Source organism: Globicephala melas, chromosome 6 (assembly GCF_963455315.2).
Source record: "Globicephala melas chromosome 6, mGloMel1.2, whole genome shotgun sequence".
Taxonomy (NCBI): domain Eukaryota; kingdom Metazoa; phylum Chordata; class Mammalia; order Artiodactyla; family Delphinidae; genus Globicephala; species Globicephala melas.
Window position 1 is genome coordinate 8559130 of NC_083319.1, and position 1153433 is coordinate 9712562.

Consider the following 1153433-nt stretch of genomic DNA (forward strand, 5'->3'; position numbering starts at 1 on the left):
TGCATTTTAAAGGGGATAGGCAGGTTAGACTTCATTGAGAAAACGTTGGATATGAGTTCAAAGTCAGGAGTCAGCTCTGGGCATCCCTGTCAGCACATACAATGTGATGACTCCAGGAAGAGTGACTCACATGACCCAGGGGGTTAGGGATTGGTCATGTAAAGGACACTGGGAAGAACTCCAGTTTAAGGCTGAGTGAAGGGAGCAGAGACCAGAAGGAAGCAGAAAGGAAATGGTCAGAGAGGTACAGTGTGAGCCAGGAGTGCAGAAAGATGGCATAGCTAACAACACCTCATGCCCCAGGGCTCTGACTAAAAATAAAAAACATCGGTGGGTCTGGTCGTTGAGAGGTCACTGGTGACCTGGGCAAAAGTCAGAGTGCAGACAGGGAAGGACTGACTGAGAGGAGAGGGGGGCTATCCTCCAAACTTCTCCAAAAATATGGATTTATCTTTCTGCAAGAAAGACAACAAAGAGGAAGAGAAAGGCTGGATGACCCACAGGGGATCAGAATCAAGCGAACTTTTTTGAATAGGGGGAAATCTCTCTCTCTCATTTTTAAATGAAACTTTAAAAAAACACAGAAAAGTAATAAAGCAAATTCCCGTATACTCCTTCTCCAAGAGTAAAGAACAGTAAAGAACAGGATTTTGTTTTAGAAAAATAGATCTGATTATATCAGGCGGATTCTTTTTCCTCCTGAAACCCCACTAAAATACTAGCAGGGGAATTCTTAAAAAGTTTAAATCCACGAGGACACAAAGAACAGGAAGAGAGGCAACGGGAGATGAGAGATAGTGACAAAACTTTGGAAGATGAACAGCACATGGTTGAGGGTTGATGAGTGAACAGAGAAAAGGAGGTGGAAATATGAACCTCCAGAAGGAGACTAGCCACTCAACCACGGAACCTTGGAAAAGTTCAGGAATCATTGGTACCAGGGACTTCCAGAGGTGGGAGTGAAAGGATGGGCTGAAAACAAAAGACTGGTAAAGAAAAGGATGAGTCAGACCACCAGATCCCCTCCACCACCCTGCCTAGTCAGGTGACAACCCCTCCCCAGCAGAATGGTAAACAATGATGATGGTGACATGGTGATGAAAGCAAGTATATATGGGGCATACTGTGTGTCAAGCACTCTTCCAAGCGCTTCACATATATCAGTTCATTTAACCCTAACCGTCACCTGTGAGGTATTTACTATTATTATCTCCATTTTACACACGAGGAAACTGAGCCATTTGTCCAAGGTCACACAGCCAATAAGTGATAGGGCCAGGATTCAAACCCTGGCATGTGGGAGGTAAGGATAGACAGTAGAAGCCAGTGAGTACTCCTGTGGTTTGGACTCCATTTGTGTCTCCATGAGAAGCCATGAGGATGGGGATGGGAGGGGAAGAATATAACTGAGATGAATAAAAGTAGCACCACCCCCTCGGCACCCTGATGTGCCAAGTGCTTCACGCACAATATCTCTTTTAATCCCCTCCTCAAATCCTATGAAGTACGTATGATGATTTATATCCATCTTATAAGATGAGGAAACTGACACGTAATGCATTCTGGGGCACATAGTCAATTTCTGGGCAAATCAGGATTAAATTAAAGCCAGGTATGTCTGAGCCCAAAGCCTGAGCTCTTAACCACAGAGCTCTGTTCATCTCTAGATTTCAGAGCCTTTTTGAGCCAGCCATGAAAGTATACACTATGAGTCCATGCATATGAGGTTTCAGGAACAGTCTAATCTATGACAATAGAAATCAGGATAACAACTATCTCTTGGAGGTGGAGAGCAAAGAGCATTGACTGGGAAGAGAGATGTGGGAGGCCCTGGGTCTCTGGAAATAATCTGTGTCTTGATCTGGGTGGTAGTAACATGGGTGCATATTTATGTAAAAACCCACCGAGCTGCTCACTTAATTATGTCGTTTATTGGATGTTACACTTCATGTTTTTAAAAAAGGCTTCCTGGAGGACATGGCATTTGAAGTGAAACTGGAAAGCAGGACTTCCCTGGTGGCATAGTGGTTAAGAATCCGCCTGCCAACGCAGGGGACACGGGTTCGAGCCCTGGTCCAGGAGGATCCCACATGCCGCGGAGCAGCTAAGCCCGTGTGCCACAGCTACTGAGCCTGTGCTCTAGAGCCCACAAGCCACAACTACTGAGCCCACGTGCTACAGCTACTGAAGCCTGTGTGCCTAGAGCCCATGCTCCGCAACAAGAGAAGCCACCGCAATGAGAAGCCCGCGCACCACAACGAAGAGTAGCTCCTGCTCGCCACAACTAGAGAAAGCCTGCGCGCAGCAACAAAGACGCAATGCAACCAAAAATAAATAAATAAATTTATAAAAATTAAAAAAAAAAACCCAGAAAACTGGAAAGCAGTTTAGACGATTATTATAATCATATATAAAATGCTTACCATTTATCAGGCATGCCACTTATTGAGTGCTTATGATATGTTAGACACTGTGCTGAGTGCTATACATATTATTTTATTTAATCTTTACAGTGGTCCTGAGGAGGTAAATATCCTGCCCATTTTACAGATGAGACATCTGAGGTTTCAAGAATGCAGTGACTTGCCTGGATCACACAGGAAGTGGCTTAGCCAGCCCAGGTTTGTCTTGTCAACAAAAATTCAATTAACAATCAAAAAGGAAAAAGAGAATTTTGTTCAAGCCAAACTGAGGGTTGTAACCCAAGAGAGAGACTCTCAGAAGCTCTGAGAACCATTCTACCTGTTAGAAGTCAAAGGCACAGTCATATACATTTCTAAGACAAAGGATCATACATCAAAATGACATACTGACATTTTACATGAAGTTCATCAAAGGCGTGTAGTTCAGGTAAGCACAAAGTGAGCAGGAGGTCACCATGACCCCTTAAAGAGTTGGGAAAGAATGCCAGTCTTCTAAGAAGTCACATTGCTGGCATCAGAAGAGAAGAAAAAAAAATGATCTCCACAGTCAAGTAGGCACTCCCATCTTTGAGGAGGTCTGGTTAATGCAAAATGCAGATGCACACTGCACACTGCACACTGCAGGGGAGGGAGGAGGCCCAAACTGACAGAGAGAGAATTTTAAGTTAAAATTTTCTTGTCCTGCCTTAAAATGTAAATTTTATTTAATCAGCCTGACCCCCAAGTCTAAGCTCTTGGGACCACCTGCTCCCACCTCTCCGGCTCCATGGAGGTGGTGGGACTTGGGTTACAGAGGATGAAGGAGGAGAAACCAGAGATGGCTCTGAGCAGAGGTGGAGGGTGCATGGCTCCTTGCAAAGCTCTGTAATTAATTTTGTTTTTGTAATTTTGTTTTATTTTATTTTATTTTATTTTTTTGACCGCGCTGCACCGCATACAGGATCCTAGTTCCCGGACCAGGGATAGAACCGCACCCCCTGCAGTGGAAGCATGGAGTCTTAACTACTGGGCCGCCAGGGAAGTCCCTGTTTTACTGTTCTTAAAGAGAGCCCCCCATATGGTCAAAGCTTCAGGCGCTGGCTCAGAGGGTGTCTGGGAGAACAGTTGCCCCATCATTAGATTGCAGAGTGTCACTTAGCAATACCTTAACCCCCATCCCAGCTCCTGACAGGGTGCCCTGAGGTCCTTCTCATCAGATGCACCCCTCTAGCACCAGTGTCTTGTAAAGCAGACCCTGAAAAGCTCTCAATAGCCTGAGAAAAGCACGGATGCCCGCCCCTCCCTATTCAAACTGAACACAGGCTGTCTTTCTGGCCCCTCCGGCTTCTTGCCTCCTCTCCGTGCCCCTCCTCCTTCCCTCTCCTTTTGTCTACTGTCTTCCCATCTCGCTTTTCCTCACTCGTCCCTCTGCCTCACAGCAGCTGCCTTCCCACCTTATTCCACAGAGAGTCAGGGCCAAGAGCCTTCCCCGCCCTGGTACAGACTGAGCAGGACACTGAGCCTTGGGGGAACCAGGAGTCCAGCACTCAGGGTCCTGCCTTGTTGGGTCCCCGGCCAGTCACTTCTTCCCTTTGGACATCAGTTTCCCCACTTCCCATTTATGCATAACCTGGGTCCCGGGCTCCTTGCCCTGAATCACACCGGCTGCCTCTCCCTCTCTCTGAGTCAGGAAGCAGGTAGACAAGGGGGTCCACCTTGGGAACCTGCCTCCCTTCTCTCTACCTGCCCACCCTGGAGGTATCTCAGGTGCCGTCACGGGGTCAGCAGGGGAGGCAGGCTTTGGTCCTGGGTCTGATTGTCCAGAGGCTCAAGGTTCACTGCCCAGACTTTTAGGGCATCCCCATGTGGGGTCCCTTAGTGGGGTCCTCTTAACCCCCAAATCTTTCCCTCCCTCCCTTCCAAGCTGTGACCCTCCCCCAGCTGTTGATAAGGCCCTCCTTAAATGCATCACAGCCTTGCCCTGCTTTGAGCAGATGTTTAATATACGAAACAAAAATAGCAGTTATTTTGTGGAATGGATCCCCAACAAGCTGAAGCCATCTGTTTGGGGCAACCCACCCTGGGGCCTAAAACTGCCTGCTGCTTTCCTTGGAAGAGCACAGCCAGCCCAAGGGCAGTCTGAGCACATGTATAAGCAGCTCTCTGCCCTGTTTTGTTGAAAGGCTGCAAACACCCCCTGTGCCCCTAGTCCTCCGGCTGATGGGGCCTCACGGAGGAGGAGAGGAAGCAGGACTTTGCATTCTGCATCCTGGGTTACAGCTTGCTTTTTCTTCCTTGACATTTCCTTTGATGCTTTAAAAAAAAAAAAAAAAAAAAGCACCACCAAAAAGCCTCCTTTGCTCTGAAGATGAAATCTCCTGCCGTGGGCACTCTTTCTCTAAAATCCACTTCTCACCACCCCACCACCCCTATTGCTGACCCAACTTTTGAACCTCGTCCTGCTAAAAGAGTGCCCGTCTCCTTCTTTGAAAAGCAAGTTCAAACCTCTGCCATTGCTATGCCCTTCATCATTCCTAATTCCTGCATTTTCCCCTCTGACTGCTGCAGGGAAATCCTGGAATGATGTAATTGGACTCCAGTGGGGTTGGGTTTTGTGTATTTTTTTTTCTTCACTTTTCATCACCCAGGTAACACAGTACACTTTTATTGTTAAAAGTATCTCAGGACTTCGCTGGTGGCACAGTGGTTAAGAATCCGCCTGCCAATGCAGGGAACACAGGTTCGAGCCCTGGTCCGGGAAGATCCCACATGCCATGGAGCAACTAAGCCCGTGTGCCACAACTACTGAGCCTGCACTCTAGAGCCCGTGAGTCACAACTACTGAGCCTGAGTGCCACAACTACTGAAGCCCGCACACCTAGAGCCCATGCTCTGCAACAAGAAAAGCCACCGCAATGAGAAGCCTGTGTGCAATGAAGAGTAGCCCCCGCTCGCCGCAACTAGAGAAAAACCCGCAGGCAGCAATGAAGACCCAACGCAGCCAAAAATAAATTAATTAAATAAATAAAATTTTTAAAAAAGAATCCTTTAAAAAAAAAAGTATCTCAGTAAGGAAATGAATTCTTCATACTAAAACCACCTGGGACACAGTTAAAGTTGTGCTCAGAGAAAAATTGATAGCCTCAGCGTTTCCCTGGTGGTCCAGTGGTTAAGAATCCACCATCCAATGCAGGGGATATGGGTTCGATCCCTGGTCGGAGAACTAAGATCCCACATGCCATGGGGCAACTAAGCCCACGTGCTGCAACTACTGAGCCCACGAGCTCTGGAGCCCGTGCACCACAACTACAGAACCCACACACTCTGGAGTGCACCACAACTAGAGAGAAGCCTGCGTGCCGCAATGAAAGATCTCATGTGCTGCAACTAAGACCCGATGCAGCCAAAAATAAATAATTAATTAACTAATTTTAAAAAAGAAAGAAAATTGATAGCCTTAAATACTTTTATTATTTATATTGGGTTGGCCAAAAAGTTCATTTGGGTTTTTCCGTAAGATGTTATGGAAAAGCCCCAACGAATTTTTGGCCAACCCAAATAAAAGCCCCAAAGCAACTGAACCAAATATTCAACCTGAGAAATTAGAAAAATAGCAATAAAATAAAAGAAGAGGGGAGAATGAGATGAAAGCTGACAGAAATGATATAGGAAAAAATATGAAAAAATAAATAAAATTTGTTTGAAAAGACAAAGAAAATGAGAAAAATCTTAACTAAAGGCAAGTCAAAGCAAAGAGGGAAAGCAAAAATATGCAACTTTATCCAAAGATGACATACAGGGAATTTCCTGGTGGTCCAGTGGCTGTCTCCACGCTCCCAATGCAGGGGGCCGGGGTTCGATCCCTGGTCAGGGAACTAGATCCCACATACCACAACTAAGAGTTTGCATGCCATAACTAGAGATTCCACATGCTGCAACTAAAAGATCCTGCACGTGGCAACAAAGATCCCACATGCCGCAACTAAGACCCAAGTGCAACCAAATAAATAAATAAATAAATATTTTGAAAAATTTACAAAAAAAAAAAGGAAGACCTACAGATGGCCAAGAGGCACGTGGAAAGATGCTCAACATAACTAATTATTAGAGAAATGCAAATGAAAACTACAATGAGGTATCACCTCACACCCGTCAGAATGGCCATCAGCAAAAAATCTGCAAACAATAAATGCTGGAGAGAGTGTGGAGAAAAGGGAACCCTCTTGCACTGTTGGTGGGAATGTAAATTGATACAGCCACTATGGAGAACAGTATGGAGGTTCCTTAAAAAAACAAAAATAGAATTACCATATGACCCAGCAATCCCACTACTGGGCATATACCCTGAGAAAACCATAATTCAAAAAGACACATGCATCCCAATGTTCATTGAAGCACTATTTACAATAGCCAGGTCATGGAAGCAACCTAAATGTCCATCGACAGATGAATGGATAAAGAAGAAGTGGTACATATATACAATGGAATACTACTCAGCCATAAAAAGGAACAAAACTGGGTCACTTTTAAAGAGGTGGATGGACCTAGAGACTGTCATACAGAGTGAAGTAAGTCAGAAAGAGAAAAACAAATATATATTAATGCATGCATGTGGAATCTAGAAAAATGGTACAGATGAACCTGTTTGCAAGGCAGAAATAGAGACACAGACATAGAGAACAAATGTATGGACACCAAGGGGGGAAAGGAGGGGTGGGATGAACTGGGAGATTGGGATTGACATATATACACTACTATGTTTAAAGTAGGTAACTAATGAGAACTTGCTGTGTAGCACAGGGAACTCTACTCAATGCTCTGTGGTGACCTAAATGGGAAGGAAATCCAAAAAAGAGGGGAGGTATATATATATGTGTATATACACACACACACACACACACACACACACAAATATAGCTGATTCACTTCACTGTACAGCAGAAACTAACACAACATTGTAAAGCAACTATACCCCAATTGAAAAAAATATGCAACTTTAGGAATGAGAAAGGCAGGATAAACACAAATATGGATGTCATTAAAGTAATGATTTAAAATATTGTGGTAATAAGTTGAAATAACCAAAGGAAATATGATTTTTCAGCAAAATATAAACTATCAAAATTGAGCTAGGAAGTAGAAAATTTTAACAGACTAAGAACCATGGAAGAGATTAGAAAGATAAGTAAGGTGATTGCATTCTGATGGAGAAATGTTTCATATATTGAGGTATGGGGACGTCATTTTGGCTTATGCATGCTTCACCCTGAACTTTGTGTGAAGTAAAACAGCTTGACTCAAGGCCTGTCAAACACACACAGTACATCTACTTTCATCGTTAAGGTAAAGAATATCTGTGTGGAAAATGAGAATATGGCATTCATGCTGACACTCACTTGGGGATAAGTTTCCCTTCCCAGACACCAGGGTCCTGCTGTCTCGCTGTGTACACTAAATCTACCTCTATTCAAACCTTGAAGGAATGTAGTCCGTTCAAGGTGATGTATGTTTTTTGTTCTGTAAGGCAGAAAACTATGCTGGAACCATGCTTCAACGGAGCAGTCCTCAGACCTACTGAGAGGCTTCTCCCGGGCTTTCATCCTCAGCTTGGCGCAAATCAAACTCTTTCCTGTTCTTTATTATGGATTGATTATTGATGATTTCTGTCAACATTGCTTGGCGTAGGCTGCAGGATATCAGAGAAACCCACCAGTGGTCACATGGGGTCTACTTTGGACCAGCTCTCAGTACCAAGCACAAGCCCCTTGAGCTCCAGGCTTCACAGCACCCTTCAGGTGCTTGGGTGAGTTCTTCCTGGTATCTGACCTCATTCTGGACAGTTCTGAGTTGTTTTTAATTGAAGTAAAATTGATTTACAATATTGTGTTAATTTCAGGCGTACAGCAAAGTGATTCAGTTATACATATATATATATATATATATATATATTCTTTTTTTTTTTTTTCGGTATGCGGGCCTCTCACTGTTGTGGCCTCTCCCGTTGCGGAGCACAGGCTCCGGACGCGCAGGCTCAGCAGCCATGGCTCACAGGCCCAGCCGCTCCGCAGCATGTGGGATCTTCCCGGACCGGGACACGAACCCGTGTCCCCTGCATCGGCAGGTGGACTCTCAACCACTGCACCACCAGGGAAGCCCTATATTCTTTTTTAAAAAATTATTTTCCATTTTAGTTTATTACAAGATGTTGAATATAGATTCCTGTGCTATACAGTAGATCCTTGTTGTTTATCTATTTTATATATGTTACTGTGCATCTGTTAATCCCATCAGACGGTCCTGAGTTTTATCTGAGCTGTTAAAATTTTAAGACTTGGAGTCTTAAGGGAGTACCAATACAACTCCTGGGTGGAAGGGACCTAGGAGGAATTTCCTAGGCAGGGACCTGGGGGGAATTTCCTACACAGGGAAATCCTAGAAGGAACTTTGGAGTGAACTGGGTTGGATGGCCTTATTTAATTTGGCTTAAATTGGAAAGATTGTGTACATATGGTCTGAACAAACTATTTGACAACAAAACAAGAAATTGAACCTATTTGTCTCTGAAGAAAAGGGATATTTGCTCCTTGTGGGCACGAGGTGTCCTCAGGCAACTAAGAACCTAGTGGAAGTATCTGAGGATTAATCCTGGTGATGAGTAGTGGTCCCACAGGGAAACCCATCATAACACTTTAAGTTATTTACGGCTCTCCCAGGGACACGCACACAAACTGGTCATTCAGTGCTCAGAGCCCCCGCTCTGGATTTACTGCCAGCTAGAGAAACTGAGATGCAGAAGAGCAGAACCAACTCAAGGCTGACACCTTGAGGACCTAAGCTCATAAGCAGCACACTTCTGACCTTAGAAATTGTTCAGACTTTATAAAAAGACAAAACTGAAAGAAAATGGGAAATCGTGCTTCTAAAGCTGAGCGGCTCCCGGACGGGCAGCCACCCACTGGAACTCCGACTGGCTTCATGTACAATACCTATGGAGCCCGTACATGCAAGTACTTGGTAAAATGGGAAGATCTAACAAAAGATAGCTTACCTCTTTAGTGGTCAAAATGGGGGAACGCTCGGGCTTCCCTGGTGGCGCAGTGGCTGAGAGGCCGCCTGCCGATGCAGGGGACGCGGGTTCGTGCCCCGGTCCGGAAAGATCCCACATGCCGCAGAGCGGTTGGGCCCGTGAGCCGTGGCCGCTGGGCCTGCGTGTCTGGGGCCTGTGCTCCGCAACGGGAGAGGCCACAACAGTAAGAGGCCCGCCTACGGCAAAAAAAAAAAAACTCAATTGGCCTAAAGCTCTTCTATGAGTGCTTCTCAACCTTAGATCTTCACCTCTTGGTAAACATCAGCTGTCTCCTTTTGAAATAATAGCAGGATGGCTTATGTGAATGCATGAGGGACTATATGAACCAACCTTACTCAAGGGAGATATATTACATTGTTGTCAGGGTCTTATTAAGGCACTTAAAGGAAATGACAAGTTGGTAGGTAATTTCTTTCACAGTGAGTTCTCAGGAGTCAAAGACCTTAAGGATCATGGATTATAACCTGGAGATTTTTTTTTTTTTTTTTTTTTTTTTTTTTGCTGTAGGCGGGCCTCTCACTGTTGTGGCCTCTCCCATTGCGGAGCACAGGCTCCGGACGCGCAGGCTCAGCGGCCATGGCTCACGGGCCCAGCCGCTCCGCGGCATGTGGGATCTTCCCGGACCGGGGCACGAACCCGCGTCCCCTGCATCGGCAGGCGGACTCTCAACCACTGCGCCACAAGGGAAGGCCCCCCATGTTTTCTTTAATCTTACAGCTTCTCCTGGGGTCTAGGTCTGGGCAGCCAAAGAATGTTGTAGGTAACGGTCATCTGCGCAAGGGTCATTTTGTTGCTGGGAAGGGACGGCCCTTGCCCGCGGTGATGGTGGTTAGCAAGATGAACAAAGATGTGCAGATGAGAGCAGCAATTAACCAAAAGTTGGTAGAGAAACTGGAGAAAGAGAACTCCTCAAAGAGTTACTGAGAGCTAAATTAATTGAATGTGGCTGGAAGGATCAGTTGAAGGCACACTGTAAAGAGGTAATTAAAGAAAAAGGACTAGAACACGTTACTGTTGATGACTTGGTGGCTGAAATCACACCAAAAGGCAGAGCCCTGGTACCTGACAGTGTAAAGAAGGAGCTCCTACAAAGAATAAGAACATTCCTTGCTCAGCATGCCAGCCTCTAAGATTGAATTAGATTGTGTTGTTTTGTGGTTTTATTTCTGAAAGTAAAACTTGCCATAAATTAGGAATCAGTTTCCCAAAATGAAATCCTTTTTTGTATGATGGTATACAGTTTTCAGTAATGATGTATACAGTTGTATTGATTTTTTCCCCTAAATGTGTTATTTTAATAAATATCTCATGAATGAAAAAGAAAAGCTTCTCCTAATTTCTCTGTTGTCTTGCATGTGTATAGTTCATGGTCATCCTTGGAAAGGCAATGTTATTGTACAAATGTCACCGTCTCTTGCCTCCTCTGGCTGGATATGCTGGATCTGTCACCATTCCCCTACTGGGTCCTTTGTAAAATATAATGACCCCATAGTTGTGCCCATAACCAATTTTACCACTATGCTTAGCTTCACTGTGACTCACAGAAAAGAACTCTCAGATCACTTACCATGTTCATATCTTTACCCAGTCCTCTCCTGTCCCTTGCTTCTTCCTGACCCCACTAGAAACAATCCCAAAGGACACTGGGGGGCCCACATGTAACCAATCTGATGCTTATGGCCATGATATTAGTCAAAATGTCTTCACAAAACATTACGATTTGCAAGGTCAGTGCCACTTATTTCTCTTTCCCATCCTCTATACTTACTGACAACCTGTTATAATAAGGCTGATAGCAAATATAATTCTCCTTTAGGCAATGGGATTAGAACTTGACATGCTTGGATTAACGGAGGGCTCACTGCTCTTCCTACTTGTAAGGTCAATTTGTCTGATTGGAAACTCCCAGATACTAACCCATGGTTAGAAAATTTTGGTTACATACCTTCCAAAAAAGACTCAACACCTGGAGTACTATGTGCCTCTAAAGGATTTATATTTGTTTGTGGGTGTGATAACTGGCCCCGGGCACATGAATGTTTAGACAGTTGGAGAATGGGAGGAACCTGCCTGCTGGGATATTTGACTACTCTAATTACTATCTTGAAATTGCTCACTGGCTCAAACTCTAGCCCTGATGATCACAGCAAAAAACAAAAACCAAACAATCCATAAAACCCTCTCATTGGGTTTCCCTGGTGGCGCGGTGGTTGAGAGTCTGCCTGCTGATGCAGGGGACACGGGTTCGTGCCCCGGGCCGGGAAGATCCCACATGCGCGGAGCGGCTGGGCCCGTGAGCCATGGCCGCTGAGCCTGCACGTCCGGAGCCTGTGCTCCGCCACGGGAGAGGCCACAACAGTGAGAGGCCCGCATACCGCTAAGAAAGAAGAAAAAAAAAAAAAACCCTCTCATTAGTTGAAGACTGCCCTGATGAGGATCCCTCTGAATAGGAAGGTAACAGCTGTGTCCATTCTCAGGGATGTGACCTCCCTGCAGGATTCAGAAGCCAATATAACCACTGCCTCAGGGTTTGGGGCTCTTGGCTAGGAGTTGGTACAACTGACCTAGAAGTGATGATGAGAAATCTTACCCAAACCATCAGTAAGGTTGCCAGAGCCTCTGCAAGAGCTATTAGGGACCAACAAAGATCTCTAGACTCTTGCTTATGTGGTACTTGACAAATGTATTGCTTTAGATTATCTCCTTGCTGCCCAAGGAGGTGTCTGTGCTGTTGTTAATACTGCTTGGTGTACTTGGATCAATACCTTCTCTCAAGGAGAGCTTGAAATTAGTAAACTGTAACCTTGCAAAAATCCTTCAAGGGCCCTCTAAATTTGTGCCCAGAGTTCCTTTTTTTTTTTTTTTAATTTATTTTATTTTTGGCTGCGTTGGGTCTTTGTTGCTGCGTGTGGGTTTTCTCTAGTTGTGGCAAGCAGGGACTTCTCATTGCAGTGGCTTCTTTTGCTGTGGAGCATGGGCTCTAGGCGTGCGGGCTTCAGTAGTTGTGGTGCACGGGCCTAGCTGCTCCACGGCATGTGGGATCCTCCCGGACCAGGGCTTGAACCCGTGTCCCCTGCACTGGCAGGCAGACTCCCAGCCACTGCACCACCAGGGAAGCCCGTGCCCAGAGTTCTTAATTTTAGTTTTTGTACTATTTTTAGCTGGCTTCCCTCAGAAATAGGCAGGTTTTTTTTTTTTTAGGCAGTTTTTTTCACTCTGCTTTCCAGACAATTGTCATTGTCATAATATGTATTATTAATCTTTTTCTGGCTATCAAGCTACTCATGACATGTATCTGCTTGCTTTAAGTCTACTGCTAATAGCACAGGTAAAATGCTTATGTGACAATTTGATATAATTGATAATACGTATAACCTGTGTCTCCCAATCAGCATCTATCTCTCTGCCTTTTCACTATATCTCATTAACCGCCACAGTGTAGATAACTAGGCAAATCTATATACATAAAAAAAAAGAGGCCTAGCACTGAGGGACATGAGGGATCCGGAGCAGGCAGCAAATCACCTGGAATCAAGGGACAGATATTTTAATCATTAATGCTTTCTATCAAAAGATTTGTGATCAAAATGGGAAATGATGGGGAAATTTTTCACATATTGAGGTATAGGAAAGTCATTTTGGCTTATACATGGTTCACCCTGAACTTTGTGTGAACTAAAACGGCTTGACTCATGGCCTGTCAAATGCAAACAGCACATCTACTTCAACAATTAAGGCAAAGAATGTCCCTTCCAAAGATAAGGATAAATAACTCCCTTTCTATGGCATGCATGTTAACATTCCCTTGAAGATAAAGTTCCCTTCCCAGACATCCGGGTCCTACTGTCTCACTGTATACATACTAAATCTTTCTCTTTTGAAAACTTGAAGGAATGTCCTGTCAATTTGATGTATGTTCTTTTTTTCTGGTGAGGCAGGAGACTGTGCTGGAAACCATGCTTCGATGGAGCAGTCCTCAGAGCTACTGAGAGGCTCCTCCTGGGTTATTTGTCCTCAGCTTGGCTCAACTCAAACTCTTTTCTTTATTATTGATTATTGATTATTTCCATTGACAATTGCAAAAGACTCCAGGTCAGTAGAGGACAAACTAACATTAGTGCCTCCTAAGAAGATGCAATGGGAAATAGACAACATCAGCTATGTAGTGTTATAGCCCAAAATGTTCAACCTAAATCCAGTCATGAAGAAACAGACAGACAAATCGAGATGGTGGGACATTCTGCAAGAAAATTGATCTGGACTCTTAACAAAAAATCAAAGTCATGGAAGGGAAAAATAAAAGGCAAAACTGTTCTAGGCTAAAAGATAAAAGAGATATGACAACCAAATGCACTGGGGGGTCTTTGATTAGATCCTGGAGTTTAAAAAAAGCCAGTTAAAAGAACACTATTTGGACAGTTTCAGAAATCTGAATATAGGAAGTGTACTAGATAATATTATTATATCTAGTTCCTGTTGGGTGGGAAAATGGAATTTTCTTGGTTAGGATAATGGAATTTTGTTTATGTAGGTAAATGTCCTAAATCGTAGGAGATACTTTTTTAAAAAATGTAGTCAGGACTGAAATGTCTAATGTTTGCATTTCACCTTTCAAATAGTTGAACAAAAATTTTTTAAGTGTGTGTGTGTGTGTGTGTGTGTTTGATCCAGAGAATCGGGGCCACTGTGAATGATATAGAATAAGAGGTTGGTAATAGGGACTAGATCTCATGCAATTGTGGGTGCTGGTGGAACAGACTGTGCAAGCCCTCTAAACCTGCCAGTAGTTGGAAAGGAGAGATGGACGTGAAGTTGGGGAGAACAAGAACAAACTGAAGCTCACATCTGTCTCCCACCCTCTCCAACATCAATGACGCAGGTGACCTGCAGGAGAACTGGTGTCCTTACCACAGAGCTGTACACATACTTGGCCTGGGACTCAGAGAAACAAAAGGAGGCAACCTAGCAGGAACCAGGGAGGCTACGGGTCCGGGTGCTGCCCCCAAACCAACAAGGCAAGTTAGCAGGTCAGTGACAACCACATGCCAGCTACAGAAGAGCCTGAGACCTTTCATCAAAGTGCAAAGCATAAAAAAATGCCTGCTCCCTCCAAATCTTGAGCGAATTAACTTTATTGCCAACCTAACTTGGAACCACTCAGGGGAGAGAATTCTAGGAAACTTGGTTCCAGCTAAGTTAAGATGACACATTACCAAGTAGAGCGTGTGTGTGTGTGTGTGTGTGTGTGTGTGTGTGTGTGTGTGAGAGAGAGAGAGAGAGAGAGAGAGAGAGAGAGAGAGGGAGAAAACTTGATAAAATATTAACAATTGGTGAATCTAGGTAAAGAGTGCTGAAGTTTTTTTGTAGATTTGAAATTTTAAATAAAAAATTGGAAGTGGAAAAAGGCACCAGGCCCAGATGGTTTCACAGCTGAGTTTTATCATAGGAAAATGTAGAAAACTTCCAATCCATTTTACTGGCATATCCTTAGCACTAAAACATATTTTTTTTTTTAAAAAAGGAAAACTATAGACCATTTTCACTTTTGGGTGTCCCCCCAACCCCCAGAAATAAGAGATTTTGTCACTAGGAATACAGTTAACTTAATTCATTACATAAACACATTAAAGGAGAAAAAACATGGATAATTTTTAACCAGAAAAAACATTATTTAAGCATTGAGTGAGTGCCTATACCATGCTATACACATTAAGAACGCTATAATGGTTTGTACAGTAGAGCTTCTGCCCTTCAGAAACTCACAGGTTTCTTGTAATTGAGTGTTCAACCAATCAGAGGATGTAGAGGCTGAAATTGGGTGCTAAAGTGAAAACAGTTACATTCCAAATGGTGTGGCCTGATGAGGGCAAATGAGGACTCAGGGCTGAGACACTTGAGCTTAGAAATGAAATTTGAGCTCCTAGCCCTTTACAGACAGGAAAACTGAGGCCCAGAGAGGAGAAGAGACTTATTCAAGATCGTAGATTGCCCATCCCGCCAGGTCAGCATCTACTTTAATTCCACAGATCCGAAAAGCAAAGGACTAGCAGAGACTATTTTCTAAAACCAGGCTGACCTCACCACCTGCAGGTAGCCAGCAAGAACCCCAGGACCCTGCGGGCCGGGACGAGGGCGATGACATCTGTATTTTTCCTTTTGCCCCAGGCTCCAACGTGGCTCAGCAGGCACTGTTACGAATCCTGGTTTTGTTTAGAATTTTGATATTTTGCTCACTATGGAATTTTTGGCCCTAATTTTGATTTTTAAAATATATTGCATTGAACTATTATTTGTCTTGGTGACTGAAGTTTTGGCACCCACCTCTTATACAGTGCACCCTAGACTAGTACCTCATTTGCCTCCTGTTCCCCTCACCTTATACTCCTAAAACTGGGAATCTTCAACCTCATCCTCATTTCCAACCCCCCCAACCCAGCACTGGCATCTCACCAGGGGACGTCACCTCTTCTGTAAGACCACAGATAAGAACACCCTCCCTCCCTCTCTCCCTTCCTTCCTCCCTCCCTCCCTCCCTCCCTCTTCCTTCCTTCCTTCCTTCTTAGTTCCTTTATGCCAGGTGCTAAGTTGACAGGGGGTGTCTTTGCTCTTAGGCAGTTGTCAGGTAAGGAGGCATCCAGAAAATAGAATAAAGTGTTACAAGAGCTTTAAATGGCCCAGAGAAGAAGGATTGTGTCGGGGCTCATGGGAGGAAAAGAATCTGGATGATTCTGTGCCAGTTCCCATCTATACCTGCTGCCTCATCTATGTCTGAACCACAAATAACAAGTTATCAAGTGCTATGTGCCCAGCAATATTCTACAAGCATTGGTTTATTGGATCAATAGACACCCCTGTGACAGAGGTGCCACTTTTACCTTCATGTCCAAATGAGGAAACTGAGGCTCAGAGAGGTAAAGCCTGCATACTGCAAAACAAAAAAACACTGAACTGTAGTTATGTAAGGGACTATCCCTCTGCTTAGGAAATACACACTGAAATGTTTAAGGGTAAAGAACCATGATGTATAAAATCTACACTCAAATGATTCAGAAGAAATTATATACACACATATATATGCATGTGTAAATGTTTTACATGTGTATACATACATGTGTATGTGCATGTGTGTGTCTAAAATCCCATACTATGTGTATATATCTATATATTCTTATTATGTATGTGTGTATAGATAGATTCCTATGATATGAAATACAGTTTAATCTGTGTAAAGGATACACAGGTGTCCTCTTTGTACTTTTTTTTTTTTTTTTTTTTACGGTATGCGGGCCTCTCACTCTTGTGGCCTCTTCCGTTGTGGAGCACAGGCTCCAGACGTGCAGGCTCAGCGGCCATGGCTCACGGGCCCAGCCGCTCTGCGGCATGTGGGATCTTCCCAGACCGGGGCACAAACCCGTGTCCCCTGCATCGGCAGGCGGACTCTCAACCACTGCGCCACCAGGGAAGCCCTGTACTACTTTTATTCTTGCAAACTTTCTGTACGTTTGAAATTATTTCCAAATAAAAGGTTTCAAAAATTGTTCATAAACACAGTGGAATACTGCCCACCATAGAAAGGAAACATGTAGATACACAACACCTCGGAGTGTGTGCTGAGTGTGATAGGCGGGATGCAAGAGTGCACATTATATGACAACTCCATTTCTTTGCAGCTTAACAACAGGCCACAAGGATCTTTGGTGACAGAGATTAGAATAATGCTTACCTTTGGCGGGAGGGGGAACTAGGTGGGTTTCTTGGTCTGGAAATGTTCTGTATCTTGATCTGGGTGGGTGTCATGTGGGTGACTACATATATAAAAAGTATCAAGCTATACATTTAAGATTGTGCAATTTACTGTATATAACTTTTACTTAAAGAAATATATAAATAGTAATAATAAAAGATCACTCTAGCTCCTGTGTAGAGACTACCATAGTGGTCCAGACAGCAGAGAAACTATTTGGGAGGCTGTGTCAAAGACGGGGGTGACGGGGAGGGAGGATCAGCCTGGGGGAGCCACAGGTGGATTGAAATGAGAGAAAGAGGGGTCTTGAGGGTGAGCTCTGGTGGACCGACTGGGCGGTGGCACCAGTGACAGACATGAGAGGTCTGGGAGAGGGGCGGGACCGCTGGAGCCCTGCCCAGTCTGCATTTCCTGGGGTCCTGCAGAAGTTGGATTTCCCTTCACAGTGGCATCCTGGTCACCACCAGGGGGCAATGGGTTCCTTTGTGACCGGCACGGCAGCCTGAATCCTGGAGAAGAACTGTCTGCCCCTGGGAGCAGCTGTGGAACATGGTGCCCGGATGGCCTCCAAGCCACCAGGACACCGTTCCCCTTGCAAAAGAATCTTGAAGGATGGGGAGGGAAGGAAATTAAATCCTAAAACCCTAGAATCTGAAAACTGTGACTCCAGCCCTTCCGTGGTCCTCATGTGTCAGTGGAGCCAGGCTCCTTAAGACAGTCACAAGGTCTTGCTACCCGTGCTGCCCCTCCAACTCGCCTGCCTCGACTCAACCCCAGCCCCTCCTCGGGGAAGAGAGGGGCTTCCTGCAGTGCACCCTCTCCCACACATGCTGTTTCTGCACCCTCTCTCCTCTGGGCATCCTACACGTCCCTCAGGGATCATTTCTTCCAGGAGTCTTTTCTGACCCAGAATCTGGGTTTGGCTTGCCCCCTCTACTTCTCCCATCATACCCCTTTCTCCCTAGATTTTATTAGTCAATCTACCTGTCTGACTCCTCAGCTCATCTGTGGCTCGAAAGCAGGGCAGGGCCTGGAACAGGCTTCCAGAGTATACGTTGGATGAATGAAAGAATGTATGAGTGGGTGAATCTAAGGTGGTAAGACAATAGCATCTCCATTCATCCATCTGGTGTTTTAAATGTGAATTCAAGTATGGGCACTTCCACTTATGAGCTGTGTGACCTTGGCAACCATCTTAAACTCTCTGGGCTCTAGTCTCCTCACCCAGTTATCACAGTTATTGAACAGATTCAGTGATAGGATGTATGTCAGTCCCTTAGCTTAAAATCTGCACATAGTATACACTCAATAAAAACAAGACGATTTTTGTGTGTGTGGTTTAAAAATGTAAGTACACGCACCCGTGTGTATTTAATTATATCTGTTTGAGAAGGCTATATCATAAATTGTGAGCTAATGCCAGGGGTGAAAATGGGAGAACAAGGTAAAATTTTTTCATTTTGTACTTAATATGTTTCAGTAGTTGAATGTTACGTTAAACATGTTACAAAATTTAAATGAAAAATAAAATCCAATAAACATATGAAAGAATACTCAACATCATTACTTATTAGTCATAAGGGAGATGCAAAACAAAACCACCATGAGCTAACCCTACTTACTACCAGAAAGGCTAAATTAAAAGGCTTGACCACACCAAATGTTGGCAAGAATGTGGAGCAACTGGAACTCTCATACATTGTTGGTAGCAGTGCAAATGGTACAGCCATTCTGAAAAAATGTTTGACAGTTTCTAGTAATAGGCATACTTACCCTATAAACCAGAAATTCGACTCCTGGCTATGACCCAGTCAGCAGGAGAAAAATATATGTCCACAAAAAGACTTGTATGCAAGTGTTCACAGCATTTTTATTTATAATAGCCGAAACCTGGAAGCAATCCACATGTCCATCAACAGGAGGATGGGTAAACACTTTGTGGTATATTCATACAGGGGAATACCACACAGCAATAAAGGAATGAACTACTGATAGAAATAACAACACGGATTAATCTCGGAAACATAATGTTGAACAAAAGAAGCCAGACACAAAAGAAGATGTGTTGCATTGTTGTTTAATTCCGTTTACGTGAAGTTCTAGGATAAACAAAACTGACTTATGGTGATAGAAGTCAAAATAGTGGTTACCTTTGGAGGAATGTGGACTGGCACAAGAGAACATTCTGGGGTACCGGAAATATTTCGTACATTGATCTGGGTGACGGTTATACCCATGTATACGTGAATAAAAATTCTTCAAGCTGTGCACAGATGTTCACAGCAGCTTTAACTGGAAACAACTCAAATGGCCATCAATAGGTAAATGGATAAAAAACTATGGTACATCCACACAGTGCAACACAAGACAGCAATAAAAAGGAATGACTATTAATACACACAACGCCATGGATGAATCTCAAAATAATGAAGCTGAGTTTTTTTAAAAGTCAGACAGAAAAGAGTAAACTGTATGATTCCATTTATATATAAAATTCTAGAAAATGCAAACTAATCTATAGTGATGGAAATCATATCAGTGGTTGTCTGGATGCCTGGCAGGTGGGAGAGGGAGGGAGGAATTACAAAGGGCCAGAAGGAAACTTTTGCGGTTGATGGGTATGTTTCTTATCTTTATTTTAGTGATGGTTATACAGACGTATGCAAACTCATTGGGAATTGTGCGTCTGACATATGTAAACTAGGCTTCAAGAAATAAAAAAGAGCGGCTTCCCTGGTGGCGCAGTGGTTGAGGGTTCGCCTGCCGATGCAGGGGACAGGGGTTTGTGCCCCGGTCCGGGAGGATCCCACATGCCGCGGAGTGGCTGGGCCCGTGTGCGATGGCCGCTGAGCCTGTGCGTCCGGAGCCTGTGCTCCGCAACGGGAGAGGCCACAACAGTGAGAGGCCCGCGTACCGCAAAAAAAAAAGAAAAGAAAAGAAAAGAAACTGTACTTCTGACCCTCTTTCCCAGATTGGCACTTCCAGCCTCATCTGGGTCCCACGGGATCCTTCTTTCTCACCTGAAGAAACCCCCAGAGAATTTCAACAAATCAGCGCTCTGCAGCTCAGCTGGTGCCCTTGGGATGCATGGCTCTTTACAGCAAATCTGTTCCATCCCTCACAGCCCAGCTCAAACCTTACCTCCTCCACCAGGAAGCCCTCCTGCCTTGTGCCACAACCTCCCAGTTCAGGGCTTCCCAGACCTTTGGCTCAAAGCTCTATCACGTTACCTGCTACTGTCCACCTCGTAACAACAGAATTAGAATCCAGTGTAGACCACCTGTCTTCCACACGAGATGCTGACAGTCATCTAGAGCAGCTACCATTTGATGGGTATGCCAGGCCCTGGACCAAGCACTGTATGTACATTGTTGATCTCATTGCTTCCCTACAACAATCCCTACAATGATAGGGATTATTAGCTCCATTTCACAAAAACTGAGGCCCGGGATGGTGAGCCAGTTGGAGCCAGTCCTCATGGCCATTGGAAGGTTGAAGAATATCTAGACTCCACTCCTGCTCCCCTCGAGGGCAGCCACGGGCTTTCTTGGTGGGCAGAGAGGAAAGATTTGGCATCTTGGAAGTTCTTCAAAGTGACAGGAAGACAGCTGAGAGGGAGAAAGTCTCCCTGTACTTTATATTTATTTATTTACTTTTTTAAAGGAAGACTTTATTTAAGACTATTGCAATAGGAGTTATGACTATTGCAATAGGGGAGAGAGATTGGGCTCAATTCCTGCAGGTTACTTCATTTAAAAAAATTTTTTTTGGTGGGGGGGGGCTTCCCTGGTGACGCAGTGGTTGAGAGTCCGCCTGCCGATGCAGGGGGCACGGGTTCGTGCCCCGGTCCGGGAAGATCCCACAAGCCGCGGAGCAGCTGGGCCCGTGAGCCATGGCCGCTGAGCCTGCGCGTCCGGAGCCTGTGCTCCACAATGGGAGAGGCCACAACAGTGAGAGGCCCGCGTACCGCAAAAAAAAAAAAATTTAAAAAATAATTTTTAATTTTTCTTTATTTTTAATTTTCTTTCTTTCTTTATTTAATTTCCCTGCAGGTTACTTTAGGCCTTTTACCTTAAAGTTTTCCAGAGCAGGAAATCCTTGGAAAAAGTAGGCAGCATGGGTAGAGAGCAGGCACAGGAAGGCCTTTTCTAGGGGCTTTGTATTCTTATTAAACTGCCTCACGTTTATAGTCATGGGCCTTTGGCAGAGGGCTGGAGCAGGAAGGCTCCTGATTAAGGGGCTCAGACACCTTGGTTCTGCCTGGCTTTGCCAGTGGCTAGTTGGGGAGCAGTGAAAATTTCTGTGTGTCAGCTTACCCATCTGTCAAATGGACCCAGTTTTGTCCTACCAGGGGGGAATAGGGCTTTGGGGTGAAGGAGACCTGAACTGGAAAGCTGGCTTCCCGACTTCTCACCCTTGTGACTGACCTCACCTCTTTGAGCCTGCGTTTCTTCATCTGCAAAATGGGGATAATATTAGCGCAGCCCTCGTGGGACTGTCAAGAAGATAACACATCCAAAGTCCTGGCCCCGTGCCTGGCACGTAGGGGTCACTTGGTGTCATGCCGATGTCATTACCATCATTATTACTAGGTATCAGTGCTAACGTCAGCTTCACTCCCTCACCAGGGAAGGTTCGAGCCTAGTTAGTGAGACAATGTATCTTAAAACCACCTCGAAAACTGGTCGGTACTTCTGCAGTCAGCAGGATCCTCTCCACAACCATCTGGGCAGCAGAGGGGTCTCAGCCCCGGATTTGGGGGCAGGGGAGGATTTTGCTTCTGTGTAGGACTGGCCATCTCGGTGGAATGCTTGGCATCCCTGACCTTCAGGTACTAAATGTCAGTAGACCTCCTCCCACAACTCCACGGACACCAGACATAGTAATAATGAACAACACCCCCTTACACATATTTCCAAATGCCCCTGGGAGGAGGTACCACCCCTGCCGCTGCCTCCTCGCCCAGAGCTCCCTGCACGAGTGCGCAGGTCAAAGCATTTATAAAGGTGTCTGGTGGATGGGGTGATGCAGCCTGTATCCAGCCCATGCTGCACTTGCCAAGCCGGCTAGGGCCCTGGCATGAGACTGCCCTGGCCTGTTGTCACTGGACTTTGCTAATTCTCACAGAGGTGCCGAATGAGGTAGGATGGCGCAGTCCTGAAAGCTCCCTGCCCCTGGGTCCCTGACCAGTCCTTACTCATGCGTGCATTGGCGGGGCCCACACCAAAGCCCAGCTCTGGGCTCTCCCCATTAAAGCTGTCTCCCCCTCCTCCACCCACCCTCCTCTTGGGCCTCCTCTGTTCCTCCCTGTGCAATGGCTTCTGTCCTCCAGGTTGTGCCCCCCATGAGGACGTCTCAGTCAGCCCTGACATATTCAGGCACTCAGAACCCAGGATTATTCTCATTCTATCTAGAAGACCCAGAGGACAAAAATCAGCAAGACTTAAGGGAGAAGGGAAGGAGGGCCAGACTGGGGTGGAGGCGGCCCCACCCCGAGAAGCCCCGCCCAGCCTCACCACGAGCTTAATCCCTCAGAGGGCTGGGGAGGCACGGCCAACACTGCCATCCAGGCCAGGCTCTGAGTCACCAGTTGGTGAGAGGCAGCTTTGGCCCAGCAGGAAACCAAGCTTGACATGGAGGGGGTTGGGCGGAGGCTGGTGGAGCCTGAAACCCCTCCTGGCTGATCCTGGAGGAACTGGGGGTGACTGTCAATGATGGCTCAGCAGCCAACATCTCTCCAGGGCCTGCCAGGAAGTCAGGAGCTGGCCAGGCTCGGGGTCCCTGTGCTTGGAGGCTCTCACCCTGGAGGGTGGGGTGAGATGGGAGTGTAGATTTGTGCACAAGTCACCACGACACAAGGGGTTCCTGACAAGGGACACATGACAGGCACGTGGCGAGTGTCAGGGGGTTGCTGGCTGCTACAATCATTTCATCAGGGCAATTTGTCACCATGTGTCAAAAGCCTCAAAAGGAGGTTTATACCAGCCATTTCACTTCTAGAAATATATCCTCAAAAGGTGATTAAGAAAATGTGTCCCGGGCTTCCCTGGTGGCGCAGTGGTTGAGAGTCCGCCTGCCGATGCAGGGGACGCGGGTTCGTGCCCTGGTCCGGGAAGATCCCACATGCCGTGGAGCGGCTGGGCCCGTGAGCCATGGCCGCTGAGCTTGCGCGTCCGGAGCCTGTGCTCCGCAAGGGGAGAGGCCACAGCAGTGAGAGGCCCGCGCACCACAAAAAAAAAAAAAAAAAAAAAAAAGAAAATGTGTCCAGTCATAGTTTTTTGAGTCCTACAATGGAATATTAATTATACGGCCATTAAAATTAGTAGGATAAACAATTTATTCTTCAATTTATTTATTTATTCAATTCTTTTTAAATTAATTAATTTATTATTATTATTTTTTGGCTGCATTGGGTCTTCGTTGCTGTGGGCGGGCTTTCTCTAGTTGTGTCAAGCGGGGGCTACTCTTCGTTGCGGTGCGCAGGCTTCTCATTGCGGTGGCTTCTCTTGTTACAGAGCACGGGCTCTAGGCACGCGGGCTTCAGTAGTTGTGGCACGTGGGCTCAGTAGTTGTGGCTCACAGGCTCTAGAGTGCAGGCTCAGTAGTTATGGCGCATGGGCTTAGTTGCTCCGCAGCATGTGGGATCTTCCCGGACCAGGGCTCGAACCCGTATCCCCTGCATTGGCAGGTGGACTCTTAACCACTGCGCCACCAGGGAAGTCCCTCACGTGACATTCTTAACTGAAAAACAAGTGGGTGAGTAAATAGTGGGCATAGTGTCTGAGAACTAGATGAACACATAGGAATGGGTTTGGAGGGATGGTAGTGTTTAGCACGGTGTATGATCGTTCTGACACTGGCAGAGCCGTGTGTGGGCCCTATCTTTACCTCTTACTTGTTGTGTGACCTTGGATAGGTCACTTCACCTCACTGAGACTGAATTCTCTTTCCTTTAAGATGAGCGTCCCCTCAAAGGGCCTCCTTGACAGAACTGTAGTGAAGGTTCAATGAGGCAGAGGGTATAAAGCCCAGAGCTGGGTGCCTGCAATGAATGGGAGCTTTCATTCCCATTTCATTCCCATGGTCTTCATCATCTAGTTATTATTTCTCACTCCCTGCCTATTTGCTGGCACTTCAACACCCCCTTATCCGACTTTGGTGCTGTTGGGTCCAACTGGGAGTCATGACCGGTGGAGGTGGTAAGCACCCGTTTCTGGAGGAAGGCAAGCAGAGACTCTGTAGAAAGAACCAGGCTATCAAATGGGGAGTGAAGTGGGTGTGGCCACGGCAGGCATGCACATAGGCAAGTCTATGAACAAGCCTGCTGAGTCCCAGGGACCAGGTGGGTGCCCACCGTCACATTCCCCTCCAGTGCCCACGACTCACCCAAGCTACCATTATGTCTGACACTAGGGATGTTGTGTTGAACGAGGACATTCCCTGTCCTCAAAGAGGAAGAGCTATTTAAATGAGTAATCACACACAAAATAATCATGAATGTGCTGACTGTGACTGTGACGGAGGGAGTATGGGGCAGTGGGAGAGGTGGGGAGCTGAAGGGTCGTTTTAGCTGAGGTCTGAAGAATGAACGGTGCAGGGTGGGGCAAAACGGAGAAAGGGAATCAGTGTGTGTGGAAGCTGTGACGTAGGATAGACCATGGCTAGGTTGAGGATGTGAAAAGTCAGTACAGCAAGAGGAGGGCGGAGGGACAGAAGAGATGCTGGCAGGAGCCCTAAATGCCATGGTTAGGGTCTGACTTTATCTCCAGGACAGTGGGAGCCACAGGTTTTATTTTTGGCCGCGTGGCTTGCAGGAGCGGGATCTTAGTTCCCCAAACGGGGATCGAACCTGCGCCCCTTGCAGTGGAAGCGTGGAGTCTTAGCCACTGGACCGCCAGGGAAGTCCCAGACACAAAAGGTCTGAAGCAGGGGAATGGCATGGTCATCTTTGTGTTTTCGAATCCAGCTGGCTGCCCAGCAAGGAACAAATGGGAGGCTGGAGGCAAGGAGGCCGAAAGGGCTGGGCATTCAACCAGGTTGGTAGTCACGGGGGCCTGGACTTGGGTGTGGCGGGGGAGCTGGCCACCAGAGGAGCAAGAAAGGACTTTAGCTGCCGGAGGCCAGGTGACAGATGGAACGGACTGCGAGCTGCATCTCCTTCCATCACCCAACAGTTAATAAAGAGGGGAGGTCTGGGCGGGGTGCCAGGGTCCCTTCCGAACAACGAACAACGGGCCATGCCAACTGGATAAACAGTGGTGGACACATGATATTCCTTAAAAACAAGATCCTGATTCACTCACACTCCCTGTTGTTTACCAGAGGTGTTTGTTTTTTTTCTCCTGGGCTATTTCAGGTCCGACAGGTTTGTGGGGAGGGAAGAGTTGGGGCTCAGAGCCAGCTGGGAGGGAGAGGGACTAACAGGGCAAGGAAGGGACCTCCCCCTTCTTACCAGACCAGGAAGGAGCCTGGCCTGGGCCCAGCTATATGTTCTGGGGCAAATCCCTTCCCTTCTCCAGGCCTTTGTCCAAACTCTGGCTCTGATCTTCTGGACTCTCCCTTTCAAAGTAAAGTATTCTTATTCTTCACCTTTGGGTTCTTCTTTCTAAATGTGCTTTAGGGTGGGATGGGGTGGGGCAGCCCTGCAGGAAGGCAGCTTGGCGGAAGCCACTTCCTGAAGGACTGATGAATCAGGGTCTGTAGGTGGCATCCTTGGCCTGGCGGGGGGTGGGGGTGGGGGCGGCGTGGTGGGGGGGAAGGCAGGCCCAGCATGTTGGCCGGGGTGGGGGTGGGGGTGGGGGGGAACTTTCCCTCTCTGCTCCAGATCTGGACCATTCCTATCCTTTGTCCACATGCCTGTTATCTTCCACCAGGTTCTGGGGCCTGGGCCAAAGAAAGGGTGTGGGAGAGCCTGGTGGATAGAGATGGCACCCAGAGCCCTAGAAAAAGAGCAGAGACACTGCCCCCCGCCACAACCTGCCCCTGCCTTGCAGAGTTGAGAAATCCTTCCTATAGAAAGAGCTCTTAAAAGTTAATAAGAAAAAAGATAGACCTTCCAATAGAAAAGCAGAGGATATGAATAATAATAACCACCCACAAATAGCCAAAGAATGTATGAAAAGATTCTTTATTCAAAACTAAAAACTGAACACTGAAACAGCCTCAAGTATAAGGGCGGGGGTTCCCAACCTTTTAGAGTTGAGAAACTCTCCTGATGTCTAACTTCCTGGGACCCTTTCCTCTTCCTCATATGGTGCTGATGACTATAATCATTTTTCTTTCCTTTAAAAAAGAAATAATTCTTCCCCCACCCAAAGATCATAACTGGCCTCGTCTGATTTATTACCTTATAGTGGAGAGTTGAGAACTTTTTTTTTTTTTTTTTGCGGTATGCGGAGCACAGGCTCCAGACGCGCAGGCTCAGCGGCCATGGCTCACAAGCGCAGCCGCTCTGCGGCATGTGGGAACTTCCCGGACCGGGGCATGAACCCGTGTCCCCTGCATAGGCAGGTGGACTCTCAACCACTGCACCACCAGGGAAGCCCCGAGTTGAGAACTTTTAAAGAATTTTACGATCTTCCCAGAATAAAGTTAAAAACCCCATGTTCTGGATGCTTGGGGAGACTCCCATCTCGTCCCACCCATCCATGGCAGAGGACCCTCTCTCTTCTTCCCTGCAGGAGTCTGGGAATAGCCCTCAGGCCCTGGGGCCCATAAGGACTCGTCACCCTTGCCTTTTCTCACACTGTCACCTTTACCTGGCATGACCTCTCCATGCCCACCTATCTATCTAGTGTTTAAATAAGGATTGCTAAGTGCATACAATGGAATACCATCTTTTAAAAATCCTCACAATTGGTGATTCTTCCAACAAAGTAGTTGCGAGGACCCTGTGAGATGAGGCGGGGAACGTCTGGTGTGATACCTGGATGTGGTACCCACTCCATAAATGGTAGCTATACCTGGGTCTTCACGGAGCAGACTTCTTGCCAATCAGGTCTCAAAGTGTCACCTCCTCCGAGAGGCCCTCCCAGATCACCTTCCTAGGTGGCACCCCCCACACCTGTCACTCCATCCCCTGGTCCTATTATATCATCTTAATGCTTAGCACTCCCTGAAGCCATCTTATTTGTTTATTATCTTTCTCCCTCCAGCTCTGTGAGCACAGGGATCTTAACTATCTTGTTTACTGATGTACCCCCAACACCTACAATAGCGCCTGACGTAGCAGGTGCTCCGTATATTTGTTTTTCATTTTTATTTTTAAAATTTATTTAATTTTTTTGGCCCTGCTCTGCGGCTTGCGGGATCTCAGTTCCTCGACCAGGGCCACAGGCAGTGAAAGCCCGGAATCCTAACCACTAGGGCACCAGGGAACTCCGTTTTTCATTTTTATGTTTTTATTATTTTAAAAAAATTTTATTTATTTATGTTTTGGCTGCGTTGGGTCTTTGTTGCTGTGTGCGGGCTTTCTCTAGTTGCGGCGAGCGGGGACTACTCTTCGGTACGGTGCGCAGGCTTCTCTTGTTGTGGAGCACTGGCTCTAGGCGCGCGGGCTTCAGTAGTTGTGGTGCACGGGCTTAGTTGCTCTGTGGCACGTGGGACCTTCCCGGACCAGGGCTTGTACCCATGTCCCCTGCATTGGCAGGCGGACTCCCAACCACTGCATCACCAGGGAAGTCCCTGTTTTTCTTTTTTTTTTTTTTTTAAGAAGATGTTGGGGGTAGGAGTTTATTAATTAATTTATTTATTTTTGGCTGTGTTGGGTCTTCGTTTCTGTGCGAGGGCTTTCCCTAGTTGTGGCAAGCGGGGGCTACTCTTCATCGCCGTGCGCGGGCCTCTCACTATCGTGGCCTCGCGGCCTCTCTTGTGGAGCACAAGCTCCAGACGCGCAGGCTCAGTAATTGTGGCTCACGGGCCTAGTTGCCCCGCGGCATGTGGGATCTTCCCAGACCAGGGCTCGAACCCATGTCCCCTGCATTGGCAGGCAGATTCTCAACCACTGTGCCACCAGGGAAGCCCCCCTGTTTTTCATTTTTAAATCAACTTTATTGAAGTAGAATTTACATACAATCAAATGCACCCCCTTTAAGTTGTATAGTTTGATGAGTTTTGACAAATATGTACACCTGTGTAACCGTCAAGGCAAAGACCGTTTCCATTCATCTCAAAATTTTGGCCCTGAGTTTTTTTGCGGTCAATTCCCCTCTACCCTGCTACATTTTTATGTGTGTGAATTGAACTAATCTTGAATTAGAGAGGACTGGCCCTAAGGTCTGGGGAGAGCTATTCACATGTTTACAATGCCTTTCCACTACTACGATCTTGTTTGTCTCACATGTGAGGCCATGGGTGCTCAGAAAGGCTAGGTGGTGACATGTGACAGAGGGTCTTCAAAGCCAAGAGGGAGAGCCCTCTGGGCTAGGGGCCTGGCACGCTGGGAAGTGTGTGGGTGCTCCAGGCTCACAGGCCTGTGTGCACCATGGAGCCTGGCAAAAGGCTGGCTTGTGGCCCCACCTCTACCCCAAATGGCCCAGGCCTCCAGGCCAGCTGAGGCGATGCCCTGCGGTGTTCAGATGTCAGCTACCTCCACCTACCCACTTCCCAGAGCAGAGCAGGCCTTTCCAGTCCCTATAGTTTGGGCCATGGGAAAAAGGAAATAAGGCTAGCGGCACCACTGGTGGCTCAAAGAGAACCAGACGCTGGGTGTCAGCTGACTTGGCCTCTGGCTGGGTTCTGCCTCCACCTTGCTGTGTGACCTTGGCAAGTCACTTTCCCTCTCTGGGCCTCAGTTTCTGTCTGTAGAAGGAAACTAATAATCTCTGCCAGCTGGACTTCAACTCCACCTGATAGTTTTCTGCTGCGTGAACACATTCTGCTCTTCAAAGCCTGTGCCTCTGCCTGTGCTTTCCCCACTCCCTGGAATGCTGTTCCTCAGTATCTGCTGTCAAAATTCTGGTTTTTCCAACTTGTAGTTCTGGCACTACTCCTTCTGTGATTTTCCTCAAGACAGAATGTTCTGTTCCTTCCTCCAGTTTCTCTATGCTCTCGAGGGCAGGGACTGTAATGAATAGTAGAATGGTGGGTTCTGTCTACTGAGATGACCCATCGTGTGCCAGGTGCTGTGCTAATCACTCTGCTATCTCATTTAATCCTCACAACAAAGCATCATTATCCTCAGTTGACGGATGAGGAAACTGAGGTTCGCAATAATGCCACTTGTCCTGGGTCCCAGAGCAGGTAGGACAACTTGCATCCTCTCTTTTCATCCCCAGCGTCTTGCAGAGGGCCTAGCGAGCAGGCATGTATCACTGAACACATGAACAGTGCCTAGATCAGCGGTCCCCAACATTTTTGGCACCAGGGACCGGTTTCGTGGAAGACAATTTTTCCACGGACTTGGCAGGGTGGTGCGATGGTTCAGGTGGTAATGGCAGTGATGGTTCAGGAAGTAATGTGAGTGACGGGGAGCAGCAGATGAAGCTTCGTTCGCTCCCCCGCCGCTCACCTCCTGCTGTGTGGCCCGGTTCCTAACAGGCCACTGGCCTGGATCACATTAGTCAACTTCAAACTTACCTTCTGTGGCGTTGACAGGACTGAAGCACCCGTGCTCAGTAAAGTTAATTTTTATTACCATCATTTTCTGCCTATGTCACACTTACAATAAGAGCTGTCCAATTACAGGGTGGGGCACGCTGACAAGTTAAGTACTCAGTCACTGGAGTAAGCAAGCAGAAACTGGGTCACTCTTGCTATGCAGTACAGGAGGTCTGAGCATCAGCGGCCAAAGGATGACCTCTGCTACCCCAGTCCATGATTTGGGGATCCCAGGGGTTAACCTGTCTCCCCTACCGGCTTGGGGGATAGTGTGGGTAGAATTGAAACACATTCCCCTGCTACATGTGACCCAATCAATGCCCAGCCCCGCAGGCCCGGTACCCAAAGTCCATGCTGGTCCGTGGGTTTTGAATCTGAGTCTTTTACAAACTGTAAAGTACTTTTTTTTTTTCTATTTCTAACTTGCCCTGTCTCACAAACCACTTCCCAACTGAAGTACCCATATGCCGAGCCTGAAGAATGTCCGCCTGGCACTGGGACCAGGGGTGCCTTTGGGCCGGAGCCTTGCCTGCCACCTCCCTTTTCCCTGCACTATTGTGCAAGACAGGAGGGCACACCTTCTGGGGCAGGTCGGATCAAGGCCAGGGAACTTCCTGAGGGCTGGCGGCGGCGGGCGGGGCTGGGGGCAGGGGAGCAGGGGCGGGAGGAGTGCGCCTAGGCGTCGCCTACCGGTCCCCTACGTCCTCCTCGGCGTGATTCTCTTCCCAAGCGGGTCGGGGAGGGGGTGACACTCAGGCTGGAGCCCCCCAGACACTCCCGTCCTTTCCGATGCCCCCACCAGCCCCATCTCTTTCTTCGTTTTGATCACGGTCCGGTGCGCCTCCCTCTGCGTCTCTCCTCGGTCTCCCTTTCTCCGACCTTCTCTTTGTTTCCGTCTTGCGGGCGGTCCCGGCATCCCCGGCCCCCTGCCCCGCCCGCCAGCCAGCCCGCCAGCCCGCCAGCCCGCCAGCCTGCCAGCCACCGACGAGGGGGCGGGGCTCAGCTCCGGGGGCGTGGCCTGGCGGGGCGGGGCGGGCGCGGTAGGGCTGCTGGGCCACGGGCTGGGGCGCGAGGCGGAGGCGGTCCGCGGACTGACGCTGCTAGAGCCGAAGCGCGAGCCGGGCGAGGCCGCAGCCAGGGGCGGCAGGAGCGGCGGGAGCAGGGCTGGTCGGCTCCATGGCGCCAGTGGCGCCCGTCTGAGCAGCGCGGGCAGCGGCAGGCGGCGGCCGGATCGGGCCGCGGCTTTTACGCACCATGGGGGACGTGCTGTCCACGCACCTGGACGACGCCAGGCGCCAGCACATCGCAGGTGAGTACCGCGCAGCGCAGCGCGCGCAGGGGGTCCGGCGGGGAGCCCCCGGCCACGCCTCCATCCCGGCCAGCCTGCTGGGGTCTCGGGAGAGTCAGGCCCCGGGCAGGGCGGGAGTGGCTGGGGGACCAAGACTGTTGTCCAAGCTTGTTTCTTCTACGTCTGAGCGCCCCTTCCCGGCCCCTTCTGAGGCCGCCCTTCCCCCTCCTGGGGGGACTCGAACTCCCACCCACCCTTTGGAGCCCGGTCTCGTCGGATCCCCCAACTCACTACCGCAGTCGAGCTATGGGAGGGGTCGCAGCCTCCCCTTAACCTTGGGTATCCCCGCCCGGAAGCGGTCCAGGCCCACTCGGCCAGCGTGTCCTGACCTTCCCTAGCTGTCCGAGTCCCCCACTCGCCCTGGCCCCAGCCCCAGTACACGTGGCCGAGGCTTCTAGGGGATTGGCCCATCAAGGCCTGAGACTGAGCCTGGGGAGTGGGCTTAGGATAGATGGGATACACAGGAGCGGTGGGTCAGAATCCCTGTCCTTGGACTCCGGCACAGCAGGGTGCTTCTGCTGCCAGCTTGTTTAGGGGGCTGGTCAGGACCGGAGCCCAGCCTCCTCAGCCCCCTCCTTCAGCCGTCTCTGCACAGTGGCCACTTCTCAGAAGGGCAGCTGCCCCCTCCCCCCTCCCTGGGGAAGCCCAGGGACTGCAGCAGGGTCCTGGGTTCCTCCTCCCCAAAACTCAGAGAGTGGAGAGAGAGGGTGAGACCCTCTGGCTGCCTGGGAAACTCAGTTCTGCGTGAGGCTGCCTGGGTGGAACCCCAGCATCTGTTTCCCAGCCATGAGATCTTGGACAAGTCTCCTAATGTCCTGGCCCCTCACAGTTTTCTTCTCTTCGAAATGGGGTGAATGATTTCTTCCTTATTAATAGACTTAAGTGAGCTAATTCACATAGCTTGCTTAGCACAGCCTGGCATAGAGGAGACCCCAGTGCGTGGGGTGCTGGTCCATGTAGGATGGAGGGGGAAGCCTATGGAAAGAGGAGGCCGTTCCTCTTGGTTGAATCTGCCTTTCTCTGTCTGGTGGACCCAGAGCACAGTGTCCACCTACACTTATCATGACGTGTCCTGCAGTTCTCTAGAGTTTCAGAAGCTGAGTTCTGCCACTCAGACCCCTGGAGAACAGAAACCAGGGGTCCCTTAACGCCGGGTTCCCACCCCAGCTGGGCACAAAGGTTTGTCCTGTGACTGTGGTTCTGGGCTCACGACCTGAAATTCCCCTTTGTGCCAGGCCTGGGCCCGGGGCCAGTGGTGAGGGTGATGAAGAAATGAGTCAGACCCTCTCCAGCGTCAGACCAGCAGGGGGTTAAGTCCTGGAATACTTGCTTGTAGGACAGGCCTGGACTCTGGGAGGAGGAAGGCCTGGGCGGAGTCTTCCTTTCCCCTCCCTGTTGGTGGCAGCCTCCTGGGCCTCTGTAACAGTCCATCCATTCACGACCTCCTGTTGGGGCCCCTCACCCGGCCTGGTTGGGGTGTGCTGCGCCTTCTTTGGTGGGGTTTTTCCTCCCTCCACACCCAGCTCTGGCTCTCCCCCTCTTCCCGCCTCCTGGGCTGAGAACTGCCACTTCACAGGAGAGGAGACTGAGGCCACAGAAGGTGAAGTGTCCTCTCTTGGACAGGGCTGGGTTTGTTTTGTGGATGCCAAGTTGGTGGAAGAGGGCTGTGCGCACTCAGAGCCTGCTGGCCTCTTTCTTCTCAATACTTCAGTGCTATTAATAACCCTCCTTAAATGCCTCAAATTCCTGGTCCAGACTCACCTGAGGGGGCTCCTGCAGTGCCGAGTGGGAGGGGAGGAAACCAGCGAGCCTCCAGCCCCCTCCCACAGAAGGGAGCTGCCTTGGATATCTCTGTTGTGGGGAATGGGGGTGTGCTTTGCCCCCTCCAGCGATCCTCGCATTGTCCTCACCCCCCCACGGAGCAGCTAGAGCAGCTAGCACTTTCCCGCAGGACAATTAAAATTCCAGAGCCCTTCCGACCCAGGGACCCAGGGCCGCCCCATAGCGAAGTCAGCTGTGCTCTGAGCTCCGAGGCCTGTTCCTGGTTGGGTTCTGTGGCTTGGCCAGTGGCTTCCCGAGATTTGCACCCGCCTTGAGGAGGTGAGCAGGTGAGTGCCAGCCTGCAAGTCCTGGCAGGGGTCAGGCGCGCTCCTGCCGTGGTGCTGTTCTGCCATCACGGCGTCTTTCATCCTGAGATTTCAAAGCTCCTGGCGAGCAGGGGCTTGTTCTCACACCAGCGGCCCCGTGGGGCTAGTGGCAGGATGATTCTCTTCCTTCTTTCATGAGGGAGTTTGTGTGGAGGAAGAACCCTGGCCTGGGAGCCAGGAGGCCTGCGTAACCTAAGGCAGCCGCTTACTTAACTCTCTTCAGTCTGTTTCTTACTGTGACTGAAAGGGTGTCTTCCCTGTGGGCCATAGTCCCTTCCAGCTCTGAGGGCCTAACCATCCCAAAGTTTCCCCACAAATCTCCTCAGATTTGAGCCCCTCAAGGTCCCAACACTGACTCCACAGCATGTTAACTGGCATGACCTTGGGCCAGAATCTGAATCTCAAGTGTTCTTATCTGTAGAATGGGAATAATGAAACCTGGCCCAGTGCTTGGGGCATAGTAAGTACTTAGCAAACAACTGCCATTATTATTGAGTTTGTTCTTTACTCTCTGTTCTTGAGAGTGACCAGGTGTTTGGAGTTTGAAGCAAGCAACTGTAGCTGTGGTTTAGGTCCTGTTTCTCTGAGGTTTGTCCAGTCCCTGGGGTCAGGGTTGATGCTGGTTTCTGGGATGCAAGAATCCACCTGGGTTTTTAGAAACCTTGATTACCTTCTGTGTTGGCATATGTGTGAGATGGCTGTGGGCTATCTGGCGTGGGTCCAGAGAGCAGTGAGGGGAGGACCCATATGACAAGGAAAGAACTAAGACGTGGAGAGGTGGGGGGTAGGGTTAGGCCAACTCACACCTTCTACCTGGCACAGAGGCCAGGACAAGAACAAGAGTGGAAGCGCCCACTGGCTTCTATCAGTGCTGTAAGAGGGGTTCTTTGCATATGGTCTGAGCCACGTAAACCAGGATGGAGCAGGTGAGGGAGTGAGCTCACTGTTGCTCGAGGTATGCAAGTAGGGGCTGGGTGCCGTGCCCTTAGCAGGAAACCTGGCCCTGCTTGGTGTGGGTCAGGGGGATGGGGGCTCTGCCTCAAGGACGGACTTGAAAGACTCAATCATTGCTCCAGAAATTCTGTTGATCAAGATGAAATTGTGGGGGCCAAGGAACCGCCCCCCCCCCCCCCCCCCGGCACACACACATACACACAGTGCCCTTAAGGTTTATTACCCGAGAGCGCTAGTACAGAAGTTTGCCAGGGCCTGTGCTCCTCCCTTCTGCCGGCCTCACCTTTCCCCTTGCTAATTCTTTTTTTAAATACCAGCTTTATTGAAATGCAATTCACCTGCCAGCCAATTCACCCACTTAAAGTGTACCATTCAATGGTTTTTTTGTATATTCACACAGTTGTGCAACCTTCCCCACAATCGATTTTAGAACATTACGTCACCCATCAGAGAAACTCTCCACCCATTAGTAGTCACCCTCGCTTCCCCCTCAGTCCTTCCCAACTCTAGGCAACACTGCTAATGTCGTCTGATTGCAAAAGTAACACACACGCAAGCAATGTGGGAGTGGAAAATGAAAAAAGCAGAGCTCTTCCATCTTCCCTCCCTTCAATCCCACTGCCCAGAAGAAATCCCTCAAGATTGGTGTGTCACTGTTTCCAAACGCCCATCTGTGTACATACACATTTAACTCTTTATAAAAAGAGGTGCAATTATATGTTTCTGTGGTTTGACTCGTTTCACTCAGTATATTGTGGATACCCTTCCATGTCAGAACACGTGAGTCTGCCTTCTTCTGTGGGTGGGTTTCTTTCTGTGCGTGGCAAGGTTTATTTACCCAGACCCCTGTTAACCGACGTTGGGTTGTTTCCAGTGTTTTGCTAGTAATCACGGTGCTGCCTGAACCTCCTTGCACATATCCTGCACCAGGTTCCGGTGTCAGAGTGGCCTCAAAATGGAACTCCTGGGTCACGTTTTGATGTGTTGACACAGAGCCTCTGAAAAGGCTGTAAACGTTTGACACTCTCTCCTGACAGCATGTGGTACTTCAGTACCAAGTATTATCACCCCTTTTGACAATCAGATATGAAAAAGGGGGTATCTTTTTAATTTATTGAACAGAATAATTAATATCTTTCCTCCAAGTTGATTTTAAAAAACTGCCTTTCCTCATTCGGGCAGTGGTTGAAGGTCCCAGGAGTTTAGGGGTGGAGGGTCTGCCTTTGGCCACCCCCCCACCCAGGTGTGTGGCTTCCTGGATGCAGCCGTGGGCTTTTCAGGGAGCCCGGCATCTGCCGGAAGCAGTGCTCCACCACCACCCCCTTCGCTGCTGCCCTTAGCCAAGGTCTGGGTCAGCCCCTGGGGGTAAAGCGTCTGGGGATTCTGCCCTGCTCTTGTGTCGTCTTACATAACGTGCTTTTGTTGGCGTTGACCCTGCCCTCCCCCTCCATCCAGCCTCCACTTGTCTGTTCCTTTCCCACTGCTGGGGCCTGAGCTCCGGACTCGCCTGCTCAGAGCTGCCTCCCATCTCACCCCTCCATCCTTCCCACACACGCTGCCAGAGACCTTTCTAAACCCAAACTGGGCCATGGGCCTCCCTTCCTGCCGCCTGAGGAGCGAGGGTTAGGAGTCACTCACCACCATCCTGCAATAACTTTATTCTTTCGTGGTATTTCCCTTCTGTGTTTTACACGTCGCTGAGGCCATGACTCAGTTTGTGCCTCGCTCCTTGCACTAAACAATTCATAGTAAACACCGCTCCCAGGTCATCAGACCCTCCCTGGAAGCGTCCTCCAAAGCTACATCTGTTCCACCTGAGGCCGTCCATGCAGACATTTTTCTTAGCCTTTCCCCTAATGTAGGACGTTGCCATGCTCCACTGTGACCAAAGAGGTGGTTTTCAGGGGCAAACTGAGTCACTGTGTTTGTTTCCTTTCCCGCTCTCGTCAGCTTCCCTGCTGAAGACAGACTCATCCTCTTGCCCTACGCCCCCTCCCCTCCCCCCAGCCTGCTTCCACCAACCTGGACATTTCAAGGAAGGCCCGTTCCTGGGAGGCCCGGACACCGCTGAGCATCTTTCTTTGGGAGCCTGCTCAGAGGAGCTGCCGGTGAGCTGGGGACACGGACTGATGCCCGTGGCGTCTGGGTGTGACCACGTAGGTCCTGCCGCTTCCCCAGCCTGCAGCCTGCAGGGAGTCCACTGATTTGTCTCCTGCCTGAGGATGGTAGTTGATGGACTGCACTGCTCCCGGCTCTGAACCTGTAAGATTAGCCATCGCTTAACGGAGCACTTACTCTGTGCCAAGCCTTCCTTTGTTTCTCTGCATCTGCACCCTCCGCCTCCCTCCCCAGCATTTTACAGGCCAGTGGTTAGGGGTGCGGGGCCGAGCAGGTTGGTGGCAGGGGCCGAGTGGGAAGAGCGGCATGTGTCAGAGACTGGGTTGCACACATCTGTCCTCCCGTCTTTACTCGGCTGGACTCAAGTCTGCCTTTGGCCAGTCCTGCCCTCCTGCCGGCGCCCCGTCCTCCTCCGCAGGCAGAGCTCGTGACTCACTCCAGCCCTGGTCTCCTCGTAGCATCCTCCTGCGGTCGGTCACAGAAATTCCTGAGCTGCTTTTCCTTCCCCTGCCCCACCCCCACCGACTTCCCTGCCTGAGGAAGAAGGGTTTTCTGTCGAAGGTGCTGGGCAGAGTTTGAAGGAAACATGAAGGCAGATGCCTAAGTTTAAAACCCTCGAGGGTGGAGCAGAGCCATGCCCCTCTTCTGATAGAATCTTAGGGCCTGAGTCATGGAACACTGCAATCTTCTGATCTCCCAGATTTTAAAACTGGAAGAACAGGAAGTGCCCATCTCTCCAGGGCAGCTGGTTCCACCCCTGGGAACCATCTCGGTTTGGAGATGTGCTACCTCTGGCCCACAGAGGTGAAGGGACCAGCCTGGTGACACAGTGGATGGTAAGTTAGAAGGAAGCAGGGAGTCCAGAGGTCTGGGCAAGGCTGTGCGCTCAGCTGCTTGGGTGCGAGTCCGAGCTTTGCCACTCGACGGTGTTTGAGGACAGGTTGGCCACCCTCTCTGAGCCTCAGTGTCTTCCTTCCGTTAAAGAGGATGAGAGTGCTGGCTTCTGAGGGCGTAGAATCAGGAGTGACAGCCCCTGCGCGGTGCAGCACGGGGCTGGTGAGTGGTGAGAGCACAGCGCGTGGTAGCTCCGGGACACCACCTGGAGGGAGATGGGCCAGGTCTGTCCTGTAGCCTCAGGCACCCAGACCCCTGCCATGTGTTCCAGGAAGTTGGCATGCCCCAGGTTGAGGAGCACCAGCCTGTGGCCCTGGACATCTGCAGCGGTCAGCAGGCACCTGGAGGGTGGTGAGACGGGCTGTGGTCACACAGGAGAGTCAGTCAACGGCATTACCTACTCTGTGTCCGATGTTGGGCAGGGCCCAGGAATGAAGGGACAAAAGACAGATAGGAACACACCCCGCCTTGCCTGGCCACGTGTCCAGAATTATTTGCTTGATCTGGGTCTCGAGCCTGGTCCTGTTGACTTTTTGCTGTGTGACTCTGAACCAATGGCTATGCCTCTCCGTGCCTTTTCTTCCCATCTGTGACCCCCTAAGACCAGTATCTACTTATGGGAGTTCTCTGTCTCTGAAAACCTTTTCCTAGTGGTCTTAGGTACCTTCTAAAGGCAGGGCTGGGTGGGTTTGGATGTAAGAAGCTGAGGGAGAGGGTCGCCATCTGCATGCCTGTGAGAGCCCACAGGCATGTGATGAGCTCTTGCCCCAGACACACTTGGTCATCCTTTTATTCATTCAGTCAGTAGTTACTGAGCTCCTACTGTGTGCCAGGCACTGTGCTAGACACCAGGGACACACTGATACCCGAACTCTGACGCAGCCTCTGCCCATGTGGCGCTGGCTGGCTGGCTGTCCCTCTTCAGGGTGAGGAGTGTTCTCGAGGCGGGGGGCGGGGGGGGGATCTTCAGCAGGAAAGTGTGAGAGGGGAACTGGCCCAGTGGCTGAGGGGGGGGGATGGGGTGAAGAGGAGAGAGCCACATAGGCTGGCCCTAGAGAAGAGGGGACTTTGTCCTGAGTGTCCTGGGGAGGCCTAGGAGGGTGGGTGAGAGGGGAGCCCCGTGGTGAGAGGGGCCCAAACCAGTGCGGATGGGGTACAGTCAGGGGACGTGTGTGTGTGTGTGTGTGTGTGTGTGTGTAGGGGTGATGGAGCAACCAGGCCTTGGTGATGGTGATGTGTGAGGTTGGGAAGATCTGGTGCCTGTTCTTGGCCTGCGGGATTGATGGACCCCCCATAGGCTGTTTTATTGAGGTAGCCAGGGGTCCTAGCTCCCCCTGTTCCCATTCCTTTGATGACAGGAGACTCACTCCCTTCCGCAGCAGCTGAGTATGAGAACCTTTGCTTCCAGGGGCAGAGTGGAAAGAGGGCGGGCCTGGATTCTGGGGACCTGGCTTCGAGATCTTGTCTCAACTGCCCCTTCCCCTGGCCTCAGGCTCCTCATCTGTAAAGTGGGCCTAAGGTAGCCCAGATGCGCTCGGTTATTGTGAGGGATCAGCGAGATGATGTGGGAAGTGCTGGCTCCTGTGATGACCAGTCATTACTGTTGCGCATCACCCTTGATAGGACACTGGCCGAGGGAGTCCTTCCTCTCAGGGGAACGAAAGTGCAGGGCATGGGCCAGGGTGCAGGGTCCACCTGCAGGGCCAGGGGCTCCAGTGGGTAACCAGGCACCCAGGAGGGGCAGAGGAAAACTGAATTGTGGTTTGGAAACTGTGAACCCCACTTTCCCACCCACACATCTGTGGCCAAGCCAGCCGCAGCTGCTGTCCTTCCTCCCCACGCCTGACAGAGCTGTTTGTGTCCAGCCAAGTTTGTGAAGCCAGAATCTTCTAGAATAGGAGTCCCTTGGGCAGGAAGCTACTCACCCTCTTGTGCTTTATTTACCTGCCTCTAATCCTTCCCACCTGCCGGGAGCCATTTATGGGTGCAGCCTGGGAGGCAAGAGTCTCAGGGCTGGTGCCAGGTGACCTCTGGCAAGCCCTTCTTCCTCTCTGGCCCTGTTTTGCCAATCTGTGCAATGGGGCACTAGCACAATCTCTAGTACCCTCCTGGCTCTGACCTCTTGGGAGCCTGTAGGCTTTGGGCTGTGTTGAAAGCACAGAGCAGGTGCCCAGCAATTATTTATTTATTTATTTTGTGGTACGTGGGCCTCTCACTGCTGTGGCCTCTCCCGTTGTGGAGCACAGGCTCCGGAAGTGCAGGCTCAGCAGCCATGGCTCACGGGCCCAGCCGCTCCGCGGCATGTGGGATCTTCCCGGACCGGGGCACGAACCCATGTCCCCTGCATCGGCAGGCAGACTCTCAACCACTGCGCCACCAGGGAAGCCCCAGCAATTATTTATTGTGTGATGCCATCTTGTTGTGGAGGGAAAGAGCCCACTCTGAAAACTGTCTTGTGCTGTCTTGTGCTGGGCCTGAGCTGGGTGGTGGGGATGAAGCTGTGACGCGAGCCCTGATCTCACGGGACTCATGCCATCCAAGACGCTTCCATGAAGCTGAACGCAATGTGGTTTCTGTTACAAAGACAGTGGATCTTTATGTTTTCTAAAGTGCATATTGGTTTTAAATCTGGTCAGCCCAACTCAAGGGGCAGCATGTCTGGCCTTGACCAGGAGGCAACTGGCTTCTGCCAGCAAAGGCCCTGTGGCCTTGGGCAAGTTACTCTCCGCCTTCAGTAAAACGGGAAGGTGATCCCTGCCTCTGGGGCATGTGAAGATTCTGGGAGGCAGTTGCTCCTGGCACATGGAACCCGCTGGGTAAGTGGCAGTTCCATTTAGCTGAGTCCTTGGGGGAGCAGTGAGTCCTTGGGGGAGTCCTTGGGGGAGCAGTGTCAGTTGCCCGCCAGGGATTTTAGGAGTGATGGGACCTCCAGAGGGGAGTGGGCTGACAATTGCAGTTCTGTTACTGTTTTTGTTTTTTGTTTGTTTTTTTGGAAGTGTTCGCTGGAGAGGAGTGGGAAGGGGAGAAAAGAGAACAGGGCTGAAGCTTTGGGGAGTCTGGGCCCCGCTGGGCTGCGGAGCTGCGGTTAGCATGGAAGGTTCGCTCGCGGCCTGGCCTGCTCAGGCCGCAGATCCCCCTTGCCCTGAGTTTGGAGCTCGCTGATGGGCCGTGGCTGCTTTCCTTTTCTGGCCCAGACCTCCCTGCTCGCCAGGAAGGACCCTTCGCAGTCATCTGACCAGTCCCCTCCTCCATTTCGTAAGTGAGTAAACTGAGGCCCAGAAAGAGGAAAGGACATTCCCAGGGTCTCAGAGGCTGCAGACCTGGGACGGGAACCCGGGGCCCTTTCCATTCCTGGACACCCCAGACAGCGAAGCCTGGTCAGGAAGGAGGGATGGGCCCGGGTGGGGCTGTGAAGGTTATAATTTTGAAAACTGAGTAAACAAACAAACCCTCTATGAGAGAAGCGGCCCTGTGCTGGCCTCACAGATAGGCCTGTGTCTGAGGAGACAGCCCAGGCCTGTCCACATGCAGACAGCTAGGTGTTGTGGAGGATTAAAAAAAAAGCCAAGCTACCTTCCCCTCCACCCCCACTGCCATGTTTCAGGCTGCCAGGAAAAGGAGCGGGGAGAGGCCTGATCCCCCAGGACGACCACTGCTCAGCCCGGCCGAGGGCAGCCCTCCGGGCTCTGCTCAGCACAGTCACGGCTCACTGTGGGGCTTTGAGCAGGGGGCTTCCCCTCTCTGGGCCTCAGTTCCCCCGTCTCGAAAATGGGGGCGATTCCATCTCTCAAGGAGGGTGGCCGGGGGGCACGGGGTGGGACACGATTTGGGCTGAGTGGCTGAACACAGCGAGCCCTTTCTCTCATGCTGACCTGAGTCTTTGTGGCCAGAGGTGAGGCCCCTTTCTCGGGGCAGAAGTGTTACTTTCTCAGGCCTGCCTGCTCCTGGGAGACAAACCTCCACTCCGAGTTGGGCTGTAGCAGGCCACCCAGCTCAGCTTTCCTGTTTTCCTGTTGAAATTGTGGCAGAATCTGAGAGGAGGTGCTTCTGGGGCCTGCCCTGCAGGCTGGGGGCCGGGCCGCAGTCAGGCCTGGAGCCCCCCAGGGTGGGGCTCAGCAGACTTCCTGTGTGATTAGGGGCAGAGCCCCGCGACTCCCCTCCCCTCTTCCCGAGTCCCCCTTGTGGCTTCTGAGAGTCCAGCGCCGTGGAGGGGAGCTCGGCCCAGCCTCCACGCTGGGCCTCATTTTCCACCGGGGTTCAATGAAAGATTTGGACGAGAGCCTCGTGGGGGTCCTCTGGGCCAAGTTCTAGGCCCTGAGAGGCCTTGCAGGACCCACGGACTAAGCCTGCAGCCAGGAGTGCTGTTCCCTGGACCCACTCGTGGCAGGCTGGGTTGGGGCCTCCTCCAGGTGCCTCATGTGGCTGTGATCCTAGGTTCTTGTCCGTGATATGAGCAGTACGAGGCAGACAGTGTGGCCTCGAGGGACAGAGCTGGCTCCACTGGCTACTAGCCAGGTGCCCCTAGGACAGTTACTGTGGTTCTTGAGGCCTTGGTTTCACCAGCTGTAAAATGGGTATGATAACAATACTACTTCCCTCATTACATGGGATATGCTTTTCATGTAAAGGTTAAATTGCATTATGTGCGTTTATCAGTTACATTTATGCACATTTAACGCAGTGCCGGGCGTAGTAAATGCTCAATAATCAATAGCTATAATTGAAATTTGTTACTTTAAATTAATTCCTTAGCAGTGAATGAACGAGTAAATGTCCTGCAAGGTTTCCATCTCGCAGCACAGGGACCTGAAGCTATTTGGATGCAGGGTCTGGTGGGTGCAGAGAGGGCGCTGGGGGGTATGGAGGGGTGGGGCAGACGTGGGCAGGGGCACGGCCCTGGCTGGTTCTGACTTCCCCTCTGCCCGTCTGGAAGGAGTGTTTGCCCCCACCTTGGTCTGAGACCACAGGCCCGGCGTGCGTGCAGCCGCGCACACGCAGCTTCCTCTCTCCTGGCGTGTATTCCTCTCAGTCTGACTCACTGGCTTTGAGTCTTTTGTTCTTGTCCTTGAGCCCCAAGGGTGAGGCTGGGAGAGGCAGGGCCCAGGGACTTGATCTTGGGTGGGCTGACCCTCCCCCTGGCTCCCGACCTCTCTGGGCGCTGGGCCTCTGGGACTAAGCCCTGGTGTGACAGGCTGGGGATGGGACACCTGGGTCCTGGCACCCCGACTGACTCCCTGTGCATCCGGCGCAGGGGCACACCTTGACTGAGCGCCCACTGTGAGCGTGGCACCCAAACCAAGCTGGCCCAGGCCCTGCCCATGTAGAGCTCAAGGTTTGGCTGGAGGGATGCGCTGAACAAGTGGTTCCGGCCAACCATTAATTAACTAATTATCAGAGGGCACATCGTGATGAAATGACCTCGCTCCGAGAGAGCTCGCCCATGTGGTCCCTGCACCAGGCCCGGGAGGAGCTCGGCCGCCCGATCTCTCAGCGATGCCTGTTATTTGCCCTCCTGTCACATGAGGAAACGGGCTCCTGGTGGCCCAGGGACTCTCCCAGAGTCCTCCAAGTGGCCCAAGTCCCTTCCCCTCTTGGTGTCTCAGTTCCTGGTCAGGAAAACGGGTCCGTCCAGGAGGGGTGCTGTGACAGGCCAGGGTCCTGTTGCTGGGCCCTCCCAGGGCTTGGGATGTCATCTGGCTTTTAGGACAGTGACCACCAGCCTTGGGGACTGCATAGCCATTGAAAGTGAAGATGTGCTGTACGTCGGCAAGTATGTATGTCTGTGCAGGTGTAGAAAAAATATAGAAGGAAATGGATCAACATGTCAGTAGAGGTTTTGCCCGGGGGGGTGGGTGGATGGATGGGACTCGGGGGGTTCACACCGGGAAGTGGGGGATTGCTTCTCCAGCGTGGAGTCTCTGCGCCAGGCAGTGCAGGTGGGCATGGTGGGAACAGTGGGGCGAGAGGAGCGTGCTGTTCTCATCCAGCTGGGCGGGTCTGTGACCCACCAGTCCTCCAGCCCTTAGACACCCCACTCACTGCTCCGGCCAGGACGTGGCCCAGGCCCCCGTGTGATGCGCAGGCCCGCTGGGTGCTTAGAGCTGGACGTCGGCTGCTGAAGGTGTGTGAGGCGGAAGGCTGGGCTCGGGGCCCCCTTTCTGCAGTGCTCAGGGCTCCCCCTCTGCCTTGTGGCCTCAGCTCTCTGTGTCTCTGTTTCCCCACGTGTAAAGTGGGGACGGCGTAAGTGCCTCGCAGTGTTGTGAACTTCATGACGGAAGCCATGCCTGGCGCCTGGCACGAAGTGAACCCTCAGAGCTGAGAGTTTCTGCCCTTGGGGTCCGGCGCCCCCGCCAAGGTCAGGGCTTCCCTCCCAGAGGAGCCCTGGCAGGCTGGACTCGAGCGACAGGATGCTATTAAGTCAGGTCTTGGTAGTGAGCTCTGACCTCCCCCTCAGACCCACAATGGCTCCCACCTGCCACCATCCAACAAAGGTCACCTCCTCAGGCCCTGGAGGCTGCACCTTTCAACTCTGAGCTTCCTCAGAGCCCCCCCTTTTATGGTTGTTGTCATTACACAAGCAATATCTAACCAAAGAAAAACTAGAAAGTAAAGAGAAGTAACAGGAAGAAGATGAAAATCGGCAGCGGGCTGTGGGCATCTGCATCCTGGTCGTCCCCCTGAAGCATGTAGAATGGCTGCAGAATATTCCATCATGGCCGCAGTAGCCTGCCTTTTAACTTGCTCAGCCCAACGCCTATCGCTGGGCACTTGGGTTGTCTCTGTTTTTCGTTGTTGCAGGCAGTGCTCGGTTGGACAGCCTTAATCACTTCCATGGGATTAATCCATCGATCCCAGCATTGTTTGAGAGCCTGCTCAGTGCCAGGTTGTGTGTGGGGCTGGGGGTGCCGGATGGGGAGGCAACCATGGTCCTCATCCTCCCAAGGACCCCTTTCTGGGAGGAAGGACCCAGCATGGAACATCCGCCGAGGTGGGGAGCGAGGGCGTCTCTGTGAGCCAAGGGAGCGGCAGTGACCCAGACTTGGAGGGTCAGGGAAGGCTTGTTGGGGAAGGGGATGTCTAGGTGAGACCCAAGGCATGAAGAAAGAAGAGCCATAGGTAGAGGGGCAGCTCTGCAGAGCCCCAGAGCCGAGAGAGCGCAGGTATCTGGGGGAACCAGAATTGCCCAGAAATTGGTTTTGCCGTGGTACCTGCTGGCCATGGCCGCAGTGCCCCTCGTGTGCAACTACCCTTTGGTGGTTGTTTTTCAAAGTGCTGGTACATCTGTCCCCCACCCCGCCGTGGGGCTGGGATCTTCCTCTAATGGGGGACACAGAAGCAGGGTGACCTGCCGGCCCCAGGTGAGAGTCCCGCAGACACACCCGCCTCCGTCCCTTCACCTCACCCCAGGCTCAAGTGCAGGCCCGGCTCAGCTCCAGTTTCCCAGGCCCTTTGCAGGTGCTGTATCATTTGACAGAATCTGCCAGAAGAGGAAACTGAGGATCCGAGCTTAGGTGACAGCTCGGTTTGCCTGACGGGGTAGTGACCTTTTCTGCTGCTGAGGTGTGACCTTGGGCTGGCCTGGCCGGCTCCAGGTGTGAGGCCCCACCTGTATAGGAAGCGCTCTACTGGGATTGGAGAGCCCCTGGCAAACACTGCCTCAGGCTGGGAAGGGTCTGTCCCCAGGCCTGAGCTGGCTTTTCTGGAAAACCCCAGCCTTTTCCTGTGTCGTAAGATGCCTGGGAGACCGAGTCGAGGGCTCTGGTGTAATCTCACAGCCAGGGACAGGTTTTATGTTCTCGTGCTGTGCTTGGTGCTGGGGATAGGTCATGAGTGAGACAGACGGGGTCCCTGTCCTCGTGGGGGAAACAGACACCAGTTAATTGTGAAAGCAAAGTTATGCTGATGACTAACGGGGTTCTGCCCTGAATGGGGGTGTGTGGCTGTCAGGGACAGTCACAGTCTGAGGAAGGGCTTGAGGGTCCAGCCCAATGGAGTCCAGCCCCTTCACTGGACAGACGTGCTGGAGAGCCTGAGAGAGTGAGGAACTTGCCCAGGGTCACCTAGTCACGGTCAGGTGCCCGGACTCAGGCCCCAGGGCTTTTTTTTTTTTTTTAAATCTTTTGGCCGCACCACGTGGCATGTGGGATCTTAGTTCCCCAACCAGGGATTGAACCCATTCCCCCTGCGTTGGCAGCGCAGTGCCTTAACCACTGGACCGCCAGGGAAATCCCAGGCCCCAGCACTCTTAACCCTGCATCACCGCCTGGAAATCTGGGCTTGGAATCTGTTACCACTGCCAGGGGAGACGGTGAGCCCGTCCCCACTCGCCCTCAACTGACCCCCGGAGAAGCAGACACAGAACGTGGGCCTGTTGGCCGAGAGCAGAGTTTCCCATGATGCACAGGTGGGGGGCATGCAGGCACCTGGAGCAAGGAATGTGAAGCTGGCAGGGCCTCCCAGGGGATTTGCCCTTGTACCCTCCCTTCTGGGCCTGCTGGAGCCTGAGGAGACACGCAGCTGGTGACCCCGGGGTGGGGCAGGGCCTGTGTCCTTTGCTGGCTCAGGAGGGCAGCCCGCTGGAGTCTTGTTATTTGGATAAACTTTCCATCTTCTATCTGCATGAAGCCTCTCCGTGCCGAGGGTCCCTGGCATTCCAGCCTGGGATTGGGTTTCCTTTTGGCCCAGCAGCGAGCACATGAGTGAATTTTCATCGTGGCTCATCTTCCTTCTCCCTCCCTTCCTGGGCTGGTCTCCTTCTGCTGCTCCCTCCCTGCCTTGAGCCCTCTCCCTGCTCCCACCCCACTTCCCTCTGGACCCAGGGAGCCAGCTGTGTGTGTGTGTGTGTGTGTGTGTGTGTGTGTGGGTGTGTGTGTGTGTGAGAGAGCGAGAGCGAGAGCGAGAGCGAGAGCGAGAGAGAGAGAGAGAGAGAGAGAGAGAGAGAGAGAGAGAGAGGAGGGAGGGAGGGAGGGAGGGATAGAGCGATAGATAGGAAGATAGATAGATAGATGGGCAGGGGGATGGACGGGGGAGGCAGCAGCTTGGGAAGGAGGCTGACTTGGACTTAGTGAAAAGGATGGTGTCAGAGGACATTCGGCTAATGAAATGTGCGAGATTTGTGTGTCTGTGTTTAGCCTTTTTTCTTTTTTTTTTTATATTTATTTATTTTATTTTATTTATTTTTGGCTACGTTGGGTCTTTGTTGTGGAGCACAGGCTTTCTCTAGTTGGGTGAGCCCCCGCTGGGCTTCTCGTTGTGGTGGCTTCTCCCGCTGTGGAGCACGGGCTCTAGGTGCTCCGGCTCAGTAGTTGTGGCGCACGGGCTTATTTGCTCCGCGGCATGTGGGATCTTCCCAGGCAAGGGCTCGAACCTACGTCCCCTGCATGGGCAGGCAGATTCCTAGCCGCTGCGCCACCAGGGGGGCCCCCAGCCTTTTTTCCATTAGGCTTTGGCCAGAGTAACTGGCACTAGTGATTGATTCTTATTAGAATGGCAGCTGACGTTATCGGGCGCTTACCGACAGTCAGGCAGAGCGCCAGACACTCCTCACACATTCTCTTATTTGGTCCTCACAACAACTCTTTGAGGTGTATGCTATTTTTACCCCCATTTTATGTATAAAGAAATTGGGAAGTTCATGGTCAGTAGCAGAGCTGGGTCTGTCTGTGTTTTATCTTTTTTTTTTTTTTTTGGCCCAGCCTCGTGGCATGCGGGATCTTGGTTCCCCGACCAGGGATCAAACCTGTGCCCCCTGCAGTGGAAGTGTGGAGTCTCCCATCACTGGACCTCCAGGGAAGTCCCTGTCTGTTTGTGTTGTTACTGCTAACCTCTCTCCTGGGACAGAATCTTCTCCATAGCCTCCTTGCCAATTGGCCATCCAGCTTCTGCTTGTTTACCTCCAGTGACAGGGAGCTCCCTACTCTATAGGGGCCACCTGTCCCACCACTGGGCACCTGAGATGGAAAGCCCCTTCTGGAGTCCTGTCTGCCGTGGGTGGGTCACTTGAGAACAGGCTCCATTTCGGCCGGAGTCTGGCTATGGCTGGCTTTCCACGGCATCTCTTTTCCTGAGAATTATCCAACTCTTTTGTTTTGGGAGTTGAGCTAGCTCCTCCCTTTTTCCCCTTAACAGTCCTTACCTGGTACTCAGCCCTTTACAGCATCATTCGTCACATACTGAGCAAGCCTGAGCAAACTTGATGTTGAAACCATAGAGGTATTTTCATTAGCATTGATCTGGACGTCTTAGTCAATTCAATAAGACAAGAAAAAAAAGAGAGAGATATAAACACAAGATACCAGGAAAGCAAGACACTGTGGTCCCGCCCTGGTGGAGTTCAAAGCACTTTCCCATCTAGCCTCGCCCTTGGCCTTGTCCACCCTGTGAGGCTACCTGTGGGAAGTGCAGGTTCAGAGAGACAAGGAGTTTGCCCAGCTGCAGGGCCGTGGAGCGGAGGGAGCTGTGGTTCACCGAGGTCTGGTGGCTTATGGTTTGTTGGGTGTTTGCTTTCTGAATCTTCGTTGATGTTTCTCCGTCCACTTCTCCTTTCTGAATAGTTAACCTCTGGGGGACAAGGGCCCAGGAAGACCGGACCCCAAGCGTGTTGCCTTCCCGTCCTCTGCATGGCCTGCAGAGCGACCGGGTAGCTGCTGCTTTGATTCCGCTTTTCTGGTCCCCATTTCATGGCACGAAACACATCACAGAAAATTGCCAGTAGCACGGGTGGACACACTGTGGGACCCCTGAGCTTGTGAAAGACCCCACTGCCCACCTGGCAACTCATCCCCCGGCCACCGACACTCGGGCAGGTGGAACTGCTCTCAGTTACTCAGGCATCATCATTGATGATACAAGCCCCCATCTGCTCGGGCTCTGTGGCTTTACTCGTTTCATTGAATCCTTATGACAACCCGATGCGGTGGGGCGGGTACCACTGTTACTCCCATTTTTATGGCCCAGGAAACTGAAGTTCAGAGAGAATTAAGCCACATGTCCAAAGTCCTACGGTCAGTGAGCAGTGGGGTTAGTATTTGAACTGAGATCAAATTCTAGAACCTTGACACTACACTGTTCTGTGGAAGTGCCCTTCTCGACACAGGAAGGCACTCAGATGTTTGTGGAACAGATGAATATTTTCTCGCCTGTCTGAATCTGTGCATTTCCTGTGTCTTCTGCTTGGCATGCTCTCCCTGCCCAAACCTCCTCCTCCACCTTGCCAGCACCCCTTCATGTCTCGGGTGCCGCCTCCTTCTGGAAGCCTTCCCCGACGCTGCAGGCTGGGTGAGCTGCCCCTCCTCTGGGTTCTTCTGCTGCTCCCAGCCCCATTGTAGGTTTTGTTGACAGTCTGTCTCCCTCATTAGACAACAGGGAGTGGGTTTGTCTAACTCACTCCTGAATGCCCAGTGCCCCGTGGTTGATGAATGGATGAATGAATGAATGAATGAGGGCAACACAAAACCTTTCTCGGCCAGCACGGTGGAGCCCCGGAGACCCTCACTTGTCCTTGGTGCTGCCCCCAGCTCCCATTTTGGTTGATCCTGAGCTGACTGACGTGGATTTCAGGCTGTCCCCAGCGCCCTACCTCTTGGTGGCTGGTGGGAGGGGCTGGGTGGTGATGCTGGCTGTCAGGCTGGTCGTGGAGGAGGGGCTCAGGCAGCGAGTAGTTCTGCCTGGGATCTCAGGGTCTACCTCTAGTCTGGGTGCTACGGGGAAAGTTGGTGGTGGGTTCTCAAACAGGGGTCCGGGCCTGTGGTGGGCACCCGCCAGCATGAGGGTGCCGTGGCAGAGTGCCCTAGGCGCCCGGTCCAGCCTCAGCGCTCTGCACTGTGGGCGGAGAGCAGGCGTGTGTTGAGGGGCACCACGGCCTGGGGGCAGTTTTGACAGATGGCCAGGCCCCAGGCTAAGAGGACTCAATCTCCAGTGGGCGTGGCAAGGAAGAAAAGAAGAGCACGCAGGTGAGGGTTGTTGCTGAGAAGTCAGTAGGCACGGGGGTTGGGTGTGAGCGGGATGGAGGTTGGTGTTTACAAAATCACCGTCACAGGTCAGCCGCCTCTGTGCCCGGCGTGAGGGAGAAGCTGGTTATCCCCAGTGCACGGAGGAGAATACGGAGTGAGGCACCGGACCACGGAGCTGGGGTTTGTCCTGTGTCTGTCTGGCTCCCAAGCCAGGGCTCTCTGGGGCAGGAGGACGGGCGAAGTGGAGCGGGTGAGCAGTCTAAGGAGGCTGGTCCTTCCTTTCCATCCTGCATGGCTCTGTTGGCCTGGGGTGTGGCCTTGGCCGTGGAAGGGCCTGGTGCAGGACGCCAGCCTCTGGAGACCAATGAGAGTGGAAGTGGCGCAGGGCAGGTGTGGGTGGGCCGGTCCCCCTGCAGGGGGGCCTTGGCACCCCTTCTCCACCTGCCCCAGCTTGGGTCTGTGTTCCCAGAGAGCAGGCACTCCTGGGTCTGGGCTCCCAGAACAAGCCACCAACTGTCGGGTGCCCACAGCCGACACTGGGCTCTGCCAGGCGGGGAGGGAGGGGCTGGAGGGGATGAGAGGGCCTTTGTTTCCTTCTGTTTGTGTCAAGATGGGAATCGACTTCCTCCCACTAAGGCGGCCTCCTCGAGGTGTAAGGGAAGGGCAGCCCCTGGCGGGTGCGGGTCTGCGATCTGCCTTTGGAGGGTGGGGCATTTCCCTGGGCCTCCACTTTGCCCCCCCTTCCACCCCCCTCCTTCCTCTGAGCATGCTCTCCCACCAGACCTGGGTCGCTGAGCCGTGGTTAAATATTTGCTAACCGAGAAGAGCTTTAAAGGCAGCTTTGTAAGGGATCCTGGCCGGCCCCTCCTGGTCCCACTGCCTTGCCCCAAAGCTGCCTTCGTGCTGGGAGACCCGGCTAGCCTCTACCCTGCTCAGCCTCCCTCCCAGGCCTCCGGGGCCGCCATTTTGGCATCCGAAACTGGGTGACCTTCCACCGCGGGTGGTTTATTCAGCACTCGTTTGTCGAGCACCCGTCTGGGCCAGACGTGAGCCTGGCGCTGGGTCTCTGTGTCACCACCGCCCCCCTGCCCCCCACAGACGGTCACGGTGGTTGCAAAAACCACCAAGGCTGTGGTGGTGGAGACTTCGGGGCACTGGACCTGTCCTGGCGGGGGTGGTCCTGAGGAGGTGACGTCCAAGCCGGGGGGAGGAGATGGCCAGGCGGAGAGGGTGGGCTCAGGGAGAGGGTTCCAGGCCAGAAACCCCAAGACCAGAGGCAGTTTTTCTCACTGGGTGCTGAAGCCCCAGACTCCTCTCCCCAGGCTGCTCTCAGGAGGAGCTGGGCCACTGACAAGGCTGGGGGGCCCTGGCTGCCTCTTCCCCACTCCCCCAGCCTTGGTTTCCCCATCTGTCCAATGGAGAGCTTGGACTTGATCTCAGAGGGCCCTTCCCAGGTCCGGTGGCCTGTTTTCAGCGTATGTGCCTGGCCCGTTAATGAGGGAACGCGCTAGGGCAGGGGTTCCGCAGGTGCTGAACGTTAAGATCACAGCCACGAACCTTCACAAGGCTCACGTGGCCCTTCGTTAGCAGCAAAACCAACATCTCCCGAGGGCGCTTTGACTGTTAACGACAGAAGCTAACATCTCCCGAGGACCCCTAGTCACTGAGTGAGGAGGGAGGGGGAAACTATCACCTTATGCCCGTTTTACAGACGAGGAAACTAAGGCCCAGAGAGGCCACTCTGAGCTCCGGGTTTGCTTCTTGCCTCGAGCTTGGCCCCAGAACACACCTGCCTCTGTGAGAAACCCACTCTCCTCTCCCAAGGCTGGTGCCGCGCTGAGCTCCTGGGATACAGACGTGACCGAGATGCCACCCTGACCTGGGGAGCTACCAGGCGAGTGGGGAAATGTTGCCAGAGAGTCAACAGGGACTCCTGACTTGCACCGTTCTAGGCACTGGGGTGGGGTGGTGCACAGAGGCTGGCTTGGCGTCACGTCCCGGTTTTGCTCTTGCCTGTGTGATGTTGGGGAAATCACGTTTCTGAGCCTCCGTTTCCTCATCTATAAATGGGTTTAACGATAAATCTGGATGAGGGCTGGATGAAATAATGTTGACGATAATTGCTAACGTAGACGGCAGCTGCCTTTGTGGCTGGCGTTGGGCTAAATGTTACATGCATTAGCTCGTGCCCCACTTATTATTATAATTACGTGCAAATGGGAAACTGCAAAGCATTGTGATGGAGGAGATGATGTCTGAGTAGGGCCCTGAAGTGTGGCTAAGAGTCTGACCTGTGGAAAAGAGGGGGAAGGGAGCTGCAGGCAGAGGGCACAGCACAAGTGAAAGCGTGGAGGTGGGAAGGTGGGACATTGGGGAGGGAGGGAGGACTGCGATCCTGAAACTGATTTGGCGCCATGTGTGCGGGCGGCCGTGTGCCAGGCCCCGTGGCGGGTGCTGAGAATGCGGCGACGGAGGAGCCCTGGTCTCTGGGGTCCGGCGAGAGCCTTGACAGAGTGCTTCGCGTGAGTGTCTCCGGTACGTTTCCACCGCCGGAGAGCCTGGGTTCGAGTCCCAGCTTGGATTTGGGGTTCTCCACTTGACAGCTGGCTGGCCTTGGACAAGCCACTGGGCCTTGCAGCCTCTGTGTCCTCAGTGGGGGTGATACCTGTACCCACCTTCTAGGGCTGTTGCCGGGGCTCAGAGTGTGGCAGATCCCCCTGCGGGGTGCTGGGCGCCAGCAGCCGGCATTGTGCTTCACCAGCTGTGTGAGGCCGGGTGGGCTCCTCGGCTGCCCCGTGCTTCCGTGTCCCGCTCTGTCCTCGGGGGTGATGAGGACCCTCCTTCTCGGGGCTGTCTTGATGTCCCACGTGAAGCACGGAGCCGGCGCACTGTCAGGTGTCCATTGTTACCGGGCCTTGGCAGGCTGGGGGCCGCTGGATTACGGAGTGAGGCTTTTCCTTGTTCATAACTGGCCCCAGGGAAGGGGTGGCCCAGCAGAGGGTCCCTGCGGGGCACCTGAGGCTGGCAGGGAGGAAGCCTCGAGGGTGGCAGCCACCTTCCCCAGGAGGAAGGACAGCACGGTGCACGTTCTCATGGCCCCGGGACCCAGCCGCGGCTCCGGGTCGGGCATCCCATTCTGTGCTGAGGAACCTCTGGGGCGGGTGTGGAGCTGCGCTGCTCAGTGTGGGCGGTGGCTCCCCACCGGGGCGGGGCGGGGCGGGGGCCCTGGCTCAAGACCTCTGCCTCTGGCCTCTCACTCGGGGCTTCCTTCCTGTTCCTCCTTTGTGCCAGGTCCTGTCCCAGATGTGGTGGCTACTGCCTGGGGGTATGAGACAGGGCACAGGCCTTACCCACTGTGCAATCGGGAGAGGGGGGAGGTCCCACCTACCCTGGGGACATCCCGGGGGAAGGGATGGTGCAGTGGAGAGTGAGAAGGGAGGGGTGTCCCTGACCCGGAGGGACCCCACGGGGAGGAAGGGCAGCCAGGGGTCTGCAGGCACGCCGAGGAGCTTGATCTTTGTCATAAAGGCAGTGGGAACTGTGGACATTTTTGAGCAGGGGAGATTCGGGGTGAGAGCTGTAACAAAAAGATCCCCGTGGTTCCTGTGTGTGGGAAGGATCAGAGGGAAACGGGAAGCTGAGGGGGTAGAAATTTGGAGGCCGTGGCAGGGGTACGATGGGAGGGGCCTGGTGTGGAGGTGGGCTGAGCTATACTGGCCTCTCGACCAGCCCGTGGGCAGCTGGGACGCCCACCTCACCCTGATGGCCTTGCGCTGGAGGCTGGGGTGGGAATCCTCTTGGCTCCAGAAGTCGGTTGACCCTGGATCAGTCCCTCTCCCTCGCTGGGTGCTGTCGCCCTTATGGACAAGGACTGGCCTGGCCGGGGGCACCCAGCTGTCCTATCCCCTCCTGGCTCTGGCTCTGGCTCTGGCTCTGCAGGCTTCCAGCTGCTGGTTCAGGCTCTTCTCTCGGGTGGGCTGCCAGCCCTCCTCTCCTGCTGGCCGATGGAGCCTGTCGTTACCCGCCTTCCGCCAGCTTCGCCCCCTGATTACAGGAGCCCCGTCGGCCGCCCACAGGGCCAGTGCTGTGGGGCGCCCCAGGGGCTGGCAGTCTGGAAGGTGGGGGTGAGATGCATTTGCCCAAACTTTTGTTCCCTGTTAACACTCAGACTGTTCTGGGTCCATATAATTTATAAGCTGTGTGTCCTTGGCGGAAACACTTAAACTCTCTGAATTTCAGTTTTCTACTATGTGAAGTGGGGACAGCACATAGAGCAACTCGTGTAATTGTAGCGCCATCCTGGGTCCAGAGGAGCTGCTGAGCGAGTGGCTGTTGCTGTTATGCGTTAGTAATAATAATAGGGGGTGTTGAGCAGAAAGGCCCCGGGCCGGGCACTGAGGGCTGGCATACCGACCCAGCTCTGTCAGGACATGCTGTGTGACCCTGGGAGAGTGTCTCCACTGCTCTGGACCTCAGGCTTCCCTGGCTGTGCCAGGCAGATGATGGAGATGGTGGTACTTCGGACAACTCTGTGACACAGGGAAGCTCAGTCCCTGCCCCCACTCTGCCTCTGCTGTCCCTTTGGCTCTGGGGTGGGTGGGGTTGGTATCCCCAGTTGCCTCCCCCACCTTCCCGCCCCGGGCCTGATCCCCTGGGCTCTGGGAACCAGGCAGGCAGGTTGTGGCCCTGCCCCACCCTACAGGGTGCTGCCCTCCTGGTTTCAGTCGGCAAATCTCCCAGCCCTGGTACAGGGCTGGGCTCTTGGGTGAGGTGTGTCCCTGGAGCCCACTGGAGGGACCGGCTGAGCCAGGGATGGGTCTGGCACAGTGCCCTCAGCTTGGGCCAATCCAGGGCCGGGACCGGCCTGAAGCCCCCATGGTTGGCACAGGGCGGATGTGGTCTTGGCTGGAGAGCGTCCTCTCCGTCGTGGTGTCTTGTCAGTGTAGAGGGGGTCCCGGACCTGCGCTCATATCCTGCCTCCGCTGCTTCCCGGCTGAGGGACTTGGCCGTTCTCTGGGGCTCCGTCTCCTCACCTTAAACATTCCTGCAGTTCAGACACCACCTGCCCCAGGGCTGAGTTGAGGGTTGGGGGGGATGATCGAGGTAAGAGGCTTTAGTGCAGGTATGGCGTGAGCTGGGCTTGGGAGGGCCACGAGAAGGCAAAGCATCTCCTTAGCTTGGCACTGGAGGCTCTCGGAAGGTACCTTTCTGGGCCCTCTCTCTGAGGACCTCTGTACTCCTTCCTCCCATCCTGAGCTCAGCAAGCCCCTTCTCTCTGAGCACAGTGGCCCCCAGAGTAACCAGGGAACTTCAGGCCACCTTGGGGCCTCCCCAGTTCTGGCCCAGCCCCCGCTCTCTGAGTGCAGGAAGTAGTGTGATCCCTAACTTGTCAGTTTGGAGGATCAGAGATTAACATTCTTCTGGCTGCCTTGCCTGCTGGTGGTGCTGGTCCTGGGGTTGGGCCGGGACAGGCCAGGGTTTGCTCCGCCTGTGTCAAGGGCCTCTCCCTGGGTTAGAGGAACCTTAGACAAGAGGCACCTTACAGGAGCCCCCACTAGCAGCGTGCCTCCTCCTTGCCAGGGTGAAGTGCATTATGCTCTTAGCCCATTGATCTTATAACCTGATCAGGCAGATACTGTTGTGCTGTTTTGCAGAGGGGGAAACAGAGGCTCAGAGAGGGGAAGTACCTTGGCCAAGGTCACACAGCTAGTTGGTAGCAGAGCTGGAACTTGAGCCCAGAGCCTGAATGCCCAGTGGAGACGGTGCCGTGTTTGCAAGTTGGGGTGATGCTGGGTCCTGCTGCACCGCCCGCCCCCAGTTCTTCTGTCCAGCCCGAGGGGGGCTGTGGTCAGCTTCCACTCAGAGCTGACTCACCAGCAGCTCAGAAATGGTGCTGAGGTCTTCCCTGGTGGCACAGTGGTTGAGAATCCGCCTGCCAATGCAGAGGACACGGGTTCGAGCCCTGGTCCAGGAAGATCCCACATGACGCGGAGCAACTAAGCCCATGCCTTACAACTACTGAGCCCGCGTGCCGCAACTACTGAAGCCCGTGCGCCTAGAGCCCGTGCTCCACAACGAGAGAAACCACCGCAATGAGAAGCCTGCACACTGCAACGAAGGGTAGCGCCCGCTCGCCACAACTAGAGAAAGCCTGCGTGCAGCAACAAAGACCCAACGTGGCCAAAAATAAATAAATAAAATAAATAAATTTATAAAAAAAGAAATGGTGCTGAGGCCAGCATCCCAGTCAGCTCCTGGGGTGAGCCCAGCACTGATTAGATAATCTTTGCGATTTTAGATCAGCTGAGCCAATAGGGACCCACCCACACATTTTGCAAGTAGAAGATTGAGGTCCACAGAAGATTGACAAATGAGGACCCAGTAGGAGTGAAGTTTCCCTGCCAGCTCCGACCAGGTAGGGGCTGGAGAGCCCAGACTTCAGTCTAGGCTCTTAGTCACCAGCTGTGTGACCTTGGGAAAGTCATTTTGCCTTTCTGAACCTCGGTTTCCTCATCTGTAGAATGGGGATTGTAACGCCTGTGTTGCCTGCCTCTAGGGAACAGGCAGAGATCCAGCAAGAAAGTGTAGGGCAGGGCCTTGGAAATTGTGTTGGGAATGAAGAGGCTTCAAGAGGTGGGGGAGTGCGTAGGCTGTGACGTGAGACTAGGTTTGAAACGCACCTGTTTCCCCTTTTATGCCAAGTGTCTTTTTTTTTTTTTTTTTTTTGGCTGTGCTGCACTTATGGGATTTTAGTTCCCCAACTAGGGATTGAAGCGGGGCTCTCAGCAGTGAGAGTGTGGAGTCCTAACCACTGGACCGCCAGGGAATTCCCTAGGCTAAGTGTCTTTCAGAAGGTCTCCAAGTCACCCTGAGCCTCAGTTTCCTTACCTATAAAGTGGGGGTGACAATCTATCAGCATTACCTGAGCTCTTGAACAGACACAAGTCCTCAGTGGAAAGAAAGGCACCCCAGTCAACTCTGGGAGTTAGTTCTGGGGGCAGAGTCAGGAAGACTGGCTGGTAAGGAGGCCCCTCTGGGTCACCCTCGATGGTCCCAAAGAGTACAGGCTTTGGAGACATGGTTCCGGTCATCTGGGGGGCAGAGCCATCCTAAGAACCAGAGATACAGATGTAAGATCCCTTATTAAACCAGCTCGCCAAAAGACTCCAAAAGAGCCCCTGGGGCGGCGGGCAGGGGGAGAGAGCCAGAGAGAGTGAGAGAGAATGAGTGTGTGTGTGTGTGTGTGTGTGTGTGTGTGTCTGCGTGTATGTCTCCCTGGCCTCCATGGCCTGGGCGTGTGTGTGTGTGTGTCTGCGTGTATGTCTCCCTGGCCTCCGTGTCCTGGGCAGTGGCCTCTTCAAGTCTGAGTGGAGCCGCTGCCTTCGTGCTGTGGATGTGCCGTGGAGGTGGAGGCCTGGGTGGGCAGTGGCTCCCTGAGGTCGCAGAGCACAGTGGTGGCCGCACCCACACTCCCAGAATTCACGTGCCGTCCTCTTGGTTTCCTAAGGGTATCAGGACCCCCGCAGGCAGTCCCATGACAGCCCCACGTCGGTGCTCAGGCGCTTTTGTTGACTGATGAGTGAGATGACGTTTCGTGAGCCATTAATCTTTCTGGACCTTGGTTTATACACCTGTAAACGGAGGGTTTATTTACCTGTGTTCACCTCGGGGCCATTTGAAGACTCTGCGTGCGTCTGTGTGTCGGGCCCTGTGTCTGAGTGGGATGAGCTTACGTCCTGATTCTGCAGGATATGCTGGCAAAGGGGCACAAGAGGGCCCAGTGATTGGTTCTGGGCTCTCGCAGAGGCTGAAGATTATGCCAAGGGAGCCCACCAGGGTCAGGTGGGAACCTGGGTTCCTGCATGGCCCTTGCACCTGTCCAGGTGTTCCCACCCCCTTACCCTTGCCTGTGCAGTTCCTTCCTCCTAGGGAGCGCTCCCTTTTTCAGGTCTTTGTTGAAGACCTGCCGATCCTTATCATTATTATTATTTTGCGATTCTCTTCCTGCTTCTTTTTTAAAAAAGACTTTATTGGATTTTTTCAAACTATGAAAGTTATGCCTGCTAATAAAACTTTCAAACAGTCCTTACTGTTGTTACGAGCTGAGCACGATGGTTATGATTAGTAGTAACATTTATGGAGGTCCTGAACTGGACCCATCTGTTATGCCCATTTTACAGGTGGGGAACTTGAGGTTCTGAGAGAGCTAGGCAGCTTGTGGGGCTGGGTCTTCAGAACTGGGATTCTGAACTCACAGGGCCTGGGGCTGGAGGTCATGCTCCATCAGTACCCGCTACCTTCTTATCCTAGAGCATCTGGGTCTGAGTGCAGGAAAGGAGGGAGGATGTGTGAGAAAGTGTGGAGGGTGGGTGAGGCCGGCACTCATCCTCAGACTGCTCCAGCCCAGCCCCTCTCCGTAGCTCCCAGCAGCAACTGCATCGCTACAACTAGCCAGGGCCTCCCAGTTCCCGGGCCAGGGACCCCTGCAGTCGGCCCTGCCTCTGGAGAGGGGCCACAACCTACTTCTCTGCCCGCTGCGAGGAGGGATGCCCTGTGGGGCCCTGTGGACAGTGGTCAGAGCCGGGACCAGGAGGGGGTCAGCAGGCTGTGGCTAGAACCCTGACTGCCTCGGTCTGGCTCTGCGGCCTCAGGTGAGCCCCTCACCCTCTCTGGCTCACAGTCCCCTTTGGGCTGATGAGGCCCCGAATCCCTGGCATGTGGTGTCTCCCGAAGCTTGGGAAGAGGCAGGAAGAGCTGGTACAGGTAGGTGTGGAGGAGAGAGGGGCGCCTGAGGCCTCGGGGACCACCCGTGGACACCCAGGCAGGGACGCGTGGTGGGATTCGAGTCATTAAACCCCTCTGGCAGCTCCAGGGAGATCGCTGCTGCAGGGTGGCGAGGAGGGAGAGTGGGGTGCTGAGCAGGCCTTGCAGGGAGGGGGCTGCCTGGGCCGTGGCCCCCGAGCTCAGCAGGCAGGAGGTGCCTCTCCAGGGCTGCAGTGCCGCCTGCACCCTCCTCCGCAGCGTCCGGCCAGAGAGGCTGCTGGGGGACTCTGTTCGGGGCTCCTCCTCTGGGAGCCCTTTGTTCCTGGAGGGGACTGGACCCCCTCCCCTCCCTGCCTCTCTGAGGTCTTTCCAGCCCTGACACCTAGGCCCCCCTGCGCAGCCCCCCGAGTCCTCATCCTCTGCCTTCCTGTGGCACCTCCTCTGTACCAGCACGTGGCAGTTCCTCCCAAGATGTCTTAGGACATCTCTCAAGAATGTGCTCCTGGCTGCCAAGAAGCCATCCCGCGGCCCTCTTCCGTCACGGTCTTCCCTTTCCAGCGCTCCCTCTGTTGCCAAACCCGAGCTGAGCTACCCAGTTCCCTGGCGCTGCCGGGACCCTCCTCCTGTGGCCCCTAACCTCTCACCCAGTGGGCGGGTGGCGGCGTCCGCAGCCCCCGGGGTGTGGCGTGGAGTGGGCACTCAGTCCTTAGAGACCAGCCTCCCTCCCTATCCCAATCCATTCGGCTCCCAGGTTGGAGAGCAGATTGGGGTACTGAGAGACCCCACACTGTCTGATCTGTTTGGTTCTGGAATCTCCGGTAGCAAAGAGTTTATCTGGAAGCAGGTCCAGGTCTAGACGGTTCTCGAGTTTGGGTAGCAAGGCATGCCTGTGGTGGCGCTTGGGTGAGATCAGGGCTGCTGCAGCCTGTTTGGGGGCGCAGCGCCCATGGGGCTGTCTTCTCGTTTCCTACTCCTTTGAGCGAGGCAACCCAGATTTCTGTCCCCTGTCCCCTCTCCCCTCTCCACCCTCTGCCGGGTGACTTCTCCTCTCTCACTTCCTCGTGCCCTCTACTCCTAGACCCTGGTCCCACAGCATCACTTGGATAAACTCTTCTGCGTCCTGACGTGAGAGGCCAAGAATGAATTTCCTTCTTGCCTCCTACTCTGCCCCTGTCAGCCTGGATGCATCAGGCCTGTCAGTCTCACCTTCGTTTTCTGTCTCCATCCGGGTCACCTCGTTCTCTTTTTCACTTCCTCGGCCTCCCCTGGCTTCCTCTTCAACCCACAGTCCCACCCAACGTGGGCCTCGGTGTGCCCCTCGATGGGGCGATGCCTGGGCCTTCTGGCTGGGCCCTTCCCTGCCAGGACGTGATGCCTGGGCTTAGCTGACCCGGCAGCTGAGAACATGCTGGGAGTCAGACAGACCTGGGTTTGAGTCCCGACACAGGATGGTGGCTTCCTCCTGGGCCTGGCTTCCCACGCATCAGGGCACATTCTAGCCCTTCTGGAAATAATGCTGTGTCTGAGGCTGGGTGCATCAGGGCTGAGTCAGGCATCCTAGAGCTGTTGCCGAAGGACCCTTGAGATCCGAGGGCCAAGCCTACCCGTGCTGCGTGCTGGGAGAGTGCCCATTGGCTGTCCGGCTGTTTGAGGCAGAGCTGGGGCAAAACCCTGGGCTGGAGGCTGAGAACCTGGCTCTCCAGTGCTGGGTCTGCAAGCCTCCTCATCCTTAACGTGGGAAAACAGTAACACTGACTCCCTAGGGTTTTTGTGAAGATTCTTTGAGATCCTGCATGTGAAACTTGCCCACCCATTGGCTTGGGGTAGCACTCAATAAAACGGAGCGATTATGATGACGATGACATGTTTTATCAGTATTGTTGTTGTCTACGGTCCTGTTTTCTCTGTTTGGCTCCAGTGCGTTACCTCATTTTCCCCCACCCCCAGCCCGCCTCATCATTTTTCAAAACAATTCCCGTGGTGTTTGAGAGAGTTCTGGTTGTTTATAGTTTTTAAAAAATAGGCATTCAAAGCAAATTCCTCATTTGTTCTCCCCTTCCTCCCCCCCAGACAGAATCTGAACAGACACGAGCTCATTCCAGGAAAGGGGAGCACAGGCCTGTGGAGACGGACCCATGGGCTGAGCCGCCTCTGGAAGGAGTGGAGGGAGTGGGCCTGCCCGAGACCCTAGGTGTGGGATGTGGCACCTGCTCTCAGGCTTCCTCCCCAGTCACCACCTCCTGGCTGGGCCCCAGGACTGCATTCCAGTTATGCCACTCTCTAGCTGTGTGACCTTGTGCCAGTGACTTAACCTCTCTGAGCCTCGGTGTCCTCTGTAACTGGGGATGACACCAGCCGTACCCCATAGAGCTATTGAGAGGATTAAATGAAATGCTGTCCTAGCTGGGTGCCCTCGGTATCCAGAGGCCAGCCATGGGAGGGACGGCGTCACTTCAGCCCCTTCTCCTCTGAGAAAGGAACAGGTCTTTGGAACCTGGAATCCAAGACTGTCCGAGGTGGTAGGGCCTGTCCATTATTGAGTCTGGTCCTCACGGTGTGCAGGGGGAAACTGAGGCCCAAAGAGGGGAGCCGCACAGTGGGTCAGCACGAACCCCGGGGCAGGACTCAAGCTGCAGCTACTCAGGACCGGGAAGCCTTGCCCAAGGAGGAGGCGCCCTCGGCATGGGTTACAGCCCTCTCTGGACCTCAGTTTCTTCGTCTGTGAATGGGGACACCCAGGCAGCATGTGCTGGGCTTGCTCTGGTGCCCCAGTCCTCTCCTTCTCCGTTCAGAAACTGCTTTAGCCGAAGAGAGAAGCAAAGAGCCAGTGAAAGCAAAGGGGTTGTTAACTTGGTAGATGAGTTGATTCTAGAATGTTTATTTTTTTTATTGTGAAAAGAATCATCCTCATAAAATAGTTCAAATGCTATACAAGTGAATAAAGCAGAAACTGAAATTTGCTCTCTGCTTCTCATTCCCACACCCAGGTGCGCCGCCCTTAACAGCCTGGAGTGCTGCCTTCCGGACCTCTTTCTGGAGGTCTCCAAGCATAAATCACTCATAGGCACATGCAGGAATAATTTTAAATGAGATGATATGCCGTATGGGATTCCGTAGCACTGTTTTCTTTACGTGGCCGAGTACGGACACCTTCCCTTTGTTGGTACCTGTACCCAGGTCCCCTTAATCTTCTGACCGTCCTGGGTGAACTGCTAGGTATTGAATCATTCCCCACGTGCACAATTGGCTTGTTTCTATGATTTCTGGTGCATAGATGCCTGCTGTCCTTGTGTGAGTTCTGTGGGCTGGATTCCTACAGCATCAAAGGGCACCCATGCACCCTTGGAACTGCATGCAGCTGTGGTCCCCCTCCAAAAAGGCCGTCCCAACTTCCCACTCCCCCAGTTCTGGTTAAGGTGCCTGTTCTCGTCCCGGCTGGTCCTGGCTGGTCTGACAGGGGAAAACGGAATCTTGGTTTCGCTTGCATTTGTTCGCTGGCTGGTGAGGCCGAGCGTCTTTTCACATGTCTGTTGGTTTCTTGTGTCTTTGGTGGTTTCTCTGTCAGGGTCATTGCCCTTCCCGCCCCCCCCCCCCCCCCCCCCCGCCCCGCCCCGCCCAGCCCAGAGGCTCACCCACGTGTGTGTTGGAAATGCACCACCCCTACCAGGAATGCAGTGCAGATGCAAACACGGAGCTCGTGCGGACAATTTTATGAACTGGGATTTGGGGCAAGGCGGGTGCCCCTCCCTGGGGCAGGGTTGCTGCCCGGAAACAACTGCACCAACCTCATGGCCCCTTTGTCCCTCCCTTGCAGAGAAAACCGGGAAGATCCTGACGGAGTTCCTCCGCTTCTACGAGGACCAGTATGGTGTGGCTCTCTTCAACAGCATGCGGCACGAGATCGAGGGCACCGGGGCGCCACAGGCCCAGCTGCTCTGGCGCAAGGTGAGAGGTGCTGGGCCAGGGGCAGGGCGGCCTCCATGGCCTCTGTTTCCCATTGTTGCTGGATGGTCTCTAAGGGCCGCACCCGGCTTCTGGATAGGCAGGTGACCTGGTGGTGGTGTCGAGGTCCTTTTAGCACCGTGGGCGACTCCCCCGGGCCAGCCCCTTCGTCAGCAGAGCTGGGGCTCTGAGTCATCTTGACAGGCCTGGTCCAAGCCCAGCTCCTTCTCTTACACTCTGTGTGCCCGCGAGCTGTTACCTCACCTGTGGAGCCTCATGTGCTCACCTTTAAACCCGGACGAGCATACCTCCCGAACCTGGTGGCTGTGAGGATCAGAGATTTGTCGGCTGGGCGCCTGGGGCTGGGCGGGTGCTGGCTGACACTGTCATCATCCCTGGCCTTGTCATCATCCCATTATCAGTGGTAGGATTATGTTTGCACAGTCAATATTTGTCCAGTGAGGACTGGAAGCTGCCTGGCTCCAGCCTGGGGGTCAGCATGGGCCAGACGAGGTGGAGAGCCTCCTGGGGAGGGGGATCCTGTGGTCGGCCCTGGCACGGGGCCGGGGATGGGAATGGCGCCGAGGAAGTGAGGGGATAGCCGGGGCACTGGTGGGGCTCTGGGTTCCCGGCTGGAAGTCGCCAGGCCTGGGTCTGAGCACTTGGGGTGAGAGGCCAACCCTTGCTCCTCTGGGGGTGCTGCAGGGGCCCTGTGTCAGCCCAGGGAAGTCCTGTTTGAGGGCACTGCACGTCCCATTACTTGGGTCATTCCCTTTCAGTGACCTTCACCCTCTGCCCACTGGATGGCTGGGCAGGTGGCAGAGGGAGGGGTGATGAGAAGGAAGGGTGCCAGCCCCCCTCCTCTGCAGGTGTACCGGCCCTGGAGTGGCTGAGTGGCAGCCCAGAGGCTACTTATTCCTGGCTGGTGGCCCCTGGCAGAGCGCCCAGCGGCTTCTCTCTGGGGATCAGACTGGTCGACCAGCCAACCCCAGTGCCTGGGGCTCGGGGCATTCGTGGCTGATTTCCATGGTTGGCGGGCTGTGAAGTCGCCCTTGCTCGCCTCGCCACAGCTTCCGCCCCCAGTCCTGTCGCCTTCTTCGGGGCTGCCCGGGTCATCCTGTGCCCAGGCTTCGAGGGGCCGGGGGCAGTGCTGTAGCTGAGGGATGGAGGCTGGAACCCTGTGGTCTGGTGGGAAAGAACTCGGGGGGGCCTTGGGTTCAAATCCTTTTATTAACTGGTGGCCGGGGCCATTGATGTAAGCTTCAAGGCTGTTTCCTCATCTGCCAGATGGGTACCTCCTGCGTAGAGGAGGATGCGGATTCAGTGAGAGAACAAATGGGGGTGGGAGTCCCCACTTGCTGGGTAACCTTGCTGAGCCTGTTCTTCTGTCTGTGAAATGGTGCCCAGAGGGAAGAGTCATGGGCCAGAGGAGAGAGCAGCTTTGTGGAGGGGTGGGCATCACATGGAGCTCTGAAGGCTAGGTGGGATTCGGATTATTGGGAAGGCGTCTCTGGAAGGGGGAACGGTGTGGGCAGGGGCGTGGGCATAGCGGGGTGTGCAGGGGGCGACAGGAGGGGGCAGAGCAGAAGGAAGAGCCCGCAAAGGCCCCGCACTGGGAGTTGTTTCATTCCACTCCCCGCCCTCCCCCAAAACCAAGTGCCATGAGACCAAAGGGGTGGGGGCTGGCATCACTTGACCAGGCTTTGAGGATTTGTCACCCTTTGGTGTCATCTCAGCAGGAGGAACGGCTGGAGGCGTCAAGTCAGTGGAGCGGGAGAGCTGCCACTGAGACTAAAGGATTCCGCCGAGAGACAGGCCCCCTAGTCGGGACACACACTGACTGTGACGGGTCAGGTGCTGGGGCCACACTGCCCTTGCTGCCCCCAGACACTCAGGGAGACAGTAAACAGCCCTTTACACGATAAAGTGGGCGCTGTGAAGGAGATGACAGGGGGGACTCAGACAGTGGGGCCTGACTTGTCTGGGTGGCCCAAGAGGGCTTCCTGGAAGAAGGGCCATCTCAGTGGAAGACCTGATGGGAGAAGGAATATCAGACCACGGGAATGGCAGGTGCAGAGGCCCGAAGCTGAGCCTTTAAATGGCTGGCCCAGGGTGGTGGAAGCAGGATTCAAGCCAGGTTCCAGATTCCTGACCAAAGTCTCTTTCTGTCTTGACCCCCAGCCTGCCTGGGGTGGAGGGGAGGTCAGGGCTGTGTGTCAGAGCCTCTCAGAGCATCACACCTCCCTTTGATTTGGGGCCCAGAAAAGACTGTCTGGTCTCCTGATGTCATGGCAACTTCCTGACCCTGTGGCAGCAGATGTGGCCTGGCCTGGGTATCTGGCAGGAGCACACCTGTGTAATAGGAAAGATGGCCTTGGACCCAGCCCAGGTGAGCTGCTTCCAGTGGGCAGAACTGGAATGGCTCTCCTATTTGGAAGGAAATGTCACAGGCAACCTGGGTCCCAATAACCTAAGACAGAAATGGGGTTCCCTGACGCGCTAAGCATTTACTCTGCATGAGAAACGCCTTTAACACCCACAAGGTTGAGTATTTGTGGTAAGAAAACAGGAGTAACATGTAAGCAGGAAGAGTAAGATGAAATCACCCACAATCCCTGAAAAGGAGGAATCTTTGGTCCCATTTTGTCATTCAGTAAAGTGAGGCTAAGTCATGATAACAATATAATACTAGAAATCATCATCATCATCACATAAATTGTTTTTGGTAGAAATAATAATACAGGGACACTTCCCTGGCGGTGCAGTAGTTAAGACCCTGTGCTCCCAATGCAGGGGACATGGGTTCGATCCCTGGCCGGGGAAGTAAGATCCCACATGCTGCAAGATGTGGCAAATAAATAAACCAATAAGTAAGTAAATAAATGACATTTCCTCTTAAAAAAAAAAAGAAAGAATAATACAATTAATAACAATACAATTAATAATAATACAAGTAATGGTAGTAATAAAAACAGCAGTCCTTTTGTGTGGGCGCTGCTCATGCAGCCAGTACGACACTGCTCGGAGGGACTGAGATTTAGACCCATCCCCATCCCAGATGTGGGCACTGAGGCTTGGACAGGTGGAGTCACCTGTCTGGGCTCCCGTGCTGTGGGCCGTGGAGCTGGGACTGGAACTCGGGCTGTCGGAGCCTGGGAACTGTGCTCTAGCCATTCACCATTTACCGAAGATGCCCATCGTGGCATCAGAGAGCTTTGCAGAGTCCAAAATATTTGGCCTGGGCTGTCGGGTTCCGTTTCGTGTCCTGCAGACCTCCCTGTGGACACGTGACTCTGCCACTTGAAAGTCTTAAAAATAAAAGCCAAACCCACACCACCTACCCATTACGGGCTGTCCCAGGATCTAGGGGTGGACTTGGGGGCGCTGCTGAGCCCCACTCGCCCGGGCAGACCCGCCTGGGTGGTGAGCTTGTGCCCTCAGCCTCCCACTGCCCAAGCCTGGGCTCCGGCTCTAAGCAGAGAGGAGGACTGCAGACCAGGGGCCTGGGGGTGGGAGTGAGGGTCTGAGCAGGGTGTCGGGAGAGCTCTGTGTGCTCTTTCCTTTCTAGGAGAGATGGGGATTCAAGAGCTGGGTTGAAGTAGGCCCCAGTCTAAATATAGACCACTGAGCCCAGCTCTGTGACTTGGGCAAAGCCCACTCTGTGTGTGTGTGGGGGGAGGTGCGTGGTAGGGGGAACCGTTTTCTTTTCCTGTAAATATTTTTATCCCTGGGTAGGAAGCAGTCTTCGGGGGCCTATTGTTTGAGCACAATAGGCCCTCATTTTCCAAGAATGTTTTGGCATTTCCCCTTGAGGAGTTGCTGGGGAGAGGAGGCTGCATGTGAAGGGAGAGGGCTGGGGGGTGAGGATGCCTGGGGAGGGGCCGCTCACCTCTGACTCCAGCTGCGGGGCAGACCCAGAAGCAGAGCGAGGAAGCTAGGAAGGGTTAGGCACCGTTAGGACAATAGCAATACTTTCTCCCTTTATTACACACGATGCATGTTTCCTTTTGCAGAAGGCACCGTATTTGTTGTAGAAGCTGCTGAGAAACAGGAACCCTTGACTCCCTGAGCTCCTCCCATCCAGGAGGAGGGCTGCTCCCTTGTGGCCTGTCTCTCCTTTCCTGAAGCTTCCCCGTGCGGGTCTGCTCAGGAAGCACTCGCTCTGGGACGGCCACCCCTCCCCCTCCCCAAATAAGTCAGCCCGAGGAGCTGGAGAATGACACTGACAGTAACCCCAATAGTGGTCATGGTGGCTTCGCGTATCGTACTGCCTGCCAGGTGCCGACTGCCTGCGTGATCCTTGCACAGAATCCTCGAGATACCTTGGTGAAGTCGGTGCTGTCACTGTCCCATTTGACAGATGAGGAAACTGAGGCTCAGGGAAGTGATGTGACAGGGCTGAAGTCACACTGAGTCAGCGGTCGAGTCAAAGCTAGGGCTTTGCAAGAAGGTCTGGGCGTTTCTGCTGCCCACACTGGCCACTAGTCCACCAGGATGCTGGTCAGACGGGAACCCTCCAGGCTGAGGTCCCCTCCTCTCCCACCCAGATTCACGGAGACCATCTTGTCAGCCGTCGGAACTGGGGAGGCTCTATGGAGCCAGCGTGGTCAGGTTTTTGTTGCCCCAAGGGGAAACAGGCCCAGAGCTGGAAAGAGATTTGCCCAGGTGCTGGGGCCTTACCAGTGCTGGCCGGTGGGCACGTCCCCTCCGGCTGGAGTGACTGTCGCACACCCACACTGCAGTGGGGGTGGATGGCGAAGCAGCCTGCCTCGCGCTCTAGAGACCTGTCCCGAGGCAGCTGTGTCTGCCTAGGGCCAGGATGGGGTGGGATTCTGTCTGGGTCCGGTATTGTGGTGCCTGGCCTGGGTTCAAGTCCTGGCATTACCGCTGATCCTCCTGGACCCCAGTGGGGCCCCCTTCACTGCCCTGAGCCTCACTTTCCTCATCTGCCGAATGTGTGACATGCGGCCCTGCCTCGGGGGCCTTGGTGAGGTCAGGATGGAGGACGTGCTCACCTTCTTGGAGGACCCCATTCCCAGGCTGGGTCTCACTCCCTGCCCTTTCCCTCTCATAGGTGCCCTTGGATGAGCGCATCATCTTCTCGGGGAACCTCTTCCAGTACCAGGAGGACAGCAAGAAGTGGAGGAACCGCTTCAGCCTCGTGCCGCACAACTATGGGCTGGTGCTCTACGAGAACAAAGTGGTGAGGCCCCCAGCCCACCCCAGCTTCTCCCAGGCCTGGCCAGGCCGCTTCTTCCCCTTCTCTGCAGCCTCCCCTGGCTTGCTGTCTTCTACACTAGTTGATGCTGCACGGCCCCCATTCCTAAGCCTGAGACTCCGTACCTCCACCCGCATCCCTCCCCTCCTCCCCGCACTGGCTGTTGCCAGGGCCACAGCAGAACCTCAGCAGCCTCCCCCCACCCCTTCCGGCCTCCCCATACCTTGCTGTGCTGCCTGCCCTCTCTAAGTGGCATTTCATCCATCCAGCCACCCAGCTCTCTGGGGTCCCCTTTCACTCTGCCTCTCCCCCCATTGGCCACGCGTTGCTGGCTCCTGCCCACCCCCGAGGCCCTCCGAATCTCTCCATTTCCAGCGCCCTCCTCGCCCTCAGCCACCTTCCCGCCTGGGCTTCCTGCTGCTCCCCAGCCCCTCCCTTCCTTGCTCTTCAACAGTGGCAGCTAACTGGCCGTTCCCTGCCTCAGAGGACCCCTGGGTGGTGGTCCTGTTTCCTTCCGGATGCCCCCTTGCAACTCTGTGCCCTGCAGTGGGGGGATGGGTGTCCTGCGATTGTTCCTTTGCTTTGGGCCCTTAGGGAAGCCCCACCTGGTTGAGCCACAGGCCCTTCTTCTACCAGACGTTTCTGCCGAACAGCGGAAGGACAGGCTTGAGCGCCCTCTGTTTTGAGGGAGGCACCAGACTCACCGGGAGGGCTTGTTAAAAAACAGGTTGCTGGGCCTACCCTGAGTTTGATTCGGGTCTGGAGGGGGCCCAAGAATATGCATTTCTGACAAGTTCCTGGGTGACACTGATGCTGCTAACCAGGGACCACGCTTTGAAAATCATTGCCCTGGAGGTTCCAGCCACTCTTAAGGAATGTGTTGAGTGGTGACACCTAGTGGCTGAGTGCAGCATGGCACCCCTGCTGTATGAGCTCCCACATCAGGACTATTTTTTCTCCCCAGGGGTGTAAGAAAGCAGCGGCTAATCCTCATTCGCCTCCCAAGGGGACTTAGGAAGTTAGTGGACAGTTCAGGGAAATGGTCCAAGACCCTGGGCTCTAGGGGCTGACAGACCAGGTTCGCGTGCAGGTCGGCTGCCTTACCAGCGGTGTGAACTTGGGGTTAATAATGGTACTCACCTCTGGCTTGTGAGAATTCTGTGAAATGAAGCATGCAGAGACCGGAGCACAGTGCCTGACAGGTAATGAACACTCGGCTAGTGGTAGCTGCTGCCCGTAGAGACCGTAGGTGCAGTGGTGATGATAATAGCAGTCGCCTCAGCAGTGCTCCCTGACCCTTGCTGTGCCAGGCACAGTGCTATGCGTTAAGTGGATTAGCTCACTGGGCCCTCGTGCAGCCCTGTGAGGTAGGAACTGTTATTACACTGGTTTTATAGATGAGGAAACTAGAGCAAAGGAGGTGCTTATCCTTGGCCTCACACAGATGGAACTCAGTGGAGTCAGGATTTGAGCCCAGACCCTGGGTCCGGGTCACTACACCATGTTGCCTCTAGTCATGGTGGTGGTCAAAGTCCTCTCTCCCCCTCCTCCCCTTCTTCCTTCTCCTCCTCCTCTTCCCTGACTGGGGCAGGCAACACTGAGTGGGGCCCTGGAGCCAGGGATGGAGACGGGGTTTGGGCTTGGCCATACACGTAACCCCCAGGGACCATCTCTCTTGCCCCCTCCTCAGGCTTATGAGCGGCAGGTCCCACCCCGAGCTGTCATCAACAGTGCGGGCTACAAAATTCTCACCTCCTTGGACCAGTACCTGGAGCTTGTTGGCAACTCCTTACCAGGTAAAGGACCACCCATCCCAGGCGAAGCACCCAGGGATTTGTCCAGGGGAGAGGGCGCCCCTACTCCTGGAGCTCCAGGCTCCACGCCTGCAGGAAAACCAGCTGGGCCTAGAGCCAGCCACAGGCGCCCGGCACAACCTGAGCCTCCAAAGGGAGGCCTGAGAGGGGTTCTCCTGTGGCCACATAGTGCGTTGGGGTTGCCCCACCCGAGCCCCTGCTTCCTGAGCCGGGCGGTCACAGCTGTGCAGGGGGACCTCTCTCCACCCCGCCTCTTCCCTGGGTCCCTGAGAGGCTTCCAGGAGAAGGTGATCCAGGTGCCCCAATTTGTAAACTGCTGAGTCAATACCGTATTTGTAAGGAGCTATCCTAGGCGACCCCACCCCATCAGAGACACCCAGAAAACTTGTGGGATGACATCTGCCTCTTAGACGATCCCAGGGAGACCAAGGGGTGAGGGAGGTGCTGGCCTTTGGGGGCAGCTTTTACCCTTGTGTGGGACTTGGTGGTTGAGGGCTCAGCTGGAGTCTGGCTTTCCTGGATTCCAGCCCCTGCCCTGAGAGGGCTGACCTTGGGGTGTTATGTAGACCCCACGAGGTGCTGTGTGTGCTGAGCTGAGCGCAGGGACCCAGAGCCAGGGCCCAGAGAAGAACTGCCATTGTCCTGTTATTAACAGGAGTGGCAAGGTCACAGCCCAGGACCACTTATCTCGCTGGATCTCGAATATCCGTGCGGACCAAACAGAGAGAGAAAAATCCCCTTTTATTTATTCTCTATCTCCCACATCCATACCTCCCTCCCGCCTTGGACATTTAAGCCACACTTTGGCCTCTGCTGCTGAAATTTGAAGGGAAACCCAAGAAGGTAATGCTTGGCCTTTGACCCTGTGGGCTCTGACCCTGTGTTATTTGTGCCTCATGCACTGAGTTTAGAACCTGACCCCAGGGAGGTGCCTGCGTTACCAGCTCTGAGAAACGGTGCTGGGGGAGTCTGACATTCCTTTAGCCGGGCTGTGGAGCAAGAGAGAAGGACGTGGCCTCCCCACTGACTCTCTGGTCACCCCGGGACAGGCCAGCTCTCTCTGGACCTGAGTCTGCCCCTCATGGCAGGGCGAGGGGTCAGCTGCTGGCGTCCTCTGGCCGAGGGAAGCCACAGAGGGCAGCTGTTCAGAGGGCACTGTCTCCACAGGGACCACATCAAAATCGGGCACTGCCCCCGTCCTCAAGTGCCCCACGCAGTTCCCGCTCATCCTCTGGCATCCTTCTGCGCGTCACTACTACTTCTGCATGATGACGGAAGCTGAGCAGGACAAGTGGCAGGCTGTCCTGCAGGACTGCGTCCGCCACTGCAACAACGGTGAGCCACCTTTAGGCACCAGGAGCTGGGAGCGGGGTTACGTGGATTATGTGCTGAGTGGCGACACCTAGTGGCTGAGTGCGGTGTGGCCACCCTGCTCTATGAGCTGTTCTGCGTTTCCTTCTGGGGCTGTTCGAAACCACTGTCATGCTGCCCTTCACCGTCTTCCTTGATGAAAACAGTTCTGTGATGCTCTTAAACAGAATTTGGGATATTGTTCTCAGAGGGATGCAGTTGTTGAGCCCTTGGGTCACAAGATAAAAATCCTGATTCTGCCACTTTCCAGCAACAGGACCTTAGGAGACCAACTTACCTTCTGAAGCCTCTGTAAAATGGGGCTAATAATCTCTCCTGTGTCTCAGAGGGTTTGTGAACAGTGAGCATCCACTCAACGCTTGGTAAAGATTGTTTTATGCTACCGTTGCTTTCTTCTCAGGGACCTGGACCCGGGTCTGGGAAGTTCCCTTCCTCCCTCAGGGTCTCATTGTCCCCGTCTGCAAAGTTACAAGGTCTCTCCCAGGTCACTCATTCACTTAACAAAACTTTTAATGTCTCTGAGCCAGACCCAGGGCTGGGCACTGAGGATGGCCCCTGTCCCCGTGCTGCCGGCAGCCTGGTGGGGAGACAGATGTTAAACAGATGAGGACACCAGGCGGTGATGAGTCACAGCTGTGCTGGGTGCCGGGTGGGAGCCACCTGGGGAACCTGGAGTGTGTGTATGTACTGGGGGGTGCTGATCCTGTGTGTGGGGGAGGCCGGGGTTCAGCTGAGACCTGGAGGATGCATAGTTCTAGAGCAGAGGGAGGTGAGTTCCAGACGGAGGTCGCAGCAAGCATGAAGAGAAGCCCAGGGGTGTGGGCAGTTTAGAGGAGGATACACGAGACCCTGAAGTGGGGAGGGGGTGCCTGGAAATGGGCCTGGAGGGGGCACTGGGGTCAGGTCTGGAGGGCCTTGTGGGGCTTTAAGGAGTTTGATCAAAAAGGCTTGTGACTGTCTCTCAGCCGGAGGGGTGGGGCATGAGGGGCTTCCTGCCCTTATGGGAGGAGCAACCCCATCCTGGACCCTGAAATTCCTTCCCGGTGACCTGGCCTCTGGGCAGCAGAGGGAGGCCGCTGCTCCCGCCCTGCCCTTGCCTCTGCCCTACTCTCCCCGCCTGGCATGCCTGGGGCGCAGCTCCACCCGCTGGATGGACAGTGGGCACCCACGCCTGGAGGCGGCTGTGCGGTGACTCGGCTCACCCCACCTGTCCCCTGTCCTCTCCGCTCTCCAGGGCTGCCTCTGCCCCGGCTGGAATCTGCCGGGCGGCAGGAACCAGGTCTTTAGTCAGGCCAGCCCCTGCCGCCGACAAAGAGCCTCCTGTTCCCAGGTCCCCGGGGGCTGAGGGGCCAGGACCGGCCGAGGCGATCTGGGCTCCGGCTGCCTGGCCTGGGGCACCGTCCCTCCTCCTCCCCCCTCCCTGGCCCAGCTCCTCCCTCTGAAGGTTTCCAAGGCTAATGGCAGACCTGGCCAGGTGACCCCAGGCCAGGCCGGGTGGGGACAGACCAGGTGGGGAAGAGCCGCCGTTCGGTTCCCCGTGCGCACAATGGCAGTTGTGATAAGCTTTGCTGGATCGTGGGGAGGAATACATGAGCTGGGTTGGGTAGAGCTCTTGGCCCCGTGCCTAGCACATAGCGAGCGCTCAGCCAGGAGGCTGAGGGGTATGGGTGTGGGTCCTGTGGGCAGGAGGGGAGGCCGGGGAGAGCTGCTGGGGCGGGGGGAGAGGCGTCCTGCGGCCGCAGGGTGTTGGGAGCTGACAGGGTGGTTTTAGAGGAGCCTTTCCTCCACCCTGAGGACTGTGGGAAAGTTCTCGGCTTCCTCGGGGGCTGGGCCTGGAATTTGCAGGGCCTGGAATTGCTCACTCCAGGGGCTGCCAGGAAGTGGGGGGTGGCTGGGGAAGGCCGCCGAGCTGGGTGGACACAGTTCGTCTGGCCCCCGCCCACATCCTGCATTCCCGGAGCAGCTGGAGCAGCAAGAGGCAGCGGGCACGGAGCTGCCCCCTCGGGCTGGGCCTGGGCTGCAGAGGCCAAGGCCTCTTCCTGTCTGCCTGCTGCCCGGGCCTGAGGAATGTAGCTTCCTGACCCTGAGGACCCCACAGGCAGGAAGTCTCCAGGTCTCGCTAGAGTCGGCCAGTCTGGGTTCAGGCCCTGGGGCTGCCGTTCCCTAGCGGTGTGGCCTCGAGCCAGTGACTCTGCCTCCCTGAGCCCGTTTCCTCATGGGGAGAGTGGGGCTGAGAACAGCTGTCCCTCTGGGAGCTGTTTGGGGAATTAGGTGAGGGAATGCGTGTGCGGTCTCAGCCTTAGTCTGCCGTAACACGGGACCAGAGACTGGGCGGCTTAAACGACAGAAATTTATTTTTGCACAATTCTGGAGGCTGGAAGCCCGAGATCCAGGTGTCAGCAGGTCTGTTTTCTTCCGAGGTGTCTCTCCCTGGCCAGCAGGCAGCTGCCGTCTCCCTGTGTCCTCATACAGTCCCCGCTCTGTGTGCGCAATTTGTCCAGATTTCTTCTTCTGAGGACACCAGCCATACATATGGGATCAAGGCCGAGCCTGAGCCCCTCGTTTTAACTTGATTTCCTCTCTAGTCCCTGTCAGCAGTCAGTCACATTCTGAGGGCACTCTGGGTCAGGACTTCAACATAGGACTTTGAAGGGACACAGTTCAGCCCCTCACAGCCAGGCTCAGGGGAAGAGCTCGGGAGGGGTCACCCGCCCTTTTGATTCAGCCACTCGGCGAGCAGAGTAGGGACGTCCTGAGGGTCTGAGGCGGCATCGGCGGCCTCCTTCCTGCTGCCCAGCCCTCTGGCTCAGCGTCCTGCCACCTGGAGAGCGACCCTGCCGGGCACACCCGGCTTGCCGTCTGCAGACTGTAAATGCCCCAATGTGAGAAAGGCTGCATATAGCGCATGGCTGGATTGTTCTAGGCAAAACCTGGTCTCTGGGAGACGGTGCCCCTCCTTAAGCCTGAGGGGCTTCCTCCCCTGGCCCAGCTGGGCAGCACCCACCCCAGGGCTCTGCGCGGCACCCCAGCTGGGACACCCCTGCTCTGCCCCTGTCACTCCCTCCTCATCTCAGGTCCCTGAAATGCAGGGTGAGACACCCCTCACGCCCCCATCCTGGTCCACGGAGCTGCCACTGCAGGGCTGGGGCTGGGCCTCAGTTTCCCCACCTCTGAGCTCTCTTCCAGCCCCACCAGGCAGGGTGATTCCTGGGTCAGCGGATGTGGAGGGGGAGGGGTTCTCCCCACGCCAGAGAGGGGCCTCTTCTCTGGGGGGGTGACTCAGCCCGTGGTCACTGCCGTGGAGGTCGGGGTTTCGGAGGCACTGGCTGCCAGTCCCCCTTCCCTTGGCTCTGGGGACGCAGTGGTCACAGGCTCGTGGCCAGCTGGCCGGCTGCGAGGTGTTTAACCACGTTCGTCCCGAAGTCAGATGTTGCGACTTCCTGCAGCCTGCCTCCCCAGCACCCAGTCTGAGGCCCATGCCTTGTTCACTGACCCCCTCGCCAGCACGGGGGAGGTGGGCAAACTCATCTGGGCCACCACCGCCACCATCATTGACAGGAGTGAGAAGTGGTATTTCCAGCCCCCTGGATGCACGGCGGTGAGCAAGGCGGGCCCAGGGCAGCAGGAGCCATTCGTGGCTGCAGTTACTAATAAAGTGCGACGTGGTGCCCGCTGGGCCCGCCCCCAGGCCCTGCCTCTGCAGTCCACACTGTGGTCCCTGCAGCCCCACAGTGGGTGTGTGAGGCCAGGCTGGTCATTGTTCCCACAATTCAGAAGGGAGAACTGAGGTCCCTTAGGGTTCAATGACCTGCAGCGAGGCTACGAGGCAAATTGGGCTCATCGCCTATTTTAATAAATCCAGTTTTATCGGCTCGTTTGTTCACACACTGCCTGCGGCTGCTTTCCTGCTACAACGGCAGGTTGAGTGGCTGGGACGGAGATCGTCTGGCCCACAAAGCTGAGACTGTTTACTGTCCTGCCCTTTGCGGGGGAGGTTGGCAGCCCCCTGGTGGAGGGAGGGTCTCTGCGCCTCTGGTATGCCGTCTGCCGTGCTGGGTGGCCTCTCCTTTGTGGTGGTGGTGGCTTCTGGTCCTGGCTCTGCTGCTCACTGGCCTTCGACCCTCGGCAGTGGCCTGACCTCGGAGCCTGTTTCTTCATCTGGAAAAGCAGAGGAAACGACAGTGCCCACAGCTCGGGCTGGTTGGGAGGATTGAAGGAGATGAGGATACAGAGCAGGGCTGTCTTACTGTCCACTGCTGCTGGTGGGTTCTCATCGTTACTGTCACTGCAACAACTACTGATGCTGTTACTACAAGAGCCGTGGGGGTCAGAGGTGGGGGGAGTTTGGGCAGTCAACCCATTGGTCTCGGTGGAGGGCACGGGCCATCCTACCGACCTCCTCTCTACATCCCTCTCCCGGGCAGGGATCCCCGAGGACTCCAAGGTGGAGGGCCCCGCGTTCACTGACGCCATCCGCATGTACCGCCAGTCCAAGGAGCTGTACGGCACCTGGGAGATGCTGTGTGGGAACGAGCTGCAGGTGAGGCCATGGAGGCTGGCGGGGAGGCTGCGCAAGTCAGCGCGGGGCCCAGGCAAGGGCTCTGGAGCCTGGCTGCAGGTTCGGGCGGGTAGAGGCTGAGGTGATCCCGCAGCGGGGGCTGCTTGTTATTTTGTTCAGTCATTAACTGAGCACCGACCCTGGACTAGGTGCTGGGGGGCACTGTAAGAGGGATGCAGTCCTGGCCCTCAGGGAGCTGCCTAGAAGGAGAAACAGACGTGTGACAAGTAAACGCACACACTTGCATGTGCAGGCAAGGGGGGAAGGGTGTGGTATTCCAGACAGGGTGGCAGCATGTGCAATGGTCCTGAGGTGGGGCCCCTACAGGATCCTACAGGACACCCAAGCAGGTGAGCTGGGACCTGTGGGAATGATGCTTAGGAGGGAGGGCAATGGAGACGTGGAGCAAAGAGCAGCTTTTTTTTTTTTTTTTGCGGTACGCAGGCCTCTCACTGTTGTGGCCTCTCCCGTGGCGGAGCACAGGCTCCGTACGCGCAGGCTCAGCGGCCATGGCTCACGGGCCCAGCCGCTCCGCGGCCTGTGGGATCTTCCCGGACCGGGGCACGAACCCGTGTCCCCTGCATCGGCAGGCAGACTCTCAAGCACTGCGCCACCAGGGAAGCCCAGAGCAGCTTTTTGAGGGGGGTTTGAGTGGCCGGGCTTGCCGGAATGTGGAGGGGCTGGGCATGCTCCGACCCCTGCCCCGGCCTGTGCCTCCCGGTCCTAGATCCTGAGCAACCTGGTGATGGAGGAGCTGGGCCCTGAGCTGAAGGCAGAGCTCGCCCCCCGGCTGAAGGGGAAACCGCAGGAGCGACAGCGGCAGTGGATCCAGGTGGGCAGGCCTGGGCTTGGGAGCAGGGGTGGGGGGCCTGCAGCCGCCTGGCACCCTCGGCCTGGCGCTGACACCTCCGCCCTGCCCACAGATCTCAGACACCGTGTACCGCATGGTGTATGAACAGGCCAAGGCACGCTTGGAGGCCGTGCTGTCCAAGCTGCAGCTGGCCCGGCCGGCCATGGAGGCGGTCATCCGCACTGACATGGACCAGATCATCACCTCCAAGGAGCATCTGGCCAGCAAGATCCGAGGTAGGAGGGCCACCTGCTATGGCTGTCATCACCTGGTGGACGTGCTGGGACCACCCGCCCTCCGGGGTCAGGGGGTCCCTCCTGCCTGTTCAGGGATCCGTTTGCATTTCACAGGAAGGACTTGATTCATTGATTACTTTTAAAGCACCAGAATCAAATCTGAGGCATTGTTCTTCCAGCCCCTGTGAGTTGTTTGTCAGCTGTTATTTCTATAGACTCAGATCTTGGTGACCTAAATGACGCTGAGGAGGTTCAAGCCTTCTCTTCGTCTTTGTCATCAGATCTACCATGTGTCATTTTAGCGACATCAGCTTGACTTCGGTGATTCACATTCAGCCAGCCTTTCTGGTCAGCTGATGCTCCTTTCTGTTCCGAGCCTGATGGGATCTCTTCACTCACTTGTCATCCGTCACACGCTGGCCACAGTTGTGACTGTTGTCAGTTGCCCGAGGTTATTCTCTAACCGATGTGCTCACTGTGAGCTGGGGAGGACCCCGAGAGTTGACATTTATTGTGTGGAACAAATAACGTTAGCTGGGCAGGGGAGAAGGAGGGACGTCAAAACACCCCCTGGCTAAAAAATGCCTTGGTCAGAATGTCTTGGAGACGGTCCCTGCCCACAGGGAAGCAGCCTTTTCCATAGGTGGGCTGAGTCAGGCCACACCATTCCAGGGCAGAATCGGGGTTTGCAAAACCCAGAGGCTCATTGAAGCCACTGAAGTGTTTTCCATTTTTTTTTTAAACGAAGGAGCAAGACCCCCAAAGGTGAGTTCTCTTCCTCCAGCTAAACAGAAAAACTGCCAACCTAGAGACCTTCACACTAGCCGTTTTCTTAGTTTCTTGCCGTCACAGTGTCAGGAACATCAGGGTCCAGTCTCAGAACTCCCTGTTATTTGTGCTGCATTAGCAGCTGTCCCTCAAGAATCCTTCAGTTTGCTAATGTTGTCACCAGTGGTTTTCTTTAAAGAATAATACGACAGCCTGCCTCTAGCCTGGGGGTCTGGGATGGTGGGAGTTGCTACCGGGGATGCCATCCGCTAACCAGCTCCCTCTGCGCAGCCTCCATCCTCCCCAAGGCGGAGGTGTGTGTCCGGAATCATGTCCAGCCCTATATCCCGTCCATCCTGGAGGCCCTGATGGTGCCCACCAGCCAGGGCTTCACCGAAGTGCGGGACGTCTTCTTCAAGGAGGTCACCGACATGAACCTGAACGTCATCAATGAGGGCGGCATCGACAAGCTGGGCGAGGTGAGCCAGGCATGGCCCCGGGTTTGGGTTTGGTCTGGCCCCCGTCAGGCCCTCGCTGTGATCAGGGCTGGCCGCTCCCCTCCGGGGCATAACCTGTGAACGGAGGGTCTGCGTGCACCCCACAAATGCAGCCAGCCTCTCTCACTTCTGAGTGCTCTGGTTCTCGGGGTGAACGGTCTTCCACAGACCCCACATTGGGGTAGTCGGCTGCCTGGAACCCCACATAGTTGTCAGGTGTAGACAGAATTGGTCCTGTAATCTCAGCGTCTTCTACACCCCAAACTGAGGAGTCCATTGACAATAATAATCATAGAATTTGAGAGCCATAGAAGACCTTAGAGATCATGAAAAACCAGCTCGTGACTTGGAGGCTAAGAGAAGGTGAGCGATTTGCCCAAGGTCACCCAGCGCCCGGGCTGGCCTCTCCCCACACGCTGTGCTGCCGGACCCCACTCCTCCTGCCTTCAGATCCTCATGCTTCCTGTCCCGGGTCCTCCAGCGCTTGCCCTTGTGACCGCCACCCCCGGATGGCCTTCCCGGCTGCCTGGCTCCTCTGGCGGCCCCAGCTCAGGTCCCACGTGTCTCTGCCTCCCTGCAGTACATGGAGAAGCTGTCCCAGCTGGCGTACCACCCCCTCAAGATGCAGAGCTGCTATGAGAAGATGGAGCCGCTGCGGCTCGATGGGCTGCAACAGCGTTTTGACGTGTCCAGCACGTCTGTGTTCAAGCAGCGAGCCCAGATCCTCATGCGTGAGGTGAGCCCAGGGTGCTACCCCAGCTGCCCCCGCCGTCCCCAGCTCCCCATCTCCTGGGGAAGAGGCTGCCTCTGTGGCCTTCCTCCCCAGCCCCCTCCTCATCGTCCCCACGGGCCTCACTGCAGCCACACTCGGCCCCCGCGTGCTCTCCGCTGCTCTGCTCTCTGGTCTGTTTGGACCCTGCCCCTCTGCCCCCCACCGGCTAATTCAGACTCATCTTTTGGGTCTCAGAGACCCCTTCCTCCGGGAGGCCCTTCTTGCTCCCTAAGCCCCTTCCCACAGGGCCCAGGGCCTCTGTTTCCCTGAGGCAGGGAGTGGCCCCGGTGCCCGGCCCTGAGCCAGCACACTAGACAGTACAGGAGTGAGTGAGTGAACGGGCAGCTGAGCACACAGGCGCCCCCTCCTCCCGGCGGGCACCCCTTTCACGTGCCCCGTGGTGTGCCCCGCCGGCAGCAAATGGACAACGCCGTGTACACCTTCGAGACCCTTCTGCACCAGGAGCTGGGGAAGGGGCCCACCAAGGAGGAGCTGTGCAAGTCCATCCAGCGCATCCTGGAGCGGGTGCTGAAGGTGAGCCGCCCGGCCAGGCCCCACCCCTCCACCCAGGGGGGCGCTGGGGCTCGGGTCAGACCAGGGACCGGTGGAGCTCCCTGACCCAGAGCCTCCTGTGCCCTGGCCGCTCTTCCTGGCAGAAATACGACTATGACAGCAGCACCGTGCGGAAGCGCTTTTTCCGGGAGGCTCTGCTGCAGATCACCATCCCGTTCCTGCTCAAGAAGCTGGCGCCCACCTGCAAGTCGGTGAGTGCGCCCTCTCCCCCCACTGCGCTCCCCCTCCCCACTCCTCTCCCTCCCCTCCCCTCTCTCCTCTTTTCTCGCCTCTCCCCCTCCCCTCACTCCTCTCCCCTCACTCCTCCCTCCCCTCTCCCCCTCCCGTCACTCCTCTCCCCTCCTCACCCCTCTTCTCCCCTCCCCTCCCTCTCCCCTCCTCTCCCCTCTCCTCACTCTCCTTCTCTCCCCTCTCCTCCTCTCCCCACTCTCCCCTCTCCCCACTCTCCCCTCTCTCCCCACTCTCCCCTCTCCTCTCTCTCCCCACTCTCCCCACTCCCCTCTCCCCTCTCCTCCCTCTCCCCTCTCCTCCCTCTCCCCTCTCCTCCCTCTCCCCTCCCTCTCCCCTCTCCTCCCTCTCCCCTCTCCTCCCTCTCCCCTCTCCTCCCTCTCCCCTCTCCTCCCTCTCCCCTCTCCTCATTCTCTCCCTCCCCCTCCTCCCTCTCATCTCCTCACTCTCCCCCCTCCCCCTCCTCTCCCCCCTCCTCACTCCCCTCCCCACCCCTCTCCCCCCACACTTCTCCTCTCCCCTGCCCACTTCTCCTCTCCCCTCCCCATTTCTCCTCTCCCCTCTCTTCACTCCTCTCCCCCCTCCTCTCATTCCTGTCCCCCTCCTCCCTCCTGTCCCCTCCTCTCCCCACTGCCCTCCCCTCTCCCTTTCCCTCTCCCCTTCCCTCTCCCCTCCCCCACTAGCCCCAGTCCTGGGCCTGACCAACAGCCCTGGCCTCCCCTCTCTCTGTCCCACCCCCACCCCCACCCGGCAGGAGCTGTCCCGTTTCCAGGAGCTGATATTCGAGGACTTTGCCAGGTTCATCCTGGTGGAGAACACGTATGAGGAGGTGGTGTTGCAGACGGTCATGAAGGACATCCTGCAGGGTGCGTGCCTCCCGGCCCCCGGGGGCTGACTGCAGAGCTGGGGGGGGGCGGGTGCTGCTGTTGGGACCCTTACTGCCTGGAGGGTGGTGGAGGAGGCCGCCCAGAGGTCTTCCTGGTGGGGTCAGCTAAGCTACAAAGAAAAGAGGACTTATGCCGTGGGCTGGGGTGGGCCCACTACTAGCAGTGTGGTCCCAGCAGGGTAGCATCGCATCCCTGTGCCTTAGTTTGTTTGTGGGTCCTTGACATTTTGGGAGCATCAGGTGAGTGACAGGGTGTACGGTCACAGCCCCTGCTTCCCGGCATTGAGGCCTGAAATAAGCCTCGTCCCAGTCACAGCACCCACTTAGGCCGAGGGGGGCTTCTGGGGGCTGATGCAGGTCACAGCTGGGCAGTGTAGGGTGTGCTGGCGGCCGTCAGCCCCGTGGTAAATGTCCCGACACCGCCCTCCTGTCCTGTAGCTGTGAAGGAGGCCGCCGTGCAGAGGAAGCACAACCTGTACCGGGACAGCGTGGTCATGCACAACAGCGACCCCAACCTGCACCTGCTGGCCGAGGGCTTGCCCATTGACTGGGGCGAGGAGTACAGCGGCAGCAGTGACAGTGGTGGGGACCCCGGCAGCCCTGGCATCCCGGAAGCAGCCACCCTCTCGGAAAAGCGCCGGCGTGCCAAGCAGGTGGTGTCCGTGGTCCAGGACGAGGAGGTGGGGCTGCCCTTCGAGGCTGTCCCTGAGCCCCTACCACCTGCGTCCGCAGACAGCATCACCGAGCTCCGTGGTCTGCTGGCCCGGGATCTGCAGGCTGAGAGCCCCCCGCTGGCCGGCCCCCTGCTCAATGGGGCCCCCGCCCAGGAGAGCCCCCAGCCCGGGGCAGCCCCTGAGGCCGCCTCACCGCCTGCCTCACCCCTCCGGCAGCTCCCGCCTGGAAAGGCCTCGGACCTCGAGCCTCCCAAGCCCAGTGACCAGGAGACCGGGGAGCAGGTGTCCGGCCCTGGCGGCCGCCCTCCAATCCATACCAGCACCGAGGACGGTGCAGGGGTGCAGACTGAGTTCTAGGCCAGTCGCCCCCGAGCTTCTGTTGGACATGGCGCACGGGCCACTCCCTGAGGCACTGGAAGGCTCGGCTCTGGGCGGGGAGCGCTGGATCTCTGCCTTCCAGGTGGGGATGGGGCCAGGCTGGTGTGGCACCTCTGGGGCGGAGACGGGCCCACCTGAGTCACTTTATTGGGTTTGGTCACACTTGGTCGGTCTGTTTTCTCTTATGTGGGATGATCTCGGCTTTCCTCCTCCTGCCGGGGGCAGAGCACAGCGGAGGGGGCTGGGAGCGCGCGGTGGCCCTGGGTCCCTGAGTCCTGCGTCCCTGCCCTGCCTCTGTGGCCCGTTTCCCTCGTGGGTCTTGCCGTCCTTGGGAAGAGGGCGGGAAGAGTAGCATCTGCTGTGACACAGAGCCCATGGATCCTCTGCTCGCACCAAAGGGCTCGCTGGAACCAGGAAGACGGAGTGCTGAGGCCCGTCTCGGCCCCGCTCCTCCCTCCTCCTGGCTGGGCCCCAGAGGCCAGTTTTGGAGTGGATACTGGCCTTGCTGTCCTGCCCCGGGTGAGGGGATGTGCAAGGAGGGGCCTTCAGGCTGGGGGAGAGCTGCCTCGCGGAGGGGGATGGGGCCGTGGGCCTGAGGAGAGAACAAGAAAGGCCTGGAACGGGCTGGTCTGGGGAGAGGAGGGAGAGGGCGTGTCTGAGGGAAGGAGGGTGTGACCTCTGCAGAGGTACTGCTGGGAGGGTGGGCGCGGTGGCAGATGGAGGGCTGCTGGAAGCTGGGCCGTTGCCTCCCCCTCCACTTGCTGGGGTCCAGTCTCCGGAGTTCCTCTGTCCCCGTGCTGGGCTCGGGGGGTGGGGGGCGGTGGCATGTTGCTCAGTGGCAGGGCCGGGTGGGTGTGGACTCTGCAGGCCACTTCCAAGGTACGCGTTGTCCTCCCAGGGAGCTGCGGGGCTCGTGAGGGGCAGGAGGATGGGCCGAGGCACCCCAGGGCACCACTGAGCTCTTGCGTCAGGCTGGGGCTCGGCCCCTTGTGCTCTGAGTTTCCGGTCACCCCATCCTGAAAACTCCAGGACTCTTCAAATGTCCTGAGTCACGTGGGGGCCCAGCCATCCCCCTTCCTGGGGTGAGGGTCAAGCCGAGACCATCCCCAGGGGCTGGGGCCTCCTGGCCTTCCCACACCCCCTCCCCTGCTGCTTGGAGGGGAGGGGAGGGTGGGCAGGGCAGAAACCGAGTCCTTCAGGGTCGTCAACGCCATCCCAGTCCTGCCTCCTCCATCCCCTCATCTCCTTCCTGGACTGGGCCCTGGGACCCACAGGACGTGAAGCACTGGCTGGTGCTCAGGGACCCCCGCCCCCCCCAGTCCCCCAAGCCCTAAACTCAACGCCTCACTAACCTCTTTTACCAACACGTTCCGTCTGAAGATGCTCTCCTTTGGTGCCTTCTTTTGTGGTTTTCCAAATCATCCTCAAATCTTGTATTGAAAATATTATGCAAACTGTTTAAGCTTCTACTAATCAATAAATGCTTTATTTAAAGCCAGTGGCCCACGTGTGGTCCCAGCAGGGCGAGACCTTTGCTGGAGACGGACTAGGAGCACCTGTGTACCTCGACTTTCTGGGATGGCCGCTTGACCGAGTGCTTACAGGTGCATGGCCAGAGTTCTATTATCCCATTTTACAGAGGAGAAAACTGAGGCTTGGAGAGAAGGGACACAGCAGGTAGGTGACCCGCCTGCTGGCAGCTCAGACGGCTTCCTCAGCCAGATCTATGCAGGGTGCCCCTCTGGGCGTCTCGGGCAATGCTGAGGGCAGGAGGGCAGCTACTTTATGGCCACGTGGCCCTGGGTGCCCATGGCGGGTGGGCCCGAGGCTCACACTAGATCCAAACAGTGATGCCAGTAAGACTCCTGCTCACACAGCTAGTACTGTGGGCCGTGCACGTTACTTGCAAGACTAGGAGCCTCACGGCAGCTCCAGGCGGCGGGCACCATTGTCACATTTCACCGATGTGTAAACTGAGGTCCAGGAAGGCGGGGAACCTGGGCTGAGGCTATGGGGCCCCCATCACCTTGGGGGACGGTGGCCAGTGGCTGAAGGCTTGTTAAGGGCTGAGGTGAGGAAGCAGGGGCTCAGCTGCAGTCTTGCTGTTGACCTTGGCAAGGCACTGAACTCAACCTCAGGCTCCTCGTCTATAAAAGGGGGGGCCTATTGAGGGTTCAAGGAGACCCGCCAAACACTGTGCTCTGCGAGGTGGCCCTGCCCACCTCAGGCCTCAGTCTCCCCTCTTAGCTTAGCAGAGCCCAGCAGGGTGTGTGGGGAGGGAAACCATCAGAGGTCCCCCGGGTACCTGGAAAGCAGGACTCACACCACATGGGCCTTTCATCCGTCCTGTTTCAGCCCGCAGGACTGTCACAACAAGGCAGGGAGAGTGAGGGCCTGTCCCCTGCATCCCGCCGGCTCTTACGCTGTGCCTGCGATGAGCAGTCAGGGCTCCCTGGTGGCCGCCGGCCTACGTCAGGGCTCCATCGTGTCCCTTGCTGACCAGATGGGGAACTAGGATGTGGAAGGTTGGCCAGAGTCAGAGTTAGCTGGAGGCAGAGCCCAGGCGCCCCGAGCAGGCCTGCCTGTAGCCCAAAGGAAAAGCTGCCCCTGGCTCAGAACTGTCTGCCAGAAGGCGCACAACAGAGGCGCAGCTCTACGGCGAGTACCAGGAGCACGGCTCCCGCAACTGTGCGGTGAACAACCGCGCGGCTGCACGGGTTCAGGGCTCAAGATGCTTCTAGGCTCCAGAGCCAGCGCCACCACGTTCCTGTCGCAGGGCCCGGGACATCCAGCCCCCTGGTCTGGGGTAACGATAACAGAGCACATAGCACAGCCCACACGGCACCACGAGCTCCGCAGACTTTCTGAGCCCTTCTCTTAGAGCCCTGGTCTCTCCACCTGCAACAAGGGAGGTTTGGATAACTTCACCTTTGGGAACACCGCACCTCCCCCCTTCCCTTCTGACTCAGCTGCGACCCCCTCCCCCTCCCCGGGCTCCATCAGGACCCAGGGATGACTCTGGAGGAGGCGGCTGGAGATGGGTTTATTGACGTTACTGCTTTGGGTCTGCAAAGCTCAGTACCTGCCCTGGAGCTGCGTGGGGTGAGGAGGTGCAGAGCTGGAGAGAGGAGGGGCCCAGCGTGCGGGGAGAGCAGAGGGAGGCGAGGAGGGGCCGACGTCGCTGTGGCACCAGGCCCGCCCTGAACACACTCTGGCCAGGCAGTCCGAGGACACGGTGGCCTCCCCACCTCTCCCCTCGGCCAGGGCCCTCCTGCACCCCCACCACCCTGCCCCGTGGGACAGCACTGCCCGGGCTCCCGAGGAGGCTCCTGGGTGGGGGGGCGTGACTGCCAGAGGCAGCTGAGACACTCAGGCCTGTGCTCAGATGGAGGCATGCTGGTACCCCACCCCCCAGACCCTGTCCTCGTGCGGCGAGGGGTCCTCTCTCCTCCACGGTATTCACGCTGGCTCTGTCCTTGGTCAGGAACACTCCTGTCTCCGCCTGGGCCAGGACAGAGGGGCCCGTACTAGTCCATGGAGAACAGAGCGGGAGCTGGAGCCCTGGGCCCGCAGGTAGCAGAGGTGGGGCTGGAGGTGTCAGGCCCGGGCGGCGGCCGGCGCTCAGCGGCTGTGGTAGATGCGGAGGCGCTGGGCGATGTCCTGGCGGCACAGCGGGCAAGTGCGCAGGGGCTGGCAGCACTGCTGGCAGCAGCAGACGTGGCCGCAGTTGAGGAAGATCATCTGGGCCTGAGGAGAGAGTGCGGGAGTGTCTGGGAACCAGCCCGGCCTGATTCCCCGGGGATGGGGCAAGTGAGGCCCCCGGCCCCCAAAGATCTGACAGCACGGTCGTCACGCTCCACCGCCCGTATGGTCACTGTCTGCCCCTCTCTGTAACAGCCGCACGTTTCACAGCCCCGCCCTATCTCACCAGCCCAGCTGCTGGATGTGCACGTTGTTCCCAATTTTTGGATTTTCTGTGCACTTTGCCCGGCCCCCTCGGTCTCAAAACCACCCCAGCATTATGGATTAAAAGCCATGGAAGTGTGTCTATTCTTTGCTTTAGCATTTCCTCTTTTTAGTAAGTTATCCTAAGTAAAGAACCAAGGATGTGCTCCAAATTCTGTTCAAGGCTGTTCAGTATAGCACTGTTGGTAATAACAAGAGCTAGGAAGCCACCTCCAGGGCCCAGAGCAGGGGTTTGGTTAAATTTATAACCACCAAGGCCCCCTGTATCACCGCATTCCCTGAGCCCAGCAAAAACCACAGGGTAGGGCTTCCCTGGTGGCGCAGTGGTTGGGAGTCCGCCTGCCGATGCAGGGGATATGGGTTCGTGCCCCGGTCTGGGAGGATCCCACATGCCGCGGAGCGGCTGGGCCCGTGAGCCATGGCCGCTGGGCCTGCGTGTCTGGAGCCTGTGCTCCACAACAGTGAGAGGCCCGCGTACCGCAAAACAAACAAACAAACAAACCATAGGGTAATCAAACTGCTCACGTGGCAACCTTTCTAAGCAGGATCACACTCGGGGGAGGGGGAGTATTTTACGTGCTACATTGCTGAATTTTTATAATAGGTGTCAATTTTGTTAGTTTTAAAAACAGGTTTTAAAGTCTCTTCAGAGAAAATTGTGTTGTTGATATTTAATGACTTAATACATATACGAAGGGAAACTTCCTAAGTGGGAGAAAAAACTCTTGAAGAAAAAGGCCCAGAAAACATAGCATTACTCATGTTTGGGTAATGGGATCATGGGTCATTTTAATTTCCTGTTTTTTTGCCTGGGAGGCTCCGGACGGCAGGCACTGGGCCTGTTGCCCCAGACTTACCTCCCGTTCCAGGCACACAACACATTCTGAGGTCTGGGCCTCCAGCTCCGCGCAGGGGGCCGATGGTCTTACTGCCTCGGGAAGCTCCTCAGGGGCCGTGGGGAGGACCTCGCCCTGGGGTGGTTTCGGCAGCTCTGTGGGGACAGAGAGGCTGAGGCTGGGTCACGCCCACCTGACCCCGATCCCTGGGGCCTCCCCTGGCCCCGCCTGCCCCAAGTGGCAGGGAGCCGGAGCGGGATGGGATCCGACCAGGACCCTGCCTTCCTACACACCCTCATTTCTCTTTGCTGAGCCTCATTCCCCCACCTGTAAGACGGGACAGCTGGGGCACCGGTTAATTGGGGCCTCTTGCCCCTAACACACTCTGAATCCTTCACAGCCACCCTGCAAGTAGGGCTCATCACTGTCAGAGATGAGAAATCAGGAGGCTCAGAGGGGGAAGCCACTTGCCCGAGGCCACAGGGCCATCTGGTGGTAGAGCTGCCCCGCAGCAGCCCTGGCTAGGACCGGACCTCGCTCGCACATTCTCCACCCAGGGGCCCAGGCGCAGGTAGCCCAAAGGGGCAGGGAGAGGAGTGAGCAGCTCTCAAGGCTGCTCCCCCTGTCCCCTGGCAGAGGCCCCAGCATGTCCCCTGCCTGGGTCCCAACCGCCGCGAAAGGACATCAGAATCGGTCTCTCTCATTATCACACCACGTGCACCAGCGACACCCTCAAGTCTCTCTCCATCCCTGATCCCCACCCCCTCAGTTCATGTTTTTCATTTATTCTACGGGTTAAATTACAAGTAGCATTTTTTATAATTGTAAAAAACCTGAAGTTTTCTTTTTAAAAAGCCTATCGCAACCACTCTGGCCCCTCTAGGGGTACATGGTGTCCCCCCCAAACCATCACTGTAAGGGGCACTTCTATATTTAATGTAACATATATTGAGTCCTGGGGTCAGAAAGAGAACTGTTGGGGAAACTCCTGAGGCTCTCCTGCCCTCTGGAGCTCAGGAGCCTTCCAGCCCAGCCCCTCCCTGCAGGGCGGCCACAATCAGGAAGAAGCCCTAAGGGTTAGGGTTAGGGTTAACCTGTCTCTGCCTCAGTTTCCTCATCTCTCAGATGCGGGTAACAATGGTGCCCACCTCACGGGGCTGCAGCAAAGGTGACCTGACATGGTGGTCGTCAAATGCCTGATACCCATCCTGCTCGGCACACAGGAGACCTTCCCCTGGGTCAGCCACAGCACCTGCCCTCTCCCGGGCCTCCGGATGAGGGCAGGGCACCTCCTTCACAACCATCACAACCACCTTTCTACGTCCAAACCACAGGCCTGGCCTGGGGCGCAGTGCTGGGCATGGGGTGGGCGCTGGGTCTGGCTGATTTCTCCCTCTACTCCAGGGATCCTGAGTGTGTGGTTCCCGACGTCTAGTAGGGTGGGTTTAGGGAAGCCAGAAGGGGCCTGAAACTGCTATAGGAAAAGTTCTTTTTTTCCATTTTTGGAGCCTGCTTTTCCCATTTATAAATTGTTCCTTTAGGAGGGAAGCTTAAGGACTGGCCAGGGTTAGAAGTGGCCCTTAGGACTCGTCCTGAACTGTAAACAGGGGACGCCCCCAACCGCAGCCCACACGTAAGGGCTCTGCTCAGGGGAGGGCTCCGCATCGGTACCTGGCCGGGCCCTGGTCGCGTCCAGCAGCTCCTGGGCTCTGCGCAGGATCTGGTGCCGCAGGCCGGCTTCCGAGACGCCCACCTGCTTGGACCAAGGAGGGCAGGTCAAGGCCTGGGCTGGGCAAGGGACCTACTGTGCAGCACGGTCAGAGCCACTACCTCCTCCCTGGCTTCCAGCACCCTCAGCTGGAAAGGTGGAGGCCCACGAGGGCCCGACAATCCGTACAGCAGAGGGAGACGCTGAGGCCCAGAGGGAAACCAACACCAGCAACAGCGACAGTTTAGCAAGTGCGAAGCCCGCACAGGGGCTGTGCTGACAGCTTCAGCCGCATGACCTCCCATCACCCCCGTGACGACCAGGAAGTCAGGACCCTCTGGCACAGTTTGCACGGTCAGGTGGTTCACACCGAGGCTGAGCTGCTGAGAAGGGGCCGTGCCAGAATCACAGTCCCTCAGCCTCCAGAGAGAGTGCTCCTGAGCGTGGGTGACAGTCGTGTCGCCCTTCTGAGCCCCGGTGCCTGCGTCTGCCGAGGGCCGGGCAGTACAGCAGAGCGGTCAACAGCATGGACCCCGGCACCAGTCCTGGCTCTGCTGTGCGACCTCGGGCCAAATGCTACCTTGCCGTGTCTCAGCCTCCTTATCCGAAAGGTGGTGACAGTGTCAGCACGTGCCCGCCCAGGTTGTTGGGAAGATTCAATGAATCCGCATATAACACATGCTTAGAACAGCGCCCGGCACTGTCAGGTATTTGCCGGCATCGGTACTCGTCTCTCTTGAAGGGTAAATGAATTAGTGCAGCGTGTACCAGGCTCGGGCAGCGCTGCTGCTGTGATAACTAAATCCATGGGGTGGGGAGGGGGCTGGTCCAGATGAGCTCCAAGGTCCTGGCTGTCCAGCCCTACGCGGTGAAGATCCAATCTGAACGGGGTGGGGCACGGGGGGCACCAATCTGGGGTCAGCAGCACCCATAAGCCCTGGCTTTTGTAGCCACATGACGGGGGGCAGATGGGGCACACGTTCTGGCTCTGACAGCTGATGACACGGGCCTCACCAAGAACTGCGTGAAGAGCAAGCGGCCTGGCTGGGTTGGGCCAGGGCCCTGCCCGCTGCCCTTGCCCCCCCCGAGGCGCAGCTGCTGCCCACCTTGGCCAGGTCCCCAGGGTCCATCCGGCTCAGCATGTCCAGTGAGATGCGGTGGTGGGCGAAGATGGGAAGGTAGTGCTCGGCCGACAGCTCCACCAGGAGGGCCACCAGCTGGCGCTCCAGGCCTTCTTCCTACAGGACAGACCCAAGGGAGAAGCCAAGCGCACCACGGATGGGGAAAAAAACCAAGAAGCCATTACTCACAACAGCAAACGAAGAGTGCAAATACATACAACGTAATATGTAAAACGTATTCTTGGAACTTTTCCTACAAAAATGGATATTTAAGGGCATAGAGAGAGACGCACGAGGAAGTTAGTTCACTGCCACTCTGTAAACTTGACAACGTAAGCAACTTAAGTACCCATCAAGAGGGGACTGTTTAAACAAGTGAGGGCTCGTGCAGATCCTAAACGCTGTGCAGTCGTCTGGGAACAACGAGGAGATCTACACACACGGGCCTGGACAACAGCCTGTCACTACTGTTGGGGGGACAAAGGAAGTTGCCAGAATTGCCTTATAGAAGGACTCCTGTTTGTTTTTTTGGTCGTGCCACGTAGCTTGTGGGATCTTAGCTCCCCGACCAGGGATCGAACCTGTGCCTGCTGCAGTGGAAGCGCAGAGTCTTAACCACTGGACCACCAGGGAATTCCCAAGACAGACTCCATTTTTATTAAAAAAAAAAAAAAAAAAAGGGTGTGTGTGTGTGCATGTGTGTGAGAGGGGGAAAGGGAGGAGAGGGGGAAAGGGAGGAGAGGGGGAGGAGAGGGGGAGGGGAGGGGGAGGTGGGGGAGACTGGGGACCACGTCTGTCCCATCCGCAGCCCCTGCGCTGGTGAGCGCACAGTGGGCTGTGGGTCTCTGCTCCGCCCAGAAGTGACTGAAAAGTCACCAGAACCAATGCTCCTCCCTCTCGTTTCTGTCCCTGCCCGGGGGACCTGGTACACTTAGTCACCAGAAATATGAATGGAATTAAACTGGACAGGTCAGGAAGCCGGGCACCGCTGAGGCCAGAGGCTCCTGCAGGGTGGGCGCCAGCAATCCTCACCTGCAGCTTCAAGGACAACGGTTTCTGGTTCAAGAGCCGCTGATACTGAATCAGCCAGTAATTCTCCTGCTTAGTTTCACTTTTGGCTTCTAACTCCGTCTGCCAAGAAGGAAGCAGACACTGTTAGTTACAAGTCAGTGAATAGAAACAATGACAGTGACACCTGTGAACTCTGCTCCTCTGAGCACGTGGATGACTTGGTATTTTACAAAGAACGTGCCTACCCACTGTTGCCTCACCCTTTAAACTGCTGAGCCCGGAAAGGCAGGAAGCCTCACTGCCCCCACTTTACTGCTGAGAACGATCTCAGACACAGCATACCTGGTGGGGGGACCGGAACCTGGGCTGCTGACACCTGGTGCCCGCCCCCCTTCCCCAGCCATCATGACTTGGAGGGGGACACCTTCTCATCTGCTTATGGGAAGAGCAAAGTACTAGGCAGCCGTCTCCTTCCCCCAGGAAGGCTTAGTGTGTCCTCTGGGTGCCAGGCAGGGAGAGAAATAAGATGCTGAGGACACCTTCGGCTTCTGGAGTGGGCTTCACCTGACGAAGCCAGAGAATTATAAACATGCCATTCAAGCCGATTCCTCCATCACTCACACGTTCCTGAGCGTTGTTCTGGGCGCTGAGGACACAGCAGTGAACACACGATACTAACAGCAGCAGCAGCAACGTCAGGGCACTTCGTGCCAGACCGTGCTGTGCACTGGGAGATGCCCTTGTACTTAATTCTCACGACTCTGTGAAGTAGTTTCTACTTCACAGGTGAAGAAACGGGAGTGATTAGTTCAGAGTGAATACCAGCCAGCCCAAGGTCAAAGAGCTGCCCGTGTCGTGGCCAGGATTCAGACCCAGGTCTGTCTTGCTCGGAGCCTGCGCTCTCAACCACCAAGCCACCCACCCAGGACTGCAGCTGCGCTGGGGGTCGATGTGATGTGGGCGGCAGGATTACACTGCAGGCATCTCCCCAGCTCCCCCTAGTGGTCCCTCCTGTACCTTGCCGAGCTGGCTCCCCTTTTCCAGCCTGGCCCTCTCTGGGCTGCGGGCACACCTCTCTTTGGGAGCCCATGACCCTGATGGCCATGTCCTGATGAGGTGCACAGTGAGTCCCCAAGGCCCCTTGAGGGCGGGAGCACACGGCCACGGCATGGCTGCCCCTTATGCAGCACTCAGGGAGCGGGTCACACATTAATGCAATTTGGAGGTGATGGCCGTGAGGCACCGTGAGGAACAGGCAGCTTCTGACTGGCACAAACACACCATCTGGGCTCGTGCAGGGCTCGGGAAGAAGCTGGTCTCGCTCCTTTCCATGCCCGGCACAGGGCCTGGCCCACGGTGGAGCTCAGAGGACGTCTGGGGCGGTAACAAGGCCACAGGAAAGACTGGGTCCTGACCACTCAGGTGCACTTGGGCTCTGGAGGAAGTGACCCTGACCTGCCCCCTAAAGGGGGCTCTGCCACCCTGATGATGTGCCAGAGGCAAACCCATCTGGGTCCAGGGGGGGCAGCTGGGCAACCCCTGTCGAAGGCTTACTAAACGGCCTGCCCCGGACACACCAAGTACTCTCCTGCGCATCTGTCCTGAGCCAATACCCGTGGCTGTTCTCAGATACTTAGCTGCCGAGACAGCCTTGCTTATTAAGAGTAAAAAACGGGAAGTATGCTCGACAATAGGCCAAACAAGGGCCCATCTCAATGCAGCCACGGAAGGAACGCAGAGGACGCGAAAGACAGGAAAGAGCAGGTGCGAACGAGCTGGTTGGAAACGGGGGCGCAGTTCCGTGTTACAGGCACGTGCACACACCGCGATAAACATGCATCCCGATGTTTGGAAAACATACCTCAAAATATTAGCAACAGACAACTCTCAGGAGTGAGATTCTTTTCCTTTGTACTTTCCATTTTTTCTCTGATGAACAACTACTACTAGACTAATGAAAGTGTTCCTAAGAACGGCAAGAGCATTTAGGGGAAGCAAACCCATGAGCGACTCTGGACGCGGAAGCCAGACGCACCAGGATCTCCCGGAGCTCCTCCTCTCGCTGTGTCTTCTCTTTGAGCAGCTGCTGGAGCAGGGAGCTCAGGACCCAGCGCTGCTCCGAGATCATCTCCTGCAACACAAGACCACGCCCAGCGCTGGGAAACTCGCAGTACCGCGGCCCAAGAAGTCCCCGCAGCGCGGCAGCAGGATCCCCCTCACTCAGTTCTCAGCTGGCAGCCGGGGGCCACAGTGGCTCCGACTCCATTCAAGGCTCTGTCCCTGATCTCAGGCTGAGAGTTGGGGAACAGAGCAGAGGGGCCTCTCTGCCCCAGCATCCCCTCCCCACCTTCTCACCAGCCTGTACCTCCCTTCCCCAAGGGGTAAGGCCAGGCACGGGATCTAGTGACCGAACACAGTGCAGTGGTAAGAAACATCAAACAAAGGGAATGACAAGCAGCAGGTACCTGACTCCAGTCTCACTGACTACGGAGCACGTGGGCAGAAGCAAACAGCGGGAGGGAGGGTGGGTGAGGGACCCACGCCAGCCAGGAAGGCTCTACGCAGACGGAGTGATGTGCAAACCCGAGAAAGCCCCATTTGTGTCTGCGTTCCACTCTTCTCCTCCTCTTGGAAACCCCGAAAACAGGAGCCCCACAGCTCTAATAGGCAGGATGCATGGGCACCCACCAAGCACGGTGGTTGCATCTTCTTTCAGAGCTCCACCAACCCCGCAAGGCTGAGGCCTTTCCATTTGCTAGCCCACTCCTCTCTGATGGCCCTGAGACACAGGCTGGGCCTGGAAGACTATTTCCTTTATGCAGGGGAGACATGGAGGCCCAGGGAGGGGAAGTAACCTGCCTAAAGTCATACGGTGACAGACCCGTGCGACTCCAGACCTCAGCGTTCTTCTCCTGCATTGAGAAGCCCATGAGACAAATGAAGACTGCTCCACTGAGGACAGACACAGGGACGGTGACAGACAGAAGGCTCTGCTCAAAAGCCTGGTACGGGGCACATGTCCTCACACATCATTGATCCGACCCTTCTGCGTACAGCTGGGGAGACTAAGGTACAGAGAAGGGAAAGGGCTGCCCCTCCCTCCCTCCCCAGCCAGGTCACACGGCAAGACTGTGCGAGGACAACCCGGGTCCCAGATTTGCAGCCCAGAACGCTGTCTGCTAGTCTCTGCAGCCTCCACATCTGTGTGAGCAGGACACCCAGGCTGGAGTTCACAGAGCCACAGCTGGACCCTCTCCTCAGACATCCTCGGAACACCGAGACAGCTCCTTCCCCAGAGGATGTCAGCCGTGAGAACCAGCGCCCCAGAAGCATGACTGAGAGAGACAGGGAGCTCAGGAGCAACCCAGCCCCAAAACAAAGAAAACACGGAGATGGAGATGCGCCTGGGTGAGCCTTGGCAATGAAAGCCTCCTTCCTCTGACCCTCCTGCCTGGCGACGGGCTGATCCCAGCCCTAACCTTCGCCTGCGCTGCGCTCGGCCCCCAGACCGGGCTCCCACGAGCCTCCTGGGGCCAGGGCCTCCTCCAGCATCACTGCCTTGTCTGCCGGAGAGCAGCTGAGAGGCGGTGGGTGCATTCGTTGGGGGTGGGGTGGGGGACAGGGCAGGCTAGGGAGCCCTACATACCTGTAGTGCCTCTGTGTCCAGGGATTTCCTCTTTAACTCCAGCTGTGTCAGCTGCAATAACTCAGTTTCTATTAACTTAATCTAAACAGAAGACGAGACAGGGGTTTTTTAATTCACATTAACCACGGTTTAATCCTGTGCCGCTGCTCTTGGATGGCCAAGTGGATCTAAGAATCCTTTCTGGGGGCGCTCTGCAATGAAGGGGACCTGTGTACCTTGGGAACCTCATCAGCGGGGGTTTAAAAAGAGTTCGTTATTTCACGGCCCTGAATCCTCCGCGGCGTGGACCCTCTTGTCCTGGACAGTACTGCTGATCAGAAGCCGGGCACAGGGCCAGCCCAGAATGGGCGCTGATCAAGGTGTGGAATGAAGGGGCTTTCCTTCAAGGTGAGGACCAGAGTGAAGAACAGACACGGAATTCTCAATGAGCCTCTTCCCAGTCCAGTTCTCTTGCTTCCTCTAAACAGCTGTCAGAGGAGTGCAGAGGGCAATGGAGGGGACTGAGTAATAATAACAATAATAGTAGTAGCTGATATTTATTGAGATTCCACATGCTAGGACTGTGCTGTGCAATTTATTTGCATCATTTCATCAATACCTATTAGGAGGTATTATTGCCTCCATTTTACAGACAAGGAAACCGAGGCTCAGAGAGGTTAAGTAACTTGCCCAAGGACACACAGCGGGTGAGTGAGTGTGCCCTTTCCTTGGGATGTCCCTGCTTGTCTGAAGGGGAAGAGCTGGCCTGGTGGGTCAAAACCACCCATAATGAGAACGTCTGGGAGTCACCACATACCTTCAGGGTGTGACTGGGGGCTTTTAGCCCTCGGGGTCAGACCCCATGGGCAGTGACTTCTCTACCCTGTGCCTATGACCTTTGTCCCTATGTTCTTATGACCCCACCAACCCCTGGTCAGAGGAATGAGATTCATGTCTGGCAATGTGGGATTGAAATTAAAGGGGGAAATAAAAAGGTAAGTTGGTTTTGGCAAAAAAGAAAAAGAAAAAAACAACCATGCAAAATGTGAAATTCAAAGTGTGCTGAATACGAGGTGACATGCGTCCCGTAGCCTGAAAGCTCGCTCTGTCTGCCGCCACCCAGGCCACGCGCTCTGGGAGCCCAGCGAGCCAGATACAGCCCTGCTGGAAGCGGGTGGCCAAGAGGCCCAGCGTGGCGTTCGCCCAAGGCTGCCCGCAGGTCAGCAGCGGAGCCCGGACAAGAGCACAGCCCCTCCCCACCAGGCCCAGGCCACTCCTCAGCCGACACCAGGCCCTGCCTGCTCGCTCAGGCGGGGGTCAGCCTGTCCCAGCTCCTCAATCTGGGCCGACGGGGACACTGGGGTCTGAGCCGGTGGAGGAGCCCTGCCTGTGGCCGCCAAGCGGTCGAGGCCTCCTGTCCCTCAGCCCTGGGCATCACGAGAAGCAGCAGGCACAGGTCTCACCTGCTGGCATGCACAGTGCTGCCCAGGCACCTCCTGACACCCTGAGGAGGTTCCACGAGGCTCAGTGAGGGGAGGGAGGTGCCGGGGAGACCTCTTGTCGGGCTGGCCTGGAGCCCCCTCCTCACGCCTCTGAAAGCCCACAGGGTGGGTCTGGGGGGAGGCCGCAGCCTGCGCTCACCTGCTTCCGGATCTGCCGATGCATCAGGTCCTTCTTCACCTGGAGAGCCTCGAAGGCCGCCTTCTGCATGGCGCTCTGCAACAGAGAGCACGGCCACTCAGGGGGCCCGCAGGGAAAACAAAATCTGTGTCAGACACCTTAATGTGTGCCTTTTCTGTTTCTTAGAGAGACAACTTTTCAGGTTACTTGTTTAATTTTTTAAAATAATACTTATGAAGCGCTTACTACGTGCTGGACACCGTGCTCAGGGCTCTTCCCACGCTGCACATGGAAGAGGCGACGACGAGAGTACCTTCACTGCCCCATTTCACAGATGAGGAAAGTGAGGTTCAGAGAAGTGAACCGGCTGGCACTAGCATGCAAGTCTGTCCAGCTCTCAGCCTCACCTTAACCACGAGGCCTGACATGCCCTCTAAGAAACAGAGCAGTTTCCTCAGACAATCTCACAAATACTAAGTCAAAGCGTTTTGGAAGACGAGAGAGATAGGAGTTGGGGAGAAAGGAGAGAGGAAACGATGAATCAGGGAGTGGCAGGACAACATCACAGAGGAAGAAAGGAGGGAGGGGATGCGAGGGTCGGGAAATGAGACTCCAACAGGGCCTGTGGGGAAAGCTGGGACTGAACAATTTGGACACAGGAGGGAGGAAATCACAGGGGTCCTTCCTGGTCCCGTCCACTCAGGAGCACCTGCTATGCGCCCGCTAAGCCGGCGGGAGAGCAGATGGAGGTGCGGCGGGATTGGAAGGGAGGAGTCTGGGGGCTCACTCCATGGGGTGGGTACCACCGTCTTCTGCCCATCATGTCCTCATGATGGAGCCCACGCAGCACGGGGAGCGGCTGCCTGGGGAGGGCGCTTCTCTAGACTTCAGGGAGCGGAAACGACCACCCAGAGAGGCCTCTCCCTGCCCCTCATCCTCACGGTCAGTACGCTTCTCAGCTCCCTAAGCATCTTGGTTCTTACACACTGTCCAGGAGTCCAGGACAGCGCCTCCACGTGGAGTTCTGCCGCTCTGCTCCGGGCTCCCCGCGTCCCTCCTGCCCCCGTCCTGAGCCCCTGCCCCCAGGGCTCACCTCCTGCAGGATCTGGCAAATGGCTTTGTTCTGATCCATCTGTTGCCAGGACAGGATCTGCTGGAACCGCTCATCCATTTCAGCCATGCTGCCAGAAACACAGCAAATTCATGAACATTTCCTGAGCACCTGCTACGTGCCAGGCACCTTGGAGGAGACGGAGATAAACCATTTATTCATTCAACAATACTCATGGAGCGCCTGCTGGGGGCCACATCCTGGGCTTGGGGGGGCGGGGTGGACATGGAGCTTTGTCTGAATCCCATGGCCCTGGATGGAGGGTGACGGAGTCTCTGTCTCCAGAGCTGGGGAGATGATCTCCCGGGCCCCGTCATCCACCCCTCCACTGGAATCCTTCCTACGATGCCCCCCCGTGAAGTGGCTGCCTGGCCTCTGCCCACCCACCTCCACCAACAGGGAGCTCATGACCTCCCAGGTGAGCCACTCAGGCTGAGAGAAAGCTGTCCTTCCCGGGCACTAACGTCTCACCCTCCACCCCAGTGTCTCTCACCCTGGCCGTGGACCTGCTCTCGTCGCCCTAGAGCAAGTCTAGTGACTTTGGCACAAAAATCCAAACTGCAAACCTAATATGTCCATACTTTGGTACAATCTTGGTTTTAAGGTTGTCTGTTTCATAATAGTAGCTGTTATTTATTGGACCCTTATGTGGCAGACAGTGTGATCATTAATGCCCATTAAATCCTCCAACAACTCTAGGAGTAGGTACTGTGATTTATCCCCTTTTTTCTGATAAGAAAATTGAGGCTCAGGGAGGGAAAATAACTTGCCTAAGACTTCACAGTTAGTTATAAGAAGTGGGATGTGAATCCACGACTGTCTGGCCCTAGTGCCCACGCTCCTAAAAACAAGGTCACACCAGCAGGAAGGAGGGAGACCCCTGCATCTGCTGGGACACGGGGAGGCTGGCGTGCTCCAGGTGCCCGGGGGGCGGGGAGGAGGTGGCACCTGCGCTGGAGCCACCCAGGTGGGAGGAGAAACACAAGGGCAGCCAGGGCTGTTGGTCTGTCCCTGTCTGGGGCTGCTAAGCATCGAAGGAGCTTTTCTCAACTGGCTCTGCCGGGCACTGCAGGTCCTTCAACAAAGCCACGGTGCTGGGGTGAACTTGGAAGGCCAGACCCAAAATGGCTGTCAGCATGAAGGCAGCCCCATCACCCTCCCCCCTCCAGTGCACCCCACCCATGACCCCTGGAGATTTATAAGTACACCATAGTCCAGAGCACAGCCTGGGTCAAACCCGAGCTCTGTCATCGGCTAGTTGTGCTTCCTTAGGGTCCAGCTAGAAAAATCACTTAGACCAGCGGTAACTTGCTCCTGACATCATGGCCCAGGGTGGGGTGGCCCGAGGCAGGAGAGTCCAGTGCCAGCTCTCACCCTACGGTCCTGGGCCCTGAGGCAGCTCCCCAGAGTCCCTCACTCGGGAAGCCTCTTCCTTACCTTACCTGGAACAGGCCTGCTGGACCAGGTTCTGCCTCTGAGACTCGTAGGCCATCTGGATGAGCCGGCTGTTACAGCTCTCGGTCAGCATCTGCTGCATGGCCGCTGCAGAAACATGGGGGTGGGGTGGGGACAGGGCTGAGCAGCCACTCCTGGGGAGCCTCATGGGCGTTACCTGGGCGTCCACCTGACAGTCCCCTCACAAAAAAGTCTCTCTTTTTTAAAATACAGAAGTAACTTCAGCTTGGAAGTCTGATTAGTTGTAAAACACTGAACAACATACACATAATCTTCTATAGTCTCGTCACCCAGAAGTATTATTACATTTTGATATATGTTCTTCTAGTTAATTTTTAATGCATATTGATGGATTTTTTAAAAGTTAACTGAAAGAATTAAAAGCAGGGACTTGAACAGATATTTGTGTACCCATGTTCGTAGCAACATTATCCACAATAGGCAAAAAAAGGTGGAAACAACCCAAGTGCCTATTGATGGACAAATGGGTAAACAGAAGTGGTCTTATCCATGCAACGGAATATTAATCAGTCTTAAAAAGGAAGGAAATTCTGACATAAGCTACAACGTGGATGAACCCTGAAGACATTACGCTGTGTGAAAGAAGCCAGTCACAAAAGGACAAATACTGTACGATTCCACTTAAACGAAGTACCTAGAGCAGTCAGATTCATAGAGACAGAAAGCAGAATGGTGGTCCTACAGGGTCCAGGGGAGGGGGCCGTGGGGAGTCCCTGTTTAGCGGGTACAGAGTTTCACTTTGGGAAGATGAAAAAGTTCTGGAGGTGGATGGCGGTGATGGCTGCACAACAAGGTGAATGTACTTAATGCCACAGAACTGTACACTTACAAGTGGTTAAAATGGTAAATTTTATGCTTTGTATATTTCACCATAATAAAAGAAAATTAAAATGTTATCACACTAAATATACCACTTTCTCACCTTTTATGAATGCATCCCTGTGTCAACATGCTGACGTGATGTTAATAGCTACAGAATACTACAGTGCCTGGATTACCAAAGTTTACGATGATCCTCCGTTTCAGAGCATTCAGAGTCTTTCTGCGATTATTAAATGATACTGCTATAAATATCCTTGCTCAGATATCTTCGTGCACATCTATTTGATTATTTCCTAGACTAATTCTTAGAAGTACACAGTTTTAAGGTCGTGGATGATGTATGCAAGTTACCCTTTCTGCCCTCCAGGAAGAGCCTGCTGATTCCTACTCCCTTTGGCAGCAGCACACAGGACAGCCTGATACCATATGCCCTCTACAACTCTGGGTTACTACCCTTTCTTGCCTTTTTGTTATTTTTATTGAAATTTTTCAGTTATAAAAATAATACATGCTCAGTTTCTAAAATAGCTAATAGGGAAGTTTGAAAAGGTAGAAAGGAAAAGATCCCTAACACTGAGCCTATTTCCAATTAGTTAATTTGATAAACATCCTCCCAGAAATGCAAACACAATCTTTCTCTTTATAAATGGTGGATGATGGTGACCTTTAAAATAGGGACATTGGAGACCTTCAAGATGGTGGAGGAGTAAGACGTGGAGATCACCTTTCTCCCCACACATACATCAGAAATACTTCTACACGTGGAACAAATCCTACAGAACACCTACTGAACGCTGGCAGAAGACCTCAGACTTCCCAAAAGGCAAGAAACTCCCCCACATACCTGGCCGTGTGGCTGACAGGGTCTTGGTGCTCCTGCTGGGTGTCAGGCCTGTGCCTCTGAGATGGGAGAGCCGAGTTCAGGACATTGGTCCACCAGAGACCTCCCAGCTCCACGTAATACCAAACGGCAAAAGCTCTCCCAGAGATCTCCATCTCAATGCTAAGATCCAGCTTCACTCAACACCAGCAAACTACAGTGCTGGACGCTCTATGCCAAACAACTAGCAAGACAGGAACACAACCCCACCCATTAGCAGAGAGGCTGTCTAAAATCATAATAAGGTCACACATACCCCAAAACACACAACTGGATGCAGTCCTGCCCACCAGAAAGACAAGATCCAGCCTCATCCACCAGAACACAGGCACTAGTCCCCTCTACCTGGAAGCCTATACACAACCCACTGAACCAACCTTAGCCACTGGGGGCAGACACCAAAAACAACGGGAACTATGAACATGCAGCCTGCGAAAAGGAGACCCCAAACACAGTAAGTTTAGCAAAATGAGAAGACAGAGAAGCACACAGTAGATGAAGGAGCAAGGCAAAAACCCACCAGACCAAACAAATGAAGAGGAAATAGGCAGTCTACCTGAAAAAGAATTCAGAGTAATGACAGTAAAGATGATCCAAAATCTTGGAAACAAAATGGAGAAAATACAAGAAATGTTTAACAAGGACCTAGCAGAACTAAAGAGCAAACAAACAATGATGAACAACACAATAAATGAAATTAAAAATTCTCTAGAAGGAATCAATAGCAGAATAACTGAGGTAGAAGAACAGATAAGTGACCTGGAAGATAAAATAGTGGAAATAACTACTGCAGAGCAGAATAAAGAAAAAAGAATGAAAAGAATTGAGGACAATCTTAGAGAACTCTGGGACAACATTAAACGCACCAACATTCGAATTATAGGGGTCCCAGAAAGAGAAGAGAAAAAGGGACTGAGAAAATATCCAAAGAGATTATAGTTGAAAACTTCCCTAATATGGGGAAGGAAATAGTCAATCAAGTCCAGGAAGCACAGAGAGTCCCATACAGGATAAGTCCAAGGAGAAACACGCCAAGACACATGCTAATTAAACTATCAAAAATTAACTACAAAGAAAAAATATTAAAAGCAGCATTTAAGAATCTGTAAAAAATACAAGCACATGGAGGCTAAACAATACACTACTTAATAACCAAGAGATCACTGAAGAAATCAAAAATTGCCTAGAAACAAACGACAATGAAAACACGATGACCCAAAACCTATGGGATGCAGCAAAAGCAGTTCTAAAAGGGAAGTTTATAGCAATACAATCCTACCTCAAGAAACAACACCTCAAACAAACAACCTAACCTTACACCTAAAGCAATTAGAGAAAGAAGAACAAAAAAACCCCAAGTTAGCAGGAGGAAAGAAATCATAAAGATCAGATCAGAAATAAATGAAAAAGAAATGAAGGAAACGATAGCAAAGATCAATAAAACTAAAAGCTGGTTCTTTGAGAAGATACACACAATTGGTAAACCATTAGCCAGACTCATCAAGAAAAAAAACGGAGAAGACTCAAATCAATAGAATTAGAAAAAAAAGAAGTAACAACTGACACTGAAGAAATACAAAGGATCATGAGAGATTATTACTACAAGCAACTCTATGCCAATAAAATGGACAACCTGGAACAAATGGACAAATTCTTAGAAAAGCACAATCTTCTGAGACTGAACCAGGAAGAAACAGATAATACAAACAGACCAATCACAAGCACTGAAATTGAGACTGTGATTAAAAATCTTCCAACAAACAAAAGCCCAGGACCAGATGGCTTCACAGGCAAATTCTATCAAACATTTAGAGAAGAGCTAACACCTATCCTTCTCAAACTCTTCCAAAATATAGCAGAGGGAGGAACACTTCCAAACTCATTCTACAAGGCCACAATCACCCTGATACCAAAACCAGACAGATGTCACAAAGAAAGAAAACTACAGGCCAATATCACTGATGAACATAGATGCAAAAATCCTCAACAAAATACTAGCAAACAGAATCCAACAGCATGTTAAAAGGATCATACAGCATGATCAAGTGGGGTTTATTCCAGGAATGCAAGGATTCTTCAGTATATGCAAATCAATCAATGTGATAAACCATATTAACAAACTGAAGGAGAAAAACCATATGATCATCTCAATAGATGCAGAAGAAGCTTTCAACAAAATTCAACACCCATTTATGATAAAAACCCTCCAGAAAGTAGGCATAGAGGGAACTTACCTCAACATAATAAAGGCCATATATGACAAACCCACAGCCAACATCATTCTCAATGGTGAAAAACTGAAACCATTTCCACTAAGATCAGGAACAAGACAAGGTTGTCCACTCTCACCACCATTATTCAACATAGTTTTGGAAGTTTTAGCCACAGCAGTCAGAGACGAAAAATAAAAGGAATCCAAATTGGAAAAGAAGTAAAGCTGTCACTGTTTGCAGATGACATGATACTATACATAGAGAATCCCAAAGATGCTACAGGAAAACTACTAGAGCTAATCAATGAGTCTGGTGAGGTTGCAGGATACAAAATTAATGCACAGAAATCTCTGGCATTCCTATACACCACCAACAAAAAATCAGAGAAATTAAGGAAACACTCCCATTTACCATTGCAACAAAAAGAATAAAATACCTAGGAATAAACCTACCTAAGGAGAAAAAAAGATCTGTATGCAGAAACTATAAGACACTGATGAAAGAAATTAAAGATGATACAAACAGATGGAGAGATATACCATGTTCTTGGATTGGAAGAATCAACATTGTGAAAATAACTATACTACCCAAAGCAACCTACAGATTCAATGCAATCCCTATCAAACTACCAATAGCATTTTTCACAGAACTAGAACAAAAAATTTCACAATTTGTATGGAAACACAAGAGACCCCGAATAGCCAAAGCAATCTTGAGAAAGAAAAACGGAGCTGGAGTAATCAGGCTCCTGGACTTCAGACTATACCACAAACCTACAGTAATCAAGACAGTATGGTCCTGGAACAAAAACAGAAATATAGATCAATGGAACAGGAAAACCCAGAGATAAATCAATGCACATATGGTCACCTTATCTTTGATAAAGGAGGCAAGACTATACAGTGGAGAAAAGACAGCCTCTTCAATAAGTGGTTCTGGGAAAACTGGGCAGCTACATGTAAAAATGAAATTAGAACATTCCCTAACACCATACACAAAAATAAACTCAAAATGGATTAAAGACCTAAATGTGAGGCCAGACATTATAAAACTTTTAGAGGAAAACATAGGTAGAACACTCTATGACATAAATCACAGCAAGATCCTTTTTGACCCACCTCCTAGAGAAATGGAAATAAAAATAAACCAATGGGACCTAATGAAACTTAAAAGCTTTTGCACAGCAAAGGAAACCATAAACAAGATGGAAAGATAACCCTCAGAATGAGAGAAAATATTTGCAGATGAAGCAAGTGACAAAGGATTAATCTCCAAAATTTACAAGCAGCTCAATATCAAAAAACCAAACCCAATCCAAAAATGGGCAGAAGACCTAAATAGACATTTCTCCCAAGAAGAAGATACACAGATTGCCAACAAACACATGAAAGGATGCTCAACATCACTAATCATTAGAGAAATGCAAATCAAAACTACAATGAGGTATCACCTCACACCAGTCAGAATGGCCATCATCAAAAAATCTGCAAACAATAAACGCCGGAGAGGGTGTGGAGAAAAGGGAACCCTCTTGCACTGTTGGTGGGAATGTAAATTGATACAGCCACTATGGAGAACAGTATGGAGGTTCCTTAAAAAACTAATAATAGAACTAACACACGACCCAGCAATCCGACTACTGGGCATATATCCTGAGAAAACCATAATTCAAAAAGAGTTATGTACCACGATGTTCACTGCAGCTCTATTTACAATAGCCAGGACATGGAAGCTACTTTTTTTTTTTTTTTTTTTTTTTTTTTTTTGCGGTATGCGGGCCTCTCACTGTTGTGGCCTCTCCCGATGCGGAGCACAGGCTCCGGACGCGCAGGCTCAGCGGCCATGGCTCACGGGCCCAGCCGCTCCGCGGCATGTGGGATCTTCCCGGACCGGGGCACGAACCCGTGCCCCCTGCATCGGCAGGTGGACTCTCAACCACTGCGCCACCAGGGAAGCCCTGGAAGCTACTTTCTAACAATTTGCCATGTAACCCAGATTCCTATAACCTGGCCTGTAACTTTGTTTTAGCTCATGTGGGAGCTTTCTTTTCAAAGTATGTTTAAATCCTCCTGATTTTTTTCCACCCCTGCACTAATCCTTTAAGGGAGATCAGCTCGGTGCTTTGTGTCCACCTAGAGGGGTGGGATAGGGAGGGTGGGAGGGAGATGCAAGAGGGAGGAGATATGGGGATATATGTATAGCTGATTCACTTTGTTATAAAGCAGAAGCTAACACCACTGTAAAGCAATTATACTCCAATAAAGATGTTAAAAAAATAATAAAATAAAATAGGGACATTAATGATATGATACCTCATCAGGAGGTAGTAGGATGAAATGGTGTATGGAAGGTGCTGGACCACTGCCTGGTACACAGTGAACCTCGGCTAAAGGTGCGCACAATATCCCATTCTATCACTCAGGCTCTGAAGAATGGGGTGATCCAAAAAGAATCATTCCTTATTTTAAATAACAACGAGGAACTGCCTCCTTGCCTTCCCTGCCACGTGGCTTGATGTTCTCAGGATCAGATGGGGAGACCTCCCTCTTGTTTGTGTGGAGTGTGGTGCCCCAGGACCAACTCAGGGAGCGACAGGAAGGCGAGTTCCCAGGGGCTCAAGAGGCCACCGCAGCCCTTGAGGAGAGCAGCCCTAACAGCCAAGCTTTGTGAACAGCTCACTTGGCGCCAGCATGATCTTATTGACCCTCATAATGACCCCACGAGGCAGATAATTACCTTTCTCCCCATTTTACAGACATGAAAACTGAGAGGGACCAGTAATGCCCCTTAGGTCATACGGCTTGTGCCTGAGCTGGGATTCTGAATCCAAGTTCAGCTGACCTCAGAGCCCATGCTCCATGACGGGACTTGACCACCCCTCTTGAGGGGTAACACTCAGCGCCCTCTATATGTGACCAAAAGGGGGATGGCTGTCCCCTCCTGCCCCTCAGTTGGCCACGCTCTCCTCCCAGGACCCTGCCCCGCCCTACCCCACCCTGAGACTCACAGGCAATCTCACGGCGCCGCAGGTTCTCCGTCTCCTCCTGGGTTATAGACATCAACTGTTCCATTCTTATCCTAGAAAAAGATCGATCCATCAGCAAATGTATCAGTAACATTTCCAACAGGGAATCCCATCAGATGAACACCACCTCCTTCAAGAAGTCCTCCCAGATGTGAGAACTTAGGCATACTCTGAATGCCCACGGCATCATGTGCCTCCACTGGGGCCCTGTTAACTTTAAGAGTTTCTTGCATAAAAAGATAAACATTCCCTTAGAAAAATGGGCCAAGGATACAAACAGCCAATTCACTGATGCTTAAATAAAAGTGACCAAAGAACGTACGGAAAGATTCTTAACATCACTGATAATGAAAGAAGTAAAATCTTTTCACCTATCGGGTTGGCCGAGATTAAAAAAACCGATAACCACTGGTGATGGCAGTGAAGGTGGAGAAGTGGGTACTTCATATACCGCTGAGAGGAGTGTAAACTGGTAAAATGTTCTTGGAAGGCAGTCTGGCAATACTATCAAAGTGTTCTTCGAATATTTCCTTCAAAAACATTCACATAAGTGCGTAAGGGTATATCTAGAAGATGTTTACAGTAATATATATTGTTTGTAATTATGAAACGCCAGAAACCGCTTAAGTGTTCAGAGGGCTAATTACGTAAATTATGATATAATGATATAGTGGAATTCGCTACAGCTAGTACAAATAATGAGGTTTTGGGCATGGAAATACATCTGTGATATAAGTGAAAATTTAAAAAGTAATGGCATGTATGTATGTGCATGTTGCTTGTGTGTACACTTTTTGCCCCCCACACCACACTGGCACAGTAGCTGGGAGGGGGACAGCATCCTTTAATGTTTCTCGCAGGGTCTGACTTTATTGGAAGCAGCCATGTACCGTCTGAGCACTCCTGCCTCCTGCCCAGGCCCACAGGCTGCTCAGGGGAAGGCCGTATCTGGTACGCATCCCTGGACCCTAGGCATAGCCCAGGCCTAGCCCAGAGAGGGCACTCAGCCAGCGTGCTGAATAAGCGATGCCACCGGCCACAGCTCAGCTCGGCCTAGACCAGCCTGGCTGCCACCGCTCCCGGCTGAAGTGGACAGGGTGGTGGGGTTACACTGCAACTCCATGGGAGTCCCCTGCAGGAGGCCTGCACAGGCAGCCAGGAGCCAGGAAGGCTGGGCCCACGGGGAGGGGAGGCTCCCGCAGAGCACAGCAGCCAGGTCCACACTGATAGTCTAGGGTCCCTGAGAACCAGGAGGGATTCACATTAATACCCAGGGAATGGGGGGTAGGGGCTGTCCCTCCATTTCTAATCACTAAGGTGGGCACCTCAGTGCAGTCGATTTGAAATATGCAGAAAACACAAAGGGGAGAAAACAAGGTCACCACCTCCAATTCCTGCCTCTCAAAAATGTTCAATATCCTTTTGCTTTCTGAGCACAGATACAGGCAGAGGGTCTTTAAGAAATGGTATAGTGTAGACACTTTTCCACTTAGCAATGTGGTGTATTTCCCTTAATAAGGAATGTTCTCCTGTAAGATATTTAATGGCTACAGATTATTCCTCTGTACATAATTTACGTAACCAAGTTTTTCTTCCCAGAAATGTGGACTTTTTTCTATTTTTTTATTCTAAAAACATAGTAGGACATTATATATACATTCTTATTCACGTCTCTGAATTTTTCTCAGGAGTGTCTATGTATTTTAACAAACTTGAAGGCAGCGATTCTTTCTAATTCAATACTTCCTGAGGAGGTGAATCTCCTCCTAGCTTTAGGAAAACTTTCTGGCATAATCCTTGAGAATCACAAGACCTTCTCTCCCCAGAGCCATGCATCCCCAGGAAGGAAGGCAGCGCCCAAAAAACCCCACTAGAGCAGAACACTTACCTTTCATTTTCCAGCGACTTCAGAATCTCAGAACTTTTCTTTTGCCTGTGGAGGAAACCATGAAAAGCCTGTAGTCACCAGCGGGCCCATTTCCAAAAGAATGGCTCAGGGGGGGCTTAGGCCCCGACCACTTAGGGCCTCTGTGTTCTCAGGCTAATTCCTCAACCACTCCAAACCCCAGCTCCTCATCTGTGAAATGGGAATAATAATTTTTTAAAACTTCATGGACTGTTGGTAACGAGTGAATGAGAAAATAAAAAGTGCCTGGCATGTAACAAGCCCTCAACAGATGGCAGCTTTCACGGGCGCCCCTGGTGGTGAGCGCACTGTGCACGGCAGGCTGGCCGGCTCCCTCCGGCTCTGCATAACTGCGGGCGAGGGAGGAGAAAGAGACTCAGAGGATAGTGGAAAGGGAGGCTGGAAGCAATGGGGGGTGGTGGTGGTGGAAGCCTGTTTCTGAAGTCTTTCCCCAAGAGACCCCCAACTAACCCTTCTCGGGCTCCGTGCGACCTCTATCTGACCTGCTCCCTGCAGCTCTTGCCTTGGGCAGGATCTGTGTTAAAGCCAATCTCCCTATAGGGCAAATGGCTGTCCTCAGTGTGACTGGTGACCTGGAACCCGAAATGTTGGCACAGGACGTGATTTTGACTTGTTAAACCTACCCATTTTACAGATAGGAAACTTGGGAGGCAAAGCTCCAATCAGTAGCAGCCCCAAAACAAGAGGCAAACCTGGTCATGCCCAGATCACCTTCTTTTTAAGCTGGTGTGACTTGCAGCACCGAGACCTTGGGCAGAATCAGAGACCGTGAGGGAGAAATGCACCTCTATCCTGAGCTCCTCAAAGGGTATCAGGTGGGGGAAGGTCTCTGGGCCTGGGGGCCGGGTGGATGGGAGCCAGACCTCTGATTCTCCTGCAGGAGCTTCTGGATCCGGTTGGAGATGTTCTGCTCTGTCTGCTTCAGCTGCTCCTGCAGCCGCTGCCGCTCTGCGTCCAGGTAGCGCTGGCGCTCGCTCAGGCCCTGCTCCAGCCGGGACTGCTCCTGCGGCAGGACAGGCAGAGGTCCCGAGTCAGTGGGGGGACCGCCTACCCACCCCCAGACGCCACAGGGCAGCCAGGGGCCCTGGCCTGGGATGCGGAGACTAGGTTTCCTGTCTCTGTCCCGCCAGCCCTTTCCACATGACCTTGGACCAGATGTGTCTCTAGGCCTCAGGGTGTCCAGGCACCGGAGCAGGCTGGATGAGATAATCTGTATGGACAACCCCACCACCACCCCATGTCCTGGAGGGGGAAGTGAGAGAGCTCACTCCCACTGCCTTCCCACATCAGAGGGACCTCAGCCTGAGTCAGGAGGCCCCTGGCAGAGGGAACAGACAGGCCTGACTCCACTTAGCCGCTCACGAACCTCCTTGACCGTCTGAAGGATCTCATCCTTCTGGCTGTTGCTCTGCTGAAGGAGCTGGGCGTGCTCTCGCTGCCCGAGTTCCAGGCGCCGTTCGAACTCGAGTTTCTCCAGCATCTTTTGTTCCTGGAAGAACGTAGATCCTGGTGAATATTGGCACAGGTTCTGTGGGTGTTAGGACATATGACAGCAGGGGGAATCCACCCCCCAACTCTGAACGGTACAGGCGACAGGTCTGAACACTGAGCCTCGCCCCCGCAGGGCCCGACTGTAATAAAATGGGCTCTTCACTGGCACAGGCTAGTGGTTCAGAGCCTGGGGTTGGGCTCAACCTCTCCAAGCCTCAGTCTTCTCATCTGTCAAGTGGAGACACCCTCCCAGCCACCGAGGCTGCGTGAGACTGTGGTGAGGCAACGTATGTAAGGGGTAACAGTTACTTTACTCTCTAATTTAGAGCCAGGAAGAACTTGTTTCCTCAAATCTTTTATAATAGTTGAGATGTTTAATGAGAAGAAAAGTGACAGAGGACAAAAGGCATTTTCTTACCTTCCTCTTCTCATAGTCTGAGAACCTATTCTGGGAGGAAAAAAAGAGTGGGGTCAAGAGAAAGTGGACAGCAGCGGTTCTCGCTGGACAGAGTCCCCGGGGCAGCCTGACACCACTCAGATTTGCAGGCACATCCAGACGACTGCATCAGAGGGCTGGGGTGGGTGGGATGAGGGGGAGGGTTGTTTGATAAAGGGTTCCAGATGGTTTTGGTGGGCACGAGGGTTGAGAACCACTGGGCTTGGCCCACTGCAGGAAGGTGTTCAAGGCAGTTCTGTTGATGCAGCACTGAGAAGGCATAGTGCACCGAAAAAAAGACCAAGAATGGGTATCTGATTCCCTTGTATGTCTGCACAACACACCTGCCAGTACCCAGCTCCAGCCACCAAAACACTTACAAATGCCCAGAGGCATGTGCTCAAGTTCCTGAGGAATTGTTCAAAGAGTGAAAGCACTGAAAATAACTCAAATGTCCATTAAAATGCGATTACTTCAATAAGTCGTGGTTCATCCACACAATGATTACACAACTGTCAAACGATGGGGCGAATGAGGGTGCAGCTAGAGCAGGATGTCTGCCACCTTTCACTGTGTGGGCAGCATGGTTCCACTCTTGTAAAAACACCACCACCAAGACTCCAGTCTGAGCTTTGTGGTTGTTGAGACAAAAGCTACAAAGGAGGTTCATTAATCAGCTCATGGCGACTCCTCCAGTGGGTGGGACTGCAGGGTAGGAGGGGCGACATTCACTTCATCTATTTCTGTATTGTTTAGATTTACAACAAGGAGTGTGAACTAGTTTTGTAATCAAACGTCAGCACGCGCACATTTTTTTTTTTTAAGAGGCCCTTCTATTTAGTCATCTGGCTCTGAGACCAGGATCAGCGTCTGTCTGAGCTGTAAAAGCAGCATCCTATAAAAGCAGCATCCTATAAAGAAATAAATTTTCCTATCTCAGCACAGGAAAAATCTTAAGTTAATCTTTAATTATACAAATAACATCTGAATATATTCTCCTTGTAAAAAGCCCATGCATATAAAAGTACCCATTGGGACTTCCCGGTGGTGCAGTGGTTAAGAATCCGCCTGCCAAGGCAGGGGACACGGGTTCGAGTCCTGGTTCGGGAAGATCCCACAGGCCACGGAGCAACTAAGCCCGTGAGCCACAACTACTGAGCCTGCGCTCTACAGCCCGCAAGCCACAGCTACCGAAGCCCGCACACCTAGAGCCCGTGCTCCACAACAAGAGAAGCCCCTGCAATGAGAAGCCTGCACACTGCAATGAAGGGTAGCCCCCGCTCCTGTCAACTAGGGAAAGCCCGCGCGCAGCAACGAAGACCCAACGCAGCCAAAATAAATAAATAAATAAATTTATAAAAAATAAAAAAATAAGAAGTACCCATTGACCACTCCTGGGCCTAATCCTGATTCCCGCCCAACCCCCCTCCATGCTCCCCATCCCCCCCCCCCACGTAAACATCATTATCAGACCCAACCCCATGCAGCTACTTACGTACAACTTGTGCCTTTGGAAAAATATATTTGTATGTGTGTGCATATACATATAAACATTTTTGAATGAAGATATAATTTACATCCTGTAAAATCCATCCTTTGGAAGAAATGTACAATTCTATGAGTTTTGACAATTGCACACAGTATGGTAATCATCACTACCGTCAAGACGTAGACCAGTCCCATAACCCCCTAAACTCCCTTGTGCCCCTGTCATCAAACCCTCCTCTTATTCCCAGTCACCGGCAATTACTGATCTGTTTTCTTATGTATTTGAACCTCCTTTTAAAACATAAAAATGGAAATATATTATTGAATATTTTCATTGTGTTCAAGTTGTCCTTTTCACTTGTCCACCTGTCCTGTGACCCAAGTCTGAACAGATCCTTCTCACCGTATGAATAGGACATGTCCGTTCAGCCTCTTCCCACTGATGGACATCTCGGGGGCGGCCACTACTTCACCACCACAAGTAAGGCTGCCACAAACCTCCCTCCGAGTGTCTCTGTGCAAGTGTTTCTCTGGGGTATATACTGAGAAATGGAACTTTGGATTGTGGGCTGCGCCCATCTGAAGTGCTGACATATTTTGTCAAGTTATCTTCAACAGTGGGGAGACTGATTTCCATTCCCAAGACCAATTTATGGGGTCACTGCTTCCCCACACTCTGGCTAACAGAAATTATCATAGTGAAATCTGTGCCAATCTGAGGAGGAAAACGGCATTTCATTGTTTTAATTTACCTGTTCCTAACTACTAGTGAAGCTGGGCATTTTTTTCATACTTATTGATCATTTGTACTAGTTTATTCTGTAAAGTACCTATTGATATATCTTCGGTCTATTTTTTCTCTTAGGATGGTTTTCTGTTTCATATTGATTCCAGAGTTCTTTGTATGTTCAGTCTGCTAATCCTTCATCAGAAATATACGTTGTAAATACTTTGAGAGCATAAATTGACACAATTTTCCTGGACAGTAATCTCCTCCCTCTCGAATTCTCATTGAGCTGTCAGAGGAAACGTAACCCTACGAAAGCCTTCACAGCAGTTCTGGAATACGGGGGAGGGTGGCATCAGGGAACCAGAGAATAATAAAAAAAAAAATCAGTGGAAGATATGAAGCCAAACTGGCTACAGCTAGTGCTCCCCTTCCCAGCCATCGGAGGCCCAGGTTTTTGGGCCTCCGGGAGTGGGGGGGGAGCAGACAGGTGGGGGGCAGAGGCAGTTTCTGAGCTTCCTCCTCCATTCCTGACCTACGCTAGTTCACCCCCAGGGACCCGGGAGGGCCACTGTCCCGAAGCTCCATCCAGCAGGGAGACACACAATAAACAAATCCTCTTCCATGTAATTCTCCTTGTAATTTAGAGCTGTGATTGTAACGCAGCAGGGCCCTAGGCTACCTTCCCAGGACAGATTCTGCCCCCCCGCCCCGGCCCATAATGTCCTCCACCTGCCACTTGTCTGTAGAGAAACTTTAGCCAAAGAAGAAACTTAACCAGAGAAATGAGAAATTACAGAAGCAAAGGAAAACAGTCAGCAAGGCAAAATAATAGTTTAGCCATTAAAGTCAAGGACCTTTAGCTCCTCCTCAAGGGCGATAGATAACATGCTGAGCCTCCTCCTTTGAGCTGTTTTGCAGATACTGAAACCGCCACAGGTGGAAGAAATTAACTACATGATGACCAGACTGTAGCCATAACAAATTGCTCCATCTCACACAATTCCAAGAATTAATCCCAAGGAAATGGAAACAAACTGACCCTGGAGTTAAAGATTAACTGTACCTAAAACAATCTCTTTGATGTGGTTCAGGCCACCACCTAACCAACTTCAAGATGACTGTCAGGGGCTTCCCTGGTGGCGCAGTGGTTGAGAGGCCGCCTGCCAATGCAGGGGATGCGGGTTCGTGCCCCGGTCTGGGAGGATCCCACATGCCGCGGAGCGGCTGGGCCCCTGAGCCACGGCCGCTGAGCCTGCGCGTCCGGAGCCTGTGCTCCGCAACGGGAGAGGCCCACGTACCGCCAAAAAAAAAAAAAAAAAAGATGACCGTCAGAGCTGACAATGCTGTTCTGCACTTAGCCCCCTCCTTCTGCCTATACAGCCCTGAAACTCCCCTTTAAAAGCTCTTGCCCCCTGACAGTGGAGAGTTGGTTCCTTGGGACACGAATCCACCTTCCTCCCAGGATTGCCACCTTCCCCAATACAGCTATCTTTCCTTTTACCCAACACCTGTCTCTCAGTATTGGATTCCTGAACAACGAGCAGCTGAACCTGAGTTCAGCAACACATGCCCCCAAGGAAATGCACGGGGCATTCTGAGAACATGCACAGACCTGAACTGGGCTGCTGTGTCAGGGACGGCTTACTCAGAGGACGTGCTGTTTCAACTAGGAACTGAAGGAGGGGACTGAGTTATTGGGAGAAGGTGAGTGGGGAGAATTCCAGCAGAGGGGTTCCACGGCCCCGAGGAGTTCAGGGACAGAGAGGAGCACAGCAAGGCTGTTGCTGGTGAGCTAGTGGGGTGAGGCCACCTAGGAAGCCTTGTGAAAGCTTCTAAGCACACGGGTTTGAAGGGAGGTGAGTTCTAATTTGATAGAAGACTCTGGGGGCTGACGCTCTGAACATCTCCCCTGTGCCCAGAGGGCCTGCGTACTCCCTGCCCCAACGCCACACGCCAGCACTTAGGTGCGCCTTACCTGCCAGTCTATTTCCTCGCTAGAGAACCTGTCCGTGGGCCCACTGGGGCTGTCCCGGGAGTTCTCGGCTCCATCTTGCTCCAGGACTGGCAGCAGGTACTGAGAAGGGGGGTAGTATTCCAGCCCGGACGCTGCAAGAGACGGACACCAGCTGACCAGCAGGGAGGAGACAACCTCGGAACCCAGGACAGTCCGCTCCTGCCGCTCTCACCCACCACCCGACCCCTGCCAGCATCCTGTCCCACTCCTACCTCAGTCCACTGCGCCTCTCTGCTAGACGCTAAGCCCTCCAACGCTGCTCACAGGCCTGACGCTTGGGCCTTAAATGCGGCAAGAGCTCAATAAGCATCAGCTGAGTGAATAAATACCGCCCCTCCCCCCACCTGCCTCGTTACCATCCAAGTGAGAATGAGGTGATGGAAAAAGCCTGAACTTAATAAAGAAGCCTGGGTCCAAGACCCAGCTTCACCCATAATTTCTTGTGTATGGGCAAGGTGCTTGCCTCCTCTGGCCCTGTGTAGTGTCCTCCTGCGTCATCTGAAAGGATTCATAATCTTTGCCCATTCTGCCTAAATCGTGCTGATTTGTAGGTGCTCTTTTCATACTGTAGTTAATAACCTTGGGTCTATAATATATGCTGCAACTATCTTCTTCCAGTTGGTAACTTGTCTTTTAACTTTGATGATAGTATCCTTTTGAGGTAAAGTTGTTTAGATTTTAATGTAGTCAGTCACCTTTTTTCCCCTACCAAAGGATATAAATAGGCAATTCACAAGAAATACAAAAAATGGGCAGTAGACATGTGAAAAAAAATTCAAATAATCAAGGAAATTACATTAAAATAATAATAGGCTCTCTTGTTTACCCATCAGATTAGAAGACTTAAAGATCTCACCAAGCATTAGCCAGGTTGTGGGGAAGAAGAGTCATCTCAGATACTCCTCATGGAATGTAAACTGATGTAACCTCTTCAGAGGCAACATAGAGTTGTGATTGTAACGCAGCAGGGCCCTAGGGTACCTTCCCAGGTACCCTTGTCCCGCCTTCACCTACCAACCCTACTATTGCCTGCCAGGGAGGTGTGGGGTAAAACATTCATTCCAGGGGAAAACTCGAAATAACTTCCATACATAAGTGATGGGGCTCCGCCATGTGACATACTCGACAGCAGTTTACAGCAAGGCAGATCCACACATTCTGGGATGGGAAAAGGCCCAAGACCTATTCTTGAGTGAAAAAAGCAGGGCATAGAATCACCTAGTATGACACCTTCTGTGGGGTTTTTTCTTTTATGTTTTTAAAAGAGTGAAACCAACAATTTTACGTACATACGTACACCTGCTACACAGTTTAAATAAGTTGAAGGATTTTTTGTTTTTCGGTTGCACTGCTTGGCTTGTGGGATCTTGGTTCCCCGAGCAGGGAATGAACCCAGGCCCCAGCAGTGAAAGCACCAAGTCCTAACCACTGGACCGCCAGGGAAGTCCCCGGGCTATTTTTTAAACTGTATAGTCGGTATACATATGTTCACTCCTTTATTCCTTACGTCTTTTGTACACCTACTATTGCATAACTTTAAAAGCTTTTAAAATAAATGGTTTGGTCTAGCTCGACCATTGGCCGGGGTACCCATTACAATCACCTGCTGCTCAAAGATTAATTGGGTAGATACGTGGCCTGATTAGCTGTAGTGGGATGCATGTGTAACTTCTCCTTCCTTTTTAACTGCAGTATAACATACACACAGAAAAGAACACAAAATCTTCATGAACAGCTTGATGAATGTTTAAAAGTGAACACACTCTCAGAAGCAGGAATCAGGGTTGGTTCAGAGCTCAGGTGCTGATAAAAGTGCATGTTCCTTTGTGTCTGGCTTCTCTCACTCCCCGTGTGTCCGTGAGCTCAGCCAGCTTGTTGAGCACAGCCGCAGCTTGTTCTTTCTGGTTGCTGTGTGGTGCTCATTTGTGAGTATAAAACAGCTTACCACTCTGCTACGTTACGAATAGTCCTGCTATGAGTGTTTCCATACGTAGCTTTGGGCATTTGTTCACACGCATTTCTCTCTTGGGCACCTACCGAGGTGTGGAGCCAATGGGTCATAGGGTATTTGAACGTTCAGCTTGAGTAGATACTGACAATAACTTTCTGAAGTCTTTTTGGGTTCATGCTCCCACCGGCAGAGCATGGAAGCTCCAGCTGCTCCGCATCTTCCCAATTCTTGGTATTGACAGATTAACTGTGGCCATGTTAGCGGGTGTCTTAGGGTTTAAGTATTTCTTTGCAGTCTTTTTAAAAACAATTTATTTTTGGCTGCATTGGGTCTTCATTGCTGCATGTGGGCTTTCTCTCGTTGCAGTGAGTGGGGGCTACTCTTTGTTGTGGTACGTGGGCTTCTTATTGCGGTGGCTTCTCTTGTTGCAGAGCATGGGTTCTAGGCACAGGGGCTTTAGTAGCTGTGGCATCTGGGCTCTGTAGTTGTGGCTTGCGGGCTCTAGAGTGCAGGCTCAGTAGTTGTGGTGCACGGGCTTAGTTGCTCCATGGCATGTGGGATCTTCCCAGACCAGGGCTCGAACCCATGTCCCCTGCCTCGGCAGGTGGATTCTTAACCACTGTGCCACCAGCGAAGTCCTTCTTTGCAGTCTTAATTTGCATTTTTTAAAATAGATCTTTATTGGAGTATAATTGCTTCACAATACTGTTAGTTTCTGTTTTACAACAAAGTGAATCAGCCATATGCATACACATGTCCCCATATCCCCTCCCTCTTGAGCCTCCTTCCCATCCTTCTGATCCCACCCCTCTAGGCCATCACAAAGCACCCAGCCGATCTCCCTGTGCTATGCTGCTGCTTCCCACCAGCCAACTATTTTACATTCGGTAGTGTATATATGTCGATGCTACTCTCACTTCGTCCCAGCTTCACCCTCCCACCCCGTGTCATCAAGTCCATTCTCTATGTCTACCTCTTTATTCCTGCCCTGCAACAAATAGGTTCATCAGTACCATTTTTTGTTTTTAGATTCCATATATATGCGTTAGCATACGGTATGTTTTTCTCTTTCTGACTTACTTCATGCTGTATGACAGACTCTACTCCATCCACCTCACTACAAATAGCTCAGTTTTGTTTCTTTTTATGGCTGAGAAATATTCCATTGTATATATGTGCCACATCTTCCTTAACCATTCATCTGTTGATGGACATTTAGGTTGGTTCCATGTCCTGGATATTGTAAATAGTGCTGCAATGAACATTGTGGTGCATGTCTTTTTTTGTGTGTGTGGTATGCGGGCCTCTCACTGTTGTGGCCTCTCCCGTTATGGAGATGCGCAGGCTCAGCAGCCATGGCTCACGGGCCCAGCCGCTCCGCGGCATGTGGGATCTTCCTGGACCGGGGCACGAACCCTTGTCTCCTGCATCGGCAGGCAGACTCTCAACCACTGCACCACCAGGGAAGCCTGCATGTCTCTTTTTGAATTATGGTTTTCTCAGGGTATATGCCCAGTAGTGGGATTGCTGGGTCGTATGGTAGTTCTACTTTTAGTTTTTTAAGGAAACTCCATACTGTTTTCCATAGTGGTTGTATCAGTTTACATTCCCACCAACAGTGTAGGAGGGTTCCCTTTTCACCACACCCTTTCCAGCATTTATTGATTCTAGATTTTTTGATAATGGCCATTCTGACCGGCATGAGGTGATACCTCATTGCAGTTTTGACTTGCATTTCTCTAACAATTAGTGATGTTGAGCATCTTTTCATGTGCCTCTTGGCCATCTGTATGTCTTCCTTGGTGAAATGTCTATTTAGGTCTTCCACCCATTTTTTTTTTTAACATCTTTATTGGAGTATAATTGCTTTACAGTGGTGTGTTAGTTTCTGCTGTATAACAAAGTGAATCAGCTATACGTATACATACATCCCCATATCCCCTCCCTCTTGTTCTGCCCATTTTTTAACTGGATTGTTTGCTTTCTTGATATTGAGCTCCACAAGCTGTTTGTATATTTTGGAGATTAATCCTTTGTCTGTTGTTTCATTGGCAAATATTTTCTCCCATTCTGAGGGTTGTCTTATTGTCTTGTTCATGGTTTCCTTTGCTGTGCAAAAGCTTTGAAGTTTAATTAAGTCCAATTTGTTTGTTTTTGTTTTTATTTCTGTTACTCTAGGAGGTGGGTCAAAAAAGACCTTGCTGTGGTTTATGTAAAGAGTGTTTTTCCTATGTTTTCCTTTAAGAGTTTTATAGTGTCTGGTCTTATATTTAAGTCTTTAATCCATTTGCAGTTTATTTATATTTAAGTCTTTAATCCATTTGGAGTTTATTTTCGTGTACAGTGTTAGGTAGTGTTCTAATTTCATTCTTTTACATGTAAGCTGTCCAGTTCTCCCAGCACCACTTATTGAAGAGGCTGTCTTTTCTCCATTGTATGTTCTTGCCTCCTTTGTCATAAATTAGGTGCCCATATGTGTGTGGGTTTATCTCTGGGCATTCTATCCTGTACCATTGATCTATATTTCTGTTTTTGTGCCAGTACCATACTGTCTTGATTACTGTAGCTTTGTGGTATAGTCTGAAGTTGGGGGCCTGATTCCTCCAACTCCGTTTTTCTTTCTCAAGATTGCTTTGGCTATTCGGAGTCTTTTGTGTTTCCATACGAGTTGTAAGATTTTTTGTTCTAATTCTGTGAAGAATGCCATTGGTAGTTTGATAGGGATTTCACTGAATCTGTAGATTGCTTTGGGTAGTATAGTTATTTTCACAATGTTGATTCTTCCAATCCAAGAACATGGTATATTTCTCCATTTGTTCATGTCATCTTTGACTTCTTTCATCAGTGTTTTATAGTTTTCTGAGTACAAGTCTTTCGCCTCCTTAGGCAGGTTTATTCCTAGGTATTTTATTCTTTTTGTTGCAGTGGTAAATGGGAGTGTTTCCTTAATTTCTCTTTCTGATTTTTCGTTGTTGGTGTATAGGGATGCCAGAGATTTCTGTGCATTAATTTTGTATCCTGCAACCTCACCAAACTCATTGATTAGTTCTAGTAGTTTTCTGGTGGCATTTTTAGGATTCTCTATGTATAGTATCATGTCATCTGCAAACAGTGACAGTTTTACTTCTTCTTTTCCCATGTGGATTCCTTTTATTTCTTGTCCTTCTCTGACTGCTGTGGCTAGGACTTCCAAAACTATGTTGAATAAGAGTGGTGAGAGTGGACATCCTTGTCTTGTTCCTGATCTTAGTGGAAATGCTTTCAGTTTTTCACCATTGAGTATGATGCTTGTGGGTTTGTCGTATATGGCCTTTATTATGTTGAAACAGGTTCCCTCTATGCCCATTTTCTGGAGAGTTTTTATCATAAATAGATGTTGAATTTTGTCAAAAGCTTTTTCTGTATCTATTGAGATGATCATATGGTTTTTATTCCTTAATTTGTTAATGTGGTGTATCACATTGATTGATTTGAGTATACTGAAGAATCCTTGCATCCCTGGGTTAATTTGCATTTTTTAAATTGACTAAAACGATGTTGAGCACTTTTTTCAGATACTATTGGCCCTCTGGATATTCTCTTCTATAAAATACCGATTCAAGTCTTTTGACAACAGCTTTTCCTTATTGATCTGTAGGAGTTCTTTTTATCTCCCAGGAGTAAGTCCTTTGTTGGATATGTATGCATTGCAGATATCAACTTCAACTTTATGGCTTGCCTTTTCTTTCCCCATATGGTGTTTTTTGAAGAGGAGAAGTTTTTGATTTAATGAAATCTAATCTATCAGTCTTTTATGGTTAGTGCTGCCTGTCTAAGGAAGAGGTTAGGTTAATGTTCTTTTTTTTCCCACATGAATATCCAATTGATTCAGAATTGTTTATTGAAAAGACCTTTGCTTTTCTTTCTCATTGCTTTGCAATGGCACCTCTGTCATAAATCAGATGACCATATGTATGCAAGTCTTGGCCATGTTCTAAAATTTCCACAGCTGGACAAGAGCCCCTAATTAAGAACATCCAGGCTGACAGGAGGTAACTGGGTGTACTGCTTTCCCCTCCTGGCACCCAGTCCAGGGGTGGCCCTGGGTTCTAGCCACTCCTCCAAGTCCAACCCATGGTGGCCTCTCTCCTGGATGACCCCAATGACTTCCTAACTGGTCCCCGTCCTTGCTTCCTCCAATCCCTCCTCTTTACTGCAGCTGGAGTGGTCTTTGTAAAAAGCAAATCTGATCAAATCCCTCTCCTGTTTGATACCGGCCGGGTACCCTCTCCAGCCTCATCTGTTCCTCTCGCCTCTACTTTTGCACCCAGCCACTTGGCCTTCCCTCCATCATGCTTCCCACTCCCCCGCCCCTCCAGGCCCTTCAACATGCACCTCCTTCTGCCAGGAACATCCTTCTCTCTTTTCTAATCATCCCTCAGGTTTCAGTCGAGCCACTTTCTTGCAAAGACCTTCCCCGAGGGCCCAGCCTAAACCAGATGCCCGATTCTACTCTCTTGTAGCCACAATCGGTAATCGTACTTCCTTGTGTGACGATCTGCTTTGCCTGTTTCTCCTGCCAGATCTGGAGAGCTCTGAGCAGGCAGGGACCGTGGCCTCCCCCAGCCACCTGGTTGGCGCAGAGCAGTCCCAGGGGTCACATCTGGTGCTCACTGAGTGAAGGAGGCAGGCTGCCTGGCTTTACCTTTGCAGAGGAACTGTTGAATGGCCTCGGTGCCGGCGCCGCACACCTCCTGTGGGGGGTAGACCATGGATGACGCGTCCAGGCTCAGAGTCTGCAGACACAAGGGGACCCCTCTTTATATGTCATTCACCTCACTGCTCAACGCGATCAAGATGTAAGGTCTTTAAAGAGGTAATCAAGTTTGAAACAAAGTCACCTGTCTGGGCCCTAATCCAGTATCAACTGGTGTCCTTAAAAGATGAAATTAGGACACAGACACATACTGAGGGAGGATGATGTGAGGACACAGGGAGAAGACAGCCGTCCACAAGCCAAGGAGAGAGGCCTCAGAAGAAACCAACCCTGCCGAGACCTTGATCTTGGACTTCCAACCTCCAGGAACGTGAGAGAAGAAGTCTATTGTTTAAGCTCCCCAGCCTGGGGTGCTTCGCTAGGGTAGCCCTGGGAGACTAACACAGTGTCCCCGGTGCTCACCTTCCCCTGCCCACTACCCCCTGCTCTGATGGATCTCAGTTTCTGCAGCTCCAAGCTGAGGCCACTCCCTCCCTGACGGCGCCCGGGCTCTTTATGCCCTGGACCCTCCAGGCACAGCAACTTCCAAACACATCAGCTTCCCCGCTCTTCCCTTAACGTGTCCTGGGCTTTCCCACCTCCTGCCTTTTCCCGAACTGTTTCCTCCACCTGGAATGCTCCCGTTACCTGTGTCTACTTCCCCAAAGCTTTTTCCTCTTTCAAGGTCTGGCTCAAATACCATGTCTTTCATAGAATGTTAATTAACCCCATCAGGACTTGGCATCATCTCTTCACTCCAGAAATCTGTTTTCCTGCCTCCATCATGGCAGCAAAAGTCACATAATTACAACGGTTCACACTTCAGGCTCTGTGAGGCCCTGAGGACGTTGAGACCTCTGTGATCCCAGCACCCTGTGTCCAGGGCAGGCCTCCAAGAATGTGGGAAGGCAGCGGTGGGAAGGCCAGGTAGGACCCCAGGTGAGAACATCTCCCCACCTACCTCCAGGGTTCGAACGTGCGCCAGCATCTGCGGCAACCTCTGAATCTCGCTTTCACTGATGTCGAGAGTACGCAGGCTCCGAAGCTCCCCCAAGGTGTCTGGAAGCTCCTTCAGCCTGTTGTCTGGGGGGATCCCAATGGCACAGCTCAGCACCCCAAAACCCTTCACCATCTTCCTGCCTGACTCCCGCGAGGACCCAGGGAGGAGGGTGCCCCCCTCTGAGCCTGGGGCACGTGCCAGGGCCTGGAACCTGAGGCTCCATAAGGAAAAACATGGCAGTGGAGTTTCAGTGACCTGGGTTCAAGTTCCCATTCCACCACTTAATCAGCTGAGTGACTGTGGAAAACTGACGACCTCCCTGGACCACAGTTTCCTCATCTGTAAAATGCGGATGGTAATACTATTTGGCCTCATAGGAATATTGAGGGATTCAATGAGATTATGCATATGAGGTGCTCAGCACAGTGCCTATCACATAGTAAGTGATTATTAAGTTGGGTACCGTTATTTTTATCATTATTTATATGTTACAAACAGGTAAACTGGGGCATTCTGTACAGAAAGTGCTTAAGGCCAAAAAGAAATGAAAGAGCTGGGGGAGGCATGCATTAGAATCTCAGCCGTGTCACTATCGCACTGGGTGGTCTGGAGCAAGTCACTGCTCTCTGAGCCTTGTTTTCCTCATGTGTAAATTGGGGATAAGATCTCCGTCCTCTCCCTACCTCAGGGACTTGTCATGAGGCTCATGGCACCGCTGAATTTGGAGGTGCTCTTCAGTGGCGGGAAGCGCTATTCAGAATCACTCTTGCCCAGTCAGTCCACCACATTCTAAACACCAGTGACTGGGCCTCGGGGCCTAGCTGTCAACATCGTCTGCCCTCCTCCCTGTGAGGCCCTGGCTCGGAGGAGTCACAGGAACCCTCCAGATGCCCTGTCTCTGGTTACCATGAAGACAGATGGACTAAACAGGAAGTCAGACAGTTTAGAGTGACACCTGGGGGCTGGCTGCCCTCGTGCTCAATGGTTCTCAGGAGGAGCACCCTGTGGATGCCGGTTGGGTCAGCCCAGAGCTGACCAAGGGTCACACGGACAGGGCTTCCTGGCCCCTACCTTTCACGTTGAGGGTCTGGAGCTGGATCAGGTTCCCAATGGAACGTGGGAGATACGTCAGTTGGTTCCTTTCCACATTCAAGACCTAAGAAAGAGGGGAAAATGGCGTGAGAACACGCACACACAGACAACAGTGTCTACCCTGCTTCAGGCCGGGCATCATCTGGGCACCACACACACCTCTTTATCTCCTGACAGCCCTGTGAGGAAGATAAAGATTGTTATGATCAAATCTGAGAGATGGGAAAACTGAGGCTCAGGGCGATGAAGTCATGTGTCCAGGAGGGCAAAGCCAGACTTTGAACCTAGTTCTTGCTGAGGTTGTATCATTTATATTGACCACAAAATAGCCAACAATGGTCCCACAATCAGGGCGGGAGGAAGAAGGGGACGAGCAGATTCAGGGATCCAGGTGAGGCAGCGTGTGTTGAGGCCTAGTTATCCCAGGGTTAGCAGAAGGAAGCTGAGCTGCATAAAGGCAATGGGATCTGGCCAAGGCTTCAAGGCCGGCAGCTGGTGGTGCCAGGATTGAAACCCGGGCTCGCTGGATCCCGAAGGCCACACTCCCTCCAGGATGTGGCATCATGAGATGAGCGAGGCTGACAGGATGACACATGAGGAAGCCATTAAAAATAGATACGATGGAAAGGGAAGCACGTTAAAAATAATGTGGCAGATGAATATTTGATGAACCAAAGGATGGTTACGAGTTATTATCAGGTATCCAAAGGTTACAAAACAGTGAATGCAGCAATTCTACAAAAATATATACGTAAACAATTCCCCAAAGATCCTACACCCTGGTATTCATCGTGGCTCTCTCAGTGGGGCAGTTACTACTATTGAGCCACATGTTCTCCATGTGACCCTGGGCAAGTTACAGTCATCCCTCTGGACCCGTTCTCTCTTCTGTAAATGTGATAACAGCACCCACCTCGCAGGGTAGTTCATTCAAGTCATCTTGAGTTTCCTCCACGTGGGAGGCAGTGCGCTAGGTGAGGACGCTGCCCGCACAGAGATGACAGTTCGGGAGGGGAGCCAGCTGAGCATAACTAGTGATTACAGACTGCAGTCAGTGCTCTCAGGGGAATACGCGGTTGAGACGGGCGAACAAGATGGATCCACCTGGATGGGGGGGGGTCGGGGAGGATTCGCAGGGACATTTGGGTTGAGATGGAGGAAGAGCTACTCGGGCAGAAGGAAGAGCCTTGTGGAGACGCCCTGCCGGCGGTGGGGCGCAGAGGGCTGGAGGGTTTTAGGAGTTGAGTGCAGACAGTGGAGGGGAGAGAGAAGGAAAGGAGGCTGGGAAGACAGGAGGGCCCAGCGTACAGGGTCTGATGGGGCACAGTGAAGAGAAGGGATTTTAATCTAAGTGTGAAGGACGGCGCGGCTTCCTCTGTGAACCGGGGATGATGCTAACACCTGCCTCGCAGAGTGGCTGTGAGGACTCAATCAGCCGACAGCGCAAGCGCAACGCTTAGCTTGGTGCTGGGAACGCTCCGTAAATGCAGGGGCTGCCGCTGACAAGGAGCAGAAGTGAGGCGGTGAGTCAGAGTGCTGAACTCATCATCTGGAAAAGGTAGACTCTCTGGGCGCTCTTTTCCTTTAAAGTTGCGGAAGCTCATGATGAAATCCCAAAAGCACATGCCAAAAACATGGTGGAGAGATGCCCACAGCCCAGACTGCTATGTTGACGCCATCACTGGGCATCTCAAGTGCAAAGGGGGAGGAGCCGGTGGCACAAGTGCAGCCCTGGCTAGAAAGAGCGCGACCAGAACATTGCAGATCTGTGAGGCTACCATTTCTTACTTAGATGGTCAGAGGTGGGTTTTCTGTTTCCTGAAGCCATACCTGGAGCGCTGTCAGCTGCCCTATATCATCAGGAAGGGCTGTCAGCTGATTATCATGAAGATCCAGAACCTGCGGAAGGGGAACAAGTTTAACACCTAGAAGTCACCAGCTGAGAAAAGCCCTCTGATTTCAGGCTCCGGGGAGACAAGGGTGAGGTTGGGCAGGGGTGCTCCACGCCTCTGGTGTTGAAAGCAGGAGCACCGACCCTTCCTCCCCAACTAAATGATCATTCCATCTCATTTCCTTTCTAAAAGTATCATACCACTTCATTCTCTTATTTATCAAATATTTATTTTTACTGTTGAGTGAAAAAAGCTAGCTATGAAAGAGTATGCATAGATATTCACGTTAAAAACGCCTCATGGTATAAATACATATTTGCATAGTAAAATACTATCAAATATGCAATAAAATATTGATAGTAGTTCCCTAGAGTGTGAAATTGTATGTTTTTCCTTATGCTTAACGGTATTCCCTAATGTTTTTAACAATGAAAATGAGCAAAAAATAGGATATATATATATATATATATGTCTGTGTGTGCACATATGTACTATAAAATGCATATATATGAAATATATACATAAACATAAACGTTTTTTAATGTCATCTTTTTTCTGATTATAAAAATAATGCACGTTGGACCAGAAAAATGAAGAGAAGTAAAAACGACCCCTAATCCCTGCACACCATCAAGAGCCATAGAAACCACCTTGATGCCTGTGCTGCCGGTCTTTTCTCCCAGTGTGTATACCCACTGCCACAGCTTACGTTCCTGTGGAACCACCGTGGGGTCTCACCTCACATATACTGTGGCTATATCCCAGTCCTTGTCCTGCGGGAGCTGACGGTCAGGAGGGAGGTGCCCCAGCTCACCAAGCTTTCACACACTGACCACACAACACCTGGTGTCTCTCCTATTCCTTCCTGTTTGGGCCCATTGGTCTCCCTGCTCTCTGCCAGCTAACTTGCTATGAGCTTATGGTTTGCCTTTCCACCTAGCTCCCTAAGGGCAGGGCCTGGGGCTGCTTCTCTTTGCAAGTGCACCCCACACAAAGCACAGACAAGGTGCCCGATAAACCATGCTAACTAAACCCCAGAGTCCCCGTGACACTAGGCATGTCTGGCATAAACTCTGACAGAGGACGCGTGAAGGGAGCGGGGATGCTGGCTACCACCTGGAACACCACGCAGAGTCCCTGACGCCTGGGAGAAGGGCCCCAGTACCTTGATGGTGGCGAGACTCAGGAGGCTGCAGGATTTAGGAAGCAGGGAAGTGAGGTGATTCGTGTGGACAATCAACACCTGTGTGGAAAAGATTTTTGACGTGTTAGGCTGAAGAAGAGCAGCAGGGAGGGAGGCTGGAGGCGGGGCAGCCAGCTCAGCTCAGGCTGCCAGCGGCCCCGCCCTGCCCGGTTCTCCGCTCTTGCAGATGTCACAAGGGATGTCTCCAAAAGTGGAACCAGATGACCTTAAAATCTGGTGTTTCCAGGGTGAAAGGGACCTTAGAGGTCTAATTCTACCTTCCATCCCGAGAAGGGATCCCCGTGCAGCTGACCTGATCTTAACCTCCCTCAGCTTCAGTATCTTCTTGTGGAAAATAGAGAATCATAAATTCCTGTCTGAGGGCTGCCATTGATGATTAACAAGCTAACAGACAAAAACCACTTAGCCCAGGGCTGGCACGTGGTCCAATCCGAGTCATCTATTGCTGTTTTTGTTAGGCGGCAACCCCTGCGTGGACACTGCCAGTGTCGAGGAGCTCACTACTCTGCTGGTATGGAACACATTTGACCTACCTTCACTTAGATACTTCATTCAGAATACTCTTACCTACCTGCATTCAAGTCTGCAATGCCTTTCTGAAAAATCATTCATTCCACTCTTAATCTCCCCTGGGTGACCAGAATGAAATGAGTGTAGTTTTTATTATTATTATTTAAATACATAAATTTATTTATTTATTTATTTATTTTTGGCCACATTGGGTCTTCGTTGCTACACGTGGGCTTTCTCTAGTTGTGTCAAGCGGGGGCTACTCTTCGTTGCGGTGCGTAGGCTTCTCATTGCGGTGGCTTCTCTTGCTACAGAGCATGGGCTCTAGGCACGTGGGCTTCAGTAGTTGTGGCTCGCCGACTCAGTAGTTATGGCTCACGGGCTCTAGAGCGCAGGCGCAGTAGTTGTGGTGCACGGGCTTAGGTGCTCCGCAGCATGTAGGATCTTCCCCGACCAGGGCCCGAACCCATGTCCCCTGCATTGGCAGGTGGATTCTTAACCACTGCGCCACCAGGGAAGTCCCGTAGTTTTTATTATTAATAACAATGCGGTTACTCAGTGTCTACTATGTGGCAGGCATTATACTTGGGGCATTTATCTCTCTTTCTACCTGCCTACATACCTCACTTGTAATTCTAATAAAAGCTCTGCGAGAGTAGAACTACGAATGTCTTCATTTCAGATGTCTTCTCAGATGAAGAAACTGAGATGTAAGAGCCTAAGGAAGTTGCCCAATTCAGGAGGGGCAAAGCCAGGACTACAAAGCCAGGGCTGCCTGATGCCAAAGGCTGCTCTCCTGTGAACACACCTGCTGCAGACTGAAAGGGTGCGATTCAGAAAGAAGGGGGATATCTGTGCAAGGAAGACAACTCCTAGAATTCCCACCTGATTTCAAACAAGCAAACAAGCAATAAATAATTCTCTGAAAATGAAGATCTGTCTCACCTTCTTCTGCAGAACTTTGCATGTTGCAAAAGCCCCAAATGGAATCTAAGATAAGATAAAGAAGGATCAGTGCCTCCCCTCCTGCCAGTTTTTAACTTGTGTTCTGAGTGGCACACGCGTTGGGGAGAGATGGGGCAGGAGGTGAATAAGTCTAAGCCTGGGGAAAGCTGGGAGGAACGCTGCTCGGGTGGTCAGCCCTCCCTTCCAATCAGCTATCGGGTGACTACCTGCCCACCCACCCACCTCACCCCCAACAGGAACGCTATGAGAGGCAAAAGAAAGATCTCTGGTGCTTGGCAGAGAATCCCAGGCTCTCCCAGTGCCCTAGGAATCCATGAGTACATTTTCTAGACTCTGTGACTCTTAAAGACTATGCTGAAGCCAGAAGATCATCTCAATTCTCTCGGACAAGAACAAAACCTAAGGAAACACCTCTTGACAGCAGCTTCTGGCCTTTTAAAAGCCTCAGTCCACATCTAGCTTTCCTAGGGACACGTGATCTAAGAAAGAAGGGCAGACAAAAATTCACAGGCAAACCACCACCCCAGTTTACCTCTGAGAGCTCACATTTAGAGATGTCAAGAATGTCATCTGCCCCAGCTTCTTTTGCCTAGGGATAAAAACAGTTAAAAAAAGAGGGTCCATCCTTCCAGAGTGGACAAATCAGGCAAAGAGACATAGGATTAAGGGGCTTCAAGAGATCACAGACACCATCCGGTTCAACGAGTCCATTTTGAAGGTGGACCAATGATCTCTGCTTTAATGGGGCTTGAGGTCCAGCAGGGAAGAGCGTGAGCGAGTAATGAGAAGTGTGATCGGCTTATGGAGGGCAACTGCAGTGTGGAGCCCTGTTGCATGGGGCAGAGGTGGTGATGGGGATGGGCTCAGAGGAAATCCATTTTCCCTCACCAGACACATCTGGTACTCCAGCCGTTTCCGAGCCTCCTCACTGGGTTTCCGCTTCCGGAAGAAGAGTGGCATCCTTCCTTTTTCCTAGAGCGATCTTCACAACACTAGGGCACAGGAGAGAAGTTAGGGCCTGGGGACTCTGTCACAGGTCCCCAACACCCAGGACAGGTAGCACAGTAACACAGAGCATGTAGCTGATCTGCGGGACTGTAAGTTCCTTGTGGGCAGGGGCTGTGTCCATCTTGACCATCAGTCCATGCCTTGAGCCTGGCACAGCAGGTGCTCAACACTCTGTTCTTTGTTGACTAAAAATAAGCAGCAGTATGTGGAAAGAGCGCAACAGCAAGCCAGATGACCTGGGTTTGAGCCCACATTTGCCCCTGACCCACTGTGAGACCCTGGCATACCCTTTCCCCATTCTGGGCCCCCATCTCTCCTCCACGTTAGACAAGGGGGTTGACTTGGAGAAGTTTCCTCAGGTCCTTCCCAAGGATGCTCCTTGAGGACTCTAACAGACTTGGCTGATGAATCCCTTGTAGGCCCTGAAAGACTATCAGAGTGGCATCAGCAAACCAAACACTGCATGGCTTTAGCCAGCCCTGACCTTGACCCTGGGGAACTCAACTACATCATGACCAAAGAGATTTTGGAGCTAAATAAAAGCTCAACAGCAATCCTCAGGCATCTTGCCACTCTCACAGTTATTATTCCATTTGATTCTCACCACAGCCCTCTTTCTAGTAACAAAACGGATGCTCATCAAGTTCAGCGATCGGGTCATACAGCCTGGATCGCAGCAAAACCAGCCTGGAACTCTGCTCTTTCAAGTCCCGATCCTGTGGTGTCTGCCCAACTCCGTGGTGCTTCAGTAACTTAGCACACATTAAGTATACCGTCCTGAACTCAGAAGCCAGGTGCTCACTGCCTGCCTGGTACCAGAAAATACCAGATTTGATATGGGACAGCGATGGGCCAGGAAGTAACCATACAGGGAAGCTTATGGTTAACAGCATGGGCTTTGGGATGAAATAGAATTTTTTTTCTTTTTTTGTTTTTTCTTTGTTTAACTGGTTTTGAATCCCAGATCTGTCACCCATCAACCGTGTCCCCTTGGTTCACCTCTCTGAGCCTCAGTCTCCTCATCTGTAAAGTGTGAGTAATGTTACCAACACCTGGTTCTATTTGGATCCAGTGATTTCCATATTTGCAAGGCCCATAGCACAGTACCTGGCACACGATGAGTGCCCAATAAATGTTAACCACGTAGCACCACACATCTAACAAACATTTATTCAGGGCCTACTACAGCTGAAGGATCTAGGGAGAAAGGGGCCAGGGAGAAGATGCAGTTGAAGAAGACACACACCCATTCCTCAAGGGGTGGCGTAGAGATCACAGGTCCCTGCCTATAGAGGTGAAGGCTGTCTGGGGAGCTGGCCAAGCCTGCAGAGCTGGCTCAGGCTCCTCTTGTCACCCCACCTGTCTGCAGGGATGGGGAATGATCTAAAAACAGCCCTCCCCATCTCTCCCTGATGACCAGCTCTTATCCGCCTGCTCCCCAATGACTAACTTTCCCTCACCTCCTCCCCAACGGCCACCTCTCCTCCATTCCTCCTAGAAGATCAGCTCTTCCCGACCTGCTCCCGGATGTCCACGCCTCATCCATCCCCTCCCCCGACGTCCAGCCCAGATAGGAAGAGCCACACCCTCCTCCCCTGGCTGGGGTGGGCAGTGCCCAACCTTGCTTTGCGGATACACAGGTCTCCGACGTTCGTTCCCTCTGGTGGACCTCAAGGCAGGCCGATCACTTGCAGGTCTTGGTCATGGACGCCGGGTGACAGACCACCCGGCACGGGCCCGGCGGAGCCACAGTCTGCTCTCCTCCAAACGCAGGAACTGGGGACCAAAACTCAGAATCTCCGAAAGTCATGCAGACCAGGATGACGAAGTCTGAGACCGAAGACCGCAGAATCTTAGAATTAAGAGTTGGACCGGATTTAGACTCTAATAAAATTGTTTTAATAGCTAAAATGCCCACATCACGAGGGAATTAGAAGGGGGTAGGGGATTGCCGTGGCCGTGGGGTCTCGGAACGCTGGTGCGGAACCGCAGGAGAGGGGCGGGGTTCTGGGATAGAGTGACAGGGACTATGGCGTGACCCTCAGGGAGAATGGGCAGCAACGGAGCCTGAGATCTCGGGAGCAGCGCTCTGTTGTCTGCCTCCCCCGGGAGAACTGCCCCGAACCCCGCTTCAGAACCCCTAGCTGCAGCTCACCGCGGTGCCTCCTTCTCCAGCCTTCAGCCTTAGGTGCCTGCCCACAAGCAATATGGCACCAAGGGCGTCGCTGCAAGATGGGGCGGAGACGGCAGTTCTCGCGAGAGCCGCGCTTTCAGGACTTTAACCGGCGCAAGTGCCCCATTTTCCGGTCTTTCGGTTTTCGGCTCGGAGGAGGCTAAGGTGCAACTTTCTTCGGTCGTCCCGAATCCGGGTTCATCCGACACCAGCCGCCTCCACCATGCCGCCTAAGTTCGACCCCAACGAGATCAAAGTCGGTGCGTGCTTTAGATGTGGCCGGGGCTTCGGGATGGCGCATCCCTCCCCGCGTTCCGTCCGGCTTGCGGCCTCCGCCGCAATTGCCTTTCCCACGGCGGGTTTTAGAGCCGCTGCTCCCTAGAGGCTGGCCCTCTGGTGCTGCGTTCGGGGCGCTGTGTGGTCCTGGCCGACCCGCTTTCTGGGCCTCAGCTTCCCCACGTGTCGATGGGGGGGCAGGACCGGACGACCTGTGGCGGCTTTGCAGCCCCCACCCTTAGGGTAAGGTTTGTCTCCGGGCACGTCCCCCTAGGCTGCGTTGGTCGGCGTCCGGGGCTTCCTCCACGCCGGTGCGGTGTGGGCCTCTGCAGCGGTAGCCAAGCGGAAGGCCGCTGTCCCACGTGGCGCTTGGAGCGGTCCACGCCTTGCGGGGAGGGGTGTCCTGCCTCGCTCCCCCCGAGGTTCTTGGGGCTGTGTTTTTTTTTTTAATTTTTTTTTTTTTTTTTTTGCCGTACGCGGGCCTCGCACCGTTGTGGCCTCTCTCGTTGCGGAGAACAGGCTCCAGACGCGCAGGCTCGGCAGCCATGACTCACGGGCCCAGCCGCTCTGCGGCATGTGGGATCTTCCCGGACCGGGGCACGAACCCATGTCCCTTGCATCGGCAGGCGGACTGTCAACCACTGCGCCACCAGGGAAGCCCTCTTGGGGCTGTTTTGAAAAGAGGCAGAAGGTGGTGTGGCCAGGCCCGGAAAGATGCGTTGGGAGGGCTGTGACTTGGGGGCTCCCCTTGCGGAGGCACTGATCCTTTCTTTCTCCCAGTGTACCTGAGGTGCACCGGTGGGGAAGTCGGTGCCACGTCTGCCCTGGCCCCCAAGATCGGCCCCCTGGGTCTGGTAAGTCATTCTTGTGGAGGGGCGCTTTTTGTATGCGGAGAGCAGAGTTCGACTCTGGCTTGTGCAAACACGATTGTGTCTGAGGTGCCCCTGACAGTGAGCGATTGCCATCCCCAGCTAGGCCTGAACTGGCACTAGCCGTCACAGAAAGGTTGTAGGTAAAGATGGAACCTGGTACCTTGAACCTGTAACTTTCCAGTGCCTCTTAGCTGCTGCTCTTTGTGTCCCTGAGAGACGGGATAGAGGTTTTTGAAGTCAAGAGTGGCTTAGTGACACTGCATTGCCTACTTGGCCTGTTAACTAGGGAGATGGGCATATGGCTGCTGGGAAGATAAAATGGGGTGTGACATGAAGATCTCGGTGAATGTTACAGTAGCTTGTATAAACAGCTCTGCTCTGAACCTACTGGTTAATATGATTAGCTTTACCTAGGATCAGACTTATTTACCTGCTTTTTCCTCCATTTTATACTCTTTACTGAACTTCCTTTTTCATGAATATAATCAGGCCTTTATTCCTTGAGCAGTGGTCTCCTGTCTGAAAAGCTCTCCCACCATGGTTTTGCTTAAGCAGTGTCATCATTACTCTTCCTTGTCCCTTAGCTCAGCTGGCACTCACTGGACATCTCTCCTGTTTAGGGAATTGTAAAGGGGCAAATGCCCAGACCTCATCCCCACAGACTGACTAGGGTTGGTCAGACACAAGGACCTGGTGTCTTTAAAGAGACCCCCGGTGATTCAGATATAAGAGAGTTGAAAATTACCACATAGGTCCTTAGGAGAGGGTAGGTAGATAAGGGCCCTGGTCCCATTGTGGCCTTGAACCTCCAGTTTACAGCCCTGGACCAACTAAACCTGCAGCCTCAGTTTTCCAGTTTAGTATGGTGATAGCCGTGCCTCGATTGGGCAGGCAAAGTTAAACGTGTTTCAGACAGCTTGCTTGTGCTGCCAAGTGAGGAGGACCGGGCAGATTTCCAGACTGCTTCCATGTGGGGCCTGGTGTGATCATATACCTTTTATTTCTGCAGTCTCCAAAAAAAGTTGGTGATGACATCGCCAAGGCAACTGGTGATTGGAAGGGTCTGAGGATTACAGTGAAACTGACCATTCAGAACCGACAGGCCCAGGTACTTGGTTTGAGGGAGGGCAGAGGTAGGGATTGCTGGGAGGAAGGTTTTTTGCTGACATGGTCACCTGCCACCAGTGGTGAGGTAAGCGCAATTTTATCTGTGGGGAAGGCTTTTGAGAGCATGGGTCAGATATTAACTCTTCTCACTTTTGAGACACTGGGTAAATCACTTACGTTTGCTGGGGTAGGACGTGTTTCAGGTTGGAAAATTAACCTGAATGTACAGTAAATGTGGCATCTGGCCCCATGGATTCTGAGAGCCAAGGTGCATGGTAGTATTAGTTGTTCTCATTGGAGGGTGGGGTAGGGTATATTATTCCCATTGAGAATCTCTTCTGCAGATTGAGGTGGTACCTTCTGCCTCTGCCCTGATCATCAAAGCCCTCAAGGAACCGCCAAGAGACAGAAAGAAGCAGAAAAACAGTGAGTGGCTTTTTCCCTGGTAGTATGTGAGTGGTATTGTGTGCCCAGTGTTTGATACACAGCTGCACGTGCTCCCTTTAATGAAACCTAGGGATGGCACAGGTATTTGTTAAGCTGTTACAGAGCTAGGCACTGCCAAGAAGTGCCATGTGACTCTCCCCAATCCCTGGTGTGGAACAGATCCCACTCAATGCTTGCAGGAGGGACATGTTCAGGCAGGGTGAAGAAACTTACGATAACCAGTAATCAAGAAAGAGCAGCTTCTTAGCTGGATGACAGACCCTATGGACAGCTTTAATCAACCTCAGTCACTTCAGCATGTTTTTTCTCCTCTTCAAAACAGTCCCTTCCACTTAAGGTTAGCAAAGACTTGACTTTGTCCCTAGCCACCCGCCACTGCACCTGACCAGTTTTCTGTTGGCTGGTGCAATCCAGTGGTGAGCTGATACTAAACCCCAGCTTAGGAAACAGGGTTGTTCTTCATGTGGATGACTCTGTGCCGAAAGCATGGGAACAGGTTAGAAATGGATGAGGGAGGACTGACTGGTCTGCTCTGCTCTGGCCTGAGGTGGTAAAAAGCTTTTGCTGTTTATTGTCTGCAGTTAAGCACAGTGGAAACATCACTTTTGATGAGATTGTCAGCATTGCCCGACAGATGCGGCATCGATCTTTAGCTAGAGAACTCTCTGGTAAGAACAAAACAGTATGGGGCCACCTTAATTGTCACGCAGAATGTATTCACTTAGTGGCATTTTCCCACTTAGAGGGGACTTTATTCTGTAAGACCTGAAATTGGGGTGTGGTGTCTTTCTGGGTTTGAAAGAATCTGGGTATCATAGGACCTGTGGACATTTTTGCATTCAGAGCTTTTAAGTATATGGAGCTATGAATTTTGGATTAGGGGAGCAGTGATGATTATTCCTGTATTCCATAAAAGTTTTTCCTCTCCTTGCCTGTATTTCCCCACTGGTATCTGAGGATTGTGAGGGACGACAGGCCCTCTGATTCTACCTTTTCTTAATTATAGGAACCATTAAAGAGATCCTGGGGACCGCCCAGTCTGTGGGCTGCAATGTTGATGGCCGCCACCCTCACGACATCATAGATGACATCAACAGTGGTGCAGTGGAATGTCCAGCTGTAAGTGACTCATGCATTGATTTGCTTAAAATTAGGGTGAAAACTGGAGGGGAAGCTAATGTATCCTTGGGGAAAAGGTGGAAAATTCTATAAGTGCTCAATAGTGGGGTTGGGAGATAAGGTTTTTTTGTCCTATTACTGAGAGGGTTTTTTTTTTTCTTTTCCACAGAGTTAAGAACTGCAAAGAAAAATAATAAAGGGTTATTTGACAAGCAGTGGACTTTCTGATGTGGCCTCTTCCTTGGGGGAGCCTAGGCTTTGTGGTCAAATGGTGGTCATTGAGGCCAGGGTGACAGAATCTGGGGATGAAGCAGCAATCTGTGGACAACACATTTCTGTCCTGTATGGGACTAGCTCAGAAGATACCTAGAAAGGAAGTCTGCTTTTTGGAGACACATTCATGGAGCTCCTCAAGAAAAAGTTCTTGGTCAGAAAGAAAACTTGGGGAATTAAACATAATAAACACCCAGGGAAGCAGCTCTTCCTCCCAAACCAGTTTAATCATTTGGTGGGTTCTGGGCCCAGGGCCCATGATTCAAGGCTTTACTCTCCATTCCAGTGTACAGCTGTGGTTCAGAACCACTGATGGGACAACCAAAGAACCTGACCTTTATGAGTCCTCTTCTGTAGTTAATTAGCAGCTCCTAGACCTACCCTGGTTTGCTTTAAACCAGTCACAGACTATTTTCTAATGAACGCTTTCACCTTTCCTAAGCCTCTCCCTTGTCTTTTTCTTAGTTCTGTTCCTTTTGAGTTTCTAGAGCTCATCACTCACTTTCACCTTATTTGATATGCAATGAATGAACCTCAAACACCTGGACACTGAGACAAAGCTACCCGAGCAGCCTGAAGTACCACCTGGAAGGGGCTTCTGGGGACTAGCCTAAAGGGAGTTGGGAATGATGGCACCAAGAACTTCATTTCCCTGCCATTAGCCACTTGGCTGTCCCATTTGGTCATGGTGGTTTAGGTGGTTTTTAATCACAGGTGCAAGCAGGGGTGGAAAACTGCTTTAGTGGAAAGGACTGCCTGAGATTGCTGGAGTGAGGAACATTCCAGGGCACGTGGCAAGTCATCAAGGAATCAAAGCTAGAGGCCTTGGGTGATGGCTGAGGGTATAACCAGCTTACCTTACAGTAGACCAGTAATGGGGAGTCTCAAATCAGGCTTACCTAACCAAAAACCAAGTAAGCTCACAGCAGTTTATAAGTGCTGAGATGAGATCTACACCAGTTGGGTGCAAGGGAGAAAGCAGGCCAACAGGCTAAAGAGCTTAATTTAAAAGATACTCAACTGTCAGGAAGAGGGGAAAGTAAAAATGACTCGCCTGCCTCTGAGCCAGGGAAAGCAAAGCACAATGTGCTGCCGTCACGTTGCCCCAGGTTTGTTAGCCTTCCCTCCCTTAGGAACTCCGTTTAAAGGTATGTGCCTTGCTGAGGGATTTCATTAGCTTCTTCCTGCACCCTCAACCTCACTGTCCTTCCTCGGTCTTTTCTTGACAGCAGTAACTAGAATAGAGCACTTGAGCAGCTCAGAAAGTGCAGGTTGTGTGCAGCTGTGTCTAGATTCAGCATCCCTCCCCCAGCCCCGTTCTAGTAACAGCTGGCTCTAGAATCCCCTTCCTCACTTGAATTCACTCCCCCAAATCTTAAACCTCAGTGGCCCCACTATGGGGAATACTCGTTCCCGGCTAATGTTCTTGATTCTCCTGTTGCAACAGCCCTCATTCAAGCAGAGACTACTACGACCACACCACTGCCAAAATACCTGGCCTTATAAGTAGGAACGAAGTCTTCCACTCATTCTTTATAAATCGTTTCTGGAGTGCTTTTACCACTGAATTAAAGGTAAATCTTTAAAGCAGTGTAATTGGGGTTGGGTTGTCTAAGAAGATGTTGAGAAAGAAGAGAGCACCTGAGACCTTCCAGAAGCAACATGTAAAATAGTGACTATTTATTAAAGGTGCTTTTGCATGTGGCTCTGAGCTAGACTTAAAGTCAGATGTCCCCAGATGCCTTCAAATTACCTGTCAGGTCCCCATCCACTTTGGTTATGTTCCCAGTTACTCTCCAGCATGGAGTCTCTGATGTCTAACGAAAGCTGAACTACACCTGAAGGCCTTCCCACACTCACTACATTCATAAGGTTTCACACCAGTGTGAATTTTCTGATGCTGACTAAGGGATGAGCTCTGGTTAAATGCCTTTCCACACTCATTGCACTCATAGGGTTTTTCTCCTGTGTGAATTATATGATGTCGAATAAGGGCTGAGCTCTCACTGAAGAATTTCCCACATTCATTACATTTATAAGGCTTCTCCCCAGTGTGGGTCTTTTGGTGGATTATAAGGTTTGTGCTTTGGCTGAAGGCCTTCCCACACTCACTGCACTTGTAGGGTTTCTCTCCAGTGTGAGTCCTCTGGTGGTTTGTGAGGTTTGCACTCTGGCTGAAGGCCTTCCCACATGCATTACATTTGTAGGGTTTCTCCCCTGTATGGATTCTCTGGTGCTGAATAAATGCCGCACAGTAGCTGAAGGCTTTCCCACATTCGCTGCACTTGTAGGGCTTCTCCCCTGTATGAGTCCGCTGGTGGTTTGTAAGATTTGCACTGTGGCGGAAGGCCTTCCCACAGTCACTGCATTCATAAGGCTTCTCTCCAGTGTGAATTCTCTGATGCTGAACAAGGGCTGAACAGTCACTGAAGGCTTTCTCACACTCACTACATTTGTAAGGCTTTTCTCCGGTATGAGTTCGCTGGTGTTTTGTAAGGTTTGCATTCTGGCTGAAGGCTCTTCCACATTCACTGCATTTATAAGGTTTCTCTCCGGTGTGAATCCTCTGGTGCTGAGTAAGAGATGAGCTCTGGCTGAAGGCCTTCCTGCATTCATTGCACTCATATGGCTTCTCCCCAGTGTGGCTCTTCTGGTGCTGAGAAAGGGAAGAACAGTAACTGAAGGCTTTGCCACATTCATTACATATGTACGGCTTCGCTCTGTGAGGTTTAATTATATCTGAATTCTTCCTGAAGCTCTCTGTGTGTGTTTCACATTTATGGGGTCTCACTTCTGTAGGAACTCTCTGCTGTGGAGAAAGAACTGGTCTCAGATTGAAGCTCTTCCCCAGTTCACTGTTCCTGTGATCTGACTCCCCAGAGGGCATCTCTACACTTGGGTCTTGGAATGATTCTTCAGAAATGTCTTGTTCAGGTGGTGATTCAGATACAATCTTCCAATCTGAAGAATATTTACAAAAGCAATTTTAAAGATTCTTTTGGTGAAAGAAAGACAAAAGGCTTAAGGAGTCTGGCTGAGCTCTTATGTGGGACAGGTTCGATGCTTCCACCCCCTTCCACCCAGGATGTTTCTGTTATAACCACAATGATCAGAAAGCTTTTCAGAGACATGAGCACTCTTTGCTCCCTTTCCTAAACAGCAGAAGTTTATCCTGAACCTGCCTCAGGTGCACTCCTCTCCTTTCTTTCTGACACTCCTCTCCTGTGCTTTTGCCAAGTACTGGGTTGTCTTAAGCTGTCTTCTTAGTCACAATTCTTGGTGTGGTTTTGGGCAACCTGCTATTACCAGGTTTGAACAATTCACTTAAAAAAGCTGATGACTGATGCCAGCAGGATGAATGTTTTCACCTATCATATCAGCAAGATTTCAAAAAAAAAAGGTTAATTCTAGAGTGTTGTTAAGAATGCAGCATTTGGGATATCTCACACACTGGTGCGGCTGCATAAATGGACAGGCTTTCTGGAGAGTAATCTGGCTGCATGTGTCAAGAGTCCTTAAAATGCTGACACAGAATTCCACTTCACCTGCATTAACATCAGTTGTCAACATTGCATCATTTGTCAAATGAAAAGCAAATACCTAAATGTTTAATAACGAGGAATGACTATAGTATAGCCAATCAAGGGACACTGTTCAGCAGTTATAAGTCATGTTTGAAATCTGTACATTATAATTCCTTTTGTAGAAAGGTATTTATTGAAAAAACACTGGCAAGTTATACAATGTGAAGATAAGCTGTGTTGTCTTTGGCTTGTGGGATTAGGCAGGGGTAGTTTTTATTTTCTTCAATGCTTATCTGTATTTTCTAATGTTCTCCAGTGACTATTATTTTTATAATAAAAGTTATAAAAACCTTGCTTTCAAGGACTAAGCAGTGATAAAAATAAACAACATGCTGTTAGGTGAAAGAAGAAATATGTAAAATTACATACTGTTAATTTTAGAAAATGCTGCTTTTTGTAATACGAAGATTGAAGGTAATACCTCTGTGTGGTGGGATGACAGGAGATCTTGATTTTCTTTTTTATTTTCTAAACTTCAAATGAACTTATTTTTATTAGAAAAAAAGTTATTTTAAAAAGAATAACATTGCTTTTATAATATGGATGGGGGTGGGTGATATTTTTAAAAAGAGTTACTGATTCTTAATCCCCTTTGGGACCTCATTCATTTTAAGAGAAAACCTTAAAGTGTGAATTAATGTATAATATTTGCAAAGTATTAAAACTAAGTGAACCCAATGGTCCCAGACATCTCTCTCTGTCTCCTTCATAGAGGCTTATAGCTAAGGGAGTGAAGTTTTAGAGAAGGCTATGGAGCTTCTTTTCACAAGGGTCAATTTTCCTGAAAAGATTCTTCCTGTTTCTACCTTATTTAGGAAAACAGCAGGTTAGTTTTAGGTATGCTTTATTTGAATTTCTATACAGAATCTTGACCCAGACTGCCTGGTTTCAAATCTGGGTTCAACCTCTTACTAGCTGTGTGACTCTGGGCAAATTACTATGCCTTGGATTTATTATTTGTGAATGTAGCTCTCTTCCAGAATTATTAAGAGGACTAAATGAGCTAAAACACAAAGGACCCAGAATGATACCTAAGGAATAACAAGTGTTATATGAGTGCTTGTTATTATCTTGGACCTTTTCCTTGTAAATCATATTAAATGGTTTCCCATTAAGCAGGTTTCCCTCTAAGTTGCACATGCATTCACAGCCCAGTCTACTAAGAGCACCAAAGTCCCTGTTTCGGGTTGAGGGTATCTCTATGTTACTTGGTATTTGGTCTTACAGCTCTCAAAAACTGACCATCTATCTGAGTAAAAGATGGAAAGGAGAAGAAAAGCGACAACAAAAGAAGCAGTGGGAGAAAAAAGCAATTAAGAAGACTATGCGGGGAATTCCCTGGTGGTCCAGTGGTTAGGACTCTACGCTTCCACTACAGGGGGCATGGGTGCTGGCTCCTGTATAAGACGGTCTAATTATGTTGGAAACTGAATATACCCAAAACAGAACCGCTGATTTTCCCTTTCAAGCCAGTGTCTTTGTCAGTCTTCCCATTTACCCAACTGCTCAGGCCAGGGTCATCCTTAATGTCTCTTTCCCTCACATCCAGTCCACTAGCAAGTCATGTTGGCTTTAACACCCAAGTATGTCCTGAATCCTCCTCCTCAGCCGCCACCATCCTCTCACTGGAATGTCCTAACTGATCTCCCTGCTTCTAGTCTTGAACACTGAGAGTCTAGTCTCCACACATGTTATCTTTTCAAACACAAATATTATCCCTTCCCTGCTCAAAACCCTCAATGGCCTCCTATCTTCCTATTTGAATAAAACCTGAACGCCTCCCATGGCCTCTAAGCCTTACATGATCTGATCCCTGCCCAGCACCTTCCCTCTTGTTTACTGAGTCCTAGGCTCTTCTCATCCTAACACAAGTCTAACTTATTCCCAACTCAAAGCCTCAACACGTGGAGTGGCCCAGAATGTTCCTCCTCCGGATACTTACATGGCTGGCTCATTCTTTTCCTTCAGATCTCAGCTCCAGTGTCACCTCCTCAAAGTGGTCTTCCCTGTCCATCCGATCTAGAAGAGCCCCCACCCCACCCATATTCCCCTTTCTTACAGTACTCATCACCATCCAATATTGTTTCGGTTATTTTGTTTACTTGCTTTATCTACGTTCCTCACTAGGACGTAAGCAGGGCCTACATCTTGTTCTCTGTTGCACCTCCAGTAGCTAAAACAACGCCAGGCATGTACCACGCAGTGAGGCAAAGGCAGGTCGAAGATCTGGGTCTGTCACGGTGGGAGGGGTGGGATGGAATAATAGCTCTGAAACCAGCCCAGGAGGTACAGTGATGCCCAGGATGCTCGGTGGGTCTCAGAGCAGAGGTGCGACATCACAGGAGCAGTGTTTTAGTTACTCTAATAGCCAGATTTAAAACTTTCCTCCAGCTACTTCACTATTACAGAATTAATACCGCCCTACATTGTCGACAACTTTTTTTCAAATAAGTTTGTCAAAGAGTGAGACAGGTTTTGTTATCTACATTTTTTCAGATATAGAAACAGACGACCACAATTTAGTGGTTTACTCTGAATCCATGTAGTTAATATGTAGCAAGCCAGGACCTGGATGCACCTTTCATGGGTCCACATCCAAAGCTGCTTCCACACTAATACTCTACACTAATACCTCAGGGCACAGATCCTTTGTGGTAACACCTTTTCCCAACTTCTGTTTCTAGTGACATGGTGATTTGAATCTTTTTCAGTAACCTTTATAGGATCCTGAACCCCTCTGAGACTGTGACGAAATCTTTTCCCAGAAAGATGCAGTTATTGCCACAGAACACTCTATTCAGTTCCCAAAGTTCCACACAGGGTTCTCTGGATTCAGGTTAAAGGTCCTGCATAACAAGTGTGCTGTGCTGGGAAGCAGGGGGTTTGGGAGAAGGAAGCAGCAGGCAGTGAGGCTCCTGGTAAAGGGAAGTATTTCAGCAAGTGTGAGTGGTGCCCAGAGTTACAAGGGCTGAGGTGACATGTGATAGGCTGCTTAGAAAGAGGATAAAATGTGAAGAGGGTTCAGATGAACCGTGCACAAAGTAAGCCAGAGGCTTTGTTTTCATTGTCCTACAGCAACCATAAAAGATATAAAGCATTAGACCGCATTTTTAGAAAAATTTAAAATTTTGTCACTTTAAAGTTGTTAAGTTCATTGTACCTCTGATGCTTTAAGTTTCAAAATATCAGAAGTGGCTGGAACCACAGGTCCTGCCAAAGGTCAGACATTTGCAAGGGCTGAAATATGAAGGTGGGGGTGGAGTGAGCAGCCTTAGATGAGTAGGAAGAGATAAAGGCAGAAACTATGGTTTCTCTTGCTCGTTTTCCCTAAGTTTCTTAGTATCAGCCCTTCAGAAAATTCCAGCATGGCCATGAAGAGGGAGAGAAAGGGTGTGGGTGCAGAATCCAATAAAGGGTTAGTCAGAGAGGGGAGCAGCAGTAGGTGTCACAGCTGAAGCACGGCTAAAGGTGGGTACTTGAGATCCTCAGTGAGGTGAACCCGAAGCAGGGAATGTGCTAGGCCAGCAAAGATGACTCTCATTTCCCAGAGGCCAGCAATACCACCAGTGCTCCCAAATGCCTCCCAGCCTGGGAGGCTGAGTAGACAGCGTGGAATAGAGGGCTTTGGAGTCTGACTGTTGTTGCTTCAAACCCCAGCCTCGCCGCTTTCTAGCTGTGAGGCTCTGAACCAGTGAGTTAGCCTTTCTCAGCTTTATTTTCCTCATCTATAAAACAGGGATAATAATATCTACCTCACCAGTCGTTAAAATACTCAAATGCACTAACGCATGTTTCAAAGGGGCTTTTGCTCCCGAGACTCTGACTGGCTTAGTGCTTGCTCACTTACCTGGACAGGTACTCCTTAGGCCTTCTCTCTCTAGCATCCATGAACCTTCCCTTTGTTCCAACTGGGAGTTCATACCAGGCTGGGAGACTGGAAGTCCTATTTAAGGGGGAAAAAAGTGGGGTTTAGAGATCTGTACTAAGTATAAATAGCCTCCCAGAACTGAGGGGAGTGGAAATGGATCATTCACTTCATTCATTCAACAAATATTTATTGAGCACTGACTTGGTACCAGGCACTAGGGGACACAGCAGTAAATAAGATAGATACGGTGCCAAGGTCTTAGTAGAGCATTTCTGAAAAGAGCTAAAGTAACAGCCTCAAGGAGGGGTCAAGCCAGGGAGCTAAGCAAGCCCATAAAGCCAGATACTTAAGAAGTTGGGAACTTAGTGACTATGGAGGAACTGGCCTGAAGGCTACCCCACCCTTCCTGGGAAATAAGAAAACGGGGAGGTGCAGCCTCGGGGGGAACAAAATGAAACTGCCTATTTCCCAAACCAGAATGCAGAGATCTTTCACTAGGGAATGAGGAGGAACAAACACTATCCCTCTGGTGCAGCAGAGCCACTCAGGATCACTCGACACTGGAAGTAAAACATTTTCAGAACTGAACAAATTCTGCATTTTAAATGGTTTCCTTACCCAGTAGGACCAGGTTTCTGGACTTTTCTGGCATCCCTTTCTTGAACCTGTCCCTCGGAGTAGGGGCCAACTGCCTCCATCCCTTCTGGGTAAAAGCTACAGTCACACTGTTGAAAGGTGTGGATCCCTGAAACAACAAGCATATTCCTTCTTGCCCAGTGGCCTTAGAATATGAGGGGGTGGGGAGGTTGGCAGCTTTGGGTGTGTTGGTTAGCAGGCCTACAAAGGGTCTTTGAAAAGACTCAGGGTAGTTCCAGAAAAGCATTTATTGATCACTTCTTATGTGCCTAACACTATATTGGATATTGATGCACAAAAATAAATAAAATACAGTCTCTCTTGTCTTCACATGTTTTATAACTCTAGTAAACTTTATACATAAATAGAAGAAACTATGTATATATATGAGCAGTAATTGGGCAGAACTAACAGGTGCTTGGGAATTAAAAGCGCCAATAGAGAAAAAACAAAATTAGAATGTGTGAGTTTATGCAACAAGGAATCAGCTGCAAATTAGCAAAGAAATGTGAATGATTCATGTTTTCAGAACATTTAATAAATATTCCTGCTTACTCAGACATCACACAGTACAGCAGGAGAGCCAGCACGTATGCAACCACCTGTAATAATGTGTCAAAGAGATGGACAGATTAGTTGCTAGGATAACAGAGGAGGAATCATAGATGGAGGGCAACCTGGCCTTCAAGGAGCAGGTTCCTCAGATGGAGAAAGAGAAGGATGTCCAAGGCAACGGAGGCATCAGGAGCAAAGGCACGGAGGCAAGGGGGTCTTTGCCTATTTTCAGCTTAGGAAATGGTACCTCCAGTCACCTAGTTGGCCATGTCAGACAACTGGGTGCTATCTTCCCCTTTCTTGCAGCTCCCCACATGTCAACTGCATATTCATTCTTCCTCCTCAATATCATGAGAATTCATGCATTTCTCTCCATGCCCCTGCCACTGCCTTGCTTTAAGCCACCATCGTTTCCCAATTCATAACTAGTTTCCTGATTTCTAATTTTACCTGTCCTTCCAATACATCCTTCACACTGAGAAATGCACTAAACGGGACAAAGAGGGTCATTTTAAAAAAGGATGGAATATTTAAAACATTTGGGTCATTTTATAATAATCAAGAGAGTAAAATCCATTATGAAGATATAAGGGTCATGAACCAAATAACAAATATATAATTCATAAAGAAAAAACTGTAGGAAGTACAAGGAGAAATTTAAAATATAGCTACAAGAGATGTTAAACAACTTAGTTGTTAACAGAGTTAATACAAAATAAACCAAAAAATAAAGGTATGGAAGAAATGAGTAATTTAATAAGGTTGAGCCATAAATCCTACAGCTGCAATCACACTATACCTGGATGTTTTGTGTGGAGAAGAGACAAACTTTGCCTGCATGGAGCACAGCCCAGCTAAATGTGCAGACAAGAAACCAAAGTCACAATTTTGGCATATCTAAAAAAATAAAGACCCACCACCAAAAATATTCAATCTATATGAACAAAACAGGAAGAAAATGAATTAGGGGATTCAACTCAAGAGATTTTGAAAAGTGAATTTTAAAATAAATCTAAGGAAAGCAGAAGCAAAAAAACTAACACAGAAAATTTTGTTAATAAACAGTAGAACTGATGAGGAAATCCAAGAGCAGGCATTCTAAAAATGAAAACAGACCAATTCCTAGTCTAGTCAAGAAAAAGAAAGGGAGAAGACAGCTCTTACTCTCACAGAAGGACTATGAAATGGAATTTATTAGAAATAATTCTGTAGAATACTCTTAATGAAATTGGGGAAATATTAATCAAATTCTACTAAGTGTAAATAAAAAGAAGGTTACAAATCAGGACAAACCCATTTGGGGAAAACAGAAAAAAAAGAATATGACTAAAAGGACACAAATCAAAATGTTAAGTGTTATTTCTTTGTAGGATTAAGTGTAATTTTGGGGGGGTATGTTGTCTACACTTTTCAGGTTTTCTACAAAGAACATGAATTCCTTTTGTAATTAAAAACCAAAAACACCCTTAATATTAAAAAAAAAAAAAAAAAGAGGCTGCCTTTCAGAGTAAATTTCCAACTTACTTGGGGCCCAGCTGTGAGGAGACCACCTGCCATTCCTTCCTCTTCTGTGCCTTCCTCTTGGGGAAGGGCAGGATCTGGAGAAGGTGGCTCTGGAGGAAGAGAAAGAAAGCAATGAGGCATAAAATTTACATCTCACCAAGCTAGAAAGTCTCAAATTTTCACTCTGAAGAGAGTGTTCAAATGACATTATAGGTCCCAGGGCTCATTGAGGCTGAATTTGCAGACATGCAATGGGACACAAATTTTCCAATTTCCCTTCCTACCTCAGAAGTTCCATCAATTGACTCAAACATAGGGAGGCATTAGAGTGTAACAGACTCTCAAGTATTCCAGATCTACCACTTACCAGCAGTGTATAAATCATGTAACCTCTCTAAGTCTCATTTTTCTCATCTGTAAAATGAGGATAATATCCCATGTAAAGTTGCTGTGAAGATTTAAATGCAGACAAAGCAGTTGACACAATGCTTAGCATGTAAATATACAGCTTACAACTATTACCAATTAAGTTCCTTGGAGAAAGTGGCTCTGCAAATTTAAGACATTTGCTTAAACGAAAAAAGAGGTAATGACCAAGTGGGATTCATCCCAGGAATGCAAGGTTGGTTCAACAAATGAAAATCAATCTGTATAACACACTATATTAATATAAAGGGGAAAAAAAAACCATATGATCATCTCAGTGAACTCCAAGAAGGCCATTTTACAGAATCTGATACCTTTCATGATAAAACACATCCAATAAACTAGGAACAGAAGGGAACTTCCTCAACTTGATAAAGAGGCATTTACAAAAAACCCAGAGCTAAAGACTGATGCTTTTCCCCTAAGATCAAGAACAAGACAAGGATGTCTGCTTTTGCCACTTCTAACCAGTATTATACTGGAAGTTCTAGCCAGAGCAATTAGGCAAAAACAAGCAAACAAGCAAACCAAAGGCATACAGATTGGAAAGGAAGAATTTAAACTACCTGTATTTGTGAATGGCATGATTTTGTATACAGAAAATCCTAAGGAATCCACAGAAAACTATCACAGCTAAACAAGTTCAGCAAGGTTGCAGGATACAACATGAATATACAATAAAAAAAAACAACTCAATTAAAAATGGGCAAAGGATTGAATAAACAGTTCTCCAACTGTATCTCTATACACTAGTAATGAACAATCCAAAAATGAAATTTTAAATTCCATTTACAAGAGCATTAAAAGAACAAAACACCTAGGAATAAACTGAACAAAAGAAGTGCAAGAGTTTGATTACTGATGTTATAAGCAAAAAAGTATAAATAACATAGGTAGGATACTTATTTTGGTATGGATTAATTTACTTTACTGTCTTAGCCATATCTACCTCTAATCTCTTGTCACTAATATTCTTCTTAAAGTTGTTTTTTCAAAATGTTATTATTTTTTAATTTTTAAAATTAAATTTCACACATCATCCTCAACACTGCATTTTATATGTAATAGATTTAAAATTGTTGACACCTCTAGTTGACCTTTCTCTGTAGACCATAAAGTCTTTAATTGAGAAAATCATTCCCTACAGACACTGAGGTATCTGTTAAGCTCAGAGCAATTTCTCATAAATGGATGTTATTCTCAATCCTAATTATTTGTTTTTTTAATGTGTAAATATTTCAGAACAAATATTTTTATGGATACTGTTACTTTTGCTTCCATTTAGATACTTTTCTTTAATAAAAAATCATCAAATCTCAAAAAAAAAAAAAGTGAAAGACATTACATTGAAAATTACCAAACATTGTTCAAGGAAATTACAGAAGATCTAAACTTTCTACAAAGCAACAGTAATTAAAATAGTGTGGAACTGATATAAGGATAGACATATAGATCAATGGAGAAGAACTGAGAGTCCAGAAATAAATCCATACATTTATGGACAACTGATTTTCAACAAGAGTGCCAAGAAATTAAATTTCTTTTCAAAAAAATAGAGATGGGACAACTGGATATCTACATGCAAAAGAATGAAGCTGGACTCCTACCTCACACCACATATAAAAACCCAAAATGGATCAAAGACCTAAATGTAAAAGCTAAAACTTCTAGAAGAAAATACAGATATAAATCTTTATGACCTCTGATTAGGCAATGGGTTTCTTAGACATGATACCAAAAGCACATGCAACAAAAGAAAAGCTAAACTGGATTTCATAAAAATTAAAAACTCTGTGCTTTAAAGGACACTGTCAAGAAAGTGAAAAGATCTGCAAATCATATATCTTCTAAGGGTCTAGTATCCAAAATATAAAAAGAATTCTTTAAATTAAAAACTCAACAAAGAAAGACAAATAACCCAACTTAAAAATGGGCAATGGATTTGAATAGGTATTTCTCTAAGTAAGATACAAACAGCTATTAAGTATATGAAAAGATGCTCAACATCATCAGTCAGTGGAGAAATGCATATCAAACCATTATGAGATACCACTTCACACCAAGATGGCTAAAATTAAAAAGATGGAAAAAAAACAAGTGTTGATGAGTATGTAGAGAAACTGAAATCCTCATACATTACTACTGGGAATGTAAAATGGTGCAGCCACTGTGGAACACAAGTCTGGCAGTTCCTGAGAAAGTTAAACAGAGTTACCAAAGTTACCAGAGTTATACAATAATTCCTCTCCTAAGTATATATAAACCCTAGAAAAATGAAAACACATCCACACAAAAACTTGTGCATGCATGTTTATGGGATTATTCGTAATAGCCCAAACTGGAAACCACCCAAATGTCCAACAACTGAGGAAGAGATAAATGTAGCATGGTATAATCCATGTAATGGAATATTATTCAGCCATAAAACGTAGATTCCTTCATGTTACAACATGGATGAACCTTGAAACGTTATGCTAAGTGAAAGAAGCCAGACACATATACTGTATGATTCTATTTTCATGAAATGTCCAGAATAGGCAAATTCATGAGGACAGAAAGTATTGAATAGATTAATGGTTGCCAGGAACTAGGAGGAAGGGAAAATGTGGAGTAATACCAGTTTCTTTCTGGGGTGATGAAAATGTTCTGGAATTAAATAATGGTGATGGACTTCCCCGGTGGTCTAGTGGTTAAGACCCGTGCAGGGGGCATGGGTTGGACCCCTGGTTGGGGAACTAAGATCCTGCATGCCGCAGCCAAAAAAAAAAAGGTGATGGTTGCATAACTTTGTGAATATACTAAAAGCTACACTTTAAAAGTGAATGCATGTAAATGATATCTCAGTTTAAAAAGGTGCTTTCAAAAGCGTCATTTTAGTTGATGCTTACAGTTCTTAGAGGTGAACGAGGTAGTTAACGTTATTTTACCTTTTCCTCCATGAAGAAACACAGGCTAAGAAAGCTGGCTGGTACCCCAGAGCTTAAACAGGAATCCTAGCCTTCTGATTCTAAATCTCCAGTATCCTCCACGATTTCACAATCCAACTGGGTTGAACCCATCCTCAATATGAGGTGAAGCCAACGGGCTCCCATTCCGAACATCCCTGATGCTTCAAGAGGGCTGGAAGATCAGAAGCAATAGAGGAGGCCCTGAGTAAGTCCCATTTTCTTTCCCAGGGCCCATTTCTCTCTACTTTCTAATGCCACGGGTCCATCAACAGATCGGAGTAAGGGACAGGACACTCAGAAATGATCCAGGGCTGAGCTCCTCAAACTTTTCTGACCCCGGAATTCTTTATTCCACAAAAAGGATCGTCCCCCAACCACTTGTGGAAAGGATGACCGCCGAATTCTGATCTGGGTCACACAGCACTGTTAGCGGACAAGCTAGAAGCCACAAACCGCTCCACCACTCCGTCTCACCTCCTTCCTCCAGCATTTGGGTCCCACCTCGCGCCACCGCCTCCCAGCAGTTTTCTGAGCGCCAGCCCCGCTCTGGGCTCTTCTCTCAGGCCTGTCCCCTTAAAGGCCGGGTCTGAGCCTGCGGTGCTGAGCCCGGTCCGGCCTGTCCAGCCGGGTCTTTCACTGTCTCCCCAGCCACAGCCAGGCCTCGGCTGGGGAGCCCGTGGTGCACCTGCCTCGGTCTCAGGCAGAACACCACGTGAAAAAGCCGCTGCCAGCTACGCGAGCAAGCTCCCGGCTCCCGCCACCAGCGTGAGCTCAGAAACTGCGGCCGCAGACCCGCCTCTCGCTCCAAAGGGGACGGCGCCTGAATAGCGCCACTTCCGGTCATGCGCACATGCCTCCCTGCCCCACCGGACTCCATTTCCCAGAAATCTCCGGGCTCGTTACTGGCCAAAGCCTTTTCTTGTCTCTCGGTGCCAGGTTGTGACCCGCACACCCTCGTGGACCGTATTTCCTAGCGAGGCTTCCGCCTGTTCTTGCTTCCAGAATCTATTTCCCATCACGCTTTGTTGCACATGCCTTTCAGGTCCACTGAATACAATGACTGGGGCCTTTTGGACAGGAAGAGACTTGGCCGCGAAGGCTCACGGGAGCAGTGCTTTTAGCGCAGGCGCAGATCTGCACTAGGGATAGGCGCCTGGTTTCTGCTCAGGGATTTGACGTGCCCGGGGCCCGGATCCACGAGGTCCTCTCCCTCGTCAGTCAGCTCAGGGCCCAACCCCAGCCACCTTCACGGTCCTCTTGCGCCCTTCTGATAGTTTGGGAGGGGTAAAGGAAGTGAGGGCCCCTCAGTGTGAACGGGGCAGCCGCAGGTTGGCCTGGAACGGTCAAAGTATAAAAGCTTATCAGCAGGAAAACGTCTTCAGTAATCTCAGGGGCAGAAGCACACTTTAACAGTGTTCAGTTAAAAGTGTTGGGAGGCGAGATTCCTGAATATTCTGTCCTTGGGGGCTTCCGTGCTGCCCCAGGGGATATTTCAGTGGGCTTCCTCAGAGCGTTGATGGAATTTCCCCACAAGCCTGTTGATCTTCACTGATCAAGCAATTTTCTGATGAGCAATTTACTTTCAGAGGCATTTTGACGTTAAGGAGATGAGAATGTGTTACCTGGGAAGCAGAAATGAGTTTGGGGGTCCTACGCCTCTTTTCATTTTGTACTGTCTCCCTCCCTTTCAATCATAGCTGGTAGTGTTTTTCCCCAATATGATTCTACATTTGTGGGTCTTCTAAGAATCTCATTGGGATTCACTCCGTTAAGCAAGTCACACCCACAGATCTCTTTGAGATAAGCTCTTCTTTACCTTGGGCTTGTGTAATTTTTAGGCTTACAACTTTGGAGGTCAGAAGTCTGAAGTGGACCTCACTGGGCTAAAGTCAAGGTGTCTTCAGGGCTACTTTCCTTCTGGAGGCTCCAGGGGGAGAATCTCTTTCCTTGCTTTTTCTAGCTTCCAGAGGCTGCCTGCATTCCTTGGCTAGTGGGCTGTTCCAGCTGGTGTGTTCTGCCTGTGCCACAGGCCCAGCAGGTGCTAAACCCATAATAGCCACTAGGAGGTAGGCAAGGGTTTTCTTGCCTTAGTCTTGCAAACCCACCTATGGCCACTGGGGGGTAGCAGAGTGGTTCACGCCACAGTTGATTCCGCCCGTGTCCACTGGGTGATGTTAGGGAATTTCTTGCCTCGTTCTCAGAAGCCAGGATTCTCCTGGAAGTTGTTCTGGGGGTGGGAGTGGGAAATGGGGTGGATGTCGGCTGGCAATGCACATTTCTATCCTAGGCTGGGTAAAGCGCAGCTTCTGCTGCACCTGTCTTCTGGAGATGTTTCATCCTGCCCCACTTCTTCATGGACCTGTGCCTGATGGTGCTGGACTGGGCTCCTGTGGTAGATACAGGGGTATCAGCTGGGGCTGGCTCTTAGTCCCTGAAGCACCTTGTGCTCTGATGGGAAGGCCTTAAAGGAGTGTACGGGGACCTCTGAAAAGTGTGTGTGTCCACAGTCCTTGGTACCTATAAGTAGGTGCTGGTAGCAATCACAGGTTGCTGAGGCGGTAGGGTAGGAGATAGAGAAACACTTGTAAAGATTTCAAATATCCCCTTATGAAGCACCCCCAGAGCCTCACATGCAGCCTCACAACCAGTCTTGCATGCAGCTCCCCGTCTCCACCACAGCCTCCCAACCTCACCTGCACAGCCTTCCCACCACCAGCAGCTAAACTGATTGAGCACTTATTCAGTGCCATCCTCAGATCTAAGTGCTTTACATGATCATCTCCTTTCATCCTCATAACAACCCCACGAGGGAGATAACATCATTATGCCCATTTTACAGATGAATGAACTGAGGCTTAGGGAAGTTAAGCAACTTGTTCTGCTTTGTCCCCCACTGCTCTGCCCTGGACCACTCCACACTTCCATTCCCCTTGTCTCCGGTCTCATTCGGTCTCCTTACAAAGCTTAATACAAGATGTCAAGGTGGGCACATGCTGGGCTGCACAGCCTGAGAAGTGAATAAAAACAGGTTACAGAATGGGAAGTAGGGCGTCCCACTTCTGTGTAGTGATGCTGGGAAGCATGTATTTGGGGGAGAGATCTTTTAAGACAGAACGAAATTCTCTGGTAAGGTGCAGGTGTGAATATTTTATTATTTATCTAAATAAAGGAGTTAATATTTGTAAAGTACTTAGGATAGTGCCTAGCAGATGGTTAACTGCCATAAAAAATAATTATATTACATAAATCTGTGTTTTCCAGTTTTCCTGCAATAAACACGTATTACTTATACAGTAGACAATAAAAGTAATTTGTAAAAGACTTCTGGCTCCATTAAAGTTAATATGAAGAGAGGCTTCTTTTTTGCAGGAGGAACTCAAGATTTGATGACTAATGATTCAGGGGACTGAACCCAAGGAAAGAGTCAGAAATGACCTCCAAGTGCCAAAGGCAAGCCCAGCTGACCGTGAGAAAGCAGATCCACAGATGTTCTTGGCAAGACAGTCTGTGGGAGCCTAGCTTTATGGAAGGAACAGGAAAATGCCCTTCTGGACTGCAGCCCACACAAAGAGGTCATGACCTGATTTTCCGAGTCCAATATTTATTTGGCAAAGTTCCTTCCTGATAATGCAGCCACGTGAGAGGAGTAACCCAGCCTCCAAAAGCATCTTCTCCAGAAAACGAGGAACCAAGAGTCCCCCTTCTCCGCGGTCACTTTTGTGTCGCGATGGAGATGGCATGTGGAGGACTGACCACAGCACAACAAAGCGTCTCCGAGATGTTCCCTCCACACGAGTCACAGGGCAGCAGTGGAAACTGGACCCAGGGGCTGGGAACCTTGTCCCCGTGCTTCACTGGGCTGTAGAGAGCTGGGCAGGAAGGTGGGGCCCCAGAGGACAAAGCTCCAAGGGGCTACAGTCCTGGCTCCTGACTCCCTGGGGACAGGCGGGGCGTCCAGGCTCCAGCTGAGGCTCAGTTTGGAGTCACAGGCCGGCACCATCCCCTCCGAGGCCCAAAGCTGGTCCAGCTAGGAGGGGCAGCCACTCACGGGAAGGGGCTGCCATCGCCCCTCAAAATGGGCTGTGATTTGCTCCAAGGTCTTTCCTTTGGTTTCAGGGACACAGGCCAGAGTGAAAAGGACACTGAAGATGCAGAAGGCAGCGGCCAGCCAGAAGGCACCGTAGGGCCTGAGCACCTCCTGCAAAGAGAGTGGAGAGGCCATGCATGGACGCGGCAGGTCAGGAGCCCTCATGCCCCAGCCGACAAGCCTAGGCCCCAGTCGGGGCCCACCCCGCCCAGGCTCAGGGGAGTGGAGGGGGTTCTGCGGTCCACCATCCAGAAGCCTGAGCTGAGCACTGTCCAAGGTGTGGAAGTTGTGTGGCGGGGACACTGAGGCTCACTGTGACGAAGTGACTGCCCCCAGGTCAGAGACCTGCTATCCAGTGACAGCTGGGCTTCCTCCCCCAGTGCCTGACCTCAGGGCCCACAGACCTCCGCTCTACACTCAGCTTTGGCCCTGCCCTCTGTGGGCCCTGCCGCCGTAGGAGTCTCTTCTTGGTGCGGGAGGAAATGGGGGAGCTATCGGCAGGTGGCGATGGGGGCGTGTGCACACACGGGGACACTCAGGGCCCGTGTGTGGAGCGGGGAGGGAGCGGTGACTTTCGGTCAGAGTCAGTCCACTCTCCCAGCCCAGCCCCAGTGACCTCCCAGGTGCCAGAACCAAAGGCCGCTCCCTTTCAGCTCCTCTTCCTCTGGGACATGGTGACCCCAGCCCCCGCTCCTTGAAGCCTTTCTCTTGGCCTCTCAGCACTGTACACCCCCAGGTCCTCTTAGGTCCTTTGGTGCCATGCCCCTCCTTTACTGTCTGTCCCCTCCAAGCTCCCGGCAAGTAATTTCCGCCCCCAGGCCTCTGCTCTGGTCTTCCTGACATGCTCCCCAGGGCAGCACAGGCTCTACAGAGTCCGGTCCAGCCCCAAACATCCACTCCTCTCATGACCTGCCTCCCCTCGCCCCAGCCCGGCCTCCTGGTGCTTCACCCTCCCACCACTGTCCACTTCATGCCAGTCCTTGTCATAAAGGGGACCCTGTCCATCCCATTCACTGCTGTTCTGGCACCCTGAACAGGACAGGACATGGTAGGTACCAGGAGACCTGGGGGGGACGAATGACTGAACAAATGGCTTGACTGTCTGCGCCAGAGTGGTCCCCTCTATTGGATGGGAGGCCCTGAGGCAGGGACCATGTCTGTGTCAGTCCATCCGTGAGAAGGTGGCAAAATGTTGAACTGAACTGACGCTCCCATCAACCCTAAGAGGAAGGTACGCTACCCTTCTCCATTTCTAGTCCGGGAAGCTGGTTCAGAGAAAGGTGAACAGCACACCCAACGCCACCCAGCAGGGAGGCGGCCAAGATGGGAACGGAGCCCAGGCCTGTTGACTCCAGAGCCGGAGTTTCTCTCACAGCCCTGCTTCCCAGCCCGTGTCCCCAGAGTCCAGTGGAGGATGAGGTCAGCTCTGCTGTCCTTCCACCTGAACAGCCTGGAGGTTCCTGAGTGGCCACAGCCTGGGTTTCTCGCCGGCCCGGCCCGTCTGCTCCCCCTCACCCCTGACCAAGATGGTGTCGCAAGATGCTGGGGCCTCAGCCTGCGTGCAGAGCCACGGACCCCAAGTCTCTCGCAACAAGAGCAATTCTGAAAAGCGCTTCTCTGCCGACTACTGCGTGAGGGGGAGGCCATCGGGGCCCGCACTCACCATGAGGCTGCTGAACTCTTTTGTCACGAGAAAGGCCATGAACCAGTTGGTGAGGACGCAGACGCCTGTGGCCACGCCCTTGACGTGCAGAGGGAAGATCTCAGACATGAGGAGCCAGGGGATGGGTCCCCAGCCCATAGCAAAGCCTGCGGGAGCAAGACAGGCGTCAGGGCCCACGGGGCTGGACCCTTGGCTCGCCGCAGACCACCTGGGCTGAAGCCTTGCGGGGCTGCCCAGCTGTGGCCTGAGGGGGCCTGGATCCCACCCTGGAGTCTTAGGCCCTGTCCTCACTTCTTATGCATCAGGCCTTTGCTACGGAACGGGACAAGGAGGGGCCTGCATGGAGGGCTGTCGTGGTAGTCGTGTGAGAGGAGCAGAGACGGGCTCAGCCTGGTGCCTGGTACACGGTCAGAGCTGCAGACGCAGAGGTGAGGGTGGGTAGGCCTGGCCTCGCTGGGAGCCACAGGAACCCGGGGGCGGCAGGGCGGCTCCCTCACCCCCCCAGCCCCCCCACTCACCGGCGATGAAGAGGCACATGCTGCCCACCGCCAGCCAGGCCAGCCCCACACTGCCACTGGTGGGCTCCATGGAGACGGGCGCCAAGAGGTCCACGTGCGAGGAGTTGCTAGGGCCGCCCTGGGTCAGCTTGAAGTAGGCGCCAAAGGCGCTGGTGCTGAACACCATGACCACACCTGCAGGTGGAGCGCGGCAGTGGGTGGGACAGGGCAGGGGGAGGCGGCCCGCGGCCTGGGCGCGTGGCACTGGGGGGCGGGAGTCTCAGTGCACTGTGGGCCACAGCAACATGGCCCGGATGCCTCTGAGACGGGCAGTGAGCAGAGCCCTGCCTGGCTGCACTCACCCCAGCCCGGCCCTGCCAGCCCCGGCTTGGACCTTGCACCTCAGCAAACTCCAAGGAGCTCCTGGAAGCAGACCCTCCCTGGCCTGAGGAAGCAGGAGCAGCCACAGAGGCCAGACCTGCTTCCCCAGCAGCACCAAGTGCTCGGTAGGGCTCAGAACACGAGGAGCCTCACTCGGACCATCTCCTGAGCCTCACAATGGCCCACAGCTACCCCGTTCCACAGAGGGAAAACAGGCTCAGGTAAAGTCACTTGCCCAGAAAGACCACAAGCTTCTGAGCCGCTTCAGCCCGGCCCTCAGTTTCCTCATCGTACACTGGGCCCTGATGGTGCCTTCTTGTAGGTTCACTGTGAAGGTTAAGGTGTGATGCAGCGATGCGGCTAGCACGGGCCTGGTCTCAAACATGTGCTTAGTGAGAGCTCTCCTGAAGTCTGGCCTTTTCTCAGGGACACTCAGCCGTTGTCCTCCTCCCTCAACGTGGAGGAGGACCTCAGAAAAGACCCTCCAGCCTGTGGTGGGAGGCTGGCCTGGGCCACCCGCCTGCAGAGGGCTGAGCCGTCACCCTTGGGCCTCACCTGACAAGGCCAGGAGCAGCCTGCGCCCGGCTCTGTCCATGACGAGGGCCGCTACGGCCGTGAACAGCACCTGGATGATCCCCACGATGACCGAGGCCAGGCTGCTGTCCTGAGGAGACGGGCCGAGGCGGGTCAGGCGAAGACCCCGGAACTAGGTCCCACCCATATGGCATCCAGGTGAGGCAGGCCGGGGCAGAGGCCTCTTTACCTTGAACTTGGCCTCCTCAAAGATGGTCTCTGCATAGAACATGACAGCGTTGATGCCCGACAGCTGCTGGAAGGCCATCAGTGAAATGCCGATGATGAAGGGCTTGTAGACGCCAGGACGCCGCAGCTGGGCCAAGTGGAAGCCCTGCTCAGACGGAGACCGGGCATCAGTGCTTCTCTCTACCCTGTCCCGAGGGCACCCCAGCTTTGAGCCCACCGTCCTGAGGCCTGGCGGAGTAAGGGAGCCTCTGCTCCTTGTCCCGGCCCCACGTGAAGCCTCTACTTCAGGTCCCTGCATCACTTTAGCCTCCGATTTGTAAGGTGACAAGATCCTCACCTCCCCACGTCCCTTCCTGATTTGTTGGGGGATCCACAAAGATGTTGTATGAGCAAAGAGCGCAGGGTTCCCGAATCCCACCAGCCTTGGGTCTGGGCCTGGGCCAAGCGCCTCCCCACGCCCCACTGATTCTCACCACCACTGCCAGACACGTGCTATGACTTCCACTTTACAGATGAAGAAACTAGGGCTAAAGATGGGAAGGTCACACAGCAGGTAAGGGGCAGAGACTCAGTCTTCTCCCCTGCCTGACAACTCCCTGTTTAAAAAACCTAAGTCCTCAAATCTGCACCTGCATTTTCCTCTGATGTGGCCCGGCCTTTCTCTTCCTGGGACAGGAAGGTCAAGGCTCAGGCTTTCCCAGGGATGTCCAAGGTTGGGGCCCAGCCAAGCAGCGGGGCTCGAGCAGGACAACACCCCTCATCCCACCTGCCACTGTGTGTGTACAGCCTTTGCAACAGACTGTGCTGACCTCCCCTGGCTGCAAAGGGGTGATACCTCATGGCCCCCTCCCCCCAGCTCTGGCTCCCAGCCCCTCACCTCGTTCTCAGCCCCGACAGGGGGCTCTTCCCAGCCCTGCTCGGAGCCCCACAGGAACTGCATGGCAGCCACGGCTTCCTGGCGCTTGTGCTGAGTCAGCAAGTAGCGAGGGGTCTCAGGCATGCAGCACATGAGCAGCAGCATGAAGGAGGGGGGCACACAGCCCAGCACAGCCAGCCAGCGCCACTTGAGGACCCAGCCTGGGTGGGGCGGGGTGGGTCAGACATCAGAGCTGGGGTGAGCCAGCCTGGACCTTCTCTGGGAGTGCCTGCCCCTCGCCAACCCCAGGGACTCAGCTTAAGGGGTGGGGACCTCACTACCTTTGCATGGCTACCCTCAGGTTTGTTGTTGATATTGTCATTATTATTGCTAAATGTTGTGGAAACGATGGGGGGTATATCAGTGAATATTTATGTAGCCATTAAACAAAGGCGCTCGCTATGTATTGACGTGGTACACGGCACCATTTGTCTAAAAGGCAGGAGCAGGAGAATAAATACGCATAGTCCTCCTACATGCAGACTCTCAGGAAGGCTGCCGAGAAGCAGGCAAGGCTGGCGCCTCCGCAGAGGAAGAGGGACAGAGCTGGGGGGACTTTTCACTGAAAAGCAGTCAATCAAAACTCACAGAAATTGATCAATGAAAGTGCAGATTATGATGACCTGGAGGAAATTCTACGGGTGTGACCCACATGTCTGTCCCGAACGTCGGTGTCTGTGCAGGGGCTTTGGCATACTGCTGGCCCCGCAAGGCAGCTAGGCTGCTGGCAGGACTCTGAATGAGACTCAGGATGGTTAAGCGGGTAAAAATGAAAGACCACAGACCCGCATGTCAGCTACTCTGAAGAACCAGAGGGCACGTGCCCCAGGCCCTGCCACGGCCCGTCAGGCCCAAAACCCCCACCCCCCCAGCGGTTCTCAGGCCATTCCTTGACAATTCTCATTTGGGGCCTGCTGCCAGGCACTTTTCACAGTGTCACTTAATCCCTCAACAGCCTCGGACTAGGTAGGATTATCTCCACTTAAAGACAGGGAAATTGAGGCTCCCGGGGTGGTGTGACTAGGCCAAGGTCACACAGCTAGTAACTGGCAGATTCCCCTAACCTGGGACTGTCAGATATGAAGGCTGCCCTCCTTCTATCCCAGCTCAGTTCCAGTCTGCCTCTGGAAGCTTCCTCATGCTGGCCCCAGCTCTGACCCTCGGGTCCCCTGGAACCTGCCTCCTTCAGGCTGCAAATCCAGTACTGATTCTGAGGGAGACAGGCTTGGGTCCTCCGAGCTCTTAGGCTAAAGACTCTGGAGTGCCCCCTCCACCCCCAGGACCCTAGTTTGTCACCACACAGCGGGGTACTGACCTAACCAGTCAGCCCTCCCCCCACTCCTGGAATGGGCTTCTGCTCTGGGAAGATGAGGACATCACCTTCTCCAGCTCTCCCCAGAACTTTGTCCCAAGACCCACGTGACCCAGGGTCTCAGGGAGGTGGTCTGGGAACCTGGCATCTTGGGCAGTGGCTGTGTGACCTCAGGCAAATCCCTTGACCTTTCTGAACTTCAGTTTCTATATCTGTAAAATAGCCACGGAGCCATTAACAGTTATCAAGAGAGATGACACGAAAACTCTACCTGCCAGATAGGCTAGGAGGATGCCTATGACGACCATGAGCTGCACACAGGAGCCGAGCAGCCCCCGTACTTCGGGGTAGGCAATTTCGGAGATATATACCTGTTGGTAATTAAGATGGGATTTTACTTGGGGTCGAAGAGTTCTTAAAACTGAAAAGTCTCAACCATTCAGAGCTGAGGAGAGCCTTGGCTGGGGCAGCTGCAGGCCCAGTGGGCTCCTAACTGCAGGTCCTGGTCAGCAGAGCCCTCCGCATACCTCCCTGCCCCCACCAAGTGATCTGCAGCAGGTGTTTAAAGGGTATAGAAGTGGCTGCTATGTGTGTGGGGCGGGGGCGAGAAGGGCTTTTCAACCTTTCATTTATTGTATGTATACCCTTGAAAAAATGCAAATTCTGATGCAATAGGTGTGCGGTGGTCCAAGATTCTGCCTTTCTAACCAACTCCAGGTGACACCCAGGCTGCTGGTCCAAGGACCATACTTTGAGTGGTGCTCCTGGAGTGAAAGCAGGAACTCTTCACCTCAGTTGCTACCAGTGACTGCCATGGCATCCTCTGGGCTCGGGAGCCAGAAAGCCCTTGCCTATGCTTCTAGGTTATTCCATACCTTATGCCCATATCTAAGACAAGTGTGCTTTTGCCCAGTAAAAAAACCCTCCAAAATATAAAATCCAACCTAGCTGCTGCTGTTACCCAGCAAATGCAGTTGAAATGAGTGGTAGGTGCAAAGGGATGGATTCTGAGCTACTGCTCTCAGTCTTGACCAGGTTAGGGTGTGGGTGGTTGATCATCCAAACTCATGACCAGCGGCAGTTCACGGGTCACCCCACAACCCCAGCTGCCAGGGTCCAAAGTCCTTCCACAGGCCATGCGAGGGCCAGGGCTGTATGTGCAGGGTCTCACTGAAGCCTCGCAACCACAGCACAAGGTAATGCCATTATTCCCATTTTATAGGCGCAGAGAGGTGCTCTGCCCTGGTAAGTGGCAGAGCCGGGATTTCACCCAGATGTCCAGCTCCAAAGGCAGCCTGGGAAGTGCTGGGTCAGGAGGTGGTGAGAGAGAAGCAGGGGAAGTGGCTGGAGGACCCGTTCCTGAGCAATGAAGGGGAGGGCAGGTCCCAGCAGCCTTTGCCCCTGGGGACAAACCAGAACAGGATTTTCCTGCTTAACTGTAGTCAGTGGTCTGAATGACAAGGGTGGGGGGGATCTGAGCCATACTGTGAGGCTTCTGTTGACCATCTACAGATGCCATCTTATTTGTAGAGCAAAAGAGAGAGCCTGTTAAGTGGCACCATCCTGGGCTCCAGAAATAGCTTCACCACTGACTAGCTGTGCCTAAACAAAGGACTTCAGGTTTCTTAGGCTCACTTCATCTGTAACCAAGGACAATAACAGCGGCTATTTCCAAGGCCCGTTGGAGTGTAAGGAAGACGAAGCAGGGAAGGGGCATGGTGCCAGGCAGGCAGGAGGCCGCAGCCAGGGAGAAACAAGGCCCCCAGATCTGCTCCTTCTCCCCGGTCCCAGGGCGCCAGGCTGGGGGACACACTCACCGGGGCCACTAGCGAGGCGATGCCGCAGGCCAGGCCGGTGAGGAGGCGGCCTCCGAGCAGCATCCACACGTTCTGAGCCGCTGTGATGACGGTGAAGCCGGCCACGAAGGGCACGGCGCAAAGCAGGAGGCTCAGCTTGCGCCCAGCGCGGTCCACGAGCCAGCCGCCCAGCACGCCCCCCGCCGCGGCGCCCAGGGTCACGATGGCCTGGGGGCGGGGCGACCGCCGGCTGAGGAGGGGGCGCCGGTGGTGCCGCGGCCCAACCTCGCCCTCTACCCCACCCTCAACGGCCTTGGAGAAAGGGGATGGGCGACCCCTGGCAGGGGAGCCGGGACGTACTCGGCGGAGGGTCTCAGTGCCCGCCCGAAGCCAGGCAGGGGGAGGGTCCTGGCGCCCATCTTAAGGGTGGGCGAAAGAGGGTCCCAGGAGGGCTGGAGGGTGAGCCCAAGGCCTCACCCCGAACCAGGAGGCGGCGGCATCGTCGAGGCGCAGGGCCGGGGACGCGGCGCGCCGCAGGCTCGGGATGGCCGGGGAGCTGTAGCCGAGCGCGAAGCCGAAGCTGAGTGGGCCCAGAGCAGCGGCGAAGGCGGCGAGGAAGACGCGGCGGCCGCGGGGAGCGCTGCTGGGACGGGGAGGTCGGTGAGCGGGGCCTGGCGCAGCGGGAGGGGCGAGGCAGCGCCCCCGGGGCTCGGGTTCCCCTGTCCGCTCACCTGCCGCCCGGCAGCCGCAGGAGCGGCTGGGTCTCCTCCTGGTCCCCAGGCGTCATGTCCGCCGCCAACGCTTGCCCGGTCCTCTCCGACGCCTGAACTGCTGCGGGTCCAGCGAGTGTGGCCTGCACCGGCCTGTCAGGCCAGAGCCAGCCAATGAACGGTGAGTGGTGGCTCTGGGGCGGGGTCGGAACGGCAGCTGGTATGGGAGCAACCAATGGGAACGCAAGGCGGTGTTCGCCTCTGCGCTAGGAGCCGCCCTTGAAGTCAAAACGGACCAATGGAAGCAAAGAGCCGGTAGGCGACGAGCGCTGGAACCACCCCTAGGACAGAGCTGTCCAGTGTATAGGTGGGGCGGAGTTTGTAGCTGGGCCGGAGCACACAGCCACCCAATAGGAGTGTGATGCGAGCTCGGAGGCGGGGTCATATAGATGCCTCACACCGAACCGGCCAATGAGGGTAGAGGGCGGGGATTGCACGTGTGCCTGGATCCGCCTCTCAATCTAGCTTCAACCAATGGGGCTAGGAGCTGGACGAAGGCGGAGCACGTGGGCCGCGCCCAGAACTTCCCGCCCCAACTCTGGGCAGCAGCAACTCCCCTCCGTGGTCGGGTCTGCGGTTCCCGTTCGGCGTTAACCGCTGCCCTGGTGCCTGGGCACTTCTGCCCACGTAGAGCCGCAGGGCGGAAAGTCTCCAAACAACAGTTCTGGCCCAGTCTCTCGGATGCCGAGCCTGGCGCTCCAGCTTCGGTGGCGGGGCAGAGGCGTGGCCCTTGGCGCCACAGCCCATCTCCGTGCTCGTCGCGACTCGGGGTTGGGGTGGGGCGGGGGGAGGCCCAGGTTGCCGACGATGACCAGGACCTTCGGGTGCTGAGGTCCTGTGTTGGGCGGGGTCCCTCATGCCTCATAGCTATGACTGATCTGGGCTTAAATCAGTGAGCTCTACGCTTCTTGTTAAATTCCACTCACTTCATAGGTAACCCTGACTTTGGAATCTTCATCTTAATATCTCCCAATTTTGAGTCCCCTGCGGATGTTAATAGCCAGCCTCTCTATGTGCGTGCACCCAGGTCACTGCTGGAGGTGAGTACGATGAAGTCAGTGCGCTGTAGAATCTCGCCGTTTGTATGCCGCACTCTCTGGGTGCGGGCAACTGCGGTGGAGTGCTGTGTATTTCCGGCAAGAACCAGGGCTAAGAGAGTGATAGGCTTAGCTTCTAATCCCTCTCTGGCCCTCTGTTTCCTCATCTCTTAGTGGAGATGACAGTTATCTTGCAGGAGGGTTTTGAGTAGGGGCAATATATAAAAAGACCAAGCACATGCCAGGTACTCAAATGCTAGCCTGTATGAATAGTGCAGTCACCTGATAGTACTGTCTTTCAAGACAGGCAACCGCCCCTCTGTGCTTCCTCAGCATCTGTGCTCCAGTCACAAATGTTTAGTACTTATCATTGCTTGTGATCACCTGTTTACTTCTCTCCCTCCCCCGATGGACATGATCTCCTGCTCCAGACAGTGGGTACTTGATGTTTGCAGAGAGGAGGGATGCCTCAGACTTCAAGGGCAAACGCTGCACTTAGACGGTTTACTTTGCAATTCAGCCTGAGGGCTATGCAGAGAGGCTTCTGTAAACAGGGTGATCCGCCAGCGCAGCTAAGGCCAGCCAGCCCTCTGAGCCACGGATCCCTGCAAACCTACTCCCGCCCTCTGGCTGGTCATCTCCCTCCCCGTGAGTGTGCAGTGTTCACTTCTCGGCCTTTGTAAGCAGACACTGCTGCCAGGTCAGCCTCCCGCGCCCCCTTTGTAAGCTAAGCACCATCAGTCTGTTTAGTAGGGCCCACCTCTTGCCGTTTCTACATCCACTCCTCAGATCTGTGACTCTTGTCAAATCGTGGGGTGCCACTTGCTGCCAATCTCTTTGAAAGAATGGGCTGAATAGCCCTTGGTTTTTCTATTCCAGGCTGAGAAGTAAGAAACTTCAGAAAAAGAAAAATGACAGGAAAGACACACATACAAGCTCATGAAGCTTACAGAGTATTTTAACACGAAAAACACCAGCCAGATTCAACTGATACAAGGCTCTCAGCCTGGCTCTGTATGGTGGACAGGGAGAGAGAGAGAGCACAGCTCTGGGATCAGAGAACTCACAGGTTCAAATCACTGCCCCTTTCTGAGCCTCAGTTTCCTTACTTGAAAAGCAAGAATAATAAAATCTAATTCACAAAACTTTAGGTGAGGTTGAGATACAGTATGTAGTTGATCTTGTTGCCTTCTGCTGAAGGGGACCAGGCAGCCTTCAGCTCGGATGCTTCATGTTGGACTGTCTGTGCCACAGGCAGAGAGGGGAGCTCTCCCCACAGTGTGCAAGGCCCAGAAGGAGATAGGGTCCAGAACTTGTGTGAAATCTATCAGATCAAGGTCATGTCAAGTGCAGGCCTCTGCACCTAGTGAGAAGACCTGCAGAAGAGCTCCTCAGAGCCACTTTAACAGGCAAATGATCTCAGGTTTCTTTTGATGGGTAATATAGGCAAGACGAGACAATAAAATGGAATCCATCAGACTAAAGCCAAAAGTAAATTATCTTCTTCACACCGCTTAAAATTGTTACAATATCAGTGAAACTAGGTTTCCCTCCTTTGATTTCCCCTGGCTAGAGGCTGACATCTCACTGTTTCATTCCCACCTGGCCAAACTCACATCTTCTTCTCACTTTAAGGAGGGAGCAACGGAAGGCAGATACATGATAAGAGGAAGGATAATCATTTGGTTCATGTGAGAGAGCAAAGCAGACTGGAACAAGAGGAGGGAATTTGAGAATGATAATTTTGATGATGGAGAGTAACTGTTTCTTGGTTATATGATTTCACAATAACAATAACCCCCCCCCCCCAAAAATCTTAAGACTCTTTAACAGGCTCCTATACCTTACTATTTTTTGTGAGACACAAAGAGAAAGAAGCAGGAGTTTCGAAAATCTAAAAATTCAGCTTTTCTCAAAAGTCTGTAGGCAGAAACGCAGCTGGTTCCAATCACAGTGAACTGAAACAGCAACAGGGGCCAAAGGTGCAGAAAGAAAACTTATTTATAATAAATTTTCAAAGCAATGGCTTTTCTTTATAAAAGAAACACAGTATGTGACAAAACAAAACTGTAATGAAAAAATAACTTTTCCATCTAAGTATATAAAATATAAGAGAAGGTTGCAGTAAATAAGAATGAACATTTTTGATTTATTCAAAGTTTCAATCTAAAACCTCAATGAAATCTACCACCTTTAATTACAAGGGTACTGATGGTTCCTGAACAGAAAGAAACAAAGGTTAAGATGGCACCGGACATTGGAGAGTGACCCAAACTGGCCGAGGGTGCAGAAGGTTTGGTCCAATAGACCACGGACAGGCTAAAAGCCACATTTCGTTGAGAACTGATGTCGGAACTGGTTAAAGAGTATAAACGTCCATAAGAAAATTAAAGATGGCAAACTCGACTGGGACTCTGTTTACTTCAAGTCAATAATGTCTTCGTCCGAGGAAGCTGTGAGCTGAAAGGGGCTGCTGCCCCAGACAGGGCTGCCTTCTCTCTCAGCCACAGGGTCCGGGTCGGAGCTTGTCGACTGGTAACGCCCCTCGGGATTGGCTTCGGAAGTGGAAGGACTTTCCAAGGAGCTCGACGTGATCCTAGAGGAGAAAGGTCACTGTGAACGGATCCTGGGGCACCGCTGAGCTGGCTGCTCTGTTTCCTGTTCCCCTAAACTCGGGAGCCCCCTGCCATTATGGGGGAGAGGTGGGGAAGTGCAGGAGTGACCCCCACCCCAGCAGAGCTGGTGTTCTGCAGGCAGACAGCCTGATCTCATGAGTGGTTATGGGTTTTAAAGGCCAGTGGTGACACACAGGTGTTTGTGTGGAAAATCAGGATAATGTCGGGATAATGTCACTCTGTCTAAAACCCTCCCCTGGCTCCCCACGGCCTGACCCCTCCAGCCTCCTCCCAGCCCAGCCCCGCCCTCTCTATTTTCTCCTGCATTCAGGACACTCATTCTCTTGACACCTGCTTTTGACCTTGCATCCTTGTCTGTGCTCAAGCTGACCCACTCTCTTCTCTCTCTCTCTCTCTCTCTCTCTCTTCGGGGCCTTTACCCCTGCTATTCCTGCTGTCAGAGAGGCTGTTCCCCCAGCTCCTTCTCATTCAAAGCTCAGCTCAATGCCACTTCTTCCAAGAAGCCTTCCTTGACTCCCAGCCCCCACCTCAAGTAGACCTTCTATCTGCCCCACCCCCATCACTACCTTCTTATAGATTTCCTTGCAGTGCTTGTCACTAATGGAAATGATAGCATTTGCTTATTTGTTCACAGGTTTATTATCTGTTTCTCCACACTAGAATGTAAAGTCCACGAGGGCAGGGGCCTGGTCACACAGTAGGGGCTCAATGAAAGTGCATTGGATTAAAGCGTGAGTGAGTACTGCCCCTCTCTGGGCCAGGCTAATGCTTGCTTGATTTATGAGACCTGGCTCAGCCTTTCCTGATGTTTGGGACCCGCCACCCCCGGCCCAGGTGTGGTGTGATGGCATCCCTCATTCTTCTGCACCACCTGCCACCCTGGAATGCTGTAATTCCTAGAATGTCTTTGTTGGCCTTTCCACCAGCCTGTGAACCCCTGAAGTTCAGCTCCATATCCCCAGCTCAGTGCCAGGTGCTCCAAGAATGTGTGTCGAATGACTCAATGGAGCCTGGACACGTGCCCCCTTGCCCTCCACACAGGAGCAGGCAAGATGTTATCAAGGGACACAGAGAACCTCAGGGGACAAATCAGTGGGATTCAACAAATATTCATGGACGCGTGATACTGAACGGCCATCCAGAAAGGCTGTACCTGTTTCCACGCCCACCACAAGTACTGGAGAGCGCCTGTCACTCCTACTGAGCATTCTTGTTTTAAAAAATCCCTGTCAATCTGGCGAGCAAAAAAAGTCTCAGTGTACTTTAATGTGCATTTGTTGGATTGCTAGTGAGGTCACCCGTTTGTCTGGGCCCCTCCCTGGCAGGCAGTGTTCTCTGGGGATCCTCAGGGAGGAGCTGGCTGCTAACCCTCTGCTGTGGCTGGCCGAAGGGGCCGGCACATGGCCTCCTCAGTCAGCAGGAAGGGCCCTGTGGCTGTCCTGTGACTTCAGGGGCCACCACCCTGAGAAGGGGCTGCTGGGGGCTGCGTCCCTCTTTACCTTTCACTGCTAGTTGACCTCACTGTCCCTGGTTTAGGGCCTCCTTGGTTTTCTTCCACCCGCTTCCGGGCTTTTGACTTGGGCTTTGGTGCTCCTTCTGCCCTGGGTCCACCTTCATCGGAGAGGCCTGGATTGCAGGGGAGAATCACAGGTCAGAGGTCGTTACCACAGGGCTGCCACAGAGACAGAAAATGCCCTTTTCCTCTTGGTTGGGTATTGGTACATTATTGGGATCGAGGCAGGAAGAATGATGATAAAGTCTATATTTTTAAATGGTTTTCTTGTTGTCTTGTTGGTAGAAGGTCTTTTTTCTTCTGATTAGAATGAATATATGTATTGGGAAAAAAAGAGTCAGAGGAGTTTAATGAAGGAGAGAAAATCTACAGCCCTACCACTGGAAACTAATTCTCCAGCTCAGAGATGCAATTTCTGAAAAGCACAGTGGTTTATATAATAGTAGTTGGCAGATCAAGCTTTCTGAGGGTATAGTGGGTTAAAAATAGCAACGCATATGTTTAAAAAGTGCCGTGGAAGGCACCAGCTTCTAAAACCAACTGCCTTTGCCAATGTCAAGGTCTGCCCTGTCAGGTGGTCCGAATCCCCTTCTCCGGTTGGTCAGGAAACATTACTGCAGGACAGGCATGTGCCAAGGCCAGCTGTCCTTGCAGTTTTATGCCGTGCAGACGCCAATTCAAGTTTTCAAACCAGTTCTTACTGGTTTGACATAACGTTTCCATTTTTCCTCATTTTGTTTTCAAAATTCTGAACAAAAATCTTTATAACAGTCTAGCGTTTCCACAATCATCATGGTGCTTTATGCTTCTCTGGTCTGGTCGCCCACCTGTAAACTGAGAGAGGAGGGCACAGCAAAGATCTTACATCTCTACCATCCCCATAGAACTGCCCCACAGTCCAGGGGCTTTGAGAAGGATAACTGAACTGTACCACAGACGTGCAAGAAAACAAAGCATATGGGAAAAAAAAAAAACCCAAGTAAATTAAAATTTTGGATATACGAATGTGAAATGTTATATGAGGACTTCAGGATATAAACCCTTCTGGACACTTTCCTAGGAAATTAGACATAGGTAGATACTTATGTTTAAAAAAGTCATATCAGACTAGACCTACTGTTTTACAAACTGCCCTTCCCCCCCGAACATGGTTTGGGCACTTTCCACATCAATAAATACAGACTGACACATCACTGTCATTGGGTAAATGAGGTATAGTATTCCTCGGTGTAGGTGCTCTATAATTTCTTTATAAATCCCTTATGAAAGTGCTCATTGTTTTTGAGGACAGTTAATATCCACAGATAAAACCAGCAGCTATCTTTACAAACAGTGCAAACACAAGAATCGAGAGCCATTACCCAGCAGCTCCCTGCGGGTCCTGCTTGCTATCTCTTTGATCTCCATGCGGGACAGGGACAAGGAGTGAGTGACAGGAATGGCCGCGATGCCGATGCCGATGGAGGTGGGCGGGGTGATGACCTTGGAGACTAAGGGCGATTTCAGAGGCCGCTCAATGCTTCTGCCCACCAGGTTTCTGAGTGGAATCTTGTACAGATTTTTGGACTGAATCTCACCTGAAATAAGCGTTCGAAAAGAACATCAGAACTTTAAGAAGAGCTCATGTTATTCACAAGAGGATAATTCCTGGGTCCTCAACATAGTTAGCATGAAGGAAGAGTTTAGGTTGCAGGCTGACCTCCCAAGTCTCATTGGGGGCAATAAAGTGAGGGTGCCCGACGGCTCTGTTTTCTAAGGGCATCGTGTTCATGGGTAAATGGGGAAAAACGCACCCACTCCTGCTTACAGGAGAAAGGAGTCGACAAGAAAAGCACAGCTGTCCTGCTCGGGAGCTTCAAGCTCTCGTGACAACGAGCCATAGTGACGACTTATGTGGTGAGAAGTTAGGAAAAGCACGAGGCAGTAACCACAACAAAGGCCTGCGGGCAGGGTTCAAGGGTGAAGCCAGGCAGAGTGAAAGCTGGGTGCTGAGTAATGTGTGTGTATGACTATGTCCTTTAAGCTATAAAAACCTACTATATTGTTAACATCCCTGAAGGAAAGATAACTTGCTGGGGCAAGTTGGAATCTCTCTAGCCCTCAGCTCCCTTCTCCCCATTGCAACAACTGTTTTCATAATGGGATTTTTTGGGGGGGGGGGCATTATCACAAGGTTTCTTAAGAATGCAACCACACTGCAAGTTTTTTTATGGCTTCAAATAGTGAGTTCCTTCGGCAGTAGCCACATGTCAGTATTTGACAATGAACTAGAGAAATCAGAATGGATCAAAACTATCTATCATAAGACAGTAAAAACTGGACTTCACCTTCCCCCAGGGAAGAAGGAAACACTGGAGTATCTCTGCCCGGGGGTGTCTGAGGAGAATTGTGGGCACTGGCCCCCTTGGAGCTGCCTCCGGATGAGACCTCGTTCACAGATGCGGTTGCTGTGAAGTATATATCCGACTAGAGAGAAAGAGAAGGCGTTACTGAGCCACCTGCTGTTACAGGCCCTGCACCCACCGGCCCTTCTGTCATCACTGCAGGGCCCCCAACTCCCCCCCCCACTCGGGGACTGTGGTGCAGGAACGAGCCGGGGAAGCGGCTTCCAGCTCTGCACGCAGACGTTTCCTGAGCGCTCACCTCACCCACTTATCTGTTTGCTGATACACAATAGAAAAGAGTCAATTTCCCACACACCTGCTGCAAACACAGACACAACACACTCCCCCGACATGGATCTCGGGCACCTGGAGGTTAGAACTGGAGAGGGTTTGGGATTCAGTCAGACCATGTCACAGGTGGGGAAATGGGTTCTCATGATTCAGCAAATACTCAAGCACACCCTCGATGCGCTGGTTTTGGGGTAACGGTGGTGGTATGTGGACTCAGGGACACTGAGTTTCAGGGATTTTGCAAGCCGGCTGCTAAACACAGCCATTATTAAACTTAAATTATATTAAAAAACAAAGGAACTAAATATCAAAATTCAGCCATTCCTAATTATTTTACTACCTTGAGTATTCTCCAAGCTCTTGAGGTAATTTACATGAACACTGTCTTGGGCGGGTGGGGCGATGCTGTGTAACAGCGGCTCCTAACGCTGTGTTCCATCGTGTCACATGGGAAGCTTGAGATCAGTCATGGTGGGACTGTTTACACCATGGAAATCGGCAAATGCTACAAATCAGAGCTTGATTTGTTGTTTTGTTGATTGTCTAGACTTACAGTGATGAAGAAAATGTTAATAATGAAGATTAAAATTAAAAGTGTGTTGAATCTAATGCTAAAATTGAGAGAAGTTTTGGTTTAATGATTTGTACAAGAGTGAAAAATAGTTTAATAGATCACATATCAGATTTTTTAAAAATAAATTTATTTATTTATTTATTTTTGGCTGTGTTGGGTCTTCGTTGCTGTGCGTGGGCTTTTCTCTAGTTGCAGTGAGCGGGGGCTACTCTTCGTGGCGGCGCAGAGGCTTCTCATTGCGGTGGCTTCTCTTGTTGCGGAGCAGGGCTCTAGGTGCACGGGCTTCAGTAGTTGTGGCACGTGGGCTCAGTAGTTGTGGCTCGCGGGCTCTAGAGCGCAGGCTCAATAGTTGTGGTGCACAGGCTCAACTGCTCTGCAGCATGTGGGATCTTCCCGGGCCAGGGCTCGAACCCGTGTCCCCTGCATTGGCAGGCAGATTCTTAACCACTGCTCCACCAGGGAAGCCCCACACATCAGATTTAATGACAAGAAACTTGGAAAAAGAAGAACGGATGGAGATATAATTCCAACCATAAAATTGTGGTCGATCTGCTGCATTAGTTTGGCTACGGAGAAAGGAATTCAGCCAAAATTAACAAAAGCATTTTGTGAGAGCCAGTTGGCTAAATGGACTTTTAAGATAAAAGCATTGTATATTTTATTATTTGTAAATTGTAAGCTATTTACATTTTATAATCTGTAAAATTTGTAATCAACTGATGTCCATATATGTGTGTGTATACATACACACACCCATTTTCCAGAGGGCTGGTGGTAGTTACACACTTACCAGCACCCCACTGGCGCTACGTTAGTGAATAAGATGCTCAGTCTCTGCTCTCACAGAACTGTCAGTGCGGTGGGGAAAGTACGCAGTCACCCACCACCAAATGTGATGCAGGTCAGGATGGAAACGTGCTCCAGGCGTGCAGCAGGCACCAGCCTGGCCTGGCAAGCCAGGGAGAGGGTGTGGGGCTGACTGGGGGGAGGGGACTAGAACAAGACCTGCTGGATTATGCGCCAGGAGTAGAAGACAGCTGGGAAGATCGTCGTTCCTGCATCCTTCGGTTTTGGTCACATTCTGTTACCAGACGTGAATTAGTCTGTCAGCCATAGTTTGTGGGACACAAATTCAAACTGAGGACAGACAGTGGCAAAGGAAGAAAGGAACATTGCAAGCTCTTACTTTTCTAGACTTGGCCTCTTCTTCAGGGCAATAGTGACCCAGGCTTTGATGGGGGGATCTCTCTTTTCAGCTGGGCGTTCCCCAACTGCCACCAGCACCGACGAGTCTCTTAACACTAAGGAGGCCGTTTTGAAGCCCAAGGGAACTCGCACAGGAAAACCCAACCCATGAGCCTGTTTTCAGCTTTCTCATCTCAACACTCACGAGGTGTTGGCATGTCAGCCTCACCATGAACATGTCTGCGCCCGCCTGAAACCTCACGGTGCTGGGGGTGCCCAAAGCCCCTCACACAGAAATAAAACCCAGTTCTACTCACCCTGGAGGCCACGAGCTGCAGCTGAGGCACGACGGCCGTGTGGACCAGGTTCCCGTTCACCACCAGGCGGATCTCCATGGAGTCGGTGGTGAAGGCCAGCAGGTAGGGGAATGCACAGACTGCAAGGCAATGTGGCGTCAGCGCCCAGCCTGTGCCTGTGGCTGTGGAGCTGCCAGGACCCTCTCACATCCCCCTTGCTTCTCCGGCAGCTCCCATCTCTCCCCTTCCTCTGGCTGCTTCTCTTCTTCCTTCACGGGTGCATATCCCCCAATTCCAGGAAAGCCTGCCTTAGCTGCCAAGCTTCTGCCCAGTGACGTGTGCACTGTCCCAGCTTCTCCCTGTGCCCTTCTCCTGCTGCAGTCCTGTACCCGATCTTCCGGGGGCGCACCGCCCACCCAGGTCCTGGAGACCTTCCCCCTATGGTCCAGACTGCAGGTTGACATGGCCTTTGCACATGCCTTCCACCCGAGAACCTAGCCTTTACTCCTTCTTCATTCCCTGTCTCTGGGTCACCCTCCCCTATGCTCCTCCTGTCTGTGTGTCTGGGCAGGGACTGCCCCTCACAGTGTCCCTCGGGTTCAGTGGGTTTGCTGAGTTATTTGTGAAACGTTGGCCTCTCTTCTTGAGATCTTTTTAATGACTTCCAGGTGCCATAGCTGCCCCAGTGGCCCTGTGAGCCCACCTTTGTCTTTTTTACCGGCCACTTCGCACTCTCTCCTTCACGCTGGCCCGCTCCCTCTGCCCTCTCTCCTTGGCGACTCATCCGTTCTCTTGGCTTCACCTTGACTCTTCCTGCCACACCCACGCCTCTAGCCTTGATCTCTCAAGTGGGCCCCCGGTGCAGTGCCGTGGCTCAGACCTGAGAGCCATTTCCAACCCTTCCCTCCCTTTTTTACCATAATTAATCTGCATCTGAGCCGACCCCATCCTCCGAGTGTCTGGATCCATTCCTCTGCTCTCCTCTCAAGACTCTATCATGTTTACCTATCAACAAAGCCTTCTACTCTGAGGAAAACAGTGCTAACATTCTTGGCTCTGATCTGACGCTCCCCAGGCAGAGGCCCAGCTGTGGGTCTTGAATCACAGAAACGAAGCACCACCACTCGCGTCCTGAGTTTTCAGTGGCAGGCAAGGTGCCTGAGTTTCTGTAATTCTAGACTTTCAAGCTTCAAAATGTATAAAAAGGACGCCAAGTGCACCGTGCTCCTCCCCCAAGTTTGTCAGAGTTTTAAGGCTGGAGATCTTGTTCAAGATCTACTGAAACTGATATATAATTGCTCTCAAATGCTCACATGCTCAGGCACTGAGAAGACCTGGGAGGAACAGTGGAAGACAATAGTCCCCAAAGGGGAACAAAATGAAAAACAATTAAAGAAGAAGAAGGCTTTGAGTACTCACTATACTCACATAATTCGTAGCAATTTAGCGGTAAGCCAGTGAGTTTGCCTACATAGGATGGAACAGTTCAGATATGTCTACTGAGCAGGAAAGAACATGATGATAAAGGGTTTCCTTACCAATCGCACAGGGAGCCTGGTTCCAACAGAACTGGAAATCTGATGCAGAGGGTTGAACCAAAAAAGAGCCACCATTAAACGGGCAAACCTTTTTATAGATGCAACTGTCTGCAACGAAACAAGAGCGACTCATTTTTGTTAGAGACAACACTCAGGTAGCCATAATTAGATACATGAGAAACAGGCCACAAGAATAGCATCCTATCTGCTCGTTCTTTATGAAAGCCAGGACGAATATCGCCATGATGCCAGATTCTCAGGCGCAGGAGGCAGTCTGAGCCAGAGTAATGTTTCTGCTACAAGTCATCATAGCTGCCGTTTTTGGAGAATTTACTATCAGCCAGGCACCGAGCTTCAAAACATTCTTCCGTTTAATCTGTACAAACTTATGAAGTAGATGCTATTATTACACTCATTTTACAGATGAGAAAATTGAGGCAAAGAGCAGCGAAGTAGCTTGTCCACAGCCTCACAAGTGCTACTTGGGAGAGAACCAGGTTGGCTTGACTGCAGAGAAGAAGGGACACTTGAAGGCAGCCCCTGGATGGAGGAAGGCCTCCTGCGAGGGGATCACGCTCTGAGCCTCACTCAGCAGGACGTGTGTGATGGGAGCTGTACACCACTCCCCCAACATTTTATTATGAACATTTGAAGCCATGTGCCTGTATCACCTTGGTGAATCTGAGCCAGCATTAGATTAAGGCCAGGTTAATTCAGTTACCCAGTTCCTGGCTTGCTCCGAGATCTAAACACAAGTCCAGGTGGTTCAGACCCTCTTCGAGTGAGAAAGGTCACATAGAAACAAAGGCCCCTTTTATTCCAGAAGCCCATCACGTTTTAGCCGTACAATCTTATTTTTAAAAACAGCCTTACTGAGATGTAATTTATATACCATAAAATTCATCCATTTTAAGCATTCAAGTCAATGAACTGTAGTATGTTTATAGAGGTGTACAACATCACAATCTGATTTTATAACATTTTCATCACCCTAATAAGAAACATCACACCCATGAAGCAGTCTCTTGCCATTCCTAGTGTGAGAATCGACAGCTGCGGCCCCTCTGTGAGAGGGCAGAGGTCATGGAGCCAGAGCTGCTGCTGCTGCCCACTGCGATGTGGGGCTAGGCTGGGGATGACCACCGCTGGCCCACCTGAAGCTTCAGGTCTCCTTTGATGTGACCACTGTGCCTTGTCAAGCAGTTAACTTATACTGTCTCATCACTGTTCTTCTAACAGAGTGAGTTATCGGGACAGAAAAACTCACCAGAGTCAGTTCTGTTTTTGCTACAGTGGACTCACTAGGGGAGAAAAAGCATCCTCATTCTCAGCTAAAGACCTCGCTCCCTGAGAAAATGAGCGCTCAGGAAGGATCACCCGGATCTCCCAGCAGCGGCTCCCCCAGCTGCTGTGTCCTGCCCACAACTCTGGATGCCGTGGGGTGCAGCTCAGCCCCTCTCCACTCTGGCCCGCGGCTTTGCCCCCTCAGGGACTTCTCCCCTCTGTCCTGCACCGCAGTTTCCCCTTCTCCATCGGATCTTTCCCGACAGCCTTACACATGCTGTTTATTCCACCTTTAAGAAAACAAAATCCTTAGTCTCTCTTCCTCCTCTAGCTGTTACACTCTTCCTTATTCTTCTTCCCTTAAAGCAAAATTCTTTGGAAGACTTGTCTGGACTCCCTGGCTCTACTTCCTCTTTCCCAATCTCTCCTGACCTGTGCAATCAGGCTTTTGTCCCCACTTCTTCCCCAGAGACACCTGCTCTTGTCAAGTTTCCTAGTGGCCTTGTAAAGCCAAGCGCCACCTCAGACCCGATCTGCCAAAGGCAGACGGCACAGCGGGTCACCATCCCTTCAACACTGCCTCTCAGGGCCTCACCCCACTTTCTCCTGTCCTTCCAGCCACTCCTCAGTCTACTTTGCTGGTTCCTCCTGTCTCTCCCCGCTTCCCAGTGGGTGATCTCTTTAGTCTCAGGACCCTAAAGGTCACTTGCCTGCTAATGACCCCCAGGGAGCCCTCTCCAGAGCCCGCACTTGAACCAGGTGATCGCTCACTGTCTGCACTGGGATATCTCAGAGGTGCTGATGGGTCATAACTGGACTTTTGATCTTTCTCCCCAGACTTGCTCTTCTAAAAGCCCCCCTCATCTCCGTAAATGGCATTCTCTGTTCTCCCAGCTGCTCACGTCCCCAGACTGCAGTCCTCCTTTTCTCTTCCCCTCACAGCCACACTTTATTCACCGCACGTTATCTTGGTTCTCACGTGCAAAGCACATCTAGGACCTGACCACTGCTCAGCGCCTCCCCTGCGGCGGTCCTGGCGCGCTCGTCCGATGAGCGCAGTCCCCGCCCTTCCCGCTTCCACACCACGGCGGGGGTGGAGCCGCTTTCCTCTTCCAGACCCGTCGCCCCTCTGCTCAAATGCCTCCAGTTGCTCACCAGGGTGCAACGCAAAGACCTTTCACCTACCAGGCCCTGCTGGAGTCTGGTCCTCTTTGCCGATGTCATTTTTATCCACTCGCACCCTCGCTCACTCTGTTATGAGTCATCTTGAGGTCATCACGGGTCATCTTGGGGTCACCCTGACCGTACTGGAGTGTTCCTCCTCAAGGTCTTTACACCTGCCCTCGTCCCTGCCTGAAACACTCACCCTGATACCTTCATGTTCAACACTCAGTCCTGATACCTGGACTCCGTTTGCGTCTTCGGTCCTCGCCCCTCTCCCAGCGAGGCCTGCCTTCCTCACCCCCTGTAACTGGTGACCGGTGACCCGCACACCCCACTCCTGCCCAGTCTGGCCCCTCTTCCGGCCCCTCTTCCCCCTTCATTTCCCCTTAGCACCATTTAACAAACTGCATGTGTTTCTTATTTATCTTGTTAATTGTCTACCTGCTCTCTTTAAAATGTAAACTCCACCTGATGGCTGGACTTGTGCTTATATTCACTGCTGAAACCCCTAGATATCGGTAGTGCTGGGTAAAGATTTGCTGAATGAATGAACGACTCAGGAAGGACACAGCAGCCTTGTGTTTCTAAAGGCCCAGGTCCCTTACACACATCCCCTCTCCTCTCCCCTGTCCCACCTCTACTCCCACTAGAGGAGAGCAACCTGCTGGGGGCTTTGAGGGGCTGGGCTGGAGGAGACACTGGCCCCTGAGCACAGAGCCTCCTGGACGGGTCAGGTGGCTGTGTTGTGCCTGGGAGCCAGACCCGGCCTCTGCCTGCCTCAGAGGGAGTCACGCGGGCCTGGAGGAGGCAACCGGACTGCAGTCCATAGGCGCCCCCCGCCGGCCCCCCGTGCTTTCCAATGGATAAGCCCCAGGGAAGCAGAGGGCGCTCCCTTCCAATAACCAGTGCTGGTGGTCTCTGCACCCGAGGGGAGGGGCCTCCATATTAGACTGAACTGATTCAGAAAAGGAAGCGAAGCTGTTTCTCGAACCCCAGAGCTGTGCAGCCTGTTCACACCCATGAACTGGTGCCCATGCCTGCTGTTCCCTGAAGCGTGAGCTCACTGTGTCCCTGGCAGGGCCTTTCACTGTTGTGTCTCGAGAGCCCGACACAGGCCTGGCACAGAGAGGGCCGTCCCTTGTGGTTAAAAAGAGCCGCCTGAACGGGGGCTGGTGCGGGGGCAGGATTCTAAGAAAGTCACTGCCTGGGAAGCAGTTCAGAATCTATGACTTCCCTCCTTTGACTTTCCCCATCCAACTGGTGGGGAACAGTGTATAGGTTCTAATTTTAAAACAAATTTCTCTGAAGAAAAGTCCCTTTCTGCATGTAGAAAAGTTTTTAACTTATCTGAGATAAAAATTTCTCTATAGAAAACTCTGGGTTTCTGGAAGTTATATTTTAGAAAGGAGCAGACATATGATAAAAATCAGCTTCAAATTTGAGAAGGGTTTAGACAGATCTGTGGATAAAATATCCTAAAAGAGTGAGTTATTGGTGAAGTTCTTTCCTTGTGACTACCTTCTCCTGATTCCCCATAAATCTCGAATTTTGAAAGAGGATGTTTATCAAACAAATTTCTCTACTGAAAATTACCATACTTACTAATCAAAGATTAATTAATCAAAATATCTGCCCCATGTGATATAACCAGCATCACCACTCTAAATCGATACAATTCTAGGCTGAAAAAAATGTATTTTATTGTTTTAGTTAGACTGGGCAGGCTTATCCGGAAAATATCTTACTACCTTTGCCTTAAAAAGATCCTTTTGGGCTTCCCTGGTGGCGCAGTGGTTGAGAATCTGCCTGCTAATGCAGGGGACACGGGTTCGAGCCCTGGTTTAGGAAGATCCCTACATGCCGCAGAGCAACTAGGCCTGTGAGCCACAACTACTGAGCCTGCACGTCTGGAGACTGTACTCTGCGACAAGAGAGGGGTGATAGTGAGAGGCCCGCGCACCGCAATGAAGAGCGGCCCCCACTTGCCACAACTAGAGAAGGCCCTTGCACAGAAACAAAGACCCAACACAGCAAAAATAAATAAATTAATTAATAAACTCCTACCCTCAACATCTAAAAAAAGGAAAAAAAAAAGATCCTTTTTATTGTAGTATCACATTAGCTTTTGACATGCTGAAAATCCTTGAAGACCCTATTTGATATCTTTGGTCTGCCTGAAACCCACCTGCCACCTGACCCAAACTAACCCAGCTGAGGCCGGGTACGCCAGGTTGAGGCTGATTTCATTAACACCCGAGAAATAACAAAAAGGGCAAGAGTAACTGTGGTTAAAATTTGGGGCACTGGAGTCAAGAGGGCCCCAAATGTGAACCTGGGCTCTGCCATTTGTAGCTGCACAATCTTGAGAAAGTCCGTTCACCACTCCAGGCCTCAGGAGACCTATCTCCCTCCAGATGACAGACAGCAACAGAAAAAGTCAATGGGACGGTGACTGAGGTGGGTGAAGCACAGTGCGTGGCACACAGTAAGGGCTGCCTAGATGGAAGCCACTGCTATCACTCCCACGTCCTGGAGACACCCCCAGGCGGCCCCTGCACCGTCTTACCAGGAGGTCTGGCGTATTGGGAGATCCAGGCAGGAAGGCAGTTTTTAGATATGCCCTGGAGTGGAATTAAGGACCCAGGAATGATACATCAGGTAAATCTAAAGCTAAGTCCCTTTGAATTGTCCAGAAAAAAAAAAAACCAAAACAGTTGATTTTAGCAAATAGAAATCAAAACACATCCTTTACTTACAGTTGTAACACAGGAGCAGACCGGCTTCCCCGTCTTCGTACACATCAATAGCTGCAACGAAATTAACCTGCAATGAGAATGGGCAATGGTAGTGGGCAGGCTGGACACTGACACTATGAAAAGACTTTCTCAAGTTATGGCTTTCTGTAAACTCAGGCACTGGGGGGGCGTTCCCACCTCACCAGCACCCACAATGCCACATGGGTGGCCACGACTGCAGTCCACGGGGACTTTCGCACCCTCTTTCCCCACGCTTTGAGAAGCTCTGCAGGCGGACATCGCCACTCTCTATTGACAGGCCTCTTATGTATACAGTGGGCTCAGTCCACAAAAGCTTTTCACGTGGGGTATTTGTTTCACTCTCACATCAACCCCTAAAGTATGTGGCATTGCTCCCATTTTACAGATGAGGAAAGTGAGGCTCAGAGAGGTGCAGTCGCTCTAGTGCCTCAGGTAGAAGGGTGCTCCAGCCAAGATCTGAACCGGGTCCCTGGTTCTTTTCCAAGCTTAACACCCCTGCACTTCAGCCACAAACTTCTGCTTCAAACACAGTCTCTGAATCTCAGGATCACCGTGTCTGCACTTCTTTTCCAAGCTTAACACCCCTGTACTTCGGCCACTTCCTCCTGCTTCAAACACAAACTCTGAATCTCAGGATCACCGTGTCTGCACTTCTCTTCTCTCTCCTTCACTTCCAGGGAGGCGGCATGACACGATGCAGAGAGTGTCGGAAGCCCTAGCTCTGTGGCCTGGGCGAGCTCTTCTTCTCCGGCCTCCGTTTCTGCTTTTGAGAAGACCGTTCTCAACCTGATAGCGTCCTTGGCCCCTCTTGAGCTTCAAAACTCTGACCCTGTAAAAATCTCCTGCTTCTTTCATTGCCTCACTTGTCTTCTCAGCCCTTGTAGTCTGTCCTCCTGCACCACCAGGGACACTGCCCTCTGTGAGCACCATGAAGATTTCCTTCTCCCCAGCCTGGAGGTCTTTGGCCGTGGCTCATCTCTCCATCCAGAGATCCGCAGCCTCTGACATGGGACGCCTCCTCCCTCCCGCCCTCTCTCCCACTTCAGATTATTCTTCCATTTCTTGGCTCTTCTCTCATTTAGAAAAATCCCCACATTTATAGCTTCAGATTTTACTCTGCTCAGAATCTCTAGATCTACAACCTCAGGCACACATTCTCCTCAGAGCTCCAGCCCATATTCCTAAGTCTTTTCTCTCAAACGCAACAGGTTCCATACTCAGGCACGCAGGAGGCAGCGTAGGGGAACAGATGGGAGCATGATGCTGGTCAGACAGCCCCGAGCTGCAATCCTGCCTGTACCACTCGCTGCCTCTGTGGCTTGTCGCAAGTGGCTTAACTTCTGGCCCCAGGTCTTCACCTGTGAGCCGCTGTAACGGTAGTCCTGACTCTGCTGGATCATCATGAGAATTCCATGAAACAAGGCACACGTTTTTGCCAGGGCCTGATACATAATCAGCACTCCATGGAGGCTACTATCTTTATGTCGCACGTGACTAGCTGCCTTCTAAGCCTCCTCCTTGCTGTTAGCAGAGCTAGCCCCAAAGCCTGGGCGGCTCCCCTTCTCACCCAAGTCCAGCAGCATCCTCTTCTGTGTCTCACCCCCTGCTGCGCCCCAGGCTAGGCCTGACCTCTCCAGCAGGGGCGCGTGTCCTTGTCTCCCTCTGGCCCAGCTCTCTCCAGCCCCTTCCAGTCTCTGAGCTGCCCAGCACTGCACCGGGGCCCCTCCGCACCCCAGGCCCTCCTCCTCACTGCTCTCTCCCAAATGCAGCCTTCTCCTCTAAACGGTCTCACGACTGTGCTGAAGCCCCGCTGGCCACCCTCAGCCAGGGCCTCTGCCTTGTGTCTGGCAAGTCCCTGCAATGGAACCCCGGCCCATCTCCCACCCGGTATCACCTGGCATTGTACTAGATGCCATCAAGCACACAGACATGAAAGGGCGGGTCTCAGCCCTTAAGAAAAAGTCAGAAAAGCATACAGGCACGCAAAGCATGCTGTAATGGGGCCAAGGCCAGAACTAAGAGTTGTGGGGCTCTGTGGGGGTGGGAGACGGCGAGGCTCCGAGGTCAAGGGTGCTGATTCTGGGATCAGAGCGACCTGGGGGAAAATCCCAAATACTTCCTCTGCTGCTGTAGGTCGCAGCCCTCGTTTTTAATTATCTGCATGACGTGCGCTGCTGCCCGGTGTCCCCTGCTTGTTGGTTCGTTTGCTGGCACTCTCCTCCCCACCGGATCTCAGCGCCAGGAAGCAGAGGCCTTGCCGACCCGCTCACGTGACACCCTCAGCACCTGGATCAGGGCCAGTCGAGTGGCCCGAGCAGAGTACGTCCTTCTCGAACGCACAACCGGGTCAATGAAATCCCAACTCTGCCACTTGAGAGGAGGGCGCACCTAGGTCAGTGGTTGAACCTCTCGGAAACTCAGCGTCTTCATGTGTAAAACGGGAGATACTGGAACATCCACTCCTGTAGGGGCTGAGGATTCCGTGAGGTCATGCAGGGCCTGGTACTTGGTAAACGCTCTATAATGTCAGCTGGTGGCACTATTTAGCTATGGAACCAGCACCAGTGGGGTACATCACGGGAGGGAACAGCCCTTGAGCCCCCTCGGCCCTGGAGGGAACCCTCCCATCCCCAGCACTTTGACTTAAGAGTCACTTCCTCCTCAGGTGTCCCCGTACTTGTCAGTTAGATGACACTTATCTCAGCTAGAGGCTTCGAGCCCTAGAGGGTGTGGCTGTCTGCTCTGCCAGGCTGTGCACTTCCTGAGGGGAGTGGCCAAGGGCTGCCAGCTTTGCAGCCTGGACCTGCTCTCCCCATCATGCTCTGTGACGAGGCTGTGGATGCCACAGGCTGGGTTTAAGGGCACGGCCTTGGGAGCAGGCAGCCTGGGTTCAAGTCCTGCCCCTGCTACTTACTAGCTGTGTGGTGTGGGGTTAATGTGGCTCCTCCTTTCAGAGCCTCAGTTTCCTTTTCTGCAGAAACGGGGAAGTGAACAGCACATTCCTGTCAAGGCTACGGGGCCAAAATTCAGGGACAGAGACCACAGCATGGACTCAACCACTCCTTCCTCAGGTCCCCCATTGCATTTCGTCAGACTTTATTAGCACTTAGCAAGGTGAGGCCAGGTTCGTGTGTGCACGTTCCATATACATACAGATGTTGATACAGGTGTCGGCTCCCAGGACAGGGGAGCGGGGGGTGGGCGCTGGCAGGAGTCATTCCTGCAGCAGTTTCTTGACCAGGCGAGGACCTGAGAATTAACTAGGGAGCTTTTAAAAGATACATATTCTGGGTTCTCGCTCCTAGACATCTAGATATAGTAGGTCTAGGGTAGGACACAGGCACTGGCTTTTTATTTTTTCCTTGATTGAAAATAGTTCATTTGGGCTTCCCTGGTGGCGCAGTGGTTGCGAATCCGACTGCCGATGCAGGGGGCACGGATTCGTGCCCCGGTCCGGGAAGATCCCACATGCTGCGGAGCGGCTGGGCCTGTGAGCCATGGCCACTGAGCCTGCACGTCTGGAGCCTGTGCTCCACAATGGGAGAGGCCAAAACAGTGAGAGGCCCACGTACCGCAAAAAAAAAAAAAAAAAAGTTCATTTTATTGGCATTTAAAAATAATAAAAGTCATATGTTGTGGTTGTGAAACTTCAAAACACACACTTGTAACAAGTGAAAGAGGTCACCACTGTGAGGTCAGTGTCCAGCCTTCCCACGTGATTCCGGGGTGAGCTCTCAATGGAGCCCAGCTGGGGTTTGGGCAGACAGTCAGGTTGGGCCCAGCAAATATGCCAGAGACCCAGATCCTGTTACCAGGTCTGCAGTTCCCTCCAGAGGAGTCCTCTGTTTTGGGAAGGAGGCCAGTGCTGGCTGTTGGAGCTGGGGCAGTAGGTCACAGTCGGCCTGTTGGTAAAACGAACTTGACATTGACTTTCAGAAGGCTGCTCTGGTGCTTCTTAAACAGCTCCTCTCTCAAGCTAGGATTGTCTTAGACCCTAAGGTGGGTTTGGAGCCTACAGTGGGAATCAAGGGGTCTTGGATGAGAAGAGAGGAGGAACAGGGACAGGAAACCAGGCCGGCCCGGATGGCCGCACACGGAGCAGGCAGGCAGTGAGGGCAACTTGAGGCACTAAATCTCCAGGACTCAAGGAGGGTCAGCCTCTCTCCTGCTCCACTGCACTCGGGGCTGGTCCTGCAGGAACGTCTTGGTGGGAAGTAGCCCTGTTCCCGCAGGCCACTTCTGACCAGCTATTAGAAAGCATGCTCATTACTCTCCTCATTTCTCTAGGGCTTTTCTTCCCAACTGGACAGTAAATTCCTCACAAAGACAAGCCACTGTCTCAGTACCTCTGCCTGCTCAGCAAACACAGCAGCTGCTGATTTACTAGGACAGGGGTCCCCAACCCCCTGTCCAAGGCCTGTTAGGAGCCGGGCAGCACGGTAGCAGGTGAGCAGAGGGTGAGCATGTGAAGCTTCATCTGCCGCTGCCCACCGCTCGCATTGCCGCCCGAACAATCCCTCCCCCCAGCCCCCGTCCGTGGAAAAACTGTCTTCCAGGAAACTGGTCCCTGGTGCCAAAAAGGTTGGGACCACTGTAGTAGGAGGGACTAAGCACACTGACCCACTCAGATCGAGGGGACATGCTTAACAACAAAAATATGTTTTTGAACGTTTTCTCTTAGAGAAAAGTTTTGTATCTTTGCTTTAAAAAGCAAAGGAAGAAAGGACAGAAAAATTTAGGACTGTTAGGACTGTTTCTCACAGCTTTCAGAGAAACAAACACAGAAGTCATCAAAGAAAACTTTAACACATTTTTTCCTGGGCCTTCATGAATCTTAAGAGACTAGTTGCCAGGGAAGGATTGATTCAACAAAGACCTGCTAGACCCGCCTTTTTCTGTCTCTTTTGTCTGGTTGTACAGAGTTTTGAAAAGCAAGAAGGGGCAAGAACTTTCAAAGGCCAGATTGGACCCTTCCTCCTCAGAAGTCAGCAGCTGGAAGAGATTATAGGTTCCCGGCTGCTGGGATGGACGGGAGTCCTGGCTTTAAGTTAGGGAGAGTTTCACGATAGATTCCTTCTCCTCGGTCTCTATTAGGATCACCTGGGGGAGACTAATTTGGGTGCCACCAGTATATATACGTGAAAGGACAGACTAAGCTGTAATTGACAACAGCTGAAGATAAGGAGCCCTAACTATATCTAGCTGCTTCTTTTTCTGACTTTTCTATTTTTTAAGATCTTCCTTTCATTAGGTGTTAAGTCTTCTTCATACAGTAATTAGCAATTTTAGTGCATATTTAGGTAGGGCTTGTCCAAATATAAATTGTATTTTTTAATTTCTGATAAAGTATAATTAAATCCCTCAGTCTCTTTGACAGATCTGAACAGGACTGGGGGAAGCCTGTGGGTTTGGAAACTCTCATCAGGAACAACGTTCTCCCTGGAGACAACGTCCTTGTTCTGCTGTGTCCTCGAACCTAAGCCAGAGCGCTGGCCCTGCACCATGCAGTCCTCAAGTGGCTCAAGTGTTATCAGGCCTTGACCTGCTTCATGGAGATACGTGGGCTGAAGAGCTCTGTGACCTGCTTGTCTGTGTGGAGCAGCTCAGTGACAGGCACTCCCGGGTGCTGATGCTCGGAACCCATGAGGTCCTCTTTCGTGCTTCAGTGCAGTTTCGGGTGGGCCCTAGATTTTGTCCAAATCCAGGACATGGTTGTTCTCTGTGCAGCTCAGGCCAGGAGGTAAGGACCCCCAGTGCTGATCTGCTTTTTCTCTCTCTCCTAATGGTGTTTCATCCCTCCTTCGTTTCCTAACAGCCTCTAAGGGGATGCAGACGTGGGCTGTACCCTCCCCTGCCACCCAGGCCCCACGCTGTGGGTCTGCAGGTCCTCTGAGAGCAACCTTACTCTCCAAAGGCCCTTCCAGTACGAATTACCAAACAAATGTTCTCATTTACTCAGTTCTTTACATTTAGCTTTTTGACTCTTCATTCCTCTTTTATTGGGAAGGATGGAATGGCAGGGGGAGGCCTGGAGAAGCTGACAGGGCAATGGGCAGTTACATTATACTGAACCATTTGGACCTACAAAGATGGCAGCCTAAATAGTACGTCGCATGATACTGATATGATAAATAATACACAATTTTAAAGAAATCCTCATCACAGCATGACAAAGTTAGAAGACACAACTCCTAGCCTTCTAGGTTCCCACTTGCCCCCATATCTGTCAACTGACCCTGTTGGCCTCCACATGGTGCAGCCTGAAGGCCTCCCCCGTGCTCTCGTTCACCACGTCGAATTGGTGCCGGTAAGCCACGCAGATGAGGTTGTCACTCTCTTCCGATGGCCCATCTACCAAGGTCATCACTGAGGGAGAGTCGGACAGACAGATCTCCTGTGTGGTGGACAAGGATGGAGGAGAAAGGGGTGAGGACAGAGCAGCCACCTTCGTATCACCCCCCCCACTGCCCGCCCCCGTGCAGAAGAGTCCCCCCGCCAGGCCCCTGCAGAGCGCTGTGCTTGCAGGGGAGGCAGAGGCGGGAAAGGACGGGAGGGATGGTGCCAGACGTCTCCTACAGCCTGTCCTCGAGGCTCAGCCCTCTGTCCACTGCAGAGGGGAGAGGCCGGGAAACAATTTTACAAAAGCAATTCAACAGTGTGGCCTGTGTCAGCCTTCAGACTGTCTGGTCCCGTCCTGTCATTTAATAATAATAATAATAACAGCGAATGTTAACAGCTCCAGGCACTGCTCTCACTGAATCCTCGTAACAACCTAATGAAGTAGGTAAGGCTGTTATTCTGTGTTACAGGTGAGGAGACTGAGGCTCAAAGGTCACATGACTTGCCTACGGTCACATAGTTTATATGTGGCAGAGCCAAGATTGGAACTCAAGAAACCTGACTTCAGAGCTTATACTCCATATAAATGCACATGCTCGGCATAAATACTCATTAAGACGGCTGAGCGCTGTATGAGAAGACTAACACCTATTTAAAGCAAGATTGTAACTTGCTTTAACTGTTTTGCTATTCTGTCCCCTGGAATTGCATATTAGCAGAAACTGAAACACATAATTCAGGCAGCTTTAAGTCTAGGCAAAAATAACTTCTCAGCTCACTTATGGGCCTACTCCGCCTTAGTGGCCAATGGTTGACATATTTGACACCTTAATGTACCATGGTTTTTATTATTATTTTTTAATATGTTTTACTTATTTGGCTGCTCTGGGTCTTAGTTGTGGCACGTGGGATCTTCATTGCGGCATGCGGGATCTTTAGTTGTGGCATGTGGCATCTAGTTCCCTGACTGGGAATCGAACCCGGGCCCCCTCCATTGGGAGCACGGAGTCTTAACCACTGGACCACCAGGGAAGTCCCTGTACCATAGCTTTTAAAAAAGCTAGAATGGTAAGATCGGGAAGGGCCTTGATGCTCCAGGAGGCTTCTCTCACAGGCTCCACGCTCAGCCCAGTAGCAAATCCTACTGACTCAGGCAAAGGGGCAGCTTTGTCCACCACACCTTTCCATCTGCCAAGGACCAAAGCTGAGCTCGTCTCCTGCCAGGGCCCTGCATCAGCCTCTTAGCTGGACTCCTTAGTCCACTCTTGGCCCCCTACTCTCTCCTCTGTCCAGTAGCCAGCATGGCCTTTTCAAAACCTGCCACTTCTCTGCTTCAGACCTTCACAGGGCTCCCCCTTTTGCTCGGTGTCAAAGCCAACGTCCTTGCAATGGCCTTCAGGGCCCAAGAGAACCTGGTCCCCATACACTGACCCCTGTCTGTCCCCTCGGCTGTAGCCGCCCAGCCTCTTGGCTGTGCCTTGAGCCGGGCCACTGGGCCCTCGCTGGCCGCTCCCCTTCTGCCCGGAGACCCTTTCCCCAGAGACCCTCATCACTTGGTCCCGTCTTTCATCTGGATCTCCCCTCAAAGGTAATCTCTTCTGAGAGGGCTTCTGAGATACCCTTTCTAAAAGAGATCCCCTACCTCCCCGATTCACGATCCTCTGTTTCCTTACCCTACTTACTGTTATCCTCAGGACTTATAGACTTATTGGCCTATTTCTGTTGTCCTGCAACTAGAAAGCAATCTTCACAAGAAAAGACACTTTTTTCTTGTTGTTCATTACTGTATCCCCAGGGCCTAGAACAGCATCCTTTTTTTCCTCCTTCCAGTTTTATTGAGATATAATTGACATACGGCATTGCATAAATTTAAGGTGTACAATAATGATTTGACTTTACATACATCATAAAATGATCACCACAGTAGGTTAGTGAATATTCATCACCTCATATAAACACAAAATAAAAGAAAAAGAAAACAGAATTTTTTCCCTTGTGATGAGAACTCTTAACTTCCATATATAACATACAGCAGTGTTATTATATTTCTCGTGTTGTACATTACCCCCCTTGTACTTATTTGTCTTACAATGGGAAGTTTTTACCTTCTGACCACCTTCCTCCACTTCCTCTTCCCCCCACCTCCTGCCTCTGGTAACCATGAATCTGGTCTCTTTTTCCATGAGTTTGTTTTTGAAGTATAATTGACTTTAAAACTGTGTTAGTTTCTGGTGCCCAACATAATGATTCTAAATTTCTATACATTTCAAAATGATCTCCACTAGGGCAGCATCTCTGGGTGCTCACTGGTACAAATGAGCTGGATGGAGTCGGAAAAGCCCTGTTCACCTTAGTCTTCTGGGGAAGCCAGGGCAACAGGCGAGGGCTTCCCCAGTCAGTTCCTGAACGCCAGTGGATGGCAGACGCTGGGTGGAAGGAGGGAGTCCGCCTCGTGACACCTTGGCCAGGAGCCAAGCGATCTGATGAGAAAACCTACCCTGATGTACTGGAATTCTTCAACAGGTGACTCGGGCAGGGGAGATAACAGTGACATGCCGGTCACCCCGCTTGGCTTGCTGTGTTTCCTCGTGACCAGAAGCAGTTTATTCCGAATGGCAACCACGATCCTCAGCTCTCTGCTATGGTGAGTGTTCATGGCATACAAGTGGCAGCCTGGGAAGAGAAATCCATGATGCTGAACACACTACCAGAGGTGGGAAGCCCCCAAGCTTTGACAATTTGGTAATACCTAAGAACCCCGGAAATTAAGCATAACCCAGTGAAATGACTAAGAAACGTTCCCGCCACTAGGCAAAGTGGGGACTTGAAATAGAAATTAGGTTGAATTACAGGACAATTAAGGAAGTCGTGTTCCCTCTCGATTAGAGTTTGTGGACTTAGCTTCACACCCGTTACATGATATGAACTAGAGTGAAGGGTGATCAGAGTTCCGGGAATCAAAGTCTAAAAGTCTCTTTTCACAGGTTTGCTCATAGAGCTTAACTCATTCCCAAACTTGTCAAACCAGACCTAGAATTTCCTTGAGTCCTCAACCTGCTTTTCTATCACTCAAGCTGTCTTAGGGAAGCAGTGACGCTACCTCTGTGATGTTTCCAAGTGAAAACAAATAAAATCAAACTCCCACTCATTTTTCTCTTCAGTAAAATCTGGGCAGTCTGAGAAAAAGATTAATTGGACGGAAACCACCAAACTATGAAGAATCGAGTCACCTTTGGTTTTCTCCAGCTTGTTTTCTCTGCAGTCATATTTGCCCTTCACGGCCTGCTTGCCCTCAATGCCCCTCTGCACAGCGCTCAGCCTGAAGACAAAGAGGCGGGCGTCTTTCCCTGGTGGGATAAAGCAGACAGAGGAGATGGATGGAAAAGTAAGACGACCTGGGAGAACTGAAAGGGTGGATTGTATAGGAAAACCACTGCTCGAGGAATCAGAATTTGAGGTGTTCCAGAATCCAGGAGCAACCCGGCATCGCCTTTATGTAATGATGCAATCTAGGATGCCCCCCCTTCTCTCCCTCACCATCCCCTCCTCAGAGGACATATGGGCCACCAAGGCCCCTGAGCCCTGGGCACCAGGAGAAGAAACAGCTGGCACCACGGATGCAGCCAGAGCCCCACGACCCTTGTGTCGGCTGCAGGCTACACTCTTCCCTTCCTCCCAGAAAACGTCACCTGGAGAGGAGTACCACCTTTGTCTGCTCTGAAAATCAGAAGGTCCAGAGCCTCCAGCACATGCATCTGCTTCACGGGCAGAGTTTTGTCAAACACTGGCACTGATGGAAGGTCATCTGGAAGAGGAAACCTGGTTACCCGATGCTGCAACCCAGCCCACACTTCCTAGAACCTACAAAACGTGCCTGTGGGTAGTTTTGGACCCCGGTTCTCCCTAGGTGAGGAAGGAGGACAGTTTCTAGAGCTTTCATAAGGGCTACCCAGAAAGTTCAAGCACTAGTCTCCTCTTAGCTCAGGGAGAAGGCCTGGCATTTCTTTCCCAAAGGCATTCACAACTCCATACAGGGAGCATAATGGCAGGGCCCCTAAGCTGTATTCTTCTCCTCAATGTTCATCAAAGAAAAAGCAGCATCTCCCAATTCCAATTTTTGCTGGGATTATTCCAAAGAACTGAATACCAGGTTTTAAAAAATGCTAATAAGCTTAGCCATTTCTCTTGAGCATTTTCTGATTTTTTTGTCATGTTTGAAATCACATCACATCTTAGGTTATTTTGCATATTTCTCAAGAAAGCAAAATTAGAATTTCCTTTTGTATTTAAATTAAAAACAAACTTCGTATTGCAACATGCCCTATGTCCGCGTCAATAGTAATTTACCTATAAATTTTCAGTATTTCTCCATATAGGAATATGAAATCTCCTTTTTAGACAAAAATAAAAGAAGAGAGAAATATCAATTACGTTTCCCAAATAACAGGAAAAAATGAATTTTAGTGGAAACGTTTGGGAAGACGTCAGGTAAACCGATGATTAAAGACGCTGCAATTATACATAGGATTTGCTTTTACGCTTACTTACTGGGATCTTAAATTGCTAGCCATTACTTTGCTCCTGGGGGTCCCTTGGACAAAGAGGGCTAAAAGAATTAAGGCTGTTCCATAAGCAAAGGGTCTGTTCTGAGCTTGACACAGACTCAGGGCAAGGCAAGGATGTCCCAGAATGGTGTAGACATATTAGGCAGAACTGTCTAGCTGACTCTTTACCTGCACTTTGAAGACAGTTAGGTCTTCAAGTGTTCGGCTGTGGGTGTGGGTGTTTCCTTCATTGTAATTTAGGTGTGAGAGGCCCTGAGGATCTTGGCTGTCTGGGAGTTCGTCCCTCCCTGGATGGTGCCCAGGAGGGAGCAGAGCTTTTATCATCCCACTCCTGCAGGCCTGTGAGAGCACTGTCTTTGTCAGAGCACAGAGCCTGCTAGGCTCTTACTAGACGGAGGGCTTGGCTCTAGTTGCGCTTCATGATCGGGGCTAATGTAAGTTCTGTGACAGCCCATCAAACACTTTCCTGCTCCTCTAGCCCAGGCCTTCCCAAGAGGACTGATTCTCAGGCTCTTTGTGCGTCTGCGGGGGCAGACTCAGTATTTCAAACCATGAGATGATCATTCCAGTACCCATCTCTATGTTTGACTAAGTGACTATGCTTGTTTCATTTTGTGAATGACAGTTCACATACACTGAGGGCTTCCTACATGCCAGGCCTTAATGCTAAGTGTTTTATGTGTCATTTAATGTAGATTTCCCAATGACCCTACTAGGTAGGAACTTCTAATACTCCCATTTAACAAATGAAGAACCTGAGGCTCAGAGGTGATAGAAAATTGTCTAAGCTCACGTCTTGAGCTTGCGGAACCCAAGTCTGTGCAAGGACAAAGTCTGGGCTCTTAGCCAGTGTTGTAGCCTAGAAACAGCACTGCATCCCTGTGGATTGATGGGGTGAGCATGGGAAAACTGTGCCGTAAGGAATTAATGTGACAGAAGCACTTCATTTTACAGTTAAAACGGAGGGATACCGTGTGGCTGCCTGACTATGTACAGAGTAAATTAGCATATATTCTCCAGTCTTTCTCAGGTGGCTAAACAGGTTTATATACAGCACAGGAAGGAAGGGAAGGAAAGGATATGAGAAAGTGACGTGGATTCAATGACTATTTCATAACATGGTTTCCTTCTTGTAATCTCTTTACGAAGAAACTATCTTTTAGAGCTGGCTTTTCTATTACTGCAAAACCAAAACAAATGGTGATAGCATATTTAATCAGTATTTAGTCTCCCTTCAGAGTAGGTTTTGCTACACTTAGAATGCAAAGAATCTTGATGTTTAATAGTGACCTTGAAAGGAGCAGACTCTCAAGGGGCTAAGTCTAATGATATTAAGCAGAGGCTAATGGGATAGAGTAGAACTTGGCTTGAAATGAAATGGAGAGATTCACTCACAGAGATAATTCATAATACAATTAAGTGTAGACAAGAAAAAGGTAAACAAAGAAATAACAAGAGAATTATGGCTTAAAAGCAGAACAAGGAATACAAAGAAAGCCTTAAGGGTTATTCTCTTTTTAGCAAAGGCAAACAGGGATGCATTACTGCATAACTAGGACATGAAAGTAATAATCTGAGTAATACATCTAAGCTGGTGGTGGGCGTATATGGCTACCACCTGTGTTAAGACAACGTCCCTCAAGTTTGAAAGAAAAGAATTTCCTGGCGGTCACAATAATCCTTATGTCTGACACTTCCATTACATTTTGGATACGTAAAGGTGAAAATTGCAGAAAGGGACTTGGTAATCTTGGTTTGGATTTTACATTTACATAGAAGCAACTCAAACAGAATTTTTTTTTCTGTTTTTAGTCAAGCCTTACAAATAGTCACTATGAAACATACCTTCTCTTTCCTAAAAAGGCAAACAGGTAGAATTTGACAATCTTTTCATCACAAAACTTTTCATAATTATTTGCCCAGGAGTATAGTCTTGGAAATCTGCTTCAAGGTAAAGACAGTAACATTGGTAGAGTTTAATTTAATTTTAATAAAATGTAGCTGGTTTAGTGGAGAGAGCACTGGACAAGGAATCACCTCTGGGTTCTGGTTCCAGATGTGCCACTAACCAGCTGTATGGTCTTGGGCAAGTCACATCATTTCTTTAGGCCTCCGTTTCTTCATCTGTAAAACTAAGAGACTAGACTAAACCCCTAAGGTTTGTTTTTTTTAATAAATTCTTTTATCTGGTTGCACTTTGAGCAAAATCTATAGATTTTGTTACCTTCTGGCAAGTTCATAGGGATAGAGTAATGATGACAGCGACTGTTTGGTAAGTTACTGCTGTGTGCCAGACGCCGCTTCAAGCACTTACAGGTAAGTAAGTAACTTCGTGTAACGTCCGCATCTCCTCCCTGGCGGTTAGGATCATCATCCTTATTTTGTTTAGTTCATCATTTCCCATTATTATAAACTATTTTTTAGCTACTTAAAAAATTACCCCCACTTTAGAGAAACCTGAAGCTCAGAGAGGTTTTCTTCAAGATCACAAAGATTTTCTAATTGTTTTATAAAAGTTTCTAAAATGAAATACTTAATTTAAATTCTGAATTTATGAATGTTAAGTTATCTGGCTTTTAGTAAATTAGTTATATACACAATTATATATGTGTATATATGTGAATTTAAAAAATTATGTTATGGATACAACATTTAAAGATACAGCAAAAATAACAGATAAGGTCAGAAATAAGTCCATTATAAAGTCTTGTCCACCTCTCATCGTCCTACAGGAGGCACCTAGCACGGGGCCGGAACACGTGCTGAGTCAGGGACTGAGGAGGGAGTAAAGGTTGAGGCCAAGGATGGGAAGATGCTGCAGTTTCAGGCCGTTACGTTACTCTCACAGGAGGTGGCCTTCAGGATGCTCATAAAGCATCACTATGGTAACCAGAGACCGGGCAGCCTGCTCCTGGGCACGGAGGATGTGCCCTTGGAAGATGCTGTCTCTACACCTACGGCTCCCTCTGAAGCCCCAGGACATGACTTGCTACTAGTGTTTAGCTCCTTTATCATTCATTAGGAGTCTGGAAGAATCCAAGGGGCCTCCTGCTGGAAAGGACCACACAGTCCTTGAGGCTAAATTAAATCCCCACTCGAAGTTGAATGCCCTCTACGGCATCCTTGCCAAGGTCATGTCTGATTGGTGACTGATCTGTGGTGACAGGGAGCTGACCGCCTCCCTGGGGGCAGGCTGACCCACCCGGCTGTGTAAAGTTTGGTTGTATATTGAGATGACACGTCTTCCTGTCAAAATCTTTGTTTCTCTATCCACCAAATACAGGTTATCTAAGATTCTTATTGTTTGTTTTGGATACCGAGTACTTTTCGAATTAGAAATCTTAAAAGAAAAAAAAAAGCACTTCAAGAGAGAGCATATCGGGCTTCCCTGGTGGCGCGGTGGTTGAGAGTCCGCCTGCCGATGCAGGGGACACGGGTTCGTGCCCCGGTCCGGGAGGATCCCACATGCCGCGGAGCGGCTGGGCCCGTGAGCCATGGCCGCTGAGCCTGCGCGTCCGGAGCCTGTGCTCCGCAGCGGGAGAGGCCACAACAGTGAGAGTCCCGCTTACAGCAAAAAAAAAAAAAAAAAAAGAGAGAGAGAGAGCATATCCCTGAGACAGCGGCTCTAAATAACAACCTGCCCTTGTCAATTTTTTTTTTTTTTTCGGTACGTGGGCCTCTCACTGTTGTGGCCTCTCCCGTTGTGGAGCACAGGCTCCGGACGCGCAGGCTCAGCGGCCATGGCTCACGGGCCCAGCCGCTCCGCGGCATGTGGGATCCTCCCGGAGCGGGGCACGAACCCGTGTCCCCTGCATCGGCAGGCGGACTCTCAACCACCGCGCCACCAGGGAAGCCCTGCCCTTGTCAATTTAAAGTAAAATTTTGGACTCATGATAAGTATTTGCCGCAAAGGAGGTTTTCCTTGCAGGTTATTTGATATCCACAGACTAATCGGAAGGGATGAAACTGTCATGCATGCCCGCGCCCACCCCCCACCCCCCACGGCCCTGGCTTGCCTGTTGAAAACAAGGGAGTAATTTTTAAGGAAATAAAGCTCTGCTAAGGACACTGCTGAGGACCCATTTATCTAAAGGGAGCTGATCAGTGGTCACCCATCTTAGAAGCACTACAAGTTATACAAAGAGAGACATTTGAAGGAGCAGCTACTCACTAACCATCCACTAGCAAGACGCCAGCATCAGTGGAAACCAGCAAGGCCTGGCCCCAGGGATCTGCACACACGGCTTCGTGAGGGAAATTACTGCAGAAACACTGGGGCTCCCAAGGCTGCGAGGCAACCAAGCATCAGAAGGTAAGTGCACCAGAAAGAACACACAGGCCCATAGGTGGAAACGCACAGCACACCACCACCCAAAACAGCAACACAGATGCCCTCAAACCCTGGGAGCTAGAAGGGCTCTGACTCAGTTACCTTCCTTAAGAAGAAAAGTCTCCCTCCAGAAACGCACGCAATAGGAAAAGGCTGGAGTCACATGTTTCTGGCACCGTGACCAGAGTCTATATCGTAATGACACCCCACAGGGGCAATCGGAGCATTGGTAACATTTTCTAAGCAAACGTTTCTCTTTATTATAAGAGGAAGTCCCACCCAACTCTCTAAACAAAGTCAGATTCCTGTGTTGCTGATTTCGGCAAAATTATTAAACCGTACACAATGCAAGAAGTTGACATCGTCTTAACATGAAAATGCTTACTGACCCACTTAAGGCTACAAATCTTCAAGAAAAAAATAACACCTGTTTGTAGGAACATGGCGAGGGCTGTTGATGAAACCCACTCGTGTTCCCCCATGTGACACATTCACATCATGGAACTCGCATCCTTAGTTTCATTCCATGTTGGGCAGGAAGAGTCAGCACCCCCTCACTGCTGCCTCGGAGCTGCGGCCGATGCCTGGAGTCTGCAGGCGCTGTTCGTGGCTTCTGAGCCACACCAGAATCAGGGACATTCTCAACCAAACCATTAATTTCCCTCCAAAGCATGTGGCTTGCCCTCAAGGGACAAGGAAGTCTGTGGAGATTCTCAGGGACGAATTGAAGTCCCACATCTTCACTTTTACCTGGGGCTGTACAAGAGCCCGTGTGCATGCGTAGGTGTGTTTGCATGGGCCGGGTGAGCACACGCTCGCACACTCAAAGTAGAAGCGATGGCTCCGAGGTCACCTGCAAGGGTGTCATTTGGGATGAGGGTAAACACTGTGTGCATTATTGCTGTCTTAGAGATGTATGCTTTCCCTTTATAAAACCCAACAGCCGCAAAATGAATATTCTAATTGCTAAGATGAGGCTCAGGCTGTGGTGAAAGGATCACACAAAGAATGTGAAGATATTTTATAAACTGAAAGAGGGCTGCACAAGTGCAGGTCATTACTCGGAATGGCAATTCCCTAAGATTTCTGGAAATTCTGAGTTTGTGACTTAGAGCAGGAGGATATTCAAAAGCAAAGCCAATGTAAATGCCAACTGGGCGACAGACACAGACGCTAGAGCATTAGACACCAAGGTGGAAAGCCAACTCCAAATAACAGAATGTTCTCTGCGTGCAGGACACAAGATGAGAACACTTCTGCAGAACTGGGGTTTTTAACCCAGAAGATCTAGGGGCCCTGAAGGATCCAGGGGGGCTTAGGGAGGTCCGTGAAGCCCTGAAACTGTGTTCAACGTGCTGTATAGGTGCCATTCGTAATTTTAATGGGCTGGAGCGTGTGTGCTGGGGGCATGGGGTCCACTGGCTTCACGGGCCCTCAAAGTGGCTGGGGACTGCAAGAGTCTGAGGCCATCACGTCGGAGGTGTCAGCGATGAGAACTCAGCCCCAGACCCACAGACGCTCTGGTCTGAGGCCTGATGGCATTTATCATTGCACTGGACTCCCCGCTGCCACATGACGGGCCTGGTGCAGATTCTGAGGGCAATGGTGTGGTCTTCGGGCCTTCCTGCCCAAGCCCAGAACTCTTTACTGGCTCCCTGCTAAGGGCATTAACACAGCTCATGAAATGACGGATGCCTAGGAGGCTGGCAATGCCCATGCTCCGCAAGTGGAGCACTCTCGGGAACAGCATGTGGGACTCTGGCCTCTGCAGAGCCAACTGCACCACAGTCCATGAGGGCCTGTCGAGTAGTGCTTCTTCAAGGATGGCCCGTGGCCCACTGGTAGGTCCTGCACTGATCCAAAACATGGAAGCTCTTTCTTTGTCGTTTACCGGTGAACAAGTTACTTTCATTTTTATGTACACCTAAGAACTTCTTATTAATAAGGTTACTAAGTCTTACTGGAATTTGTTATCTATAAAGGGCTTGACAACACTGCAAATTCTACTATTCATAGGAACAAGCAGATAGTGGGAATTTTTGCAACCTTTGGAACCTTTGGAAAAGATGCTTTGCCATCGGTCTTGTCTGAAATTGGCTGTGGTTTTCCCGCATCAGTTGTATTTTGAGCTCATCATTTTCTTGAAACCAGACTTTAAAGTTTGTAGGCTCTGCAATTCAGATACAGATCGTCCATACCTTTATTGCGAAAGTAGAGGTATTCGTAATTCTTCTGCTTTCACGATGGCCATTTCTCCAGTGATGCAATGTCTGTGGATTTGTTCCATTTAACTACCTTTTACCTATTCTGAACATAGACATATTTCAGCATGTAGGGCATGGGCTTTACAGTACAAAATCGTGCAAACAGTAAGTTTGTACTGCGACTTGTTTTCATTGTTTTCTCTTGTATGCTTGATGACCACCTAGTTCTTTTTCCACAGAAAGTGGAAATGAGAAGCAGATATTCAGGCCACAGAATTATTGGTTTGGCTGAATGAACTGTAGAGGAAGCAGTGGTTGCTCAGCTGTGGTCCTCTGACCAACACCATCAGCATCAACTTGTTAGAAATGCACATTCTCAGGGCCCACTCAGACCGACGGAATCAGAAACTCTGGGGGTGATTCTAACACACACTAAGGCTTGAGAAATACTGCCCTAGAGCCTTGCCATTTAGTGTGTCCATGGTCAGCAGCACAGGCACCACTTGAGATCCTGTTAGAACTGTAGCATCTTGGCCCTGCCACGCAGAGCTGTTGATGAGAACGTGCACTTGGTCAGGAAGTCCAGGTGGTCTGTAGGCACACAGGGCTTGAGGAGCACTGCTAAGCCCAGTCTGCTTGCCCAGGTCCAGTCTAGCAGCTCTGCTCCTTCAAGCAAAGGCACAGGCACGATACGGAAACAGGGAGGCTCTCACTAGATGCTGCCCAGCTTTAACTGGGGCTTCCCCTGCGGGCTCTGCTGTTGACAAGCTGTTCCTCTCCTGCCCCACAAACCTTTCTAAGAATCTCAATAACTTCACTGAGGACAAAGGACATTCACAGCTGAACTCGAAAGTGTCATCGACTCACCTCTTTTTTACAGATCCCCGCTGCCACCAAGCTTGATGGGGCATCCCCTCTCACGATGGATTTCAGTTTCAGCGCCTGACAGAACAGAGATCTCTTTCAGTTTATCGGGCAAGAAAACAACAGCAGGATCAACAAGTATGATTTGAAAAATTTTTTTTAATGAAACAGGAGTAATTTCAGGCTAAATTTTCAGGTTCCCATGCTGCCCTATCATTGAAGATAAGGAACGGAGTCAGCTGGACCTGGTGAAGCCCTCATGGCTCCAAATGTTTTCTGTCATTTCAACTAATCAGTATATCAGTACAGTGATTTCCAAACCATCATTGGAAATGATGGTATTGGAAAAAATCCCCAGGCCCCTCCTCAAACTTGATGAATCAGAATCTCTGAAAGTAGAGTCAGGGTATCTTTTTTTTTGTTTTTTAAAATATTTATTTATTTGGCTGCGCCGGGTCTTAGTTGTGGCATGTGGGATCTAGTTCCCTGACCAGGGATCGAACCCAAGCCCCCTGCATTGGGAGCATGGAGTCTTAACCACTGGACCACCAGGGAAGTCCCGAGTCAGGGTATCTTTAAACATGGACCAAAGTTGGAGGGCCCCAGTAACAGTGCACCTGCTTTGGGAAAAGGTTATCTTTGCCGTTAAGCTTTCTTGATCACCTTGCTATTGGCTTCGACTTTCGGGTCAGAACCTTGTCTGCAGCTGGCAGCTCTCCTCCTCCCTCTTGTGACATGGGACCAAGGCAGAAAGCTGTGTCACCTCCAGAACTGAGAAATACTAATGTCACGTAGGAGCAAGGCAAAGGGGGAATGGTTTCCTCCAAAATCTGGAATAAGGTGATGCCTGGGAGCCGCCTCACTGTGACGACTACTTCCAAGCGGTAGGGGGAATCCAGATCTCCTGCGAGGACACCCCCATGTGCTGACTCCTGCCAGGCAGGAGTTCAAGGTGCTTTCCCTAAATTGGCTCCCTACACTTCAGAAAATTCCCGGGAGGCAGGCAAATGATACATGCTCCCTTATCAAGAGGGAGCCCAGCCTGGGCCCTGTGGCCTCTTGCTCCCAGCCAGTGTCACCCCGCTTCAGCAGAGGGCTTTCCTCTCACTCACGCCTGCAGAGAGCTACACCTACATGGTTATCAAAAATCTCCTTCGTCTAGGGACTTCCCTGGTGGTTAAGAATCTGCCAGCCAATGCGGGGGACACGGATTCGAGCCCTGGTCTGGGAAGATCCCACAGGCCGCGGAGCAACTAAGCCCGTGCGCCGCAACTACTGAGCCTGTGCGCCTAGAGCCCATGCTCCGCAACAAAGAGTAGCCCCCGCTCGCCACAACTAGAGAAAGCCTGTGCGCAGCAACGAAGACCCAACACAGCCAAAAAAAAAAAAATCTTCGTATAAACAACAAGGTCCTACTGTATAGCACAGGGAACTACATTCAATATCCTGTGATAAACCATAAAGAAAAAGAATATGAAAAAGAATATATATGTATAACTGAATCACGTTGCTGTACAGCAGAAATGAACACATTGTAAATCAGTTATACTTCAATAAAATTAAAAAAAATTCTCACTCGTGGTTCCACAATAATCCTAAGAGAAGTGACAGAGCTCTTCCAGGAGTATGCAAACATAACATCCTTTGCAGGCGGGCCATCTGGTTTGGATGTCAGAATAAAACAGGTGTCAGAATAAAACCCACCTGCCCTATTCTAACGAACTCTGCCTGGCGGGCCTCCTCTTTCTTCCGTGCTGACTTGGGCGACTCTGGTAAGACATCACTGAAAGATCGTCTATTAAGCATGTTCTGAAAAAGAAAGACAAGTTATGAATTCCGAAGATGGTTGTCAAATCTCATCCTTCGGCTTCTCTTAGTGCACAAACCTATTTGTCCAAATGGTCCTACTTCTGCCTTCTCTATTCGTTCTCTCAATAAGCATCTATGAGGCACCACTTAAGTGCCCGCCAGGTCTGTGCTAGACGCGAGGGATTAAGGAGCAACAGGGGGAGAGCCCGCCCCATGGAGGCTGAGAGCACGGGCTCTGGAATCAAGCAAACCAGCATCCCCCCTCCTACTAACTGCCTAACAGCGTGGTCGGCCACCACGCTGCACAGCTCCAAGGACGCCATTCTCAGAGAGGGGCACCCCTGGAACACGACATACAAAATTCTATGTGAACGGTGCTCCCTGGAGTTGTGCAGCTCTCTGGCCTTCTGGGTAACTTCGGGCAAGGGAGTTAATTTCTGAGTCTCAGTGTCTTTGTGTGGCTAATACCAGTCTCTGAGGTATGTTACGAGGACTAAGTGAGGAAATGCATGGAAGGTGCTTGGGCACATACTCAGTAAATATTAGTTTCTTCCAAACTGCCGAGAACTGGGTGCACGCGTGCAATTAGCAAGTATTGGCTGGGCATCTACTGCTCTGCCGGATTTGGGGGATGTGAGGCACGTGGTCTGTGTCCTGGTGGAGCAGAGTCTACGGGGGAGACAGGTTAAGTAGCTGGTTGCATGACTGGCACATGGGATAATGTCTATGAAGGGGAGGTCCATAAAGCACGTGGAGGCACTTAACAGGGGCACGTGGCTTCACTGGGGGCTGGGGAAGGCTGCTAAGGCAGTGATGTTTCCGGTGAGACCTGAAGGACATCACATATTCCTCTTGGTACCCTCTCCTCACCGTTTCCTGACTTTAAGGAAAAAAGGGCATGGACAGATTACCAATTATGGCTGGCTCTTTAGGGCCCTGGGGTTGGTCTGGACCAATCCCTGTGAGTAGTTAGGGTGTATCGACCAGCCAGAAATCAAGGGCACCTGTAAGACGGTGGTGGTCACTGTGCTGAAGGGAAAGGACTGCACGAGCACCAGCTCGTTTTGATGTTCGTCATCCCTCCGGGTGGCCACCTGAGACCGGACACTGCATTTATGTTCACACATCAGTAGCGACTCCTTTTGCCGGAATTTGTAGTTGTACCAATTCTAGGGAAGTCTCCCCCCTTGTTCTGCGCTTCCTTGTTAAATTTGGGAAATGCTTCTAAACAACGATGATTTCATTTTGCATTAACACTCGTTAACCACTCTGACATGTGGTGATCTCGCACTGAGTCTAGAGGCCTCCAAAAAGCATGGGTGCCCCTTGAGGCGCTGGGTTCCTCAGGGAGGTACTGGGTCCCATCAGTGTGGATACACCTTCAGCCTAGGAAGTATCTGGCACAAAGTGGATTTTCAGTGAATGTACATGCTTATTTCAGTGCCTGAATATGGGGCTCACCAGTAAACCTCCAGAAAACCTTATAGAGCCCCCAGCCTCTGCCCCAAATCCCCACTTTGCCTGTCTATCAGCTCCATGGCACGGGTAATGCCGAGCAGTACCCCCAAAGACAGATACCCCAAAAGTACTCTCAAATGCTCCAGGGACTGCTGACTGACATTCATGCCCTCAGCCTGCATCTCGACTTCCACAGGCCTTGGCTTTATGAAAATCACGCTCCTGTATATGGACATTCAACATCCCTTCTTCCCGTGACAACCATGAGAGAACATGAGCCCCTGGAGGCCACAGTCCAGTGTCGACAGCAGGATCAGGCGACTCTATGCTTTTCTAACCAGGACTCATCGCTAGGACTTGTGTTCTCAACTCAGACCCCGTGAGAAGGAAAGAACACCACGGACCCAGGGTTACCTTATGCAAATCTGGCATCAAATCCTGGTATAAAGATCGAATCAACATATCCAGAGTTCGTCGACGTTTCTGGGCGAACGTTGGGGTTTCCAGAGTGGCTTTTTCACCATTAATTACTAAAATAAATCAAGTTATAAAGGGAGTTACAAATATTAACAGGCTATTGGAGAATGCCCTTCTCAAGGAAACTCCTCACAGTAAATGCCACCCACTTTCCTAATACTGGTATAACTCTTCTTTCATGGAAGAATGCTTAAAAACTCTATAATTTTCTCTGTACAAACCCATAGTCCATAGGTATGTCTCTACCCTTCTTGTTGGATTACAAGCTTCCTGAGCAGAGGGTACATCTAGTTACTTGAAGACCTAGCACACACCCAACGTGCCCTCATCCACAATTCCACCCACCCGCCCACCCATCCACCCATCCATCCATCCGTCTATCCCACCCACCCATCCATCCAACCATCCCACTCATCCATCCATCCACCAACCCACCCATCCACCCACTCATCCAACACATGGGCAAAAACACCAGGATGCCATTCAATGGGATTAAATATATACTTGCTGCATTTTGTTAGAAAAAATAACAATTGCCTAAGCAGAGTACTGGGATTCTTAGCTCAATGAGAGTTTCTTCTGGAAGAAAAAGCCGGTGGTTTAGTGGACAACAGACACTGAGAGTCAATAAAGTGGAAGAGCACAGAATAGAAAGTGTGCAGTACAGTTAGGAGCTTGAGGTCAAGATAGTTACAGGTTTGAATCCCAGCTATGCTGTTATTTGTGCATTTTTAAGCAAATTATTTAGATTCTTGGGGTCTCAATTTTCTAGCTTGTAAAATGGATATAACCATATTTCCTTATAGGGTTGTTGTAAGAATGTAAGTCACATAATACGTATAAAAGAACACAGAGCTAGGCATATCAAACTGAATAAATATTAGCTATTTGGTGGGTAGGATGGTAGGTGTAGATGAGAACCCAGGAGAGACCTTTGCAACACTGTCAGAAAACTAAATACGCTTCTCGTGAAGAATTAACAGAACATGGAATGCAATCAATGCTTAAACAATGATGTCTTCTTTACAGCATCCTGGGTGAACTGGAAGAAATGTATTCTGATGTAGAACAAGTTGCAAAAACATTTCAAAATAGAAACTTACATTTCACTAGCAAAAAGTCCCTGAATTCCTGGTGGTCTGTAAACACTGGTGGGGAGGGCAAGGGTGGGCCAAAGAGTGGTACGCTTTCCTCTGAAAATATTTTCAGCCTGTGTAGAGAACATTGCAGAATTACTCGGTTTTTCTTCAAAGATCACCGATATTTGGATCTTAAATTTGTTCAGTTGCCTATGTGATTTGTTAGGAATGCTCCTTCCATAGGAGGAGGGCCTTCTCTGGGCTGCCAGAGCCTTGGCCACCATGCAGCAATCCTATGTGCTTTAGGGCAAAGACCAAGTCTTACTGGATCCTTCGTGGTCCAACCCACCAAGCCGCAGGCAAGATCAGGCACCCCAGGAACAATAGCAAAGACCACCACTGAGCACCCACTGCACACCAGGCAGCATACTTGGTCTTTTAAGACATAGCATCAGCTAATTCTCACCAACCTGTCCAGGTAGAATCATTACCTTCACTCCACAGACGAGGCTTGAGGCTCCAAGAAGATAAACACCTTTTTTTTCAAAGCCTCAAAGTTAATAAGTGATAGAGCTGGGATTCTAACCCAGATCTATTTGGCTCAAAGTTCATGCTCTTTTCAGAACATCACGATACCTTTTAACAGATTAATTTTTGAGAACGGGATTAATTTTTGAGAAGGATAAACGGGCAAGAATGTAGCCTAGGAAGGAGGGTACTCTGGTCAAGATCAAATATATCACACTTGTGCCCTCTGTGGAGCACAGTAACATTCCTGACCCTGACCCTTGGGTCTACTGCATGGAGCAACACTATATGAAACAAGCTTTTCCTGAAGACACGGTGGCTTTCAAATCAATCAAAAAATATGTATATCAAGAGTCTTAGGACTTCCCTGGTGGCATAGTGGTTAAGACTCCGAGCTCCCGATGCAGGGGGCCTGGGTTCGATCCCTGATCAGGGAAGTAGATCTCACATGCATGCTGCAACTGAGAGTTCGCATGCCATGACTAAGGAGCCGGCGAGCCACAACTAAGGAGCCCGCTTGCTGCAACTAAGACCCGGCGTGATCAAAAAAAAAAAAAGTCTTAAAATGAATGCCAAATTAACATGTAAACATGAGAATTAGAACAAGCAATCGAGACAAAGTTGTTACCAACCTGTAATTGTCCTTTTGCTGATCATACCTCACTAAGGCAAAAATATCTGTGGTGATGGTTAAGGAAATTAATCAACGACCCCAACTCACACAGTCAACGGCTTGTGCTTTGCAAACCCTGTGTGCAGAATCATCCTGGACCTGCACTCCTGGGGTCAGGGCTCCTGTCACCCATAGGCTGAGATGGAACCTTGACTTCTGTTAAAGGCACAGTCCGGGAAGACACAGGTTCAACCTCTGCATGCTCATCCTTTCGGGAAAGGGCTACTTCTCCAAATCCTTCAGAAAAGCAATATAAATAACGCTATTAAGCAACTAAAACAAAGCAAAAAGATCAGTTCCCTTGCCTGAAAGTATAAACAAGGTCCCAAAATGAAATGAGTCATATATTTCATCTCACACATTTTGAAAAGAAAAGAAATTTAAATGTTTCCACTGTACACCTTCCTTCTCTCTCCTTCTGGCTTTGGTAGACAAAACAAACCAAAACAAACCAGTGTAGCTGGCGGCAGCCTCTCAGTAGAATCTGCTTTGCTTGTGTCGGGCGAGTTGAGTCTGAAATAGTACCACCTCCACCAGCTTTTCTTTCCTTCTTCCATTCCTCCTCCTCCCCCACCATCTCCCAGCCCCGGCTTTCCTTAGCTAGGGCTAAAAACCATCCTCAGTCCCTCAGTTTCCACTCCTAGACTCAGTGGAAAGAATTTGCATTAATTATTGGCTTGTCCCTTTCCAGAAACAAATATGCCAAGCCTCAAATCTAAAACTCATAACAAAAGGAAATTCTAAAAATAATGATGATCTCTCTGTCATTCTGATCACTTCCCTCCCCCTCCTGGAGAAGTTTTCTTTCTGTTCTACAAGAAGAACCGCTGCAGGAAGAGGGAAATATTAGTCCTACATCAGTGAACAGAGCAAGATATCACTTATTATTAATGTGTACGTGCATATCTGTTTTCTTCCCTGCCCTCATGGCAATTTTGTGAGGCTACATTGAACAAGTCAAAGGATGCAGAGCAATCCACTTGCAGATGCAATGAGTCACCACGGTTCTATCTCCCAACACTTTCACTGGAGTTTCCAAGGAACATGAACAACTAGACAGAATTTATTCTGAAAAATGCCTATTAGTTGCCTTTTACTTATTATGTACAACCTGTAGGCACTACCACTGGGTCTCACTGTCATGGCCGGCGGCCCAGGACAACGGGGCCAAGGCTGGGGATGTGTTGGGCTGACCGTGCTCATGTGCCAGGCCTGTGTGACTGAGCTGAGCTTGGACATTACCGAGAACTTCAGCAGGGCTTTGGCAGCAATATGAGCTAAAGAGGGATGAGAGGAAGTAGAGGGAAAGCAAATAAAAATAGGATTAATTCTATCATATCTCAAATGTCAAGAGATGGTAATGTAGCAGCCATTCCTAGGGCTTAGAATCAACAAAGACACATTATTTTGGCTTTTTATCTTAACTTGCAAGTTTTTATACCTAAAGCAAATTTCTCAGAGGATTCACTAACTATAATTCTTCTAATTCCTTTATTATCAGTGGGTGGTAGGAAGTTCCCCTCATTTCATAGACTACCTGAGGAAAGGGAAGATAGTTCCAAAGTCAAGAATTCTCTGAGAATGCGTCCATCCATTACTGCAATGGATGGAGAGAGAAGAGGGAAAAATACAACACAGTGGGTCTAAGAATCTAGCAACGCAAAACAACCACAACATGCCAGTCAACCGTAACATTTGGTTTGAGGGTCATTTTAAGTCCAGTGAGGCTGACCAACAGCTTGCTAGTGGGAGGGTTCACACAGGCTCAGGATACGTGTAAAGTGGGAGCGGATCATGGAAGGCTTGAAGGCGGGAGAAGGCTCCTCCCCTTCCTGGAACACGATGGTGACGATGTCATTTCCAATGTGGCGCTTCCTTTCTACCTGGACGCAAACATACAACACGTCCCTTGAGAAGTTTGCTCACACACGGTACATTCACAGAGTTAAAGCACTAACTCGGCACGACAAACCCCAACGCTCACAGAGCCCGGAGCTTCAGTATCTTTGTCTCCTTGCCTCCCAAATTTCACCAGCCCATCTCCTGGCTTCCCTAGCCATCTCCTCCCCTCCTCTTCCAATTCAGGCCTGCATTTCCTCTTGACTACCCTCCCTCAGGAGCCTCCTTAACAGCCTCCTTGCCTCCGTTCTCTCCCACTTTACTGCTCTGATTGGGTTCACCTTCACTCCTGCCTCAACTCCTTAGTCTGACATTCAAGGCCCCCAGACCAGAGGCATTGCATCAGAATTCCCTAGGGACGGGGCTCAAACATGTATATTTAAAAATATAAATAAATGCCTTCGCTAGTTCTGAAGCATATACTTGGCGAGAACAATGGCCCTACCTAATCTGACCCCAGCTGACCTTTCCAAAATGATCTCCTAGACCTGTGGTCAGTGAATCTTTTCTGTACAGGCCCAGACAGTAAATATTTTTGGGTTTGCAGATCGTACTGTCTCTTTACAACCATGTAGCTGTGCTGTCGTGACAGAAAAGCAGCTATAGACAATACATAAATCAGCGGGCATGGCTGTGTTCCAGTAACACTTTATTTAACAAGCAGCACGCTGCATCCGGCCCATGGGCCATAGTTTGCCAACCCCTGTCCAAGACCTTTGCCTAACCGGCCAAACAGAATGAGTCACTGTACTCCATGGATCCCTTGTGTGTCCCCATTCTATACAGTAAGCTCCCGAGAACAGGATCCCTATCTGATTCATATTAGATATTATTCTCATTTTGCAAATAAGGAAACTAAGGTTGAGAGATGTTCTAATAATTTCAATTCAATTCAGTTCAAAAAGATTTTTGGCAATTGTTTCTTGGATATGACACAAAAAGCACAGCCAATGAAAGAAAAAAATACACAAATTCGACTACATCAAAATTTAAAACTTTTGTACACTAAAGGATGCTATCAACAAAGTGAAAAGGCAGCCCAAAGAATGGGAGAAATATTTGCAAATCATATATCCAATAACATATATAAAGAGCTCCTACAACTCAACAACAAAAATACAAATAATGTGATTTAAAAATAGGCACAGTACTTGAATACACAATTCTTTAAAGAAGATATACAGATGGATAATAAACATACAAAAAGATGCTCAATATATTAATTATTAGGGAAGTGCAAATCAAAAGCACAATTAGATACCACTTCACACCCATTAGGATAGCTATTTTTAAAAAAGAAAATAACAAGTGTTGTTACAAATGTGGAAAAATTGGACCTTATGCATTGCTGGTGGGAAAGTAAAATATAGCCACTGCTGTGGAAAATGTTATGGTGGTTCCTCAAAAAACTAAACATAGAATTACCATATGATCCAGCAATTCCACTTCTGGGTATATACTCGAAAAATTGAAAGCAGGGACTCAAATAAATATTTGTACACCAATGTTCTTAGTGGAAGTATTCATAATAGCCAAAAGGTGGAAATAACCCAAACATCCACCAGTGGATGAATGGATAAAGAAAATGTGGTATAAACATACAATGGAATATTATTCAACCTTAAAAAGGAAGGAAATTCTGACACATGGTACAACATGGATGAGCCTTGAGGACACTGTGCTCAGTGAAATAAGCCAGACACAAAGGGAAATGTTGTTTGATTCCACTTATATGAGATTCCTAGAATGGTCAAATTCATAAAGACAGAGAGGAGGATGGTGGTTGCCAGGGGCTGGGGGAGGGAGAAATGTAGATTTATTGATTAATGGGTACAGAGTTTCAGTTTGGGAAGATGATAAAGTTCTGGAGATGGACGGTGGTGATGACTGCACAACACTGTACTTAATGTAATTAATGCCACTGAACTGTACACTTAAAAGTGGTTAAAATTGTAAATTTTATGTTAAAATAAAAATAAGTAATTTTTGATGTATCAGCTGATGAGTGGATAAACAAAATGTGGTAGGTATCTAAAAAATGGGAAATTATTCAGCAATAAAAAGAGATGAGATACAGATACAGGCTACAGCATGGATGAAACTTGAAAACATGCTAAGTGCAAGAAGCTAGTTACAAAAGACCACATATTATGTGATTTCATTTATACGAAGTGTCCAGAATAAGCAAATCAAGAGAGAAAGCAGACTGGTAGTTACCAGAGACCGGGCAGTGGTGGAGTGGGGAGTGATGGCTAAGAGAGGGGTTTCTCTTTGGGGTAAGAAAATATTCTAGAATTGACCCTGGTGATAGTTGAATAACCTTGTGAACATACTGAAGTGGGCAAATTGTATGGTATATGAATACTATCTCAATAAAGCTTTTATATATATATATATTTTATTATTTTTTTAAGATTAATTAATTTTTATACAGCAGGTTCTCATTAGTTATCTATTTTATACATATTAGTGTATATATGTCAATCCCAATCTCGCAATTCATCCCACCACCGCCCCCCCGCCTTCCCCGCTTTCTCCCCATGGTGTCCGTACGTTTGTTTTCTACATCTGTGTCTCTATTTCTGCCTTGCAAACTGGTTCATCTGTACCATTTTTCTAGATTCCGCATATATGCATTAATATACAATATTTGTTTTTCTCTTTCTGACTTACTTCACTCTGTATGACAGTCTCTAGGTCCATCCACATCTCTACAAATGATCCAGTTTCATTCCTTTTTATGGCTGAGTAATATTCCATTGAATATACGTACCACATCTTCTTTATCCATTAGTTATAGTAAATATAACAAACAAGTGTACTAAATAGTACACATAACGTTAGGCGGTAATACGTGCAATGGAGGAAAGAGAGCCACGCAGGGGCCTGGGGGCGCTGGGAGAGGGTGGGTTGCAGCTTTAGATTCAGCCAGGGGTTCAGTTTAACAGCTGACATTTGGGTAGATCTGGGGGCAGTGAGTGAGTCAGCCAGAGTATACCTGGTAGGAGAGAGTTCTAGGCAGAAAGGAGGGCAACGCCAAGACCATGACATGGGACAGTATCTGGTGACTCTGGGGAACAGGAAAGGAAGCCAATATGACTGGGAGGGAGGAAATAAGAAGAGCAGTGGGCGATGGGACCAGAGAAGGAACAGAGGTCACGCAGAGCCTTGCAGGCCACTCTAAGGATATGGCTTTGACTCCGAGTGAAGCAGGAGCCACTGTTTAGGAAGAGACTGACGTGCATTTTAAAGGGTCACTGTGGCTGGAGGACTGAGAAACAGTCTATCAGGCACCAGGGTAAAAGCAGGGAGGCCAGAGAGGAAGCTACTGCAATAATCCAACAAGAGGTGATGGGACTCAGAGCTGTGTGGTAACAGAATTGTGAGGAGAGGTTAGGTGTCATCTGAAGGTCGAGCCAACAGGATTTCCTGACAAATTGAAAATGGGATGAGACAGAGAGGGGTCAAGGATGACTCCAGAGTCATTTTGCCCCAGAAACTGGAAGAACAGAATAGCCATCAACAGAGATAAGAAAGACTGCAGGAGGAACAGGTCTGGAGGAGAGTTGGAGTTCAGCTTTGGAAAGACTAGGTCTTAGATGTTGAGCCCAGGGGAGGTGTCGAGAACGCTGCATATCTGGTCTGGAGTTCCCGCGAGGGCTGGCTGGAGCTGTAAGTTTGAGTGTCAGCGGCATAAAAAAGCTATTCAGAACCATAAGACTGGATGAGATCATAAAGGGACGAATGAGTGTAGAAAGAGAAGGGAGCCGAGAACCGAGTCCTGGGGCTGGCGGCACACACGGGGTGTCCAAGATCATAGAGCTAGCTCGTGGCGGAGCTAGGGCTTGGCCCAGATCCGGCTGATCACAGAGCCTGTGCTTTCATCTGGTCCTAGGTGCTGCTGTCGGGGTCTGGAATGCTGGGAGACTGGATGTTAGGGGTGCAGACATCACGGGACGTTAGGGAGAAGATGAGTCTCAGAGAGCCAAATAACTACACCCCCTCCCCTGCCTGCATTGTGGTTTGGTCTGGTGATGGAGGAGAGAGATGAAGGAGTTAATTGTAATACCAGAACCTACAAAATCTTTGTGAAAGCTTGTTTCTTTACATCAGATTTGGGAATGTGGCTTGGACTGTTCCACTAGCATTCTAGATGCTAGGAGGTCAAAAAGCCACCAAGATTATATGAGCCACATTGGCCTCTGACTTTTTTTTTTTTTTGCAGTACGTGGGCCTCTCACTGTTGTGGCCTCTCCCGTTGCGGAGCACAGGCTCCGGACGCGCAGGCTCAGCAGCCATGGCTCACGGGCCCAGCCGCTCCGCGGCATGTGGGATCTTCCCGGACCGGGGCACGAACCCGTGTCCCCTGCATCGGCAGGCGGACTCTCAACCACTGCGCCACCAGGGAAGCCCTGGCCTCTGACTTTTGACCGTTACCCTAGGCCCCCAAGAAACCATGACAGGTTCAGAAGGAGGCTTGCAGTTAGTGGGCCTTCTCTGCTCTCCCACAATCAGGCACCAATAAGGTTCACTGTCACTGTGCATTTCTTTGACTCTTCCCACCTGCTTTATCTTCCTGGTAATAGAGACAAGTTTTCTACTTGTGATTTTCTTCATATCTACTGATGCTGGGCAAGTGGAGGACACTAGCACTATCCATGGAGCTGGCCAGGATGTTGAGCACACCAGAGTCCATCTGGGAATATTTCAGTTCTCCTGGTAAATGCGTTACGTCTTAATATGCTAACAGCCCCCTCAAAAAGATAAGATTAACGACTTAGGACTTCCCTGGTGGTGCAATGCTTAAGAATCTGCCTGCCAGTGCAGGGGACACGGGTTTGAGCCCTGGCCCGAGAAGATCCCACATGCAGCGGAGCAACAAAGCCCATGCGCCACAACTACTGAGCCTGCGCTCTAGAGCCTGTGAGCCACAACTACTGAGCCAGCGTGCCACAACTACTGAAGCCCGTGTGCCTAGAGCCTGTGCTCCGCAACAAGAGAAGCCACGGCAACGAGAAGCCCACACGCCGCAACGAAAAGTAGGCCCAGCTCGCCGCAACTAGAGAAAGCCCGTGCACAGCAACGAGGACCTAACACAGCCAAAAACAAATTAAATTAAAAGAAAAAAGATTAAAGACTTGGGTTGGGTGAAGGTTGAACGTCACATTGCTTCCTCCTGTCTCTGGCTAATGCCCTTATCTGTCACAGGACATGGGCAATGTTGGTGAATGTACAGGGCTGAAAATGTCGGACAGAGTTGGGGGAGGAGGAGGATTGTAAAATACTTCAGTGGAAGTTTTTCACTATTATTGTTGAGATGTAAGAGGTCAACACAATTCATGACGATTGGGAAGGCCAGCTTGGTTTCTCTTCTCCACGTGATCCCAAGATCCTAAGAGCTTCAGCTCCTAAGAGGTAGAGGCAGCCTGGTAGCACTAACATAACAACCACACGAGGGAAGACGCCTTGCAGAAAGTAACTCTTAGCCACTTAAGCAGGCTTCCTAGGCTGAGGCACTTCCTGCTTCCACCTGTCCTTTACAAGTTAGCCTTCTAAAATCAGAACAAGCTTAAAACCTCCAATGGGTCTCCACTGCCTATAAGACAATTCACCAGCTCCTTATTCCAGGCCCCAAACCACCAGACAGAACGAGCTCTTCCTGACCTCCCCTCACCCCCCACTATGTCCCCAAAGCACCGCTATGTTTCAAGACAACACCACCATGTTTTAGCCCAATGATCTGCATTGTGTCTTTCCCCCTCACTGAAGTCTTACTGAAATATGGATTATAAGTGTTCAGAAAAAAGCCCTTTTAGCCCATCACATACCCTCTCTAGGTTCGTATTTTTCACAAATCTTTGCTGAATAACTGTCCATTCATGTTGGTGATATTTACTTATACAGATGCCTTCAGTGTGTAAAAAAAGGGACAAGAATCTAATAAAAAGGTAAATGGAACCCCCCCAAATCCTTCAAAAACCAGCAGCATGTATCATTGTTATATCTAGATTTCATCAAACTGGCAAGTTTTCTCCTGGAAGTGGCTAATCTCTGGGGTGGGTGAGGAGTGTCCTCAGGTAGCTTTTTCCCCGACGGGGCACAGGCCATGTAGATGCTCAGTGTTAACCTCCTGCACTAACCTGAAAAAACACTTGCAACCATTCCTCAGGAAACATAGTGTTACATCTTGGAAAAATCTCATTCTGACAAGACACAAGGCACATGGACAGAAGTCACAGAGAAGAGGCCACGTATATGCAAGATAGTCCCTCAGGAGTGTAGAAAACCACACTCACACAAAGGCGCACACACACACACACACACACACACACACACATCCACACAGACGTGTACACGCACCACTGCCTCTGATCCTTTATTTCCTGATCAGTGAGGGTAGTTCTTCCTACAGCTTGTTGAAAGTTCAAATAAACAGACTGTAACAACATCCCCAAAATTGGTGCCTGAAGTTCAGCTCATGTATTAACATCCGTAGTCTCTAATTCTATGAAGTCATAGCTATGCTTTCTCCACACTGAGGTCACTGACTATTGAATGGTTTGCGTGTTCACACGTACCTGCTGTTTGTTCTCTTTGGAATATGGCAACATGGTGGAAACATGAAACATGATCTCATGCCCTTGGTAGACGGTATAAACAGAATGCATCCCTGTGGTGTCATCTGTAAAATACAATATACATTAGTGAGCACAGAGAATTCTGAGGCCATAAGGAAACAGTCTTTATTTGCAGACTAGAGGAATACAGCACAGTTAGTACATCCCAAAGACCCTATGATTATCCACCTGAGTGGAAGCAACAGTATGGAACCCCCTCCAACTGATGCAAGGCTCCTGCCCACACGGGGGGACCTCTTCACCCCCATCTAAGCTCGCTTGCTGTCTGATTCATGCCTTGCCTTGGAGCAGAGGAGATCATGGGAAGTCTGGGCTCAAAAGGAGAGTATGTTACAATTCCTTGCCTTCTAGTACTGCTGGTGTTCAGGACAAAATGAACACAAGATGACATACACACAGCTATCGTGTCCATAAAACAAAAGGAACTATATCCCTGGCAGCATTGTATAGTGATTCAAAGCATGTGCTTTGGAGTTAGACTTGGGTTCGAGTTCTCATTAGCTATGTTCCTTTTGACACATTACCTTGCCTTCTCTGAGCCTCAGTTTCTTAATTTGAAAATGGGGATGAAAACAGTGTCTAACTGCTAGGGATGTCTATCCGATCACACTGGGAAAGGGCAGTGAGGATGATGGACTTGCAGGGCCTCCAGGAGTCACCACAGGCACACAGAGCTCGTCAGGGGGGCAGGAGCAGGGGGGAGCTGAGGCCTGACAACTGGGACCGAATACTTCATCCCTGCATCTGCCAGTTAAGTTACTCACAGGGCAGCTCTCACAAATTGCCTAACCTTTCTGTTTTCAGAGTCTGTGACACGACTCCAACGTGGGCGAGATGGGGCCCCCAGAGGGTCAGGGTACCTGATTTGAAGCCTATCAAATTTAGGCTAAATGAGCCTCATGTCACCTGCCTGGCTTACATCAAGGACTGGCCGTGAAGAGCAAATAAAATGACAGAAGTAAAAGTACAGGAAAAGAACTAGAAATGCTGTACAGTTATGAGATAGCGTACCCCACCTTGGGTATAAATTCAAATTCAGATGAGGCTGACTAACAAAAGTTATACAAGTCACAGCAGAATGGATCAGGAGGCAACCTTACTTTTGGTGTCCAGACCTCCACGGTAGCCTGTCCAGCCCTTGAGAGTGATTGTGTCACCCAGGAGATTTAAAAATTTTTGAAAAGCGTCACTTCCGATTTCTGTAAGAAGAGGTCAAATGTGAAGAAAGTACAGTGTCCACAAGTCCCCGTTTTCTAACTATGCAGTGAAATCACTTGAAAATTAACTAGGCTCCGCCGACATGTGCAGCAGGCAAACAGAATGAGAAGTCGTGCTTCCCTCTTCTCGGAGACTGTACAGGAGGGTCACAGTTCCCAGAATCCGAGGAAAGGAAAACTACAGAATTAGACTAACCAAGCTGAGCGCTGCCAGACTGGGGTCACAAGCGTCTAGTGTTGCAAAATGAAAACATCATTACTGCTCCCATTGATAAGAAACAGGTCCTTAATATGAGAAGTGTGAAATAACAGGAAATAGGACCATTTTGTAATTCTCTCAAGCATAAAAATCCCAGAGAAAAGTCGCCTCTTTGCTCCTGAGATTATGTAGAATGAAATTCTTCAAATCCCCATGTAATTTTCTAGTTAGACTGTATCCCTGGTGCCAGTAATTCGGTGACCAATAAATATTTGCCAGATGAAGGAAACTGGGCAACTTCTTTCCTATAAAATTTACCCTGAAAATTCACCCTTCAACTTCATAAAACTACTGGCTGTTTCTTTGCATTAAAAACTCCAACGCAACAGGCAAGTTCAGCTGGGATCATCTAAATTGCAATGAGGCGGGGCCGGGTGTCAGAAGAAAGGAGACACTCACCATTGCTGAACATGTCATCATCTGTGAGCTGCCCATCTTTGGCAAAAAGAACCCCAAACTTGAAATTCACAGAGCCCTTACAATGAGACAACAAAGGTGCTGAATTTAGTTTTCTCATCAAAGCGTACACAGCTAAGAGACGTGCTAGTCGTTATTCAGGAATACTACAGTGACCTGAATGACTACTTGGTGGATTACTTCCTCCCCTCCACCTCAATTTTGACCAATATTAACAACAATCATTCCTTGATTTTTATAGCTTACAGAGGAAACTGTGCTTTTCTGTGAGTTCATTTGAAATGTCACTACTAATAGCGTCTGCAGGATGCCAGGTCCATTGTGCAGCAAAACAGTGCTCAAAATAAATAGCCCACAGGAACTCACAGGACTGGCACCATCCTCTGATCAGCCCCGCAGCAGCAGTCTGGAACCTGGAGAGCTCAGTGTAATTCAAAATTTAACACAACAATCTGAGGCTGATATCTCGAGGACTCCTTTAGAAATAGAAATGGAAACTGTAGGCAACGTATTCTAAAAGCTCAGTTGCCCCAATTCCTAAAGCTATTTAATCTCAAGAAGTCATAAAACAGATGTGGGGAGAAAAAGGCAATCAAGAAGTAGTTAGTACAAATGTTCAGTCTACTATCCTCAACTTTAAATGCTGGGTTAAAATCAGACTCTGTGGGAATGATAAATACCAAATGCAAGATAACAGCTTCCACAGGGAAGAGAGAGGAATGGGATCCGGGAGCTCAACTGTATTTTTAATATATATATTTTTTCTTAAATTGGGTAATAGGGTTATAGGTCTTCATTATGTTGTTGTCTATACATTTTTGTGTGCCTGAAGTATTTCATAATTTTAAAAAATCTGAGGTTGGAAAAGAATCAACCCTTGCAAGGCTGTTTGATGGGGGAATTCTCAGGGGTCAGTTAAGGGGCAAAGAACAAAGGTGATTAAAACATTGCCAGTGGGTCAGAGTGGGGAATCAAGGCAGAATGCCTGAATTCAGGACAGCTGGATCTGGGAGAATTAAGACTGAAAATCCAACGGTCTACGGCTGTACTTCTAAACATTCTTCTGCCCCCGATACACCTGAGGGACAGATGCATACCCATCAGTAGTAGTAATTTTCTATCTGGTGGTTTCCTCTACGGAGTGAGGAAGAGGGAGGCGGCTCCCAGGCTGTTCCCTCCACCCGGGGCTCCTCCACAGCTCCTTCTACAGAAGCTCTTGCCCACCATGCGGGTCTCAACTCAAACGTCAATTTCCAGAGAGGCCTTCCCTGATCTCCCAACACACTCCCGCATTGTTATTCTCCGTCCCGGCAGCTTATTTATTTTCTTAATAGCACTATTCACACTCTGTAATTCTTTTTATTGAGCTTGCATATTTGTCCGTTTCTCCCACTAGAACTTAAGTCCTGTGAAGGAGGGAAGGTACACATCTTATTTTCCGTGGAATCTCCAGGACCCACCACTGTGCTGGGTATATTGGAGAGGGTTAATAAATATTCATGGCATAATTGTATGCGTAATAAATGAGAAAAGAAACACAAGTGGTCAGATACAACTTATTTTTCACAAGCTGCTTCCAAATGATCACCTCTTCATCACAAACACGTTTTTGGTAAATTTCTTGGGATTTTGTCAAGGATTTCTGTCCACTTCAGGGTTCTATGATTTTTGTAGCTCTTCCTTCTCTCCCTTGGGAATGTGACAGCAATCACATGTCTCTGAGACTCTGGCACCGCTTCCACTCTCAGTGGTCCCTTAACAAGCACCTACAGTAGTCTGGGGTCTGACAGATGACCCTCTTAGAATAACAGTGCAGAGACTAAAGCAGTGGTTCTCAAACTTGACCAGGCATCAGTATCACCTGGAAGGCTTGTTAAAATAAAGATTGCTGGCCCCATTCCCAGGGTCTCCAATTCCACAGGTCTGGGGTAGGGTCCAAGAATTTGTATTTCTGATAAGTCCACAGGTGACATTTATGCTGCTGGCCCAGGGGCCCCACTTTGAGAACCACAGGACTAGAGGAACCAGCCAGCAGACGGTCAGGAGGCCCAGGATCAGGTCCAGCTGAGCTGACAGCTAGCAAGCCAAGGGCAGAAAGACTGGGTCAGTGACTGGAGCGATGAGCCATGAGCCATGAACTAACAGCCTGTTCGAACCAGAAGGGACCCTCTGGTCCACTGAATCCATAGCTTTCATTTTACAGAAAGGACAACTGAAGCCCAGGGAAGACGAGACTTGCTCAAGGCTGGTACTAAGTGGATGGCAGGACTGGGGCTGGAAGTCGGGTCTCCTGACTTTCAGTCCAGTGCTCTTTCCAACGCAGTGGCAGAGTCTTCTCAGGATGGTTTTGAGTTGAGTGAAGCTAAGAGTTACAAGCAGAAATGGGACCCTCTGCTGCCTGATCACTGGCTGAAGCTTTAAAAAGCTTTGTTGGGGCAGCTCTGTGACTGGCATCAGTACCCTTGCTGAGGGTACTCACCCACTTCAGGGGGAGGCTCCAGAAAGACTGGTGTGGCAAGGCCTTGATAAGTACTTGAAATTCCTTACGGGGTCTCATTTTGGTAATTTTGTTTCCCGGGCTTCCCAAATGATGTCAATGAATAACAGAGTTTTCCCCTATCTCCAGAAATCAGGGCATCGCTGAACAGATGCATTATAATTTTTGAGGAGATAGTTTTTAGGAGGGGCTATTTGAGGAGGGCATCATTTGATTTGGGGCTACCTGACCACCACGGGTCATATTTTAACGAAGTGTTGAGCCTAACGTCACCAGTGCTTCATGAGGCTGGCTGCCACTTGGGGGATGGGAGGGAGTGCTCAAAGTCCCAAGACCACACCTGGGCCCCTGGAGGGAGGTGACTGGTGGAGGGAATCTGTGGGAACTGGTTTTCTTGGAACTTCAGTCCTGCTCAGACACTCACCATAGAGATGAGGTCATATTTGTAATGCCTACTTGTATGGGACTTAAAATTTTTAAGTTCTAAATTTCCTGAGACAAAACTCAACATGATTATAACCAACGTATAGTCACATTCTTGGGAATTAATAGTATGCGAGGAATTATATTTCTTCTGAAGAAAGTGAAGTATACGGGGGAGACTAACGTCCCATTGATTCCAGAAGACTCTTTTGGAATCAAGAAATGATGTCCTGATTCAAAACTGGACGCCCCCGGTTCCTTGTTACTCTTATTTAGGCAATGTCTCCATATTTCTGTGATTCACATGTTCCTACACATCTGTCACCCTCTCCACGTGTGTTTACTTGGGATGCCATGTTCTCTCCTGGCAGGGGCAGGGGGCGCTCTCTACACAGTGGACAAATAAAACTTGGGTTTCAGGACACCAAACAACACTTTACCAAATAGCTAACCTTTCAGAAACATCACTAGTATTGTTTACTAATTTTTTCCCTGCCCATCTTTGCAGCTGATTATCGCTATAATTGGGTGGAATTGAGATAAAGTCAAGAAGCTGGCAGGATTAGAGAAGAGTGCATTGGCCACACAGCTCTCACAGAAGCTCTGAAGGATGCTGGTCACTGCTCACACCTCTTCAGGTACATTGTCATGAGTGCTCTTGTTGCTTCTAGCAAATATCCCCTTAGTAAGGAAATAAAATTGAGAAATAAAGAGATCAGCTACTCCTTTTTCAAAATTTGGGAGATCCAAAGAAAAGTGTGAGAGGATATACACCAAACAGCAAACAGTGGTTCTTCAAGGGAGGGTGGAAGTGGCGAAGTGGGGGAGCTTTCATGTTTTCCATTGATAAATTTCTGTACTGTTTGTCACAACGGGCAGGTGCATGCACTCTTGGGCGCTCAATAAATATTTGTGAATTAGCGAGTACAGTCATTTTGAGACATAAAAACTATATATAGTATAATCCTAATTTTATATAAAATATAACAAACATATATCAAAATGTGATACTATACGAATACTAGTTTCCTCTGTGATTGTAGGTGATATTTTCTTTATGCATTTCTGTATTCTTCAAATGTTTGCCAGAAATGTGTATGACTTTTATTTTTTGCCTTTTACAAACTACACGTGGAGTTCATGGATTCTTTAGCAAAAAGCATGATTCATACATGGTGAATATGTAGATTAAAATGTAGATGTCTCCTTCTGCCCGCTCTCTGCCTCATCCCACCTTACACTTCCACGAACCTGCCCAAAGCAACTCCTGCCAACAGTCGGCAGTGAAACCTCTCAGCCTGCTTCCTTGCATTTACATCACCACGTTCAGGAATCAGCTGAGATGCCGTTACCTCAGAGAAACCCTCCCTGTTTGGTTAATGTATAAAACCTACCCCTGACCCCACATCACCTACCTTGTTTACTTTCCCCACAGCTATTGGGGCTGTCAACAGTACCGTGTTTATGTTTGCTTATTTACTTCCTTAGTTGGTCTTAGCCCACCAGATTGTAAACTCCATGAAGAAGGGACCTTGTCTTGTTCAGCAACCCCCAATGCCTCAAGTAGTACACGGTTCACCCACAGTCAGAGTTCAGTAAACATTTGTTGAATCAATGAATGAAGGAGAGGAATGAATGAATGAATACACATAGAAATCTGTGTTTATAAAAACAACTGGGATTATACTGTAAGTATTGCCCTGTGAATTACTTTTTTCTCAGTAAATACTATGTCGTGGAAATGTTTCCATGCCAGTAATGAGGTCTACCTCATTCTTTTTAATGGCATCATAGTATTTCATAGTTCATTCAATCAATACATAATTCACTTATTCAACCAACAAATATTTACTTTGTGTCCTCTATCTGCACAGTTCTAGGCTCTGAAGATACAGCAGTGAACAAAATTGAATAAGTCCCTGCTCTCATGGTGCTTACATTCTAATGGAGGCAATAGATAAAAACTGAATAAATGAAATCCATGTGTTAAGAAGATAAGCAAAGCAGTAAGAAGGGCAGTGGGTGAGAGGCAGGGTGTGCTATCTTAAACAGGTGGCCAGGGAAGGCCTTGCTGAGCAGAGATACTAATCAAGTGAGGGTGTGACCCATGAGACACCTGGGAGGAGCATCCCTGCGGTGGGAAGAGCAGACTTCCTGAGGAGGTGGAAGAAGAAGGAAGTCAGTGTGGTTAGTGCAGAGCAGAGGATGGAGAGGTGGCACCAGCCATACCACGCAGGCCCTCGTAGGGAGGGCCTGGCCTGGCATGTTTGGATACTCTGTGAAAACTAGAAGAGAGGGCAAGAGAGGAAGCAGGGAAAAGAGCTGGAGAGCTGCAGAGTCCAGGCAGGAGACGGTGGGGCTGGTGTCGAGGGGTTCGAGCGGTGGTGGTGGAGGCATTGAGACGTGTCCATGGAATGTGCTGATGGATTAGATGGGGGGTGTGACAGAAGGAGAGGTGTCAAGGATGTTCCCAAGTTTGGCCTGAGCAACTGGACAAATGATACTGCCATTTACCGAGAGGCACAGTGTACACACACTCCACTGATTTACTCAACTGTCTATAGATAATATTTCGGATATTTCTCTATGTTAGTTATGGACTTGGAAAACCCAACATATTTTTTTTTAAAGTGGGACAACAGGAAATGGAAACATGCAAATAATATGGCATTCTGTAAGTCGAGTGTGCTAATAAAGTACACTAGCTTTAACTGAATGAAAACAAAACCCTAATTCCTTACCCTGATCATGAGGTTAACATTCGAATATTTCCAAGCAGATTTAAGCAACTTGATTGTTTTTCTATCTTTATGGCTAGCTGCATAGAAAATTCTGAAATACACCCGAGAAAACATGTCAGTGGAGTCTTTCAGTGATAAGAGATTCTCGCTGTGCAAATCCACAGAGAGGTGTGCCTGGGATAAAGGGCTGTGTTCCTGGTGAAGGGGAAGCTCATTTACAAATACGGAGGCGGAGCAGCACAACCAGGCATCTCGCGAGACTACTTACCTCTTGTTCTTCAAGAACCAGCAAGTCCTGTCAAATGAAGTTCGAAAAGTTATGTCCATGCTGAATGGTGGTCATTTTATGTTGACTTTCTGTGAAAGCCAAGCTTCAGTCTACTGACATTGACACCACTTTTCTCCCCTTCGAAGTGCTTAAAATATTCAAATTTAGCCCTACAGATTTTTATACAATACCTGGTCATTTAGGAAAGGCATCTTATACCACAACTATCGGGAAACAAAGATGATGCACAGCAGTGGGAAGAAACACACAGATACCTAGGTTTCTCTAACCACTTAAAGCTAGCTTATCATATGCCGCTTCTGGGAAGATTTCGCCCGAGAAAAATGTTACACAGAAGGGCAGCAGAAACAGACAAATAATATTTTAAAACAGCATCAGCCACCTTCCCACTTGTGGTGGAAAGATGCCTTCTTTAGAGTGCAGGTGGTTTATTTTCTGTTTACCTTTTGGATCCAGTGTTTTGTAAGAACTCTTTTCCCTACACCGGAAGCCTGTTGCTCAAGCCTTCCTAAGGGAAATCTACAGACACCTGATGACAGCAGGGGAACTCCTGCTGGTAAGTTGCACACACACACACACACACGGATGCTCACACCCACAGAGGATGGAGGGAAAGCTCATGAATGGAAGGGAGAGTGTGAAAGTGTCTTTTGTTTGGTGAAAAACAGTGCACAGAGTTATGATATAAATAGGCAGAAGGTTGCTGTATCTCGTTTTCTTGTCCTGTCTCATTTTGTGGGAGAGAGAAAGCAGATAAGGATGGCCAGGCAGGGGTGACCTCTCTGGGCAGAGGGATCTGCTCAGCAGCAAGACGCAGAAGGAAGCATCCAAAAGCCTCGTGGGTTTTGGCGCCAGTGTCTGGGGGTCCAGGCTCCAAGGAGGAAGGGATTGAGTATGATAACTGGTACAAATTAAGTAATAAGGGCACACTGGTACTGAATTTATAATTCTAATTTGTTTTTAAGGTGGCTATAAGGAACTACTATTAAGCACATTATGGCTTAAAGTTGCTTAAAGTTTAACCTAACACATCCATTTTTGCCTCAGTTCCTTCTGGGGTTGAGTCAGGGTACAAATACTATTTTAAAAATTAAATTAGAACAAAAGACATGGGAATTCACAATTCTATACATTTCTGGTAAGCTAAGTTGAGAGCCAGGAACTTATCATAAAAGCTAACTGTATCGTGAAGGTATGTACACAAAGATCGCTCACGCTTCCATCCATCCTTCTCATACTGCCTGAATTATTTCCCTGAAAAGCAGATTTAAGCATGATGCTCCTTTGCTTAAAGATTCTACTGGCTCCCCGCTGTCTCCTGGATAGAGTCCAGCCTGCCTCTCCAGCCTCTTCCTGTGTCACCCCACCTGGCATGCCAACTCCTCGAAGCTCAGCTCTAACACACAACTGTCACACCATTAGTGATGGCTGTGTTTATACGTTTCAAGGGGATAATTTCAAAGCGAAATTGATTGCAACTGCAAGACAAAAGTTTGGCTGACATTTTTCGGATGGACTGTTACCTAGTTTATGACTCTAAATTTTTTTTCTCCCAAGGCAGACTGCTTTCCCTTAACAGTAAGTCCTAGGACAGCTTTCGGGACATCTTCTATCCTCTGAATTTCTGAAAATGACAGACTCCCAGCCTCTATCTTAGACTGACTGCATCAGAATGTCGGGTGGGAGGTTCTCCATGATGAGAACCGCTGGTGATTCTGGTTGGGATCCTAGGCTAAGAATCACTGATGATTTGTCAGTTCTAACACTGTGATCAAATTTATACAATTATGAAGCACAAAATTCTCTGTTACCTTTTGTATCTCAGGATGAAAAATTTCCCTGGGGCCTTTCTCGAATTTGTCCAGATTCATGGCACTGAAATAGAATGGACAGAGTGAGCCGCAGTGTGGTGGAGACTTAAATAATGTGGAGCCAGTCTCAGGTCTTCAGGAAAGCTAAGTATCATCTCCTAGAAAATCACAGCTGGATTCCCTGAAGGGCCACAGGAGGTGCAAACCAACAAGGAGTGATCAATGAAGGGACACATGCGAGTAGCCAAGCGCAGTGACTGCACCCTGAGCACGCTCACAGAGTAAGAGAGGGAGGGGGGATTGAGAGCATCTGTTTCAGGCAACCTTGACTAATCTCCATGATGCTTACTTTTATTTACTAAAAAAGTGATTCACTGACATTTACATAGCAATTAATGATGAAATGTAACTAAGATGACCTGACGTGTCTTTCTTCCTTTGGCAATTCCTCTCCCATTTAGGGCAAAAGGCTGTCCTTAGCAGGATTGTTCTTTTATGTTTTGCTTTGGACAAGCAACGTGAATTTCCTTGAGCTAAGTTCCCCTAGAGGTAAAACAAATTGGACTAGACGTTGTCTAAGGCCTCTTTCAGCAAGAATCCTCATATTTGTAAATGAAAGGTAAAGATAATAGCTAATATTTACAGAGTATTTACTATACGCCAGGCACCCTGCTAAATGCTTTACATGGATTTACATGGCTTTACATGGATTATCTCATTTAATCTCTATGAGGCAAGTACTATTTTATCCCCATTTTAAGGATGAGTAAATTGAGGCTCAGAAGTTAAAGAAATAGTCCAGGATAACAACGCTGTGAAGTAGTGGAGCCATGATGTGAACTCAGGCTTATCTGACTCCATAGTATTTATATTTTAATTTCCTTTTCAGTTTCCAAGTTCATGATTGTAACAAACAGAGATAAAACATTTTCTTCTGGGCTTCCCTGGTGGCGCAGTGGTTGAGAATCCACCTGCCGATGCAGGGGACACGGGTTCGTGCCCCAGTCCGGGAAGATCCCACATGCCGCGGAGCAGCTGGGCCTGTGAGCCATGGCCGCTGAGCCTACGCGTCCAGAGCCTGTGCTCCGCAACGGGAGAGGCCACAACAGTGAGAGGCCCGCATACCGCCAAAAAAAATATATATATATATATGTTTTTTTTTTTCTTCTATTGGCAGCAACTGTAGACGTTTTAATCTTCGCATCTTTAAAAATACTCTCTTGCTGCAGCTTCCTCTGGCTATAAGTGGAGGACTGAAAAGTGAAGGCCTACTCAGACAATTAAATGAAATTACAACTCAGTGAAATCCCTGGTCTTTAAATATACAGAAGAAAGGAGCTGGAGAAACTTCATTTTAGAAGAAGAAGAAGAAAAAAGGATTCACAGAAATTTAAGCCCATATAATTCAAACTATTGCTCTCAAAGCAAGTTAAGATTTAGAAGCAGCAAGATACTTCTGTGCTCAAGAAAAAGGTTAACCTCTGCACTGATGCCCTCTTAGCTCGGGCTTCAGACTGGCCAGGAGAAAGATCATGGGGCCTGGGGAGAAGGTCTGCAATCTGAAGACGAAGTCAAGCTTGAACGTGAGATATGAAATGTTTTACTTCTTAATCCTTGGACCCTTTCATCAGCCAATTGCAATCCCTAACTGACAGTCAAGTTTGTCACTCTAACAGACATTCTGGCAAGTACGAGTCGTGGGTGGGAACATCAAAAACACCACCTCCTGCCACCACCTAGTTGCAGATAAATAAAGACTAAATCACCAGGCCACTAGGATAAGGTCTCAGACTCACACAGGATGGCATTAGTGATTGACAGCCCAAGCCCTGGCATCACACGAACCCAGGTTTAATTCCCAGCTCTGTGGTTTACCAGCTGTGAGATCTTTGTCAAATCTCTTCAACTCTCTGAGGCTCCGACTCCTCCTATGCGGAGTGGTGGTAGTAATAGATCTACTTTATGGAGCTGATTTAAAGATTCCCCAAGAGAATGCTTGTCAAGCGTTTAGCACAGCACCTAACAAACAGAAGCTACTGTTACTATGATGTAACATCTTAGCTGGTGACAGAGCAACAGGCCGACCGACCTGCGTGGTGGCATTCCCAAGGGGAGGCTGCCACCCGACATGGGGGAGAGATGAGAGGGAGGTGGAAAGATGGGAGCACGAGAGGCAGCTGAGCACCGAGCAGCGAGCGGTTCCTTCCATTCACTTAACTTTCTGTTGGTTAAGAATAAGCACGTTCTTCTCAGAGAAGCATTTGCTGACATCTGAGTTCTATTTCAAACCAGAAAAATGAAAGGAAAAAAATTTCTTGATTTTCTTTATGAAACCAAAATATTTGCCTGCGTGCCGGAAAAAAGAAGCAGGTGACGCATGCAGAACACAAATGCTTGAGAGCAAAGCTCGGAACCAGCCGGACCTGGACTTGCGCCTCAGTCCTACTGTACACAAGCAGTGTGATCTTGGCTTTGTCCTTCTGGGCCTCTATTTCCTCATCCATAAAATGGGGACAATAACACTATCTGTCCTATAGGGCTGCTGTGACGATTCAGTGAGGTAATGCATGTCGAGAGCTTAGCAAAATGTTGAGTATAACGCCAAGGTCCAAGGAAATAGCAAGCTGACATCAGAAGGATCACAGGAAAAACCCATTTATGGGTGCCAGGTGGGTTATGGGTTTCTGCTCATTCGTACTCACCTTAAGATGGACTTCACAGAGAGCGTTTTTGTGGGGCTGTAGGGAAGGCATATTTTCTGGGTACCCTGGAAAGTCAAAACAGCAAACCAGTGAGAAGTCTGGCAATTTCCATCTCTGAGAGAGTCTTACCTGGTCATTTAAAAGAAACCCATACCCAGTCTTTCTCATTTTTCTTCATATATATAAATACATTTTATGTTAGAAAAACTCTTACTGAGGTTCGACAGCATCTTCCACCATTCCCCCCTACCTGGCATTTACGCTTTTCTTTTCTTTTTTTTTTTTTGCATTGGGTCTTCGTTGCTGTGCATGGGATTTTCTCTAGTTGCGGTGAGCGGGGGCTACTCTTCGTTGCTGTGTGCAGACTTCTCATTGTGGTGGCTTCTCTTGTTATGGAGCACAGGTTCTAGGTGCGCGGGCTTCAGTAGTTGTGGCATGCAGGCTCAGTAGTTGTGGCACACGGGCTTAGTTACTCCTTGGCATGTGGGATCTTCCCGGACCAGGGATCGAACCCTTGTCCCCTGCATTGGCAGCCGGACTCTTAACCACTGTGCCACCAGGGAAGTCCCGGCATTTATGCTTTAAGCATTATTTTTCAGCTTCTGGACTGCTGGGTCCGCGCTGTCTCAGATGCTGTGATGAGCAGATGAGCCGTCTGAACCAGAGGAGAAGGGGGTTTGGTCTCTGAGCCAAGAATTGGATCAGCCTCAAAGATCAGAAGAAGAAAACTGTCTCCACACATTCAACAGGACCCAAATGTGATTCCTCCAGGTCAAAGAGTTTTTAAACTAGAAGTCACCCGATTCTTTCAGAGAAGTTTTCATAATGTGTACTTTTATATTTGTCTGTGTTTACTTATTTAAAGTCTGTTTCTTCCTCTCTGCATGAGTACCCATTGTGACCAATTCATAGGAAGTACTCAATCAATACTGGCTGAACGAAAGGGAATGAAGGAAGGATTGCCTGATGGCTCAGTCCCACGTCTGAGCACCCAGGAGAGATGAGGGCTAGTCTCTTTTACAATCTCCAAGAAAGAGACAATACAGATTTATAATTCACAAAGGATTTATACTACATACTTATTTAGCAAAAGAGATTATGATGCAGTCCACGTATAAAATTCCCTTTCTAACTATGACTAATAATAACATCGGCAGCACAAACAGCTAGAAAAGGGAAAGGACATTCCTTGTAGGAATCAGGCAAGTTTGTTCGTGTTTTCGGGACACATCTGCAAACTCATGTGTCTGAGCCCTGACCAATGGCACGGAGTGGAGTTCCCCAAACTTTTCAAGCCCATGATCTCTTTTGGCAAACTAAACTTTCACACCCAGGGCCCTGGAGAACTGGGTATTCTCACCCCTGCTCCAGGCTGGGGATGAGTATGTCTTCCCAGTTATGTGTCAGAAGTTGCACTAGGTAGAGCCCTTCTTTTGGATTCTCTACTAGCCAAGGAAATGAGGTTGAGCTTTTTCTTTTTCTTTTTTTTTGTAGTTTGCAGTAGATTTAAAAAAATTTCTACATATAAATATTATGATAGGAATATGCATTTTCAAATTCCACATGACCCACCCACTGAAACCTGAGTTAGTCCTGTGGCCTTGCTTTTTCACCAGCCCCAGCTTACCTCATACTGTGGTCACCTGTGTGGGATGCCAACCCATTTAGAACAGGGTCTTGAATCTGACCTTCTTGCTTGTCTACCTTTTCTTCTCACCAAACACACCAAAGGCAGCTTTTAAGAGAAGACCGGGGCAGCTTTGGGGGGAATGTATGGAGTGGGTGAGGGAGGATCAGCCCTGCCTGGGTGCTGGTATCATCGTCACAAGCTGCTGAAATGGATGTGAAACCCAGGGCTCTTGGGATTGTGGATCTGTATTTTTCTTCACTATAAAGGGGTAAAGCTCTTGCTCCCCATCATTTTTTTTTGTGGCTTTCCAGGGTTGCTGTTCTAGAAAAAACACCTTCCAGTTCTCTGTTTTCAGTGGAACCAAAAAATGCACAGGGAGAGTCAAGTACACGTGCATATCAGGCAGCACTAGGTGAGCAGAGCAGGACACAGAAGTGCACGTCCACATTACCCCATTTAGCGCGCGCGCGTGTGTGTGTGTGTGTGTGTGTGTGTGTGTGTGTGTGTTTACGGACAGATGTCGAGAAGGACACTGCAGTGATTACCACTGGGTAGTTGGATTTTTTTTTTTTTGATCCTCTTCTTTTTCACCTGCTGTATTGTCTGGATGGAATTTTTACAAGTGTGAGTCATTTTTTCTCTTTGGGTTTAGAAGGAACACAGCCAGAGATGTGCAAGACAGTTTCTAGCAGGGTTTATAGTTTAGCTGTGTTTCTGTTTAATGAGAGAATGTGAGCTCACGGGGGGAGGGAGGGAGCGCTGAGTCACCTGCATTGTTGGATTCCCCACAGCCTCCAGCGCTGGCTTTGGGCCAACAGGGGCTCAATAACTGGCCCTGACGCCGATGTTCTGCTTTGATGTGTTCATCTCCTCACTGCCCTTCAGTGGGCAGCAAACACCTACCCAGTCCTGCACATAATTTAGGGCCAAGAGAAGAGGCTCTGGATTTGGGCATTGGCACTTCTCAGAAGAAGGGGATTAATGCTCCTTCTGCCCACCTCATGCTGCCTCCACGGTGGTCCTGGGTCTCAATCCCACCTCCCTGACTTCTCTCACCATCCAATAGTCATCCCCAGAAGGCTCCTGTTTCTCTTGTATTTCCTGTTCCTTCTGTCTGGAACGTCCCCCCACCCCTCCCCCTACTCTCTATGTGGCTGGTTCCCTTTCATCCTGTGGGTCTCTTTCAATGTCACCTCCTCAGGAAGCGTTCCCTGGACGATCTCACTTTGGCAGGCCTCCGTATCGTTCGTTCTCTGTCTTCGTTTCCTTCAGAGTGCTCATCACAATTTATAACGTAATACAGACAATATCTTTGGAAATTAAAATAAGTAAAACTTCCCCTTGCCTTTGCCTCACTCTTCCTGCCCCAGTACCTGGCAACTGTCCCAGGTGAGGAGGTGAAGTGACTGTTTTCTGAAGGAAGAAGATAGGACTGAGAAAATCTCTTCCGGAAGGAGGTAGCAGAAGTGCGACACGGACCCTTGCCTCGGTGGAAGGAAGGAAGAGGAAGACAGGGAAGCTGAGGGGTTAGGTGCTGGGGCCCTTGACGCCTCCGTTCCAAGGGCAGGCCTTGATAGGGGTAGGGGTGGGGAAGCACATCAAGGTAAGACCTGGAGGCACCTGGACTAGAGGCTCACTTCCCAGGCATGGCCTTCCAGAGGAGTCCTGAAGTCCAGGTAGAGCCTGTCTGAACACAGTGAGGGGCAGTAACTCGGTAGCTTCCAGCAAGGATGGCCAGCAAGATTAGAGACCCGAGCCTAAGGCGACGCTCCCGCCTCCTCCCGCCTGACCCAGGGCTGAGAGAGTGCAGCGCTTCCGAGAGGCTCGGCAACCGGCAGAGACCTGGGATCAGGTGAGAGCGTTCACATGTGCAGTGACTTCACTACACGGAGCAAACGGCTGGGACACGGACTTCAGGGACAGGTGCTCTTCAGTGACCCCCCCAAAAGCCGGAGGAGACCAGTTACACCTCAGTGGTTGCTTCTCCACAGCAGAAACCAGAAAGAACCCAGAGGGCCCCGTGTGGATCCCAGGTCCTCCTCTCCCACCACCATGAGGCCTCAGAGACCCTCTCTTCACATACCCAAACATTTACTTCAGGAGAAACAGGGCTAGGGAACTGAAATCGGAAAGGCTGATTATTTGTCCAAAAGAGACAGAGTCATCCGAAGACAATATTTAAGCCAGAAGAGACTGGAATACTGTAATAGGCAAACATAAGAAAAATAAGTAAAAAAAAATGGAGGGGTCCAGAAAACAGCCTTCCTGGTGCAGAAGGTAAGAGGCTTTGGACGAAGGCACCAGCCCTTCTCAGTAGGTGACTAAGGAGAAGAGATGATCATGCACTTGGGGAAAACTGGCACCTGTTCTCCAGCGTTATCTTCTAAAACTGACGCTTAAACTTTCTTCAAGGATAGCCATGCTGATGGCAAGACTGACCCCAACTGCAGTGGCATGGGGAGAGGGGTAAGGCCAAAACTTGTCTGCAGGAAATAATTCACGAGTAAGACCTAACTATTTTAGATCAGATTTTTACCTTAAACCTGCTTAAAGAAAGAAAAATTTCTGAAACATAACACAGAAGTTTATATAAATAGAGGTAGCAGAGCACACTGGTTAAGTTGGACTTCAATTCATTAATTATTAATCATTTCATGAATTCATTCAACAGATATTTATCAAGCTCCTTCTATGTCCCAGGCACTGGGCTTGCTGGTGGGAATACTGAGGACAAAGCAGTTATGTCCCCTCCTTTCATGGAGCTCACAGGAAAGGGAGAGTGAAAGCATGAGTCAAAGAATTACATACAGAATTAGTTATGTACAGTGGTGACAGCTCAGCATGCAGTCCTGGGTTCTGCCTGGTCTGCCATCTCCCTCAGTCATGTCATTTAAGTTCCCTAAACTATAATAACACCTATGCATTTGGAGGACTTACCTGGCATACACTAAGTGCTCAATAAATGTTAGATTTTATTGTTATTACTAGTACTAGTTTTAATCATCACAAAAAGTTCCTAGCCACAGTTTATTCTGTAGTGGTTCCTGGAAATTCTTTCTGGGCTTTTTGAAGTTGCTACTTTATTGCTATATAGGTATGCATGCATGCAAATGTGTGTGTATGTATGTGTGTATAAAAAATTACTGTTCCTTATGGGGATATATGTATATGTATAGCTGATTCACTTTGTTATAGAGCAGAAACTAACATACCACTATAAAGTAATTATACTCCAATAAAGATGTTTAAAATTTAAAAAATTTTTTTTTCATTATTGTTCTTTTAAGTTTCTGCTAATTTCTTTTCCAAAAAGAGCTACATAGCAATTTTTTTTTTTTTTTTTTAACTGTACTCAAGCCTCTCACTGCTGTGGCCTCTCCCCTTGCGGAGCACAGGCTCCGGACGCGCAGGCTCAGCAGTCACGGCCCACGGGCCCAGCCGCTCCACGGCACGTGGGATCTTCCCGGACTGGGGCACGAACCTGCGTCCCCTGCATCGGCAGGCGGACTCTCAACCACTGCGCCACCAGGGAAGCCCTACATAGCAGTTTTGATACACTATGTAGCTGAGATAAAAATCAGTAGCTGAGATAAAAATCAGCATGCAGGGCTTCCCTGGTGGCGCAGTGGTTGACAGTCCGCCTGCCGATGCAGGGGACATGGGTTCATGTCCCGGTCCGGGAAGATCCCACATGCTGCGGAGCGGCAGGGCCCGTGGGCCATGGCCGCTAAGCCTGCGCATCCGGAGCCTGTGCTCCACAACAGGAGAGGCCACAGCAGCGAGAGGCCCACGTGCCGCAAAAAAAAAAAACCAGCATGCAGAGAGGGCAGAGAGCAGAAGCAAGAAGAACTACAATCCTGCAGGCTGTGGAACAAAAACCACATTCACAGAAAGATAGACAAGATGAAACGGCAGAGGGCTATGTACCAGATGAAGGAACAAGATAAAACCCCAGAAAAACAACTAAATGAAGTGGAGATAGGCAACCTTCCAGAAAAAGAATTCAGAATAATGATAGTGAAGATGATCCAGGACCTTGGAAAAAGAATGGAGGCAAAGGTCGAGAAGATGCAAGAAATGTTTAACAAAGACCTAGCAGAAGTAAAGAACAAACAAACAGAGATGAACAATACAATAACTGAAATGAAAACTACACTAGAAGGAATCAGTAGCAGAATAACTGAGGCAGAAGAATGCATAAGTGACCTGGAAGACAGAATGGTGGAATTCACTGCTGCAGAACAGAATAAAGAAAAAGGAATGAAAAGAAACGAATACAGCCTAAGAGACCTCTGGGACAACATTAAACGGAACAACATTCACATTATAGGGGTCCCAGAAGGAGAAGAGAGAGAGAAAGGACCTGAGAAAATATTTGAAGAGATTATAGTCAAAAACTTCCCTAACATGGGAAAGGAAATAGCCACCCAAGTCCAGGAAGCGCAGCAAATCCCATACAGGATAAACCCAAGGAGAAACATGCCAAGACACAAAGTAATCAAACTGACAAAAATTAAAGACAAAGAAAAATTATTGAAAGCAGCAAGGGAAAAACGACAAATAACATACAAGGGAACTCCCATAAGGTTAACAGCTGATTTCTCATCAGAAACTATACAAGCCAGAAGGGAGTGGCATGATATACTTAAAGTGATGAAAGGGAAGAACCTACAATCAAGATTACTCTACCCAACAAGGATCTCATTCAGATTCGATGGAGAAATCAAAAGCTTTACAGACAAGCAAAAGCTAAGAGAATTCAGCACCGCAAAACCAGCTTTACAACAAATGCTAAAGGAACTTCTCTAAGTGGGAAACACAAGAGAAGAAAAGGACCTACAAAAACAAACCCAAAACAATTAAGAAAATGGTCACAGGAACATACATATCAATAACTACCTTAAACGTGAATGGATTAAATGCTCCAACCAAAAGACACAGGCTTGCTGAATGGATACAAAAGCAAGACCCATATATATGCTGTCTACAAGAGGCCCACTTCAGACCTAGGGACATGTATGTAACTGAAAGGACTGAAAGTGAGGGGATGGAAAAAGATATCCCATGCAAATGGAAATCAAAAGAAAGCTGGAGTAGCCATACTCATATCAGATAAAATAGACTTTAAAATAAAGAATGTTACAAGAGACAAGGAAAGACACTACATAATGATCAAGGGATCAATCCAAGAAGAAGATATAACAATTATAAATATATATGCACCCAACATAGGAGCACCTCAATACATAAGGCAACTGCTAACAGCTATAAAAGAGGAAATCGACAGTAACACAATAATAGTGGGGGACTTTAACACCTCACTTACACCAATGGACAGATCATCCAAAATGGAAATAAATGAGGAAACAGAAGCTATAAATGACACAATAGACCAGGTAGATTTAATTGATATTTATAGGACATTCCATCCAAAAACAGCAGATTACACTTTCTTCTCAAGTGCACATGGAACATTCTCCAGGATAGATCACATCTTGGGTCACAAATCAAGCCTCAGTAAATTTAAGAAAATTGAAATTATATCAAGCATCTTTTCTGACCACAACGCTATAAGATTAGAAATGAATTACAGGGAAAAAAACCGTAAAAAACACAAACACATGGAGGCTAAACAATACGTTACTAAGTAACCAAGAGATCACTGAAGAAATCAAAGAGAAAATCAAAAAATACCTAGAGACAGATGACAATGAAAACATGATGATCCAAAACCTACGGGATGTAGCAAAAGCAGTTCTAAGAGGGAAGTTTATAGCTATACAAGCCTACCTCAAGAAACAAGAAAAATCTCAAATAAACAATCTAACCTTACACCTAAAGGAATTAGAGAAAGAAGAACAAACAAAACCCAAAGTTAGCAGAAGGGAAGGAATCAAAGAAACAGAGCAGAAATAAATGAAATAGAAACAAAGAAAACAAAGCAAAGATCAATAAAATTAAAAGCTGGTTCTTTGAGAAGATAAACAAAACTGATAAACCATTAGCCAGACTCATCAAGAAAAAGAGGGAGAGGACTCACTCAGATCAATAAAATTAGAAATGAAAAAGGGGAAGTTACAACAGACATTGCAGAAATACAAAGCATCCTAAGAGACTACTACAAGCAACTCTATGCCAATAAAATGGACAACCTGGAAGAAATGGACAAATTCTTAGAAAGGTATAACCTTCCAAGACTGAACCAGGAAGAAAAAGAAAATATGAACAGACCAATCACAAGTAATGAAATTGAAACTGTGATTAAAAATCTTCCATCAAACAAAAGTCCAGGACCAGGTGGCTTCACAGGTGAATTCTATCAAACATTTAGAGAAGAGCTAACACCCATCCTTCTCAAACTCTTCCAAAAAATTGTGGAGGAAAGAACACTACCAAACTCATTCTATGAGGCCACCATCACCCTGATACCAAAACCAGACAAAGATACTACAAAAAAACAAAATTACAGACCAATATTACTGATGAATATAGATGCAAAAATCCTCAACAAAATACTAGCAAACAGAATCCAACAACACATTAAAAGGATCATACACCATGATCAAGTGGGATTTATCCCAGGGATGCAAGGATTCTTCAATATACGCAAATCAATCAATGTGATGCACCATATTAACAAATTGAAGAATAAAAACCATATGATCAGCTAAATAGATGCAGAAAGAGCTTTTGACAAAATTCAACACCAATTTATGATAAAAACTCTCCAGAAAGTGGGCACAGAGGGAACCTACATCAACATAATAAAGGCCATATACAACAAACCCACAGCAAACATCATTCTCAATGGTGAAAAACTGAAAGCATTTCCTCTAAGATCAGGAACAAGACAAAGGTGTCCACTCTCACCACTATTATTCAACATAGTTTTGGAAGTCCTAGCCACGGCAATCAGAGAAGAAAAAGAAATAAAAGCAATACAAATTGAAATAGAAGAAGTAAAACTCACTGTTTGGAGATGACATGATTCTATACATAGAGAATACTAAAGATGCCACCAGAAAACTACTAGAGCTAATCAATGAATTTGGTAAAGTTGCAGGATACAAAATTAATGCACAGAAATCTCTTGCATTCCTATACACTAATGATGAAAAATCTGAAAGAGAAATTAAGGAAACACTCCCAGTTACCATTGCAATGAAAAGAATAAAATACCTAGGAATAAACCTACCTAGGGAGACAAAAGATCTGTATGCAGAAAACTATAAGACACGGGTGAAAGAAATTAAAGATTATACCAACAGATGGAGAGATATACCATGTTCTTGGATTGGAAGAATCAATATTGTGAAAATGACTATACTACCCAAAGCAATCTACAGATTCAGTGTAATCCCTATCAAATTACCAATGGCATTTTTTATGGAACTAGAACAGAAAATTTTAAAATTTGTATGGAGAAACAAAAGACCCCGAATAGCCAAAGCAGTCTTGAGGGAAAAAAATGGAGCTGGAGGAATCAGACTCCCTGACTTCAGACTATATTACAAAGCTACAGTAATCAAGACAATATGGTACTGGCACAAAAAGAGAAACGTAGATCAGTGGAACAAGATAGAAAGCCCAGAGATAAACTCACGCATCTATGGTCAACTAATCTACGACAAAGGAGGCAAGGATATACCATGGAGAAAAGACAGTCTCTTCAATAAGTGGTGCTGGGAAAACTGGACAGCTACATGTAAAAGAATGAAATTAGAACACTCCCTAACACCATACACAAAAATAAACTCAAAATGGATTAGAGACCTAAATGTAAGACTGGACACTATAAAACTCTTAGAGGAAAACATAGGAAGAACACTCTTTGACATAAATCACAGCAAGATCTTTTTTGATCCACCTCCTAGAGTAATGGAAATAAAAACAAAAATAATGAAATGAAAATGAAAAATGGGACCTAATGAAACTTCAAAGCTTTTGCACAGCAAAGAAAACCATAAACAAGACGTAAAGACAACCCTCAGAATTGGAGAAAATATTTGCAAAGGAATCAACGGACAAAGGATTAATCTCTAAAATATATAAACAGCTCATGCAGCTCAATATTAAAAAAATAAACAACCCAATCCAAAAATGGGCAGAAGACCTAAACAGACATTTCTCCAAAGAAGACATACAGATGGCCAAGAAGCACATGAAAAGCTGCTGAACATCACTAATTATTAGAGAAATGCAAATCAAAACTACAATGAGGTATCACCTCGCACCAGTTAGAATGGGCATCATCAGAAAATCTACAAACAACAAATGCTGGAGAGGGTGTGGAGAAAAGAGAACCCTCTTGCATTGTTGGTGGGAATGTAAATTGATACAGCCACTATGGAGAACAGTATGGAGGTTCCTTAAAAAACTAGAAATAGAATTACCATACGATCCAGCAATCTCACTACTGGGCATATACCCTGAGAAAACCATAATTCAAAAAGAGTCATGTACCACAATGTTCATTGCAGCACTGTTTACAGTAGCCAGGTCACGGAAGCAACCTAAATGCCCATCGACAGATGAATGGATAAAGAAGATGTGGCACATATATACAATGGAATATTACTCAGCCATAAAAAGGAACGAAATTGGGTCATTTATTTAGACGTGGATGGATCTAGAGACTGTCATACAGAGTGAAGTAAGTCAGAAAGAGAACAACAATTATCGTATATTAACGCATATAGGTGGAATCTAGAAAAATGGTACAGATGAACCGGTTTGCAGGGCAGAAATTGAGACACAGATGTAGAGAACAAATGTATGGACACCAAGTGGGGAAAGTGGCGGGGGTGGTGGTGGTGGTGCTGTGATGAATTGGGAGATTGGGATTGACATGTATACACTGATGTGTATAAAATTGATGACTAATAAGAACCTGCTACATATATATATATATATATATATATATATATATATATAAAAATCAGCACGCAATTATTTAAATACTGGATTTCAACAAATGTACCCATCAGGTGGGACCACTAAATAATAGAACTAACATTTTCTAAGTGTGGTTTATTTTATCGCTTTTTAAATTATACACCGTACTCGCCAATTCAAGAATAAGATGTTTTACCCTTTAGGCAGCTAACCAGTTTTAAGATTTGACGATTTGGGACACTGGGTAAATTTTCAAGCAAGATCTCACTTCAGGCAGTCTTGTTAGTGCTCATCACCCTGTGAGCCACAGCCCAGAACTTTCCCCATTTTACAAAGAAGAAAATGGAGGCTCAGATGGCATGAGCAAATTTCTCAAATTCACACAAAATGAGCTTGTTATTGAGGTGATTTGACCCTAGTTTGCTTAACTACAAACTCTTTGCTCTTTCTAGTGTTGATATGGTCTCTAAAAAATTCTCTAAGAAGCAAAGCAAAAAAGAAACAAGAGAAGAAGATAATGAGAAAAGGTAAAAGATGAAAGACAGAGGTCGAATATAAGAATTAATAGAAAAAATTCAGAACAGGAAAAGAAGCAACACCAATGAACATAAAAAAACTTTCCTGAGCTAAAGAAAGACCTGCGTCCTGGAGTTGAAAGGGCTTGCTTTCAGCCCGCTGTCCCCAGCTCAGTGTCCAGAGCCCACTGTGGGCAGGAGGTACTTGTTAGATCTAGGGTTGCTTTTCCACACCATGAAATTGATGAAAGGAGCTAAGCCTCAAAGGAATCCTAGAAGCACAGCTGATTCAGCAGTTGACCAACTGACTCATGGAAACAGGAGCCCCAGGGGCCGTGCCCATGTAACAGTATTATATTCCTCCACTAAATCTTGTTTCTTTTGGTTGAAGGTGTGCCAGCTCATCACTTTCAGTATCAGTAACAGCGATAATAACATAGTCGTGTATTCCGAGAGGGCAGAGATTGAGGGGAATGAACATGTCTACTTAGTGGCTTATATAGGAAAAATTGCTCTTAAACTCAGAGTGTGAAGGTCTCCCCTGTGAACAGGATAATCCTCAGTAGCCAGACTCAAAAACCCTTGTAGAAAAAGGCTGACAATGACACTGATTAAACTCTGGAGTGGTGCTGAAACTCCAGGTGCAGGTCTGATACTCACTGTTTTCCTCCAAAGGATTGCACGGTATTGAGGGACACGCTGATTGTTTTGGTCAGAGAGGGTCACCGACAGGAAGAAGGGGCTCTTCTCCGCATCATTTCCAATGTAGTTCTGATGGACTGGAAGAGAGGCAGGTTCAGAACAGTGAAGATGCAGCCGGCTCCTCCAGGCACTGGGAGCAGTGTGCACGGCAGGTGGCAGCCAGCCTTTCCCACAGGATCAGGGAACAGTAATCTCCAGCCCAGCTCAGGACAGAACCTGGTGACTCTATCCTAATCATGCTCTCCTGTTCCCCTTGCCAGGGATGGGCTCAGGAATGAACGTGTGACCCAATTCTGGCCAATGAGACAGGAGGAAAAGTGTGTCAAGGGGTTTCTGGAAGGGCCTCCTCACTCCTGAAGATGGCCTTCTTTTCCCCTGGACACGGTGGTGTCTAGAAGTGATGCCTGGAATTGCTGCAACCATCTTGTGACCCTGAGGAAGGCCAGCATGGATGACATCACCAAGCCTCTGACTCCACCAACCCCAGAGCTTGCCCTACCTCTGGGTCTCTTGTTGTCTCCCTTATTGTTTAAGCCCGTTGAGGCAGCTGAAGGCATCCAAACTGACGGCACCACTTTTCTCTGAAGTCATAAGTACTCCAGGCACTATGCTTTCAAGCATTTGGGAAGATAGCAACTTTCCCCCAATTTTTTTTTTTTTTTTTTTTTTTTGGCGGTACGCGGGCCTTTCACCGTTGTGGCCTCTCCCGTTGTGGAGCACAGGCTCTGGACGCGCAGGCTCAGCGGCCATGGCTCACGGGCCCAGCTGCTCCGCGGCATGTGGGATCTTCCCGGACCAGGGCACGAACCCGTGTTCCCTGCATCGGCAGGCAGACTCTCAACCACTGTGCCACCAGGGAAGCCCCCCAATTTCTTTCTTTATAAAGAGATATGTCTTGCCAAATAAGTGAACTTCTTGGAATAATACAGTATCCGATATTTAAAAAGACATCATTTGGGTCTGCTCACTCTCATTTTATAGCTCAAGTATCACATCTTCTACAAATAAATAAATGCATTAGCCTGATAAGCAATTTATCTAACCCATTTCTAATCCTGCCATAGTGATTATATTTCCATTCCCATTGCCTTCTGTCGCTAACCACGCTCCTGTTTCCCACCTTTCCATATATGTTCACACGAGCCCTTCACTTCAAATGTACATCACTATTCATGACAGAGCTCTTGGTATGTGCCAGGCACCAGGCTTAACGTGCCTCACTGACACTTCTGTTCAAACCTCCTAGGTATGTACTAGTAATACCCCCACTTTACAGATAAGGAATTAAGACTCAGAGAAGTGGGAGTAACTAGTGTTAAGGTCCTATGTTGATAACGGCAGAACCAGGATTCAAACAGTCTATAGTCTCCACGAGGGCAGGGATCACAGCTGCCTTTGCAAGAGCACATTGCCTGGCACATGGTAAGTGGTAAACAAATCCTGGTCACCAGAGCCTACAGCGTAATGCCTCTCTGTTCTGCATTGGCCCTGGAGCTCAGGGAATCGTTTCTCCCCCTCACTGCCTTGAACTAAGGGTTCAAGGCCCACTATAGACCAGGTACATGCCTTGTTAAGTCTAAAATTATTCTGTGCCCTGCAAATTCTTCTCATCTTGCAAATCACTCATTCATACTATCTAATCCTCTTTAACTCCCCAGGGACAAAAACAACTAGCAAAAACTAACTAAATAAAAAATTTTAAGATAAAAATATAAAATAAAATATAAATAACAAATTTAAAACGGAGGAAAACCTACTAGGGCTGAATCTTCAAAGCTTACAAATCTACAAAGTTTACAACTGACCTTGAAATGAGATGCCCTGACCTCAGTGTCCCTAAACTGATAAGTTTCACACATATAGGGTACCAGAAATTATACCAACACTAATTTTCATTCCGAATATCCTTTCTTCCCAACCACTGTAATGACATAATTACCTTGTCCTAAAAAATACTTGAAATACCATCTGGTGTGGTATTCTGGGTTCTCTAAGTGCACGTCTGTCCTTCGCCAAGTGCCTGGCAGAGCAGTTGCATTCTGTAATGGAACAAAGTTATGCCATTAAGAGGCTTATTTAGAAAGTAAACAAGGTAGCAATGAACCGGATGCCAAAGAACCAGAAAAGTCACTGTTAAAAGTGTACAAACAGGGCTGTAACCACATGTTCTCATTAGAAAAGACACCTGTCTAAATCCACATCATAGAAACATGCTGAAGGTCCTTGGGGTGTAGGAAGAAGCACCAGGTGAACCAGTAAGTTAAGCGATTTCTAACTTGAGTGTAACTTGGGTTTAAAGTTTTTCTCCGTTCTGGGCTGAAGCTTCCACAACATTTGGGAGTTGGTGCCCGCAGAGGCACACCCTTCTGTTTGTTACCCTGTAACAGGCAGGGTAACCTGGAACACATTTCACCTGGAACACATCTCGGCAGCATCTTATTTGAATTCATATTCTTTGTAGAATTTTAAAAATCTACTGTAACTCAATTAATGTGGAAAACATGGATAAACATAACGAATAATCCGAATCCTCTATCCAAAGATATAATCATTATTAATGATTTGATATGGTTTCCTCAAATTTTTCCCCTACATGTACATGTGTACTTTTCTTACCAAAATGGAATCTTACCGAATATATAGTTGGAAACTCCATTGACATCTACATTGTGCCCTGTGTGTAAGACAGACTGCTGGAACATTCTTTTCTCATTCTGACATGGCTCTAGTGATTTACTGGATGCCTGTGGTCAGTTTCTGTATCATGTTGAAGAAGTTCCCTTCAATTCCAAGTTTATAAAGCAGTTTTCTCAGAAATGAATATTGAATTTTACTGAAAGCTTTTTTTTTTTGGCAACTATTTAGCGAATAGGTTAAATGGTGAAAATCATAGTCATGTAATAAATTATACCATTGGCTCTTCTTACACTGAATGGTTCTTAGATTTCTGGAAGACACCCTTATAGGTATTCTGTGGATATACTGTATTGCTGGCTTTAAAAAAATGACTTATGTATCATATTTGTTGGTGAGATGAATCTGTAGGTTTCTTTTCAGTATATATTTCTGTCATGCTTTCAGGATTATATTACTTTATAAAGTGAATTAAGATGCTTTCTGTCTTTCTCATTGCTCTGGAAATAATGATGTTCACGGAAAGAGCTCTAAGTGCCAAGTATTAGGCCGCACACTCTACATGAATTATCTCTGTGGTATCTCCACCAACTCATGAGACAGAGTCGATTTTAGCCCCTTACTTTCAGATGAGGAAATTGATGCTTAGATAATTTAAGTATGTTGCCTAAGGTTCCAGAAATATAAGCAGTGGAGCTAAAACAAATCAGTTCCAATGTCAGAGTGTTTTTTTTCTTTTTTAAAATCTTAACCTTACATCATCTTCTGAGTCTTTTATTTAATGTTATGCCTTTTTAATCTATCAAGGGGTAAAAAGTAGGTTAAAATTCTTAGTATTATTGTGGCTTTATTGAATTTTCTTGACTTTAAAAAAATCAGCGAGATATATATATATCCCTATGCACCCACACCCATTTATCTAAATTTTTATTTGGCAGTGATTTTAAACTTACATAAAAGTTGCAAGAATAAGAGGAGTGCAAAAAGCATCTGTATGCCCTTTACCAGATTCACCTACTGCTAACATTTTATCCCATTATTCACTTGTTCACTACTCTCTATCCCTCTACACACACACACACACACACACACACACACACACACTTTTTCCCGAATCATTTAAGACTACATTGCATAAATAATAGCCCTTTATTCCTAAATACTTCAATGTGTATTTCCCAAGAATAAGTATCTTCTTACATAACCACCATAAATCCTAACTATTTTAAGTATGGCCTACTTTATAGAGGATTTCAAAGATACAGAAACTTCCTATAGCATTTTAAGGTGACAGTTACACAGGAACACAGTATTTACTTGACATCAACAAGAATGTTAGGAGGAAATATTCTGATGAGCACATTTTCCAGACAATCAAAGTTTAACATTGCAAACACCCATACTAATTTTATCCCTTTTAGATAATCATTTGCTCAAAGGTATTATGCAGTAATGAACTCAAATTCTTCTATGCTGCAGATGTGCCTGAACATGCCCACAGGGTTGAATGAGTCTTGAGACTGAGAAATCCTGAATCATTTCTGCATCAAATTCCAAAGCCCACAAAAGCTCCTTGTTGCTTTCCTTGTTTTGTTTTGTTTAACCACATTTATACTTGTGGGATGTGAAGGATGAAGACTGTATATGGCCAGGATATTGTGAAGAGAATTTAATCAAAATCCATGTATAACACCCCCATTTTATCTGAATGTTCTCCAATATTTGACTTTAAGCAGGGAGTCCACACAACACAAGCACTCAGACTACAAACGAGATCCATAGTTTTATATAATGCTTGTGATTTTTCAGAGTCTCTTCCAGAGTGAGTTTAATTAATGAATGAATGCTTTTAAACTGACTTTCCTTCACTTTCTAGGTTAAATTGCTGAAAGAACACTGACAATAAAGAAGATGGATTCAAAAAAAAAACTAAAAAATTTTGAATTGCAAATATAAATATAAGCTGGTTGAAAAAAGTTAAATCATACAAAAATTAAAATGCTTTTTTCCCCCCCAACCCCCATGTCCTAATCTACTTCCTTGCCATATAATAACCATGTTACCAGATTGGTTTGGATAGTCCCAGGTCTTTTTATGCATTTACAAAAATGTGTCTATACATATGTATACACATTCACATACCTTTACATATATTTATGTATATATGTATACATATGTATATATGTATATATACATATATACATATGTATACATATATATGTATATATGTGTATACATATATATACATGTATATGTATATATGTATATATACACACATAATCTGTTTTCATAAACGGGATAGTTTTATAGGTATTACACTGAAACTTATTTTTTCACTAAAAAAAGAAATCTTAGAAATATTTCTATTAGTACTTACAGATCTACCTTGTTCCTTTTAACAACTACATAGTTTTTTAAAAAAATTAAACACTTCAGTTGAGTATAGATGTGTAAAATATGTAAACATAAAAGGGTAGAAAGTTAAGGTCCTCTAACTTCTTTCCTGACCTCCCATTTCCACTCCAGAAGCAATTACTATTAAATTCTTAGGTAACCTTTTGGAAATTTTCTTGACTATTGACAAGCAAGTTTATCTTTTTTGTTGTTTTTAAGGAAATGGGATGATATCATACGAATCATTCTGGAACTTGCTTTTATGTCTAGCACTGTATGGTAAACGTTTTTCTATGGTATTACATTTACCTGTACCTCATTCTTTCTAACAGCTACTAAGCATTCCAGTGTCTAAATCATAATTTTCAAAATCATTCCTCTTCTGATGGAAACTGATGTTGTTTCCAAGTCGTTTTATTTTTTTATTTTAAAATAACGCTACAATACACATCCCAGCAGTAGAACTGCTGGCCAAATGGTATACACATTTTTAATGATTGCTAATTGCCTTCCCCAAACTCATTTACATGTCCCCCAACAGTGTGCAAGAGAATCCTCCCCATGCTAAGGAAGAGATCTATAAAAAGCTGAAAGATCGTCCCCTCTGCTCCGCCATATACTAATTATACATACAAGTAAGCTGTAAGGGAGGTTTCCAGGGATCTACCCGAGGGTCACAGTCATTTTAATTAATAATCTGAATGAGCACACAGATGGCAGGATAAGCACATCTGAAGGTAATATAAAGATTCTCACTGGGTTAGCTAATAGGACAGGTGACAGAATCAAGATGTCAAAAAACCTCTTGACAATTAGCAATTACAGGACACTCTAACGAGATTAAATTCAGCGTGGACACTGCAGAATCCTACATTTAGGTACAAATACAAATTGTACAAGTAAAGGGTGGAGAAGGCCAGGTGCTACAAAGTAGGAATTCTCTCTCTTTTTTACCCAGTAGGAGATTGAGGCTCCGTGACATTGAGTCATAAACTGGTAAGTGGTAGAGCTGAGGTCTGAACCCAGGTTTGCTTGACTCCAAAACTGTCTCCACTATACCATGATGTTGCCTCACAGCTAAATAACAGCACATGTGAAAAAGACTGGAGTCGGGGGTAGCACATCGTGTGTTCGTAATGAGTCCTCGGGCTTCATGAAAAGAGGAGCGTGTGCACAGCAAGGAAGGGGATGAGCCGGCCTCACTCTGTGGCCGTGAGGCGCACCTGGAGCCAGGTGTTCACTTCCGAGCACTTCCACCTAAAAGGTCCATTAACCACCTCACATGTGTCTAAGGAGCAGCAGGGAGTGTGATGATCAGTGGAACTGAGTCCATGTCTTAGGAGAAAAACAGCAGATGTCTTGGAATGCTTAAAGGCCTACCATGCTGAAGAAGGCTCAGCCTTACGCTATGGGCTCCAGAAACCATAAATAGAAACTCTGAGTGGAAAATATAGACAGATGAGTTCTGTTCAATAAAAAGAACTTTCTAGCAATGAGAGATGCCGAAAAATGGAAGTAACTTTAGGGCTGTGGTATAATGGGAAATTTATATTTCAGCTTTGTCTCTGGCTCCTGGCACAGAACTCCTAAAACCCTTGGCATTTCCTGAGACATAAGGGTGACAGGAGCATCTTTTGCTCCAATGAGGCAACTCTTGGTGGGCCCCTAGCTAGCTTCAGGATGGGGCCGGTAGCTAGAAAGACCAAGCTTGATTAGAAGCTTGGCACTTTCAACCCCACCCTGCAACCTTACCCATGTGAGCTTCTGGGTTGGTGACTATATCAAGGTGCTGGGAGGGTGGTGCACCCAAAAAGGGCAGGGGAGCGCTGTGCCCCCACCCCCCATCCCTTGCCCTCTGCATCTCTTCCATTTGGCTGTTCGCAAGTTGTATCCTTTGTAATAAATGGGTATGGTAAGTAAAGTGCTTTCCAGAGTTCTGTGAGTCATTTCAGTGAATTACTGAACCCGAGGAGGGGGGTTATGGGAACCCCTAACTTTGTAGCACAGTTAGACAGATGTGTGGGTACCCTGGGGACCTGACACTTGCCACCGGTGTCTGAAGTGAGGGCAGCGTGTGGAACTGAGCCTGAAACCAGTGGAGTCTGACGCTACCTCCAGGTGGTTACGGTCAGGATTGAACGGAATTGTAGGGGACTTAGTTGGTGATGGAATTGGTTGGTGTCCCGAGGAAAAACCTATCAAGGGGGGAGCAAGTTTCCCTTCACTGGAAATATATTCAGGCAGGGACAGAGGAGCTAACTGTTGGCAAAGTTGTTGCAGGGGTTCATGCCTTGGGTGGAGGACGGGCCTAGATGAACTCTACGGCGGGAAGGTGTGGTCCACAGATGGGTGCTGATCTGCCAACAGTCTGTGATGAAGTAGACAGCAGTGGAGAGCAAGTCTTAGGGGTTTAGCTTCCCTAAACAGAACCCAGACCAATCCGGATGTTACTGATTTTGGTAGTGAGTTGTATGAGGGGGTGCTGCAAACTGGTCATACGTAGTAGGACCACAGAGAGTCCTGCAACAGATTGGAAATAAAAAAGCAAGCCCTTCACCACACACAGTCTGAGAAGCACTGCTCGGAGCCTGGGCCTCACCGTGACGTCCTTATGACACGCCCCCTGTGTGTTTTCTCCACAGGAGTTACCAAAATTTGCAATCATCCTATGTATCTGTGTTATTTATTGACCACTCTCCTGCCCGTCTGTGAGCCCACGGGGGCAGGGACCTTAGCAGTCAGCAGTCTTATTCATTCCCGCATCACCAGTGCTCAGCCCGTCTGGCACCGAGAAGTGATCCTGCGTGTGGGTTGCATGAATGACTGGATGTATTATAGGAATAGCGCTCCTGATATAACTTATGTTTTTGGTAATGGTGAGCTAGGTTATTCGGCCAAACCTCCCACTGAAGAAACTAAAAGCATTAGACAAATATTAAAGTCATCTCCTTAAAAGCACTGGAGAGCTTACAAGATAGTAAGGAATTACCAGTCAAAACAAAGGCAAGTGGGAACCTGGAGAGGTAAGTGGAGCATGGAAGTTCTCTTTAGCTTGAAGATATCTATCGATCCTGGCAAAATTACTCTTGGGTTTTGGTGACCTCAAGAGGCAAGAGGGCAAAGAATCAAACCCCCAGGATCCACTGAAGTAGGTAGGTCTATAGGAGACCCACCCCACATTAAGCTGGGACCCCAAAGGGTTACACATTCAAGAAAAGAGTGAACAGGAAGAAACCACCTCTACCCCAAAGGCTCCAAGGAAGCCTGCCACAGTGCTGAGTGGAGAAGTGTCTCTGAGGTGCTGTGACCACGAGCCAGCCTCATGTAAAGCTGCAGCTCCAGCCTGTATCTTGGCTTAAAGGGTTTAAAAAGCTTCAAGCTGGAACTTTAGTTTAAAGGTGTCTGGCAAAAGCAAATGCAAACCCTCCCTCTGATTCTGACACCAATTCTAATATGCGGTTTCCCCCCACACCACCAAGCAATTCTCCGACACCAGCTGGGTGTCCTGTTATTCAACTCAATCCTGACACTGCAGACAGTGTCGGATGCCACAGGTTAAGGGCTCAGTCCTACAAGACTGCTTCTGACGTCTGCAACTTCCGCTGCGAACTGCAAATCCTGGTGATTACCTGTGCTTCTGATCAACTGGCTATAGATTGAAGGTTCCCATGACCCTCTCCTTGGGTTTGATTAATTTGCTAGAGCATAGACCTCAGAGAAACACTTGACTACTTAGATTACTAGTTTATTATAAAAGGATATAACTCAGGAACAGCCAGATGGAAGAGATGCATGGGGCAAGGTACGTGGACGTGGGAGGGGGTGTGGAGAGCCCATGCTCTCCGAGCCGGCCACTCTTCTGGAATCTCCAGGTGTTCACCCATCTGTAAGCTCTCTAAACGCTGCCCTCTCAAGTTCTTATGGAGGCTGTATCCCATAGGCACGACTGATTAAATCACTGGCCTTTGGGGATTGAACTCATTCTCCAGCCCCTCTCCTCTCCCAGGAGGCTGGGGCTGGACTGAAGCGCTAACCCTCTAATCACATGGTTGGTTCCTCTGGTGACCAGCCCCCATCCTTAGGAAACATAGGGGCTTTCCAGAAGTCACTTATTAACATAACAAAAGACACCATGATCACTCTCATTACTTAGAAAATTCCAAGGGTTTTAGGAGCTCTGTGCCAGGAAGAGGTACGAAGACCAAATATGTATTTCTTATTATAAATCACAGGATCACACTCTGTACCAAAAGGCAACGCATCCTAAGCCTTATGTTATTCCTAAAACAGTCATCTTCAAGAACAACAAACAGCACACAATCAGGCAGCCAAGCACACAGAGGAGCAGAGTACACCATGAGAATATGCAGGAGAAAAATCTAACAGAGGGCCACAAAAACCCTCACATATTGGAATTATCAGTCACAGATAATAAAACCATTATACTGACTATGTTTAAAGAAATAAAAGACAAATTTGACATTATCCGAAGGGAAGAGTAAACTCTAAAAAGTGACCAAGCAACCCTGGGTTAGGCAATGGTTTCTTAGATACGCTAGGAGAAGCACAAGCAACAGAAGACAAGATGGATGAACTAGATATTAGCAAATTAAGAAACTTTTTTGCTTCAAGGGACACAATCAAGAAAGTGAGAACACAACCTAAGGAATGGGAGAAAATTTTGGCAAATTATGTATCTGATAAGGGTCTAGTATCCATACTGTATCAATGCAACGATAAAAGGAAAAATAACTCAGTAGTGAAACTGCTTTGCAATTTGTTCATGGGTTTGAAAAACTTCAAGCAGCGTGTTGAGCCTTCTAATGCACTAACTGCTTTAACAAACTCAGAGCAAGCCAGGATTTTTTCCTCTGAGTCTCACGTTCCTCCACCGTCTTACACCAGGCCGGGCGCTGGCACTGGCCAGAGCTTTTAACTGAAGACCATGGATATAAAACCCAGCCAAGGTGCTCCAATGGAGCACTCATGCTCGGTGGCTTTGGTGGAAACAAAATTTAAAACAGTATTTGAGCCCACAGAAGCAATCTGAGACAGGACTGTGTTTTGAATGCAACAGACCACAAGGATTTGCTAAATCAGTAACTCCACCGAATGGTTCTAAAGGCGTTAAGTGAACTGCCCATGGCCACACTGTTGGTGAGTTGTGGGGCCATGATTTGAACCCCAGCAGCCTGACTCTGGAGCCACTGTTGCCCATGATCCTCCACAGGTGATTTCTAGTCCCTGACCTTGTCCTCTGGCATGTGGCATGGCCAGGTGACAGGGCCAGGCAGGAGTGTTTGATAACCGAAGTGCGTGGTGAGCCTAGGACTGCATGAAGGCTCCATTTACGTTTTTCTGGGGAGCTGTGGATTTCCTCTAGACACTGGTCTTGGCAGGGGCCAGAGTTGTGCTTATGTGGGGTGGGGAAAGCCAGTACCGTTTGTTCATTTCGGGCTGGGCTGAAGTTCTGTAAAATTTTGGTAGCAGAAAGTTGTGTTGAGGTACAGCAACCTCTGGTGTCTTCGGTACTTAGGTGCTCAAAGTAGACACTCGGCCTGGCGGCTGCTAGCTTTCTGAGCACTGGAGAATGAGGACTCGATGCTTCTGCTCCTGACTTAGCTCCTGGGACACCCTTGGCTGCCTGAGTCTGTGAGGATAAGCCTGTCTTGTCTCAGGAGCAGGACCATTTGGGGAGGGCTGTTTCCAAGCTTCAGAAGCCAATTTCCCTGGGAGTTCTTTCTTCTATGAAGGTCAGTTGACATCATTCTGGATAAGACGTATGTGGGCACCTATTCAGGGGTCCAGCCCAAGGTGGGACTCTGCCCCCTTTGCCTCACAGCAATGGTGAGGGTACTACGTCTGGGTGAAGGGCTTTGCTAAGTTAAGGCAAAGGTGAAGATGAGCAACAACTTCCTGAATGCTGTGGCTTTCAAGTTAAATCCATAGCCCATCACCAAGAACGTGATTAAGGAAGTGGTCAGGAGGGCAAGGCTGGCCATACAGCACCACTTATGGGAACAACAACAACCATTATTACTATTACAGCTCTCGCTCACTGAACTCTCACTGTACACTGGGCAGAGCACTAATAGCTTTAAAAGCTTAGCTCACTGAATCCTCTTGATAATCCCAAGACCGTTTCCTCCTTACAGACGAAGAACCTGGGCTTCAGAAAGGCTGATTACTTGCCGAGGGTCGCACAGCTAGGAGGTGGGGGAGCTGGAACTTGAACCCAGGCTTGCCTGATGCCAAAGCTGGGTGTGCTGAAGCACTGCAGTGGGCTGCCTCTCAGAGAAGCAGCAAAGAAGAAAAAACTGGGGGGGCTTAGATAGCACTCAGCAGTTCTGGGGGTAGACTCCAAGGGCTGGAGCGGGCAGTGGAAGTTTTAACAAAGAAAGGCCAGCAAGGCGAGTCCCTGTGGCCTATGGCGAGGATGACCAGCAGAGCCCAGAAAGAGGGCTTGGGCCCAAGCAGTGGCAGACAGGAATGGCCTCCTTTCTTGGTGTCTTCTCTGAATAAAGACGACATTTTATAATCAAAGTAATTTTTTGCATCTCTCTCCTGGACCCTGACATTGCTCACACGGCAGTTCCAAGCCTACAAGCCTGGCAAAGGGTAAGAGCTAGGGTTCCAGGGGCCATTCACAAAGGGTGCTGTGGCTGTGAATCTGTCTTCGGTCCCGTTGCTGGCAGACCACCTTCACGTGTCTACCTGGCTTTATTACAGATCTTTCAAAGGGTGCGCGTCACTCTATCAACAGTACCTTCCATACAGAGAACGACGGCACTTTCCCTTCCTGCTCGCTTCAAGCAAAACTCTGAAGAGCCCTTCTGACCCCTTCCTGGGCTCCACTTAGGCAGGTCTTCTGTGGCAAAGAGGGGCACAAGCTGCTCACGGCTGTATCACAGGCACCGTGATTGTGGGCTTGGTGCTGATACAGACTTCCTTACCTCATCTGAAGAGCCGTTTTCCACTCTGAACCTTCCAGCCCTTTGGATGGCTCCATCGGCATCACTAGAGATAAGCTGGGGGACAAAAGAGCACTCAGTTAGGAAGCTGGGTCACCATTTGCAACGCCCCTTCCATCTGTCCGTATCTGCCTATGAGTAAGTCAAATCCAGGGAGAGCTGGAGGGCCCAGCCTAGAGCTCACAGTCTTGGAAGCTCTATCAGCCACGCCCTCGTACAGGTGGGCCCTACAGTCTTTAGGAAGCTGAAGGGTGAGGAACACCTAACCCATAAGAGTGGAAAACAAGAGCCTCAAATCTAAATGTGAACATATTCCAATAGTGAAGCATTGAGGTGATGCTCCCTACAAGCTTAACCCACGTCACACGCGGACAAGCGTAGCTCACAGATGGCAACACCGAAAGCCAAGTCTCAAGTTCAGCTGCCTTCACAGGAAAGCCTAAAACACAATTAATGGCTGGCAAAAACTCAAGGCTCTACTAACATCACAGAAAGCTCCTGTACTTCGTTCAGTTTCAAACAGTTTCCAAAAGGCCAATTAGTCCCTTCCAAGGCTGCCTGACTGCATTTTAGCTCCAGCAATGCAATGCTTGCAAATAGGCAGTCTCCATTCAAGGAGCTCGGTGCTAAAAAGAGATCAGTTAAAAAGAAATCAGTGCTGGTGCATCAGTCCTAAAATCACCGACTCAAGGTTTAACTTACTTTCTCCTAAATCTTCTAGATTTCTCAGTAGCAACTTAGGAAAATGACATGTCTTTTTTTAACCTTTTAAATCTGCCCACAAATTTGCAGCAAAGATCTGCCAACAATTTCCAGATCCCAGAAATCCCATTAGAACACACTTGCCCAGAGGGGCACTTCTCAAGTCTTACCCAGTAAAATGATACACAATTTCTTAAGAAAGATTATCTCGTATTTTTACTCGTGTTTCAGAGATATGAAAGTGTGAAAATAAATGGAAAAATTTCAGGGAAAAACTCTACAACTTTTCCTAAGGAAAACTGTTTGAAAAAGATTGATAAACTTTTCCCATGATAAACACAAAAATAATAGTATCTAATATTTATCGAGAGCTGCTACATGCCATGTACTCCTCTGGCCTTAACATGTGTTATCTCATTTAATTCTCATAAAAACAACACAAAGTAGGTACTATCATTATTCTCATTTATGAGTGAGGAAACTGAGGCAGAGAAAGGTTAAAATAACTAGGTAAGGTTACGTCTAAGTCAGTGGTGGGCCTGGGATGTGAACACAGGCAGTCAGATTCCGGAAGCCTGTTATCCTCATCTGACCACTACCCTACTTAACCCTCCTCCATGGAGTGTCCATGATAAGGTTCTAACTTATATGTATACCTAACCTATATCCTGCAAAATAATTTCTAAAAACAATTATGAAGAAGATTTTTATGTATATATTTAGCTTTTATATCATCAGATCATTACACTATTGATAGACTGAAGATGGGCAATAGAGGCTACATAGCAAAGAATTTAATTTGCCCAAAGAGAGGTCTGCCCTTTGCTCTCAGCTCCTGCTAGGTGACCTCTAAGCCCTGGGAATGTCCTGCCTGAGTGTCTGTTTGCTTGGGGACTTTGAGCCACATGGCAGAGTATGGTGGGCGCTTTGGGTCACACGGTATCAGATCTACCTCTGGACACCAAGACTGAGAAGGGTTTCCCTGGTTGGCAGTACTCCGTGTGTACTGTCACACGTTGTTGCCAGGAGCTGCAATCAATTACTAATGTCTGCCATAGGCATATAAAGAGAGAGGGTGACACACACATCCCTATATTAGAGGTTGGTAGATATAGTCCTCACTACAGCCAGTCTCATCCAGGACTCAAAGGCTTGGGAGAAGAGCTGACCATCATTCACTGATTCAGTCATTCATTCACATAACAAGTATAAACAGTGGTGGACTATATTCCAGACACTGCTAGGCACAGGCTATGATTCCCTTTTCCTTTGCTGAGATTAGAATAAGAAGTTTATCGCTTATCTTGATTGAAAGGATCAAGAAGAAGAAAGGAAGGACATGTTTAACGATTTGATGGTTAGAAAGAATTTAGCTCCCTCTGAACTATAATCACAAAATCCATGAAGACCCTGAACCCCTGCCTTAGTCTAACACGTTTAACTCTATCACCGTCACCATCGCCACCACCACCATCTCCATCAGGTCACTGTCATCTCTCCCCTGGGTGACTGCAACCATCTCCTAACTGGCCTGTGCATCCACCCACCATCGCTTCTCTCCAAACCACTCTTCACATCAAAGCGCACGGGATTTTGGCAACTGCGAATCTGATTGTCCCATGATCCCATCTCCATCCTGGCATCCCCCTCCTTCCCACCAGAGGACGTGCACACACGGGACCCCCTCACCTGGAAGGTCTTCCTCTCCCCGCTTCCCCTCGTGAACTCCTTATCATTCAATTTCACCACAGCCGCCATTGCTCAGACACCTTCCTTGACCTCACTGCCTGGGAAAAGCTCCCACTGCAAGTCTCAGAGAGGGCCTCAGGGTCCTGATTGCCATTCCTTTGTGCCATCACCTGATTGATGCCCGTCTCTCCTCACGCACCCCCTCCACTCTCACTGAGAAGCTCCAGGAAGACGATGGTTTTCTCACCACTGCATCCCCAGAGCTATGCTCACTGCCTGACATAGTATTGATACTCACTACATATTTATTACACAAGAAATCCATGAACAGATGAATGCCAAATCCCTGTGGAAATGACCAAAGGGTTATAAGACTGGGGGAAAGATCTACTCTAGCCCCAGAAACCAAGAAGGTTCATTACTCACCCAAGAAATTTCAAAGAGATTCTACCAGGTCTATGACGAAAGAAAGACCAAGGGGAAGGACAGACCAAATCACTTGAATCACCATTTGCAAGTGAAAGGCAGCCTGAGTAGTAACTTAGTCCAAGTAAGGTCAAACTAACACTGCTGAGCTCATGCTGGCAGGGCCTGTCTGAGGTGAGGGGGGTATTCGGGCAGTAGGTGGGAAGGAGACCTACCAGTCACACTGGGGAAGTGACTCTCGCTGGCAAGTGGAGTGGCAGCCCCAGAGCTCCCCTGCCCCGCACCCCCCCAACCCCCAGCTGGCTCAGGCAGCTGGCTAAATAAACCAGAGGGTGCCGTGGAGGCTGGCGCTGATGAGGACTGGTACCCCACCTGATGTGAAAGGGGACAGTGCTCCAGCGAATGAGGGGCTGAAAAAAATAACACTCCAGGAAAAAAATATCGTTTTAACACAGCAGAGAAGCTGTTTCTATCAGTAGTTTTCTTTCTATTATTCCTCATAAGCCTTTGATCTGGCTAATTAAAACTATTAAAAATATATAAACTCTTCCCTTTGTTGGAAGGAGATTTGACTCAGGAATGACACAATGTCTACTACAACCCATCTAAATGTCCAGTGCTGCACAACCAAGAAGCCCTCTCCTCTGACTCTTTCCACGTGGTACAGAGTTCTGGTTGCCGCCAAAATCCGTCCTCACCATCTTCCACGGTAATGGAATTGCAGCCGGACACATGGCTAGACCACAGTTCCCTCAAGGTGGCCATTTGACTTCATCTCCCCACTTGCAGGTGGGTCAAAGTCCCAGTGGCATGTAGGGATCCCAGCCCTTTAGAGAGGGGAGGTGCCCCCGCACGTGCTCTTTCCCTCCACTGGTTAAACCTCAATGACCAGAGAGACCTCGAAGTCCATATTGAAGACAGTGGGTTCATCCCAAGCCTGAATGTATGGGGCACAGCCACCCAACAACTTAAAATGCTTGGCTCACTGTGACAGAGAAATACACTTGTTTTTAACTGCATTTTGATGTTCTAAGCCAACTATATACCCTATAACATACCCTACAAGGAAGAACAAAGAAAAAATCATTAAACCTATGACAAGTCCATAATTTAAAATGTGGAAACTGACTTGAGGTATATGAGCAAATGTTCAAGGAAATATAATTTACTACAAAAAGCACAAGGAAATTTTAGGCCATCATTAATTGTAATAATTTGGGAGGATACTTGATCTATGAATATGGAACAATCTGTGATCAGCTTTCTGATGTAAAAGCATGGTTTCTGAATTCTGAAATGTAGACCACATTTCACAGTGACCATAGTGAATTCAAAATTAGACAGTGAGAAGAAAATACCCCCAAAAGAGTAGATTAGAATATCAGTTTGAGATAAATAGAGGAAAATGATTATCAAAAACACAGAGAACATACCTGAGAAAAATGCAAGGAATAATGGACTGGGGTGTTAAGATGGTCTTTGGGCAGAGAACCCAAGGCCAACCAAATCATTCCGTAGACCAACTACCCGCTGATAAGGTCCCCTACTAATGAGCTAGACCACAACTAGAGAATGCCTTTATTTACTGCAGACCAGCCCGAAAGGTTTAGAAACAAAGTAGAGAGCAAGGCAATCTGAGAGCTCACCCCTCCAAAGCCAGCAGAGAGGAGGGAGTCAGGCAGTCTCCTCACACAGGAGTATACCTGGCCCTTTGTTATTCTTCAGGGGAAATGTCCAAAAAGGACATTCCCACATGTGCTCTGACCTTTGCAAGTGCTCTGCCTACCCAGGAGTTCAGTGATCAGTAAGATATTTTTTATCTGATCAGTCCAGATCTGTACTCCTAAAGGATGGAGTGAGGGAGAGGGGTAAAATGAGGAAGTGGATAATGGGGAGTCTGGAACACCTCCTAGAGGTCATTGGAGAGAACAGCCCAGATAATTACAATAAATATCAATGGGCTACACTCCTCTATTAAAGGAAGAAAGACTCAAGGATTGGAAATACAAATGAAATCTAACTAGCTGCAAGAGATAATAAAATAAAACAATACAATAAATACAATAAGATAATCCTGAAAAAGAAAGGCCAAGTAAAAAATATTCATGGTAAGTTGGGGAGAAAATGGTGAGGGAATAATAAAATCAGATGTAGAACTTAGGAAAAAAATATCATTAAAAAAGTTACAGGGGCTTCCCTGGTGGCGCAGTGGTTGAGAGTCTGCCTGCCGATGCAGGGGACACGGGTTCGTGCCCCAGTTCGGGAGGATCCCACATGCCACGGAGCGGCTGGGCCCGTGAGCCATGGCCGCTGAGGCTGCGCATCCGGAGCCTGTGCTCCGCAACGGGAGAGGCCACAACAGTGAGAGGCCCACGTACCGCAAAAAAAAAAAAAAAAAAAAAAAAAAGTTATGGTACATGGATAGATAGATCTACTCACTCCCAAAATATAATAATTATAGGCACTCATTATAAAACAAAACTCTTATAAATAGATGGAGTTTCTAAAATTATAATTATAATGGGGGATTTTAGTATATTTCTCTCTGATAGGTCAAGGCAAGAAATAGTAAGGAATTATAGAGGAATCAAATAATAAAATTAATAAGCATGATTTAATAGACATATACTGAATTTGTCAAGGTACAGAGAATACATACCTTTTAAGAAAATCTATTAAAGTTTAAAAAGCTGATCAAATATTGGATAAAAGCAAGCATGAATAAATTCTGCAAAACAGAAACTATACAGATGATTTTTTTAGTATAGTGCAACTGAATGAGAAATTAGTGTCAAAAGGACAAAAAAGTGGGAAATTTTAAAATATACATCTGCAAAAACTCTTGGATCAAGTAGGAAAACTAAAATTGGACACTATCCAGACATCAACAAGAACAGTACCTATCAAAACAGATAATGCAATAGATGCTGTATTTACAGGAAAATTCATATTCTTAAATGATTTCGTCATTAAATAAGAAAGAATAAAAACAATGAACTAAAGCATTAACTGCTAGAAGGTACAAAAAGAACAATGAAATACACCCAAGGAAAGCAGGGGGGAGGAATCAATAAAAGATCAGAGCAGAAATTACAGATTTAGAAAGACAGTAGAATTGACATCCAAGAGATGGCCAGCAAGTCTGATTCTAAAAAGCAAAGAGTGCTAGCTTTGGCAGCATGTATACTAAAATTAGAATGATTCAGAGAAGATTAGCGTGGCCCCTAAGCAAGGATGACATGCAAATTTGTGAAGCATTCCACATTTTTATAAATTAGGAGTTTGGGATTAACAGATACACACTACTACGTATAAAATAGGTAAACAACAAGGACTTACTGTATAGCACAGGGAACTATATTCAATATCTCGTAGTAACTTATAATGAAAAAGAATCTGAAAAATATATATATACCTGTATATACATAAATGTGTATATATACACATATATATAACTGAATCACTTTGCTGTACACCTGACACTAACACAATAACGTAAATCAACTATATTTCTATAAAATAAAGAAATAAATGAAAATCAAAGACAAACACAAATACACAAGAGTGATAATAAAGAAAATATAGTTGCTAAGAAGAAAAGAGATTTTTAAAAGTGTGAGAGAATACCATGTGAGACTATGCGACTATTACCAAAAACTTCAGTGAAACGGAAATTTTCTAGGAAAATATACATAATGAAGATTCTTTTAAGGAGAGGAAGAAACCTGAATACACCAATAACTGTAGAACTGGAGAGGTTGTCAGAACAACACCCCACAGAGACAGTCCTGGCTCAGAGGGTCTTCAAGGAGGGGAAGGGCCCCATTTCCACCTGCCAGCCACACCCTCACTCACCAGGAACACAGGGGAGAGTTTCCCTACAGAAGATACAAATAGCAGAATTCTTCTGAGTTTGTTTTGGTGCAGAAGTTCAGGGGAAGGGAATTAACATATATTTAACATCAGTAATACTAAGAAAAAAGGACATGATTTTTACGATATTTTATTTTGTCCAACGTTTCTAACCTGGTCATACACCAAAGGATCGGTACTGAGGAGGACTGCGCCCAAGAGAGAAAAGGGAAAAAGCAAATCAAATCATCACTTGGTTAGGATCTGCCTGGTCCTGTGAGGAGTTCCTTTAGAGTTCCTGCACTGGTCAATCCTGGAGCCACTAGCCCCATTTAAATCTAATTTTAAATTAATTGAGATAAAATAAAAAACACTCAGTTCCTCTGTTGCGCCGTCCGTATTTTAAGTGTTCAGTAGCCACAGGTGATGGCTACACTGGACAGAGCAAATGACAAATTTCCACAGTCACGGAAAGTTCTATTGGACAGGACTGTCACATGCTGGACCTTGATGCAACTCTGTGTGACCAAGATCCATTAAGTTTCTCAGGCTGAAACACCTACAGTTGGTTAAATACACTAAAAACGGTGGAAATTCATGTAATTTAATATCTGGAGTAGAGGCTTCCTAATTTCAGCCAAACTGTAACTGATTCATTTAACACTAAACAGTGTTCAATGTCTTAGATGTTTTATTCCTGGGAAAAAGTAATATCTAAGCAATAATATCCATCTGTATGATTTAACAAATTAATGTAAAAGAAAAAATTAAAAAAGGAAGAATAAAGTGTTATTCATTAACTACTGTAAATAAAAGTATTATTAGTTTAATATTAGAGGCAATTAGATGAGAATATTTCCTAAATTAATACAAATACATAAATTTTCAAAAACAAGAGCCTCTTTCCTCTCTACTGAATCGCTTTGTTTCTTTGGGCTGGTGTCTGTTTCCATACCTTAAGCAGCACTAGGATCCCTGCGATCTCTGCTTATCATGCACTGGGTACTTGGCATTCAGGTATATATAAGTCACAGAAAGAGTATTTTAACTTAGGAAAAAAATCTTTTAAAATTTGTGTAAATTATATCTTTAAAAATAATATTTCAGATTTCCATCCCCCGCCCCTATCTCCTCTCTTTAAAATGAGTGGTTACAAGTGTGGGTTTTGGCACCCAACTGATCAGGTTCAAATCTCAGTTCCACACTTACTAGCTGTGTGACCTTGGGCAAATCACTTAATTTTTCCTCTCTAAATTTCATTTTCCCTATCTCTAAAATGAGGAAAATGATTGTAGCCACTTTTAGGCTTGTGGAGAGGATTCAGTAATATAAACCAAGGGCTTCCCTGGTGGTGCAGTGGTTGAGAGTCCGCCTGCCGATGCAGGGGACATGGGTTCGTGCCCCGGTCCGGGAAGATCCTACATGCCACGGAGCGGCTGGGCCCGTGAGCCATGGCCGCTGAACCTGCGCGTCCGGAGCCTGTGCTCCACAACGGGAGAGGCCACAACAGTGAGAGGCCCACGTACCGCAAAAAAAAAAAAAAAAGTGATAAAATAATATAAAACATGGAATGAGCCTAGAATAGTTTCTGGACATAGGAAGTGCTCAATCATGTTATAACAATATGTATTTTAATAATAATATGATAATGATTAATATAAAATGCCGTGACTATTGTTAGTACGATTAAACCACTTCAGTGCTGCATTTACGCTCTTGGAAGGTCCGTTTAAACATTTGTCACTCTTCCGATATTATTGAGAACTAATTTCTCAGGGTCTGTACTAACTGCTGGAATTAAAAAGACAAATGCAACATGATCCCTACCCTGGAGGAGCACAGATCCTACTGGGAGAGAGACACACACACATGTAAACAGATAAATCACACATAACCTGGTTAAATGCCACAGCACAGAAGTAAGGATGGGGCACTGGGGGCGGTCAGAGGCTGGAGGGACAACTCTGCCTTGGGGAGCAAAGGTTTTGTCGCTATAATGCAATTTATTCTGGAAGATGTACAGGACCTTTGAGAAATGATTTCCAACATAAGTAGACTTTTAAAACTACAAATACTGGTCAAGGAGACCATCTGCATACGCAAATCACAGACATGTAGACACCCTGACACACATCCATACCCCTGACTTAGAAAGTATGGTTCAGAAGGGAAGAAAGTTAAAATGTTTCCATCAAAAAAAGGTGGGGAGATAAGGCCTGAACATGGGTGGAATAAGCCATCCCCTGACTGGCAAGTACTGCTCCCGGGCCCCTGGTTCACTTCTCCTGGTCAGTCTGGTTCACTTCCGCTGTCTGCAGCGAGAGGCAAGGGAGTGGAGACGGGGACCAGAGGAGATGTTTTCTTCCTCCCACTCTTCACCTCCATCCTCTTCTGCCTGTGCCATGGGGTGGAGAAAAGATTTGGGAGGTTGGGTAGCTGGAGTGCTGAGCGCCAGGGCACATGTCAGAGAACCTGAATTGGTTAGAAGATTCTCCAGCTAGGAAGATAATTGTTGGCTAAAGAACAACCAAGGCCTCGGATCTGGGCTCAGACTTATCATCCACATCTCTGGCCAACATCCTCAGCAAACTCAACGTCCATCACAATGATTTATCTGATGTCTTGAGCTCACGCCCTTCAGCTGTCTCAAATCTAATGACCTCACTTAACTCCATGGCTTTGTCATCCACTACTAAGACCCCAAACCTGCTCTCACCCGCACTGGTATAGATTTGTCATCACAGTACCTGACTTATAACCCACGCTGGCTCTTTCCGGTACACATTCTAGCTGGGGATCTGTGGTTAATCACACCAACCCTGCACTTACTAACACATAGACCTTCATACTGCTGAGTTCTACTCAAGCCCACCAAGTCAAGTCCCAGTTTTCAATCACCTCCTACCAAGTAAACGCTCACGCTTCCCTTCTGTGTTCAAAGAGACATGTTTCCATATGACTAGGCCTACGCCAAGCTCATGCTTCTTGACCATGGCTAGATCTTCACTACCACTCCCCAGTTCTTTTATCCATTCCTTTTCCACTTCCCATTACATCTCCCATCTTGGCCCTGACTCGTCAATCACCAAATCGCCACTCCAGAAACATCTTTTCTTCCAAGCAATGACTTCTCCACCTATTCTACTGAGAAATCTGAGGCAAGTCAGGATGAGTACTGTCATCTAACCCTCCATCTCAAATGCTATCCATCTTGGTTTCTTCATTAAAATATCTGACTAGTCCCTGATACTCAAATTCCCAGTAAAATATTTGTGAAGATTCAGCACAAAAGATGACAATTCATGAGTCTGAAGACTGATTGTCCACCCAATGGCCAAAACATCAGGACATTTTCTACTTACTGTATGGCCAATGGAGAAAAGAAATGGGAAACATATTCGGTCACTGACTTTGTTGCCCAAAACAGAGCAAATCTGTGGTCATTACAGAAAGCTGGATGGCAGTTTATTTTCTTCTTCACCACCTCCTTTGGGCTAAGAAACACTGGGTCTATATGAAGAATAACAATAAAACATCGGGCATCATCCTTTTACTGCACAGGTACTGCATTTTAAGGTAGCCCCAGCCATTCCAGCACCTCTTCTTCTCTCCAAGAACACATTGGGCAAGATGTGGGGAGGGAGGGAGACAAAGTCCACGTTAGAAAATGCAGTCTTCATAAGCAACGTGCCATAGGTAGGGAGACAGACCGGAAGGGTCCTGGTAGCAGAGCACCCTGGGGAACATGGTTTTGTCAATATGCCAAGCTGCTGGGCGCACCAAAGTGTGGTTGGGATGGGGGGAGATATAACCTTTTTAATCTCCATCCTGTTCTTTAATCTACACAGATGGTATTTTCTCAAGCTTATGTAAAGAGCTAAGCAAACATTACTTTAATACTCCTCTTCCAACCAGACTGCTACCTGGAGCCCCCTAAGTCCTGGCTATATGTATAAATTCTAGAGCTACTCATTCAGAGCAGCAAAAAGCCAAGCACAGAGAACATCCTATCTCATTCCAGCAGAGCTTTACAAGATAAATGCCAGCTAGATTCTGGATATTGATCAGGGAGCTTTGCACAACCACTGGCCATCCAGATGTTTGGTTCAGAGAAGCTGCAGTACCCAAAAGGACAATGAGGGCTCAGGCCATTGTACATTCTGTCTGTTGAAAATACAAGGTCTGAATAGCTCTTTGTTTTTGTTTGAAGATTCTGTAAAAAGGAAAAAAAAAATCACCAACATGGGAGTTATGAAAAAAAAAAATGCTACATATGATCCTGAAAACTAAAAAAGGAAGCTCATCATTTTTTACTATGAAACCAAAATAAAAGTTTAGAAAAGCAGTTGTTGTCCTCAATAAGACAGAAGACAATTTTTGCAACAAGCGTATAAAGCTTGTGGAAGCGGGCAAGATAAAAGAGGACAAAATATGCAAATGTAGGATTAAAATCCTCATTGGAGGAGGAAAGCAAAACATTTACTGTAGAAAACAGAGACAGTAGGATGTTTATCATTTGAGATGCCTTTCCAAAATGAAAAGGCACAAAACAAAATGAAAATAATGAGAAAGAAAAGACAGCTACAGAGGACAGAAAAAAGATCTTCCTTATCGTTTCAAGGGGAAAAAATGAGCAATAATCAAAGATATATCTGAAGAAAATATTCATCCGTGACGTAAGACCTGGGTCCAAGATTTGCAAAGATGCAATATTTTGGGAAAAATTGGTGAGAAGAGAAAGACACAGAGAAACTATGGGAAACATTTTTAAAATAAAAGAATAAAGATGAAGGTTTGAGAAAGATCCAGGCAGGAAAGGTTTCCGAAAAAGAAAATAAACTAAACTGTCTCAGGCTTCTTTCTGAACACTAAAGGGCAAAAAGTAACTGTACTGGCTTGAATGGTGTTCCCCGCCCCCTGCCGCCACTTTACATCCACCTGGAACCTCAGAATGCGCTCTTATTTGCAAAGAGGGCCTTTGTAGATGTAATTAAATAAGTTAAGATGAGGTCACTGAATTAGGGTGGGACCTAAGTCCAATGGCTGGTGTCTTTATAAGAGAAAAGAGGGAGACACAGTTACAGAAATGCAGGTCAGGAGGCCATGTGAAGCAGAGATTGGAGTGATGCAGCTACAAGCCAAAGGATGTCAGGGATTGCTGGTAACCATGGAAGCTGGAAGAGGCAAGGGAGGATTTCTCCCTCGAACCTTCAGAGGGAGTGTGGCCCTGCCAACATCTTGACTTCAGACTTCTAGCCTCCAGACCTACGAGAGAATAAATTTCTGTTGTTTTAAGCCATTCAGTTTGTGGTAATTTGTTACGGCGGGCCTAGGAAAACAATACAGTAACAGATCAAAATTTGTGAATTTTTTTTGAAAAATAAATTTATTTATTTTCGGCTGCGTTGGGTCTTCGTTGCTGCGCGCGGGGCTTTCTCTAGTTGCAGCGAGTGGGGGCTACTCTTCGTCGTGGTGCGCGGGCTTCTCATTGCACTGGCTTCTCTTGTTGCGCAGCACGGCCTCTAGGCGCGTGGGCTTCAGTAGTTGTGGCACGCGGGCTCAGTAGATGTGGCTTTCAGGCTCTACAGCACAGGCTCAGTAATTGTGGCACGTGGGCTTAGTTGCTCCACGGCATGTGGGATCTTCCCGGACTAGGGATCGAACCTGTGTCCCCTGCATTGGCAGGCGGAGTCGTAACCACTGTGCCACCAGGGAAGTCCCCAACATGTGAATTTTTAAGAGAGAAAGGTGATGACTCAGAAATTTAAAAACCAACCAAGCTGCTCTTATGGAAGGCATAGCTCAAGACGTTCTCAGACACACAATGATTGAGAAAAGATAACCCTCACATACTGCCTAAAAATCTCACCTGGAATTGCAGGAGAAGGATGCCTGCAACCATGATATTTACTATGGTTCTGGAGTCCTAGCCAGTGCGTAGTCAATCAGACATACAGAAGAAATAAGAGATTTAGATGGAAGAAGACAAAGTTGTTTGCGGAAGAGTATCTATGTCTTCAAAAAGAGACTACTTTGTTTTTAAGTAAAGAAGCACAAAAAAACTATAAAACTGTTTTGTATATAAATTTAATTACTAAAGGGACACACTAAATCTTAATAGTGATTATCCATAGGTGGTAGGATTACAGACTAATTTAATTTTCCAGTGCTTTTTCACTATATTTCAAATTTTCTATAATGAGCATGTATTCCTTTTATAATCAGAAAAGTATGTTTAAAAGTATATCGGCATGCATGTGCACATACACACACAGAGACTGGAAAGTAATCTAAAAATTTAAGAAAAGAAAAAAATTGATCAGACACCAGATTTTCAGCAAAATTGATCTTTTAGCTAATACATAAACATTTGGCAGTGAGCTAGATGCCACTGGGGATACAATAAAAAAGAACCATGAGTTCTGCCCACTGAAAAGGTATAAGAAATGCACACGAATAATTTCAGTGTAAAATATGACAGGTGCCATAGAGAAATGCAAACAATTGCAGGGTTCTAAAGAGTGAAAGATGATTTTCCCATAGGGGAATCAGGTAAGGCTACATGGAAAACAGCCCTGGTAGAGGCGTATTTCAAGAAGGCATTTTAGAAGGACTGAGAGGCATAAAAAAGCCCCAGAGGCCTGGGTGACGGTGAGTAAAGGCCTATTTGGCTGGATCATGGGCCAGAGGCGTGAAGGCTCCAAAGATTGGTTGGAGGCATTTTTGGAAAGCTAAAAGCTCTATTCCATAAGCAAAGGAGAGATGTGAAGGCTTTGGCTTTTTGTTGTTGTTGTTATTTGTTTGAAAGCATAAGTATGATGCTGACAGAGTGGGACATTTGGGAAAGTACTCTTTGTAGCATTAAGGAAATCATCCCCCAGAATCAGGTTAACTACAGCTGAGAATTCTGACAAACTGGATGTTCTTATCAAAACTTGTTGAATGGAATCTTTGAGAAGTCAGGGAGACCAAGAAAAACTGCCGGAAGCTCAGAGAAGGAGGAAATGACACAAATGTCACTCCAAAAAGGGAGTTCATAGAAGCAAACACGCCTGTCCTTTTCCTATTCCTATCTCCTTAAGAGATCAAATGAGAAACATATAAGGAATTAAAAGTCACTTTCACAATGGAAGCTTGTAAAAGAAATGCACACTATTTGGTTCACTCCAGACATGTCAAATCAGAGCCTGAATGTTAAACAAATTCCTCAAGTGATTTTTATGCGCCGTAAGGTATGAGGGGCATTGGAGCGCAGCCTATAACAATGGGGAGATCACAGAACTTTTAAATGACTACAACCTACTGTGCATAAGACAGGGGGACAAGCTCTGCAACTTACTAGTTGTGTGACTTTGGACAAGTTAATCTCTTTGAACTTCAGTTACCTCATCTATAAAATGAGGGTAACAAAAGTATCTATACCCCATCAGGTAGTTGTGAAATTTACATTAGTACATATACATAATACCTATTTCCATGCATACATATATATACGTATATATGTCTATCTATCTATCTATCTGTCTATCAACTCCTCAAAATACTGTCTGGCATTGTGAGTGCACATCCATGTGAATAAGAGCAACTTACCCATGAAATCTGTTGAGAACATATAACCAACAGGATTTGGTAAGAGACTGGATGTGGGCTATGGGTAAGCTCCTGGTTTCTGATATTAGCAACGGAAGGAAAGGTAGAGCCATTTACCCAGTGGTGTGGGTGGGCAAAGAGCAACGACGGTGAGTTCCGTAGTGGGCGTTTTAAGGTTCAACTGCCCATGGCAATGTCCAGTGGACATTTGGGCAGGTGGTCCTATATGCTGTGGACAGAGACCTGGGAAGAATATATGGACCTGTGAGTCACCAGCCTAAAGACAGTACCTGAAGCCATGGGGATAGGAAAGATGACGAGGGAGAGCAGACAGAGTGAGAAGAGAACCCTGAGGAGCAACCAAATTCAAGGGCCAGGCAGACGAGAAGAGCTCCCTAAAAGAAGCTGAGACGTTGCCGTAGGGAGGTAGAAAGAGAAGTACGGGAGAGCAGAGGTGCAGAAGCCAAGGGAGGGGAAAGTTTTAACAGGGCGCATGTGCAGAGTGGGCCCGTGAGCTAAAGACTAAACGCGTCACCTGGATTTGGTAGCAGAAAGGTCTCTGGTGACTTTGGCAAGAGCAGGCTCAGTGGGAACAAGAAGGGGAAGCATCCAAAGGCGAATTTGCAAGGGAATTTGTGGAACTATCGCAGGGATCAAAAGGAGAATTTAGAGTGGCTGAAATGTACTCCCAACGTAATTAAAAAGTCTTCACATCTATTAAGCAAACACAGCCTGAGATTATATTTTAAAAGACTGCAACACAGTGATAACTGCGAAAGACCAATTAAAAAGCTGAGGCCAAAAAGCATGCAATCCTTTTCTTACATATAAAGGAGTCCAAAGTAACTGCTTTAATTAAATATGTAAAATAGTTCAATATAAAAATAAGAATATTCGTTGTGGCATGAAACTGGGAGCCCTTTTTGGTAAGTCAGTCACAGCAGAGGCTACACTGGATTTGGGCGTGACTTTCCCTAACTTCCCCCATTGGGGGAAAAAAGGGGAGCAAATTTTAAAATCACAGATATTCTCCTCTCCTACGAAGAGGGTGAAGCTGCTCCAACCCGCGGAATGGATGTGCACCCCAACAAAATAGGGACTTGCCCCGAGACAGGACAAAGACCCGAAAGAAGCCTCAAATGCTCTGGGTCCCATACCCCCGGGGAAATTTGTCCCAAGTTGCCTACCGGGGGGCAGCTAATAAGTTAAAAGCATTAGACTTGGTTCTGAGGGTCTAACAAAGAGCTATGACTGTTCAGAGCTCACATGGTGAAAGGCTGGCAAAAAAGTAAGATTCATTTTCAAGGTAACAGCACTAAAAGAAGTAAAAGGGTGTTTTTCAAATTCTTGGGTCTGTGTTCATGGCTGTTAAGTACTACATTTTTGATGGTAGGCCTGCCTGAATTCAGAAGTAAACACAGGTTCTTAAAAATACCTTTCAGAAAACTGAAAATATTTTGTATTCATAAGAGCAGTATACAAAGGTATATAACATTATATATATATATTTTTAAATAAATTTATTTATTTATTTATGGCTGCATCGGGTCTTTGTTGCTGCAAGCAGGCTTTCTCTAGTTGCGGAGAGCGGGGGCTACTCTTCATCGCGGTGCGCAGGCTTCTCGTTGTGGCGGCTTCTCTTGTTGCAGAGCATGGGCTCTAGGCATGCGGGCTTTGGTAGTTGTGGCATGCAGCCTCAGTAGCTGTGGCGCACGGGCTTAGATGCTCCGCGGCACATGGGATCTTCCCGGACGAGGGCTCGAAGCCATGTCCCCAGCATTGGCAGGCGGATTCTTAACCACTGCGCCACTAGGGAAGTCCCAACACTATATATATATATTTGTTTGTTTTGTCGTACGCGGGCCTCTCACTGTTGTGGCCTCTCCCGTTGTGGAGCACAGGCTCCGGACGCGCAGGCTCACCGGCCATGGCTCACGGGCCTAGCCGCTCCACGGCATGTGGGATCTTCCCGGACCGGGGCACGAACCCGTGTCCCTGCAGCGGCAGGTGGATTCTCAACCACTGCGCCACCAGGGAAGTCCCCAACATTATATATTTTTGATCAAGCTTAAAATTTATTTTTGCTACAGCTGACAATACATACCGCTGAGCCTGGTCTGTCTTACTAAAAGTTGAGCTGGGCACGTGACAGGACCTGGTGTAGGGCAGAGGTCACTTTGGCACAAGTAAGTTGTGAGAGGCAACAGATATTATCAAGCAGACACTTAAGAAAGACCGGGTGTTTGAGACACACTTGAGAATTTTACCTCCAGAGTATACAAGAGACCACAATCAAGATAGAAAACTAGGTTTGCTGTGAAGAATTAACCAATAAACAATATGTTAACAGTTTGTAGCTCTGGGTAAACAAAATATAAACTGTTGTACATTGATCAAAATTTGAAAGTTTTTTTTTTTTTCAGTACGCGGGCCTCTCACTGTTGTGGCCTCTCCCGTTGCGGAGCACAGGCTCCAGACGCGCAGGCTCAGCGGCCATGGCTAACGGGCCCAGCTGTTCCGCGGCATGTGGGATCCTCCCGGACCGGGGCACGAACCCGTGTCCCCTGCATCGGCAGGTGGACTCCCAACCTCTGCGCCACCAGGGAAGCCCAAAATTTGAAAGTATTTTTATAGTCCAGCAGAGTGCTATATCGCACCAGGTGAAGACCACTGGAGCCACAGAACAAAGACCCTAGGGTTCCAGCAGCAGGTGTAGGAGCCAGAGGTCATGAGCTGAGCTGAGGGTGCCGCGGCAGCAGAGAGGGTCACCCGGAGGAGGACGTGGGGCCGCACAGGAATGGGAGACTTGTGCGGCCACAAGGAACCCAGCGTGAGCTACCCAGGCCCGCCGCTACCCAGGAGGAAGTGGAGCGTCTGCAGTCCTAGTTTTGAAACTAGAGAGCATGCTGGTGCCAAATATCATTGAAATGGCTGTTTCCAGAGTTGATTTTGCCCGGAAAAGTTGGAGGACTTGTCTGGTATTCTGATTACAGTGTGTGTTTAGCTAGCTGATTTGGAAGACTTTTGGACCCCAATTATCCAGACCATTAACACAGGGCTCAGTGCTCTAGGTGGTCACCAAACGGCTGGGCAGGTGATGCTAATTCTCCCCAGGTGTTGTTGATCCTAGGAAAATAGTTCATGAAAGCACTAAGCAAAAAGTAGGGTAGGGAGGAGACAAGGGTCAAAACCATTCTATAAACTAAGCTACCATCAATGGGGGACAGAGGATATGCTGTTAAGGGCTAGAAGCTGAACACAGATTTTTTTTTTTAATTTATGCTCTACCTTATTTTTTAGAAGAGATTTAAAGCAGCTTACTGAAATGTATCTCACTCAAAGGAGAAAATTAGATACAGAACAAATTCAGAACAAGGGAAAATTAGATGTGGGCAAATAACCTGGAAACAAGAGAATAAGTTTAGGCTGCATGTTATAAAGTCCTTTCAGGCTGTTAGAAGCAAGCCATAAATAGGGTCCTGAGCTTCCTAGAGGCCAATGCAAAGAGGAAAAAACGCAGCCAGCCATTTAGAGGATTCCTACTGCCTATAAGGTTAACAACAAAGCTGCTTTTTGGTCCCAGGAAAACTTCTCCCATAGGCCCTCTTAAAGGAGACACTGTGTGACAGACAGTGAAAAATCCTTGAGAAAAATCCTCAAGACCTTCCTGCAAGAGACGCACCATCCAGATCCATATGGCTCTTTCCTGCTCTGTCCATCAGTGCAAGTTAAAGGCGTAACACCAAGGCACAGATCAAGAAAAGCAAGACTAAGAGGGGCCAAGAAAGGCAGGCCAAGTGTTTGCAGCTACCTTATGGTTGGGCCTAATCCAGAAATTAAATTTAAACCATTTATGGCATGGACATCTCTTAGGTAATTCTTGATGAACATTCTTCTTAAAATCAAGCTTTTGTTAAGATTTGGACCTAAGAGAGTTCGAAATTATGTATTTGAGCTAAAACCTCAAGCAGAGCTACTCTATGCTGTTGATTAAGGGCAGAGATGTTTGCTCTAACAATCAATCCAATTGCCTCAGGAAACAGCCTATACGTGGCAGAGCTATGACAGCACAGGCTCGTAGACTGAGCGATTAAGCACAGGGGCTCTTGGAGTCAGACAGACCTGGGCTTAAGCGTCACCTCTACACTCACTAGCCGTGGGATCTCTCTGAGATCGTCTGATAAACGGGAATCCATTCAATGTCCACAAATGTCTTCTGAGCATCCACAGGGTGTGGAGCAATCCAATAACATCTACTGCCTATAGTCGTTTGCGAGGATTAAATAGGTAAATGCGTCTAAAGTATTTAGCCCAGTCACTGGTACACAGTAAGCATTCAGTAAACAGCAAAACTGATAATAATAATAAAATAATCATCATAATAAAAGATTTCTGGTTCCATTCTCATGCATAAATAATTATCTGAGTGAGGTCTTAAAGTTCTACATTACCGAAAATGGTTGCAATAATTTTAGCCTGGAAAAGGTTCCATGTTGGCATTATTGATCATCCACAAGGGCATCAAAAATATTGAAAAGAGCACCAGAGTTTTCAACCACGTTAACTCACCGATAACTCCAGACGAATGTTATACCTTGCAGTACCTACATGAGTCAACCAGCTATCAAAGCCTTAAATATAAGACAGTTAAATATCAGAGAACATCTGCCAAAATTATGACTCTAGTTGTAGAATGTAGAAGTCTTGATGTTTTGATGTTCCTAAGGGAAATATGCTGGTACCATCACTCATCTCTCAATTTAGTGATACTACGTAGAATATAATTCTCCCATAAAATGCCTCTGAAAACAAAAAGCCTACTCAACCCTGTAGAGTATTAGGGATGCTGGGCAGGCAGCTAGCTAAATCACTCATTAGCCAAGAGCGGTGTTTCTGCACGATAGTCCCACAGGCGTAATTCAAGTTTGTGCCTGAGCAAAAATACAAATTACTACACATCAGACTTCAAAGATCTTCACATAGTCAAAACCTCAAATGTTAAAACCTGCAGATGCCAACCAAGTTCATGATAAACCTCTCTTTGGGCTGTGCTCAGTACAGCCAGACGTCCTTTGAGGCCACCCTGAGTTCATAAAACAAACCCATGCTATCCTCACAGAGTCGCATTTATATGTGTCTCTCTGATATACCAGGGGAACATGCAGCTGATCCAAATGCAGGCTTGAGTCATTAGGGTACAAGTTTTAAAAGGAATGGACAATATACCACCCTGTTTCATCCAGACCTTCCCCAGAAGTATCCAGATGTGGGGTTATATAAGGCTCAGCGGCTGGGCTGGGCAGCGGAGAGGTCCATATGGCGCCCATAGCAGTTTCTTACCCATTGAGTCAAAGGCCAAGGAAAGATCAGTAAAAACTACAAACAATCTTATCCTGACAGATTTCGATATAAAGTAAAGAAGAATGGTCGATGGGATAATAGCTGTGCCTTGCTTAGAATGCTGCCACGACAGACCAGACTTTCAATTCATCAAGAAGAAAAAACGGCGTATGTTTCAGATGGAATGCACTGCAAGCTGAGGAGTCTATACTGGGGAGGGGGGAATCAAAGAAGCTCGTTTTTCCTTCTTTATTTTTGACGGGTTAGGCTACTCTCTAATTCCAACCAAATTGAACCATTCATTCATTCAATTAATATTTACTAAGTTACTAATGCTAAGCATTGTGGTTGGTATGAGGGACACAGTGGTACATAAAGAGCCATGATTCCTATTTTTAGAGAGTTTATAATCCATATCATTGTTTATGGGATTAAAAAAGTGTCAGGGATAATAGTCCACTGGCAGAAGATGACATTTTAGCCAGGTGCTTTTAGTTTGAGCTTTTAAATCATCTACTATAAGAGGAAATATTGCAGACACATGTGAGGCCTCCTTCCCAGCTCATGCTCTTTGAAACTGATTTTTCTCTATATCCTTTTCAGAGGGAATCTGCCCTATCCACAAACTTTGCTGAGGATGTGGGTCTAGGAGGCCGTGTTTATACCACATGATCCCACTACCCTGAACTCAACTGTTTGAATCAGGGATAGATACCTGAATCCAAGAAATTAGGGTCCAAGAATGAACCCTTCACCCTATGACTATGAGGGGTGAAAGGGCTGCAAGACCAGGGGATTGGGGGACTAGAAATCAATTTAGTAATAAAAAACAGTGAATGAGAACTTTGTATGTGCCAGGGCCTTGCCAGGGCCTAGAAATCCAACAATGAACAAGGTAGACATGGTTCCCACCCTCACCTCTAGTGGATGAGAGAGTAGTTAGTAAACAAATAAATATCAATTGTGGGAATTCCCTGGTGGTCCAGTGGTTAAGACTCCGCTCTTCCAATGCAGGGGGCCCAGGTTCGATCCCTGGTCAGGGAACTAGATCCCACATGCAGCAACTAAAGATCCCGCATGCCGTAACTAAAAAAAATCTCGCATGCCGCAACAAAGATTCCGCGTGGCACAACTGAGACCCGGTACAGCCAAATAAATATTTTTAAAAAATCAATTGTGATAAACACCATTGAGAAAATAAAGAGGATGCTGAGTTAGAGAACAGCTCGAAGAGAGAATAGTAAGTGCAAAGAACAGGGAGGAATTCAAATTGTTCTAGAGACCAAAATCAGGCCACTGCAGCACGGTGAGTAGCATGAGAGACGGTGAGATAGGAAGGTAGAACAGGGACCATGCAGGATCTTGTAGGGCTTTGTAAAAGGTCTGGGCTTGCAGTGCAATGGGCCACAGAAGGGATTTAAGAAAGAAAAGACATTGTATTGTCAACATTTTAAAACATCACTCTGGCATAAGGACAGACATATAAATCAATGAAACGGAAGAGAAATCCTAGAAATTAACCCTTGTATACATAATCAATTGATTTTCGACAAGGATGCCAAGACCATTCACTGGGAAAAGGACAGTCCTTTCAACAAATAATGCTGGGAAAACTGAACATCCACATGCAAAAGAATGAAGTTGGACCCTTACCTTATACCATATACAAAAATTAACTCAAAGTGGATCAAAGACATAAATATAAAACCTACAACTATAAAACTCTTAGAAGAAAACATAGGGGGAAATCTTCATGACATTGGATTTGGCAATGATTTCTTGGATACAAACACCAAAAGCACAGGCCACAAGAGAAACAAATAGATAAACTGGACTTCATGAAAATTTAAAAACTTTTGTGCATCAAAGGGCATTGTCAACAGAATAAAAGTACAGCCCACATAATAGGTGAAAATATTTGCAAATCATATATATCTGATAAAGGATTAATATCTAGACTATATTAAGAACTCCTAAAACTCAACAACAACAAAACAAACAACCCAATTTAAAAATGGGCAAAGGACTTGAATACCATTTCTCCAAAGAAGATATACAAATGGCCAATAAGCACATGAAAAGATGCTCAACATTATTAATCATTAGTGAAAGGCAAATCAAAACAACAATGAGATACTACTTCATACCTGTTAGGATGGTTATTAAAAAAAAAGGAAAATAACAAGTGTTGGTGAGAACGTGGAGGAACTGAAGCCCTGGGGCACTGCTGTGGGAATGATGTAAAGTGGTGCAGCCACTCTGAGACTAGTTTGAGAGTGCCTCAAAAAGTGAAAAATAGAATCACCACAAGATCCAGCAATTCCACTCCTAGTTAATATACCCAAAAGAATTAAAAGCAGGGACTCAAGCACATACTTGTGTAACAATGTTCACAATAACATTATCCACAATAGCTAAAAAGTAGAAACAACCCAAGCATCCGTCAATAGGTGAATAAACAAAATGCGGTATATACACATGACGAAACATTATTCAGCCATAAAAAGGAATGAAATTCTGACACATGCTACAACATGGATGAACCTTGAAAATATTACACCAAGTGAAATAAATCATAAATCAAAAGGACAAAAATTGTATAATTCCACTTACATGTACATGTAGAATAGGCAAATTCACAGAGACGGAAGATAGAACAGAGGTTGCGAGGGGCTGGGGAGCGGGGGGAATGGGGAGTCATTGTTTAATGGGTACGGTGTCTATCTGGGATGATGAAAAATGTTCTGAGAGTGGGTAGTGGTGATGGTTGCATAACCCTGTGGATGTACATAATGGCCCTTAATTGTACACTTAAAAATGGTAAATTTTATGTTGTGTATATTTTACCATGGTAAAAAGAAGTATTAAAAAAAACCCACCGCTGCTGGGAAAAAAATGGACTGGAGAGAGGCAACTGTGCTTTCGGGGAAGCTGGCGTGCAGAGAGGAGATTGGTATCGACACGCAGAGAAGAGTGAAGCTGAGAAATCACAGGGACTGGAGAGAAACGAGAATAGCTGCTTGATGGCTTCCCAGTCACATGGGGCCCAGCTGTGCTTCCTGCACTGCATTCTGGGGAGATGCACCCACACCCTTTCCATGCATTACTTTATACCTGAGCTGGACCCAGTGGATCTCCCTTCTTTGCGAGGAAACCATCCCTGATTAAGGCAGGGAACACAGCTGGGGGCAGCTAAGACACACATGGCCTGGAGACTCAAAGTTTGAGGCCGTTGGTTTCTAAAGCTAGACTATCTCCAGCTCCAGGAGAGCAGAACAACTGGTTTTTTCCTTCTCTCGCAGTGCCCGGCACCGTGCCTGCCCCATGGCGGGAGACTTCAACACACAGCTGTTGAATCAGGGCTGAGAAACTCTCCTGTGAGTCAGTAGAGATCTGAGCTCCACAGTCTCTCACCAAACGTATACCCAGTTGAAACCTAGGAACCAAGCCCCTGCATCTGCCCTCACTGCTGATTTGAACGGCCGATCTCCTTCTTCACAAGGACTTCTACCCAATTTCCTGAAGGTCAGAAGAAGTTCATGCTAAAATTTCAATTTTACAGAATCCTAAGGACCTCTTTACAAAGTCTGAGTTCCAGGACACCCAAGATCGATTGGGTTCCCAACAATATTCATCAAACCAGGTGTAAGAAAAATTAAACTCGCTTTCTCATGAACTTAGGACGCATAAAATGTTTTTTTTTTTTTTTTTTTTTTTTTGCGGTACGTTGGCCTCTCACCGCTGCGGCCTCTCGCGCTGCGGAGCACAGGCTCCGGACGCGCAGGCTCAGCGGCCATGGCCCACGGGCCCAGCCGCCACGCGGCATGCGGGATCCTCCCGGACCGGGGCACGAACCCACGTACCCCACAACGGCAGGCGGACCCTCCACCACTGCGCCACCAGGGAAGCCCCGATAAAATGGTTTTTAATTTAATAATACTCTGCCGTTCATAGGCGAGAGAAAATGTCTCCTCCCTAAAACACTGGAGTCAGAATTTCAAGAGATCCTCAGATGGCAAAACTGGAACTAGCTCATTGCATCTTTCCCAACCATTGCAGCCTCTAGCGCGTGTCATTTCTAACGTGGGAAAACTAGAAACAACCTGATTTTACAAAAGGAAGGAAACTGTTCCACAGATAATTGTTTATCACCTTGTTGGGCTATCATGCACCGATTAAAATGGTAACTTCAAAGACTACATGACAAGAAGACAGTTACAAAATACAGTTAAATGAAAAAAGAGGAATGCGAAAGTAAATGTATAATTTGATTACAGCCATGTAGAAATGGCTTTGGAGCTATAAAAATTGGAAGGTACCAAAGGAGATGAAAATACTTGATTCAAGGTGGTGAAATTACACATGGAATTTTAAAATGTATTTAAAAGTTACTTTATAATATTTAAAAAGTTATAAACACATACACACACACACACACACACACACACACACAAAATCATGGCTCTAGAGTAAAAACCTGAACAGATGGATTGAAGAACTTTTGCTCAATGAGCTGCCTCATCAGGCTGGGGATAACTGATGCCTAGTCTAGGATTCAGTAAGGCAGGTTTCTTCAAGGGTGGTCCTGCCACCAGCGGCATCAACATCATCTGGGAGCTTGTTAGAAGTGCAAAATCTAGGTTAACCCCAACCTACTGAACTTGAAACTCTGGGGGTGGGATCCAGCAATTTGTTTTAATAAACTCTCCAGGTGATTCTGATGCCTGTTCAAGCTTGAAACTGCTGCTCTGAAGTACGTTCCCAGTCTGATATTCTGTGATTTCCACAAGTCTATAAAGGGTCCATTCTACACACCTACGTTGTCTCCCCCAGACACCACTCTCATTGTTTACAGAGCTCCATACTCATTAGATCACGTTCAAGTCTTTACCTAAGAGTCAAGGTCCTACTTTTGCTACCAAATTTCATCTTTGTTGCTATAGCTAGTTAACAGGGACTGTGCTTACGTGCATCATCTCATTTAATCCTCCTGACAACCCTATAAGGTAGATAATATTAATAAACCCCATTTCATAGATGAGAAAACTGAGGCTCAAAGAAGTTCCAGATCATACAACTAGTAAATGATGAAACAAGAATGAATTCAGAGCACAAGCTCTTAGGCACCCCTGGGGTTCAGAGATGTTTACAAAGATAATAAGTGATGGAACTGGTATGTGAATGCAGGCCTGTTTGAGTCCAAAGCCTAGCTGTTGTGTAACCACTATGCTCTGCTGCCCTACACTCTCTGCTTGGGCAGGACCATTTGCTTGCTGCCCTTCGAATCATCACTGCCAAGAATCTTGCAGTGTGCAAATATCTACTGTCTGTCTTCCTTGCCACCAACCCACATCCCACAGCCCCCATAAGGCCTTCCAGGCTGCTTCCCCGAGATGCCTGGCTAGAATGGGTTGCTCCCTCCTTTTCCCAACCCCCACCAGGCCCTATCTGTGTGCTTCTCACAATATTTACCAATTCCCACTCTGAATTATAATTATGCACATGCTCTTTCAGGAGAGGTGGTGGTCTGAGTTGGCATGGTGTCACCAGTGACTCACACAGAACAGGCATTGATTGAATCAACCAGTGCATCTTTCACGTGACTAAATTCATTCTTTAGATATATTATGTATATCTTATCTGCCCAGCTGGAGGACAGTAAGCACCCTAAGAACAAGGACCAAATCTTTTACTTAACGCATATTTTCAGGAATATACCTGGGGCAGGTACACATTCAAACCTGTAATGTATGCTTGAATTCAAGTAGAATGCTACTGGTACATGATTCTGGCATAATTTTTTTTTACTTTTTAAACCCTGCAAGAATGCAGCTTATATTAATCGGGGATAACTGGGTACTATACAAATGGATCCCATCAACTCAGTTTTTGTAAATAGACAGAAATAATAAATTTAATGTTTTAATAACCAAGAGAATCTTATGAGCACATTTTCCTGAAAATTTGTTCAAATTTCCATGTAATTTGTTCTTTTCTTGTGGGAAAAGAACTCACAATTCTGTCTTTTAAAAAACTGAGGCTATGATATGCCTTCATTATGCCTCTTTTAAAATGAAAGCATACAATTAAAAAAAATCATAACACAATCCCCAATCTCTCTCATTAAAGAAAATATGGATATTTTCATTCCAGATATCTATTACCTATCACAGTCATTTATCTAGCCCAACACATATACTTTTAACAGGAAAAAAAAGAGCTCATAAATATTCTAACTCCTATCACATACCCAGAGAGCAAAGGTACAGAAAAATCAGAATATGTATTACAATAATATTTAAACCTCAAAAACTAGATTTAGAAACTTTTAGGAACAAGATAACATAAAAACAAGTGCTACCTTTCTTAATTCATAAATGATTTTATTTAATTATATAACACCATTAACAGAGAAAAATACCAAGCCACATGTTTTAACACACTGAAAGACACAGATTAAAAGTACGTAACAGTAAAAACACACAGATAAAGATGATCAAGTTATTATAGCCCTTCAATAGTCACTCATTCCCACCCAGTCCTTATACTGTACTCACATGGTCTAACAGTAAATCTACAACAAAAGATCTGAAGAGCTTGGCGATCCTCTCTAAATCAAAATCAATGTTCTACCACTGAACAGACAGTGTAAACTTACCAGCTCCACAGATCCATAATGTTTCCTACTGAAATCCCCACGTCTACAGCCTAGGTCTTCCGAGACAGAGCTGGAACAAAAATGCTTCATCAGTATTATACATAGCGATCTGGCCACAAACCTTCTGCAAAAATCCACTACCATTTGCAAAAAGGGCTGCTATGGAACAGGCTTGCCCAGCTCCTCACTGCAGGGGAGCCTCCTTGCAACAGACACAGTCCTCAGCAGCCATTGCAGAGCCGGGCGTGCATGGAGCCCTCAGTAAGAAGAAAAACACCCGAGTCATCCCTGGAAGTATAGGCAATGATTGAATTAAATAGTTAGTCATTTGGAATCGATTGACATCTCCCAGGCTACTGGTGGTTTATAATTTCATTTTGTATAACCAACGAGGAGAGAAAACCTGCAGTAAACTTGAGGCAAGGGACAAAGCTTGCAATTATCTTTCATTTAAGAGAGGCTCTTTGTCCCAAATATTCAGCATAAAAATAACCAGCATTATGGGATGCTATACAGGAGACATAAACTTTAAATAGGAGGAAAAAAAAAAACTTCAAAATCCTGGTAGGCCCCACGCCCTCCCCTTTAATTTATGACAACATGACAATATGGAAACAGACTAGGACTAACAGAAAAATGTAAAATTCCAACTTCCAAGTATATTTAGTTTTTTTTACATGGCAGTAGCTAATACTTTCCTACCCCCTCCCCTCAAAAAAGGCTTAAATCAGATAAGAAAAATCACATGCATTGTTGAGGAAGAGTAATTAAAACAAGGGCAAAACTGTTACTGCATTTGCATCTTGAATGCATAGTTACACACTCAAAAGACACATCTTATTGAATAGTTGGCATATATAGGACCTCAAGCAGTACTCATGAAACCACCGGAGATCCACAAATACAAACAGTTTTAATAAGTTGGTTCTAATATGTCATGCAAATACTCTAATAAAACAGAAAATAAAATTCCCCAGGAATTACGTGTTTAATATATCCCAAATATTTGGGATCTAACATGCAAAGAAAGGTGCATTTAGTACCTTTTCATCCTTCCTTAAAAGGTAGGCTACATTTTCTAAATTACAGCCCTGTTGGCACGTTCAGAAAGAGACTGACTCTGATGTTTCACGTCCACAGAACTGACTCTCTGCCAGGTCACTATTTGATAGGCTCCAAGAAGGACAGCAAGAGAGAAATGAGATTAGAGAGTCTAATGGTATTCCGCTTCCTCCATTTCACAGGGATGGCTGAGTTCATCGTATTGGAGAGATTTAACCTTTTGTAGTCCTCACTGCCTTAGCTGAAACCATGTGACAAATTAATGAATGCAGCTTGGAAGGTGTCCTAGATATTTACCCAGGCTACCTTCCTGCTTCTAGTGACATGATTTTCTACCGAAAAATCTCTGAAAGAGATGTAAAAACTTCCCTCCGTGGCCTGCTCCAGTGTTAGCCATGTCCTCTATGCCCATTTTCTTAGCCCTTTTTGAAAACGCTCCTGGAGGATACTTCCATTGCCTTACATAACAGTTTCAAGATCCTTCCCCAGCGCCCCGAGTTACCGAGAGGGAGTGGGCTCCGGGGAGGGAAGTGTCCACGGGCTTGGACAGAGGTCGGGCACAGAGCCGATGCTCAATGGCTGTTGACTGAGCGCTGTCTGCCCAGACCTCAGCCCACCTCATCAGTTACGCCAGGCCCATGACGCAGTCACCAACCGCAGCAACAGTGGCTTCTAACCCAAATGGCCAACAACATGAAAAAAGCAAGGATGCCGGGCTCTGGGTCCCTCCCTGTGCCGTCCTCAGCACCACAGAGGGGGGTCCAAGACACAGTGCCAGCTCCCTAACTTTGCCAACAGCCAGAAACAAACACAAAAAAAGGTGACGACCCTACATCCTGGAGCAGCCACCTCCTTAGAAGCCTCATAGAGGGAAAACAATGTCCTAGGAAAACAACCAAGAGAGAGATAAACAGAACGTCAGCCATCGGCTGCCCTTTTCCCCTCTAATTACATTTCATCCAATACACTGCAGAGACAGCACTTGCTAATGGTGGCTGGCAGGCTGAACTATACACGATGCATTTCTAGGGCGGCAGGAGGCACTCAAACCAGCCATGTTAAAAAACCCGCCCCACTCCCCTCCTCTGTCCCCAGGCTCTCTGGCCCCTTGGCACCCAGCAGCACAAGGGTCGTGTTTAGGGGGATCGCCCCGAGCTCCAAGGGGAGTTTTGTTCTCCTCCAGGTCCCCAGAGTCTGGCCCACTGCTGGGCACAGGGTGGACATGCAGTAAACGTTTGTTGCGTCTGTGAAGATATTTGCACATCTTTCAGATCTCACTAGCTGCTGCCTGATAACGTCCCTCGTGAGCACCTAGGCAGGCCACCTGTTGACCTTCTTCCTGATAAGCCCCCGGACGGTACTCCATCAGTCCAGACAGTCCTGGCCCAAGAGGCAGATATGCCTACGTGCACACCAAAACCTACTTCCTGTTCCTCTGGGGCTTGTCACTAGACTACATTTCCTAGCCCTTCTTGCAGTGACTGTGACCATATGACTGATTCCTGGCCAAGAAAATACAGACCAAAGTGATGTGCCTGTGGGATGCCATGGGAAGTACCTGCCCTCTTTCCCTGCGGCCAGCAGGGTGGAGAGGACCATGAGGACCCAGAGGAAGGCAGAGCTCCAAGAAGGAAAAACCCAAGTGGAAGGTCATACCTTTAAGAACATCTGTATTAGAATATGCTGTGAGCAAGAAATAAACATTTAGTTGTGTTAATCACGCAGAGTTTGGGTTTACCTGTGAAAGCCGCTGTGCTACCTGAACTAGCACAGAAGTCGGTATCTTGCAGTGAGGTGCTACTACCATGGCAACAATCTAAAATACGTGGCACAGGCTTCACAGGCAGGCAGCAGCCAGGGAGGAAATGCATCTCAGAGGCTGGAGAGACAGAGATCTAGGTTGTAGAGTAGCAAACTGGTGATAAAACTTGCACCTACAGTAACTGAGGAGGTGGACCTGTGCCTTCTGAGCCTGCAGCTCCAAGGAACGTGGCTGGACAGGTCAGAGTGAACCCGTGGGCTGGCTCCTACTGGCTGACCTTAGCAAGGTTTTTTCAAGGAAGAGATGAGCCCGGGCTAGAACTGGATGGATTTCAAGCAAAGACAGAAGGGACTAGAGAGAGTCTCGAGACCAAGGGCCTCACAGGCTTGAGAAATCACTGTTTCTGGACCCCAAACAATAAGAATTCTGGCCAGTGAAATGTGGGTAGAAATGATGGGTACCTCTCCCAGACGACGCCCATACAAATTTCCCATGAATAATCCTTGCTCTCTTTCCTCATCCGCTGGCTGTGAGGACCAAGAGGGGTGAAGCCGCACCACGAGGGAGTCCTGGTCCCCAAATGACCACACAGAATATCCTAAGTAGGCACACCCTCACTGGACTGTGAGATGAGAGAGAAAGAACTTTGATTGCTTGAAGCCACTAAGATTCAAGGTTTAATCTGTTACAACAGGTGATTTTAATTTCATGGGTACAGCTCTCTGTAGGTAACAGAAAGTAGTGTAAGAATAAGCCCCACACAAAAGGGGCTGTCAGAGGGCTGGTGGGCCAGGATGACTATGGGGGTCAGCAAGCTCTGGCCTCACACTGCCTGTTTTTGAATACTAAGCTTTATTGGGATACAGCCACGCGCTTTGGTGATAGGCTGTCTGTGGCTGCTTTTGGGTTTCAATGGCAGAGTCGAGGAGTTGCAACAGAGACCTGTAGGGCCTGCAAAGCCCAAACTATTTACTCCCTGGCCCTTTATAGAAAGACTGCCCAACCCCTGCCCTAGAGCCTCACCAATCCCTTTTGCTGGTTTCAGGCCTACCCATAAGCTGTGATTAGTATGCCAATGAAAATAGCAGTGTTTATTAGAGTCCATCAGAATCCCCGGGGGTGGGGGGGGGAGCTTTCTAAAAATGCAGATTCCCTGGCCCTATTCCCAGAGGTTGTGATTCAGCCTGACTGCGATTTTAATAAGCAGTGGTGGGAATTCTGATGCACGGGGTTCACAGACAATGTTTTGAAAAATACTGCTCTTCCAGATGACTCTGGAATCCCTGGGAAACCTGTTAGCCATTCTGCGGCACTTTTATAAGGAAGGACAAGGCCTTGATCAAGTTTTCCATGAATGGGAGGAGGTGTCATATAGTCCCTAAGGGCAAGTGCTTCAGTCACAGATGTGGGTTCTTAATCTCCCTGGGCATTAGTTCCCACATGTATAAAATGTGGTTGATAGTATCACCTACTTAATAGGGTTATAAAGAATAAACTAAAAAGAGCAGATAAAAATTTATTCTAAGCATAACGTCTATTACATGAAAACTACTCAATAAATGTTAGCTATTATTATCACTCTTTTTATTAGTATGAATTCTTCTCCGGTTGTTAGAGAGAGCCCTGGGAAGGGGCGTGCAGCATACATGATTACCAACTTTTTAAAGAATTTTAAATAAGATGCCTTTTTTTTTTAAAAAAAAAAAATGTTTACTGGAGTATAATTGCTTTACAATGCAGACGTAGAGAATGGACTTGAGGACATGGGGAGGGGGAAGGGTAAGCTGGGACAAAGTGAGAGAGTGGCATGGACTCATATATACTACCAAATGTAAGATGCCTTTTTTTCCCCTGTGGTGGAAAGGGAGACCTGGGGCCAAGCAGCCTCCTAGGGCGGGGCTAAGGGCAGCATCACAGCTCAGCACGACATCCCCTCCCTAAAAGTGTTGGCAGTGTGACCTCACCTAGAAAATACTTGGGACCCAACAGCATGTCACCAGAACAAGGCAGGTGCAAAAAAGAATCAGAGGGTTCAAGTTCCTCACAGGGACTGTGGTCTAGGCTCTAAATAGAAACTCTTTCTGTTTTAGTAAATTAACGTGAGAGGATGCTGGATCACTCTTTGCGAGCATGAACAGAGCTGAGGGCCATCATGTTAAATCTCTAAAGAAGGCCCGGATGAGAGCAAAGATTTCCAGCTCCACACAGAGGCTAGAAAAATTACCATTATGTAAGTCAGGGACCTGGAAAGCAGGACAACCCCCTCCAAAGAGGCGAAGTTATGGAAACTGAAAAAGGGGAAAAAAAGGAAGCTGAAATTCAGCGATACAGGTCCTTACTCAAGTGGCCCAGAGATTAGTGACTGACCCTAACAACTGGCCAGACCCCCCTATTCCAGGCCTCAGTCAACTCCAGCCCTGCTGGAAGAGTTAAAGCCAATGGAAGAACGGGACTCCTCCTGGATCAGCAGAGAGAATTTGTGAAAAGCAACAGGCTTACCGACAGCAGAGCTCAATGTCAGGAGCGCCGGGACGACACCTCCGCCCCCTGGATAAGCAGTTTGTAATAGACAGATGGATGGGATCTCCCTATTTGAGGGACAGAGAAGCTGAAAAATGTGCCAGACTACAGATTTAGGCTTGGAAGTAGCCCCGGGCCTCCTAACAACAGGTACGAGAATAGCTTATTGCACATAAGGGAGCAGTTGTCTCTCCTTCTGAAGATAAGTGACACAAAAAAGCAGAGCTGCAATTATACATTAACTTCTAATGACGAAATGGAAGAATCCTGTCCTCTTTTGAAGAGATTTCAGACACTAGGAAGTAGGAAGTAAGCAAGAGGATTTCTAGAGTGTAAGGGTCCCAGGAAATCCGAGCCCCTGGAGTCTGGCTCCAGACGGCATCTTGTTCCCCAACTGTGCTTATGGGGTCACAGTACCAGGTGCTCCTGTACCAGGATCTTAAGTTTACCATCCCTTAGCAAGTTCCACCAACCATAAGGTGGTCAGACATGCCTGGCTTTGAATGTCAGCTCCATGGCACTCTAGCTCTGTGGCCCCAGGCAAGTTACTTATCCTCTCTGAGCTTGTTTCCTCATCTGTAACATGGGCTTAAAATAACATCTGTCTCTGTGGGAGGATTAAAAGATATCATAGGTGCTTAGCACAACACCTGACACATAAATAAATGCTGGTTATTCTAACTGTCAGGGACCTTACCAACCTCGGTCATGACCATGTCCCATGTGTCTCAGAATGCCTGGCTCATAGCAGGCTGCTCCATGAATATTTGTTGAATTAACGAGTCATGAATTAATGATAACCTCTGCTGGCCTTTGCTCTACTTGAACGCAGGTGGGTTCCTGCCCCCTTTTCTCCTTTCCCTCCTCCACCCCCTATCTGCCGTTAGATATTCTGACATATCTTTGGGTATATTTGATGTTACCTCCCACCATTAGTCAGTCATCTTTCTCATTCTAATCCTCACTTCTCTAACATTCTAGAATGCATTCCTCCTACAGTATTTATGTATCTACTAAGTTTCTGGACAAAGACAGGTGTCCTTGGAACTTACCAGGTTCTCTGCTATTACTAAAGTCTTGTGGTAATTCACTGCAAGCCTCCTTTCAATAATGATCTGTACCAGTGCCCTTGGAATTCTATCTCTAAATAAAAAACAGCAACCATACCAAACTTTGGCGAAGACATGGAGCAACTGGACCACTTATAGACTGTGGGTGGGGGCTTACCCGGTGGTGCAGTGGTTAAGAATCCGCCTGCCAATGCAGGGGACACAGGTTCGAGCCCTGGTCCGGGAAGATCCCACATGCCGCGGAGCAACTAAGCCCATGCGCCACAACTACTGAGCCTGTGCTCTAGAGTCCGTGAGCCACAACTACTGAGCCCACGCGCCACAACTACTGAAGCCCGCGTGTCCAGAGCCCGTGCTCTGCAACAAGAGAAGCCACTGCAATGAGAAGCCTGTGCACCACAACGAAGAGTAGCCCCCGCTCGCCACAACTAGAGAAAGCCTGCGCACAGCAACGAAGACCCAATACAGCCAAAAATAAAAATAAATAAAATAAATAAATTTATTTTAAATATATATATATATATATATATATATATATATATATATATATATATATATATAGACTGTGGGTGGGAATGTGCAAGGTAAGCCAAGCCTCTTTGGAAACCAGTTGGCAGTTTCTTATAAAATTAAATATGCAGTTACCATATGACCCAGCACTTGCACTCTTGGGCATTTATCCCAGAAAAATGAAAAAATATATTCACAAATACCTATACACAAATGTTGGTATCAGCTTTATTCATAATAGCCCCAAGCTAGAAAAAGCCTAGAAATCTTTGGAAGGGTGAATGGATAAACGAACTGTGGTGCATGCCCACCACGGAATATCCCTCAGCCAGGAAAAGGAACACACTACTGACAGATACAACAACTTGGATGAATGTCCAGGGAATTGTGTGGAGTGGAAAAGGCCAACCATAAAAGATTACTTACTGTGTGATTCTATTATACAACATTCTTGAAATGATAAAATTATAGAGCGAGGTAGGTGTGGTCATAAAAGGGCAGCATAAGGGACTCTGTGGTGATGGAGCCATGTCTGTGTCTTATCTGTGGTGGTGGAGAAATGAACCTACACATATGATAAGACTGCATGTGACACTGGGGAAATCTAAGGCCAATGGATTGTATCACTGACCATTTCCTGGCCGTGACTGATACTTTACTATAGTTATGCCAGATGTTACCATTGGGGGAAACTGGGTAAAGGGTACCTGGGATCTCTCTGTGTCACTTCTTCTAACTGCATATGAATCTATTATGCTCTCAAAATAAAAAGGTTAATTTAAAAAAAACCTGTATCTGAGTTGAAATTCATTCACTCATTCCATAAACAGTTCCTGAGCACCTGTGAGGTCCCAGGTGCTGGGCCAGGTGCTAAACCTGAGACGTGTGCTCTCTGCTGTCATAGCACTTATGGCGCGGTGGGAAAATATACAGGACATCGGACTTCACAGGAACAAAAACTTTGTGCAAGCACGTCACACCTGTGTATAGCAAATTTGGTAAACTGTACAACAGCCTCTTTTGTCTCCTTCTTGAGTAGCTGATGCCATCTTGGGATATGAGAGGCCTGTCACTCTGCTCAGTTCAAGACCCACCATCCAGAAACCTGGGAGCTGCTACCTAGAAAATGATTCCTACAAAGTGTAATGTCCGCACATCTGCTCCCTCCCTCCCTAATCTTTAGCGACCTTGGCTTCTCCTTTCCTATAATGTCAAGATGGAAGGGATTTCTAGCTCAGAGTACATTTGGTTTGGGAAACACTGCTCCACAGGATACCTGCACATGCATGACCACAAAGTGTTAAACAGAAACGTATTTAAGGAAAAAAAATCAGCAGACAACATATGTTGCTGCGTACCTCCCTGGATCGTCTGTCGATTTAACTTCTTTGGAGAAATCTCTCCAAAGTGTGTCTTCCCAAGTTCTCAAAGCTTCTCTCCCGAGATTTCCAGACTGCCCCCAACTGTACCCAGACCCTGAAGGGAGGCATGCTGTCCAGAGTGGGCACTTCCGAACAGTCCTGTCGGCAGGGAGAATCCTAGAGAACACCAAGGTCATTCCGACCCTCGCTACTCAGAGTGGTCCTTTTCCCTCAGCTGATTAGAAATGCAGACCCTCAGGCCCCACCCCAGACCTAATGAGACAGAATCAGCATTTTAACAAGATCCCCTGAGGATTCAAATGCACACTGAACTTTGAGAAGCACTGACTCTGGTTCTCAAAACCTACCTATATGTAAGAATCACCTGGATTTCTTCTCTAATTTGTCTTATTTCTTCAAGATGCAGAAAAATAAAGAATAATATGATGAACATTACAGATACAGTTGAAACCCCTGTGTACCTCTCCTTGATCTCATTTTCATCTCTCTCTCCCTTGAAACAATCACTAAATAATCTGGTTCACACTCCCTGCTTATTTTTTATATTTGTACTACATAGTCATAAACCATATGCAGTACTGTTTAGCATGATCTTAAATTTTACACAAATGTATACCATACCGTGACTATCTCCCTGCAACTAGCTTCTCTGAACAATTGGCGTTTGAGATTTGTACACATTGATACCTGTATCACTGACAGTGCTGTGTAGTCCCCTGCTATATCACTATCCCACTGCTTCTCCATCTCCCCCATGGTTGGACATTTCCTCAGTGATCATCTCCCATATTTAGCCAGCTTAGTCCTTCATCTCACGGGTCCTCACTATTTGATACCCAGATCCCTACAATAGCCTGGTCAGTCTTCCTGCCACCTCAGCATAGGATCTTAGGGTAGAAGCGACTTCCAGAGATGTCCAGAGACTTCCAAGTCCAGAGACTTAACGGTCATTTGGTGTCCAATCTGGTATCTGTGATAGTGTATTCTTTACCAGATACTTGAAATATAGCCAGCAAGTCTCTACTTACAAACTATTAGTGATAAAGAAACAGTATGCCGCAGAGCACTCCATTCTTCCTGTCAAACAGTTTTTTTCTACATTGAACTGAAATCCATCACACTTTAATTTCCACCAGCTGGTCCTACATCTTCACCCTTTCACTTCTTCTGAATTTCCTTACCATCACTTCCACACCCCCAGCCAGCTGTCCTGTCTGGCCCGCTCGCCCTGTCTCAGCACTCCAGCCACAGTGCCCTTCTTCATTTCCTTCAACTTGCTGAGCATCTTCTCGTCTTAGGACCTGGAATGAGCTCTCCAAACTCCTTCTTCTTCCTGACCCCACCTCCACCCCCAGATTAGAAATTACAAAGAGGGTATTGGATTAACATCTGCCTCCCCTACTAAAATATAAGCTTCACAGTGGCAGGTTCTCTGTTGGTTTTGTTCAATGCAAAATCCTTAGCTTGTAACATAATACCTGGTACAGAGTTAGCTATTAGTGGAGTTTTATTTAATAATGAATGAATGAATGAATGAAAGCAAGCCAGCCAGCCAACTCTTTGGGGCCATATAAAACAAGATCACCTCTATAGGAAAGCCCTTCAAATGTCTGAGGAGAGCCACCATGTCCCCCAGGGTTTTTCTTCTTTACCAGGGGCCAGGAGTGACATAGGAGGGTGAGGCCAGCCATACTAGATAGGTACCTAGAGAAGGGGCAGGGCAAACACAGGGACCACTTCATAACTTTCTCTAGGATCAGGCCTGGAGAGACACCCCCAGGTGCTCACAAGTCCACTGTCAGCTGCTGCTGGAAGTGAACTGCATTACACAGCATATTCATGAAATTTGTTTTTGAGTCAGACATGAAAATACTATAAATGTTGCACCAGGTTAATCTCAAAAAATTCACTTCAGAGGTTAATACAATGCCAGTAATATGAGCAAACAAAGAAAATGCCGTGGGGGCCATCACAATGAAACACATTGTGACATCATTCACCAGCCATTAGCTCATGATGAGGCTGGCATTCCCTATGTCTAGAGACTGGCACCTTTCAATAAATAGGCAATACAATTAAGTGCAATGGATCAACACTGTAACATTAAAAAGTGAAACATCTGCAAGTGTCAAACTCATCCAACTGTGAACTTAAGATTCTTGCATTTTATTGCCTGTAAATTATAGTATAATAAAAATTTACTTTAGAATGTCATACAGAAAAAAAAAAAACCTCTGATCCTAAACTTAAATAAACTAACATCTATATGTATAGAGAACTTACATGTACATAAGTGTTGCCTGATATTTACTCAACTCTGTCTAACCCACCACTAATTCACGGCCTGATTTTAGGCAAGAAACAGCCTTTCGTGGGCTCTCAGTTCTACAACTGTAAAATGGGGCTTGATTAATGAATTAATTCAACAAATACTGATAACCATGGGACAATCCTCATAGGGCTGTTGCATTTAATGAGAAAATACATATGAAGCACTTAGCAGGTGAATAGTCTGAGCACAGTTACTATTTGAAGAAACAGAGGTTATGCATCATTAGGAAGGTGTGTGCACGTGAAGAACAACACAAAGAAGAAAAAGTCTCTTTGTGGAAATCTAGAGATAAGCTAGATTCTCCTGTAATCTAAAATGCTCTCACTTTAGGAAGTAGCTATATGGAGGAAAAACTTTCCCTTTACCTCTTATGTTCTGTAACTGGCACCTGTGAATTAAGCTGACAAAAGACAGATTAACAGGAGAAAAGGCATACAAATTTTATTTCTAACTTTACATGCACAAGGCCTGCACAGAAAAGAAAACCCAAAGTAGCAGTTAGACTCAGAGGTTTATATACTATTTTAACAAAGGGCAATAAATTGTGGAGAGGTCACAAGACAAAAGAAAAGGGATTTGGGGCTTCTAGGAGTGGTAAATCACGGGAAGGCAGATATATGCGGGAAAGCAATGGTAGATAGGGTTATTTAGTAAGGTTTGTTTATGTAGACTCATCTTGGTGTCTTCTCTGTCTCTGGTGATAAGGACTGTTCTCCTTCTCTTGGTAGAGAGAGGGGAGGGGGCACTTTTACAAAGAGAAATTTATGCCCTGCTTTTAGGCAGATCGGGGGAGGGCAGAGAGTTCTTCCTGTGTCTGCTTTTCCTCAATTGCCTTCAGCTCAAAATAATCCTTATGCCAAAGTGGCATATTTTGGGGTGGTATATTTTGATCCCCTTTATAGCCAATACCAGTATGTGAAAAATTCTTAGTCTTAAGCATAAAAGTATATAAATGCTGTGGAACTGACTGAATTTTGTCTTGAGGTAACCTAGGAGAGGGGGGAAGGCCCTGGCTGCTTTTTAAATGGCCTCTGTATTGTATTCTAATTTTCTGGACCAATTTAGATCCACTTCATCCTTCTCTGTGTTGTTTTTTTCTCCAGGTACATTCAGACCACGTAGTGGAAGAAAAGCAGCTTACTCTGTGCTTTTAAGGTCAAACTATATTTGTGAAAGATTTTCTAAAATGTTTATTTCACCAAGGTAGTCTGATCCTGAGACAGTCTATAAAAATGAGGCTTTGAGACCAAGGATGAGGGAGAGTGTTGACGGACGTGGAGAACATTCTTCAAAGAAAGCAAAAGACTAGATCAGCCAAACTCACAGAAGTATAGGAGGCAAAAGCATTTTAACTAAGAACACTTCTTACTATAGAAGATGACAGGAAAGCAACCAGCCTGCATTCAAAGCCAAATGCGATTTATAAAATGAGTGTTGGCTTAGGTGAATTTAGGGCAGGGCAGCCTAAACTATTTCTTTTTGCCTCCTAAAAGCAATGATTAAAAAGAGTCATACTCTTGGGGCTTCCCTGGTGGCGCAGTGGTTGAGAGTCCGCTTGCCGATGCAGGGGACGCGGGTTTGTACCCCGCTCCGGGAGGATCCCACATGCCACGGAGCGGCTAGGCCCGTGAGCCATGGCCGCTGAGCCTGCACATCCGGAGCCTGTGCTCCGCAACGGGAGAGGCCACAACAGTGAGCGGTTCGTGTACCGCAAAAAAAAAAAAAAAAAAAAGAGTCATACTCTCTAGTCACTATTTATAGTGTGTCCTTATGGTGTTCTGCACTGTACTTTGAGATGAGGTGAGCACCAAAAATGGGTTACTGGCCCTTGAGGACTATAAAATTTGTAACAATAGACAACGCGAATAGTCAAAGGAATAGAGTTCTTAGTAATGGCATAACCTCCTTGAGGAAGAATGATTGCTGTTAGTGATTATTCCTCCAGGGGATGTGGAGCTCAATGGTGCAGCTTCTGTTCCCAGAAAAGAACCAGGATGTCCTGGCAGAGTGATGCCATACCCCTCCCTGACTTAGACCACACAGAGCAGCAACTCAGTGTTGAACCCTACGCCACCCTTGAGCAGTGAAGATCCACATTCCTCTCCCTTCCATTCAGGCCACTCACCTCCCTGGGGACCTCACTGCTCCGGCACCTTCAAATACTACCTCTATGCTAACAACTCCCCAGACCAAATCTCCAACTCAATCTTTCTCTCCAAGTGCAAGTTCAGACTTACAGCTGTCGGACGTGGTTCTGCGGACACCCCCGGGGGCCTCTAAAACATAACATGCCCTGAGTCACCCTCACTCCCACTCCTCACTCACATCTCAGTCAGCAGAGCTGCCATCTTCTTCCCAGTCACTTGAGGTGCAAGTTCAGAGTCATCGCCCCGGTCTTCTCTCACATCCAACATCTTAATCAGTCTCCAGGCCCCGGTACAGGCCCCACACAGTGTTGATTTTGATTGTTGTATGTTTGTATCTGTATTTCACTCTTTGAAGAGGTAAAACTCACTTGCTTCAAAACTCACAAGAGTCCAAAAGGCCATACAGGGGTAAGTCTGTCCTCTCCTCCCTCCTCGGACCCTCATTTCCTCTCCTCACCAGCAACCTCTATTGTTTATTGTGTGTCTGCCAGAGATGCTGTATGCATTTACAAAGAAAGAGAAATACATATTCCCTTTTGCCTTTGGTAAATGGTAGCATACTATACACAACTCCACTCCTTGTTTTTGTTGTTTTTCTATTTAATGTATCTTGGAGATCTTTCCAAATCAGTACCAAAAGATCCTCCGTATTCTTTCTTATGGCTACATACTATTCCACTGAGTAGATGTACTGTATTTTATTTAGCCAGTTTCAACCTTTCGCTACTACTAATAAACTGCAGTGCATAACCTTGTATACGCCACTGTGCATGTGAGGATATTTCTAGAATTCCACCATGTCTTTTAGTCCCTTGCCACTTCTCCCCTTTCCATTTTCACGTTCTCTGCTTTAGCTCAGACCTGCATCGTTGCAGGAGCCTCCCTAACAGGCATCTCTGCTCTATTATCTTTAACTTACCCAACAAGTATTTAGTGAGCACTTTCTATGTGCCACATACTCTGCTATGACACGGAAGAACAAGAGAATAAAAACAAACAGAACAAAACAAACCCCCTCCTAACCAGACCCACACAGATCCTAGCCTGTCTCACAATTATCTGAGCTTTGGGAGCTTTTTAATAAATCAAGCTGCTCTCTTCTCTGTGTTTGGAATCGGTTGAGAATTAGAGACAGGAGTCAGGCAAATGGAAATCAAGACATCAGTTTCCTCACTGTCAGAGTTTCATTGGCAAATGTGGCTGAGCCCGACAGCCACATAGACTTCCTCCTACTTCCCCCAAGTTTAGACCTGGAGCAGCCCACTTGCGGGAGAGCCTGGTCTGCAGAGAGGCAGCTACTCGCCTGAATGGTTGCCGAGGAATCACTGTCTCATGACTGTCGAGCTCCAACAGGGGATACCAAGGCAGGTGGGCCTCCACACCTGTCTCTAGAAGACGCAGGTGTGTTTTTCCATGTGGAAACAGGAGAGGAGCTAACGCACAAGCTCGGTGGGCAACCAGATCGCAAAGGTAAGAGAGGAAAAGAGGAAGGGGCAAGTCAGCTGTCCAGCCTCTTTCCTCCATGGAACTGGAGGAGAAGTTTCTTCCTGGAAACAATAGAATTTCCCCAACAGTAAACCCAAAGGCTTTCTCTCCAGCTTTGTGTTTTAAAATCAAGTAGTCCTTTACTCAGGAGCAAACTAGGTCTTTTGAGGCTTTTGGAAGCTACTTTAAAATGTCTAAATACGAAATTGCCTGATATTTGTATCACGCCTTGATGATAAACTCTTTCAAATACGTGGCAACTTTCTCCAAAAGATCAAAAAGCAAACCACTGCTAATTCAGCCGAGTGAGGGAAATTAAGTCTGAATTATACTTTTTAAGAAATCCAACTTATTGGTAGTATATTGTAATTAATCACAGGAAGGACTGATGGGAAAAAAGAATGGGCAGGTAATTCAGATGGAATTAAAAACTTTTCAAACTTTCTTCCTTCTGCTCCTGGCTGACATCCGTTTAAGGCAGAACACCCCTCAAATAACCATCTTTCCAATAGCTTTCCTTTGTCTTTTCCTAATGTACTGAACTAATGAGGAAACTTTGCCTCTTGTAGGGTCGGACATGGCCCTGAAAGGAGGTTATGAATGAGGAGACGTGAGGATGCAGAGAGACTCGCCATCTGCCTTCTGCCCTCCCTTCCCAAGTGAAACGGCGTTTTCAGAGGAGCCCTGTGGCTTCCGAATCATCAAATTCAATGGAAGATTTTAGTTTCGATCTTCAAACTTTCTGTTATATTTGACACCTTCAGCCAGATCCCTGGGTCCCACCACTAAGGGTTCTAATTAAATAGTTTCCATGATCTATATTTTTGAACAAACTTCCTAAGTTATTTTTGTGACCGGTCAGAGAGCACTGCCCTTCTTGAAACTCCTCCACTGGCTCCTCTGACCCCTTTGAATTCTGTTCTCCTACCTCCTGACCACCCCTGCTCTGTTTGCCAGGGCAAGCAGAATTACCCCCTCTGCCCCTGTTAACAGACACTCCCCCACAGAACCAGGAATGGACATGTGACCCAGGCTGGGCAACTATAGTCCTTCCCCAGGGTTCTTCTAACTGATGGGGAAGATTTTTCCTCTCAACTTGCAAGTCTGTGAGAACATACCCCATGCTGCCTGAGATCACACCCATAGCTGCATGGTGAAAACTCATGGATGGTAGGAGACAGTGAGGTCAACAGGCAGAGAGAAGCAGGGCTAAGGGGTGGAGGTTGAGGGCGTAAGAGAAGAATGGACTGACTGTTGGCAGTAGAGTCCCTGGATCCAGTCACTCCCTGAAGCGAGCGAGATCTGTCCCTTCTTGTAGTTTGGTTACATTAACCTATACATTCTCCTTTTTCGCCTAAACTATTTTGAGTTGGGTTGCTGTTACTTACAACCAAAGAGCCCTTCCCTAGTCCATCTCTTAATTGGCTTCCTGGCCTCCTCACTGTACATATCAGTGAAATTAACTCTTAAAACTCAGAGCTCAAACCATCACTTGTCTGTCTCAAAAGCCACTCAGACTCCCAATGTCCTGGCATTAAGTACAACACCTTTCACGATATGTCCCCCAATTTGACCTTCCAAACTTCCTCCTACTTCACCATACAAGTGGCAAACCAGGATCCGGCCATCCAGAATACCATCCTCCCCACCTCTGCCAATTAAAATCGACTCAAGAAAAAGAAAAGAAGGAAGGAACGTTCTTCCTCCTTTTTCAAGATCCACTTCACATTACTCTCTCTAAGAAGACTTTTCTAAGAACTTCCTTCCTCCAAAGATGTAACTGTACCCCTCTTCAGCCCCCACGGCAGTATCTAATGATCTCTGTCCTATTCCTCACCCCACCACCCATGCATTTATCAGGTCCACTCTAACCTTCCTCTTAAATATTTCTTAACTCAATCCCATTGCTCCTGCCACTCATCAGAACACTTAATGTCTCCTATCTGGCCACTCTGATAGGTCTCCCTGCCACCAGCCTTATCCTCCTGCAATCTAGCTGCCCACTGACACCAGTTATCTTTCCAGTATGCAAATCTGATCATGCTGTGCTCTGGCTGAGAGAGTTAAGACCAAACTTCCTAGCAGGCAGGTTAAGCCCTCCCACTGGCCTTTGCACAGACAGTCTCCTCTGTCTGGGGAGGCCTCCTTCACCTCTGCCTGGTAAAGTTCCCACACTTCAAGGAGTCTCTCCACCGAGAAATCTCCTTGGATTGCCCTAGGTAACAGCACTTCCATAAGCCTCGCTTAATCTGGAAGGAGATGCTTCGTTTGCATACCAGTGCTTAGCACAGGGCCCAGCACAGCACACAGGTGCTCAGTAGGTTCTTTCATAGATACCAAAAACCTTTTCTGGTGAGAATAGGCCTTGTATGACCAAGGGACCTCGCACAAGGTCCAACTTTGTGCTTGGTCAACTTTATTGGTGTCCAGTCCGGTCCTGCTATAATCTTCACCCGACAATACCAAGTCACCCTGTGGACACTGACATCCCATAAACACTTTGCTCCTGATGGCACCGCTGAGCACACTGAGATTAGGAGATGCGCACTGGCGCTAGACTGATGTAGGTTCAAATCCCTGCTCTGTCACTCACAAGCTGTGTGACCTGAACAAGTCTCTTAACTCTTCTGGACCTCAGCCTCGTCATCTGTAAGATGGAGCTTGCAGTAGTTATCTGTTTTTTTGTGAGGACTAAAAGAGAAAATGCATTTGGGATGTTTGCACAAGTGCCTGGTACACAGGTAATCAATTAAGTTTGCTGAATGAATGAGTTAATGAATGAGCAGCCCGCAGAATGGCAGCGGTTCTTAAAAGACGCATCTTTCTAGCCTGTTTTCCAGAAAACCCAACCTCTGGTTCCCGGTGGAATCAGTTTCAAGTCCGGCCCCTGAGTCTGGGGTGAAGCCCTTGGCCGGACGCCGCCCGCCCTGCTCCCACGGCAGCTTCGCTAGCCCTGCGGCCGCCAATCACCAGGGCCTGGTCCCTCTCCTAACCAGATTCACCAATAGGACCCGGAAGGCGCCACCTCGGGCTGCTTCCGCTGCGTCTCATAGGCTTCCCGGCAGTCCTGCCCGCCCCTTTGACTACGTCATCCGCGCGGCGCGCTGTGGGGTTTGTAGTCTAGAAAGAAGCAGCGCTGAGAGTCCCACCTGGAGCTTCAGAGGAAGGAAGAGTGGCCCTTCCCCCCACCCGTCCACCTACCTCCACTACCCACTCCCCACCCCACCCTCCACCCCCCGCTCCACCTTTGGTAGATAAAGCCCAGGCTTCCCTGCCCTCCTTTCTAAAGAGCTGGAGTTGCCCACACGCGGGTTACCAGCGGCCCCCAAGAAACAGGAGCATTTTGCCCAGATAATTCAGCATTCACTGAAATTTTAGATTTCAGTTTCAGATCAAGGAGACATTCAATTCCCATATTCTCATAAGTGGACCTACCGCGCCACGGTGGGGGGTATGGTGGCAGCTCTGAAAAGGCAGCGGTGACTCCAGACTTCTCTAGCTTCCCAGAAGAACCCACTGCAGAACCAGCAGCCGTGAATTTATCCAGACCCTGTGAACCTTGTCTATTTCGAATTGTATTATCGTTTAAAATCAGGCAAGCTATCAATGGCTCCTCATTGCTCGAGATATAAAAATTCATACCCCTTAGCTAGGCGTATAAGGTACTTCATAACTATTTTGTATTTATTTTTGTGTGGTTACATTTTTAAAAACAGCATTTCTCATTTGCTGCACAAAAGAATCTCCTGGGGAGCGTTATAAAATATTGGTATTTGTGTCCCACCCTAGACCTGGGACTCTTGGGCGGATGGTGCAGGCTTCCATATGTGTTAAAGTTCCCGGGATGATTCTCCTGTGCAGCCAGGGTTAAGAATCACTGCTTTAATGCCTGTCAACACTGCTGGGACCCACTTTCATGGATCCGAGCCTTTGCTCTGCACTTTCCTCTTGTTTAAAGTGGCTTTCTTGCCCTTTCCGGCCTGGCGCGATGGTCATCCTGCCTGGCTAAGAGCAACTGCTCCCCGTTTTCCTCCCGGCCCTCCCGCAGATCCCCTCCTCCTATAGCACATTATACATGCTTCTTTTCTAAGAGCGCTGGAGTTATTTGGTTACTTGTCTGCCTTCCTGGAAAGGCTGTCCCTGAAGAGTCCTCTTTCATCCACTCCAGAGCCACTGAATCAGAATCTCTGGGGTTGGCCTTAGGTACAGTAAGCATCAATAATATTTGTTGCCTTGAACTGATGAAGCATCTCATTTGCTTTTAAGGCAATTAGACCGTTGCACCTAGTTGCCTTTGATTTCCCTGGAAAGCTAAGCACCACTGTGTTGTAGTATCTTCTTCATTCATTACTTATTCATTCATCCAACAAATATTGTACACTATAACAAAGCCCTGGGGATTCAGGAGTAAACAGGAAAACATAGTTACCACCCTATGGGACCTGGAATCTATTAATATATTAGTTATAGCATAGTTATTATCATTTCTTCTGAATAATAATTGGAATTTTTTCCCCTTCTAGATACTATTTGATATTCACGGGTGAGGAGATGTCATATTCTCTTATATCCCCAGTATGTTGCTGGCACATTGAGGGCATTCTGTAAATGTTTACTGAATCAAGGTACCACATTTCATAGCACTTGTCACAATTTGTATTTATTTGTATGATTCGTATTTATTTGTATGATTTGTATGACTATTTCGTACTTGTCACAATTCGTATTTATTTGTATGATTATTTGATTAACGGCTATCTGTTCCATGAGCTGTAAATCCCCTGAGGGCAGGAACTGAATCCCTTTTGCCTGCCATGCCTGAGACAAGGCCTGGCCAGAGCAGGTGCTCAATGAACATTGCTAAGTAAATAAATAAATACACATAAGGCACCATTAAGAACAGAAATGAAATCTCCCAACCAAATATCCATTCCTCTCTCTCATTATTCTTCCCCCCAAAGATAATTTTCTTCCTGAGCATTAAGGGATTTCAAGTTAGAGTGAGCATGAGCCCCGACTGAGATGATGCTTCTCTTACTTACTTACAGGTTGACCTGGGCCTCTACTTCAGGGTCTTTTGTTGGCCACGTCTGCAGGGGCTGGATGCCAAAGGAGAGAGACGACTTGGCTTTCCATAGAAGGGTCTGTGCCATCTGACTCCCACTGGACCCTTTCGTCAGCGGATCCATCAGTGGGCCTGGAGGCTGCAGTGCTGTACTGAAACAGAAAGAGTTGGAAAGGCACTTAGAACAGAGAAGAACAAGGGCCCATCGCTGGCCCATTCTGGCCACTCCTCCACAGGGGCCAGCCCATCAGTAATGAGGAGGGGTAAAGCCAAGGCCCTCCCAAGACGCAGGTGCCCCACTAAGACAGCACCACGCCCTTCCTGCACACTGTGGCCTCGTGGCCCTGGAACCGTCCAAATCCTATCACATCCCTCAGCAATGAGTGGAGTCCTCCACACTCTCAAGTCAGCGGGGTCGAAGGTAAAAGGAGAAAAGTGAGCATGTGAACCATCACAAACTTGTTTAGTAAAAGGCAACATTCACTGAGGAAGGGAAAGCTCTGTCTGGAGTACCTTCAGAGGATGGACCTCATGGCCATTGGCGTTTGGTCCAGGAGTGCCTGGTTTATCTCCCAATTTCCATTTAAAATAGCCAAGAAAAGCCATAAAAAGAGCCTACACTGGCAACAACACTGTAGACAAAAGGACCAAACCCACATTCAAGAGTAATAGCATAGAGGAAGTAAGCAGTAAATGCTTGCTGAATTAACAAATGGGAATAAATTGGGAAATGCACTGCTGAAACACGTCTGCTTCTTTCTCTGATGACACAGCGAGGAAGGAGGTAAGGTGATTCTGGGATGAAGAAGGGTGGCTTTGTTAGGGAAATGCAGGCATCCCTGCTTTTTCGGATTGGAATTACTTTCTGAGCCAATCAGGAGCGTTCTTCCCCCACCTCTACCTCAGGTGACACACAAATTAGCAAAGAAAATCCAAATACTTGGAAGTGGGAAAATAAAAAGCAATCTTAGATAACACTTATGTCAAAAGGGACTCTTTATAGTGTCTTCTTAATAAAACGCTGTGACGAGGCAAAAGACAAAAGACCTCGTGGTCTTATTAGTGAGGAAGAGGCATCTGCACAGGGAGCCACCATCCTGCTGCAGGGTTTGATTGCCAAGAGAAGTGACTCCATACAGCCTGGGTATTTGGAGCCAGATGGGCACTGCCCACTCCCAAGCTGCTACACTAGTACCAATTATAGGCTGCAGGCATGTCGCAAAAGAAAAAAAGGCCACTCTTGCCAGGTCCCCCTGGTATTCCTCCTTTATAAGTGATGACCCATCCTCCCCCATCACCTTACCTGGGCCTGAGAAGCCACAGGCTGCATGTCTGACCCAGACTGCTGGATAATCTTACTCTAAGCTGGCTTCAGGCCACTCATCTTGGCAGAAACTCTATAGACATGAAAGGCTCAAGCCTTCCACGTACGACAAATGGCAAGAAGGGAAGGTTCTGCTATGATGTCAGTTGTTCTTTACTCACTGGAACCTCAAGTCTTCTGCAACCCAGGGTCACTAGAGTTTATGGCTGCCTTAGCAATAAACAAACAAATAAATAACAAAGCAGGGCTTCTGGATGAGAGACATATTTTTTTCTTTGAACCCACTAGATTTTTTTTAAATTACAAAAATAACACTTGTATGCAAAACATTTATTAAGAAAATGTTCCTTTCTTAATCATGCAAGTTAAAAAAAAAGAAAAGGAAAGAAACTGCTCCTAAAAGAAACCAATAAGCAGGACAGGGAGGTGAGGTTTCATTTTCAGGCAAAGTCCTGTGAAGGTTCAGCTTCAACTTGAGTGGAGCTGGGCTGTCCCACGCGGCAGCCATGCGCCACCTGTGACCACTGAGCAAGGAAATGGGTCAGGCAAAGCAAGACGTGCGTGTGTAAAACACACACCGGACTTGGAAGACTTAGTACAAATAACAAAGGATGCAGAACGTCTCAATAATTTTTATGTTGATTACATGTTGAAGGTAAAGTGTATTAGAATTGATTTTAACGTGGCTACTAGAAAATGAAAATCACATACACAGCTTGCTTTACAATCTGCTCGGGGTTGGTTACACCGCAGAGCTGTCCCACCTGCGAAGAGGAACCGAGAGCCCCGGGTCGGGGTGAGGGCTGCAAAGTCCCCGGGTACTTGGCACTCTCTGCACAGGTGGGCAAAGCAGCTTCGGTGAGCAAGGGCAGCCCACCTAGGAAGAGTCGCCACCCAGGTGTGGGTATTGGAGAAAAAGTGCACTGAAGAGGGGAGGGGAGAAGATTCCAGAAATGGTGAGGGGACCCGATGGCAGGCACGACATCCCCACCTCCACTCCCTTTCCTCTCCCAGTTAACGGTTTGGTATTATTCCCATCACTCCTCTCTCTACGTATTTGCAACCTTTATGTGACACACATACGGAGAATATATAACGCTCTGTGACCTGCAATTCTCCCTAAAGCACAGTCTTAGACATCTTTGTAAATCAGTAAATAAGGTACATCTTAACATGGAACATTACAGAATGGGATAACCTCATATGCTGCTTACATTTTTTTAATCTTTAAATAATAAGATTATTTCATTGTTTTAGTGTTATTGTCTAGCCCTTTCATCTTTAAAATTTGTTTAGAAACACTTAAATGCTAGTTCCTTTAAACCTTTCCCACCATTTAATTTTGTCTTTTTGCCATATCTTTACCCTTAGAGTTTCTGAGTTCTTTTTTTATACTTTCATCTAATTCTTTAGCTTCATTTTCTAACTCTTCAGATGCTGTCTCATCAGTGTTAATTTTAATCATTTTCCTCATTTCTGTTAAATTTTCTAGACTTAACTTTCTAATTTAAAAAATGTACGTTCCTCTTAATCTTCTGACATATTTTATCTTTCTTGTCTCACTATTTAAAATATTCAGCAGAGGAAGAACTTCTTGGAAAATGGCAGAGGAAGTGCTCATTTGCATAACTCCTTGGAACCCATGGAAATAAGAAAAAATAGCCCAATACATAGAAGAAAACTCACTGAAACAAGAGAATGACCAAACTCCATGCTGTAATTCTGAAGATCTGCTGTATACAATTAATCGTGGACAGACTGAAAGCGAACATCAAGGTCTACCTAGCTTATATAACGTGAGGAAAATGGGCAAGAATGTCCTAAAGGCCGACAGTGCCCGATCTGGAGGGCTGAGGCCTGGAAGCATGGGCAGCACTGGGGCAGAAGCTGTTTGTTCTTTGTGTGTCACTGCCCCAGCTTTTTAACAAGGGGTGGCCTAATCTTAGGAAAAGCTGAAGGAGAGAAGGAAAAGTATATCTTAAGAGCCATCTGAACCTCTTGAAAGATTATTAACCAATTACATTTGAACCCACTAAAAGAAGGTCCACGAATCATGGGAAATCGCACTGACCCAGACCCTCTTTGGAGCAGGCTGTCTGCCCTGAAGTGGCGGGGGGGGGGGGAGGGCTGAAAATTTAAGGAGAGTCCTGCCACGGGGTCACATACACCACAGGCACAGGGGACTCTGCAGACAGGAGGGCAGGCATGGGGGGAGCGTAAAACCAGATGGCACGTTCCCACTGTCTCTGTCCCACTCCCCAAGAAGCATCAAAGCCAGACCTCCAGCACCAGCTCTGAAAGAGAAGATTCACCATCGCTCAGAGAGGCAGGGAAAGGAGTCAAGGTGAATCTACCCATATTATCAGTGGGTAAACACAGACCCAGACAGAGCTGCTTCCATCCGAGACGAACATGCAGGAAAAAATTAGCACAGGACCTATGAAAAGAGGTTTGCAAAAGGCAGATGACGAGTACAGACGAGAAGATTTTTAACAGGGATCAGATGAAACATATAACAGCTTTGTTTTCTCAAGAAAACGAGAGAGTAAGAACTCAAAACAGAAGATCAAGTAATACATAGACAGACTTCTCAAGGTTCTAGGATAAAAATCCCAGAGTGTGACCGGAAAAGGGTTGATTCACGTCGTGGAGGTGCTTTCTGGGAGGGGAGTGGGCCTGAAGGGGAGGAAATGAGGGCCTCTGTGAGTGAATCTCCCTGGCCTGGGGGCAGCCCTCAGAAGCACACAGCTTACACTTTTCTCCTCTGTGACTCCCAAGCCCTCAGGGCAACTTGAGTGTTCATATTGTGAGTCTAAACAGATGGGAGTAAAGAGAAATGTGGCCTCCTTCACAGTTAGTCCTCTGCTGATGGCCACGAGGACGCAGTCACTGAGAAGAACCGTCCAGAAGCCCGAGATGGGGACCAGCAGCTGTGGGGGCCATAGCCAGGCCTGCTGAGGCCCAGTGATGCAGCGAGAAACAGACCGCGGGGAAACACAACTGTGGCACAAGTGCTGTCTCTCTCATACACTGGTAGGTAGAGCCCTGAAGGCAGCAAATGTCATAGAAGGTAACAAGGTCTCAGTTCTGGCTCCTTCGATGTGGCTGATATCTCCCCTGGTGAGAGCTGCATGGATCACTGAGCTGCAACCATGATTCCATAAGGAACACGGGAAACTTCTGGGAGCCACACCCACTCCCTTGCGTTATTGATCTTGTATCCTCATTCGGATTGTTGGCTGAAAACAACCTTAAACGAAGCACAAGTCATCATTCTTGCTTATCTGCAACTAAAATCAGCAGCTGGGGCCTGAGCTGGCTCAGTAGCCAAGGGAGCAGTAACCCCTACAGAGCTGGGGTCAGCGGGAATACAAATCCCTTCTGTCCCCAGATCGAAACTGCCCCTCCCGCAGGCCGTCACTCCCCACCTTGCAACATTCTTCCTCTGTGGCACTCACGGCCACTGGAGCCTTCCCAGTTATGTGTTTGTTTACTGGTACACTGTCTGCCTCCCACCCTCCCTCCACTGGAATGTTAGGTCCATGAGAGCAGGGGCCCCATCTGCCTTGTTCACGGTCTACGTCCAGTGCCTAGCACAGAGAAGGGCTCAGTAAATATGTTTGTTTGTTTGTTTGTTTAAATAAATAAATTTATTTATTTTTGGCTGCGTTGGGTCTTTGTTGCTGCATGTGGGCTTTCTCTAGTTGCGGCGAGTGGGGTCTACTCTTCGTTGCGGTGCGCGGGTTTCTCATTGCGGTGGCTTCTCTTGTTGCAGTGCACGGGCTCTAGGCGTGCAGGCTTCAGTAGTTGTGGCATGCAGGCTCAGTACTTGTGGCTCGCGGGCTCTAGAGCGCAGGCGCAGTAGTTGTGGTGCACGGGCTTAGTTGCTCCACGGCACGTGGGATCTTCCCGGACCAGGGCTCGAACCCATGTCCCCTGCATTGGCAGGCGGATTCTTAACCACTGCGCCACCAGGGAAGTCCAGTAAATATATTTTGAATGAATAATTGACTACGGGAATGCCGCAAAAATATGAGGAAAGTGTTCATATGGAATAGAGAGACTTTGTCGGGCTGTTCTGGCCCTGTTTGAATGAGGTCGCTGGTGGCCCCAGTCAGACCGCTATGGGACCTACTCTATTTCTTTATCAACCTCTGGCAGGCAGCTGCTCTGTGAGGACTGTGACAAGTGGAGCAAAGGCAATCCATCTGCCGAGCATCAGCCCAGGCCTGATACATGGCACTGACGCTAGGAAAGACTTCATGGCTGGCAGCTCTTCTAAAGACACTTGTCTCTCTGGTCATAAAATGCGAGACAGGCATTTATGTCCTAACTTTCATTTGTGTTAAAACTATGCAATCACCGACACTTAACTGTTGGAAAATCCACTTCACGCTGCCATCTGAGTCTTGATTTCCCATTTTTACCTCCTCGCCCACTAAAACGGCTCCGAGATAGGCGTGCCAGGTATGTAGCCGCACACCAGTGTGTGCTACCAACTTTGGATCAGTGTGTCTTATTTACGTTTGTTGTGATTGAAGAAAGATGCTGTCTGTGGCAGATACTTTGGAACAACTTGCAGAAGTTGGAAGGCTAAGACGTAATGTCCTAACCTGCTTGGCAGTTTAGAGTTCTGGACATGATTTAGAGTCCACATGCTAAATCAGATGCACTCATGAGAGACTGGTGGGGAGCGGAGCCAGGCAGATGAAGAGAGAGGACAAAGGGCATCCGCTTGCTTTTACAGATCATGACAGAGCTGTTGTGGTCCTGGAGTCAGCAGCTTCTTGATTCTCTGGCTTTCTGAGGGAGCAGGGACAGCTTTGTTCAATGCTGCCCGTGGGCTTCCTCTAGTTGTGGCGAGCGGGGGCTACTCTTCAATGCGGCGCATGGGCTTCTCATTGCGGTGGCTTCTCTTGTTGCGGAGCACGGGCTCTAGAGCGCAGGCTCAGTAGCTGCGGCGCATGGGCTTCATTGCTCCGTGGCATGTGAGATCTCCCTGGACCAGGGCTCGAACCTGTGTCCCCCGCATTGGCAGGCGGATTCTCAACCACAGCACCACCAGGGAAGCCCTGCAGCTGCTTCTTGATAGATCAGCTTCTTGTTATGCAGTGGCAGCCTCCCTGATCAGTGCAGAGCACAGTGGTTCTGGGGGCAGGAGTTGTGACTGGGAGCTCAGACTAGAATCTGCTCTCCAGCCCTGCCAACAATTCTGTAAGCACTTAATTTCCATATCACTATTATATCTCATTCTGTTTCTACCAGGTAAAGTGGATTCTGTCGTCTGCAACAGATTACTGACCGATAGGCCTTATATAGTGATGTCTGTCCAATTGGGTTTTGAGCTTAACAGTTCGTGTGACCCCGTGCAGGGTGCAGAGTATGCACAATCTTTTTCTGGTGGGAGCAGTGGTATAACCTCCAGCGGGCAAGAAAAAGAGACTATGTACTTTGATGGGAAGACATTTTGCCTTGTGAGTTTAAAAGAGAGCTTGCTCAAAGCACTATATATTTCTGTTCCAATCAGTAAAGAGGTGCTGAAGGGCAACCAAAAGAACACACACTGGGGCTTCCCTGGTGGCGCAGTGGTTGAGAGTCCGCCTGCCGATGCAGGGGACACGGGTTTGTGCCCCGGTCTGGGAAGATCCCACATGCCGCGGAGCGGCTGGGCCCGTGAGCCATGGCCGCTAAGCCTGCGCGTCCGGAGCCTGTGCTCCGCAACGGGAGAGGCCACAACAGTGAGAGGCCCGCGTACCGCAAAAAAAAAAAAAAAAAGAACACACACTAATTGCGGACATTTCTAAGGTCACTGCTACGCTGGAGCAGTGACTGTGAGATCACTACCCCCGACCTGCTTTTGTGTTGTCTTGAGCCTTTCCAGGTGTGTCACCTAAAACTGTTGTATCCAAAAGTGCACTGAAAACACAGAACAGTTGAGAAATACTAGTCTAAACTATAGATGGTTTAACCTCCAGTAATAAAAATTTTACTGCATCTTGAAGTAGCCATGTTAGCTTGGGGCACACTGACTGCTGGAATGTACTTTTCGCGTATTGAGTCCAGTCTGTTTTATTATCCCTCGTACCCACTGTGATTTTAAGTCTAGCCCTGGGCCATGCACAGAGTGGGCCTGATTCCTTTTTCATACGACACCCTTTCAAATGTGGGAGGGCAGCTTTTATATCCTCTGTGAATTTTCTCTTTTTCAAGTAAAACACCCCCTCTCCCTACTGAAATCTTTTTTTTCTTTACTGGACCATTCCCATCAGACATAAATATCTTTATAAAACAAAAACAGAACACTCCAAACCAAAATCAAATAAAACGGTTTTTCAACTCACATCCCTTCCACCCCTGCAAAAAGCTGACTAGTTTCACTGTTCCCAGTTCCTGTCCTTCCATTATCTCTCAAAGCCAGTCAGTGCGACTTTCATCCTTACTGTTCCAAAGGACAGCTATTGTCAAAGGCCACCTATGACCCACATGATGCTAAACCAATGGTCAATTCTTGGCTCTCCACTGGGTGACCCAGCAGCAATATCTGACACCAAAAAATCATTCCCTCTTTCTGTTTTTTTAAAAAATGTTTATTTACACTAATTCCTCCCCCCCCCCGCAATTAAATTACATCATGTATCCATGACACAATGGTTTCACATATAAGTTTCAAAGTCTAACTTTTACTTGGGATTTATATGAACAGTTAACCTAAGTCCATCAAATCATAGTCATCCTTCCCACTAATAGTTTATTTATTGATTCCCTTTTCCTAAAGTCTCCTGATATCCCATACATTTTTTCCCACAATTTTTTTTACCTTTCCCTATTTCACTATGATTCATAGTCACATTAAAGAACAAAACAAAAACCTGGATGCATTCTTTCAAACATTTCCTACCTGAGGGTCCACATCTACACTGTCCAATAAGGCAGCCACAAACCACACGTGGCTCTTGAGCACTTAAATGTGGCTGCTCTTGGGCTTCCCTGGTGGCGCAGTGGTTGAGAGTCCGCCTGCCAATGCAGGGCACATGAGTTTGTGCCCCGGTCCGGGAAGATCCCACATGCCGCAGAGCGGCTAGGCCCGTGAGCCATGGCCGCTGAACCTGCGCGTCCGGAGCCTGTGCTCCGCAACGGGAGAGGCCACAACAGTGAGAGGCCAACGTACCGCAAAAAAAAAAAAAAAAAAAAAAATGTGGCTGCTCTGAAATACAAAGTATCATGAGAGATTACTACAAGCAACTCTATGGACAACCTGGAAGAAATGGACAAATTCTTAGAAAAGCACAACCTTCCAAGACTGAACCAGGAAGAAATAGAAAATATGAACAGACCAATCACAAGCACTGAAATTGAAACTGTGATTAAAAATCTTCCAACAAACAAAAGTCCAGGACCAGGTGGCTTCACAGGTGAATTCTATCAAACATTTAGAGAAGAGCTAACACTGATCCTTCTCAAAGTCTTCCAAAATATAGCAGAGGGAGGAACACTCCCAAACTCATTCTACGAGGCCACCATCACCCTGATACCAAAACCAGACAAAGGTGTTACAGAAAAAGAAAACTACAGACTAATATCTCTGATGAACATAGATGCAAAAATCCTAAACAAAATACTAGCAAACAGAATCCAACAGCACATTAAAAGGATCATACACCATGATCAAGTGGAGTTTATCCCAGGAATGCAAGGATTCTTTAATATATGCAAATCAATCAATGTGATACACCACATTAACAAATTAAGGAATAAAAACTATATGATCATCTCAATAGATGCAGAAAAAGCTTTTGACAAAATTCAACACCCATTTATGATAAAAACTCTCCAGAAAGTAGGCATAGAGGGAACTTACCTCAACATAATAAAGGTCATATATGACAAACCCACAGCCAACATCGTTCTCAATGGTGAAAAACTGAAACCATTTCCTCTAAGATCAGGAAGAAGGTAAGGTTGCCTACACTCACCACTCTTATTCAATACAGTTTTGGAAGATTTATCCACAGCAATCAGAGAAAAAAAAAGAAATAAACAATCCAAATCAGAAAAGAAGAAGTAAAACAGTCACTGTTTGCAGATGACATGATACTATACATAGAGAATCCTAAAGATGCTACCAGAAAACTACTAGAGCTAATCAATGAATTTGGTAGAGTAGCAGGATACAAAATTAATGCACAGAAATCTCCTGCATTCCTATACACTAATGATGAAATATCTGAAAGAGAAATTAAGGAAACACTTCCATTTACCACTGCAACAAAAAGAATAAAATACCTAGGAATAAACCTACCTAAGGAGACAAAAGACCTGTATGCAGAAAACTATAAGACACTGATGAAAGAAATTAAAAATGATAAAAACAGGTGGAGAGATATACTATGTTCTTGGATTGGAAGAATCAACATTGTGAAAATGACTATAATACCCAAAGCAATCTACAGATTCAATGCAATCCCTATCAAACTACCAATGGCATTTTTCACAGAATTAGAACAAAAAATCACACAATTTGTATGGAAACACAAAAGACCCAGAATAGCCAAAACAATCTTGAGAAAGAAAAACAGAGCTGGAGGAATCAGGCTCCCGGACTGCAGACTATACTACAAAGCTACAGTAATCCAGACAGTATGGTACTGGCACAAAAACAGAAATATATATCAGTGGAACAGGATAGAAAGCCCAGAGATAAACCCACGCACATATGGTCACCTTATCCTTGATAAAGGAGGCAAGAATATACAATGGAGAAAAGACACCCCCTTCAATAAGTGGTGCTGGGAAAAACTAGACAGCTACATGTAAAAGAATGAAATTAGAACACTCCCTAACACTATACACAAAAATAAACTCAAAATGGATTAAAGACCTAAATGTAAGGCCAGACACTATAAAACGCTTAGAGGAAAACATAGGCAGAACACTCTATGACATAAATCACAGCAAGATCCTTTTTGAGCCACCTCCTAGAGAAATGGAAATAAAAACAAAAATAAACAAATGGGACCTAATGAAACTTAAAAGCTTTTGCACAGCAAAGGAAACCATAAACAAGATGAAAAGACAACCCTCAGAACGGGAGAAAATATTTGCAAATGAAGCAACTGACAAAGGATTAATCTCCAAATATACAGGCAGCTCTTGCAGCTCAATATCAAAAAAACAAACAACTGAATCCAAAAATGGGCTGAAGACCTAAATATACATTTCTCCGAAGAAGATATACAGATTGCCAACAAACACATGAAAGGATGCTCAACATCACTAGTCATTAGAGAAATGCAAATCAAAACTACAATGAGTATCACCTCATACCAGTCAGAATGGCCATCATCAAAAAATCTACAAACAATAAATGCTGGAGAGGGTGTGGAGAAAAGGGAACCCTCTTGCACTGTTGGTGGGAATGTAAATTGATACAGCCACTATGGAGTACAGTATGGAGGTTCCTTAAATAACTACAAATAGAACTACCATACGACACAGCAATCCCACTACTGGGCATATACCCTGAGAAAACCAGAATTCAAAAAGAGTCATGTACTACAATGTTCATTGCAGCACTCTTTACAATAGCCAGGACACGGAAGCAACCTAAGTGTCCATCGACAGATGAATGGATAAAGAAGATGTGGCACATATATACAATGGAATATTACTCAGCCATAAAAAGAAACGAAATTGAGTTATTTGTAGTGAGGTGGATGGACCTAGAGTCTGTCATACAGAGTGAAGTAAGTCAGAAAGAAAAAAACAAATACCGTATGCTAACACATATATATGGAATCTACAAAAAAAAAAAATGGTTCTAATGAACCTAGGGGCAGGACAGGAATAAAGACACACACGTAGGGAATGGACTTGAGGACATGGAGAGGGGGAAGGTTAAGCTGGGACGAAGTGCGAAAGTAGCATTGACATATATACACTATCAAAAGTAAAATAGATAGCTAGTGGGAAGCAGCTGCATGACACAGGGAGATCAGCTCGGTGCTTTGCGACCACCTAGAGGGGTGGGATAGGGAGGGTGGGAGGGAGACGCAAGAGAGGGGATATGGGGATATATGTATATGTACAGCTGATTCACTTTGTTATAGAGCAGAAAGTAACAGAACATTGTAACGCAATTATACTCCAATAAAAATGTTTACAAAAAAATGTGGCTGCCCTGAACCGAGATGCTGAAGTGTAAAATACATACCAGATTTCAAAGACAGTACTGAAAAGAAAAGGAAATTATCTTAATTGTTTTTAATATTGATTACATGTTAAAATGATAATATTTTGGATATATTGAGTTAAACAAAATAAACTATTGAAATTCATTTCATTTTTTATTCACTTTTTAAAATATGGCCCCTAGAAAATCTTAAATTCCATATGTAATTCTACACACTTGCTATCACCAGAAGAAGCCACTTACTTCGTTTCACTAAACATCCATGAACATCCTAGATATCTTTCCAAGTCAGAATACAGATTGGTATCAGTCTTTTTAACAGATGATTAGCAGCGTATTGACACATTCCTGATGGACTTCTTTTTACACTTTTACAAGCAATCCTACAGTGAACAGCCTTCTGTATACAGCTTCTTGGGCAGCCACACCTCATTGCTAACTCATATTTGCCTCCTGTCCTCTAAAATCGTAGCTCTAGAGACAACCACATGTGTGGTTCAGACTTTCCAACACCTCTACACTTGCGTGCTGCTTTAAAATTTTTTTCCCCAGGAAAACCAGCAGTGAGTCTCACTGTACAGGCCAAATCTCCTGATTTTCCTACAGCATGGTTTGTCAGACTTCATCTCTGTTCAGATCTTCAGCTCTGGAAACCAGACAGCCAAATATAATTTCTCATATTAACCTTCTAAAGCAAAACTAATTTGACTATTGTCTTCCTCCAAGAAAGGAATCTGGTTTGTATTAACTCAAACTCTTAGTGAATAATAAAAGTTGTTTTTTTCCCTTCTCTTAGGAGAACAGACATAATATGAAAATTAATTTTCTCTGTTGGCCCTAAGAGCCCATTATGTCAGCCCGATACAAGACAGCTCCCAATAGCCTTTCTCAGGAATTGACTGCTGTTTTTCCAAAAGAAAATTGACAGCTGCAGATCTATTTGTGAGTAAATACTTAAGGGCCTGACACACAAAAAAAGAATAATGACATAATATAGAGGGACAAAGGCTGTGAAAACAGCTCACATTAAAATGCTTGTTTACAAGCATGGGGGAAAAAAAGCCTCCTGAAAAAAAAAGAAAAAGAAAAAAAAATCTAAGAATCTAAGAGTCAGGAGAAACATAAGGAAGAAGAAAAGAAGGCAACCAAATGCATAATGGATAACTGTTCTTTTCTGATTCTGTCTTGGCCTGGAAAGCCATCTTTAGGAACACGAAAGCATTTGTCTTGGCATCAAATTTGTTCTCACAAGGCGTGGGTTATATGCATTACTAATAAGGAAGCCGCTATGTAGGAAGCAATATCTGGGAAAGTGGAAAATATGTTTTCCATTTGTAATTCAAAATCTTGTCTATGTAGGGCTCTTCCCTCCCTGTGGCTAAACATAGTAAGCATAATTTAACCACTCAACTAAGGTAGTCTTTTACAATGAGTACTAAAAAATGCAGAAATCCCATTCTGTGATTCTAGGGTGACATCTGGGTATCTATAATTTGGAAAGCTTCCCAAATTTAATGGCACTGTTTTTGGGCAGGGGGGCAATCCAGTATCCATTCCCCTTCTTCTGGTAATAGTAATATGATTTTTCCTTTGGGGAATCCCTTCCTTGTGGTCTCTATGAAGTGATCTAACCCCTCAGTTCTGGGTTGGGCACATGACCCAGGCCCAGCCAATTAGCATGTTTTACCCCCTTCTGGCCAAAATGACTGGTTCACAGATGAGCAGAGAACCCAAGAGATCCAACGAATGTCAAGCCTGGGACGTGCTCTAGAACCTTTGAGAAAGAGGTAATATCTTTCTGCTGGGATTATCCATTGATAGAAAGTAATCATGGACTCATTCATTTTCTTTGCCTCCAAGAGGAAAGACCTTGAGGACAAGGTCAACCCAGAAAATGAAGAAAGATTACTGATGACATTATTTGAGCACCTGGATCTAACCTCTCCTAAAGCTTGGTCTCCCCCAGCATTCTGCAGTTGCATGAACTGATGATTCTCCTCTGCTTGCCATTCATAGCCTTTGATAATCTTTAAAAAAATTTTAACAACTGGTAAGGCACTAATCAGAAAAGGTGCAATGTGTTACTCGTCCTGCTTGTAGCTGAAGGAGAACTGTTCAATGGTGATTACAACTGAGTAGCCAGGAGTAGGAATCACTTGACCACAATCCAAGCCACCACTTTTCACCTGGTATCAGAGCCACAGGCATTGCCTACGGCAAGTGGCTATGAAAGCAGAATTATGAATGATGGCTGGTAAGTATAATGAGGCAAGATTTGACTTCACTATTAGGGAAAGATAATCGAGTTGCCCAATAACAAAAAGGCTTGCAGTAGTGGGTTCCCTGACCTTAGATGTAATAAGCAGAAGTTGGATGACCAGCTGCAAGTGTTGTTGTAGAAAAGATTCCTGTATTATCCTAGAGGAGTGGTTTTCAAAATATGTCCCTGAGCCAGCAGTACTGGCATTACTTGTAAGCTTGTTAGAAATACAATTCATAGACCCACCCTGACCTAGGAAATCAGAATCTGGGGGGTGGGGGTGGGGGAGGGGCAGAAAACAGTCTTAAGAAGCCCTCCTGGTGATTCTCATATATGTCAGGTTTGAGAACCACTATATTAGACTTGAGAGCACTGGTTCTCAAACACAGTTTCCTAAGCCCCCAGTCCCAGAGATTCTGATTGAGTAAATTTAGGGTTGGGCTTGAAAATTTGCATTTCTAACAAGTTCCCAGGTAATGCTGACGCTGCTGATCCGGGGACCACACTTTAAGTACCACTGTCTGAGAGGTTGACCTAAGAGATGTCTAAAGTTCCATTCAATGTTGAGATTCTTTGATATTGAGGATTTACGCTGCAAATCCAGTCCTACTACGTAACCCCGTTAATGCTTTGATTCACATGTGGTCTGGCTCCACGAAGTGTTGCAGCCAAAATGACACTGCTCAGCAAGAGAGGAGTACTTTAAAATAACTCAGGTTCATCACAAAGTCACAAAAGATAACAGATATATTTCTTAAAATATATCTTAGAGCAACAGAAACAATAGGGAAACCTATTAGCCACACTCAGACGAAGTAGGTGTTTCTGCACCCCTACAGGTTTTTATTAAGGCAGTCCTAACCAGTGCCCTATGGACCTATTGTCCTTGGCCTCAATCCCTCTTTTCCTAAATCTACAGCTCAAAAAACTACAAGAAAGCAAGGCAGGACCTTGCTCTGAGGGCAGCGGAGGAGGACAAACTGAATGGGCAAAGCTAGAATTTTAATGAGGCATGGGAAGGGAAAAGTTGAGAACCTTCACATAAACATTAATCATTTTTGTCCATAACACTTATGATTTAGTAATGCTTTGTGCCAGACACTGTTTTTAGCACTTTGCACAAATCAGTTCACTTAAAGCTCACATCAATATTGTGAGAGCGGTGTGACTGTCATTTTACAAATGAGTTAACCAAGGCTCAGAGGGGTTAATCAACTTGTCCAAGGCCACACACACAGCAAGAGAAAAGTCAGAAACCTGAGCCCAGGTCTGTGTCGCTCCAAAGCCTTTGTTCTCCAACACAGCCTGATATGCCTTCCTACAAAATGAGGACAAACACATCTAGGTCAAGCGGCTTCACAGCATCAGCGTCTGGCCCTTCGGCCTCCAGGTTTCCCAGCTAGTCCTCCTCACTGCCACCTGCTCGGAGGCCTCTTGCCTGGGCCCCTCCTTGCTCCTTTGTGTTCATTATGTGTTGTGTCTGCCTGCCAGTTGTCAGAGCTGATACAGCACTGGTCCCCAACCCCCAGGCCGCAGACCGGTTTTGGTCCTTGGCCTGTTAGGAAGCAGGCCACACAGCGGGAGGCGAGCGGCAGGCGAGTGAGCAAGGCTTCATCTGCTGCTCCCTGTCACTTGTGTTACCACCTGAACTATCTGCCCCAACCCTAGTCTGTGGAAAAACTGTCTTCCACGAAGCTGGTCCCTGGTGCCAAAAAGGTTGGGGACCACTGTGATACAGGATAGTCAGCAAAGACAGTTGCCATCCTGAAATAATGCCTTTTTTGCCTTGATGTCACCAAGATGATTGAGTAAATATGGTTAAACCAGATTCTGAAAGGCCCTAAAAACAAGGCAGTGGCATTTAAACTTGACACAATAGGAAATGAGAAGTAGTGGGGGACTTTTGGAGTAAGGGAGGCTAATCTGGCAACATGCCCACAAATTAGGCCAAGGCTCTCTCCCCTGGCTGTCCATCACAATCACCTGCATCCCACACCCCATTACCACCCTGGACTTCCTGGAACAATAGGCCTGGAGGAGGGACCCACACACTTGTATGGTTAAGATGTTTCACAGGTGACTGTTCTTCGTTGGCCCTAAAAGTCCACGATGTCAGCCCAAAACAAGACAGCTCTTAATATTTCTCACTTAAAAGTGAGATGATTTGGATTAATGGATTAAAGAGGTAATTTTTTTTTAAAGCAACAGAAACATTAGGAGAAACTGTAGATGAACATTTATCTTTTTAAGTCAGGGAGGCCTTTTCTAACTAAGCATGAACAGGAGGAATAAATTAGTAGATTTGACTAAACTTAAAAAAAAATGATAATAAAGTCTATCAAAAAAACACCATAAAGAAAGTTAAAAGGCAAATAATGAAGTGCAAAAAATATTTGCTACAGAAGGTGGAGTCAAGATGGCAGTGTGGGAAGACATGGAGTTAGTGTCTCCCCACAACTAGGGCGCCTGCCGGCCGCTGGTGGGAAATGATGACATCCAAGGAGATGGGAAGAACCCCAAAGTGAACTGGTAGGACACAGAGGGACTGAGGGGGGAGGAGAAGTGGAGGCCAGACAGGATCTGCACCCCTGAGGCTGGGGAGATCAGGAGAGGCAGGTGTGAGGGGCCCTCCCAGGCTGGAGGAGCAGGAGAGGAGAAGAGTGCATCTGTCCCGCCCACTTGAGCCCAAGGAGCCTGCTGGGCTGCCTGGTGAGGTCCCATGCCCTCTGAGACCAGGGGTGGGGGGCACGACTGGGCCCCTTCTGTTCCTTGAGCCTAAGACCCACCCCCCACAGTCCCCAGGGCCTTTTCCAGCCCCGTGGGTCCTAAGCATAGGCCCTGCCCACCACCCAAACCTTGCAAAAAAATATGCCACACATGAAGGAGCAAGGTAAAAACCTACAAACTAAATAGATAAAGAGGAAATAGGCAATCTACCTGAAAAAGAATTCAGAGTAATGATAGTAAAGATGATCCAGAATCTCGGAAATAGAATGGAGGCACAGATTGAGAAAATACAAGAAATGTTTAAAAAGATCTGGAAGAACTAAAGAACAAACAAACAGAGATGAACAACACAATAACTGAAATGAAAAATACACTAGAAGGAATCAATAACAGAATAACTGAGGCAGAAGAACGAATAAGTGAGCTGGAAGACAAAATGGTGGGAATAACTGCCGAGGAGCAGAATAAAGAAAAAAGAATGAAAAGAATTGAAGACAATCTCAGAGACCACTGGGACAACACTAAATGCACCAACATTCGAATTATAGGGGTCCCAGAAGAAGAAGAGAAAAAGGAAGGGACTGAGAAAATATTTGAAGAGATTATAGTTGAAAACTTCCCTAACATGGGAAAGAAAATAGTCACCCAAGTCCATGAAGCACAGAGAGTCCCATACAGGGTAAACCCTAGAAAAAACACACCAAGACACATATTAATCAAACTAACAAAAATTAAATTCAAAGAAAACATATTAAAAGGAGCAAGGGAAAAACAAAAAATAACATACAAAGGAATACCCATAAGGTTATCAGCTGATTTTTCAGCAGAAACTCTGCAGGCCAGAAGGGAGTGGCAGGATATACTTAAAGTGATGAAAGAGAAGAAACTACAACCGAGATTACTCTACCCAGCAAGGATCTCATTCAGATTCAATGGAGAAGTCAAAAGCTTTTCAGACAAGCAAAAGCTAAGAGAATTCAGCACCACCAAACCAGCTTTACAACAAATGCTAAAGGAACTTCTCTAGACGGGAAACACAAGAGAAGGAAAAGACCCACAAAAGCAAACCCAAAACAATTAAGAAAATGGTAATAGGAACATACATAGATAATAACCTTGTAAATGGATTAAATGCCCCAACCAAAAGACACAGACTGGCTGAATGGATACAAAAACAAGACCCATATATATGCTTATCTACAAGAGACCCACTTCAGACCTAGGGACACATACAGACTGAAAGTGAAGGGATGGAAAAAGATATTCTATGCAAATGGAAATCAAAAGAAAGCCAGAGTAGCAATACTTGTATCAGATAAATAGACTTAAAATAAAGACTGTTACAAGAGATAAGGAGGGACACTACATAATGATCAAGGGATTCATCCAAGAAGAAGAAATAACAATTAAATGCTTATGCACCCAACATAGAAGTACCTCAATACATAAGGCAAATGCTAATAACCATGAAAGGAGAAATCGACAGTAACACAATAATAGTAGGGGACTTTAACACCCCACTTACACCAATGGACAGATCATCCAAACAGAAAATAAATAAGGAAACACAAGCTTTAAATGACACAATAGACCAGATAGATCTAATTGATATTAATAGAACATTCCACCCGAAAGTGGCAGAATACATTTTCTTCTCAAGTGCACATGGAACGTTCTCCAGGATAGATCACATCTTGCGTCACAAATCAAGCCTTGGAAAATTTAAGAAAGTTGAAGTTGTGTCAAGCATCTTTTGTGACCACAATGCTATGAGATTGGAAATCAGTTACAGGAAAAAAAAACTGTAAAAAACACAAACACATGGAGGCTAAACAGTGCACTACTAAATAGCCAAGAGATCACTGAAGAAATCAAAGAAAAAATTAAAAAATACATAGAAACAAATGACAATGAAAACACAATGACCCAAAACCTATGGGATGCAGCAAAAGCAGTTCTAAGAGGGTAGTTTGTAGCAATACAATCTCACCTCAAGAAACAAGAAAAATCTCAAATAAACAAACTAAACCTACACATAAAACAACTAGAAAAGAACAACAAAGAAAACCCAAAGTCAGCAGAAGGAAAGAAACCATAAAGATCAGAGCTAAATAAAGGAAATAGAAATGAAGAAAACAATAGCAAAGATGAATAAAACTAAAAGCTGGTTCTTTGAGAAGATAAACAAAATTGATAAACCCTTAGCCAGACTCATCAAGAAAAAAAGGGAGAGGATGCAAATCAATAAAAATAGAAATGAAAAAGGAGAAGTCACAACTGACACTGAAGAGATACAAAGGATTTTAAGAGACTACTACAAACAACTATATGCCAGTAAAATGGACAACCAGGAAGAAACAGACAAATTCTTGGAAAGGTACAATTTTCCAAGACTGAAACACCAAGAATTAGAAAATATAAACAGACCTATCACAAGTAATATTATTGAAACTATAATTAAAAATCTTCCAGCAAACAAAAGTCCAGGACCAGATGGCTTCACAGGAGAATTCTATCAAACATTTAGAGAAGAGCTAACACTGATCCTTCTCAAAGTCTTCCAAAATACAGCAGAGGGAGGAACACTCTCGAACACAATTCTACGAGGCCACCATCACCCTGATACCAAAACCAGACAAAGGTGTTACAGAAAAAGAGAACTACAGTACAATATCTCTGATGAACATAGATGCAAAAATCCTAAACAAAATACTAGCAAACAGAATCCAACAGCACATTAAAAGGATCATACACCATGATTTATCCCAGGGATGCAAGGATTCTTCAATATATGCAAATCAATCAATGTGATACACCACATTAACAAATTAAGGAATAAAAACTATATGATCATCTCAATAGATGCAGAAAAAGCTTTTGACAAAATTCAACACCCATTTATGATAAAAACTCTCCAGAAAATGGGCATAGAGGGACCCTACCTCAACATAATAAAGGCCATATATGACAAACCCACAACAAGCATCATACTCAATGGTGAAAAACTGAAAGCATTTACACTAAGATCAGGAAAAAGACAAGGATGTTCACTCTTGCCACTTTTATTCAACATAGTTTTGGAAGTCCTAGCCACAGCAATCAGAGAAGAAAAAGAAATAAAAGGAATACAAATTGGAAAAGAAGAAGTAAAGCTGTCACTGTTTACTGATGATATGACACTATACATAGAAAATCCTAAAGATGCCATCAGAAAACTACTAGAACTAATCAATGAATTTGGTAGGGTTGGAAGATAAAAAATTAATGCACAGAAACCTCTGGCATTCCTATAAACCAACAACAAAAAATCAGAAAGAAAAACTAAGGAAACACTCCTACTTACCATTGCAACAAAAAGAATAAAATACCTAGGAATAAACCTGCCTAAGAAGGTGAAAGACTTGTACTCAGAAAACTATATGACGCTGATGAAAGAAATCAAAGATGACATAAACAGATGGAGAAATATACCATGTTCTTGGATTGGAAGAATCAATACTGTGAAAATGACTATACTACCCAAAGCAATCTACAGATTCAATGCAATCCCTATCAAACTATCTATGGCATTCTTCACAGAAGTAGAACAAAAAATTTTACAATTTATATGGAAACACAAAAGACCCCGAATAGCCAAAGCAATCTTGAAAAAGAAAAACAGAGTTGGAGGAATCAGGCTCCCTGACTTCAAACTATACCACAAAGCTACAGTAATCAAGACAGTATGGTACTGGTACAAAAACAGAAATATAGATCAATGGTACAAGGTAGAATGCCCAGAGAAAAACCCACGCACATATGGGTACCTAATTTACGACAAAGGAGGCAAGAACATACAATGGAGAAAAGACAGCCTCTTCAGTAGGTGGTGCCAGGAAAACTGGACAGCTACATGTAAAAGAATGAAATTAGAACACTCCCTAACACCATACACAAAAATAAACTCCAAATGGATTAAAGACTTAAATATAAACCAGGCACTATTAAACTCTTAGAGGAAAACGACTCTTTGACATAAACCACAGCAAGATCTTTTTTGACCCACCTCCTAGAGTAATGGAAATAAAAATAAACAAATGGGACTTAATTAAATTTAAAAGCTTTTGCACAGCAAAGGAAACCATAAACAAGACAAAAAGACAACCCTCAAAATGGGAGAAAATATTTGCCAATGAAACAACAGACAAAGGATTAATCTCCAAATATACAAACAGCTCATGGAGCTCAATATCAGAAAAACAAACAATCCAGTTAAAAAATGGGTAGAAGAAAAAAAAAAATGGGTGGAAGACCTATATAGACATTTCACCAAGGAAGACATATAGATGGCCAAGAGGCACATGAAAAGATGCTCAACATCACTAATTATTAGAGAAATGCAAATCAAAACTACAGTGAGGTATCACCTCAGGCCAATCAGAATGGCTATTATCGAAGAATCTAGAAACAATAAATGCTGTAAAGGGTGTGGTGAAAAGGGAACCCTCCTGCACTGTTGGTGGGAACGTAAATTGATACAACCACTATGGAAAACAGTATGGAGGTTCCTTAAAAAACTACAAATAGAACTACCATATGACTCAGCAGTTCCACTATTGGGCATATTCCCTGAGAAAACCATAATTCAAAAAGAGTCATGTACCACAATGTTCATTGCAGCACTATTTACAATAGCCAGGACATGGAAGCAACCTAAGTGTCCATCGACAGATGAATGGATAAAGAAGATGTGGCACATATATACAATGGAATATTACTCAGCCATAAAAAGAAACGAAATTGAGTTATTTGTAGTAAGGTGGATGGACCTAGAGTCTGTCATACACGGTGAAGTAAGTTAGAAAGAGAAAAACAAATACCGTATGCTAACGCATATATATGGAATCTAAAAAAATTAAAAATAAAAATGGTACTGAGAACCTAGTTGCAGGGCAGGAATAAAGAGGTAGACATAGAGAATGGACTTGATGACATGGGTTGGGAGGGCGAAGCTGGGGCGAAGTAGAGTAGAATCGACATATATACACTACGGAACGTAAAATAGTTGGCTGGTGGGAAGCAGCAGCATAGCACAGGGAGATCGGCTGGGTGCTTTGCGATGACCTAGAGGGGTGGGATAGGGAGGATGGGAGGGAGGCTCAAGAGGGAGGGGATATGGGGACATGTGTATGCATATGGCTGATTCGCTTTGTTGTGCAATAGAAACTAACACAGTATTGTGAAGCAATTATACTCCAATAAAGATCTATTAAAAACAATAAAGTAGCTGGAAAAAAAAAGTTGCTACATATTTGACAAAAAAATTAATTTCCTTAATAAATAAAAAGTGCTATTCAATAAGGAAAAGATAAATATTCCAAAGGAAAACTGGACAAAGTACATTATATATACTCATTTGAAGAAGAAATACAAATTATGAATAAATGTGAGAAAAAAGTTTCACCTCACTACTAAACATGGAAATTCAAATTAAAACAAGGTATCACTTTGGCAAATGTTTATAAATGATAATGCCTAGCAGTGAGGATGAGAACAAACAGGCACGTTTATATGCTCTTGGGAGAACTATCAACTGGCACAACTTTCTGGTGGGCAATTTGGCCTTATGCTTCAAAAACCTTTAAAGTGTTCATTTTCTGGGATCCAATAATCTCTATCACTTCTATGAATTTATCTTAAGGAGATGATTACCTCTTACAGACTCATACACAGACTAATGTACACGGATTCAATGTGTCTTTAGTACGAGTAAGAAACTGGTAATAAACTGCATGTACAATAATAAAGGATGGGTTAAATACATTGTCTTCCAACAAACTAATTATTTTTATAATCACAGAAATGGTAATCATTATTTCTATGGTTTATATAATAATATCATGGAGTGTTAAACAGAGGGAAACACCTTTGGAGGCTAAGAAGTCATTTAGTCTTTCAGGTGTAACATCATGAAGACAAAGGAGGAGGTGGTAAAAAGTGAGAGTTCAGAGGAAGAGAGAAATTTTCTAAACCAGTGCTGTGCAATATTGGAAACATTAGTCATATGTGGCTATTTAAATTTAAAGTTAAATAAAATTTAAAATTCGTTTCCTTAGTTGCATGAGCCATATTTCAAGAGCTCAATACCCACAGGGGGCTAGTGGTTACAGTATCAGACAGGATGGACTATAGAATGCCTCCGTTATCACAGAAAGTTCTATTGGACAGTGCTGCTCTAAACATTCTACCTCAGGCCTGGATCCAGCTTTTGACTCATCTCTTCAGCCTCATCTCTTGGTGCACTTTCCATCCTTCATGCTCCAGCAACAAGAGTGTAAGCATCAGAAGGGCGGAGACCATATTTGCCTGGTGCTCCCGGTCTAGTGGGGAAGAGGTGTTATCCGGGTAATTATACACAGTGGTGTGTGGACTAGCAGTCAATGTGTAGATTGTTGATACAGCACAGAGCTCAGGCCGGGGTTCAGGGAAGACTTCCCAGAGGAGGGGTCGGCGTTACCCAAAAAGTAAAGACAAGACTATTCTAAGTAGAGAAAAGAGCATGGTATGAGTACAGGCACAGACGAGACATAGCACAGCATAAGGGAATAATTACCAGCTGGTCAGGCATTTATTTATTCAAGAGATAGTGAATACCTGTGATGGGCCAGGCCTGAACCAGCCTCCGAGGACAGAGCAGTGAACAGCTATGGTCCCTGTCCTCAGGATGCTTATACTTTCATCAGGTACTTCTGAAGCACCAAGGGTGAGGTGAGGTGACAAGGGCCTGGCATCTCATAGTAAGGGTCCTGTTTTTTATCCTAGCAATTGAACCCTCTTTTCTGCCACAGGGAGGGCCAGAGTCCCACTTCCTATCTTTCTCCCCTTCCTCTGCCCCAGTCTCCATCGCGGCCCTGGGAGATGGAGAGCTCCTGGGAGGGGGGAGGGGAGGTAAGGCATGGGAGGGGCACAGTGGACAGTGCAGTAAGACTCTTCCAGCGGCCAATGAGAATGTGGATTTGAGACGTGGAAGAATAAAGATGAGAAGTGTAGTTGGGGGGCTGCTGGAGTATTCTAGAAGGGACCAGGGACTGAAAAATGGGAGGGCCCACTTCAGCGACGTTGGAGCGGGAGAAGACACTCCAAGTTAAGGAAATGCCCTCTGAGGGAAGGAATCTCGCCAAGCAGAGGGAGCGCCACCGAGCGCGGCGGGGGAGGGCGTGTCTTCCGGGCAAGGTTCCAGGGAGAAGAAGGACCCGGACACATCAGGCGAGTTCCCCAAGCCAAGGAAGCGGGCGGGAGGGGCACGGGCACCCCTGGCAGAGGAACGGCATCGGCGGGTCAGAGGGGCAGGAGGGGCCGGGCATGTCGGGGGCCACCGGGCAGGATGGGCGGGGCCATGAGGCAGCAGGTGTGCGTTACCTGGGGAGCCAGGCTAGGAAGGCTGGAGCTGGCCTGGGTCCTGGGGCAGCTCAGAGGGACTCCCCGGTGAGGGAGACCTACCTCCCTTGGACTTTAGGGGGGCTATTTCCCGACCTTGTCCTTGAGCATTTACAAGAGGCGGGCAGGGCAAATTCTCCACAGCCCGAAATCCGCCTAGAGCCACGGCTTTGCTCGGGGCCTGACAAGGGACCGACGCTTTGGGGGCGTCTCAATGACGCTTTGGACCCGTCCAGTCGGGTCTGGATTCCCGACTCCCGTCAGGTGCTTCTCTGGGGCAACCCCCTCCCGCACCTGCCGCTCGGACAGCCCAGCCCCCTTCGACTCCCGGCCGCTGTGCTCAGGCTCCTCGCCAGATCTCTTCAGACCACCACCCCAGCCGAGACCCCTCCCCCCGCCGCGACCTCGCGGCCCTCGGTCCCCTCAGACGGCCACCCCCCACGTGGCCGGCTCCCCACTTCTGCCCCTCCCGGCCGCACCCCTCCCGGGCCGCTGTACCTGGGGCTCTCGAAGCTGCACCCCCTGCGCCGCAGCGCCGCCCTCTTCTGCCGCAGGAGCGCAGCGGCCGCCCCGCCGGGCTCTGGCTCCATCGCCCCGGGCGGGGGCCGCGGGCTCGGGCGCACTCGGGTGGGCTCGGGCCTCGGCGGGGCTCGGCGGGCCGCTCGGCTCGCGCGCCGCAGCCCACACCCCGCCCCGCGCGCCTCTGCCCGGCCTAGGCCCCGCCCTGGCTCCGCCCCGAACTTCGGTCCGGCCGCTCCGTGCCTCTCGGCGGGATCTAGGCCCCGCCCTGGACACGCCCTAAGGCTCAGTCCCGCCCACTCTGTGCTCCTCAGCCAGGTCCAGACCCCGCCCAACCCCGCCCCGAACTGCGGCCCAGCCCACTCCGCGCCTCTCAGCCAGGTCCAGACCCCACCCCAGCTCCGCCCCGCACTCCAGCCACGCCCCTCCCGCACAGACCTCGCGGGGTTCCCTGTGTGGGCTGTCAGCACCTCTGCTAGGCCCACAAGCCTAAAATGCCACCCGTCCTCAGCTCCGGACAGTCCACGGCCCTTCCCCTCACGCTCCGTGGCCCTCAGCACCGACCCAGGCCCCACCCACGTACCCTCCCACTACTGAGCGCTCGCGCGCGGCCTCCGCCCTCACCCCAAGGGTCGGCTCCTCAGAGAGTCGCCCCTCCACATCTCAGTACCTCTCGGCCCTTTCTAACGTAGCACCGTCCCCTCTTAGGGCCGCCTTTCCCCGTGCCCCAACCATAGACAAGGACCTGCTTTTTCTCTCCAAAGCGCCCCCTCTCCCCGCCTCGACAGTGCCGGCCAAGCTCAAGCTCCCAGCCCTGCTCAACCCAGCCCGGACAGTCCCCGCCCACAGCACCGCCTCCGCATGGGGCCCCGCCCACTCACCTCACCTCCGCGGGTGCCCTGGCCCTGGCCTGCTGGCTACATTCTCGGGTGTGATGTCGGCCCTCGAGGCTAAATAGGAATTCTAGCGTAGAGTCTGCGTTAGCTCGCCGATCTCTCCATCCATCAAAAGGAGGTACTGGGCTTCCCTGGTGGCGCAGCGATTGGCAGTCCGCCTGCCAATGCAGGGGACACGGGTTCGGGCCCTGGTCCGGGAGGATCCCACATGCCGCGGAGCGGCTGGGCCCGTGAGCCACAGCTACTGAGCCTGCGCGTCTGGAGCCTGTGCTCCGCAACAAGAGAGGCCGCGACGGTGAGAGGCCCGCGCACCGCGATGAAGAGTGGCCCCCGCTCGCCACAACTAGAGAAAGCCCTCGCACAGAAACGAAGACCCAACACAGCCAAAAATAAATAAATAAATAAAGGCAAGAACCATTTCCTTTAAAAAAAAAAAAAAAAGGAGGTACTGCTTTCTCCAAGTGCTGTTTGTGGTGCCTATCGCAGTGAGGCTGAGGGGCTGGAGCTTGGCAGGCTTGAGCTGTAGTCTTGACTTCATCACTTTCCTGCACCGTCAGATGCATCCATCTCACAGCCCTCGAACATTGCCCTGGGGCTGAGGGCAGCGACCCCATCCGGGTAAAGCTGTGGGTCACTGTACCGTCTAAGACGTGAGGAGCAGGTGAGCTAGGGCCCCTCAGCCAGCGGGGCTTGTCATAGCTAGGGAGGTGTGGCCATACTGGCCCGGAACCGGGGTGGTGGAGCAGAGGCTGCGGAGTGTGTGTGCAGGAGCCTGAGCTTGGAGAATCGGCCACTGCAGCTTTGGAAGGCACTAGCTGGGAAGCTGAGGCAGGCGGGGCCAGGGGTCCCCATGGTCATCTTGGATCATGTCACCCCCTGGTGCACACTCCCTCAATAACTTCAAGGTGCTTTCCCAGAAGGCCTAGACTCCTTCACTGCCGGACATTCCAGCAGAGAAGCCAGTCTGGAGAGAGAATGTAAGGGAGAGAAAAGACGTAGGGGGCTTCTTCCCATTTCTCCTTCCTGCCCCTTGAGACTTCACTTTCGTCCTCCCCTCGGGTTTCCATGGGACAATCCTTGTAAGACGGTGCCTCTTCTCTTAAGCAAGCCAGAGTGGGCTTCTGGGTTTTGCTTAGTTAGCATCATGAACTCCCCTCAACGCATCTTTTCAGACTGGGACCCCATTGCTCCCCCAAATCCTTTACTCAGTGAGACTGGGTTGCTTGTCTCCCCAAATTATCCTGCTCCTTCTCTTCTGTCTTCCTGCCTCTCCCACCCACCATGGGTTCAGCGATCTCTGCAATGACTCTCCAAACGCCTCTGCCCTCCAAAGCTTCCCCCAATCCCCCAGGTGCCTCCCCGGAGTGCCCACAGCACTGACTCTGTCCCTCCCCGAGGGCACTGCTCCTGTATGTCATTTATGCTCTAGTAACCTCTTAGCTGAACGCCCACACCTCCTTCGCGTCTGTGTCTGGCACAGCAACTGTTGGCTAAATAAACGCATGTGACTTTAATAAATTGAGCAATATTCACTGGAAAACACATTTAATTTCAAAGTAAACAAAATGTTTACACTAAACTATTTAATTAGTGAAACAATTATCAGTGTAACAAGCTGAAAAATACAGCAACTTGATACAAGACTGAGGTAACAAAATACTTCACCAAAAATCTAAAGAATTCCACAGAGGGCTGATGTTCAGTGGTTACTGTGGATGAGACAATTCACAAGAATTAGGGAGAGTCCTTACACAACTGCATGCAGGGGGTCTGCCGGGAAAAAAGACAGCCCAGGAGAGTGCAACAGATTGAACAGGAGACAAATTAAAATGTAAAAACTGATTTTCAACTTACTTTGAATAATACATAAGAAATTGAAAACTACTCTCTATGCAACATTTTGAATGCTAAGTGGAAAACCATGCATTTTGGCACAGAATTTATTGAAGATTATACCATACTAATAAATTAACCACTATTGTTTCATTATTGAATGGTCACAGTCATTCAGAAATGGAGAAAGAGACAGATGAGTGGTTATAGAACCGACAGATGATCCATCGCTGCTGCTGCGAGCAGGGGTTTCGGGGCTGCCCGTGGCGCACACACACTTGTGCAACACCAGCGGCGAGGTGGTCCATGGGACGAGTTCTCGACACCCAAGGAGATGCAGCTCTCACTCATGCTGTACTTGTCTTTAACATTGAAATTAGAACCAAAAAACCTCTGAAGTAAATGCTGTGAGCATTCTGACCCTACCCTCCGGCTCCACCTCGGAGTCCTCACTGTGTTCAGCCGTAGCTCTGTGCCTGTCTGTTCTGTGCCAACCAGTCGCTAGGACAGCAACTGGACTATTCAGTCTGTTGAGCTCTTTGAAGCTTTTCTGGAGGAATCTGCACCTGGTTTCTACCCTGTGCTAGGAGGGAGGCAAGGTCTTGCTGGGAGAGAGGAAATGGCATGGTGAAGATTATTTGTTCGTTGAGGGGTCAGCTCCATGAGGGCAGGGCTTGGGTTTGTCTTGTTCTCAGACATTTCTATCCTGGGTGGAGCCTGGCACACAGGAAGCACTCACAAGAGATGAGAATCAATGGATGAATGGGTGGTTTCACACAGAGGATCTGTTATTTCAGAGGGACTCTTGTAGTTTTTTTTTTTTTTCTTTTTAAAACATGAAGTCACCCAACATGCAGAATAATGTGGGGCTGATTAAAGTGCTTCATGAAAGTCACAAAAAATAAGTTAGGTTGTGTTTTTAGCAATGTTCACCTGGTTCTAAGCAACAGTAACATGGATCCAGAGCTCTAGACTTCGCCTGTGGAACGGAAGCAGACCCTGCTTGCGAATGACTTCCTGTTTCCATGGACCATTTTTCCACCTGTACAGTGGCATCCTAAAAGATACACTTCCTGGGCTTGGGAGGTGGGAGGAAGACGATGAAAGAAATACTGGCCATATTGGTAAGAAGAAAAAACACTTTATAAACTCAGTTGGCAAGAGAGAGTGGGTTCTTTCATAAGCAGAACCCCTTCAAGTGTCTTCTCTTTAGGGTCCACAGGGGACAGGGTGATGAACGGGCAGGCTTCTCCAGGGAGGGAAGGGAGGCCACACTGTCCCACTGGGCACGCTCAGAACAATATTTCTACCGCTTTCCACCAAATCTATCCTCCACGAAGTTTCAGTTGTCAGAATGCACTTAGCTGACCTTGAGTTACAGAATGTGTTGGACTGAGAGGGGTGAGAATTACTCCCGGGGAGAGGGGAGTGAGGGCGGCATCCTGAGGATACCTGCTACCTACTCCAGTTTGTAGATAGCATTCTAAACCTTTCATCCTGGGCTGCCACGATCTCTCTGCTTAACAAAAAATGATACAACATATGCATGCAAGACACGTCACCTTCAATGTTTTCACAGACATTTGTGCACCATGGCTGGTCAAAGAGCAAGACCCAGAAATGCTACCTTCCAGGGCCAGAATCTACCCGGGGACTTTCCCCTTTGGGATTTTGTGCCTGTCCCCCTCTGTCCCTGGCTTGCAGGCCTCCTCACCTGCAGCTTGAGGGACAAACCAACACTGGAAAGGCAATCAGCACTTAACTCACATGCTTGGCCCAGAGCCCCTGCTGGGAGAGAGCCAAGTGCCTTACAGCCTCATCTGCAGGACTCTTCTGGTAAGTTCAAGGTTCTTACCAGTTCTATGAGAATCCAAGCTAGGAATGTTTCCGGGAGGGGACATGGGGTCAATCTCAATTTTAGTGAGAAGACTAGACACTTTGAAAAGAATTGCAATTGTGCTATTTCAAAATTAGGCTCAGAGGAAAACATTTGTAAAGACAAGGAAAATCTGTAAAGGGCAGGAAAGTGCCTGATTTAGTGTGAGTCTGAAATTTTGAGGGTTTTGGATTGGCTTCTATAATTTCATGTCAGAAAAACCAGGAGAGTTTGAAGAGTAGAGAAATTCAAGGAAAGTAGTCTGGCAATTTCATTCAAACTTAAGACTTAAAAAAAATTAACAGGTAGAATCAGATTCAATGTAAGTTAAAGCGTTAACACTGCATGGTTCTGGTGAGAGATGTTTGGAGTGTCTGCTGTATCCATTCAGCCTCCAGATGCTAATTTGAGCAGTTGTTGGTATGAATTAGGTGCGTGCATTCGACCCCAGCTGCGTGAGGGTGTGCAAAGCACCGATGACCAAGGTTTGCTGGTCTCAATTTCACCATCTGGAGTCTCTCCTGGCACGAAAGTATTCTAGATTTTGCTCTGAAGGAGGGTTAGTTACGGAGCATAGTAAGACTCAACCACAAAATAAGACCTGATGACAATTACTTTCCTCACCAATTCATCTGAATTTTCAGAAAAGTGGTCACCGTTGGATCAAAATACAGTGGTGGGTCCTTTGGTAGTTCTTAAGTCGACCTATTATTACCGTTTATTGGTTAAGATGTTGTTTTGAAGCATCTTGCCCAGAAACTCTTAAGAGTCATTTGGTGTCTGATCAGTGTGAGCTCTGAAACCACAATAGCAACAAGGACCCAGAAATTCAGTCTCTTTCAGAAAATCATTAAGAGTTTCCTTCTCAGAATTAGGACACCCAGATTAAAAAAAGAGAGAGAGGGGGAAAGAGAGGGAGGGAGAGGGAAGGAGAGAGGGTGGGGAAGGGCTGAAGGGAGAAGCTATGGTGATAAAAGCTACCATAAATAAAGCTAATTTTTATTCATTACTTTAAATAAAAATGTATTTGTGCAAAATAAAAGTCACTTAAAAGTATGACAAGGAGTGACAGATGAAGGACATTGTTCACCTGAAGAGCTCTCAGCCGAAAGCAGAGCTCGGACCGTCCCCTCCCCAGGGCTTTGCTCTCGTCACCATGGTCGTCAACAATTGTGCCCTTGGACTTGGATGATGGAGAACTTGCTGGTGACTGTGTTTGGGGGCAAGAATGGGGGAGCTTAAGGCCTCAGTGTCACTCAGCTCCCCAGTGTAATCAAGAATCCCAGTGGCCCTGCCCTGGCAGTGGAGGCAAAGGGGTGAGAGGATGGGAGCAAAAGCCTTGCTCGGGGAGAGGTCGGTGCAAAGTAGCTTCTGAGCAGCCGGTCAGGTCATCGTGCGCGCAGGAGGCCTCGAGAAGCTGGCAGAAAGCGTCAGGACTTCCCATGCTGACCCGGGGGCGGGGGGAGGGGTGAGAAGAGCGGGGCCTTCAGACCCTGCAGGAGTGGGGCTGGGAGGAAGCAAGCAGGCCAGTGCCGGCCCAGTCCACGGTCCCGAAGCTGGGTCTTGCCTCAGAAGAGCTGACGGCAACAAGGCCTGGGAGGGCCCCAGGGGCCCAGGGAGCAGGCCTTCCGGATGAATAGCACCCATAGGAACAGAAAACAAGACACGATTTAAGGCATTGTTTGTTTACAGTAAAAGAATGCGAGGGACCCTTAACACAGAAGGAATCCGGGCTCTCACTCTGACCTTCCTCGGTGGACCAGCCTATCGCTTAAGGTTAAAGCAGGGCCTCAAAGAGAATGAAGTGTGTGATGTCACGAGTCTTGTGCCAAAATGCATGTTTCTCGGAGAGTCCACACTCGCTCGCTTGCACGCACACAGACACGGCACGCACACGCAGAGGACGCTTCGGGGTTGTACAAAATCTGAGGCAGCCCTGTGGGCAAGCGACCCGGCACACTGGAGCCAGTCCCCGCCTGTCCCTTCCCTCCAGCCCTCACGCGGGGGGACGCTGTCCACTCTTTTGTGCAGGAGAAAGCACTGGGGGCCCAACGTGGGACGGATGCTCTCTGGTCGCAGCAGCAGCTGGTGGACGGATGAGGGCCCAGGGAGGGAGGACGGGTTGTACAGTCTGGGGACCCATCACGGCCCCGTGAGGCGGTGCTGCAGAATGGGGGTCATGGGGGTGGCTGGGCATCGGCAGGCGGACCCCCGCACCGGTGGAGCCCTCTGGACTGTGAGGCCTCGGCCGTGTCCCCTTGAGTCCAGCTCTGAGTCTCCCAGCACCCCACCAAAGGCCTGTGCCCCGGACACGTGCTTCGCCACCAGTCCCAGGCCGGCTCCCAGAGGCCTCTGAAGTCACGCTAAGTCCTGCAGAGACTTATTCAAATGACATAAGGTTTGCAGGTACCTAGAAGAGAAAGCTCAGCCTCTTGTCAAAGTTCTGACCTTTCAGGAGGGGACAGGGGGTGGTCCCTAAGGGAAGGGTTCAGGCCTCTCCCAGTCAGTCTGTGAATGAGTGGGTGGTGGGGGAAGGGGAGAGGGCACAGCAGTGGTACCAGCCACCACGTGTTACGGGGCTGCTGTGTGCCAGGCAAGGCTCTGAGTACCGCATCTGTATTGTGTCCTGAGTCCTCACAACAACCCCAGGAGGCAGGTACTGGAATTATCCCCATTAAAAAGATGAGGAAACTGAGGCTTAGAGAGGTGAAGTACACAGCGGGTGAGTGACAGGGCTAAGACACCAGCGCCCACGCTCTCAACCTCTATCCTTGGGTTAAAGCACAAGTGATTTTGGAGTGGAGAGCTGACCAATCCTGCAGGATAAGCACATGCCTCTGGAGAGGCGAGGGGGTGGTTAGCGGGTGGCAGGAGTTGGCAAGTGGAAGCACAAGGAGAAGGGGGAAATTTGGGGATATCGGGAACCCCAAGGCTCCCCATGCTGTGTCCCCAGGCCCAGATCCCAGCTACCTTTACTGGGGGGACCACCAGCCCCAAGGTCAGGGTGTTTCTCCTTCCCCTCAAAGCTGCGGACACGCCCCCAGCCCCAGGCCTCCTCCCCCAGCACTGCCGTGGGGTTCCAGGAAATTTGATGAGAAGCAATTTCATCAAAAACAAATCCATCTTGGTGGTAATTTGGTCAAAATGATGAATTGGAAACAATGCATCTCCTTGCACTGGGAGACAGTTATAAGAACGGTCACAGCAGCACTGTTCAGAATAGCCAAAAGCAGGAAATCATTCTTGGGATCACGGACAGAAGAACTGATAAAAAAAATTACAAGTAAATGAATGACAGCTATGCACACTGACATAGAGGAATCTTAGGAACATACTGTAGGAGAAAAGCAAGTCACAGAAGAAACTAGACAGTTATGGTTCTATTCTTTAAAAAAAAGTTTTAAAAAATGTACCCCAGACAATACATTAAGGAACCAAATACACGTGTTCACATTTTAAGGGAATGGAAACAAACGAATCAGGAGAGTGGTCATGGGGCACAGGTGAGCGGGAGGGAGACAGAATTAGGAAGGAGCCCTTGGGAGGGAGGTGTTCCGAGGACTGGGGAGGTCCTGCCTTTAGACTGGGTGGTGGGTACACGAGTGTTTGCTTTATTGCTGTGGTTTACACCTTACACATATGCTATCGATAAAGTTGAAGTGTATTCAGTGCTAGCACACACAATTTTAAGAAATGCAGTTCCACAAAAAAGAAAAGTCACCTTAGTCCCTGAGATTTTCTACAGGAGTAGATGCATTTCTGTAATGCCCTCATCGGAGCCCCATGCCATCACATGCAGGTAGTGTGGCTTATTTCAATAGTCCTCTGCTGTGGAATATTTAGTTTTGCCAATTTTTTCTTATTACATAAAGCAGAGGGTGGGAACATTTGTTTGAAAGTAAATTAGAAATAAAAAGGGAAAAAAGTAGAAAATATAGAAGACCGTCTCCCTTAGGTCTAAAAACTGGACAAAAATACTTAAACGTTGCCAAAGCTTGTCATGGTATACCATGTTTGCCAGACGTGAAATTCAGTCCATTTGTCTTTCTGACCAAACACCTCCTCTACCAAGTGGGTTTGACCCAGTTCCCTGCTACCTGCTGCGCAGCTGCTGCTACCCTCAGGCTGCCTCCACCCCCAGAGAGCCAGAGGACACTTGCTCAGAGCAACCGTCCCTGCTCCCGGCTGCCCCCCCCACCAGGGCCACGACTGTCACTGTGGAGCAGACACCAAGGCCCTGCCTCTCTCTGCCCCCACCATCTGTGTGGCCCACCTCAGTCCTTGTCACTCCTCCGGGTCACCTGTGTGTGGCAGGTGAGCTCCAGTGCAGTGTGCTCTCAGAGTGGCCCTCAGAGCTAAGGAGGGACCCCAGGCATGCACGGAGTGACCAGGGCGGAGGAGGTCAGGACGCTCTTCCTCTCTTAACGTGACCTGAGGCAGCACCTTGTTCATCGCCTTGAGGTAACCTTCAACCAAAGACCCTGGTCTCCCCATCGTGGAGATGGGCAGTTACATTTGCTCAAGCACAAAATACAGTCTAGAGACCGCAGAGCTGTAGTTTTCTTGCACGTCATTTTAGACGTTTTATGGGCACCGACACGCATGTAATAAATGTGCACGTGTATTTTAATACAAATGAGATTTGCCCTTACGCGTGTTTGCACACTTCACTTTTTCACGTATGTCTTGGAGCCCCTTTCAGGTGATCACACACAGATCGGGGGTACACAGTAGGGGTTTACTGAGGGTCGCCGAGTTTCCAGGTGCTTTTTTTCCTCTTTCTATTAAGGACAATGCTGCAGTGGACATTCTCACCCATACACCTGTGTGTGCATGTGCGCGCATACGCCCCAGACAAATTTCTAGCAAGTGAGTTGAGGGACTCGAATGCAATTTATTTGCAGTTTCCCTGTGGTGCCTCAAGTGTATCCCTTTATCAGTCTTGTCCTACTGTTTTAGTTTGTCCAGGACTTTCTGCTAATTTCGCCGTCTAGCTTCTTATCGTGTAGAATTTGATCAGCTTGTTACATGTGTCCTCATCGATGTTACAGATGAAAATCCTGAATAGGCCCAAACTGAGCACAGAATCATGGGATACACCGCTAGAGACCTCCCTCTGCCTTATGAGAGCCGCTTTGAGGGGCCAGGAAGTCTGTGACTGTGCTGTGACCAGCACCACTGCAGCCCCTGCCCTCCCGGCCTCACACGCCTGCTGTGAACTCGGCACTACCTTCCTCCTCCTCGAAGCTGCCACCGTCTATTCCAGCCATGGCGCTCTCTCTCCAGACGGAGGAGAGGGACCCGGCTCCCCAGCCCCTCTTCCAGCTCATCCCTGGGGAACAGGTCAGGGAAGCTCAGTGCTCCTGGCCCCAGCAGCCCACCTGCTGTCCGGGCTGGTATGAGGGCTGAGTAGCCATCCCTCTAGCAAGCCTGGACAGCAGAGGCTGTGCTTCCAGGCCTCTGGCTCAATGGCAGGAGGCTGAGCAAGCCAGGTCCCCGCCCCCCGCCTCCCCCCCAGGAAGCATGCGGCGGGAGATCTCCGGGCCGGCAAGTACAGACTCTGGTGTCAGGCAGACCGGGGTTAGATCTTACTCACCGTGGGGCCTTAAACAAGTGTCTGCCACTTTCTGAGCCTCAGTGTCCTCAGCATAAAACGGAGACAGTATGGGAACCTACCTCACAGGGATGTTGGGAGGATTCGGCCAATTCCTGCACGTAAAGCATTTCTCCTGAAGCCTGGTCCTGGGAGGGGCAGCAGTGGGGGGCGGGAGCAGAGCCTCAGGCAGGCATGGCGGACCAGAGGTCCTATTGGTTCAAGCATGCCAAGGGGCCGTACAGCCCCACTCACCAGCAGCACCATGGTTGCTTCTCAACAAATGAGCTATTATTATCGTTATTCCTAAGGGTTGTTGGGGGCAGGGAGGCCCTTTTGTCAGGTTGGAGTTTGCCCATGAATCAGCTTTTGGGGGGTGACCTCAGTAGATGCTGTGGCCTGACCCTTGGGGCATATCCCACCTGTAACCTATCTCTGATGGATGTTTCTGTGGCGTTTCCTTTAGTAGGAAAGACACAGGGGCCAGATTCAAAGTTCTAGTCTGAAGCTGGGCTTAGTTCCAAGAGGGGCAGGGGGTGCCCTGTCTCATGGGAAAAGGCTGATCAAAAGAGGGCGCCTGGGAGCTTAGCTGATAGGCTCTGGGGGAAGGAGGGAGGTGTGTTTTCTAGCGACCCTTAGTCCCGAGGGTGGGAGAGGGTATTTTAGGTAACAAGCAGGACTTTGGTGACTTTACCTGAGGCCTGTTGCTTTTACATGCGTCATCCAAATGCTTGTGCCACAGTATTGCATGAAACCGGGAACCAGTCTGGAACTTGTAAACATTGCCTGATGGGTAGAAAACCACTGGTTAAGAGGAAGGTCACGTGGGAGGGTCTGCCTGTGACTGTGGCGTGAAGATAAACGTGGACCTGGGTAACTAAACAAGGGAAAGTCAGGAGCAGCCCAAGGCAAGCTCGGGGCACGTAGAGGAGGAGGCTCCCGTGCTCCCCGCCTGTCTCTTTGGACCAGGGTTCTTAACCATTTTTCCAGCCACGGTGCCTTTGGCTCTGGTGAAGCCTGTGGACCCTTCTCAGAATTATGTTTCAAATGCATAAAATAAAATAGAAAGAAAAACAATAATACTGAAATACAGTTACCAAACTGCTAAAAAATAAATGAGTGATATCATTCTCGACGTGCTCATTTATTAATGAGCTAATGACAAGATCTGGGGGCAGGTCTGACACTGTACTGTAACTGCAAAGAGCTGAACAAAAATGCTATTCTAAGATACCTGCAATAATACGTGATGTGAAAATATCTGTGGTTTCTCTTGCAGATAAAATCACAGGTATTGTGAACATTCTAGTTAGTAGTTTAATACTTATAATTAAAGGAATTAGAGGTCATGGGAAACAGAGATGTGATCTTTTTGCCACCCAAGCTCACAGACCTTTTGCATTCTATCCATGGACCTTGGCCACCTGCTGTGTCATATTTCCCTCTGCTTGGGGACAGTGCTTTCCTCTGGGCTCAGCCCCGAGAATGGCCTGTGGACCCCATGACCATACAGTCTTTAAGTCAAGCTGGTATAGGTACAACCTTTACTTCCTAAAGAAACCGCCTCTAATCTGGTCCCAGAGCCTCGCAGAAGAAACTCAAATGGTAACCAGCCTGAGGAAACACTATGACGTGTGCGTAGCCATACGTGGTTCAATCACTCAGAAGCAGAGCAGAGGACTTGGCTCTCTCCATTCCCTGGGCTCCTTGAGGCTCTCACTTCTTTAATTCCCAGCTAACAACATTCAAACCCTGACCCTCCACCAGCACCATCATCTGCATTACCTGGGAGTTTGTTAGAAATAGAGAATCTTGGTCTCTACCCCAGATCCACTGAATCCAAATCTGAATTTTTACAAGATCCCTGGGCAATCGTATGTACATGAACCCTGCATTAGAACATTCCTGTGAAGGTGTGAAGATGCTCAGGGTCTTTACAGCTCCAGTGAACTTGCCTAGCTAGGAGACCCAGGAAAGCCGGGCTTTTGTCACGTGACGTAGGCGCCAAGGAGGTTAGCACGGCCTATTCCGAACCTCAGTGCAGAACCTCTCCTTCTTCTCAGCATGCTCATGGGGGAAGAATAAAACCAGGAGGAACTGGGAGGTGACTGGGCAAGTGAAAGTTGGAGCTTTTATAGAAGGGTTCTTCTCTGATTTGGCCTTGGATCAGGACACCGCCAGAGTCTCACGGCACAGGCAATGCCGGGGGGGCCTTGAAATCTCCCAACACCCAAGACTCCTCCAGCCGCATGGTCACTGCCTCATCCAGCGCTATGTTATTCATTCCAGGACACTGAGGCTAGAGTTCCAGGGGTGATGGGCCCCAGCAGCCATAGGTGAAAAGGATTCCGGCTGCCATGTGCCATGCACACTGCTCAGTGGACACGCCCACCACGATCTAAGCAGCTTTTGTGGACCAGCGAGGGACCCTGTGAACATCAGACCCTAAAGCAAAAGGAAAGCAGCAGCCTCAGAAGTCCCTACTGTTTCGAAACGCACATTTAGCAGCAGAAGAAAGAGGGCAGAGAGAAGCTGCAGGCTCCCAGCGCTGGCCTGCTGCCTACCTTTGTCGGGGTTATTCAGCTGGAAGATGTCCGGGTGCTCGGGGTCATCGGGCAGCTGCACCATCCAGCCCACGACGGAGACCTTTTTGCCAGGTGTGGATTTATACTGCAGAGGAACAACAGCACGGCCGTGAGGCCCACACCCTCCGCTCCCCAAGGAAGGCCGACCTGGGCCAGGCAAGGTTCCTTCCACTCCCGCCGCCTTGCCCACCTCCACCCACCCCGCTGCACTTCGCACCAAACGAAGTGGCAGCACAGAGAGGCCTTTGGTGGAACGTACGTGTTTTCTGTCTGTGCCCCTCAAGGACTTGGCTCCGTAGTACAGGAGGGTGGATCCTGAGAGGATGACCCAGTACCTGGTCCACGAGGACAGCTGCAGAGGCAGAGTGACAATGTCACAAGTGGAGGGGCAGAGTCCCCCACTGCCTGGCTAGAGACCCAGCTACATGGGTGGAAAGGGGGGGCCCTTCCTCCCGAGCGGTGCCAGCGCAGGCCTCATCTCGTCCCTGCCCGCCAGCCCTCAGTGCCACTCCTCCCAGGGCCTAGAGGAGGGAGACTCCTCAGCAGCTCATCAGGCCTAAGCCCTCCCTCTCCTTTACCCCAAGAGCCTTTCCTTTTCCCACCTTGTTTAGGGCAGTGCCATAACTTCTATGTATTCAGGTGACCTGAACCCAAGAATGTCCTGGGGAAAAAGAGTTTCAAAACACGGACAAGCTAAACCATAACCTAGAAGAACCGTAATGTCTGCAATGGGGGGCTCTGGCTGCAAGCGGATGGCAGCACTTTGAAAGCATTTATGGCCAGAAGAGGGGACGCCTGGCAGGGCCAAGCTGCAGGTGTGGCTTTTGTTCCTCTAGGCATGAAGCAGACCGCTCGGCATCACGACCTACAAGGCTCCTCTTCACACTGGCGGGCGGCGGGGGGCGGGGCGCGGGGTTGGTGGGGGAACTGCGTCACCTCAGATGGTGAAAGCACTGGCTTTCAGACCTTTTTGATGACGCCCACAGGTGTGTACAACACATGTGCATATGTATGTTGAACTGAAAGAAGCTTCATGAAACAATATTCACTTTTACTATGTGTAAGAAACTCCGACATTTTCCAGTCTATTCTATCCTACTCAGAAATATGGGTCATGACCCCCTGGATTAACTTCATCGCTCACCAGCGGGCCAACCAGCATCTGGACAATAGTGTCTCGCTCTGGCCTCAGAATGACTGGAGCCTCGACCCGGTACAGCAGGGCAGCAAGCAGGTCTGTACAGCAGACCAGGTATAGGGCCTCATGTCGCAGGACGCTTTGTGACACTCTGGGTCCAAGGGACGGAGTGTGGCCCAGGGCTGGGATGCAGACTCTTCTCCTCACCCAAGAACCACCAAGCACCCGAAGACAGGGGAGCCTCTAGAGCAGCACCTCGGCTAGGGGCCTGGCATCTTCACACGGGGCGCCGGCAGGAGGGGGCATCGCCAAGTGGCTTTGTGGGCAGTGGACGGGGCAAGCGGCAGCCAGGGCGGGAGAGGAAGGCCAGAGCAGACACAGGCAGACGCTGCCTGGAGCTGCGGCTCACAGGCGGGCTTGCAGGCAGCTTGCCGTGGATGCTCCGTAGAACAAAGAGGTCTTGGCAAGCGGCTGAGGGGTCACGGAGCCAGGGACATCTGGGCTCAGCACGTGGTGACCCGGCGGCTGGTGGGGGAGCCTGAGAGGCCTCCTGATTCCTTGTCCCTGTCCTTTCCACCACGCGTTTCATGATGCTGCCGAAGGGGGAGGGGATCTGCATCGGGATACCACCCAGGCCGTGCTGCCCGTCTCAGGCACAGCACCCTCCCTGACTCCCAGGGTCTCCAGGCCTCCACCTGCCCTCAAGATAATCACACAGTCCCATTCCCCACCTGCTCAGTGTGTGCAGGGCCACACACGTGACAGTCCTGCCAAGTCCTCCAGGATGTAGGGACTATTTTATCCCAATTTACAGATGTGGAAACTGAGGCCCTGCCCACTCAGTGGCACAACTGGACTGGAACCCCGGTTGGCCGGTCTCTGGAGCCCATGCCCTCCCTGCTGCCCATGCCGCCTCTAGACAGATGTGCCTCTGCACTCACCGCGGGCTTCCGTCCTTCCTTGAGCAGAGTTTTCCTTCTCAGAGGCCCCTCCATGGTGGGGACCGCTGCCGAGCTCCCCAGCGTACAGATGCACGGGCCGGTGGGGCTGCGGGGGAGACCACCAGTCAGACATCGCCTTGGAGGAGCTGAGGTCAGGCACCCTCTCACCCACTGGGGCCCACGGGTCCCCCACTGCCGGGTCCATAATGGCGCCACAGGACAAGGACTCAACAGTGCTGGGCAAGGCTAGGGAGGGGAGGGCCCCGAGGGCCTGGAAAACCTGAAGGACGGTGGCCTTGGGCTCACCCACAGCTGAGAACTTGCACCTCCCTCGTCCTTCTGAGTGCTGAGCGGCTCTAGGCTTGGTGCCCACGTTCCCTGTAATCCAGGCCCCCAGCAGCACCCGTGCCCTATCCTGGCTTCCTCTCCACCTGCGGAGCTTGGGGCCTGCGCAGCACCTCCTCCTTCCTGTGTTGGCAGGAGCAGCGAGGAAGTGGGCGTGGAGGGGATGGAGTAAAAAGGGGGGCAGCGGCCCCAAACCCCCATGCCCTGCGCCTTTGCGGCAGGGCTCCTTTCTCCCCCTCTGCCATGGGGATTCGGGCGCCACCTACAGGTGAAGAGTCCAAGTGCAGCACAGCCCAGGCCGCTCGCCTAAGCACCCGCTTCAGCTCCCTGGATAGGCACCTCCCGTAGACACCTCCCTCAACCCTGCATGAAAGCCGAGCAGCGCTCCCTCCGCATCCCAGTGGAAGGCATCACCACCCACTGGCTGAAGGAGCCAGAAACCTGGGGGTTCTCTCCTCTCGTCAGTTCACCCCCGAAACCTCATCAATCCCAAGGACTCATTGATCCCATGCCCTAAATATGCCCATCTCAGCCACCCCACTCCTCCCAACTCAGGCCAGAACTTGGTCATCCTTTGAACGACTGCCCAGTACTCTCGCCTGACCTCCCTGTGTCCACGCTTGCCTTCCTCCCACGCGCCCTGCACACCGTGGCCAGCATGGCCTGGCTCTGCCAATACCCTCCCCCCACTCCCAGGCAACCCCTCCAGTGCCTTTGAGACCACCATCCTCTCCCCCTGCTGGGCGTGGCTCTGGCCCACCTCTCTGGCCTCGCCTGCCACCCTCTCCCCCACTCATTTCTTACAACGAGGACTTTCCTTCACTCCCCAAATCACCCAGCTCTTCCTGCCTCACGGCCCCAGGGGCTGTCCCTTGGGCTGCAGGTACTCTTCTTCCCCCTACACCTCTCTTCACTTTACTTGGCTGACTCCTATCACTCTTCCAGTCTTTTCTCCAGGGAGGCCTCCTCTCTGGCCCATCGGCACCCGTGATTTTCTGTTCCGTTTCTGCTTTCCTGAAGCAGCAGCCCTACAGGCTGAGGCAGAGGCTGAGTCCGTCTCGTCGGCAGCATCAAGCACAGTGCTTGGCACCCAGCAAGCACCACAGAGCTACTTGTTGAATAAATGATCACATGAATAAATGAATACCTGTAGACGCAGCTCCGGGTTCTGGGAGAATTCCGAACTGGAACCCGCCAGTTGGGCCCCAGCGTGGCATAGAGACGTCCCCTGCTTCAGAGGAAAAGGGTTGAGTTTTAGCAACAGCCTGGAAAGACCACTCCTGAAGGAGGCGAGGGCATCGCAGACTATGTGGTCATTAGCTCAGGAAGCCTCAGCCCCAACTCTTCCCCCAGCCTCCTCAGTCACACTGCAAGCACATCTGGGGCACAGCTGGAGCTGCTAGGTTAGTGAACACAACACCCCTGGAGCCTCCAACAGGGCGAGTCCCCAAGTCTCCAGGTAAGTGTTTCCTTAACCTTTTAACTGAACGTTCACCTTTCTTCCAGTGTCAAGGGGATGACTAAAATCCAGGCACACCCCTTATCCCAATGTGAGGTTGAGAGAAAATGCTGTGTGGCCCAAATATTCCGTGGTCAATCCAATTAAAAGCGCACAGACACGGAATTGTGGGCTGTCTTGCGTGTTGGCCCAGGGTGGGGATGGGGTGGGGCAGTGTAGCATCATTATTCACCCGGGCACTACTGAATTCCTCCGTTTGCTACGTCTTCTCCATCGGACAGTCTCTTTGCTGGCCCCAGATGGTTCCCTGCAAACCTGCTCTGTGACCTGCTGCAGACTCCAAGAACTGGTGCTCCAGGACCTCTCCGTGGGCTGCCCATCAGGCCGCTCTCTCACCTGTAGTTCCCCAGCAGTGAGCCTTTCCAGGGGAAGACGTAGCTTCCAGGGCAGGTGGGGATCTTAACCTATGTGGGGGAAGGCTTCCGTCTTCCTCTCCTGTCTTTATCCTTTTCCTCTCTTGGCAGAACGACTTCCTGTGTCTACTTGATCCTCCACCTTCTCCCCACCCCTGCAGCATGGTCTATCCCTGGGCTATAGCTTTCCATTGGCCAAACAATGATGCAACCCAATTTGTAAAGCCAGACAAGGTCCAGACGTCCTTTTCAAGTGTTCCCTCTGTTGTCCACTGCCAGTCCCAGGTTGCCCCATGTTCCCCCGTGGCACTGGACACCTGGGGGGTGGTGTGGGGTCATCGTCATTCACGGCAGCAGGTGCATCGCGCCGTCACCGAGCTCAGGTTCCTCCGAGAGGGGGCTGCGCTGCTCTCTGCCCCTCCATCCTCCACTCAAGAAGGAACTGTTCTTGATGACCATCTTGGGTTTGCTGTCCCGAAGCCCACGTTCAGGGCTGGTGGGAGTCTGATGGTCCTCCAGGTCGACTGCCCCGGGACCCTGTCCCTTTCGTCCATCAGCCACTCCTCTTTAGGTGACAAAGAGCTGCAGCATGTGCTTGGTCCCCCAAGTCCTCGAACGTAATGGGTCTCAGCCCATTCCCCACCCAACCCTCGTGACAGATGATGGTCACAGGCCCACCCCACCCGCACCACGAGCCGTGGCTCAGAGGTCCCGACACGCTCAACTCCCAGCCTACAGGCCACACTGACTCCTCCCTCTCTTCACGGCTGGGCATGACACCACGGCACGTCACATCCCCGTGCTTGAGCAGGCTGTGCAGAGCGCCAACAGACTGCCTCCAGGGACGCTCCCCCCCCACACCCGCCCAGCTGTAACCGGGATCGCTTATGAGTCAGGGCAGGGTCTGACAGTGAGCATCTCTGTGCCCGGAGGACGTCTCCTCATTTGATCTGGATTCCCGCTCTGAGCCGCCGTCTGTTTGGAGCTGGAGATGGAGCCTCCCTTGGCAGAGCTGGATCCTCCGGCCCCTTCTTCTCCACCTTTCTTCTCATGAGTCTTTGTTCCTGGTACCCCAGGACACTGTGTGATGACAGTGGACTCTTCCGCAGACGGGGCGATGTGGTTGGTGCTGCTACCATCTCTCCATCATTCTCTCCGCTTCTTTGAGACACTCCGTGGCTGCACACTTAACAGACGTTTGGCAGGACTGACGTTTGTTGACAGAGAGCTTTAAGTCAGCGTCTTCCAACCAGTCTAGGCTTTTAAGCAGTCTTTCCTCACGCTCTTCCTAAAGGAGTGAGGTGCTCCCAAGGGCAGTGGACTGCTGGGGGGAGCGCAGGGACGCCGGGGGTCACAGGGCGGCTCACGGGAGAGTCACTAGTTAATGACCGCTCCTATGTGGCAGGCCATTGACTATCTCACGGGAGCTTTGTTTCAGCACCATCATCCTCCCCAGAATGGGGAACTGAGGCTCAGGGATGTGAAGACACTTAACCGAGGCATGAGCCAAGTAAGTCAGGATTTGAACCCACAGTTTTCAGGGTGGGAGAGAGGTTGAGTTGTCGCGTGGGGAGGAGTCCGCCATGGAGACAGGGTCCTCGTTTGGAGCCAGCACCATGTGGGCGGCTTCCTGGCGTTCCGCTCTCAGAGGCACCCCTACTCACAGGTTCCCGCTGCAGCTCACACTGGGCGGGCTTTGTCAGTGTCTGTGAGGCTGGATGGCCACAGATTTGTAGAGCCTGGGTCTCCTGGGCTGGGGCCACCTCCCAGGTCCCTGGTCCCTTGACTCCCCCGATGGAGTCTTCTCCTGGTGGTTCTGGCTGCCTGACATTTAAGAGCAGCTGTCATTTATCCCCGCTCGTCAGGAGGTGGCTAAGTGCTTCCACACACCGCTCCTCCCAGCTCTGTGAGGGGCGCTGTTCTCACCCTGTCTTAGACGAGGAAACTGGGGCTCAAGGAGGTGAAGCCACTTCACCAATGGGTGAAGCCACCCATTGGCCTGTCACTAGGGATGGAGACACAAGTGCTCACATAGGGAGGATGTCTTTTCCACATGAGCCAAGGGCCTGCATCAGTCAAGCTACTCCAGGTAGGGGAGGTCATAGCCTGCTCCACCTGGAGCCTGGGGAGTAACGCTGGCTTTGAAGTGCAGTGTAATGGTGACTTTTCCCCAAGGCCAGCTTTTAGGAGACTATAGGCAGGGTGGTGGCCAGCCTTCCCTCCCAAGGCAAGCACTGCAGGGCTGGAGGAGGGCTGTGACAGGTGGGGCGGCTCTGGCTGGGCCCAGGCGGGCTAGCATCAGCACAGAGGAGACAGGATCTTCAGCCACTGGAACCACTTCCAGTGCTTTGAGAAGATTTGTTATTTGAATGTTCACGGCCAGAAAACGCAAAATGAGTGGGCAGTGGTATCTGGTGAACTCCAGAAATAAAGGCATTTCTCCAACCGACAGGGGCTCCCAACTCCAGAACCACAGACACCTTTCCCAGCAACATACTGGGAACAAGTGGCTGAACAGAATGTATCCCAGGAGGGCCATTCTACTGCTCCCTCTCAGGGACAGATCTTGAGGAGGATCTGGGGGAAGAGGGCTGCAGCAGGCCACTCTCCTCATGGGGAGTCTGGTCTGGGGAAGCTGTGGGCTGGCAACCAAGTGGAACGCCTCAGTCCCAAAGCGAGTTCAAGAAGAAGAAGAAGAAGAAGATGATGATGATGATGGGGATGATAAAGATGACGGTGACGGGGATAGGGTGGTGACGATGAGGAGGATCAGATGATGGGATGATGGTGATGGCGGGGAGGATGGGTACCAGGCAACGTGCTAAGCAGTACTCGTTCACTATCCTATTTAATCACACAATACTGTGGGGCAGGCACTGTTCTTATCCCCACGTTATAGACAAGGAGTCTGAGGCTTAGAGAGGTGGAGTAACTTGCCCAAGATCACAACACAGGGAAGAGGAAGATGGTTGGTGCCATTGAGGTGGAAGCAGCCAGGGTCCTGCTTAGGCCAACAGCATCATGAGAATTCAGACTGGCTGAGGCAGGTCTGAAAGGCATCTTCTCCTCAGTAGTTTTCTAGGTACACATTAGGTGGTAGGTATCTTGGGGGTTAAATATCAGAAAGCCCTGAGTCTCTGTTGCTGGTCCAGGAGTGGGGAGCAAGGAGAAGTCTTGGATAATAATTACATTGAGGCCTCAGTAATCTTGTCTTAGCAGAAGTACCAGTCCCCCCACCATTCTTCTATCTCAAGTGCACAGAGCCCCTGGTAGGAGTGTACCTGTGGAAGGGTTCAAGTGATGCTGTTCATCAACAGTGTCCACCTGTACCAGCAAACCCTTGCTGGGAAGCCGTCCCATTGGACCAGGTCTTGGTCCTTGCCGCTACCTAATGACTTACCCTCATCTGCAGGCAGGAAGCTGCCACCCTAAGTTCTGCTGGGCCTGGGATGTCCCTTCCTGCAGTACTTGTTAAAGGACTTCTGCTGCCTGGGAATCACATTTTTCTCTGGGTAGCGTCCCTGATCCACTGAGTGTGTCCCTAGGAGCCATATCTGCACTGCGTGCTTAGCTGAGGGGACAGAACCACCCTTGATCCAAGCCAGGTCAATCAGGTTTTCTCTCTTGGCAATTAAGAACCAGATTTGAGAGGCTGCCAGTCAGGCTCTGTGGCTCGCTGAAGCTATAACACGTAAACTTGGGAGCTATGAGGCATCAAGCTTCCCCAGTGTGAGCTGAGAGGTCTAGAAATCTGGGCTGCCGAAGGAGAGGAGAGCATAGCAGGTATGCATAGAGAAGGTCAACACCAGAGGGAAGGAGGGTCCTGTCCACCTTCTAGGACCTGACTCTGAGAGGTTGTAGGTGCTGGACAGAGAGGTTGTGGGCAGAGATTTCTCAGCTACCTGTGAAGCCACAGCAGCTAGCAGACAGGGCCCAGCCCTTGTCTGTCAGGGTCCAAGCACAGGATCAAGCAAAAGGCCAGGGACTGTTGCCTGCTCTTCTCTCCCAGAGGGGCCTGAGCTCCTGGGTGGAGCCTAACTCCCCAGACGTCAGTGTCTGATGCTGACAACAGGGCAAGGGATGTCATCTCTGCGGGAAACCAAAATCAGAAGCTTGGCACATCACCCACCTGGGCTGCCACCCAAGGCAGAGCAGCAGAACGGAGCAGCACGATGGACCCGGGGAACCAGACTGACGGGTAGGAAGGGGAGGGCCACCAGCCTGGGGGGTTCCTGGGCCTCAGCCACAGGGGACGGGGGGGGGGGCAGTGAGGCCTCTGTGAGGGTCACCCTGAGGACAGCCACCCTCATGGCTGCACTTCAGTTGAAGTGGACCCCTTGCCTCCAGGATCGCCCCCAGAACTTCGCCTCCCTCTCCTAACAGGCCGCACCCTTGAACCCTGGCAATCCCAAGGCATCTACCAGAGTCCTCTGACCTTCTCCGGGAGGAAAAGGAGTGTTTTAAAGACTCTGACTTGTGGGTAGCAGGCCTGGGGCTCTGCTGCCATGACTCCACTTTCCTGGGGTCTTCCTAAGGATGCTAGAAGATTTCATAGGCTAAAGACAGCACAGTGCAGAAACTGTGTCACCCAGCCTCCTCCACACCCCAGAGCACCTACAGGCCAACTGTCGACAGCACCCTCTTAAAGGGGCCTTCCCCGCAATTCAGAGTCACCCTGGAGGCCAGCAGGGCTGGCAGACACTTGCCTGCACTGTAGCCCATCCACCCCATGACGACTGAACTGCCATGCGGGAAATTTTCTCTTCGTCCCAACCAGCCTTAGACTCCGGGATCTCTTGCTTGCTGGCGAGAAGTTCCTACTGAGTGAAATTCATACACATCCCAAAGTAGGTTCCCCGCCAGGAGCAACTGCACCTATGTGTCCAGTATTTCCTGTGAGCATCCTCCCTGAAGAGCTGGGGAACCTGAGGCTCAGAGAGCTTGAGAGACATGCCAAGGTCCTTGAGAGAGTAGGCGGCCCTGACCTCAGCCCTGGCCACCCCTCCACCCCACAACGCTGCTGACGGTGTCCAGAGGTCACGACGACCTCTCTCTGCAGAGGCACATTCAGAAATTCAGAGACCAGGGCTCATCACGGAGCCCACCCCCCCTGCAGAGACTCAGGGACACGCAGCTTCCCCGGGCCACCTCTCCCCTCCTTGGACACGACTCAGGCCTCGCAGCCTCCTCAGGTCCCAGGACCCCCCTTGAGGGCCCACTGTGGTCCTCTTCACCCAATGTTCTCGGCTTTTGCTGAACCATTGCCTCTACCAGAAGCCACCCATGAACCCCCAGTCTGACTCGGGTCCCCCTGCTGGGCTTTCCCGTCTCGTCCTCTTCATGACCCCCTGTGCACCTGGCATCGTGGATTGAATCTCTGTCTCCCACCTGGTCCGTCCGTGAGCTGTGACCGGCCCCCTGATGCAGCTCGACCTCCCCAGGAAGGAGGGTGAACAGCTCTGCTTCTGAGGAGGCTGGTGCATTTTCCTCTCCTGCTCCCTTACCCTCTCCCACCAGAGGGGCTTCCTCCAAGGACCCCTCTGCCTCCTAGTCTCTCCGCCACCCATAGTTTGGCCTGTCTGTCACATGAGAAGGCCATTCTGCACAGCCTGGCAACGTCAGACTAGAGCAGAAGGATAGCTGAGTATTTCGGAATGAACTTTGTGACGTGCTTTCATATTTCACCCCTTAAAAAGTGACCAGGAAACATTTCTGATTACACCCTCTTTTAGAAAGTTAAATGTAGTTTTTTTCCTGGGTGAAAAAGAACATTTACCCATTGTAGAAAATTTGGAGAATACAGAAAAAGAAAATAAAGTACCTCCGTAACTCTACTAGCAGAGACAACCAAGAGGAATGACATTATGTACCTTCATACATACACAATATGTGTTCATCCCCATCACCCACTTCGCTCTCTGTAAAAACCTCATTTAAAACGTTTAACTCCTAGGCTGAGGTTCTCGTTCTCACTTCAGTGCCAGCGCAGGCGTAAAGCTGTTACCTCTTACCGACAGGCCCGACTAACGCTCCCCGCTCCCTGTGCCATTTCTGAGGAGGCTGAGGTTTGCTTGAGGCCAGCCTGGTGCAGCGTCCACAGTTCCCACATTCCACTTCATCCAGAATGCACTGCAAATGCCTTTCCGGGGCCACCTCCCTGCCTCCCTGGGAAAGCAGATGTGACACAGGGCTCTCCTGCCTTCGTCCCACTCCCAGGACCAGGTGAGAAAACACCAGGTCAGGGACGTGAGGGGTGTCCCACCCTTGCCCCCTCCCCAGAGACTCCAGCCTCTGGCTCCCCAGGGCCCTGACCCAGGACCACCACTCTGTCCTCATTCTGGGCTCTGAAGAAAGGGAGGGTCTTTGGGGGCTGCCTGGGGGCTGAGAAATGACCAGCACTGCCCAGGGTCTGGCCACCTCAGGGCTCCTGTCTCTTCCCGTCCCTCCTCAGCCCACGGGCCCTGTGACCTGCTGAGGCAGAGCTGGATTAGGGACAGGAGGGTGAGAGCAGCGGCAGAAGGCCCGGCAGGAACAGTGGCGGGCTGCGGCCACTCCGCCAGGGCAGCCGGGTAGGTCCCGGGACGCTGGGGGCTCCAAAGCGGGTGCTCTTTAAGGCTGGCCACTTCAGGAACCACTGGGCACAGCCTGAGCTCCGGCTGCCACCCAAGGACGCCTGGGGGCCACAGGGCTGAAACGTCCAGGGGAGTGAATCAGGGAAGGCAAACTTGCAAGATGGGCCACACGATCCCACCCTTGGCCAGACAACGAGAACCGTCCTACCTGCCTGTTCACAGCAGCACAAAGGCTGACTATGATGTGCCCTGAGACCAACAGAGGGGTGTGTGCCGGCGGCTGGGTCACTGGCCTGGGCCTCCCGGCCCTGCGTGCTGGTATCTGGCTCCATGTCTCTTCTTGGCCAAGGCCAAGCTTGTCACCAGGGCTGGGGGGCTGGGGGGCAAGTCAGTTGAAGGTTGTGGCCTGTAAGCTTCAGGGCTGTGGGGCAAGGTGCTGCCCCCCTCTCCCAGCCTGGCCTCTGGGGACTGGAACAGACAGGACCTCTTCCTCTGTGGGGACTGGCCCAGCCCTCTCCTGCACCCTTGTCTCTGGTTCTGACGCCACCGTCCACCCATGCACGTGTAAAGATGCAGGGAGAGCGGGTTCTTACAGCGTTTGCTGGAAACAGCGGGCAGGGGGTCTGGGAGGGGAGGTTCCTTGGGGGCAGTCGCTGGTCTCTGGGGCCAGGAAGAGTGAGGCCTGGCTCCCGGGGAAGAGGGAATCTGTTCCCCTTCAGTGAGCAGGGGCAACGTGGCATGGGGGAGGCCGGCGTGGACGGAGGTCCCGTGGGCCTGGGCTCTGGGCGGGCAGAGGTTAGGAATAAGGAGGCCCAGGCAGCAACAGGACCTGTGGTCACTGAACTGTGAGAGAAGCGAGTAACATTTTACAAAGATGTTAAAGCGTGTGAGATAAATCCCCTCCAAGTCTCCCGTGGGGTCTTCAGGAAAGTCTAGAACGCTCACATGCTTTTGAGGGAGTGGACTCTTTCTGGGGGACATGAGAAGAGGCCAGTGCAGGAGGGAAATGGAGACTGGAGGCTGGGCCGCGGGAGCTGGAGGCCGAGGGTCAGCTGGCGTCTGGACCGTCAGGACAGCCCTGGGTCTCGGAAGGTGCCAGAGGGGACATCCTAGCCCCGCCGGCATCCTCCAAAGCAGGTGGTCTCCTGTTCCCCTCCGCAAGAAGGGGCTGGACTGGGAGCTGGGTCCCGAGGAGGTGAGGGACAGGCCATTCTCCTGGAGGCGGGGCTGGACACCTGCACAGGCCAGCTGTCTGTGAGACCAGCGCTTGCCAGAAAGCCCACCCAGAGTCCTGTTAGAGACATTCAGATGGAGAGCGGGTCTAATGCTAGATCCTAAGTGAAAGAGACAGAAGAGACACGCTACAGCGTCTGGTGTTCCCCCTGAGTGGAGCACAGCACCGTCTCCCTGAGCGGGAGTTCTCTCACCACCTTCCTTCCTGGCAGCTCTGAGCTCAGTCGCGGGTGGTTAGTAGGAACCGTATCTGCCACCTTCAGTGACTGGCAAGGTGTCTGGCAGGGAGCAACGCTTAATAAACAGCTTTGAATGAATGAGTGAACGAGTGAACGAAGGAATGAACGAGTGAACACAAGGAATGGATGAGTGAACGCAGGAACGAACGAGTGAACACAAGGAATGGATGAGTGAACGAAGGAACGAACGAGTGAACACGAGGAATGGATGAGTGAACGCAGGAACGAACGAGCCATGAGCAGGTCCAGGTGTGGGTACTATTCAGGATACATGTCCTCTTGTTGGCTCGTGGTTGGGGAGGTGCTGGATCGCCCGTAAGCCCCCTTCCTCAGGGCTGCCCCAGGAGTCCCCTGACCGGTGCTGAGAAAAGTCAAACTTCTGCTCATCAGATCCAGAGTCTGCCCTGTGCCTGTTTGGCTCTCACCCCTCCCTGGGGCGGGCAGGGAGAGAGCAGTGGGGCCCGTTTGCCTGTGCTCCCCAAATCAGAGCAAACATCCCTCCAGGAGGCCTGCGGCGGGACAGAGGGAGGAGCTCCGAGGGCTCAGGGCGTCGTCCCTCCCCCTCTTTAGCCCCCTACCTAGGGTTTCACGAGGACAGATGGACTGGCTGACCGACGCGGGGCCAGTCCCTGCAGTGTCGCAGCGGCTCTGGACGAGGCATGGTGGTGATGAAGTGGGCCCCGTGATCGGGGGAGGTGGACGTGGGTCAGCTCTGTCCACCAAGGGCGGGTGAGGCAGGACCGCCACGTCACCTCTCCATGCCTTGCTGTCCACAGGCACGAAACAGGGACATTTTACGAGTAACCACCACGTAGCTAGGTCTGAGGATTGGGAGAGACCAAGACAGTGCCTGGTACACAGGGAGCGCTCAGCAAAGATCACTTACCCCACATGACAGCACTCTGCCCTGCAGGGACGGCTGGATTCACCCCTCCTCTGGTCATTTATGATTGTGGAGGCTGAGGAGACAGGCGGCTTCAACACCAGAGGAGGAGTGTGTGTATATGTGAGAGGCATGTATGCCTGCACTGTGAATGTACACCCAAATCTGTGTGAGCGTACGTGAGTGTGCATGTGTATGTGTGTACATACACACGTACGCAGAGGGTGTAGCGTGTGTGCGTGTGTGTCCGTGTGAGTGGGTGTGTGCCTTGCACACAGGCTAGTGGAAGGGCTACTCTGAGGGACGGTGCAGACCTGCCTCTGCATCACTGGGTCTCCCTGGCTCCCCTCAGAACTTAAGTCGCCATGATGCCCTTCACCTTCGGCGGCGCCTAGGCTGTGGGAGCTCCCCGTGCAGAGTCCCTGTCTTCCCAGAGCCCACCTGGTGCCTGGCACAGAGGAAGCGGCAGCAAGCGGAGTAGGCGCAAGGGGTGAATCCCCGGGGCAGACGGGCGGGCTGCAGGGAGCCCAACCCCGGGCCAGGGTCCCCTTCGTTCACCAGTGCCCAGCATGGCAGGTGTCGGCCCAAAGGCCCGAGGCCACGGGGGTGCAGCGCACTCAGACCCCACCAGGCGGAGCCACAAGCCCGTCTCCAGACGAGGCCCGTTCTCAGGCGTCTGGTTTCCAGAACCCTCATTTCAGACCAAATCTGCACCCAGGTCTCCTCGGGCGCTGGCCTCAGACTCCCAGGCCAGCTCTGGACCAGGTGATACGCGGGGCTGCCCGAGCAGGGGCTGGGACGCCCGTCCCATGCCCATCCTGCCCAGCGGCCTTCCTGCCTCGGCAGCCCTGCCCGTGGGCTGCGCACGCTGCCCTGTGGGAGCCACAGGGCAGCCTCACCAGGCTGGGCCGCCGGTGAGGTCGGGGGGGCTGGTCTCCAGCTCCCCGGGCCCTGAGCGACCCCCCTGGGAAGGAGGCCGAGCAGAGGCCACACTCACCTTGCCAGCCCTGAAGACATCTCTTCACTAAACTCTGAGCTCTCACTACTGCCTGCAAGAGGAACACAGATGGGTGAGTGCGGCGGCCTCGCACAAGAGGGGCCACCCGGAGCGGCCCGTTCTCCTGGGTCACCGGGCCCGGGCCCCGAGCTGCACAGACGTGCCGGAGGCACAGCTTCCTGACCCTGTGGCTGTCAGCATGGCTCGGCTTCTGCTTTGCTGCTGCTATTTCTGACTCTCGGCCCATCCCGTCCCGCTGTTTCCTGCCCCTGAGGGTGGGTCCTCCACCCCCTTTCCTGCCCCTGAGGGCTGCAGCTGCCTGCCCACCAGGCCTCTGGGGTCTGGGCCCTTAGGCCTCTGTCTTGGCCTGGCCTGGCTTCACCACCGCCTCCCTTCTGGCCCAAGTAAAACCAGTGTCAAACAGGCCTCACCTGGTGAAGACAGGGGCCAAACGAGCACACTTCTTCCTCCGAAGGTCAGGGCTCGACTAGACGCTGGTCAGGGAGCAGCTGCATAGCAGCAGACAGAGGCCCCGACGGAGCACCCTTCAGATCCTGGGCAGTGCGCACACAGCGGGGCCCAGCCCTCCCCCAGGCCTGCCCTGTGGCCGACTTGGACTCTCCAAGGCCCGGCTTCAGCCACGAGGACAGCAGACAGATTTTCTCGGAGGGGCCTGGGTTCCACACTCTTTGCCTGGGCTGCCTGCTGACACCACAGCTGGGCAGTGGGAGGGGGAAAAGGAGATCTCAGGTCCCTTGGGAGTTACAGGACGGAGGGGACCAGTTCAGCTCCAGACAGGGCACGTGCACATACGGTAACGTGCTCCCAGCCTTTCAGCTCCAAACGGAAAAACATCTGAGTTTCCCGAGTAGAAGAGCCGAGAACCAAACTGCCTGGTGATCTCCCGCCTGGATACTGGACAGCATTGCGTCTGACTCAGTTTTCTGTCTCAGGAATAGAAAGGCCTGGGCTCAGGCGCAGCTCAGAAAGTTTCCTGGATGTAAAACAGCCACTCTGCTGCCCAGCTGAATGCTCTGGGGCCAGCATTTCCCAGACCGGTTCCTCAGAACCCCATCCCAGAGGACTCTCCAAGGAAGATGGTTCCTGCCCAGATAACGAGGGAACCTGCAGACTCTGCTGCCTTCTGGGAGACCCACAGAGCCCATAGGCACGTTAAAGTCTCTGGGAAGAGACCTGCCTATGTGGTTTATCCCAGCCTTTCCCCAACACACAGACCCTGAATTCTTTCCCCAAGGCACACCCATGAACCGCAGGCTACACTGTCCTAAGCTGGTATAAACCCCCAACCGGGTCCAAGTGGGATGACCTCCTTCCTGGACAGAAGGCAGACATGGACCTTGCTTGTCACAGATTTTCCAGGAGGTAGGAGACAGCTGCTCCCTGCAGTGGCACTGCCTCGGAGACGGGCCTCATTTCAGGAGGACGTGGGATGTGAGATTCCTGCCAGATTGTCCTGTCCGCACCACCCTCTTCCGTCCCATGCCCAGGGGCCCTCCACCCTACAGGCCTCCGACTAACCTGCTGCCAGCCCCAGGAGGGCTCCCTGTTAAGGGAAGTAGACAGACACACAGACTACAGAAGCATGGGCACACTGAAAGGACACAGCCAGCGGAGAGTGCGCTTGTCTGACAGCAGAAATGACCTAGGTGACCTGGTCAGGTGACCTGGACACTGCAGCGGGACAGACCTGTGACCAGAGCTCAACGCCATCCTCAGCTCTGACCCCTCCCCTCCTGGCCCCAGTTTCTGTCCTTCCATGGACATAAGCACCATTTCTGGCTGAAGTTCAGACATATGCTTTCATCCCAGATCAGTTTTTTACCCTCCCTCACTCTGGCTTCTCAGTGTGAAGACAGGGGCACAGTGAGCACCTGGTGGCCGCCCCGCTGCGGTCCCTGGGCAGCACCTCCTCCTCTGCCCTACGTGCGGGGGCCGTGGCTCCCCAGGGACGGAGCCCCGCGGGGGCAGCGACCAGGCTTCGGCAGTTGCCAGCCAAGGATGGCGGGTCTCAGGTCCTTGTCCAGCCTGCCTGCCACTCTCAGGGCCACCAGCAGGATGAGGACAAACCCAGGGCATTTCGTGAAGCCTCGGAGGCTGGGAAGCAAAGGCCTCCCTAGCTCTGGTGACGCCTGTGGGGAGCCCCCTCTGCAGGCGGTGAGGGGCCACCGGGCACTGCACGGTGACAGAGACAGACACACGCTGGGCTGTGGCCCACCCGCTGTGGTGTGCAGGCCGGAGACGCTTACCGAGGGCGAGTCCATTGGTGACGGCAGAGGAGGAGGCGAGGGCGAGGCCCCTGCGGGGGCTGCGCGACTCCAGGACGCTGTCGTCCAGCAGGTGCCTCGCTTTCTCCGATGGGAATGTCGCACTTTTACTCTCAACTACACTCAACTGACACATCATACTGGAAAATGGAAAGGAAGAAAGAGGCAAAGCTCCTTATCTAGGGAGTGACAGTGGTTACACCTGCCCTGGCGTCCTGAACAGACGGCACAGCTGCAGGAGAAAGACCTCCACCCAGAACCGTGGTCTAAGTCCAGGCTCTGCCCTATCTCCCCATGTGACCTTGGGCAAGTCACATCCTTCTTCTGAGCCTCAGTTTCTCCATCTGTCAAATGGGGCCTCACGATACTTGCCCTGCCTGTCTCCCAGGATGACTGTGAGGCTCAAGTGAGCGGATGGTGCTGGTGAGCCGTGGGGCCACACAAGCGAAGGGACAGTGTGACCCTGCGGTCAGCACGTCTGGTGCTGGAGTCACAAACCTGGTCCAAATCCTCACTCCAGCCTTACTCACCACTGCAAGGTACTTCACCTGTCGAACCTCACCAGCCTCGTTCTTACAATGTGTATCATATAGCGCCTAGCTTGGAGGCCTGCAGGGGCTCAGTGAGAGAATGCTGGACAAGCACGTAGCAGAGCGTCCAGCACAGAGCAAGCCCCAAACACTTGGAGAGCAACCCTTTCTCCTCTAGCCTGTGAGTGACTCCAGGGCTGGTCTGGGCTGGTTGAGGCTTGTGTCTTAATGGTGGAAGGAAGGAAGGAAGGAAGGAAGGGAGGGAGGAAGGAAGGAAGGGAGGGAGGGAGGGAGGGAGGGAGGAGGGAAGGGGGGAGGGAAGTGGGGAGGGAAGGGGGGAGGGAAGGGAGGAGAGAAGGGAGGAGGGAAGGGGGAGGGAAGGGGGGAGAGAGGGAGGAAGGGACCCAACTGCTCAGGATTCTGTGCCCGACACCCTGGGGACATGGGCATGGCTGCCCCAGCCATGCTGAGGACCATGCATGCCCCCCAGCTGTCAGCCCCACACAGCTGGGTGAACCAGCAGCAGGCTCACTGCTCTGCAGGCTTTCTGCAACAATTCGCAGGCAGAGACTCTGAGCCCCAGTACCCAAGCACCATGAGACACCTAGTGCTCCCTGGATGACAGTCATGGTGGCCACTGGACTCTGGGGTTTTCCACAAGGAGGCACTAACCGAGCTTGGGCAAACCTCCTGGAATCCCTCCACTGTTTCCCTGCCCTTCCCCACATACTTCCTCCCTTGGCTGCCGAGCCCGTGGAACCCTGTCACCAGTTCACAGGCTGTGCTGCCGCGGATGCCCCCACTCTTCCTGAGCACGTGCCAGGCCTGAGGAGAGGGCACCAGCCCGGGACGCCGCGAGTGCCCATCAGTGACTCCCAGACGGGCGGGGGAGGGTCCGGTGGGCCGGCATTCCCAGCAGCCCTTCAGCCCACACCCCACGCTCAGCCGTCTAGACCCGGGGAGCAGGGGGTGCTCGCTCAGTCACCCACTTGTTGCCCAGGCTGTGGCTCTTCCTGTGTCTTGGAACTGGGGGCGTGGGGAGGCTGCCAGCCACAGATGCGTCAGGACAGGTGGGCCGCCGGCTGAACCTCGCAGAACTGGAGCCGCTGGCGGGGGCTGTGAACAGAGCAGAGAGAGTGATGGTGGTGCTGCGGAGGCTCAGGGGAGGGGGGCCGGGTCTGGGGGAAGGCACCTGGCCCAGCTGTCATGGGGGGCAAGGTTCTCCCAAGTCCTGTGGGCTTCCACTCACAAGACCCTGACCCCTCCCTCCCTGCTTCCAGGCTGACAACCGACCGTCAGGAGGGCCAGGGTCCTGCTCTGCGTGGTGGCCCCCTGACTGGGCAGCCCTGCTGCTCATACGGGGGAGAGTGCCGTGGACAGACGTGGGGCTGGACGCGGGGATCAGCAGCCTGGCCTGTTTCCCTGCGGTGAGACTCTTCGGGTGGCAGAGCTGGGCCTTAACAGCGTGACTTCTGAGTCCAGGTCCAGGGCCCTTACCCTGTGCCCTTCCACGGCCACTTTCTGTTCTCAACCACACATCCAAAAAAAAGGGATGTGTGGAGGGCTTACTGGGGAGCAGCGGATTTAATGAGAGGAAGCACAGCTAGGTAGGCAGGGGTTCAGACCCCTGGCCTCTCAGCTATTGCCTGGGTGACCTTGGATGGGTTACTTACTCCCGGAGCCTCAGTTTCCTCATCTGAAAGGTGGGAATAATTCACTCACCTGGCAGGTGGTTGGGAGGGGTCATGTAGTAATGTGTGCAGAGTTAGCATTCACTCTGGTTTTATTATGATAATATTACCTTGTCCTCCTCAGCCCCAGTCATGGGGCCAACAGGAGGTCATCAGAGCCAGGGGGTCGGGGCCACAAACCCCACTGAGCCGCACATGCAGAGACGGAGGCAGAATCCTTCATGCTGGCCATGTCCACAGCTATATTTTGTGGGGCGTGGTCTGGACCACTGTGGTACTCTTTAGTTTCTGTGGCTTGGGAAGGGAGGTGTTTAAGGTGTTACGAAGACGGGTTCTTGGACTCTAATCAACAGAAACTGATAAGAGGTCAGACGAGGAATTCAGGCAAGGCTTTACTCGGACTCATGCTCACAGGGGAGCGAAAACAAGTAACAGGTTCCCTTGCTCACTCCCTGAAGGGGGGCGAGCTGGTTCCTTTCGTGGGGTCAGGTCAGGGGCGGATGGGTGGGTAAGGCTGGAGGGGTGGCTTAGGGGGTGTGCCCACCCCTTGGGGGTGCTGTGTGCAGGGATCACGTGTAGTACCCTGCTCAGAAGTGGCAGTTGGGTTTTGGCCTTTTGGTATCTTATTGTTCATAATTTGCCCCAACTGCCCATGCCCGCAGTTATTTTTAGTCCCTTATAGTTTCTCTGTATCTGTTGCTGGAGGAGACGTTTGTCCAGGTGCAAGCCCTGCAGCAAAGGGCCCCAGGTCCCAGCCTGTCTCAAAGGGACGTGACCCCAGATGCCAACTTAGCCTTAGCTACCTGGGCCAGACACCGGAAGTGGGGGCCAGGGTTTCCACAAAGGGGCTGGGCCACTTCCTGAGGAGCACATCAAACACCCTGCAAACCAAGGGGCTGCTGCCTGGCCGTGCTGGGGAACGTCCTGGAGGGCCTATGAGGCCCGAGGCCATCCAGGACTCCAGATCCTCCACCACAAGATGGTGCAGGTCCACAAGTGACCTAAGGGTTCCCATGTCCTCCAGCATGCTTGGTTCATTCTTATTTTAGTGTCCAAAACAATGACCCCTGTCCCCAGCCTGTCCACTGCGGAAAGTCTAGCTCCCCTCTGGCACTTCGGAGGGTTCACAAGGCAAGGAACTCACATCATCTTAAGCTCTGAATTCCTGCTCCCAGCTGCCATCCCACTCCCTGCACCCCCTCCACGCCGCACGCCCACCCCCATCTTCTCCTTCACTTCCCCAAGTTCCCGCCGCCACACCCTTACTAGGTCTCCACTGTTCCGTTCAACAGCTATTCCCCAGGAGTCTCCTCCCTCCTTCAGCCCCCTGCACAACTCTTAGACCCCCTCCCCTCCAAAGGATGCCACTCTCCTGCCATGAGAAAACTGTGCTTGTCAAGTTTGATCTTCCTCGCGTCTGGCTCTGCAATTGCCATGTGCACCTCCGTCCACGCCAGCCTACCTGCCAGGCCTGGGGAGCCGGGACCACCTCCCAGCCCTACTGTTCCCTCTGAGAAGTCACCCCCCCCCAACTTTCCCCTTCTCGCCACTCAGTCCCCTTCCCCAGCCTGTGCACACACTCGAGTCTCTCATTTGTGAAAAGGTCTCGCGGCCCCGGCTCTCCTCCCGGCCCCGGCTCTCCTCTCGGCCGCGGCTCTCCTCCCGGCCAGCCACGCTTCCTCAGACAGAGGCCTGCTCCTCCTTACTCCGTTGTCACCCCCTCGCTCACTCCTCAAGTCGCTGAACCTGGTTTTCATTCCTGATGACATTCCCACTGACCTCCTTTTGGCCTAATCGTTGAACGCTCATCGGCCTCCTCACCAGCACCCTTGGTGTCTGACGCTCGCGATCGCTCGACGCAAGGCTCTACTTCCTGGGCGTCTGTGACGTCACGTGCTCCTGCTTCTCCCTGTGCCTCTTCAATCGCCGTCAGTCTGCCTCCTCCACGGGCTCCTTATCCTCCAGCAGCTGGTGTTGTCTACCCAGGCCTCCCTCTTTGGCTCCTGGTTTTGATTTGATTTTAACTCAGCAGATCGGCTGATGAGGCAAGTCTCTACCGCCTTCCTCTTTTCTGAGCCTGAGACCTACATATCCACCCGTTGGCATGACATCTCCATGTGAACTTTCCTAAGATACCACAAGTTCAGCCAGGGTTGAACCTGGACCCTCCTCCTGTATTTCCAGCCTTGGTTGGAGGCCCTGCTGGCCACTCAGTCACCTGGCCTGGAAGGAGGGGTCGTCTTGGCTTCTTCCAGACGGTGACTGGCTTTGCTCTTCTCACTTGCTGTACACGATCGCCAAGGCCCCTAGGTTTTGTATGACCCCTCCCTGCCCATCTCTCTTGTCACCGACTGGTCTGGGTCCCCACACTTTATCTTCTTCCTGCAACCAGTCTAATCTTCTCAGATCCAACCACCATACAGATTCATGAGTGTTTGATAAATGGAAAGCTGACCATGTCATTTCCTTGCTTGAAACGGTCAGGGGCATGGTGCTCTATCCCTGCCATACCTGGTCATTTCAGCTGATCTTACAATCCTGATGGAAGAATAAAGGGACAAAGTAGCCAAGACAAATCCTAAGAAGAATAGTACAGGACTTGCCCTACCCGGTATCAGACCCGAACACAAAACAATAGTAATTCAAACAGTCTGGAGTTGGGGCATGGGCAGAGAACTGTTCAGTGAATCAGAAGTGAAAACCTGGACTTGCTTCATGGTGGTGGCGGCATTACAATTCAGAGGGTAGGGAGGCTCTTTTCAGTACGTGGGGCTAGAACCACTGGCTTCCACGTGGAAAAAGATGAAATTAGAGTCCTCCTACCTTATATTATACAAGTGGATTAATGCCATAAATGTGAAAAGCAAAAATGCAAAACTACTGGGAAAAAATCAGACAATCCTTATGACCTTGGGGAAAGGAAAGAAACAAAAGGCATAAACCCTAAAGGAAAAGAAATGAATAAATTTGACTACATTTAAAATTAAACATTTCTGCACCCAAACAAACAAACAAATAAATAAAAGACAGCAAAAGCAATGTTAAAAGGCAAGTTGTAGTCTGGGAGAAGGTATCTGTCACCCACATCACCAGCAAAGGGTTCATGTTCAGATTTATAGAGAACTTCAAATACCAGTAAGAAAGAGACAAACCCACACCCCCAGAAAACTGGCAAAGGAGACAAACGGGGAAATTCACAAAAGAGGAAATGACCCCAATGACCAATAACTATAGGGAAAGATGCCTTAACCTCACTGGTACTAATGGGAATGCAAATTACAGTAAAAACGAGGTACATTTTCACCTCATTAGACTGTAAAAAATAATTAGCGTGACAATATCAAGTGTTGGCTAGGTGTGGAGAGACAGGAATGCTAGTTTGGGGCTCATTTGAGTGTCAAATACTTGGAAAGCAATTAGCAATGCTGAGTAAAGGTGAAGATGCCATGCCTTCATGGCATCACCATGACCCTGGGATTCCAATTCTGGGTGTCTGCCCTCAGGAAACTCTTGCATACATGCACAAGGGGACACGTTTACAATGATGTTCAATGTGGAAACAGCCTGCATGCCCCTCGGTAGGGAAATGGATAAGTGAGCTGTGGTCTATTCATTCAACAAATTCTACAGAGCAGGAAAAAATGAAGAAACTGGATCCACAGGTATCAGTACGGATAAAATCACAGAAGCATATGCTAAGTTGGAAGAGCAAGTTGCAAAAGAATGTTTATGTGGATGGCATGATGCCCTTTATGTAAAATTTTAAAAACATACCCGAAAATGGTATATATGTTTGTATATAGGCATACCTGTAGTAAAACACAAAAACTTACACAGGATAACACAAACTGTATCAGAAGAGTAGACACCTCCATAGGGAAGAAAGGGAAAGGATGGGGTGAGAGGGACTTCTGCTCTATCTGTAATTAATTAGGAAAATATAAAGAAAGTATGGCAAAATGTTAACTTCTGTTAAACATGGGTGGGAGGTACAATGGGTATTCTCTATGTATAAATGTTTCGTCATTTAAAACGAGCATACTTGAAAAATGAGTGGACACCCCTTCTGTGCCAGGCACTGTGCTAAGGGGCTGTGTTGGACTCCAGATCCGTCCTTCTCCACCCTGTGCCATGAACTGGGGGCTGCACTACGGGGCCTAGGTCAGTGGGCACCCTTCCGTCTGGCTCATGGTCAGCTCAGAATGATGGGGAGCCTGGGCCAGAGACAGGGGAAGGGAGGACAGCGAGGCTAGGGCACTGCTTCCTGCAGCTCTCTCCTGTGGTCACCCGAGAGGTGCGGTCTCCAGGCCCCCTCTGCTCTGTTTTTGGTAACCGCTGCTTCCCTGCACCCTTGCAGGCCTAGGGGCGGTTACAGTGCCCCACCGTTTCTAGCCGGGGGAGCTGGGCTGTGCCTTGGGCTTCCCGACACCCTCGTTCTGACACTCTCCTCTGATCACCCCATTTAAGCGTCATCTGTGTCTGCCACAGCCCTGCAGTGCCTTCACATTTAACCCACACAACACCCCCTGAGGTCCGTTATTAGCCTTGGTTCACAAATGGGGAAGCAGAAGCTCAGGAGGTTAAGCCTCGAGGACAGGGGGCTGGTTGTCGTGGAATCCGGGTCAAGTCTAGGCCTTGTGAATGCACAGAGGGGGCACCTGGGACCACCTGCCCAGCACCTTTGCCAGAAATCGCCCCCTCCCGATGGGGGTCACAGGGGAGCCAACCCCAGACCAGCGCCACTGTGGCCCTGCCCCTGACCTCGGCTTGGGGGAGACACCTTCCCCAGGATTTTCAGATTTGGGCCAGGAAAATGTCTGAGGACAATCTCTCTTTGGGATGGGAAATAAAACCTAGATACGGTGGATGGCCATGTTTCCCTGCCTGTGGAGCAGGCGGGTGGGTCTACGGAGAGAGGCTCACGGTTAAGGCAAAAAGCGAGGTGGAAGGGAGTCCCAGTGGCCCCTGGCCTTCCCTGGCCTGGCTGCTCAGCCTCCCAGCCAGAGTCTGCCTCTGTTGTCTGCAGCCCAAAGAACCTTCTCAAGGAGGCCCCACCACATCACGCCGCCTCTCGGCCAGGTGGCAGGAGAGGGTGCTGCCAAAGCAGCTCCAGGTCTTTGCTCAAAACCCATCAACCTCCTCTGTTAGCAGGAGTGTCCTTGCTCAAAACTTGCCAACACCCCCGACTCTAGCAGCAGTGAACATAAATCTTTAAGTTAAAGGGTCCACAGATGATAAAGGAAGCTACACACACACACACACACACACACACACACACACACACACACACACACACAAAGAAAAAAACCACATGGAACCAGCTGGGACCAAGATGGCACGAAGCTGACTTCCAACAGACCCCGAGTCTCATTATATGTTGATCTGACTACATTAGCACATTAAATGATACATCTACTGGTGGCCGGGACTGGACATTAAGGACCAAAGAAGGATAAAAAGGGGGTGGCACCCCACTCCCTCGAAAAAGTCCCGTCCCTTCCCCGGCAGACGAATGCATCCGTCTCCCCATCATTAGCCTCACTCCTCCTCCCTTTGTCTTTACTCTTTAAAATTAATTGATCTGTGAATTTAGTTCCTGCTTCTCCATTCTTTGGCCACTGAATAAAGCTTGTGCTGTGTTGATCTCAGCTTCTGTTTCGTCATTTGCCCATTGGGACCCAAATGGAAAAAATAACCCCCCTCTGCTGAGACAGAGAGCTCAGGCTAAGGCTCCAGCAGGGTCCACACGACATAATTCGGTAACAAGAGGGGGTGCTGCCTGAGGTACCACCAATTCCATCCTGCATATGGCATCTCAAGAACGGGGCTCTGACAGACCAACCCATAATAATGAAGTCAGAGAGTCGTGGCCTGGACTTCACCAACCCTGGGAGGGTCCATGGGAGCCGGCGAGGACTGTGGCTAAGCTTCGTGTATGTGTGCATTTTCCTGTGAGGTGTTCCACGCCGCCATCAGCTTCTTCGAGGTTGTCATTCTTAACCAGGGCATGTTTGTATCAGAAGCATCTGGAGGGTGTGTGAGAAATGGAGTTTCTTGGGCCCATTCCAGGAGGGTCTGATTCTGCTGGCCTAGGGGAGGTTTGGGGGCGCTGATCTCCAGGTGATTCTGACGGGCACCCAGTGAAGAACTTCTGCTCAAAGCGATGGAATGAAAACAAGTCCTGTCCCAGGTGCAACATCTCCTGCAGCTGCTGCAGGGAGGAGAGGCAAGCATGGGAGCATCCGGCTTTGTTTCTGTTTTGCACACATTGCTCAATAAATGTATCCACGCGGAGGGTGGAATGCGCCTTGTTTGTCAGCTGCATGTACGTGGGATTACAGTCTCATCGCCTGAGTCACTCTGGCTCCCACCCCAGGTTCAGAAATTATGATAAAGGTCAGATCGCCTGGCTCCTCCTCGTGGTTTGAACTGGTGGTGTCGTAGTATTAAGAATGGTGATAACTGAATGCTAAGGGCCGGGGCCCCGTGCTGTGGGCGGGTCCTCCGAGGAGGGCTGATTTGCAGGTAAGAGAGCCAGGGCTTCTATATCTACCATGCGCAGGACCTGGGCCCAGGGCTACACCACTGTGCTGGTCGTGGCGAGTGGGGCCCACGTGGCGGGGGAGGAGCTCCAGCAGTTCAAAGGTCAGGCATTAGTGGAAACCTGGGAAGGAGGAACACGGTGACACACCTGAGGTGATCTGATAAGCAGGAGGCACTTCCTGAAGGCAACATGTGATGGATAAGGTCCAACTGCTACTCCCGAGGAAGGGAAGGTGAAGGAGACTGACATCTATCATGCAGCAACTGTGTGCCAGGCTTGTGTAAACACTTCAGTGTCTGAATTCGATGACTCCTGTGCAGTTGATACTTTGGCTATCCTCGGCCTCGTGTCGGAGGCACACCAGGTCACGTGGCAGAGGCATGCTGGGTTTGCTCCTTTAACCGGCCGTGTGTGCAGCAAGAGCCTTCTGGGAACTTCCTCAGCCTCTGCTCACTCCTGATCCACTCCCTTCCCCACCTGTCTCCGGTGGCTCCTGCATCCTGGCTCTGACCCCCAGTTCCGGCTCTCCCAAGACTCCGGACTCACCCTTGGTTTCTCCCACTCAGCTCCTGACTCTCCCTCCAGGCCGAGGCCCAGATCCGCCCCCCTCTTCTCCCTGCTTTGGACAGGAGGCATGCCTGGCCTCAGATGCCCCTCCAGCCAGCTGAGGGAAGGGTTGGGGGGCGGGGGGTGGGGCACAAGCAGAAGAGGCTGTGATCTCCCTAGGCCCAGGCTCCACGCTGAGGCTGCTCAGACTGCCCTGGGTCTCAGACACTCCCATCCCTGCATTGCGGACCAACAGCCCGGGTTTGACGCCGAAGAAGAAGAATTTCCATTCAGCTGGGACCTAGGGATGGAGGTGGCTTCTCTGACCGTTAAGTAACACTCTGCTACTGAAAGGCCTCATGTTCCTGCCCCAAGGCCTGGGGGGGGCCACCACGTGACAGCACCAGGGACACGTGTCTTCTGGGACCGGTTCTGAGCGGGGGGCTGGCAAGTTTGTTTTTCCCTGTCCTTGGGGCGGGGGCAGTGATAATGAGCCTGGCCCTGGCCTGGCTTAGCAGAGTGTGGTCCCCACTGCCCAGCCCGATATGGCACGGACAGTTGGAAAAACTGACCACGCGGCTTGACTATCTCAGAAGATTGCTCTATTTTTCCTCTGCAAAATTTTTCCATGAATAATCTTTAAGTGGCTGTTTCTTTAGCAGTTTTATTGGAACATATGAGAACTGACAGTCACTGGGGAACGAGATATCATGAAAGAAATCTGGTTTTCATTACATTTCTCTCAAGAAACTGACATGCTGCCCAACAGACCACTCATTGACTGGAAGAGAAAAGAGCACAGGGCCCTCTAATAGTGGCTTTGGAGTGGACAGGATTAAGGATGATGAATGGCGACAGCAAAGAACGGGGAATCCAGAGGCAGACAGGCCTGGGCTCCCACTGGTATCTGCCACCTCCCAGCTGAGTGACCTTGGGCGAGTCACTCGTACCTCTGAGCCTGAATTCTGCATCTGCAAGATGGGGGCAGTGGTCTGGCCTGGCAGGTTGCCTGTGAGGAGGAAACGACACAGCAGCCTCCCGCCTTCCTCAACAACCCCCGGGCCAGGTGCGGTACGGCCACTCTGAATTAGAGCTGATGTTCTGCCTTCATGCAGTTACACTCAAGTGGGGGCAGAGACAAGCAACCAGATAACTACACCCAGGAAAGACACAAGCTTGGATAGGAAAAAAATAAATAAATACGGTGATAGCAAGAACTATTCAATACATCAATTGAATAACTACCACGACCATAATGGTGGTGGTGGTGGTGACGGCTGACATTCATCGAGCCCCTACGAGGTTCCAGATGCTGTGCTCAGTGTTCTGTACACAGGATCTGATGCAAGCTTCACAGTAACACTGCCTCGCACACCCTGTGGGCATCTCAACGGTGTGGGACCTGCGGTCGGAAGGGTCGGGCGAGGGGCTGCTGAGCAGTGGAGCCATGATCAGGGCACCTGAGAACACAGGAAGGTCAGAGAGGACCCGGAGGGTCAGACCTCCAGACTGGCGCAGGAGTTCCAGCAGGGGCAGCTGTACAGGCAGAAGGAACCCAGGACAACAGACACAGGACCTACTCGAGAAACTGCAGAGAGCCAGCCAGGCTGAAGAGCTGAGGGTGGCGAGAGAGAGAGAGAGAGAGAGAGAGAGAGAGTGTGTGTGTGTGTGTGTGTGTGTGTGTGTGTCAGCGGGGGGGCGGGCCCAGAGGGGCCTAGAGCTCAATGAAGGGAAGGCGTGGAGATTTTTAGGAGAGGGGGTGATATGCTCAGATCTGCACACTAGAAATCTCACTCTGGTCAAGACCACAGGCTGGGAAGGAGAGATGGGAGCCACAGGTGTCTAGGAGGTGGACCGGCTGAGTGGCATGAGGGGGATTCGGGGGTAACTATCAGTGGAGGCCAGTGCTCCTCCCCAAGGAGGGAGCAGGCTGGGGGGGCCGATGAGAAGCTCAGTTTGGGATTGATGTCTGCGGGCCACTGGGTAGATGGGTGAGGTGCTCGGGAGATACGGCAGCTGCGGACAGGTGTGCAGGACTTGTCAGCACAGGGGTGTGTGGAGCCCCGGGAGTGGGCAAGACATCCAGGCTGTAAGTTCAGTGGGAAGGGGGAAGGCCTGGGACAGAAGGCGGGAAACCAGTGTTTGTGGGAGGAGAAGAGAAAGGCTAAGAAGGAACATGTGTGAAACCAGGATCGACAGAACAGATATTTGAGAAAATGATCATTTTAAATTCACAAAGAAAGTGATCTCGTGCTTCGTCCATATTCTAAACGAAGACGGCTCAGAAGTGTTGCACGATTCTGACTGCAGCAGCCCCTGGTCTCAGCTGTCATGTCCTCCTCTCAGAGGTGGCCTTGGCCGGCCAGCCAGCACCAGGAGTCTGCCAGGAGCCAGGGGCCTCTTCTAACCATCAGCGTGGACCACAGCAGACAAGCCCAGAGCACCCCAGAAACGACCTCCTGTTCATCCTGTACGTTTCTCTTGGGAGGGAAAGAACTGCTGGTCTTCTCCCACCCTCAGGGGTGAAATTAGACACGGGCGAGGGCTTTCATTGAGATGCAGGGCCCAGCGCTTCACAGAATTCAGGTCCCTGAGTTCTCACAAAGAGGGCGGCAACCCCATCCTCCTGGGCACGTGTGGCCTGTGCCTGGCCTTCTCGGCGCCCATTCATCCATCTGTGTGTGATCTCCTGCTGACCGTCCATCCCCACCCCCGCCCGACACCAGCCCCGGGAGGAAGGGACCGTGTCCCCAGTGCCCAGTGCAGGCCTGGGCGAGCAGTCGGAGCGCCAGCCAAGTGTGCCGAATGGCCCAGCGCCGTGCCCACGGCTGCAGAGAAGCCGGCTCTGAGGAGGAGGACACGTGGCCGGGACAGGGAGCCTCGTTCCCACGGGTTCCAGCGGCATCAGAGCGGCCCTGTCCCGGGTCAGCACGCCCGATCTAAGCACCCTGGCAGCCCTGCCGCCGCTCTCGGGGCTGTGCTCCAAGTCTCACACATTCGAAATTAATGGGAGGCAGCTGTGTCGGAGGAAAACGACTCAATCTGGAATCACAAGACTTGCATTCCAGTCCAGCCTCTGCCTGGGCTGAGCTGGGAGCCCGTGGTCCAGCCTGCTCAGGCTCCGAGCCTCCGCGTCGTCCCTGGAGACCAGGATGACAACTGGCACGGTCCGGAGCCACCGAGCACCGTCCTGAGCGTCTGGGGTGTAGCGCCCACCTTCGCCCGATTCCAAGGGGCTCTGTGTCTTTTGGGTTCTTTCCTGCGTGGGCTGAGAGCCCTGTTCTCAGGCCGGGGCCCTCCCTGGGTCTGCCAGAGCCCTGCGGCCCTCCAGGGCCCGGGGGCCCCTCTGCACAGAAAGTCTGTTTGTGTTGAAAGCCTTCTCTGGCCAGGTTTCATGGTGGAGCCTGGGAGCCGGTGACTTTTACATTCACACGCGTTCTTTGTTTCTCATACATGTAGCTCTTACAGGTCCTTACTGTGAGCCAGGCTCTATCTCACACTCACTCAGTTTGCCCCAGTTCATTTCCTTCTGAAAAATGGCATCTGATCACCCTTCAACTGCGGTGAGGCCCAGACGCTTTCTCCTCAGAGCCAGAGGCCCAGGTCCCCAGACCCCCGCAGGCAGCAGGTTTAAGTCTTGGCTCATCTGCTTGACCTTGACGCTAACAGGCTACTAAGATGGGAGACTCCAGGGACAAGTAGGTGTGAACTCCAGGGTGAACTGGCTCCCTGGCTCTTGAGCCCCTCACTAGGAGCCCCTACCCACTCTGAGAATATAAGAGGGTGTGGGGGGGGTCCTTGTCCCTCACTCGTGCAGTGCTCTCTCACTCTCCTCAACCACAGTGAGGGGTCTCCAGGCCACTTGAGGAGCTTGCTCTATGTCCCCCAGCAGCTGGGAAACCCAGGGCGCTCCCAGTGCCTCACTCAGGCCTGGCCCACATGGCTGCAGCCAGAGGACAGTGGTGGCCACACTAGAGTTAGCTGTGCTCACAGGTCCATCAGTACCAGGACAGGTACGGCCTCCCATGGACCAAGGTGGTCCCTGTGAGGAGAGCTGGCGTGGAGCTGAAGGCTTGAGGGGATACCAAGCAGCAAGAAGCTGGTGGCGGGCACAGATCGAGGGGCCATGCAGTGGCCCCTGGAATAAATCTTCATCTGCCTGGGCCAAGGAACCGCTGGAATCTCTGCAAAACCCATGAAAGTGCCATGAGAGGAAGAAGCATCTGGAGTCGGCACTGTGCCCGCACCGTTCTTGGCACCCAGACCCTGCAGTCTGCAAGCCGAGGAAGGTGGAGACGCTGCAGTTAGCAAGCCGAGGAAGGTGGAGAAACGCCCAGGGAGGGAGAGCGGCCAACACCCCTGCTCTCTCATCACAGGTAGTCAGGCCCCAGCTGGGGCGAGGGAAGGAGAGTTAATGCCAAAGCAGGTTTGGAGTTCTACTCTTACATGGAACCAGCCTTCTAAGGACCACGTTGGGACAGCCTGCGACTCCGAAGTGTCTGTGGGAAAGTCACAGATGTGCCAAGGTTGTCACCAGAAGCAGGGTGCTTCCTGCCCTGCACAGATGATGGGGACAGAGCCCAAAGTGCTCTGGGGCCCTCAGGTGCATCCTGCTTCTTACACGTGTTGGGTACAGGTGACAACCAGTCCAGAACCCTGGGCTCAGCAACTGGCTCTGCCCCTTCCTCCAGGCATAAGATGGGGGGTGAGGGCATGCACCCCAGCACCTTCACCTATAGGATGGGGATGATATTGCACACACACGCCCCCCCACCTCACAGGGTGGGTGTGAGGCTCACCAAGCGGGCGCGTGGGATGGGCTTAGAACAGTGCCTGGCAGAGGGTATACCCTCAGAACGTGTTAGCTGCCGTTACTATTACGATTACTATTGTTATCTTTGCACCCCTGTTTCCCTACCATGAACCAAGTGGCGAGGTCTGCCTGCCCTCTCCTCGGGCCTGGCAGGCCTTTGTAGACTGCCTTGACCTACAGGGTGTGGCAAAAGCAAGGCTATGTGACTTCCGAGGTGGGTCACACAGATGTCATGATGCTTTGGGGACATCCGCTTTCGGGGAGCAATGCCATGCAAGAGTTATGAGACTGCCACGCGGCAGGGGAGCCCAGGCCACACGGGAGGCCACATGTATGTTCGTGTTCTGCCCCAGATAACCAGCCAGCACCACGCATGTCCAGATGGTTCCAGCTCCCAGCATCAAGTCCCTCTCAGCCTTCAAGTCTTTCCAACTGAGACCCCAGATATCGTGGAGCAGAATTTGGACAGGCTGTTTCCTGTCCAGATTCCTGACCTGCAAATCTATGCATAGAATAAAATGGTTGCTTTGTGCCGTTAGGTCCTGGGCTGGCAGGTTACGCGGCCGTGGTACCTGGCGCGGCTGGTGAGTGGTGAGCTGGAGCTGAGGTGAGGGCACTCCAGCCCCCCGTCCAGTGCTCTGCTGGCTGTGTCACGCTGCCCCTCCATCCGGTCAGCATCAGAGCCTGCCTGCGAGGGCCAGGAGCTAACATTCCTTAGTGCTAAGCGCGTGCCAGGCCCTATCTAAGGGCTTTTCCGGCCCAGCCTCAGCCCTGTGAAGTAAGCCTACGTGAAGTATTTATTCCTATTCTCATTTCACCAGTAAGAAAACCGAGGCTCAGAGGGGCTACGCCGATTGCCCAAGGTCCCAGAGCTAGGAAGCGCGGGAGCCAGCCCTTGCGCTCAGGTCCGCCTGACTCCAAAGCAGGGCTTTTACCCGCTGAGCATAGAACAAGGAAGATGGAAAGGTGTGTCGGAGAGCAGTCCTGAAGGAAACTTGCGGCCCAGGGTGAGATTTTCCATGGACTTGCTTTGCTGCCAAAGAATCTTCAGAGAAAACCTGTCAGTTGGTTCAGCCATGTGGAGGTGGGGCTCCCGAGATCTGGAAATGTCTTCACCGGGTCCAAGGCACACACAAACATCACTTGCCCTCTCTTGGGGTCAACGTTCTTTATGATTTTTGCTCTCCAGGAAAATATTAGTTCATTTATATAAACTAAACATTACATATGGGGGGGGGGAATAGAAGACGTGGCATTCCTGGCCTTTTTTCTCCCCAGACCAGAAACTGAGAAGGTTTCTCCACTTCCCTTCTCACAGTCTGTCCATCTGTCGGTACAGAGCTGCTGGCACAGCTGCTCCCCAGGGGTGGAGAGTGGGGCGCAGGGGCATCGCAGCGACGGAGTGCCCCCCTGTTCCCTCACGCCTTCTGATGCCTGCCTCCCCCAATAAGGCGTGAATGGAGCCCAGGAGGGCAGGTCTTCGCCGGGTTCCGCCGGGGCCTGGCTCACAGCCGACCCTGGCATGTGAAGCCTCGGGTAAACAGATGCCTCTTGGGGCCTATCCTCGGCAGGTGTGGGGTGCCTGCTGGCTGGAAAGAGCCCAGAGCTGTAGGCCCGGCCCCCATCCCAGGGAGCCGAGGGAGGCTGCGTTCCTCCCATTCCTGGGCCTGCAAGAGGCACATTCCTGTCCCCAGATCTGGTCGGGCTCCTGCCACGCAGCCCAGTCTAATTGCCAGACGCAGAAGGCCTCCCTGGAGCTGCCCTCTGGCCCCGCCCCCCACGGGACCCCGCGGGTCCCCTCTGTCGTCTGAGGGTGGGAAGCCGGGACCACTGAGTGCGTCTGAAGCCTTCCAGACGCGCCCGGGCCCTCTGGTGATCAATGAAAACCTTAACATCCTGCTTCCAGGCTGGAGCCAGGGATTTGAAAAGTCAGTGCAGACGCTCCTGGGCGCCTGGGTCTGCCGGCCACACTGTGTGGAAACGCCGGCCTCAGCACTTTTCTGGGAGGAACGTGGAGTCAGCAGGCAGCCCGGGAACCAGGTGCCCACAGGGCCCCGCCAGGAGCCCAGAGACCAAGCGCCCCAGGTGCCGGGCTCTGGGAACCCCGGGCTGGTGGGGAAAGCAGACACAGAGGGACAAAGAAGCTGCAAGAGGGTATAACGCAAGGTGGGCAAACTCTGGAAAAGGCCAGGTAGTGAATGCTTTAGGCTTTGCAGGCCATGGGGTCTCTGTCCCCACCTCAGCTCTGCTGTCGTAGAGAGCAAGCCGCCAACGTGCCCACGGCTGCGTGTGGCTGTGCTCCGAGACAACCAGGGTGGGCTGCGTTAGGGCCGTGGTGTGCTCCTTGCCCACAGTGTAACAGGGGGCCTGACCTGGGGGGTGCGGGTGGGGCTGGGTGGAGGAAAGGCTTCCCTGGGGCCATGACATTTTGCTAAGACCTGAGGAGTGATTCAGGTGACAGAGGCAGAATCATAAATATTGACAATAATATCATCATCCTAATAAAGTTACCCTTGATGAGTGTGTCCCATGAGTCAGGGACTTGCGAAGTGTTTTACACACACGTGACCTCAATACATTTGCACAGCTCACTGTGGGAGGTATGATTATGCCCGCTTTACAGATGGAGAAATTGAGGCTTGGCGGGTATGTGGGCTGCTCTGTCTGACCCTTCAGACGCATTCTTCGCCCTGCTTGGTGCCTGTGGGAGGCTGACCCCCGAGAGGCATCTCTTGGCTCCCTCACCCAGGCCTCCAACTGGGTTTGGCCGATGGGAGGCTCTGGCAGCAGATGGGGTGGGAGGGCAGAGGAGAGAGAGGTCAGCGCATTTTTTTCTCCCCCCTCCTTCCTGCTTCACCCTCCGCTACCACAGCTCCTGCCAAGCTGACCGTCCTCTGCGACTCAGAGCTTGCCAGAGTGGGTAACGTTTTTCCCCACCAGGTCCTTCAGCCTAGAGGCGCTGGGGGCCTCGCTATCCTTTGTGTGAAGTATTTATTCCTACTGCCATTTCACCTTCATTAAGTTTCTTCCGGTGAGTCATCCGGGGGCAATTCTGTTTCCTGCCAGGATTTTCTGACTGATGCTTGAGGTTAGCTAACTTGCTGGCTTCTGGTTTCACATGGCTAATACACAACAGAGCAGGTGGAGGTGATGGGGGATGGGATGGAAGGAGAGTCCAGCTGAACCTTGAGGAGGCTGGACCGGCGGCTGGGTCCCAGCTCCAGTACTGGTTTCCATCATAGGCAGGGGTCAAAAGTGAAAGCAGCTCTTCCTTTCCGGCCCCGGGCTCAGTGAGGGGTCCAGTCCTGCAGACCCCCAACTAGCAGTGTTAGTTTTCTGCGTCTGGCTCCTGTCTCCAACCTGGGGCACTGGGAGATGAATCTTCCAGCATGTCTGGAGGGTAGGAAGTGTGGTGGTGGGCACTTGTGAGCACCTGGGGAAGGCCAGAGATGTATGTGGTCATCCTGACAAGGTATATTACCCAGACAGGGTGCAGAGGCCTCTTATTCAAACTAATTTGGAGGAGACTCCGAAGGGCAGAACACTTCGTATTGGAGTCCACTCTCCGGCTCTGGAATTCTGGCATTCTCTCCTGAAGAAATAGTCTTAGTGGCTAGAGTTTCCTGTTGTTCCCTCTGTGGCCCTAAACGATTGCTTTAGAACCCTACTGCTACTTCCTACATCCCTCTGATAAAATCCCTGCCCCCCGTCCACCCCCTACCCAAGGTCAGGTGTAGCTGAGCGTCCGGAAGGAACACGGCCAACTGAGCGGGGCAAGGTTCTAGAACAGGGGCAGAGCTGAGACGGCAGAGAAAGACCAGTGCCAGGAGCTTCCCTTCTGGTCACCTCTGCTGGTGGGTCATCTGCCACGTGTGGAAGGCAGTGGATGTGGGAGGAGACTGCAGACGATATTTTCATATTAGGCTCATGGAACACTGTGAAAATCAAGCTCAGGCCAGCACTCCGACTGTCTCTTGAGGTGTGGACAGCAGCACTCCCAAGGCTGTGTGGATCAACCAGTGTCTCCCTCTGCTAAGTTACTGTGGGACACCCGACCACCACCCCAGGAGGGACTAGGGACAGGGTCCAACCTGCACAATGGAGCCAGGAGAGGCTGGGAAAGGTAAGGAGCCTAGAGAAAACCCTCAGGGCAGAGGCCTTGTTTGGGAGGGCTAGTGGCTAGTGGCTCTGCGGCCCTGGGCCAGCAGCACTGCTGCACTGGCCTGGCTCCAGAAAGGAGAAAGAGTGGCTTGAGACATCGACAGGCTGGGGGTGGCACGACACCAGGCAGCAGCCTGCGACAGCCACCCCCTCACCAAACACTCACTGCCTGTCAGACTCTACACTGCGTGCCTTCTGAATATCATTTCAATTTTGACGTTCCAGCGACGCTGGGATGGACGACTTATTATCCCCATCTTATAGGTAAGGAAACTGAGGCCCAGAGGGCATGAAGTGGCTTGTCCAAGACTGCAGTGGCCTAGAACCCAGGTTGGTGTCACCCAAGCTCAAACCAGGAGGAGGAAGTACAGTCAGACCCCCGCCCCCAATCTGGTCCCTCCCCAGGCAGCAGCAGAGCTCAGTCCCAGTGACGAGAGTTGGCTGGAATACGGATAAAAGGAAACTCACAGACATGACTCTGAGGCAGCTAATACCGCGTGCACACGTGGGCAGAGGGCTTTAAAGTGAGACCCTGCCCAGGTGGCACAGCCCTGCAGAGTGAGAGCTAGTGTCACCTCCATCTTGTGGATGAGGCCAGTGAGCATCAGAGAGGTAAAGTGACAAAGCTGGGAACGGCATAGCTTGGATTGGACTTCAAAGCCTGGGCCCCTAATCTCTAGGGAACACTGTCAATATGTCAATAAAACTGATGCCCGAGGAAGGCGAGCCGTCTGTGTGTGGTGGGAAATACCCCAGGCATCCCGCACACCCTTCCGGGGCTTGTCAACCCGAGCCTGGCGGTGGGCCCAATGACAAGGGTCCAGGGGACTGGGAGAAGGTGCTGGGGTTTTCTCTATCCTGTGCATGCTCCCGGCTTGGGGCTCTGACCTTGCCTGTCTTAGGTCTCAGGCTCTTCCAGGGAGCCCCAGCCCAGAGGGGCCCCATGTGATCCGAAGCCTGGGCAGGCTGTAAGCAGGGACGCTGAGTCTGCCAGCCTGCAAACCGGACTCTGGCCTTTGGCTCCACAGGAAAGACCAACCCTGGCGGCCACGTTAGGGTTACTGGAGAGTCTGCCCCCACTTGAGGTGGCTACGATACCTGCAAGATCTTCCTTGGAAGAGACTAGTCTCGGGGAGCTGCTTCCTGGCTCAATTCTGAGCGACAGTCTGAAAACAAAGATTTTCAAAAGATTAGATGGGCTCTGGTGTGTCACGGGGTGGGGAGCAGAAGCTAACATGTGCACGCTTGGAACTGAGAAGGTGGACTGCTGTTAAGCGCTATTAAAGTCACAGAACCAGGAATACTCTGAGGTTGGCTCCAGCTCACAGCCATTTCCTTCCAATGGCCCCAGGGGATTTCCATGACCAAAAGATAATGGTTAAGGAAGACACAGTAAACAATGTAATCATGGCCCATCATCTGCCGGGCACAGATGGCACAGTCTTCATTCTCAAGACAACGCTATAAACTAGGAACACCATCCCCGTCCTGTAGAGGAAGAAACTGAGGAGCATCGAAGTCAAGCAGCTTCCCCAGGATTCACAGGGCTAACAGGTGGCCGAGCAGGGGACCAGGGCTGTCTGACCCCAAACCCCAAACCAGGGCGTTTAATCATTAGACTGCACTCTCTCTCAGATGCCCCCAGAGAGGCCTGACGCAATGGTTATTACTATTTTTTAAAAGCATCGATTAAGAACTTCTGGGTGAAAATGACAAGAGTGAAGCCGGCTGCCAGACTTCTCCCTCACCCAACAAAACGAACAAACAATTATAAAGGCTCAGGAGTAAAAGAACTCACCAGCTGCTGCTCAGCAAGGGAGGGGGTATAAACTGAAGCCATGAACTTCAGAAACTCATAGCCAAGAAAAGAAAAAGTGGATCCTGGAGTCTAACCAAGAGTCCTAACTCGGTGCGGCTCCTATCCTGCCCTCTGAGACTTCTTGGTGGGTCTGAGCGGGAAGCCTTCCCTTTCCCTCTTCTGACTGGCTGCAGATTCTGGAGAGAAACGGATGGGCCAGATGGATAGTGTAGGGAATACTCTGATGGAAGCGAAGCCTCCATGGCGGTGTGTGTGGGGGGGATGATTCAAAACCTGAGGGTATCCTTTTCTGGAATGGGATACAGCCCGAAACTAGGTGGAGGAAACCCTGCTGTAGGCCTTTCAATAGAGCCGCTGTCTGTAATAAAACAGACCGCTTGCTCTCTGCCTCCATGGAGCCTGAGCCCTGCGTCCCCCCGCCGGCTGCACGAGAGGGCAGAGACTGAGAAGCCCTGGGCCTCACGGCCCAGCAGGAGGCAAACCAGCCCCTCTCACACTGGGGAGCAGGGTCAGACGTCGCCTCCCTTCATGAGAGCCGTGGAATATCCAGATGGAGCCTCTCACATGGAAGCAAGATGAAAAGAAACGGTGTGGCAAACGCTACAAGTGTCCTCTCAGGAAAAAGGGAAAGAGGAAAGAAGAGAGCCTTGTCCAGATTCCCCAGCCTAGAAGGCAGCCCCGAGGCACACGAGGAAATCCCCCACGTCCTTGAGAACTCGGGCTGAATAAAACAAAACCCGAAAAATGAGATTAGAACACAAATGGGTAAGATGAAAGGGGAGATTGGAAAGCTAGGGGAACAAACAAATCAAGGACCGAAACGAGACAGGACCGGAGGAATACCAGAGTAGAAACAGACCATCCCAGTGACTGTCGATGAAGAAGATGGAGATTATAGCCATAAGAAAGAAGCTGATGGATTTGGAAGGCAGAACATCCAACATATGGATTCCTGGAACGCTGGAAAGAGAAAAGCCAAGAAGTGGCACAGAAGTAGTCAAAGACAGAAACCAAAAGAATTCCTCTGTAATGAATAAAGAGCATCCCTGTTCCAGGGAAATCTGGTACAGAACCCTCCACTCCGAGGCATTCCTCTTGTGAAGCTTCTGAGCCTCAAGGAATTCTTCACCCACCAGGTAGACAAAACAAGTTGCTTATAAGAGGGAAAAAACAGACTGGCGTGAGCTTTGTCTACAACAGCATCCAGTGCCAGCAGGCAGTGGAGCAGCTCTGCGTGTCCTGAGGGAGGGAAGCAAAGGAGCCCAGCAAGTCAGATGCAAATGTTTTCATGAAAGAGATCGGAGGACTCTTTCGAAAGTGTAGGACTTCCGAAAAACGTACTTCATGGCGAAACCCGGCTAAATAAGGGATTGATTTAAAATAAAGACTCCAGGACTGGAGAAGTGACAGGTGGTAAGAATTGAAAATGTTTCGAAACACGAAATAGTAGGAATTATGATTCCTGAACATGAGGTGTATGTTATAAACTTGGATGACGTAGAAATAAGAAAACTCACAAGGATTTGGAAGATGGTGCAGTGGAGGTGAAGTGGGGGGAGCTTGCTAATGATCTCATCTTTCATGACCAGAGTCAACGGACTCTGCTCACCATGGAAATCTAGTTAAAACGGAGCTTAGGTACTCCAACCTCTTCATGTTTTTCCTGACCTCTTTTGTTAATATTAGAAGGTCCTTTTAGGAAACAATATCTCTTGTGGTGGAGAAATATTTATTTGAAGAGCAGCAATTCCTTATGTTTTATTTCAGTTCCTTTTTCTGGTTAAATTAAAGTAAATACTTTTAATTAAAAATAGCAAGTGTGGTATAATCCAATTTTAATAAATTCTATTCTTGCATCCATCCACCTATCCATCCTTCTCCATATATATATATACATATATATGTATATATATGTACTTTTATGCATAGAAAAATGTCCAAAATAATGTTCACTTGATGCCAACAGTCAGACTTTCTAAGTGGTAGGAATTTGGGTAATTTTTCTTAAATAAAATAAAATAGACTAAAGGCTGAGGAAAACAAAGCACTGGTTGGGCTCCTTGGCCCAACGTCTCCAAAGCAGGTCGGGGCAACGTCATTAAGGTAAGAGCTAAGCCTGCGTCCTCTGGGGTGGGGACCAAGCCTCAGGGGGGTGAGTTGGGCCAGGGAGTGTGGGACGCTCAAGAAGAGTCACAAGCCCTGTGCGTCCCGTGTCACTCAGAGCCAGGGTCTTCCTGGGAAGGGACCCCCTCAGTGGTCTGGGCACAGGGCAAGAACGCAGCCTTCCTCCCTGGGTTTGTCCACTTGGACCACAACAAAGGGCTTTTGTGCAATCCAAGCATTAGGTGCTGGGGGTGTTCAATGTCCTTCAGAACGGAAGGCGTTATTACTCACAACCTGCAGCTTGTCCAAGGATTATCTCATGGCCAGAAGTATTTATAGACCATTTTTCTCCTTAAAGGATATTAGTGTAAATGAAAAACTACTGTCTCCTTAACCGCATTATTGGCACATGAATGGAAAATATTACCCCCGATCCTAAGTGGGAATAATTTCCCACTCCGGGGTACTCTTTTCAGGAACAGCAAATGCTTTGTAAGTAAAAATGAGCAATTTGTGGCAAACGTAATTTTAATGGTAATCTCTGGCCTTTATTTATTGCTGTTATGATTATGTAACAGATCAAAATGTATTATATTCTATTGTAACAATATATTGTACAATAACAACTGAAGACATTATGTTTATGTTCCTAAAGATAGCCAATCATTAGAACCATGTGGGGAGCTTTGAAAAAATACGAATTTCCAGACCCTGCCCCCCCCACCACACACACACACCTGGATGGCTAGAAGGCTTCCTAGGTGTCTCTGATCCACAGCCAGGGCTGAGATCCACTCCTGCAGAGGTGGCAGGTGAAAAACCTTGAACAGCCATTCCCAAGGTCTTGGTGAGTGAAAAGGGGTAAGCTGGGGTGTCTCTAGTGGCCACAGCTCTCTACAGTTTCCAGTGACTTTAATGAAGACCAAATCATCAAGCTGATCAAATTTTTAGACACAAAACTGGAAGAGATTTAAAAATATATTGGATAGCAGGATTCAAAGGGATCAGGCATGGTTTACTGGAAGCAACCAGTAAGATGAGATTTAAAAGAATACATGTAAAGTTGACGTTTAGGGGGGAAAATGATCAGTTACAAGACGGCTGAGACTTGCCTCCATCATATATCAGGCCATATGAAAAGTCCTGAGGCTCTTAGCTGACCTCAAGCTCAAAGTGAGCCAAGAAGACATCCAGTCAATACGGCAGACAGACCCAACGTGAAAAATCTTCCTTCTGCCTCTAAATACATAGAAATGTTGGATAAATTCCCAGCTGCCACAAATGAAGAAAGAACTGAAAGCCAGAGCAGGTGAGTGGAAGATGAGGCCAAAGGGCCCACAGGGGTCTTCATGGGAACTGGGCCTATTCCACACGGGCTGCATGGGATGGAGACGGGGCCTCAGCCAGCGCCGGATGGCAAGAGTCCAGCAGCAAGCTGGGGCCCCAGGGAGCTGCCTCGTGCATGAAACAGGCTCTCGGAGAGCTCTGTTTGGCAGCCTGGAGATGTGGCTAGAAAGCTGTCCTTCCACTCAGCGCTGAGTGGGGGCAGGCACTCTTGACCTGGAGCACTAAGCCTGCACCACACACAGCTGTGGAGCCCAAATTCATTCACGCTCCCCACTAGAGAAAGCCACGCTGAGAAGTTGACAGAACACCCTCCTCGGCCCGGTGGCGCCTGTGGGGCTGGGGCGGGTGGGAGGAGACACTCAGCAGCCCTGCTGTGGGCTCTGTGGGGTCAGAGGTCACCTTATGCACACGTGCTGGAGGGGAGGTGCCGGTGCAGCTGCAGTGACCTTCCGTTAGCCCTGCAGGGGGCCGGGGGCACTCACTTGTAGTTGTCGTCTTCCACAAACTTCTGGAGCTCTTCAATGTAGCGCACGGACTTCAGGTACTTCTGCACGTGGGGCAGGGTTGTGAGGTGGTCTGGAGGAGGAGGACAAAACCCAGGGGCTTCAGTCTCTCCCCATCCCCAGGCCCCCCATGAGAAGCTCCTTAGGGACTGAGACATATATTCAGTCTTTCAACAGTTGCTTATGATCCCTTAGGCTGGGCCTGTGCTGGGCCCAGAGGGGTCCCTCAGGAAGTGCCCCCCAGATGGCAGGGCCACAGACACCACACCCTGAGGTCACCACAGTTCCTTGGCTGGGGAAAGATGGGTCTTGGGGGAAAGATGGCCTCCAGCGAGGTGTGTGTGCCCTAAAACAGGTCTCCACTGGAGTAACTGGCCAAGCCTCCCATGCTTGCCCAACCCCGTGTGACAAGAATGCAAGATGGAATGAACGTCATCCAGCCTGGTGTGCAGGCCCAACCCAGATCCTGGCACAGCCTGAGAGTCTGGCCCACGGGCTGGAGCTGCTGCACCCTAAGAGGAAAGGGAAGGACCTAGACGCTTGAGCGCCTGTTCTGTGCCAGGCTCTACACCCAGTGATTTCTAGAAGCCATCTGCCTCAGCCTTTGCACCTGCCTCATTTCGGGGAGTAAGATGTCAACTGCACACAGGAGGAAGCCATGGCGACTTGCCATGTCACACTGCTGAGAAGTTTTGACCCCAGGTCACCTGCGGCCTCGGCCACACTGCCCTGTCTCTCTGTCCCGCGGTGACTGACGTCAGGTGCCCCCCCCAGACCGTCACAGTCACTGCACTCTTTCTGAGGGGGCCGTAAACCCTCCGTGATGCGCTCTGTCATTCGTTCCCCACAGGATGGGACAGACCAGTTAAGGAGAGAGGTTGAGGCAGTGGAGGACGCTGTGGAGAGGAGTGTAGAAAGGGTGGGAAAGGGCCCTCGCTTTCCCGGGGCGGGGGGGGGGGCGGGCGGGTGCATCCAGGTGCCGCAAGGAGCCCCGATGGCTCTGCCTCGTAACTGTGAGACTCTCGGCAGGTCATTCTCTTTCTCTAGGGCCTCGGTGTTCTCGTCTCTGAAATGGGGATAATGACCCCTGCTTCACGGAGCTGATGATGGGGAAGGGGCAGGGGAACCTAATGGTAGTAAGAGTGAGCATTTCCTGAGCTCTAATGAAATGCTGGGGTGGGCTAAGGGCTCTGCACAGTCATGTCCCCATCTTTACTATGAGAAAAGTTCAGACTTAGGACAAAGTGACTTTTCAGGAGGCGGAGCCAAGACGTGAACCCACATCTGTCTGACCCCAAAGCTGTGTATGTAATTGCTCTGCTGGCCAGCAGGACCAGTGTCGAGGTCCTTGAGTGGAAAGGGCACTGGGAACACAGTCCCCTCCCTGTTCCTCTGGGCAGAAGAAGAGCTGGTCGGGAAGTGCGGGCGCTTGTAGGGGCGGCACTCATGAGCGGACCTTTGGCTTGTGTGGCCCCCCTGCAGTGGCCTTACCACATGGAGGCTGTTGGTTTCTCCCACCCTACGTACTGGAGGTGGTGTTGCTCTCTTCCTTGGCCCGCTTTGCTGCTTCCAGACTTTTACTCTCCCCCATCCTGTGAAAACCTGCTCCAAGGAGGCACACTCCTGCACCTCGGCCACCCTCCCCCTCTTCTCTGCTGACTTCTGCCGCCGGACGCCCTGGTCACTCAGGCCCATTCCTGGAGGGCCGGGGCACCTGGCTCCCAGTCAAGCCCCATCCCCCACCGTCCACATGGACGGCCCATCAACATTGCCAGCAACACCTCCTCCAACCATCTCAGATGCCCACCATCACAGTCACCCTTTGTATCTGGTCACGTGTGGCAGAGCCTGGCCAGTTGTTGACCAAGTCATTTCCCTGTTCCCTCTAGGCCCGCAGCTACGTTGCATTCCTGGCCTCCCTCGGCAGAAGTGATGAGCACCACGTGCAAGTCTGGTCCATAAATCCCACTCTGGTATGATTCTCTCTCCTTCTGCATCTTCCAGCTGGATGTAGAGGTCAGTGGAGGACTCGGGGCCATGGGACACGGCAGAGCCACGAGATAGAGGAGCCCAAGTACCTGAATCTGCTTGGAGGAGAGCCACCCAGGAGGTGCCCACAAAGCTCTTCATGAATGAAGGACCTGGGCTCTGCCACTCATTGGACGTGTGACCTTAGACAAGTGACTACACTGTCTTCAGCCTCAGTTTCCTCATCTGTGATACAGAGATGGTAACATCTAGTTTGCATAGTCTCTGAAGATCAAACATGCTTATAAAGGATCCAGAACGTGTTTGATACTCAAGATATCAAAGTGAAAAGCTTTGTGGAGACTACCTGGTTTCTAGAGCTTTCTCACTGACAAGGTGCTGGAACCAAATTTCGGTGATGTAAGATTTCACAATTCCAACACCAGGGGTACTAACCGTAGCTGCAGGAAACTTGTAAATCCGCAATTATTCGGAGAATATTGTTCATCTGATTGGATCTTTGTTCGTTTTCCATGATGCTGCCTGAGGCAGGATATGCAGAATCAATGTAGATTAAATCCAGAAGATAGATGCCTAAAATTAAGGAAGATATTTAATGATGGTAGGTGTTCACCATAAATCAGAACAAAATGGCACAAAACAGAACTGCTGTGCTAGAAGGTATAGGGTGACATGGAAAAATGCGGTATGATTTGGGCTTCAATTCCAGTCCTGACTACTAACTCTTCACACAGACTGCTCAACTTTAAATCAAACATCTGAGCAACCACCAAAATGAATGCTGGCAAGATTTTAGCATTTCTAGTTCATACACTCTCCAGCAACAAGGGTTATTACCTGTAACCCAACTGGAAAATAACAGGACACGAAAGGGATGAATGAATGCTTGTGTTTCTTACCAACCACTGCAGTTTAATAGGTCTAAGTTGTCATATCCAGGAGAACACTGTCTGAATTCAGTTTTTCATTTATTCACTTAGCTGTGTGTCTACTTGTTTATCTATCTGTCCACAGATACACATACACACACCCCAAATCATAAATTAAAGAACAAAAGAAGAAATCGAAAAAGCAACTGTCCTTGGTACAAAGAACTAAGGCTAGACAGAGAATTCTCCTGAGGGTGCTTAAAAAGAAAATAACGTGTGATATGAAAACACTGCTGTGATAGGCCAGCGCAGAGCCTCAGCATGGTCTCATGGCATCACCCCAGGGGGAATTCGGGACAAGCCACCTGGCCAGGGATGAGAAAACAGGACTGGCTGTGTGGTGTGGCCCAGCTGACTGGCTTGCTGCAGGGTCGGGTCGCACTTTAGTCTCTCTGGAGATGTGCATGGACAACGGGTGACATATCCTTCCAGCAGCCCCCATGAGTACTGCCACTACACCGTTAATATTGGTGGGGTTGAGCAGGAGTAGTGATGTAAAGTAGAATTTAAGGCAGAAAACATTGAACAAGGCAAAGAGGAGTGATTAATATTAATGAAAGGCACAGTGGATTGAGAAGATCTAATGATTACTAACTTCTATGCATAAAGCAACATTGCACCAAAATATACAAAGCAAAAAAGTGCCAAAAATGAAAAGTGGATTCAAGAAAGCCACAAACATGGAGGGAGCCTTTGGTATGTCTCTTCGAGAATTTGTGTGTGTGTGTGTGTGTGTGTGTGTGTGTGTGTGTGCGTACACATATGTATGTACATACAAAAATATACACACATATATATACATGCATCTACAGATATACATATGTATGTGTCCATATATAAATGTAGTATTTAAGTAACAAAATTAACAAGCTTGGTGTTATATAAATAAAAATATAATCCTTTTTAAATTCTCATGGAATGCTTACAAACACTGATTATATGCTAGTCTATAAAAAAATGCTCAATAAGCTCCAAAAAGTAAATGTCATATTATCTGCTCTCTTTGACCTTACAGTACATCTAGGATTTAACAATATAGAAAAAATTCTAACCGTTTGTTAAACACACACACACACACACACACACACACACACAAACACACACACACTCATAAGCAACTCTCAGGTCAAATAAAAAACAAAAAAATCTAAAATAAGAAATCTATTCAAAGGTAATGACAATAAGAACATTACATATCAAAATTTATGGGATCAGACCAAAGTGGTAATCAGAGGAAAATTTATAGCCTTGAAAGTTTACTATTAAACTACTAAGAATGATAACAAATGTAATTAACCAGGTACTTAATATTAAAGCTGTAGGTTTTCTGCATGGCTGGACAAACACTGCACTGACTTACACATTCATTATCTTATTTGTTCTTATAAAACCCATTTTACAGAGGAGGAAAAGGAAATGCACAGAGGATGTTTAACTCGTTCCAGGTCACACAGCCAGTAAATGATGGGGATGGGAGCTGAACCCAAGCCTGCCTCCGCAGAGTACATGCTTCCTGCCATCGCAGTGGGCTGCTGGTGCTGGACACCATGAGTCATTCGTCCGCTTTTAAAATAGCTACACATTTTTACGGGAAACTGTTAATCACAGAAACATGTGCTAGCACTTCTCATAGGAATCATTTCCACTTCCCTTCTTTTTAGTGGCACCATGTTTCCAAAATTTTAAAAATTAGAAGTCATTTCCCTTGTATAGAAGCTCCAAGTTTGGAACGTTTAAGTCCACAGATTTATTACTTCTTGACCTTGTTTTTCCTCTTCCCTCTTAAAAATGTAACTCAGCTACCTCCCCAAGGATTCAGCAATGGCAATCCCGAAAATCCCATTAACGCTTCAACCACAACAAAAAGTACCCCCTAGTGCTGAGCATGAGGTGAGGGGATAAGGGACACGAGGCAAGTTCAGAGAGATTAAGAAATGAGCCTGAGGCCTCACAGCGAGTGTGTTGGATTTGAACCCAGGTCTGTCTGGCTCCAGTGCCTGTTCCGACCCACTCACCGGACATGAGAAACACACGAGGAATCAGTTGCCTTTTCTCAAATAACACCCCCGGCATGGAAGGCTCACCCTCCTCTGTCCTGTGAGGACTGGGGCGGGCCCCTCTGCATCCTCTCAGGTCCTGGCTCTGCAGACAGAGGCCAGGAGAAGCTCGCCTTCGAAGGGGCCGAACACCATTTCCACCCCAGCTTCTGCCTGTCCCCTCAGGGCATGGGGAGCTCACTACTTCATAGGAGCAAACCCCACTGTAGAGTGTTCATCACCCTCCTCCACAAAACACCTATCTGTTCCCCTGACCTGAGAGTCCAGGCCAGGGCCACCACAGGTGAGGACGGAGGGGACCTCCCAAAGGAGGCCTCCTGGCCCTGGCGGCCGGGGCAGACCCCAAGCCTCAGCAACACCTGGACAGAATTCCCATATGAACAGCCTGTCACTCCCAAAGCAGCAAATCTGCAGGTGATACTGCACAAATCCAGAGAAATCTTCCCAGTATTGTCATTAGCCTGTAACTGGAAATATTTAAAAGCCTAAACCATGATGAAATCATTAGAATAGCCACCTCCCACTTGTACTTGGCCAGAGCAGCGCGAAGCCTGACACACAGCACTCACCACAGCCACCATTAGATACTGACTGGCCTCGTTCATGTATCTACTGTCTGATTCCCCCATCAGACTTTATTAAAACCCCTCTGAGGAGGAAGCGTCCTGTTCCACAAGCTCAACCCCAGCGGCTGGAACAGAGCACACAGGAGCTGCTTGGTGAACATTAGTTGAAAGAAGGAAGGTATGAATGAAGGCATACTTTAGGCCACAAAATAACCTTACAAAGTACATCATTACCCTCATTTCAGAGCTGAAGAAAGAGACATGGGGAGTCAAGTGATGATTATAATAAGACTGAGCACTTACTGTGTTCCAGGTCCTAAACTAAGAGCTTTGCCCTGTTTGTTGATTTGCCATAACCATGCTGTTATCAGGGAGGTTTTATCTCTACTTTACAGAGGAAGAAGCTGAACCTGAGAGCCCTGCATCACTTGTCTGAGATCACACAGCTGGGAAGTGGCAGAGGCAAGATTTGAACACAGGTCAGTCCAGGCTGCCACACTGTCAAGTCCTTCTTTGACCCCAGCTAGATCCCCTGGAGCCTGGCAGCTGGTGAGGCAGGATGGGGCACAGCTGACCCCACAGGCATCCAGGCCATGGCTCTCCCTGCTTGACACCCCCTTGGGGTCAACATTCTCCAGGAGGGCTGACGACTACATGGTGGCTGCACCGTCCACCTCCTCCCCGCGGCCTCCCTGGCACCCATCGTGACACATCTGTCCCAGGTCCCATTGTCAGCGGGCCCACCATGGCCTGGGGGCCCTGCCAGCTCTGCCCCGTGACACACAGCTGTGGTGGAAGTGGGAGAGCGTGGGGCTTGGAGCCAGAAGACCTGGAACACTGGCTCTGCCGCCTACCAGCTGGGTGGCCTCAGGCAAGCCTTTTTGCCTCCCGGGACCTGTGTTTCCTTGTCTGTGACTGGGGATAATGATGGTGATTGTGAAGTCTCCCGGCCCAGGGCCTGGACCACTGAGGTGCCTGTGAAGCTGAGCTGACCCCGAGCCTGGCTCCATGGCGAGGCCCCACTTGGAACTGGAGCGGGACACCCGTGGGAGAGATGCACCCAGTCAGGTTTGCCATAACTGTGGATGGCGCCCAGATGCTGACCACGTGCGGCCACCTACCTCAGACGACCAGCTCTGGGAACTTCCGTCTGGATTGAGACAGCACAGCTGGGATGTCTCAGCTCCCTTCCTTTTACACAGCGTTACTGTGGCAAAAGACACCGTGTTGTTGGCCTTGTCAAGACGGACAGTAACTGGACCAGCTACTGGCCCTGGCGGCCGTGAGGCTGAGCAGTGCCAGGGGCTGGAGCTGGACTGGGAGGTGCAGACGCATTGGAGGAAACAACCGTAATACTAACAGCCACTGTCTGCGACAGGAGAGGCTGGCCTTGCTGTACCACAGCATCCTCACCGCAACTGGCACAGCACAGTAGGTGTTCTCACTTCTTCATTTTACAGATTAGGGAATGGAAGCTTACAGAGCAGAAGTGACACATCCAAGACCGTACAACCTACAAGTGGGGGAATCAGGATTTGAATTTATGCCCGCCTGACCCCAAAGATTTGGGACAGAGAGCAGTGCTGAAAGCTGGGGGCTGGGAGTCCTGGCTGGCACAGGGACAAGGGTGCCAGAGTCAGAGCTGGGGCTGCGAGGACCCCTCCTGTGGCCTGCCACCCACCCGAGGACACGGCTGGCAGCCGGCATCCACTCTGTGGCTCGCCTGCCTGCAGACTCAACCTCCTGTGAGATGGACAGCTACCCAGAATATGTTCTGTTCCCTCCTGCCACACCCCACACAGGGCCTGGTGACACTGCTGTGGCTGCAACAGGGGTGCCAACCAGCCTGCCATGGTGAGGCAGAGAGCCCCGGGGCCGGAGATGAGCAGCCCTCTGCTGGCTCTGCTGTGGATGCCTCCCCAGCTGGGTTGGTCCCAAGCCCAGGGGCATGTGGCCAAACCTTCTTCCTGACAGTGAATCCAGGCCCCCCGCCAGGGGTGTCCACAAGACACCCTGGCCCTGAGGAGGGAGTGTCAGGCTGACAAAGGAGGTGCTCTCCTGAACAGACCCTTCTCTTAAGCTGAGGGACACAGGCTCCGTGGTGCAGAGCCTGCTTGAAGCTGGGCGCTCCCAGTCTCCCAGAGCCAAAGCCCGCGGCTGGCACCGGGCTTCACCGCCAGCCCAGAAATTCACTGCTCTCTTGTTTCTCCCATCGCCACCCGTCTCACTTCCATCCCGAGTCTGGTTTTGGTTTTTCTCACACAGCTATCTATTTAATAAGGAAAATTCTGCTGTGTTGAGGGGAAAAAACCTTCCACAGCATAAAAATATGCCACATTTCCATCTTATGCTTTCCATTTTCTTTCTCTCTTTCTTTTAAAGTTTGAGATGAAAGACTTTTTTCCCATTTCTCCTGCTCTGCTTTGAAAAGATCATTTTCAAACTTCAGAAATGAGGAGTGCTGGCACCCGGAACTATACTTGTGTGGTTTGATCACATAAACTCCTGATAAATTCCAAATGAAATAACAGAGCAGCAGCTCATTAAGGTTTTGTTTTTGGTTTTTTTTTTTTTTTTTTATGAGAGCACAAAGCGATGCCATCGACTGCAGAAGGAGATCTCAGTGGGCGGCTCACGCTCCCTGTCTGATGCAGAAGACTGAGTGTTAATTAGTGCCCGTTAATTAGTATCAGTTGTGTAAAACACAGACTTCAGAACAAATCCTCATCTAAAGAATATTATTCCTCAAGTGAAATGTGTTGGAAGCTGGCTGACACTGAGACAAACATTTCCCAGGTCTGCAGAAAGGGGGCGGGGCCAGGCAGTCACACCTCAGGTGGTCAGAGGCCATGTTTCTTAGAGGAGCACATGGCCTCCTGTTTTTCTTGGTGTTGGGGCGGGTGAATCGCAAAGGTACGTGAACAAAGCCTTACAGCCCACAGAGAATCTCCTCTGGCTCCCCGAGGTCAAATGAGGACACAACCACAGATTCCCCCACCCCCCCACCCCCACCCCCACCCCAGCCCCCCGCCCTGGGGATTACCTGGTAATCTACAGGGGCAATGGGATGGCCTACTGTTTGCAAAGGTTCTCCTAAGAGCTGTGGGAGGGTGTAGCATGTGCTGGTATTCTGACCAGCAGTAAGAAAGGGCATAAGGAGAGGGCATTAATCTGGTGATTATTATTCAGCTTGTTTTGTGCCAGACACTGTGCTAAGTAAATTACACGTACTATCTAATTTAATCCTTCAACAATTCTATTGGCAGTAGAGAAGAAACTGGTACTTTTTGTCTGCCTAACATCTATTCCCAATTCTTTTTTTTTTTTTTAATTTATTCCCAATTCTTTTGGAAACAGCCTTCACTTTTCCTCTGGGGGAAACCATACCTCCCATACTTGTAACCCATGTGGTTTTGGTAGGTCTGAAGCAATTTCATTCCATCCCCTGCCCCAGGGGTAAAAACAAATTTTAAAAACGAACCATTTGGGAAAGGAAAAAAACACTCCAAAAAATTCAGAGATGAAAGAAGGAATTAAAATCACAAACTATCTACATATAGGATGCAATCAAAATCACATAACTCTGCTCAGAGAAAAATTCATAGTCTCAAATGCTTATATTAATAATTAAGAAATATAAAAAAGAAATGAACTTAGTGTTCATTATAGAGAACTAAAAAGAACAAAAGAAAGTAGGAGAAAGCATTAAAAATATAAAATCAGAAATATTTATCACTGCAGAGTGATAAATAAAACTGAAAGTTGGTTCTTTGAAAAAGTCAATAAAGTAGACAATCTTTGGTATGTATGATGGAGGAAAAAACAAAAGGTAAAAACACAGATGTGCATTGTTAGGGTTGAGAGAAGGATATGATTTCAAATATGGAGGAGAAGTTAAAATAGTGGTATGTGCAATTTTTATGCCAACGTATTTGAAAATGTAGATGAAACGTGCTTACTAGGAAAATCTATCTTCCCAAAATTGTCTCAAGAAGGGGCAAAACCTTCAACTCACCAAATAAAGAGAAAATATTAACAATATTAAGAAAGATACCATGATTAAAAAGTACATTATCCAAATGGTTTTATGGACCCATCCATTAAACTGTAAAAGAAAAACCAAATATTACTTAAACTGTTCCAGAGCACAGGAAAAGTCGGTTCTTTTTATGACTCGAGCATAACCATTATATCAAAACCTGACAGACATGGCATAAAAAAGAGACCAATATCATTAATAAATAAAGATCCAAATAAAACGTTAGCAAATAAAACTCACCAGTGTTTTAAAATAATAAAAATAGCAAATCAAATTAGCAGTATCTTGAAGCAAACAGGTTTACTACAGGATTGCAATGGTATTTCAACAAATGATCTTGAGAGATGCTGAAAAGTCACTGATAACTTTAGTATCTATTCCTGATAAAGCACTAAGCTAGGAACAGACTTCCTTAATATGACAAAGGATGCATGGTAGAAACACTAACACAATCTTCTTAACGTTGAATTCCTATTGAGAGGAACAAGTCAAGAATACTTGCCATTCTGCTATAATTTAACACTATTCTAGATGCACAAATCTATGAGCTAAGACAAAGAAATGTGGTATAAACATTAAAGACACAAGTAACATTGTCATTATTTCCAGGTTACATAATTAGTTACCATGTTAATTATATAATTAAGTAATCTAGGATAATCAGCTGGAAAACTATTACAACTAAATAACAGAGTTAAGTTCAAAGTAAATATACATAAATCACTAGCATTCCTTTTTTTATTAAAAAAATTTTTTGACTTCTTTATTGGATTATAATTGTTTTACAATGGTGTGTTAGTTTCTGCTGTATAACAAAGTGAATCAGCTATATGTATACATATATCCCCATATCCCCTCCCTCTTGCATCTCCCTCCTACCCTCCCTATCCCACCCCTCTAGGTGGTCACAAAGCACCGAGCTGATCTCCCTGTGCTATGCGGCTGCTTCCCACTAGCTATCTGTTTTACATTTGGTAGTGTATATATGTCAATGCTACTCTCCCACTTCACCCCAGCTTACCCTTCCCCCTCCCCATCTCCTCAAGTCCATTCTCTGTGTCTGCATCTTTATTCCTGTCCTGCTCCTAGGTTCGTCAGAACCTTTTTTTTTTTTTTGATTCCATATATATGTGTTAGCATATGGTATTTGTTTTTCTTTTTCTGACTTACTTCACTCTGTATGACAGACTCTACGTCCATCTACCTCACTACAAATAACTCAATTTTGTTTCTTTTTATGGCTGAGTAATATTCCATTGTGTACATGTGCCACATCTTCTTTATCCATTCATCTGCTGGTGGACACTAGGTTGCTTCCATGTCCTGGCTATTGTAAATAGAGCTGCAGTGAACACTGTGGTACATGACTCTTTTTGAATTATGGTTTTCACAGGGTATGTGCCCAGGAGTGGGATTGCTGGGTCATATGGTAGTTCTATTTTTAGTTTTTTAAGCAACCTCCATACTGTTCTCCATAGTGGCTGTATCAATTTACATTCCCACCAACAGCGCAAGACGGTTCCCTTTTCTCCACACCCTCTCCAGCATTTATTGTTTGTAGATTTTTTGATGATGGCCATTCTGACTGGTGTGAGGTGATATCTCATTGTAGTTTTGATTTGCATTTCTCTAATGATTAGTGATGTTGAGCATCCTTTCATGTGTTTGTTGGCAACATGATGTTTGTTTTTTTTTTTTGACTTGAATTATATATATGTATACATATTTTGTTTTTAATACAGCAGGTTTTTGTTTTTTTTTTTTTTTGCAGTACGCGGGCCTCTCACTGTTGTGGCCTCTCCCGTCGCGGTGCACAGGCTCCGGATGCGCAGGCTCAGCGGCCATGGCTCACAGGCCCAGCTGCTCCGTGGCATGTGGGATCTTCCCGGACTGGGGCACGAACCCGTGTCCCCTGCATCGGCAGGCGGACTCTCAACCACTGCGCCACCAGGGAAGCCCTAGCAGGTTCTTATTAGTCATCAATTTTCAGTGTATACATGTCAATCCCAATCTCCCAATTCATCACACCCCCATCCCCACCCCCCCACTGCTTTCCCACCTTGGTGTCCATACGTTTGTTCTCTACATCTGTGTCTCAGTTTCTGCTCTGCAAACCGGTTCATCTGTACCATTTTTCTAGGTTCCACCTATATGTGTTAATATACAATATTTGTTTTTCCCTTTCTGACTTACTTCACTCTGTTTGACAGTCTCTAGATCCTACATGATGTGTTTTTAAGTGAACAAATCTGGTATGACTATACACACATATATACACACACACCCCTATATTGATACACACATACACACACCCTATATTGAAATACACACACACACCACTATGTTGAGATAGATATACACACACACCTCTATACTGAGATACACACACACATACCCCATATTGAGATACACACAGACACACACACACACCCCTATACTGAGATACACACACATACACACACAACCCCCATATTGAGCTACACACACAACCCCCTATATTGAGCTACACACACACACACACACACACACACGAAAGAGAGAGAGAGAGAATATATTGCCCAATCTGTTAACAGCAACCATCTTCAGGGATAGTTTAGGGTTATATTTTGTTTTATACAATTTTATATTTTTTCAGCCTTTAGCTATGAATATGTACCACTTTTAGAAATAGAAAAGAGCAAGATCTTTATCTCTCCTTCTTTCTTCAAAAAAGCAAACACTTTTTTGGCAGGGAGAAGGGACGTAATAGTTGACGCAAATGATTTTCCAAGCATTCTCAGCTCCTGTTGAAAACCCGGTCTTTAGTTTTTGATGTAAAGGCCACAAACCTCTACCGACTACCTGTGATCTGTCTCCAGGCCATTGTTCACACTTCATTATCACCTTTGGTCTCCACGTCTAACCCATTCCGCCCTGTGATTTCTCAAACCCAATCAGATCGTACCCTTCCTCAATTTAAAATTACCCAACAACTCTCCCTCTGTAGGTGTTCACGGCTCCTGGGTTCCATCCCTCGCCACCTGCTTCTCTGGGCTTTCCTCCCGCCCTCCTCTCATGTGATGCTCTAGCTGGGTGCGGGCCCCGTGTGGCTGGCTCCCTGGACCAGCCCTCTGCTTCGTGCCTCTGAGCTTGGCAGAGCTGTGTCCACCCCATGCCCACTCGGCCTCCTTTTCTGGCTGTTAGCGGGCTCCTCCTGGGCTCTCAGAGCACGCGCCCTCCCCTCGATTACAGTATTTATCACACACTCTTTGAGGGCCAGGTCTGCATCTTTTCCGCCTCTGCATTCTCAAGGGCCCAGCACAGGGTAGGGGACGACCAAACGCGACGCTGAGTCTTTATCTGCACATATATGACTCTTTATCCTGGCCACCGAAATCCCACTGCTCAGTGGATAAGAGCGGCCGTGGCTGCCAAGCACCCCACTCCACAGCCACCCTAACAGGGTCAGCCCTGTGTTCTGGTGTCTCCAAGCTAAATACCCATATTTCTCAGTGCTATGAAGGGCTTCCAGAGGAGCTAACGTCACCAAAAGGAAACGCAAGATGATTCCCCCAGTGAAAGCCTCGGAAACCTGCCTCATGTTGGGTAGAACCGAGGCTGCCCATGTGCCAAGGAAAACACTCTCCAGCTTGTCTTTCCAACCCTGGCTCAAGGATTCGCTACTGTGCACAGAAAGGCTCCCTGGACGTCCGAGGCCACCAGGATTCCAGCCAGAGAATGAGCTCACAGACGGCTGCTTCAATCACCAAAGTATTTTCCACTTCCCCAAATGCGCTCACGTATCTGTGACCACACTTCACCTAGTCTTTAAGTATAACAAAAAAATAATGGAGGCAAAGGCAAAACTGTCAGATTTATTCATTGCTCAATGGAAACTGTGTAACAAAACACGACATTCTAAACCTCAATCACCAATCCCTGCATTCTCTGGGAAACAAGCAACAGATTTGTGGAGGGTTAGCTAGATCTAAACTGATTTTCACTATCTGAAAGCAAATTCTTTTCTGATTTTGCTGAAATGAAATACTGAAAGACTCTCCCTGGGCCCCTTGGGAAGAAAGAAGGCATCCGACTACTAATTTATTTGTGGTTTTCAGGCTCAGGTGTTTTGATCTCTCCCTGCCTTTCTTGATGTAGATGAGAGGATGGGAGTCCCACAGGACTGTCCCGGGAAACCGCTTTCAGAGAACAGGGGCTCCTGTGGCCCTACCGTGGGGGCCATCTCTGTGGGCTCTGCCCTGCTGCAGGTCACACTGGAGACCCTCCCTGGCCCAGCCAGATCCAGCTGGCCCAGGGCCAGCCCAGCCTTTTCCAGCCCTAGGCCATAGTCTCGGTCTGTAGGGGGCGCTACTCCCACGGAGCCTGTGGGCCGATCTCACCAGGGCAGAAGAAGCACACGCCCCCACCAGCAGGGGGCGCTGGAAGTAGTCATGCTGTTGCTAGTCTGGGATTGTCTGTTGGGTGGGATGGGAGGGTGGAGGGGAGCCGGGCTGTCACTGGCTGGAATCATGCGTCAGACTGGAAGGCCCACCCACACCTACTCTCTTTGTGTTACCTGCCCACCCCCCAACCCCTGCCCCGGCCCACTAGACTCAACGCCCTTGGGAAATGATTCAAAACACCTGACCCCCATGACTCTGGGCTCCTGGTCACCTCCTTGAGACCTAGACCTCTACTCTGGTTGGTTCTCCAGCACCAACTTTCCTCAGTCCTGGCTCCTCCCTTTCTTCACAGCACACTGCCGTTCCAGCAGGCTTTGGGGCCAACACTACCCTTACTAGGACATTCATTCCTGGCTATACCATCGGAGGGTGATTTGCAGGGAAGAGAGAGGCCAAAGTGGTAGGAGAGCATGTCTACTGACCAATCAGAAGTGGTGGGGAGCTAGATGGAAGGCGGCGGGTCCCTGTGGGGAGAGGAAGCTTCAAGGGCACAGGGTGATGTGCTCAGGGACCAGCCCACTAGGTGATGTGAAAGGGCATTAGTGCTACAAATATTTACTAAGTGCTTCCCACATTCTGGACACAGGGGTATAGACAGGCACGGTCCCTGACCTCATGAGGTGTACTAGCCGGCAGATGCATTCAACAGAGGCATTAGTTACACAAATAATTAAGGGCACAGAACTGCTAAAAAATAATACTCTAGTGCATACTTACTTTGGGGAATTATCCTCAGGTGCCCATGAGCGACCCCAGAGGAACCAGTGGTGTATGATACAGAGATGGGCAGGCCCCTGCCTCAGTCTCTCTACTCAATTCCAGAGATGCTAAGTAACCTGCCCAAGGTCACTCAGCACAGACATGGCAGAGGTAGGATTTGAGCCCAGGTCTTTGGCCTAGGGCCAACACTCTTATGGACTATGTTATGTGTGTTACTTATAGCTCAATACATGGAGGAGTGATACTGAAACTCGAGGCATCTGTGTTCAAATCCTGGCATTGTCACTTATTTGTTCAGTGTGATCCCGGGTGAGTTCTTCAACTGCTTTCTTCCTCTGGGAAATGGAGACAGTAGCTTCTCACAGGGCTGAGGTGAAGACTCAGGACCTAATGCACAGGAGAGGGGCTGGCGTAGTATCTAGATAAAGCAGGCACTCAATGAAGTGACTTGCAAAAAACAAAAAACAAACACCAACAACTTTAAGAGGTGATGGGGGTACATACCTGTTTCTGAAAACCTTCCAGAAGAGACCAGACAGCCCCTCATAGAGCCTCCCCTGACTTACCACTAAAACTTTTGTGAATAGAAAAAAAGAAGAAAACCACCCCATTAGCTAAGACTGATGGACGGCTTTATTGCTGGAACCTAGGAAGAAACTGAATAGACTACGGGCAGATGTAGAGGACAGAAGTTGAGCAAATGTAGACCTTGCCAATGTGTGCCTCCCAGGGCCTGTCCCCAGACTCAGAGAACCAGCGATATAAAAGCATGAAAACTCGGGTCAATGACCAGTACACTGCCCAGCAGGGGCTGACCTGAGGGGCTCTAGGACTTTCCCCTCCACCTTCTCACACCCATTTGCAGATGGCTACCCCCAGAAAAGAACTAAAGCATGTCCAAGAGGGAAAACCAAATGCCTACTGATAAGCCCCAAAGATGAATAGATTTCACCTTGGTCAAGGACGCATTCAGAAGAAAGAAAATCCAGTAAGGGGCACATGGAAAAATACGGCCAAATAACAGGGCCTGAACTGCATGCAGAAGGGGCTGAGAATGAGAGCATATGTCCTCGGTCTATTCCAGCATCCGGAGGAAGGTTTCAGGACACCTTTTCTCTTCAGCACAGCACAAGAAGACAAGGCTTCTGGGATAGGAGAGAACTGTCAGAGGTGAAACTGCAAGAGGATAAGCTAGAAAGAGAGATGCATGACATAAGAAAAGAAGAAAAAGAAACTAAAAATATGACAGAAGAATTTTAAAAAACATCGGAAGAAGCAAGGAGCAAAATGGGTATTTTGGATACTCACATCAATGATATGGGGGAGCAATTTGGCGAGGTCAAATGCCGAGGAAAAGAGCAAGGGAAGAAAGAATATATGGGATGTGGGGGCCTGAGAACAGAGAGCTGACCCAGGGAAGGGCATCTACCCAAGGAGCGTGTCCCAGGTCCCGGGAAAGAGATCCATCCCTAGACACACCCTGGATAAACGTTTGAATAAAAAAAAAAGTCTTTCAAAAAAGCAAAAGCAAAAAACCCAAAACCAAAAATCCACCCCAAAACAAAAATAAAACCCCCCAAAACAAAGAAAAACCCATGGAAGTGACCTTGACCCTCCAAGTGCGTTGTAGGGGCCCCTTTTGCTTGGGTCTAATTGAACCTGACCTTCCACCAGAATGACTGTGATGACATACGGTAACTGTCTGTGCAAGTGTTTCCCCGAGGGAGGAGGAGTTTCTCAAAGCAGGAGGTACTGATTATTCATGAAATGTTAGGACATCTGGTGATTTGTCAATTGCTTTCATTTTTTAAGAAGAAAAATATTTTCCCCTAGTGATTACGGTACTTAAGTATAAAGACCCAAAGAGAGGACATACGATTTTGGATGCCATAAAATTTGGTCAATGCACATTTTTTCCATAAGTTTATGGGAATGTTTCACCATCGCAGCCTAAGGGCAGCAGAAGACGTCGACTTCTGGATGCAGTATTAACAGATCACATGTGCTCTAAACCACACTCCCTCGTCAGCAGTCTGTAAAGCCCAGAAACCCCTCCTGCACATGCCGCAGGAGAAAGCAAGCACTCAGTGGCTTGTGTCACTGTGTCAGATGTGGAGGATGCAGGCGAACTCTGAGAATGATGGCTTTTCTGCGGGGCCAAGGGGAGAGGCCACTCAGTCATGGTTGCAACAGCACAGGGAGAGGCAACTCCGTCAAGTCCAGAGTAGATGTGAGTAGAGTGCTTCCTGCCAAATCCAGGAGCACCCAGCACCCAGGAGCACCCAGCACCCAGGAAGCAGGAGCCTGCGCTTGCCTGGAGGTGGGCTGGGGGGCGCTGAGAGGGGGCTGGGGGTGGGGGGATGAGGTAGCCTGGGGACACCAGTAAGAAGATCTATTTGGAGGCTGAAAAAGCTCATCTCAGCTAAAGTCTGCCTCAGGGCAATGGTGAAGGAAGAATATTTTGCAAATGTCCTGTTTCCTGGGTGGCAGTGACCCCGGCTCTGGGCGAAGGTCTGCTCCTCTCCTTCCATCAGGGTTTCCTGACAGTAATCTGGCCTGGATCTTACTCTCAGCAAGACCCTCTGGTGCACAGGGACCCGGGGGTCGGGGAGCTCAAATAGGCTCCTGGGACAAGACAGCTGACTCAGAGCGTGGGGTGGGAGACATGAGCCTCGGGCAAGCGAATGCTGGGAGTGACCAGAGCGTGGTCACACCGAGCGTGGCCCTGGGCTAAGAGCTGCACCTGCATAATCTCATGGAGTCCTCATTTTACAGAAGAGGAAGTAAGCCTCTGAGAGGCTAAATTGTCCCAGATCACACAGCGAGTGCGTGGCAGGGCCAAGAACGCCCCCCAGGCCTCACTTTGGAGTCCGGCTCTGATACTCGCCCTTCCTCGCCCTGGCCTTGCAGGACAGCACGTGAATGCATGAAGCCTGCCAAGGTGGGGTGGGGACACCAGCATTTGTGGGGTGACCCTGAACCAGACTTTGTGCCTCTGGGCCTTAGACCCTCTCCTCAGTTCATCTACCAACTGGGCTCCCAGGAAAGCATCATTACCCCCATCATCCAGATGGGGAAACTGAGACTCAGAAAGGTAGGGTGACTTTCCAAAGGTCTCCTGGCCAGTAGTTGGAGAAGCCATGATTGGAATCTAGGTTTGGCTGGTCCCAACCTGTGCTCTGTTCAACAGGAGGACTGTAGGGACCCCCCGTTTTGTTTCATGGCACGAGCTGAGTCCTGTGGTCCCTACCCTCCGAGATCCTTACCCCAGGCCTGGAGGGCTGAGTCATAGGCCCTGTCCTCAGAGGGGGAGATGTCCTTCTGGGGAATGGAAACATCTCCAGGCCAGAACAGGACTTAGTTCTAAGTGGATTACCCAGAGCTCAGGCAGGGTGATTTGTGGCCCACCAACACACTCCAAATGGTGCCCGGGCCCAGGCTCCAGGGATTAAGTGGTCCTCTGGAGCCTAGCCTGGGGAGGCAGTCCCGGAGTGCCATATAGGATGTGGGCTCTGGAACCAGGCAGCCTGGGGGGAGGGCCAACTCTGCTACTGACGCTCTCAGTGGCCTTAGAAAAGTTCCTCAGCTCCTCTGACCCCAAGTTTTGGCCTCTGTAGCAGGGGACAGGCGTTAGCGGTACCTCCCTCAAGCGGAGGTGGGATGAGTCAGGTGAGGTATGTATATCCCCCTGAAGAAGGTCACTGCCCAGTAAAGGCTGAGGTGATGTGATGACATCACTAGAAGTAACTGTCTGTGGCAGGCCCAGTCTACCGAGAAGGGAGGACCCAGTTTGCATCTTCCAAGCCCCACACTGCCTTCTCCCTCCTCCAGCCCCCCACGTCCTGTTACATCCACAGCAAGGGCTGAACAAGGATGGGACCACCTTGAGAACATCTCGTCCCTTGCTCCTGCCTCTCCTCTGGCTTCCATCACAGAGCTGTGAGGGACACTCTTGTCTGGGGAAAGGGAACCCTCTCTAGTCTTCAGGACGGCACACGGAGCAGGGAGACCCAGGTCTGAACACCCATTCCACCGGGTGACCCTGGGTAAGCAGCCTGGTCACCTGGACCTGATCTCATTCATTCCCACCTTATACATCCATCCACCCTGAGCATTACATGAGATAATGTAACCACAGCAGGGTGGTTCATTCTTCTGTTCATTTGTTCCATCATTCATTCAATCAGGCATGCATTCATTTTTCATTCACAAAACAGTTGCTGAGCACTGTTTCCACCAACTCTGCACTGGGCTCTGGGGGAATCACAGTGAGAAAAACCAGACGTGCTCCCTGCCTGCCCTCCTGGGCCTGACGACCAAGCACTGAACAGATGCTTCTCTTCCACGGAGACCCCGGGTCCAGTGGGGAGCTGGCCACTACTTGGGTGGCAGAGAGAGCCCCAGGTTGGTGGCCCACGGTTGGGGAGTTCTTCTGCACTTGGCGGGTAGCGCCCTGGGAAGGCTGCTCACCTTCTGAGTAGCCGTAACTTCTGAGTACTGTACTGCCTCCCACAAAATGTGCTTTGTTTCTGACCTGTGTGCTCAAACAGGTATAATTTTACATCACATACACTGTTCCCAGTTTGTACAAAATGACTCAGGATTTTGCAGCTACCGATGAGGAATTTAGGGCAGTGGCAGGTCATGGGCAGCAGGTCTATGGGACTTGGGCAAGTTATTTAGTTTATCTGAGTCTCAATTTCCATTTTTGCAAGAGGAGCATATTCCAACCTTGTTTCAAGAATCAGAGCTACTGTATGAAAGCATTTACTACATCACCTGGAATAATAATAATGATAATTACAACACTAATGACTGCTAACGTCTATTAGCATTTACTATGTGCCAAGCATTGTGTTGAGTGCTTTCAGGCATTCGTTTATTCTTTAATTCAACCAATAGTTATCGAGATGCTAGATTAGATACTAGGGATACTGCAAGGAACACAACCAATAGCATCTCCTCTGCTTCTGTGGAGTTGACCACCTAGAGGAGGATCAGATAGTAAACAAGTAACTGCACAAAATAAACTATTTAACTGAAACTGTAATGATAAGAACAACAAAGGAGAAGTACAGTCCTCAGAGTAAATGCCATTACACACGCTTTCTAGGTGAGGAAATTAGGGATCAGAGAGGTTAGGCAACTGGTCTGAGGTCGCATGCCTGGTGAGAGGCAGAGCCAGGCCCCAAATCTCATTAAACGGATTATGCCGAGAATAGCATCAGAGGTTCCAGATCATCTACAGAGAGCCCACCACCTCCCAGGTTCCTCCTCTAGTCTAAGAGCCGCTGCTCAGAGCAAAGGTGGAACCAGAAGGCTCCCTGAGAGCAAAACGACTTAGCTGATCCTCCGTGCACTGTTGTGACCTGCAGCCCTTCCTAACCTGAAGCAGAAAGCTGGAGGGCTTGTCCCGGGGGTCACTCACCCCCGGGAAGGCATCAGGGGGAGGACCTCTATAGTTGATAAATGAGTTTAGGAAAATAACTGCCCCGTTGTTGAAAACTAAGGGTAGTGGGTGTCACCAGTAGGCTGCTTCCGAGGAACCCCAGGTGAGAAGATGCAGGTCGCCACAGGGCCTGGTGGGTCGGCGTGCCTGCCTGGCTCGGCCGTTGGCCAGCTCTGTACAATGGGGAGAATAAATGTACCTCCTTGGAAGGCCACTGTGAGGCTGCAGTGAGATCAGACAAAGCGCTTTACTTGGCACCAGACAGAGCGGCTGTCCTTGCGCAGACACTGAGGGTAAAGCTGGTCTTCCCCACCGCAAGCATATCTCAGTGATAAGAGAGACCTCCCTGGAGGGTGAGGACCTGTACACAGCTCTTGGCTCTTGGTTTGCTTTATTTATGGTAACATTCTTTTAACTTCACTTATTTACATGTCACCTTCATGATTTTTACCAACGTAGCATCTACAGTATACATTTTTTTCTTTTTTTTTTTTTGCGGTACGCGGGCCTCTCACTGTTGTGACCTCTCCCGTTGTGGAGCACAGGCTCCGGACGCGCAGGCTCAGCGGCCATGGCTCACGGGCCTAGCCTCTCCACAGCATGTGGGATCTTCCCAGACCGGGGCACGAACCCGTGTCCCCTGCATCGGCAGGCGGACTCTCAACCACTGCGCCACCAGGGAAGCCCCAGTATAAATTTTTTATTGTGATAAATAAACATAACACAAAATTTATTATTAGTGACATTTAGTACTGTCATGATGCTGTGCAACCACCACCGTTATCTTGTTCCAGAACATTTTCATCAATCACTCCAAAAGGAAATCCTGTACTGACTTACACTCCCCCCTCTTTTCAATCTAAGCAACCACTCATCTACTTTCGGTCTCTATGGATTTGCCACTCTGGACATTTCATACACATGGAATCATACAAGATGGGGTCTTTTGTGCCTGGTTCTTTCCCTTAGCATAGCATTCTCAAGGGTCACCGTGTTGGAGCATGTATCAATATTTCATTCCTTTTTATGGCTGAATAATATTCCATTGTATGCATATGCCATATTTTGCTCATCTATTCATCTGTTGGTGGTCATCTAGGTTGTTTCCACCCTCTGGCTACTGTGATAGTGCTGCTATGAACGTTCACATATAAGTTTTTGTGTGAATGCCTGTCTTCAATTCTTTTGGGTATATACCCAGGAGTGGAATTGCTGGGTTACAATATATTTTTTAACCTAACAGTTTTTGAGTGAAATCACGAATTTATTGTGCTAATCGCATTAAGAGAGATACTTAGCTAGCAAAGAAAGAGAGGTAATCTACATGCCATCTAAAATCAGGAGGCCCAAAAGTAGTGCACGTCCACACTCTGGGGAGCTCAGAGCTCAGGTATCCCCTCACTTACCGTGCATGAGGCTGCCAGCAGTGGGTGCTCTGGGGTGGGGTCCCGGGACCTGAGGCTAGGTTAGGTGCAGTGGCTACCGGATGGGTCAAAAGCACTGTTAGAGGGGGCTGGCCAGGGGTCAGAGCCAGAGAGGCAGCATTGGTCATCGGGCCTGAGGGGTAAGCCTCCAGCCCACGTAGTTGTGGGAACACGGGGCACCGAGGAGACAAGGAGGTGGCCTGGAGGGATGGGGTGGAGGGCCCAGGGCTTCGGCCTGCAACAAAGATGACTGCAGAGCCGAGGCCCCAGGAGGGGTCTGGGGCTAGCTGCAGGCTGTCCTGTCCTTCATTGCTCTTGAGGCCGACTCTCCAGGGGCCAGGAGGAGAGGGTGAGGCCACAGCACAGGGGCTGGCCTTCGAGCTTCCTTCACACAGGCTCCATCCGGGAGTCCAGCCCCTACTTGGAGACCTCTGCTTTGCTAATTACGGGACGCCTAGAAAGAAGGGGTTGTTTATGATGGGGACTCTTTCATCTCTGACTTGAATTATACATCATGCGCTAACGTTTTAACTCTGATGTCTTCTGGAATTCAAATGAGACATAAACATACTCCCAGAAGCACAGAGTCTACATTCATTACTGGGACCCCCTTGACCAAGTAAGAGGTGTCACCAAGTCTATTTATAGCTTAAACATCTTTCCACTGTCCTTCCCTTAAAATCTATTGAGGTAGTTCCCATAGAAACAAGGAAGAGTGTCCAGCCCCAAACGGTCATTCATTCATTCATCCATTCGGGCTTCATGTCTAGGGGTCGACAGCAATCAAGTCGTGGCAGGAGAATGTGGAGAAAAAGTATAGGGGCTCTGAGCAGAGAAACGGAGTGGACAGAGAAATTTTAATTAATAAATAAAAGCGGCCATTTAAAATCCATTACATCATTAAATTTAAAATAAGACCGATGCCGAAAGCTAGCAAGGCTGTGGTGAAACGGGAAAACCCACACATTGTTGGCAGCAGGGTAAGTTGGTACCACCTTTTTGGAAAGCATTAGGGATTCCAAAGCCAGAAAAATATTGATATCCTTTGACTACGTAATGCCACTCTTAGGAACTTATTCTGAGGAAATAATTTTAAAAGAAGGGAAAACATTGTACACACAAAGGTATTCACTGCAGGGACATCTACGGTGGTTAAAAGCAAAACAAAACAAAACAACAAAAATTGGAAACATTCTAATGTCAAACAATAGGGAAATAGCTAAGAAAATTAAAATGAACTACATGACAAGAATATGGAAACATAAGTGCTAGAACTGCTGGGGTTTGAAGTACTTAAGAAAATTTACAGCAGTCTTGCAAGGTTGTGCATTGCAAGTGCATTTTTTAAAAGAATGTATAATTCATCTTTAAGTAAGATAACACTTTATTCTAATCATTGATATTTACTGTCAGATTTAAGTTTCTCACCAAAGTAGCAATAAATATATATATTTGTTACACATATATGTAAATATAAATAGTCAACAAGCCCCCCACGTTGGGGTTTCCTCCCCAAATACCAGGAAACTTCGTGTCCCTCCTCCTCCCAGTTATTTAATTGGTTAACCATCGCGTGGGGCACACGAAATGCCCGTGAGCCCGCAGTGGCTCCAGGGTCTTATTTACAGCCAGGGGCACACAGCTTGGAGCCCTCCCTGCGGACCGAGCCACGCCGGCCTGCTGACCTCACTCGACCTGCCGGGACGGTTCCTGCTTCCCTCCAGCTGCAGCCGCCCCTCCCGTCGCCCCCGAGTCTCTGCCCCACTGGCCTTCACCCACGCAGTTGGGTGGGACCACTCCGCCTGGGATCCCAGGCCCTCGGTGGCCTGGTCCATCTCACAGGCACTCGCAGTGGAGGGTGGCACTCGCTCATCAACTTGCTGCATGGCCGTCAGTCGGGCACTCTATCCCTACCCCGGGCGCCCGAGACAGAGGCTTCCCACACGCCTGCACGTCAGGCCGGTCTGTAAGGACAGCGGCCTTGCTGGCTCCTGAGCCCCTCCTGGAGGCATCCCCTGCTCCTCAAGAGGTGACCAGGCCTCTGACGCTCAGCCTTGGGCTTTTGCCACTGCTGGGCAGGAGAGCCGCAGCCTTGGCTAGCCCGAAACCTGGCCTGCCACCCTGATTTACTTCCCAGCAGTGGGGAGAAGGCAGGTGAAAAGGCATGAGGCCTATGTTCTCCCAGAATGTTCCAGACAGAGCAGCTAGCATTTTAGAGTGCTACTCCCATTTTCACCAACAGACCTATGTGAATGCTGCTCCCATTTTCACAAACAGCTGTGAAAAATGCCAAGTCCTGGAATGGGCTGTTGAATACGTACTACAAAATGACAAATTCCTACCAAAGACACATTTACATATGAGGTAAAAACATGCAACAAAATTTGTTGTAATTTTCTACATTCAACACGTTTTAACTAAAGAATACATTCCAAAAAAAAAAAAAAAGAAAGAAAAGAAAACTTTAAAAACCCGTGTCAGCAAAAGGCTGACATTATTCTTACTTGGGAAAGAAATAGCCTTTATTCTGAGATTACGGCCTGCTTGCATTGTTGGTATTAAAGTGTTCTTCCTCGGGGAAACGATGATAGTTTATACTCTCTTTACTCGCCATTTAAAAATAAAGTTGGCAGCCTTGTGAGAGTCTCCAAACTTTCTTTTTGCCCATGAAATCCAAAGTCTGGGACCCACTAGCAGGAGATCACACATGTTTCTCTGGCAGCAGGCAGATTGTTGGCTGGCACGGAGGGCGCCAGAGCTGGAAAGCCCCAAGGGCGGCTTGTGAGTCAGGCAAATGAGACGGCCAGGCAGGGAGGCAGCTTTGTGTTGCTGCAGGCTGCAGGATCTCTAAAACTTAAAGAATACTTGAAGGTTGAATAAGTAGGAATTTCAGTTTGGGACAAAAACCTCAAGTTTGAGTTCTCCTCTTTCCTCTTTCTTCCAGTCAGAGTTTACGTCGTACTGTAGAGCGGAGCACCTGAACCCCGGTCTCACTCGGGGCCTCAGCCCCCGGCGCCCCTCCTTGGCCTGGCAGGTGCAGGCTGGCCAAGCCCCAGCTCTCACGCATCTCGGGAGCGGCTCCCAGCTGCTGCGCAGGCTGCCCAGTGCTGTTGGGGGGCAACCACCCAGCCCCGCGGAACGGCCATCCCTCCCGGTGCCCAACTTCCAACCTCAGAGCGGCCCCGCCTTGGTGCCTCTCTTATTCCCTTTGGTGGCTGGTTTTCCCCAAAGGCTGCCTATCCCCCACCCCCCAGCTGTCCCTCCCTGGGGGCACCCTGTCGTCTCCTAAGTGAACGACTGGGCTTCCTGCTCTGCCCTCATCTGCCTGTACCCATTCTCCACTCTCCCTCGCCTCCCTCCACCTCCGCCAGCATGGACTTCCAGGCTGACCCCATGCTCATTCTGGTATCTTTAATGTCTCCCTATCTACACTACCTTTTTTTTTTTTTTAAGGTTTAAAAGAACATTTCGTTTCTGATTAAAGGGAATTTATGTTCATCCTAGAAAACAGAGAAAAGCATGAGGAGAAAAATAACTGCCTGTAATCCCACGGTTGTGAAATGAGCACTAGCGGGATCTAGGTGTGTCCCTCACATAAACATACTCCTCCGTACAAGCCGACCGCAGGCCACCGCGTGGTTCTGGTGGACAGTTCCGTTGGTGGAAGGCCCCAGAGGACTCATTCTTCAGTGGAAATGGAAAGGTCCCAACCCCGGAGGCACTGGCGCATTGTCTTATGTACTGGACACCCTAGACGCCTTCTGAGAAGGCCCCAGGAGGTGGACAGGGGCTGCCGCGGGCCCTGCTGCCAGCCCGGGGTATGTCCTGTCCAGGTCCGTCTTGACCGCACATAATCAGAGCTATCGCTTTACACGGGTGCCGGGTCAGCTCCAGGGTCTGGGTGCGGACAGGCGCACATCTGACCCCGTCAGTCAGGCCCTCCCCTGCTTCACCACCTTCTCTGGTGCCCCAAAGCCAACTCTCAAAGTGGGAGGAAAAGGAAGAGGATGGACCTCCTGGGGTGGAGAAGAGGGGCTGCAGTAACAAGAGAGCCCCAGCTCCCTCCCTCCTCCCTCCTACAGGCTTGTTGCTGTGACAATGGCCACAACAATCGTAATCATAATAGCATAAAAGCTGACCCGTGTTCAGAGGTCAGCCCATGCGGAGCATCAAGACCAGCAATCGACACGTGTCATCCATGTTCCCCAACGTGTGGACACACTCCACTGAGAGGATCATTGGTCCAGGGATGGACATTTGTATCTATTTTAACGTGTTTAGAAAAACGGCAGCAGAGCAAACCCTCAAAATCACAGATAAGAATAAAATAGATTTAAAGAGAAAAACTGAGCCAGAACATTAGTAGGATTAGTGAAGATGGTCATAAATGCCCAAAGTTTGGGGAAACATTGCATTGTCTTAGGATCCTCACAGCAGCTGTTCTATGGATGGCAAGGCGCAGGGAGGTTCCTGGCACCTGGGGAGTGACGACTGGGGTTAGGGCCTGAGCCCTGGAGACTGGGCCTCTATCGCCCTGGTCTCCGCTGAGGACACCTCTGCTTTTCCTCCCCTCCACCCTCGCTCTGCTGACCTACCGGCTACTCACACGTGGCCCAGTGGCCTCAGCCCTGCCAGGACCAGAAGAGGACACAAAGAATTCAGATTAGGTTTGAGCTACAACTTACGGCCATGAAGGTGCTGCCTACCCACCAGTAACTGCGGCCCTAGTGCACTACTAATAAACCAGTAAGTCCCACAGGCTGAGGACCCCGTGCATGTCTGGCACTGGGCTTCACCGAGGGGGCTACCAGCATTATGCCCACTTTACAGTCGTGGACACTGAGACACGGAGGTGCCCGAGGTCACACAGCTAGGGAAGGACCCAGACTCTGTCCTTCAGTGGCCGACCTCCACAGGACACGCCGCTCTGTGGGCTGACAGCTGGCACGGAGGGTTCTATTTTCCAGGGCCTCCTGGACAACCTGAGGATCGTGGCAACTTGTGAGCTTGTCCAACACCTACTCCCCGGGGGGGAGCCCGCGCCTGGGATGCTTCTGGCTTCCGCTTCTTGCACTGGCCTGGGATTGCTGGTGCCCGTCCACCCTCTCTCCTCGGGGCTCCCGGCTCCCGGGACGTGCTCCTTGCTCTCGCCGGCAGCTTGATGGCTGGTACTGCGCCATGAGTACTGGACCAGCTGAGTCGGGCTCGGGTCCTGAGCTCCTGTTTCAGCTCTGGCCCTTACGAGCAACACAGCCGTGGACGAACTCCCAGAACCCTTTTAGTTGCAAGTGACAGAAACTCACCCGGAACAGCTGCAAAATGGGGAAGGACTTTAAGAGTCTCAGAACGGCTCACAGGACCCGCGGCTGCACCTCAGAATCTGGGCAGCCCCAGGACAGCCCCAGGGAGGCTGGCGCGGGGGACTCCAGCCGGTGCTTGCTGCCTGCACAACCTACTCTCCCCTTCTTGGGGCGCAGCTGCACGCCTCATTTACTCAGGCTCTCCATGTGGCAGAGGTCAGGCCACTGGCAGCTGTGGTGTCAGGATATGACAGCACAGCAACCAAGGCAGAGAGATTCCCCCTCTCCCTGGCCTCAGAAAAACAAAACAAAACAAAACAGGCAACACTCTAACTGACCTAGTGTGAGCCCCACGACGGGCTGGGGGCTGATGTGCTGTGATGGGGCCAGATTCAGGTGTGGTCCTCTGCGGTCAGGTGGTGGGTGAGAAGGAGACCTGTGAAAGCCCCACACAGAGTGGCGGAGAGGGCGGAGCTCCATAACGCTCAGGAGACTCTCCCCTCCCGCTTGCTTCTCTCTCCTCCCACTTCACTCCATCACCTCCGCTGCCATGGCTCCCCTGGCTGGCAGCCCCAGTGGGTCTCACCCATGGAAACGCCCCACTCTGGGCTGCCGCCAACCACACCTCTCCCACCCAGTGAGCTGAGGCTCCTTGGGCAGTCCTGGGCCTTCTGGCCATCTGTGGGAAGTTCAGGTGGCCAGACTGGTGACGCCCAACCTGGGGTCGTTGGATGACTGAGGTCATTACTAGTCTATTGCAGAATTGGAGTCCACTGGGGGCACAGACATGAAATGCTTTATTCTCTCCAACGCCACTCCCCAGCTGCGCTGTGTTGACTCCCCTTTCCAATTTTGGGCAGCTGGTCCCTCAGTGAAATCTGGGCCAGATTCTGTAACTTTGCAGTCACTTTCCATTATTAGCATAGTAGCATTTCAAGATTTAAGACTCGGTTCTGTTTATTTGAAGACTTGATTCAAACCTCATTCAAAGCTCATCTCTGTTCTCCCTTCCCCCCCCTCCCCTCTCCTTGGGGGTTTGGAGGAGGTGGGATGGAGGGCGCTCTGCCATTTTCTTTGTTTGAATCTCCTTCCCTAATGCCTTTCAGACTCCAGCAGACCTCACTGGGCCCACTCTCTCCGGGAGGCGGGGTGGGGAGTGAGATCCGCTCACACAGGGGTCACCTGTCACTGGTGGGAGAACCTGGTCTGGTTCCCTCTGATGCAGGAGGTGATCTGGGTCTCCTAGGGATGTGTTCAGCTGTGTCCTGGCCCCTCCATGGCTGAAGGGCAGCCAGGCACCCTCTCCCTGCCATGAGGGGCACATGTCCTGACCCCTCTCTAGGCTGGGTGTCCCCCACGGCTTGGTGCGGTGGCCACCTGGGCAGCCACAGCTCCTGCCCCACTGCCAGCTTCTGCTCCCTTCACATGGAGACACAGTAACATCTGGGGTAGCTGCTGGCATCCTGTGAGGGCCACCGCGAACGGGAATGGGAGGTGAACCCACCTCTCCCCAGACACCCGCGTTCTTTAAGCCTGGTGATTCCACAGATGCCCCCCTTCAGAAATCCCTACACCAGAAATAGGCACCAGTTTCCATGTTCAGTAGGACCTGAACTTCAGGGGCTATGTGTCAATCACCCTCTCCCTCTTCTTCCCCAGAGAGGGAGGGAGCTGAAAAGGATGCAGCCCCTGCTCTCAGCTGCCCCGGGGTGCTCCCGCACTCCACGGGGCCGAGGGTCCTGCAGTCCCTCATCACGTGCCCAGTCCCTCTCTTGTAGGAGGCACCCCAACCTTCCAAAGGACTCTCCCAGAGACTCCCCACTTGGCTCTGGGGAGAAGCACCCGTCTCATCTCAAACTACCCTTGCTGTGAGTCCAGGACGCTCTCTCCTGCACAACGCCTCCCAGATTCACAGGGGTGGGTGTGGGGAAGGGGCTGAGACTGGAGGTGGGGCCGGAAACCATCACCTCAGTTCCGTTCGACAAACATTATATAGTTACTCTCGGCTGGTCGGAAGCTCTGGCTAGCTACGAGCTTGTTAACGAGAAGGGGGTGAGGCATTTCTTTTCACCTAACACCAGCAGCATGTGTCACAGAGACAGCTTCTATTGCAACATTAAAGAAACAGAGCTCTGTATCAGTTCTGGGGACAAGACCTCGCTCCTGGTGACCCTGGGCAAGACCTCTGACTCTCTGAGGCTCGGTTTCCTCATCTACATGATGTAGATCAGGATAGAGCTTCACACTGTACCTGAACTTCACAGTACACATGGCAGCTGTGATTATTTATAGGAGTTTTCAAAACCCAGAGTTAAGAAGAGACACGAAAGGGGTCCTGGGTGGGGAAGGGATCACAGGCTTGGTGTCCTCAGGCTGCGCCGGCTCTGGCAGAGGAGCCTAGCCCAGCGCCGGGTACACGTGGGCCAGCAACACATATTCCCTTGAATGGGAGGTGTTCTCTTAATTACAGAAGACCGTCCATCTGCTACTTATTAATGAGGTGTTCTGAACACAGATTTAAACTGAATTTGGTCCAGCAACCAAGAGACTGTGGGTCGTAAAAAAAAAAAGAAAAAAGGAGGAGAGACCCCTGTGTGTGTGTAGGGTCGGTGGCCCTCCCCTCCGGGAGGGGCGGGAGCCGGCAGCTGTCTCCCGGAGCGCCTGCTGGAGCTGGATGGCAGCCGTGAATACTTTCTTTCTTAAGTGAAGCTCTTCTCTGTGTATGCTGAATTGTGGCATTCACGGGGGGAGTGAGGACAAGAGCATTTACCAAGCGGGTACCAGGCATCCGTGGGTGCAGGCCGGGGGGCAGGGGCCGGAGACCTGGCTGGGCCAAGGCTCTAGCCAGAAAGGAAGCTGAAACCCACTCCTCCGGCCATCCCTCCGACTCCCATGGTAGGTGCTGGGGTGGGGGTGAGAGGACCGGATGAGCACTGTGACCACAGACCTCGGCAGGGGAGAGACAAGGCCCAAAATAGGTTGAGCGTCTGGGGCGTCAGCTGGGATTCGCCCCTTCCAGCAAGTCAGGGCTCAAGCATTCTGTTTACCAAACGCTCTGCACACACAGAAACCAGGACGGTCTGGATTCCACGTTACAGGGGATGGCAGGGGGTGGGGGGAGGGCGCCCCGGGGTGCGTTTTGAGGTGTTGAAAGCTTCTCTCACAATGCCAGGGAGGAGGGCCAGGTCTGGGGGTGCCCATAAAGAGCCTGGCAGAGGAAGAAAGGCGATGGCAGGCCTGCGGGCGGGCGGGGGCTCGTCCCTGCTGGGCGCACCCCACCCCAAGCAGCTCCAGCCTGGCAGGTAGCGGGAAGGGAGTGACGTCTGCAGACAAAGGCGGCTCTGCGGAGGGGGAACGCCACCGAAGCATGCTCTGGAGCCCGTGAGAGTAATCGTAATCGGAACCAGCTGAGGACGGAGCTGCGCTTCCAAGGGCTGCCAGGAAGAGGGATTTCCAGCGGCAGAAGCCTGGGGATGTTTCTCTACCCAGGAGCGCTCCCCTGCCCCGCTGCTCTTCTCTCTCCTGGGCCGAGGGTGGGGGGGCATCGGGGAGCAGGGCAGCCCCCTGGGGTGCACTGTGCCTCCTCCCTTGTGTCCTCCTCATGCGGCTGGCTGCCCGCGCCACAGGCTCTGCAGATGCGGAAGTACCTTACGTGGATACGTCCTAACTGGCGACAAGAACTCTGCGAGCTTGGTGCCTCTGAATGCCCGCTTTGCAGATGACGACACTGAAGCACTGAGAGGTGACAGGAATTGTTCAAGGCCACGCAGCTAGTAAGTGGTGGGAAGCGTGTTTTTAGAGCCCACACTCTATACAGTACACTGGCCTGCCTGGTAGGAAGATGACGATGATGATGATGAAAAACTAAAGCACTTGTTACATGGCAGGCACTTTGGATACCTTATGTCATTTCATTCTCATGACAACCCTATGAAACATAGGTATTATTTTTATTATCCCCAATTTACAGACGGGGAAATGAAGGCACAAAAGATCAGTTACTTGCCCAAGGCCATTCGGCCAGGAAGGGCAGGTCTTGGGCTCAAACCCAGGTCCCTCCGACTCCAGCACCCATGACTGTGCCACCAAGCCCTTCACTCATCCACCCAACAGCAATGACAACTGAGCACCCGATGCTGTGTGCCAGGCACTGTGCTGAGCACTGGGGACCCAGGGGTGACGAGGTGACCGCTTCACCCGCACAGCCTGCTGCGGGAGGGGAGAACACCAATCATACCAGTAAATAAATAAAATTTATAAAAGTAATTTCTGCAAAGATGATTTATTATCTTTTTCATGTGCCTTTTATTTCCTATTCTGTGCCAGGAAAGCAGTTGGAAGTCAGGGACGTGTTAATAAAATTGGTCGAATGAAGCTTGTTTCACAGTCCAGACATCACCTGCTGCTTAAACACCACATTTTCCCAGGTCAGTGACACCTGGCCATTTTGGTGAAGGAGAGGCGAAGGGAGAGACTAAAAGCCTCAAGCCAGCTCCCAGGAAATGGCTGCGAAAAGCCAAACCACACTCTCCCGGAGTGATGCATAACCGACACCTGCACGTGTAAAACTGCCGTCAGAAGTAGGGATGGTCACGGCTGGGCCACCCGGCCTCATGTTCTTGCAAACTCATCTATCTTGAGAAGCGGTTCCCACAGCGCCGTCCTCATGGGAACTTTTAGAAATGCAAATCCTCAGGCCCCACCCCAGGCCTACAGAATCAGAAACCCTGGGGTGGCAAACTGTGTGTTAACACGTTCTCAGGTGATTCCAAAGTTGCTAAAGCTTGAGAACCTCTGATCTAGGATGGGCTGGAATGATGAGCATAAGGGACCCAGCGCTGACTGAGTGCCTACGATGTGTCAATCACACAACATCTCAACCTTCATAGTAATTCTGGGAACAAACAGCATTATCCTACAAGTGAAGAAATGAGGATCAGAGTTGCCCTAACTTGCCCATCCTCACGCTGCTGGGAAGCTGAGAGCTTAAAGCCCGTTAACGGCTGTGGACTTTGGATGCAGACAGGCCCAGCCAGTCCAAATCCTGCCTTTGCCACTTACTGGCTGTGTGGCAGTGGGTCAACTCCCTAACCTCTCTGTGCCTGAGCTACCTCATCACTTAAAATGGAAGACAGTAAAGAGAACCTCTCCTGGAAGTTTCTGTTTTTGAGGATTCAGTGAAACAATCCACTTAAAAGGCCTCCCACCATGCCAGGCACACAGTAAGTGTGCAGAAGACGGCAGATATTTTGTAAGAGCACAGACCTTGTAAGTCCCGAAGGCTTCTGAGCCCCCAAAATTGATGTGATCAAGTGCAGGCATTGACTCTCATGTACTTCACTCACAGGAGAGCTCTTCAGACTAGTGCAGTGCCCAGCTACTCTTATTTAGAAATAATTCTACCAGATTTCTGGGACCTCAGCTGGCGAGAAGCAACAAATCAGGAGAGGGATGGGAGGCTGGGAAGGGAAGGTGACTGCTGCCTTGGAAAGAAGAGCTAGAAAAGTAACGACAAACACAGCTGCCTGGAGCTTACAGGCGGTAAAGTTAGTCTATTCACGACGACTGAGTCGCCAAGGAGAGTGTGATTAGCCACGATTTTCAGCGGCTAGTGTGCTCTGTGTGTGTGTGTCTATGTGGGTCTGTGTGAAAAGCTTAATGAGAATGGATAAAAATTTTAAAGCATTGGATGTTTCAAGAGATAACCTTGTAGCTTCCCAGTCACCTTGATTATCCAAAACGGCTTGGTCCTTGGAGCCTGAAGAGCTGAGGCTTGCCCACGACAGAGGCAGGTCACCAGGGTCTGAGAGGCCAGGCTCCTAGTGCCAGACTGCCCAAGTTCAACACTAGCCCACCACGTACCCACTCTGACCCTGGGCAAGTCAAGTAACTTCTTAAGCCTCGGTTTCTGCCTCTGAAAATTGGGTAACAATAAAGGAACCTATCTCTTGGGGTTGCTCTGAGGATCAGTAAGCACTCAGTAAATGTTACAAATCACATTGGGATGTGCACATGTGCACTTTCCACAAGCCTGCTTCCCGCCATGTTGGTTAAGCAGACTTCAAATACAGACCAAGGCAGGGGCAGGGAGGCAACTCTATGCCTAAAGGACTGTTGGTCGTGAGGCTCTGCGGGAGTGGTTCTGGGACCGACAGACATGTAAACCAGAGAGGGAAAACTAAAGGAGGCCATCTGGAGAGATACAAAATGACCAGTGACCTCCCGAGGACCCAGTGTGTTGGAAACCCAGGATGATGGGGCTCCCAGTTACTAAAGGAAGAGAGCCAGCATTTACCAAACACCTACAGTGGAGCCTGTATTGCACTAGGGTATTTGCACTCACATTGATTCACTTATTCCTGCCAGCCGTTCTGGGAAGGTGGTGTTACCATCCACAGTTGCTAAGTGAGGATACTAAGATGCAGAGAGGACTGGTAACTTTCAGAAGTCACGTGGTTCATAAGAGGCAGAGGTAGAATGCAAGCCCAGGCCTGGCTGACCCCCGTCACGCCACCACGCCAGCCACGGTCCAGCAGGGAGGGGGCGCTGGCGATACACCTGTCCTCACTTTCTCGCCACTCTCTCATCACCTGCTGGCACCTGCCATTGGCCAGAAGGTAAGGGAGCCCATGGAGGCAATCCACACAGGTCAGGCTCTGGGCACGGGGCAGCAACTGGAGAATATCTAGCACAGGGGAAGCCTGTCCCCTGCCCTCCAGGGTTTCAGCCTCAGAGCTGAGGTTTATCCAGTCCAGCACAGGGAGGGTGAGAGGAAGGGCAGTGGGGGTGGTCTGGAGGCTAGCAGGGCTGAAGCAAGCCTCCTGCACCAGCTGCCCCTACTCCCTGCAGGGCCTGTGTGGGTGCCCCTGAGATGCCACACTCCAGACCTACCAGTCAGAGAAGCCAGGGCAGGTCTGAGAGCCTTAAGCCCAGGAAGATGAAGAAACAACCCATTCTGATTTTCAAGGGCCACAGCTACAAGTTCTCGCCTCTCCTTGACAGGGCCTGCTGCAAAGTTCCCCTTGCAGCTTTGGGGCAGCGGAGCCATGAATCTTTGCTGAAAACAATTTCCAGCAAGCCCCAGGAGACCCTGAGCTGTCCATGTCTCTCCAGATAGTAACCTTGTGAGCACCCACCTCAGGAGCTACCTCAAGGATGAAAACAAACTAGTCCACTCCAGCCTGAGGGGACACACAGGATCACATTAACAGCAATTCAAAAATGTTTTATAGACCCCACCAGCATACCTGCAGCACCTCAAGCTCATTCCCAAGTTTCCCCCAGTTATTTCCGGTAGTGTCTAGGGTGGGGTCTCCTCACTCCAGCTCCTTGCTGGTACCTGTTTCCCCACACTCCTAGAGGATGGTGCCCAGCACTACCCAACTGTCAGTGCTGGCTGTGGTCAGGGCTGCCATGTACAGCCGCACAGGGTGTGCACTGCCCAACTGGACAGGGCAGTCCCGACTGTGGGTCACTACCTTGTTCCCAGAACTCTACTTCTAGGGCTCCCAAGTGGCAAACCTTCAAGGTGCTTATCAGTGCAGCACGATGCTCACCATATCAGAGGCGCGCTGGGTTTCTGTCAGCTCTTCCTCCAAAACCTAGCCTGAGTCCAACCACTGGTCACTATCTCCTTGACACTGCCCTGGTGCCAGCCCCCTTGCTTCTCATCTGGACAGCCCCTCAAGTCTCCTAACGGTGTTCTCAGCTCCACGCTTATTCCGCCCGGACCACTCTCCACCCAGTACCAAGAGGGACAATGAGAAAACGCAAAGCAGTGCATATCATCTTCCTGCCTGCAACCCTCCAGGGGCCTCGACTGCGCTCTGAATCCAACCCTAAGGCCTCACCTGGCCTACAGGACCTGCCCGGCCTGCCTCTCTCGTTCTGCCTCCCTCCAGTCTCCTGCTTGGCCCCTCTGCTGGGCCACACTGATCTTTCAGGGCCAAGCTCATTCCCACCCCATTGCTTTTGCACGTGCTGTTCCTTTGCATGGCTGCCTCCTTCCAGTCTTTGGGCCTTGATTCACGTGACCCTCCCTCCTAGAAGCCTTCCCTGAGCACCCCGTTTAAAATAGCCTCCCTCCCACCCCCGCCCACCCCGATCTTTCCTATTCCATTAACTGGTTTCATCAGTCTGGAAATTATCGCATCTCTTCATTGTCTGCCTCCTTAAAGAGACATACACTCCAAAAGGCCAGGGGCTGTGTCTGTCTTGTTCACTGCTGCGTCCCCAGCTCCTGGCACCGTAAACATGTGTGAAGTAACTGAGTGGATGTCTCCCACAGAAGAGGGGGCCTTTGCTCTGCCCCACGGCGCTCGCTGAGACTTGTGGCCCCTAGTCTCACGGCTCAGCACTGCGTGAGCCCTGGTCTCACCACGAGTGCAGTGAAATCAGCTCCTCCGGCCTCTGCTGAGAGCCCTCGCTGTCCAGAGCTCAAGCTCAAGCTGCTCTCTGGGAGCCAGGCCGGATTCAGGCTCCATCCTGGTGGCACCGGAGGTCCACGTGCCTGGGTCTGCGTCTTGGCTCCATCGCTTCAGCTGTAGGCCCTTGGGCAAGCTACTTCCTCTCTCTAAACCTTATTTTTCTCAGCTCTGAAAGGAGGAAAGTGGTGCTTCTTACCACCTGGAGTTGTGAATATAAAGAAGATAATTCACATGGGCCTTCCGCACAGCGCCTGCGCCCAGTAAACGCTCAACCAGTGTCGTCGCCATTACTAGTTCCCATGAAGTTGTCTCCCACGTGTTCTTCCGGGACCCGAGCGCAGCCATCCTCCCATATCTGCTCAAGCAAAGCAAATCCAGAACCGCACCCCCCCACCCCCCGCCCCAGGCGCTGGCTCATCGCTTTGGATGCCAGCTACAGATAACTTGTGAACAGCAGCTCCCTACGGGTTCACTGAGAAAGATGAAATGAGGGATTTAAAGAGAAATGACTAATATCCGTCATCCCCAGAGATGCACACAACATGGGCCTATCCTCAAGGAACTCACAGCGCAGGAGAGGAGAGCAGATCTGCAAGCGAACGCATCCACTGGGAGGGGGTGACGTCAGCGCCGAGTGGCGGTCCCGTGGACTCAGGTGGCCCCCTGCAAACACGCAGCCCGAACACTACGGAGAACCTCACGTCAAGTCAGATTTTATCACCAAATGAACTTGTGCCAAACTTCTAAAAAAAGGCTTGCTGGGGTGTTCTGTTTGTTTGTTTGTTTGTTACTTTTTCAGCGATCTGGGGTTCTGAATTTGTGGAGGAGGGAGTGTGCTCTCGCAGTCAGGGCCGAGTCATCCAACAGGTGCAGCCAGGCACAGGGCCGGGGGCTCACGATACTATCAGGGGCCCCCAAAATGTTCTAGCTTCCTTTAAAATGAGAGCAAAAAGTGCAATTTTAGGTCAGAAAATGCTTTAATATATAATGTTAGCATATTTGTCCTTACACCAATGCAGTCATGGAAGATGGTTTTTAATATTTTTAGTGGGGGAAGGAGCTCACCAAGTGCCCAGGGTGGGAGGGAGTTGCGGGCCCTGCTTGAAGCGCTGCCCGCACAGAACCCGGGAGGACTGGCTGAGATAAGGCCAGGGAACGGACGGGCACAATGCCCGATACGGAGTAAACAATAAACGATGACGACAGTAACGACCGTGATATTTTCAGTCTCTTTTTTCTCACCTATAAAATGGAGTAATTGCAGCCCTCCCCACCCCCAGGCCTGCCGTGAGACTCAAGGGAGACAACAAACGCCAAAACACTTTGGGGACCAGCCCTGCCTGCAGAGGAGAGGGCTAAGACCGGGGACACCGACATCATCCACTTGGACCAGGAACGTGAGCGGACGCCCCTCTGCTGCCTCACCCGTACCCGGCGGGACGGCCCCGAAAGGCCCATCACAGGTACTGCCTTCCTTCATGTACCTGCCTGGCAGACGGATTAGTGGAGAAGGGGGGAGGGCAAGGCTGGGGCAGGGGCACCCGGGAGCCAGATCAGTGGAGGAGGGAGTTACTCAGGACTCCCAGAGCCAGCTTGGGGCAGGCCTGGGGCAGCTCGTCAGGGGTTTAGACACAGCCTCGCCACGTCAGAGCGGCTGTCTTTCTCTCCTTGGTCTCCTCGCCGCTCTTCTCCTAGGTAGACTCCCGAATGGTGCCCCTTGCTGCCCTCACCCCTGAGACCCTGAGTCAGAAACCCTGGATGAGCTTTCGAAGGCTAGTATTGCCCTGCAGTCATTCAACAGTCATTCACTAGCGTGTGCTTCTATGCACTAGGCCTCAAGCAAGATGCTCAGGCCAGAGCCCACAATGAGGCAGCCCCAGGCCCAGCCCTCGGAGCTCTATGATGACACCAGCCCATCTCCCCGCCAGCGCCAGCACCTCTGCTTCGTGATCCCACCCTGGCCTCGTGCCTGGGGAGCTCACTCCATCGATCTCTTGCCAGAAGCCCTCATTTATCCGCTCAGCCGCCTCGCTGGGCCCCAGGACAGATAAGCGAGGTCGGTAACAGCTTGGCTACCCCTCGGGACGAGAATTTCAGCAGGTATCTATCTGCAAGCAAATTGCGGTCCTTTCCCACTGACCGTAAAACTGCCTCCAGTCCCTCATCTCCTGTTTAGGACAAAGGTCCCGTCTGATACAGACAACAGTGTTCCAGAAGCAACCGTTTTTAAACATTTTATGCTGGATGGGGATGATTTTAAACAGCTTTGGAAATTTGGGTTGATATTCTTCACTAAATTTGGGAATGTGTTGGCGGGGGAGGTTGGGGGCCATTATTCCTTTAAATATTTCTTCTGCACAATTCTCTCTCCCTTCCCCTTCTGGAACTCCACTTACACAGTTGGCATTGTCCCACAGGTCACTGAAGCACCATTTATTTATCTTTATCTTTAAAAAAAAAAATCTCTGTGCTTGTTTGGATCATTTCTATTACCTGGCTTCAAGTTTGCTGATCCTTTATTCTATAGGATTTAATCTGCTGTTAATTTTATCCAAATTATGTTTCATGTCAGGTGCTGTACCCTTTTGGCTTTAGAATTGCCACTTAGTTTATTTTTATGTGACCCATTTCTCTTCTGAGATTCCCTATCCATGCGTTCATTCTGTACTTCATTTCGTGAAAACCCTGTACAAATTCATAACATGTACACATTTTCAAGTCCTTCTTTACTGCTTCCGACATCTGGGTCATCGGTGGGTCTAATTTTATTATTTCTCTTGATCGTGGGTCACGTTTTCTTGCTTCTTCACACGCCTATAATTTTTAAGTTGTGTGCTGGACATTTTGGATGCTACGTTGAAAAGACTCAGTATTTTATTGTCTTCCTCTCAAGAATGTTGTGTTTCGTTCTGGCAGGCAGTTAAATTACTGGCATATTCCCTTGACCTTGTGGAGGCTTGGTTTTTAGGTTTTGTTCAGGTAGGTTTATTTTGGTTTTGCCCTTAATCCTAGAGTATAACCCTTAATCCTGGGTTCACTTGTAAGGCATGGCCTTTCTGGGATTAAATTGAGAGCCTTAAGTGCTGGCTAAGCCCCATTAACTTGGCAGGACTTGAACTCCAAACTCCATCTTTCAGGCAGCTGCTGAACTTTCTGCCTCTCAGCTGCTGCTTTCTTTTGGGCTCCCAGGACTCTCTCTCTCTCTCTCTCCCTCTCTCTCTCTCTCTCTCCCTCTCTCTCTCTCTCTCTCTCCATGTATACAATTTAGGGGTTAACTAAGGAATCAAGGGGAATTTGTATAGTAGTTTTGGAGCTCCTCATTCTGTGGCTTTCTCCTTTCTAGCATTTCCCCCTTCAATTTCCATCCTCAAGGTCCAATCTCTTTCTCTTCTTCCCAGCCAGTAATGCTGCTGCATTGTTTTGTCATTCTGTGTATCACCATGAGTAGGGAAATACCCTAGTGAGCTTCCTGTCTTTCAAGGAACATGTCTCCTCCAGCTTCTATTGCTTTGGATTGCTTTCAAGTGCTTTCAAGCAGCTGTCTTTTGTATATTATCCAGCTTTTATCATTGTTACTGACCAGTGGGTTACTTCAATACAACCTACTCCTCCTTTTCAGGAACTGGACCTCCGCACATCCCAGCGGAATTCGCCTTCTCACCCAAACCTCCTGCTTTTTACTGATGCCTTACCATAAACCTAGCCCGCTGGTTGGTGGTCCTTAATTCAGTTGTCTGCCCTCCCTGTTCTCGGTCATAGTCTGTTGGGAAATATCAGCCCCGATAATTCACAGTTTGGTTCAGCTCAGTGTACCCACCAGCGCACTAGAAGATGAAAGAGACGTGTGGCCTCACAAGCCTTGTTAGAGCACCTTATGTAGCTACCTGCGATGGGCTGGGTGTCAAGCTCAATATTTTACACTTATCTTTTTTTTCTTCTCCCCCCAAAACCCTATGAGGGAAGTATTACTATTTTGTTCTACTAACAAGAAGAGTGAGGCTTGGCAAAGTGGGCTTCCTTGCACCAGGCCACACTGCTAGGCAGTAATGGGACTGTGATGAAGACTTACATCAAAGATAGCAGGAACACTGTGCTGTGTTGTCCTGAAAACAAATTACATTTCTTCGATTCTAACGTTTTAACACTTTTTTCTTGTTTTAGGATCTCTGAAATCCAGAGGCATCTTAAAGTTAGTAGCGTGTCAGGGTTTAATTGGCAGTACTTTGTCTCTTTTACTAGAACATGACTCATTTAATGGTTGACGACTTCTCAGATTCGAGGAAGTGTGGCAGTTTTTAGTGATCAAGGCTGCAGTGAGGCTGAGCCATGGGTGAGGGACAAAAAGGCAAGGCCCCTCCTCTCCTGGTCAGCTGGTCTTGGAAAGGCCTACAGGAGTGTCTGAGCATCAGGAAGGCTGTGGAACTGCCAGAAGCGTCCATCCCTCCAGATTTAATGAAGCAGCTGCCTCTGAGCTGAGAGTGAGCCAGCTGGTCCCCTCCTCTCCTGGAGGCCTTGTGGTCGGGTCCTGTGACTTGCTGCCTCATGTCTGGCAGGGGAGCCACATGTTTCCTGGTGAGAAGTTAGGAGACTTCTTTTATGGGAAGTATCTAAGGCAGTGCTAGTAGTCATCCTATACTACCCAGTGTCACAGAGGATGTCCCAGCACACGGAAAGCCCTACGAGGACGCTGTGTCTGTGAAGTGCTTGCCAGGCAAGTCTATCCAAGTGTCAGCACAGGGTGTATGCTCAGTTACAAAGCGGTTTGGAGAGCCTGTTGTCAGCTTGTCCATCTCATTCCCGACTTCCCAACCCACCTGCCAGGGGACAGAGTCCGGGCAGTGCCTCTTCTCAAGCCTGGACATCACCCGCCAAACACATTCACTGCTCAGGCAACAGATACTTATTAAACCCCATCTGAGCACTACCTATGGGCTCCAGGCCAATTTGCCCGAAGCCAATTTGCTGAGACTTCAGTTGAGTGGTTTTCATTTTGTCTTCGTAACAGTATCTTAAGGAATGCTCATTTGGTTTGTCGCCTCTCTCTCACCCTGCAGCTCACGTGGGGGCTTGTCCCCAAGAGGGGAGACTGAAGAACAGAGACAGGAGAGATTTAATTTTCGTTTCCTGGTTTTCTTCGTAGGTTCGTAACAAACACTTCACAGGAAATTTCCAAAGCTGTTTAAAATCATCCCCATCCAGCATAAAATGTTTAAAAACGGTTGCTTCTGGAACACTGTTGTCTGTATCAGACGGGACCTTTGTCCTAAACAGGAGATGAGGGACTGGAGGCAGTTTTACGGTCAGTGGGAAAGGACCGCAATTTGCTTGCAGATAGATACCTGCTGAAATTCTCGTCCCGAGGGGTAGCCAAGCTGTTGCCGACCTCGCTTATCTGTCCTGGGGCCCAGCGAGGCGGCTGAGCGGATAAATGAGGGCTTCTGGCGTCAGATCAATATCTGATCTAAGAAGCTCAGTGAATCCCATACAGAATAAATATGAAGAAAATCAAACCTAGTCACATCATCGTCAAATTACTGAAAATCAAAGATAGACAGAAATCTTAAAAGAAGTCAGAGGGGAAGAGACCCACCACGTACACAGGAACAACTGCAAGGAAGAGAGCTGACTGCTCATTAGAAATAGTGTAAGCCAGGAGACAATGGAAAGGCGTTTCAAAAGTGCCGAAAGGAAAAAATCAGCTTGGGAAATGTGAAGCCTGAAATGCTGGTAAGACTCTGAGGTTGCGAGATACAGCAAAAACCCCCTCCCAAGCACCCGTCTACGTAACACACATCATTCGTGCACTGCCCCCCGCCTCAGCCCCCACCCCTCATACACAGTTATCTCAGTAGAACATCCCAACATTCCCAACAGGAAAAAGAAAAACAAAAGAACTGTTAACTGTCAGGAAGGTGATAAATAGGAAAACACATGAAATTTATACAAACTGTGGGACATAATGAAGATTCTTTGTATTCTGCCACCATGTAAACGTCACACATCTTTTTCATTCTGGTAAAAACTATACAAAGAAAAAGAAAGATTCCCTTTTCCTCAAATGCTTTAGTCACATGACACCGGTCCAACAGGCAGGTGGAAACGCAGGGATGGTGCTCACTGAGGTCAGGAGGATTCCAAGATCTGGGAGCCATCAAGGTGGAGGCTTGACGAGGATGTTCTGGGTACGAGTGGGGAGGAGCCTGGGGGCAGGGAGAAGCGGCAGCAACTTCCTGAGCAATGGCGAGTGCCAGGCATTGTGCTAAGCGCGTTAGGTACGTTATCTTATCTCAATCCTCACACTAACCCCTAGGAGTCAGTATTATCATTGCCTTTTTTAACAGGAGGAAACAAAGTTTGAGAGAGAATTGGAAAGTTGCCCAGGTTAGTGACAGAGCTGGGATTTGAGCACAGGTTCGTCAGCCTCTGAGCCACAGCTCTTTACCCTCCCCTGCCAGCCATCCGTTTATTCACTCTGCTGTGCTGGGCTGGACAAAAGGAGAGCTCCACACGGCCCACGCCACACATGCCCCCATGCTCAGGGGACTCCCGGGCAACTAAAACGACCAGAGCCAACGTTACTGAGCACTTACCATGTGTGTTACACTTAACGTGTCACATCTTATTTAATTTTCACAACAGCCCTGTGGGGTAAATCCTTACATCATCTTCATTTTCCACAGGAGGAAAGTGAGGCTCAGGGCTACTGGCGGTAGAACCAGAATTTGACTGCCCAGCTCAGGCTCCCCAGGGGTGTGCTTGATTGCCCAAGGCCACCAACAGGGCAGGGGGTGAGGAAAGATGGGCAGGGCACGGCCACCCTGCTGCTCCTGTCCCACTTGGTGGGATCCCAGGAACTTGGAATTGTGGAAGCAAATCTGTTTAGCAACCAAGGGACTTGGGCTGCACCTATTCCCAGAGCAGGGGGGATGTCCTGGGAATGCTTCCTGCCCCAGGGGGTCCCATCGCTTCCAACCACCTCTCTCACCAAGACAGCTGCAACCAACTCCCAGCAGCTCTGATGCCTTGGCCGCCGCACCTGTCAATCCAGTCAACACCAGCGTGGCCCTCTTAGAAACAAAAGCAAGGCGGAAGGAACCCTGTCCTGCTCAGAACCTTGCAGTGCTTCCTGACTGCCCTCGGGATGAAGTCCCCCCTCTGACAAGGCCTCATCCTCTGCCACGCTCCCCTTCTCTCCTCCACACCGCACTCCTCTCAGCTCCTGGAAGAACTCACAGTTGCCCTTGCCTCAGGGTCCGCTCCTGTTACTACTGCAGCGTAACAAATTACCACCAAAACTTTGCGGCCTCAAATAACCATTTCCTTATCCTCATGGGTTCTGTGGGTCAGGAATTCGGGCACGGAACACTAGGATGGCTTATCTCTGCTGCCTGATGGCTGGGGCCTCAGCAGGAAGACGCCATAGCTGGGGATGACTCAATGGCGAGGGGCCTCTTTCCTCCCACGCCTGGGGGTTGATGCCAGCTGCCAGCTGGGACCCATGGTACATGCAGTCTTCACACGTCAGCTTCCGGGTAGCTGGACTTCTTGGGGTCCAGCTTGGCTCATGGCGCCAACACAGAGTGTGCCAGTGAACAAGGCAGAAGCTGCACTGGCTTCTTTCACCCAGTCTTGGCAGTCGGGTAGTGTCACTCCCACTGCATTCTACTGGTTACAAGCAAGTCAGAAACCACCCACATTCAAGGGGAGGGGGCAGAGATCCTACCTCTCATTGGGAGGAGTGTCAAGGTCTCACTGTGGCGGGGAGATATTGTTGGGGCCACTTCAACTGCTATTCTCTCCGCCCAGGCCACCCTCCCTCTAACCTCACCACCTGCTAACTCTGACCCATCCTCCAGGTTTCAGCTGAAGCACCACTTTGTCAGGGGCCTGCCCTGACTGCTTCATCAGACATCCTGCTTAGATACTCCCTGTGCCCGGTACTTCTCAGGTGCCCAAGTCTGTCTGTCTGTCTCCCCTCCGGCCTGCGAGCTCTGTGAGGACAGGGACTTTGCCTTCCTGGTGCTGGCTCAGAGCAGGTTCCCAAAAAATACATCCTGGAAAAGAGAGTCAGAGAGAGAGAGAGAAAGAAGGAGGGAGGAAGGGAAAGAAGGGAATATGCCTGCATCCAGGCTGTCTAGGGCGCAGCTCAGAAGAAGCTGGGCCCCTCTCATATGCTCCGGCTGATCTTGAGCCCCCAGCCTGCCATGGCCCCACCAGGATCCTCCAGGCCCTCTGGAAAATCCACAGGGCGGGCAACACCGTCACCTCCGGAGTCGACGTGGGGAAGGTTTCTGTGCCATCCTGCTGTCTGGCTAATGTGGTGGCCTGTAAGATGCTGGGGTCTTCTGGCAAAGAACACCTTTGCCAGAGGACAAGGTCTGAGCAGGATGGGAGAAGCTGAGGCAAGAAGGAAAGGTGCTCTCCTTCTGCAAAGACAGGGGTGGCTATCCTGGGGAGGGGAGGAGCACGGTGGACCCAGGAACATGATACACCGTGCCTAGCGGCACAGAGAACCCCACTGAAGTTTCTCTCCCAATTTGTACCCAAACATCATCATCACCACCACCATCATCACTAAAAATGTTTTAAAAGGGAAAGGAGAGTTACCACCAACACTGCACAAGGCTGTTGTCCAGGCAGAGGACAAACCTGCCCTGGCTGCTCCTTCCCAGGACTCGCCTCCGCCCACTGAGCAGGCCCGTCCCCCCGGCCTGTGCCAATGAGCCTGTAGGGCCGCTCGCTGCGTGGGGTCCAGTGCTGTCTCTTCTCTTGCTCTGACTCCACAAACATTCATGAGCTCTGTCTCGGGGGCAGGCTCTGTGCTGAGGGTGCCGATGGACTCCCATCATGTGTTCCTCAAAGAGCCGAACGGGAGGTCCCAGTGGAAGTTCTGGGAGCGTGAGCCCTGACCTGCTGGACGCCAGAGTCCTGAGTTCAGTCCACTAAGGCCTCCTCGCCCTACGCCGAGGCCCTTCCTGCACGACCTCATAGAACCCTCGCCGCAGCCCTTGGAGGTAGATTACTTGTTTTAGCTCATCTACTGATGCATGAGAGGGATGCCCGGAGAGATGCAGTGACTCAATCAAGGCCCCTCAGGTGGGAAGTGATGGAGCATTTCCCCAGCGCTGCCCCCACCCCAGCCGGTGGTAATTCCGCTGTCCCAAGCCACTGCTTCTCCCTAACTTCACAGCCCAGATCCCACTGGCTGCTGTGCAGACAGCCTGGGGCTCCCTTCCCCAGGGTGTAGAGGTAAGAGTGAAGCCTCCAAGAAGGGCGGCTGATGGGGAGAGGCCGTCTGTGCGGGGCTGCCCTGCCTGCCCAACTGGGGCTCGGCAGGGCAGGCCTGGAAGAGGCAGCAATCCAGGGGAGGACCCGGCTCCCTGCAGCCCACACGCCAACCCGCTGCCTGCACAGCTGGGGCGGATCTAAACCCATTACCTGAGTCAGAGGGGAAGCTCTCTGCCTCGGCAGAGCGCACCCGGGGCTGCCCGGGCTTTTGGGAGCCGTTGGGCCAGGGAGCAGAGCTGGCCCGGCTGCTCGTGCCAAGGAAGGAGGGGGCCCGACGAGGCCGCCAAAGCAGGCTGGGGCGGGAGGGGCCAGGCCAGCTGGGGCCGGAGCTAGTGTGACATCACCGGGCGGCCCGCCTCTGTCTGGGGCTGAGGGGAGGCCCTGAGCCTTTCTGGGGCCTGGGGGATCCTCTTGCACTGGTGGGTGGAGAGAAGTGCCTGCAGCCAACCAGGGTCAGGCTGTGCTCACAGTTTCCTCCGGCAGCATGTAAAGGCTCCACAAAGGAGTTGGGAGTTCAAATGAGGCTGCCGCAGACGGCCTGAGGATGGACCCCGCGCCCTGAGCAGTGCCGCCTGAGCTCCGGACCTGCAGAGCATGGCACTGGGGCAGCTGCCGGCCCCCGCGAGAGAAGGCAGGTCGTGAGCCACCCGGCGGGACCCCGGGCCAGCCCCCGCCCCATCCCTGGCCGGAGCCCCCGCTGTGGAGGCAGAGCGGAGCGAGCAGAGGCCAGTGAGGCAGGGCTGCTCTGCAGCCGGTCCAGCCTGCGACTCAGGGAGGCCATGGCCAGGCTGCCCCGCTGACGGCCGAGGTGAAGCATGTGAGAGCTGCCCCGGGAGCCAGGCAGGAGGGAAGAGGTAAGAGCCCGACTCTGTGGCACCGAGGTACGGGGGCGAGAGGCAGCAGCTGGCTCCGGGTCTCTGGGCTCAAGAACCCTGGCCCCTCCAGCCGGGGAACGCGATGCTCGCAGCTGGGCCCTCCTGCTTTCGCTTGGAGCCAAACAAGGCATCTGCTGGGACAGGACCTGTGGACACCTGGGTAGAGGGTGGAGTTCTGGGGGCGTGAGGTCATGGCTGGGGTTTCGAGGGCTCCATCAGTAAGCCCCACTCTCCTTCAGACAAAGAGCCTTTGGGGTGAAGGCAGGCGGCTCCTGGGCAGGGCTCCGCAGCCGGGGTGTGTGCGCGAGCATGAGCTTGTGTGGACGGGTGCCCTTGAGGGGCCAGCGGGCCGATGGAGTCACAGACGCAGGGCTAGCCCGAGGACTCCGGAAGTTGTCTTTCAGTTTTGGGTTCCTATGCACCCTGGCTGGAGACTCTGCTGAGGCAAAAGCAAACGCTGTCCTGCGAGAGCCGGGAGCCCTCGTTCAGAAAGTTCCCTGGCACTGAGCAGCCTGTACTCATGCCCTCAGCCGGGGAGGAGAGGAGCAGAGGGGTCCAGAGCCGGGAGGGACACATCAGCCAGAGGTTCCTGCCGCTGTGACTCGGGGCACAGCGCTGCCCTGGTTTCCCGGCGGGTCCGAGGACGTCTGGTCCCTCCTCGCACAGGACGGGACGGGATGGGACGGGACGGAGCCCCAGGTCTCCAGCAGGCTGTACGTGGCCTGGCCAGGACACAGGGGAGGATGAGGCTTCCCTGGCACCCGGCAGGGGGACGGTACAGGCTCTGCATCTGAGTCCCTTGAAAGCACTCGTTAGATAACATTTCCAAACAGAAATTCTTCACTGATCCCTCCCTTCTCCTCCTGTGATATGTGTGTCACGGGTCAGCTATTGCCTCTGCTGTGGGATTACGAGAGCTCCCAGAGGGCAGTTCGGTTACTTAGAAAAGGATCCCCTTTCACCGGGGCTCTGAGGAAAGTTGAGAATGCCACTTCCGAAGCTGGCCAAATGCTCCCCACATGTATTTTTCCAAATTGAGACAGAGTGAGGTAGTACGCACAAGCTAGGCTCAAATCCTAGCTCTTCTACTTATGAGCTAAGTGACCCTTGCAGATCATTTAGCCTCTCTAAGCCTCAGTTTCCTTACCTGTAAAATGGGATAACAGTAATGCCCATCTCTTGGTAACAACTAACACTTACATTGCACTTACCAAGAGGCAGAGTCCTCACAACCACCCTATAACACAGGTACTGTTAGTCATCACCATTTCACATGTGAGGAAACTGAGGCACAGAGGTTAAGTGTTGTGCCCAAGGCCACATGGTTGGTAAATGCCAGCACCAGCACTTGAACCCAGCACTCTGAACCACGCTCCATTGCTTTCTAGGAGGAGCGTGTGGGATCATGACCGGGAAGGCCTTAGCACGGTACCGGGTGTGTGGCAAAGCCTCAGAAAACATTAGTCACTGAGTATTATGAGCCATAACAACCAGAATTGCAGAGAGAGAAGAGCAGAGACCCAGATTCTCTAACCTGGATACATTCTGCTGGGGTTGTCAGGAAATCCCACCAGGCTGAGCCAGTGCTATGACCACTACTGCCACCCACGCTGGGGATCCTCCCAGGAGCCCGAGGAGGGGGGCTTTATGTCTGGGGCAACTGCAGCACATCCAGATCCTAGAAGTCCACACGAAGGAGGAGTGCCGATGCACCGACAAAAGGACCTCGGGTGCATCTGGTACCAGCCTTACAGTAAAAACATCCTACCCCTCACACAGCACTACTCCCCTGCCTGCTGGTCCGCTCACCAGAACCAGCAGGGAGGAAAGCAAGCTACCACCGTGCTGCAGGAGGTCCACAAAGCGGGAGGACCAATGCCAGGCCTGTCCTGGGGTTGCAGAGGGTGAGGCAGGGACCCCTCCCCCAAACCCCACCCCCATCACCCAAGTCTGGCCACAAGATAAATGGCCAAGTCTGGTGGATTTCATACCAGCCAACACTGATGCATCTTAGCCCCAGACAGTAGCTTCTCTCCTGTGGCCCCAGAGGTCCCTGAACTCTTGGAAGCATTTGGAAAGGCTGACATTAAATATATGCTTCTCTAGCACAAGGCCTCTGGGGCTGCGGAAGCTGCAGGTTTCCTGACTCCACCCGGGAACCACGGCGGCTCACTATGCTCTTCGGGCAGCCCGGGCCAAGTAGAGACTCTGACTGACCTCACAGGCCTGCCTAACACAAATTAGCTTAATTATTATTCAGTAAAAGCAGACAAAAATGTGTGAAGCACATGGCCCAGGAAGGGACTGCACGGTATTCCTGCACTTTCATGGGCAGAGCAACTAAGCCATTTCTCCATCACACAGTGATTTATTAAGTACCACTGTGCTAAGTAAGCCACACGCAGTATCTCATTTCATCCTCGCTACAACCTTAGGAGGCAGGTTCCAGTTTTAGCGTCACATTTTACAGATGAGAAAACAAAGGCTCAGAGAAGTTAAGCAACCTGCCCAAGGTCACACCGTTGGTGATTCTGTGGGATGTGAACGCTGGTCAGTATGGCTCCAAAGTCCACGCCTCTCCCTGCCTCACTCCAATGCCCTGTTCAAGGTGTCTCGCAGTCAAGTCTGTTTCGGTTGGTGCCCTAGAGACGCTGCACCATCCCATCTGAAAGCCACGTGCTTACCCGCTCATGTCATAGAAGCCTACCTCTGAGACAGTACAGGCCTCGTCGCCACCCCTCTTACAACCAAGGCTCAGCACAGCTACACAGCACGCCTGCGGTAGCACAGTCAATGAGAGGTGGAACTGGATTCCAAGCCAGGCTGTCTTAGCTCAGAACCCTGCGCAACTGGTGCTCTGTACGGCTGCCGCCCCCGGCAGCTCCATGGAACTCTGCACCAGCTCAGTGGGGCAGAGCCTCGGGCCAGCAGTCATCTATGTGCCTGAGATACCACTGGTGTGTTTCCCACGTTCCTAACTTGGAGACTCCAAGGGCTGCAGAACCTGAGCTCAGGTCTTCAAGGCCTACAGCAGCCACACTTGAGCAATTCCGGAGAAGAGATCCGGGAGCCGCAACTGGCAGCTACAGCAGAACAAACAGAACAGGCAGCAGCCCCGCCCAAGGCAAGTACATTCAGCTTCTGGTCTCTCTCTGAGTCACAGCCCACTTTGTCCAAACTGGTCCCAATTGACAGCAGTCAGATGGCGGAGGTGTTCTGCTTCACGACGCCCACAGCCCAGTGGGAAGAGGGAGAAGGTGAATCTAATAATCACACAAACGCACAACGGTGGGAGACCTGTAAGGAGGAGGCGTGTGGCGCTAAGAGGGAACCGTGAGATGCGTGGCGCTGTCCCCATTTTACAGAAGAGGGAACTGAGGGTCAGCGGGTGCAGCACCTCTGCCAAGGTCCCTCCACTAGCGGGCCAAAAAGCAAGGATCCAAGTCCAGATCTGGGCCCATTCCACCCCAGCCCACTGCCATCCCGGACAAACACACTGCGGGAATCTCAAGAATGAATCAATCCATTGAATAGCATTTCTTTTCTGCGAATTTATATGAAACACCCCAAATAGAAGGGTTATTCAGCCACTAGCAGCTAGGAGTTTGTGGTGATAGATGGGTCACATCAGAACCACATTCTGAGGGTAGTTTCTATGACAAAACCACATTCCGACACAACGACCATAAGCCGTATGACTGACTTAATAACAGCCTTGGGAGGGGAGTTAAAATGTTACAGTGTCCCGTTCCACGTACACATCAGTTTTAAGACACATTCTGATCACAGACATGTTAACGTGCTGGGTGGGGGGAGCCAGGCCTCTCACAATCAAGCTATTGTGTTAGGTGGATTCTCTGGTGAAACCAGCCTGTCTTAGGGCCAGCAGCCCCAGAGCCTCAGCCTCCCGCTGCTGCCTAGTCCTCCAGAAAGGCATGCCCAAGACCACCTCAGAAAAGCCCAGAATGAACTCTGAGGACCCACCCAGCTCCAGGAACGACCAAAGTCCTGCCCAAGATGGACCCACCCCAGCCCCCATGAGGGAAAGGTGGGATCTCTCAGTCACTGCTGGACCTCCAATACCCACTAAGGACAGGGAGAGAAAGGATCTGAATGAATGAACGAAGGAGGGAAGGAAGGAGGGAGGGAGGGAGCCTCAGACCCAGACACTGTGGCCCCCGGAGGGCAGGCACCTACCTTGCTCCTGCTCTATCTCCAGCCCCCAGCACAGTGGCTGGCACAGAGGAAATGCTCAGGAAATATGTTCAATGAATGAAGTCCTTGAATTCCTATTTAGTAACCCAGGTGCCATCCTGGCTATTGGGTATTCAGAGGGGGAACCGCCCTGACCCCGCTTTTAAGAAGCTTGCAGTCTGGGGTAGAGAACCAGACATGCTGTATCTTGGGGGCTGTGATGGAAGCAGCCCCAGCTGCTTCTGGGAGCTGGAGGAGGGAGAAGGGAGGGGGCCCTCCCTGTGAACAGCCAGCTTCACTGAGAAGGTCAACTTAGCAAGGAAGGCAAGCGTGCCTCAGGCAGGACACAGGGAATGTGACGAGGCAAAAAGAACAGCACGTGCAGATGCAGGGAGGCATGACAACACAGGCTCTATCTTTCAGCAGGACACTGACAAGACCAGATGTGTGTTTTAGAGAGATAGGCCTGGAGCTGCAAGCAGTGCAGAGTGCAGAGGAGAGAGCGGCTGAGGGCAGGGAGGCCAGGAAGGACTGTGTGGGTAAGAAGGCTGGCTATGGAATCCACAAACCTGGTTCCAAGCCTAGCTCCACCACTTGGTAGCTCTGAGGCCTGGGCAAGACTTCATCCTTACCTCTGTTTCTTCGTCTGTGAAATGGGGATAATCATAGCCCCTGCCTTACAGAATTGCTGGGATCAGTGAGGTAGGCACAAAATGGTTGTCCCAGTGCTCAGGGGATAGGCCCTGCCAACAGGCCGAGGTGGCCATGGTGCCAACCACTCAGCCTGGCTCAGAAGAGCAGCTCCAGGCAAGGTCCGGATTACCCAGGAAGCTGCCCTGGGACAGTGCTGTCCACCCAGTCCCTAGCTGTTCTCTCCCGTCTGAGGCTCCCCCAGTTCCAGGGCTCCAGAGCACAGGAGGCACTGCCGGAAATGCAGCAGCCAACGCAGGAGCCGGGCTCTGAAATGGCTTCTGCAGACTCTCCTGCCTCTGCTCTGTTGGCTGAGGCTCCTGGCACAGAGGGCTCAGTGCACAGGCTTTGGGACCACCTCAAAATGGTTCCCAAATAATGTACCGCGGAAAAGGAACAGCAGCACCCTCGTCCCCCTGGCAAAGGCAACAAGCTCCCGCCGCCTAACCACATCCCCTCTTGCCCCATGAGCTCACAGTATGACCACAACCCACCTCCTCCATGAACTCAGCCCTGCCCTGGAGCCAGCAACACACCAGTGGCAGGAGCATCAGGCAGATTTGACCCTCCACTGCCACTCTTCCAGGCAAATCCGTCTGATCCTACCTACCTGCTGCTCTGGTTCACGCCTGTGTTCCCAGAACCCACGACAGGGCTGGACCCAGGATGCACCAATACACAATGGCGGGCTGGCTGGGAAGGCTAAGTGGATGGAAGGCTGGCTGGCTGGACAAACGGCTCATTCGAAGGTCTTATTAGAGTTGAACAGGCAGGGTCTGGGAATCAGCTCCAGACTCCCTGGGTACCCACACTGACTTTTGGTGGGGATGATTCACAGAATCCTAGGCTGGGAAGGGATGGCAGTTGGAGATGTGGCTATTCCCTCCCTGGCCTCCAGGCTGGCAGTGAATCACCAGGACAAGTGATGCACAGTTCCTCCTCCAGGGTTTCTAAGGTGAGGACACCACTGCTCATCCTAGATGCCCATTTTGGGGTCTCACCACCTGGATAATCAAGAACTGTTTCTAGCATCCAACAAGACTCACCCTTGTGCTGACCCGAAAGCTATTTCTACTTTGTCAGTCAAGAGTGACTAAGAAGTAACCTGCATCTTGGCCATTGAGCAAACAGACAAGCACCTTTTACTCATACTGGTTGGAGAGATTCTCTTGATGGAGGTGAGGACATGGACCTTGCAGTCGACAGCTGAATCCCAGTCCCGATATTTACTCCAAGGGACCTTAGGCAAGTGACCTAACCTTTCTGGACCTGGGTTTCCTCTACTGCAAATACAGATAATAATACCTTTCTCCTAGGTAAGGAGACCAAATAGTTTGTTACTCAATCAGGACACTTTTGAGAATAAAACAGGGTGCTGTCAATAATTAATAAGATAATAGGTCTTAACTGGGGCCAACCAGCATGCATGGTCCCCTATTCATAGGGTTGTAAGCACCAATGAGATAGAGCATGGCTGAGCACATAGTAAGTTCACAACAAACAAATGGTAGCTGTTATCATCTATCCTATTGGTCATGTGGTCAGCTGGGCCCTCTAGGGCCATTTCTTCTGGAACTTTCCTTTATCTGGATCCCTCCCTCAGCCTGGATTACCAGTTGGTTTGGTTCTACCTAACTGCACATCATACATCTCAACCAGCTTTAGCAGGAAAAACTGTCAACTTCAAAGCTTTGATTTTTTCTTTCTGTCCTGATGTTGGTTTAACATCACGATTCATGCTCGGTTCCATCAAACTCACTCCAGTGCAGCTCAAGTTCCTAGCTTCCTGTCAGGGGCCCGTCGGGCACACTGGGGCCAGGTGGCAGTTCCAGATTCCCTTGCTGCCTTGAAAGGGGCCCAGGCCTCCTGCAGTGCCTCTGGCCTGGACTCATACCTGGCTTTCATCTGTGATCACAGAATGATGGGGCAGGGCTGGCTGGGGAGGGAGGGATGGGTTCTGTGAGCCCCCAGACAGGACTACAACGTGGACTAATCATGAAACACCATCCTGGGAGCTGGATTTAATTCAGGGCCAGCAGTCCCGGGGGTTGCAAGAGCTCTCCTGTTCTCCCCCTGCTTTGGAGTGGGGGCAGTTGTCAGAGAACAATCTCCTTTGAGTTTTCCTGTCACTTCCATACATGCAGCATGGTATATATCTTGGGGTTCTGTTACCAACTGCTACTTAGTTAAGCTGGTAACTTTGGGCAAAATGACTCATGGACTTTGAATCTCAATAGTTTGCTCACCTGCCATGGGGACAACTGTCAGCTCTGCCGTTAGCCTTAAAAGCGTCTTTGTGGGAATTAGAATATTGCTGTGATTTAAATATACAAAACTACAAAGACTGTGAATGTGACTTGTGCTCCCTAGGGTTGCATAGTGCACAACCTGGGCCACCACGCACGGCAACCCTGAAATAACGGCTTCCCTCCCAGGGCTGTTGGGAGGATGAAATGAGATAATGTTTATAAAGTGCTTGAATCATGGTGATAATTGGTTGTAGTACTATTTTTTTCAGTATTTGAAATTTTCTTATTCCTACCCTTTGGGGTGAGAACTCACAAGATGACCCCGGGAAAGCAGCTTCTGCCACAGGGCAGGACACACAGCTCTGTCTTATGAAAACGATTCTTCCCACAAAGTGGCCCCTCACCTGGGCTGCGGGGCTGCAGTGCTGAGAGGGACATGGACAGGCGATGTGGGGTCCCACCACAGCAGGCCAAACAGGGACACCTAGAGCTGCCCACCGGAGGCTGGGTGGGACCCAGACCCTGAGGAGGTGGCCTCCCAGTGTGCAGAGCCCGTCATGTGGCTCAGTCGCACCAGCCCCAGTTGTGGGGAGGGAAACCCGTGCATAATGGAAACTCCTCACAATACAATGTGGAAAAGCAATTTCAAGAATCATTTTTATTTTCACTTTGAAGCCAAGGAAAACAGTTGGATTTGCTTTTCTTTGTTGGTCACAGGAAGAAACTGAGGAGCACCTCTTTGATTGGAGTTGAGTTCTTCTCCAGGCCTAAGATGGCTGGAATGCTGGGGAGTTATTTCTCTTGGGATGCAATTAGTTGAATAAATATCAAGAGAGCAAAAGTAAACAAACTCATTACTGTCCATTAAGAACTGCCAAACTTGCAAAAAACTGAGGAGGGGGTTGACCTTTAAGGAAAATAAATTACGCCAAGGCCAAAGGCAGCACAAAGAGCACAGCCCTTGGTGTCAGGCTGACCCCAGCTCTAGGCTGAGTCAGCTCTGGCTCTTGTCTGCCATGTGCTCCTGGGCAAGTTACTTAGCCTGTCTGGGTTTTGGTGCCCCCATTTATAAACTGGGGGGAATACCAACCTTGCTGGATTCCCTGGGGCAGTGTATGTCAGGCACCTAGCACAGTGCCCTGTTCCTTCCCTTCCTTCTTGTAACCCGATTGGCTCCAAGTCACTCCCGCCAAGCCCAGACCCCACAGAAATGTGACAGTAAGACCCAAAATCATGCGGCTTCATGACTGGTCCCACCAGCAGCAATGCAACCTTGAGCACATTACCTGACACCCTCTTGAGCTTCAGTTTCCTCACCCTCAAAATGGGCATAATACTACTAACCGGCTCTGAAGGTCGTGGTGATTACATAGATAATGTGTATGTATAGGGCCTTGTGAACCTAAAAAGCTGTACGAGTGTTAACCGTCAAGTTTCGTTCTCTTTTTAATTGAACAGCTACAAGAAATGCTCTTTAAAGATTGCACAGTTTCTGACTGCGTTTGCACGTCTGGTGCCTCCCCGCTCTGTGCCCAGCGCTGTGTGAGATGCTAGGGACCCCATGACAGCCAGGACCAGTCCAACCAGCAGACTCCTTCAGGGTGGGAGGTGAGGCTAGACAGAACTCCTGGGCAGGCCCAGCTCTGTGACATGGAACAAGGCCCTCGGCTGTCAAATGGGAGAGTTAGTCCTGGTATCTCCTCGGGGGGGATGGTAGGATCAAGGAGATGGTACACGTGCTGGACACACTGCCGGAATGTGGTCAGCACTCCTCGCCGCCAGTCGGCTTTGCTGGTGCTCTCATGCTGCTATCATGCCATCCCCACCTCTGGTTTCGGAAGCACTTCCACAGTCCTTAGCTACTGTGCAAGGTGGGTTGGATCACCCCACTTCACAGAAGAGGCTCAACCTTCAGGATCTCAAGCCCAAGGGCACAGAACTTTGCCTGGGAAGCTGTGAGAGCCCACACTTGGGAAGGGACAGAACTCAGTGGTAAACAGTGCCACCATGCCAGGTCTTGAGGCCCGAAGCCAAGTTGCCTTCCTGGTCCTGTGGCAGTAACTTGGCCAAGGTGGAGCCCTCGCCGGCATCCGCAATCAGCATCACAGCAGCATGGAGAGGCAGGTGAGCCGGCCTGTGGGAAGGCAGTGCCGGCAGGCCCGCCCAGCCCAGGAGGGCAGCTCCTTCCCATTGGTGTGGGTTGGGTGTGGCCGCCGGCACAGGAGCAGCTAAAAGTGCGCTGGAAACTAGGCAAACGCTCACAAACTCAGTGAGGTTTACACTAACGTCACTGCAGCCCTAACCTCATAGTCCGACCCACACCAGAGGCTCCAAACACCTTTCTCTGCCTGGCCTGAAAGGCCTGAGCTGGCCTTCGGAACCAAGCTGGGGCTTCCTCATTCAAGCAGCTCAGCGTGGCCCTGGAGAGCACGGGGTCTGTTCTGTAACTTCCTGCTGTCCAGGCTGCCGACCAGAGAAGCCCCCAGAGGGGTCTGGGGAAGACAAAACCTTCAGGTTCTGTGGTATGGTTGTTATTTTAGGGTAAATTAATGCGAAAACAGAAAGTCATGATGCTAATACTTTATTACTAGAAACCAGATTAAGAACATTTCTGTGTAGTCATTAAGAGTTTGAAGGTTTGAGTACATCAGGCCAGGGCTGAGTCCTGGTTCTGCCACCTTCTAGCTGTGTGATTTTAGGCAAGTCACTTAGCCTCACTGAGTCTCAGTTTCCTCATCTGCAAAATGGAGGGACCTCCCTGGCGGTCCAGTGGTTAAGACTCTGTGCTTCCACTGCACAGGGTGTGGGTTCGATCCCTGGTCGGGGAACTAACATCCCGCATGCTGCGCATGGTGGCCAAACAAACATACAAACAAAAACCAAATAACAACAACAAAAAACTAAAACGGAAATAACAACAGTATCTACCAAGAAGCCATTGTGAGAATTCAATAAAGTAGAAAACCCTTGCAAAATGTTGAGTGCAGGGTCAGGTACACAGTGGGCACTCACTAAGTGGATGTTAGGGATGGTAGTAATAAATGTAATACACGCCCACGCCCTCAGGCAGTCACTTGCCTGGGGCTCCCCGGCCCCGCCTGCTACACCCCTTTTCGTAGCACTCCCCACTTCACGGCAACTGTTGGTGGCTGTGTCTTTTCATTCAGTCCACAAATATTCACTGAGCTCCTACATATTCCAGGCCCTGTGCTAGGCACTATGGGTGAGGAGTGACCAAAACAGACAAGCCCCCTGCCCTCATGGAGCTTCCTCTCTCGGGGGTTGGAAGGGAGACACTACATGCCTGATGGTGACAAGGACTCTGGAGGGGGAAGGTGGCGAGGTCACAATTTTAAATAAGCAGGAAGGCCTCACTGGGAAGGTGATATTTCAGCAAAGACCTGAAAGCGGGGGGGTGGGGGGGGGTGGGGGGGGGTGCAACACGGAAGGGGCCGAGAGTGTTCTAGGCCAGGTCAAGTGCAAAGGCCCCGCGCCATCGGTGCGCTTAAGGAACGCCCGGGAAGCCAGCATGGCTGGAGCAAGTGCGAGATGAGGTCAGGGAGGGAGTGGGGCCAGAGCGGGGGGCCTTAGAGACCCATAGCTTCTTCTCCAAGACGAGGAGCCACCAGAGGATTCTGAGTAGAAGAGTGACCTGATTTGACGTTTTTACAAGGTTCACTCTGGCTGCTGGGCTGAGGAGATGCTGTAATGGGCAAGTGCAGGAGCAGGGAGACCAGTCAGGTCCAGGCGAGAGGTGAAGGTGGGCTGTACCCGGGGAGGTGGGGAGAAGCAGTAGGATCCTGGGAACAGTCCCAGGATATTGCTATTATAATTTGGTGGTGAATTAGATGTGGGGTATGACGGGAAGAAAGGAGTCAAGGATGACTTCAAGTTTGTTGGCCTGAACAATCAGAAGAACAGAGTTGCCACTTGCTAACGCAGGAAAAACTGGGATGAACAGGCTGGGATGGAGATGTGGGTAACCCCAGGAGTTCATTTCCGGATGAGTTACGGTTGAGATGCGCGGTAGCAGTAGTAGCAGCAGCAGTAGTTGAGCAGAAATGTCGAAGAGGCAGTTGGATATATGAGTCTGGACTCAGGGTGAGGCCCAGGCTAGAATGGATGAGATCACCAAGGTACAGAAGACGTCTGAGGACTGAGCTCTGCCCAACCCCTCCCCGCCCAGGACAGGGTTGGGGATGAACCAGCAAAGGAGACTGAGGAGTAGCCAGTGAGACAGGAAGAAAGGGTGGTGTTTGGGGAAGGAAGTCCAAGGAGGGAGTGATCTGCCATGTCCCCCGGGTGCTGAGAGGCAACGTATCAGTGAGGACCAGGAACTGGCCACTTGGTCTGGCAAGTGAGGCCCCTGACGATCCTGTCTAGGACACTTGGAATGGAGGGGACGGGGCCACGCCTGATGGGAACGGGCTCAAGAGAGAACAGGAGGAGACAGACTTTCTGGAAACAGTGGGTGTGGGCAACTCTTCAGAGGGTTTTGCTAAAAAGGGGAGCACAGCAATGGAACAGTAGCTGGACAAGGGATGTGAGGTCAAGAGAGGATTTTCTTTAAGTTGAAAGAAATAACAGCATGGCTGTAGAAAAAATGTGATAATGCCGGAGAGCTGGGGGAGAGCTGCTGGAGCCACGTCCTTGAGTAGGTGAGAGGAGCGATCTATGCACGCATGTCCCCTCCCTCTTGGCCTGGCTCACTCCTACTCAACTCTCCAGGGTCAGCATAAAGGTCACTTTCTCAGAGAAGCTTTCCTGACCCCTCTGGTTAGGTCAGTTCCCCGTTCTACCCTTCCACTGCATACACTACTTCTGCCTCACGGCACTTAGGGGCTGTGTAACGATGGGTAAGCCCCGTGAGGGCAGGGGCTGGCTCTGTCCTGTTTGCAGCTGCATCTCCAGCAGCCAGCACACCGTCTGGCATACCACAGATGTTCAATGGATATCTGGGGAAGGAACAAATGGTCAGAATAGAACTGAAACAAATCTGGAGACACATGTCTGTTTTCTGCTCCCACCTGGCTTAACCGTGTTGCAGTGATGGGGACCGTGCAGTTACTGGCTGCTGGAAATATCTGGATTTAGAAGAGTTGTTTGCTCCTGTTTGGGCTCTGTAGCTTGGCTAACACACAGGCCAAAGCCACATGGCTACACACATCCTTCCATTGACACTGTTCATTACAAACTGAACACATCCATACTATGTCTAGCAAATCATTCATTTAACAAATATTGCAGAAAGCTTGCTTAGTGCAGCATCCTGGGGATACAGGATGGAAACAGACACAGCACCGGCCTTTATGGACCGCAGATCCATGAAGAGATCTCACAGAATTCAGATTCATCTCAACTGTGATGGGTGTTACAAAGGGCACGTCCAGGGGGAAGCTAAATGGTCTGAGGAGTGTGAGGCAGAGGAGGAGGGAGATGGGACAACCCTTCCTCTTCCTCCCCTCCCAGCTTCAAGCTGCCCTCGTGTGGTTCTCAGGCTCCAGGAGCGGCGGGGCCTCGGCCTGCTGCCTTCAGATGCCCAGTCCCCTCCTGTTTCCTTCCTACCTCTGCCGGGCCTGCCTGTCTCCTTCTGTGGCTCCCGGAAGGGCTGCCTCCTGAAGCTGTGTTTTTGGAAACATCTGCCCGATAAGAAGGCTGAGCTCCCTTATGGCACAGGCCGCTGGCAGTGACAGGACCCTCACTGAGTCTCCCCTTCTGTTTACTTCCAGGGTTTCATAGTCTCTGCTCTCAAAGAAGAACCCCCACTTTGCAAGGACCATGAGGCCGCTGTGCGTGACGTGCTGGTGGCTGGGACTGCTGGCCGCCCTGGGAGCAGCTGTGGGCCAGAAGGAGGGCTTTGAGGGCACAGAGGAGGGCTCGCCCAGCGAGTTCATCTACCTGAACAGGTACAAGCGGGCCGGCGAGTCCTCGGACAAGTGCACCTACACCTTCATCGTTCCCCAGCAGCGGGTCACAGGCGCCATCTGCGTCAACTCCAAGGAGCCCGAGGTGCTCCTGGAGAACCGGGTGCACAAGCAGGAGCTGGAGCTGCTCAACAACGAGCTGCTCAAGCAGAAGCGGCAGATCGAGACGCTGCAGCAGCTCGTGGAGGTGGACGGCGGCATCGTGAGCGAGGTGAAGCTGCTGCGCAAGGAAAGCCGCAACATGAACTCGCGGGTCACGCAGCTCTACATGCAGCTCCTGCACGAGATCATCCGCAAGCGGGACAATGCGCTCGAGCTCTCCCAGCTGGAGAACAGGATCCTCAACCAGACGGCTGACATGCTGCAGCTGGCCAGCAAGTACAAGGACCTGGAGCACAAGTACCAGCACCTGGCCACGCTGGCCCACAACCAGTCAGAGATCATCGCGCAGCTGGAGGAGCACTGCCAGCGGGTGCCCGCCGCCCGGCCCGTGCCCCAGCCGCCCCCCGCCGCCCCGCCCCGCGCCTACCAGCCGCCCCCCTACAACCGCATCATCAACCAGATCTCCACCAACGAGATCCAGAGCGACCAGAACCTGAAGGTGCTGCCGCCCCCTCTGCCCACCATGCCCACCCTCACCAGCCTCCCATCCTCCACAGACAAGCCGTCGGGTAAGTCCTTCCGGGAACCTGCAACATCTGGGCCTCAGGGCCGGGCACCAGGCTTCCCTTGGCTGTGACCACAAGTGGGGGAAGAGCCGCGGCAAGTTGAAGCCGGGCCAAAGGCCTGCGCAATCAATCCCCCAGCGGTCCCTTGGGCCAAGCCGCAGGAGCCGGTGGGGTGAGAGGGGGACATTCCTCAGGTGGATGCTCCAAGGTAGAACCAGGAGACAGGGGAATCTCAGAAGACAAGTGTTTTCTGGCTTCTGATAGGAAAAAACCCAGGCCTGAGTCTTCTGGGCTCTGCAAGAGGTGCTCTGTGTTGGCAGGTAGGATGTCTCTCCTGCAAGCTCTCGTACTGTGCCTGGCACAGAACTGGCATTTAGTAAATGCTCATGGAAGAAACAACAGACCAGAGGAAAAGAAAGTGTTATCACAGCAGAAGTATGATGAACACACTGTAGGGAGGGGCTGCGGGGGAGGAAGGAGTACTTTCTAAAGCCCACACATTTCCTAGCGTCGGATGCATCTAGAATTTTCAGTGATGATTCCATACACTCTTAAATACATGTTTCATCTTAAATAAATATGGTAATTCTCAAAATATCATCATGCGGGAGGAATGGGGCTGCTGGTAGGTTTTGAAGCTTGACCCAGATACTGGCGCCGGGTGCTTTCATGTATATTATTACATCATTAACCCCTGCAGCTCCTTATGGAAGGTTAACTGAGAGGATGAGTGACTTGCTCACAGGCTTAGGATCCTCAGGCTGAGTCTGAGTTCAGGCCTTTTCACTTTAAAGCTGGGGCTGACTCCTCTGTGCCCGAGGACTCTGGGAATCCTCACTCCGGGGGGAGCATGAGCCCAGCCCCCTGAAGCTCAGTCTCTCATTCATCCAGGACCTTGTGTGCCTTACAAATGGGCTGTCATATGAGGACTACGTTCGTCTTTGCAAAAAAGTAACCATGTATCTGCTTCAAGTCAGAGATATTTTTACTGAAAATATCCTGTTTTACATTTATTTCACACTTCTGAAAATAACCACCAGTACTGGGAAGAGCAGTTTCTTGCTAATTCCAGAGAAGGCTGAACCTGAGTGCATGAGGGTGGCCCACGCAAAAGACAAGGGGGGCGCTGTCTGCAGGTCTGTGGGGGTAGCCAGGTGCAGGGCAGAGCATCCTTCCTCGCAGCCAAGCCCTCTACTGGGTGTGCGGGTTGAGGACTTGTGCTCTGGAGCAGGCTGACCTGGGTTCAAATTCTGATTCCCCCACTGATTAGCTCTGGGACATTAGGCAAGTCACTTTGCCCCTCAGAGCCTCAGTTTCCCCACCTATTAATAGAGGATGGATTAAAATAGTGCCTACCTGAGGATTAAATGAAATACTGCACAACATGTGGTTAGCACAGTTCTGGGGCCATGGTAAGTTTCAATACGTGGTAGCTATGAGTTTCCTTTGGTCTTGGTCTCTTCATCTTGAAATAGGAGATTGAAATGTAAAAAACAGACCATTTTTAGCTCTAGCTTTCTACAGCTGATGACTGGTTCATCTGTACACATGTCTATTTTAAACAGGGAGTTCCAAAAGAGAGGGCAGAGTGTGCTAATACATCCTGATAGAACACCCAGAGGGTAAAACGTGCCCATGGCACCGAATGCTCAGCTGAATGATATAATTCTGACATGAGGCAGGCTGACCTCAATAGTTAGGCAATAGATCTCCTCTTGCTTAAGCATCTCTGGTTTCTGACTCAACAATTCCAGGACATTCCTGAGCTTGAACTAAGCTGGTGGATACATAGTGTAGGAATAAAGACCTAAGTTTGCACCCAAGCTCTACCTCTTATTAGCTGTTCGCTCATAAGAAAGTTATTTAGCTCTTCTGAGCCTTAATTTTCTCCTCTATAAAATGGGGAGAAGAGTCATACCATCACAGGGTTGCCGTGGAAACTCAATGCAATCAGGCATGTGATATACATCATGTGGGGCAGCCAACAATAGCTGAGCCCCTACTCTTTGCCAATCACAGTGCTGGACTTGGGGGCTTGTGAAAATGACAGTCCTAACCTCCAGGAACTTAGTCTGGGGGAGACAGCAGATTCATGAATGCATTGGGACCTATCCAGTGCCCACCAGTTCTAGACCCTAAAATCAGCACATCAGGTCTGACAAAGGATTTCTCTGAGAGAGAGCACCTGTCAAAGCCAAAATTTCCAGAATGGTGTGAGAACTTATGGGACCAACATAACAAAGTACCTGAAATCAGGAATGCAGTGAAAATCATGGGCTGTGCAGTCACTATGGTAACACCACGGGGTGCTAAGTGCCCGCCTACAGGCACTACATCTATTAAGGTGGCATGACTGAGTCTGCCTGCAGTAGAAGGGACAAGTTGGACGGAGGTGGGGACGTAAGAGTGAAGGATCTGTAAGAGTTTACCGGGTGGACTTGGGAGTTGGGCAATTGAGTTACTAGTGGGTCCCCAGTGGAGATGAGTCCGTGCAAAGACCCAGGGGCGTGGCCCTAATCCTGGCACCTCAAGTAGTTTGGCTCTCCTGCTTCTTCACGTGCATAATTCAGCCTGGAATGTGTGCATTCCAAGGCTCCTGCGTGCACCCAACCCCTTTCCCTCCCACTTAAGGAAGCACACCTGCATGGAGGGAATGGCAGTGGTTTTATTACAGAGGTAATCTGAATCCACTATAATTTACCGTTTTTTTTTTTTTTAAGCAAAGCCTTCCCAAATGTTGGTACTGATTGTCAGTAACTGATTCCTTGTGACTCATCTGACCACTGCACTCCCCACGTGAGGCATTCCCTGCCGAGACTGAGCACCTGGCTACAGAAGCTGAGGGGGCGGGCAGAGCCTGGAGAGAGGCTGGGAGGCCCTGCCCTTTCCTGGTGTTGGACCAGGACATGAGGAAAAGGCAGATGGTCACTCTCAGCCAATCGGCAGAGAGCTCTTATCAGGCCTGTTCTGAGAACTTAGGGGGCAGGTTCTGGTCTTGGAAGACAAAACCTTCCTCTGTGCTCTGGCCCAACAGATTCTTTGCTCTGGGGACATCACTCAGCCAGAGACACTTCTGCAATTAAACACCTCTGCACTCAAGCCTTGGCAGCTCCTAAATCTTTCATTCCGCAACCTCAGAGCCACCTACTCTTCTCCTCATTGTCCGGGCCGCTCAGCCCGCAGCACGCCCTTCCCCAGGGGACTGAGGGATCCATGCCCCTTATCTGAAGCTGCGCTCAACAGCTTGTTCCCAGCCAGACAGTAACAGGCTGGCCCCAGGCCAGGCCCAGGCCTCTGAGAGCCTGAGTGACGAAGGCCCAGGCAGCTCCCGGCTTCCCTGGCGTCTCGCTTGGGTTTTGTCCCGTCTCTCTCAGGTCTGGCCAGACCTAAGGGCATTTCCATTAGGGTGATGCTTGTGATAAGGCCTGGGCCAAATGGCCCCGCCTGTGGCCCTCTCCCCTGGGGGGTCCCGTGGCTGCCGCCCTCCCTCCTCCTGTCCATTCTTCCTCACGCTTACACGTCCCCAACCTCCTCCTCCACCTGGGTGCCCTGTGCATGCACGTCAATCAGGTCTGCTAAAGAGGAAGGCTGCAGGGGTCACTTTCTAAGAGTCCAAGGAGAGGACAGCATGGAGCCTCGGCTAGAGCCCGCTCTCAAGGTGGCTCTGGGAGGCCCAGGACACTACTCCTCAGCGCAGCCCAGGCACCGCCGTGCACATGCCAGCCCTCCTGCCACGGCGCCATCCTAGGGACTGACCAGAGAAGAAAAGGCAGTGTGACCACCAGCTGCCACAGTGAGGCCTTGTCTGAAATGAATCTTTAGAAACCAAAAGGAGTAGACATTTCTAGCTGTTTTCTCTCCTGAGAAAAACATAATCAGCTCAGTTTGTTTTCTCAGTGGATAAAGAGGGGACCATAAAATCATTAGAGCTTGTTAGAGGCCTCTCGGATCCCCTGGCATAGCCTTCTTGTCCCAGGGTCTGTCAGTGACAGAGCCAACACTGGTCCCTGGACTTGTAACTTCCAGGATATTAAGGTTCAGAGAGGTTAAGTAACTTAGCCAAGATTACACAGCAAGTAAGTGGCTCAGCCAAGGCTCAAACCCAAGGGTGTCTTAGCCACTGGGATACTACACATTCCCATGGAAAGGCTAGGGGGGCAACTGGTGTAAAAATCACTCTATAAATGCTTGACTTGACCCCAGGTGCCAGCTGCCTGGGACCTGACTCTCCATCACTATTTCATGTACCAGGTTCCAGGCAGCTCCTTGTAAAAGAGCTGGTAGATTTGTTAGGTTTGTTATTAGAACTCTTAAGGTTCTGATAACAAAGACATCATTACTGTGAAAATAAGATAAAGAAAATAGAATTAAGTTAGCCTCATACTACGGAGTTTCTAAAACAACAGAGCTCTCCCACAGAAAACGTAACATGCACCTGACTTCCAGTAAATGGACCCAACTGAAGCTCCCGATAAATCTGATATTTCATTTGTATCATATCTGGACAAATTGTCTGGAATTACTTCTACTCAGCATTTTTTTTTTTTCCGGTACGCGGGCTTCTCCTATTGCGGAGCACAGGCTCCGGACGCGCAGGCTCAGTAGCCATGGCTCACGGGCCCAGCCGCTCCGTGGCATGTGGGACCTTCCCAGACCGGGGCACAGACCCGTGTCCCCTGCATCGGCAGGTGGACTCTCAGCCACGGAGCCACCAGGGAAGCCCAACTCAGCATTTTAATGTATAGCTAAGTCTGAAGTCCTGATTTCTTTAAATATGTTAACCCTAAATATATAAAAATCAGTAGCTATGATCTGCTCTTGGGGCCACATTAGGTGTCAACCACGTTGCTTCACAGATAACACACAGAAACCACCCATCCCTCACAACAGACGGTCCATGGCCAGGGAGGCACAGGCAACTTTAAGAAGATTGTTTTCCTAGATGGATTTCTTCCCTTATATTTTATTTCCCATTATGAGGTAGGGAATATGTACATTAGACTGTGGTCTAAAATAGAGAACGAGATAGATCACGCGTAGCTTCCATTCCTTCTGGAGGTCAAGCGATGGTCTGTCCAGGTGAGCCCTGCTGGTCCCACATGCGCCTGAGGCCCGGCAGAGGGTTGGAGAAGGGCATTGTGAGGACGGTGAGGGTGACTACAGCCACCAAGCACTCGGCCTTTACGGTCACAGGGCTTGTGGGGAAAACTCAATCTGGCTCTCTTGCCTCCAGAGCCTGTGCTGTTTTCACGTGCTATGCTGTCATGTTTCTAGAATGTTATTGTTGAACAAAATAAGACTTCCAAATTCATTACAAACTACATAATCAAGTGATATTTCAAGAACATTCTTTGCTAGCTTCTTCATAAACAAAAGCCCCTTGAGCTTGAGTGGGGTCATCTTCCTCCTAGCTTTGCTTTCTCTTCCCTCCTCCTGGGGTACTTTGGAGTGCAGTAGCTCTCCCTCTATTACTCAGGCACTTTGCAGGGAGGACACTCGGCTAAATGCTCAGGCTATTTACAGCCCCGGGAGATAAACCACCAGCTTGTTATTGTTACAAGTGGTGAGCTGGCATCCTGCGGCCTGGAAATCCCAACAATTTGGCAAAATGAACGTAATCTAGAAAATCCTGGAGCTCAGGCCTCTGTGGCCAGCTCACTAGTCACACGAATGGACTGCTGTGGTGAACTGATGCCGTGAACTGTATCATAACCCTGAGATACTCCCCCAGAAAAAATGATAAAGAAAGCAGCATTAAGTGAGCATCATACTACAGTGTCTAAGACAAGGTTGCCAGGTTTGTCGAGCGCAGTGCGTCACGTACTATTGTAAAAGTAACACAGCCCACTTCTCAGTGATCTCAGTCAGCAGCAAGGAGGGAGGGAGGCCAGAGACTGCCCCGGGAACACTGAGACAGCCCCTTCCACCTCTGCGGCACTTCAGCTGCCCCTGAGATGACTCTGGACGAAGAGCGTGTTGGATCCTGGCCCTGCATCTCGAGCTGAGCCAGTGGAGCTGTAGGGCCTGGAGGGCTTTTATGTCATTTCTTCAGATGAATAAATGATTTTCCCTTCATGGATTTTTTAAATAATTTAAGTTAAAATTACTATACATACAGAGAGAATTTTCACTAGGAAAGTTTTAAGCTTAAGTGACAATATAACAGTTTTTTAAAAATTTCCAAATGTTGAAATTTCCAAATGTTGAGATATCTTAGGTGGTATGTTAGAGTGCCATCGAAAAGAACAGAAAATCCAACCATCTGGGCCTCCACCCCGGGCATAACGTGCAGGCTTTCTGCTACAGACTGTCCAGGCTTCCCCGGGTAACAGGTTTCCTTTCGCAAGGTTTGGTCTGGATGCTAATTATCCTTTGTTGTGGGGATCCCTGTTTCCAGATGGATTTATTATTATTGATTCTCAAACTGGAAAGAACAGAATGAAGATGACAAAGGGAACGCAGCTCACGGTGGTGGGAAGACGGGAGACGGAGGAAGGCACGGGAGGCGCCAAGTGACTCTCGGCACTAGACTGGGAGGGTCAACCCATGGTCACTGCCCCGAGAAGGCTTCTGCCCCGGAGAAGCCCACAGCCTGGTGGGGAGACAGACCCCCACAATCCCAATACATGCGACAGCCACAGCACAGTACAGTGGAAAGAACCAGGGTGTGGGAGGCAGAGCCAGTTCTAACCCCACGTCCTCTGCTTCCCAGTTGTGTGATCACTCTGCCCAGGGGCTTGTGAGGCTGAAATAAAATTGTGTAAAGCACCTGGCATGTGAAAGGCTCTGGATCCGAGGCAGTCATCACTCTTACTATATTCCAGTGAAGATAGATATGTAAGGCACTATGGGAACCCTGAGAAGGATTGAGTAGCTCTTCTGGGGTTGAGGCAGGCTTCCTGGAGGAGGGGACCAGGAGGGCTGAGGGCAGGCAGATGTGCTCTCACAACCACTGCCACTATCATCAAGAAATCATGAAGATCAGGCCTGGTGCTGGGCAAATGTCCTGTGTTCAGAAAGAGAAAAAGGATGACATACTAGAAATTGCATACCAGTTGGCATGTGGTCAAACCCCACTGAAATTATAGAAAAGATTATGAAGAGGGATGTGTGAGCATTTGGAAAAGTTAGAGGTGATCAATGAAAGCCAACACAGGTTCTCTCAGAACGAGCCCATAAGCTGATTCCCTTTCTTGGGAAGGGTGAACGGGTTGGCCAACCATAGGAATGACCCCCCCGTCCGCGATCTGCAGGGCACAGTCATGGGTCTGATGAGCTCCTCCACGATGTGCCCGTAGAACAGCTCCACTCAGTCCCATCACTGCGACCGGGGAGCCCAGGGCTTCACCCCACCAGTCCAGGGAGCCCTAGGGAACTGCTCACCTCTGCACCCAGGGAGCCCCCCCAGAGCCCCTCCCAGTCTGACCTCTTTTCTTTTTAAAATCGCTTTAAAGTCTCTGTCTGTCCCCCTGCCCAAGGGTACTGTTGGAAACCTAGGAGTGGGCACAGTGCTTTTGAAAGTGTTCTCTGGGAAGCAATACTGTAATATCTGTTTATCCTGAGGTCAAACAGGCAGAAACAGGACCCCTTCAAGCTCTTCATGGGCCCAAGGGGCTCTTACTTGGGGATGCCTCAGGATGTACCAAGTGCGTTGAAATACACCCACCTCGCACATCTAACATAACTTTTACTGTAAAATTTTTGAAAGGATTTTTATAAGTTTGTGTTTGAAATTACTTGGCTAAGTGCAGCACAATTAATTTACGGTCAGCTCTGGCTTCTCGGCAAACATCAGGCATGTTCAGGAATTCTTGTGAAGTGAGAAAAGTGTAACCTACAAATTGTTTTCAAAAGTCATAACATTTTTTAAGAAGGCTAAATTGAACAATTAATGAATTCGACAAAATGTTACACTTTGTAGAAATTTAATTATATACTTACAAATTTTGACTTTGCAGTTTTCTTTTCATATTTTTTAGCTAACAAATTTTTTTAGGCCTCAAATACTTTTCATAAACTCCTGAAAAGCTTGTCAGCCCCAGGCAGTGTGCTCGGTGTCTGAGGACTTAAAGGGCCTGAACAGCAGGCATGAGCGTCTGGACTCTCCCCAGAAGGACCAGAAACGATACTTAGAACGTCACCGCTGGGGCGCTGCAGGAACTTGACTGAGATGGCTTTGGGAATGTACCGTCTGTTCCTGTGTTAGGTTATTGTTTTGTGCTCTGGTTCACTGAAAAGTGGTGAGTGACATAGAATATATATGTTCACAACCAAAATATGATTTCCCCAGCTGTCTGGATACATGAGACTCGAGCAGCACACGTGATTGCTCCTTGCCCCCTGCACTGGGTTTCGGCTGTCCTGCCTCACCCGGGACGCCTGGCAGGTCCTCATGCTGGCCGGGGTGGGACTCATGCCTAAGCAAGACTCACACCTAAGCAGTTGACATGTGCCCTGGTGCTCAGATTATTCATTTGGGTCAGAAAATCCAATTTCAACCCAACTAGTCATTTCTCCTGTTAGAAAACTGGTTCAGGGAGTGGCCAAAAGACTTGTTAGAGGCAGACCATCCATGAGAATAATAGGAAGCAGCACACGGCTCTCATATAAGAGCAGTGCTCCCTGGTGACATCACAGAAGCCTCTCTGCAGTGCCCACATATGGACTAAAACACCCCAGAACCTCTCCCGCAGGCCACAGGGTCCTCTGTGTGGCCTCAGGTGGTCAAGTCTGGAGACGTGGGCTTAGGGGGTAGAGAGGCCTGTCAGGCTGCTGGCCGGCTGTGTGGCCTAGCCCAGCTGACGGCCGGGAAGGACTCTGCCCCTCTCCTCATGGCTCAGGCGCAGCAGGGAGAAGAGGCATCACTCTGGCCCACACAGGCCCGATGTCTACCCACTTCTCAGCTCCTGGCCGCGGCCAATAGGCCTGGTCAGATATTCATGGGGCCGCACTTCCCTAATGGAGGGGTGACTGCACTGAAAATTGATGCAGTTGGTGAGCCCGTTTCTCCACTGGGGCTTGGGTGGGCATCAGGCTGAAGGTGGTCTGCCTCAGACCCACAGGGAGGACACCGGAACTAGGAAGTTACTCGTAGGTCTGGGCTGGCTGCGGGCTCCAACTCGGCTTTACCAGCAGGCCCTACGCTGAGGGTATTGAGCCCCAGAGCAGCCAGCAGTAAGTGGCTTCTGGCTTCCCAGGAGGTGAGGGACCCTGTGTGCCAGATTCCTCTGTCAGGAAACCCAGTGAGGAGGAAGGGAGCAGGGATGGGACTTAGGCCCCCAAACCCGATCGCCTCCAACGCTCACCAGACATTGGGGTGTGGGGGCCCAAGATCTGTAAACTCTGTGTTCCCACTGCCGACGTCCCTTCTCCCCAAGGCCTCCTGACTGCAGGGCCTGTGTGCCTTCCATACCCTGTGCTGCTCCTCTAGGGAACCACACAGACTCGGCCCGGCCATGGCAGCCGCGCTTTCCTTCACGTGGAACGTTCTGGCTGCAGCTCCGCCGACAGTGTAAATATACTCTTCGCAGAGATGAGGTCGGGGCGCTCCCTGCACTCAGAGCCTTGTGCCGCTGAGTTAGTGCTGGCCTGGTGCTCCGGGCAGGGCTACCCTTTCAGAAGGAGCGCCAAGTGAAACACTGCCGGGTACTCCGCGCTGCTCCACTGAAGATGCAGCTTCACTGACCAAAAAAAAGGTTTCCATTCTTCATTCCCATTAGTCTTTGTGGCCCTCTCTACTGAAGTTCTGACTTTCACAATATGCCTTTATGGAAAACATCCATCAGTAAATAATCTTATACTTAGTCTTGGAAATCCGAAAGCAAATACAGTCGCTTGTTTGGGGCTAGGGGATGGCGGGGAGTGGACAGCTTCAAAACTACCAGCTTTCATCTATCAAAGGAAAGAAAAAAAGAACCCTCTCTGGCACCTGCCCTGGTCGGCCTCGTGAGGGGTGCTGTGTTCGGGAGACCCTCAGAACAGGTAGGGTTCTTTCCGTCTGTTTACAGAAGAGATGGAGGCTTAGTAAGGGCCTGCCCAAAGTCACTGTGAGGAGATGCGGCCACCAAGCTTTGAGCTAAGGGCTCCTGACTCCAAGTTTGGGGTCCTGTCCCCAGCACACAAACGCTTCTTGCACAGATTCCTGAGTCAGTGTCTGACACCTCGGCTGACCCCGCAACAATGACACTGTGTATACGTAACAGGTGTAGATTTCTCATCCGAGGAGGATGTTCTGACTCGGCCGTTTTAATGGAGCCGCGTGATAATCTTACTGCTGCCGTTTTCTGCTGCTTTATCATTTTACTGCTGCCAACTTTTCAACACCAAGTATTTTTCTGACTAATTTTCATCCATCATTTAATTTTCTGACCTTTGCCACTAGTGCCTTTAATAAGAAAAGGGAACACGTTTGAATGCTGGAGATCTTCTAGAGCTCTGCAGGGGCATCTGAGAGATAACTGTCTGGAAACATCCTTGATGGAAAGTCCTCAGTGTCATGTGAAGTGAAGGATGTGGATGTATGGAGATTATTTTTTAGTAACAGCAGAAAATACTAAACATGTCTACACTATTTTGCACTTACTCCATGATTCTAGAAAGCATGTCATACCTAAAAAGCCTTCAAGGAAAGAACTGCTAGATTTGCCTTTTAAAAAAAGGAAAGGAAAGATTCTCCATCGTAAGAAACACTAAAATAGTTGTAAAATAGTCGAAATCGTTGTAAAATGCGCAAAGGACACCAAAAGGTAAGCATAGAAGAAAAACAAATCAAAAATTTAAAAAGGCATAACACCTTGACAGAGAAGAAGTATACATTCTTATTTTTCTTAACCTGGCTGACCGGCAATGATTAAGACTAGTTGTAGGGACACAGAGAGAAGACAGCCTGGACCCCTACCCTGGAGTCCACTCCGGTTGAGGAAAAGGATGAGGGCTTTCGAGTGTGGGCTCTGGACGACCACTGGGTTCAGATACCACACCTGCCCCTACCGGCAGGGAGTGTCACCCAACGTCCCCACGCTCCAGTTTCCTCATCTGTAGAGTGGGGAGACTACTAGCTACCTGGCTGGTGTGTCAGGAAGATCTCGGGTATAAATGCATGGATGGGGCACGTAGTAAACGCCCAACACGTGTTGGCTAGTAGAAGTATTTTATTGTTACTACCGTTCCAGTCAAGCCTCTCTCAGAGGCAGGGTTTCATAATCGGGGGTTTGGAAGTCCATTTACCTTCTGATTATAAGCAAAATTGTGTGTCTGTGCATCTTTCTAGTTAGAGGGTCTGGAGCTTCTTCCCCCAAACTCTTAAAGGGATTGGTTGGCTCCAAAACATTTAAAAATACTTGCCTTTTAAAAACAGCCCTTTGTAGAAATGTCAAAGGTAAAGCTGGAACCACTCAGGGAACCCACACAGGTAGCGTAGGATGGGAGCCGCGAAGCTGACCGGCTACCCTCCTGGTGTCCTCGAAGCTTCTCCCCATGTGGCGCCGCCTTCAAAGCCGGCCTTTCAGCCTGAGAATCCATGGAGCCCCATGGCGGCTCTGCAGGAAGAGGCCTGGCTGCTCGTTTTCAGTTGGGTGTTATTCTGCAGGCTTCTGCCGGACCTTCTGTCACCAGCTTCCGCATCGAATGGCCTCTCCTGTGCTTCTGACTTGGTGTCGAGCTGGGAGGCCTCCCACGCCCGCTCTGTGCTCTGCTCCAGCTGCCGGAGACAGACTCCCATTCTCTGCTTTGGTCCCCGGGGCCACGGGCTGAACACAACCAAAATCTTTCTCTCCTTCATGAATGTTCGTTCTGGAGGTCTGGCCTCCCCTTCCCAGGACGGAAGAGGCACAAGGCAAAGAAGGAAGCAGCTGCTTGTGCCACATATGCTACCAGGCGGGTGCTTGGGGCCCTGGCCATCCCTTGGGGGAAGGAGGGCTGGCCAGCAGGTAAATGGCTGGAGGATGAAGTCTGGACCCAGCCCCAGATAGCTGTCAGCGGTGGGCACCCACGCCCACCTTTCTTCTCGGTGCTGTTGAGCGCTGGGGACAGAGGGGTGAGCAAGACAGCCCCCGCCCTGCCGTCAGGTTCCAGGTGGGGATGCTCACGCCCATCTGTGAGGCCTCAGGAAAAGCCCGCTTGAGGTGTCCAACAAAGACCAAACCCAAACTTGTCCTGTTTAACCATCAGGTGTGGACTAATCCAGCCCAAACACAGCTAGGGAGGAATGTGAGAAGTCTGACCTACACAGGAAAAGCTAAATGCACCCGTCCCTGATGCCTGCCCTTTCTGCCCTCCCCCACGCACAGGAAGGACAGGATTCTACAGGAACTCAGGCTGAGAGAAAGCTGGTGAAGTCAGCTCCCCACTCGCTGGACATGGGAGCAGCCCCCGCCTGCCCTAGGCTTCCGCTGCCCGGCACAGGACTTGCTGGGGCTGGAACTCAATAAACAGTTGTTGAATAAACATACACATTAATAGAATAAGATGGAATTTTCTTAGGACGTTTGGTCTTAACCATTCTCAGTTTAGGATTGTTTTGAAGAGAAGCTATGTGTGGTGATTTTATTTACTGTAAAATACACAGTTCAACGGCTAGGTCTTGGAAAACTTCGGAAGTTTTCTCAGATCAATAAGGAAGAAGCCAGCTTATTTGGCCCTTGGTGACTCAGGTTTGTACCCTCTTGCTGATGTGACCAATGTCCAAACACAGGAAACCACCAGGGGAAGTGGGGGAGGGGTGTTGAGAGACCTACGGTAGTGACACCCATCCCTTCTGACTGGGCTGCCCAAGCTCGGGGAAGTCACAGATCACAGAACCCCTCTCGTCTCAGTTTCAAAAGAGAGCCATGGATTGGAAGGTGCCCTAGACACCATCCTTTGAGCGCATGGACCTCAAAACATGGGCTCTGAGCACCTGGCCCTCGGTGAGCCTCCTTTGGAAAATACAGATCGAGCTGAACAGAAACTTGGTCCCCCCTAAAGGTGTTTGGAGGCCAGCATCTGAATCCCAGAAATATCCCGAAACCTCTGGCTACAGATTCTGGGCATTGTTTGGGCCCCTGTGACCCCCATGGAAGTTCACTTACTAAAAACTGCAACGACTGTCACCAAGCACCGTCGCGGGCGTGGAGTCAGCCGTGCTGGGAGGGGCAGCGAGCCCGGCGCACTGACCGGGCAGAGCCCGCTCGGTGCTGACGGACGCTGCTGTCTCTCAGCAGGCTCACATCTCTTTTTGCCAGTATAACCAACTTAAAAGAAAAAATCACTCCAGGAACTGCACACAAATGATCCAAGCAATCCTTACAGCCCCAACGAGGTAAACATGATCTCCCTTCTACAAACCGGGGAAACCGAGGGCTTGGAGAGGTAAGGAAGCTCGGCCAAATCACACCACAGGGGAGTCAGGGGTGAAAGTGCGCCCAGGCCCCTAGCCCTGGGCTACCCAAATCAGGCCCCTCACCCTGCAGGTCTGTGGCTTCCAGCTGGAGTCCTGCCCGAGGCCGTGCCGCGCGGGTCGCAGCCAGGGGTGAGGGGAGGGGAGGACGTGGCTCGGCGGCCAGGCAGCAGGGAGGTCTGTGACGGCCGCACACCTGTGTCCCCAGGCCCGTGGAGAGACTGCCTGCAGGCCCTGGAGGATGGTCATGACACCAGCTCCATCTACCTGGTGAAGCCAGAGAACACCAACCGCCTCATGCAGGTGTGGTGCGACCAGAGGCATGACCCCGGGGGCTGGACCGTCATCCAGAGGCGCCTGGACGGCTCGGTCAACTTCTTCCGAAACTGGGAGACGTACAAGGTGAGGACTGCCCACCTGAGGGCCAGGGCCCTCGGAAGGAGGTGCCTGCTGCCTGTCAGGGCCTGTGTGGCCCAAGGGAGGAGGACACTGACAGGGCCATTTCTGCAAACCCCAGGGTGGGGGGGACCAGCCGCTCCTTCGCTGCCCCACTAGCAACTGTGGCAAGACAGAGACAGGGGTTCAGACCACAAAAGCCCCACGAATGGGGTGGGACTTTCGAAATGCTGGGGTGCAGTAGCCCCTCACCCCAGCCAGGTGTGGGGAGCACCTTGGTCCCAGCTGGGGCTCTCAAGGGGAAGACCTGTCCTCAAAGCCCAGAAGGGGCAAGTCCTAAGGCTCCCAAGCCCCGGGAAAATCTCCCACATAGCCCGTTTTGGGGAACTGTGGGAATACTTGGGTCCTAATTCCAGGGCTCATCCTCTGGGCTCCCAATTCCTGGGACGTTGAATGCTCTTCCTTGTAGAAGGAAAGGCTGCAAGGGCTCCACCCAACACCCATCTCGCTCTTCTGAACAAAGAAGTGGTACCGAGGACGCGAGGGCAGCTGAGTTCACTGACACCTGCCACACGCCAGGCGCAGCGCTGGCTGCTTCCGTTCATTACCTCCTTTGCTCTCACATCGACCCCAGGAGGAAGACAATGGTCTGGACCCAGTTTGCAGATGAAAAGGTGGCACAGTCAGGAAGGGGGAGAGCAGTGAATACAGCCTAGGCCTCTGACACCTGCAGAGCCGACAAACTCCCTGGACCACGACACCCACACGTGGCTTTGCCATGCCCCGGTCCTGTCCTGCTTGCCCTCCAACCCACCTCACCCTCACGCACTCTGGGACCCTGGGCCTCCCCAGGCCTCAGTCCACCCACTCTAGGGAGGATACTGATAGTACCTAGTTCACAGAGTTGGCATGAGGGTTAATAAAATGACCTACGGAAAGTTCTGCCGACAGTGCCAATATACCGTAAGTACTAACTAAATACTAGCTATTATTATCATTAATGAATCCACCTATTTTTCAAGACTTCAAGTGGCCACCACTCGGCTGATGACACCCAAAAATACTTGGAAAAACTATAACAAATCCCCTGGATTCTAGACCTCGGAGGGTGCTCAGGTGGATGTGGCATGCCTTTGTCACAGCTCACACCTGTGCATTAGTTTACATGGGACCCTCACACACAGCCCCTTCCCAGAGAAGGGAACAGAAGCTCAGAGAAGGTAAGGGAATTGTCCAAGGAACTCATGTTGCATGCCTACTGTGTGCTAGGCTCTTAATTTACCATATTACGTGTGTCCTTATAGCAACCCTGCAGGGAAGGTAACATAGCGTCTCCCACGTTCACACGATGACTAGCATGAAACAGGCACTCTCTAAATAGTCTTGAGTGTTGCATGACTGAGGCTCAGACAGGCAAAGTGACTCATCAAGTGACAGCCAGGTTGGGGGAGTGGGGGATTAAATGCAGGCCTGCCTTCTGCTCTGCCTGTTTCCAGGCCTCTCTGTCTGGCGCTGAGCAGCTGACAGCCGGGCCCTGCTGGCTGAGCGCACTACATATTCCTCAGTAATGCTTGCCCACGTTTTCCCCAGCAAGGGTTTGGGAACATCGACGGCGAGTACTGGCTGGGCCTGGAGAACATTTACTGGCTGACGAACCAAGGCAACTATAAATTGCTGGTGACCATGGAAGACTGGTCTGGCCGCAAGGTCTTTGCAGAATATGCCAGCTTCCGCCTGGAGCCTGAGAGCGAGTATTATAAGCTGCGGTTGGGGCGCTACCATGGCAACGCCGGTGACTCCTTTACCTGGCACAATGGCAAGCAGTTCACCACCCTGGACAGAGACCATGATGTCTACACAGGTAGGACCGGGGGAGTCACACCCAGGTGCAGGGCAGGGGAAAGAGGTCAGTCAAAGCCGAGACTCTGACTCCCAGGCCTAAGAACAGGAAGATCCCAGGGCCCAGCTGCCCAACCCTGCTCCCATCCCCTGAAGGCCCGCTCCTTTGCCCTCTGCCCACAGATCCCCTTCGCAAGGCTGGGTCAGCATGGCATTTACAAAAAGGGGAAGGTAAAGAGGTGCACAAATTACATATCTGAGGGCCACTCTGGGCCAAGCTGGACATTGTACTGGGCTGTGCACTGCATCACTCCCTGCCTGAGGCACTGGGTGTCACGGCGACATGTCCCCATGTTACACCCTGGCTAACAATGCTGCCCCACCTCCTACATGCCTGTGCCCTCTCTGGGCCCGTCTCCACATCTGGAAATAAGGACATACCTACGTAGTGGGGTGGTGAGAAGGTGAGAATGTGCCTGAAGTGCTTTGTCTGGGACTTGGCGGAGTCAGGCTCTGAGTGGGTGCAGTCTCTACTGTGTACTGACAATGCAGTGCTACGGGAAGCTATGAGAGGAAACCAGGTAGGAGAGATGAAACGACCTGTCCAAGATTACATGCCTCAAGTCCAGGTCTTTATTAAACAAAAAAACAAGGGAAAAAACAAAAAACTGTAAGAAACACACACAGTCCAACCCTGAGTCCAGACATCAACCCCCCACATTCATCTCAAGGCTCCACACCTCAATTCCTTGAGATGAGGGCCCCTGGGCCCTCGCTGGCTGGTCCCTGGGGAGCCAAGCCCACCTCCAGGCCAAGGCTGTTCTCATGGGCAAACCCAGCCCCCTCCTGCCCCAGCTCCCTGATAGGTCCCACTCTAAAGGCCACAGCCTCCCCTTTGAGGACTGTCCCAGGAACCACCTGCACTTCCTTGGCAAGCCCGGCTGCCTACATCCTGAGAATGGATCCCCACTCCAGGTCACCGACACCTCTACCTAGGGTCAGCAGTGCAGAACTGACCCAGCTGCAAGGGCCCCGAGGAGGCAGTGTGTCATCTGAGGCCGGGGCTGCTGAGGCTTCCAGAAGAGCAGGGCAGGAAGAGGACCCTCATCAGAACTGTCAGACTCTGGGGACAGAGAGGCTGGTTACAGCATTTCTTGAGGGCCGTTATGGGGAGCAGGGAGCAGACTGTTCTGCGACCCCAACTGTCAGGCCTGTCCAGCAGCAGGGTCAGTGGACGTGAGGCAGTGAGCTCCCTGTCCCTGGAGGCATGAGAGGCGAGCTCAGGAGGGGCATCCACTGGCTGATGGGTGGCTGGCTGTGGCGCGCCGAGGGTTCTGCCCTCCAAATCCGATGCTGCCACTTGGACCTCGTGGCCTCGGGTCATGGCCCAGAGGGGCCAGAAAAAAACTTTGGGAAAACGTGGGCTGCTGGGGCTCTGGGGGCTGCCTGGGGCTGAGTCTCCTCTTGGCTTTCTGCCTTAGCCGGCCTGCTCCCTCCTCACCTCGCCCCAAGGCCTCTCCCGGAGCAGAGCTGCCCGCCCCATCGGGCCCCCAAACCCACAAACTTGACCGGGCAGCCCTTCCCCTGAGTGGGGTCTCTCCTGGGGCCTGACAATGTCTTACCCCTCCCTCCTGGTAAGGGCGATGCCCCTGCATGCCTGCTTGTACCTTGCCCACACTTTTACTGTTGTTCCGACTGTTGTTCCGAACTGCTTGTCCTTGGCAGCAAAATCCAGCATGATATGATAGTGCCAGAAACTTTATGAAAATATCTTGCTTTTGTGGAAAAAAAAATTGTTTTTGGCTGGAATACAGACTTGGGAGGAATAGAGGAACATTTCATCTTAAACACTTCCTTTGTCATTCTATAAAGACTCTTGATCTAATAGTTTCAGCTCTTAAAAAACATTCCTAAGAAAAACTGGCCCTCTACCCGCCCACCTCAGGTTATTTCTGTTTTCCTCCCTGGTGCTTGCTCTGCAGCGAGCCCTGGGCTAATCCGTGGCCTCCTTCGGTTCCCACACGGGTCCCGTACTGTGCAGGGGCAGCACGTTCATCCTTATTTTACCGTGAGAATTCAGTGGCTCAACAAGGTTAAGTTGCCTGCCCAAGATCACAGAGCTCGTTAGTCAGCAGGCAGGTCTGAGGCCCCGTCCCCTCCCAGGCACCCTTGGTCCAAATGCCTCCACAGGGGGTCCCTCAGAAGCCCGCCGAGCAGACGGTGGACACGGGTAGAACCTCCTCCCTGAGACCTTCTCGCTCTTTCTCTCCTGTAGGCAACTGTGCCCACTACCAGAAGGGCGGCTGGTGGTATAATGCCTGTGCCCACTCCAACCTCAACGGGGTCTGGTACCGCGGGGGCCACTACCGGAGCCGCTACCAGGATGGAGTCTACTGGGCTGAGTTCCGAGGAGGCTCCTACTCACTCAAGAAGGTGGTGATGATGATCCGGCCGAACCCCAACACCTTCCACTAGGCTGGCCCCCCTCCTGACCCCTCGTGGCTGCCAGGAGCCTGCCCGGCTGTGCTGGCCCAGCCCAGAGAGCGCCTCCTTCCAGTCCACCTCAGGACTGGGAGGACTGCGATGCTGGACTATGATTTCCCAAGTCACTGCGGCAGATAATACAACTGAATCCAAGCGGTATTCTCTGTTGCTACTACTCTTCTCCACATCGGACAGCCCCTCGTGTTTCCAGACAGGACAGGACGGCAGACAAGTCTTTCCTTAAATAAATTAAGCCCCAGCAATAAAAACACAACTGCAAAACACCTTCATAATATACACGTGTGTGAGCCGACCTTGTGCACTTATGTGTATACCATGTATATATGCATTTAGATATATACACGTGGCGTATATCTAGATACATATATAGGTTTGCCTTATATACCTAAATACATGTATATTCAATTCTCAGATGCTGAGGCTGTTAACAACAGCTCTGCTCTTAGGAGAAGAGCAGTTCATTCATGTTGTATTACTTGAGTCTAAGGGCAGATCACAGACTGTGTAGCTCTCATTCAAAGAACAATCCTTGGCATCCACAGGCCTGGATTCTTCCAGGACTGTCTACAGTACTATTCTCTCACGTAGGGGTTCTCAACCTCCTTGCTTAAGATCCCCCTTGGCACCTAACCCAATTTCAAAACCCCCATCCCTCTTTATTTCTGTACTTCTCCTCATTCTCAGGACTTTTCACCGCCCACCCATCCACCCACCTATCCATGTATTCAATGCCATTCAATTAAGTGCCTTCCATGCTCCAGTCCCCGGCCACTTGTGTTCCAGGCACCTTTTCTGCTCTTCTCTATTCCTTGCCTACTTACTCCTCACCTTTTCTGTACCCCTGTGCTTTCTTTCCAGGCTACATTCCTTAGCCTCTGAGTAGGAAAGCATGGACTCCACGTGGTCAGGAAAGGGAAAGTCAGGCCCAAAAGCTAACTCTTGGCCACAAGGATAATGGTGTTTGTAGTCTCGTATTTTCCAGTCACAGTTTAGCCTCCCTGTCATTTTAACCTTCACAGAAATAATAACCTACCTTGCCAGCAGATATTCGATTGAAGAGAAGTCATCATCCAATCGTTGGGGGCCCCAAATGGCTACATACCAAAGGTCCCATGCTCTCAGGCCAACTAGTGTCCACATCTCGTCTCCAAACTACACTTCCCCGGAGATCAAGCACCACAAAAATGAGAACTGGCCACTCGTCGTGAGTTACTGAATAACCAGGGGCCACGGAGCCCTGGGTCAGCGCATCACAGTGCGGCGGCTTTCTTAGTCCTGTTAGCCACGGAGCATCAGGCTCGGTACTACCAGGACTCTTGCCAAGCAGGGAGCAAGGGATGAACAAGAAGATGAGACCCTCCTAGAGGGCACGTGGGTCGGGGTGGGAGAGATGTTGGAACGTTCGGTACTGTCCACATCTGGCTGTGTGCCTATTACCTCAGCAGTCTCACAAAGTGTTCCATGTAGCATGTTTTGTGTATATAAAAGGGACATGTTTTTTTTTTTTAATATATTCTCAGATTATCCTTGTAATGACACATCTGCAATAAAAGCCATCAGTGCTATTTGGATGTATCTACACTGTGCGTTATCGTTTTAGAATGCCTTCCTGCGACCTCCGATACCAGAGCCTCTTTGAGTAAAACCAGGAAGAGATTCATCCATGGAAGTCAATTAAATCACACTTTCCCTATCCCTGGTTTCCAACTCTGCCCTGTGGAGTCCCACGACAGTACCTCAGGCCAAGATGGCTTCCTGGAGCCCCACCTCCTTACGTCTAGCTGCGTCCTGGATGTCTCTGCCAGACACAAGCAGTGCAGTCAACACCTGAAACACCTTTCCCCAGGTCTGGTCTCATTTCACCATCTACTCAATTGCTCGGGTGAGAAGCCAGGACTCCTCCCTCCCCCTGGCCAAGGTCGACCCACCCCTCCGTGCAAGGCCTCTTCTCTGCCTTGGTGTAGGCCCTCCTGCCCTCTCCCCTCGACCACAGCAACAGGCTCCCCACCAGACCAAGGAGGCCTGTGCCTCCACCTCCCTCGTCCCAATCCGACTTCCACACTAGCTGCCAGAACCACCTTCCTATAAAACAAATCTGTCGGTAGGGAAGGTGCCTCTGGGCCTGATGAGAAGCCCCAAAACCATAAAGGAAAAGACGAAAGGATAGAACTAAAGAAAGTCCTGAATTTTTTGCCCTCTGAAAAACAAAACAAAATAAAACGTGACTGAGATTGAAAGGCAAATATTAAACAAGAGAAAAGTATACGATTAATATTCATGCTACACCAAGAACTCTTGCAAATTAAGAAGAAAGATACAAACACTGTGATAGAAAACTTGGTAAAGCGCACAAACACATTAGAAGACTCACAAACGGCCAGTAAACAAGAAAAGAGGCCAACCTCAGTAATCAGCAGAGTTGTACATTAAATCAAGCATAAACCATCACATGGTGCCTAGCAGACTGGCAAAAACGAAAAAATGTCAATCTCCACATTGACGAGGGAATGGAGAAATAGGTACTCTATGCACTCTGGGTGGAAGTAGACACTGATTCAATCATTTTGAAGAGCAGTTTGGCAAGAGCAGTTTGGTATATATCAAAATTTAAAACGTACTTAAACCTTTGGACTCACCAATCTCTCTTCTTAATGACAAAGTAATGCTGCCCTATGAGAGCCTTTTCTAGCAAAGTTGTACTGTGGAGAGACTGATGTCTACTGAAGCCTACTATGTGTTTGGAATTGGACTTGTGTCTCCTTACGTGACCTCACAGCAGCCTGTGTAGGAGGGACTGTTCCCCTCACTTCACAGAAGGGGAGAAAGTGAGGCTCACAGCCAGACTGCTGGTAAAATGCCCCAGCAGGAGTTAGTCCAGAAGGTTCTAGATGTCAAGCACTAAGAGTTCTCAACTCCCTTCTCCCAACTGCCTAGTCAGTGTTGGGGGTCACAGTGGAATCTGGACACTACTAGGTGTCCTCAGCCTCGGCCCAGACCACACCTACCCCCTCCCATACCTGGAGTCGGGTGTGTGGGATGCAAGGATTGACGGCAAAGGAAGATAGGGCCCAACCTTACCAGTCACTGGTCTTATGTCCAAACCCCAAAGCAGAGAGCTCTGGAAAGCCACACTAGACAAGGGGGAGCAACCCTTTACTAAACTAGCTGGGAACCAAACAAAAGCAGGGCCTGACGCCACTGGTTCTCCAACGCCACACACCCTGATACCCAAACCTGGGTCTTGGTCAAATCATACCCCAGCTATATGGAAGGAGAGGGAGGCATAAGCCCATCAGAGATGTGGAACCCACTCTCCCTGAAGTAAAATGGAGGAAGGGGAGCAAGTTTACCAAACCAACAGCATCAAAGAAGAGAACAGGGAGACGAGAGGGCTGTGCTCAGGCGCCACGCCTGGTGCCCAGGGAGTCGCCCCCCTGCCGGCAAACAGCACTCGGCACAACCAACACACATCAACAGTCCTCCTCGCCCATCCCGCCTGGGGACTTCTAAGGCCTACAGTCATAGGGGTCCTACTGTTACTAAGGTCTCCATGGTGAGTGCCTCTGCAGACCCAGAAGGAAGTCAGTGACACCTTGATCAGTGGAGGGCACCCACCTGCTGGGCTCCTGTGCAGAACACGGCAGGAAGACAGAGATGTTCCCCAAGCAAGTGACACTGAACAGGGCCCCCTCCCCCCGAATCTTGCCAATTTGATCCAGATTGAAAGAGAAACCTTTGAACTACTGCAAACACTGGGGATGGGAATCCATGATGTTCATACTCCGCAAATGCTCTTTGGGAGCTCAAGGGGTCCCCCCGATCTCCCAAGAGCACCTCATCTGCTTTATACAGTCTGGTAAAAACTCTCAGTTATAGTAAAGGAAAGCTAGAGAACTGGATTAAACAAAAAAAGGAACATTTTAAGTGTAACAAAATCTTAAACAGGCACTCTTTCAGCCTCGGTTTTTTCTGAGTCTCGAAAGGCTAAGGACAAAATCATAACTGATAAGAGCTCCCACGTTATGGACCAAAAGATGCAAGACCCTCCTTGCAAGAGGGAGGCCCCAAACTGGCTCTGCAGCATTAGCTGGTTGCCCACCTGCAGCCTGTGTAAGAGGCACAGAAAAAGTATCCCGGGGTGGGGGGATGACTCGTCCCCATGATATGCTCCCCCCTGCCACCACAGGGAGGGTAGGTGTTCCCCCTCCTTCAATCAGTGAGAGGAGCTTCCAGGGACCATTCCAAGAGTCTAGCACTACCATCTGACTCACACCTCAAGTCTGCAGGCCAGACGTGGAGAGCAGTAAGAAGCGGGTACTGCGCTGGGAGCAAAGGGCAAGCCCACCGATGGGGGCGGGGAGGCAAGGACACAGTTCCTAGGAACCAGAGGGCAGCCTGGATGGTGAGGAGGGGTGGTGCATGAGACCCAGGAGCCAAGGAGGGGCCATAAGTGGTCGGCTAGAGGAGAAGCACTGCCCCATGGAGGGAGCTGAGTCAGAGGTGCCCCGAAGGGAAATTCTGAAGAAGCAGCAACAAAGAGGGAGAAAAGACAGGAAGAGGGAAAAGACAGAGCGTGGGTACTCTGGGCAGCTGGCATACCCAAGGGTGCCAGCTCTGGGTTCCGACTGAACAGGCCATATCAGAGGGGCCCTTGCCTCTCCCTTGTCTGTCTCGTCTGTTCCAACTCCAAGGGCCACAAAGCTCAGTGGACCAGGAGGGAGGCAATAGAACCGCGGGGTCTGGTGGAGGCACCCGAGCATGTGCCCTCCCCCCCCCCCAGGCCTCCAGCAGGACCGGCTGTAGGAGTCCAGACTTCGGACTCCTACACTGGATGGTCTGGAGTGACGTGACTATCAACAGCAGAGAGACTTTGGGGCCGCTAAGTTCTCAGCATCGACTGGGAAAAGAACGAAGCCACAGAGTAGGCTGGAAAGGACACTGCGGAAAAATAAAGTTGGTTTCTTCTCACACCTGACTGGGTCCAGCTCATTTAATAAGCTGGTTACATAAGGACATGAGGTATCTCCCGGAGTCCGTGAGCAGGGACACAGCTGGGCCTCACAAGGACCAGGAACCAGAAACTGCCTGGAAAGCCTTCAAGAGGCCAGGAATCCGCCCTCTCAGCCTCTCTCTGTCCTTTCCCTCTCCCTGCCTGCAGGGTCTCTCTCTGTTTCTTGTGCATGGATCCGCTTTTCCCAGCATGGAATTTCTAAGCTCACATGTCCTCCTGGTCTGAGTGCCAGCAAAGACCTGAAGACTCTCTCCTCGCAGCCAACTCCCAGCCAGAGGACTCACTGGCCCTCTCGGGTTGGGTGTCCTCACTCTTATCGACTGGGCTCCGAGCAGAGCTGGTGGAAGGAACGCGGCTGCTGGAGCTCAAGGCTGTGGAAGGCATGGGGGAAGTTCCCACGGTCCCAGCTGAGCAGGGGTCAAGGCTGGCTCTATATCCAGAAAGGTGTCTGGACTATACTCCAGCTGTTGTTGGTCCCCATCCTCTCTGGAGACCATATTTTGCCAACTAGGTGGATTCTGTCCCATTACTCGTTAGATCACGTCCTATTCCCCAGCCCCTCCCCTGCTGACTCCTGCCCTCCCAGGCTCAGCTGTGTCACTAAACACGACTGACACACGGCTGTGCCCAGAGGGGCTCTTACTGCCCTTCCTGGATACGCCGGGTTTCTCAATAGTTTTCGTAGATATAGGAGGCAACAAGTTCCCCACTGCTGGGCTCTTCCAGGCAGTATTTGCTCTGGATAACACTCATACCACCCACAATCTATAGGCGCTGTCCATGTGCCAGGCACCATGTGTGTCTCTTTAAACTCTCACAACCACCCTGTGAGGTGGGTTCTACAATTACCCAACCTTCGACGTCACAGAAATTGAGGCTCAGAGTTGTACGTGACTTGCCCAAGAACATGCAGCCTGAGATGCTCAGGATGTGAGCTCGAGTCTGACTCCTGAGCTCCTGCCTCTGCAGGATTAGATCACTGTCCCCAATGATGAAATGAAATGACCAAGGCTCCTCTCTCACCCCATCATCACTTCCTGGTACGTCTGAGAATCTTGCAGCATGGAGCCTGCTGCCCACAGAAGTGGGTGTGTGAGCTGGCCAGCCAGCCTACCTGTGCAGAAGCAGCTGGATGGACAGTAGGTCCCCAGGTGTCAGGAAGTCAGTTCAGGGCTGTTTGCCCAATTTATCTCAGAGCTGAGGGCACAGAATAATAGGGGGCAGTGATGGAGAATATCTCTCAGCTTCTTGGGGCTCACAATCCTTTGCCAGGGCTAAAGTGGCTGGGCCCTGCCTCTCTCCCTTCCTCTTGGAGAACAATCTACAGACCAAGTGCCGCCCTTTGGCACTAGGAGTGTCCTGCTTGTGGCTGGTCTGGCTCTCACCTCATGTACCAATTCTATCTTGTCCAAGCCTTGGTCTGCACTATCTGGTAACTGGGTCCCTGTTGTGTTGGCTTATCTCCCATTTCCATGCCTTCAGGACAGGGGTTTGCTTGGCTAGTCTCTCTCAGATCCTGCAGTCAGGCCTGAACCAGCTCTAGCCTGGGACTCCACCCCTTGTGGACACATGCCTTGGTACCTACAGTCACTGGGACACTCCTGACCTGGGGTATCCCGGGTCAGCTCACCCAAACATGGGAACTCAGACACAGATAATCCCTCCCAGCCGTGCAGCCTTCCCAAAGCCCTTCCACACACAGCACCTCCCCACTGCTCGCCGACGGTCATGATACATCCATCTCCATGGGCGGGTCAGGGGTGCTTCCTTCCCGCTGCTGCAGTACATGTACCCTCCTAAAGTTGAGGGACATCTCACATTAGGAGGACAGCTCCCTGGGCAAGGGTGGACAGGCCACATTCGCCCTGACCCTTAGCAGAGCTGGGAGTGGCCCAGAACCCACAAGGGTAGCTAACAGAGCAAATGGGATTAGAATTGCCTTCCGGAGCAGTGCGATGACAGAGGCCAACGCCCTAGTCATCTGGAAGAGGGGAAAGAATTAGAGGAAGCACACAGCCTCCCTGGAGCCCAGAAAGCTGACCGAGCCCGAGGTGAGTGTGCCGGGCATCGGCTCCTCTCCACGGGAACCCGACAGCCAGGGCAGCGCAGGGCTGTGCTGGGGACGCGGGGAGAGGAATTAAGGACAGACATTCAGGATGCAGACACAGGAAGCAGGGGCAGCTGAGCAGCTGGGTGGGAGGTCTGAAGGCCTGGCTGCCTAGCCCAGGCCCAGGGAGCACGGGCTTGAAGTAGGAAGCAGCTTCTTTGTCAAGAGCACAAAGAACTAGTGGGTAGCGAAATGTGTACTAAAACCAGAGGCCATCTTTCACCTGTCATTTCATTATAAGAAACTGGTTGGTAATGGCTAGCACTGGTGAGAGCAGAGAAGACAGGCAGGCTGGCATGCGTGGGTGGGAGTGGAACTGTAACCCAGGAAGTGGGTTCCCCAGCAGCAGCGACCAAAAAGAAAGTCGCACGTCACCTCTGCCCAGCAATTCCACTTCCAGCTCTTGGTGTTTCAGAAATACTCTGGCAGGTGAGTAAAGATACAAGTAAAAAGGTGTTCTCCACTGCACCACCCGTCCAAGGGAAAAAGTAGAAACAACCTAAGCATTTATCAATTGGGGCTAAACAAATCAACGTACATCCAGGCCCCGTCCAACAAGGCGCCACGTGGCCACGGGTGCCACGGAGCCACTTGGAAGAATGAAGGAGTTCTGTACCTGCTGCCACTGAACAGTACCCACCACACTTCGAGTGGAACAAAAAGTAAGGTGCAAAACAAACTGTCTACCCAAAGGTTCCCATTTTGGTTAAAAAGCACGAGACTCTTCGCACACCCCCATGTGCACTGATACTTCTCCGTGTGGATTCAAGTGCCTGGAAGGACACACCCAACCTGCCAACACTGGCTGCCTCTGAGAAGTAGGAGGGGAGGAAGGGGATTTTCACTTTCTACTTTATAGACTTTCTAGTGTGAGTTTTACAACAAACAATGTGTTACTTTTGTCATTTTAAGAGTTTTTAAAAGATGAATGGGAGTTGAATGGCACTGCTGGGCACAGCCTTTCTGGCCGCAGGAAGCAGAGATCTTGCCCGCCCCCGCTTGAACAGGCACTCCTGGGCCCCTAAAGCCCTGGACGACTTACACTCTAGGCCTTTCTGAGGGTAACTTCCTGGGACCTTTCAGGCTCTAATCAGCTTGCCCCCAGGCACCTTCCTTCCTCACAGAGCTGCCAGAATTCATCTCCTCTCCACGGGGCAACCACCCCCTCTGCCCTAGAAGATTTCCTTCCCTCAAAATTAGCTTCTAATTTTGGGACCCAGCACTTCCTGCTGCCCCAGAGATCAATCTGACAGTCTTTTTTTTTTTTAATTAAGGAGGTTTTTTTAATGATAAATATTTTACAGAAAATAATTACTCCCTACAGGGTATTATCTGGAGTTCATTACATGGAATAATTTATTTGCTCTTTACAGCAACCCCATGAGGCAGATCCTGTGATTATTCCCATTTTAAAGATAATGAAGTAACATTTCCAAGAGGACTCAGCTCATTAGCAGTGGAGTCAGGACCTGAAAGAACGCAGTTTGCCTCCAGGGCTCTTGCTCTCAACTACTCTGACATATTGTCTCTGAGAAGTAAACAGAAAATAACACACATCTGAGGAATCTTGTCATCAACGGCTTGTCCTGGATGTATGGGTTCGTAGAGTCCTCTCCGTAAACAGTCAAGAGCAGGTAGGAAGTAATTCCTCCCTTTTGGCCCCTAGATTAGTCCCTTGTTCTAGACATCAGCTCAGCACCCATTGCCAGGGGTACATACCTCCATCTCTACCAGTAGAAGCCCAGGCCCTAGAGACTGAAGACCAGAGAGGGAGAGAAAGGGAGTCCTTTCCTCCCTACAGTCTGCTCTCTAGAGTCTGGAGTTTAGCCTGAGGCATCTGCTCTGTCTGGAGACTGTCAACAGCACTTATGTCCTTTTTCTATGTTGGCCCTACCTCCACAAGGGAGCAGGTCACAGCTCTGGATTTCCATCAATAAAGCAAACCCAAAATCGATACAGGAATTGGACACTTGTCCATTGCGTAAGTTGCTATGTGGGGCGGTTGGGACTCTCCTGATTTGTCTAGGTAGAACTCACCTCTGTCTGCCTGTTTGCCTGTCTGTCTCTCTCTAGGCCCAACTGTAACCTGCTCCTGATTCCATCATGGTGCCCGCTGTAGTCTCCTGCAGCAAGTCTGTAGGCACCTTGGGGACAGTGATTTGCCCTCTGCTTCTTTGGCGCCTCTCATTCCCCACGGTGGGCTCATATAAAATGTGTGTGCAATGGACGGATGAGTGAAAGGGTGACTTAATGTATTTCAAACTATTTCTAACATCCACAATCTGACAGTCTTTTGTGTGTGGAGTTTTACAGCTGATTTTGTTCCAATACAGATGGGGCAACAAAGTAACAAATGTGGGGTAGTGATAAAGTTGGTGCAATGCACTAGTTATCCATTACTGTGTGACAACCTACCTCCAAATTTAGCACCTCACAACAATAAACATTTGCCGTCTTGCAGTTCTGTGGGTCAGAAGTTTGGGTGTGTTTTAGCTGGGCATCTCTGGCTTAAGGTGTCTCATGAGATGACAGTCATGGAGGGGCTGCGGCCTCCTTTGAAGGCTCCACTCAGGCACAACCTGCTTCCAAGTTCACCCACGTGGCTATCGGCAGGACTCACACCCTCACCACACAGGCCTCGCCAGAGGACAGCCAAACACATGGCTGCTGGATTCCCCCAGGATGCGTGAGCCAAGAAAGAGTAAGACGACAGCAACACCCAACAGAGAAGCAGTCTTTTTATAATCGAATCCCGGAGTGACATCCCATTATTTCTGTCATATAGGATTTGTTAGAAGCAAGTCAGTATGTTCTGCCCATGTTCCAGGGGAAGGGACTACACAAGGGATCGTTGGGGGCCAGCTTAGAAGCTACCTACCACGTGAAATCTTCCAGATTCTCAGGGCCATCGTCCTAACTCTTTCCAAAAGAGACGTCCCAATGGCCCCGCGTTATTCCTGCAGCTGGAGAAACTCTAGCCTTTCCTCTATCCCTAATCCTTCTCTTCTTTAGGGCTGGCGGGCCCTGGGAAGGCCCTCCTTCTCCCACCTTGAGCCCCTGTACCACACAGGAGGGCCCTGGAGACATTCCTCTCTTCAGCCCACTGTCTGGTTTCCCCAGAGGGTAAAGGTCTGTTAGCAGGAACATATGGCATAATCTGAGGTTAGTGGTGGGGCTCTGGGGTCGCAGCACTACGATGTGGCAGTAGTAAGTGGTGAAACTTTTAACAAGTCTTATTACGCTTCTGCAACTGTGACATAAGTTAAAAATAGTGCCTTCCTCAGAGGAAGGAGTGTTGGGAGGATTAAATGAGATCATGAGTGTAAAGCGCTCGGTGCGGGGCCTGTTGTGTGGTGGAAGAAGTAAACGTGAGTGCTGGTCATTTTTATTATTGTCAGCTTCTAATTAGAAGTCCAAAGACTAAGGGTCAAAGAGGAGCAGTTGTCTGATGACTCCACAGATTCCTGCTATGGAAACACACCTGCACTTGCACAAAATGGGCTCGTGCTCTCATCTCCTTTCCGGGGTTCAGACAAAACTGCTCGACCCAGAGAAAGGCTGACTGCAGGTCCTCCCTGTGCCCCAGAAGGGACGAATGTGACCAGCTGCTCAGATCTGGGCAGCAAAGCCTGAAGGAAAGAAACCTCTCCCCCAGCGTGTTTTCCTCCCATGCTGCTTCTCTCCATGGAGACAGATGTTAAATGGAGGATGCATAAGTTAAGGCAGGGTGGAACCCCAGCCATGAGCATGAGGTCTTGAGTTAAACTTGGTGTCTGCCTGGCGTACAATGTTGGTAAGTCATAAGTGAAACAGTAGGGTTTTTTCATTCGCAAAATGGGGATTTTAATAACATCCACTGGCTTTTTGTGAAAATTGAGCAAGACTGTGAAGTCCCAGAGAAATGTGGATTTTAAGGTAACAAATCCTGAGATTGCAAAAGTAAAGGCAAAATTCTCTCTGGAAGGGAGAGATTTAAAACCATATGCAGCTGATGACTCAAAAAAATAATGGGAAAGGTTTCCTTCATTTGGGATGTGTTGTGTCTTTGTGATTATTCTGTTGATCGAGAAGCATGTTTGAGATGCATCAGAAGGTAGCTTTTCCCTGCTTGCTGGGCCCCAGAGGGGGCTGGATCCTTCCTTTATCTGGAGAAGGAGAAACTTGATCAAAGGCTCTCCTGGGCTTGTTGCGCCCTGTAGCACGTGGCCATCGGGCAAAGAGGAGAAAGGCACGGCTCTGGGCTCCAGAAGTAGGCATTCCAGAACGCAGGCTTAAGCTTTTCTTTGTGGCACTGACATCCCCTTAGCCATCCCCGAGCTGTGCTTCCCTGGCTAAGGAAGGAGGAGCCTGGGGCTTCCCTGGTGGCGCAGTGGTTAAGAATCCACCTGCCAGTGCAGGAGACACGGGTTCGAGCCCTGGTCCGGGAAGACCCCACATGCCGCAGAGCAATTAAGCCCACGCACCGCAACTACTGAGCCTGCACTCTAGAGCCTGCGAGCCACAAGTACTAAAGCCGGCGTGCCACAACTACTGAAGCCCATGCGTCTAGAGCCTGTGGTCCACAACAAGACAAGTCACCACAACGAGAAGCCTGCGCAATGCAACGAAGATTAGCCCCCACTAGCCGCAATTAGAGAAAGCCCACATGCAGCAAAGAAGACCCAACACAGCCAAAAATAAAATAAATAAAATAAATAAATTTATTTTTTAAAAAAGGGGGGGACTTCCCTGGTGGCGCAGTGGTTAAGAATCCGCCTGCCGATGCAGGGGACATGGGTTTGAGCCCTGGTCCGGGAAGATCCCACATGCCGCGGAGCAACTAAGCCCGTGCGCCACAACTCCTGAGCCTGTGCTCTAGAGCCCACGAGACACAGCTACTGAGCCTGCGCTCTAGAGCCCGCGAGCCACAACTACTGAGCCCGCGTGCCATGACTACTGAAGCCCACACGCCTAGAGCCCATGCTCCACAACAAGAGAAGCCACTGACCGCAATAAGAAGCCCGCGCGCTGCAACGAAGAGTAGCCCCCGCTTGCTGCAACTAGAGAAAGCCCGTGTGCAGCAACGAAGACCCAACGCAGCCATAAATAAATAAATTTATTAGAAAAAAAAGGAGGAGACTGGCTGTACACAGGTTCATCTGGAGAGACTGGGTAGGAAAGCAGGAGATGACTGGAGGGAGGGATCAGGGTTTGTGGCCAGGCAGCTGGCTGAGGCACCAGAAACGACCAAGATGGATCTGTGGAACAAATGAGTATTCCTTGGGGATTCTTGGGAACACATGGGGTGGGGAACTGAAGGGAAAAAAGGCTGAATTTCCTGCATGCGGAATGGAATTTTTTCAGTTGGGAGTTAAAGGAAAGAATTAGCCTTAATGCTGGCAAACTTGGGGACAGGTGGATAACACTGTGGTAACCCTAACTTGGGAGCCATCGGACTTTGGTCCTGGGGTGGTACAGGCCCCCACCAAAGGGGCAACAGCCACTCTGATTCGGTTCTGGGAAGCAGAAGATCTGCCGGCATCCATCAGTTCAAGCCCCCTGCCTTCTGGAGGGAGATCAAGAGAGCACGTGCCCGTGCCCTTTCATCTCTGCTCAAATGCGTACATCCTTCATTCTCAAAGCCCAGGCACAGGGAGATGCATGCGTCTCCAATCCGGTATGAGGGACATGCTCACTGATAACTGTTTTAGGTCTCTCCAAGGCTTTGCTCTAAAATGAACTGTTTTCAAAAGGGCTTCCCCTTCCCCTCCCCCACCCCCACCCCAGCAGTTCCTGAAATACGGTGATGCACCACAGGCTTCTGCATGGTCCCCTGCCTGGTTTTCCCTCCTCCAGCCTGACCTCCCCCAAGCCGGACACCTGCTGTCGGCCAGGAGACCCGTGTTCAAGGCAAACCCAAGCCAACCATGCCCTTGCTCAAAACCCTCCTGGTCCCCTACTGCTCGTGGAGGCCAGAGCCTGAGCCCCCCACTCCCAGTGTGCAGGCCCTAAGCAACCTCACCCCTCTCTCCCACTCCAGCTGCTTCTCACGACACCCTCCTCCTGATTCTCTACTCTCCAGGCAGTTTTCCCAGCAAACATGTTTTTCCCCACTTCAGGGCTCTTGCACAAGCCGCTGTCTTTGTCTGGGATGCTCACATGCCACCTCTTCATCCAGCTTATTCATCTTTTAGGGCTTCCCTCCAGAAAACCCTTGCTGGTCCCCCAACCTGGGATGGGTCCCCCTTTATTCACTCCTTTGCCTTTCCCTCCACAGTGCTCGGCTCACTTTGGTTTCTAGTTCACTGCCAGTGATCAGATCTGGGCCGTGAGCGCCACCAGAGCAGAACTGAAGTCTGATGCCCGGGTGAGAACACACCCACCTTGCAGAGGGCCTGGCGTGTGAGGCCCTCAGGCTCAGAGTGTGAGCCCCTCACCCCCAGCTGTTCTGGGGGCTTTGGGGCATCAACGTAAATGCTTCTTTTTGACCAATGACCACTTCTTTTTGAAAGTCCTTTTAGATATCCCACAGTTTAAGTCTGTTAATTTTATACTCAGAATTTGGAAACAACTTGCCTTTATTTTAAACTTCAGAGTCCATATTTGAACATAAAACCTTGCTTTTTAAAAATGGGAGGGTTTGGCTGTTTGAAGGAATAGCTTAGCTTCTAGAAATTTACTTCACATATTAGAAGTCTGGGTAAATTTACCAGGAATCTAAATGTTCTCTAACTATTCAGAACTGTCAGAATGCCTAGTTTTTGTTCCTTGAGAGATCACAATTTTCCACACTGCCTATAGTTACTTTTAGAATCAGGCTCTAAACCTTTTAAAATCTATTACATTTGTAATTTTATTTAGCTATTTCCTGGAGGGAACTATAGGTTCTGAAAACCAAACACCCTCTAAATCAATAAAGCTACTTGGAAGTAAATGGTGTAGCCACGCTTCACAGCTCATTGCCTGCTTTTGTTATCACTTTGACCTGAACTGGGTATTTACAAGGAGTAGCTATCAGATAAAATTAAGCTGCAAATAACTGACCTGACTATTTCCCACAACTATTTTTGCACTTTGAAGTAAATGGGAATAAACTTTTTGAGACAAAGAGAGTCTTATTTTTGAAATGTAGTAAGTTTTTCCCTCAGTGTTTTTTAAATTATGCTTCACAAAAAACAGTGCACCAAAGTGCAGCCAACTGGCTCTAAAATTTGCATTGGAAGGAGATGGAATACACACCCACATGGTTAATAAGGTGCCAGTACTACATGAGGGTATCTTTACATGGAGTAAGAGACACATGTGTGAATAGTCCCAGGAAACCAGTTAGTGTAGAACCTTCCACAGAGGTTTAAAAGAATCGTTACAAAAGTAAAACCTATACTTGCTATTAGAGGCAAATAACCACTGAAGCAGCGTTCAAAGTCTCAAGCAGGAACTAAACGAATGAAGCAGCTGGAAATATCGAGGACTGACCTCAAGTCCCTCCCAGAGAATAACTCCCTCTCCCCCAAGGAAAACACCTACAGTGAGGACGTTGCCAGGGGAAAAAGAAATGGTTTCAGACATTTTTTCCTATATTGTACCTTCCAGGAATTATGTAACTCTTCCTCTTTTGATAAACAAATCCATCCCCAGGACAAGTTGGGTTTTCAAGAGGAATCCAGCACTAAAGCCACAACCTGGATTTGGGCAGGGTATGTCCATGGCAATCAGAGGTGCAGGGAGGCCTTAGCTGCCCTCAGGACGGATGGCCCCGCTGAGCCTCAGAATGGGGTCTTTCTTCATTCTTTTTAATGAAACCGTGCCCCCCACCCCCCGCCGCCATGGTAAACCCTCACACACCGTCCTGAGGACAGAAAGCACATTGGAGTCGCCTCCTGTTCTTTCAGTCTGACTTGTACACTGCAGGAGTCATTCTGATGCAAGGATGAGAAATGCAGTCCGATTGGCTCAAGTGGGGAGGGAAATCCTCGTAGCGGGGAAGGAATAGGAGCAGGCGGTGGAGCTAGGCTCACTCAGGGACAAGGAGGGTCTTACAGGAGAACAGAGGCCCGTACGGAGTCTCTTGGGAAGTACCTGCCAGGAAGAGGCAGCTGAGATGAGGTGATCAGGGACAAGGAGGGGGCATCTGTCCAAAAACTCAGTGGCAAGGGGCCCTGGCACGGACTACATGTCCGCTGCAAGTGTGGACCTATCCTGCGGCCTGATGAGAGCCATCATGGTCACGCACGAGGGGCATCTGGCCAGAGGCCTGAATAGGGGACTCATCTGAAAGGGAGGGGTCTGGGAGCATACGCTGAGTCTGATGAGAAGGGACACAGGTCAGCAAGGGGAGATGGTATTCACTGAGTCAGCCCTTGGCTGAGGCCCACCGACCAATCTCTCAGAAGCCCAAGACAGCACTGGTTTGTGGTCCAAGAACAGAGTGTCACAAGAAAGAGCCAAGACAATTCATCCCACTTCACATAGCACCCGATGGAGGCCATTCACAAGTCATAAATGGCAGAGGACATACAGGTGGCAACTGAAAGGGAGGAGTAGGAAAATAATGACCTGAACAGTGGAGGTAGGCTGTCAGGAGAGGGCAGTGTTAAGAGCTTAGGGCTTAGGGCTTCCCTGGTGGCGCAGTGGTTGAGAATCTGCCTGCCAATGCAGGGGACATGGGTTCGAGCCCTGGTCTGGGAGGATCCCACATGCCGCAGAGCAACTAGGCCTGTGAGCCACAACTACTGAGCCTGCACGTCTGGAGCCTGTGCTCCACAACAAGAGAGGCCGCGATAGTGAGAGGCCCGCACACCGCGATGAAGAGTGGCCCCCACTTGCCACAACGAGAGAAAGCCCTCACACAGAAACGAAGACCCAACACAGCCAAAAATAAAAAAAATTAATTAATAAAAAAAAGAACTTAGGGCTTATAGCCACACCACTGGGCCAAGGCCTGGCTCTGCCACTCTCCAGTTATGTGACCCGGGGCAACCTCTCAGCACCTGCTTATTCACTGGGCCATTTTGTGAGCATTCATTGAGATGGTGCATTAAAATACCTAGCAAGGTACTGGGCACAGAGAAAGGAGACAATCAACAGCAGCTCTTGTGATCATTTTACGAGAGAGAAGAGGCCATCCTTAACGATCCTGGAGCACCTCTGCTAGTTGAACCAGTGGGCTGCACCCTAATGCCATCAACCCATCCTCCAATTGATTAGCCCCAGGCAAGGTGGGAATGGGCTTGGGAGCTGCGCACACCAACATGCCCTCCACCTGCAGATCTGAGAGGAAAGGCGCTGTAGTTTACAGCAAGCCGTAAGATGAGAACAAGGACAGGATAAGGAAGCGTGAAAAAAGAGTGATAATGCAATAACATGGCTTAAGTCTAAACAAATGGGAAGGACTTTTACTCCCCTAATAAAGGCAAGATCTCTCATATTGGGCCCAACTACATACGGTTTTTAAGGATCACACTTAAGACAAAACAACTTAAAATATTAAAATGCAAAATATAGTCAAAGATCTATAAAATGAATGCAAAGGAAAAATAAATCAGATTTCAAAGAATTAACACTAACGAAATAAAAGCAAATAATAAATGGAATCAAGATCATTTTGTATGGGACACACTTCATAATGAATCTGCAACTGTTATAAGCTTCTATATAGTCATTCGTTGGTATCCATGTGGGATTGGCCCCAGGACCCCTGCAGATACCAAAATCCAGGGATGCTCAAGTCCCTTATGTGAAATGGCATAGTATTTGCATATAACCTACACACACCCTCCCCTACACTTTAAATCATCTCTGGGTTACTTGTAACACCTAATACGATTAAAAGCTATATAAATAGTTGCCAGCACCTGGCAAGTTCAAGCTTTACTTTTTGGAACTTTGTGGATTTTTTTTCCAGAATATTTTCAGTCGAGAGTTGGCTGAATCCATGAATGCAGAACCTAGGGATATGGAGGGCCAACTGTATACTAAATAATGTAAGGCAGAAACTGTTAGAAATGCAAGGGGACTCTAAGACATATTTCTGTCCTTGATAGACCAGGTTGTCAAAAATGAAAAATGTGAATGTTGTAATGATAAGAGTAACTTGAGAGATTACATCTTTTCCAGTGCCCATGAAATATTTATACCAACTGATGTTATATTAAACCACAAGACAAATATCAAACATTTTAAAAAACCTAGAAAGCATATGTGTCATATGTTCTAAAACAATGTTAAAAAAAATTAGAGAGAAGACCATTTTTAAAAACCAAAGCCCTTCATAGCTGTGTTATGCATAATAGTGAAATAGTGAGCCAAAATAGTGTTATCCAAAAAGTGAAACAACTCACATATCCGTCAAATGATGATAGATAAATAAAATGTGGTACATCCATTCAATGGAATATTATTTGGCAATAAGGAGGAATGAAATACTGATCATGCTCTAACAGGAATGAACCTTGAAAACATGATGCTCAGGGAAACAAGCCAGTCATAAAAGACCACATTGTACAATTCAATTCATATGAAATGTCCCAAATAAGCAAATCTATGAAGACAGAAAGTAGATTAGCAGTTCATCTAGGGCTGAGGGTGAGGGGGTAGAAGGCAGGTGGCTAGAAGGAAAAGGAGTGACTATGAATGGGTATGGGGTTTCTCGTTGGGGTGATTAAAAAGTTCTAAAATTGACTGCACTTATGGTCGTACAACTTTGTGAATATACTAAAAACCATCGATTGTACATTTTAAATGGATGCTACATGAATTATAACTCAATAAAGCCATTTGAAAAAACCAAAAATAAAAACTCAAGCCCTTGAAAATTAAAAAAAACCACTACCTTAAATACACTTGGATAAAAGAAAAATTGAAACTATAATTACAGAACATTTAAAGATATCACTGAGTACACTATGCATTAAAACATGTAGGATACAACAAAAGCAGCAATTAGATGGAAATATATACCCTTAACTGTTTTCCAAATGAAAGTAGAAAGAATAATATATATACAAATAAGCCAATAATTTGTTTACAATAACAAAACAACTTAAGGAAAGCAGAAGAAATGAATTATAAAAGACAAACGCGTAAATTCCATATTTCGTCAAATTTAGGATGTCATCTATTATAAATTTAGGATGCACCATAATTTTATGTAACACTAAGAAAAACTGCTGCCAATTAAACAATGTCACAATGCTTTGTTAGCATCAATTGAAAGATGCATCCCAATTTGAGAGATTTAAAAATGTGGAGGAAAAAAGCACATCCTAGACTAATGGAATATAGTAGATTAGAAAGCAGGAAGACAATGTGACTGATAAACAAATACGAAGTCTAATTCTTTGGAAAGACCAACAGACGTACCTCTGGCAAAGCAAATTAAAAACAGAAAGAGAAAACAAAAATGAAAACAATTAGGAATGCAAAGCAAATATAACCATACATACACAGGAGGTTAACATTTATAGTGATTATATAAAACCCTATGTTCAAAAAAATTAAGTGAGGAAAAACTTTATGCTAATAATTTCAAAAACTTGGGTCAAATGGACAATTTTATACTAACATTAAGTTTTCCAAATTAGATTTAAAAGAATTAGAAAATTAAATACACAATGCTCATAGAGGACAGTTAAAAGTTGTCAAAAATGTATCTCAAAAAACTTACACTAGATTTCTGAAAATACTAGGAGTCACTTCCATAAAACCTTTATTTCCCTTGTTCTTAATACTATTTTATATCATAAAGAGATAGAAAATTTTCATAAAATTACCGTAACTGTGAAAAACCAAACCACAAGAAATACTTTTCACCCGTCAAACCGGCAAAAGAAAAAAAAAAGAAAGGAAAAGAAAAAAAAAAAAGCACATGAAAATACACAGCATTTGTGCACATGGGGAAAATAGGCAATTTCTTCCCCTTCTAATGAAAATATAAGTTGTTACAACCTCTCCGGAGAGTGTTTTGAAGTATACATGAAAAGGCACACAATTTTGCAAAGTTTTGACCCAGTAATCACACTTCCAGGAATTTATTACAAGGTAAGATTCCTAACCATATAGGTGATTTTTGCAACAGGGATGCCCACTGCAAAATTTTAATAGCAAAAATGTATAGACAAATGTCAATATTAGAAAGATCCCAGTTGCACAAATCCATGTGATGGGACTGAGTCATAGTATAGAAATGCAGGTAATAACATTAAATGTTCACGACAGAGTAAACATACAGATTCTATATGCATCCAAACGAATGAAAAGATATGAAGCAAAACAGGGATTATCTCTAGGTGGGAAAGAAAATGCTACTAATTTTCTTCTCTTCCAAGTTCCTTGCAATGAACATGTATTATTTTCGAATCAGTAAAATCAATAATCATTATAATAATTCTGTTGGAACAAATCTTATATATTAATAATGTCCAGAGAATCAGAAGAGAGGGGTTTGGGCCTGAGTTCCCCCAGTTCAAGAAGATGTGGATAAACCAGTAAGAGTCCTGTGACCCTTCTGAGCTGCAGGCTGGGGAGGCTTGGGATTCACAGATCATTTGTATTAGCAGCAGAATATCCCTTGTTTCAAGACTCTCATCAGGAAATTCCCATCTTTAGGAAGTATCAATAGCCTGTTCTAACCCAAGGAGCCAACCAATCACCTCTTTATCCATGGCCCATGCTGCTTCATGGAAATTTCTCAACTAGAAATTGTAAAAACATCTTATCTGGCAGTGAGCAGGTTTCTTAAAAAATAATAATCCAATTCAGACTCCTACCTAGATAGGGAATACTGGGAACCATCTTCAGGCTTCGGATATATTCCCGAGTCCGCTTGTAATTATCTTCTTTAGACATCAGGTAGTCCAATTTCTCAAAGGTGGTCTTGTCTTTTCTATTCAACAGCTGGAGTGAGAAAAAAACAGAGTATGAGAGAGAAGAGAAATAAACTGGAAGAAGCAAAAGAGAAAGGATAACTGCAGATGAAAACTAAAAGGAAATGTCCCAAATGGCACGTCTATGATGTGCAGAATCCTGGGCACAACTAAGGATTTTAAGGTGCTGTTTCATGTAGAGATGGAGTGTTTCATAGCCTCGACTTTGTCATTTTTCATAGTCTCACACTTGGAAGATACCCTCCAAAGTTACCTAGTCCCTTGTTCTAGATGATGCCAGAATCCCCTGCATAGCACCCACCTTCACGGCGCATAGACCCTACAACAGCAAGGAGCTCAGAGAGTAAAGCAAATTGCTCAAGGTCACCTAGAGCTATTTCACAGTCACATCAGGTCTCTCTCCCTGTGTCCACAGAGAGCTTCTTGCTCTCTCCTCAACATCTCTGCCATTGCTAAAGGCCCTGGAAGATCTCATACGCTTCACCTGCGTATGCTGCACACATAGCCAGGCCATCTCTCCAATCTGGTCTATCTCCTCCAGATTCCCTGTGGTCTATGACTGTGTCATATTTACACTGGGTACGGTGTTCTACTCAAAATAAGCCAAACTTCTTTTCCATATGCAGTCATCTAAGGGGTGATTTAGTTATGCAAATACAGGATGAGCAGGCACCCACAGCCCAGAGATTAGAGAAGTAAGAGCCCTCATGACTGAGATCTCTGGAATGTAAAGCTGGTCACCAGGGAAGGGATGGCTCAGTGTTCATAAGGAGGCTTCTTGGAAGAAAGAAATAGAAACTGAATCCTGGTTCTCCAGACTTGACGCTAAGGACTCATGCTGTGGTCATCCTGCAGGTCCCAAGTCAAGGCCCAGTGCCAGGAAATGGCAATAAGTCTCCTTGAATAAAATGGCTTTAAGAAAAGGAGTCTAGGCTGAGAGCAAGCTTGAAAAAGAGAATGTGGGGAAGGATCAGCCAGAGAGGGCTGGCTTTGGCACAGCATGTGACTGATGCTGGGCACCCCCAAGTTTAGCTTCCAGGGCCAGTGCCTCTGGGATCTGAGATCCATGGCGGAGCCCAGGAGAATAAATGGAGGTGTGGACCCTAGGCCAGGAGCATCCTTGGTCAAGTGTGGTGTTGAGACCCCATGGTCTGTGCAAGGACCGGGACCAGCAGCCCTGTCACATCAGTCAGACTGAGATAGGCCAGTGGTCAATAGCTCTATCACACAGCAGAGAGAAGTAGAACAGTGACTGTCCAGCACCAGGGGAAGCTGGCCTTTTGTACTGAAATAGCCCCTTTGGGTTCCTGGGACCCAGGTCTGCAAATTCCAAACTAAGGCCATGCCTGGTGCACCAGCGAACTCAGGCTGCGTCGGCCAATTCCTTGATCCTCAGCCTCTGGAGTCACAGGGGGTGCAGCCTCTGGAGTGCACAGAGGGTGCAGCCCAGGTGAGCAGTGACAGCTTAAGGACTTCAGAGAGGAGAGGCAAAAGAAAAACCCGAAAGGAAGGTCCCAGTGATAGAGAAGTTGGAGAGTAAATAGCAAGCTGTTTTTTTTTTTTTTTTTCCATTGAGAAATTCAGGACACATCAGGGTGGGGATGCTACACAGATGCTAGGGATGACGGCTGCCTAACTGGCTTGCTAATTTAAGGCTGTTATTCATCACATTAACAAATGGACAGGAAATCACTCCATCTCCCATTTGTTGTTTGTAAAGTACCGTAACATACAACTCATCTGGTCTTTACAAAGCCCAGGGACGAAAATGGAGCCAGGGTTACTGCCACTATTTCAGGTTCATAATCACAAGGATTAAGTGACTTGTCAGAGTATCTTTGGGGAACTTGATTCAATAGAGGAGAAAAATGTATATTATAGCAACATGGTAAATAAATAAATAGAGACCGAGAACCCAGACAAACAACAAGTAAATTATGGGCGAGGGAAGCGTCAAGGAAAGCTGTATAGAGAGAGGCATTTGAAATGAACATTTAAGGATAAGGAATTCACTAAATGAACTACCTATACCCAGATGAGAACCAGATACTCTAGTTGTGAATTTCCCCATTGTAAAGTTGAGCAGGCCCCTCACCCCCTTGGCTGGCAGGTCATCTCTTTATTAATGAAACCTAGAACCCCACCGAATCCTTTGGCAGCCACCATGTTCATCCAGCAGTCAGACAAATCCCTGTGTTATCCTCACACACACTGCAGCTGAGCCATCCTGGGGCCCAATGCTCCCTCCACTGGGTCTCTGGACCCAGCTGAGGGATTGCCCTTGTCCCCTGGCATGTTTGGCCTATCTGCCTAGCCTGTCAAGTGCCTCTATGCATGGCACCACAGAGCTGATCAGCAGGACATCTGTGTCCCGACATAGACATGACCAGGCCAACATGATTCGAGCCCTGGAGGATGTCCCTAAAAACCACCCTGAAGATTGACCTCAAACCAACAACTGGGGTTCTTTAGTGGAGTGGGACAACCAAAGGCAGCCACATTTGCATGCTTCCTAAATTTAAAACCAGGCTCCTCCAGGCCACACCTCTTTCTGTTAACCTTTTCTCTACACACATACTTCCTACCCACCCTCCATCCCTACCCACACACACTCACACACACATTCAGAGGGCTGGGACTGGTTAACTACACTCATCGGCTCCATTATGTGCCCACAAGCGAGATCCAGGATGGCATCAGATTCCTCAGTAGGAATGCACAGCATGCTAGAAAACATGAAAAAAAGCTCAGAACATCTATCTCCCATGCAAGCATTTGAATACTACTTGAGAACTTCCCCCAGCAAAATGAAAAGAATAAACCAAGTCCAGGAAGACATGGGATATAGGAAACAGTGGACCCAGTCCAGCAGTAGTAAAGGGAGATGACAGATAAACAGCAAGACTCAAGAATGACTGGTCTATATCTATCAAGCCCAGAAGAGATGTCTCCAGAGAAAGAGAAGTCTTGATAGAAAACCTGACAGAACAGCACATTTGTGGGGGGGGGGGGGGTGGATATATTTATTATGTATAATAAAAATAAAATTAAATGAAATAAAGATTTTATATACAATACATAAAAATCTGGTAAGATATTATATATGTTTATGTGTGTATTTACATATACATATAAAATATATGGTAGATAAGTGGTAGCTAGAGTAAGAATTTTTCCTTAAAAGAGATTTAGAGGAACTTCCCCGGTGGCGCAGTGGTTAAGAATACGCCTGCCAATGCAAGGGACACTGGTTCAAACCCTGGTCCGGGAAGATCCCACATGCCGCGGAGCAACTAAGCCCGTGCGCCACAACTACTGAGCCTGTGCTCTAGAGCCCGCGAGCCACAACTACTGAAGCCTACGTGCCTAGAGCCCGTGCTCTGCAACAAGACCAGCCACTGCAGTGAGAAGCCTGCGCACTGCAACAAACAGTAGACCCCACTCTCCGCAACTAGAGAAAGCCCACGCGCAGCAACGAAGACCGAATGCAGCCAAAAATAAGTAAATTAATGGAAAAAAAAGAGAGAGAGAGAGATTTAGAAATGCCGGGGAAACAAAAGAGTATTCCAGAAAAGACATGTTATTCGTAGTTAACCACTTGACTATACAGAGAACCATAGTTGCACATTCCTAATAATTAAAACATGAATACTCATTTAATAAAAGAGATTTAACCATAGTAACATGAGCGTTTTTGAAGAAGGAGGAAACGTGGTTCAGGAAAACTAAACCAACATCCATCATACGAAGAAGTCACCACATACTGTCTAAAGTGAGTGGATCAAGAAATTGTAGCAAAAACTCATTGATGGAAACATGGCAGAAATTACCAGAAGAAACCACTAAATAACTCTGAGTGTCTGCCTCTGGGGGAATGAATGGGGTATGGAGAGACAGAGCAATGAGTGTTAGTTATTTCACTAAGACTTTCAGTACTTAGTGATTTTTAAAATTCATGTGCATGTATTATGCTGGAAAAATTCTTTTTAAGTTTCATTTTTTAAATATAGGATTTGTTTATTCAAAATATAACAGCATTTACTTGTACATGTTTTTGTTTGTTCGTTTGTTTGTTTGTGGTACGCGGGCCTCTCACTGTTGTGGCCTCTCCCGTTGTGGAGCACAGGCTCCGGACGCGCAGGCTCAGCGGCCATGGCTCACGGGCCCAGCCGCTCCGCGGCATGCGGGATCCTCCCGGACCGGGGCACGAACCCGTGTCCCCTGCATCGGCAGGCAGACTCTCAACCACTGTGCCACCAGGGAAGCCCAACTTTTACATGTTTTAAACTTTTATTACAAGTAGAGCCATAAACTGGAAACCTCATGTGAATTGAGGGTCCTTTAGATTTTAGAGTTTACAGGAAGCCTCAGGAAGAAACCATCAGAACTACATGGAAGAAACCATCAGAACTACATGCAAGAAAACAAATTATCTGCCTACCTAAGTCAAACAGATACTAAAAGCATTCATGTTCAGGAAAAGAGGTAAGGAAATAAAATTAAGGAAAAGTTCACTAAATACAACAGGCAACTTCACTTCTAGTAAAGTTTAGAAGTATTGGGCCACCCTGAGATTTCCCTTCCATAATATTTATCACGATTGTGATCATCTGTACGATTATATCTGTGGTTCCCTCAGCAAATGAAGACTCCCATGAAGGTGGTGACCATGCTGGTTGTACTCACTCCACTATTCCCTGCAACTGGTATGGTTCCTGACACAGAGAAAACACTGCCTAAAGATCTGTTGAACAAAAGAATGAGAAAACTAACAATGACAATTTAAAAATTCAACTCCTTGGAAATTTTTGAACACTCCAATAATTCTTGGGTAAAAGAAGAAATAAAAGCCAAGGTAATGGACTATTTACAAACCATAAACATATAGAACGTATAGATCACTATACGTTAAACTATGTGATGAGGCCAAAACTGTACTGAGAGGAAAAATGCATGGTTTTTAACTCTTATATAATTAAACAATATGAATATAAATGAACTTAACATTCAACTCAAGAAACTAGGAAAACTGGGCGGAGTGGGGGAGCAGGAGTAGGAGAAATTGATTAATAGATAAAATTAGGAATTACGTTTTCTAAAATATATATATATATATATAACTAAACACCTAACCTATAGACATGATAACTAAACCCAAGAACTAAATTTTATAAAAATCACAATAAAACAGGTAAAATCTCTATTAAGTAAGGCAAAATGCAAAAATATACATTAGGATTGAGAAAGGGGCAAAACCACATATGCAAAGTGAACTAAAATTACAAGGTAAAAATAAAATCCCTGAATATTGATTTTAAATAATTTTCATGGTGGCAAGTATCAGCTGCAAGGGATAAATGGAACCCATAAACCACAGGGTCAAATGTCACAAAGATCACAAATCTTGGTCAAACACCTGAAGAAGCAGGTTGCTTTTGGAAATTTCCCTTATCATGCTCTGAGAGCCTATATGTGGCACTCATACTTGACTAATGATGAAAAATTCCCTTCTTCTGGTAAATAGTTCAAAACAGGAAGCTGTCTCCATAGAAGAAAAAAATAAGGCCCTCCAAATCTACTTTATGAGGACGTTGGTATCTTGTTCCCTTGCCTTGAGAGAATAACATTTCTTGATACATGGAAATGTTTTTCAACAAAATAACATTTCTTGATACGTGGAAACGCTTTTCAATGAAGAACCTGTTGCTTCAAATACGTTAAAACTGGCTCAAAATTCTATTTTAATTCCAGTGTCTACTGTTGGTATGGAAAGAATTTTTAGTGCTGCGGATAATCTATGGACCAATGGATTCAACAGACTGAGTATGGAATGAAACTAGGGTGCTTTAAAAAAAGTAATTTTTACCTCTTTAGATACAAACTATTGGTTTCTGAAAAATAAACTACAAAGTCATATATCTAATGTAAAATATTAGATGCAATGGAGACTCTTATAAGTAACATAAGAGAAAACTATGACTTTGAAATTTAGTAAGTGTCCTGGCTAGCTGTCCATATCTGTCTTTGACTAAGGCTATTTTAAACTCTGTACAGATAGATGTTAACCTGTAGAAAACGTAGTAATGCAAATAATTCCAGTCCATATAAAGGCATATGATGTCTCATGGAATCCCACTGATCATCACTCTGGGAAAACTGACTAATTTTCTATCCATTTTAAAGATTATTCCCTGGTGGCGCAGTGGGTGAGAGTCCGCCTGCCGATGCAGGGGACACGGGTTTGTGCCCCGGTCCGGGAGGATCCCACATGCCGCGGAGCGGCTGGGCCCGTGAGCCATGGTCGCTGAGCCTGCGTGTCCGGAGCCTGTGCTCCGCAACGGGAGAGGCCACAACAGTGAGAGGCTCGCGTACCGCAAAAAAAAAAAAAAAAAAAAAAAAAAGATTATGTCAGCCTTCTTTACCTGACCATAAAAGTGTAGTAATCTCAGTTCTCTTGGAATACAGTTGTAATATCTTACTGGTTCTCATACTAATTAATGAGTTAAATAAAATATTTGACAAGTATTCATTTATACTTGTATGAGTCATGATTTTATCTTTTAAAAAATTATTAACAGTTTATATGCACATACACATATACACATACATACATTCACATGCATACATACATACACAATGCATAATCTTGTAGGACAATTTTAATCATGTATTTCCAATAATTTTGCTAATTAAAAAAAAAAATCTGCTCATGGCAACCCCAGGAGACATTCCCACAAAGCCCCAAGAGCAGGGCCAGGAGGATGTGATTGGTCCTTGAACAGAAGTTTGCCAAGGGCCCATCCTGGGTCCAGAGTTGGTCTGTGTGGGTGAGGAGCCAGGTACCCAATGTACACCCCAATTTGTTCAACCTGGTTGAGCCATGGGAAAGGCTGGCTAAGGCAAGGAAGGGTCAGAAACACTATGAGAGTGCTCTGGAAGGAGAGAACAAACTCCATTATGGGAAGGAGGAACCAGGAAGAGGTGGTCATAGAAACGAGTCTTGAAGGCTTTCAACCAGCAGAAATGGGGCTGGAGAGGCTCCAGAAGCAAAAGAATGCACGAGCAGTGGCCTGGAGGTAGGAACACACAGGGATGCTTAAGGGAGCAGCAGTTTGGCAGACATGCAGGCAAGTGTTGCCTTGTACAAGGCTGGAAGGTGAGAGAGAGATAGAAACTTCCCATTTGGCAAAGTTTTTTTTTTTTTAATAGATGTTTATTGGAGTATACTTGCTTCACAATACGGTGCTAGTTTCTGTTGCACAACAAAACAAATCAGCCATATGCATACACATGTCCCCATATCCCCTCCCTCTTGAGCCTCCCTCCCATCCTCCCTATCCCACCCCTCTAGGTCATCGCAAAGCACCCAGCTGATCTCCCTGTGCTATGCTGCTGCTTCCCACCAGCCAACTATTATACATTGGGGCGATGCTACTCTCACTTCGCCCCAGCTTCTGCCCCCCACCCCATGTCCTCAAGTCCATTTTCTATGTCTACCTCTTTATTCCTGCCCTGCAACTAGGTTCATCAGTATCTTTTTTTTTTTTTTTAGATTCCATATATATGCGTTCGCATACAGTATTTGTTTTTCTCTTTCTGACTTAACTTCACTCTGTATGACAGACTCTAGGTCCATCCACCTCACTACAGATAACTCAATTTTGTTTCTTTTTATGGCTGAGTAATATTCCATTGTATATATGTGCCACATCTTCTTTATCCATTCATCTGTCAATGGACACTTAGGTTGCTTCCATGTCCTGGCTATTGTAAACAGTGCTGCAATGAACACTGGGGTGCATGTGTCTTTTTGATTTATGGTTTTCTCAGGGTATATGCCCAGTAGTGGGATTGCTGGGTCATACGGTAGTTCTATTTTTAGGTTTTTAGGGAGACTCCATACTGTTTTCCATAGTGGTTGTATCAATTTACATTCCCACCAGCAGTGTAAGAGGGTTCCCTTTCACCACACCCTCTCCAGCATTTATTGTTTCTAGATTTTTTGATAATGGCCATTCTAACTGGCGTGAGGTGATACCTCATTGTAGTTTTGACTTGCATTTCTCTAACAATTAGTGATGTTGAGCATCTTTTCATGTGCCTCTTGGCCATCTGTATGTCTTCCTTGGTGAAATGTCTATTTAGGTCTTCTGCCCATTTTTTAACTGGATTGTTTGGTTTTTTTGATATTGAGCTCCATGAGCTGTTTGTATATTTTGGAGATTAATCCTTTGTCTGTTGTTTCATTGGCAAATATTTTCTCCCATTCTGAGGGCTGTCTTTTTGTCTTGTTTATGGTTTCCTTTGCTGTGAAAAAACTTTTAAGTTTTATTAAGTCCCATTTGTTTATTAAGTCCCATTTGTTTATTTTTGTTTTTATTTCCGTTACTCTAGGAGGTGGATCAAAAAAGATCTTGCTGTGGTTTATGTCAAAGAGTGTTTTCCCTATGTTTTCCTCTAAGAGTTTTATAGTGCCTGGTGTTACATTTAAGTCTTTAATCCATTTGGAGTTTATTTTTGTGTATGGTGTTAGGGAGTGTTCTAATTTCATTCTTTTACACGTAGCTGTCCAGTTTCCCCAGCACCACTTATTGAAGAGGCTATCTTTTCTCCATTGTATGTCTTTGCCTCCTCTGTCGTAAATTAGGTGCCCATATGTGTGTGGGTTTATCTCTGGGCATTCTACCTTGTACCATTGATCTATATTTCTGTTTTTGTTCCAGTACCATACTGTCTTGATTACTGTAGCTTTGTGGTACAGTTTGAAGTCAGGGAGCCTGATTCCTCCAGGTCTGTTTTTCTTTCTCAGGATTGCTTTGGCTATTCGGGGTCTTTTGTGTTTCCATATAAATTGTAAAATTTTTTGTTCTAATTCTGTGAAGAATGCCATTGGTACTTTGATAGGGATTGCACTGAATCTGTAGATTGCTTTGGGTAGTATAGTCATTTTCACAATATTGATTCTTCCAATCCAAGAACATGGTATATTTCTCCATCTGTTTATGTCATCTTTGATTTCTTTCATCAGTGTCTTATAGTTTTCTGAGTACAAGTCTTTCACCTCCTTAGGCAGGTTTATTCCTAGGTATTTTATTCTTTTTGTTGCAGTGGTAAATGGGAGTGTTTCCTTAATTTCTCTTTCTGATTTTTTGCTGTTGGTGTATAGGGATGCCAGAGATTTCTGTGCATTAATTTTGTATCCTGCAACCTTACCAAATTCATTGATTAGTTCTAGCAGTTTTCTGGTGGCATCTTTAGGATTTTCTATGTATAGTATCATGTCAACAGCAACAAGTTTTACTTTTTCTTTTTCAATTTGTATTCCTTTTATTTCTTTTTTTTTCTCTGATTGCTGTGGCTAGGACTTCCAAAACTATGTTGAATAAGAGTGGCGAGAGTGGACATCCTTGTCTTGTTCCTGATCTTAGTGGAAATGCTTTCAGTTTTTCACCATTGAGTACAATGATTGCTGTGGGTCTGTCATATATGGCATTTGTTATGTTGAGGTAGGTTCCCTCTATGACCATTTTCTGGAGAGTTTTTATCATAAACGGGTTTTGAATTTTGTCAAAAGCTTTTTCTGCATCTATTGAGATGATCACATGGTATTTATTCCTTAATTTATTAATGTGGTATATCACATTGATTGATTTGCATATATTGAAGAATCCTTGCATCCCTGGGATAAATCCCACTTAATCATGGTGTATGATCCTTTTAATGTGCTGTTGGATCCTGTTTGCTAGTATGTTGTTCAGGATTTTTGCATCTATGTTTTTCAGGGATATTGGTCTATAATTTTCTTTTCTTGTGATATCTTTTTCTGGTTTGGGTATCAGGGCGATGATGGCTTTGTAGAATGAATTTGGGAGTGTTTCTCCCTCTGCAATTTTTTGGAAGAATTTGAGAAGGATGGGTGCTAGCTCTTCTCTAAATGTTTGATAGAATTCGCCTGTGAAGCCATCTGGTCCTGGACTTTCGTTTGCTGGAAGATTTTTAATTATGGTTTCAATTTCATTACTTGTGACAGGTCTGTTGATATTTTCTAATTCTTCCCGGTTCAGTCTTGGAAAATTGTACCTTTCCAAGAATTTGTCCATTTCTTTGTGGTTGTCCATGCTATTGGCATATAGTTGTTTGTAGTAGTCTCTTATAATCCTTTGTATTTCCGCAGTGTCAGTTGTGATTTCTCCTTTTTCATTCCTAATTTTATTGATTTGCGTCTTCTCTCTTTTTTTCTTGATGAGTCTGGCTAAGGATTTATCAATTTTGTTTATCTTCTCAAAGAACCAGCTTTTAGTTTTATTGATCTTTGCTATTGTTTTCTTCGTTTCTATTTCATTTATTTCTGCTCTGATCTTTATGATTTCTTTCCTTCTACTGACTTTGGGTTTTCTTTGTTCTTCTTTCTCTAGTTGTTTTAAGTGTAGATTTAGATTGTTTATTTGAGATTTTTCTTGTTTCTTGAGGTGAGACTGTATTGCTATAAACTTCCCTCTTAGAACTGCTCTTGCTGCATCCCACAGGTTTTAGGTCATCGTGTTTTCATTGTCATTTGTTTCTATGTATTTTTAAATTTCTTCTTTGATTTCTTCAGTGATCTCTTGGTTACTTAGTAGTGCACTGTTTAGCCTCCATGTGTTTGTGTTTTTTACGGTTTTTTTCCTGTAATTGATTTCCAGTCTCACAGCGTTGTGGTCAGAAAAGATGCTTGATATAATTTCAATTTTCTTAAATTTTCCGATGCGTGATTTGTGACCCAAGATGTGATCCTGGAGAATGTTCCATTTGCCCTTGAGAAGAAAGTGTATTCTGCCACTTTCGGGTGGAATGTTCTATAAATATCAATTAGATCTGTCTGGTCTATTGTGTCATTTAAAGCTTGTGTTTCCTTATTTATTTTCTGTTTGGATGATCTGTCCATTGGTGTAAGTGGGGTGTTAAAGTCCCCTACTATTATTGTGTTACTGTCGATTTCTCCTTTCATGGTTGTTAGCATTTGCCTTATGTACTGATTCCTATGCTGGGTGCATAAACATTTATAATTGTTATATCTTCTTCTTGGATTGATCCTTTGATCATTATGTAGTGTCCCTCCTTATCTCCTGTAACAGTCTTTATTTTAAAGTCTATTTTATCTGATAAAAGTATTGCTACTCTGGCTTTCTTTTGATTTCCATTTGCATGGAATATCTTTTTCCATCCCTTCACTTTCAGTCTGTATGTGTCCCTAGGTCTGAAGTGGGTCTCTTGTAGACAGCATATATATGGGTCTTTTTTTTTTTGTATCCATTCAGCCAGTCTGTGTCTTTTGGTTGGGGCATTTAATCCATTTACATTCAAGGTTATTATCGATATGTATGTTCCTATTACCATTTTCTTAATTGTTTTGGGTTTGTTTTTGTGGGTCTTTTCCTTCTCTTGTGTTTCCCACTTAGAGAAGTTCCTTTAGCATTTGTTGTAAACCTGGTTTGGTGGTGCTGAATTCTCTTAGCTTTTGTTTGTCTGAAAAGCTTTTGACTTCTCTATCAAATCTGAATGAGATCCTTGCTGGGTAGAGTAATCTTGGTTGTAGGTTCTTCTCTTTCATCACTTTAAGTATATCCTGCCACTCCCTTCTGGCCTGCAGAGTTTTCCCTGAAAAACCAGCTGATAACCTTATGGGGATTCCTTTGTATGTTATTTTTTGTTTTTCCCTTGCTCCTTTTAATATTTTTTCTTTGAATTTAATTTTTGTTAATTTGATTAATATGTGTCTTGGTGTGTTTTTCCTAGGGTTTACCCTGTATGGGACTCTCTGTGCTTCCCGGACTTGGGTGACTGTTTCCTTTCCCACGTTAGGGAAGTTTTCGACCATAATCTCTTCAAATATTTTCTCAGACCCTTTCTTTTTTCTCTTCTTCTTCTGGGACCCCTATAATTTGAATGTTGGTGCAGTTAGTGTTGTCCCAGTGGTCTCTGAGATTGTCTTCCATTCTTTTCATTCTTTTTTCTGTATTCTGCTCCTCAGCAGTTGTTTCCACCATTTTGTCTTCCAGCTCACTTATTCGTTCTTCTGCCTCAGTTATTCTGTTATTGATTCCTTCTAGTGTATTTTTCATTTCAGTTATTGTGTTGTTCATCTCTGTTTGTTTGTTCTTTAGTTCTTCTCGATCTCTGTTAAACATATCTTGTATTTTCTCAATCTGTGCCTCCATTCTATTTCCGAGATTCTGGATCATTTTTACTATCATTACTCTGAATTCTTTTTCAGGTAGATTGCCTATCTCCTCTTCATTTATTTGGTCTTGTAGGTTTTTACCTTGCTCCTTCATCTGTGACATGTTTGTTTGCCATCTCTCTCTTTTTTTTTTTTAATGAGTGGGATTGTGTTCTTGTCTTACTGGTTGTTAGGCCTGAGGCTTCTAACACTGGGGTTTGTAGGCTATTGGATAGAGCTGGGTCTTGGTGCTGAGATGAGGAACTCTGTGAGACCTCACTCCTATGAATATTCCCTGGGGTTTGAGGTTCTCTATTAGTCCAGTGGTTTGGACTCAGAGCTCCCACTGCAGGAGTTTTGGCCCAGCCCCAGGTTTGTGAATCAAGATCCCACAAGCCACCTGGGGTGGCAAAAATCACAGCAGTAACAAAGTAAAAAATAAAATTAGACTAGGAAACTAACATATATGTTAGGAAAAATAGAAAAATTAAAATATAGATGAATCAACAACCAGAAGGTACATCAGTACCACAATAGTAAAAAAGAGGAGGAGAGAAAAGAGAAAGAAAAAAAGGGGGGAGGCCTTGACTGTGGAGGGCGGGGCTTAAGCAAGGGTGAGGTTTGTGTGGTGGGCAGGGGCAATGCTCAGGACCCACAGGGCTGGAAAAGGCCCTGGGGGCTGTGGGGGTGGAGCTTAGGCTCAAGGAACAGAAGGAGCCCAGGCGTGCCCCCCACCCCTGGTCTCAGAGGGCAGGGGACCTCACCTGGGAGCCCAGCAGGCTTCCTGAGCTCGAGTGGGTGGGGCAAACACCCTCCACTCCTCTCCCAGAGGGCCCCTCCTGCCTGCCTCTCCTGATCTCCCCAGCCTCAGGGGCGCCGATCCTCTCTGGCCTCCACTTCTCCTGCCCCCTCAGTCCCCCTACATCCTACCAGTTCACTTTGGGCTTCCTCCCATCTCCTTGGGCGTCAGAGTCCCCCACCAGCGGCCGGCAGGTGCCCTAGTTGTGGGGAGATGCTAACTCCGTGTCTTCCCACATGGCCACCTTGGCCTGGCAAAGTATGTTTTTGACTTGGCCATTCTGGATACTGTGGACATGTGATGACCAATTTGACTGCTTATTCTACTTTTCCGAATATTTCAACTCAACTTGCCAACAGGGTGCCAATCACAAGCAGCTAAGCATGAACAGTGAATACAAATCAAAGGGGAAAGAATGAGTTGATTGTGGCTGTGTTTGAACAGGAAATTCCTCTGGCCAGCTCTTGCATCTCTGCCGCACGTGACTTGGGGTTCTGGGTGGCTATGTTGCTGGTGGCAGCAGATGCTCCACTGGCCACAGCTGAAAGGTTTATGGTTTGTTTTCTAGTGTCAGGAAGTAGGTGTGAAGTAGGTATGAAACCTTTTGATATTTGCTGCCATTGCCCAAATGCCTCTACTATGTCCTTTGTACTCTGCAAGAATCTCCCTACCCGAGGGATTTCATCAAGTGCCACATTCCCAAATGCAAGTTTTCCTCAAAAACACCCATCGAGACAAACCAAAAACCGTCTCTCTCATCTAAGCTCGGTATCTTCCCTAACTCTAAGGGATCGCTGAAATCCAGGGTTAAAAATTCAAATGACAGTTTAAAATAGACTGACAAAATATTCATTATTATAAAACTAGAGGCAGCGTAATGAATGCTAAAATGATGGATTAAAAAGAGCAGCAGCAAAATGGTTACATCATGCATCAAAAAGAATAAAATACCTGGGACTAATTCTACCTAAGGAGGAAAAAAACCTGTACTCTGAAAACTGTAAGACGCTGATGAAAGAAACTGAAGACAATACAAACAGATGGAAAGATATACCGCATTCTTGGATTGGAAGAATCAGTATTGTTAAAATGACCATACAACCCAAGGCAATCTACAGATTCAATGCAATCCCTATCAAATTGCCAATGGCATTTTTCACAGAATTAGAGCAAAAAAGTTTTTTAATTTGTATGGAAACACAAAAGACCCCAAATAGGCAAAACAATCTTGAGAAAGAAGAACAAAGCTGGAGGAATCACACTCCCTGACTGCAGACTATACTACAAAGCTACAGTAATCAAAAGAGTATGGTACTGTCACAAAACAGACATATAGAACAGGCTAGAAAGCCCAGAAATAAACCCACACACTTATGGGCAATTAATTAATCTATGACAAAGGAGGCAAGAATATACAATATAGAAAAGATAGTCTCTTCAATAAGTGGTACTGGGGGCTTCCCTGGTGGCGCACTGGTTGAGAGTCCGCCTGCCGATGCAGGGGACACGGGTTCGTGCCCCGGTCCGGGAAGATCCCACATGCCGTGGAGCAGCTGGGCCCGTGAGCCATGGCCACTGGGCCTGTGCATCCAGAGCCTGTGCTCCGCAACGGGAGAGGCCACAACAGTGAGAGGCCCACGTACCGCCAAAAAAAAAAAAAAATAAGTGGTACTGGGAAAACTGGACAGCTACATGTAAAAGAATGAAATTAGAACATTCTCTAACACCATATACAAAAATAAACTCAAAATGGATTAAAGACCTAAATATAAGACCAGATACTATAAAACTCCTAGAGGAAAACAGAGGCAGAACACTCTTTGACATAAATCACCACAATATTTTTTTAGCTCCATCTCCTAGAGTAATGGAAATAAAAACAAAAATAAACAAATGGGACCAAATTAAACTTAAAGCTTTTGCACAGCAAAGGAAACCATAAACAAAATAAAACTGACTGACAAGGGATTAATTTCCAAAATATACAAACAGCTCATACAGTTTAATATCAAAAACACAAACAACCCAATCAAAAAATAGGCAGAAGACCTAAATAGACATTTCTCCAAAGAAGACATACAGATGGCCAACGGGCACATGAAAAGATGCTCAATATCGCTAATTATTAGAGAAATGAAAACCAAAACTACAATGAGGTATCACCTCACACCAGTCAGAATGGCCATCATTAAAAAGTCTACAGGGCTTCCCTGGTGGCACAGTGGTTGAGAGTCCGCCTGCTGATGCAGGGGACACGGGTTAGTGTCCCGGTCCGGGAAGATCCCACATGCCGCGGAGCAGCTAGGCCTGTGAGCCATGGCCGCTGAGCCTGCGTGTCCAGAGCCTGTGCTCCACAACGGGAGAGGCCACAACAGTGAGAGGACCACGTACCACAAAAAAAAAAAAAAAAAAAAGAGTCTACAAATAATAAATGCTGGAGAGGGTGTGGAAAAAAAGCAAAACCTCCTACACTGTTGGTGCGAATGTAAACTGGTGCAGCCACTTTGGAGAACAGTATGGAGCCTCTTTAAAAAACTAAAAATAGAGTTGCCATATGATCCAGCAATCCTACTCCTGGGCATATACCCAGACAAAACTCTAATTTGAAAAGATACATGCACCCACTCTGTTCATAGAAGCACTACTTACAATTGCCAAGACAGGGAAGCATCCTAAGTGTCCATCGACAGATGAATGGACAAAGAAGATGTGGTACATACATACAATGGAATACTACTCAGCCATAAAAAGAATGAAATAATGCCAGTTGCAGCAACATGGATGGACCTAGAGATTATCACACTAAGTAAGCCAGAAAGAGAAAGACAAATATATGATACCACTTATATGTGGAATCTAAAAAAATGATACAAATGAACTTATTTACAAAACAGAAACAGATTCACGGACATGGAAAACATACTCATGGTTACCAAAGGGGATAGGGTGGTGGGGTGGTGGTGGGGAGAAAAAAAGAAAAAGAAAAAAGTCTCATAGTGCAATTTCATGTTAACTTGTTCACTAATTATACAATAAAATTGCTGGAAGGACTTCCCTGGTGGCGCACTGGTTAAGAATCCGCCTGCCAATGCAGGGGACACAGGTTTGGGCCCTGGCCTGGGAAGATCCCACACGCCGCGGAGCAACTAAGCCCGTGTGCCACAACTACTGAGCCTGTGTGTCACAGCTACTGAAGCCCGTGCTCCACAACAAAAGAAGCCACCACAGTGAGAAGCCCGCACACCGCAACAAAGAGTAGACCCCATTTGCTACAACTAGAGAAAGCCTGCGCACAGCAACGAAGACCCAATGCAGCCAAAAATTAATTAATTAATTTTTAAAAAATAAATAAAATTGCTGGAGTAATTTTTTTTTAAAGAAAAAAAAAAACAGTTACATCAGAGAGTCCTGTTCTGGAGGAGTGGTGAGTACAGACACACCCCCAGCCCAGCAAAGGGTGGGGGAGTGCTAAAAATTGTCCTTAATCAGGGAAGTGAAAACACCAGAGCTATGTCGTAGGGTGATCACTCCATGGGTGGTGTGAGGAAGACAGTAAGACCAGAAGCAAGGAAACCAGCTAGAAGATGATGATGTTACCAGGTCATAAATCAGAGGGCCTGGCTTACAGTGATGGCAGCCTCTGCCAGCCCATTTGAAAATAGTCAAGAAAAGTTGAAAATAATAATAATAATAACAACAACAACAGCGGCAGCAGCAGCAGCAGTCAATACTTATCTAACCCTTACTATGTGCCAGGCATGGTTCTAAACATTTTTTCATATATTTACTCATTTAATCCTTACCATAAGAGGCAGGTCCAAGGCTGAGCCTGGGAGTCCACACTCTTAATCTGCAAGGGACACTGCCCCTCATTTCTTGGCCTGTGGTCCCCATACCAATTCAGGTCGCGTGTACTGAGACCCAACAGCTACCTGAGGTACAGGCTGGGGCGACAGTTTCTCACAGGAACTTTTTCCCTTGGGGCTTCCCCAGGCTGAGCAGAGATTTTCTGACGAGGGACACTTGCTGGCTCTCTGATTCCTGTGAGTAGCTTAATTCCAGCCCCCCAAGTGCAGACATTGGAACCCCAGCCCCCCGCCAGCTGCAAAGGTCTCCACACAGCGCCTTCTCTGAACTCTGCTCGCCGTGCTGACTCTGAGAGCATTCTTTATTTCTAGCACATGGTGACTTCCCTTTCTTGGCTTCTGGTTCGCTTTGCTTCTTGATTTTTAATTTGGTTTATCTGTGTTTGTGTGTTTGAAGCAGGCAGTTGGGAGGGAGGGGCTTTCCCCCTCATCACCCCATCTACCATATTGCCTCAAAGTCCAAAAAGTCTGCTCAGAGAGTCTCCTGGCACTCACGATCACTTCCTGGAAGCAAACTTTGATTTCTGACACGCCAAGGGTGAGCTGTCAAAGGAACACAGGAGCAGAGGGCTCCGCGGAGCAGGCATAGGAACGTGGGCCTGGGGCTCCAGAGACAGCTGGGGCGAGAGCAAGGAGGCAGCCACCACCAGGGCACAGAGGACATGGATGAAGCTCTCCAAGCTGGGGAGAGCCCCACGGGACAGGAATCGGATTGGGGAAGGTGAGAGCTGGGTCAGAGCCTTGCAGCACACTTACAGCCAGTGGGTAAGAGGGACAAAAGCAGTCAGGGAGGAGCCAGCTGTCAGAACAGCGGGAAGGGAATAAGCCAAGCAAAGAGAGAGTTTTCAAGAAGGGGGTGACAAAAGTTGTGGCAAAGTCAAGGAAGAGGAGGGTGCAAATATCCACAGAACTCATAATTCTGAGAAACAGTGCAGGCAGGGCTGCCAAGGAATGACTGGGGGATGAGTAATCAGAGGCTGCAAATGTCAGTTTCCTCTGCCTTCCCTCCCCCACCTCACCTCCCACCTGAGACAGGCAGCCCATGCCCGTCACCACTTTCTCAACAACATTAGAGGGGCCACTGGGGCCCACATCAGACACAGGGAAGGAGAGGCACTTCCCGCATGAAAGACTAAAATCCAAAATACGTGACGCCACACATCTGCCTTCCTGAGATATTTGCTCAACGACCCTGTGCCCCCAGATGCCTGAAGTGAGAGCCCTGCTCCCAGGAGGGTTCCCCTTCCAGGCCGCCACCCTGCACACCAGGCCGCCTGACCCACCGGCTGTGACTTCCTCCCTACCAAGCTCTTCAGTTTTCACTTTGCTGCTGCAGATGAGTCAAACTCTCTGGATGAATTCAGTAGGAAAGAGCAAATCATGATAGGAACGTGCACAGAGCAAGCAGAGTATGTGTGTGTGTGTGTGTGTGTGTGTGTGTGTGAGTGTGTGTGTGTGTGTGTGCGCGTGTGTGTACACATGATGTATAGCATACAACTGTAATTAATGAGTGAATCGCCCATAGTCAGGCATTCCATACCCCCCAGGTCACTCCTCTATAAGTCAGGCTCCTCTTGGGACCACCCTGATCAGAGAAAAGTTTTCACCCTCTTGCCAGCTGCTCAGGCCCCAAACCTAGGGATCGTCCTCCAGTCTCTTCCTTTCTTCATCTCCGACATCCTATCCAGCATAAATCCTGCCACCTCTGTCTTCAGAATGCCTCCCCTTTCAGCCTCCTTCTCTCCATGTCCACTGCCACCTCCCCGATGCTAGCCAGCATCACCTCACTCCTGGATTCTGCCCTAACCCTCTAACCTGGCCTCATTTCCACTCCGGCCCCCCTGCAATCCCAATCTGCTATTCACATGGTAGCAACACTAATTAAGAAAACAAAAGCAACTCTAAAGCAGATCATGTCTGTCTCCTGTTTAAAACCCTTCACTGCCCTCAGAATAGAACCTAACTCCTCTCTGGGCTGAGCCCTTCCCAGTACGGCCCCGCCACCCGTCCACAGCACCCTCACAATCTCCCCCAGGCCTGCTGCGCTCCAGCCACACTGGCCTTGGAGTTTCTTCCACCGTGGCCTCTGCACTGGCTGTGCCCTCATCTTGGCCTGGCCGGCTCCCTCTTGTCACTCAGGTCTCAGACAGGCCTTCCCTGAACACCCAGTCAGTCCCTATCGCATCCTCCTCTTTTGGTCTCCGGCATCACTTTTATTCCTATCTGACAGCCCTTGGTTCGTGACTTCATGCATTCAACAAACATTTATTGACCACTTCTTGCACCATCCAGACTAGGCACATGTTTATTCTCCCACAAAAACGTGTCTGTCTCCCCTGGATAACATAAAAGCCCATGAAGACAAGGGCCTTGACCATAGCCTCGGGGTCTGGCATGGAGCAGGCGAGGAGGTGTTCAATAAATATTTGATTTGCAGAATGAATAAGAGCCACACAGTATCTGTGCTCAGGAAATCAGGAGGCAATGGGAGATTTCTCACAAAAAGAACAGTTGTTGTTTCCCTGGGTCCCCCGTCCTTTGGTGACGTGTAACCGCAGCTTCCTGTCCTCTCCCTGGCTCCCACCAGCTAGATGCCAAGGTCAGCGGCCAATCCCAGGGGACCAGCGGAGCAGCAGAAGCCATGGACTAACCAAGGAGTAAGTGGCCAAAAGGCAGCCTTCAAGGCCTGGCTGCAGCTCTCTGGCTCTCTGGCTGTGTGTCCCCTCCCTGGGGCCCTCCTCTGACTTCCCTTCCCCAGATCAAGGGACAAGCAGGGAGAGGGAAAACAGTTCTTTTCTGGCAACATTTCTGTGGCTAAGCTCACTACCAGAAATTAATGGCAAAAGAAGGGTGCGCTTCAGAGGCCAGCAGCCAGGCCAGCAGCAGCCACAGCCAGAACAGAGGCTCAACGGCCTGGGCAGCACCCAGAGTCTGCTGATGTCACCCTTAAAGTTCCTGTTAGAGCACTGTGTATAGAGGAGACAAAACAATAAACAGGCCCGCTCTCTTGTTTTGACTGACAAGGCATCACTAGAACTGTCCTTGTTGAGCTCCATGGGGTGTGGTGGGTAAGCGCAGGGACTCCGGAGCCAGACTGCTCCGGTTTGATTCCCGCTCTGCCTCTTAGCTGGGGAACCCTGCATAAGTCATCCCACCTCTCTGTGCCTCCTCTTGACGGTGGGTAGCTGTCAAGAGGAAATGAGGGGACTTCCCGGGTGGCGCAGTGGTTCAGACTTTGCGCTCCCAATGCAGAGGGCTCAGATGTGATCCCTGCTCAGGGAACTAGATCCCACAGGCATGCTGCAACTAAGAGTTCATGTGCCACAACTAAGGAGCTGGCGAGCTGCAACTAAGGAGCCCGCCCCCGCGACTAAGACCTGGCACAACCAAATAAATAAGTAAATAAATAAATAAATTTATTTTTTTTTAAAAAAGAGGAAATGAGTTAATACAGGGAAAGCTTTTAGAGCAGCGCCTGGCAAATCTGTAAGGAAGAACAGCTGACCCACGTAGCCTGGAAGGGAGTTAGGTGAGGAAGCTCATGCTTTCAAACGGGTCCTGGGTGGATATTTCATTCCAGGCTCTCTGAGGAGCTGTGGGAGATTTATCTTCATTGCAGCAAAGACCCACCAATGGCAGTGATGATCCGGCCACCCTGGCACAGGACTCTGCCGAGCCACAAGGAGCAGTCCTGGATGTTGTTCTGGCCCAATGCTGCCCCACCATCCTGGGCAAGGCACAGCAGCCTGAGGAGAACGCTGGCCAAAGCTCCATGGATGGGCCCTGCCCATCCCTGAGTGGGTGGCATCTCTGTGCAGGCCCCTCATGCTGACTCCCTGCTGCCCTCACTGACTGTGCCACTTATGGGGTCACCGAGAGTCCCTGTGTTACTGACAGTAAGGTCTGTGTACCGTGAGATTCATCATTCCTTCTTCTGGGCCCACACAGAGCTCCCAGCAGTCCAAGAAACAATAGCAGCACCTAAATGATGGAAAATTCATTTGAAAAAGAATCTCCAAGCAACTTTTGAAAAAAGCGTCATGGCTCAGATGGACTCAGGGAATCACAGGGCTGGCAGCAACCACAGAGACCAGTGGCTTCCAAACTTGCTTTGACCTCCAAAGCCACTGCTCAACTGAAGTTCACCCAGAAGCTCAGGACATAAAACTAATGCAAACAGAGCTGCTCTGGCAGAAACCGTGCTCTGGAGGTCTGCTTGGTGCCCTCCGTCCTCTCCCCCAGCCCCTGCTGGCCCCAAGTCAGTTCCAAAGAACCCCTGGGCTCCACAAAGCACTAACGGAGAACCACAGATCCAGGCCAACCTCCCTAAGTAGATAAGAGGAGACGAGTCCCACAGAATCACTCTGCACAGACGGTGCCTGAATGCAGACCCAGTCTTTTGACTCCAGGCTAAAACCTCTCACTCCACTTTGCTATGGCTTGATCTATGGAAAATTGCAATTTAAAGAAACAAGGCTCACTTCTGACAACCTACAACATAATCCCTAAGTATTTTAAAGGCCCCTGAACTAGCCAAGTCTGAAACAGAGCCCAGCCCCGCAGACTGGCAGAAAGAAGTTCGGAAGTGAGTTAGTTGCAGAAGCACAGCTGACAACTCCATACAGTTTCCTTCAGTTCTGTGGGACATAAACAGGTCTTGAAAGGCTTGGGCTGTGTGGCTGTGAGAGACCCCAGACCAGGCGGGCCAGGAGGTGAATGCTAATGAGTGATGGAAATAGCAATGACTTCCCCCGTCAGGCGCGGTGCCAAGCTAAGGAGGATAAAGAGGTCTGAGATATTTTTGAAGTATTTTTACAGCAGAAAACTTTCCTACAGACTCAATTATATAACTGTCAGACTCCACCTCTGGGCTGAAATTATCCATGGCCTTCAGGAAAAAAAAATTATTTTTCCCTACATGAGGGTCACAGGTTCCTCCAAAGAAACTCTTAGCTGCACAGCCAGCAGCCCAGCGCAACTGCAAGGCTTCCCAGGGGCAGTTTGAAGCGGAGGGCAGAAGTCATGCCACTGACCCCGCCATCATACATGATGTTGTCAGGTCCAGAAGGGTCCCCGGCCACGCTGGCTTCCTCACAGTTTCCCTGTCCCAAAACGAGGCTGAGGTCACTGAAGGAGAGAGAGTGGCCAGGGGACACTTCATTAACCCACAGTCATCCTCCGTCGTTGGCAAAGGGCAGACTGAGAAAGGCTTCTGGGGCTTAAGGAATGGAGAACTTCACCAAAGAAAGGACGGCCCAAACCAAAGGAACAGACTTAGGAAGATTAACTTACAGCCCAGGTTTTTGTCAGCCTGAAGATGGGTGCACTTTGTAATGCTGACACCACAGACATGAGAGAATGAAGGTTGTTGAGTTCTAGAAGTTTCTGAAAAGAAAAAAAGATATGGAATAGATTATTTTGCTGCTATAAACAACAGAACAAAAACATGTTCAAGTGTTACCAAATACTGTCATATTTATGAAATTCAATTACACTTAAAAATATCTCATGTAGAAAATACAGTTCTAGAAAGTTCACAGAAACCATATGCTCTTTTTCTTTCAGATTGTCAAAAGGTGAGTCTGCATCTAAAACATTTGCAAAATTCCATAAGCTGACTAGTCTGGCTGCTGGACAGAAACATGGCTCCGGATGAGGTTTGATAATGTCCTTTCTGTTCTTTTTTTAGATGAATCTGAACTGTCCCAGCAGGCCTTTGTAAACTGAAACCTCCGCTGGGCCAACAACATCAACATGGGTCTACTGAGATTACCTTCACACCCGGAAGCGGGAGGCTGGGGAAAGATGTTATCAATCTGCACGATCTCCTCATCTGGGAGCACGGAGCTCCAGCTTCCCAGCCACTTGACCATGCTTCTCTGAACCAGGCCCCAAATTAGTGAGAACGTTTGGATTTAATTCCATCTCAGACAAGTTCCTTACCACAGAGGGCAACAGAAGGAGACACAGGTGAGGGTGAGCGCAGAAAAATGTAATTGCTCTGCTCTTGGTTTTATGCTGAGGGAAACCTGCCAACGGGACCCGGGTCCCACTTCTCACTCCCAGGAGTCGGTGAAAGTTGTGTAGCCGGCAGGCTCCACGGAACCAAGAGGCCTGGTTCTAACCCGGGTTCCCACTACTGGTGTGTTCTGTGGCAAGTTACCTAAGCCTTCTGAGCCTCGACATCTTCATATTTAAAATGAGGAAGGTAATCACAGCACCTCTGCTGCGTGGGATGGTGCACATAAACTGCTAGACCAGTGCCTGGCACCCAGGAGAGCGGGCAGTGTGGCGTGGGCTGCTTGTTCTTTGTCAGGAAGACTTGTCCCCAACCCACCCCACCTGCATGTTCCCACGGCAGCCTGTGCATCTCCTCAGCCCACTGGACTGTACTTGCTTGCACTTGCCCCTCTCTCACCCTGGACTGTGTGTGCCCTGAGAGCCGGGATGAAGCAGTATCTACCATCATATCCCTAGGACCTAGTACAGCACAGAGCAGGGCTTAGTAAAATGAACAAATCCACGAAAAGCCCTTATGCCTAGTCCTCACGGCTCCGTTCCTACCTGGAGATTTCTCCCTTACCACACAAGTTAATACTGCATTTCATACATCTCGTAATATTCCCTAATCGTTTGCTGTGTGTAATAATAGATTCTGAGTGAGCTGAATTTCATCCTTTGTATCTGAATGGCTATGCCTGTCACAGAATTTCTTTTAGAGGTGAAGGTTCTCTGGGAGATTATCTAATCCACCCCTTTCCCATTTTATAGATGGGAAACCAAGGCCCAGAGAAAGGAGGAGGCTCGAACAAGAACATACCCAGGGCACAGCGCCAGCGTGATGATCCACCATCGGAAGATGGCAGAGCTTAAGGAGGAATCGTTTTGGATCCCTTGGGTAGGGACTGGAAACTTCCAAACTGAAAGCACCAGATGGGCTGGAACTTCATCCCACTTTCTCTTGTGGCCCAGCACGAACGCACCGAGAGCAACAAGTATCATTACGCCCAGCAACAGTTCCAGGCACTTCAGAATGCACAGGACGTAAAAGTGTCCATGCCCCTAACATACTTAGAGCTGGATGAACACAACCTTGCTGTGAGGGGCAGCAGAGCAGCTCTCCTGAAGGCAGAGAGACACGCTCCGACTGACCATGGGGCCTGGGCGTGGACACCCACCTCTCTAAGCCTCCCCTTCCTCCTCCGGAAATGGGATAATAATAATGTCATCTTCAAATGAAATCATTTCTGTAAAGCAGCAGCTATGGCACCTGGCCAGAGAGGGGCCGCAGTGAAGGTGAGCTGGCCTAAGACCTCGGTGGGAAGACAACGTGCACACACAAAGCGGGCAGTAAACAGACAGGACGGTGCTCCGCTGAGTCAGGCGAGCCCCGTGGTGGGGAGCAGTGGGCTGGGAGGGGCTGGCAGGACTGTGTAAGAGATGAGAGTGGTCCAGGAAGGCCCGTGGGATCACAGCCTGGGCTGGCAGAGATGAGGGAAGAGGAGGGGCAAGTGGGGTAAAGACGTGAGCCTGGTGCCCAATAACCGGCAAGGACCAACCCTACCAGGGCAGACCCAGGGGGTGGGGTCGGGGCAGCAGGGCCCGGGCCTCAAGTGCAAGATGGGGTGGGGTGAGCTCTGCTGACCGCGAATAAACTGTGCAGGATGTGATGGTGTCACAACCTCCGATGCTGACTAAAAGCCATCAACCCCCGGCACTGGCTAAATCTGAATAGGAGGATGAATGGATTCCAGAGGTAGCCACTGGGGCCTCGTGGAGAGTCTGTGAAAGGCCAGCTACAAAGAATGGTTGGCTGCCAAAACCACAGGGCGGAGGGCACCTGCCTGTGCATGCACAGGGGCTGGGAGGCCCAGCAAGCAGCCAGGCTGGTCCCACAGCTGCCTCTGCCTGGGGAAGCTGGGCCAGAGCCCCGTGTCTGAACCCTGCCCAGCTCATCCAGAGCAAATCGTCACCCAAAGTACCAAGGAAACACCTTTTTGCGACAAAAAAGAAAGGAAGGGGAAAAGTAATAATAAAACAGCTTACCTTGGCTATTTTCACAAAATGGCTCAGGATTTCTGCCCTTATTTTTAAAGTCTGTGCTGTTAGAATTTCTCGTACAACCCAAAAACTGACCTGTAGAGTCAAACACAGACACACACACAGACAGACACACACACACACACACACACACACACACACACACACACACACACACACACACACACACACACACACACACCAGAAAAGTTGTTAAATGCCGGACCAACCAAGTTACCCCGCCCACTACTTCTATGGGATTTCTAAGAGGTTGGGAGACTGACAGAGCAAACCCTAGGGCTGCAGGAGGTTGAGGGTTCCTTTATGACACCTAACCCTACAAGTGGGTCCCATGCCGTCAGCACCAGCTCTCCAATATGCATAGTGGTGCTGTGAGAAATAAGTACTCCCATCATTAGCCAGGGGACTTAGTGGGCCTCCATCGACATATGGGTCTCCCTAAAGGTGCTTCAGGAAATTTTGAGATGTATCAGACAGGATTTCTGCTCAGAAGGATCCCAGTTATGGGGAGATGGATGGATGGATGGATGGACGGATGGACAAATGGCCAGACAAAGGGATATGCATGCTGGCAGTACCACCTATGAGATCCATATCTCCAGCCAGACCCAAGACAAGAAGGACTCACCTATATTTGCACAATTACAACAAATTTCATTTTCTAGGAGAGGTTTGCCCAATAATTTAAGTGATACAAAAACATCTCTTAAAGTTCTGTAAAGCAATGCAGGTAAAAGGGCATGTTTTTCTGGAGACAGCATATGCCAAAAGGATATACTGGTACTTTTCGTTCAGAATATCACTCACACTTGACCATCCTCGAGCCCCTGAGTCCTTTGGTGGGAACAAGAAAGTCATCCATCAGTGTCTAGTTGACTCACACGATGCCTCAATGAAACAAGAGGAGCTTCATGCTGAGAAACACTGGGCAGTGGTTTGCTTTCCTGTTTATGTTTCATGACTATAATAACAGCTCTGTGTGAAACACGGATGCCCAAGAGTGCAATGACAGCACCGCAAAGAAAGGAGGAGAGATGGGCAGAGAATGGGGGAGACGTGGAATGAAAAGGAAGGCTAAGCATCTAAAACCTCTAAATTTTACAAAGACTAAAAGAGTTAAGGATAGTCCAGAGTTATCAAAGCATGTTTACTGCTGCAACCAAATGTCTTCCCTTTACTGAAATACTGTCACTTTTCAATGAGAAAACAAGAAAAAATTAAATCACCAAGAATCAAAATTTGGCTTCTTATATTAAGCAGGAATATTATAGAAAAGTTTTCTCTGTGTAATTATCTGTGGTTGCCTCCAGGACGTGCCTGGGTTTCCATAGAATCATTTTTTCCAAGGAATTGCCTAAAATTAAGTTCAGACTCAAATGTTACTAGCCAGTTATGGAAGAAAGATTTTCCATATAGCAAGATTTTTTCTAGGTGATATGCCCATAAACCTTATATTTTAATACATGCACACTTTTATGCCACATAAATCTCAAGTGTGATAGTTTATATGTATAATTTAATAGATTCTTATGTGTCAAAAAAAATCACACCTATTTAAAGCATAATTACGGAACGTGGCAGAGTTGACTCAGGTGGTGTTCAGAGGCAACTCTGGATCAGTTCACTTCAGCAGACTTTCACGAAGCCCTTACTGTGTGCTCCAGGCACTGCGAGTCCAGACCTGTCAGTCCAGAAATCACTGTATTAAAAGGCAGCTGGTGATCATGTCCATCAAACAAGTTCAAACCAAGTGAACTGGAGTATGGGGGAGATAATGAGAAAAGAAGGCTTCCTAGAGGAGGTGGGCCTTGAAAGATGGGTAGACCCTCAACAGGTGAGGAGACCAGGGAGAGCTGAGCGGGTGGACAGGACTGGTGTTGCAGGTGCCCCGTGGGGTTGGGGCGGGAGGGAGGCTGAACTTAGAAGGGAAGGGGGTCTGGAGAAACAAGGGGACACTATGCTGCACAAGGAGAGTTCCAGAGGCTTCTGAGCACAGGAGTGACAGGCTAGACCCTTCTGCAGGAGCAGGGACACCCATCAAGAAGCTGAGGCGATGGTCTAAGTGAGAGACGGGAGGCCTGAGCGAGGGCAGTGTTGAAGGAGATGGAGGAAAGGGGCAGAGGAGAGAGACATTACAAAGGGAGAATCAGCATGGTTTTAAACTGTTTTAATTGTTTTTTAACTACAAAATTTAAGAGAAGCTTAATGTAGAAAACAAAGGGACAGAGATAAGCACAAGAGACAGAAGTCATTTGCAAGCTCGTTCTCACATACAGACCCCTGATAAACACTGTGGTATGTGTCCTTCTTGGAACATATGTTTGTCATGTCTCAGAACATATGTCTGTCTAGTCATAGAACATGTTTCTCCTTTTCAGTTAAATTGGTATATATTAATCATACTATCACAAGAATTTTTATAAATATGTAAGAATATCAACATATCTTTAGCAGCTGCCAAGCATTTCATCTCAGGGACGTCTCCTCATCAAGGAAACGCCTACTGTTGGGTAGCTTATTTCGAATTACTTTGTTGTGATAGACAATGCTGTGGTGAACATATTTATACATATATCTTTATACATTTTTAATTAAGGTCTGAGGATAAATTCCTGTAAGGTAGAGTGAATAAAAGTATGTGTACCTTTTTTCAAAAGTATATATTTAAAAACTTGGCTTCCAAAAGTTTTATTTGTTGATCCATAAAAATTGGAGCAGGCTAATACCAGTTACTACAGCTCTTTTTTTCTTTACTAACTTAGTGGACAAACTAATGTCTCACTGTTTCTATTTTACATTTCTTTCATGACTCCTCAGTTAACATATTTTTGCACGTTTTTTAAGTTTTTTGTTGCAAATATTTATAGGCCATTTGTATTATTTGCCTGTGAAGTACGTGTTCAGGTCCTTCATCCACCTTTCTATTGGGACACCTGTCCTCTGACTCTTGATTACTAAAAGGGGTTTATATTAAAGAGAATACATTACCCCTTTGTGAGTCATACAGTGTGCCAAGAGTGTGGAGAAACTGATACTCATACACTGTTTGCAGGGGTATAAATTCACAGGACCATTTTGAAGAACCACTTGAATATATCTTTCAAGCTGTTAAAAGTTATATTCTCCCTGGAATATTTATCTTACAAAAATACAGAAATGTAGAGTGATATACATACAAGGGTTCACTGAAGCGCTGTTTATAAAGCAAAAGAATATGCCCATCAATAGGGAACTGGTTGCATAAATAATACTATCACCTCAAACTTTGGAAGGAAGTCGCTATGGAAGGAAGGAGGCAGTTGTGCTCCACCTTCTTGAGGGCAAAATATCTACATAGATTATTTGGAATTCTTCTGCATAGGAGGTTTGTCTAGTCTCCCCCATTTATTTATTCCATCATTTGTTCACATCAGAATGGACTCATGGATACTTTGGGGTTTTGATCCAATACTATGTTATTTATTTCCTTACTCAAATTGTTCCAGCTTTGGCCACTGAGAGCTGGCGTCGACATGCCCCCAGCATTGTTTGGTTGGTTTGTATGAGCACCTCCTTACTTTCTGGAACTACAAGATGCTACCGCCTCATCCTGTACATTTCTTGTCCCACTCCGAAACCAGCCATTTCTCCAAGGAGCCTTGGTTCCTTTTTTTAAAAATATTTTATTTATTTATTTACTTATTTATTTTGGCTGCGCCAGCTGGGTCTTAGTTGCAGCATGCGGGATCTTCGTTGCAGCATGCGGACTTCTTAGCTGTGGCATGCATGTGGGATCTAGTTCCCCGACCAGGCATCCAACCAGGGATCGAACCCGGGCCCCTGCATTGGGACACAGAGTCTTACCCACTGGACCAGCAGGGAAGTGCCCCCTGGTTCCTTTTATTAGATAATGGTATTAGAAACCAAGATCTGGGAGCTACGTGTGCTCGTGCTACTTAGGTATCACTGTTTCTAGGTCCTCTCAGATGCAGAGCAAGGAAGTGTGTGTGTGTGTGTGTGTGTGTGTGTGTGTGTGTGTGTGTACCCTAACTCTTGTATATATACATACCTATAAATATTTCTATATGTAACCATCTGTATCTATATTAAGCTAAATATGACTTCCTACTAATGTCTCCACCTCCAATCCATTACCATATGGATCACTCTAGCCTCCTCTTGCTTGTCTACAACTTTCTACTCCAACAGGTGAGAGAAACCTGGGTCCCACCATCTGCCACCCATTTCCTTAATTGTTCAATTCCAGTGTTCATGCATAATGGCTCCAGAATTGTTACCCATCCGCCCTTGGGAAACAACTTGATCAGAGTACAGTGCTTACATACAGTTCCTTTTGTCTTTAGTCTTTCAGGCTCCCTCATTTCCAAAGTTACTTAGGCCAGCACCTTTTCCCCTCACCCTTCTCAGGGAGGTTGTTTCATACATTTACAATCCAGTTAGGTTCACTTGTTATGTTCTACATTCCATCCTAGGACCCCTTAATCTCCACAATGATTAAAATTTGCATAGTTAGCACTAAGAGGTTTACTCTTAGTGCTGTAAAGTTCTAAGGGTTTTCACAAATGCACGGTGGCATGTATCCAACATTATAGTATCATACGGAATAGTTTCACCACCCTGAAAAATCCCCTGTTCTTCACCTCCTCAAAGCTCTCCCCTTCTCACACCTCTGGCAGCCACTCATTTGTTTACCATCTCTATAATTTTAGCTTTCCAGAATTTTTTTCAGCATTTTCCAGAACGTCAAAAAAAAAAATGGGGGAGGTAATCACACTTATGTTGCCTTTGCAGACTGGTTTCTTTCACTTAGCAATATGTATTTAAGATTCATCCATGTCTTTATATGGCTTGATGGCTTATTCTTTTTTTTTTTCCAATGAAGACTATTCCATTGTATGAATTTACCAGTTTGCCTATCCTTTCACCTATTGAAGGACATCCTAGTTACTTTCAGTATTTGACTATTATAAATAAAGCTGCTATAAATATTTGTGTGCTATTTGTGTATCTGTGTGTGTGTGTGAATATGTGTATGTGTGTAGATGTAAGATTTCAAATAAACTGGATAAATATTGAGGAGTTCAATTGCTGGATCGCACCATTTTTCATTCCCACCAGCAACAAATGAGAGTTTGTGTTGCTCCAATTACTTGCCAACAATTGGTATTGTCAGGTTTCGTGAGGTTTTTTGTTTGTTTGTTTTGGGTTGTTTTTTTGTTTGTTTTTTAGCCATTCTAATAGGTGCATAGTGTTTGCATTTCCCTGATGGCAAATAATGCTGAGCATCTTTTCACGTTTATTTGCCCTTGGTTACATCTTTTTGGTAAAGTACTTACTCAGATATTTGGCCTGTTTTTTTTTTTTGGGGGGGGGCTGTGTTGGGTCTTTGTTGCTGTGCGCGGGCTTTCTCTAGTTGCGGCAAGCGGGGCTACTCTTCATTGCAGTGCATGGGCTTCTCATTGGGGTGGCTTCTCTTGTTGCAGAGCACAGGCTCTAGGTGCGCGGGCTTCAGTAGTTGCAGCGTGTCGGCTCAGTAGTTGCAGCGTTCGGGCTCAGTAGTTGTGGCTCGTAGACTCTAGAGCACAGGCTCAGTAGTTGTGGTGCATGGGCTTAGTTGCTCCGTAGCATGTGGGATCTTCCTGGACCAGGGATCGAACCCATGTCCCCTGCATTGGCAGGTGGATTCTTAACCACTGCACCACTAGGGAAGTCCCTGGCCTGTTTTTTAATTGAGTTGTTTTCTTTTTTCAAGATTTTTTTTTTTTTTGATGTGGACCATTTTTAAGGTCTTTATTGAATTTGTTACAATATTGCTTCTGTTTTATGTTTTGTTTTTTCTGGCCACAAGGCATGTGGGATCTTAGCTCCCAGACCAAGGATCAAATCTGTACCCCCTGCATTGGAAGGCAAAGTCATAACCACTGGACCGCCAGGGAAGTCCCTAACTGGGTTGTTTTCTTATTGTTAAGTATTAAGAATATACTTTGGATTCAAGTCTTTTATCAGATATGTGTTTTGCAAATATTTTTCCCAGTCTGTGCTTTGTCTTTTAATTCTCTTAAAAATGTCTTTTGCAGAATAGAAGATTTTAATTTTAATGAAGTCCAACTTACCAATTTTTTCTTTCATGGATTGTGCTTTGGTGTTATATCTAATAACTCATCACCAAAGGTCATGTAGGGTTTTCTTCTGCGTTTTCTTTTAAAAGTTTTATAGTTTTGTCTTTTACATTTAGGTCTGTGATCAATTTTGAGTTAATTTTTATGAAAGGCCTAAACTCTTGTGTCTAGGTTCATTTTTTCACGTACACAAAAACAGTTCCAATTGTTCCAGCACCATTTGTTGAAGAAATTACTCTTTCTCCACTGAATGCCCTCATGCATTTGTCAAAGGTCAGTTGACTATATTTGTCTGGGTCTATTTCTGGGCTCTCTGTTCTGTTTCATAATCCTGGTCGTCTATTCTTTTGCCAATACCAAGCTGTCTTGATTATTATAGCTTTACAATCAGTCTTGAAATCAGGTAGAGTGAGTCCTCCAACTTCATTCCTTTTCAGTATTGTGCTGGTTATCCTACATCTTTAGCCTTTTCCATATAAACTTTAGAATCAGTTTGCTGATATTTATAAAACAGCTTGCTGGGATTTCAATTAGGATTGAATTGAATCTATAGAACAAGCTGGGAAGAACTGACATCTTAATAATGAGTCTTCTAATACATGAAGATGGAATGAATACCTCTCTATTTCAATCTACTTTGATTTCTTTCATCAGTGTTTTATAGTCTTCCACATACAGAACCTGTACATACTTTGCTAGATTTATACCTAAGTATTTCTCGAGTATGTGTGTGCTACTGTAAATGGTGTTTTTTTAAAAAATTTCAAGTTCCAATTCTTCATTGCTGGTATATAGGGAAGCTTTCATATATTGATCTTGTGCCCTGCAACCTTGCTATACTCCCTTATTAGTTCCAGGAGCTTTAAAAATAGATTTCTTTGAGATTTTCTGTATAGACCATCATGTCATCTGTGAATAAAGACAATTTTATTTCTTCCTGAAGCAACACAAACTTTCACTCTTTGCTGGTGGGAATGCAAAATGGTACAGACGTGATCCAGCAACTGTACTCCTAGATATTTACCCAGTTTATTTGAAGTCTTATGTCCACACCAAAAAAACCCAGCATGCATATGTTTATAGCAGTTTTACTCATAATCATCAAAAACTGTAAGTCCTTCAGAAGGTGAATGGATAGACTAGTAAATCCATACAATGAGCAGTACTCATAAAAAAGCCATCAAGCCATATAAAGACATGGATGAATCTTAAATGCATATGGCTAAGTGAAAAGACAGTCAGAAAAGGCTACATATATATGAGTCCCTTTTTTCTTTTTTTTTTTTTTTTTACATTCTGGAAAGGTAAAACTTTAGAGATAGCAAGCAGATCAGAATCTGGACCACTGCCTTCCTCTCCATAGCAAACCCTGCCTTATTCCTTGGGTAACATCAACATCACTGTGAACGACCATGGTCATTTCAGCAACTGTTACACACCTATCACTCCAGTCACCTCCTTCTCCAAATTACCCAGGACTGCGCTGCATCAGAAACCTGAAGTTCCAGTCTCGGGCCACAACCTTTAACCTTCTAATCCTCACCTGCTCCTTGACCCCCGCCCCACTGCTGTGCCCATCCTTCCCTCTCACCACGCCTTGGAGTCCTTGGTGGCCCTTTTCCTCTTGAGCAGATGGATCCCCTATCATTTGTCACTTCAGCCCCTTCTTAGCCAGTACTTTTAGGTCCCTTGCCCCATGGTCCTTCAAAAAATCTGCTTTGCTCATCATGGATGGATCCAACCACTTGCCTTCCTGTGCCCCTCTCTTTAGGCTGCAAAGTGCAACTAGAGAGAACCAGCGACCCTCATGCCCTGGGGCTACTTTAAAAGCCACAACCTCTATTTCCAGCGGCTCTGCCCACAAGTCTTCCTATATTTCCATAGTCAACCTTCTCTTTCCCCTGGAGTGGTTTTTTCAAGCTCCCCCCAAACCCCTCAAGCTTTCCTCCTGCTTCCCCGCCTTCACCTCCTATTTCACCGAGGAAAGAGGAGCCGTGAACCTTCTTGCACCACACCTGCAAGCAGACCTGTGTCTGTATCTTTCCTTTCTGCAGACTCGCCTTTTACGATGAAGAGGTCCCAGGCCTCGGCCTCTCCCACCTTCGCTGGGACTTCACTTCATTATGTATTCCCTCTCTCTCCTCATCTTTAATTTTTTTTAATAAAGCAGTCCTCCAGGGCAAAATGTTGGGAACCTTTGCCTGGTCCAATCTCTGCTAATACATAAGGGTCCTGAGACCTAGACTTGAACTTGCCTAAGGCCTCAGAACAGGTTAGCAGCAGAGCCTGGACTGGAACCAAGTCATCCGAATTCCCTCTCTGTCTCTTCCTAATTCTTCATCTTCAGGACACAATCTCAACCCCACCGCCAGCACTTAGGCCCAAGGCTAACCTTCCTTTCAGCTTGTAGCTCCCACTATAATACCACCCTTTTTAAGGCTAATATTACTTGTTTACTATATGTCAAGTGCTGAGCTAAACCCTTTACATCCATGATTCTCATTTAATCTTCAAAAATCACTTGAAACGATTCTTCCTATTTTATAAATGAGGAAGGTCAGAGGCTGAAAGACAACCCAAGATCATACAGGCAACAAGTTGTAGAGCTAAGGTGCAAACTCAGGTCTGTTTGATTCCATGCAACCACAGCTCCTCAGCCTGCTGTCCACAGACCTCTAAAGTGTTCATGTACAGACTTTGGGGGGCAGTGGGCAGGGGAGGCAGCAAACCCACTCAGATTAAATGGAAATGTATATATCTATGTATTTATCTGAGGGCAGGTTCATATGTGATATTGTCAGATTCCCAAAAGAACCCGTGATCGGAAAAAGACTGAGAACTTCTGGCTTTATGGTGAACTCCCTGGGGCCAAGACACAAGCCTGGCCCATAACAGACCCTTAGGGAACCTGGCCAAGCTCTTCCATCTCAGCCACTCTATAAACAAATCCGAAGGGACTCAGGTCCCATGGAGAAGCAGGCACGTCCTCAGAGGCCGACCAGAACACTTGGCTGCTGGATTTTTGGTTTGGCCACAGGGAGCCTCAGATTCCCTCGCAACCTCCTTCCAATCAACTAATCTTCCCTTTCTTCCCGAAAAAATGTTTGGATGCCTACTACATACAGACACGGCGCTAAGAGCTCTACGTATATCATTTCATTTCATTTTCGTAACAACTGTGCACAGTGAGTACTATTATCATTCTCATTCACAGATAAAGGAAACAGGCTCAGAAAGGTAAGGGACCTGCTCGCCTTTATCTGGAGTCTGATGAGCAGCTTTGCTGTCACACGTGAAAGTCTGCCAGGAAGAGACGCCAATCAGTTCATCTCACGGAAAGCAGCCCCAGCGGCTGATGGACTGGCCACTGGCCAGTTTTCAAACCAGAGCTACCAGGGCTGTGTCCAGGAACTGCTCTCTAAGTGGCTCACAGGCCAGCAGGGAGACCATTTCTCAGAGCATTCTGTGAGAATGCAGCTTTACTTCTGGCTCATTTCACCCACTTGGTCTGAGCTGGACACAATACAATTGTTCACAGAACAAGCTGCACTGCCCTTTGCCAAGCTGACCTGGCCTCCACGTGCAAAGCAGATTACATCAGAGCCGCCAGTGGCCCTCCTCCGGGAGCTCTGTAGCTGATCAGAGGTGGGACTGAGCTGGCTCCCAGCCAAATAGTTTTGCTAAGGAAACTATGAATCCCCTGATACTGTGTACACATCTGGTTTTTTTAAAAGACTAAGCTCAGTTGAAAAGGAAAAGATTTTGAAAATAAAGAAGAAAAAAAAGAAGGCTTCAGTATTTCTCTTTTCAAAACAAAGGGTGTACAGTCCCTACCACAGATGTGGCTAGGCCTTCCTTAGTTCCTGTTGTATCTCAGAAAACAACAATAATGTGAACTCTGGCCTTGATCATCAGAACACAAGCTGGCGCCTCTCTGAGTCTCTCACTATGCTTGGAGCGGTAACCAGCCAGGGCTGGAGAAGCCTGGAGAGAGCTGAGTAACGGCAATGCGCAGGACCCGGCACTTCCCAGCGGGACGGCCCAGCTGGAGGGAAGGCCCAAAGGGAACCCAGGCCCAACACCCAGAGCCCCAGTCACGCACACTGTGCAACCTCGAGGCCACTGTCCTCATCTGAAACCAGAAAAGCAAGAGGAAAGAGGAAAAGCTGTCAACAGCCCCATTTGGAGCTTTGGTTTGTTCAAAGGGGTCTTGCAGGGTACTTTCTACGGAAGATCATGTTCTGGCAGGTCTGTCTGAGCAGTCAGAAGCCTACCCCACTTACTTGGTCCAAGTCCCTGATATCATTCCTTTAGGTGGGGATGCAGCGCTTCCTACCTGGAGCAAAGGTTCTGATTGGACCAAGTCGGTTTGTAGTAGCATGCATGCGGCCAGTGACCAGGCCATCAGAAATTCAAAGAAATTCAATTCAAAAAGTGTTTCCTGAGTACCTCATTCATTCATTCTACATATATTTACTGAAGGTCTATTATATGCCTGACATAGGGCAAGGTGGTGGGGGACACAGTGATGAACAAGATAGACATGGTTCCTGCCCTCGTGAAGCCCACAGATGGCCAAGGAAGATGGAGACTAAAGAGTTACACAGAATGAGGACAGATGGGGAAAGGACCACATGGAGAAGTACAGGTGCACTGAGGAGACATATGACAGGGAGACCTTATACAGGCTGAGATTCATGGGAGGCTCCTAGAGAGAGTGACATTCCCACTGAGATCTGGTTGGGAGCTGAACAGGGAGGACAGCACGAATGGGGCCCTGATGAGACCAAGATGTGATGCAGCAGGAAAGAGGCGGGAGGCCAGGATGGCCGAAGCCCACAGAGTGGGGGGACAGACAAGAGATGAGGCTGGAGAGGTGGACAGAAGCCAGACCCACCACGCAGGACCTTGTAGGGCACATTAAGGTGCCCGAACCCTAGCTTAAGTGGAATTGGAAGCCACCGAAATGATTTAAACACAGAAAAGAGGTGTTCAATTCCCCCCGCTGTGTGAAAAAGCACAGATGAAGTGGGGGCTTAGGAAGAGGAGTTTGGACCTGGGGCCAGGTGCCTGAGACTGAAGCCTGGAGGGGCTCCCAGCCCATGGGGGACAACAGAGCGCTATCTGCACAGGCACATGCAAGCGGCATTCTTACCTGGTTAAACCTCCGGGTAAAGGCCACGACGTTGGGAGCGAGACTATGTTTCTCCTTCTTACTCCATCCACAGCTGGCTAGTTCCTGGGAAGCACAAAGTCAATTTCAACAGTGATTCCAATGGGGATGCAAATACAGCAGGGCATCTAACTGGAATGTGGACACAGAGATGGGGAAGGACTGAAGCACTGGCCATCTATGTCCTCCCAGGGTGGGAGAGATTCTCCTCCTCCTCTGGAGAAGAGGGCTGGGTCTCTAGGTGGAGGTGTATCCTGGGACCCCCAGAGGTGAGGGTGAGAAGCAGGACACTTTTCTCCATAACCCCGGCCACATCTCCCAGGACTTCTATGCCAAATTATTCTCAACCCCGCCACTGCCACTCTGCCAGCTCCCCGGGACCAGAAGCCCTTTCTTAATGCAAATTGTCTGCGAGAGGGTATAATGTTATATTGAGCAGGATCATACCCCAGGGCTACCTTAAAATTAAAATCTGGCTGAAGATGCTCAGATTTCATTGACCAAGTGACATCCTCCATTCCTGGAACCAGGGGACGTCCTGGGCCAAGCGATCAGAGAAGCTTCTGGAATGACCTCAGATTCTTTCCTGAAGTTGCCCCCCCCCCACCGCCATCTCTCATATAAACAAAAGGGGGCAGAAAGACAGGTTGCCTTAATATCTTCTTCAGGAGCGTAGTCTCTTCTTTTCTAGCAGATTTAGCATTATAATTTGAAGAGTCAAATGACCTAAATGTTACCTAACAGTGAGGCTGGTTCCTCTCCAAGGGAGGAAATGGGAGCAATCTAATGAGATTACCTGGGGGAAGTAGATAAAAGGATGAAGGAAAAGCCATTAACTAAATGCCCAGCTTTGCCAGCTTGTGCCTTGGTGACCCCTGGCAGAGAGAATGCAGGGAAGGAAAGTTCTCTACCCCTCAGTTACAAGGCTTCCTTCTAACTCATATCCAGCCTCTGTATTATTAATGACATTATTTTTTGCCCCACACCTGGAACTTTTATAAGGGCTTTAGTGAGGGTCGGCTGCCTACCAGCCGGAACAGACACAGATCAGGGGTCTACCAGGAAGTCAGGGGGCGCTGTGGGAATGGCCAAAGACAAACTGAGCAGTTAGGCCTGAAGTGCCGTGCCCTTCAAATGCATCTCAGGACCCAACTGAAGTCACCGGCACGCGCCTGTGGGAAGCCGGCTGCAGGCAATGGGCAGCTCCGGATTCAAGGTGAATGACCTGGACTTGAGAACGCTTGGGAACCAGCCAGGAGCTAAGAAACACAGCTCCTCTTCCTGGAGGCCTCACTTCTATAAATGGCACCATTGTCCTCCCAGTCACCCATATGAAAAATACAGCAGACATCCTGGACCCTGCCAAGTCCTTCTCACCCTCACAATTTAGACCCCAAGTCATGGTAATGACAATGATATTAACTAACGCTACCATTTACCAAGAATCCCCCATTGTGTCGGTACCGGACAGGGAGCCTCACTTGTTATCTCATGTAATTCTCACCACATCCGTTTTAATACAGAAGAGGGCTGAGTCCTATAGTCATCAGCTTGAATGAACGCTCTGGCTCCACTTCTTTTCACAAGTAGACGTGAATCTCTTTGAGCTGTAGAGTTTGCCTGTTTACCATGATTCTCCTCGATGTGTGTATCCGAGTTTCTTTTCTAGCGTATATTTGACCTACAAAGTCAGTTCCATTGACTCCTACTCCACCCCACCTTTAGAACATATGCAGTCGGCAAATGTATATTACTGCCCTTTGGAAAGGTAACTGTGAGGACAAGAGCCTCTCTCCCCTACGGATTCCAAAGCCAGCCCTGGAAATGTATGTGTTATAATCGGATATAAAAGAGAATTTCTAAAACTGATGTTCAAGGACTGGGACATGGTTGTTGCCCAGTTTCTGGCTGGTAGTTGCTCCCTTTGTTTTTCCCTGAATTCTTTAATAAACAGCAGAAGTTATACACACATCCGTAAGTGTGGGGGGCAGGGACGGTACACGTGTGTAAGGGTTCATTTAATTCAGAGTTTGGGTCTATTTCCACACTGTAAGTAACTTAGGAAGGCATCCTCAAAGGGAGCAGTGTGGACCTTACAGACCGAGCCAGGTCAGAGCCCACCCTCCACACACTAGCGGCGTGATGTGTATCTTCTCAGAACCTCAATTTTCTCACCTTAAATGGGTCTGATAATATATTTACCCGTGAAGCTCATTAGAACAGGTAAGATTAAAGCTCACACAGAGGACCTGGCATGTAACAATCACTTGATAAATGTTATTACCCACCCTCCTCTTTCCAGGGTCACGCTGCTGTCAGACACGGCCTTAAATCCAAACACTCCCTTCTTTCTTCCACACACACTCTTGTCGCTGTCTTGAATTATTAACAAAATCGATTATTATTTCTCTTTCATTCTGCTGATGTCATTCAGGCAAGAACCAAAGCAGGTACTTAATACATCTGCCCCAAATTTGTTTGATTTGAATATTTCTAAGACCCTGATTTAAAAACTGCATGTACAGTTCTTGGCGTTTGACAATTCCCTAAGGACCCTTTTGCACTGGAATACATGTCACATTTAAAATTAAAACTTTGGGACTTCCTTGGTGGTCCAGTAGTTAAGACTTCGCCTTCCAACACAGGGGGTGAGGGTCCCACCAATACAGCTAAGATCTCATGTGCCTCACGGCCAAAAGACCAAAACAGAAGCAACATTATAACAAATTCTATAAAGACTTTCCAAAAAATGGTCCACATCAAAAAAAAAATCTTTAAAATGAAAACTTCAACAGAGTAAAACACTATGTTTGAGAGGTTCCTTGATAAAATGGAAAGGGTCCTTTCCTTGCTCTGAATCCCAACCCTGTCACTCATTTCCTGGGTGACCGCTCTCTTGGCATCAGTTGCATCGCTGATGAAAACAGGGATGCTGAGACTAACTCCACAGAATTGTGGCGGAGACCAAGAGAGATAAAGCCTGACAAAGGAGGTGACATGCAGGGCACAGGCCTGGCTCACAGCAGATTCATTTGTTGAATGGACAGGGCATGAACATTCCTCAGTGTTGAAATCTCCCAAATCCAGTGCAGAAAGATTTATCAAGATGTCAAAAGAAATAAGGCCATTCTAACTGCACTAAAACACGTCCCAAGCCCAGCCTCCTTGGCAGTATTCCTCTTCTGTGTTTGGCCTTATAGGAATATGAGATGCCATCTGTGTGAAGTGGGTTTGGAAAACGTGAAGTAATAGAACAACACTCCTCCAGCCACTATTACCTAAAAAAGGTCCATGTTACAGAACAGATTTTAATTAAGTTAAAATTGACCAGAGGAGACGGGGCTGGTTCTATAAGGGAGACAAGGGGCTGCGCTGAGGCTGGTAAGGCCTTGGTAGCCCTGCGTGCTGTAGAGCCAGCCCTGTGGCTGCCCTGGGGTGCGCTGGGGCCCTGATCTCGCCCAGGCTGTCCTTGGCTCTGAGCTGTCTGCTGAGGTCCACTGGATGTGAAAGGGCAGTAAGAGCCTGTACAGTCCTTGCCAGCTTCTTCTGGGACCTTTTCTCCATCATGTGGCTGTTCCCTGGGTTCATCGGGGAGAAACTTTCTGCCACTAAATAAACAAATTTACCTGCCTTCTCTCCCTTCCTCAGGCTTTAGTGGAAGAGAGGTCCTGTCCGCTCAGGACCCGCTCTCCTCCTGGCTCCCTCCCCCTCCCTGCTCAGAGGCCTTGCTCTGATGCCCTCTCTGGTCCCTGTATCTTCAACCTCTTCCTCTCCACTTTCTTTCCTGCTAGTATTTTTTTTTTTTTTTTGTGGTACGCGGGCCTCTCACTGTTGTGGCCTCTCCTGTTGCACAAGCCAGGCTCCGGACACGCAGGCTCAGCGGCCATGGCTCACGGGCCAAGCCGCTCCGCGGCATGTGGGATCTTCCCAGACCCGAGCACAAACCCGTGTCCCCTGCATCGGCAGGCAGACTCTCAACCACTGCGCCACCAGGGAAGCCCCCTTGCTAGGATTTTAATGTGCAAAAGCCTCTCCCATTAATAATAATAATGGTGGTGACAACAATAACCACGATAGTAATAACAAAAGCCATCTTTTCTAGACCTCCCTGCCGCCTGAAAGGGTTGTCGGTTCTCCCTGTTTCAACCCGCTTCCCTGGCCACCTCCTTCTCTGGTGAGGCAAACTCTCTGCTTATTTTCTGTTCTCTGTCCTTGCCCCTCAGCTCTGTGTTCTCTTGGTTGTCTTGACGCCTCTCGGGCCCCCCATTCGCAGTGTATTTTCCAGTTGTTTTGTTCTTTTCTGACACATGTCCCCCAAGCCCCACCAGGGTCGTCTTCCATATTCTCTACATCTGCATCCCTTCCTGGAAGATCACACACACCACCACGGCTTCCACCACATGCCCATGTCCAGCCCAAGTTTCTCTCCTGACTCTAGACCAGGATATTCAGCCACCTCCTGGCCACACCTCCCTTGCCCTCCCACAGGCACCTCAAAATCAGCACGCCCAGAGCCAAAAGGGTGCCTGACCAGCTGCCTTAAGTAAAAACACCTAACGACATGAGATTCATTTAGACATTCAATCTGACAAAGGAGGGTGTTTATTACAAAGACTGTCCATGGAAAAAATCCCTAACCAAGATAAAAACAACTCTGTCTTAATACCCCCATCTGCAAGCATTCCTAGGTGACAGCAAGAGTCAACACTGGTTTTGGCTCACCCTCGAAGCTTCTCTGGCCACCAGCTTTGTGCTTAGGGTTTTGGGAGTCAGATGCCCTGAGGTGGCCTGAGAAAGGCCTGACCCTGACTGTGCCTGGGGTCAATGAGGTAAGGCCCTGGAAGAGGAGACCTGGGGAGTGGGACAAGTCCTCCCTGAAGACCCCCACAGGATCTAAGCCACTGAGCCATAGGCAGCCACATGTGGCCCTTCCACGCATGTGTTTAATTCTAATTGGAATCTGCTCCAAATCACATTCCTAAAACATGCCCACATGGAAGATGCACCACGTCAAGGAAAGGTCACTAAATCTGACCTCAGGGACCACACCACATTACCATCTTGCTCAATGGCAACCTTTTTTCCTTCCTTCTACCTCCAAGTTTCTCCCCATCCCTCCCATCCTACCCTCTGGAACAATCTTCAGAAGAACTGGTGGGACAGTCACACACTAGTCAAAGGAGTTTTAAAAGCACCCCAGGGAGTGGGTGACCCACTGAGGCAGTGGGGGGAGACAGCGCCAGTTTGGGGGTTGGCAGTGGGGTCTGACTAAGGAGTAAGGCATTTCAGAGCTCTCATACCTCACAGCTGGGAATGCAAAATGGTAGCGCCATTTGGGAGAGCAGTTTCACAGTTTCTTTTAATGTTAAGCATACACTTCACGAAATGACCCAGCAATCTCACTAAAGCAAACATTTCATTTGTACACACAAAAAACTGTGTGCATGTTTATGGCAGTTCTCAATATGGAAATTCTCAATTTCCCCAAACTGGAAACCCAGGTTTCCATCAATTGGTGAAGGGACAAATTGTGATCCATCCATATAATCAAACACTACTTGGCAATAAAAAGGAATGAACTACTGACACAGGCATCAGCAAAGATAAATGTCAAAAGCTTTATGCTAAGTAAAAGGAACCAGACACAAAAATATTATAGGATTCCATTTTTATGACATTTGGAGATAGGTAAAAACTATAGGGACAGAAACCAGATCACTGGCTGCCAGGGGCACAGGGAAGTTCTAAGATGCTAGGCAAGTTCTCGCCCTGGATCGTGGTGGTTCCGTGAGAGAACAGTAGTCTTGCCTACCTTATCCACGGTTTCGCTTTCTGCAGTTTTAGTTACCTGCAGTCAACTGAGGTCCGAACATATTAAATGGAAAATTCCAGAAATAAACAATTCATACATTTTTAAATCATGCACCGTTCTAAAGTATGATGAGATCTCATGCCCTACAGCTCTGTCCAGCTCAGAACGTGAACCATCCCTTTGTCCAGCATATCCTGCCTGTCAGTCAACAAGTGGCCAGCTGTTATTAGATTGATTGTGGTGGTGTCACAGTGCTTGTGTTCAAGCAACCCTTATACTTAATAATGGTCCCAAAGCACAAGAGGAGTGATGCTAGCAATTAGGACATGCCAAGGGACTTCCCTGGTGGTGCAGTGGTTGAGAGTCTGCCTGCCAATGCAGGGGACACAGGTTCGAGCCCTGGTCGGGGAAGATCCCACGTGCCGTGGAGCAACTAAGCCCGTGAGCCACAGCTACTGAGCCTGCACTCTAGAGCCCGCAAGCCACAACTACTGAGCCCATGTGCCACAACTACTGAAGCATGCACACCTAGAGCCCCTGCTCCGCAATAGGAGAAGCCACTACAGTGAGAAGCCCACGCTCCGCAGAGAAGAGCAGCCTCCGCTGGACGCAACTGAGAAAAGCCCGCACGCACCAACGAAGACCCAATGCAGCCGAAAATAAATAAATAATTTTTTTAAAGCGTGAATTTTATTGGATAAAATTAAACTTCAATAAGTGTGACTAAAAAAAAAAAAAAAAGGAAAGAAAACAGTCCGAGCATCGAGGACTGTGAAGGGAAGCGCAGCAATAACAGCCATACAAAAGAACTAAAGAACAACTAGTTCACGTGGGACTAAGACAAAGAGGCCTGAAGGAGGGTCTCTGGGAAAAAAATAATGCAATTAAAAATGATAGGAATAAAAACATAACAGCAAACTTGAAAAAATTTGAGGACATGATGAGGGCAAATGATGATAGAAAAAAAGCAATTATAATCTCCAGGAATAACAAAAACCAAGAAATTCCTGTTTGTATATTTTTTTTTGTTTATTTGTTTGGTTGGGTTTTTTTTGCGGTACGCGGGCCTCTCACTGTTGTGGCCTCTCCCGTTGCGGAGCACAGGCTCCGGACGCGCAGGCTCAGCGGCCATGGCTCACGGGCCCAGCCGCTCCGCGGCATGTGGGATCTTCCCAGACCAGGGCATGAACCCGTGTCCCCTGCATCGGCAGGCGGACTCTCAACCACTGCGCCACCAGGGAAGCCCTGTTTGTATATGTTTAAATGTTATATATGTATTTTAATAGTATACATACATTTAAAATAGTATATATTTTAAATGTTTAAATATATATTTTAATAGCTGTATACATTTAAATATTTTATTTTTTCCCCAATGTTAGGCATTTGATGGATTAAAAGAAAAGGGAATCTGTGGGCCCTTGATGTGAGGCATATTCTCTCTTGAATGGCCCAGGGTCCTTAGAGAATGAAATACAACCCTGGCACACTACCTAGCTTGACACTGAATGACACTTACACATTTACATAGCCATAAAAATGAATGCTGTTTGTTGGTTTGCAACTTTTAGAGTCAACCTAAGGAAAACTGATGGACTTGGTGTAACTGCAAAATGTCAGAATGTTAATTAACTTGACAGTGTAAAAGTACAGCTGACAGAAGGTGGCAAGTGGAGAAGGGGAGGAAAAGCATGGGAAGTGAGCAGTCAAGAGACACTATATAAAGCTGATGAAATCGAGGTCTCAGCGCACCAAATAAAGTGTCAAAAATAACCAGTAGAAGAAAAATCCTCTGGGGAGGGGACTGGAGTAAGGGATCAAAGCCTTTCTTCATGAGCTCTTCTGTACTATTTGAATATCATGAAAAGATTACTTTGAAACAAATTTTAATAGGTGATATGTTATAATATTACACATTGTAAAGCTTCTAAAATTAAATTTTAACAGTTGAGTAAACACTCAAATATACAAAATTTTTATAAACTCATAACCTGCTTATAACCTGTCAGGGTCAACATCTATAACGCAAATGTGTCAACATAAATAGCAGATAGTTTTCAGGTGGCCACTAGGCACTTCTGTACCTTCTGATGGAGTAAGCATGTGAAATCATGACCATCTGAACCTTCAGGAAACAGGCCTGTCCCACAGGAAACGTCAGGGCTTTTACCCAAGTGAATCACAGAGAAGGGAGCAGCTAACCGGGGAGGCTGCCTTAGACCCTCACTGGGACAAAATTGGCTGTGATGAAAAATGGAAGGAAAAGAAAAGGGAAGGAGGAAAGGTAAAAGGAGGCAAGGATGGAAGAAAGAAAGGAAGGGAGAGGAAGAACGGAGGGATCAGGGAAGAGGGGAAAGAAGACCGGAGGGTGGGGGGCCCAGCTGAGCACCAGCCCCCATGCTGGAGGGGCTCCAGGACAGTCAGACGAGACCTCGAGGAGCTCAGTGTCTGGCCGGTGGGGGAGACAGACATGAACACAAATCACTGTAACTCAAGACAACAAAAAGCAACTGCACTTTCCTGCTTTATTTCTGAAGGTTGAAGACCTAAAAAGACATTTCCTAGAACCAAGCTTTCTGAGTGACTGTCAGTGGGCTGAGGCATCTTTAGCTCTTTCCTGGGAGAAGAAGGAGAAAGAGGGGAAAGGGTGAGAAGAAAGGATGAAGAAGGAAGAGGAAGAGAAAAGGAAGAGACAACAGTAATTGACAATTTATAAAACACATCTACATTCGACACCAGAGTTAAAGTATGTTTTATGAAATATAGCAATGGACCAAACAAACATGCTCTTGCTTTCTATGTTCTACAGGAGGGGAGAGAGATGAGAAATTTGTGATTAGTCAAATGATGATAAATCCTTTAAAAAAAATGTTAACCAGGATGAAGGAATGCAATATTGGAGCGGATGCCTCAGGATGCCTGGCTGATAAACCGACTGGAGTGGAGACCACGAACGAGGTTGGCAGCAGGCTCTGCAAGGATCCAGGGAGAGGGTTCCAGGCCGAAGGAAGTGCGAGTGTGAAGACCCTGGAAGCTCTGACAGCGCAAGGTGGGCAATGAGGCTGGAGCTGCTTGAGCCTGGGCGGGTGGGAGGAGACGGGGTAGGAAGGAAGGGGGTGGAGGCCTCGAGGGCAGGTAAGGACTAGAGTTTATTCTGAGTGGGATTGGAAGGCTACAGAGGGACTGAGCAGAAGCAGCTCCAAAAGCCTCATGCTGTGCGCTGGGTAGGTTTTATCGGACCCAACCCACCCCGTGCTCTTGTGCTGTGCTACATACAATCTAACCTGTACTATAACCTCATACACGGGCAACATAATTTTCTCACGTGAGAGCAATTCACTTTAGTAATTTGAAAGAAACACCTGCTAGGGGCTGCGTGTGGAGAAGGGAGGGGCCCGGCCCCGAGGGAAATGAACACGAGGGCCTCCATAAGGGCTCAGAAGCCCTGGTGAGACAAACCACAGAGGGGTAAAGAATCGCTGGGGACAAATGGGTGCCTTCTGTGGGGTCGGGGTGCATGGGGGTCCCTGACCTAGTAGGAGGAGCTCCGCTTTCTCAGCTTCCAGTCTGTTCATTTCTGTACAGCGGCTGGTTTACAGTCACTACTGTTTCATCAAGTCCTCAAACTACCGTCTGTTTAGCAAACATGCAGATTTAGGGTCATGAAGATGATGCAAACTTCCCCAAACATTCCTTTTCCAGCCCTAGTGTTGTGCAGCTCTGCACAATTAGAACCAGCTGTCCAGGCAGGGCAGCGGCCAAGTGCAACCCTGTGAACAACCTCCAGTCCACGTGACAGCGGCCCTGTGAGCAAAACAGAGAGCGGCCCGCAGTGCAGCCCACCCGGATTCCCGGGCTCGTCACGAGGCCCACAGGGCCTCACGTTCATTTCCCGCTCTCACCCCGGGGACTGCGCTCAATCCCCTTTCTCTGTATTCTTGGGATATTTTTTTCTCAAATAACATCATTCAGATGTTCTCTTTTTAAAAAGAATACATTTTTTTGTTTGTTTGTTTGATCAGAGACCTAGCACATGCTCAGTACAGAAAACCTAGACAATACAGAAAGCCCACAGAAGAGAATTTAAATCACCCACTAGCCTAACACCCAGAGAAACCATAATTTACAATCCGGTCAATAATAATGACAATAACAACAACAGCGAACTTTACTGAGCACTTACTAAGTGTCAAACACAATGTCAATCATCTTATGTACATTCATCCTTTGCTCACTGAATTCTCACAGCAACCCTATCAGATAGATACTGTAATTGCCCTCTTTTACAGATGAAGAAATGCAAGCTTAGAGAAGTTAAGCAATTTGCTCAAACCCACATATGTGGTCAACCTGAGAGCCAAGATTCCAACCTGGGTCTGTAGGTCTCAGGAGCCTGGCCCCTCGGCCTCAGAGCAGGTCCATCTCCAGAACGGAGGCCCTTCCCCACTCCCAGGCACAGAGGTACGCAGAGGTACACACGCATACGCACACACACTCTCTCTCTCAATGGAACTCACATTGTAGCTGTGGCTTTGTCCTTACTACCTCGTCATTACAGACATTTTCTCACGTCTGCCCCACCCTCCTTTCACACTCCATACACACTTGACATCTCCTAGAAACAATCCATCATATTCGTCTCCTTTTGTTTTTCCTCTGAGTTCTAGGAGAAAATTTTAGTCTGCCTTTTAATTCTCCTTTTGTTTTCTACAATATCTGGTTTACTGCTCACTGTTTCCACTGCAATTTAAATTTGGTAATCACGTTTTTTCAGCACAATTCAACCCTTCTTAATCTGGATCTTCGCAAACTGCATTCGTCTGTAACACTGCCGGGAACACAAAATGAAATTTCTGGAAGTAATGGGGAGAGGCAGGTTCTGACCTAGTCCTCGCACTGCCTACGATTTTTTGTCCAAACATAACTTTTCTGTGTCTGGTGATTATGCTAAACACCACATCGGAAACTTGAAAAGTTAACTCAAAATTTCCAGGGCCACGTGATTTTACCAGTGAGTCCTGTCAGACCTCATAATTAAGTGTTTAAGTAACACCTAATTCTTATGCTAAATGATTTATTCCAGAGCACAGAAAGCAATGGAGAGAAGCCCCAAACCCTAACACCTAACAAATACAGAACAAGTGGGAAAAAGAATCATCATACATGGCCCAGCAGGTTTGTCTAAAAAAATGTAAGAATAGGGCTTCCCTGGTGGCCCAGTGGTTGAGAGTCCGCCTGCCGATGCAGGGGACATGGGTTCGTGCCCCGGTCCGGGAAGATCCCACATGCCGCAGAGCGGCGAGGCCCGTGAGCCATGGCCTCTGGGCCTGCGCGCCCGGAGCCTGTGCTCCGCAATGGGAGAGGCCACAACAGTGAGAGGCCCGCGTACCGCAAAAAAAAAAAAAAAAAAAAAAAAAGTAAGAATAAGCTAATATTATGAAAACTATTAACATAATAACAGTACATCAATAAATCAAAGAAGAGGAAAGTGTTATGTTCCTCTCAGATACTGAAAAAAGTAATTAGCAAAATGCAACATTTGTTTGGGATTTTAAAAAGAACTTCTTAGAAGCTTAGGAATATCTCAAACCAACAGCCATCATTATATAACAAGAGAAACACTAAAGGAATCTGAATTAAAGTTAGAAACAAGAGGTGGTGCATCCTTTCTCAACAAGGTTCCTTATCTGAACCATAGAACACAGAAAGTGACTTGAGAGTGACTGTCTTAATTCTCCTAAGACTGGGACGTTTGTACACACAATGGACCTTCAGGCATTAGGCTTAATCCTCTCATGGATCCCTGGTTGAGAAAGGCCTATAACCCAGTGCTGGGCAATAGAAATATAATGCAAGCCATATATTTTAAATTTTCTAGTATCCGCATTAAAAAAAGAAAAAAACAGGTGAAATTATTTTTAATAATTTATTTTATTCAATATACCCAAATATTATATTTTCAACCTGTAATCAATACAAAATATACAAAATTATCGATGAGACAACTTACATTCTTTTTGTACTATGTCTGAAATCTGGTCTGTTTTTCACACTTACAGAACACCTCAGTTTGGACCAGTCACATTTCAAGTGTCCAGTAGCTAGATGAGGCCGCCATCTTGGACAACACAGCTCTAACCAATGGACAATGACACTGAAATACAAAATACAATTACTGAAAAGGAGAGGTCAGGCAGGTGAACCAAAGATAGGTCGAGAGGCCCCATCAGCAGGGCCAGGGAGAGGTGGGGAGCCAAGGCAGCCAGCTGAGAACCAAAAAGGAAGGTTAGCCCAGGACAAGCAAGAAGACAGAACAGGTAAAGAACCTACTCATGACTGACCTTAAGTAATGGGTTCTGTTTGTCCCTGTTACTGAAGGTCTGACCCCACCTCCACTCCCCTGCTCCCCCAAAGGGAGGTAGAGCTTGTCTCTAATGGATGAGGTAGATCCAGCTGCAGCTATATAGGAACTCAGGTTACAGACAGAATGAAATACGTTCAAAAAAGATGGAGAGGGACTTCCCTGGTAGCACAGTGGTTAAGAATCCTCCTGCCAATGCAGGGAGACAGGTTCGAGCCCCGGTCCAGCAAGATCCCACATGCCGCAGAGCAACTAAGCCCGTGTGCCACAACCATTGAGCCTGTGCTCCAGAGCGCACAAGCCACAACTACTGAGCCCGCGCGCCTAGAGCCTGTGCTCCGCAACAAGAGAAGCCACCGCAAAGAGAAGCCCGCACACTGCAATGAAGAGTAGGCCCCGCTCGCCACAGCTAGAGAAAGCCCGCGTGCAGTAACAAAGACCCAACGCAAACAAAAATACATAAATAAAATGAATAAATTTAACAACAACAACAAAAAGATAAAGACATGTGCAGCCCACTTTGGCAATTTCATGTTTTCACAGGGTCTTCCTAAGTAAGGAGTCCTGGGTTCTACTCTCAGCTGTGCCCTGAACCCCCTCTGAGAGTTTGGGTCAGTCCTTCCCACTAGGGGGGCTCAGTGTCCTGTCTGTAAAATACAGTGGCCCTCGATGGTCCTTAAGATCCTCCCAGTTCTCCCATTCTATGAGCCTGCGGGAAGCAGAGGTCACAAGTGTAGCTTTATAGAAAAACGCTATTAAGTAAGCCCTATCCCTGGAGACTCCATGACTGAGCAGTTTTCTTTGCAAGTGTTTTGAGGGGGTGTAGAGAGGCTGAATCTCAGAGACACAGTCAAGAAGGAGGAGGGGGCTTCAGGGCACTGCGCCGGTCCTCAGGGATGGGGTGGACACGACAGTCCGGGGAGGCAGGAGACGGGAACCAGCTGGGGGGAGGCAGGCTGGGGGCAGACAGAGAGAACACAGCCCAGGTTACAGAAAGAGGGAAGGGAATGAAAGTGGAGGCGAGGGGAGGGAAGGGGAGAAGAAAGGAGGGGAGGGAAGGAAGAAGGAAAGAAAAGGGGGAAAAAAAGAGAGAAGAAAGGCGTTCGGGGTTAAATCCAGGTGGGATCAGGTAGGGGAGAGGCGCACCCAGGTGGAGCAGGACCAGGAGGGAGGGTGTGGAGGCCCCACGGGGGCAGCTCGCCGTCCAGGGCAGGAGAGAGAGCAGCGGCAGTACCCGGAGAGTGTCCCACAGGCTTTCCACGTCCCCAACAGAAGCATCCTCTGAAGGTCTGCATGTCAGGAGCAGACACAACTGTCTGGTCAGATGCCAAAGAGGCAGCACTGGCCACCTGACACCAGGGACACATCCAGGGAGGCCGAGACCCAAACTGTGTGGCCCCCAATCTCACCAGACAGGAAGAGAACACGGTGGGAGCACACTGAGATAATCGACCACCAGCCCCATGGCTCCTCCTCACTCTGTGAGGAGGGTACTTCTAGACAAGATCAGTCCTGTTCCCAGGCTGAGAATAATAATAATGATAATAAAACAATAACAACAGCAGCTCAGCTTGCTTACTGTATGCCAGCACTAGGCTAAATACTTTTCTTACATTAACGTCCCTTAATCTTTTAACAACGGCATTCACCAGGAAGCGCTATTATTGCCCCCCCCCCGTTTACACACAAGTAAAACTGAGATCCAGAGAGGATAATTCACTTGCCCAAGGTCACACAGCAAATAAGTGACAAAACTGGGATTCAAACCCAGGTGTGTATGACTCTAAAACCTAAGCTCTTAACCACTGTGCTTTCAGCCTGGTCAAGCATTATTCCCATGATTTTTCACCAACATTTTGAATAACACTGGTGGAGTATCTGCAAAGTGGATAGCACTATAGGGGTTACAAAGTGAACAAAATGTCAGGGAAGGAAGAGAAGCACAAGGTATTGCATGTTTCCTACACTTTAGGTCCTGTGCAATGTGCTTACATCTAGTTTATTTTGCTTAAGCTTCAAAGCCAGACCATGAAGTCGATTTTACTATTCCATTTTACAGATGGAAAAACTGAGACTCACAGAGACGAAGTCATTTATACAAGTTCATCTAGGCAGTAAATGGCAGAAACCAGAGCCTGAGCTTTTAATACAAAAAGGTCCCAGGGGGACACTGAGGTATGAGATAAGGTAACCAGACAGGGGGCCTGGGAGTGGACAGATTTCACTCAGAAAAGGCTGAACTGGGGTTGGGGTGGGGGGTGTCGGTAGGGGTGCGTTGTAGAAAACAATGAGCCTGGAGGCTGCACGGGGGCTCAAGGCTGCCCCGCCCTAAGGACATCCTCCCCCACCCCCACCGTACCCCAGCTCCCAGGCCTGACTTCATCTGGATCGAGGCAGAGTTGCAGGAGGGGCCACAGGGTAAGTCTTCATTCATCAAAATAGTTGTTTCATTCTACATGTCACACTGAGTCTTCTCCCCAACCCCTGGTAATTTTCTTTTTGATAACAAGCAACGTGAAGCCCCTGGACAGAGCAGGATTTCTGGAAACAAAGTGAAACCTCTGATAAACTCCAGCAATGGCTCCGCAGCAGGACCTATCACAGGGGTGACTCGGGTTTGACACTGGAACTGTCTGCTGGCAACCAGGGAAGGCCAGTGCACAAGCAGCCAGGAGGAACGGCTCTTTCAGAAAAGCTGTTTCCTCTCCTGAGAAGCTAAAACAAAAACCACCTTTCAAATGTTTGATCTATACAGGGATACTTGTTGAAATTAAAAGTGTGAGGAAGCCTTTCAGCCACCAGAGCCAACAGCCTCTGAGGTGTGACACCACCTTTTGTAGGAGAGGGAGTGAGGCCATGGCTCCGATCACCACCTCAGGCCCGGCCGCCCCTCAACTCTGTCTCCAGCCCCATCTAATCAGTAACGCCAGCTAGTCTCCCCGAGTACCTCCCCGTGCCAGGCTCTGTGCAAGGCTTGGGGGATCGAGCAGTGAGCGTGGCACTTGCCTTCCAGTGGAGAAGACAGGCGTTAATTAAGAACGTGTTGCTAAGTGCCTAAGGACAACTTCCAAGGAGTAATGGAGGGCTGGCACAGCTGAGGAGCAGGGGACTGGGAGCGAGCCAGGTCACGGGGACAGGAGCGGCACGGAGGACAGGCACGGCAGGCAGAGAACAGCCGGCGCGCAGGCCTGGGGGTAGATCCGAGAGCCTGTGAGGAAGCCAGAGCAGGGGGAGCAGAGAGTGGGTGGGGAGGGCTGGACAGGAAGGAATAAACCAGGTCTCACGTGGCCTCCAGGCTCGGGACAGATCCTATGGGCACCGGGGAAACCAGTGGAAATCTTGAAGAAGCTCAGTGACGTGGACAGAGATTTAAGAAGTACAGGGTGGGCGACAGAGCAGGACGGGGCAGAAGTGAGTATGGAGATGAGCATGTAAGATGAGGAGGCGTCCAGAGGGCAGCCTGACCTTGGAGGTGATCCTGGGGACAGAGAGAGGGGGAAGGAGGGGAGACGGGGCAGGGACTGACTAGGGGCAGAGAACATGGGAGAGAGGAGTCGCCGATGAAAGACACCATGTTCCTGGCCTGACCGGGCGGACAGGGGTGCCATCCCAGGGGTGGGGACCACAGCAGGATTCTGGGGAAAGAATCATGGTTTTGGTCTGGGGCATGCTGTGGCCGTAGGGCCTGTGCGAACTTTGGCTGCTGCTTGTTCTGCTTCTTGAAGGAAGCACAGCTCTGCCTATAGAACCAAGTCCCAAGAGCCCCGGGCATGGCATTCAAGTCCTCCACAATGGGACTACCCTATTCTCTGATCTAATTTTGTACAGCACCCTTCCCCTCTCCTTTGCTCTGAGCAAACTAATCTGCTCACTGGTCCCTGTACATGGCCACGTCCTTCCCAACTGCCTTACCAGGTTCAAGCTGTTCCCTCAACCTGGAATGCCCTTTCTTCTGATCTTGTGGCCAAATCACGCGGATCTCTCCAGGCCATGAACAAACAGGACCCCCTCCAGGACGCTCTGTCCACTACCCCGGCTACGAGTATAGGCCCCACTCCCGGACAGTGCTCAGTCTGTCCCCTTCAGTGTGGCCCTTGCCATTATTTACATATATTTCTTACTTTCCCCATTAGACCAGGGATTCTGCATTCGCCCTCGAGTCCCCTGAAAACCAGGCAGGGAGCCTCACACGTGATACATTCAGGTCAATATGTGCCGAATGACTGAACGGTAAGCATGGAACCCGCCGTCCCCAGCAGGCCCAGGAATGCCTAGCCAAGCCACAAGAAGACTGCTGAGAAGAACGGCTCCTCTAACTACATTCAAATCCACAGCTCCGGGCTTCTCTGGTGGCGCAGTGGTTGAGAGTCCGCCTGCCGATGCAGGGGACACGGGTTCATGCCCCGGTCCGGGAGGATCCCACACGCCGCGGAGCGGCTGGGCCCGTGAGCCATGGCCGCTGAGCCTGCGCGTCCGGAGCCTGTGCTCCGCAACGGGAGAGGCCACAACAGTGAGTGGCCCGCGTACTGCAAAAAAAAAAAAAAAATTCCACAGCTCCACTCGGAGACCACACATTGGCCCCCTTGCACATCAGCCTTCCTCCAGATGCCACTCAGACTCCAAGGGCTGACTATACCTTGACTTCAGCAAATACGCAGCCAAGACGGCTCAGCGCTGCTCTGACCGCCTCCACACCAGAGGGCAGAGGCTCAGAGCCTCCCACAGCCTCACAATCACCTCAAGGGGTCATCTGGGGTCTGAAATGGACCCTGGGGGTATAGGCAGGTAGGCAGGGGCTGGCCACAACCTGAGCCCTGAGTGCCCCAGGTCCAAGAGGAGGGAAAAGTGGCCGAGGAGTGGGGCTGTGCTCTGTGGAATGGGACAGGGCTGGGGAGAGACGTGCAAATTCTGCCGCGCACAGAGGTGTCTGGGCATAACATTTTGAGAGGCTTGCCCTCTCCAAAAAGTTTATCCACAATGCAGAAGAGGAAAAAGGGAAAAAAAACAAGAGATCACAACTTATTTTATGAGTAGTTTTCATCCAAGAATCTCATATTTTCCACTGAAGGAAAAGCCAATCTACATCTAAAGAGTCAAATTTTCAAGACCTACGCTCAAGAGAAGGGAACAATCTCCAGCCATAAATTAAAAGTTTGCTTTAAACTTTCATTTCCCAAGAGAGTCAGAACTTCAGAGCCCTCCACGCCCTGCAGTTGGGCCCTGACTGTCCACCCGTCTAGTCAGAAGGCAAACAACCCAGGCCATTTGTAATGACAAGCAAACACTAATGAATTTCGGAGCATGTCTGGTGCCTGCATTTATAGATCATAAAATCATCTGGCTTCTTCTCACCCATGCTGACATGCCAATGAGGCAACCCCAAATATTTATAGGCAGGAAGGGGTTGCCAGGACCACTCTGTGAGAGGGGGGCCAGGGGTAGAGGGGACTGTCTGTAATCTCCCCATTACATATAAACCCATTTTTATGCTCTGACATTCAGCCTCAATCTTGGCATGCAAAATCCTATTAAACAGTATTTATTTTTTTTTAAACATCAACCTAACTGTCTCAATTGCATACAGGTACAAACCTAGTCAGAAGTTACCAAAGTGGCTTTTTAAATATCAGCCAGTTATAAGAAAAGGATTTAAAATGCAGTTAGATTTTTCCAGTTAGATATATAATTTGTCTAATACACACGGACTGAATTCTAAGTGTCTGGAGGAAAAGTACTTCTGTAAAAAATAGGCTGTCGGTCCGGGGACACCACACATGTCCCCAGCTCCCAGGGCAGACCCCTCATTGCCCAGCCAAGGCAGAGCCCCTGTCTTGGTCACACTGCCATGACCACCCAGGGAGAAGGGATGGTGGTGGCTCTGGGACTCCTTCCACCCCAGAGGACTCCTTCCATGACCCAGATGGCCCAGACTGGCCCCTGGCTGTCTGGGTCCTCCAGAGGCTGACTTTCATCCCCCAAAGAGGCACGCACACAAACCACAGGAAGAGTTACTAACATGCAGAATGAGCTCCTGCATAAGGAGATCTTTCTTAACCCCAAATAGCTACACAGCGTTCCCTTCTTAATGGCCAAGTGTCCCACATCTGACCTAAGCCGTGTGCAAATAAAGGCTGTCTGAACATGGACCATTTGGGGGCATCAATGTGCAGAAGCCATAGCTCATTTAACCGGCTCCTCCCAGGCACGAGCCCCTCACCCCACTCTCAGGCTCCATTCAGAAGCCCACACAGTACAAACACGAAGGGTGCTGACTGGAGCAGATAGGGTCTCAGAGCCAGAAGGTCCCCAAGAGGCAGATGATGTATTGGGACAAGGGGACATTGAAGGACACTGGTTCCCCATTACTTGCACGCTGGGGTGTCTGCCCAGCTCTTGACCATTCCTACTTCTCTGGGAACTGCACCTTGCCCTTGACCCCATCACAGGGGTAGTCACCTTGGATGACAATGAACTCGACCCCCACCGCGCCATCAGTAATTCCTTGTGTATGAATTTGGACTATAGGTGCAGGGAGAGAGAACGGAGTCAGCCTCCAGGGCTTAGGGCAGTCATCTTGTGCCTCCCTTGCCTACCAGGGAGTCAGAGGGAGCCGGCAGAAGCCCCGAGAAAGGGAGCTGAGGAAGGATGGAGGACAGAGAGGAAAGACTAGTCTGGCCAGGTTTCTGAGCCCAGATTCAGGCCTCTCTCCACTTCTGGGTTCCATGAGACACCCCGAGGCTTACAGCAAATACCCCTTTTTATTGGCAAATTCCCCTTTGTCAAGCTGGCTTGAGCTGTTTTCTGTTACTTGAAACTAAAAACATCACCTGGTCTCCCACTGTTCTGTTCTCACAGCCCAGCAGCCTGGGTGGCCTCAATGAAGGAAAGAGTGAGGAAGGGGAGGGACAGCCTGACGCAGGGCAAGGCTTAGAAAGCCCCTTTCTCAGGGAAACCAATCAAACAGGAATCCAGGGACCTCCTTGGAACAGTCAGGAGCCAGGAACCAGAGATCCGGGACCTGGTTTCCAGTTTCCAACTCCGAGGGAGTTTGGACTCTGTTGACATTCCCAATGTGCAGCTTTGCTTCCCTGCTTCCCTGCTTCCCTGCAGAAGGGTTATGTTAAAGGTCAATGAAGTCAGGGCTATGAGCTAATCCTTCAAAAGTGGGAAGGGTGGAGATTAGGAGAGCATCTCATCGCACAGGCATCCTGGGGACATATGCCCCAGAGTATGGAGTTTTTCAGGAAGGGAAAGCTAGCCTGGGCTCAGAGGTTCAGGGACGCAGAGAAGCAAATCGAATTTCCCAAGGCTGCACAGCAGCAAGTGCGAGGCCAGTTCAACCTAGGTGGGCCACTGAACCCATGGTCTCAGCTCCACCCCTTCAGTAGATTTCACCTGCCAACTCTTCTTTCCTGGGGCCTAGAGCAAAGCAGCATTTGTGACCATCAATAAAAATAATAGTGACCTCTTCTCCCCATCCCCCCCAAAGGGACTATTTACAGTCACGGTCCTCAACGAAGGGTGGTCCTGTTAGATGGAGGTGCTCTGTCCGGCTGAGTACCTTAAAGGATCTAAGGCCGCACGCTGGGCTGCAGAAGCTGGGGATTGGATCTGTTCTGTACAGAGAAGGGAGATGGATGGTCCTGAGAGGGGAACAAAGAGCTGGGAAGAGGCTGGGATCAGCTAAAGGACCCACAGTGAGGGTGCAGCCGTTGGTATTTTAGAAACAGTGATGCCTACAGCGCCTGTTAAAGCTGTTAATGTGGGTCCCAAGGTTCCCTTTCCAAGAAGTCTCCATGGCTCCCTCGCACTTTAAGTGGCAGATTCTTTGGGAGGAAGCCGCAGAGTTGTTGCTCCATCACTGTGGTTTGGTGCAGAAATGATGTACGTGCTAGGAATAAGCCTCCAGGGACCTGCACGGATCTGGAGAAAGATCTGGCCTTCCTAAATCCACAGAATTGGCATTCAAGACTCAAGACCAGTTTGCATCCATCTCAGAGAGACATCTGGGTTGTAACAACAACAATTTAAGGAAGAAGAAAAAGAGGAAGACGAGGAACAGCAGCAGCAGCCACCTACTGGGCACTAATGTTCCAGCCAGAGGGCTAAGTAAGGACTTAATGCATCATCACACAAACCCTCCCAACAGCACTACGAAGTAGCTACTACTGTCGTCACTGCTTTATAGATGAGATAACAAAGATTTAAAGATGTTAAGGAACCTGCCCAAATTCACACAGCTAGTTTGTGATGGAGTGAGATCTCCACTCAGTTCTGTCTGAACCATAACTCACACTACTTTTTTTTTTTTTTTTTTTTTTTGGCAGTACGCAGGCCTCTCACTGTTGTGGCCTCTCCCACTGCAGAGCAACGGGCTCCGGACGCACAGGCTCAGCGGCCATGGCTCACGGGCGCAGCCGCTCCGCGGCATGTGGGATCTTCCCGGACCGGGGCACGAACCCGTGTCCCCTGCATCGGCAGGCGGACTCTCAACAACTGCGCCACCAGGGAAGCCCAATAACTCACACTATTAGCCAGTATGCCACACAATATCCCCAAAGATAAGGTGCTAGAGCCCTGACTCTTCCGCTTCCTTTCTGTAAGGTTCTAGGCAACCAGGGATCCTATCCAAGATGCACTCCATCCTGGCTGCTCTGGTTATCACTAGGGCCACCTCTCTCAAGGCTGCTCGTTCAGGTGTTTTGTTTTCCCAGGTCCCACTAAGTGTCCCAACTTTCAGGGACACTTTGACCCCTAAGAAGTCTCCAGTGGCAAGTCAGCTGTCAGGATCTCTTCACAAGCCTAGGGGTCCTCCTCTAGAAAGGGCCAGGATCAGCAGCTCCCAAGAACCTAGAATCTGCTGGAGGGCATGCAGATAGGTCTACAGAATAGACCGATTTAAACCTTCTGAGAGGGACTTCCTTGGCAGCGCAGTGGTTAAGAATCCGCCTGCCAATGCAGAGGACATGGATTCGATCCCTGGTCCGGAAAGATCCCACATCCTGTAGAGCAACTAAGCCCGTGCACCACAACTACTGAGCCTGTGCTCTAGAGCCTGCGAGCCACAACTACTGGGCCCGCGAGCCACAACTACTGAAGCCCATGTGCCCTAAAGCCCGCACACTGCGACCACTGAGCCCACAGACTGCAACTACTGAAGCCCACGCGCCTAGAGCCCGTGCTCTGCAACAAGAGAAGCCACCGCAAGGAGAAGCCCACGCACAGCAGCAAAGAGTAGCCCCTGCTTGCCAGAACCAGAGAAAGCCCGCGCACAGCAACAAAGACCCAACTCAGCCAAAAATAAATAAATAAATAAACCTTCTGAGGAAGAAGTGAAGTGACCTAATTGCCTTGTCATGCTCCTGGCGCCAGGCACCTCCTGTGGGTGTCTCACAGGCACCTCAAATTCAACACCCACAAAATCAAATTCCCCAAGTGCCCACCCCACCCCCCAACATCTGCTTGTCCTCCATCAGCCACCGAGGTGCCCAGAATCTGCACGTGACCCAGCCACACGGGAGATTTCTTTCAGCGCCCTGTCCTCCCTGTCTGGGTCTCTCACCTCAGGCCTCGGCCCAAGCTGCCCCCTCTGCCAGGAATATTCCTCCTCCTCCCCTGCACCTGACCACCTCCACCTCGCGCCTCAGGTGCAGGTTTACACACCATTTGTTCAGACGAGCTTTCCTGATCCCCTACACGACCCCAGGCCAAGCTGGATGCTCCTTCGAGGGCTCCTATGGCACAAGTAACGCTCCAGACAGGAGCCCTGACTGTTCTTTATCGAGGCACTTGTTGAATTGCCCATCTTCCCTCCCTAGACCATTAGCAACTCGCAGGAATAGCACCTAAGAGCCTAACTTGTTCACCTTTGCGTGTCCAGCTCCTAAGGAGGAACCTGGCTAGAGCGGGTGCCGACTAACTAATTGCTGCTGAGTGAGCGGAATCCTGTATCAGCCCACAGGAAGTAAAGTGATTTGAAAAAATGAGTGTTCCAGATGGTGGCGGCTCAACCCTTTAACCACAGCAAGTTTTCAGTCAGTGAGTCAATGACAATTTACTGAACAGATACTACGTGCCCAGCACCAAGCATTTGAGAGACAAAGACACACGAGGCTTGGGTTTCAGGGCCCTCTGGAATCTAATGAAAGCTATGGGCTCCCTCCTCAGTGAAATGTGAGTCACAAAATTATGTGAAAGTTTTTACACTATTTATTTTTTCATTAATTTTAATTAAAAATCTTTTCAGAAATTATTTTTCTTATTTTTTTCAAGCAAAAAAAAATTAACATCAACTTCCTAAAAAGAATTAAAAGAAATCCAAACTGTGCTAAGACTGTCCCGTGGATCCTGCGGCAGTCCGGCTCGAGAGAGGCAATTACCAGGGGTCAGTGTGTGGCTCCTCGAGCCAGACCACCTGAGTTCGAATTTGACTCTACCACTGACCAGCCTATAACAATGGGCAGATCCATTAGCCTCTCTGGCCTCTCATTTGAAAATGAAGATCATAAAAGTGCCTACCTTATATATGATCGTTGTGAATATTCAGTAGTCCGATTCATGTAAAATTATTAGAATAGTGACTGACACACAGCAAGCACCCAATAAAGACAGCTATAGATATTATGACTGAACACAAAGTTGGAATTGTGAAACACTCGACATCCAACATACACAACGCTCCTTGACACGTGACACCCTGAGGCTCAGTCGACTTGGCGTTTTTGTTTACCAACAGACGTTGAACCCTGGCTCCCAGAGGAAGGCAGTGGCACCAGATCATCACTCCCAAAGCCCACTGATGAGAGTCAGCCAGCATCGGATATCTAGGACCAGCGCTGTTCTCCAAGAGCTGGCCAACTGAATCAATGCTGCATCACCTTCTTTTCTCTCAACCCACTGAGGAAAGCAATGTCAAGGTCTCCTTCACTGAAGAGTTGCCCCCAAGGAAGGACTGTGAATCCAGACTCCCTCTGCGTGTTTTCCTTCCAAAGAGAAGTACAGTGCTCTAGGTATCTCCAGATTTCTGCTGCTGAGGACTTAGCATGACTCTGCCACTCCCGGGCTGCACAAACATTTCTCCCAGCAGTAGAAAGCTCACAGACTTGTCCGGCACAGTCTCCTCTTCTAGAGGAAAGCGTGGCCAAAACGGCCTGTTTTTTCAGAAACATCTATAATGGTGAAATGAAAGGTTTACCTCATTCACGTGGCCAAAAATATCTAGTAAGCCAAGTCATGAATAAATCCCTCTTTCTCTGTTTTGTGTGTTTTCCTTTACTTTCAAAGAAAAAAAAAGTAGAACTTCAGTCTGAAGTTTGGTCAGGTACTTCAAGACTCGTCCTTCGGAGAGCCAGCGAACTCCTGGGTAGTTGAAGCCGCTCTATGTTCTGCTCCATTTCATAGCAAGACCTCCTGGGAAGGCAGTAACCCCAGGCCCCAGCTCTTATGAGACTGTAGGCTTTCAAAGCAGGCTTTCAGGACCACTGCAGCCTTTGACATCTACACACGCTGGCACAGAAAGGCCCAGCCACAGGGGCAGGTGGGCCTTCTTGCTTCATCAACACTACAAAACCAGATGTGCTGCCAGACGAAGCAGATGCTTCATCCGTGCACAGACAGCCTTGACATTCCTTTCAGTCAAAATGTAGTTTGGCAAGGAAACTGCCTGCCATTCGTGAAGACTTGGAAGTTTCTCAAAGAGGTTTGCAATATAAGAATTCTTCCTGGATGCTGACCACACGCAGGTAACCGGCAGCAACAGGAGCTGGCTGCTCTGAGACTATCATTAGCAGATTGTGCGATGAATTTCAAAAGAATCGGCACAACTACTGATTCTTTCCATGACCTATTTCAAAATACCAGAAGATGGGTCAGCTATTCTAGAAATGATATTATTTGACACAAGAACTGCTTTAATCGCCTTCCTCAGCTCCGAGCCACAGCTCAGCTCAGCCACGTCCAGGTTACGTGGCTTCACCAAGCTCCCTCCTGACTTCTCTTGCTTGGCAAAGCAATAAGCAATTCTGAAGGGTATTCCAAAACAAGGCTTTTGTGTTGCGGTGAATCCGAGCTTTGGAAAATGTTCAGCCTTTCCAAGTCAAGGCTTCTTCTTCCCAATAAGGTCTCCCCTCCCCTAGGAATCTTTGGGAGGTGGGTGCTCCTTCCCCTTTGCAGGTGTCATGTGATCACTGACAAGAGTCCTATCACTGCAGCCTCCATGTCTGGTTATGAAAGGAAGACCAAAGACTATGTAAGCTTCATTGCACTCTTTTTGTTTGACATTTTTTGACTTAAGCTAGGATCACTGCAAATACAAACAGAAGTACATAATCATAAAGGTGAGGTACACTTTCATAAATTCCTTTCAAAGGGAAAATATTAGATAACACAATGACAATGATAACTGTCATTACCCAGATGTATGCAACTCATGCCAACATACACACTTTTGGAGTAGAATGATACCTTAATATGATTTGAGAAAAATAACTTTTTTCTGCAGAAGATAGTTTTCAAAATAAAGAGTAGTTTTCAAAATAAAGAGGCTTTTGATTCTGTTTATGACAAAGTAACTAGTATCAGATTAACCATAAAAACTGGATAAAGTAACAACAACAAAAACCTGGCTATTTAAAGATCTTAGAGAGCAAAAGCAGCCAGGAAGGCCCAAGGCCCCAGAAAGAAGGATAATGCACTGAGGGGAGCTCTCTGTTCACTGTTGTTGTTCCATCCTCTGACAATATCAAGTGTCAGCAAAGGTGCGGAACAGCTGAACTCTCCCACACTGGTGATGGGAATGTGCAACACTTTTGAAAACTGTTTGACAGTAACTAGTAAGTGAACATACACATTTCTTATGACCAAGTAATTCCATTCCTGGAAATTATACTCAAGAGTGATGGTGTTTATGTCCAAAAACAGACATGTTCAAGGATGTTTGTGGCAGCGTTATTTACAATAGCCCCAACCTGGAAACAACAAAAATATCCATCAACATTGGAAACGATAAATAAAATAAGGTCTACTCATACAATGGATGGAATGCTATACAGAAATGAAAAAGGATAAAGTCCTGCTACACACAAAAACACGGTAAGTCTCACGCGTATAATGTTAAGTAACAATACAAAGTATATATTGATACAATATGATTCCACTTATATAAAATTCAAAAATAGACAAACTACTAGTAGTGATAGAAGTTAGAATAAATCACACTTGGGGGTAGTTAATGGCTTGGAGGGGCATGAGGTAGGCTTCTGGGGTATTGGTATGTTTTGTATCTTGATCCAGTGGCAGCTACATAGTTTGTTACTTTGTAAAAATGCATTGAGCTGTACCTTCAGACTTGTGCACTTTACTATATGTACTTTTTTTTTATTATTATTATTATTTTTACATCTTTACTGGAGTATAATTGCTTTACAATGGTGTGTTAGTTTCTGCTTTATAACAAAGTGAATCAGCTATACATATACATATATCCCCATATCTCCTCCCTCTTGCATCTCCCTCCCACCCTCCCTATCCCACCCCTCTAGGTGGTCACAAAGCACCGAGCTGATCTCCCTGTGCTATGCAGCTGCTTCCCACTAGCTATCTGTTTTACATTTGGTAGCATATATAAGTCCATGCCACCCTCCCACTTCGTCCCAGCTTACACTTCCCCCTCCCTGTGTCCTCAAGTCCATTCTCTATGTCTGCGTCTTTATTCCTGTCCTGCCCCTAGGTTCTTCATAACCTTTTTTTTTTTTTTTTTACATTCCAGATATATGTGTTAGCATACGGTATTTTTCTCTTTCTGACTTACTTCACTCTGTATGACAGACTGTAGGTCCATCCACCTCACTACAAATATACGTACTTTTAAAAATCTCTTTAAAAGATAAGGGACTTTAACAGATAATTATTTAATGCAAATACAAGAACAATGTCTTGAGAAGATTATTACATATGTAGAAGTAAAATGTATGACAATACTACAAAGAATGGGAGAGAGGTAAATAGAAGTACACTCTTCTAAAGTTCTTATATTAAATATGAAATGGTATATTATCACTTGAAAGTAAACTGTTATATGTTAAAGATGTATATTATAAACTCTAAACCAACCACTAAAAGAAATTATACCTAGTTAGCCAATAAAAGAGATTAAATGGAATCATGAAATATGCTCAATTACTTAAAAAGAAGTCAGAAGAAGAGGAAAGAGGGAACAAGAATAGAGTTAAATCCAACCAAATCAGTAATCACATTTAATATAAATAGTCTAAGTACCCCGATTAAAAGGCAGAGGTGGTCAGATTGGGAAAAAAAGCAGGACTCAACTATATGCTTCCTACAACAAACCCACTTTAAATATAAAGTTACAAATAGGTTGAAAGTAACAGGATGAAAAATATATATCATGCTCTCTTAGTCTGTTCAGGCTGCTATAACAAAAATACCATAAATAGAGTGGCTTATAAACAACAGAAACTTATTTCTCACAGTTCTGGAGACTGGGAAGTCCAGGATATGCTGGTAGACTCAGTGTCTGGTAAGGGCCCACTTCTTGGTTCATCTTTTCACTGTGTCCTCACATGGTAGAAGGGATGAGCTAGCTCTCTGGGGTCTCTTTTTAACGGCACTAATCCCAATAATGAGGGATCCACCCAAAGGCCCCATGTTCTAATCCCATCACTGTGGGTGTCTGGATTTCAACATATGAGTTTGAGAGGTACATTCAGACCATGGCACATGCTAACACTGATCAAAAGAAAGACGGCTATACTATCAAACAAAGTAGATTTCAGGGCAAAGAATAGTTCCAGGGATAAGGTGGGTCATTTCATAATGATGAAGGGTAAATTCAATAGGAAGACCTAATTGTAAATGTTTATGCAGCTAATACTAGAATTTAAAAATGCATAAAGCAAAAACTGATAGAATTTAAAGAGAAATCAACAAATCTACAATTATAATGGCAGATTTCAATACTCTTCTCTCAATAATCAATAGAACAAATAAGTAGCAAATCAGTTAGGTTAGAATATAGATGACTTCAATAATACTATTAACCCACTTGACCTCAATTATATTCATAGAGTGCTCTATGCAAAAACTGCAGAATACACATTTTTTTCAAATTCACTCAGAACTTTATCAAGATTGACCATAGTTATGCCATACATAAAATCTCAATAAATTTAAAATAATTTCAGGACTTCCGGGAAGATGGCGGAAGAGTAAGACGCGGAGATCACGTTCCTCCCCACAGATACACCAGAAATACATCTACGCGTGGAACAACTCCTACAGAGCATCTACTGAACGCTGGCAGAAGACCTCAGACCTCCCAAAAGGCAAGAAACCCCCCACGTACCTGGGTAGGGCAAAAGAAAAAACTAAACAGAGACAAAAGGATAGGGACGGGTCCTGCACCAGCGGGAGAGAGCTGTGAAGGAGGAAAAGTGTCCACACACTAGGAAGCCCCTTCGCGGGTGGAGACTTCGGGAGGCGGAGTGGGGGAGCTTGGGAGTCGCGGAGGCGAGCACAGCAACAGGGGTGCGGAAGGCAAAGCGGACAGATTCCAGCGCAGAGGATCGGGCCGACCGGAACTTGCCAGCCGAGAGGCTTGTCTGCTCGCCCGCCGGGGCGGGCGGGGCTGTGAGCTGAGGCTCCGGCTTTTGTCGGAGCGCCGGGAGAGGACTGAGGTTGGCGGCGTGAACACAGCCTGCGGGGCGTTGGTGCACCGCGGCTGGCCGGGAGAGAGTCCGGGGAGAAGTCTGGAACTGCCGAAGAGGCAAGAGACTTTTACGTCCCTCTTTGTTTCCTGGTGCACGAGGAGAGGGGACTAAGAACGCTGCTTGAGAGAGCTCCAGGGACGGGCGCGAGCCGCGGCTAGGGGTGCGGAGCCCAGAGACGGACGTGGCTAGGGCCGCCCAGAGCGGCTAGGGCCGCTGCTGCCGCCACCGGGAGGCCTGTGTGCGAACACAGGTCACTGGCCACGCGCCCTTCCGGGGAGCCTGTGCAGCCCGCCACTGCCGGGGTCCCGGGATCCAGGGACAACTCCCCCGGGAGAACGCACAGGCGCGCCTCAGGCTGCAACGTCTCGCCGGCCTCTGCCGCCGCAGACCCGCCCCACACTCCGTGCCCCTCCCTACCCCCGGGCCTGAGTGAGCCAGAGCCTCCGAATCAGCGGCTCCTTTAACCCCGTCCTGTCTGAGCAAAGAACAGACGCCCTCCGGCGACCTACACGCACAGGCGGGGCTAAATCCAAAGCTGAGCCCCTGGGAACTGTGAGAACAAAGAAGAGAAAGGGAAATCTCTCCCAGCAGCCTCAGAAGCAGCGGAATAAAGCTCCACAATCAACTTGATATACCCTGCATCTGTGGAATACCTGAATAGACAAGGAATCATCCCAAATTAAGGAGCCCTGTGGATGAAAGGCTCTTGGGGCTGCAGCCAGGAGTCAGTGCTGTGCCTCTGAGGTGGGAGAACCAACTTCAGGACACTGGTCCACAAGAGGCCTCCCAGCTGCACATAATATCAAACAGCAAAAATCTCCGAGAGATCTCCATCTCAACGCCAGCACCCAGCTTCACTCAACGACCAGCAAGCTACAGTGCTGGACATCCTATGCCAAACAACTAGCAAGACAGGAACACAACTCCACCCATTAGCAGAGAGGCTGCCCACAATCATAATAAGTCTACAGACACCCCAAAACACATCACCAGACGTGGACCTGCCCACCAGAAAGACAAGATCCAGCCTCATCCACCAGAACACAGGCCCTAGTCCCCTCCACTAGGAAGCCTACACAACCCACTGAACCAACCTTAGCCACTGGGGACAGACACAAAAAACAACAGGAACTACGAACCTTCAGCCTGCAAAAAAGGAGACCCCAAACACAGTAAGATAAGCAAAATGAAAAGACAGAAAAACACACCGCAGATGAAGGAGCAAGATAAAAACCCATCAGACCTAACAAATGAAGAGGAAATAGGCAGTCTACCTGAAAAAGAATTCAGAATAATGATAGTAAGGTTGATCCGAAATCTTGGAGATAGAATGGACAATAGAATGGACAAAATGCAAGGATCAGTTAACAAGGACCTAGAAGAACTAAAGATGAAACAAGCAACGATGAACAACACAATAAATGAAATTAAAAGTACTCTAGATGGGATCAATAGCAGAATAACTGAGGCAGAAGAACGGATAAGTGACCTGGAAGATAAAATAGTGGAAATAACTAATGCAGAGCAGAATAAAGAAAAAAGAATGAAAAGAACTGAGGACAGTCTCAGAGATCTCTGGGACAACATTAAACGTACCAACATTCGAATTATAGGGGTTCCAGAAGAAGAAGAGAAAAAGAAAGGGACTGAGAAAATATTTGAAGAGATTATAGTTGAAAACTTCCCTAATATGGGAAAGGAAATAGTTAATCAAGTCCAGGAAGCACAGAGAGTCCCATACAGGATAAATCCAAGGAGAAATACGCCAAGACACATATTAATCAAACTGTCAAAAATTAAATACAAAGAAAACATATTAAAAGCAGCAAGGGAAAAACAACAAATAACACACAAGGGAATCCCCATAAGGTTAACAGCTGATCTTTCAGCAGAAACTCTGCAAGCCAGAAGGGAGTGGCAGGACATATTGAAAGTGTTGAAGGAGAAAAACCTGCAACCAAGATTACTCTACCCAGCAAGGATCTCATTCAGATTTGATGGAGAAATTAAAACCTTTAGAGACAAGCAAAAGCTGAGAGAGTTCAGCACCACGAAACCAGCTCTACAACAACTGCTAAAGGAACTTCTCTAGGCAAGAAACACAAAAGAAGGAAAAGACCTACAATAACAAACCCAAAACAGTTAAGAAAATGGGAATGGGAACACACATATCGATAATTACCTTAAATGTAAATGGACTAAATGCTCCCACCAAAAGACACAGATTGGCTGAATGGATACAAAAACAAGACCCATATATTTGCTGTCTACAAGAGACCCACTTCAGACCTAGAGACACATACAGACTGAAAGTAAGGGGATGGAAAAAGGTATTTCATGCAAATGGAAACCAAAAGAAAGCTGGAGTGGCAATTCTCATATCAGACAAAATAGACTTTAAAACAAAGACTATTAGAAGAGACAAAGAAGGACACTACATAATGATCAAGGGAGCGATCCAAGAGGAAGATATAACAATTGTAAATATTTATGCACCCAACATAGGTGCACCTCAATACATAAGGCAAATACTGACAACCATAAAAGGGGAAATCGACAGTAACACATTCATAGTAGGGGACTTTAACACCCCACTTTCACCAATGGACAGATCATCCAAAATGAAAATAAATAAGGAAACACAAGCTTTAAATGATACATTAAATGAGATGGAGTTAATTGATATTTATAGGACATTCCATCCAAAAACAACAGAATACACATTTTTCTCAAGTGCTCATGGAACATTCTCCAGGATAGATCATATCTTGGGTCACAAATCAAGCCTTGGTAAATTTAAGAAAATTGAAATTGTATCAAGTATCTTTTCCGACCACAACGCTATGAGACTCGATATCAATCACAGGAGAAGATCTGTAAAAAATACAAACACATGGAGGCTAAACAATACACTACTTAATAACGAAGTGATCACTGAAGAAATCAAAGGGGAAATCAAAAAATACCTAGAAACAAATGACAATGGAGACACGACGACTCAAAATCTATGGGATGCAGCAAAAGCAGTTCTAAGAGGGAAGTTTATAGCAATACAATCTTACCTTAAGAAACAGGAAACATCTCGAATAAACAACCTAACCTTGCACCTAAAGCAATTAGAGAAAGAAGAACAAAAAAACCCCAAAGTTAGCAGGAGGAAAGAAATCATAAAAATCAGATCAGAAATAAATGAAAAAGAAATGAAGGAAACGATAGCAAAGATCAATAAAACTAAAAGCTGGTTTTTTGAAAGGATAAACAAAATTGATAAACCATTAGCCAGACTCATCAAGAAAAAAAGGGAGAAGACTCAAATCAATAGAATTAGAAATGAAAAAGGAGAAGTAACGACTGACACTGCAGAAATACAAAAGATCATGAGAGATTACTACAAGCAACTCTATGCCAATAAAATGGACAACCTGGAAGAAATGGACAAATTCTTAGAAAGGCACAACCTGCCAAGACTGAATCAGGAAGAAATAGAAAATATGAACAGACCAATCACAAGCACTGAAATTGAAACTGTGATTAAAAATCTTCCAACAAGCAAAAGCCCAGGACCAGATGGCTTCACAGGCGAATTCTATCAAACATTTAGAGAAGAGCTATCACCTATCCTTCTCAGACTCTTCCAAAATATAGCAGAGGGAGGAACACTCCCCAACTCATTCTACGAGGCCACCATCACCCTGATACCAAAACCAGACAAGGATGTCACAAAGAAAGAAAACTACAGGCCAATATCACTGATGAACATAGATGCAAAGATCCTCAACAAAATACTAGCAAACAGAATCCAACAGCACATTAAACGGATCATACACCATGATCAAGTGGGGTTTATTCCAGGAATGCAAGGATTCTTCAATATACGCAAATCAATCAACGTGATACACCATATTAACAAATTGAAGGAGAAAAACCATATGATCATCTCAATAGATGCAGAGAAAGCTTTTGACAAAATTCAACACCCGTTTATGATAAAAACCCTGCAGAAAGTAGGCATAGAGGGAACTTTCCTCAACATAATAAAGACCATATATGACAAACCCACAGCCAACATCGTCCTCAATGGTGAAAAACTGAAAGCATTTCCACTAAGATCAGGAAGAAGGTAAGGTTGCCCACTCTCACCACTCTTATTCAACATAGTTTTGGAAGTTTTAGCCACAGCAATCAGAGAAGAAAAGGAAATAAAAGGAATCCAAATCGGAAAAGAAGAAGTAAAGCTGTCACTGTTTGCAGATGACATGATACTATACATACAGAACCCTAAAGATGCTACCAGAAAACTACTAGAGCTAATCAATGAATTTGGTAAAGTAGCAGGATACAAAATTAATGCACAGAAATCTCTGGCATTCCTATACACTAAGGATGAAAAATCTGAAAGTGAAATCAAGAAAACAATCCCATTTACCATTGCAACAAAAAGAATAAAATACCTAGGAATAAACCTACCTAAGGAGACAAAAGACCTGTATGCAGAAAATTATAAGACACTGATGAAAGAAATTAAAAATGATACAAATAGATGGAGAGATATACCATGTTCTTGGATTGGAAGAATCAACATTGTGAAAATGACTCTACTACCCAAAGCAATCTACAGATTCAATGCAATCCCTATGAAACTACCACTGGCATTTTTCACAGAACTAGAACAAAAAATCTCACAATTTGTATGGAAACACAAAAGACCCCGAATAGCCAAAGCAATTTTGAGAACGAAAAATGGAGCTGGAGGAATCAGGCTTCCTGACTTCAGACTATACTACAAAGCTACAGTAATCAAGACAGTATGGTACTGGCACAAAAACAGAAATATAGATCAATGGAACAGGATAGAAAGCCCAGAGATAAACCCACGCACATATGGTCACCTTATCTTTGACATAGGAGGCAGAAATGTACAGTGGAGAAAGGACAGCCTATTCAATAAGTGGTGCTGGGAAAACTGGACAGCTACGTGTAAAAGTATGAGATTAGATTCACTCCCTAACACCATACACAAAAATAAGCTCAAAATGGATTAAAGACCTAAATGTAAGGCCAGAAACTATCAAACTCTTAGAGGAAAACATAGGCAGAACACTCTATGACATAAATCACAGCAAGATCCTTTTTGACCCACCTCCTAGAGAAATGGAAATAAAAACAAAAGTAAACAAATGGGACCTAATGAAACTTAAAAGCTTTTGCGCAGCAAAGGAAACCATAAAGAAGACCAAAAGACAACCCTCAGAATGGGAGAAAATATTTGCAAATGAAGCAACTGACAAAGGATTAATCTCCAAAATTTATAAGCAGCTCATGCAGCTTAATAACAAAAGAACAAACAACCCAATCCAAAAATGGGCAGAAGACCTAAATAGACATTTCTCCAAAGAAGATATACAGAGTGCCAACAAACACATGAAAGAATGCTCAACATCACTAATCATTAGAGAAATGCAAATCAAAACTACAATGAGATATCATCTCACACCAGTCAGAATGGCCATCATCAAAAAATCTAGAAACAATAAATGCTGGAGAGGGTGTGGAGAAAAGGGAACCCTCTTACACTGTTGGTGGGAATGTAAATTGATACAGCCACTGTGGAGAACAGTATGGAGGTTCCTTAAAAAGCTACAAATAGAACTACCATATGACCCAGCAATCCCACTACTGGGCATATACCCTGAGAAAACCATAATTCAAAAAGAGTCATGTACCAAAATGTTCATTGCAGCTCTATTTACAATAGCCCAGAGATGGAAACAACCTAAGTGTCCATCATCGGATGAATGGATAAAGAAGATGTGGCACATATATACAATGGAATATTACTCAGCCATAAAAAGAGACGAAATTGAGCTATTTGTAATGAGGTGGATAGACCTAGAGTCTGTCATACAGAGTGAAGTAAGTCAGAAAGAGAGAGACAAATACCGTATGCTAACACATATATATGGAATTTAAGAAAAAAAAAAAAATGTCATGAAAAACCTAGGGGTGAAACAGGAATAAAGACACAGACTTACTAGAGAATGGACTTGAGGCTATGGGGAGGGGGAAGGGTAAACGGTGACAAAGCAATAAAGAGGCATGGACATGTATACACTACCAAACGTAAGGTAGATAGCTAGTGGGAAGCAGCCGCATAGCACAGGGAGATCAGCTCGGTGCTGTGTGACCGCCTGGAGGGGTGGGATAGGGAGGGTGGGAGGGAGGGTGACGCAAGCGGGAAGAGATATGGGAACATATGTATATATATAACTGATTCATTTTGTTGTGAAGCTGAAACTAACATACCATTGTAAAGCAATTATGCTCCAATAAAGATGTTTAAAAAAATAATAATAATAATAATTTCAAACCATACAAAGTATGTTCTCTAAACACAATGGAATTAGAAATCAATAGCATAAAATACCTAGAAAATCCCCAAATACTTAGAAACTAAGTAACACATTTTTAATAATTCACAGATCAAAAAGAAATCAAAAGGAAAATTAGAAAACATTTTGAACTGAATGAAGGTAGAAGTCCAAAATACCAAAATGTGTGGGATAAAGCTAAAGCAATGCTTAAAAAGAAATTTATAGCACCAGATGCCTACATTAGAAATGAAGAAAGGTCTCAAATCATTGACCTCAGCTTCCACTTTAAGAAGCTAGAAGAGTGAATTAAACCCAAAGTAAGCAGAAGAAAGGAAATTTTTTTAAAAAAAATATGAACAGAAATCAATGAATTACCAAACATAAAAGCAATAGAAAAAACTAATGGAAGCAAATGCTCTTTTTCTGAGATCAATAAAATTGATAACCTTAGCCAGACTGATCAGAAAAAAGGAGACACAAATTATCAATACCAGGAATGAGGAAGTGGAAATGATTACAGATCCTATAGATATTAAAAGGGTAAGGGAATATTATGAACAACTTCATGGGAATAAATTTAACAACTTAGACAAAATAGACAAACTCATTGAAAAACACAACCAAAGCTCACTAAAAAAAAGAAATATACTACATGAATACTCTACATCTATTAGAGAAATTGAATTCATAGTTAAAAACCATTCCACAATAATCTAGCAATTGCACTCCATGGTATTTACCCAAAGGGGATGAAAACTTATACCTACACATAAAAAAACTGCATTTGGATGTTTATAGCAGCTTTATTCATAATTGCCAAAACTTGGAAGCAACCAAGATGTCTCTCAGTAAGACAGGTGAATGGATAAACTGTGGTACATCCAGACGATCGAATATTATTCAGTGCTAAAATGAAATGTTAATCAAGCCATGAAAAGACATGGAAGAGGCTTAAATGCATATTACTAAGTGAAAGAAGGCCATAAAACTGTACGATTCCAACTCTATGACGGGCTGGAAAAGGCAAAGCTATGGAGACACTGAAAAGGTCAGTGGTTGCCAAGGGGGAGAGAGAGGGATGAATAGAGAAAGGATTTTTAGGGCAGGGAAACTATTCTGTATGATACTATAATGGTGGATACATGTCATTATGCATTTGTCAAAACCCATAAAATGTACAAGGGTTCACCAAGAGTGAACCCTAATGTAAACTATGGATGTTGGGTAATAATGATGTGTCAAGTAGGTTCATCGATGAAATGAATGTACCACTCTGATGGGGATGTTGATAGTGGAAAAAACGGTCGGGGGTCGGGGTGGGGACAAGGGGTATATGGGAACACTCTCTAATTTCTGCTCAGTTTTGCTGTGAGCTAAAACTGCTCTTAAAAGTAGTCTATTTAAAAGGAAAAAACAAAAACCTTTCCACAAAGAAAATTCCAGGTCCAGGTGGCTCTACGGATGAAATCTACCAAATATTTACAAAAGAAATCATACCAATTCTACCAATAAACTCTTCTGGAAAATTGAAAAGGAAAGAATGCTTCCTAACTTGTTTTATGAGGTCAGTATTACACCAGAAATATATTAAAACCAGATATTTAAAAAACTGATATTCAAACCAGAAAAAGACATTTCAAGGAAAGAAAAATACAGACCAGTATTCCTCATCATGAACACAGATGCAAAAATTCTTAGCAAAATTTTAGCAAATCAAATCCAACAATATACAAAAACGATTCTACATCATGACCAAGTGGGGTTTATCACAGGAATGCATTCAAAAAATCCATCATGTAATTCTCCTTAGCAACAGACTGAAAAAAAAAAACCCAACATATGATTATCTCAATAGATGTAGGAAAAACATTTGATAAAACCCAATATCCATTCCAGACAAAAATTCTCAGCAAATTGGGATTAGGAGGGAACACCCTCAATCTGATAAAAGCCACGTATAAAAAACCTAGAGCTTACAGCTAATATCATACTTAAAAATGAAAGGCCACTTTTCCTCTAAGACTAGAAACAAGCCAAAGATATCTGCTCTCATCGCTTCTGCTCAACATGGTACTAGAGATTATAGCCAGTTAATAAGACAAGGAAAAGAAATAAAAGCATCTAGTTTAGAAAGAAAGAAACTAAACTGTTGTTATTCACAGAGCTATCATCATCTTGTAGAAAATCCTATAGAATCTACAAAAAAAAGCTCCTAGAATAAGTGAGTTTAGCAAAGTTGTAGGATACAGGTCAATTTACAAAAATCAGTCATATTTCTATAAACTAGTAATGAACAATTGGAATTTAAATAAAATAACATTTACAGCAGCATGGAAAATGAAATACTTAGGAATAAATCTGACAAAAGATGTGTAAGACCTATACACTGAAAAGTATATAGCGTTACTAAAATAACTTAAAGAAGACCTAAATACATGGATGTGCATACTATGTTCATGGTTCCAGGGACGCAGTATTGTAAAGACGCCAATTTTCCCCAGATTGATCTATGGAGTCAACCCAATCACAATCATAGCCTAGCAAGTTTTGTAAAACCTAACAAGCTGATTTGAAAATTCCTATGGAAAGGCAAAGGACTAGAATAGCCAAAACCATTTTGAAATAGAAGAACACATTTTAAGGACTTATATTACCTGATTTTAAGAAGACAGCGGTGGGAGTGGAGAGGAGGGAGGGGCTGCAAGGAGCACAAAGAAACTTTCTGGGTGATGGGTATGTTTATTATCTTGATTTGATGATGGTTTCATATGTATATACATACATCCAAACTCATCAAATTATTGGCTTTATTTACGCATGATTTATTATATGTCAATTATGCCTCAATAAAGCTGAAAAAATCTCACTCCATCCTCATGTCCAACTTTTTGAGGTAGTCATATCATCAGCTCCATTTTGCAGACATGTGACTTGAGCCTTGGAGTGATTAAGTGACTTAAGCATGGTCCCAGAGATACAAACCTAGTCCTTCTCACTCCAGAGCCCAGAAAGAAATGCTCTTCTACCTGCCTCTCATTCATCCAACAACTCCTGACAAGTATTGACCCCATAATGTGCCACTGTGGTTGGAGTTAGGGAACAGCAGTGACAAAAGGTCCTTCCTCAGAGATTTCGACACACTGCTGAGCCCAGGGCCCTTCTAAGCTTGACTTATTAGCCTGTTGTTGCTTTTCTCCTTATTACATCACTGACCTCTCTCAAAAGAGGAGAAATATCTTGTTGAGTTTCTGCTGTGCACCAGGCTGCCTGCCCACGTGATCTCCTTGAAGCATCACAGCACTGTGAGACAGGTATCATTTCCATTTTACAATTAAGGAAACGAGGCCCAGGGAGGTAAATGAACCTGCCATGATCACACAGCTGGAGAGCAGCGGAGCCAGGCTTCAAATGCAGATCTTCCTGCCTCCGAAGCGTGAGCCTCCCATCCCACCAAACTGCCTGCAATCAGGCAGTTGCTCCTGCAGCAAGAGTCTAAGTGAACCCTGTTTTTCTCGCAGACAGAATCGCAACCAGGAGGCAAGTCCCCATGGACGAAAACAGCTGTTCGCCAAATGTTCTGTTTTGTGTTATTAATTCATTTAAAGGGAAATTTGGTTTCTAAACAGCACTAATGTCATACCCACACTCAAGAAGGGGAAAAAAATGAGTCTGGAAATTGCAGTGTTGGTTTCATTGGATCAAATGTGCTGCTGGCCTATGTCTGCAGCCAGACCCGACTCCTGCCCCAGACGGCTCTCCCCACCCTTCAGGCAGGTCTTTCTCTGGGGCCCAGAGAGGGACTCCAACCTCTGTCTCCATCATGAAGGGAGCTGGGGGAAAGCCCGTTCCCACTTTGTTTTCATTGTGACAAGAAATCCTTACAAAGGATAGAGTGATTACTAGGAAATGAGAAGCAAATAACAAATGCAAACTCAGAGCAGTAACAGATGAGAAAGACAGCTGCTCAGGCTTCTGTTGCTAACTAACATCAACACTGAAACGCTGGAGCCATCCTCCCCAGGTCTCAGCCCAACTGGAGGGCAGCTGGCTCACCCGCTACTACCTGATTCCGTTTTTTTAACGGAGAGGCAGGGTAGCGTAGACGTCAAGAGTATTCAGTGGGACCTTACTATTATTATTATTACTACTACATCCTACATATATTCAACAAATAACATCAGGCACTGTGCTAGGTCACAGGATATGGGGTACTGGCATGATCCCTGCATCCACGGAGTTTATAATCTAGGAGGGAGACAGACTTGAAACACTAATCGTTCAGACTTTCCAAAGTCGTGACATTTCAGCACAGTGGTGAAGAGCACTGTACATGAGCAGTGGTAGATGGTGAGGTGAGAGGGAACCGAGGGGAAACTGCAGCACCCTGAGATCTAAGCTGCTCACTCCATCTCCTGACAGAGGAGGAGGAATCGCCTGTGATGGGGAAGAGGTGGGCATTCCAGGTGGAGAGCACAGCACGGGGGAAGGCAGGGAGACCAGGGAGGCTGCGGGGCAGCATGGAGCGGTGGGCTGCAGCCGGAGGTCTACTGCTGGCCCATCATGCAGAGCCTGGCCAGCTGGGTAAAAGAGGCAGGTCGGCATCCTAGGAGCACTGAACCTCAGAAGGTTCTAGGCAGGACAGGGACACAGTCGGATTTTGGCTTTAGAAAGATGTCTCCGAATACAGAGAGGAGGTTGAGGGGCCAGGATTGAACGTGGGGAAATGTGATCAGAGGAGAGATGGCAGTGGCTTAGGCTAGGCTGGGTCAGTGGAGGGAAATGGTCTGAGAAAATGGCCCAGCATGTGACCTGAAAGAGGGGTTTTAATGATGTCAGCGAAACCGATCTCCTCTTTACAAAAAACTGCCTTGCTGGCAACGTTCTTCCCTTCTCCCAGGGCCAAACGCTGTGATTCCAAGGAGCAGCAAAGACACACAGGGTTTGTCCGACATCCAACACTGACCTCTGCTTTCTGGAATGCCCGCTTCTTCAGAGCAAGCAAATGGCATCCAGACAAAAGGCCAGAGGGTCAGGTTCCTGAACCCACAGGCAGTGTTTTCCTGAACTGCAACGTGTCATGTGGCCCAGAGGAAACCGTGTACTTCAGTGGGGAGTCTTCCATTCCTCGGCAGACCAGCAGATGCGGGTCCAGCCAGGCCCCAAGGACTCAAGCCCTGATTTGGGGAAGGGTGAAAACAAATCTCTCTAGAGTGAGTGCCCCCCAGGGACAAGCGTTCTATCTGGATACCGCCTCCATTTTCCCAAAACATTTCTTAATGAGCTCCCACCGCCTCCTTCTCACCGGATCTGCCCTTTATTTATTTTTGAGGTAACTTTTTTTTTTAACACCTTTATTAGAGTATAATTGTTTTACAATGGAGTGTTAGTTTCTGCTTTATAACAAAGTGAGTCAGCTATACATATATATATCCCCTTTAAATCCCAGGCTCCCTCCAGGGCTGCAGGGAGGAGGGGAGTGAGGATCCAGGATGCATGCCCAACTGGAACACCCCTTGCCTGCCTTCCACTGACACTCAGCACCTGGCCTGTGCCTCAAACCCAAGTGTCAGGTGCTGGTGACACTCTGGTTCCTTCCTTCATGAAGCTCCAGTCTAGGCCTGCAGCCTTCTTCTGAACCATTTCTGGGCCCTTCCATCTCCCCTCCACGTTGCCATCGGTTCCTGAGCCCAGGATGCTCTCGCCTTCAGCTCTGGCTCACAGTTTCCTCCTCCCACCTCTCCCGCCATCGGGGAGGTCTGTACACTGGGTGGTGTCCTCTCAATTCTGGGTCACAATGCACCTCAACCTCCCCCTGGAAAGACTTTCATCCCCCTCCACCTCAGCTACCCACAAGCACAGCCATCACCCCTTCAAGCACAGTGGCCAGAGCGACCCCACCTCTGACCCTGAACTCTGAAATCCTTCTCCTTCCAGGACCTCCTGGCCTCCCTCCCCTGGACAAAACGCTGCCCACCACCCTGCTCGACTTCAGGACACTGGGCTCCCTGGGCCTCCTCCTGCCTCCAGGGCCACTTCCTCTGCCTCCTTCTCTGCCCTCTGCTCTTCCCTCTGCTCCCCACACGCAGAGTGCACCCCTCTGTCTGCTGTGTCTTCTTGCCTCGGCCCTAACAGCAGCCCCCTATTCAGTCTAGGGCCAGGCCCCTCCCCACCATCACTACCACCCTTGCCTCCCCCCACGGCTGCACACTCCCCAAACCGGTCTCCCTGACTGCAGTGGGCTCTGTCTCCGCAGTTAGAATGAACATCCTAAAATACAAATCTGTCCATGTCACTCCCCTTTTGAAACCCCTCCGTGAACCCCCAAGGTTAACAAGCTAAAGCTCTGCCTCCTGACCCCTCTACCCGCCACTCTCTCCTCGAGGCCCTGCCAGCCCCAAATACCTCTTGTCCACTGTCCGTTTACATGTCCGCCCCTCACTCTCACTGGATGGTGCCCATGACCCTCTGCCTCTGTCTCTCCAGCATGTGGCACAGCAGACAGATGAAGAAGTGAATGATGAGTGAAGGTCCGCCTGACTACTGAGAAATCTGGCAGCGGGGATGGAGCAATGTCGGCAGGAACAGCAAGACTGGAAAACACAGGCACATGGAGACACCTTCTACCTCACTGAGTTTGGTACCCACCGCAGTTTGTTTCCATCACACTCGGGCCTGCTGGACACCCATCCACATGCCTCTGAGACCCTGCACACCCCCAGCTGCCAGTCAGCAAGAGAAGGACACACTGACCTCTGGTGAGCACGCCCACATCCCCGGAAGCCATGCCCTTGAGGAACACAGAACCGAGAGAACAATGGACTCACCGGTTTTTCTCCCCAGAAGCCAGGCACTAAAAGTAGTGTGAAACTTTGGTAAATATACTATCTGCCTTTTAAGTGAGTTATTCACTCTGCCTGAAATGCCCTTCCCACTCCCATCCCATTCCTTGAATCAGCCCTCAGATACGATCCCTTTCAGCCTTCAAGGCTCAGTGCCAGTGTCCTGACTTTAAGGCAGAGAGAGTCTTCCCACGCAGTCTTCGCATGGCCCCCAGGTCACCATGGTGTGAGTCTCCATCTAGACTGCAGCCTCCCTGCCATCCACGGAACTAGGGTGTGAACTTGGGTCTGAAGGACTCCAAGTACAGTGCTCTTAACCACTCTGATACTCAGAGCATCACCTCCTCTGGGCCACTGGCTCCCACCCAGGCATCACTGAATGTTCTTTGGAGCATGATCTCATGTCCAAAATGCACAGAACCCTTGGGCTTCCCTGGTGGCGCAGTGGTTGAGAGTCCGCCTGCCGATGCAGGGGACATGGGTTCGTGCCCCGGTCTGGGAAGATCCCACATGCCACGGAGCAGCTGGGCCCGTGAGCCATGGCCGCTGGGCCTGCGCGTCCGGAGCCTGTGCTCCGCAGCGGGAGAGGCCACAACAGTGAGAAGCCCGCGTACCGCACAAAAAAACAAAAACAAAATGCACAGAACCCAGACTTCCCTCATGGCACTGTGGTTAAGAATCCGCCTGCCAATGCAGAGGACATGGATTCGATCCCTGGTCTGGGAAGATCCCACATGCCGTGGAGCAACTAAGCCCGTGCACCACAACTACTGAGCCTGCACTCTAGAACCCGCGAGCCACAACTATTGAGCCCAAACACCGCAACTACTGAGCCCACATGCCACAACAACTGATGCCCACGCACCTAGAGCCCGTGCTCCACAACAAGAAAAGCAACTGCAATGAGAAGCCCACGCACCACAATGAAGAGTAGCCCCCGCTCGCCACAATTAGAGAAAGTCTGCATGCAGCAATGAAGACCCAATGCAGCCAAATAAATAATTAATTAATTAATTTTTAAAAAATGCAGCAGGGCTGGTTCCATCCCTGGTCAGGGCACTAGATCCCACACGCATGCCGCAATTGAGAGTGTGCATGCCACAAATTCGGAGCCTGCCTGCTGCAACTAAGACCGGTGCACCAAATAAATAAATAAAAATAAATATTTAAAAAATGCACAGAACCTGTTCAAAATATGCACCGGTGCGAAATTACAGCCACAAGTTACTGGGAACTTAGCATACGCAGGCATTGCCCTGAGTTCTTACACGCCCATTGTAAGGTGAAAACTATGGTTCCCCCATTTTACACTTGAGAAAATTGAAGCATAAGGAGAATGAGTAACTTGTCCACAGTCCAAGCTAGGAAGGGTGAAGCTGGGACTGCACCCTGCCTTGCCAGACTGAGCCCGTGCTCTCCAGCACACCGGGCAGCACCAGTGGGCCTAGCAGCTGGGCTTGGATAGAAAGTGGGCTGAGTCAAGCACAGAGCGTGCACATTTTAAGCACATTCTAAGAACAGCAGTTCCCCCTTGATGCTCCATGTTAAAACTAATGACAAAAACAATTCCAACATTCAAACTGGTCTCTGAGAAACTGCTGGGCCTTCAATTCCACAGGCTGGGAGGTGGGCATGATGACAGACAGATTTGGTAGGTGAGGCTGGGGGGAAAATTGCCACCCTGAAAATGTACCCTCTCCCAAGGCTGCTGCCACCAGGACCCCTCAGAAAGTCCTCCTTCACAATGCAGCCCCCACCCCGAGCCATGGCAGCCAGGAACCCACCCAGCCCTGCAACCCAATCCACCACGGTGGGGATAGGGTTCTAGGCCACAGCTAGTAAGTTAAACACAGCTGTGAGCTATTATGCTACAAAGTTGTATCTGCCTTAACTCGCCAGTTTTTGATAAAATTGGTCACTTGTTGGAGTCACTGGGGAACCGGGCAGTTATGGTTCCATATTTGCTAACTTCCATTTTCCTTGCTCTCTGCCAATCCTCAACTCACCATCTGCCTGGCTTCCTCTAAGCCCTGGGCCGATGCTCTTGCAGTCCCCCTTGCAGAAATGAGCAGAAGCCACAGTTCTACCCTCAGTTATCAACAGCAGTTGGAAATCTGAATCTTCAAAGACTGAGCTCACCAGAAAAAACCCTTGCTTTCGGGGAAGTGGTTACACCGCAAAACAGGCAACCGGGTAATCACGTCCCCTTACTTGGTACGCCCTCCTTGGCAATGTGCCTAAACTTGGTCAGATAATGTTCTGCTACAGTGCTTCTCCTCTCATTCAGTCATTCAGTCACTCTTCACTCATTCAACACATATTAACTGAGTATCTACTGTGTTCCAGGCACTGGGATTACAACAGGGTCTCTCAGGATGCAGCCCTTCAGAACCAAGTGAGCATAAACTCCTTCTCTGCCCTGGTGCTTCCAAAGACCTTTAGGAGAAGCCAAGGAGGGAGGCCCACCTGCATGTGTAAGTGGTAGGAGGGAGAGAAGAAAAGAAACTAAAGACAAACAGAACTGCAAAGAAATGCTCAAATTTAACTAGTAGTCTGCTGGTTAATAGTAATACTGATGTTATTTTAAAACTATTATACATATATATCATGGGGTAATACAAAAAAGTCATTATTTATTGTTGTTAGAAACCAGAATTGTCAGTGTAAAAGAAAACATATAAAAACCAAGGGAATTAAGTTAACAATCCTGGAATGTTAGATTTGAATCCTGGAATGGAAGATGGAAAGATGAACATTGTATTGGTCGTGTTTCCACATGATAAAGTGGTATAACGAACAATCCTGAAATCTCAGAGGCTCACAATGACAACATTTATTTCATGCTCATCGGTCAGGCGAGTGACTGCAGTTCAGCTAATCTTTGCTGGGTTGGCTGGGCTGTGCCAGGTTAGGCTGGAATTCAGGCTTTGGGTCGGGGTCAGGTCATCTTTAATGTTATTTGGGGACTTGGGCTAAATGCACAATAGCTATGGGTCCCTCACAGAGAGCGGAGGTTCCGAGATGGCTGGTGAAGCTTCCTGCCTCTTACTGGCTCAACTCACCACTTGCATCCCATCACTTGTGCCCAAGTCACGGGCCAGGCACAAAGTCCATGGGGTGAGGAAATATACACCACCCACAGGGGAGTCATGCCAAGGATGAGGAGGGAAGGAAGGATTGTGGAGAAACACTACTACCTACCCAATCATGAACTCATGACTTTTCCTTTTAAAAAATAAATATGTCCTAGCCCCGTCCACCAAAAAGGCCTAAAAGCAGTGGCAGTCCAGTAGCAATGAACATCCTCTCACCCAGACTGCAGGTTTCTAAATACTACCCTCCACTAAAAGGAACCAGGACTCCTGAGGGAATGCCTGATTCCAGGTCTTCAGCAGGAAATTAGCATACCTTGTTGTATCAAAGAGCAAGGAAGCTATCAAAAAATAATGGGATCATGTTAAAAGGATACAGGAGATGACATGAAAGGGCTCCCATTGGTTAGAGGCAGGGTAATTTATGCATCAAAAAGAATAGTGACTACAACTGACTGAAATGGATTCCCAGCCCCACTCTAACCCTATGGAATCAGAATCTCCAAGGATAAAGCCTAGGCATCTGGATTTTTTTTTTTTACGGAACTCCTCAAGTGATTCTGATGCACAGTCAGGGCTGAAAGGCGCAGGTTTCCTGATCTTCTGGGAGTCCAGACCACTCACAATGCCCATCTTGCTCTCACGTGCTGGCCTCTGCTTCCTGGAAAGTCTCGTCTACATCAAACGCACAAGTGTCCCTTATACATGTGCTTCCGACGCTGGGGTGGTCCAGCCATAACGTGGCAGACATCATCAAGGGGAAAAGTTGCAGTTTTCAGTCTGCTAACAGCAATAACAAGAGCAGGAAAGCTGGGACAGCTCCCAGGGTGCTCCTTTTAACCACAATTTTGACAATGACATAAGAGTAATAAACTCTTCCGTCTTTAGCTAACATATCATAGATCTAAGACATAAAAGTTTAGGGTCTCTCCAGATACCTCGAAGCAGTTCATTCTTAATCCTCACTCTGCAGCAGAATCACCTGGTAAGCTTCTATACAAAACACAGCTGACTGTGTTCTAGACTCTAACCCAGAGACTCAGATTCCACGGTCTAGGGTGGAGTCCAGGCACCCCGTGTCTCTAAGGCTGCCCAGGTGATTCTGACGTGCAGCCACGATTGAGAACCACAGCTCCAAGCTGGTCTTGAAAGCAAAACATCTCCACCTTAATGTCTTGTGACAACTTGAAACGAGATATGCCCTGAAAGAGGCACCTTCCGAACTGCAGTGCCCTGGGAAAAGTCTCGGTCTGCCCCTCCTTGTGCCTCTGAAGAATTCCCCATCCCTTCCCTCCTGCAGTCAGCCCAAACAGCCACCCCAGCCTCCCTGGGCTCACAGCAGGCTGGGCTGTCCTCCTTGATGCTCAGGACAAAGAATAAAGATCCAAGCGTCTAAACTGCTCCAGATCAAAGCTAAGCAGAGCCGGGTTCAGCTGAGAACTAAGGCAGCCATCGCACAACTACTTCCCCAAGAGGCTCCAACATGTAGTGTGTTGGGCTGTCTTCTGTTTTTGTTTTTGTTTTTAATTAGAAAGAATGTGTAATCCCACATTAGAAGAAAATAGAAAAAGACTGAAGTCAGCCAGTTCAAAAAAGCAAACATAGTTCTGCCCCCAAAACCTAATGAATACAACACACACACACAAACACACACACACACACACCCCGAAATACAAATCACTGCCACGTCTTCACACAAATGCTGAGTGCAGCTAGCAATACTAGTTTCCCCCTAATGTGTGGTGGGTTGGATGCCAGCTCTAGGAAGGCCTGGATCCTTTGTCTGGCTTTGTATTAAAATATGCTGTTCTTCTCAAAGTCTGTAAGAAGAAGGGCATCATGTTAAGAGTGGTGTTCTGGAATTCACACCATAGTTTTGACATATCCACCACCCACACCCCTCTTCTCTGAAATCTGCACCCCACTCACAAGGTTGGGTCCTCTCAGCTGTTCTCGCTCATCTTGGCCACCTACTCCTGACCTGAGTCTCTGAACCAGCACCGGACACGGGTCTCAGTGGGGCTGGACTAAGATTTGCTGGTTCAGGTGTGGAAGGTGGCTTCCACAGCATCACGTAAATATGGGCCCTTCGGGGAGGCCAGGTTGGACCACAGGGGCAGACAGGACAGAGGGCAGGAGAGAGAGGAGAGGGGAAAGCAGAGGAGAGGGAAAAGCAGAGGAGAGGCAGGGAGCAGGGAGAGGGCTTGTGTCCTGCTCGGCTCTTCAGGCTGCCTGAACTCCATGCCACAGGTTCTGAAAGTGCCCCCTTTATGCTTGTAACAAATTCTTCTTCTGCCTATTCAGCTACTCGAAATGGATTTCTATTACTTGATAAGAAAACCAGAATCCTGTCTAAAATAACTGTAAAGCCTCGTTATCAACTGCTAAACATTTCCAGGGATTTTTTTTCGAAGACTAAAATCAACTTTTTTTCTCTTTATTGAATATGCTGTTTCTAAAAATATATGTATGCTTTTAACATGAATTTGTATGTGTTTTGTTGCGGCAACTGGCTTCAAAATCAGAAACAAGGCAACCACCAGCATTTGGTATCAACAGAAAGAAGGCTCTCTAGGAGATGTTCTCTCCCATCTCTGTCTCAACAGTGAGCATCTCCAGAAGAGGTGGCCTGGGCAAAGGAATCAGTGTGGCCAGGCCTGACTCAGGTGTGAAGGCGGTAGGCACCGACTGCCCACAGCCCTGCCAGAGGGGGCCAAATGCAGTGATATCCTCTGGAGAACCTAAACACCTGACTTAAAGAGTGAGCACCTCTGAGAATGGAAAGCTCCTGGATGCTCTCTTTAATGGGGGCTTAAATCAATAACGTGAGTTTATAGAGACTTCAAGAGAGAAACCGGGAAACTGAGTCAGTCTAACATGGCCGACTAAATCCTCCCCTCCCAGCCCCAGCATTAGTAGCAGAGTGTAAAGAACAAGGTACAGACCTCTGGCTGGATGGCTTTAAACACGGGTATGTCCATTAATGTGATCTGGCTCTGCAACAAAAGAGAATCGGGGTTAGAAAATACTGGAAACCAAAAACAGCTGTCATGTGACTTTGAAACTATACAGAGTAATAAAGTAATAAAGTTGTAATAAAGTACGACACTCAGAAGTCATACTTTCCCCCTTGAAATAAAAATCAAGATAGAGTAAAAAATTGGGTAAATTTTGAAAATGCCTCGCCCATCCCTTCCCTCTTCATAAATCTTGATCTACCCTTCCTCCTCGAACATGAGATGAACTTCCAATTTAAGAATTGAGGGACTTCCCTGGTGGTCCAGTGGGTAAGACTCCACATTCCCAATGCAGGGGGCCCGGGTTCACTCCCTGGTCGGGGAACTAGATCCCGCATGCATGCCGCAGCTAAGAAGCCCGCATGCCACAACTAAAAGATCTCGCGTGCCGCAACTAAGTAAGACACAGCGCAGCCAAAATAAATTAATTAATTAATGTTAAAAAAAGAATTGATAATAGTAGTTTGGAGGGTGGGAGTGAAAGTAAGGGGAACATTTTAAGTTTGGATATTTTCGTTCTATTTGACTTTTTGTTTCAAGTATGAATTACTTTTACAATTTTTAAAAGTTGCAGACACCATATTATAAGTTAGCATGCTAAACAGAGACACTATCTATTACTGTAAATTTTTTTTTTTAAATTGTGGCTTATAGAAAGTGTACGTTTCTTCTGAAGTCTAAGCCTCCTCTAAATTATATGGTAAAGTGCTATTCAAGATGCATCCACAGACCAGTGTTGGACCATGAACTGTTTATTCCACCAGCCCACAATGAGATAATTATGGAATTTGAGAGCAAGCATTTGGAAACTTTTATAGCAATCCCCATGACATTTTTATTGTATTTTTTTAAAGTATCAGTCATTAACTGATGGGAAAGGAAAAAACTGGTCCTTTATCACAGCTAGCTTGAGAAGCACTAGTTCTGTCAATAGGGAAAACACACATCCAGTTAAAAATCTGTTCCCATTGCTAGAAGCTCATCAGGTGACAGTAAGAGAAAGCGTCATTGCTGACAGCTTTGCAGGCCAAGGCATGGACTGGGCTGACTTCACATGACCTATACCTATCTCCATATGTCACATGGGATGCCAGGAACCAGTTAACAGATGCTTCTGTGACAGGCCAAGGAAAGGAGAGATGAGAGCTTCTGGATGCCCACTAATGAGAGAAAACACCTGTCCATTGTATACAGGGCATCTGGGAGGACATGATGCACTGAACAGACATGGGCTCTGGAATCCACAGGGCTTGGGCATAACTTAATAGCAATATTCTCTTTGACACATGACTTTAACCTCTCCCAGTTTCAGCTGCCACATGTAGAATATGGTGGCAATAATCCCTATCTAATAGGATCGTTGTGAGAATTCAAGGCAAGAGGTACAGAATGCCTGGCACCTAATAGATGCCCTCTCTGTATATGTATATGTGTACATATATGTGTGTGTACACATACAGGTGCCAGGCATTCTGTACCTCTTGCATTTTCACAAAGATCATACACATGTTTACATATCATAATTTTTTTGGCAAAAGAGGAGTCACATAGATGGGCTTGTGTATTGGCATATGAACTTATGGTTCCTGCCCAATACATGAGCTAGGAAATAAGGGACCATTAATTTGTTTGAACATCCGTGCTTCAAAGTTGCTCTAAAAAATACTTAAAGGAGGGCTTCCCTGGTGGTGCAGTGGTTGGGAGTCCGCCTGCCAATGCAGGGGACACGGGTTCATGCCCTGGTCCGGGAAGATCCCACATGCCACGGAGCGGCTGGGCCCACTAAGCCTGCGCGTCTGGAGCCTGTGCTCTGCAATGGGAGAGGCCACAACAGTGAGAGGCCCACGTACCACAAAAAAAAAAAAAAAAAAAAACACTTAAAGGAGGCTGTTACATCAAGTCAGCAAATACTGTCATGAGAAAAAATCTCGTGTCAAGACTACATTGGAGAAAAATGGCAACACACATGGCATGTCAGCTGTAACCACAATCCAGGGCTTAGGTGCAGAATTGTGGTCACCTCTTGGCACAATTTAAAGGTGGTCCAAGATCACTGGATTTCTGGGAAACACAGGATGCAGGCCAAAGCATACCATCTCCAGGGCTGAGGAGGAGACGGAAATAAGGAGGCGGCTTCACCCCTCCAAGGGGCTGGTGCTCATCATGGGCACTGAGGTGAAATGCCTCCACTAACGGAAGCTCAGCAGAGACGTGGATGGCACCAGGGAGTCTGAGCTCTTCCACCTCTGGGTCCACCCACCTGTGGCAAGCAGGCCCTGGACGTCAGCACAACATGAGTGGTTACTATGTGCTGAAGCCCGCGGGCTTGTGTGTCTGGCCCAGAGCTACAGGGCCCTAAGCTCCGTCCCAGGCAGTGCAAATAGACTGGCATTTCTCCTGCCAGACCCATGGAGATTGTTAGCGAAGTGCTCCTCACACGTGGATTAATTCTGCCATCCTGGGGAACAGAAAGGCCTTGTGAAAACAGGAGATTTCAGCTGAGAGCTCACAGGGCCTTGGAAATCTCTCCCGCAGTTCAAGTTAACTCCCAATCCGGAAGAACCGGCAGGATGCTTGTAATGTCCCTTAGGAAAAGAACCAAAAGTCTGCTAATATGAAAATGAGAAAACTTCCTTTCCATCCTGCCATCAGTTCTAGGGTTTGCTACTGAATTTCCAAATGATGTATTAAAATAGTGACTTTATTTATTTATTTATTTATTTTTGCGGTACACGGGCTTCTTACTGTTGTGGCCTCTCCCGTTGCGGAGCACAGGCTCAGAAGCCATGGCTCACGGGCCCAGCCGCTCCGCGGCATGTAGGATCCTCCCGGACCGGGGCACAAACCCGTGTCCCCTGCATTGGCAGGCGGACTCTCAACCACTGTGCCACCAGGGAAGCCCTAAAATAGTGACTTTACACTTCATAGTTTTTTGGATGGTCCGAGTTTCAAATATTCTGATTCCCACTCAGACCATAAATCAGAAAATGTGTTCAGGTATTTTATTCAAGACAAACCACAACAGAGGACACGAGACTGAAAATAGAATGGTTGGTCCCAAACACACAATCAGAGGGTTTTCAGAAGAATCTCTCCTATTTCTATCTTCTCGATTCTGGCCAAAAAAGATGCAGTGTCCAGAGTAAGAATACATAGATAGATAATCATCAGATTATAAATTTCATGTCATTTTACTACAAAGCCAAACACACGTAGAAAAGGTTGCTGATGAGCAATCCTTCTCCAGAAGTTGGAGGCAGGCAGTTTTACCAAAAAGGAGGATGTGGGTAGGAGTGGGAACCGAAGGGCGAGGTCAGGTCCTGCCCCTTTCACAGCTGGCTCCCAGGCTCCTAGGGGTGTGGCACAGCCTCAACAGAAACACAAGACAATGAGGCCCTCGTGGTTCCTGCCGTGGTGAGGGCACGTGCCTGTGATGAGGACACTCAGGAACAAGTCTCTTATGGCTTCTCCTTATTTTCGAAAATAAAGCCTTAATACGGGCTATCCAATTAAGCTAGTCACCTGGCCATGCCTTCCTTCACCTTAACCCCTTCTCCCACCTCCTCCCTCCTAGCCCAGGGCCCCCTACAAATCCATGATTTTTAAGGAAATGGCCAATCTCCACATATTACAGAACATTTCTGTAGAGATGAAGCTTTCAGAATGGAGGGACCTAGTGGATCACGTCACAATACAGCCCTACAGGAAAAGAGGAGGTGGCTTTATGTGGATAAATGACAGCAAATTAGCCAAAAAGAAAACAAACTGGTTTTTGCATATGTTGAATGTAGTGTTTTTCCCCCTAACAGTGGCTGACTAAATCCCCTCTTCCCAGCCACAACCTTATAGTATAAGGCTCTCCCCGAGTCCAAATATACAAAGAAAGCTGTTGGCAAATCAGTGGTATGTCTTATAATAGAAGATATCTTTCAATTTGCATTTAGATCAATCCAAATGAGCCCCAGGAGGGCTCACGGAACAAAAAGTAATCAGCTCCAAAGATACATTCCTGCTTCTACTCCCAGAGCTGCTGTGTCTGACAATTTTAGAATCATAGTCAAGGAAAACAAATTAAAGAGGAAGACACCATTTGTGGTCCATCAGTGCCATCACAACTAATGGGACTATGAGTTGCTCAGTTCTTTTTGGAAAGTAATCTGGCAGTAACCCATAAAAAAAAAGTTCTTAACATTTTATTTTTTAATGTCAAACTTATAAAAAATTTGCGAGAATAATATGATAAACTCTATAACCTTTCACCTAGCTTCATTATTAACATTTGGCCTCATTTCCTTTATTTTTATGTATATAATTATATACATATATATCTATAAAATTATACACACACACACACACATTTTTTCTGAACCATTTGAGAGTAAAATAGAGATATTATGACTCTTCACCTCTTAATCCTTCAGCATTTTATTTCCCAAGAACAAGATGATCCTCTTACATAACGATAAAATTATTATACTTAGGAAATTTATCATTGGTACAACCGTATTATCTAATATACAGTCCACATTCAAAATTTGCTAATTATCCCAATACTGTCTTTTACAGCGAGTTTTTCTTCATCCAGGATCAGGCACTATGTTTAGATATTATCTCCTAAAAATTGAAATGAGCATACTATTGACACAGCAATACCAATTCGTACAGAAAGAAAAGCACAGGTATATAAGAAGATTAGAGAGAGAGAGATCTACATTTAGATACAGAGATGCATATAGATGTTTACTGAACAATTATTTGTAGTAGAAAAAATCTGGAAGTAATCTAGAAGGCCATCAAAAAAGGAACTTGTTGAAAAAAAGTATGGTACATGCAGACTCTGGAATATTATGCAGCTATTAAAAATAGAGAATTAAATCTATACATATTGATCTAGAAGAATGTCCATGATCTGCTGATGACAAAGACAAGTTCCTGCTTTGCTTTGTGCTCTGCTTCCAGCCACTGGGGAGAAGGACTGAGGTCTAGCTGCAGAGCACCCCACTAAAACTATAAGGACCTTTGAAATTATCTTAACCCTTTTGACCATAAAATGACACACATTAACAGGAAACCACATTAAACAAATGCATGGTTTGATGACTTAATTATAAGACGAACACCTTATAACCGTAATCCAGGTCAAGAAACAGCCACCCCAATCGATGGCAGAATGGACCCCAGAAATGTGGTATATACACACAATGGAGTATTATTTGACCTTAAAAAGAAAGGGAATTCTGACACATGCAACAACATAGATGAACCTCAAGGACATTATGCCAAGTGAAATAAGCCAGTTACAAAAAGACAAACAAACACTGTATGGTTCCACTTATATGAGATACCTGGAGTAGTCAGATTCATAGAGACAGAAAGTAAATGGTGTGGGCTGGGGGGAATGGAGAGTTGTTTAATGGGCACAGAGTTTTGGGTCTGCAAGATGAAAACAGCTCTGAAGACTGGTTGCACAGTAGTGTGAGTGTACTTAACACAACTGAACTGTACATTTTAAATGGTTAAGATGGTAATTTTTGTGTTACATATAGTTCACCACAATTAAGAAAAAAAAAAGAGTTCCTCCATGTGCCTTGTCCCAATCACAAGTCCCTCCCTCCTGTCAAAAGTAACCACTATCTTGACTTTCGTCAAGTTTCTCTATAATTTTATCACCCAAGTAGTTTACCAAGACTATATCTTGGTATTGACCATTCTGGGTTGCCCTGGCATGACCAAGAACTTGCATTGAGTGCCAAGATTTATTTATTGGATCAATGGAATGTCACATACAAGGGGGAAATCTAGTTCAGAGTTCGGTCATCCTCCTTGTCATTGGAATGCTAGAATTCCTCAACTGAGTTATGAACTTGGTGGGGGGGGGTTCCAGCCAAGATGGAGTAACAGTATATTCTTTCAATATGTAGGTTTGAATCTTTTTTTATTTTGTGAACATCTTCTTAAATTATAGTTTAAGTATTTGTTCAGTTTCCTTGCCTTTTATTCTCCTCTTTCAGGGATTTACATTATTTGTATGTTGGATCTTCTTTGCTTATCATTAATATTTGTCACTTTTTTTAATGAATTTCTTTCTTTCTTTTTTTTTTTTTTTTCCTGCGGTACATGGGCCTCTCACTGTTGTGGCCCCTCCCGTTGCAAAGCACAGGCTCCGGACGCGCAGGCTCAGCAGCCATGGCTCACGGGCCTAGCCGCTCCGCGGCATGTGGGATCTTCCCAGACCGGGGCACGAACCCGTGTCCCCTGCATCGGCAGGCGGTCTCTCAACCACTGTGCCACCAGAGAAGCCCCCAATTTATTTCTTTTTTTATGGCTGCGTTGGGTCTTCGTTGTTGCATTCAGGCTTTCTCTAGTTGTAGCAAGCGGGGGTTACTCTTCGTTGTGGTGCATGGGCTTCTCACTGCAGCGTCTTCTCTTTGTTGCAAGGCACAGGCTCTAGGCGCACAGGCTTCAGTAGTTGTGGCATGTGGGCTCAGTTGTTGTGGCTCGTGGGCTCTAGAGCCGGGCTCTAGATTGCAGGCTCAGTAGTTGTGGCGCACGGGGTTAGCTGCTCCACGGCATGTGGGAATCTTTCCGGATCAGGGCTCGAACCCGTGTCCCCTTCATTGACAGGTGGATTCTTAACCACTGCACCACCAGGGAAGTCCTAGCACTTTTTTCAAAGTCTTATTATCTCTTTCTTCATTTATTTTGATCTTAAAATTTTTCCTCCCTTAAGGCATTTTCTGTTATGTTTATCTATTCTTGTGTTCCTTCTACTTCAACATTCATTTCCAAAATAACTTTTATTTTCAATGCTTTCCTAACTCTGCCACCTCATTTCTGAGATCTTTCTATTTCAGACTTATGTTGTTCATGTCTTACAGTGTGATCTTAATATTTTCTCTTAGCTTATTTTGAAATAGAAAGGTTATAGTTTTTATCTTTTTTTTTTTTTTTTTTTTTAATCTGTTTTAAGGCATGTCTTTCTGGCATGCTTTCGTTATCTACAGCATTCTGTCCTTACTCTTTTTTTCTTATAATAACTTTGAAAGACTTGATATCAATAATTTTCTGTTGCTTATTTTTATGTAAAATTAGCTTTCCTAATTTTCTAGAGGGGAACATGGTTCAGGGTAGCTTTTCTAACTTCATATAGCTCTTCTTTTGGTTACTTTCATGTAGTGTTCAACAACATGCAGTTGCTTTTTGAGATTTCACACACACACACACACACACACACATTTACTTAGACCTCCTTTTTCCTTAACTTTCCCTATCCTGATCATTTTCAGTCCACTCCCATACTGAATTTCTCTCTGATATGGAGCCTTCTTCTGGAAGTGAGCCCTGGTTGGTTGGTCTCAAGAGCTCATAGGGCTAGTCCACAGATCTCTTCCACCCATCCATTATCTGAGTGGTCAAAATTCCTGTCAATTTCAGTTGCTATTCTCACATTAATCTGCCGAACTTTCCAGTGAATTCCTGATGGAAATTCTGCGGTTCTCCTATTCTCTGGTCTGTCAAATGCCCCAATACTTACTTCTGCTTTCTCTTATACTGAAGCTGATACTCTGCAGGTCTTTTTGATACTGGTGGAGTATCCACAGCCATTTGTATTTTGGGTTTGATAGGGATAACTTGACACCTAATTTTATTGTAAATATTTCTCATGGGTTTCAGGGTTTGCTATCTAGTTGTTCTGGATGTTTTTACGTGGGGATTCAGGGAGAATAAAGAACTATGCTGCGCCACCGCCATCTTCCCAGAATCACTCAAATGATTTTTTTATTGGACTCTTGTGTCTGGCTTTTTCCTTTCTTTCATATTATTAGACAGGAAACTAAAATACCAGGTGGTCTGGTTCAGTTCCAACACCTGGCAGCTCCAATACTTCCCCAAAGACCAAAGACCCCAGGGGACCTGGCTTCACATCTAAGCTGAAGACACGCTGGCTCTGGCAGGAGCAGCCAAGTGTTAGTGCTGCACCCTCAGAGCCTTCACTGCCCTTCCCTAGAGTCTTCCCAGACTGGGCTGGGCTGAGCAACACTCTAGGGCTGAGACTAGAAAACCAGGCCCAAAATCTCACCAAGGGGTCTGGCTGGACAATGATGTTCTAGGCGCAGCCTAACTCTCTGCCTTTCCACGTGGGGAACAACTATAAAGGGATTTTTAAACCTCATTATTGCTTCATTCCTTTCACAAAGCTAAAAAACACAGCTCAAAAATACAACAAGCAGGGCTTCCCTGGTGGCTCGGTGGTTAAGAACCTGCCTGCCAACGCAGTGGACACTGGTTCGAGCCCTGGTCCGGGAAGATCCTACATGCCACAGAGCAACGAAGCCCATGCACCACAACTACTGAGCCTGCGTGCTGCAACTACTGAAGCCTGCACGCCTAGAGCCCATGCTCCACAACAAATAGAAACTACTGCAATGAGAAGCCCGCGCACCGCAACAAAGAGTAGCTCCCGCTCACTGCAACTAGAGAAAACCCGCGCACAGCAACGCAGACCCAACGCAGCCTAAATAAATAAATAAATACTACAAGCAGACAAAAGCAAATAGAATATAGAAGCTAAGCCAGCAAGGTCCATGATGTCTTCTACAGGAGAGAGATGCACTATAGTTTTGTGCCTGAGAGGACAGACTAGCACTACGCTGTCTAATACAGTGGTCACTAGCCTCACGCGGCTATTGAGGATCTGAAATGTCGCCAGCGCTCTTAAGTTTAGAAGACTACATTGAGTTTTGAAGATTTAGTGTGAAAAAAGAATGCAAAGTATCTCAACAATTTCATGTTGTTTACAGGTTGAAATGATAATATTTTAGATACAGCAAGTTAAATAAAAAATATTTTTAAAGTAATTTCACCTTTTTTAATGTGGCTACTAAAAATTTTTTAATTGCATATGTGGCTCAGATTGTATTTCTACTCGTCTAGAATGTCAGAAGCCCTGGTTTTAAAGCCCAGACAGATAATGCCACTTACTATCTGTGTGAAGAGGTGATTTTCCTCTCTATACTGGTGACAGTATACTGGGAATAATAAATATGCCTAATTTGTAAGGCTGTGGTGAAAAGTACATTAGATTAATGCATGTAAAACATTTAGCACAAGACCTAGACAAAGTAGGTGTTCAAAAGTGGGAGCTGCCGGGCTTCCCTGGTGGCGCAGTGGTTGAGAGTCTGCCTGCCGATGCAGGGGACGCGGGTTCGTGCCCCGATCTGGGAGGATCCCACGTGCCGCGGAGCGGCTAGGCCCGTGAGCCATGGCCGCTGGGCCTGCGCGTCCGGAGCCTGTGCTCCGCAGCGGGAGAGGCCATAGCAGTGAGAGGTCCGCGTACCACAAAAAAAAAAAAAAAAAAAAAAAAGTGGGAGCTGCCCTTGTTATCACCATCCAGCATTAGGGGAATAATCAGGAGATGAAGGTTTCAGACCTGGCTCTGCCCACATCTGGCTATATGATCCAGGTTAAAAAAAAAACAATCTCTTAGATCCTTAGTTTCTTTCTTAGAAAATCGGGAGCTAATAATCTGCCTCATCAGGTTGTTCTGAGGACTGAATTCTTCTAGTCAACGTGTACTATGAGGGAGGCACTATTCTGGGCAATGGGGAAAGAGCCGTGAAAGAGATAAAGTTCCTGTCCTTCAGGAGTTTGCATTCTAGTGGAGGAGCCAGACCATACAAAACACTATTACAAAAAAAAAAAAAACCACTATTACAGAATGTAATGTAGGGCAGTCATTAGAGATATGAAGAAAACAGAGCAGGGTCAGGGAAGCGTGTGATGTACAGATGCTACTTTAGCCCGTGAAATTCCTGTCTAGGGCTGACATCTGAACAGAGACTGGGAGACATGTGGGAAAGAGCCATTAGGACAGAAGGAAGAAGCAGCACAGGACCCTGAGGCAGGGGGATGCCAGGTGAGTCTGGGGAAGAAAGAGGCAGCTGGCGTGTAGCTGGGGAGCAAGGAGATGGGGCAGGAGAGGAGGCTTATAAGGGAGCCCCTAAAGAGTTTTACACTGGTTTTAAAAGGATCCCTCAGACACACTGAGGGAGGTGACATATGTGCCAGGCTCAGCATGGCCTGGCACAAAGTAAACGTGGGAGCAAGCGATGGCAGAGCAAAGAGATGGGGCCCACTTAGCTCCACAGACCCCTGGAGGGCACCAAACCTGTTACAGCAAGGGGACTGGGAAAAAGTGGGCATGGCCGGAAATAATTCCGTGGTTCTGCAGAGAAATGCAGCCCTGGGCAGCGCTTGCAATCAGGTCACCCCAGAGCTGACGTCCTCCCTCCACCCTCAAAGTGCACAAGGAAGAAACCAGGTCATGGCAAAACGAGGAGCCAAGCCTGCTCCTCCACAACAAAGAAGCACAGGGTCCGACCAGCAGCAACACACTGGCTGAAGGAAAAACAATTCTTTTTAATTTATAATTACAGAATTTGTTCAAATAATATTGTCTATCATTGTAGAAAACAGTCATTGTAAAAATATAGAGAGTAAAAATAAACAAAAAGAAGAAAAATTAAATTCCAATTATTTAGAATCCTACAACCAGAAACTACAGTAAATAATATGTTTGGCTATATAGGTATCCACGTATTTAAGAATATGTAAACATCGGATCTAGACCTCTTCTTATGCAAATATAAATATGTAGGTGTTGTGCATGCTTTTTAAAAATGGCACTATTCTCTGTAAGTTGTGATGTAACCCAGCGGTCCCCAACCTTTTTGGCACCAGAGACCAGTTTCGTGGAAGACAATTTTTCCACCAGGTGGGGAGGAGCGGACGGTTCAGGCGGCAATGCGAGCGATGGGCAGCGGCAGATGAAGCTTCGCTCGCTCGCCCGCCGCTCACCTCCTGCTGTGCGGCCCGCTTCCTAACAGGCCGCGGACCAGTACCGGTCCTCAGCCCAGGGGTTGGGGACCCCTGCTGTAACCTGTTCCTTTCACTTACTATTCATATATATTGTGTACGCCTTCCAAGGTAGTTAAATTCCTAGATAGACAGCTTCCTGTTTTTTTAATCCTTCCAAGTTATTTATTATTTTGCTTTCATATAATTATACATTCCTTCCTTAATTCTTTTTTTAATTTTGATCTTTATAGCAATGCAACAAGTACTAAAATTAATTTTGTAATGCATCTGTAACCAGATAGGTACAAAGGTTTTTCTGCTCCAACAATTTTTCCAAACCAGGTACTACAATACACCTACTGAAAATATTTGTGGGTTTCTTTATTTTTAAAAACTTTTTATTGAAATATAGTTTATTCACAATGTTGTGTTAGTTTTAGGTATACAGCAAAGTGGTTCAGCTATATATATATATATATATGTATATATTCTTTTTTTTACATTCTCTCCCATTATAGGTATAGGTACATAAGATATTGAGTATAGTTCCCTGTGCTACACAGTAGGTCCTTCTTTGTTGTCTGTTTTATATAGAGTAGTGTGTATATTTTAATCCAAACTCCTAATTTATCCCTCCCTGCAGACATCACCCTTTTTTAATGCCACATGGTATTTCCTAAAGAATACTTTATTCGGCAATCCCCTATTGTTGGATATACGGCTTATTTCCAATCTGAGCAAACAACCCTGAGCAGTGACCCCCTCGAGCTCCCCGTTATGGTGTCCAGCCACCCACATCAGTCCTGTTACTTACAGCAAACTCCTCGGGAGTCACTTTCAGGACATCGAAGACAACGGCATCGTAGCTCTTGCTGGCATAGTCGCAGCCCTGGCCCTCCAGAGAGTCTGAGCTGCTGCTGCCCTGCAGAGGACAGGGAGAGATGGGGCCGCCTGAGCAGTCTGGCTGACTCCACAATCACTGACTCCCAAACCTCAGAACTGAGGATGCAAGAGGGGCAGAACCGTACAATGATAAAAGCTTCTGTTGTTTAGTGCTTTACCCTATTCCAGGCACTGTGTTAAGCACTTCATATGCATAATCTAATTTAACACTCATAACAACTCTCTGAGTACACACTATTATTATTCCCATCCTACAGATAAGGAAGTAGAGGCAGTGCTACTTCCCCAATGTATCTCACCTAGGAAACTGAAGAGCCAGAACGTGAGCCCAGTTGTATATCTCTCTTACCCCTCAATCATACATGCCCTCGCTCACTACACCCCAACTGCTTCCAGCTGCCTCTGTGGCGGGGGGGGCGGTGAAAAGATACAGCCCACTCTTCACATCTTAGGAGGCCTGAGGAGATCACCTGTTTTGTTATGTTTTTCAAACATTACCTGGTTTCACCTTTTTCTTTTTTTTCTACTTAAATTCATTGCAGGAAATTATTATACAAAATGTTAAACTGACTCTCAAGGCTTATTTCATGTAGGGGCCACTTGGAATTCAAAGCCTGTTAGCTGATGAGGTGAGAGGTAACCGGCCAGTTTTGGAGACAGCGTGAAAGTTATATTTAGTAGAGCCCCTTGTTAAGAAGAACACCGGGAGTCCTGCATGTAAAGGAAAGGTCTCCCGTAAAAGAGCACGTTAAACTCCCCAGATGTGGCCAGTTACATGAAACCCAACACTGTAGGCATCCCAGAATGCTGAACATACCTTCTCTTCAATTTTACTTAATTCCATCAAATTCTACTTTGGGGAACCAATAGAGCTTACCACCCCAAAACTGTGCCCTGTTCATAAACGGTTTTATTCGTCTCAACCTGTGAAGAGGGATTTTGTGGTTTCCATTAACCTCAACATCTTGGACCGGGATTTAGAGAATATGCTTTTATTAATTCCCCTTTATTTCACTCTTTCCAAAATGGCTATATCTGGAAAAACTTTGCAATCTTACTGGAAACTAGAGTGTTTTTAGGCCAGGGAGGGAAACCAATAGTCAACAACTGAAAACGTGAGGTTAAAAGGAGGAGCAGAAACTTAAACCTGTAGATTTCAATAGGCCTCTGTCATTTAAAGGCTACCAAAAACTCTAAGATGATCTTAAGAAGCTCTGAGCTCTGAAGTCAGACAGGCCTGCTTAGAATGCCAGCTCCACCCGAGCTGCTGTCTGACCTCTTCACTTCACAGAGCCTCAGCTACCATCTGTAAAATGGCACCATTAGAACCCGCTCCCCAGGGCTGTGGCACAGGTCATACAAAATGAAGCTTACAAAGCAACTGGCAGGATCCCCTCCCTGGGCGATGCTGATTCAAGGGGCCTGGGTGGGCTCAGGCATGGCTATTTTGAAAGTTCCACGGGCGATGGGACATTCTCCTCTGAGGAGAATCTGTGTTAAACTTTTGAAAAGTAATAAAGATTAATCCTGAATACTTCTGGAACTGGCCATCGATTCCACCCCTCGGTCTTACAGACCCTGAGCAATGGCTACCAATAAATCATTCTGCACTTCCATGTTCCCCTTCCACGGAGCAGCCTGAAGCAGGTGACGGGGCTGACCTTCTTCCGGGGAGTGTAATGTCATCATGGTCAGGACCAGTGGCTCCAGAGTCACAGAGGCCTGGCTGTGAATCCCCACCCACCGCTGACCAGCTGTGTGATTTGAAGCCAGTTCATTCACTGCTCCCTGCCTCAGTTTCCTCGCCTATAAACTGGGGGTGAAACAACAGCACATGCCTGATGGGGTTATTGTGAGGATTAAGTGAGATCATGCCTGTGGAATGTACAAAAGAAGTGCCCGGTATATAGTTAAGCACTAAATCATGGGTGTCTATCTGTATAAACATGTCACTCAGTCACCAAAATGTATTGAGCACTTCAATTAGACATGCATTCATTTGTTCATTCATTCAACAAATATTTATTGAGCTCCCACCACGTTCTGGATACACATATACATGTATATTTGTATATATACACATATATGTAGATATATATAGTATATATGTGTGTTTGCACACATATGTGTATGTATACATATATACACAGACGGAGGCTAAAAAAGAAAGAAGTTTTACTCTAGACGGAGTGTAAACTGTAAATGGAAAGAGAAGTCTGATTCCTCCAGTTACCAGACAGAGTCCATTCCTGGAATTTCAGGTTTTATAACTTTCCTGTAACACCCCATTGCACCTGCCCCAAACATACACACTCATACAAGCGGCCTTATTTAATCAAAAGTTGCCCCAAATACATTCAGTGGTAGCGGTGGAGGTGGTGGTGGTGATGACGACACAGTAACTTTATTTAAATGTATACTGGCGCCACCTGGGAATTTTAACGGGTACCCACAAGTCTGCTTTCAGAACCAGAGATCAAGCTAAGGAATTTTTTTAAAGGGTTATAAGAAATGGATTGGTTCCTATGAATTCTAGCTGATTGCACAGGATCATTTCAAAAGCCCAGCTCGACCATGAGGGCCTTGTGAGTGCAGAACACGGAGCACCCCCTTGTCGGTTTATCACAGGAGCCCAGCGTTATGCATCTGACATGGTGGTCTCCCCAGGCCTCAGATGACACCCCCTCCCCCGCCTGCCTCTGTTCTATTACAGAACTTGGAAAGCAAACTCCCAAACCCCCAGGGCAGGGGCCCGAGCCCAGGCCACTCTCGACCACCAGCCCTTACAGCCATTTCCTCCTGAGCAAGGTAAACAGGAACACGGGGCCAGCTGGAAGCACTTCTGTCTGACTTCATTCCAGAATGTGTGACCTATTTATAATCAGCCACGGCTTTGCTTGGGAAAGGTCTGATCCCTTCTTGCCACCAAAATGGAATGTGGCACTTGCTACAACTGGACTAGGCAGGTATTTGTTTTTCTTTGAAGAGAACGACTTCAGAAAACACACTGATCCTCAGGACTGACTGCCTCCCAAATCTCACGCCTGGCATGGCTGGTCGGGAGGGCTAAGAATGGTGGCATTCATGGAGGCCTGCAGCCTCCGGGCCAAGACTCAGGGGGCCTGGGTCAGCTGCAAGGAGCCCTGGCCCACCCACCCCACCCACGGCCCCGGCCCTGGTCCTGCAGCCCCAGTACCTGTGGAGTGGCAGAGGTGACCAGCACGCTAGCCATCAGACCATTCCTCTTGTACATAGTCTCCAGGCCACAGGGAGCTTCAGGGCAGCCTCTGTCGGTGACATAACCTGTCTGAAGAAGTCCTGCAAGGCAAAGGGGCTCATAAAAACCAGCCTTCAAACCCAAGCTAATCCCACCCTGGGAGAGAGTTGTGCTGGACTTGAGCTGGTGACCCCAGAGGAGACCTTCAAAGAAAGGTTACACAAGCTGGTGGCCTTCAGGTTAAATATGGCCCACAGATGTAGTCAGCTAGGCTTGTACAGGTTTTAGTATGTTTTAAATTAATCACCAACATTTAAAAATTGGAAGGTTTCACACAGAATTCTGGATTTGTGACTTTTCTGGCAGCACTGGGCCCCATTCCTGCATGACAGCCGTCAGCTGGGCTGGGCAGCGCTGCCCCTTGTACTGGTGCACTTACTGGAGCAAGTGCCTTTCAGACCCCGTCTGGCCTGTACAGCCACTTGGGGACCTGCCTGGCTCCTGCAGACACTAGAGTTTGTGACCTTTGTTTTAAAAAGAAGGCAGGTGAAGAAGACAAACTGAATCTACCGTGTTTCCCTGTGCACCAGACCATTCCATCAATAATAATAATATGGATACTAGCTAAGACTCGGAGAGTTCTCGCCACGTGCCATGCACCTTACTTACAGTAACTCCTCTAATGCTCACAACAGTCCTTGGTAGGTCCTGTTATTACCCCCATATTCCAGGTGGGGAATTTGAGGCACAGAGAGGTTAAGTAACTCGTGCTTTGGTGTTTGCTCATGCCGTCCCACCAAACCATCATTATTCAGGACCTGGCTCAAATGTCAAATGTCATCTCCCCTGGTTATCGCACCTGGACCACTCAAACAAGAACCAGTGCTCTCATACCAATGTGTACATGCCCCTAGTAGGGCGTTTATCACATCACTGAACATCAGAGCACTGTAGCCACCACCAGCTTTTTCCCAGGAAAGCAATCAGGATGTAATGGGGGAAGGAAAGGAGAAGGCAAAGGGACCAGCTGGAAGCCAACTGCAATTATCAGGAAAGAGACGAGGGTCCTCTGAGCTAGAGTGGCAACAGTGACACCAAAGAGAAGGACACAGACTGAGAGACGGTAAGGACAGAAATGCAACAGAAACTGATGTGGGGGAGGGAGAAGCAGCTGAGGATGCGTGGCTTCTGGCTCGAGGTGCCAGAGGCACAGCAACTCTGGAGAGCAGTTTGGCAGTTTCTTAAAAAGTTAAACATCAACTTACCAAATGACCCCACAATTCTACACCTAGGTAACTATCTTTAAAATAAATGAAAACATATGTCCACACAAAAACATGCACATGAATTTATTCATCTTAGCCAAAAGCTGGAAACTAAGTGCCCACCAACTGGGGAATGGATAGACAATGGGATATATCCATACAATGGAATACTACTCAGCAATAAAAAGAAATGGAACACTGATACAAAGTATAACATGAATAAACCTCAGAAACATCATGCTAAGTGAAAGAGGTCACACAAAGGATTGTACAATATGAGGCCATTCTTACGAAATGTCCAAAAAGCCAAATTCATAGAGAGGGGGAGCACATCAATGAGAGGCTGGGGTGGAGGCAGGACTAACTGCAAATGAGCACAGAGGATTTTTCTGGGGTGATGGAAATGTGCTAAAACTGGATGTGGTGATGGTTACACAGTCCCAGAAATCCACAAAGCCATAGGACCATACACTTGGAATGAGTGCATTTTACAGTAGGTAAATTAACCGCAGCAAATGCAGCAGCCACCAGCTGTCTCATGATGGTGACCTGAACTTACACATTTAACTCCCCCCTTCCACATCCCTTTGAAATAATCAAAGAAATATTAAAATACTAAAAACAAATTGTATTAGCACACGATGACAGACAATGGTTATTAATAAGCAAAAACACTTTCAGGATTTCCAGGGGCAGAAGAGATGGGCCTCACCAGTCCTTCCCATCAGGAAACTTACACAAGCCTCTTAGATAGCCTCATCCACCAGAGGACAGACAACAGAAGCAAGAAGAACTACAATCCTGCAGCCTGTGCAACAAAAACCACATTCACAGGAAGACAGACAAGATGAAAAGGCAGAGGACTATGTACCAGATGAAGGAACAAGATAAAACCCCAGAAAAACAACTAAATGAAGTGGAAATAGGCAACCTTCCAGAAAAAGAATTCAGAACAATGATAGTGAAGATGATCCAGAACCTCGGAAAAAGGATGGAGGCAAAGATCGAGAAGATGCAAGAAATGTTTAACAAAGATGTAGAAGAATTAAAGAACAAACAAACAGAGAGGAACGATACAATAACTGAAGTGAAAACTAAACTAGAAGGAATCAATAGCAGAAGAATGGAGGCAGAAGAACAGATAAGTGACCTGGAAGACAGAATGGTGGAATTCACTGCTGCGGAACAGAATAAAGAAAAAAGAATGAAAAGAAATGAAGACAGCCTAAGAGACCTCTGGGACAACATTAAACACAACAGCATTCACATTACAGGGGTCCCAGAAGGAGAAAAGAGAGAGAAAAGACCCAAGAAAATATTTGAAGAGATTATAGTTGAAAACTTCCCTAACATGGGAAAGGAAATAGCCACCCAAGTCCAGGAAGCGCAGCAAGTCCCATACAGGATAAACCCAAGGAGAAACACGCCGAGACACATAGTAATCAAATTGGCAAAAATTAAAGACAAAGAAAAATTATGGAAAGCAGCAAGGGAAAAACAACAAATAAAATAAAAGGGAACTCCCATAAGGTTAACAGCTGATTTCTCAGCAGAAACTCTACAAGCCAGAAGGGAGTGGCATGATATACTTAAAGTGATGAAAGGGAAGAACCTACAACCAAGATTACTCTACCCAACAAGGATCTCATTCAGATTCGATGGAGAAATCAAAAGCTTTACAGACAAGCAAAAGCTCAGAGAATTCAGCACCACCAAACCAGCTCTACAACAAATGCTAAAGGAACTTCTCTAAGTGGGAAACACAAGAGAAGAAAAGGACCTACAAAAACAAACCCAAAACAATTAAGAAAATGGTCACAGGAACATACATATCGATGATTACCTTAAATGTGAATGGATTAAATGCTCCAACCAAAAGACACAGGCTTGCTGAATGGATACAAAAGCAAGACCCATATATATGCTGTCTACAAGAGGCCCACTTCAGACCTAGGGACACATACAGACTGAAAGTAAGGGGATGGAAAAAGATATTCCATGCAAATGGAAATCAAAAGAAAGCTGGAGTAGCGATACTTGTATCAGATAAAATAGACTTTAAAATAAAGAATGTTATAAGAGACAAGGAAGGACACTACACAGTGATCAAGGGATCAATCCAAGAAGAAGATATAACAATTATAAATATATATGCACCCAACATAGGAGCACCTCAATACATAAGGCAACTGCTAACAGCTATAAAAGAGGAAATCGACAGTAACACAATAATAGTGGGGGACTTTAACACCTCACTTACACCAATGGACAGATCACCCAAAATGAAAATACATAAGGAAACATAAGATTTAAATGACACAACAGACCAGATAGATTTAATTGATATTTATAGGACTTTCCATCCAAAAACAGCAGATTACACTTTCTCCTCAAGTGCGCACAGAACATTCTCCAGGATAGATCACATCTTGGGTCACAAATCAAGCCTCAGTAAATTTAAGAAAATTGAAATCATATCAAGCATCTTTTCTGACCACAACACTATGAGATTAGAAATGAATTACAAGGGGAAAAAACGTAAAAAACACAAACACATGGAGGCTAAACAATACGTTACTAAAGAACCAAGAGATCACTGAAGAAATCAAAGAGAAAATCAAAAAATACCCAGAGACAAATGACAATGAAAACACGACGATCCAAAACCTATGGGATGCAGCAAAAGCAGTTCTAAGAGGGAAATTTATAGCTATACAAGCCTACCTCAAGAAACAAGAAAAATCTCAAATAAACAATCTAACCTTACACCTAAAGGAACTAGAGAAAGAAGAACAAACAAAACACAAAGTTAGCAGAAGGAAAGAAATCATAAGGATCAGAGCAGAAATAAATGAAATAGAAACAAAGAAAACAATAGCAAAGATCAATAAAACTAAAAGCTGGTTCTTTGAGAAGATAAACAAAATTGATAAACCATTAGCCAGACTCATCAAGAAAAAGAGGGAGAGGACTCAAATCAATAAAATTAGAAATGAAAAGGGAGAAGTTGCAGCAGACACCACAGAAATACAAAGCATCCTAAGAGACTACTACAAGCAACTCTATGCCAATAAAATGGACAACCTGGAAGAAATGGACAAATTCTTAGAAAGGTATAACCTTCCAAGACTGAACCAGGAAGAAAAAGAAAATATGAACAGACCAATCACAAGTAATGAAATTGTAACTGTGATTAAAAATCTTCCAACAAACAAAAGCCCAGGACCAGATGGCTTCACAGGTGAATTCTATCAAATATTTAGAGAAGAGCTAACACCCATCCTTCTCAAACTCTTCCCAAAAATTGCGGAGGAAGGAACACTCCCAAACTCATTCTATGAGGCCACAATCACCCTGACACCAAAACCAGACAAAGATACTACAAAAAAAGAAAGTTACAGACCAATATCACTGAGGAATATAGATGCAAAGATCCTCAGCAAAACACTAGCAAACAGAATCCAACAACACATTAAAAGAAAAAAAAAGAGAGATGGGCCTGAGGGGAGAGGAACCAGCCTCTGAAATAGAAGCAACACCTCCTAGGAATCAAGTGGATGGGACCCTCCAACAGAAAACTCCAAGTAAGCCCAGAGACTTCCAAGTGGGGAATCTAGAAACGGAAGAGTCCAAAGGCAGCTGAGGGAATCAGGATGCCAGGGCTGTCTCAGACCAGACAAACCAGCTCCCATGGACTGGGGTTGGGGCCGACTCAGCCAGGCTGTGTTGATGGATGGAAGCTGCTCATCCATCTGAACAAAATGACTCGATCCTAGCCTGACGGAGTCACCATGGGGAGACAGAGTGGCACACAGCCAGCCAACCCTCTTGGGGTGGGTCCAACTTGCTCCAGTTCCAGGCTGAGGTGGGCTTTGCTGCTTTCAGGGAGCGCCCAGCACTCTGCAGGGCCCCCCAAGGGGAGCCCAGACGTGGAGCCCAGTCTGCTCGGCCGGGCTCAAACCAGAGGCCGTGGCTCTCCCCACCGGCCTGGTAACCAGTCACGCAGCCCTTCAGCCTAGGGGCCATGAGTCTCAGACCCTTTTCCATGACCGTCATTTGCTCACTCCCTACTTCCCGTCTGCAGGACGTCGCCAACTTGGCCCATCTCTCCAGCGACCTCTGGTGGTGCACTCGGGGCCCCCACCCCAAGCGCACACGGCGTGAACAGGGAATGCTGATGCTGAGTGAGGCACTGGGCTAAGCACAACATTTTTAGCTCACTTGATCTTCACAACAACCCTGTGAGGCAGAAGCTATTCTCATTCCTGGGAAACTGAGGCCCAGAGAGGTGATGTAACTTACTGCTAGTTAGGTGGCAGAACTGGGGAGTCCAAACCCTGGTCAGCAGACACCAGGGCCTGGGCCTCCTCTGAGGGCCCAGGTGAGGACTGAACGAGAAAATACATGCAAAGTGCTAGGGTCAGGTCAAACACCAAGCAAGCACTCTGTTAAGGCTATTAATTGCTATTAGTGTTAATTCTAATCCTGCAGTTTCATACATTTATACTTATTCTTTTTTCCTAAAACAAACAATTAACTTAAAACATTAAAGAAAGGACAGCATGGTGCTTTGTGAAACCACAGGCCTCCCCTACTGGGAAGGAGATTTCCAGCTGCGGGCTCCAGGCCCCCAGAGGAGCACAGGCTGAGTCCAGGGGTCCGAGCATAGGGCTCCTCCTCCATGAGGCCTGACCTGCCCCCCACTCCCCCGCACCCGGCCCACTCTGGCCCAGCCCACCTAGAGACAAAGTGACAGCCCACCCATGCTACCCATTGTGCTTCCTACTGGCGGCCTGAGCTGGAAAGACAGACAGACCACTTGTTTCCAATGTGACTCCTGCATATCTCGTCACTGACAAAACAGCCTACTTTATGGGCAGTGACTCTCAGACAAGAGATATTTCACATGCTAAGAAATAAGAGGACCAAGCAGAATGGAACATCCTTTCCAGGGCCCAGAGGAACCCTCACCCATCCACCTGCCATCCCTGAGGCCCGGGCGAGCCCCAACTCCTCGCCAGGGACCAGACTCCCATCAAGGGGGTCAGCCCAGCCCAGGCCCCTCCCTGAGAACCCCTCCTCCACCCCACGGGAAGGCCCCTGAATATGTGGACCGTGCCTCCCAGGCCGGACTGATTGGACCAGAATGCCCACCTGCATCTCCGGAACTCAGGACCCTACGGTGCCAGTCTCTGCTAGTCAGCTGAACTGAGCACTGTGCTCTCCGGAGGGGAGGGTGGCCAGATCCTGCCCAGTGCAAGGAGAGTCCCTCTGAGTGGGGAGACAGCAGATGTGCAGAGAGAAGCTGAAGAGGGAGCCTGTGTCTGAAAGAAAAGGTTCCAATCCCCCGGGGCTCTGTAATAAATGCCTCTTTTTCAGTGTCAATTGTTGGAGTAGATCTCCAAAAGACCTTGACCAAGGCTATTTCCTAAATACCAAGTTCATGCCAAGCCACCATAACCCGACCCTAAAAACACAGGGGGTTCATCCTCACGGGGGAAGACGTGCACCATCCTTTCACCTGTCCATCCAAGCATTCATTGAGCTCCTACTTTGTGCAGACTTTGTTCTAGCCAGGAGTTCCTACCATTTTTGTACCTTGGACCCTTTTGGCCATCTGGTGAAGCCCATGGGCCCCTTCTCACAGAAATGTTTTTTTGGTTTATTTTTTGGGGGGGTTTTTTGGGGGTTTTTTGTTTTTTGCGGTACGCGGGCCTCTCACCGTTGTGGCCTCTCCCGTTGTGGAGCATAGGCTCCGGACGTGCAGGCTCAACGGCCATGGCTCACGGGCCCAGCCGCTCCGCGGCATGTGGGATCCTCCCGGACCGGGGCACAAACCCGTGTCCCCTGCATCAGCAGCCAGACTCTCCACCACTGTGCCACCAGGGAAGCCCATCACAGAAATGTTTTTAAATGAATAAAATAAAATTATACAGGAAACCAATTACACAGGACTACTCAGGAAGCCAACTGTATTAAAATTCAGTTATAAAATTATTTTCTAAGTAATTTATAATATACCGCCTGCCGATGCAGGGGACACAGGTTCGTGCCCTGGTCTGCGAAGATCCCACATGCCGCGGAGCGGCTGGGCCCGTGAGCCATGGCCGCTGAGCCTGCGCGTCCGGAGCCTGTGCTCCGCAACGGGAGAGGCCACAACAGTGAAAGGCCCGCGTACCGCAAAGTAATTTATAATATAGTAATATATGTATTTCTTCAGGTAAGGGAATATATAATTGCATTAAATAGCAAGATCTATTGGTGGGTCTAATAACTACCATAATTTCAAAGTAGTCAAGAACATAAATTTTCTGAGATGCATGCCCACAATTATTATGTGATATGGAGGTAGCTGTGACTTTTATTGGTGACAAAGTTCCAGGTACTGTAAATATTACTATAATTTATTGTCTACATTAGCAACTGAGGAAGATGCCAAATTTCAGTTATAAGTTAGTGAAAATAAAGATTTCATTTTTTTCCCATCCAAATGCAGGGAAGGCTGGTCAAGGACCCTGTTCCAGGCACAGGGGACACAAAGCAAACAGACCCTGCCCCTAGAGAACTCACATTCCAGCGCGAGTCAGAAACCACATGTGAACTCAGATCATGAGGGTCTTCAGGAAATAAAATAGGGTGGAAGACAGTATTTGCCAGGGTGGTCAAGGAAGGACTTTGAAGATGCAGTATTGAGCTAAAGCCCTAGGAAGAAGTCAACCATAAAAACCAGTCAGAGTGTCCTTTACAGAGGCCACAGCGAGTGCAAAGGGCCTGAGATGCCCAGGAGCTCAGCAGGTGTGTGATGGAGAGAAACGGCCACAGCTGGAGCCCAGTCAGTGGGAGGCAGTGGACAGACAGGCTGGGGCCAGAGCATAAAGGGTCTTGCAGGCCATGGTGGGGAGTTTGGGTTTTACCTGGAATGCCTGGGAATGGGTTCTGAGCAGGGGAGTGACATGATCTGATCTCACTGTTTCTGAAGATCACAGTGGCTATTGTGCAGAGAACTCCATGGGAGGCCAAAGATGAGAGCAGCAAAGCCAGCTGGGTGTAAGAGATGCTGACAGCTCGGACTGCTGGCCATGGGGAAAAGAGATGGATTTGGGAGGGGTTCTGGAGGTGAAACAGACAAGACTTGCTGATGGACTGCATGTGACAGGAGAGGAAAAGAGAGGAACTAAGGATAAATGACTCCTACCTTTAGGGCCATTACGAATGGGTAACTGCTCAGCAGTTCATTCATTCATTGGCTCAACACCCATCCACTGAGACCTGGAGGACCAGTTCTGAGGACCAGAGTCAAAGATGACACAGCCCTGCCCTCCAGGGTCCAGCAGTGTAGCAGGGGGGAGAAAATCCCATAGGTAGATACTCACAGGATACGTGGTGTAACAGATCACAGGTTCACCTTGGGCGTCAAAGAAGACATCACTAAGAGCTGTGGATCTGGTCTTAAAAGGGCAAATGTGAGTGTTTCTAGGCAAGCGGTGGGTGGGCCACAGGCACTCTGAGCATGAGCAGAAGCCCAGAGGTGTGAAAGCACACCCCAGATGCCCGTGTGCCAGGAGAACAGGGAACAGGTTCCCCTCCTCACCTGACCCCAGTCCCTGCCCATCCTAGACTAACAGGGGTGCTAATAAGCAGGCAGGGCTCCCCACGGAGCCAGCTTTAACAGATGGCCCCGACACTACAGCCACAGGAACGGCATCTTGCCTCCTGGTCACTCCCTCAATCCTTCAGTAAACTTGGTGACCCTTTTCCCAAGCCCTGCTCTGTGCAGAGGACTCAGGCCAGCCCTCGAGGAGCTCACACACAGTCTGATTACTGCTGTCATCACAACAATCTATTAGACACTTACTCTGTTTAAGGTTCTGGTTAAGGATTTATATGCATCAAAAAAAAAAACTTCCCTGGGGGCTCAGTGGGTAAGAGTGTGCCTGCCAATGCACGGGACACAGATTTGATCCCAGGTCTGGCAAGATCCCACATGCCGTGGAGCAACTAAGCCCGTGCGCCACAACTACTGAGCCTGAGCTCTAGAGCCCACGAGCCACAACTACTGAGCCCGCATGCCACAACTACTGAAGCCCGCGTGCCTAGAGCCCGTGCTCCACAACAAGAGAAGCCACCGCAATGAGAAGCCCACGCACCGCAACAAAGAGTAGCCCCCATTCGCCACAACTAGAGAAAGCCCGCGTGCAACAACGAAGACCCAACGCAGCCGAAAATTAATAAATTTATTTTTTTTAATTATTTTAAAAAACCATTTTACAGATGAGAAAGCTGAGGCTCAGAGAGAGAAACTACACTGTAACTCGGGGATCTGTTTTTCACACACCTGCCTGCCTGTACCCCCTGCTGGACAGGGAGGCAGTCCGGCACCAAGGAAAGGGTACCAGCTTGTTAAGTTCGGCCAAAAACCCTGTCTTCCCACCCTCCCTCACCTCTTACACACACACACACACGCACACACTCTCATACTAATGCCTCCTGCAGGAGGAAAAGATTCTCATGACGTAACTCTGCAAGAACGTGGAGCTGTATCAGAACCACAGCACCACCCCATGTCTCTGGTTTCTGTGTGACAGACTCCAGTCTCGTGTGTGGGCTCCTGAAGAGGGGAAGGAAAGTCCCATATGTGATGTTGGTTTCCTTCCAGACTTTGAGAATTCTCCTTCAATGTTGCAGGTTCAGGAAACCAAGGAAATAGCAGGAGACAGTCTGGTGCAGACCACTGTGGAGAAGGCAGAAAAACCACTTTTTCCTAAGCTTGTGGAGGTTGTTTCAAAGAAAATACACACATCCAGGAATGTTCAAGTACAAGAGAGTGATGTCTTCCAAATGTTTCAGACCAGCACAGAGACGGCCCCGAGCCCGTGTCCGAGCCCGCCTCCTCGCATGGCCATGCTGCTCTCCACAGGCTCGGGCACAGCTGCTCCACCTTCTGCATCTGAACAGAAGATGAAGAGACAGAACCAAAGAGGGTTTCTACCCACAACCAGTTGTTCACTCCACGTCAGGAACAATAAGTGTATGTGTTCTCTCTCCCTCTCTCTCTGGACGGCCACAGTGTGCCCGTTTTGTATTACCAAAAGGCCTCCCCCAGGGTCACAGTCACCCTGAAGCTGGACCACCTGCCAGGCGCCCAGGAAAGGTCCCCTCGTGCGGGCTGGCAGCGGCGCTCTCACTATACCCCCTCCCGACCCTCTCCAAACCGGCCAAGCCTCCTCCTGGCAAGCAGCAGCGCCTGGCGGCTTTCAAAGCGAGGCCCCGGCCACATGAGCACATGAGACTTGAGATGCCATCCCTTGGCGCCGTGTTCGCCATGCCCTCCCCCGCCCCTTTCAAGCCACCCACCAGATGTTCGACATCCAACATCTCCCCTCCTCACTGAGGGCCAGATAATGAGCTGAGCGGGCTAGACGGCTGAGGAGGCACCACTGTGTCCAAATGCCCCCCTGGCTGAGCCCCCCCGGGGGAGAGAAAGCAGCAGTGTTCGGGGAAGAGGGCTGGCTGTGGAGTCTGAGGGTCTGGCAGATAGACAAAAACGAGAGAAAACTTGTGAAACTGAGCAAACCTGGAGAAAAGGACAAGGAAGGGCATCTTCCTGGAGAAGTGAAGCACCTACGTGCATGGAGCTGACATAGGGCCAGCACAGACAAGCAGCCACCCGCGAATTCACGTGACAGCGCTGACCGGGTGCCCCCCATGCCCCCACACACTGTGCGCTGAGGCCGGGGAGGCAGAAACCAGCGGCCCATCTGTCCTCAGAAAGTCCAGCCTAGCGATGCCTACTCAGGTCTGCTCTTCTCAAGTAGGAGGGCTTCCAGAATCCTTTACAGAAGAGTAATACCTTTAAAAAGGTATAAAATAAACAAGGGAAGTCCCACAATCCCTTGTCCCTGTCCCCAAGGTTACACGTTCACACAGGGTAGGGCAGCATCCGTGCACACAGCCACACACAAATAGATATACAGACAGACACAAGTGTGTGCGTGTATATATGCAGGCACAGCCTGTGGTTCAACACCTCCCACCCCCCAGAGGCTGACAAGCTACAACCACAGGCCTGGCAGGAGCTAAGAATAGGACAGTTACAGCAGAGCAAGTTCTCAGGCAGGAGAAGGAGCTGGGTACCTCTGTGGCTTAGAAAACAGATAAACCAGGATTTGAATTCTCACCCATCACTGACCTTGTGCCCTGGGCAAGTTGCTTGACCTGGCCAAGCCTCACTTTCCTCATCTGTAAAATGGGGAACACTGCAGTAGCAACCTCAAAGATGGCTGAAGGGATTCACAGGATGGTGCACATTAAAAGCGGCCGGCATGGTACATCATTAATGACAGCTATTATTTGTGTTGACACCCGTCACCACCACTTTCACCCTCCCTGGGGCAGGGGTAAGCAAGGGTAATGCTCTCTTAGCATGAGACCGCAAGAAATCACCTCTAAGATAAGGTAATAGGAGGAACGTGACTGAAAAATATGTATTTTTCATAAAACTATGAAAGGGTTCCCAAAAGAAAACGAATCCTCTGGTTGGCAGGATAGTTTCATTTTAGACCCTCTTTGAAAAGGCCGGCTGGAGCTTCCCCATCCCTGCCCCATGCACATGTAATTATCCTTGAAATCAAACGTTCCTCCCTTCCAAGACAAGCCTGCAGAAAACAGGGGGAAGAGAGAAACCCTCACCTGCACCCACTAGCTGGTGAGCAAGACCTGAGTTTTCCACAGGGAGTGGAGGCAGGTTTTAGGAAAATGGTAAACCTAGGGATACGTGTGGGGGAGGACTCAAAGAGAGCTTCGGGAAATCGGGGTAAAAGAGAGAGTGAGAAAATGAGGGTGGCCTGCCTGGGACGTCCCAGACACCCAAGACAGCCTGGGAGCATCCTGATTGGCACGCTTCCATTCTGGAAGCCTGGCAGTGACACTTCCCTTTCTGCACATTAGGGATCGTGAAAGCCAGACCAGGGACCCAGCGCCCCACTCCCTCTCCCCGACTCCGCACAGCCCTCCTCAGCCACCCACTTAATCTTAATTACCGTCCAGGGGACATTTGCTCTGGGGAAAGGCAGGCAGTGTCACCTGCAACTGGAAGAGCGGGGGTGCCTGTGTCCTCATGGGCAGCCACCGGCAGGGATAAGCCCTCTCTGGGGGACACACCACGTCTCACCACCTCCAAACTGACCCGAGCCTCTGCACAGCAGGACGGCCTCCTAAACAGTGTCCCTGCCACACCCCTGCCTCCTCATGGTTTATTCTCAACACAAACAGAGTGATCCTTTGAAAACATAAACCAAAAACTTGCAGGACGTACAGAAAGAGTGGATTTTCCTGTATGCAGAGCATACATACCCAGCTGGAGGAAAACAGGCTGCATCCCAGATCTTCCTCCAGAAGGAAGCTAGAGAAATACCCTGATGGATAACAGAAGACGACTCTGCCTGAGTAGTGACCTTATTATACAGAAGCCGGCAGCGGGAAGAGGAGAAAGTATTCAGCCAGTGGCCTGAGACACCGCAGAACCCTTCAGGGTGGAGCTGGGGACAGCCCTGGGATCTGGCAGCAAGCGTGCCGTGGGCACCTAGGACGGCACCTGGGGGCCCGGCAAAGTCTCTCAGATGAGACGCTTTGACTCTACACGTAGGTGAAGCAGAAGCACAAAAGCCAGGCCATGAATTTCATCCAGCAAGGACCTGGTGTGATCCTCTGGGCAGACTGGGGAGTGTCACAGCCTGGAGGACACTGATGAGACTCAACAACTAGATGCAGGGAGGGATCCTGGGCTGAACCCTGGAGCAGGGGAACTGGTGACATCTGGAAAAGGCTGCTAGCTTAGTTCATAGTGTCACACCTAAACTAACTCACCCAGGTTAATTTGATAACCATACTGTGGTTACGTGAGTCAACAGGGAAGCTGGGTGAATGGTATGTGTAAATGCTATGCGCGGTTTGGCAAATTTCTGTGAGTCTAAAGTTATTTCAAAATAAAAAGTTAAATTTAAAAAGGGATCCTACACCCTCACAACCCCTCAATACACACACACAAGCTCCACCGCCAGGTCTGATGCCTGGGACTCACCATTTCCCGCACAAACCCCGATTCGAGGGTTGTGCTCTGGGGTGTTGAGGTTCGGGCATTTTACGCCTATTACATGTGGGCCAAACACACACCGTCTACAGTAGACAGAGGATCGGACGGAAGGCAGTTTCCTATAAGGAGCAGAGGGTCCCTCCCTCCCTCCTAGTCCCTGCCAAGGGCAGAGGAAGTACTGGTGTGACTGGTGGCGGCCCAGGTCATTGTCTGGACCACATCCGTCAGGAGCATCACCAGGTGTCACAGGTGACACACCTGTTCAGGGCCCCCTCTTCTCCCCACTGCTGCTCTGAGACCCACAGGGTGGACAAGGCCCCTGCTTGGGCTCAGCCGGCTCTGACTCCCACCTGCACCCGAGTGTGCGCCTGGCATGCACGGCCCTGGGCACTGTCGCTGCCAGAGGAAGGCAAGGACCCAAAATAGGGAGCAAGCGCGGGGGCGGGGGCGGCCCCAGTGGGCTAGGAGGCCATCACTTGCTTCAACCAGTGTTGACCAGAGAGCCCTGGAGTGGGTGACAGGCACGGGCCAGCTCATAGTGAGGGTCCTTTATCCTCCTCTGCTGCTGCCCCTCCTGTGACCAGGAGCTACAGAAACCTCGAGGTGAAGAGGAGGTTGGACAGGACACCCACACTCTTGGGCCTTCCTGACACATACCACTGAGTCCTGACCCACCGTGTACAGCCTGGCCCTTCCCACCAAATTAGGAAGGACGCTGTCTCTAGAGAGTAAGGCAGGGTGGGCAAGGCCGGGCTGCAGAAGGGGAGCAGAAGCAGCGGCAGCAGCAGGACAAAGCCGACGAGGAGCAGAGGGCGTGCCCCGCGGGGTGAGCCGGGTGAGCGTGGGTTTAAGGGAAACACCCACCGAGTTGTAGGCTGTGTCCCAGTGCCATCCCACATTCCGTGGCGAATACGGCAGCGCGAGGGGTGGGAGGGTGCCAAAGGCCGCGTAGAACACGACATCTTCACATCAAACTATATGAATAGATTTTGGTTTCAAGACAATGAACTAGGTCGACACATGTGCTTTCCCCTCTTCTAATCGTGTTGAAATGAAAAATAAGAAGACTGAGAACTCTGTTGCAATGTTGAAGTACAGGGAATGATGACAACAACAAACCAAAAATTAAGAATTCCTAGAAGATGTGAAGCAGATGGAATCGGATAGAGAAGAAAGCTCTGAGTGTTAGACATCTGGCCATAAAGTCAACTGTTTCCTCTATCCAAACAACAGCCAGCTAGAAAACGTAAGGGCCTACTAAGTAAAGAAAAAAATGCACAGAAGTAAACTGTAAAAGAAATGTACAAAAATCATTTGAAGCAAATTATTAAACTTTACTTATAGACAAAAAAAGAAGACAAATCAAAGGAGAGACATTTCACTCCTTCTGAACACGGAGATGATATTGTAAAGACATCAGTTCTCCCCAACTGATCTATAAATAAGATGCAAATTCACTCTAAATCCTAAGAGGATTCATTTCGGAATTCAACAGGTTGATTTAAAATTTTGTCTGGAAGAGTAATTAAAAATAGCTAAGAAGTTTTCAAAAAAGAAGTGTAATGAGACGGCACCTGTCCTTTCAGGAAGCCGCAGTTGATGATAAATGGTCAGCAGGACAGAACACAGTCCAGAAAAATAGGATCAAGTATAGCTGAGAATTAATATCTGATCAAGATGGCATTTCAAAAGGTGGGAAGAATGGATTATTCAACAAATGTTGATGAAACAATTTTCTATTCACTTGAGGGGGGGATTTATTTTAAATTTTACCCAGTATCATTTGTAAGAATAAATCTTTGATAAAGATTTAACCAAACCAAAAAACTGCCATAAAAATACCAAAGGAGGGACTTGCCTGGTGGACCAGTGGTTAAGAGTCCACCTTCCAACGCAGGGGACGTGGGTTTGATCCCTGGTCAGGGAACTAAGATCCCACATGCCGCAGGGCAACTAAGCCTGCACACCGCAACTAGAAAGCCCACGTGCCTCAGCGAAGAGCCCATGCACTGCAACGAAAGATCCCACATGCCCCAACGAAGATCCCACGTGCCACAACTAAGACCCGACGCAGCCAAATAAATAAATTTTTTTAAAAAAATAAATAAAGCTCTAAGAAAAAAAACAAACAAAGGAAACACAAGTCATTATTCTTTTTTATTGTCCCAGGGTGAAGTCCTCTCTAGGGTGATACAAAAGCTAGAAAACAAAGGAAACTATTGGCAGATTTAACTATGTGAAAAATTAAAACTTCTGTATAGGAAAAGACATCATGAAAGAAGTGAAAGTCAGTCAGTAAACAGGACAGGGTTCTGAAATGCCACATGAGATGATGAAGTTCTCTTAATACAGAAAGAAGGCCCCCAGGAGTTCTGGCTCACTCTCTGCAGAGTGGCCTTGGGCAGGCAGATCAGTATTTACAGACAGAGAAAGATGTCCACAGATTCAGGACATATTCACTCTTATTCATTTGTTCATTCATTCAACAAAAAGTTACCAGAAGTCTAGTATGTGTCAGGTACTATTCTAGGTGCTGGGCATAAAGCAGTGACGAAAAAGCCAGAAATCCCCCAGTACATTCTAGTGGGGGAAACAGACAATAAATAAAGCATTCGGTAAAATATATGGTCTATAAGCTGGTGATAAAAGAGAAAAAAGTAAAGCAGAGAAAGGGTATAGGCAGAGTGGGGGGGGGAGGGGTTACAATTTTAAATGGGGGCAGTGGTCTGAGAAGTGCTCACTGAGAAAACGACATCTGGACATGTTTTGAAATATTTGTGTATACATGTGAACACTCACAAAAGTCTAGAAGGATATGTACTCAAGTCTTAATGTCAATGCTTCTTACAGGTACCATTGTACAGCACTTTTACATTCTACTTTTTGTACACTTCAGTATTGTTTGATTTCTTCTAAAATAACTATGGAACACTTATTGTGAGCAACACAGCATTTGGAGGGAAAACTGAAAGTGAATTTCCAGAGACAAGCACTTGAGGGATGCTCCCACCGGCAAGGATCAGACGTAGGAGGTTGGAGTCGGATGTCTGGTGCTCTGGCGCCACCTGGTGGCCATCTCCTAAATGATCAATCTCATTTCCAATCCCCTCAAGGTAGCAATAAAAAAGCGGCAAGACACACAACTGTATAAAAACCTATCTGCCCTGTGGACAGGGACTACAGAGGAAATGCGCAACATAAACAGTTTGATTTGTTGGGGTAGCATGGTCATGGTGGGATTTATTTAGCTTGGATCTCCAATCACAGTTCCAGGATGACATTTCATTCCTTTGTGTTAACTGCAATGGAGCAGTTCTACGGGGCAGCTGAAGGTACTCACAGAAATGGAGTGAGAGGCGGGGTGGGCAACACAGAGCCATAACCCAGGCCATCTGCACGTGTGTCCCCAAGAAGTTTGGGGGTTCAGAGTGACAGGACCTCAGGTCACACAGTGGTTGGAGGTGGAGGGGTCTTCCCCAATGGGAGTGCCTGGAAGACGAGGTCCCAGGAGTCTGGCTGGGAGGGGCAGCCATATCCGGGCCCTCAAACGATTAACCGCTAACTGAGCACGTGCGCAGACCACCAAACTGGAGCCTCCTCGCCAAAGTCCAGAGGAAACAGACATCCCACGGGTGATGAGGAAGTGACGTTGATCTCAGCGAGGACTCTGCCTGGAATAGTCTTCCCCTCTCCCCCATCCTTTGGCCCCTCTTCTGTGTGCCCTCACTCAGCCCACTGTAGCACCTGTCACTCTGACAAGAAAGTGCTCTTGCCGGGCATCTCCCTGCTAGACCATGAGCTCTGGAAGGCGAGAGTCACACCTACTCATTCACCCTCGGAGAGCTCCGGGTTTGAGTCCTATGTGACAGCAGGCAAGTGCCCCTCTAAGCTTGAGTTTCTGCGTGGAGATACAGGACTGTCCTCCCCTCGTGTGGTTATGGCAAGGACAACTAATAGCACCAGCTGGCACTCAGGAGTGGTGATGGGCACCAGGCAGCTGTCTAAGCGTTTTATTTGCATTAAGTTCCTGAACTGAGGCCACCTCTGTGGAGTGTTGATCACAGCGCCTGGCATGGGGTAAGTGCTCAAATATTATTTTATTCCCAGTTCCCAACACAGTACCCAGCACTCTGCTGTGTTCTCAGTAAAAATGAATGAACCACTCCCCCAGCCTATTACAGGAAGGGGCAAGTTCAGGGCACGACGGCGATGCTTAAGCGGCCCATCAGCACCCCCAGCCACATGGACTGAGCAAAGGGACTTCAAGGAGAGCACCCCTGCAGGACTGGGGAAGGGGGTATGCAGGGAGAAGTGATGCAAACTCCTGGGGTGGGGGCAGGGGAAGCAGCAACGCTCTGGACTCAGGTTCAGCTCAGGTAGAAGCTGCCACCCAGGAGGGGCCTCAGTGAAAAGTGGGTGGGACTTGCCTTGCCTTAACATAAATCCCTCCAGCCCTGATCCCAGGTGGTCAAGGCCGTGGTCCTCGCAGTAGAGGGTCGGTAGGCAAGGTCACTGAGGGAAGCTGGTGTAAGGCAAGGAAGGGGGCTGAGAGGTACCCAACCCACTGAGAGTCACAGGCACTACCCTGGGGAGGGGGCGGTGCATCCCTCTGCAGGCCCCTCCCCAACCCAGCCACTTGGAAGTGGCTTCCAGTCAAGGAAGGAGAGACTTGCAGACTACAACAGGTGCCAGAAGGGCACTAGAGCAGCTGGTGGCCACGCCCACTGTACTGTCCCCCGCAGTCAGGTGTGCTCAGGGGCTGGTTCTCTCCCTGGAACCATCCTCGTCCCTTCTCTCCTCCCCGCTCCTTCCTGCCCTTTTCCAGCCTCATTGTCAATGTCACTTCCTCTGGGACCTCTTCTGTGATGCCTGACTATGTTGTGTCCTTCTCCTACTGGCTTTTAGAGCACTCAGACTTCTCCTTAGCACTCGTCCTATTTGTCTTGAGTTATATTCGTCCTCCCTGGACGGTCACAGCTGTGGCCACGCTCGGCTGCCTCCCCAAGATTTCCAGCGAGAGGGTCACGCAGGCAGCATCAGGAGCGGCCCACGGCTTCTGCGGCTCACAAACCCTTTTCTGAGCAACCCCACTCCACATGCTTCCCATCTCTGACTCTGAGGTTACGATGGGGCAGAGCCTTTCTCCCGATCAGGAAGGGCCACTGCTGATGCCTATTTATGTGCGGTTCAAGAATGAGATGTCAATGCTAATACAACTGACAGCCTAAACCTTCATCTTTTTTTTTTTTTCGGCCGTGCCACGCAGCATGCAGGACCTTAGTTCCCCGACCAGGGATCAAACCTGGGCCCCCGGCAGAGGAAGCATGGAGTCTTAACCACTGGACTGCCAGGGAATTCCCAAAACATCGTCTTATAGAAAAGAAAACTCAAGTCTCCTTGCTTACAGACGTTTATAAAGGCAATCTCAAAAGAAACAAATGACAAAAAGGAAGGTGTAGCAATTTATCTGGGTTGTTTCTTGATATTTCATCATTCTAAATTATACTTTATCGGACTTCCTATTTAAACTACAAAAGCAACATATCTTTATTGCTATAAGCCAAACCTAAGAGGGGTGTACAAATAAAAAGCCATGAAACCACCCTCCCCCAATGCCGACCCCCTTCCACCCACCTAAGGCAATCACAGTGGGCAGCCAGGAGTACACTCCTCCAAGCCTTTGTGCCAAGCAACATAAATACCTGTAAACAAGTGGGACTAGACCAGAACCCAAGGTCGTACCCTCAAACGCCTGGGGGGTCCAGCAGATCATGTCATGGCGAAGCTACAGGTGTAACAGAATAAGGACAGAGGGGACCTGTGGCCAACTACGCCACTTAAAGCTTTCCATTTTGAACATTTGGAAAGCACTGAACTGGCCATACAAGGTATCTGAGAGAGAGACTGGACAGTGCTCCTTGGGTAGAGTAGCAGAGTTAGTAAGAGCTCAGATTATGGAGACCTGGTAACATCCTGGGCCCAGTGTCTATTGGCTAGGTCACCGTTAAGAAAGTCACTTAGTCTCTGTGCTTCAAATTCCTCCTCTGAAAAGAGGCAATCCAACAGTCCCTTCTTTGTAAGTTCACTGTGAGAAGCGAACTTACAAAGTGAACTAATGTAAAGCACTTAGCACTCGCCTGGCACACACTATTACTGGCCACCAGTCTGCAACCACTGCTGGAGACATTATTCTGCAATTTGTTTTTTAAACCTAACAATGTGTCATGGGCTTCCCTCATGTCAAGGTAGAGAGAGCTGGATCCTTTTTAATAACTGCCTAATACATGGCTGATGGGGGCTCCCATTCCTTCCACTTTTTTGCCACTACAAACAGTGGCGCAGAAAACAGCTTTGTACTGCTTTTTGCATTGGTGCTTTATTTCTGCATGAATTGCTGCTGGGTTGACAGATATGGATATTTAATACTCATTAAATATTTTCAATTATATTCCCCCAAAGTTAGAACAATTCATACTCCCAACAGCAATGTAAGGGAGCACTCATTTCCCCCAATCACTTGCTAACACTGGATTTTATCAATCTTTGTAACATTTTGCCACTTAAAAAGGTAAAAAAGAAAACTATTGTTTTTATTTGCATTCTGCTAGTGATGATCTTTTGAGGCAGAGATTTCCAACTTCTTTCTTTCTCCTTTTCTTCTTCAGCAAGAAAACTAGTTTTAGCTAAGCACACTCCATGCTCCCTTGCTGCTCAGTGTGGCTAAGCTCCACTCGGTGAGATGTAAATGTTAGTGCTGTGTGAGACTTCTGAGAAATATCTGAAAGGGAAAGTGTACACCCTTCTTCTCCCCTTTCTCCTTCTGGCTTCTGGAATGCAGATGTGACGACTGGAGCTCAAGCAGCCATCTTGAGTCAGGCGGCAATCTGCTATGGCTGGAAGAGCAGCGAGATATAGAACCTGGCGGCTCTGTGATGACTTAGATTCCACCACACCAACCTCTTTACTTTTTCATGAAATGATATAAACCCTTATATGTTTAAGCCATTGTTATTCTGGGGTTATCCACTACATGCAACAAAATCTATTCCTAACCAATACACCTTCTGATTCCCAAAAGTCAAAATTGAACCTTTATTTCTCTTTTTTGTAATACACATAAATAACAATGCCTTTATGTTTTATTTGCCCTATGTTTATTTAAGTCTCTTAAAAGTGGAACACTCATTTTCCCACTCTCCCATTCTTTCTCCCAAAGCCTTGGGTTTTACAGAGATGGTTTAGAATTTTTATTTTCAGCCTGTTATGTTTTCCCATACAGTTCTCCTCTATTTTAAAAGTTCTTAATAACACACAATAAAAATTCTAACTCACAGTAGCTATATCCAATGAGATTAATCTCTGTGCACTAAAGGGTGCACCACGGCTCACTGCTTCCTGCACTCTCCATGTCCCCCACCCCAGAATCTCTGCTCTAACTGTCCTTTGGTCAGAGAACTTCAATGGGCGTTTTCCTCAGGCACACCTACCAGATGACGTATGCTTTATGTCCTCACGCATGTGCAATGTCTTTCTTTCACAATGACCAGGAGTGACATCTCGGCTGGTTCAGCGAGGGTTGTGGCCCCCTCTCTCCAACAGTCTGGAGACCCCGGACCACCGTCTTCTGGCCTCCAGGGCTGCATATGGAAGGGCCAATGAGAGTCTAATTCTCTCTCCTTTGAAAACAGCTTGTTCTTTCTTCCTACAAAACTTTAAGATTTTTCTCTTTCTTCTTGGAGTTTAGGAATTTTACTAGAAAGTAGGTCTAAGTGTTGGGCTTTGCGTGGGATGAATGGATCCATTTAATCTGAAGAATCAAATCTGTCTTCAATTCAGTGACATTTTCTTTTATTGTTTTCCTATTACTCCTCCATCTATTCCTTTTTCTCCTTCTGGAACTCCCATGACTCCATGGCAGGTCCCCTGGATAAGGTCTCCAAGGCCTTCCCTCATGGACAGTGTCTCACATTTTAATTCATTATTTCCATTTCTTTTTATTATTGTTCTGGGTTGTGAGGCATTTCTTCTACTTGACCTTCCAAACCACCAATTTCAGTTCTTAAATTGATTTTTAAATTCAAAAGCCATGTGTTTTAGTTCCAGCAAGCCTCTGGTACCCTTTAAATGCGTCCCCCTAGGAGCTCTCTCCTTGTAAAGTTCTTACACATCCTCTCCTTCCATCCTGCCTCAAAGGAACCACTGCTCCAAGTGTGAAGCCTGGCTTCCCTCTTTCTCCAGCTAAGATCCCAAAAAGCCGTCATGTGTCTTTGCCTGCTGAAGGGTGCAGGTTCACACAGCCCCTGTTCATGGCAGACCACTCGAGCTTCTGTGGCAGTGACAAGCCTGAGGCCCTGTACGACCTGACAGCCTCTGTTCAAGGGGACCCAAGTGAAATGAGGTGGCAAACTGTGATCTTCCTGCTGAGAAGTGGGGAGGAGACCCTCTGCTCTTTGGTCCCCTAGTGATGATGGGGGAGAGGCAGTCCTCTCCCAGCTTCATGGACAGGGAGCAATTCTGCCCAGATCCCCTGGGATTGGCAAGATCGGGCAGTCCCTCAGAGGGCATAGGAAGCAAGTGGGCAGCTGCAGCCCCTCTCATGGAATCCAGTTCTAAGCAGCCTCAAAAGCACAGACAGAGGAGAGGAACTGCATTTCTAGAACTAGATTGACCTAGAGTCAAATATCAACTCTGACACTTATTTGCTGTGTGATCACAGGGAAATTACTTATCTCTGAGTCTCAGTTTTCTCATATGCTCTTACCTTTAAACCAAGAGTTATTTCCAGCATCCTCCTAAGGGGAACCAATCCCTCTGATACGTAAGTTTCAGGGAACTTGCTTCTTCTAAGCACTATATGAATTACTTGTATTGTAGTTAATCACGCAATATCAAGGAAGGAAGACTGGGGCCCTGGCAGGAAAGCATCAGAAACTTTACCTTCTGCCTCTTTGTGAAAATAGGTTGACAGAAGGGTAAGGCTACTAGAAGAATCTGAAAAATATTGTAATATTTCAGCTTTTAGCATTTTTGTGACTGCTCCTACCTGAATAAAATCTCCTAGGATTCTTCTAGGCAAATACTCGCTGCCTCTTCCCCTATTATCTTACGGTGTCTCAAGACTTGAGGACCATGGCTGCAAAGGGGATGGATGCTGGGAGCCAGGAGAGAGTCCATGTTGGTCCCAGTTTAGTAAAATTTATGGAGCACCTACTACGTATAAGGCATTGAGCAAGGCACTGCACAGAATACAATAATGAGGAAGACACAACCCCTGCCTTAAGAGGGCTTGAAGTCTAGTCAAGGAGCTAAGGCAGGAAGTACAGGGGACATCAAAAAAGCACAATGCAATGCGGATCGTGGCCAGGGCCATGAGAGGGGGTTGAAACAAGTGTCAGGACAGTTTAAAAGGAGGAGAGCTCCAGTGAGTTGGGGAGTGCAGAAAAGCATTCTTGGAAGAGGTGCCGGATGGGGTGGGCAGAATCTCAGGGAACAAGAATTGGGGGTGTGGGGGGGGGAGGGGAGAGGGAGGCAGGGGGTTGACAAGTAGATTATAGAGTCTCTTGAAGATGATGATCAAGTCTTATTCCTTGAATCTTATAAGATTCCTTGTATCTTCATATTCCTTCACCCATCCTCCCAGGGCCAAGCGTAACTCACACAATGAGCCGGTCCTCTCTGATGAAGGGTCTGAAGCAAGGACAGCCAAAAGTGAGGAGGGGAGCTGAACTGAGAGAGGGGAGGGGCTTGTGGGGAGGTATAAGGACCTGACTGAGCTTGAGAGAAAGGAGGTTGCCCAAGTCACCCCAACTGCTAGGAGGCCGATACAGAATGTTTGTCTTCTGAGCAACAGGAGCAAAAGGATGACAGCAAAACAGGGTGGCAACAAGTGGTCTTGCACGAGGAGGAGGCAGAGAAAGAAAGGAAAAAACCCTTGATACCAGAACCAGTGGTGAAAACCCCAGAGCTTAATTCATCTGGCGAGAAGAAGCCCCTAAAACACCCTGTGCGTGTGGCTCACTGAGGATGCCTGATGTCCCGAAAGCCCCTGTGCCCTCCTCAACCCTGCAGACTTGCTGACAGCAGGTTCCTCTGACTGCAACAGGACCCGGCTCACCCGTACCAGCTGCACCTCTGGGTGCCACAGCCTGGCTCTCTGCTCAAGAGGGCACAGGTCACTAGGGTCAGTGAACCCACTTACCAGAAACACATGTTGGGCTTCATAATCCCAGGCCAATAGGATAAACCATCCCAGCACGTCTCTTTCCAAACAGTAGCCGCTGTAAAAAGTAGGGGGGATAATTCCATTTACACGATGTTCCAGACGGTAAGACTTGTTTCTCAAGGCTCAGCAAGGTCAAACCAACTATAGTGCTAGAAGATCTGATTTGAATCTGTTCTTTGAAATGTCAAAAACCTTCCCCATAGATCAATATGTGATATCATTAGCCTATCAGGTAGCAGAGCCTGTCCTAAAATCACCGGAATTAACTTCAACTTCTTCGGTCACTATTCTCCTTTCCCACCATGCTTTGGATACATGCTGTGGTAAGCATGGGAGGGTCCGCCTGGGGACCCCTGCCTCAGAGTGCATGCCAGGGAGGCAATGCCCAGCCCGCCCAGCACGGGGGCAGCCTCTCAGCCGCCCACTGGCACAGACAAGCATCCTGCACCCGGCGCCTGCAGAGGGCCCAGGGGCTGGTTTGTTTTCCTTCCTCCAAAGCGCCCCCTCCCTCCGCCCCCCACCGCCAGGTGGGCGGCTTCATGACCTCCTTCACTGCGGAAAGTTGCCTTCGGCTCCTTCGGGTCCTTCCTTTAACCTAAATGTTTCCGCGTCTTCTCCTGACCCCCCACTCCCACCTCTGAGGAAGAGGCATCCACCAGAGACCCAGGGCCGGCACCCCCCTCGCACCTCAGTCTCCTCCACTCTCTCGGCCTGAGAACGTCCGCAGTTCTCTCAGTCTTCCAAAGAGCTTCGGCCCTTGAACTCCAGGCTGCTTCCTCCCCACCACCCAAGGCAACACCCCTCCCGACTTCGGGTCAGCAGGACCGCCTAACGGCTGAGGCTCAGGCTAGTGGCCGAGCTCTCGGTAGCCTCCAACACGGCTCACCAGTCCCTCTTTCTGGAAACTCATCAGCAGCCTCAAACAATGACCTCGTGCTTCTCCTCCTCCTGTCTCCTCAGCCTCTCTGGCCACCTCTGCTGGCTCCTTTCTTCTGCTCACCCGCTTCCAGAGCTGCCTCGCAGCCCCTCCCCACAGGAACCCAAGGCGCTAAAAGGCCAGGCCCTGCCTCCCTCACCACCCTCCCCTGGCACACACTTCGCACTCCAGCAGCAAGAAACCAACCCAAACACAGGCCGCCGACCGAACCGACTGAGGCCCTCACTCGCCACCTGCTTCCCGCAGCCAGGCCCGGCTCGGGCTGCCCCCTTTTGTTGCGACCTTGAGTCACAGCTCATCAAACTTTCAGATCCTTCACTCCCAACAGCTGAAAAAACATTAAGCAAGCACCTCTAACATACATATGTTTATTCGTAAATTAAATATATGTTCTAAAGTACCGACACGTTCTATACGTTACAAAACAAATGCAAACAATTGAAGAGATAAAGATGAAATATGTTAAATTATTTTATTCTATAATACAAAAAACTTTCCTTCTCATTATTAATAATAATTTCAGTGAAAGCAATGTGACTGCTATGCTTCCTTTGACAGAGTTTTAAATAAACTTTACATGGAAGTACAGCATAAGTGCAGAAGAATGCATACAATAATACAGTACCAGCGCACAGGTCAAAGGATTCCCGCAAAGTGAACATACCCGTGTAACAGCACCCAGATGGAGGAACATCATGAGCCCCCCACCACCCACCGCACCTCCTTCGATCTTTACCTGCCTCCCAAGGGTGGTCACCACTCTGCTTTCTAACAGCAGAGATTACTTCTGTCCGTTTAAACTTTATACGAATGGAGCCATACAGTACACAACCTTTTGTGCCTGAATGAACATTATGTCTGTGAAATTCATCCCGATTTTTCATTTTTCATGGTTGTTCACGAACTCATACTGATCAGTTTCCCACTGTGGGAGTTGACCCTGCATCTGTCCACTCTGCTGCTGATGGACACTGGCATTGTTTCCAGTCTGGGCTATCACAGGTGGTGCTGCTATAACACTCTTGAGCGATGCCATTTGGTAACACATTTGCATGCCTTCCTGTTGGGTTGATGCCCAAGAGCAGAACTGCTGGGTCCTAAGGTGAGTACGTGTTCAGTTTGGGTAGATGATGCCAAACAGTTTTCCCAAGTGGCTGAACCAATTCACACTCCTCCCAGCAGGGTATGAGCATTCTGGCTGCTCGGCACCTTGGCCAGCACTTGATACAGTATATATATATATTTTTCATTTTAGCCATGCTGGTCAGTAAGATATCACAAAGTAAGTATTACGATCACTTTTAAAGGAGATTGAAATCAGTACTTCTTTCAAGCTCACAAAACTAAGGTGAATCAGAGCAGGAACCCAGGTCTTCTGACTCCGAATAGCATACTGTGTCTACTTGCAATGAAATACTATTTCCAACATAAACACCCCAACAAGAGGCTAACGCACTGATAAAAAGAACGTGCTTATGGACTATGCCAATCCCAACACCTGACTCATGACAGGAAAGAAAGAATAAAAGGGTGTATCAACCCAACTTTGAAACAGACATATATAAGAAGCCTGGAGATCTTTCCATCCCTCACATTTGTACAGTTCTTTAGAGTACAGACTGTGTTCATATGCATGATCTCTGGTTTCAGCAGGAATTTTATTCCTGCTTTTTCTGTTAATTAAGGTTTAATGTTATATCTTCTTTTAATAATCAATTCATTTGTATTCTATTTTATAATCATAATCACAATTATTTAGAAATAACTTTATATTTGAATGGTTCCACTCTGACTGCCAATCCTTTCCTACTCTGACTTGTCCATTCATGGGCTTTCATTTTGACTCATCTCTCCGTTACTGGAGCATGGCTTCCAGTGATTTTTTCCCCCCAGGAATGGTGCGTGGGTGTGGCAAAAGCTACACTCAAGATGTGTCCTTGTAAGACTGAAATGAATTTCTGTTGCCATCAAATGTGAAATAAAACTTGGCTGAGTATGAAATTCTTGGGTCACAACCCTTCCCTCAAAACTCGATGAGGACTGCTCCACTGCCTCTGGCACCTGTGCTGCAGACAAGCCTGAGCCTAGCTTAGTTTTTTTTTCTTGGATTTAAAGGTTCCTTCTACCAGAATGCTAATGGTATCCTCTCACTATCCTTGAAATTAAAACAAAAACAAAAAACAAAAAAACTTCACCTGGATATGTGAAGTGTTAGATAATTTTGTTACTTTTGCCTGGTTCATGATGAGCCCTTATAATTTACGGATTCAGGTCCTTCTTCGGTTCGGGAAAATTGAGGATTTGCTCTGGTCTCCAGTCTGGTCCATCATCCACGTCTGCGGTCTCCTCTGTTGCTTTCCTGTCCCTTGTGAAATTGGCAGTTTGTCCTCCTCCTGACCCCTTGAATTTCTGCAGTGCCACTAATTTCAGTGCTGGCATGTGTGATTTATTGCCCCACGTTCTTTAAGTCCACAAGCTCCTGCTTCACCTCAGTCTGTTGACTCATCATTTCGTCTTTCATAGCACCTATAACTTCTCTTAGAGGACAAAGAAGATGATGTTTGAAATGTACTTCAGTTTACTGAGTAAAAGTTTGGAAACTTCTTTCCCAAAGCCTGATCTTCTCTATTTTTTGCACCCTTGTTTATTTCCCTTTATACTGCTGGATCTTTTCAGTGGGTCCTCTCTAGTTTAATTTGTCTATTCGTTCATTCTTGAATGAGGACAGATGAGACCTGGCCTGACATTTATCCAAAAATAGTGCAGATGGGCTCCCCTTGGTCCCCTCTCCATTCACCCTGGTGGATTCAAAGCTAAGGTCCAACACCATCTCCATCACTCATCAACGGTGACCACTCTTTAGTTAACGTCTTCACTTCTTTTGCCTATTTCCTCCTGTATAAAACTAGAAAGTCGAGCTAATCTTCAAATGTCTTTTAAAGCTCCACATTTTTGTAATACTTTTATACATCACCTAGGTTTAAAATTTCATTAGTTTGGAACCAATTGTCAAGGATTTTGCTAAATATACGTATAAACAAAAAAGACCCTATTTCTTAAGAAAGACTCGCTGTACTCAATTTTTAATTAAGAAAACCACAAATATTAAACTCAAGAAACAGACTTCATTTGATTATACATAAGAAAAAAGAGAATTATAAATAATTTACAAGAGCTAGCAGAGTACATGCCCCAGGGATGTACTGGGTATGAAATGTGTACAAGAGGCAAAAGCTAAACACAAGGAACTGAGAGTAGCCTTTCTCTCCCATTCCGCCTCCCCACTGCACCTTCAGTCTTGTCTAAACACGGCACACCAGGTGGAAAGACTGCCAGCTGCCTGAGCCATGGCTGGGCCTGCCTTTCCGCAGCCCACAGCCATTCTACAGGGTAGCGTTGACTGAGAGCTTCCCATTGCACACGCGTCTCCATGCATCGTCCCATTTGATCCTGACAACACCTGTTGGGAGACTCAGTCCTCCGCGGTCTCTGGCACTCCAACCTGTCTTGTGGGAACTGCCAAGAATGCAAGGTCCTGATCACCCTTTACCTAGGCCATTTCACAGGGTTGTGTTGCAGAGAGCAACCCTGAGAGATGCGACAATGTCTCCCTCAGGGACAAAGGGCGGCCTTGCTCACTGCCTGCCATAAAGCAGCAGGTTCCCCAGGCTTGTGTCTCTCAGGTGTGACACAAGGCAAAGCATCCATCTGGACCCACAGTGTCACCTCCATGGGACTTGGGGGAAGGGGAACTGACATACACTGATGCTTATGCTGGTAATAAAGTCCTTTGTCTGACTCAGGAGTTATACATACCAAAAGATACCAAGTAGACAAGAAAGTTCTCCCTCCTAATTCCCCCTACTACCTGATTCAGTAACCTGTCTCTCCTAGATCTTACTGCAGAATTCAATATACATCTTCCCACCTTTAACTCCATTTTTTTGTCCTTTACCTCAAACTCACCTAGAATCCACTGCAGTAGTGGTTAAGCTTATCAATTCTTTTCAGCATTGAAATCCAAATGCCCCAACATAACAATTATTCCTTCCCGTGCTTCTGTGTAACTCCTGATATCTCATGAATTTAGCTCCTGGGTAAGTTACCAATGAACTGACTTCTTTTCCATTCATCTGTTTTCCTGCTTTTACCCAGGCGCCATGTGGGATTAATAAATTATTGCCTTATAGTAAGTTTTGGAGGCTCAACCATTTATAGGCTCCACATCTGTTAAATTGGGCCAGTAATGGTGAGGCTGGTCCCCAATATCCATCCTCCTCTTCTTCTTCAGTAACAGAACTTCTGGTTTTTAGATGGACATATGGTTTCCCTGAATACAGGTTACATTTCCCAGCTTCCCTTACTGCCATGTGTGGCCATAAGACCAAGAGAAGGCCGATGGGATGCAAGAAGTGTCATGTGCAATTGCTGTAAAGTGGCCCTCAAAGTCTGCAACGTAGATGCAAAAGCCAGAGTTCCAGCAGCCATTTCAGGCCATAAAGTGACCTTGGTCTTAGAAGCCATCCCCAAGATCACCTCACGATGGAACAAGACAGAAGGAACCTGGGTCTCTGACCATGTAGACTCAATACTCTGAGCTGATTACCCTCCTGACTTCTCACACATAAGACAGAAACTTCAATCTTATTTATGTCTTCATTATTTTGAGTTCTCTGTCATTCATACCCTAACCTACAGAAATGGCTCCCTCATAAAGAGAATGCTAGAAGGTTACATGAGAGTATGTATCACAACAGATATCCATTTTTATATTCCCCCAACAAAGGGGCAAGTGCTGTTTTTACACAGAGCAGGCAACTCAAACATTCGCTAAAACAAACAGAATCTGGAAGAATGAGGCCATTTCACTGCCTTAAAATTTTTTTTACCAATTTATTTTTCCAGATGAAGATCGCTATTTTATCAAGTTTTATAAAATGTATCATTGGAATTGCATTAAATCTTTACCAATATTTGGAGATATAGTATTGTCACTATTACTATGTTTAGACTTCCCTGGAAAGAGCCAGAAATTGATTGATTGACTCATTGATTTTCATCCTATCTATTCAAAACATTTAATATGAGGCTACTCTGTAATAAGCCTATTCATAAAAATAAGACTTTGTGGAGTTGGCGAACAGACCTTAGGTAAATAAGCTCTCGTGCCCCAGTGCCCTCCAAACACTGAGGGAGGTGAAAGAGGTGGTGACAATCTCTACCATCACTAAAGACTAAGGCTAATGTGCTACTCTGTCCTCATCACCTCCAGCTGTTGATCCAGAATCTTCTTGCCTCGCTTCTTCACAGCCAATAACACTCCCCTGACCAAGGTTCCTGGGCCTGGGGCTTTTTCATCTTCCATCATGTAAACTTTCCTGTGATGCTCCACTGTCATCCTTATCCTCTCAGTGCTCCTGCCCGTAGGTGAGGGTCACAGAGCTGACCCTGTTATTGCTGAAGTTCTTTATTTCACACACTTGCTATATGGGTGGGGTTTAGTCCAGTGGAGATATCTGCAGAGGTCCTCAGCTGATGATGGTACCATCATCATCACTATTACTACTGCCATTTACTGAAGCAATACTCTGTGACAGATACTTTGGTAAGCACCTTACCCATAGGAATATACCACTTGGTCCTTACAATAATTCTCTAAGATGGGTATTGTTATCACTGGGTATTGTTTCAAGTGAGAAAACTGAGGCCCAAAGAAGTTAGATAACTTATCCAAGGACACACAGTCGATAAGAGTATCCTCCCTGGCTATGGCAGCAAGCCCTTGGGCAAAGGCGGGATTTGAACCCAGCTCAGTCTGACCCCCTATTCTCAACCATTTCTTTATGTTCCATCCCACAGAGCTGAACATGCTATGTTCTGTAAGGTACATGCCCTCCCATCTGTCCATCTATTCCCTTCTCTTCGACTAAGCATTGGGGTTTCTCAACTAAACAAACATTAATCCCTTTTCTTCTTCCTTTCCTGAGAAACAAACGGCTTTATACCAGGATGGTTGGCCCTGGTATTAAGGACAGCTACTTCCCTCCAGGTATGCCTGACCCTGTCTCACTACTCTTCAGCTGTGGCTTTCAGCACCAGGGTCAGTGGTAAGCGGGTCTCTGCCTCCGTCCTACACTCCTAGGTCTTTGGGTTCAGGGTGATACTTACAATAGACATGTTGGATCATAGATCAGTCTCCCACTGGCTCTCTCAGATTAAAGGCTCTTCCCCAGGTTCTGTCAGCTGATCTGAGGCATTCTGTCCTACCAGGGGGATGGAACTCCACTTTGGCAACTTGGGACCCTCCCTCCACCAGCCGTCTGAGTAGATCTCAGGTACTCTTATAACTCTAAGACCTTACTTGTAAGTTCTGGAAATTCTACAGCAGGCTCTTCCCTGTTATCCAAGCTCAGGACACATGGAGGACCAAGGATGCACTCCCAAGTCACAGGGCTCCCACACCACATTGGTCCAGGCCCAGTGGTTTCTCACCTTCAGAACTTCCTCCCACATGTCTGGTAGCTGCCTTTCCTGGGATCTAGACACATCCCCTTCCCACTGAGGTTGCAGACCCACCCTGAACCCCAGAATGCCAGATGGGGCCCCAACTTTCCTGCTTCAGGAGCCAGAGATTTCAGTCCGAAGGGCCAGCAAAAGAAGGCAGGGGTGGATTTCTCAAGAAGGTTCTGAGAGAGGCTGAAGGGTTTAATGGATGCAGAGCCTCCTCTGCAGAGTCTCCTCTGCAGAGTCTTTCACACACGGAAGCAAAGGTCATTAAAACGACCTCTCTCATGTGGGAATGGCTCCGCTGTTAGGGAAAATAAGGGGATCAGGGGTGGCACCAGAGCACTCAGCTTCCGGGGGACAGGGTCAGAGGCCTGCGGGAAGAGAGCTGGAGGGGATCCCACCCCACCAATTCCCATAGCATCACCTTCTTAGGTCGCTCCTTCCTCACTGACCACCCCTCTGCTCCTTCCCCAACTCTCCCACTGTGCCCCGCCCCACATGCTGGCTCCCCCAGCAGTCCAGCCAGGACCCTCTGCTCCCTACACATACCCTTACTGAGTAACTCCCACCTCCCCAAGGGCCAAGCCTCTCTCTCCAGACCAGTGGGGCATCAGAACCACCTGTGAAAACCCTTCGACACACAGATGACCAGCCTCTCTCCCACAAACACCACGGAGGATTCTGCTCTGGCTCAGACCTCTCTCTGAGCTCCAGGCTAGCAGGCCAGCTGCCGGGTGCTGTCCCACAGGTGTCCCAAACTCAAAATGGCCAAAACCAAACTCACAACTTCCCCTCCCAACTCAACACTCCTCTCACGTTCCTTATCCTGTGACTGTCCAGCACTTCACATCACTAAGTGAGAAACCCTGGCACTGCCCACCCTCCCTCCCATCTGCTAAATCTCCAAGGAGAGAGGCCTCTACCTTGGTTTCTCTCAAACCCACCTTCTCCTCTCCATCCCTATGGCTCCCTCACCCATCTCCCAAATGCCAGTCTCCTCCCATACCACCCATCCTCCACACCAGGAGTATAACTGAAGGGGTCTCTCTCCTCCTATAACTCTGGAACAAATCTCCACCGGCCACAGAATAACATCCGAACTCCTAAGCACTGCTAGCGAGTCCCTCTGAGGACTGACCCCAAACCACCTTTCTGACCTGTTTCCTGCAACTCCACACAGCTCACCACACCTTAGCCACAGCATGGTCTCTCCTGCTTCTGGACCCCTGTTATCTGTTTCCTCTGCCTGTGTTCCCCTGCACCTGGGACACAGAGCATCTATTTTTGAGATCCTGTGAGTCTGACTTGGTGCCATGAGCTTCCATTTCCACTACTTACCAGCCCCAACACAGCACCATCGTCATTTATTTACTCCCATCTGTCGGCTGGTGGGCTCCTGAGGGCAAGGACTGCAGTGTCAGGCCCAGTTACATGCTCAGTAAGTGTTTACTTCATGAGTGAAACCACTAATGAGATCAAGGTGTTCTTCCACCCCCTCAAGAAGCAAAGGAAGCAACCAATCTTTAAAGCAATAAAAATAAGGCCAACTGCTATCTGGGAAACCATGGCAGGTAATGTTTCAGTAACAGATGCTTTTGGTGATAGATGGGAGTTCTGAAAAAGAAGAGTCAGCAACGACAGACTCTGTCAGGCGTCTCCAGCACAGGTCAAGAAAGCAATGCCCTGACCACTGGGCCGTGAGCACTGCAGAGTCCCCTCACGCTCAGGGCTCTGACCACCCCGGCTGTGTGACTTCGTGAATTCATCACACCCTTGCCCCAACTGGGATCACGACACATGCAGTCGCCACCTCTTCACCTTGCTAGCTCCAACTCCTCTTTCCTCTGGGAAGCTGTCTCTGACCTCCCAACTGCTTTATGGCCTCTGAGCACCTTGTACTCTTCTTTTACAGCCATTGTCAGTGCTGTAATTAATCTTTCGTACACTTATTTGTTACGGTTTTTGTACTTATTTTTATACTTACTTAACTTCACTACTAGACTGTGAGCCAAAAGACAGCAAGGACCAGACTTGTCTTTTTCCTCTACTGCAGCCCCACACTCGGCACAGTGCTAGCACTCAGCAGGCCCTGAACAAGGACTGGATGGATGCGAGGGTGGGTGGGTAGATGGATGGATGGACGGCAGATGGACAGATGGACTGGCAGGCAGGCAGGTCTGGAAGACAGGGAAGAACAAGGAATAAGGCTGCCTTTCATGACTGGTACAATAGTTTAATAACATCGAGCTCTCTTTACTCTGATGCAACCCTCGGAAAGCAACCTCAGATCTTAAAACTGGGGCTTTCAGGGCTTCCCTGGTGGCGCAGTGGTTGAGAGTCCGCCTGCCGATGTAGGGGACACGGGTTTGTGCCTCGGTCCGGAAAGATCCCACATGCCGCGGAGCGGCTGGGCCCGGAGCCATGGCCGCTGAGCCTGCGCGTCCGGAGCCTGTGCTCCGCAACGGACAGGCCACAACAGTGAGAGGCCTGTGTACCGCCAAAAAAAAAAAAAAAAAAAAAAAAACTGGGGCTTTCCCACTAACGAAAGGATGCACACACACTGGGGATATTCCTATTTACTTGGAAAGCAGGTGTCAGAGCAAAGTGACACACTTGGCATTCTGGCTTCATACCCAGTGATCCTCCTATAATACCAGGCTGCTCTCTCTGTTCCACAAGTATACTGGCTATATTGATAAAAATAGGTTCCAATAATCTCTCAGCCCCCTAACATCATGATGAAGCCCCCTAAGATCAACACGCATATTGCTAGCAGACCACAAGAGGCACTGCCTTTTCTCAGCCAGCCACCATCACCAAATACCGGTGCTGGGCACCAAGTCAGGTGTTAGCTCCTCTTCCCCACAGTCACACTATAGATTCAACAGGGGACGCTGAAGCTGAGGTTTTCATCAGAGAGAAATGCTTCTTCATGGACATGGTCTATGAGCAACGTTACATGACCTGCAGGCAGCTACTGAGAAACTGCAACATACAAATGGATGGGTTTTACAGGTGGAGAATCAGTACGCCTGAGTATGAAACCCTGGCAAAGTCCCCATCCTCATGTGGAGAGTAGGAAGAGTGGACTCAACGATCTCTAACCTTCAGATCAGACTGACACTACAACTGATGAGCACAACGGCCACAGCAATGCTCACTGCAAAAGAGCCCCGTGGCAGGTATACCCAGAGACAAATTAGAGAAATAGGCTAACTGAAGCAACGAGCACCTTTTGAAAACAACAAAGTAACGCTACATATCAATCAGCAAGTAACTTCTAATCCTATCAAAAAGCTTCCCAGAAAGAACAAATTCTAATCTTAGTTATCAACTAATCAGCACATACATCAATCCCGTACCTTCGCTATTTATAAGAAAGATCAGGGTTTCCTGGTCCCTAGAATGAAAGCAGACCTTAAACCCATCACCCCAAACTGAACTCAACTCCTCAAATTCAATTATCAGTAACATTAAAACAACTAAAGCCAAGACAAACTATTACAAGTACCGTTTGTCCATGAATCCCTGTTTCCCTATCTCACCTGTGATTCTTCCAATGTGTATCAGAAACCACACCTCAAGGCAGCCCGGGCTGTGAGAAAAGACACCTGAGGAGCCCTCTGCGTCTCCCATAGCTCCATCTTGGGCAATTCCTCCACCCTCTCTGAGCTTCCATTTTCTCCTCTGCACACCAAAGCCCGCCCCACCTACCCTGCAGAATCATTATGAGGCTAAAGACACAGGTGTCAGAGACTTTGTAAAGTGTTGAAATATTTTATAAAAAAGGGACCTCAGATCCAACAACCTTCTCATTTTATAGATTCAAATCAGTCACTGGGCACTCACCCTTTATTTCATTTGTCCATTTAACAAGCATTTATATACTACTTGCTACGTGCCAGATGCTACGGCAGGCACTGAGGACAGGACTGTGAGCAAAGCCACAGTCCATGGTGGGACGGGACTGCACACCCTGCACTGGGGAGCTGGACGTAAGACAACAGTTACACCAGTTACACCGAAGAGCATGTCGTGACACCCGCGGGCCATGGAAACGATTTGGGTTTTTTCTAAGAGAAACCAGAAGCTACTGAAGGGATTTAAGCAGAGGGAACAACACACTCAGGTCGTTCTGGCTGCCGAGTACTAGCCCTGGGCTAGGCCCTGAATACGGTGGGAAGAAGAAATGCAGACTTTGGCTCTGCAAAGTCTGGTGGGGGAGTCACAGGAAGCTGAGGCTGCTACACGCCAGAGCAGGGCGTTGTGGGAGCCCCGTGGGAACACTCCTAAATGCCAGCGGCCTGAAAGTGCTGGAGTTTTGGTACCTAGAGAGAAAAAACAAAAAAAAACACAGCTACAGGGAGGGCACAAAATAAGAAATATCTTAAAATAGTGAAAGTCACTAATTCCACATAACAGACTTTATTGCCACAAAAAGAGACACAGCAAATTCTCCTGAATTTATTAACTTGTTTTCCATAAATATTTAATTACTCAGAAATGTATCAAAAACACAGATTCCCCCTGACCTACTTATCAAGCTTATACAAGAATGGGTGAGAATTACTGTATCCAATAAATACGAATTTAATTACATTACTCTTTCGTCTCTAATAAGATGATTTCAAAGAAACCATTGACTGTTGAGGCCAAACATTTACACTTTCTTCTGATTACTCAAGTTAACTGTCTTAATCTTAAAATAAAATCTGATAATAAAAATATTTAAATCCTAAAGAGGGAAAGTATAATGTTGCATAAGTTTATATTAAAGTCCCATTATTTGGACTTGAGGATATGGGGAGCGGGAAGGGTAAGCTGTGACAAAGCGAGAGAGAGGCATGGACATATATACACGACCAGGTAGTGTATATAGTGTAGGTAGATAGCTAGTGGGAAGCAGCCGCATAGCACATATATACATATATACATACACTACCAGGTAGTGTATATAGTGTATATAGTGTAGGTAGATAGCTAGTGGGAAGCAGCCGCATAGCACAGGAGATCAGCTCGGTGCTTTGTGACCGCCTGGAGGGGTGGGATAGGGAGGGTGCGAGGGAGGGAGATGCAAGACGGAAGAGATATGGGAACATATGTATATGTATAACTGATTCACTTTGTTATAAAGCAGAAACTAACATACCATTGTAAAGCAATCATACTCCAATAAAGATGTAAAAAAAAATAAATACAAAGAAATAAAAAATAAAGTCCCATTATTTACATGGAATCACAGAACAGTGAAACAGAAAGTACTTGGGAAACCAGCCTTCAGTTCCTGGACAGGTCTGAGACAAGGCCCACGCTTGGGGTGACTCCACCCTCCCCCTCACCAGCACCTACTGCTTTTGTGGGCGTCAAGGCTTGCGTGCACAGTCTCAGTGCAGGCTGAGTACTGCCTGCCACCCTGGGTGCTCCCACCAGCCCTCACCACCAAGTACCTCTGAGCTTTAACACATCCCTTGTGCAATAACTCACATAACTTCCATAGGCAATAAGTTAACATCCCCTGCAAAAAAACAAGCATCCTGACAGCCCTCTAACAATGGGTTAAGAGAAGATTATTCTAGCTCACGCCGACTGGACGCTCATGAAGTGCAAGCACTATGCTAAGCCCTGTTCCTCGTCATCTCCTTGAAGTCCTGTAAGAACCAGATGGAGGTAAGTACCATCACACTTCCTGTATTGATGAGGAAAAGAGGAATGGTCACCTGCCCAAAGTCAAAGGGCTTGTGAGTAGGGTCAGGACACAAACCCACATAGGCCTGACTCCAGAGTCTGCTGTAAGTGCTGCCCTGTCCACCTCTTTGACGCTCAGGAGATAAATCTCCTTCGAAGAACACAAGGGATTTGAAAGCTCTGCAGAAAAACCAGGGAAGAATGTGCCTCTCCACGTCTTCATGGTCTCTGCTCTCCTCAGTAAGTGCAGGCGAGACAAGCCTGACTCATGCCTCCCTTTGGGGAAAAGCCATGGAACTGATCAGTGCAGGGGGTCAAAGAGAAGGTGCTCGCGATGGTGCTGGGCTGGAACCACCTGTGAGAAGAGCTCATGCAAAAACGGGGGAGGAAACACCTGTGGGCCTGTAAGGAAAGTCCCAAGGACTCCTTGAGCACTCTGTGACTTCAGAGCTGGTTTCTCAGATACCTTGGCCATCACCTTCACCACCAACTGGCACCGTCTACACTAGAACCTGGAGAAAACAGCCAAACAGGTGCTTCCTGGTGCTGCCCCAGCACCAAGGATAAATAAAAAGACAGTGAGCACTCTGTAAGCACCAGCTTCCCGTCAGGCACCACGCTAAGCAGCCCACAGCATTATTCCACTGAATCTTCAATGACAGCCCCCAGTAAGGTAACCCTGCCATCCCCATTTTACAAATCAGTTAACTGAGACTAAGAGTGGGGAAGACACTGGCCCAAGGTCACAGAGGTTGTGTGGAGGAGCCAGAATTGGAACCCAGATCTGGCTGCAGAGTGTGAATCTGCTTGGCCACTTCACTCGGGGTCCTCTGTCACCGCCAATCCCCTCCTGGTCACATTCTGTTTGCACGTGACTCCTCCACCAACCATCCGCTCCCCAAGGGCAGGATGGAGATCCTTCATCTCCATATGCCCAGCACTCAGCAGAGGGCTTGGCCCAAAGCAGGAGCGCAGCAAGGCTGGTGGATGGATGCCCACAGGAAGGAAGTAGCCCCAGGACGCCCCTCACAGAAGCCAACCCAACCAACTCTCCCCATCCCTGATCAGAATCTACAGACCATCTACTCAGCTCCCTGAGGCCTGCTCCTCCGCAAGTCCACCTCAAGGGAAGGGTCAGCAGCCACACTTCTGGGGAAGGGGGAGGTGGGCTTCAGCAAGTATGAGCAGTTCATTTTCAGACTTGTCCTTCTTTCTGTTTCCCCATCTTGTCCTGGAGCAAATAATTCTTCCCTCTCCCACCCCTAAGACTTTGTAGGACAAGTATCACCACTCAGAGCCAAAGCCTACCACTAGTATATGGCACATGTGTGTCTCAGTCAGCACTCAAATACTTGGGGAATGAAGCAATAGAGTCCAGAGTCTGGGATTCACCAGAGACCTATCAATAAGAGTCTGCCAACATTCGGTAGCATGACCTGTCTGAGCAGAGGTCCATCACAATGTCCACCAAGAGCCTACCCTGGAGACTCAGAAGCAAAGAAAGCAGGAAACTTTCCCTGTGCAGGGACGAGACAGGTATAGAATAATGCATGCAATAGTGAGGCACATGAACCGATCAAGGTACACACACAATGAAAGCCAAGGGAGCACAGACAGGAGTGGTCACTTGTAGAGGAACTGAGTAGATTTCACAGAGAAGGGAAAAGTTGAACTGAGAAGCCATTCCCAAACCACCAAGGGAAAGTCATTGTTTCCTGCCTCCCTGAGCCCCATACTGCTCACCTCCCCACCGCTGAGCCCTGTTCTGTCATCAGTGACTTGTGTGCCTGTCTCTCTGCACAGTATGTGAGCACCTTGAGGGCAAGGACTTTGGGCATTCTCCATGGCTCACCCTCAGCTGTCCAGTAAATATCTGCTAACAAAGAATAAGAGTCTAGTTTAGATTATTAATAACACAGCAGCTACCCCTTCTTGAGCATCTACTATGACCTATTACTGCAAGTACTTTGCATACATGATCTCATTTCTTCTACACAAAAACCCCAAAAGGCAGATCCTATCATCACCATCCATTTTACAGATAAGGAAACTGAAACGCAGAAAGATTAGGTAAATTGCCCCAAGTCATACAGCCAGTAAGTGACAGAGCCGGACTTTGAATCATGGGCTGAATGAAAAATCAGTTTTCAATTACTAGTGAACAAATCCCTTTTCCTTTCTCTTTCTGTGTCTGCCTTGCATCCAGATACATGGATTGCCCTTTAGTTTATTGTTCACTGGAACCAAAGCCATTTCTTTTCTAGAGAAAAACAAGGGCTATCTCTTGTTAGTCTTCTAAACAATGACTGCTAACCATTACTGAGTAAACATCATGGTGGGGTGGGGGAGCATGGAGACACAAAATTGTGCTTAAGATATCAGTCAAAAACATCTATTAAGGAGGAATTGTATGTACCAACTGGAACATTTTCCAATGTTGGAACAATTTCCAAATAGATCAAGTAAATAAATAAAGAGCAAGAGTCCGTATAGGATGCTATTCTTTGTATAAGAGAAAAAATATATAACAAAACAAGAAAATGGTAACAGTGGTTGCCACTAGGGAGAGGACTGGGAACTGGCAGCTTGAGGCAAGAAAGACACTTTACAATTTGTCCCCCTTGAACTACTTGTCTTTTTTAAAAAAAATCCATGTGTGATTTTTTTAATTCTTAAAAAAAATAAGACAAAAACACCATTTAAAGAAACTCCTTATTGCCAGGCCTTTTCCAAATGCTCACATACATATGACTGCAACCATGAAAAAAACTTGTATGTTTATGAAAAACTGGGTGAACTTAATGTGTGGTGAAATAGGACTGTAAAACAACTTTTGTCTTTCATGTTGAGGTTCGCTAATTTCACTATAAAGTTGTTGCAACATTTTTTTCTGCAATAAATAAAATGCACTTTGAAGGTGCAGATACGGCATACATATAAGCAGCAGAGATAATCTGCCACACCTTCTTCTGAAAGTCCTTCATCTGTCCCTTCGACAAGTATTTAATGAGCACCTACTATGTGCCAGGCAAAGTGCTCAACAGGTTTTTTGGGGGTTTTTTTAAGATGTTGGGGGTAGGAGTTTTTATTAATTAATTTATTTATTTTTGCTGTGTTGGGTCTTCGTTTCTGTGCGAGGGCTTTCTCTAGTTGTGGCACGCGGAGGCCACTCTTCACCGCGGTGCGCGGGCCTCTCACTATCACGGGCCTCTCTTGTTATGGAGCACAGGCTCCAGACGCGCAGGCTCAGTAGTTGTGGCTCATGGGCCTAGTTGCTCCGCGGCATGTGGGATCCTCCCAGACCAGGGCTCGAACCCGTGTTCCCTGCATTAGCAGGCAGATTCTCAACCACTGCGCCACCAGGGAAGCCCTCAACAGGTATTTTTAAAAGAAGAGCTAAACAACAGGTCACTAGCTTCCTCCCTCCTGCCTTTCGGGAAAACATGCCAATCAGAAGGCCAGAGCTAGGATCACTCTTGATGTTCACGTATTCTAACACCATCCTCACTCAGCTAAGAAAACTGAGGCCTGGACAGGGGAAGGGCTCTGATCAAGGTTACATAAGAAGCGAAGGCCTCAAAATTACTTGTCCTGGGCTTCCCTGGTGGCTCAGTGGTTGATAGTCCGCCTGCCGATGCGGGGGACACGGGTTCGTGCCCCGGTCCGGGAAGATCCCACATGCCGCGGAGCGGCTGGGCCCGTGAGCCATGGCCACTGAGCCTGCGCGTCCGGAGCCTGTGCTCCGCAACGGGAGAGGCCACAGCGGTGAGAGGCCCGCGTACCTCAAAAAAAAAAAAAAAAAAAAATTACTTGTCCTGCTCTCCTCACATGCGACATGCTGTTTTGTTGTGTTGAAAGATGGGCAGTCAGGGAGGGGCAGAAACATACCCTAACACTGACAGCCTAATATATCAGGTGCTTTCACAGATCTTGTCAAATTTATTCTTCATAACAACCTCTCAAGGTGGACATGATTATCCTTGTTTTACAAATAAGGAGATGAAAGCTCTGAGAAGCTAAGAAACTGGTGTATAAGGCTTCAAACACGTATCTCTCTGACTTCCAAGCCAGAGCTCTGACCCTCCATGCTGAAAAGGAAAATCAGGTAGACTGGAGCCATATCACAGAGAGCCCTGGAGGCAAGATTTTCCATTAACGAAGTTTCTCTCTCAACCCTGGATGCTGTCACTCCAACACCACCAATCTCAAAGCCAGTCCCCTCATTACCCAACACATGTTGTAGCTCTTGTTGCCACCAAGTTTGGGCTTTCCTTTTAACCCACAGAGCATGATGGTTATCCAGAGCGCAGCAATCTCTGAGAGACATTTACATCGTTTCTGCTGGGACAGAATGGGATAATTCACACGTGCTGCTTTTAGAGCCTTTGGGTGCCTGCCACACAAGCACGGACCCCAGTAAGGACCCATCCCTTAGATGCCATCCCCATGATGCCACTGGGTCACCGCCACACCAGGTGGTAGTGAGAGAGGCCAGCACCATGGAAGTTGGTCCCCCAAAGTCCCACAGCATCTGAAGTGAAGAAAAATGCAGGCCAGTACAGGAGAAGCCTCCTCCTGCCTTCTCTTCTGTCCCTGCAACACAGGCAGCAGGAATTGGTCACACTGCTAGTGAGCAGAGGCACTGCGCAATGAAAGGTCACACGTATGGGTATGGGACACCCTTCCAAACAGGAGGGAGCCCCATCACCTCGCTTTCTTCTCTCTGCCCGGTAGAAACCTAACAAAGTTCTGGCATTCCCCTATTGTGGGTGTCTTCCTTCAGGCATGTGGTAAAGTCAGTGTCATACTTGGGTGGGGAGGGGAACTTCCATAAGGCTCGAGTCTAAGCCTTATGCTCCAGTTCAGAGTCCTCACTGGGGTTGGGGTCTAAAGGTCAGCAAACAATGAAACGTTCCTGTGCTTCCATCTGCCATTCTCCCCGCCACAGCTCCCTCAGAGGCCTCACAGGGAGCAGCAGTCACCATCTCACCACAAACCTCATCCCAACCTCAAGCAGGAAAATGGTCTACCGATTAGAAATCCCCTCCTCTTTCGACCCTCAGTCTCCAAACACAATCTGCCCATCGGCCCAGAGGCAGCAGACTCACAACTTTACCCGACGATGTACCCAGTAGGCACTGTTCCATCCCATCCTCACAAGGCCCCTGAGAGGCACACAAGGCACGAACCAGGATGCTCACTTCGCAGAGGAAGAAACAAAGCTCAGAGAGGTGAAAGACTCTCCAGGTAACACAGAGGTAAAAGCTTCTGAACCCTCACTCCTGTTCTGCCCCCTCACCAGGCTGCCATTTCAGTCTTTTGGAGACGACCACTGTTAAGATTTGCAGCAACATCTGGTACCAGGAGCCAGCAAGCCAGAACCTTTCAAGCTTCACACTAACTACTCTGCCAGCACACACATTTCTCAACAGCTGATGGGATGAAAGCCAACAGCCCCACCAATCTAGGAGACAGGAAAAGCCCCCGAGACTGAAAAACGGGGCGCCCCACTTAAGGGCACGGCGTGGCATGGGGGAAGCCGCCGGCCTAGTAACCAGGGCAGCTAAGACCCAAGTCCGACCCAGGAGACGCACAGGCAGGCCTAGCCGCCCCTTCCGGCCCAGCCGCAACCTCGAAGCCTCCAGAATCCTCAGAGAGCCCAAAGCTCCTGCTTCCACTCAAACTCCCTGGACAGTGGGGAGGGCGGCTTTCCCTTTACCCGCGACCACTCACCCTTTGCCCGCTTCTTACCTGGGGCCCCGCTTCCGGACCTGCAACCACTCGGGGCCCCGCCCCCCACCGCTGCAGGTCTCCCTAGCCCCGCCCCTTGCACCTGTGGTTTCCTCAGGTCCGGTCTCTCCACCCGCTTTGGCCTCACCTCGCTGCCCCCTCCCCCGGTAAACCTGTGGTCCCACCCGGCCCCGCCCCCCGCACCTGCAGCCCCCCCGGCCCCTCCCAACTGCCTCCTCCAGCCCCGCCCCCCGCACCGGCGGCCTTTCCCCACCTCCACCCCCACACTCGCTGTACTCCATACCAAAACCCCCATTCCCACCACACACTTAAAGCCCCCGGCCCGGTCCCCGTGCCCGAGACCGCCGGACACAATCCCTACACCCCCCCCTGCCCCGAGGCCCCTCGCCGGCCCAGCGGCCCCTCGGGGTCCCGCCCCACACACCTGCAGCTCCCTCCGGCCCGGCCCTCAGGGCCCCGCCCCGCCCCGCCAGCCGCTCCTCTCACCGCCCGCTCTCGCCGCCGCCGCCGCAGTCCCGGCCGGTCACCTTGACGCGGGCCGCAATGGCTGCCGTCGCCTCCTCATGGCCCTGGGAGCGGCCCAGGCGGCAGCGGCGCCTTCGCTCGGAGGCCAGGGCCGGGCCAAGCCGGGCCAGGGCCGGGCGCAGCTGGAGCGCGGGCCGACGAGGGAGCGGAGCCGGCGCCCAGCCGCAGTAGGAACCGTCCTCTCCTGGGTCTGAGCGGCGGGCCGCTCAGCCAATCGGCGCGCGGCGCCAGACCAGTCTCCCCAACCAGCTCGTTGCAGAGGCGGAGACACGCAAATCGACCGGCTGGGCGCGCCAGTGCGCAGCCGCTGCAGCCCAGATCCTCCCTGGCCTCGCTCGGCCTGCGCTGCAGCCCTCAGATGTCGTCTCCGCCTTCGAGGATGCTCAACTGCCCGCACACCCTCCTCAGCGCCCCGCCACGCCCATCCCCTTCCTAGAAATAGCAGCGCATCTTATTCCCCATACATCCTTCCAGGTCTCATACAATTTACCCTTGAAACCTCTACCTAGGAGTTATTGTTTTCAACAAAAAATTGTTTTGTGAGAAACATCACCTTAATGCCCATTCTTTACAACTCGGAGGTAGGCACAGAACACAGAACGTCAGAGCCAGAAGAAACCTTCGAGAGCCTCGGGTCCAGCCCGTTTATTTTACAGCTGGGCAAAATTAAGCCCCTCGAGGTGAAGGAACTTGCCCAAGACCACACAAGTGCAAAGCTGAGAAATGAGGTTGTCTGTTGTCTGTCTGCTCTCAGATTCTTTACTCTGCCACGCACGATGAGGTTAGCAGAAGGGTTAAGTCATTTGATCAAAGTCGCAGAGGTAAGTTGTAAAGACAGTTGAAGCCAGTTCTGTGAAGCCCTGTAAGTCGGAACCACAGAAAATCTCTGCTCGGCCTCCCACAGAAAGGAGGCCCTATGTCCTGCGTTACTCTGAATGATTCTTGGACACACAGACAAGTAGAACGTCATTTTGACAATTTTCAAATTCATTTTGCAGTAACATCAGCGTATGGAAAGATTTGGTTACTGTCTTCCCAAAGCTTATGGAAGAAAAAGAGAGAAACGAAAAGAAATAGTCAGTGGAAATTAAACCATTTCTAAGTCTTCAGGAATCTCTGAGGGAAATTTCTGCCATGTTGCATTAAGAAAGAATAATCATCAAAGAAGATACTTAGCTATTTTACTTAAAGAGAACAAGAGACAATGTAATGCAATGGTTCATTCTGCTCAGAGCCTCTGGATTCAAAAATGCACAGGGTGGGTGTTGAGTGCAAACTCTGGGGACTTTTGACTGCCTGAATCCAAACTCTGCTTCTGCCACCAGCAAGCTGTGTGTAAGTAAGCAAGTTATTTAACATCTCTGTGCCTCAGTTTCTTTATTGAAAAATAAATATGCTGAAAATAGCACCCTCTTCAGAAAGGCTGCTGGGAGCTTTCAATGAGGTGACACATGGAAGAAGGCCTAGTACCTAACAGGAGCTCAATAAACATTAGCTATTGTTATTTCTACATGTGTGACTTAGGGCAAGCATGGAAGTTCAGCACAGTGCATGTAATATATGCTTGCTAAATGACATCTCTTATTTTTAATATGCTCATGCATAGCTTCTAAGTTTTCTTCAATGAACATAGATTCTTTTGTAATATATCAAAAAGTTATTGTAAACCCAATTTTAAAATGAGAAAAGGATCTGAATAGTTATCCAAAGAAGATCTACAAATGCCAATAAGCACATGGAAAGATGCTCAATGTCATTAGCCATCAAATGCAAATCAAAACCACAATAAGATACCTATTCACACCCATTAGGATGGCCATAGCAAATAAGATGGACAATAACAAGGGTTGGTGAGGAGATGGAGAAATTGGAACCCTCAAACACTGCTAGTGGGAGTGTAAAATGGTGCCACCACTTTGGAAAATAGTACCTTAAAAGTTAAACATAAGGGGCTTCCCTGGTGGCGCAGTGGTTGAGAGTCCGCCTGCCGATGCAGGGGACACGGGTTCGTGCCCCGGTCTGGGAAGATCCCACATGCCGTGGAGCGGCTGGGCCCGTGAGCCATGGCCGCTGAGCCTGCGCGTCCGGAGCCTGTGCTCCGCAACGGGAGAGGCCACAACGGTGAGAGGCCCGCGTACCACAAAAAAAAAAAAAAAAAGTTGAACATAGGGTTACCATGTGATCCAAGAATTCCTAGGTATATGCTCAAGAGAAATGAAGACATATGTCCATATAAAAAACTGGTACACAAATGTTCACAATATCCAAAAAGTGGAAATAACCCAGTGTCCATCAGCTGATAAATGGATAAATAAAATGTGGTATATCTATACAATGGAATATAAAAAGAAATGAAGTACTAATGCATGCAATAACATGGATGAACCTTGCAAACATGCTAAGTGAAAAAGCCAGATCACATATGATTCCATTTATATAAAATGTCCAGAATAGGAAAATCTATATATAGAGAGAGTAGATTAGTGGTTGTCTAGGGCTGGGAAGATGCAAGAATTGGGAGTAATGGCTAAGGCATGTGGACTTTCTTTTTGAGATAATGAAAATATTCTAAAATTGGTGATTGCACAACTCTGTGAATATACTGAAAGCCATTGCATTGCACACTTTTAATGGGTGAATTATATAGTGTATGAATTTATCTCAATAAAGCTGTTTTTAAAAGTTATCAGAAAGTCTGATCAGTCATGTCACTCCTATGCTCAAACACCGTGTAACAGGATGTGGAGAGGATCTTAGCTGCATCTGCTTGGGTTTAGATCACCCACCGTGAAAATGTGATGTGCTGGTGGAATGGGCCAACTCTAAATGAGGGGAAGGAACTTTTGAGCCAGGGGAGGAAAGGAGGGCTGGAAAAGTCACCAAGGCCAGGCCAGCTGCCTCCGCATAGGCTTGTATTTCATGGAGAGCCAAGCTTTGGGACAGTTCAAGGAGATGTTTTCATTAGAGATGTTGATCAACAAGGAAGCTGTGGTAAACAAACTCTAAGGTGGCCCCCATAATCCTCACCTCCCAATGTCTATGGGCTTGTGTGATCCCCTTCCCTGAGTGTGGACAGGACCTGACTTGCTTCTAACCAGCAGAATAAGGCAAAGATTTTAGGTTGTATGTGATTACGTTACATAAGTTGTAAACCATCTAGCTAGGAGACTCTCTCTTGCTGGCTTTGAGGATATAAACAGCCATGTTGTGAGCTGCCCTGTGGAGAAGATCACCCAGCAAGGATCTGAGAGTAACCTGCAGCCAATAGCCAGCAAGAAACTGGGGCCCTCAGTCCAGCAGCCTTCAAGGAACTGAATGGTGCCAATAATCATGTGAGCTCAGAAGCAGATCCTTACCCTGGCAAGCCTCAGATGAGACTGCAGCCCCCGCCAACATGTTGATTATATCCTTGTGAGACCCTGAAGCAGAGGACCCAGCTAAGCTGTGCCAGACTCCTGACGCACAGAAACGTTGACTGGCTAAGCCACTGCCCAGCAAGCAAAGAGGATGCCCTCCTGGTGGAACACAGGAAGTCCCTGGAACAAGGTGGTGGCTCAACTGCTAATGATTTCACTGGCGGTGACCTGGGTGGTGATATTTATCCCCGTGGAGGACGATACTGTGGTTGGTGCTATGAGGCCAGTGTTTGAAAAACATGGGGAGGATAATGCCTACAGAGACAGAGGAAGTTAGATGGCTGGTTAAAGCTATGTTTTATTACAGAAGGATGATGAGAGACCAAGAGCTGTTCAGGAGCAGTTAATGGCTAAGTGTGAGAGCCAGAGAGCTCTGGAGGTAGCTTACAAAGAGGCTCTCATCACCTATGCAGTGGAAGGACAGACACATTGAGTGGCAGGCTGAAAACCTGACTATTAGAGTCTAGAGCTCCAGAGATATTTGCTCAGCCAAGACAAGTCTGTTTGGTGAAGGTCAGAGCCCTGGTGGGGAAAACCTAGGACTCTAAATAATGGAATGGAGACATCTGGATGGATGTTCCTGGGGATGTTGACTCTGCAGCATGAACCCGAAGCTCCTCCGGGCTTGCACACTTTTCTTTATTAAGAACCGGAGCTACCACTGTGCTGGCAGGTGCTACAGAAGCCCTTCCCCACAGACAACAGGTGTCCCTACCAGCAGTGCTGCCCCTACCTCCTCTCCAGGTGGCCGGGCTGGTAACTAGGGTTAAATCTCAGCATAACCTGGCTGTTTATGCCCAGGGCCTGATAAGGAAAAAAATAGGCTATATACCTGAAGAATGGAAGAATTAGCCAGCATGTACTGGCAGAAGCCAGGGGAGTACCCCTGGGGTTGAATTTTGAGGGTGCTTGATCAAGGAAGCTGGAATGTAAGACTAGATAAGCAAGAATTCATTGACTTGGGGATACTTTCTCAGGACATGGGATGTAACACCCTAGCAAGGACTCCAGCTACTGGAGTGGCTCTTAGAAGCCTGGAAAGAAGCAATGGCCAATTCTCAGTGAAGCGGAAATACCTAATTGCCCTGGAAGATGGTAGACAAAGTGGCCATGCTGAAATGGTCATACAGTCGATCTTCATTATTCATGTTTCCATATTTGTGAATTAGCCTAGTGCTAAAACTTATTTGCAATCCAAAAATCCACATTCCCAGCACTGTCAAGGTCATTCACAGACAGGCAAAAATTTGAGTCACCCAATGTGTGTCCGGGCAGAGGTCAAATGAGGTGACACTCTTGTTTAGCTCTCACACTGTAAACAACTGTCTTTTTCATGATCTATTTAGTGCCACGTTTTTCACATTTTTATACTTTTTCTTGGTGATTTTGCTGTTTAAAATGGCCCCCAGGCATACTGCCGAAGTGCTGTCCAGGGTTCTAAGCACATCTCAGTAAGATGTGCCTTACTGAGAAAGTGCATGTGTTAGATGAACTTGGTTCAGGCATGAGTTACAGAGCTGCTGGTCGTGAGTTCCGTGTGAAAAGATCACCAATATGTATCACGTAAGGTGTCTTTAAACAGAAACACACATAAAACAAGGGTATGTATTGATTGGTTGGCAAAAATGTTGTGACCAGTGACTCAAAAGAACCTAACCCTGTATTTCCCCTAGGAGCAATGGTTCAGTATTCACTAACTTCGTGTTCTCAGTGACTTTATAGGGCATAATTCCTGAGAATAATGAGTCAACTCTACCTCTCATCGGTAGAGTCTAACTAGTAACCCTTCTGGCAAGGAATGCTGGGAAATGTAGTTCTCCTAAGCGTCCAGACCTTGCGAGACATGGGAGGGTATAGAAGAAACAGGGAATGGTTCTAAGTTGCTACAGACAAGCCAGTACAAATATGTTAAACCATTAAACATTCAAGAAATGTTAATGGTTGCCCCAAGGTTTACAATATATATCTTTAGTTAATCAGATCCTATCTTCAAATAATATCATTTCTCATGGAGTGTAAGGAACTTATTACCCTGAGGAAACATGTAATGATGGAAGGAAGTAGCGCCTGTTCCCAGGGCTGAAGGGACAAAGGAAAGTAAGAGTTCTGATCACCAATTCCACTGTGTGGGAGGGGGCATGGTTTTCCCCACACCAACTGGCAATTCTCCAACACCATCTGGGTGTCCTACAGTTCAACTCAATTCTGATTCTGTCTATCCAGAGACAGCATCAAATTCCACAGGTTAAGGGCTCAGTCCCACAGGAATGTCTCTGACTTCAGCCACCAATCGAAAGTCCAGGTTGTTACCTGCTTCTGACCAACTGGCTATAAATCAGAGGTTCCCACAACCCCCTCCCTGGGCGTGATTAATTTGCTAGAGTGGCTCACAAGAACTCAGGAAACTGGGTTACTCAAGAGATTACCAGCTTATTTTGAAAGATATTAAAGGAGAGGGATCAATATACAGTTGAAGAGATTCAGAGGGCAAGGTTCTGAGCAATGGAATTTCTGTCCTCATGGAGTTTCAGGCCTGGCACGGTGGCACATGGAAGCTTTCTAGTTTACCAACCTGGAAGCTCCTTGAACCCCATCCTTTATGATGGAGTTTTATGGAGTCTTCACTACATCAGCACCATGGATTAGATCATTGGCCATTGGTGATTGATTCAGCCTCCAGCCCTTCTTTCTTCCCCAGAGGTCTTGCGGGTGGCACTAAAAGTTCCAACCCTCTATTCATTGGTTCCCCTGGCAATCAGCTCCCCCCATGTTTGGGGGATTCCCAAAAGTCACCTCATTAACACACCAGTTGAAAGGGGCTCATTGTGATAACATGATACCCATTTCATCGTTATGGCTCTGAAGCATTTTTTTCCCCCAGGAACTGGGGACGCGATACCACATATTTTAACAAAAGATGCTGTCCTTTCTCTAATTGCTTAGGAAATTCTAGGGTTTGGGGAGCTGTGAGCCAGGAACCATGAATGAAGACCAAATATATATAAAAAATATATATTTGGTCATCTGAATGACCAAATATATATTTCTTATAAATCACCTATCACAGAATGATTCTAGGTTATCAGAACCTAAAAGTTCAGGGGAAAAAAAAGCCCAGTGAAGCTGATCCACAGAATCATGAGGAACTGAACTGGTTATTGTTCTAAAGCACTAAGTTTTGGGATGGTTTGTTAGGTTGCAATAGATAACTGATACAAATATCTTCACACTCTGTGAACATTCTGAGAGGTCAATCTGCATATCTCTTCTCAAAGCCCTCTTGTGACCGTCTTCCAGTCCTTTTCTTTCCAAATCCCTGACCATCTACCCAGACAATTAGCCATTGCCCTGCCCATGAATCTATATATACCTGCAATTCTGGTCATCTTTCAGCCAATAAAAATGGACAACCAAATGCACTGCCCACTGGGAGGATTTCTCTCTACACCATCTCTTGCATGGGGCTGAGATTTTTTCAGCAGTCATTTCTAGTAGGTGCTAGCACAGGTGGAGGTTGAGGCTCTAAGTTTAGACTGAGGTAGAGGAGGCCATACAGCAGGAGTAGGTGTTACGGGTATAGAGTCACATATTCATACAAGGTATGAATAGTACCTCCTGGACATTCTCGAATCCGATCTCGTATACCATTTCTACTTGATGATTGCTGCTGCCCAAACTTTTGGCTCAGTGGGTCAGATAATGTCCAGTTCTTCAAGGGCAGCTCGGTCACATGGTGACTCAGTGCTCCAGTATTAGGAAATGGAGATATAAAAAAAAATGTTTAATGCAGATAATAAATAATAGTACCCACCTTACAGAGTTGTTCTGAGGACTCAAGGAAATAATGCATGAATAGTGCTTGATATATTGTCTGGCACCTAATGTTCAACAAATGTTTAGTAAGTGTTTAATGAATGGCAGCCGTCATTGATTGGTACATCCATAGTAGTATAGTAGGAGCTTCCCATGTAGGTCTGATGAAAATTAATGTGCCAAACATGTCACATTTTAGCATACCATTTATGTCTCATTGAAATATAATATAGTAACACCCTAGTTCTAGACATCAGTCTTTACACTTAGTGACTGTAAGTCAGTGGTAGATTCAGACCCATTTTCCCTGTGTTCCAAAGTCAGATTTCTAGGTGGATCAGTCTGAGGGCTGGCCCCAGACCCTGGTGAAGTCCCCAAGGCCATCTACCCTGGGAGCCAATTGGCTGACTTTCCCTTGGTACAAACCTCAACCTCTTCAGCAATCTTCTCTATGAAAAAGCCTTTTCAACTTTGGCATTTCTGTAACAGACACTCCAGAAATATTCATTGAATTGAGTTCTACTGCCTCCCCATGGCCATGGGGTAAAATGCAAATTTCTTAGCTTGAAATAAAATATACCTGAACATCTGGCTCCCTATCCACCCTCATCTCCTAATTGCTAGCATTCATAAAGCATTTACAATGTTTCAACTCATTAAATACATGATCTCATTCAATAAACATAGATATCTATAGGTATTCAATATAGAGGCCATTATGTATGTTATTATGTAATGTAATATCATATGTCATATATACATGTGTATATTTTAAGTAGTCTCACACAACATATGTTCCTTTGTAAGTTGCTTTCCTACACTCAACAATATGTCATGGATATTTCTCCATGCCTTAAAGGTTTTATGCATTTATATCATCATTTTAGATGATTCCCTACAATAGCATTGTGGGAATGTATCAGATTTACTGATGGACATTATAAGGGCTTACAACTTTCCGATATTATAATCAACACTGGGATGAATAAATTTGTACATCTGTTATTTGTTAGACTACCTTGTTAGGTTAAATTCTTAAAAGTAGTACCACTGGGCTTCCCTGGTGGCGCAGTGGTTGTGAGTCTGCCTGCCGATGCTGGGGACACGGGTTCGTGCCCCTGTCCGGGAAGATCCCACATGCCGCGGAGCGGCTGGGCCCGTGAGCCATGGCCGCTGAGCCTGTGCGTCCGGAGCCTGTGCTCCGCAACGGCAGAGGCCACAGCAGTGAGAGGCCCGCGTACCGCAAAAAAAAAAAAAAAAAAGTAGTACCACTGTGTCGAAGGGAATATGCATTTAACTTTTTGAAGCATGGTACCAATCTACCTTCCAGAGATGTTATACTGACTTATAAACCCAACATCAGGTGTGAGTGTCCAATTTTCCCTCACCCTCATCAATGCTGGGTATTGCCAACTGAATAAATAGAAAAACGGTCTCTTGTTATTGCTTTGATTGCTTTCTGCAGAGATAAAGTATCTTTACCATGTACTTATTAGCCTTGAGTATTTCTTCTGGGAATTGCTTCTTTAGGTCCTTTCCCTTTTTAGAATTGGACCATTCATCTTTTCCTTATTAATTTTAAAAAGCTCTTGCACTGGGACTTCCCTGGTGGCACAGTGGTTAAGAATCCACCTGCAAATGCAGGGGACATGGGTTCGAGCTCTGGTCCAGGAAGATCCCACATACCGCAGAGCAACTAAGCCCTTGCACCACAACTACTGAGCCCGCGAGCCACACTACTGAAGCCCACGCGCCTAGAGCCCACGCTCCACAACAAGAGAAGTCGCCGCAGTGAGAAGCCAGCGCACCACAACGAAGAGTAGCCCCTGCTCGTTGCAACTAGAGAAAGGCTGCGTGCAGCGGCGAAGACCCAACACAGCCAAAAATAAATAAATTTATAAAGAAAAAAAGCTCTTGTACTATATGTTGCAAAGTGGTTTTTTTGTTTTGTTGTTTTGCTTTTACTGAACATATTTTACATTGTATATAGTCAAACCTATTTTTTCCCTTAGGATTTTTTCTATTTGGTCTTATCCTTAAGAAGATCTTCCCCGCTGCAAAAGCAAATAATCCATCACCATTTTTTCCTAATTAGTTTTTTTCATGGTTTCATTCTTCTACAATTAACTATTTAATTCACCTGAATTTTGCTTCATGGTCTTTTTTTAAAAAATATTTATGTGTTTATTTATTTATTTGGCTGTGCCAGGTCTTAGTTGCGGTACACGGGATCTTTGTTGCTACATGCAGGATTCTTTAGTTGTGGCATGCGGGATCTTTTAGTTGTAGCACGTGGGATCTAGTTCCCTGACCAGGGATCAAACTCCGGCCCCCTGCATTGGGAGCGTGGAGTCTTAGCCACTGGACCACCAGGAAGTCCCTGCTTCATGGTCTTGCCCCCTCTTCACTTAGCTGGGCCTCCTCCCTCCAGCAGGATACAGGTTCTCAAGGGAACTCAAAACTGGACACAGGCCTTAAAGCTGAGGTCTCTATTTACAGGATGTGTCCACTGGCTCCAGCCAATGAATGCAGTTTATATCCAATGCAGAACCAGCAGCATTTCAATGGTTTTTCACAGTGCACCAGGGCTGGCAAAGGCTCTTGACAATGTAATCCTTTTCAGAGACAGTAGGAAGGCATGGTGTCCTGGAATCAAGGTCAGGCCACCTGAGTTCTGCCATCCAGAGCCTGAGAGAGTGGTCATCTTAGTGCCCAGGACAAAGGTAGAGGATACCCTGTCCTGGGACCTCTGGCCTCCTAGAGTTCTCAGGGTTACCAGACCCTGTCGCTGGCTCTCTCGGGGGGATCAGTGAGGCCCCAGCTATCCACACAGAGCCCCCAGGAAGGATGCCATTAAATTCTTTCCATCTGGGCTTAGACCATTATATCCAGATAGCAACTGACACTTTATAAAGGGAAACATTTCCACAAGGAAAACTGTAAGCAGAGAGGCGCTGGGCTTACCTTCAGAGTGGAAGCCTCCAGTCCTTACAGGGACTACAGCTGGTCATCCCCTGACCGCAGTTGGACGTGGGGCCTTTCAACAGAGCATGGTGACAGGAGGTCCCTGGAGCCCCATTCTGGGGAAAGAGGGACCATGCAGTGGAGGGAAAGAAGGGAACTAGCAGTTTAGTTACTGAACACCAATAACATTCCCATTTCGCCACCAGCCTGGCCAGGGTCCAGCAGGGAGGAAGGAGTGCATGAGGTCCCAGTGAGGGGATGCAGTTGTGCTGAAAGGGCAGAAAGGAAGTGGAATGAAGCCAGCAGTCGGCCCCTGCTTTCCCTCCCAAGGATGAGACGCCCAAGACAGGAATCCCTTTGCCCAGCTGAATTAGCACCAGCACCTGTGAGGTTCAGAAAGCCTCAGCTCCCAGCCCCGGAGACTCAGTGATCACAGTGAGAGGATAACCCTCAAAGGGAATGGTGTGAGGCCTCCGAGGAAATTCAGATGCAAAAGTCCAGATCTCCAAAATGAAAGGTGGCTTTTGATTCTCACATTAATATTTGGAGAAGTAAATGGAGAGAGTGAAGGAGCTGAGGGGTAAAACAAAAATACAACAAAAAATCCCTGAAAATCGCTCCAGGGACCCAGATGTGTGATGAATGGAACGTCTGGCAGAGATAGGCTAGTTAAAATAACGGTCACACAAAAGCAATTCTTTTGCCAAAGACGTGTTCTTCCAAGTTATAGATTCCTCAGTTCCAACAAAATTCTGTCAGAAACATGTCTCCTGATAATATCTGTTAAAGCCCTGAAGTGGAGGGAAGTGGGCAGACAGAAAGAGGAAGGATGTTCCCATGGCCTAGGCTCTAGAGAAAATAGCTTAGAGTCACATTCAGCCTAGAGAAGCCCAAAGAGATGGCTGGAGGGAGCCGGGAATGCTGTGGTTCTTGGGGTAGAACAGAGAGCCGAGGGGCCAACTCCGAGAGGCAGTTTTGGAGCTCAGGATAAGGAAGGACTTTCTATCATGGAAAGCGGTCAAAGCGGAGTCCCCTGGGAGGCAGCCAGTTCCCACAAGCAAGTAGAAACTGGAGATTAGTTACAAGGACTAGGCTAGGGAGTCCTAGTACTGGGAGGCGGGGAGTAGATGGCCTGGGAGGGCCCTTCCCACTCTTAGGAGAGTGCAAGTGTCTTGAGCAACCTGGGGAAGGGGGCAGAATTCAAAATGACTTATCCTCTGATTTGCCCTTTTTTTTTGGGCCGTGCCACGTGGCATGCGAGATCTTAGTTCCCTGACCAGGGATCAAACCCATGCCCCGTGCAGTGGAAGCGTGGAGTCCTAACCACTGGACAGCCAGGGAATGTCCCCTGATTTGCACATTTTAAAGAAAATACACACACACACACACACACACACACACACACACACGGCACCTGAGGGAGCTGCAAGCAAACTTGCATTATCCATTCTAGCTCAGAGGCCCGGGCTATGCACAGCCACTAGTGGGGTCCAGGGGAGCCCAGGGAAGGACAACAGGGCAAATCTTGCATCAGGACACAAAGAAGAGGGCCCAAGGCTGATCAGAGTGCCAAGGCTGAGGCCAAAAGGGGTGAAGACATGCTTTGAGTGCGGGGACCTCGCTGCCTCCACAGCAAAGCGAGATGGGCTTGTCTACGTAGCCTAAGGGGGTAGCAGCAACATCTAGCTAGCTGCCCTGAAGGGTCATGTCCATAGCCCCTAGAAGCCCAGCCAGACTGTCCTAAAGGCCAAGCTCCTTTAGGGAAGAGGCAGGAACAAGAGAAGCCCTAGTAAGCAACCTCTTTGACAGATGACGGGCGGGGCACCTGTTTGCTGCCTGAGTTGGAAACAGACACAGCTCTGTCCCTGCAGACTCAGGCAGGTTACCCTGCGGGTGACTGCATTATAATCCATTATAATTTAAACATATACCTCCTCCCACTGCCACTTTAGAATAATAGCACATTCTTGACCAATGAAAGCTAGAGCAGCAAGCTTTATTGTGCATCTTCCGTCAAGCACAGCAATCACCCAGTGAGGGCTCCACTGCACTACCCCAAGTTGATAACGTTCCGCAACATTAGTTTCCTTTGAGGTGGCCTCTTTCTGCCATTTACTTTGTGTTCTGAAGTTTGGAGTCCCACTTGCTGACAAAACTTATGCAAGCTAGGCCTGCCTTGCAGAACAAAAGGAAAACATCACAGAGATATTTAATTATGAGTCACTGAGGCTTGAGGGGTTTTCAAGGAAATGGTCCGGGGATTGGTTGGTGGTTGCTAACACTGAAAGGACATCACGGACATCCCTGCAGCCAGGTGGGGATAATTATGAACTATGATGGGAAGAAAGCAATGCGAGCACAGATCATGACTTAGGACAAATGAAGAGCCAGCTACTGCCAATGGCCTTTGCCAGCAAAGCAGCTCAATGCGGTCTACACCACATCTGCTCCAATTCAGTTTATCTGCTTCAGGTGCTGTTCTCATTGCCAGGACCGCATCCCCTTGGGATCGTTCCTCTAACCCTGCCTGAGAGGCTCGTCCCTGATTCTTGATGTTGGGTGACTATTCCAGCCTCAGGGAAAAAGCAAACCTACAGAAGCCACTGCCTCACAACTTATCTGAGCCATGAGTGCAGCTTCAACGTTTTACAGACAAACTGGGGCTGAAGAGGGTATCAGGCAAAGGTATGGCTAGAAGCCAGACCTCCAGATTCACGCAAGTCGATGCACTTTCTCCATCATGCTCTTAGTACCTGCAGAATCCCGCAGGCTGCCAGCTAGCAATGAAGCCAGTTCCTACGTGGACCTCTTACACCACGCACCATCGCACTGCCTGCTCGACCGTAAAGGTGACAACCTGTTCTACAGCAAGGAGCAAGTCAGCTCTATCAGCACAGGAGCTAAATTTAATCCTGGCCCGCTTCCCAGCCACACTGCCCTGCTTGACCCTCCCAGAATATCTGCTTTTGCTCATTCATTCAATCCTGCCTGTGCGCCTGCTGCGATGCCAGGCCCTGTGGGCTAAGGATATACAGGTGAGGGAGACAGTCCAGGATCCCTGCTGTTATGGAGCTTGCAGGCTAGAGGGAGAAACATTAATTGAATAATCTCACTAATCAATACACAGCTACCAGTTTTTCAGAGCAATGAATTACGCTGTAGGGCTGGAGGAACACAGCTCAACAAAGGGCTCTGTTAAAGGGGCCTGACCTAGAAGGGCTGCTGCAGGGCTCCCTGCCGGAGGGAGGCCTGAGCTATTAATAAAATCTGGGGAGGAGGAGTTAACTGGCTTCTCGGGAGAAGACGTTATACCGAACAGAAGTTCGTGGGCCGAACAAACCAAAAGGTCGAAGTTTGGAGCAGAGAAACGTTTATTTTAGCGCCAAGCAAGGAGGACGGTGGCAGAACTGGGGGTGAAGGCTGCAGGGTGTGTGACTTTCTTCTGACCGGTTGGTGATAACAGGGTAGTGCTCCAGGACTCTGGTGCTCCGCCTGAATAACTCCACCTGGGGGGGCCTTAGTTCCAGCAGAACTCAAAGGTATATTGTTATGTATATATCCCTTGAGGAGGGACCAGGCGCTGCCCGTAGCTGACTACAGTTTCTTGACTGCTCCTCCTCTGTTTCTGCAATCCTTCCCTTTTCTGATTAGCAACCGTTTGAATCTGCGCTTTGGTACTCAGGGAAGGTTTAGGAGGCTGAAACCTTCCTCCTGAAAACAATAAATGGGGGACATGGAAAGGCTTCCGTACCCAGGAGGACGCCACAGGGTCTTGCTCAGTTTCAGAGAGCTGGAGGCAGGAGACAGGGCGTGTGCACCTCCAAGCTCTGTGGTGGGAGTGAACAAGGCACATTCGATGGAGCCAGAGGGTACTTCGGCAGGAAAATGCGGAAAGGGTTCACCAGCGATCCTGGCTGCAGACTTCGGCCCCCTGACAATCCAGTCTCTACCCCACATGGTAAAGGTCAGAGACAGATCTGCTGCTTTCTCGTCTTTGCAGCAGCACGGTGGCACAAGAGCTTCTTAGGAAATCCTAACCTTTCAAAAACAGTGGTTAACAGAAACTATGACACCGGAGGATGTTTGTTAGAGCCTGTGAAACTCAGGGGGCCAGAAGAGGTAAATCCGGAGGAAGACCACAGCACATCTGCTCTAGCAGCATTTTTATTTACAAACAGCAATTTCCATTGACTTTATACCATAAAAAAGCCATTTACAAGCAAGAAACAAGAATTCAGAACAAAATTAAGCAGCACTGAAGTATTCATGTCACAAATCTAAAACAAAATGAATACAAGAGTAAAATATCATTTGAATAAATAGTCTTAAATTCATGCTATAAAATAATCCTTAATGGCAAGTTACTAGTTGATACAGCATCCGCTTAGCTAGCTTCATTTACTTCATATGGTGATGAAGTGTGGAGTTGTGAGGTTACCAGTTTATATTGCAAGATAATGACACTGTGTTAAGTCATTCAAATTGCTCAACCATTTATAACGGAAAAAAATGTTAGCCCTACTAATAAAAGTGGTGAGAGAGATGGTTTTCACATTAGGAAAATGGTCATTCTCGAAGAAACCAGGTAAGTTTACCTCTTACTATACTCAGGGCAGCAACCAAAGGCTTGGGCGGCAAGTCCGAAGGTTGAATTCACAGCATACTTGTCACTGAGGGGCAGCAAGAGGTCTGTTTACTGGATCTGCTGCAAGGCTAACTCCAGGACGCGATAGAGAACCACACCAGCCCTGTCTGTGCCAGACCCAAGGGGAACCAGAGAGAAGAGGTTCTCTTGTGGGCCGAGAAGTCAAGCACTGGGCAGAAACAGTGGAAACACTCTGGCACTTACTGAAGAGACGTATGTGACGAGTGACAACCATTACAAATTTCGAACAATGTGAATGACTCTTCTGAACTTTCAGTTCAGTTGCACTGAGTAATATGAAACCTATGATTTATGAACTAGATAGTTTCATATAAAGAATTTACATAATTCCCGAATACTTTCATATATAAAATTTAATAAATAACCCTGACCAGTCTAGAAGCACCATTCAAGGGGCATGTGCCCTTGGAAAATAGTTTAGGTGTTGCATATTTGAGTCCCTTTCAGTGGAGGCTTCACAGGAAACCATTACAGAATTTAACAATAACGACGACGACGACAACAAAAAAAATCACAGTCACTAATGGAAAACATTGTTAAAATAAAATACATTGATTTCTTTAAAGTAAAGCTCATTCACATAGATGATGCCCTCCCAGCCCTTGTTTTGTGTTCCTGCAAATTCTTCCTAGAGTCTAGGCTGTAAAAACAAAACCACACACAAAAATATGCAGGCCTATGGTCTGGGCTAGGGGAAAAACAAAGACTTGTTATAACTGCTATCATTAGAAAAGACATCTACTCATGCTCTGGAAGATTTAGAAGTTAGCAATTTAGTTCTACAGTATATTCTGCTTAACAGTGAACCGACAGTATCCTTTCTGCTGTTAAAAAAAAAAAAAAGAAAGAAAGAACAAACAAAAAACAAAACTGCCAAGGCAGAGCCAATTGGGAGGCTTTCCACTGACCCCAAAATTAACTTGACTTCATATACTGTATTTACAAATATAATTTCTAAATGTATTTACAGCTTTAGTAGAAATTAGAGGGTAGAGAACTGATTAGAATGAAAATAACTGTTTAAAACCACACACATTAGTAAAAGTATAAAATTCTTTGTTTTCACAGTTTGTAATAACAGGTTAAACACCTATAGAAAAGGACGCTGTCACTGTCTTCACATTGTCTACGTATTTGAAAAGGTAGCTCAAGAAGAGACTCAATTATGAACAAACCTATATGAATTCAGGATATATTTTACTGTAAAAGATTTCTTCACATATCACTTTTATCTTAATTGATTTTTGCATTTGTTATAAATGAAACATCTAACCTAAAACTGTACAGAAATAGGGACTTTGCTTTCCAAAAAGAGTCGCTCTAAGGAGTTACACAGCGGACTTCGTCTGCAGAGACGTGAAGTGAACTTCGGGGAGAGAATGTTTCTGTTCTGTGGTCACGTTAATCCTCCTGGCACATCCTCATGTGACAAGGCACAATTAATTGCTGCTGCCCGATGTGAACGGAGTTAATCTTTCACTCGCCCTGCACACTGAGAAGCACGGCAGGCAGTGCGCGCGCTCAGAGAGGCCACGCAGCTCTGTGCTGGCCCGCGCGCGGCCTCCCTCGAAGCCCTGTGGGACCTTACAGTACTGGGTTATGGCTTGAGAATTCATTCTTAACACTGCTAGCAGTGGAAAGGGTAAAGTGTTAGCAACATGAATGGGAGCAAGTGGAACTTGCAAAATGTGGAATCATGATTATTAGAGAGAAACGCAATCAATTTTCTGCCCCTTAACAGTCCCATTACAACGTCTGAACCTGAACTGTACAATCAAAGCAATGTATATTTTTGTCAAAGACAATTTTGGATAAGTCACTCTTTGGTAAACTCAAACCAGTTAAACAAATTTACAAATACAAAGAATTCCATGTAAATAAGGTTAAGACGGACACGGTGACAAGAACCAGGACATTCAAGGCGCTTGCCCCAAGTGCCGCCCCTCCTCACTTGTCTCGTTTATCACAGGATGCTCTGGAGACCTCTCAGAAGGCCCCAAGCCTGAGTGAAAAGGAGGCTCCTTCCCTGAGCCTGACCTCTCATGTCCTCGATTTGGGCGCTTCTTGTCACAAACTTAATTTGTATCACAACACAAATTTTTTGCATTTAATTCTTTGACGGAAAAAAAAAAATCAAACTTATTCATGTAAGGAAAAAAAATCACAAACATTTACCTGAAACCCCAGAACATATTTAAGTGGGTAAACACTTGGGGTCCAGCCTCCCCTTGAGGCACACGGCTTTGACAGGAGTTGAGCAAGTGCTTCAGGGAGAGAACAGACCCCTGACTTAGGCAGTCTGACAGGAAAAGGCATACTATATACCCGGTTAGCAGAAGTCGCTCCTTGGAGCGGCAGGACTCGCGTGTGTCTGTACGTAGTAACACTGATGTGGAGAGCAGCGGCTCACGCGTGAACAGATCCCCTGTGCTGAAGAGATGCTACTGCACAGCTACCACCCCCGGGGGCGATCACACACAAGGGCCTGAATGATTTTTTCCCCAAAAAAAACCAAAAAAAAAAAAAAAAAATCCCCAAACACCCCCCACCCCAACTCCATTCTTGGTATTTTAAGAGCCAAAAAAGCACGGAAAACCAGCAAACATCTACTTTTGTATTCCTTTAACTCCTAGCCTCTGAGGTTGGTCCGAATTTCGCTTTTGTTTTTCTCTTAGGTGGTCTGTGCTCTTCTCCCGTGGAGACACACTAGTTGTGAGTTTCAGGGCCAAGGTTCTCAAGCAGAGAGCCTGGAGTGCTGACATCTTACCGACAGCCTGCAGCACAAACTCACCACCAAACTGCTTACAACATTACTCTCTGCCGGAGTACACAGTACCAGGGCAATCTCATAAAGCCCGTTTTGTATACTAGGAGCACATGGGTGAACAAAATATAAAACTGAAGACACTTCCTCAAGTACTAATAAAACATTATCCAAATAGGACTCGGGTATGTTTTTATACAGTAATGTGTTTGCCAGCACATGCTTTTGAGGTCTTTTTTCAAGCTATAAACTCAAGAGAGGAAAAAAATTATAATTCACTTTTACCATTAGATTTCACATTTTCTACAACTATACTGACCTAAAAGATACATAACATAAAAATAGCACCACGTGACCAAAAAAATGGTGACACACAGAGATTTGGTGACACACAGAGTATCTTAGAGGGCTTTTTAACTGTTGGTTTCTTCAAGCAGGAAACACTGAGAGAGCGGGGGAGCCACGGAGGCTCTCATCAGCTCACACAATACTAAGATAGATATATTGCTTGCAATTCCCATAGAGTATATCTTTACAAAAAGTACAAATTCCAAGTTCTGCAGTTTCCCTGGGAACTGCATGTAGAAAAAGTTGCTGTGCACCTGAACTGGCTGTTTGAAAAGAGAAAGAAGAAAAAAAACCACAACACTGCTTGGAGAATTTTGTAGACAGAACTACAAATCCCTTTCCTTTAGTGCGAGTACTAACTCACGGTAGAGAGTGATTCGATTTAGTTACCTGGTATGTTTCTACAGTACGGAATGAAGGTAGATTCATAGGCCAGTAAAAACATTGAAAACCACTGCTCCTTTGGGGTTGACTAATATAACACTACTGTATGTAAAAAGGTCAGCACCACGGGTCATCCAGCTTACCTACTGGACAACTAACAAAAATTCCAAATGGTTTCCAACTAGAGTTGAATACATTTTATGGCATTTGGTTTATGTATTTGTTATGAAGCAGAGCTATGAACACTGTGATTTGCTTTGCTTGCTTTTGGACACAATGATTAATATATTTGAAAACCTATTAACATTCTTTTATAAGGGAAATAAAGGGGCAAAACCCTAACATATTAGGTAGGGGCGAGACAGAGTCAAAAGCCCTGTTCACATTGTATTAAATTATATATTCCTCTTACATTCACCTCAACCAGAATAAAATCAAATTTGAGAATGTATATATACTATATATATAATAATTGCTTTATTATATATATATATATAAAAATTGTCTAACTACCCCCTAAAAGTAATTTTAAATTAGAAAAGGTTACCCATTTGTATCAGCTGACGGCATCCCAGTCTCCCTCCATGGAAATGCACTGGTGCCAGTGCACACAATGGGAGAGTATGCCTCTTGGCAGAGAATGTAGGGTCAACCAGTTGGCATAGCTAAATCACTGGCAGGTTTTGGATGAAGAGTTCAGCCAAAGAGGAATACTGTCAGCCTGTGTTTTCCCTGGATACGCTGCCCTTCATGCTTTGAGCTCCTTGAGGGAGGGAGGGCGGGGGAAAGGATAAACACAATGAAGTGTTCCTTCCAGAAACCTTAGAAAAACTGCCAAGAGACCAAGAGATTTCCAGATGGTTGGGAAAACCAAAGGTTACAACAAAGCAAATCACAAACAGGCGTTGATTAATGTGCTTTGTGGGGTGCACTTCTTTACCATCTTAATCAGGAGCATCAGACACCGTGTGAATTTCCATCCGGGAATCTAGGGCCATCTCTGAGGCCGACGCATCATTTTCTAGTTTCTGTTCCACATACACATCTGTTCTCTCAGGGGACTCGATGCGACTCCTGACTTCAGCTATGCCAGGGTGGTTTTTCCGCAGGTGCTGGTTGAGGGTACCTTGGAATGGAAAGCACTTCCCGCAGATCTCACAGCGGAATGGTTTATCGTCGGTATGGCCCCGGATGTGGTACTCCAGCTGGTCCTTCCGCGTGTACTTCTTCCCGCAGAACTTGCACACAAAGGGGGTGATTCCCATATGGAGTCGCATGTGCCTGTCAAGGCTTCCCTTCTGGTTGAAGGACTTTCCACAGTAAATACAGATCAACCTCTCATTGTACGGGTACCAGTGACCTCTTGCACTCCTCTCCCGGGGGCTGCTCTCAAACCCGGGGTTATTCATCATAGCTTCACTGTCGGAACCCTGCACCAAGCCCTGCAGATCACTGTGCAGATGGACAGACAGAGCCCGCTTCTGGCGGGCACGACCTCCTCGGAAACAGCTCAGCATGGATCTGGATGGGCTGGAATTACTCAAACTTCCAAAAGCTTCAGCTACGCCGGCTGGCTGTGAAGCTGCCTGGGAGTAAGAGTAGGCGTGCTGGAGCACAGAACCATAGGAGCCCACATTCACGGCCACAACTTGTTCCCCATCAACCATCTCGGTGTGGTAGCCATCGTCTCCCAGGGAGGAGCTGTCGGAACAGCTGGGACGGTCAGACTTTTCCATCTTCACTTTCACTTCAGTGATCTGGCTCTCCCTCCCCAGCAGGTCCCCTTGCTCATGGTCCCCCTCGATCTGAATCTCGTACTCAGAGACGCTCCCACTGCTCCCTCGGTCCGAGTGCCCTTCCTCCTGTACACGGCTGCGCAAGGCTTTGCTGGGTGTCGTCTCCATCCGAAGATCACTGCTTGTGGTAGGCTGCCGTACCTGAGAGCAGTATGGAGGGGAGATCTCCACCGGGTTGGCAAAGTAGCTGCTGTCTTTAACTCCATTACGACTCTCTGGAGTCTCTTCCGCACCGACGGTCACAGAGTCCACATCTCCAACACTGATTTTTGAATGGATGCTCTCTAGGATCTGCGTGCACTTGTCAATGACACACTGCATCTGAAGAAAGCTAGCTGCAGTCAGAAAACTGACAACATCCTTCAGCTGCAAGGACATTCTTCCAGTGTAACAAAATGAAAGCAACTGTTCAAACACATTGGGATTTTTAATCACTGATATTGACAAGCCACTCATGGTACTTAATGCTGAATGGTCCCGGAAGTAGGGGGAGCTGGCCGCAAGGACTGCTTTGTGGGCTCGGAACGGCTGACCCTGAATGTGGACGATGATGTCACATAGTTTCCCTTGCAGGCGGAGCTCGTTTAGCTGGCTCAGAACGGTGCTGCTGTACTCGGGCACATCAAACTGAATAAAACTGCTGCTGTCCATTTCTACTGACATGAAGCGTAATCTGAGGAAAGAGAGAGTTTCATAATTCGCCAGTGACTCCTCACTAAGTACAAGTGGCATAAACACAGCCTTGCAAAAATACCACCACCCCCTCCATTGTAGCTACTATACCTCCTAGGGTCCGCCTGAGCATTTCATTTCTCCTCTTACTTATTTTCAGTCTTTCATGCCTTGGTTAATTCACCTAAAGATAAATAACTTAATGATCCATTAGCCAAGTCTCCTAATTACCTGACATACATCTTGATCAAAGTAAAACATGTAACATACAGTAGAGCCATTTTAGCTCTAGCTGAGACTTGGTATCCTTTTAAGAAATATATTTTTCTGTTTCACCTACCTTTGAGGATTTGAAGTACTCTGTAAAACAGAAGTAAATTCATTTAAAAAAATGCTCTGCCTTATTTGTATATTTCCAATTGGTATTTTGCAAGTATACAGCACACTGGATACTGAATGGAGCTTAAACCTTTTTAGAGTTTGAGTTGTTGTCTTGTTGTGCATTTTTTCCCCTTCAGCTCTACACACGTTTACATCCTTTTGGGTTGGTAATTCATAGCCCAATGCTCGGCCGCCTTCAGTGAAGAGTTTTTAGACAGGAGGATCAAGAAGAGTGACGGACACGTCAGGAGTGCATCATCCTCGGCTAGTGCTCACACTGCTGGCGTGCTCAGGACAGGCTGGCTGCCCTCTGCCTAGAGCCCACAGCCCTGATCACTCAAAACTACAGAACGGTGTAGAGCCCAGGCTGCATTCTCTGACCAAAACAACAAAATTAGATCTCACATTTATATTTTTGTTTTTAAAACCCAACCAATAGGGCTTCCCTGGTGGCGCAGTGGTTGAGAGTCCACCTGCCGATGCAGGGGACACGGGTTCGTGCCGCGGTCCGGAAAGATCCCACATGCCGCAGAGCGGCTGGGCCCGTGAGCCATGGCCGCTGAGCCTGCGCATCTGGAGCCTGTGCTCCGCAGCGGGAGAGGCCACAACGGTGAGAGGCCCGTGTACCGCAAAAAAACCCAAAACAAACAAACAAACAAAAAACCCAATCAAGAGAAATTTAAACACCTCCTGAATAAGCACTGAATCAAAAAGAAAATCAATAAGGAATAGAGCTATTTAGAAAATAAGAAAACTCACATCAAATCTGCAGTACGGGTTTAGGAATGAAGTTTACTTATATCTTCAACTTACCTAACAATGTATCCAAAAAGAGATGGACAGATATGTGATAAAGCAAACAAAATAAAATGTTAACAAGTGTAGAGTCTAGATTGAGTATACAGGTGTTTATTGTAAAATTCAACTTTTGGGTATGTTTGAAATTTTTCACAATGAAATGCTGGGGTTCTGAACTAACAAATTTTAACAATGTCAGTGCCTTAAAAATTTTTATCATTAAACAATAAAGAATAAAAATAAATGAAATCACTTATGAGGTCAGAAAAGGAACAAACTAAACCCAAAGAAAACAAAAATGTAATTAATACAGAACAGTATTTAATCACAAAGTTTTAAAATTTAAGACAAGACAATGTGCAACGAAATCTAAAACTTTTGCAGAAAAAGATCAATCAGTGTGATGATAAATCACATCAGAATTTTTCTTAACCACCTCAGAATTTATTAAAACATTTTAGTTAGAGAGGAACCCTGTGCCATTATTTATCCTAGATTTATGATTGAAATCAATTTGAAATCCAAGTGGAATGGACATATTTTTAGGATAACATAAATTGGCAGAATTAAAAAGAAACAGAAGTGCCAAAGCACAAATGATCCTCAGGCCATTCACACTGTTCTAGATGCATGCTAAAATATTTAAAGCATCTCAGTTCGTATGGCATAAGTCTGACATTAGAATATGGCAAACAGCATAAAGACCGTCAACTTTACCTACGTAGAGACTTCACTAAACAGACTTACTTTAATATCCTAAAGGAAATACTAGCAAATATAACCTATTAAAAGAATAATATATTATGATCAAATGTAAGAATGGCTATATGTTAGGACATACACAAATGTAATCTGCAACCTCAATAAGTCAAAGGAGAAAAACCATATGGCCAAATCAATTCTATGCCAAAAATGCATTTTAAAAAGTTACTTTCAAAGTAAAGATAAAAATACTTAATAAGCTAAGAATAGAACAATATTTTCCTAATATAATAGCATCTACTGCAAACTAATGGCAACATCACCCTTAAAAAGGAAATATACCTACATTCCCCAAAATGTATTTAGTAGAACACAAGCCCCGAGCTCAATATCCCTACCTCCTAGGAATTAAAAAACATATTAGCATACTAACCCATCTGCAAAGTCCTACAGGCTAGAATTCTATTTAACTCAGCAGTTTGCAAACTCATTTAACCATGAAACTCTTCTCTCAAGGTACACATATTAATATTCCAAAGAATTAGTGTTCCCTGGCACACTCTATGGTAAACACTTTTGTAAAGGAATTCCTGCTAGTGCCTGGAAGGCTACAAGGTTGTCTGCCCATCACTTCTTTTACTTAACGTTGTTCTTGAAATTCCAGCCAAAGAAAAAAGGCGAGAGAAAATTAAGGCATATAGCCTTTAGAAAAGAGGCGGTGAAATTATCATCCAAGGGAGATATGACTATTTACATAGAAAAAACAAAAGAATTGCTTGAAAAAAATCTGTTAGAATCAGGATGTAATAAGTGAAGGATTTAAAAAATTATTATTCATAAAAAACCGGTTAGGTAAGCTAATGACAAGTTACAGCCAACAATATTAACATAAACTATAAAATACCTGGGGGATAAACAAAAAATTGGATCTACAAGAAGAAAACTATAACACTTTAATAAGGACAAAAACATGCATAAACAAAGACACATATCATGCTTCTGGTAGGAAAATTTGACACTATCAAGATGGACATGTTCCCCGCAAGTTAGTTTATAAATATAATGCAGCCCAATGGAGTATTTTCTTAGAAACTTGACAAAATGATTTTAAAATTCATCTAGAACACTGCCGTCCAATAGAAATACAACATAAGCCATGTGTGTAATGTTTTCTAGCAGTTATATTGTTTAAAAGGAAAAATATAAAATTTAACTCAATATATCTAAAACATTATCATTTCAACATTAGAAAGTTATTAATGAGATATTTTATATTCTTTTTTTTCATACTAAGTCACCAGTATTTTCACAACACTCTTGGAATTTCATGTCTGTCATATCAAGTCTTTAAAATGTGATGTGTATTTTGCATTTACAGCACGTCTCAATCTGGAATAACTACATTTCAAGTGCTCAATAGCCCCGTGTGAGCAATGGCCACCATACTGGACATTAGATCTAGAAGAAGAAATACTGAAAAAATTTTAGAAAAAGAAAAATACAGCCAAACATATAGATGTCAAAATGTATGAGTAGGCTATAATTCATTCATTTCGTAAATATATACTGAGAGTCTTCCGTATGCCTGGCACTACAGCTCCAAGTAAGCTACAATTCTCTTGTTGTAAATTGTGATAAGAGCTATGAGATCTTTCATAACGGAGGAGTGGTCAGAGAAGGCCATTTGAACAAATGATATCTCAACTGAGACCTAAAGGATGATAAAGGTTAGCCAAATATTGGGGGGTAGGGGGGGTGCTGCAGGGAAAGTTCCAATTTTCCAGACAGAAGGAATCACATGCACAAAGAGATGAGAGCCCAAGTCAGGAAGGAAGGAAATATTGGAGCACTGTGGCACAGCTGGGACAAGGAGCAAGGGCAGAGGCCACAGGAGGCTGTCAAGTAGATAGAAATCAGACCAGGATGGGCCTTTGGGGGCCATTTTCAATCAGTGAAAAAGGAAGATTTCTGGAAATAGATGCTGCTTGGATAATATGAATAAATAATAATAAAGTTAGATCCCTTCTTCACAACATACCCAAAAATAACTTCAAGAGAAGACATTTCTGAGCACACAAAGGCAGACACCAGAAGAAGAAAGGGAGATTTAACTATTTAAGTAAAACTTTTATACCTCTAAAAAATATCTTTTACCAAAAAACAAAAAGAGACAAATTATGAAAAATATAACATCTATGGCAGGAAAGTATAAAACTCTTACAAATCAATAAAAGCCAAATGTAACAACTGAAAAGTGAACAAAGAATATGAACAGATGCTAAAAAAAAAAAAATTTAAATTGCCTTTAAACATAGGGATAAAATGCTTAACGACTTCATCAATAAACCAAAATATAAAAATTAACACAAGACACAATTGTTCTCAAATCGCCCAGACTTAAAAACGCAACCCAGCTGGCAGTGTTACAGGAAGAGGGGTGCTCTCACATACTTCTGGTAGGCAAATATAACAAAAGCCTTAAAATGGGAATTTCTCTCAACTCAGCACTCTGTGTTGTAAAAACAAAATCATGAATATAGGCACAAAAATTTATCCATAACTACATTCAATTACAAAGCAAACAATGGAAATAACCTGAATGTCCAACAATAAGGGAATTATTAAAGTATGATACAGCTATATACTGAATACAGTATCATCACTAAAATGACGTTAAAGAATTCAAAGTTAGTTCCACAAAATGTAAGTTAGTTCCCATGAGAGCAGGAATTTTTATCTGTTATATTAACTATGTGCCAGATAACTGCCTGGCACATGGTGGATACTCAATAAATATTTGATGAATAAATATTTAAGAACACAGCAAGAAATCAGATCAAATGAACAAGAGGGATCTTTATGGGTGATGGAAATGGTCTAAAACTGAATTACGGTGATAGTTTGACAACTTTTTTTTTTTTTTTTTTGCGGTACGCAGGACTCTCACTGTTGTGGCCTCTCTCGTTGCGGAGCACAGGCTCCAGACGCGCAGGCTCAGCGGCCATGGCTCACGGGCCCAGCCGCTCTGCGGCATGTGGGATCTTCCCAGACCGGGGCACGAACCCGTGTCCCCTGCATCGGCAGGTGGACTCTCAACCACTGCGCCACCAGGGAAGCCCTTGACAACTTTTTAAGTTTACTAAAAGTCACTGCATTTTATACTTAAGATGGGTCAATTTTATATGTAAGTTATATACCTCAACAAAGCTGTTAAAAAATCAGGTAATCACAGAATATACAGAATGATATTTCTAAAAGTATATATGTATTTACAAATATTAAATATACATAGAGATAATATTAAAGAATTATACAAAATATTTACATTAATGTGAGAGTAAAGATGTTTTATCTTTCTTCTTTGTATTTTTCAAATTTCTATAGTGAACATGTATTACTTGGAATGACAAAAATATATGTATTTTTAAATCCCTACTAGATGATAATTTGACATAGACACTGCTGGTGAGTATAAAATGGTACAAATACTTTGGAGGGCATTTCAGTAGTATCCAGAAAAATTACAAACGATCCCCCATGACTGAGCAATTTCAACTCTAGGAATTTATTACAGGACAGCTCATAACAAAAGATTGGAAACAAACTAAATTCTCATCAAGAGGAGCCTGGCTAATAAATTATGGTATGTCCATACTAAAGACTATTATACCACCAGAAAAAATGAATAAGGAAGCTCTTTTCATACTGGTATGAAACAATCACCATGATATATTGCTAAATGAAAAAGCTGAGATGCAGAGCAGTATATATGCTATTTGTATAAAGCACTATGAAAACATATACACCTCACTGTGTCAATATATTCATATATAAATATTAGCAAAATATTTCTGGAATGACGCACAAAAACAAATGGCCTCTTGGGACAGGGATGAGGTAGTTGGAAGGCCCATTAGCTTTCAGTGAATCATTTTGAACTCTTAAAATTTCTAAACTATGTGAATGTATTACTTATTAAAAATAAGTAACATTAAAAAAATTTAAGGCACCTCATCTAGTTTTTAAGAGATAAGAAAAGATCCTAATATAACCATCAGAAGCATTAATTTGGAGTCAGATATGGATTCAAATGATACCTGCTTTCCATTTGTAAAACCTTGGGCAAGGTACTTCATAACCTTTCCAAGTCTCAGTTTTTTGTTTTTTTGTTTTTTTGTTTTTTGCAGTACGCGGGCCTCTCACTGTTGTGGCCTCTCCCATTGCGGAGCACAGGCTCTGGACACGCAGGCTCAGCAGCCATGGCTCACGGGCCCAGTCGCTCCGCGGCACGTGGGATCCTCCCAGACCGGGGCACGAACCCGTGTCCCCTGCATCGGCAGGCGGACTCTCAACCACTGCGCCACCAGGAAAGCCCAGCTTTTTTGTTTTTAATGGTAGTATCAATAGCAATAGTCTTTGCCTTATGGATTGTTATAAGGAATACATGTAGGAAGCACTTAGCACAATGGTTGCTTGGCACGTGGCAATCAAGGTTAGCTATTAGAGACTTTTTTTAGGGGGACAGGATGGTGTAACAAACAGAACTGGCTTTGAAGTTAGACTTGTATATGAATCCTGGTTGTGCCACTTTCTAATAAAAATAGTAACAATGAACATTTAAATAGTTACGTGACCTTAGACAAGTCCATCAACCTTGATCTCTGTATCTAGAACATGACTAGAACAGCCCAACATGACTGTTGGAGTAGTTGAATGAGGGAAATTCATGCAATGAATGTGTATAATAGCTTACATATAATGAGTACCTATCTTGTGCTAAACACCTTACACAGATTAATTAATTTGATTCTCTTATCAACCCTGTTAGGGGAATACTATGATTGCTGCCATCTTATAGATGAAGAAACTGAAGAAAAGAAGTTAAGACACTTGCCAAAGGTCCTGCAGTTAACAGATGAACTTAGTCTGGCTCCAGGGGTCATGCTCATAACTGCACCAGACTGCCGTCTAGAAACACAGAAACTGCCTGGCACCTGCCAAGTGGTCAAATGTTACCTATTCATTACAGCATTTTCGGGACACAAGGATGTGTAAATAGTGACTTTTGGAATTAAAGGGCAAAAGAAAGGTGGATTCAGCTTTTTAAAGGTACAGAGTCCTGGGCAAAAACCAGTAGAAAAAGGAAAACAAAAAAGCATTTCTGAAATAGTCTGTAAAACTGAAAATAGCTCCACAATGAGGTGTCTTCCTCCTTTGTGTGGCTTTTTATCTTCTTCTCAGAAAAAAGTACAGAACTACACTGGAAAGAAAATCACTGAAGAGAAAAATGAAAGACCATGATTAACACCTAAGGAGGAATTCCATTTTTCTGCAAAATGAGAAAGGAAGTGCTCCATTCTCCTCTCCTTGACACTGACGCGTCCTCTCGGCAGTGACAATGAGATTCAGAGACTCCTGCCTAAAGCTGCTAACAAGCAACACTCTCGAATAAGAGGTTTCTCAGAGACTGACACACAGGGAATTTACAGGTAACTGAAGTCCTAGTCACAGAAAAGGAGTAAAAGGCATAATTAATCACAATTCCACACCCAGACCTGACATCAGGTCCAGTGGTCCTGAAGCAAAGGAAGCCAGAACCTCTCACAGACACATCAGTTCCAACAGAACCCTCCACTCCTCTGCAATTTTCCAGCATGGGCTAATCACTGGTTCCTCGAGGGTCTTGATTTCTCCCTTGAATGGAATGTCAGTGGGCCTACACCAAAGTTAGATCAATGTTTAATTTTATCTTTAAAATAAAATATATGCATATGGTCAAACTTCAAACTATCATACAGAAAAATATAAAATGGATAGCAAAATTCTTCTCCAGTGTCTCTCAATCACTGGAAAGAGTTTTTGGGTGTTCTTTCAGAGAAAATTATAAACATATATCAGCATAAACTGTTCTGTACTCTGCTTTTTAAAAATGTATTTAAAGGGTAAGCTGGGATGAAGTGAGAGAATGGCATGGACTTATATATACTACCAAATGTAAAATAGATAGCTAGTGGGAAGCAGCTGCATAGCACAGGGAGATCAGCTCAGTGCTTTGCGACCACCTAGAGGGGTGGGATAGGGAGGGTGGGAGGGAGACGCAAGAGGGAGGGGATGTGGGGATATATGTTTATGTATAGCTGATTCACTTTGTTATAAAGCAGAAACTAACACACCATTGTAAAGCAATTACACTCCAATACAGATGTTAAAAAAAAAAAGTATTTAATATACCTTAAAATCTTTCCACAGCAGCACAAGCTCATCTACTTCATTCTCTTTTCTGATTTCATAGTATTCCATGAAATTCATATAAATGAATTTCATATGTGCCACCATGTATTCAATACTTAATCAGTCCCCAGGTGATACCAAAAGCAGGAAACCATTTAAATAGTCATAGTAGTTCCTCCTAGCAGAGGGGCTACTGCGTTAGTTTTTCACATCCATCGATAATGCCAACTTACCTCCCAAAAGGTGGCAGCAACTGTCCCTTCACCAACAGCACGTGAAGTGCCTGTACCCCCGTAACTGCCAATAATGAATATTGAACTTTTTCACCTTTGCCACACTGACAGGTTAAAAGTGGTATCTCATTGTTTTGCTGTGATTTAATTATAAATGGGGTTGATCATCTTTTCTCATCGTCAATGGCAATTTGTCTAAGTTTGTCTTCGAACTGCCTACCCATATCCTTTGCCCATATCTGACTCTCTATTGAACTGTCAGAGTTCTTTGCAAATTAAGAAAACGAGCCTTTTGTCCAATGTGCTGCAAGTATTAGATTTAACTGCAATCACTAAATGACATACTGACTGGGAATTTATTTTTCTACATTTATAGGGTATGTTCAATTTCAATCTCTTACGTGCACAAAACCAAAGGGAACTCAAAGATAAATAAGAGTCCCAGTCTTGCAGTTTGATACAGGCTTACTACAGATTCCTCCCAACTCAGAGAGAGATGGGAATGGAGTTCATTTTTGATAATGCAGAGAAGTGATTTATATTAGTTTTTCATTTAGACTAAGTTTGCAGCTGCTTCAGAAAACAATAATGAATTTGATTATTCCACTCACTAAAGACATCAGAATCAGTATTCTTTAATTCAGCAGATTAATCACAGGTCTTTCTGTCCCATTATATCAATAGTAAACAAAAAAAATCCCCAAACTAGACATTTACATTGCTATATTTTAATTAAAAACAAGTATATATAAACTGGATATTTTTCTTCAATACCATTAATACTTATTTTAACAATACTCATTCTGGTTTTGTTTGTTAAAACTATACTTTGGATAACAATGTGAAATACTTCTTTTTAAAACATATACAAAGAGGATATTAGTTGAAATGGTCTCTGGGAAGTTCAAAATTGTCAGCTCCCCGATTTCTTCATAACGCTCTTCTGCTCATTCAACCAATGGACACACAAACTTTCTGCTCTCCAATTTCTTTAACTGGAGAATGCTTTCACCCCTCGGGAAGCAGCTCTCACCTCACACACAGCCTCTGCCACAGTCAGCTGATGAGACTGCCACCATCGGTCTCAACAGTGGGTTCTGGGAAGGACCACCTCGGACGTGGGCAGTCCTGACATTCGTCCAGCCACCTCCACACCAGCCTCAGCAACTGCCCAAGGGGATCACTGTCACCTTCCACCACACTCCTTAGCCTTCCCCCCTTACTTGGAAAAGCCCATCATCATCATCATCATCATCATCATCATCATCATCATCATCACCAATTACAATATTTACTGAATGCTCGACACATGCTAGGCATGTCGTAAAGGCCTTATATGTATTATTCATACATATGTATGAATTCTCTTGACCTTCCACCAGAAGGCAGGTACGATTACCCTCCCTTGAGAGGTGAGGAAACTGAGGCTCCAAGAGGCTAACTTAACTTCTTCAGGGCTGTTGCAAAGTCTGGCCATCTAGACCCCTACACAATAACCCCTTATCCTTGTTTAATTTGCCCAAGGGGAGTAGCTGGACCAGTAAGGGAGGCAGGAGAGTTGAGGGAAAGGCAGGAGGAAACGAAAGCTTGCCCTAGGTTACCTCCCTGCCCTAGGGTGGTGGCCAGGGAAAGGGACAGTGACAGGTGACAACCTCCTACCACTGCCCAGGGCTCTTACTCCTTCCTCTGTCGGGAGGAAAGAGATGAAGAAAGGCAAAAGGGAGCATTTTAGTAACATCCATCGAACTTACAAGCGCACATGCCCTGTGCATGAGTAATCTCAGCTCTAGGGATTTACCACAGAACCCTCTTTCAAGATCAAAATCTCCCTTTTTTCTAGATCTAAGTCACCGGTAGAAGGAAGGGTTATGATCAGAAAAAAGTCCCAGGTGGCCCTCCAGCTGCAGTATATTATGCCTTCCATATTCACAGCTTTTACTCCCGCTTCCCCGTCAGAGCCCTGCATCCTGGCTGATTTTACCTGCTTTAAATAAACAGCTATCTTCATATGCTAAAGCCTCTATTCATTAGAAACCACCGACCTAGGGCTCAAGTAAGTGGTCCTTTTGGTGTTCGAGGGTGAAAGTCACAGAGAGCAGATGCTGCCAAGACACAGGTTCAGCCCAAGTTCAAGAGAATTCAAAGCAGCACTGAGACTGGCATTTAAAAAGCAACAGCAGACTGTGAGGGGCTATCCAGGACTGACCAAGTAGCGAGGAAGCCAGGTCTGAAAGCACTGAGGACAGCAGCAAGGCCAGCACAGGCCAGAGCAAGACACAACCGTGAGGAGTGAAGAGCGACCAGGTTCGGGAAGAGCACAGCCACATGCTGGGGAGTTCAGGCAGACTGGGCAACCAGAGAAGGGAGGCCACTCACACAGCGAGGCAGTGTGGGCACGAGCCACACGGGAAAGGTGCTGTCCCCTAAATTACCATACAAGCCAGCCTGGGATACTCGACCCACAGACTTGAAGTGCGAAGTGAAGGAGAAGGGTCCTAGAAATAAACATGCATGCATGCTCTGAAAAGAAAACTAAGATCTGATACAAGACCATATGACAACAAGGCTTAGCAAGTAAAGCTGCTTGAAATCTTTGCAAGCTCCCACCCAAAAAAAGCTACAGAACATATGACCACACCCAGGCATCAGGACAAGACGCTGTTCTGAAACGCTACAAACAAGGGAATGATACCCCCTAATCCAGATTCCAAAGCTCACCAAGAATAAACACATTTGACCTGAAGGAGCTTTAAAAAAGTCACACTTCATAAAGACAGGGAAACCAGCTGACCATAATCTAAGAGACAAGGCTGATCCTGGGAAGGGTGGACAGACGCCAGTTCATCGCCACTCTGTTCCTCCTCTCACCTGGCTCCTCCCACTGAGTTTGAGCAAATGAGGCAAAAAGGTAGTGAGTGCTCTTCTATATGACCACTATAGGTTCACATAAAATAAAATGCCCGATTAATGGAAATTACAGCTCCCTAAGTTTTCAAAGGTGCTGCATATTTAACAATTTCTTATAAAGCACCAGGGAATGTAAGGAGGGTCCTATTATTTTCCACTTAATGTCATTATAGTCTTCTGACACTATTTTTAAAAGACTTAACTATCACCAAAAAATAACTAAAAGAAAGCATGGGTGAATTTATTTATAATAATGTCATAGAGGTCTCTGCAAGCATGACATTAAGTCCCAGAAGCCACAAAGGACAAATACATTTGACAACATAGAAATATATAATATAAAAAATCCACCCTCCAAGCAGAAAGATAAACGACATATTGAGGGAAAGTACGTGCACATTTGACAAAGGGCTATATTATAACTCAAACAGATTTGGACTGACACACAAAATCCTATGGAAGAAGGTGCAAAAGATATTAACAGTTCAAAGAAAAAGTGATCAAAAACATATGAAAAGATGTTTAGCTTTATTCATGATCAAGTCATGTGAATTACAAAAAGAAAAAATGAGATACCATTCGTAACCCATCAGACCTGCACACATTTTAAAAGTGTGCAGGTGTAATCCTGAGGGATAATCTGGTAATATCAATTAAGATGTAAAAAGCATTCATCGTTTGGCCCACAATTAACTATTAAGAATTAAGCTTACAAATACACAGTACTTACAATAGCTTATCAGGATATGTATGTCCACTGAGCACTTTTATTTGCTATAGCAAAAAAAAAAAGAGGGAAACGAGCTCAAAATCCAGAGAAGACTTGTTCAAAAAAACAAAACAAAACAAAACAAAAAAACCAATCAACAATGAAACACTACCCAGCCATTAAGAAGAATAAATAGACCTGTATCCTTCGACATGGAAAAGAGCTCTAATATTTAGCCAAAACCAGCAAGCCATAGAAAAATCTGTATGTATATATGTGATTCACTTCATGTACTTTTCTTAAAAGAACAAGTATATACTGCTGTATCCATTCTGGAAGGAATCCCATGAAACCATTAATGTTGGTGACTTTCGGGAATGAGGACTACAGACTGGGGAAAGGGAAGGGAAACAGACTTTTATACTTTTTGAATTTTTTTATCATATAGCTGTATTATTCTCACTAAAAGTTTTTTTAAGACATGATATAGGGTTTTTCCTAAAAATATATAATTTTTTAAACCAAGGAATCTAGGGAAAGATAGGCTGCAAATGGGTAATTATTGTATCAAGCAGACAATTATAGAGGCAGAAACAAAGAACTATGAGAGCAATGACAAGACTGATTACTTTTGACCAAAGAGAATTTTTTTTAATCAAAGAGAATAAATAAAATCTTCATGGTGGAAGTAATATTTGAACAGGACTTTGCATTTCAAATGGAACAGAAAGAACACTTCAGGCAGAGGAATGGCAGAAGCAAAGAACACTGGAGTGAAAATGTATGGTGTCTGGGGTAGTGGCCAGGGCCCAGGTACAAGGAGTGATGAGGGAAAGAGGAATGCCACAGTGGGAACGTGGACGGCCTTGAATACGAGACTGGAAATCTCAAACTGGATTCCGGTGGCAGCCAATTTGAACACGAGTCCAAAGAAGGACTCAACAGGGCTTGGAGACGGAGGGATGCTATCCACTCTGGAAGTTAGTTCCACCTCAGACAAGCTGAGTTTAGGCTGCCCACTGGGCCTCTGAACAGAGTTGTCCAATAGGCACAATTTGGGAGTAATCAAAAATTGTACTAGCCAAGGATGAATGTGGTAACATGCGGTTACTAAAAGGGAAAACAGAAAACACAGTTGAGAACAGAAGGAACAGTTATTTGCTCCTACTGTAACATGCTCACGAAAGAGGAAACATGCACACCTAGCCCTCTCCTTAAGGCACCGTTTCACTGACTAATAAAATTCTGCATCGTGCCTTTTGTTAAGCTGTAAGGAAACCAAACAGTGAAAACCAGAACCTAGACTAGTGCCATCTTCCCACACTGCAAATCCATTCTAAAGAGAACCTAAAGATGAGAAAAGACACTTAAATGTCATCTGGGCAAAACACCCACATGGGCCTTGAAATCCCCTCTACAAAATCCTTGGTCTTAAACCCTGGAACTGTTTCCCAGTAATGACAACCAGAGCAAAAGTAAAAGTGTAAAACCTAAGCAAATGTGATGTGCTGATTCTTGAGCCTCCCGTGCTGCTGAGCTCACACCCTCAGTGGTGAGCTCTCTGAGGGCAGGGACTGTGTGCCCAGAGCCTAGCAGTGTGTCTGGCAGAGAGAGGCTCTCAGCAACCTAAACCAAGCTGGTGGCTCAAAATCCATGACTGCCACCATGGCGGCACCCTCAGCTTTCAACTTTTCCTGCTGAACACCCGAGAGACGTAGGATCTTCTCACCAGCAGGAAAAATCTAGCAAGGTGGTTCACTCCCATCTAACCCATAAACACTCTAATTTGCTCCACTTCATTTAAAAATACCCTGCGACACTTCCAAGAAAGGAAAGCAAGGTTACAAATTTGGAAGTTGTTTAAGGCACCAGGAAGTACCCATTATTCTCCATCAAGATGCTCATGATTCCAAACCCAGATTTGCACCTGCTGGCTTCAGTCACTTGCTGATACTGGAGACACAACTCAAGCTAGACTTTCTCTATCAGGCACTGAAGACCTGAAGATCCCTTATCATTCCCAAACAAAAAGTCATTAACAAGACCGCTGAATGGAAGCACTGGGGACAACAGGCATGGTGACAGCAGTCACAAGGATACAAAAATAACTTTCTTAGGTATTTCTGCCTGGGTCTAGAGAAAAACTAAAATTGAGCTGTCATGAAATACAATCTAATCCTTCAGAAAGCAGCAGCCGAATAACACCAGGCCTGCATGAAACATTCTGGTGCCGCTGAGACCCAATGCAAGAAAAAAATAAATAAAATGGCATTCCGTGATGGATATTCATGAAGTACTCATCCTAATTTAAAAGAAAACAAGTCTAGAGTTCTTACTGCATTAATTCATGTGAGCCTGAAAGAACATTTTTATCCAAACTGTTAGATTTCCTACCAAGGCGTTAACATTCTCCAAGTCTGCTCAGATACAATAATTCTGAGAGTGCGGTTTCGTTTGACAGTGGAGACTGTCTTTCAGTCAGTGCAAAACATCAGAAGCTTCTTCTGAGCTTTCCTAGCAGAGCAGGAATGGACTCTTTAACCTGACTGGCAGTAACAGTTACTGAGCTCCGACTGCGTTCTGTACACTAAGTAAGCTCTCTACCTGCTCACTGAATCTTCATGACAACACTATGAGATAGACACGGCAGCTATCCCCATTCTACAGATGAGAAAACACTCAGAGAGACTAAGAACCTTTCCCAAACTCATTAATGACTGGCTGAGCCAGGATTTGAACCTGGATTTGACAGTCTTCAGAGCCAGAATTCTTATCTCCTGTAAGAATAAGATTTTAATCCAGGCACAGTGGTGAGAAGTAGGGGTTTTATTGGTGCTAGAGTCCTACTGATCACCTTTGAGTGGAAAAAAAATTTCTCATTTAAGGGTGTATCATTACACCAACACAGTGATAATTAAGGGGTTACAATTCCTTGTACTTTGCAGCCATTTCTCTGCATAATGTCCATTCTTTTTACTTCTGTCTATGAAGTGGGCAATTAGATGCTTAAAATCCTATCATGAAATAGAAAGATTTGTTTCAGTTAAAGGAATGAATAAGCTTTCTTAAGGCAAAGAACTCAAAAAAGTCAAGGAGTAGCATCTTATCTGCTTACTGCTGGCATTTCAGGGGACACCAGACCTGGGAAATATATTAAGTCCCACCTCGAAAGATAAAAGGATTCGAAAAGCTCACCTTGAATTGCTTTCTTCCATGAAGTTTTCCATGCCATCAATACAACCAGAAAATAACCATTAGAAATTAAACTGCCTTCAGTTGATGACCTTCACTAAGCTAAATTCAGCAGTTTGTCAGCTACAAAACATTAAACGGACACAATTAAGAAGTTTGAAAACCATTAAGCAGAATTTAAACTAGAGAAAGATGAAAATTAATGGGAATAAAACATAATGACACATTATAGATTTGTGATACTGACATTTTTGACAAGTGCTTCAGCTGGAAGGTAAAAGTAGGATCCACAGACATGTAGAAATACACAGCTCAGTAAATACACCGAGGTTCGGCAGCCTATCATTTCTCCACCTTGATAAATTTACACCTAATAATGATGATGATGATGATGAAAATGTAAATATTAAGCAGTTACTAGGTGCTATAAACTTTGCTACCTCCTTCATATACTTTTTTTCACTTTAAAACTCACAAAACCCTAGGAAATGGATTTTATTATCCCCATACTACAAATGAGAAAACAGAGGATCAGAGACATTATATAAATTGTCCAAGTTCACATGGCTAGTAAGTAGCCTTGCTGGGATTCAAACCCAGACTGGTCTGATTCCAAAGCTGATGTACTTTCCCCACAGCCTCCAACTGAAGAATTACATGATGTTTTCCTTTCCCATAATCAAGAGTAAACATTTTAATGTTTCAAAGATTCATTTTATGTTATCTGCACTCGAAGAATGAAAGCTGAAAACATCCACCTTGAATGGCAGCATTAGACGTAAATGATATATGACAGAGAAAACTGATAACTAATAAAAGCTTCTCCTTTAAAAAGGGGCGGTTCAAAAAAATTTAAGTCATTTACCAACAAAAATTAGGAAGTATTTGCATACCTATTACAAAAGCCCAGCTACAGTATTAGATATTACAAGGGCTGCAAGAGAAGTATTAAGACAAAATGCCCTCAAAAAAAACACCCACTTCAGCTGGGACAAGAGCAAGTTCAGTAACCGAGGAGCAAGTGCTGAATCCTGTGCTTTAGATTCTGAGTGCCACAAAGGCATGGGGGTAGGGCAGTCAGGGAACACCCTCTGGAGGAAGTATATCTTCAGCAGGGGCTTGAAGGAAGTGAAATGGAGAATTTACACAGAGGAGAAGAAAAAGGAGGCCAGGACTTCAGAAGGGGGAACAAGAGGCGCAACGCCCTCGAAGCAGTCACAAACTCACTTCTGCAGGAGACAGTCGGGGAGGAGAAGCAGCAAATAAGGTCCAAGAAGGTGAGGAGAGCCTTGAAAAGACACGGCGGGCACTGACTGGATGCAGTGTGGCAGGCAGAGGATGTACTCAGCTTTGAATAGTGGTATAAATACCTGTGGCCTTTTAGCTGATCTCCTGGCCCCCAGCCTCTCCCCTCCCCTCCTGTAAATGATCATGAGCCACCCCTAGTCTCTTGCCTCTCACCACTGCCTTTAGAATAGTTTCAACTTTGGCCTAGTGTTCAAGTTCTTTCAGAAACTAGCCCAGCCAATCTTTCCTTATTCCCTTCCTTTAAGCACCCTTCTCTACAAGGAAACTGGTCTATTCACTAACTCCAAGGGATCACTGGGTCTGATTCTTCTTTTCCTATCAGAGTCCTACTCATCCTTTAACAGCCAGCTCAAACCCCACCCCCTCACTAAAGCCTTTCCTGACCACTTGGCCTATAGTAACCTCCATCTCTCCTTCCTCTTAATTCTACAGCACACAGGCTTGTCTCATCAATTACCTTTCCACAGGTAAAGTCTCAGCACCCAGTGTAAAGCTGCTTGGAGGCTGGAAGTGTGCCTCCTACGACTTTACCCCACCACATGGAACAGCATCTTGACATTTAATAAGCAAGCAAACACTCAACTCTTTTTTTGACTTCCTATATTAAGTTTAGCATTAGCATAAAGGAAGGATGGGAGAGGTGGGGGGACTTCTGAAGTCAGAGACTAGCTAAGAAGCTGCTGCGATAATCCAGATGTGAGGTAAAGAGGGCCTGACTAGGGAACAAAGAGAAAATGGGCAGATATAAACAACAAAAAAAAATTTTGCACGCAAAAACTCAGCAGGATGTGATTGACTACTACTAGGAACAAAAGCAAGGAATGAATTAGGATAAGGTTAGGTTTAGAAACGCTTCTTGGATTCATTTTAAACCCTGTCTGAAAACAAGTGTATTAAGCGGCTAAAAAGTCCACATTTGCAAAAAGTCTTCGGTGAAGCTGCCCAGTATCTTGAACCAGGGACAGCCATTCCAATTTCAGACATACACAGAATGGTAGAGCTGGAAGGGTCTTTAGAGAGCTTATCTGAAACCCTCACTGATCAGGTGGGGAAACTGAGACCCAGCATGGAAAAGGCTTGCTGAAAGCCTCAAGACTGAGACTCCCAGACTATTCATGCCCCAAGGCACAGCCGCCTAGCCTAGAAGGACACTGTTTACACACCCAGGCCAGCCCAGCCCTCCGTAATGGCAGGACCGTCTGAGGGCGAGAGTGACCATGGAGACGTCCAGGGCCAAGCAGGACGCGCCGCCGCCTGTTTACCTGGAGAAAAGCCGTGGCGTGGGGCAAGAGCTCGGTTGCAGCCACCAGCAGGGCCGACCCCGCGGCCCGGCCCGGCTCTCCCGGGGACTTAACCATCCGGCCTCCCCGTACAAAGGGGGAGCGCCCCCGGGGCCGAGGGGCCCGGAAGCAGGGGATCCCGAGACGCCCGGGCGGAGGCTGGGGAGCCCGGGGCAGCTGGCCGAGCGCTGCCCTCAGACCCGCCAGCAGCGCCCGGACTCCGGGGCCAAGCAGGGTTGGCCCCTTGGGGGCGCGCGCCGGACCAGAGCAGGTGCCCAGAGCGTCCGGACCCCGCCCGGCCTCGACTCCAACCCGCACCACCCGCCCACCCGCCGGCCCGCGGGGCTGACCAGGCGCGGAGGCTCCCGCCCCGCCGCGCCCAGAGGGAACCGGACAGCGGCCAGGGGCTGCCACCGACTCCGCTGGCTCCGCCCGCGCCTCACCCGCCGCCCACCGCCCCCCGCCGGCGCGCCTCACCTGCGGAGAGCGCCGCGCTCACATCGCCCGCCCGCGGCGCCCCCTCCGCCGCCGCCGGCGCCAGGCCCGTCCCCGCCGCTCCGGCTGCCGCCCCAGCCCGCGCCCCCCGCCCCCGGAAGCGCTTCTCGGCCCCGCCCCCTCAGCGCCGGCACTTCCGGGCAGGCGCGGACCGGGGTGTTGGCGACGCGGGACTGGCCTCTCTCCGGGACTCCGAGTCCGGGATCCCGCTCGGGCTGTGTCCGGGAGTCTCGCCGCGGACGAATGGGCGAGCGGCAGCCTTGGTCCCGACTCCGGGAGGGAGCGGCGGCAGCTCCGCGCATCACGGCCTCCCGCCCGCCTTCTCCTCGGCTCCCCCTGCTGGCGGGAGGAGGGCTGCTCCGCGGGGCGCGCCCGGGGCTCCCGGAGCGGAATGGGTGAGAGGCCAGGACTTTCGACTTGCCATCACCCGGGGCCTGCACCCACCGTGCGCCCAGCCTTCCGCTTCCGAGACCCTCGCTCTCACAGCCCTTCGGATGCTTGCCCCTCACCCAGGCTGCACAGCAGTTACCTGTGCGGTGGTTACCTTGCCAGACAGGGTCACCTAACTTAGGACCTTGGGCAGATTCCCTCTCCCTCAAAGCCGAGATAAAAATAACGAACTTGGGGATGTGAAACTCCTGTCACAGACCAAGTCTCAAAAAAAATGTGCATTTCCAGATCCTTGGAGGCACCCAATCTTGACACTCGGGTGGGAGTGGGAGCCTCGCTCAGCATTTTCCTCTCTGTTTCAGGCGAATTTAACACCCTTTGAAGACCTTCCCTTTACATTTTGGTGGACTCCTGCGAAGTTGTGGCAGAAGTTTATTTTCCTTTTTCTGACTTTGTAATAAAAATAAACTAGGAGTCAAAGATATCAGCTCCTCTTCAAGTTAGAAAGCTGAGACTTCACCTCATCCTCCGCAAGCGGGAACTCTCTCCAGGCTCCGTCCAGTACTCACCTTACAATAACAAGGGCCACCTTTTGTTGGACACTGGGCAGGGCGCTGTGTAGACACTTTATAGACATGACCTCCTTTAATATACAACCCCAGGACTGTTAATATCCCCATTTTATCAAGGAGTGAACTGAGGTTCAGAGAAGTTAAGTGTCATCTAAAGTCACACAGCTAAATGGCAGACTTGGGATGAGCTCCCTTGTCTGTCTGACTCTAGACAGGAACTTTTTGTGGCAATGGAATGTTGCGAACAGAACTTTAGGTTACCTAACTGCAGGCACCTGGGCAGAGAGTCTCACTCTCTAATTACTATTCTTGAGCTATTTCCTTGAGATCTGACCCCAAGAGTGAAGTCTGTGAACCCAAAGGCATAGGAAGACATCGTCTTGTCAGGCCAGGTTTCCTCAGGACCACTGGGCTGATTCACACCCCACATGAGTGAGTTCCTGTTTCCCCACAGACCAGCTGTGGGCTTCATCATTTTAACTGATTTTTGCTAAATTTGTTGGTAAGAATTGGGATCTTCTTGGCTGTAATAATCATATTTGCGTGTCATTAAGGATTATAAAGACTGAAATGTTCCTTAGTATTTAAACTTAGTGCCACGTGTCTCAAAGTTATTAGCCATCCGTCCATTGGACACTGGGTATTTCCCTCATAGCTTTATATTTATTCCCCCACCTCACTGGGTCACTCAACTCATATATTTTTCCAGTGCCCCGCTTTTGTTGTTGTCATTTAGCTGATTATGTGTCATAATCTCTACTAACTTATTTTAGTTAGAAAATTGTCACTTCACAATTAGGGTGCATGTGTTTGTGTTTTCCCATGATGTTTGTGGCATTTTTAAATGATTTAACTTTGCCTATTTGAAATCAAAAAGAGTCTAGATGGGCTTCCCTGGTGGCACAGTGGTTGAGAGTCCTCCTGCCGATACAGGGGACATGGGTTCGTGCCCCGGTCTGGGAAGATCCCACATGCCGCGGAGCGGCTGCGCCCGTGAGCCATGGCCGCTGAGCCTGTGGGTCGGAGCCTGTGCTCTGCAACGGGAGAGGCCACAACAGTGAGAGGCCGGCGTACTGCAAAAAACAAACAAACAAAAAAGAGTCTAGAGGGTGATGTATGGGCCTGATTCCACAGTTACCCAGTTTCCCTAGCGGTATTTATGAAATGATAAAAGTCATATTTCATCCAGTCAAGGAGGGGTTTTGCCATAATGGAGGTATGCAACATTGGCGGCTGGTGTTAAGCCAATATCTGTGTTCTGCCTTCTCTTCTTCCAAGGTACATGGCTAAACACATCTTCCAGCCTCCCCTCCACGTCATGTGTTAACTGAGATAGTGTAGAAGTGCTTGTAAAAGTTAATTCCTTTCCCCTCCTTTCCTCTTCTTCCCTTTCTTGGACAGATAGGGCCCAAATCTCCACTTCTCATCTATTCCAGATTCCTGAGCACTTAGAGAGTCACGATAGCCAGGTTATCTGATCCCAGCCTCTCCTTCTTCTGGCTTCCACAAGGGGACCCTTTCTGCCAAAGCTCAGGTCCACTTTGAAATCCCCAGAGTCTGGCAAAGCTTATTGTCTGTTGGCATCTGTCAGAGTCTTGACACACGTAAGTCACGAATATCCTTTAAACAAAAAAATTATGTGAATTATCTGGGATTTTCTCACTCTTGCTCCCCTCACCAGGACCCACTGGTGTGCCCCTTCCACATGTCTCACTACCTGAGTAGTGTGGGGCCAGCAGGGGGAGTCAGCCTCTCCAAACAGTCCCACGCTGTCCAATGACTTCTATTATAGAACATCCTAGTGGGTCAGGTTTCCACCTGGCCAGCTCTGCAGAGTAGAGTAGGTGTTCCACCCAGTCCGGGAAGAGCAGTCTTCCTGGGAGACTCCTCTGGTCCTCACTGCCTGTGTGATGGGAGCCTTTCTTCTTCATCTGTTAAAGGGCAATTAGGCTGAGGGGTGCGATGTGTGGCCTCCCCTCCCACAGCCAAGGGTGGACAGTAGAGTGCTATGGCTAAGCAGTGAGGCGGATCCGGGTCCCCATCCCCACTCAGCCCCACAAGGTGGACTGCCGTAACTCAGCCCCACAAGGTGGACTGCCGTAACTCAGCCCCACAAGGTGGACTGCCGTAACTCAGCCCCACAAGGTGGACTGCCGTAACTCAGCCCCACAAGGTGGACTGCCGTAACTCAGCCTCACAAGGGCTCTGTGATCTGAAGTGGGGCCAGGCACTCGCCCTGCTGAGCTTTGGCCTCGTCATCTGTATAGAGGGTGATGACACCGACCTCAGTGGTAAATATGACCATCATAGAGAACGGCACACACAATAATTATTCTTGGTTAGCAAGAAAGCAAGGGAGGAAAGATGGCTTCAAGAGCCTCCACCCATTTTCGAGAAGCCTTTTCTCACTTCCTGGAGAGAGAGCTTGCTCTCTCCTGTCCTCCTGTCTCACCTGCCCAGCCTCTGGGTGGGCCTGGCTTGCCTCTGATCTGAGCCCTGCTGGCACCCACTGGGCTCAGGTGTTGCCTCTGGAGTCCTTCCTCACTGTCACTTTCTTCCTGATCTGCTCTCTCCTGGTTTCCTGCTGATTCTCCACCACCACCCCTGTAATAGACTGCTGGCACTCTCTCCTTCTCCTGTGTAGTAGCCACAATGGCAATTAATTAATGACCTGTACAATTACGAGTTTAATATCTGTGTCCCCCACCACTAGCCTGTAAACTCCATGAGGATGAGACCTTGTTTGACTTTTCTTGCTGTTTCTCCAGTGTTTGGTACTCAATAAATATTTGTTGAATTAATAGATAAGGAACGGCTAACCAGTTTTTGCTTCTATGTCTGTGTTCCTTGAGGGTAGGGGCTGTTTAATTTCCTCTGCACCCTGCAGAGAACCTGGTACTAAATGAGCAGCAGTGAATATTTGCTGAGGGAAACAAAGCAGGAGTAAATGAGTGGATGAACTGAGAGACTGAACCCACACCTCTCTTCCCCTTTTCCCTGCATCACGGCTTATGACCGAGTCCCCCTGTCTGTGTAAATTGTCTCTTGGTCCTGAACAGCCTCTGTCTTGCAGCTTCCTTTGACTCACAAGGATGATGGGCAAGAAGAGAAAGATCTTCCACATTTGTAGGGTGTTCTCATTTGAAAAATAAGGTTTTCAGGAAATCCACCCCAGTCCCTGCAGAGAACACATCTACCTCATCAAAAAGGGTGGCTACCCTCCAGGAGAGGGTACACGGATACATAACACTTTTTGGCCCAGTGCATTTACCTCCTAATTTCCATCAAAGCCATTAATCGCAAAGTTTCATACTTAACGCTCATACAAACCGTGGTAGGCAGTGTTGTCTTCTGGTCAAGAGAATAGTGGAGACTTCAGAGTTGCTTTGGGTGAATCACTTAATCTTTTTTACCCTTTCTTACCCATCTGAAAATGGGGCCTAACATTCCCGAATTTCCTCTTTTAATAAACATTCTTGTTCACATTTAAACATTCCTGGAAAGACATTTTACAATCAATGAGTATATTTAATCTGGTTGTGTTTTTTGCCCCAAACTCAGTCAATAAATCCAGAGTGTATCTCAGAATCAATGGCATTCTTGAAAGCTATATCTTGAGGTGGACTGCTGTAACTCACATCACATTTTCTCACAGGCAGATGTCTGACTAAAGTCAGTAAAGTGAAGACATCTGCAAAGATGCAGCCTGGTTTCAAAAGGTGATTGAGCTCTAAGTGTTCTAAACCAGGCACAAACCTGCCAGGCATGCCTTGGATTTCAACGAAGTGAGCAAGCTGCACGTGAAGAGCATTCTTGCTGCCACATGTGTTTAATGTAAAGCCAACATCCTGTCCATCAAACACGAGACCAGAAGGATTGCTCGCCTTCCCTCAGAAGTCAGAGGGTTTTGCAGGATGACTTTGATGACCAAGACTCTTTAAAAAAGATGCCCGGGGAGATGGAAACTTTTCCCCTCAGTAAAATTCCCCACAACAAATAGTTCCACTGACCTTAGACATGACTTCAGCACTTTCTTGAGTTGAAAGCTGTTGAAAAATAAAAGTCACGACATCTGATTGTTTGATGGCTTCACTAAAGATTTCGAATATGAGGATCTGGAGAGGGGGTGTCTCTTTAATCCCTCTTTTTTTTTCCTTCTTACAACAGAATCAGAATGGAGGGGAGCCCTTTGGGAACTGAGTCCCTGGGGCTTCAGGATGGTTCCAGGCACTGTAGAGGAGGGAGGAGAGTCCATCTTTCATTCTTTTAATCAACGTTAATGAGGTAAATTGAGTTTTGGTCAGTGTATACATCTGCCACCGTGACCTTTGCTTTTTTGACTTGCTGAGCACGAACAAGGTGCTCAGCATCTGGTTTTTGATCCTGCCTCCTAGAGTCCCCGTGCATCCTCTCCCTGCCTGTTCACACTGCAGGAATCAGTGACTGCAGGATGGAGCCCTGATAGGAGGAGGTGACATCACCACACTCAGGGCAGATCAGCTGGGCAGTGGAGGCACACAATGCCTGGGAAACCCTGTCGCGACATGACTGTTGCATATTTATTCATTCAACAAATATTTTTTGAGTGCTAATTAAGTGCCAAACATTGCTCTAGGTGCTGGGGATATAGCAGTGGACAGGAAAAAAAAAATCCCTACCCTTCAGGAGTGTACATGCTATCAGGGAAAGAGAGGTATAAACTAACAAGATATATAGTATGTTAGATGGTGAGAAGGGCTATGGAAAAAATAAACAGGGAAGGGGAAAAAAGAGAAGACAGTACATTACCTGATGACAAAGTTTTATACCAGTTTGAAATTCTTACCTGACTTCTGTATCAAACCAGAGGATGCTCACAGCTGCTGGGTGAGCAGGGGCTCATGGCACCTTTACCTGCCTTCCTGACCTTAATCTTCTTCCGGCTGCTGACACTGAGCTGGGGTTTGCCTGTGTACCTGCCCTGTTCTGATCAATCCTCTTCTGCTGGGCTCCCCGAGGATCTGCTCCTCGGCAGCTCCTGTGTCTCCTCTGTCTCCTGGTCTCATCCCTGTGGTCCTGTCCACTATCCCTGGCCCAGAATGGGGCTGGCTTTGTTTTCAGACTCAGTGCGTCCACTGTTACTAGACAGTTAACTTTTTTCGCCACCTTTCTAAGATTGGGCAACATGGTAAAGACCATGAGACCCTGGGCAAGTGAATCAGACTCTCTGAACCTCGGTTTCTCATCTGTAAGGTGGACGTGGTTGTAGTGCACCTGTCCCAGATGGTTGTTATGGGAATGCCACGAGATAATTGAAATAAAGTGGTTTTCAAAGGCTTGTACTTAGTGGATGCTGAATCAGTAGTAGCTGTTCATGTAGGAGGGACTGAGCTAATGGCAGCAATGCAGGGGAGGGTGCAGCATGGGAGTGCACCCTGGCTTTGTCTCCCGTACCCCCTCCCCAACCCCTCTGGATCTCCCCTGTCCTCCCCCAACCACTGTCATTCTCGGCTCCCCTTTCATCATGGAGCTTAGCTCCGTGGAATCTTCGCCTCTGGCCACTTAATGAGAAAAACTCTTCAGCAGATCTGCTCCCTCCCTCCCTCCCACTCTCATCGCCTGAAGAACAGTCTCTGTTCAAAGGGGACGATGCCTTCCTTGTCAGTCAAGACTCAAGCAGTTTGGGGAATCTTAGCCCCTTCTTTACTTCAAATGCACTCACGGCCAAACTAGTCAGTGGGTTACATTTGTCCAGGGTACTCCTCTGCAGAGAGGATCTCATCTCTGCATGATGAGAATCAAAGCCCCTTTGTTATCTCCCAGCATGGAAGCCTGGCCTAGCTGACAATTTACACTGTAACAATTCTTATTTTTTAACCCACTCCCCTTACTCACAAGACATACAGAAAAGTAACCTCTACCCATTCTCCTCTTCCTTTAAACTTCTTCTCGTTTCTTTTTCCTTGAGTTCCCTGAATTTTGATCAAGTTGGACACGCTCATCTTTTTGGAGTCTTAGGCAGAACTTTGGGGCCTGAAGTCTTGTTAGGAGTGGCTCAACTTCCGGTCAAGCAATAAAATTAAGAACACAGTTTCTTTGGTCAAAAGTCCCTGAACAAAGGTAAGATGCTTAACCTCTCTGAACTTGTTTCCCCATCTGTGAAATGGAGATAAGTGTTCTGATCCCAAAGGGTTGTTAGGAGTAGTACAATGAGATAATGATTGTAAAGCACTTTGCAAAGTGTCTTATGTGTGATAAACAAGCAAAAGCCAGAAGCTCCTATGTCCATCCACAGTGGGGTTTGTTAGGATAAGTCTTATTTTCCTGCTAAGCCTTCTCTATCATGTCCAACTACCTGGGACCTATCACGCTGAGCCCTAGGCATCTGCTGATTCGTCTGTCAGGCTTAAGCAGCTTAACGACAGGGACCTTGTCTGGCTCTCACACAATTCTTAGAAGTTACCAGCATTTCCTGTTGTCAGGGGCTTCCTGTGACTTGAGAGCAGGGGCTGTGTCTTGTTCCCCACTGTGGTCCCTGTGCCTAGCACCAAGCTCAATAAATGTCTTAAAACCAAGAACTAAGGAAGGATAAAAAGATGGCAGGCTCTAGCTGGCTCCCACTAGGATGAGATGGCTCAGAAGTAGGAATATAGATTCACAGAGCCCTCCTGAGTGGGCAGCATCCAGCTGCCATCCCCTACAATGCCAGCCCACCTGGTTCTCACTTCAATCTCCTCTCAAAATTGCTGTTCACCCTGCCTTTCCACAGAGCTGAAAAACAGGCAGCATTTACCTCTAAGAAGTGAGCAACAACAAGCCCCAGGTGCCAATGGAAGCGTGTAACTGATGAAGTTCCTTCTCCCAGTGGGAGAGGTCACCTAAAACAACCTCTTTTCCATTAACACATCAGCAATCTTGTACCAAAAATGTATCCCAGAAACCCACCCATTAGACAGCCATTCCTTTCAATGAAATGTGTGGAGCTCTTCTTTAAGTTTCGCTGATAATTTGAGCCTCTGGATCCCTCTCCCAGTTAAACATCCTCAGCAGAAAGACCCTCTGGAATTCTAAAGCACACTCCAAAGACAGCCTGACCGTAGCCCTCTATCGAGAGACCCAGAAAGTCAGAATTGGAGGAAAAAATTTAAGCATGGCCCTTTCTTGTTCAAATTCAAGCCATAATGTTGGCCCAGGAGTCTCTCCAAATACCCATCATTTCCCTTGCTTGTGTCACATTCTTGCAGATGGGAATGCTGTTTCTAGTAGGATGAGGATTATGTATGACAATCTAGTCCACAGCTGAAATGGTCTGCTATACAGTACGGTACTCTGATGGAGTTTGAGTTGCAATTTTGGGGACCATCCCATTTACAGAACAAAGGAATTAAAAATGAATATGGGGAACTACAATCACACCCAACAATGTGGATAAAGCTCCGAAACACAACATTGAGCCAAAGAAGCTAGTCACAGAGTATGTGTGCTCTACGATCCCATTCATATAAAGTTCAAAGACAGGCAAAACTAATCTACAGTGCTTAGAGTCAGGAAACGGAGAGAGGAATGAAGGGAGTTTTGAGCCCCATGTTTTTTGATGACATGGGTACATTCATTTTGTGAAAATTCATTGAGTTGTACATTTATGATTTGTGCATTTTTATGCTTGATCATATTTCAGTTACCAAAAAAAAGTGCATGTGGCCAGCAGGAAATCCTGAGGTCCAGGACTGAATCACACAATGATAATGCAAAGCTTTGGGGTAAATATAAGTTTAAACCAACTCAGAGAGCGATGAAAAGACTAGCACACCCTGCCCAGGTTTCTTGTGTCCGTAGGGGTCATTAAACTCTACCAAGAGAAAACTCCCCTTTCCTAGTGAACAGGGGAGGACCTCTCACCCAGGCTTTTTTCCTTGATCACTGTCTGCACAAGTTCTTTATCATCATGACCTCTGATGGAGGCCAGGGGTCAGTAGCTGCTAGAAAGCGTAGCTGTTGTCTGGAAAAGATCTTTAAGATGTAACACTTTCCCCTGGAGCGGATAAGGGTCATATGTGGGAAGGGGCTCCCAACCACAGACTCTGAGGCTGCCCTTCCATCTTGCAGAATCCCCGCCCCTCAGGTGCCACTCTAATCACAGGACACACTGCCTGTGTGTAGTGTTATTCACATTATAACTGTGTTATTATAATAACACAGTTATAATATAATATAATATAATATAATATAATATAATATAATATAATATAATAATGTGAATAACTGTGTTATTCACATTCTGTAGAATAACAAGTTGACGTTCATCCTGCCCTAGGCAGGGTGATTCTTTGGGGTCTGGATTTCTAAAAGGAGCAGTTTGTGACTCTGGTAAGATCACTCACAGAACAAGGAAGAGACTGTGCTTAAAGTCAGACAAGCTAGTCATTTTCCTAAGTTCAAAAAGAAAATACAGCTGAATTATCATCAGCCTCCATTTGCGAAGAGGGGAGAGAGGCCCCCGAGGAGCAGCGTCTCTGCTGCGGCTGTGACTGTTGTTCACGGGCTGCTGGAGGTACAGCAGGGTCCTCTCAGTGAGTCAGCACATATCAGCCTCCAGGAAGGGAGCAACTTGAATGTGACAAAGCCAGCCTTCAATACCCAGAAATTTCAGAGGCGGTTCCTGGCTTGGGGGTTGGGGGGCTGATTGCAAAAAATCTGCATTTGCAGGGCGACAATTTAGAAGAGGAAATACCACCAATAACGGTATAGTGTCATGCATTTTCAGCTCTCTTCAGAACGAGAATTTGATATTTCTTTATCTCAGTGAGTATTTTGGTCTCTCCAGTTTCTCATCTTGCTACTGCCACCCAAGCCTTGCTAAAGACTGTAGGAGGCTGCTCTGACTTCAACTGAACAAACTGGTTGGGTGCCAGGCCCTCTGCTGTAACACAGACGTGTAGTGAACAGACATAAGCAGGTCTCTACACCCTTCTGGTCCTCACAGAGCTTAGCAATGTGCATACAAATGATGCCTGCAGGGGTGACACGTCCTAAATTTTTCAGGGGCTCTAAAGAAAGAACAGATGATACCGAGATGGGAAAAAGTGAAAGCTTCTTTGAGGAGGTGGCGTTAGAAATGGCCTTTATTTGGGACAGGACTAATGGCCAGGATTCTGGCAGGAGGAGAGCACATAATGAGCATGCTTGGCAGAGGGAATCTCAGTAACGCTCGTGGTTAGAGGGAAGCTGAGAGCAATTTCAAGGGAATATGGGATTTAGCTGGAAAGTAGAATAGGTAGGGTGGAGAAATAGTGAAAACAAACCAGAAAGGAAGTCTTGAAGTCTAATCCTATGGTCTGGAGAGTTTGGGCCGACTTTGGTAGGAATTGGGGAGCCTCTGGAGGTTTCAGAGCAGCTTGGTGACATGGAAGAGTGAGGTTGACAGGTGTGTGTAGGAAGTGGAGTGAGGAGATCAGGCTGGCGCAATCATCTAGGTGAGATAAAGACGACAGCGGTGGTGACAGCCACCTTCCAGGTCTTCAGAGAATTGACCTTTTTTTTTTTGGCTGCTCCGCACTGCTTGCGGAATCTTAGTTCCCCGACCAGGGATTGAGCCCGGGGCCATGGCAGTGAAAGCGCCAAGTCCCAACCACTGGACCACCAGGGAAGTCCCTTAAAAAAATTGAACTTAATTGAATGTGTGTGTGGATGGAGTTCTTGAAATTCCTTGCCAACCACCCTTCCCCTCGTGACCTTCATGTAAAGAAGAGGGTGAGTATTGCCCATTTTTCTTTTCTCTTTTTTTGTTTTGGCTGTGCTGGTCTTCTTTGCTGCGTGCAGGCTTTCCCTAGTTGCCGCGAGTGGGGGCTACTCTTCGTTGCAGTGCGCGGGCTTCTCATCGCGGTGGCTTCTCTTGTTGCGGAGTACGGGCCCTAGGTGCGCAGGCTTCAGTAGTTGTGGCGCACAGGCTTAGTTGCTCCGCTGTATGTGGGATCTTCCTGGACCAGGGCTCGAACCCATGTCCCCTGCATCGGCAGGCGGATTCTTAACCACTGCGCCACCAGGGAAGTCCCTGCTCTGTCCATTCTTGAGGACACTGGTGAGCAATTCTTGAATTACATGAAAGAAATTGCTAATTGGAATTTCACTGGCACGCATGGCAGGAGGGTACATGATCAGTGTGCCAGAGGCAAAAATCCCATGGAGAAAAGCAAGTTTAAAAGGAGCCTCTGCAATTATTGTTCTCAGATGGCCCTACCTAGGTTAACAACAGCCCCCCATTAGGCTACTAGGAGTCCAGCTTGCCCCATTTCAGCACTGACTTTGAACTTGACCTACCTGGGCTCACGTTGGCTCCTCCCACCAGGCACCTGTTCCACACCCAGGAGACCACGTTGGCAAGCTGTTATTTGTCACTCAGCCCATGTAGGGAATGCAGCACAAACATGTCATGGGTCGTATCATTCCATTTGGTTAATTTTCCTGACAGCTCTGATCATCGCCCTTTGGAGTTGAAATCAAATCCCTACTCCTCAGCCTGGGATCTGCGGTCCTTCATGACCTCAAGCACCAACATGTTGTAATTGCCGCGAGCTTGGGCTCCAGAGTCAGATGACCTAGTTTGGAATTCTGGCTCTGCCACTTACTTACTTAACCTCTCTGAGCCTTGGTTTTCCCTTACCTTTCAAGCGGGATTGCAATAAAGACCTAAAGAGATATTGCACGTAAAGAATGTAGCACAGAGTCTGGCATACAATGAATGCTTGGTAGTTGACATCCATTACCACAGTAACACATTGGCCCCCAAACCTACCTTTCCTACTGTATTTCCACAGCTCCTCTCACACTTCCCCACCTCCATGCCTTTCTTCATATTTTCCCTCTGGGTAGGTTGTTCTCTTCTTCACTCCAATCCACAGTTCCACAAGTCAGAATTCTACCCATCCTTCCAGGCCCTGCTCAGATGCTCATGGCACTAGGAAGGCTTCCTGCATTTCCCTAGTTATCCTGTTCCTGTGTTGAAGTTTGTGGTAATTCTCGTTAGTGTTAGAGAGCTACCAGTCTTATCTGCCTCTAGAATGTGAACTCCAGGAGAGCTGAGAATTTTATCTATTTTATTTATTGCTATATCCCCAGCATCTAGAACAGCACATAGTGTTAAGGCCTTTTGAAAGCATAACTCTACCTACTAGATAGTGTGCTCTCTGAGAGCCTGTTAATGATTTATTCTATAGCATCCATATTGTCGTTGTGAATTCAACGTGCTGAACTATGGCAGACAAATTAGGAGAAAAGGGTTCTGTTCAAAAGGGGAGAGTGGGGACTTCCCTGGTGGCGCAGTGGTTAAGAATCTGCCTGCCACTGCTGAGGACATGGGTTTGAGCCCTGGTCCGGGAAGATTCCACATGCCACGGAGCAACTAAGCCTGTGCGCCACAACTACCGAGCCTGCGTTCTAGAGCCCGCGAGCCACAACTACTGAGCTTGTGTGCCACAACTACTGAAGCCCACGCGCCTAGAGCCCATGCTCCACAACAAGAGAAGCCACTGCAATGAGAAGCCCACGCATCGCAACAAAGAGTGGTCCCCACTCACCGCAACTAAAGTCTGAGTGCAGCAACGAAGACCCAACACAGCCAAATATAAAGAAATTAATTAATTAATTTAAAATTTAGGAAGAAAAAAGGGGGAGAGTGAGAAAATCCTGGAAGGCAGAATTAGGAATTACTGATAGGGATTCACCCTTTCACCCTCAGGATGACAGTGATGAGTTAAAACCCAGAAAAGCAGGTGATATTGAGGGTAGTTATTACAGGAAATGGTTGTAACTGGGGTCTGGTCCTACAGATGAATTAAGCTCAGTGGCTTTCACCACATCCACAGCTAGCTTTGTTTGAGAAGTATTCTCTTAAAGTTGATGGTTAAATCTTATTTACAGGCCTGGATTCATAAGATTTAGCCAATTATATGACACAAACAGCAAAGGACCTAACCTGAAATGTCCATTTCTTTGTCTCCTGGAGTGCTTTTCACAACCTCTGAAGACAGGGAATCACCATCTGGAGGCCCAGCCCAGGGCCAAAGCTGGTGGTCGATAAACATTTGGTAAATAAATAAGCAAATGAATGAATCAAAGAATAGACCCTGGAAGAATATAAAGCTACTTTTGAGATATCCCAAATGTTTGCATTAATACTTTTCAACTATATACTTTTTTTTTTCTTTATATACTTTTTGAAGAATAAATATAAATGCATCTAAGTATTACTGAATTCCCAATAGTGATTTGCGATTTTGAATTTTTCTTGATCAACAATTATCATGGTGGGAGGGGGCTCAGAAAATTTTTCTAATATTAAAAAATGATGCTGGGAATTCCCTGGCGGTCCAGTGGTTAGGACTCCGCACTTCCACTGCTGGGGACACAGGTTTGATCCCTGGTTGGGGAACTAAGATCCTGCATGCCATGCAGCACAGCTAAATAAATAAATAAAATGTTAAAAAAAAAAAAAAAAAAAGATCCTTCTACTTGAAAGGACTGGGAACATTTATTTGCTCCGAGATGCTTCTGTATCGGTTTCTAGCAGAACTGCTTAACACCTTCTAGACAGAGCTGCTGTGAGAGTCACAAGGTCACTGCTGCCCTACTTTCAGATGGTCAGAAAGGTCTCATGCCATGCTCTCTCAGAGCCGATTCACACAAAACGAGTGGTTTATTTCTTATAACCCGCCCAATTGTCTAGCCTGATCCTGTGTTTCCAAACTATAACATTCTATTGCTACTTAAAGCTCAGATCGCCACAATCACAATCTGAATGTTGTCCAAAAGCAATTTTTGGTCCTTAATCAATTGCCACAAATTTTAGTATTAGATGAAGCACCAAATAACATGTAACCATCTGTTTTAGACTGTGCCAAAATCTCACTGAAAATATGCCCTGTTCTAGAACAAGCTGCTCAGCAGAAATTAACGACAAAAAAAAATTCATCACTTTTCTTCACTACAGGGCTGGTATATTTAATAAGGAGTATGGCAATTCAGTTTATTCTGCTTCCAAAGCAAGTAGTCAACTGTTTACTGACATTCTGGTGTGAGCCAGACACTGACTTTTCTCTACCAGAAATCATTTTTTGATAGATCCCATTGCCTTCTTCTGCCTGACTTAAAGTGTCCAGTATTATAGCTCAGTACCTGCTCAGATACAAAATCTTTCATTTGGGTTAGGAAAGAGGATGTATACTTATCTTAGAATTCTTAGCTAACAGGCAATTTCAGCAACATTTAGATGACATTTAGTGGGAAGACGGCCTTCGTAAGATTGTTGGGTGCCCATACTTCCTAAGAAAGATCTCTGACAAAGCAAAAAGTCCATGGCTGTAACTGGTGGATAAAGATTCAACAGTGAATCTGCATATATTATTATTTTTAAAATTCAGCAGTATTTACTGACTGTTAATCAGGACTGTGCCAGGAATGGCCACTCAGAGACAATTAAGACATAGTTCCTGTTTCTGAGGAGCTCACTGTCTAGCAGGGGACATGGGTTTATGTGAAGAATGGATGGTATATATAAAATTACAATACAGTGACAAACGCTACAGCAGAATTAAGTCCAAAATGAAAATGGAATCACTAAGAGTGGTGTGAATAGTTTTCAGGCGTGCTCAGGGAAGGCGTCACAGGGATTATTTTTGCAGAGCCTGGAACAATACAAAGTTTTCCGGGAGAATAAAGGTTAGGGGAATGTGGATGGAAAAGAGAAGGATGAGTATTCAAGGCAGGGAAAATCATTCATGCAAGGACAAAGAAAAGCCCAAGGAGAGCAGCCAGGGCCCAAGTGGAGATCAGCAGATAAGACTGGACAAGTAGGCTAATGTGAGATCAGGGCCTTGGATGGCAAGCTAAGGAGTTAAGATCCTGTCAGGTGGATCATGGGAGGTGACAGGATTAGATCTGCTTGAGAAGGAGGGCTTGGAGCAGTCAGGTGGTAGGAGACCATGTTAGGCGCGGGGGCTGTTGTGAGGGCGTACCTGTCCCAGAGGCTGATGGGGACAGAGTGGGCCTGCTTGGGGCCCACCAACCCAGAGATAAGCAGGTGCTGCTGGTGCCAAGACCCGGTCTCCTGGAGATAAACACTAGAGCAGTGGTCAAGGGGCCCAGATAAGCCCTTGGCCTTTGGAACCCCTCTCTAGGTTACTTACATTCAAAATTTAACACCCAGGGCACCAGCAGGCAGAATAGGGTTTACTCTGGACATTCTGAACCCAACAGAGCACGTGTAGCTTAGGTGCTCAGGACTCGGGCTGCCTGGGTTTGAATCCTGGCTGTTGTCAGTGTCCTCCTGCTGGACAGCGATGGCATTAGCACCTGCCTCACAAGGTGGGTGTGAAGGTGAAGGGTCAGCCCATGAAAAGTGCTTACAACAGTGCGGAACTCAGTAGGCCCACATAAATGTAAACTCTGTTAAGGAGCAAGCATGCAAAAAAAAAAAGAAGAAGAAAAAAAAGGGCTTCCCTGGTGGCGCAGTGGTTGAGAGTCCGCCTGCCGATGCAGGGGACACGAGTTCGTGCCCCAGTCCGGGAAGATCCCACATGCCGCGGAGCGGCTGGGCCCGTGAGCCATGGCCGCTGAGCCTGCGCGCCCGGAGCCTGTGCTCCGCAATGGGACAGGCCACAACAGTGAGAGGCCTGCGTACCGCAAAAATTAAAAAAAAAAGGAGCAAGCAGTTGGTTGATTGTACTAGGTGAAATTAAAGCTGCTCTGGTGGGAAGGTGGAGGGGGGTCATGCTCCTTTCCCCTCCCCTTTTCTTGGCATAGGCCTTGAGGGGACTTTTCTACCAGTTTGAAAATCACTGGACTCTCCATTCCTGGGGTTAATTTCTTCACATTATTTCCTGAACCCTAGGAGTTCAAGCAGGGTGAGCTACTGATGCCAGGCCTGGAGTAGTCTCTGGATGGAGTCTCTATTTCTCCAAAGACAGCAAAGTGCACGAACCTAAGGGACATCCAGTGAGTCACCCACCACCTAAGTGTACCAGGATAATCTGGCCTAGGTCCTTGCTGCCCGACGTTAGAAGCCATGCTCAGTGCCCTGCAGGTGGAGAGGGACAACTGTGCATATCTCAGACACAGACATCCCTCCTGGCCCAGGAGGTAAGGCCTTAGAGAGGGTTTTTTCTGAGGAGGAAAGAAAAAGCATCTCCCCAGCAAAATAGGAAGCTGTCATCCTTTCCTGCTACATAAGGTGGCCTGGGAGAAACAGACTGTTATGAGGAATAAATGAGTTAATGCAAGTTAAATACTTAGCATATGTTAAGCATGCAATGGACCTTCACTTAGGGCTGTTATTTATAGTCTGCAACCTCAATTCTTCTTACACCTATTGAAGTAGGTACAGTGTTCAGTGGGTTGAGTGGGTGTTCAGAGCCCAACAAATATATAGAACTGCATTAAAAAAAAAAACTCTCCAAGAAAAATTCTCTGTATCTTCATATTGTGAGCAGACGAAAGATATTTCACACATCATGACACACTATATAAATGAGGTAAAGAAGTAATCCTTTCTAGTCTGGTTCAAGGTCACTGCTATCATTTTAAAGCCTTCAATTTCTATTCAGCCAGATCCTGCAGGAATTCTAGGAGCGTTTACAGATTGGCGTCCATTCACCATGAGTGGAGTGCTGTGCAGCTGAGGAGCTTTTCAAAGAACCCTAACAAGTGAGATTTTATCCCAGCATGGATGACCCCAAATTAACAAGACAGGGGCAGTTCTAGAGGCAGCCTTTAGCCTCTATCAATAAAGGTTAGCTATTATATTAGACAGACTATTATACTCTGGGGAGTAACAAGTATCTCATTAAGTTATAAAAACATTTAATGGCTTTAGTACTGTTTTATTTTGGAATATGAGGAAGAAAAAAATAGAACGCACAATTTCTACGGTCTAAAACCCACTATTTTTATAACGTTTATTTACCTACAATACTGCTTATGAACTATCTTGGTTTTATAGCGCCCACATACTCCCTTGAAGGACAGCTGTGACTCTCCTGTAATGGCATCAAGTTACTTGCAGTGGGACAAGAAAGTGATGGAAGATTATAAAATCAGATGGTTGTTTTGATTCGAACTAGTAAAACCAGTTCAGAAAAAGACTATAAGACTTCTCTCTCCACCTTCACTCCCCTTCTGATTTCTCATTATGGGAAAAAAATGCCATTTGTTCCTATCTTCATTCACCATACTCTAAACACAGGACACTGAGCAAGTTTTCTTAAAAAGAACACAAGATAGAGATGGAAGGGTACAGAGTTCTTATCTTTCATGTTCTGCACTGAGAAAGAATAAGTTCAACAAGCTTACCTCATTTCCTGTTGCTGACCTGCTAACTGGTCCATTGACTGTGGGCAAATTCTGGAGCTGTACACCCTCCAAGGTGCCCAGGCGCGGAGACTGTTCTCAAGAAATGCTTCGGTGGTTTGGTGGGAAGCAGTCCCTGATCTAACTATGAGGAAATCTAAATAAACTGCACAGGTGTTACATGCTCCATCTGGATAACACCCCTCACATTCCACCCCACTTCTGTTCCCAAATACAAATGAGCCACTTCATCTTTTTCCTTTCTCTCAATAAGAAACGGTGCTTCTCATCTTCACACACAGAGGTCTCTGCCCCTGCAGGAGCTGTATGGGAAAACATGCTTCCTAGGTGGGCTGGACTGCAGGTAACCAGAGGCCTCAGCAGGGTACCCAGGAAGGGTAAAAGTAGGGGTTGGAGGGGTCACCATGCTGCAGCGCCTGAACTGCTTGCCCTTGGTCAGGGTGGACCAGCCCCACCTCAAAAAAAGGGCAGAAATGGTTCTTTTGGACTTCTTCCCATACAGAGAATGGCTGAGCTAGCTGAGGCAATCTGCCGCTGCTTCAAAATCAGCAGTGGGGGGGGACCCTCACAACAAACAGTGGCAACAGAAGGTTTGTGTGGGAAGATGGTTAAGTTTGGTCTAAAACAAGCAGTGTCTCTGGTAATGAGCTGTTGTTAGGAAATACGTGGGGCCCACAGTGCCCGCGGCACTTGTAAAGAGCACTATTGCTGCCTCTTGAGGGTTTTCTTGGCGGGCGGGGGGGAGAGGGAGGGGAGTAGGGGAGGGGAAAGTGAGGTGAAGCAGAGACCCGACTAAAGAGCATGGAGGCATTGCGGAGCAGTGGAAAAACCACCTCCGTGTGTTGTAGCCAGAAATACTGCTTTTGAATCTCAGCTCCACCCCACAGTCGCAGAACCACGTTTGGTAACAGACCTACCTCCTCTGAATCACAGCAGGCTCACATGTGAAACGAGTATACCCAAGGCATCATCTGGGGTTCTGGCAGGAAAACAGATCCATACTCAGCTGGGGGGACTGAGGAGAGTTTCGTAAGGGACTATTTACAAAGGGTACGGGCAGGGGGTTAAGGAACTCCTATGAGGACACTTAAGCCCCCGAGGGCCGGCGAAACAGGGAGTCAGACCAACCCTCAGCTTGAAAGGACAAGAGAAGGGTGTTGCTACCCAGCCCTGAAGCTGCCTGACAGGAGCTGGGGCCTAGGCAGAGGAGCCCATCTGCTGTCCACCCACACCTGGCAGAAAGGAGCCGGGAGAGTGAATGCCCTGCCTTTTTGCTTCTCCCATCCGCCTAGCTCCTCCCAGCGTGTCTCTGGTAGATCCTAACCAGAAGCCAGAAGGACGGGTCCAGAGGGGCAAGTCTCCAAAGCGAAGCACAAGGTGGGGAGGGAATCTGGAGGAGCAAACAGAGAATAACCAGCACACCTAAATCCCTGATGGGGCTGGTGGGGGTTTAAGTGAGTTAATCGTCATAAATGCCTGACACAGCAAATGATCACTCGCTACCCATTTGATCGGGCTGTCTATTTGGCATTTACTTGTCAAAAGGCCACGATATAACTTTTATTCTCAGGTGGCAAAAGCCAGAATGAAAACAAAGATATGTGGTCATATATCCACAGTGAAAAACAAAACTTTTACAAAGTTGACAGATAACATTTATTAAAACATGTCATACAAAAGGCCGTGGTCTCTTCTATAAGAAGAAAATATTAAACAGTAACATTCAATTAAGTAAAACCATGCTGTACACTGAAGACAGCAATATATAAAGACAAAACTATTCAACTTTTGCAACACAGGCGTAACATTTCACAAAATATCAATAAGATATGCACCTAATGATAATCTATTTATCATCAAATGGTTTTGGGTCTAAGAGTCACCTGACTTGCATAAATAAAGTAATTTTCTAGAAGAAACATTGGGAACCTCATAAAAGGAAAGAAGGCAGCAGCAACTGACATTATGACACAGGCTTCAAGCAAAACTAAAAAAAAAAAAAAAGTCACATTTGCAAAATGTGTTCCAGCATCTTCCCATAGGGCACTATCAGTAGAGATTTGAAATAAGAAACATGTACCTTTAAACACATAAGTAGCAAAGAAAAAACCCAAACAAACACACACCCTGGTTTCACTGAATAAAGTTAGTCACCCATGAAAGCAACCTAAATCACAAAATTAGTGTGGCACAGACGGCTGAGGGTGAGGCCGCGGATATATGTTGCTTGGTTTTCAGTATTCCTAATTATTGGAGACCTTATAAAAGCAAACACCTGGCTTTGGTGGGATGGCATCCTCTCCACCCTCCCCCAGGGGGCTGCAGCAAATCCTCTTCCTCAGGGAAAGCACAGTGTTGTTGCTTCTGCTCTGCCCCAACTTCACTTCTACAGCAGCTTGAGGAGGTGTGTGCCTCCGTGGGAAGACCACTGAGACTAAGCAGCTTTCCCAAACAGCTAGAAGTCAGCTTAGGGTCAATTTAGTTCAGCAAATGCCCACTAGAACGGAGGAGACCCTTTTGGGCAGACTCTTTGAAAGTAGTGGCCAAAAGAAGAGACTGGAGGAATGTGAGATCTAGAAATCAGAATCAACAGGCTGGGGTCCGAGAGTGCCAGAGGACAACCCTCCACAGTAGAGGAAAGGCTATCGTAGTCCTTCCTCAGTTAGACGGTGATAACTACTTTACCAAGTGGATTATTGCAATGTGTGTATCTAAAATTAAAGGCATAGCATAAGTACTAATATTAAATACCACTGGTGGTGCCTTGAAGCCCTGTCCCACTGGGAATGGAGAAAAACCACAGTTAAGACTCAAAGTAGGGGACAAATACCTTGGTTGTAGGCCATTGACAAGATCCCTGAAAGACTGTTTGGAAATGTTAACCCCCTGCTATCCAAACTCAATGGGAAGGATAAAGATTTTCTAAAGCTGTACTGAGGGTAAGGAGAGAGACTATCTATCCAACTCAGGGTGGGCAGGAAAAAAAAAAAGGTAGTAATACAGTATGATCTCCTAATCCTAAAAGCAAAGTTTATAAACATTCACTTTTAACATCCAAACTAAGGCAATGCCCTTCCCCCCGCCTCTCTGAACATGGCCAGCACTTCAGATGCCCAGCCACCTCACAGGCTCTGGCTGACCTGATTAGCAACTCTAATTTTTACAAAAACCCCACTATCATAAAAAGCTTAAAACTGCAGATGTGAGGAACTTACATTTTATATTCTACATTTAGTAGCTGATGTACATATAAGGAGTTCAATAAAAGATATCCCTCTCTTCATAACACATTAAATAAGTCCCAGCACAACTGACTGCTTCCAAAACTACCACCGAAGAGCTGCCCAGTAGTCCTGGCTGAACAAGAGCTCTTCCTCACCATTACTCATGACGGGGTGCTGTGCTGATCTCAACATAATTGAAGGACCATGATTTTTCCAGAATATTTTTATTTTACCTCTCAGACTCTTCTTCCCAAGTGTCCCAACATTCATTTGAAAAGAATCTTTAATAGAAACCAGCACATCAAACCTTCCTAAGAGGCAGAAAATGGTTTGCTGATAACCGTGGGAGAGGGTGATCAGCTTTTGGCAGAACAAAATGACTTCACTGCCTTAGTACTGAAATTAGTAGGAGTAATACAACAATTTCTCCTCACATATAAAGGCTAGGATCCTACCTAAAACCCACTGCTTCTAACGTGAGAAAAAGAGAAGGAGCAACTGAGCTTGATTGTAAGTCACTTCTATATTCTCTGTTAGGTACACAGAGATGACTGTTAACTGAAGTTTCAACACTAAGAGAAGAAGATATTAACGTGGCAAACAACCAAGAGGTAATATCTAGTTTCTAGGTTAGAAAATCAATATATATATATATTTATAATAAAGTTTTAAATACAAAGTGCTTTTTATATATCGAGAATGATACAGTGTTAATGAATACCTCCCTGTTTTGTAACCTCGATTACAAGAGTTAACTGGTAAGTAAGTCTTCCTTTCCCCTTTCCAAACAACGTTTAACAAGTAAATGCCTTGATGGTAGGAGCTTGAGGATCAGAGGCCATTGCCAGCAGAGTCTCTCACTTTAGAGCAAAGCCAAACTTTTAGAACAAAACTTCACCCCAAATCCAAGAAAAGTTATTTTTATTTTAAGGAAAAAAGTTTCCAATAAGAAATAATAAGCCGGTAAGTTTACGGAAAAGTTAACATAACAGTAGCACCCTGTCCCTACCCTGGTGACAACTTCAGGTATGTTACACAGCTTAAAACATCCTGAACATGCTTCTTTTTTAACCTAAAACCTCTGAGTGATCCTCGAAAAGGTCTCAGAATAGCTGCTTTTCTTGTTTTTTTTGGTAGATATAGCTATGTGGACTTGTAAACTTACGCAGCTTTATCTATAATATGAGAGCATGAATCTGTGGACTACTTCCTAAAATTAGGACTCTTTCTTTCTGCCTTTTAAAACACATTCCAGCACTCCTAAAGAGCCAGGAGGATTAGCTCAGTGTACCCCTCTACGAGTATCTCCCCCACCAGTGTATTTTCAAGACTCCTCTTTTCTTGGGTAATTGTACCCCACAACTTGCCCCACCCAAGTATAACCTGACACTCAAAATTCTGCTACTCGGCTACTCTCAGTTGGAGTGTCACTGTAGCACTCTATTAGCTCCTGAAGTTCACAGGTAACTCTCAGCCGTGACTTCTGGCTCCTTCCCAGTAACTGTGGTCATTGACTGACCTCTTCAGGAAGCACCGTAATCTAAGACAGAGTGAATCGGCTGGAGCAGCCAATGGTACCGTGGTCGGAAAGTCAAAGCAGGCTAGATGTCTACTAGCCACAGAGCAGATCCCACTGTGTGGATGCTACAATTAAACAGGATTTGGGACAGCAAACCAGTTAGAAATACCTATGTCTGGCACCCTAGAGAATTACAATTACAAACAGTTGTTTAAACTAAATGTTAGTACTAAAATATAAAACTCTGACTTATCAAGAGTCTGAAACACATTGTGACAGTGGCATCTTACAGAATTTGAAGCTTGTACCATAAGTTATTTGTTTCTTACTTAGAATGTCACCCTCTTAGTATCTCCATAGTTTTGGTTAAAATACCCTTTAGAAAGAATAAACCCAGGTAAGAGAGCTCTGTTAATCAACTTAGTATCCTAGGAATCACATTATCTGTAGCTATTACATAAGTGGCATTTCATTCAGTGAAGCAGCTACCAAAACAAACCCACATTACCTAAGTATCTATAGTAAGAGCAAAATAAAATTCCAATATGACCTTGTAATAATGAGTGATCAAAAACTGCTGCCACCTGAAATGGAACTGGTGGGTTGGAGTCCAATTCAAAGTGCAGGTGTCTCTATCACCAAGTCCACCTGCCTCATTCACAATGGGCCTGAAGGTTTACCTTGCCAGGTGTGAGGTGGGCTAACTTATCCCCATTACCCACTCCAGGCCTGGAACATACAAATTTGAAGAATTAAGATTTTTTAATTGGCCTACTTAGAGCTGGTCTTTCAGAAATATCTTCCTTTTTTTTAAGCTTCTCTCATAATAGCAAGTAGCACGCATCATCTGTGCCCAGATTTGCATAATTACCATAGTTTATTTTTGTGCCTGCCACTCAAGGGCCAGACCCTGTTTTTAGTTAGCCTCAGTCGTATTCTGCTCAGCCTTTGCAGCTTCGTAGGACTTGGTACAAGAAGTCACATGCCTGTGGAAACTGTCCCTCCACATAAATCTCTTTGCACAGATATTACACTCATATGGCTTTATGCCTGTGTGAATTTTCATGTGGCCCACGAGATGATGCTTCATTTTGAATTTCTTACCACAGACACCACAGCCATAAGGCCGAAGACCAAGGTGCATGCTCATGTGTCGATCTCTCTGACTCTTGTGAGTGAAACTTTTCCCACACTGACAAGGATACAGCTTGTCGGTGGCTGAGAATCCTAGGTGGGAAGCTTCTTCTTTAATCCCTGTTACCATTTCAATATTCTCACTGTAGCCTGTTGCTAGGGCAGCCTCCTGTCTGTGCCCAATGAGATTCCCATCCGACCTCTCTCCAGAAAACTCTTCCATGGAAGAGCCATAGAAATCCACCTGCTCGTCATAATTGCTTTCATCAGCCTGTTCATCAAACTCCGCTTCCACTTTCTTTTCCCCGATGTGAAAGTCTTCCTCTACTCCCGAGGGCTGGACCGAGTGCTCTGTCTGCATGGTGTTGATGGACTCTGTGACCTGGTGCTCATCGTAGGATGCATGCACATCCATGCCCTCGCACGCTTGCTCAAAGCGCTCAGGCTTCACATGGATCCAGCGTTTGTGAGCCATTATGCTGGGCTTGCTGTACATGGGCCGGGTGTAGTGGAATTCGGCACTGTCGCTGGCCCCCTCCTCCCCATCCTGGCTCGCCATCTCAGTGCTTAGCCGGTCATGCTCTGTGGACGAGTTGCTAGGAAGGTATTCATGCTCGGTGAGCTGAGATGACAGCTCGTCTTTGGTGCTCTCCTCTTCATTCTCTCCATCCCTCAGTTCCTGGGCTTTGGGGAAATCCGTATGGCCCCCAGAGCCCAGCTCAAAGCTCTCTACCAGGCCATTGTAACTACTGCTGCTGGGAGACTGGTGGTCACTGCCATGATTTAGCTTCTGACAAAGGACTGTAGGGTTTCCTTCTAAAACCTCAGTGCATTTGTCTACCACATGCCACATCTGGAGGAAGCTTGCAGCTGTTAAGTAACTAACAATTTCTGGAGCAGGCATTACTAGACGTCCCGTGTAACTTGATAGGAGAATGTTCTCAAACACTCTGGGGTTCATCACATCAGGCAAAACAATCCTCCTGCTGTTTTTGAGGAGTACCTGGTCACAAAAGTAGGGTGAACTGGCAGCAAGAACGGCTTTGTGTGCTCGGAAAATGTGGCCTTGGACAACAATGGAGACATCACATAATTGTCCTTGCTGGCGCTGCTGGTTCAGTTTCTGCAGAATGGTGCTGGAAAAATCAGGAAATTCTACTCGAAAAGAGTTTGTTCCAGGCTCCATTTCATCACAAATCTTGTTTGGTGCTACAAGAGAAAGAAAAATTAGTACTAATTCCAGCCCAAAGAGAAACTTATTGATCACTAAGAAAACTAAGACAAGTTCCACAGTTCCATAAAGTCCCCTGGCCTGTGGGCATGGTGGGTGGAGCATTCATTCCCCAGAGCAAGGCTTGCAGGTGCGAGTGTGCCAAAAGCAGGAACGAGCCACCATTCTTTATGGTATTAACTCTTGATACCGCCTGTGTCTATGAGTGGGAAAATAGAATCCAGAGATATTTGTAAGCTATATAAATCTCAAGTAAAACAAAGTAAATATTTCTAGTCAAAACAAACACAATACCTGTTCCAAACGACAGAATTTTTAAGAGGCCTCAGGTTCAACCCATATTTGACAAGTTGGGGTGAGGAAGGAATTGTGGAAAAAAGGAAAAGCACATGTGAAGGCTCTCAGGCAGAAATGATCATGGTAACTGCAAGGAACTGAAAGGAAACCACCAGGCTAGAACCCACTAAGGGGTCAGGGGGCTGAACAGGTGGGGCCAGAACAGTCAGGCCTTTGGTCCTTCAGCACCACAGGGGTGAACTCGCCTAGGTCCCAAACAATATGGGTTTCTCTAGTTGCTGTCAGCATTTAAGCCCTTTAAGAGCTTCTCATAATGTGAAGCAGAACGAAATGGCAAGGCAAGGTATTCTATCGGCTGATCTCCAAATTGTTTAAAAAGTTATAGAACAAAGAGGATAGTAAATACTGTCCCTGTTACTGAATGAACTTAATCTGAAAATAAAGTTATAACAAAGAATAAGGGATTGCCTGTGGCGTTACTGTAAATATATTTTGTGGGATGAGTCAAGCATTAGAGACAATTCCTAACAAGAGTGATCAACGAGATGAACTCTGCAGCATGCTCAGGCCCCATAATTCCATAGTAAATTAAAACAAACCAGAAAACTCAAAAGATTTATTGGTGCTATTTGTCACCTAGGTCTAATACCATATCTAAACATTGCTAAATACCAGATTTTCTAAGTATGAGATAAAAGAAGCAGATAACCCAACAAAGGTTGAAAGTTATCTTTCAGAGATAGGGAGAGATGCCAAGAGAAGAAACTAATGTTTCATGAGTAATTACTATATATTGGGTCGGCCGAAGTTTGTTTGGGTTTCTCTGTAACATGGAAAATTTTGGCCAACCCAATACCAGGAACTGTACATCTTTTTTCACCTAATCTTTGTAACGATCCTGCAAACGTAGAGGACTGACATTCTTAAGTTCACTATTTCAAGTAACTTTCCTAAGGCTAAAATAAAAGCTAGTTTTTATTACGCTGGAATTTGAAATCTAGGTCTCTATGACTCCAAAGCCTATGCTATTTTTCCTATCACATCACTGCCTCTTCTAAGAAGATGCTAAAATACCAGATAAGTCATTAATAACTTTAAGAGGTAAGGCAGTGTTTTTAGAATGAAGTATTAATTTATGGTTTATAGCTCTTAAAACATTTCATAATAATTTAAAACAAACAAAAAAATAAGACCAGGAAATAAATTATTTAGGTATTTGTAATTTCAAAAGGAAAAGTTAACTACATAAATGTATAGAGACTAGAGGTATGTAAATTCTGAGAACTACATCTAGATTCTCTTATCTCATCAGTAAAGAATTTTGATCTTAGCTATTTGAAAAAAGGGGGGAATAAAACACACGCATAAAAAATTTACAAAAAAGATGTTAAAAAAAATCTCTCCATCATTTATTCCTAGTCCCCCACCTCCCCTGGAAGGAAATCACCATTAAAAAACTTCTGTATATTCTAGAAACTTCTCTGCACATATATCAGAATAAATCATATACATCCTTTAAAAATTCCTACCCAGGGCTTCCCCGGTGGCGCAGTGGTTGAGAGTCCGCCTGCCGATGCAGGGGACACGGGTTCGTGCCCCAGTCCGGGAAGATCCCACATGCCGCGGAGCGGCTGCGCCCGTGAGCCATGGCCGCTGAGCCTGTGCGTCCGGAGCCTGTGCTCCGCAACGGGAGAGGCCACAGCAGTGAGAGGCCCGCGTACCACAAAAAAAAAAAAAAAGAGTTTACTTTGGTATAAGGAGAAGGTTAGGATCCAGTTTTTCCTTTCCCCTCCAAAATGGCAAGCCTGTTTTTCCTACACTATTTACTGAATAACTCATCTTTTCCTCAAGATTTCAAATATCTGTTGTGGAATTTTATGTGACTGAGATAAGGCTTTTAAAAACAGTTCTATAAAAATAAACGCCATAAGCGATGTTAGAGAAAATGGTGGAGTAGGAAGCTTTAGGTGTCAATCCCTCCACTAAAACAACTAGTAAACTGTTAAAATGATCAGAATAAACCATTTCTGAACTCTGGAATCTGATCAGACACTTACAGCAACCAATGCAATGCTTGATGAAAGAAGAAGCTGCTAAACCTCGTTAAGAGAGCAGCATGCTGCAAACCAGCAATAATCCCCATTCCTCAGCTCTGCCACAATTTGTAGGACAGTGGCCCAATTTCCAAGAGTGCTTGGCTGATGCCAGGGTGGCAAGAACAACACTGTCCAAAAATTTGGGGTTTTGCATCTTGGCCAACCCACACAAGCTTTTTCTTGGCCCCCTCAGGCTGCAGTGGTTTTCCCAGTAGCATCCATCGGAAGATTTTAAAATACAAACACCATTCCCCATTCTTTGGGCCCAAATATTTAAGGAAATCTCTGTCAGGACACAGCCTATCACATAGATAAAGCAACAGAGACTTCCGTGACTACATGCAACAAGGAATACAGACTTTGCAAAACAGTTTAGAAAAAAATCACCATATAGACAACTGCAGCCATCAACAAGAAACAAAATAAATCCCCCAGGAGGGGAAGGATCTGATTCCAAGGGCTACCACATTAGAATACTGAAAATATCCAGTTCTGAACCAAAAATTACTAAGTATACAAAGAAAAAGGAAAATACGGTACATTCACAGGAAAAAAAGAATTAGAAACTATCCTTGAAGAATTCCAGACATTATTAAGTGCTAGTCAAAGCTGTTAAAGTCAACTGTCTTGGATATGCTCAAATTGTTAAAGAAAACTATGGACAAGGAACTAAAGAAAATCAGGAGAACAATGGCAATAAAGAGACAGAAATTATAAAATGTAACCAAATAGAAATTCTGGAGCTGAAAAGTGTAACAGCTGTATTATGGGCTGAGTTGTACCCTTCCAAAATTGCTATGTTAAAGCCCTAATCCCCAGTACTCCAGAATGTGACTATATTTGGATTTAGGGCCTTTAAAAAGGTAATTAAATTAAAACGAGGTTGTTAGGTTGGGACCTAATCCAAGCTGACTGGTATTCTTATAAGAAATGAAATTTGGACAGAGAGACATCAGGCATGCGTGCAATGTGAAGACAGTGAAAAGTTGGCACCTGCAAGCCAAAGAGAAAGGCCTCAGGAGGAACCAAATCTGCCAACATTTTGATCTCAGACTTCTAGCCTCTAAAATTCTGAAAAACTAAATTTTTGTTGCTTAGGTCACCTAGCCTGTGGTATTTTATTATGGCAGACCAAGGAAACAAATACAAGTTGAAATTAAAAATTCATAATAAGGAGTCCAATGGCAGATTTAAGCAGGCAAAAGGAAAAAAATTCATCAAACTCAAATGTAAAGCAATTGAAATATCCAGTCTGAGGAGTATTAGGAATGAAGAAAAAGAAACACAATCTGAAGTACCTATGGAAAACCAAATATACCAACATGCAAATCAGAGTCTCAGGAGAAAAAAGAATAGAAAAGATATTAAATGACATAATGATTGAAAACATCCTGAATTTGATGAAAGACATAAACCTCACACATCCAAGAAGCTTAACTCCAAGGAGATAAAATTAAAGAGATCCACATGAGATACACTGTAAGTCAAATAGTGGAAAGCCAAAGACAATGGAGAATCTTGAAAGCAGCAAGAAAGAAGCCACTCATCACACAAAAGGGATCCTCAGTAAGACCAACAGCTAACTGCTCATCAGAAACCACGGCACTCAGAAGGCAGTGCACGACATATTTAGACATATTTAAAGTGCTAGGATAAGGATCTGTCAACCAGGAATTCTACACCCGCAAAACTATCCTTTCAAAATGAAGGAGAAATTAAGACATTCCCAGATAAACAAAAGCTAAGGGTGTTTGTTACTAATAGGTTTCCTCTACAAGAAATGATAAAGGTGTCCTTCAGGCTGAGATAAAAGAACACCAGAGGGCTGCCCTGGTGGCGCAGGGGTTGAGAGTCCGCCTGCCGATGCAGGGGACACGGGTTCGTGCCCCGGTCCGGGAAGATCCCACATGCCGCGGAGTGGCTGGGCCCGTGAGCCATGGCTGCTGAGCCTGCGCATCCGGAGCCTGTCCTCCACAACGGGAGAGGCCACAACAGTGAGAGGCCCGTGTACCGCAAAAACAAACAAACAAAATAAAACTAGATAGTAATTCAAAGCCATAGGAAGGAATAAAGACTACTGGTAAAGGTAACAACATAGGTAAATGTAAGAGCTGATATTATACCTTTGGTTTACAACTCCTCTTTTTTTCCTGAATGATTTAAAAGGCAAATGAATAAAACAATAATTATAAATCTATGTTATTAGGCACACAATGTATTAAGATGTAATCAGTGACAATAAAAATAATGAAGAGGGAGGGATGGAGATGTAGAGGAGCACAGTGTTCATATGCTATTGAAACTAGCTAAGTTTAAGATGTTAATTGTAAACCTCAAGGTAACTACTAGGAAAATAACTAAAAATATACATGAAAAGGAAAGAAGGGAATCAAAACTGTATACAAAACAAAACAAAAATCTCAATTAAAAAGGAGTAAGGGAGGAGTTGAGGAACAAAAAACATGTAAGATACACAGAAGATAGCTAGAAATAAATGGTAGAAATAAATCCTCCTTCATCAGTAAATTACTTCAAATGTAAATGGATTAGCTCTCCAATTAAAAGGCAAGAGACTGGCAGAATGGATTAAAAAAACATGGTTTATCTGTATGTTGTCTATAAGAGACTCACTTTAGATACAAAGGCACAAAGATGTTGAAAGTAAAATAATGGAAAAGGTATGTCGTGCAAAGAGAAACAGAAAGAGCGGTGTGGTGACTATATTATTATCAGACAAAATAAATTTTAAGTCAAAAAAGGATCACTCTATCAAGAATACATGACAATTAAAAACATATACGTACCTAGGGCTTCCCTGGTGGCAGTGTATAAGAATCTGCCTGCCAATGCAGGGGACACAGGTTCAATCCCTGTTCCGGGAAGATCCCACTGAGCAACTAAGCTGGTGCGTCACAACTACTGAGCCTGCGCTCTAGAGCCTGGGAGCCACAACTGCTGAAGCCCGCGTGCCTAGAGCCCATGCTCCACAACAAGAGAAACCACCGCAATGAGAAGCCCACGCACCGCAATGAACAGTAGCCCCCACTCGCTACAACTAGAGAAAGCCCACGCACAGCAACAAGGACCCAACACAACCATAAATAAATAAATAAATAAATAAAAATTTAAAACAAAACATATATGCACCTAACAAAAGAAATATATATTAACAGAATTGAAGAGAGAAACATACACATCTATAAAACAGGTGGAGACTTCATTACCTCACTTTCAATAATGGATAGAAAAACAGGACAGAAGATCTATAAGGAAATAGAGGACTTTAACAATATTATAAATCAATTATATTGAAAAGACACATAGAGAGCACAAACAGAAAGGAATGAAGTTCTGATATATGCTGCAACATGGATGAACACTGAAAACGTTACACTAAAACAACATGCTAAACATTTATGTAAGCCAGACAAAAAGTACAAATGTATAATTCTACTTATGTGAAATATCTAGAATAGGCAAATTCAGAGAAAGTAGATTAGAGGTTACCAGGGGCTCAGGTGAATGAGAAATGGGGAGTTATTGCTTAATGGATAGAGTTTCTATTTAGGGTGATGAAAATATTTTGGAACTAGAAAGTGGTGCTGATTGCACAACACTGGGGTATAATTAATGTCACTAAACTGTACACCTGAAAATGGTTAAAGTGGCAAATTGAATGATATTTATTATTATTATTATTTTAGATGTTGGGGGTAGGAGTTTATTAATTAATTTATTTTATTTTTGCTGTGTTGGGTCTTCGTTTCTGTGCGAGGGCCTTCTCTAGTTGTGGCAAGTGGGGGCCACTCTTCATTGCGGTGCGCTGGCCTCTCACCATCGCGGCCTCTCTTGTTGTGGAGCACAGGCTCCAGACGCGCAGGCTCAGTAGTTGTGGCTCACGAGCCTAGTTGCTCCGCAGTATGTGGGATCCTCCCAGGCCAGGGCTCAAACCCGTGTCCCCTGCATTGGCAGGCAGATTCTCAACCACTGCGCCACCAGGGAAGCCCCCTGAATGATATTTATTTTTTACCACACATGAAAAACAAAAAATTGGAAAAAAAGTCATGTAACTTTATTTTTAACTGTGTCAAGGTGGTTAACAGTCTTTGTAATTTAGCAAGTATCTGACCTCTACCCTTAAATTTGAGTGAATGTGGCATTTCTACATATTCCCCCTCTCCTATAGGTTTTCCTGCTATATAAGCAATATTTACAAACTCACAGGCAATTGTGACCTATATTAATAGTACAGTTGCCATTTCAATTGTTAAAGAGTTTCATAAAAGTAATTAACTCACTAAAAAAATTTTTTTAAAAACCCCACAACATAAAACACTATATGCAAAGTACCGTGGGAGATTTCTAAGATAATGAAGGAATGTCACTGTCCAGAGCTTATAATCTGGTAGGGAGATAAAAAACACGCATACAACCCTGTTATTCAATGCAAAGCCTGATAAAAGTACCACAAAAGAATTACAAATCCAAGAGGAATTCAGAGGCGGGAACCTGGTATACTCTAAAGTTATACATCCTGTCACTATAAATTTTGGTGTCACCAGGTTAAGAGGAAGACTTGAGAGCAGCATATAATTCTTCCCATCTACTACATCCTAACCAAAAAATCTAAGAAATACAGAAAAGCTAGCCTGAAAAGTTGGGATCAGAGTTATCTATATGCAACAAATTTTAATTAAGGATATCGTGGAGATGGGGCCAGGATAAAGGGAGACACTGACCTGGCAATTCCACCTGGTTTAGCAACCAGGCAATTCTGGTAGCAGTAATCCTGACAGAGGACCAACAGATACCTGTTCATCTGGAAGGCCTGCAGCTAAAAAGCCAAGGCAGACCACAGGAAAGGTCTTGCATATTGGCAACATTCAGAGATGTCTGCATTGGGATACCAAGGGTTGCACACTGCCTCAGCAGAAAATTTTTAAAGACTTGACGTGAGAGGGTAGCTCCAGGAAGGAGGCAAAAACATAGCCCATCCTTTGCCAGCCAAGGGCCAAAGAGACAAAAATAGGCCCCTGGTAAAACAATTTCACCAACACAGAAGGAAGTGCTCAAACTCTCTGAACAGTGCCTCAGACCTAGCCTCCAGCCCCAGCCATTCTACTCAAGCTAACCCTGGTGTCCATATAGTCAGCCCATCCTCCAGCAAAAGAGCTAAGAGTTGATTATAACAGCATTCAGGTATACAGTGAAGGACCCCAAAATAATCTTCCCAAAAAGGGGGAAATTTTCAGACCTGAGCAAAATGTTTCCCAACATAGTTTTATTCTGTAAATAAATGGGGTCTGTAAATAGATTCTACAATAACCAAGAAAACAGTAAAGTGTAAACAAAGAGTACAGTTTAGATAGCATTTTTAAACTGATTTCCACAAACATGAAAACGCAGTCCCCATGAATGAAGTTTAAGGAAGATAAGACAATACAGTAGAATGATATGAAAAAAAGAGCCAACTGAATTAAAGACAAGATGTAAGGAAACTAAAATAGAGCAAAAATTTAAACAGGCAATAAGGAGCAGAATTGCAACTATAGAAAATGGAATCAATGATGGGGAAGGCACTTTGAGGAACTTTTATGCAGGAGGATGATAAAAATGTGAAAACAGCAAGGGAGAAGATAACAGAACAGGAGAACAGAGAATAGAGATCCAACATATGGCTAATTAGCACCCTTGAAAGAAATAACAAAACGAATGGAGTAGAAGGAATAATCAAATAAAATATTTAATAGAAGAAAACTTGCCTGAGTGTAAAGCCTTGAGTATTCAGAAGAGTCGTGCCTCAGCAGTGGGGACAAATTAGCCCTAGACAAAATGCAGTTCTGGTCCCATTAAACAAAGCTTAAAAACAAGCCTCACACATGCCGCGGAGCAACTAAGCCCATGTGCCACAACTACTGAGCCTGAGCTCTAGAGCCCGTGAGCCACAACTACTGAGTCTGCGTGCCACAACTACTGAAGCCCATGTGCCTAGAGCCTGTGCTGCACAACAAGAGAAGCCACCACAATGAGAAGCCCGCACACTGCAACGAAGAGTAGCCCTCGCTCTCCACAACTAGAGAAAGCCCGTGCGCAGCAATGAAGACCCAACGCAACTAAAAATAAATTTTAAAAAAAGCCTCAAAAGGATTAAAATATTTCCAAATAACTTAATTGTGTTCCAGAACAAAGCTTAAGGATATTTACATAATACAAAAAATCCAGAACCCAACAAGGTAAAATTCATGTCTGGCATTCAATAAAAAAAAAAAAATCACCTGGGATGCAAAGAAGCAAGAAAATATAACCCATATTAAGGAGAGAGAAAAAAGAAAAAACTGATCAACAGAAACAGAACCAGAAATGACAAACTTATACAAATGGTAGAAAATTCTACATCCCATGTGTTCAAGAAAATAGAGGAAAATTAAGCATAGTAGGTAGACAGGAAAACAAAAAAACCCAAATTGAACTTCTACAAACACTGGATGAGAATAACAAAAGAATTAACATGAAGAAAAGATTAGTGAACTTGAAAACACAGCAACACAAACAACCTAAAATAGAAAAAAGCTGAAAAAAAAAAACAGGAAGGGGGGAAAGAGTATCAGTGAGTTGTGGGACAACTTCAAGGCACAAAATTGGAGTCTCTGAAGGAGTGGGAGGGTATAAAGCCCAAAATTTATTTAAATAACAGCCAAAATCTTCCTAAAGTTGATAAAAACTATAAAGCCACAGATCCAAGAAGCTTGACAAACCCCAAGCACAAGAAGTATGAAGAAAACTATATACCAAGGCATATCATAATCAAATCACTGAAAACTAGTAACGAAGAGAAAATCTTAAAAGCAGCCAGAGAAAAAGGATTCATTGTGTACAGAGGACCAAAGGTAAGAAAGGTTGCAAGCTTCTTGTCAGAAACAATGCCAGCCAGAAGAAAGGAGACAATGCAAGAACAGTAGACATCTTTAAAGTGCTGGAAGAAAAAACTGTCAACCTAGAATTCTATACCCAATCAAAATATCTTTCAAAATGAAGGTGAAGTACTTTTTTAGATATAGGAAAGTGAATAGAATCCATCACAAAAAAAGGTCAAAAGTAAAAAGAACAGGTATATGAAAACAAAAAAATTTCAGACAACAATATTAATATCAAAGTAAATTCAATGTAAAAAGCATCAAATGAGGGGCTTCCCTGGTGGTGCAGTGGTTAGGAATCCACCTGCCAGTGCAGGGGACACAGGTTTGAGCCCTGGTCCGGGAAGATCCCACATGCCACGGGGCAACTAAGACCGTGCGCCACAACTATTGAGCCTGAGCTCTAGAGCCCGTGAACCACAGCTACTGAAACCCATGCACGTAGACCCCGTGCTCAGCAACAAAGAGAAGCCACCGCAATGAGAAGCCCACGCAGTGCAACGAGGAGTGGCCCCTGCTCACCGCCAACTAGAAAGAGCCCGCGCACAGCAACGAAGAACCAACACAGCCAAAAATAAATAAATAAATAAATCTTTTAAAAAAAGCATCAAATGAGGTGAAAGTTTATTGATAATTGATGAATTCTATAATTCACATGAGGGTTAACTTGCGAACTTCTATGTGTAAATGTAGTACAGTTTTCAAAAAAAAACCCACAACAGTGACAGAAACATAATTATAGTAAGAAATATAAATGTCCCTCTTTTAATCTTTAATAAATCAATAAGGCAAAAGATAATTTGGATCTAGAGGTTTAGACTGGTTATCATTAATAATGCTAATTTAACTGAAACATACAACCTCTGTATCCTACAAATAATACATCTTCTTTTTCAGTTTCCATAGAACATTTACATAAATGATCATAAGTGGCCACAGAGAGCATCAATAAATCCCCCAAAGCAGAAATGCATACATGAGCTCATTTGATTACAAGTGATCACACAATAATAAATCTAGAAATGTCAAATTCACAAAATTAGGAATAAGAAATGAAATATAATCACATGATAGAAACTTCAAAATAGAAAACAATTTTCCCCTAATAAATTTTAAAGTCTCACTGATAAAAACTTTATAGAAAAATATAGAAATCTAACAGATTAGTAACTATGGAGAAATGATAAAACATAATCAAATGACTGCCCAAGGCACAACGGGAAAATTCTTTGAAACTAATTCCTATGCTATATAAACTGTTTCAGAGGGGGAAGAAGGGAGAAAGGGAACAAAGATAGGAGAAAACTTGCTAATTATTTTTTATAAAACCGTGCTATCAAAACTGGACAACAAAGAAAAAACTGTAAACCTATCTCACTTATTAACACAGAAAGAAACATTATAAACCACATGGCATTCTGGTTTATTTTAATCTCTTGTAGGTTGAGTGTATTATGAGTGTGACACACTGAAAAAATTGAGTTACTGGTACCATCACACTGAGGGCAAGATCCTATTTTATGATAAAATTACCACCAGAAGGTCCTCTCAAAAGCTCTTTTCCATTCAAGACCACTGCTAGTGGCATGTACATCATTACCTGTGCTTCCTTCTACAAGTGACAGGGAGTGGTGAGAGATAAATCTGGAAGGAATGACTGGTACTATCCTGCTGAAGGCTGAGTTTGAGCTTTAAATGTGGGCACTGGAGGCAGCACTGAAAACTTCTGTGTGACATGCTGTGAAATATGTTCAGAAAGGATAATCTGTTGATGGTCTTAAAGCAGGAGCAAGTCTGAAACAAAGGTCAATTCTAAGATTTCAGTAAATATGCTCTAGGTTTGAGGCAATGAAAGTAACAGTGGGTATGGAAAACAGAATTGATGGACTAACTGACTGGGTAGGCAGAAAGATGCAAGAGTAGCCCAAGGTACACATAATACTATCAAGAAAATGAAAAGACTACCGAATGTAAAATAATTAGCTAGTGGAAAGCAGCAGCATAGCACAGGGAGATCAGCTCGGTGCTCTGCAATGACCTAGAGGGGTGGGATAGGGAGGATGGGAGGGAGGCTCAAGAGGGAGGGGACAATGGGTATATATGCATGCATATGGCTGATTCACTTTGGTGTACAACAGAAACTAACACAGTACTGTGAAGAAATTATACTCCAATAAAGATCTATTAAAAAAGAAAATGAAAAGATAACCTACAACATGGGAGAAAATATATTCAAATCGTATAATTGATAAGTAACTTGTATCCAGAATACATAAAGAACTCTTAAAATTCAATAATAAAAAGACTACCCAATTGAAAAATGGGTAAAGGATTTGAATAGACATTTCCCCAAAGAAGATATACAAAAGAGCATACAAAAGACATTCAATATCATTATTCATTAGGGAAATGCAAATCGAAACTACAATGAGACATCACTTTTCACCCACTTGGATGGCTATGATAAATAAGACAGACACTAACAAGTGTTGGAGAGGATATGGAAGGATTAGAACCCTTATACATTACTGGTGGGAATGTAAAATGGGGCAGCCACTTTGGAAAACAGTTTGGCAGCTCCTCAAAAAGTTAAACAGAGTTATCACGTAACTCAACAATTCTACTCTTAGGTATATACCCAAGAGAAATGAAAACATATAATGTCCACAGAAAACTTATCCATGAATGTCTATAACAGCATTATACATAATGGCCAAAAAGTGGAACCAACTCAAATGTCCTCAACTGATGACTGGATAAACAGAATGTGGTATACCTATAAAATGGAATATTATTCCATTTTATTACATACTATATGTATTATGCCATTCTTTCGGCAATAAAAAAGAATGAAGTATTGATAGATACGACAACATGGCTGAGCCTTGAAACACTGTGCCAAATGAAAGAAGTTAGACACAAAAGGCTAAATCTTGTGTGATTTCATTTATATGAAATGTCCAGAATAGGGAAATCCAGAGATAAAAAGTAAATCAGCGGCTGCAAGGAACTACAGGGCGAGGAGTGACTGCAAATTGGTTTTTTTTTTAAAGGGGAGACAAAAATTCTAAAATTAAGTTGTGGTGATGGGTATACAACCCATTAAATATACTAAAAAAAACCTCTTAACTACCTATGAATTATGTCTCATTAAAGCAGTTTTAAAAAACAGAGGGATGCAAGGTAAAGTAGTTACCAATCCCAACTGGGTAACTAGGAAAATGTCATAATTAGTAGGAGAGGTAACAGCATCTAACATGTATTTAACGCATGTATTGTAAAAGACTGTGCAAAGCACTTTTCGTATTCTCATTTAATCCTCATAACAACCCACTCGATAGATATTTTTTATTCCTATTATATAGAATAAGAAATAGACAAAGAGGCTAAACTACTTGCCTAAGGTCATATAACCAGTAAGCAGTGAACCTGGAATTTAAATTCAAAACACTTGCTCAGGCCCAATACAGTCTGAGAGATGAGACAGTATGGAAGGTAAAGATGAGTATTTTCACAAATAAATACCTGAAACAATCTACAATGTACAACACATTCATAAACTCCAGGGCAAATTATTCACCGTCTTCAGACTTAATGAAGTACTAGCAATTTTATATGTCACCTTGCAAAGTTAAAAAAAAAAAATCCAATAGTAACAGTTCTAAAACAAACATACCAATCCCAGCTAACTCCTTCCATTGTTCACTGAGATTATCTGGCTTTTTTTTAAAGCAGAGGACAAAGGGTAAATATTAAAGAATCACTGAACGAGGGCTTCCCTGGTGGTGCAGTGGCTAAGAATCTACCTGCCAATGCAGGGGACACGGGTTTGAGCCCTGGTCTGGGAAGATCCCACATGCCGCGGAGCAACTAAGCCGGTGCACCACAACTACTGAGCCTGCATGCCACAACTACTGAAGCCCACGTGCCTAGACCCTGCGCTCAGCAACAAGAGAAGCCACTGCAATGAGAAGCCCGCACACTGCAATGAAGAGTAGCCCCGCTCGCCGCAACTAGAGAAAAGCCCGTGCGCAGAAACAAAGAACCAACGCAGCCAAAATAAAATAAATTAATAATAATAATAAAAAGAATCACTGAACTAGATGACCTCCAAGATCCCTTCCAACTCTGACAAGTTTAAAAGCAGCCTGTATTTATTATTCAGCTGAGGAATTGTATGTCAAGTTTTATACACTATTTAAATACCAATGACATATCCTAAAAACACAGAGGACAACAATATAATAGGGAAGCCAACCCATGAGTGACTTTTCTTGAAGCCCTCCAGAGATTTCTTAATCACGGCACATGGTAATTTGCATGCTTACTGTAGAGAGCACATTTTAACACAGTAAATATTACTTTAGTAAATCTCTAGACTGGTACAAATGTACAATAATACCAACACCCCATGCGTACAAAAATACTTAAGTCAAATGCTTTACAGTTCACAAAGCAGACTATGTAAACTTGGGTCTGGCAATACCCCTGTATCATCACACTCATGAGTTAAACTAAAGCTCAAGAAGGTTAAAAGATCTGTCCAAGGCCACATATCTCAGAAGTGGTTATGTCAGGATTTAAACAGAAGCGTAATTCCAAATCTAATATTTTTCTAAGTTAAAAAAAAAACGTCATTTAGCAGAAAATTTCTTGGAATTTAAATGCTCTAACAGTACAAAGTATGGCAGTGATTGGCCTTAAAATGTGCAATATATACTCCTCAGAAGAGAAGTAAAAGAACCTTTCCGGTCTAGGGCAATTAAATACAACTACATTATTATTTTTTACTGAAAAAGAAATCATTTTAGTAAATAATTTAAAACACTGCATTTTTAGCAAGTTTATAGCTTACCTAATGCAAAGTTGTATTCCTGGGATAAAGTTCCTTATGCCATGACCATCAAAAAGCAGTATGAATGAACGAGGAAGAGGAACCCATTTCTTAGTTTTGTTTCAAATTAAAATCACACTGATTTCTGAAAAGAAAAATCACGTTGAAAATGTAAGAGATGCTGATGCTATTCACTGTGTACCAGTGCCTTGCTAATAAATACTATACTTGTGGGTGAGTAGCAGAAAGAAAATTAATCACGATTGATATTTTTTGGTTATATTAGCTTTGTTTCTGCACCTTCTTAGCTTCTGCCTTTGTATTTTTTAAATAAACTTTTAATTACGGGATAATTTTAGTTTTACATAAAAGTTGCAAAAAATGTTGAGTTCCCATATGACTGTCAGCCAGTTTTCCTTTAATGTTAACATCTTGTATTACCATGGTACATCTGTCAAAAATAGGAAACCAACACTGGTCGATACCTATGTAATTTTGCAGAATTAAACTATCCTTTGCAAAAGTGTTTTTGGCCTCCAGACCATTATCAATCAATACCCCTATATTTTCTAATTGGAACACTGTAGCCAAAGAACTTAGTAAAACCTATTTTAGGGTTTTTAAAAAACAAGCTACCTACTTTGTGAAGTTTGATTCATGCCACAGCTGAATGTTTACTTAAGAACATCAGGGCAAATAGGTCCATTGTGGTAAATTCTTTGAGATTCAAAAGAGAAGTTATTGTTCTAACCACTAACTCCCCACTTATCAGTCATCCTGCCATTACCTTACAATAAAGCCAAGGAAATGTTTTTAACTGCACCCTCATATTCATTAGAATTCCGGATAAGAAGCTCAATCAAGAAAGCAGAAGGAAGAAACAGCACTTGCCGGTATGTATGTTCTACATACGAACAAAATAAAAGTTTTTTCCTCAGTATGTTACAAATAAGACAAAAGTCTCTTTCTATTCTAATTGCAAACATAAATAAGGTAAAAAGGAAAAGTTCATGAAAATAATATAGCACTATATTCAACTGATTATAAGAGGCACATTTTTTTCACATTTTTAAATTTCTGAAATCAAGATGTGATGTCCAGGTGGAAGTTATAACAGTTGTCTCTGCCTAAGACAATGATAGAGCATTCCTGAGAGCCTCATCAACGTTTCTGATGGCACAAAAGATGACACTGTGGAAAAGCACGGATGCAACTCTGAATTGAAAAGTATTCAAGAGTAGGAAGGTTAAGAAGGTTAATGAACACTTTAACCAATTTATTTCACTTTTCTTCTTTTTACACATACACTAGAGTATCATTTTTAAATGTCTAGGGACTTCCCTGGTGGTGCAGTGATTTGGACTCTGCGCTCCCAATGCAGGGGGCCTGGGTTCAATCCTTGGTGGGGGAACTAGATCCCACGTGCATGCCGTGGCTGAGAGTTCGCATGCTGCAACTAAGGAGCCCATCCACCCCAACTAAGACCCGGCACAACCAAAAAAAATAAAGTCTAAATAAGTTTAAAAATGTAAAGAAGCGGGCTTCCGTGGTGGCGCAGTGGTTGAGAGTCCGCCTGCCGATGCAGGGTACGCGGGTTCGTGCCCCGGTCCGGGAGGATCCCACATGCCGCGGAGCGGTTGGGCCTGTGAGCCATGACCGCTGAGCCTGCGCGTCCGGAGCCTGTGCTCCGCAGCAGGAGAGGCCACAACAGTGAGAGGCCCGCGTACCGCAAAAAAAAAAAAAAAAAAAAATGTAAAGAAGCATATGTAATAGCTTAATTGGCAGTGTTTTCTCTTCCTTTGGTGGTACATAAAATAATCGATGGTATCTAGGATTCAATACGGTAGTAATTCAGCTGCTACACCTTATAAGAAACCTTGATAAACTAGCTTACAAACAAACCGATAACTTAGATGAGAGAACATAAAACAAAGGCCTCCCCCATCAGAAAACACACAAGAAAATAACACAATTTTTCATTATTATAATAAAAAGACTATTTTTCCAACCCTAAGAGTTTTCTTCATGTGAAAAGTTAAAATCTTCCTCAAATTTTCTGCTTGTGTAGCAGATTCCTGCACTGAATCCAATGAATATGGAGGGACAGCCAGGGTGGGAACCTGCTACAAGTAGAAATTTTTAACTAAATTCTTTCAACCAAACTCCTTTTCTAAGGACCTTGGCTGTGGAGAGCAGGCATCAAGAAACGTTAAGTTCAACTAAATGTTCCTAAAAGCTACAGAATGAATTTTTAAAGTCACATTTTTCATAGCGCTTGTTAGTTCCAGGAATCTACACTTAGTAATTTTTTTTGGTAAAAATATACCTAACATGAAATTTACCATTTTAACCATTTAAAGTGTACAATTAGTGGCATTAAGTATATTTATGTTGTTGTGGAACCATCACCATTATCCATTTGCAGAACTTTTTCATAATCCCAAACTAAAACTCTGTATCCATTAAACTCTCCACTCCCTCCTCCCACTCAGCCCTTGGTAAACTATACTCCACTTTCTGTCTCCATGAATTTGCCTATTTTAGATACCTCATATAAGTGGACTCATACAATATTTGTTCTTTTGTGTCTGGCTTATTTCTCCGGTGAATACTTTTGTAAAGCAAAGAATGAAGAACCCCAAATTATTATGTTTCTCATAATTTAACTGTACACAGTGACACAATCTCTGAACTAAGCATACAGCTCTCCCAGAAATTCTGCTACTGTTCCATGAGCCCCAAGGGGCAGAGGATCTCAGACCCTTCCTTAGCCTGGAGACAGGCCTGGTTAAGCAGCTGTAACTCAGAAAGCAGGCTCTTTAGAACCCTGGAGGCCATGTGGATGGAGCAAGGGAAGTAGGGAGCTGGGCAGGCCTGAAAAACCACGGCAAGAAAAAGCAAGGATTCATCCAGTTACTTTGGCCCTGAGATGGCCTTCTCTCTGTCCTCCAGGAGCTCCTGCACCGACACTTAGGTTGGGCGACACCTGTCAGAGTTGAGGTCAGACGGCAGTCTAGTCGCTGACATTGTCACCCGTGCAGGAAGCTTCACAGGGTCATGAGTCACCTTCCATGGCTCAGAGGTCAGGGCAGGCTCGCCCAGAAAAACCCAGTTAGGAGAGGCAAAAACAAGACAGAAGGACACACGATTGGCAGAGAGAGAGAGAAACACAGATGGGCAAAGAGCTGGACCGACAAGCAGGCCATGAATGAAAGTTAAGGACTAAAAGGGAAACACAGGGTCAGGAGACACAGAAGCAAGATGGAAACAGAAATAAAGACAGGGTCCAGATACTCCGAGATGGGTTCGAGAGAGCCAAAGTGGAGAGAAATACAAAGTTGACAGGAGCCGAGTTGAGAGGCAAAAAGGGCAGGTGACCACAGGTGACACAGACAACAAAAAAGGTGAAACACAGAGGTAAACAGAGGCAGGTATCAGCGAAGTCCCGGTGTAGTCTTTCTCCCGGCCTTGACTCGATTCCGAGGCCGCCAAGCCGCGCCTACCCGGCGCCCCCGAAAGGCCGGCGGGCGGACTGACGGGGGGGCAGGATCTCTAAGCGCTCTGGCCCGCTGAGGTCCGCCGCCGCGGGGTGACCTTGGGCGAAATGCTGCCTCAGGGGCCTTCGGGTCGCTGTACGCGCGCCGGGCTGGCCGGAGACAGTAGGTGTTGGACCCGGGGTGCCGGGACTCCAACGGCCCGCGCGCGGCTTCAGCATCCCGGTCGGCGTTGTGGGCCTGGCGGTGCCAGCGGTGCGCGCGCCGCGACCTGCAGAGAAGCCCTTATACCTCTCCGGTTTCCCTTCCTGCCCCCTTAGTACCCGTTGTCCAGACTCCGACATACCTGCCAAGTCCTCGACGCTCACATAGCCCACCGGTGGGATAGTTTCCGCCGCCGCCGGCGCCAGGCCCGTTCAAGCCGTCGCCGCCGCAACCGCCTCAGCCTGCGCCTCCCGCCCCCGGAAACGCTTCCCGGTCCAGCCCCCACCAAAACTGCCAGTGCTTCCGGGGGTGCGTCAGAGAGAAAGCGATGTGCGCATACGGGACTCGCGTTTGGGGCGGGGCGTCAGGAGCGTGCTCAGAGAGAGCCGGCGGCTGCGCAGTATAATCTGGAGCAGGTCAATCTGCATTAGGGACTTTAGGGCCACCGCTGAGAATTCAGCGGATACCGAGTCCTAAACCCTTTGACCTATCTCAGTTTGTCTAGCAGAGATTGTGTCAAATCCTTTTGTGCCTCCACAGAGCCTTTGGCTCGTAGTGGATGCTCAGTAAGTGTTCAATGAAAGGACCAGTGCCCTCTGTGTGGCAAGCACTATGCCGGGAACCCCTAGGAGAAGCTCCACCCCAACTGGAGGGAATGACATAATTGGTCCAGACTCTTCGTGGTAAACTCATTTTCATTAGCCAGTAGTTGGACTAGGCATAGGCATGTGACCAACTTCTAGCCCATGTTACGTATTATAGAAGTCATTGAGTGGGGCTTCTGGAAAAGTTCTTGTTTGCTTATTTTGTTTTTGTTTTTACGGAGTCCACTAGGATTTCTAGTTGAGTGTGCTCCTTAAGTGCTTTGCCATGGCCTGCAAAGCAGAAAGATTGAGAGAGCCTAGGTCTCAAATGACGTTAAGCTACAGTCTCAGCTTTGGACTTCTTACTCCTGGATGTTTGTTGCATGAGCCTAATAAACTTACTTGGACTTTATTTCTAGCAATATTATAGACTACATATCTCCAAATATAACGGCAACAAAATACATAAAATTGCTAGGAGAAGTATTGAAAATACACTTTTTAAATGTATAGATAACCTTGCGAGAAAGTCAGGAAAATCATCTGAGGCCAGAAAGGGAGCAGAAACATAAGCCTAGGAAGTTAGAATTAATGTTCAGAAGTTATGCACAGGTACAGTCTGTATCTTTTCTGATTGGCTTGGTGCATATGCCATACTGACAAATATTTTGAAAATCATCTCTGGAGGAAGGTTAACAATAATGCTACTACCAGCTATGGGGGCATCTACGTGGGTCCAGGCAGGATGACGGCCAAACTGGAACATCAGGTTGGGAACCCAAGAAGGAATATATCTTTGGGGAAGGATAGACTAGAGAAAAAACAAAATACTGCCCTGCAGAGGCAGGCAGCAAGGAAAGTTGACTCTGCTTGGTTCTGGGTGGAAGGGTAAAACATTTTCCTAGTGGATGCATGGCCAAAATCTGGCCATCACATGGCCACACTATTTGCATGGTCCAAAAGCCCACAAGCCGAACATTTCAATTTAAAATAGATCTGGGTAGATAGTACCTATGGTACTTGGCCAAAGCAAAGTCCTCTTGAGAAGAACTCACTGTCAACCCAGGTCTCAAAGAATTCCCACGGATAGGCTTCCAAATGAATATGAACCCACAATCAAAAAACAGAAACCCATGAACTGAGAAGACAAGTGGCAGAGTCAGATACATTTTAAGTGTATAGCTCATTGGAAAGGTTAAATAACAGATACAGCTGAAGAGAAATTAGTGATCTAAAAAATAGATTTGAAGAAAATTACCCAAAAGCATCCCAGAGACAAGGAAATGAAAAAAAGTGACGTCTATCACATGCTTATCAGTTATGTTAGAAGATAATAAAGTGAATATGAGCCAGGCAATTGTCAAATAATGATGGCTGAGAATTTTCCAGATTCGATGAAAGATAAGCATCCTCAGGAAACACAGTGAATACCAAGCAGGATAGGGGGGGAAAAAAACCTAGATTCAGTCTGGTGAAACTGCAGAACACCAAAGCATGAGATGATTTTAAAAGCAGACAGGGGAGTTCCCTGGTGGCGCAGTGGTTAAGAATCTGCCTGCCAATGTAGGGAACATCGGTTCAAGCCCTGGTCCAGGAAGATCCCACATGCTGCAGAGCAACTAAGCCCGTGCGCCGCAACTAGTGAGCCTGCATGCCACAACTACTGAAGCCCACGTGCCTAGAGCCTGTGCTTCACAACAAGAGAAGCCACCCCAATGAGAAGCCTGTGCACCGCAACGAAGAGTAGCCCCTGATCGCTGCAACTAGAGAAAACAGCAAGAAAGACCCAAAGCAGCCAAAACTAAATTAAAAATAAATTAAAAAAAATTTAAAAGCAGACAGAAGTCAGATAAACCACCATGGAATAACAGTGATACTAACTCCTGACTGTACAATAACGGGAACAATGATAACAATAATAGCATGAAATAATATCATTAATGATATAATAGCCTTACTGTGATGAGAGAAAATAATCTTATACCTAGAACTGCATACTTAGCAAACAATCTTTCAAAAATGAAAACATAGTACTTTTTGGATCAACAAAAACTAAGAGTTACTACCAACAGAACTTAACTGAAGGATCTAGAACAGGGGTCCCCAACCCCCGGGCCATGGACTGGTACCAGTCCACAGCCTGTTAGGAACTGGACCACATAGCAGGAGGTGAGCGGCGTGCGAGGGAGCGAAGCTTCACCTGTATTTACAGCCACTCCCCATCGCTCACACTACCGCCTGAGCTCTGCCTGCTGTCAGCATTATGGTGAGTTGTATAATTATTCCATTATATATTACAATGTAATAATCATAGAAATAAAGTGCACAATAAATGTAATGTGCTTGAATCATCCTGAAACCACTCCTCCCACCCCCTACTCCTGGTCCGTGGAAAAATTGTCTTCCGCAAAACCGGTCCCTGGTGCCAGAAATTTGGGAACTGCTAATATAGAAGATATATTTCAGGAAGAAGTAAAATGATCCCAGGAGGAAGATCTGAGGACTAATAAGGATTAGTGAGCAAATGAAATGGCAAACATGGTTAAAGATAAACAAACATCAGAGACAAAAAACAAGAACAATTATAATTTGTGTGATTAAAAACGGCAAAATCAAAATAATGGAACGATAGTAATAAAGTATAAGAGGATTACTGAAGTTAAAATATTATGAAGTGTGTGTTAGTTAACTGTTGCATAACAAACAGCCACAAAACCTAGAGGGATGCAGCTGTATTTGTTTATTGCTCACATGTCTAGTGTCTGCTGGGGGTTGGTTAGAAAGCTTTGCTGAGCTTGCCTGGGCTTGCCTATATGTCTGGGGTCAGCTGATCTAGTATGGTTTTGACTGGGAGCCTTGACTCTTCTCCATGAGTCTCTTACCCACCAGCCAGGATGTTGTGATAAATTCTCATGGCAATGGCAGGGACACAAAACAGAGCAATGGAAATGTACAACCACATTTTTCAAGACTTTTTTTAAGCATCTCATTGGCCAGAGCAGGTCACATGACTGAGTCCGAGGCTGTAGTAGGAAGGAGCTGTGAAGGATTATGGAAAAGGGTTTGCATACAGAGAAAGTGAGGAATTGGAGCCATTAGTTCAATCACTCTAATTGACTGGTTCCACTGTCCATAAAAATACTGATTAACATTAGACTTCTAATTAAATATGAATGTTAAAATTTCAAGGCTTACTATTGAAAGAATAAAAATAGTTATAGACCAAACCAGAGGAAGAAAAGTAATATTGTTAAAAAGAAGGAAAGGAAAAAAGGGGAAGGAAATAAAGGCAGAAACAAAAGAACATAAAAAGTGGAAAAATATAAAGCATGAAATAAAGTGGAAAAATAAATTTAAATATTTCAGTAATCACAGTAAGTGTATTTTAAAAAACCTAAACCTTCTAGTTAAAAGAAAAATTATAGCACCAGCTTTAAAAAAATTTTTAGCTGTACACTCTTTATTTTTAAAATTAATTAATTGATTTTATTTTATTTTTTGCCGTGCAGCTTGCGGGATCTTAGTCTCCCGAGCAGGAATTGAACCCAGGCCCACGGCAGTTAAAGGGCTGAGTCCTAACCACTTGACTGCCAGGGAGTTTCCTAGCTGTACACTGTTTAAAACACAAAGAAAATTTGAAGTAAAAGAATGGTAAAAGAGATTCCATGCTGGGTCTGTTAGCTGTATTAACACTGGATGACATAGACTTTAAGGCAAAAAGCACTGCTAAAAATAGTGTGGTGAATTTTATTATTGTGGTCAGTAATTTGTTACTGCTCCCTGTAAGAGGCCTCTACTTCCCACCCCATGGACTTCAGGCTTGGTCACTGAAACGTGAATGAAATTATGTGTGCCCTCCTGAGCAGAGCTTTAAGAACCACTGTTCTTTCCCTCTGCCAGAAGCAGATCATGTCCCAGATGGGACCGCTCCTTCTGCTTGAGTCCTTGAATGAAAATAAGATAGAATGAAGAGTGGGTAGTTCCACAAATGACCCACAAAGGATGTATAACAACTCTGCTTCTTATAAGCCACTGAGATTTTGAAGCTAGGTGTGGTCATGTGGCTTCTTTGACTAATGTAATATGAAATGTGTCACTTCCAAGTGGGTACTTTTTGAGCGAGTGCATGATTCATGCTATCATGTTGCTACTGCAGCATAAGTTTACAAAAGATGACTAATACAAATAGGCTATTTTTTAATGAGAAAGGTTCAACTCAGCAGGAGTACATAATAAGTCTATATTGTATCCACGTAATATTATAATAGCCTCAAACTATGGTATAGAGTAAAAATTGATAGAATTATTAAGAGAAATCGACAAATTCACCATCAGAGTGGAGACTGTGGAATTCATGAGTGCTGTCCACCAAATATTTCCTGTCTTTCTCCTGGATACGTGGTAGGCCTGCCCTTGAACACAGATGTGGCCTTGTGGCTTTCTTTGACCAATGTAAAAGGAATTGAAATGATACGTGTCACTTTCAGGTGAAAGCTTTAAGAGCCAATGTGTAATTTCCCTCTCTCTACTTTCTCTCTGCCATGGAGACCAGCAATGTTCCAGAAAGTGGCTCCCCATCAAAATGAGTCCTAGAGTGAAGATAGCATGTAGCAGAGCCCTAAGCTGACCAGAGATAAAAATATAGGGTAATAAATACATATGCTTTTGATGCTATAAGCTTCTTAGAGTTTGAAGTTAGTGTTTGTTATTTTAGCATAACATAGTTTAAAATGACTAGTGCAGTTTTTTTTCCATTTTTAAATTAAGGTACAATTTACATACAGTAGAATTCACCCTTTTTGGTGTATAGTTCTATGATTTTTGACAAACACATGCAGTCATGTAACTATAACCACAATCAAGATGTAGGACGGTTCCATTAGCTCCAGAAACTCCCCAGTGTCCCTTCGTAGCCAACCCCTTACCCCTGGCAACCACCAATCTGTTTTCTGTCCCTGTAGTTTTGCCTTTTCCAGAAAGAATCGTACGTAATACAGTATGTCGCATTTTGAGTCTGGCTTCCTTTCCTTAGCATAATGCATTTGAGAGTAATGCATGTTGCTGTGGTATTAGTAGTTTATTCCTTTTTATTGCTGCGTGATATTCCATTATATGGATATACCGCAGTTTGTTTATCCATTTTCCAATCGAAGAACATTTGAATTATTTCCAGTTTTTGGTAATCATGCATAAAGCCACTATAAGTATTCATGTACAGGTTTTAAGTTTTCATCTCATTTGTATGAATACGTATGAGTGGGATTACTGGGTTGTATTCTAAATATATGTTTAACTTTTAAAGAAACTGTCAAACTGTTTTCCACAGTGATTCATTTTACACTGTTCAGTATATCATTTTACAGTCCCACAAGCAATGTAGGAGAATTCCATTGCTCCACATCCTTCCTTTTATACTTGGTATTAACAGTTTTTAAAAGTCATTTTAACAGACATGTAGTGATATCTCATGTGGTTTTATTTTACATTCTCCTAATGAGTAACAATGTTGAGCATCTTTTCATGTGCATGTTTGCCATATTCATCTCTTCTGTGGTGCAGAGTTTGTTCAAATCTTTTGCCCCTTTTAAAAAAATCCCCATCCTGGGATTAGTGTGTTCCTTGATTAGGCTCCTGGCTCCTCTCTAGAAGTGGCTCTCAGTCTGTTCTCTACAGTTCTTGATTCTGCTCTCTGGGAAATTCTTCCTTTTCCAACAGCTCCCTGGGTTAATTTGAAGAGCATCTTGCAGAGAGTATTGAGGAATATACGCTTTTTGGTGGCCGATCAGCTTTCTCTTTCCCATAGATAGTCGGGAAAATCTCTGCCTAGAATGATGACACTTTTGCCAATACATAGCTCTCAAAAACATTTTGGATTTTCAATTTGTGTGTTTCTAGTCAATTCCATGTGACAAATGCTTACTCACAATGCTTTCTGACATGTGCCTCTTTCTATAGACTCAATTAACTTCTGGTACTTTGGGACATCATGATTTTGTGGCATTGCACCCTTACTCTTTCTAGGAACATTTTTGTCAGGTGAAATGATCCATGTTCTTGATTTGATTATTGCCCACAAACTGTATATTGATTTAAGATTCTTAATTTTTTTAATCTTTTATTGGCTGGAGAGGTTGGAGATAGAGTTTTATTTTTCAACTTAGCAAGCTCTGGACTCTGTATTCCCCCTAACTCTTGCTTCCAAAACTGGCCAGTTCTTTTCTGAGCACATCTCTTTCCTGTAGTAGTAACATTTCAACTTTATCCAGCAGCAAGAAAGTCATATTTTTGACATTTTGTCTTTAGATGTCTTCCCCCAACTCTAAAAGTTCATTAGACACATTTTCTGCTATTTATATCTTCATACACAACTCTTTTGTTAAATGTTTCTCACTACTTAACACAGGCTGCCTTTTCTTGTCTCCTACAACAGTTTCCCCCCTGTTTCCCAGCCTCCTGTAAATGTTTCCTTGCTGCTTATTCAGTGACTTGTATTGCAACCTCCCACTTTCAGCACCGATTACTGTATCGGTCTGCTATTACTGCAAAACGACTCACCCCAAAACTCAGTAGCTTAAAACAACTATGATTTCTTAAAGTGATTTTTAAAAAATATTTTATTTTATTTTATATATTATTTGTTTACTTTGGCTGCACCGGGTCTTCGTTGCAGCATGCGGGATCTTTTTTTTCAGTTGCGGCATGCCGACTTCTTAGTTGCGACATGTGGTATCGAGTTCCCCGACCAGGGATCGAACCTGGGCCCCCTGCAGTGAGAGTGCAGAGTCTTACCTACCAGACCACCAGGGAAGTCCCGAAACAACAATGATTTATCTTCACTCGTGTCTGCAGGTCAGCTAAGCTGCACTCAGCTGGGCAGCTCTGCTTCAAGCTGTGGGTCCAGCTGGGTCTGGCTCCTCATGACAGGTTGAGCTCAGGTCTGCCCATGTGTTTTCATTTTGGGGCCCAGCTGAAGTGACGGTAGCTACCCAGGGGAAGCTCTTCTCATGGAATACAGAGATGTAAGAGATGAAGCCTCACTGTGCAAGCATATTTCATGCTTTTGCTTCTATTATTTCTGTTAACATCACACTGGCCATACAAGTCACATGGCTGAGCCCACAGTCAAGGGGTAGGAAGGTGTACTCCAGTTCTAGTGAGGGAGACATGCAAAGTCACATGGAAAAAGGACACAGGGAGGGGTGAAGAATTAAGACTGATAACTCAATATATCATCGTTACTCTGATACTGGAATGAGAAGAGCTCAGAGGGGCCTATCCAGGAAAGAGGGGGTAAAGAGGAAGGATGAAAGGGATAGAGAGGTCTGCAAGTTGATGAGAGTCCAGGGAGCTTTATGATGTGGCCAGTGAAAAAATCTCTGGTGCAGGAAGCGTGAAAGTTCATTTAAGATAAAGGATATTTAATATGTGAATTTAAGTTTTTTGCTTGGATGCTTGTGATGTTAACCCCACCCCCTGTCATCCTAGACTTTCAATAATGGCTGTTAGACCCACAAAAGCCCTGCAGGAGTGGTGTGTGTGTGTGTGTGTGTGTGTGTGTGTGTGTGTACATCAAAGGAAGGGTCAAGTTCCTTTGGAGACAACGACAGAAATAGAACAAATTCAGCATAGGCTGGCATTTAGATCCAGGGGTAACTAGGAAAGGTACACCCTGGGTACTTTCAGGCATCTTGGAAACACACTGAGATCTCCACAGGAGAAGAGGTGGTGGTTTTAGCTGATCATATTTGTCTTTTAAAGGCCTAGGAGTCTAGCTGAAATCTGGGTTATAACTGGGAGGATCAATATCTAGTCCAAGGGAAGTGGAATAGCACCTGCAATAGCCTTCACACTCACTCTTCAGGCATTTCCTCTGTAGGAGGCGCTGTGCTAAGCACGTCACACTTATTATCCTATTAAATATTTACAATTCCATGCGGTAGGTGATGCTCTTATCTCATTCTACACATGAGGAATCTGGAGCTCTGGCAGAAGCACAAGCCTGATTTTATCATCTGGGAGAGGGAGCCCCCCAAAGTTCTGCCCCTAGGTACTGAGGGCAGGGTCTGGAGGTGGGGCATGTGGAGCTGAGAGGGGACCCCGGCACTGGTCAGTGGGGGGCGTACTGCCCTTTGACTACTTCTCGTAAGGCTCAAGGTCGGACCACTGATGCTTTAGTAGCCTGATAAACAGACTGGCCCCAGCTCTCCCCCTGCTCCCTCTAATATCTTTTTTTTTTTTTCTGCGGTACGCGGGCCTCTCACTGTTGTGACCTCTCCCGTTGTGGAGCACAGGCTCCGGACGCACAGGCTCAGCGGCCATGGCTCATGGGCCCAGCCGCTCCGCGGCATATGGGATCCTCCTGGACCGGGGCACGAACCCGTGGCCCCTGCATCGGCAGGCGCACTCTCAACCACTGCGCCACCAGGGAAGCCCTCCCTCTAATATCTTTTCATTATGCTCTTAACAGTCACCGTGTCTGCAAGTGTCCACTAAAAACTTTGAAATAGTATCCTCTTTTGGAGAATGTGTTCCCCCAGCTAGGCTGCTGGGCTCAGAGAAGTGAAGGAACTTGCCCAGGGTTACACAACTGGTATGAGGCAGAGTGGATATGGGAACTTGGCCAGATGGACCTCCCCTTCCAAGTTCATGAGCTCTGTATTAGTCAGCTGGGGCTGCCATAACAAACTACCACAGACTGGTGGCTGAAACAACAGAGATTTATTTTCTCACAGTTCTGAAGGCTGGAAGTCCAAGATCATGGTGTCAGCGGGTTTAGTTTCGTCTGATGCCTCTCTCTTTGGCTTTGCTAATGGCCACCTTCTGGCTATGTCCTCATAGGCAAGTGCTCCTGGTGTGTCTGTATATCCTAACGTCCTCTTCTTATAAGGACATTATATGAAGAGCCTACTCTAAGGGCCTCATTTTAGCTTAATCACCTCTTTAAAGCCCTATCTCCAAATACAGTCATATTCTGAGTCCTGGGGGCTAGGGCTTCAACATATGAATTTTGGGTGGACACAATTCAGTCCATCTAACCACTGCCTCAAGGTAATGCTACCTAACCCTGCCTCCAAGACCCACAGACCTGTAGAATGTGGCCCACTCTCCACCGTGGTACAGATCTGGCCACTGAGACATGAAGAGGAAAAGGGACTAGCCAGGTTCACACCGACAGGCAGGAGCAGAGCTGAGATGCGACCCAGATATCTGAGTCTCCCAAAGGTGCCCAGCACCCATGCCCCCATTTCCCACCAACAGGAAGCTGACTTTCCTTGGGGACTTCACCACCTGCCCCATTCTCACCCGATGGTTTGAGGGGATTCAGCTCCAGAGATGCACCTTGATTACCTTAAGTCAATCAGCTTATCCTATTTTCCTGCCACCATGGTGTGTGCAGGGGCAAGCCTGTGACCTTATCTGGACACCCCTGTACTTGTGGGGGAGTTCCCAGAAGAGACTCTCTTCTGTGGGGTGGTATGGGAGGAGGAGAGGTCGAGAACTATTGTAGCCATTTTATTGCTATGAAAGGAGGGCCTGTAGTTGCAGGGGCCCCTGTGAGGGGGCTGAAAATGAACTTGACAGCAAGAAAGACATACAAGAGAGCCAGAGACAAATCAGTTTCTTAGTGAGAGCCTGTTTTTAGCCTCACGGGATCAGGCTCCTGTGAACTCATACGTTCTCTTTATTCTTTGTCAGCTTGAGGCTTTGCTTTTATTTTGTTTTGCTTTTTTACAATCAAGATAGTCTTAATTGACACACAGACTGGGAGGGAATCAAGATAGTCTTAACTGACACACAGACTGGAAGGGAGCTGCTGGGGGCAGCGGCTGGAGGTGCCATTTATCTCTTCTTTCCTCCAGGGTTCTGTGTGCACATGTATCAGCAGGAGTTCAAAGTCACAAGGAACAGAAATGGAGTCTGGCTGATTTCAGCAGAAAAGGAATTCACCAAAAGGGTATGGGCGGCTCACACAGTCCCTGGGAGGGCTGGAAAATCAGGCTCGGTGACTACGCAGCTGTGCCCACAATCAGATCACAGAACTGGAATGGCTAGGATGCTGCTGCCACCCCCCAAGGCCACCACCATGGCCACTGCTGACTGACACCCCAGTCTGTGCTGTTGCTGCCTTGGAAGCCGATCTTGCTACAATGGCTGCCGCTGCCTCACCTGAGCCACTAGTGACCGATTCAGAGTCCTCTGGCTGTCTGAGCCTGGTCCTGTGGCTGCTTCCTATCTGCAAGGGAGGCCGGGAAAGTGACTACCTGGCCTTTGGGGCTTCTTGAGTGGGAAATGGGATCTTTTTTCCTCCAAGCCTCATAAAGTGGGGAATTCTTCGAACAGAAAGGATGGGGGTCCATGCTGGGCAGTCAAAAAATAGGCCAAATGTTCAATATGGGGCATAAGGAACTGAGATCAAATGGGAACAATAGCTCTAGCTACATTAGTGGCAAATCTGAGTTGGAGAAGGCAGCTCCATCCTGGGGTCAAAATGGGGCTTCTGACTCCTCCCTCCCTCAACTGACTAATTGTCTCTCCCAGCTGTGGGGGAGTGTTTAGACCAGGCAGCCCTTTCCCAAGGGCAGGGATGTTCCGCCTTGCTGAGATACCACATGGCAACAGGAGCAGAAACAAGGATGAGCTGTTCTTGAGGGCAGGGCCAGGGGGAGGGCTGTGTCTGAACTTGACCTGGACCCTGCCTCACCACACAGATGAGGGAGTGGAGAGGAGAATGGGAAGGGTCTTGTTTCTAATGCTGTTACCTCCTTGGGGAATGGATGGGAATCTCCTTCCCCTAATGGAAATAAAGCCAAAAGAAATTGTGGTGGGGTGGGAGGGGGCAGGGACAGGGATAACTTTCCCAGGGTCAGTGATGCAAAGTTGGGTACCTATGGGGACCAGGAGGATGATGCAGACAACAGAAGCGGGCTAGGCATTCACACATTAAATGTATAAGAATACATATTCTTAACTTCCACACAGATGTATACACCCTCTTATTTTTCCTTAAATATTTGGTCTCCTCTGTGTATGTTTTGTTTTGCTGCTTTTGATGGACACATGGCATGCTGGCTCTCTTCCATTTGGTCCTTCCTGCAGATCCTCTCTTTGCCTCCCATGCTCCCCAACTCTGTGTCCAGGAGGCTGAGCTATATGGGAGGTCTGGGAGGACTCCTTTGTCTTCTGGCTTCCAGATGGTGTGGCCCATGGGGAGCACCAGAGGGGAATGGAGGCAGGGAGGACAGACACTGGAGGAGTCTTTTCCAGGCTCTGTCTATGTGGAGTAACCCTGGGCTGACTGCAGCCCGTGATCCAGCCTCAGCTCCATCAGCAGCGCTTTCTCTCCAGGCCCCCTCCCCACATCCCTTCAGACTTAGGGTTGTAACACTCCCCAGTGTTCGTAGCACTGGGTGCTGTAGCACTCTCTGTTGCTTTTCCTAAACTCTGTCCATACCTTTGTAAATAATCCCATTACTAAACTCTCCTCAACTACCCAGCTTTGAGTGTGTCATCTGTTTCCAGCTGGTACACAAAAAGATGCACATGGAATCAGGGAATGTTTCTCTACCAAAAAAAAAAAAGAAAAAGAAAGAAAGAAAGAAAGCAACAGCTCACCTGCAACAGTAAACAGGATTTGAGTAAGTCTCAAACTCCTGACTGTGAGGGAGACAGTAGGGAATGGTAAGCATTGTGACAAACTGGAAAGCACGTGACCTCTCAAAATTCCAGTCTTTTATTTCCGTGACAACGACAGTTCCATGTGGTCAATTCTTCCCATTTTTCTTTTCTTTTTTTTTAAAATAAATTTATTTATTTTTGGCTGTACTGGGTCTTCGTTGCTGTGCACGGGCTTTCTCTTCTTGTGGCGAGCGGCGGCTACTCTTTGTTGCGGTGCGCAGGCTTCTCATTGCGGTGGCTTTTGTTGCAGAGCACAGGGTCTAGGTGAGCAGGTTTCAGTAGTTGTGGCTCACGGGCTCTAGAGCGCAGGCTCTGTAGTTGTGGCGCATGGGCTTAGTCTCTCCATGGCATGTGGGATCTTCCTGGACCGGGGCTTGAACCTGTGTCCCCTGCATTGGCAGGTGGATTCTTAACCACTGTGCCACCTTTTCCATTTTTCAAAAGTAGCAAAGCATCTGGATTTTAAGTGAGATCTCTTGACTTTTAAATGTTGGCTTGAATATTTAGAAATCATGATGTGAGGCAGGTAGACAATCAATAGGCTGAACTTGGCCCTAAGAAGCACCAATTTTCAGTCTGTACTCTCAGCACACAGCATCCTGCCAAGTCCCAAGCCCTACTTGATAAGAAGAGACGATGGGGAGAAGCGCTACCTGCAGGCCATCAGGAGACCCTCAGGGCCCAGGGGGTGTGCAGGAAGCCTGGCCATGCCCCGTCCACCAAAAAGGCTTAGCAGAGGAGCCCAAAAGCTTCTAAGTTCTGGAGCTTACAGCCTTGCAGTGCCTGCCTGGTCCATCATGTCTAATACGGTGTCAGCAGAAAATAGATTAAATCCACTAGGCTGTAATTTGCAAATGAAATATTTTGTGGCCGTAACTAAACAGAGCATTATGTTTTAATCGGGTTTTTAAAATGTTGTTTTAAAAATCATTTTATTGTGCAGAAGCTGGTATCCTACAAGCTGTCATTCCTTAACTAACAGTATGCTAATGCACTACCCTCTAGTCTAGATGTCCTTACCAGCCGGGGTGTTTGTCTTGATGCTCTTAAACCTATATGTTTTCAGAGTAGAAATGTTACACTACCTTCCAGCCACTCAAATGGGGAACCCCGGCAGCAGCTTCTCTACAGGGACTGCCTTTCACCCTGGCTTTGAGAGAGAAACAAAATGATTCATCTTTCCTTCATTTTATCTATCCTCTATCTATCAATCTATTTATTCAACAAACTGTTGTATATTGCTATGTTAGTGCTTTGCAAACATTAGTCCCACAAATTCTCCTACCAACTCCCTGCAGGAGGTGCTATTCTTATCTCTATTTTTACAGATGAGCAAATCGAGGCACAGACAGGTGAAGTAACTTGTGGGAGGTCACACAGCTGGTAAGTGATGGAGATGGAGCCTGGCTCCCGAGTCCATACTCTGAACTACCCAGCTGTGTCACTTCTTTCTGCCTCTGGACCAGCTCCTGAAGCCCTCAGCTTATTCATCTTTCTGCTCTCCCCTGCTCCCCATCTCTCATCCCTTAGATATTCATTTACTCTTTTGTTTTATGGACACTGAGTGTCTGCTGTGTGTCAGGTCCTGTGCTAAATGTTGGGGACCCCACACTGAGTTGTCCCAATATAGCCCCTGCCAAGTGGGGTTCACAGTGTAGAAAGGGACACAGCCCAGCAGCCAAGTAGCCCTTGAGATAAAGGAAGTGCCTACAGCCCTGAGACAGCCTATGAACACCGCTGTTAGAATTAGAAAAAGATGCTCCTTGCTCCAGTCGCTTTACCGCCATCTGTGGGAAAACAGTTATATGAAGATGCGCATCTATGGGAATTCCCTGCAGTCCAGTGGTTAGGACTCCACACTTCCACTGCAGGGGGCACAGGTTTGATCCCTGGTCTGGGAACTAAAAGATTGCAAGCTGCGTAGTGTGGCCAAAAAAAAAAAAAAGATGCGCATCTATAATAACTGTTAATTCGAACTTGCCCTCCAAGCTGTGCACCACCTTCACAACTGTATGTGATGGGCCACATAAAGTGAGCCATGGTGGCCAGAGGTTAGGGGGAGTGCCCGCCCAAATCTGGAGAAACTGCCAGAGCGACTTCCTGCTTGAGGTTGAGATTCAAAGGTTGAGTAGGAATGAGTGGGTGAGGAGTGGGGACTGTGCTCTAGACGGAGGGAGGGGCATGTGAGAAGAGCCATGGATGGCTTTGTGCTGTGCCAATGTAGCTAGGCTGGAACTACATTTCCCAGAATGCCCTTCCCCATGTGCCCTGGGATGGGGTTGGCTCCATGGGAGCTTTAGGTGAGGTTAGGAAGGCAGAGATGAAGCAGCAGCCTTGGCTAGTCAGGAGCTGTTGCAGCTCACACATGTAGACGCAGGGGCAACAGACTTAGAAAAACTGCTTGCCCAGCTCCTACGGTCAAGGTCAAATCTCTATGTTAAATCCCTTAAAATAAAATTGCTCCTAGAATCTCTGCTTCTCTGAGCAAAGTAATTAAAATAAAATTGCTCCTAGAATCTCTGCTTCTCTGAGCAAAGTGATTAATGCTTCTCTGAGCAAGAGATAGGGCTGGAAGGGTAGGCAGGGGTTAGTTAGATGGTGAAAAGTCCTGGGGTCATCGATGTGTTTGCTTTTTCAAAAGTTGAGATAGGGAATTCCCTGGCAGTCCAGTGATTAGGACTCGGTGCTTTCACTGCCGTGGCCCCAGGTTCAATCCCTGGTGGGGGAACCAAGATCCCCACAAGCCACACGGTACAGCCAAAAAAAAAAAGTTGAGATATAATTCACGTACCATAAACTTTATCCTTTTAAATTGTACAGTCTCGTTATTTTTAACATTTTCATGAGGTTGTGCAACCATCACTGCTATATAATTCCAGAACATTTTCATCACCGCCAAAAGAAACTCTGTACCGTTAGCAATCATTCTCCATTCTTTCCTCCCTTGAGCCCCTGGAAACCACTAACCTATTTTCTGTCTCTTTGGATTTGCCTGTTCTGGACATTTCATACACATGAAGGCCTTTTGTGTCTGTCTTCTTTCACTTAGCATAATGTTTCCAGGGTTCATCCATGTTGTCACATGTACTGGTGTTTCTTTTTTATTGCTGAGTAATATTCCATTGTATGGAATATTACATTTTGTGTATCCATTCATCTCTTGATGGACATTTTGTTACCTTTTGGCTATTATGAATAATGCTGCCATGAACATTTGTGTACAAGTTTTTGTGTGGGCAACATATGTTTTCAGATCTCTTGGGTATATACCTAGAAGTGAAATTACTAGGTTGTGTGGTAGCTCTGTGTTTAGCTTTTTGAGGAACTGCCAACCTTTTCTGCAGTAGCTGCACCATTTCACGTTCCTACCAGCAATGTATAAGAGATCTAATTCCTCTACAACCTCGCCAACATTTGTCCTTTTTATTATAGCCGGACTTGTGGGCGTAAAATGTCTCATTGTGTTTTTGGTTTGCATTCCCCTAGTGATGAATGATATTGAGCATCTTTTCATAGCCTTTTTGGCCATTTGTAGACTTCTTTGGAGAAGTGTCTGTTCAGATCCTTGGCTATTATGAAATTGGTTTATTCGCCTTTTTATTGTTGAGTTGTAATAATTCTTTATATTCTGAATACTAGACACGTAATAAATATGTGATTTGCAAATATTTTCACTTTCTTGATAGTGTCCTTTGAAGCACAGAGGTTTTAATTTCGACAAAGTGCAATTTATCTATTTTTCCTTTGGTTTCTCATGCTTTGGTGTCATATCTAAGAACCCATTGCCTAATTCAAGTTCATGAAGATTTACACCTATGTGTGTTCTAAGAGTGTTAGGTCTCTTCCATTTAGGTCTTAGATCAACTCTGAGTTAATTTTTGTATATGGTGTGAGATATTCTTTTGCATGTGGATATCCAGTTATCCCAGCACCATTTGTTGAAAAAATTAAACTTTCCCCCATTGAAATGTCTTGGCACCCTGTTGAGAATTAGTTGACCATAAATATATAAGTTTACTTCTGGGCTCTCAATTCTATGCCATTGAACTGTATGTCTATCTGTGTACCAGTAACTGAAGGATTTTAGACAAAGGAGTGACACACCTATTTTGTATTTTAAGACTGAGGGGGGAGAGACCTATGAGGTCTCCACCTACTGCAATTGTCCACGTGAGAGATGTTTAAGGGATGGCTGTGGAGATTTAGAGGAAGGGGCAGATTCAAGGGCTATTTAGGAGGAAGAATGAACAGTGAGCTCTGGAATTGCCCTACTTGGGTTCAAATCCCAGCCTTGCTGCACATGCATCATGTATCCTTGGACAAACAGCTTGATTCCCCAGCCTCAGTTTCCTCAGCTGTAAAATGGGGATAATAACACAGGCTTCAGAGCAATGTTTCAGGGACTCAACAAGGGAGCCTGTAAAGCCCTCAGTACAGTGCCCAGCGCCTAAAATGTGCTCAGTAAACATCAGGAGGGGAGGAGAGGGGGGTTGGGGCAGAGGAGCCACCAAGGTTCCCCAAAGTCCTCCAGTTCCTGGTTCCAGATCCTTCTGAGGCCTGCACACCATGCGTATGGCTGTAAATGGTGGAATTAGAGGTCCCGTTTCATTTTTTCCCCTATGGAGACCCAATTGCCTCAAAATCACTTATTGAAAACTTGCTCCTTTTCCCACTGCTCTGCAGGGCCACCTTGTCATTTATCACATGCCCGTGTGTGTGTGTGTGTGTGTGTGTGTGTGTGTGTGTGTGAGGATCTGTTACTGGGTCCTCCTTCTGCTGTCTTTGTCCTTGGGCTGAAACCATGCCGTCCTAATTAATTAATAAAATAATTAAATAAAATTAATAATGATTAAATGATAAAATTAATAATATAATAATAAATAATAATAATTAATAAAAGCTTTGTCATAAGTCCTGACAGCTGATGCCTGCTGTTCTTGAGTGTCTTAGCTATTCTTGGTATTGGTTTTCAGAAAATGCAGGTCAAATCTTGTCACTCACAGCCTTGACTCCTTCAATGGCTCCTTAAAAGGAACTGAGGCCGGGGATTGAGCCGGGTGTCAGGAAGCACGGGAACAGGGCCCGAGTTGCTGCTGGAATCCGGCGGTGTTCTTTCTCCACACCCAAGCAGCTCCACTCTCTCCAGCTTCCCCTCTTTCTCCTGTCTTTATTATAGAGATCAACTTCCCCCTCTGGCTACTTTCTGTGAGATTTGCCGATTACCCAGAACCTCCACAAGAAAAGGGCAGCCAGGAGCTGACCCAGCAAGCAAGACTCCTCCCCCTTTCAGAGGCGGGGGTGTGTGGGAGGGATTATCTTCACAAACATCAATCATTTTATCCTGGGACACTGTTCATTACTTAGAATAAATAAAGCCATGCTTCATTGGCTCCAATCCTGCCCTCCCCCCCGTATCCATACCCTTTGCCATTTAACTTGTAGTCCTTCGCACTAAAGGGAGAGATTACTCTCCATCCTTGCCTGGTCTTGGCCACGTGATACGAGGGTGGAAGACGCCTCTTGTGTTTCCCCTTACCCTCTTGTGCTCGGCAGCCATAGCCTGCTGGTCCAAGGAGGATGAGAGAGGGCTTCCCTGGTGGCGCAGTAGTTGCGAGTCCGCCTGCCAATGTAGGGGACGCGGGTTCGTGCCCCGGTCCGGGAAGATCCCACATGCCGCGGAGCGGCTGGGCCCGTGAGCCATGGCCGCTGAGCCTGCGCGTCCGGAGCCTGTGCTCCGCAACGGGAGAGGCCACAACAGAGGCCCGCGTACCGCAAAAAAAAACCCAAAAAACAAAAAACAAGGAGGATGAGAGGCATGTGGAGGGACCACAGAGGCCCCTTCAGCCTCAAGCAGAGCAGCCCAGGGGAGCCCAGCCTCACTCAGCCAGACCCAGCCGACCTGTGGGTGTGTGAGTGATAACGAACAACTGTTGTTTAAAGCCACAGGATTTTAGGGTGGTCTGTTAAGGAGCAGTGACAAACTGGTACAGGATAAAATGGAAAATGTGCAATGGACTGGATGTGGGAGGATATCACCACGGGGTTGCTGGCCCAGTCTGCATCGTGGGAATGTGCCTCGCCAACCTGGGGCCACAGGTGAATTTAATGTTCAGGGCTCTGTGATACCTTGATCCCCAAACAGCCATTCATACAAAATTATTTCCTTCTGTCAACAGTCAGAACCAAAAAACTGCACCGTGAGTGCAGGTGGGTGGGGGCATGCAAACACAGTATTGATTCAAATATAAGATAAGGTTATGGTCATTGAAAAAGCTTTAAAGTATTAATAGCTAATGATTGTTCTGTGGTTATGAGATGTCAAATCATGGGCTAAACATCCCAGCCCTGAATCCTGTGCCCAACACAACACCTGCCATGGGTACCCATGACAACTCGAATTCAACATGGCCAAAATCTTCCTCCATTGCATAGATTTGGAGAGGGTGGGATTGACACCACTCCGGGCTCTAGGAACAGGCTCTGGTGGATTTCAACCCTATCTGCACATTAGAATCACCTAGGGGAGCTCTCCAAATGCCCTGGCCTAGGCTTCAGCCCAAGAGACTCGAATGTGCAAACGGGATGGAGAACCTGGTCTAATCCACTCAAGGAAGTCATCTCTCCTTGGCCAGAGCAATTAATTCAAGTAGCCAGGTCTGAAGTAATAAAGCCATGACATTCCCCAGGCCACAGCCACTGGTACAGAATTGGGCACAAAGCCCACTTTAGACCAATGCAACATGAGGGTAAGTTTACTGACACCTTAGGGAAAGACTATTCCTATTCTCCCAAGGGAGTCACAGCTGGCCCTTTCTCTTCTTCTGGGCTGGGTAGGTACAAATGTGAAGACTGGAGCTTCTGCAGCCATTCTGTCACCACAGGGGGAGCAGCCTCAGGGAGACACTGACACTGTGGAAGGCAAAACCAAAAGAAAAAAAGGAATAGGGTACTTGATGACATCATTGGCCTCTGAACAAAACAAACCCTGAAGCTCCCCTTATCTCTGGACTTTGCAGCAATTTAAGCCAATTTTTTTAAATTAATTAATTTATTTATTTTTGGCTGTGTTGGGTCTTTGTTGCTGCGTGCGGGCTTTCTCTAGTTGAGGCGAGCGGGGGCTACTCTTTTGTTGCGGTGCGCGGGCTTCTCACTGCGGTGGCTTCTCTTGCTGTGGAGCACAGGCTCTAGGCGCGTGGGCTTCAGTGGTTGTGGCACACGGGCTCAGTAGTTGTGGCTCACGGGCTCTAGAGTGCAGGCTCAGTGGTTGTGGCGCACGGGCTTAGTTGCTCCGCGGCATGTGGGATCTTCCCGGGCCAGGGCTCGAACCCCGTGTCCCCTGCATTGTCAGGCAGATTCTTAACCACTGCGCCACCAGGGAAGTCCCTAAGCCAATTTAAATTGGGTTTTCTGTGATCTGTAATGTAAAGAAAATCACAGCTGATTTATCTCCCCACACATCAACCTGTGCCTCATCTCAATGAATGCTACTTCCTTAGGTCCAGTTTTGTAGAAACATGTAGGTCGGTGAATACTTCTCTTTCCTTCACAACTCTCTATCTGATATGTTCCCGAGGCCTCTGGACTTATCCATTTACTTCCACCGCGGTCTCCTCTGCCCTAGTTTGGGACACACCTCCTCCCATCCCCCACCTGACTGCTACAATGGCCTCCCAATTGGTCTCCCTGCTTCCAGCCTGCCCCCTGCATGCTTCACAGTACAGCCTGGGGGATATCGTAAAAACACAACTCTGCTCACCTCCCCCCTCTCCTGTCATCTCTCAATGGTGTCCCAGGTTCTGAGGCAGAAGATCCAAGCCCGTTCGCCCCCAGCCTTCTGCCGTAGCCTACTCTCAGGCTCTCCTCATTCTCACTCCTCTCCAGTGATGCCAGCTTTCTTTCCATTTTTAATTTCTGGAAGGTGCCAAGCATCTTCCTGCCTTACAACACTTTCACCTGCTCCACCCTCTGCCTGGATGGCTCCTGCCTGCCGCCTCCCCTTTCTCCAGAGCTCCTCCTATACATTTTTCAGGTCTCAGGGCAGATGTCACTTTCTCAGGAAACCTTCTCTGATGCTTTATATCTGCATCTGGTGCCAGATATTCATTTTGGTGTCTACTATTTGGCAGGCCCTGTGCTGTGATGAACAAAATTGACATGCTCCCAGCCTGCTCAGAATTTACTCCAGTTGGGGGAACAATTTTTAAAAGTTAGTGAGCAAAGGACTTCCCTGGTGGCACAGTGGTTAAGAATACACCTGCCAATGCCGGGGACTCTGGTTCAATCCCTGGTCTGTGAAGATCCCACATGACATGCCGCAGAGCAGCTAAGCCCATGCACTACAACTACTGAGCCTGCGTGCTGCAACTACTGAAGCCTGTGCACCTAGAGCCCGTGCTCCGCAACAATAGAAGCTACAGCAATGAGAAGCCCGCGCACCGCAATGAAGAGTAGCCCCCGCTCACCACACCTAGAGAAAGCCCACGCACAGCAGTGAAGATCCAACGCAGCCAAAAAATTTAAAAAAAAAAAAGTTTATGAGCAAATAAAAACAATTGTTGCAAGCGCCAAGAAGTTCTAGGAAGAAAACAAATGAAAGACTGGGTTAGAAAATGGCAGGGCAGGTGTTCTTTAGAGAGGGTGGTCAAGAAAAGCCTGAGGCATTCTGTGACACGGAGAACTTTTAATTAGGAGAGAAGAGGTAAAGGAAACAGTATTCTGGGTAGAGTGAACAGCCTCTGCAAAAGAGCTGAGCTCAGGAAGAACTCGGCATGTTTGGGGAAGCCCACATGGCTGCAGCATGGAGGGTGGAGAGATGGGCATGAGATGAGGCTGGTGAGAACCCCAGAGCCAGACCCCACAGGGCTCTTCTGAGTCTGGCAAGAAGCTTAGATTTTATTTTAAAGGCAATGGGAGCCATCAGAGATTTTGAGCAAGGGTTGGATGTGATCTGATTCGTGTCCTAAGATCCCATTGGCTATTTGTGAAGAATAGATGGTAGAGGGCGAGGCTGGAGGTGACAAGATCCTCTTGGGAAGATCCTGGTGGAAAGCTTTTGTCCAGGGAAGAGGTGAGAATGGCTTGGACTGAGAAGGTAACAATGACGATGGGGGCAACGAAGAAAACTCGTGGTATGTTTTGGAGGTGAAAATGGTAGGCCTTGCAGAAAGATTGACGATGGGGGTGAGGGCAGGGAAGTCATCTGGCTTTGCGGTCTTTTTGCAGCCTGAATGTTTTCATCTGTCAAATGGGCCTGCAGCATGAGAAAGGCACCCACAATGAGATACCTACCATAAATCGTGGAGGCCCGGGCTCACTGCGTGTTAATTATCACACACATCCTGGTTATCATGCTGGGTTGGGTCCCCAGAGATCCAAGTCTGAGTCTTCTTTATCTCTTGACCCCCGAGAATGACAGAGTGGAAATTTCACCAACGTAAATTGTGTTTTTAAAGTGTTCCCGGAAGCATCAGTCCTGATTTTCCTTGATCCCCTGTTCTCACCCCAGCCTAGAGCTCAAATGTGGTCTCCAGCTGGTCTCTGGGGAAGCTGCAGTTCAGCACATGGTCAGCAGATGGCGCTGGAGGCTAAGGGAAGGCTCCCCCCTCCCTCCTGTCCTCCTTCCAGACCTGCCTTGGAACTCCTTCTCTGTCCCCATTTCCAGAGCCAGCTCCAGCTCCCAGGCTGCCATTGCAGCAGAGGTGAGGGGCCCGAGGCCAGGCCCTCTGCAGGCTCCCGGGAGCGCAGACGCATTTTGGAGAAGTAGAAAGCCTGAGACACTGCTGGGAGCCCTGAATGGGCTCTACACTCTGGGAGACCTCCCGACCTCCACTCCCTGCCCTCCCAGGAAATAACTTTATAAATAGGGCAGTGTGGGTCCCGGATGAGAGCGAGGTTTTCCTCAGAAGAGCCACTTCATCTGTGAACAAGGGAGCTATGAAACCTCTTAGAACAGCCCCATGACCTTCCTGTCCATCCTGTGTAAAATATGAAATAAGAGTTTTAATTACCAAGCTTGGAAGCCAGCCGACACATTTAATATTTAATGTCTCCAATGCTTGTGCCCCAGGCATGCCGGCACTGACAGAATCAGGGTTTCCCTTGGGTTGGCTCTGAATGTGCTTGGAGATGGGCCAGGCTGCTGCCCTCCCCCACACCTGGGGGCCTCCTGCAGCCTGGCCGGGGCCCAGGCTTGCCCTGGGCCACCCACTGCCTGAGGGACTCCTGCCAAGACGGCCCAGGAGGCCTGTTCCCCACTGAATCCAGGACCTGGAGTTCTGTCTAGCACTGGACTTAGCCCAAGGTCCTGCCAGAGGACGGGAATCAGTGAAGTTTCCTGAGAAGATGGAAACGAACAGAGACAGACAGACCTGAGTCTGAATTCTGCTCTCCTGCAAGTGGCTCAGCCTCTCTGGGAGTCGCTTTTATAGTTTGCAAAGTGGAGAATGTATTTGCTGTGTTACGGATTGTTACAAATATGGATGGCCATTTTCGAGGCTTAGCATGTGCCTGGAGCCCAGCTCAGCACTTCACAGGTACTATGCCTTTGTCATCTGCAGTGGCCCTGTGAGGTGGCTGCGTTGGGACTGGAACCCAGGACATTCTGATTCCACAGCCTGTGACTCTGAAATCTTCTAGGCAAATGTACTGCAGAGATCTGGAGAAATGTGGGCTTGAAGGGCTCACCGCCACCTGGTCCCAGACCCTAGCTTATCCAAGCTGCATGGCCCCTCATGCTTCAGAGACGACCAAGAAAATTGCTAATGGGGGCTCAGGACAGCAGCCCTAACAAAATCACCCACACCGCTCTTGTTTGCCCCGAATTTCTACTTCCTAGAGAGAGGTGGTGGGCACACAAGCTGCATTTGATGGGTTGATTTGGGACTCTCGGTATGGATAGAGTTTTCAGGGCCACCTTGGGGCCGGCCACACACAAGGTTGGTACATCTTTAGGCTCCTGCACCATCCCTTGTCCAGCTGGCTGAGACCAAGTTGGTTTTTTGTGAGTAGATGATAGCAAGTGGTGGGGTATGGGGACATCCAGCAGTTGGAGCCACTTGTCTTAAAAGGTAACAGAATACACGGCATCATCGATTCCTTCTGCAGCACCTCCAGAAGGTACAGCCAGGGTAGACAAGGAGAGGAAGGTGACACTGAGCTCCACGTGATAGCCATTGGATGGGCATTTGCTGGGGGGGACACAGGAACCCTTGTCCTGGCAGGAGTGTGAGCTGTGGGGCTGGTGTGGAGGGCATATACCCCGCACTCCAGCAATTCCACCTCTGGGCACATCCTCCAACGCACCTCTCACACAGGTAGACAAAGAGACTTGCCCAGGGATATTGCTCAGGGCATCTACGGGTAATAGCCAAGGGCTGGAAACAGCTGTAATGCCTACTCCTAAGGGAGCAGATAAATCACAGGGTGCATATGCAAATGATGAACACCACGCAGGGTTCAATGGACTGAATGAGAATGATGTGTATTAACATGGGCAGATCGTAAAAAGATAATGCCGAACAAGGTGCCTGGCAGGTACTACTTATATATGCTGCAGTATATATTCTCATGGTTGCACGCACTCACACATTGACAATATAAGAATGTTTGCCTGTGGGGAAAGGGGCGAGGGAAGGGAGGAGTTCGAGAAGGAGGATGGAAGAGATAAAAGCAAAGCAAACAAAAACACAAGAGGACCTGTGAGTGGCTGACGATGACTGAGCTGAGCTGACAATTGTGAGCAATTGAATCCTGTACCTCTGAGGTCCAAAGCGAAAAAGCAAAGAATCAAAGAAAAAGGGGCCAAGGGCTTCTATAAGTTTTTTGTTTTTGTTTTTGTTTTTTTTATAAAACCCAGAGATTGTTGGTTGTTTGGGGATTTTCCAAACCAGGCTAACAAGCATGTCATCCAACCTTATAATGGAAATGGTCACTGCACTCTTGCTGGACACCAGGCCCATTCTCAGTGTGTTATGCGAGTATCTCGCTTTATCCTCAGAGCCTCCCCTTGAGGTATTGTCGTGCCCATTTTACAACAGGGCTCAGAGAGGGGAAGTGAGTTGCTCCAAACCATCTGCTTGCAATGTAAACCCAGCCCCTGCCATCCCACCTCCCAGCCAAAAGGATTGTAATCCAGGCTCCCTGTGGGGTTCGGTAAATACTCCAGGGTGACCTGAAGGTGGCGCTGTTGCAGTTGATCCAGGACAGGTGAGCCGCTTGAGCCTGCGAGGTGGGGGTGGGAGAACATTCAGAGGATGATAGAGGGCCATCCTAGGTTTGGGGGGAGGTCCTGCTCACCAGCTCCGGAGGCAGTACAGATCAGGGAAGAAGGCAGGGCGTTGACGGCCAGAGGGTAGAGTGTCATCCTGGACTGGAAACCTCCCTTCCATCCTTCACTCCCTCCCATTAGGAGGAGCCAGACTGCACATCGTCCAGGAGACTGTTTTGCAAAGATCCAGGCTCTGTGGAGAGGGTTTGGGTCAGGATTCCAGGACTGTGCAGATAAACCTTGCTCAGCCTGTTAAAGGCAGGGTCCCCCTGCTCACAGATCCATTGACTCCTGCCTCCACTGGGGGGAGGATGTACACAAGGGCACTAAGTCCCTGCATTTCCAGGGGGCACTTGAGTACAGGATGAGCACACAGCCATGGTACAGGAGAGGGGAAAAGACGTGCTGTGTGCTTGAGGTAGGACCCTGCCAGCCAGGGGAGTCTGAGCTTGTATGGAACTGTCCACCGCAGCAGCAGCTGAAATCAGAAGTGAGCCGAGAGCACGAGATGCAGGATCCTGGGGGCTCCCCGAAATGTGCCCTCCACACTGCAGCGCTGCCTCCACTTCAGGATCAGGAACTGCAGTTGCAGCTCTTCCCTTCTGGAACCAGAGCCTCTCTTCTGAGCTTCAGCTCTGCAAACACAATTGACCCTCTAACCTCTGACCTTCTGGATGTCCCACACGTACCTCAAACTCAAAGAAGCCAAAACGGAACGCATCACCTTTATGCCAGCCTGTTTTTCCTCCTAATTGTCCATCCCAGCATCCACCCAGGGGCCCAAATGGACAATCTAAGACTCATCCTTGACTTCTCTGTGGCTACCACCCTCCACGTCTCATCGGTCACTAAATCTTGTGGATTCCATCACCTGCCCCCTCCCTCCCTCCCTCCCACCCTTCCTTTTTTTCCTGTCAAATTAACACAGATTAAAAAGAACAAGACTGAAGACTACCTGTGTCCATGAGAGAACGCTCTCACACTTTGGTGACAAGAAAGCACATTGATAACCTTTTGGAAGGCAATGTAGCAGAATACATCAATAGTCATAAATGTTCTTATCCTTTAATCTAATTATTCTTCTTCTAAGCATATATCCTGAGAAAATAATCCTATATTCAGAAAAAGCTTTCTGCACAGATATTCGTGACAGTGTTGTTTATATAAGCAAAAAACAAAGCAACCAACAACAGTGACAAAAAAAAAACAAACAAACTAGATACAACCTAAATGTTAATGCTAGGTTAACAGTTAATTTCACTATTGTGCCTCTTCTTCTGGCTGGGCACCCTTCAGTGTTCCAAGAGTCTGCCCTGCACCATCTTTTCTTCTCATGCTACATGCTCTCTGATGAGGTCATCCACTCCCATGACCTGGGCTACCATCTACATTGACCATTCCCAAATCTTTACTCCTAGCCTAGATAGTTCTCTTGAACTTCTCACCTGTACAGCCAGCAGCCAACAAGACACTGCACTTGAACAACCGAAAGAGAGTTCAACCTCAAGAGTCCATAAATGAACTTCATGCCACCTTCAGCTCCCTGCAACCCCGTGTCCAATCTCAATGGATGGTACCAACATCTCCCTGGATGTCCAGGCTAGAAATATGGACGTCCACCCTTCTTCCCCTTTTCTACAACCAACTCATCACCAAGTTCTGTTGATTCTACTTTCTAAATTATTCTCCATCCGCATTGCCACTAGCCGAGCTCAGACTACCTTCATTTCTTACCATGACTACGACAGCCTCTTATCTGCTCTCCCCACTTCCATCTTCTTCCTTCTAATCCCTCTCCCTCTCTGGAGCCAGAGCAGACTTTCAAAAGCACAAATCTGATTATGTCCTGAGTATATGGATGCTAGAGCCTCGCTTCTGAAGACGCTAGCATGGTGCTTGCTGTTACTGGTGGGGTTTTCAAGAGAGGAAGGGAGGTGTTTCCACGTCTGGGTGGATAGTCACTCCCAACTCTGCTTGAAACCCAGCAATGCCTCCCAATGAGATGAGCTGGCTTTCTTGCGAGGTGCCACCATGTGGCAACGTCTACACGCATCCTCTCCTGAATCCACAGACATTTTTTGTGCACCTACTATGTGCTGGGCCATGCATGCTCAGTGGGGATGATATCACCTCCCATGGGTGAAACATTCTTGGAGAGTGAAAAAATATTTAGTTATTTCAGTGCCTTGTGTTTCTCCAAAGCTCGTCTCTACTCAACAATATCTTATTCCTTAGTATTTAATTTCTCTCATCAGGGAGAATTTAAATTAAATTAAAATTTTCTCCTTAGAGGAGCAATAATGAAAAAAAATGTTGAGAAACACCGAGGTGGGCTGTGGTGACATTCTGGCAGAGAAGACACACATTAAATCATTATACAGCGACTAAGTGAAAAAAGTCAGACTTAAAAGGCTGCATATATTACAGATTCCATATATGTGACATTCTGTGGAAGGCACAGCTATAGTTGCAGAAAGCAGGTCCGTGGTTCCGGGGGCTTGGGTTGGGGAGGGGATTGACTCTAGGGGGCATGAGAGAACTTTCTGAGGCGGTAGATATGTTCTATATCCTGATCGAGGTGGTGGTCCCACAACTGTATGTGTTTATTAAAACTCATAGATCTGTACCCTGGAAAAGGGTGAATGTTACTATATACAAATTACATCTCAGTAAAGCTGTCTTAAAACTTTGTACAATAAATGACGTGTTGAGTATTGTGGTGAGTGCTACATGGAATTGGCAGCAGTGAAAGCAAGCATTAGGCAATGGACCTGGTCCCATGGTGGGACACTTCCCTGGTGAAGTCGTGTTGAGCTGAGCTCTGAAGAGTGAGTAAACGTTAACCTGGAGAAGGCTGGGTGGTAAGAGTTGCTCCCACTGCACAACCCTAGGGGGCGTCACTACCATGGAGATCATTGTATTCCTGGGTTGTGTAATGCAGTGGCCCAGGCAGTGCAGCCTGGGGAAGAGGGAACAACGTGTGCACAGATGCGGAGGCAGGACAGCACATGATGTACTCAAAGGGCGGAGGGAGGCCGGTGGGCCAGGAGTTCAGAAGATAAGGAAAGACATAGCTGGTGATGGGCTGGTGGGTGGGCAGCAGCCAGACCGTGCAGAGCCTTGTGGGTCTCATGGGAGATGTTGGAAGGGAAGTGGCTTGATTAGCTTTGCACTTGCTAAAGGTGGCTATTGCAGTGTGGAGAATAGTGCCTGCAAAGAGGCTATTGAAATCCAGGTGACAGGTGACAATTCCTTAGGTGATGGCAATAGAGATGGACAGAAGTGGACAGATTCTAGGAATATGGAGGAGATAAAATCAACTGGATTTCGTGGTCAGTTGGACACGTGGGATGGGAGAGAGCAAAGGGGTCAGAGGACTTCTGGCTTCTGACCTGCCTGACTGGGAACATGATGGTATCTTTCTGAACTAGTGGACACTTGGAGAAGGACCAGGTTAGTGGGGGAAGATCCTGTGTCCAGTTATTTTGAGCAGAGTTGGAAGTATCCATGACGATCACAAGTGATGTAAATGTGGAGACAGCTTTTGGGGTATCCAGGCACTGACATGCTTCTCAGAAAACTGTTCCCTCTCCATCCAAGGGTAAGCTCCTTCACCCCAGCCATATCTAGTGGGATCAGGGGCCAACACCTGGTCGGCAGAGCGCCAAATCAGCAGCTTCAGATGTGAAATGAAGGAGAGGAGATGGAGGCAGGACTGCACCAGCTTCACGGGGAAGACCGCACGTTCTGTTGCCGACACTCCTGGCACAGTCCTGGTTCCTACTCTGCCTGAGGTCTGGTTGTTTACCTTTTACTTCGATTCCGTAAAATAATCTAATTTTGCAACTCCTAAAACCTTGACAAAACTACCACAGATACACAGATACTTTATTTCTGTGCCTTTTTCCCCCAGCTCTGTTGGTCTATTTGCCCAATTTTCCATCAGTATTTCCATTAGCTTAGTTTCATGGTATTGGAACTAACTTTGTAAGGCAAGCCACCCACCCCCATGGCTAGTCTTTTAGTTCCCAAATTTCTTGACCATTCTGTGCAATAGATGAACTATAGAGTCAGTTTCTCAAGATAAAAATTTCCTGTGGAGATTTTATTGAAATCATATCAAATTTATAGATTACTTGAGGGAAGACTGACAATTTTGCAATACAGTTTAAGAATACAGTTTAAGGGGCTACTCTTTGTTGCAGTGCGCGGGCTTCTTATTGTGGTGGCTTCTCTTGTTGCAGAGCATGGACTCTAGGTGCGTGGGCTTCAGTAGTTGCAGTGCGTGGGCTCAGTAGTTGTGGTGCACAGGCTCTAGAGCGCAGGCTCAGCAGATGTGGCACACGGGCTTAGTTGCTCCGTAGCACGTGGGATCTTCCCGGACCAAGGCTTGAACCTGTGTCCCCTGCATTGGCAGGCGGATTCTTAACTGCTGCGCCACCAGGGAAGTCCCCAAGGCAGACACTCTTGAAATGTTGCTACCTTGAGTAGGAAGGCTTTAATGCAGTTGCCAAAACTGACATCTGAAGAACGCTCCTCTGCAGAATGCTAATCGTTTTATGGAGAAATAGTTTTATTTTATTGTTTAACCTACGCTGGGTTAAACAAAGACAAACGTGTTTCTTTACTTCAGCAATAATCAGAAAATTTGATGCTAATATGCCTTGTCGATGTTCAAGATTAAGTAACATACGTTCAACTGATTGACCACTGACCTTTTTTTTTCACACCTTACTATGTAACATCTCCTGGAACAGGGTTCTAACAGGTAGTGTTGGAGCTGCTGCTCTAAGGTTTCACCAATGAGTATGACATTTGCTGTGATTTTTGGAAAAAAACAATTGTTGGGTGAGTGAACAAATAGTTTTTATCCTGGTAAGATTATTTTCTTCAATTTCTGGTTTACTAAGGGTTTTCTTAGAAAATAGAAATGGAAGTTGAATTTGATCAAGTGATGTTAGATATCTATGAAGATGGTCACATGCTCTCCTGCTTTTGAATTTGTCTAGTGAAATTCCACCACAATGCATTAAATGTGGTTCAAGATATTGCATGGGGTAAACTGCAGCACTGCATGATTGTGGAATAAACAGGATGAAAGAGAGCGGCCAGCAGGCCAGGTGCTCTCAGGGCTGGGCTGTATGCCCCTGTTTTAGCTTCAGTTTGCTGCCTCCTGGTGGTGGTTTGCTGCTATGGCTTAAATATCCATGGGGACCATTCTGAGTTCTGTGGCTGGCTAGGACTTTTAGGATGGGAGCAGCAATTCTAGGAATTTCTCCGGGTTTGATATTAATTTTGTCAAACCAATCTAGGAAGATTGGGCTGGAAGAATACTGGGAACACAGGGACACACTCTCTGCCTCCCTGGTCCTTGAGTTTCCTGCCATGCCCTTCCTTGCCTCTCCATTCCTTCCACTCAGAAATTGACATTTAGTTGACCCCTGTTTGAGAACTTGAGCTGAGTGGAGAGCTTAAGCCAACTGCCAATTGCATCACCGAGGGTTTTTTAAAAAATCATTTAAAAATGAATACTACTTACTATCTAGCCATTGTTGCGTGCTTATTATGTACCAAATGCTTGGCTAAATTCAAATAAATTATTTTAATTTAATCTTCCCATCCCTGTGAAGTAAATATTATTATTATTATTCACTTTAATTAATTTATTTTATTTTATTTTATCTTTGGCTGTGTTGGGTCTTTGTTGCTGCGCGTGGGCTTTCTCTAGTTGGGGCGATCGGGGGCTACCCTTCCTTGTGGCGCGCGGGCTTCTCATTGCGGTGGCTTCTCTTGTTGCGGAGCACGGGCTCTGGGCGCACGAGCTTCAGTAGTTGCAGTACACGGCTCAGTAGCTGTGGCTCGTGGCTCTAGAGTGCAGGCTCAGTAGTTGTGGCGCTCGGGCTTAGTTGCTCCGTGGCATGTGGGATCTTCCCGGACCAGGGCTCGCACTCGTGTCCCCTGCATTGGCAGGTGGATTCTTAACCGCTGTGCCACCAGGGAAGCCCGTGAAGTAAATATTATTATTTACATTTTACAAACTGGAAAACAACCAGAGAGGTTACATCACTTACCCAGGTCATCCAGCCAGTTCCTGGAAAGTGATAAAGCTAGATTCAAAATCTGACAGTTTGCCTCCCAAACCCACACTCTTGCGTTAAACCAACCTGCTTTCCAAGAATAAACCTGGTAATGAAATATTGCTCTTTACTTCATGCTATTTGCTGATATATTATTTAGAATTTTTGTAACTAGGTGAGATTTTTCATAAAGTGTGTGTGTGTGTGTGTGTGTGCTTTATTTGCTTTTAGTATCAAGATTATGCAAGACTCATAAAACGGACTGGAATATTTCCATATATTTTCGTGCATTTCAGTGATTTGGAATTTTTTTTTTTTAACGAATTTAGGCAGTATCTATTCCTAAAATGTTTGCTAATTCATCTGTAAAATCACTTGGTCCCAAGGCCTTTGACAATTGCCTTAAAGTCATTTGCTACAGTTTTAGTCTTTTCTGTTTTCTCCCTATTGAGTCAATTTGAGCCATTTACAACTTCCTGAAATAATTGTCATATTTACCTAGAAAAGATCAGATTTATTAGCATAAAGTGATATACATAGTATTAGCTTATAATTTTAAAAATCTCTGTATTTCTCTCATCTTAGTCTTGATGTATTTTTGTGTTTTATTTCTTTTGTTTTCTTCATCAGAATTGCCAGAAACTTAATAGTAATAGTAGCAGTAGAGAAAAATAATAGCAAACATTTATATAGTGTTTACTCTGTGCTGAGCACCACTGCAAGCTGTATTGACTCATTTAATCTTCATAACAACCTTATGAGTTAAGGACTATTATTATCTCATTTTACAGATGAGAAATTGAATTGCAAAGTTAGTAACTGATTTGCCTAAGGACATATAGCTAACAAGTGGTGAGGCTGGGATTTAAACCTAGGCAGTTGCTGCTTTTATATTTACTTATTCTTTCCTCTTATTTTATTTTATTTTTCTTCTAACTCTTTGAGTTGAATGCTTGGTTCATTTATTTGTAATCTTTGATGCTTGTTAATAAAAGTATTTAAGGTCATAAAGTGAGTATGACTTAATATTCCATGGGCTCTGAGACTATTTTTTCAAAGAACCAGCTTTTGATTTCATGGATTATTATTCTCCTGTCCTCAGTTCATTGATTTATGCTCTTATATTTATTATTTCTCCCCTTCTGTTCGTTTTAGGCTTAATTTGGTATTTTCTAATTTCTCAAGATGGAAGCTTATATATTTCATTTCATGCCTTTCTTTTTCTAATATAAGCATTTAATGTTATGAATTTCCCTCTAGGCAATGTTTTAGCTGAATCCTACAAATTTTTTTTATCATGGTAAACACATAACATGAAATCTATCCTATTAACAATTTTAAAAAAATATATTTATTTATTTGGTCGCACTGGGTCTTAGTTGCGGCAGCTGGACTCCTTAGTTGCGGCTCACCAGCTCCTCAGTTGTGATGCATGGGCTCCTTAGTTGCGGCATGCGAACTCTTAGCTGCGGCATGCATGTGGGATCTAGTTCCCTGACCAGGGATCAAACCCGGGCCCCCTGCATTGGGAGTGCAGAGTCTTAACCACTGGACCACCAGGGAAGTCCCAAGTTCAAAATATTTAATAAATTTCCTTTCAAAGATACTTCCTCTTTCAGCCACAGGTTATTTAGAACTGTGTTATTTAATTTTAAAATATTTGGGCATTTTAAAGGATTTTTTTCTGCTATTGTTTTTAGTTCAATTATGTTATGGTCAGAGAATATATGATCTCTATGTTTAAAAACTGCTAAGGTTTATTTTATGACCCCAAATGTTTTATCTTGGTGAATGTTCCGTGTGCAATTAAAAAAATGTGTATTCTGCTCTTTTTGCATACAGTGCTCTGTAAATGTCAGGCCACAATGATTGATAGTGATCGATCTTCTATATCCTTGCTAATTTTTTGTTTATTTTTTTGTTATTTATTGAGAAAGGAGTGTTAAACTCACAATTATAACAGTGGATTTCTCATTTCAGGCATCTTGAAGCTCTGTTGCTATGTACATTCACATTTAGGATTTTTATACCCTCTTGGTGAATTAACCTTTTTATTATTATGTAATATCCTTCTTTATTCTGTAATATTTCTTGTTCTGAAGTCTACTTTTTCTGATAGTAATATAGCTACTCCAACTGTTTTTTTGTTTTGTTTTTTTTTTGCGATACGTGGGCCTCTCACTGTTGTGGCCTCTCCCGTTGCGGAGCACAGGCTCCGGACGCGCAGGCTCAGCGGCCATGGCTCACGGGCCCAGCTGCTCTGCGGCATGTGGGATCTTCCCAGACCGGGGCACGAACCCGCGTCCCCTGCATCGGCAGGCGGACTCTCAACCACTGCGCCACCAGGGAAGCCCCCAACAGTCTTTTGATCAGTGTTTCCATAGCATAACCTTTTCTATCCTTTTACTTTTAATCTACTTATGTAATCAGAGTGAATTTCTTGTAGACAGCGTGTAGCTGTGCCTTGTATGTGTGTGTGTATTCAATCCAATGTTGTCTTTCTTTTTTTTAATGTCTTGGAACTTGACTTTAATTCAAACTTCAATCCAGTTTTGAGCTTTGACTTTTCTTTTTTCTTTTTCTTTTGGCTGCATGGCTTGCAGGATCCTAGTTCCCCGACCAAGGATCGAACTCCTGGGCCCCCGGCAAGTGAGAGCACTGAGTCCTAACCACTGGACTGCCAGGGGATTTCTTAACAATGTTGTCTTTTAACCGACGTGTTTATAGCTGTCTTCTAGCCACTAAAATGGAGTTTCTCTTAAGATTTTAGCCACCTGTGCTGTCACACTGCTCCGTATGACCTGGGCCAGCTTCAGAGCAATGCAGAGAGAGAAAAGAGAGAAAAAATAATGAGAATTTTCCCAGACTCCTTAAGCCATAAGAGCTCCCTCTCTGGTTCATCTGGCAAGAAAGGTGGGTTTTCTCTTGGGATTTTAGGTGGCAATGCCACTACCTCTGCCACCATAGTGCAACTTTGTGACTGGTTCATCCTTGGGACAGGTTGAAAGAGAGAAAACAGAAAAAAAGTTACCCCACACTCTAACTCACAGAGGCCTCTTTTTTCCAATTCCTTTGTCCAGGAAAATGGGTTTCTCTTGAGTTTTTGCTGCCTGCACCTTCTGCACAGTTTCATCTTGGGGCTACCCTCAGGTGAAAGCTGGATGGTACAAGAAGACGAGAACCCTGGAAATCTACTCTGTAGGAGTCTTCCTTCGAGTTTCGGTTCCCTTTGCCAATCCATTTGCTATTTTCAGAGTCCTCAGGCTGTTAACTTTTGTATTTTGTCCAGACCTTTTAGCTGAAAGCAGTGAGAGAGATGGGTTATGGTGGCTTACTTTATCTTGGCCAGCACCAGAAGTCCAGCGTAGATTTTGCAAATTGAGTTGGTGGGTGACATAGTCAAACATGTTTAAATTATTAATTGATACTTCCAAATTGTTCTTTACAATGGCTGTATCCATTTACATTCATCCAGCACTATACAAACTCCTTTCCTATCCTCTTACCAACAACTGATTGTCCAATTTAAAAAAATTTTTCCCATTTTCTTGGGTGAAAAAAAATAGTATCTTGTTGACTTGGTTTCAAATTCCATGTTTGCTAGTGAAGTTTGAGCATCTTTTTATCTCTTTTGGGCCATTTATATATCCTCATTTGTAGATTGTCCCTTCCTGTCTCTTGCCCATTTTTCTACTTGGTCATTTGTCTTTTTATTATTGATTTGTAGAAATTGTAGTTTCTACTGTTTGGGATTTATTGAGGTTTACTTTGAGACTCATTACTTAATCAATTTGTCTTTATGTTCTGTGAGCATTTGGGAAAAAAAGGTATTCCCTGTTCAAATTCTCTCTAGATTTATTTTAAAAATCTGGTTAATTTTGTTATTTAGATTGTCTATATGATTTTTAAAATATTTGATCTGTTAAGTTCTGAGACAGATGTTTTAAAAATCTCCTGATCTGGTTGTGGTTTTTTAAGAGTCTCCTCATATTTCGGTTTTTGCTTTGTATATTCTTTTCAGTGTATTTGTTCATACGTTGGATTCAGATTCATAATCAACCAATCACTCAGTGATTAAGAGCAGGAAGTCTGGTGTTAGGTTACCTACGTTCAAATCTTAGTTTTTTCTCTTACAAAATACGTAGGTGTGGCTGATGTACTTAATTTTTCTAAGTCTAAGGTTTCTTGTCTGTGAAATGAGGCAAAGAATAGCATTTACCTCCCAGAATTGTTGTGAAATTAAATAGAATTATCCATGTGAGTGTTTAGTAAATAGCTATTATTACATTTTCTTGATGATCGCACGTTTCATCGGTTTAAAGTATCCCTTGGTTCCATTTAATGGTTTTCCCCCTTGAATTATGCCTTTAAAAATAGGAACATTACCACCCTCTCTTTATTCTATTTGAATTTTCCTGAAATATATTTATCTATTTTAAATCTTTCATAATTGTTTAACTTTAGATGGATTTCTTGTAAAGCAAATTGGCCAAAGAGAAGGCCAAAGATGGCCACCATAAGTTCTTTCCTTGCCTATAAGCACATGTCACTCCTCTCACCAAAAGGTGGGATCTATTTCCACTCTTGTTGAATCAGGATGGCTTGCATTTTGCCTTCACCAGTACAAAGCAGAGGAAGTGACATTGTGTCAGTTCCAGACCTAGACTTTAAGAGGCCAGGTAATTTCCATTTGTGTTTGGGGAAGCCAGCTGCTACATTTTAAAGAAGTTCAGGCAATAATATTAAATGATAAGGCACACTTGATGACAGAGAAAAGCACTGAGCACCACTCATGTGAGTGAAGTCTTCTTGGACTGACCAGTCCAGCCCAGGCACCTGCAGAACAGTGCTGAGTGACCCCAGCCCATGCTCCATGGAGCAGAAGACCCCAGCCAAGCCCTGTTCCCATCCCTGACCACAGAACTGTGAGAAATAACAATTCATTGTTGCTTTAAGCCACTACGTTTGGGGGTGGCTTGTCACTCAGCAGGAGATAACTGAACCAAAAATAGAGTTCGATTTTTCCTTTTCACTCAATTTAAGAATCTTTGTCTTTTCATAGGAGAATTGAATAACTGAAAATAATTGGTCTTTTTTTTGTGTGTGCGGCCCTGTGGCATCTGAGTTCCCTAACCAGGGATCAAACCTTGGCCCCTGAAGATTTGAAAGTGCCAAATCCTAACCATTGGACCGACAGAGAATTCCCTAATTGATCTTGTTTTTGACATCTTGTGTTTTCTGTTTCTTTCACTTTTGTGTGAATGAATCGAAGAGAACAACAGCAAATATTTCACTGAGATGGAATATTTTGCAGTGTCTGCCCCGCCCACAGCAATCCCCCCATCTGAGGTGGTCCCTCCCTCTGCCTAACAGGAGAGGCCCCCAGAAGCCGTGCTCACTAAAGCCGGGTTGCCTGGCAATGGTAACCTGGTCCAGGCCGTGGCTAAAACCTTGTCAGTGGACGTGAGGAGGGTGGGGAAGCACCAGTTGCAAGATAAGCCTCAGGAAGTCTCATGGATGTAGCACATGAACTTTCCCTACGAGAAGGGCCCCATACAGTCAGCTCTGGCTTGGTTAGTGTCTCTTGGACGGCACGGACTGGGGGTCCTGCAACCTCACCCTGCAGTCTCAGCTGCCTGACTCGGTGTTCTTTCTCTTTTAGGTCAGGCATGATTACTGTAACCCCAAGAAGGTATAAGATTAAGTAAGGAAATCATGAAGAACTGGATAAAAATCCACATTATCAACTTTCTAGAAACTTCTACTAAAGGCTAAATACAAGGGCAACAGGGAGGTGAGTGATCACCATGATCAGATTAGTCAGTTTTGAAGATGTTTGAAGCATTTAAAAAAGATGAAATATTAGAGGTTGATTTCATCTAGATGTTTTGGAGGATTTGAGAAAATTTATAATCAATGTTTAAATGCATATAATTAATGAATATATATATATAGTAAGTGAATATAATCAATGATTTAGAGAATTTGATTACATTTAAAGGTTTGGATGGAATAGTTTCATATGGATATTCAATGTTTGGGGAACTTTTGGTCACAAAATTAGTGAGTTTAATACATTGATCACTAAATGTGTAAAGAGCAAAAGGGCGTTTCTGGGCTGCTTGCTCTGCACCAGGCACTGTTCTAAGTGTCTTAAATGTATTAATTCATTTAGTCCTCATAGAAAATGTAAGAAGTAGGAGCTCCTATTATCCCCAAATAATGGATGATAAAACTGAGGCACAGAGAGGTTGAGAAATCTCACCAAGGGCCCGTGGCTATGCAAGTAACAGAAGCAGATTTAAACCAGGCAGTCAGGAGATTACCAGATAGGAAAGACCCCACAATATCAACATCTCCCCTTTCTCCTAAGGCGGTTGGAAGTGGGCTTCTGTTATTTACCAACGGGTCTTAACTGAGACCACTGAAGTGGGTGCTGCATGCAGCTTTACCAGAAAGCAGCCCTCAGAACACTCACATCTTGTGCTGCCTCCAGAGGGCTTGGTAGTGGCTTCCAGCCTCTGGTACCTAGAGGTCAGAGATGATGTCCAAAATACTTCACAAGCAGTTGGGCAGGTACAGCCAGGATGCTGCAGTGGTGTCTCAGCCTTGTCTGGCTGTGTCCTTTGAGCTCTTGTCCCCTGGGGCTGCCCCCTCCTCCCACTTGGCTTTTCTGTAGTTCTTTGCTCTGATCATCCGCTCTGCATTGTTCAGAAACCTGGTTTCTAATGTGCAAGTTTCTATGACCAAAATGTGGCAGCTACTATACTGTTACTCCTCTCTCTTTCTCACTGAAAATCATTTCAATTACAGAAGAAATACATGCTTGGTGCAACAAAATCAAATAACAGAAGTGGGGGAAAAAAAAAAGCAAGATCCCAACCTCACGCCAAGGTAACCACCGTCAGTGGTTAGTATGTCCTTTAAGAATTTTGTCTACACACATAACACTTGCTTTATTTTCCAAAACTGGGATCATACTAATTTTCTAGTTGTACAAATTCTCTATTAACTTAGTGATATACTGTGGGCATTTTCCCAAATGAACGTCCCTCTCAACCTCACTCTTTTAAAGGCTACATGGTATTCCATCTATGTTTAAAATAGCACTGTCCAGGACTTCCCTTGGTGGCGCAGTGGTTAAGAATCTGCCTGCCAATGCAAGGGGCACAGGTTCAAGCCTTGGGAGCAACAAACTCTTATCTCTGTATCAGTTTCTTGTCCTTCAAAACCTCTCCCCTCCTCACACAACTGTAGGGTAAGGGCAGCTGTGATTGACAGGCAAAGGTAATTTCCAGGCATTCAGAGAGTCCAGAGCCCTGTGTACACCTTCCCTATCTTTTCACACTTTCCGATGAGTTCCCTGGGACTTCATCTTGGAAGAGAGGCCAGAGATAGAGATACTTCTATTGCTATGTGGACTCACATTTCCATGAGGAGCATCCCTGGCCTCTCTCTGCACCCCTTGATGATTCTGCCCCAAGTGGGGAGGTGAGACTTGATCCAAGCATTTGGGGGCAGGAACTGAGGGGGCCCCACCCAGCCCTTTCTGGGCTCTCTTGACACCATGGGCCTGCAGGGAGAGTGCGTGCTGGTTGTCCACGACAGGGGTGATATAGGCTTCCCCAGAAGGCTCTGCCCCTGCAGGGGGCAGCCTGCAAGCAGAAGGGGCAATTGAGTTCAGAAGGAGCACAGGGGAGCCCTCTGGGTCACTCATCAGCCCTGTCCTCCAATCCAACATGATGAGTAACGCAGTTGATATTTGATGGGTGCGTCTCTGTGCCTTATTTCTCATTGGTTCCAAGCTTGGCAGGAAAGAGAGGGGTTTTATTTGTTGTTTCCATCTCAAGTATCAACATATGTATTCAAAATAACTGTGCTTTTAAATGAAGATACAAAACAAGTTTTTTTTGTTTATGCGGTACGTGGGCCTCTCACTGTTGTGGCCTCTCCCGTTGCGGAGCACAGGCTCCGGAAGCGCAGGCTCTCCGGACACGCAGGCTCAGTGGCCATGGCTCGTGGGCCCAGCCACTCCGCGGCTTGTGGGATCTTCCCGGATCGGGGCACGAACCCGTGTCCCCCGCATCGGCAGGTGGACTCTCAACCAGTGTGCCACCAGGGAAGCCCACAAAACAAGTTTTGATAGAAAGGAAGGACCAGGCAACTGGGTCATTGTAGGTGGTGGTGGAGGGGTGTCGGGACAGAGGTTGGAGTGTGTGTCTCGGTTGTGCCTTTGCGTCCCCGATATTGGGGTGACTGTGAGTGAGTGTGTCTACATCTTTGTGTCCCTCTTAGGGACCAAGGACAGTGAATCCTGCGCCCCACCCCCTTCCAGCTCTTGCTTCCCTCTTACGGGGGTCTCCTGTGGGCCTGGGAGGGTTTTAAGCCCGGGTGCGGTCTCTTCCCCACAGAAGCCCAGGACCCCAGTGACACTCTGACCCCACAGAGAGGGTCTTGCTTCTCCAAAGCACCTGCTGGTCAGACCCCACCTGGGACTGCATGTGGTGGGCGAGAGCAGCACCCCACAAGCTGCACACCGGCCCCTGCTGCTTCCTGGCATCCCTGATCTCTGTTCAATGTGTGATTTTTTACGATCGATCTTATATCCGGCACAATCAGATTTATGGCTCCTGCATCTTATGAAATTACACAGATGTTGCTGCTCTGCTTCTCTCCAGGACAGTAAAAGGCAATAACATTCTTGCAGATTTCGACAGCAGGCAATTCAATAAAGGGCCATGTATATTTTATAAGTACAATAAAGACAAGGCTCTCTGCCCGCTCTGCGGCCCGCCAGGGCCCGGCCCTGCACTGGGCGGCCGCCCGTGCCCTCTTCCTGTCTGTTTGTCGATCAGGCCTTTCCCACTGTCACACAGGGGAACGGGGAGATTTATCCCCTTTCTGATCCATTATTTAAGTTTGGCTCCAGGGACCCTGCAATGGGGGCTGTTTAAAATTTAAAGGTGTTTGTGGAACTTAATACTTTCCTTCTCCTGATTTGTACTATAAAATTTTATCTGTATTTTTGTTGCCCCATAAAATGTTTCTATCTTATCAGGATGGCTTGTCCTTTTATGGGCAAAACCATAAATATCTGATGAGGTGCGGGTTGGCTGAAGGTCTCACAGAGGAGTCCTGGGAGGAGGCAGGAGGAGAGCATCCTGCCCTGCTCTGCCGTGGACACCCTGCGTGGCTGGAGGGGACAGGGTACCATACCTCTGAGACTCAGTTTCTTCACCTGTAAAGTAAGGAGAAACATAGCACCCAGGGCTATTGTGATTCAGGGAGATGTGGCACCAGTAGTGTTTCCTTGGTACCTGGCACAGCATGTGCAAAGGCCCAGAGGTGGGAATAGTAGAGGAAAGGTCTCCATCTCCAATGCAGGACTGCAAAGTGCCAGGCCGGGCCGGGAGCAAAGGTCTGTGCCAGCTTGGCAGTCACTCAGCCTTGGTGTCCTCATTTATAAGATGGAGACGTGAGGTTCCCATCGCATGAGGTGTTGTGTGGATTAATGAGTAATGCCTGCACAATGACTAGCTCAATGCCCCCCACACAGTAACCGCTTCACATTTGTCAGGTGTTGCTGTTGCTGTCAGTGTTACAAGGCAGGGCTGGGGCTGGGGCGAGGCAGGTGAGGTGCCCAGGGAGCACCTCCTCTAGGAGGTGCACAGGTGCAGGTAGGCACCTGAGAGTGAAGCCGCCTTACATTTTGCACCTTACGTTCCTCCCTTGCCTCACCCTGGCCCTGCTACCTGGGTGATTTTCATTTTGGCTGGTGGGCAGTCATGGCTGATCAGAAGCAGGCCCCCCAGATTAGGGGGGTGGGAGCAGTGTTCCTCTTCAATAGAAGTAACACCTCCAAGAGGTCTAGGCGTTCCTGGAAAAAGATTGGATGAATTTTGGTGTTCCCAGGGCCAAGCCAGGCCCATCCCTTTTGTGTGACACTCACTGATACCTGCTTTGTGCCAGGTGCTTGCTGGGCCTGGCAGCATCAAAGAGAGGCAAGTATAAGCTCCGCCCTCAAGGAGTGCCTGGTCTAGTGTGTGTGTGGGGGACTGGCACATACTGGCATGGGGGGTTCAGGGGCACAAAAGGGGAGGGGCTTCTACCTCTGTAGAGTGGTGGTGAGAGAAGTCAGGAAAGGCTTTTTTTTTTTTCATGGAGGATCCTAGTTCCCTGACCAGGTATCGAACCTGTGCCCCCTGCAGTGGAAGCTCAGAGTCTTCACCACTGGACCGCCAGGGAAGTCCCAGGAGAGGCTTTTTGAAGGATTCTCTTGAGCTGGAGCAAGAAGGACAGGTAGGAGTTTGCCAGAGCAGAAAGGACACTCCTCCCAGGGAGGAGCATGAACCAAGGTGTGGAGTGTGAAATGCACCAACTGGCAGGTGCCAAGACTGAGGTCAGCATCTAGCGAGGAACCTGCGTCCCCTGAAACTTCTGGAGGTTAAGGTAGAGGCGCAGGTCCTCAGAGAACGGAAGTGTAGACAGGAGTCAGTCAGCGCCTCCCAGAGCCTGAGCCCGCCGTGTCCTGGGGCCACTGGTGGGACGAGGGTCCCGTGAGGTGGGGCAGGTCTCACCACAGAGCCCAGAGCCCAGATCCCAGAGGTGTGAGGCTGGGCAGCCTCACTGCTGCCGGACGGCCTCACTCTTGGCTGGGGCCCCAACAGTCTGACTGGAAGGCTTCCACTGTTTAACGTAGTGGTTCTCAAATTTGGCTTCGTACCAGATTGATACAGACCTTTATCCAGTCCCTTTGGCTCCAAGAACTGGAGGGAGGGAAGCAGGATTGGTCAGAGGGTGAAGCTGAGCTGCGATCTAGTTACATCAGAGACCTCAGCTGATCTCAGCAGGAGCTCTGGAGCTGGGATGATGGCCATTCAGAGTGGCTCCAGGTTGAGGCAAGGAGGCGTGTCTTTTACCTCAGCAGCAGGCGGTCATTGGCTGTGGTCCATCCCGTGGGAAGGAGGCAGTCCCTTTGGCCAGTGCTGTCAACAGGCAACCCTCCTGGAAGCTGAGTGAGTGAGGGTCTTGGCCCCGAGCCTCCAGGACACAGCCTCACCTGTCAGTGGGGATGGCTGGGTGCCCATCACAATAAAACACAGACCAGCCACCTCATTCTCTACTATCAATAAAACCAGAAAATAACAAGTGTTGGTGAGGATTTGAAGAAGTTGTGGTAAAATAAACATAACATAAACGTTATCATCGTAACCATTTGCAAGTGCACAGTTCAGTGGCATGGAGTACATTCATAGTGCAAAAGGATTGTAGTTGGTAGGAATGTAAAATTGTGCAGCTGCTATGGAAAACAGCCTGGCGGTTCCTCAAAAGGTTAAAAATAGAACTAATCGTATGATCCAGCCATTCTACTTCTGGGTATATACCCAAATGAATTGAAAATAGGGACTCAAAGAGATATCTGTACACTCATGTTCATAGCAGCATTATTCACAACAGCCAAAATGTATAAACAACCCAAGTGTCCATTGATGGACAGACAAAATGGGGAATATATATATATATTAATTATATATATATATATAAAATAACCTTTAAAAAGAAGGAAATTCTTCCACATGCTATAACATGGATGAACCTTGAGGACATTAGGCTAAGTCACAAATGAACAAACACTGTATGATTCTGCTTATATGAGGTACCTAGAGTGGTCAAATTCATAGAGACAGAAAGGAGAATGGTGGTTGCCAGGGGCTGGGGAGAGAGAGCGAGGAGAATTGTGGTTTGATGGGTATAGAGTTTCAGTTTTGCAAGATGAAAAGAGTTCCATAGACGGATGGTGGTGATGGTAACCCAACAATGTGAGTGTATTTAATGCCATCGAACTGTACACTTAAAAACGGTTAAGAGGGTAAATTTTATGTTATGTGTATTTTACCACAATTAAAAATAAATTAATTAAGCAACCTAAGTGCCCATCAATAGGTGAGTGGATAAAGAAGTTGTGGTATACATATGCAATGGAATATTACTCAGCCATAAAAAAGAGTGAAATCTTGCCATTCGTGACAACATGGATGGACCTAGAGGGTGTTATGCTAAGTGAAATAAGTTAGACAAAGAAAGACAAATATTGCATGATTTCACTTATACGTGGAATCTAAAAAAACAAAACAAATGAACAAACATAACCAAACAGAAGTGGAGTCATAGATACAGAGAATAAACAGGTTGTTGCCAGAAGGGAGGGAGTCGGTGGAGGAGAGAAATAGGTGAGGGAGACTAAGATGTACAAACTTTCAGTTACAAAATAAATGAGTCATGGGTACAAAATGTACAGTATGGGGAATATAGTCAATAATGATATAATATCTTAGTATGGTGACAGATAGTAACTAGACTTATCATGGTGGTCATTTTGAAGTGTATAGAAATTAAAAAAAATTTTTTTATTGGAGTATAGTTACTTTACAGTGTTGTATTAGTTCTGCTGTACAGCAAAGTGAATCAGCTATGAGTATACATATATCCCCTCCTTTTTGGATTTCCTTCCCATTTAGGTCACCACAGAGCATTTGAGTAGGGTTCCCTGTACTATGCTTGCTATACAGTAGGTTCTCGTGAGTTATCTATTTTATACACAGTAGTGTATATATGTCAGTCCCAATCTCCCAATTCATCCCATCCCCCTGAAGTATACAGAAATAGCAAATCATTATGTTGTGGACCAGTACTGCAGGTCCATTATACTTCAAAAACAAAGAATCAAACAAACAAACAAGCAAACAGAAAAACAGATCAGATTTGTGGTTACCAGGGGCGAGGGGTGGGGGGCAGGGAGAATTGGAGGAAGGCAGTTAAAAGGTACGAACTTCCGGGCTTCCCTGGTGGCGCAGTGGTTGAGAGTCCGCCTGCCGATGCAAGGGACACGGGTTCGTACCCTGGTCCAGAAAGATCCCACATGCTACGGAGCTGCTAGGCCCGTGAGCCTGCGCGTCCAGAGCCTGTGCTCCGCAACGGGAGAGGCCGCAACAGTGAGAGGCCCGCGTACCGCAAAAAAAAAAGGTACTTCCAGTTACCAGATAAATAAGTACTAGGAATGTAATGTACAATATGAGAAATATAATTAACACTGCCCTATGTTATACAAGAAAGTTGTTAAGAGTAAATCTGAGAGTTCTCACCACCAGGAAAAAAATTGTTTTTCTGCTTTGATTTTGCACCTGTATGAGACGATGACTGTTCACTAGACTTATTGTGGTGATCATTTATGATGCATGTAAGTAAAATTATGATGCTGTATACCTTAAACTTATACAGTGCTGTGCATTAATTACATCTCAATAAAATTGGAAGAAAAATTAATTAATTAAAAAAGAATTCAGACCTGGAGGTTGCAGGAGAAGGAGTGTCCTGGGCATGTCCTCTTCTGGGCAATCCCCCTTCCCAAGGATGTGGTCTCCACGAGAGCAGCTATTTTGTGCAAGGTCATCCTGACCCCTTGAGCTCAGACAATGGCCAAGGGCTGGGCTGTTGTGTCCCTTGGGTGCTCAGGGAACCAGGCACTGAGAGTTAGGAATGCAAATGGTTTGTTTGAGAGTCAGGCTGTGAAGGGGGAAAGGAGGAGAGGCCTTTCTACCACAGCCTTGTGGAGCCACAGTCATTGGCTGGGGCCACCCCAAGAAGAATATGACCTTGGCTCAAAAGCTGAGGCAGACTTAGAGGATTAGCAGCAGGAGGCTGACAGCTACCTACCTTCCTTGCAGGGGCAGCAAGTTCTTCCTTGAAGGGGAGTCTGAGCAGTGCATCTCCACGTCTACACAGCTGTTCACCCAAGCGCAACAGGCAGGCAAAGTCTCTTCTAGGACTTATGATCTTGGACCTACAGACGGTAGAGTGAGGCTCTCTGGACAGCCAGAGCTGTGACATAGCCAACTCTGGAGCCCTTGGTGGCAGGTGGACTGTCCTGTAGACATATGGCTGAGGGGCAGGGGAGCCAGGTTGTCGTGAGAGAGGAGGGTGAGGCAGGCGAGCAGAGAGAAGAAATGATGAGTTGGGGGGAGGAGCCCACAGCACTCAGTTTGCTGGTGCCAGTTGTTCAGGCTCAGGTGTACTCTGCCCTTTTCAGCTTGGTGGTTTACCATGTTCTTCTCCAAGATTCCGCCAATAAATCCCCCCTTTTGTTTAACCTAGTAGTTTTACAAAACCACTAGACCCCAGAGTTTTCATCAATACAGGGAGGATTTGCTGGGGCTGGAGGAAGAGAAGGACAAAGCACAACAGAAATAAGAGGATAGAGAGGAGGCATTGGAAGAGCTCTGCTGAGGGCCGCCCTGCTCTTCCATGGGTCGTCTCTTGGGATTCATCGTGACCTTATCCAGAGTGTGGCTGGTCCTTCCTGGATTCTGGGGACCGATTAGTGGAGGTGCCGCTGGGACCACAACAGAGACTCCCAAAGTGCTCCCCACCTCAAGCCTTGGTGGAGGGGGGGGGGTCACACTTTTTTTTTTTTTTTTTTGCGGTACGCGGGCCTCTCACTGTTGTGCCCTCTCCCGTTGCGGAGCACAGGCTCCGGACGCACAGGCTCAGCGGCCATGGCTCACGGGCCCAGCCGCTCCGCAGCATGTGGGATCCTCCCGGACTGGGGCACGAACCTGTATCCCCTGCATCGGCAGGTGGACTCTCAACCACTGCGCCACCAGGGAAGCCCAAGTAGGTGGGGGGGTCACACTTTTGCTGAATGCTCTTTACCAGTATGCCAAGAAATCTGTTTTTCTGGCAGAGACTAAGCGAGCACTGAAATCTCACCATCTATCATCAAACCCTGGAAATGGTCGGAAAAGATTTATAAAATAAGTTAAGGGACTTCCCTGGTGGCGCAGTGGTTAAGAATCCGCCTGTCAATGCAGGGGACACGGGTTCGAGCCCTGGTCCGGGAAGATCCCACATGCTGCAGAGCAACTAAGCCCGTGTGCCACAACTCCTGAGCCTGCGCTCTAGAGCCCACATGCCACAACTACTGAAGCCCGTGCGCCTAGAGCCCATGCTCTGCAACAAGGGAAGCCACCGCAATGAGAAGCCTGTGCACTGCAATGAAGAGTAGCCCCCGCTCGCTGCAACTAGAGAAAGCCCGTGCACAGCAATGAAGACCCAACGCAGCCAGAAACAAATAAATATTTTAAAAAATAAAATAAGTTAATTTAAATGGAAGTGTATTCGAAAGCAAGGAAGAGAATGTCCTAAGCAACAGAAACAAACAGGAATCCTTAAAGGAAGGAAGCAGATGAAAGCCACACAGGAAGAAGGAGCCAGTTATGGTCACATTACGTGTTGGGGGAGCTCCTCAAAGGTGAGCATCAACAAGAGTCACCCAGCACCCGAGGATGCTGGCACTACAGAAGAGCAACAGCCAGCTCAATAGGTGAGGAATGTCACCTAGGAAGCAGATGAGTGAGCAAATGGAAAAGGACTTTGAATTAAGGACATTAGTAGGATCATCAGAGATAAAGGAGAAAATTCCATTCTACAATAATAGGAAGAAGACAAAATGGGCATTTGTGAAAAGGAATCGTTTAGTTTGTAAATAAGAACTAGATGACTGTTGATTTTTTTTTTTTTTTTTTTTGGCGGTACACGGGCCTCTCACTGTTGTGGCCTCTCCCGCCGTGGAGCACAGGCCCCGGACGCGCAGGCTCAGCGGCCATGGCTCACAGGCCCAGCCGCTCCGCGGCACGTGGGATCCTCCCAGACCGGGGCACGAACCTGTGTCCCCTGCATCGGCAGGCGGACTCTCAACCACTGCGCCACCAGGGAAGCCCATGACTGTTGATTTTTAAGTTTGCTGAAGCTTTAAATGAATGAGCTGAAATAAAATTTCAGAACACAGCACAGAGAGAAAAAGAGAAGGAAAATATGAAAGAAAAGTTAAGTGACATGGAGACTAGATTCAAAAGTACAAACATCTGTCTACTAGAGTTATAGAAATTGTAAAAGTGATACTCCTGCCCCAAAAGATAAATTACCTACAAAGAAATGAGACTCAAATGGACATCAGACTTCTCATCAGCCCCACTAGATGCAAGAAAAAAGGGTAGGAATGGCTTTAATATACTGATCAGAAATAACTTTGAACCTAGAATTCTATACCATCATTCAAATTTCAGGATGAAAATATAAATACATAACAGGTACAAGGAAACAGAAAGGATGCTACTCACAGGACCTCCTAGAACTAACAAAAGACAAATTCCAGCAAGAAGAAAAGTGAAGCCAGAAGGAAGTTGTGGGCTATACGAAGGAATGGTGAGGCAACATAACACATGTTGTTAATTTTTAACAAGTTATAGTAAAACATTATATTGAATAACAAGCTGGAGGGACTTCCCTGGCTGTCCAGTGGTTGGGACTCCGTGCTTCCAATGAGGGGGGCGCAGGTTCCACCCCTGGATGGTGAACTAAGATCCCGCATGCTGTGCGGCACAGCCAAATAAATAAATAAATAAATAAAAATAAATAACAAGCCGGAAACACAATTCAAATCTAAAAGTGTGTGTGTGTGTGTGTGTGTGTAGAGGAAAATCAGGAAAATGTCAAATTTTTTGCATTTTTTTTCCCTTTAGGTGAATCACATAGACTCTGATTAACTTTAGACATTTAATGAAAACACGTTTAATCAACAAGTTAAGGGCAAAATAGTTTTTCTTAAGAATAACCATGAAAAGAACAAATATAGAATGTATGACAAACTTGTAGAAAAAAATTTTTGATCAACAACAGAAGAAAAAAGTGTGTATGAATAATGAAGAAGGCATGTTTATCAGTTATCTTTTGCTGAGTAACAAAACTATCCCAAAATTTAGCGGCTTAAAACAACAACAAAACAGGACATTACTCTTGAGGACATTATGCTAAATGAAATAAGCCAGACACAAAAAGACAAATACTGTCTGATTTCACTTATATGAGACACATCGAGAGGTCAAATTCGTAAACTCAGAAAGTAGAATGGTGGTTGCCAGGGGCTAGGGCAGGGGGGATGGGGAGTTGTTGCTTAACGGGTTTTGCAAGATGAAAAATTTCTAGAGATCTGATATACAGCAAGGTGCATACAGTTAACAGTATTGAACTGCACACTTCAAAAGCGTTAAGATGCTAAAACAAAAACCAAAACTAAACATCAGTTTCTTTGGCTTCTGATTCTGTTGATCAGTGGCTTGGGCTGGGCTCAGTGAGGCAGATCTGCTGACCTGGGCTGGGCCCACTCATGCATCTGCAATCAGCTGCCTTGTTGGCTGGACACTGGCTGGCATAATATGGCTCAGGTGGAACAGTTTCTCGGCTGCTGATGTAGGCCCTCATCCTCCAGCTGGCTAGCCCTGGCTTGTTCTTAGGGCAACTTCGGGAGTTCCCAGAGTGAGTGTCAGGCTCAGAACAATAAAAGTGCTACTCCACTGTGTTCCATTGGTCAAGTAAGTCACAAGATTTCTGCCATCTTATCTTCTGTTCTCCATTTGCCATGCTGTAGTAGCCTGTAAAAATGGGCACAAATGATTTACCTCCCTATTCTTATCCTTATTTTACAGATAGGAAACTGAGGCTCAGAGAGTTTCAGTGATTTGCTCAAGGTCCCACAGCCAGTGGTGAAGAGAGTAAGGCCATGGGACTGGAACATAGTCTGTTTCCAAAGCTCCTGGAAAGCAAGATGTGGAAAGTCCACACTCCCCATCCTCTGGCCCCTTGAGGTTAAATAGTGCTCCCTTAATTCTTCCTGGCCCCCACGTGGAGTGGGAACACAAAATTCCAGGAGAACTTGACCTTTGTAGGCAGCTGCCTTTTCTTAATGGCCACTTAGTTTCCAAATGGATTCTCTTCAGGAAAATCCCAACTCTGAGTTAGATGAACCAACTCAGCAAGAAGCTTTTGATTCATACCAAGAATGTGTGGAGTTTTGAGAGGTACAGGACTAGGCGACAGGAGGAGGAAGGCCTGAGAGCCAGGAAAAAAAAGGGAAGAGAGAGAATTAGGAGGGGAAACGAAGATGTGGAAGGAAGGGGATTGAGAAAGAGAAAGAAAGGAAGGAAGGAGGGAAGGAAGATAGAAGTTTAGAAAGAAGAAGAAAAAGAAGCATTTAATTGGAGAGAGAAATTGAGGAAGGAATAAAGTATGAGATGTAAAGACAGAAAACAGAAAAAAATGTCAGAAAGGGAAAGGCAATGAGAAACAAAGGCACAGAACTCAGAAACAGCAACAGAGAGAGATGATATAAGAGCACAGAGTGAACAAAAGAGAAAAACAGCAAGAGAAAGAGGGAGGTGGGTGGGAGGGAGGGAGGGAGAGAGAGAGGGAGAAATTGGGAAGAAAGACAGGAGAAGAAGAAGGAGAAAGTAAAAATGAGAAAAGGCCCAACAGATGGAGACAGAAACTGACAAAAAGGATAGGAGGGGACCAGAGACAGAGGCAGGAGGGAAGACAGAAGAAGAGAGGCAGAGGCAAACTTTGCATATTGAGGATGATTTGCTGTCTGCTGGGAGGCTGCCACCAGCGGGTGGCAGACTCCCCCTCCAGTGGGAACTATCCTCCCCCTCCCCCCCATGCCACTGCAGGCAGAACGCTCCCCCCCTAACCTCCACCCCCGGTACCAACTAGAAATCAAAGGCGGAGGTATTTGGTGCAAGTATTCCTCATTCAGAACAGAACCATTAATGTATTCTAAAAAGCTTTTTAGCTGTGGCCTGCTCTGCATGTTATTAATTTCTTTATTACAGATCTTGTTATTTTCAGAGTTCCCCAGGGACCCATTAACAACGGATTTTTATGGGAAAGAAGTCGGTTAAAGTGGTGGGAATAACTGCTCCTCAGCTCTGAGTCAGTAATCGGAGTTGCACCGAGGATAATGTAGACTGTTTTAATTTCCAAAATAGCAACAGTTCAGACATTTAATTGCAGATTTATGCCCTTTTTTCATGCTGCCGAGTGTAAAATATGTGACCAGTAATATATAACGGCTAACCACTGAGCCATAGACTGACCAGGCTGCCACATCTCTCCTGAAAAGGGGAACAGAGAGGAAGGAAGGAAGAAAGGAAGGAAGGAAAGATGGAAAAGGGGAAGGAAAGGAGGGAGAGAGGGGAAAGAAAGAAGACCCTGGGTACGTTTCGCTGAGCTCAAACCACTGTACTGGTTCAGTCCTCCTCACCTCGCCCTCTTTCACATTCTCCAGCTCTGTATGGTAAATTTGAACACTTCATTTTTCCCTCCCCTTTTTCCTGTTGCCTCAACGACCCCCACAAACATGCTGTGAGCACTGGCTCAGGAGACCACAGGGGACCAAGGGCTCCAGGGTGATAAATTCGGGCCTCCATCACAAGTTCCGCCTCCTTCCCATTCTTCCCTGACCAATGGAATGGACGTAATGAATGCACCAATGAAAACGCACGCAACATTCAATTGCACCAATGAAATCCCCTGGCGCCATTTCTCGCGTGTGCCTCCACCCCCTCCGCAGATAAAGGCACTTGTCCCGGGTTCTTACTCGAGCTCTGCTACCTCGGCGCTCCGCCAGCGTGACCCGTCTACCTGTGCAGTGACTTTGTCTCTCGAGGACCTCTGGATATAAGAAACTTTGTTTTCCTGAGCCGTCCCCGTGTCCACTCTTGTGGCCGCGCCTAACCATCGCCTAAAAGAACCCAGAACAATTTCCTAGCGTGGCAGCCATCTCGGAAATCTTTTCCGAGGGAACGCGCGAGCCCCTCCCGTGACGATGGGCGTGTGGAGCCGAGGGGTCTCAGCACGCCGCTGGGAACCGTTGGGTCTGTGGAGTTGGAAAGCTGCTTGTCCCGGTCAACAGAGGCCACCTCAGCCCAGCAGGCCGTCTTTTTTGGAGCTGCCCATGACCTGCAGGGCACTCCTGCTGCCGAGCGGGGACGGTCATTGGAGTCCGACGCCTTGTCCCCACCCCGCCCCCTCCCGCACCCTCGTGCCGGGAAGGCACCCAGGCCCTCTGCGGGAGGCAGCTTCCCAGGTGTCTCTCCTCAGCCGACTAACAGGCCCAGCCGGGGATGGCAAAGCCAAGGCGTTCCGTGAGCTGTGGCTTCAGGAAAACAGGTAACTCTGTGTGGAAGGGGGGTGGACCTTGGCATCGCGGCGTGGCCTCCAGAAGTCCCCGCTCGTGGCTCAGTCTGTTTCTCCAAGGCCTGGAGCCGGGGCCCATCCCAGGGTGGCCTGAACGCCCTCAGGCCCCGGGCCCTCCTGGCCTGCGGGATAGGCCTGCCCTCGCCCGCCGGCCCGTCCTCCTGGGGCTGCGGGAGCCCTCAGTGCGCCGGTGATGAGGAGGTTTGAAGGGGGCTGACTGTCAGGCCCCATCTGGGCCTGCTGTTCTGATGGGACTAGCGGCCTGACAAGCCTTTTGTTCGAAATCCACAGGTAAAAGTAATTCTTTGCTTGTGAGGTAGAATTGATTGTAAGATACTTTGTTAATGTGAGAATAGATTTTGGGGCACAGGACAGAATGCAGGTCTCTCTGGTGGTAGCTCTATTCCATGAAGAGGCCCTCTATCTAAATTCTTTTATGCAGTTAGTGGGGAGGTCAAAGTTTCTTCCTGAGTCTTTTGGGCCTTGATTGTTTTCAGCTGGAAGTAATTTGCATCCCAAAGAGACATTTTGGGGTGACAGATTTTGTTCCCCTGCAACCTCACTGTAGTGGTTCCCCTGAGTAAAGTCTACCTTACCGTCAAAACAGACAGACAGACAAAAGCTACTTGTCCCTTGGGCATCACCAGCCTCCATTTCTTTTCCAGCCCCTTCTTCCTGGGGGTGCCAGGCCCCAACCACTTAAAACCACCTAATCTGTAAGCACCAGGAGAGCTGATAAGGCACTAGTTCCCAAGCCTAATACAGTGTCTGGCACATGGTGAAAATTGTTTGGGTGGATGACAAGGGTTTTCATTTTTCTCTTTGGTTCCTGCCATCTTGGCACCCAAGGATGGAGTGTAAGCTCCTCCCATGGACACAGCTGTACCCTCTCTGTGAGCAGGTTACCTGCAACTCCCCAGTGTTCTTGATTTTACACGGTACCAGTTGAAGCAGTTTGTGCCTGGGCTATGCATGAGCTCCCTTCTCTGAGGACTGCCTCTTGACGCCCAGCGGAGGGCCCCCAGCCATGCTTTCCTGTGTGACTTGTGCCCCTAGGCATAGCCATTGGACCAGATATGGACACATGACCCAAGCTGAGCCAGTCAGAGCCTCTTTTCATGCCATTTGGAGGTTTGACAGCAAATCAGTCTCCATCGATGGCTGAAATGATAACTTGTATATTTGTGAACTGTAGAGCCATTATATTCCCTGTGTTAGAAAATTCTATTGTTAACTTGGTTAAGCTCTGAACACCTCTCCTAGAATCTCCTTCCAGGGTAGAGTTGACTAAAAGAATTGGGAAGTGGAGGTGCAGTAGCTGCCATTATTGTCTGATGGTCTTTGTGGCTAAAAATGGTGACAGACAGATGCTGAGGTATCCAGTGGGTCCCAGTCTGTCCTCCTTCTTCTTTGCTCCACAACCTGTGTTTGTTCCCGTTCACCACGAGCAATTCCAGGTTCACCATGAGATGCTTAGCAATGGACTCATAGGGGAGGTAGCCACCCAGAGGCAACAGTATCCCATAGACCTCCCTACAAGCCCCACTTGGGAATCCCACTTCAGTGGTTCCATGTGCTTGGCCTCCAGGATTCCACCTGAGCCAAAGCTTCAGGCATATTGTTCAGTGACTTTGCCTCTGACCCTCTAATTCCCTCTCTGGACCTGTACTTCCCTAGCTCCGTCCACAGTTGTGTCAGGCCTAATCCCTATAATAAATCCATATCCTGTAACACTCACAGTGGCTTTGCTTCCCTGACTGAACCCTGACTGATGCAGTTATTAGTAGCGGTGATGCTTCCAGGGGAGCAGAACTGTAAGGATGGGAATCTGACATTGGTTCTCTGAGTAGATTTAGAGGCATTAAGGACACTGTTTTCAGGAGTAAAGGGGATACCGGTGGTCCGTAGCATGTGCTGGTGAAGCCGTTATTAAATTATCACCTTTCGACCCCTGGAGTCAAGGCCTATAGAAAGTGAGACTGACCAAATAGCTACTGCCAAGGAACATTTCAGTGGCAATAAAGGGTATTAGGACTGTGAGGTGGGTTGGTTGCTTCTTAGTGCACTGGAAAATTTGGATTAAAAAGGTGATGAGCTTAGGACTTTAAATTCCCAAATCAAGATTTGGGTCAAGGGCTTCCCTGGTGGCGCAGTGGTTGAGAGTCCGCCTGCCGATGCAGGGGACACGGGTTCATGCCCCGGTCCGGGAAGATCCCACATGCCGCGGAGCGGCTGGGCCCGTGAGCCATGGCCGCTGAGCCTGAGCCTCCAGAGCCTGTGCTCCACGATGGGAGAGGCCACAGCAGTGAGAGGCCCGTGTACCAAAAAAAAAAAAAAAGATTTGGGTCAAGATCCAGAAAGCATTTATGTCTGCCCTGAAAGAAAGCCTTATCTCCTGGAGCTGCAGGTTGAGATTTCTGAAAGCCAAAAGTCTATTCGTGTGGATGGCTGAAGGACAGTGCCAACTGAATTCACACCTTGGAAGGTCTCTTATTAAAGTTAGAGGGCTTTGACTGAGAAGGAGTGGGACCCTAAAAACTGGGATGGAAACACCTGAGCAGACTCTGATGAAGATGAGTATCATGAACTCCCAAATCTTACCAATCTTTTTGCCAGTTGAAGCATCCCATCCTCCCCTTCTGAGGAGGTTACTCTCTTGGTACCTGGAGAAACTCTAGTGGTCTCTTGAGGTGATGTTCTTGTTGGGGAAAGGTGATCTTCCTCAAGACCTGCCCCTCACCTCTCATTGCTGCTACATCTTTTACTAGACTCAAAACATGGCAAGCTTCAGGGGGTCAGGTACAAAGTGTGATCACGAAGAGGCATCATATACACCAAAGAATTGCAAGATGTCTCCAACTTGTATCAATGTAGGATGGACCCAAAGGGTGTTGGCTCATGGTGGAAGGAATATAATGTTGGAGCTGGCTGAATTGATTGATATGAATGTACTAAGGGATTCTAGATTAGTTATGGTAATTTGAGTGGCTTTATATTGGTCAGGGTTCCCCAGAGAAACAGAACCTTTAGGATATAGATAGATTTAGATAAGAGGAAATTTAGTATAGGAATTGGCTCACCCAGCTATGGAGACACAGAGTCCCACAGTCTGCTGTGTGCAGGCTGGAGAACCAGGAAAACCAGTGGTATAATTCAGTCCAACTCTGAAGGCCTGGGAATCTGGGGGGCCTGATGATGTCAGTCCTCATCTGAGTCCAATAGCCCAAGAACCAGGAGTGCTGAGGTCCAATGGATGTCTCAGCTCAAGCAGGGTGAATTGACCCTTCCTCTGCCTTTTTGTTTTGTTTGGGCCCTAAATAGATAAGATGGTATCTGCCCACATTGGGGAGGGATATCTGCTTTACTTAGTTCACCAATTCAAATGTTAATCTCTTCCAAAAATTCCCTCACAGACACACCCGGAAATAATAAATGACCAGCTATCTGGACATCCCTTAGCCCAGTCAAGCTGACACATAAAATTAACCGTCAGAGGCTGGGGTGGCTAATAGTTTGCTCAGTTGGTTGGTTGAAACCTGGACCCAAATATGAACTCCCCTGAGCCTAAATGAATAAGGCTGAGATTTCAGAACTTCCCAGATATACTATAGAGGGAGGCATCCAAAAGCTTAGGAAAAGCAGAATGCTAGGATGGATTTATTATATAAGACCTGCTCACCTACCCCCTCACTGTGTCTCCTAGGAGGGTCCAGAGGACTGCTCACCAAGGCTTTGAGAAATACATTGGTGAGGGGAGTTCCCAGCATTGTGAAGAGCTCTGTAATGTTGATTCTCTGGAGGACAGGAATTACAGTGGGAAATGACGCCATGAAACTGAGCTCCTTGAATTCAGTGGGGACGATGGGATCCCAGGGAGGCACTTAACTGACAGAGACAAGGTGGCTGTGACTACCATAATTCAGAATAGTCTGACCTGAAGAATGTTTTAGCTGTGGCTGTTTGACTGTGGTGTCCCTAGGATTGAAATAGATGGGCAGCCTACTAAAGTCTTACTTGATTTGTATAAACCAAAAGGTCTAGATCTGGTGAACAGAAGTCTGGCCTGAATCAACACAATAGGGAGCTGCATTCTCCAAACCTGTTCCTAGATTTGAGCCATTTCATACACCCCAAACCCTTGAATAATGGGGAGACACTTAAGGAAGGAATGCTACACTGACAAAAATGTATACTGTAGCTCTTTTTTATTTTTATTATTATTTTTATTGAAGTATAGTTGATTTACAATGTTGTGTTAGTTTCTGGTGTACAGCAAAGTGATTCAGTGATTATACAGATATAATCTCCCGAACTCCCAATTTATCCCTCACCCCGCCATAACTCTTCTTTAACGTACTGGAACTCTACCTCCTAGCATTCCCTAAAGGGACCAGCAGCCATTTACCAGGGTGACTGTGCATGGGGGAATGGGAAATAGCCAGACTTTTGGGGATCACTGTATGCGAAGGAACCCAAAATGACATTGTGGCCTACCAGCTGTAAAGGGGATTATGGTAATTGGGTGATTAATGGAGTTTTGGCTTGAGTCAGTTTCCATGTGGACTCAGTGGTCTCCAAAACAATGCTGTGGTTATCCACATCATCATATCACATCACTTCATCATCCAGTGGAAGTACTTTATGCTAGATTGGGCTTGATGGGTCTAGAAGGCACAAGCAAGTTGGATGAGTATGTAGCTCTTCTGCTGTTTTGCTTTCTCCCTTTTAGTCTATACCTACATCCTTATGAGAAGTTTCCCAATGACCAGTTAACAGAGGAAGAAAATATTGAGGATTTGAAAATGATTACGCGTGACATGCAGGAACCACCTAAAAGTGGACCAGTGTGGCACTAAGGCCCTACTGTGGGGTGGTTCTGAAGAGCAGTGGTGAGACAGAAACCTTCCAGTGGGCAGTTGAACAGTACACTTCGTTGTTCATCTTGCCTGGAAGGAGAAATGGCAAGAGGCACAGGTTTACAGTGATTAATAAAAGTTAATTGCAGGAAGTGGCAAACGCTTTGGCTAGATGGTCAGGGACTTGGAAATAACAGAATTGGAAAATTGGTGACAAAGAGATCTTGGAAAGAGCTATGTGAATCAACTTCTCCAAACTGTCACACTGTGTGAAGATATCTGTGTCCCATGTAAATGCTCATTAAAGAGCAACCTTAGTAGAGAAGGACCTTTATACTCAGATGGACAAGATGACCCATTCTCTGGATTCCAGTTAGCCTCTTTCCCCAGCCACTTTTGTCCTTGCTCAATGGACTCGTGAACAGAGTAGCAGTGCAGCAGGAATGGAGGTTATGCATGGGCTCAGTAACATAGACTTCCACTGAACAAAACTGACTTGGCTACAGTTGCCACTAAGTGCCCAGTCTGCCAACAGCAGAGACCAACACTTAGCCCTTATATGACAGCATTCCTCAGGGGAGCAGCCAGCCATGTGGTGATAGGGTGGTTACGGTAGACCACTTCCAACATGGAAGGGGCAGCACTTTGTCCTCACTAGAGTAGACACTGGTTGTGGATTGGCCTTCCCTGCTCACAATGCTTCTTTCACAACCACCATTACTGCCTTATCTGCCGTCATGGTATACCACACAACACTGCTTCTGACCAGAGAAGCACTGGTAAGGTAAATAAAGTAAGGTGGCAATAGGCTAATGACTCATGGTATCCGTTGGTCTTATCATGTTCCCCATTACCCTCTAGCAGCTGGCTTGATAAAACAATGAAATGGCCTTTTGAAGACTCAATTACGACACCAGATGAGTGGTAATACCTGTGGGCCCAAGGCAGACTCTTCCAGGTTGTGGTATATGCTCTGAATCATTGTGACCAATATGTGGTATCATTTATTCCATGAACAGGATTCAAGGTCCTGGAATAAAAGCGTGGACATGGGATTGGTTCCTCTCACTGTTATCCCAATGGTCCAATAACCATTAAGATGGTCATGTGTGGGCTTCCCTGGTGGCACAGTGGTTGAGAGTCTGCCTGCCGATGCAGGGGACACGGGTTCGTGCCCCGGTCCGGGAAGATTCCCACATGCCGCGGAGCAGCTGGGCCCATGAGCCATGGCCGCTGAGCCTGCGCGTCTGGAGCCTGTGCTCCGCAACGGGAGAGGGCGCAACAGTGAGAGGCCCGCGTACCGCAAAAAACAAAAAAAGAAGATGGTCATGTGGCTTTTGTCCTTTATTCTATTAATATGGTTTATTACATTGTTTGGTTTTCTTATGTTGACCCAACCTTGCACTCCCACAATAACTCCCACTTGGTCATGGTGTATAATCCTTTTTAAGTTGATATTTGCTGGTATTTTTACATGTATATTCATAAGGGATATTGGCCTATAGATTTTTGTGTCGGTTTTGGTATCAAGATAATACAGGCTTTATAGAATGCGTGGGAAGTGTTTCCTCCTCTTTTATGTTTTGGATGAATTTGTGAAGGATTTGTGTTAATTATTCTTTAAACACTTGGTAGAATTCACCAGTGAGGCCATCTGGTCCTAGGTTTTTCTTTGCAGAAAGTCTTTGATTACTAATTTAGCCTCTTTACTTGTTACAAGGTCTATTCAGATATTCAGCTTTTTAAAAAGAGCCAATTTCAGTAGTTTGTGTCTTTTTAGGAGTTTGTCCATTTCATGTAGATTAATTTGTTCATAGTATTCCCTTATAATCCTTTTTATTTCTATAAGGTCAGTGGTACTCTCTCCTCTTTAATTTCCGATTTTAGTAATTTGAGTTTTCTCTGGGAATGGGACTTTGAAGGGGCACCAACCCATTCTGCCCCTTCCAATAGCTGCCAGCCTGCTGGTTTTTACTGTAATTGCAGTGAAAGGGCAACTGCAGAGCCAGGGAGGGGGAGATGAGAATAGTGAAAGTTAAAATGCCATAAAGGTTGCTGTTATTACTGATACTCAGCTATTGGTTTTTTAAAAAAAATAATAAATGCTCCCCAGATTGCTACAAGCCTTTGGTTAATTTCCAGAGTTCTGAAAAAGTTGTTCCTGACAATTTTTGCTGGTGTTTTCACTACTTTTATGGAGAAGGAAATTTTCAGAGGTCCTTACATTGTCATTTTTGCTGATGTCACCCCTCTTTTTTCTTAGAGGTACATAAAGTAATAGTGTTTCTTACAATTGATGACATCTTAGATTTGATAAAATATTGTTAATTCTTAGCTAACTATGTAATGGGAGAGTTAAAAGTAAGGTGACACTAAATGCTAGGCAATAAAAATAAATAGATTATGGGCTAATATATTAATTAAATATCTTAGTCCTTATATAATTATGGAAAATGATAGAGATCTTGATTATTAATTCCTGACTTTGTCACATCAATTATTTATGTTAAGATGTAAGGGTAATTATTCAGATAAGGTAAATAGAATATGTAACTTATAACCAATAAAAGGGAAAAGGAAAATTATTAATTTAGTGGAAAGTAGGAAAGAAGGAAGGGACAAAGGAAAACAGTGAAGAGACACACAGACACAAAATAGATGTTATAAATAATCTCAAAATAATAATCACAATAAATGTAAATAAATTCACCCATTGAAAGATGGAATTTTTCAGATTGGTTTAAAAATTCAGCTATATATCTTATTTATAAGAGTTACACCTAAAGGAATGAAATGGGTTGTAGTAAATGTATAGAAAGACATATACAGTAATAAGTAGATACTAACCAAAAGAAAGCTGGTATACCAATGTTAGTACTAAACAAAATAAACTTTAAAGAGCAATATTAAGAAAAGTGGGTGATAATTAATGATGAAAAGAACAATTTCCCAGGAAAATATAACACTGAACTTTATGTAGCCTAGAAGGCATTAAGCAAAAATAGACAAATCCCCAGTAATACTAGGAGATTTAACACATTTCAGATGGAATAAAAAGAGAGAAAACTAGTAAGGATAAAGAAGATATAGAAGACTAGATAACAGAATTAACAAACAATATAAAGAATTAACAAACAATAAACATGTAGAATTCTCAGTGTAGCAAATGGAGAATATACATTCTCTTCATGCATATGTGGAATGTTTATAAATATCAACCATTCTATCACATAAAAGAAGACTCAAGGGCTTCCCTGGTGGTGCAGTGGTTGAGAGTCCGCCTGCCAATGCAGGGGACACGGGTTCGTGCCCCAGTCCGGGAGGATCCCACATGCCGCGGAGCGGCTGGGCCCGTGAGCCATGGCCACTGAGCCTGCGCGTCCAGAGCCTCTGCTCCGCAGCAGGAGAGACCACAACGGTGAGAGGCCCACGTGCCGCAAAAAAAAAAAAAAAAAAAAGACAAAAAATAACAAAGAAACACTGTCTAAAAGACCTCATGAAATTAGAATTTAATAATAAAAGGCTAGCCAGAGTGGGAAAGCATCCCTAAATAACTAATGGATTAAAGAAGAGATTATAACATGAATTACAAATATTTAAAACTGAATAATTAAAACTCTACATGTCAAAAGTTGTGGGTTGCTGCCAAAGTGGAACTTTAAAAATAGCCTTAAAATAACTTTATTAGAAAAACCAAAATGACTAAAAACAATTGAACCACATTTTCAATTTAAGAATAGAAAAGTGAACTAGAAGATAAAAGAAGCAACAGAAATTAACAACAAAATCAAAAGTTAATTCTTTGAAAAGACTAATAAAATAGACAACTTCTGGCAAGGTTGATGAAGGGAAAAAAGAATTATTTTAAAGGGACATAAGTACAGACACTGTAGAGAAGAAAAGGGTCACAAGGGAATACTTTCAATGCCTCTATGCTAGTGCATTTAGAAACTTGTATGACATAGATACATTGTTTAGAAATCTAAAAAATGATCAGCTTCAGAAAAAAGTAGAAAACTCAAATAGACCTATAACCATTTAAGAATCTGACCTACAATGAAAACATCAGAATTTGGATATTTTTCAGGTGAATTTTACCAAAATTTCAATGAATAGGTAACTGCTATCTTACTTAAGCTGTTGCATGAATAGAAAGAGAAACAAATCCTCACCTCCATCTCTTTTCTTGTGACTGAGATAACCATGATACCAGAATTGGAAAAAACAGTGTGAGAAAGAAAAATGATAGACCAATCTCATTTTGGAACACGGATACAAAATTCCTTTTAAAATGGCAAAATGCATCTTAAATTTCATACTAAAAATACACCAAGACTAAGTTGAATTTATCTCAGGAAAACAAGGATGGCTTAATATTAGTAAATCTATTGGTGCAATTCACCACGTTAATAGGTTAAAAAATAAGATCATTTTAAATCTCAATAGATGAGAAATAAAAATAAAATACTTAAACTCTTAGAAAACTATGAATATAAAAAAACTTTTAAACCTGATATAGTGAACTTACCAGAAATCTACAAAGATTATAAGTGGTGAAATATTAGAAGCTATCCCTTTGATTTTATACTGAAAAGAAATATGTGCAACACCAAAGACATGATGGAAATAATTGATAAGCTGGACTTCATTAAACTGAAAACTTTTGCTCTGCAAAGAAAATATCAAGAGAATTAGAAGACAAGCCACAGACTGGGAGAAAATATTTGCAAAAGATACAGCTGATAAAGGACTATTATCCAAAAATATACAAAGATCTCTTAAAACTCAAAAATAAGAAAACAACTTGATTTTAAAAATGGGCAGAAAAAAACAAAAACAAAAAGGGCTTCCCTGGTGGCGCAGTGGTTGAGAGTCCGCCTGCCGATGCAGGGGACGCGGGTTCGTGCCCCGGTCCGGGAAGATCCCACATGCCGCGGAGTGGCTGGGCCCATGAGCCACGGCCACTGAGCCTGTGCGTCCGGAGCCTGTGCTCCGCAACGGGAGAGGCCACAACAGTAAGAGGCCCACATACCGCAAAAAAATAAAATAAAATAAAAATGGGCAAAAGACCTTAATACAGACCTCCCCAAAGAAGATATACACATGGCCAGTCAGTATATGAAAAGATGTTCCACATCATATGTCACTGGGAAAATACAAATTTAAAAAATGAGATACTACTAGACACCTGTTAGAGTGGCCCAAATCCAGAACAGTGATAACATCAAATGCTGATGAGGATGTGGAGCAACAGGAACTTTTATTCATTGCTGGTGGGCATGCAAAATGGTACAGCTACTTTGGACGACAGTTTGGTGGTTTCTTACAAAACTAAATGTGGTCTTGCCATACGACCCCGTAGTCACATTCCTTGGTATTTAGTCAAAGGAGTTGAAAACTTATGTCCACACAAAAACCTGCACACAGACGTTTATAGCAGCTTTATTCATCATTTCCAAGACGTGGAAGCAACCATGATGTCTTTCAGTAGGTGAATAGATAAATAAATTGTGGTATTTATGGAATAGAATATTATTAAGTATCAAAAAGAAATGAGCTATCAAACTATAAAAAGACACAATGCATATTGCTAGGTAAAAGAATCCAGTTTTAAAAGACTATGTACTGTATGATTCTAACTATATGACATTCTGGGAAAAAGCAAAACTGTGGAGACAATAAAAAGATCAGTGGTTGTCAGGGGTAAAGAGAGGGAGAGATTTTTTTCTTAAGGCATTGAAAATACTCTGCATGATATTATATTTATGGACATAGGTCATTATACATTTGTCCAAATCCATAGAATGTACAACAAGAGTGAACCCTAAGGTGAACTATAGACTTTGGGTGATTTTGACATGTCAGTGTAGGCTTATCCTTGTTAAAAAAACACGTGTCATTCTGGTGACTGATGTTGATAATGGGGGGGGGGGGCTATCCATGTGTAGGGGCAAGGAGTATATGGGAAATCTCTGTACTTTCTTCCCAATTTTGTTGTAAACCTAAAACTGCTCCAAAAAAATAAAATCTCTTAAAAAACAAAAGAAATACGAGGCATAGGGAAAAAAGGAAGAACTTTGACACTTTTGTAAGAAAAATCTATTGAGCTAAGTACTGGGGGATACAGAAGTAAGCAAAACAGTTTCTATTCTTACAGAGTTTACATCCCAGTGGAGGAGGCAGACAAAAACAAACCAATTTATAGTATGTCAATTCTAAAAAGAAAAAAGGGGGGAGAAAGAAAGAGCATGTGTGCACACAGTGGTCAGGGAAGGCCTGACTGATTAGATATTTGAGCAAAGACCTGAGGCTGTGAAGGAGTAAACCAGGTGGGATAAGGGAGTTCCAGGCAGAGGGAATAGAAAATGGCAAGTGGAGGCAACTTTTATATGTTGTATATCCAAAGTATGCACATTATCAGAACTAATAAGAGAATTTAACAAGGTTGCCAGATACAAGATAAATATTCAAAAACCACTCGGGTTCCTATATAGCAGCACCCAATTTGGACATAGAATGTGAAAAGGAAAAAGATTTCATTCACAATGGCAACAAAATCAACATAACTATGACTAAAAGTAACAGAAGATACATGAGACCTATGTATAAAATAAATTATATATCTTTATTGATCTGATAAAATCTAAATAATATCTAAATATATGGATTATGTTTATGAATGGAAAAACTCAATATTGTAAAGATGGTAAGCCTCCACGAATTAATGTAGAAATTAATTGGAATTCCACACAACATTGTAAATCAACTATAATAAAAAAGAAAGAAAGAAATGAAATGGAATTCCAACCAAAGACACAGCAAGGTTTTTAAAAGGAACTTGGTAAACTGATCTTTTTGGATAAGGACCCAAAATAGCTAAGACAGTTTTGAGGAGGAAGAACAAGGGTACAGGGAGGTACTTAGCCATAGAGTATTAGGATGGCACTAGCTGCTGAAACAAACCTCAACATGTTTAAGGCTCAAATGTGATAAAACTTTATTTCTAGCTTGTTTAAAATCCAGATCTGATGTTCCTGATCAGTGGGCAGCTCTCCTTCAAGCAGCAATTCATAGACCCAGGCTTCTTCCATTTCAGGCTCCCATTTTTCAAGGTCATCATGCATATTTGCATCAAACTGGCAGAAGGGGAAAGAGAAGGATCATGCATGGGAGGTTTTATAAGCAATGCCTAGAAATAGTGTACATTGTTTCCATTCACATCATTGGTCAGAATTCACCCACCTACTTGCAAGGGGGGCTTGCAAGAGGGTGCTGTGAGATGGAGCCCAGCGGTCATCCTAAGAACAAGAAAAAAGAGGTGTAGCAAAGAGTGAACCAGTCTTTGTCACATCTGCCATGTATCCAGATTTCTTATAATCCCACTATTGGGCATATATACCCTAAGAAAACCATAATTCAAAAAGAGTCATGTACCAAAATGTTCATTGCAGCTCTATTTACAATAGCCAGGAGATGGAAGCAACCTCAGTGTCCATCATAGGATGAATGGATAAAGAAGATGTGGCACATATATACAATGGAATATTACTCAGCCATAAAAAGAAACGAAATTGAGTTATTTGTAGTGAGGTGGATGGACCTAGAGTCTGTCATACAGAGTGAAGTAAGTCAGAAAGAGAAAGACAAATACCGTATGCTAACACATATATATGGAATCTAAGAAAAAAAAAAAAACGGTCACGAAGAACCTGGAGGTAAGATGGGAATAAAGGCACAGACCTACTAGAGAGTGGACTTGAGGATATGGGGAGGGGGAAGGGTAAGCTGTGACAACGTGAGAGAGTGGCATGGACATATATACACTACCAAACATAAAATAGATAGCTAGTGGGAAGCAGCTGCATAGCACAGGGAGATCAGCTCAGTGCTTTGTGACCACCTAGAGGGGTTGGATAGGGAGGGTGGGAGGGAGGGAGATGCAAGAGGGAAGAGATATGGGAACATATGTATATGTATAACTGATTCACTTTGTTATAAAGCAGAAACTAACACACCATTGTAAAGCAATTATACTCCAATAAAGATGTTAAAAAAAGATTTCTTATATATAAATATAATCATCAAAACTGTAGTGGCACAGGGATAAATGAATAGATCAACAGAACAGAAAGCAGAACCCAGAAACTGACTTACTCATGTATAGGAAGTTTGTATATGACAGTGCTCAATTCACAAATCAGTGGGGAAATGGGAAACCATGTAACACAGGGTGCTTGAACAACTGGCCATCTATATAGAAGACAATAGAAAATAATATATAAATAATAATAAATATATGGAAGGCCATATATTAAAATCTAGGTGACTTGAAGGCTAAATGTAAAAAAGTAGGGACTTCCCTGGTGGTGCAGTGGTTAAAAATCCACCTGCCAATGTAGGGGACATGGGTTCGATCCCTGGTCCGGGAAGATCCCACATGCCGCGGAGCAACTAAGCCCATGTGCCACAACTACTGAGGCTGCGCTCTAGAGCCCATGAGCCACAACTACTGAGCCTGCGTGCCACAAGTACTGAAGCCTGTGTGCCTAGAGCCTGTGCTCCGCAACAAGAGAAGCCACTGCAATGAGAAGCCCGCCCACCGCAACGAAGAGTAGCCTCCACTGGCTGCAACAAGAGAAAGCCTGCGTGCAGCAACAAAGACCCAACGCAGCCAAAAAATAAAAATAAAAAGGCAGGCTAAAAATAACTGGAAGAAAGTCTTAGAGAATATCTTGTGGTGGTGTTTAGGAAAAGATTTCTTAAACGTAGGGGAGAGAGCAAATGGGGGGGGGGGGGGAACAAGAACCAACCATGAAGGAAAAGAGTGATAAATTTGTCCTTTCTGCTCCATTGTTTTGCCTATTCCTGTGCCAAAACCACCATATACAAAGGCATCCTAAGTTTAAGATATTTAAAAACCACAAAGTGAATGAACATAAAATGAACATATTTTTTTCAAAATAAAAAAACTGTAAAGGACTAATATTCAGATTATATAACTTCTTCAATTCAGTAAGATAGAAGCAACCAGCAGAAAAGTGGACAAAATATATCAACAGCTAATATACAAAGGAGAAAATGGAATTTCCCATAAAAAGAAAAGATGCTCAACTTCACTAATAATTGGGGAAAGACACAAAAATGATCAACAATAAGACACCGTATCATATCCATCAACTGGGCAAACATTTAAAAGTCTGGCAGTACCAAGTATGTATTAATAAAGATGTGGGGAAATGACTCTTGCAAACTGCTGGTGGGAGGGCAAATTAGTAAATTAGTGCAACAACTTTGGAGAGAAATTTGGAAACACAGCTTGACAATGTACACACCCCAGGACCCAGCAGTCCCACTCCCTGCTATATTAATCAGAGATATTTTGCTCTTACACACAAAGACATGCACAAGGATGCTCATCGCAGGATCATTTGCAATTGCATAAGAAATAAGAAAGTAATCTGTACATCTACCAATAGTGGAGGAAATTTTAAAATTATGGGGTTTTCATACAATGGGTTATTCTTCCTCAGGTAAAATGAATGGACCAGGGCTACATGTATCAACATAAACAAATCTTATAAAACAATGTTGAATGAAAGCAAGTTGAAATGATTCCATTTATGTAAATATGTACATAATCATATGTGAAACTTATTTAAATATTAAAAACATATAAAATAATACTATATTTTAATGGACACCTCTATAGTAAAAGTATAAAAATGTGAATAGCAGATACACACCAATTTAGAATAGTAGTTACCTATGGGTAAGTAGCAGTGAAGAAAGTAATGAAAATGGATCAGGAGGAGGGCAGAATCAGATAGACATAATACTATGGCAAAATGATTGCTAAATACGGGTGATGAGCAGAAGGTTTTTATTATATTACTCTATTCTTTCATATATATGAAATATTTTATATTTTAAAATTTAATAAAATAACTTTTAAAAGTCCCAGGGAAGGAGTCTAGTTGACCTATCCTGGGTCAGCTGCCCATTTTTGGACCAATCAACTGAGTCATGGAAGAACATGGCTGCTCTTGCTCTAGCCATGTATTGGAAGGAGGCTGGGGATGGAGATAGTGTCCTTGAGAAGGGAGGGCATCTGCACAGAACCAAAGATACCGACTGAGTGCTGGTCCCAGGGGCATAAGCAGCCAGGATATATGGGAAATTAACCAGGATACACATTAGAATCCCCTAGGAGCTTCTTTCAGGACTCAAACCCAGACCTGGTGAGTCAGAATTTTCAGGCATTCACATTTCAAAAAAGCCTTCCTGTTGGTTCTGATGGGAAACCCTAGTTAAAGAAAATCACTTAAGGCCTTGGGTTCAAACCACCAAGTTGAAGCCCCTGGCCTAGGCGAGCGGGCCTTTATGCACTAGATAAAATAGTGCATAATAGTGACTCTCTTCCCTCCGAGAGTCAGCCTGTGGACAAAGGAGAGGACGCACACAGGTGGACTTGTTTCTAGGAAAGCCCCACTCCCAGGCTTCATCCTTCAGTAAGTAATACCCTTGGCCTTAACCACCCACCTTGGTTCCTCTGGGGTTTGGCTTTAAGAGGTAGGTTAGTGAGGAGAGGGACTTGAGCTTCCCTTAGAGACCAAAAGTTTTAATGTTGGTGATTTTCCAAAGCCCCTTTGCATGGTTTATAATGACAGTAGTAAAAACATTGACTTGCTAATTGCCGGACACTGTGCAGAAATGATTCGTCCAAAGTCCCTAAGCTAGGGGCTGGCAAAGTCAGGACTCAAACCCAGGTCTGTCAGACTCCCAGATCTGTGCCCTGGGGAATCTTGGGTCACTGAAGATTCTTCATAGTGTGGCAGCAACTGGCCTTCTCTCCTTACTGCCTGCTCTTGACACCCCAGAGTACACTCATCTCCCAGCACACCAAGCACGACCTGGTGGTCAGGTGATGATGCTGTCAATGGCTTCACACCCTTCTTATTGTTGCCCTCTTTGCATGGTGTCCCCTGATTATCCTTTCTACCAAACCATCTATGTGGCAAGTCCTCATGGGTCTTCAAGGCTTTGCAAAATGTATTGGGTAGGCCAAAAGGTTCATTTGCTTTTTTTCTGTAAGATGGCTCTAGTAGCACTTAGTTGTCTTTAACTTCGTTCAAAACAATTTTTTTAGATTGTATGTGACAGCTGTCGTATCAGCATGCATTTAAAAAAAAAAGACTTATCAAAATTGGTGAATTTTTGTGTAGCCATTTTAATATTGAAGATGGAAGAAAAAAAACATTTTCAGCATATTATACTTTATTATTTCAAGAAAGGTAAAAACTCAACTGAAATGCACAGAAAGATTTGTGCAGTGTATGGAGAAGGTGCTGTGACTGATTGAACGTGTTACAAGTGGTTTGCGAAGTTTTGTGCTGGAGTTTTCTCGTTGGACGATGCTCCATGGTCGGGTAGACCAGTTGAAGTTGGTAGCAATCAAACTGAAACAATAATTGAGAACAATGAACGTTATACCACGCGGGAGGTAGCCTACATACTCAAAATATCCAAATCAAGCATTGAAAATCATTTGCACCAGCTTGGTTATGTGAATCACTTTGATGTTTGGGTTCCACATAAGTTAAGTGAAAAAAACCTCTTGACCATATTTCCGCATGCGATTCTCTACTGAAATGTAATGAAAACATTCCGTTTTTAAAGCAAATTGTGACGGGCGATGAAAAGTGGATACTGTACAACAGTGTGGAATGGAGGAGATTGTGGAGCAAGCGAAATGAACCACCACCAACCACACCGAAGGCCGGTCTTCATCCAAAGAAGGTGATGTTGTGTAAACGGTGGGATTGGAAAACCAAACAATTAATTCCAACAAGTACTGCTCCCAGTTAGACCAACTGAAAGCAGCACTTGATGAAAAGGGTCCAGGATTAGTCAATAGAAGATGCATAATCTTCCCTCAGGATAACACAAGACCACATGTTTCTTTGATGACCAGGCAAAAACTGTTACAGCTTGGTTGGGAACTTCTGATTCATCCACCGTATTCACCAGACGTTGCACCTTCGGATTTCCATTTACTTCAGTCTTTACAAAATTCTCTTAATGGAAAAAATTTCAATTCCCTGGAAGACTGTAGAAGGCACCTGGAATTGTTCTTTGCTGAAAAAGGTAAAAAGTTTTGGGAAGGTGGAGTTATGAAGTTGCCTGAAAAAGGGCAGAAGGTAGTGGAACAAGAGGGTGAATATGTTGTTCAATAAAGTTCTTGGTGAAAATGAAAAATGTCTTTTATTTTTACTTAACAAACCAAAGGTACTTTTTGGCCCACCCAATACAATACTGTTGGTTGCTTACCTCTCATCTTCCCCATTCCACTGTGCACTCCCAAAGCGAGGCACCGATTCACTCATCTCTGTATCCGGAGTTGATAAGCAGAATGTGAGGGGATGAGTGAATACACAAATGAGTGAATGAATCAATGGTAATGGCAATGGCAAGCAAATGGTAGCAATGCAGAGGAGGGGAGTGTGGGGTCTGCAGCCATAGTAACAATGATGTTGCTGTGTGATAGTGCTAGGAAGATGGTAACCATGGCAACACTGATGGTGAGGCCTCTTTAGACAGTACAAGTGCTGCCCGCTGTCCATGCCAAACCTGACCCACTCAGTGGCCAAACAAGATGATGAGTACAAGTAGCAACTGTTGTCCTGAAGCAGTAGGATGGGCAAATGTATAAGGTGTGATTTGTTCTAAGGACAATCTTCGTGTGTGCACTCGTGCCTGCTGCGAGTGTATTAGGGGAAGAGGGACAGTTCCATATATGTGTGTGGGGCGCGGCCAGATGTGTAGAGGGCTAAGTGTGTGGGAAGGGGGAGTCAGCCTGCCGCGTGTGTGGCTGCAGTGTGGTGTTTCTGGGAGGGCGCCGTTGTGGGGGGGGGGGGCCGTGTGCGCGCACACGCGCGCTAGCTTGAGCTTCATCGTGGGGGGCGGGGTTCCGGGGCTGCGGGCCGGAGACCCTCGGCCCCACAGCGTACGGGGTTGGGGGGGTTGTGGGGGGTGCTCTGCCCATCCATCGCCCCGAGCTCAGCGAGCGAGGCGGATATCACAGTGTCACAGGGGCTCGGCTCGCAGATCTTATCCTCTTCATTTCCGCCTGAGCCAAGCCGGCCCGCACTAGATCCCTGAAGGCTCCATCCATCATCATGGAGGGAAAGATGAGGGCTGGACGGGGGTGGGGGTGGACTCTCAGATGGCGAGGAGAGGGAGGGGGTGGCGGGTACCAGGAGCACCATCGGACACCCGAGAAAGGCATCGGGACAAGTTGGCGGGGGTGGGCATTTTGGGATCTGCTTTTCCCCGTGGGGGAGGAGATGCTCTCTTGGCCCTGGCCGGGATGAGGGACAGCGGCCGGACTCAGCCCTAGCCTGGAACACCACGCAGGTTGCTGGGGTCCGGAACCCTGGTGCCTGGCCTCGCTCTCCCAAGCTGGGGGGCAGTGTGGGGAGGGAGCGTGTCTCCATTCCAGCCCTAGGGAGAGGGGTGTTTTAAGCGAGGGTCCGCACCTGGACCCTCCGAGGTGGCTCCGGGCTTGGGGCGGCGTAGGCGGGGGCGGGCGCCCCGAAGGGAGGCCTTATTTCATTTCCCCGCACTGCTGAGGTTTCTGCGAAGTGTCTCTCTCACCTCTTTAAATTTTACGGCGCTTGGCTTGTGGCCGCAGGCCCCGCCCCGGGCAGGAAGTGGGTGCTGAGTCTGGGAGCCTCCCCGGCCAGGGGGTGACTCCACCAGGCAGGGCGTGGGTCAGGCCCGGGGTGCCCGGACTCTGCGGGACGGCCAGCCTGCGACCCCTCTCTGGTTCCCCCGGGCCTTCCTGGAGGGGGTCTGGATTGTCTGGGCCCAGGGGTAGGGTTTGCCTCGTAGCTTCTCAGGCCTGGCCCCGCCCCCTTTTCCAGGCTCCTTCATAGGCCACACCTCCCTCCTCCAGCTCCCAGTGAGTGTTGGGGTGTGCGGGGTCGAGGAGGGATCCTGGAAGAGGGAATAAGAGGACCAGAAGTGGATATCAGCCTTGGGGCCCCGATCTAGGTCAGGTACACCAGTGCAGTCTGCAGATGAGGCAGGTAAGCTCTGGTCCCTGATGGACGGGCCTGGCACCTGCTGGGAGATCAGGTTGGGGGCTAGAAATGAAGGGAGGGGGCATGGGGAGGCAGCTGGGCCCCAACACTTCCTTCAGGAGCCTGCTATGACTCCTTACCAGGATCAATTAGTGGGGGCAGGAGTGTGGTCTTGCACTGGAGAGGATGAAGGAGAACAGGAGATGAATGTGAACAGGAGTGGGGCTTGAGGGAGGAAAGAAGTGTGAGCAGAAGGGCATAGAATGTCGGAGGATCCCGTTAACTGGGGGAGGCACTGCCCATAGACACCCAGCCAGTTAGAGTCAGGATTTGAACACAGTTATGTCTGACTCCAGAGCCCCTTTTTTTAAAATTAATTAATTAATTAATTAATTTAATTTTTGGCTGCATTGGGTCTTCGTTCCTGCGTGCAGGCTTTCTTTAGTTGCAGCAAGTGGGGGCTACTCTTCGTTGCAGTGCGTGGGCTTTTCATTGTGGTGGCTTCTCTTGCTGCAGAGCATGGGCTCTAGGCGCGTGGGCGTCAGTAGTTGTGCCACGTGGGCTTAGTAGCTGTGGCTCACGGGCTCTAGAGTGCAGGCTCGGTAGTTGTGGCACATGGGCTTAGTTGCTCCGTGGCATGTGGGATCTTCCCAGACCAGGGCTTGAACCCGTGTCCCCTGCCTTGGCAGGCGGATTTTTAACCACTGTGCCACCAGGGAAGCCCCAGAGCCCCTTTTTAAGATTTGTAATCATCACCTTGATTTCTCTACATTTTACTTCTTATTGATACAGCCCCAGACTATCCAATCAAGCAGCCACAGACATAACTTTGTGACAAGCACATAACCAGAAGGAAACAAAAAGCCCAAAACAGAAATTTGGCTCCACTGGCCTGGGAGATGTGGAGCCGGTGGCCCAGCAGGGAGAGACACTAGCTTCCCAGATAGCCCCTGGTCGGGGGCTCTGGGACACCAGGGCTGGTTCAGTTCAGAGCAGGGCGTGGGAGTTGGGGGCAGAACTGCAGCTGAAACTGCCTGCCTGGTAGTTGAAGCCTGCTGAAAAAGGCTTTGAAACATTCTTTTTCTGCGTTGACCTGGAGAGGACATGTCCTGGATAGCACACTCCAGGGAGCTCAACCACCAGCATCTGTATGAGGAAAATTGGTCACCTCCGCATGACCTGGCAAGGGTCTGTTGTGGCCGCCCCTCCCCTACTCCCACACCTGCTCCTGGCTAACGCTCCTGTCTTTTCACACTCCTCACAGCCAATCTCTCACCGAGTCCTATAGATTTGCCCTTCTAAACATCTCTCAAGTCTGTCCCCTTCTCTCTTATCCCTGCCACCTCAGTCATCGTACTCCTTACTGTGGTCTCTCCTTGTGTTATTGCAACGAGCTCCTATCCGTCCTCGATACTATGATGACAATAGGGCCCTGTCATACCCTTTTAAAACCCTTTAAGGGCTGCCAGCTGCTCCCAGGATAAAGCCAAAGTTCACAGCGTTGAGTTCAAGCCTGCCTTTCCTGCTTCTCTCACTTCGTTTTACGAAAATAACCTTACCCCTTCGTGCTTCTGAGCCTATTGCATGTGGCGCCCTCTGCCTGGAATGCCCTTCCCTCCCTTCTGTACTGGGCTAGATTTTTGTCACCCCAGGCCCAGCTCAAGTACCTCTGCTCTGGGAAGACTTCCTGGAGGGAATCCCTCTTCTGTGCTCTCATGGCCTCTGTGCTCCCTTGCCCCCTGGTTATAATTGGCTGTTAGGATCTGTCTAGGTCTTGCACTAGACTAATTGCTCACAGAGGGCAGGGCCCTTATTTCACATAGGAGCCTGAGAACCTGGCAGGAGGAGTCAAGAGGGGATTGCTGTTGAATGATAAAGGGGAACCGGTATTGTTTGGGACCTAGCACCAGGCTGCCCCCAGCCTGTTTCTGGACTTCCTCGGACATGGGACCCTGGGTCCATGATACTTGGGGTGTGGGTGAGGAGGAAGAGGCTGGTGAGTGGCATTGTGAGCTTGTTTGAACATTATCCCTTCACATGAATTCTCTTTCCTCTGAATCCCTCTCACACTGCCCCCAACGCTGCAGAAGACCTACCTGTAATGAGGACTGAAGATTCAGGAATGTTCCAATCACTGCCTGTGGCTTTTGCCTCTTATTGAATAGGGTGACTGGTTGTCATGGAAACCCGAGTGCAGGAAGCTCCTTCTGGCTCCCTTCCCAGGGTGGAACTGCGGGCTGAGTGCCCTCTACGGCCTCTGGCTGAGCTGCTGCCAAGCTGGCAGCTGGTGCTGGATGGCTGGGGCCTACCCACTCTGGGCCAGACTGGGTCTCATCATTCCTTCCTCAGTAGAAGTTTGTGGGTTCATCCCAGAGTGTTGACCCGAGCCTGCACCACACACTTCAAGGCTGTAACTCTATAAACATGTTTCTTCTCCTTTGGGGACCAGCAAACCTCTGGATAAACTCAGGTTCAGGTTCTGGAGTCAGACAGCATGGGTTCTAGTCTTGACTCTGCCACTGCTTGTGTTGCTGTGTAGTCTTGAGCAAGACATTTAATTTTCTAAGTCTCAGTTCCCTCATCTGTAAAATGGGGATAATAATAGCATCATGAGATTTCCACTTTTGGTAAGATGGTGAACTAGTGCTCTAAAAGGCCCTCCCACTAAAATACAACTAGATTCTGCATGAATTACAAAAACAAAACAAAATAAAACAAACCATTATTTTTAATGCATTGCTGGGTTTGTTAGAAAGTAAGGGAAATCTCTAAGGACTAAATATCCTCTGCCAAGAAAAGCTCAACAAGACAGTGAGTAACTAAAACTAAAGCATGGAGTCATCACTAACAGGTAAACAGGAAAGTCAGGCTAAATGTTGAAATAAACACTGTGATAGGCAAATTAAGTCTAGGGCAGAGGCAAGGTGAGAGAACTTAACTTGAGACTCCTGAATTGTGCCCAGGTCTCTTGAAGGTGGCTAAAGTAGTCCCAGATTAATAGCAGCCCCGACTAAATGCAAATGCCATCAGTATGAATGTACCTCCAATTTAGGCCCTCAGGATTCCCACAGGTTAAATTAAAAATATGAGCTCACAATCAGTGATCACCAAACTACAAGGAAACAAGCCACTATGAGTGAGAGTCAGCAATACAATAAACAATACGCTGAGACAATACGCCCTTCCTAAATACTTTGGCTATTGGAATTACCAAATACAGAATATAAAACAATCATGTATAAAATGTTCAAAGAAATACAAGATGGAATCACATCGCAAAAAAAATGTGGAATAAAAACCTGTCTACAATGCCCAGAATGTTTGAAAATAAACCAAATAGCACTTGTATAAATGAAAATTGTAATCAGTGATATAAAAATCTCATGAGATGGACTAAATAGATTAGATGCAGCTGAAGAGAAAATTATGAACTGGAAAGTAGATCTGAAGAAATTACCCAGAATATAGCACAGAGAAAAAAAGAGATGTAAAATATAAAAGGAGGTTAAGAGAAATGGAGACAAGAATAAGAAGGTCTGCTATGCAGCTGAAACCCACAAGGAAAGAGCAGAGAAAGCTAAGGTGAGATTATATTTGAAGAGATAATGGCTGAGAACTTTTCAGAACTTGTAAGAGAAGTGAATTCACTCCTAGACACATTGTAGTAAACTTGCAAAAGACCAAAAATAAAGATAAGAACTTAGAAGCAACTGGAGAATAGAAACAAGCTGGTTATAAAAGAATGGCATTTAGACTAACAGTAAAATTATCGATAGCCACAATAGAAATCCATAAGAAATGGGAAACTATTTTCAAAGACCCAAGACAAAATAATTATTGACCTAGGTTTGCATACTCAGTAAAACTATCTTTTGAGCATGAGAACAAAATGAAGTCATCTTCACATGAACAAAACCTGAGGGATTTTACCACTGACAGACTTTCATTAAAGGAAAGTAAAAATGATCCCAAAAGGAAAGTCTGATATACAAGAACAAATGATGAGTAAAGAAGTGGTAAACAAGTAAGTAAATTTAAACAAAAAGTGTCTGTATAAAATAGTGTTAATAGCAGTAATAATGTCTACTTTGTGGGCAAAAAAGAAATAAAAAGGTAGAACTCAAATACTGGATGTCAGTCACATACAAGTTGGGAGAGGTGATTGGAATTAATGTGGTTTAAAGTCCTTGAATTATCTGGGGATGGCAGGGGGACTAAATAAGTATTAACCCTAGACTGTTTTTAAAGTTTGAAAAATAAAAATTTAAGGGTAATTTCTAAAAAATAATAGAAAAGGAGTATGTAACTACCAAATCTGTAGAGGAAAAGAAATGGAGTAAAAGGGGAAAACCTCTCAACTTTTAAAAAAGTGAGAAAGGGGAAACAAGAACCATGGAAAAGATGGGTGGATCAAAAAGAAAGTACAAAATTAGGTGGCAGATACAAATCCAGATTTATCACTAACTGTAAAAACTGTAAATGTGCTAAACTCTTTAGTAAAGAAATAGACATAATATTTGAAATATTAAATATTTTTAAAATCCAGCTGTATGTTGTGTACAAAAGTCACTCCTAAAACATAAGGACACCAAAAGGCTGAAAATAAAGGCATTCAAAATGATACATGAGGGGACTTCCCTGGTAGCCCACTGGTTAAGAATCCACCTTCCAATGCAGGGGACACGGGTTCAATCCCTGGTTGGGGAACAAAGATCCCACATGCCATGGGGCAACTAAGCCTGAACCCTCTAGAGCCCGCACGCCACAACTAGAGAGCCCATGTGCCACAGCTACTGAGCCTTCATGCTCTGGAGCCCGCACGCTGCAACTACTGAGCCCGCGTGCTCTATAGCCCACGTGCCTCAACAAAAGATCCTCCATGCTGCAACGAAGATCCCGTGTGCTGCAAATAAGACCTGACACAGCCAAATAAATAAATATTAAAACAAACAAAATCCAAAGTGATTCAAGAGAAAAAAATATCAACCAAAGGAAAGCTGGAGTGGCTTTATTACTATCAAAAAAGTAGTCAATAGGGCTTCCTTGGTGGCGCAGTGGTTGAGAGTCTGCCTGCCAATGGGGAGACAAGGGTTCGTGCCCTGGTCCGGGAAAATCCCACATGCCATGGAGCAGCTAGGCCCGTGAGCCATGGCTGCTGAGCCTGCGCGTCTGGAGCCTGTGCTCTGCAACGGGAGAAGCCACAACAGTGAGAGGCCCGTGTACCGCAAAAAAAAAAAAAAAAGTCATTAAGTTAAATATTATAAAAGATAAAGAGAGTTCCTAATAATGATAAAAGTTTTAATGAAACTGGAAGATAAAACAATTCAATTCATAAAATAGCCTCAAAACATACAAAGAAAGAATGGACAACTACAGAGAAAAATTGGTAAATCCATGATTATTATGGAAGATTTCAACATATCTCTTGTAGTTATTGCTATGTCAAACAAAGAAAAAATTAAGGTATAGAAGATTTTAACTACACAATTAACAAACTTGAACAAATGGATATAGATAAAATCCTGAATCCAACAATTAGAGAATACAAATGTTTTCATCCACACAAGGGAAATGTATAAAAAGTGACCACATACTAGAACATAATACAATTCTTAGTAAATTATAATATCCGGTATACAGATCATGTTTCTGTAACCTGCAATGCAACTAGGTTAAAAATCAATGATAAAACAATGAGTAAAAATTTTTCCATGTGTTTGTGAGTTAGAAAAAAATCACACTGGAAAACTTTAAAGCCCTTATGAGTGAAAATGTTGCATATCAAAACTTTTGTAATGCAGTGTAAGTGGTAGTTTTTGGGAAATTTAGAGCTTTAAATGCTTATATTTTTAAAAAAGAAAGCTGATAATTAGCTAAGCATCCAGCTTACAAAAATAGGAAAAGAATAAAAGCTCAATAAAAGAAAAGGAAAGAATATCATAAATTAATAAAATAGAAAAATAAAGATACAGTAGAGGGAATCAACAAGGCCAAAATTAATTCTTTGAAAGACTAATAAAGTAGATAAACATCTGGCAAAGTTTAAAAAGAATTTTTTAAAGGCATAAATCAATAATATTAAGGATGAGGAAGGAAATATTGCTACAGCTAGAGCAGAGATTAAAAAGATAAAAAGAATATTTTATATAACTTTGTATTAAATAAATTTTAAAACAGGCAAAATGCACAGATTCTTTGGAACACATGACTTCTCAAAACTGGCTTAAGAAAAAAAAAATCCTGAATAGTCCCATAACCACTAAACATAATTAAATAGGTTGCTAATCCCACATAGAAAACATCAAGCCCAGATGGTTTCAAACATTCTAAGAACAGATATTACAATTTTATACAAACTCTTCCAGAGAATAGAAAAAAGGGAACACTATCAGCTCACTTTGAGAAATCAGTATAACTATTATACAAATCAGGACAACCTCATTCATGTGCCTAAATGCAAAAATCAAGAAAGAATAGAAGACTGAATCCAGCAAGATATTTAAAAATCATGACCAAACCAGGTTTATACCATGGACCTAATGAGGTTTAACATTAATATATATTATATATTAATATAATATTAATATTATTACTATATTATATATTATTATATTGTGTATAGTAGATATTATGTTACATATTAGCATGTATTACATGTTCTATAACATTATTAATATATATTAAATTGTAAATATGTGCAGTGACATTAACAGGTTAAAGGAGAAGATCTATGTAGAAGCATTTAATCAAAATCAACATTCTTTCATGATTAAAATTCTTACCTTCCTAGGAAAATAAGGGAATTTTCTTAACTTACAAAATTTAGCAAAATCGTACTTATTAATAAAAAGTAAAAAGGATTATCCTTAAAAAAACACGATAAGGATCTTAATATCCTCCTAATCAACATTTTATTGGAAGTCCTAGCCAATGTGTTTAATATTTTTAAAAGAACAAGAAGGAGAAGAAAAGGAAGGAAAGAAGAATAATGATTAGAAAGAAACAAAACTATCATTTCCAGGTGAGATGACTATCTACATTAAAAAATCCAAAATAATATACCAAGAGATTATTAGGATTAATGAGTTTATGAAGGTGGCAGGATATAAGATAATATTCAAAACTAAATTGCTCGTCTCTATACTTATAAAACAATTCAGAAAAAGACAACATTTAGAATAGCAACAGAAAGTAAGGAATGTAAAAATAAATCTAATAAAAGATGTGCAAGACCTGTTGCAGAAAATGTTACAACCTTATTGAAAGACGTCAGAGAAGACCTAATAAACAGGGAGATTTATCCTGTTCAGTTCTCCACATATTGATCTATAGAGTAATTTTCATTCCAATCAAAACCCCAATAGGAATTTTAAAAGTACTTTACAAGCTGATTCTAAGTGGAAGAACAAAAGCCCAAGACTAGCCGTACCCTCCTGAAGAAGAAATGGTGGTTAAACATGCCTAAATGCAATCAAGACTTAGTATCAAGTGTTAGTAGTTAAGATCACGTGGTATTGGCATGGGATTAGACCGATAGACCAGTGCAACAGTAATAAAAGTTCACATGTGTAGAAAGCTGACATACGATAGAATTGGCTTTTCAGATGACTGGGGAAGTATTAACTATTTGATGTAAGGTGCCTGGATACTAGATTATTCATATGGAAAAATATGAAGTTGGATCCTTATCTCACCTGTACTCCAAACTAAATTCTTTTTTTTTTTTTTTTGTGGTAGGCGGGCCTCTCACTGTTGTGGCCTCTCCCGTTGCGGAGCACAGGCTCCAGACGCGCAGGCTCAGCAGCCATGGCTCACGGGCCCAGCCGCTCCGCGGCATGTGGGATCTTCCCGGACCGGGGCACGAACCCGTGTCCCCTGCATTGGCAGGCGGACTCTCAACCACTGCGCCACCAGGGAAGCCCTCCAAACTAAATTCTTAATGGGTTAAAATTTTAAATGTGAAAGTCAAAACTTTAAAATTTAAGAAAAAATGTAAGAGAATATCTTTCTGATTCAGGTAGTGAAGGATTTTGTAAATAAGACACACAAAAAAAGCACAAACCATAAATGTATGATGAATCAGGCTACATTAAAATGAAGAACTTCTGTTCCACAAGCTGGAAAAAACTATTTGTAGCACATAAAACTAGTAAAGGATTTGTATCTAGAATATATATATTTTTTAAAAACCCTAGAAATAAATAAGAAAAAGACAAACAACCCAAAAGAAAATTGAGTGAAAGACGTAAATAGGCATTTCACAAAAGGGAAAACACAGATGGAGAATAAACATATGAAAAGATGCTCAACCTCACTAATCCTTTGGGGCAGATCCAAATCGATAAGTACTGTCACGGATGGGGAGCGACGGGAACTCTTCTTAACTGCTGGTGAGAGTGTAAATAGTGAAATCACCATGGAAGATACAGACTTTGTCTGACACAGCTGACCCTGTGCATATCCTGGCAACCCAGCAACTCCCCACCAGGTCATATTCTGTAAAGACTCTGGTATGTGTGCGTTGGAAGTCATGTAGATGGACATTCATTGCAGCATTGTTTGTTTTAATGAAAAATTGGAAAAACCCAAATATCTGCAATAGGAAAATTAAAAAATAAATGGAATATTAGATAGCAACGAATAATGGTCACAAGCGAGAATGTGGATGAATGTTGGCTACAATATTGAGTAAAAAATGGAACTAGTAGAAGACTATGCATACTATATTACTAGCATAAAGTTCAAAAACATGGAAAACTGAACAATAATTTTATGGGATCAGGAATTCGTTTTTATTTTTAAAGCAAGGCAATGATAAACACAAAATACAAGATAGTGGTTATCTTCAGGATGAGGTAGGAGAGGGATGGGCTGGAATACTCAGGAAGACTCAGTGGTCTTGGTAGTGTCCTAGTTTCTATCTTTCGTAATGCTCTAGTTGGGTTCACAGGTGTTTATCTTATCCTTCACAACTTATATCAGTTATAAGTTTTGTGTATGTATCAGGTATAACAAAAAGAAAAATGAACTCCAGTTACACACTTTAAAAAAAAAAAGATATAACCAAAAAAGAACAAAGAAAGATTATAAAATAAAGGGCTGGACAGAGACAAAGATAGTAGGTTAAGGCACACACACAAAAAACAATGTAGGAGTACCAACCTTATTATCAAAGTAGAATTCAGTACCAAAAGCATTGAACAGGACAGAGATAGACATTAGCTAATGAAGAAAGATACATTCCCTGAGAAAGAGAAAATAATCATAAACCTTGTACCAAACAACACAGCAGCCAACTAATATAAAGCAAAACTCCAGGGAAAAAAAATCTCAGTAGTTATCTTAATATCCTTCCTGTTTGGTGTTAGTAGAGTCCTCCATGCAATGGTGCTGCTAGCCAGGCCCCCTCTTGAGCAGTGCCGTGGCTTCAGGAGTCACCTCTGAGACAGGTGCCCACCTTTCCCAGTGATTTGGAAAGGCCTCAGGGAGTGTGGCCAGGCTCCCAGGGGTCCCAGTCCAGACTTCCAGCCCAGCTCCTGCACCTGCTTCTATATCTGGCCTCCCCATGGATGATGCCTACTTCTTCCTGCTTCTTCTCCTGACCTGCCTGATGTTCATCAACTTTCTAGGCTCCTAAGCTACAAGATTTCTTCCCTGGACTATCCTGGTGTGGGGGGCTTTTAAGCTGTGAAAATGGACCCACCCTTCTCTCTTCCCTTCCCCATCTTCCCATCTGTGCCAACTGGCTGTGTGAACTTAGCAAGTGGCTGACCACCCTGAGTTCCGCCGTTCCCTTTGCACAAGGCAATGATGCAAGAGGCACAGACCATGCCTGTGATAGACGGGGCTAGCCGTGAGAGGGAGGGTGGCTTTCTGGCTGTCAGTCTCCCTTTCTCCTTGCTTCTCTTGTCCTGGCCTGTATGAGCCAACCTGCTGGCCAGCACCTGGGAGGCAGCTTAAGACGGGCCACACCTCTCGGCCTTGCTGTTGAATCCTCACTCCTGTTGCCCTGGGATGCGGCCTCCTTCTCTGTCTCTCAGGCCATTCCAAGGCACTCCTTGGCTTGGAGCCTGGTCCGGTGAAGCCCGCTCCACCCCTCAGAAATGCAGAGTTGCAAAATATTTGGGGCTTTTCCTGGCTGTCCTGGCCTTCCTTCTAGGCAGAGTTGCTTGTTTACAGTGGTAAGTTGCTCTCAGGATCTGCCACTCACTAGCTCTGTGACCTGGAACAAGCTCCTTCACCTCTCAGAGCCTCAGCGTCTTCATCTGTAGAATGGGGGTGACAATACTTTGAGTGAAAATGAAATGAGATCATATCTGAAGGCACCAGCCTATGATAAGTACCCAGTACTCAGTAGCTATCGTTATTGTCCTGGTCATCATCACTATTATCATTATTGTTCGTTGTTGGCAGAGTATTTTTATAAGCAACAAGACACCTTGTAGTAAGCTGCTTTCTTCCAGAGTTGCAGCTTCACTTTGCTTTGCGCAGCATGACTCCAGGTTTCTGCTCTTGTCACAGTCGCTCTGTTTGTGGTCATTTTTGTGGTGGGTATAACTTGATTGTTTGCTTATTAGTAACTCAGCACCAGTAATTCACTTTTTCAATTGACCTCTGTTGCTTATGAAGTACCCCACTGCCTGGCCCTGCGGCACAGCTTCCCAGTTCCAGCTGTGGGTGAACTGGAGGGGGTTCCCCTCTGTGTGTGGCACCAGAGGGGGCCAGGCATGTGCTCATGGCCAAGAGCTCAGATAGCATAACTACCAGCATTCCTGTAACTTGTGCCATGAGACTCAGGCCTGGCTGACTGTCTGTGCCTCGATGCCTCCTCTGGTGTGGCCCCTGAGGTCATGGGAGGCCCAGGTGTCTGTCAGCCTCCGAGCATGGGGAAAGGTAGCCTGGTGTCACAGGAAACCCAGCTCCTGGAAGCTTCCCTGGCCTAAAGGGGAAGGGGGAGCCTTGCCATTGTCAGTGCTAAGGGCCACCCCCCATCCACCGCCTTCAAGGCCCTTGGGCTCCTCTTGGTTCAGTGCTCTGGGCTGAGTTAGCTTCCTGGGTAGGCAGAGTGAGGAGCGCCCATGAATAATCTTAGCCGCACTGTTTGAGCACCTGAGGTTGGCTGAACCCTGTGCCTGGTTCACTTGCTCATGTGACCCTCATGATGGCTCTATGCTTGTCCCTCTGTTTACAAAGAAACCAAGGCTTGGAGTGGTTAAGTGACTTGCCCAAGGTCACATGGCCGGCATTTGGCAGAGCTGGGACTGGAACTTGACATCATCGCACTTACCCCCATTCTCTGAAGCTTGATGGGATGGGATACCCTCAGAGCCCCAGGCCCCCACCAGATCAGTTGCCCCCTATTGGTAGGCCCCAGGGATTGAAATGATCAGAATGAAATACTGACCCTTGAATCTGGGGCTCCCAACTGTGACCTGCATCCCCTGTTCTGGAAGCATCCACAAGGACCAGCACACACTGAGGGTGGAGCTGGATCTTGCACTGGTGAGGGAGCCCCCCTTTATGTGCCTGGGGAACGAGGCTTCTCTGGGTACTGAAGGAGGGGTGGAGGAGAAGGGGCCAGGCGGGACTGTAGGGGGTGCCTTGCAGTCTTCTATTCATCCCCTGCGCTCCTCCGTCTGGGCTCAGGGAGGGTTGATTCCCCAGGAGCTAGGGCACTGAGGATACGAAGACTCCCTGAGCCTCAGTTTCCTTATCAGTAAAAATGGAGGTAGTGCCAGTAACTGCCTCATAGGTGAGTGTGAGGAATCAGTGAGAAGGACAGACAAGGCTGGAAGTCACTGAAGCAAGGGCTCAAGGAAAGGCTTCTATTTCCCTCCTCCCACCTCCCCTTGTTTTCCTCCCCCTTTGTCTCTGTCACTGCCCCAGCTCTGGTTCAAATCGCAACTTTGCCATTTCCTAGCTGTGTGGCCTCGGGAAGGTTCCTTAACATCTCTGAGCCTATTTTTCTGTTCTGTAAGATGGGAATGCCGAGGAATGCATGGTATCATCCTTGTAAAGCTCTCACACAGGGCCTGGTGCACAGAAGCCTCCCAGAAGGAGAGTTTCTTCCCTCCTTCCTTCTCTGGCCATGATCTGAAGCCTGCCCCATCTCTGCATTGTTTCTTGAGCCTAACTGATGCTTCAGCTGTCACCTGCCTGACTCCCGGTGGCCACCTCGTGGCCTGATGGGTGACTGCAGGTTCAGAAGCAAAATTCAAACTAGCTTCTGGTCTGTGTTGGGGATTTAATAGCAAAGCGCCCCAAGGGAGGTAAGGAGTGAAAGTGGGGTGCTGCACACAGAAAGGCGCCTGGATGTTCCGTGCAGACAGGAGATGCTCCAGGGGCCGGCCCCCTGCCACTGGGCCCGTTCTTGCTTGATTCTGTGCTGAGAACTTCCTGCACTTCACTTCGTTGCAGATTTGGCTCCGATTTGAATCAGAGTTTTTCAAATGAAGAAACGGGCTTCTGGGACCATGGTGGGGCACATCAAGGGATCCAAGGAATTGAAAATGTACGTTTTTGGTACATTTTTGTAGCCTAGGGAGCGGATACAGAGGGTTTTGGTTTTTATTATTCCTCTTTAGGCCACAAATAGGTACCTTACATATACTCCTCTCTATTATTCAAAATCTCACAGTGTGCTCACTTCATTCTCAGCTAAATCAGAGTATGGGATGTGTCAGTTGTCCTGTCACTGCCAAGGGCCTGACTGACCCCTGGATGCCCAGTGTGGGCATCTCACCTCCTGCTGTCTCTGGCCTTTGGATCCTGAATTTAACCTGGGTGTGCCCCGCCTCCTTGGTCCTCTGAGGCTCCAACCTCTGAGCACTTGTTCTGGCTGTTCCCTCCTCCAGGAGGCTTCCCCTGATTTCCCAGGCACAGCTGACGAAGCCCCTCCCCCAGCTTTGAGTCCTTTGTGCTTGTCTCGCAGCTCCTTCTTAGCTCTTGACAGGCAGGCAGGGTCCTGGGAGGGTCTGCCATGCAAGGGATGAAGACCAAAAGGGATGAGCAATCCGGGGGCCGTCTCCATTCTCCAGTCAAGCCCCAGGGGTTGCCCTGCAGTCAAAGCCATAATAGAGACCCCTGTCCATCCGTCAGTGCCCGGGGTCAAGGTCTGCCTGGCGTGGGGTCTGGGACACTCAGAGGCCAAAAGGGGGCATCTGAGGCAGAGCAGCCCTGGCCAGCAGGACAGGAGGAACAGCAGAGAGCAGAGTCTTCACTGTCAAGTGGACATTAAATTGTTTTCGCCCCATGGGACTTCGAGGAGAAAGTGGAACGAGATATGCAAGGCTTAGCACAGCGTGGGGTGCACGGTGAGCATCCCTGAAGGCTGCTCCCAGAGGCAATGGGTGGAACCCCTCAGCTACCTAATTCTCTGCCTCAGTGCCCATCGAACCTTCCAGCAGGTCAGCCATGGGCGAGCAGGCCAACTGCATTGCCTGAGCCCAGGGGGTGCCCCTCTCATCACGGTGGGGGACTGCAGGGCTGTATGCAGCCACCCTCCTTCAGACCATCCTCCTAATGCCTGTTGGACTGCCCATCCAACCGCACATCTGTCAGGTGGATTCGCATTCCACGTAGCTGCTGCAGAGACCTCACCTTCTCCAATCCAGCCTCACAGCCCGCAGTTTTCTCAGGGAAGGCAGCAGTGGTGAACTCCAGAGGCAGGACCGGGCCGGGCCTCAGACCCTCGAAGACAAGTTTCGTAGGGTGGGCTCAGAGTCGCGTTCCTCTCCTGGGACCACCCCTCTTCTCAACTCCCACAGAACCGTGGTCTAGACCCTCTCCAACCCCAGGTTCCTGGGAGGAATCACCCTGGAGCAAGATACTTCTCTTCAAGCCTCAGTTTTCTTATCTTTGCAATGGGATAATAGCTGTTCTTAGTTGTTATGAGGGTCAGTGAGCTAAAGTCTGTGACTGGCAGTGGCAGGGACTTGGCTACTATTGGTCCTCTGGAAAGAGGGGCCTGGAGGGAGACCTTTTCCCATACCCTCTCTTGTCTCCATACTTGGCCTACATTTCCTCCCCCTCCCCTGACTTCACTTTCTGGGCTGTGGGGAGAAGACAGGCAGGAGAGAGGGGAGCAATGGATTAGCACAGCCCCTCCCCTCCACCCCCCCAAACATTTTTTAGTGACAGAATTTTGTCGGCAAGAGAGCTGGCAGCCCACTGCTGGGAGTGGGGTGGGGGGTTTGAGCTGGGAGTCTCCTCTCTCAGAAGCCTAGGCCTGGGGCTTGGTTGGAGGACCCAGTTTAGTCCTGCCTCTGTGCTCTGCAGTCTAGGCCAAGTGACTTAATTTCTCTGAGCCTCAGTGAGGCCACTCTGAAGGTAGGAGAGAGTTTCCTTGCTCCCTGGGTCCCTGGGCCTGACCTTGAAGGACCAGGTTGCAGGGCCAGAGAGTGTGGGCTTAGGGAGGCATCCGAGGTGGTGTTGAGGCCATGGGTTTACAGCTAAACCTGGTTTTGAGCCCTGGTTCTTCTGCCTCTTGTTGGCTTTGTCATATTGAACTGGTCATTTCCTCCTTCTGAGCCTTGGGTTTCGCTTCTGAAACATGGGACCTTGACATCTGCCTCTCGGGGGTGTGTGGGGTGCAAAGAAAGCGATGAATAGAAGGGCCTCACCCAGAAGCCCCTGGGGCTGGGAGTCACCCGAGGCTGCAGGAGAGAGTGGGGCGGCGCTGCCCCCAGGGGCGCTGGTGCCCCTGATGCACAACCAGGCAGATATGTGCAATGATACACCCAGGTGTGGTTGTGCAAACGTCTTCACTGACACATGGACACAAGTCTGAGACACCCAACTCCATACATAGATCTAGACAGCCAGCTGCACACCATAAACCAATACGTGCAGACTCCCAGCTTCCTACACAATCTACCCAGGCAGACTGACCCACAGAGCTATTTCCATAGACACATGGGCACGCACGCACACACACTGATACTACCCAAGGTACTCTGAGGAAACTTGAGACCTCAAGGAACATACTTTGAGAACCACATTCCTTGAGTCTCTGCCATCTCCACCCCCCCGGCCCCACCCCCACCCCCATCTCCCCTGGATCCCAGGGCCATGTCCAGCCCGGAGTCCTCAGGATTTGGCCTCAGCTTCATTCTCCCTGTCACATTCCCCTGGGTGAGCTCGCCCACCTTGTGCCTCAGTGACCATCCACCTGGTTGTTGAACACCTGGATACTCAGATCTGGTCCTTCTGAGGCTCAGCCCTGTCCAGGACACCTCTTGGGTGCCCCAGAGACCCTCAGCTCCACGTGCCTCAGATCAGAGTGCTCCAGCGACCCCATCACAGTGATCCAGGTGCCCTGACTCCCCTCTCGCCAGTATCTCCGGGATCTGCCCCCTTCTTTCTTCCCAATTTTACTACCCTGGTCAAAGCCATAGTCATCTGTCACCTAGGTGACCGAGTTGACCCCAGTCTCCAGTCCATCTGACCTAATTGGATCTATTCTCCACTCAGCATCAGGACCCTGGATGGTCTGGCCTTGCCTCCAGCCTCACTGCTTCTCCCCCAGCCCCAAACTTAGCTATTCTTGCAGTTCAAGAGACTCACAAGATTTTGCCAGCCCCTGAGTTTTTGCACAAGCGTGGAGCGCTCGCAGACACTCCTCCCCATTCAGTGGCCCCATGCGGGCTAACTTCCCATCTCAGCTTAATATGTAGCTGCTTCCAGGAAGCCTTCCATGATGCTCCGCCCCTCCAGATGAGGTTGGGTACTCCTATAACAAGGCTGCACTGTACCTCAACTGAGTTCACATCACACTGTCTACCTCCCTGAGGCAGGGACCAAGCCCCAGTTCTCAGCCTAGTGGCTGGCACTTAAGGGGCCCTTCATATTGGTTGGGTGAATGAATGATTGTGTTGGGGAAAGGGATGGAATGGGATGGGAGGGATGCATTTGTTTCAAGGATGGAGATGGGTCGGGGTTGGGATAGGACAAGGTTGGGGAGATGACGGTTATGGGGTGGGACAAGGGAATGTGTTCGGCTAGACTAGGGACCCCAGGCTCTCCCTTCCTGACCTGCTGTCCCTGGTGCCCATTGAGAAATCTGCAGACATCTCATGCAGGAATGGCTCAGGCCCCGCACAGCCTCCCCGCAAGGAGAGGCACCACAGGCGTGTACAGGTTGGTTTATTTACAAATATACTGATGTCTCATCTTTTTTTGTTTCCATTTTCTGCTTTTGTGGGAAGAGGCAGAAGGTGAGAGTGGAGGGCAGGGTGGGGTGGTGATGTAAACGCTAATAAATAATTTAACAATGACAAGTTATTAAATAAAATGTGTCTGGGGATGGCGGGTGGACAGTGAGAGTCTGTACAAGGAGAACAGCAGTGGCCGGTGGCCCGGTCCCCACACCTGGCTGGGCTGAGCTCCCCTGGGACCCTGGAGGGGGCGGGGGCACAGCAGAGACGCCCATTGGAAATGGCACCGTCCAAGGGCCAAACGTTGGAGGGTCCCTCCTGCTCCCCTGGCGCCCAGGCGGCATGTCTACGAGTGTGGGTCCGTGAGCCTTCATGTGTGTCTGGGTGTGAGTGTGTCTGTGTGCGTGCCTGTGAGCGTGGACCCCCTTCCCCGTGGGGCAGAGTGAGCCCAGAGCTGCAGGTTCTCCCACATGGGAGATGAGATTCTCACCCCAGGTGGTGCCCAGAGCTCAGGCTGGGCCCAGGCAGGGGTCAGCCACTTCTCCTTCCCCCAAGCCTCACTGCTAGGGCCCTACTCATCTGGACATGGTGGACCCCCTTACCTCATCCTCTCCAGGAAGCCTCCCAAGATGCCCAGCCCCCTGGCACTGGCCCCTTCTCTATGGGCTCTGCTGAGCCCACAGTCTGACTCTTAGAACCACAGCGTCCCTCTGTGTGGCCTCCCTGGAAGGCTCCACGGGGTAGGTGGTAACACTCGCTGTGTTACCTGGGGCATATTCCTTCCTCTCTCTGAACCTCAACTTCCCCACAGGGAAACAGGACTCGCCTTTTCTCCAGCACTCGCCCTGCCCACCTCTTACTTTCTCCCTCTTCCTCCAGAGACCAGACTGCTACCTCCCCCTTCCCTTGGGCTTCCCACCCAGGCACCATGTGATGGTGATCCCATATCACGGCAGGGGCGGGAGTGGTCCTGGCTACGCACGCCCTCCACCTCAGGTCAAGGCTGCACTTCCTATGCGAAGTGGAAAGAGCCTGGCCATCTCAGCTAGCCCCAGACCCCAGCAAGCCTGCTCGGTTCTGTGTGCTTCTGCTGGGTGACCTTCTCTGAGCCTCAGGTTCCTCATCTGAGAAATGGGTCCCCAACAATGTCCAGACAGGCTTGGGGTGGAATGTGTATGCCTCTCCTCCTAGGAGAGAGCCCCTCAAGGCGGGGGGGCCTACATCTTGTGCATCTGTGTCCCCACACCTAGTCCAGGGCTGGGCAGAGTGGGCATCAGAGCCTGGGGGCAGCGAGCTGCAGTACAGCGAAGGTGCTACCTAAACTAGCTGATGGGGCATCTTTGGCACGAGGGGCTGAGGTCCCTCTTGCTTTGACAATCTGTGGGTCATCAGCATGGGTGTCCTGTACCAGTTCCTGGCAGGGAGCAGTGTAATGGCAGAGGCAGAGCCCAGGCTGGAGTTGGGGTTTATGAGGCCCCAGAATGGCAATTTTACCAAGACAAGTCATGCTCCGACCTGGAGGTCGTTCACCAGACACAGAGGATGAGAAGCTGGCGTAGTGTCCCTATTCTCTGTTCCAGCTCTGTCCCTGACTAGTTGAGAGAGGCCTTGTCCCTGCCCCTCTCCTGGCCCACATTTTCCAGCTGCAGAATAAGGGGTGGACTAGTTGACCCATTCCTGAGGTTCCTTCCAACTTAAAGAGTCTGGGAGAGAAGGGCCAGGCCTACTGGTGGGGGAGAACATCTACCCCTGGACCTGCCCCAGTGCCCCTGGCATGATTTGACTGTGTGGGCGTAAGAGGAGAAAGGGGACCATCTCTCAAGAAACCAGAGTGGCTGCCTAAGGGACAAGTGGTGACCCAGGACCAAGAGATGGCACAGAACCTAGGTGGGCTGAGACTGCAGAAGGACTCAGGACATCAGCTAAGACCGTGTGGAAGTTCTGTGTAGAACAAGAAGAGCCCAGAAGGGCCAGGCTGGCTGCTGGGGCCTGAGGGCTGACTCTGAGCCGCATCTCAGCCCTGCCAGCTCTGCCATGGTGAAGTGTGGCAAGACGTGTGTGCAGAAGCCCAGGAGGGGCGGGGAGGTTGGTCTGGGATGCTCTGGAGGGACTGAGGTCTCCCCAGAGGACAGAGAAGCAAAACCACAGAGGATGTTGGTGAACTTTGAGGATCCCAGGAAGGGCCAGACAGAGGGGCCCTTCTCCAGACGGGTGGAGAGACACCCGTCATCCCATCAGCTCAAAGGCTGGACCAGGCAAACTTCTGCAGCCTAGGACTCAGTGTTAGAATGGAAAGCAGAGCCATGAGCACTGGCTGAGGACACAGTGGCCTCCAGGGGCCAGCAAGGGGTCCCTGAGAACAGGGCCCATCAGCCTGGCCTCACTTCCTCTTTTGACAGGGTTAGTAGTTGGGTAGATTGGGGGCAGAGGTTGATACAGTGTATCTGGCTTCTAGCAGGGCGTTTGACAAAATGGTCCACATGCCTTAGGTGAGACACACAGGGCCGACTCCTTATATCGGCAGATGTGCTGAGGAGGGAGAACAAACCAGTGGTCCCAGAGTTGGGGTGCAGAGAAACTCCACAGGCTGGAATGAATCAAATAAGAGGAAACGTAACAAGAAAAAAGTCAAGGTCCTTCACTGGCTCTCCAGGGACCGATAAGTGCCCCCTCCACCCACACAGAGAAGAGAGTTGTGTCTTAGCTGTCACACATGTGTCAGGGTCAGGGGCTCTCGTTACAGAAAGGCAGGGTGAGTTTCCAAGGTTATGTGCCCTAAACCATTCACTGGGTCTCAGGCCACATTAACAGAGGCAGGGTGCCTAAAGTGGGGGAGGTGATTGACCTGCTCACTTTGGCTGGCTGATGACAGTGGGAAGACTGGGTTATATCTGTTCCATACCTTTAGAGGGAAAGCTGGAGCCAGGCTGGGTGGTACAGTTTAAAAGGAAGAGCTGGAGAAGCTGGAAAAGCCTGGCTTTGAGAAGCAAGGACTCAGGGCTGAATAGAGCAGAGGTGGAATCAGCAGAAAAGGCAGCTGACTTGGGGCCCGATGAAGTCACTGAAGGTTGCGAGGAGAGGCAGAAGTGGCTTGGGCAGGAACCAAACATCCTACGGAGTGCCAAGTGGGTGACTTTTGAGATGCTTTTCCACCTGGAGGTTCTGCCATTTGGTCTGATTCTACCTGGTTCTGCGGCCTCTGTCTCTGCCCAGGCAGCCCCCATCTGGACAGAAGCTAAGACACATCTGTGTCCACGTGCTTCAAGCTCACCTTACCCTCCTCACTTCCTCCCTCCCCTCCTATTGCTATCAGAGGGGCTCCCTGCCCCTGTCTGGCCGCTTCCTGCTTCCTGACAGGGCAGGGCAGGGCTGACCCGCAGAGGCCTGTCTGTCTCTTTCAGCACGTCTATGTATCTGTGTGCGTTTCCGCATGGGTGTGCCTTTAAGTGTGTGCGTTTGCATGTATGTCTCCATCCCTTTGAGTCAGCCTGGGCTCAACCTACCCGTCCCTGGTCCCGCCAGGATTGCCCCTCAGGGCAGAGCTGTGGTGGGCTTGGCCCACCTGCCAGGCTCTTCCCTACTCCTTCTCCAGGCTCCAGCTGGAAGGGGTGATCCTAGGCTAGCGGGCCTGCCCTCAGAGGTGGGGGAGGTGGGCACAGTGCAGGGCACAGGTACACACACATCTCACACCCACCATCGTCTGGGGGCATGCACGGGGGCCCTGCCTCGACCTAGGCCCATGCCATGGAGGTGGCCTGGACAGAGAGAGGACATTTAAAAAAATAGAGAGAATTTAAGCTTCCCATAAAAGAGATGGGGAGGGGGAAGGAGGTGATGGAGGCCGAGGTGGGGCTGGGAGATGAGTGGCTGTCCGAGAGCTCTGGGTCCCTGGGGGTGACAGTCTCTGTGGGCAGGACACAGCCCCTGCCCAGGCTGTGCCCGTCTGCCTGTCTGGCTGTGCGCAGTGGGCACTTTAGCCAGGCCCAGTTGGCCGAGGGGAGGGCACCGTATGGCTGTCTGTAGAGTCTGTGCGGGTGGCAGGGCAGCCTCTGCGGCCTGCAGTCCCACCCCAGGGCCCTTGCCCAAGCGTCCGTGCGGCCCGCTGGCTCTCAGGAGGCGAAGTAGGAACTCTGCATGGAGTAGAGCCTGTCGATGGGGTTCCCCACGCGGGCCTGCAGGGAGCCCACATCCGAGGAGCCGAGGAAGCAGTCGCTGAGGCTGGTTAAGGAGGTATCACTGTCGATGTCGTGGAAGATGGAGTCGTTCCCTGGGGGGCAGAGGCGGTGTCAGCACCGGGGTACAGGCTGGGGCTCCTGGGGGCCCTGTTGGCCCTACAGGCAGTGTGGCTGGAGGTGAGGGAGGGACAGGATGACCTGCCAACGGTGCCCGACCAGAGGGGTTGGGGGCTGTGGGTGAGGTCTCCAGGGCGCCCCCTTCCGGTCAGGAGGAGGCAGGTGGGCTGTGTCGGAAGGGGCTGCTGGGGTTGGGGGGGGCCCTGGGGCGGGAGGTGGCTTTTTCGGCCCCAGGCCTGCCAGGTCAGGCAGGGGGCAGGGGCCATGCTGGGGCAGCAGGGGGTCGGGCAGCTTACCATAGGGGTTCATGTGGTCACCTGGCATTTGGGGCGGCGTGAGGCCCTGCTGGAAGGGGTCGCTGCTGCCGTAGGGGCTCTGCTCCATGGCCACGATCTGCTGCTGCGGCGGGGCCAGCGGCGTGTAGGAGGCCATCATGCCCTCCATGCGACTCGACAGGACCTCTGGGGACAGAGCACGCCCTCACTGACTGGCCCTGCCTGCCCTGTCCTGGAGACCTCACAGATGTACCCCAGGAGTCCCATGACCTCCCTCACGACCCCCGAGTCCAGGCTGCCCACTGCGGTCTCTCTGGCCTCCTCCTTCCCAGCCCTGCCCCTGCTGAGGTTGCCTGTGGCCTTCTAGGGTCACTGAGCCTACATATCTGACCTTCCAGCCCACCAACCTTCCCCAGACACACAGTCCAGCGTCTCTTCCAGAAAGAGCCCTCCCTCCCCACCTCCTCCCTTCCTCCTACAGCCCTGCCCTCCAGGAGCTCCCAGCCTGGGGAAGACAGAGGCTTCCAGTGAGCAGCCAGTACTGATTTGACAACATATGGGTGCAGTGAGTGCCCTGCATCTGGGAGCATCAAGGTGGAGCCCGCACCCCGGCCAACAAGGCTCAGGGAAGGAAGGCTTCCTGGAGGAAGGGGCCCACCACCTCCATGCGACGACTTAAACAACCAGCAGAGGTTCAACCAGCTGAGCAGGGGGCAGGCATGCCAGGCTGAAGGGCAGCAAAGGCAGAGAAGAGAGAAACTGCCCTGTGGGAGCAAGGAGCCCAGTCCATGGGGATGGAGCGTGAGGACAAGAGAAGGTTGTGCCTGGGGAGAGAGATGGCTCCTTGGGGACCCGAGCTGAGTGGGGGCTCCCCTGAGGCTGTAGGAAGCCAGTGGAGGGTCTTAGCTGTGGAGCGACTGTGGAGAAAGGCTGGGAGGGTGGAGGCCAGAGGAGGAGACCATTGGGAGGGGTTGGGGTCCGTATTAATGCAGATGTGGGAAAGACTAAGAGGGGCATGAGGGACATGGGACAAGAAACCACTGCCTGATTTGGTGACTGAGCAGATGCAGTACGTGTAGGACAGGACGGGGGAGGTGACTCCTGGGTTCCTGGTGTGGGTACTGGGTGGGTGGTAGTGCCATTTGCTGAGACGGGGTAGGGGAGCTGTAGGGGGTGTTTTGTGCATGTGGCAGCAGGGGCAGCGGTATGAAGTGCGGTATGGGCTGTGATGAGCTCGAGGGGACCGTGGAACATTCCTGGGGAGGCTGCATCCAGGGGGCAGCTGGGAACACCGGAGGGTGAGACACAGCTTGGGAGCAGGCTGGGAGACCTGAAGCCGTGGCTGCAGCCCCAGAAGGCTGCGCCGTCTCGGGAGAGGGGGGCAGAGAAAGAAGACAGGAAGAGCTGGGCTCTGAGGCCACGGCCTTGAAGCCCAAGGTCCAGCCTGGGACACTGGTCTGACCCCAGAGTTCTGAGGAGAGGGGCTGCCCATCAATCCCTTGGCAGCCGCCTCAGAGACCCCGGCTCACCTGGGAGCAGGCAGCTGAGGCCCCTTCCCCAGTTTGGCGGACTCAGGGAGCTCCCAGTGCCCTCCCTTCAAGACCTAGAAGGCTCCATGTCCCCATGGGGCCAGGGAGGCCAACCCCAGCCCAAGTTGTGGAAACAGCATCTGGGCAAAGCCCAGTCCACACTGGACTCTCAACACCTTCAGACTTTCTCTGGAGACTTCTGCTGAATTCTACTGCGGGCAGTAGGGTGTATGGTCATGTTAAAAGCACAGGCTTAGGAGCCCTACACTCCGGGCTGAAGCCTGGCTGTGCCCCTTACTAGCTGAGTGATCCCAACAAGTCCCTTAGTCTCCCTGAGCCTCAGTCTCCTCATCTGTGAGATGGGATGTAACGATGCCCTTCCTCTCAGGGATCTGTGAGAATTAAGTGAGACGGAGCGTGTGGAACGGTGAGAACAGTGCCTGGCACACCGCGTCGCTGTTTTGAATATGGAAATTCTGCCACCCCTTTCGGCCACCCACCCTGCCATCTCCCCTCCTGTGTCCCACAGCCCCCACTGCCTGTCTCCTTTACTGATCTCAGCAGGTTCCAAGGCAGCAGCTCCCTGAGCTCTGATCACCTTGGCGGGAGGTTTCTTGGGAGTCTAGTTACAGAGACTGAGCCCCACCCCAGGCCGCCCTGCTCACCTTGGCCCAGCCGCTGGGAGTTCTGCTGCTCCTGTTGCTGCTGGTGCCGCCGTGCCAGCTTCTTCATCTGCAGGAGACACAGTGTGTGCCAGTCTCCGCCTCCAGCCCCCCTTCATTCCCACCTCATCAGGCCCCTGGTCTTCTGCCTGCACCCCCTCCCCATCCCACCCCTGTCCAGCGGGGTGGCAGGTGCCTGTACTCACCTTTGCTCTTTGGTTCTGAAACCAGACCTGGACCACACGCACGCTGAGGCCCGTCTCTGCCGCCAGCGTCTCTCGGACCTGCCCATAGAGAAAGAGATGGGTCAGGCCTGAGGGTAGGCGGGGGGCAGCAGCTGCGAGGCAGCAGGTTTGGGGGGATGGGCGGGGAGGGGGAGGGACGCCCAGCCCCCAGCAGGAGCAGAAGGGGTGGTGTCTGGAAAGGCAGCGCGTTCGGGGCTGTCAGCCTCCACCCCACCCCAGGTGCCCCTCACCTTCCGGCAGGGCTTGGAGGAGACCTCGAAGGAGGCCTTGAAGGCTCTTCGCTGCTGCGTCGTGAGGATGGTCCGGGGTCGTTTGGGCCTCCGCGGGTCCTTCCCGTCGTCCCCACTGCCCTTACTCTGGCTGCCCTGTCCCTTGGCCGGCTTCATGTCCCCATCTTCGTCCTCGCTCTTCACTGTGGGGGACACACCCCAGCCTGTCAGCCTTGTATCCTCAGGCAACTTGCTACCTGATGGGATCCCATCACCTCCTGCTAACACCTGCCACGACTCCCCAGTGCCCTCGGGGTAAAGACCACCCCCTTCCCCTGACCCATAGACCCTGCCTATCTAGTCTCTCATCTCCCATCCAGGCCCTGTGTGTCCCCTTCCTCAGCACACACTCCTCACTTTCTTAGCTTGGATCCCCAGGGAGACCTGAACCAAGGCCCCCAGACCTGCTCTGCTGACAACACACAGGCAGACACACACAGGAAGGCACCCTGGTGAGCAGGCAGAGACACACAGGCACGCGTGCATTGCACACTCAGATGCGTACACGTTCAGAATGGTAGAGATACAGGCCCACGTGGGGACAGGTATGGGCACTGCAGAAGCACGCAGGTGTACACATGTGGCTGGACACACTGAAGGGAGCATAGGATGCTCACTTGTGGCCGATCTGCTGTCCTCATCAGGCCCATGGCCCACCTGAGGAGAGATGCTGGCATCTGTGTTCATTCTGGCCCTGGGCTTCCCCTGACCCATCTTGCCTGGGACCCATCTTGTCCTGCTGGCCTCCGGTGCCTGGGAGACCCCAGCCCAGCATGTCAGCCTTTGGGAAAACCAGTTCCCACGGCACTAGCCCAGCACTAGCTGGGCCTCACGGCCCAGAGAGGAGGCTACCAGGAGCCTGCTTCCTTGGAGCTTCCAGGGACTAAGAATTGATGGGCAAAGACACACACTCCAGACGTTCTCACACAGGAGTACTTGTGACCATGACATGTGCACACGTACACACACACACGTAGAGGTGCATGCTCACAGGCAGGGACATACAGACATGTACACATCTGAACAGACACACACGTGCATGCAGAAGCGTGTGTATTCACCCGGAGGCACACCCACACCCACTTCCATGCCCGAGTTGTGGGTCTCAGAGATGCCAGCCCCACACAGATAGCAGAGCATCCCTCCCACCCCCCATGCCTCCTGCTGACCCCGAGTCTGAACTGGTCTCCTTTCTCCTAGACCATCTTCCTCTGAGCATGACCCCTGTGGAGGGGACCTCCCTCCAAGAACCCCTCCCTAGGCCTGGCGTGAACGTGCTAATGGCACCTGGCTGGCCTCTGCTCTCCCACAGGAGCCCAGGCAGCCTGGCCGCCGTGGTGCCCTGCCCAGGGATGGACAGAGGTACAGGTGGTGGGAGCTCACACCTCCTCCAAAGACTCTGGCAGGGACAGCGCTCCTTCGTGTGGGCAGGTCCTGTGACCATGGGCTCCAGGTTCCCCACAAGGCCCGGCAGATCAGGGCGCCTCCTCCCCATGCCCCCTGCTCCAGTCCATCTTCGCCACCCCCAGGAATGACAAGGTGCCAGCCTGCTCCCTGACTTTTGCCTCCTTAAGACTTGTTCCCAGCTGGCCCTGCCCTTCCTGCCAGGAGGGCTCCAAACTGGTAAAGTCTTTTGGGGGCTGGAGCAGCGTAGAGAGGAGGCTTCACTCAGGGAAATGGAGTCTCTCCCTCCACCACCGAGGGCCCCAGTCTCCCCATGCAGCGGGGAAAAAAGGGAATAGCTTGGGGCTGCTGCTCCCCACTGCTGAAGGCTCTGGGGGGCGATGCAGAAAGGCTGCATCAGATCAGACACCTGCAGTCTGCAGGCCCGGTGCTGGGAGAGACCCCTGGGATGCTGTGCTGTCGGGGTGGGGGGGCCACAGCAAGGATAAGAGCAGGGGGAGGGTGGTGGGCCAGAGAGCAGGGGGTGTGGCAGCATGTGTGCAAGCTACAGTACATGTAAGCATGGGGATGAACGTGTGCAGCCACACGCATAGGTGTTCACTGCGTGAGTGTGCTGGGGCGTGCGTGCACATGTTGTTTACATGGGTGTGGGCTTCTGCATGCTTGGGCATGTAAGCACATGTCTACACATGGACATGTGTCTGTGTATTTACACTCCTGGGCATGGGTATCCACACATGCATTTTATGTGCTTGTGTGTGTGCATCTGTGATCACATGCACCTACACCTGTGTGTCATAGTGTCCAGGTACATTCGTGCACCTGTGAGGCTGTGCACACGTGTCTGTGTGCACCCCACATGTGCACGTGTGTACTGAACCCATCAGTGCGCGTGCGTATCGGATGTGGGTGCAGTGTCTGTGTATAGTGCAGGTCCTGGGGTCACGAGTGGGCTTCTCCTGCAGGGGCGGCTCTCCCCACCGCCTGCCCCAGCTCCAGGCGCAGCTCACCGGAGTCGGACTCGTCGGGGCTCACGGAGCTGAGCAGGTCCTTCTCCTTCTCGTAGTCACCTTTGCACAGTAGCTGGCCCTCCTTGAGCACAAACTCGTCGCCCTTGCGTAGCTGCCGCTCACACACGCAGCAGCAGAAGCAGCCCAGGTGGTACACGCACTCCAGCGCCCGCATCACAAACTCAGTGGGGGCGATCTTCTCCATGCAGCCGCTGCACTTGGCCGCGAAGAGCCTGCAGGTGCAGAGTGGGCGCATTGGCTGGGCTCAGTGGTCCCTCCCAGAGGCACTGCCCACAAAGCACCTCTTCCTCCCGCCACGCTGACCCTCTAGCCCAAGTGGGAGAGGCCCTCCCTGAGCACAGAGCCAGACAGTGGGAGCCCTACCCCCTTGGCTCACAGGGCCCTGGCGGCCTCACGGTGGGCACTGGGCAACCTGCCCGGAGGTGCCTTCTCCTAGGAGCATCAGCTCAGGGTCATTCCTGCTTAGAGACACAGTGGCCACTAGAGGGCAGAGTGCAGGTTCAGCCTCTGCCTTTCCTGGGAGCCAGGTGGGCCCCTGCCCTGAGGGGAAGGCCAGGCAGCCCACAGGTCCCATCTACCCTTACTCTAGCACCGGCTCTCCTCCTCCCTGCCCCTGCCTCTCTCCCCCACATCCAAGCAATCCCCAGCCTTACCCAGCCCATCACCCAGCCTGGGTCCCTCCTCTCCTGCCTGAGGGCTGCCCCAGTGCCCTCCCTGGGTTCCTGGCCTCTCCAACCCTTCATCTCACTCTCCAGGATGACAGCCAGAGGGATCTGTCTAAAACACACATCTGATCGTGCTGCTTCCCTGCTCCAGACTCTTCCATGGCTCCCTAGTGCCCTCCGGAGAACCTTCAAGTTCCTGAGTCTGGCACTCAGGCCCTTCACAGTCCTGCTCCCCGAGGCTTCGGCCCCATGGAACAGCCTGCAGTCTCTCCAGAGCACCATCACCTTGGCTCTTCAACATGTTCTGGGCTTTGCCTTGGCTACCACCTGCTTATCCCTCATCTTAGGTTAGGAATCTACACCGTGAACAGATATTCACGGAGCACGTATGGTGTACCAGCCGCTCTTCTAAGCGCTCTGCATGCAGAAATGCGTTTCATCCTTGCAACAACCCTATGAGGCAGGAAATATTAATCCCATTTTAGAGATAAGGAAACTGAGGTGCTGGGAGGCAGAGTCACGTGCTCAGGGTCACGTGGGTAGTAAATGATGGAGCCGTCTCTGTTCCCGGGCCTGATCCAGTCCCTCCGTGACAGGGAGGATCCATCTTCCATCTCCGGAGACAAAGCTGGGGGTGGGGGCAGGAGTCTTCGTGACTACGGCGAGTGTGCAGAAAGAGTCTGAGCAGCAGGGCCCCGCGTCTGCTTGCACCTACTGACCGCTCCTCCCGGCCCCCGATCCCTGTCACGTGCCCTGCTCTGTGGGAACAACACTTTGATGGAAAAATTTATGAAGAATCAAATTATTGCTGCTGGGAGGGAATTAAAACCATTTTTCATTCCCCACGTCCCCGGGCCACGTCTGCGGGCGCCACCTGGGGAGCACTGTGCACATCCCATCCCTCTTTATGGCCCGCCATCACAGGCACAGATTACAGCTGCAATTCTCTACTAATCGGTTCTGGAACAGAAATGGCCATAAATGCGAGGCTCTCGGCCTGCCTCCCTTCCCGAGGCTGCCATCAGCACCGCCCACGGCAAGCTGGTGGGACGCAGTGGGCAGGGCCATTCCGAGCTCTGCCTGCTGCCCTGGCACTGGCCAGGGCACTCAAATTGGGGACACCCCAGCAACCCCTGCCACCCACCTCTAGTCTAGCCAGCAGACTCCTACTCATCCTGCAATGCCCAACTCCAATGCCACCTCCTCTGGGAAGCCTTCTTTGATGCCCCAATCTGGGGAAGGTGGCATCCTCTATGCTTATCTCAGGCCTCAGTTCCCTCTACTATAAAATGGGGATGTCAACAGGACCTCCCTCAAAGGGCTGTTGTCAGGATTCAATGATACTGAGCATTTAATTCAATGAATGAGTACCACATCAGAGTGATGGCACATGGCCCTGTCAGCTCCCAGTTCTACAGAGGTCCACCTGATCCTCAAGGAGGACTCAGTGTTTGAAAAGGCCATGAGTGAAGGCTTGGGGGGGTGCAGAGGCTCAGGCAGACAGGACCCCACTGGCCCACACAGTGCATGCCTTCACAACGGTATATGAGATGGATGCAGCTCCAATTTGGCCCTTTGGCTGGAGACCTTTGTTCAGGGTGCAACCCACCCAGCTGTCCATGTACCCTAAGCAGAGGCCCTTAGGAATCTGGCTGGCCCTCCAACTCTGCCAAGGGGCTAGGGAAGGAGCCAGGTTTGCAGAACCTGCTGCTCTGACATGGACGACACTTCTGCCTAGCCCCTCTCACTGCCTCCTTGTCCCTCTCCCCATACTCTACCTCCTGACCTGGCGGCCCCACTAAGGGCTGCAGCCTGGCCTCTGTGGCCCACGGGTGGACAGGCAATGGCTGCATCTCTGTGTTACCATGTCAGGGCCAGGGCCCCAGGCTGGGTTGGCACACCTTGGGCGGTTCCCAGAGAGGAGGCCCTCTTAGTCAGTGGGAGGGGGCAGTGGGGGGGGGGAGGGGTGTGTGACCCGCATTTGCAGGCGCTGCCACCATGCAGGCTTCGTTCAGAACAGCCCCGCTAATGCCTTGGCAGCAGGGGGTCGATTGCTACTTTCTCCAAACTCATCAACACAATCTATTATTAATACTTCTCCAAAGCCTCGGTGCCGCCATCACAGAGGCAGCGCCAGCCACTCGGGGCATCATCTGTTATCTAGATTGCAAAAACTCGGGAAATAAAACAAACTGCACACTTTATAAACAGAATGTGCCATTCGTTTGGTCTCCAAGCATCTCTCCACCCAATAAAACATCGGGGGGGGGGGGACGCATGAAATACTCGCTCCCAATTATGGGGCTGCCTTTGTCTACCGTGCCAGGGTGAGAGCTACCAACTGCATGCGTGGGAGGGGCTGGGGTGCCAGCGGGGTGCCCTCCTCTGCGAGACCCCCACTCTCTCCTTCGATCCCTCCCACTATGAAGGATCGGTGGAACCAGCCATTGAGAAGCAGCCCCAGCTACAGGCGGGTGGCACTGGAATCAGATGGACTCGGGTTCAATGCCTGTTTCCACCACTTGCTCGTTTGTGACTGAGCAAGTAATTTTCTCTCTCTAAGCTCACTTATCTGTATAATGGGCTCAGCAACACTGCCTGTTTCTCAGTGTGAAAATGCAGTGAGTTGTCAGGATAAAGCTGTGAGCACAGAGGGAGTGACTGGGGGCTGGGGCGGGCCTCTCCGTGAATGCTGCCCAGAAGCTGCAAATACTGACCAGAGATGTAGAGTTGCTCAGACTGAAAAGCTCCGGGCCACCCCGCCTCCCTTCCCCTCCTGCCCCAGAGATGCTCCAGAGCCTGATGTGAAAGGCCCGGAAAGCATCAAGGGCACTGGATTTGGAGCCCTGGTCCTGCTCTCCATCCTGACTGGCTCTGTGACCCTGGGCAAGTCTGAACCTCACTTTCCTCATCTGTAAGACAGGGACAACAGTCCCCACTCCCCAGCTGGCCTGGGGATTCCAGATGGGTGTGTTGCTGCTTCCCACACTTGGGCTGGGAGGCCAGGATGGGGCAGGCCCCAGGGTCAGGGGACGATGGGGTGCTGTGGGGCAGCTCCGAAGCTCTGGCCGGGGGTGGGGGGAGCTCCCTGTGGCTTTCCCTCTAGCTGCCCTGCCCTCTTGGTGCCAATCCCCCTGCCCTGGCTCCTCCCCCAATCCAGAAGCTCCGAATCTAGACGGCAGCTTCGTGACCACAACACAGACACACAGGCTTGCTGGCAATCCACACAACCCTCTCCCCATTTTTCATGTAAACCGCCGACCCTTTTCTCCTCAGGCTGTGACTACAAGCTAGAACGCCATTCCCCCTCTCCCACCCTCTGCCTGGCGAATATCTGTTTATGAAGGATTTAGCTTGGGCATCCCTTCCTCCAGGAAGTCCCCTTCTCCTCTCCAGTCTCAGATACTTCTCCTGACGACTGCACTTTATGTATTTCCAGGTGCACCTTCCCCGTGGTCACCTCTGTGTCTTCAGTGCTGAGCCTAAGTCCCTGTACACACTAAGGTGAGCAGTGAATGTTCGCTGAATGAATGCTGAACCGTCCAATATAGCCCTGTTCAGCCCGTGAGGCAGGGCAAGTCAGTCCCCACCCCCAAGCTGGTCTGTGGGAAGCTGGTCTGTGGGAGCCTCACCCACCTGCCCTGGGGAGACAGGACCACCTGGGAGGGGAGCTGTGTGGGGGGCAGGAGGCTAAAGCAGGCAGCCTGGGGTTCCCTTCTGGCTTCATAACTTTTCCCTGTGTTACTTTGTTCAAGATAGTGAGCCTCAATTTCTTCATCTGTAAAATGAGAATGATGGTACCTACCTATGGGGTTGTTGGGAGAGCTGAATGCATGTGAAGCCCTCGGCCCTGTGCTGGCGTGAAGAAGGCATCCCACAAGAGCAGGCTTCTGCCTTTCTCTTGTTCCACGTGAGTCCAACATGCTTTCATTGATTATCCTCGCTGGGGTCTCCCAGGGGTCCCTGGGAGCAGCCTTCCTGATGCAGGTCCCAACCATTCCCCCTTCTCATGACCACCCTGGGTTCTCGATCCATCCTTCTAGCTTCTGTCTGGCCTGGGCTGGACAGAGCACTCCTGGCTCAATTCTCTGTCTGTCTCATTAATATCATTGAGCTCAGTTAACATCTAACTGCATCACCCCATTAAGTCCTCACAGAACCCTAAAAGGAAGATGTTTCCATCTTCGTTTCACAGATGAGCACAGGAAGATGCAGAGGGCAGGTTCAAGGTCACATGGCAGCATCACCATATACTCCCTCCCTGCTCTGTGCATCCAAATGTTTCTTTGTTCATCAGTTACCCTGGCCCTTTGCTCTGAGTATCATGCCCACGTCTGTCTGCCCTCAAGGCTCTGAACACCCCGAGTTCTTATTACTTGGCATAAGCCCAGCACCCAGTTTCTTAAACCAAACTGAACATCTCCCCCTCCCCCAGGATCATCTGTGATTGCAGCTTAAGAAATTACCTTTTTCGGGATGTCCTCTTAAAGAGTCCCAGGCTACGACAACATGTCTCCATCTCCTTTGAGTTTTTATTGGCTTATTTATTTAATGCTCAATTTATTAAACTCATAAAGCTAATAAACAAAACTCAGAAAGCCAATTTTTTGGGGAGCATTTGAACGTGGATTACAAAATGATTAATTAATTTCTCTTAAACCCTTGACACCTGCAGTGATACATGCAGTACAGCTGATTCTCTTACCTCTGATAAAACTGGTTTCCTAATGTCCCGGGGCCCCTCCAGCCTCTCCTCACGGGTTTTCATCCCCAGATCTTGGAGTCCACACAGCACTCATTAGGCTTGGAATCCTGGCTCTGTCACTTCCTTGCACTGGAAGCTTACACAAGTCCCTTCTCCTCTCTGAGCCTCAGTGACCCCATCTGTCCAGTGGGGAGGATGGCCTGGGCACATCCCCCCAGGCTCAACACGTGGTGATCATGATCACTGTCATCATCTCTCCAAGACTGTCCAAGCACCAGTTCACTATCCTTGCTGAGTAGAAGCTCCTCGGCCTCCTCCTCCTCACTGTACTGCCATTCCCAGACCCCCATCACTGCACTTTACAGTTTATGTAGCCTCTTGCTGGGTTCTCAGTCCAAGAGCTCCCAACAGTTATAGGATAAGCCCAAAGATCTAATCATGGCATTCAAAGCCCCACTCTACCCCTGTCACACCTGGCCTCAGATGCTCTGCTACAGCTGCCACACTTCTCATTGTTCCCTGAACACAGCAAGTCCCTTCCTGCCTCCTTAGCACCTAAAATTCCAACTGACTCTACGACCAATCTTCTCAACCCCTTCCCTTTACTTCTCCTTGAACTCCTCTTCATCCTTCAAGACCCAATTCAATTGTCACCTCCTCTGTGAAGCCTTCCCTGATACCCACAGATCCAGATACTTGTGTGTCTCAAGCCCCCACTGATTTAGAAATAAGGAACTGGGTCTAATTCAATCCCCTACCCTTTGTTCCGGCGTTGAGTTGGTGGTTAGTGACTATTTGTTGAGTGAATGAATAACCTTGGGAGAAATGAAATGGGCAGCCAGGTAGGACAATAGAATATTGGCTCCTCTGCTTCTGGGGGGGTCTTAGAATACTACCAGCTAACAAGATAAGTGAACTTGCCCTCCCGTGCCCCCTCCACAGCTAAACAACCCGGAATCCAGTGTCCCAGTTTTTTGTCAACGAAGTTCTATACATCACTCCTGTTGGGCTGGGAGTCCTGCAGTAACACCCCCAACATCCACACTGCACTGGCATCCATAGCTCACAGGGAAAGCCCTGGGAGTGCCAAGTTGGTATAAAATGACTTCCCTGACCTTTAAGTGACTGGGCCAGGCCTGGACACCTGACTCAAGGTGGGCCAACTAGACCCTCTGTCCTGTGTCTCCTCCTTCTCCTGCTCATTCAAGGGCCCTTTTAACAGCCCCCCACCCCCATCCTCGTCCTCAGAGGTGTGACTTTCCACATCTCCAACACCAGCTATGTGGCCTTGGGTCAGCCTCAGTTTCCTCTTCTGTAAAATGGGGGTGTTAATCCTTCCCTCACCTGGTGATGTGAGAAGGCCTAGTCCAGAGGGCATCTCGGCAGGTGTGTGGTCCCTCTCGTCCCCCAGTCTAAGTGTCACGTGGTGCCCAGTGCAGGCTCTGGAACCTTCTCTTCTGCACCTCCAATTTCAAGTCTGAAGCCCTCATCACATCGTTGGGTCTGAGTTCTCCCTGAGGTATGAGCTTCTGTGAGACCCTCCCCCAGGGCTACACTGGGGACCAGGGAGATTCTGGACCTGGTTTCCCTTAGGGCCTCTCCAGGCCCAAGTCCCACAGTTCCTGGAAGCACTCCCTCCATGGGGACCACGAGGCTTGGCACCTGGAACTGAAGGCCCTCTGTCCCCACTGTCCACACCTTCACGGATTCACCCAGCAAACACCCAAGGAGTCTGACTCTGTGCCAGGCTCGTGCAAGATGTTTGGGGAACAGTCAGATCATATCTCGTCCCATGGGACCTGGCATAACGTGACATGTGCTTTGACGGGGTACACTCAGCAGGCTGCGGTGGGCATAGAAAGGCATGATAGTCAATCTGGAGGAGAGCTGGGGACTTCCTGGGAAAGGTGACATGACACAGAGTTAAAAGAACTTGGTCCTGGAGGCAGAAAGAATGGTCTGAAGAGTGTCAATCCCAGCTCTGTCACCTACCAGCTGCCTGACCTTGGGGCCAGCCACCTCTACTCTCTGAACCCGTTTTCCAGTCTGAAAACTCGGACCACAATCCCCACCTAACGTGATCATGGTCCCGTGTTTGCCCTCTCTGTGCCACACCTCCACAGGCTGGCGTGGGATGCCAGGATGGAGTGGCCGCAGAGCACTAGGACAGGCCCCCATATAGGAAGTGCCCAGGAGGTGGCTCGTATTAGTATGGCTCCTGGGACTGTGGCGTCTATCATGATGCTGGTTGAGAGATGAGCTGGAGTTCACAGGAGCCGAGGGGACAGGACTCCAGACACTCTTGGGGGTCCAGCTGCTGCTGCTGGAGGCTGCCTGTCACTTGCAGGAGCTGATGCGGTGAGAGCAGGCAGAGGGAGCTGCCTGGCCGCCTCCCTCCCCGACTCGTTGACATCTCCCCCACGTGCCTGCCGCGTCCTTATCATTCCGCGCGTAGCTGGTTTTTATTTTGAGACAAAAAGGGGCCTGTTGATGGGGATCCAACTCAAACCAGCTGCAAACATCTGCTTTGATGCGGCGGCGGCGGCCGGCCAGGCGGGCGGCGGCGGGAGCCGCAGGCGGGGGCCCCGGTGCGCGCGCGTCAATCACGCGGCTGGAATGCTTGGCGTGGCCGGTCGCTGGGACCGGCGGCCGCCGGCGCGCGGGCCTCTCCGCAACCTAGCCGCGCCGGGGCCGGCCTGCCGTGAGGGCTGCCCCGGCGCTTCCCGCGGGCGCACAGACCCAGCTGTGCGGGGCCGCTGGCTCCAAGGCCCTTTGATCCCGGCTCGGGGCGCTGTCGGGGAGCCCGCAGCCGGGGCTCGAGGTCACGGGTCAGGGGCAGGGAGGGACAGGCCCAGCTGGGAGCCCGGGGTACCATCCAGGGGCCAGCCTGGCCAGGCAGGCACACATTCGGTTATTCCACACATATTTATTTGGCCCCTACTACGTACCAGGCACTGTCTGGAGGCTGGAGATAGAGCAATGAGTCAAATGGACAGTCTCTCCCAACCCCGCCCCACCAGCTTCCAATCTAAAGGGTGAGGGACAGGCAACAGATAGATCTCTAGCAGACAGAGTGTAACAAGTGGTAAAAATGATGAATAATAAAGAGGCAAAGAAGAGCGACGGGGCGGGGCAGGGCGTGTGCGTGCGTGCGTGCGTGCGTGCGTGCGTGTGTGCGTGTGTGTGTGTGTGGCCAGGAGATTTAGAAAGAACAGGTAGAGGCCTTAGTGAGATATCTGGGGAAAAGGGGTTCCCAGCAGAGCGAATAGCAAGTGCAAAGGTCCTGAGGCCTGAGTGTATCTGGGGTGTTGGAGGAAAGACAAGGAGACCCATGTGGCTGGGGCAGGTGAGCAACAGGGGAAGGGGCTAGGAGGTGCAGGTAGAAGCTGGGGGGGGGGGCAGGTCACGTGGGGTTTTGGAGGGAGGGTTTTGAGCAGAGGCAGGGTGTGATCTGATCTGCATTTTAATCAGGTTCCTCAGGCAGCTGTGTGGGGGCCCAGAGATGCTTTGGGAGTTTATCTCAATAATCCAGGCAAAAGAATGTCAGCTTAGACCAGGGAAGGTGCTGAGAAGTCACCCTACCTGGGATGCATTCTGAAGGTAGACAGGGACACGAGAGAATGTGAAAGAAAGGATAGAGGCACAGGTGAGTCCAAGATTTGGGGGCCTGAACAACTGGAAGGATGGAGTTGCCACTAAATGAAATGGAGACCGAGGTGAGGTGGGGGAGGGGAGAGTCAGGAGTGCAGTTCAGGACATGTTACATCTGAGCTGAATTCTAACAGCCACGTGGATGTGTCCAGAGGGCAGTTGCATGTACGAGTCTGGTGTTCAGAGAGAAGCTCTGGGCTGGAGACACTGGGAGCTGCCAGGATGGAGACATACACGCTCACACACCTACACACTCCTACAGAGTGAGTTATACGTGGCGTGGCACCTGATAACTAGTCTCTCACCTTTGGGGCTCTGACCCCTGGGGGTTTAGGGGCAAGGCCCAGACTCTGCCTGAGGAGTTGCTTTTCCATTTGGGGATATTGGGGCTTCTCCGGGGACCAGACCTCTCTTGGTGACATCAGGGAGAGACAATCAATGGTGCAGGGCAGGTGGAAGGTGGAGCATCACGCCCCTCTGATCATCCCCCACCTGCCTCTTCCTGCCCTCCAGCCAGGGCCTACAGCAGCAGAGGTCTATGTGCTCCAGGCCAGGCCCCAAGCTAAGGGCTTTACCTGTATTATTTCATTAACCCTTGGGTTGACGCTCTTCCCTCTTTTTTCTGCCCTTCCCTGGTGAATTCCATTCATTTGATAATTAATTTATTCACTCATCCATCAACATTCACTGAGCACCTACTATGAGCCAGGCCCTATGCCTTCTCTTCCCACCTGCTCATCAAACCCCTCTGATCTGATCCTAGGTTCCCTTCCCCCATTCTCACTGAGTCACCAGCTCCAGGTTGCCAAATCCAGCAGCCATTATTATTATTAATTTTCTATGTTTGATTTTATTTTATTTAATTAATTAATTTATTTTTTTTGCGGTACGCGGGCCTCTCACTGTTGTGGCCTCTCCTATTGCGGAGCGCAGGCTCCAGACGCGCAGGCTCAGCGGCCATGGCTCACGGGCCCAGCCGCTCCGCGGGGGGTGGGATCTTCCCGGACCGGGGCACGAACCCCTGTCCCCTGCTTCGGCAGGTGGACTCTCAACCACTGCGCCACCAGGGAAGCCCTATTTTATTGTTTTTTTGAAACATCAATTTTTATTATTTTTTAACATCTTTATTGGAGTATAATTGCTTTACAATGGTGTGTTAGTTTCTGCTTTATAACAAAGTGAATCAGCTATACATATACATATATCCCCATATCTCCTCCCTCTTGCATCTCCCTACCACCCTCCCTATCCCACCCCTCTAGGTGGTCACAAAGCACCGAGCTGATCTCCCTGTGCTATGGGGCTGCTTCCCACTAGCTATCTATTTTACATTCAGTAGTATATATAAGTCCATGCCACTCTCTCACTTCATCCCAGCTTACCCTTCCCCCTCCCCATGTCCTCAAGTCCATTCTCTATGTCTGCGTTTTTATTCCTGTCCCAGCAGCCATTATTATTGTTATTATTACTTACTAAGATTTATTAAGTGTTTCCTACATACCAGGCCCTGTGCCTTATTTGCACACATACTCCTCCCCCATAAGACCCCTTAGAGACGGGCTCTGGCACTCTTTTCATAAGAGAGGAAAGTGGTGCTTGGAGAGGGTAACACAACCGCTCAGAACTGTGAGAACTGGGATCGAAGCTGGGACGGGCTGCAGAGCACACCCTCCCAGCCTCGCCTCCTGGCTTCCTGGACCTCCCTGTGCTTGAAGCCCTCTCTTGCCTCAGCCTCATCCTCCCTGCCCGCCACTCGGAATGACTCTGCACTTGCTCGGTTCATTAGCTTAGCGCTGTGGGCCCATGACCTGGGCTGGGCCTGGGGGTGCCGAAGGTACAGATACGAGGGGCTGAAAACACAGGTGCAAGATAAGAAACCCCACACACCACAAGATGTAGAGGCCTTTGGATTTCTCTCCAGGGTCCTGAGTGGCCAGAATAGGCCAGGCCCAAGGCTGTGGCCTAGGAAGGGCTGAGCGATCCAGGACAGGGCCTGAGGAAGTGTAAGGTCAGTGGGGTGGGGGAGAAGGACTGACTTCCTGGAGGAGGGGGCTATAAAGAGTGTAAATAATTGAAAGGGGCAAGTGCTGGCTGGGATGCGAACAGGAGTGTGTCCAGTCCCAGTGTCTGGGCTGTGGGTAGGCAGGGACAGAGGAGCAGAGAGGCCATTCTGGGAGGGAGGGGTTGGATAAAAGCAAAGCCATGAAGAAAATGGAGGCCATTTTCAGGGTTAGGGAGACAGTGGTTCAGAAAGGTTGGAGCTTAGGTGAGAAAGGAGAAGGGTCAAGCCAGAGGCCTTGAATGTTGGCCTAAACAAGATAGACAGGTCAGGTTTCTTTTGTTTCCATCTACTCATCCACACACACACCCATGCACGCATGTCTCCATCCACCCACCTGCTGGGCTATCCACCCATCTCCCACCCATCCACCCTTCTCAGCCATCCATCCATCCATCCAACGTATACTCAGGCACTCGCTCTGTGCCATGATTCCTCCTCTTAAAAGCAGAAACTGCCTTTTAAGGCTTACTGGAAGGCTTGTTGATTCTGTAAGCATTCACCTAACACCCACCATGACCAAGTGCTGTGCTAGGTGACGAGGAATCAATGGGGAACAAGATATTCCAGGGGAAAGAGGTCTCAGAAGGAGACATCCAGGGCACCACAGAGCCTAACAGCTGACCTCACTGATGTTTTGGCCACATCATTCTGACCCCAAGGATTCTGGACTCCCTATACATAGACCACAGCATTTTAATTAGGGTTATAACAACACTGATAAACTCCCTTTGAGCAAGTGTTTTCTGGAACAGACTCCATTAAGGCAATTTAATTTTTTGACCAATTTTCTTTCTAGTGCAGTTAAATAATTTACAAGTTTTTCCATTTCCATTTTACTAAAATTATTTTCATTGAGATGAACTATTTCCCGTGAAAAATTTTTGATAAAGATTTGCTTCACTGTCAGGTTTGTGCCTGTATTGTATCTTACTGATTATCGGGATTTGACTGTTCGGTTAATTTGTAGCCAGTGACACATTTTACCATGAGCAGTTTCACTGCTGTCAGTTGCATTTTGTACTGCTTAATTTACCAAGTTAAATTTACCCCCAGGCTCAGGTGGTTTTTAATGTTAGCAACAAAATCACCAAAGTTGATGATCACAAATTTTACCAGGCAGCCAATGAAAAACATGCTCAGGGTCAAAACTACGGGTCAAGACAGCCTTGTGGTATCTTATGTTGGGTGCGAAATGTCCAGCTTCAGCTGGGACCCCATGGACTGAGTGTGCTCTTTCTTGCTCAGTGATCTCCCCTGACACCTCCCTCTCCCACTTATAACCCCCAGGTTCTGGTGGCTGCTTCTCTACACTCTGGTCACGAGCCTGAGTTTGTCAAAACAGCCCTTAAAGCTGGCACCCAGCAGCCCACTGCTCAGCACAGACCTCCATGGGCCAGAAGAGCCGTCTGCTCCCTTATTCCCTACCGTATACTCCTCTTAAAGCAGCCAGAGATAACACTGTTAGCCCAGTCACTGAGGGCTTCACTGCCCAGTCTCACGAGATCTGGACCACCACCCCCCCGCCCCGCCTCCCAGATGAACATACACACACACCTGTACTCTTGCTGTCCAGTTTCTGAACTGCACACTGGCATACGTTCCCACTGTCACACTCACAGGAACCACACCAGCCCTGTGCTCATAGCTTCACAGGCAGGGGCTTCACCAGTGCCTCATGACCCCCCCTCGGAGGCAGGAGTCCCTTCCTTACCAAGGTCACTCAGCTGGTTTAGTAGAGGGAGGGCCCCATCCCAGGCCAGCCTGGCCAGTAAAACCGCCTCTCTCCTGCCTTCCTGGAGATTAGGAAGCTGCCTGGGGACTGGGGAGCAAATGTCCCAGACGCGCTCTCGGCCAGTGGCCTGTGCCCGGCTGACACTGCAGGGACACAGCCATAGTGCATGGGCAGAACACGTCCCCCAGCTGAGGGGCCTGAGACACGACAACCCGAGAAGTGGGTGCAGGAGCAGAGTGGACTCCAGGCCCGGGGGAGGCCGGGGGGAAATGCTGGAGGAGGAAGCCCTCAGAGGAGTGGGTGGTATTTATTCCCTCCCCGCGGCCCGGGCCCTTGCCAGGGAGTAAAAAGAGGCTCTGGGAGACCGCCTCCCCGGGGCTCCGCGCCCGGGCGCTGCAGGAGGGTCCGGGCCTGGGCCCCGCCGCGCACCGCGCTCCTGCCCCGCCGCCAGGCCGCCCGTTTAGTGGGTAACTGATCGCCCCGCGCCCCGCCCCAGCAGCCCGCAGCCCGCCCGAGCCGCTTAATCACCGCCCGCCCGGCCGCATTAGCATAGTAATGGCCTTTAAATTGAGCCTCTTTGTTTTTTAATTAAGCTCCCAGCAGGTACAGAGAAGAGCGATTATTGAGGAAGCTGCCAGCGCTAATCGCCCGCAGTCATTTGACAATTAAAAAGCGCCCGGTTTTAACCCTTTCCCTGCGCCCACAGCAGTTCCCTCGGCATTTATCCAGCGCCGACTGTGTGCGCGCCTTCCCCGTGGCCCCGCCCCTAGAACTCGGAAGGACCCCTGCCAAGCCTCGATTTTGCTAAGGAGCAAACTGAGGCGCAGAGAGGGCGGGTAATTTCGCCAAGACACACAGCTCAGCTTGAGCGTGGAGAGCGGGGCCGGCAGACCGGGTGCGAGAGAGAAAAATCCAGCTGCCTGGGTTTTGCGCCTGGCACTGCCCTCTGCTTGGTGCCCGGGCACCTTGTGAGTCAGGTGGGCAAAATCCTCCTGCTTTAAGGCCCAGGTGGGCACCTACCAACCTCCATGGCAACAGCCCCCTCTCAGGACATCCTCTCCCGTTGCTAGTTCACCCATTCCCCAAATACCGATGTGGTGTTTACTGTGTGCAAGGTGCAGTGCTGGGCACTGGGGACAGCTGTGGACAAGGCAGAAGTGGGCTCTGCCCACATGGCCCTACAAGCCGAGAAGGGAGACAAGCGAATAGGAAGATATCGCAATGGTTCATTAGCCAGCCCAAGCTGGGGGGCGCATCAGAGAAGGCCACTCTCCTGAAGACAGAGGTTTGAGACAGAGAGGAAGGAGAATCAGCCAGGTGAGGATGGGAAGCGATGGACAGTCCAGGCAGCAGAGGAAAACAGTGCGTGCAAAGGCCCAGAGACGGGACCAGCATTAACCAGAAATAAAAGCTGCGCAGATGCGTGTGTGGCAGGGGACAAGAGGCAGAGTAGCAGGAACCAGCTGGAGTGCGCAGGGTCTCGCAGACCATCTACTTTTTAAACTGGGGGTGTTTTTAAAATAATTGGACGTATTTTTGAATAGGCAGCGCACTGCATGGTCTAATATTCAAATGTAAAGAAGGCTGTTCACTGCTCTCTCCTCTACCCCGTCCCTAGTCCCTAGCCATTCAGATCCCCTCCCCAGAGACCAGCCAAGTCTTCCATTCAAGCCACCTTCCTGAGATAGCCCATACACAAGCCCGTGTAGGTCCATTATTCCCCTCCCTCGACTTTTTTTTTTTTTTTTTTAATGAGGACTGGTTGGGGGGCTTGTCCGGTTTTTCTTTTTCTTTTTTTTTACGCAAACACTACCTTACACACTGTTCTCCTTGTGTCCCGCCCACCCCTCCCCCGCCCTCCTGCATGACTGCTGGAGAGGACTCCACGTCTTGGCCTGGAGCACCTCCTTATACAGCTGCTCGATACTCTATTGTATGAGCAAACCCTAATTTATTTAACCCGTGCCCTGTTGATGGCCTTGCGGGCCATTTAAAGGATTTTTGTCTTAATCTCAAGAGCCATGGGAAGCCATTGAAACGTTTTAAGTGGGGAGTGGCTGGAGCGATTTACATTTTTAGAAGATCATTTTGGCTGCTGAGTAGGGACCCAGGGTAGGGGGGAGTGCAGAGTGGGAGCAGGGAGACCAGCTAAGAGGATCACTGTCGGTGCCCTGCCAGTGAGAGGTGCAGGGAGTTCCACCCAGGGGTGCAGGAGTGCGAGAAGGGGTTAGGTTACAGAGAGCGATGTAGGGCGTGAGATGGACTGGGCTCTGGGCTGGGTGGGAGGAGCCCTGGGGTGGCTCCCTCGACCTGACCCTGTCCGATGCCTGGTGAATGGAAGAGCCAAGACCGGGATGGGGACAGGTAGTGGTGGACGGGGACGGCGTAGAGACCCCAGGTCCGAAGTTACCCTGGTCTGACTGCACTGACAGCCAGCACAGCGTCTGATTCATCACTGGGTCTGGGATCTCCCCACTCCGGATCTGAGCCTGGCTCCCCGACAACCAGCCTCAAGCCCCATCTCTGCCTGCTCTCCCTTTAGGGGGCCTGCTGCTGGTGGCCCTGAACCCCTCCTTCATCCACGCCATGCTGAGGCTGTGTTTCTGGAGACAGGGCAGCCCCGAGAAAGCCTGGCAGCTGGCTTTTTAATAAAGGTAGAGGAGGCTCCTTAGAGCATGGATGTGGGCGTGAGAAGGGCTCTGGACAGATTCTGCCCCTGGTCACCACTGGGGAGGGGCACATCTCCTCTGCCCTTCGCTCCCTGGTGGGAGTGGGGCGTAGACTCTCCACGCCCCGTAGCCCCCTAACCTTGTCCCTGACTCAGAGCAAGAGGTGTCCTCCCAGAGAGAAGCTGTGCTAGGGGCAGCCAGGACCACCCTCTGCCCCCTTGAACCCCATGGAAGGAGGCAGGGAGCACTGCAGGCAGCGAGGGGTTAACAGTAGGCCCACCCCCATCTATCAGCCAGCATCTCCCAAACAGACGGACAGACAAGGCAGCTGTCCAAACAGGCCTGTGTACCTGGCCACAGCCGCAGAGAGGACAGGGCAGTGGCTGTTTACTCTGCTTCCCTCCCCCATCACAGTCTCTCTCTCTCACACACACACACACACACACACACACACACACACACACACACACACACGCACGCAGCCTTGCAGGGCATTTGCAATCTCCTCCTGGGGATGCGCCCCCCACCCCTGCTCCTCCCACCACCCTGGAGAAGATTCCTAAATGTTCAACTCTGAGAAAAGGATGTCCTTGCTCAGGGCTGGGGAGGCGGGCGGGGGAGCTCCAGGAGTTGGTGACTGAAATGGCTGATTGGCCCAGATGGGCCACAGTCACCCGAGGCCCTGCAGAGCTCACTCCCAGGTGCCCACTCTCCGTCCAGGGCACTCCCGGCAATGCTCCCCGATGCCCACTTTCTGCCAAGAGCAGAAGCTGAGTGTCTCAGAATCTGGAGACCCGGTGAAGCTGGTGTGTCTGGGGAATCACCTTCTCAGACCACCTCCTGGGAATATGTCTGCCCAGGGCTCCCAAGGGGGACTCTTCAGGCTTCCTGGGCCCCATGCCAGGCCTGCCCTCTGCCCTGTCCCTCACAGCTCCCAGGCAGCTCCAGTTCAGCGTCCCAACCATAATGCCTCAGATGGCTCAAGGGAAGCTGACCTCACTGACTGGCCTCCAGACTGGTGTCTCCATATCCCTGAGGCCACCAACAGCCACCCTGCACCATCTCCCTCGCCACCTGCACCCACATTTGACTCACCATCAGGTTCCTATTTGGCTCTCGATCTGACCCTCCTGTCTGGTGGTGAGCTGTTTAGGGGAGCTGGGTGTGTTAGGTGCCCACAGCGCCTGGCCACCAGCATGCCGCACCCTCCCCCTTCCTCTGCTGGTGGTCCCACTCACTCTCCCAGGTCCCCTCAAATGCCTTTCAAACCCTTGGGAGGTGCCCCCACAGGGTCAGGCTCTCCCCCTGCCCCAGCACCAAAAGCACTGTGTACTGAGCACCTGCTGCGTGCCTGGCCCTGGGCTGAGCTCATGCATTCTCTCTCATTTCCTCCCAACCCTGTAAGGCAGGGGAAACGACCACCCATTTCACAGATGAGTAAACTGAGGCTCAGAGAGGCAATGTGCCTTGTGCCAAGCCTCGCAGCTACAAAGTTTCAGAGCCCCAAATAAGAGAGAAAGTTGGTGTGTGATTTGGCAAAGGACAAAAAGAGCTGCTTGCTTGGGATGTGAGCAGGGTTCCTGGCACTGTGCCTGGCACAGGCTGGCAGTGGGAAGTGCACAACTCTGACCAAGTCCCTGTTGCAAGGTGCCCCATGGGTCTGTGGACCTCATCACATCAGGGCATCGCTGGACTCACAGCTGGCATTGCTGGCGTGGAGGGGTGCGTGATAAAAACAACGCTCCCGCTTACCCAGCGCTCTCTGTGTCCTGGTTTATGGAGGCCACCGAGGCTCAGAGAGGGAAGCCCTTGTCTGGGCTCATCTTGCCGAACACGGTGCAGCCAGGATTCTGTCTCAGGCTGTGTACACCCCTCCCCACCCCCGGAGGCCAGGCCCTGGATCCCTCCTCGGCACCCCACCCAGTGTGACATCTTTACGGCACATGCTGGGCCTGCGAAGGCCTGGATGGGGTGAGGGGGAGGTAGGACACCTCTCAAGTAACTGATTGTAAATTCCTAGGCCCGGGCTTTCCATCCCTAACAACCTCCTCCCCGGGCTCACAGCGCCTGTCCCTTCGCAGCCAATTTAAATGAGGGGTCCCAGACCCTGGGCGTAAAGCATTCCAGACTCGGGAGAGGGGGCAACTATTGTTTCTCTAAGAAAAAATAAAATAAAATAAAATCAACTGGGTCTCTGCAGCTTCTAATCACTCTCACATGTGCTGCATGGCTCCTGCCGAGGACAGCCCTCTACAGTGTGTCAGTCCCTCGGGGGCACAAACCCTGCTTCTCCCCAGAGCATGTGAGGAAGGCCCCAGATCCCCATTATACAGTGAAAGAAACTGAGGCTGGGGGAGGGAAGAGAGAGCCACCGTGCCCTGATCACCCACTCACAAAGCGGACAAGGGGACACCTTGCTTGAGGTCACCAGCCAGCACAAAGACGAGCCAGGACCTCCTCAGGCCGACAGGCCCCATGGGATTTGAATCCCCACCCTTCGGACTCCAGAGCTGGAGGCCTTTGCCCTGTTCAGCGTGGTCTCCCCACACGAGGAGCGTCGTTGCCCCCTCGGAAGGGGCCTGGTCCTACAGCCCTACCCTGGGCAGGTCCCCACACAGCCTGCAGCTGGGGCCTAAGAGCATCGAGGCTGGTTTTTAATAAGGAAGATGTATTTTCTTGGAAGCCCAGGCTCTGGAGGAGGGGGCAGCAGAGGCTGCGACCGAGGCTCTCTCTGCCCTTCTGGTGGGAGAGCAGCGGCGGCCTGGCTGCTGGGGGCTTGGGCTGTGGGGGACCGCTGCCCCGGGCCTGGAGGGAGCTGGCTCTGCGCGGTCTGAGCTCTCTCCCCGCGTAAGCCCACAGGATATTACACTGCCTTTGTGTGCCGGGTGACCCAGCTGCTGGTTATTGAAAAATTCCACCGCTCGGCACAGGGCAGGCCCGCTGACCCCTCATCCCGGGACTCGCCTATCTTTCAAAAGATACGGGATTAGAGCACCAGACCCGACCTGGAGCAAAGCCCCGTCTGGGGTGTCTGTGTTTTCGTGGCCTCTCGGGATACTGGCTGGAGTGGGCTCTTGGCGCAGGATTTAATTAGTTGGAATCAGCCTGTGATTACTGCGGCGACTATTTACCCAGCCACTCTGCAGTCTGAGCCCCGCTCGGAACAAAGATGGGCCCCTCGGCCCCACTGGCCGGCCCAGGGGCCCCAGCTGAGCCCAGGCCCAGCTGCGGGGAGGGGAGGGCCGTGGGCCTGGCCACCAGGCCTTCCGCTGGCACACCTCATTTAGCTGGTATTTGTGGGTTTTCTCAATGCAAAACATCTAAGTGAAGCTTTTAAAAAATTAAAGCATCTCAAGAAATTTATGGTCGATTTCCGAGCCTGGTCCCCCTACCCCCGCCCCGCTCACAGCTCGGCAGCAGTGGTGGAGCAGAGCTGGGTTTACTGGGATGGGATTGAATCCTGCCCATTCGCAGGGCCTGGACGTGTGCCCGGGATGTCCAGCTCTGCGAGTGTTGGGGAGGTGCCCTCGCCCTGAGCTTCCGTCGCCCCCAACTCCGCCACCTGGATGCCCCCTGGCTGTGTGTCTGTCTGTCCTGCAGTCCCCACCAGGCAACCACTGTGCTAGCAGCGAGCTTGGTCAGGGAGAAGAGGTCTACGTGTACACACGTCTGGTGTGAGCCCGCCTTCCACCACGGAACACAGGACTCCACACGTACACACGCCTCCCTGTACGCACTCGTGCGTGCACGCCTGGGTTGCATGCACCAGTAGTCTACAGCCCCCCAAATCCACCTACCCAAGCCTGCCAATACGGATGTGTGTGTTGGCACTGCATAGGCACACATCCATACACACTCACGTACGGCCACACACCCACCTGAACATCTGTATGTGCCCCACCCTGCTGTTCATGCCTGCATAAGACACGAGTGCCGGCGCCACCGTGCACACACATACTGTCCGCACATACTCACATACACACTAAGACGTGCCTCCTTTTATGACTGCACGTGTGCATAACTACATCTATAGGCTGATCTCTGAACATGTTCACACGTTCTACCGCTGTGCATGACCGTGGATGCACGTACATTCCTACTGGCGGAGACACTGTGTAGGCGTGTCTAGCCATGGGAGGCCATTGGGGCTGTTTCAGGGGTCTGCCCTTAGAGGGGTGTCACCCACGTTTGCTCCAGTGACTGCTCTGGGGGACACAGTTCTGCTGGCCTCCGTGTGCCAGGTTTCTGGAGGAGCTGCCATGTTGGGGTCCCTGTCAGTCAGGCAGCTCCTGCCTGCAGCTGTCATCAATCTCGGGCCCGGGAGCCCTGCCCTCAGCTCCTCTGCAGGCATCCTCCCTCTCACCTGCCTCCCTCACCTCTGCCAGGGTCACTGTGGCTCCTGTCCTGCCTCGTGGTCCTGGGGGTTTTCGGGGGGCGGGCATCCTGGGGGCAGGGAAGTGGGCTATCCAGTTTCCAAGAGACTTTGGGCTCCCTTTCTGCCCTGCCCTAGATACAACTGACCCCCTAGCCCCAGTGCCACATGGCCTCATAAGTACACACACACACACAGGGACACTCGTAACACATGTACACCTATGGACACACATGTGGACACAGAGTCACACACACCTAAGGTGACTAGGATGCCATCTACTTACCCAGGGAAACCTGAGGGCACATACAAAGGTATACACAGGCACCTGCAGATACACGGTGTGTACAAACACACACAGAGCACACAAAAACCCAAGCGTACACTAGCACACAAGAACTTAAGAGATGCTGGACAAACAAGGACACAAATCGACACATGAAAACAAAGACACATAGGCCCACACAGGTGGCAAGGGACACACCTAGACATACAGGTATACACGCACACGCGCGCGCGCGCACACACACACACACACACACACACACAAACTACAGGCCCAAGTGAAGCTCTTTTTCAAAAGAAAACGTCTAGGAAGGTCTGGCTCTCCTAAAAGTAGCCGCAGGGTTAATGCTGGGTGGGGCAGGAGGCCAGGCTGAGAGGGAAGAGGCCAGCCCGCAGCCGAGGCTGCTGGGTGGCTCGTTCAGGGCCCCCAGCTCGCTGACCGCCTCTCCTCCCCAGCTGCAGTCTTCCCCGGGCCTCGCACCCTGGATGGCCGTCCACCCCGGTTTCTGCCCTATTGGCCCAGCTCCAGCTCCCCTTGGCCTCAGCCCATGTCAGACACATGAGCTCCCAGCCCTCAGCTGGACCCTGCTCCGCTTCCCTGCTGCTCCTTGCACACACTGTCACCTCTCCACCTTCACTCCTGCCTGCTGGCTCCCTGGAAGGCCCGCCCATCTTCTCTGCTGTGCGAGCCTCACTCTTCCTCCCCAGCCCTCCCCGCAGCCTGCAGGGCCAGGGCCGCCCAGTGCCCAAGGTGGCCAGAGAGCCCCTTGGCTGGACTGGACCCTAGGACTGTCACCGTCTCTGGGTCCATTTCTAAATGGCAAATAAATCTGACTGCATCTCGGGTTTTTTACCCAACAAAGCCTCCATGGTGGTTTAAGAGAAGAGGAAAAATGCAAACACTTACCCTACTCTGTGGGTAAAGGGAACCAGTTCCCCTGGGGCTCCTGGCTCTGTTTGAGTATCACTCCTTGATGAGCGCCACCCCAGGAGGGCCCGGGTGAGAGTAGGGGGCACAGAGCAGGGAGAGCGGGGGGCTTCTTTGGAGTCTGTAGGATGTGGATTCATCTTAGCTCTGTGACCCTGGGCTCATGACTTCCCCTCCAGAGGCTCAGTTTCCTCCTCTGTAAAACGGGAGGTTATCACCTGCCTTCGCAGGATTCTGGTGAAGAAACAAGGAGAGGGTGAGTGCTGAGAGCCCAGGACGGTGCTCAGGAAGTGACTCCCACACCCCCTCCAAGGCCTGAGCACCTCAATACTGAGGTCCCTGTGGACCCCTGGCCTCACTAAGAGTCCCTGTCCCCGAGCTGCAAACTCCCTCAGCATCTCTTCCTCCCCCTCCCCCTCCTAACCTGCCAGGACACTCAGCTCTCGGCCTCCTCCTCAACCTGCCCACCTCTCCCCATCCCTGGCCAGCCAGGCTCTGAGGAGACTGTCCACACCCACTGCTACCTTAGCCTCACCTGCATCCCTCCCCACGCAACCTGGTTTCAGCTTTCTCCACTTGCCCCAAACTACCATTCAGCTGAAAACACACAACACCTTCCAGACCTAAGGGCCTTATTCATTCATTCATTCATTCACTCATTCACTCCTTCAACCACCCAGTGTTTAGTGAGCAGCTTCTATGTGCCAGGACTGCACAAGGGGCTTGACGGCCTCCCCTGCCATTTACACATTTCACCATCCCTTTCTTCTGGCAACTACGAAGGCACATGGTCTTGGTTTCCCCCCACATATTTGCAGGTTCCTGGTTCGCCACCTGCTCTTAAATGCTAGGACCCCCAGGGCTCTGTCCCTTTATGACTTTGTCGCTTTGATGCCAAATGCCCTCAAGCCACCACCTCCAGTTCTGCAGCACTGATCCCTCCTTCAGGGACCCCCTTCCTCCCCTGGGCTCCAGATCCCTTCGCCCACCTGCTTCCTGGGCTGCTGAGAGTAGATGCCCCCAGGGCAGCACCACCCAATGTGTTTACACCCCAGTTCCCGTCATGCGGCACATGTGCACAAAGATATATGTACCAGGATGTTTGCTGATGTATTGTGTGTGTGACAGTGAAGCACTGGCTACAGCCCAAAGGGCTGTCAGTGGGGGAAATGGGTTAATAAATCAAAGCTCACCCATTCCTTGGACTGTTATGTTGTGGTTACAAGGACAGAGGTAAATCCACATGCACTGCAATGGGCAGATGTCCTCAGCACGTTGCTAAGTGGAGGAGGCAAGTGCAGAGCAGCGCAGCGCAGAGAAAATACGGATTCCTAAAGAGGAAAGCCAACTGCATGTGCACGGGACATGCTTGCAGAACATGCTCGCACACATGTAGGAAAGGTCTGGAATGTTCCCCATCAAGTCGCTGACGGCCTCTGAGAAGGGAGTGGGGGAAGGGATGAGGACTGTCCCATTTTGCTTGACTTACCTCTGCTTGGTCTGGATTTATTAAACAAGCAACAAAGGCTTTTATAATATATAAAAGAAAAGAACGTGCCGCAAGCCAATTCGTTCTTCTCCCTAAGCTCGGTTCATCTGCCCAGCTCTTCTAGAGGTGACACTCACACCCCGGGCTGAGGTCCAGGACCCCGCGACCTTGGTCTACTCCGCTTCCTATTCTGCCCACGTGGCACCTCTGTGGACCCCTGTCCCTGTACACCCACCCTGCCAGCCCTTACACTGGCCTCCTGGACCTCTCTGCCTCCTCCTGGCTCTTTGGGAATGAAAGTCAAATGGTGTCACGCTGCTCAGACGTCTTCAGAGTCCCTCCCCTGGGCAGCCCGCAGTCCTCCTTGGCCAGCCCGAGCTCTCCATCCACACTTTGAATCCATGAAGCACCCAGAGCAGTGCCAGCGCAGAGGCAAGGCCAGACACCTGAGCTGTGGCCCTCCTGATCGTGGCCGCTTCAACAACTTCTCTTGCCCACTTCCCTCTTCCTTTTGCTGTTTCTTTCTTTGCCCTCAGTTTTCTGCCCTCTCTCTCCCTCACTGCCTCTCCTTCCTCTTTCTAGGAGTGGATCTGAGGCTCCAGCCACACAAAGGCAAGCTCTCCCTGATCTGGCTCCACTCACGTGATCGGCCTCACTCTCGAGGCTACTGCGCACTCTGAGATTCTTCCTGGTCCACCTCTCTGCCTTTGCTTCCCCCATCCCTCCTCCTGGCCTGCCCAGGGCCCCCTCCAGGGCTGTTGGTTGAATGCTTTCTGTCCTTCAGGGCTATTCAATGGGCGCTTCCTCCAGGGAGCCCACCGGCACCCCTGGCATCCTCCTTCGGGCTACCATAACACCCTGGGACCCTGCAAGGTGGGGAGCCGAGCAGCCAGACCTGGGTTCAGATCTGACTTCTCAAACCTCAGTTTTCCCATCTGTAAAATAGGGCAAATACAGCAGCTACCCTCACGGGTTGTCAGGGGGATTCCTGAGCTCCGGGGCACAGCACCTCAGCCCAGGGCCGGCTCAGGCGCCCCACACAGGGCAGCTCCAATGGAGATGCTTCCTCTTCCCATCTCTGTTTCACAGGCACAACACTGCAGCCTCTCAACGCACGGCTCCTTCTGGGTTTTGGTCAGTGTTTGCATTAACCCTGGAGACAATGGTGCAGCCCTCAGGGAGGGCCCACGCCCCGCCTCGTTGGGTGTGTGAAGGTCTCCGTGCAGGGGACACAGCTGAGATGCCCCAGGCTGGCATGAGCTGGCCTCGCTGAGGAGGCGGGCTGCTGGGGGCAGGTGGGGGGCAGCTGGTGCCTGATCTGTTCAAAGGGCAGCGATTCTCCACGCCTGTGAGGGGCGGGGGTGGGGGGGTGGGTGTCAGGCAGGCCTTCTCCTCCTGAACACACACCACCTGGGGAGGGAGTGGTCCAGATCAGAGACTTGGCAACCCCGCCCTTGCAGCCCAGTACGGGGAGCACCGGAGGGGCCTCTGTTTCTCTGGGAAAGAGAGGCCGCCCCCCTTCTCCAGACGGCCCTCCTGGAGCAGCCCCACTGCCGCTGCCGGAGGCTGCACCGCCCTGAGCTGGGCGAGCCTTTTTTGCCAACACTCAGTAAATACTCAGTACCGCACTAAGGCAATAAATAGTCATTTTAAGGAAACCGAGACTCAATTTAGCCACCAGAGTCAGGAGCAGCGGTTAGCAGGGCTGCGGAATGTCACCGCGCAGCTGGCAGCTACCCCGCCAACCGCGTGGCCCCAGCTCCAGGAGGACCCGAACAATGGGCCGTGCCAGGCTGCACCGCCCCTCCCCCCAAATCAGGTTACCCTGCCAGGGGGTGGGGTGTGGGGGGTGTGGCGTCGAGGAGGGGGACTGGGTTCAGGCAGCAGCTCCCTGAGCTGGAGGAAGCCAGAGAGGCAGGAGGGCCTGGCGGGAATACCCCACCCCCAGCTGGGGATGATGATAATAACACAGGAGCAACACTGAAAGCATCGCCACTGAGTGGGCCCTTGCTCAGTGCCAAGCACCCTGCTAAGCACTGTACATGCATCATTTTATTGAATGCTTCATCCCCTCTAATAAGGTAGAGACCTTTCTCCCCATTTCACAGGTAGAGGAATCGAGGCTCAGCAAGGTGAAGTACTTTGGTCAAGGACAGGAAAGGTTCTGCACAACTTGTGCATTTATCAAGCACCTAGTGTGGGCCAGGTCACACGTTCTGTCTCAGGACACATCCCCATTCTACAGGCAAGGGAAGTGAGGCTCCAAGAGGGGAAGGGGCTGGGAGGTGACGCGGCCCGGCTCCCCGTCGACGGCCCCTTGGCCTGGTCCAGAGGAGGAGCGTGCTGCCCCCCATCTGGGCCTGTCCATCTGATCAGGTTGGGGAGTGCGCTGGGCTGAGGGGGGGATTTGGGGGGCCGGGGCCTGTGACATGGTTTCCAGAGTTATGCGTACAAAACAAACAAGGCTCCTCTGTGAAGCACTAGGGGATTTGTGTTCATTGCCATGGAAACCACACAGAGCGTGTGGGGGAGGGGAGCCTGGCGGGTGCTCTAAGACCCCCACAGCCTCAGACCTGGGGCCAGCTGTGGGTGGCCCAGAGGCCGCTTGTGGCACATGAGAGGTGACTGCACAGGTGTCTCTTCCTCCTGGTGTCTCCCGGGACTGGGGTGGGAGGCAAGACCCTGGTACAAGGTTCAGGCCAGGTTCTGTGGGAGCTGCTGGTACAGGAGGGCAGAGGAGCCCCATCAGTCAGGACGTGCCAAAAATACCAGGAGAGAGAAGAGCAGCAACTCCTACCCATCCAGCTAAAAACAGTCCCACGCTGGGAGGCAGAGAGGCCGGGAGGGGAATTCCCCACAGATGGCCTGGCCCACTGCCCCTGAGCTGTGGGTGGCCTGGTCTGGGATGAGCCCATTTCATGGGCAGGGCAACCGAGGCCAAGGCCAGGGCCAGGGCCCTAGCACGCTGTCTCAGGAAAGGCTCTCTCAACAGTGACCGTCGGCTCTGCGCCAGGCGATGCCTGGCAGGTGATGTGCAGGTCTGGTTTCATCCAAAACAAATCGGGATGATGACGATAGTAATAGCTGCAGTCATTACCATTTATCGCACATTCATTCCCTGCCAGGCATCGTTTGTTTCATCTCATTTTAGAAATGAGGAAAGGATTATCATTATCCCCACTTTACAGATGAGGCAGCTGAGGCTCACAAAGATACCTTGCAAAAGGCACACAGCAGCTGGGATTTGAACCCAAGTCTCTCTGACTTCAGAGTTGTTAAACCTTAGGTTGTTCCCTTGAGGTCACCGAGGCTCAGAGAGGAGCAATCACCTGCCCCAGGTCACACGGCCACAGAGCCAGGATTGGAGCCCGGGGTTTTCTGCCTCCCAGGTCCAGGTCCCTCTCCAGGTCCCACGCGGGTCACCACAGCTGACGCCGTCCTCCTTGCCAGCAGCGTGTGGACTGTGCCTGTTTGTTCTTCCCGCTTGGCAGCCCTGCCCCCACCCGAGCCTCCTCCGTCTGTCTCTCTGAGCTGAGGACACCAGCCTCCCTGCCTGTCCCCTGTGGCACAGCCCCGCCCAGAGGAAGGCCAGGCCAGGGCCTGGGGCTGCCCTGTCTAGACACTTCTCGAAACTCGGGGCCTAGCCTGGCTGGGCCCAGCAACAATGGGCCCTCTGTGCCCAGCTCAGGGCCTGCTCCAACAGGCTGCCCACCGGCTCCCAGCCCAGCCCCACACACTTCCGCAGTACCTCCCCAGGCCCCTGTGCTCACCCCAGGCGCAGGCATCCTTCCCCCTGAGGGCAGGGCGTGGGAGTCGCATGCAGCTAGATCAGGGAACTGGTTCTGCAGAATTCCCAGGGCTGTGCTCCCAGGCTGGGAGCCAGGAGGTTTCCAGGGACAGGAACCAGGCCAGCCGCCATGCACAGGCTGGGACATTTCGGTCCCTGTCACGACCCTCAAGCCAAGAGGCTCCTGGCCCCACTTTACAGCTAGGGAGAGTGAGGCTGAAGGGAATTTCCCTGGCAAGGGTCACTGGGAACTATAAATAAATGAACGCTTCCTGGGCAGGTATAGTCATAACTATTATTATTAGGCTCCCATGCACTGAGCAATCACTCATGCCAAGCCCCTGCTAAGCACTGCACGTGGGCCATGTCTCTCAGTCAACACAGTCTCAGAGCACAAGGTACCATATTAACCCCATTTGTACAGACAAGGAAAACCCAAGCTGGGAGAAGTAAAGTGACTCTCGTAAGGCCATGCAGCTGGCAAGTGAGAGACGGGCCGTGGTACCCAGGTCTGTCTGACTGCAGCCTTCTTTAACCTGCAAGGTGCTGGGGGTAGGAGCCTGAGGGGGGAGGGGGCCCTACTGGCCCGCGGGTACCCTCTGTGCCCAGTGGGCCTAGCGCTGGGAGAGGCCTGTCTCTAGCCGTTCTGCCTCCACAATCCCCGCATTGTTGATTCATTAGGTAATTTCCCTGGAAGCACCAGCTGTTCGGAGGGTGGGAAGATGAGTGATTGATGCGGCTGGGGGCTGCGAGGGCCACCGGGGCCGGGGGCGCTGCAGGCCTGCCTGGGGAGGGCAAAGGTCGCGCCTGGCCAGGTGTCCTCCTCCCGGCTGTGATGGCCACACCTTGCAGGGACCCCTCTGAGGAGAGTGAGGGGCAGGCCAGCCCCTCCCACCGGGGCCTGGCATCTCCAGGTGCCTGCTCAGGGCTGGGCCACAGCCACACCACAGGCTGGGGGGCAGGGAGGGGCAGGCAAGGACCCCACAGGGCCCCACAGAGCCCCAGGCTCCGGCGGCCCAGCTGAGCTGGGGCGGCTGGGGCGGAGGGAGGGCCTCCCTCTGCTATGGCTCCTCTGAGGGCTGTCTCTCCATGGCCTGCGGGCTGGCCCATTAAACCTGCTCAGCTGCCCAATAAACAGACAGCAACCATGTGCTGCGGCTCAGCTTCAGTGCCCCCCACGCGCCAGCCCTCCGCCCACCACCCGGAGCAGCTGCCCTGGACATGTCTGCCTGCCTCGTCCTGGGCTGCCCTGTTCAGAACCCACCCGGGCCCTGCCAGCGCTCCTGGCAAGAAGCCAATGGAACTGCAGACGCAGCCCTGCATTGGGGCGTCCACACTGGCCTCAGAGGTCACCCTGCGTGGGGTGTCTACACTGGCTGCAGAGGCCACTCAGGGTTAGTGTATCTACATTGGCCTCAGAGGTTGTCCTGCGTGGAGAAGTTTTTCTACTCTTCTTCCCTGGGCTACTTCGTTCCCATCTTAGATCTTAGATCTTGCTGTTTCAGGGACCCCTTCTGTGGGGTCCCTTAACTGGTTAAGCTCTCCTGCTCTGACTCTGCAGCAGCTGCCTGTGTCGTCCCCCATCACGACACCCACCAAAGGCCCCGATGCTGCCTGTTTCATCCCTACCCAAGAACCACAGCAGGCATGGACCGCAGCTGGCCTGGCTACAGCCGCAGCCCCGCCCACACACGAGATGCTCAGGGAAGACTAGTGTTAGACTGAAGGAAGGACAGGATAGGCAGATAAATCCATTAAGCAAAGATTGCCCGAATGTTCACACGAGGCTGGAAATCACTCTGACCTCTTGTATTTCAAGCCCTGCTATGGTGCTGTGTTCTAGGCTTTGGTACAAGCCCTTTACAAATAATATTAACCCAGTTAATATTGTTACTACCCTATTTACAGATGAGAAAATTGAGGCACAGAGAGGTTAAGTAACTTGCCCAAAGTCTCACAGTGGTCAAGCTGGGGTTTGACCCAGGCCACCTGGCTCCAGAGTCCATGCTAATCACTTTATTATTAAACTGGCCTCAGAAATCCCTTCTTGGGCGGCTCCAAGAGGGTCTACACTGACCACAGAAGACTCATATTGCCTTGGCCACACCAGGACAACCTCTAAGGTTAGCGGAGATGCTCACAAACAGGACAGCCTCTGAAGCTAGTGTAGACCACCCCACATAAGACAACCTCTGAGGCCAGTGTAGACATCCACCCCCAGGACCGTCTCTGACGTCAGGCCAGTGTCTGCAGCCAGATGACTGAGCAGGACCCCTGCCCTGACCTGAACGTGTAGGAAGCTGGATGGGCCAGGGCCGGCCCCGCTCGGGTGGGGAGGACGGCTGGGCGCCTGCAGGCCTAGCCAGTCCCTGGCCCAGCTGGGGCGCAGGAGGGCCTCCTGGGGGCGGCATGAAATTGCCATTCGTTACTGAGGGGCTGCTGCTGGAGGGAGCCTTCCGGGCCCAGCTGGGAGGGGTCAGTGGGCGCCCCTGGACATGTTCCGCCCAGGCCCGGGACCCTCCTCACCACCTGCTGCCAGAGCACTGGTGGCCAGCACAGGAGCCAGACAGGCCTGGGGCATGAGTCGCCTGAACCTGTCACGCTCTGCAGGGGTAGGGGGTCCATTCAGGCCTGTGACAGGGCCCTTCTGGGGCCAGACAAAAGGCACCAATGAGCTCCCAGCAACAGAGAGTAAGGAGAGAGAGAGAGAGAGAGAGAGAGAGAGAGAGAGAGAGAGAGTGTGTGTGTGTGTGTGTGTGTGTGTGTGTGTGTGTGTGTCTGTGTGTGTGTCTGTGTGTGTGTCTGTGGGAGCGTGTCTGTGGGTGTATGAGGAAGGGGGGCCCTGGCAAGCCCACCCTAACACCCCAGCTCCAGCCCCAGGAAAGCACAGCCCCTGAGTCCCCTGAAAGGCCCAGCCCAGCCCCAGGTCCAGCTGGCCCTGTCCCATAGCGGGGCCTCTGGGTGTCTCCGGCTGCCAGTACAGACTTCCCACCCCTGCCAGGAAGTCCTTGAGCCCCACCCCGCAAACGAGGCCTGAGAGAGGCAGGGGGCTCTCTCGACTGGGATGCCCGGCCTTTACTGCTGCCATTAATGCAAATGACTTTCCAAGGTTTTGGCTTGATAATTTGATTATTTGTTCGGCATTTATCTTAAGCAAAGTGGATGACAAATAACTGCAAACTAATGTGATAAAAACCATTTATAAAGCTGCCTTGTTCGGGGGCCTTCCCCTAACTATTTATGACAAGGTAATAATGCTGCCGCGTGCGTCCGCCTGACTTTAAATTGGTTACTTAGAGGCATGATGGATGAGGGGCGAGGCCACCTTCTTCTGAGGAGAGCTCCTGATTTCTGATCTCGTTTTTGAGGATAATGAATTATATCTAATTAGTCCTTCCCAAATCTAATCAGGAGGTGGGAATTTGGACCAGAGGGAGGGGGCTGGCAGGCAGCAGGGAGGGCAGAGGGTCAGCAGGCAGGGTGCCCCGAGGCCAGCCCCTCTTCTGAGAGGATTTCTCCCATCCCACTGCTACTTCCCCCAAGCGAAGCCCCACGACCCCGTGGTCATCCCTTCACTAACTGTTAGCCCACGCCGGACCCTGATACTAAATGAAAGTGGCACCCCTTCTTCTGGCCAGACCAGGTGAACAAAGTACAAAATAGATTTCAGTCTCCTACTCACCCCCTTGGCTCGGTGCCCTTGTGCAGTGAACAACCTATACAACAGTTCATCAACAGCCTGGGTGCTCTCACAAAACTGGGAGCTCCCTTGCTTATCTTTGTACGTTCCATGCCTGATACGGCGGCTGGCACACAGCATTTCCTCACTAACTGCTTGCTGAATGATGAATGCATCAAGATCCTCCCACTTCCAAAATTCTGGCTCAGGAGCTGCAGGGTATCCACGCCCCTGTGCAAGTGGCAAGGGCTCCACAATGAGGACGCCCCGCCGCCCTCCCTCAGGAGACTTCTGGGATCCAAAGCCCATGGGTCTCTCCCTCTCGCACGGCCCCCACCCCTGCCCGCTGCAGGCAGGCAGCCCCTGGAAACGAGTCACTGTTCGGTGGCAGACTTACACATACAAGCAGAGTTCTGTCTGCAGAGAACTAAAAGTGTGGTCAGATTCCCAAGCACACTTTGCCTCTTTTGTGCATTTTGTGTGTCATACAAAAATACCTGCCCAGGCTTTAAAAATGCTCTCCAGTGTTTTGTTTTGCGGTACGCGGGCCTCTCACTGTTGTGGCCTCTCCCGTTGCGGAGCACAGGCTCCGGACGCACAGGCTCAGCGGCCATGGCTCACGGGCCCAGCCGCTCCGCAACATGTGGGATCTTCCCGGACCGGGGCACGAACCCGTGTCCCCTGCATCGGTAGGCGGACTCTCAACCACTGCGCCACCAGGGAAGCCCCTCTCCAGTGTTTTTAACGTACTACCATGTTCGTGTTCTTTAACATCATTACTTTCCTTCACAACCAGTCTTTTGTCCACTTTGTCAAGCTGGTGATGTCTACCTTTGTGAGAAGACTGTTTCTTCTTACTAGTGGTAGCGCTTTTATTTTGACCATTTCCCACTTGTTTTACTTTTTTAAAAGCTCAGAATGAAATGTAATAAAGTCCCCCCCCCCTGCAAAATGCATACTCATTGCTTAAAACGTGGCCATGGGGCCAGGTGAGTGGCTGGGAGGTGGCCAGTGCCACCTCACAAGAATGAGATTCCTTCTTTCATCGGGTGACGGCCAAGAGCTGGATCCAGGATGGAGGGCGGTTTGGGGTATCTGTGCACAGCATCTCCCAATGTGGCCACACCAAAGTGTAAGGTCAGAAGGTCTGGTGTCTCTCCAACTCAAGTGGTTCTCCACCAGGGGCGATCTGCTGCCCCCCCAGGGGACATCGGCGATGCCGGGAGGCATTTTTGATTGCCACGGCTGGGGGTGTGGTGCTAGTGGCATCTTGTGGGTAGCGGCTGGGATGCTGCTGAACTTCCGACAATGCACAGGACAGCTCCCCGCAACAAAGAGCAATACAGCCCAGGTTGAGATACGCTGCGTCTAACCGTGGTTTCGACTCTCGCCAGAGAGCTCAGCACTAACGAGCTGAGGGCAGGGAGACCTCCACCCTCCTGTTAGGCTCCTAAGCCCCACCTGCCCCCAGGGCCCTCGAGTTCCCTGAGGCATCACATCCCTTCCTTCCCCGGCGTATAACCCACAGAAAGGCCTTCTCCAAGCGGCTTCCTCGCCCTTCATCTTGTCTGTCTGAAACTATGAGCTGGGGGGAGACGGTCTCCGCTGGAGATCTTGTTCAATATTTCACTTCATCAAAGGTTTAATGGGAGCCTCTGATGGGCAGGCACAAGGCAAGGGCTGGGGATTTGATACCTGCCCATTTTCCATTCTTCATATAAGACACCTGCAAAAAATGAATTTGGTAACAGGAAAAGAAGATCTCTCCCAATGAACTCATCAGCCTTCAGTGGTCAGACCAGGGGGATTCTCTGCTCCATCCTGTATCCCCTTCTGTCTTGGCTGCTGGGATGCTCAGAGCTCAGTGGAATCCTGGTCTTGGGAAAGTATGCGCTTGGGTGCTTGATTTACTTCCCCTGCGCTCTCCAGGGAGTCGAGCCACTGCTTTTGTTTCAAGAATCTGGGAAGCTGGCTCACAGCCTTTGAGGAAGTAGCAGGTGAGCATCATAAATGGAGAAGCACAGCCCCGTCCCTGAGCAGAGGAGCCAGTCACTTTGTAGATCGCTCACCCCTCGGTGTCACATTCAATGACCAAGCAGCAGCACAGACCTTGCGGCTATGCTAAAAAGCAGGGATTGCACACTTTGAAATGGTGAATTTTATGTGATGCGAATTATATCTAAAGCAAAACAAAACTGCAGCAATATATTCCCATTTCCCACCGAGGCTTAGAGAAGTGACGTGATTTGCCCAAGGTTGATTCAGTCATTCAACAAATATTTTTTGAGCAGCTACTGCTCTGGGTACTAGGGATACACACATCGGTAAACAAAATAGCAAAACCCCTCCCTCCATGCTGCCTCCGCTGTGGAGAGCTTCTCAGCTAGTAGGGAGCAAAGCCAGGATTCCCATCTGGTACACCCGTCATCCTGGAGCACCCCCCTTCCGACCTGCCTGTCCGCCCTCCTGGGACAGAATTCCCCTGCACTGGGCAGGTGACCCCCAACTTCTGGCGCCCTGGGCAGCCCCCTCAGCCCCACCCATCACTGCCCCCGTCTTGCTTGTCCCTGTCAAGAGAACCAGCTGGGTGTCTGGGGCAGTGAGGACACTTAGACCTTCCCGTCAATGGAGGCCACCGCAGGAGGGCTGACGGGCAGGGTGGCAGGATCCTCAGGGCTGAGCTGGGGACAACCTCCTGGCTTCGGCCCCAGGCCAGGGCACCTTTGGGGGCCTCCAAAAAGTTAACTATCCCACGACAAAAGCACAGCTTTATCCCATTCATGCCCACTGCTTCCCTGGCTCCTCCTGGGCACTGCACACAGAAGGTATTATCGTAACCCACCATTTCACAGGAAGGGACACCATTTCACAGGGTGAAGGGACTTGTCCAGGGTCACACAGCAGGCAAAAACAGACCCAGGACTGTGTGTCGCAACTGCCCCTACTCCCTACTCTTCCCACTGGCCCGCCCTGTTCCCTGTGGCATGCTCCCCGCCTGGCACGCAGAAGGCACTCAGTAATTATTCCTTTATTTCCTTCTCCAGAGCCAGCCGCTCAGGGCTTGGCACTCAGGTCACAGGAGAGAAGACAGAGGTCACAGGGGGAAGGCCCTATTCTGCAATGGTTTGGCAACAGCGAGTCTCTCCCTCCACTGGCTCCGACCCCCGGCTGTCTGTCCCCACCTGAGCACCTACCATCCACCCACTCGTCCACTGATCACTCAGGCAAACTTGATTCGGGTGCCTGCTCCCAGCCATGCAGACACCAGGCTCCCGGCGCTGAACCAGACACAGTCTCTGCCTTCAAGTTATTTGCCGTCTCTGGGGAAGACCAGTGAGTAAACAGATCACGACAATACGTGGGATGGGGGCCAGGGTGGGGGAAGCACAGAGGGCTGCGGGAGCCCAGCCAAGGGGCAGCAAAGCCAGGCAGAGTGCTGGGGAAGGCCCCCAGGATGTGGCACTCCAGCTGAAACCTGCAGGAGGGCAGAGTCACCCAAGAGAAGGAGGCAGCCGTGCGCGCTGGGCCCCAGCAGAGGGGATGGCTTGGGAGGGTGGCATCCCAGGGGCCCTGTAAGTAGCTCAGAATGACTGGAATACAGAGTGAAAGAGAGTGGGGGCTGGAGGCGGGCAGGGCAGAGCCAGCCACGTGCTCCATCCTAACAGTGGAGCTGCGGGACCTCTGAGGTGTGTGGTGATGGGCTGGTGCTGTGTTTGAGAAGGAGGGCCTGGTTACAGCTACCGCTGTGGGGGGGGGGGCAGGGCCCAGACTGGAGGGGGAGAGCCCAGGCCCAACGGAGAGATGAGCCAGTGAAGGGAGAGTGAAGAGGAGGGGAGCGTTCCAGAGAGGACTGGCGTTAGGCGATGCCCAGGCCTTGACGATTGGATGCACAGGATGAGCAGAGACAAGGGGCACCAAGACAATACGCTGCTTTGCAGCTTGGGAGCCTGGCAGATAGAAGTGCCATTTTCTAAAAGTAAACAGAACGATACAGCCCAGTGAGTAGGGAGATGGGTGTGGCTATAGAAGGACAACAGGAGGGATCCTTGTGATAGAACCGGTCTGTACTGCATCTGAGGTGGGTACAGGAATCTACGCAAGTGGTAAAATTGCGAAGAACACACTCAAATGCACATAACATGGGAAATCTGAATTGAATTGATGTCAGTATCCTAGTTGTGATATTGCACTTTAGTTGCGTAAGATGTTACCATTGGAGAAACTGAGTAAAGGGTACAGGGGATATCTCTGTATTATTTCCTACAACTGCATGCGATTCTACAATTATCTCAAAATAAAAAATTAATTAAAAAACATCTACCTGAAAAAAACACCAGGGAAGCAGGGGTTTGGGACAGCGGATGGGTCTCAAGCTAAGTCAACTCCTAGCACAAAAAACCCCAGCCCCACGGCACCCTCGGGCCCACTGCTCTGTTCCAGCCTTTGGGCACCCTGGACCTGTAGCTGGTTTTCCTCTGCGTCTTCCCTGGCCCTGGGCTGGACTAGTTCCCCCCACCTGATTTGGCCTCACCCTCGGGTTCTTTCTTCTCCGTAAACGTCCCCAGGGTCTTACCTCAGCATCATGCCCCTCCCCACTCATCCTGTCCCTGCTGGACCACGAGTGCCCTGTGATGCCACTTACCTACCCATCCCCTGCTTCCCACAGGAAGGTGCAGACTGGCTAGGACCAGCATCACCAGGGAAGCTCGATCCCAGGCACAGATGTGAGGCCCTTCCTTCGGTCCTCTGCGCAGAGCATGTCTGCTCCGTGCCCATCCACGTGCACAAAGTCACGCACAGGTGGAGATGCAAGGAACCGGCACGGCCACGTGCACACACGGAGACAGACACAGAGGGCACGCAGACCTGCGCACGCAGAGACCGGGAATGTGCGTAAAGATGTGTGCGCGCTCACGGATCATGGGGACACGTGCACCCTGGAGCCCCAGACCCGCCCAGGCTGCCTCCCCCACGCCCACCTGCAGGAAGGTTTCCCTGCCAGGTGCAGCTCTCACGCCCCAAACAAATCCCAGCTGATAAGGACACTGCCTTTGAACCGGAGCCCTCCCCTCGGCTTCGATCAGATAAGCACACGGGGAAGAGAAAATCCCCTCTCTTTCTCCTCCTCAGGTTCCTGCTGCGCTGCTGCTCCGCGCAGAGGGGCTGCCTGCGGGCCCTGCCCACCCCCCTCAATCATGCCGGGGATCACAGGCCCGGTGACAGGCCGCTCCTCCGGTTTGGGTTTCAATCCGGGGGAGCTGCAGCCTCAGGCAGCCTGGCTGGGGCCCCTACACCTGCGTCTGATGGGCCGCTGGGGGCCTCTGTGTAGGGATCCCGCCGCAAGGGTCCTGGCTCATGGGGAGCCCCAGGCCTCAGGCACCCTGGCTTGTGGTTTTTGTTTTTCGTCTCAAGAACCCTGGTTTATAGGATTCCCCTATTTTGTGGGGTCCCCTTGGTTTCCCAAACTAGATCGTGGGCTCCCTCTAAGACCCTGGCTTGTAGGTCCCCACCGCGCCCCCAAGGGCGCTGGTCTGCAGGATCTGCGGGTGCACACCTTGGCTTGTTAAGCCCTCAGCTCAGGGCCTGGCTTTGGGGACCCTCGTTTCAGAGACCCTGGGGACATGGTCCTGTTCTCTGAGGCTCTAATCTCTGAGCGCTCCATCTTTCAGAATCTGGGTCTTCAGGATCCCGTTCCCCCTCCCTGCAGAGCCAGGCACTGAGACCCAGGAGGCCTCGGGAGAGGAAACTGGGACGTGGGGGAGAGGGGTCAGGCGGGCAGGTTAAAGGGGCAGCGTTCCCACGGCCCTGCCTGGGGCTGAGACATAATTAGAGGTCTCAGGTGTGTGTGTTGTGAGGAGGGGCTGGGCTCGAAAGGCCTTCATGTTGTTTATCTTTCACAAAGACCCCCACCAGGGGGCCACTGTCCCCCTTGAGACGACTCTGCATCTCAGCTCTGGCCGCCCCCAGTTCCCTGCATTCCTCCCCCTCGCCTTGCACCTGCCAGCTGCCAGGAGGACAGCGGCCCTTCAGGGTTCCAGGGACCTGCATGGGGTCCGGTGGCCGACAGGCCAGGCTGCCCTGGAGCCCAGGGTGGGTCGGAACTCTCTCCCGATCCTCCCAGCCCTCCTTCCAGGTGCCTCCCCCAGCTCAGCTGACTCGACAGAAAACCCCATGATTTATTTATGCCCAGGAGGTGCCTCTGCCCAGGATGCAGTTGGAGGAGGAGCCATTCAGGCCCAGGAAGGAGAGGGAGACGGGGCGGGGGGGGACGGGGGAGATGGGGGGAGACGGTGGGGGGGACAGGGGGGACGGAGGAGAGGGAAAAGGAAAGTGGGGGGGAGGAGAGAGAGAGACACACACACACACACACACACACACACACACACACACACGGAGTGAGAGGGGAGTAGGCCTGTCTCCACCCTGGAGCCCCTTCCAGGCCCCTGACTCCATGCCCCCCATATCCGACTGCATCCTTCCCCATCACTGCCTCATCTGGGTCTTAGCAGACCCAATTACTTATAATAAACAATTCCGTTTATCTTTATCAGAATCATTATCTAAATTGGCTACATGACACATACTGTTCTCTAAGTGCGCCCGGGGGAGGAGGGGCCATAAAAGCTGGGTTCTGCACTCCGTAATTATCCCTCTATGGGCCATAAACCATTACACTGGTGTTTAAAATAGGTATGGCGAGCAGTTTCCCAGCCCGCCGAGGGCCGCCCAGGGCACCCACGAAAAGGATGCGCTGGAAGTTTTGCTGTGGCTACAACTTCGAGCTGCGCGGCAGCTCCTAACAGGGCTCCCGCAAGGCCGGCCACGCTGTCCTGGGGACCCAAGGGTGTGAGGGGCCAGGCCCAAGCGCTGGGCAGCGAGCAGCCAGCCAGGAGGCTGTGCGGCAGGGCCGTCTCGGGGCTCCCCCGCTGCCCTCCTGGCATAATGAATGTACTCCCTCCAGGACCGCTGGCCCTCTCTCCCCCACCACTGCTGACTTGGGTTTTCCTCACTGTTTGCAGAAGCGCCTCTACCGCCCGTGGGGCTGGTCTCCCCCTCACTGTCCCCAGGGAGGCCCACGTCAGCATCTCGCTCGTGATTAAAACAAAACACTGGGCGGCCCCCTCGGAGCCCGCCTGCCTTTCAGCTGACCGGTCAGAGCTGCGGCTCTGGCCTTGTCTTCCCAGAGGCCTCTGCTCCCTCTGGCCTCTAGGAGGGATGACCAGGGTCTGCGCCCCACACACGGTCCAGACCCCTGGCAGACAGGTTCTGTGCTTGACCTGCCAGGACAAGCTGCCCTGACACTTAGGCTGGGCACAAAGCCCATTATCTGAGGCCTCTGATGCCTGGCCCTCCTGGAGGCTCAGAGGTGGTCAGACAACAGCTCCCGGTCTGTGGACCAACAGGGACAAAATGATGCTGTAAGGGCTTCCCTGGTGGCGCAGTGGTTGAGAATCTGCCTGCCAATGCAGGGGACACGGGTTCAAGCCCTGGTCCGGGAAGATCCCACATGCCGCGGAGCAACTGGGCCCGTGCGCCACAACTACTGAGCCTGCACGTCTGGAGCCTGTGCTCCGCAACGAGAGGCCGCGACAGTGAGAAGCCCGCGCACCGCGATGAAGAGTGGCCCCCGCTCGCCACAACTAGAGAAAGCCCTCGCACAGAAACGAAGACCCAACACAGCCAATAAATAAATAAATAAATAAATAAATAATTCTTAAGAAAAAAAGAAATGATGCTGTAAGAGAGGGGCTCCTGGTGGGCCTCTGCCTGGGCACGCGGGGAGAGGATGGACAGGGGTTCACCAGGCTGAGAAGAGGAAGAAAGAATAGTCTCGTGAGCAGGCACAGCTGGTGCAATTCTTTAGAGGCAAGAATGAGACTGATGTTTGAGAACAGTTAAAAAAAAAAAAAAAGTTGTGCCTGGAACGGTGGTTCTCAAAGTGAGGTTCCCTAGAACAGTGGCCTCAGCCTGGAGGCCCGGAATCTTACTAGAAATGCAAATTTGGAGGTTCCACCCCAGAGGTATTGAATCAGAAACCCTGGGGAAGTGTTTAGTTTAACAAACTAGTTTGTTGGTAGTTTGTACCAATTGTAGTTTGTGGTTATTTTAACAAGCCCTGGGGGGGGTGGGTTCTGACGCCTGCTCAGGTTTGAGACCCCTGGCGCTAGACCATACACAGGAGGGGAGTTGGGAGGATGCAGGCAGATACAGCAGGTGAAGGCCTCTAGGAGGTTCCCAGAAGGTCTTGAATCCCTGGAAGGGTACTGGAGAGCGTGGAAGGTTTTTAAGCAAGGGAGTGATAAAGCCAGAGCAACATTTTAAAAAGTGCACTGACTTCGGGGTGGGGGCGGCAGCAGGCAGGCAGGCAGGGAGGCCAGGAAGAGGCTGAGGCAATGGTTCCAGGAAAGAAGGATGGGAAGGCCTGGGTTGGGGATGGCCAAGGGGACAGAGAGAAGGGAAGAGGTTTGAGTGACAGTCAACGGGTCAAACAGCCAGGATGTAGGAGGTGAGGGAGAAGGAGGCATCAAATCTGACCTAAGTACCCGGAGGATGACAGGTGCCTCTCACCAGGATGGGAAAGAGGGTTTGATGGGTGGCGGTGGGCACCACGACTTCAAGATCCGTGGTGTCTCAGGGACCTGCAGAGCCCTCACATGAGGAAGTCAAGAAGTCTGATGCCCCATCCAGGTGGAGCTCTGGGTCGGGAAGTTGCTGATGGGCAGAAAGGGTTGGAAGTCATGGCCTCGCTCCACCTAATAACTTTTGGTCCTTATGGTCACAGCCTCCCCAGTCCTGGTGACCTCATGGTCCTGGGAAGCCCCATTGCTCACTCCCAAGGCCTCCACTGGCAGCTCAGCATCTCTCCACCTGAGTCCATCATCATCTTCAGCAGGCGAGTCATCCACCTATGCATCTGTCCACCTATCTGGCCACCTGGCTCGCTGAGCCACCACTCTGCCCATTTCTGGGCTCCTGGCTTCATGTGCATTATTTTTCCCCCACTCCTTAAGCGAGGGATGATGAACACCATTTTGCAGATGAGAAAACTCAGACTGAGAGAGGTCAAGTCACCTGCCCAAGGTAACACAGCAAACAAATGAGAGGAGTTGAGATCTGAACCCAAGTCCTGCCCCCATCACACCATCAAGATGGCACCTGTGTTCTTCCCCAGCAGCAGAGCTGCAGCCCTGGCTGGTTCTCCCAGGGGAGGAAGGAGCTAGTGCCCACGGCAGTGGGCAGACCCGAGGGGCTGGGACCCGCCTTCGAGGGAGGCCCAGGAGTCTCGAGGCCTCCTTAATGCACCCATAACTCATTCCCTGGGTTCACTAATGTTCCCGGCTCTTAGTGCTGAGCACAGCTAAGCAAACTACAAAATATTCCTCTGACTCAACAATCAATTTCCATATTGTTATAAATGGAGTCCATGCCTACCGCCACGGTTCATTTTTCTTCAAGGGCCTTTCTTTCCCCCCTTCCTTCTCTTTACCCAGTACAGTGAGGAAGTCATTACCGAGTGTTATGAGTTTCACAACGTGCTGAAAAAATAAAAATGCATACCACATCGCGTCAGGGCCACATGCTGGAAAGCTGCCTTTCCCATCACCCAAGGAGCTGCCAGGGTCAGGAGAGCAGGAGGGGGAGGACAGAGATGACAGCTCCCTGGAGACAGCAGGATGGAGGGTTGGGGGCAGGTATCGGATCTCTGGGGAGAGAAGTCTGTGTCCCCATGAGCTCGCTCAGTCCTTTCCCAGGACTGCCCTGGGGGGGCTGCTCCGAAGGACGCAGGGCAGGCTCGTGAGGCTGGGCCTGGGGCTGTGTGAGACCTCTGGGCTTCCCCAAGAGGCTGGCATCCTCATGCACGGGCAGGGCTTCAGAGTCCTGAGCCGGCGCCCCAAGCCCTGAGCCTCCTCTTGGTGTGGCTTTCTGCGGGGATCAGTCAGGTCATGGATCCCCCCAACCAAGGCACGCAACACTTCAGCCCCCTGGAGCCACTGACCAGTCCCTGGACCAGGCAGGAGCCACTCCGTATCTGTGGGTGTTTGCCTTTCCCCGCAGGTCCATCTGGTGGTCCCCTGCTCTCCCAATCCACGGCCACATCCACTTGTGCATCTGTGCAAAGCTGCTGCGCAAGGATGTTCACCACGGCAGTGTTGGTAATAGTGAAAATCAGATGCAAACCCCTTGTTTATCGTTAGGGGCTGGTTAAAGGAACTCCGGGCCAGAGCACAGTGAAGATGGGGCACCAACAGGAAAGGAACTGCCCTGTAAGTGAAGAATGCAAGTTGCCAAAGAGTATGTGCAGCACAATTCCATTCTATCCCAAAGTAATGCGCGTAGAACTGAACATAACTGTGTAGAACGTGTCGGGAGGAATCTGTCCCACCTCTAAGGGAGTTCATCCCCAAGGGGAGGGGGCAGGAGGTGGGGAGAGAGCTTTTCCTTCTTTGCTTAGACATTCTATATTTGAATTTTTCCTAGCATGTATTGCTTTGGTAATGATAATAACATGAAAAGGATATTTGTTCAAGAGAGTAATAAGCCCATTAGGTTCCTCTTACCTAAGACCTTCCCTGACCCACCAAAGCGAAATGTGTTTGTCCTTCCTTTTAGCAAACCCTGAACTTTGACTCAGGTGCTATCGGGGCACATATCACAGTCTGTCTGTGTCCCCCCCTTTAAACTGTGACTTTGTTCAATTCACCTCAGCAACTGCATAGCCAGCATGAGGTGTGAGCGTGCCCCCCCTGCCCCCCACCAGGGGTAGGGACCTTGCCTGCAGTGTCCCAGCACTAGGGCGGGGTCTGGCACAGGGGAGGAGCTCAAGAAGTATGTGTGGACTAGACCAGAAGTTTGATTCTGGGATCACTGGCTCTAAGAGCCGGAATCTGCTCATCCCCCAGAAATGGACCCCAAGGGGCTTGTCTTAACAGATGTCCACGCTGGCCCTGGACTCATGGGACTGGGGTCTGCTGCACCTACTCACCAGTTTCCCCCACTGGGCTGTGAGTCCCTGAGGGTAGGCTACGTGTGGAGGTTTCACTGCCATGTCTTCATCTGTCTAACATGGGGTCTGGTATGGAGTGAACTCTCAGTAAATATTAGATGGATGGATGGGTGGGTGGATTCATGGAGGGATGGAAGGATGTGTGGACAGAGGACAGATAGGCAGACAGATGGGTAGATAGATAGGTGGGTGTGTGGACGGATGAACAGATGGATGGGTGAATAAATGAATGGGCGGACAGATGGATGGATGGCTAGATGGACAGGTGGGTGGATGGATGGAAAGGGTGGGGTGGATGGATAAATGAGATAAGAGGGGTCAGCATGCCTTCCTGCTTTCCTAGGCACTCAGACATGCCTCTTGCCATCCACATTCTACTCTGGGGCGTCACCCCATATCACAGGGGAGAAAATTGAGGGTCTCTTCCTCTTTTCAATAGGAAGAATAGAGTTTAGCCCAACGTTTTGCCCCACTCACACTGCCAAGAAGCCAGGAATCTCTGGCCTCAAATGAGAAGAACTGAGCCAAGATTCTAACACTCTCCCCTGGGTCAATAATCCACTCAGGAAATCCTTACCGAACGCGTACCAGGCTCCAGGGACTGTACTAAGTGTGAACAGGCCAGGGCAGGCCCTGCCCTCACGGCGCTCCCACTCCAGAGCTACAGTGTTTCCCTAAAGTCCCTCTCGCATTGGCACACCCTCCCTGAAGCAGTTGGGGTGCTCCCTTGCTCAAAACCCCTCTGGACTCTACAGTCAACTCCAACTCTTAACCACGGAACCGAGAATTCTGAGGACAAGCCCACTTCCCCTCTAGCTCCCCTTGGAGCCATTCTCCACCAGCATCATGCCCTGTCCTCCCTTCCTGTGGCTCAAGGGCCCTGGGGAGCCGATCGTCCACTCTTCAGCCTCGTGAGCACTATCTCTGAGTTAAAGGGTCTACGTAATTGCCCTCTCCGGGGATCTCCCGGGCCGCCCTGTATGCTTGTGTAGGTTGTTCACTGAACAGGATGCTCCTCAGAGCGGGGAGTGGGTTGGAATTCAGTCTGTGCTCTGCTTGCCAAGCATGTACCATGTGGGGAGGGCTGGGTTAGACGTGGTTCTGCTCCCTGCTGGGCCACAGGGCATCCCTCAAGCACAGCAGGGATCACCCTGGGTTTGGTACCACCAGTGTCCATATCTGTCTCCCCTATCAGACTGGGGGCTCCTCGAGGACAGGGTCCCGGTCTGAGCCCTCCCTGTGTCCCTCCACAAGGCCAACTGGGCCCAGAGGAGGTGCCGATGAGGGGTCTGCCTAGGGCCAGGTGCCGAGTTCCGGAGCGAGGTGACGGCTGGGTGGGGGGCTGTGCCTATTTGAGAGGTGGGCTCCCCGGACTGAGGAAGGCTCTTCAATGGGACCTCCGGGGGGTGGGGGTGACCCAGCCACGTGAACACAAATTGGGAGCGAGCCGGAAGAATGCAGCGAGGGCAATGCCTGCTGCCGCTGGGGCCAGGTGGGCTGGGAGGGCAGGAGAAGCCCCCGGGACCCCATCCCTGACAGCTCTCGTCAGGGATTCTGAGGAACTCAACGTAACTGCCGAAAGGGCCTGTCTTGCCCCAGAGAATCCCAAGTGAAACCTGCCCATCTCCACCTGACTCAGGAAGGTTCACCAGGAACTGCCCTCAGCACAGACATGAAGCCCGGCTGAGTCTCCCGGCACAGGCACCCTGCATGGTGCGTAGTGGTCAAACGAAGCTCAGGAAAGGAAGCTGAGGCTCAGGGAGGGGCAGGCGCTCGCCCCAGGGTCCACAGCCGGGAAGTGGCAGGGAAGGATTCTCACTCAGTTCAGCTGGAGGGCAAAGCTACTCCCCCTCCCGCCCTGTCACAGCGAGGGCCCTACCCTGCCCATGTCACAACACAGTTCCAGAGATGCAGGTGGCAGAAACAGGAAGCTTCCAAAGTAAGGAATAACTGATCCCCAGAGATGGATGTCCTGAGGGGGCAGGGGTGTCCCCATTCCAGGGAAGGGGACAGCCCAACAAGGCCCAAGCAAGTTATTTAGGGGAGGGGACTAGGCAGGGTGGGGGGAGTTAACATCTCTCCCTCCCTTTCTGTGCCTGACCCCACCATCCTCTGTCCGCCAGTGAGCTTAAATGCTGACTTGGGAGGAGCCTTCCAGTCGATCAATAGCTCACCCAACAAACAGGTTTTTCAAAACCCGCAGCTTATAGATTTCTCTCCCCATCTCATTCTTTAAACCTGACAGCTGCTGAGCTGATGGGGGATGCTCTCCAGCCGGGAAACCAATTCTGCAGATGCCCTGCTGGCGGGGTACAGGACACCCCCGAAGGCCTGGGGAGGCCCATGCGGGCCCAAAAGCCGGCGGCCCGGTTACCTGGCAGGGTGAGATGGTCCCCACCTGGCCTCCAGATGGCCCCTTATCGGCCCAGCCTCCTCTGCCCTCAGCTGCTGGGGCAGAGGAACTGGCCTGACCTGGTGAGAACGTGGGTAGTGCGTCCGGTGGTTACATCTCCAGCTTGGGAGTCAACCAGACCTGCTTTCGGGCCCCAGTTCTGCTCCTTCCTGGCTGTGAGACCTTGGCAAGTCACTTGACCTTTAGGCAAGTGGGCATAAAAGTGGTACCCATCTCATCGGGCTATCGTGACAATACCATGAGAAAACACAGTGCCTGGCAGGCAGTAAGTGTTACACAGTATTGTTTTTAGCTAATCCCAGGAGCCCTTTGCCTACCAACAAGCAGTAGAGAAAGATACGGGAGCCCAATGACACACCTTGAGATGCCTTGGCCCTGACCCGTGGAAAAGTGCTTCACGGATAGGTGACATAGATCCCAGGCTGCCTGGGAGGGTCCTGGTGTGTATCTGTGGCCTCAGCATAATTTTTTTTTTTTTTTTTTTTGCGGTACGCAGGCCTCTCACTGTTGTGGCCTCTCGCGTTGCGGAGCACAGGCTCCGGACGCGCAGGCCCAGCGGCCATGGCTCACGGGCCCAGCCGCTCTGCGGCGTGCGGGATCTTCCCGGACCGGGGCACGAACCTGTGTCCCCTGCATCGGTAGGCGGACTCTCAACCACTGCGCCACCAGGGAAGCCCCCAGCATAATTATCAGTAACATCCCCTTTCACTCTGAAAATGTCCTGGTTCGGACAATGAATGGCTTGGTCACCTAAGTTCTGATTTGCTTCACTGTGTCAGGGCCAAACAAGATGTCACTAAATCTTGTCAACAATCCAGGAGTAGGAGTTGTCCTCCCCAGTGACAGAGGAGGCGACTGAGGCTCAGAAAGGGTGTGTGGTTTGCTCAAGGGCACACAGCTGGGAAGCGACTGCGCTGTGGTCTGTGTGACTCCACTGAACTAACTGCACTGCCTGCATCCATCCGTTCCCCTGGGATCTACTGACATGCAGTTGAAGGCTCAAGGATCAAAAGTTGGTGCTCCTGGGGGCAGACAGAGGTCTTGGGACCCCGGTTCCTCCTGCACCCGTCTCCACACAGCCCCTCAGCCCTCCCCAGGCGGGTTACAGACAGCAGATCCAGCTACCTGGACAGCTCCCCCCAGCCATGCACACAAGTCAGCCTGACCCAGGATAACAAGCTGTGAAGATCTTATCGGGCCCCTGATGGCAGACGCTGATGCTAGCAGGTTACCCCCCCCACTGCCCACCGTGGCCGCGGCCTCCTCCCAGGCTGGGGAATCCTGTTTTCTTTCCTAAGTGGGACATCAGATTACTCAGGTCTGATTTCACTGCTGATTGGGTCTGGGAAGGGAGGAGTCCACTTAACACCCAGACAGCTCTCAGGACAGGGTGAGGCCGAAGCGGGCTGCTTATCCATCACCTGCTGACAGTGCCCCTGTCCACACTCGGAGCCAACAGAGTTTCAATCCATTTTCCCTTCCACCCCAGGGTGGGAGTTGCTGGGTGAGCAGGAAGCCAGTTTGTTTTAAACCTCCAGCCTGGGCAGGGGAGTTATCTGAGATGCCCCACAGAAGTGTTCCTTCCCCCTGTTTCCTTCTTTTATTCATTCATTCAACAGACCCTCCCCAGTGTCTGTGCTATAATAGGAGACTCTCCCTCCAGGTTATGCCAGGGCAGCAGGGCACAATGGCAAAGCATGACCCGAGCTGGGTCACACAGGCTGAGCGGAGTTCGCCTGGTGAGAGAAGGGGAAAGCTATTTGGTGCAGAGGACAGTGTGGACAGGGGCACAGAGGCATGAAAGAGAGTTGAGTGTCCAGGGAAAGTGAGACTTGGGAGGTGAGAACTGGATATCTGGGGTGGGGCTGAGGGGCTGGCGATGGGACCTGAGGGGTATGTGGCAAGAAAACTATGAAAACCTTGGTATCTGGCATCCAGACCTTAATCTCTCCTGAAGGTGCCAGGAGATCTTAGAACGGCTGGAAGGAGAGGTCGAGAGTATGGGCTCTGGGCCTTCACTTGTCCATTCATGCATTTGTTCAACAATCTTTCTGGGATCTGAGGGGTGCCAGGCCCCGTTACAGCAGCAGACAGACTATGAGCAGGACAGACCCAGCCCTTACCCTGTCAGGCCTCTGAGGCTGGCTGGGGACACATACATGAACACAATTCGGTGGCATGAGACACAAAAGAAAGCTATGGAATAATGTAATTGTTCTAATTGGAAGGGATGTTGAGGGAAAGCTTTGAGTCGTACTAGGCCCCTAGCCGGAATGTGTCCTCTCTGATCCTCAGTTTCCTCATCCGTAAAATGGGGATAATCATGGTCCCTGCTTCATGGAGTTGTGGGGGAATGCGTGGGAAGTGCTGGCCCAGGGCCTGGCCTGGAGTAGGGACTCGTGAGCGTGAGCTCTTACCGTAACTGCTCACATTTAAGCGGCCAAGAAGCTGGCGGGGCTGGCATTGTGGACAGCAGCCATGCAGAAGATGGACTGGACACAGCAGAAACCTGGGAGTGGTGGCAGGGTTAGAATCCCCCAGGAGGATGGGAAGGACAGCCATTCCTTTCCAAAAGGTACAGAATTCTCCTCAAGACAGAACCCACCCATGGTGCCTAAGCCAGCAGCCCTGTGGATTATGGGGTAGCCTGGGCCAGGGACAGAAACCAGGGTCAGCTGTGCTGAGGAGGAGGGCCCCAGCTAGGGGGGGACAGCTCTCCCGGCGCAGACATGCCCAGCCTGGCCCTGGGAAGAACGTACTATCAGGCTCGTGGTCAAGACCGGCGCTTCTGAAGCGAAACGCACCTGGGTTCCTGTTCTGGCCCTGCCATCACTGTGGCCTCAGGCAGGTGTTGTGAAACTCTCAGAGCCTCAGTCTATGCCTCTGTGAAATGGGGATAACACGATGGTACCTGCGCTTCCTGCGGATGCGATGAGATGATGTATGCAAAGTGCTCAGCGTGCTGTTCGGCACACAGTGGGTGTCCAGTAAAGTGCAGCCGGATTAGTTCTGCATCTCCACACAACCGGACTCCAGGTCCCCTTGTGCTCCAGGAAGGGGCACCTTCCAAACCAGAACTTGGGGTCTGCAGGCTGCAGGGAGCCTGGACAGACCCTCTGGAAGGCCTGAGGATGCGCTCCCTCCTTGCTCTCTGGGCCAGGCTGCCTGGCCTGCCCCGTGGCGCCTGGGAACCCAGGACACAGGAACTCAGTCTACCCGCCTTGGACCATCTTCCCTGCTCACTTCCAGGCATGCCACTTGCAAGAGCTTCCTGAGCTTTTCTGGACTCTTTTTCCCCAGAAGATGTTTTTAGAAAATCTAGGGCATTTGCTGGTAGACCAGCCCCAGCTGTCCTGCTACAGGCGGGCAGCTCCCAGCAGTAGGCTCTCCCAGTGTCCTCCAGGGCTGTACCCCACTAACCAAGGGCAGAAGGCCCCTCTTGCCCAGAGCTCAGCCTGTGGACTCACTGTCAGGAAAGAAAGTGGCTCAGCTCAGGGGGACTGCCCCAAGGAGGTGAGGGTCCTCCACCTTGCTCCGTGGACCTCAGCTTCCTCTCTGCTCTAGTCCAGCCTTGAAAAGAACCAGCACGGCCTCCAGGAACCCAGGTCTGGGCTATGGGGCAGCCAGGGCCTGCCCTGGCCATGCGCCCATGCCTAGCCTTCCCAAGGAGGCCAGGAAGGAGAGGTGCATGCAGGGGCCGAAGTGGGGACTGCCCTGACCTGAGACTTGGAACTTGACACATTTGGTGAATGTGGCTGAGGCCCCACAAGAACGTGTCACACAGATGACAGGCAGGTCACAAAATCACCCCTGGTCTCAAAGTCCCAGGACTGGTACAGCCCCTGCCCTCAGATACAGGCCACAAAAACTGGTGGCAGTGGTAGGGCTGGCCTCCCTGACTCTGCAGCTGCTCAAAACTGGACAGGGCAGTGACCTAAAGCCACTCAGAGAGGTCTTATGACAAGGCCTACAGGCCACGGGGCTCAGGGCAGCAGGAGCAAAGGACTGCGTGCTGGGCCCTCTGCCTGAGCCCCGGGCACCACCAAGAGCTCCCCTACATCTGAGCTCCAGCTCCCCACACCAGCATCAGAGGTCACCACCCCGAGGCGGGCAGGCACCTGGGCTCCACGGCTCAAAGGGACATCTCCCTTCAACGGACACGTCCCTAAACATATACAGGGTGTGTGTTCTGTTCTCTTTTTTCTATACATTGGACTCTACAATCTGGGCCATCCCACCACCCGCATTAACTGCGTTAAGAGGAATTATAAAAAGAAATCAAATTTCCCATAGCATTTGAACGCCATTAAAATGCCAAACAATAAACTACCAGGCTGCAAATTAGATCAGTGGAAATATCAAACACATTGAGGTATAAAATCCGTAATTGCATTTAGTGGCAGCCATCCCTGGAGAGGCCCTGCTAAAGATCATCACAGCCCGCATATGAGAAGCTATTGACAGAAGAATAAAAATCGACAGGCCAACCGAATAAACCGCACAGGCGTCATTAAATATTCAGCAACAGAAATTTGACTATCCTGGACCTCTCCCCTTGGTCCCATCCGGAGCCCTTCCCTGCCCAGCTGGGGGCTCAGCCCCTGGCCCGCCCCAGATACCAGAGGAGGGGGTCAAGTGAGGTGGTCGGAAGCGGGCTGAGGCTATAGCAAAAATGGGGGGGGGGCTCCACCAGGATTATTATTGTTGGGCGGGTGTTATTAGCTTTCACCCTGGAGTAGGTGTCCCCTCCCCCCCCAAGTCTTTAATTAGGTCATTACAGGGGTAATTTCCAGGGAGGTTTTAACTCCTTAGGAGCTGAAGAGCCTCCAGCCTGAGCCACATGCCCGGCAGGGTTTAGGGCTTGGCCCTCCGGGTGGGTAAGAGTGGGGGATGGTCCCTGAATCCGGGGCAAGGCTTTGCTGGGGGCCCTCGGAGGATCGGGTTCACCTGCCCTCCCTCCCCCGCAACAGAGGAGCCTCCCTTGCCCAAACCTGGTGGGCCGGCCCCGGATTCAGGGGAACCCTCATCGGGTAAAGCGGGACCCCAGCCCCGCTGGGCTCCAGCCCACGGGGACCCCGCCCTCCGCAGGGTGGCTCCTGGCTCTGGCCCCCACTCCGCCCAGACGGCCCTTTGCTCTCCCCTAGCGCCCCTCCTGGTTCTCTCCTCTCCACTCCTCTTTTCCAACCATCTCTCCCTTCTCCTCCTCTCCTCCCGGCCTCTCCTAGTCCCTTCCTCTCCTCATTCCTTTCCTCTCCAATGATCCTCCCAACTCTCTTTCCCCTCCCCTCCCCTCTCTCCTCCCCGGATCTCTCCCCTCCCCTCGCACCTAGGGGCCCCCTGCCATGTATAATGCATGCAGTGGAAGCACCCAATAGGATTAGGCACCTCCGCCCGTCTTTGCGGAGAGAAAGTTTATGTAAATGACTGATGACAGCGCTATTGTGTGAGGAATATCAATGGAGTAATTACAGTTACATCGGGCGCCCGCGCCGCCGGCCCGTGTTAATTTTTCACTGGCTCCCCCGGGAGAGATCGGAGCGCGCTCCGAAGAGCACAGCTAATAATGGGAGCTCGGAGCCGCCGCTGCGCCACGCGCCCTGAGGTCTTTCTGAGCAGACTGCTAAGCACTGGCTGTCTCCCCGGAGAGCCGAGAACAGAGATAAAATGATTAAAAACTGCCAAGCGGGCCTGGCAATCACTCGCTCCGCTGTCAGCCCCAGACAAGACAAATCTCTGCGATTTTTCTCTTCCCTCCTCTCCCTTTGTGAGCCCCTGAGCTGGGACGTGGGGGGCCGGGTGGGGTCAGGGTCACGTCCCTGGGGTGGCCAGGCTGCCGGTGGGGCAGTGGCAGCGGTGGGAGGGCCCTGGCCTCCGGGCCGGGGGTGGGTACTGGGAGCCCTAGAGGCTCAGCCACTCGCCCCACGGGCCCAGCGGCTGGCTCCGCTCGCTCCTCCTGGGGAAACTCGGTCACACCTGTTGGGGGCCACAGGCTGGGGCACACCTGTGAGGACACACACCAGTTGGGGCACATCCACTGGAGTGCACCTGCCGTGACCCACCTGCCAGGGACACCAGCAGGGGCTCACCTGGGCTGGGGGCTCCTTGGGCTTCCAGGCACCTGCCCCCTGCCCCGGCCCTGTGCCGTTTGACCCCTTTCCCTGTGTTTCCAGGCCCTGAGGCCCCAGCCTGGGCACCCTGATGAGGCTCCTTGACCATAGACCCAAAGTAGACCCCCAGGCAGGGCCATGGAACAGGAGGGGGGAGTGTCTGTCTCCGCCCAGGGTCTGGGTCTGACCTCCGGGGAGGGTGTCCCGGTATCCACACCTTTGGCCCGGGAGCTAAGCCTGGGCCCAGCACCTGAGAAGAGAGAGGAGGGAGAGAGGAAGAGGAGGAAGGGGCCTGAGAGGAGCTGCCGACTATTCCCAGCTGGGAAGGGAGCGAGGAGGGCGCTGCCGGCCCGCTGCCGCTGCCGGCAGCCCCAGAGCACCATCCGTCATCACACCCCACCCTCCACCCTCCTGACCCTGGCAAAAGTGAGAGGAAATTCTTGCCAAAACCTGGGCTGGGCTCTTAGAGCTGTGGCCATGGACGTCACACACCAGGAGGGGCCATCTGCCGCTCCACCCATCGCACCCAATCCCTGTGTCCAAACACACACAGACACACACACACGCAGTGCCCTCACTGACATGTGTGTACGCCCTCCCTGTGTCCTGCCATATCAGCCCGCTGTGGCCAACACCCACACCTACACACGGCATCCCCCCATGTGACACGTGCACACACCACCTGCCATGGAATTACCCATGTCCACACACACACACGGAGACACACTCGTGGCAGCATGCCCTCCCACGCTGACACACACAGGCACAGGCAGACAGGTACAAACGTGTGTGCACCCTGAGACCTGAGCTCAGTGACACGGTGACGGGTAGGCACACTGTCACGGGCACACAGGACGACGTGCAGGCACACAGCACGCCCAGACGCACAGCACGCCCAGACGTACAGCAGCACATGCAGGGACACACACACACACACACACACACGCGCGCGCACACACACACACACACACACACAGGCGTGTCCCTTCCCACTGCCGGCCCGCCGTATGCACTGGCATTCAGATGTAGGAGAATAAGCCAGGGTCCCCGAGGAGGCTCCGAGCTTGCCTCTCCAGATGCTGCCTGTGCCAGAGCGCTGCGCCCACCGCCCGCCACCCGCCTGCCATCAGCTCAGCCGCAGGGAGCCAGGCAGGTACTGTGGCGATCAAACTGCTCGGGACGATTTACAGCAGCGATAACCCCTTGATAGATGACATGGCACTAAAGCTAAGCGGAGGCGGAGCTGACAGCCTCTGGCCAGGGATGGGGTGTCAAGACCAGGTGGTATCTACCCAGGCTGGGCCGGTCCCACCAGCTGGCCCAAGGCTGTCTGGGGCTCTCTCAGGCAGCACAGTTGGACAGAGAGCTGCCACCTCACAAGCTGTCATGTGTGCACATACACAAATAGCCTTGAAAACACACAGGGACGTACCACCATCACTGACGGACTCACACAGATGAATGCCAGGTACATGTACACACAGACGTGGATGCCTGGTGCCTACTGACACGTGTCACCACATATTCACCGAGTTCCCCTCATGGAGCTCAGGTCTCTTGACACCCATGCAGATGCCCGTGGCCATCTGTGCTTACAGCATCTGCATTCAGTGTGCACACCTGAACACGGACTTACAGGGCCCCCTCCCTATGTCCACAGCTTCCTCTCGGGCCTCACCCTGCTCCCCCTGCAAACCACGCAGCCATCAGAGTAAATTTCCTCATTCAAATCTGACCATGACACTGCCCTCCTAGAATCCTTGCATGGCTTCCAGCGGCCCCCCAGTAAAGGCCAGACTCCTAGCACGGCCTTTAATAGCCTTTGTGACCTGACCTCTCCCTGTGCCCCCAGCACGGCCCACCTCCAGGCCCTGGCACATGCTGTCCTCCTTGCCCAAAGCTGCTCCCCTCCCCCTTTACCTGGATAATCCCTCTGCTCTCAGTGCAGACAGCTCTTCCTCCGGGAAGCCCTCCTCCACACCCCCTAGTCTGGGAGAGAAGCCCTGTCTCCAGGGTCTACCACGTCCCACTCTTCCTCCATCAGAGCCTTTCCAAGCTCCTCTTGCCCCGCACCCATTCCTGGGCCGAGGGAGTGAAATGCCTCCCACTGTCCACCACCGAAGGGCTGGCAGCCCACAGGGCAGGTGCTGGCTCAGACTGCCTGGGTTCAAATCAGGCCTTGGGCTCTCCTCCCCTCCTTTCGGGGGGAGGCAGCAACCCACCACACCAAGAGGTACAGCCCCCAGGCCTGAGTCCAAACCACCCACTTCCCAGCTGGGTGACCTCAGGGCAGCCACTTAAAACTCTCTGAGCTCCAGTTTCCTCAGCTGTAACTTCAGAGACTTTTATTGTCATTATTATTGTTATTACTGTTATTATTATTACTTTAAAAATAGCAGTTACCATTTCTTCATTTGCTGAAAATCCTGATCTGGGTTTTTGGATTGCCCAATTTATAGGTAAAGAAACGGCAGTTAAACGGCAGAAAGGAATGCGACCAAGATCAGGACCACCAGGCTCTGAAACACACACTTATTCCTTTGAACCTCCAAGGCTGGTTTTGTTTTTGTGTTTTTTGCGGTACGCGGGCCTCTCACTGTTGTGGCCTCTCCCGTCGCGGAGCACAGGCTCCGGACGCGCAGGCTCAGCGGCCATGGCTCACAGGCCCAGCCGCTCCGCGGCATGTGGGATCTTCTCGGACCGGGCACAAACCCACGTCCCCTGCATCGGCAGGTGGACTCTCAACCACTGCGCCACCAGGGAAGCCCCCTCCGAGGTTTTGATCGGGTCATGTCATCAGCAATGTGTACAGAATTATTAGTGTGGTCGGGGCTTGCCAGCCTCTCTGCCTCTGTCCAAGCAGCCCCCTCAGCCTGGAGCGCCCTCGCCCCAGCATCTCCTCTGATTGCAAGTGGGTTTTCAAAAACTTCTTGTGTCCACCTCCGCCTGTACCTGCTCCCAATCTCCCCAGTCCCAAGAGTCCACACACCCTCGTCTGTGTATGAGCCCCAGGAGGTCGTGCCTGTTCCGCATGTGACATGACAGGCGTGGGCAATGAGCGAGTGGATGACAAGCAGTTGACTAAAAGAGTGGAAGGGAGTGGAAGGGATGGGGGAGGGCCAGAGGCTGGAGTCAGACCCGGTTGTGATGCAGCCGTGTGGTCTTGGGCAAGTTGCCCACCACTTCTGGGCCTCAGTCTCTTTGCCTGTAAAATGGGAATGATAATCACACCTACCTCGCAGGTGTGTCACTGGGCTTCCTAGGGTACATGTGATAAGCTTAGCCAGAGGCTTGCATGTAGCAGGTGCTAGACCTTAAACCAAATCAGCCAAACTGCACTCACTAATCTGAGGGGAGGACAGCCAGGGACAGGGCAGGAAGGGGAGGGGAGGGAGGGATTCTGTGCTTCACCTTCCACGCCTCCAGGCCTTGGCCCTCACTATTCACTGAGCCTGGAAAGCCTCCCTCCTGCCTCTCCCAGCTCTGTCCACATGTCCCCTGCTTAGTAAAGGCTTTCCCACCTCTCCAGGTAGCATTACTCCAGGTGCCCCATCCCTAAGGACCCTCCCCTCACCACAGCCCTCCACTCACAGGATTATCCTCAGCATCCCTGTCTTTCCCTGGCTCTGTCCCCTGTGAGGCTGGAGCTCCAGCAAGGTCTGGACCAGTTGAGTCACCTCTGTTCCCTGTGCAGGGGTGGGGGTGGGAGCAGAGATGGGGGCTGGCCCTGAGGAGGTGGGAGGGAGGGGAGAAAAGGAGCTCAGTCAGTCTCTGGAGGGCTCAGAGGGGGTAGACTGGCCTTCCTGTGGTTTGTTTTGTTAGAATTCTTATTAATAAAATGACCACAACAACAGCTGTAAGGAAACATTTTTCTTTGCTCTATTTTTTTTTGAGTGATGAGCTTTGTGCTAAGCACTTCACGTCCTCTTATGGTTAATCTTTCCAACGACCTGGAGAGGAGGGAAAGTTGCACCCATTTTACAGGTAAGGAAACTGAGGTTCAGAAAGGTCAAAGGCCTCATCCAAGACAGCACTGTCACGGCATTAGGGAGGGCCTGGAGCTTGGCCCTCTGGAGCGCTAATTAAAGGAGCTGTTGTAGCAGGTGGACAACTGAAAAATGTCATGGGAACAGTCCCTGAGCACCTACTATGTGCCAGGCCTGCTCCTGGCATCTGTACTTGTCTTCCCTTGGTTGGACCCCACTCCACTCAGTTCCCCAGGGCCTGCCTGGCTGGGTCTCCTCCATGCTGTCTGCCCCCTGGGTCATGAACTCCCCAAGGACAAGGCTTGCGTCTGTCTTGCTCCCCAGGCCTTCCCGGTGCCCACGCGGGCCTGGCATGGAAGGGGCTCCACTTTTGATTCTGGAATGCCATCTGTGGATAATGGACGATCCAGGCCTCTTGACAGAGTCTGGTCACCACTGGGCAAGGAGGCTTTCCTGGTCTTGTGGTCCACCGCGGAGCTTTCTGGATGCCCCCTCACAGCCCACCTGCCAGAGTCAGCTGCTCCTCCCCTGAGTTCCCCTGCGCTCCCCGACCCCAGGCACACCGGGCTGTGATGGTCCGGCTCACCTTGGGTTCGTGGTGCCAGCCCAGCCCTGCCTGGGGCAGGGGTCCCTCCGGTTGGATGGGGGGTGAGCTGGGCTTCCTTCTACTCTCCTTCTCTTCCCCAAACACTCACGGGGCATTTGCTTTCCTGGGATATCACAAACAGGAGCCACAGGGGGATCGGACATCTCAGAGGCCAAACGGTGGAGAGACTGAGCTAAGCTGTGTGGCTTTGGACAGCTGGCTTCCCCTTTCTGTGCCTCAGTTTCCACATCTCTGAAATGGGAATAATAACAGACCCTGCCTCATAGACCTGTATGGGTTTAATGAAATCATTCAAGTCCTTAACTCAGTGCCTATGCAGTGTAAAGAAATAAAACCTAAAGCCCTTCACCTCTATCATGCTGTTATGATTGTGTGCAAAGAGAACCACACTGGCAGCAGACCGCCCTCTAGGAAGAGGGGGAGGGGAAGGGCTCTGCCTACTTCCTGTCTCCTAGAGGGCACAACCCACAGCCTGGGGTTTCAGGGGGAGGGGAAGAACCCTGGCCCGGCCAGAGTCCCTAGGATGGTCAGGTGTCCTCCCAATCCTCCTCCCAATCCTCCACTGCCCTCACCTCCCAGGTGGCAGCAGCCTCCCCCTGCCTGTCTCCAGTCTCCAATCCTGTGCACACGCTGCCAGCGTCATCTCCATAAAGTGCCTCTCCAGTCCTGTCACTTCCCTGTCCAATAACCTTCAATGGCTCCCTCCTGCCCACAGGATAAAATCCAAACCCCGTTGCATAGCTACTGGCCCCTGCCCCACTCTGCAGCCCCAAGTCCCAGCAGCCCCCAGGCAGTCCCTCCAGTCAGACTCACTGTCTCAGCCCACTTTTCTCGGCCCACCAATTTAACCCCTAATATTCCTGCTACCAGTGCCCCTACCTGGAATGCCCTCTCCAAATCCCCTTGGCGCCAGCCTCTCACCTCATAGGCACCTGCCCAGGGTAACGCCGTACACAGACCCTTGCTGTCTTGCATGATTAACCAGACCCCTGCTCGTTGCCCTTCTCAATAACAAAAACAGCTCACATCTACCAGGACGGCTCTTCGCATGCATCATCTCATTTAATACAACAACCGTAGAAGCTAGGGTTTTGATTATCCCTGATTTAGCAACAAGAGAAGCTGAGGAACTCAGCTAGAGTTCACAGCTAAAAGAAGGGTCACACAGCTAGAAAAAGGCTGAGCCTGGAATCCAGCCGAGCCAGTCGAGCCACGAGCTAGTCCCCTATACTTTCTTCCAATACTAACTGAGCACCTACTACATGCCATGCCCTGTTCTAGCCGAGGCATGGTGCACACAGTGAACACTGGCAAAGAGACTGCCTGATACGTATATCCATAGCCAGATGCCTGTTCAGAACCAACACAAAGGACTATGGGAGCATCAGTAACAATATCGGCAAGAGCCACACACATAACCTGAGGACGTTTCACCTGCTTTTGCCTTTAAAATCTCATCATCACCCTAAGGCAGGTGCTTGGTCCTCAACAGACTTTGAGGGAACTGAGGCACAGACAGGGAAAGCACCTAACCCAGCGTCACACAGCCAGTAAGTGGCAGAGCCTAGATCGAACTCTGAACCCTGAAGCTCCAAAGCACTGGCATCTTTCCTCTGTCTACTTGGTTAAGAGTCTGGTTAAGTTCTCGACCTCCCAAGGAATCAGTTCTGGGGTCACAAAATCAGAGAAGAGGCCAACATTTCCAGGCACAGGGACTGTGCTGACATGATTTCTACTTAACTCTGCCCCCACCCCCAGGACACCCACTGAGCCCAGGAGCTCTCTGAGGGCAGGGCAGGTCTGCCCCATCCTGGCCCAGCTTAGCCAGGACCTGGCTGAGCAACTACAAGGCCCCTAGCTGGGTTCCTGGTAACCAGCTGCCCAGGTGCACCCGTCTCTTACCTAATACCCCTCCTGACTTCCTGCCACTGAGGAGTCACCAAGCAGGGCACGTGGTTGATTCCGTGACACTCCCTGTGCCCCAGGGCAAGATGTTTCCTTTTATAAGTTATCATTATTATTATTATCATTACGGTTATTTTCATTTAAATCTTTGATGTCGGGGAGGCGTTTCTCTGCAGAAACAGAGCATGTCTGTGGGAGCGTGGCACCTCAATGACTGGCTTGAACTCTTGCCACGTGGGACGGCTGGACCAGTGGGCGGCCTGCTCCATCCTCCTCCAGGGGTCTGTGCTGCTCACTTATCAGGCTGACATCCCACAGGGAGGCTGCCGCCCTGCCCGCCCCTCCGGCTCCAGGCCTGCCGACTGGAACCAGACCTGGAGGGGTGGGCGGGCAGGGACAAGTGGGAGGGGGCCGGGCCCTCACCGCAGGCCCCTTTGCAGTTCAAAGTGACAGGCTCAGGCGGCTGTCCCCTTCAAAGGGCAGACAGAGCCTGCCCAGAGCTGCTGTGCCGGCAGCCCAAGCCCAGGAGGCAGGACAGGAGTAAAGGCAGCCCTGGGAGAGCTGGCAGGGATCCCATCCATGGGCTGGGCCTGCTCCCCTGTCCCCTTGCCTAGAGCAGGAGGGCACACCCTGGCCAGCTGTATCTTGCAGCGTGACACTGGGAAAAGCACCTTCCCTCTGGGAACCGCCCTGCTGTCACTGGGTGTTTGCAAAGCACTCAGAAGGCACTCGGGGACGGTCATGCGTGATGCTGACAGTGCTGACGGTGAAGATGGTGAGTCAGTCTCTCTGAGAAACGCCGCCTCAAAGCTGGAACACCGGAGTGTGATTCTCCTCAGCTGCTCGCTAGCTGTGTGACCCAGGGCAGGTCACTTAAGTTCTCTGTGCCCTGGTTTCCCCATCGGCAAGGGGAGGCTAGGATGGGATGATGCCATGCCCGCTCAGCATGAGGCAGGTCACAGACAGGCTTCTCCCATCATGGCCAAAATATGCCCCACCTACTGCCAGGACAGCTGTTCAGCCCAAGTGAGACCCACCAAGAAGGTCGGTCCCAATGCTCCCCCGAGCCCGGGCCCCTCAAGGCTGAGGAACAGTCAAGTCTTGGCACCTATAGATGCTGGCTACATGCTGGTGCAGCTCCCCACTGGCTATGTGACCCTGGGTACGTGGTTTCACCTCTCTGAGCCCCAGTTCTGTCACCTGGAAATCTGGGTAAACAATAGAGCTTTTAAGAATTCTCACTAAGGTCTGGGGTGCCGAGGGCTTAGCCCTGAGCCTAGACGTAACATGTGCCCAGGACAGACGGTAGCTCTTATGGCTACCTGAAGCTGCGTGACCTTGGGGAAAACTGTTGCACCTCTCAGGTCAAGGCTGCGAAATGGGAAATGATGATAAGAATACCTGCCACGGGGCAGTGAGAAGATTCAATGAGCTGATCCCCCTGAAACCTTTACCACAGGCAGCATGCTATGAACACTGGCCTTTAATTATGAAGCATCCATTCAACAAACAACATTTAGCCTGGGGCCAGGCCACCACCAGGGCACAGAATGCAGCAAGGGGCCACAACCTGCCTCCCAAAGGGCTGCTGAACGTTTTCTCCTGACAGAATGCCTGGGCTCCAATCCCAGTTCCACTTGCTAGCTGTGTGACCTTGGGCAAGTTACTCATCTCCTCGGTGCCTCTTGCCTTATCTGAAAATGGAAATAATAACAGTACCCCTGTCATAGCTCTGGAAAGAATGTGAGGGGCTTAGAACAGCGCCTGAGGAACCACAACCCCTCAACAAGCATCAGCTGTGGTTATTACTGTTGCTGCCGCTATTGTGTGCTGTCTGGGCTGGGCCTGCCCGTCAGCAAGCCCCCTGCAGCCAGGCCCCCTTCTGCAGCTCACAGACTTGGGAAGTGTTAGCTCCTGAGAGGAGCTCCGAGTACCCTGCAGAACAGATGCTTCTGTGGGCTTCCTCCCTGGTCTGTTTCCCCAGCAGCTGGAACACTTAGGAAAAAAAGCTCCCAGCCTGCTGGGCTTGTCAAAGCAGGGCCAGATTTACTAGAACCAGGCTTGGACGGTAATTTTGCGGTCATAACAACTATTTTCTTTACATGCTGCTATAGAAAGGGGAACCCCCGGCTTTAAAAAAAAAAAAAAAAACCTAATTGAAGACACCATCGAGCGTAAATATGCTGGAGTTTTTAATAAAAACATGATGGAAGAAAACATTCAAAGCTCAATAATCAGAAGCAATTTGCGTTGTGAGGGGAGATGTGTCATTCCCCCCCCCCCTTGGCTGTGCTCAGCGCGGGACTGGCTCTGGGGCTGGCAACTTTAGACCTATGGCAAAAATAATGAACAGCAGTGAGGCTCGGAGATAGCCTGAAAAATATCCTGGAAAAGAAAAACATATGCCAAAGAGTGTGGTGCAAAAGTCATATTTCATGCCTGACTTTAGAGAATGTTAATAAGGATTAGAACCATACTCCAACAGAACAACTATCAGTCAAGACGGGTAATTAATTCTGCTTCAGATCTCTGCTTGGGAAAATGAAAGCGGTAAGTGTTACTTCACAGCATAGAGATCCCACCGCACTAGAACAACTCAAAGAACTTCCAGAGCTGTGTCCTGATCCCAGCTGAAAGGAACCTGCCTGTCGCTGGCAGTCTCTCCTGATCCGCTGCGGTGTAGATTTGGGGATCTTTTCCGAATTGTAACAATATCAAACTCTTTTTTAATTTCAGGATTGGTTAATAAATATGATTAAGATAACACGTCCCAAACCACATGTCCTCTGTTCGGCCTCCAACATGTGGAGGACAGATGTGTCTTCCGTGCACAGATGACCCAGTCGGCTGCTCCCCCAAGGCAGGGACCCTGGGAGACGGAGCCCTGAGAGGTCCTGGCAGCCCAGTGGCCCTCTGTGGCCCTGGCCAGGCTGCTGGCCTCCCTGTGACCTGCTGTAGGGAAGAAGGGCCAAGCCCAGGGGGTCTGGGAGCCTGACACTAAGAGGATGGAGAGGTGGTGGAATGTGGCGCTGTGCTCACCTGGCTCTTGTCCCTCAGTGTCCCAATTGAGAAGATAAAATTCCCAAACCCACATGCTATACAGAAAGCTCGCAGAATCATTTCATCATGGAGGCCTGTTACCCCCTCTCAAGAACCAGAATCATAGGACCTTCCCCTCTCGGTGACCTCAGCCCAGGGGGACAGACTAGGTCACTGATAAAGTCGGAGTTTGGAAGAGGGTTCTAGAAAGAATTGTGGAGTTGCCACATAGACTCCTAACCTGGCAGAGGGCAGACTGAGGTTCCTGCTTCTGTTCCGCTACAACTAAGATTTGGGGCAAGTCCTGGCTACACCTGGGCCCCACTTTTCCCATTTCTACAAGGATCTTGAAGAGGCCTTCAGCTGGGACATTCTAAACCAGCCCAAGGTCCTGGTGGTGGGTGTGGCCCTGGTCCTCCGAGGTCCCTGGAGGACAAGGAGAAGCCAGGTCCTGGAGACCAGGGTAGGGAAGCCAGGGCCATGCTGCTATCCACAGCAGGACTCCAGCTCTGGGGGTGGGAGGCAGCAGGCTCAGAGCCAAGGCTGGTGTGGGTAAGCACCTCTCCCACCCCAACCAAACAGGGCCCTGCCCCCAGAGCAAGGCTCTGGGCCAAAGTAGGAGTGAGCCTCTGTCTTAGCTTTCCCTTGGAGCTAGGAGGGAGGAAGGAGTTAGCCCAGGCCAGGCAGAAGGGCTAAGGGTGCAGAGAGAGGAAGGGCATTCTACATTAGTGGTAGAATGAATGAATGAGTGAATGAATGTCAGAGAGAGAAGAAGGCTTCCCAAACCCATCACAGCAGGCAGGCAGAAGACAGGGCACCTCCTGGAGAGGAAAAAGGCTACTAAATGGTCCCTTAGGGAGGGGCACTATGACCTGGATGAGCCCCAGCTGCTGCAGGGCAGGGGTGGGGTAAATTCTGGCCTCTTGGAAGAGGCGGGAGGGTCTCCTTTCAAGATCACTCCCTTCTCCGAGGCTACTCAGGAGGTCAGGCTCCACCTGAGCTGGATGGGGTCAGGACTGCCTGGTGGAAGAACTGTGTCACTGGCCGCCTGGCCTTCTTTCAGCTGGGGCCCACTGGCCATCGACTGCTGCGTGTCTGGCCCCCTATTACCGCTCAGGCCCTGGCCTCCCTGTAAGACCCCAGGCCTCTCCCCTGCCGAGGAGCCCAGGCTAGCGGGCAGACGCTGCGAGCCCAAGGCTGGCCCGGCCCGGCTGATATGAACCATCTGCGTTGTCTTAGGCCGCCCCTCTGCCCACTGTCCCTCTGAACTCGGCCGGTTCCCGCGGGCCTTTTGATGCCTCGCAGGGTCACAGACCCCCGCACACAAATCACCGCCGCGGGGCTGGGGGTGGGGCGGAGGCGCTGAAACCTAATCCGCAAAGTTTGCTCTGCTGCCGCCGGCTCGCTCCTTCCCTCCTTCACTCGACCACCAACCCCCCTTTCCAAACAAGGCTTATTTTTCTTGCCAAAAAAACAAAGTTGGTATCAAGTGTTTCGAGGGAGAAAGTCTCTCCCCCGCCTGCCCCCGGCCTGGAAGGAAGGGCCAGAGATGCTGGCTGAGCCCAGGACTGCGGAGGGGGCTCCGGGAGAGCACGGGCGGGAGGTGAGCTCCGGATCCCCAGGTCCATTGGTCCCCTTCCCAGCTCCGGCGGGTCCCCATGCCCTGCTTAAGAGCCTCAGACCCGACTGTTTTTGACCCTGCCCTGTCCCCCTGGTTGTCCCCTGCCCAGATGGGGCTCCCTCCTTGGGGCTCTCTGTCCCAGAGTGGCCAGAGAGGGAAGCATCACTTCCTGCCCCTTCTCCCTTCCCATAAAATAGCCCTTGCCTGTCGCTTTTACGAGGTGACACCCTGCTTTCAGCCCGATCCTCCCCACGCCCGGAGCCTGGGCTCGAGAGGGAGGAGACTGCGTGCAGTCAGGCATCTCTGGAGCGCTCCCAGGGCGCACTGGGGTCCCCGGGAGGCTGCCCCGGAGCATAGCCTAAGAGCTTTAAAAGGAGGCCAAGGAGTCGGGTGTATTAGAGACAAATTCCTACGAAGTCCCCCCTCCAACTCCGTGGACTCCGGGGCTTTGGGTCCGAGATCCTAGAAGCCGGGCGGGAGGTCGCCGGCCTGGTCCTCTGGAGGGGGTAGCGGAGCCCTGGGGCTGCGCGGGTTTCATTTGCTGGGTGTTGGTTTTGCTTTTGGTTTTTTCAGCCTGTGCAGCGACCCGGAGTCGTGCGCGGCGGCTTCTCGACACCCGCGTCTTCCCACGGTGCCCGGAGGCGAGTGCCAGCAACAAAGGTGCGCGCCTGCGGCGCCCGCTGTGGGGCTGGAGTTCTAGTTGTCGGAGCTGGCAGCCAGGGCTCGGGCAGGGAGGCGACCTTGAGGGCCTGGTTGGTAGACCTGCCTGGATCTGGGCGGCCCGAGCGCCGCAGTAAAGATCTGCACACTGTGGGACAGGGGTGGCGGCGGCGGCGGTGGCGAGAATAGAGGCGCCACTGGCCCAGCAGAGAAGCAGGTTTCTGCAGGGGTTGAACAAAGGAATTCGCCCTCGAAGAAAGGGGCCCAGCGAGCGGCCGGGAATGGTCAACTCGCAGGAGTACCAGCATGGCGACAGCAGTCCCAGGGATCCAACGAAATCCGCCCCGCCGAGGACCCCAGGCTGGCATCTCCATTCGACCTCTCCCTGCTTCTCAATCCTGCTTTAATGGGGATGGTGGGTGTGCACTACCCAGTGCCACTTCTCCTGGGAAAAGGGGTCAGATGGGGCCTGTGCTCTCCATCAGTGGAGGCAAAAAACCCCACCAACCTGTATCCTCTGTATCCTGAGTCCTCTGCCCCATTTTCCAGAAGCTGACAATTGAGGCTCCTCCAAAGCAATCCCTTCCCCCACCTTTGGTGCAACGCCTGGCGGCCCGGGAAACCCAAGCGCGACGGGAAATGGAAGGGGCGGGGGGGGGGGGGGGTTGGAGCCCCCTCCTCCCTGAGCCCTCGGAAGGGGTGGAGGGGACACGGTTGTAAGGTGCTCGGCTTCTTTTCTCTGCTTGACATGAATAAGGGGATTAGGACGGCAAGTTTCCGTCGTTCACTCCGTCGGACAAAGGGCCCCGCGGTTTGAGCGGCGCAGCCTCTGATTAAACGACAGAGCCCTGTCACTCAGCACCATCCTAGGTACTTGTGTTCGTGACATAATCTTATTAGAAGATAAAACCGGCGAAATCCTTTTCATAATGAAAAGTTACATTTAATGGCTGGACTCGCCCCCCACTCCCTCCCCGGACCCTGCTCGCCTCCCCCCCGTTGCTGTTGGATATGGCTCGCCTGTAATTGGCATTTAAAGCACCAAGTCCGGGAGAAAAACGGGGTTTAGGGTTTTTGTAATCCCCCTAAACTGTCTTTGTTCGAAATCTCCACAGATACAAGTCTGTTAAGAGTAAATATTTGTGGATTGATACAACCCCATTTCCCCCCTGCAAACCGAATCTGAAAAAAAATCCGCCCTCCCGCCGTAGTGCGGCGGGGGCGCCGGAGGGAGGGGGCTGGGTCGGCCCCACTGTCCGCGCCGGGAACTCGGCTCTCCGGGCGCCTCGCCGCCTCCAGGAGTTGAGGGACTTTGCACATTTCTCAGGCGGGAAAAAGGTCTTAGACTCTTTTTTTCAATTTTCTATTCCCTCGATAAACAAACCTCCCGATCTCGCCGCTTTGGGGCCTGCCCGAGGGGGTCGATCGGAGGGCTTGGGGAGGGGCGAGGGCTTTGCTCAATTCCGAATGAAAATGCGAACTCTCTCCGCCAGCCTTGCTCCCTTCCAGAGCGTTTAAGTGGCTCGGAGGGAACTCCTGGGCCGCGGGAGGCCCCGCCCTGCAGAGCTCCCCGAGTCCAGCCCAGGAGAACACCCGCAGCCGCCAAGGGCCCCCGCAACGACAAAGAGCCCCGAAGGCTGCCTCGGGGGTCCCGGGCTCCCGGCTCCAGCCCAGCCCGTCCTGGGATCGGATTCCTTCATAAATCAGCGGCTGGGTGAAAGGGCTGCGCTTTAGAAAGGGCAGGACCGTGTGCGCGTATTAGAGCCCCCGGTTCCCAAATCCGGGCTAAACCCCTGGTGACACCGAAATTCATCAACCGCCGCTGGCGCCCGCGGCTCGACCAAGGAGCCCGGGAGCCAAGGAGCCTGTGCACGGCGCTGCCCCACTCGGGGGTGAAGGAGAACGAAGAGCAGGAACCCTCCGAGAGGTGGGCCTGGAGGAGAACGCGGGTGGAGACCGCCGAGAGCCCTCCCGCCCGCGCGCCGGAGGTGGGGGCGCTGAAGGAAGCTCCCTACCCGGAGAAAGGCAGTTATTCTAACCTTTTTCCTTCTCTGGCAAGGACTGGCCTTACTGGGGGCGTTCCGGCGGGAAAAGGGCAGTGATCCCCCCACCCCCTGCACACACACACACACCCACCCTTCCACGCTGGGTGCTCTAGGGAGAATCACTACGACTGTCCAAAGTGGGAATCTGGGGCTTCCGGAAGTAAGGGGGTGGCTCCCATCCGCTTTGGCAGTTAGACCTGCTGCGGGTGGGGGGAGAATCTGCTACAGGAGTAACTTCGGATCCGAGGGAAGTGACTTAACTCCCTCAGCCTGTGTTTGCTCACCTACACATGGAGCTAGAGCAAAAAAGGTCAGTGCACATCCAGGCACTGGAGAAACACCCATTCCTTTCCTTCTAGGTGCACTGCTGTGGCTTGCCCCTCTGGGCTTAGTGAGGCTCTGCTCTGCCCGTTCACATCTACACCGGCCACGCTCAAGAATCTGTTGGGGAAAATTGGGGACTTACGTGCTTCAGGAGTGACGGGGGCCCATCCACAGGCTGCTGGCTGCCCGCCTCCAAGGACCAGTTTCTGACAGCCAGACTTGCCCCATTCCTTTTGCAAGGAAAAAATTCAAAAACACCAGCCTAGACCCGGGTGAGGAGCGAGAGGGTGGGCAAGGCTGCTCCAGGAGGCCTGTTGAGGAGGCTCCACTCTCTGGGCCTCCCACTCAGGGCAGACAATGCATTCCTGCCGGGCAGGGAGCCTCCCGCTTACTTCCCAGGCAGGCAGGAAGGAAACATACATTGACTGAATGGAACGAAGGCTGGCATCTTTGGGTTTGTTTCACTTTGCTCTGAGCAGCCCTGTGAGATTGGGATTATCACCCCTGTTACACAGAGACAGAAACTGGAGCTTGGGAAGAGGCACCAGCTTTCCTAAATGCCCTTGGCCTGTGTCACTGGGAGCCAGAGACATTTTCAATCCAGATCTGTAATTGCAATCTTGCTGTTTCCTTTGAGAAAATGTGCCCCGCTCAGAGGGTCCTCCTTTTAGAGGAGGTGGCCCCAGAGCACCGTGGTCCTCTCCATCTCCACAGGCTCGGGCAACTCCAGGCCTGGGCGGGTGCCCACACCCAGCCAGCCCAGCAACTATGGCAATTCAGGAGTCACGTGACGACAGTCACTGAGTCTTGGAGGATAGCAGGAGGCGGGAGGGGGGAACAGCAGTCACACCCAGCTCCTCCCCTCTCACCATCGTCGCTGCTGCAGCACTGGCAGAGGCACCTGGGGGTGGGGAGGCACCTCTGGCAGCACGGTGTTCCAGCACGCTCACTCATCTTCCTGCACCTAGCCAGCTGCTCGGTGGTCTCCTGACTCCTGTCAGCCCTGGTGGGCACCTCTGATGCTCTGGGCAGCCTACAGGACCCTCCCCGCTGGCAACCAGCTCACAGTTCCCGAGGAAACCTCTTACAGCACGGCCGGCTAGGAAGCAGCAAACATCTTTGTTTCTTCTGGAACCAGATTCCAGGAACCGGGTTTTCCCCCCCCCAGTTCACCAAGTGCCAGGCCAGCCAGGTGCTCCGCCATCAGCCGGCGCACTTGGTCCAGGTCTGGGCCTGGCTCCCAATTGGGACAAAGCCCCCTCCCCCCAGACCCCTATACTCCCCCACCTCCCTTCAGCGCTCCGGGGTCCACCAGGCAGGTCCAGCAGCTGCCCGTCAAGAAGCTGAACAGAAATGGATACAGGGACTTCCCTGGTGGCACAGTGGTTAAGACTCCATGCTCCCAATGCAGGGGGCCTGGGTTCGATCCCTGGCCGGGGAACTAGATACCACATGCATGCCACAACTAAGACCCGGTGCAACCAAATAAATAAATAAATATTAAAACAACAAAAAAGAAATGGATACAATATTGCCCCAGAAATAACAAAGGAAGGGCCCACGCAGGAATTTATTTGTACTGATCAGGCCGGGGAAAGGTAAAGGGCAGCGAGGAAGTGCTGTCAGCCAGGCCTGAAACTCAAGAAAGTTGCCATTCGGAGCACAGTGGCCCCTTATACCCCTCCACTGCCAACACTGCAGTAGTTAAAGCAAACACTGGCCCTTCACCGCCCTGTCAGTTACACCTTCCCCCCGAAAATTACACAAACTTTGAAAGATTTTTCTGAGAGAAGATGGATGCTTCAGGCAACTTGAGGTCAAGGCTAGGCTGTTTAAAGTATATTATTAACAAATAAACATTTACTGCACACACAAAAAAAAAGAGAAAAAAAAAAGGAGAAAAACTCTATAGGCCACCGGGGAACCAAATCATGTTGCTTTTGGCTTCAAATGACAGGAGACATTTATGACATGAATGGAGAACACCAGCCGGTTGATGAAATGGCAAACGTCTGCCACTTCGCTTCCTCTGCCTTCGTGAATCAACTTTTTCAAATATGGTTTTCAGCCTTGCCTTCCCCTCAATACCACCGCCTCCCCACTTCTGACTGCAGTGGCAATAAATGTATATAATTTTGGTTTTGCTCTCTGCTGCCATCAGCACAGAATCTGGGGGTTGGAGAGGGCTGGGTCAGCCAGAGAGCCAAGGGCCTTGGGTCCTCCTGCACCCTCAACTGAATGACAGCTCACAGGAGCTCCCTGGATGAGTGGACCACCCCTCTCTTCTTCCCTCCCCTGAAGCTGGGGCCTGACTGTGGCGTCCAACAAATAGGAAGTTATAACTCAAGTCATTGAGAGTATCTTCCGTCTCTCCGCCTAACTAATGCCAAAGTAGGACTGGGTGGTTGTGAGTGTGTGTGTTTTCCCTTTTCTGTTTTAAAAACCTCACAGCTGCAGGGTAGAGGAAGTTCCTTGGGGAAGCACTGCCAGCTTTCATGGACCAAAAATACCTCCTTGGGCTGGAGGAGCCTCCTGACTGCCCAGACTGATGTCTCTCACCTGAAAAACATACAAATCCTTGGATCTCTCCCTCACACACCCCCTCTTCTGACTCTCCCCTGCAGCCTCGGAGATGTCGGTTGAGCTTTATTTTCTGTCATTTGAGTCACAAAAACAAATGAGCATGAACAGTTTTCCAAATATTAAATTATACTATTGTGTGCTTTTCCACGTTATATGCAGACCAGGTAGATTCCAATTGTTCCCCAGTGGAAGGATCTTTGCTTTAGTCCAACCTCCAACCCCCAAGGAGAAACAGGTCAGCACACCAGGCCCACCCTGCTGCCTGCCCTTCCTGCAAATGCACAGTGGGCATTTGTTTTCACTCATGTAATCAGAAGCTTTTCTGCCTCTCTCGAAGTGCAGGAGAGGATACTGGATCCCATGAAGTGTGAAACATTTACTGAAACCTCCCCACCCCCACCCAGGTACCTCGTGTAATCCTCACAACCACCCTGAGAAATATCATCACCCCCACTTTGCTGATGGAGAACATGGGGCTCAGAGATGGGCAGCCACTTGACTAAGATCACACAGCTACTGAGTGCTGGGCTGTGAACCCAGGTCTGTCTCACACTGTCCCACTCAGGAAAAGGGAATGGTTTTCCCAGGGTATCCCTCATCTTCCCTGCACAGAGGCTTATGACAAGCCTAGCATGCCAGCTGCCCCTCTCTTTGGCAGGGAACCCATGGGCAGTTTGGTGTGTGGCCTTGGAGACAAGGCATTCCTTGCCACGCTGATGGTGATAAAGTAACAACAATAATTTCCAGAGTATTAACAACATGCCAGGCAAGATGCCAGGTCCTTTGGGGCATGTTATCTCCAATCCTTATAAGAATACTTTCCCCCGGGTGGCTATGTCCCCCATTTTACAGAAGAGGCTCAGGTAGGTGTCAAGGCTCTGTGGTCCTAAGCCTGGCTCCAATGGGCAGACAGGAGGGAGCTGAGGGTCACCAATCACATACCCCAGAGGAGATCCTCACAGCCTGCTTCCCCCACTCGAGAAAAACCCAGCAAACAAATTAGGCTATACCAGCCCAGAGCCTAGGGAATACAGGGTGAGCCGCGAGTCAGCTGTGAATAATGTCTCTGTTCAGCAGCGGAGAACTGCAACCTCAGGAAGGCCTTTGGTTACCTTTCCGCCTACAGCCAAGGTGCTAGGGTTAAATGCAGAGGTGCCCTCCCAGGAGCCAGAGGGTCCCCAGACTTGGGCTGGCAGAGTGAGCCTTTCAGCCCTTAGATCTCCAGGAAGAGCACTACGGAGGCCTTTTAATAAGGGAAAGCGCTGGCTCTTCCTTCCAAGAACATCCACTTCCAGGACAGGCCCTCTGGCCCAGACTGTGGGCAGGGGTGTCTGCAGCTCCGAATTGGTCTGATGGGGGCCATGCCAGCTGGGGTACCCACTGGAGGAGGGGATGCTGCTGGTAACTGGCACCCTACAGCAGGGCCTAAGGGAGGTCTCCCAAACTGGAAGCAGCAGCAGGCAGAAAAGGCTGGGGCCTGACTTCGCTCTACCCGTGCGCCACACCCGCCGCTCTGAGGAGAGGTGAGCCTCCCAGGAAGGCCTTTCCCGGTGTAAACACTTCCCAGGAAAGGAATGTGCTGGGAAGAGCTGGTTGGGCCACTGGAGCCGCAGCCAGCTGGGGTAAATTTAAAAGAAGAAGAAAAAAAAATCACCGCAGGACTCAGACGGCTTTTTGTGAAACTCAATCAAAGCTTCGCTGCCCCACTCCTGCTGCAGTGGGCGCATCCTACCTGGGCAGGCGAGGCCCAGGGGACCGGCGCGGGCTCGGCGGCAGAGAGGCGAGGCCGCCCGGGAAGGCCCGGTGGCAGAAGCGCACCGCCAGCCCGGGACGCCGAGGTAGGCGCAGGGCGCACGCAGGCTCCGGCTCTCACACCGACGAGGCTCGGGTCGTCAGACCTGGGAGCTGTCTTACAAGCGATTAGGCTCCATTCTGTGACAGATTTTTGGACTCTCCACCGACCCTCCCCCCTTCCGGAGCCTCCTCCCGGAATTCGCCACCTCCTCGGGATAGAAAGATAGAAACCCTTTCCAGACAAGCGACAGACGGCAGGAAAAGAGAGTTACATAATTCTATTTGGCCAAGCGGCAAAGAAAAAAAATTGAGGAGAGGGATTTATGTTGTCATTTTTTAAAAATGCGTTCTCCGGTGAAGGAAGGAGAGAGGTGTTCGTGATTTTGCGTTTGGAGGCCGCGTTTCCTCCCGGTTTCTAACCGGGTTTTCTGTCCGAGAAGGAGCTCGGGCTGCCGAGGGGCCAGAGGCTCGGGCATAGGAGAACTATCCGATGATTTTTTTTTTTCCCCCTGAAGGAGCCCCCGAAAAACACGTACTGAGAAAAAGGAGACTTCGAGTTATGCGTGAAAATGCACAAATGCCGTGGTGGCCTGCGCTCCGCTTTGCAGGTCCAGGACGTGCGGGTGGATTTTATCAAACGCTATTAAATGCACCCAAACGTCAATTAATCACCCCGTGGTGCATAAAATAACGCTGTGCCTCTGGGTCTGTGTCCCGGATCTCTAAAACAAATCGAAAGGAGGAAGAGGCGCTTAATAAAAATAGCAATCTCCTTCCAAGGACCGAGCCCGGCAACTCCTATCGAGACGAAGAAACATTTTTCAAAAGTTATGGCGGGGGTGTGTGTTAATTTCCCAATACCGCTGACGCACAGACTCCACAAAATTGAGAAGGCACGTTCCTGCGCCCACTTGCCTGGATTCTCGTCTGAAAAGCATTTACGCACAGATGCAATAAATATGCATCTGCGATCCTCAAAGAAAAAAATAAATCGTGAAATACATTTTTACTGTGCAAAGAACATCGCTTCCCAGTGAGCCCCCGCCTGCGTCTCTGCGCTGGCTCTCCCAGAGAAAAGCTGATGCGAGATCCGACTGGGTATTTGTCCCCAGAATTGTCTTGATAACAACAATCCCCCTTCAGCCCCCAACTGGCCAGCCTAGTGCAGATACCTAATTGGCATTATTGGAAGAAAGGGGGGGGGCGCGAAAGAGGAAGGCACCGTGAGAGGCATGAATAATGCCCGCCTGCTGCCCTCGGGACCTAGACTCGAGCTGGAGATTCGCCCTGAACCAAAATTCACCCGCCAGCACACCCCTAACTGCACTGAGGGAGAAAGCTCTTAGGCGCCCTTTTTTTTTTTTAAACAAACATATTTTCGGCAAAGCAATCGCTGTTTAATGTTTAATTGTTTTGTAAAATGAGGGAGTTGGCCATTCAGCTTTAAGGGATCATCTAGCTCAACATTTGTGACTTTACAATTCTGTGCTCTGAAGAACCAGGGGGCATCCTCTCCTTGTTTTAAGGAAAAGCTCTGTAAATGACTGAGGGGTGGGGAGGAGAGAGTGAGCAGATATGTACAAGGGGCTGGAAAGAGTCTTTACAAAATGTAAAAAAAAATTTTTTTCAAAAATTTGCACAAATGACTCGGAGGTCCATTTCCAGTTTTCTGGGCCTCCAGCCCGCACGTGTTAAGTGATCCAGGCTGAGCTGTGCGGGGAGTGGCACTGCCACAACCGCGCTCGGGGTCAGGCAAGCAGAGCAAGGCGAGGGGTGCAGGGCAGCAGGATGTGTGTGGACTTAAGGCCGGGGAGCCCTGCTGAGGCGCCAGCCCCAGGCCTCCAACCACATCTACCCCAACTACTTTCATCACTTTACGCTGCTGTACGCCTGCCTGTGGCAGAGCTGACCGGTGGCCTCACTTTCTCCTGGAAGCAGAATCATGTCAGTCCGGGGCACAGCACAAACACGAGCAGTGGCAGTGTGCCTAACCTGGGGTGGTCCAGAAGGGGAGGTCTCTGGGACCACAGAAGAGCTGACTCTGAACAGGGTCCCAGTTCCTGCTCTCACTGCCCCCCAGCTGGCAGGAAGTACAAGGCAGAAAAAGCAGCTCCTGCTGAGCCCCCAGAGCAGGGGAGCACCGTCAGAATAGGTGCTAGCGTAGGGCGCACACGGAGACTTCTGAAGTAGAACCCGACGCCCTCTCAAGGGCTCTGGCCTGCAGTCCCACCTATTTCCAGGTCTCGGCCAAGCTGCTCCACTTCCCATCAGGGCCTGGATTTAGGGACAGTCCCTGGGCAGAGCAGGTAGGCTGCACTTAACTACCAAGCACTGGCAGCCCAGCCTTTTCCCAGAGGCTTGGGCACACACAGCCCCCCTCTGAGGCCCAAACCACTCGAGCAGCCTACCCACCCTACAGCCCCATCTGAAACGGTTTTCTGGGCTTCGCTAGAAAGTTCTCACAGGCACCCGCTTGTCTCCAAATTGCTGCCCTGGGCATCCCCACACCCCTCTTCCTCGTGTTGCTCCTCTCTGCCTCCCTCTTAATCACACTGTCAGGCACAAAACTCAGAGGGTCAAAAGAAAAAGGAAAAAACCAAAACCTGGATCTACTCTTATCTGCCAGGAGCCCCCTGCCAGACAAACCCACAGTCTCAGCTAAACGCAAAAGTCAGTAGGTAGGGCTCAGCCCAGTTTCTGGCCTCAACGCTGAGGCTTGGGCTCCGCCAGGGCGGAGCAAGCCATCCTGCCCCAACACATACACATGGCAAGAAAGAAGGGCTGCTGGGGAAGGTTGACTTGGCCAGTTCCTCACCCCATGGGGAACCCAGGTTGTGGTTTCCCACCTCTTAAGGTCCTCTTCCTAGACAGCTTCTCCAGCCAACAATTATACGAGCAAAATTCCCGCATGGAACGGTTTGGGGAGAATGCACACCCTTTTCTCTCCATCAGGGACTGAAAGTGCAGCAGGAAGCCTGGCAGGAAGGGGGCATCCCTGGCTGCTTGGGCACTTCAGCACCCTGCCATTCCACCTCCTTGCTTCAAGAAGCCCAAACCAACACAAACCCTGCCTTTGGGCTGGGGAAGCACACCGCCAGTGCCCGGCTCCCTAAAGCACTGCTTTCGTTTGAAAAATCAATTCTCGGTCCCCAATGCAGGCCTCAGTGAAGCCAGCCCCTGTCCCACGACTGCAGCATCGCACCCCCTCGTCGGCCCAGGGCCTTGTCCCGCACCCCGACTGAGCGGCCCAGCGCAGGTTTCCCGGACAAAGGATGGCAACGGGGGCTGCCGGAGGGTCCTGGCTACCCCACCAGTGCTGGACGCGCTGGGACGGCTCTGCCCTGCCGGGAGACGCGCAACCGCGGAGTTCTCGGAGCTGACGGGCCCAGCGGCGCGCAGGGCCGGCGGCAGGGCGGACGCGGGCCCGACATGGCAGGGGGGCGGCCGGGCTGGAGTGCCGTGCGGCTGCGGGAAAGGAGAAGGACGAGAGGCGCTTACTGTTGGTAGTCTTGTTTGCAGTACAGTTTCCGATCCCGGAAGTAGCAGCTGGTGGTGAGGGCTTGCTGACACGCCGCGCACTGCAAACACTCCTCGTGCCAGGACGACTCGTTGACTCGCATCAGGAAGCGGTCGGAGATGGGCCGCTGGCAGCCCTCGCAGACGGCGGGATGCGGGCAGTCGGAGCCTGCAGCGCACAGGGCGAGAGACGGGCCGTCAGCGCCGACCAGCCCGGCCCAGCGTCCCGATCGCGCGGTGCCCGCAGCTCCGGCCCCAAAGGCGAGGGCAGCCCGGTACCGCCGTCCGCCGCCTGCGCTTCCCCGGCCGCCGCGCCAAGGGCCGGGCAGCCTCAGCTAGTTCGTCCCAGTCAGCGGACTCCGCCGCGGAGAGGCCGCGGGCCTGGAGCCTCGGCTCGGCGCTGCGCGCTCCCCTTCTCCGGAGATCGAGCGCTTGGTGATAATATATATGAGAACGAGCACGGCGCGGGGCAGCCGGCTGGGACCGAGACAGGAGAGGTGAGGCTTAGGCGCCCGCTGGCTGACACGCCCCGCGGTGGCGTTCGTTGTCTTCTCTCTCTCATCTCCCCAAAATCTGTGGTTTAGCTGACCCAGGGAACATTTCCCTCTTAGAGACTCCCTCTTCCCAGGTGACCTGGCACCACTCTCAAGCTTGCCAAGGTGACTGACTACTTGAGTCCTCCATCACCCCTGCCACCCGCCTCCTACCTCTCACCCGGAGTGGCAGCTCTGGAACTGAGGCCCGGTGAGGATGGGGGGTGGCGGCTGGAGCTGTCCTGTCCTCGCTCCTCCTAGATGGTGTCCCTGCATACCTCTGTTCCCTCAGGATGCCTGTCTAGGCGTGCCTGCCTGTTGCCCCTCTGGTGATCACTCCAGGAGTTTTCTCTCTGTGTCCCCCACGCCCCCATGTTCTGCAAACCACTGTCTTTATCCGTTGGCCTGGAACCCTGTGTCCACCTCGGAACGAGACCCCTGTCCCCTGCCCGTGACCACTCGGGCGTTCCGACCCCGCACTCACCCAGCAGCACCCCTAGAGTGGCGGGCCCGGGGCGCAGGGCGTGCTCCTCCATCTTGATGCCGTCCAACATCTTAGCGCAGTCCGTCTGCCCGCGGGGGAAGCACCTCTCCAGCGATTCGGGACCTGTTGCTATATCCATGGGACGCGGGGCGCGCTGCGAGCCCCGCCGGCCAGGGTGCTCACCCGCCCGCCCGCCTGCCGGCTCGCCGCCGCCGCCGCGGCCCGGGAGCCGGGGAGGCGCGGCCCCCGCGGGTTGGGGGCTGCGGCTGGGGCCGCCGGCTGCCCCGGCGAGCGCGGAGCGGCGACGCGCTGGCCCCGGGCCCCGGCGTCGTGCGGGAGGGCCGGGGCGGCTGCAGTCCGCGCCGCGCTCTCCCGAGCACTCGTAGCCACGCGCGCCGGCTCCTCTGTCACCTGCTTGTCAGCCCCGGAGCCGGGCTGCAGCGGCGGCGGCAGCAGACGGAGCCGCGGGGAGGAGACGGCGGCGGCGGCGGCGGCGGCGGCGGGCGGGGGAGGGGGTGGGGGGGTGCAGGGGCGGCTCCGCGGGCTGCGGGGGGGCGCGGGCGGCGCTGCGGGGTCCCGGGCGGGGCGCAGCGGGCCGCGGAATTCCAGGCGCGTTCCCCGAACTACTCTAGTGCCATAGTGCGCCCGAGGAGCCGCTCGGTTTAGAGCTGGAGCTGGCGGCGGAGGGATACTCCAGCCGGGAGCCGCCTCACCCCTCCTCAAACTTCCTGACATTTGAACTCATTGGTGCGCCTCGTATCCCTGCGCCGGGATGAGCCGGAGGCTCCACGTCAAATAGTGCCGTCGCTGCCCCCCCGTTCCCCGCGGGAGGGCTCCCCGCGCCCCTGGCTTGCGCCCCGCGCCGTGCCCGGCCCCGAGTGCGGACCTGGGCGCCCCGGCCAGGCCGAGCGCCCCGCTGGCCCCTCGCAGAAGTTTGGGTCGCCTTCGAAACAAATCCTTCTGCCCCACCCCCTTGAAAAACTGATTTGGGAGTTGGGGAATGAAGGCTTTCTTTTTTTCTTTCTCGCCTTCTTTATTATTAATATTTTGTAAAGCTTCAGCGCTAAGAGGAGTGGCCCTGAGCGAGGCCAGACTGCACAGACGGCGGGGAGCGCAGCGGCTCCACCAGGGGACGGCGCCGGCCGGGAGTGGCCGCCCGGGGACCCCGACTGTTGGCCGAGGTAGGTCGCACCAGGCTGAGTTGGCGTCCCCCGGGTGGCGGCGCCTTCCCGGAGCCGGTTTCGTCCGTGGAGAGGGCTGGCTGCCTGGACTGAGGGACGGGGACTGGCAGGAGGGGAGGGCTGCTGGCTCAGGATTTGCCAAAGTCCTGGCTCGGGGAGAGGGGGATTTGGCTCCAGATTTGGGGTGTGGGTCCGGGAAAGCGTCAGGCGTGGCAGAGATTGGGTGGAGAGGTGAGCGAAGATCCCGGAAGAGCCCCGGGATCAAGGATGGGAACACTGGGAAGGCAAGAAAGGTGAGGCCCGGTTTCAGGCGACCTAGAGTTTAGAGAATGATTAGGTGTGAGAAAGGGATCGCGGGTACGGGTGGGGCAATGGACGAGAACCTGGCCTCACAGGATTGGGAGTGAGGGCCATGGGTAGAGAGTGGTGGCTCGAGGGTCGCGGACTGAAGACCCTGGAAGATGTGCGTTGGGCTGCTCGAAGGAAACCGGATTGATCGCTGGGATAGGCGACCTTTGGTGGCGGAGGGACCCTGCCGGAGTCGGTAGGCCGTGCCCGGCAGGGACAGGGCCCTGGCCAGCCTGGGCAGCGTGGGCCTCGGCACTGGGGAACGAAAGGCCGGAGAGACCGAGCGGCCGAGTCCAGCGCTGGGTGCGCAGGCCGCTGCGTCGGCTGCAGTGCACCGCGCCCGGGCCGGCTGTGTCTTCGGCCTCCGGGGTCCGCATGGAGTCGCGGCTTGCCCGGGAGCAGGGCGGCCGATGCAGCCCCGAGACAGGAGCAGATTGACCCTGCGAGCCGCTGCGGGGCAGCCCGAGCCCCTCCCGGAGCGGAGCATTGGCGCGGAGCGGGGCGGGGGCGGAGGGCAAGGGAGGCGGGTCCCCTGACCCCGCTGGAGGCGAGAGGGCAGATCGGATTTGGAGCCTGCGGGAGGCTTGGTCAGAAGTGGCCCCCTGTGCCGCGGGGCCCCGCGGAGGGGCCCGGCTTTGTGGAGGATTAGAAGCTCCCGCCCCAGCCCAGTACCTGCGTGTGTGTCGGTGGGTGTCTGTGTGTGTCTGTGCACATGGATGCTCCCGCCTCTGAGGCTCTTACATGTCTATGCACCCGTGTCTCTGTGCACACACACAATTTTTCCGCGTCCCTGCGACAGTCTGGGCTCCGAGTGGCTCCGAGTGTGTGAATCTGTGTCCCCTGCATCCGTGTGTGTGTTTGGATGTGAATCTGCTGGGCCTTACATACCTCCATCTCTTCCGTGTTTTTGTAGGTCTTTGTGTGTGTCCCTGTGTCTGTCACTCTATGCGGGTGCCACGGTCTTTGTATGTCTTTCATCCTCCGTATTGTGTCTGGGATCCTTTTCTGTTTATGTGTCTGCGTGTCACCTTTGTGTGTCTTTGTGTACCTCCGAGTTTCCGAATGATTCTGTGTGCTCGTGTGTCCCACAGTTTTTTTCGTGTGTGTGTCTTTGTGTCTCCGTGTATTTCTTGATTTCTTGGCGTTTTTGTATCCAGGACGGTGGTAAGTAGATGTGGAGTTTCTCTCACACGCCCTTGGTCCCCGGTCCTTGCGCAGCCTGGAAACCCCAGGCCTTGAGCTCCCGAGGCTGGGCCTGGGCCGCCCGCTCCGGGCATCTGGGACGGGGGCGCGACAGCTGCCGGGAGAAGCCAGGCGGACGAGGCTCGGGCGCGCAGAGCCGGGCGGCGCAGAGCCCGGCGCAGGGCTGGCGGACCGATCGGGGGCATTCTGCCCTCTGCTGGCAGCGCTACGTTCTTGCACCCGCTGTCGGGCGACTGCCTGCAGGCGAGAGGGTCCATGTTCCAGGCCCAGATCGATCCTCTCTTCTCCTTCAGAGCGCACTTAGGAATCCTCTTCCATCTATTAGGAATCCTATTCCATCACAGGCCCTGCAGACCCACCTCAGACTCCAAATTCCCGGTACAGCGTTGCATTCCCCTGCCCCTGTTTTCCAATCCCCACCTTCCGTGTGCCGGGCCTCTTCTCCACACTTCTCTTCTCCCCTTTGGCGGAATGGGGGCCTCTGTGGCCCGGCCTCTGAGGCTTCTCTTGACTCCCTGGCTGGCGTTCAGAGTCGTCGAGACTGCCCAGGGTCGCATTCCCAGGCCGCCCAAAGGCCGGGTCTCCAGGCAGAAGGACGTGCAGGCGGCCCCCTCGGATGCCACGGCTCATCTGACCTGGGGCGCACAGAATCTTGGCATGTCACCCCGTGCCCCTGCCGGCGTCACAGCCCACACCACCAGGGCCTACATCAGGAGGGCCAAGGCAGGTGCTCAGAGCTGCCCGCAGCTGCCGAGGTGCGGGTCTGGACCCAGGCAGCTGGCTGCTCTCTCTGGTCTGGAAGTGGGGCTGCTCAGGCCACGAACCTGGGGTCCCGTCTCCTCGTCCTCCCCGCTCACTGTGCATTAATCCCCCCACCCACCCCGACTTTGGATCAACCCATAGGTCCTGTTCCTTGCCCTCTGTCCCGGCTCCCCGGTCCCTCATTCCCCCAGCTGAGTCGGCGGCGTCCCGGCTCCTTCGCACACGCGCTCAGACGCCCCAGGTCTCTTTCAAGCACAATCGTGGCTCCTGCGCCTCCCGCTCCCCCTGATGAAAACGTGGCAGACTGAGTGGTAGAAACAGGGCCTAGGCCCGAAGTCGGGTACCGCCCGTAGGCGGCGAGTGGCATCTTGCTGCGCCTGACGGGAGCCGGTGCGATCCAGGACCTGCCGATTCCCCAGGGCAGCCCCGGGCGCTCCGGCCGATACGGGATTCTCTCTGGCTCGGACTAAAGCGTCAGAAACAGCTTCAGATTTTCTCCACCTAAGGAAAGACCGAGTCGGCTGTTTGGAATCACTTGGGAAGAAGCAAGATCTGAGATGGAGGCTCTAGGGCGGGAGTCAGCTCCCCCAATTCTGCAGACACCCCATCTCCACTGAGCCCTTCCCTGTGCCTCCCTGCTCCTTTCCGTAGGGCTTTGCACTCCCGAAGCCTGCCTTCGCTACCAGCGGCTCACAGGCACGGCCCTAGGACCCCCCTCTCCCCCCAGCGGAGGCCTGTCCGTCCTCCCTCGAGCGGTGCTTCTGACCAGAGCCAGCCGCGGGGTCCCCTCCCAGTTTACAACCCCAGCTGGAAGTGAGAATCCTGGGCAGGGGTGGAGTACAGGGAGCTGCCCAGCCGAGTGCCGTGCAGCGTGAAGGCGCGGGCGCTGAGCTGCAGGGATCCGCGATTCCACCCTGCCAGCAGGGAGAGTTGGGGCTGCCAGAGCACCCGGACCCGTCCCGCGCTGCCCGCCCACCACTGGCCCTGGGGCTCCTCAGATCCGCGGGAGGGAGCCAGGTTGGACCAGAGCCGCCCCCAGCCAAGGGCCGGGCTGGGGGCTGCTATTCCCAGGTCGTAGCCGGGCTCCGGAGACCTGCGTGCTCAGGAAGTGGAGCCGGCCGGCACTGGAAGAGGGCGGGTGTCCCGGCCTTTGGAGCCAGTGGTGACCACCCTTGGCTCCTTGGATCGCATCTGTACTTGACCCCAGGACACATGGGTCAAAGGCTCAGTCCCCTTCTCAGCTAGCAGAGAGATGGATGTGTGTGATAAGTAATCCGGTCACCTTCCCACAGCCCAGGGAAAAGTGTCTGTGGAGAGCTCAGAGATCCTGAGCCCTGTGGAGGTCCACAGAGAGGAATGACTGGGGAGGTCCAAGCTGGGGTCCCTCTGACTCAGGACTGGAAGCATGTTCTCACTCTCCCATCTGGAGTTTTCTAGGCTGAGGTGGCAGGGAACGAGATTTTAGTCGGACCTTGCTGATGAGGCCCAGTGTGTGTGGCTCTGAGGCTGTGTGCTGATGTGTGTCTGTATGCAACGTCGGGACCGCCCAGCTCCAGCAAAGTCCTTCTGCCCTCTCTGCAGCCTAGCCCCACCCTCAACCAGCTGGTGGGGTCTCTGGCCACAGACTCATGACTTCTCAGCACAAGGTCTGGGTCATTAGTCATGGGATTTCTCCCTGGTGGGTCAGGAGATCAGGCTCCCTCAGATCCGAAGCCTGCTTTGAGCCCTCGGGGCTAGCGTGGCTAGCCACCCTGGCCAGGTGGCTCAGGGCTAAGGTCTTTCACTGGCCGGGCAGTGGTTAGAAGTGAGGTCAAGAGCAGGTGTCAGGGAGTCACCAGATCTGGCTCAGGACCTCTGGAAAGTCCTGCCCTCTCTCTCTACCGCAGCTTTCTTGTCTGTAAAGTGGGCATAATAATAGCATGTATTCCCACAGGGTTGTTGAATGCAATTCAAGTGCTCACCACAGTGCCTGGCACTTAGCAAGTCTCTACTCAAATATTGGCTGAAAGAGAGTCCCCAGGACTTAGGGAAATCACAGCTGCCTCCTCCCCCTCCAACCAGGGCCGGAGGGGAACCAGACACACGCTGAGCTCAGCAATCTCTCTTCCTTTAGGGCAGGTGAAACTCAGGTCCAGGCAGCTGTGGGCTGGGCACAGGAGACCCCCCAGGCAGTGCCTAGACAGCCAGCACAGACAGTCTCAGCCTTCACTACTTGCTCGGGCTGTGGAGCGCAGGCTGGGGTTTTTTGGAAGGCAACAAGATTAAGGGCTTCAGCCAGTGCATCAAAACTGTGTATGTGGGACTCTCAAGGTGCCATTTATATTTATTTCTTAAAAGGCACTTTCCTCAGGAATCTTTGCATTTCTTGCCAAATGGATGGGTTGGGTTATTTCAGCATCTAGATGGGTTATTTCAGCCCCATCTAGAACCAGGGGCTTTCCCGACAGAGGACCTGAACCAGAACAAAGAAAAGGCCAAGGACCATATTTGGAGCCATAAAACCCCCATTAGGACACTAAGAACAACTCGCAGAAAGACATTTTATATGAATTGGACACAAATTCACAAAAGCAAGAAAGTTCATTCGTCTCCACCCTGAGGGTCCATGGCTGGGGAAGGGGACTGGGTGTGATATGGGGGTGAGCGCCCATCCAATTTGATCTTTATCTTAAATCCACTTCAAAAGCTGGGGATCAGCAGAGTTGGAGGTTTGCCTCTTCCTGTAATTATTTGGTGTCTAGTAAAGTTTTTATGAGTGTCTGTGCAAATAAATGCATTTGATGTGCATTTGTTTGGGCTAGTGCTGCTTTATATAGGAGGCGTGTGCGTCTTCCGTTGGTCCTCAGAAAAGAATGAGAGTGAAAATAAAAATAAAATCAAGATATCCGGCCCAGGGAGAGGGGCGGAGCCGAGACAGTCCCACTACAGACCGACACCCCTCTGACAAGGGCTCGTGGGCACCGGGATGCCGCCAAATGAGTTTGCAGCCTTTGGGTTTCCTGTGTAGAGTTGCTCGGGGCTGGGAGGTGGGCTTGGTGAAACAGATTCTAGGAAGGCTTTTTTTGGAAACAGAACTCTGCCTGTCTTTTGATTACTGTCCTCTGGGTATCCTTGGTGAAGAAAAATGAATAATAGACAAGGGTGAGTTTTGGGGTTGTCACGTTATCATTTAAGTGGCAGGGTAAACCTACTTCTCTGGAATTTGAGCTCAGCAGAATCTGGTGGCGCGGCAGGCTGAACGGAGTTATGGCTCCCCGGCCCTCTCCGGACAAGGTGGCCGGGGTGGGACAGGATAGGTGTTCCTCCTGTGTGGCTCGGGAAAGCAGGGGTGCTCCCTAAGGGCCAGGAGCCAATCCAGGGTGTCAGGGGCTAGGAGCATCCATGCCCGTCTCACGTGCCCACCTGGCACCCAGGATGCAGCCTGCAGGTGCATTCAGTTTAGCCCATGCTGGGTTGTCTCTCCTCCCAGCACTGCAGTCCTGATTTATTTGTTCTAAAATTATTTTAGCGTTTTACTGAAGTATGATATACATATAGAGAAGTGCACAGTGCATAAATTTACAAAGGGGACACGGTGATGTCTCCGACACCCCAATCAAGAGAGAGAATGTTCTGGCTCCCCAGAATCTCTCCTCATCCCCCCCACCTCCAGGCACTACCCATCCCTTCTTCCAAGGAAACCACTATCTGGTTTCTAACACCATACATGAGTTTCATCTGTTTTTGAATTTTATATAAGCAGAATCGTAGAGTATATGTGTCTTACCAGACTTTAATCATGAGATTTTGCATGAAAATATGGATTTTTCTCCTGAAACATCAGAGGTCTGATTATCTTGGACCCTTATTCCAGCAGGGTGTTGATAATCTGGGGCTGAATTGTGCCCTTCCTCCCTCCCCCCAGTTAACCCCCACTCCCACCCTGCTCCAGGCAGGACACCTGCCCTCTTCAGTGTCTGGCTTGGTGACTCCTGCTGTAAACCTATGGCTTCTCCCGTGATCTTCAACCCCTCCTCAAAAGGAATTAACTGTGTGTACACTGGGGAAGTACATCCAGAATCTTCTCTTATCTCAGTCCCTTCATCTACATCCAGTACCCTCTGAGGTAGAAATCATGAGACCTTTTAACAGGTGAGGAAATCAGCACCTCAGAGAGGTGAAATCACTTGCCCGGGGTCACACAGCATTGTAAGTGTCAGATCCTGGATTCAAACCTGGATTGGCCAGACCCCAAACCTCAGGCTCTTGTCACCTCCCCACATGGCTCCCCTGGGCATCCAGGCCCAGGCGTGAACAATCCCCTTCTGCCTCCTTCTAGCGGGGAGGAAGCTGGACTTTTTCCAAAGGAAACGCTGGGAAACACAAAACCCAAAACAGAAAACAGGGCAGGGATGGTTCCCAGGCCCCGGCAGCCTAACCTCGGGTGATGCAAGTCTAGTCTGGGACGGGCTGGTCTGGACTGGTGCAGCCTCCCCAGATGCAGCAAGGGAGGGTTGCATCGTGCCAGTCACTGAATATCCACCATGTGCCAGGCACTTCCTGTATGTCATCTCCAAATGTTCACAAGGTGCCTATGAGGTAGGTATTATTATTTAGCCCCACCGTACAGATGAGAAAACTGAGGTTCAAAGAGGTCAATGTCTCGCCTTGGACCACAAGTGTATGAGTGGTATGTCTTTGTTCTGTACCACATTGGCTCAGTCTTCTTATTGGAGCCCCCTCCACTCTCCTGTTATGATGGGGGTGCAGCCAGGTGCTTCCTCTTGGGCGCTCAAAGATTCTGGAGTCTGGCTGGCATGGCTTGGGGCTTAGTTTCAGGAGCCACGTGATAGTTCATAGGGCCTCAGTTTCATTGGGAAAGTGGGGATAATATTACTACTTTTCATGACTATTTGGAGGTTCAACGAGGTCTGTGGGCTTTTGAATCTGGAAGAATTAGCAGTGGTCTGTTAGAGGGGGCAGGAGGGTCACTGGATATGCAAAGGTCCTGAGGCAGGAGAGAACTTGATCCATTGGAAGCCTGTGTGGCTGGGTCAGAGGAAGGATGTGGCTGCAGGTGTGGGCAGGAGCCTGACCTCAGGACGTTATAGGTCACAACGAGGAGTGTGGACTTGAACCTGAGGGCAGTAGGGAGCCATGGGAGGGTTTAAACAGCATCGTGCCACGGTCATGTTTGTTTTTTAGGAAGATCTCTCTGGCTGCGATGAGGGGTGAGACCACAGGCAGGAGGCCAAGTGATAAGGCCTTTGGGTTTCAATATCCCTTTTGTATGGAATGAGGTTGGGCGGTCCGCAGAGCAGACCTTATCCTCTAATTTCCCATAGAGGTTGTGTTTCCAGTTCAGGGTTTCATGTTACACAGAGTTATTCTTTCTGGAATGTGTCCCCCAAGCAACCCCGCTGGACCCTCTGTGGAAGGAGGGGCTCTTCTGAATGCAAGATGCGCGTTTATGCAAAAAAGTAGAGCATCGCAGTCCCGGGGCTTGGCAGTGTCTGTCCCTGAAACAGTCCAGCAACCAACAGATGGAAGAGCGTTTAGGAGTTGGGACAGGCTGCAAGCATCAATAATAACAATAATAGTAATGATGACAACGATTAACCTTTATTGATGACTTACCATACCAGGCCTTTGTGAAGTCTCTAACATCTGGGATCTCATGGAATCCTAAAATAAGCCTGTGAGTTAGCTGGCACTGATACCCATTGTACGGATGAGGAAAGCGAGGCCCAAAGTGGGGAAGTGCCTTGCTCATGGTTACTGCGGGGCAGAACCAGGCTGCCACCTGTGGGTGCTGGGCCACTTCAGGAGGGAAGCGAGCTGACGTGTTGTTGAACTTTCTGGGATCCAGACAGCCCTGCAACTGTTCCCAGTGCACAGAAAAGCCAGAAAATTCCAAACCCAGCATCCTGGCCTCCATCTACACTTCAGCCCACACAATCTGCCCTACAAAGTTATTCTCCCTGGAAGAACTTGGTAATTCAGGCTTTTCCAAACCCAGGAGAAGCTTCCAAGTCTAGAATCCTCCCAATGGCCTCTAAGGCCTCTTGGCCCTTGTCCACCTCCCTGGCCTCATCCCTACCTCCTTCCCCTCCAGGCTGCACTACATGCCAAGTGTACTGGCCTTGTTTCAGCTTCTCAAGCAGCTCCTACTCTCTCCTGCCTGCAGGCTCTGAACAGGCTGTTCCCTTTGCCTGGCAGGCTTTCTCCACTCTATTCCTAGCTTACTCCTGTTCATCCTTTCTGTCTCAGTGTAAATGTCACCACCTCCCAGGAGGCTTCCTTCACTCCCTATACTAGCTTAGGTCTGTCTACCTCTTATATGTTTTCAGCAACGTGTGTTTCTCCATCATGGTGACATGGGTTATCTGTCTTCCCCACCCTTCTCCCGTCCCCGTGTGGTCTCAGGAAGGAGTGATAGGGAGCACATCCTCAGTGTCAAGGCAGTGAAGGGGATCTGTAAGACGGGGAGGGGACAAGTGCCCTTGAAATATAACACGGTCCACATTGCGCTTGCTCGGTGGTTGGAGCTATGCATCTCCTCTGTAGACCAGCTGAGGACTCAAGGCAAGAAATGACTTCTCACAGCATAAGATGACTCTGATTTCTTGTACTGAATGAGCATCCCATTTCGTCCCCCCTTCGCTGCCTTCCCTTCTCCGGGGGAGCGCTAAGAATGGGGAAGAAGAAAGCTTGGACTCACAGCCCATGCTGGAGAAGATGCAAATGGAGACTTGGGCCTGCTAGATTCTAGAGGAGGGTAGAATGATCTGGGGAAACTGAGGCAGCAGGGTCTTGGGGATGGGGGAGGAGCTAAGGGGCCTGGGGGAGGGAGATGGCAGAGGGTGAGGAAAGGAGAGGCTGTTCTCTGTTTCTGGAGATTCTTTTTTTTTTAATTTTTAAAGATTGAGGTATAGTTGATATACCTGGGGATTCTTGATGGCAACCATAGAGGCAACTCCTGGGGCCGCTGTGGTGTCTCACGCAGTACAAGAGGACAAGAAGAGGTAGCGGGGAGCCTGGTCTCCATCATAAGCACCCAGTGCATGGTGGTGACCGTCACGGCTCCAACCGTAAGGCCTCAAGCCCTTGTCTGCCACCCCTGAGCGGAGGCCAGATTCCCATGGAAGGAGGTCATTGTGTGGGCAATTGGAAAGTGACAGCCCTGAGGGGACCCCGCAAAAGGAAACCTGTGTTTTCAGGGTGTTAGGGCATGGGAGCAATTTTAAAAATCTGTTTTCAACCATTTCTTTGAGAAGCTCATTTCTTTTTAATAAAAGAACGTTAAGAAGTATAACACAAACAAGAGCCTTTTATTTATTTTTATTTTTTTTAACATCTTTATTGGAGTATAATTGCTTTACAGCGTTGTGTTAGTTTCTGCTGTATAACAAGGTGAATCAGCTGTGTGTGTACATATATCCCCATATCCCCTCCCTCTTGCACCTCCCTCACTCCCAAACAAGAGCCTTTTAGACAATAAATGTTTTCTGCATTTAGGAAGCGCACCTTTGAGGGGACGGAAGTCTTCATGAGAGTCTTAGGGCCCTGAGCTCTGAGTTCTAGGTTGTGTGGGAGCCCAGAACAGTCCAGGCTGCCCAAGGAGCGCGCCGGGCTGGGGGACCGTGGTGATGGGAGATGATTCCATTATGCCCTGAACATGTGAGGAGGGATGGAGAACACCCTGCATTTGCCTAACAAGAAGATATTCCCGGGCTTCCCTAATGGCGCAGTGGTTGAGAGTCCGCCTGCCGATTCAGGGGACACGGGTTCGTGCCCCGGTCCGGGAAGATCCCACATGCCGCGGAGCGGCTGGGCCCGTGGGCCATGGCCGCTGAGCCTGCGCGTCCAGAGCCTGTGCTCCGCAAGGGGAGAGGCCACAGCAGTGAGAGGCCCGCGTACTGAAAAAAAACAAAAACAAAAACAAACAAACAAACAAAAAGAAGATATTCCCAAATGTTTTTGGCCAACTTGAGTATAGAAACTCAAGACAAAGAAACTGTCCAATGCCTACTTAAAATATTAATTTGAGTTGGATATTACCGGAAAAATTATAATAACAATTTTTATTATTATAATTTTGGATGTTTATAACAGTAACCTGACAAATGGGTTAAAAGGAGATAGTAAATATAAATATTGTTTTTTTCTTGCAGTTTCTGAAACAGTTTAGTTTCAGACTCTTCACTTGCATTTCTTCCTTTTTTTATTATTGTTTTTAATTGTGATGAAATCCACGTAACATAAAATTTACCATCTTAACTATTTTTAAGTGTACAGTGGCATTAAGTATATTCACACTGGTTGTACAGCCGTCACCCATTTCCAGAACTCCTCTCATCTTGCAAAAGCCAGGACATGGAAGCAACATAAATGTCCATAGACAGATGAATGGATAAAGAAGATGTGGTACATATATACAGTGGAGTATTACTCAGCCATAACAAGGAACGAAATTGAGTCATTTGTAGAGACGTGGATGGACCTAGCATCTGTCATACAGAGTGAAGTAAGTCAGAAAGAGAAAAACAAATATATATTAACGTGTATATGTGGAATCTAGAAAAATGGTACTGATGAACCTATTTGCAGGACAGGAATAGAGACGTAGACATAGAGAACGGACGTGTGGACATGGGTGGGGGAAGGGGGGGTGAGATGTACCGGGAGATTGGGACTGACATATATACACTACCATGTGTAAAACAGATAGCCGGTGGGAACCTGCTGTGTAGTGCAGAGAGCTCAGCTCGGTGCACCGTGGTGACCTAGGGGGGTGGGATGCGGGGGTGGGAGGGAGGTTCAAGAGGGAGGGGATGTATGTGTACGTATAGCTGATTCACTTTGTCGTACAACAGAAACTAACACAACATTGTAAAGCAACTATACTCCAATTAAAAAAAAAAACTGAAACTCTGTCCCCAGTAAACAATAACTTCCTATTCTCTCCTTCTCTGACCCCCTGGCAACCACCATTCAACTTTCTGTCTCTATGAATTTGACTGCTCTAGGTATCTTGCTTAGGTGTAATCATACGTATTTGTCCATCTGTGACGACTTATTTCACTTAACATAATGTCCTTGAGGTTCATCTGTGTTACAGCATGTGTCAGAAGTTCCTTCTTTTTTAAGACTGAATGGTATTCCATTGTACATATATACCACATTTTTTTAATCCATTTATCTGTCAGTGGACACTTGAGTTGCTTCCACCCCTTGGCTATGGTGAATAACGCGGCTATGAACATGAGTAGACAAATATCTCTTCAAATCCCTGCTTTCAGTTCTTTTGGGTGTATACCCAGAATTCGATTTGCTGGATCATATGGTGATTCTATTTTAATTGTTTTGAGGAAGCGCCTTACTGTTTTCCACGGTGGCTGCACCATTTTACACTTCCACCAACAGTGCACAAGGGTTCCAATTTCTCCACCTCCTCTGTGTTTTGATAGTAGTATCCTAATGGGTGTGATGTGGTGTCATCGTAGTTTTCATTTACACGTCCCCAATGAATAGTGATGCTAAGCATTTTTTTTAAATATTTATTTATTTATTTATTTATATTATTTTTGGCTGCATCGGGTCTTAGTTGCGGCACATGGGCTTTTTGTTGCAGTGCGTGGGCTTCTCTCTGATTGTGGCGTGTGGACTCAGTAGTTGCGGCCCACAGGCTTAGTTGCCCCGTGACATGTGGGATCTTAGTTCCCCGACCAGGGATCGAACCGATGTCCCCTGCATTGGAAGGCTGGTTCTTAACCACTGGACCACCAGGGAAGTCCCAGATGCTGAGCATTTTTTCATGTGCTTATTGGACATTTGTATACCTTCTTTGGAGAAATGTCTACCAAGTCTTCCCCTCATGTTTGGTGGGGTTTTGGGTTGTTTTGGTTTTTTAAAAATTTTTGTGTATTTATTTTTGGCTGCATTGGGTCTTCGTTGCTGCATGCAGGGTTTCTGTAGTTGCGGCGAGCAGGGGCTACACTTTGTTGCGGTGCGTAGGCTTCTCATTGTGGTGGCTTCTCCTGTTGCGGAGCATGGGCTCTAGGTGCGCGGGCTTCAGTAATTGTGGCTCATGGCTCTAGAGCACAGGCTCAGTAGTTGTGGCGCACGGACTTAGTTGCTCCGCAGCATGTGGGATCTTCCCAGACCTGGGATTAAACCCATGTCCCCTGCATTGGCAGGTGGATTCTTAACCACTGTGCCACCAGGGAAGACCCGGGGTTTTTGGTTGTTGTTGAGTTATAGGAGTTCTTTATGTATTCTGGATATTAACCTCTTGTCAAATATATAATTTGCAAATATTTCTCCCATACAGTGGGTTGTATTTTCACTCTGTTGATCATGTCCTTTAAATGCACAGAAATGTTCAATTTTGAGGTCCAATTTATCTATTTTTGCTTTCGTTGCCTGTGCTTCCCCTGCATTTGTGAAGCTGTGTCCTTTGTCATTACGGAGCCACTTTTCAAAACGTTCAGCATCGCTTTCCAGAGGACCTCTCTCCACTTCTCTCTAAACTGTTTGACACACAGATTCATGCTTAGTATGGTAATTATCCCAGCCACAAATACCACTTTGCCACACATTATGACAGTGGGCTATACTTATTCTCCTTGTAGGTACACATTCATAATCTGCAGAGCTTCTATATTGCATCATAAAGTGAGTTGTAAAAGGCTTGTTTGCAACAGTGTGCAACCCCTGTGTGTGCCAGGCCACACTCCCAGGAGAAATTCTAAAGCTACACGAAATTACTTGATCTCTTTTAGCCCATTTGTCAGCTTACTGCGATTAACATCCAAAATGAGCACCCAGTGAGGTCATTTCAGGCTAATGCATCTTCCCCAAACAGTGTTCTGTTGGTCACATGAAATAATTGAGAGAATGTCCCATAATACAACATGCTTTGGAAAGAGGCAAATATAAGGAATAATTTTGGGGGGAAAAGCTCTACTTCCTATTCTAGCTGTAGAATAATTAATATAAAATAATAACAATAATAATAGCAGCAGAAATAGTCACCATTTGTCGGGAGCCACTCCAGCCTGGCCATGAGCTCACTGCTTCACACACATTCTCACTGAATGCACACACCAGCTTTACGAGGAAGGCGCTCGTATTGTTCCCCATCTACAGGTGGGGAAATTGAGGCTCAGGCAGTGGAAGACACATGCTGGGAGAGCTGGGATTTGAACCTGTGTCTTTCAGAGCCCAGGCTCTTAATCACTACACGTTTCTGCTTTTATCTACCTGGTTTATGCCAGGCTGTGAGCGCCCAGCACTGGTGTGACCCAGAGAGGAGCCTGCCCAAGTGGTAGTGGGGGTTAAAATCCTCCTACTTTGCTGAAGCAAAGTTGGCTGCAGGGCTGGGGGCCCCACCCAGCTTGGTTCCTTCTGCCTGGTGGTTGGTAGTGCTTCGCACAGTGCAGGCTGATACTGGGAGGGGGCATCACAGGCGGCCCCTCCTGACCTCTGCTCAGGCAGGTTAGAAGCAGCTCACCAGCAGGCACTTGGAAGGAAAAGGGGAAGAGAGTTACCAGTCAGGTCAATTTTTTTTTTTTTTTTGCGGTACGCGGGCCTCTCACTCTTGTGGGCTTTCCCGTTGCAGAGCACAGGCTCCGGACGCACAGGCTCAGCGGCCATGGCTCATGGGCCCAGCCGCTCCGCGGCATGTGGGATCTTCCCGGACCGGGGCACAAACCCGCGTCCCCTGCATCGGCAGGCGGACTCTCAACCACTGCGCCACCAGGGAAGCCCTATTTTTTTTAAAAAATTATTTAATTAATTTATTTTTGGCTGCTTTGGGTCTTCTTTGCTGCGTCGGGCTTTCTCTAGCTGCAGCGAGCAGGGGCTACTCTTCGTTGCGGTGTGCGGGCTTCTCATTGCGTCGGCTTCTCTTGTTGCGGAGCATGGGCTCTAGGCGCCTGGGCCTCAGTAATTGTGGCGCACGGACTTAGTTGCTCCGCGGCATGTGGGATCTTCCCAGACCAGGGCTCGAACCCGTGTCCCCTGCATTGGCAGGCGGATTCTTAACCACTGCGCCACCAGGGAAGTCCAGTCAGGTCAATTTTACACAAAGAAGTGACAACATAAAAACATCAGAGGCACAAGAGACCCTGGGTTGCCTCTGGCTTTGTTAAAAGGAGCTTATATTTTTATTTTTGGTAAGCTTTATTTTTTTTATTATGGAAAATTTCAAACGTATATAAAAGTAGAGAGAATAATATATCTATCACCCAGCTTTAACAATTATAACTCATGCACAATCTTGTTTCATCTACATTCCACCCCAATTCCTCTATCCCAATGGATTATTTTGAAGCAAATCCCAGACACTCTTAACATCTCAACCGTAGCTATTTGGCTGTATCTTTCTAAAAATTAAGAAAATCTTTTTTAAAAAAGAAGGCTGGGCTTCCCTGGTGGCGCAGTAGTTGAGAATCTGCCTGCCAATGCAGGGGACACGGGTTCAAGTCCTGGTCTGGGAAGATCCCACAGATCTCCACGGATGCCGCGGAGCAACTAGGCCCGTGAGCCACAACTACTGAGCCTGCGCGTCTGGAGCCTGTGCTCCGCAACAAGAGAGGCCGCGACAGTGAGAGGCCTGCGCACCACAATGAAGAGGGGCCCCCACTTGCCACAACTAGAGAAAGCCCTCGCACAGTAACGAAGACCCAGCACAGCCAAAAATAAATAAATAAATATATTAAAAAAGAAAAAGGCTATAGCCATAATACCATTATCACAGCTGGAGAAATTATCATCACACATATCTAGTCATTGTTTACATTTCTTTGATGGTCTCATAAATGTTTTTTGTACCTTGTAAAAAAGTCAATATATGTCCCTTTTAATCTATAATCCGCCCCCCCCCCACCTCTCTGCCCTTGTCATTTATTTGTTGAAGGAACCTGGTTGTTTGTCCTGTAGAGTTTTCCTCAATCTGGACTGTATTCCTGTGAGTTCCTTTAACATGTTCCTCTGTCCCCTGTATTTCCTGTAATTAGATTTAAGGCTTGATGAGGTTCAGGTTCGATTTTTGGCCATAATACTTCACGGGAGGTATCCTGTCCTTCCATCAGGAAGCCCATAATGTCTTGTGATCTCTCTTTTTGTGAGGTTAGCAGTCATTGATGTCCATTGCCCAAGTTCATTCTTTCATTGGGGATTGCAAAGTGATGATATTCTAATTCTGTCTTCCTTCTTCATTTATTAGCTGGAATACTTGTAAAAGCGAAACTTCTCTTCTTCAACTCTTTAGTTACCCCAAGGTACAGTACAATATCCTTCATACCTACAATACAGATAGTGCAAAGACTTGATTCTTTAATAGTTCTCACATACTGAGTTGGTTTCCTGACATCCTTGGAGTTATTTTTTATTGAGTTATTATTATTAATTTTTTAGTATCATTATGAACATAGGGATTTAATGTTATTTGGTGTGTTTCAATCCCCTGCAATTATTATCCTTATTGATACTCAAATGATCCCACAAGACCAGAGTGAAGCTCTTTGGATTGGCTCCTGCAGCCTTTTGACCTCAGTAGGCTTTGATAACTTCCTTGCTTTCTGGAATAGCAAGATGCCCAGGTTTGTCTTGGACATTTTCTGCCCCAGACCTGGAATCAGCCATTTCTTCCAGGATCCCTGGTTTCTTGGAGTGGGTAGTGGTATTTAGAGACCACAGTTAAGGTTTAAGGGATGCTTATTGCCATTGGGTTGGTCATTGTTTCTGGGCATTTTCAGTGGACAGAGCTAGGAAATACATTTGTTTTTTTAAAGATTGAATATATCGTGAGTCATAACTACCCAAACTTGGAAGCAACAAAGATGTCCTTAAGAAGGTGAATGGATAAACAAACTAGTATATCCACACAATGGAACGCTATTCAGTGGTAAAAAGAAATGAGGTACCAAGCAATGAAAAGACATAAAGGAGCCTTAAATGTATATTGCTAGGTGAGAGAAGTCAATCTGAAAAGGATACATATTGTATGATTCCAACTATATGATATTCTGAAAAAGGCAAGACTCTGGAGACAGATCCGTGGTTGCCAGGAGTTGGGGGGTGGGTGGGAGGGGTGAACAGGCAGAACACAGGGGATTTTTAGGGCACGGAGACTATTCTGTATGATACTACAATGGTGGATACGTGTCATTGTATGTTTGTCACAACCCTTAAAATGTGCAGCACCTAGACTGAATCCTAATATCAACTATGGACCTTGGGTCATAATTATATATCAGTATTAGCTCATCAGTTGTAACAAGTGTACTCCACTAATGCAAGATGTTAAATAATGGGTGAAATTGGGGGAGGGGGAGGTGAAGGTGTATATGGGAACCCTTGGTACTTTCTATTCAATTTTTCTGTAACCCTAAAACTGCTAAAAAAATAGTCTGTTAATTTATTTTCAAAATATGAGTTCAATTGACATTTCTAATTTAAATTCAGGGCTATAGTGTTTTTACTTAGTCTCATCCGTCTTACATCTGCATATCCTTTCTCACATGCTGTGTGTCCTTTCTTCCCAGTTCCCAGTGAAAGATACACTCATTTGCTAAGTCCTACTCTACACAATACTCTCAGATGAGAATACCAATACCACCAAAAGTGCAATTATTGATTTTTTTCTTTTGCAGTTTATTTATTTTTACTTTGCCTTTAGAGAATACCTTATTAGGGATGGACAGTCAAGACTGCTGTGTTTTAGTCGCTTGGAGGAATTCCTCTCCATGTATCTATCACCAACTTGCCATAAGTCAGCTTTTTGTTTGTTTGTTTTCCTTTTGTTATTTGGAATTTCTTTTCCAAACATTTAACATGTTTATAATATGGTTATGGAGAATATTTGCCTGGTTTCCAACTCAGGTCCACAAATCATGGAATATTACAAGTAGTCTAGCTTCTGTCTCCGCCCCTCTACCCTGTTCCCTTCCTCTCCTGTTAGATAACTTTTGCTGCTTCAAATTTTTCATTTAGCCTTTCATTTTATTTATTTCTTAATGTATATTTATTTATTTTATTTTATTTTTGGCTGCGTCGGGTCTTAGTTGTGGCACGCAGGATCTTCATTGCGGCATGCGGGCTTCTCTCTAGTTGAGGCGCACAGGCTCAGTAGTGGTGCCGCATGGGCTCAGTAGTTGTGTCATGCGGGCTTAGTTGCCCTGCGGCACGTGGGATCTTAGTCTCCTGACCAGGGATCGAACCCACATCCCCTGCATTGGAAGGCGGATTCTTAACCACTGGACCATCAGGGAAGTCCCTATCCTTTCATTAGATAATTCTTAGATAAATAAGAATATAGTCTACACACTCTTCTCCAAATTTTAAACCAAATTTCTTTCTAGTCAACCTCCAAATACTGGCAGAGGAAGGCCTGACCCCAGACTTTGTACACCGTCAGAATCCACCCAATTTGAAATACATTATTTCTGTTCTTTGTTGAGGGCCTACTGCTATTTCCAGGTTTGTATAAAAAGATTTCTGTGTGTTAGTTGAGCCTTCAGACAATCCCATGAGGTAGGTATTATTCCCCTATTTTGCAGAAGTGGGAACTGGAACTTAACGAACTGGGATTTGAACTCCTTTCTCCCTTATTTCACCCATTTGTTCATAAGTATTTCCAAAGTTCCTAACTCTGTTTCAGACCCCATCCCAGGTACTGGGATACAGAGATGAACCAGGCAGGGTCCTGTCCTCATGGGGCTCACATCTAGGGGATCATTCATGTCTGAGCATCTGTTCATCTGTCGGTCCTCCACTGCACAGGGAATGCCTCAAGGGAATCTGTCTGATCCACTCGAAGTGAGAGCCCCGCACAGCAGAAACCAGTGGATGTTTGTTGAAAGAATTAATAAATAAATGAAGAAAGAAGGTTGAAAGAAGAACAAAGCTTGTGGTTGTAATGGAAGTCTTATGCCTCTTATACTCAGAAACCTTTGTTAAAAATTTAATAACTTTTAAGTTATGGATATAATGCACCTCATTATAGAAAATTTGGAAACTATAGAAAAGCGCAAATGAGAAAATAAAAATAATCCATAATACTAGCCTCCAAAGTTAGTCTTTTTTTGTATTCCTTTGGGCTTTTTTATATATGAATATCTTTTTTTAAGATACAACATTTGGATCTTGCTATATATCTATATCTGTATACAGATAGATATATCTATATATAGATAGATATATCTATAGATAGATAGATAGATAGATCTATATCTATATATAGATAGAAAGATATATCTGTAGTTTGCATTTAAAAACCTCACTAACGATGTATAATGAACATTTTCCTATTCGAAAATCTTTTCAAACCTAAGTGTCTACTTAGAGGTTGGATTTATTTTCACCAGTGACTACATCCTTTACCATATAAAATAATTATAAGCTCAAGACTGAGGTTAAGTCATAATGGGAAGCATATTTAGCAGGTTTCTAGGCAGCACACTGGGCCCCAGCCATGACCATACAATCTTTCCCCAGCAAACGCCCAGGGAAATGCCTTGAGAATGTCGGCTGGAGGCGTCAGCCTTACTTGGCTCCTTTAATACTCGGAGTTATATTATCAGCACATTCACTTTCTACAGTTCTGATCTCTGCAGGTACCACTAAAATTCTCTCTTGGCTGCAGAGGAACTGTATACAGGCATCAGAGTGTGATTAAAGGCTGTCTCTGGAGTCAGACTCACCCTAAGCCCGGCTCCACATGAGATGGCTGTGTGATCTCGGCAAGGACATTCACCTCTCCTGGCTTCAGTTCCCTCATCTGTAACACAGAGCAGCACGTGCTCACACCTCCACTGGCGGTCACGGGGACTCAACAGCACAATGCCTGGCACATGTTAGTCACCAATAAACATCAGATATTATAACTTGTGTTTGGAGCGGTTTCTCTTCTATCCAAGTGGCATTTGCCATTCTCTGGTGTGAGGGTTGCTCTTGACAACTCGTCTTGATAGAAAGATATGAAGCAACTGGATGACCAACCATCTTAGAAGGAAGCATTGGACACAAGGGTCTCAGGTGTGCCCTGACCCCACCCTGACCTTAAGCGGTCAGGCATCCTAAACACATTGACAGGGGATTATGACTTTATTTTGTTTCTAAATTCATCAGAATACTACACAAGTAATCATGGAAGCCAATATCACACAGTAATGAAGTTTCCGGTCTTTGGAGCTAGACAATGAAGGTTCAAATCTCTGCCTCCTTACTTACTATCTGTATCACTTTGAACAAACTATTTCCCATCTCTGAGCTGCAGCTTCCTCTTAGTAAGTTGGAGATAACTGCAGTGGACAGCTTTTCCCCCTCCCATCCAGCATACATGACCCTGCTTTTGCTGTTGCTTTGGGAGAACCAATTCTCTCCTACCCTGAACTAGGATTTCACTCCCTGGCTCTGTGACTGGGGCATGTGACCTGGGCTTACGCCAATTAGTGCACCCATCACCTGACCACAGAGATTGGTTGCTGGGTGGTCATGTGACCCACGCCAGTCCAATGGAGTAGCCCTTAGGGCCTTTGAGAACCACTTCTTTTCCATAGCCTTGCAGTTGTGAGGGTGCGACTGGCTCCTGCTTCAAAGCCATCTTGCTCCCAAATGGGAACATGCTCCAGGGGAATAGAGTCAAGAGAAACCAGTTGTGGACAAATTTTGAGCCCCTGCTTGAAGCCCAATCATGATTTTCCATTGACACAAGTGAATTAATCCTCTTTCTTTGCTTAAACCAGTTTGAATTGGGTATTCAAACGGGGTATTCTGTCACTTTCAACGGAAAGAATCCTGTCTCCCAGAATTGTTATAAGGATTAGATAAGGAAACATATAGAAAGCCCTCAGTGCAGTACTTGGAACAACGTATGTGCTTAATAAATGGTAGTTATTTATATTGTTGTCATTATAACTTTGTAGAAAAGCAAGAAAATCAGATAAAACAAAAAATATCAGGGAAAACAGTGCACATTATTCCTAATTTCACCTCTTAGGGATAATCAGGTAAATATTTTGAAATATTCTTCTTCCAGACATTTTCATATATATATATTCATAAAAACCAAAATGGGATTATGCTCTAATACTGTATTATAACCTATTTCACTCAGAAATCAAACAGCACAAAGGTATATCTGCACAGCACAGTCGTTCGTAACAGCGGCAGAGCATTCTATGTTTTTGTTGAATACAGATTGTCTCCAAGTTATTTTTGTATTAATGATGTTGTGACGGCATTTTCTATCATCTGTCAATCGGTTGATCTGTATCTTGATGCATTTCGTAATTTTCTAATGATCAGTTTCTAAGACGAGGATTGCAGAGTCAAAGAGTTTCACAGATTTAAAAACCTACCTTGTAATTTTTATTGGAATGTTTAATTTTTGAATAAAACACGTCTTGGTCTCTTCAGGATGCTATAACAGAATACCAGAGTCCGGCTTATAAACAACAGAAATTTATTTCTTACAGTTCTGGAGGCTGAGAAGTCCAAGATGAGCGGATTCGGTGCCTGGTGAGGACCCTCTTCCTGATTCATAGACACCTGTGTCCTCACGTGGTGGAAGGGGTGAGAGAGCTCTCTGGGGTCTCTCTTCTATAGACACTAATCCCATTCGTGAGGATGGAGCCCTCATGACCTAATCACCTCCCAAAGGCCCCACCTCCAAATACCATCACATTGGGGATTAGGCTTCAACCTTGAATGTGGGTGGGGATACAAACATTTAGCCTGTAGCAATATTATCCAACATTTAAATGTCTTTTCCAGATGGCAGGGATCCCAATTCTGTGGGCTCCACATCTTCTCCGCATCAGACACTTTTACAGGTCTGATGTCATGAGTTCTCAAGACTCCCCTGGAGGGGAGGGACGGTGATCTCCATAACTCTGATCGCAGCAGCCCCTTCACTCAGGAGACCTAGCACATGGCAGGGCCCCATTCTTCTTGGTGTTTCAGGGAGACCCCAAGGGGTGTAGAACATGCACCCACAGGTAAGTCCCGGTTGTCATTTTACTTTGAAAGGAAAATATAGAATTGATTTATTTGCAGACGACACGATCATCCATGTAGAAAAAGCCAATGTAATCTACAAAAAAGCTGCTAAAACTAATTATTGAGATATAATTCACGCAAGTCCTTGTTGTCATTTGACAATTCCTTCACCCTCCCTCACCTCCTATGCCCTTGCCCTGTGAACAAACTTCACCACTGTGGCCACTGGCCACACAGAGACACTCCTCCCCGCGGACTTCCTGTGCGTTGATGACCTTGGAAGGGAAGGGGAGGTCATTCCTCTGGGTTTTGTTTGGTTAGGGGGATCTGCAGCAGCGCTGCTTGGGCACACGAAGGGGCAGAGTTTAGTGAAGTGAGGCTCTCTTCCGCACAGTTCTTTTTCTCCCCAGGGAGCAGTCAAGAGAGTCAGGAGAGCTGTGTCCACGTGGGTGCTGAGCCGCACTGCCACCCACAGTGGTCACATCCTGCCCGCGCCCAGCTCTGCTCCTCAGGCCCTGGGCTCAGTCTGGCTCTTTTCCTCTCCCAGGGGCCCACTGCTCCTCCCGGGTACTCTGCTCCCATGTTCCCCCAGGCTGTCCCATGTCACACGTCCGAACCCACAGTGGGTGAGCTTCACATCTACCCCAGGGTGCTGCTGGGTCCTCAGTGGGCGCAGTAGCTGTCGAGCAGAAGCGTGTTGCTGGACTTCGGTGTGGCTGCCCCTCCGCCCCAGTCGGAGGGTCCGTTCCCGTGGTGCAGATGCAGCGATGGTGGTTCACAGAGAGGACCGTACCTGCCCAAGTTCTCACCTCAAGTTGTGATGGAGCCAGAATTTGTGCCGTTTCTCTCTGATGCCAAGTTCTGTGCTAGTTCTGCCGTGTCCTCCAGGACCGGCCATTTCCCGCCAGCTTCTGAAACCCATGAGGGGAGAGGCTCTGAGCCGGGAGGAGGGTAGGTGAAGGGATGTGAGAAGCGTGAATGGTACGGCGCTCTGCACGAGGGTAACTGGGCAGCTTCTCCCATCCACATCCCTGGACTCTAGTCCCACACGCTCGGTCCCCAGGGCCACCCGTGGAAACCTTCTCTTCTTCAAATCCTACTACCAGACCCAGCTTTCTGCCCCTGGGGCTCCTGGGTTCAGGGGCCCTTCACCTGCCTGAACCCTGGGTGGTGTTGGGATGGGGTTGGGCGGGAGGGAGGCTGGGTGTTGACAGGCAGCTGGGCTCACCGGCTGTGGGCCTGGCCCCTCCCCCTACCCTTCCTCCCCTTCCCAGCTGGCTCTGAAAGGGAAGCGGGGTGGGGGCAACTTCACAGGGAAACTTTTGTTCTTGCCCAGAACAGACACAGGCTGGGGACCGAGCTTCCCCTTGGCTGCCACGGAGACCGGGGCCACATGAGTTCATGTTTATTTTCACAGTGTGGATTCCATGGAGATAATCGGCCCTGACGGGGCAGCCCTGGAAGAGGGCTCGGGACTCTGCGGAGTGCCTACTGTGTGCTAGGCCCGAGGTAGGCGGGAGCCAATGAGATCCCAACCCCCAGAGATCAGATGCTGACTGATCACACTCGATGGAGGAGGAGGCCGCCAAGGTGCAGAGAGGGGAAGCCACTTGCCCAAGGTCACACAGCAGGTTAGCAGAGTGCTGGAAGGGGAGGCCGCATGCTCCCCTGGGCTCTTTCTACTTTTATGCCTGAGTTACTGGCAAAGCAACTCAGCCGCCCTGGGGCTTCACGGAAGAGGCACTGCCCAGGGTTCCCCACAGGCCGGGGTCTGTGAGGCAGGATGGATAAGAGCGTGGACCTCTCTTCCAAGGGGCTCCAGTCCAAGCCGAGGCCTCGGGCAAGCAGTGTTCTCTGAGCCCTAGTCTCCTCCTCTGTGCAACGGGACTGATGACAGCGTCTGTCTCGTCAGAGCCGTGCAGCTTGACGAGGGGGGAGAACTCAGTAATAACCATTGTTATTATACTAGTATCACTGCTAGTCTTCCATCCCACCCAGTGCCACACCCTCGGGCTCACCGCGGGCCCAGGAGCGTCCTACAAGATGTGTCAGTGCTGTTCCCGAGTGGCAGCTTCTCCTGCCGAGGCCGTGAGGGGCGTGAGGGGCGGCTGGCCTGTGTGTGAATCCCGACCGCTTGTCATCCCCGGGAGCAGACCAGGGATTTCACAAGGAATCACCCCCAGCCCCTCCCCGGTCGGGCCAGCAGCCCTCGCCCTGCCGCATCCTCCTCAGGGCACCGCTGGACCACCCATCCCCTGGCCCAGGCCCTCCCCCAAATCCACCCTCGCCGTTATTTAATTTTTTTTTTCTGTATTTACTTTTCCCACCACTTCATTTCATTCCTGAAATACACCTCAAAGCCCCAGATAGACCCAACTCACCAGGCCAGTCGTGAGTCCGCCAGTAAGACCGGCATCGGACGCGTGAGGACCCGAGGAAACAGCCGAATCAAAAACCAAACATGGAACCAATAAAATCTTTAACCTGACACTACAAACTTCCCACAGACTTCAGAGAAATACCTCGAGAAGTGCACGACCTTTTAGTTTCTCCCCAAGGCTACCACCTCCTCCAGCGGGGTCTTTCTAAAATACAGATTTGACCTTGTCACTTCCCGGCTTCAGAACCCTTCGTTGGCTCCTCATTATTTATTATTCTTATTCGCTTGCATTTATCGAGGTCCTCTGCTCGCTGGGTCCTGTGCTGGATGCCTTTCATGCATTTGTTCCCATGGGGCAGGGACTGTTGCTATCCTGGTCTCAGGGAAGAGGGAGCAGCGGTGCGGGGGGACCGCAGGGTCACGAAGCTGCTGAGTGGCGGAGCTGGGATGCAAACTCGGGTCAGCCTGCGTCCAGAGCCGGGGCCTCTCCAGCTCTCTGCGGCCCTGCTGGAGGCCTCAGCCCGCCCTTGACGAGCTCCCCGGCCTGGGGTCCGGCCGCTTTTCCCTCCGCCCCCTCTGGGTTGACCTTCCTACTCGTCATTTCTGTCACTCAGTCTCAGTGTGGGAACCACGCTCCCAGCACGGGCTCCGGACCTCAACCTTGGTCTCCACAGGGACCTCCTCGTCTCCAGTCACCGATCAGCTCCTGTGGCTTGAACTCCTGACTCACCAGCGGCTCTTCAACTGCCCCATTTTGAGATAACAGCCCTTCCTTGACCTTGAGGCTCCTGCTAGCTACCACCTTCTATCTCTTTTTCCATCTCCTGCCAAGCTCTTAAAAGCCCAGTGTGTGCCCCCCCATATGCCCGCCTCGTCACCCCCACCCACCCCTCAGCTCTTTGCACTCTCCTCCCAAGTCTCCCCTGAAATGGCCCCGGGTGAGGCCACCTCTGACCCCTGGGTCATCTCGTCCACTTGTCCAGCTTCTGGGCTTCATCTTACCTCCTGCTTACCCCCTGTCTCCTCTGATTCACCACCTTCTGGCTGCTTCTACTCCAGCTACTTCTTGACAACTCTTCCTTTGCCCCCTGTCCTGAATGTTGGTGCACATGGACCACGCTCCCTGGGGGAACTCAGCCACCACGACCACAGGGGTGATGTCCAAACCTGCACCCCAGCTCTGGCTTCCCTCTTGACCCACAGAGCCAACTGCCTCCCGGTGTCCTGGTGTCTTCGCTGGGACACCCTTCTGGCCCCACAGACTCAGCACATCCGCATCGGAGCACCTAATGAGACTTCCTCTTGGGCTGCCCATCTCGGGGACATCACCATCAGCCTCCAACCAGGCGTGAAGTCGGAGCATCCTGTAGACGCCTCCCTCTTCTCCTGTGTTCTTCACTCCTGCTGCGAGCGGGGCACCGGGTCCTATCACTTCTACCTTCTGTACGTCCTCTGTTCCCCCTCCTCCGCGTCCCCCGGCCCACCGCCCTCGTTCAGGCCACCATATTCTCTTGCCTTCTCGCTGGTCTCCCATCTCTAGCCCTGCTCCTCTAAACTCTTCTCCCTACTGTACAGAGAGCCACCTCTCTCAAAGGCAAATTTGATTCGGTTATGTCCCTTCAGTGGCTCCCCGTTGTTCTTGCAATGAAGCCCACCTCCGTAAAACCCACCATGGCCCCTGCCAGCCTCTCTGTCCTACTTTCTTGTTGGGGCATCTTGGGTCAGCCCACTACCCTCTCTTGCCAGTCTCCCAGGCTCAGTATCAGCACGAACTGCGTGCAGATCCCCGTCACTCGGGGCTTTGCTGCCTCCACGCTTTTATATGCGCCGCTCCTTCTGCGTTGAACACCCTTCCCCTCTGGTCCTCCAGGCAAACTACTGTTCCATTTCAAGTCTTGACTCAGATGCCACCTGCCTTTGACTCCCCTGGAGGTCTCAGGTGCCCCTTCTCCTATGGTCCTAGTGGAGCTTACACAGGCACCATGGAAGTGAGTATTTGTCATATTGTAAGAGTCTTGTTACCTCTGTCCGGCTCCCTCACCCCCACCCCCACTGGATGGGGAGTTTCTTGAGGGCTGGGCTCAGGGAGACTTTAACTCTGGGCCTCTAGTGCTCAGCCCAGGGTCCAGCATGGAGAGGGAGCTCAACGAGTATTTGTTGGATTGCCTCCAATTCAGAAATGGAAAGAAAAGAAGAGAAAAGAAAAAAGGAAAGAAAAGGAAAAAGTGGACTGGAAGTTTGGAAGATCACCTGGGTGGGGCTTGGAGGACCAATAGCCAAAGGCTAGTGAATTGGGGTTTCAAGCCCGAGCCAAACCTGGGGGGGGTCTCTTGGGCTGTGTAATCCAACACCCCCCCCAACAACACACATCTCAGGGTGTGACGAGTCCTGCAAACTCTGAGGCTAGAACTGGGCTTCCAGCTTCCTGGATGAGACCTGCCCGGGCTCTTGCAGCCAAACACATGTGGCTTTAAACTTCAGTCCATCTTCCCAGCTGTGTGACCTTGGGCAAGTCCCTTCACTTCCTCCAAACCTGTCCCCCCTCTTGCAGCTCGATGGTAATCTCCACAGGGCTGCATGGATTCAATGAGGTGATCTCAGTAGGGCAGCTAGGCTAGTGCCGGCACCTAATGGGTGCTCAGGAAATGTTTTTTCACGTGATCATGCAGCCTTGGGGGCCTCCCTGGTGACGCCGCCACCCCCTACCCCCTGGGGAGACCTGGCCTGACAGAGGGTAACGATCAGTAATGTGCCAGGCACCGTGCTTGGTGCCCTACTACATTATCCCATACCATCGTCTCCATTTACCAATGAGGAACCTCAGGTTCAGAGAGGTCAGGCTACTTGCCCTAGGTCACACAGCCAGTGAGTGACACCGGGATTTGAAATCAGGATGACTTCTTAAAGGCTGGTCTGGTCTGTGTGTCCCTCCAGGCCAGGCTCACCCAGACGGCTCCTGGTCCTGGACAGGCCCAGGTTCCCTTGAAGCTCTCCCAGCCAGGCAGGCTCTTCCCATTCCCCCCGCCTCCCCTCTGCCCACCGCTAGATCTGTTTAAACTAGCTGAGCAGGGTGAGGTGGGGAGGCCGCGGAGAAGGTACAGAGATGTTTGTTTTCCTTGGGGGTTTATATCAACATTGGTCTTGACATTTCGCCTGTTATTATGTGTGGTTCTTTAGAGGGTGAAATAATATTTTCTTTTGCTTGAGAAAAGGACAAAGTTCAGACGGAGCTCTTGGCCCCAAATGGATTTTCCTCCTCCTCTGCTTTCCATGTGCCATAGCTACTCAGAGTTCCTTGGAGCCATCGCTGCGGGCAGACATCCTCTCTGGCCGCAGGTATCGTCAGCAAGCTGTGCGTGCGCCCGGGTGCCGCAGACTCGCTGTGCGCTGTAAATACCGTCCGTTTGCCGGGGATGCAGTGTGTGGGCTGCACCTGGTGTTGCCCCCATGTGCACACGTGTGTGCCACGGGCTCTGTCTGCATCCTCCAAATTTGTTCTCCTTTCCTTAGACACACGTGGCGAGCTGCACTGGTACACACGCCATGCTGTGTGCCGTCACCACCTTGGACATACCCCAGGGTTGGTGCACACAGGTGGCACTGATGGTGTACACTGCGGACTGTTGGTGACTCCCAGACATGACTGGGTGTCTGGAGATACAGACGTTCTCCCCGATGTGAGGAGAAAACCCCCGAGCTCCAGACTCAGCCTGGGCGCTGAGTTGTATGTGGGTCCCCTCAGCGGGTGGAGGCCGCTGTGTGCTCTGGGTCTGTTCCCGTCAGGTAATGACGAGCCCAGCCACCGGATGGCCATAGCCCCAGATTAGCTTGTAGCTGTATCACTCTGATCTCAGCCTCTGTCTCCACGTGGCCTTCTCCCCGTGGGAGTCTCCTCGGTGTGTGTCTGAATGTCCCCCTCCTTTCTCTTATAAAGACACTAGTCATTGGATTTTGGTCCCACCCTAATTCAGTGTGACCTCATCCTAGCTTAACTAATTACATCTGCAAAGACCTTATTTCCAGATAAATTCACAGGCTGAGATTCCAGTTGGACATGAATTGGTGGGGGGGAGCTATTCAACCTAGCACAGCCCCCATTCCTTGAGCTCTTTTTGAGAAGAACTGAGTTAAACCCTATTATACATTATCTCATTTAATCCTCCTGCAACCTACAGAGATGGGTGTGGTCTTCCCCATTTTATAGTCGAGGCGGCTGAGGCTCAGAAGGGGAACTTCACTTGCGCAAGGATACACAGCCAGTCAGAGGGGGCCCGGGCTTCGGCCCCAGGTCTGCTGGGGTCACGCTGCCCTGTGCAGCAGGGACAGTTCCATACACACCCTGCATCCTCAACTCAGGGTTTCTCAACCAAGCTCTATGGACATTTGGGCCTGATTAATTCTTCATGTGAAGGGCTGTCCTTGCTCTGGAGGATTAAACATACTGACTTCTACCCACTAGATGCCAGTAGCACCCTCCTTCCAGCTATGACCACCCAAAATGCCCCTGACATTGCCAAACGTGCCCCGGGAGGGTGGCTAACTTTGCCCTTGGTAGGGAACCCCTGCTCTAGACCCTGCAGCCTCTGGTGAGGATGTGGTCTGTGTGAGTGGACCGGGGCTTGCCTCTTAGGTCTGACAATGAGGTTCAGGGTCCTAGGTGGGAAGAATAATGAAGACAGTTCCTATGTCCGGGGCTCCTGCATGCGGTATCTTGCTTCGTCTCCACCCCAACCCCTGAGGAACCCCCCCGGGAGGCTGGTGAAATCAGGGACGCTCAGTACTTTTAGTACCTTTGCCATTTTGCAAAAGGAAGTCCATGTCGTCAGCTCTCCCAGGCTGCTCTCTGGGGCATTGGTGATACTTCCTAATATCCCAGTTGATTTAGAAGCTCAAGGCCATCAAGGCTCCAGGAGAGGATTATCTGTCCCCGAAACTGCTCCAAGTGCTCTCTGACTGGTGGATTTCAATACTTGCTTCTTTGTTGACTTTTAGCACCTTCAAGGGCAAGGTCCTCTCTGGGTGGATCCAGAAGGTAACATCCTATTTTTCAGAAGAGCAGCATCTTCTCTCCCCAGGATGAAGCCCTATCAGCTTACTAGGTATTCTGTTCTAACTATGCCTGACCCAGCTGATGCATGCGGAGTCCTGGCTTTTCAGTCTAATGTGCTCACAGAGGAGCAGTCAGACTTGGTCGGGGTCATTCCTTTCAACCAAGCACCAAGTGTGCACCAGGCCCAGTTTCAGGTGTTGGAGGTGGAACCCCATGGAGCCTGCAGTCTAGCTGGGCAGAGAGGAAAACACAAGTCAAACAAGCAAACACAGTCGTCAGGAGCATAAAAGATGCTGAGATGGGGGAACCAGGGACTGGGAACGGGCCGCCAGGGAGGGACTCTGTCTTAGTCTGGGCCCCCCAGAAAGCAGGGCCTGAGACAAGGCATCAGTGCAAGTACTTTGTGAGGAGTGTGATCCCAGGGAGGAGTGAGGGACGCAGAACGAACCGGGGAGGAGGGAGAGTCAGTGTGAGGGCCTGTCATCAAGCTGGCCTCTGCTCTCTAGGGACAGTGTCTGCTCAAATCCATGGGACAAGTGGCGAGATGGGGGAAGGGTTTGTCCACCACACCAGTCCCCCGTTGCTCAAAGGTTTACCCCATTTTCTGGTCACTGGTTCGCCCCATTGGGCATTATCTCTTCCTGAACGGTTGGGTTGCAAATGTGTGGGCTCCAAGTGGGTTTCCACCATGGAATGTGCAGGGAGAAACCCCAAGGCAGGAGGTGAGCTGAGGGTCGCCCAGCCTGAGGGAGGCATTGCCCTACTGCCCCTACGCATCCACAGTGTTCAACGGTGTCAAGACAGCATCTCCGAGGAGGTGACATTTGGACTGGGGCCTGAGATGAGAATGAACCAGCCTTGTGCCTGACCCTCTGAGCCACCTGTGAGGAAACCTTCCAGAAAGAACATGTGGCTGTGGCTTTTATGGGTTGTGTCTTGACCTTTGGGGAGACCTTGGGCCAAGCCTCGTAAGCCTAGCTGGTTTTCTAATGCCTACGCAGAACCAACTCTGGGTCCGGCAGAGTTGGCGCCTGTAGGGAGTGCCCCCTGGGAAGTTAGAAGAGATGTCCGGTGACATAAACCAGGGGTTGGAACCTTCGTGTTTGATGATAATTGTTGATACTTTGGTGGCTCTGGAGCTGTTTTGCAGGGCTGTCCGGTCGAATACATAAAATATATGCAATTAAAGATTTCTAGGAGTCGTATTAAAATAGAAACAGGTGAAATTAATTTCAATAAAAGATTATTTAATCCAATATATCCAAAATGTTATTATTTCAACATAGAGTCGATATAAAAATAAATGAGATAGTTTATATTATTTCACTCGTATATGTGTTCACAATCTGGTGTGTATTTTATACCAGCTGCAGGTGTCATTGGTACTGGCTGGACCTCAAGTGCTCAGTGGCTACACGGGGCTACGGGCTAGAGTTGCACAGCTCTAGAGGTTAGAAGTAGAGTTTTTTGTGCGTATTCAGATGATGTGTTTCCATTATCACAAACCGGAAGACTTTTAGTGGACAACTGGCCCCTCGGCAATCACTGGCCCAGGAGTCAACAGCCGAGGTTAAGGTTGGGATAAAGATTAAACAAGATAATTCATGTAACGTGCTTAGCAGAAGGACTGGCGAGGAATATGTACCTGATAAACTGTAACCGAGATAAAGTTATTTACAGAAGTGGATTTGGGTTTGCTCTAATGCACAGAAAGAGGAGGATTAAAACCTCCCAGTTCAATGTCACTGAGCAGAGATTTTTATCCCAGAGATATTTCAGACCGGGCCGCCCAGGGTCGCCCACTGGGAGATAGAGGGTGGATTCAGACTTGGGCCTGTCTGACTCCAGGTTGCGGACATTGCGCCGTGTGCCCTGATGTCAGAGGCTGCAGGCAGACCACCGTCACTGGCCTGATGGGTCCCAGGACTCTCAAAGGAGCACTGAGAACCCACCTCCTTGGTTCTTCCCTATCCCCATGCCTACCTGCTGGCTCTGCCCACCTGGCCCAGCCTCTGCTTTGCACCACTCACTCCTGCCCCTCTGGGTGGTCAGATCCCAAGCCCTGCAGTGCCAGGAGCTGCTCTCCCTGTGCCTGTGCTGGGGCGGGGGGAGGGGGTGACAGCCCCTCTGCCCTGATGCACCGCCCGAGCTGCCCAAGCCGCCCGCACTCAGTGGCATTTCTGCAACCACTGTAAAGTGTCACTCACCGCACAGCCCCATCCTCCGCTGCACCCACATGCTGCCCTCAGTGCATGAAGTTAAAGGTCAACCTCCTCCCCACCCAGCCGGGTCCTTCCACGACCTTCCCCATCTCTACACGGGGAATTCCTTCCTGCCTCTGACTCCGGCCAGAAACCTGACTCTTCTCTCTCACCGCCTCCCAATCCACTCCATCGGGACACCTCCTCAGCTCTCCCTTCCACCCTGGGTTCCAACACTGCCTCATGCCCCTGGGCGGGTGTCCCGGGGATGCCCCTAAGTCTTACCCTCTAGTTGGATCCTTCATACGCCATCATTCCCAGTACAGCCATGGAGATGGCAGGGGATCATATGCCAATTCAGCGAGGTCCTACTGTGTGCCAGGCCCTCACTGGCCCCTAACATTGACCCTGGGATGCAGGTCCCACCATCGACCCATCCACACCTGGGCCCCTGAGAGCTGAACAGCTTGCCGATGGCTCCCAGCAAGTGCCAAGTGGAGCTGGGTGTCGACCCGGCTGCCTGGTGCCAACACCTGTAGTGCAGAAAGGTTGCAGGAGTGGGGGGGGGGCGCTTTGGGCTGATGTCTGCAGTTCGGGGGCTACCGCAGGATCTGCATGCCTCTGTGTCCCTGGAGACACCTGCGGGCCACCTAGGATGCCGTGTAAACAGGAGGCTGGGTCGGGTGGCAGTACGTTCAGTTCGTCCAGGTTGTAGATGCTTCCAGGGACTCAGCTTTGCAGAGGCTTCTCCCGTGCCCTACCAGCCCCTCCCTTGGGGTCCCATCTGCTTCTGAAACCTGGGGCTGCAGGAGCTCAGGGGAGTCCCACACTGTGGGCAGCCCTGTGTGCTTGGGGTCTGGATTTCCCCTCCCACCACAGAGGGACATTGACCCCTTGGAGTGTGGGTGCTGTCACCAGGCAAGGGCATGGCCAGAGCTGTGGGGACACAGACAGGGACAGCAGGGATCACACAGTGGCCAGGGATGGAGGCGACAGTTGGCACTAGGCTCACCCCTGAATGGTGGGAGTGAGTCTCACCTAGACAGAGTCAGGGACACAGTGGACTGTGGTGGAGACACGGCGGTGTGGACAGGGCTCTGGGGGAGGCTGGCCCAGAGCTGTCCCTAGCCCTCCCCTCCCCTCCCCGCCTCAGGTCCCTCAGCCCTCCCCACGCACCCCACCCCTGCCCTTCCCGGTCCAGCCGCTGCCACTGTCTGACGCGTCTTTGAAATCTTATCTCCATCTTGTTCTCCGTTTCCTCCCTGTCCAGGCCTCATCTGTCTCCTGCCTCCCATCCACCCCTCACCTGCTTCCCATCTGTGGCCCCTCCCCCTCCCAGCCCGAGGGCCTCAGCCTCTGTCCTGTCCTGTCCTGTCAGCCCATCCCTGCCCCTCCAGGGGCAGATTTCAGCGCTGTGGGTTAGCACCCTGCCCACTGCTTCCTGTGTGCCCTGAGCTCCATACCCCAAGCTCATTCGCTGGTCCTCCTTCCTTCTGCTGGGGATGCAGCTACAGTCCCCAGGCCGGCCGTGATCCAGCCCTCGGGCCCCTGAGGCTCCCCAGTCAACCCCTCCAGCTCCTGGAGCCCCTTGCTCCTCTGAGCTTTGCCTGGGTCGCATGAGTCAGAGCGGCCTGGGCTTCTGCTTCACTTCAGTCTCTGACCTCCTCAAGGGTGGGGACAACTCCACCCTGCATCCTTTACAGATGAGGCTTGGTGAGCAGGTGTGCTGTCTCCGGTTCTCCACAAGTCTAGCTCTGTTCCATCCTTCAGGACTCAGCCCTAATGTCACCTCTTCAGCCAGCTGCCCTGACAACTCAATCTAACGTGGCTCCCTCCCCCACCCCAGCCCACCCAACCTCCGTCCCTGCACCCTGATTTCATTTGCTTTGGGAGTTCAGCTTCTACTTTACAGAGGAAACAGATAGGAACCAAGGGCATCTAACAGTGGGCCCATCTGAGTGCCCAGAGTGCCCCGGGGGCCCCAGCAGAGCCCTCCAGCTTCCTTCTCCCAACCAAAGCCAGGCTTCCCTGGCTCTGTCCCTGTCGCAGGGGTCCCAGCTACCTCTGGGAGTCTCCATCCTGTGGAATCAAACTTAGAGTGTAGACCCAGCCTGCCTGGTTTCAAATCCCAGCCCCACGACCTAGCAGCTGAAGATCCTTAGCTCTGGGCTGCATTTCTGCACCTGTAAGCGGCTGAGGAGGGTGAGGTGCCCATGTCAGAACTGTTGGACATAAGGATTAGGCCCCTTGCAGGTGTCATGGGCCCACAGGCAGCAAAAATACAGGAGTGAATTGTGTACTTGAACGTGAAGAGCCCCTTCACTGGTGATCAATGATAATCACAATTATCAATCATTTCGCTGTCACGATCCCGGTCTTTCCCGAGTGCTCTGCAAACCCAATCTCTCTGAGTCCTCTCAACACACTTGGAGGTGTGGACTCTTACTCCCAGCTTCCAGATGAACCAACCAGGAGGCAAAGGGCAGGGACCCCCAGGTCACCCCTGAGTATGCAGGAGGTGGGAAATGCAGGCCAACAGTGGGAACTTTGGGGCTGTCAGATACTGGGTCTGACCTGGCTCTGCCCCTGGTGACCTGGGGCAAGACATGCTCCCTCTCAGCCTTTGCTTATCCGTCTGTAAAATGGGGACAATAACACATTGAGAATTCAGTGACTTCTATGGGCTTACTCAGTGATCACTTAGTGAATGGCGTCTGACAATAGAACTCAGCTGGGGTTTGCCCCAGACCTGTTGACCCTGACCCTGAGCCTTCCCAATCCAAGGTCTGGCCTTCCGGGAATGAATGCGGCCCCTTCCTGCTCTGCCAGGGACCCCCCAGGCATCTGAAACTACCTGTGCACGACCACACTTCTGGGAGGCGAGTCTACAGTCCCATTTGGAAGCAATTGGGGCCCGAGTCTCTTGGGCCTGGAGTCCATGTTTAACTTATTTGAGGCATTTGTGGCTTCAAAGGCGAAACCTAAACGTGGAAGGGAGGGTAACGGGTGTTTTGCTGTTCATTCAGATTGTGCTTCTCTGAAGTGTATCGCTGGCTGACATCTCAACTGCTGCATGGCACAGGCCTGTCTGGGTGGGCTGTGAGCTCCCAGGCATGAGCCTGCCACTGCCCTGGACATTCCATGGCTCCCACTGTCCACAGGGACCAGCCAGGTGCCTCAGCCAGATGACAGCTGTGGAGCCCAGAGACCCAGGCCCCTTCCTGGTTGTGGGACCCGGGGCTACTGCATAGCCACTCTGAGCCTCAGTTTCCTCCCCTGGAAAATGGAGAAAATGTTACCTACCTTGCAGGTTTGCTCAGAACTGAGTGATTTCCTGGGATGTGGGACTTTAAGTGATCAAGCCTGGAAAGTTCCAGGCAAACCAGAACCAGTTGGTCACTTACAGGGTTGTATGTGGATGAAAAGGGAAAACGCATGAAAAGTGCTAAGCATGGTGCTTGGAGAAAAGCAGCGACGGCAGTGGCCCTGTGTGCATTGCACTTCACAGTTTACACAGCCCTTTCTTTCTATTTCACAAGTCTCCCAGTGACCCTGCTTATTCTCCTGACTTTAAAGGTGAGAAAACTGAGGCTGAGAAAACTGGCAGCGTATCTAGGGTCAGATGGGGTAGAGACGGGACCTGCTTAGGGTGAATGACCCCAGGGTCTGCCAGCCATAGCCACAGCCACGAGGGAAGCCCTTTCCTCTACTCTCACTATCTTTCCTCAGGGAGGTGAGGATTGGAAGGATGGATAGAGTTGACTCAGAGTGGGAGGGAGCTGTGATTCTGGAAAAGAGTTAGACTCTCAGCTCTCCTGCTGACAGGCGCTGGTCCACAAACTCTCACTCATTCAAGCCCCCTCTGCTGCCACCGAACTCTGTGCCTTTGGGCAAGCTACTTTATCTCCTGAGCCTCAATTTCCTCAGCTGTAAATAGGGAGTAATCACAGTACCTACTGAGCAGGATTTTTCTAAGGACTCAATGCAGTGATTTATAAAAGAGCTCTGGAAAGTGCCTAGCAAACATTAGCTAACAATAAGATTATAATGATTCAAAATAATACAATTCACAAAATGTTTTCCCCTCCAGGAGCCCATTGAGTCCTCACAACAGCACAGTTTTGAGGAGTAGCTGTGATTTTCCCCATTTTCCAGATGGGGAAATTGAGGCCTGGGTCAGGGGCAGAAGTTGCCCAAAGCTACACGGGAAGTGGGGGAGCAGGGCTGGGAAGCCAGGCTGACTGGACCAGACAAGCAGCAGAGCCCATCCCGTCTCTATGCCTGACAGCTTTTCAGCCCGTGGCCCTTCTGACCCTGCCTCCGAATGGACTTTTGTTCTCCTGTCTCCAGGAGAGTCCACCAGCTCCATTACCCGCCCTCTGCATTTTTCCCCCCTTTTTGTTGTACTTCTCACTAGTGGAAGTCAACTTATTGTTTTTCTTGTTGTTATCCATTTCTCCCACAAGAATGTCAGTTCCAAGAGGGCAGGGTCTTTGTCTTTTATGTTCACTGCAAAATCCCAGTGCCTGGCACAAAGCAGGCCTTCAGTAAACAGCTATCGAATGATTCGGTAATCTTCTAATTATTAGAAAAACAAACGAAGCTTGGAGTTCCGCACCGCCACCTGTGATGCAGTGCCCTATTCAAGCCAGCAGATGGCAGCAGAGAACAAGTTACCTGATGGGTGGAGCCCAGGTGATGCGCACAGGTTTGACCTTAGAGCAGAGCCTCTGTGTGTGTGTGTGTGTGTGTGTGTGTGTGTGCGCGCGCGCGTGTGCGTGCGTGCGTGCGTGCGTGTGTGTGTGTGTGTGGTATGTGCCTTCTAGATCCCAACTGGACAGAAGGAAGCTTTTTCCAATAACATATAATAACAGCTATCACTGATTAACTACAAAAGCAGTTCGTGCCCAGTGCCACCTGTGCAAGATCTCGTTGAATTCTCATTATAGCCCTATTTTTAACCTCATTCTCAGACAAAGAAACTGAGGTGCAATAATATGCCCCAGGTCACAGCCAGGGGTGTCCAGGACCAGGAGACTAGGAGCCTTTCCTCAACCACTGTCATATAAGACCTCTGAGCTTCAGCTGCCCCTCAGCAGACTCAGTGGGCCACCCCACCAGGAGGAAATGGGTTCCCCATCACTGGAGGTGTGCAAGTTGTGCTGGATAAGCACCCAACAGAGAGGGTTTGGGGCACCAGATGCCCAAAGCCACTCCTGGCCAGGAAGGACCTGCTGTATAATTTTCAGGGCCTGGTGCAAAATGAAAATGTAGAGCCTTCTGCTCAAAAAGTAAGAATTTCACGATAGTGAGAGCAGAGCATCAAGCCAAGCGTGGGGCCCTTCTAAGTAGGAGGTTCTGTGTCACTGCGCAAGTTGCATGCCCAGGGAGCCAGGGGTCTGGGCAAGGCCTATGAGGGACATTCTCAGGAGCCCCCGGGATGTCACCAGCCCAGCTCTGCAGGAGTCCAGGGAAAAGTCCTCCTTAGCATGTTTCTTCTCATAAGGCGGGACCCCACATCCCTGCACCTTTTATCTTCCTTCCCTGGCAGTGATTTATCTCCATGTGAAGGGCTGGGGCCTCAGAGGCACAAGTCCTGTTTGATGGTCCATGAATCTTTCCTGTCTGGATCCTCTGGCCACTCTCTGCGCTGCTGGGTGGACCCACTACTTCCTTTCTGCCAAGTGTGGATTAGGAAGCCATAAAACAAGGAACCTAAACTCCTGGCCAGGAGAGCACACACATGGGTTTCAGATGCGCTGGCCAGCTGGCAGGAGATGGATGGGGGCTGTGGGACTTGAGTCCCAGAGGGGGACCGCTTCCCTTGGAGGCCGCCATCTCCAGTCCCCTTTCCCACGGGGAGGGGACTTCCTGGCCAAGCCTGGGGCCAGAGCTGGTCAGGGCCACTCCCAGAAAAGACCCTGGCTGAAGCCACAGCTAGAGGTGGTCCTGGTGGGGCAGGGAGTAAGGGAGCCCAGGCTGAGCTGAGCATGAGGGCCCCGGTAGGACTCAGGTAGGAAGAGCTGAGCACCACTATGTGCTGGGCACTTAATACATGTTGTTCTCACGTCTCGCGAGGTTGCTCCCCTCAGAATAGCGTGGATGAGGAGCCCGAGGCTCGAGGTGAGGCCACTTGCTAAGGTCACACAGCCAGGAAGTGATGGGGTTAGGATTTGAACCCTGGTAAATAGATAACAAAGTTGTATCCCAAAGAGAAATTTTAAAACCATAATATTTGCAAAGCATATTATTTATGACTTATTTCTTGAATGTTATCTGTTTAAAAAAATTAGGTTGGAAAGGCATGTGGAACAAAATTGAAAAGTTGTATAAGATAACTTTGAGGGTTAAGCCTTCATCTCCCCTCCCCATTGTCCATAACATCCCCCCTTCCCCCCCACCCCCGCTTTCAATTCTTTTGAGTATTTACCCAGAAGTGGAATTGCTGGATCATACAGCAATTCTATTTTTAATTTTTTGAGGAACTGCCATAGTATTTTCCACAGTGGCTCTACCATTTTACATTCCCACCACAGTATATAAGGGTCCCAATTTCTCCACATCCTCGCCAACACTTGTTATTTATTTATTTTCATAATAGCTGTCTTAATGGTATGAAGAGGTATCTCGTAGTTTTGATTTGCATTTCCCTAATGATCAATGACGTTGAGCATCTTTTCATGTGCTTATTGGCCATTTGTATATTTTCTCTGGAGAAATTTCTATTTAAGTCTTTTGCCCATTTTTGAATTGGCTTCTTTGTTTGTTGTTGTTGTTGACTTTTAGGAGTTCTCTATATATCCTGGATATTAATCCTTTATCAGATATTTGATTTACAAATATTTCCTCCCATGCTGTGGGTTGCCTTTTTACTCTCTTGATGGTGTCTTTTTTTTTTTTTTTTTTTTTTTGTGGTACGTGGGCCTCTCACTGTTGTGGCCTCTCCCGTTGCGGAGCACAGGCTCCAGACGCGCAGGCTCAGTGGCCATGGCTCACGGGCCCAGCCGCTCCGCGGCATGTGGGATCCTCCTGGACTGGGGCACGAACCCGCGTCCCCTGCATCGGCAGGCGGACTCTCAACCACTGCGTCACCAGGGAAGCCCGATGGTGTCTTTTGATGCACAAAAAAATTTAATTTTGATGGATTTCAATTTGTCTATTCTTTTTCTTTTGTTGTCTGTGCATTTGATGTCATAGCCAAAAAATCATTGCCAAATCCAATGTTGTGAAGCTTTTGTCCTACGTTTTCTTCTAAGAGTTTTATAGTTTTTGATTTTATGTTTAGGTCATGGATCTATTGTGAGTTAATTTTTATATATGGTGTTAGGTAAGTGTCTAACTTCATTCTTTTGCATGTAGGTATCCAATTTTTCCAGAACCATTTGTTGAAAGGACTGTCTCTTCTCCACTGACTACTCTTGACATTCTTGTCAAAAATCATTTGACCATACATGTGAGGATTTATTTCTGGACTTTATATTCTATTGAACTTGTCTGCATTTATGCCAGTACCACACTGTTTTCATGCACGTAACTTTGTAGTAAGTTTTGAAATCAGGAAGTGTGAATCCAACTTTGGTCTTCTTTGTCAGAATTGTTTTGGTTATTTGGGGTCCCTTGAGGTTCCATGTGAATTTTAGGATGAGGTTTTTTTTAACTTTTGAAAAAAAAATCATTGAGATTTTGGTAGGGATTGCGTTAAGCATATAGATTGTCTTAGGTAGTATTAATATCTTAGAAATATTAATTCTTCCAATCCATGAACATGGGATGTCTTTCCATTTATTTGTCTTCTTTAATTTCTTTTCAGAAATGCATTGCAGTTTTTATTGTGCAAGTCTTTCACCTCCTTGGTTAGGTTAATGCCTAAGTATTTTATTCTTTTTATTTTTTGGCTGCACCACGCAGCTTGTGGGATCTTAGTTTCCCTACCAGGGACTGAACCTGGGTCACCAAAGTGAAAGCACCGAGTCCTAACCACTGGACCGCCAGGGAATTCCCAGTATTTTATTCTTTTTGATGCTGTTGTACATGAAACTGTTTTCTTAATTTTCTTTTCAGGTTGTTCATTGTTAGTGTACAAAAATGCAACTGATTTTTGTGTGTTTATTTTGTATCCTGCTACTTTGCTGAATTTATTAGTTCTATGAATGATTTTTGTGGAATTTTAGGGTTTTCTACATATAAGATTATATTGTCTGTGAGCAGATACAATTTTTCTTCTTTATTTTCAGTGGGATGCCTTCTATTTCTTTTTCTTCCCTAATTGCTCTGGTTAGCACTTCCAGTAATATGTTGAACAGAAGTGGCAAAAGCAAGCTTCCTTGCCTTCTTCCTGATCTTAGAGGGAAAGCTTTCAATCTTTCACCACTGAGTATGATGTTTGCTGTGGGTTTTTCGTATATGGCTTTTACTATGTTGAAGTAGTTACCTTCTACTCCTAGTTTCTTGGGTGTTTTTTTTTTAAATCATAAAGGAATATTGAATTTTGTCAAATGCTTTTCCTGCATCAACGGAGAGGACTGTGTTTTTTGTTTTGTTTTGTTTCATTTTTGATCATGTGTTTTTTTTTCCTTCATTCTGTTAATGTGATATATTACATTGATCAGTTCTCACATGTTGAACTATCCTTGCATTCCAGGAATAAATCCCACTTGTTCATGGAGTATAATCCTTCAAATATGTGGTGCAGCCCATTTTGCACCCGAGGTTCAATATCACAGATGTGTTGCCTGTTTAATATCGATCTCCTCCCATTATGTTGAGCTCACCAAAGGCAGGGACCAGGCTGGTCTGTTTCCCCAGCACCATGCACAAGGCTCGGCACAGAGTAAGAGCTCACTAAATACTCAGTGAATGAATGAGCAAACAGGAAAATGACAGAAAGAAATTACCCTAAAGAGATAACAGTACTGGATTACAGGTGATTTCAGTTTTCTTTTTATGCTCTTCTTTTGTACATGTTTATCCTGATTTTATCAAAAATCAAATATACATTATTTTAATGATAGAATGAGAGACTACTCTGGGTACCCAGAGGGGACAGGATTGAAAGGCATGAAATCAGAGCAGGAACCCTGATAAGGAGGCCGCTGGAATGTCCACGTGTGGGGTGATGTTGGGGGGGGGTATACAATGGGTGATGGGGGCCAAAGCCTCAGTTTCCTCATCTGGATAATCAGGCTAATAGTCACCCCTGTACTTAAAATACAAAGTTCAGGTAAAAACAAACATCAGGGGCTTCCCGGGTGGTGCAGTTGTTGAGAGTCCGCCTGCCGATGCAGGGGACACGGGTTCGTGCCCCGGTCCGGGAAGATCCCACGTGCTGTGGAGCGGCTGGGCCCGTGAGCCGTGGCCGCTGAGCCTGCGTGTCCGGAGCCTGTGCTCCGCAACGGGAGAGGCCACAACAGTGAGAGGCCCGCGTACCACACACAAAAAAACAAACAAACACAAAAAACCACATCATTTACTGAGACTCATTCCATGCCCTTCACTGTCCTATCTAAAGCCCCCATTCCTGCTTGAAGATCATTATCTTCACTTTCTAGGTGGCAAAACTGGGGCAGGGATCCATCCAAATCCTAGCTCAGTCATAATGACCCACAGTAAGCTGTTTCTGAGCCTCAGTTTTCCTGTCTGTGTAAGGGGAACAACAGTAGCCTCTACTTGTTGCGGTGCTGTGTGTGGTCAGTAGGATTGTGCTCTTAAAGCCCATAGCTTACCTTCCAGGATGGGCCAGCTTATGTGAGCTGCCCATCCCCACCATGACCAATGAGGTGAAGTTACCCTCCTAGGGTCACACAGCAAACCAGTGGCCCAGCCGGGATTCAGCCCAGGTTTCTCTGACCCCAGAGCCCAACTCCTTCCAGTTTCTGGTGTGAGGGGCTCCTGTGCTTGGTAAGAGCTCTGGATGGCAGGTGCCCGTCTGGAATGTAGTAGAGCTGAGCGTGAGGGGGCCTGTCCAGAGCATCTCCCTGGTGGTACAGCGTGGACAGGAGCGGGGTCAGGGAATCTGGCCCCATGAGGGATTTCTCAGGGCCACACATCCAGTGCAGCAAGAGGTTTCCCAGCAGCCGATGCACCGTTAATGGGCCTCCTTTCATCACAATACCCTGTGATAACAGACAGATTTAATTAAATAGAACACACATCCTCCTCTGCAGGGCGGCTGCAGCCAGGGTGTAGGGCCTGAAATTAAAATTTAGCTCTATAAACTCAGCACACAGGCGAGGGTGCCCAGAGCTCCCGGGTTTTCTAAAAGCAACACCCCCGTCCCCGCATGCCCATGTTATTTATCGTGTTAATTTTGTCCTCTGGCCACAGTGTGAACCAACTCTGAGCCCCGAGCCCCGACCCTGACTTGCCTCTAGCTCCCAGGCTGTGCCAGGCACGCGCGTGCCTCCTTTGTGGAGGAGCAAGACCGAGAATGCCAGCTTGAAATGCGGAAGACCAGGCAGGACTCTCCCTGGGTTTGTGTTATCGGGCAAGTGACCCACTCCACCCAGGTCATCTGTTTCTGCATCAAGAAGCTGAAGCTGCCCCCTGAGGCTGGGCGAGGCCTGGATGAGACAATGAGGAAGGCCGCTGGGCACACAGTGACCGCTCAGCAAAGGCTGGCTGTTAACACTGTCGATGCAGTGACCACTAGTGGTGGGAGCTTCTGCACGGAGCCCAGGAGGCCTTGGCGACAGGGAGGCTGAGATGGCTGGGGAGGCCCAAGCTGGACATTCAGGGTCCCAGATGCAGCAATTAAGAGTGGAGACTGGGGAGTCAGACGGGTCCAGGTTCAAATTCTTGTTCTGCCACTTCCTAGTTGTGTGGACCTGGGTGAGTGACTCTCCCCTGAGGCTCTGTTTTCTCATCTGTAAAATGGGAATGATAACAGAGCCTTCCTTTTAGGGCTGCAGACTGAGGAATCCACAGTCAGGTACTACACCTGGCACCGGGGAAAAGGCGTGGGCTTGGGTGCTCTGGCCCACGAGGACGGCTTTTAAAGCTGAGCGGAGGGGTTGCCCAGGCCTGGTTTTCTGGTCCGGCTCAGGGCGGTCTCCCTGGAGGCCCTCAGGCCAGCGGCACCCAGCAGGTTTACACCCCAGGTGCCCGCAGCTGTCAGGCTGAGGACAAGGGCGCCCGCTTTGTGACCAGATAGGTAGCCTGATAGCAGGGCCTGTGAGACAAAGCTATCGGAGTCGTCGACAGGATACCAAATGGGCTTCTCCGAGCAGGCGGGCGCAGAATTGCATTCAGCTCGGATTTAATTAAAAAGACTCGAATCTTTCTGATAATCCTCCCAGCAACGGCTGGAGCAGGGCCTGAAGCAGGTTTCCAGGCAACGGCGCATCCTGCAGATAAGGAACTTTGCAGGGAAGACGCCGTGAGCCCCTCGGCTGGCCCGACACCGCTGCTATCACCCTGCCCATCGCCCAGCCAGAGAGGCTGGGGCAGCCAAGTATCAGTGCTTGTGGAATGGGCAGGTCTCCAGCTCTGCTTGGAGGCTGAATCTGGAGGGGAAGGATGAGGCCGGGTGCTGCATCCTCAGCAGCACCTCCCCTCCCACCTCCCAGCCTTTGCCTGTGCTGGTCCCTCTGCCCTGCCTCCTGTTCGTGGATTCTGACTTGTCCTTCGAGTCCCAGCCCACAGTGTCCCTCCCTGTCCTCCTCTGATTACATATGAATCCCCGGCACCCGGTCCAGAGCCTGCCAGAGGACAGGGGCTCAGAGAATATCTGATATATGAATGGATGAATGAATGTATGCGTGAAACAGACGAGCAGCCCTGAGTTTGGAACAGGGGCTCCTATACCAGTGTTGCTTCTTACCAGTCTAGAAACCAGGCAGGAAAATGGTTCATCTTCTCTGCTTCCTCACCCGCACAGAAGGGGTACCCATCACTCTGCCTGGGGAAGGGGTGTGATCCCTGCCTCCCCCCAGTAGGGGCCCGAGGGGCACCCACCACATATCCAGCACTGCACAGCCCCGGCTTCGGCTCCCCCAGGCTAGACTCAGGGCTCAGCTGAATCTTCTTCTCCCAGACCCTGCCTCACCCTGGAACCCATTACAAAATATTTTAAATTTAATTATTTAAAATAGGTAACAATTCACATGGTTCAAAGTTATATACAGACAGAACAGTGAAGTTCCCGCAGGGAATCACCGCTGTGAGCTTCTCAGGTATTCTTCCCGAGTTTCTTTACGCACATATATGTTTAGATATGATTATAAGGTGCAAACGAAACAAAGCAAAAACACTGCGCACCAAGATCTCTGCGTTGCTCTTTTCACTTACTGCCTCCTGAAGGTCTTTCCATGTTGCTATGAAGGGCACTGCGCACCAAGATCTCCACGTTGCTCTTTTCACTTACTACCTCCTGAAGGTCTTTCCATGTTGCTATGAAGGGCACTGCGCACCAAGATCTCTACGTTGCTCTTTTCACTTACTACCTCCTGACGGTCTTTCCATGTTGCTGTGAAGGACACTGCGCACCAAGATCTCCACGTTGCTCTTTTCACTTACTACCTCCTGAAGGTCTTTCCATGCTGCTACGAAGGGTCCTCTCGTTTTTCCAGCTGCTTAGTATCCCGCTGCGCAGATGCCTGGGTTTATTGAACCAGCCCTATGACAGCCGTTGTGATTACAGCCTGTGTTTTGTTGTTATTAACAAAGCCGCATGGAAGAAGCTTGTACATATATCATTGGGTTGTTTGTCTGCAGAACAGTTCCCAGAATAGAACTTGCTGGGTTGAACGGTGGACTCTATCTTAACACCGCAACCTCATTCATCCATCCGTCCATCCATCAATAGTTTCCTACTATTCAACATCGTAGCGAGCCTACTATGTGCCAGACACTAAGCAGGGCACAGGGGGCCTAGTGGTGAAGGAACCAGGCCTGATCCTTGTGCTCTTAGAGTGTAAACTTCTGCTCCACGGACACGGCGCCTTCCCCCCACCCTGCCCAGTGCTGCTGGAGGGCTCCCCTCACTCAAGAACCTGCTCTGGCTCCCTATGGCTCTGGCTCCCTGGCTCACATTCCAACTCCCAGCCTGAAGTGTGAGGTTCCCTGTCCTTTCTCATCTAGCCTGATGCGTCCTTACTTTTAGCCCAAAGTCTTCACTGTCATGGGCTTCTTTACTGTCTCTTGGGACCTCCATCTCCGGGCAACCCCAGAGAGTAAGCCCCACGCTGGGTGGGCACCCTCACTGCTGGAGCACCTTCAGCGTGCTTGCCTGCTGTGCTGTGCTTGGAATACTGGCTCTGGGGTCACACTGCTTGGCTTCAAATCCCATCCCCATAGCCCTTGAGACCGATGGACCTGGGCAAGCCAGCAAACCTCTCTGGCCTTGGTGTCCTCATCTGAAAAATGGGGACAATAGTCTGACTACTTCCAGGCTTGTGGTGAGACGGAGATAAGCCCAGGCCCCTACAGCAAGCAGGACCGAAGCAAGCTGGTGTCATGTGCTTGCTTAATCCCCACAAATAGCTTCCCAGGGAGGGTATTAGCCCCACTTTACAGATGAGAAAACAGAGGCCTCGAGAGCAGAGTTGGGATTGGAATCAGCACTGTTTGGCCCTGTGATCCTTATCCTCAACCACCAACTTCTGCGGCCTCATGGGGGTCCCTGCAGCACAGTGACACCCACTCTGCCGACCACGGTGGACTTTCCTGCCTGGCCCTGCCTTCTAGACCCTTGGAGCCCCTTCCTCCGCGCTGGGCTCTGGCTTCTCTCACTTGTTCACTCAACTCCCTCATTCAGCTGTGCCAGGCACCGTTCTAGGTGCCCAGGATTCAGCAAGGAACAAAAGGGATGCTCGCCGCGAAGGTCAGGAAGTTGGGGGGTGGGGGGACAAGCGTGCAGAGGGGGAGGGAAGCCCAGAGGAGGCAGGGTCTCCAAGGAAGGCTAGATGGGGAAGCTGACACGGGTGGAGACGTGCCTGGAATCAGGAGGCCGGGAGGGCAGGGCTTTGTTATGGGGGGAGTGCAGCTGGGGTGCCCAGGACCCTACTGGAAAGCTTGCCTGTGCAGCGGGGGGAGCAGTGAGAGGGTGTGACTGCTGGGGAAGGGAGTCAAAGGACTTTTGTCTTAAAAAGTGGAGAGACCTGGGCTTCCCTGGTGGCGCAGTGGTTGAGAGTCCGCCTGCCGATGCAGGGGACGCGGGTTCGTGCCCCGGTCCAGGAAGATCCCACACGCCGCGGAGTGGCTGGGCCCGTGAGCCATGGCCGCTGAGCCTGTGCGTCCGGAGCCTGTGCTCCGCAACGGGAGAGGCCACAACGGTGAAAGGCCCGCGTACCGAAAAGAAAAAGATGGACAAAAAGTGGAGAGACCTGAGAGGTTATAGACCAAGGGTGCATGCAGAGAGAGAAGGGGCCTCTGATGAAGGGGTTCACTGCAGGCCAGGTGGGCCCCAGAGTGGGGCCACTTCCATGTGGGCCCTGAGATGCAAGGGGACTTCCCACTGCAAGGCCCCCATTGCCTTGGGAAGGGGAGCTTGTTGGGCTGGGGTGATGAGAGGGGCTGGGGCAGAGGGGCCTGAGGGAGGACCGGAGGGCCTGGTGAGGTCTCCTCATCGATGCGTGGTGGACACGGGCAAAGCACAGAGGACAGGCAGCAGGATCCCCCTCTCAGGGACAGAGACGGGGAGCTGAAGCTCCTGGGGGGTCAGAGCGGGCCCCAGCCTGACTCCGGACGGCCCCCTCGTCTGTTCGTGTCTCTGACTCCCCACCAGGTTCCGAGCCTCATTCCTTCCTCATCCCCAGGGCCCAGGGCCCAGGGCTGCTCCACTACAGACCATCGCTTCCCTTCCATCCCATGGCCTCCCTGGGCAAGGCCTTCTCCAGGGCAGGAGCCAGCAAAGAGGATCCCCAGTGGGCTTCAGAGACTTCAAACCTTTCCTTCTTCTCAATTATTAGTTATTATTCTTTCAAAGTGATGGAGGAGGAAAGGAAGGGCGGCGCGGGGCGGGGGAGGGGAGCGCTCACTCAGGGCCAGCACCGGGCTGAGCTATGCGTGCGTACTCTGCTTTAATCCGCACAACAACCAGTGACACAGACACGGGCTTCGTGCCCATTTAACAGAGGGAGAGACTGAGGCTAGAGAGGGTGGGGGTTTGCCTGAGGCTGCACAGCTAAGTAGCCAGGCAGCTGATGGCAGAGGTGGGATACGACATCCAGAGGCCAGGCCTTGGACAGGGCTCACTTCAACTGGGACAGAGTCAATATCGCCCCCCTCCTGTGAGATCCCAAATCCTCTTGGGGCCCGGGGGGATGAAATTCAAGGCAAGCAGAGCGCCATATGACTTTGGAGCTGTAAACTGAGGCCAGATCATGAGAGCCCTTGAACGCAGGGGTGCCAGCAGGGCAGCGTCGTCGAGCCGTGATCTGTGGGCTGCCCCACGCCCTGGTGCCAACTGGGCTCTGGAGGCTCCGGACCCGAGTGACCTCGGGCACCTCTGGTGAGCGGGCTGGTCTGGGCTGGGACTGTGGGATGACTGTTTTTAATAAGCTTCCAGGTGAAACTGATGCTTATTTGGGATGGAAATCAGGATGGTGGGGAAGGGATGCTGGGGAGGGGTCTTCAGTAGGTGTGCGCCCGAGGCAGACTGTGCCAGGATGTCTGGCCCCTCCCATCTGTCTTCCATGATGTCACCAGACCTCAACCACTTGGCCCATTGACCAGCCGTCAGTCACCCGTTTTGTAGAGAAATGATTGGCTTTTATTTATTTTTAATCAAAAAGGTAATGAAAGTAATAAACACAATATTTATTAAAGAAACTTTAAGGAAAAATGACAAATAGAAGAAAATAAAAATCTTTCATAATCTCATCACCGAGGGACTAGCACCATGTAAGGTATTAACATATATCTTCCAGGAACGTGTATTTTGATTTATCCAACAAATGTTTATTAAGCCCCAATTTTGTGCCAAGCAATGAGATGAAACAATGACCAAGCCAGCTACGAACAAAACACACACATACACACGCACGTGCACGCACACACGTATTTCTTTTTTTTTTAAAAGATGGTACCATGTTATTTGTGCTAGTTTTTGACAGCTCTGCTGTCAAAACTTGCTAATTTTTGACAGCTCTCCCACGTGAAAATGCACACGCATATTTAGTATAACTTTGTTTTATTTTTTTAAATAAAAAAATCACAAGATAAAAAATTTAAAAGTACAAATAGCTATATCCCCCTTACCATCCACTGTTAACAGTTTTGGGGGGGCATTTTTTCAGAATTTTTATGCACATAGAAATAAATATATGTTTTTTTCCCATAACTGTAAACATGCTAAAAATACTGTTTGACATTTGCTTACTTACTTATTTACCCATAGTCTTGGAGATGGTTCCACATCTACACACAAAGATCTCCCTCATTCTTTTTAATGCTGCTTACGATCGATGTGCAACAATTTATCTGTCTCCTAGACTCTTAGCTGTATCTAGTTTTCACATAACTTACGGTGCCTCCTTGAATGCTCGTGTATGGAAGTTATCTCACTATCTTCCTGACAAAGTCCTAGAAGCAGAAATGCTGGATAAAACGTTATGTATATTTTAAAGGCTGTCAATATATGCTGCCTCTTTCAGAAGGCTGACCGATCGACTCTCTCTGCAGCCTCACCAGCACTGGGTATTATCATTCTTTTGAATCTTGACCAATCTGATAAGCCAAACATGCTATCTTGATGCTGTATTAATTTGCCTGTTTTTGAGTATTGGTGGCATTGAGTACCTTTCCTTACACATATGGACCATTTTCATTTCTTCTTTTGTGAATTGTCTCTGACATATTTTTAGATTTGTGAGAGATACTTGTATGTATATGTACGTTATATGTAAATATGTTCACTTCTTTCTGTCATATCTAGCAAATATCCCTCTTCCCTCCAATTTACAGTGTGTCGTTTATATTTTGCTCATTCGGAATACTTTGCTATACCAAATATTTTGCAATTTTATGTACTTAAATAGAGCAAAGAAAATTTTTTTTGTCTTTAGAGTCAGATTAGAAAGATCTTTACCACACTCAACATTATAAAAATACTCACCGATATTTTCTTCTGGTAATTAAAAAATGAATTCCTTTCTAAATCTATCTGGAATTTATTTTCACTTAAGGTAAAGCTCTAACTTTATTTTTTTCTCAATGGTTCATTAGACATTAGGTCTCCATGTCATTTCTTAAAAATCCCATTATTTCCTTATTGATTTGAATTGTCTTTTGCTGTAATTAATTCTTATTGTCTTTGGATCTATCTCACTGACATGCTTGTCTCTTCCTCTGCCAGTCTCTCCCTGATTTAATTACTGTAGTTTTATAATATGCTTCGTAATCTTACAAGCAAACCCTCCTCATTAATCTTTCTTTTCAGAACTTTCTTGGTGATTCTAATATGTTTGTATATCCAGATGAACTTTAGAATCATTTAATTTGAAAAATAAAATTCCATTGACTTTTGTTTGTATTTGTGTTAAATTTGTAGATTACTTCGGAGAAGATAGGCATTTTATAGATTTTTATAGCACTCTATCTTCCTATCCCATAAAATGTCTTGTCTCCCTGTTATTTAAAAGTTCTTCTGTGTCTCTCAATGAAGTTTAAAATTTTTATTTGTATAGGTCCTATACATTTTTGGTTATGCTTATTTCTAGGCGTTTGGTACTTTTTCATGGTTTTTATAAATGGGATTTTTTTCCATTATATATTCTAACTGCATGCTAATGAAATATAGAAAAGTCTTTTCTTTCTAATTATCTAACTACTAGCTATTTTACCAAGCTCTCTTTTTAGTTCTAATAAGTTTTTATTTGAGTGTCTTGGATTTTATAGGCAAACAGCATCTTCATTTGAAAATGGTGGGAAAAAAATGGTGATGCTGTCTTTTCCAATACTTGCACTTCCTCTTAGCTCCCTGGCATGTCATGAGTTTTTGGAGTGGATGGGCTACAGTCTGTGGTCTGGGAATCACCAGTAACCTCAGATGTGGCTTAGTCCGCCGAGCGCCACTTTCAATACCTGGAGGGGACCATGAAGAGAAGGGTGTGTAAGTGTGTATCTGTGTCACTAAGACAAAAGGAGGAGGACCCCTGGACAACGTTGTAGCTTAGCCGCCATCACAGGCACCCTTGTCAGCAACCCGGGCTGGCTCATCTGTCTGCTGCTGGCGTTTCACTCCTAAGTACAAAGTCTGCATAATATTTAAATGTGCATAGGTACTGGGCTACTTAGTAGTCTTTCCTGGTGTTGGCCATGTATTCTTGGACCTTCATTCCTGGAATAGATGCTATTTAATTACAGTGTGTTAGACTTTTAATGTTCTACCAGATTCCCTTTGATAGTGTTTGATTTCCCATTTTCCCATCAATAGTTCAGATGAGATTGGTCTATTGGGCTTATGGCACTGTCTTAGCTGGGTTATGGCATTCGATTTTTGACCGCTTCAGAGCATTATAAGTGAAACTTTACATCTTTTCCTATTATAAGAAAAGCTTTTCATCTTTTCCCATTCTTGGGAAAGTATGAATTGCATGTGAATTATATATTTTTTGTGAGAGCTCATAAAACCATCTGGGCCTGGTGCCACTTTAGTGTCATCTTTCTAAAACTGAAATCTGCCTGTACCATATGCTTTCAATAATTTTTCATTGATCACAGGATAAAGCACAAATCCTTTAACCTGACATTCAAGGTAGAGTATGATTGAACTCTGCACCAACTCTCACCACTCTCCCTCCCTCTCATATTCTGGCCACATCTAACTTCTGGAAGTTCCCCAGACCCTAGAGTAGGAGATTCAAGAGGATAGGAACAGGCTTGTTTTGTTCAGTGCAGAATCTCTGGCACCCTGTAGAAGCTTCCCTTTGATAGGTATTCCTTGAACTCCTGTTGAATGGCATTCACCGTGTTAATATTGTTGTATCTTTTAGTTCACATCAATACATGTTCACTGAGCATCTCCTTTGTGCCTGGTCACATGCTGGCCCTGGGGGGAAAGAATCCCAGCCCCTGTATTCAAGGTGCTATTTGGCTATTGGGGAAACAGGTGAGTAAACACACATTATACACAGTGAGGTAATTGCAGTTGGGGGGATATGAGTGGCATTATGGGAGCATGGGGAAGGGCCATCCGACCCAACCCAGGAAGAGAGATCCAAGAGGCTTCCTGGAGGAGGTGGCCCTGGAATTACTCTTACATGATGAGAAGTGGGGACAGGTCATTCCATGCTAAGGGGATATAGCGAGCCAAGATCCAGAAGGAAGAACAAGCACAACTCTGTTATCTCTTCTCAGGATGACTGTAGTAGCCTCCTAGCATGTCATGTCACTCTTCTGCTGAAAATCCACGAATGGCTTTTTAAGACTTTTTCCAAAGTCCTTTGTGTGAGCAAGGCCTGATGTGATCTGGCCCCTGTGTTTCTCTGAATTTACCTGATCACTCTGTTCCAACCACTGCTGCTCCTTGGAGAGCCCAAAGAGTACCAGCTCAGGACCTCTGCACTGCCTGTTCCCTCTGCCTAGAGACTCACACCTTCACTCTTCCTGGGTCTCTGCCCAAATGTCACCAACTGGTGACGCTGTCCTCGACCCCTGTATAAAACAACAGCCCTCTCAGTTATTCTCTGTCCTGACACTGCTTTATTTTCTTCCAAGCTAGTAAAGCCACCTGATATTATACACACACATACACATATATGTATACATACACACATTTTATGCTATATGTATGTGTATATCATAATATATGATATGCTATATACTTAGGATTTTAAACTTTTTTTTCGCCTGTTAGAATGGGAGTTTCGGGAGAACAGGGAGCTTATCTTTTTCGCTCTTGTGGCCCCAGTACTCAGAACACCATCTAGAAGAATGTGCCAATCAATACAAGCAGTTTGGCATTGCTGGTAGCAGAACATACCTGAGGGGTGAAGTGGGAGGTGCGGCTGGGACCCAGTAGAGAGCAGCGGCAGGCTGGGGAGGGGGGCAAGCCTTGGGTGATGGCAAGGAGCTTGGACCTTCTTCTGAGTGAATCAGGAGCCAGGCAAGGGTAATGAATGGTTGGATTTATGCTTGGGGATGGTCACGCTGCCCATTGGGAGGGGCGTGGTGTGGAAGAAATGAGACTGGCAAGTTACCCCAGTGCAGGTAAGGAGTAGGGGTGAAGGGTTGGTTCAGGGGGAGGGAGGCAGGGAGAAGGCGAGATTGATGATGCCTTGCCCCTCACTGAGCTGGGGAGTCCCAGAGGGGAGATTCTGTTCTGGGGGTGTCAAGTCCAAGGCGCTCTTGGGCAACCTAGTGGAGGTGCCTGGGAAGCTGGGGCCAGGTGGGTCTAGAGCTCAGGAGAGAGGCCTGGGCTGAATAGAGGTTTTGGGCTTGGAACACGGGGAGCATGACATCATTGTTGCCATCATCCCCACTCAATCTTCGTCTAAGCGAACTTTAATTGAGCACTTAGTATGTACCAGGCACTGTGCTCAGAGTGATTTCTTTATTGACTCTTCTCTATAATCCAGTGGTGTGCTGGTACAGGTCTCCCAACCAGCTCTCTGGAGAAAAACTGTACAAACCCTGATTTGTAGAGTTCGCCAATTTCCATGATGTAAATACTTCAACCATGGTTGATTTCAAGTGACTGACGCAATGTTATGGGAGGTGGAATTTGAAGAGATGGGCAGTGGCGCAGCATCATGTGGAATTTCCACCACAGATACAATAGACTCAGACAACCTCCAGGGCATCGATGAGAGTAAAATGAAGTCATTTTATAGGAACTGACAGGTTTGGAGTATTTATTACCTTTAATTTTAATATTGCTTATTTAATTGTAAGTTTACCTAATTTAATTTTTAACAATGGCTGTTTCTAATGACCACCTTACAAAATTAATTCCTGAAAATTTAACAAGCAGCTCTTCTGAGCTGGTCTGAATCAGTTCCAGCACACGGCTGCTACAATCCCATGACGTCGTTGCTGTGGTCGGGGAGGTGAAGTGAGGTCACCCAGCTGGTGAATGGGAGATTTGGGCGTTCTTGAGCAAGTCACTTCCTGTCCTCGAGCCTCAGTTTCCTCATCTGTAAAATGGGGACAATAAAACGTATCTCCTGGGGTGCTGTGGAGAGTTCATGAGTTAATGCTTGTAAAGTACCTGACATACAGCAAATGGTCGACACGTGGGAACCACTAGTGTGTTATAGTTATTTTAGTAATAATAATGAACATATATCCTCCTCGAGGTATTCACGTACTAGTAGGGGGAGTTGGTCAGTGACAAGACATATACACATTCATAGGATTCTGATCCAGGCAGAAAAGGAAGACTTCCTGGAAGAGGTTGCATTTGAACTAGGTCTGGCAGAATTGAGAGAATGGGGGTCCATGAGGAATAGGGGGAGGCATTCCTGGCTGCTGGTCCATACAAGCAGAGGAGGGATGAGAGATGAGACTGAAGGCGACTAGAAGGATGTCGAATGCCAAGACAGAGTCTGAACTTTTCTCTGAGGGCCCTGGGGAGCCGCAACAAGCTGCTCAGCAGGGCCTGGTGGCATCAGGTCGGCCTCTTGGAACATCGGTGTGACTGCCGTGGGGAGAAGGGCCAGGAGGGGGCAGGAGTGGAGGCAACATCGGCCCCGATGAAGAGACGTGGAGATGGAAGCCCACCCATCTGGGCGGGGCTGGGGTGGCCTCCAGAAACACAGGCTCCCTTGACCCCTTTCTCCCCTGCAGCTACAGTGAGGGGGCGAGCAGTAGGGTTCCCCTCCTCAACCGCTATCATCCCCACCCCTGCTCAGGCCCAGGTCCAGCTCCAGCCCCAGCAGCTAATCCTGGTGACACTGGGTCCCGAGGCCGGGGCGGGGCAGCCAGGCAGCTGGCCTCAATTAGCTGGGGAGCCGGGTCTGGACAGTGTCATTAGGAGAAAACCAGAGCCCTGCCATAAACTCTAATGAATGCATTAATGGAAGGCTTGTGCGCCTCAAAGGGGAAAAAAAAAAGTGGGTCTAAATAAAGTTATTAACACAGCCCACCTGTGTTCGGCTCTCGGCCTATATTGTTCAAATAGCCTATTAACTCCTGAAGCATCCAGTCTTGAAAGTGAGCCCTGCCTCTCTGAAGCAGACGTTTAACTGCGTTCATATAATTCAATTAGGTTCCTCAGTCGTGGTCCAAAGGCATTCTCTGGGCTTTCATCTCAGTAATGGCCTGCAGGCTGGAGTGGGGAACAGGGGGTTAAAAAGAGGGGCTTGGAACCTGCTTTCTGGCCTGACTCACCGCATCACCTGGAGGGGCCTCCAAATGAGTTTCCTGGGGCAGAAGCATTCCCCATGTGCCCGGGCTCTCCGATGGCCTTCTGTGCCTGGAATTCCCACCTACATCCTTCTTGTGCATCTCTGTCCAACATCCAGGCCCTGCAGCCCCCATTCTGCCCCACCCCCCTTGCCCAGCAGTCCAAGGACCCTGACTCCACCCAGCTGACCCTATTAATAAAGAGTTAAGAAAATTCATTAGGAAGTGGGTCTTTTATAGATTCTGTTAAAGCCTTCTTCCTACTTCTGTCACTGAAAAAGGATAAAAATCCTTTTATCACTCTACAACTTGTTAATGTTCCGCCCCGGGAGCACTTCATCTGTAATAAACATCTTCACAAAATATGCATCCCCAGGGAGGAGCCGTTAATTTCCTCAAGGCCTCACACATGTGAGGGGTTTTATTGGCTGCAGGTGCTTCACGAGGTTGAGTGGGCTTCTAATAAATGTCCACTAAACCGCAGGTAGCCTGGGAGTGAGATGGGCCTGTGCACCTGTCCACAGAGGGCCTCCACACGCAGCTCCTCCACCTTCCCCTGGTCCGCCCTGGTAGCGGCAGCTCCCGAGACCGACCTGCCCCTCGGACGCCTGCAGGTAAGTTCTCAGGGCCCCTAGATTCCATCCGAGCCACTCACAGAGCCCTGGTGGGGGGGGGCCCGGGGCCTCGCTGCTGCCGCTTGATATCAGGAGGATTCCTCCCTGGAACCCACACACCTTGGCAGGCATGGCAAACACACAAAGACGTTGAAGGCGTGTTCGCTGGTTGATTTCTGGGTTTCCTTTCCTTGTTTGCTGTGAGGGAGTCACCCACATTAGGATCTACTGTGGAAATGTGATTATCAATGAATTTGACTTCCCATTTTCTTAGTAACTGAGGCAGAGAGAAAAGAGAGCTTGCCTCTCTTAAGTGCGATTCGTAGGAAATGTGTTTTGCATATCTTCAGGGCGGTTTTTGGGATGTTAAAAATAATTGCTAGAAAAATAGGGGGCAGCTCAGTCACTAGAAAAGAAAAAGCTTACTTAAGGAGTAGTTTTCATCTGCATTCCATGAATTAATTAGAAGTTTGCATTTAATAAATACCTCTCTAGTCTCCGGGGCTCTTTCCATGTCATGATCGCCAAATTAATCGCGAGCTATGTGCTGGGTTATGGACAGATATGATGCCTTGTGGCTGAGGGAGTGGGGATGCGGCCAGTGGCTGTTTCTTAACCTCGATGTGAGCTGGAGAGTCAGCCCTAGGCTCCTGGGGGTTCACGGAGGCCCAGGGGAGAGAGATGGGGGCCCGACATGGATCTGCAGGCTCTTCCAGGATGAGGTGCCTCTGAGGACCAGAGGTCGGGATGCTGAGCTCATCCCTAAATCAAAGGGTGTATGTTGCTTCTGGACACTTAATAACTGGCATTTCTGGGGCACTTCCATGGTGGCGGTAGGGACATGACCTGAGGTCTGTCCATATGGCTTGGTGCACGCATGCCCCCACCCAGGGAAGCCACCCACGCTAGGGAAAGCGGCTGCCGGATTCAGCAGAGACAACACACTGGGGCCACAGAGGCTTCTGGAAAGAGGAGATAATCCAGATCTTTCTGAAAGCCCTGAGGAGGAACACTTAACTCAGCTGCGTTCACAGGCCCCTCCTTCCCAGCCAGGGGGCTGTGCAGAATCTCACAGTCTCCGGATCCAGGGCCGGGAGGGAGGTAGAGCAGGGCCTGGACAGCTGAGCCTTGGGATGTGCACATTCCTTGTCTGGGAAGATAACGATAACATCCCGTCACTGGGCGCAGCACCCGTGATAATACAGGTCCTGAGGTCTTGCTGTGGGTCAGGGCTGAGCACCCGGAGGAGAGGGGCTTACCTCTGGAATCTTAACTACCCCTTTGTGTGCCAGGAAACTCAGGTTTAAGAAGTGAGGTTACTGACCCAAAGTCACCCAGTGGAGAAAGAGAGTTTGGGAACAGAAGCAGAGGACCCTACCCGTATCACCTGCAGGCATCCTCCCATCAGACCTTCAGGGGAGGGCACAGGCTGCCCAGCTTGCAGACCACAAGCTGAGGCTCACCTAACAGTGGGGAAACCAACCTGGCAGGGCTCTGACCTCTGCCTCCGTCCCCCGGACACGGCTGACCCCCCCACTTCTCTGTGCTGGGAGGAGAGAGGGTCATTCACCCCCTGCCCCGACTCCCACTCGTCTGCCTGGCCCAGGCCAGCAGAAGCCATAGGAGGTCCAGGGAGCCTGGAGCAGCTTCAGAGGCGGCGATGGACATGATGAAAGGCCCGGAGCACGGGACCCAGCCAAAAGTTTAGAGGAAGCAGGGTCACTGCGCCTGGGGAGCGGAAGGCCCAGGGGGCCGGGGCCCCGGCTAATGGAGAGCACCAGATGCTGACCAGCTGTTCTCTGTCTCCCTGGAGGCCTGGCAGAACCAGAAAAGCTTCTACAGCAGGGGAGAATTAGGGGGGATAGCAGAAAGAACTGGCTGAGGGAGTGGTCGGGCTTTGAGGAGCTGTAAGAAACAGGATGGCAGCTCCGAACTGGGGCCTGGGGGCCAGAGAGAGAGAACTCAGAAAGTTAGCCCTGATACACTCACCCCCCCCTCCTCTACAACATGATTTGAATGAATCCACCACCCTCTCCCACCCAGCTCTGCCTCGTGGGCCAGAAGCCCTACTCCTCCAGTAGCAGGGCCAGCGGTCTGGGGCCTCAAGCCTTGGACAGGAGCCTCTGAGGCTAAACAGTCAGGGTTCCGGGGAGACCCACGTCTCGGAGGCCTGGGCCCCCACAGGCTGGGGACAGCTGGTCCCAGGAGGCGAGACCTTTAGCGGCCAAAGCCCTCCAACATGAAGCCCCCAATCCCTTGGCTCATCAAAATAAACTGTAAAGTACTAAACTGTAAAGTAAGGGTGAGGAAGGCCTGCAAAGTCCCAGTTCTACCCACAGTGAACACTTTGGTGCTTTAAAAATCCAACTCAAATATCTAGGTGTCTGTGTTCAGCTGGTGCTCTAAGCACAGGCTCTGTCTGCTCACAGGGTGACCCAGCCTGGTACTTCCTCCCTCGCATCAGGGCCAGGGCCAGGGCCACTGACTTGGGGGCTTGGGAAGGGAGGAGCGAGAGAGACTCCGGAAAGCCACGCTCAGGGCTGGTGCAGAGCTGCAGACCTCACCCCAATTGCCAACTCATGATAGGAAAACCGGGGTACAGAGAGAGAGAATGGAACAGGTCTGTGGAGTCACGGCCAGACGATGGTGGCCAAGCATTGTTCCAGCCCCAGCGGAAGCACTGTTTTCTTGATGATTTGATTCTGTTTCTGGGTGGAAAACTAGGATGTCCCTGCTCAGCTTCCTTGACCCCTTGTGGAACCCAGGGCTAGGGTTGTTCGATCAAATATAGGGCACTCCATCCAACTGGAATTTCAGATAACAAGGAATAATGTTCTAGTATGAGTGTGTCCAATGCAATATTTGGGACAGACTTACACTAAAAAAAAATTATTTCTCGTTTACCTGAAATTCCTATTGAATGGTGCCTCCTGTATTTTTATTTGCTAAATCTGACAACTCTACCCAGGGCCCCTTCCCCAGTTGGGACTGCTGTGCCCTCCCGGGAAGAACCTTCCAGGCGTTTCTCTGGCAGCAGGAACCCGGGCTGGATGCACTGCTCTCACAATTCGGAGATGCCAGGGGCCGTAATCGCTCCTTTACTGTTGCAAAGAACAGAAAGTGCAGTTTCTTGCTATATTTTTCTTTCGGTCTATATTTTTGGAGGAGGCTTGGAGGGCTCCCTCACGATGGGAGTTATTTATCAGGGAAATGAAGCGTTTTTGAGTTTGTCGTTTGTGGAGGATACGGCAGTGCCAGGCAAGCTGCTTCTGTGATCTCCTGTTTCTCTGGAAGATTATGGAAAACAGCCGACGGTGTAAGGCAAACTTTTCCCTCTGATGCTTCTGGAAGCTCATCTCCTTGATTTAAAACTTGCTAGGACACAGGTGGATTTTTTTAAGACATAAAATGGAAGGAAGGAAAAAGACAAAATACCAGCAAATGTTCTCCGGCCAGCTCTTGGAATATGATTCTTGGGATCAATGGTATTTCATTTTTCAAATTGTTGAGGTCTTTTTCAAAAAATTATTTCCAAAAGGGCCATTGCCTTTGCATATAAAGAGACTTAGAAAGGTCTTTCTTTTTCTTTCCCACTCCCTCTCTTTCTTAAGCTAACAGAAAGATGTTAAAGACATTATCTGAACTAAGCAATCAGGAAAAAATATTTTCAGAGTCAAGAAAGATCAACAGAACACGGAAAAAAAAAGGAAACAGATAAAAAGCAAGTAAAACACACAGAAAAAAGTCTTTATGTTAGATTTTCGTTAAAAGTTTTTGACATCTGACTTTATACCTTGGCTTGCAAACCTGATCACATTTAGTTTCAAGATGCCATAACTCAAACATCAAATCCTGATGGCTTTTTCTCACTTTTTCCAAATATTTGATGCATTTTTCTTTCCTTTTTTTTTTTTTTTAACATCTTCCCGGACCAGGAGAAATATTCCAATATGGGAAAATAATGTATTCAGTGTATTTCTTTTCTAGAATGGTATCCGAAGGCAGTCAGGGTCTGCTCTAAAGATGGCAAAATTTTGCAAAGACAATATCCTAGTCCTAATTCACACCAGAATGAGAGCAGGGGGGTTTACCTACACTCCCTTTGCCAAGTCTGAACCATGGGAGAGTTCTGCTTCACTGAGCAAAGAGCCTGGCTGAAACCCAAGGGACCCAAACCTCAGCCTGCACCCCCTTTCCAGCTCCCATCTATCCTCTTCCCTTTGGGATCATAGATCTCAGATCGGAATCTTGGCCCGGAGCCTGGAGCCGGAAACTGCGGCTTGATGTCAATTACGGCCCAATTCCAGAGGTGCCGTCGAAGAGTTAACTAGGATGTCCCAGCGCGCGAATGTGGGATAATTGGGAAACAAATTCTACAAACATCTTGAAAGGGGCAAAAGACCTTTGATCTTTCTATAGAGAGGCAGACATTACCAACGTTACTGCCTTTTGGGGCCTGCACACATCTCATACCAGGTTAGAGGATGCCATCTTTCTGAGAAATCAGCCGACACCTAATTCCATCATACCTTAATTATCCTAACTGGTTTCGTATGTCCAAAGGCATTTTCCCCAAAGATTAGAGGAGAGAGTAGGACTGACAAAATAATTAAATATGCAATTTGCCAAGCGTGGGCAATATGGCTTTGAAATCACCTTTTCAGGAAGTTTTACTGCTCGTTCATGGACATGTATATTGCAGCCTTCAGACTTTTATTTAAGCTCTTTTGATTGCCTTAATGGATTAATACCTGGGTGCTATCAGCGAGGGCCTGAGACCCAAGGCTGTTTCTAATTTCGCAAATATTGCGTCCGCTTCCTCTAGTGTTATGACAAAAGCAAGCCTCTAGAATTTGCCTTCTCGCTTAAAGCAACATGCTGATCCCCTCAAATAATTGCCTGATGTCAGAATCGGCATCTCCCAAGTGGCGTTGTGGGTTACAGGAAAGTCCCGCGGTGCCAGGGACCTGGGCGGCCGGCGGCGGGCTTGGCAGGACTGGGGAGGCCCGTGTCGTGCTCGGGGCCTGGGTCTATTCGGGGTGGCATTCCAAAAACGAGTCCGTGTCTCCTGACGGCAGGATGCCTCTCGGGTACAGAGGAATGTGTTACTGTCCCTGCTTAGGACTCCTGCCAGTGCGTAAGGAACATTCCATGGGAAGGGGCGGGGGAGGTGCTCGTGGGGATCTGCAGAAGAATCTCCGCTCAGGCTCAGACTGCTGCGTGGAGGGAGGCATCCGGAAACCGGAGCTGGGGGTTTGCTCTGGGGGAATAGTTTGCATTCTGTCCCGGAGGCCCGGAGGCCGGGAGAGCTGGAGTCCAGGAGGAGGAATCCACGGAAGTGATCGCACCGTTCCCATCTTTTGGATGAGCTGGGTGTCTGGGGGCAGCGTCTCGGGGCCAGTTCCAAGGACATGAAAGCAGGGTCTCTGGGGGTGGGGGGAGTTCTTTTCTGGTATGGAACATGGGTGGGTACCCAGTGGGCAGAGGATGGATTGGTAACAGCATGCAGAATCGCTTGGTGCTGGGAGTAGTGAGAGGGTAGGTGGAAAGGAGGGAGAGAGAGAGAGAAACAATCAAAAAGACAGCACACACACGCACGTGCGCGCACACACACACACACACACACACAGATTGCCTTTGAAGGTGGGGGTGGGGGGGCGGGGAGGAGACAAGGCCTAATTGTCCTAGGGATGTGCGCTGCAGCCGGGCTTTTTCATCGTCCCCAGAGCTCCCTAATGAGGCTGTGGCCTCTCCTGGTGGGAACACTGCTCCCTGGACTCAGCTTTGATAAAGCGGATGGACCGTCTGGGTCGAGTTACCAGGTTTTCCTCTTTTCCTTTTGAACCCTGCGGTGGTTTTGCTCTTTCATGACAGAGGGGGCCAAAGTCCCTGGCCTCTGTCCTCAGGGGACACAGGCCATCCCACCTCCTGGGAAGGGCAGGGAGGTGGCAGGCCCTGGAGTGGGGATGCTGGCCCAGGCCACGGGCTGGGGGAGAGGAGGGGGCTTTGCTGGGCTTGATATTCAGAACTGCTTGCCAGCCACACTGGGTCTACTGGCTGCCAGCAAAAAAAATCACCTAAAATGCTTCTTAGCAGCCACGGGGGATGCTGGCATGGTGAGCGAACACGGGTTAATAACAGCAGCGGCAGCAGAGATGATGCTGTCTGCTTACCGAGAGCTCACTCTGCTGGGCACCGAGCCAAAAGTTTGACAAGGATCATACTGTGCCCCTTTTACAGAGGGGCAAATGGAGGCTCCGAGCTCAGTGGCCTACTGGTCAGAGGCAGGATGGGACTGGATCTGTCACCCCACGGCCCAGCTCTTAACCACTGGCCTTCCTGAAGGGGCGGGAGCCTCAGCTGGCCCTTGAGCCCCTTCAACACACCAGTTTTCTAGGTGCACAGACCCTCCCTCATTTCTTCTTACCCGTGACTGGGCTTTCAGTAAGACCACAGTCATAACGTTAGCAAGACCCCAGCTTTGAGGTCCTGCCTCCCCCAGGTGTCCAGAGGTGGCCCCGGGCAGTGGCTCTGGAAGGGGCGAGTCTTGAACCAGGCACCCTGAAGCAGGAGGAGAGAAGAGGACCCCCAGCCAGTGGGACTTGGCTTTGATCTCTGATTAGAAGAAAACGCCCTCTCAGGTGGTTCCTCCTTATCAGGGAGGAAAGCCGCCTTTCTGGACGGCAGATGGTGAGCGGCTGGAGAGAGACTGTCCCCTCCCAGGGCCTTCACACAAGACAGGTCCTGCTTTCAAAGTCAGCTCCGGAGAGGCTCACCTGCACTTCCGGGTCAGACTTGTCCCTGGCCTGGAGGCCTGCCGTCCCACCCCCACCTTCCGGCCCCCCTGCCCTGATCCCAGCCGCCTGCCCTTGAGGCTTTCCCATCAGGGCTCCTCGGGCCTGCTGCCTGCGCGTCCTCAGCCGCTGCTGCCCGGAAGACGGGCGGCAGCTGTGCCCGCGGCCTTATCGCCGCGGCCAGTCACTCTTGATCTCTGTGGTCCGCTGGGCGGTGAGCAAGGACCTTAACTTTTGTCTAACTTGTGAAAAGAGAACCTCGTAAGCCTTGACTCATTCCGTCAGGCACCCGCTATGTGCCAGGCCCTGGGCTGGCACCGGGGGCACAGTGGCCAGTGAGGTGGATGCGGTTTCTGTGTTCAAGGAGGGGTGGTGGTTTCTGATTCTGATCAGCAGTGGGTTCTGGGCCACACGCTCCACGGTGGATCGGGACGCCCCAGAGTGCAGCCACGCCTCGAGCGAGAGCTGGGGACAGAGCCTTACAAGGTGGGGTGGCAGCCCTCCCGTGGTCCCTGTGGGTCCCTAGGGATGGTGTGTGTCAGGGCAGCGGTGCTCCTGCTGCTTCGCGCTCCCACCTGGACCCGCAGCTTGTGGGCGGAGCCACGTGACGCCTCCATTAGGAGCTGGAGAGTTGAGAATTCCTGCTGGAGCCCCTGGCAGAGTGTTCTTTCCACGTCCCATCATTGACACGCCCTCTTGGACCTCTGGGTCACATTTGTGGTAAGAGGGTGCAGAGGGAAACAGTGATAAAGGGAGAGGCATGATGAGAGCAGAGGACTTTCCCCCAACATTTTAAAAAACTTATTGAAGTATATTTATTATACAATGTGTTAATTTCTGGTATATAGCAAAGTGATTCAGTTATACATATATATACATTTTTTTCATATTCTTTTCCATTATGGTTGATCACAGGATATTGAATGTAGTTCCCTGTGCTATACAGTAGGACCTTGTTTTTTATCCATTCTATATATAAGTTTGCATCTGCTAATCCCAAACTCCCAATCCATCCCTCCCCATTGGTAACCACAGTCCATTCTCTATGTCTGAGTCTGTTTCTTAGCTAAGTTCATTTGTGTCATATTTTAGATTCCACATATAAGTGATATCATATGGTGTTTGTCTTTCTGACATACTTAGTATTAGAATCTCTAGGTCCATCCATGTTGCTGCAAATGGTATTATTTCATTCTTTTTCATGGCTGAGTAGTATTCCATTGTGTGTGTGTGTGTATATATATATATATATATATACACCACATCTTTATCCATTTGTCCATCAATGGACATTTAGGTTGTTTCCATGTCTTGGCTATTGTACATGGTGCTACAGTGAACACTGAGGTGCGTGTATCTTTTTGAATTAGAGTTCTGTCTGGATATACGCCCAGGAGTGGGATCGCCGGATCATATGGCAACTCTAATTTTAATTTTTTGAGGAACCCCGATGCTATTTTCAATAGTGACTGCACTAATTTACATTCCCGTCAACAGTGTAGGAGGATTCCCTTTTCTCCATACCCTCTCCAGCATTCGTTATCTGCAGATTTTCAAATGATGGCTATTCTGACGGGTGTGCGGTGGTACCTCATTGTCATTTTGATTTGCATTTTTCTAATCATTAGTGATGTTGAGCATCTTTTCATGTGCCTGTTGGCCATCTGTATGTCTTCTTTAGAGAAATATCTGTTTAGGTCTTCTGCCCATTTTTCAATTGGGTTGTTTGGTTTTTTGGTTACAAATATATTCAAATACCTAGAACTTTTTATTACAAATACATAGAAAAATCGTGAGACCAGTCCAAGGAATGCCCACATACCCACCTCCTAGATTCAATACAAGCGAACTTTTTACTGTACTTGCTTTATCTATGTATACACATATCTGTATCTGTGTATTTTTTGTTATAAGTTTGAAAGTAAATTCCGTATGCCATCCCTAAATACTTCAGTGTGCATTTTCTAAGAATAAGGACGTTCTCCTCGGTAACTGTAACACCATTACCACGTGGAGTAAATTAACAGTAATTTGAGAGGGAGGGATTTTGATAATTAGTTAAAAATCAAGTGCTGGTACCTCAGAAAAACAAAAGGCCTGGCAGAGTGTTATTTTAAAAGCTTCCTTTGGTTTCAATCTCTATCCAGGGCAGCTGGAGGAGGAGGGGATGGCACTCTGGTGACAAAGCCCATGAGTTCCATGAGAGCAGAGCGTGGGCACGCAGTGGGTGCTTTCGAGGTGTTTGTTGATTGGATGCATCCCCGGCAACAGCACATCCCTGAATCCCCCCCTTGTGCTCCAGAGTACAGAGGGGTCTGTCCTTCTGGCTCCTTCCTTGCCCAGAGGAGGGAGGCATGTGGGGAGAGTGGGGGCTTGCCTGGGAGACAGACTGGAGCTGTTTGAATCTCTGAGACCTGGGCTGACTGGGGTACCCCCAAATCTCCAGTTCCCTCGGGACCATCGAAACATCTGGGGTGAGGGTGCGATGTGGCGCCTCCCCATGCGCTGTGAGGCCCTTTCCCCTCCTTGAGGGGAAGCATCTTGTACCTGTGTGTGTGACGTTGGGAGAGTTTGGGTGGAATATGATGGAATAGTATTCGGCCTTAAAGAGGAAGGAAATCCCGACACAGGCTATAGCATGGAGGAACCTGGAGGTTGTTAGCTCAGTGCAGTAAGCCAGTCGCCAAAGGACAATAACTATGTGATGTCACTTATGTGAGGTACTTAGAGCAGCCAGATTCCCAGAGACGAAGAGTAGAGTGGTGGCTGCAGGGGCTGGTGGGAGGGGGAGATGGGGCACTGTGGTTTAATGGGGACAGAACTTCAGTTTTGCGAGATGCAAAGGGTTCTGGAGACGGATGCGGGTGACGGTTGTACAACCACGTGAGTGTACTTAATGCTATTGAGCGGCACACTTAAAATGGTTAGGGTTACGGTTGGAGAAATATTATGTATTTTACCACAATAAAATGGTGGGGTTTCGGTGTCTGTGATTGGCTGGTTTGTTAAGGTTCTGTTTCGGAACGATGGTGCCCCCCTCTCCTCCCATGCTAGCGGAGCCCACAGCGTGGTCAGTCAGGCAGAGTCCCAGAGAGCTGAAGATGCTTGGGAGCGTCAGACCCGAGACCCGTTTCTGGAAACGTTTCTGTTTGAAGTGAGTCTCGCCAGCCAGGAATGAAACAGAGGCATTTTGTCAAAGGAAAGAACTTGATGAAAAATTGTTTTATGAAACCCGAATTTTGGCATGTTTTCACATTTTAGTTTGTCAGAAGGCAGCGTAATAAATGTTAAGCGTGTTGTTTATTAGTATGTGCGGTTGGCTTCTTTTATGATGACAATTTTATTTTCAAGTTTGTCACCGAGTCCCTGCCGGACGGGGTGGGGAGTCTAGAAAAGAAGGGCGGGAGGCACGGTTTCCAGTTTATCCAAGTAGAGAGCAGTTTTCATTAAAACAACAGAAAAGGAAGAGGCAGCCCAGGCCCAAAGCCCCCTCCCACGCACGGGTCGGGGGGCCAGCGCGGCCTGCGGGCGCCTTGTCCTGGGGCCCGGCCTTGACCTTCCTATGTCTGTCTGGCTGCGGTGGGAGCCCTGCACTGCCCGGGCGGCCTTGTGGGCCTCTTGGCTGGGCCGCGCCCGCAGCCTTTGTTCCCCAGGCCGGCACTGGGTAGCCATTTTGTGGTTGTAAATGGAGGCCGTGCAGGGTGTGGACAGCCCCTGGCAAACCCTCCGTGAGAGCCGGCCGAGGGAGAGAGGGACGGAGCGTGTGTTTCCTTTCCTGTCACCTCCTCTCCACCCACAGTGGATGGAGGGGTAGAGGTTCCAACCCCTCGTGAGCTGAGGGCAGTGGGACCCAGGAGGAGGACACTGGGAGCTGTCATGCAGCTGGCCCTGCCACTAAGAATGGGGGCGGGGGGTGCTTCCCTCCAAAAGCCTCAGTTTCCTCAACTGTAAAATGGGGTCTCCACGCTTGCCCTGGGGCTGCTGTGAGCTCCTGTTTCCTGGGCGCTCTCCCTGGGCTGCTGTGAGCTCCTGTTTCCTGGGTGCTCTCCCTGGGCTGCTGTGAGCTCCTGTTTCCTGGGTGCTCTCCCTGGGCTGCTGTGAGCTCCTGTTTCCTGGGTGCTCTCCCTGGGCTGGGTGCTTTGCAGGCCATGTTCCACCCAACCCCAGGGCGGCCCTGTGTCCAGTCTGATCCCCCCTTTCAGAGGAGGAATCAGAGCGAGGGAGCCCTGTTACCCAAGCCCCCCAGCAGTGAGAGTGTGGCTGGCTAGGGTCCTGAGTCTGCTTGGAGCGCAGGCCGGAAGTAGGGGCACAGCCCTGCCCCGCCGGCTCCGGGTGGGCCTCCTCGAGGTGACTCGGCAGCTGCCCTCAGGCTGGGGAGGAAGTACAGCTTCCGAGGACACAGGGAGCCCTGCTCTGAGAAGAACCGGGGGTCCTGGCCAAACGTGGCGACTTTCAGCCCCGAGGGTCTCTCCCTCCTGGAGTTAGGGGCCTGGGGCCCCTGCATCTATGCTCTTGGCCCAGGTCTGGTCAGCTGGTGAAGGGGCTCCTGAGCCCCACCCGGTGGACGTACCAAGTGATGAATCCCCACCTCTATTCGCGTGGTGGGCTCCTCTTTGGGGCTTTCTGGGCTGGGGGCAGGAAGAGAGGCACGGGGCCTGCCGGCATCCAGAGGGTTTTCTGCGTAGTTCCTGACGGGGCACAGAGAGGCTGTGGCCCTCTCTGGTGTCACAGAGCATTCTGGCAGAGGGCCACCTGCCAGTCCCTTCCTGAGGCCACTGGTGCGGGCACTGAGGCTGGTGCTGGGGTCGGGTGGGACTAGGGGAAGGGTCTCCCACCTTGGGCTGCTGCCTCCTCTGCTTCCTTTGGCATGTGGGGTGGGGACTTGAAGGAAGGTAATGGGTCCCCAACACCCCTTGTTCGTCACATTGTGTTTTAGCCCCAGGTCTGGCCAGTGGCTTTGAAGTAGATGTTGGTCAAGACAAGCCAAGGGGAGCTCGTTTGGGATCCTTTCCCTAGATTTGGACCCTCCAGGGCCCACGGTCATCACTCCTGCTGTAGGAAAGCCTTTTAAGAAAGTCGAGGTGGGGGACTGGAGAGCACTGGCCGGGCCTCTGGCTGTTGGCAGCTCCTGCCCCATCTGACCTGAAGCTTCCCTGGCAGGGGTTCCAGCGTGGCAGTCGGATCCTCCATAAAAGAATAAGGATCACATTCTTCACGTTTTAAGTTGTACAAAAGCTGTATGCATAATTAATGTGCAATAAACGTGAGCAGCTGGAAATTAACTAAATAAAAAAAAAGGAATATACTTAATTGTAAAACTTTAATTTTGCTTTTATTCTTTTCCTTTCTCTCTCTCTCCCCGTTCCCCCGCCCTTTTACAACTTGTTATATTCTCAGAGCCCTTCAGATCTTGCCGGAGATCATATTCTGAAAGACTCACCTCCTGACCTCTTGCCGGGGAGCCGAGGACAAGATTAGTTTTAAGCCTCGGCCCAGTCAGCTACTTTCAGCAGAGGGTCCGAGAGTGTCCACGAGCGGGGTGTTATTGTGTCGCAGAAAGGAATGTTGTAATCACCCCCCAAGACCTTCCTTGGGGGACCGCTATACCCTGGTTTCAAGGGCTTTGGTAGATGCAGCTTTGAGAGTCGCTGTTTGAAACTCAGAGAGCCCATCATGGTATTTAAAATTCAAAAACGTGAATTCAGTGGTTAAGAAGCCAAAGGACTAAATACATTTACATAAATTCAAACAAAGTATTTTAAGCAATACCATCCAAGGCCCCCTTTCTTCTTCTCCTTCTAATTTTTTAAAGGACAAGACCTTTTCTAGGTGATAAAATTGGGTGGCAAAATTTCCCAGTGGAAAAATGTATTGACCCATTCTTACTTATTGTCACATCTTTTCATAAAACCTGGGAATTCAGCTAAAAACAACAATCCATCCACTTGAAAGAAAAAAAAATATTTTTAAAGAATAAAACACTCTATTAACAGATACTTTAAAACATGATTTATTGCACACACATAACAACAACAATAACTTAAAATATCAAATCCTTGGAATAAATCACTGCCGATCCCATCTCTCTTAAACGCCAGCTGTCTTCCTGTTTCTGCTGTCTTTCTCAGCCCTGGTCTGTATCAGCAGATAATTTTAAAAGAGGCAGAAGAATCAGACGAAGCTCAGAGGCATCTAGCTTATTTGGGCAAGAATTGTGTTTTTAGAACATCCTTGTTTGTCCTGGACAGTTCACAGCTGGCCCTTCTCAAGTCTTTTCAAATAGCAACCAACTCAGAGTGTCTCTTTGACTTGCTCTGTTACCAGATGAATTTATAATAAGAAAAAGACTGTCAATAGTCAGTCACGTTCGTTGCCACCTCTGCCAGGTACCTGGTCCTTTTTAAGGCAAACCGCCGTCATCCTAGAGATGCCCAGGCATTGGGGACCACAGGCGAGCTGTAAATAACCAGGTCCGTGGCTGTAGATCACCTCTGGCCGGCCAGCCATGCAGCCTCCACGGCAGCCCAGCTGGCAAATGCAGCCGCCTTTGTGAACAGGTGGTCCGCAAGGGCGGCGGCTGGTTTCTGCAGCAGCCTTGAAGGACCAGCCTGGTTCCAGCCCAAGACAACCCACCCAGTGCTCCGCCAGGCCCCAGCCGCAGGCCTTCGCATTAAACAGGTTCTGACACTAAAAATCAAGGTCTGTCGGCTGTTGTCATAGGAATATGCAGTATCCTCTGGAGGTCTCCTTATTGAAAAACCACGTCTTGCTGCTGCCTGGGCTAGGCTTCTATTCCATTTGTATTGATCATGGGGAAATGTCTCATTCCCTGGCTGACAAATACAGGCAGCAGGAAGGGAGTTTGTGTTTGGTGGAAAACATTTGTTTCCACAGTGATCTGGGGGGCCCCAGAGCTGCGGTTATGTTCATGAGATGGGGGGGGCATCTCTAGTTAGGCTGTGGGATTACAAATGTGGGGATGACATGGGCTTCGGAAATTAGCCAATGTGGCCACTTTGCAGATAGTGGCACTTCTAGGAGTGTGTCCTATAGATGGTACCTGTCAGTGTGTGAAAGGTCATCCAGCACAGCGCTGTTTATAGGTACCAAGGGTTCATATGGTTCTCATATGGTTCAGTCTACTAGATCTACTGAATAGAATGGCGTGCAGTCTTTTTTATAAAATTTATTTTTTTACTAAAGTATAGTTGATTTACAATGTTGTGTTTCAGGTGTACAGCAAAGTGATTCTGTTATACATACATGTGCATACGTATGTGTGTGTGTATCTATATACACATATATTCTTTTTCAGATTCTTTTCCATTATAGGCTATTACAAGGTATTTTGTAACTTTTTTAAAATTTTTATTTATTTATTTTTATTTTTGGCTGTGTTGGGTCTTCCTTTCTGTGCGTGGGCTTTCTCTAGTTGTGGCAAGCGGGGGCCACTCTTCATCGCGGTGCACGGGCCTCTCACTGTTGCGGCCTCTCTTGTTGCGGAGCACAAGCTCCAGACGCGCAGGCTCAGTAGTCGTGGCTCACGGGCTTAGTTGCTCTGCGGCATGTGGGATCCTCTCAGACCAGGGCTCGAACCCGTGTCCCCTGCATTGGCAGGCAGACTCTCAACCACCGTGCCACCAGGGAAGCCCTATTACAAGATATTGAATATATAGTTTCCTGTGCTATGGCATTGCCGTCTTAAAAGGCATGAGATGGAGAACTCTCCAAGGTGTATTAGGAAATGAAAAAAGCAAGCTGCAGAATTATGTACCTGCTATGCTCTGTATGTGGTTTTTAATTTTTATTTATTAAAAAAAATTTTTTTTTTTGGCCGTGCGGCATGTGGGATCTTAGTTCCCTGACCAGGGATCGAACCCACACCCCCTTCAGTGGAAGCGTGGATTCTTAACCACTGGACCGCAGGGGAAGTCCCCATATGTGTTTTTTTAAGAAGGAAATATACACGTATTTGTTGGAATAAGCCTCAACTCTGGAAGGAGACATTAGAAACTGTCCAAAGAGACTGCTTTGGGGAAGGGACTGAGGAAGGGTGAGAGCAAGGCTGACTTTCCCCTTTACAGCCTCTCTAACTTCTGAATTTTATACTGTGTGTATGTAGGGCAGATATAAAATAATTAAAATTTAAAACAAAGATCAAGATGTCAGGAAAGCCGTCATTATATTAGGGGTTAGGAGCTCAGACTCTGTGGTCTGAGAATTCTGGGCTTCAAGCCACTTCGTCTCATGGAGCCTCAGTTTCCTCATCTGTCAAGTGGGGCTAGTAATGGTGTTTACTTCACAGAGTGGAAGTGAAGATTTCCTTGAGACATGAATGGGAAAGGCTCAGCCCAGCGGCACAGAGAATTCAGTAAATGTTACATGTTATTATAGACGACATATAAATCATAACATACACTCATAAATCCTTACAGTAACTTGCTTGGCATTTTTGTTTTCTTGAAAGAGAATTTTAAAATATCTGCGTGTGTTTAGAGCCAGGAGCTGAGACTCCTGAGTGTTATGTGGAACTCTGTTTAGGGGACCGTTTCGCTGATGCAGTGACGGCCCACGCTGAATCTGCAGGGTGGGTCTGGTGCTTTTTTTCTGAACCCGTAAATGGTCTTCCGCATCTCTGTGTACACAGGCAGGTGAACTAATAGAATTAGGCTTATTGGTTTAATTCCTCTGGGCCCCCTTGGCGAGGGGAGAGCAGCTGGATGAATATTTTAATTAAGCTCTGACACCCAGAAGTCAAAGTCCCCGAGCGGTCCCAGTGGGCAAGGTCTCAGCAGTTTGGGGTTTAATCAAGTTCGGTTTCAGAGTTCAAATTTCTTCCTGGACAGAAATGTGTCATTAGGTGTCCAAGATTTCGACTGGAAAAAAAAAATACAACTTGACTGTATTTTCTCTAGAGAATGACACTGTGATTCGATTAGCTCCTTTTCCTTGACATTTTGCCCACTTTATTAACTTCTGCTTTGCTTCTAAGCAGGCAACTACTGTTTTACTTCCCTGAAGAAGCTCATAATATTATAATTCAAGTGTCAGGACAGATTAGGTTAAACGAACTGTGTAATTCCCCAAGGAAAACAAACTTCAAAACGGACGCGGTTCGAGTTGTAACATGTCATGGCTTGCATTAGCGTTGAACGGGGTGATTCTATCACCTGATGTGCTAAAGTTGGCTCAAATGTTCCCCACTCTGCAAGGTGAGAAATTACTTAGCTAACAAAACATTTCGTTTTCCTCTCTTTGCATTCTTTCTTTATGAGATCCTGAATGTGACATTTTCACCAAAAAATCTCTGTGCTTATTTGTGAAAAAATGTATATTAAAACCAAAACCCATCAAATGGAAAGAAATCACAGATGGTTTTATTCACAAGCAGTAGAATTAATGGCCTCTCTTCTCTTTATAAATATTAGAAGCAGATGAGTTCATTACGATTTCACCCTAATAAAGAAAACCTGCTTGATTTTGACAAGACATTGACTTATCTAAAACATCTCCTAAATAACAAAGCTACTTCCCGCCCGTAAAACACCAGCTCGCAAACACCAGCTTTACCTGGACTGCTTCTAAATTAATGAAAAACACTCGAATCCGAAGAGCGCAGAAGAAGGGGCGGAGGGGGTGGAGATGGAATTCAAGGGATTTTTGAAAATGTGACTGATTTTGCAAAGAGCGAGTTTTGAAATGTTTACTCTGTGGTGGTTTGAAATTTTTACATCTTTCAACAAAGCGCGCGCGGAGAAGTGAAACCATCTGAAAGGGCTTTTGAAAAGAGCGACTCAGCACAAGTTGGCGGAGGCTGTGGTTCCTTTATCTCGGGCGATCTGTGCCCATCGTGCAGGAGGGAGCCCCAGCCCTTTCCCCCCTCCGCTCCGCGCCTCCGAGCTCCCAGCTCCGCGGCGGCCTCGGCCCGGCTTCAAAGCGCTGCTGGCGGAGCGTCCCGGGAGGGAATCGGAATCGGACACCTCGCTCCGGGGACGCCGGGCCGGCCGGCGCGGTCCTCTCCCCCAGCTCGGCTGCCTGATGTGGTCATCTTGTTAGTCATGGCAAGCCCGGGGTCTCTCTGTTTGTGCCGCTTTCAGCACTTATTAAGCGAGAAGTGGGAGGCTTTACACGAAACTGCAAAAGATGTTTTTTCTCCCCCGGGGCCACGGCAGTCGGGGCCACGGCTTATCCATCATCGCAAAGATCTCTCCGAGGCACGGAACGAGTCAGCTCTGCCCAGAGGGGGAGAAAAATGAGCGGCACATGGGGCCCTCTGTCCCAGGACCTTCTTGGCTCGGCTCCCGGGGAAGAGGGTGGGCTCCTTGGTCTGGAAACTGCCGGGGGAAGGCCTTTGGAGAGGCAAAGGCACACAGCTTCAGGAAAGTGGCACACCTCTGTGGCTCTGGTGCCCAATTCTACAGTTTGGGGCTTTCCACTCGGATGCCCCCACTCTCCCCAGCCCCGAGACCAACAGGGGGCTCTCACCACGGAGATCCAGACACCTGTACACAAGTGGCAGTGCTGGGGGAGGGGTGCTGTTGAAGGTGGAAATAGTTTCTAAGCAGCTCCTGGAAAGTGAACAAATTCTGGTACCTGCACACCGTCTCAGGAACCTGCGTCTTTCTTGTCGCTCTGTGCTCCCTTCCTCCAAGGGAGGGGCTGTGAACTCCCCGACAGGCCCAGGTGGAATTCTGAGTTCTGAGATCATCAGAGTCCCTCCTTTGAGCCTCAGTTCCATGAGTATCAAACTGCTGGGGAGATTTTGGGGGAAGCAACAAGTTTGAGCCAAGAACCCATGATTGAAATTCTCCGCCAGTAAAGCCCTCCCAGCTGAGCCCCAAGGGTCTGTAGTTGGTTCAGCAAGCAGGGGCGGCAGGAGGCAGTGGGGGATTTGCAAACTTCAAACAGGACCTGGGGTGGGGTGGGGAGACTGTGCTGAGGAAGGAGGACACCGAACGAGGGCTCAGGGTTAATTAAAGAGACTGCACCGTGGCACCTATCAACTCAACCTTCTCCGTATTTTCTCGGCATGAAAGCACCAGCGACTCAAGTTCTACGCAGGGTTGCCTCCCTCACCTAGGGTGAGCCTGGAAGGGCGGGAGAGTCGAGCCACACTTAGGATGGACATTTGCAGCCCCCTGGAGGACCCCAGCCAAGGCTACTTTGCCTTCCCACCGAACGAACGCTACTTTGGACATCGAGGGTCTACTGTCTTCTAGGCACTGGGCTGGCCATATCACCTGGGAGATAGGGCCCATCAGCTCTCCCATTTTACAGATGAGGAAAGTAAGGCTCAGAGAGGCAAAGGCTAAAGGGCTCACCAGCTCAAGGGTATTTGGCTGCTTTGTGGGAGAGACGGGGTTGGAGCCTGGAGCCTCAGGCTTATGCCACTGGCTTGGGCCGGGGCCAGAGACCAGCAAAGGACAGGTTATCACTGCTTACAGCCCGCCCTCACCTCGGCCCTGCCCCCTCGCACTGTCCTTGACATTCAATCAGGTGCCTGTGATGTCTGGCCCAGCAGTTGGGGCTGGGCCTCCCCAGCTTCCCCACGACAAATGGTTCTCATTTGAAAGGGAGGTTATAAAAACACATGCCCAAAGACACTGTCAGGGAACCGAGGATTAATCTCATTTCAGTCAAAGACCATTCCAAATATTTTGGGGGTGGGGGAATGGGGGTGGGTAACAGCCCTTGACTGGGAAGGAAGTCAGGGCTCGAGGGTGCCCCTCAGGTCGGGGCCGGTTTGGAGGCACGGATGTGGACTGGTGAGGTCAGGGGTCATTGCATACCTGGTGAGGCTAAGTCTGACCGGAGGCATTGCTTTGCTGCACAAAGTCCACGAGGCCGGCTTTACCGGGGGGCCGGGGCCGGGGCTCCATCGTGAACACTCACACTGGGTTTGCTATCTTGGTTATGTTTCAGGGTGGTTTAAGTTGCCAAAAGGAAGGGAAGGATTAGACGCCCAGGACATTTGCATTTTCTGGATGGTGTCAAAGCTCCATGTTTTTGCCTGGTGACTCAACCAGAGGGGACCCTGAAGACCAGTCAGGAGGAGGGGGGCACTGCCTCCCAGCCCCCTGCCCAGACGCTTGTGGGCTGCACAGCGAACCCCCCACCAATCCGAGCCAGGGAAGTGAGGGAGCATCAGCTTGGCTCTAAGCCGGCAGCTCCCAAACTGGGTGGCTTGATCCCTAAAAGACCTGTGGTTCTGGGGCACAGGCGTGAGCTGTGGACTCGGGGCCTCTGCAGAGCTTTCCGAACCCCAATGGCTCCACTGACTGAGCGGTCAGGGGGTGCCAGGTGGCTGCTGCTGCAATCTCGTCTGTTCAATGACCCTGGGAGGTAAGGACATTTACTATCCCCATTTTGTGGCTGGGGAAACTGAGGCTCAGAAAGATGCAAGTGGCTTGCCTAAGGCCTGGAAGCTGGACCACAGTGATACATCTCCTTTAACTTTCTCAGCAACTTTTCAAAGTAGGGACTGTTGACTTCCCCAATTTATGGATGTGGAAGTTGAGGCTGGGAGTCGAGGCGCCGTGATGTGGCTCGTTCAAGCCACTGGGGAGGGAGGGCGGAGCTGGGGACTTTGGGTCCCTCCAGCTGATCCGGATCCGGAGCTCTGGCCCCGGCCGGTACCCCCTCGGGGCGGTCCAGAGCCCACATGGGCCGCTCCCCGCAAGCCGGCGGGCGCAGCAGGGGTGGGACCTCCAAGCGGCGCGGAGGGGGCTCGCGCTGCGGGCTGGCCTCCTTCCAAACAAATGTCCGCAGGGTGGAGTCGATGGATTCATTTTCCAACTGTCGGAGGTATTCGCCGAGCTCCCGCACGCGGAGGAGTCCCCGCAGAGCCCAGCGAGGGCCGGCGCCGGGCCGGGCTGGGCGCAGCAGAGCGCCCCCGCGTGGCCGGATTCGGGCGCGCGAACTCGCGGCCCGGGCTGTGGGCTGAGAGGGGCCTCCCGCTTTACGGGGACCCAGGAACCTTGAAAGGGAGCTGCTAGGATGGTCCCCATTTTACAGAGGGGAAAACAAGCAGGAGAAAAGTGCAAGAGACCTCCCAGGTTCCTCCAACCGGGAAATGGGATTCAAAGTGGGGGGCTGCCTCCCTCCAAAGTGCCTCCTCCCTGGAAGCAGCAAGAGGCTGTCCCGGCCCCTGCAGAGGCCTGCCCTAGGGAGCCCCTCCAGTCAGTGTGTGTGGGGGGGTGCCGGGGGCCCACAGCGGTTTAGTACCCCAGCAGGAAGCGCTGATGGGTGCGGTAGCGCTGGAAGCAAATTCCAAACACGAAGCTCTTGGATTTTCTGGCAAAATCCAGCCAAGGAACACTGATGTGCTAGTGTGCACCAGGCCAGGGCCTCCCACACTGGGTGGACAGGTCTGAGGCGGGGTGGGCGTGGGGGCTCCTTAGACCCTCTGTCCCCCTTCCGGCCCACGGTGAAGGGGTCTTCTGGGGCCTCCCTGTGGCCCAGTGCTCTCTGCTGGGTGCCGGCCAGCACTGTGCCACACCCTGCGCCAAGCATGCTGCGGGTCTGATCTCAATTCCTCCTCTGGAAAGCTCTGGGTGGCTGCTGGCTGTTATCCCAGAGCCCCAGGGTTGCATTCAGGGGAGTTGGCAGAGCTGGGCCTGTCGGGCCTCATGAGTCATCCCGATACCAGACAGGACGCCTCTTCTCTGGTGCACGGAATCCCGGCTGCCTTCAGGCACAGCTCGGGAGCTGGGCATGCTCGGGTTGGACGTCCTGAGCTCCCTGTGGTTGACCCATGCTTCTGAGCACTCTCTGCAGCCTGGTTTCTACATGCGCTGAAGTGGAGAGTCCCCGCCTGCAGGAGTGTGGTGATAACACACGCAAAGCAGCACCTCTGTTGCCCTACGTAAATGGGTGCCGGGGCTGTGTGACCAAATGCAACCCGCCCCCCCCCATCATTTGTTTGCCCCTCACTTGGAACATCCTTCATCCCAGTCCATCCACCTTAGAGGTCAGTGCTCACCTTGTCTCCTCTAGGAACCCTTTCTCTCCCATCTTCCAGGGCTCCTCTCCAAGGGACGGTACTGGTGGGATATGAAAGCCATTTTTAAAGGGTTCGAGAGGATGGGCAAAGATTCTTAAACAAGGCCCAGAAAGGAAAAGATTGATAATTGGACTCTATTAATAACTAAATATTTTAAATTTTTTCATCGAGGTAATTGACATATAACATTAGTTTCAGGTGTATAATATAACAATTCAATATTTGTATATACTGCAAAATGGCTACAACAAGTCTAGTTAACATCAGTCATCATAAAGAGTTAAAATTTTTTCTTTCTCATAATGAGAACTTTTACGATCTACTCTCTTAGCAACTTTCAGGTATGCAATACAGTATTAATAACTGTAGTCACCATGTTGTACATGACATCCCCGGGACTTGATAACTGGAAGTTTGTATCTTTTGACCCCCTTCACCCGTTTTGCCCACCCCCACCCCCACCTCTGGCAACTACCAGTCTGTCCTCTATACTATGAGCCAGATTTGTGGTGGTGGTGGTGTTTTTTAATTTATAAATAATACATTGCAAAGTGCTTACGAATCAGAAATCGTATCTGAAAGGTTAGCTTTGTGTCCCCATTTTAAATCCACCATTTATCAGCTTATGTCCTCAGGCAATCATTTAACCTGTTGAGGATTCGGTTTCTTCATCTGTAAAATGATGGTGATAATGGCTGCCCTTTCTATCTTTTTTAAAAAAATGGAGGTATAGTTGATTTACAATATTATATTATTTTTAGGTGTATGACATAGTGATTCAATGTGTTTATAGATTTTACTCAATTTAAAATTATTACAAACTAATGGCTGTATTTCCCTGTACTATATATCCCTGTTGCTTATTTCATAAAGCAGTTTGTGTCTCTTAATCCTATAACCCTATCTCGCCCCTCCCCACTTCCTTCTCCCCATGGGGAATCACTGGTTGGTTCTCTATATCTGTGAGTCTGTTTCTGTTATATACATTCCTTTGCTTTATTTTTTAGATTCCACATATAAGTGATAACAGAGTATTTGTCTTTCTGGTCTGACTTATTTCACTGAGCATGATACTCTTTAGGTCCATCCACATTGTAGCAAATGGCAGAATTTCATTATTTTTTATGGCCAAGTAATATTCCATTATATATGTGTATATATACACATATATATGTATGTATGCACACACATATATGTATATATATACACACACACACACATCTTCTTTATCCATCTGTTGATGGGCACTTAGGTTGCTTCCATATCTTGGCTATTGTAAATAATGCTGCTGTGAACATTGGGATGCAAGTATCTTTTTGAATTATTTTTTTCATTTTCTTCAGATATATACCCAGCAGTGGAATAGCTGGATCATATGGTAGTTCCATTTTTAGTTTTCTGAGGAAACTTCATACTGTTTTCCATAGTGGCTGCACCAATTTGCAATCCCACCAACAGTGGGATTTCTCCACATCCTTGCTGACATTTGTTATTTGTAGACTTTTTGATGATAGTCATTTTGACAGGTGTGAGGTGACATCTTATTGTGGTTTTGATTTGCATTCCTCTGATGATTAGTGATGATGAGCATCTTTTCATGTGTCTGTTGGCCACATGTATGTCTTCTTTGGAAAAAATGTCTTTTCAGGTCTTCTGCCCATGTTTTGATTGGGTTGTTTATTTTTTTGATATTAAGTTGTATGAGCTGTTCATATATGTTGGATATTAATCCTTTATCAGTCATATCATTTGCAAATATTTTCTCCTGTTCTGTAGGTTGCCTTTTCATTTTGTTGATGGTTTTCTTTGCTGTGCAAAAGCTTTTAAATTTAATTATGTCCCATCTGTTTATTTTTTCTTTTTTTTTTTTTTGCCTTAAGAGACAGATCCAAAAAAATATTGCTATGATTTATGTCAAAGAGTGTTCTGCCTGTGTTCTCCTCTAGGAGTTTAATGGTTTCAGGGCTTACATTTAGGTCTTTTTTTGTTAAATAGAAGTGGCAAGAGTGGGCATACTTTTCTTGTTCCTGATTTTAGATTTTCATTGTTGAGTACGATGTTACCTGTGGGTTTGTCATAAATGGACTTTATTATGTTGAGATATGTTCCCTCTATACCGACTTTGATGAGAGTTTTATCATGAACGGATGTTGAATTTTGTCAAATGCTTTCTCTGCATCTATTGAGGATCATGTGATTTTTATCATTCCTTTTGTTAATATGGTGTATCACATTGATTTGCAAATATTAAACCATCCTTGCATCCCTTGAATAAACCCCACTTGATCATGTATAGTTTATATATTGTTGAATTAAATTTGCTATTTTTTTTGAGGATTTTTGCATCTATATTCATCAGAGATATTGGCCTGTAAATTTTTTTTTTTGGTAGTGTCTTTGTCTGTCTTTGGTATCAGGGTAATGGTGGCCTTATAGAATGAATTTGGGAGTGTTCCATCCTCTTCAATTTTTGGGAATAGTTTGAGAAGGATAGGTATTAGCTTTTCATTATGTGTTTGGTAGAATTTCCCTGAGAAGCCATCTGGTCTTGGACTTTTGTTTGCTGGGAGTTTTTTGTTTTTAAATTTATTTATTTAATTTTTTTTTTTTTTGCCTGCATTGTGTATTCACTTGCACATGGGTTTTCTCTAGTTGCTGAGAGCAGGGGGGGGCTACTCTTTGTTGTGATGCACAGGCTTCTCATTGCAGTGGCTTCTCTTGTTGCAGAGCAGAGGCTCTAGGCATGCAGGCTTCAGTAGTTGTGGCACATGGGCTTCAGTAGTTGGGGCTCGCAGCCTCTAGAGCACAGGCTCAGTAGTTGTGGTGCACAGGCTTAGTTACTCTGCGGCATTTGGGATCTTCCTGGACCAGGGATCGAACCCATGTCCCCTGCACTGGCAGGTGGATTCTTAACCACTGTGCCACCAGGGAAGCCCTGCTGGGAGTTTTGTTTGTTTGTTTTTTACAAATTCAGTTTCACTACTAGTGACTGGACTGTTCAGATTGTTTATTTCTTCCTGATACAGTCTTGGAAAGTTGTGTCTTTCTAGAAATTTGTCCATTTCTTCTAGGTTGTCCCATTTGTTGACATATAATTTTCATAGTATTCTCATTATATTTTGTATCTCTGTGGTATTGGTTGTTATTTCTCCTCTTTCACTTCTTATTTTGTTTATTTGGGTCCTCTCTCTTTCCTTCTTGATGAATCTGGCTAAAGGTTTATCAATTTTGTTTATCTTTTCAAAGAACTAGCTCTTGGTTTCATTGATCTTTTCTTTCTGTCTTTTTTTGGTCTCTGTTATTTATTTTTCTCTCTCATCTTTATAATTTCCTTCCTTCTGCTGACTTTGGGCTTTGTTTGTTCTTTTCCTAATTCCTTTAGATGGAAGATTAGATTGTTTATTTGAGATCTTCCTTATTTCTTGAGTTAGGCCTGTATGACTATAAACTTCCCTCTTAGAACTGCTTTTGCTGCATCCCATAGATTTTGGAAAGTTGTGTTTCCATTTTCATTTGTCTTGAGGTATTTTTTGAGTTCCTCTTTGATTTCTTCACTGACCCATTGTTTTTTTTAATAGCATGTTATTTAGTCTCCACATGTTTGTGCTTTTCCCATTTTTCTTCCTGTAATTGATTTCAAGTTTCATGTCATTGTGGTCAGAAAAAAAATGCTTGATATAATTTCTGTCTTCAAATTTGTTGAGACTTGTTTTGTGGCCTTGCATGGGATCTATCTTGGAGAATGTTCCATGTGCACTTGAAAAGAATGTGTATGCTGCTGTTTTGGGGTGGAATGTCCTGTAGATATCTATTAAATCCAACTGGTCTATGTGTCATTTAAGACTACTGTTGCCTTATTGATTTTCTGTTGGGATGATCTGTCCGTTGATGCAAGTGGGGTGTTAAAGCACCCGCTATTATTACATTGTAATGTTCTCCCTTTATGTCTATTAATGTTTGCTTTATATATTTATGTGCTCCTGTATTGGATGGATATATGTTAACAAGTATACTATCCTCTTGTATTGATCCTTTTAGCATTATATAATGCCTTTCTTTGTCTTTTGATTTGGACTTTATTTTTTCTGGTATGAGTATTGGTACCCCAGCTTTCTTGTTGTTTCTGTTTACATGAAATATCTTTTACCACCCCTGCACTCTCAGTCTCTGTGTGTCTTTAGTTCTAAGGTAAGTCTCTTGTACGAAGCATATAGATGGGTCTTGCTTTTTTCTATTCAATCAGCCACCTTATGTCTTTTGATTGGAGCATTTAGTCCACTGACATTTAAAGTAATTATTTTTAGGTGTATACTTACTTACATTTTATTACTTGTTTTCTGGTTGTTTTTGTAGGTCTTCCCTGTTCTCTTCTTCTTCTTTTATTTCTTCCCATGTAGTTTAATGATTTTCTTTAGTGGTATGCTTGTGTTAATTTCTCTCTTGTTTTTGTGTATTTAATACAGGTTTTTGATTTTTGGTTACCATGGGGTTCATACATGTTGACCTAAAACTATATCTGTTTTATTTTTTATTTTTATTGGAGTATAGTTGATTTACAATGTGTTAGTTTCAGGTGTCCAGAAAAGTGAATCAGATATATATATATATATAATCTCCATTCTTTTCAAGATTCTTTTCCCATATAGTTCATTACAAAATATTGAATAGCATTCCCTGTGCTATACAGTAGGTCCCTGTTAGTTATCTATTTTTTTTAATATATATATATATATATATTTTTTTTTAATGAATTTATTTATTTTTGGCTGTGTTGGGTCTTCGTTTCTGTGCGAGGGCTTTCTCTAGTTACGGTGAGCGGGGGCCACTCTTCATCACGGTGCGCAGGCCTCTCACTGTCACGGCATTCACGGCGGAGCACAGGCTCCAGACGCGCAGGCTCAGTAGCTGTGGTGGGCGGGCTTAGTTGCTCCGCGGTATGTGGGATCTTCCCAGACCGGAGATCGAACCCGTGTCCCCTGCATTGGCAGGCAGATTCTCAACCACTGCGCCACCAGGGAAGCCCTAGTTATCTATTTTATATATAGTAGTGCATATGTGTTAATCCCAATATCCTAATTTAGATATCTATTTGTTTTAACTAGGTAGTCCTTTAAGTGCCAACACATTCTAAAAGACCTACATTTTTTACTCCCTTCCCCCTCACTTTGCATTTTTGATGTCATATTTTGCATCTTCATGTTTATCCCTTTATTGATTATTTTAGCTATAGTTGATTTTTACAATTTTGTCTTTTAATCTTCATACTAGCTTATTTAAGTGGTTGATCTTCAGCCTTTATGTTTGCTTTTATTAATGGGATTTTTCCTTTTCTATAGATACTTCTTGTTATATATAGCCTTTTCTTCTTCCCTTAGAAAAGTCCTTTTAGCATTTCTTTTTGGGTCAGTTTAGTATTGATGAACTCTTAGTTTTTGTTTATCTGAGAAGTTCTTTACCTCTCCTTCAATTCTAAGTGATAATCTTGCTTGGTAGAGTATCCTAGGTTGCAGGTTTTGCCCTTTTAGCACTTTAAATATATCATGCCATTCCCTTCTGGCCTGCAAAGTTTCTGCAGAGAAATCAGCTGATAGCTTTATGGAGGTTCCCTTGTAACGGACTCTTTGTTTTTCTCTTGCTGCCTTTAGAATCCTCTCTTTATCTTTTGTTATTTTAATTATGCCTTGGTGTGGGTCTGTTTGGGTTCATCTTGTTTGGGACCATATGTGCTACCTGTACCTGGATATCTGTTTCCTTCTTCAGGCTTGGGAAGTTTTCAGCCATAATTTCATTAAATACATTTTTGACTCTCGCCCCCGCTTTGCTCTCTTCTCCTTGTGGGACCCCTATAATGTGAATGTTGGTACACTTGATCTTATTCCAAAGATTCCTTAAACTGTTTTAAACATTTTTTAAATTTGTTTTTCTTTTTGCTGTCTGATTGGGTAATTTCCATTATTCTATTTTCTAGATCACTTATGCTTTCTTCTGTATCACCTAGTCTGCTGTTCATTCCTTCCAGAGTGTTTCTCATTTCAGTTATTGTATTCTTCAGTTCTGACTGGTTCCTTTTTATATTTTCTAGTTCCTTGTTAAACTTCTCACTGTGTTCATCTATTCTTTTCCCCAATTCAGTTAGCAATCTTATTCTACCGCTTTGAATTCTTTATCTAGTAAATTGTTTATTTCTATTTCATTTGTTGTTTTTTCAGGGGCTTTCTCTTGCTCTTTCAATTGAGACAAATTCCTCTGTCTTTTCATTTGCCTATCTTTCTCTGTCTCTATGGAATTAGGTCAAACAGTTACTTATGGTGGGTCTTGAAGGGGTGTCCTTATGTGGTAGTTTCCCTATACCGTCTGCATGTGCCCAGTGGCTTTGGTGGGAGAGCTGGATTTGACATGAACGTAAGTCACGTCTTTCCTCAAGGTGTTCTGGCAGCTATCTCCTTGGTAGGAGCTGGGGCTGGAGAGAGAGGGGCTAGGGCTGGAGCCCTCTACTCAGTGGATGTCACCACCCTGTTGGGGGTGGGGTCAGGTCCCAAGTTGCTGGAGCAGAAGCCCTGAGGGTTGGCTCTGACCTGGCTCAGTTCCCTTTAAGTGCGTGTTCTTCCCCCTCCCAGGCCCAGCACCCTCAGTCCCAGAGGGGAGCAGTGCTGGAGTAAGAGGGGCCAGTGTGGGCATTTGGTGAGGGTCAGGGCAGGGGGTGTGGTGGTCTGGCTGCCGTCAGAGATCTGGAGTGCCTCTGATGGCCTCCCTGTGCAATCGTCAGTAATGGCTGCCCCCTCCCCACTAAGTCATCACTTAGCATTCGAGCTGACACGGCGTCTCATGGCCCGAGCTTTTTTCCTTGGTTGTGGCAGCCCTTGCCCCAGTGTGGAGCTGCAACGTGAGGCAAAGGGCGCTGGAGCACCTTTTGCTTGGCTCAGGCGCGGGTGCACACGGGGGTGGTAGCGGGAAACAATCCAGCCAGCTGGCTGTTTCCATCTGCCCTTTCTGCCCTGCTTTGGGGGCAAGCGAGCATTTGTGCACTCCTCATGAGCAGAGTCCAGGCTTCCCACAGCTCTCCTGTTAGTCCCACTGGCCCTCCAACCAGCCAAGGGGCTCATCTTCCCTTTATTGGACCCCAGGGCTGGAATGCCCACTATGTGGCTCACCCCCGGGGAGGGTCTCCACCCATCTAACCTCCCTTTTCCTCTGAGTCCCTTCCTGGGGACACAGGTCCTGACCTTATTGCTTCTTTTCCCCTCCTGCCTGATTCTGCTTATATCTTACAGCTTTGTTAGTACGGGGGCCTTTCTGCTAGTCTCCAGTTAGTTTTCAGTAAGAATTGTTCCACATGTAGATGGATTTTTTTTTAACATCTTTATTGGAGTATAACTGCTTTACAGTGTTGTGTTCGTTTCTGCTGTGTAACAAAGTGAATCAGCTATATGCCTACGTATATCCCCATATTCCCTCCCTCTTGCGTCTCCCTCCCACCCTCCTTATCCCATCCCTCTAGGTGGTCGCAAAGCACCGAGCTGATCCCCCTGTGCCACACAGCTCCTTCCCACTAGCTATCTGCTTTACATTTGGTAGTGTATATATGTCCATGCCACTCTCTCACTTCGTCCCAGCTTACCCTTCCCCCTCCCCATGTCCTCAAGTCCATTCTCTACGTCTGTATCTTTATTCCTGTCCTGCCCCTAGGTTCATCAGAACTGTTTTGTTTTTTTAGATTCCATATATATATGTTAGCATATGGTATTTTTCTCTTTCTGACTTACTTGACTCTGTATGACAGACTCTAGGTCCTGTAGATGTATTTTTGATGTGTACGTGGGAGGAAGTGAGTTCTGGGTCCTTTTACTTCGCCATCTTGATTCAGGTCCTTATTGTTATGTTTTAGATTCCACATGTAAGTGAGATCATACAGTATTTGTTTTTCTTTGTCTGACTTATTTCATTTAGCACATTGCCCTCAAGGTCCATCCATGTTGTTGCAAACAGCAAGATTTCATTCTTTTTTATGGCTAAGTAGTATTCCATTGTATAAATACACCACATTTTCTTTATCCATTCGTCCACTGACGCACACTTACATTGTTTCCATATCTTGGCTATTGTAAATAATGCTGCAATGAACATAGGGGTGCACAGATCTTTTTGAATTAATGCTTTTGTTTTCTTCAGGTAATACCCAGAAGTGGAATTGCTAGATCATATGGTAGTTCTATTTTCAATTTTTTGAGGAACCTTCATGTTGTTTTCTATAGTGGCTTCACCAAGTGACATTTGTACCAAAGGGCGCAAGGGTTTACTTTTCTCCACATCCTTGCCAACACTTACTTGTTATTTCTGTCTTTTTGATAACAGCCATCCTAACAAGTGTGAGGTGATATCTCACTGTGGTTTTGATCTGCATTTCCCTGATGATTAGTGATGTTGAATATCTTTTCAAGTACCTGTTGGCCATCTGTATACCTTCTTTGGAAAAATGTCTGTTCAGATCTTCTATTTTTTAATTGGATAGTTTGGTTTTGTGCTAATGAGTTGTATGAGTTCTTTATATATTTTGGATATTAATCCCTTGTCAGACATACGATTTGTAAATATTTTCTCCTATTCAGTATGTTGCCTTTCATTTTGTTGATGGTTTCCTTTGCTGTGCAGAAGCTTTTTTGTTTTATGTAGTCACACTTATTTTTGGTTTTGCTACCTTTCTTTTGATCTCAAATCCAAAAAATCAGCACCAAGTCCTACGTCAAGGAGCTTACGGCTTATGTTTTCTTCTAGTAGTCTTATGGTTTAAGGTCTTACATTTAAGCCTTTAATGCATTTTATTTTTGTGTATGGTGTAAGATAGTGGTCTAGTTTCATTCTTTTGCTAGTGGCTGTCCAGTTTTCCCAACACCATTTATGGAAGAGACTGTCTTTATCCATTATAAATTCTTGGCTCTTTTGTTGCAAATTAATCAACCATATATGTGTGGGTTTATTTCTGGGCTCTCTATTTTGTTCCATTGATCTATATGTCTGTTTTTATGCCAATATCATACTGTTTTGGATATGAAAGCTTTGTAATAAAGTTTGATACCAGGGAGCGTGATGCCTACAGTTTTGTTCTTTTTTCTCAAGATTGCTTTGGCTATTTTTTTTTGTGTGTGGTTCCACACAAATTTTAGGTTTGTTCTCTTTCTGTGAAAATGACCTTGGAATTTTGATAGGGGTTGCACTGAATCCTTAGATTGCTTTGGATAGTATGAGCATTTTTTTTTTTTTTTTGCGGTATGTGGGCCTCTCACTGTTGTGGCCTCTCCTGTTGCGGAGCACAGGCTCCGGACGCGCAGGCTCAGCGGCCATGGCTCACGGGCCCAGCCGCTCCGTGGCATGTGGGATCCTCCTGGACTGGGGCACGAACCCGTGTCCCCTGCATCGGCAGGCGGACTCTCAACCACTGCGCCACCAGGGAAGCCCTAGTATGAGCATTTTAACAATATTAATTCTTCCAATCCATGAGCATGGGATATCTTTCCATTTATCTGTGTCTTCTTTGATTTCTTTCATCAGTATCTTATAGTTTTCAACATACAGTCCTTTCACCTCCTTGCTTAAAATTTATTGCTAGGTATTTTATTCTCTTTGATGCAATTATAAACTGTATTGTTTTCTTAATTTCCCTTTTTGATAGTTCATTACTAGTGTATTGAAATGCAACTGATTTTTGTATATTGATTTTTGTATACTACAACTTTAATAAATTCATTTATTAGTTCTAACAGTTTTTGGTGGAGTTTTTAGGGTTTTCTATATATAATATCATGTCATCTGAAAATAGTGACAGTTTTCCTTCTTCCTTTCCAATTTTGGATGCCTTTTTTTATTCTTGCCTAATTGCTCTGGCTAGGACTTCTAATGCTATGTTGAATAAAAGTGGTGAGAGTGGCATCCTTGTCCCTGATTTGAGAGGAATAGCTTTCAGCTTTTCATTGTTGAGTATATGATGTTAGCTGTGGGTTTGTCATATGTAGTCTTTATTATGTTGAGGAATATCCCCTCTAAACCCCTTTGCTGCGATTTTTAAAAAATCATAAATGGATGGTGAATTTTGTCAAATGCTTTTTCTGAATGTATTGAGATGATCATAAGATTTTTTTATCCATGTTGTTAATGTGGTGTATCATACTGATTGATTTGTGAATGAACCATTCTTGTCTCCCTGGAATAAATCCCACTCGATCATGGGGTATGATCCATTTAAGGTATTGTTGAATTTGGTTTGCTAATATTTTGTTGAGTATGTTTGTATCTATGTTCATCAGGCTTTTGGCCTGTAATTTTGTTTTCTTGTGGTGTCTTTGTCTGGTTTTGGTATCAAGGTAATGCTGGCCTTGTATATTTTCTTGTATTTTATCAACTTGGCTACAGTTTCTGTATTAAAATCTTCAAGTGCAGCTGCTGATTTATCTGTTTCTTTTCCTCTTTGGTCAGTATTTCAGAACTTTTAGGCTCTTACTTGAAACAACTTGCTCCTGCCTGTTTCAGTGTCCTCCCATATCTCTTAAGGGCTACTTTTTTTTTTTTTTTTGCGGTACGCGGGCCTCTCACTGTTGTGGCCTCTCCCGTTGCGGAGCACAGGCTCCGGACGCGCAGGCTCAGCGGCCATGGCTCACGGGCCCAGCCGCTCCGCGCGCGGCATGTGGGATCTTCCCAGACCAGGGCACGAACCCATGTCCCCTGCATCGGCAGGCGGACTCTCAACCACTGCGCCACCAGGGAAGCCCAAGGGCTACTTTTCGTTTATATTAAACTCATGTTCTGTCTGGCCTATTAGTGCTTCTTCTGGTATTGGTGGGTTAGATTCTTGTCTTCCTTTTGGTGGACCAGCTCTTCTGGCGTCTGTTTTTCCCATGTGAACTCACTGTTCCCTAGACCTCTCAGCTCCATTGGCTGGAAATGGAGCTGAGCAGAGTGGCAAGGAAGCTGGTTCTTAACCTCATCTGCACACTAACATCACTGGGGAGCTTGACAAACAACTGGCTCCTGGGTCCCTCCTCCAGAGATTCTGCTTTCTGTGATCTGGGCACAGGAAGTTTTAAAAACTCTCCAGGTGATTCTAAAGTGCAGTCAATGTTGCAAACCCTTGCGCTCCCTCCAGAGAAGGACAAGGAGGGTTATAGAGGAATTGATGCACCTTGGATGTTCCAATCTGTGCCAACTTCTGCGCGTGTGTCCTCCTCAATCAGGAAATTCAGACCTTCAGGAAAGTGTCCAAGACCTCTGCCCCAGAACCACCTTTCCTGAGACCTGTGTCTCTGGTTGCACTTACTTGGCCCAAGATGTGGAGAGAAGGGAGGGGTCCAGCCCAGCTGTTGTTTTGGTGGTGAAAGGATGAAAATGGTGAAGGGATGGTGAAAGGATGAAAATGACCCATGCAGAGCAATGTGTGTGTGTGTGTGTGTGTGTGAGGGGCAGATGAATGAGCAAAGCCAGAAAGCCGCTCGCCCACGCCATCTCTCACCTGTAGCATTGGCTGTCTTTCCCTCTGGCCTGTTGCTGTTCACCGAGCCCCTTCTAGCTTTAGTGTTGGGTCCTGTGGTCCACCAATCTTCCTGTCGCTTTCTCCGGCATCTCCCTGAGTTGGGCTCAAGGGAGAGAACCAGCAGCCTGTGGCAGTCCACCTTCCTGCCCCCACCCCACCGCCATCGTGGATCATGTTGGGCGCCGCGGCTTCAAAAAGGAGCCAGATAAGGGCCCAGCTCTCACTCTTGTCTCTGGTGTCTTTGAAGCCAGCGCAGACTTGTCCATGGAGGCCCAGTGCTTGTCATCATGATCCCTGGGGTGGTCCCAAGCCTCACAGCAAGTGCCACTGGGGCCCATTCTTCTTAGGCTCCTCAGCAATGGAGTCCAGCCCACCCACTTCAAGAAACTCATTCAAAGAGCGTCTGCTCATGCCTGCTATTTCTCTAGGCTTGTACTGGGGGCTCCGTTTGAGTGTATGTGTGGCTGGGGAGGACTGTGTAATAAATGAGACATATACCCCTTCTTCCAGGAGCAGATAACATAATGAGAGGATCAAATGGCTCCAGTACCGCCAGTGGATCAATGGGTTTAAAATGCAAGGTGTACAGTGGCTTGAAGGGGTCAAGAAGGACATCCCAGAGGAGATACATGAGCAAGTCTTGAAGGATGAACAGGAGTTTACCAGGCAGAAAAAATGAGGGAAAAGTATTCTAGGCAGAGGGAATAGCATATGCGAAGGCAAGGAAGCAGAGCTTAGGGTCTGAGGAAGCACTAATAATTCAGCAGGGAGATTTAGTGGCAGGTGAGGCTGGGATGGGAGGTGGGGGTCAGACCTAGGACAGTGGTGGACGGAAACCTGGGGGGCTCAGATTTCATTCTTAGGGGGAGGGGTGAAGCACTGTCAGTGGAGCAGTCCTATTGGATCCTGGCCATGAGGAAGACGGATGAGAGGGGAGGACATGGGCGGCAGGGGAATGGCTAAGGGGCTGATGCTGTCATCCAGGGAACAGTGTCGAGGCCAGAACTTAAAAAGAAGTAGCAAGAAGAATAGTGGCTGAGTTTGAAAGCAAGTTTAGATGAGAGAACTGTCCAGCTGTAAACAGGGTGATCATAGATGGCTCCAGGTGGGGGTGTGGGTGACTCTCGTGAGAGATGGTGGAGCTGCCCCAGGGATGGGGAAGTTAGGAGAAGGGGAACAATGTGGGGCCTGGGGGAAGATGGTACATTCAGCTCGGGATGTGCTGAGGTCAAGGCGAAACATCCAAGTGGAGACCTCCAGGTGGCTGCTGGGACTATGTGGCTGGACCTCAAGGAGACTGGCCGTGACAGAGCTAAGGGTAGTTAAAGACACAGCTGCTCCCAGCTGCCAGGAGGATGCAGAGGGGGAGAAAGGTGAGGGTGGGGCTCAGGGAGCCTCCAGAGTTTTAGGGATGAGCCAGTTATGGTGGGAAATAGCAGGCAGAATTAGGGGGAGTAGGCATGGCTGGGGGGTGTGTGGGGGGTGGAGTGGGATGGGCTAGACCGTCGGCTTCGCAAGGACAGGGACGTCAGTGGTGTCGGTCATTGCTGAGTCCCCAGTGCCCGGCTCGGGGCCTGAATGTGGAAGGTCCTCATACAACACGGCTTGGACGGTTGGGTGAATGTACGAATGGTGCTCCACCCACCTCACCGTCCTCCCCCCTCGTCACAGAGTGGTGGAGGGCCCCTCCATCTCTCCAGGGAGGTGTCTCACCCCTCTGCCTACAGCCTCGCCCCACTGTGTAGCAGATGCCTCTAGAGGGTCTAAACCTACACCTGCTCCAGATGCCTTGTGATCACACACTCCCCCTCCCACCAGGGCCAGAGCTGCTAGGGGCAGAAGGGGGTCACCTGACCCAGGCAGCCAATCAGCGTCTGTCCTGGGACTCTTGCCTCTGGGTCTTGTGAACTGAGAATGTGTGAACTTGGGTGGCCATGTGAGCACGTATGTGCCACATATGCTGGTGCACAGAGCACGGGAGAGGGAGGGCCAGGGTGTGAGAGGACGAGAAGCAAGACGACGCCCAGACAGAGACAGACGAGGCAGTGTGGGTGAGACAGAGGAGAAACAGGTGTTCCTGCTCTGGCCCCTTTGAGGCTAGGCTGTGTCCTGCTTTGTGGTCCGAGTGTCCTTTGGGTCTGGCCACTAAGCCCACCCTGGCCCAGGCTGTAGAGTGTGGACTTCAATTTCTTGCTGCCCAAAGGCCCATGTGTGAGGTGCTTCCCCCCGGCGACCCCCGAGCAGTGCAGATTCTGTGTCTTGGATGTCAAAGGCTACTACGTGTACTTCCTTGGTGACCCGGCACTAGGAGGGACTCTTCAAACTCCATGTTGAGTGTTCTTCGTGGGTTTCTCGTAGAATTCTCTGGGCTCTTCTCCCTGTCCCGCTGTGGGAAAAAGACCTGAGGGATGCCAGAGGTGGGGGCCCGGGCTGGAGGTGCCAGTACCCTTTTGGGGACTTTCATGGTCCTAGTGAGATGAGAGCTAAGGGTCACGCGATTCTCGCCTTAGTCTGGCATGAACAGGGTGTCCAGCCCCAAACTGCGAAGCCACTTATGAAAAAGGTAAAGAGCTATGGTGGTGAAACCTCACCAGTCATGTGCTCACAAGGAGCCTGTGTGCGTCCAGGGCTGGCAGCCCCTCCCTGGCATTTGGGGTGGCATATTGCCAGCAGGTGAGCAGTGGAGACAGGACAAAACCACCGGCGCTGGACGTGGTTGCATGTCCCCCCACTCCCGGCAGCCAGACGGCCCCGGCTCGGCACAGACAAGGCTCGGGGCGAGCCAGAGATAGAAGCGCCCCTTTGCGTTCCTTGCTGGCGACCCATTAAAATGCACGCGTCTCGCATGCTTTTATGGAAACTGGTGTTTTCTCCCTCCAGAAGCATTCCAGAGGGCTGTCGCCAGAGAGTGGCAGGGCTCTCTTCGCTCCTCTGGGATCCTTCTGGCTTGTCACCAGGTCATCTAAGCTAAACGGGGGCAAAGAAACCCACCAGCTCTTTCTAGAAGGCTGGAAGGCCAGGGTGCTGGCCGACGCGGCCAGCAGCTGGGATGAGCTGCAGAGAGCTGGAGCCCAGAGCATCCCCCGGGGGAAGCCGATCTCGGTGCCTGAGAGACAGCAGCAGGCTGGGGAAAGGTTAAAACAAACGTTTATTTAACAAATTATATTAAGACGACAATCACGCAGTGAAACTTCCCTTTGCCAAGTACTGGAGTCACCTCAAATAAATACACGCGGTACGACGTTGTTCCTAAGCTAGTGACACAGCCACCTGCCTGAGGCCTGTCTCCTGGTGGTGACAGGCCCCACCGGCACAGTCGCAACAGGTGAAGAAAACTGGCCACCCCGGGGGCGTGGTGAGCGTGGGCACCCGGCCCCTCCAGGCCCTGGGGAGGTGGGCTCGGCTTTCGTGCGCCCGGCAGGCACGGGGCTGCCGTCAAGGCCTCTCTGTGCCTCACCCTTGGGCGCGCCAGCTCTCAGGGGAGCTGCGGGCTGGGACCCCTGTAAACGGTGACGGGCAGCCCGCAGCCCCGGGACTGCACCCAGCTCTCGCCCCGTGCTCGGCGAGACACTGTCGCACCAGCAGGGCCAGTGACAGCTGGGAACCCATTACTGGACTGGAGGCAGGTGCTCGTGATGGGACAGCTGGCACCGGGGGCTCTGGGGCCAGATCCCGCCTCTGCCACTCACCAGCTTTGTGCCTGTGGACATGTCTCGGCTTCTTCATCTGGAACCGGGAGCAAACAGCATACGCTTCGGAGTATTTGTTTTTTTGGGGGGGAGGGGTGGTGACAGGAGAAAATGTGCTTCAAGTGCCAGCCTAGCGCCTGGCAAGGAGTAGGTGCTTTGTGCGTGTTGGGCCTCCTCGCCCCCCGCCGCCTTCTGAAGGACGGGGCAGGTGGTGGCCATCAGAGCCTCCCAGCAGGGCGGCCCTCTGGGGAGCTAGGGCGGGGCTAACCCGCTATTTCTCCCCGCCCCCAGGGTGCTCATCCCTCCCAGTGGACGCTGTGGCTGGTACCAGTTCCCGGACTTGGTGGAAAAAGCCCTGTTAGAAATTTGCAAGTGAACTTGGAGTCAACTGCTTGCTCCTTATCACCGCTGTGCTGTTTCCAAGGCCTTTGGAGAGAGACTTGGAACGTTCAGGGGGAAGAGAAGGCAGCAGGGGGTGCTGTGCTCTGGTCAGTCCTTCCGGGAAGGACGGAGGCTGCTGCCTTCACGTCTCTGAGGGAGCCCCTGCCTTCCCTCCCCATGTGAACAGAGGGTTTGTGAAGAAAAGCACCGTCCCAGAAAGACAGAGAGGTGGCTCGGTCCCGAGGTGAGCGAGCTCCACTTCCACACGGGGCAGGCGGGGCACGTGGGCACCCACCTCAGAAGGAAAGGTGCAAAGTTTGGAGCAGCCTAAAATCCACCACGGACGCGACTTCTTAACACTGTCACTGCTTCCTTGTCTTAAGCTGCCGTCATGGCGACGTTCACAGTCGCTGTTAGACCCAGACCGAGTCTGGAACGTTGCGGAGGCCTCTCCAGCTCGCCTGAGTCCACAGAGGTTTGCCCTCTTCCCGGCGGCCCTGCAGCCCTGCCTTGCCTGCCTGTCCCAGAGCTGCAGGGTGGCCTGGGGCTGGCGGGGGACTGGCGGGGGCTGGCGGCTCCTCTCCCCAGACACACCCTCACTGCTCTCTTGCTCCCTGACAAGGGGTCCCACGGGGCTGTCTCTGGACCTCCCAGGGCCCATCGGAGCCGCCAAAGTGCTTGGTTCTCAGTCAAGGGAGAACGGCCGTGGGGTGTTTACCTGTTGGAGATGATCCCACAGCTGGGGTGTGAGGAGAGCTGCAAGGACAGAGCCCACGAGCCAACACAGCCGGACAGAGGTGAGCGGAGACGTCACCCCTCTGCCGGTTTTGGACCAGCCCCACCTGTCCAAACGGCAGCAGCAGACACAGGGTCTCCGGGCCCCACGGGGCTCCCCCAATTCCCCAGAAACAGCCCGCTCATTTCAGTGGGTACATTTGAGACCGGGTCATCGGCTCTGTCCTGGGTAAGCACCGATCCCAAAGGGTCCTCATGGGGACTTTCCATCCCGCGCCTCCCGGGCCCCGGCGGGTTCCACCAGCTAACTGCCTTTTCCTGCCACCTGGCCACGCGGGAAGGCCAGCCCCACTGGGGATGTCCTCAGGTCTCGGGGGCAGTGGGGAGAGGTGAGCACATCTCTAGCGCCCAGAAATCAGGAGGTATCGAAATGAAGCCCAAGGGGCAGCCGTGGGGGAAGAGTGGAGGGGGACGGGGGTGGTGGGGCTGATGCAGGTCTGTGAGGGATGTTCTGCCCCGGCCTCACTTCTCAGCCAGAGGCGGCAGCTCCTAACTGCCGGCCAGTTCCTGCTGCGCCCCAGCCAGCCCTGTGCCACCCTAGGAACTGCAGGGAGGAGGGGCTGTCCCTGGCTGGGCAGTGGTTCTCCTAGGCTGCCTTCCTATGCCAGCGACCAGACACACATCGAACCTCACGTCCAAAGCGCCAACCATCTGGTGACCCCCAAGATGTGAGATACCAAGTTCTGGGGAGTTAGGACAAATTCCAACGGCCAGACAAGGCAGCCACAGGGTGAGGACCGAGCCTCCAGGGAGGACAGCGGCCCCGTTCCCATGGCACCCATGGGACTGGCACCCAGTCCCAGCCGGCACTGTGGGGAATGCCAGCATGGCCACTCGTGGCAGAGATGTCAGTTCTGGCCCCAGTTTGGTGACCTGGGTCAGACGGACTTTTCAAAACAACTGCTCCTGTTAGCAGAGGCCACTAAGACACAGCCTGGCTCTGAGAAGCTGGGTGACCGCGTGTCCACGTCCCTGGGCACGGGCTCACAGAGCCTCTTCACCCACGGCCTGGTCACGGTCAGAGCACCGGGCCGGGCAGTTGGAGCTGTCGTTGGCACGTGGGCACTGCAGAGATGAGCCCTTTGTGGGGATGAGGGTGTGAGGTGAGTGAGCCCAGCGTCCTGGCAGCAAAGCTCACGTCCAGGCAAGCACCTGGCCACACGGCCGTCTCGCCGGGAAGGCAAGTCCTCTCTGGGCCGGTGGCTGGGGGATGGCTGTCCCCCGACCTCAGGGCATCCAGTGTGTGAATTGAGGGGCAAGTCCGAGGTTGTCCACTTGGGGACCCGCTGGCCGCCTCCTCCCACGTTTCCTTAGGGTCCCTGGGAAATTCTCGGGCACTTGATGCCGTTGGCATGAGCGATGTGTTCCGTGGGCCTGGGGCGATCCGTCAGCCCTGGAGGGCCCTGTGCGAAGCCGCCAGCCCCTCAGGGTCTTCTGGGAGGAAGCAATGGCTTAGTGGTGGTGACGGTCCGGAGAGCAGGGAGCCGGTGGCGTCACTGGGCGGCCAGAACAACTGTCCAGGGCCCTCGGGGTGACTCCCGTGGTGGGTAGGGTTGTTCGCAGGACAACTGGTCATCACACAGACATGGTAGGAGCCACTGGTCACTACAGCACACACAGATTAGTCGAGATTATGAACAGCATCCCCAGGGAAGCGGGGTGTCACGTCAGGCAAGCTGATGACCGAGGAGGTAACAGCTCAGCTGCCCAGAGTCTCCCAGAAGCGCCAAGCGGGGCAGTGTGGATGGGCGGCGGGAGGGACCGGGCGAGGGGGGCGCTCAGTAGTCTGGGCAATGCATCTTCTCCCCGCAGGTGGCCCCTCAGGACTGGGGGATCTGCTGGCACCGGGTGGGGCTGGGCGGGAGCCGGGCGGCGGCGCTCTGCTCCGTGCGGAAGCTGTACTCGTACTGCAGGGGGAGGGGGTAGAGCAGCACAGTCAGGGCTAGAGGACACCAGAGAAGGACCCCCCCCCCCCACGGCCTCGGACAGGCAGGCGCAGGCCCTGAGGACACGGTAAGGGCGGCCCTCTGCACGTGCACACGTACCGCAGGCGTGAGCTGTGCACGTGCACGGCGGGCGGTGGGGGAGACGCCTTTGGTGCTGCAGGTGGCTGGCTAGTTAGTGACAGTTGGTGCCTTCTGGGCCCTGCCCACCCCCTGAAAGGTGAGCTCTCGGCCCCAGCAGCGCCCAAAGCCGCGGTGCCTGCAGCGGACGCGCACAGCTGCCCGCGTGCGCCCTGCTGCCCCCCGGCGGATGGTCCCCACGCTCCTGCTGCTGGAGGAGTCCCACGGACGGGAAGGGACAGAGCTGGGGCTCCATCCCAGACCTGACCTGGGCTAGCCGTAGCCACCAGGCTTGGGGGACCCCTGGACTTGCTGCTCTGCTCACTGCTTCCTGACCTGAAGACAAACACCGGCTGACATGGGACGCAGGGAAGGGGCACCACCCCACACCCCGAAGCGCACTCCGTACTGAGCTCCCAGCGCTTCCTCGCACGTGATGGACCTGGGGCTCCGTGAGCCTGGGCCAGGGCGGGCGCCGGCGGAGTGTACCTGTGCCCGGCCCGCCCTGCTGCCCGCCCGAACCTGAGCTCAACCCTCCCGCCTGAGACCCAAGCCTGCCTACCTGACCCCGGCTCACGGAAATGACAGAAGGTAGCTTCCGAGTCTGGCGGAAATTTACAGAAGGGGTGGGGACACCTGTGGTTCACCTTGAAGGCCAGGCAGGATTTCAACATCCAAACGTTGGGCAGGGCATGCCAGGAAGACGAGGGGGCACAGGTGAGGAGTGCCCGCCGGGCAGAAGGGCCAGGCCCGAGGCTGCGGGGCTGGGGAGCAGGGCCGTGGGAATGGCCTGGACACCACGCAGGGCAACCACGTGGGTCCATGGGTCTTAGAAATGAGTTGCTTAGATTAGGTCAGTGGTTGTTAAACATTTAAAATAATATTTTAAAACTTTTTAGCAGTAGAATTGCCATAAAACGGGCTTCCCTACGTAACGCAGTTGAGCTGCCTGGTTGAACTCAGCCACTACTTGAAGTTGTCGCCTCGGAGACCCCGGGGGGGGGGGCGGGGCTGCCAGGAAGGTGACGTGCAACCATCCCAGCATGAGGGTGACCGCTGGGTGCCCACCCAGTAGGGTGCAGACCCCAGCCGCAGCCGTGGGCTCCAAATGCCCTCCCGACCCCCAAAGTGAGCTGCCTGCGGCAAGGAGGCATTTCTGAGGGCCATGCAGAGCAAGGAGCACAGCTACGGGCTGAGGGGCTTTAGGGATCGTTCTAGAAATGAGGGGAAGCAGAAGCTTCCGGAGGGTTTTACTCCTCCCAAGGGGAAATGGTGGGGAGGCCGAGGCAGGCAGCAGACTACCACTGCAGCACTGCGTCCTCAGCCACCCTGCCCGTGGTCCCGGAGGCCGACCCAGGACCGACACAGATCCAGGCTGGCGCTGGGTGCGGGGGCGAGGCCTGGGCTGGCCCTGGCTGTCCCGTGTGAGCAGCAGAGGCGAGCAGCCCTGAGCAGCCACAGGGACCAGGTGACACTGGTGATGGGACTGTGGTCCCTACAAACAGAAGGGGCGGGGAGGGAAGGACTTGACGTGGCAGGGTGACCTCAGGCAGGTCTTTCCTCCTCTGAACCTCAGTGAACTCATCTCTAAAGAGGGGGTCACATCAAGAAATAAATGTTGGCAATGATGTGGAGCAAAGGGAACCCTCTTGCACTGTTGGTGGGAATGTAAATTGGTACAGTCACTAAGGAGAACAGTATGGAGGTGCCTTAAAAAACTAAAATAGCACTGTCACATGATTCACTGCTGGGAATTCACCTCAAGAAAAGGAAAACACTAATTCAGAAAGTTCTACGTACCCCCGTGTTCACAGCAGCATTATTTACAACAGTCAAGATATGGACCAACCTAAGTGTCCATCATCAATGGATGAATGGATAAAGAAAATGTGGTACGTATACAGTAGAATAGTCCTCAGCGATAAAAAGAAAAAAAAGAATGAAATCTTCAATAAAACTGAAAGCTGGTTCTTTGAAAAGAGAAGCAAAATTGATAAACCTTTAGCCAGACTCATCAAGCAAAAAAGGGAGAGGGCCCAAATCAATAAAATCAGAAATGAAAAGAGAAGTTACAACTGACACAGAAATACAAAGGACCATAAGAGACTACTACAAGCAACTGGATGCCAATAAAATGGACCATCTGGAAAAAATGGACAAATTCTTAGAAAGGTACAATTTCTCAAGACTGATCCAGGAAGAAACAGAAAATATGAACAGACCAATTTACAAGTACTGAAATTTAATCTGTGATTAAAAAACTCCCAACAAACAAAAGTTCAGGACCAGATGGCTTCACAGGCAAATTCTATCAAACATTTAGAGAAGAGTTGACACCTGTCCTTCTCAAACTAAACTATTCCAAAAAAATTGCAGAGCAAGGAAGACTTCCGAACTCATTCTATGATGCCACCATCATCCTGATATCAAAACCAGACAAAGAAAGATACCACAAAAAAAGAAAATTACAATATCACTGATGAACACAGACGCAAAAATCCTCAACAAAATACCAGCAAATTGAATCCAACAATACGTTGAATCATACACCATGATCAAGTGGGATTTATCCCAGGGATGCAAGGATTTTTTCAACATCTGTAAGTCAGTCAATGTGATACACCACATTAACAAATTGAAGGCTAAAAACCATATGATTATCTCAATAGATGCAGGAAAAACTTTTGATAAAATTCAACATCGGTTTATGATAAAAATTCTCCAGAAAGTGGGCATAGAGCTAACCTATCTCAATATAATAAAGGCCCTATACGACAAACCCACAGCTAACATCATACTCAATGGTGAAGAGCTGAAAGTGTTCCCTCTAAGATCAGGAACAAGACAAGGATGTCCACCCTCATCACTTTTATTCAAGGATGTCACAAAGAAAGAAAACTACTACAGGCCAATATTGCTGATGAACATAGATACAAAAATCCTCAACAAAATGCTAGCAAACAGAATCCAACAGCACATTAAAAGGATCATACACCATGATCAAGTGGGGTTTATTCCAGGAATGCAAGGATTCTTCAATATACGCAAATCAATCAACGTGATACACCATATTAGCAAACTGAAGGAGAAAAACCATATGATCATCTCGATAGGTGCAGAGAAAGCTTTCGACAAAATTCAACACCCATTTATGATAAAAACCCTGCAGAAAGTAGGCATAGAGGGAACTTCCCTCAACATAATAAAGGCCATATATGACAAACCCACAGCCAACATCGTCCTCAATGGTGAAAAACTGAAACCATTTCCACTAAGATCAGGAACAAGACAAGGTTGCCCACTCTCACCATTCTTATTCAACATAGTTTTGGAAGTTCTAGCCACAGCAATCAGAGAAGAAAAAGAAATAAAAGGAATCCAAATCGGAAAAGAAGAAGTAAAGCTGTCACTGTTCGCAGATGACATGATACTATACATAGAGAATCCTAAAGATGCTACCAGAAAACTACTAGAGCTAATCAATGAATTTGGTAAAGTAGCAGGATACAAAATTAATGCACAGAAATCTCTGGCATTCTTATACACTAATGATGAAAAATCTGAAAGTGAAATTAAGAAAACACTCCCATTTACCATTGCAACAAAAAGAATAAAATATTTAGGAATAAACCTACCTAAGGAGACAAAAGACCTGTATGCAGAAAATTATAAGACACTGACGAAAGAAATTAAAGATGATACAAATAGATGGAGAGATATACCATGTTCTTGGATTGGAAGAATCAACACTGTGAAAATGACTCTACTACCCAAAGCAATCTACAGATTCAATGCAATCCCTATCAAACTACCACTGGCATTTTTCACAGAACTAGAACAAAAAATTTCACAATTTGTATGGAAACACAAAAGATCCCAAATAGCCAAAGCAATCTTTTTTCTTTTGCGGTACACGGGCCTCTCACTGTTGTGGCCTCTCCCGTTGCGGAGCACAGGCTCCGGACGCACAGGCTCAGCAGCCATGGCTCACGGGCCTAGCCGCTCCGCGGCACGTGGGATCTTCCCTGACTGGGGCACGAACCTGTGTCCCCTGCATCGGCAGGCAGACTCCCAACCACTGCGCCACCAGGGAAGCCCCAAAGCAATCTTGAGAACGAAAAATGGAGCTGGAGGAATGAGGCTCCCTGACTTCAGACTATACTACAAAGCTACAGTAATCAAGACAGTATGGTACTGGCACAAAAACAGAAATATAGATCAATGGAACAGGACCGAAAGCCCAGAGATAAACCCACGTACATATGGTCACCTTATCTTTGATAAAGGAGGCAAGAACATACAGTGGAGAAAAGACAGCCTCTTCAGTAAGTGGTGCTGGGAAAACTGGACAGGTACACGTAAAAGTATGAAACACTCCCTAACACCATACATAAAAATAAACTCAAAATGGATTAAAGACCTAAATTTAAGGCCAAACACTATCAAAATCTTAAGAGGAAAACGTAGGCAGAACACTCTATGACATAAATCACAGCAAGATCCTTTTTGACCCACCTCCTAGAGAAATGGAAATAAAAACAAAAATAAACAAATGGGACCTAATGAAACTTCAAAGCTTTTGCACAGCAAAGGAAACCATAAATAAAACCAAAAGACAACCCTCAGAATGGGAGAAAATATTTGCAAATGAAGCAACTGACAAAGGATTAATCTCCAAAATTTACAAGCTGCTCATGCAGCTCAATATCAAAAAAACAAACAACCCAATCCAAAAATGGGCAGAAGACCTAAATAGACATTTCTCCAAAGAAGATATACACATTGCCAACAAACACATGAAAGGATGCTCAACATCACTAATCATTAGAGAAATGCAAATCAAAATTACAATGAGATATCATCTCACACCGGTCAGAATGGCCATTATCAAAAAAATCTAGAAACAATAAATGCTGGAGAGGGTGTGGAGAAAAGGGAACCCTCTTGCACTGCTGGTGGGACTGTAAATTGATACAGCCACTATGGAAAACATTCTGGAGGTTCCTTAAAAAACTACAAATAGAACTACCATACGACCCAGCAATCCCACTACTGGGCATATACCTTGAGAAAACCATAATTCAAAAAAGAGTCATGTACCAAAATGTTCATTGCAGCTCTATTTACAATAGCCAGGACATGGAAGCAACCTAAGTGTCCATCATCAGATGAATGGATAAAGAAGATGTGGCACATATATACAATGGAGTATTACTTAGCCATAAAAAGAAATGAAATTGAGTTATTTGTAGTGAAGTGGATGGACCTAGAGTCTGTCATACAGAGTGAAGTAAGTCAGAAAGACAAAAACAAATACTGTATGCTAACACATATACATGGAATCTAAGGAAAAAAAAAAAAAGGTCGTGAAGAACCTAGGGGTAAGACGGGAATAAAGACACAGACCTACTAGAGAATGGACCTGAGGATATGGGGAGGGGGAAGGGTAAGCTGTGACAAAGAGAGTGGCATGGACATATATGCACTACCAAACATAAAATAGATAGCTAGTGGGAAGCAGCTGCATAGCCCAGGGAGATCAGCTCGGTACTTTGTGACCACCTAGAGGGGTCGGAGGGAGGGAGACTCAAGAGGGAAGAGATATGGGAACATATGTATATGTATAACTGATTCACTTTGTTATAAAGCAGAAACTAACACACCACTGTAAAGCAATTATACTCCAATAAAGATGTTAAAAAAAATTACCTAAGGAGGCAAAAGATCTGTACTCCAAAAACTATAAGACGCTGATGAAAGAAATTGAAGATGACACAAACAGATGGAAAGATACACTGTGTTCTTGGATTGGAAGAATCAATATTGTCAAAATAACTATACTATCCTAGGCAATCTACAGATTCAATGTAATCCCTATCAAATTACCAACGGCATTTTCACAGAACTAGAACAAGAAAAATCCTTAAAATTTGTATGGAAACACAAAAGACTCTGCATAGCCAAAGCAATCTTGAGAAAGGAAAGTGAAGCTGGAGGAATCAGGCTCCCTGACTTCAGACTATACTACAAAGTTACAGTAATTAAAACAGTATGGGGCTTCCCTGGTGGCGCAGTGGTTGAGAGTCCGCCTGCCAATGCAGGGGACATGGGTTCGTGCCCCGGTCCAGGAAGATCCCACATGCCGTGGAGCTGCTGGACCCGTGAGCCATGGCCATTGAGCCTGTGCGTCTGGAGCCTGTGCTCCGCAACGGGAGAGGCCACAACAGTGAGAGGCCCGCGTACCGCAAAAAAAACCCCCCAAAAAACAACAAAAAAAACAGTATGGTACTGGCACAGAAAAGAATATATAGATCAATGGAACATGATAGAAAGCCCAGAAATAAACCCATGCAATTATGGTCAATCAATCTACAACAAAGGAGGCAAGAACATACAATAGAGAAAAGACAGTCTCTTCAATAAGTGGTGCTGGGAAAACTGGACAGCTACATGTAAAAGAATGAAATTAGAACATTCTCTAACATCATACACAAAAATAAACTCAAAGTGGATTAAAGACCTAACTGTAAAACCGGATACTATAAAACTCCTATAGGAAAACATAGGCAGAACACTCTTTGACATAAATCGTAGCAATATCTTCTTGGATCTGTCTCCTAGAGTAATGGAAATAAAAACAAAAATAAATAACTGGGACCTCATTAAACTTAAAAGTTTTTGCACAGCAAAGGAAACCATAAACAACCTATAGAATGGGAGAAAACACTTGCAAATGATGTGACTGACAAGGGATTAATCTCCAAAATATGCAAACAGCTCATACAGCTCAATACCAAAAAAGCCCAAACAACCCAATCAAAAAATGGGCAGAAGATCTAAATAGACATTTCTCCAAAGAAGCCATAACAGATGGCCAAAAGGCACATGAAAAGATGCTCAACATTGCTAACATAGAAATGCGGATCTAAACTACAATGAGGTATCACCTCACGCTGGTCAGAATGGCCATCATGAAAAAGTCTATGAATAATAAATGCTGGAGAGGGTGTGGAGAAAAAGGAACCCTCCTACAGTGTTGGTGGGAATGTAAACTGGTATAACCAGAGAACAGTACTGGAGAACAGTACGGAGCTTCCTTAAAAAACTAAGAATAGAGCTACCATATGATCCTGCAATCCCACTCCTGGGCATGTATCTGGAGAAAAACATAATTCGAAAAGATACATGCACCCCAATGTGCACTGTAGCACTACTTACAATAGCAAAGACATGGAAACAACTTAAACATCCATCAACAGACAAATGAATAAAGAAAATGTGGTATACACACACACACACACACACACACACACACACACACACACACACAGAATACTACTCAGCCATAAAAAGGAGTGAAATAATGCCATTTGCAGCAACATGGATGGAGCTAGAGATTATCATACTAAGTGAAGTAAATCCAACAGAGAAAGACAAATATCATATGATATCGCTTACATGTGGAATCTAAAAAAAAGATACAAATGAACTTATACACAAAACAGAAATAGACCCACAGACATATAGAAAACAGATTTATGGTTACTAAAGGAAAAGCAGGGTGGAGGGATAAACTAGGAGTTTGGGATTAACATATACACACTGCTATATATAATATAGATAATCAACAAGGACCTACTGTATAGCACAGCGAAATATACTCAATATTTTGTAATAACCTATAAAGGAAAAGAATCTGAAAAAGAATATACGTATGTATGTGTATATATACACACATACATAACTGAATCACTTTGCTGTACACCTGAAACACAACATTGTAAATCAACTACTTCAATAAAAAACTTTTTAAAATAAAAAATAAAATAATGAAATCTTGCCTTTGTGACAACACGGATGGACCTTGAGGGCATTATGCTAAATGAAATAAGTCAGACAGAGAAAGACAAACACCATCTGATCTCACTTATATGCGGACTCTAACACACAGCAACAACAGCAACCACAAAACCAAGCTCACCGTGCAGAGAGCAGATGGGTGGTTGCCACAGGCAGCGGTGGGGTGGGGTGCACGAAACGGGTGAAGGGAGTCAAAAGGCACAAACTTCTAGTCACGAAATAATTACGCCATGCGGGGGGGATGTACAGCCTGGTGACTACAGTTATTAATACTGTACTGCATCTTTGACAGTTGCTAAATCTTAAAAGTTCTCGTCAGAAGTCAAAAAATTGTTACTGTGTATGATGAGGGATATTAGCCACTTATTATGATGATCGCTTTGCAATATACACAAATACTGAAACATGTTGTACACCCGCAACTAATACAATGTTATATGTCAATTATACCTCGATAAAAAAGGTGGCTTGATGATCTCTACCGCCGGGGCCTACTGTGAAGGCAGGACGAGGTGCGGCAGGTTAAGGGTCCGCCTGCCCCAGCACCAGGCAAGCACGCGCTGCACATCTGCTGGCTACGTGGGGGAGCCCATCAAAGTAGCCCCACTTTCCTGCTAATGACCATGGTCTGGGGACTCCAGCTCCCAGGAGGCTGGAGGAGTCGGGCAGTCCCGGACCAGGCCTTCGGGCAAAGTTTGGGACAATACCGCCACCTGGTGGCTGCTCAGGCGCATCACGGCTCCATCGGCACCCATCACATTCCCTGCCCCCGTGCTGGGCGCTGGGGCCAGGTGAGAGCCCTACAAGAGTGGCAGGGGATGGACATGGGCACACCGGAGCCTTTAACCCAAATGGGCAACACAGGACGAAAGCAGCTTGGGGGAGAGAGCATAAGAGCATTTCTGCCAATGGCCGAGGGTGGTCCCTGAGCAGCACCCAGGGGGTGCCACAAGCCCGGCTGGAGACATATGGAACCAGGAATAAAGGGATGGGAAGTGGAAGCACTTGGGGGGCAGGGTATCTGGAGTTACAGGTGTGGAGCTGTTTCGAGAAAAGCACCCAGGGTCGGAAGACAAGAAGATGGGCCTGTCAATTGGGGCCAAGAAGGGAGGAGGAAACCAGCCCTGACGATGGACCCAGGGACCAGGGAGGAGGGCAGCAGTGCCTGAGCTGCACAGGCTGGGGGCACGGTAGTTAAAAACACATGATGATCTTAGAAGGGGCAGTTCTGGGTGGGCAAAAGTTCAAGAGAGCAGTGCTGACATGGACAGGCGAGTGTGGTCTCTCCTCAGGCGTGGGGAGAGGGTGGCACCCAGCTCTGAAGAGGCTGTTAACAGCAGGCTGATCCGCCTTTAACACACGCAGGTCCTGACTCAGTAGGTCTGGGGTGGGGCCTGAGATTCTGCATCGTCAACCAGCTCCCAGGTGACCTGATGCTGTGGGTCGGTTCCGTGGCCCAATCAGTGAGATGTAGGAGCGGATGTGGATGGGAGTGAGCAGAGAGGAGACCAGAGACATCAGGGCTGAGGGGCTGCTGAAGAGGGGCTGGGGGAGAGGGTGGGGAGGGCCTCGCTTTGGCTGCTTTGAGGCCTTGCCTGGGAGACGCCCACCTGGGGCCGCCCGCAGCAGAGGTGAGGGAGCGAGCCCAGCGCCAGGCGCCCTGCAGGGGCACCGTCACGCGCTGGGGAGACAGCTGTGGGCTGTGCCACCTCTGCTCTTCCAGAGTGTCCGGCTCCCAGGGTGGCGGGGACGCCCAGGGCAGCGAGGCTGCCTTGGTTAGTTGGGGGCTGGCCACAGAGAGCGCGTGGAGGAAGACGGAAGCCCGCGCTCCCAGACGTCCAGAGCCGGCCCGGAAGCGGGCCGCAGACCTGGACGCTGCCCTGCCGGTGTGGGCCCGGCAAGTGCGCTCCCGATGGCAGGGTGGGGGGCGGGACGAGGGGCGCAGGTGGGCAGGCCAGGGTGGAAGGGCCCTGGTGGGGGGTCGGAGGCCAGTCTTTGTGGCCAGGGGTAGGGACACGGTCACTGCGGGAGGGGGGTATAGAAGGGTCTTCAAGGACAAACTGCTAAACTCCTGTTTCTCTCACCCTCGGGGGCGGGGGGAGAATCAGAAGTACACACGCCGCCTCCTCCTGACTCACGGCCCAAGTTCGCCGCCGCCCCAGGAGGGGGCCAGGGACCCGCCGCACAGATTGCTGTCCGCCCACCCCTGCCCTTGAGATTCTTCCCTTTGTAGGTTATCTTGGCTGGAGAAAAGCACCTCTTGTTTTCTCTAACTCCCCAAATGAAATTTCAACATATGTCCCCCGTCATAATCCCCCTTAGGCCGTGGATAACCCTTCCCACAGACGCTGTCCTCTGCCTGGGATTGCTGGCCCCAAAGTGTTTGCCCAAGAGACTAGGGCCGCTTCTGGAAGCCCTTTCACTCCCTTGGGCAAACACTGAGTACCTTTGAAGGTGGATTTGGGCCCGGATCTGTTGACTCAGGACATTAGCCTCCTGCATGAGGAAAACCTGCACTCGCGTACAAACAGCAAATCCTTTTTGAATTAAAAAAATTTTCAATTAAAAAGCATTTTGGTTCGTAGAGCTGAGCCCAGCCGAGCGGCGCCCGGCCCTGGCCACAGCGCCCTCTGGTGGGCATGGGCCATCATCACAGCAGCAGGAAGTCCAGGAAAGAGACGTCGCTGTCAGGGGCTCTGTGGGGCTTCCCTGGGCCGGGGATGGTGGGCCCCTGGCAGAAGACCCTGCCACCAACGTATCAGACCTCTCGAGACACAGCACGCGATTCCCAGATTCCAAGAGCCTTTTGTCACGGTGAGGCCAGCATCCTGGCGGTGGGAGATGCCGACCTTGGTTTCCAGCTGCACTGGGGAGGCTCTCTAGCCCCAGCCTCATGGCAGAAGGAGGGTGATCAAACCCCCCACCCACTCTTGAGAGTGAAAAAGCAGTCCTCCATGTGCATCAGAATCAAGGGTCTGAACCAAAGCCAGTGCTGCCTGGACCCTGCCTGGGGTCAGGGTGGGGCTGAGGGCAGGGCAGGCATCGGCATTTCTTAAAAGCATCCGAGGGGCTTTAATGGTTAAGCAGGTAGAGAACCACTACCTGAAACCTTTTGCTAAATAAAATAGAGGGGAAAGAAGTAAAGGCGAGCACACACCCTCCCACCCTTCCCTCCCTGGGTCTTGTTAACTATCAAATCAACGAGAGGGCTCCAGACAAGGAACAGCAGTAAGGGATTGTTTTTAGAACCTGAATTTTGAGATGTGGAAGCTGAGGCTCAGGGAAGGATCAAACTTCCCAAGGTCCCCGAGGGCTGGGTGAGGGCTGGGTGAGGCCAGGGGCGGGGACAGGCACACTGCTGGTGGGGCAACCAGCCTCAGGACCGGTGTCTACACGCACCTCTCATTCGGGTGGAATTCCGAAATGGGGGACAGGTGGGGTCACAGAAGGGCCTGGAAGGATGTGGCAAGAGCGGGTCTGAAGGAGCCCAGGCTGGGCCTCAGGGCCCTGGCCAGGTGAAGACAGGTAGGGGGAAGTAAAGGAACAAGACACCAGCCAACTTGAAGTCTGGATCAGGGCTGGAGTGACAGTCACGGCGGGTCCCCAGGGCAGATGGGCGGTGGGTGAGGTTCTGAGCAGTGGCCCCGGCCGTCCCCACAGCCTGCCTTTCCCAAGCCTGTCCTGGCACCTGTCCTGGCCCCATGGGCCAGGCCATGACACCTGCTGTATCACCCCGGGTTCAGCCCCTCTGGGAATTTCAGCTCCGGAAAGCTTCCTCTCCTCACACGAGGACTCTGTGTCCCCCCATCTGTTTCTGGAAGCCTGGCTGCTGGATCTCGGGTAACCCTGGAGAGGAAAGGGCCAGGTGCCATTGTGAGGAGTGGGCCCTAAGGGGCCTCACGTGCCACGGCGCAGGCCTCCTCCGTGTGCTGGGAGGGCTGACAAGCTTGTAGAAGGGCTCTGTCCAGAGAAGGGCTGTCACGTGCAGACTGGGGCCTGGGGGATGAAGGGAAGCCAGGACTGCCCCCCAGACCTGGCGGGGGGGGGTCCTGAAATACCCCCAAGCTGGGGAGATGCCTTGTTCATCCCCTCACTTGCTGAGAGCCCACAGCTGGGCCTGGAGGTCAGGGCTCCTGGACTACAGCCCATGAGCCCTGTGGTCACTAATAAGGGGACAGGAGGGGTAGGAGCTGCCGTGTCCCAAGCCAGGGTCGGGGACAGAATCCTTACGCCCAGTGAAGCTGGTACTGCTGTCCTTCCCACGTGAGCACAGTGGGGCTCAGAGAGGGGAGGAGCCTGACCGAGGCCACCGGGGTTGGGAAGCAGGAGAGTCCCACAACAAGCCCACAGCGGGGTCGGTGCGACCCTCGCGGGAAGCCTCTTCTGTATTTCCCTTCTGGCTTTCCTGCTGGGCTGCTCAGCTCTGACCCGAGAGCAGCAACCCCAGAGTCAGAGACCCTGAGCCCCACCCAGCCCCACTGCTCAGCCTCACCCTAAATGAGGGGCTGAACAAGGACCCCTCGCGACCCACCTGCTCCAGGAGCAGGCACCACGTCTGTATGGGCACGGGGCACGGCTGCCGGATGAATGCATGGACCATGTGCCGATTCAGGCCGTACCTCTTTTGACTCCGGGGCACCCAGGTCATTCTCATCAACCTCATCAGTACCCCGTCCCCCTTTCCTGCTCTAAGCCGGGGACTCCCGGGGGGAGGATGGTGACACCCACCAGCACCCTACACAGCCTGCTACCCTGGGCTCAGTGCCGCGAGAGCCCCCCCACTCTCAGGGCACCCTCAGCTCAGGAGCACCTCCACCTAGGAACCGACAGAGCATCAAAGAGCGGTGAAGCGACTCCTACGTCCCCACCTGGGCGGAGCCCCAGCCCCTGCTCTGGGAGTGAGGCGTCAAAGGTTTCTGCACAGACCTTTCCCCACACATGGCTTCTCAGATCTCCCCTCCCTCTTCCTGTCAAACACCACACCTCTGTGCCTTTTCGAATGCTACTCCCTCTGGGACATTCGTCCTCCTCCAGGGAGGATTAATCACTAGCTTCCAGGGCCCCACATCACTTTCCATTTCCTCCTTAAGTGCAGGGTCAGGATGGGGCCTCAGACATTTCTGTAGCTTCAGAGGCTGGTAGAGGCTGTGGCCCAGAATAGATGAATGAATGAATGAATGAATGAATGATGGATGGATGGATGGTACAGGCTGTGGGGAGGGGGGAGGTGAATGGGTGGATGAATGAGTGGATGGAGACACAGGTGGGTGGATGGACGGGTGGATGGATAGGTGAGTGAAGGGACAGATCAGGCTCTGGGGACAGCTGAATGCAAAGGAGAGAAGACAGCTAGCCTAGGGACTCAGTTCTCAGGTAGGGGGCAGGTCATTCTGGTCTTCAGTCTTTGGAAGCAGCAGTGTGGGCTGTGGGTCCTCTGAATTCCCACAGCCTCTGAGCGTGATGGTGTGATGGCCCCTAATCCGTGGTATTTAACTCATGGAGGCAAAGTGCTGACCCCAGGGCTTGTCCACATCACCCCTGTGAATCGTGAAATTATGAGTCGACATGTGATCTGTGTTTGTATCTCCATGCACAGACATGGGCAAGCTGGAGGTTCACACACTAGTGGCCTGTGTGGTGTTTAAAATAGTTATAAACATTGAAAGTTGAAGAGACTTTGCATAAAATGCCAGCATTTTCCAGATTTTATAAAACAAATAGGGGGCTATGGCGATTTTGGACCTTCATTCTTGCACCCCAACCCTTAGCCTCACACAGGTGAATGAAGGCTGCTTCCTTTAGAGAGAGGCGTGCTTTCCAGTTTGCCGCAGTCCCCACCATTCCCTACGAACTGCCCAACCAGAGTGTCAACTGCCATTTTATCCCTGTGAGTGCATTTTGTGTGGGCACATGGGGACAAAGTAAGCAAGAAAGTGAAATATTTCTGCACCCATGACTCTTAAAAGTAGAAAGATGAAAGACAGAGAAGGCCATGCATTTTAAGGAAAATGGGGGAAAGCACATTCTGTGGTGGCACTAGGACTGCTGCGTGATTAATAACAAGCTGACTTCTCCTGGCCCCTCCCAGGCTGCAAGGCTGGGGGCCCAGGGGGTACCTGCGGGTCCAGCCATTGGTGTCGGCATGGGGCTCTGGGCAGGGCTGGGGGCTGACGGACGCCTTTGTGGCTGAATAAACGCCGGTTCTGTTGGCAAAGAGCCATGGGGGCTCACCCCTCAGTGAGTCAGCGTGTCAGAATTCAGCTGAATGTCACCTAAAAATGGATATTTGTATTTTCCCCCTCCTAGGTTATTTGTGGAAAATATTTAAAACAATGCCGCTTTCTGGCACTGATCTCTGAGTGGAAAAGGAGAAGCCATGGATGACTCTGGGAACGTGCCCTACCCATTCTTTATCTTTATGGTAATTTTTTTACCTACATGCTGGGCAACCTTCTAAGAGTACAACTGGCGGGGGGCGGGTATTACTTTCAAACTTGGGGGATGAGAGTTGCCAAAAGGACAGAAAATGACAGAAAAATCCTTTTATGATAGACGTCAAAAGACGGAATATTCATCTTGACCTCAGTTCTGCATGACCCAGGTATACAACTCATGACAGTATCCAGGGCAGGTAATTCTGTCCACCAAACATCGCTCCCTCATTTATATGATGAACGCCCTGGGCCGCTGCAGGAAGCGACCTGGTGACCTGGGTGGCGGCTGCTGCTTGGCGACACCACTGCCGACAGAACCAAAGAGGGTGTGGGGGGGAGGGGGAACGCAGACTCTCAGAATTAGGAACTCTATTAATATAATCTACCGTATTAATATTCCTGCAGAGAAAAAATATGATCATCTCAATGGATGATTAGAAGACATTTATCAAAAGCTACCATCTAGGGCTTCCCTGGTGGCGCAGTGGTTGAGAATCTGCCTGCCAATGCAGGGGACACGGGTTCGAGCCCTGGTCTGGGAGGATCCCACATGCCGCGGAGCAACTAGGCCCATGAGCCACACCTACTGAGCCTGCGCGTCTGGAGCTTGTGCTCCGCAACAAGAGAGGCCATGACAGTGAGAGGCCCGCACACCGCGATGAAGAGTGGCCCCCGCTCGCCGCAACTAGAGAAAGCCCTCGCACAGAAACGAAGACCCAACACAGCCAAAAAGAAAGAAAGAAAGAAAAGGTATTATGAAAATAATTAAAAAAAAAAGCTACCATCTAATCCTGATAAAAACATTTAGGAAAACAGAAATAGATGGCTAATTCTTTAACATGATAATAAAAAAAAAGATATGTCTATATGCAGCAAGCCAAAATGCAGCATTATGGGTTAGTATAGAACTAGAAACTTCCGTCCAGACAAGGCGGCCCAGTGACCTCACCGAGCTGGCCGCGGTGCCAGGTGAGGCACAGGAAGAGGGACAGGAGGAGGCAGTGTTGGTATTTGCAGACGACATAAACTCCGGCCTGCGAAACTGAAGAAAAGCAACTGAAAAACCGTCAGAAACAATAGAAGTCAGTGGGAGAGCCAGCCCACAAAACGATGCAAAAGTCAACAGCTCTTTGATACATAAATGACAGAAAATATAATGGAAGAAAAGATCCTGTTCATGAGAGCCACGAAAACATCAAACACCTAGGAATAACCTACAAAGAAGGGTGCAGGCTCTCCACAAAGAACGCCCTTCCACTCTGCTGAGCGACAGAAACAAAGACCCGGGTGCAGGCTTTTCACCAATCGTTCCTCTATTAATCTATATGCTCAGTGCAGTCACAATAAACATCTAGAATGGAGAGTTTCTCCCCCTGAAAAGATTCTCAAGTTCAGCTGGAAGAATAATCATGTGAATATAATTAGAAAAATTGAGGTGGGGCAGACAGGAGAACTAACCTTATATTAAAGTTGATTATAAAGCTATCAGATTCAAAGCAGTGTGGCAATCATAAAAAGAACAGAGATGAACAGAGTCAAGAACAGAGTCCATTGATCCACTTACAGATGGAACTGTCCGATAAGAGTAATACTGAAAACTCACTGAAGAAAGTAAACACTGTTGTGAAAACTGGCTAACACTTTAGGATAAAATAAAGCTGGATCTAGATCTTACCTTCTAATAAACTTCAGATGGATTCAGTAGTTGAAAAGTATTTAATATTTTATATATATTAAATACTTGTGTTTTATATATATTAAAACACAAAGGGTATGAAAAAATATGGGCGAATATTTTTATAATCTTCTAAGTAGGACATGAAATCAAAAATAAAACCTTAAAACAAAGACAAAATTGCCCATGAAAAAATTAAAAACCATTGTATAGCAGAACACATCTTTAACAAGGTGAAAAGCCACTGGTTGAACGTGTGTGTGTGTTTGACCACAGGACAGAAAGGAGGTTGTTGCAAAGAACATAAAGAACTCAAAAATGAATGAAAGAAGCTAAATAAGCCAATAGAAAAAAACTGGGCAAAGGGCACAAACAGAAGAGATTCACAAAAGAAATACAAACGGCCAATAAACATATGAAAAGATGTTCACCTTTAAATACCAGTGATGCTTAGCTATAGTGAGGACGTGGGAAACAGGTACCCACTCACACACCACAGGATGGGGGAGGGGAAGTTTAAATGGGCACACTCTTTTTGGAAGGCAAAATGGTAATACCATGCATTCTTCTAAGAAACACCCAGGGAGCAAAGACGCACGTACAAGGAAATATATTGCACCGGTGTAATAGCAAATAATTGGAAACAACTCAAAAGTAAATCAATAGTGGATTGCTTAAATAAATTATGACAGTCATAAAAGGGAACCATATGTAGTCATTAAAAAGAATGAGGTAGGTTTGTGTGAAATGACATGGAAGGTTGTGCAAGGTACACCGGTCTGTGCGAAAGCAAGATACAGAATATTATGTCCAGCGTTGAACTCCTGTGATCTTTGTTTGACACGTGTGTGTGTATGTGTGTCTCTCCCAGGAGTGGACCACGGGGGACTCTCACCTTTGAAATGTTTCTGTAATGTGTGCATTTTAATAAACACGCACAACCTTTGCCCTCGGAAAGAAAACACTAAATATTAAAAAATCGATTCTGATCAGCCGGGTAGCTGCTTAAGATGACAAACTGCCCATGATGTCTGCCGCAATTTATGGGGAGAGAACTGATCTCGTCTGTGGCATCAAACAGTGGTTCCCAAGCTGTGGTCAGACTCCTGAAGAGTCCAAGAAGTGGAGGTCCCCAGGCTACTTCCCACATTTCAAAAGAAGCCTAACACTTCTTTTATGCGTTTGGAATGGCTGTCCATTAAACTAATTCATTAGGTGCCTTTGTTTTTGGCTGAAATTATCTCAACTCAGTGTGACAGCTCTGTAAAAATTTGGTGGCAGCTCTATGTCTTTGAACAATATAAAAAAGGGGAGCGGAACAATATATAAGAAGGGTTAACGTCTATTTAATTAACTTTTACTTAATAAATGAAGTAGGCAAATTTCTTTCCCAAAACATATCAGCTTCCTGACTGAAAAAGAAAGAAGAAAAGATTCTGGGTGTTGAAAAATACTAAGTCTCACAGATAGAAAACACCTTATTTCCTGCTGCAGTTTAAGACCTGACCACTAGATGGTGCAAAGAGATCACACATTTTGCAACATCTCCCTCTACAAAATTCTTAACATTAATAAGCACAATGAAAGCTTTCCAAAAGTAGAAAGAATGAACAATTGTGCTGGGATATGAACATTTTGCTTTTATAAAATTGGACTCTGCCGTTTCATTACTGATACAAAAATCTTCTGCCTCACTTTCTTCCTGCATATGCAGATCCCAAATCCAGTCTAATCTCATATATTGCAAGGGCTTGCAGAAGTCCATGCAAAGTGGATGTACAGAAGTTGGATTCAAAAATTCTTTTTACTTCGCGATGCCAAATGTGTTTCCATTAATTTCACCTCAATGCCGTGACGTAAATGCTAGTGGAATCTGCCCCAAGCTAAATAAGCAATAAGCCCTATTTTTCAATACACAAACACATAAAGATGTCAGCTCAAACTGTTTACTAATTAACACTTAAAAAGACACAAATTAGATATGCGTGGCTAAGAGCAATTATAATCAAGACGAATTTCTCCAGTCATTTGGGAACTGAAAAAAATGCCTAATTGCTGGAACCAATGTTTTAAAAACTGAAATCACGCCAGTTAGCAAATATGTTCATTTAAAAAACATTCCACGTGACTACACTCTTGAGGATTGACTACAAACATAAGAACAAGAAAATATTTAGATATAAAATTAAAATTTTAAGCTCCTTTAGATTTATAATTTCTTCATTAAATATGTCTGCAAACAGCAGCCTATAAAAACCTGTAGCAATTAAGTGGTTAAATGAACTGCCTCCCTTGTCAGTTTTAAAGGAGTGATTAATATCAGATCCTCCCTTTACTAATTAGACTCTCCCTTGTCTTTCAGCCTTAAAGCCTAGTGAAAATGGAGGCTGTTTGCTCCACCAGGAAATGTGGTGGGCTAATGGCGCTCCCTTGCCACGGTTTTGAGTGTGGTGCCCACCGAAGGGAGGGGGAGCACTGTGGTTTTCCATGGAGGGTCAGCAGCAGGCGGGGAAAGGGCTTTGTGTGCGGGTCTGGAAGGCATTCTGGATGCCTCAATCACAGGAATTGTCGGCTCCTGTTTTTAGAGGCTTGCAGTGTTATGCACAAGGCATGGAATCTACAGTCCAGGCCACCTCTCCTGGCCACCACTCGTGAGACAAGGGACAGGGCAGTCTGTGAGGGAGGCGAGGCTGGGGATGGACGGGCCACAGGGGACGGTGGGGTAGTGGGCGGGGAGGGAGGATAAACAGGCTGCAGGAAAGGTAACCGAGACACAGGAATTATTTTAGAAGCTGCTGCCGGAACTGAGGAGCTGGGGAGCTCTCACCCTGGCTGCAATGGGGCGTCCATCCGATGGAGAAATAGGGCGACTGCTTACAAGGGAAATAAAGTGCGGCTGAGACACAGAATATTTATGCGCCCATTTTCTCACTCCCAGAGAAGATGCTTCATCACGGGGTCGGCTGCGAAATTACACTTTTCCCGACTCTTGAACAGAGAGAACCTTTTGTTTGGGCAACAGGGAGGACAATAGGGGCTTCACTGGGACACAGCCCTCCGGGGTCACGGCCACCCTCCTGCAGAGCCAGACGGCTGCTCCCCGGGGCAAGGGGGCCAGGTCAGGGCCAGAAAGCACTCCCCCCCCACCGCCGCCTTTGCTGCTGACAGCTGCCACTGGCTGCTCCCTGGTCGCCTCCCAGGGCGGAGGGGAGGTAAGCAAACACACACTCTCCTGCCTCGGGGTAATGTACACGGCAAAGCCCCTACTCTGAGCCTCGGAAGGTCACAGACGGCAGGAGATGTGGCTGCTAGAGGGCGGGGTCGGGCCGCAAGGAGGCTGGGCTCAGCGCTGGGGACCAGGAGAGGGACAGCTTCACAGCAGGAATTGGTTTACAACCTTGGCTTTTCCGCTTCAACAGCCCATGCCACCTGAGCGCGTCTGAAGAATTTTTTCCCCCATATCTGCCGGATGGCATGGGCACTGATTTTTATCATGACCTTCCTTGGGGGCCTTTCATGAAACGTAACCAGGTGCTGCGTACACCACGACTGCCGGGGCCTCCCGTCAGTGCCACAGCAGCAGCCTTGGGACCAGCACTCCGGCCAGGGTGGGCTCCCTGGGCCTGCACGCCAACCTGAGGAGGGGGAGGCCAGGGGACTTGCCCCAGGGTCCAGCCTAGGTGGCAGATTTGGCATGCTACCCTGGGGGGCTCAACTCGAAAACTGTGTCCCTCCACTATGCTGTGTTGCCTCCATTGTCTACACTGTCCACAAACGTCCCTGCAGACACCCGGTATCTACACACCCACGCGGCGGGCGGCTCTGGCCCACACGGCCAGCGAGCCTCGTCCCACCTTCCTGCTGGAGAGCCGAGTGGCACGCTCTTGCTTAAGCTCGTCAGATTCCCGTGTTGGCGGGCTGGAGGCGCACTGTCACCCATTGCGGGGAGGCGACACCTCATCTCTTTGCACCTGTTACTCAGTTCACGGCGGGTCCGCGCTGTGGTGATGAGGGCCGCTGGGGACAGCACTTCTGGGCTGGCTGTCGGTGATCCCTCGGGTCCCTAATCACCAAGCTCAAGGCTGATGGGGTGACGGGGCTTGTTCAGGGGGTGACCTGTCCCCGAGGCTAAATGGTGGTGACAGGGCGCACGCAGGCTAAAATTCAGAAGCATCCCCCAGGCAGGGCAGGGTGAGTAACGTTCAAGTTGGCAGGAGAGCGGGCCCGCGCCAGTCCTGGACGGGAGGCAGCATGATGCCTTTGGGGCGAGCACTCCCACTTCCTTTATAGCTGCGGTCACCCAAGCCCAGGTTTCTGCTGTGAGCTGGGGTGACACCACGTCTCCCAGGGGGCACGGACGGATAAGGGAGGGGAGCGCCTGCCCCAGACAAAGCAGCCCCCACTGACGCTGGGCTCTCCCCGCTGCTTGGGAATCTCAGGCGAGATCCTAGGGGGTGTCTGGGATGGGCAACGGGACAGCGCAGGTCACGGTCAGCCCTGAAGTCTCCCGCCTTCTTGGGGGACGGCGCTTGGCTTGACAGTGTAAATGTGGGGAAAGCAAACCCCCAGTGGAGCACCCCTGCCCCAAGACCCCTCCCCAGGCACATCCCCCGCCCCCACCAGGGCAGCCAGACTGGGAATGGAAAGGGGCAAAATCATCCTGACTAGGGGGACCCCCAGCTACTCAGGGCCAACCCACAGAGCCCGAGTGTGAGGCCAGGGGGCTGTGGGCAAAGCTTCTCCTCGGCCTCCAACCCTCGGAGCTGTGCTGAGTTCAGCGGCTAAAAGGGGAAAGTTCCAGTTTATTTACAGAGAAAGTCCTCTGACCTTGTTGCAGGAGGAGGAGCCCGTTCACCAAAGTGTGTAGATGTCAATACACTAATCACCATTAAATGCACGTGGATGGCTGGTGGAAATAACTTTTAAATCCTCAGAGTAAATAAAAGTCTCCACGGCACCCTCGACTTCAGTGGTATCTGTGATGGTTTTATGCCCTATTTAGTGTTTCTAACCTCTCCCCGTTCCCCTGTATTTTCTTTAACTCTAATTTCTTTCAACAGAGAACACAGACGTGTGTTTTTAACTCATCACTGAAAACAAGGAAGCAAGCCCAAGCTTGGTCAACGGGGCTGTCTCTCCTCCGCCACCAGCAAGAGGGCAGCTGGCCGGGCTGCAACAGGACAGACTTACACCGACTCTCCCCGCTTCCTGTGGACCGGGGGAACAGTAGTAACAATGACCATGACCATGACAGCAGCCGCTGATAACTAACTGGGCAGTAGCCACAGCAGGTGCTGTTCTAAGCCACTTCCGTGACTGTCTTGGTCAAACCCATAAATGCTACAGGGCACTTTTATTACTATCCTGATCTGACAGAAAAGGAAACTGAGGCTCAGAAAGGTTAAGTGGAGGAACTGAGGAGTCTGCCCCACCAGGCTCTGTTCAGAGCACCTGACATCAAGACGACGCGTTCACACCAAACACATTTTTGGCCCTTTCGTGGGGAAGAGAATTAAGAGAACTTACGATGGTTTCCACCACATGTACTGGCTCTACACTGGGCTCTCTCCTATTTCCCCCCGTCCTGGTAACCTGAAGGCCCGGCCGGGGTCAGAACCCAGGTCGACGGGCCTCCCAGGTACCACTGTCCCCATCAGCCCCAACAGTAGGACAGGGAGCAACAGACTTAACGTCATAACGGAGCGGATTTGGAGTATGACACGCTAGGCCTCAATCTTGTCTTGGGTATTATTATTATTTCACCTCTCAGTCTCAATTTCTGCCCATGAAATGGGGAGGAACAATGCCACCTGGTCAACTTGGGGTGAGAATCGGTGATGACGGAGGTAAAGCCCAGGCCCAGAGTGGAGCATGTAGCAGGTGCTTCAGTGAACGGGGCTCTGGTTACAGCCCAGGAGGATGGGCGGGGAGAGAAGGGGCGACATTCACAGCTGCCCAGTCTCTGGCACTCACCACCTACCCCACCTACCCAGGGTGATGAGCAACTGCTGTCCACAGTGCTCACACATCTATCCATTTAGTGCTCGTGAGACAGGATCTACTGTTATCCTGGCTTTAAGCGGAGAGGGGGCGTGACCACCCGACCCCCACGCGCGCCCCTTAAGGTCTGTGTGAACTTGTCTGTCCTGAAAGGTCACAGGCCACGCATGGCACTGCTTCACCGCCTGCAGCCAGAGCAGGTCCCAGCAAAGGCATTCCACATAGGCTCGCTGGTGCCACCCTGTGCGGGACCCCAAGCAAAGGCAGTCTGAAGCGGACGGCCGCCTCAATTTTGAGCAAGGTTGACCTGGGGCTCCATGCACATGTATATTTCTGGTGTGGTAGCCAGACATTCTTTTTCCTAAGTTTACCCCCACCCCCCAAAATCTATAGATGACAATCACGTTGGTTTTTATGATTTACTGAAAATCAAAGACAAAAGGGGACTTTTTTGTCTTGTTTTTGCTATGACAGGTATAGAAATTTGTTGTACTACATTGATTCAATTTTCCTGGATTTCAGCCATCTTTCAATAATGCAACCTGCTTCTGCAAGCTGGGTACACAACAGAAAACCCAGAGGAACTGAGAATATTGAAATGGTTCTACCATTTCCATCTTTGAGACAAATGTGCCTCTCAGAGGAGAGCTGGCTGCAAGCATGTGACCGCTTAACAACCGTCTACATGTGAAAGACGACACGCACGCTAACGCTGTCTTATGAAAGTGGGGAGACCACCGGCAGATCTGACCTCTAGCTTGATTCCATTATCTCAACTCTCTTTCTTCAGAGTTGTCACATGTGCTCCAATCCTGGGTTTCTTTCTTTTTTATTAGGAAAACATCCAAACTCTTTCGAAACAGGCTGCCAGGTGGGGTCTGGCTATCAAGCACAACGGAATGAACCGTCATCCTCCCTCTAAATCACGAAGAGCCTCTGACACTTCCCCAAACTCCTACTGGTGGCAAATAATAAAACAGGAGGAAAAGCCAACTCTGCACACACACCCCAACCTCTACCTTCGTTACGCCATGACATTCTAAACAAAATGAAGCAGAACTGATTGTTCCGTGCATCATGTAAAACCTTCTGTCTTATTACTTTAAGTAATATACACATTAAAAGTGAGTTTCTTTTTCTCAAAAATAAACTTGAATGAAATGAAAGTATTTTTCTCAGAGGGTCACCCCACACCTAGGTCCCTCCTGTTCCTGGAACACAAACCCTAATGGGGATGGGAGACCCTGGGTCGAGTGAGTGATGACCCAGGCCCCCCACCTGTCCCACTCTGGGAAGCTTGCTTACCTCTTTTTCAATTTCTGCCAGAGATTTGATGGTGATTCCCAACAGATCAAAGGGCTGCATCTGAAAAAACAGATCAAGTCATCCTTTTAAACGGCTGGAAAAATGCTTCTTCCCATTTGCTCTCATTCACAATTGTGACACTTCAAACCCCCTTGTGATCTGGCGTTTTCTCCACTCCTTTTCCATGGAAACCATCGATGTGACTATAGTGACGAGTGAGGGTAAATGGACCAGTAGCAGGAGCAGACTCAGAAAACCTGGCCGTCACCGGGGTCCCTTCTGGTGGGGACCCCGGCCTAGGCACCTGTCTACAGCAGCCGGGGGGCGGGTCACGGCTCTCCTGAAAGACCATGACTGTCACCAATAATTTCTGCCTCTTGTGTCTCCTTGCCCACAGGAAAAGCCGGTGTGCTCTTTCTGCAGCCGCGGGGATGGAGGCGCCCACGGCTTCCCCACACTGCCCTGACATCCGTGTCTGTGTGCTGGAACGGGTCTAAGGAACTCCACGAGGCAGGCAGCCAATCTTCTGCCTGGGACTCCTTGGCATCAGAGAAGGAGCTGGAGGGAATTCCGGGTCTTTGAAAATGCAAGGTAAATGAAGTAACTGCCCATCAACTGTCGTTTAAGAAGTCAGTGGTGGTGGAAAATGGTAACACTGCATTTTAATGGGTATTTCTGTAACTTCATAGAGATGGGGACCTTTCTTGAAAAACACTGGCTTTTCCAGACAGCATGAAAAATCAAATGCACATGGCAACAAGAGTCAGCTGGAGGCCCAGAGAAGCCTGGGCTGAAATAATACACAGTGAGGGGTGGAGGGAACCTGGTCTCTGAGGTCCCTGGTCCGAGTCCCCTCAGGGGTCATCAGTGGTCTGTATTCCTGAGGGGTAACAGCCCAGCCTTCTGCAGCCCAGGCCAGCAGCTGGCAGCCGGGGATGAACAGGTGAAACCTGAGAAACTCTGACAAAAGCCCGGGGCCTTCACAGTTCTGAACTGCAGCCCAGAGGCGGGGGATTTCCTGGGAGGGGTGGTAGAAAGAGGCCGGCTCTGAGCCCAAGGACCTGGATTCTAACTGGGCTCAGTGCCCCTTCGTGATGCAGCAGCGGCAGGTTAATCACTCGAGCATTTCCTCTCCGGTTACAAAGCATTGCGGGAGGCCCTGCCGGCTGGGCTGCTGAGATTAAACACAGAAGCGCAGGGAAGCGCTTGCACTGGGCTTGGCCCGAATCCGCCTGCCTGAGCACTTGCTGAGTCGGCAGAGCCCGATCTTGGGACAGGGCCACCGAATTAGGCGCTCAGCTCCTGGGGCTGCTCTGCCAGTAGCCACAAAACAGTTTGGCTTTCTCCTGCTGCCGGCCCGAGTGGTGCGAGAGCGGGGCTGCCTGCCTGAGCGGCCCGGGATCCAGCAGAGGTCCAGCTGTTGTATCATTAGGCTCTAACTGCCCCACTAAACTTTCCTGATTGGAGCCGGTGTGCAGGACAGAACAGCCTCTCCAAGGGAGTGGGCGGGAGAGGCGCCAGCGTCTCCATGGCAACGCGGCCAAGTGGAGTCAGCTGAAGTTACTCATGCTCCGTAGGTCAAGTCACGAGCGTTTTTCAAGATTAAGCTGCTTACCAGAAGGGTTCAGAGAAGGCCTATTATATTTCATGAAAATGGAAACTCCAGTGCAGGTCAAATCGCGAACTGGGTGGTTTTAAGCTGGGTCCAAGAAAAACACTGAAGGATTCTTTAGCTGGTGCCCAAACTAGGGCCTTCATGTTTATCAGCTACTCAAAGCAAACTTCTGCAGAAAGGATTTTAAAAAGCCCAGAAAGCAGTCTACTGAGCCAGCATGGACCAGGCCTGCACAGCTGAGGGAGGGCCACTGCCACACTGGGGGAAAGGCACCACCGGAGAGAGGGCACAGGGGTGCCAGGCGGGGCCCGCAAAGCTGTGCGTGCTGGGTGCCTCTCACGATATGGGTTCTGGCCCTCAGACCCAGCTAGCTCACTCAATCCCTCTGTCACTAAAGATGGCTCAAGGGCCCAGCCTGGCCTCAGTTGCCTCAAGTGTATCATGGGGTCCGTGCTAGCCTGCAGTGGGCGGGAGACCCACAGCTGCAGGGCACCCTGCACTAGCAGGCCCAGCCCTGCCACTCCGATGCCTGCGATTTAGAGCAGAGAACGTGGTCATCACGGAATGCGGCAATGACAATGGGGAAGTGAGGCAGCTTTCTTTCTGCTAGACATTGACTTTGTTAAATAAAAGATAACAGAAATTAGTAAGGTGAGCTTGGAAAGCAAGCACATTTACAGCCGGTGAAGTTCAGTACAATTTACCATCACATTTGAATCAAAAAGCCTTCGCTGCATCTGCGTCTGAGTGTGTCTGCTAGTCTGCCTCCCTCCCTCCCCACCCTCATCCCTTCTTTCACTTCTCAAGCACCCACTATAGGCAGCATTAGCTGAAGGGGCCCAGGGAGGAACACGACCCACTTCCGGCTCTCAGGCAGCCCTGCTGTAGGCTGCAGGGCTGAGCTTCCAGGGGCGGGGAGAACACGAGGACAGCAGTGATTCGGGCAGGGGCAGGGGAAGGGGAGTGGGGCAGAAGGGGAGGGCGATCGTGCTTAAAACTTACACTTTCTGGAACACAAGAAAACTTCTCTGAAATCATAAATGGCACACCATCCATTGCTGCAAAAGAAGAAAAAAAGAGAGGAAATGGCATTGCAGACACCACTAATGTTCAGCACCTTGAGATACTGACACAGACAGTACAGGCCGGTCAGGGCTGGAGCCGGCCGACACGTGCACAGGTGAGTGGGGCCGAGGGCAATGGGTGCCCAGGTACCATTCCTGCTCCTGGGAAGGACACACACCTAGTGAGCGAGGCAGACGCACCGCCGAAGTGCAGACGAGCTGTGAGAGCAGGGAAGGGTCCAGAGCCCACCCGGGGTCCAGCCTATAAGCGGTGGGAGCCACCGAAGGGCTGGTGGCAGGACAGAGGCGCACGAGGGCTGAGGGGAGAAGGCCGGGCTGGGCGAGGAGGTGGGCAGTAAGCGTGCTCTTGAGATGTCCTTCCAGCTGAGCCTGATCACAGCCAGGCTGTCAGGCTCCCGGGAAAGGTCCAGGTTGGAGGAAGGAGTGGTTCTGGAGTCAGACAGCTGGGTTTGGACCCTGGCCATGGCTTTGGGTGTTGGGGGTCCGCCTGCCGATGCAGGGGACGCGGGTTCGTGCCCCGGTCCGGGAAGATCCCACATGCCGCGGAGCGGCTGGGCCCGTGAGCCATGGCCGCTGAGCCTGCGCGTCCGGAGCCTGTGCTCCGCGACGGGAGGGGCCACAGCAGTGGGAGGCCCGCGTACCGCAAAAAAAACCAAAAAAAAAAAACGAAAAAAACGGCGCAGCCTGCGGAGGAGTAGGTGTGAGCGGGCTGTGTGTGAGACTCCGCCCCCGGCGCCCAGGTGCTCGGCAGGCGGGGCTGCGCGGCCACCATCGCCGGCTCCTGGTCCGCTTTCCTGGGCTGAATCGCGGCTCCCCCGTCTCCTCAGTGTTAACAGGACACAGAAGGGGCGGGAATGGGTCCTCAGCAAAGGAAAACGGGGCAGGGGTGTGTGTTCAGCGGTTCCTTTCCCACAGCCCCGCGCCCACCCAGTCCCCAGGTCATCGCTGTCAAATCACGGCCGGGAGCTGCCTCCCCGAGCGCGCCCTCTCCCGGGAGGAGCGGAATAATGACGTCAGTGTGGAAACCTCGGCACACGGAGGAGCAGGTCGCACTGGACCGAGTGTGACACCGGTACCCCGCAGCGTGAAGTCCAGGCAGCCGCGGGCCGTGGGGCGGGCAGAGGCTTCTCCTGGGGCCCGGTTTCGCCCTCAGGTCTGAGCAGAGGCCAAACCCGGCCTCCCTGGTCCCAGCCACTGGCGTGGCGTGGAGCGTCACTCCAAGGGCAGTGGCTTTCTGGTAAATTGTGGTCACAGGAAGAAACGGAGTGATGAGTTCCCTGGGAGGCGATCATCTCTGCCTCCCCCGACATCTAAGATGGGGCCCTCTCTGGTACACAAGTGGTGGACAATTTTTTTTCAGTCCTAAGAAATAAGAGTCACAGAAGCAGAAAGAAGAAAAGGAAATAAGAGAAAGAAAAGAAATCTGGGACAAAGCCTCTCTGATCAGTAAGACAAGCCACATGCCTCATTTTAAGCTACATTCACAATTTCTGGGAAGATAAACATGGAACCTTCTCTGGTAAGTTTGAGGAAAAGGCAATAGCACAGCTGGCCGCAGCTGCTGCACTGGAAACCTCCTCTTTTCCTGGGAAGCCTGCTTGGCCACGGGGCTCCGACAGAGACGTCTGTGGTCAGAGACCTTGCATCACGGAGGCCTTGCGACCTGCCGTCACTGCCTGGAAGAGGCCCAGCTAAGCACTGGGGACAGTGACAGCCCCCCAGAAAGGCAGGGGAAAGCCCACAGTAACCTTAACACAGTACAGCACACACGCAAATACACTAATGAAATCTGAGCACCTTTGCTCACTTACAGCTGGGAAAACCCATCCCTGAACAGATGATCCCTGAAAGGCCACGACGCCTTCTAGAAAAAACAGGACCAGGCCCACCCAGGACCCAAGGAGAGGCCAAGCTCCCTTCCCAGAAGTTGCCACCGTGCACTCAACGTGGCTGGGAGTCAAGGCTCACCCCATGCGGCACTCTGACCCCAGCCCCCTTTCAAAAGCCACAGAGGCAGGAGAGCACGCAGCACTGACAGCATTTCGGACCACTCACAGATTGGGGGTCAGAGCCCACACAGGCGCCAAGCAGTGACTCCACTCTTTGGCCCTTCCATGAGGTATACATGAAATTTCTGAGAGCAAACCTGCTTCTTCCACACTAGGGCCTTTCACGGTTTTGACAACATTACCAGTTCCTCCCCAAGTGTCTAGCTGGCCCTTCTACCAGCTCCTTCCCATCAGACCGACGGGCCAGGAGGTGGGCTTGTGTGCAAACAGCCCCATCAGACCCATCATGGTCTTTTCGAAGCCACTCTTTCCTTGGCCATCCCCCTCACCGTCAAGGCACCGCCCCCATCCTGGCCACCCCAAGTCAGACGCTAGAAGCCACAGCCTACTTTACCTCTTCTTCAGATTCTCAAAGCCCCCTGTTGTCACCTGCCCTGGCCCTGTCACTCTCTGCTCTCTGCACACGTGTCTGCACACACACACCGCTTTCCCAGCTTCTCTCTGCCCAGGAGACAGACGGCAGGGCCCAGGGCAGAGCTCCCTTCCTGCGCTCGGGAAGCAATCAGACCCAACGCTGGAGAGCGGTTTCCAGCGAGCGCATCTTTGCCCACGTCGCTACGCGGAGAACCCCGCTCGTTCATTCACTAGGCTTTCTGCCTTTGGTGTTTAAAGACCTCCTTAGGGTCTGGGGGTTTCTGGTAAGATATGGTGAAGATCTCCGTTCTCCCTGGTGACAGCTGTTTCCATCCAAACGTCAACACATGTTCAGACAACTGGTGTTCTGACAAGGTGGGAAGTAAGTGACCTGCAAAGGCCCGACTACCCCGGGAAATGAGAGACCTGGGGAGCACTGGGCGAAACTGAGGAAGGCTAGTGACCCCTGCCCAGCATGAGGCTGGCAGTCAAGCCTGCATACAAAGGGAAGAGACAGGAGGATTTCCAAGGCGGGGTGCTTACGGCCCCTCCGCACAGGATGCCCCTCCCCTTCACCCTACGTCCACCCACCGCCATCCCTCTGGGATCCGCTCAGAGGGGCCCCCTGGGTGCCTAGCCAGGGCCGCATCTCCTCTCCCGGCTGAGGGTCCTAGCCATCCGCGTGTGAGTCACCTCTGCATTCCTGTCCCAGCACAGGGGGTTCCTGGGGTGCTCAGCGCCCCCCATAATGGGGCTCCAGCCTGGGGACATTTGGAGAGAACAAAGGGAAGACGCCTTCCCGAGACTGTCTGCGAAGCAAGAGGCAGCAGTGAGGGTGGCCCTCCGGACTGTGGGGCTGATGCCCTCCTGGCAGGGTTTAGCAGCAGAGGAGACGGTGTGGAGAGCCACTCGGACCTAATCCGACCTCAAGGGGAGCTGGGAAGGGAGAGAGATGTGAACTTGGGGATAAGTTACCACTTTATCTTAGAGCTCAGGACAGGAAGACGGGCACAGCCGGATGCTCCTCGTATTCTAGACAGCAGGCTTTAACAATCTTGGAAGAAAAGGGAGTCCATAGGCTCCCAGGGGCTGAAGCTCCTGAATGGGAGCTGGCTCAAGAGGAACAGTCGCCATGGTGACACGCCCCGCGTCCCTGGGAAGGGGAGCCAGAGTCCCCAGGAGCCAATGAGAGTCTGCGAAACAGATGATATGCCAACCAAGTTCCACTTATTTAAAAAATCTAATATGGCCAAGATTATGGTAGGCTGAGAAGAACATGGATTTCAGCAAAGCACTTGACAAGTTTCCCATGTTACCCATATGGACAAGATGGATAAATACAGCTGGACAATGTTAAGGGCAGGAGAATCCATAACTGGCTGGACTAGACGTTCAAGAAGCTGATTAATAAATGGATGTTGACCTCAAGTGACCTCTCTGGAGGGTGCCCAGGGCACTATCAATTACTCTAATGAAGACACGCAGAGTGGGCTTATCCACTATGTGGCTGATGAGGACAGTCTACAAACTGGATAACAGAAGACCAATAAAGATCTCAAAAAGCTGGAGTCACGGGCTCAATTTAACAGATGGAATTTACTAAAGGTCAGTGCTAAGTCCTGTACTTTAAGTCCAAAACACCAACTGCGTTAGATGGAATGAAAGAGATGTTCATGCTGGAATAACAGCAGAAGACATGAAAAAAGACTGGTCTGTAGTTGAACAAGTCAACAGCGTGACTTGACTGTTTAGAAAGGGGGAGGGATGGCACTGTAAGGGACAGTGCAGCAGTCCTGGTGCCAGGCTGAGGGAGCTGCCACCTTGGTCTGCTCTGGGCTCAAGGGAGGGGTTCAGTGCTGGGATCGCACTCTCAGAGGGTCGTCCTGGGCAGCCTGCCCGATGGTGAGGGACCTGAAGCCAGCCCACAGGAGGGAAGGGGAGGAAGCCATCAGACCTGCTGCTCCAGGAAGGCCTGATCCCATCCACTTTTGTTCATCGTTGCACCCCACCTGGCACCCGAGAGCCCAGCGCCGTGCCCGGCACACGGGAAGTGCAGCAAGATGGGGTTTGGTCCAGATACGAGAGGCCTTGAAGGTGAATGTGGTCAAATGTCTGCACATGTTCTCAGGGCTGTCACAGGAAGAGGGGCTAGAGAGATGGGGCACGATTCAGAGGAGGGGGACCCTGCCCTCCTCGGGGAAAGGCAGAAGGCAGGACCAGCAGAACCGGCTGACAAAGGTCCAGGTGGCCGGCCGCTGGGAGGGATTTTCTGTGTTGGTAGAAAGCTGATCTGTGGGACTGCTAAATCCCCTTCTAGTCCCACGACATCCGTTTGTCTTCTCCTTATCTGGGCAGCCTTTCCATATCTTAAGGTATCTAGAGGTTTGCCAAACAGAATTCTTAAAATCAATGGCACACATTTTTCATGCCTTCCAAAAGAAGTTCACAGATCGTCTCCATCCGGGCTCCTCGTGGGGAGTCACGTTTACTTCCTTCCTTCCTTGTTTCCCGAGCTGAGGCCAGCGTTTCGTCCTCACCGTGATCCTCCTTCTAGCCTTCAGCCTGCTGCAGAGTCCTACTCGGACTGACGTGCAGTGGAGGGGCTGGAGGGAGAGCCGTGACGAGGGGGCAGCTCTCATGGAGCCACTGCTCAGGGGGTACATGTGCGCCCCCCAACCGGCCCTCCCAGTCAGCCTGGGGTTCTACAGGGTTCTCACACGGACATGGCCTGACCGATCCACGGTCACAACCCAGAAGCAGGACACAGGAGTCTGTCCTTTCCTCACTGGCGCCAAAGGCGGCATTCCCGGGACCCAGAGCAGTCCGCTCTCCAGGCTCCTTGGCTTCCTTAAACCTTGGCTGGAACAGAACTTCTCCCCTAGCCCAGCTCTAGGCTAGAAAGAGAGAAAAGGAAAGGAAACCACATTTACTGACCACATACTAGAGAGCGAATGGGCATCAAATAACGTAACCCTCAAAATGATCACGTGCAGGTTACATTTAAGGAAACTGAGGCTGCAGGAGTTACGTAGCTTGATGGGGCCAGGATTCAAGTCCAGAGCTGTGGGTGTGGCGCTGCCATGGGTGGCAGGCAGGAGGGGTCTGAACTCCAGGGGGCAGCACGTGTGGCGAGAGGCAGTCTCACCTCTCTGAGCCTTGGCCGCCCTGCCTGCAAAGCAGGGACAACACAGCCAGCTGTCCTAGGAGGTACTGTGAGGGCTGGAAGGGGCCCACAGCCAACGTGGGCTTCTGCTACAGTCCACAGCCCCGTGCCGGGCAGGCTCCCTTTCGGGACCAGGACGGTGCTTTCTTCACCGTCTTCCTTTCTCTTCCTTTTTCTATTTTATTTTTTGGTGGCAGTTTTAACAAAACGCTGATCCTCTGCACGGAGCGAGCGGCGCAGAGCAGATGAAAGCGAGGATGTGCCGTGGGCTCCGTGGCGCAATTAGCATTCTCCTAAACAAACGAGCTTCAGCAGAGCTGTAATTAAGCAGGCCTGTAATTAAGTATATGCCCTTTATCATAACGATCATGCTGGAAAATGGCATGATGTATGGAGCTCTGTTATTAATGCTGTAATCCCAAACCGAAGTGTGAGTACATAGAAATCAGCGTGTCAGGCCTGTCACCGGAGTGTTTGTAAAATACATTAAAGAGAAAAGCCGGGAAACAATGAGCTCATTCAACTGTTCCTTTCACAATCAGGCTCTACAAGTCAAGAGGATTGTGAATGCTTACAGAATCTGCAACGTTTCAACAAATAAAGCTCTAATCTGCTACTGTATTAATACCACCCCCTATTCTAAAGAAGGAAAGGAGGAAGGGGGTGATTTTTTTTTTTTTCCCCACAACTGACCGGGATACCTGCCTTTGCTTTCCTAGGGGAAGAAGTCCAATTTGCGTGCCGTATCTGTTTGGACATAAAATTGGATTTCGGCTTTTGCGCAGACGGCTCTGCCATGAACCTCTAGGAACTCTGCCTGGCAAGGGGACAGGGTCACAGCTCCTGCGTACGGGAGCTACTGTGTAACTGTACTTGCCGGGGCAATCCCTCAGAGCCCTCCCTTGATTCTCCCCTCCAAATGCACGCCCGTGGACTTCTGAGGGCTCAGCACAAACCCACCGCTGACCAGCTCCCAAAGGCACCGGGCCGGGAGCAGCACATCTCCTTGGTCAGGCCTGCCGATTCCTTCCTCAACGAGGAAATGCTCCGATCGACACATGCATTAATTTCAACGCACTTGATAAAGAGATTCGTAAAGTCATGCGGTAAAAAATGTAAACTTTTTAAAAAGACTCCATTACTAGCATCTCAATTGTTGTCTGCTTACAGTTGCCAAGTGGTGTTAAGTGAGCTTGGTCACGGTTCCTCAGAAGTTCTTGCAGAGATGAGGGTGAACAACGTGGCCTGCTGGCAGGCAGTCATTTTCAGAATAAAATTGAATGCAGTTGGAGTGGTAGGAGACCTTTAATTCTGTGGGCCTGCTTGGGGTTCAGAGCTGTACATAATCAGTAACCTGGCCCTTTCTTCTCCCCATTCCCTGCGGCCTTTCAAAGGTTCTTTACAATTTGTGATGGGAAAAGTGCCAGCAACTCTAGATCTCAAGGCCACTTCTCAAAACTCATTTGTAAACCAAAAACACCAAGCCGGTTCGGCTTTCCTGGTGATTTCACTTTGGGGATATTCCTTGGAAGACATCTGTAGATGCCCCAGAGCTGTCTGCTAGGTGACATTCCAATTGAGTTGACACAAGGCCAACAACTTCCTTCTAGATCCCCAAAGTGATTTGTTTTGCCACGTGATTCATAAGCCAAAAGGAGTGATTCATCAGCCACGGCGAGAGCCTCCCGAGTCCCACGCGTGAGGTGGCTCCGAGGAAGGCAAGAGGGGCCTCACGCGCGTGAGCACCCTGGGGCCTGGGCAAGTCACTCAGCCTCCGCGTCTGCCTGTCCTCGGTGAAGGCGGACAGCCGCTCCGCGGCATGGCCGACGGGAGGAAACCAGAAGGGGCCAGGGGCACACCAAGCAGCCCACTGCTTCTTCCGAGGAGCGAATTCAGGTCAGGCCCTCTGCCCCATCTCTGACTTAGGACAAGCGTTCAATCTCTCTGTGCCTGATTCTTTGACCGCAGAAGGAAGGAAATCATACCTGCATTGCTGTGCAGTTTAAATGAGATAAAAGCGTAAGGCTCAGCAGGTCATGGAAGCAACCTAAATGCCCATCGACAGACGATTGGATAAAGAAGATGTGGTGCCCATATACAAAGGAATATTGCTCAGCCATAAAAAGGAACGAAACTGGGACATTGTTGAGACGTGGATGGACCTAGAGACTGTTATACAGAGTGAAGTAAGTCAGAAAGAGAAAAACAAATATCGTGTATTAATGCATATATGTGGAATCTAGAAAAATGGTACAGATGAACCGGTTTGCAAGGCAGAAATAGAGACACAGATGTAGAGAACAAACGCATGGACACCAAGGGGGGAAAGTGGGGGTGGGATGAACTGCGAGATTGGGATTGACATATATACACTAATATGCATAAAATAGATAATAAGAACCTGCTGTATAAAAAATAAATAAAATTTTTTAAAAAAGCATAAGGCTCAGGTACAAACTAACTGCTCAGTAACTGTCATCATCACGGCACTAGAGGAAAAGCCCTTTCTCTTCTCCCTGCTTTTACATACAAACACAAGCGCATCCACATTAAATTACGTAACCCGCGGCTGTAACTCCTGATCCAAAGGCTCTTGGAGGTGTGGAAGCGAAGCCTACCCAGGAGGGCTTCCCTTGGTGTCCGGACCATGGCTCTCCTGGCATCTGCCTTCCCTTGAGCTGTCACAGGTCGAGCTCAACGGCAGAAGCAGGGCCCAAGCTGGGCCCAGGTGCTAAATGTCCCCTGGAAAAGAGCCCCCAAAGCAAAGAGAAGAAAACTGCCCCTGGGCATCAGGAGGCTAGTTTACCAGGTTAGTCAGAAACACCGTAATCTTCAAATAAAGGCGCCTTCACACCATAAACGAATATTCTCTGAGGTTCTATTTCGCATGGGTAATTAGGAAGCTCTCCCCCGCATTTCTCTGGCCACCGCCCCCCCCCAGGCCTCCAAAACACGGAGCACCTGACAGTAACTGTCACTTTAGCCCTGCAGCCTGCTTCACCCTTCCACGTCCCCACATCCTGGGAGGAAGCTGAGGGCCCTCCAGCCCTCCTACACCCCTCCTTCTGGAGTAACCACCCAGGGGGCCCCATGGGCTTTGCAGCAGGACGCCTCGTGGGTCTCTGCTGGGAGGCGGGAGCCCACAGAGGCTGGGCCACGTGCCCCACAGGGACTCTAGATATATGAAGGAGCACATCCTCGCTCTGCTACAGAAATGCATTTTAAAACTTTATGAGTACTTAATGGCTTGGGGCAGAGACCAACTGCATTTTGCTCAAAGTAAAGATAAAATCCAATTAAGTGAGACTTTTCCTTGCTGGCTGTTGAGCGGCTCCTGGGTAAGTCACCGTCACTATGTGTTCACACCTGCTTCCCCAGTGCACACGCACAGAAACTCCTCGGTGAGCTCGAGACCAACAAAAAGGGCTTTGGGTGTGCAGAATAAAAAGCTGAACCGAGGGGCCAACACAGGGGTATTGCCGCCAGGCACATTCCTGGGGAGGCAGGCATGGTCTAAACGCACTGTCCTCCAGCGACTGAGGCAAAGCCTTGATGGGGACGGGACAGGCCTGCGCAGGGCTCGGGCCCCAGCGCAAGAAGATGCGCTTTCATTTCTAGAGCTCTTTTCACCTTCTCAAAACCAACTAATATACATTTTTAAGTTTTATTTTTTTTAACCCCTCAAAAAATGAATACATTCTCTAAAGAAGCAATTCCCATAGTCCAGCTACGTTAAGCACCCCTTGACACCAGAGCCACATCTCAGGGGTCTCCTCGGGGGAAGAGCCGGGGTAGTGGTCTGTGCACAGTCCTTGGGGCCCCCCCCAGCTCATTTCCTATTGGCTTATGTATATGTTTGCATGTACAGAAGAAATGCAGGATTTTTGGGTGTATGTGTTTGTGTTTTTAATAACAATAGCATCACAGCATAACTGTTCTGCAACTTGCTTTTTTCACCTGTCAGAGGGTTTCCGTGTCGGGGTAGCTACAGATCTATCTCAGTCTTTGTTATACCTGCACAGAAGTAAGGGTGGGGTGACAACCGAGCGCCAGCTCATAAGGAGCCTTGATTGCCATTTAAAGTGGCCTGAATGTCCCCGTGAGGCCCCTGGGGAGCCGCTGCAGGGTTTTTGAGCTGGAGAGTGACACACTGTATTTATATTTGAGGGATGTCTCCTAGTCCAGGCACATGAGAGGGAGTTAGGCTGGAGGCAGGACCACCAGGAGGAGGTTCTGACAGTAAATCAAGGGGGGCTGGTGGCCTGGACTAGGCCTGTGACAGTAGGAACGGAGGAGAGGGGACACATGGAGGAATGTTTAGATGGCAGAATCCAGGGATCCCACAACCGGCTGTGGAGGGGTAAGGGAGGAGCAGAGGAGTCAGGGGCGTCTGAGGTTCTGCCTCAAACAGCTGGGAGAAAGGGGTGCCAGGCACAGATGTGGGGGCCAGTGGGGTGGAGTCGGAAGCATGGGGATGAGCCGGTGGGTTCCATTTTGGATGTGTCAGGTTTGAGGGGCTTTTGAGACATCCAAGGGAAGACCCTGGCCGACACTGGTGGGAACACCACGACCAAGAATGCAAGACTGGTTGGTGAGGACTGCCTGGATGCAAGTACAAAAGTGAGCCCTGACGGAGCGACTGGGAGTTACCAGCATGGTGATAACCAAGGACACGAGAGGAGGGAAGATGTTCTGGAAGAAAACACGTGAGGATAGAGGCAGGCCCAGGACGAACACTGAGGGATGCTGACAGTTAACACTCAGGTTGAGGAAGAGAAGTTGGCAAAACAATGTGAAGAAGATTAGAAGGTACTCGGTGATGATGGATCAAAAAATTGGAGGTGTTAGTATAAACTTGGTTTTAATAAGCAGATATATGTCTGTGAGTCTGTTTCTGTTTTGTAGATAGGTTCATTTATGCCCTATTTTAGATTCCACATACAAGTGAAGTTATATGGTATTTCTCTTTCTCTTTCTTACTTCACTTAGTATGATAATCTCTAGGTCCATCCATGTTGCTACAAATGGCATTATCTCATTCTTTTTTATGGCTGAGTAGTATTCCGTTGTAGAAAGAACAGATTTGTGGTTGCCAAGGGGGAGGGGAGGAGGGAGAGGGATGGACTGGGAGTTTGGGGTTAGTAGATGCAAACTATTACATTTGGAATGGATAAACAAGGTCCTACTGTATAGCACAAGGAACTGTATCTGATCTCCCTGTATAAACCATAATGGAAAAGAATATTAAAAAAAAAGAATGTATACACATATATATACATGTATGTATAATTGAGTCACTTTGCTCTACAGCGGAAATTAGCACAACATTGAAGATCAACTATACTTCAAAAAAGGAAAAGTAGGTATACGTGAAAATACATGTAGATACGTATATGTAAATACACATGTACATTTACATGCACGTGTATGTGCTCCAACACACACACACGTAATATATTTCTATTTGCTGAGGCCCTAGAAGCAATGGCACCTCGAGAGTGATGAGCATACCCAGTGCCCAGCTTTTGGTTTCCAGGATTCTCCTCTCAAAGAAATAGGGCTCTTTGGAGAAATGGCTGATTCAGCACTGAGCAGGGAAGGAACACACCTGGGACATCTTGTTGCACCAGAAAGTAAAGACGTTCTCTAAGAATCGGGGAAATGCATCAGAGGGACACAGGAGCCAGGGCTCCCAAGGGCTAAATATGGAAAAAATTTGAGCATCAAAATAAATACTGATAAGAATGAATAAGAATCCACTAGTCCACATCAATACACACAAACTGGGGATAAGGGAAAGCTCTTCCTTATAATAAAATGCCAAGTAAGAAATACTGAGGGATGGAGTTATAAAATGAATGGATGCTAAAACTAGTAGGTGAAAATCTGATGAGGAATGAGCTATTTACGTAGTCCTGAAGTATTTCCCACAAATTACATATTAATTACAAAAGGAAAAACAGAAATTTCACAGTGAAGAAACCGGGCACACAGCACTTCAACCACATGATCCCAGTTAATTTTACCAATGCTGGGTCATGCCAACATCATGGACCTCCTGATATGATGCACTGAGAATAAATACCTGTTGAATAAATAACAGTGATGAGAACTGTTCTGGGAGTCAGGGGGCCCACGTGTAGGCCAGTCAGGTCTCAGTGTCCTCATCTGTGAGTGGACGGCTTGGGCCACATCAGCCACTTGGCTAGGGCTCATCTGGCAACTTTAAAAAATTATTACTGCTGCCTGTTGTTCCTCCCCCAGAGGTTCTGATTTACTTGGTCTGAGGGTGGACTCTGGGCTCCCAGGTGAGCATATGTGCAGCGAGGTCTGGGCAGCCCTGGGCCATCAGATGATCTCAAAAATCCCTCCCAAGCAGCCGCACAGCACAGGGAGATCAGCTCGGTGCTTTGTGACCAGCTAGAGAGGTGGGATAGGGAGGGTGGGAGGGAGGGAGACGCAAGAGGGAAGAGATATGGGGACATAGGTATAACTGATTCACTTTGTTATAAAGCAGAAACTAACACACCATTGTAAAGCAATTATACTCCAATAAAGATGTTTAAAAAAAAAAATCCCTCCCAACCCTGACATTCTCGGTCTCACAAACCGTAACAATCACCGTCAGTATTAAATAAGCGTTGGTGATTTGAGACCCGGATGTAAACCTCGGAAGATACAACGCACAAAATCCACCAAGGCTGGCCCATCCCAGGCAACGTGATTTCTCCAGCCCTCCTCTAGGTTCTACTCAAACAGCCTTCTCCAAAGCAATAATCAGGAAGAGTTATAGCAGGTTCTGGGCCAGATGCCTCCCCTCCCCTCCCCTCCCCTCCCCTCCCCTCTCCACCCCTGGAGTCAAAGGGCAAGGAGAGAAGGTGTCCCAGGGCGTCCGGGTGTCTACAGCCAGCGCTGACCCACGCTCCAGAGAGCACTGTCCAGGGAACAGCGTCGGGGCACTTACACACGTGCCCTCTTGAACCTCCCAGCAGCCCCGTGGGTGTCGCCATCCCCACTCTGCCAAAGGGACCTGAAGCCCAGGAGATGGGCCGTGGTCAGGGCCGCAAAGCTGGTACAGAAAGGGAGCTCTTCCAATCCACTGCCTTCCCACCACTTGAGGAAGAGGTGGGAACACCTCCCTACGTGGCATGAAGGAGTCATCCAAGGATGGAAGCAGAAAGGTATAATCGAGAAGGGCGAACATGTGAACGGAAGGTACGCAGAGCTGGAAGGTGTTAAGAAGCCAGCATGCACGGGGTCTTCATGGTGTCTTCTGGGCTCTCGCCTCAGTGGCCCAGACAGACATACCTGCCCCAGGGATCTTTGGAGTTGGCTTTCAATGCAGGTCTCCTTAGGCTATTCCCTTACTTAAAATCTTCAACTGTTTCCTCAGGTTTAAGGGGTGATGTCCAAATGCCTCAGCCCAGGCCCTCACAGGCTGACCCCAACCTAGCTTTGTGGTCTAGCTGCCCTCCCACCCTGGCTCCCCACACCTTGGGATCTAGCTACGCCAACCTCCTCACCATTTCCTGACCAAGCCATGCATTCTGTATGCGATATGCCCTTCTCCTTGCTGTGTGCTCGGCCTGGAGAGCCCACTCCTGCCTGTGGACCCCCCAAACCAGCTGAAAGTTACCCATGTGGATCACCTTCCGAGCTGTCACTCACTGGAGTCAGTGCCCTTGCTCCCACTGCCTCTGTGCTGCAATCATCCATCCCAATGCCTTTCCCCAGATGACAAGCTCCAGGCTAGCCCAGGGCCTGCAAGGATGAGGCGATGGACAGATAAATGATGCAAGGCCACCTTTCCGAAAAAAGCTGTTTCGAGATGGGAATTCTCTAGGACTCTGTGAAACAGAGACGTTCTAACTCCTTTTCTTCCGATTCCTTGATCAATGAATAAGCTTTTGATTACTTGTCTGTTTGCCCAAGTACTTTAACAATAGGATAGTAGGCCTGAGCATCACACAAACTGGAAAGGTATAACCTCGTTATAACTCGTAAGATTTGAAAAAAAAGACTGCCCACAGGTTAAAGGAAAATGGTACAAAATGTGACACTCTGGTACCACAGCACAGAGATCTTCTGATCGTGATTAGTGGGGTCACATTCCCCAGGGCCTGGGTGCCCCTGAGTGAATGGGAGAACTTAGGATGAGTGCCCCGGAGCCAAGGCCCTGAGCCCTGGGGTCGGGGGTGGGCCCTGGAGGGGCAGCCACCACGGCAGGCCCCAGGCTTCATCCTCCCCAAGATGCCCAGTGATTCCAAAAGCCCCGCCACAGTGACAGACAGACATGGACCAAATGAAGAGCGACCTGCTACGGGAAGTCTCACAACAGTCGAAATCCGACCTATGTTTACGTAAGACTGCACTGCCTGTGTGCCTTCCAACCAGGTTGTAACTTTATAATAAAACTTAATTTGAAAAGAAAAAAACCCCCATTTCTACACCTTGTATTTTTCTCAAACACTGAACTTCCCAATTCAAAACCAAAGGTCTGGGCTTCCTCCCCTTCATGTAGCTAGACTTGCAGCATCTGTGAGGAGGGTGGTGCCCACAGAGGGTGCGCGATGACAGGAGACGACAGAATTACCACCTGTAGTTGGGACAGGGCACAGGCGGGCACACTGACCGACACAGAGGTGCCTTTCCAATCAGCAGAACGTTCAAGGGACTTTTCCCTGGGAAACAGCTTCTCGGGAAAACAGTACATCACATTTCCAAAATTCAGCTCCAGTGGACAAGCTCCCTGGACCACGGTAATGTGAGGAAAACGAGCAACCACAGACAGAACTGACGCCTCGGCTGACACCCGATCTGATGTGGAATACTGGGGCGTGGGCTCCCTTCTATCTGCTTGCTGCGTCTCCGAAGTACAATGCCACAAATTACCCAGATTTCAGATTTAATATTAACCTTTAAAGGGCATGTCACAGAAATGTATTCTCTAAATATTGGTTGTGAGCTCACTTTGTAAGTCTATCACGGAAAATAGGTGTGAGGCTGCCACCCATCTCTGACTACATCTGTCATGGGCATCTCCCGCCACCTGACAGTAATTCCAACTGAACCCAGCAGTCCCACAGACGAACAATTCAGCCATCCTCGCTAACCACAGTCTGAGCTCAACCTTAAGATTTAATAATAGAGCCTGTTAATACTGCTCTCATTTCTAGAGCTGATGAATTTTCAGAGGCAACATGAGTTGAAATAATGAGTGCGGAGATGACAAAGAATTTTAATCCAAGGTTCTTTGAAATATCCAGTATAATAAGCACTTGTTCCTTTCTACAATGGGCATATAAAAGAGAAATCTAAATAATAATTGCTGTAATCATCTTGAAAAATATGCAGAGATTAATGGTGATTATGAAAATCTGTATAATTGTTCTCTGAAATCATCACTGATGAAGTGGTATCTTGAAATGGCCATAGCCGGAGAACTTTTAACACCGAACTCCATGTGGGCATGGAAACGTGACACTTCAGCTTTCTCCTCGTAAAATTATTACCCTGTGTTTACGAAATTGTTTTTCATCATTTCCAATACGCTGGCCTGCATTTTAACTCTTCATACCAGCGCCCTGAAAAGGTTCTAAGACGCCCTTAATGGGATGCATATGTCATTGTGGTTCAAAGCCCCAAGTTCAACTTGTTATTTATTCAAATAATTAATTACTCTTGTATCCATCGAGCAGTTTGTCATGACACATTAATGACTTGATAGACTTCTATGAACTGGTGAACACAGAACAGCAGAGCGTTTTTATCGTCATTTAATTTTAAAACGATCCTGTGTGAAATTATCTAGTCGTGAGTGATGGGAGCATAAAGAACAGACTCAGCAAAGCCCCTTTTGGATCATTGCTTTATTAATGGTAACGTCAGGGAAATGAAAAATGCTAACATTGTCATATTCCGCTGCTGGGGGGAGATGAATGGCTGGGGGAGAGGGTGAGGGTGCTGAGCGCTCAGGCCAAGTGCACAGGCCCCTCCTGGCGCCAGGCGGGGCGGGGCTCACGCCTTGCACACCCAGAACTCCAGCTCGAGACACCACTTCCACGCCCAGGCTCCCTTTTGAGTTTATGGCTCTCGACGTCTATTACTTTTGTGTGTGTGGTCTTTTTTTTTAACTTGAATTTTCCGCTAGTGATATAAAGCAGCCTCACGAAAACATTTCGCTTTATTGCTTTGAACATTAAACGTTATTAATCCAATAGAAAAACGTTAAAGATATTGCTGTCACCTTCAAATGTGAAATGATATTAGGCGCTAAAAAAATGCTGGATTAGGAGAAAAGATGTTCCCTTAGTTTCTTTGGAGCTTTGAGATAACTGTGCTGGGTTGATGATAAGATAATATTTCTACAGGGCTCACAGCACAACATCTGCTTAAAAGAGATTTCTTTTTTTTTTTTATATACAGTGAAAATTGTTTCTCAATTGTTTTAATTACAAACTTGGGAATCTATGCAAACTACTCCCCAGCAGTGTGATTCAAAGACAATAGACCGCAATCCCTGAAGAGCCGCAGCGCAGCCGGCGGGCGGGCGGGCATCACGGGGGCTCTGCCTGCACGTGGCCGAGCCCGCGAGGGGACCGTGGCAGAGGCAGCAGGCATTGTTCTGCCCTCTCGGAAAGAGAAGCAAGCAACGGTGGATCTCTTTTTCCTCGCGAGCTTCCTGTTTTGTCTTCCCAATGCCGGTGAGCGGTGAGCGGTGAGCGGCTCTACCACCCACCCAGGGGCCTGGAGCCACAGGGACCTGCCCCCTCCCTCACATCTGTCATCAGTTTCTTTAAATCCCAAAGAGGGCGGTCAGTGGTGGCAGCTCACACTGAGTTGAACGGCTCTGTGCAAGCCCCGGTCTAGGTGCTTTCTGTGTACTGAGTTCTCATGACAATCCCATGAGCTTATATATTATTATTATTTAGATCATCCTCCTCCTCCCCATTTTACAAGAAACATTCAGGCGAAGGGCAGGTAAGCAACCTGCCTGAGAGCACACGGCCAGCAAGATGCAGAGGAGGAACTGAACCCGGAAGCCTGACTCTTTCCCGCGCCGCCACGGTGCCTCTTAATTCTACCCAGGGATCTCTCTGGAACCTGGCCCCCCTGCCCACCTCTGCTGCCCAGGACCCAGGGGGATGCCCACCCTTCTGACATTAGCGGCTTCGCTACCCCTGGCTCCCTGTAATCTCCTCTCTTACAGAAGCGGATGTGGAAAGAAATGGGGTCCAGGCAGTCGCTTCCACAGTACATGGGAAGTGCAGTAAAAGTGGAGCACGGCGGGGCAGCTGAAAACGCAGCTGATGTGAGTTGAAACAGGGGTGTTAGAATTCTGAGGATAAACAAGTCAAGGGACGTGGGAAGGCCCATGCCAGCAGTTCGGTGGCCTATTTTGCGGAATGCCCCCCCTTTTCAGGTGGAGACACGTGGGTCAGAGTCTCATGATTTTCACAGGGACATTTCACGCCAGGCGGCCACAAAGCCAGAGCTCAAGCCCAGGTTGCCTGAGGCCCCAGGGCACCTCCGCCCAGGTCCCGCCTTGTTAGGCAGTGAGTGCCGGCCCCACCCGGCGGTCAGGGCCTCGTTTTGCTCTGTCAGGAGGTCTGAGCAGAGCCGCAGCAAGCAACCGTGGCTCGGTGGAGTTCTGCCAGGTTTAGAGGTTGTGAGGTGTATCACAGGTTCATCTGGGGGACCGCCAGGGGGCCCTCAAAGAGACAGAGCCGCTGAGATGGAGCTGCATGAGATCACAGATGCCACAGGCAGGGGAAAAAACAGTGGTTTCAATAGGAGCCCCTATTAGATGGAAAGTCTATTTCCCTAATAGATGGAAAGTCCAGGCAGGTAGTCTCGATCGTAGGGTCACTGCTTCTCATCCAGGGCACCTTCACTCAGGAAGCCGACCACAGGGGCCCTCTCTTTGGAGAGCAATCGCACCCTTCGAGATGACAAGTAGCACCGCCACGGGAGACATGCTGGTCCAGACGGGGGAGGCAGGGAGGGTGGGCACCGGTGAGCCCGGCCTTTGTTAGTGCTTTAAAGACGGTGCCTTCAGAGCTGGCCCCATACTCCAGAGGAGGCAACCTCGCTCTCCAAACCACAGGTTCTCGGACTTCCAGGTGTGTCAGAATGGCCGGGGATGCTCGTTAAAAATGTGAATCCCTAGCCCCAAACCTCCAGAGATGGGCTCAGGCACTTAGGGACAATGGCGCTAGGAGAAACTCCGCTCTGTGCTTAGAGCCAGAGAGCACTTCGCTGAGGGTCTCATGGACCAAACGGCTACAAAGGTCTCATGCGTGCAGCTCCGTGAAGCTTTTCTGCGCAAGCAGGGCTCTCTGTTATCTGTAAGGACTAACCACGGCAGGGAAGGTGGCACCGTAGCACCGGTCACGGCTGTCATTTGGTGAAAGCCTTGGACTTAGTGCCAGGTGCTCTGCTCCACCCTTTCCCTGTCACAACCCTGCCAGACAGACGGGATCACCCTGTCCTATGTCTGCGAGAGGCAAGGGAGCCACGCTTCCAGTCGAAAGGGAAGCCAGCACTGTAACCCACGTCGTCTAGCTCAGAAAGCCGGGCTCTTGACACTCCTACAGCATCTGGTGTCAAGAAACACCAGTGCCAAAGGACAACCAGGGACTCTGCTCACTAATGGATTATTCACTATGCTGTAACCTAACCCTGGATTTCTCTTCGGTCCAGACCCTTCGTGGACTGAGCCTCTGAAACTCATAAGGGAAAAGGAACCCAGAAAGGTCCCTGTTTTCCTGGCTCTGTATCTGTAGTGAGGTTTCTGAGTACTCAGGTTTCTATGGCTTTTACCTTCACTAGTAGGTAAAAAAGATTCACTTAGCTTGTGACTGTCTTTCTGGAATCCAGACAGAAGGCTTCTCTCTCTCTCTCTCTCTCTCTCTCTCCCTAACTCAAACTGAACTCTTCACATTTTGAAGCTGAGGGACACATTTCTCACTTGTACTGGATTCTCGAGTTTCCTTCTTAAACTTTTCTGTGCTTCTCTGAGTGATGACTTCCAGCCACTTGAAAATCTGCCCTGGATTTTTTTTTTTTTTTTTTTTTTTTTTGCGGTACACAGGCCTCTCACTGTTGTGGCCTCTCCCGTTGCGGAGCACAGGCTCTGGACACGCAGGCTCAGCCGCTCCGCGGCATGTGGGATCCTCCCAGACCGGGGCATGAACCCGTGTCCCCTGCATCGGCAGGCGGACTCTCAACCACTGCGCCACCAGGGAAGCCCCTGCCCTGGATTTTTTAAAGGGACCCTTTGGTCAGAACAAAGTGTGAAAGTCCACATTTCAATGGGAACAAACAGCTCAAAAAGACACACCTAAGTGACTTCTCCACCAGGAGGCTTTCAGGGCTGCTGCAGTAACTTGGGAGGAAAAGCTGCATGCCAGGAGCCGGGAACCATCGAGAAAGGCAGGTCAGTAGGAAACCAGGGGCCTGTTCTTAAAAATACTTTCCTTAAAGCCCCAGGGGAAGGGGAATATTACGTGAATTAAAAAAGAAAAAAAACGACCAGACCCCTCGGGGGAACACAAACCCTGCAGGTGGGCACAGCTCTAGGCCCGTGGGGAGGGAGGGCTCGGCCAGGCCGAGGAGCACTGACACCACAGTCCTGAGCAGCCCCGGTGGACGCCTCGCAACTGTCCTCTGGGCCGCACGCCCATGATTTTATGGAGTGAGAGGTGACACTTCCCCATTTCTGGGGTCGTCTGCAGTGTGATCGGAAGTAGAGAAGGCAGAAAGGGGAGCTGTCCTTGCCCCTGAAACAGCCTCCCCCTCGGTACTCAGTATTCGTGGTGGCTGCCATTGGCGGAAACCCTGCGGGCCGTGACGTGAAGTAATCTGTCATTTTGCTAAAAGCACAACTGGAATTTCATGAGTGGGGCGTCTGGCCAGCAAGTAAGCCCGTCAGACACTCAGCACCTGAATTTCGGCCCAACTGGGATACTTCCCACTTTCCTCCTGCAAAAGCAGCAACTATCTATCTATGTATCTATCTATCTATCTATATTTATTTATTTTTGGCTGCATTGGGTCTTCGTTGCTGCGCGCGGGCTTTCTCTAGTTGCGGCTAGCGGGGGCTACTCTTGGTTGCAGTGTGTGGGCTTCTCACTGTGGTGGCTTCTCTTGTTGCAGAGCACGGGCCCTAGGCGCGCAGGTGCGTGGGCTTCAGTAGTTGTGGCACGTGGGCTCAGTAGTTGTGGCTCGCGGGCTCTAGAGCACAGGCTCAGTAGTTGTGGCACACGGGCTTAGTTGCTCCGCAGCATGTGGGATCTTCCCGGACCAGGGTTCAAACCCATGTCCCCTGCATTGGCAGGCGGATTCTTAACCACTGTGCCACCAGGGAAGTCCCCAAAGCAGTAACTTTCTTGAATTTTCTTCATTAAAAAAAATTGAGCCCCACAAAGCGCCCCCTGCTGGTGCTGGTGCTGGAAGCGGGAGCGGGAGGGGGAGTCAAAGGTCTAAGAAAGTGAAGGGGCATCTCGGAGGGTGAGGAGAGGGGTCTGGGTTTAATCACAGAGTGGGCTGGGAGGTGGGGCCAGGGCACAGCTGGACTCCGGCGCAGCCAGGCGCTGACCACGTGAGGACTACTCACCAAGGGAAAGAGGAAGGCGCCTGGGTGAGACTGAAGAGCTGTGTGACCTGTGGTGTGAGGATATTCACAGAAAGTACAGATTCTCAAAGGTGGTTCAGGAGCTTTAAAGCAGGGACCCGGGAACACTTCCAAGACTAAAGGCAGCTTGAGAATTTTTGGAGGCCTTTTTGTCTCTTGTGTATTTTACAAAGGGAAGTCGGAGCGGGAGCTGTGGGCAGAGGAGGCTGCTGGTGATGGCATCACCACCTGGCTTCAGGGCTGAGGAGAAACGTGGTGCAGGTGAAACTGGCCTCTGTTAGAAGCAACCACCATCCCAGACCCAATATCCCGGAGCAAAGGCAGCTTCTGGGCTCTATGTGGCCTAAGAACAACTGCTCCTTGGGCTCCACAGCTGTCTTTATTTTTATTTATTTATTGTTTTTTTTGGCCGCGCTGTGTAGCTTGCGGTATCTTAGTTCCCCGACCAGGGATTGAACCCAGGCCCTGGCAGTGAAACCGCCAAGTCCTAACCACTGGACCGCCAGGGAACTCCCTCGGCAGCTGGCTTTAGAGTCACGCCATCATTTGGAACATCCTGAGCTGGGGCGCGGGAAGGGGCAAAATGGGAACCTGGGCCAACTACGCTGACAGCCTGATTAGCAAAAGCCTGGGCCTTGGCCCAATTCCTTTTTACATAAACAAAACCCACAGTTAAGATTATTATTAATGGTGATGTAATATATGGAGGAATTTACTTAAATGACAAAATTTATTTTAAAAACTTTATAAATGATGTCAGTTTTTATTCAGAGAATCGTTAGTTCTAAAGGTTCACCAACACACGTCACTTTTACGTTACTAGATTTTGTGGGAGAAATTATGTGCTGAAGAGCTGTTTTTAAATTTGGGCATTTGGGAATGTCTTGGGGAACTGTCCCATCAAAACATTTATGGTCTAATTACTGTATTCAGACGAGATGTTCAAGACGACCTGTCAAAGTTCACTATTCTAGAATCACCCATGACCACAAAAACACAACACGGAGCACTAGAAGCACAAAAATCCACCCTCACCCCAATTATTTAGTTGGGTCTTTGTGGGGCTAAAGCATGCAGGGGTTAAAATCAACCATGCCCACACCCCCGGCCACCGCAAACTTGCCCCTACGCTTAGATGGGAAATCCCTTTGGCCATGACCAGGGCCATCACCCCTTTTGCCCAGCACTGGACACTGGCTGTCTCAGTTACCGAGACTGGGGTTCACGGGAGGACCGAGAGCTGTGAACAGTGCCCAAATACAAAACATTTCTTCCAGTAATTAAAAAAAAAAAATCAATTTTGCCCCATGGGGCTCTAGCTGAACAGAAATCAGCCTGCGGGACGCTGGGAAGAGGCTGGGGCGACGTGCTACGTGATGGTGAGGTAGCTGGTATAACATTTAAGGGAACGAAGTGGGGCAGTCTCAGAACCTTTGTAGTTAAGAGAACCGAGGGGCAGACAAACACATTTTAACAGCCAAGCTCCTCCTTTCACATATGTGTAAAACCTCTGGAATTTCATAGGAAAAAACTATTTCAAAAGCAATCTTTGAAGTCTGAAAATAAAAGCAGAGAGGCAACGTCTCGGTATAGAAGGATGGTTTCAAACTACTGAAGGCACCAAGGGAAGGCGCTAATGGGCAGGGAGTCGCACCAGGTCAGAGCTACACGCTTGCATGTTTATCTCTGGATGCTTGGCCTTGGCTGTACTGACTGCATCTCCTCCTGGCGCAGCTTTTCCATGATGGGACAAGACACATTCATCTTCTCTATCTCGCTTTGCCCTCTCGGGGCCTGGATGGTGCCTGGGTTGGTAACGCTGATGATCCAAAGAGAAGGCTGGGCCAGGTGTGCACGTATGTGTGTACCTGCGTGTGTGTGCATATGCGCACACGTGTGTGGATGAGAAAGTGGCACAGAGAGAAGAAAGAGACCACTCGAGCCCCACATGTGTGACTACCGACCTCTTCCACGAAGCCCCGGGCACACACAGGGCCCGTGATGTTGGCAACCCAGTTCCTTCACAGTCCGCAGGGACAGATAGAAAACAGTCACGGAAATTTCCAACAGTAGCGTTGACAATAAAACTCCAAACTTGAGAACGTGGCAGGGGCAAATGGGGATGGCCCTCGGGGTGTCTCTGCTGCCCTGGCCAGGTCCCTGGCCGCCCCCACTCAGCCCCCCCCGCCGCTGCCAGCACCATTCACGCACCAGGAAGTTCCCACCCTGTGGGCAGGGATGCCGAGGACCAGCTGACCTGGGGAGGGCTCGCAGGGAGGCGGCGCCTTCACGGGGTTTTGTGTCCATGACACTGGCACAGGCAAAAACAGATGCTCAGTGAAAGCCTGCTGCATGGAGGAAATCGGGATTCCATCCTTACGCATCTCACAGCTGACCGGGCACTTCAGCACATCTTCCTTGTGGTCTGTCCCACAATCCCCATTTGACAGAAGATGAGCTGAAGCTGGAAGGTGAGTGACTTGTCCTAGGAGCAGAGCTGTGATGCGAGTCCAGGGCTTTTAAAATGAAGCCACGCTGTCCTGCAGCCAACCCCCCGCCCCCCCGCCCAATGCTAGCAGGTCACTCGTCCCAGAGAAAGAGCTGCACCGCGGCCTGCAGAGAGGCCTGGAGTGCTACGTGCTTCACGGTGCTTTTATTTTGGCCTCAGTCGGCATCTACCCTTGAACTTCTCTTCCTTCCTCCCTCCTATGATATTTCAATTACTATTTCAATTATTATTGCAAGCACTTCGGCCAAAAAGCTCACCCCAACCCCAAATCACTGCACCCCAAACACACAGGTCTGAGAGAGCCCACGCGTGGCGGAAGAGGGTTCTGACAGCTCTGCCCTTCTCTGGCTGAAACCCTTTTCGCCTATTCACCAGCACAGAGGCTGACAGCTCCCCTGTTATTTCCAGCAATATTTGGAATAGAACCAATTTCCAGGACAGCCAAACCACCTGGAGGCCCCATGAAATTCGTTACTGCGGTTGTCCCCAAATCACCACACAGACTGCGCTCCGTGGGGGACATGTCTCCCCAGCCCCAGGCCCACGTGCACAGCAGAGCTGTGTCGCCTCCTGAGGGAGAGCCCCTGGCCGGGGCAGGGCCGCCTTCTCTGCCTTTTACGGCCCAGAATCAAGCAGTGACTGGTGGGGAGCAGAGCTTCAGGGTTTCATAAACGACTGGCTGAAAGGCCTACACTCAACACCAGCAACAACGCAAATTCTACTCGAGAGCCCCGGTCGTGTGCAGGTGTGCACCTGCGTGTATGCACGCGGCCACACGAGCACACAGCTTCATGGGCACACACGACATGAAGACCCTCCCGGGCACTCCGTAACCTCTCTCCTTCCTTCATCTTCCAGAGGAAAACGAGGCACCTCATTTCGAACGTCTGCACAAGGCTTTGACGAGCTGCCCTGCTCCCCTGTGCACAGGGGCTGAGGGAACGGGATTTCTTGTACAAACCGTCACACGAGCGGTAGGCGGGTCCGAGGAGTGAAGCAGCGTGACTCTCATCACCGCCAAGCCCGGGACATTCCAGGTGGCTCCAGTTAGCCAACCGGCCTGGCATTTACACAGAGTGAGCTCAGCAAACAGCTCGGGACGATCACACGGTTCACCTAAGTTGCTTTTCACTGCTTACCTGTGACCAGAGGCTGTGCGAACGGCGTATCTTTAAAGTTAAATCAGAAAGACAGATACATCAGGTATCTGTGCGTAAGTCAGGTGCATCCTGGGCGCCCAGCCAGGCCCTGAGCGTTTTCTCTTCCCGCCTCTGGAAGGCAGGGGCGAGGGCAGTCCCACCTCGACCTCCCGGGCCTGCTTCTCTGAGAGCCCTGCTGTGGCCTGGCGCCCGGGCCCCTCCTCAGGGCACCGAAGGACCTACAGGTGCAGCCAGCCCTCAGGGTCATCCCCTCGGCAGGGGCCCACCGGTGCGGCCCCGATGGCTCTTCCTCGCTGCCGCCCCCAGCCCACGCTCTGCTCCCACTGTGGGCCAGGCCATTCACCTCGTTGAATCCTCACTGTATTCTCTGAGGACGCTTTTCGTGCCTCCCTTTCTGTTTCTACAGCTGAGGAAACTGAGGCCCAGATGGTGAGGGGCCTGCCTCCTGATCACAGTCTGGGGTGAAAGGCAGAGCTGGGGGAGACTCGACCCCCTGGGCCCCTTGCACCTCCTCTGACCCCTACCCTTCCAGTGATGCGAAGATGTCACCAGCGAGGAGCTAGGCCACAACCTGGGGTGGAACAGAGGCCTGACGGTCCAGACGCCCCTACCGTAGTGTCTCGCATTTCAGGCTGCAGAGAGTGGCTGGTCTGCACCCACAGGCCCGCAAGACGCCCCTGGGATCCTGCAGCTGCCCTAGTGACCTCAGTCCCGGGTGCCAGCCCCGAGTAAGGGGCAACTGCCCTTTCAGCCTCCACCACACACTGGACACTGGAGTGTGGCGACTGAGTAGCTGCTGGACCAGCCTGCCTGAGCTGTGTGACTATGGGTAAGTTAACTAAGCTCTCTGTGCTTTCATTTCTGCATCTGTAAGCTGGGATTAATGATACCTACACCCCTTAGGGCTGTTAGGAGTAGAGAAATGGTTTGGGTAAAGCACTCAGAATAGGGGCCGACACTTCATAAATGCTAGGTAAGTATCTGTTCTTGTTATTATTATTCACTTCCCAAACATGAAAGAAAATGACCAACGTCTATTCTGGAAACGCTCCGTCGCTGTGCCCTCCCCCCAACCTACAAAAACCAGTTTCCTGTAAATAATCCTCACACAGGGAGGGCACAGGACAGGGAGGGGGGCGTCCCTGATCCACGAGGCTGCTGTGACATGACAAATAAGCCGCAGGCTGACAATGTCTCCAAGACATATTGGAGTTTACTTTGTCGTTTGGGCTTGCCATCTGTGCCACACCGCCGGGGGCCGGCTTCCCAGGCTGCTCTGGGAGCACGTGGGAGAGTCCACCAGTCCCTGGACAGATCTGCAAGCTCAGCAGGCCATCAGTTAGGCAGCCTAATGAGAGGAAATGGAATTTCCCCACCACCTCCCTGGGAGCCAGGCCTTCCTTCCCAGGGAGGGCCTGGGGTCCTGGCTCTACACAAGGCAGGTAACCTGCAGCGCTCATCACCTAGTGGGCCTGCCTGCCTGCCTGGGCCGCTCTGCTGCCACTGTGCCGTGGCGCAGGTTGTCAGCCGGAGGGGAGACCGAAAGGCGGTATGAACTTGACCGCAGAGCCCTCGCAGTCAAAGCTATAAACACCAGGAGGCTGGGGGTACAAAGACTGACAAGGCCGAGCACTTTCCTCATGGAGTATCCAGTCCAGGAAACGAGAAAGAAACCTGAAACCAAGAGGAGATGGAGAAAGGCTGCGACGGAATTCTGCAGAAGGCACCACGAACGCACCCTGGGGCACCGTCGTGATTTACTGTCTGACCCTGGGAAACCCACTAACCTCTCTGAACCTCTGTGCCTCATTTATAAAATGGGAATAACAGTTAAATAAATTCCTGTAGCAAAGCAATTTCACTCAATGAATAGTATTATTCCTGAAACCAAACAGAAGCGTGTCACTTGCTCCTCCGTGGGACGGCTGGTCCAAGGAGAGGCGGAGCCAGTCCTTCGCAGTGTGGGTGACGATGCAGCCGTCATCCCAGCCCGGGCACAGCTGCCCACAGGGCTCAGGGCTTACTGGGCCCAGGCCAGGCCTTCCAGGTTCAGAAAATTCTGGGGTCTGAGGGCAGGAAAGGTAGGAAGTGTCTAAATCTGCCCCAGTTATAGGCTGTCTTCACTCTTAACCATGAAGGATGAGCCTCTGCCTTCCCGTGGAAATGAGCCTTGGCGAGGAGGCGCTGGGGCACGTCCACTCTCATCCGAAACCACGCTAACGACAGGAAGCCAGGGAGGCTGTGCCTGTCTGTCAGACACCCAGCCTGAGAGAGAGCACCCGCGGCTCTCTGGGGCCGTGCCCACCTGCCAGGCTCACTCTGGACGTGGCGCTGTGCGCCTGTGGCCGCCGAGCCTTCTTCAAGGACATATCCACAAGCTGACGAACACGTCTGATTCCCAGCGTCTGATTCGAACGTTTCTGGTGGTGGGTCACAGCAGTGTGGTGGGCGGTACACGCTGAGCACCTGCCCACCGTCCCCAGGGTCTGCCAGGCACTGTGTGTGTCACCTACCACACCTGGCCCCCAGGCTGGGCTCTCAGGAGTTCCTCAGTGACTGCTTGCTGAATGAGTGGACAGCTCCGTGAATTCTCACGGCCCGAGTGTGACACGGGTGCAGGGAGCCCTGCGAGCCTGAATGAGAGCAGCCGCAGTTACTGGACGGCGGGGGTCTCCAAAGCCCCCGTGCTCTGCCCTACCCAGCCCCCGCCCCGCGCCTGGTATTCCTGTGTGTGTCCCTGGAGTATCGCCAGGAATGTGCAAGGCTTCAATAGCACTTCCGATGATCAAAGTTTTAGAGTAAGGGTCTTAAAGTAATTTTTGAAAGATGAAATAGCTGCTGTTTCATGTTGCTCTCTGAGAACAGAATAGCCAGTAGCAGCAATGAGCCCCTTTAGTAACAAGGTAACTATGTGGCAGAGAAAGACTGAGCAGGGCTAGACTTGGTACCATGTGCCAGGGATGGGAGACTCTGAGAGCAGAGTTCCTGTCCACAAGGAGTGGACAAAGCCGATGCAGGGCAGCTGACGTTCACGTGAAGGACACTTGAGAGACCGTGCTCACGCCTGGGTACAAAGGTGGGCTGGACGCACTTGTAGGAGGAACCAGGGGGCAACAGGAGTCACCAGGGATAAATGGCTTCTGGGAAGAGCTGGGGCTAGGGCGCAGGGCAGGGGCTGGGGAGGACGTGGAGGGGACAGGAAGGCTCTCTGGGACAGGAGGAAGCCCAAAGCGAGGCCCCTGGGGGCAGCGCCCTGCGGGCAGCGCCCTGCGGAGCCTTACCGCCGGAGCAGAGGGAAGAGTGACCAGGCCCACAGCCTCAGGGCCTGTGCTAAGAACTTGAGAGCCAACGTGGGACAAGAACATTATAGAACTTAAGGCCCCAAACACAAACTGGAACAAAAAGGGGGCATTTTATTTTCATGAAAGGTAAAATGCACAGTCATAAACCTTCACGGCCTGAATAACACCACTTTGAAACAAACAAAACCGATGATCGAAATGATAATGACACAAGAAGAAATTAAAAAAACAATAAACGCTACCACCTTTGGTCAAACATGATGGATGGATTGATACATGCATATGGATATAGATCCATTCTTCCTATTTGATTAAAGAACGGTAGTGTGTACGTCAAACACTGTGCCTCACAGAAAGGAGACATAGTTTCAAGTGACGATGGAACATTTACTAAAACTGTTCATGTACTAGACGACAAAGAAAGACCCAATAAATGTGAAAAAATAAAAAAATTATAGAGGTCATATTCTCTGACCATCATGCAATAAAATTAGAAATTAACTAAACAAAATCCCAATCACTCAGAAAAAAGAGTTTCCTATTATTTAAGTCAAAGAGGCAGTCAAAACTAAAATTATGTATTTATAAATGGGAGTACTATATATCAGACTACCATCAAAGCAATACACAAGAATATTTATATAGAGATACACCAGAAATACATCTACGCGTGGAACAACTCCTACGGAGCACCTACTGAACGCTGGCAGAAGACCTCAGACCTCCCAAAAGGCAAGGAACCCCCCACGTACCTGGTTAGGGCAAAAGAAAAAACTAAACAGAGACAAAAGGATAGGGACGGGTCCTGCACCAGCGGGACGGAGCTGTGAAGGAGGAAAAGTGTCCACACACTAGGAAGCCCCTTCGCGGGTGGAGACTTCGGGAGGCGGAGTGGGGGAGCTTGGGAGCCGCGGAGGAGAGCACAGCAACAGGGGTGCGGAGGGCAAAGCGGACAGATTCCAGTGCAGAGGATCGGGCCGACCGGAACTCGCCAGCCGAGAGGCTTGTCTGCTCGCCCGCCGGGGCGGGCGGGACTGGGAGCTGAGGCTCCGGCTTTTGTCGGAGCGCCGGGAGAGGACTGAGGTTGGCGGCGTGAACACAGCCTGCAGGGCGTTAGTGCACCGCAGCTAGCCGGGAGAGAGTCCGGGGAGGAGTCTGGACCTGCCGAAGAGGCAAGAGACTTTTACGTCCCTCTTTGTTTCCTGGTGCACGAGGAGAGGGGATTAAGAACGCTGCTTGAGAGAGCTCCAGGGACGGGCGCTAGCCGCGGCTGGAAGTGCGGAGCCCAGAGACATACATGAGACGCTAGGGCCGCTGCTGCCGCCACCAGGAGGCCTGTGTGCGAACACAGGTCACTAGCCACACGCTCTTCCGGGGAGCCTGTGCAGCCCGCCACTGCCGGGGTCCTGGGATCCAGGGACAACTCCCCCGGGAGAACGCACGGCGCGCATCAGGCTGCAACCTCTGCCGCTGCAGGCCCGCCCCACATTCCGTGACCCTCCCTACCCCCCCGGCCTGAGTGAGCCAGAGCCTCCGAAACGGCGGCTCCTTTAACCCCGTCCTGTCTGAGCAAAGAACAGACGCCCTCCGGCGACCTACACGCACAGGCGGGGCCAAATCCAAAGCTGAGCCCCTGGGAACTGTGAGAACAAAGAAGAGAAAGGGAAATCTCTCCCAGCAGCCTCAGAAGCAGCGGAATAAAGCTCCACAATCAACTTGATATACCCTGCATCTGTGGAATACCTGAATAGACAACCAATCATCCCAAATTAAGGAGCCCTGTGGATGAAAGGCTCTTGGGGCTGCAGCCAGGAGTCAGTGCTGTGCCTCTGAGGTGGGAGAACCAACTTCAGGACACTGGTCCACAAGAGGCCTCCCAGCTGCACATAATATCAAACAGCAAAAATCTCCGAGAGATCTCCATCTCAACGCCAGCACCCAGCTTCACTCAACGACCAGCAAGCTACAGTGCTGGACATCCTATGCCAAACAACTAGCAAGACAGGAACACAACTCCACCCATTAGCAGAGAGGCTGCCCACAATCATAATAAGTCTACAGACACCCCAAAACACATCACCAGACGTGGACCTGCCCACCAGAAAGACAAGATCCAGCCTCATCCACCAGAACACAGGCCCTAGTCCCCTCCACTAGGAAGCCTACACAACCCACTGAACCAACCTTAGCCACTGGGGACAGACACAAAAAACAACAGGAACTACGAACCTTCAGCCTGCAAAAAAGGAGACCCCAAACACAGTAAGATAAGCAAAATGAAAAGACAGAAAAACACACCGCAGATGAAGGAGCAAGATAAAAACCCACCAGACCTAACAAATGAAGAGGAAATAGGCAGTCTACCTGAAAAAGAATTCAGAATAATGATAGTAAGGTTGATCCGAAATCTTGGAGATAGAATGGACAATAGAATGGACAAAATGCAAGAATCAGTTAACAAGGACCTAGAAGAACTAAAGATGAAACAAGCAATGATGAACAACACAATAAATGAAATTAAAAGTACTCTAGATGGGATCAATAGCAGAATAACTGAGGCAGAAGAACGGATAAGTGACCTGGAAGATAAAATAGTGGAAATAACTAATGCAGAGCAGAATAAAGAAAAAAGAATGAAAAGAACTGAGGACAGTCTCAGAGACCTCTGGGACAACATTAAACGCACCAACATTCGAATTATAGGGGTTCCAGAAGAAGAAGAGAAAAAGAAAGGGACTGAGAAAATATTTGAAGAGATTATAGTTGAAAACTTCCCTAATATAGGAAAGGAAATAGTTAATCAAGTCCAGGAAGCACAGAGAGTCCCATACAGGATAAATCCAAGGAGAAATACGCCAAGACACATATTAATCAAACTGTCAAAAATTAAATACAAAGAAAACATATTAAAAGCAGCAAGGGAAAAACAACAAATAACACACAAGGGAATCCCCATAAGGTTAACAGCTGATCTCTCAGCAGAAACCCTACAAGCCAGAAGGGAGTGGCAGGACATACTGAAAGTGATGAAGGAGAAAAACCTGCAACCAAGATTACTCTACCCAGCAAGGATCTCATTCAGATTTGATGGAGAAATTAAAACCTTTACAGACAAGCAAAAGCTGAGAGAGTTCAGCACCACCAAACCAGCTTTACAACAAATGCTAAAGGATCTTCTCTAGGCAAGGAACACAAGAGAAGGAAAAGACCTATAATAACGAACCCAAAACAATTTAGAAAATGGTAATAGGAACACACATATCGATAATTACCTTAAATGTAAATGGACTAAATGCTCCCACCAAAAGACACAGATTAGCTGAATGGATACAAAAACAAGACCCTTATATATGCTGTCTACAAGAGACCCACTTCAGACCTAGAGACACATACAGACTGAAAGTAAGGGGATGGAAAAAGATATTCCATGCAAATGGAAACCAAAAGAAAGCTGGAGTAGCAATTCTCATATCAGACAAAATAGACTTTAAAATAAAGACTATTACAAGGGACAAAGAAGGACACTACATAATGATCAAGGGATCAATCCAAGAAGAAGATATAACAATTGTAAATATTTATGCACCCAACATAGGAGCACCTCAATACATAAGGCAAATACTAACAGCCATAAAAGGGGAAATCGACAGTAACACATTCATAGTAGGGGACTTTAACACCCCACTTTCACCCATGGACAGATCATCCAAAATGAAAATAAATAAGGAAACACAAGCTTTAAATGATACATTAAACAAGATGGACTTAATTGATATTTATAGGACACTCCATCCAAAAACAACAGAATACACATTTTTCTCAAGTGCCCATGGAACATTCTCCAGGATAGATCATATCTTAGGTCACAAATCAAGCCTTGGTAAATTTAAGAAAATTGAAATTGTATCAAGTATCTTTTCTGACCACAACGCCATGAGACTAGATATCAATTACAGGAAAAGATCTGTAAAAAATACAAACACATGGAGGCTAAACAATACACTACTTAATAATGAAGTGATCACTGAAGAAATCAAAGAGGAAATCAAAAAATACCTAGAAACAAATGACAATGGAGACACAACGACCCAAAACCTATGGGATGCAGCAAAAGCAGTTCTAAGGGGGAAGTTTATAGCAATACAAGCCCACCTTAAGAAGCAGGAAACATCTCGAATAAACAACCTAACCTTGCACCTCAAGCAATTAGAGAAAGAAGAACCAAAAAACCCCAAAGTTAGCAGGAGGAAAGAAATCATAAAAATCAGATCAGAAATAAATGAAAAAGAAATGAAGGAAACGATAGCAAAGATCAATAAAACTAAAAGCTGGTTCTTTGAAAGGATAAACAAAATTGATAAACCATTAGCTAGACTCATCAAGAAAAAAAGGGAGAAGACTCAAATCAATAGAATTAGAAATGAAAAAGGAGAAGTAACAACTGACACTGCAGAAATACAAAAGATCATGAGAGATTACTACAAGCAACTCTATGCCAATAAAATGGACAACCTGGAAGAAATGGACAAATTCTTAGAAAGGCACAACCTGCCAAGACTGAATCAGGAAGAAATAGAAAATATGAACAGACCAATCACAAGCACTGAAATTGAAACTGTGATTAAAAATCTTCCAACAAGCAAAAGCCCAGGACCAGATGGCTTTACAGGCGAATTCTATCAAACATTTAGAGAAGAGCTATCACCTATCCTTCTCAGACTCTTCCAAAATATAGCAGAGGGAGGAACACTCCCCAACTCATTCTACAAGGCCACCATCACCCTGATACCAAAACCAGACAAGGATGTCACAAAGAAAGAAAACTACAGGCCAATATCACTGATGAACATAGGTGCAAAGATCCTCAACAAAATACTAGCAAACAGAATCCAACAGCACATTAAACGGATCATACACCATGATCAAGTGGGGTTTATTCCAGGAATGCAAGGATTCTTCAATATACGCAAATCAATCAACGTGATACACCATATTAACAAATTGAAGGAGAAAAACCATATGATCATCTCAATAGATGCAGAGAAAGCTTTTGACAAAATTCAACACCCATTTATGATAAAAACCCTGCAGAAAGTAGGCATAGAGGGAACTTTCCTCAACATAATAAAGGCCATATATGACAAACCCACAGCCAACATCGTCCTCAATGGTGAAAAACTGAAAGCATTTCCACTAAGATCAGGAACAAGACAAGGTTGCCCACTCTCACCACTCTTATTCAACATAGTTTTGGAAGTTTTAGCCACAGCAATCAGAGAAGAAAAGGAAATAAAAGGAATCCAAATCGGAAAAGAAGAAGTAAAGCTGTCACTGTTTGCAGATGACATGATCCTATACATAGAGAATCCTAAAGATGCTACCAGAAAACTACTAGAGCTAATCAATGAATTTGGTAAAGTAGCAGGATACAAAATTAATGCACAGAAATCTCTGGCATTCCTATACACTAAGGATGAAAAATCTGAAAGTGAAATCAAGAAAACACTCCCGTTTACCATTGCAACAAAAAGAATAAAATACCTAGGAATAAACCTACCTAAGGAGACAAAAGACCTGTATGCAGAAAATTATAAGACACTGATGAAAGAAATTAAAAATGATACAAATAGATGGAGAGATATACCATGTTCCTGGATTGGAAGAATCAACATTGTGAAAATGACTCTACTACCCAAAGCAATCTACAGATTCAATGCAGTCCCTATCAAACTACCACTGGCATTTTTCACAGAACTAGAACAAAAAATTTCACAATTTGTATGGAAACACAAAAGACCCCGAATAGCCAAAGCAATCTTGAGAACGAACAATGGAGCTGGAGGAATCAGGCTTCCTGACTTCAGACTATACTACAAAGCTACAGTAATCAAGACAGTATGGTACTGGCACAAAAACAGAAATATAGATCAATGGAACAGGATAGAAAGCCCGGAGATAAACCCACGCACATATGGTCACCTTATTTTTGACAAAGGAGGCAGAAATGTACAGTGGAGAAAGGACAGCCTATTCAATAAGTGGTGCTGGGAAAACTGGACAGGTACATGTAAAAGTATGAGATTAGATCACTCCCTAACACCATACACAAAAATAAGCTCAAAATGGATTAAAGACCTAAATGTAAGGCCAGAAACTATCAAACTCTTAGAGGAAAACATAGGCAGAACACTCTATGACATAAATCACAGCAAGGTCCTTTTTGACCCACCTCCTAGAGAAATGGAAATAAAAACAAAAGTAAACAAATGGGACCTAATGAAACTTAAAAGCTTTTGCACAGCAAAGGAAACCATAAAGAAGACAAAAAGACAACCCTCAGAATGGGAGAAAATATTTGCAAATGAAGCAACTGACAAAGGATTAATCTCCAAAATTTATAAGCAGCTCATGCAGCTTAATAACAAAAAAAACAAACAACCCAATCCAAAAATGGGCAGAAGACCTAAATAGACATTTCTCCAAAGAAGATATACAGAGTGCCAACAAACACATGAAAGAATGCTCAACATCACTAATCATTAGAGAAATGCAAATCAAAACGACAATGAGATATCATCTCACACCAGTCAGAATGGCCATCATCAAAAAATCTAGAAACAATAAATGCTGGAGAGGGTGTGGAGAAAAGGGAACCCTCTTACACTGTTGGTGGGAATGTAAATTGATACAGCCACTATGGAGGTTCCTTAAAAAGCTACAAATAGAACTACCATATGACCCAGCAATCCCACTACTGGGCATATACCCTGAGAAAACCATAATTCAAAAAGAGTCATGTACCAAAATGTTCATTGCAGCTCTATTTACAATAGCCCAGAGATGGAAACAACCTAAGTGTCCATCATCGGATGAATGGATAAAGAAGATGTGGCACATATATACAATGGAATATTACTCAGCCATAAAAAGAGACGAAATTGAGCTATTTGTAAGGAGGTGGATAGACCTAGAGTCTGTCATACAGAGTGAAGTAAGTCAGAAAGAGAGAGACAAATACCGTATGCTAACACATATATATGGAATTTAAGACAAAAAAAATGTCATGAAAAACCTAGGGGTGAAACAGGAATAAAGACACAGACTTACTAGAGAATGGACTTGAGGCTATGGGGAGGGGGAAGGGTAAACGGTGACAAAGCGATAAAGAGGCATGGACATATACACACTACCAAACGTAAGGTAGATAGCTAGTGGGAAGCAGCCGCATAGCACAGGGAGATCAGCTCGGTGCTTTGTGACCGCCTGGAGAGGTGGGATAGGGAGGGTGGGAGGGAGGGAGACGCAAGCGGGAAGAGATATGGGAACATATGTATATATATAACTGATTCATTTTGTTGTGAAGCTGAAACTAACATACCATTGTAAAGCAATTATACTCCAATAAAGATGTTTAAAAAAAAAAAAAGAATATTTATATAGCTTTAAATACTTTTTACAAAAAATCAAAAAGAACTGAAAACAAATGAGGTGACCTTTCAACCCAAGAAGCTATATAAAAAACCCAGAATAGGCCATAAGAAAGCAGAAAAAAGGAACTAATAAAAATAAAACTAAATGATGAAATGTAAAGCAAAATCCTAATGCCTTTATAAGCAAATAAAAAACTGGTTACTTGAAAAGATAAATAAAACAAATCTTTAGCAAGGATGACTAAGAAAAGGGAAGAAAAAAAGCCCATTTGTGATATATATGACCACAGGTATGCTACTTTTAAAATCAAAATAAACTCTTAGGTGCAATTTTGTACCACTAAACTTTAACATTTAGGTGAAAGGGCTGATTTTTCTTTCAAAGAAAATGTAAATGACAAAACTGACCAAAAAAAAGCAGAAAGCCTGAAAAAAAATCATTGTGAAAGAAATTGAAATTGTTGTCCTTCCTCCCAAAGTACCCCTGGCTCCCCCAAATGCTTCCAACTCCATTTAGTTTTTACAGGGTATTGTTTTTTCATTTTCGTTTCCCCCCCAAGAATAGAAATTAAAATATTTTAAAAATATTCTTTTATTTGAAAGAAAAAACTGATTCTTAGATCACTCAAAAATATCTTAATAAGCATAAACCCAACCTCACATATAAAATACCAAAATCCTAACTTAAATAACAGCAGCTCAAATCTAGTGCCATAAAGAATAATGCACCATAGTAAAATAAGATTTATTTCAGAAATATAGCAATAATTTTCTAAATGCTAAATCATCAAAATAAAAGGATTCATATCAATAAATTAAATGAGTATTAATACAATAATACATGGATAGATTCTGAAGTTATTTTTATATGAACTTGAAATTAGCATCTGAATTAAAAAAACAAAAACAAAAACTGGGACTTCCCTGGCATTCCAGGAGTTAAGACTCCGCACTTCCAATGCAGGGGGTGCAGGTTCAATCCTTGGTCAGGGAACTAAGATCCCACATGCCGCCGTGCGGTGAGGCCAACAAAAAAAAAAACCCCAAACAAAAAACAAACGAAAAGTTAAAAAAAGAAAACCTCCCAGGAAAATAGAAATAGAAGAATCATTCCTTTAGTATGATCAACCTCTCTTTCTTAAATTACTAGCCTACCTTAAACCTGACTGCAGGACACTAGAAACATCTTCACTGAGGTCGGGAACCAGATAAGAATGCAAGCTATTGCTACTATCATTTGCTGCTTTGGATATTCTGGCCAATGATATAAAGCAAGAAAAAGAAATGAGGTATAAATATTATTGAAGAGACAAAATCATATTTGCAGATGACATTGTTGTCTACAGAGAAAACCCAAGTAATCAGTTGGAAGCTACTGGAAATAACAAGCAAACAGAGAGGTGGCCAGTTACAAAATGAATATTCAAAAACCAACAGTAGCTTTTAAAATATATATAAGCAATCCCCAGTTAAAACATAATGGACAAAGCAACACCAACAACAAATTTAAAACCTAGGAATTAGATAATCAGGAAGAAAACTGTAATACTTTACTGCATGATATAAAAGAACATTTGAATGGATGGAGTGTCGTATTACATTTCTAGAAGGAAAGATCAAGTATTTTAAAGATGATCATTCTCCCCAAATTAAGTTATAACTTCAACATTTTCTCAGTCAAAATCTTGAAAGTATTCTCCTTGGAACTTAAAGTGATTCCAAATGTCAACTGGGTAAAAGGTTGAGATAGAATTACCAGGAACATTTTGAAAATCAACTACAAAGAATAATAAGACAGGATATCAAAACATACACATGTATAATACTTAGAGGTGTGATTCTCTCATTAGAATATGCATTCAAGCCAACGGAACAGGACATAAGCCACAAAATATATCACAGTAGACAACGAAGGTTAATGTAAGATTGTTTTCAAGTAAGTTGGTAAAACAAGATTATTTAATAAGTAGCACCAGGACAATGATAAATAATTTGGGAGAACATAGTTAGATCCTTATCTCATGTCGTATATCAAGTTATAGAAGAAATTCAGATTTAAATGTTAAAGAAAAGGAAGGTACCAGAATACACATGAGATAGAGAAGGTCTTTCTAAAATGTGATGGCAAAGGCACAACAAATAAAGGAAAAGCAAAATTAAAGGTCAAACCACAAACTGGAAAAAGGCAGTAGTAACATGAGAGCACGTCCTTAAAGACCCTGTCCTTAGGGAGCTGCTGCAACTCAATCAGCAAAAGCCAGACTTCAACAGAAGAGAGGGAGGGTGGGTACAGGAAAGAACTGGAGGGATCCGGGTGGCCAAGCCACACGGGGAACAGCCCGCTCACTATCTCACCTTCCAAATTGATAAGGAGTTGGGAAAACAACAGCCAGCTGGTAAAGGCTTCAGGGAAAGCAAGGGTTAGGTGGAAGTGTAAATGGATTCAACCATTTTGGTGGGCAATCTGTCATTACGCATCAAAATGTTTAAAAATGCACACTTAACCTAAGGAACAAAGACTCATCTAAAGGAATGCTCACCAAAGTATAACTCTGAGAACTGAGGACAACAGAAGTATCCAGTCACAGAGGATTGGTTAGAAAAAGTGCACTGGATCCATGAGGAAGACTGTGCAAACGTTCAATTCGCCCTGAGGAAGGCTCTGGAAATGATGAGTAAAAAGGAGCGGGTCTCCAGATGGAGCGGACATTCTAAGGAATAAAAAGGAGCTGCTGAGACATTCAACAACGAATCTCGAAAACATCACACCGAGTGACAACAAAACTACACACTGTATGATTCCATTTATGGTACATGAAACATATGAATGACTGCCAGAGACTTGGGGGGAGGTGCAGGAAATGACTGGAAACAGGGAACTTTGGGGGGTAATTGAAAAATTCTATATCTTACTTCTGGTGGTAGTTACATGACATTTATCATGTGATCTGACATTTGTCAAAACTCATTAACTGTACACATTATAGTTTTAATAAATACGCAATAAACTTAAGGGTGAATTTTATTGTATGTAAATTATACCTCAATAAATCTAACATAAAACCCCATAATGGATGGTTAGGTAGAAATATACTTTTATATATAAATATATATGATATATACCCTAAAATAATTGTTTCTCTGGATAACGGGATTATGAGTGATACTTATCTTCTGCCCTATGCTTTTATATATTTTCCAACTTTTCTACTTTTATCAATCAGAAAAGTTTGTGTCTATTTTGATAAAAAATATCAATGAACTGTTCCGTCTAGCAACAAACTTTTTCTTAGGTTCTTATGGGAACCGCTGAGTCCCACCAGCCCTGAGGCAGAACTTTCTGGAGCACCTCTGTTCCAGTCCCTGCAGGTACCTGGCTCTCAACAGGTGCTCAGAAGGGGGGTGGGAGGGCCGAGCAGCAAGAAGGACCACCTGGCTCAAGAGCTTCATTTTGCAGCTGGGAAAACTGAATCTCAGGCAAAGGAAGCGACTTTCTCGAGTTTGGAAGTGGTCAAAAATGAGCCTTAAATCCCAGAGGGCAGTGCTATTTCCGCCACACTGGAACACCTGTGAAAATCCCTGAGCGACTCCCTAACCGTCCCAGGAGAATTCAAGCTCCTGATGAGCTGACGATCAGCAGCAGACACTCTAGGCCAACGTTTCCCACACTTCAGGAAACAGTATCTCATGTCCCAGATTCACTTATTTTTATTCCAGTATTATTGCTGACTTTATATTTTTCTTTACACCTGAAAACTCACTTAAAATTTTTTTAAATTAAAAAAATCCCATTTTATTTTTATCCTTTTAAATTTAATTTTTCTGAACTACTTTTTAAAACTCAAAGTTACCATTCCTGGGTGTGTGTTCCCACTCCCCTGTGAGAGGTGGGAGGCCAGGGCCTCCTGGGGAGGAGAATGCACCCCGCACGCTGACCTGGCCGGCCTGGACGCCTTGCCACGTCTGACCAGAGGCTTTCAGAGCCACTGGGTGTTTCTTCCAGGTCTCCTGCTCTTCCCCTCTACTCTGAGAACAGCGCGTTGCAGATGGGAGCTGCTCCTGCATCCTGGGTCCCAGAAAGAGATGACAGATGGAGCATTAACCTGCGCTCACCAACTCGGAACTTGAGTGACACACAAAATGGTGGTATGGTAAGCCACCAAGGTTTGGGGGGTTGTTTGCTGACTGCAACAGTACCCAGCAAAGACTGATTAATACACCTGCTTTAATCTTATTCTCAACAATACTATCTGTTGATATGCTATTATGGTTGATATAAGATAATTTTAAAGGCCATCCGCATCTCACACTCCCTCACGGGCACGCGCCCCGTCTTCTGGGAAACACTGCTACGGCCTGAGGAGGGAGTAGATGGGTACCAGAGGAGATGCAGATAAAGAAGCAGCTCGGAAGGGAGGAGATCCTAGGACTACACAGATAAGATTCAGAAAGCTCTGAATGTTCCCCTGCCAACTGTAAGCTGCACTGTCAACTTCATCATTCACTGCGCTCGTGTGTGTGTGTAACTGTTTTAAGAGTACACATCAACTGTAAGACAGAGCCAATATTCAGAAATGTTAAGGTATATAGGGAGAGTACATCTAAGATTCAAGGGATATTGGGAAGCATGGGGAAACCAGAGTCAAGGAGATGACTACATGGCCAGCTATCTCCCTAAGCAGAGAAGTGTCCTGGTTTAACCTTCCCACTCCTGATTCTTCTTAAAACAAAAACCACTCTGACCAGCTAAATATGAAAGGTGCTTACCTACTCTATGACAATAATTTAGATTCTCTGCATAATGGATACCATTTAGCTATCTAGAACTTTCACTCAGCTCTGTCACGTTCTAATAATTAATGGTCCAATTGCTTGGCTCAGGTAAATTACATTTGCATATGCAAATGACGTCTAAATACTCTGTACTATTAATGTTATCACTAATTACATAATAACAGTTACCAATTTCCACACGGATCAAACTTACAGTTTTGTAGCTGTTAGGGAAATTGTGCTTTGTAATTAAGATAATCCTCATTTCCAGATGCTAATTAACTATATAATAATTAGTCTCATTCACTAACGCAAATTAAGGATTTTCATCTTTATTGATAAAGGAGTGGCTTCTTATCAGTTAAAGAAAGATAGCCCTAGAAACCTTGCAGAGAAATACTTTTCCCCTCTAAAGGTTAAAAGGTAAATCCATTTTTATCAGTCTCATTTGAGAATGCAAATTAGGTCTGATTAATCAAGTCAAAGATAAATGTGCTCGTCTGATTTCAGGACAGAATGTATAGCTTACCCAGTTCATTTCTTTTCCCCTTATAAATACCCAGATAAACAGAGTCACAAGCAGAAGTCCTCCTAGCAGAAGTAATTCATCTATGGTCAGAGGAGAGCCGGGCGACACGTGTCCCTCCACTACGCTACCTTGTGTTCTCCCTTCAAGGATCAGGGCAGCGTCTCGAAGGACCTGTGTGCTCATGGACCAGCCACAGTGGGAACGGGCGAGAAGAGAGTTTTGGGAGTAAAAACAGAGGAAAATGGGAAAGCCACATTTGCTTGGATTATTAAGTTTTCTGTGCTCCAAACAGAATACAAACTGGCACCTCCCATCGTGACTAATGAGGGCTGCCTCCGCGAGAACAGAAGGGCTGACAGCCAGCGAGGCCTAGTTGGCAGGTCCCAGCCCAGGCCTCGCCGCATTCATCATCCGCTAAACCAATCCACCAATTCTGCACCACCATTTGTCATTAATTATGCTAATCAGCACACCATTACTCTCTGATGACACTGTAGCTGTTATTAGCTAGTTATGGCTTTTCAGAAGCACAACTTATTGTGCACGCAGGGGCCGTGCATGCATTAGCCTACAGGGAAGAAATGTCCAATTATGAAAAGAAGAAATTTGCTATTATCTTTTTATAACAAACCAATTTAGTAATTAGAAAAGTCTCTGAACTCATAGGTTCTTTTTTTTTCCTTCCCCTAAAATAATTGTAAACCACCTCCCCCCCCCCCCAAAAAGTGCTTTTCAACATTTCTCTGAAAGAAAAAGAAATACCAACAGAGATTTTTTTGTGACACGTCTGGAAGTGGGGCCTGGGGAATGACTGTGCACAAGCGCGGGGCACACAGAGACTCTGGTGGGCTGGGTTTTTCTTTCCAATTTTGAATTTGCAGGACCACTTTATTATGTATATTTCAGTCACTAGGAATGCCTACGAAAGCACACCCACGCGACCTTTTACAGTTCACTTACGGCAGATCGAAGCTGTTCACGTAACGCTGCCAGGCTGTGCACACCTCACCTGGCAGATGCTTCCAGGAGAAGCACAGCAACAGCCCACTTTAACCCTCCCGTGCCCCAACGATACCGCCAAGGGCGTCGACGCCACTCAGATGACCTTGGAGACAGACGATTTGGCCAAATTAGCACATGTCCTGTGCACGGTGCGGGGCTGTGCTCAGGGCTGGCAGACGGAGGGAGTCGTCTGGGTCAGCAGTCAGACCAAGTCAGGGGAGACTGTTTTCCAAAACTTAAGGCTCCACAGAGGGTCTGCCCTGACTCTGCGTGTCAGCAGGGCTGACCTGGGGGCTCTTGTGCAAACCAGGTTCTAAGCCCAAATTGTTGTGTTCAGGCTGGAGTCGTTACCATTAGTTTTAGAAGCTTAGTCTGTATTAAGAGCTCATTAATATCATCAGAGTAAATGGGCCTATTAAAACATCTTTAAGCAATATCTGAACATAAATCTCCCTAAACTATATTTAATGACTGTACTTAAGATACATTATATGCAAGTCTTAATGAGACATTAGATAGCATTTTGAAGATTAAAATTAGAGAACCCATATAAAGTCTGTCCACTTAATGTAGCCTTAAGCTATACTGATGAAAGCATTACTACGAAATTATTGCTGCGTTAGAACAAATATTTTTAATCATGTCTGATTTATGCATTCTCTTTCTCATATAATTTTCATTTTCACAAAATACATTTTGAGTTTACAAAAGAGGGCATGCGAAAGGTTTGAAGCGTTTGAAGTACTCTGGAGGTACAGCAAATACAGAATTTAGTTAGTACTGCTTATTGAAAGCGCTCTGGGCTCCAAATCACATTTCTTTATGCTTGGTTTAATTAGTCATTCCAGTACTACAGGCAGCCAAATATATTTACCTTACCATTTAACTTCTTTCACAACTAGACTAGATACAAAGTAGACCTTAACCGAAAATATTTTGAAGACCAGAATACAGTACAATCTACACAACACTGGCAGTGGTAACATCTGGGCAGCTAACTGAATCTGTTTTCCTGGGCCCTCTGCAGAGCCCACGCTCCCAGACAGCACCCCTGCCCTGCACCGTGTGCTCCCACCCTCAGCAGACAGCTGGACAGACGTCCTCTGACCTCTGAGGTCTGCAACCTTCTGTTTGTCTGTTTCCCTTGAGCCTGTCATGGAGGCATCAGTGAAGTCCTGCTTCTACTCCGGGGCCCTCGCTGTGAAGAGCAATCAGTGTTGCTAGTAGAAGGATATTTTTTTAAAAAGTTTGATTCCCCCAGGGCTAAGGGGATTGAACCTTTTAAACAGGTCCAAATCCACCTCAAGTCTGTTCAAACAAGGAAGCATTCTCAGGGCCTGCGGGAGGACGGCGGTGGGTGTGAGGTGCTGATGCCCAGAACTGAACTAACTGCCCAGAGCAAGCAGTCGGGCCACAGAAAGATCTGCGAGTCTCTCTGTATGAGGGATTCTACTCCATCTGAAATAGAAATGTATATCCCGAGTCTATAAAAATCCTGATAAGACTTATTACCCAGCGGCCTCTTGAAAACAAGTCAAACTTCAGATTATATCCATTAGAAATGCTTTTCTTCTTTATGTACTGTATTTAAAATACTATGCACCCAAACAGGATTCTTCATGCAACAGAAAAATCTATCCGCTTCCCCCTGCTCTTGGGAGTTCTCCCAAAGGAAAGAAACTGCATCTACCCCTGTATCAAGATAAGAGCCTTACAATCTCATTTTGGGGTGCATCTGTTGAGTCCATCATGTCCCACTACCAGCTGAACTGTAGAGAGAATGTTATCTGAGAACCTGGACAGGGATAAGCCTAGATTAATGTCACCCGGTAGCACGCAGAGCCTGGACTTGGATCTGACGCCAGCGCCAAGATGCTTTGCAAAAATTAACGCTGTAGAAAACGTTAAGAGACGAATTATCATTGGAGCTTTTTAGACTTTTTTTTGGATACTTTATACCAGAGTATAACCACCTTTTATATATGCTATTCAATTATGAAAGACTTCTGGGATTATGTAAATCAAGACAAGTCAACTGGTGACACCTCTCTTCATAGAATGAGATTATCTCGGCTTTTTTTTTCTCCTTCACAGAAGAAGAAAGTAGCACAACTTAAACACTCTGGTCATTAAAAGAAGACCCCGCCTCCAGCTTGTAGAATCTGTGGCAACAAGCCTGCTTCCATTTGCTTCTCCCAGATATCCTCTCCCCAGAAGGAACCACGACATAGTACAATTTTGCATTTTTAACTGTATGAATTAGGCATTCTTCATAAATAACAGCTATGTGCTATACACAGGAGCTCCTTTTTATTAGGGACACAGTAATGAACAATGAGCAATGTGTTCTATTATTCTTTGTCAAATCACAAAATGCTACGTTAGAATAACTGTGCTGGTCAATGTAATATAGTAGATTAAATTCAACTTCTGTGGAAAAACCACTGTAAAACAGCATGATAAGAAGGCTATAAAAAATTCAATTTTACTCCAAACTCCATCACAAAAAAAATGGTGTGAAAAGTAATTTTGCATAATCAGTACACGCCATCTGGAACAATTAACCAAGTTCTATAGAACTATGAGGATCAGTCATATCTGCTTATTAAAGATCAGAAATTATACAAGTAATAAATCCTTGAAAAAACTAAGCGTACTCCCGCCTGTCAACGCTATTTTAACTTCAAATACTGAAGAACGCCTGATAAGGCTGAAAAGAAGAGATTAATATATGCAAATTACATCCAGCATTTAAAATCCCCACAACTGTCTCCGGTTTTCTGTCCCTTATTGCTGGCTTTATGTTTTATTCATACACCAACTCACCTGTCACTTCATAAGCTATAATATTATGGGGGTATTATTAAACAGCATAAAGCCGTGCTTTAATTGGAAAGCTTCATTGCATTTTCCAATTATTTGGAGTAAATTAAAAGCAGATGCACATAGTTTAATAAGGAGTCTAATATCAGTTCCGGGAAATCAAAATTCATTGTCATTACTAGGTCGTGATAGTTTTGCAAACTGTACTCAATTTCAGAGGTTTTCAAAAGAAAATCTGTCTATGCAATCTGTTAATTGTCATTCGGTTAATAACTGTTTAAATATCCCAACTACACAGCAGCTTCCTATTAAAAAATATTAAACTATGGGGTTTATGCAAGGAAACAAATCGTGCGAGCCACTCCCGGGCTGGGCTGGGCTTTTCAGACTTGCCAGTTCCCCATAAGACAACGGAGGCCCGGAGACACCCACCCACACAGCGGCTTCCCGGGACGGGAGGACAAAGGACAGTGGTTCTGTACTCTGAGCACCAGGGACTGCAGCACGATCAGACAGCTCTCGGTGGGAAAGGGCAGAAGCTGTATTATAAATTGTGCTTCCAGAGGTCCACGCTACTCAGCAAAAAATTAGCTTCCGAAGTTTTAATTGGTCCACCTAAAATAAATCCTTTTAATGAGTGAATTAACGGATTCAGGATGCAAACATGGGCAAATCAAAGAAGGCAAACGTCGTGAGCAATTTGTTTTTAAAAAACTGACCCCTGAAGGGCCATCCCTCACTGGTTCATGACCCGGGAGTGGAGTGTCCCCAGGGCCCTGCAGGGGCTGCCACGGTGCCTACAAGTGGAATGAACCGCCAGACAAAGGACTATATTCCAAGCGGTTACGGATGTAAAGAATGAAATCTTAAAGGTTACTCTTCCTGAAGAATCCTGCTCACGGCTGCAGTAATATTAGAACTCCGCAGCTACAAGTTGCACACACACAAATATGTGTCGCTAAAGCATTTACAAATGAAAAGTCACAGGAATACTCAAACCAGTACACGTAACCTTTTCATTTTTCTACCAAGTGACAGACTTTTTCAAATCCTAGGTGTGTAAGTTATAATAGGACAAGCAGTAATTGACTTTTAAACTCCACCCACTGCGAGGGCTACAATTAATCTGTTTTTAGCATAAAAACTGCTGCTCTGCAAAGTTCATAACTTGTAGGCTCTTTTCCCCAATCCAATTAAAACCTAAGAGTCTTTCTAAAAGGTAACAGCACAGAATTTATGCTTCACCTCCCGGTTCAAAGGGCATAGAGGCTAACACCCCAATCATTCAAGGGCAAGCCCCCCCCAGACCAGAGAGGACACCAAACGCTTGAACGTGAGAGAGGCTTTTGGCAAAACAACCAGAAACTATGCTCAAAGATGAAGATAAAAGCAATTCTTGTGCAGTGATCCAAAAAATAGCATCTCTCTCTCTTTTTTTCCTAAAATTACCTGTTTTAATAAAGTAGACACACTGTGCCAACTGAACCATTTAATTATCTGCAAACACGATGAATCAAAACAACAGTTTGCAAAAATAAATGACTAACCTCTGATTAAAATGTCTGTCCTCATTAAATCCAAATAAAAGATACAATATCTTTTAAAAAAAACGTAGTCTGAAGAAAGGAGCAGTCCCTTAGCATCGATAGATACCCTGGCTTCCTCCCCTAAGATGGGGACATCTAAGAAAGTTGTTTAAACTGTTCTCCCAAACCCCAAGAAAGATCGTCTTCAGTGCATGGTGTGTCCTGTGGCTGCCGAGCCAGCCCTCGGCACAAGCCCTGGAGCCGGCACCCGGCCTGGCAGCAGCTCTGGAGCGCAGGGAAGCCTTCATGATGTGCTCGGTGGGTGGCGTGACTCTCATGGACCCTGAAAGCAAGTCCTGGCTCACAGTTACGTAAGGACTCTGGCTCAAGGGTCCTGGGATGACAGGGGCAGGAAAGAAAGAGCCACAAACCAAAAGGCAAAGAAGAAAGAAGTCGAAGTGTTTAGAGGGCTGAGCACGGATATGCTCCTTTCTCAGTCGGAGCTGATTCGATGAGAAGGGAAGGGGAAAACTGGAGGCTCATTTAAATGTTGAGATGTTCTCTTTTCAATTGTTTTACCCAGTAACAAACTTACATCTCATGCAATTACCCATTTCTGAGCTAGGATGGGGGGTTGGTCTTATATGACACCAAGAAGCCCCTTGAACTGGGCAGGGTCCCTCCAGGTGTGAGCTGTGAGTTCTCCTCTGGCCCTGCCTAGTGGACCAGCTGCCCCTCCTGATGGTATTTTAGGCGGGGTGGAGGTGGGGGTCTTACTGCAGGTGACTAAGCCCAGCGCTCCCTGGAGCGACAGCCATTCAGCTGCCATCTCTGCGGGGCCCGCTCAGCACAAGGCACTTCACATCCATTATCCCTAATCCTCAAGATTCAGAAGAGGAGACGAATGAAATGTTACGCAAATTGTCCAAAGTCACGCAGCTGGGAAGGGTGGATACAAAGGGTGGATTTCAAGAAGCAATCCGACGACAAATATCACCGAGCGCCTCCCGCGGGCTGGGCCCTGCTTGGACGCACACCAGTGAACGAGGCGCGTGGTCCTAACCTCCTGGGACGGACCCTGGACTCCAGCAGAGAACTGAGCACTGAACAAGACGTTGTAACCAAAGACAGGTTGCCCTCATTAGAACCGGGAAACCAGTCAGACGGCCAAAGCTTACAAGCAGCAAGAATAGCCAAGAGGCTTATGGCCAAAGAAGCTGCCCACGCTGGGCCTATACAAGGGCCAACCACCTTTGGCAGAAGAAGGGTGAGGGGGGCCTGTGTAATTCGTGAGCCAAAGGACCCTCTGACAGGAGTGACACTGACATTTTGTTAGCACAGGGCATACGTAAGGTAAACACAGGAGGCAATGGAACAGAAAGATGGGTGCGTTTATGGCCTCCAGATAGGAAGCGATTAAGTGCTTCTAAGTGTGTCACCAGGAGCGATGCTTGGGGCCAACGAGGCACGCTTTCCTCTCTCCTTCAAAATTATGGATGTTGCCTCGCCAGTGGATCATGAGATCGTTCACACTGTAGAACAAGCCAGGCGCGAGAAGCTGCTCTAAACAAAGGATCTCAAGCTTGGAGGACAGTTCTGCCTCACTCACCGTCTGCGACGATCGAAACACAAATCTGAGGAGTAAGGAGCCTCGTCCTCCGGGGTGTGTGATAAATACATCCTGTCCAAACCCTAGGCTGGAGCAGTGAAGATTGTGTTTTTAAACATAAAAGGTTAAGACCACCACCGGCCATTTATAAAAAGAGGGAAGAAGGCATTGGGTATTCAGGACACAAACACCAACTGCACAAAAACGGATGGATTCAGGCATTCTGTCCAGAGGGAAGGTGGCTTCACTGCTACAAAACAGATCAGAATGTCTTTTGTCCTAATGTTAGCAGTTAAATGCATTCGTCCTGACATCCTGTGTGACGGACAGAGAGGACAACTCGTGATCTCATCACCGAATTCCGTACAGCCATCCAACCTCTCCCTGAGTTCTGCTGACGCCCACACCTTTACTCACTAAGTTTAAAGACGCTCACCTGGAAGCTGATCCCCTGTGACTACCGTCATAAGTCAGCCAGGCTGGAGCCTGGGAGCTGGCCAGGCGGGAGAGCAGGAGAACCTAGGCAGTGGGGCCAGCAGGACGGGAGCTGCGACCAGGAGCTCAGGAGAGGGTCGCACAGGGTCTGGAATGGCTCAGTGACCTCAGCAGAGGCTGGCACCTTAGGAGGCCCAATCTAGAGAACGAAGCTTCAAAGCGGATGGCACTGAGGTGACTGTCAGTTCAAATAAGAGGCCTATTGTGGGCAGGGTCCGGGAAGCTGGGACAGGGGAAGAAGACGCCTACACTTCAGTCCCAAGGTGTGAAATGGTCTGTTTGCGCTGCCCACTGCCACCACAGGGCTGATGGAAGGCCACAGCAAGGGGACATCCAGGTGCCCAGAGCTCCGCACCCCACCCCACCCCCCGACAAAGGTCTCCGTCTCTGACACAAGACCAGCAGTAGCCTTGCCTACTGATGGAGAGGAGGTTCCTTGAAGCATCTGGAGTATTCCCTTTCCTGGTTGGGAAAGAATCTGAGAAGGGGCGGGAGGGAGGTGCTGTGGAATAATTACAATCATAATCAACACATCTATAGCACCTTCCACGTACCAGGCACGGTTCTAATCTTCACTACAAACCACTGCCATTCCCATTTAACAGACAAGGAAACTGAGGCCCAGAAAGGTGAAGCCGCTTGCCTAAGGTCACTCAGCTTCAAGTGAGGGGCTGTGTGCTCACCTCTTCACCATTCTGCCCAGCAACGGCCAATAGGAGCCACACCGCTCTTGGCAGTGCCCTGCGGACTGGGGGGTCATCGCCAGTCAAGGATCAAAGGCCTCACTCTGATGCGGTCCCGGAGATGAGGGGCCGGGGATCATCTGAGATTGAAACAACACTGAGACCTAATAAACCGTGAGCCACTCTGGGTGTGTGGGTCCTTCCAACTTCAGTTGACAAAGGCAGGGAAATGGTCCACAGCCAGAAGGAGCGTCCTCCAGGCGGGGGCTGGGAGCTTAGGGTCTGGGTGGGCTTGAATCTCAGCCCTCCCGCTTACTGGCAGTGTAACTGTGGGCAAATCACTCTCTCAAACCTCAGTTTCTCCACCTGTAAAATAAAGATACTTATTTTATGAGGCTCGAAACAAGGCTTGAACGTAGGAACCCAGCAACGCTGGCAGCTGTGCTGTATCTGTAAAATAGGGACAGTAGTAGTAACAGGACAAATCCTAAAGGTTTTCTTGGCAAGGATTTGTTGGGATTAAATAACAAAATACATGGGAAGGGCTTACTCCAGAGTCTTGTACACAGTAAGTGCTAGAAGAAGGTTAGGTATTATTAAAATAAATGAATGCAATCCATTTTAATAAAAGCAAAAACAACTTCAGCTCCCTAAATGTGTTTAAAGAATTTCCCTTAATTATATCATTTCCCCCTCTCAGCTGACAGTCTATTATTGCGACACAGGGAGAGACAGAGATAGGAAAAGGAACAAAGGGCTAATCCGATATAAGCTGCTCCTAGGCAGGAGTGTTCGGTAAACCTGACGACTTCATTCGCCCCAGAGAAAACCTCTGAAGAAGTGCTAAGAGTAGATGAAGAGCTGGGATTAAGCGTCTTCCCTTTGTTTTCAGCATTTCTCTGGCTAGGCCTTCAGAAAGGACCACAATCACGCTGCCTGCCAGGAAGGGAATTACGATGGGGAAATGGAGGCATATTTCTGCTTAAAAACTAGACAAAGAAGGTAAGCATGCAGGGAGAAAGGTGTCAGAAAGTTGGTTTTTCTCTAACTGTCCGTGTCTGGGAAGTTTATAGTCAAGACAGCGTTTGGATGGAATTTCTCTGAAGTCTGGAGTCAGTACACATTTGCTAGTAACATCTCAGGTATCCCAACCCGAAAAACACACAGGCTCCTTCCCACACAACCCCAGCCCTGGGAGGTGGGTGTTACCACCGCTACCTTAGCTACTAGACAGTGGTTGACACAGGAAACTTCCAAAAAGTATTAGCTGAACTACAGTTACATTTGAATCACTGATGTTGTTATTGCAATTACTGATGTCGAGAGACGTGGGCATTTAGATCCAGAAACGCGTGGTGCCGAGCCTGCCATCACCGGGCTAGCCAGCAGGAGAGGCTGGGCCTGCACCCGGCTCTTCCCACTGCCTCTCCGCTGCCTCACTCGAGGATTTAAGAGGGGGACGTGGCCCATTAAACCAACGCCGCCCACACTCCGCCGTGCCTAAAAACCGAAGCGAGACTGAAGGCACAGCAGGGCGTGGTCACCTTTTAAGAGCACTGAAGTATCTGTCACCTAATAATATTTTTATTTTCCACGATGACGAAACTGGAAGAAGTCGTAACTTTCTCCTGCCGGTGGAGCACAGGAAAAGCAGAAAGGAAAGCCTGGAGCGGAAGGCAGCCAGCCCAGCAGCACTTTTCCTCCAAAGACACCAAAGGCACGTTGGAAGATTTTATGGAAGTCGCCAGCTCACTCTGCCAAGGGCGTCTTTCCTTCCTGCCCTCAAGCCAGCATCCTGTCACCTTCCCGAGAAGGGTTCATGGGCTGCCTGCCACGGAGAGCTGCCAACGTCTAAGTGACGATGCGTGACAGTGGGCCTCGGTTTCCAGGGGGTGCCGAGCCGAGCCCTGCCAGAGCCTTTGCTGCAAGTTTCTCTGGCCTGAGGAAGATGTTTTCGCTGAGCACTCAGAGCGCTCTGACTGCTGAGAAGTAAAATCTCACAGATAAAATCATACAAGGGAGCGCGGGGCCAAGATGAGCCAGTGTGTCCTGAGCGCCAATCCTCATCCAACCTTTGGGCTCTGACTCTGACCACAGCCCTGCAGGGGAGGCGAGTATGGAGGGAAGTGACATTCCCGCACTGCCCCCTGATTTATAACACACTCTTCTATATCCTGGATCCTCTCAGCAATCCTGCGAAGCTAGTGGGCGGTTACTGTATTATTTTCCAGGGGTGAATAACTAGCATTGAGTGACGTGCCCAGGGTAACATAACGCAGGGCTCTTGCACAGCTCCAGCCAGGAACCATGCACATGCGTTGTGCAGTGTGGCCATTCACGGTGGCTCTGTTTGATGGCCCCACGTGCTTCTGACCCCAAACGCCCCGTCAGTCACATGCTGAACCTTCTTCCCCACGCTTCCCTCGAAGAGGGAACACGGGGCCTGGCACACGGCAGCGCTGTCTGCTGAATGAACAGGGAAGTAAACAGTCGTTCTGGTCTCTTTGCCTTTAATTACAACCGCATGGATTCAAAAAGGATTGAAGACAGCCTCCATCGTCTCTTCTAAACATAGCCTCTGCTGCCTCAGAGTGCTCCCAGGTGAGATCGCTCTAACACAAAGCAGTGTGGGAGGAGACCAGCAGCCCCGACTGGAAGGGACGCAGACAAGCTTCATGAAGAGGTAGTGTAGGAGCAGGGCTTCAAGGATGGGTCAGCAGAGAAAAGGAGAAGAGACGATGGGGCCACCTGGGCCATGGGACTGGCAGGGGCAGATGCACAGAAAGACACAAAGTTGAGGACACGGGGAGCGACCTCGGCTGCTGGGCACAGAGGAAGGGACGCCGGACAGGTGGAGACTGGCCACTGACAGCCCCAACGCCAGGTAGGTGAGGTATGAAAGAACGCAAGGTCTGATCTGAGAGGCTGTGCTTTGGGGACATGAGTCTGCCACCTGGGCAACTGGACTGAGGACTGATAAGCCAGGTCCAGGAAGTGCGAGGCACCAACACCTGGTACCTGCCGGGCCCGAGCCCAGCCAGCCCCGTAAGCGGGGACACAGGAGAACACCAGAGGACCATGCCTGATGCTCAGGTCCAGAAGATGCGCCGGGGGAACTGGACATGGCTCTGGACCTCATCTGTCGTAAGGTGACCCAGAGCCCAGCCAAGGGGTTTCAGGGTCTCTCTCCGCAAAATCCTAGCAGAGGCACTTGCAGAGCGGAGCACCTCGAGTTCCCAAGTGCCCTGCGTGTCTGCCCGCACAAACCGTTCATTAACTTCAGTGACCACGGTGGCTGTATGAAAGCACGTCCAATTAGCCAGGCCTCCCTGAATATTTGCACTCTTGAATCTTTCGCATTTCGAAAGGGTTAAAGCTTATTATTAGCATATAATTTACAGTCCTTTCTCCCAGGAAAGGAATAATGCACAGTAAATGCCACATTCATTTTAATAATACATGTTACAGTCTGTGCCCAACATCTGCACAAAGGTAAAAGAGACAGATTTTTTTGACGTGTCCCACTCTGCCATCTAAACACAGGCTTTTTGTTTCTTAAGTGACGGAAGGTTTAATCAAGAAAGCAGGCAATTCATCAATCGAAACAAGGCAGTGTGTGAGCGCCTGACAGCACACACATGGTTGTGTACAGAGCAAACCTGGCCACCTGTCACCCGCACCTTTACGTCAGGATGTACAGATACACTATGCAATAAAGTGCCCACCCACTCCCATTCATTTCTGCTTTTTCTTATTCTATTTTCCTTTGTTGTCAGGGCAGGAATAGATGGATAGACAAGGGATGCAATGGCTGTTAGAGGGGATGATAAAAATTTATATGTCTTTAAAATGACTCATTTCCTCCTTGATTTGAGCACCGTTATTATAAATATTTTTTCACTTCATTGAGGAATTTTCCCCATATGCTATAATCTGGGGCTGCATCAAACTGACGTTCCTCCCGCGGATCCCTGCCACCCTCCCACGTGCTCGCCCCCCACCTCTCCAACCAGTCCTAGGTGAGTCTAAAAATCCTCATCGGAGGATAAAGGAAAGGAGGGGTCTGAAGTTCAAGGCCACAAAAGCCGCGTGAACATGTCCATTAATGACAGAGGCCACAGGGGTACCTGCGAATGCAGAGGGCGATTCACATTACTCCGGGGCTCCCACTAGAAGCTGGCGGCCCTTCCCCTCCTATGAGGTTGTCAACCCAATCGCAGGCTGACACTCACCCACATGCATGGGAAAAGGAGAAACACACACACACACACACACACACACACACACTCCCCACGCAAACTCTGCAGCATAAACGTGACATGTGGAGCAGCTGTCTGTTAGAACACCTTACACAGAAAAGAACAGCATCTCTCACACACCCTATTGTTTTAGTCCTTTGGTCTCTTCATTTTCTGACCCGGCAGTGCTTTATGACCATTACAGTATTAAGTTTATTTCCGATATTCCAGGTGAGATTTTTTTTTTCCTAATTAAAAGACAGAAATAATGTAATCACCAGAAATGAAAGGAAAATATGTTTGCAGTTGTTTGGTATGCTGCAGATGAGTTTTTAAATGATCACACTGTGAAATATACAGATTTTCTTTCATAATAAGATGAAGGGCTGATGGCAGAAATTTTATCCAGTTGGATGAAATATATAAATCATGAATTTTATAATACTGATAATTAAATGTCCATCTTCCAATTTAAATGAGGACTAGATTAAAACTGCATGGAGAAGGCTGATATTCAGAAATCATTAATTATTTTTAATTGCTTTGCGCTTTCCCGGTCCGATGTCAGAGTTACACGGCTCGTACGGGGTTCTGTGTTTCAGATAAAATTCTCCTTCTCTCTGCACGAGTGTCGTGGCTGACCTGCTGGCCGATGGACTCCAGCTTGTCCACTCTCACACGCTTCCTGATGTCAAACATCTTGAAAAGGGACTGGTTTTTAAGAGGCAACAGCTGTGCAGGGCAATAAGCTGGCTTTTCCAGCAATCAAAAAACAAAAGCAGAAACAAAAACAGAAACAAAAAAAAACCTGAAGAAAACAGAAAAACTAAAGGCAAGGTGACCACAGCCCCTGTCTGCCGGGTCGGTTCCAGGTTCCGGCTTTGTCCTGATGCAACTCTGTGCCCCTTTCACTCTCAAAAGTGACGAAGTGGAAGATAAGTCACGTGGTCAGCCTGGTGCTGCCGGACAGATGAAGATGTCAGGCGCTAAAAGGTGCTTCCCTGCACCACGAGGCCTCAGCGCATTTCTGCACGTGGCTCACCCTGAAACTGTGGGCTGAGCTGCAGATGTTTGGTTTCATTACATGCTGGTTTTAATATGCCTCTGCTTTATTACTGTACTAATCTATACGACTGTGTCAGTTTTTTTCAAAACGGAGAAAAACAAGTTCTTTGGTAAAAATTCTTTCCATGGCGCTATAAATCAGTTTATAACCACCACAAAAACAAGACTCTTACAGCGTAGTGTCCCATACCTACTGTCACCTGTTCCTTAAGTAAAACCTGCCACGTGGCTGACAAGACATTCCTAGGTTGGAAAAAACAATCCTGGTGCCTCTGGGCTGAGCTGCTTGTTACAGGGACCCTCGGCACAGGTGGCCCTCAGGTTGGACAGGACGTTGGGGATCTCCTCTTTCCTGACGTCCCCCGAGGTCCCCAGCCTCTAAGGCACATGACACCCAGCACAAGAGCATTTCTTAAGAAACATCTCACTCAACTTCCAAACATTTTAGGGGTTCAAACATGAGTGGATCTGCCTCACATGGGCATACAGTCTGTCCTTATCAAACTCACGGAAAGGCAGCTGTTCCCAGCACCTTACAGGGCCCTCTGTACGAAGAAAAATTCATAAAAGGAATAGTTAGGCTCTCCTCGAACAACCAGCTTATTTTTAAGTTGTCCGTAAGGGAACTGTTGACTCAGAACCTAATCCAGAATCTCTGCTTCATGCAAAGCCTCACCCACAGCTGCACCCTACTTTGCTATCCTGTATTTTCATTCACTCTTACTTTTCCCCTTCCGTTTTCACTTTGTTACATGCATTTTTGCAGCAACCTTAAATCTTTCTGGAATAGGTGGAAGAGAAATGAGCAAACGGTCAGACACCTAAACATCTAAAAAAATTATAAGGAAACAAAAAGGAAGGATACCATCATCTGGGACTAAAGTAGAAGACGTTCAGGAGAGAGAAGATATTCTTTAAAAGAAAACTAACAGCCACTAAAAGTTCTGACAAGGAAACTTAGGAACTGGGGCTTTGGGACAGAATCTAGAGAAATCAACATGGCCCTGCAGCAAGTCCTCCCAGGAGAAGATCTTAAGGGCATGTAACTGAGGGAGACACACCGATAAGAACATCGCCAGGAAAGAATGAGCCCATGAGCTGCCACTTATCACAAGTAAGGACAATTTAAACAGTGGTTTGCCAACCCTACTCTATGCAGGTTACAGAGTGAGACAAACCAGGTGCCCACCATTTTATTTCATCTACTCTTTCAAAGAAAACCATCCTCAAACCCTAAGGAGTGAATAACATGGTGATGGGGAATTTGAGGGGCAAGAAAGGTGAGCAGCCTGGTGCTTTCAAGCTCAGTCGGTGTCTGGGGGGCCACTGGGCACAAAAGATAAGTCAGTGGTCTCTGAGGAACATCAGTGGACAGGAGGTTCCAGGGGACTGAACAACAGAAAAAAATCATGTCCTCAAAAAGGGATAATAAGATAGTTATTGATCTGTGGCCTGGAAGTGATATCCACTAGAATTTGAAAGCGTATGATGAGTCAGAAGACTTGCGAGCACTCAGAAAAGACGGCGATCACTGGAATCTGCAAGGCTTCCCAAGAGCGTGACAAGTTAACATCGGTCCTATGTTGTTTCTTCTTACGAGCGCAGTATGTGCGATCACAGAAAAAGGAGACACCGCGAAGAAACAGAAAGGAGAGCAGGGAAATCCAGTGAAAACCACTATAAACACCTCGGCATGTACCTTCCCAGACCTTTAGATATATTTCTTAAAACGAGATCACACTGCACATCCTGGCTGTCACTTAACAGCATTCATGCACATCTTTTTATCTAAATCAGAACTGTTTCTGATGCTTGAAAAGTTAAGGCCACTGTATGGATGTTTCATAATTTAACCACTTGCCTTTATTTTAGACATTTATGATATCCACCCCCCACCCCTTTTTTGGGTATTATATTTAAAAAGCAGCAGTGCTCGCCCTTGTGGATAAATCTTTTTTGCACATCTGTATTTTCCAGAAGACATTCCTGGAAGAGGAGGTGTGAGGATCAAAGGTGTGCTTCATGGCCATTCTGATGAGGGTACAAGACGGCAGAGAAGGGAATACGCTTCTCAGGATTTCAGCACGATGTTCCTCACCCCAATCCTGTGGGCAAGAGAGAACTACCCACTGGCTGGACAGTGCAGAACAGTCGGCATGCAATGCTGACGGGACGCGTGGTACCCCAGATGGCTGGAGGGATATGAACATACGGTAAGACAGCCCCGCTGAACACGGGAGCACCGCGCAGAGATGGGCTGGGCTGCTCAGAGATGGTGGCCCAGACACTGTAGGGTTGGAGCAGCAAATCAGGACGATCACCTGCCCCGGAGGTCATAGAGGGTACTCCCAGGCAAGGCAGACACCAGGCTAAATGCTTTCCTTCCTCCCCACTTCCTTCCACAACCATTTCACGAGCACCTCTGTGTGCTGGGGACAGAGCTACATGCTGTGTCCACCGGTCTCTCAGCAGCTCTGAGCAGTGTCTCTCCCTCTGCAGGCAGGACAGGGATGAACTGTCTCAGTGAAAGGTACAGGAGGAATATATGCCCTTGGGAAAACAGGTATGCCCTTGGGAAAACACTTAAAAGTACATATTACTTTAATAACCGTACGTACAAATTAAATGTGGGCTGCTCTTCAAACTTCTAATAACATTGTTTGGAAACCTACTTATCTCAGGAAGGGACCGCAAGCAAGGGGCGCAGTGATCAAATGGTTTCAGGAACGAACCAGAGCCGACCAGGAGTTCGCACCAAAGGCTCAGTGCCTGACGTCCGCTGCGAAGCAGCCAGAGCTGCTTCGGGAGGAGAACAGTGTGGGGATTCGTTCCACTACCAGCAGAGCGCCAGACATCATGGCTTTGGGCACTGTGCGCGGGCTGGGGGCTGGGGCACATGCTGCCTTGACTGTTTTTGGAGTGAACCACTGAAACCTTAACTTCGCAATACCAAACTGAGACATGCCACTCAGTGCCAAATACTGTTGGAACAGGGCGGCGGCGGGGGGGGGGGGGGGGGGGCGTGGTCTCTGCTCCCTTTTAGCCAGAATGGCTCGCAGGCAGGCTGCCGCTGGGCAGGCCTCCCAGCTGCATGCACCACGACTGCGCAGTGTTGAGTTTGCCGGCCTTACGGAGCCCGCGGGTCCCGCAGGGCACGCCTGGCAGCATCACAACAAAGCAGTCCTGGACCCTGGCAGGGCACTCTGGTGCTGCCACCACCGAGGAGGCCCGAGCTGCCTGCTGCCCTGGGCCACAGCCTCGACTACCTCTGTTTGGAAGATAAAATCCAATTGACTGCCACTTATGCAAACGTAACAGGAAGTTTCTGAATGGCTTCCCCTGCGTCTTGAGACTGTTACCTCGGCATTGCTAAACTAACAGCTGAAACGAACCCAGACAACACCTCATCAAAGCCGCGGGGCGAGGAAGCAGTGGCCCAGAGGCAGACAGGAACATTCCTGCCAAACCAGAGGAGATTTCACTCTGTGAGCCCTTCTCTGCAGCAACGTCAACAGCTGGGAAAGCCATCAGAGAATCCAGGTACGGTGGGGGCAGCCGAACCCCGTGGCTGGAAAAAGATTTGCGAGCTGGAGGGGAGAAAAGTCATCTGCTGTGACTGAGCTCTCCTCATGTGCATTGGGAACGGGGCCGCCCTGCTGGATTTCACAGACCTATTTTGCACCACTCTGCCACCAGGCATCTGGGGAAATATTCAGCTTTTCTACAAAATAGGTCATCTTTCCACACTTGTTATGCTCCTTGTCGACTCTGCTGAAATAGCCAGCGCACAAAAGAAATTCTCCCTGGAGATGCTTCTCTTCGACAACACGTTCCCACTGCCCTGGGGAGCTTGGCTCCTGGAGAAAAGCCAGGATGAGGGCTTTGAGAACATCCCCGTCCTTCCCCTTCCCCTTCCCCAGCAGGAGCGCCACCCAGAAACGGAACGACTGGCCTTTGCTTATACTTCCAAACCTATTAGGGCGTGATCATAACAAGAAAAACTAATACTGACACGAATTATACCATTGTTCTATTTCATCTGTTTAGTAACCTGAAGTTGCAATTTTTAGAAAAAAGATTACCTTTCAAATAACCGATTCATTATGGTACATGAATGAATGCCATGTTCCCGTGTTCAAAACATCACTCACCATTAAGGGTACGTGCTGGTAAGTGGTACCGATTTGCCATTTCCCCCTTATATACAAACGCCCCCCAACTGGAGGCCCCGTATAATCAGAGTCAAGTTTGTGGGTCTCCTCAGCTCTTAGCAAGTCACCTGCCCTGCCAGGCACCTAATGAATCTCAATTCTGTAATAAGGCTTGTAAGTTTTTTGAAAAAGGAAACCAGGACTGACCAAGTTCCTGCCAAGGTAACACTATCCATTTCAGGGCCGAGTTCAGAAATCACAGACTCATACGATGGGGCCGGGGGTGGGGGAGACGCCAGCGCACCCGCTGGTCACAGACCTGGCTTTGAGAAATGAGCGATGAGGACAGACGTGGATACGGAGGGCAGGCGGCACCAGGCCTCAGGTCTGCGGGGTCCCCAGTCCCCGCGGGGAACCTGCCCTGGAGCTGGTAGGTGAACGATGTGGTGACTATTCTCTGGAAACCTCCCTTCAAGCTTGTGAAATCCACACATTGTTTTTCATCATTAGTTTCAAAACATGCTGAGGATCTGGCCCTTCACTAAGCGCTACGGCGACACAGAGGAAAGGGAAAGTCTGGTCCCTGCAGGGAACAGGCCCCCTGCAGGGGTAAAAAGAGAGGTAAGACACACAGATGCCGTTAGCAGCCAGGAAGCACGTAGAGGGAGGCGGTGCCTGGGACACAGACGCGCTAAATCGCTGGCCCTTCGCAGCGGCCGCACGTACCTGATATGGCATACAGATTGGAGTGCTGGTACCCATAGTCAGCCCGAGTGCTGTTCCTGCCTCGGAAGGTAGCAGGGAGCGTGAGAGAGATGTGCCTGAGAAAGACAGAGGAGAAAAAGGAGGTTACAGGGTGCACGGAGCAGTCCCCAAGGCTCAGAAAGCACAGGCGCCACCGACAGCCCACAGAGCCCGGGAAGCGGGCAGTCCCGGGGACCTCCGCCTTCTCAAGCAGGACTTGAGCTGCCCCACCAGCTCGAGTCCCCCTAGGAACTCAGAAGTTTCCAGACATCAGTGGCCACTTTTTTCCATATAGCGAAGGACATTCAAGAGGAAGAAAGGGTTTCCCAAGCCTTAAGTGACGTGGCAGGTGCCCCGAGGAAGTGGGTGATTTAATCTTGATCTCTACCCACTGGGCAAAGTGCACCAGTGGGACCAGGATGCTCAGCTCTGAGTGCAGGACTTGGTTTGCCCTGTTGTCTTGGTCCCATTTCCCATCCAGTGGCTTCCACTCCTGTCCCGCGGGGCTGTGGAGGGTCACAGCCCAGGAAGCACTTTGTGAACGAAGGCGTTAGGTGTTATTACCACGTGTGTCCAGGAAACGAACGCCCACTGAGAACCACAATGGCACGTTCCCCTGAACTGCTGTGTCCGCACGTCCCCCTCAGGTGGGAGCACACAGTAGGTGCTCAGAAAGTACCTTCCATCGACCCAGCTCGTCTTTTATGGCGCAGGCGTTGGCCATTAAGGCCCACGCTGCTCACACATAAGCAGGTATCGATCAAAACACATAATCTACTTGTCGCGGTCATCAGCTGCCTTTAGTGAATGCCGAGAAGAAAGGTTACAACGATAGGAAAACCATTTAAAACCCAACAGGTCTGGGGGACAAAAGCAACACAACTGCCTCTTCGTGGTGTGACTGGGGGTTGGTTTGAAGTAGCTCAGTAGCCTGAGCTCTGGTCACACACAGTCATTTCTAAAACGGGAGAGGGGTGGGTAATGATCACATAAAGAAAGCTCACGTTCTACATGCTGCCCTTGCCACACAACAAACGCGTGACCTCCCAGAATGACTCTGGGCGGGGCCTGTTCCCACAGGCCCCCGGAGGAGCTAACATCTGTGCCACCGGCCGGCTGGCTGGACCAGGGAGTGGGGCCTTGCTGAGCGTGAGTCCTGTGTCCACGGCTCAATCCTGATGAACTGAGGATGCAGAGGTGAGCTACCCCCTGCAAGGAGCTCTCAGGCTGGGGGGACAACGGAGCAGGAACAAGCCACTGTGCGACAGGACACGTGCTCGGAGGAGAATAAAAACCACGTGCTGAGTGAGCACGAAAGCAGGCGGGTGGGGCTTCCGGGGACACTGCCTCAGAGGAGGTTGCCGGTCTTACAGGAGGAGACAGGAGCAACGGCAGTCAGGGAGAGCTGACTCTGCTGCAGGGTAAGGCTGCCTGCGGGAGACAAAGCCGGGGCCAGACCGAGAGGACACCAAACGCCGCACCAAGGGCTCATCCGCTTGGACGAAGGTTCTCACGCTCCGTTCTGTGCGTCACAGCACAGATGCAGGCACTACTGCTAACCATACAGACTCACAGTCCTAGCTCCGGGGAGTCTGGTTCAGTGGGCCTTGGGTGCAGCCCAGAAATCTCTCTGACAAGCCCCAGCAGTGCCTCTGAAGACAGGCCGCGTTCGGGAACCCTGGGAGGGAGAGGAGCAGCTGCAGAGGGATTTGACGCAGTTGATCGATGCCTCTGACCACAGCACTTAGTCAATGAAGCTGAGCAAACAGAAGAATGAGTTACTGACTGTGGTTGTGGGTGAGCAGAGCTAAGATGGTGACAGGCGACCCTGCAGAGCGGGCTCGCCCTGAGCTGGGCCCCGGCGTCTACAGATTCCAGGGTTCTCTCATGGCCCCGCACATCGCCCCCGCAAGGCAGGTACAGGGCCCGGTGCAAAACCATTGGGGGACCTGTCAAATGTCATTAAGAATTTCAAGATGGCGACAGCGGAGGCGGAGCGTTAAACCAAGCGCGGGGGCCCTCCTGAGCGCGGGGCCCTGTGCGATGCACTGGCCGCACACCCGAGAAGCTGGCCGGGGGCAGGTGTCGGCACTACACCCACTGTACACCGAGGGCTTTTCCAGGAGCCGGGAAAGAACCCACACCCCGAGACTGCTGTGCCCCGAGAGCCCTAAGAAGGTGCATCCCACCTAACTAAGGACATGGAACATCTGCGCGGTGCGGCAGCCGCTCCAGGAAGCTCGCAGAGGAGGTGGCGTGTTGGCTGAAGCTCGGACGACAGGTGCACCTGGGTGACTGCACAGAGGGCCTCCTCCTTGGATGAGAAGACAGGGTCAGCCCAGCCATTCAGCTGTCAGAGATGGTTGAGCAAGCCGTGGCCCACATCAACCCAGATGGGTGGGGGAGGGGGAACTCGGGGCGGCAGGACAGGCAGGGTCCCTGCTTTTGCAGAGCTCACCCTGCAGCGGGGGACACAAACACGTCCATGAAGTTACAGGAGCAGCGGCTGACGCAGGGCAAGCAGGAAGACTGTCTGCACTCCCCCGAGGAAGTGCTGTTCCGGTGGGGAACTGGCGGTGGGCAGGGTTGGCGGGGTGAGGCAGGGAGGGTCTCTGAGGCATCTCCTAAGAAGCAGGAGGTCTGGCTGAGGGGGGACCTGGAAGGAGGCCGGGGTGGTCAGGGCCTGAGGCTAGGGAGAGGGTAGGGGACCAGGCTGAAGAGAGCTTCGGGGGCCACGGCACCCAGGACCCCACACAAGCTCTGACTTTATCCTGAAGGGGTTTTAAGCAGAGAAGTGACGAGATGCAATTTACAATTTTAAAAGATGACCTGCTTGAAGGAAAGTGAGGGAAAAAACCGAGATGCCACCGTAGATGGGAACAGAGCAGCCAATCACAAGGAGGACTGTCATGGAACTGCAAGCAATTATGCAGCACCTACTGCGTGCAGACTCAACAATTCCCGTCAATATCACCTGCTGTGACCCTCTAAGTGAACGGTTTTGGGGTAATTCTACGGCCCACGGAACTTAAGTGTATGCTAGAGAATCAAGCTGCCCGGTTCCTCAGCTGCCCTGTCCACAGGGACTTCCTGGCCGAAGCTGCCTGCCTCTCTGGGGCAGCAGGTTTTGCCTGGCTGACCCCACTCTGCAACTCCTCCTTCCCTGGCCTAGTTCCTTCTGTCTCGCAGCAGCCCCTCCTGGCTCCTCCCCAACCTCGTGAGGGCTGCTGTTGGCAAGGGTTCTGGTTTAGCGTGTGCTCTCACTCCACACACTTTCCCTGGGCAACCTAACCCACATGTGTACCCTGGTTTTAGCCATCCTCACACACCAGCCCGCCTCTCCAGACTCTTGTCACTGCTTACCCCTCCCTCCACCAGGAAGAGTGAAGGTCCTGTACGTCTCTGAATCTGCCACGTTTCTCCCCTGCCTCAGCCTGATTCTTCAGCCACCCCACTCCCTCCTCCTAGAATCCCCATTTCCTCCCTTACCGCCTCTTCAAACTCCCCTTCGTCCTTCAAGACTCCACCTAAGCATCCTCATTTGGTAAAGCCCTTGCTGGGCTTGTCCCAGGCTAGATGGGTGTCTGTGCATCCTCTCTCACTCCAGTTATCCCAAGACACCTTCTCAAGAGCAGGACCAGATCAGATCAAGTTGGTACCCCATTTTCTAGGACAATTTCTTCCCCAGAGCAGACAATCATTGAACAAATGGCCGTTGAACAAATCGAGTGTTGAACCTACGGCATTAAAACCCCTGGATCTTTTTGGACATGAACTGCTGCTGCCTCTACTATTGCATTTTCGCCTGTGTGTTTGCTGAGTTAGACTCAGGGGGTCTCTGGGAGACCCATGACACCACACATCCCACTCCCCTCTGCTACGGAGGAAAACAGGTATGACGTAAGAAGTCAGTGGTGGCAGCAGCCAGGAATTTACAAGGGAAAAAACCGAAAAAGTTTCTGATCACATACGATAGACAATGTGGGGCTGATGCGGTAAATGGGAAATTAAAAGAGATTTCAAGTTGCAGGCCTGACTCTTTTACAGACCAATTGCTCAACAGGAATCACTCAAATTGAAATCAGGTTACCAAAAACTCCAGCTCTGGTGGCTGACGGTCAGGGGGACGGGGCAGCATTAAGACCAGACAGTGGGACGGCCCCCGGCCAGAGAGGGCCATAGGGAGAGGGGTCCCTGCACCACAAATAGCTGCTGCTTTTGCATTTTCACTTCTATTGTTCCTGGACATAGGGAGGAAGGGACGTGGGGACAGGAGAACGAAAAGGCACACCAAGGCCTCCCGTTAATGCGAGTGGACAGTTTGGGCCGAGGAGACAGATCACCTGTAGTTAAATCAAACAAAAAAGTCCCCTGCTGAAGGAGAAGTGGCCCAGGGGCGCTCAACCTCCTATCAGCCTGAAAGTGAGGACGGACAGGAACGTCCGTGCAGTCAGCCGAGCCTCAGAGTGAAATGAGATTCTAATTCCTCAGCATCTGGTGGGGACCCACCTGCCAGGTGCTGGGCTGGGTTCCTTCACGTATGTCACCTTGCCTAATCCTCTCAGCAACCTTTTTAGGCAGGAACAATCACTTTCAGTTAACAGAACAGGAAACTGAGGCCCTCCGAGACGAAGTTGACAGAAGCGAGCTAGAATTCATGAGCAGGTCGGTCCACGTGTCCTCTGGAGGTTACCATCCTCATCTAAAAGTTGCCCTGATGGATCATCTTTACCATCAGGTACGCAGAGTGAGATCACTCAACCAGGAATCTGGGGTCCACCCTGAGATGCCCAGGACTCAACCTGTCTGCCACTTACTAGCTCAGTGACCCTCACAGGTCACAGTCCCTCTAGTATGGGAAAAGGGAAAAGCTACAGGCAGATTTGGACACCCAATGGAGGCAGTGCTGGTGTAGTGGTGAAGAGTACCGAGCCCAGAGTCCACCCGACATAGGTTCAAATCCCAGTGCCACCAGCAGGGGCTGGGTGCCCTTCAGCAAGGGGGTGTTGCCTCCCAGTGCACAGACGCAGGCCGAGCCGACAGCACAGCACCAGGACGTGCCAAGCACGTGGCAGTACGATTTCTGTTCTGCTTCTTCCCCTTCCTGCCCCCCCGGCACTGTTTTAAGCCCCGCTCGTGAGAGCCTCAGTACAGGACCACTATGAAACGCCTGTACCTTCCCTCTGCATTAGAATGAAACCTGAGCTGCCCCACAGCTGGAGGTCCTGCCAGTTCTGGCCCATCCCTCCTCTCTGACCTGGGCTTGTCTGTGGTCCCTGCACTCACACCCTCCAACCTCACCAGCTGCTTTTGGTCCCCTCCTCCCCTCACTCGCATTCCCTCTTTGGGGCCTCTGCACTTGCGGTTCCTGCTTCCCTCAGGCACCCCTGGGGAAGCACCCCGCCTCTCTCTGGTGGCGCTCCCCCATGACACTCACTTCCCTTTCTGCTGAGCCCTTCCCGCTTAACAGGACTGTCGATTTCTTTATATGTGTCACTAGGACACGATCTCCGTGACACTTTCTCTTTCCACCGTATCCTTAGTGCCTACAACAGTGCCCTGCACACAGTGGGCACTTAAAAATTATTAGGGAGAACCCTAGAAGATTACCTAATGCTGTTGAATGAACCAATGAATCCAATTCTGACCTGTAATTAGAGATCATTTGGGGAAACTTACAGGAATTACCTTCGTCATGGCATTGCTTATAAAGCCAAAAAATGGAGTCAAATTCAGTATCAAATAATAGGGGACTGCTTAAAAAATTACAGTACAGCCATCTGATAAAATATTTTACAGTCATTTAAAATATTTTACAGACTACTTAATAGCCTGAGCCCATGCCCATTACCATAGCGCCTACTGAGAAAAAACATAAAACCCTTATTTTTACACTTGGAATTATAATCAGTTAACCCAACACTCTTTGGCTTACTGCCCATAACCTGATGATCTAATAAGATTAAAGGGATGCCCCACTCATGGCACTGGGTGTTGCTGGAAGAGGAAAGAAAGAAGAAGCCGGGCACTTCAGTAGAACGTGGGCGCTACACACTCAGCTTTTCTGAAGCACCTAAGCCAGGGGAGTTACAAGAACGAGTATCAGACAAAGCTGAGACGGCATCAAACAAAGCTGAGACCAAGTCCATGACCATGATGCTGGCTGGGACCCCCCCAGACGGCAATTTCAGTGGAGTCATTTCAATGGGCCCCGAAGTCGTCGATCACGCTGTGATCCCTCTAGCTCACTCTGTTGATCTAGAAGAGTGTATTTTAGATTTTAAGAGAGTTCATAAAGATCACCAGCAGGCCAGGAGAAGTAAACCCAAGAACTCAGGAAACTGGCTCTACCTGGGGTGGCACCTAGAGATGAAGACCCTCTGGTACCATCCCCAGTAGGTCTTGGACCACCGGAACAGGGGACTGACCGTTAGAGGCCAGCAATTTCTGCCACTTGACTCAAATGATGGATCATGATTCCAAAATCTGTTTGGCAACCAGAGAATTCCAACTAGGACAGCCCCTGAATCGTAGGGGAGTTTTACCAAGCTTTCCTCCCTGTCCCCGCCCCCCCCCAGAATGGCCCAGAGAAGACAGGGCACACCCTGCAAGCCATCACGTCTCTCTGCACGGGCCCTGGCTGTTCCGTAATAAATAGGTCAGCATTGCACATGCTGCCAACCACAGCTCCGGCTAAATAGAGGCTGAGGGAAATTCCGTTTTTTTCCCCCAAGTCAGTCTTTGGCGCCTTATTCAATTAACATGGCCACTAAGCCGCAGACAGCTCCATATAAGAGCCCTTCAGTTACAGAATACATTTTATTATGTGACAACAGTTGCCAGCACGATTTATTTCCTTTGATGGGATTCTGCTTTTTCCTTGTTAATTTAAATCTGTATTTTCTAGTGCTGATTCCAGGTCTGTGTGAATTTTTAAAACGTTACCATTAATCTTCTGAACCCAGTGGCCACATGTAATGGAGATGGCTCTGCCCGGGCAGCCGCGATGCCGGCTCTCCTCCCAAACTGTTGGAGGGCAGCGCTGAGGGGCCCGTGGCTGGTACGGCGGCGGTGGACTCATGGTTAGAGACAGATGTCACTTCTATCTTCCACCCCCTGCGCGTGCGCGCACACACACACGCACACACACACATTTGCAACCAACAGATTTTGTGGTGTTAAATCACGATTCCCATTCTGTTTTCTGGCTATATCAAAACCACCTTCTGCGTGCAGCAGCAGTTTTCCATGTGTGCTCCAGGGACCTCCAGGGGTTCCTCAGACTCTCTCAGGGAGTCCACGAGGTCACCACTACTTTCATAATAACACTAAGACATCACTTGCCTTTTTCCCTCTCATCCTCTCACGAGCAGACAGAAAAAACTTCCAGAAGCTTATGAGGATGTCATCACTCTGACGTCTGCTTAGGTAGTCTCGTGTTTTACGTTTTTCTCAGTTTTAAGTTTTAATAAGGGAAATATAGATAAACATAACCCACATCAACAAAAGCTCTTTTGAATCCTCATTTTTTTTTTTTTCTCCAGCAGGATGGAATCCTCAAGTTTTAAGACTATTAAAGTCCTAGACCCAAAAGTTTGAAAGCCACTCTTCTAGGACAGTGTGTTAAACGTAACTCTGTGGAGGCAGGTGTGTGGCTGTGCGACCTCTGGGTCAGGATGCTCCTTAGACACAAGGGCCCTCTGAGTCAGAATGACGACTACTCCAGATATCGAAACAGCATATCACCCAAATAATGAGAAATAACATTTGTTTACTCACTTTCACTGGTATAAAGAAGCATTAGTTGAAAATATTTAAAAGACTGAAAAAAATTCAAACTAGGAGGAAGAAATGATACATGTCCTAAAAAGACATCAGGACTATATGACTTGAAGGGCCAGACGTGGCTCTAGCCAGGCTCCAGTCACCAAGCGCCTACAAAAACTAATGAGAACAGAGAAAGGTAATGATGGTTCAGAAGATTACCACCAAACAATGAGCGCCCAAGGGAGAGGAGGGGAGGGGAAGGAGCAACTCATACATCCTGCCGTTTGGCCAACATCCAGTCTAGAAATATATATCCTCACGAGGGCCTGTAAAAAATGTCACACAACAAGATAAAAAGGACATTACCTCTGGGAAAAAAATGTACTGTAGGATGCAGAAAAAGCTATCTGCATTAGGAATAATGCGGAAATAAAATCCCCCAAACTGAATCAGCAGTATCGTGGATAAGCCCCCCACTAGTTTCCAGAATTCAGAGAAGGAAAGAACACAGAGGTGACAATGTTGAGGAAAAATATGATAAATATGGAGAACAAAGACCAATCTAAATATTCTAGGTGTTAGAGAGAAATCAGAACAATTAAAAGAGAAGTAACAATAAAAAACAGTTTAAAGCTTGCCTGATTAAATCTAAACAACAAACAAAATATAGAAGCCAATAGGGCTTCCAACATTCCAAGCAAAATCAATAGAGACTCACAGCAAAATAAATCCTGATTTCAAGACTACCTAATTTCAAGACTTAGTGTAAAGCTACAGTAATCAAGACAGTGTGGTACTGGCATAAACACAGACATATAGATCAACAGAACAGACAGAGAGTCCAAAAATAGACTCACACACGTATGATCAATTGATTTCCAACAAAGGTGCCAAGACAATTAAACTGGGAAGCAGTAATCATTTCAACAAATGGTGCTAGAACAACTGGATAGCCACACACAAAAAAGAGAACCTTGACGCTTACCTCACACCACATACATATATAAAATAACCCAAGAGATTCACAGAACTATTCTAGAAAAGAGGAAAAGGAAAGGGTAAATTGTTAAGTCCAGGCCCTGGGGTTTGATACTTTTTATTTAAACACATCTTGATTGACCAGGCATAGCATGGCCTCTTCTCAGAGAAAAGACAGGAGAAAATCTTTGTGACCTTAGGTGTGTCAAAGACTTCTTAAATAGGACACAAAAAACCAAAACTCTTCCAGACAAAAAAAAATTGATATATTGGACTTCACCAACATTTAAAACTCTTGTTATTCAGAAGATGCTGTTACAAAAATGGAAAGGCAAACCACAGACCCGCAGAAAATATCTGCGAACACATATCTTACTTATAACTAGGATATACCCAGAACTTACAACCTAATAGAAGACTAACAAGCCAATTTAAAAAAGACCATATGGGGCTTCCCTGGTGGCGCAGTGGTTGAGAGTCCACCTGCCGATGCAGGGGACACGGGTTCGTGCTCCGGTCCAGGAGGATCCCACATGCCGCGCAGCGGCTGGGCCCGTGAGCCATGGCCGCTGAGCCTGCGCGTCCAGAGCCTGTGCTCCGCAACGGGAGAGGCCACAACAGTGAGAGGCCCGCGTACCACAAAAATAAATAAATAAATAAAATTAAAAAGACCATATGATTTGAACAGACACTTCACTAAAGAAAATATACAAATGGTAAATCAGCACATGAAAAAAATGTTCAACATCACTAGTCATTAGGGAAATGCAGATTAAAACCACCATGAGATATGACTAAGTGCTCCTACATTACTGAGGAGCAATTAGAACTCTTATGCACTGTTCGTAGGAATTTAAACTGGTACAAACACTTCAGAAAACAGTCTGTAGTTTCTTAAAAAGTTCAACGTACCCCATGGTACAAGACAGCCATTACACTTGTAGATTTTTACCCAAGAGAAACAAAAGCATATAATGTGTATACAAACGTACCGAGCAGCTTTATACGTAAAAAGTAAAAAACTAAACACAAGCCAAATGTCCAGTATCAAGTGACTGGATAAACATATTGTGGTCTAGCCATACAATGGATACTACTCAGCAATCAGAAAGGAACCAGTGATACATGCAAAATGGATAATGTCAAGATAAAGATGCTAAGTAAAATAAGAAAGATAAAAAAGAGTACCTATGGTATGATTCCGTCTGCATAAGATTCTAGAAAATGCAAACTAACCTGTAGGGTTAGAAAGCAGATCTGTGATTGCCTGAGGAGAGAGGATGTATCACAGAGGAGCACAGAGAAACTTCTGGGGGGTGTGTGTGTGGATATATTCATGATCTTGATTTTGGTGATGGTGTCACGGGTGTATACCTACCTATGTCAAAGCTCATCAAATTATACTTTAAACATGTGCATTTATTGCACATCGAGTGTACTTTGGTAAAGCTGAAAAGACTTTCCTGATCTTAAAAAAAAAAGACCTAATAAAGAAGCCAATGGGGTTCACAGTATTCCAGAAAAGGCAATGAATCCCCCGATGAATCCTGGCAAGTACTAAGGGCGACTTCAGAGCTTTCTTCCGTCATACTACATGCTGAAGGCTGGGGAGCCACAGAGTTAGGAAGGGAAAGAAAGCTGAATGGACGAAGAATTTCTGAATCCCTAGGTGTCTTTCACATGTGAAGGCAACAACAAAAAAGATCCCGTCCCTTTCCCTGAAAGAAATACATTAAAACATGCTCCAGGTGATTCAAAATTAAGACCTAAGAATAGGGAAGTAATGAGACAAGAGGACTGGCGTTTATTCTTTCCCTCTGGAAACCTAGCCTGAGGAAGCAATCTGAAACATGAGAAATGACTTATTTAAGATAAAAACAGTAAAATAATGTTCGCTGACATTTTCGCAGGACTTGCCCTTCACATGCATCATGTAATCCCACCCGGATCCTATAACGAGGCACTGAGATCATCTCTATTGGACAGAAGGTCTCAGAAAGGTTCAGCAGCTTGCCTGAGGGGGCAGAGCTTGGATCTGAACCCTGATGAGGCAAATTACAAAATTCAGCTCTGAGTCATGACTCTCTCCTCAAACACGGGAAATAACATTATAAGATGTCTGATTCAGAATATTTTACAGACATGAAATGATGTTTACAGGTTTTCTCGGTGGAATTGGGGGAGGGTGCTTATGACATGATGCTGAATGAGGAACCCGGGCGTAGACTGTGTTGAAGACAGTGATCTCGGCTGCAGGAAGAGGCAGAAACCCGATCCTTGGCATGGCGTTTGTAAGAGCAAGGAGTCGGGCAAGTGTTCAGGCCACGCTAGCAGGACAGACCAAGGAAAAGGAACGAGCGAGACATTTTTATATCAACACGGTCAGATCTCGAAGACGTGGCTGTACGGTCAAAACAAAAGGGAATAAAACAAAAACCAAGTTGCAGAACGACATATATGTAAGCCACCGCACAAACAATATATTCCTATGCGTACGCATACACATACGTCCCAGGACAAAAAGGACCTGGTAGCTTAGAGCAGTGATGGCCCTGGGCTACTGGCAGGACTGGGATGCAGGACGGTGTCTGTGGTGTGGACAATACAAGTCTCTGAGGTCAGGGTGTGGATTGTTTTCCCCCTGCTTTTTATATATTTTTATATGTTAATTTTTTCAACGAGAAATTATTTTTCTTTTTATCAGAAAAAAAAGATGGCAAACATTAGGAGAAGAATTCTAGAAGAGCAAAGGTATAAAAACGTCCTGCACGGCACTTGGTGCTTCAGGAACATCTTGTTTTCCAGCTAATGTGGCTGCTGGTGGACAAGGACCAGAGGTAATGTGCAAAAGAAAGTGACGGAATGCGGGGAGGGATGGAGGAGGAACAGGCAAAAGCCACAATAACTGAGTGAAGGTGGGCAGCGGGGGGGGGGGGGAAGAGCACAGCAAATGGCTAAATGAAACTCTACTTCATTCCTGCAAAACACCACTGGGAAGAAGTCATCTGTGACACACAGCTTCTGTGCCAGGTGTAAGGACATGCTTAATGAATGCCATTTAATGAAGAAAAAGGCTCTTATAAAACACCTGGCACAAGCAGGGTGAGGGAGTCACAGGAAGGGAGACCTTCGCCGCACCTGCTGGCATTTTAATAAGCACCTTCTAGAGCGTCCGCTCTCCAAGGCTGGTCAACGGTGTCAGAACCAGGTCCCTGACCACTGCCCGCACTCGCTGACAGTTTGGGGAAGCTTATTTCTTAAGGACCATATGCTCAGGTATTGGAGAGCTCTGGAAGGTAATTAAAATGGATCACTTTCAGCTGGAAGGGCCTGACCGGCACTCACATCCTCCTCTAAGACTTCACAGCCAGGATTCCTGCGCCGGGTCCCCTGTGCTGCCAAACCGAGATTTTGAGTTACCATTCAGATCTGTGCAGACCCGGAGAGGTGAGAAAACACTGTGTTTCCTCGTAACCTGGTTCCACTAAAACAGAGAGCCCGTTATTGCAATGACCCTGGGCCCTAAAATGTTTTCAGGTGTGGAGATTTTTTTTCTCACTGATTTTGGAGCCAACCTCAGAAGGTGCAAAGTTTACTACCCTTTCTCGTGACCTGATGAGACATTTAGCTTTGTTCTGTTTTGTAAATGACACCTGCAAAGTCAAGTGAGGTTTTATTAAACCTAAAATGGACCTATTTCCTCTGCAATGATAATTCACTATCTTAAACCTTCCATGCCCAGACCTGAGACTTAATTCCAAATATACCCGGTAAATTGAAGCCATCCAAGGGGAGACAGACTGTGGGATCCGGAGGCACACAAGGGTACTAGGATCAAGACGCTGTGACCAACTCAGTCCACCAGTCTTTAACTGAGCTCCCACTGTATGCCAAGCACTGTGTTTGGATCGTTTTTTAAAAATGATAAGTGCATCTTACTAAATGAAAGAAGCCAATTTGAAAAGACTACATACTGTATGATTCCAACTCTTATGACATTCTGGAAAAGGCAAAACTATGGAGACAGTAAAAAGATCAGTAGTTGCCAGAGGGGCCTCAGGGAGAGATGAACAGGCAGAGCACAGAGAATTTTTAGGACAGTGAAAAAGACTGTTCATGATATTATAATGATGGACGTACGTCATTACACGTTTGTCCAAATCCATAGAATATACAACACCAAGAGTGAACCCTAAGGTGAACTGTGGAATTGGGGTGATTATAATGTGTCAATGTAGGTTCATCTTAAAAAAAAAAGAACGAACCATTCTGTTGAGTGAGTGACATTGATCATGGAGGAAGTAAGGCGTGGGTGAGGGAAGGGGGTACATATGTGAAATCTCTGTACCTTTCTATTTTGTTGTAAACCTAAAACGTCTTTAAAAAAATAAAGTCTTTGTAAAAATAATTTAAAAAAAAACACCCCAAACCCAAATAAAGACTCATATCTTTCCCCTTCAGTTGTATCTATAAGTAAATTGAAACACATACAAAAATCCCCTCTATCATAGAGTAAAAAGCTCTAAATATCATAAGCTATACAAAGAGAAGACTCTAAGGTTATATGCTTCAATTTTAAGGCAATGGCATAAAACAAAACAAACATCTATTGAGGGCCTACCACACACCAGTGCCTCCACTACAGCCTGTGAAGTACCCAGGGACGTGGGAGCTGCGGTGCCACCTGCCAAGAGGGAAGAACGTGGTGGGGGAGGAAAGGCCGGGGCAACGAAACTGCAATTCAAGAGTCAAGACAACGACCTAAGAAATGTCACAAAGTAAGGGAGGGGCAACAGAGGCTTCGGCAGTCAGAGACCTGGGAGGTCATTGCGGATTCACGGTTGGGAGTGGCTTTCTGGAGGCCGGGGGCGGGGGCACTGAATGTTTTGTTCCTGTTATCACCTGTGTTTATGACAGTCACCACTTACTGAGCACATTCTTCATGCTTCTCACTCATCTCTAATCTTCACAACCCAGTGGGTTCTACAGGTTGGAAGAAAGAAGGTTCAGAGAGGTTAAGGAACTTGTCCAAGGTCACACAGCCAAAGGAACTGGCTGAGCTAGGATTTGAGTTTATGCTTTTTCCACAAAGCCATGTTGCTTCACCAAGACAACACAAGCACAAAAGTATAAATGCAGACTTGTTCATTTTCCATTCAGGCAACCCATTTGCCATGATCAATATAACTTCAACCTACCAACTCGACGATATAATGAGTCTTCCTCATGGGCAACACAGACACACACAGAGACACAAGCACACTCCAACCAAATCACTCTGCATTGGACAAGGGAAAAAAAGCTGCCACTGGAAGACTAAGGAAATCACAATTCCAAACTCCCCAAGTTCCTAAACGCATAACTTTAAAGTATGTTATGACAACATACTCGACAGCATATGGCAAATCAATTACTAGTTTAAATCTTAAAACAAAAACATGGCAAGTGTGGTGCAGAAATAAGAACAACGGTTCGGTTTAGATTACAGTGGGCCACTAGAGTTTTGAATACAATTAATCATCATTCCAGGCAATGGGAAGCCATATTGACACTTATTCCTAATTTGAATATTTAATTAGGGTGAAGTTCTTCATCAAATTACCGCAGAACTGGGAGAAAGCCTGGAAGACTTACACAATTGCTATCTTAACCCCTTCCCAGCTGCTCACCTGTGAGCGCAGCTCTGGCGGGGAGAAGGCCTGTGCCCAGCCTGATGCCGTGGGAACTCAGGGGGGATGCTGGCGATCGAGGCTGAGAGCGGCCAGATGGTGACAACAGAAAGGTCCAAGGGAACGAACTGCTCGTGCCCAGAGTGAACTCTGAAACGAACTCTGGACCAAGACACAAAGTCACATGCGTGAGTGTCCACTGTGCCCGGCGTGGCACTTCCATGTGTTTCCCTATTTGGTTCTCACAGCAACCCTGCAAAGAAGGTATTCTTATCTCCATTTTATAGACAAGGAAACTGAGGCTCAGAGGACTGATATAACTTACTCAAGGTATCACTGCTTGTGAGTGGTATCAAGAAGGCCAAGCTACTCATCTCACACACACACACACACACACACACACACACACACACACACACCCCTACCTTGTACTCCCCAAAAGAGACAAAGAGAACACCTGACAGTCAATAAAAATGTGTTTAAAGCTGTATTTTGGATACTCTGCATCGTGCAAATAAATTGGAGGGGGAGGGCAACCAAACCCAGGTCTCCTCAAGCAGCATTCCAAAATTCATCTCTTAGATTCAAAATGCACCACTGAGCTCCCCAAGCTGGGACATCACAATGACGCTGTGTCCAGCTGCTCCGGAGACGGGTGAGGGCATGGGCAGCAAAGCTCAAGGAAACAGCCTTGGACTGCAAACGTGACACCTGGTGCTGCCGCCCCGACCCTGCACAAGGGAGCCTCGCCGAGGCAGTCACTGCACACCACCACTGGTGGCCAGGGCGGGGTGGCAGGGTGGCCGTGGTCAGTAACAGGACAAGAAAATGTGAATTTGTTTTTTTTTTTCTTTCAAAATGGCAACAGTAGCATTTATCACTACCTATCAGTTTGGACAAGAGATTACATTTCCTTAAGGTCCTCTTTCTCACTGTATGAAAAGACTTTTATTGACATTTCACGGGTGCCATGTGATTCTGAGTGACCAAAAGTAACACATTTTCCCATGCAATCTCCCCCAAGACCCCCAGGATGGGGCCAAAGGCTGACTGTGCACACTGCGCTTGGCCATGGTGGGTTCAGAGATCTTTCTGCTTCCAGATTCCACCGAGGTGCTGAGAATGTGGGGTGTTCTGACTAGCAGTTTTCTTTTAGAAGCTCACGATGGGTTCAATTACCCTCCTGTGGACGTGGCCAGAGCTCCATATGCAGCGGCCACTTTCGGCAGGAAGCGGATTACGGGATGGAAGGGAAGAGCCGGCCGCGCAGCCCCGCGCTCGGCCCTCTTCCCGGCGGGCGGGCTGCAGGAGACCCAGGATCCAGCAGCCCTGCTCCAAGCCCGCTCCTTGAGGGAGCAAGTGGCATCGGGAACTTTGAAACTTTCCTTTGTATATTACATTAATCCATACAAGAAAATCTCTTTTAATGAGGAGTGATGTAGTTACAAACTCTCCAGAGCCATAATTAGAGCAAACTAATTGAAGTTGTGTTTTGACACACTTTCCAAATTCACGGGTGCCGGATGACATATTCACAACACTGCTGCCGCACAACCATGGCGACGGCAAAATCATTAGGCTAATAACACTTATTTGCATTCTTCTCACGCCGGCAGCTCTCCCTTAAATACTGTTTCTACTACTGCTCCTTTACTGTAAGTTTCCACTGGAAGATATTAACAGTAATTATTAGTCCTTTAGTGGAATTTTAACGTTAAAGAATCGCAACCTGCATTAACATACATAGAATGCCAATTCTTTTCCGTAACCACCGTTGGAAGGTTGGGGGTTATCTTCCTCCACCCCTCACCCCACAACCTGATGGCGACAGTTTCACAGCTTCACTTGGGACGACCACTCCTAGCCCACCTCCCGTGGGATCTGAAGTCCGGGCTCCTGAACTATTCTGTTTCGAATGTTTGACGAGGAAAATCTTTTTTTTTTTTTTTTTAAAGTACGTTAAAATGAAATAGTTAAGGAGAAATTTTTTCCGAGCGGTTAAAAAAAAAATCAACAATTTACAACACGGTCTTTGGTAATAATACTAATGAATTCCAGGAGGACGTGGTTTAACCACTCTGTCACCACCCTTTCAGTGATGAAAGACAGACTTGGAATAACCAGACGTGAGAAAGGCCAGGGCGGGTGGGGCAGGTCTGATCTGTCAATAGGGAGGCCCTGTTTGCCACCAACAAGGCCAGTTTTGGGGATGCTTAACTCACACACAGAGAGGAAGACTCGACAGTTCTGAATAATGGTTATTAATGACTCCCTCCTCTAAAGTGACAAATTACTTCTGAAATGTAGAACCGGAGAGGTATGAAGAGTGAAGGGAACATGACAGGAAATGCCAGCAGAACGGAGGTCCTGCTCACTACTCCACGGCGGGGAAGGGCTGGGCCCTGGAAGACAACTCAGCTCAAGGGCCCACCTCTCTGGGCATCTGGTGGCTCTGCCAGGGCCGTGAGCACAGCCATCCCCGCCTGCACCTCGTGTCAGTGACCAGCGTCTCACCTCCCAGGTGCACCGTAACGGGGAGGTGAGACCTGGTTCCAGCCCTGCTCTCCCCACGTGCCAGCCTCAACCGGTCACTGCCAACAGCCCCTCACTGGATACTCAGGGTTGGGTTAGACAGTCACTCAGATTCTGGGCTTCCATAAATAACTTGGGATCAAGAAAAACCACCACCGTGTCATTTACCTTTCAAAATTCAAGAGAAAACGGGGGCATAGGATGACACTGTCTTAACTAAAAATGGGCACTTGTGTACAATTTCAAACTACAGTATTCAAGTATGTATTTCAGGACAGATGTCTAATCTCAACCAGGGAAGATTTAATTGAGTGAAGAAAATGCTTTCTTAGAAAAATGTCAAAGGCTATACTCCTTTAACGCTTGGCAGTTTTCAGTTTCTTGAACTACCATTCTCGGACCACTGCTATTTTTCAAGTCGCTGATTACTCATAAAACAAAAAAGGAAAAAAAAAGGGAAACTAATTTTCATAGCTGCAGCAACATTCCAAATCATGGTACTTATTCACTACATATAAGTTTTATTACACTTGAACCCTGAAATGCCAAAACACCTACCTCCATTATAAAAGAAATGAAGAAAAAAGCCAAGCCTGGCTGAGGGCACTGCACTTCCATTGCAGATGAGCTAGTCTCATCTTATAAACTGAAATATTTAAACAGTCTCTAAACCTCACTGACCCTGCTTTTGAAAACAAGGGACATATGGGCACTGCTAGCTTTTCATCTTCTTCCAGCCTACTAAAATACCCGCCTCTCCGAAATTCAAGAGTAGCGAGGCTGCCAAACTCAGATTCATGAAAGGCCCCGTGCGTCTTCCCCTTCTTGCCCAGTCAATCTCCAAAGCTGTGGAAAACAATTTGTTTAGCAAAATGAAGCAATGACTAATTAGGAGGTGGAATGTGGGTCCTGGTCTGGAAGCCTTTACGGCTGGGTTTGGTCCCCGGGGGAGGCCGTGCCACTGGCTGCAGGGGACACTGAGGTGGAGGGTCCTCAATTCAGGAAGCCCTGAGGCTCCTTGAAGGCAGGGAGGACAGGATGGTGGGGCCTGGGTTCCAATCCTGGCCCTTGGGTAAGTCACCGTCTCTCCAAGCTTCGGGTTTCTCATTTCTTAAAATGAGGACACAATTATTCACCTCACTGCACGGTTGTAAAGACTAAAACGATATACATGAAGTGTTTACACAACGCCTGGCACAAGACGCTCAAAAAACTGTAGCTGAAATAATAATGATAATGGTGATAATTGTATGTATTCTGATAATTATTAGTATTATTATTCAACTGGAAACAAAACATCTGCTGCTCAAGAAGGAAGTTCAAGTTGAATGCTACCCTACCCACAGGCAAAAGTGCCACCTAAATAAATCCAAAAGGGCTTTGAAAAGTTACTGCAAGCAAAGGATTCTATTAAACATCCAAATTAATAACGGAAACCCTGCCTTGAGACAGAACAGCATGGGCGGGGGGCGGGGGGAGCGCTGTGCGCTCAGAGGTGGTAACATACCAGGCAATCTCACTTGACACTCATTTTTACTTTGTCCGGAGGCTAGATTTACGCTGAGAGACCCAGGTGAAATGTTCCACAGAGCCACCTGCAAACAGACTATCAGCTTCCACTCTGATAAAAGGTGAAATATCCTCTTCTAAATGGTCTGCTTCACAAAGCCGACCCTGAAGTGAACGGATAAATCTGCTCTGACACATGGAAAACTATTTTCATAATCCTGAAAAAGGCCTTTCTCCAACCCCCCGAGCTCAAACCCACCGTGCAAAGAGCCCTCGCACATTTGAGAACCAGGCATAGGAGGGAATCATTTCACGTGTATAAACCCGCTCTCTGGGACAACAACAAGCCCGCATAACCATCATAACCACCAAGAAAAATAAGGCATTCACAAAGTCACAAAAATTACAAAGATAACACACTTACAAGCAGCAAATACCTTGTCGAAAATCTGATGTGCGAGACTGAAAGCAGGGAAGGCCAGCTCAGAGGTGGGAGCCGTACTGACTACTACCTAATTGTTCATTAAATAGAATCTCTGACTTCCCAATAAGCCCTATTAAAAATTAATATCAAAAATAATACCATTCCGCCTAAACTCATCATTCATATCTAACAATACCAAACTGCATTCTAATGAAATTTCACCTTCAAAATAACTCTGACACCAAAACTAAGTCTGATACTGTTACAAAAGCAGTGCGGGCTTTGTGGCCCACATATTTGAAAGATATTCCAATAACCTTGCTCTGCAGGTCTCTCTCACACCACTCTCACGATTCCCAGAATAAATCAGACTGCTCGCAACCCTGCGTAATCGCGGGCTTGGAAGCCGGTCGAGAGGACCCTCTGGTGTATGGCTCTCACAGGTTCTCCTCAGGCAGCTCCCACCCACATGGCAGGCTCTGGGAAGTCCTTCTCTCCAGCGCCGGTCAGGAGCCTGGAGAAGCTGCACGTGAAGACGGATGGGACACCTGGGGCTGCACCCAACCACTGCTCCGCTCCCCAGCGAAATGCTTCACACCAGTGAGCCTGTGGCCACGAGCATCAGGGCACAGGGACAGTCTGCAAGCCAGGGGCAGCTCATCGGCTTGGGTTCAAATCCCAGCTCTGACACTTAGTAGCTGTGTGACCTTGGGAAAGGAATTTAACCTCCTTGATTTCAGTTTCCTCACCTTGAAAAGGAGGAAAAAATAGTACCTGACTCACAGATCTGTGATGAGGATTAAATGAGCTTTTCTTTGTAAAGTACTTGAATAGTGCCTGACAGCCGGTAAATAAGTCTCCGTTGGCTGGCTGGTTGCATGGATGGATAGATGGAAGGAGAGATGTATCGATATACGATCCCTGGTCCTATGTGTCCAAATCAGCTCACTTTATACATTCAATTCATACCTTCTGAGCGCCGCCACGTGCCAGGCACCTGAAGTTCAAAGGTCCCTACCGTTCTGGAGCCACACGTTTGTCACTGAATACTTACTGCATCAAAGGAGATGACGCAGCTCAAAGTACTCGGTACCTTTTGATACACAGTGATGCAACGTTATCATCGTTATTTTTGTGACTAGCCTTTTCTGAGGCTTTAAAGGAGAAAAAGGAAACATGAGAACCCCTGTCATCAGTAAGCCAGAAATCTATTCATAAGACCAAGCATAAATAAACTCGGCAATGACAGGGAAACGTGAAATGCCAGACTGCACGGTGCAGGCAGCTGGAGGAGAGGAAGGCGGAAAACGATGTGGTCAGGCTTTCCAGAAGAGGTGAGGGCGAGGCGGGGGCTGGAGGGTGGACAGGACCCGTCCTCTGCACTCTGGAGCCCAGTCTGTGTCTTTCAGGAGGGCAGGGGCTCACAGCAATGGCCCGAGCAGAGATGGCCAGGGTGCCAAGGAGACTGGCCTGATTCGAGCGAGATGATGTGGGAGGCGTGTCAGGCAACAGGAAGCCAGCGAAGGCTCCGGACAGGTAAAAGAGCACGTGCACACTTGAGAACCCCAACAGGACGGCAGGCAACCCAGGACTTTAAAGTTCCAGACAAAGCATGTAAGCGTGGGCTATTCAAGTGAAATAATACTGAGCCCCAGGAGCCGCTAATCTAAGTTTGATTTCGTGTTCAGGTCCCACCCCTCCAGCAGGTTCTTCTTTGGGACACCCCTGCTGGCTGGTGCTTCCAGCTGGAGCGGGTGGAGGGTAACACGAGCAGAGTGAGACGATTCCCGCGCTCATGCTCCCTGTGCTGGAAGAGCAAAGCTGTCTTACCACCTCCATCTTCAAAGGAGGGTCATAGCAGGAAGGATACGAACACGGGTGTCCTATCTTCAGAGTTAAACAAAAATGGGTGTGGTGTTCGCATGAACAGAAAGTCAGTCTACTTCTCCTAAGTAAAGCCAGATCCGCAGTTGTGCCTGGCCACGGCCTGCAGAGGGGCAAGGTCCTGCAGGCCCTCCCTGGGCACACGTACCCCCAGACCGTCTCTTGCGACTGTGGAGCTCAAAATCCATGTCGTAAGTTGTTTACTACGGGGGGAAAAAAAGAATCAGTGGAATCAGCCCTTGGGCTTGCCTTCTAATCCTACCTTGACGGGGGGCACATATAACCCTTCTCATAAGTGATGAACCCTTATTAAACAACAGTTTTCCACTCTAAAATGAACTCCCTCCAATCCTCTGGGCCGAGCCTTCTCCTACTAAAACCTATCAAAGAGGAGAAACTGCTGGGCCTCCTCATGGGCAAATGGCCCCGCTCCAAGCCAGCCGCCGCTCGGGGAGGGGCAGACACCTCGGCAGGAAAGGGAGAACAGCCTCCCTGATCTGTGCAGCTCCAGGCCTCCTGTTCAAGTCCTGCCACAACAGGGCGGGTGACAGATGTCGTCTGTGGTTCAAAGAGCATCGTATGACTGAACACTGACAGAAGGCAGCCCGAGCACTTTAGGCCGTCAGCTCAGACGACAGGACTGCAGCCGGTGGGCAAAGGCTCCGTCCCCGCTGCCGGCTTCTTCCGTGGGTGGATCAAGTGGCCCAGTGGACCCCACACCCGTGGGAAGGTGGGGTCGGGGGGCCAGGACAGAGCACGGCAGCCCACAGGCTCCCGAAAACGGATGTGACAGGGATGAGCCCGGACGTGCACGGCCTGAATGCCAGATCACCGCGGAGGGATGTTTCCTCTCCTTTAGGAAGAGCTATTAACCCTTCAGATGACAGCCCTGGGACGGGAGTGACGAGACGATTTCTGAGGTCAGCAAGGATCTCTGTTCTCAAAACCCGACATCGACGTGCAAAAGTTGTGACTGAATCCTGGTGTCCCTGAGTGGAAGACTAAATGCATGTGACAGATCTTCTGCCATCAAAATGCCCCATTTCCCAGAGTATCTGTCACAGATTGATAACATCCACGCAAAAAGTTAAGTACAATTATGACTGTCACTAAGAAACATCCTTCGGAACCTGTGACTGACAACTTGCTGGAAGCTGACAAATCACTGGAAGATTCCTGAACTCAAGAGCAGCGCCGCGCGCCTTATAAGGGAAGCTCAGCCCCAGCGGACGCGGGGAGGGGCTCCCGGGAGGCTGCGCCCTGTGTCTCTGGGAGGGAAGATGACATTTTCTCCAGGGGGGACAGTGTCGGTGAAGGGGCACCGCTGGAGCCCATGGCCTGAGATCTGGGGGGCAGAGTTCAGGGGGCCGCTTCTCCCTCAGGACCCCAGGCCAGCAGGAAGGGCAGAGTGGCGCTGCCGGAGCCATGGGGCCCCGCCCAGCCCTTGTCCACAGAGCTGTGAAGTGCCCGGACATCCCAGCACCCCGGGGTGCAGACTACTGGCTTCAGCTGGACTCCGAGAGCGAGCTCCTGCCTGCCCACGCTGGGACGGAGCCACGGGCCGCAGCGCGTGGGCCTCTGTGTCTCCATCTTGGGAGGGCGCCACAGTGCCACCCTGCAGGCCCTGAGCTCCGTCCTGACATCGGCTCCAGTGCGCGGGAGGAGGCCCGGCTGCAGGTCGGAGGATGAGGAAGCGCCGACAGTGGCGCGAGCAGACCTGGGTGACAGGTGCCCGTTGGAGCTCCCCGAGTCACCCGGGGCAAGGTGTCTGCGGCCCTAACGTGCAAGTCTGCTGAATCTGTATTTCTGAGGGTGGGGCTAGGGACTATGATGCATTTCAAGAATCACTGAAGGTCTGAAAACCCAAACGCTGTTTGAATGCTGCCAGCAATTGGGTGCACATGACCTCGCAAGCCGGCTTCTTCAATGCCACGGGGTTTTTTTACCCTTGGGAAGTTCCCTTTATTAATTTTTTTAAAATGTTAAGCCCAAACCTACCTCCTTATAACTTCAACCCACCTGATCTAATTTTGCCTTCGGGGGCTCCCAATGCCCCAGCCCCACCTGGAAGCACTTCTACTTTCCCTTCTACACGGCGACCATTTAGACATTTGAAGCCAGCTGCCTCGCCTTGACTCAGATCAAAACTCAGCGATTCCTCACACTCAAGCTCAATGCTCGAGTCGGGTAACTTTGACAGGGTGGTGCATGGCAGTGGACGCGACCCTCCTGATGCCCTGACAGGCGCAGGACACCGGGTCAGGGGGCGTGCCCCACTGTGCACGCCAGGCTGCGCTCGAGGTACCCAAGCTCGTGCCCAGCCTGGCTCCTTCACGTGGACCGCTGCTAAGCCACATCTCAATTTGGTGCCCGAGCAGTTGACTTTTTGAACCTTGGGGGCCCTGTCCATTTTCGCCATCACCTTTCATCCCCTGGTAGCGGCAGGGTGCTCTGGCTGCAGAGGAGATGCGGAGCATTGATTCTGTCACTCAGCACATCAGCTCTCCCTAATGGCTCTGTGTCATCTGCACATTTGATATGCATGCCTCTGATGTCTTTATCAAGCCACGGGTTCTGCTGTTCAGCAAGCCGGGGGGCAGCAGCCCACCGGGGCCCCTCGTGGGAAGGCACAGAACTGTTCACTCAGCCACACTCTGGGGCTACTGGCACTCCATCAACTGCGAGTCCACCTGCCTCCCCGAGCTTTTCCGGACCTCGGTTCCAGCAGAAGCTGAACCTTCTCTTCCCCGCAGAATCGTATGTGAGAGCCGGTGTGTGGGACAGGAGTGGGGGCTGCTCTGGCTGAAGGGGTAAGGTGCTTCCTCTGTCTGCACGTGCCCCAAGGCAGCAGCAAAGAAGCAATCGGAAAAGCCCAAATCCAGGGACCCCGATGTTTGCTCACACACACCAGGCCGACTTGCAAAGCTGAGGCCAGCCCGGGAGAGAGGTGGGGACGTGGGATCACGCCCGACGCCCAAGGCCAGGCCCACCCTGCTGATCAGTGTGTGTGAAGCGGACGGCAGAGGACGGGGCAGCGCTGGGGCCCAGGGAGAAGATGAAGGCTCCAGGTCCCCGGAAGAAGTGGCATATGCCCTTCTTCACGTGGGAAAAACTGTCAAGAAATGAGCGCAGAGACGTGTGTGTGTGTGATGAAGACTCGCTGGGTGAGGAAGAGGAGCTCTGCCAACACGTCTTATCCTGCCTTTGGCCGTGACCTTCGACCACTGTGCCCCATTCACCAGATACAGCCAAGGGGACTGCCCATCCTGAAAGGACAACGCCACATCTGGCCCCACGACTAGCATTCTCTGCAGTAACAGGGAGGAAACAGGCAGGAGGTGCTCGTTCTGAAGGGCAGTAGCGGCCTCTGGAAAGGGAAGGCAGCTCTGCCAGGACCACGAGGGCCTCAGGTGATGACCCATCAACAGAAACTCCACCAGCTGCCCCTTTTGTCTGACATAAGCTGGGGACAACAGCTCTCCAAAAAGTGACAGGAAGTTCTTTGATATACGAGTGACAACGAAAGAAATGTAGGCAGCGAACACGTTTTTAGCTTTTCAGACAGAAGCTCCGGCTCAAGAAGGCAACAAGGTCGGCTACTGGCCCTCCCTGACTCCCTTCCTTCCCCCGGGGACTGGCTGGGAAAATGGCCCGCTCCCCGCGGGGGAACCGGCCTGCCTGTCCTCCAGGCTCCTCCAAATCTGGTCAGTAGAGGGCGCTGCATCACCACACTCTCCCTCCAGCCTGGGCTTTGCAACTTGATCCCTGTGTCCACACAAAGACCACAGCTGAGGTATTTCTTATGCTTGTGGTTTAATAGTACAGGAGAAAGAAGCAGCAAAAACAAACTTGCTATTTTATGATATGATATCACCTATGTAAAAAGTACACAGAAAAATGACTTGAAGGAAATATAGCCAAAGGTTATGAGCCTTTGCTTACTGGAGATGGAATTCATTTTTTTCATTATTTTCTATACTCTGTCAGTTTTCTACAAGCTTGTATTCCTCTCATAATCAGAAAAACCTGAGGAGTCTTCAGGGACTCAGGAGCTGTCTGCGGGTGGGAGTGGAGAGGCTGCAGCCCAGGGTCTGAGGCTGTTGGAGAAGCATTTGTTGCAAAACTGAATATGTGCCTGCACCTGGGCTGAGCCCTGGGCAATAAAAGGCGCCAGGCACAGTCCCTGCCTTTAAGGGGCTTACAGCGTGAGTGAAGGCATGACGGCTGAGAAGCGCTCTGAGGGGAGAGCCTGGCACAGGCACAGGGCACTCAGGGAAGGCCTCCTGGGAGAGGCGGCATTTGCGCTGACAGCTGAGTTGGGGGATGGGAGACACACCTGGTGCACAGGTGTCCACGTGAGCAAAGGCACAGAGCACCAAACAGGAAGGGGAAAAGAGGCTATTGGTTCAAAGTTTGAGGCGTGGGGACAAGAGAGAGAAGACTAATCCTGGGATCCGGACCTGGAGGCCTCCATCCTACAGGCCCACTGCAGACCCCCAGCGGAGACAAAAGCCTCATCCACTGCTCACCACCAGAGAGAAAGCCGTTAGGTTCCTCTGCTGGACAGATTGCAGGGATCTGAAGCCTCACGGAATAACACACTCCTCATTTCATAAATCTTCAGTGGGAAATTTGAAAAATCAGCATTTCTTTTTTTTTTTTTTTTGCGGTACGCGGGCCTCTTACTGCTGTGGCCTCTCCCGTTGCAGAGCACAGGCTCCGGACGCGCAGGCTCAGCGGCCACGGCTCACGGGCCCAGCCACTCCGCAGCATGTGGGATCCTCCCGGACCAGGGCACGAACCCGTGTCCCCTGCATCGGCAGGCGGACTCTCAACCACTGCGCCACCAGGGAAGCCCAGCATTTCATTTCTTATCAAAGATGTACAATAGGAGAACAATACGAAAACTGAAGAACATAAAAAAACCCTGATGAATTAGGGGGCTCATGTAGGTGTACAGGCCATCTGTAAATTACTGCATAGTGAGAGAGGAGAGCTTGGGACAGACAAGTGGTTTTTACTGAGAAGCATTAATGTAACATTCAATTATCCTACTGCATACTGGCTGACTTAACTCAGTCAAATTAGAATACATTTTATATTGACTATTTTGACATTTGCTTCATTTGGCAAGTAAAACAAAACTGATCCAATTTCCTTGAAGCCATTGTAAACCATAAACTGTACAACAAGAGGTTATAAAATACATAAGCCTCACAAGGCTTGTTCCCAAGCACTATCTCCAGTTCTGTGTGGCTCTCTGTGGCCTGTGTTCTCGGGTCCCCTGGCTTCACTTCCTAGAGCCCGCGCGCCCATGCTGACCGGCTAGTTTCTGGGGAGATCGCTCTTCCTGCCTTAAGTGGAGAATCAGAGCTCTTCCTTTATCTCACAGCAAGTTAAAACCTGCCCTGAGGTGGTGCCTATTTCTAGGCCCTTCCAGACCATATAATGTCAACAGGAAGCAGCTGGAACCTCTCCAAGGCGACGGGCCTGAGCTGACCCTGAGCACACGTGACGGGAACCGCAGCCTCGACGGTGCCCTGGGCAGTGAGAAAGGAACTCCAAAGTGCCACTGAGCTGTGCGAGCCTTATACTCCTAAACCAAAGACGCGCAACTCTGGGAAGCTCATCAGCTACTCATATCCCTTCACACCAAAGTGAAACTGAAAACTGTCAATACTCCTCAAGTTTCAGGCCATGGCAGGGGTAGATACGATTAAGTACCGCTCTTGGTTTGTGAAACTGTCGAGAGTGAAAAAGGCCAGACTGTCTTCTGGAGGACACCCCGAAGGACAGGCCCCGAGCTGCCGGCTCACGACTGTGCGTTCGTCCGAGGCAGCGGGAAGCCCAGCAGAGGAACAGGGCGCAGGAGACCGCCTGTAGCACCCTCTCCCCTGACTCCCGGGGGCAGGGTGTGGACCGTGGGGCGTGGGGAGGGGGAAGCACCCAGAAATGGTTTTGTCCTGTTCCTGGCCGATTTTGCGCACCTCGAACTGCCCACGCAGAAGCTCTGAGATCCGTCCTCATTTACGTCACGTCCAGCTCCAAATGGCACTACCTCACAACTTCGTACTGGTTTTATTTACCTTTGTAATTCCTTTCTCAAGCTTAGTCTATCATTGCTGTTTGTTCCCTGTCCTCAAATAATTTACTGCTAATGATGCAGAGGTTTTTGATGGGACAGAAGGTGCTGAGACCACTACTGCCTCTGCTCCAACGGAAATCAGGTGCAGAGACCAGTCTGCTCACCCAAGTTTCTTTGTGGAAACAACTATTTAAAACTAACAGCCCCTGAAAAACTTCTCACTATTCTCTCCTACCCAAAGTACCTATCTCTTAGTTTGTAGCTCTTTGGGAACAGGAACAATATGGAAATGAACAAAATTACCTACCAATCCTCCTGGAGTTGAAAGAGTTGCTGGCCAAGGCAGAGAAGAAATTCCACCTTTTTCGGCCAGCACTCCCAGCAGCGTGGCTACAGGTCATGTGTCTGTGTGCGACTATGAGCTCTTTAGAATAACAAGCCCATTTTAAGTTGCATATTCTGCTATTTTAGAAGCCTGCAGAATAGGTGCAAGACAGAATGGCTTTTACGTTCATGTAACGCAAAGATTTCTAACTGGCTTTGTGAAATCTCCTCTAAAGGTATATCGCTTCTGCAATGTTTCCGCAGATACCAAGTGGAGGGGTTCTAAGACGTTACGCAGTGGGACCCAAGACCACATGACTCTGTGACATGCATAACAGAACAAGATGCCACTGACAGGGCCTCACCTGGGAAGGTTGGGGGCTGGGGTGGAAGCAGCTGATGATTGGGAAGGCGTCGTGGGTTGAGATGAGTCATGATTTCTTGGTACTCTGCCCATTCGATACCAGATCCCCATGCTGTTCAACTCCCTTTAGGAGAAAAGAGAAGTCTTCATGGCACCATTTAACATAAAATTACCTGAGCTACAAAGCAAACCAACTCATTTAAGAGAATCACAGCCTCAGACGCCAGGGAATCGATTCTCGCCCACGAAGGTGGGTTACATCACCTCCCTTTGTGCTCTGGGCATCACAGTTCAAAGCCTAACGTGTGATGGCAACTGTCCCAACTCAGCAGGCCCGTCTGACGTGGCCATCTTCTTCCCCCACCCCTGGGCCTGCCTTCCTACTATATGCTATCAACATTTTCCTTGGTTCTCGGTCTGCAAAATTCTTCGTATTCCGCCATTTCATTGTGGGTATTTGTGCGATCGTCTGCTTCAAGTTCTTTGTGTGGTTGGGGCGAGACAGACAGGGCACTGGGCTGACCCGTGTGCCTAGTGTTTAGCTATGGGGAGAACGAGCCCCACCCAGCTCCATGCCGTGCCGCCCCCCTCCCCCTGCCCCCCACCTCCAGGGTAAAGCTCCTCACTGCCTGGTGTCACCTGGTGTCAGCCTCATTCTCAGGCTCAGTCTGGGAGACATCTTCGCAGAGCCTGAGGCATGTGTCCCATGAACCACCACAACTAAGGGTGGTGACAACAGGGCCCGACGGGTGCCACATCAGGGTTCCTGTTATTTGATCTGCACACACCCCCCGCAGCCCGGCCCCATGCCCCACGGTCACAAGTGTTTATGAGACAGGCATACTCGCAGGAACTGTAACAGGATTATTTTAGACACATCAACGTCCAACTGCTCAGCTGCCGCACAGAACTACACGTTGGGATGTAGAGGAAGATCATCCCTCCAAAAACCGAGAACAGCTTTGTTCAGAGCATTCTTCTGGTGGCCTCTCGGTACACCGCGGAACTGTTCTGAACCACAGCCGCGTCGTGTCAGATGGTTGATCCACTCAGCTGCACTGATTTTGCCGCCTCTCCGCATCAGGCCACAGTCAGGCCTGGGAGGAGCTGTTCCCAGTCTGACAACCCCAGACCTTTGCAAAGTAACCTGTGGAACTGTGCCCATTCTTAAGAAAAAGCGACAGAGCTCTGAACACTGAATTCTCTTTCCTTAAAAATAACACTGGAATTGTCTTCCTCTGAAAAAGAATTTTTGCCCCAAGATGAAACAAAAATATACTTTATTTAGCAATCTTTTCAAAATGATATAAAAAAAGGGATTCTAGTTTTGATTACCAAGACATATATGGTAAGAATCTATTCTTTAGAATTGTTTAAATTGGTTAAAAATTGAATCTTTTAAAGTAGCATAGTGTGTAATTTTAAAGAACTGAATACACACAGCAACTGAATCTACATAATACATGTAGTAATTATTAAACCGTTGGTTTCTTCTATTTGTATGTGAATGGCTCTTTCTAAGATACCTGAAGTATGGTTATTTTCTTACCTATTTTCTACTTCCATAATCCTGTTTCCATAATGACTTTAAACCACGTTGCAAAACAGGATTTTTGAGTGTGTAGAAAGGGTATGATCATAGAGTCCTTTTTTAAAAAAATTATTAATTTATGGCTGCGTTGGGTCTTTGTTGCTGCGCGCAGGCTTTCTCTAGTTGCGGTGAGCAGGGGCTACTCTTTGTTGCTGTGCGCGAGCTTCTCACTGTAGTGGCTTCTCTTGTTGCAGAGCACGGGCTCTAGGCACGCAGGCTTCAGCCGTTGTGGCTCGGAGGCTCTAGAGCGCAGGTTCAGTAGTTGTGGCGCACAGGCTTAGTTGCTCTGCGGCATGTGGGATCTTCCTGGACCAGGGCTTGAACCCGTGTCCCCTGCATCGGCAGGCAGGTTCTTAACCACTGCGCCACCAGGGAAGCCTGAGTCCTTCTTAAGGACCACGAGATCTTGAGACAGAGAATCACATTCCATAGCTGAAGAGTCCACACAAGCTATCGTGCACCAAGATGAAAATAACCTCTATTTCTGTGACACCTGCTCCCCACGTGCTTCAAGCAAACACCGCAGCTCTATCTCTATCTCTCTATCACCCAGTTCGTGAGCAGCCTTCAAGTAAAGGCCATGGCTTTTCAAGTAAAGAGGAGGGTCTGGGCTCAAATGAGCAAGATCCAGGAGGCTGACCTCAAAAGCCAAGTAGGAAAACGCATCCATGATGTAGGGACCCACAGGGATAAGCAAGAAGATTGCAAGCAGGCCAGGGAGAGGCACGTGGCCAAGAGGCCGAAAACCCTCAACCACACTATTAATTTGAGAGACCCGAATTTCAGCTGACTGAGTACAATGGGTGAACACCTATTATCTTTTGGACGTCCAGCATCCCTTCATCCCTCTTCTGATCTTTACCTTCCCTCCGTATTCGGGGAGCAGCCACCCCTCATTCCCAGTGCCTGAGTTCCAATGGAGCTGACCCCACTTTCAGCTCAGACTTGGTCAATCAGAGATTGACATTTTCCTGGTAGCAGCGACAGGCTCAGGGTGCACGTGACCCCAGTGAGATCAATCAAGACCGAGGCGAATGAATTCTAGAACTTCTGAATACTGGTCAGGAGCATGGTGTCCGGAACCAGCGGCCTCCCAGGTAGGAAGGGCAGCAAGGAGAGCTCAGGCCAGGGGCTGATGAGAGGCAGACGGCTGAGCCCACGGGTCACACAGAAGGTCTCAGGACCCGGTCCCCAGGGGTGATGTGAGCACCCTCAGCGGACAGCAGAGATGAGACTGGGGCTGTTGAGACTTACCCAATGAACGTGTACTGAGGAGGGGCCTGCTTGGTCCGGCCCATGATCCGAATGTCACAAATGGCAGCTTCGGTTGAGTCCCGTGGGATGAATTTAATGCACAGCCTCTTCTTCCTAAAAGCCACTTCCTCTGAAGGAAAGGACAAGAAAAGGGATGAGTCTTCCAGAGGTGCCCACGTCTCCGTTTTCAACACCATGTCTCCTGTCACGTTCCCTTCCCGGTGGTGGAGGTGACCAGCCATCCAAGTCGCCCGAAAGAAGGGCTGGACGCAGGGCTGCAGTGGACAGGCCCAGTCACCCTGCTCTGCATTCGGGGCCTGACCCCCGACAACCCCTGCCAAGAAGGGGCCCAAGGGGCACACACACCTCTGCAAGGAGCATCCTGGAATAAACCCACGACTACAACCTGCTCGCTGCTCCAGCCATCAGATACAAACACACGGACACCCTGAGGGTCAACACATTTCACTACAGGGTCTTTTTTCTTTTTCACTTTTTAAAATATTTATTTATTTATTTATATTTAAAATTTTTACTTCTTGGCCACGCCACACGGCATGTGGGATCTTAGTTCCCCGAACCAGGGATCTAACCCGCGCCCCCTGCAGTTGGAAGCGCGGAGTCTCAACCGCTGGACCACCAGGGAAGTCCTTTTTCACTTTTTATTACAGAAATTTTCAAACATTCCCCCAAACAGAGAGAACAGTACGATGAATCCACATGTTCCCATCATCCGGTTTTAACACTGTCAGCAACGGGCGACCTGGTTTCTCCTTCCCCCACCCCCTCCAGCTTTGCTGGAGACTTACAATGACTCCCCAACACCATGTCACGTCACCCACCAAAATCTCAGTTGGTATCCATGGCAGGCTTTTTTTTTTTAATTATTATTATTTTTTACCATGACTGGTATCATTCCTAACAAAACGAACAATGATTCCTTAATATCACCCAAGAGTCTATGCTCAAGTTTCCTCCGTTATCTCAAAAGTGTCATTTAACTGTTGGACCGAGACCCAAACACCGTCTGTGCACTGCATTTCGTTGTTAGGCCTCTTCTGTTCTGTGGCAACCTCTCCACCTTCCCTTTATCTTCAGGGCACTGATAGGATGGAGAACTCAGGTCACCCCCTGTACTTCCTGTAAACCGGCAGAGTGAAAGGCTCGATTCGATTCCGATCAGGCAGGAGCACTTCACAGATGACGCAACGTACATCTGACGGTGTCACACGTGCGGCCTGGGGCTCAGCTGGGCCACCCTCGGTAGGTCCCACGGCTGTTGGTACCTCAGTTATAAAGTCCCCAACAACCATGCTCATGAGGTTTTCTCATCCCCTGATGACTGTTGCCTAGATTCATAATCTCATTAAAGTCGTCAACACAGTGATTTTCTGTCATTCCTTCTGCATTTATTAGCTGGAATTTTTCTATATAAAAAACATCTTATTTTTCAACTACCTGGTCTCCCTGAAACATGCTTTGTTACAGGAAAGGAGAGATAAATATGTGATTCTTTTATTTATCAAGTCTTAGAGTGATGAGCTGGTACCCTAGCAACTGCCGAAGGTGAACCACCACCCACGTGTGTTTTGTTTGTTCATTTGTGGTTTTTAAACATGACTTTCAATCAACTGCAGCCATTCAGTACATGAGTCGGATAGATCTGGGGTGAAATTCCAACTCCACCATTATCCAGAACCATAATCTTAGGCAAGTGACTTAATTTTTCGGTAAAAGGGAGTTAATGAAACCTGAGGCCATAGGGACACTGGGTGGATGAAATGTGATGACGCATATGCTTCCCTTAGCCCCGTGCCTGGCACACAGTAAGTGCTCAGTAAAGAACAGCCATGGGGCTTCCCTGGTGGCGCAGTGGTTGAGAGTCTGCCTGCTAATGCATGGGACAGGGGTTCGAGCCCTGGTCTGGGAGGATCCCACATGCCGCGGAGCAACTAGGCCAGTGAGCCACACTACTGAGCCTGCGCGTCTGGAGCCTGTGCTCTGCAACGGGAGAGGCCACAACAGTGAGAGGCCCGCGCACCGCGATGAAGAGTGGCCCCCACTTGCCACAACTAGAGAAAGCCCTCGCACAGAAATGAAGACCCAACACAGCAAAAATAAATAAATTAATTAATAAACTCCTACCCCCAACATCTTCTTAAAAAAAAAAAAAAAGAACAGCCATGGATGTTCTTACCGTTATTTTTTTATTTTTATTTTTTGCGGCATGTGGGCCTCTCACTGTTGTGGCCTCTCCCGCTGCACAGCACAGGCTCTGGACGCGCAGGCTCAGCGGCCATGGCTCACGGGCCCAGCCGCTCCACGGCATGTGGGATCTTCCCGGACCGGGGCACGAACCCGCGTCCCCTGACTCTCAACCACTGCGCCACCAGGGAAGCCCCTCACCGTATCATTGTAAGTAAGCCTCTGGCATACAATTTGTGTCAGTGTTTGGCATTGATTTTCAAGACCTTTCAGTTCCATGGCAGGAAATAAGCACATTTAAATCAGGGAGCAGGATAAAGAGGGGAGTGCAGTCCTGCTGCTGGTCTTGATTTTTACCAAAGGGGAGATTAGAATTAGGTGCTGACATTTTGGGGGAACCAGATGGAAACTCAGAAACTTTGTGGGTTCTTTTCCTAGTGAGGAAACTGAGGGCTAGACCAGATCTACCAGCTATGAGTAATAATACTGGATACTGAATCCAGACCCCAAATATCGTATCCAAGAAGGCCGGGGTGGTAACTGGGGATAAACTGTCCACAGCAACCCTGCAGCTTCAAAAACTATGAGCTCATAAGATCAGGCCTTTGAAAGTGTGAAGGAGGAGAGACCTTTCCTCAAAGTAAACTACGATGCAGGTCTTTTATGCACTTGCTCTGCCAGCTGCTCTTTGCTCCATTCTTCCATCTACAGCAAACTCGGGGTAAGAGATGGAGCCACTAATTACACATGCTTACACGGGCCTGACTTTAAGCAAACATACAGAGTCCACAGAAATGTGTTCAGTCACGCTAATGAACACAGAGAAAGGACACAGCACTTTACTAAAACAAACAGTCTTCCAGTTTTTTAAGTGCTATAGAGATTGCAACAAACCGTACTTTAAATTAATTACAGGAGTCTCATCTTTCTGGCTGATTTTATAAAATCAGGACCCTAAATGCTCTCAAACATCACAGAGCTGACCACAGGTTTATCTGGTCAGCTTGAGCTCACCTGTCCCTGGGTAAAGGCTCCAGGAATGACCGCATGACCTTAAATGAATAGGCGACCCTAAGCTCACCCTTCCTTGTGTGATAAGACACTTGTTGGAGGTGCCAGGACCCAACCTCAGAATGTCCATGGGGCGGCAACCAGTGCACCCCCAGTCATGGTGGGGGGACTTCCCAGAATCACTGGGGCCCCACGGAAGCTAGACCAGGACTCAGCCCTGGGCCTCCTCGCTCAACTGGTTCAACAAATTGAGAGGAAAATGCAGAATGGGAACTCCCTTGGTTCTATAGTATATCAATATACAGACATTTTAAGCCACTTAGTTGTCAAAAACGAACGACAATGCAAATTTTAAAACTAAGAAAAACACAGGGGAAAAGTAGGAAATTAATACAAAAAGTCTACAAGGCAATTTTAGCTCTTAAAGAGACCATTCATATAAGAACAAGCAAAAGCAGCAGGCAAACACGTGAAAATATTCAGTTTTGCTAATAAATAATAAGTGAAAATTAAACAAAATTAGAGAGTAAAACTAAATAAAAAATGTAAAACCTATGCTGGCAGGCCGGTGGAAAACAGGTACAAGCCGCGATCATTAGTGGCCACATGAACTGGTTTTCCTGGAAGTTAATTTGGCCTCAGAGGATAATAAAGCTTATCTTTATTGAGCCCATCCTCTGATCAAGGCACTGTGTATGGCAGGTACCTTAGGTGATTCAAAGATGAATTAAACACGGATCTTGCCCTCGAAGAAAGTAAGTAGCAAAACATGAAGAAAACAGGTAAATATTCCCCCCATTTGAGACAACTGAGGCCCGGGAGGCTGAAGTCATTTGCCCAGGGTCCCTCATTTGTAAGTGGCAGAGCCAGACTCAATATTAGGTGAGTCTGACTCCAGAGCCCAAGTTCTTCCCATGATGCCTGGTGCAGTCTGTCCTAACAGAGGTAAAGATGGGAACTCGGGAGCAGAATCGACCACTCCCTTTGGCTTCCCACCACTGTTACTGGCATTTGCTTACTCTCCTCCCTCCCTTCAACACAGGTGTGCTGTGCCAGGCAGGTGAAAAGCAGTAAAGAAGGCAGATGGGGACCCTGACCTCCAAGTGATTATAGCCACCCGCTAGACTGAGCTCCTTGTGGGTTCTTTTCCTAGGCTCATCTTTATATCCCAAAGCCTGCAGTGCCTACAGTAGACACACATCCATTGTGGCTGACTGTGGAGAGGACAGAGAGCTTGCTTCAGACTCACATCTAGGGATCAGAGGCTGTTTCACGCAGTCTTGAGCTCAGCCTTGAAAGACATGGGGTGTGGATATTCAGAGTTGACGGAAGGGGCCTTCAGGCCAGGAAAACAACAATGCAAATACGTGGAGTCCGAAAAGAAAGGAGCATGAAGACGGCACAGTAAGTGGCTCGGTCTGGGTAAAGCATGGGGTGCTTGAAGGTAAGAAGTACGTTGCAGAGCAGGGGTCCCGAACTCCCGGGCCACGGACCGGTACCGGTCCTCAGCCTGTTAGGAACTGGGCCGCACAGCAGGAGGTGAGCGGCGGGCGAGCGAAGCTTCATCTGCCACTGCCCGTCGCTGGCAGTGCCGCCTGAACCATCCTCCCCTCCCCCCGACAAAAACTGTCCTCCACGAAACCAGTCCCTGGTGCCAAAAAGCTTGGGGACCTCTGCTGTAGAGGAAGGTTGGGAGCAGGCCATTGAGGACACATGACCCAGCAGCCTCAAGTCCTTGGAAACGCATCACAAGGAAATCATTCAAAATCTATACATGTTCAAACTGATCTACAGATTCAACACCATTCCTATCAAAATCCCAGCTGGCTTCTCTGCAGAAACTGACTGATGTTAGAAGTCACATGGAAATTTGAGGGACCCAGAATAGCCAAAATCATCCTGACAAAGAAGAACAAAGTTGGAGGACTCACACCACTTGGTTTCAACACCTGCTACAAAGCTCCAGTAACCAAGGCTGTGTGGTTCTGGCATAAGGAAAGACATATATAGATCAATGGAAGAGAACTCGGAGACCAGAAACAAACCTTCATGCTTACAGTCAATTGGTATTCAACAAGGATGCTGAGACAATTCAACGGGGGAAAGAACAGTCTTTTCAACAAATGGTGCTGGAACGACTGGATACTCACATGCAAAAGAATACATGTGTTTAAATCAACTATACTTCAATAAAAAATTTAAAAAAAAAGAACAAATCTGAACCCCTATCTTGCACCATTCACAAACTTTAACTCAAAATGCATCAAAGACATAAATGAAAGAGCTGAAACTATAAAACTCTTAGAAGAAAACACAGGCATAAATCTTGGTGACCTTGGATTTGGCAATGGTTTCTTGGGTATGATTCCAACAGCATGAGCAACAAAGGAAAAAAACCCAGATAAATGGAACTCCACCAAAATAAAAAACTTTTGTGTTTCCAAGGATAGCATCAAGAAAATGGAATAACTGTACATCAACTATACCTCAATTTAAAAAAAGAAAAAAAAAGTGAAATGAAAACCCATAGAATGGGAGAAAATTTTTGCAAATCATATAACTGATAAAGGACATATCAAGAATATATTAAAACATTTTTACAACTCAATCGTAAAAAGAAAACCCAATTTTAGATGGGCAAAGAATTAGAATAGCCATTTCTCCAGAGAAAATTACAAATGGCTAATAAGCACATAAAAAAATGTTCAACATCATTAGCCATAAGGGAAACACAAATCAAAACCACAATGAGAGACCACTGCATACCAGCTAAGATGGTGAGAACTAAAAAGAATGACAATAACAAGTGTTGAAGATGTGGAGAAACTGGAACCCTCAAACACTGCTGGCTGGAATGTAAAAGGGTATAGCTCCCTTGAGAAACAGTTTGGCAGTGTCTCAGTAAGTTAAGTATGGAGTTACCATATGACCTAGCAATTCCACACTTAGGTATATACCCAACAGCAATGAAAACATATGGCCACACAAAAGTTTGTGCATCCGTGTTCAAAGCAGCATTATTCATAATAACCCTAAGTGAAACAACCCAAATATCCATCAATTGAATGGATAAGCAAAATGGTACATCCATATAACAGAATATTACTTGGCAATAAAAAAAGGAACGAAGTGCTGACATGCTACAACATGAACCTACCTTGACAACATTATGTTATGTGAAAGAAGCCAGACACAAAAGACTACAGATTATACAACTTCATTTATATGAAATGTTCAGAATAGGCAAATCTATATGGAAAGTAGATTAGTGGTTGCCTAGGGCTGGCAGGGGGCTAGGGAGGAGAGGACTAGGGAGAAATGGAGAGTGACCGCTAATGGGTACGGTTTCTTCTGGGGTGATGAAACGTTCTAAAATTGATTGTGGTAAGGGTTGCACAGCTCTGCGAATATACTAAAAACCACTGGATTGTAACTTTAAATGGGTAAATTGTATGGTATGTGAATTATACCTCAAGAAAGCTGTGATCCCCAAACTCCAATACATAAATATATAAAATCTATTGGTAAAAGGTGCTTAAACACATGCTTTTACAGAGTGGCACTACGGTTAAAAGTGTGGGGAGTCACGCTTGTGTGTGTAATCTAGTCATTCCCCCACTTCTAGATGTGTAACCTTGGATAAGCTCTTTAATCCCTAAGTAGTTACTGTGCCTCATTTTTCTCATATGTGAAATGGGTATAATAATACCCATCTCCAAATAGGGGTCTTACTGAAGATTAAATGAGATCAGGTATGTAGAGCATTTAGCATAAAGACGTACTAAATACCAACTATCACAATTATTAGCTAATACACGTCAGTAACAAACAAAAGCAGCCCAATGTCCAAAAGTGAGGAGACTATTAAGAAAAGTAGGCTACACAATGGAATTCACTTGTTCCATTAAAATAACAGCTATGTGGGGATCTGTGTAAATATGGAAAGTCTGGTCCATAAGAAATGCTTGCAAGAAAACAGCAAACAAACAAACAAAAAGTAGGTCCAAAATGGGGCTAACTACGGAAAAATAAAGTATGTGGGACAAAAAGTGAAATGCAGAGTTTCATAAATGGATCATGTGTCATAAAGAAAGGATTCTCTGTATTTGTTTTTTATTTACTGCATCACTGTCGTGGATATCCTAACATTGGTCACAAGTAATTTAAAGTAAAACAAGTTATAGCACATCAAAATGAGGAGGCTCAACTACCCAGGTTTCCAGCTCTATTTAATAACTGGCGAGCACGACAAGAACCTCGAAGTGCCCCAGGATCCTGAAGAAGCTTCCGACGTGTCAGCCACTCACTTCCGCTCTGTGTTGCTCAGGGATCAGAGTCTTCCCTCAATTTCGAATCCTGAGGACTCTAAGTTGCAGTCTTTCTGGTTCTGACTTTTCTTTGTGCTCCAAGAGCCAAAAATGGGGCTATTACTGTCCTTGTGTTCCCTGCGTGCTTTTGGTTTTTTCCTTTTGCTTCTGGGTCTCATGCCAAGCTTGGCTTCAGCAGCACCGGAGAACGGGCTAAGGACAAACTATAACCGGTTTCACTGTCCCCTTCCTGAGTGAGCCGATTCAGCAGGGAGCACCGTTCTGCTCATTTACATGCCGCTACCCAGAACACTGAAAACTCCTTGGAGAACCAAGTCAGGCATATGTCAAAAGCAGCAGGGTTTATTTGGGGCACGCAGTAAGGCCTCCTAAAACGTTTCCGAAGAAGAATGCACATAAAAATGTCTAAAAATATACCTGAAGGAAGAAAATTCTCATCGTGACGAGAAGTAGTAAGGGGTGACTCACGTGTGTCTACCGTCTCCTGAATTGGGATGAAGCCGACAGGCAGAGTGTCCTTGATGTCGATGAGCTTCATGTCCACTAACACGTTCCCTAAATGGCTCTTGGGAAGAAAGAAGAGAGAGAGATGATTAATCGGAACACGCCTGCAGTGGGTTTGCCATCTTGGCTTCAAAACGTATATCTAACACAAGACTCGCGAAAACGCATATCTAACACAAGACTCGCGCCGCTTCACGACAGCAGGTTAATTACAGTAGGTGTCATTTAATGCTCCCCAGCAGTTACACAGGGACTCTGGGGGCCCCCGGGGAGGAGTTTCATCTGCAGAACCTCAAAGCCACTCACTCAGCTGATCCCTGAGCATCAGCTCTTGGGGTAGCAGGTTTAGAAAGAGCACATTCCTGGGGTGGTCGCTGCACAGGGAGAGCTGCATCTCAGCCTAACAGAGAACCAGTCACACTCCTAAGTGATCGCCCGTCTTCATATTGACACACATTTCGGGGGCTACACACATTCTGTAAAACCCCACGAATCATAAACTAAGACACAGTGAAAAGCCCTGCTGCCTAATATTACACATCTTCTAAAATGACATGCACAAGGGCCTATTATAGCTTCTACTTAGTGGTAGTGCACGGGGTCCACAGTGCGCAGTTTCCGTAACCAGTGCAAAAGTATCTTCGAAGACAGCACGCCATCCTGTAATTGCAAGAGAGAATTCTCTGCAAACGCACTGGCACTCACAGCCCACATCTCAAGTTGGAAACAAGCTCTAAAGCGATCTACCCTACAACTTAGATATGTGGGTCCACCTCGGAGATTTCATTAAATTCTTCAGTTAAAAAAAGAATGATGCCTTCTGATCCCAATCTCTCCTGTCAGGATACTAACAATGCACTTGGAATGCTCACCTTCCAGAAGCATCTCATCCCCACAAGTCCCCATGAGCACACTCTCAGTTTACCTGTTCTGCGCTCCCGGACGAGCCCACCACCTTGCCCCGCACAGCAACTCCTCAGGCGTCCTGCTCAGAGAAGGGCGTGCCCCTCAGTCTCCGTGCCGCACCCCATCCTGCGCAGTGCCAACACCATCCCTGAAAGCCAATCAGGGAACTCCTATCATCTGAACTCTACGCTATGTCCTCTCTCGGCACTCGCAATTTTCCTTCATATCAATTTATAATGACATATTTGTGAGGTTTTTATTTAGTATCTGCTTCCCCACTAGAGTTTGAGAGCCATCAGGACCAAAACTATCTCTGCTACTACTATATATCCAAGCCTAGCATAGATCTGGGCACACAGTAGGTGCTCAATAATTATCTGCTGAATAAATTAATGTTTTTTGGTACATTTTTAACTGGGTGGGCCACTCAGAACCAGAAATCAAATTGGATTTGCTTGGATGATGAATCTAAACAATATCAATAGATATATTAAAAGTATATTTAATAAATGTATTATAAACCAAAAGTACACAAATGAAATAAATTCTTGAAATTTAGCCATGAAGGTCAAAATGTCAAGTGTAAACTATGACCAGTGTTTTTTCGGCACTGTGGTCACAAAACCGTTTCTCTAGAAATATGGTATTTGCCGAGGATTTAATATTATTACATTTCAGGTAGCTGGGTCTCAGGAAGACAATGCACAGATCAGCGCAGCAAGTGGAAAGCGGAACCCTCACTGCTGCGGAATAAATCTCTGACTGTGGAGGAAGGGTCTGAACCATTAACCCAACGCGCAGGCATCAGCTGCCTTCAGAATCACCTGATCTAATCTATCATAATTTTTTTTCATGGCAGTTGCTTTTCCATGTCATCACTGTTTTCTGCATTGAGAAATTAACAACCGGGTATGTTTTCCTGCCCCATAGATGGACGGGTGTTCATCAATATCCTTCTCAAACGTCTTCTACTTGACAAGTTGGGTTTTACAGAAGTCAACTGCAAACCACTTAGCGACCTCACACTCCACACTCTACAAATGTCCCTGATCATAAAACCAGAACATCGGTGGTGCAGCCATGAAAAAAAGCATGAAAAAACCCCTCCTGTGCATATGGAATGGGAGCCTGCACTGTCAGAGCTTCCCGCAGCCCAAGTGTGGTCCCTCCGTGCAGGGGCTGCCACTGCACCAGGTTTAATACAGAAAGTCTGCCACACCATTAATTTTGCTTGTTCCTCTCTCCTCCCCCATCCCGTGCTCTCTTTCATTTCCTCCTCATAAATATGAAGAACATATTTCCAATCCTTGTTGAGCAAATGATTCATGCCAAAAGCCCAATATGCACTGACTCAGGGTATTTATATTGTCTCTGGTAGCCAGTATTTGCTAGTATACTGTAATTATTTTTGACAACCTTGCATTTAAGGTAGCCACAGATAACCAACTTAATATCCAAATGTTCATAAATTCTTCTGTTTAATATCCTCCCCTACCTAATCTATGTACATTATTATTACAGGTAATGCAGAAAGTACAGGGCATGAAAAGTGCAATTAATCTCAATCCTTCCCCAGGAAGCAATGTCACTCCAAAGCCAGGTTTCTGTATTAATAGCATTATTGGGGGAAAGGAATTTAGGTTCCAAAGGAGTCTCCACAAACTCCTACACAGCGAGTCTCAAGTCACCTAATTAAGAATCTGTCCAGTCTTGAGATTCCACATCCCTCCTTTGCAGTTGTAAAAAATTGTCATGCAAAGTCTTGGCTCTGACAGCAGGGCCGGGACAGACCGGCTGTAACATTAAAATATGCCTTATTCCTGCTCTAATCCTGGGCTGGCAAGTGGGCCCCTGCCACCCCTTCAGCTGTATCCCTCTGGATCTCACTATAGGACCCATTCTTTCTTTTTCTGAAAATAAAATGCACCTAATTTCCTTACTGCCTCAAAAGAGGGGCAGAGGATTCTCCCACTGCCCTTGTCCTCATCTTGCATCCCCTCATCACACCCACCTCCCCACGTCTGCCCAGCCCTCATGGAGCAAGACACGCATAGTAGGCACTCAAGGAACATCTCCTGAACGTTCGACAAATGTTGACTAAATCGGTGTATTTTCTATCATCCACTTACCCGTGACGCCTAAAATTAACAAGCCCCAGGGACTTCTCTCTATCATTTTGAGACCTGTCATTGTCCCCACTCCAAGGGATCAGGGGCTCTTCTGGCCTAGAGTACCGACACCCCACGGCCTTCAAGGAAATGCAACAAAAACAGAAATCAAAAATGACCAACGAGATCGTAGCTGTCCTTTGTGGCCACTGTCTCCTCTTCAGTAGGAGAGGCTGAGGCTAACTGGAGACCAGGAGTGAACACATGAAACCACCAGGCAGAGTGAGGGTGTGAACAAGATGCTCAACCCTCAGGAATTGGTCCTCACAGCCCTGAGCGGCAGTGAACACACGGACCTTCTGCAGAAAGGGTAGCCAGTGGGCAGAAAAGAGGTGACAAAAGCTAAGAATACGACTAGTTTCAAAAAAGGTTTAGGTAAGCTCCAGGGACAAAGGGGACAAGAGTGACCTGTACGTGGATGTGGACGCAGGAGGGAAGGATGGGGCCAAGGGGGCACTACCCCTAAGATCACGAGTCCCACGTCTGGAAGGGCAACCCGGCCTTCAGACCTGTTCCTGGGGTCTCCTCGGCTGCACCGTGACATGAGGGACCTGCTCAGACCCACCGCAGGCTCACCTGCCAGGACTTTCCCCTACTCCACCAGAAACTCCATTCTTCACAGCAAGCATGTATTACTCTCATCATTAGTGGGAAAAAATTAAAGCAATGAGTTCTCCCTGAGTCTGTTAGGAATCATTTTCCTAACAAAGACTTACCAACAAACAACAGGAATGGCTGGTGGAAGAGAGTGCGGGCCAGAGAACTGTGTGACTGTCCACAGCCAGCAAATGCTGCAGGGACGCACGAGGACCGTGATAGGACCACGGGGCTGTGGGGTTTGTGATGGAGAGAAAGACCGTTGCCTTTCCCCTTCCATGCTTCTGAATGGGGATGTTTGAACCTGATTTTTTCTTTATAAATCATGGACATGTATTACTGTTATAATAAAATTTATAAAAATATTTCCCACCCAATTTTTTTTTTTTTTTTTTTTTAGCATTCAGGCCCAAAATAAAATGTCACCTTAAAAATGAAAATCTGACTGCTCCCTATTTGGAGTTAGGGAAGACAGGTGGCCTTGGACAAGCATGAAAACTCCCTGATGTCAGAAAGGAGCTAGTACTTCGAGAGCCTGTCTGAGGACAGAAGTGGCGTATGTGCAGAGGGCCCAGGACAGGTCTCACACAGGTGGACACTCACGAAAGCCACTTCTCTTCTTTCTAAGCCACCCATTAGAATACTTTGTTGGAAGAGCTTTAGTAGACGTCTTTAAAATTTCCTGATTTATGGGCTTAAGTATTAAACATCACAGTAAAAGAAATCTGCCTGGGTGGTGGATACCTACCTGCAGAAACAATGAAATGTCGTATGTCAGAGAGACTCGGGGAGAAAGTTAACAAGGCCATGTCTGGGGGAGGGGTGACTGCGTGGCATCCTTCTAGCTATGCTCCCATCTGTTGGTCAGCTTTAAATCCAGCTCCCCTGGAAGACACTTACCTCCGTACTACCCTGTGATTTGTTACTTGGAGGAAAGGCAGGCAGACAAGAGCTGTGAGAGAAATCTCCTAGTCTCCTTCGGAGAACACGTTTTAATGGAATTCACTGTACACTTGGGTATGTGGTTAATAATACTGTTAATAAATGAAACACAGCACAGGCTGCTGATTCTACCCCCATTCACTAAAACCACAGATAAATTAACATAGTGATGAAAATAAACCACAACCCAAAAACGAGGAGATTTCAAACAGGAATGTAAATGACTTGTGCTCACTTAGCAAACAGAAAACCACTAAGACTTACATTTTCTTTGGAAAATGATCTTGTGAAACACAGGTATCTGGTAACCTTGGATTTAAATAAGCCGTCTTTCCAGAGGTCAGCATCCACACCATCTGCTGTCTGTGCAACCTACACCAAAGAGATGGAGAAAAGGACAGCAGGTGAGGCAGGATGCAGCCGAGGGCGTGTGTGAGCAGCTTCTTCGTACCTGCACCAATTAACTCCAGCCTGGACTCGTGCGGCATCTCATTAGTCCATTTCATGAGGCCCTGGGAAGAGATTTTCCAAGAGGGGTAAAGGGAGAGTGTGAAAAATAACAACTTCTAAAAATACTGTCCCTGGGGAAGCCATTGATTAAAGACACCCTGACAAAAGTGGTTCTAATGAGAAAAGAGCAAATTTTGTTGTCATGGACCAAGAAGGGATTGGAGAAGTCAGCAAATTAAGTTGCTCATTACCACTTACTCGGGGGATAGTACAGGGTGCAGAAAAAAGTCCAATGGGGCGTGAAATGCCACCTGAAAGGGGCACCGCCCGCCGTGAGCCTGGCACAGCCTCCTGCTCCGTCCGGGACCCGGGCCGGCCAGGGGCTGCCGTCACTGGGACTCTGCCGGGCGCTGGGGGGTGGGTGGGGAGCTGGGAGATGCACTGTTTCTTCTCGGCACAAGCTCTGCGAGTGGTAGTCAAGGTCGGAAACTGTAGCATGATAGGAAAATTAAAAAAGACTCAGCTGCTTGTTTATAGTCTGAAGAGCCATCTTCTCGTATTCAGCTGCAGAAATTTTCCTCTAAGCAGCATTCAAGGATGAAGCCGGCCTTGATTTGAGTCTTACAGGACCTGTGCATGGGACTGCGGGGCTGGGGCTAGTGGGAAGCGTTCACAAGGACACGGGAGAGGAGACGGAGGCCGGCCAGGATGCGCTCTCCCCATTCTCTCCAAGATACTCATTAACGGACCATCAGGGCCTGGGCTGCTTCCTCCCTCAGCGGCCTAACAGGTCAGAGGATTAATCGACCTCCCACATCCCGGCTGGACCCCAATGGGGGACCCCCCGGAAGACTGGGAGCAGTGCCCCTTTGGGGATGAGCTCTGCAGCCACCACCCCTGCCCCTGCCAGGGCACTCTGGGCATCTCCCTGCTCGTCCTTCTGAGGCTTAGACTTTGGGAAGCCGTCCTTGATCTGACAAGCTCCAGGCCGTTCTCACAAACTGCTGAAAGCACCTCCCTTCTTTACACAAAATGCCCCTGAGGCAGCCCCATCCCGTGTCCACACTGCACAGGAGGCCCACGACCTCGGACTGTCACATGCGCAGGGCAGGGGGGTGGGGGTGGCTCCACTGGGATGGTCCCCAGAGCCCCGACGGCCACGCTCTCTGAGGGGCCTCTGGAAAGCCCAAAGGCCAACTGGCAAAAGAAAAATGCCTTCTTTCAAACCCAAGGATCGTAAGTTAGCAAGTGCAACAAAGGGAAAAGAAAGGTTCTTATTCTAAATACGCAGATATGTTTGACCTGAAATCTGAAGGAGGAGTGGTATGGGGACAATCTCAGGGAACGTCTGCTCCAAGTATGTCACCCTCACAGAAAGAAACACGACGGAACAGGATCAGGCCCTGTCCGCATCTCCCCCCGAAACGGTCATACATGAAGGTTCTCGGAAAACATGAAACTGGAAGCAGCGGCCCCAGCTTCCCACTCCCAAGGATCCCTTTTGCTTTGTTTTCTCCCATGGGTTCCATGTTTGAAAGATTTTTGTTTCCCAAACTGTACTTTTATTGTATTTCCTCAGTTCTAAGATGTAGTCGTTTGGGAATCACCCGTGGATTTAAAGAACACTCCTTCAGGAAAAAAGAAATATCGTATCAAAATGCACAAACCTATTTTAAGATGCATCCTAATTTCAGAACCATTAAAATGTGAAAAGATGCTATAGGAACAAAGAAATAAGGGAACCTATGTGGTTTCTCTATAATAAATGCATTATTTTTGATAAATTTTTAAAAATAGAGAGACTGCAGAACACTCAAAGGCTGTGGGACCACAGGCTGGGACTCAGAAGGAAGAGAGCTGTGTCCAACCTCCCGCGGAAAAGGCAGGCGGTTCAGAAGGGCTTTCCAGGCTACTGGAAATTCCACTGAGGGGTGTTATGCACCCTAAGTCAAGGCTATTGTTTCCAGGGTTTGAAAATGATGATCCCCTCCTCTCACCCACTGCTAGAATTTTCCCTTTTCTGAATGAGAAGACACCTTGGTAGGATAAAGAGGCTGGCGCAGGAGTGCCAAGGGAGAAAGCAGGCAGTGGACCTGCTCCCTCCTCAGAGGCCCCCTTCTCTCCTTCTCATTGTGGCAGTTACAGTCCTCCAATCCACTCCTGAGAAACATTCAACACAGACATCCAAAGTCCCAGCTTTGCCCTGAGGCCACGACTCCTTTGCAATGAAGTGAAAATGTGTATTGCCCTCCAACCCCAGCCAAGGGGAGGTGTGGAGGGAGGTGAGGGTGAGAGGGAGGAAGAGGGAGAGAAAGAGAGGGGGCGGGGGAGTGTGAGAGTGTGTGTGTGCGCGCGCGCGCGCGCGCACGCACATGTTTATCTGGGCAGAGCGCAGCTGCCCACAGCCTGGGGCCCGCAGGCCGGATCCACACTGGCGGCCGGCTCCACTGCTAAGCAGGGAGTGGGAAGGCCCGGGCCTGGCTCCCAGCCGGACTAGGGAAGTGGCCCTGGTGTAACAACCTGGGCCTTCGCAGCCCTGCCCTCCATGGAGCGATAAGAAGTACCCAAAGCTTCTTTACAACCCAGGCACGTAAAGGTGCTGTCTAACCTAAACTCTTCCCATCCCAAGTTAGATGAGCTACAAGGTAAATGTGGCAGGTGGCTACATGGGCGCGCCTGCAGAAGTTCACGTCTAAACTCTGCCCTTGTGAGCTCAGTCCTGAGTCCCAGGATGGGAGGCTGCAGGGGGAGGAGGAAGAAGTGCTCTAGGCACAGCAGACCCCAACCTGACACCCCAATGCTTAAGCAAGCCCCCTACCCTGAGGGCGCTGCGGGGACAGAGGGGATAATGCATGAGGCGTGCCTCAGTGCCCACTCGGGACCCCCACAAAGCCAGTGCCAACAGGTCCACGCTAAACATGAGGAGTCTGCTCTGAGAGCAAAACAGATATTTAAAGTGATACCACGCCACGTCAGGATTCGAAAAGCCCTGCACTGTCACCTCGGGCTCCGCTCCAATCTCCGGTCCTCTGGGATTCCTTCCCCATCTCTGGGACCGGACCTGGTCTTCAGACGCATATCAGGTACCTGCCTGATTAACGTTTACCTGCCCCTACTGCCCCGCCACTGGACTAAAGCTTCACCAGGACGAGGACGATGCCTGATGGCCGTTTATGCCCTGCACCACCAAAACTTGCTGACGGAATGAATGAATCAGCCGGTCAATCTGGAGCAAAGCGTGAAACACCAAGGACCCTGCGGCTCCTGGAGTGACGCAATAAGAATTCGAAACAATGAAATTCCCAGGACTTAATCCCTTGAACTGAGTGTATGTATCCGCTTCAAAATCACCACTCTGCGGCCACATCCCCATTTCAACAATAAGGCCACTTATTCTTTCGGTTCTTATTTGTACCCTGCCCTGTTCCCCAAATGACTAGAATATGTCCAATGCTGTTGCTGGCTGCAGCGCCCCCAGAGTGTCTGTCACAGGGCTTCTCACACGCTCACACTCACATACACTCTCCCACTCACACCCTCATACCCTCCCCCTCTCTTTCTCGCATCTTCTCCGGTACGAGGAGTAGGTGGGCAGTGACAGAACGGACACGTGGGTTTATCTCTCTTCTCTGCCAATATTCTTCTAAGATGACAATCAAAGTGGAGGAAGTATTGGGGCCACTAAAATAAAGTGCAAGAGAGGAGTACAACACGAGAGAGATGCCATCGGGTGTGTGGAGGTGTGGGAAGTGGACGGTCTGGGGTGTAGCAGAGTGGAGGCGGTGACGGAGGCCCCAGGGCCCCGAGCCACCAGATACTCCTAGGATGAGGGTGGAGGGCCTGGAGGTGGGTGGGTGCGAGTTTAGGGCTGAGGCAGGCAGACAGAAACAGGCCTATACACAAAGCCATTAGACTCCCAGATCCCTACCCCTGTTTCAGAAGTATTTTCTGCAGAAACGGGACCAGTAGGGCTCAGGGCTCCAGAACACCAGACTGATGGGGAAGGAGGTGAAGGAGGAAGTAAGACTCCAGAGTGAAAGGAGGGGGTAACTATGCACAGTGACTGGTGACTGAATGGTGGCCCCCGCCAGGCTCACCCTCCTTCCTGCTTCTGGTACCTCGGCAGCCAGGTGTACCCTCTAAATGCTGGAAATTAAAGGATGCATCTCTGGAGAAACTAAAGAGTTCCAGAGAGAGGACCAGCACCTACAGGCTCTGTGGCCTCTGTTATTGAGGCCAGCTCCCTGCTGCATCACCCACTGTGCAGCCCGCAGGTCATCAGGCCTTACCCCACCGCGGGGCTCCGACCCCAGGAGCTAGGGCCTCACTCCTACCTGACAACAAAGGGTCACCAGGCATCGGGGGGAGTCTCAAATATGAAAGACAGGGCTCAAATTATTAGGAAAAGGGGAACTTGAAAATAGTACAGATAATATGAGGAAACAGTGAAGGCTAAGGAACAACCAACCAACTCTATAATCAATATCTTCAGAGGGATGAGTGACTACATTGCAACCACCGAACAAGAACAGAATAATGTGAAAAACATTTTAAAAGGAACAATTGAAGACAATGTAAAGAGCTTAGACATAAAAAACTTACGGCTAAAATAACAAATTCAAAAAATATATTGGAAGAGAAAGTTGAGGAAATCTTCCAGAAAGTAAAATACAAAGATGAAGAGGTTAACTAGAGGGGAAAAAAACTAAGAAAACTGAAGAATCAATACAACATCCAATTAATGAAATTTCCAGAAAGAGAAATAAAAAAAGGAACAAAAGGTGAGCCTCCACCTTAAAGTGGTCCTGAGAGTTCTAGCACAGTGAATAAAAAAGCCCCACCCCAAAGCAAAGCAATGGAGAATCCCACCACATTTGGGATGAAGAAACCACCTTTGAAACTTCCAGAGCGAAAGAACAGGCCACGTGCAGAGGAACGGAATCTGAATGCATCAGACTTCTCACCAGCAACACTGGAAACTAAGAGAACGACCTCTTCAAAATTCCGAGGAATTCTGGAATTCTCCACCTAAACCAACATCAAGTAAGCATGAAGGTAGGATAAAGACCTTTGCAGACGTGCAACAATTTACTAAATTCATCCCCTGCCCACCCTTGAACCTACAGGAGGATGCATCAGCACGGCTGGGGATTGAATCAATAAAGAGGAAACCCTGAGCTCCAGGAACAGATCCCACACAGGACAGCCAGGGGACGGCAGTGGCACGTCCGCCGGGCAGGGCCTGGACAGGAGGGAAAGCAGAGAAGGTCGTGGAACAACCTTCCACGTACAGTATGGGACTGTACTCCAGCACTGGGAAGAGATACAGACGGGCACGTGACGGACGTATTGGAGCATTTACAAATAAAACCAGAGGCGTAAAGCTGTTTGAAAACAGCTAGTAACTAGCTTGAAACTAGCTTGTTTCTAACAGCTAGTAACTGGCTTGAAAATTTTAAAGAAAAATGTTAAATTCTTGTATAAAAATCAGTAGGCACCTAGACAATAAAGCAAATGAAAGAAACAAGTCAAGAACTAATTCCAAGAAAAGGAAAGGCTTATAAGAAAGAAACTCCAGTCTGGTGCATTACTTGATTCAGTGGTACCCAATGTTTACATGTGTAAACACTTCCCACTAATTTACCAAAAACTGTGATACTGCCTGATAGGGGGAGATTATGAGAAAACTAAACGTGAGGATAAGTAGATCAAGAGATAAGCAGTATAGGGCTTCCCTGGTGGCGCAGTGGTTGAGAGTCCGCCTGCCGATGCAGGGGACACGGGTTCGTGCCCCGGTCCGGGAAGATCCCACGTGCCGCGGAGCGGCTGGGCCTGTGAGCCATGGCCACTAAGCCTGAGCGTCCGGAGCCTGTGCTCCGCAGTGGGAGAGGCCACAACAGTGAGAGGTCCGCGTACCGCAAAAAAAAAAAAAAAAAAAAAAAAGAAATAAGCAGTATAAACACATTATTTAGAAACATGGAGATGAAGTACCAGAAGTGAAAAAATCTAAAACAGTTGAAAGTAACTGCCTCTGGGGAGTGAAAAATGGAGAGCGGGCAGGGACATGGCTGGGGGCAGCTATATTTTCTTATAAGTCTTTTAGTACTCTGATTTTTTAACCTGTACGTGTATCACTTTGTTAAAAAAAAACAAATTTTAATTTTAAAAAATCAGAGAGCTGGGAAAATGTCCCATGGAAGACAGTATGGGGGTATCATTCCTTTTAGAGGAACCATTACTATCAGGACCATCAGGGATGTTCCTACAGGCACATGACCCCGGTTCTAGGCATCTCTGTAGTGTGTCCCAATGCGTGACAATGTTCAAAGCCGAATGCGCCTTCTCCACTACCGGTGTCCACCAGAGCTAACACGAGAATGAGGAGGGCCTGCAGCCCCGAGGCCGGTGTCTGTGAGTGGCAGCCCCCAGTCCTGCAGAACCAACGCCGGGACGTGGACAAGCTGCCTGCCCAGGGCGGGCTCAGCCTCTGCCTCACGCAGCCCAGGCCGCTGAATTCCTTCCTTCTCGGGCTCAAGCTCAGAGGTCAAATTCTGCACCGACATGCAGCAGTCCCAGAGGGACACGTGTGTTCAGGAAGCCCTGACGGCCCGCGGGGAGCGGGGCTGGCTACCTGCAGCTGGCTTATGGGGCAAGCCCGTGTGAAGGAATCCTGAGGTTAACTGTAGGAAACCCTCCCGGTCTGAGGACACGTGGTGGGGCAGGAATTCCTGCCGAGTACTTACTGTTTGCCAGGCTCCGGTGGAAGCAGGTTATGTGCAGTTTCTCAGTGAATCCTCCCAACCACCCAATGGAATGGGTACTATTTACTACCCAGTTTACAGGTGACAAGATGAGGCTTGGAGAACCTCTGTAAACTCAAAGTCATTCACTGGTCAGGGCAGAGGTGGGTCTCCCTGCACCTTGCCTCTCCCCCCTCAGCACCCAGCAAGCAGAGCCCCCCCCACGGCCCACGGAAGGATAGTCAACCTCCCAGATCAAAACCAGGACACCCGTGGGCCCTGCCTTTGGGTCAGTTGAGAAGCCACGTGCAGGCCTCCCTGGACCCAAACACAAAGAACCACCCAGGGCCACTTTAAAGAAGCACCAGCAATGCCACAGTGAAAGGCAGCTGGGGGCACATGGCACAGGTTCAGACTGAATGCTGCAGGGAAGAGAGGGCTTGAGAACACTTCTGGAAGCATGTGGGTCTGGAGAGCTTCGCTCTGATGACAGAAGAAGAGAAGAAAACAAACTAATTGTAACGCTGAAATGACTGACTTATTTTGTGAGACTTAAATTTAAGCTAATAGCCCTAATGGTTTTAAAAGGTCCTGTACATTCAGGCAAGGCCTAGTGTTCTAATTACACTCGTTAACTTGCAGGACATGGGAATACCTGAGCTCACGCACACCGGGGGAGGCGGAGGAAAAGGTACTAGAGGATGCTGTCCCACAAGGACCAAGGAGTGCCCAAGCAGGGAGACCTGGGAAGAAAACACACTTGGGTTCATTTGCTCAGGACCTCGATGGAGAGGTGCATGGACTTATGGGAGATGCGGCACCATCATCATCGATGACCCTACTCTGCAGTCTATTCCACTGCATTCTCCATGCTGCAAGGATCATAACAACACCTAACATTTACTGTGTGTAAATTTACTGTGTTCTATGTGCCAGGACCTGCCCTAAGTATTTTATTCTCAAATTGTTAGTGTAAGTCACTCATTTAACACAACAACCCTATGAGTTACTGTAAGTAATAATCAGTTACTACCTGATATTATAGATGAGGAAATTGAGGAACAAAAGGATCTTGGCTAAACAAATTATGGTATGTCTATGTAATGGAACACATATTCAGTTCTTAGAAAGGATGAAGTATGTCTATATATAGAATTATGTCCATAATTTATTAAGTGTGTGTGGGGGGAATCTTTTTACCAAAAAGCCTATGAGAGAATCCATATAAGGGGGAAATGGGCACACCAATTGATCCTGAAATGAGTACTAAGTGGTACAGCCTTAAATTACATTAATTTGGTGCTGCATATCAAAAGCCTTAAAGATATATATACTCTGTACCAAGGAATTCCACTTCTGGGCAGAGAGTCTGAGGAGATAATCAGTTCTGTGCACAAGAGTGGATCATCATTTGCTCCTTCATACTGAGCTTCTGGGCGCCAGACACCGAAGAGGTGCAGAGGACAGAGGGCTGGACAAGACAGACTCGGTCCCTGACCCCATAGGGGTCATATTCTAGACGGGGGAAGATGCACAATAAACAGGCGAACAAATAAACAAATATAAAAGATAATTTTAGGAGGTAATAAGCATCTTATATAAAAGAGGGTAATGGGGACAGTGACTGTGGGGAGGGAGAGGCTACTCAGGTGGGGGACCGGGGGGGGCCTCTCTGAGGAGGTGACAGGAAGATGCTGGCATGAGATCTGGAGACAGAGCTGTGTGGGCGGCTGGCGGGGTGGTGTGAGGACGGCAGGGGGAGCAAGGCTGATGCGCGACAGGGGCAGAGAGAGGGGCTCGGGACTGGAGCCTGGTAGGGGGGAGGGGTGCTGTCTAGACAGCGTAACGGCAAAAGTGGGGAGGAAGTGACACATTTCTGATGATTACAGGGCACCCTTACAACAGAAGACTCAGCAGCCTTTTCAAACAACTTTGAGGACAGGTATCTACTAACATGGGAAGTTCAGGGGAAAGAATAAGTTACAAAATGGTTTCTACAGTACAATCCCAGAATCTAATTTAAAAAAACGGTACAGATGAATTTATTTACAAAACAGAAACAGACTCACAGATCTCAAAACCAAATTTACCAAAGGGGAAATGTGGGAGGAAGTGATAAACTAGGAGATTGGGATTAACACATACAAACTTACTGTATATCAACACATAACTAACAAGGACCTACTGTAGCACAGGGAACTCTATTCAATATTCTGTAATAAGCTATATGGGAAAAGGATCTGGAAATGAATGGATATATATATATATATATATATAGCCATCCAATTTACTTTGCTGTACACCTGAAACTAACACAACACTGTAAATCAACTATACTTGAATAAAATTTTTTTTAAAAAAGTACAATCTCATATTTTGATTTTTAAAAGTTATCTATACAGAAAAGGATCTAGACAAATACAAAGCAAAATATTAACTACTGTTTGGTTCTGCACAGTCGAGATTATGGGTATTCTTTAATGTTATTTTTTTAAATTTATTTTTATTGAGGTATAACTGACATACAATATTACATTAGTTTCAGTTGTAAAACATAATGATTCAGTATTCTCTACACTATGAAATGATCACCACGGTAAGTCTAGTTAACATCCGTTACCATACGTACTTACAGAATTTGTGTGTGTGCTATGAGGCCTTTAGAGACCTACTCTCGCTGAGCAGCTTTCAAATATGTGATACAGTAACGTTAACTACAGTCACCATGCTGTTCATTACATCCCATGACTTATTTATTTTGTAACTGGAAGTTTGTACCTTTTCACTCTACATAGCTAAGAAAAACAAAAATTAAAAAAAATTTAATATTAAAAAAAAGAAAAACAACAATTTAAAAGACTTCATTTGATGGGATGAGAACTAAAGATATGCTGGATTTAAACCTGAGAAACACTTTGTAAATCAGCTCCCCAACTAAGCCCCCTGGAGAGGGTCTGTGCAGTAAATCCTTAAAACTGTCAGAGGTCCTTCAATGTCAGTATCAAGTACTCTTGCCCAAAGAGTAGCTCTTGAAAGACAGCTAACCACCGGTTTTTGTCAATCTGTTCACACCCTGGTGTTTTAAGAGAGCCCACCCACAATTCAAAGATGTGCTTGCCAGACAGAAAGCAATCAAAGGGGCCAGGACATTCCGCAGACATTCCAAAGGAAACATCTGGCAGACACTAGAAACAAGAGCGGCGTTCAAAGGGCTCCTGACGTGTTAGATCATCCTCTGCTGAAACACACACACTTGGCCCAGGTCAGACAGTGGCCAACCGTGGAGCCCCTTAAACCCTTATTCAGACCAGTGTGGGCACAACAGCCTTCTGGATCCCTAACAGGAGGTGTGCCCAAATGCTTTCTAAAAAACGATAAAGTGAAAAGAGCCTTTTGACTTATCTGCTGATGAGCCCAGGAATGCTTGCTTTTCGGTTCTGATTTATTTGCGTCATTTTACTGTTTTGAATCCTGATGGGAGACTCAAGTCTGCCAGGGGTCTTCAGCTGAAGTGTCTGATATTTCTTAGCAAGAGAAACGAACGCGCGGCTCTGTCCTGAGCCTGCCACCGCTCCCTCAGCCTCCGGGCTGTTCTCCGCACTCACGTCCCAGAGCACGGGCCGAGCTCTCCCTCTTTGAGCTCATCTTTCCTAATCTGCCCGGTGACCTCCTGCCTCCCCAGCTTTGCCCCCGGGGCTCCCTCTCATCACTCAGGGGGTGGCTGACAGAGTCCCACCCTGCCAGGCCTCCCCGCCCACACTAGCCAGGAGCGAACTCTCTTCTTCCAGGATCTTCCCTTCTGACAGCTGCGTGCATCAAACCTTCTCTAATATGGAGAAAACCATGAGATGGAGGAAAGAACTTGGATTTTTGGAGTCAAAAGGTGGAAACAACCCAAAAGTCCATCAACTGATGAACAGAGAAACAAAATGTGATCTATCCATGCAATGGAATACTATTTGGCCATAAAAAGGGAATGAAGTACCGACACATGCTACAACATGGATGAACCTTGACAACGTTATGCTAAGTGAAACAAGACAATCACAAAGGGCCAGATACTGCACAATTATATGCAGAAATGTCCAGAAAAGGTAAATCCACAGAGACAGAAAGTAGATTGGTGGTTGCCAGGGGCTGGAGGCAGGGGGAGATGGGGAGTGACTGCTAACGAGTATAAGGTTTCCTTTTGTGGTGATGAAAATATTCTGAAACTAGACAGTGGTGAAGATTACACAACTCTGACTATAGGAAAAGCCACTGAATTATATACTTTTAAAGGACGAACTTTATGGTATGTGAATTATATTTCAATAAAGCTGTATTTTTTAAAAAAACTCTTAGCATAAGATGTGGCACGTGATAGACACTCCAAAAATGTTAGCTCTTTATTATTACTTCTGCTCCTTAAATTTTTCAGAGTACATAGCCCAGGGCCTTGCTGGTAGGACACAATCAGATATCTGCCAGATGGCTGAATGAACAAGTAAAAGAATGTACAGTGTGAAAGATGTACACGGAGTGAAGGGGGGCACATCAGGGGCTGCATGGAACGGCCCTCTCTTTATTCCACCCTCCTTGCAGCTGCCGTGGTAACCGCAGGCACAGAAGGGACCGGTTCCTGGGGCTGGGCGGGGCGCAAGAAAGCAAAGGGTCCTGGAGACACCCCTGGAAATCAGGAGCCCTGCTTCTGTATCTGCTGACGGGGAAGGGAAGACACAGGGAAATCAGTTCCTGGGGACTGTGAGGCCCATGAGACAGGAAATGGGAAGGAAACAGGGGCAGGGCACTTGGCTGCATCAAGGGGGAATCTCCTCCGCGTTCCTGGTGGTCAGGAGAGAGCACCTGGGTCACAAATGCTCCTGCCTCTGCCACCTGCAGCTAGCCACACCAGGACACAGCCCTGGACCTCCACAGACCCCATGGAGAGCAGCATCAGCGGCCTAGAGGTTCCCTCGTGGCTGGCTGGCACCCAGGTGGAGGGTGGGTTCCTTTCAGCCACGAGCACTCAATCTGTGACAGAGCTGCTGATGACACACCAGTGGCCGAGGCATGAACTACTCAATCAATAGCACACAGATGCCCAGTAATCACTGTGGACCAAAAAATTAAACTAGAGCTCTGCCTCACATAAAAACAAATTCTAGGTGGATTAGAGATTAAATGTGAAAAGCAAAACTTTAAAACTTTTCAAAGAAGATGTAAACTATCTTTATGATTTTAATAGAGGGAATTATTGAAGAAATAAACACACGTGTATAAGAAAATCCATAAAAGAGAAGACTGATGAATCTTACTATCCTAAAATTAAAAACTTTGATACTACAAAGGTCACTCAAATAGTGAAGAGACAAGCCTCACACTGTGAGAAATGCATAACTGACAATGGATTAATATCCAAAATAAATAAAGAACCCCTGCAAATCAAGGAGAAAAAGAAATAAGTGAAAAGAAAAATTATATATAATATGTAGAAGCCATATGAGAAAATGTTCACCCACTCTAGGAAAATACAAATTAAAAATGACAATTTTATACCATTCACGGTAGATCATTGACTAAACCAAAACTATCTGACCAAAATGAGTGGGGCACAAGCTGGCACAGCCACTTTGGAGAACACATTTACTATGTTCAGTAAGGGGAAAATGACCCAGCAATTCTGCTCCTAAACTGTTCCCTAGAAAAGAAATTCTTAGCATAACGATATGAGGATATTATTTGCAATACCCTTCATAGTAGTGAATTATTGGCGACAACCCAAATCTTCATCAACAGAAGGGTCCATAAATACATCACAGTATATTCATGCAACAGAATTCCACACAGCCTTGAAGACACATGAACGGGAGCCACACACATCCCCAAGGATAAATCTCAAGAACAATGCTAAGCAAAACACCAAGTTGAAAATATGTACAGTATGATATGGATTCCATATGACAGCATCTATATAAAAGCAGAAAAGAACATATAGGAATGATAAATGCCGAACTCAGTGGTTACTCTGGCGCATGGAAGGACACGTGGGCCTGGAGGGTGCACAGGCACCAGTAACGTTTTGTTTCTTTTATTAAAAAAAAAACCTCACATAAACCTGGTGAAACGTTAAGACGTGGGAAAGGTGCATGGCGGTTATGTGGGTATTTGTTACGTTATTGTCTATACTTTTGTATATATATGAAATGTTTTGTATCACGATTTTTTAATTAAAAAAAAATCAGACGATAGAGACCTTAAAAATAAAGGAGTGAGGCATGCAAACACTCGCCAATGTGCACAAGGAGGAGCGTTTCCAGAGGAGACACAGGAAGGACACCTGCTTAAATGTGAGTTTCAGGTAGGCAATGAATCATTTTTTTTCAAACTTTAAAAAATTTCAAATTTTTTCAGACTTAACTGGGTACGCTGTATTCTTATTCTTATTTGCTAAGCCTGGCGACCCAAACGAGGAGGCCTGTGCTAAGGCTTTGTTTAGTGAAAAACCAGAATGAAACTAAAAGTTGAGCAGGGGGAGGATGCCTGCACAGAGCGCTCAGCCTACACGGACACCACACACGAGGAGTGGGAACGTGTGTGACCCACAGATGCTGATCTAGGAAGAGCTAAATGACACGTGCGTCCTTCAGTAAAGATGTAGCGAGAGCGCACTGCATGATCTAATTCATACTGAGAAGACAAGTTATGAAGCTGTAGTTCTGAAAGTTATTGACATGTGCAAATGCAGGGGAGAAGGAAGAAAAAGCCAATGGATGACAGCAGCTAACAGAAATCAGAGGTGTGGTCGAAAGACGCTTGAGCTTTGGCTGTGTTGTTTGATATTTCTAAAATAAGAAGTTTTTGTATTCCTTATTTTATTAAAAATAAATACAGGGGCTTCCCTGGTGGCGCAGTGGTTGAGAGTCCGCCTGCCGATGCAGGGGACGCAGGTTCGTGCCCCGGTCCGGGAAGATCACACATGCCGCGCAGCGGCTGGGCCCGTGAGCCATGGCTGCTGAGCCTGCGCGTCCGGAGCCTGTGCTCTGCAAACAGGAGAGGCCACAACAGTGACAGGCCCGCATACCGCAAATAAATAAATAAATACAATTTCTTGCAAAAGGAAAAAACAAGCCTAGCGGGATATTTCCAAACTGTTAATAATATGTGTAGGATTACAGGGAAGAAAAGGTAATATTTTTGCTCTTTATTTCTGTAATTCTATATGATTTGGATTTTCTGAAATGAGCTTTTATAATTTTTAAAATGTCATGAAGATATTGTTAATTTACAAAAAAAAGGTAGGGTTCACTGATTCTCTCTGTATCACGGAATCCGGAGAGTAAGAATTTCGTTATGGAGGATGAGTCTGCCAAGCAGAAGAAGGAAAAGAGAACAAAAGAGAAGCTGCTGCTGAAGCCTAGCTCAGCCCCTGAAGACCACCCTCTCTGTCCCGGCTAACCATGGCACAGTGTTCCAAAGTCCCTTTCTGGCTATGAGCTAACAACCTAGGCCTCACACGGCCCAATACCTACTCTCCTGGGCCAGGGAGGCAGAACACAGCAGCTTAAAACATGGGCTTTGGTACAGGACAGATGTGAATTCAAATCCTGGCTTTGCCACTTAGTAGCTGTGTGACCTTGGCTGAGCTCCTCAACCTCTCTGAGCCTCAGCTTCTGCCTCTGTAAATGGAGACAATAGGTTCTATCTCACGCAGTTGTAGTAATAATTAAAAGAGACAATTATGAGCCTTGCCGAGCACCTAGCATACAGAAAACACTTCCTCAGTGGTAAATATTGCTGCTCACATTGTGTCAGAAGCACTGTGTCCCTCCCGTGCCGCAGTGGGGTGTGCTGGCTGACCTGGCTTTAAATAGAGACTTCAACCTATGGGTACAGTCATCACTAGGCTGCAATTCATCCCATCAGGCCACAAGTCTTTACTTTTCTTTCAGCAAATATTTACTAAGCACTTACGATACACAAGGCATGGCACCATGCACTTCAGCATATACAAGTATGAGTAAGACGCGGAACCTCCCTCAGAGGAAAGCCAGCAGACGTGATGAATCAGCAAGAGGGCACAACACTCAGAGGCAGGAGACCCACCTGTTGTGTGATCTTGAGCCCTTGAGCTCTCTGAGGTTGTTTTCTTATTTGTAAAATAAGATTATAATAGTATCTTCATGCGGTCACTCTGCGAAGTAGATACTATCTATGGAAGCAACTAGCACAGGGACAGACACAGCACAGATATTCAGGGTGTGGGAGGTGGGGGTGGGGCGAGAGAAGAATCAAAGGCATCTTTAGGTGGGGGCCTCATAAAGCATCAACAGGCAGGAATGAAGCAGAGGAAGAGGGCAAGGCACGGCCCCAAAGAAGAGAGGACCAGAAATGACAGGGGCCTGGGTCCTAAGAGGCCCACTTGCGAGGAGCTGGGATGGCGGGACTCTGAGAGGAGACACACGGCAGGGTGCAGGAGCAGGGCAGGCGCAGGACTCAGGGCTCGCCCCTGGGCAAGAGGGAGAGTGTCTGGAGAGCTCAGAGCGGGAGGAGAAATTCTAAGAGTGATGCTTAAAGGAGAAAATCCAGAGCTGAGAAGGGAGGGACCAGAGTCCTCTGGAAGAGACTATCCAGGACACGAATGGTGAGGTCCTGCCCTCGGGTGGTAGAGACAGAAAAGGATGATGCAAAAGCTGAAGGGGCGGGGTGGGGGGGGTGGGGTGGAGAATCCAAGAAACTGCCAGATGCGGTGTGGGAGGGGCAGGGGGCTGGGTGGAAGAGGCCCAGGAGGAGTCTGGCCTCCAAGTGGGAAGGAGTTCAGAGCAGGGGCAGTTGTGGGTTGGGGACCTGGGTGGGGAGTTGGGGAGGACACACAAGACAGTTCAGTATGGGAATATTCAGGTTGAGTGTCGGCCAGCCACGACCTGTGGGCTTGTCTGCCAGGCAGGTGGAAACATGGGCCTGGCTGAGGAGCGAGGCTAGCAGGGGTGGGTGAGGAGTGGGGAGTGGCTGGCCCCAGGCTGGAGGAGAGCATACAGTGAAGGAGACTGGGTCAGAACCTGGGGGCGGGGGGGTGGCAGAGATACCACGCAAAGGGGAAATCGGGGAAGAACAAAGGGGGGGAAAGGCGGAATCTCATTTAAGGGATAAGAGTGCTTCAGGAAAGAAGGGCTAGAGAAGAATATTTGATGACTCAAGAAAACACTGCGATAGTATAATAGTAACATCCAATGCAATAATAAGCATGTTATTACATAGAATATATGACAGAATCCCACTACTGCTAAAACACACACACGGAGGGAAAAAAACTAAAGGATGTATGTCAAAATGTTAACAGCATTTTTCCTCTGAGTGATAGGATTATGAGCCACTTTTTTTCTTCCTTGTACTTTTCTATATCTTCCAAATTGTCTACGATGAGTGTGCGTTAGTTCTATATTCAGAAAACGAACACATTAAGGAAGGAAGAAACTGGTCAACAGCACCCAAAGCTGAGATGAGGTCAAGAAGAATAAAAATGAGGAAAAAGCTATTGAGCGGGACACTTAGGGAGCACGGGGTGAGCTGCGTCCGATTTCAGGAACAGAGCGGACAGCAGCGTGTTTGTGAGGAGAGGGAAGGGGGAGAGAAGAGGGAAAGAAGGAGAGAGATTTTCACGAGAGGGGTTTACAACCAAGAACCAAGGCAGGAAGACATGGAAGTGAGAACTCCCCTCTCGTGGGGGGATCAATCTTGGGAAGGAAGAGGGGCTCCATGTCTTTGCTCATTTTACCCCTCCTGTCTGGGTCTGTGAGTTGCCTGTGGGCAGGGACTGCACCTGACAATCCCAAGTGCCCAGCGCAGGACCTGCACATGGTGAGGGCTTGATAAATGACTGCTAATACCTGAGTCCTTCCCCTCTTCAGCTGCTCCGTCTCTCAAGTTTAAGGAATCCTCCTCCGCATCTAGGAGCGTGCGCTTCTGAGAAGGAGCCTGCAGGCGGACTTAGGGAGACTACAGAAATGCTCATTAACAAGCAAGGGCACAGGGCTGACAGATTCTGGAGACCCCAAGACACCTAAGTGTCTTCTTCAGAACAAGAAGGAAGCTTTTCCATCAAGCCAAATCAATTAACTTCAAGGCAAGACCAAATCATAAGATATAATTCCTGAATGCAGTTCAACGAGGCTAAGAAAAACAAAACGGGTCTAATATAAGAGGGCAATATCTTTGATAAACGGCACTATTTTTGCCTCAGCTAGGGTACTAGCAGGATCTGGCTAAGAAAACAGTGAAAACTAGTGATCCTGGGATCAGCAGAAACCCCAGCGACCGTGCATGGCGTCCGGGGCTTGAGGAAGGATGCCGGCTGCACCCGGGCCCAGGCTCCCCCTGCCCTGCGTTGCTGCCCCCCCTCTTCCCAGGCTCCGCACAGACCACCGGAGCGGGCCGTGGAGGTGCTGTGGGAACTAACCAGCCCGCAAAGGCCTGGCTGTGGGCTTCTGACCGGTTTTAACAAAGGTGCCCTGGAAGAGACCCAACAAGGCTAGGAGCACAGGAAGGGTGAAAGTGATAGGATTTAAGAGAAGACAAGTTGAACTCGTGCGGCTCAGTGACAGGAGGCGGGAAAGCAAAGGAGATGACTGGCACTCGTGACTAAGTCACCCTTCTTCTTTACTCTATTACTCAGCCCTCAAACCACACTGCCAGCTGTAATTGCATTTCAATTCATGTTTAACACAAACATAACTTAGCTGGATGCTGGCATCCAATATCCCAGACACAGAAAGGCAAAACAGAAAGGAGTCAGCTACTTCAATAAACGCTCGTTGCATGCCTGGTGGAGCGTGGACGCAGCCAAGCACCGTGCTGGAGGGAGAGCCTATGAAAGACACCACTGCACGGCCTCCAGGGCCTTGGCTGCAGGGAAAGGGGCACGCTAACCGGCCTCTGTAACTAGAGTGGTAAGAGCCGCAATGGAGGAAAGTAAAGGCACTATCGTAACACAGAGCTCGAACGTAATTCCACAGGGAGAGGAACGGAGTGCGTGCACAAAGGCGCAGAGGCAAGAATGGCAACCGCACATCTGGAGAACTATACAGAGTTCCCACGGGCAGGAGGAGGGCTAGAAATGCAGCGAAGGGGCACATCAGAAAGGTCTTAGATTCCAGTGAGGTCCACCCACTTGATAAACACCTACTGAGTGCTAGCTGCTAAGCATTCAGTAGTGAGTAAAACAATGAACTAGCCTATGACTCTAAAATCAGAGGGCCGGAGGACAATTCTAAGCAGGTGAGTAATCTGATCTTTTAGAAAGTTTCCACTGGAGAGAATGTAGGAAAGACAGGTTAGAATGGAGTTAGGGAGAGGCACTGGGAGACTATTCAACAGGCCTTACAAAAACAGTGGAGAATATAGAGTTGTTGGACATTTGCTTAGTCAACAGGTCAACCCCTTCTTAAACTCTTCCCCTCTCATCTGCCCCTCTCCACAAACATCATGCAATTTGCAATCACATAATTTCCTATCACATAAAACTCATAATAAACTTGTCAGCCTAAAACATGATCCAAAGGGTCATGGAACAGCCAACAAACAGGGTGGGGAAGTAGAAACAATAGAAGAATTCAATGAGGTTGTTGGACATAAGATAAATTTTTAAAAGATTAGTTTTCCTCTATACAAACTGAGAAGCTTCCCAACTTTTTTCAAAGTTTTAAGATAGATTGCAGAATGTGGGAATTACCTGTTCTTGACAATTTTATAGACTGCTGCCTTAAAAAGAGTTGGGCCAACTCAAAGAGTTGAGTGCTTTTGCTGGTAATAAATCTCTAATGACTTTTCCAATTTCTTCCTTTGATATGGGTTTGTTATGAAATTTCTTCTTAAATAGCAGTAGAAATGATCTAACTCATCAAGATTTTCAATTTTAGTTGCATAGGCTGAACATAAGAGCTAGACATCATATTCTTTTATAATTTTCAAATGTCCTTATACTCTTACTTTCCTCTTTGCAGTCTAAATTCTGCTTATATTTATTTTCTTTCCTTTTACTATTATATTTACCAAAAGTTTATCTATTATGCTTTTTAAAAAGAATCAATTCTCAATTAACAACTTTCCCCTTTTCTCTTACTTCTAATTTCTTTTCTCTTACATCATGATTATATCTATGTTATTTCCTTCCATGTGTTCATCTAAGAAACCTGAGCTGTGGGACAATATCAAGTGGTCTATATACATGTAATTAGAGTCCCAGAGAAAAGAAAGATGAAGAACTATTTTAATAATGACCAGAAATTTTCCAACTGCAAGAACAGCAAAATATACATTCCTTTCAGGAGAAAAGAAACATTTACGGATCATAGCCTAGGCTTGGGGTCAATGTAGGCCAATCCATCCTGTAGCCTGTTTGTGTACAGCCTGTGAGTTACAAATGGTTTTTCTATTTGTTAAGGGTTAAAAAAAAAAATCAATATGCAATCGAGACCATATGTGGCCCACAAAGCTTAAAATATTTACTATCTGAACCTATACAGGAAAAGTTTGCTGACTCATGCTAGGCCATAAAACTGAGTTATTCTCTGATGACACAGAATTAAATAAGATGTCAATAACAAAGATATATCTACAAAATCCACAAACACATGGAAGCAAGATAACACACACCTCAACAACCCATGGGTCAAAGAAGAAATCAAAAGGGAAATCAGTATTGTGAATGGAATTAAAATTAAACACAACATATCAAAATTTGAGGGATGCAGCTAATGCAGAGTTAGAGGGAAATTCACAGCATTACATTGCTTTTGTTGGAAATGAAGAAAGCTCTCCAATCAATGACCCAAACCTCTACTTTTAAAAAACAAGGGGGTGGGGCTTCTCTGGTGGCGCAGTGGTTAAGAATCCGCCTGTCAATGCAAGGGACACGGGTTCGAGCCCTGGTCTGGGAAGACTCCACATGCCGCAGAGCAACTAAGCCTGCGTGCCACAACTACTGAGCCTGCGTGCCACAACTACTGAAGCCTGTGAGCCTGGCGCCCGTGCTCCGCAACAAGAGAAGCCACCGTAATGAGAAGCCAACACACCACAACAAAGAGTAGCCCCTGCTCGCCACGACTAGAGAAAGCCCATGAACAGCAATGAAGACCCAACAGAGCCAAAAATAAAAACAAATAAATAAATTTATAAAAAAAATCCAAGGGGCTTCCCTGGCAGTCCACTGGTTAAGACTCCAGCTTCCACTGCAGGGGTCGTGGGTTCAATCCCTGGTCAGGGAACTAAGATCCCACAAACCGCACGGCACAGCCAAAAAAAAAACAAAACATGTCCACAGTTTTGGGACTTGCCTGGTGGCGCTGTGGTTAAAAATCTGCCTGCCAATGCAGGGGACACGGGTTTGAGCCCTGGTCCAGGAAGATCCCACGTGCCGTGGAGCAACTAAGTCCGTGTGCCACAACTACTGAGCCTGTGCTGTAGAGCCCACGTGCCACAACTACTGAAGCCCATGCGCCTAGAGCCCGTGCTCCGCGACAAGAGAAGCCACCACAATGAGAAGCCCACACATCGCAACAAGGAAGAGTAGCCCCCGCTCACCGCAACTAAAGAAAGCCTGTGCACAGCAACAAAGACCCAACACAGCCAAAAAAAAAAAAAAAATTTATTAAAAAAAAATAAAAAACAAAAATATTGAATCCAAAGTAGAAGCAATAAAGATAATAAAATAGAAAACAAAAATAATAGAGAAAAATCAATTAAACCAAAAAAGCTAGTTTCTTGAGAAGATTAATAAAACCCAGGCAGCCCAAGGAAGAAAAAAAGAGAGCTGATATCAATTATCATTATTGGGAATGAAGAAGAAGATATTCTATAGATCCTAGAGAGATTTAAAAAGATAAGGAGATATTACGAACAACTTTATGCCCAGGCATTGGAAAACTTAAATGGAAAAATTCCTTGACAGACACAGATTACCAAAGCTCATTTAAGAGTAGGTAACTTGGGGCTTCCCTGGTGACGCAGTGGTTGAGAGTCCGCCTGCCGATGCAGGGGACACGGGTTCGTGCCCCGGTCCGGGAAGATCACACATGCTGCGGAGCGGCTGGGCCCGTGAGCCATGGCCGCTGAGCCTGCGCGTCCGGAGCCTGTGCTCCGCAACGGGAGAGGTCACAACAGTGAGAGGCCCGCGTACCGCAAAAAAAAAAAAAAAAAAAAAAAAGAATTTACCTAAAATTCTAAAAAAATGCAACCTAGTCTACAGTGACAGAAAGAAGACCAGTCGTGTCTTAGGAATGGTCTGTGGCAATGGTGGACACGCTCGTCACCTTGACCATGATGATGGTTTCACAGATACATACCTATGTCAAAATTGATCAAACTGAACACTTAAGATGTATGCAGTATACTGCAGATCAATATTATCTCAATAAAGCTGTATTTAAAAAGAACCCATTTACATTGGAAACAAAGCACATACAGAAATGAAATGACATACGAGGAACACTATAAAACTTTACTGAAGGACATAAAACAAGACCTAAATAAATAGAAATGCAAACCATGTTCCTAGATGGGAAAATTCAATATTGTAAATATATGGATTCCCCTCAAATCAACTTAGTGCATTGTACTGTGAGTCAAAACATAATATTTTGTGGAATTTGACAAGTTGATTCTCAAGTTCTTTCAGATAGTAGGTTGTAATAACCAAAAATTTTGAAAAATGAAAACAGAAAGGAAGGAAATCACTCTATCAGATATCACACATGCTATGAAAACCTTGCAAACGTATGCTGGATGAAAGAAGCCAAACAAAAAAGGTCATACATTGTATGATTCCATTTATACAGAATATCCACGATAGGTAAATCCAGAGAAACAGAACCCAGATGGTGGTTGCCAGGGACTGGGAGCGGGGAGGCCAGTGACTTCTTAAGGGGTACATGGTTTTCTTTTGGGGTGACAAAATGTTCTGGGACTGTAATTGCACTAAATGCCTCTGAGCTGTTCACTTTAAAATGGTTAATTTCACCTCAATTTTTAGAAAATCAAGGAATTGCTAACTTCAAAAAAATCCACATGCTATAAAATTTCAATAACTAAAACAGTGTGTTATTGTAGAAGAAGCAGTTAAATAAATTAATGAAATGGAAGAGAGCCTAGAAATAGTCTGGAAAATTCCCCTCTTTGGGGCTCAAGTAAATGTCATCCTGCAACAAGACTGATCACCAAACTGCTTCCTAAATGAGTTGATGGCTGCAGGCCTCCAGTTATAAGCAAGATGCTGCAACACTGTCATAATGCAGGAGTTTGGATTTAAGCACAAAAGCCAGGGTTGAATGTTAAGGGTACGATTTGCTGTTTGTTAGTGGTATAATTTGACCAAATTGGGGTGCTACCCCTGGCCCTGGGCCTGCTGCAGTGTAGCTGTCGTTATAGCTACTGAAAAGGCACATGGGACTCACATCCCAGCCCTACAGGCAAGGCCTACCCAGCATTCCTTGTGGATCCCCCAGATCAGCTATCTCCCCCCTCAACCCTGGTGGTCTGGCTGAGGGTCGGCAGAGGTCAGAAGGAGACCATAATGCAGCTTATTTTTGTTTGCCTCATGTACTGTGTTGTCTACATAAGGGCCCTACCCCTAAGGGAAAAGAAGCTGCTGAGTTCCACCTCTGGGTCAGGAAATGAGCTTTTAGCCAGACTAAAGCACAGCCCTGTGCAGTATATGCAGCGATCGAGCCTACGACAACCGCAGCACATCAGAGAGGTAGAGGGTGGTGCTCAGAACACAGCTACACATCTGGAAAAAATAAGTCAGACCCCACCTCATACTACACTCCAAAATAAAAATCTGGGTATTTAAAAAGCCAAATCAACAAAACAAGATGAAGTATTGGCTAAAAATAAAGCCTAATATTTCTATAATCCTGGGATAGGCAGGCTTTTTCTGTCTTTAATTTTTTTAATTTTTATTTTGAAATAATTTAAGATTTAGAGTTACAAAAATAATATAAAGAATTCCTGTACACCTGTTGCCCAGATTCCCTAAAATGTTAACATTTTACCGTATTTGCTTCTTCTCTCTCTCTCACATATATATGTAACATTTATAATCACATCAAGAGGCACATGATATTGATTTGTCTCCTTACTGGTAATGTTAACTTGGACCATTTGCTTAAGGTGGTACCTGCTTGGTTTCCCCACTTTTATTCTTTTGTAATTAGTATTTTGTGAGATACTTTGAGACTATGTAAATATACTGTTTCTCCTAAAACTTCTACCTACTAATTTTAGCATCTAGACAGACCTTTTAAACCATTAAGTCCAAAAAGAAAAAATTCGACAGATGTGACTACATAAAGTGAAAAACTTTGATTAGATGAACAAACCAAGTTTGATACTATGAACAAAGTTGAAAGACAACGATGGTCTGAGAAAAATATACATAACAAATATAACAGGCAAAGAATTAATAAACAGAAGAGATGAAGGAATCCTACAAATCAATAAGCAAAAGCCAACCAAATGAGTCAACTGTAAAGACAGGAAATTAATTAAAAAAACACAAATGGCCAATAAACATGAAAAAATGCTCAACCTCATTACTAGTAACAGAACTGCAAATTTACACCACAAGCTCCTAGTTTGGAAAAATGAAAATAAGAAGACTGATAATAAAGAATTTATTGGGCTTCCCTGGTGGCGCAGTGGTTGAGAGTCCGCCTGCTCATGCGGGGGACACGGGTTCGTGCCCCGGTCCGGGAAGATCCCACATGCCGTGGAGTGGCTAGGCCCGTGAGCCATGGCCGCTGAGCCTGCGCGTCCGGAGCCTGTGCTCAATGATGGTAAGGATGAGGGTAAATAGAAAATTTTGTATACCATTTACTGGGAGTATATATAAACTGGTAAAGGATTTCTGAAAAGCTACTGGTAGTAACTACTAAAATTTTACATGTACGTATCTTTTGATCCATCAGCACACACCCAGAGATGTATGTACAGGGATACTTATCACAGCACTGCTTTGTAAAGGCAAAAATAAGAAGTTTTCATTAGCAGAGCAGTGGTTAACAAGTTACTTACTATACAGTGGAAAACACCCATTAGAAAGAATGAGGTTGATATACTTATCCAGACATAACATGGACAGATTTCCTATATATATTGTTAAGGAAAAGAGGAAAGTCAAAGAATATTATATATAGCATTTGTACAAATAATAATAATAACAATAACATACTAACAGCTACATAGCTCAAGCTAATGCCAGTCACAGTTTTAGGTACTTTATGAACATTATTAGCTCATTTAATCCTCACCACAATTCTCTGAGGAAAGTTCTGTTATTAATCCCCACTTTAGAGATGAGAACTCAGGCACTAAGAGGTAGAGTACCCTGACAAAGGTCACACAGCAGTAAGTGGCGGAGCCAAGATCTGAACCCAGGTTGGAGGGTTAAAGAGTCTATACTTTTGACCACAACTATACAGCCTCTCTCTATATATTAGACATTTGCAAATTCAAAGGAAAAGGATTGGAAGGATATAGACCAAACCGTTAGCAATGGTTTCTTGTTATTAAGACAAAACAATACTTTACAAATAGCTAGTTAATCAATGGAACTGGCTGCTAGATCCCCTGGATGTCTGCCTATTCAAGAACCAAAGCAGATACTTCCTCCTAGCCTCACGTCCCTTTTCTGGAGACATCTCACGGACGCTCCCTTTTAGCGATCTTGATTTTTCAATAATATAGCTCACCATCCACAGTTCTCAACTTCGGTCACATCTCCCCTTCCCGATACACATCAGCCTCACACAAACAGCCTCTTAATACTGTAAACGTGGACCACAAAAACTGAGAAAGGTGGCCCTGCGTACTTCAAGCCTCACAGGCCTTAAGGAACAACTAGCTTGTATTTTACAAGCGCACAATACCGTATTTCCTGCCTATATACGTAATAAGGCTGGAACATAAATGTTTTGGAAAGATTTCTGACAGATTTAGAAACAAACAGATTCTCTAGTTAACCCTGGATTAACAATAAAATTAAAGCGAGCCAGGACTTCCGCTTCCAGGAATATGGAGTAGATATACGTTTCCCCATATCCTCCTAAGTACAACTGAAAACACTGGACATTATATGAAACAAACATAAGTGGACTCTGAAAGGTGAAAGAAGGAGGTAAGCAGCTAGGGACCTTGGGACCCAAGGAACAACAGAGTGGTGAGTTCCTGGGTTTCTTTCTGCCTGACATATCCCTGACTTGGAGCTAGAGAAGCCAGCAACCCAGAAACAGCAACAGACAGACCAAAACAAGCCCCCCCAAAAGCCTGCTTTCTCTAGCCAAAGGAAAATCCTAGCAAGACAGAAACTTTTAGACAGTAACAAATATACTCCAGCCAAACACCACATAAAATACGGTGCCCACCCCCTGACCCATGCCAGGAAAACCAGGGTAGGGAGCCCAGACTTCCACCCTCTCTGGGCTGTAACAAGACATCCCAACACCTCAAGATGGTGCCAGGGAAGGCCAAGTAGGGAGCCAGGACTTTCATCCCAGCCAGGGAGTAATGAGGCACCCCTCCCTGTGGTGGGGTGATGTTGAAGAGGCCTGGTGGGGAGTCAGGACTTTCACCATAATATCTACCAAGGCCACCTCCCCAACCCTGTGATGCCCGTGGAGGCCACAAGGGGAGCTGTAATGAGGCACTCCTACCAGGAAGGTTTAAGTGAGACCTAGTAGGGAGTTAGAGCTCCCACCTCCATCCAGCAGTAACAAGGAGCCCCACCTCCTTAGGTGTCACCAAGTGGGGAAACTGGACTACTACTCCTAGCTGGCAGGAATCGGAGCAGTATCAAAAGAAGCTAGCTAAAATAGCAAGTTTAAATAAAATCCAGACTCATGTAGCATAATACCCCCAATTTCCAGTTTTCAATCAAAACTCACTCATCAAAGAAAATCACCAAGAAGCAGAAAGATCTCAAACTGAATAAAAATAAAAAATCAATATGCCAAAGCCAGGATGGCAGAGATGTCAGAACTATCTGAAAAAATTTTAAAGCAGCCATCATGAAAATGCTTCATGATCAATGACAAACAGGCAAATGAAAAAACAAAGTCTCAGCAAAGAAACAGAAAGGCTCGCAAATAAACAGAAAATAAAAGAAGAACCAAAGTGAAATTTTAGAACTGAAAAATACAACAACTGAACTCAACCAAATGGATGGGCTCAACAGCAGAATGGAAGACAGGGAAGAAAGAATCAGTGAACTGGGAGACAGAATAGAAATTACCCAGTATGAACAACACAGAGAAAACAGACTGAACAAAAAATGAACAGAGCCTCAGGGACCTGTGGGACTGTAACAAAAGATCTAACATTCCTGTCATCAGAGTTCCAGGAGAGGAGGAAGAGGGTAAGGCTGAAAAAGTATTTGAAATAATGGCTAAAAATTTCCTAGATTTAGCAACAGGCATAAATCCACAAAGTCAAGAAGGTAAGCAAACTGCAGACAGAATAAATCCAAATAAATCCACACCAAGACACATCATTGTCAAACTTCTGAAAAACTAGGACAAAGAAAAAATTTTAAAGATTTGAGAAAGAAATGACACTTTCCTTATAAGGGAAGAACAACTAGAATGGCTGCAGATTTCTCATTAGAAATCATAGTGGCCGGAAGGAAATGGCACACCATTTTTCAAGTGCTAAAAGAACTGTCAACCCAGAATCCTATGTCCAGTGAACTGTCCTTCAGGAATGAACAAGAAATAAAGACATTCTCAGATAAAGAAAAACTAAGAGAATGTGTCACCAGCAGACATACTCTAAAATAAAGGCTGAAAGGGAGTTCTCTAAACAGAAAAGAAATGATAAAAGAAGGAACTTTGAAACACTGGGAAGGAAGAAACAAACGGCAAGCAAAAATATAAGTAAATAAAATAGACTTTCCTCTCCTCTTGAAATTTTTAAATTATGTTTGATGGTACAAGCAAAAATTACAACACTTTCTGATATGGCTCTGTATATATGTAGAGGAAATATTTAAGACAATTATATTTATAAATGAGGGAGGGTAAAAGGATATAAAAGAGAGTAAGGGTTCTACACTTCACTTGAACTAGTAAAATGATGTTACCAGGAGACTGTTATAAGACACACACACACACAGAGACACACACACACACAGACACACACAATGTAATACCTAGAGCAACCTCTAAAAAAGCCATACAGAGAAATACACTCAAAAACACTTAGATAAGCTAAAAATGGAATTCTAACAAATGTTCAGGTAACTCACAGGAAGGCAGGAGAAAAAAACCCTAGAAAACAAAAAATAAAATGGCAGCTTTAAGCCCTAACATATCAATAATTACATTAAATACAAATGGTCTAAATATACCAACTAAAAGACAGAGATTGGCAGAGTAGATTTAAAAACATGATCTAACTATGTGCTGTCTACAAGAAACTTATTTCAAATATATTCTATAGGCAGGTTGAAAGTAAAAGTATGGAAAAAGATATTTCACGAAAACATTAATTAAAAGGAAGCAGGAGTAGCTATATTGATATGAGACAAAATAGACTTCAGAGCTAAGAAAATTACCAGACAGAAAGGCACATTATATAATGATAAAATGGTCAATATACCAAAAAGACATAGCAACCCTACATGTGTATGCACCAAACAACAGTGCTGAAAAATATATGTGAAGCAAGAACTGTTAGAACTGAAAGGAAAAAGGACAATTCCAAAATCACAGTTGAGACTTCCCTTTCTCAAAAATTAACAGAATAAGTTAACAGAAAATCTGCAAGGATACAGAGGAACACAACAACACTACCAACCAAAAGGGTCTAATTGATATTTAAAGAAAATTCCACTCAGTAATAGCAGAATACACAGTCTTTTCAAGTAACCATGAATACATGCCAAAAGAGACCATTTCATGGGCTATGAAACAAACCTCAACAAATTTAAAAGAACTGAAATCATATAGAGTGTGTACTCCAATCACAATGGAATCAAACTAGAAATCAATAACAGAAAGATCACAGTGAAATCTCTAAATGTCTGGAAACTAAACAACACAATTCTAAATAATCCATGGGTCAAAGAAATCTAAAGAGAAATTTAAAAATACACTGGACAGAACGAAAACAAAAAGAAAAATAAAACACATGAAAATTTGTGGGACACAGCTAAAGCAGTGCTGAGAGGGAAATTTATAGCACTAAATGCATATATTAGAAATGAGGAAGACTCTCAAATCAATAATCTAAGCTCCTACCTCAAGAATCTAGAAGAAGAAAAATAAACTCAAAGCAGGCAGAAAAAAGAAATAATAAAGATAAAAATAGAAATCAATGAAATTGAAAACACAATAATACAGAAAAATCAATGAAACAAAGTTTCTTAAAATGTTAATAAAATTGACAGAACTTTTAGGAAGACTGATAAAGAAAAAAGAGAGAAGACACAAATTATCAATATCAGAAACAGAGTATTATTATAGACTTTACAGATATCACAAGGATAATAAAGGAATGCTACGAACAATTCTACACACATAAATTTGACAACTTAGTTGAAATGGATCAATTCCTTGAAAACCACAAACTATCAAAACTTACCCAACATGAAACAGATTATTTGAATAGCCCTATAACTACTAAGAAAATTGAATTCATCACTTTAAAACTTTCAAAAAATAAATCTCCAGGTCCAGACGATCTCACTAGAGAATTCTACCTAACGTTTATATCCTAGCTAACATTTTATTAACACCAACTCTACACAGTCTCTTCCAGAAAATGGAAGAGGGAACAGTTTCCAATTCATTTTATGAATCTAATATTACCAAACCAGATTAAAATTGTACAAAAAAAGGAAAACTACAGATCAATATCCCTCATGAATACAGACTCAAAAATTCTTAAAAATATATTAGCAAAGAAAATTCAGCAATATATGAAAAATAATTATACACCATGACCAAGTAGGACTTATTCAAGGGATGCAAGGCTGGTTCATTACTCAAAAATCAATGTAATTCACCATGTTAACAGGCTAAAGAAAAAAAAAAAATCACATGATATATCAATCAATGCAGAAAAGGCATTTGATAAAATTCAATACCCATTCATAATAAAAATTCTTAGAAAAACAAAAACAAAGGAACTTTCTCAACTTGATAAAGAGCATCTATAAAGAAACATACAGCTAATGTTACACTGAATGGTGAAAGACTGAATGCTTTCCATCTATGATCAGGAATAAGGCAAGGATGTCTACTCTCACCACTCTTACACAACACAGTGCTAGAAGTTCTAGCCATTACAATAAGGCAAGAAAGGGAAATAAAAGGCATACAGGCCTGAAAAGAAGAAAGTATGACATGACAGTCTACACAGAAAATCCCAAGGAATATATACCAATAAGTGAGTTCAGCAAGGTCTCAAAATTCAGCAAAGATAAACATACAGAAGTGAGATCAGCAAAGATACACATACAAAAATCAGTCTTATTTCTATATATAATAGCAATAGACACACAGACATCAAAAGTAAAAATACAGGGCTTCCCTGGTGGCACAGTGGTTAAGAATCCGCCTGCTAATGCAGGGGACATGGGTTTGAGCCCTGGTCCGGGAAGGTCCCACACGCCGTGGAGCAACTAAGCCCGTGCACCACAACTACTGAGCCTGCGCTCTAGAGCCCGGGAGCCACAACTACTGAGCCTGTGTGACACAACTACTGAAGCCCACGTGCCTAGAGCCTGTGCTCCGCAACAAGAGAAGCCACCGCAATGAGAAGCCTGCCCATCACAAGAGTAGCCCCCGCTCACCACAACTAGAGAAAGCTCGCGAGCAACAACAAAGAGCCAACGCAGCCAAAAGAATAAATTAATTAAATAAATTTTTTTAAAAAATTAAAAATACAATTCCATTTACAATTGCTCAAAATAAAAAATAAAGCATTCAGGCTTAAAGCAACCAAAACACGCATAAAGCTTGTCTGCTGAAACATACAAAATGCTGCTGAAAGTAATCAAAGGAGTACTAAATAAACGGAGAGACAGACTATGCTCATGAATCGGAAGACACAATGTAATAAACATGGGAATTCTCCTCAAATTGATGTACAATTTTAACATTGTGATAATATGATTTACAATAAGGAATACATATTTGGTCTTTACCCACAGTTCCTGGCTCACAGCTCCCAAAACCCTTGGAATCTCCTGAATGATAAGAGCAATGGGAGCATCTTTTGTCATATTTGGTCTCTTGTCCTTAGTTCCTGAAATCACTTCAGAGCCATAAAAGTGAAATGGGTGTCTTGTTATTCATAACAAGCCCCTTTCCACCACAACTGGGTTTATGTTAATGAGGTGACTTCTGGAAAGCACATAAGGATGGGGACTGGTTGCCAGGAGAACCAACCGTGAATAAAGGGTTGGAACTTTTAGTCCTATCCCTTAATTTCCAGGGAGGGGAGAGGGGCTGGAGATTGACTCAATTTCCCATGGCCAATAATTTAATCAATCATACCCATGTAATGAAGCATCCATAAAAACCCCAAAGGATGAAGTTTGGAGAGCTTCCAGGTTGATGAACACATGAGATCTGGGGAGAGTGGCATGCTGGGAGAGACAGCAAGAAAGCTCCTCACCCTTTCCATACACCTTGCTCTATAAATCTCTTCCATCTGGCTGTTCCCGAGTTATATCCTCTCATAATAAACCAAAGACCTAGTAAGTAAAATGTTCTCTGAGTTCTGTGAGCCACTCTAGCAAATTAACTGAACCTAAGGAGGGGGTCATTGGAACCCCCGAACTACAGCCAGTTGGTCAGACACACAGGTGACAACCTGGGCTGGTGATCAGTGTCTGAAGTTGGGAGGGGGCAGTCTTGTGGGACTGAGCCCTTAACCTATGGACTCTGACGCTATCTCCAGGTAGACAGTGTCATAACTGTTGAACTGTAGGACACCTACAGCTGGTGTCTGAGAACTGCTTGTTGTTGGTATAGGGAACCACCCCCACGCTGGTCCACAGTCCATTTATTTATTTATTTATTTATGGCTGCATTGGGTTTTCGTTGCTGTGTGCAGGCTTTCTCTAGTTGTGGCAAGCAGGGGCTACTCTTTGTTGCGGTGTGTGGGCTTCTCATCGCGGTGGCTTCTCTTGTTGCGGAGCACGGGCTCTAGGTGCGCGGGCTTTCAGTAGTTGTGGCATGTGGGCTCAGCAGTAGTGTCTCTTAGGCTCTAGAGTGCAGGCTCAGTAGCTGTAGCACACGGGCTTAGTTGCTCCACGGCATGTGGGATCTTCCCGGACCAGGGCTCAAACCCATGTCCCCTGCATTGGCAGGCGGATTCTTAACCACTGCGCCACCAGGGAAGTCCCACAGTCCCTTTTAAACATTACTTCCCATCTAAATTCCAATAAGATTATTCTAAAATTTACATGGAAAGACAAAGGAACTTGAATAGCTAAAACAATTTCTTAAATGAAGAATAAAGTCGGAGGAATCATTTAATCCAATTTCAAAACTTATTGTAAAGCTACAACAATCAATACTGTGTGGTATTGGCAGAGGGCTAGACACACAGAATAAAACTGAATAGAGAGTCACACATATAGGCCCTACTGATTTTTTACAAAGGTTACAACTTTCAACAAATGGTACTGGAGCAGCTGTTCATGCATAAGGGGAAAAAAATAACTCTGACCTAAATCCATACCTTGTACAAAAATTAAGTCAAGATGTATCACAGAGTTAAATGTGAAATGTAAAACTATAAAACTTGTAGGAAAAAAATAAGAGAAAATCTCCAGGATCTAGGGCTAGGCTAAGAGTTTTGGGGCTAGGCTAAGAGTTCTTGGACTTGACGCCAAAAACATGATTGATAAATAGAAAAACTGACAAATTGGACTTCATCAAAATTTAAAACTTCTGCTGTGTAAAGATCCTGCTAAGGTAAAAAGACAAGTACAGACTAGAAGAAAATGTTTCCAAACCACTTAACTAACAAGACTCACATCTATAATATACAAAGAACTCTTAAAACTCAACAATCCAGTTAGAAAATGAGCAAGACATGAAGCAACATTTCACCGAAGAAATAAAGATGGCAAATAAGCACATGAAAAGATGTTCAACATCATAAGCCACTAAAGGAATATAATTAAGGCCAAACGAGTTATTACTAAAACCCTATCAGCATGGCTAAAACAAGAAAGTGTTGACAATAACAGATGCTGGAAAAGATGCGGAGTAACTGGTGGAAATGTAAAATGTTACCAGCCACACAGGCTAGTAGTTTGGCATTTTCTTAAAAAACTAAATATGCAACTACCATATGACGGGCAACTGCACTCCTAGGCATTTATCCTGGAGGAATGAAAACTTATGTCAACACAAAACCTGTAAACGAGTATTTATAGCAGCTTTAATCATGATAGCTTCAAACTGGAAACAACCAAGATGTCCTTCAATGGGTAAATGGTTAAACAAATTGCGGTGCAGTAGTATCAATTAATACTATTCAGCAATAAAAAGGAACAAACTATTGATACATGCAATAGATTCTCTAGATGAATCTCCAGAGAATTATGCTGAGTTTTTGAAAATGAAAAAAACAATTCCAAAAGATTACATGCTATATGATTCCATCCATATAACACTCCTGAAAAGACAAAATTATATAAATGGAGAACAAATTAGCAGTTGTCAGTGGTTAAGGAGAAGGTTAGTTAATTCCTAGAGACAGAACACAATTTGCACACTTCTGATATGCAAACCAACCAATCCTGAGGCCATATGCCCACCTGCCCCCTTTCTCAGGCTCCTTCAGTCTGAAATACTATCCTCCTGCCCTAAATCATCCCAAGGCCAGGTATCTGACAACTAGAGGCCACCCTTGTAGCCCAGAGCACGCTGAAATTATTAGGACAATCCTAAATCTGCTTACCCTTCCTTGCTTTGTCTTTCCCAGAAACCACAGTAAAGGCTCTTGCCCACACTTTCCCCTTGCTCCCTCCGCCTGCTGACCAACGCTGGTGCGTCCCCATGTGGCCCTGCATAGCGTGGAAGCCCACTTCTCTTGGACTGTGAAAACAAACTCTCTTTTCAATGGCAGTTTTCTCCTGATCTGTAGGCCTCACCACACCCGAACAAAAATAAAATCCCAGGTACATTTTAAAAGTGAAATGTTCTATATCTTGACTGTATCCATGTCAATATCCTGGTTGTGATGCTGTACTAGAGTTTTTAAGATATTACCATTGGGGGGAAACAGGTACAAACAAGATCTCCCTGTATTATGTCTTACAACTGCATGTGAATCTATGATTATCTGAAAATTAAAAAGTTTAACTGAAAAAAATGGAAGGTTAAAGCAAGTCCCTCCTCTTCCCCATTAATCCACTACTTGAGGTTTTTTGTCAGGAGCCTTTCTCATAGTGAATGGGAGGTTGCAGCGAACAGGAGGGAGTGCCAGAATACTACAGTGCTCCCCAAGTCCTCTCCCCTTTGCAAATGAACCAACCATGGAACAAGTCATTAGGGAGAGTAAAGTCTTTGGGTCAAAATCAAAATTCATAGTTGGTGGGGCAGAGACACTTAGAAGGAGGCAATTTAAAGCCATGATCTCAGAGTCATCCTGACAGCAGCAATGTTTGCCTCATGCACCCCTCCGGGAAGCCAGGCATGTGCACGTGTAAGTGGTCCATGTGTGTCCTGCCCAGTGTGGCTCCACTGCCCGAGGCCAGGGCTCTGCAGGGCACAGGGGAAGGTGCAGGGACAATGCTGTTACCGACGCTTGCTAATCCAGGCCACAGGAAACAAAGGACTAAGGGCTGGTCATAAAACCATTTTCCGTATTTTCAGTAAATCTCAGTTTCATGTATTTTCTCACAAAACAAAAGAGAGGAACACGTGGTGCCTTTTATCAAAATTAGCTCTGGTTCTGAAAATAAACCAGTGGGTGAGTTGGGACTCGGTCTGCAGTCATTTCCGCCCTTGGGAGCAGGCCCTGGACAGCGAAGCCACGTGGGGAGGGAGCCAGGGGCAGCGGGAAGAGGCTGCCACACCTGCTCCTGCATCTGCTTCATGGAACCAGAGCTTCAGGAGGGGCGGCTCTCCCGTCCTCCAGCCACAGGATCAGGGTGGTCTCCCTGCCCGGCTCGGGCCTCCCACACAACTTCAGCTTTCTGGAGACTCATGTGACAGCTGTGATCAGACCGGACAGATGGTTATGTCCTACAACTCCCGCTTGATATCTACCATATATTTTTAATAAGATACCATTCCCATCTTCACATACTTTTCATTGATTTTTTTTTAATTTCTTGAGTTCTATACAAAAATACCAACTTGCTTGAATCAGCTTCAGCATTTAGTGGATTATTTTTTTCTTTCTCCACTTTGGTAGGCAGGACCTCATTTGCGGGTTTAGAATTTTAAACTTATCCTTCTCTATGCCCCTAGACACAGCCCACAGGCCCAGAGGGGAGCTGATCACTCCTAGCGCCCCCAAAGACCCTCTCATTTGGCAGTTCAAGCATGTGAAACTTGCAATTACTTAGGAAATCCCAAATATATAAACTACACAGGACCAGCAGTTTTTTTTGTTGTTTTTGGTTGTTTTTGTTTTTGCGGTAAGCAGGCCTCTCACCGTTGTGGCCTCTCCCGTTGCGGAGCACAGGCTCCGGACGCGCAGGCTCAGCGGCCATGGCTCACGGGCCCAGCCGCTCCGCAGCACATGGGATCTTCCCGGACCGGGGCACGAACCCGCGTCCCCTGCATCGGCAGGCGGACTCCCAACCACTGAGCCACCAGGGAAGCCCAGGGCCAGCAGTTTTTAAGAAATGTTTTGCTGTCTAATTAGTTTCAGAAATAAACAGGAGTGTTGAGAGAAACGAGGTGGGGGGAGAAGAAGCACAGAAGAAATGGGAAGTGGAGACTTAGGGGATGCCTGGTCCGTGCGTGGCCCTCGGAGGCCCACTTGCTGGTCAGAGGCCACGACCAAGCCTGGCTTTCCAGCACGCAGCGCCGGCAAGGAACAGGAGCAACACAAACACAACTTCCTGGGCTTTTCTCTGACCAGGCTCTGGACACCAAGTCCTCTACCCCCTCTGGGGCCTTGCTTCATCAGACAGACCCTCTCTCTCCTGTATCGTCAACCCTCTTCACTGCTGGTTCCTCCCCATCAGCAACTAAACATACTCAACACCTGCCTACCTTTAACAAAGGAAAAAAGACTCCTGATCCCGTATCATCCTCCAGCTGCCACCCTCCCTCAAGGCCATCTGCACTCCCACCTCCCACTTCAGGTGGACCTTTCAAATCCACTCCAATCTGGCTTCTGAGCCTACCACCAAGTTCACAAGCACCTTCTTGTTACTGAACCCAAGAGTAAGCTTTCAGCCTCATTTTATTTACCCCTTAGTGAACTCTGACTATTACTGACCACCTCTTCTTCTAGGGATACTCATTTTCCTCCAGTTTCTTACTAATTTTCCATCTACCTTCTGGATGCTCAGCCCCAGCCCTCTTTTGAGTGTCTCCTTCCCAACCATCCCTCATCATTGATGCTCCAGGGGACTCTGGCGAGGAGTCTGATACGACAGGACCATCTCCATGACACCACGGTCTCTGCCATGTGATGGTAACACTCAGGCATCTCCCCAGACCTGCAGACACAGGGCCGCTCAATGTCCCCACCCAGACGTCACACAAGCACCTCAAACTCAGTGTGTCCAAAACCGAACCAACAGTCCTCCTCCACCCTCAACCCACCTAGCTGTCTATGTTCCTATCTCAACAGAAAGCATCAACATCCACCCAGCTGCCCGGTAAGACACCCTCGAGTCACTCTGGTCCTTCCCTTTCCTCACCTCTGCACCCGTCTCCCAACATTCAACCCATTTCTTTCCTGTGAAAGAATACGTATTCGGGTCCCCATGCCCCATGTTTCCATGTCCCTCAGATCGATCCACTGTTAATGGGTTAGGCTTCCACTCTCTCACTCGACACCAATACAGAGCCTCCAAACTCAGCCCTTTGCCTCAGTACCTACGCCCTCCAATGATTTCCCTTCCTGTACACACCAAGGAAACTTTTAAAAACACAAACCTAAGAACCTTTTTCTTAAAGTCCTTTCGTGACTCCTACCACCCTCAGCATGGCCAATGCCTTCGTGTAGCTTACAACATTCTGGGGTGATCCAGCCTCATCTACCCACCCTTCCTCATCTCTCGCCTTTCACCTGATGGAACCCCTCCCAGGGTACTGGAATTCCCAGGGCCTTGCACAATAGTAGGTGGTCAACAAAAATCTGCGAAGCCACTGTGTGAAGCAATAAATGAACGCATAACATCAGAAAAAGCTTCCCCAAGGAGTTTTCAAAGTGGGTTCTGAAAGATTAGGAAAATTATATCCAAAAAGCGGGGGAGGACAGGAATTTCGAAAATATGGGAAAAGTGGGTTCAAGGGTTTGATGGTACAAAGTTGCTCCTTATTCTGAATATGAGAAAGTAAGACGTTCAATGAGGCTGGAGGAGAAGTGAGTAGAAGAAAGTGAGACAGGAAGACACACTGAGAGCACGTGCGCCGAGTTCAAGGACTTGGATATCTGTCCTTTCTCTGTTTACCTAAGAGGAGGAAGCTCTTGGGGAGAAGATCCATGGCTACCACTGAAACAACATACCATCCAGGCCCTCACCCCTAGAGGTCTGCCTGGCCCAGAGGAGGGCCAGTGACAGGAAGCTGGGCGCTGAGCCTGGGGTGCAGGAGGGGGGCAACTTGGTCAATTCATCCTTCAGCCCCCAAATTTCACTTTACTGAACACTTGCTTGAGTGAGAATAGAAACTGACAAAACGTCACAACATTTCTAGAAGGCACTGGCAATACTTAGCAAGTTTAAAATGTGAACACTCTGACCCCGTAATTCCAACCTATGAAATTATTCTATGGCACTAACAGGGTGACCACACCAAAATACATACACAAGGATGTTGTTTATCACGTTAAAAACAAAAGATGGAAACAAACTCATGTCCTTCAATATGGGATTATTAGCCAAATTTTGGTACAGCCAGACAATAAAATATGCATTGTTAAGAGGATGTGATCTCTCTCTATAGACTGATACAGAGCTATGCCCACAATATATTTTTTTAAGTTATGACAGTATAAATAGTACCATCCCATTTGTATTTTTAAAATATGTTTTTTAAAAAAAACTCACAAACGTAAGTTCCGGATTGTGACAACACGACATCCCCTGAGACTTTCTAAACTTTAAATCAGGAGAGGCCAAAGAATAACAGGAAAAGCTAGCACAGCACTTCCTGAGATAGACTTGTGGTGACCACGTGTACAGATTATTTAAGAATGACTTAACTTAGAGCAGGAGTTCTCAAAGTGTGGCCTCTGAGCCAGCAGCATCAACATCACCTGGCAACTGGTTACAAGGCAAACTCTCAGCCCCACCCCAGACCTACTGCAGCAGGAATCTGGGGCGTGGGGTCCCCCAGAGGAATGAGGCCCACGAAAGCTTGAGAATCCCCAACCTGGACATCTGGAAACAGTCCGTGAACGAGGGGATAATCTGTCACTTCAGAGTCACTGTGCCAAGACTCCTGTGTGTCAGGTGGGGTTTCTCAGGAAGGGAATGAAGGAGGTCTTAGATTGCAGTGAAGAAAAAGAAAAAAAAAAGCCTCCTAGGCTCTCTGAGGCCAAGACTCAATTTGGTGGGGCCCCTACACATGACACTTGTAAACGCTGTTAGGTAGAATTAAGGCAGCCAACAGCAAGGCAGAGGCCGGGCAGGGAGGGGTCAGAGGACGGACCTGGGTCTCAGCAGCAATATTCTCTGAGCCCCACTCTCTTGTTCCCATCATCCTCAGAGCTCCAGAAAAGTCTCATGAAAAGTAATTCTGGTCTCAGCTACTCTGTGGGAAACCTTGGAAGGTCACAGAACAAGGGAGTGGAAGGAAAAGCAGTGCCCATCCCCACTCAGGCCAGAAAGAGGGGAGCAGCCTTGCCAGGTTAGCAGGGGGAGATGCACCCAGGCAAGGGCGACCTCACAGATGTCACCAACAAAAATGGTGCAGCGTGTGGTGGCAGGGGAGAAGGCCAGAGCCGAAGGACCCCAAGCGCACTGGAGCCGGTGCCCTGGGAAATGCTCAGGAAAAGCTGGAGGAGAGACACTGGGCAGGCCTCAAGGTATGGAAAAAAGGGAGCAACTTCTAGAAGTTACGCTGGAGAGGGTCGTGTTGTCACAATCCGGGACTTAGCAAGAAAAATGGGGAGATCTGGAAAGCTAGATCTGAAAGATGGAACAGTCTCTTAGGACTTCCCTTCAAAGCACTTATCACAATTTTATCTTACATTTACTTGTATGATCACTTAATTGTCTTTCTCCCTATCTAGACTTTAAGCTTCATGAAGGCAGGAATGTGTTTTCATTCACCACTATACCCCCAGCTCCTAGATAGACTGCACATAGTAGGTACCCAAAAATATAGGTTGGACAAATAAACAACTTAAAATTAAAACACTCTGGAGTGTTTGATTATTCTTTCTCTGTATTGTTGACTTTTTGTTTTTGCCAAAAAAGTACATCACCATATGAAATTATGTCACCAAGAAGTATATTATCAAAGGAAGCTATTTCCTTTTTGGAAAGAAAGAGTCATCTCACAAATACAGTGTTGTGGCTTTAGTCTGTGAGTTGTAAACACTCACTGAGAAAGGCAAGAGAATGCAGGTGAAAAGTATGATGTATTTCACTGGAAATACACAGAAATACACCCAACAGTGGTCATCGGTGATGTCCAGCTTGATGCCCTTAGACACTGCAACATCCCAGAGGTACCTGGCAATCAAAGGTTAATTTTGTGCAGAGGAGTTTTAGCACGAGGTGCTCCCGTGGCATCACGATTCATTGAAAACTGCCCATCACATATGATAAAACAGCACGTGCTACCACGCCTCTACAACAGAGTCATCCTACCAGGGACCGTGGACACGTGAGACCCACCCGCCCTCTGAGGGCAGGGAACCCCAGTCACTCCCAGATCTGAGAGCGTGGCTGAGGGGCAGGAAGTGCAGGCTGTTTCAGAGGGGACTGCAGAAACAGGGACAACAAATTGAGAAGTTTAGCAGATAATCCCCAGCCCCCAGCCGAGGACGCTTCCCCTGACCTGCAGAGAAGTTACAAAATTAAATTTTTATAAACAAACATTTGGCATCTTTTACTTCAAGCAGCAACAGGGCCTCTGCTCATTTTAAAGTGGTTGTAGCCTCGAGGGTCAGCAGCCCATCTAGCGCCTAGCTCTTGGGGCTGCGTGTCACGGTACTTAACGCGCCCTGTGCACAGGGAGGGATTAATCCTCCAGCAGATGCGACAGAGAGAGGCCTGGCCACAGTCCGCAGCAGAGCTTCCTCAGCCACCGCACTTCTGTCTCAGTGTCTCTGCAGCCCGGCCACCACCCAACGCCTCGCACTTCGGTTTGGATGTTGACCTCACACGAAACTCCTCCGGATAAAAGGAATGGGGAGTGCCTCCCTGCCTGCCCACCCCGTGCCTTCCCTCATTCCCCTCGAACTCAGGGTCAGACCTCTGAGGAAGCAGATGCTTATCTGGGAAGAGTCCAGCGGTCAGTCCAAAGAGAGGACTCCCGCCTCCCTCCCTGAAAGGGCTTTCGGAGGGAGCTCGGACGCTCTGCCTCGGCGTGCAGGGGCTGGGTAATTGCCGGGCTGACCCTCTGGAGCCGCCTGCCCTGCTCACCTTTCATGATAATGCCTGGTACAGCCTCATCATGAAATGTGCTTATTAATCTTACTCATTTGACACTGCGCTCTTCTGCCCTGAGCTAGATGTTAGGAGAAAATGATAGGGATAGATTCTGCTCCTGTCAGACTTACCAAGACTTTCAGAAAACCAGACTATCAAAGGCCATCTGTCGCCCACTAGCCAAGCATTCATGGTGACCCCGAAGGTACAAGCAGAATGTTAAAGACACAGATCCACAAGAGGGAACAGCGAGAAGACCTGGGCCACACCCCAGGCACCCCCCCGCCCCCAGAGAGCCGCCGCGGAGCCAGTCCTCCCAGAGGTGGCATGTACCAAGCCCCCGACCTGATTCACGCCTCACTGCTTCATATCTAATTCATCAAAAGACACTTGGGCTTCTCAAATCAGGAACATTTTTATTAGCTTCCCCAGGAGTTTTATGGCACAAAGCCATACCTAATGATTCTATTTTATGGCAAGTTATACATTCAAACAGTGCTCTGAAGTCAGGCAGCAGGTAAGACTCAAATCTTTGTCAAAAAAGATTCCCCCGTTCTTTCACTTTTAAAATGTTTATAAGCTTTCAAACAGTTGGGAAAGTGATGTGGAGCATTTTAACAGGCTTCCCCTTCTCACACGGGGCCCGGCATGGGCTGACGCAAAACGCACCGCACTGTTCGCAACGGGAGCTGACTTCGCCTGCCCACCTCCTCCGCCTGGGGACATCTGGCAATGTCTGGACACGGTTCTGGTTGTCACAACTCGGGGGTTTGTGCTATGGGCATCTAGTAGGAAGAGGCCAGGGATGCTGCCCGACTACACACTATTTTCTGATCATCTGGCCCAAAATGTCAGCAGTGCCGAGGTTGAGAAACCCTGCCTTTGGGCTTCTTCTGGACTAGGCATGGCAGCCCTCCCACCCCTGGGACACCAGACACTGATCTGATCACTGTGCCAGGTTTTCAGTGCTGGCTAATGAGACTTGTATTCTTTTATGTATTCTTGGTGTACATTTTCAATGAGCAAGAATAAAACGTCATCATAAACAAAATGAGGAAAGTGAAAATAAGACCACCTCAGAAGCTCAGAACACATGACAACAGTCACTGTTAACTAAACCCTCCCAATAGTTCCTCTGCACTTTTTAAGCTTCACCCAAAACGGAATTTACCTACTGAAAAAACAAAATAACCAATTCCAGCCATCACAGATGCCTGCTGAAAAGCAAAGCAAGTTCTCTGCTATACTGCGGTGATGTGGTCAGTGAGAGCCCTGGACTTGGGAGGGGGTCTGGTCCTGATTCACCACTCCCAAGGGCTGGGGCTCCATCACTTCCCTTCTCAGAGCTTGAGTGCTCCTGATCAGCACAGTGGAGAGAAAGCAACTTCCCCTCCCAGCCTCCAGGGAATCATGAGAGCCAAATGAGTTCATGGGTAGGAAACTGCTTTGTAACCCGTAAGGGGCTATATAAACATACGTCAATACATTTATGACATTTATACATGTAGGACAATGTGTGACAGCAAACCAAGGGTCTTTCAGACTCGTGGATCCTTTTCATGAAATGTCACAGCTGGAAATGACTTTGGAAATCAACTAATCCAACCCTTTAATTTTACGGAATGTGAAGATGACCATCACAGAGGTCAAGGGACCCAGCTAAGGCCATGAAACAGCCCAGAAGGGCTCAGGTCATCTACTCCCAAAGCAGGATGCTCCCCACGCCTTCCCATTGGTGACGTCTTCCCTCCCTGTTTTAAGTTCCTAGAGAGAAGAAGCACATCTTACACACAGGGTTCAGAGGGCCTTGAACACAGGAGATAACTATTTGCCGAATCAGCGAATCTTGACTTACTACGTCGTAGCCTGTCGGGGCTCGGTTCCGAGAAGCCACCACCCCCACTCCCGTGATGGGATCCATTGACGTCTCTGGCAAGGCTTCTGAAAGGTCTTTGACTTCAGGCATGGCGGATTGCTCCTGGTTCCAAAAAGGAAAAAGAAAGCGTACAATTCAAACGGAGCATTTAAAGTGAACGATGTCAAGTCTCGCACAGACAGAACCAGCGTCTTGGGGCAAATATCCTGAACTAAGCTCCACGTACCTGGACTGGCTAAGGGAGCCCTGGACCCTTTCCTCCGATCAAGAATTCAAGTCATCTCCAGCCCCTGCTCTTCTCAAGTGAGCTTTGAACACTCTCCTGCCCAGCTGCCTGACTTCTGAACAGATACCACCAGCTTCTCTGAGGATGAATCAGACACGGCTAAATCTAACAGTACCTTCCGTCTCTCTCCCTCACAATACCTCCCTGCAGAAGTGCAGCCTTCCAAATTCACAGCCTCTACCACATCCAAGGGAGGACTGTTCGGGCGGCAGAGCTCTGCAAACACACAGAAGAAAGTGCTCTGGGCATGGAGGCCAAGGCATGGCAGTGGAGTCCAGGCTCTGTGACTTACTAGCTGGTGACCGGGCAAGCAAGAGGTCAGGACACTGACAGTCGCAGAGCTGCTGTGAGAACTAAAGGAGTCACGTAAATCAAGGGCCTGGAGAGGTTCCCTGGCACATAGTAGGCGCTCAACAAAAAGCAGATGAGACTGGAGGGTTCGGGATACAAAGGTCCAGTGTGACTGGCCAGAAACATGGTTGGTGCTGCTCCCAAGAGGACCGGCGGGTCCCTTTGTTGTGTTTAATCCAGCAGGTCATGTGGGCACTTACTCAAAGCTAAACACTAACAATGACCATAATTCTTGTTGGGCACTTTGGGAGAAAGGGAGGGAAATGCAATTATTATTCTGCTGCTGATTGCCTCTTGATGTGACCAGAGGAGACAAGCAGAATAGAGAGAGAGCACCGGGTCTGGGCAGCTCGAGTGGCAGCGCACCAGAAAGCAAATGAAAAACCTAACACCTTATGTAAATGGCTTTTAGTGCTTTTAAAAGGACAAGCTGTGAAAAAGAGCAAGTTAAATTCTACCTCCTTCTGCAGCAACTGAACTCCACTGGCTGTAGGTCTGCCAGACCTCTCAAGGCTGGGCACTGCTTCTAAAGTAAACCAAACGCCCTGCCTAACTAGGCAGGCAGGAGGAATATTCTTAGTTCTCAGCCTAGAATCAGGAAAGGCAGAGGCTATTAAAAATGACTACAGCCTCCTGAATAGAAACAACCAGAATGCTGTATGCAAGTTACCGTGTAATCAGCGTCCCCTGGAACCCACGAAAGGCTCCAGAAACAGACTTGTCAGTGCAACGGAGCCAAGTCTCGGGTTAAGGCTAGGAAGTGCCTGGCAGCAGCCACACTCTCAGCTTCTGTTTATGACAAAAGCCAGACTAAGTTATGCTTTACTTAATTCTACTGAAAACAAACTTCTAGAAGCACAGGGCAGGGGGGACAGGACACCAAACCACATCACTGCATCGTTTTCTGTTTTCAAATTTCACTTACCAGGCAGCTTTACCTGCATAAAGAACAGGGTTTAATGCTTCCTGCACACAATAGGCACTAAATAAATATTTACTGACGGAATCTGCATACATGCCCCCAATAAAGGTTTAGAATTAAATATCTGCACCAGCCCAATCCAAAGCAAACACTGATCAAAAAGTACTTCACTTGGAAAACCCCATATTCCTGGTAACATGGAAATAACGTTGCTGCAGTTTGCAAAATATTGGTACCTGCTGTTGGTTACCAAAATGCTTGCAATTAACAACTCATTAATAGAATGTACAGTTCTGCCAGTGCTAAAATATCATGCTGTGAATTTAATAAAGAACATCAGAGGTAAGTGTTGTTTTTTAAGATAGTAGGGCTTCCACTATCTGAGAGAGAGAGAGAGGGGGGGGGGGGAAGTGAGCATGCGAATAAATAAGAAACATTTTATTAGCTGAGAGATGCCCGTCCTCGGGTCACCACATCCTCAGCCACGTACTGATGACAATGGCCCTCCTCTGCTCTGCAGCGTGAGCAAGGGCAGGGGGCTGACGCCGCTGCTCCCACAATGCACCGGGCAGCCCAGCACCGGGCCCCAAGATGGCTGCGGGCGGCCTCCCCGAGCAGACAAAGAAGCCGGCGGCCGGACCCGCGTGCCTGGTCACGGCCCGGCCTGCAGGCTGGGAGGATGCGGCAGGCAGGGCATTAGCACTGAGCATCTCGGATGCACGCCTCCCTCTTTCCTCCCCCCCCACGCCCCTCCGCAGTGACTGTGCCCTGGGGATCCAGCAGCCTTTGTGAGATACAGACAAATGACTCCTCGCCACGCGGAGCTCCGCAGTGGAGGAAGCACCACCACCAGCAAAGGAAGCTTTTAATGAGAAACGCCCAAGATATCCACGGCAGAGGCAATCACTCAAAGCAGCCTGCCCTGAATTACATATTTTCTGACTGCAAATTACTCTTAACAGCGTCTCTACCGTCACTTCAATTGACCTTCCTAACAAAAGGCCATTTATTAACTAGCTCTCGGTGCTCCCCGGGCTGTGCGAAGCCTCCAGCCAGAAGGGATGGCACCACTGTGTCCGCGGCTGCCCGGGTCACAGGCCAGGCCTCTGTGAGGGGGAGAAGAGGCCATTAACGCTGGGCTGCAGAGCAGACCTGCCGCGGGGAAGGCGGGGCGGCGGCAGGGTGTTTAAGGCCAACATTAACCTGTCTGGCAAGATGCGATGCTGGGCTACAGCAGAAAACGCGAAGGCCTACTTGCAACAGCTGGTGTCATCCTCAGCACTGCCCGCCCAGCACCCACCTCTATCTCCAAATCCTAGCTGCACACAAAACACACTAACACACCTCCCCACATGCGAACAGCACCCTGCAATTACCAAAAAGCTTTCTCGGGCTCCTTCTCAATCGATGCTCACACCAAACCTAGAAGGTGGCTGGGGCGTATTATCCCTATTTTAGAGGAGGAAAACGGAAGCCTGGAGTTCTCAGACACCAAGAGCTGGCAGAGGGCAGAGCCCAACGGGACCTCTGGCTCTCCTCCCCCAGCCTGGTCTGCTTTCCATACACTGTGTAGAGACAGACGGACTTACCATCCGATATCCCATCAAGAAAGCACTTTGAACACCAATTATATTTTAAAATGCCAACGCTCTTCTTTCTCTAGCTGTAGCCCAGTAACGGAAGCAAGGGGGAGAAAAGTACAGAAAGATAGAAGTAACATGGGATTAATTTTCCCCACACCTCAGTTTCAAGATTCAACATTTCCCTCATAAATAATTTACAACAATAAAAATGAGCTAAGGCCATGTTTGTGTACGACGGAGGTAAATTTAGACCTAATGAGGGAGATCTGAGCCCTGCACAGGAGCGAACAGGTTGATGTATAGCACGGTGCGAGTGCGATCCACGGCACACGGGGGCTCCATTACCAACTGGAAGTCACAGGGCCAACCGGGGTGGAGGTACAATTGGGGAAACTTCTACCGTCCCAGCTGTGGCTGCAAGGAGGGCTTCCACAGAAAAAGCCAAAAGTTGATGCAGTATTTTAGAGGCCAGGATAACAGATGCTGAGATTTCTGAGAACTACAGGATTGAGCCAACCTAAAGCTAAGTCGGTTCTCAGTAAACGCCAGGTAAGGAATGAAGACGGTGGCAGCACCTGGGAGTCACATCTGCCCTCGGGCACGGAGAGGGTACATTGGCGACACTGACCTTGACCTAGTCCTCCTAGCTTGACCTCGCAGGTCATTTGGTCCCTATCCCAACCTCTACCCCGAGTGTGCAGCCAGCCTCACTCAGATCACTGCCAAGGCTGGGGGCTACAGAGCCTCGCTCTGGACAGGCATGCCCGTGTCTGCCCCGAGAGGATTTCTCTGCAAGGTGGGGAGAGAGACAGAGAATGAGTGTATGAGTGTGTGTGTGTGTGTGTGTGTGTGTGTGTGTGTGTTGTACATACTGGGACTAGAGAGGCTGGATGGGGTCAGTTAGGGTGAGGTGTGATTTCCAGGCCAGCAGGATTTTTTCCATGCTGTGTTCAATGAGTTCTATCCAATAACACTGGGTAAGAGAACAGCTTCCTACGTGAGCCTGCAATGCTGCAAACAGTGCCTGGGGGAGGCCCCAGCTCCCAGCACTGCAGCACCTCACCAGTGCTGTCATCCCAGGTTCACAGAGAAATGAACTTTAACTATAAAGCCCCTTCATACAGACAGCACACGGCTCCCTTGTAGCTGATCAAAGAATTACTACAACAGTGTACTTAATCCCTATAAGTCAGCAGTGCTGGGCTTAACTGATGCTGAACATTGTTTCAGAATCAAAGGCGTGCCTCCCGGCCCCAGTCTGGGAGAAAACTAAGCTACTGTATCACAGTTGAAAACTCAGGGGAACTTTGATATCATCTCTGTTTAATTTCCCCGGCCCTGTGAGCCTGGGGTTTATCTCGTTTTATCAGCTCCTGTACTGAAATCAAAACCCAACTAGCAGAGCTCAGACCTCTCTCCACGGAGGCCCTTCCAGCAGCAGGGTGGGGTGCAGGCCGAGGAGTTTAAAGCACTTTGCGCCCGGGGGCGGGGGGAGGCAACAACTGCCGGGGGGCAGGGGGTGCTGCCTTCAAAGGAGGCGCAGCAGGGACCCCGGGTGAGGAAGGAAGGCCGACTCAGAAGCGGAGCCCTCGCTGCCCACCAGAGCTGAAGGTGGGACTCGCACACAACTTCTGAGGAGAGTAATTTCAAAGTACTGCGGGGGGAGCAGGTTAAATTGGGCTACTGCAGTTGAAATGACAAAACCAGTGAGTTAATTAAGTCCCTCCAGAAGGATGAACTTGTGATCAGATTGTTTGAAATCCAAAGTCAAGGGCACAAAAGACAAACTGTCTGCCCACATCTAGCAGCTTGTGGGGCTGAGGAAAAGCAGTGGATAAATAGTTCACTCCCTGTGGGAAACGGCCGAAGAGCAGGGCCTCCACCGGGAACGGCCGTCCCCCAGGAAAAGCTCTGGCTCTGGCCGTCGTGGGGCAGCTCTCTGCCTGTTTCCCAGCAACAGCAGTGGTACCAGTGGGCTGCGGGGAACCCGTGCCCTCCTCTGTTGCTCCATGATTCCTGGCACCTTCCTGCTAACAAATCTTATGCAGGGGACAGAGGACAGGGGAGGCCAGGCTTCACCAATGTACCCACAACACACACACATACACAAACTGGGCCACCTCAGGCAGCCCTGGTGCAGAGCCCTACCTCCTAAGGAGACTGCAGGCTGAGGCCAGAGTCCCTGCGGCAAACAGGCACATGGCCAGCCGGCTCTGGGGGCTGCCCATGGGGGACCCAGGCTGAGAGGCGTCCACTACGGAACCTCAGGATAGCATCCTGGCGCCACCTGTACTACTTATCTAGTGACCAGTCAGAAACCAAATCGTTCTGACAAATGCTGTTGAGTACGACCTGGTGGCAACAGGCCACAGGCTGCTGGGAAGGCTGCTAAGATACTGGGGAACTAAAGCAAATATTTTCCTAAGCTCCCCTAGATCACAAAGAACTTTCCAGCTAGGGAACTAACAATGGCAAGCACTTCCTTTTTCTCCAGTGAAGGTCTGTTACTTCTAATAGGAGAATCTGGTGTACAAATGCATCCATTCCATCAGACGTATGTTTAGACTGATATTAACCATTGGATTACCAAACCCATTTTCCATAAACCATGTGAGGCGGGCCTGCGGTTTGGGCTGCTGCAGCCCGTACAGCGCAGTGCTAGATCCTGGAGTTCTCTCGCCCCAGATAAATCAGGATCAAGTTCTACAGCGCTGCCGTGGCCAAAGGCCTGCCCCTACGGGCCCGAATGTGACAAACCAGGGAGCCTGGTGCGCTCCAGGAGGGGGCGTTCTCCAGTACACTGTGAGCCCCACCGCAACCTGCAACTCGCTCACAATCACTGCAAATGAAGGTCGTCCCCACCCACTCCCATCAGGTCTAGTGTCATACTGTCGCCTGGAGAGAAGGAAGGACACTGACAGAAGGCAGATGCCCTACAAATGAACCCACCCCAGGAGGTCCCAAGAGCAACGTTCTCTTGATATTCGGTGACATAAAATGGTCACAGCCTTGGCTTGATGGCCACAGTGTCCAGAGCAAAAATGTCACCTCAATGCTGGGCAAATGGGCTCCCAGGCCAGAATCATGAGAACACCTGGCTTCAGGTCAGCAGACACCTCCCATCACGACCACCCACTCTGTGACTTGCACATGGGTCTTCAGAGTTTCTCTGGTCATACAATCATTCTGTGTGCTGATGACTTCCAAATTACCTCCACGGCCCGGACTTTTCTCCTGAGACTCAGACGAGTGTGTCTAGTACCCTGCTGGCTATTGTCACCCAAGTGTCCCATTAATACCTCAAACCTGGCTGACCTTGCCATCCTCCCACCTGAAGCATCTCCCACGTTCCTGGTACCTAACAGGACCTGGTGCGTAACAGTCAGCCCACAAATGTTTACAGAGAGCCCTTGTGCTGAGCGTGACACAATGGTGAAGATGGAAACCCCAACGTTCTGGATGAGGAGTTCTCAAACTCTAGCATGCATGAGTCACCTAAAGAATTCCCTAAAACAGAGTCTTAAACCCACTCCCAGAGATACTGATTCAACTGGTCTAGGGTGGGGCCTGAGAAGCTGCATTTCTTTTCTTTTTTATAAATTTATTTTATTTAATTCATGTTTATTTTTGGCTGTGTTGGGTCTTCGTTGCTGTGCACGGGCTTTCTATAGTTGCAGTGAGCAGGGGATACTCTTTGTTGCAGTGCGCGGTCTTTTCATCGTGGTGGCTTCTCTTGTTCCGGACCACAGGCTCTAGGCGCATGGGCTTCAGTAGTTGTGGCACACAGGCTTAGTTGCTCCACGGCATGTAGGATCTTCCTGGACCAGGGATCGAACCCGTGTCCCCTGCACTGGCAGGGAGATTCTTAGCCACTGCACCACCAGGGAAGTCCCAGAAGCTACATTTCTAACAAGATCCAGGTGATGCTGAAACAGCAGGTCCATAGTCCAAACTTTGACTACAAGGCAGTAGGTACTCATTAGATGTTTGATGAAGAAGGAAGGGAGGGAGGGAGGAAGGAACCTGAAGGTCATCATCCATGGGGAACAGCCTCAGAGTAAGTCCCCCAGTCTTTCCCTCCCCAACACAGGTTGCCCAAGAGCACCCAGTTCCTCCCCTATGGCACCCATCCCACCATTCAAAATCTGGGTCACATCTCCCATTCACCCCAAACCTTCCCCACTGCCCAGCCAGACAGGTGCTGTCACTAAGAATCCTGATGTTGTCCAAGGACATGGCCTTAGCACATACATGTGCACACATGCACGCACGCACATACACACTTACACACAGTCTTGCCTCTCAGAAGGCTATAATACTTTCCCTAGCAGAACATCAGTTATGCAAAGGTATATGTCCACCACAGTGCCTAGCCCACAATGAGAACTCAATAAATGGATTACGGATAGATAGATGGTTGGATGGATGGATGGACGGGAGGATGGATGAATGAAGTTCCTGTCCTCCTCTCAAAATCGCCAATGTTTCATCGGATTAAGGGGGGCATATAAAGCACCAGAGGCAATGGTGAGAGTGCCACGCTGGGGTCACTGATGCTCCACGCAGGACAAACACCACGATCCCAGGGCTGGGCCATCTGCCGAGGAAGGGAGGTGGGACTGTGGCACTCCAGGGGGTTCCAGAAGTGGGTGTGACTCAGCTGGAGCAGGCTGGATGAGAGCCTGGCAGGAGGCTGCACGAAGACTCCCCTAAGGAGTTTGTAAAAACTACAGCTGCCTGTTCCAACCCCCAGGTTCTGATCTAATTGATCTGGGCTGGGTCAGAGACTGGAGAATGCAGAGCCCAGGTGCAGTGCCACTGTGCTGGGTGACACAGCGACGAATAAGTCATGGGTACTGCCTGCAGGGCTCACGGGCTGGAGGAAATGTCCCGAAAGAAAGGGACCGCAAATGAGGCGATGCTCCCTTTTGCTGGGCAGTCAGGGAGCTGGCCTTCCTGAAAGATGGCGGGTGCAGAGTACTGCAAGGAGTGCAGGCAAAAGACACGGCACCAACGGTGGCGTGAATAGTCCCAGACTGTCTGGGGAACTGTAAGTAGCAGATGGGCTCTGAAACAAGCTTATGAAACGCTTAAACAAACAAATAAACAAAACCGGTAAATACCTGCCTGCACTTCTCTGCTATTTCTGAGGTCTAAGTAATGATGTGGATCCACAGGAAGGAGCGCCCCAGTGGTCAGAAGGAAGAGATTCCCAAGTCTTGCGTTCCTATTTCCTCTCCTGTAAATGAATGCTTCTCAAGCCAAGGCCACTTCCTGCAGACCCTATAGGGCCTCTTCATGCTATTAGCTCAGGGAAGGATTGGGAGGTAAAGCAGAGGAATGGAAAGGGTGCAGACTTGGGACTCAGAGGGACCAGGGCTTGAGTCGCAGCTCTGACACAGCTGTGTGACCCCAAGCAATTCAACTGAATTGGGCCTAAGTTTCCACGCCCCTCAAATTGGAATAATGGATGATAATATTTTCTTTACAAGGTTTTAATGTATATAAGGAACTTGCAGAACTTCCATCAAAGGATACAATCAACAGAGTGAAAAGACATCCAAAAGAATGGGAGAAAATATTTGCAAATCATATACCTGATAAGAGGTTAAAATCCAAATCTATTAAGAACTCCTACAACTTAGCAATAACAAAAAGCAAATAACTCGATGAAAAAATGGGGAAAGGACTTGAAAAAGGACATTTCTCCAAAGCTGATATACAAGTGGCCAACAAGCATCTGAAAAGATGTTCAACATCATTCCTCATTAGGGAAATGCAAACCAAAGCCACAGTGAGATATCATCTCATACCCATTAGGACGGCTGCTACCAAAACCCAGAAAATTAGTGTTGGTGAGGATGTGGAAAAATCGGAAACCTGGTGCACTGTTGGCGGTAATGGAAATGCAGCAGCTACGGAAAACACTGTGGTGATTCCTCAAAATATGAAAAATAGAATTACTATATGACCTGGCAATTCCACTTCTGGATATATACCCAAAAGAACTGAATACAGGGTCTCAAAGAGATATTTGTACATACATGCTCACAGCAGCATTATTTGCCATAGCCAAAAGGTGGAAGCAACCCAAGTCTCCACAGACAGGTAAATGCATAAGCAAAATGTGGTCATACATACAAGGTAGTATTATTCAGTCTTAAAAAAGGAAGGGAATTCTGACACTTGTTGCAGTGTGGGTGAACCTTGAAGACATTATGCTAAGTGACATAAGGCAGTCACAGAGAGACAAATACTCACAAATATGATTCCATTTATATGAGGTACTTGGAGTAGTCAAATTCCTAGAAAGTAGAATGGTGGTTGCCAGAGGCTGGGGAGGGGGAAACAGGAGTTTTATGAGTACAGTTGACCTTTGAACAATGAAGGGGTTAGGAGTGCCAAAACTTCCAGCAGTCGAAAATCCGAATATACCTTAGAGTTGGCCCTCCAAATTCGGAGTTCCTCTGTATCTGTGGTCCTGCATGGGGATTCAACCGACCGCGGACTGTGTAGTACTGCAGTAGTTACTATGGAAACAATTCCACGTATAAGTGGACCTGCGCAGTTCATACCCATGTTGTTCAAGAGTCAACTGTATAGAGTTTTAGTTTTGCAAGATGAAAACGTTCTGGAGATTCGCTGCACAACAGAATGAATGTACTTAATGCCACTGATGTATACATTTAAAAACAATTAGGATGGTAAATTTTATTTTGTGTGTTTCACAATATTTTTAAAAAGCATCTATAATTGGGGTTCTCAAATTTCAGTAAGCATCAGTTCAACCCAAGATTCTTGTTAAACATGCAGATTCTGGGGCCCCTTCCCCAGATATTCTGATTCAAGATCTGGGTTTGAGGCCCTGGGTTCTGCATTTTAATATACATCCTAAGGGTTATTTCTTAGTTCATTAAGAATTCATCTATTTCTCTCTCCTAAAGGATATTTTTTTGAACATTTTGCTGTGCTGATCAGTATCTGTTTGAAAAAAAAACAAGAGTGTGTGTGTGTGTGTGTGTGTAGAACAATCCCGTGTTGATCCTAGCCACAGGCCCAGCAAGACGGCCCTCCAGTCTTCAGGGGAGTATGGGATGCTGCAAAGCTCTAGTATGTGACCCCTGGGCTCTAGGCCCACGGGCCTCTCACATTTCAGCCTAGACAAGCTCTGCATCCCGCCAGAAGTGTGTCAAGTAAACCAACGCTTGCCCACAGGATGTCCCCAACAAGAAGGCAACGTCAAGCACACCCTGCCTCCCATGCAGCTGCAGAGAAGAGATGTGAGGTTGGCAACCCCGCTGCAAACAGTGCCGACAATTCAGGGAAACCACAATTCCCAAGGGCGGCCCAGCGAGCACAAAGCCAAGGAGAGCCAGTGGGGCCAGTGCAACGCTGATCAGGGAGGGCCTCAGAGAGAGCGAGAACAGCCTGGGGAGAGGCAGCTCATTCAAAGAACCCAGGCCTCCCCTCCCACAAGCCAACGCGCAACCGAGACCGCTCACTCAACCACAGCCAACTAAATACAGTGTTCTCAGCCCACCACATCCAACCATGTAGTCATTTGTTATTTTCACCATCATAATAGCACCTTTGACATTTCCCACTCTTGACTCCAACACCATCATGACTTTCCAGTGTGGCAAGGATGTCGCTCTTTGAGCACGAAGCATGGAGCAGTTCCAACCTGCTAAGGCAGCGGGGCCGGGGACACTTGGATTCTGATGCTTCCTCAAGCAAATCTGCTGTGAAACTGATAGAGATGAACCTTCAGCGCCCACTCCCCCCTTCCAAGGCCCTGAGAGGGGATCACAATGTGTTCACACGGTTGTACGGTTTTGTAAAGCACCAAGATATCCTGGTACACAAACAAGACATTCTTGCATTGTTTTTCTTATAGTCCTCCCCCACCACAACAAACTGTCAAAACAGCAGACCCACAAAACCGGGCTCTGACGTTAGATCCCACTTACATTTAGTGAGGACCCACCAACGCCCTCCACAGTGTCACACACATTCATACACATTAGCCCATTCAGCCTTACGGGGTAGCTTTTATTCTTAGGCCCCTTTAACAAATGAGGAAATGGGGATTCAGAAAGGTCCCATGAGGTTCCATGACTTGCCTAGGGTCTCCTGGGTTCCAGGAGGTAAACTGACATTCTAAGCCCAGTGTTCTTTCTACTCTACCATCCCTTCCTAGTGGCCCTAAATAATAACCACAAACAGAAAGGCACTCTAAAAAAACCTGAAGCTACTCTTCTCATTAACCAGTTAACAAACCCTTAATAATAACCACTAATTTTTAATTTTTTTAATTTTATTTTTTTAACCACGCCATGCAGCACGCAGGATCTTAGTTCCCCAACCAGGGATCAAACCTGTGCCCCCTGCAGTGGAAGCGCAGAGTCTTAACCAGTGGACCGTCAGGGAAGTCCCAATAACCACTAATTTCTATTAACTACTTGCCCTGTGGCATGAATGGAGCTGAGCACTTCTAATATTTCATTTACTTCTTACTATAATTCTATGAGATAGATATTGTCATTAGCCTCACTCTACAGATGAGGAAACTGAGGCTCAGAAAAGTTCACTAATTTCCCTAAGAACACACAGTAAGTAGAAAAGCCAAGGCTTAAGCTGAGGCCTAATTATAAAGTCCTTGCATTTAATCATGGTGCACTGTTCCAGCTAAAAGTGGGGAAAAGCCCACCAGCGGGAAGGAGGCAGGGCAGGGAAATGCCTTCAGCATAAGTCAGGAGTGCGGCCTAAATGCTAAAAGGAAGGAATAAAAAACGTGGATTAAAGAAGATGATCCTAAGCTCAAATGAACCAGTAACTGCTGTGTCAACTGCTGCACATGGGTCTTGGTGCCCAGGTCCCAGAAGAGGCCCCATTTAAATATTCTATGCATGGCACAATATCTTGAAATACCTAGTTCAATTTTCCACAAGCAAGAAAGGTGTCACCTGTCTCCTGTACTAATCTTCTGAGTACACTGAGTTGTTGAGTTAGTCTAGGCTTCCACACAGCTTATCTCCTAACTTTTCTAAGGCTTTTCTGGTGCAGCTGATAAGATTTTCTTGCCCTGTTAAAATGAGATGAGATCCAGCCAGCTGTCCAGAAATGTACAATGAGATTATACTGAGAAGGAATCATGGAGACAAAGGCCCCTAAAGAGACTCTGGCCTGCTGTCTGCTTTGTGGCAGAAAACTGAGCGGGGGGCTGGTTCGTGGGTGGGGGCGGGGAGCAGAGAAGGAGCAACAGCCATTTGCCTTTGGCCCTCCTGTGGCCTTCCCCTGTGCCTTGCTGAAGAGGCTGCAGAGGGGCAGGGAATACAAGAGTCATTTTTAATGGCCGGAAAGGCTGATGATTCAGGAAGAGTTGTGTGTTGGTAACAAAGAGGACGAAGATGCTCAAGGGTCTGCCTTCTTCACCCGGCCCCTGCCCCTGAGCCTCACTTGCGCTGGAGTCCCCCGTGGGGTTACCATCAACAGGCGCACCACCCTTCGAGCCTGGGTACTCTGGGTCTTAGGTGCCCCAGCCGGCACCTCACCTTGCACACAGGTGCCCTGGAGTTTGGGTGTCCTCTCTGCTCTGCCCAGGTCACAGATGAGGCCGCACCCTAGATCATGCCCGAGGCTCAGGTGCAGTCAGCTCGGCACCCACGTGACTACAGAGAGTGGCCCCCGGGCCCGGCCAGTGAAACCACTGTCCGGGTCTGTGCAGGTGGCCGCCGTGCCCCGGCACAGGTGGGCCGCTTCACCTCTCACTTGGGCGGACGTGGCTCTCGGGAGCCCTCACCAGCCCCGGCCCAGGTTACGCTGCTCGCACCCTGGTCCCCGAGCTCCCTCCGGCTCCGCCAAGACGCAAGGCCAAGCCGGGTACGGGAAGCCGCGGCGCGCGCAGGGCCGAGCAGAGGCCGCCGGGCCTGTCCCCGCGGCCGGCCGGGCACACAGCCCGCAGGCCTCGGTGCGGCCCGGCTCCGCCCGTCCACCCGCCCCTCGGCCCGGGGCCTGCGCCGGCCCGCCCGCCCGCCCGCGGGGGCAGCAAGGGCGGCTCGGCCGAGCCTCCGCGGCGCCCTGCCCGCCCTGCCTCACTTAACTGTTCCCCGCTGGGGCGGCGGTGGCGGCGGCTGCGGCGGCGGCGGGTCCCGGCTCCGTCTCACGCAGAAGCAGCTTCTCATCGCCCGGGCGGCGCGGAAGGGGCCGGGCCCGGGGCCCAGGCGGCGGGGCCGGCGCCGCAGGTCGAGCGCAAGCCTCACCGGGGAGCGGCAGCGGCAGGGGCGGGGCGCGGCCTGGCGGCGGCGGCGGCAGCAACAACAGCGGCGGCTCCTTCCGCGGGCCGCGGCGGCGGGCCGGGGCCTCCCGGCTCTGGCGCTGGCTCCGTGGGAGGCGCCGGGCGCCCGAGGCTGGCTCGGGCGGGAGGAGGGAGCGGGAGCCCTCGCGTCCGGAGCCCGCGCGTCCGGAGCCCGCGCCGCCGCCTGGCCGGCACCCCGCCTCCCCGCGGCCCGGCCCGTTAGCCCCGGGCAGGGCCCCGGCGCCGCCGACCTGGCTTCTCCGAGTACGCAGGCGGCCCCCACCCCAGCCCAGACCCACGGGAGCCCCGGGCCTGTCGGAGCCTGGGCCCCCAATTGCCCCCCTCCCCCAAGTTGGCCTCTTCCAGGGACCCGCAGCCTCCTCATCTCTCCTAGGCCTCATTGTACCCTAGACTAATCCTTCAGCACAGCCTTAGATCCCTAGAAGCCCCCAGGCCACACACACACCACCCGCCCCCCGTCACTTGTAGGGACACCCAGCCCTACTGAACCCCAAGCCAATCCTTCAGTTCATTACAGTTCAGGAGACCCACTGGTCCAGCTGACCCCACATAAGCTTTGCTTGGCCCTAGTCCCCACTGCTAATACCAGGCCTTTCAAACTGACCCCGATCTCCTAGCAATTCTCTGCCTTCCCCTTATGCTGGGCAAATGATCTACCCACAGAGGTCTATAGCAAGAACTATTGAGGGCTGGCCTCCAGGAAGCATGTAGAAGAAGTTTAAGCACACCTATCGCCCTACAGTACTTTAGAAAAGGTACAAGCCAGAGGATAAAATGGAACTGGATGAGGAAGGGGGTCCAGAGCTTGGCCCTCAGTGAGAGTGGCTACTATGAAAGGTGGGAGTCAACTCTGCACCCTTAACCAAAAATGCTGTACACAGCCCCAGCAAGGCACCCCGGAGCAGTAGCCAGCATGCTATTTGTTAGAGCTGAGGACCCTGCAGGACTGATCAGCCTCACTTCGCTAATGCCTCAAGTGTAATTTTCACACATTCTAGGCTTTTCTAAAATAGCTGTCTGATCCTAAAGGAAAGGGTGCCAGGAAGAATTGGCTGGTGGGAAAAAATGTCCTGTGGGGAAGCCTTGTTAGTGTGTGCATTCCTGAGCATCTGTATCACTCAGAAATGCCACTACTTCAGATGGTTTTACAGGCCAGTTCTATCAAACCATTAAGGGACAGATAATCCTTATGTTATTTAAACTGTTACACAGAAAAAAAAAGTTTTCCATTTCACTTCCGAAGTTTAGCATAACTCTGATAACAAAACTGACAGCGATAACACCAAAATGGAGAATTACAGATCAGTTATAGAACACTAGTCTCCAGAGAATTTAATGTGTTTTTTGAAAAAGAGGTTCTGCAGTCAAATAACTTGAGAAAGTGCTAGTGCTGGATGCCATTTCTAGTCTATATCTTTTGGAAAATCACAATAAGTATTATTAAGGTCTCTGTGAAGTCCAAGACTAAAGAAACCTGATTAACCTGGCATTTCCCAAACTCATATGAGCCAGGACCACCTGTTCAAAGTTCACCAATTAATCTCTAACATGTGAATCATTACTCTTATAGACCAATCTGCTTAACTATATAGTAGTTGCAAAATTTTAGCAATTTGAATCCAACTTGCTGTAAAACAAGTCAAAATCCACCATAATCAAGCAAGATTTATTCCAAAAGTACAAGGATGATTCAACATTAGGGAGTATGTAAATTCATTTCATTATTAAAGAAAAGTAAATCACAGGATATTATCAACAGGAGAAATACTTTTAAAATATTTGATAAATTCAACACCAATACCTTACAATTTTCTTAAAAAACTCTTAATGAACTAGGAAGAAAACTTAAGTTTCTTAACATGACAAAGTTTATTTATCAGAAGCCATCCACAAACATATTTAATGGTAAGACACTACGGGTATTCTCATTTAAGTCAGAAACAAAACAAGAATGCCCATTAAAATTGGTACAAACTAAAGCCAATGCAATAAGATAAGAAAAATAAATAAGAAATACAAATAATGGAAAGGAAGAGACAAAATTGTCATTTGTTCATGACGTAAATGCATGCCTAAAAATAAAAATTTAAGGGAATCAACTAAAAAGCTTAGAGACTTTGGTAAAGTGGCTAGTTATAAGATAAAAATGAAAATCAATGGCTTTCCTAAATGTTAAGGGAAAAGACTTCTTTTCCATATAGAGGGACTTCCATTAGAAAAAGACTCGTGACCTTTCTCTACCCTAGAGGACAATGAATGGTTTATCTCACTAGTGAGTGTGGGAGAAGGAACTAGACAAGAACAGGTGCTCTGAGTTCTCTTTTTTGGCTTTTGCTTACTGCAGAGAGCAAATATTTTCATGTGCTCTCCACCAGGTGGTAAGTGGACCTGTTTCTGGGGTAAAGATACTATTGTCCAGCACTACCTGCTTTTATGGAGGTAAATCTATCCAGTTCAGGGAGAAATACAGCAAGCCTACTTGCTTACAGATTAAAAGCTACATTTTTCCAGTCAACTTTATCAGTAATGTAGTATTTTTATCTCCTATGTCTCTTTTCTGTACCCATGCCTCAGTTTCTTCCAAATTCAGAAGAGGAAGAGAAGTATTATTTAGAAGATTCCCTAATTACAACACTAAATATCTGTGATTTCCATTTAGAAAGTATGACTTTTTAAAAAGATTATATTCCATTAGCAATGAATACTTAAAATACCTAGGCATAAACTTAACAAGAAATGTCAAGGCCCATAGGAAAAAAACTATAAAACCTTACTGAAGGACATAAAAAATAAGTCCTTAGTAAAGGAAAAACATAACAAATCCCTGGGCAGGAAGTCTCAATATTGCAAAGATGTCATATCTCCCCAACTCAACTTATAAATTTAGTGGAATCCAAATCAAAGAGCCAATATAATTTGGCAGTGGGGTGCAATGGAACATGACAAAATTATTTTGAAACTTATCCCAATAAATAAATACGGGAAAATATCCAAGAAATTTTTTAAACTGAATAATAATATTAAATTATTATTATTATAAGAACATTATTAACAATAATGAATATACACTATAAAGTAACTTTTATATTATAGTGTAATATCTATTAGAGCAGTAATAATATTGTTCTAACATATTAATATATAATGTAAAACTTCAGTAAATAAAATTGTGGGCCACTAGTATAAGTTCCCTGTTTATAAATGCTTTGCTTCTATCCACTGACCTATTTGAATATTTCTAATATCCCACTCCAAACCATATTATCTCGCTTAGACCACTTCAATAAATTCCTTACTGATCTGGCTTTGCCTCCATCCAAACAATGGAAGATAGCAACAAGAATGGTCACTAAATAATAATAATAATAAAATGTAGCAAGTCACTCCCTTGCTTAAAGCTCTCCAGTGACTGTCCATGGGATAAATAAAATTCAAATGCTCCAACATGACCTACAAGATCTTGTCTTGTCTAGACCTTGCCTGCCCCTCCATCCACTTCTCAGCTGTTTCAGCCACACACTTGTTTCCTTTTAGATCCTTCAACATCAAAGCTCTTTCTTCCTTGGGGGATTTCACCCAGAGCACTCCTCTTCTCCATCTTTACAGGACCTGGGCTCTTCTCATCCTTAAACTCTGACCTTAAGTGTCACCTCCTTGGAGGCCTTCATGGTCATCTATTGAAGTATGTCCCCAGTGTTTACGTACCGTATCAGTTCATTTCCTGCTCATCACTCATCACAATTTGTACCTGTGTACTATTTGTTTGCCTGTTCAACTGTCAGTCTCCCCACGAGACTGAACGCTCCACCAAGGTATCTGTTCATCAAGCATAACTGTGCCACACATACTAGGCCCTCAAGAAACATTTGTTTAATAGATAGATGTGTCAACATTTAATATGTGCATGTCCTTCGTCCATGTCTAATAATTATCAGGTAAGTGCACACAGATGTATGTTCAAGGATAATTATTTCAGCATTGCTTATAATGAGAAAATGCTGAATACATCCTAAATGTCTAGCAATACAAGATTAACTTGTTAAAAAAAAAAAGTTGTACTGACACAGAAATACACCATGGTATTTTGTTAAGTAAAAAAAGCAGTTTATAGAACAGAATGCATTTATTCTATGAGCCCATTAATTTTATATGTATTTGTGATTATTTATATGTATTAACATATGCATACAATACTTGGAAAAATGTATACCAAACATTAACAGTGGCTATATTTGGGGAAAGGGTAGAGACTTTTAGTGTATCTACAGACTTCATTGTCTTATGACGGGGTTACACCCTGATAATTCCGTCATAAGTTGAAAATATCATTAAGTCAAAAATGCATTTAATACACCACCGAACATCAAAGCTTAGCCCAGCCTACCTTAAAGTGCTCAGAACACTTCCATTAGCCTACAATTGGGCAAAATCATCTAGCACAAAGCCCATTTTATAATAAAGCATTGAACAGCTCATGTAATTTATTGAATGCTGTACTGAAAGTGAAAAACAGAATGGTTGTCTGGTTACAGTACGGTTGTAAGTATATTGGTAGTTTACCCTCGTAATCCTGTGGCTGACTAGGAGTGGCAGCTCACTGCAACTGCCCAGCATCACAAGGGAGTATCCTACCGCACATCACTAGCCCCAGAAAAGAGCAAAATTCAAAATTCGAAGTAAGGTTTCTACTGAACGCGCATCGCTTTTGCATCATTGTAAAGTCAAAAATCGTTAAGTGGAACCATCATAAGTCAGGGACCGTCTGTATATCTATATTATAGCATATTTAGGAATATGGATGCAAATAACAGAACACCCAACCAACAGTAGCTTGAACAATAGGCATGTATTTGGCCAGGAGTCATCTACTTCCAGTCTTCTTGTTACAGGAAAATGAAGACATTAAGAATACATGTCCTTGCATCCTTTGTTGACCTCCTCAGGTGGTTGTCTCTTACACTCATGTTTGTTGCCTCACGGGCACAGGATGGCTCCTCCTGCTTCAGGTGTCATGGCCTCTTCTTTCATGGCAGGATGGGGGATGGGGTGGGGAGCAAAATCTTTCCCAGAAACTGATCCCATGGCCAGAAATGGGTCACCTGGCCACACCTAACTGTAAAGGAGGCTAGGAAATTGGCTTTGTCAGTCATGGCCTGAGGCTGCCCATATCGCCAGGGCAATAAAAATCACTGTTCCCTTGGAAAACAGTATGGAGGTTCCTCAGAAAATGGAAAATAGAATTACAAGCAATCCTACTTCTGGATATATATCCAAAAGATACGAAAACAGGGTCTCAAAGAGGTATCTGCACTCTTATGTTCATTGCAGCATTGTTCACCAGAGCCAAGACATGGGAAAAACCTAAGTGTCTGTGATGGACGAATGGATAAAGGAAGTGTGAGACAAATATAGTTATAGATATGTAAAATGGAACATTATTCAGCCATAAAAAAAAGGAAATGCTACCACTTGTGACAACATGGATGAACCTTGAGGATATCACACTCAGTGAAGTAAGTCAGGGAGAGAAAGACAAATACTGTCTGAGCTCACCTATAGGTGGAATCTAAAAAGACTGAACTCAGGGGACTTCCCTCGTGGTCCAGCAGTAAGGACTCCACGTTCCCAATGCAGGGGGCCCAGGTTCGATCTCCAGTCACGGAACTAGATCCCGCATGCTGCAACTAAGACCTGGCGCAGCCAAATACATAAATATATATTAAAAAATAAAAAAAGACCGAACTCATAGACACAGAGAGTGAATTGGTGGTTGCCAGGGGCAGGGTGGGAGGATGGGTGAAGGGGGTCAAAGTGTTCAAACTTCCAGTTATGAGACCAATAAGTTCTAGGGATCTAATATACAGCATGGTGACTACAGTTAACCATACTGTATTATACACTAAGAGAGCAGACCTTACAAGTTCTCATCACAAACACACAAAATAACTGTGTAAGGTGATGGACGTGCTACTATGGTAATCGTGGTAATCACTGCACAATATATACATCTATTGGATCATCATGTTTTACACCTTAAACACACACAGTGTTATATGTCAATTATATCTCAATAAAGCTGTGAAAAAAATAAAATAAAAATAATCAGTTTCCTTATTAGGGAGGAAGGCCATTAAGATTTTTTTAAATTTTAATAATGAACGTATATAACCTTTATAGTCAGGGGAAAGAAAAGGTCAGTGTATTTCAGACATGATGAGATCCCAAAGGGTGGTCAATACCACAAAGAGGACTTGTTCTGAGAGAGGTGGGCAGAGTACGGGGAACAGCATGGAGCTCTCTGCTCGCCAGTCCAAGCCCACGCAGGTCAGGAAGCAAGTCCAGCAGCATCCTGAACCTGAGATCGCCACTGATCACTTCTATCCTTTTTGGCTCTCCTTAAGGGCTCTCTCAATAAATACATCATTGCCCCTAAGGCTGTTCTCTGGTATTGATCTGTAGGAACTAGATAGCAACAGACTGACTCTGCCTTGAGAGAGGGAGGGTAAACTCTCATCAGTTACCAGTCTTGCTGTCTAAACAGAACTTTACCCTGATCTGCACAGCTTTTAATCTGATCTGTGCTCTCAGACTGAACCCAGATGCTTGTGGGAGCAGAAGGCAGGCAGGTGGGACGAACACATTTGTGGGACAGGTGTATAAATGTGGCTGGCGCTCTTTCACAAGAGTTTGACTGGAAGGATGTGAAAAATAAACATGGCATAACCACAAATGGTGGTGTTGAAACTAAGAAACCATAACCACGTGCAGAACTGCTTTTATTACACAGAGGCACCACGTCATGACAGATCCAAAGTGTGATTCCTTCAATACCCTCCCTAACCAAGAGGAGCTTGACCCGGGGAGCCGGCACAGAGAAGGCAATCGAGAAAAGCCGCTTCCTTTTCTTTCGATTGTAACCTTCATGAGGGCAGGCACCAGCAGAGTCTTGTCTCTCTTTTCACCACTCCAGGGCACAGTAGATACTCAACAAATATTTTTTGAATGAATAATGGCAGCTCTCAGTAGCAGTTAGAAATCATGCTGATTTCCACTCACAGGGCATTTCCTCTGTGCCAGACACTGGGCTAGATCCTTCTGCAGAAATTATTTCACTCAATACTGACATTGACCCTGTGAAGCAGAAACTGGGACTCCCATGTTACAGCTATGGAATTGGGGCTTCCTAAGTCACACTGCAATAAGTGGGGGTCGGAGGCATCAAACTCCAAATCAAATGCTTATAACTTCACTGTACAAAACTCTGGAACAGGATTCCCAGAGTCCTGGAGAACATTCTGATGGACGGAGCCCTGCTACTCTATGGGTAACAGTTGTACCTTCAATCCCTCACTGGGAGTCCTGGCCAGCCTTCTGGATTTAGAGAGATGAACAGAGTCAGTTTTGCTCCCAAGATGCTCACAGTCTGGAGGGGATTCAGTTACTGTTGGTCAACAGCCATTTGATCATCAGGAACAGAAATGCACTCAAGTTAGCTTGGGCAAAAAAAGAGAAGCCATGGAACAAATGGGGATTTTCATGGGAGCCATCACAAGGCAGGAAAATTCCAGGGCTTTTCCAGAGTCACGTGTGTCTTCCTATTACTCCTTCTCCCTTGGTTGTGCCGGGTCTTAGTTGCGGCAGGTGGGCTCCTTGGTTGCAGCTTGAAGGCTCCTTAGCTGTGGCTCGTTGGCTCCTTTAGTTGGGGCACGTGTGCTCCTTAGTTGCGACCGGTGGGCTCCTTAGTTGCGGCTCAAGGGCTCCTCAGTTGTGGCATGCGAACTCTTAGTTGCAGCATGCATGTGGGATCTAGTTCCCTGACCAAGGATCGAACACGCGTCCCCTGCATTGGGAGGCAGATTCTTAACCACTGTGCCACCAGGGAAGTCCCTGCTGCTGTTCTTCATCCTTTCTAACCCGCTACCTTTCTCTTCTCCCTGTTCACAATCTACTGGGGCTGCTGTGATAGTACCGTTAGCCTGTCTATATCACATCAGTTCCAGAGAACTGCAGACACAGACAGGCATCTCTAAGCCCCAATTCCAGTCTTAGTGGGGGGAATCTGAAAGGTCTAGTAATGGTCAGGTATACCCTGGACCCAATAACCTGGGGGTCAGGCACCGTTGCTCACAAATATTTTCTCCCAATCTACAGCTTCTCTTCTTATTCCCTTGATGCTATGGATTTTTAATAGTGAAATTTGAAAACTCAAAAAGAAGTTAATCCTTTGTTTTTGCTGTTTGTTGATTTTACTTTGTACTATTACTTCCCTGAGGTACTAAGCCTCAGAGAAGAGGCTTTAGAGAGGGAAGAGCCTCAGGTTGAGATGCTAGAAGGAATTGCCAAGGAGAAAATGCACTGGGTAATATTTCAAAGTATTTACCAATGACACAGGTATTACAATATGGTGTGAAGTAATTTGCCCCAGGGTTTCAATACGTATAGTCAGAGTGCTGTTGTAATAGTGAGAATAGAAATATTCATTCTTCCAGAAAGAAGCTACAGAGAAAAAGGCCGGATACCCTGGTCTTTGAAGAATAAGGAGCAGTCAGCGACAGGTGAAGGAGGGAAGCTGTGGACACACGCAGAGTGCAGAGGAAGGGTGAGGGGCTTCTGGAGCTGCTGTGAAGGGCACACGGCTGGAGGGGAGACGGTGAGGTTAAGTGATGGCCAAGGCCAGCTAGAAGGCTCTGACGTCCCTGGCTGAAGGCCTTTGGGAGCCACATTCCACATAATCTCATCCCCCAAATGACCTTAAATACCAGCCTTATGCTGATGACTCTGAAATTTATGTTCCTAGCCTCGTCCTCCTCCTTGAACTCCACACACACATATCCAACAGCCTACCCGACTTGCCCATTTGAATGTCTAGCCAGCACCTCAAATGCATCACACATAGAACTCAGTTCCTGGTGGTCCCTTCCAAACCCGCCCCTCCCTCAGTCTTCCCCATCTCAACTGCTGGAAACTCCATCTTTCCAGGTGCTCAGACAGAAACCCAGGAGCCATCTTTGCCCCCTCTTTCTCTCTTCTGCTTCACATCTATTGTGTGAGCCTCAAGGCTCGGGGAACTAAAGGAGGTGCCTCTCCTGAATGCCAAGTTTATTTTTATAAGTGTGGGTTGGAGGCATAAAACTCCAAATCAAATGCTTTTTCGCTGAACAAAACTCTGGAACAGGATTCCCTGAGTCCTGGAGAACATTCTGACGGACAGAGGTCTGCTACTCTATGGATAACGGTTGCTCCTTCAATCCCTCACTGGGAGTCCTGGAACAAATGGGGATTCTCACGGGAGCCATCACAAGGCAGGAAAATTCCAGGGGTTTCCAGAGTCACGTGTGTCTTCCTATTACTCCTTCTCCCTGTGTCTGCCTCTGTGTTTTTTTTTTTTTTCGTGGAAGAAGACAGAGCATGTTCCATCTGAAGGGTGCATACAAGTTGGCCAGGCAGAAAATGGTGGGGTCGCAGCCCAGGAAGGTCAACCAGGCACAAAGGACAGAGGGCACAGGAATAGGAGAAGGAGGGAGGTCAGTCAGACCGCAAGCAGCCAGAGGAGGGAAGCCTGGAGAAGCACGTAAAGTCCTGCCAGCTCCTGCAGGGCCTGACAAGGCTTCTCTGGGTCCCCCAGCTCACCCTGCAGGCTTTCTGTGGCCTGTCGCCAATCACCAAGGTGTGTGCCTGCCCGTTCTGTATTCACCCAGACTCCCGCCTTTCGCCTACGTGGCCGCCCTCGGCTCTTGGCAACCTGGTTCCCAAACCTCTGTGTTTGGCTCTGGACCTTGGCCTCTGTTGTTCACCCAGCCTCCAAATACCAGTTCATGGGCCAGTGCCTGTCAATGGGACAGGAACTGAGAAAAGTAAGGACAATGTGGCATTATATAAGCAGAATTTCATCTCCTCTTGTTTGTCACCATATCACAGGAACATGGCTGGACATAACGAATGTGAGTACAATGTCTGGAAGGCTCTGGCTTAAAAGTTAAGCTACGCAGTGAGCACAAAATGCACACTGGGAGCCCTAAGGGGAAAGATGCCTCTAACAGGCAAACAGTGATTACAATTCGAGGCCTGTCACGTGACCCATCAAGAGGCACACGATGTGAGGATTAAGGTATCACAGTAAAAGAAGACCTACAGTGACTCCAATTGTGACTCCCAAACTGAAAAGTTTTGAGGATGATCCTTTGAATGAAAAGTGGTAAATTGCCTCAAGCAGCTCCTCACGCAGGCAACTCCGAATAGCTCACTTATTTAATGATGATAAAATATTCTCACGGGCAATTCAGGAAGCACTAACGTACAGTGTCTGTGCGTATTCGGCTAGTGTGTCTATGCCTGTGCGTGACGCGTGTGCACGTATGATCTGTGTAAAGTTGTCAACTGTCTTTTCTAGGAATGTTCTATACTGTGCTATTATTTCCTTCCAACTTATAAATATTAAGATGCCCTTTTGAAAGTGAAATGATGGTGACAGTATGTACTTAGGAGGCAAAATAACTCTTTGTTGGTTTCCAAATTAGTTTTGGAATTCACCAATCCAGGATCCCAAGGTCTAGGAATCAGGGCCTCCCTAATTAAACGCTTGGAGTTTGTTTTGGTTTTTTATTGGAGTATAGTTGATTTACAATGTTGTGTTAGTTTCAGGTGTACAGCAAAGTGATTCAGTTTATATATATATATATTTTTCAGATTCTTTTCCATTATAGGTTACTACAAGATATTGAATATAGTTCCCTGTGCTATACAGTAGGTCCTTGTTTTTACCTATTTTTTATACAGTACTGTGTATCTGTTAACCCTAAACTTCTAATGTATCCCTCCCCCCCGACCTTTCCCCTCTGGTAACCGTAAGTTTGTTTTCTATGTCTGTGAGTCTGTTTCTGTTATGTAAATAAGTGCATTTGTATTATTTTTTTAGGTTCCATGTATAAGTGATAACATATATTTGTCTTTCTCTTTTCTGACTTGCTTCACTTATAATCTCTAGGTCCATCCATGTTGCTGCAAATGGCATTATTTCATTCTTCTTTATGGCTGAGTAATATTCCATTGTATACACATACCACATCTTCTTTATCCATTCATCTGTCATTGGACACTTAGGTTGTTTCTACATCTTGGCTAGTGTAACAGTGCTGCTGTGAACACTAGGGTGCATGTATAATATCTTTTCGAATTATAGTTTCCTCCAGATATAGGCCCAGGACTGGGATTACTGGATCATATGGTAGCTCTATTTTTAGTTTTTTAAGGAACCTCCATACTGTTCTCCATAGCGGCTGCACCAATTTACATTCCTACGAGCAGTGTAGGAGGGTTCCTTTTTCTCCACACCCTCTCCAGCATTTGTTATTTGTAGGCATTCTGATGATGTCCATTCTGACTGGTGTGAGATAAACATTTGGTTTCGAAGTCTTGACTCCAGCTTTGACCTGAGCATCCCTTCAGGACACAACTTTCAGTGGATTTTGTTCCAGGAGGTAAAATTTGCCCAGCATTTAAGGCCACAAGTGACAAATTTAAAGGGAAAGAAGTTAGGCTACAATTTCAGAACCTAACCATAGCTCAGCTTCCCACTACTCATGATTCACTTTTTTTTTTTTTTTTTTTTTACAGTAACCAGAGTGCCAATTTGCAATATAAATCAGATTCTATTACTACCTGTGGTAGAGCCTGTTGGGAGCTCTCATATATCTGTGTACTCTTTCACGTTTCCCAGCCTCCCTGGTGGTTAGCTTGGCCATGCAACTAGTTCTGGCCAATGGGAGGATGTGAGCAAAGTGATTTGTACTATTTCCAGGTTAAGGTAGATAAGTAGCTGGTGAGCCTTCCCCACCCTCTCTTCTCCTTCTACCTGTCCCTAGGTAGATGACATCACAATGACCTTGAAGGTACAAGATGATGGAGCCACAAGATGGAGGCAGCCTGAGCTTCTGAGTTGCCAAATAGAGGAAATCCTGCAGACACACTGCAGGCTGTGATGTTAGAGGAAAATAAACTTCCATTGTTGGGGAAGCCACTGAGATTTGGGGGCTTATTTGTTACTGCAGCATAGCCTGTCCTACTCTTATTGACACACCGCCTTGCTAAAATACCTACCAGTACCTTCTTGGAAAAAATCTGCAATCTTTGCCTTGGCCTACAAAGCACTACACGCTGTGCCCCGTACCCCACTTGACATTCCTCTCCTGCTCCTATGTTCACTATGCTCTAACCATGCCAGCCTTCGAGTGATGCCCAAACACCCCAAGCTCACTCCCACCGTAGGGCAGTTCCACTGGCAATTCTTTCTGCCTGGAATATTCTGCTGCCAGCTCTTACTCCCTGCTGTCCATCATCTCAGGGAGGGGCTCCCTGGGGAGGGGGGGGCCAGTGGGAACTTTGGGCCCTGTGAACACAATGGGCTGGAACTGAGCCATGTCCATAAAGCCAGGAGCCACAAGCAAGTATTTGCTAAGAGAAAGAGGCACCAGGACAACTCTGCCCAGGGCTCTCTGCCACCATATTCCTGATGAGCAGCCAGAGGCCCCGAGGCCTTTAGCAGAGCTGGATCACCCAACTGACATGACTAAGTCAGGCCTGGAGCTGGGGTTCAACCTGGCCACCAGATTCCCCTCCTGCGTACTGTCCCATCAGGCACTGTCAATTTATTTAAACATTCAACTTAAATAAACCATCTCTAGACACCTCTCCAGTTGTCCTTTCTAGTTAGTATCTACTCTAAAAGTCTGTTAGAACTGACAAAAGATAAAGAAGAAAAAAGAAACCTTGGGAAGTAAACAAAGCACTTATAAATCCAGGAAAGATCAAAGATGAAATTGCAACGGCCGTTAGAATACCTTGAGTTGGAGAACACTCCTTATCAAAACTCGCAGATTAGAGCCAAAGCCAAGGTTAGAAGGGAAATTTTACCCTCAAAGAAATCTGTGGTGGAAGAATCAGGCAACAAATAAAGCTACATAACATTACTAGGTAAGACAACAGTATAAACAAGGGAACTGGAAAGGAAACAAGGAGCTAGTTGCAAAGACATTTCCAGATTATGATGTGGGTCCAAGAAGATGTCGTCATGGAAATAAGAAAGTGCCACACTGGGGCTTCCCTGGTGGCGCAGTGGGTAAGACGCCGCACTCCCAATGCAGGGGGCCCAGGTTCGAGCCCTGTCGGGGAACTAGATCCCACATGCATGCCGCATGCTGCAACTAAGACCTGGCACAGCCTAAATAAATAAATATTAAAAAAATAATAATAAACAAGGACAGAAACTCTACCTATTAAAACGTACAGGTGCACCCCTATGTTCATAGCAGCACTATTTAGAATAGCCAAGACACGGAAACAAACTAAATGTCCATTGCCAGATGAATGGATAAAGAAGATGTGGTACATATATATATATATACACACAGACACACACAATGGAATATTACTCAGCCATTAAAAAGAATGAAATAATGCCATTTGCAGCAACATGGATGGACTTAGAGATTATCATACTAAGCAAAGAAGTCAAAAAGAGAAAGACAAATACCATATGATATCACTTATATGTGGAATCTAAAATATGACACAAATGAACATATCTATGAAACAGAAACAGAGTCATAGATATAGGGAACAGACTGTGGTTGCCCGGGGGTGGGGGGGAGGATGGATTGGGAGTTTGGGATTAGCAGATACAAACTAGTATAAATAGGATGGATAAACAACAAGGTCCTACTGTATAGCACAGGGAACTATATTTAATATCCTGTAATAAACCATGATAGAAAAGAATATGAAAAAGAACACACATATACATATCTATAACTGAGTCACTTTGCTGTATAGAAGAAATTAACACAACACTGTAAATCAAACTATACTTCAATAAAACTTTTTAAAAAACTTATAGGGGAAAATTTCCACCCACTGGTCTATGAAAGAGACAAAAAGCCTTACCATCCACCTGTGTCAGGAGTGGAAAAGGAAATGGGATTCCAGCGCCACAACATGCTCCCATACAAAGCCTGGAGCTGTGGAGACTCATCCTGGAAAATTAATAAGCAACCTCATCTAGGACCAGAGGAAAAAACCTTGCGATCCCCAGTGGAGGCAAGCTTCAACCTGCTCTGTAGCTACAACCCAAGGCACACGAGACCCCCATGGGAAACAAACATAGTGTGTGAGATTACAGACAACAATTATAGAGCATACAAGGAAACAAGCCACCAAGAGGAAGACCCAGTGGGTATATCCAGGGGGGACGTTTGTACCTTAAGACCTGGAGATGAGAAAGCAACCTGAGGGCCCTGTGCATTAAGCCTGCTCAGTGAAATAAAGCGAGGCATGAAAGCATAAGGCCAGAACAGGAGAGTAAGGAAAACGGAGAGGCTAGTTTGTGGTAGAGCTGGTATTCAAGCCCAGATCCACAGCTGAGTGGAACCAAGGCCGGCACTTAGTGTCTGTGTGTTGGGGAAGGGTGGGGAACAAAAGAATCTCTGTCCTGACCATCTCTTTCCTGTTTGTTTCCTAAGAAAAAGTCTGCTCCCTCAGTTAGAAGACACCTGTGTCCACTATCCCTTGACCGCTACTGATTTTTCAAAAGGAACAGATCGAAGTGCTTAACCTCATTTATTACAGGAACGATGGGTGTGGTGGAGAAAATAAGGGTTGGCTACTGCCCTTCAGGGTATTAACTAGTGCCTGGACATAGATTCCTTATCAATTCTTTCTTCCCTTCCTCCCTTCCTTCTTCCTTCCTCCCTCCCTCCCTCCCTCCTTTCTTTCCTTCTCTCTCTCAAGCATGTATTCATTCATTCATTCATTGTTTCTTAACCAAACACCATCCAGGAATCCTGAGAGCTATCAGACAGTCCTCAGTTCAAACCCTGGCTGCATCTCACTGGGTCTCAGTTTCCTCAACTCTTAGATGGAGATAATAAATACCCCCTTGCAGGCCAGTAGGGAGGAGGAGAGAACACAGCACTGCCTGATTAGGGGCTCTGGACGTGAGGGTCCCACCCGCCCCCACTGCTCCAGGGCTCAGGGTGCAGACCTGTTTCACCTGGAAAGAAGGGGGTGGAGAGTGAGACCAAGTTCACCGTTGCCCGCGGGCCCCACGCCCCCTCCCCTCCCCCTGCTGTGTGCAGGCTGGCGCTGAGACAAAGCAGCCTCCACCACGACTCCGCCTCCCAGACACACCGCTTCCTCCTTTCCCCGCCCCCGCCGGATGAGTCCGCTCAGTCCCATTGTTTCCTTCTGTATCTGGTTTCGTGACAGTTTTAAAGACACCAGCATGCCAAAGAATTCACACCGGAGCCAGCCCGGCCTCAACTGCCGTCCTCTCACCGTCATCGCCAACATATGTTTAACCCGCTGTTCTCCCGCTGTTGTAAACACGCTGTCTTCTTTCAAATCTCAATATGCTCCTTCCCCCCTCCTTTCAAATCCTGCCTGCCAGCCACATGCCTGGTCAGATTTCAGAATCACAGACACACACAGGGTAGGACTCACATGCACAGAGACCCAGAGGTGAGCAGATCCCATTCCCCAGGCCCCCCACCTACCAGATTTACAACATCCTGGATTACAGACCGACTGAGGGACACACGACACAGGCAGGTTAACACAGAACACTGTCAGAGTCCACCAATTCGGGCACACCGAGAGACCCAGGAGCCTGGCCTCACAGACTCACAGTCTCTGAAGGTCAGACACTCAGACGGACACAGACACTGACAGAGAACCACAGGTGTGCAGTCATGCGACCAGAGGGACCCACAGAACAGCCATGCATTCACAGACATTATTCCCTGCTAATTGTGTTCCCCCGCAAATTCACATGTTGAAGTCCTAATTCCCAGTACCTCTGAACGGGACTGTATTTGGAGACTGGGCTTGAAGGGGATAATTAAGGTCAAATGAAGTCACTGGGTGAGCCCTAATCCAATATTGACTGGTGTCCTTATAAGAAGAGAAGATCTGAACACAGATGCACACAGAGGGAAGACCCCGTGAAGACACAGGGAGAAGACAGCCGTCTGCAAGCCAAGGGGAGAGGGCTCAGAAGGAACGGATCCTGCCAACACCTTGATCTCAGACATTCAGGCTCCAGACTATGAGAAAATAAATTTCTGCCATTTAAGCCACCCAGCCTGTAGTATTTCATTATGGCAGCCTTAGAAACAGACATGGAGACCACGTGACCGCCAACGTCCCCCAAACATCACCCCAGGCCCACTGCTGCCTTCACAGCCTTGCACAGAATCCCCAGTGAGCACATCACACACGCATAGACCAGAAGCCCACTTCCTGCGGGTGAGCCCCCTTCCTCCCAGCCCCTTCCTAAACACAGGGACTGAGTTTGGTCCCATCTTTCAGCATCACCAAGACGCAAGAGGAGAGGGCACCCAGGGACTTCCCTCGTGGGCCATGTGGATGATAGCTCACACATACTGAGTCCCAACTGTAGGTTCCAAGGGCTGTCCCAAACACTTTGCAGGTATTAACTGGCCTAACCGTCTCAACAATTCTTGGAGGTGAGCAGTGTTATCAAAATCCCCACTCAAGAGATAGCAAAACTGGGGCTCAGAGACATCAGGTAACTTGCCTGAGATCACACAGCCAGCAAAAGCAGCAGAGCTAGGGCTTGAACCGGAGCAGACTGGCTCAAGCCTAGCTCTGAACCATGCGGCAATCTGCCACCACAATCAGAGACAGGCCCAAATTACAGAAGAACTCGACTGCCTGCTCAAGAAGCACGTGAGCCCAAACGCTCTCCCCAGAGCACAGACTTTCCCTGGGTCTTGAGGCCCTAAGCAAAACCCTGAGCTTAGCTCTGGCAAAATAATTTGCAGAGCCCACTGCAAAATGAAGACATGGGCCCCTTGTTCAAAAAGCAGGGGAAAAGTGCAATAAAAAAAATTAAAATACAAAGCTTTTTCCTTTCTTCAGTGGTATATCTCTTGACTTTTAATATTTTTATTTGCTAGTTAATGCCACACTAGGTGAAGAAATAATATAATTTAAAATTATTAGCATGAATTGTATCCTATATTTTGTAATGCCAGTCTTAAGTGCATACATAAGAGCATTTAACTCATATGCAGAATCACCAAAATTACATACATATTTGGTAGCTCACAGAGACCGATATATTTCTTCTTATCAGAATAACAGGAACACTGCACAAAACAAACCCAACTGTTTTTATTTCTTATTTACTTCTTGATGTGCACATTCTCTTAGCATTGTCTACCCTGAGCTTACTGAGGAGTAAGGAAGTATCAAGAAGAAAAGGAACTATGGTTGCTCTATCTTTCCTTTCCTTCGTGTCACCGTTTACAACCTAAGTGCTTGGCTAACACCGGAAAGGAGCAAAGGATGTGATAGGGTTGTGCTTGGTAGTTCATATTTCTTAGAATACAATTGCCTTCTTTCTACGTTCCAAGCAAATTCTTATTTGAAGGGAACGTGTGACCACTCGGGGCTGTGGGCACCTTCTAGTTGCTTGAAGTCTCACTGGGCTCCCACACATGGTGGGTCCATCGGTATTCTGTGCCTGTGAGGCACTGCAAACACTATACATCAACAGGGAGGCAAGGAACAGTGGACGTAAATATTGTGCGTGTCTCCTCTGCTCATGTGTGCCTCATCATCCCACTGGACTAAAAATAGGACGGGCATTTGGACATGGGGGTGGGGAGGGATTTCTTCTGCTCTCCAGGGCCAAGACACTGAGGTGAGGGCAGAGGGTGGGTCTGATCTCAGCTGGCCTTGGCCTGCAGTGGCTTGAAGCAGGATTTTGTCTCCCCAGCTACAGACTGAAGTCAGGCCGAGGCAGTGAGCGCGCCGAATCCTAGCCACTAGACCAGTGGGCAGTGACAAGGCCCTGGCCCGTTGGCTTTGTGGAAATGAATTCCCACAAAGAGACGGAAAGTAATGAAACGAAGTGTTTATTAGGAGGAAAAAGGGTACCTGTGAATAGACTCACACGGGTGGACTCAGAGAGAGAGTCACGCCCTCCTGGCAATTTGAATCACTTACATGGGGCATTTCTTCCAGGTTTCCTCTGGCCAATCATCTTGTTTGCCTGCTTCTGAGTCCATATTTAGTTCATCTCAGGGTCCTGCCATGTGTGCGCTTGCATCTCTTAGCCAAGATGGATTCTAGCAAACAGGCCTGTGGGTAGGTTGACATCACGTACTATGGAGTGACGCCCCTCCCTTCTGACCTCCTAGGAGCCTTTCTGCACATGTGTAGTTGGGAAGGTCTCCTTGACTTCGAGAATGAGGAATATGTGGTCTCTTTATCTTTTATCTGGGCAGGGCTCAGCTCCTCTCTGCTCCTGTCCCCCTACAAGGGACAAACTCTAGCTGCTCAGCCTGGGGCCCGTCTATCTCCTGCCTCAGGTCTAGGCTCAGAGGATGGTGAAAGTTGGAAACCCCTCCTAAGCTGACAGTGTGAAGTGCAGGGAGGTGGGGGAGGTGCTGCCAGAAGGTAGGCCAGGGCGTGTCCCAAAACATCTACAGAAATAGGAGCCGTTGTGAAGCAGAGACTGCTCTGTGGCCACCAAGCCAGTTCCTCTTCCCAAGCACACAGCTAGACAAGAGTTCCCAGCCTCCCTGGCAGTTAGGTGGGACCATGACTAAGTTCAGGCTAACAGCATGTGAGGTATGGTCACTTCCAAGCTTGGCCTCTACAAGTCTCTCAAGCAATCCTCCCTGCTGCCTCTGGTATCCTACTTACCAGCCAATTGCAGAGGAAGACAAGTCACCACAAGATGATACAACTGGAACATGAACGGGGCCTGGGCCTCTGACTGTGTGGAACAGAGCTTCCCCTCCCCCACGACGCACGTTGAATTGTGACATGAGTGAGAAGTTAATTTTTGTTGTGTTAAGGCACTGAGATGGTGGTGTTGGTGTTAGTTACAGCAGTGACCTTCTCCCGACTGAGCCACAGTTCCTGCTTCTGCTCCACCCCTTGCGCCTAAAGAACAATTGCCCATCAGTAGTGGTGATGCCAGGGGGGAGGGGGTTCACAAGCCAGACACCCTGTTTTTCTCTTTATAAATAATTCCTTTTCAATCACACAAGCAGTCTATAAATACCTTCTTCTTTTTCTTGTCTGCAAAAAATACAGAAATATTGACAATACAGTACAAGTCCCCTTTGTTTTTTGTTTGTTTTTCTGTTTTTGTTAATGCTTACTTTGCACATTGTATTTCAGAACTCAAAAATGAGTCTTTTTTTTAAGATTTATTTCTTATTTATTTATTTATTTTATTTTTGTCTGCATTGGGTCTTAGTTGCAGCATGCAGGCTCCAGGGCACATGGGCTCTGTAGTTGTGGCACGCGGGCTCTCTAGTTGAGGCACGGTGAGCTCAGTAGTTGTGGCAGATGAGCTCGATAGTTGTGGCGCACAGGCTTAGTTGCCCCGCGGCACGTGGGATCTTAGTTCCCTGACCAGGGACGTTGCAGTAACAACTCCAAAATGCCAGGGTCTTATAATGGCCAAAGTCTATTTCCCACTCACGCTACGTGCGTGAGGTACATTGGCTGTGGCTTGGAAGCATATTTTCTTTCTTCCAGGACCCAGGCTTCTGGAGCCTCTTCTATCTGGAACACTGCTGGCTGTGGTTGTCATTTCAGCAAGAAAGAGTGTGGCAAAGCACAAACGAGCTGGTAGAGTTTCTGCCTAGAGTGACGTGTCACTTTCACTCACATTTCATTAGCTAAAGTAAGCTGCATGGCCAAGACTGACTTCAAGGGGCTGGGACATTGGTAACCAACACAATAATCTACCCTAGCCTGCCCTTCTGGTCATCATATAGTCAATCTCCCCACCCCCACCCTATTTGTAGAACCTGCTCACCTGTAGGGAAGCAAGCCAAAGTTCCATCCAGACACTGGCTCAAGCTCAAAGTCCAAGATTGCTGTGTGATGCCTGGAATTCTCTTCATCAGGGAGAAGAGAGAACTGACTTGCTTTGGTTCAGAGATCTATGAACCAAAACGACCAGCTACCTGCCACCCACAGGCCCAATATGTTGTAGTGAAATGAGACGGGGAGTCACAGAGAAACACTTCCACTCTGAAGAGACAAGAAGGGGAGCACATGGCAGTCACAGCTCTGTAGATTCTGAAATCAGTCGGCACACATTTCCAGTGGTCTATTCCCTGGGCCTCGGGAATGTTCCTAGATTAGGCCCCAATTCCATCTCCTGGGAGGAATGCCCTGGTCCAGTATTCCCTGTGGCTCTTGGTTCTTGGGGAATCCTTTCTTTTCCGAAGTTGAACCATACGGAAATCCACTTTAATGGATCAAAATGTCTATAAAACACTGAACCGAATATTGACAATTTCATGCGGCTCAACCTTGCCTCTTCCACATGCGATGAGAGCATTAGAGAACATGCCCAGTTTGGGGATTGAGCAGGTTTCTCCACCTGTTTTCTTTCCACGAAAGACTGGAGCCCAAAAGGTGGTTGCCTTTTTTTAAATATAAATTTATTTATTTATTCAGTTTTGGCTGTGTTGGGTCTTCGTTGCTGCGTGCGGGCTCTCTCTGGTTGCGGCGAGCGGGGGCTACTCTTCGTTGCGGTGCGCGGGCTTCTCATTGCAGTGGCTTCTCTCATTGTGGAGCATGGGCTCTAGGTGGGTGGGCTTCAGTAGTTACAGCATGCGGTAGTTGTGGCACAGGGCTTAGTTGCTCCACGGCATGTGGGATCTTCCCGGACCAGGGATCGAACCCATGTGACCAGGGATCGAACCCGTGTCTCCTGCATTAGCAAGCGGATTCTTAACCACTGCACCACCAGGGGAGTCTCTTTTTCAAGAATCTCTTTT

At 48.7% G+C, this 1153433-nt stretch overlaps 12 protein-coding genes, 1 long non-coding RNA gene, 2 other non-coding genes and 1 pseudogene across 51 annotated transcripts in view; 7 read left to right on the forward strand and 9 right to left on the reverse strand.

The window, feature by feature from the left end:
- LOC115854454 (uncharacterized) overlaps positions 1 to 4691 on the forward strand; it is a 7983-nt gene extending 3292 nt beyond the window's left edge. Inside the window, exons 3-4 of one of the 2 annotated variants that reach the window (XR_009564249.1) lie at positions 2514 to 2621; positions 3364 to 4691. This is a non-coding gene — a long non-coding RNA (uncharacterized lncRNA). Of the gene's footprint in view, positions 1 to 2513 lie in introns of both variants that reach the window. The other variant, XR_009564248.1, reaches the window with a different exon arrangement.
- A 5418-nt stretch (positions 4692 to 10109) lies between these two features.
- Positions 10110 to 10803, forward strand: LOC115854371 (transcription and mRNA export factor ENY2 pseudogene; annotated as a pseudogene).
- A 19956-nt stretch (positions 10804 to 30759) lies between these two features.
- NIBAN2 (niban apoptosis regulator 2) lies at positions 30760 to 82264 on the forward strand. 5 transcript variants are annotated; one of them, XM_060300399.2, is made up of 15 exons: positions 30760 to 31139; positions 46987 to 48568; positions 61820 to 61950; positions 67022 to 67150; positions 68856 to 68961; positions 70147 to 70314; positions 74775 to 74890; positions 75636 to 75740; positions 75832 to 75994; positions 77054 to 77241; positions 77840 to 77995; positions 78449 to 78565; positions 78688 to 78795; positions 79587 to 79698; positions 80157 to 82264. In XM_060300399.2, the coding sequence occupies exons 2-15, from the start codon at positions 48469 to 48471 to the stop codon at positions 80747 to 80749; spliced, it is 2292 nt and encodes a 763-aa protein (XP_060156382.1). In that variant the 5' UTR covers positions 30760 to 31139; positions 46987 to 48468; the 3' UTR covers positions 80750 to 82264. The 5 variants fall into 5 exon arrangements, with proteins under 5 accessions (XP_060156382.1, XP_030714464.1, XP_030714462.1 ...); XM_030858602.3 differs by lacking the exons at positions 30760 to 31139; positions 46987 to 48568 and adding exons at positions 48685 to 49242; positions 49329 to 49492; XM_060300400.2 differs by lacking the exons at positions 30760 to 31139; positions 46987 to 48568 and adding exons at positions 49448 to 49492; positions 51067 to 51136.
- Positions 82116 to 129365, reverse strand: LRSAM1 (leucine rich repeat and sterile alpha motif containing 1). Of its 4 annotated transcripts, XR_009564247.1 has the most exons (27): positions 128784 to 129363; positions 128249 to 128480; positions 126509 to 126612; positions 126153 to 126209; positions 125600 to 125644; positions 124106 to 124183; positions 122879 to 122947; positions 121028 to 121112; positions 119918 to 120039; positions 118906 to 118996; positions 112232 to 112362; positions 108021 to 108050; positions 107478 to 107600; positions 106975 to 107114; positions 106073 to 106117; positions 104167 to 104237; positions 97211 to 97310; positions 95751 to 95838; positions 94679 to 94753; positions 93059 to 93139; positions 91448 to 91543; positions 89434 to 89532; positions 88387 to 88518; positions 87244 to 87325; positions 85594 to 85727; positions 84188 to 84517; positions 82120 to 83668 (listed from the first exon to the last, which is right to left on the reverse strand). XR_009564247.1 is itself a non-coding variant. In XM_060300405.2 (26 exons), the coding sequence occupies exons 3-26, from the start codon at positions 126578 to 126580 to the stop codon at positions 84392 to 84394; spliced, it is 2172 nt and encodes a 723-aa protein (XP_060156388.1). In that variant the 5' UTR covers positions 126581 to 126612; positions 128249 to 128458; positions 128784 to 129363; the 3' UTR covers positions 82119 to 84391. The 4 variants fall into 4 exon arrangements, 3 of the variants coding, with proteins under 3 accessions (XP_060156389.1, XP_060156388.1, XP_060156387.1); XM_060300405.2 differs by having other exon boundaries at positions 82119 to 84517; positions 128249 to 128458; XM_060300404.2 differs by having other exon boundaries at positions 82119 to 84517.
- RPL12 (ribosomal protein L12) lies at positions 128902 to 132840 on the forward strand. The gene is made up of 7 exons (XM_030858618.2): positions 128902 to 129061; positions 129858 to 129931; positions 130959 to 131057; positions 131401 to 131482; positions 132085 to 132171; positions 132510 to 132622; positions 132792 to 132840. The coding sequence occupies exons 1-7, from the start codon at positions 129025 to 129027 to the stop codon at positions 132795 to 132797; spliced, it is 498 nt and encodes a 165-aa protein (XP_030714478.1). The 5' UTR covers positions 128902 to 129024; the 3' UTR covers positions 132798 to 132840.
- LOC115854690 (small nucleolar RNA SNORA65) lies at positions 131872 to 132001 on the forward strand. Its single transcript, XR_004040094.1, has one exon. It is a non-coding gene; the product is annotated as a small nucleolar RNA SNORA65 (small nucleolar RNA).
- Positions 132841 to 134560: 1720 nt separating the features above from the next.
- On the reverse strand, positions 134561 to 147224 carry ZNF79 (zinc finger protein 79). 4 transcript variants are annotated; one of them, XM_060300407.1, is made up of 7 exons: positions 146890 to 147224; positions 146395 to 146587; positions 143063 to 143151; positions 142338 to 142392; positions 140966 to 141092; positions 140327 to 140422; positions 134561 to 135856 (listed from the first exon to the last, which is right to left on the reverse strand). In XM_060300407.1, the coding sequence occupies exons 2-7, from the start codon at positions 146404 to 146406 to the stop codon at positions 134685 to 134687; spliced, it is 1551 nt and encodes a 516-aa protein (XP_060156390.1). In that variant the 5' UTR covers positions 146407 to 146587; positions 146890 to 147224; the 3' UTR covers positions 134561 to 134684. The 4 variants fall into 4 exon arrangements, with proteins under 4 accessions (XP_060156390.1, XP_030714474.1, XP_069901780.1 ...); XM_070045679.1 differs by having other exon boundaries at positions 135373 to 135551; XM_060300409.1 differs by lacking the exons at positions 134561 to 135856; positions 140327 to 140422 and adding an exon at positions 141539 to 141585 and having other exon boundaries at positions 141047 to 141092.
- Positions 147225 to 149542: 2318 nt separating this feature from the next.
- Positions 149543 to 158705, reverse strand: SLC2A8 (solute carrier family 2 member 8). 4 transcript variants are annotated; one of them, XM_030858620.2, is made up of 10 exons: positions 158561 to 158705; positions 158307 to 158469; positions 157851 to 158057; positions 156305 to 156404; positions 154683 to 154882; positions 153807 to 153950; positions 153599 to 153707; positions 152684 to 152857; positions 152166 to 152311; positions 149543 to 150613 (listed from the first exon to the last, which is right to left on the reverse strand). In XM_030858620.2, exons 1-10 carry the CDS (start codon positions 158614 to 158616, stop codon positions 150443 to 150445), a joined length of 1470 nt encoding a protein of 489 aa, XP_030714480.1. In that variant the 5' UTR covers positions 158617 to 158705; the 3' UTR covers positions 149543 to 150442. The 4 variants fall into 4 exon arrangements, with proteins under 4 accessions (XP_030714480.1, XP_030714479.1, XP_030714481.1 ...); XM_030858619.2 differs by having other exon boundaries at positions 158307 to 158472; XM_030858621.2 differs by lacking the exon at positions 158307 to 158469 and having other exon boundaries at positions 158561 to 158676.
- A 3060-nt stretch (positions 158706 to 161765) lies between these two features.
- On the reverse strand, positions 161766 to 315045 carry GARNL3 (GTPase activating Rap/RanGAP domain like 3). 6 transcript variants are annotated; one of them, XM_060300413.1, is made up of 30 exons: positions 314936 to 315045; positions 289812 to 289982; positions 270496 to 270565; positions 244221 to 244295; positions 234179 to 234278; positions 232198 to 232316; positions 220498 to 220562; positions 217796 to 217859; positions 215964 to 215990; positions 210017 to 210092; positions 209242 to 209340; positions 208082 to 208185; positions 201379 to 201487; positions 199564 to 199609; positions 198428 to 198534; positions 197262 to 197377; positions 195285 to 195389; positions 193584 to 193658; positions 190358 to 190469; positions 185324 to 185422; positions 184848 to 184964; positions 184115 to 184290; positions 181514 to 181672; positions 175258 to 175324; positions 170054 to 170161; positions 168537 to 168655; positions 166113 to 166251; positions 165147 to 165362; positions 163772 to 163898; positions 161766 to 162232 (listed from the first exon to the last, which is right to left on the reverse strand). In XM_060300413.1, exons 1-30 carry the CDS (start codon positions 314998 to 315000, stop codon positions 162055 to 162057), a joined length of 3210 nt encoding a protein of 1069 aa, XP_060156396.1. In that variant the 5' UTR covers positions 315001 to 315045; the 3' UTR covers positions 161766 to 162054. The 6 variants fall into 6 exon arrangements, 5 of the variants coding, with proteins under 5 accessions (XP_060156396.1, XP_030714483.1, XP_060156397.1 ...); XM_030858623.2 differs by lacking the exon at positions 314936 to 315045 and adding an exon at positions 314245 to 314372; XM_060300414.1 differs by lacking the exon at positions 314936 to 315045 and adding an exon at positions 312558 to 312683.
- On the forward strand, positions 250218 to 250324 carry LOC115854683 (U6 spliceosomal RNA). The gene has a single exon (XR_004040091.1). It is a non-coding gene; the product is annotated as a U6 spliceosomal RNA (small nuclear RNA).
- A 4803-nt stretch (positions 315046 to 319848) lies between the features above and the next one.
- RALGPS1 (Ral GEF with PH domain and SH3 binding motif 1) lies at positions 319849 to 606501 on the reverse strand. 14 transcript variants are annotated; one of them, XM_060300427.1, is made up of 22 exons: positions 606291 to 606501; positions 586901 to 586979; positions 563326 to 563447; positions 560041 to 560148; positions 548298 to 548348; positions 501135 to 501218; positions 489846 to 489935; positions 487092 to 487184; positions 464819 to 464945; positions 370035 to 370172; positions 367590 to 367683; positions 362937 to 363004; positions 345073 to 345199; positions 343536 to 343693; positions 341269 to 341320; positions 330620 to 330703; positions 329128 to 329233; positions 327308 to 327400; positions 327028 to 327133; positions 325158 to 325249; positions 324547 to 324612; positions 319849 to 322134 (listed from the first exon to the last, which is right to left on the reverse strand). In XM_060300427.1, the coding sequence occupies exons 3-22, from the start codon at positions 563380 to 563382 to the stop codon at positions 322120 to 322122; spliced, it is 1809 nt and encodes a 602-aa protein (XP_060156410.1). In that variant the 5' UTR covers positions 563383 to 563447; positions 586901 to 586979; positions 606291 to 606501; the 3' UTR covers positions 319849 to 322119. The 14 variants fall into 14 exon arrangements, with proteins under 14 accessions (XP_060156410.1, XP_060156404.1, XP_060156405.1 ...); XM_060300421.1 differs by adding an exon at positions 596353 to 596545 and having other exon boundaries at positions 319849 to 324612; XM_060300422.1 differs by having other exon boundaries at positions 319849 to 324612; positions 606332 to 606501.
- On the forward strand, positions 412659 to 446535 carry ANGPTL2 (angiopoietin like 2). Its single transcript, XM_030858638.2, has 5 exons — positions 412659 to 413093; positions 425977 to 426842; positions 440423 to 440616; positions 442201 to 442471; positions 444725 to 446535. Exons 2-5 carry the CDS (start codon positions 426026 to 426028, stop codon positions 444922 to 444924), a joined length of 1482 nt encoding a protein of 493 aa, XP_030714498.1. The 5' UTR covers positions 412659 to 413093; positions 425977 to 426025; the 3' UTR covers positions 444925 to 446535.
- Positions 606502 to 623744: 17243 nt separating the features above from the next.
- ZBTB34 (zinc finger and BTB domain containing 34) lies at positions 623745 to 645452 on the reverse strand. 2 transcript variants are annotated; one of them, XM_060299929.1, is made up of 3 exons: positions 645371 to 645439; positions 639135 to 639178; positions 623745 to 627153 (listed from the first exon to the last, which is right to left on the reverse strand). In XM_060299929.1, the coding sequence occupies exon 3, from the start codon at positions 627141 to 627143 to the stop codon at positions 625629 to 625631; it is 1515 nt and encodes a 504-aa protein (XP_060155912.1). In that variant the 5' UTR covers positions 627144 to 627153; positions 639135 to 639178; positions 645371 to 645439; the 3' UTR covers positions 623745 to 625628. The 2 variants fall into 2 exon arrangements, with proteins under 2 accessions (XP_060155912.1, XP_060155911.1); XM_060299928.1 differs by lacking the exon at positions 639135 to 639178 and having other exon boundaries at positions 645371 to 645452.
- A 19226-nt stretch (positions 645453 to 664678) lies between these two features.
- On the reverse strand, positions 664679 to 687918 carry ZBTB43 (zinc finger and BTB domain containing 43). Of its 2 annotated transcripts, XM_030858639.2 has the most exons (3): positions 687778 to 687897; positions 683959 to 684082; positions 664679 to 669774 (listed from the first exon to the last, which is right to left on the reverse strand). In XM_030858639.2, exon 3 carries the CDS (start codon positions 669749 to 669751, stop codon positions 668348 to 668350), a length of 1404 nt encoding a protein of 467 aa, XP_030714499.1. In that variant the 5' UTR covers positions 669752 to 669774; positions 683959 to 684082; positions 687778 to 687897; the 3' UTR covers positions 664679 to 668347. The 2 variants fall into 2 exon arrangements, with proteins under 2 accessions (XP_030714499.1, XP_030714500.1); XM_030858640.2 differs by lacking the exon at positions 683959 to 684082 and having other exon boundaries at positions 687778 to 687918.
- Positions 687919 to 777525: 89607 nt separating this feature from the next.
- Positions 777526 to 855908, reverse strand: LMX1B (LIM homeobox transcription factor 1 beta). Of its 3 annotated transcripts, none has more exons than XM_030858642.2 (8): positions 855770 to 855908; positions 854735 to 854921; positions 783103 to 783335; positions 780650 to 780831; positions 780381 to 780458; positions 780178 to 780244; positions 778026 to 778169; positions 777526 to 777683 (listed from the first exon to the last, which is right to left on the reverse strand). In XM_030858642.2, exons 1-8 carry the CDS (start codon positions 855906 to 855908, stop codon positions 777526 to 777528), a joined length of 1188 nt encoding a protein of 395 aa, XP_030714502.1. The 3 variants fall into 3 exon arrangements, with proteins under 3 accessions (XP_030714502.1, XP_030714501.1, XP_060155913.1); XM_030858641.2 differs by having other exon boundaries at positions 778005 to 778169; XM_060299930.1 differs by having other exon boundaries at positions 780154 to 780244.
- Positions 855909 to 949373: 93465 nt separating this feature from the next.
- MVB12B (multivesicular body subunit 12B) lies at positions 949374 to 1132969 on the reverse strand. The gene is made up of 10 exons (XM_030858652.2): positions 1132391 to 1132969; positions 1119125 to 1119247; positions 1077562 to 1077669; positions 1072649 to 1072745; positions 1064637 to 1064766; positions 1061793 to 1061915; positions 1034238 to 1034332; positions 975913 to 975968; positions 973296 to 973355; positions 949374 to 949865 (listed from the first exon to the last, which is right to left on the reverse strand). The coding sequence occupies exons 1-10, from the start codon at positions 1132967 to 1132969 to the stop codon at positions 949779 to 949781; spliced, it is 1458 nt and encodes a 485-aa protein (XP_030714512.2). The 3' UTR covers positions 949374 to 949778.
- Positions 1132970 to 1153433: the final 20464 nt, after the last annotated feature.

What these genes read in the sequence shown, in the direction of transcription:
- RPL12 (XM_030858618.2), top strand. Translation starts at nt 129,025, where the DNA reads ATGCCGCCTAAGTTCGACCCCAACGAGATCAAAGTCG. An exon ending in TTCAGAACCGACAGGCCCAG is followed by an intron (nt 131,058 to 131,400) that starts GTACTTGGTTTG and finishes TCTCTTCTGCAG; the next exon opens with ATTGAGGTGGTACCTTCTGC. An exon ending in TTTAGCTAGAGAACTCTCTG is followed by an intron (nt 132,172 to 132,509) that starts GTAAGAACAAAA and finishes TCTTAATTATAG; the next exon opens with GAACCATTAAAGAGATCCTG.
- GARNL3 (XM_030858623.2), bottom strand. Translation starts at nt 314,336, where the DNA reads ATGGAGCCAGAGCCCGGCGGGGCGGCCGCTGCGCTCCTGCGGCAGAAG. An exon ending in CGGGGATCTGTAAAAAAGAG is followed by an intron (nt 190,470 to 193,583) that starts GTGAGTCGATGA and finishes GTTGCCTCGCAG; the next exon opens with CCTTGGGAGCCCCAGTGTTT. An exon ending in CAAGCTGGAGAAAACCAAAG is followed by an intron (nt 184,291 to 184,847) that starts GTGACTCGATTC and finishes TTCTCTTCCCAG; the next exon opens with GCTGCCACTTGTATGCCATG.
- ANGPTL2 (XM_030858638.2), top strand. Translation starts at nt 426,026, where the DNA reads ATGAGGCCGCTGTGCGTGACGTGCTGGTGGCTGGGACTGCTGGCCGCC. An exon ending in CTCCACAGACAAGCCGTCGG is followed by an intron (nt 426,843 to 440,422) that starts GTAAGTCCTTCC and finishes CTGTGTCCCCAG; the next exon opens with GCCCGTGGAGAGACTGCCTG. An exon ending in GAAACTGGGAGACGTACAAG is followed by an intron (nt 440,617 to 442,200) that starts GTGAGGACTGCC and finishes CGTTTTCCCCAG; the next exon opens with CAAGGGTTTGGGAACATCGA.
- LMX1B (XM_060299930.1), bottom strand. Translation starts at nt 855,908, where the DNA reads ATGGATATAGCAACAGGTCCCGAATCGCTGGAGAGGTGCTTCCCCCGC. An exon ending in CACTCTAGGGGTGCTGCTGG is followed by an intron (nt 854,922 to 855,769) that starts GTGAGTGCGGGG and finishes TGTGCGCTGCAG; the next exon opens with GCTCCGACTGCCCGCATCCC. An exon ending in TGCAAACAAGACTACCAACA is followed by an intron (nt 783,336 to 854,734) that starts GTAAGCGCCTCT and finishes CTGCACCTGCAG; the next exon opens with GCTCTTCGCGGCCAAGTGCA.
- MVB12B (XM_030858652.2), bottom strand. Translation starts at nt 1,132,969, where the DNA reads ATGAGGAGGCTGCGGGTCCCTGGAAGAGGCCAACTTGGGGGAGGGGGG. An exon ending in CGCCGCCCCAGCGGGGAACA is followed by an intron (nt 1,119,248 to 1,132,390) that starts GTTAAGTGAGGC and finishes TTTTGGAACCAG; the next exon opens with GAGCAATCCGCCATGCCTGA. An exon ending in CCAGCCCCCAACCTTCCCAG is followed by an intron (nt 1,034,333 to 1,061,792) that starts GTGAGGCCCTGT and finishes TGTCTTTCTCAG; the next exon opens with GCACATCTCTCTCACGCTCC.
- NIBAN2 (XM_030858602.3), top strand. Translation starts at nt 49,172, where the DNA reads ATGGCCAGGCCCCAGGCTAAGAGGACTCAATCTCCAGTGGGCGTGGCA. An exon ending in CCCAGCTGCTCTGGCGCAAG is followed by an intron (nt 61,951 to 67,021) that starts GTGAGAGGTGCT and finishes TCCCTCTCATAG; the next exon opens with GTGCCCTTGGATGAGCGCAT. An exon ending in TGTGTGGGAACGAGCTGCAG is followed by an intron (nt 74,891 to 75,635) that starts GTGAGGCCATGG and finishes TCCCGGTCCTAG; the next exon opens with ATCCTGAGCAACCTGGTGAT.
- ZBTB34 (XM_060299928.1), bottom strand. Translation starts at nt 627,143, where the DNA reads ATGTCAGTAGAAATGGACAGCAGCAGTTTTATTCAGTTTGATGTGCCC.
- LRSAM1 (XM_060300405.2), bottom strand. Translation starts at nt 126,580, where the DNA reads ATGCCACTCTTCTTCCGGAAGCGGAAACCCAGTGAGGAGGCTCGGAAA. An exon ending in TGAGTCTCGCCACCATCAAG is followed by an intron (nt 122,948 to 124,105) that starts GTACTGGGGCCC and finishes CCCCTTCCGCAG; the next exon opens with GTTCTGGATCTTCATGATAA. An exon ending in TTTGCCAGATCCTGCAGGAG is followed by an intron (nt 94,754 to 95,750) that starts GTGAGCCCTGGG and finishes TCTCTGTTGCAG; the next exon opens with AGCGCCATGCAGAAGGCGGC.
- ZNF79 (XM_060300407.1), bottom strand. An exon ending in TCCTCACAGCTGGGCCCCAA is followed by an intron (nt 142,393 to 143,062) that starts GTAAGTTGGAAA and finishes CTGCACATTTAG; the next exon opens with CTGGGCTGTGCTCCATGCAG. An exon ending in TCTCCACACAAAACATCCAG is followed by an intron (nt 141,093 to 142,337) that starts GTATAGTGTGAT and finishes TTGTTGTTTCAG; the next exon opens with GGATCCACACCTTTCAACAG.
- RALGPS1 (XM_060300425.1), bottom strand. Translation starts at nt 563,382, where the DNA reads ATGTACAAGAGGAATGGTCTGATGGCTAGCGTGCTGGTCACCTCTGCC. An exon ending in TCACCTCTGCCACTCCACAG is followed by an intron (nt 560,149 to 563,325) that starts GTACTGGGGCTG and finishes TGTCCTCTGCAG; the next exon opens with GGCAGCAGCAGCTCAGACTC. An exon ending in ATTTTGTGAAAATAGCCAAG is followed by an intron (nt 487,185 to 489,845) that starts GTAAGCTGTTTT and finishes TTTTCTTTTCAG; the next exon opens with AAACTTCTAGAACTCAACAA.
- ZBTB43 (XM_030858640.2), bottom strand. Translation starts at nt 669,751, where the DNA reads ATGGAGCCTGGAACAAACTCTTTTCGAGTAGAATTTCCTGATTTTTCC.
- SLC2A8 (XM_030858619.2), bottom strand. Translation starts at nt 158,616, where the DNA reads ATGACGCCTGGGGACCAGGAGGAGACCCAGCCGCTCCTGCGGCTGCCG. An exon ending in TCGCCTCGCTAGTGGCCCCG is followed by an intron (nt 156,405 to 157,850) that starts GTGAGTGTGTCC and finishes AATTACCAACAG; the next exon opens with GTATATATCTCCGAAATTGC. An exon ending in CTGTCGGGGCTGAGAACGAG is followed by an intron (nt 153,951 to 154,682) that starts GTGAGGGGCTGG and finishes CCGTCTGAGCAG; the next exon opens with GGCTTCCACTTGGCCCAGCT.